Genomic DNA, 1,044,658 nt, shown 5'->3' with positions numbered 1-1,044,658 from the left:
CCTTGTCTTTTTATTTATTTATTAATTTTTTGAGACAGGATCTTGCTCTATCATCCAGACTGGAGTGCAGTGGCACGATATTGGCTCACTGCTATCTTGGCATCCTCGGTTCAAGTGATTTTCCTGCCTCAGTCTTTTGAGTAGCTGGGATTACAGGCACATGCCACCATGCCCAACTAATTTTTGTATTTTTAGTAGAGATGGGGTTCTGTCATGCTGGTCAGTTTGGTCTCAAACTCTTGACTTCAGGTGATCCACTCGCCTCAATTTCCCAAAGTGCTGGGATTACAGGCATGAGCCACTGCACTTGGCCTTTCCTTGTCTTAATAATGAGTTTCCCGGGTGGTTCTGTGGCTTATAAAAGCACCAGACAAGTAGGGATCTATGATCCTAGGTTAAGGTTACATAATAAGGTATTTTGCCTTTTGGTACAAGTTGTCTCTGCTATGAAGAACTTTGGGAAGGAGAGGAATACCTATTTGTAAAACAGTACAGGGGCTGTTATTGGTTGAACTGTGTTCCTTCAAAAGATATGAAGTCCTAACTCCCAGTTCTTCAGAATGTGACCTTATCTGGAATAGTCATTGCATGTGACCTTAAGATGAGGTCATACTAGAGTAGGGTTGGCCCTTAATCCAATATGACTAGTTTCCTTATACAAAGAAGAGAGACAGAGAGACCTGGAGACATGAGGGGAGAACACTATGAGACAGTAAAGGCAGATGTTGAAGTGCTGCAAGCCAAGCGATGCCAGTGATTGCCAGCAAACCACCAGAAGCTAGAAAGAGGAAGGAAGGATTCTCCCCTACACATTTCAGAGGGAGCATGGCCCTGGCAGCACCTTGACTTTGGACTTCCAAGCCATCAAAAATAAGAGAGAATTCATGTCTGTTTTTAGCCACCTGGTTTGTGATACTCTGTAATGACAGCTCTGGGATACTAATCCAGGGCCTTCTAGAAGTGAAGGGAACTCCACCCCTACTCCCTAAGACAGGGTCCCCAACTCCCTGGCCATGGACCAGTACCAGTCTGTGACCTGTTAGGAAGTGGACCACACAGCAGGAGGTGAGTGGCAGGCGAGCGAGCAAAGCTTCATCTATATTGACAGCTGCTCCCCAACCCTCGCATTACTGCCCGAGCTCCACCTCCTGTCAGATCAGCAGTGGCATTAGATTCTCATAGGTGAGCAAATCCTATTGTGAACTGCACATGCCGGGGATCTAGGCTGAGCACTCCTTATGAGAATCTAATGCTTGATGATCTGTCACTATCTCCCATTGCCCCCAGATGGGACTGTCTAGTTGCAGGAAAACAAACTTAGGGCTCCCACTGATTCTACATTATGGTGAGTTGTGTAATTATTTCATTATATATTACAATATAATAATAATAGAAATAAAGTATACAACAAACGTAATGTACTTGACTCATCCCAAAACCATGCCTCCCAGCCCCCTGACACTGGTCCATGGAAAAACTGTCTCCCACAAAACCTGTCCCTGGGGCCAAAAAGGTTGGGCACCACTGCCCTAAGATTCTAAATAATCCCTGTAGTTGATAAAAGAAAAAATATCCTTGAAATAAAATCTCTTGAAGAAAGAGGGTATCCAGAATGGCAACCCAGCTCTTGTACGGCTCATAAGGAGAATTGGTTCCATGAGCATGTGGCCCAAGCTGGAAGCTTCTGTCGATTCAGCCACTTCAACACAGTGGGGCTACTATGGGAGAAAAGGGCTGACGGACATAGGAACTAAAAACCACTGTTACCCAGGGCTCATAATCAGCTGGTACTCTCTGCAGCTCTACCAGTTGTTTATGGCGTGGGTTCATTCTGATTATTCAATGCCTCTGCATACCAACATTGGAATACTTTGCTATCGGGCCTGCTATAACTTGCAAGTTAGACATGGAACACAAATGCACCCCAAGGAGGAAACTGATCCAGCAAGAATACCACCATGGAGTGGACAAGCGAGATGGACTGCGTGTTTCTGTCCCCCCAAAATCATATGTTGAAATCCTAACCCTCAAGGTGATGGTATTGGGAGACAGTGCCTTTGGGAGGTGATTAAGTCATGGGGGCAGGGTCCTCAAAAATGAGATTAGTGCCCTTATAAAAAAGACCCAGAGAGCTCTCTTGCCCTTCTGCCATGTGCAGACAGAGTGAAAGGTCATCGTCCATCTATGAGCAAATGGGCCTTCGCCAGACACCAAATCAGCCAGTGTCTTAATCTTTGACTTTCTAGCCTTCAGAACTGTCAGAAATACATTTCTGTTATTTATAAGCCATGCTGTCTATGCAATTTTGTTATAGCAGCTGAATGGACTAACGCAAGAATCTGAAGATCTACAGAGGACCAGTTTTCAAAAGTGACACCATGAAGATGATAATGGCTCCTGTTATTTCTCTCCTTGATAGTCAGAAATAAGACTGTTACCTTATGGACCAAGTAAGTTCCTAGATTGAGAAAAGGAAGTTCTCAGGAAGATACTGGACTTCTTGCTAATGAGGAAAAGTGGGAATTCAAACAATTAATGAGAAAAATCAGAGAGATTCTGTTCTATTTGTAACCTAAGTTGAAAAAGCAGGTCAAAGTGGCAATCAGAACACAGTGAGCAACAAATCTATCTATATGCTCGGCTGCAAAGGATGAAGTGTTCCAGGAATTATAGATGAGAAAATTTATTATTGGAGGATTAAAGAGATATTTTCTGAAACCTGTACTCCAGTTTGTTGAACCAAATCCCTGAGTGGACTTCAAATGAAATCTCCTTTCTACAGAAGTAAAGCCATTACTCAAAATCAACCAAGAGCAAAAGAGCCATCTTACAGCAATGGAAACTAGTCAGCTGTTTCCACGTAGAACTGAATTCAGAAAAATATCCATTTTCTCAGCAGCAGCTTGTCATCAGCTGTAATTTCTGCTTGGAAAAAGTCAAGTGATGCTTCGCAGTCCAACATTACATAGATATAACATGGATGCAGTAGCCACTTCTCCATGAGCAAAACTGACAAGCCTGCAAAAGTACAATTAAAGGAATCATTTGCATCGCTTGAGTACTCCAGATTGGCATGGCAGTACTTACCTATTCATTCTACAGGCTTCAGCTAGGTTCTTGGTGAGATCTGTGGGTGCTGCGTGAGAACACAATGATATACACTCAGTAAGTGCTCGAAGAACACTTACTGTTGATGTTATTGAGTGCATAGAGGGGACCTTAAAGGAGCTATGATAATCCCAAGGGTGATGGGAAATCACTATGAATTTCCTATGCACAAGAAAAGATCATAACTTTAGGAAGAGTAACAAAGGGTGACAAGACACCAACTGGGAATCCAAATCTACAGTCAGGACCTGGCAGTTTATGCTCCATTTCTTTGTTATGTCCTTGTTTGAGTTATTAATGACCCAAGTTTTCCATCTATAAAGAGCATAGCAGCCCTTCTTATCTCCAAAAATATTGGAAGCCTTAATGAGTTAATGTCTTCGATGTGAATTCATCAAAATAAAGGTGCAAAAAAGTGAACTACAGACAAAGTGAAGAAGGATTATTACTTACCATTTCTACCCCCTTGGGTATTACTGATAAACAAGATAATTTGCTTTTTTCTATGTATTATTCTTATATTCCCCCTCCTTTTCATGATTTCTCTTGTTCTTTTCTCTTGATCTCTTTTACATGAACACACACACACACAAAACTGACTATACATTTTTTTTTCTCCTTTTGACAGAAACTCATACTGACCCCCTCTAGAGCGAGACCATAGGAAAGCAGATTTGGTTAGCCATTCAACAGTTGTCTAGCCATTGCTTTCTATAGATAAGGTACTATGTTCATTACTATGTGATATAGTTTGGATATTTGTCTCCTCCAAATCTCATACGGAAATTGATCCCCAGTGTTGGAAGTGAGGCCTGGTGGGAGGTATTTGAGTCATTGGGGGTGGATCCCTCCTGAATAACTTGGTGCTTTCTTGCTCTATTATTTTTAAAGTTTTTAAAATTTTTTGAGACCGTCTCACTCTGTTGCCCCGGCTGGAGTGCAGTGGCACAATCTCAGCTCACTGCAACCTCTGTCTTCCGGGTTCAAGTGATTATCCTACCTCAGCCTCCTGAGTATCTGGGACTACAGGTACACGCCACCAGGCCCAGCTAATTTTTGTATTTTTAGTAGAGACGGAGTTTCACCACATTGGCCAGGCTGGTCTCAGGCTTCTGACTTCAGGTGATCCACCCACCTTGGTCTCCCAAAGGGCTGGGATTACAGGCATGAGCCACCGTGCCCAGCCTCTTGTCCCATTAGTTCCCACAAGAACTGATTGTTGAAAGAGAATGGCACCCTCCTTTCTTCCTTCCTTTTTTTCCTCCTCTCTTGATATGTGATGCCTGCTCCCCTTTGCCTTCTACCATGGGTGGAAACTTCCTGAAGCCCTCACCTGAAGCAGATGCTGACACTATGCTTCTTATATAGCCTGCAGAACTGTGAGCCAAATAAACCTCTTTTTTAAATAAATTCCCCAGCCTCAGGTATTCCTTTATAGCAACACAAACAGACTAAGACACTATGAAAGATAGAAAGGTGTTTAGAGCATCATTTTTGCCGTTAAGGAGTCTAAAACACCTTGGGGGCATATGAGGCATGAACACAAATAACACAAAGCAAGCATGTGTGCAATAAATGCCAAAAAGATTCATGAAAATGAGTTCTTAAACTTTAAGGAAGAGGAAAGCTCTTTTTGAAATGGAATGGAAGTGTTGAACTTTGAGCTAGGTTTTTAAAGTTGGGTATAGAGTTCAACACAGGAAGATGAGTACAGGACATTCCAGAAAAGGTAATGGTGTGAGCAAAGGCATGGAAGAATGGCAAACTTGATTTCCACTGATGACAACTATTAGTCTAATTTGGTTAAAAAGTGTGTTGTCTGTAGTTGGCTAGTAGCATAACTGGCTAAAAAGTCAATTAAGGTTTGATTTAAGAGGCCATTAAATGTCAGGCTGATGCTAACGTAGTAGTTTTCAACTTTTTTTTATAGCTTTGTTTTTTAAAAATTAATATGCAATGGGAGCACAACTGCTCTGGCTAAATGCTTCCTCCCATTGCACTCACATACTCTGATGCTTTTAAGGAGTTCCATGGAACCCTTAGGACTCTACAGAGAAGAACTCTCCTAAGAAATGCCTTCTTTTTTTTTTTTTTCTCCAGAGATAGGACCTTGCTCTGTCACCCAAGATGGAGTGCAGTTGTGCCATCATAGCTCACGGAAGCCTTGAACTCCTGGGCTTGAGGAATCCTGCCTCAGCCTCCTGAGTACCTGGGACTACAGGCATGAACACTAAGCCTGACTAATTTTGTGGATTTTTTTTTGTAGAGATTGTGTCTTCCTATATATCCCAGCTCGTCTCGAACTCCTGGCCTTAGCTTCCCAAAGTGTTGGGATTACAGGTTTGAGCCACCACATCTGGCCAAGAAATGCATTTTTCACAGGCAAGGTGCAGCCATTAAATGTTTTTCGTTGTTGTTGTTATTGTTGTTTTGAGATAGAGTCTTGCTGTGTCACCCAGGCTGGAGTGCAGTGGAGAGATCTTGGCTCACTGCAAACTCCACCTCCCAGATTAAAGTGATTCTCCTGCCTCAGCCTCCTGAGTAGCTGGGACCACAGGCAAATGCTCCAGCACCTGGTTAACTTTTATACTTTTTTGTAGAGACAGGGTTTCGCCATGTTGGCCAGGCTGGTCTGGAACTCCTGACCTCAAGTGATACACCCCCCCTTGGCCTCCCAAAATGCTGGGATTACAAGTGTGAGCCACTGCGCCTGGCCCATTAAATATTTTTAAGCTTGGAGATGACAAAATTAGAATAGAATATTCTGAAGGTACACCTGGCATTGGCAGCACTATTGAATTAATTGGCAAGGGGCAAACTAAAGACAGGAAAACAGAAAAAGAAAAACACATTGGCCAACTGGTATTTAGTAAGCACTGAGTAAATATAGTTGTCCCTCTGTATCCATGGGGGAATTGGTCCCAGTATGCCCCACAAATACCAAACTTCACAGATGCTCAAGTCCCTTATATATAATGGTGTACTTGAAATCATTTCTAGATTATAAGATCTATACGCTACAGTGTAAATGCTGTAGTTGTTATACTGTATTGTTTAGGGAATAATGACAAGAAATAAAATTTTTTCATACTCAGTATAGACGCTTTTTTCTTCAAATATTTTCCATCTACAGTTGGTTGAATCCAGGGATGCAGAAACCACAGATACAAAGGGCCAACTCTTCTTGCTAGATGAATGATCATAGCAGGGAGGGAAATAGAAAAAGATATTGTCAAGTAATCATTGATAACACTTGCTACTAATTGATTATGGGAGACAAAAGAGAGGTTATGGTGAGAAATTCAAGGTTTTAAGTCTGGGCTCCTGGGAGAAGTGCAGGAGTACTAATAGGAAATAAGAAAAGCTTAAGAGGAAACGATTTGATGGGAAAGATTATGTGTTAGATATTTAGCAGGTTAAATACATTGGAGAGATACTCAATTGGAAATGTCTGGGGACATTTGAAAATGGGAGACTGGAACTTAAGAGAAAGACCAGAGTTATTGACACAGATGCAATAATGTAATAAAGACCCATGAGTGAATGACAGGGCATAGAGAAGTCAAAGAGGTGAGGCAGATTCTGGGAAACAAGGACATTTAGGGGATGGGAGGGGGAAGGGAAGCTAAAAAGATAGCGGAATGTTTAGAGAGGAAAAAGAAAATCATGATCATTAGTCATAAAAACCAAGTGAGAGACACTTTAAAGGAGGGGGCAACCAACACAGTCAATTGCTCCAAAGGCATAAGAAGGAACGGAATTGAGAAAAGGTGACAGTATTTTGGACTTATCAGCTACCCTCAAAAGAGCAGTTTCAGGTAGAAAAAAAAAAAAAGAGGTCTGGTTGTACCGGTTTGAGGAATAAAAGGATGGGGAAGAAATGGAAATAATGCTATAGGCCAGGTGATATGGTTTGGCCATGTCCCCACCCAAATGTCATCTTGAATTGTAGCTCCCATAATTCCCACGTGTTGTGGGAGGGCCCCGGTGGGAGATAATTGAATCATGGGGGCGGTTTACCCCATATTGTTCTTGTGGTAGTGAATAAGTCTCACAAGATCTGATGGTTTTATAAGGGGAAATCCCTTGGTTCTCATTCTCTCTTGTCTGCTGCCATGTAAGACATGCCTTTTGCCTTCCACCATGATTGTGAGGCTTCCTCAGCCACGTGGAACTGTGAGTCCATTAAACCTCTTTTTCTTTATAAATTATCCAGTCTCAGGTATATCTTTATCAGCAGCATGAAAAAAGACTAATACACCAAGCTTTCAAGAATTCCAGCGATAAACAGAACAAGAGAATCAAGGAGTAACTAGATTGCAGGAAACATTTTTTCATTTTTTAAAGCCTGAGAGAATCCTGAGCATGTTTCTGGGCAAACAGAAAAAGGAGAAAGAGTCAACAGAAAAAAAACTGATGGTGAAAAAAAATTAGTCAAGTTAAATTTTCTGAGTGATTAAAGCAGTACTTATCAAAGTTGAAGATATGGTTAGTGAAAACAGAGTGCCTGAAATTCGAACATAAGTCTTGTAAATGGACAATTATTGCATATAAGGCTGCAGCTTAAGAAGTCGCACGAAATATGCTTTACCTGGAAAAATGCTCGTGTGTACCCAGTTCATCATCTGGCAGGAGGCTAAGCAGCAGTTCTTTCAATCGGCACAGAAAACAAAGAAGTTTATTACCTTGAAACACTGTTATGGGCCAACGTAACATTAGGCTGTTTGTATAAGTGCTTGAAAATATTGAGCTGTAATTTCAAGGAAATTATGCTAAAGTTCTCAGGCTCTGCAGAAAGTAGATTAAAACTCAGTCTAGCCAAGAGGAGCCTAAGCAGATATGAGAACTAAATGTGGTATGGCATCCTGAATGCATTCCTGGAACTGAAAAATGACAGCAGGTAAAAACTAAGAAAATCTGCATAAAGCATGGACTTTAGTAATAATAATGTCTCAATATTGGCTCATTAATTTTCCTTCCTTCCTTCCTTCTTTTTTTTTTTTTTTTTTTTTTGATGGAGTCTCGCTCTGTTGCCCAGGCTGGAGTGCAGTGGCACGATCTCGGCTTACTGCAACCTCCGCCTCCCTGGTTCAAGCAATTCTTGTGCCTCAGCCTCCTGAGTAGCTGGGAATACAGGCAACCAGCACCATGCCTGGCTAATTTTTTGTATTTTTAGTACAGAAAGGGTTTACCATGTTGGTCAGGCTAGTCTCGAACTCCTGACCTCAAGTGATTCGCTTGCCTCTGCCTCCCAAAGTGCTGGGATTAGGGGCCTGAACCACTGTGCCCGGCCGGCCCTGGCTCATTAATTGTAACAAATGTACCGCATGAATGTAAGAGGTTAATAATTGCAGAAACTGGGTGTGAGGTATACGGGAACTCTCTGTACTATCCTCTCAATCTTTCTGTAAATCTAAAAATTTTCTAAAAAGTACAGTCTATTAAAAACAACAACAAAAAATAAACTTGAAAAGCCCAATCCTGACAACAGGGCATTGAAAGCGCACCTGAACTCCAGCTATTTTCATTCTGTAAGCAAGTAGAGTAAAACTGTATGGACCACTCAGAGAAGAAGTGGGATTTCGACTAGCAGCCTGTTTGCTGCCTGATACCACCTCTCTCTGGCTTGAGACTTGCTTATTAAAGTGAGGTCTGATCACACTCTCTGCTTTGGCTACTGGAAAACGCAGATCCGAGCTGTGGCCCACTTTTGGCAACGTTGATAGCGCATGCATTCACTTAGTGCAGCCATTGGGTGCATGGGCTCTGGAGCCAATGATTAGATTTAAATCTCATCTCCACCATAGTAGCTGTGGAATAGGCCCAGTTGCTCAGCCTCTCTGGGTCTATTCCTTATCTGTAAAATGGAGATGATAACAGTGCCTGCCTCAGATGGTTCCTTGAGGATGAAATGAGTTAATATATGTAAAGTGCTTAGAACAGGCTCACAGTAAGAGCTCAGCAAATGCTGGCTATTTATTTGGGGTGTTTTGTGTATTAGTCTTATCCCTTGCGTTATTCATGTCCCAGTTCTCATTTTTTTTTTTTGCCTGTGTCCCAGTTTCCTCATTTCTAGACTCTGTTCCCCTTATTTTGTCCTTTTGATATATGTTGTTAAGCCATTTTAAGTCTTTAACTATGCTAATCTTCCCTCGGCTAACTGACCATTGATTGTGGAACTATTAATACATTCCTTATTTGTAGTTTTTAAAGCACAAAAATTTAAACATATTATGCATGACCAGTGTTAGGATGCGGTTCTGGACTCTGAGGTTTAGGACGGGATTTTAATATAATTTTAAAGTGTGTGTGTTTGTATTTTTCCTAAGCAACTAAAATCAGCCCAATGAAGAAAATAGTTAACATCAGCAAATGCTAAGCTAAGCCAAGGTCATTTTGATATGCCCCAAATTTTCATTGTAAACTATATCTCTTGACTCAATAAACAAGTTCAATCATAAAAGTCTCCATACATGCATAGTTTACTAATTTTGGTGTTAATAGATGTCAGAGGTAGCTCAACTTTAATTGTAACCCCTATGCAAACAACCGCCAGTCTCCTGGTGTTTCAGGTGTAAGGGTTAACTTTTACAGGGACAAGAGGACTAGGATGCTTATTTTTTAAATCTGAGAGACTCCTACCTTGAGTGGGGAGATTGAGTTCATCATTTTATAAGTCAGGTCCCATATTAATGCTTCTTCAGGGAATCAATGCAAAATTTCTGGAGAAAAAATATTTTTAGAATAATTTTTAAATGCTTTGAAAAACTGGGTATGTTTTATAGTCTTGCATCTTTGGTTGGTGGCATGATTGGTTCCAGCAGATATCCTTAAAAAAAAAAACTTTTTAAAAACATAGTTGGCCTACATAGAAATCTTTTAGCCATCTCCAATTTATTTAGTCTAAGAAATGAGCTGCCAGGCGCGGTGGCTCATGCCTGTAATGCTAGCACTTTGGGAGGCCAAGGCGGGTGGATTGCCTGAGCCCAGGAGTTCAAGACCAGCCCAGGCAACATGGTGAAACCCCATTTCTACTAAAAATGGAAAAAAAAATTGCCGGGAGTGGTGGCACACGCCTGTAGTTCAGCTGCTCGGGAGGCTGAGGTGGGAGAATCGCCTGAGCCCGGGAGAGCAAGGTTGCAGTGGGCAGAGATCGCATCGCTGCACTCCAGCCTGGGCTACCAGAGTGAGACTCTGTCTCAAAAAGAAAAAAAGAAATGAGATAAGGAATAAGCTTATTTCTTCCCCCAATTACTAGACAATTATTGCAATATCAATTATTATAAGATTAATTTTTTTCCCATTGGTTCACTGTGCCACCTTTATTGCATATCATATTACTTAATGCATTTGCAAGTCCACATTCCGGGACTTGATGTCTGTCTCATTGATCTGCTGGTCTATTCCTGCTCCAGTTCTGATTTAATTACTGTCGCTTCCTAATACATTTTAATATTTTGTATTTTTCTTTCCAGCAATTTGATTGAATATTTCTTGGGATTGGCATACTTTTCTGGGAAGGATTTAGAATGTTGGAGATGGGTCAGAAGTATATTTTAAACCTCCTATAGCACAAGCTCCTTTTTTAACAGAGAAGCTTTTTTTCTTTTCCATCTAGAACAATTGTAATTTTAGAGAATGAGTAGTAAGGAATCTTGAGTGTTCTTCCAGTGAGCTCCCTTCTCTCTTTCTCTCATTCTGTCTTTGTATCTTAATTATATTAAAGTTGAGCCTCAAACACTTCATAGTTTGGAGGAGATCGGCAACCATTCCAGTGAGGCACAGCATCTGCTATGCTTTTGGATTCCTTTCAATCTCCCCTTAATTGTACCCACAGCTCTCTTTACTCAGAAAGGATCAGTCCAGATTTCTCTACAAATGTTATTCCATAGACATACACATGACTATACACAGTATCTATTTTCTCTGATGTTGTTCTTCCAACTAATAGGTCATTTAGATTATTGTTTTGTGTTTCTCTTTTCTTGTTTCCCTCCCTGTCAGCTTTTAATTAAGAGAAGTGTATCTTTTCATTGGTTAGTATACTGCATAATTTATGCGTACATTTTTAACCATTAATTTTTAGCTCTTTTACTAATTTTTAATTCAGTAAAAGGCAAGTGGCTTCCATGTCTTTCATTTTTTGACAGAGAAGAGGAAGGGGCAGACATTACAGCATAATCAGAATGGACTCCAAAGACACAGAGCCCTAAAGGTAGGAAAGTAGGAAGAAAGGAAGGAAGGAAGGAAGGAAGGGAGGAAATGAGGAAGGAAAGAAGGGAAGGAAAGAAGGGAGGAAGGGAGGGAGGAAGGGAAAGGAAGGGGAGGGGAAAGGAAGGGAAGAGGAAGGAAGGGAAGAGGAAGGGAAGGAGAGGGAGAAGGGAAGGGGAGGGGAGGGGAAGGGAAGGGAGGGGAAGGGAAGGGAGGGGAAGGGAAGAGAATGGAAGGGAGGAAGGAGGGAGGGAGGGAGAAACGGAGGGAGGGAGGGAAGCAGGCAGGCATGCATTGTGCTTTTCCTGTTGGGTGGCTGCCAGACAGAGTCCATCCTCTACTGGAGGAAGAAGGACCTTCCATTTGCTCTCTTCTTTCTGCTGGGAAAGGCCCTTGTGTCTCACCTTGCAGGAAAGGTTGACTTCTCAGCACATTTGCGTCCTCCAAACTCTAAGAGAAGGAGAAAAGGCGACCTGGCAAAGATGGAAACATCCTTGAGTCAGAAGCCCTTCTTGTGAAAGCTGCCAGGATGTATTCAGTGGCCCCTGAGTCCTTCCAGTGAACCAGTTTCTGAGTAGGAGATGATGACAGCCCTTTCCTAGCCCTTTGCAGGTTGGTGTGATTGCTCTGCAGAGAAGAGGACCTGGCAGGCTTTCGGGCCCCTGAAGGTATTCAAACTTCAGTGCCAATAAATGGACGTGGAAAAGCAGCCCTGGGGAACCAGAAGAGTTGAGGTAGAGCTCCTCTATCAGCTGGCAGTTCAGAGGCTGTTTCCTCCAGAAAGCCCTCCCTGGTCCCTGGTCTGGGTAAGGCAGCTCTGAGTTCTTGCAGCTGCAGCCTCCTCCACCTCCACGTGGATGAAGTTTCATTAGGCACAGCTCTTCCATCCCACCTGTGTGCTTCCTGGGTATGGACGATGTGTGTTTCACCTCACGACCCTTTGGAGTCTAAGTCCAGGGACCATATCACCCATTGCTAAGGAAGGTCCTCCTTCCTTCTAGTTTTTGCTATGCACCCATGTCCCTGTTGCGTACATACTATCTAACAATGCTGTGCTTGGGCATTGCTTTCAGGAAGAGAGGAGTCAGCATGTTCTGTGGAATGTTATGAAGAATCAAAACAGTTAACAGTTTGTCACTGGCATGCAGTCAAAAGATAAGACATATTGGAGAAAGAATCTGTTACAAGCTCTTTATTCTAATAGCCAATTAGACTTAGAGTGAAATAAGAGACCAGAAACTGGATGACAAGAAGTGAAGACTATTCAATAACAATTAGGCATGAGATAAATTCTGAGATAGAGAAATGAATAATTTGAAAGAAACATAACATCAGCTATACTGAACATATTTTTGTAGGAATAAGAAAGGAACCAGGGAATTTTCCAAAGATATTTGATTGTTAAAAACCTTACTTAGGTGTACTACTTCCAAAATGAATAAGAAGATAGAAATGAAGGCTTCAGAAACAAAATACAGGATCTGAGAAAACAGGCTGGGCACGGTGGCTCATGCCTGTAATCCCAGTGCTTTGGGAGGCTGAGGTGGGTGGATCACCTGAAGTCAGGAGTTCAAGGCAAGCCTGGTCAACATGGCGAAACTCTGTCTCTACTAAAAATACAAAAATTAGGCATGGTGGTGCATGCGCCTGTAATCCCAGCTATTCGGGAAGCTGACAGGAGAATCGCTTGAACCTGGGAGGCAGAGGTTGCAGTGAGCCGAGACCACAGCCACTGTACTCCAGCCTGGGTGACAAAGTGAGACTCTGTTTCAAAAAAAATAAAAATAAAAAGATCTGAGAAAACATAATCAAATACTTCTCTGAAGAATTTCAACACTGAAATGGCCTCTCTTTTGTCACACATGGCTAAAAAATCTCCTTATATTGGGTTCTGAAGCATTTTCATGGAGCATGATCTGTGAGTTACTATACACAGCATCATAAATGCAATTGTTGACATTTTTTAAAGGGAAACAAGCATATCTATTCTACCAGGTTTGTGAAGGAATAGAAACATAAAGGCCAACCCTTTAGCTATATCCATACACGGGGTTCATATTCTGCATGAAGAGCCTATTAACTTTTGCATATTTAGGGTCCCCAGTCAGAGCTTCCAGCCTTTTTTGCAAAGTTTGGTTGGGCAATGCTGTGACCCATTCCAGCATCTACCATCCCACCTGAGAAAAGGTGGTCATTGAGATATGGCAATTGTTCTTTTATCCAGTTGGGTGAGGCCATTGAAAATGTGGATCTTGTTCTGAAGCTCTCTAATTTCATGTTTGAAGCACAAAGCTTGGGCCTTGGCTGAGCAAACAACCTCAAGAGGCACTATGGCAACCTTGGCTTCCATAAAATTGTTTTTCCAAGAGAGTGGAAGTGGATGCCCAATGTCTTGTAGCTCCTTTGAGTACCAGGTGATTCTAAAGAATCATTTGCTGTTTGACCCAAAGAAACGTGACTGCCAGAGGGAAGAAAGCCAATTGAGCTGAGAAAAGCAGTATTTAAAGACCAAGGCAGGAAATGAAGCAGTGAGCAGTTGCTAGAGCAGCAGCACCTGCGTATGATGAGCAAAGTATCTGACCACTGGCACATCCGTAGCCAGCTCTGTTGAATCCCCTATTATAATTCTGATTTCTCTCACTCAGTTCAGGGATTTGGAATTGGGCAGCCAATTCTGTGTTTACCTTGGTAGTAACACTCCTGCATATGCAGTAGTGTCAGGAAGTGAGTATTGTTACAAGCAGAACATCTGGTGGAGGAACATATTATCAATCCTGTAATAGATAAAAGAACCACAATCCTAAACCCTCAAATTCATTTTTTGGCTTTCCTGAGAGAACTGAGAATTGTGGGTAACCTTGAGGAGGGAAGGAAACAAGCTTCACTGAAGCTGGGCTCATTTTCAGCTGTCAGTGGAAAAACACAAGGCTGCACCAGTCTCCGCTGAAACTCTCAGACTCGGCCAGTAGTTGTTTTCCAGCTTCTTGTTACCTTTGAAATCCAAACATTTTCGATTTCTTCCTTTCTGCTGTGCCAGCAAGACGGAGCTAAGTGAGACAGTTTGCACCAGGAAGGCGCCACAATTATGCACTGTGTCACCACCGGACACGCAGCTGGGGAATGTGCAGGGCGCCTGCAGCCGAGGGGCCAGAGTGTGCTTTTGAAGACGTGATCATAGCCACTTTCAGTTCATCTTGCCTTAAATCAGTGGACAAAAAGAGGCAGCTGACACTCCGCTTGTAAGGGATAGTAACACCATAATAAATCACATTTTTTCTGTGCCAGTTTTCTACCTTGCCCTAATTTCATAGATGAAATCACATGTGTAAAACTGACTTTGCAATTTAGCTCTGAAGTCCAGAAAGGCTACCCAGGGAGCACCGTGCCTTTTTTTATACTTATTCCCTGATATATTAAATCACCTAGAAAGCTGGAGGAAAAAGCTCTCCTGCCTGAGCAAGTGCAAGGAGGGTGCCATCTGAAGGATAGTCCAACATTGTAAAGCTGAGTGCAAGTGGAAGACCTAGGAGTAATAAGAATAACAATTATCATCTTTCTATTTTTAACCTCAGATGCAGTGAGTTGATTAATTTACACTCCTCAGTTCATGGCACATTTTTATTGTTACTCCTTCTGATTCCTACTCGTTTCATGTATTTGTTTAGGTTCCATTACAGCTTACGGACTTACCCCCACTCCAGCCACCACCCCATAGGGTAACCGTTCGAGTATGTTTAATATACATGTATCTATTTGTATGTGTTCTTACAAATTGTGTAAGCATATATTATCAATTTACATAATGGTACCGTGTTATGTATCTTTCCCTTTCCTTTTTCACTCAGGTCGGTTTTTAAGATCCAACTTTGTTGCCATGTGTATATTGAGTCTATTGATTCTAATTGCTTCAGAATACTCCATGACTCTTATCTCTTCATTAGGTGATTACTATATGCCAGATTCAGTACTAAGTGATTTAGGTATATTGATAACTTGGATTACCAATAACATTGAGAGTGTGAAGCATTTGTGTTCATCAAAAGGGATGTGAGTTTCTCAGAAGGCCTAAGAGACCTGGCTCTCTGGAGGTATTTTCTTTCTTTCTTTTTCTTTCTTTTCTTTCCTTTCTTTCTTCTTTCTTTTTCTTTCTTTCCTTTTCTTTCTTTCCTTCCTTCCTTCTCTTCCTTCCTTCCTTTCTTTCCTTCTCTCTTTCTTTCTTTGTCTCTTTCTTCTTTCCTTTTCTTTTTTCTTTTTTGTTTGTTTGTTTTAAGAAAAGTCTTGCTCTGTCGCCCAGGCTGGCATGCAGTGGCGCAATCTTGGCTTACTACAACCTCCACTTCCCGGATCCAGGCTATTCTCCTGACTCAGCCAACTGAACAGCTGGGATTACAGGTGCCTGTCACCATGCTCGGCTAATTTTTGTATTTTTAGTAGAGACGGGATTTCGCCATTGGCCAGGCTGGTCTCAAACTCCTGACCTCAGGTGATCTGCCCACCTCGGCCTCCCAAAGTGCTGGGATTACAGGCGTGAGCCTGCCTCTCTGGAGGTATTTTCAGGGGCTAGATCGCCAGCCACTTTACCAGCTCACTGTCTCTGCTGTCATGGGTCTCTCTCTTCTGTACAGTGACTTTCCCTCTGCCTTGCTTTCCTTTTCACATCTGTCTGAACAACTCCTAATTTGCTAGCCCAGGGGGCTCCTTATTTTTTTTATTAATTTTTTTCGGTCCCAGTCTTCTGTGAGCACCAGTCTAGCGATTTAAAGCATGAGCTCTGGGATCAGCCCATCCGGGTTCAAATCCTAGCTCTACGTTAACCAGTTGGTGTAACCTGAGGCAAACTGCTTAATCTAGCTGCACCTCATATCCTCATCTGTAAGATGGGGATGATGACACCTACTCTATAGGGTTGCCGTGAGAATTAAACAGGGTGTTACAGTGCCAGGCATGCAGTAACTGTTCAGTAAGTATTTTTTACTTTTCTGGTCCCTTTGCCTGGAATAACACATATACCAAACAAATCTTGCAAATAATTTCAAAAGGTATCTAAAATTGCTCTTTTTTAAGGTTACCAACCTTAAAATTCAAATTCAAGTTCTCCAGGTCCAACGATTACCCTTCTGTTCCGGTCCTGCTACTTCCTTCAGCAGCACTGGCCAGCCCCCACTTTTTGAAAGTCTTTATCCCGTGAGTCCCAGGAATCTACTCTTTCTGGGCTTTCCTCCTGCCTCAGAGGTCCGATTTTGAATGACTAAGGACCCAGAAGCCATTTAGCTTCTTTATCTACGCTCTCCCTGGAATAACCTTCTTATCCTGTCCCCTGGGTTTAAACATCAGCCACACACTGATGAATCTCAGATCATCAGCCCCTATCTCTCCCTTAAGCCTTGAGCTCACCTTAAGGGCCATCCATCGGATATCCAGCACCCGTCAAACCCAGCATGTGCACAAGCAGAGTCTTCATTTCCTCTGGACTTGCAAACTTGCCTCTTCCGCAGTCTCACTTACCTCTGCCAGTTGTGCGGAGAATAGACTCATGCAGGGAGAGAAAGGAACTCCCCGCAGGAGTCCAGGAGAGAGAGGTTTGTGGCTTGGACTGGAGTTGTGGCAGCAGAAAAGATGAGCAGTGGTCACATAACCAGATTCTTTGGGCAAGGGATGGGGTGAAGATGCAGACTAGGAGCCAGGAGCCAAAACTCCATGTACGCGAGACAGGCAAGGTTAAGACAGAAACAGTAAATTTCACATCAAAGACTGTTAAGGGCAAACTACAGGGAATGTTATGGGGACCCAAAAGAATGTGTGTTTTGCTACTTACCATTGCATAGGTACAGGGAAAAGAAGACTCTTTATGAGACAGTTTTTAGGGAAGATGGGTTACAAAGTGAATGGTATAATGCAGAATGTTTATGTATGTATATATGTGTGTATATGTACACACATTATTATATACACACATATATACATATTTATGTCTATATACACATATATACATATTTATGTCTATATACACATATATACATATTTATGTCTATATACACATATATACATATTTATGTCTATATACACATATATACATATTTATGTCTATATACACATATATACATATTTATGTCTATATACACATATATACATATTTATGTCTATATACACATATATACATATTTATGTCTATATACACATATATACATATTTATGTCTATATACACATATATACATATTTATGTCTATATACACATATATACATATTTATGTCTATATACACATATATACATATTTATGTCTATATACACATATATACATATTTATGTCTATATACACATATATACATATTTATGTCTATATACACATATATACATATTTATGTCTATATACACATATATACATATTTATGTCTATATACACATATATACATATTTATGTCTATATACACATATATACATATTTATGTATATATTTATGTATATATGTGTGTATATGTACATACATATATACATACATAAATACATATATATGTATCTCCCATTTTAATTTTTAAAAATTATAAGATATTTCAAACATGCAGAAAATTCTCATGTTACAAATCTTCTTACACCTACCACCTGGCTTTAATGTATGCACCCTTTTAATGGCACCTACCTATGTGTATTAGTGTTTCTTCTCTTTCTCCTCCTATATTATAGAGAGGTGCCTGAAGGCAGGGGCTTGACCTCCTCTTTGTGTCTCAGGAGCATCTTGCACAGCGTCTGTATACCTTAGACCCCCTAATTGTTGCTGAATTGAATTGAGTTCTTGAAAGACCTCAAAGAGGCCTTCAGGAAAAAGGAAAGTGTAGCAAGCAGCACATACGATTCTCACAGATTTGAGAAGCTGCAGCTATTTTTAAGGTGTATTAATTCAGAAGGAATTACTGGAAGTGAAAATAGGACAGCTGCATCTTGTGGCATATAACATTGAAAACTTACTTCATAGACTGATATCCTTGACTAATATTTCTGATTCCAGAATTAAAGCCACAGGCAACCTGAATCCCAGCTTTCCACGATTTCTGTGCCCTCCTACAAATGATAAGTTTATTTATTATGAAAGATCTTTAGCTGATAACAATTTACCATCAGCTACATCAGGTGCATTAGACGTTTATGCCCTTTGTCGAGTCCCAGTGGTTTTGTCTTCTGCCCTGACCTCCCTTTACCTGCTACAAATGCAGGAAAGTGTTGTACTGCCTGAAATATTAGAATTCTACCATATTGCTCCTTGGCACAGAGCTACCTCAATGACTTACCAGAATTTCCAGAATTCAAAGAAGAATTTGCTATATACCAAGGTAAATGAGACCTTGGCAAGCTTTCTAGCTAGTGGTAATGGCATCTGGCTTGCCCTGGATGGTCCCAGTTGTAGATCAGTGAATTATTCTCAGCTTCCTCTTCACTCTCAAAAGTGTCTCTGGGCCAGGCATGGTGGCTTACGCCTGTAATCCCAGCAGTTTAGGAGGTCGAGGTGGGCGGATCACCTGAGGTCAGGAGTTTGAGACAAGCCTGGCCAACATGGTGAAACCCCATCTCTACAAAAAACACAAAAATTAGCTGGGCATGGTGGTGGGCGCCTATAGTCCCAGCTACTCAGGAGGCTGAGGCATGAGAATCGCTTGAACCCGGGAGGCGGAGGTTGCAGTGAGCTGTGATCACGTCACTGCACTCCAGCCTAGGCAACAGTGAGACTCGATCTCAAAAAAAAAAGTGCCTCCGGTTTAGCTCATAAATTATATGATCACTCTATTAATCCCCCACCTAAACTTTTTACATCATAGTACCTGCCTTCTGTGGATGGGACTTCCATTTTTTAAATTTCTGCAGTGTCCCATTAAGTGGATTAAATAAAAGCCTTTGATTTGTTAAAGGAAGACACACTAGACATCACAAACCACTCTTTATTTTTGGCATTCCGCTTTCTGAACATAACACAAACCAAAATAACCCGAGATGTTACCATGATGAATCATGCCGACATGACATAGCTGCTTTCCATGGGGAAAATGTAAACCATCAAAAAAAAAAAAAACCAAAAAAAAAACAATAAGACTAAAATTTAAATTACACGGTAAAAAATGTTCAACATTTATAGTCCTGGACCATTTACTGAATTTAATTGAAAACCAGCTTAAATTTCAAAAACAGCAACAACAATTCAGGCTGCCTTTTTTTATTACACATTGGATTGCTCCTTGTCTCTTCGCTTCATCTATATCGGGTCAAAAAAAGAAAAAGAAAAAATAATAATACAACACTGGAATCATGTGAAGTTATAACAATATTTTCAGCCCAGCAATTTCAGCCCAATTTTCAGCAGTAATGTTTCATTAGAATCAAACATTTCCTAGATGGTTTAAAAACACAATGAAAATCTGGCACTTTGAGAGCTTGTGTGAATACAGCTTTAACTTCTTATTTTCAAAGAAAAATGAGATTTAACATTAAAAAACTAAAGCAATGCCCCTGAAGGTTCTTCCCTTAAAAAAGAAAGGAAGCTCAGCCTGCTGTACACATTAAATAATTAAAATCAATGATCCTTTTAAGCCTTTAGCAATGCATGAACCAATAGGGAGAAGCAATCTAATACTTCATGCATTTGGGGGATTGCATTAGAAAGACTGCTAGTCTGCTTCTGCTTTTATAAATGCAAATGTATGCAGAGCAGACAGATTGGGATCTGTACAATTTAGCAATGATCGAAACTTGTAATTTTTGAAAATGGGACAGATGTCCAGTCTAGTTATATTAAGATGCTTCTTATTGAAGAAGAAACCAAACCAAACAAACAATTCAATGCCACCTCCTCTTTTAACCGGAAACAAATAAACAAAGGCATCACAAATTAGAAAAAGTTATATACCATCTTGTTTCTTTCATGGATTGTTAAGTTGAGAGGCAGCTTCGGGTAGTGGAATAAACATTTCCAGCATGTATCACTGCATTACTCATCTTTCTGTCCCTAAAACACAGGAATGAAGGGAAATATTTCCCCATTCAAGGACCGGGGTGGGCTTAAGTCTAACTTCCAGAGTAGCCAGGTCTCTGGTTCTGTAGACTATGCTCTCCTTGAACCACAGACAGGAAGGCAGCCCAGAGTCAGGGCAGTCAATAAATACATGCTGAATGAAAGCCTTTGTTTACTCACTGAAAGTTGCTGAGTGCTCGTCATCTTTTCACGTTTGTAATATCACAGCTCCAGAGGTTTATTTCATGATGGCGAGTGCCTAGAATGTGCCACAAACTGGGGAAATAAAGGTGAAAACATGGCATTTACTCTTGAAGAGCCCGCAGTCTGGTGGGAAAGCCAGATAAGTAAATATACGATTAAGATGAGTGCTAGCGGCTGGGCATGGTGGCTCACGCCTATAATCCCAGCACTTTGGGAGACTGAGACGGGCGAATCGCCTGAGTCCAGGAGTTCAAGACTAGCCTGGGCAACACGATGAAACCCCATCTCTACAAAAATTACAATAAATTAACCGGGCATAGTGGCACGTGCCTATGGTCCCAGCTCCTCGGGAGGCTGAGGTGGGAGGATTGCTTGAGTCTGGGAGGTAGAGGTTGCAGTGAGCTGAGATGGTGCCACTAAACTCCAGCCTGGGTGATACAGTAAGACTCTGTCTCATAAATAAATAAATAAATAAATAAATAAATAAATGTACAAAGGCAGGCAGAGAGGCAACTAGAAGAGTGGGAGGCACTGAGTTTACAATAATTCAATCAAATCTTCATTAGGAATGTCTACGTGTGAGGTATGTGGGGCACAAGGGATGGAGTCCCTGTAGGTGCTAGGAGTTCAGGAAGGGGAATGACATCCAGTTGTGCTTCAGAACAATCACTCTGGAGGCGAGGCAGAGGAGGATGGTGGGGGTTACAGCCTAGAGGCCAGGAGGCTTACCGTGGGCCCAAACCAACACAGTGACGGGCTGGAGAAAAAGAATGCCTGCTTATGAGAGAGACTCCAGCCAGCTTTCCCACAACGCGGCTGCCGCTTCACTTTCAGTCAGAGCCGATGGTTCTGGAGTTCATCCTTACACTGAGCTAAATCCACCTCACTCTTACTGCCATTTGCTGGCCTAGATGTGCACTCTGCAGAAATTCAGAAATTACAGCTTCTCAAACAGTGGGTTGTGTTCATGCTTGACTGCCATCAGCAAAACCTAGATAAAATATTTATATTTCTCTAACAAACAAAAAAGCAGACATAAGGCATGCATTCCAAAACCTCCCTGGATTTCCCACTCTCAACATTCAAGGCAAGGACGTGAGGTCTTCCTAAAGAGGCTCAAAAGAAGATAGTTTAAAAAATTCTTCCTTAAAAAAATTAAGCTGCTGCTTTATCGATGTTTTCTGGATTTTGGAAATTTTCACTTAATGAATTACCCCTCTTCTTGCTTCCCAAACTCAATAAATAAGGGGAAAGTGTTTCTCCATTCAAGAAAAATAGGGTTTTGCAGCTGGGTGTGGTGGCTCACACCTGTAATCCCAGGACTTTGGGAGGCCAAGGCAGGCGGATCACTTGAGGCCAGGAGTTTGAGACCAGCCTGGCCAACACGGTGAAACCTCATCTCTACTAAAAATAGGAAAATTAGCTGGGCGTGGTGGTGGGCACCTGTAATCCCAGCTACTCGGGAGGCTGAGGCAGGAGAGTCGCTTGAACCCGGGAGGCAGAGTTCAGTGAGCGGAGATCGTGCCATTGCACTCCAGCCTGGGCGACAGACCAAGACTCTGTCTCCAAAAAAAAAAAAAAAGAAAAGAAAAAGAAAACTAGTGTTTTGCTATTCTGAAGACACTTAGAGCTCCACTCAATGTCTACAAGTGGAGCTACTTAGAGCTCCACTCAAAATTGAGCTCCACTCAATTTTCCACGAATGAGGGACAGAAAAGCAGGGGGCGGTCAGCTGCTAATCACGACCTCTGCCCTCTGCTTTTTCACCTTAGTAGACTCACCTCCTGCAGGTACCCTGATAGGTCTGCAGTTCTAACAAGTTTCCTGGATTTCTATCTACAACCTTAGAAAGGGCCCTTCAGCCCAGACCACATTACCAGAGCAAGATGGTGAACCACTACGTGGTCCCTGGTCGGCCAGAACTCTGCCCATGTGGTAATGAGGCTGTTCTAGTCAGGAAGCCCAGGGATTAATACTGCTACTAAGTTTTGATCAGGAAAATATAATTTAAATTGTTTATTATGAAAGTTGGCAAACATACATAAAGAAGACTGAAGAGGAAAGTGAACTCACATATTAACTTCCTTCAGGTTCAACATTACCAACATCTTGCCATACTTCATCTATCCTTTTCTTTCTTTTTAACTTATTTTTTTTTTTTAGAGACAGGGCTTCACTCTGCCACCCAGGCTGGAGTGCAGTGGCGCAATCACAGCTCACTGCAGCCTTGAACTCCTGGGCTTAATTAAGTGATCCTCCCAACTTGGCCTCCTAAATGCTGGGATTATAGGCATGAGCCACAGTGCCCAGCCTTCTTCCTTCATTCTTTTTCTTTCTCTTACCTTCTCTTCCTTCTTTGCCTCTTTTTCCCTTTCTTCCCCTTCCTTTCTTTTCTTCCTCCTTCCTTTCTTTCCTTACTGTGGTATTTTAAAGCAAATCTCCTACATCATATTCTATGCTTATATTTCAGGGTATGTAACTCTAAAAAATACAATTTTTCTTATAGAACTACAATACCATTATCATACCTGACCAAATTAATAATAATTCTCTAACATCATCTAATACCTAGTTCCCAAGAAACTTTTAAAATCGTAAGACTTGAAATTTCTATTGCCTCTCCAGGGAAAGGCCACACTACAGACAGCCTTAACAGATTCACTATCGGGGAATTCTTCTAGATACTCAGCTGAAATTTTCATCCTGTGACTGCATATTGTGCCCCCGTGTATCATGTTAAATAATTAATCTCTCTTTTTAAAGTTTGCACGTTTCAGATATTTGTATACATTTAGCTGGTCTCTTTCATCTTTGCTTAGCTGAGCTATACACATTTAATTCTTTTAATATTTCTTATAAATCAATCCCGTCAGCCCGCTAATCATTTTGGAGCTTTTCTTTGAACCTCCTCCAGCTAGTTTCTATAAGCCTAGTAATGAGTAGTCCAGAACCAGATGCAGCATTCCAGGAGCAGTCTCACCCAAATCAAATCGCTCCCCACTTCTCCAAGTGCTCAATCCCAAACAACAAACGCCTTATTTTCTGTCTCATTTTAACAGAAACAAACGTCTTGTTTTCTGCTTTTATTCCCGATTATCTTTAGGCATTGCAGCCTGTGTCTCATCCCTCCCACTAAACATCTGTGCCTCAGAGCACTTTTCTCCAGATGTGATGTAAACAGCGTTGGTGGAATCAGAAGAGTATACAGCTCTGCCACTCCAGCTGCGTGACTCTTGGCAAAACACCTATTCCTCAACACCACTTCAAGTTCTTCACCTAAATAACAAATAAAGACAGAACCTACCTACTTTGCAGGATTTTGGAGGGACAAGTAAGATGATGTAAATGAATGGGGTTTACTGGCCAGGCGTGGTGGCTCACGCCTGTAATCCCAGCATTTTTGGAGGCTGAAGTGAGCAGATTGCTTGAGCTCAGGAGTTTGAGACCTGGGCAACATGGTGAAACCTCACCTTTACAATAAAAAAATTTAAAAATTAGCCGGGTGTGGTGGTGCACACCTCAGCTACTCAGGAGGCTGAGCGAGAGGATCGCTTGAGCCCAGGATGTTGAGACTGCAGTGAGCCACGATTGCACCACTGCACTCCAGCCTAGGCAACAGAGTAAGACCCTGTCTCAAAAAAAAAAAAGCGAGGGGGATGTTTACTAACTTTAATGCTCTCACGCTCTCTCTCTCTGTGTAGACAGACATATCTACTTAGTGAATTTTTGTGCACTTATATGCAAAAGGTGAACATCTATATCCTCTAAAGACATCAATAGCCTATTTCACCATTTAATAATCACTGCTGTCAGAAAATTCTGTTTCAGCTCAATTCTTCTTACCAAAACAATAGCTTATAAAGCATCTTTGAAATGTATAATTTGAATCCATAAATCATGAAAATTTCACTTTTACCTTTCTCCCCTTGGATATAAATCAGGCATGTGGCATTTGCTTCTGTTTACTGACTGTTTACTAGGTTCGAAGAATCAGACTAAACACTATCTGAATGACCTAACTCAGGCTTCATAATTTTATGAAGTAGACATTATTAATAATCCCACTTTATAAATGAGTAGACTGGGGCTTAGAAAAGTTCATTAACTTGCCTAAGGTTAATAGCTGATGATGAGCAGTAGGGCCATGCTGTCAACCACGGGCATGACTTAATATTTCAAATACTCACTGGGAACCCCTAACTATAAAGTAACTTCAAAAGGCCTCCTATTTGCCAAGCACTTGGAGAGAAGTGAAAAGGCATCGTCCTTTTCAAGAGGCTCATTGTTTGGCTGGTGGGGGACTCACAGCTGCTAAAAGAGGAACAAGCATGGTAGCAGTCATTATCATAGTCAGCTGTACCAACTAGGCAAGGCCTAAGAAAATGTTGCTCTTACACCAAAATTCAGATTCATTAAGAAAAACCATTTGATGACTATGGTTAGTCATTTTCCCCTCTCATTCCATGGCCCTGGATTATCTAATAAATTACCAAATACCATCAATTTTCCTTTAAACCGTCCGTTCAAACATCCATTATCTGGTGATACTGTAGTTTGGTGTTTATTGCCTCAATCCTGCATTACTGCACCAGACTTAGTTCTAACTGGGCTCTCTGCATCTCATTTCTACCTATTCAGTTTTTGGCACATGTCACTACCAGATTAATCTTCTTAAAATAAAGCTTCCATACGAGCCAGTCGCTTCACTGTGGCTTTACTCAATCCTGGCTTTCAAGGGTCTAAATGACGTAATCCCAAATGATGCAAATCCTCCTCTCCATCCAGACCAGTCTGCTCTTTACTGACTGTGTTCATCTTGTACACCATCATTTGTGCTGGAACTATTCTCCCCTCCTCAATTGCTCTCCTCTCTTAACCTTTTGAATATTAAATACTGTTCAAGGCTCAACTCAAGGTCTTTCTCTTCTATCCTGACCACGAGGCGTCCTGTTCTCCCTCCTCTGTTTTCAGTAGGAGATCAGCAGCTGTTTGCAGAAATGAATTATTGCTCTATCAATAGCACTTTTTGGCAATATCATTCACTGATATGTATGTATTATCTTGTACCATACTGCTACTTCCCTCCTTATATGTACACTTCTTGAGTTCCCATTAAATGAAAGTTTCTTAAAGGCCTGGACTACATCTTTTGTATGGCATGTTCTTTCCCTGCACAGTAGGTACTTATGAATATTTGAAAACTGACATATTTAATTGATATAAAAGAAAATCACCTAGTTATTACCTTTAGGTTATACTGCCAATTCTGTGAGCCAAAGAATATTAATGACTTAAGATATCTGGCCTCTAAGTCCTGTCCTTAATAATGTAATAATTCGGGGTTAGGAGAGTTAACTTTTCCATGCCCCAATTTTCTCATTTATAAAGTAAGAATTTAAAAGTCAGATAATTCAGAGCACCTGAATACATGAATGCTGATTTATTAAATGCTTTGCCATTAGTTAACACCTTGACAGATGATTTTCTAAGAATATAAAATTCAACACAACATTATGGTATCACAAGTCAGTTTATGTGTCTTAACTAGATACAGAGTGTTCCATTTCCAGCAAAAGTAAGTAGAGAAAATAACCTCAAAACAAGTTTCCACTTAGGTATAGAAAGTTTCAACAGAATATCAATTCCATCCTAACAGTGAGAAAAAAAAAACTGCATAACTTCTTGAGCCCATCAGAGAACTAATGGCTGACAAGCCTCTCTGAGAAGAGATGGAAAAATGAACTGTTTTCAGTTTTGGCAGAATACAGAATCGATAGGTAATCGTCATAAAAGCAGGTGTATTAGATATGGTTCTGCAGAGAAACAGAAGGATACATAGGGTGTGTGTGTGTGTGTGTGTGTGTGTGTGTGTGTGTGTGTGTGTGTGTATGAAGAGATTTATTAATTAGATAGGAGGCTGAGAAGTCCCACAGTCTGCCATGGGCAAGGTGGAGACCCAGGAATCCAGGTCTGAACCCCTGAGAACCAGGAGTGCCAAGGGCAGGATAGATGTCTCAGCTCAAGCAGAGAGGGGGCAATTCCAACCTTCCCCTGCCTTTTGTTCTATTCAAGTCCTCAACAGACTGGATGATGCCTACCCCTACTAGACAGGGCCCTCTGCTTTACTTAGTTCACCAATTCAAATGCAAATCTCTTCTGAAGACACCCTCACAGAAACACCCAGAAATACTGTTTAATTACATATCTGGACATCCCATGGCCCAGTCAAGTTGACACAGAAAACTAGCCATCCCAGCAGGTAAAAAGAGAACAGCTGAGGCCTGGCGCGGTGGCTCATGCCTGTAATCCCAGCACTTTGGGAGGCTGAGGCGGGCAGATCATGAGGTCAGGAGTTTGAGACAAGCCTGACCAAAATGGTGAAACCCTGTGTCTACTAAAAATACAAAAATTAGCCAGGTGTGGTGGTGGGCACCTGTAATCCCAACTACTTGGGAGGCTGAGGCAGGAGAATCGCTTGAACCCGGGAGGCGGAGGTTGCAGCAAGCCAAGATCACACCACTGCACTCCAGCCTGGGCAACAGAGCAAGACTCCATCTAAAAAAAAAAAAAAAAAAAAAGAAAAACAAAAAGAAAAAAAGAAAACAGCTGAAATTTTAATGAATTCTTAAAGTCCAAGAGTAGCAGTTGAGAAACAAAGCAATCGACAGACACAAAAGAAGTCCATACTCGCTTCCTTGCTCTTCTCCAAGGGTCTCTACTAGGTGCTCACAAAAAAGACTGGGGCAGGGCAAGAGAACTGAGAGACTCTGTATGTGGCACAAAGTCACAGAATTCTCTGATACATGAGCCCTTCTCTTATGTGAAAGTCATAAGTTCAATGGGGAGAGGCCCAAGAAAAGATGCACTGCCTTTGGTAGAAGGGTGAAAGCAAGAGCTGTCTGCCACTCGAGGAAGGGCAGAAAATGAGCTCAGCCCAGGATCTTGCACTGATACAAAGCAGAGATCTGCCACTACTGGAGAAGGGGCTGAATTACTGAGAAATCACTGGATTCCATCCACTCCTGGAGTCTAGGAGCTCAGGGCCCAAGACCAAGGCTGGAGGATGAAAACTAAAAAAACACCCTCTTACTCCATGACAAGCTATAACAAGCAACAGTTGATCACTTGGGGAGGTCAAAAAGAGCATGGGTCAGATTCCTTCTGTGGCACAGATATGAAGACTTGCTGAAATCTGAGCATGGAGGGACACACTAAGGAAAAACCCTTCCACAATTCAGGCCTCACATGAATCACAAAGCGCAGCAGCCCACTCTTGCAGTGAATGGAAGTCTGGTGCATTCTAAGTATAGCATCAACAAATCCAAACCTAGTTCAGCCACTGACTAGACTGCCCCAACCTCCCTCCACACTAATGACTGGACACAAAAAATGTGCCTATTTCTGGATAGAAGTATGACTTATCTAAGTTTATTTTACAGGCAATATTTGGCATACAATCAAGAAATACAAAACACACAGACAAGAATGAAAAAAAGCTGTTAACAGACTCACAAAGCTATTAACAGACCTAGACTTGAATGTCAGAACTGTCAGACAAGGAATTGAAAGTAACTATGACTACTATGTTAAAGGATTTCATGGAAAAGGTAGACAAAATGCAGCAAAAGATAAAAAATGTCAGCAGAGCTGGGTGCAGTGCCTCATGCCAGTAATCTCAGCAATTGGGGAGGCTGAGGCAGGTGGATCACCTGAGGTCAGGAATTCAAGACCAGCCTGGCCAACATGGTGAAACCCTGTTTCCACTAAAAAAATACAAAAATTAGCCAGCCACGGTGGTGGGCACCTGTAATTCCAACTACTCGGGAGGATGAGGCAGGAGAATCACTTGAACCCAGGGGACGGAAGTTGCAGTGAGCCGAGATCGCGCCACTACACTCCAGCCTGGGTGACAGAGCGAGACTCTGTCTCAAAAAAAAAAAAAAAAAAAAAAAAAGTGAGTAGAGAGATGGAAACCAGAACAAAGAGTTACATGAAAATGCTAGAAATAAAAAACATGATATTAAAGACAAAGGATTTCTTCAACAGGCGTTGAGCACACTAGACATGACTGAGAAAAGAATCAGTGAACTTGAAGATAGGTCAGTAGAAATTATCCAAAATGAAAGACAAAAAATAAGAAAGCAGAGCATCCAAGTGCCGTGAACAAATAAAATGGTTAAATATACCTGTAATTTGAGTCACAGAAGGAAAGGGGAGGAGGGGAGCATAGAGTAGGATAAATATTTGAAGAAATGATAGCTGAAAATTTTCCAAAATTAGTTTTTTAAACTATGATTTTATTTTTCTTTTTTTTTCAGCCCACTTGAGGAGACAGACCAAAACTGATTAAAAAAAAAAAAAAAAGAAAAAAAGGATCAAAGAAATTAAGAGGCCCCCAAAAGGATAAATACAAAGAAAATCACTCCTAGACACATCAAACTGCTAAAAATTAAAGACAATGAAAAAATCTTGAAGGCAGCCAGAGAAACTATACAAGCCAGAAGATAACTGAGTGACTTCATTAAAGTGCTGAAGAAAAGAGAAGTTATGCAACATGGATTTATATACCCAGCAAAAGTATATTTCAAAAACAAAAAACTTTTTCAGACAAATAAAAACTGACATAATTCATTGCTATTTTATAGCACAGGTCTAATAGCAATGAATTGCATAATGCATTGCTATTAGACCTGTGCTATAAAAAATATTAAAGGAAATTATTTAGAAAGAAGAAATATGATACCAGAATGAAATTTGATTCTACATAAGGAAGAAATGACACTAGGATGTGAATAAACGTAATAGATATTGTTATGATTTTTAATCTCTTTAGAAGGTAACTGACAGTGTAAAGCAAGGGTTGGCAAGCTAGAGCATGAGGATATACTGGTACACAGCCACATACATTCATTTATGTGTATTTTCTTTTCCTTTTTTTTTTTTTGTGAGACAGTCTCACTCTGTTGCCCAGGCTGGAGTGCAGTGGCACAATCTTGGCTCACTGTAACCTCCCCTTCCCGGGTTCAAGAGATTCTCCTGCCTCAGCCTCCCAAGTAGCTGGGACTACAGGCATGCGTAGTCCTGGCTCATTTTTGTATTTTTAGTAGAGACGGGGTTTTGCCATGTTGGCCAAGCTGGTCTCGAATTCCTGACCTCAAGTGATCCATCCACCTTGGGCTCCCAAAGTGTTGGGATTACAGGCCTCATTTATGTATATTTTCTATAGCTGCTTTCATGCTATAATGGCAGAGGTGAGCAGTTGCAACAGAAACCCTATGGTCTGGAAAGCCTGAAATATTTACAGGCATACTTCATCTTATTGCACTTCACTTTATTGAACTTCCTAGATATTGTGTTTTTTATAAATTGAAGGCGTATGGCAAACTTACATGGAGCAAGTCTATCAACACCAATTTTTTCCAACAGCATGTGCTCACTTTGTTTCTCTGTGTCACACTTTGCTAATTCTCAAAATATTTCAAACTTTTCCATGATTCTTATATCTGTTATGGTGATCTGTGATCAGTGATATTTGCTGTAACTATTGTAATTGTTTGGGGGCATCACAAACCACATCCATATAAGACAGCAAACAATTTATTAGTGTTATGTGTGTTCTGACTGCTCCACTGACCAGCCATTCCCCCACCTCTCTCCCTCTCTTCAGACCTCCCTATTCTCTGAGACACAACAGTATTGAAATTAGGCCAATTAAAAATCATACTATGGCTTCTATGGGCTCAAACAAAAAGAAGAAGCACACCTCTCATTTTATTTTGAGAAAGGGTCTTGCTCTGTCATCCAGGACGGAATGCAGTGGTGTGATCTCTACAACCTCCACCTCCTGGGTTCAAGCAATCCTCCCACCTTGGCCTCTTAATGTGTTGGAATTACAGGCATATGCCACTGTGCCTGCCACTGTGCCTGGCCTACATCTCTCATTTTAAATCAAAAGCTAGAAATGATTAAGCTTAGTGAGGAAGGCATGTCAAAAGCCAAGATAGTCTGAAAGCTAGGCCTCTTGCACCAGTCAGCCAAGTTGTGAATGCAAAGAAATATATCTTGAAGCAAATTAAAAGTGCTACTCCAGTGAACACACAAATAATAAGAAAGCAAAACAGCCTTATTGCTGATATGGATAAAGTTTTAGTGGTCTGGATAGAAGATCAAACCAGCCACAACATTTCCTGAAGCCAAAATCTAATCCAAAGCAAGTCTCTAACTATCCTCAAGTCTATGAAGGCTGAGAGAGGCGAGGAAACTACAGAAGAAAAGTTGGAAGCTAGCAGAGGTTGGTTCATGAGGTACGAGGAAAGATGCCACTCCATTACATAAGAGTACAAGGTGAAGTAGCAAATGCTGATGTAGAAGCTGCACAAGTTATCCAAGAGATCTAGATAGTATCATTGATGAAGGTGGCTACACTAAACAACAGATTTTCAATGTAGATAAAACAGCCTTATATTGGAAGAAGATGCCATCTAGGACTTTTGTAACCAGGGAGGAGAAGTCGACGCTTGGCTTCAAAGCTTCAAAAAATAGGCTGACTCTCTTGTTGGGGGCTAATACAGCTAGTGATTTAAATTGATGCCAATGTTCATTTACCATTCTGAAAATCCTAAGTCCCTTAAGAATTATGCTACATCTACTCTGCCTGTGCTCTATAAATGAAACTACAAAGTTTAGATGACAGCACATCAGTTTACAGAATGGTGGACCAAATATTTTAAGCCCATTGTTGAGACCTACTGCTAAGAAAAATAATTCCTTTCAAAGTATTACTGCTCACTGGCAATATACCTGGTCACCCAAGAGCTCTGATGGACATGTACAAAAAGATTAATGTTGCTTTCATGCCTGCTAACACAACATCTATTTTGCAGAAAATGGATCAAGGAGTAATTTCAACTTTCAAGCCTTATTATTGAAGAAATACATTCCATAAGGCTATAACTGGCATTGAAAGTGGATCCTCTGGATGGATGGATCTGGACTAAGTAAATTGAAAACCTTTTGGAAAGGATTCACCATTCCAGGTGCCATTAAGAACATTCATGATTCATGGGAGGTCAAAATATAAATATTAACAGGAATTTGGAAGAAGTCGATTCCAACCCTCATGGATGACTTGGAGAGGTTCAAGACTTCAATGGAGGAAGGAACCACAGATGTGGTAGAAACAGCAAGAGAACTGGAATTAAAAGTGAAGTGAGGCCTGAAGACATGACTGTATTGCTGCAATCTCATGATAAAACTTGAACAGATGAGGAATTTCTTCTTATGGATGAGCAAAGATTCCATCTCAGGAAATGAGATGGAATCTACTCCTGGTGAAGACACTGTGAAAATTGTTGAAATGACAACAATGGATTCAGAATATTATATTAACTTAGGTTGTTAAAGCAGAGCAGGGTTTGAGAGGATTGACTCCAATTTTCAAAGAAGTTCTACTGTGCATAAAATGCTATCAAAAAGCATCACACACTAGAGAGAAATCTTTCATGAAAGGAAGAGTCAACTGATATTGCAATCTTCACTGTTGTTTTAAGAAACTGCCACAGCCACCCTAAGCTTCAGCACCTGACCCCCGATCAGTCATCAATAAGAAAAGACCTTCCACCAGCAAAAAGATTACAACTCACTGAATGCTCAAATGATTGTTAGCATTTTTTAGTAATAAAGCATTTTAAAATTAAGGTATGTGTTTTTTTAGACATAACACTATTGCACACTTAACAGACTACAGTGTAGTATAAGCAAAACTTTTATATGCACTGGGAAGCCAAAAGACTTGTGTGACTCACTTTATTGTGATATCCACTTCTTGCATATTTGTATTATTGTGGTGGTATGGAACCAAACCCACAGTATCTCCAAGGTATGCCTGTACTATCTAGCCCTTTACAGAAAATGTTTGCTGACCCCAGCCAACAGCAATAAGGTAAAAACAAACAACAACAAACCTAATGTATTATAGACAATAGCATAAAAATTAGGAGACAGAAATGAAAATATACTCTTGTAAGGTTTCTACATTACACTTGAGCTGGTAAAATACTATTTGAAGGTAATCTGTGATAAGTTAAAGATGTATATTATAAATCCTACATAAAACAGAAAAAAAAATTTTAAGAGGTATAACTAAAAAGCCAATAGATATAATGAAATACAAAAAAAGTATTCAGTACTAAAGAAAATGGTCAAAGATGAAAAAAGAACAATGAAAAGATGGCTCACATATAAAACAAATGAAAAGATGGTATAGCAAATCAAACCATGTCTATAATTACACTAAATGTAAATGGCCTAAACACTCCAACAAAAAGGTTGAGATTATCAGATTAAATAATACATCAAGACCCAGATATATGCTGCCTATAAGACACCCACTTTAAGTATAAGGAAACATAACATCTAAAACTTAAAAAAAAAAAAAAGGAAAAATATATACCATAAAAATACTAATTTTAAAAAGCCAGAGTGGCTATGTTAATAGCAGACACATTCAGAAAAATATTTAGAAAAAGAAATACTATCAGGAATGAATACAGACATTCATAATGACAGATCAATCTATCAATAAGACATAACAATTTTAAATGTATGTGCCCCTAATAATAAAGCTCTCATACAAATATAGCAAAAAGAGGTGATAGAACTGAAAGAAGGGCTGGGTGCGGTGACTCACACCTGTAATCCTAGCATTTTGGGAGGCTGAGGCAGGCAGATCACTTGAGGTCAGGAGTTTGATACCAGCCTGGCAAACACGGTGAAACCCCGTCTCTACTAAAATACAAAAATTAGCTGGACGTGGTGGCTGGCACCTGTAACCTCAGCTACTTGGGAGGCTGAGGCAGGAGAATTCCTTGAACCCAGGAGGTGGAGGTTGCAGTCAGCCGAGATCACACCACTACATTCCAGTCTGGGGAACACAGTGAGCCTCCCTCTTGTGAAAAAAAAAAAAAAAAAAAAAAAAAAAAAGAACTGAAAGAAGAAACAGACAAGTCCAACATTATAATTGGAGATTGCAGGTCTCCTCTCACTGTAACTGATAGGCAAAGTAGACCAAAAACAGAAAACAAAACAAAGCAAAACAAACCCCATTAAGGCTATGGAAGACCTGAATAACACAAGCAACAAGCTTGACCTAATTGATATTTACAGAATGATCCACCCAACAACCATGAAAGCACATTCTTAACCAATGTACATGGAACAAATTCCAAGGTAGACCATTTCTGAGTCACTAAACAAGTCTTAATAAATTTGTAAGAATGGAAATCACACATTTTATGTTCATGTATTTTATATTCTCTCACCACAATGAAATTAAACAAGACATCAACTAGAGAATTTTATATAGAAAATCCTCTAATATCCAGAAAGTAAATGATATACTTCTAAGTAATAGGTAAAGTGAAATATCACAATGGAAATTATTTTAAATTGAATCACAGCTTATAATAACTCATGAGATGCCGCTAAAGCAGTGCTCAAAGAAAAACTGATAAGATTTAATGCTTAAGTTTAAAAAGAAGTGACCTAAGCCTCTACTTTAAAACTAGAAAAAGAGCAAGTTAAACCTCAAGCTGGCTCAATGAACTATACACTTAAAATGGTGAATTTTGTTGCATATAAATGTGACTTTTTAAAAATTCCTTTAAAAAATAATTGAACTTATACTAAGGAAATTCACCAGGGTCCAAAACAAAGAACGATCTGAAACCCAGAGTGGTAAACATACTTCTTGATGCTACAGCAATCCAGGTAGTGGGGGAGGGAGGCAAGATTTACTCCTCTCTGTAACCAAAGTGTTTGCCTTTTAAGTGGGGATGGAAACCAAGTGTGGATCTTGAGAGGCAGGTTTTGGAACTGTGACACCCACAAACATAGGCATAAAACTGGTACCCTTAAAGGACTATACATTTAATAAAATGGTAGACTACAATGCAATTTACCATAAACACAGGGCGAAAACAAGGAAGCTTTTCTTTGACTTAGGCTTTAAATTAAACAAAACACAACACAACAATAATAAAACATCTCTGCAATGATCATTTACGATGAGGATTTTGGAACAGCGATATCTCTGGTGTGCCTAGCAGAAACAATCCCAAAATCTCTCTGGAAGGACACTCTCAACCCAAGCACACACACTCCCATAAAGTCTCACTGAATTACCTCATAATCCAAGTTTACAACACAAAGAACACAAGGTAGGACACAATCTACCTTGGCTGAGAATTGGGAGATTCAACAAGCAATATTAGAGCATACTCCATAAGAATTTCAGATAACTGAGTTAACAGAGACTGTTAGACTAGACAATAAGACTAAATAGACTAGTAGACTACATAGAAAATTAGACTAAAAAATACACATAACTAAAAACCCTAAGAAATCAGAGAAAAGTTCATTAAAACCATATTGTGATAAAGTAAACATGTGCCTAAATGGTTAAGAAGAAAACGTAAAATACTTTGTGGTGATAAGGATGTGGAACCATCAGAATTCCCATATGCTGCTGGTACAGCAACTTAGAAAAACTCCTTGCACTATCTACTAAAGCTTAACGTGTATACTTTACAACCTAGATTCCAGTCTTAGAAATATCCATCAGAGGCCAGTCGCAGTAGCTCACGCCTGTTATCCCAGCATTTCGGGAGGCTGAGGCAGGCAAATCACTTGAGGTCAGGAGTTTGAGACCAGCCTGGCCAATATGGTGAAACCCTGTCTCTACTAAAAATACAAAAAAATTAGCTGGGTATAGTGGTGTGTGCCTCTATTTCCAGCTACTCAGGAGACTGAGGCATGATAATTGCTTGAACCTGGGAGGCAGAGGTTGCAGTGAGCCGAGATGGCACCACTGCACTCCAGCCTGGGTGACAAAGCGAGACTCCGTCTCAAAAAAAAAAAAAAAAAAAAAAAAAAAAAAATTCCAACAGAAATGTGTGCATGTTTACCAGGAGACAAGTATTACATTGCTCATAGAGGCATTATTCAAAATAGTCAAAATTGAAAGCTAACCAAGTGTCCATCATTCAGTAAAATAGATCAACAGTGGTAATAACTGAATAATAGTAAACAATGACAATGAACAGTAAGTGGGGCCTTTGGGAGGTAATTAAATTTAGACAAGGTCATGAGATTGGAGCCACTATGATGGGGTTAACGTCCCTATAAGAGGAGGAAGAAAGACAAAAGCCTCCTCTCTCAGCCACGTGAGGACACAATGAGAAGGTAGCCCTCTCCAAGCCAGTGAGACAGCCCTCACAACAACCCAACCACACTGACACCCTGATCTCAGACTTCCAGCCTCCAGTACTGTGAGAAACAAGTATGTTAAAGTCACCCAGTCTATGACATTTTGTCATAGCAGCCCAAGCTAAGACAGCCACAATATGGAAGAACCTCATGATTGTAGCTTTGTGCAAAAGAAGCCAGACATAAAAGAAAACATATCACATACTTCTATTTATATGAAGCACAAAAACAGACAAAATTACTAATCTATATTGTTACATGAAATACTAATCTATAATCTTGATGGAGCAGTAGGGGCTTCTGGAGGGCTTAGTGATGTTCTGTTTCTTGACTTGGTTGCTGATTATAGACATGTTTGGTTTGTGAAAATTCACTAAGCTATACAGTTATGTGTGACTTTCTGTATATTAAATACCAAAGTAAAAAAAATATTTTTTTTACTAAAACCTTAATGAAAGACTAAGACAACACATGAAAAAAGAAGAGGCAGATTTTGGAGGAAAAAAACCTGGTGTAGAAATAAAAACAAAAGGCCGGGGCACAGTGACTCATGTCTGTAATCCTAACACTTTGGGAGGCCGAGGAGAGAGGATCACCTGAGGTCAGGAGTTTAAGACCAGCCTGGCCAACATGGTGAAACCTCGTCTCTACTAAAAATAAAAAATAAAAAAATTAGCTGGCCATGGTGATGCACGTCTGTAATCCCAGCTACTCAGGAGGCTGAGGCAGGAGAATCACTTGAACCTGGGAGGCGGAGGTTGCAGTGAGCCAAGATTGCGCCACTGCACTCCAGCCTGGACAACAGAGTGAGACTCTGTGTCAAAATAAATAAATAAATAAAAATAAAACACAAGAGTGATTGGAATAAATATATGATTGTTAAACAGTAAATAAAAATAGAAAAAGGCATTCATTATCTGGAAAAAAGATTGGAGGAAATTCCCCAGTATGCAGCACAGTGGGATAAAGAGATGGAAAATATGAAAGAGTAATTAGACACAGAATAAAACAAAAAGACTTAAATAGGATTACTAGCTGGAAGAGATGAAATATCCAAAGAAATGAAGGATGGGAATTCCCCAGAACTGATAAATATAAAAGTTCAAGTTCATGAGGAATGAGTTCCTAAGCAAAATAATCACAAATTATCTACACTTGGAAGCCTAATATTTTAGCATTGGAGAGATTCTTCAAGATGGACTAGTCTGTCTCCTTTGTTGTAAGGATAAGGAAACTTGAGACCTAAAGAGATTAAGTGATTCACCTAGGATCAAAAAGTTGACTAACGGTAAAGACAGAAATAAAGTTAATATGCTGCATTTTAAGGGTTAAGGATAAGAAGAGCAAAATAATTCCCGAACTTCAACTTTCCGGCCGGTATCAGTATTTATAGCAGCAATCTGAAGATATTCCTATTCATAAAGAGAATTTAGCTCACACATTAACAAATGAAGGTACTACTGATTCAACACCTTAATAAATGTGCTTAATAAATAGTATTTAATGAAGAATTAGGACAATCTAGAGCTCTGCCCATACATACCTTAGAGAAAGAAATGGTTTCAAGACAATCCCTCTCTTTAAATTTAACTACAAGGCCATTATACTCATTTCAGTGCATAAACCTCATATCTATTATCGTTTCCTCTATTTAAATGTTTTGGCATTTTACAGTGCTTTTGAATCACATCTCTTTCTATTGTATACATCATGATATAAGGTAAATTACTTACTTTCTTTGAAACAGAACAATTCACCATCTAATTGAACCTCAAAATGTTCATTGTAAATCTGATACAAATTTCAAACTGGTCAGGGGACATAAAATGTACTGAAGATCTGATACAAAGCACTCTTATTTAATACAGTAACTCATTTCTGATGATGAGTCAATGGCTTGTTTTAATTCAAGTATTTAAGAAAAAAATATCTAGTCAGTACAGGTAGAGGAAACTGTGTTTAGCCTTTATTCACATTTCAAAACTTTGAATTTGCAAAGAGCAAATTTCTATTACATAAAGGTCCTGGATTTTAAGACTATAAATAAAATAATTCTATGACTTTTAACAACTTTTAAGACATTATTTTTCAAATATAAAAAACTTAAAGTGTCAAAATGAAGTGATTTGGTATGTTCCAGGTTGAAACATTTTCAGGATTTTTTAAATCTTTTATCGTTTTCTTACAAGTAAAACAACTTTATCATGTCATGAAGGTTTAGACCTAGAAAAATATAAGACACAGAAATTTCTTGAATATTTTGATAAAAATGAAAAAAAAACTGAGTTGGTATTTAAATACCAGACTATCAGGGAAAACTAATTTGTTTTATGAATGAGTCTTGAACTTTTCAGAGTATCTCAGTTTCAACTGCTTATGAGAGTTAGTAAGATTTTAAAGTCTCAATAAATTTAAAATTTTTCATACTTATTAATCTGACAATGATAAAAGGGGAAGAGTTATTAGAATTAGCAAATTTAGTTAGCAAAAATGAAAATTAAAACTAAAAGGACAACAGACCGTGAAAAATCCTTCTATCAGGTATTTACAACACAAATAACTCATGCAAATATGTATAGAAACCATTAAGACATTTATTTATATAAATGAACAAAGTATACAGATAAATCACATAAAAGCAAATCAGAAAAACTTTGATTTCTCTCCTATGTTTACTAAATTAGCAACAACATATAAAACCCCTACTCAAATGGTAACACTGTAAAATGTTACAACTCTTTGGGAATGCAATAAGGCAAACATAAGTCATAAAGTTCTTCATATTATTTCACTAAATAATCCCCCTCCCAGGAATTTATCATAATAAAATTTAAAACTACTTAAGTATTCAGCAATAGAGAAATACTCTAAATAAATTAAGAGTATAAAGTAATATAATTAAAATAATCATTATCACAACTACATACATATAGATAATATCAAATGAAAAAGTCAATTTAAAAGTATAGGTGCCTTAAGACTATGTGAACAACAAAAAGGAAAATAGTAATATAAAAATTTAAATTCTAAAGTTACTACATTAAGATGGTAGAGGTAACAGTAATTTTCCCATTTGGCAAAACTTCAGTTTTAAACATAAAAGAAAAAGAGTGGCTATCGTTTTTTAAAAATGGTCAACAATCTCTACTCCTCTATTAGTAAACTCTGTGTCAATTTTTAAGGTGAAAAATACAGCAGAAATACCTCTGATGTGTTCTAAAACCTAAGTATTTCTCTATTTGGACTTTAATTTGCAATGGAAGAGGACATATTGTAACCTGTACCAGTCCAACAGGCAGATGTAGCCACTGCCACCTTTGGTTGACACACACTGTGGGGCACTAGATATGAACAGGTAAAACTGTAAATTTTCATTTTATGACTTTGTGTGTTTGATATTTTATGTTAATGCATCATGGTATTAACACTCTTTTTCCTTACAGTTTTGTCTCATACTAAGAATTGTTTTAGTGTTTTCATTTAAAATATGTTGCCAATATGTTGAAAATGCTGTACTGATGCATATATAACATTTTACATTGAGTTTAAATTGGGTTAAGCACAAATAAAACCACTTTAGTTTACATATTTTAAATTTCAGAGTTAGAGACTACAAAGCAGGAAAACACCTTTAAAAAGAAAGGCAAAGCATAAACATCTAAAAACTTGTATTTTATGAAATTTCTCATGAGTCTTCCTTTTGAAACTGTATTTGAGTAAAGGAAGAGGGATCTGAATGTTTCTACAGACTGGCTGCATAATATATTGCTTTCCCATAACAAAAATATGAAGCACTCATTATATATGAAGTTTACTATTACAATGTGGCTACATTTAAAAAATTATGGTAAAGAGGGATAGGGAACTTTCAGAAAGCTATCTGAATGAAAATGTTTGAGAAGAACTGTTTTTAAATATTTAGAGCAGAAGAGATTAGCTGGAAATGCAGGGCAGCCATCTCAACATCTGTAAGTATCTCTTGAAAGAGCAAACTAAAGAGACAATGTCACAGGGAACACCCTACAGAGAAATATAAATAAATGCTAAAGAATAAAGTTTTTAGTTGAAGACACATTCTTTAAATTTTAAAAATTATGTTACTTAATAACTTGGTACAAAGTGCTTGACCATGTTGACATTACCATGAAAATATCTCATAGCTGCCAAAATACAAAACTATAGGAGCTGTCTTCTGCTCTAATGGTAGGAAGGTGACTTTAATTAAGTATTAGTCTTCTATTTACAACCTGTTAGTGGTAGCAGTAATAATTTGGTTCATTTACAAATATTATCAAAGCTTATTCATTTCCAAGATCTAAACAAACACAGGTATTACTAGATGATGGCCATTTTATCAAAGAAATGTTTTTAATAATAAACTCTCCAAAACAGAAGAAAGAGATCAATAATGGCCACTTTAAACAATTTAAAGAATTTCAATAAAATGAAGCCACCAGGAAGCCTAAATAAAGTAAAAATAACACTAAATTATGGTCATTTTTGTGAAACTAAAGAAACATGGAGCTCATACTTTTTTCTTTGATTAGGAAATTTGTTCAACTTTTTCACAAGACTGAAGACAGATCAAATTCAGAAAGTTAATTTTTCTGAATCCAATCATATTCATATTTTCACAATACAAAAAATCCTAAAACATTTCACAACACAACAAACAACTGAGCCAACTGCAAGGCCATTTATAATGCATAGAAAATAAATTATGTGCTATTGAAACTGTAAATGATAGACATTTTTCTTCATGCAAAAAAAAAAAAGACATATTGTTTGTCTTTTGAATGCAGCTTGTCATTCTGCATCTGCACACAGGATTCAAATGTCAACTAGAAAATGATGATATTCCCAGGCCAATCTCAACACGTCTTAATTACATCATCTTCTCTCTTTGGCTCATTTAGAGTTATATATTCACAGCTCAAAACCTGTTCATTAGACTCAGGTTTTGATTTTTTAAGTGCCAACTCTGCTGGGAAAAGAGATGAGCAATGCTCAAGAGACTGTGCAATGTCATCAATTGTCCATTTGTCTTCAGGAAGGGCATGTTCTTCTAGCGTAAATGGTCCCTGTTTGGTTCGGGTCAGCTCTAGCACATTGGCACAGGAAGATAGTTCTATGGCAACAAAAGGTAGAAAAAAAATCCAGAAGATAAACGATTCAGTATTTCATAGTCTGTAATTGTTCAAATGACCGTACTCAATTGAAATCTCTCAAAACCACCCAAAAGTATAATAATCCAATATAAGAACCAAGAGGCCTCAGATAAAGAAATGATTAAGTAGCAAAATAATACTTAATAATCCACCTTATAAGCTGCTTTAAAATCAACAAAGAACTTGCACACATTTTTGTTATTTAACTCATGCAGCCAACCCCATGGAGTAAAGATTAGCCGCACTTTACAGATGAGATCATATGACCTGTCCAGTGCGACAACTGCCAGTAAATGGCACAGCCAGAACCGAAACCTTCTGGCTGTTTATAAGACTACGGCTTCCAGTTTAAAAAAATTTGAAAATAACTTTTAGAAGGTTAAATCTTTTTTTTTTTTTGATCCCTAGTTTGAGTTAAAATCTTTTGTACTTGAAAAGATGTTGGCCCTACGTTCATTATTCCTGTCTTCGTTTTCTGTTCTCTCTTTCTCTTCTTTCCCATTACAAACATTTCACTGCAGCTGCTGAGGCTGATAATTGCAAGCCAGAAACCTACAATGCTTTTAAAGCTGAAGGCAGCAAGAGTTCAGTTCCTAAGGCCAGTACTCAGAAATAAGAAAAACGGAAAATTCCCTCTTCCAATTGAAAAGGAGTATTATTCTCTAAATGATAATTCATAATTCATTTTTATGCTTACCTTTTCCAATGTCACTGACCAAGCTTCTGATATAAAAACCTCCTCCACATTCAACATCTGGAATGTTAACAGTGACATAGTAAATTGCTAACCTCCTATGAAATCCACTTTACATAGAAATGATGTCCCTAAACAAATGTAAAAATGCACTATGCAAACAATTGAGTGATAAAATATTTATGCACTAAAACATAAATTATTCATCCAGTAGCATATGTGTTTGTGAGACTGAAAAGTCAGAGTGTGGAGAAAGCAAACAGCACAAACTCATGAACACATTTTAAATTAACTGGCAAGGCATACCACTTTAATACTTCAGCCTTGTTCATTTAATAGGTTTTAAATAGTTAGAAATCTCAGCTTTGCTATCATGAGCTTGAGATTTTAAAAAATATTTTCAGATTTATATGCCTTGTTCATTTAATAGGTTGTAAATGGTTAGAAATGGCAGCTTTGCCATCATGAGCGGTAGATTTTTAAAATATTTTCTGACTTGTACATTCAAAAAAAATACAACCAACCAACCAACCAACCAAAAACCCCTTTTCACAGTGACAAGAATTATGTTTAGGGTACCGTACTACACATGAAGAACTCAGTTTATTTAAATGTTCTCTTGGAAATACTCCTGAAGAAATCATAAAACAACTTAAAATTGCACAATGTCCCAGAACTGAATGTAAATCTAAATATCTTCTTAACACAATCTAACACAAGTTTATTGGTTAAGAACAGAGCTCTCCATTATTTTTATCCATCAGCAAGACTTCCTGAAAAGAGCTGCCACATTTCCACACAAAAGGACTATATTCTAGCTGCTTCGAGTCTTACTGGTACAAATAAAGCCATTTGGGGGAATTAATCAAAACTCACCACCTGGGGATTTTAATCACCCCCTGCTTTCTTTAGTCAGCTCATGGTTGGGGGCCACTGCTGAAATTGAAAGTGGGCACTGGGATGAAATGCAGGCGCGCTAGCACTCTTGCGTGATATTTGACTTGAGTGAAAAGACAGCTCTTTTGGCCCGTTACACTCTCCCTAGTCAATAAAATATTTCTGACTTAAATGCAATCTGAAAAATCTGAGTTTTTTCTTGCTTTCATAGAGAATATCTACTGTGTCAAACCAGCTGCTTCATTTCCATGGAATGGAGCACAACCTTCCTAAGTGTGTTTTTTTCATTATCTGTCAAATATTTTAGAAGCAGGAACATGAAGAAACAAAGTGACTTTTTTTTTCTAATGGTACAAAACCATATCCTGCAGAAACACAACACAGATAAAACAATAATGCCAATAAAAAAGCAATAGAGTTTAGATTAAAAGATTTGGGGACATTATTTCTAAACGGAATCCTATTCAGTGCACTGTGAAACTAAGGGTAGGCTCAATTTAAAGGAGTCTGAGGATTAAGAACCACGGCTTTGGATTCTTCACAGATCTTACATGTTTACAACTTTCTGCAGCCAGATCATAAAATTTCCAAACAACAGAAATGAACTTTTTAGTCTTTACATTTCAAATATATATTAGAAATTAAAATTCATAACTTGAATTAAAAATGTGACCATGTATTCAGGAATACATTTCTGCCTTACCCATGTTTTTCCATATTTGCAGGATCTTTAATAGTAAGTGATAGGTGGTGAAGAAGGGAGTGAGGGGTTTCTTGTCCAAAAACTAAAAATGCTTTGTTTTCATTGGAAAATTAATGTCAGTTCTAAAACGGAATGTATTAGGTACTAGCCAAAATGGGAGGAAAAGCATCCAAAAGATAATAAAAACCTAAAATTTAAAAAGTATATACACTCCTTACCTACTCTTCTCTATAGAGATCTAAAGTATGTTACTTTCAACTTTCTAGTAAGATAACATAGTACAATATATGAAAAAGTCAGCCCAGTTAGAAACGCATTTCTGAACCTCCATATAGCTACAGGTATCTCATTAAATGTGTTACCAAAAAAGGTATAAAGAAATCCTAACTTTCCTTAAATTCAAATTTTAAAAAATCTCCAACATCCTACGGATCTATTAAAATGACACAAAAGTAGCCAAATACAAATTAAAAATACACGTAAATACAAATGATTTCAAATTTCTCCATCTTACCTAATGTGAAAAATGGTGGCTGGAATTTTTGAAGGGAGATACTGTATACAGTCACTGGCCTGGCAGGTTTTGCTTCTACGACTTCACCTCTCTTCATCAAAGTCGAAAGTCTTTGTCCATCTTTCTTTAATGCAGAATAGCTTGTGAGATGAGAGAAGGAGAAATGGAAGGAAAGGAGAGCAAGAATTGAGAGGGATTTGGAAGGATTGGGAGATGATAATTTCAGATTTAGCATGGAAAGGAAGGATGACTGGCAGTGCTTCACAATGAAAATCCTTCTAAAAAATGAATGAATTTTTAATTCTAATCTACTCCATAATGCTGTCATGGATAGAGTTTCTAAATATTTCTAAGGCTGATATAACCTCATTCTGGCACACAATATGCAGTGTTACCAATTTTATTCTTTAATCATCTTTCTAGAGACAATGTATTCATGTCTTGTCCTTACTAGTCCTCATTCTGTGTTAAAAGGCACAAGGAATTTAGTAGACTCTGGTCATAATACTCTCAGCTATATTTCCTTGAAACAATCTCTACTATAATATTCATTTTTATATAAGTTACCAAAACATTTCTAAGAAGCTAATAAGCAAATAACCTACTTAGCGTATCTTAGCTTTTCGTGATAAAATTTTACTAGAAAACAAAATCCTTGCAATAATCACAGAAAATATTAAAACAATTCTTATACATAAATATAAATAAATTTAACAATGATCCAAAATAACGTTTATGCAGATCTTGCTAAAATTTTTAAATTTTTACATTTGAGGCAAAATCATTAAAAAGCGTCTCCTCAGAGATATTTCAATGTTCCTGAAAAAAACTCAAGATTTTAAATACAAAATAAATACTAAATTCTAAAAAAAAAGTCAGAAACTTACCCTGACATATCCTATAACCAATTCAGCCATTTTTTTCAAAAGAGGCAATTTGCTTGAAATGGTAATGTGCACGAAAATATGGCTACATGGTATTATGATCTGAATGCCAAACCTCCAAATTTATATGCTGAAATCCTAACCCCCAAGGTGTTGATATTAGGAGGTAGGGTCTTCTGGGAGGTAATTAGGTCGTAGGGCGCAGCCCTCATGAAAGAAATTAGTACGCTTATAAAGGAGGCTCCAGAGAGCTGCCTTGCCCCTTCTACTAGGAGGATACGGTAAGAAGGTGCCATCTGTGAAAAAGCAGGCCTTCACCCGACGCTGAGCCCACTGCACTGTGATCCTGACTTCCCAGCCTCCAGAATGGTGAGAAATAAATTTCTGTTGTTTATAAGCTACCCAGTTTATGTTATTTTGTTACTGCAGCCCAAACTAAGACAAGCAGTAAAGCAATATACTTGTATTTTTAATAAGTTGTAACTCTCATCGGTTTCGCTGGCTGCAGAGAATAGTGAAGCAAAAGATTGTGCCCAATAGGAATGGTCCCAGCACCTGACATGCAGTGCACATTAGGACTCTGACTCACAGCTCTGACTTCCCTCCCAGACGGGACTGGTCCCTTCACAACAGTTCTAGGAAAAGAGACATCTCTGGGCTCCTTAACTGCCCTTATGTCTGTTGATAGAATCAGAAAAGCCAATAAACACTGTAATAGCACAGATGCCAGGCTGGGGCCACACTCAGAAACAAAGAAGACCACATTCCACTGCCTCTTAGAGTGTCAAAAGCTCCACATCCTGTCTCACCTTCACTTTAACATTTGGCACATCAGATTTAAAACCTGCCTTGCCATATGCTAAGAGGAAACTCGTGTATTTTAACTAGAGTGATGTTAACCATTGGAAAAGAAAAGTAAACATTTTTCCAAATTTACTAATTGAACTTACAGGGGGGGCACTTGCATTATATTTCCAGTAAATTTCTGTAGAATGCCTTCAATATCTTCTTGTGTTATTTTATCTGCCAAAAATCAACAAAAAAGACACTAAAACAACCACAGAAGTACATGTACTATTTTCACAGCACCAACAGCCCTGAAAATTCATTTAAAACTTTTTCCAAAAGCATATATTACAGTATATGTTTTATAGCCAAAATTCTACCTTGTTAAAAAGAATAAAATATACATTAACAAGATAAAAGAGGGAGAAAGTCTTATATTCTTTATTAAAACAATTTCATTTGCTTCAATTTTTCTCCAATAAAAATAATGCAATCATCTTATATATATATTCAGTTGGTTCTGACTATGGCCTTAAGAAGATCTGAGGAAAATCCCACATTAGCTATAGAAATGATCCTGCAGTAATTAATAATGAAGTGATCAGAATACAAGCAGCAAAATAATCCCCGTAAGTTCTTTTCTAAGTTTCTCTAGGGATCAAATATTGTAAATAACTTAATGTGGCACTTAACAAGTATTATCCACATTTTAAATTTTACCTGGTAAGATTTCAAATCTGTTTTATGTTATGGCAGAAATTTTACACACTCACATTCAACTCTGTTGTCAAGTAAAATTGCATTTATCTGTCCCCCCGCCCCAGCCTCCCCCTTCTCTGTTGTTGGAATTTCTCTCTTGTTTTACATGAACACTCCCAGCCGGCCTCAAAAATAAGCCAGTGCAAAAAAAAAAAAAACACACATAAGCAAGGATTTTAGCATGCTTACTAAACAAGCATTTTTTAAACAATGATTTTAGAAAATATGAATGAAGACATATACATAAAGCTTTTACTATCTGTTAATCATGTTTTCAGCTTTTGTTTGGTATTGCTTCAAACAAAATGATGCAATATTAAAGTAGAGTTCTAGCATGGCCCCTGAGCGAGGGTGACATGCAAATTAGTGAAGTGTTCCATATTTTATTTTTATTTATCTATTTTTTTTTTTTTTGAGACAGGTCTCAATCTGTTGCCCAGGCTGGAGTGCAGTGGTGTGATCTTGGCTCACTGCAACCTCTGCCTCCTGGGTTCAAGCGATTCTAGTGTCTCAGCCTCCCAAGCAGCTGGGATTACAGGCGTGCACAACCACACATGCCTACTTTTTGTATTTTTTAGTAGAGGCTGGGTTTCACCATGTTGGTCAGGCTGGTCTCAAACTCCTGACCTCAGGTGATCCTCCTGCCTCAGCCTCCCAAAGTGCTGGGATTACAGGTGTGAGCCACTGTACCTGACCGTGTTCCATATTTAAAAAAAAAAAAAAAGACAAAAAATACAGTTCTATAATTTTAAAAACTAAAATCTATGATATACTGAAATTTAGAATTTTCATACTCAAAGATGTCTTCATACATATTTCCTATTTAGTAATAAACTAAATCACAGAAATATTCTATAATCTGTTTAGTTCACAGCCAATGGTAAGAAATTTCAGTGGTTTTACCATTTTGTAGAAAATTTATCTAAACTTTTTATTCTGGTATATGTGTATTAAATTTGAATTTATTTGAACAATATTAAATAAAAACAAGTATGCTTTGAATTATTCTTCCAATACCAGAATTAAAAGTCAGCATGGAATACTATGTCCAGATTTTAATATCAACCCAACAAGACAGTTTTAACCTCAGTATGACCTTGACCCTTAAAAGCTAAACACAAACAAAAGACTAGAATCTACTAGACTCAAACAGACAGAAGAGCTATAACACTCAAAAGAATTTCTCTAGCACCTAGCAGCTCCAACAAGGCAGACCTCAGATGGCTGATCTGTTCATACTGTTTCTCAAACAGATGTATCTCATGATACAGATGAGGATTTTTCTATGAAAAAATTTTAGTCTACAGCAACATTAAGACATTATTACTAGCGGCACCTTAGTCATACAAATGTAAGATTTCCAGATCTAGACAGCCAATGCTGTCACCATGCTGGCACTTGCTGAAGGAAATGTCACTGTTGATAAAATTGCAATAGTTAACAACTTAGCCACATATTTTTAAAAACAAGGCCAAACAACTTTCTACTTCTGCTACGCTGGTCTCTCTACTGACGCTCCTGCAACTGTGTTCTCCTTTATGCTGCTTTGGTGGCCCTCTTTTGCTGATATCATCACACACAAGATGACAAGATGTGTTCTTTCTCATTCTACTTCTGCCATATTGTCTCTTTCTCTGACTGAACATGTCAAGCATTCGTGGTTTGTGCTGTTCACTCTGTAATTAATCATACACATTTTTTAACTATTCTTTCTATATTCTCTCTTCTTTCTACATATTTGATTTCTACACACACACACATACACACACGTACGTATTATCCCACCAATGAAATTCTAAGCTTCTCAAAGACAATTTTTCGTATATAACATACACTATTAAAATGGCACTCAAGACATCTGCTGAATTTAATTTGCTGAAGAATAATAGAATCTCAAGGCTGAAGGGCATTTAAAAGTCACCTAGGCCAATCATCCATCTGATGTTTGAATTACTAGGCAGCCTACACAGCAAGTTATCTTATAATAAAATCTAAGCTTGTGGTACATGAGTATGTAGTACAAACTGGCTATATCTAAAACATGATATAAGTTCAATCAAATTAATAATAATCGTTCTTATGACATAAGTATAAAGACTGTACTTCCAAAGTATTTAAAAAGAAACAGAATAAAATGTCCACAGTAAATATATCCAATAACTAGGCAGAATAAACATATTTGGTAAAAGAGGTACAAGTGTCATAGGACTTGGGTAATTATTTTTTGTTTAGTAAATTAATAAGCCATCAATGTGACAGCATTCATTTGAAATTAATTTTTTAAAATCATTTTCATAAAATGAATATATACAAGATCATGTTATACATCATTATTTGCTTAAAATTTTACTCTTCCAGTGAACTCACAACATCATAGTTGAGATTTAACTGGACTACAGAGCTAAAAACAATATGATTGAGTTAAAAATCATATTTGACTACGAAAGAGTAACTGTGACTAGACAAATCTTGCCACCATAAACAGCTGTTAAACTGGACAAAATTATTAAGCAACAGTTTTTAGACAGACAACAGGCAGCAAGCACTGTAAACCCTGAGGAAAAAGAAACAAACAAAGCAAGTCTCATGATCACTTGTTTTTGTCTGGAGGTGCTTTCTTAACTGTGGGACAGAGAGGGGAACGTCAAAGCACAGTGATCTCACTGAACAGAGATCAGAATCTGAGGAAGTAGTGGCAGCTGGAATTTGAGGAAAATACACAGACAAAGAAATGTCTATGAAGGCACCCTTGATACTCTGACTAAATTCTAAGCTGTACATACATACATACAGGGTCTCTACAAAATTAACTAAAGAAATACTACCAAAGCTCTTACAAGGCTGGGGGATGTTTTAATTTCAACCATCCAGAATGAAGAAACTTTGTTGAATGCACAAGTCATTTGATAGACACCCCAGAAAAGTCATGCTTTAGAAGCAGAGCTAATCTAGACCTGGAAAAAAAGTCTATTTTAGAGCCATCCTAATATAAAATCTATGCAAAACACAACTAGAACAAATAAGTGAGTTTAGCAAGGTTGAAAAACACAAGATCAATATACAAAAATCAACTCCATTTCTATATACCACCAATGAACTATTAGAAATTGAAACTTCAGAATTTGAGGTACTCAGAGATTTCATAAACAAAGGATGTAAAGATCTGATACTGAAAACTACAAAAATATGGCTATAAAAGACCTAAATAAATGAAGAGAGATATCTTATTTCATGGGTCAGAAGGCTTGATATTGTTTAGATGTCAATTCTTCCAAAATTGATCTATAGCTTCAAAACAATCTCAAACTGCCAGTAGATTTTGAGTGTGTGTGTGCATAAAAATTGACAAGCTGATTCAAAAATTCATATGGAAATGCAAAGGACCAAGAATGGCAAAAGCAACTTTGAAAAAGAACAAGTTGGAGGGCTAACACTTCTTAATTTAAAGACTTACAAAGCTACAATAATCAAGACAGTGTGGTACTGGTTTAAAAATAAATACATCAATGGAATAGAATTAAAAGTCTCAAAATAAAAGTATGCAGATATGGACAACTGTTTTTTGACACAGGTTCAAGGCAACCACAGAAAGGATAGTCTTTTAAAAAATGGTTACAAAACGATGTACATATGCAAAAAATGACCTTGAATCCATATCTGAAATCATATTCAAAAATTAACTCACAATGGAGAGAGGGGCATAAAGACACTTTTATGATGATAAATATGTTCACTGTTTTCATTATAGCTATGATTTTATAGGTGAATGTATATTAATTTTTAAAATTATATATTTTAAATACAGTATTTCTGTATGCCAATTATACTTCAGAAAGCTGTTTTTAAAAAATAAATAGGGTCTTCAAACTGAATTGCAGTAATGAATTTGGGGTGGTGGGACATCATGGCTGAGCTTGCTCTTGGGTAATTTAGCAAAAGTTATTTGCTGTAAGTTTGATATTATTTCAAAATAAAACGAAGGTCATAAGGGACTATTATAAACAGCTTTATACCAATATTTTTGAAATTTTAGATGAGATGACAAATTCCTAGGAGAAAAAATTATCTACATTGATATAAGCAATAAAAAATAGTATATCCAATAGCTAGTAGAAAAAAATCCAACCCATAGTTTAAAACCTTCCTAACAAAGAAAACTCAAGAACAGATGTCTACCTGTAAATTCTTCCAAACATTAGAAAAAAATACCAATCTGATAGAAATTCTTCCTGAGAATAGAAAAAATGAGAACAGCACCCAAACTATTGTATGAGGTCATCATAACTTTGATATCAAAGCCAGTCCAGGACATTAAGAGGAAAGAAAAATACAGGGCAATCTCACTCAAACACAGATGCAAAAATCCTAAACTAAATATTAGCAAAACAAATGCAACAATTTATATAAAGGATAACACATTACAACTAAGTTGGGTTTATTCCAGAAATGTAAAGTTACTTTAATATGTGAATAAGGAGAAAAATCAATAGATACAGAAAAAAAATTTGATACAATTTAATATCTGCTCATGATTTTAAAAAACCAGAACTCAGCAAATTAGGAATAAAAGGCAACTTCTTTACTTTGATAAGAAAGCTATTAAAAAAAAACCTGTAAGGCTGGGCACGGTGGCTCAAGCCTGTAATCTCAGCACTTTGGGAGGCTGAGGCAGGCAGATCACAAGGTCAGGAGATTGAGACCATCCTGGCTAACACGGTGAAACCTCATCTCTACTAAAAATACAAAAAATTAGCCAGGCGTGGTGGCTGGCACCTGTAGTCCCAGCTACTTGGGAGGCTGAGGCAGGAGAATGGCATGAACCCGGGAGGCGGAGCTTGCAGTAAGCCAAGATTGTGCTACTGCACTCCAGCCTGGCGACAGAGCAAGACTCCGTCTCAAAAAAAAAAAAAAAAAACCTATAGAAAAAAATCTATAAGAAATAAAGCAGGAAGGACTTGTTCTTCCAGATATCCAGATAGTCTAAAACTACAGCAATTAATATAGTCTGGTGTATATACAAGTATAAACAAACTGATCAATGTAAAAAAATAGATTTTTTTTTAAACAATAGCCTAAGTGGGTGCTTGATGTGTAATAAAGAAGAGAACACAAGAGTACTGGGAAAGTGCTGAAGCAACTGGACATCCATGCAGGAAGAAAAGGTGGATTGCAGAGGGAACATGAAAGGCAAAGCAATAACAGCTTCTAGAACATAGGAAAATATCTTCACACTTTTAGAGTCAAAAAAGTTTTCTTAAACAGGACACCAAAAGGACCAACCATAAAGGAGAAGGCCTGATAAGCTGGACTAAATTAAAACTAAGAACTTGTGTTTTTCAAAAGACAAGAGAGGAAAAAGGCAAGCCACAAAGTAAGAGAAAATATCTGCAACACACATAGGCAAAAGAAGAGAACATATCCAGACTATATAAAGAACCTATGCATCCTCGAATGGAAGGTGCTTAATAAAAAACAAAAACTCATACAAATGTATAAGAAAAAGGCAACTCAAAAGGGAAAGAAAAAACAAAAAATGGGTAAGAGACCTGAACAGACAATACAAAAAAGAAGATGGCTAATAAGCCAAAAACACTTAATAAGGTGCCAAATCTCATCAATAATCAAATTAAAACCACAATGGAATTATCACTACACACTCACCAGAACAGCCAAAATTAAAAACACTATTAATAGCTAAGTATGTGGGGCAAGTGGAATGCTTATGCACTCCTAGTGGAAATGCAAAGTTTTCCAAGTACAATCACTTTGGACAACTGTTTGACAATTTCCAGTACAGTTAAATATACACCCACTCTATAACCCAGGAACACATGCAGGCACACACGTGCACACGCACACACACACACACACACACACACGACCTATATTCCACTTGGGTATATACCCAAAAGAAATGACGGTAGAAATGTGTCTACCAAAAGGCAGGTATAAAATATACACAGCACTTTATTCACAAAGCCCCAAACTGGGAGAGTATGTGTGTAGTATATTCACACAGTGGCATACTACATAGCAACAAAAAAGTCCAAAATACTCATACATGTACCAACATGGATCTCAAAAATATAATAAGTGGAAGAATTTAGACACCAAAGGACACATAGTGTTTAATTCCATTTATACTAAATTCAAAAACAGGCAAAACTATGCCTTAGTTTTAAAACCATCTCCATAGCATTGGATGTTAGAACAGTAGTTATCTTTGCAAAAGGAGGACAGGGTAATGACAGATAGGGCACAAGTGTGGTTTCTAGCAATCTTCTATTTCTTGACTAAGGGTGATAGCTAGCTACAGATATTTGTCTTGTGCAAATTGATAGAGCTGTACCTTTATTTTTTGTTCAGTTTTCTTTACTTGTACATTTTATAATGAAAAGTTTAAATGCAAACAGCTTTGTAAGAATTTTTATACCCAGCTACACACTAGTCCAATTATAGCATATACCCTATTGGTTCATATCACAATTTGAAACTAAATTCAACTCTTGAGCTTACTCCAGGATAAGTCTCAGCAGCCAAACCATATACAGTCCAAGAGGAGACAGTACCATTAGATACAACATCAGCTACGTCCATTTGAGAAGACCTTGGTAACATCTGATCTCAGGACTAAGGGGTGGTGGTGTTTAGAATAAAAGATTAGCATGAGATTCCACTTTTCTTTCTACCTTTGTTGACTCATGGGAGGGACAGAAAAAACTACTCCCAGTACAGGGACAGTTAGGCCTTCCCGGATGCTTGGTCCACATCTAGCCTGGGAAGCTATGGTCTTAGTGTCCTTAGCTCAGCGGAGAACAGATGAGCACACTGAAGCTGTGTGTCCTCAGAGACACTGGCAATAGTAGCAGACACTTAATACCTAGATGTGGATGAGAAGACAGCAGCAGAAGGCAGGAAGATGCTTTGCCTTTCCCGGCTTATCTGCAGTCATCTTTTCTGAGAATGCCTCTGCTGCCTATCTTTTTTGATTCAAACTCTATATGTCATATATGTCATTCTGTATGCCGTATACCACACCAAAAATACACTACTGAGGACCAAAAGAGACATGGTTTCAGCCTCATGGCTGAAATACACCTGCATGACTATCTGGCAGACATCCTGAAGTCTGACAGTACACAGGACAATTCTTCATTGTGTTCTACGATCCTCTGTGTTACAGGACATCTGTCATCCCTGGTCTCCACCCACTGAAGGCAGCTGGTGTCACCACCCCACCCAGTCATTGTAACAACTAGAAACACAGTTTTTAATTGACCTGTCAAGAACAACTGATGTTGGCTAAAGTAACTCAGTATGCAGTCAATGGCAAATTAATGTTCTTAAGTCATTTTGTCCTATCTAGACAAATACTATTTTTAACTGTTATTTCAGACAGCTGAAAGCTAGCTCAGAGGAATAAGAAAATGAGTCTCTGGCTTAGACTCAAACATCAAAGCATGTAACAGGGCCTTTCCCTTTGTTCTCTATCATAACACTCTATTATTCCTAAATAGCATTTTTCACTATTTACAATTATGCTGTATGTTTGAGTGCTGATCAGGAGTTCAAGACCAGCCTGGCCAACAAAGTGAAACCCTGCCTCTACTAAAAATGCAAAAAATAGTCAGGCATGGTGGTGCATGCCTGTAGTCCCAGCTACTCAGGAGGCTGAGGCAGAAGAATCACTTGAACCCAGGAAGCAGAGGTTACAGTGAGCCAAGAGTGCACCACTGCACCCCAGCCAAAAGACTTTTAGTCTGCTAATATCTGTGTGCTTACATATGAATGCACCTACTTTATTATAAATTACTTTTATTTCTTACTTATATTCCATTTACTACATCATATTGATTTTTCTCAATGTATAAGTAAATTCAAGTATCTCTGAATTTTATTTCAGGATAGTAAAGAAGGCATTATAAGATATTGGTCATAGGTCTCTGTATTAGGTCTCAGAAGGCTGAGAATATTGGTCAGAGTTCTCCATTAGACAGTAAGTTCCTTAAGGACACAAGCTAGGTCTTACATTTATCTATCTTTCCCTTGGTACCTGCTATAGCAGCTTCAACAAATAAAAAATATTTGTTGATTTACTGAAAGCACACAGAAAAATCATGCCAATCAGCAAAATTCTCTGAGCTCTCATTTTCCGGGACTATAAATACTATTCAATAAACTGTAGGAAGCTCTTCTCTTCACAGCCTGAAAAACGTTCTTAGTTTCTCTATGATTTACTGCATCATTACAATGAGATGATTTAACAAACTGAGCTTTCTTTAAGGTAAGTAAATAAGGTTACAAATTACCTAATACAGCATAGAGCTTTTTAAAATACTAAAATGCTTAAGAATAGGAAGAAAGGATATGTTTAAGTATTTTTGTCACCCTGGGCCCCTTCCAGCATCCTCAATGAATTACACTATCATGTAACCAATTTTAAAACCCCAAAACCTAGGTCATGGTTGACAACTTCCTCGCTATCCTGTCCAATCAACTAAAAATCAAGTCTTGCTAATTTTACTTCCTAATCATGGGAAATTTTTCTAATAGGAAAACTCTGTCTCTACCACTGGCACCCTGGTCCAACTTACCATCATCTCTGCTTGGACTACTATAAGAGCCTCATGACTTGTCTATGAGACCTCCAAATTCATTCTCCTCCAATCAATCCTCATAATCACACTATGAGGTTGCTATCATTATTGTCATTTTGGAGATGGAAAAACTACAACATAAAGAGACTAAGAAAATTTCAAATTTGCGCAGCTAGATAAGGGCAGAGCTAGAAATTAAACCCAGATTTGTCTACTCTAGTGCGCCTTATATTTTTCACCACGTGGTACCCACACCCCCCAGCCTTAATTATATTACCCCAGGACTACTGTTCTGAATAATAATCATTCTCCTTATTATGGTTTGGTAAATGGAGTCAGAGATACAGGAGACTTAATTACATAAGTACTTATAAATACTTTAGTATCCTCTGGAAGTCTCTGACGTCCTCCTATTGCCCTATGCCTCCTTAATCTTAAAGTCTTCTGGTTGAAGGTTATAGCTGGCTTTCAGTTAAGTGAGGGTCTGCTATTATTTATTAATAATAATAATTCCAAGAATATTTCAACATCTGTTTTTGAAAAGCCTTGAAATCAATCAGTAATTTTTCTTTTCATTATGTTGCTTGATTAATTGAGCAAGATACTAAGCTACATATAAATGTTAACAGAAAAAATGAAGCTATTATGAACAATAAAAAGGTTGGCCTCACTACTGGGGCAATATGCAGTACGTAATAAGGATAATCAACACAAAAATATAAGGGGGCCAAATGCTGGCTTGCCTATGACTAAGAGATAACACTAAACAAAAAAACAGTCCACAAATTGGTGACATAATGATGCAGGTGAACTGACTTAGAAAACTGCAATTGCTGCATTATAAACAGCATAAGCACTGTGAGAGTTGCTAGGAGACCATTTAATTTATCTATTCTTCCTTACGGTAGTGAAAGAAGGGATAGTAGGAAACTTAAGGTGGGCCCCAGTGAGTTCTGGTTTACTTCCAGAGAAATAGCTTGCCCTCTGTCCTCTTTTTACATAGTCCGAAAGCACAAAAACATGACAAGTTTTAAAGTACTAAACCTGGTACATTTATTTCAACAGCTGACAGGTAATATATTTTTTTTTAATGGCAAGACAGATGAAATCTAACAGAGTATCTCTGCTTTGTTTCTCGTTTACTAGGGAAAATAACCTAAATCCTAGCCATACATGCTTTTGCAAGGAGGTTATTTGGAAGAATAATTCTGAACACTTAAAACATCACTATAGAAAAAGAGGCAATCACAATAAATCTTTATTCAAAAACTCCTATCAAGTAAGCAACAATGCGATAAACAATTTCCAATCTTCTTAGCCCAAAGAAACACACTGAGAATTAAAATGGCTGATAATATCAGAGATTTGTTTTAAAATGCTACCTGCACAGAAACTTTTCCTAAATGTTAGAAAAGAGGCCTACATTAGATGAGCTTCATACCGTAAGGTTTTTCTTCTGTTACCCTCCCCGTAGAATCTAGTGTATCAGTAGCTTTCCCCAGTTCTCCAATGGCAGTATATCTCTAGAGGAAGGGAAACAAGAGAGAAAATGGGCCGTGAGGCAAACAAAAACTGTTATGCATGTCTTGAAGTTTACACAGAATTTCACTACTACTACCAACCTGATACAAAATACAGGCTAAAACAACAGACTGCAATTGTTTTGTTTTTAATATGTGGAAAGCAATTGTGTAAACTGAAGAACATTAACAAACGTCTCACACTAGCCAATATGAGAAAGATAAACCTGATTTTATTGATAATTATGGCTTAATAATTATGACCATTATTATTGTAAGCAAATTTCTCAAACCACCTTTATACTGAGAAGTTTGTTTAAGGAAAATGTTCAAGTCTATCCATGAGTAGAGAGAATGGTACAATAGCCTTGACTCCATGGTCATCATAAGATTCAATAATCTTCCCACATATACAATTAAAATTAATTTTAAATAAGCCAACTTAGTACTTCTTACATGAAATACTAAGACAATTCTTAGTAACTAGGTCATGTATTAAACAAAAGCTAAATCTGTAGAAAAAGAGCAAAACCAGTATAGTCACAGAATTAGTGACTTAACTATTAAATGTGTTTTTTGTTTGTTTGTTTGTTTGAGATGGAGTTTTGCTCGCTGCCCAGGCTGCAGTGCAGTGGTGCGATCTCGGCTCACTGCAACCTCCGTCCCCCGGGTTCAAGCGATTCTCCTGCCTCACCCTGTGGAGTAGCTGGGATTACAGGCACCCGCCACCACGCCCGGCTAATTTTTTGTATTTTTAGTAGAGATGGGGTTTCACCATGTTGTCAGGCTGGTCTCGAACTTCTGACCTCAGGTGATCCACCCACCTCGGCCTCCCAAAGCCAAAGTGCTAGGATTACAGGCGTGAGCCACCACGCCCGGCCATGTGTTTTCTTAATAAAGATAAATTACTACTTAAGATCTCAGGAACAAGAATCGTTTCTAAGAACTGATCTTTATTCACAAGTGAAGAATTAGATCATTCTTAGTTACGTGAGGATTGTCTTATTTCTCATCTTAGGACACACTTGTAGTACGTACTCTTTTCACTTTGGTCAAACGCAAATTTTATTTGGGGCATCACATGAAGTAGTGAAAAAAGTGCAAGAACTTTATTTCCCACTGAAAATAATCTGTATTTATGTGAGCAATTTTATAAAAGAAAACTCAAAGTACTTTGCAGAAATATAAGCTTATTCATGACAAATTTATGAGGCTAGTGAAGGGACCCAAGACAAAAATGAGAAAAATATTAAAACTTCAAAACCTTGTAAGTATGCAGACATTTTATAACAGCTTAAGGCCCTTCGATGAAATCACCTTAATATTATCTAGCTCAGATTTTTTAAAAATAAATATAATACAGAAGGGAATATTCCAACGCATTTCAATTAATTTTTTTAAAGTTTCATAGGTATTGACAAAAATTAGTTTTTTGTAACTAAACACAGTCTCATCACCTGAGACACCCATTCCTGCTTCTATATTTTGGGACAATCAACCTCGACTAAGCATACCACAGGGGGAAGTATGAGAGAAGTACAACAATGGTAACAGCACAGGCTCAGGGTCAACTGGCTGGATTTGAATTCTGACTGTACCACAATTTGTAGACCAAGTTAGTCTTTCCGGCTGGAGCTTAATTTCCTTATCTTAAAATGTGGAAAACAATAATGCCTCATGAGAAGAAGCAAAGAGTTTAGAGTAACAATATCTAGCCCTGGTAAATAACAGATAATAATACCATCATCATCTTTATTTTCTAAGAAAGAAAATACAGAATGATTCGCAGTTAACAGTGGCTAGAGTTGACTCATCTGGTTACAGTCAGCTCCCATAAGGAAAGCAAAGCATCAAAATGCTTTATGATTTTTTTGTCTTTAGAGTCTGTTTAGTTGCATAAGAAAACCATGGTGCAATCTTGCAGACTATGCCTTGAATGTATCTGCAGTATTCTGCTCTGCAACGAGTTTGAACTAGGAACCTTAACATGTTTCCCAAGTATGCAATGCCCATTCTAGTCTCTGGACTCTTGGTGTTTTGTGCACCTGGGGCACATATGCCACTTCCCTGGCCTTGAACTCCCACTCTTCTCTAAGGATCAAACCTTATTCAGCTTTCAAAGCCACCCCTTAATCCATCCCAACTTCCATTTACCCACCTCCACAGCATGACTAAGAGTAGGTGCTCGATACAAATTCCATACATAGAAAGAAGGAAGGCATATATCAAATCCACAAATTCGATCATGTTTCTTAAGGACTATGAATGTCCAAAGTATTCTCCTAAGTGCTAGGGAAGGATACACAGATACATAAGATAGATTGCTCTCCCTCTAAGAGGTTACAGTGTAACAGGAAAACTTCAATAAACACAACTACTGCAGAGAGGACTGGATATAATGGCAACAACAGACATGTCTGGTTTATCTCACTGAGCTCTCATATCACACATATCACACATCTTAGCACATGATGACCTACAGAGATATTCACTGTTTTCCAAGTATACTTTATTGATCCTTACTTTCTGCAAGTATGAACTCTCAGCTAGAGTTTCCCATTGCTCATCTATTGTGTTCTTTCCTAAATAGAAACACAGTAGCAGCTTAATAAAAAGTTGCTGACAGAATGATACACATGCTAGAGAAGTGCCTATGTGTGCAATTCTTCACATTTCACCATAGTTTTGAATATCTAGATTTCATCTGCTAAGTCTCAACCCACTCCAGGGTCTGCAATTATATTGTATGTAGCTACGTGCTGGATTCTTTTTAGGGGAGACAATATCTAAATCAACATTCTCAAATCAAATCAAATCAAAATGTTCTCAAACATTTTGCTTTCAGAACTCCTATACACACTTAAAACTTATTGAGAAACCCTGGCACACATTTTTTAAAAACATGTTATATCTGCCTAGATTTATTGTATTAGAAATTAAAGCTGAAAAATGTTTAAAACTTCCATTAGCCATCAGAGCAATGATGTCATTGCACATCTAGTAATCTCTGAAAAACTCTACCATGTATTTGTGGGATTGCAAGTTAAAAAGGCAAAACTATGAAAATAGTTTCAATTTCAACAGACACCCTGAAAGAGTCTCAGGAGTCCTTAGACCACACCCTGCGAACCGATGATTGAAATCAGCTGTCTCCTAGCTTTCCCTTGTCCTGGCATCTAGTTATAATTATCCTTCAATTTTATTCAATTATCCACAAACCATTTAGAAAAATTCACCCACACAGTTAAGCCTTCAGCTGAAACAAAGCCTCACGACCAAAAAGATATTGGGATAGAAGAAAAAAGACATGGAGATACACACATTCAACCCTAACATTTTATCTTATGGAGTCTAAAATATTTCTTTTCACTGGCTTAAATTCTACGTAGAGTCTGTGCTTTGGAGTTGTTAATTCTCCAAGACGTATACCTGGGAACCGTGAATTCTACTACTGTATTCATTACAATGTAATTCTACTGCAACAAAAGAGAGGTCCTGAAGAACATTCCATTGACCTGTGTACTCTCTGGGACTCACAGTTTCTCACTGGTATTATTCTACTCTCTACTTTACTCATCGTCAAGCTCCCTAAACCCCACAGCAGGTATTAGCTAGACATCTCTAGCAGCAAATCAGCTTCTGTTCTGTTTAGGAGAAAGAAAAATGTTTCTACTACAGAAAGTATACACACAATCATTTCCTTGGATCTCAACTGAGGTGTGATTTTGAAAGCTTGTGATTTAAACCTTCACAAACAAAATAGGGATATTACTGAGGATGAGAAAGAACACTTTTTAAAAAACCTATCAAACCAAAAACATGTGGCTTTGAATGTCTTCATTAAGAAGGAACAGTCCTTTTTTATAGTTCATAAGTATAAGCCCTTTAAAATTTTCAATACAGTATTTATGAAATATATGAAAATTAATAGCGTATATAGAAAAGGTACAAACTGGACTAGCCTCTGGAGAAAACTGATTAGAAATGCTGAAATCTTCAAGAGTTGGCTAAGTTTCATAGGAGCATTACTCAAGCCACACTTTAGAGTTCTCATAACTGGTTAACCTAAAAATGTTACTGTGTTCTTGGGGAAAGTTACTATCCTTTGACCACACCAAGAAGGGGAAACTTCATTCACTCCAATGATGACACTTGTTTAACTACTGGAGGGGGATACAAAGTTGCCTTCTGAGGAGATGCTGGCTTTGCCTGCAGGTGCCACTATGGTTTACCTGCACAGAGATATGGAGGTACCTTTATATCTGGACATGCTAGTTAGATTATTCAGGTTTTCATAACCTTTCCATCTGGTTTCTAAAGCATTTATAAAGTAACCAACTTTGATCAACAATATAGAAAACTAATAAAGACAGCACTCCAAAACCTCATCTGTTTTCTTCTGTTCCTTCTGTCTGTTCCTTCAAAGTACGACATCTGCTATCCAGCTTTTGCTGAATGACTGGCTCAAAGAAAGTGTAATTTAGGGAAGATATAAGAGGGGCTATTTGCCCTCCTCTAGGTAAGCAACGTTTTATACTTAGATCAACTTAGGCCAAAGGAACACATCAGCCTAACCTCTCAGAATTTTACCTAAACTGTATTTTATGTAGCTCCATTTCTACATCTGTTGTAAAACTATTTTTGAAAATCACCATCTATCTGTCATTTAATATCTCTTATTGTCAGAAACTTCTTTCTGGCTTTAATGTCCAAGGAAAGTCTGTCTCTCCCTTAAAGAACTGGCATGCTTTCTCTTTCTGATGAGTGCAATATTTTGCCTACATCACCAGCAATCACAGATAGCCATGAAAAAAAAAAAAGAAATTAACTGTATTCAAGAGTTCCAACAGAACTTGCCTGAGTAAAATTAATTTCAGGTGTCTACAGAACATGTGGCTAGAAAGCTCCAACAGGCCTGGACCTCAAGAGAGAGACTTGGGGATAAGTAAAATACTTGGGAATAGTAATAACAGTATTTAATGAGCAATTTCCATACACAAGGCACTGTACAAAAAGTTCACATGCTTTTCACACACATTATACACATAATCCTAAATGATCAGGCACAGGGAAAAAAAAAAAGACTTGAGAAATATGATCACTGGCAGAACAAAGCTCACTCCAAGGCAGGAGAGGAAGACAATGAGGAACACAGAGCAGTGGCTCTTTTCTTAACTTTTACCCTGATCTGAATGGGAGGAAATGCAAGAAATGATTTGGGTGGTCTGATTAGTGTCTAGTCTTCACAGATGGAAGCAAAATAATGTGATGGCCTAAAGATTTTACTTAAAAGCCAGAATTTCATCTAGTAAGTGACAGTAGTTGTATGAAGTGGCACCATGTTGAAGAAGATTCTAAGGGTGTTTCTTGATTCAGCAAGAAGAAATGTTAGGCCATGTTCAATTAGCAATATCTCCAATTACGACTGGCTAGGGAGAGAAGGCTGTTCTGTAATATGGCTGTAACAAGAACACTGAATATTTGCCATCCTAGAACTAAATATTTCTACTCTTGACGTAACTCCATCCTACACATACCAGAAGTCTAATTTTTCTAGTTGCACTGTGATGCAAATAAAAATTCATCTGTCAAAATAGGAAGTGAAGAAAAAGTGGACATTAGATCTGGGCCAAGTTAGGGGGCTGCAGCCACATTTTTTTTTTTAATGAAATAGAAGGAAAAGTATCAAGAATACATCATACATAGGGTTAGAGTTGGATAAAGTTTGGATGTCTGCCCCCTCCAAATCTCATGTTGAAATATAATCCCCAGTGTTGGAGGTGGGGCATGGTGGGAATTGTCTGGGTTATGAGGGCGGATCCTGCATTAATTGCTTGGTGCCCTCCCTGCAATGAGTTCACGCGAGATCTGGCTGTTTAAAAGAGCCTGGCACCTCCGCCTCTCTCTCTGTCACTCCCTCTCTCACCATGCGACATGGCCACAAGTGTAAGCTTCCAGAGGCCCTCACCAGAAGCAGATACCAGTACCTTGTTTCTTGTACAGACTTCAGAACCATGAGCCAAATGAACCTCTTTTCTTTATAAATTACCCAGCCTCGACTACTCCTTTACAGCAACACAAACAGACTAACACAAAGTTGTTTGATAAAATTTTTCCTTTTCATAAATGTATGTATCTATATGGTCATTACATAAAATATGTTTCTTACTATGGGTCTTAGTCAAAAAAATTTTGAAAGTCACTAGATAAGATGATCTCTAAGATTCCTTCTAGTGCTTTTAAAAAAAGAAAAAATATTTATTAACAGTTTTTAACTACTTTTTATTAAAAAATAATCTTCAACATTAAACTCTTAATGATTTAGTTCTTTTAACAGGTACATAAAATTAAAAGGATAAGAAATATAAATAGCTAACAAGACAACGATGCCTATTTTTGAAATACCTAAGAACTAGGTTTCTGTAACAAGACGTGCCTGTGGTATTCTATTTATGTTACAGTCATTTTGAGGATCAGTGATTTCACTGTATGACATTCAGCTTTCGTAGCTGAACAGCAAATTGGCTGTTACAAAATTTATACCAGAGTCAATGATGTATTTACATTTTCAGTCATAATATTTCTGAAAATATGCCTGAAATTTACAAGTAAAATCTTTCAGTAATATATAGTGTGCTGTGTTTGTGGTTTGGGGGAGGAGGGGTGAACAACGAATATCTCAATGAACTCAACATATTTTATCTTGGTAAAAAAACCCAAACAAATTCCTTAACGTAAATATATCTTTTTTATTATTAACATAAAAGTGACTTGTTTATTGTATAGATTTTAGAAAATACCAAATAATGTGAAAAAAAAATCATCCATAATCCCATATTAAAGTAAACATTGTTCATCTTTGGGAGTTCAGAAACAAATATTAAACAACTGGCAAAAACCAGTATCAGAAACAGATTCTAAACTCTATGTGTCAGTAAGCACAGTATAAAAATTTACTGAGAAACTGTCAAACACCTTCATTCTAATGCAATTTTTATACTCTGTAATTTTTCAACACCAATATTTTGAAGATTACAGAGCAAGCCACACTGAAGCTTTTCATTTATCAGAGGCACTAAGATTCCTTCCAATTGAATGGCACAGATTTTTATGCCAGTTGATAACCAAAATGAGACATCACATGCAATATGTTCTCCGAGGCTTTTTAAAATCAATCGATCAATCAATCAATCAATCTATGTATCTATGTATCTATCTACCTACCTACCTACCTACCTATCTACCTATCTACCTACCTACCTACCTACCTTACTTATTATTTATTGAGATGGAGTCATCTCACTCTGTCACCCACGCTGGCGTGCAATGGCGTGATCTTGGCTCACTGCAACCTCCGCCTCCTGGGTTCAAGTGATTCTCCTGCCTCAGTCTACCGAGTAGCTGGTATTAAAGGTGTATAGCACCACGCCTGGATACTTTTTTTGGTATTTTTAACAGAGATGGGTTTCACCATGTTGGCCAGGCTGGTCTCGAAATCCTGACCTCAAGTGATCTGCCCGCCTCGGCCTTCCAAAGTATTAGGATTACAGGCATGAGACACCACGCTCGGTCAGGGCTTTTATTTTAATACTTAAACCACTACTACGTCAAGTGTTTTCCACAGGCCAGTTATCTATAATAAGTTCAGAAAATGAGATTGCGTAGAAACTTATTTAGCAATTTTACATTGCCGTATTTTAATTATATTTTACAAAAGTCATCAATCAGTCTGCAATGAACTGGAAATTGTTTTTTAAATGGTCTTTGACAACAGATTTTTTTAAAGAAACAAAAATCATTTTATCAACAATTTATATCACATTTAGAGCAAGAGTTTTAAAACAAAGTTTATTCCAGGAACATAATGAAATTTTTCGCTACCTCTTGGCATACTAAGCTTCCTTCCACGTGCATTTTCATTGACCCTTAGTCCCAGCACTTATAACCAGCACCTAATTACTCATTAGGATACAGATATTACTCTCTCTTTGAGAGATGGAAGAGACCCCTTCTACCAGCAGTTCACAGCTTTCCAGCCTCTCCTGCCTCCAAATAACCCCTTCTCTCTTCTATCAAGTGCCTGGAAAAGTGCTTTTGGATCTATTCAAGGTTACTCTCATATATGAACATACTTTATCATCTTAAAGAGGCCCTACTCTTTTCTTTAATAAACATTTATAACCATTGAACAAAGCATATTTTTGCTCAAAGGGCACAGTTTACAAAATGGTATTGTTTCTATAAAAATTCCAAGGTTTAAAAAAGTCTGTCACTAGAGTTTATGACCTCTAAGTCCCAATCATCTAAGAAATATGATGTTTTAAAAGTCTAAATATAATTTTGTTAAATGATGAGCACTGTAGCATTGTTTCTTTAAGTCTAATTGGTTTTTCAATTAAGAATTTCCAATTTTCAGTCTCGATATTTTCAATCTCAGATATGTTTATAGACATAATTAATACTCAGGAATGATACCCATTCATGCAGTTTACTCAGTTTATTTTTTATTTGATAAAAACCCAATACATGTAGATCATTAAGAACATTAAAGAAAAATAGAACTATTTCAGTATTCTTACCTTGGACCCTGACAACATACTGGTCAACATTTTTGTTCCGCTTCCAATTCCAACAACTACAAATCAAAGAAAGAAATATTATGACACTCTGTTCTGAAAACTAGGTTTTTAAAATAGCTATATTTTTTGGTCATAATTTCCCAGCTTAGGTAATGTGAAGTGGGAAAGAACAGATATTTAGCAAAATGTTAGGGCTCCTATTACTCCAAACAGTTGAACTTGTCATGCAACTAAGAAATTCTAAAGAAGGGACAAGAGAAGACCTTTCTCCCCATTCTCAAAGTATTAAACTCAGTAGAAACCTTAACCCAGCCAATTAGACAATGAAGCCTTAGAACAATCTCAAAGGACGCACTGGAATTTTATATGGGCACCAGTGAAAAACACACGGCACAATTAACCATGTTCAAGTGGGTATGATAAAGTCTTTTGACAGAATTCATTATTAAACAAAGCAAAAGCCATTATCACAGCTAATGAACCATTTAAAGATGATTAGCACCCAGCAGTATATACAATCAAGAAAAGAGAAACATAACAAATCAGTCTAACACAAAGAATACAAGGTAAAATGAAGGCTGAAGAATGTATTTACAGAGCCCAAAGTACAACAATGGCCTACCTTTCTCTTAAATTTCAAACATTATTCATACGTCAACACATTTCACTTGGTGAGGGTGAGAGGATTTAGTCACTTCTCTTTTTGTTAAGAAGCCACATTTTTGTAAGTATAGAAATATTTGTCATCAACAGATATAACTGTGCATAAGAACACAATACAATCACCACAATTCAGAATTATAAGAGTAAACAAGGACTACTGATTGGCAAACTAGAAAAAATATCTCCAATATTTACAGCAAATACCATTCAGTGAGTTTACCATGTATCAGATTCTACTCTAAATGCTCTCCTTTCATTATCCCATTTAATCCTTATAACAACTTTAAAAGGCCAGGTGTGTTGGCTCACGCCTGTAATCCCAGCATTTTGGGAGGTTGAGGCGGGCGGATCACCTGAGGTCACGAGTTCAAGACCCACCTGACCAACATGGAGAAACCCCGTCTCTACTAAAAATACAAAATTAGCCAGGTATGGTGGCGCATGCCTGTAATCCCAGCTACTTGGGAGGCTAAGGCAGGAGAATCGCTTGAACCCAAGAGGCAGAGGTTGCGGTGAGCCAAGATCACACCATTGCACTCCAGCCTGGGTGACAAGAGCAAAACTCTGTCTCAAAAAAAAAAAAAAAAAAACTTTAAAAGATAGTATAATTACCCCTGTTGATAGATGAGGAAACAGGAATAAGAGACTAAGAACTTTGTCCAGCATCTCACAACCAGTACCTGGTAGAGTTAAGATTCAAACCAAATGGTCTAAGAACAGACCCCCCTTCCTTTCCATTCCCTCTGCCACCTTAACTCACCTAGGCTTTCTCCTCACTGCAACCAGCCTACATCCCTGCAAACCTGACGGTTCTACATCCTATCCCTTCCTCTTCCAATTCATACCACTTCATAACCATTTCTGAAACCCTATTTTTCACATTACAAAGCCCCCCAAACAATCCTTAGTAGGGTCCCAGTGCCTACAGCACCAACTCCTTATTAAAGTATTCAAAGTCAATCCTTTGAAGCCCAGCTCAAGCCCCAACTCATTCATAAAGTCTATTCCAACCTCCTCAAAACCTCTATGACACTCATCTGTATTGTCCTTCTAAGTCATATAGTTCAAGGTCTAAGATCAAAAACAGTCTGTCCTCAGTAATCCTCTGAAGAGCATAATACTCTTCAAATGACAGAACTTGTAGATACTGCTGCTGATGAGGCAAACAGGAAAGATTCAATGCGACTTGATTCCATTCAAATAAATCTCCAATCAATTTTTCTTGAACAACTACTATGCACATAATCCCAAGAGGAATACTTCCAATGGAAAAACAAAGAAACCTGTGACACATTTCCTAACTCTGAAACAGCTTATAATCTCATCAGGAAAATAAAATACAGAAAAATCACAGTGCTCAAGAAATGTTGCCTAATGAGTGAATAATGCTAAATAACAATATGATAGTATATGATTAAGTGTCAAATGAACAGAGAGAGAACCGCTGCCAAAGCAGGGCAAAGGTGGGAGCATCCTAAACGGCTAAAGAGGCCGGAGAATGCTTCATTCAAGCATTTCGGAGTTTGTATTAGGCCTTTGAAGGATGTATAGGGAACACAACAGAGAGAAGAGAAGCATGTTCTAAAAAAGAAAATAATTGCACAAACTCTCAGATACAAGGATGAGAACAGTAGGTTTATCAACTGAACACAGGGTGTCTTAGAAGCAGACTGACATGTTTGACTTTAACATGGCTGAAATACTGAACTCATGATGGTTTCTGAGCTAGTTTAGTGACCCAGAAGGATAAAATTTAAAAGAAGCCATCTTAGAGTTACCCAGCTTAATCCTCTCATTTTAACCTAAGAATAACCAAATGCCATTGAAGTGAGGTGATTAGTGAAAGCAGAATTTTAGGAAGACTAATATGGTGGTGGCATATAGAAAAATTATCTGGAGTTGGGACCTAGCCAACCAGCAGCTTTTCATTCACAGGTTAGTTTCCCGGACAGAATTTTTACTCGGCATTTTTTCCCTTCAATCATTCAAAATTGTATCCAGTACTTATTGTGTAGGTACAGAAATAAATAAGACCTGGCTTCAGCTGTGATTTAACAATATAATAGGGAGACAGATATTAACAAAAACTAAAAGAACAAAATGAAATTTTACATTAGCAGTATAGAAGAGCAGCAGGCAGGCTTCAAAGGTAGGAAATGGCATTTCAGCTGAACCTGGAAAGGTCAGTAGGACTTCTACAACCAAAGGTGCTGAGAGAGATGAGCAGCTTATAAAAGAAAAACATGAGCAAAGGCACCACATTTGAAAAGGTGTGGAGAATTTAGAGAGCAGATGAATAACGGGGTTTTCCATGCACTGTTGCACAATTACTACTCTCCTACTCTATCTCCCAAGTGTTCTGTGCTCACTCAAATGTCTTTTCCGTTAAAAAAACAAAAACAAAAATAACTATCTCCAAACTTATCCAATGTCCTAGTATCCCATTCTCAAATCAAAAAGATAGAATTTGTTTATGATGAGAGTCTCTTTAGGACAGGCATGGACTCTATACATGTATTTCCAGCTTTCTGTAGGATCATCTTACAAGACCTGTATCTTTCCAATCGTAGGAATCTATTTTAAGAATCTGAAACATCTGGCTGATACAGATGTGTGGGTAAAAACTAAAAACAAAACAAACAAAAAGTTCTATCTATAAAGACATCTCTCACAAAATCAGTTCTGACAAAACTCTGGTGATAACCTCAGTGACCTCAAATAGGGAAATGGTTAATAAATGGTATTTTAGCCATATGATGGAACATTTTATAGCCATTAAAAATAAAGTTTACAAAGAGCTTATCAACATGAACAATGTTTATGTTACAATGTTAAGTTTAAAAAAATGGATATATAAGTATACACAGTGAAGTAGATCTCAACTTTAAAAATCTGCATAGACAAAAAGCTACAAGGAAATATGGCAAAAATGTTAACTGACTATTGATGAAAGGTGGAAAATGGATAATTTTTTATTTGCAACTTTCTTGTATTTTCTAAATTTTCTCACTGTTTCTATAACCTCTAAAGTTAAAAAAATTTTTTTGAAATGGTATATAGAAATTTTATTTACATTTTAAGTGATTTATGATAAATAGGTGTATTCCTTTCCTATTGCTACTGTTAACAAATTACCAATCTGTCTTAAAACAATACAAACTTTTTATCACATAGTTGGGGAGGTGAGAAGCCTGAAACAGGTTTAACTAGGCTTAAAATCAAAGGGTTGGCTTGACCGTGTTCTTCTCTGGAGGTGCTAGGGGAGAATCCTTCACTAGAGCCTCCGTAGAGGACCTTTTTTTTTTTGCCTCCTCCAGCTTTTAGAGGCTGCCCCCATTCTTTGGCTTGTGATCCCCTTCACTCTTCAAAGCCAGCAACCACATTACTCCAACCTCTGCTTCCACTGCCACATCTCCTCTGACTCTCTCTTCTGCCTCCTCTTCCACTTTTAAAGAATATTGTGATTACATTGGGTCCACTTGGAAATTCCAGGATAATCTATCTTAAAGTCAGCTGATTAGCAACATCAATTCCATCTACAACCCTAATGTTCCTTGTGATGTAACCTAATATATTCACAGGTTATGGAAATTAGGACACAGACACCTTTAGAGGGCCATTATTTTGCCTACCACGTATTTTTGAGAAACTTGTGAACCCTCTAGCAATTATGCTATAGAATTATAAACCTGAATTTCAGGTTATAATCTTAAATTGTCAGCTAAATTCTTAATCTGCACCATTAATATTGCAAAAAAAAATGTTGAAAGTAAAAGTATATTTTTTTTGCATAGGTCCAGTTTTAGTTTTGTTTGTTTGTTTGTTTGTTTCAAAAAAGACCTTTTGGCCGGGCATGGTGGCTCACACCTGTAATCCCAGCACTTTGGGAGGCAGAGGTGGGCAGATCACTTGAGATCAGGAGTCCAACACCACCCTGGTCAACATGATGAAACCCTGACTCTACTAAAAATACAAAAATTAGCAGGGCATGGTGGCAGTCGCCTATAATCCCAGCTAGTCAGGAGGCTGAAGCAGGAGAATCAGTTGAATTTGGGAGGTGGAGGTTGCAGTGAGCTGAGATCACGCCACCGCACTCAAGCCTGGACAACAAGAGCAAGACTCATCTCAAAAAAATAAATAAATAAAAATAAAAAAGACCTGTATACAGCACTTCACAGGATAAAGTATATATCTATATACTATAGGTATTTTGTAAAATATTTTTGAAAACCTTTTGACTTAGTTTTGGTAGACGTTATCTTCTTTTAAGAGATGAAGACACGTTCAGTGAAGTTACGAGATTTTCTTAGGATGTATACAGTTAGTAACTAAAGCAGCCAGTAGCCAGTGTACAAACCGAAGTATGATTAGAGTTCAGTGTTTATTTTATCACACAATCAAAAATCGACTTCTCATAAGTTTCCAGAACTGCTAACTTGGACAACAAACATCCCTTACTCTGTGACTAAACACCTACAATTTTTTAAACTTTCTCTCTCCTCGGAAATCACATGCATTAAAAGAAAAATTAATACATCTGACATATGAACATATTATATCATCATAAAATTCCCTGTGTGATCAAATATAAATTGAGCCTCCAACCAGAAAACTGTTTCCAATACAATTTCTTCCACGCATACAAATCTCAGCCCCTTCACAATACTAAAATGGAAGCTTCAACAAGATCCCTTAGGCCAAGAGTGTCCAATCTTTTGGCTTCCCTGGGTCACAATGAAAGAAGAATTGTCTTGGGCCACACACATAATACACTAACGATAGCTGATGAGCTTAAAAAAAATAAAAATCACAAAAAAACTCATGATGTTTTAAGAAAGTTTACAGATTTGTGTAGGGCTGCATTCAAAGCTGCCCTAGGCCACGTGCAGCCCACAGGCCAAAGGTTGGACAAGCTAGCCTTAGGTTCAGGGTAAAAACTAAACTTTCATTCACTGCCTTGAATATCACTATTTTCTGCATGCCAATGAAGAACCGCCACCCGAAATTAATAGAATTGATCTATTCGTAAACAAGCAACTGATCTGATCCTCTCTTTCCTTGTATTTGTGGTGCCATGCCTGGAAAACAGTAAAGCAGAAGGGTTAGAAACACAGGCTTCAACTCAAAGGCCAACTCTAATCAACTGGTATAGGCTACTGAAGTGCTAAGCTGGTAAGAATCATGAAGCCCTAATTTCTGCCAAGAGCACAGGGCATGAGGAACAAAAGCAGGAGCACCAGGTATCTGCCATCCACAATAGGGCAGATGATTTGGAACTGAGCAGATCTGGGCTCAAATCCTGACTTTGTCACTCACTAATTCTATGACAGTGAACATGTTACTTTATCTCTCAGGGTCTTCCTTTCTTCTTCTGTAAAATGGGGATAGTAATAACCTCTCTTATAGGTTACAATGAGAATTAAACTATAGAACTTATGAATACCCAAAACTGAAGACCTTATATACAGTAAATGCTCAATAAATGCTTGTTATTATTAACTGGGGTTTTTGTTTTGTTGTGCTTGTTTTTTTGGGGTGCAGTGGTGCAATCACAGATCACTGCAGCCTCAACTTCCCAGGCTCCAGTGATCCTCCCACCTCAGCCTCCCAAGTAGCTGGGACTATAGGTATGTGTCACCACACCCAGCTAATTTTTTAATTTTTTATAGAGATGGGGTTTCGCCACATTGTCTAAGCTGGTCTTGGACTCTTGGGCTCAAGCAATCCACCTACCTCGGCCTCCCAAAGTACTGGGATTATAGGCATGAGTCACTGTGCCCAGCCTGATTTTTTTCTATTTTATGTTTGTTTATTTATTTATTTACTGAGACAAGAGTTTCACTCTTGTCACCCAGGCTGGAGTGCAGTGGCGCGATCTCAGATCACTGCAACCTCTGTCTCCTGGGTTCAAGTGATTCTCCTGCCTCAGCCTCCCGAGTAGCTGGCATTACAGGCACATGCCACCATGCCCGGCTAATTTTTGTATTTTTAGTAGAGACAGGGTCTCACCATGTTGGCCAGATTGGTCTCGAACTGATTTTTTCTATTTTAACCTCAAGTAAAAATATTATTGCCAACATAAATCTATAATTTTAGAAAATACAAAATCATACAGTATATAATGTTCTTGAAGCATACTATTTTCTTCACCGATTTTATCCTTTTAAATAAGCGCTCATTTACTTTGGATAGCTTAGATCAAGGTTTGCTGTTGTTTCTTTGTACCTAATTTTTGCTCTAAATGAAACTGAATAAAATATAAAATACCAGAGCATGTAAAAAGATAAGTATTGTTCCATAAAAGTTTGTTTCTCATATGTCGGGAAGGGGGCACTGAGAGGGATCCCAATGTATGTAGGTAGTTCTGTGACTAAGGATGCAGTTACAGAGTAAAATATACCCTAGCCTGTGTATACACACTTTAGCAGTCCATTAAGTTGGACTTCAGAATCTCTACCAGGTGCAAAAAAAAAAAAAAAAAAAAAAGATGGAATAAAAAAGGATAAAATATTTTTATTCCCTTCGATCAATTCTACCAATTTTCCTTCACAAGCAATAAAACGGTCAACTAATACATCTCCAGCCGAAAATGACTTACTCTCAAGCTTCCCCTTCTCAAGAGAGTTGATCTCAGAGATTAGATTAGAGATAGGCAGACAAACAGAGCCTTCTACCTTGTCAGGAATCCCCAAGACCAGCCCACATTCGAAGATTGATATATAGCTCAGAATTTTACAGTGATGTAGTAAGAATACACAGCTGGACCATAAGAGAAAAAGACACAGAGAAATCTGGGCACAAGCTTCCTTATCCTCTCTCCCTCCTGTGAGGGGATGCTCAAGCGTGCTGCTTTCTCCAACAACAAAAAAAGCGGTAACACATGTGCAATGTTTCTCTCAGGGAAGCTCATTAGAAACTCAGTGCCCAAAGCTGTGTTTTGTTTTGTTTTGTTTTGTTTTGAGACAGTCTCCCTCTGTCGCCCAGGCTGGAGTGCAGTGGTGCGATCTCGGCTCACTGAACACTCTGCCTCCCAGGTTCAAGTGATTCTTCTGCCTCAGCCTCCCAAGTAGCTGGGATTACAGGCACATGCCACCACACCCAGCCAATTTTTGTATTTTTAGAAGAGACAGGGTTTCACCATGTTGGTCAGGCTCGTCTCGAATTCCTGACCTTGTGATCCACGCGCCTCAGCCTCCCAAAGTGCTGATTACAGGCATGAGCCACTGCACCCGGCCCCAGTGCCCAAAGCTTTTATTGGGGATTTGACAGGATGATCACTCAGGCACCCTCTGCCTTAGCAGTGGAACAAAATTCCAGATTCCTAGAAGGAAAGCTGGTGTTCTCAGAACATCTGAGGCACAGCCAACCAGCCTTATCAGACAGAGAAGGGTGGGAACACTCCCAAAATCCAAGTTCCCAGATACCAACCAAGGGCAAGCTGTCCAAGCAAGCCTTTCTAAAGATAGTAATTTCAGGCCTGCTATGTTAACTCTTTTCTGCACAGAGAGAAACCTTTTTTCAAAGTCCCATCCACACATAAAAGTAGCTATTTCTAACAGCCTTGTAGGCCTTGTACCATTTAAGGGCTTCTTTAAAAGATGGCACTATATATATCCAGTAGATCTGAAACATTCCAAAATGACTGAAAAATAGAAGGCTTTAGTCAATCTATCTGTTCTCAACCAGTGTTTCTTTCTGATATTAAGTGACAGTGGACACTTAACTGCCTTTCATATCTCTTACCCAGAACTCCTCGGGCTGCGCTGTCTAGAGTCCCTCCATGCCCAATTTTCAAAGTCTGCTTTTTCCTCTTGGTCCATTCTGGAGAAGGCATTCCAGCTTCTATGAGAGAAATGGGGATGAAAAAAGGTGATCACCAAGACAAATGAAGTAGGATCTTCATAAACTTGGGAGGAAAAGGGGATGGCATTTTCAAAACAAACAAAAAGTATTATACAAACTTTACATGTTAAGAGACTATGACCTCATTACTAGCAAAGAAAAGATTTTAAAATGGACATTCCCTAAATTATAAAGAAAGAGTATTCCAAAATCAGCTATCAAGACAGTAGAATTCATTCTCTAAGAGAAAAACGGCATTTTTAAAAGGTGGGTAAATATCCAAGCTAACCCGCAAAAATCTAGTAAATTCTTGGTAGTGGTGGGCTGTTAGATAGAGAATCATGAAAAGAAGTTAATTTTTATATAGAAAGATACTTTTAAAAGTCCTCAATTTCCATTTCTGAATCTCTTCCATGGTCTTTGCTGCTATCTCCAGCTACCTAACATTGCGAGTACATCTCATGCAGGGCTACTTCTAAATACACTAAATTCCCAAACTCCCTGCATTCGCTGTCTCCTTCTCCTAACCAAAATTTTCAATTCATTAAAGAAGCGAATCTAGGCCGGGTGCTGTGGCTCACACCTGTAATCCCAGCACTTTGAGAGGCCGAAGCGGGCGGATCACGAGGTCAGGAGATTGAGACCATCCTGGCTAACACGGTGAAACACCGTCTCTACTAAAAATACAAAAAATTAGCCGGACGTGGTGGCGGGTGCCTGTAGTCCCAGCTACTCAGGAGGCTGAGGCAGGAGAATGGTGTGAACCTGGGAGGCGGAGTTTGCAGTGAGCCAAGATCACGCCACTGCACTCTAGCCTGGGCGACAGAGCAAGACTCCGTCTCAAAAAAAAATAAATAAATAAACAAAGGAAGCGAATCTCAACAAAACGTTATGTGGAAAGCAGCTAAGATTAAGTTGCACCTTAACTTCCTAAGCATTTAGATTTTTAAAAAGAGGATGCCAGCCCGGCTTATCTCATATTCCTGTTGTAAACATAAAGTGAGCCGGGCACAGTGGCTCATGCCTGTAATCCCAGCACTTTGGGAGGCCGAGATGGGTGGATCACTTGAACCTGGAAGTTTGAGACCACCCTAGGCAACACAGGGAAACCCTGTCTCTACCCAAAATAAAATACAAAAATTAGGTGGGCATGGTGGTGTGCACCTATAGTCCTTGCTACTGGGGAGGCTTAGGTGAGAGGACTGCTTGAGCTCAGGAGGCAGAGGTTGCAGTAAGCCAAGACTGTGCCACTGTATTCCAGCCTGGGCAACAGAGTGAGATCCTGTCCTGTTTAAAAAAAAAAAAAAGATAATGCAAAATAATGTTACTTGAAAGTACTTTGGGGAGACAGAGCCAGTGCTTCCTTCTGGATAAATATAAATTGTTTTTGATGATGGCATATAACATACTGAGAGAGTATTGGCTATTAGACTTCAAGTGAGAAAGAAGAGAAAAGCAGGAACTGCTACATTGATCTATACCTGCCCCCAAGCCCATCAAACCTTCCTTATCAACACTGACACTGAGCAGAAAGAAAATAAAGCAAAGAAAACGAAACGAGTGGACAGAGAAGGGAGGAGGGAAAACAAAGCAACAGTGGAAATGCAGAAGCCAGATTAAATGGCCAAAAGGATATGCTGGGTGGCTCGGCCTCCCAACAAAATTACCACTCTACTGAGTCAGAACCATGGTCTCTGGAACACCCTGGCGTCATTCCCTAATTATGACATCACCATACTTAGAAGGGTATGGTTGTCTGCTTTGACATAAACTTCTAAGGCCAGACCTCAGTTTCAAACCCTTGATCTGTCACTTGCAATCCATCATGGATCTCTCACTCATAAATTAACAGAAACCTTTTGGGGAACTCTTTACATTTTCAACTTGACACCCCTTGGAGTAAGAAGGCCCCATAAATATACTATCTTCCCTTTGTGCCCAAATATACCTCCTTCTAACTTGCAGACGTACTGCCTCTACTATATAAAGTGGGGAATTTGGTTCACCCCACTGAACTAAGTATTCGTGGATTTTTATTATTTTCTAGCTATAAAATTCTGGTACACTTAGGGCTTTGAAGGATCCCAACAGACAAACAGTAGAGATTGTAGCATAATAGGAATCAATGCAAAGAAAGACAAGGAATGGTATTAGAGGACACAACCACTGATCATGGTTGTCAAACATGGCATTAGAATGTAGGTATCTTTAAGAACCTTCCCAAGGCCGGGAGTGGTGGCTCATGCCTGTAATCCCAGCATTTTGGGAGGCTGAGGCGGGCAGATCACCTGAGGTCGGGAGTTCGAGCCCAGCCTGACCAACATGGAGAAACCCCGTCTCTACCAAAAATACAAAATTAGCTGGGCATGGTGGTGCATGCCTGTAATCCCAGCTACTTGGGAGGCTGAGGCAGGAGAATCACTTGAACCCAGGAGGGGAAGGTTGCAGTGAGCCGAGATCTTGCCATTGCACTCCAGCCTGGGCAACAACAGCGAAACTCCATCTCAAAAACAAAAACAAAAACAAAAACTTCCCAAGCAATTCTGACAGCCAATTACAATGACATTTGGAAAGCCCTAGCCTAACTAACATAAATACAAAATAGGCCAATCACAAGCAATATAGAAATCGAGGATAATGAGAATGTCTCTAGCTAAAGGTTCTAGCCTAGCAAGAGCCTTGAAACATTTTAACCAAGATTCAACAAGAAACTTCAGTTCTTAGAGGCAGATTAGCCAGAAGGCCAGAATATGGCTTTGTCAGAAACTTGTCTGAAAGAATGGTAATCATTACCTTAAGGATAAAAAAAAAAAAAAAAGAAAAGAAACCCAGAGTTTAGCTAACAAATCAGGAAAGCAGCAGTTCTATGAAGGAAAACTAAAAAACTATGATGATACCACAATACATATCCTTGATGCAATTCCTCACTTTGACGTCCTCTGTATGACCCATACTTTCAGGCAACAAAGCAAAACTTTAATAAAAGAATAAGTAGTCGTGATACTGGAATTAAACATCTGCAGGAGTGTACCTATTTGCCCATAAACACTTAAATCTGTACTGTCAGTTATAATTCCCATCAGAATAATTTGTTTTTGCATTTTTTTAAAGTGTAAAGTTTTCCATGGGACACTAAACAATGTAAGAAAGTCCCTGTTACTGGTTTAATGGCGAGACAGAATACGGCCAAACTCTGGAGGGCCTTGAATAACCTAACTAACTAGTTTTACCACCACAAGGTGCAGAAATTACTAGGCTATCAGCTCAGTTAAGGTAAGAGAGTTATCTTTCATCTTCAAGTCTCTATAGGCTAGCACAGACCTGGCTTATTGTATATGTCCAATGAACTTAAGGATCCTGGATGCTTTATGTGTGAAATCATCCGAGCTGATTAACGGGGTGATTCTCTAGGCTTTTCTACTATTTTCCCAGTGTACGTGAATAAACGAATCAATAAAATGAACACTCTCAGCTTAGTGGCCAAGTTATATTTAGTGTTCCTCAAATGTGGTCCATAAACTACTTACACTGGAATCACCTGGAGCAACTATTTAGAATTGCAGTTTCCTAAAAATACCCCGAACTCTCCGAATCACAATCTCGGACAGGGCAGGGATTAGGAATCTGTATTTGTACAAGAGACTCTAAGTAATTGTTAGGCCCATTAAAATGTGAAAACGACTATATTAAGTCTTGGTTAACGAAGTATATCTGCATTTCCAATACATTTTGAGGAATGCAACTTTAGGGGTGCAGAACCAGTACTTCCTTTTGGGGTTCATCCACATGAACCCAACAAAAGCCTCCTGAGGGATCGATCAGATTACAGAAAACAGGTCTGCACGCCCAAGGGCAGGGTTTTATTGTGTAAGTACGGGATTTTTTTCCTCCCGTTGAGAACTACAACTGCCAAGTAGGCTACAAGAGTTCGTGCCAGGGCAAGTCCAAGCCCGAGATGCCCGAGATTCCTGTCCAGAGCTAATTCAATGGTCAGTCTCCCTTTCCCCTCCTTTTGTCTCTTGAATCACGAGCGTCGCAAAAAGCCTAATGTGCTTCCCCTCTCGCAGCGACCGCCTCAGCCTGGTCCCCACCCGGGCTGCAGTACCTGCCAGCAGCTTCTCCTTCAACCGATTCAGCAGCTCGGCTGAAGTGGGCCCTTTGGGCTTGTGCACGGCGAACACGCCGCTCAAGGACAGCAGCTTGGTAGCCAAAGCGGCCTTGGAGACCCTGGCTTCGGATCCGGTCCTGGCCGCGGCCGCAACCACCGCGGCTGCAGCCCTTGCTGACGGGGTCGCAGCCATTGCTGCGACCGTTCCTGCAGTTTCAAGGACAGGGGATGTGTCTGTTTTCAAAGACGGCGAAGACACCACCGCCGCCTCAGAAGCGGCCATACTTTTGTAGCCCAGACCTGTTTCATCGTGGAGGTGCACGCTGATGATGCAACAAGAGTGCGCCTGACAGGACCCTCTTCCTCATACCGCGAAGCTGCGCAGAACGGAGAGGTCGCACGGACTTGTGGGAATTGTAGTCCATGGCCTTCCCATATAGACCAAGAGCTTGCTGTGCCCTTGGACTTTAAATAGAAAATTTTAAATGTTGACTTTTCCTGAGGCTTGTGAAGATCCATGGCTTCCTGGGCTCACTGCTTCATTGATTGTATTGTGCTCTTACATTCAGGTTCAGAATTAGAAGACATCCAAATGTGAGCTCTATTAGAGCAAGGAACTTATGTACCACGTTAACTGAGACATTCCCAAATGCCTCACATGTTGTAGGCACTTAAATAAATATTTGAAAACGTATAAATAAGTATGAATTCTTCAAATTCCCCGAAGAAACCAAGCCAATGGTAAATCACTTGTGCTTATTTTGATGCTCTTCATGCACTCCTGTTCACCCTCCCCAAACCCCCACTGACCCCACTACAATTTTTAATAATTCTGATTTTGAATATCAGCTCTTCTGTGGGTTGAATTCCTTAGTACACTTTGTTTAGATATCAAAAGGTATTCTTGCAATTCATAAACTTTAAACCACTTCCCATTTGAGACCTTCTCCCTAAAAGTTATTCACTCCCTAACAAGATTGAGGAATATTGTTTTGATTCCAGCACAAGGCAGAGTGGAGAAAAATTACTTCTGCACCAGAAACATTAAATGCTATCATAACTATTGTGAGACAGATAAAGTTTGCCCTCATTGTTTTTTAGGTTTCTTTACAACCACTCTTTGTCCTCATCATACTCTTGGACTTTAATATCTAGTATTTTAGTGATGCCCCTTAGCTGCTCACAATCACCAGTTATGGGGTCCCATTTGAACTTGCACCCATTCGTGCAACAGACACATGGCAGAACAATTTATTAAAAGGAAAAAAAAATCTTTGAGGGAGTTTTTTCAGGGTGGAAAGCTGAAACTCCTAGAAGGAAGTCACTTACTCTTGTGGTCTATTATAAAAGCCTAAGCTAACTGAAAAGATTGGCATATCACAGGATTAGTGGACACCTGGCCCTGCTTCAAGATGTTAATTTTTCCACAAAGATGTTGTGACTTCAGAAGGGATGACTGCACCCAAAGGAGCATGGTGTCCATTAGCCTCAGGAAAGAGTTCTCTATTCTTGTGCCATGGAAGCAGAGAGCCAGGGACTTGCAGGGAAGGTTGCAAGGCTTGATCAATGATGACTTGGATGACTCCAAGGCACTTGGAGATTAGAGGCCTTTTCCCAATTGTCCGGACATCAGCAAGCCTCCCTATTTCTCTTGTGGCTCTGGGGGTGAGGGATGCAGAGGGAGAACAGAACTAGGGGTAACATATGATGCTTATATTTGAATTTTCCATCAGCCCAGTGTAGGACCAGAGTTAATCTGATTTAAAGAAAATGAAGAAATGTATATTTCTTGCATGTTTGATTTCTGGGATGCTAGGACACAACAAAATTAATGCTACTCTGCTATTATATCGGCATTCTTGGGATCAGAAGCACCAAGCTTTGTTTTTCTAAGGTAATCAACATCTCCCACATTGGGCAGGCCTTGAATTCACAGGTTTTTTTTGCTCCAATACATGTATGAGTTTGGGCTCTTTGGTCAACAGAAAACTGATTCATACCAGCTTGGGGGCACAGGGGGAGAAGATTTATCAGAAATACACTGACACACTATTCAGAACCTAGAAAGTTCTCTGTCTCTAGCTGCACATCCTTCTTTTATGCTACTCACTTGTGTCTTTTTTTTTTTTTTTTTTTTTTTTGAGACAGAGTTTCACTCTTGTTGCCCAGGCTGGAGTGCAGTGGCACAATCTCAGCTCACTGCAACCTCCGCCTCCCGGGTTCAAATGATTCTCCTGCCTCAGACTCCTGAGTAGGTGGGATTACAGGCATGTGGCACCATGCCCAGCTAATTTTGTATTTTTAGTAGGGACGGGGTTTCTCCATGTTGGTCAGGCTGGTCATGAACTCCCAACCTCAGGTGATCCGCCTGCCTCGGCCTCCCAAAGTGCTGGGATTACAGGCACGAGCCATCACGCCTGGCCCACTTGTGTCTTTATTCCTCTTTCCTGTTTCTAACAGGCCTTTTATTCTAACTCTTCATTCCACATCCTTGTTTTAAACCATCCTATTTTGATCCAATTCCAAAAATCTTCTGGATGAAGTCACTCCTGACCACCTACAGAACATAATACCTCCCTCTTTCTATCCCTCTACCATGGCACTTTCCTAGCTAACTTTCTGGCTTTATTTTTTTCCATGGCACATCTCACCTGACATACCATGAAAATGATTCGGATGTTGGTTCCCTCCAAATCTCATGTTGAAACGTGATTCCCAGTGTTGGAGGTTGGGCCTGGTGGTAGGTGATTGGATCACAGGAGTGGACCCCTCATGAATGGTTTAGCTCCCAGTGTTGGAGGTTGGGCCTGGTGGTAGGTGATTGGATCACAGGAGTGGACCCCTCATGAATGGTTTAGCTCCCAGTGTTGGAGGTTGGGCCTGGTGGTAGGTGATTGGATCACAGGAGTGGACCCCTCGTGAATGGTTTAGCTCCCAGTGTTGGAGGTTGGGCCTGGTGGTAGGTGATTGGATCACAGGAGTGGACCCCTCGTGAATGGTTTAGCTCCCAGTGTTGGAGGTTGGGCCTGGTGGTAGGTGATTGGGTCACAGGAGTGGACCCCTCGTGAATGGTTTAGCTCCCAGTGTTGGAGGTTGGGCCTGGTGGTAGGTGATTGGGTCACAGGAGTGGACCCCTCGTGAATGGTTTAGCTCCCAGTGTTGGAGGTTGGGCCTGGTGGTAGGTGATTGGGTCACAGGAGTGGACCCCTCGTGAATGGTTTAGCTCCCAGTGTTGGAGGTTGGGCCTGGTGGTAGGTGATTGGGTCACAGGAGTGGACCCCTCGTGAATGGTTTAGCTCCCAGTGTTGGAGGTTGGGCCTGGTGGTAGGTGATTGGGTCACAGGAGTGGACCCCTCGTGAATGGTTTAGCACCAACCCCTTGGTGACAAATGAGTTCTCACTCAGTTAGTTCATGTGAGAGCTGGTTGTTTAAGAGTCTGGGACCTCCCTGCCCTTGCTCTCTTGCTCCTACTCTCAGCCACATGACGTGCCTGCTTCCCATTCACCTGCTATGATTGGAAGCTTCCTGAGGGCCTCACCAGAATTAGATGCCCACACCATGCTTCCTCTACAACCTGCAGAACTGTGAGCCAATTAAGCTTCTTTTCTTTATAAATTACCCAGTCTCAGATATTCTTTTATAGTAACATAGATGGACTAATACGTACCACATATTTTACTAATTTTGTTTAATGTCTGATGCCTTCTATCAGAATATCAGCTTCATGCAGACAGGAATGTTTTATTCATTGCTATATCTCCAGGGCCTAGAATAGTGTCAGACATAGCACTCAATAAGTACTGGGTTGTTTTGTTTTGTTTTGTTTTGTTTTTTTGAGACGGAGTTTTGTTCTTGTTGCCCAGGCTGGAGTGCAATGGCACAGTCTCTGCTCACTGCAACCTCCACCTCCCGAGTTCAAGCAATTATCCTGCCTCAGCCTCCCAAGTAGCTGGAATTACAGGTGCCTGCCACCACACTTGGCTAATTTTTTGGTATTTTTAGTAGAGACAGATGGGGTTTCACCATGTTGGCCAGGCTGGTCTTGAACTCCTGACCTCAGGTGATCTGCCTGCCTCAGCCTCCCAAAGTACTGGGATTACAGACATGAGCCACAGCGCCCAGCCAATAAATATTGTTGAATAAATGAATGAATGAAATTTCTATAAAGGCGGCTATGATGGTTAATACTGAGTGTCAACTTGCTTGGATTGAAGGATTCAAACTATGGCTCCTGGGTGTGTCTGTGAGGCTGTTGCCAAAGGAGATTAATATTTGAGTCAGTGGGCTGGGAGAAGCTGACCCACCTCCATCCGGGTGGGCCCCATCTAATCAGCTGCCAGCACAGCTAGAATAAAGCAGGCAGGAGAAGATGGAAGAGCAGACTTGCTGAGTCTTCCAGACTTCATCTTTCTCCTGTGCTGGATGCCTCCTGCCCTCAAATATCAGACTCTATGTTCTTTGGCTTTTGGGCTCTTGGGCTTACACCGGTGGTTTTCCAGGTGTTCTCAGATCTCTGGCCACAGACTGAAGGCTCCACTGTCGGCTTTTGAAGTTTTGGGACTCGGACTGGCTTCCTTGCGTCTCAGCCAAGCAGACAGCCTATTGTGGGACTTCAGCTTGTGATCCTGTGAGTTAATACTCCTTAATACACTCCCCTTCATATACATCTACCCTATTAGTTCTGTCCCTTGAAAGAACCCTGACTAAAACAGCGAGTTAGTGCCTGTTCCCAGAAAAGTGGAGTGCTGAACACATCAAATAATAGATGTGAGTCACCAGTGTAGCTTACCACACCGGGCTTCAATTTCCATTATCTCATTTTACATATATGGAACTGAGGCAAAGAGAATAGTATCACCTAAAGCCATATAATAAGATTCTACCTTTCTAGACCAGCTTCCATGCTGCCTTCAACCACCCATGTACCTCAAAGGGTCGTTAATTAATAAGATTCAAAAATTAGCTACTCCAAATTTGTCACTAGCTCCCCCATGGCTGCATTCCTGCGGCACTTCTCTGATCCCTGTCACAGGCATGTATGCCTGGGAAAGCTGTTCTTCACAAAGGCTTGTTCAAATGTTGTTCACCTGTGCAGCTTTCTGTGGATGGTAGAATCAGAGAAAATAGCAAATGATGAGTGCTTTTAGACCGCATAGTCCAAGTCCTTCATTTAAAAAAAGAAGCACGAAAAGGTATTCCTGAAAACCAGGGAGAGAAAGCTGAGTATGCTCAAACCTGTGTGTAGACTTGAGAAAGACATAGTTTTAAAGTCCAGAGAAAAGGATGAACATGATCCATCTTTTCATGATTTCCATAATGAAATTTGAGAGAGCTGGAACGCTTTTAAAAATAACTTCTGTTATGCAATTGAAAATTCTCCTAACAGGGAAGAAAATGGTAAGGTAATTAAAGAAACCAGTGGCTGGTTGCACAAGAACTCGCTATGAACTGAAGAGTCTAAAGGAAATATGATATCTTTAGAGGTAGGCTTCTAGAAAATTTTACTTTCTAAAGTACAAATATCTGTAATGTTTTGATTTTGACCATACATTCCTTTTGTAATTAGGAAAAGTAATAGCAACAAAATAAATCTTAAAATTAAGTAAAGAATATGTTTTTATTTTTTTGAAAAAGGAAGGGTAGATTAAAAAAAAAAAACTAATACCAGGAACCATCACAAACGTGTAGGAGTAAGGCCAGAAAAGCTGTCATCCAATTGATCTGGGAATAGGAAAACATCCCAGAGAGAGTAGAATAAAACAAAACTGAACTTTTAAAAAAGATGGAAAAAGAGATAGATTTACTGCTTAAGGCCAATAAGATAAAGGTGATGGAAGACAAATGCCAAACAAAGCTCTGACTTTTCCTGTCTTCTTCATCAGAGAGAACAATTTTTGGATGGAAATGGAAAAAGCAAACAATTGATAAAAAGAGAATGGTGTCCATAAGGGTGAAAAGATTGGAAGAGGACATCTCCTTGGACTAGCTGAGATGACATCTCCTGGTCTCAACAATTATATCTTAGGGTTGGGGGAGAGGGGAAATATGAGAACTTACAAAAGGGATTGCTTAGGGAAACAGACTTTTGCTAAGCATCCACTATGTGCTGACATAGCACTTTCTTATAATTTCTATAGCAATTCTCAAGTTATACTTGTGGAGAAAATAAAGTGTAGGCTGGGTGCTGGAACTTCACTACAAGGGAGATGTTATTATTATTATCCCCATATTATAGGTGAAGAAACTGAAACTAAATAAGATTAGATAATATGACCAAGGACACATTGCTAGCATAGAGTAAGTGGATATGTCAGGAGTTCCCAAGACCAATCTCAGGCTGGCTGCACTAGAAAAACTCAAGGATTCAGAAAAGCTGTGATACTCATGGTTATAGCTTCTTATAGTGAACGGATACAAATTAAAATCAGCAAAAGGCAAAGCACATGGGATGAAGGCCAGTTATCCTCTCTCAACTGACACATGCACAGTGCTTAATTCTCCCAGCACTGAAGTGTGACAAAGGTGTATGAAGTGCTGCCAATTAGGGAAGCTCACCTGAGCCTTGACATCCAGAGTTTTTATTGGGGATCAGTCATGTAGACACAGTGCCTCCATGACTGACCTTAGGTACTCAGTCTCTAGTCCCCTAGAGATCAAACTGATACAGCAGTAGCTCAGGGCCTTAGGTACACGAAAACGTTTTTATCAGACAGGATACTCCACGGGCTCAGAGGTTGTCTCCCAGGAGCCAGTAAAGGGTCAGTCATTTCTTTGAAATGTGCAGAACTTGAGTACCCCAAGCTTACTGTCTGTATTAGTCAGGGTTCTCTAGAGGGACAGAACTAATAGGATAGATGTATATATAAAGGGGAGTTTATTAAGGAGAAGTGACTCACACAGTCACAAAGTAAACTCCCTCTATAGGCCCAAGCTGAGGAGCAAGGAAGCCAGTAGTGGCTCAGTTTGAGTCCCCAAATGTCAAAAGTAGGGAAGCTGACAGTGCAGCCTTCAGTCTGTGGCCAGTGGCCCAAGAGCCCCTGGCAACAACTGGTGTAAGTCCAAGAGTCCAAAAGCCAAAGAACATAGAGTCTGATGTTTGAGGGCAGGAAATAGCCAGCACAGGAGAAAGATGAAGGCTGGGAGACTCAGAAAGTTGGCTCCTTCCACCTTCTTCTGCCTGCTTTTTCTAGCCATGCTGGCAGCCGGTTGCATGGTGCCCACCCACAGTGTGGGTGGGTCTTTCTGAGGGTGAGTCTTCTCCCGGTCCACTGACTCAAATGTTAATCTTTTCTGGCCACACCCAGAAACACCCAGATACTCCCAGAAATGATACTTTGCATCCATCCATCCAATCAAGTTGACACTTAATATTAACCAACACATGGCCTTAACCCTTTACTGCACAGTAAAGAAGCTGGCACTGGAACCCCTGCCTCCTCCAAATCCTTCAAAGCCTGCTATACCCACTGCCAAAGATCTTAGAGCAAAGTGAAGAATTACCTCTGGAGTAATTTCAGAAGACACAAATTGGGTACATATTTCAATTTTCAAAAGGAATTGAAGCCAGATTCAGTGAACCACAAGCAATAAATGTGGGCAAAATTCTAACATAAGTTCCTTATAAGATAGTTGTATAGGCTGGGCCTAGTGGCTCATGCCTGTAATCCCAGCACTTTGGGAGGCGGAGGCTGGCAGATCACGATGTCAGGAGTTCAAGACAAGCCTGGCCAGCATGGTGAAGCCCTGTCTCTACTAAAAATACAAAAATTAGCCAGGTGTGGTGGTGGGTGCCTGTAATCCCAACTACTTGGGAGGCTGAGGCAGGAGAATTGCTGGAACCAGGGAGGCAGAGGTTTCAGTGAGCCAAGATCGCACCATTGCACTCCAGCCTGGCGGATGAGAGTGAAACTCTGTCTCAAAATAAAAAAAGTTGTATAGAAAGGAAGTTGTGGTCATAAAAAACCAGAATGGGTTATTAATTCCACAAACATTTATCAAGAATCTACTATGTATAAAGCGTTGGGGATTTAGCAGTACAGAGTTTGGAATTCTGCAAATGTGTTTTGAGCGTCTGTGCCAGATGTGAAAGGAAAAGTTCCTACCCTCAGAACTCCTTTTAAACAAGTCATGTTATACTAACACAGTTCCTTCTTTGATAAGTTTCCTAGACTGGTAAGTGAAGGAAATCAGCAGGTATGGTTTACCTGCACTTAAGCAAACTATTTGGTAAGGTTTATAATGATATTCTTAAGAACAAGATGATGAAATGTGGGCATTGTAGGAAAAATTACATGGAATATTCACTGGGAAAGGATGCTGTTTAATGGATTAATGTCACTCAAAAGAGATTTTTGGTGTCGTGTAACAGGGCAGCATCTGGGGCCCTGTTCTGACCAAAAATTTAAGTATCATCGACTTGGATGAAGTTATAGAAAGTATGTTTACATCATTTACCATTGACAAGAAGCTAGGAAAAAAGAGTAAGCACATTTGAGAACAGAAAGACCTTCCAGAATGGTAAATTCTGAGCACTTAGCATATGTCAGCCATGGTGATTAGCACAACTCATTTAACCCACATGCAACTGAATTTTTACAGAAATGGACCATTAGGCCCTCACATGTGAATGCTAAAAAATAATTTTCAAGATCAGGTCATAGAAAATATAGGTTAGAGTCAACCTATATGAAAAGTCTTGAGGATTTCAGTCTAGAATGAGCCTTACATGAGTGCAATATAAGCTTTGTGTGAATATAAAATGGCCACCAGAACAGCGAATGTGATCTTGACAGCAATAACAGACTCATCGTGTCTAGAATGAGGGCATTGTTATCAGGTCCTGATAACATAACATGGCTGACTCTCTGCAACAGTTCATATTCCAGGTCTTTTTCTGTCTCAAAGACGCCATGTCCTCTGCTTTTGTTAAAAAAGCAATCTTGGCTGGGCATGGTGGCTCAAGCCTGTAATCCCAGCACTTTGGAAGGCTGAGGTGGGAGGATCACGAGGTCAGGAGTTCGAGACCAGCCTGGCCAACACAGTGAAACCCTGTCTCTACTAAAAATACACAAAAATTAGCTGGGCGTGGTGGCAGGCACCTGTAATCCCAGATACTCGGGAGGCTGAGGCAGGGGAATTGCTTGAACCCAGTGTGGAGGCTGTAGTGAGCCGAGATCGTGCCATTGCACTCCAACCTGAGCAACAGGTTGAGACTCCGTCTCAAAAAAAAAATTAATATTAGTGATTTCAACATAATATTAACACCTGATAATCATTTGATGTGTCACTCCTCTAGGGGTATTTGCATTTTTGCCGAGGAATCCAGAAGACAGTGGCCTGGATTAGGAAGGGCAGACACTTGTGGACATGGAGACACTCTGATGCTTGCCGAATCACACCATGCTCAACCTACATTTTCTTGACAGTTTCTTCCATTAAGCTATACCAGTACCTCTTTATGGCATTGTCAACCCATGTCCATTCGAATAAATTACTGTTCCTATCTCAGCTGACTCATTTGGCAGCAAAAACTAGTCCACCTGCCAGTGCATTTGCTGGCTCACACAACCCTCTCTATCAAAAAGTATATAGCACATTTTCACATTAATAAGCAAAAAGAGACAGCATGTCCTCTCTCCCTCAACTTAGGAGTTTGGAGTAAGACAAATGTGAACATTTTAAAGGGCAAAGAGGTGGAAATGAGGGAACAGGATGCAGAGGCCTGGGAGGATGAAGATATTTTACAATATATAAAAATACGAGTACTAGAATTTTTTCCTTTTTAGTCCATAAAGAAATCCCTATAATTACTCCTGAGCCCTCAGAACATTCATTCTTGGGGCATAATTGATTCTCTACAATGTACAGAATGTTATACAGGGACATTCAGGGCATTTAATAAAGCCTCAAATTAAATGGATATATACAATTACAAATATTGAATTTTTATTAAATTACATTAATATAAATATTTATAATATAACATTAAATATGTGTGATTATATATGTTGGATACATTACAAATACAATAGAACAGACTACTCTGGAGTTGGTCGAATGTTGTCTTTAATGCTGCCAAAATAACACAGTAGTTATGACTGTTTTTATGTTATTTAACATTCATTTGTATAACAAACGTTTATTATGCAATTGCTCAGTAATGGACACGTGAGATAACTTTCATATTGAGTACTGCTGCAAACAGAGGCATTCTTATAAACAGTTTGGAGAAGTGCTATCAGTATCTGTTCTTAAGTAGGCTCTGAGGATTTGGAATATTTAAAACCATTTTATATTCACATTTCGAAGATAAGGAGCAAATTGTCTTCCTTGATTAATCTACACTATCATAGGTTGGGGAAATGTCCTTCTGTGACTTCAGTTTTCTTTAAACATTTAATAATATTCTCCACTTGAGGAAGGGTTTAAGGCCGGCTTCAGAGACAGAGGTGATGGATGTCTCCCATTACCAGGTTGAATGAAAAGCCTCTTATTTAGCATTGTCTATGCTTAGAGGCGAACCGAGGAAGAAGGCTTTACCCTCTGTCATTTTTTATCTCAAAACTGAAAGCTTCAACCTTTCCTATTACTACTTAATTGAATTTAGAAAATCGTGATCTTCTTTTTAAATATTTTACAGGCTTTTAAATGTAAAATTGATGGGGGCGGGGGTGCTGGCTGGAGAAGGTTTGGATATGTTCCTTCTAATCTGTGATTTGGTATCTATTCCACAATTTAAGAAACATCTGAATGTTTTGGCCAAGTTAGAAAATAAAAATGTGTTCTCAGCCTTGGAGCCAAGGCATATCTGCCTAAGTGTCTTGATCTTTATGGTTAGCTTTAAGTAGAGAAAAATATTTTAAAAAGCAAATCTTGATTACCAACCCCAAAATTACTTTTTACTCTTCACATTGGATTGCAGATTATTACTCTATGAACTTCATAATAGGAAACTCAAGAATAAGTTCTGACCTACACTCACATCCTATGTCCACAATACACGTTATTTTCTGACTTCTTTTCTATTCTACTGTCGTACTTTTCAACAGCACTAATTAACCATGAACACCTGATCCTTTATTGCCCCAGAAATAAAATTTACTTCTACTTTATGGAGTTTCTAAAGGGAAAGAAAACAATACTTTCCTAGTTCATTTAAGACCACACTCAAAACTCAGTGTTGCTGGGGTTTGATCTGTTTCTTAATCTGTACCACGGGAACTTAAAGTTCATATCTGGTTTGTGATTGGTCATGACATCTCAGTCAGTAGCTGAACTGATTTATTTTATCCTGTTCTGCTAAAGGGTATATCTCACCTAACAAATTTATCTTTGATAACCAAGAACTATTCCAGGGGGGACAACTCGCTCTTTCTCTCTCTCTCTCTCTCTCTCTCTCTCTCTCTCTCTCTCTCCCCCTCCCCCCCTCCCTCCCCCCTCTCTCTCCCTCCCCCCTCTCTCTCCCTCCCCCCTCTCTCTCCCTCTCTCTCTTTCCTCCTCCCATCATATATATATATATATATTTATATATATGAGGAGAAAGAAAGAGGTGGCATGGTGCAAAAGCGATACCCATGCAGTAAAAACTGTACTTCAAATATCCACACAATCATTCTGTTTTTCAATTTTAGTACAGTGTTCAATAAATTACATGAGATAGTCAACATTTTATGATGAAATAGGCTTTGTGTTAGATGGCTTTTGCCCAACTGTAAGCTAATGTAAGTGTTCTGAGCACATTTAAGGTAGGCTAGGCTAATCTATGGTGCTCAGTAAATTAGGCATATTAAATGCATTTTTGACTTATGATCTTTTCAATTTATGATGGATTTACTGGGAAACAACCCCATCATAAGTCAAGGAGCATTTGTATGTAGTTTTTAGAATAATATTAATATCCTGCTGTCGATATTACATAATAAATATTCCACATTTTATGAGAAAGCTGGGATACCTATAGAATCCACAAAGCTACCAGTCTATACAATTCATCAAACAGAAGGGCAAGCTCATATATAAAATTTTAGTCTTGATCCATTTCAAAGTTTATAGCCAGTCTGTTGTATTAAGCACATATTCATATCTAACATTTACATATTTCATGGGCATACATTTTATTTTCTGATTACAATGAAGGCACATGTAATTCACACTCCAGCATATAACAGATAGGGATGCCAGGCAAGCATTTTTAGACATGGTGTCATTTTGTTGAGAGATATCTTCTTTTCTGATAAACAGCTTTGAAAGCAGCCATATAGCCTTTGCTTTTCTTCATCTCCTCCACCTTGCAGAGTTTGTCAGTACACCTTTATAACCTGCTGGAAGAGAATTATAACCTGCAGTGTGACTTTGCCAGCCATTAATCTTCCTCCCATTTTAGGGGTCTGAGAGAAGAAATCCCTAGAGCATGTTTTCCCCTGGCCTCTGAGTCATCCTGTTAGTTTCTTTAGTCATAGATAAAAGAGCAGTCTTGTGGCCCAGAGTTGCTGGTCTCTGGGGACAGGGCCAGCCCGCAACTGCAGATTTTTCCATGGTTTCACATTTGTCACCAACCAGCAGAAAATCAACCCTATCAACTCCAGTTAAGGTGTCACTGTAGGCAGAAGATGTTTTCACAGCCAGGACACGGCTGTGAAAATAAGGAAATGACACATGCAATTGAAATCTTAAATATATTATCATTCAGGTTCTGGAGGAAGAATTCTGTTAAAAGCTTTCATAAAATAACATTTTCTGCCAGCAGCAGCATTTTATCATCAGTTGCAATAACTAACTCCTTAAATGCATGACTTCCCTTAGAAGTCATGAATAAGCCAATTCTGATTCCTGGGTACATAAATTGTCCAGGATGTCTCTTCCAAGTACCAAATTATACCTCTATATTCTGCCCAGAGAAGAGCCCTGAGAGAATCTTTTCGCTGTGTATTATTCCCTGACATACTCCACTGTGGTAGGGTAAAGGACACAACTCTGGGTTAATGTCGTGTGTAAATTACACCACTCAAAACTGTCTTCAACGTCTGTCGTTCAGTCTCATGATCAAAATTACTGGAAGGTGCACCAATGTGTCCACATTTCTTTTTTCACTGAGAAATATAAATTAACACTCAGGAAACATTTTTATCTCAGGGGTCACTGGTCACTGATTGGTCCATTCAATGTTCATCAAACACCTCTTGAAAACAGAGCCTTTGTTTCACGTTCCATGCTAAAGAAGTTCTGGGGCAAATATACTTCCTAGAGCTCACAAGAACAATAGTAGCTGGCCCAGGAAAGGGAAATTATCTATTCTGGGAATCCTAGTGGTATCACTGGAAAATCATATTGACAATTTATTAACATTATTTAAATGTTACATATTTATATAAACTAGTGCTTCACAAACTACTTGTGGAAAAGGACAAGTTTTAAAAAATGCCCAATCTATTGTACACTCATACTTTTATAAAACACAATGAAAATGAACTACTAAAAATATTAAACTAAAAAAAAAAAAAAGAAGCTGGGCACAGTGGTGGCTCACATTTGTAATCCCAGCACTTTGGAAGGCAGAGGCAGGTGGATTGCTCGAGCCCAGGAGTTTGAGAACTGCCTGGGCAATATGAAAAAACCCCATCTATACAACAAATACAAAAACTAGCTGGGTTTGGTGGTGTGTGCCTGTGGTCCCAGTTACTTGGGAGGCTGAGGCAGGAGAATCACCTGAGCCTGGGAAGTTGAGGCTACGGTGAGCTATGATCATGTATGGACTGCAGTCCAGCCTGAGCGACAAAGGGACAAAGGAGACCCTGCCTTAAAAAATAAATACATAAAAATTAATTAATTAAAAAATTTAAAGCCCATAATACAATGCCATATTTATTATTATACTGTGTTAAATTCCTATAAAAGTTCTCAAATATTTATTCTCAATTTCTGTATTTATCTCATGACAGACTGAGACATAGTTCACTCACTGGTGCAGGTTTATAGGTCAGGCTTTAAGTAACATGACCTGAACCATTGCCTTTTGTGCTTTATATATCCTTATATGCTTGGATAAATTGAAATCAAACTGAGATGCAAACTTTTTCAAGGAAATTTTGTCTCATAAGAGGAAAGATACCTTGTTAGTTCAGTGGTATATATCCGCCAATGTGGAACTCATCTTTTCCTTTCTGGGGATGAAATATTGTGGAATAAACACAGGTTTCGGAATCAGACCTAGGTTTGAATCCGATCTGTTATTTACTGGCTCTTTAGCAAGTTACTTAACCACTCTGAGCTTTTTTTCCCTAATCTGTAACATACGGTGCCCATAACAATTTCCTCTCAAGACTGTTATGAAGATTAAATGCAACAATGTATAAAGTGTATCTTGTATGAAGTGAATAGGCAATAAATGGAACTATCATTATAAATGGCAACTCACTAAACTGGGAGCTCCTTTTAAGGCAGATTGTGGAAAAAAGAGACCCACATCTTTTTCTTTGTATATGCCCCAATTTCTAGCTCAGCGCCCAACAATAAATGCTTATGAGTGTAGAGAGAAAGGAAAAGGAAGGGAAGTAGTAAAAAAGAAGGAAGAGAACAAAAAAGGAAGCAAAGGAAAATGGCAATGCCAGCAGAGAAAAATTGAAGGGTTTTCTCACTTTAACGAGTTCCAGAAAGTGCTTCATTATATTAATAACTTGCAGAAATTGGAATGGGTGAGACACAAATTCCTAGGTTAGCTGCCAGTGAGGGTTCAAAGTGAGGTCACTATCCTTCACTGGGCATTAGCCACCACACCACAGTCATTGAACTGTCCTTCAGTGGGTACTTACTGAGCAATGTAGCCAGCACAGTGCTAGGCAGGCAAAGTGTGGAGTAGCATGGCTCTGGGACACACCTATTTAATTGGAGATGAAAAAAGATTACATAGCTTGATAGCTCTTGAAAACTACAAATTGTTCATAGCTTTAAGAGGAGACATACTTAGCGTTTTTTTATGGACAAATATAAAGAAAGACTATCAGTGATCACTAATGTGTAACTTTAGCTGGGTATCATTACACAGGATGCCCTACCATAGCAGAGCTTGCTTTGCAGATGGAAGTGGTGGCTCACGCCTGTAATCCCAGCACTTTGGGAGGCTGAGGCCGGTAGATCACTTGAGGTCAGTAGTTTGAGACCAGCCCGGCCAACATGGCGAAACTCCATCTCTACTAAAAATATGAAAATTAGTTGGGCATGGGGGCGCGTGGCTATAATCCAGCTACTTGGAATGCTGAGGCAGGAGAATCGCTTGAAGCCGAGAGGCAGATGTTGCAGTGAGCTGAGATCGTACCACTGTACTTCAGCCTCTGCGACAGAGTGAGACTGCATCTCAAAAAAGAAAAAAAAAAAAGAAATGGTGGCATAGGCTGAGTGAGGCTATTCATCCCTCTCCAGGATTGTTGATGGGCACTGCAGAGTACTATTTCTTTTTGCAGAATACATCAGTTATTTTGGTGTGTGTTCCCGGACCATGATCTTTTCTAAAAGGTTGTTACCTGGCTACAGATGTGATAGGAAATGATATTGGTCTTTGGCCTTTTGAGATTACAGCAATAAAACCTGTAACTGGGTATTAGCGTTCAATGATTCATTTTAAGACTACAACCTTTTCTTCACTTTCCTTTTGCGGGAAGAATTGCCATTGGAGAAAGTACATTTTGTTTTCCTCCAAAAAATCACATTTGGCCATTTTCAATATTCTGTAGAAGTCTGTAACACAAAGCTCTTTTTCTTGCACTTACAAAAAACTGCTTTTCTGTGATTTTAAAAAGTACTTAGTTTGGTGCTTCTATAAGGAAAAGATTTTAGTTTTTACTGAGAATAAAGTAAAATATCCACCTACCAGCAATAATACAATGCTCTGTGCTGTACAAATACTTAATATGGTAATTCCTTCTCTGGATAGAATTGAAAATGACCATTTTTCTGTGAAGTAATTCTCTTTTGTTTCTAGGGATGAGTAAAGGAAAATATGTAGGCTTACCAGGACACTAAGGAATCAGTCTCCATTCCCACAAGGAATTCTAATTTTCATCACGTTGGATTTAGGAAATTCCTTAGCATTCTTTAACTCTGATTTTTTAAAAAAATTACTTCTTCAATTAGCTAAAGCTTTCTAAACTAAATCCAAGAGGATGTTAAGTCCTAGAAGCTGACAAAATCAAAAGTATGTAATAAAGGCCTTTTGCCCTTTGATGCATTAAACGTTTGTAAGCATCAGAATTCTATGTGTATAATTAGTAACGTACAAATGTAATGTCTCATCTTGAATATCTGCATAGTTCAGCCCATTATGAAAAGATAGCAGGCAGAGTCTGACATTAGAAGAATCAGACCGCCCAGGGGAAAACGAATGAAATACATTTTACAGCCCTTTGATTTCCTCCTAACTCAGAGGGGCTTTGATTCCTAGTTTAAAATTATAAGATTTATTATCATTCCTCTTGCAATAAAAATATGCTCATTTTTCAAGTAGTAATACTCTAATTAAGAATTCAGGAAGAAATTACTGGGACACAATGGGATGTAGAGCTTTAAGAGCTTTCAAAAAATTATCAGTAGAAACCACTGGTTATTTAGGGCCCATGACAGATCTTCTTTTGTTTTAGCAAGATATAAAAGAGAAAATGATTTGTATAGTTATCTTCCTTTGTCAGTGATAAACGAAGATGGATATACTATGACCTATCCTCACATATACACACATTTGTAGTGGGAATTGTTTATAAAAACCATGGCACAGAATGTGGCTCTGTATTGAAACTGCGATGGCCCCCAGATATGTCCCTTAAATAGCACAAGGAAGCAGTGACCTGTGTTTAACACCATCTCTCATTTTTTTTAGCACAGCTTTTCTTTGTTTGCTTTTTCCTTTTCTTTTTTTTCTTCTTTGCTTTTATTATTTTTTAAATTTACACACAATAATTTTACATATTTAGGGGCTACCATGTGATAATTCAATAAGTTTTTGAATAAAATATACAATAAATTATTGTTAATTATAGTCTCAATTTTTAATGATATCTGGAGACACCCAGATCCTACCCTCTGGATATACCTACAGTGACCCTCTTGTGACTTTTGGTCCTAAATTAATTAGCCTTCAAAAAGGAGATAAATTCAAGATGATTTTACATTGTTCATCAGGAGATTCAAACCCTTTCTCTCTTTTTCTTCATTGTGTTTTACCTCTCTGAGATCTAGACGTGGTGGTTTCATTGCCACAATAAGCTGAAATACCCTAAAAGGTATATATATATATTTTTTTGAGACGGAATTTCACTCTTGTTGCCTAGGCTGTGGAGCACAGTGGCGCGGTCTTGGCTCACTGCAACCTGTGCCTCCCAGGGTCAAGCAATTCTCCTGCCTCAGCCTCCCAAGTAGCTGGGATTACAGGCACATGCCACCACGCCCAGCTAATTTTTTGTATTTTTAGTAGAGATGGGGTTTCACCATCTTGGCCAGGCTGGTCTCGAACTCCTGACCTCAGGTGATCCACCTGCCTCAGCTTCTCAAAGTGCTGGGATTACAGGCATGAGCCACCGCGCCTGGCCAAAAGGTATATGTATATTTTCATACATCTTATTCCTTTATAACCTCTGCAGGCAAGGCCCTGGGAGAATGGTGAAGTTGCAAGCTTTTGTGCTTCTCTCTAAGGCTGACTGTCTCACATCTTTTCAATTTCAGGTGCTACTGTGCTTTTACATCCCCTTACCTCCATCACACTTTTCTTTGGATCCTCGTTTATACTAACATTCAATTAACTGATAACAACCTAAACTTAACCTGGGTTGGGGTTCTCAACCAGGAGATCTCAACCAGGAATCACATGAGGAGTAAAGATTCACATGGTCTGGCCCTGTGCCAGACAAGGAACCTGAGTCACTGGGAGTGAGAACCAGGAATTTTGATTTTTAAAAAGCTCATGAGCATTTCTGATTAAGAGTTATTATACTTATCTTCCATTAGATTCTGCATTTTAATAGGTCCAAAACCTGCAACTAAACCCACTATGATCAAATGAAGAATTTTAAGTAGCTATGGGAGAGAACTGCAGAAAGCTGAGAATTCCCCAGACATAATGCATGGAGGAGCTTTGGCTCCAAATTCCTTACTTGTAACAACTACATTTTTTGAGCAATAAAAATATTTTATAAAGTTTTTTCCTTTCTTTTCTTTTCTTTTTTTGAGATGGATTCTTGCTCTGTCGCCCAGGCTGGAGTGCAGTGGCGCAATCTCGGCTCACTGCAATCTCTGCCTCCCGGGTTCAAGCAATTCTCCTACCTCAGCCTCCCGAGTAGCTAGGATTACAGGCACGTGCCACCAGACCTGGCTAATTTTTGAATTTTTAGTAGAGAAGGAGTTTTGCCATGATGAGCAGGCTGGTCTCGAGCTCCTGATGTTGTGATCTGCCTGCCTCAGCCTCCCAAAGTGCTGGGATTACAGATATGAGCCACCATGCCCGGCCAAAATTTTTTTCTTTCTTACTAAAAACTGTATGTTCTTTATAGGAAGTCTGAAAAAATACAAAAAAAGGAAATAAAAACCATATAAGATACAGAAGTCAACATTCTTGCTTATTTCCTTCAATTCATTAGGCAGTTCTTTGTATTTTTTATTTTGGTGTTTCTAAAAAATTGTCTGTATCTTTTTGTATTATTTTCTGCCAGCTAAACTAATTTTGTTCTTTGATAGTAGGACCTATATCTTTCTATCTCTCGAACACACACACACACACACACACACACACACACACACACACACACAGTGCCTAACATAGTGTCTCTAACGTTTTATGTGCTCAACAACTATATGGAGATGGGATGAATTTGGTGACCCAGTTTTGGACTCCTTTTTTGGGCATGCCTGTAAACATAGTAACAAGTAATATAATGACTTCTATTCCTTGCTTTCTCAATCAGCTTCAAAAGATAATATCTTAGGATAATTATGGAAAAAATAGAGATATCAAATACAATTTGAGTAGCTCTTTGCTGTTTCAAAATAACTAAATGGCAATTTTTAAATTAAAAAAATCAATCTAAGAAATAAGACTTCTGCTTCTATATTAATTTCCTTCATAAAGGATCACTTTAAATGCCATTCAGCAGCTGCAACAGTCAAGTCAGGATTAGATTTGGTTGCATATATCAGTAAACCTAAACAATAGTGACTTAAACAAGAAAACGTCCAGAAATAGGTAGTCCAGTGGTGGCATGGTGATTCCATGGTCAATCGGAGACTCACACTCCTTATTTCTTTCTACTCTACCTTATTTCACGTGTGCCTTCTATTCTTAAAGTTATGTACAAATATGGCAGCAGGAGTGCTCCCCTATACCTCCATATTGTTCATACAGAAAACAGGAAGAAAGACAGAAATAGAGAAGGACAAGAGAGAGAGCATCCTGGCTGAGTTAGTGCCCTGTAGGGAGCAATATCCCCGAACCCACATCCATCAATTTCTGTTTATATCTCAATTGAGCTGTAGTTTCAAGGGAAGCTAGAAAAATGTGGTCAGTGCTACCAAGAATATAATCAAGATAAAAGAGGACAGCAGATATTGTGCAGGCAAGTAGCAGCAAATTATTTTATTTAACAGTTAAAATGCTTTGGCTGCAAATAACAGAATACCTAAGAATAAATGGCTTACACAGTACCTTTTATCCTACAAATGAAGGGTGGTTCAGGGTTAGTGCAGCAACTCAACAAATGTTATCAAGGTTCAGGTACCTGCCATCTTTCTGTTATGCCAGTCATAATATACCAACAATGTATTTCTTTATGGTCAAAAGAAAGACCATAATGGTTGTAGGATGCCCTCACATTACAACATCCGAACATGGGAAGGCACAAGTTCTCATTTGTGTTCCTTCCAGGAAGAAACCTTCCCTGAATTTCTCCCACCAGACTCAGTGAGCATCACATGCACACACTTAAACCAATCATTAGCAAAAGTAATAGATTACAACAAGTGGTTTAGACTGACTCATCAACAATTCCCTCCCGGGGTTCAGTATGTGGGAAGGTAAATACTTGAACAAAACCAGGGCTCAGTTATCAAGGAAGAAAAGAGGTAGGCACGAAAGTGGGGAGGAGTGGCTATTGGATCCATAAAAGTTCCTGTTTGCCACACATACTCTGTTTTACAAAACGCAGTGATGTACAACTGTTCTTCTGAGTTGTACATATTTAGGAAATTCCATGATACCTCACTCATTACTTAAATAGTATTTTCTTTCAAAAGGGCAAGACACAAGCCTGACAGCAGACAATGAATGAATCATTAAACATTAATTCACAGGTGCAGATTTCTATAAGTTGTAGAAAAATAAAAGGAGCTACCTTTTGATGAAGAGCAGTAGTACTCATTAAGTGTTACACTTTTAGCATTACAATGGCATTAGGGGAAAAGGACAAAAAAGGACCCATTATTTTAAAATTAAAATAACAATCAAATAATTTGCATTCTCCCACAGAGATGATCATACATTTTTATTGGATGTTCTCTTTAAATCCCTAAGGACTTTCACTGGTCAATGTAAAATTAAGTCTTTTCTTTTTTCCATAATAACCTTGTTTGTGAGCCTTATTGTATGTACTCCCCACTCTTACCCCAAATAAAGCAGCCCAGTCTCTGTATGTTGAAGGTTTGAATTTCCTTAGCTACAGGAAGAATTATTTGGTGTAAGTTCTCAAACCCTAGGCCCATAGAGGTTTAAAACCTAAGGTCTCAAAACCTAAGCCCCAGGGTGTTTCTGGGAGTTGAGGCAGAGACAAGCAAACATGGTAGAGTTAAATTCCCTGGGACTGAGTAGGGGAGTAAAACATGGTGGCAAGTTCTACAGTGTGTGAGGTGCATTCCCACCCAGCTCTTTGGAGCTCACTAGTTGTCTGATATGCCTGTATGGAGATCGTATCCCCAGTACTGTGGCCTGGAGAGCAGCCTCTGGCCCATGGGAGTTTCTGTGGCAGGATTTTTGAAGCCCACCCAAAGCACTGGTGCCCAGCAACAGAGCATATAGTTGAAGAAGCCATCAGGAAAGATGGCAATTATTGTGGAATCCGGGCTGTCCTTATTTTCTTAAAGTCAAGTAAATTCTTGGATGCTTAGGATCCAATGGAGACTGGGAAGGAGTTTCAAAGTGACAAAAACTACCAGCATCTATCCAATATTCATTCTTTCTAAATAACAAAACTGCTAAGTTACCAGAGGCAGCTGTACCTGCCTTAAACACTGCATTACCTACCTTTCTCACACCTGGGGTCAATGAAAAGAAGAAGTCATCAACAGGGGCTTTAGAAAAAGGCCATATGCTCTTTGGGCTTTCCCTTCCTCCTGCTGGAAATGAGGAAATCATGTCTGGAAGTCCAACAGCTATCTATTAATCCTGAGGATGAGAACCACTCATTAAAAATTACAGAGCAGGAATATAGGAAGGGATCCAGTTCCTAGCTCAGGGGTCCCTCCATCAAGAATTTTACATGAGATATTAACCCTTCCCTTTTTTAGCATTGTCGATCCATCTCTGTTATTGACAGAAGCACTAACCTCCTGTAAAGGACATGGCATGCTTTGGTCAAGGAATAGGCCAAGGCAGACATTCAGGCCTGCATGACTCAGCGGGATTGGTGCGCAGGTGCACACCTCCACTTGTTATATAACCTGTTTATGTAAGCGCATATTTGACTTGGAGCCACTATTGTTTCAAAAGGTATAACTGCCCTGCTTCTGCTGTACAGGCGCTCGTGGACATGGCTTGGCACAGCTCGGCATGACATTTGGCGTAGTCATGGACCTGACACCTCCTAACCAGTTCATATATTTCTGACGACCTCGGAAGTACTATTACAACTGATTCTTTTTGTTGTTGTTGTTGTTAACATAATGAAGGACTGATTAATCCTGGAGTCAGAATTCAAGCACAGTTTTATCTGGCTCTAAAGCTTACACTTTTAATTATCAAGCTATCTGCTAAGTCAAGCTGGAATGACGTTTATGCAAAGGGGAGAAGCGGTGTAGATACCAGAGCAAAAACCAGATAACCAGAAACCAATGGAAAGAATTCTTAGAGGAATGTGTGTATGTGTGTATTTGTGTGTGCTCATAGTAACAAAGCCCCCCAAATACAATCATGCTGATGAGGCAGCTCCATCTGTTTCTGAACCCTGATCATTGCACTTGAGATATTTCTGAGCTTGAAACCTCAAGTCAAAATTAAAAATATGCCTAGCAGTAAGTCCACTAATTGAATTAATTTAGATGCCAATCCTGATAAGTCAAATCCCAAAGAAAAAATTTTGATCTGAATTAACTAGTTTAATTGTCTGCAAAGTCCAAATTGACCAAACAATTGCAAGTTAATCCCTTCATTTAATGGTTTGTACAGCCTCCCATTGGAAATGGGATATTGGTACTCTTGGAATTCTCTGCCTCTGTAACAGGTGTGACTCCTTTCACCAGGCTCAGGTATAAATGTCAGGGGACATTTGGCAATGTATGGAGACATTTTGGTAGTCACAGCTGGGCGATGTTACTGGCATCTAGTGAGTAGAAGCCACGGATGCTGCTAAACACCTTGCAATGCATAGGACAGCCCCCTGAACAGAATTACCCAGGCCAAAACACCGGTACTGTTACTGCTGAGAAACTGTGCACTAGTCAAACAGTACTCAGTGAAGGGAGAATTAGGAACTTTAACCTGCTAATAACAGCCCAATCCGTTATTTCGGGCTTCAAAGTAATATTTAAACCTGGCCTGTTGATTCATCAAATTAAGCAGGTAATTGATCATACTGCATTTCGCTTTTCCATTGTAGATGCAGCCAAAATGTGTAGCTGATAGGTTTCTAAAATCCTTCATCCTTTCCCTTTCAAGTCTTTCTGTTTACTGGAAGGTCGTTAAGTTGCTTTGCTTTTGAAGTCCATTTATTACTTCCAGATCTAGTGCAGTCTATTTAGTCTTTCTTAATGCTGTCTAGTAAAACATTAATGAGAAGCTCACGCATGGTCATAGAATTTGTCTGATTACCTCATTCATTTTTAATGAGCTTGCTGCTTACACTTCAGGATGACATGACAGAAATTGGATAATGTAATTCCTTCTGGGTGGAGTGCCCCTAAATTTGGCTCTGAATTATTAATCATGTAGGCTGGGGACACTAAAAAGTCTTTTGCCCATAAATTTATCTAAATCTTTGACTACATAATTTCTATCAATATATTCTCTTCCCAGAAATTTCTTTTAAGCAATGTTTGTGGCTGAAAACATCTGATTTTCTTCTGAGTGCAGTCCTCAGGATTTAAAACCTGAGAAATTTAGCTTCATCATAAGATTCAAACTTGAACAAAGGTGAGTCATTATTTTAAATGTTAATTTGCAGCTTCTAGAATCAAGGCAATGTCTTTAATTCTAGGTACATATATTTATGTATCTAGATCATCTAAGGTTATTATACATTTTAAAATTCTCATCTTATGGATTTTTGGCACAAATTTTCATTAATATTCTACTAGTTTTGCAGCTATTTAGTAATATATTAATAAGTCCCATGGTAGCAATGATTACAGAATTACTCGGTTAGTTTCTTTTATAGGTGGAAACACGTCAGTAAAATAAAAGGTTAAATTAGTTTTCCTAGTCAAAAAAACTAGACCTTTTGCATCTCATCTCTTTTCTAAGAATAAAGCAACCATTTCTTTCCAGTAGAGCAAGAATCATAGTGAAAGTCAGACTATAAAGTTTCATGAAGACTTCTAGGTAATCCTGACTCTACCAATTCTAACTACCACATCCCAAAACAACAACAAACTAATTTCTGTCAGTTCATGGGAGCTATAAACCAATTCAAGCTGTGTTCATGTGTTTAGTCCAGAATCGTTATAAAACATCACAAAAGCAGCATTCTACTGAATTAATTAGCCTCAGCTCAACACAGGAGTACAATCAGGATGACCAGGCCTCTGCTAATCCAGCCCTTATTTCTCTCAGCCAAAACCTATTAGATTGACTGAAAGCTAGGGTGATAAAGTTGCAGTGAATGTTTTGCAGCACAACAAATAAGACAGTCAAGCTGGTCATTTTGGTCATGTAGATTGACTTAACTGTTAGGATTTAAGGGGGCTCATTCTGAATCAGGTGAGAAATAGGCCCAAAGTCAAATGGAGGTCAAAATATTAGATTTATTGCTAGTAAAGCTGGACTGGAATAAGGGGCTTGAATCTATGACAAAGTCAGGCTTAATCTTTCTCTTTTCTGAGTTCTCCTAGATAGATACGCCTGAGGACCAGCTGTCTGCAGGGGTAGGGTTTGCCCTTGTGCCTGTCACCTGAAGAAATAAAGGATATTTGTGTCCTGTGAACAGCCTAGCTAAGAAAAGATGTATGCCAGTAGCTCAATGCACCTCTATAAATCCCACCGCAGGAAAAAGCCTGCAAAAGAAGGAAGGTGGAAGCCTTTATCCAACACTTCCAAGAGCCTGGAAGTCCCTAATTTGAGGGCCAAGGCTGAAAAGCCAGGAGGAGAAAATGACTCCCACCTACCTAAATATCTCACTGCTTTGCAAAACGAGAACTGAATTTTTCAGTTTTTAGTAATCATACTTTAAGGATGGAAATAGAAATAGTCTCTCTCCTTAAAACAGATTTTTTTTTTTTTTAAGATCGTTTGAGATGCAGTATTGAATTTCTGGCTCAGAATTGGAGAAAGTATTTAACTTCATCAACTAGTGCTTTTTTGTGGAGATGACCGGATTATATTAGCCTGAATTATTGAGTCAATCTACAGTCTCTTGCTTTTGATAACAATGTTAGGATTGGACACTTAAGCAACAGTATAGTAAAGGAAGCTTGGGAATAATTTCAAACAGTTATTCTCAACTCTGGCTGAACATTAGAATCACCTGATAAGCTTTAAAAAATAACTATTAATGAGCCAGGTCCAGTGGTGCATGCCTGTAGTCCCAGCTACTGAGGAGGCTGAGGCAGGAGGATAGCTTGAGGACAGGAGTTCAAGGCTGTAGTGTGCTATGATCACATCTGTGAACAGCCACTGCACTCCAGCCTAGACAACATAGCAAAACCTGTCTCAAAAAATATTGTATTGGCTGGGTGCTGTGCCTCATGCTTGTAATCAGCACTTTAGGAGGCCAAGGCGGGCAGATCACTTGAGGTCAGGAGTTTATGCCCAGCCTGGCCAACACGGTGAAACCCTGTCTCTATTCAAAATACAAAAATTATGGCCAGGTGCTATGGCTCACACCTGTAATCCCAGCACTTTGGGAGGCCGAGGCGGGTAGATCACCTGAGGTCAGGAGTTCGAAACATGACGAAATCCTGTCTCTACTAAAAATACAAAAAAAAAAAATTCGCTGGGCATGGTGGCAGGTACCTGTAATCCCAGCGACTCGGGAGGCTGAGGAGGGAGAATCGCTTGAACCCAGGAGGCGGAAGTTGCAATGAGCCGGGATTGTGCCATTGCACTCCAGCCTGGGTGACAGAGCAAGACTCTGTCTCAAAAAAAAAAAAAAAAAAAAAAAAAAAAAAAAAAAAAAAAATTAGCCAGGCATGGTGGCACGCCTGTAATTCCAGCTACTTGGGAGGCTGAGGCAGGAGTATTTCTTGAATCAGGGAGGTGGAGGATGCAGTGAGCCAAGATTGCGCCACTGCATTCCAGCCTGGGTCTGTCTCAAAACAAAAAACAAAACAAAACAAAACAAAAATATATATGTGTATATATACATATGTACACACACACACACACACATGCACATATGTGTATTAATGGCAATCCCCTTTCTTAGAGCTTTTGATTTCATTAGCCTAAAGTGTGACCCAGGCATCTGCATTTGTAAAAGGGCCTCTCTTCTGACAGATGCAGCCCCAGGGCAGAGGTTGGGGTTTGGCTCAGGCTGTGCCTTACCCTTACTCCCCTCTCTGCATCCTGACCTCCTTGATCAATATTGTAGTGGGGGCAAAATTCCACCTCCTTTTTCGTGGTTTCCCAGCTGGGCCTGAGGATTAAATTGACCTAACATAGATTAACAGGAGAAAACCATACAAAGTTATTCAATAGAAGTTTTACATGGCACAGGAGCCCTCATACAAAAATGAAGACCCAAAGAAGCAGTTGAGAGAGTCAATCACATACTGAATTGCACAAATAATAGTAAGTTGTGAAATGTAAGAAGGCAAAGGGGCTTGAGCTGGGGTAGTTAATTGGCTAGAGAAGTGATGAGGCAGATAAGGGTTCGTTTGACAAGGTTGGTTTGTACAAATTTCCCTCAGCTTCAACTTCCTGTCCTTGATGATAAGAATGTTATTCTTTTTGGTACAAGGCCGGTATCTTTCACATGGGATTTTTATGCTCTGCTTCTAAGAAACAGAATGAAGGTCAGAGTGATCTTCTTGCACCTGCTGCTTTTGTAAAAGCGTCTTTAATTCAAAATAGTCATTATGCCAGAGCAGTGTATTTTGGGGCGGCATATTTTTGACTTCTTCAGTACAAAACTGCATAAGTATTCATAGCAGCCCAAATCCCCAGGCCCTACCTCATAGATGTGGAGTAAAGCCCTGGGCTGTTGAGTAGGAAGTAGAAAGGACACTGAATAAAGTACAGCCACAAAAGTACTGAATTAGAAGCCGCAGACCTGGGGGCTAATCTGAGGTCTGTCCCTTACAAACTGTGTAACCTCAGAGACATCCACTGTCTGGGCCTCTGTCCCCTCCTTTGTTAAAATGTATAATGGGAATGTCTGGAGTCTCGGTTTTAGCTTTGGGGAACTCTAGATCTGGTTTCATTCCATCTAATTCAAGGACAGGTGTAGGGAGTTTATTACTCTAGGTTAAAAGTAAGTCTTCTATAGTAGTTGCAGAGACGGCACTAAAAGCAGCTTTCTCCCATTAGATAAGCAGCCTTTTGCCCAGAGACACAGAGTGACAGAGTCAGGATAAAACAAGCTTTGTTGTTGAATCCCATCCTCCTAAGAGCCAGTGGGGAAAAAAGGGAGGAGCCCTGGCCAAAGGTAGGAGCTTAAGGGGTGTAAGTCTCACCACTCCTGGCAGGATCAGAGGCTTGCTCAAGGTAGAGAAGGATGGGTGGGCCCTTCTGCTTACAGAGGATCCTCAGGGAAACTGGCTTCAACCCTGCTCACGAAGAGTGGAAACTGAACTTCCTTCCTTTGGCAGATCTCAGCAAACCTAGATCTGGTCATCAGAATGTTGCTTTAACCAGTGGTTCTCAAACCTTAGCGTGCATCAGAATGACTCAGAAGGAGTATTTAGACCCAGATTGCTGCCCTCCACCCCAAGAGTTTCTAATTCAGTAGGTCTGAGAATTCGCTGTTTCTGTTGATCTGGGGACCACACTTTAAACTCTACTGCTTAGGCTATCTTAGGAAGAACCACTAGGTTCTCCCTCTACAAGGCAGTTGCCATGACTTTGGGCCACTAATATCCTTCTGAAAACTTCTGAATCCACTTGTATTTTGTGTGTGTGTGTTTGTGTATGAAAGATGTGTCTACTCTTTAGGTTTCATCAGGATTAATGTACAATACTATTGGTTGGGCGCGGTGGCTCACACTTGTAATTTCAGTACTTTGGGAGGCCGAGGCAGGCTGATCACTTGAGGTCAGTAGTTGGAGAGAGCCTGGACAACATGGTGAAACTCCGTCTCTATTAAAAAATACATATAAAAATTAGACAGGTGTAGTGGCACATGCCTGTAATCTCAGATACTTCGGAGGCTGAGGCACGAGAATTGCTTGAACCCAGGAGCCAGAAATTGCGGTAAGCTGAGATGGCGCCACTGCACTCCAGCCTGGATGACAGAGCGAGACTCTGTCTAAAAAAAAAAAGTATGATACAATTGTTAACCAAAAATACATTTGTCATTCTTTTAAACCACAAATACAAAAAATAAATAATTAAGAAACCCTGGCCACGTGCTGTGGCTCACGCCTGTAATCCCAGCACTTTGGAAGGCCAAGGGGGGCAGATCACGAGATCAGGAGATTGAGACCATCCTGGCTAACATGGTGGAACCCTGTTGCTACGAAAAGTACAAAAAATTAGGCGGATATGGTGGCACACACCTGTAATCCCAGCTACTTGGGAGGCTGAGGCAGGAGAATCACTCAAACACAGGAGGTGGAGGTTGCAGTGAGCCGAGATTGCATCACTGCACTCCAGCCTGGGTGACAGAGCAAGACTCTGTCTCAAAAAAAAAAAAAAAAAAGAAAAGAAAAAAAAAGAAAAGAAACCCTATGCACATATGCAAAAACACTTGACCTTTTATGTGACAAAATAACAACAGATAAAGACCACACTGAGATTTGCTTCTACATATCTTCATTGAAAGTTTTTAAAGTTCAATATCGTGACTAGTATTGTCTTCACAAATATACATTTTCTCCACTTATAGCCTAGAGATCATTTAACTTTTTTGCTATTGTAAATAATACCTCAATAAACATGTACCGATAATACTTTTTTTCTGCATTTTGGACTGCAAATAGTTATACTGAGTGAAATTATTCTTCATGCTCATTTTAGAAAATCCTTTTCCCAGCAAATCATTCTAACCATCCTCCCACCCCATCCTGCTCCCTGTCCCCCAACTTTCAGTCCTGGGGCCATGTTCAGCTGTGGTTACACTAAATATTCATTCATTCGAACAATATTTATTGGATACTTACTATGGGTCTGTGCTATATGCCAGGGATACAGTGGTAGAAAAGACAATTACGGTTCCTACATCTATGGACTTACATATTGACAGAGATGAGAGACAGAGATCAAGTAAATGCAAGTTAAATATTTACTATGGAGAAACAAATGAGGTGCTGAGATAAAGATTAATAGACATGCATTCATGTCTATTAATGGTGGTCACCAAGGAAGGCCTCTCTGAGGTGACATTTAAGCTGAAACTTAGAACAGGGAGTAGCTAGTCATGCTACTGTGGGTAGAATAGTCCAGTCAAAAGTAACCGTATGTGCAAAGGCCCTGTGGTGGGAAGAGTTTCTGGTAGAGAAACTGAAGGAACGGTGCAGCTACAACTGAGGAAACAGTGAGAGAGAGGCAGGATTCAATCGTAAAATGCTTTGTAAGCCATTATAAAAAGTTAGGGTTTTACTTTCATTGAAATGGATGGTTTTAAGCCAGGGAGTTATCAGATTATTGTTTTAAGAAGATCACTTTTGCTGTTGAGTGAAGAAACAATTAAAGGAGCAAGAGCGGAAGTGAGAAGACCAATTAGAAGGTTGTTGTGGGCTCCAGGCAAGTGATGGCGCAAAATCGGACTACAGTGGGATTGTGGAGATGGTGAGTAAAGGACATTTATTTGGAGGTAAGCTCTGTGGAATTCCCTGATATGAGGGATGAGACAGTGAAGAAAAGGGAGGAATCCAGGGTGACTCCTAGGTTTCTGGCTTGAGTAATGGAGGGAGTAGTTATATAATTTACAGACATGAGTAAGACTTGGCAAGTGAAGAAAAGATTGCTCAGGAGGCCACTGAAGTGGGGATCCTGAAGCAGTTTCCCAGGAACCGCCTCTAAGGAAGCTCGGCAAGGGGAGACTATGGGACCAACACCCAGTTTTCTCTTCCTATGTCCATGATCTCTCTTCTTTGGGAATCTTCTCCCCAAAACTAGGCTATGGGGTGCCATCATCTTCCCAGTTACCTAACTCAAGACCACAGCCCCTCTTGACTCCTCTTTCTTGCTACCTACATTACTTTTCAGGATTTCGCTGAATCACAAAAGGAAAACAGAAAGATAATAAAAACTTTCATGTTTTTATTTATTTATGAGACGGAGTTTTGCTCTTGTTGCCCAGGCTGGAGTGTAGTGGTGCGATCTCGGCTCACTGCAACCTCCACTTCCCGGGTTCAAGTGATTCTCCTGCCTCAGCCTCCCAAGCAGCTGGGATTACAGGCACACGCCCCCACTCCTGGCTAATTTTCATATTTTTAGTAGAGATGGGGTTTTGCCATGTTGGCCAGGCTGGTCTTGAACTCCTGACCTCAGGTGATCCACTTGCCTTGGCCTCCCAAAGTGCTGGGGTTACAGGCATGAGCCACCATGCCCAGTCAGAAAGATAATAAAAACTTTTAAAATTCTAATTCCTGGTTCCTTTATTTTATTCATTCATGCTAAACAGAGGCCCAAAGGGGTTGTGTGCCTTGAGACTTTATTTCTGAGAGGGGACTTACTATGGTCTGAATGTTTGTGTCACCCCAAAATTCATATGCTGAAACTGAACCCCCAAGGTGATGGTATTAAGAGGTTGAGGCTTTGGGGGATAATTAGGTCATGAGGGCAGAGTCCTTATGAATGGGATTACCAGATACTGAATCTGCTGGCACCTTGATCTTGGACTTCCCAGCCTTCAGAACTGTGAGCGGTAGATGTCTGTGGTTTATAATTTACCCAGCCTAAGGTATTTTGTGATAGCAGCCCAAACAGACTAAGGCAGGACTTCACCAACTTCTCCATCTCGAATCCTCTTATCCTTCCCCTTCCCCTTTGGACTAAGCCCTAGGTCTGACAGACTGTTTTCTCCTGCCACACTTCACTTCATACAGTGCAGGGTTGTGAGGCCACCAAGTGCCTTCTCTTCTTACGTTTGTGTATTCATTTCCTAGGGTCACCATAACAAATTGCCATAAGTTGGGTGGCTTTACACAACAGAAATTTGTTCTGGTGGTTAGATGCCCAAAATCAAGGTGTTGGAAAGACCACGCTCCCTCCAAAGTCTCTAAGGGAGAAGTTGTCATTGCCTCTTCTAGCTTCTGGTAGCCCAGGTATTCCTTGCCTGGAGGCAACATCACTCAGCCTGGCCTCTGACTTCACATGGCAGTCTTCCCTCTGAGTCTATGTCCAAATTTCTCTCTCCTTGTAAAAATACCAGTTATATTGGATTAAGAGCCCACCCTTTTTCAGTATGACTTCAGTTTCACTTAACTAATTACTTCTACAATGATTCTGTTTCCAAATAAGGTCACATTTTGTGGTACTGGGAGGCTAAGGCTTTAACATATCTTTTGGGGGATGCAATTCAACCCATAATGGTAAGAAATTTGCATTGCTTTTAATTACAGATCCCGTGACATCCTACAGTTTCTCTACACACAACCCACAGTGGACCACAGTGGACTGGTCCCATTTGGGCATTCCTTCTATACTAGCCTGGTAGTCTCAGAAACTTCGTTGAGTCCTGGAGGTGAAGGATCTGTATAGCTCATCCCACACTGTCATATAATCAGGGTACTTGCTTGCAAATTTTCAATATGAAAAACAATTATTAGACATGCATAATGTTTGTGTTGGCTTGATTACTGCATTTTTTCCCATGTAGGCAAGCTCCATGGGACGTCAAACTATCAGACAGTTGCTTGGAGAGAATGGAAGAAGCTGGAGGTAGGGGAATCAGAGGCAGGAGTTTTACAACTTGAACATTTGGTAGCATCCACCCAGGACTACAATAAGAAGACAGAAGGGCCTCTACCTATGCTCAGTGCTTAGATGAACGCTGCTAGTCTTGTCTTTGACAAGTGATTTTTATCTCCTTGGCTGACCAAATCCTCCCCTGCCCTTTTTTTGTTAGATACATTATTATATCTTCAATCTGGTTAATGTCCATTCTTATTGCCTGGGGAGCCACTTGACCGCTTTAAGGTACTTGCTAATCTCTGCTCTGATCCATTAGGAATTCATTTAGAGTTTAACTCTCTGAGGGCAACTTCATTTCTAAGGCTTGAGGACCACAGTGCAGTAACAAACAGAGGAGAGGAAGGTAGAGGTCCCAGCAAAGGGGGCTGCCTCATTGGGACAGTATATTGCAAACCCTCAGGAAGGCAGGAGGATAACAGGAAGACCCTAAGGAAATGAGAGACTCAGGGTGAGGGGTGACAAACAGGAAAAAGGAAAAGTGAATGCCAACCTCGACTTTGCAATTTTCCCTAGAGCCAATTCTGACAGTATCCTCCTGCCTCTTTACAAAGAGCAGGCAGCGAAAACTGAGATGACAACAATTTTTTTTTCCTCTGTAAAGCTGGGCTCAATTTGAGACAGAATATTAATGGCAAAAGGCTTAATATCTCATTATCAATCCCCATGAGCATAGAGTCCCCAGAAAAGATAAATATTTGACTAGATGATGATAATATGTGTGATAATTTATAGTCAGCATTCCACATGCATTTTCATTGAATCTTCTACTACTTCAGAGTGGGCTATGCAACAATTATATACATATGTATTTTAAATTCTGAACTCAGGATCTGAGGATCATTAAGCCCATATAACTCTTCAAAAAAAGAGCAGTTTCCTTATTGATTACCCAGGACAGGCAACAGAATGTCTACATTCTTTCCCTTTATCTTTCAGTTCATTGAGTAAAAATAGATTGAGGCTTACCCCAGTTTTCTCAAAATCTTGCTTGAAGGTGAACATGAGGTCACCTTAATGGCTATCAAAACCATTTCTTATTGCCAGGCTTGAAAAAGTTTTCCCAATTCTCTGAAATTCTGTCTTTGGGGGAACTTCAACCTCTTTCTAACTTCTAATTAGCCTTTCTTCAAGGACAAGAGTTAGTGGAAAGTGAAAAAAAGTCGGAGAGGCTGCTTGGGGCACCTAGGTTGCAAAAGTAATTGGACTCCTTTCATCTCTTCCTCTGTGCTAATTCTAGGGATTAATACTGTTGTCTGTAAAATATCCTTTGAAACCAAGCCTCCCAGAGAAGGTATTGATGTATACAAGCAGACACAATTCCCAGATGGACTACTGGCTGATTTATGCTGATCCATGCACCTACACCCTCACAGATTTGTCTTCAATGACAACTCTTATGAGTCATTCTTGCATGGACTCTTCATAGACAGCCTATTATAGATCCTTCCAAATCCCTGTAGTCAGTGCATTCTGGATTCAAGTACTTTTCCACTAGGTGGGGGAATGTTTTTCTAGTGGAAAAGGAATCTTCCATTCATTTGGACATGGGGTAAAAATGACTGGCAGAAAATGTGTTGTCTCAAAAGACTCCATTGCAAAAGCTCTTTATTTTCACATTGCTAAAAGATGCAGTTAAGTGGATTTTTTAAAAAATTAAGGAGCAGTCTGTTCTCAAAGATAAATGTATCCTTTGATTCATTCAACAAATATTTATTTAGTAGCTACTCAGAAGATACTTTTAAGATACTTTCTCCATTACTTTTCAACTAACAAATCAATGTTTGTAGGAAGAGGCACTAGGTTTAAAGTATAACTTTAAACTCTCATGGAGCATATATTTTGGTGAGGAAGATAGATAATAAGGAAGTGAAGGGCACAAAGAAACCTAACAGCTTCCAGTAGTGATAGGCTTTGGATTTTTTTAAAAGAAATGAATAGGGTAATTGGAGGGTAACTGGGTGATAGCGTTTGGATGTTTGTCTCCTCCAAATCTCATGTTGAAGTGTGATCCCCGGTGTTGGAGGTAGGGCCTGGTGGGAGGTGTTTTTGTCATGGGGGTGGAGCCTTCATGAAGGGCTTGCTACCATTCTTGTGTAATGAGTGAGGTTTTCACTCTATTAGTTCACAAGACAGCTGGTTGTTTAAAATGAGTTTGGGACCTCCCGTCTTCCTCTCTCTTGCTCCCTCTCTCACCATTTGACGTACCTGCTCCCCCTTCATATCCTACCATGATTGCAAGTTTCCTGAGACCTCACCAGAAGCCAAGCAGATGTTGGTGCCATGCTTGACAGCCTGCAGAACTCGGAGCCAAATAAAACTCTTTTCTTTATAAATTACCTAGTCTCAGGTATTCCTTTATAGCAAGGCAAAACAGACTCACATACTGGGGAAGGAAGTTTTATATAGGGTGATCATGCGGGGCCATCCTGATGAAGTCATGTTTAAACCAAAACCCGAAAGATGAGAAGACAGTCGTGAGAAGTGAAGGAAGAGTCTTCCAGGCAGAGGGACTATCAAAAGCAAATATCTCAAAGCCAAAACGGGCACAAGTGGCCTTTTTGGAACATAAAGGAGCCAGCACGTCTGACTGAAGGTGAGATGAGAACAGGTAAGTAGGTGGGAGCTTTCCAAGGGGAGATCTGATTGGCTATGGCAAGAGATTGGATTTTTAAGAGCACAGTGGTGCCATTATGGGATTTCAATGATATGAGTCTTGTGGTCTGCCAAAAGATGACCTGTTCAATAAACTTAAACATTGACCAAAACTTTGTTCTTTTAATTTATTTATTTAAATTTATGTTTAAAGTTTAGAGCTCTCTCCCTGTCTTGCAGCATCTCAAATTGAATGCAGTACTTTTAACAGCTTTTGAAGGTTCCTGTGAAGTTTTTGTTGACTGGTTCTGATTTTATCTCCCTAGCAGCATATTAGGGAATGGTCAGATAGTCAAATGGCCACAAATTATAGAGAGGTTTAGTATTCTGATGAATATATTTAATATCATAAATCAACTCTAACCAACACCTTAATGTTTCATTGAGGGATTTTTATGTTTATATTAATTTCTTTCTAACTCTTTTTAGGTCACTCTTAAAGTTTAATTTTCTAATATTTTAGTACTTTTAAGATACTTTCTCCATTACTTTTCAAGTAACAAATCAATGTTTGTTTGTAATTTTTATTATCCATAGCCCTTATTTATTATATAATGTGATTGCTCTCATCACTGTCTGGTTCATTTCTTCATTTAGCCTTTTAAGGGTTTTTTTTTTTTTAACCCTTTTTAAATTCCTCCTTTACAGTTTGTTGTTGGTGGTGGTGGTGGTGGTTTTTTTGTTGTTGTTGTTTATTTGTTTGTTTTTGAGACAAGGTCTCCCTCTGTCATCCAGGCTGGAGTGCAGTGGCATGATCCCGGCTCACTGCAGCCTTGACCTCCTGGGCTCAAGCGATCCTCCCACCTCAGCCTCTCAAGTAACTGGGACCACAGGCACATGCCACTACACCCAGCTAATTTTTTGTATTTTTTGTAGAGATGGGGTTTTGCCATGTCACCCAGGTTGGTTTTGAACTCCTGAGCTCAGGTGATCCACCCACCTCAGCTTCCCAAACTGTTGGGATTACAGGTGTGAGCCACCATGCCGGGCCTACAATTTCATGTTTATGGTTAAGGTAACTCAAGTTTGAACTATTAATCATACAGTCTGTTATGCTAACCCCTTTTAGGTATTCTTTCTAGTAAGTTGAATAATTTTCCTTTTCCACATTGAGTTCTTCTGCAAACTGTTACTGAGTCTATGTATACAATTTTTCCTGGTTAGAACTAAAAATGTTAGCATTTATTACATGGTAGGGTTTTATAAGCTACTTCTTGTTTTTTTAGGATACTCTTTAATGTTAATTTAGTGTTTGAAAAGTAAGAAATGACATTGAAATAATTATTAAAAGCAAGTTTTTTTAAATAAATCCATATGTTTGATAAATTTGGAGAATTGCATATTTGGCAAATTATCATTGGCTAAATTAAATTTCTGTAAATTGGCATTTGGCAAGTTGATTTTCAGATAATTCACTCAGAAATTATTCAGTTTCCATTAATGAAGAAAGAACATTACAAAGAAAAAACAAAAAATAAATAAAATAAAAATAAATTTAAAAAGAAAACAAAAAAAGAAAGAACATTGACATAAATGTAGAACATGTATATTGAATTCAAGCCTTTTCTTTTTGAGAAAAACCTGCTTATAGATTTAATTTGGTTTTAAAGCTTCCAATCATCAAAGTTGTCAGGCATCTCTTTATATGGTTTTATAAAATTAAAAAATGTCATAGTTTCTGCTATTCTTTCAGGGCAGCCTTTTAAAAAAAATGTTCACCTCTCATAAATAATATTTTCCTAGGATGAGAACTCAATTACTAAGGAGAAGAGTTAACATCAATTCAACAGAGACATGCTTTGTTAGTGCTTCTCAATGCCTTCCTGGATTTTTTTCTCCAGTAAAGTTCCTGGTATACTGCCGGATGACTACCCAAAATGCAGTTACAATTGTGGGATTTTATGATTTAAAAGTAATTTAAAAATCAATTCCCTTTGCCGTTTACTCTAAGAGACAATTATTGCCTGGTATTGTTTTGAAATGTGGTCAGATAAAAGAAAAAAGAAGCTTTCTCTGGCCCTCTCCATCCACCAAGTCAGAGGTTATACTTTCCACTCAAGTTCCATTTTATGAGAATGGCAAATATTTGTGGTATGTCTTTGCTGTTTCTCTTTTTCTCCCCCTCCCTTTCTGAAGCAGTGCAAAGAAGTTGCTTGTGAATTTTTGCCCTTTCTATTCTACATTTTTCTCAAGTATTTCTATCTTTTCTTGTCCCTGTCTGCATTTTACTTTTCTGCACAAATACCAACTAAAATGAGTATATTTTAAGAAAAGTAGGAGCAGTATCATCTTTACAAAGGAATTAAATGTGCTTGAAATTCCAGTGTCTTTCCTCACCCAGGATAAAGCAGAATGACAGATTATTTGAGTTATACACTTTGACTTAGAAGACAAACATTTCCTCTAAACAGGTGACTCCAAATTTCTCATTATTCTTATTACAACATTTTGGGGGTAACACAGATTTTTTTTAATAAATAAATAAATAAATAAGTCCACCAGTGTGGTAGGTTAAATAATGCCCTCCTCCAAGATGTCCACATCCTAATCCCTGAAACCCGTGAATTTGTTATCTTACATGGTGAAGGCTCTTTGCAGATGTGGCTAAATTAAGGGGTTTGCAATGGGGAGATTATCCTGGGTGGGCCCAATGTAGTCAAATGGGTCCTTATATGAGGTAAGAAGGAAGCTCAATATCAAAAAAGAAGATGTGGTGATGAAAGCAGGGGTTGGGATGATGCCACTTCCGGAAGGGGGCCCTGAACCAAGGCATGGGGACAGCTTTTGGTAGCTGGAAAAAGCAAGGAAGCCAATTCTCCAGCAGGAACACAGTTCTGCCAACCCACTGGTAACTTCTGACCTCTGTATGAGAACAAAGTTGTGCTGTTTCAAGTCACTAACTTTGTTGCATTTTGATTATAGCAGCAATAGGAGACTAATACAACTGGAATATAAGAGGAACTTTCCATTGGAGTTCTTTTTAAAGAGTAGGGCCTCTTTAAAGAAATATTTTTTTTGGACTGTCCTAAATTGTGTATTAGGAAGGAATTTTACAAACTTTACTTATATCAGCAGTAACGGTGGAGCTGGAGAGTATTGTGTCTTCTCCACGCTGCACGGCGAGAACCACCAACAGTGTGGTGGAACTTATGGCCCTTTCCAAGGCCACGGCTCTTTTGGCCTGCAGATGTCAGCCCACACATCTCCCTGTGCTTGTGGATTGGTTTGGTGATCCACTGGGTGTCAGGATTTCTTCCGATGGCTTTATGGAATGGATCAATGAGGATAACCTCAGAAAATTTGTATGTGGAATCTTCACCAACCCAGTAAGAATTCAGGACTCTTAGAGCCCCACAGTGGCATCCGGCTCGCTCCTCTGCAACAGACTGAAGGTTTCGGGCAAACTTTAGCTGGTTAACACCGTGATGGACAGGCTTGCTGTAAGTTGCACCCTTGGAACTGGGCGTTTTTGGCCACCACGGCGCACACGAATCCTACATATAACATAACCTTGCTTGGCCTTGTAGCGCAGTCAGCCAGCTTTATGAGGCCTGCTGCGGTGGAGCCTGGTGGGGCGGTGAGCCCTGTGGACAGCAGAGAGCTGGCAGTACTGCCAGCAGTGGACCCTCAAAAGAAAGTGCATGACATCACACTGCTTCTTCCTGCATAGCTCCTGGATGTGCTTGTATGCATCCACCTTGGTTTAATGGATGGCTGCCGCCAGGTGGAAAGGAAAGAGCCTTTCTCCACTAAAGAAATATTTTTACACCTTTTTTTGAGGACATTTTTTAAAAAATTAACTCCTCCACAGTTACTGCTCATAAATTCTCTTTCCTTTGGGAATTTTTGTTCCCAAGAGAAATAGTACAACCTTAGAGCAACTGAGCAAAGTTAGGCCGACTCTGAGAAGTTAGGCCAAGTTGAAGCACCACCCCAGGGCTCAAGCAATTAAAAGACCTAAGGCTTCACGTCATGGTTGGATCTGAGATCTCAAATTCTATCATTAGGTTGTTTTTCTTCTCTCTGCTCGCAAACAAGCTCTCTTCCATATGCCAAGCATGATGGCCATGAAATTCAATACACATCGAATTAACTTAGGAACCCCTGAGGAAAAAGGACTCAGGATCACTATGGCAGAAAGGTCCCAGGAGGACTCCAATTGACCTAGCTTGGATCACATGATCAAGCTAGATTCATCACTGTGGCCAGGGAGATGATATACCCTGATTGGCTGGTCTGAGAGATGAGCCTGCCCCTGTGGCAGGAAGTTGGGTCAGCTTTAACCAAACCTCGCAGAATGGGTTCCCCACAGAAATTAGAGAGTTAAAAATTAATATCAATGAAAAGCAGAGACAAAAGACCATGTAATTGTGGAGGGGGAGAGAGAGAAAAAAAAGAAAAGACTCTCTTATGACTTTCTAGTTCTTGGATATAATTCTTCATGACACCTAGCCACATTGCCTGTGGATTCAGGAGTATCCTGCATGCTTCTGATAAACTTTCTCATTTCTTAAGTCAAGAGTATTTATATTCTTGGTATCCAAATGATTCCCAACCAAGAAAAACCAAAGTAATACATCTTTAATGAACCAAAGTATCAGGTGATGTTTTATTGATAACAGTATTTTTTATACTTGTGGTGGAATTCTTTTTCCCAGTAATAGCCCCCTGATTTTCTTTGGGGAAACACTCTGGATTCCCTTGTTTTGGATGAGCCTGGTCAAGCCAAAGTTCTGGGCATGGGATAGGTGATTCAGGTCTGCCAATCAGCCTGGGGCCACCAGGATTGGTTCAAGGGTGGGCAGTTGATCCAAGGCCCAAGATTTTTTGTGGAAACCATCGAGATTCTTTTGGCTGAGCTTGAAGCTTTGAGGACATAAGAGACTCTGGAATCCCTCTTACCACCATGAAGGCAACGTCTGCCTGAGGATAAAAGAAAGAAGATCAGGAAATGAAGGTAAGACGGCTGATCCCTGAGGATGTAGCCTGAGCATACGGATCTAACTATGTGCTTAACCAACTCCTGGACTTTCAACTATGTAAACCAATACATATTATTTTGTGCTTACACTAGCTTAAGTTAGATTTCAGTCACTTACCACAGAAAAAGTTTTTACTAATATTTTAACTTATATATCTTTTCAGTTAGTGTTTCAGTTATACTTGCATCCATAATGTATTGCTATGCAACAAATCACCCCTAAATGTAGGGTCTTAAAATAACAATGTTTTCTTTCTGTGATTCTGTGGGCTAAATGAGTGAGTCTTCTGTTGGCCTTGCTTAGGCTTACCCGTGAAGCTGCACCCCACTGGTCTACCAGCTTAGGGCTGGGCTTCACTCAGCATGTGGTTGTCCATCCTCTAGGAGGCTAGACTATTCCTCTTCACATGGCAATGTCAGGGCAGTGTTCAGGGGCACATGTCAGTATACAAATGCTTACCAAACTTCTACTTATATCATGTGTGTAGATGTCCATTGGCCAAAACAAATGTTATGACCAATCTTAGCATCAGTGATTCATGCTATAAAGTAGCATGAATAAAAGAAGGATGATACATTGAGACCATTTATACAATGATTTACCAAATTCTTAAAAAATTTCTAAGTGCTTCTCTGTGCATTAGCTTATTTAAGCATCATAATAACCCTGTGAAATACTCAAAATCAATATCATTTTTGTATCAGTCAGGCTGCAATCAGGAGAGAGAAATACCATCAGAAATTTAACGAGAAAAAATGTAATATAAAGAGTTATCAACTGGTAATAAGGAACTAGCAACTGGGACTGGGAGGAGATAAAAGAGAACTCTGAAGAATAACCTAAGAGTCGGGGAGAGTGACCAAGAAAAGAACAAACTTGGAAGGTAGGTCAAGTCTCACACCTTGTGGCAGGTAGGAGTGTGCCTGTTGCCCAGTAGATAGAGGAGAAGTTTGTTGAGTTGTCCCAGGCCAGAGCTGGTTATCAGCTGGTGGGCTGAGGCTGGTGAGCAGGGAACCATGAGTCTCTCACCAGTGTGCCAGCCAAACTTGCAAGAGTATGAATGTCCCTGGCCATTCTATATACGTGCCATGCATCCTATGTGCCATAGGAGCAAGTGGGAAAGAATAACACTGGAACTGGAAAAAGAAGCCTCTTGCACCTGCAGAGTCCCTATGGCACTCTCTATTGACAAAGCTGTACACAGTGCTGGCTGACAGAGGTCAACATGTATAGGGTCCAGCTCCACAGTATCACAAAGCAGAACAACAAAGAGAACTGAAAAGCGATCAGTTGAAAAGGGGCACTGTCCATCTCTTTGGCTTCTTCGCTTCCATATGCACCCTTTTACAAACATTTGAACTCCTTCATGAAAACAAAACACCTCTATGTTTTCACCTAACATAATACAGCTTCCCTTTGTAAAAATGAACACGTGTTCACCATTTCCTCAAAATAAGGAAACACACAATCCCAATAGTAATAATTCTCAAGTTCAGTCACAGTCCCAATGAATTTTTGTTTGTTTTTGAGATAGAGTCTTGTCATCCAGGCTGGAGTGCAGTGGCGCAATCATGGCTCACTGCAGATTTGACCTCCCAGGCTCAATCAATCCTCCCACCTCAGCCTCCTGAGTAGCTGGGACTATGGTGTGCACCACCAAGCCTGGCTAATTTTTGTACTTTTTGTTGAAACAGCGTTTTGCCATGTTGCCCAGGCTAGTCTCAAACTCAGGGGCTCAAGCAATCTGCCCATCTTGGCCTTGCAAAGTGATGGGATTACAGGGTGTGCCAATGCGCTGGGCCCCAGTGAATATTTTGTTACCTGAACACTAAATTATAAAGTTAACCTCCAACAATTTAGATATAAAATAACAGTGGGAAGGAGAGAAAAGAATATTTTTATAATATACAAATGAATATATACTGTTTGAAATGCTTATTTAGTAATAAAATGCTTGTGCCCCAGTGCCGTAAAGAAATAGCATTTGAACATACATTTAATTTCCTCAGCAAGGCCATTTTGACTTTCTGCAGAAAGGGTACACTTGCCAGCAGTTTTGCCACGAAAGTACACCGAATAAAGGGTCATTTATAACCTGACACATCCACCCTACTGCTATGTCCGGTTTCCATTGGCTGGAACGAGACCTCACATTCTCTATTTGTCCCAATTGGCTAGCAACTTAGAACTTTCTAAAAGAGGCAAAGGCAGAGAAGAACAAAGGAAGGAGGAAGTAACTTGGGGAATGCTGAGAAAGGTAAAAGCACCGCCAAATATGGAAGAGGAACAGGCTATGACCTAATGCTTGCTTGGACCAGTATAAGCATGCCAGGGCAAATATTAAGGCTAAATTGTGGGAGCTAAGAACATAAAGTACATTGATTTTTTTTTATTACGGCTAGCAGATATTTAAGAATGTTAGCACAGGTCTTTAAATAAATTTTGCTTCTAAGAGAAGTTACTATATTCCTAATTAGTCAGGGAGGAGAGTCTCTTTGAAGAGGAACCTTTACTTTACTTTTTACATACACATATAACAAGTAAGGAGAAAATCTGCAAAGCTACTGTGAACCCAGAAAATCTGGGACAGGTCTCAGTTAATTTAGAGAGTTTATTTTGCCAAGGTTGAGCACACAGCCTCAGGAAGTCCTGATGACCTGTGCCCTAGGTGGTCAGGGCACAGCTTGGTTTTATACATTTTAGGGAGACAGGAGACATCAATCAATATGTGTAAGAAGTACATTGGTTCGGTCTGGAAAGGTGGGACAACTTGAAGCAAAGGCAGGAAGCGGGGAGGGGCTTCCAGGTCACAGATAGGTGAAACACAAACGGTTGCATTCTTTTGAGTTTCTGATGAGCCTTTCCAAAGGAGGCAATCAGATATGCATCTATCTCAGTGAGCAGAGGGATGACTTTGAATAGAATGGGAGGCCTGTGGGCCCTAAGCAGTTTCCAGCTTGAGTTTTCCTTAGTGATTTTGGGGGCCTAAGATATTTTCCTTTCACATGACCACAGTCCTGATTTCTGTAAGATGCCATGGAATAATCTATGATTTCCTCCTCCCAGAATCCATCCTATATTCATTTTACCCTGAGGCAGAACCTCAGATGGTCAAGGTTCTTTATCGGGTGAAATGACCCAAACCTTCATTCCCAAAGGGCCTAAGTCCTCAGTCATGTTGCTTTTTTTTTTGTTTGCTTGTTTCTATAGTTTTCTATTACCTTTTACTATTGTGCATAGAAGTACTAAGAGGGTCTCTAGATAATCCTCTGTGTTCCAGACATGGTTCCTCTTCCCCATTGTGTAGTAGCAGCTCAATTTCCCCCTTGGTAACTAGGATCAATCATTCTAGCCCATGGAGTAACACCTTTTTCTGCTGGTTGGCTCAGTGGCACAAGTCACCCCAAATGGCCAGGTGGCAGTTGCATCTCTCAGGAAGCCGCAGTTTCACAAAGCAGGCAATAAAGGGTGGATTTGGGGCTGAGTAATGAGAATAAATTGATAGCAGCACAGTTGTCTCTGTTTTTCAAATAAGAAAACTATGATTCAGAGAGGCTAACTGATATGCCTTACATCATGTGCTACCAAGAGGCAAGGGCCAGGACTTCATCCCTGGTCCTCAGACCTCAAATCAGAATCTTTTTTGCTCGTTTAGGGATAGTTGTTCAGCTAGATTGGATCAAGCACCAGACATGGATATAACACCTAGGTCTGAATGCTACCATGTATTTACTCACTGCAAAACCTTAGGCAACTCATTTAAGGATTCCGGAGCCTCAATTTTTTTCAACTGTAAAGTCAGGATACTGGTCCCCTCTTGACAGGATTAGAATGAGATCTGAATGGTTAAAGGTCCATGAAGGCACTACGTAAACTCCAGCAGATTATACAAAGCTAAGGTATCGTTATTAAGGATTGTACAGACTCTCAAGTTACTGCTTACCCATGGAAAATTTTGATTAATTCCTTAGCAACTCATAGTTTATGATAAATGGCCCTATTAAGGGAAGTTACTGCCACCCAGGCAGCGATGGGGTGATTTCTAAAATCAGCAGAAAATGTAGAGCAAGCGGGCATAGTCCAGGGTGGTAGGAATTGGTAGGGTTCTATGGACCAGTACTCTCTGAATCTCAATTATTTCTGCCAAATATTTCTTTCAAGTCATTTTGGGAAATGGCTCACTGCCTTTTTCTATTTTATTAAATCTAAGAACCTCATTAAGTCAAACTATCAGTGATGCATTGTCAGCAGGAAGAAAATGGGGAAAATCCTCTTTCAGTGTTTGATCATGAAAATCTTTCTAACAAACCCAAGACAAACACATTCCACTCCTACTGTCTATTCACATGAGATTAACTATTGTGCCTGTTCACAATATTCAATCATCATTTCTTACTCATTTAGAGCTGCTTGCATGCATTAGGAAATGGAGAACAGCAGGCTACAGTGTATCCTTCTGCATTCTCAGTGCTAGAAATATGGCTTAATTAAATGCAATTAGGACCTTGACACTATTTTTATTAAGAAAAGAAGAAGCCAAAGCTCTCTCCTCCAAAATAAAGAAAAAGATAGTAGAAGAAATTAACATTTGTTTTTCACTTTCTACTACACACTCTAGGTCGTTCCCAGTTTTTTTGTTGTATTTTATAGACCATTACTCATAGTCCTGCCTAACAAACACCTAGACTGCATTTCTTGCCTTTACTTGCTGCATTGATAGTCCCCACTAATAATAAGCTTTGAACATACTTGATAGGAAAACACAGTCTCCTATGCTCAGTCCAATTAATGAAAATGTCCTTTTCCATATAGTTTTCAGGAAGGTGTTACATCATTAAACATCATCATCTGAGGGATGATTTGAGACAGGGTCTCACTCTGTCACCCAGGCTGCAGTGCAGTGGCACAATCACCGCTCACTGCAGCCTTGACGTCCCCGGACTCAGGTGATTCTCCCACCTCAGCCTCCCAAGTAGCTGGAACTACAAGGCATGTGCTACCACGCCTGGCTAATTTTTTTTTTTTTTTTTTTTTTGTAGAGATGGGGTTTTGCTGTGTTGCCCAGGCTGGTCTTGAACTCCTGGGCTCAAGCAATCCACCTGCCTCAGCCTCCCAAAGTGCTGGGATTACAGGCGTGAGCCACCATGCCCAGCTTCATCCTACATCATCTTAGCAGCTGTCTGTGTGCCTTATTTGGTGTCTGGTACACAAGCACACAATAAATATTTGGAATGGAGGCCTTTGGCTTAATGTCATAGCCTGTTATCAATGAAAGAATCATAAAAGAAGAACTCATAAGGAGGTTCTAAACTTTTCAGATGACATTTAAAATTAACTGGTTTAGGGCTATAATGCTAAACCAAGACTTTTTAAGAAAGTCTTCCCCCTCATTATAAAAGTGATAAATGGTCACTATGGAGGTTTTTGAAAATATAAGGAAAAAATAAGATGAAAATCACCCATAGTCTCACAACCCAGATATATTTTTTAAAATTTTGGTGTATTTTCTCCTGTCTCTCTCTCTCATTAGGACTGTACAATACACAGTTTTGTATTCAATGCTTTTGCACATAATATATTTTGAATATATTTTTCTTGTCATTATGTGGTCTTTGAAAACAAAATTTTCAATGAATGTATGAAATTCTATGTTCGTATATATGTGTATGTGTGCTCCCTCAGTGTGTATATACATACACACACACACACTCCACACACATACAGGGACGGACACACACACACACAGAATACCACATAACACAAAGCTGAATTTATTGCTTATTATGGTAAGGAAGAGCCATGCTGGTCAGGTAGAATCTGGCTTAGCAGAATAATGATTTTATACTGGATTTTGGGGAAGCATAGAGTTCAGGGATTGGAAGATTTTCAGGGATATAAGTAGATTGACGTCAACTCTAGAAATGTGGTTACTCCAGTGAGACTGTTGCTGATTGGTTGGCATTCAGAAGCTCATCTATTAGACTAACTCTGTTCCCGATTGGCTGACTTGCATATGTAAGAGACTATCACTGATTGGTTGATTTGTCAAAGCACGTTCACTGAAGCAAGTTGCATTGATTGATAGAGTTTAAAACCTGGTTATAATGGTACTTGTTACCGTGGTTATAGAACAATCAACCTTTTCTCAGAAATATGCGATTTTAAAAAATTCTTAATACAATAGTTTATCTAATCATTCTCTTATTATGGGATAATTGGATTACTCACAATATTTCCCCTATTATAAATAATGCTCCAGAGACTATGCTAATAATCTTTGATCATATTCCTGGTTATTTTGTTAGGAAAGATTCCTCGAAGTGGATTGGTGAATCAACAGATGGTTTTGTTTAATGTCATTAAAGTAATACAAGTCTGTTACAGAACATTTAGGAAATATAGATATATAAAAAGAAGAAAAATAAAACATCCATAAGCTACCCCTCTCCACACCATATTATCCCTGTTTAATGTTTAGAGCTTATTCTTCTATTCCATTTTTGTTGTTGTTCCTCTATAGAGCTACAAAAGAAACACAAATGAAAAATTCTGGTAGTCCTCCTTTCCAGTTTTCTTTCTTTATCTAATTTTCCTGGATATCTTTCCTTGTCATTACATAGTCTCATGTAATGTCTGGATAAAATGTGTGTTTCTATCTGTATATAATACCACAATTCCTTTAACGATTTTCTGTTGTTGGATATGCAGGTCACCCTTCATCCTTATTTTGTTCAATCCTAATTAGTATTCTTATATTATTTAAAATTTTTGTCATTATTATTATTATTATTTTGAGACAGAATCTCGCTCTGTCACCCAGGCTGGAGTGCAGTGGCACCGTCTCCACTCACTGCAACCTCCTCCTCCCGGGTTCAGGCGATTCTCCTGCCTCAGCCTCCCAAGTAGCTGGTACTGCAGGTGCCCGCCACCTCGCCCAGCTAATTTTTGTGGTTTTAGTAGAGATGGGGTATCACCATGTTGGCCAGGCTGCTCTCCAACTCCTGACCTCAGGTGATCCACCCACCTCGAACACTGGGATTACAGGCGTGAGCCACCGCACCCGGTCTTCATTATTATTAAACAATGACTTATGGCACATATGTATACCTAAATGTTCACACATATCTATGTTTATTGTCTAAGAATAATTTCACAGAAGCTGGACTTTGGGTCAAGTAGTAGGGCAGAGTTTTAAGATTTTTTGATAAGTATGTTGGAAAAATGGTTTGCAGAAAGATAAAAATTTAAACTGTTGAATTTTCTTCACCCTATGAAATACTTTGCCTCAATATTTTTTCTGTTCTTTGCCTATTTTATAGAAAGAGTTAATATAATATTTCTATATTAATTTGTATTTTACTGAGTGGAGGGTTGAAAACTGCTTTCCAGTTTTGTGGTTAATATTGTTTCTCCTTCTACCAATGTCTTATTTATGAACTATGTTATTTTTCTGTAGTCAAGTTCATATTTTCATATATGGTTGTTAGAATACTCCATATAAATATATTCACCCTTGGCTGGGTATGGTAGCTCATGCCTGTAATTCTACCACTTTGGAAGGCTGAGGTGGGCGGATCACCTGAGGTCAGGAGTTTGAGACCAGCCTGAACAACATGGAGAAACCGCATCTCTACTAAATATATAAAATTGGCCCGGCATGGTGGTGCATGCCTGTGATCCCAGCTACTCGGGAGGCTGAGGCAGGAGAATCGCTTGAACCCGGGAGGCGGAGGTTACAGTGAGCTGAGATCACGCCACTGCACTCCAACCTGGGCGACAGATCAAGCCTCCACCTCAAAAAAAAAAATATGTATATACACACACACACACATATATACACACACATACATACGCGTGCACACACACACACACACACACACACACACACACACATATATATATATATTCACCCTTGTGGCATTTCAGGTATCTTATTATTTGCTTTAAATTTGATTTAGTGTTTTAAAAATCTCTGTATTATGGAAAATTTCAAACTTTTAAAGGTTTTATATACTGTATATAATACTATGGAAGATACTATAATAAACCTCCATGGACACATTACCCAGTTTCAATAATTATCATGGCCCATCTATGTCTCTATGCCCCCCATTCTTTCTCTCACACTGAATTATTTTGAAGCAAGTCTCAGACATCAAATACTCTAATCAGTAAACACTTCTATATGCATATATATATATATATATATATTTGTTGTTGTTGTTGTTATGGTTGTTTAGACAGGGTCTCACGTTGTTGCCCATGCTAGAGTGCAGTAATGTGATCATAGCTCACTACAGCCTTGAACTCCTGGACTCAAGCAATCTTCCCACCTCAGCCTCCCCAGTAGCTGGGGCCTTCAAGTGGCACCACCATGCCCAGCTAGTTAAAAAAATTTTTTTGTAGAGACGGGGTCTCAGTATGTTGGCCAGGCTGGTCTCCAGCTGGCCTCAAGCAATCCTCCCATCTTGGCTCCCCAAAGTGCTGGGATTACAGGCATGAACCACCATGTCCAGCCTGTATATGCATATATTTTAAAAACCTAACAGCAAGATTATTATCACACCAAAAACCTCTACAATAATTATTTAATATTATTAAATATCTAGTCAGTGTTCATATTTTCCTGAAACATATATAATATATGTCATATACAGTATATATTTTATATACTATATGTATGTCATATACAGTATATATTTTATATACTATATATGTCATATACGGTATATATTTTATATACTATATGTCATATACGGTATATATTTTATATACCGTATATGTCATATACGGTATATATGTCATATATAGCGTATATTTTATAAACTATATATGTCATAGCGTATATTTTATATACTATATATGTCATATATAGCGTATATTTAATATACTATATATGTCATATATAGCGTATATTTTATATACTATATATGTCATATATAGTATATATTGTATATATAATATATGCAAATATATGTGTGTGTATACACACACACACACATATATATAATCATAAATCACTGGGTTCTCAAGTTAGACTCACACAATCAAAGGTATTCCCAGTATCAAACTCCACAAGTAATTTCAAAAATACAGGTGGTTAGGCTGGGCATGGTGCCTCATGCCTGTAGTCCCAGCACTTTGGGAGGCCAAGGTGGGTGGATCACTTGAGGTCAGGAGTTCAAGACCAGCCTGGCCAACATAGCGAAACCTCGTCTCTACTAAAAATACAAAAATTAGCCAGGCGTTGTGGTGGGCGCCTGTAATCCCAGCTATTTGGGAGGCTGAGGCCCAAGAATTTCTTGAACCTGGGAGGCAGAGGTTGCAGTGAGTTGAGATCATGCCACTGCACGCCAGCCTGGGCAACAGAGTGAAACTCTGTCTCAAAAAAAAAGAAAAGAAAATATATAGACAATCAAGAGACTGAGATAAAGTACAGACAGCCTCCAGGGATGGGGCAAGGTCACTGTGGGGTTGGCTCCGGGAAACCTGGCAAAGCAATGGCCAACACTGAGGCAAAGGGACATGCCCGAGTTGCCCTGAAGATGCTTGAGGGAGGAACGCTAAGGGACAGAGGCTAAGGCGAGTAGGATGCTTGGATGGCTATTTCATGTCAAGCTAGAAGATCCACCAGAGGAGCAACCCTTGGAGGGCCCAAAGGACACGCCCTTCAGCCAGGGCACTGGAATGTGCTGGTGAGGGGGCATCAGCACTGCTAATCCATTCAGTGGTGGTGCTCCACTGCAGGTCAGGGTCAGCCATTGAGAAGATGGTCTGAGTTGGGCTTGTTAATGTGGATAGGGATGATGGAGCCCTGAAGTAATAGAGGTAAGGTGGCTTAACCACCAGAAGCCAGGAGGCCATAATGAGTGTAATGACTAGCAGTGTGGAAGAGGGTGTTGACCAACAAGGGGCTATGGAGATAACTGATAGAGCAAGGCATCTGCAGGGGCAACACAGGTGCCAACAAGGGTGGTGCTTAATATCTAGAACCACAAAAAAAGGCAAGAATGAAGGAGCAGGGAGAGAGAGTGCCTGTCTCATGTCTCCTAGTCAGAACTCAGTGTTATTTTTTAAATAGCATTTGCTGTAACCCAGGCGTATTTTACTAAGGATTATGCAGAGGCGGAGAACAAGCCTTCTTTTATAATGTTTGAGTTCTAGCTGCCTTCTCCTCTCAACCTTTTCTTTGCTGATTCTCCATCTCCAAACTATTTGTCCTAAATTTTTTTGGCCTCATCCATTCTCCACCCACACAGCACACATTAGCAATGATGCGGGTGGCCTCATAAACTTCAAAATCTGACAGCGCAATCTCAAACCTATTGCTAAATTACCTCCGAGAGCTCCTTCAGACCAGCCTCAGCACTTCATCTTGGCTACTCCGAAACCCAACTTCAGAACTTTTGGTAAGCAATATAGATTTCACTGAATGCTTCATAAGGAAATCAAAGGGAAGATTACATGACAAGTCATAGAGCAAAACTTCATCAGCAAACTTCAGACAAACCTCAAAAGTTCCACCTTTGGCAGGGCGCGGTGGCTCACACCTTTAATCCCAGCACTTTGAGAAGCCGAGGTGGGCAGATCACTTGAGCTCAGGGGTTCAAGATCAGCCTGGCCAACATAGTGAAACCCCATCTCTACTAAAAATACAAAAATTAGCCGGGCATGGTGGCGGGTGATTGTAATCCCAGCTACTTGGGCGACTGAGGCTTGAGAATCGCTTAAATCTGGGAGGCGGAGTTTGCAGTGAGCTAAGATCGCACCATTGCACTCCAGCCTGGGCGACAGAGCAAGAACCTGTCTCAAAAAAGAAAAAGAAAAAAGAAAAAAAGAAAAGTTCCACCTTCATGATCTGGAGGTGCTTACTTAAGCTTCTTCACCGCTCTCTACCTTGAACGGTATCTTACGGACACTTTGCAGTTCTTGGGAGTATTTTATGCTCTTGCTTTCGTATCTTTCCACTTGTCATTCTCTCTTTTTAGCATATTCTTCCTACCTCCACTTCCCCAAACTGGATAATTCCTGATCATCCTTTAGGAGTTACAGATTTCACTTCTTTTGAGCAGCCTCCCGTCTCCCTCCAAGTCTAGATTAGGGATCTTTCCTGAATGCTCCTCTTATTATCTCCTCTGCTTACCCTTCATAACAGTCAGGGGCCCCACAGGAAGCAAACGGTACACTCAGAGTTATAGAAACCAACAAGGAATGCTGAGGCATCTGGGAACCAGAAAACTTGAGAAGCCATTCATACCCCTAAGCCTGAAGGAGCAAATGGAGAGAGTGGTGTTACTGACACCCTCGTGGGAGCTGGGGCCATAGAAGCAGAGTCGTCCAGCAGAAGTCATAGCCAGAGAAGATCATCGGCACTGCTAGACTGAAGAAGGCTGAGATGGGGCTGGGGAATGAATACTCTGATGTCCCTCTCCTTTCCTCTCCTTCCAATATCTGTCCATAGGCTGCACCTAACCAGAAGTCAGAGGGCAAGAAAGCCCAGGCCATTCTCTGGGAGCCTTGAGTTTGACAGAAAGATACAGAGAATAGACGGTGAAAGGAGAATAGCCACCATTTCCCATATTAATTCTTTATCACATGGTGTTGTATTTGCTGGTTTGCTGATTTCAGCTCCTTGAAGGCAGGTGTGGCATTCTCACAGCCTGGTACAATGCCTTGTATATGTAAACACCCTACAAAGAAATCTTTAAATCATTCAGTACACATATCAGGTGATGCAGTACACATCGTTAATTCTCACATTAATCCCCATTGCCTAATCTATGGAGAGAGGAACGGAACTAACATTTCCCAAATAATTAACTAATGAACGGCAACATAGCCCGTGGCTGAGTGCACAGACTTCACAGCCACACTGCCTAGGGTCAGGTCTGCTTCTACCACTTCCTAGCTGGGTGACCTTTGGCAAATTGTTTGTCTGTGCGTTAGTTTCCCAATCTAAAAACGGAAGAAAACTAGGCCTCCCTCATAGGGTTTTTGTAAGAATTCAGTGATTGAATATACATGAAATGGTTGGAAGAGTGTCAGGCACATAGTATCATAAAAATGTAAGGAGCTTATTGTTAATGAAATTATAATGTAAAAATATAAGGTGTTGTAATGATTGGTATTGTTACTTATGGCTAAAATTGTGCTCCATATTGGAATAGAGCTGCTTGTCTACTGTTAGAAAAGAGGTTTCTGGGTCTTTTGGACAGTACTCTCCCTGTACAGTAATTTTAGCCATGTGCACCTGGATAATAGTATCTGCTTAGCCTGGTGAATATACCCCAAAGGAAAGTGTTGTGAAAACTTTGCAGAAAATGACTCAAAGTTTTCCATCCCTGGTGCAAAGCTGGCAGTGGTAGGAAATGCATGGAATCATGGCCTTTGAGTTGGACAGACATGATGCTTCAAGTCTCACCTTTCCCCATTACTAGGTGTGTAATCTCATGAAACTTCTTTACTTCTCTGATCCTGAGCCTTCTTCTGTAAAAACAGAGAAAATAGAGCCAGGCAGAGTGGCTTGCAAGTGTAATCCCAGCTACTTGGGAGGCTGAGGCAGGAGGATAAAATAAACCAACAAAACAAAACAAAAAAAGGCCAGGTGCAGTGGCTCACAGTACTTTGGGAGGCTGAGGTGGGCAGATCACCTGAGGTCAGGAGTTCAAGACCAGCCTGGTCAACATGGCAAAACCCCGTCTCTACTAAAAATACAAAAATTAGCCAGGTGTGGTGGCGGGCACCTGTAATCCCAACTACTTGGGAGGCTGAGGCAGGAGAATTGCTTGAACACGGGAGGTGAAGATTGCAGTGGGCCGATATCACACCACTGCACTCCAGCCTGGGTGACAAAGCGAGACTCTGTCTCAAAAAAACCCAAAAACCAAAACACAAAAATAGCAAAATAGCATCTACTTTGCAGAATTATCTGACAATTAAATAAAATAAAGCACGCGTTAACATCTAAGGCCATATTTGGCCCACTATAGACTGTTTCTGTTTTTTTTTCTTTCAGAGAAAACTTTAAAAGGCACTCTACAGATAAAAAAAAAATTAAAAAAAATAGCCAAATAAATAGTTACCCAACATCCACAATCATGGACTCCAAAGTGTGCTCCTGTTGTTCAAGAGCCACGTCCCCCACATAATAATTGGGTGGCCTTTGGCGAGTTACTTAATTCTTGGTGTTTTAGTTTCCTCATCTGTAAAATGGGGATAATAATAGTAACCATCTCATAGAGTTGTTCTGAACATAAATAATCTATAATATGTGATGTGCTTAGAATAATGCCTAGCTCTTCATAAGTGTTAATTCCTCCTCCTCCTCCTGTTACTGTAGTTGTTATTTGATCAAGGGACTAAATTAGGCACTAGAGGAGACACTAAGACGCTTTATTCCATGCCACTGCCATCAAGAGGTTGTGATCTTCCACCTGAGAAGCCGCTTTAAGGGAACCATGTCCATGTCACCCTTTTACGTTAAAGGAAAGTTTTCTTTGACAGCCTTCAACCTAGGTAAACTCTCAGGGTAAACAAAGCCCTGACACTCCTAACTCACCATGGTTGCAAAGCCTATTGCTTTCTCTACACTCTCTTCACCACAGGTTCTACTCAGGTCCTAGCTGAGGGAGAGACAGGGTCTTCCAATACCCACAGCCACAGAAGAGAAAAATGAGAGATGATTATTCCTGCAGGAGCTTCAGCAGATGCATCAATACAATCTACGTAAATGCAATAAAACTGGACTGATTAGGTGGGGTGAATAGCATGGGAAAGATGAGCAAAGCAAATGGTGATTACAGCTGAGACAGGATTGCAGCACAGCTATTTAATTCTACCTTAATTCAACGAAGTTGGCATAAAAATGTTTAGTGTCAAAAACCTGGCACACCACCAAAAACATCATTAATTAATATTGACTAAGTGTCCAGAGCCTCTTGGGTACTGCAGAGCAAAAACAATTCCCAGCCTTAAAATGAAAACAGGATAGAGAAAAAGGGTCATCTGCTTTTTTTTTTCTTTTTTTTTTTTTTCTCAGATGGAGTTTCACTCTTGTTGTGCAGGCTGGAGTGCAATGGCATGATCCCTGCTCACTGTAACCTACGCCTCCCTGCTTCAAACGATTCTCCTGCCTCAGCCTCCTGGGTAGCTAGGATTACAGATGCTTGCTACCACGCCCAGCTAATTTTTGTATTTTTAGTAGAGACGGGATTTCACCATGTTGGTCAGGCTGGTCTCAAACTCCTGACCTCAGGTGATCCACCTGCTGCGACCTCCCAAAGTGCTGGGATTATAGGCATGAGCCACCTCGCCAGGCCGGGTCACCTTTTAAAAATATTTTTCTCCCCCAGGAAGGTGGGCAGTATGAGAAGCCATTGGATTCATTTAGGGATATTCTTATAGGGAAATGCAAATATTATCAAAATGATGATAATGGCAGCTAATGTTTATTGCATTCTTACCCTGAATATCAGATACTGTCCTAGTACTCTACATATATTGGCTTTTTTTTTTTTTTTGATGGAGTCTCACTCTGTCGCCCAGGCTGGAATGCAGTGGCACTATCTCAGCTCACTGCAACCTCCGCCTCCTAGGTTCAAGCGATTCTCCTGCCTCAGCCTCCCAAGTACCTGGGACAATAGGCACATGCCACCACACCTAGCTAATTTTTTGTATTTTTAGTAGAGACTGGGTTTTACCATGTTGGTCAGGCTGGTCTCGAACTCCTGACCTCAGGTGATCCACCTGCCTCAGCCTCCCAAAGTGCTGGGATTACAGGCGTGAGCCACCGCGCCCGGCCATATTGGCTCATTTAATACAGGTAGTTAATCTTCATTCCCTGACAAATGAAGGGAAGGATGGGGGCAACGTTTATTAAGCTCTTAGTGAGTGTCTGGCACAGAGCTATTTTCTTTTATACATGCTCTCATTAAATCCTTAAATGGTAATTTTCCTAGCTGAGAAGAAAGAGGTTCAGAGAATTTAAGTGATTTGCTAAGTTCTTAGCACTAGTACGTGGCAGATCAGCAGTTTAAACTCAGTTTTGTCTGACCCCAAAAAGTGACTTTCATTTTTACCACACTGTGTTCTTCTAATAACGTTATAGAAACAAGTCTCAAAGTCTAAATAGCAGATGCCTAATAGTTAACATTGATTTTTTGTTCAGAGATCTTTCTCCTGGGAAGGGCTCATTCTAACCATGTTGGGGCTGCCTTTATACACATCCCATCTCCCTCATTCTCCTCATTATACCAGAATCCTTCCCAGAAATTCACTTTTTTATTAAACTAATTCAAGTTGAGTTTCTAACTCTTACAACCTAGTGTATCCCAATTGAACCCCCACCGCAATTTCAGTGATAGGGCAGGTCGTAAATTCATTCTTGGCATATTACATAGTGAAATAGATGTATTACTCTATACATGATGTCACTGTAATCAGATGGATATTTGTTTTTGGAGGATGGAAACCAATCTCTTTACTATCTGGTCACACCTTTTATAAGGGAAGCATGTTTTGACCCTGCAGTTTAAGAAAATCTCTTGTATATCGGCCGGGCATGGTGGCTCATACCCGTAATCTCCGCACTTTGGGAGGCCAAGGCGGGTGGATCACCTGAGGTCGGGAGTTCGAGACCAGCCTGACCAACATGAAGAAACCCTGTCTCTACTAAAAACACAAAAAATTAGCCAGGGGTGGTGCATGCCTGTAGTCCCAGCTACTTGGGAGGCTGAGACAAGAGAATCGTTTGAACCTGGGAGGCGGAGGTTGCAGTGAGCTGAGATCGTGCCATTGCACTCTAGCCTGGGTGACAGAGTGAGACTTTGTCTCAGAAAAACAAACAAACAAACAAAAAAATAAATCTCTTGTATATCATGTTAAGCTTGGATAGAATATTGCATTTATTTTCATCCAGTATAGAACCATTAGATGCCTTATCTTTTTAATGTCATCCTTATCAAAAATTGTTTACTTTAATAGTACATAATTAAGGCTGTTGGGGAGTGGGTTGTGAGGGGAGGATGTTCTACAAAGCACGGTGTCTTTGAGCTCAAAGAATTTACAATGTGGATAGGAAGAGAAGACACGTGGATATGAGAAGAGGAGAACTGATGTCCAAAGCCACTCTTCATCCCCTGAATCAGCTGCTGTGATCCAAAAGTCCCTTGGAAAGCAGGCGTGTGAAACTTGGAATATTTCCTCATAGGAAGAGTGTGATATAAGGTCCTGCTATTCCATGTTTCATCTGAAAAACTAACCCTGTAATGTCACAAAATGATCCAAAATCTTTAACCTCTAAGGCCTCCCCTAGTCTGGCTTCTGTCCTCCTTTCCTGGTAATTTCTCCTTCTACCCATATCATGCTGGTGCTCTTTAAGTGCCCAGCATCCTACCCTGTCACAAGCCTTTCGCCAGTCTCCGCCCATCTCCTGGCTGCTCTTTCCCGCCTGGCATTGCCTTGCACCTTCATGAACCCTTAGTCATCCTTCTGGATCAAGCTGAAAAAGGAACTGCTGCTCATGAGGTGTTTTCTTTTCTTTCTTTTTTTTTTTTTTTGAGACAGAGTCTTGCTCTGTCACCCAGAATGGAGTGCAGTGGCACGATCTTGGCTCACTGCAACTTCTGCCTTCTGGGTTCAAGCAATTCTCCTGCCTCAGCCTCCCAAGTAGCTTGGACTACAGGTGCATACCACCATGCCTGGCTAATTTTTTTGTATTTTTAGTAGAGACGGGGTTTCACCATGGTGGCCAGGCTGGTCTCAAACTCCTGACCTCAAGTGATTTGCCTGCCTTGGCCTCCCAAAGTGTTGGTGTTGGGAATAATGCTTAAAGAGAAACCTCATCATATCCCACATTGCGATGACAGGTGCGAGCCACCTTGCCCAGCCTCACAAGGCATTTTCTGACCCCCCCAAACAAAATCTGCCTTTCAAACACTGCCTAGCACTTCTTGGAATGTCCTTTGTAGTCCTCACTGCACTAGCAGGGATTTCTCTAGTGCCTCTCTCCTCTCTCTGAGCCTGTTTTCTCATCCATAGGTGAGCATTGGGATATATACCATGTAGACTGTGATGAGGGTAGGAGAAAATCACAGAGGCACAGAGCGTAGCACACATGGGCTCTCCAGCCACAAGAGACTCCTGTGGCTAGAGACACAGTGGAAACGTCTGGGGACAGACTGCCTCATTCTTCGCTGAGAGGTGCCTGCCTTAGGTGGCTGCTGAAGCTCCCCCAGCTTCTGGAGGTGAGCAACAGTTACCACCCAGCTGAGGCTGCTCCCGAAAAAGCCCATGAACTTCTCTTCTGTCCGTGAGTAAGCAGACTTATGCTCACAGCGGCACAGTGCTGATTCAGGTCAGCAAGCGCTAGCTTGTGTCCCACACTCAGGCCAGACAGGAAGATCCAAAAGCAGCCTTCTTAAACCGAAGTCATTACAAACAAACAAAGCCCACATACACATACAGACACGCACACAGACACACATACACACGCGCACGTGCACGCACAAACACAAGTATGATTTAATGGCCAGGTCTTGACTGTCTTGGAAATGGATGAACCACCTGGGCTTACAAATAAACCTGGTCATGTTTGCTTTTTCCAGGAGAAATTGAGGGTAGGGAGAGCGAGTCTAGCAGAGCTCTGAGATGGCCTAGAATGGGCATTGGGGAGAACTCCTGAGCTAGCTATCCTTGAAATGTGTAGATCTCCCTGCTGAGGCTCTGCGGGTGATCAGGCACTGTCAGAATGAATTAGTGGCTCCATAAACCCAGGCTCTGTGGCTAAATGGTGGGGGCTAAAATCTCTGAAGTTCCTTACATCCCAGCAGGCTTCTCTAAAATATTTATGGCTGTTAGGCAACACAGCAAGCCCAGGTCCTTGAAATCTGGAATGAAGGTCCCAGACAAGTTTCCTACTGGCCAGCTGGGGAATCCTGGGCAACCCTCTTAACCTCTCTGAGTCTCCGCTCTCTATATGCAGAAAGCAGCTAATGAAGCCCTGTCTGCCTCATAGGGTGCCGGTGAGGGGCCAAGATCCAATCAGCGTCTCAGCCCCCAGGAAAGTGATAAAACAACTGGGATTATTTTCCAAATATTGTTCCAGTTTATCTCCCTTACTCTTGAAGGCTTTTGGAAAGCTCTCCAAAAGGCTGTGACCTAACAGTCAACTTGTATTTATTTGTTGAGAAGCTTCTGTAAATCAAAGGCATAAAACAGGGGACCCAGCTAAGGAAAATATTTCCGCTCACTGCGAAGAGATAAATTTTCAGGCCCCAAAAGGGGAGCTGGGAGAACTTGCAGGCATGTTTACAGCCCCCTCGTTAGTTCAGGCACAGTGATTGTTTGAAGTCCCAGATTCATCCAGCGAATAAGAAAGGCCCAGCAGGTCAGCAGTTTGACACTGTCTCCAAGGCTTTCTGTTATGTTTATACTGGAAAGTTACCATTGGCCTCTGTAAAATGGAATTTCCATATAATAATTGAGATGGCCTTGTAAGGAGGGAAGGTCCCTGTTGCTGCTTCTACAAGGAAGTTGGACTGATAGGGAAATGTGGAAACAAAGGAAGCTTTTGTCTTATCTCTGAAGCGAAGCCTTGTATGGTGGTTTCCAAATGCCTGTCTCATGCCCTACAGCATCAGAATCACTCGGAGTGCTTCCTTAAAATACAGATATCTACACCCATGCAACACATTGAATTCCTAGGAAGGGGCCCAGGAATCTGTGTGTGTGTGTGTGTGTGTGTGTGTGTGTTGACATGGAGTCTCACTCTGTTGCCCAGGCTGGAGTGCAGTGGCGTGATCTCGGCTCACTGCAACCTCCATCTGCCAGGTTCAAGTGATTCTCCTGCCTCAGCCACCAGAGTAGCTGGGATTACAGGCGTGCACCATCACACCTGGCTATTTTTTTGTATCTTACTAGAGACAGGGTTTCACCATATTGGCCAGGCTGGTCTCCAACTCCTGGCCTCATGCGATCTGCCTGCCTTGGCCTCCCAAAGTGCTGGGATTACAGGCATGAGCCCCTGCACCCAGCCTGAAGGGTTTTTAACAGTTTTATTAAGATGTAATTCACATACTATACAATTCACCCATTTAAAGTGTATGGTTCAATGGCTTTTAATATATTCACGGAGCTGTGCTTCCATCTCTATAATTTCAGAACATTTTCATTATCGCCAAAAGAAGCACTGCTCTCCTTAGCCATCACCCCAATCCTCCCGCCTCCAACCCCCAGCCTTAGGCAAGCCCAAGTTTACTTCCTGTCTGTATAGATTTGTCTGTTCTGGGCATTTCATGTAAATTGAATCATGCACTGTGTGATCGTATAGTGAAGTGTGTGAGTTTGGAGCAAGAGCTAATTGGTTACAGGCAACAGAGGAAAGGCTTAGAGCACCACTATTGTCTTCCCCACTGAATGCCGGATGTCACCCCTCTAAATAAGTGTGGAATACATATGTAAAGATATTGGCTTATAGCTGGGCATGATGGTGTGCACCTGCAGTCCCAGCTATTTGGGAGGCTGAAGTGGGAAAATCCCTTGAGCCTCGGAGCTCAAGTCAGCCTGGGCACACCGCGAGAGCCTCCTGTGTCTAAAAAGTAAAAAAGAATATTGGCTCGAAGGAAGCTAGTCAGTCTTCCTGTAGGTCCAGCCTTGTATTACGCCAGGCAATCAGCAGGGGTCACTGCACTCCAGCCTGGGTGACAGAGCGAGACCCTGTCTGAAAAACAAAACAAACAAACAAAAGTAAACCCGTCCCTCTGCAAAACCAAAGCCCCCCAGTTGACGATGCCCACCGCTTCTTATGAGGCATTTGAGCAATCGTCTGTTATTGCAAGAAAGGGGAATGCCACTTCCGGGAGATTCAACAGACAGAAATTTGGGAACTCTATAAAATGCTCTATTTCATAGACATTTTTTTCCTGCATCATTACCTTTCTTGAAAAGTATTAGTGCTCAGAGTATGTGTGTATTTCAGTATTCATATGGATTTATTCATCTGGCTGTGGTATAATTGCATTTTTTAGATGAGATCTGTTTCCTTCTCTAACTTAATTTTGGAGCTTACCTAAGCCATGTCCCAAGGGAGGGAGGTAAAATAGGGATTAAAGGATTTGCAGGATTTTTGTTTGTTTGTTTGTTTTGAGACACTGTAAGATGATGCCCAATTTTCTGAGAGTCTGTTCCTCCATTAAGATCAGATCACAATGCAGTCTTGGGAGATTGCCCAGTGCTGTGGAAATAGTGAGGGCTTTGGCTGCTTGAGTTCAAATTCTGGTTACCTTTAACAAATGTGACTTTACTTCTCTCAGCCTCAGTTTTCTTATCTATAAATATGGAATATTGGTAGCTTGCTTATAGAATGATTCTGAAGAGTAAATTAAATAATAAGCCTGGCACATAATAATAGCTGTTCTGTAAAAATGTAGCAAATATTACTATTATTTAACTTCTCATTTCATATATGTTATGTTTCCTCATTTGGATTCTTAGCTCCTTTGAGTATTGTCCCTGATCCCCACATAGCTCGTAACATAGTGTGTCCTATGCAAAAGCCAAGAAAGAGTTAGGAAAGAACAGATTGTAGAGGACACCTATGAGCCACCTGCCCAGGCTTCTTTTCTTTCTTTCTTTCTTTCTTTTTTTTTTTTTTTTTTTGAGGCGAAGTCTCTGTCACCCAGGCTGGAGTGCAGTGGCACAATCTCAGCTCACTGCAACCTCTGCCTCCCAGGTTCAAGCACTTCTGTCTGCCTCAGCCTCCCAAGTAGCTGGGATTACAGGCACCTGCCATTATGGCCGGCTAATTTTTGTATTTTTAGTAGAGACGGGGTTTCGCCATGTTGGCCAGGCTGGTCTTGAACTCCTGACCTCAGGTGATCCACCCACCTCGGCCTCCCAAAGTGCTGGGATTACAGGAGTGAGCCACTGCGCCCAGCCAAGGCTTCTCTTTTCTGGACTTATCTATCCTGATTCCCATTGTCCATCCACAAAGATATGAAAATGGGCTCCAGCAGCTTCTATGAGTGACTTTGCCCCCACTCCTCTTATCCTCAGCCTCAGTTGGTTGGACTAGGTGAGGACACCCAACTTAAGCTTGGCCAGGGAGTTCAGTGAGTTCTTAGCCAGTGGGCGTGAAACTGATCCTCCGTGTTCCACTGTAGTTGTGATTTGAAGTATGTTCACAAAATGTGATTCTAGGCAGCCATTCATAATGCTTCTAAAATTTTTTCTAAGCCCTAAGAAAATGGTCATCTTATAATGTTAAGGTAAAAAGGATAAGACAAAATTATGTAGACCTCACAGATTAGAAAATATATATGCATGAAGTACTGGAAAGAAAATACATAAAAATGTGAATAGAAATAGAGGGATTCTAGATAATTTTCTTTTAGTTTTTAATACTGACTGTTAAAGAGAAGTCTATATATTGGGGGGAAGGTGGGAGTAGGGGGAAGGAGCCAATGTAGATTTTCTTCTCTCTTCCCTTTAAAAAATTTTTGCTTCTCTGGTCTCAGTTTTCTCAGAATCCTAGCTATCCTTGATATCTGATAAAAATAATTCACACACGGGTGTTAACAACTTGCTAGCTCTCCAAGGGTGTTATTATTTGAAAATGGGCTTCCAGACGCAAGATGACTTCATGCAGAAATTCTCAACCATTGATCCTTTGCAGAACTAGGCTAAGCAGTTCTACCAGTTTGCAGGAGAAAACATGATAGAATTGTCTAAAATTAAAATTTTCTCCCATAAATTTTCCCTTGGTGCCTGCCACCAATGTCTCAATTAGAATTTTGTAGTCTGAACAATAGAATCACTGGGGAGCTTTAAAAATATACAAATTCCCCTGCTCCATCTTCCAGATTCCAGATTTAACTGGCCTTTTGTGGGGCCCGAACCGCTATGGTTTTTAATCCTTTGTAGGTGATTCGATCCTTCAGCCAGGATTGAGACTTATATATAATTATAATTATATAATTATACTGACAGTATAATTGATTGAATGCAAAATTCTATATTGAGTAATTTTGTTGTCTCCAGCTTAATAGCGTATCCATATTTTGCGGGATTTCTGAAGGAGCTGCATGGGTTCCAGTTGCCCTACTAATTGAATGAATTTGGAAACTCGTGCTTGACCTGAACCCTCGGGCGGCGCCGTTCCCAGTGGGGAAAGAGACTGTTTGGAGACATCGCCCTCCAGTGACAGCACTCGGGAACTGTTGAGAGGCCTGGGTACACCTTTGCTTCCCATTGATTGTTCCTCTAAGAACAGGGGTGCTCTGAGCCCGTTCCAGCCTGTGAAAGCTCCCTTGAGTTCGTTGTACGTTTGTCCTTGCCCGGATGTGTCGGCAACACGCTTGGAGGCATAAACAGAACAAAACTTCAGACGTGTTCTTAACTGTCAGGAGTAACAGTTGCAGATAAAAGCTGCAGAATTGCTCAATACTGGGAAGGCTGAGCACAACTAGAATTATTCCGGTAACTTAACAGAAAAAATAAATAAACATGTCAATAGTTACAGGGTTTAGGAGGGAGGGAGAGTGTAAATTCATAGCAAAACATTTGGAACATTCCGTTTAGCCCCTTCCCTTGTGCGGGGGCGGAAGTCTGAGGCGAGTGGGGTGCACTGTGGGGAGGGGCAGCAGAGAAGAAGTCTCACCAGAGTAGACAGGACCAGGGGGCCGTGCTGAGCCCTGGCCCCAGGAGCTGGCAGGTGAGAAGAGACTCATCTCTGGAAATAATGCTTGAGAGTCCATCTGAGCCCCCTGGGAAGCTTGTCCAGAAAGCTCCCGGCAGGTCCCATTCCTATCAATTGTGGTTCAAGAGGCCTAGGAACCCGAGAGGGTTCTGAGAAGCAGTGGCAGGGCCTGCCGTGCATCCAGTACCTACTTGGTAGCAGGTGTGGAAGGAGGCCTGTGCCCTCGTTCAGTCCTTACAACAACCCTCTGTGGTAGTTGGTACCATCCCCATTTTACAGATAAGGAAACTGAGGCTCGGGGAGGTGATGTGGGGTGCCTAAAGCACCAGAGCTGAGCAGTGATGGAGTCTGGACTGCAGTACCCTGTTGCGGGCGATGAGGGGGAGCTGTCACAGGAACAAGCCAAATCCTGCATTAGGAGGCTCAGTGCCAAAGGTCGGAGCAGGACCAGAGATGACGTGGACCTGCATGCCTGGTCCACAGCGCTCCTTGGGGACCTTCTGTTCTCCCTGAGGAAAGGGTTGGAGTCAGGTGGGAACGTAGGAAGGAAGAGAAGGTAGAGAGGGGAGAGGAGGCATGACCAGCCACCAGACAGGGGGGAGTCAGAGCCACCAAGGCAAAGCGCTGGTGAGCGGGAGGGTGGGGGCCCCGGGTCTCTTCTGCTTCCTCCTCAGTCTTTCCCCTCAGGCTCCTTTCTTCCTTCTAGAGCTTTTCTTTCTTTTTCTTTCTTTCTCTTTCTTTTTCTTTCTTTCTTTCTCTCTTACCTTCCTACCTTCTTTCCTTTCTTTCTGTTCTTTTTCTTTCTCTTTCTTTCTTTCTTTCTTTCTCTTTCTTTATTTCTTTCTCTCTCTTTCTTTTCTTTCTTTCTCTTTCTTTCTTTCTTTTTCTTTCTTTCTTTCTCTCTTACCTTCCTACCTTCTTTCCTTTCTTTCTGTTCTTTTTCTTTCTATTTCTTTCTCTCTCTCTTTTCTCTTTCTTTCTTTCTCTTTCTTTCTTTCTTTCTCTCTCTTTCTTTCTTTCTCTCTCTTTCTTTCTTTTTTTCTTTCGACAGAGTCTCGCTCAATTGCCAGGCTTGAGTGCAATGGCGCAATCTTGGCTCACTGAAACCTCCGCTCCTGGGTTCACACCATCCTCCTGTCTCAGCCTCCTGAGTAGCTGGGAATACAGGCACCCGCCATCATGCCCAGCTATCTTTTGTATTTTTTTTTAGAGACAGGGTTTCACCATGTTGGCTAGGCTGATCTTGAACTCCTGACCTCAGGTGATCCACCCTTCCCCAGCCTGCCAAAGTGCTGGGATTACAGGCATGAGCCACTGCGCCCGGTCCCATGTTCCTTTCTTACTTCTCCACCATCCTTGCTTCTTCTTTCTTCACTTCCCCTTTCTTAGAAAAGGGGTTTTCTCCTCCCTCACAGATCCAAGGCATGCCCTCACTCCTCACAGGATGGCAAGGAGAAACGATCAATCGCTTAAGTAATAAAAAACATCCAAATCAGACCCGTCTGCAGTCAGAATCCACAGCAGTCCTTCCGCAGCACAGCAGTCCTTCTGCAGCACAGCACTGCCTCCGCCGGCCGCCTTCCTTCCCTCGGAACTGAGCCCATCCAGGGCTGCAGAGCGGCCTGCAGTCCCTGGTGGCAACAGCACTTAGCGGCGCCTCATGTTTAATGCAAGCAAGCTTCGGAAACAGGAAAGCTTTCAAGATACAGCTGAAGATGCACGAGCGCTGCCCTTTACAGAGCAAACACGAATGTACAAAACCAACGTGGGTTTTCCTGTGTTACAATAATTGTGTTCTCATCTGTACAGATTTAAGCTAACCGCTTCTGTCAGAAGAAAGGAGAAATCTATATCCAAGGGCCTCTGTGGCCTAGAGAGGCCTGAGTCACCTCTGCTTTTTGAGTCTCCTAGTAATTTTAAAATGAAAAAATTCCGGCCGGGCGCGATGGCTCATGCCTGTAATCCCAGAACTTTGGGAGGCAGAGGCGGGCGGATCTCCTGAGGTCAGGAGTTCGAGACCAGCCTGGCTAACATGGTGAAACCCCATTTCTACTAAAAACACAAAAAATTAGCGGGGCATGGTGGCACGCGCCTGTAATCCCAGCTGCTCAGGAGGCAGAGACAGAAGAATCGCTTGAACCCGGGAGGCGGAGGTTGCACTGAGCCAAGATTGTGCCACTGCACTCCAGCTTGGGCAACAACAGCGAAACTCCATCTCCAAAAAGAAAAACGAAAAAATACTAAAATAGGTTATACAATTTGTAGTTCATTTGTAAATGCTCATCATTAGCAAGTTAATATTTTTAGCACAAAAGAGATAATGCAATATAATTGTGCTAGTTACTAGCTAATTACAGGATTTGTAAAAAGTAATCATTCCTAGTGTGCTATAAGTAATGGGGCACAGGTGTATAGCTGTATTTTGAATAACTTCTTTAACCTGTTAGGATGTGATTCCTTTGGGAAAAAAAATTAAAGATCTAAAGTAGAAATCTTTTGTGTGGCTGTGTTAAAGTGTATGATATTGATGACTATGAAAGTTTCCCTTCTGCTAACATAGACACTCTTGTCTCCAAACAAGTTCAGCTGTGCTTCCCACTCAGTCACTCATTCTGGATGGTTTTGTTAGCATATCCATGTCCTCTACCCTGTCTTCAGAGTGCTTAGGTTGAAAGGCTTTATAAATACCACGTGTCTAGTCCAATACCCTTTCCTCGGCTATCTGGACCCAAAGCACCATGCCAAGTCAATGCAGTGCTACAGAACTTAGGGTTGTTTTTTTTTTTCCCCCTCCTGAATATTCCTAAATAACTCAGTGTTTTAAAAGACTCTGATGTATCTTGGAGAAATGGCTGATCCTAGGACTGGGGCAGGAAACATATGAGATGAGCTGGGAGTATTTTGTAATCTCCAAAAGTAAGGAAGTACTAAAAAACAAAAAGAAACAAACAAAACACCCATATATTGATGGGGGTATGTTAAAGAGACACAGGAACCAACTGAAACTGTTCCCAAAGGCCAAAGCTGGAACAATTTGAGCAACAAAACCAATGAAATAGTATTAGATTATAACCCAAAGTATAAGATAAATATCCATGAGTTTGTATTGATATAAATGATTGGATAAATAAAGGGTTTGGGACACAAATCTTCCTTGCAGAATAATTCCAAACAGTTTTTTGCAGATACTCTACCCTCAAGAAGATACAGTATTAACTCTACACTTCTGAAGTGTGAGCTATCTACGGTGACTTTGCTTCCCGAGAATACAGTATGGAAATGGGAGGGAAAGAATAACTTTACAGTGGAGAAACTTGACAAATACTATTTCAGCCAGGGGATCAAGCCCAACATCATGCTGACAGTGTGTACTCTTGATAAGATATGACTAAAATCACACTTTATCTCTGTATTCCTCCTCTGTAACATCCACAATCCCAGTCTAATCATGAGGAAAACATCAGACTAATTCCAATAGAGGGCATCCTACAAAATACCCAACCAATACTCCTCAAAACTGCCAAAATCAACAAAAATATATGGAAACTCTTAAGAACAGCTGCAGACACTGCAGAAAGCCTAATAGCAACCACTCCTCAGAGGTCTGAACACCAGCCCTGCAGGGCCCATCCCCTAACCTTCTAGGTTCTGATCATCTCAACTCCTTTCCTTTGAATCCTCCAGCTTTAGAGGTGGTGCTGCTTCCTGCTATTTTTAGCCCTGTATTACAGTAATGTTCCTCCTTTGCTATTCCACCCCCCAACACCCAATTCCCTGTATAAATTTCCTCTGTTGAAGTACCTTGTGTGGTTTCTGTTTTCCAAACTGAGCTGTGCCTGTTACAGTGCTTGGTACCAGGAAATAGACCCTCAGGGATGGGGATTTGGAGGTTGATTTGATCATTGCTTGGTTTTAAATGCTGGGCTGAGATCTTTTCAATGGGAATTGCTATGCTAGTACTCCATTGCATTTGGAGGCATAGTGATTAAGTTGTCACCAGTGATTGATTGAGATGAAATGCCTATGGAATCAAGTGCCTTGTGGGACCATATAGCTTTTACACCAAGAATGAAAAGGACAATAGGCATAAACTGTCACTGTCCCTTGATTATCCTAATGGCAGTAGTAATTATGACTACAAAGCATTGGAGTAGGATGACATCTTCCAACTGGAGAGATTACAGAAAGGAAATCACTAGCTCAGGTTTAAACTTCTAAATTCAAGTCTAAAACAGAGCAGTGAGAGGCTCTATGGCAGCCCTAAAATAATGTAATTTTTTTAGTCACAGGGCCAATCTCATACAAAAAAGAACCATAATTAAATTGTGTGGGTTATAAAATTACAATGTAAATTGAACTCATAGACTTCCCTGACTCTTATGAGAAAACGCATTGACTGGGTGAGTGGGCCTCTAGGATTTTGAATGATCACATCTGGGTAGATGGGAATAAAGCTGAAAATCTTGAACCCAAGGCCTCTCTGCCTTGTGAAGCTTTGAACCCAAGGCCTCTCTGACAGTGGAAGTTTTTGTCTTTTAGGTCTATAATTAGAGTCAGATCTCAGCATGGTCCAGGGGGAAAAAGTGAAGTCTGACCTGGGAAGAATTAGCTTTTATTCCAAATGAATGACAACATCTTGCTAATTGATTTAGGCAGAAATCTGAGGATTATTTGAGAAGTTTCAAAGGAAGATAAAATATAACATTAAATCAGGCCAACGTATGGACTTGGGCGGACTTATCAGAGTCTGGACTTACTGTGTTAGCTCATCCAACTGGAAGTGGCTCTAACAGTTTTCTTAGTTGAGTCAATAAAATATATTTATTGGTGGCCTACATTCAGTGAGCTGAGATGACAGAACTTCCCGGGGTAATGTAGAAAAAACAATCCATAGATTTAGGGAGATAGGAATGCAAAATTACATGGGGGCATGAACACCCAGCCATATCTCCTGATGGGGTGCAGGTGACAATCTCTTCTCTGAGGTACTAAGAAATATATTAATGAGGGGCGTACCAGCCTCCCTGGAAAGCTCTGTGGTGGATCCCCTCGCTAGATTGGGGTTAACAGTGGAAGATGCTGCCACTGAGATGGGTCTAGTCAGGAAAATAGCAATTATGTAATAGAGGTTTCTGCAGAGGGAATTTCATATGGGAGTTGGTTACATCAATGTTGGAAGGCTGAGTGAGGAAAATGGATTATTCACTGAGATCATCCAGAAATAATAACCCAGGAGGCAGCTACTACCACTGGGGCTGACAGAACAAAGGGAAGAGGCTGGGGTTGCAGAGCTAGAAGCTTAGGGCCAGGGCCCTAGAAATGTAGAACTCTGGTCTCTGAGAGGGGGCCTGCCATGCTACTGTTGCTGCATTGAGACCAGAGGAGGCTGGTTCTAGGAGGATTTAAAGAATACAGAGCCTAGCCAGGCTCAGTGGCATGATCCTGTAGTCCCAGCTACTGGAGAGACTGAGGCAGGAAGATTGCTTGAGCCCAGGAGTTCAAGGTTGCAGTGTGCTATGATCGTTCCACTGCACTCCAGCCTGGGCAACATAGCAACAGAGACGCAGTTTAAAATGTGTGTGTTTGTGTATATGTGTGTATATATATATAATATATATATATAACAGTATATATATTACATATTTAAAAACATATATTTGTACATACAATTAAAAATAAATTATATGTATGTATATGTATGTGTATATATATATATATGTGGAGGCTAAAATCAATTGCTATGGACCCATTGCTGAGGTGATACAGATAGGAACAATAACGTCAAAGGAAGGAAGTTGCTTCTTTCTCCTCCTGTTCCCCTTCTCTGGAGCCTCTTATTAACCAAATGTAATAGAAAGCCAGTTAGCAAAGGAGAAATGTAGTTTGTAGCGTCCTAGCCTAGCAACACAAAGCAGTACATAGAGGAGTGGATTTGGAACAGAAGGACAAGAGCTTAGTAAGCCCCACTGAACTTGCCTTATCCCTTGTACTTTAAAAAGCAAACCTTTCCAAGACAGGGACTTTATTGAAATCCCCTCTCCTCGTCAGAGCCCTACAAGATTTAGTGAATATCTGTTGAACATCACGGATGATGTTACTACTGTAGCCTTGCAACAATACAATACATTTTGGACCTCAGACCTCAACATTTATGAAACCAGCACTCAATTACAGTGTTTTATGTGTCTAGCTGGAAAGTTTTTTACACTCCAAGCAGGATCATTTAGGAAAGTCCTGTCAAGAGAGTAGAGCCTGCCTTTGTGTAAGTGGAGTAGCCTCTTACTGTCAGTGGTTTGATGAATAGAGGTACTGAGGGGAGCTTAACTGCTCCTGTAAAAGATATATATATATATATTTTATTTAAAATCATTGTTAAGAGGCAGGGATCAGCTTCCATGGTGATGTAAGGATTTCTGAAGAGTTTGTAGATAAAAGCAAGGTCTTTAAATATAACACAGGAATCAGCAGAAAAACTCAGCATTTGCGCCTATCCAACATCTTTCTTAACCTAATAAGGTTGACAGTCAGCATCTCTGTTAGAAGAAGTTAATGGTATTAGTTGAATGATTGATTACACAGATCACTGGAGGAAGGGCCAAAACACAATGGTCTTATATCAGAGTATAGCAATGGCAAGCTGTACAATGAGGACAAAGAAATTTTAATAATGGCCTTAAAATGGTGTTGATATTAAAATGCTCAGCCCAGAATTATCTATGTCAAATTAATTACACTTCCCTAGTCTTTTCCTTTCCATTGAAATGAAAATGATAATGAGCAACACTACTTCGCAAGATGTATATCAGCAATTTCTGACTAATTTCTTTGAAATACTCAGCTCAATGAATATAAATTATATTATATGCTATGCATGAAAAGACTCCAACCATTAAGAACTGTGCAAAATTATTTTTATTTCAATGTCAAATTCCAAAGAAAAACACCCAGAAATTGCTATGCACGTTTGCATTTATAGCTTTTATTATTTTTAGGATGTGGTTTTGAACCCAAATTCCAATGAGTCATATGTACTGTTGCCAACAGTATTTTCAGAGAAAGGCTTACTTGAAGCTGCATGACATTGGATCATTTTATGGAAAATGTAAGTCTTTATGAAATGGAACCTGTTTGTTGTCAAGGAGTCCAAGCTACATTACTAATGAGGTAATATTTTATTTTAAAAGTAGGTGTTTTCTTCTCAATTCCATTTCTGTGGGAGCCCAACACCAACGCAGCTTAAGAAAATGATGGTCTATTTTCTAATCATTTCTAAAACAAAATGGAAATAAAGATCACAGGACAAAGAATTGAAGCAGCCCACAAAGAATATAGAACCATAAATGCTCTGTGACTTGCTACATTGTTGATAAGAGCAACAGGATAAAGAGATTTAAGTAGAAGAGCATACTTTAAACATGGAAAAATAATGTTTAAGGAATGGCTAATTTGTTTCTCCCCTAGAAATCTCCAGTACATGGCTCTCTTGGGAAATCTAATCAATTAAAACCCTACATGCTATTCTACTTGTGAGTGGAATAAGGAATACATTTCTCATGTTATTATATAAATGAGTCTCATCTTCAGGGATTTGAAATATAGCTTTATCCAGAGTATAGTGAATTTGTATGTCATCTCATCTTTCTGCATTATAGTAAAATTGATTTTATGATTCCTTACTCATAAATCACAGGCCTGAGGCAATAACAGCCTTGGAGATGCTTTTGCTTGTCTTGCCTAATCTCACAGGCTGGGTGTGTCTCTTGTTCTTTTTTCTGAACCACATCTAGCTCTTCAGCTTGCAATTATGATTATAGTTCTCAGCCTTGAAAAAGAGTGGCTGTCAGACCCAGGTCATGTTCCTGGCTTGTTTGGATCCTCTAAACTGAATACCATCCCGGACAACTTTAGCACATCATTGGAAGAAATTAATAGTGTGATCACGATGCAAATGAATGCACATCACAACATGGGTACCATTATGAACTTACAGCTACAAAATTCAAAGGATATCTTCCCTTTCCCCTTACTCTCCCCTCTGATATAAGAGCAAAGTGACCCATGGTGGTATTTAGATTTCTGGCAGTCTGCTAGGGGTTTTACCTTCATGTAAGGTTGTGGTTCTTCAATCAAGAGAAGTCTAAAGTATTACCTAATATTTAAAATATATATATATTCCCCCCACTTTTTTTTAAAGACTCCCTGTCAGTTCCTCAATATATTGACTAGTCCAACTAGAGCAGTGGTCCCCAACCTCTTTGGCACCAGGGACTGGTTTCATGAAAAACAATTTTTGCACAGACTTGGGGATGATTTCGGGATGCAACTGTTCCACCTGAGATCCACCAGGCATTAGTTAGATTTTTATAAGGAGCGTACAACCTAGATCCCCGCATGCAAGTTCACAGTAGGGTTGGTGCTCCTACGAGAATTGAATGTTGCTGCTGATCTGACAGGAGGCAGAGCTCAGGTGGTCGCCTGCCACTCACCTCCTGCTATGCAGCCCAGTTCCCAACCGGCCACGGACTGGTACTGGTCTGTGGCCCGGGGGTTGGGGGACCCCTGAACTAGAGAGAAGAGGAAGGTCATCATATAAAATCATAAGCCTGGGCAATATAGTGAGACTGTATCTCTACAAAAATAAAAATAGCTGGCCATGGTGGCACCTGCCTGTAATCCCAACTACTCAGGAGGCTGAGGCAGGATTGCTTGAGTTGAGGCTGCAGTGAGCTGATAGTGCCACCGCACTCCAGCCTGGGTGACAGAGCAAGACCCTGTCTCAAAAAAAAAAAAAAAAAATTATAAAGCACACTGAATTTTAACTCCTTAGACTCATACTTGGGAAATCAGGTAATTCCTTGAAGCCACCTCAAGAAGACTAGGTATGAAGGCAGCAGAAGTCTCTTGATCTTGCTCCCTGGCAGGAGTGAGCTCTGGCCTGTCCACCTGCCTTCTAGCCTGACTCCAGGCTTAGATTTCAGGAATGGGGGGGAGTTGTGGGATGATAACCCAGTGGAGGTCTACACATCCTATCTCTCCATGCACATCTGGCACGTGGCTTCTGAATTCATCTCCACCATCTCCATCAGCCTAGGTTGGTTCTCTCTTAATTGGATATGCAAGCTGCTTTGTGCCCCAAACCAGGAGACAATAAAGAACGCTGTCAAAAGAGTACTGAGTTAAAAGTAAGGAGAAAGGCATGGTTCTACAAATGCTTTAGCTGAACCAAATCTTACCCCTAATCTTTGGGTCATTTTAAAAGTCCAATTTAATCTTTTGGTTTTAGTATTTCAGTTGACTATGTGCCTTCTCACTATACAATAGTCTTAGAAAGAGATCATAAATCACAAGCTAATTGCTATTCATCAGCTGAGAAAATATGGGCCCAAAGCACTGTTCTTTGGGCTAGTGCTTTATACCAACATCAGAATGAAGTGAAAGGCCACAGTTAAGCATGGCAAATACAATAGGATGCAGAAGTTTCTTGCTAGGTTGACTCTGTTGTGATTATAACTTCTTTTTTTTTTTTTTTGAGATGGAGTCTCACTCTGTTGCCCAGACTGGAGTGCAGTGGCGTGATCTCTGCTCACTGAAACCTCCGCCTCCCCAGTTCAAGCGATTCTCCTGCCTCAGCCTCCAGAGCATCTGGGATTACAGGCACGTGCCACCATGCCTGGCTAAGTTTTGTAGTTTTAGTAGAGATGGAGTTTCACCATATTGGCCAGACTGGTCTCAAACTCCTGACCTCAAGTAATCTGCCTGCCTCAGCCTCCCAAAGTGCTAGGATTACAGGCGTGAGCTACCGCGCCCGGCGTCTGTTCTGGTTATAACTTCTGAGACTATCTGGCATATCTCAAAAGTAAGACTATAACCCAAAAGTAAGAATAATACATATATAACATACTTAAAAGTAAGAATATTCAGGCAAGGCTTGAGTTTCAGATCTTCCTGTTTAGATGATTTGCCATCTTACTTCCTTTCCCTGGGGCTCACACCATTTGGGTCTCGTTTCTCTAACAGTGTTCACCAGTGTGCACTATAATTTATTTTTGTAAACACCACACCAAGACTGACTTCTTTAGGGCCGAAATCATTTTTTTGTGTTCCTAGCACCTTAATACCTGGTTCATAGAAAGTTCTTGAGAAATATGTGTTAAATAAACAAAATTCTTGTTTGGTTTGTGGATGTCCTATTTCTGATACATTTTTAGAAATGATATAACAGAGAAATTTCTAATGCCCACAATAGTCCAATCAATGAGTAGTGAGTGTGAATGAAACAGGCTTAGATGGATCTCTCTGAGGTGGGTAGTGGGGTATATTACCAAATAAAGTTAAAAACTGATTTTCTGTAATCAACCCAAATGCCCATCAATGATAGACTGGATAAAGAAAATGTAGTGTATATACACCGTGGAATACTATGCAGTCATAAAAAGGAAGGAGATCATGTCCTTTGCAGGGACATGGATAGAGCTGGAGGCCATTATTCTTAGCAAACTAACGCAGGAACAGAAAACCAAACACTGTATGTTCTCACTTATAAGTAGGAGCTGAACAATGACATAGGGCGGGAAACAACACACACTGGGGCCTGTGCTGGGGGCGGGGTGGGGAGGGAGAGCATCAGGAAAAATAGCTAATGCATGTGGGGCTTAATACCTGGGTGATGGGTTGATAGGTGCAGCAAACCACCATGGCACACGTTTACCTATATAACAAATCTGCACATCCTGCATGTGTATCCCGGAACATAAAATAAATTAAAAAAAACAAACAAACAGAAAAACTGACTTTCTGCAAGGTAGTCCCTAGGTGACAACTTTATTGCCATAAGAACAACTATAAAACACTCCATTTCTTCTGCATCATTCAGCATTAAACAAACTCACATGCAGTGTTTCTGCTTGCTTATATCTATTTTTTTTTTTTTGAAAAGAGGTATAGATTTTACTTGAGAGTTACTCTAGCAAAACTTCAACTTTTACAGTTTTATGTTAATTCTTTAAATTCCCTTGGGATTACTAGTTTTCCAGCTAAAACACTGCTAAATTCTTAACAGTTTGAAGCAGGTTTTGGACTGGGGATCCAATTATGCATTCCCAAAACACAGTTTTCTTTTGAAGTAGCTTCTTTTGAAGGGCAAGGAGGGTGATTTCAACTCTTCAATGTCTAAACCTTGCCTCTTCCATCCTTTCAACCTATCATCTTTATTTCCGTCTAAAGTGATTTTGAAAAGAATCTTCGGGTAGTTGGGATTAATCACTGGATTTTTCTCTTTCTGGCTGTGCTGTGTATTACATGTTTGTTTCCAATTCAGAACCTCTGGCAAATACTCAAGTGAACAGGGTAAGTCTAGAGTCTAATTGTTTTAAGTGTCAGCTAAAAAGAAAAGTTTTTATATATGTTAGAAAAATACTAAGAAATAATGCTTAGAATAAATTGTTTTTCTGGGCCAGGCGCGGTGGCTCACACCTGTAATCCCAGCACTTTGGGAGGCCGAGGCAGGTGGATCACCTGAGGTCAGAGGTTCAAGACCAGCCTGATCAACATGGTAAAACCCCGTCTCTACTAAAAATATAAAAATTAGCTAGACATGGTGGCAGGCACCTGTAATCCCAGCTACTCAGGAGGCTGGGGCAGGAGAATCACTTGAACCCAGGGGGCGGAGGTTGCAGTGAGCTGAGATCATGCCATTGCATTCCAGCCTGGGGAACAGAGCGAGACTCTGCCTCAAAAAAAAAAAAATTGTTTTTGAGACGTGCATAAACATTCCTTCCTTTTGGGCAGTGATTATTAAGAAGGGAAGTGGAGGTTTTCCTGGGGGAATTTTTCAAGCTACACATCTCTCCTCCACAAATAGATACATTGCTTTTTGTTCTCTCCCTAGAATACTATAGAGACCCACTGATTGTAGGGTGCCATATCCCTTTGTGTGCTGGGGGTGCAAAAAGTTAAAAATTGTTTGAGATTTATCATTGGATAAAATGTTCCCAATTAGAATTTTACAAAAACATAAGACGTTTTGTTTAAATTACATTATTTATTTTTTAGATCATCCCTCTTAGTCCTGCATGCATTGTTAGCACAAAAAGTTGAACTTGATCACAACTTCCTTTGAAGAGAGAGTAGGTACACAATGACCATCTGAAGAGTTTCTCCACGGAGGGACCAAGAATTCCAGACGCTGGTAACACTGTCAGTAACCTACACAACTTTCAATACAAAAAAATTTACCAAATATCCTGTTTAATGTAAACAAGGCAGGAGGCAAAACAGAGTATTACAGTAACACTATTTTACAGGGCCCAGAAAATGTGATTATCTACCATGTTTTAACACATAAAGTGTCACAATGACATGCATATTTGATTTACTACATAACCCAAAATATAATTACCATATAGTGTGGTTTTAGCACTTCACTGTAACGTCTTCTGTCAATACTGATGGACTTCATAATTAAATGGCAATTGTATGTTAATGCAATAATTTATGAAAACATTACCATGAATTTATGAAGTAATTCCATAATTTGTGCCCTGTAAAATTAAGTGTAACAATGTTTACACTAGCAACAGTGTAAGCGAGCTAAGAATTTTGGTCCTTATATATATACATATATACATATATACACACACAATAATGTACAATTAAACCAAAAAGCTATGAATCCACTCACAGCTTCCATATTGCACAAACAGATACATTACGAGAAAGTTACATAGTTATAAGGTGAGTACTATATGGCAATAGGCTAAGACAAATCTGAGTTCTATCAAGTAAAGAATGCGGCTCATAACTAAAAACAAATCCAAAGACTATATTGTTAGAAAGTTTTAAAAAATGTGCATATTTATTGATACAAATGTGAAGCAAGGCTGAAATTCACTTTGGAACTTGCTATGGCAATCAATTGTTATGACGGTGCTTTCCACTCAGCATAGTGCATTTTAGTTACTGTTTTTGCAAGTACTGAGTAACAGAAATATTCAGCTGTCAACAGAAGGTAAGAAAAACTGGTGATGCAGTACAATGTTTCACTAACAAATTGAACTCACTGTGAGAGCTTCTACTGGCTCTAGGTCTGAACTAAATATAAAAGAAAAAAGAAGGGATGAAAAACAGAAACTTAGAAACAAATGAAATCTTAAGCCTTAGCTGATTACAAATTAAAGTCATTACAACAACTTAGAAAAATTATATTTTCAGAAGCAGCATACATATACACAAATATAAGAGTTAAAGCTTTTCTGAGCTTGGTTTCATGGACTAGTTATAAGGTCCCATAGTGGAATCAAGGATAAAAGAGTATTTGGTTTCAGAGGTAATATCATTGCTACTACACCTATTGAGCACTATGAAAACATTAAGAAATATCTAATATCTCTTAATGCCTTAGTTTAAATACTCATATATCAAAGTAGACTGTTACTACATCTAGAAATGTAAATGTCGAAGTTTTCCTTGTATGAAGTGATTAAAAAAATACAGCAAACTGAATGCCTTCACATCATTCAAAATGATTTAAAGAAAATTACGCACAAAATAACTATCTCCCACTTCTGTTTTTTCTTTGTTTTACTTAATAAATTTCTTAGAATAAGCTAACAAAGATTTGCATGAAATTAGAGGTTTAGTCTTTTTGTTGTTTTAACAGTGGTAAGCATTCTAGAGCTGAGGCTATTCATAATCTTTTGATATTCTGTTCTTAATAAATAGCAAGAACAAACTATGAAATAAACCAGAAAAGCTAACACAACAAAATGAGCAGATAGGTGTAAAACAAGCCTCTATGCACATGCCACACAATGCGTATATGCAAACATGCTACATAAAATAACTTCCTAGAGGGGGTAGTGACAGTTCCCTTCAAGCCGGAACCTTTGATAGCCTGTTCCCCCAAATATCAGTAAATGGAAAGATGAAGAAGAAAGTGCTGCGGCTTAACATGTCAAATAAAAACAAACAATAGCTTAAAAGCATTATTTGAGTGATCAGCATCACTTAAAGGAAAAATAGAAAGTGGACTGGCAAACACGATTTTGTCAATCAAGTACAAGCATGCTGTGCCCAGCGCAGCTTTGCTGAACTACAGGTTCCTACATGTACACCCATTCACATACATACCCAATTTCCCCAAATCCTTTAACATGTAAATAGGACATTTAAAACTCTGTTTTCTTTAATCTCTTTAGAATCATTTAAAACAAAAGACTGAACAAAATAGAAAAAAATGTAAACATCGAGGAGCCACTGGCACTTTGATTGCTGCCAAGGGTTATCAGTCAGTTCCCCACCTAGACACCACCATGCGTTTCAGTAAGAAAATCAAATTATAAAGCAATTTTATAAAGCAATTTTCTGAGAGGGAGAGGGGGGAAAAAGGTTCTCAACCCAGTACATGTTACTTAGCTTAAAAAAATACAATTTTAGCAAACACTACCAATGGTGAGCAAATTGAACACTGCTGCGAAAACGACACAGTTTAAATAAACTGGGACCCACACATGAAGAAAATCACTAACATGGCTATGTGCACAAAAGAGTAAAAGAACATTTCTTTAAAAATATAGATATATTATATTAATCAAGAATTTATCATATTAAATTGTTATTCTTAAAAAAGCTGAAGAAAGTTAATGGTGCTCTACACATTTTTATCGCCTATAATTAATTCATTCAATGGTTTCTGAATTGTATTTTTTTCTCATTTACAGTTTTCATATTTTGTTTGATAAGAATTCTGACCTTAAAAAGTTATAAAATTAGTGATTTTTTTTTGCTACTTATTAATCCAAAAGAATACAAGCATTTGAGTCCCAGAGAATGTCAAAATGCCTTGCTACCTAAAAGGACATTAATATAACAGAAATATCATCAAAGTCATGACATTGGAAATATTGCAGCTTTTCACAGTCATTAGAAATGCTTATTTCCTGAAGTTCCTTTGATTGTATCCTGGATTCAACAATGTGCAATTGTATATATAGAACCATTATGATAAAGCCAATGAAAACAACATTATACAACATTTCACCAAGAATGTCCACTCAATAGGTTCTTAATGGTTCTGTCCAGTTTACAGCAATACTGCGTTTAAAAAGGCTTTTTATCCTCTTGTGGCTGGGTGGAACTGAGTCTTTTTTGGTGAAATGTACACAGTAGTTCTGTTCCCCCAGTTACATGAAAGATGTTATTTATGGTGTGGAGGAAGCATGATATTTTACAAATGCGATTGCCGCCAGCTCCTTACAGAACTCTTCTAACACAATCACACCCTCTAGCAGTGTGATGTGGTCAATACTGGTAAGGAAAAAACAGACAATAAATCAATTCAAGATAGCAGCCGATCATTAAGTTCACTGAAATTTTTGGATTAAAAAAATGTAAAACACTAACTTACATAGGGCCTTCAGGTTCCAAACCAAGTAACCGCTTTCTGACTAACAGAAGCTTGGGAGTAAAGTCTTGAATACGCTGGATTCGAAGCATAAGGTCTCCAACAACCTGCATCACAGAGGCAAGGCACTTCAGTTCCTGAAATCAGCTACACAGACAACCTCAGGATCTAAAAAGAAAAATCTTCCTTCCCTACTATTTAATAAAGAACGTAAACTTTCACTACTCATATAATCATCTTTAACCAAGGACTCATACCTAATTCTTTAAAATAAAAGTTACATATTATTTAAAATAATTGAAAAAATAGTAGTTCAGAATGTATAATAATTACTTTTAAGCAGTAGATATATTTTTCATTATGTGACACTAACTGCATACAATGATATTAACATATTAATTGCACAGATTTATCAATCCTAGGGAATATAACAGAACTAGTAACTCACCCTGACAATTACAGAGAAGAGAGATCTACAGCCAGGAGCGAGGTTCACGTAAGGATCCAAAAGGTACTCGTGGATGTGTGGATGAGGGAAGAGAGAAAGTCTAGATAACACTGAGGTTACTTGTAAGTTTACATCATATGGCTATGGAGAGATAAAAAACAGAAAGACATTTAAAAATAATGTATACCGGTGTGCTTAATTTACTATTTCAATTTGTTCTTTTAAGAAAGGAGAATCTGGCCAGGCCCAGTGGCTCACACCTGTAATCCCAGTACTTTGGGAGGCTGAGGCGGGCGGATCACCTGAGGTTGGGAGTTCGAGACCAGCCTGACCAACATGGAGAAACCCCGTCTCTACTCAAAATACAAAATTAGCCCGGTGTGGTGGCACATGCCTGTAATCCCAGCTACTTGGGAGGCTGAGGCAAGAGAACTGCTTGAACCCAGGAGGTGGAGGTTGCAGTGGGCCGAGATCACGCCACTGCACTCCAGCCTGGGCAACAAGAGCGAAACTCTGTCTCAAACAAAAAAAAAGAAAGCAGAATCCACCATCTTCCTCCCTGCTGCGCATGCTCTTCTGCAATGAAAATATCTACAACTAAACTAGCTCTCATCATCTCAAATTACATATATTGCAGGCCTAAAACTTTAAAGATTTAAAAAATATATAAACATATAAAGACAAATATGTGACAGAGTCAGAATGTTTATTTTATGCAGGTTGATTCAATTAATGAAATTGTTCAAGGGGTCATAAAAAAGCACCAGTGTGTCATATATAATATTAATTACAGAGGACCCATTGAGCATAAGACCAAAAAACAAGATGGGAAGATATTACACCTTTTTAAATATAGTAATTTTAGAAGTGATATTCCTCACCTCAGATTATTCAACTACTGCCAATTCCCAAAAACACATACAGTAAAATAAAGTCGAATCACAGAACCTTGTCACCAGAATGAAATGAAAGTACTTGGGGATAGAACTGATGACGACCCTATGCCTCAAAGTGGATGAGAAGGTTCAAAATGGTGATTACAGAGAGGGATCATCTCATTTCTTGCATGAGTATTAACTTTCTCCAAACAACTGTATATCTGTGTACAGTTCCTCACACTTGTTTTACATGTAATATCGTGATTTTACTTGAATTCTAATTGTCTGTTTATTCTTCACAGAAAGGGGCTTTACAGAGTCATGTCAACAAAGCAAAAGGCACACTACACAAGGAGTTGCTACTACTTGCTCAGAACTTTCAATAGAAACTTCTCACCCCTTCCAGTTTGCTTCTTCTAAGCAGCCAAAGGAAACGGATTGGTTGCAACAAAACTAACTACAGTGAGGAGGCTGCAGAGAACCCAGGTGGCAAGAGTGAGACAGACACTGCAGCACAGTGGAGGGAAGAGGGAGTCAGGACCAAGTGCAACATCAGCCAGCACAGCGGAATGTTTCACTCTCAGCCACTGAACAACCTGCAAAGCCTTGATCACAGTGAATAGCAATGAGGAAGTCAATCTCTGGCATTCAGTGGAGAATGCTCGGGCACACGCCAGTTCTGCTACAGACTTCGGCATTTTACTATCTTTTGAAAATCACCACAGCTACAGACGCTACGATGAACATGTTTTGTTACATAAACAGAAACTCTCAAGTCCTATGCTGTAAGGCCCATTTTAGTCTTTCTAACTTACTACTAGATTCATGAACATGGATTTTTTTAAAGAATTAAAAACTGCTCCAAGTCATTTATTATTTTTTTTCAAAACCTAGCTGTAAGCAAGGTAATTGAAAGGAAATATGTATTCCCAGTAAAGGATAGTTTAAGAGTAAATTCTCCTACTTGGTAATACTTGGGGGCTTTGGGTATTTTTTATTGATATAGCATAATTGTACCTATTTTGGGGGGGGTCCATGTGATATTTTGATACATTTCACAATGTGTAATGTGTAATGACCAAATTAGGGTAACTGGGACATCCATCACCTCCAGCATTTATCTTTTCTTCGTGTTGGGAACATCACAGTTCTCTTCTAGCTCCTTTGAAATATACAATACGTTTTTGTTAACTAATTTCCCTACTGTACTACTGAATACTAGAACTTATTTCTTCTAACTGTACTTTTGGACTCATTAACCAACTTCTCTCCATTCCTCCTCCCTTGATAATATTTGCAACAGAATAGCCTTCTCTGAGACTCAACTCATAATAAACAATGAATTCACATTAAATTGTATTTTAGGTATGAAGGAATCATTTACAAAAAATAATTTAAAAGAATGCATTTAGTAAAAAAAAAAAAAAAGTAGAAAAAATTTAAAATACAACTTAAGTCCAGAATTGTACATGACTCTTCACTGCAGGTAGTTAAGATTTTTAGGTCACTAAATTTCGCCATCTGCAGGTGCTTAAATAAATAAATCAGTACAATTTGGCTTTAAACAAATACATTACTATTTAGACTTTGTATTTTCTCTGTGTGGTGTTACCTTGGTTTGTAGTTTATTTTAACATAAATGTAGGTCATAGGTTGCTTAAGAAATTTAAGGCTGACACAGATTATTTCTCAACGTAGTAAAAATGAAAATAAATTTCAACAAGATAAACTTGTTTCACTGTACTCTGAAATGGTCTCTACTTCCTATTGGTAATAACTTTAAAACAAGCTAGCCTTTTTGGAAGTTGTTGGTAGTTAAGTGTTTATATCTATTACTTGAGGTCCCTTTATTTTATACTTTATACAGTATTTACCTGAAAGGAAAGCAAGCCAGATTTCTCTGACATGACAAATGGACTTGGCCCATGTTTTTGGACTGAACTCAAATTTTGAGATAATAAACTTTGACTTAAAAAAGTAATATCAACTTCACTTTAACAATTAGAAAATGTGACAAGTAGCTAAGTTACTTGATCAAATTCAAACTCATCATGCTCAGGGCAGGGACAAGATTTGGCCTCCTTACAATGTTCCCAGTGTTCTTTACATTCTGCTATGGGCTTTAGTATTTTACTATCTTTTTAAAATCACCACCGTTACAAACAATAGTAAATGTTTGTATTATGAATTTTTTCAAATTAGCATTGTGATAACACAATAGTGTTATGAATACTTGATACTGTAAGTTCTCAATTATGCATGAAGACATTAGCCACTTGCCAAACTATTCATATTAAATTTTTAATCTCAGTCAAGTTACCTAGACCCTATTAGGAATCTATACTAAGAAAATGCCCTGCAAAGAGAAAAACAAAAGAAAAAGAAAAAAGAAGAAAGAAGAAGGCCAGGCGTGGTGGTTCATGCCTGTAATCCCAGGACTTTGGGAGGCCGAGGCAGGTGGATCACCTGAGGTCAGGAGTTCAAGACCAGCCTGAGCAATATGGTGAAACCCCATCTCTATTAAAAATACAAAAATTTGCCAGGCGTGGTGGTGTGCACCTGTGATCCCAGCTACTCAGGACGCTGAGACGGGAGAATCGCTTGAGCCGGGAGGGAGAGGTTGCAATGAGCCAAGATCACACCACTGCATTCCAGCCTGGGTGACAGAGCGAGACTCGGTCTCAGAAAAAAAAAAAAGAAGAAGAAATAGGGAGAGAAAGAAAAAAAAGAAACTACAAGCAAGTATCACTTCCGGCAAAAATGTTTAGGAAAGAAAGTAAAACTAGGCCAAAAATGCTTAGCTTTCTAGGACTTGTGTTTTATCTCTGAGATCAGACTATACCACGTTCTTACCCAAAAGGCTTTGAAAATCAAGGGTTTTTTTTTTGTTTGTGTTTTAATTTTGTTTTAGAGACGGGGTCTCACTATGTTGCCTAGGCTAGTGTGCAGTGGCTATCCTTAGGCACAATCATAGCGCCCTACAGCCTTGAACTCCTGGGGTCAAGCAATCCTCCTGCCTCAGACTCCTGAGTAGCTGGGACTACAGTTGCACCCGGCTCAAGAGTTTTAAAGATAAAAGGTTTCAGACGGGGCTCCATAGCTTACCAGCTGTAAGTCACATAACTGAAACCAAAGATTCCTCATTTGTAAAATAATACTAGAAATCTCTCTTGCCTATGATACACGGTTACAGGAAGAATGACTGAAACAGTCTATGAATCAGCGCTGTGCTATGAAGTGCTATCTGGTGAAATTGAAAAGTATTTTAAGTATTTCAGATATTCTGTTTTCAATGTATCCTTTTGTGCCAGCACTCCACAAACTAGAGAAAAAGTGCTCAAGGTTGAAGATTCAGGGTAGATCTTTCAATTCAGAAACTACTTTTTAAAATTTAGATTCCTTTTTAGTACTTTCGGTCAAAATTCCTAAACATTACTGTCTTGATACTCATTGTTATTACCTCTTGCTTGTTAGCTTAATCAAGCAACAAGCTTGATTTAAACTACGCCTAGCAAACTGGCTCAAAAACAAAAACAAAAAACAAACCACAATAAACTGATGCATCCTGGCTACCCAGGAGGTTTACACAGCCATGAGGTGAGGCCACAATACCTATTAATAGCCAGATTTTTATACTTTGGTTGTCAGGTTTAAAACGACCAACCAAGCAACACTAGAAATACAGCGAATGCTATTAAGAGGTTAAAAAAGAAAAAAAAAAGGACCTGGTCTCTTATAGAGATTACCGTCAGAAACAACGCTGACTAAACTCTAACATAGTGAAATACTTCTTAGATTACAATTTCTTTATTTGACTTTCTAGTTACTGAAGACAGCCTACTTAGTAAATTTCTTTTACAACTCCCTATGCTCACATAAATATTTAACTAAAATGCTAAAAAAAGAACACGTACTTTAACATACAGTTGAAAATTAATTCCAAATTGGTCCACTCAGTTTCCACACTGAGGAAAGTACTATGCTAGTTGTGTTCTTTCAGGTTTAGATTCTAATGAGTCAAGCATTTCAAAGCTCTCTCATCACTAAGCTTATGAGCCAATGAGAGATGGAAGGAGGGATTCCATAATCCCAAATTTATTTCTCCTAACAGTCAGATGAGATGTACATAGCAACTTATCAGCTGATGGTGATTTTTATCCACCTTTAAAGGAGTACATTAACCTTTTCTATTTCACCTCTCCCTTATGAAAATGAGTATCGTTTACAAGCTTTGTCTAAAGAGCCAGGTTCATCTAACACTATTCTGTGATTTTACTGAGACCAGTGTTCAAGATTCAATCTGAAATGACATTTAAGGTCTTCCAAATTGAGCATCTGTATTTGTACTAAATGTACTAACTAAAAGGCTAAGCAAGTCATAAAAGAAAAGCAGTCCTAATCATCTCCAAAATGTGTTAAGGATATTAAGACAATGGCCTATCATGAGAAGTAAAATAAACAAGCAGCTGTCAGGCCAAATAAATGTTTTTAACATACAGAATGCATCAGAAATCTGCCAGTTGTTGGCAATCAAGCTTCATGAAAAAGTCATCCAGTGGAAAAAGTAAGAAAACAATAAAAGTACTTTATTGAAGATCTACTAAGACTTGAGATGATTCTGTGGTGAATGGCAAAAAAAAATATGAAAATTAGTATTTTAAAATGTATTACCTGATCAAGAATTCTTCCCATTCTGTCGAACAGCACTTTCAAAAAATGACCTTCAAAGAAAGCAGCTTCTAAATTGCACTTTTCCAATGCTTTTGGAGACCCAGGCCACTCCCATCTTAAGCAGATAGCACAGTAGTCTCGGAACTAGGGGGAAAAAAGCATGTGAATCATTAAAGAACAAAAACAAATTAAGATGAAATAGAAATGATTTCATTAAATAGGCATATAAAAAACCATTTGAATGCAGAATGTCTGCTATGCTTCAGGTGCCAAGGGAGAGGGGGAAGAGATGACTCAGATCTTTCTGTGACTAGGGGCACAGGTAAGATTATATTAACTGCTGCTACCAATATAAGCTGATGAAAAAGAGACATATTTTAACTTTACTAAAATACCCCTAACAGCTCTTTCCTTTAAAGGAATTTAACTCTTTAGTTACTTTCATCACCGATTTAGAGGACATTTAAAAAGCAAAGTCAGACCTAGCCAAGTTTTCAAATTTATTCTAAAATGGTATATACCACAGATGAACTGATACATGTTATTTGAGAAGACAAGCCTGCCATTCCTAGAATGGATGCAAACTAGCACACTAGGCATGATGTTATGATAGGATCAAACAGTGCTACTCAAAGGTGGTCCATCGACCAGTGCTGGTCCTCAAAGTGTTCACTACCGTCCACAATGAGATGAGGACAAAAAGCAAGAGCAAGCACTTAAAAACGTTCCTAACAATTTGACTATGAAGAGTTTTATGTCTGTTGAATCTAACTATGAAATAATCAGGGTTTGTATTTTGTGTCTTTTTTTCTCTTCATTTTTCTACAATAGGAATTCTTTTTTTTTTTGAGATGGAGTTTTGCTCTTGTTGCCCAGGATGGAGTGCAATGGCACAATCTCGGCTCACCACAACCTCCGCCTCCCAGGTTCAAGCGATTCTCCTGCCTCAGCCTCCCAAGTAGCTGGAATTACAGGCATGTGCCACCACGCCTGGTTAATTTTGTATTTTTAGTAGAGATGGGGTTTCTCCGTGTTGGTCAGGCTGGTCTCGAATTCCTGACCTCACGTGATCTGCCTGCTTTGGCCTCCCAAAGTGCTGGGATTACAGGCATGAGCCACCACACCTGGCCAGGAATTCATTTTTATTGCATTTTACAAAAGTGTTGGTCTGTGACAGATTGGAAATAAAAAAAAAAAAAAAAACCCTGGTCTTTCACTACAGATAGTTATCAGTGAAACAGTGTGAATATTTATAAGCACAAGATTATTTCATATAATAAAAATGAATTTTAAAAGTCTCCCCCAATATGTAATTTACTTGAATTGAAACAAAAGAAATTTAAAGCACTGTTTTCTTCTATATTCCTTCCCTCTTCAGATTCTCCTTATTTAATAAAGCAAAATTACTTTGACTTCTCTAGTTTAGAAATTACCTGAAATTAAAACAGAAAATGGTCGGGTGCAGTGGCATGAGCCACCAGGTCCAGCTAATTTTTGTATTTTTAGTAGAGATGGGGTTTCACCATGTTGGCCAGGCTGGTCTCCAGCTCCTGACCTCAAGTGATCTGCCCGCCTCGGCCTCCCAAAGTGCTAGGATTACAGGCATGAGCCACCGCGCCTGGCCCAAATCTCAATTTTTAAGAAATCATTTTTACATTAACACTTCTTATATTCTGACTTATAATTTCTTATAGCTTTTGGTTTTTCTAATATTTCTGAAACAATTGTAACTGCATTTGTAATCACAAAATGGAAATGAAACTTTACAGAAAGAATAAAAGCAGTTTAAAAATCCAATCGGTACTGCCAAAAGATATATTTTACTTTTATTGTCTTTACTTTATTGTTATTTGAATGTTACTTGCTACTCCATTAATTTATTCATGTATTAATGCAGACAAATTCATGTACTAATGTGGACTTAAAGTATTATGAATTAACTATGTGCATATGCAGATTAGTTATATATAATAGGATACTTCAATACAAAGAATTTAAATACAAATTAAATGTACATTTTTCAGATTTGAGAATTTTTAAAATTTAGACTATGTAAATTTTAAAATTCTCTTTCAAATTTTGAAATATTTTATTCTGGTTATTTATTCAACAAATACTAAATAGTTACTGATATTGTAAAATGTATAAAGCTCTAAGCTACATATTTTGAGGGATTTAATGGTAAATCAAGCATGAATCCTATCCTCAAGAGACTGACTATTACCTTATAACCCCAAGGCAAGAAAGAAAACACAAAGGACCACAAAAGATTAGAGACAATGCCATGAGCATGAAGACGAGTAGTTACCTTTACTGTTGGGAAGGGAGAGGAGGAAGAGGGTAAAAAGAATAAATCACGAGCTGGCATTTAATCTGGATGTTGAAGACAGTGTAGAAATATAGATATCAGATGGTGGGTGAGAAATAAGAGGAGAACCTTGTAGGCAAACAGAATAGCATCAATAAATGCACGTAAATGTTATATTTGGATAGCAAGTGAAAGTCATAGTAAGAAATATAGAAAAGCAGGCTGGAAAATTGATCCGAAAGGATCTTGAATTCTAAGATTTGATGTCTAAGTATTTATACTTTATGAGTTAATAAAGAAGGGGTTCTCAGATCCACACTTCAATGAGATTAATCTGTTAATGGCTTCTAAGCAGAAGGAACAAGCTGAGGAAACAAGTTATGAGGCTACTGTAATCTGGCAGAGGTAATAAAGATGTAAACTAGGATTCTGAAAGCAAAAAGCAAAAATGGAGAAGGGGCAGACAGGAGAGATATAGTAGGGGCAAAACTGATACAACTTGGCAATACACTAGAGGCTAAGGAGAATAGAAGATGAATGAATCCCAGGCAACTCTGAAATACAAACCTTGAATGACCAGGAGGATGGATATGCCACTGACCACAGCAGGAAACAAAGGAGCAGATGCAGTTTTAAAGGCATCAATCATAAGTTCTGCTTTGGAAAGATAAAGTCTGAGGTCTTAGAAGAACACCTAAGTGGCTGAGGCTAGAGCTTTGGGGACACCTCAGATAGAGAATTCATGACAGAATGAATGTTAAACCAAAAGAATATCAAAGGAATGAAGATAGAAAAGAGGGCCATTGATAGATATTTTTGGTTTTTTGGCCACATCATAATATGGTGGACAGAGTAAAAATGACACCTGACACCTAAAAGCAGCAGCAGCAAAGAATGATGCTGCAGAAGCCTTAAGAAAGGAGAAAGTTTGAAATGGCAGGGCTGGGGTGGGGGGTGGGAGGTGGTTTAAACGAGTTCAGCGAAGTTACAGGATAGACGCTCAATACACAAAACCAGCAGTATTTCTACATTTGGAAAGAACAATCAGAAAATGAAGTTCACAAAATAATTTCACTTACAATAAAGAATAAAATACTTAGGAATAGATTTAATGAAGGAAGTGCAAGACTTGTACACTGAAAACTATGAAATTCTGTTGAATAACACTAAAAAGAACCTGAGTAAATGGAAAAACATCCGGTGTTCATGAATTGGAAAACTTAATATTGTTAGGATGGCTGTACTTCTCCAATCAATCTACAAATTCAATGTAAGCCTTACAAAAATTTCAATTGCTTTTTTTTTTTTTTTTTTTTTTGCAGAAATGGACAAAGTAATCCTAAAATTCATATGGAATTACAAGGGACTCCAAATAGCCAAAACAATTTTGAGAAAGAAGCAAGTTGAAGGATTCATATTTCTCAATTTCAAAACTTACTGCAAAGCTGCAGTAACCGAGACAGGGTGGTGCTGGGATAAGGACAGGTACATAGGTCAGTGGAATAGAATTGAGAGTCCTCAAATAAACTTTACACTTAAAGTCAATACACGGAAAATACCCTTTTCACTAAGTGCTGCAGAGACAACTGGATGTCTACATGTAAAAAAAATGAATCTGGACCCCACCTCACACTATATACAATAATTAACTCAAAACAGATTAAAGACCTAAATGGATAAACTAAAACTATGAAACTCTTAGAAAGAGACTTAGGTGAAAATCTATGTAATCTTGGTTAGGCAATGATTTCTTAGGTACGGCACAAAAAGCATGAAGAAAAAATAGTTAAGTTGCACTTTATCAAAATTAAAAACTTTTGGCCAGGTGCAGTGGCTCATAACTGTAATCCCAGCACTTTGAGAGGCCAAGGTGGGCAGATCACTTGAGGCCAGGAGTTCAAGATCAGCCTAGGCAACAGGGTGAAACTCCATCTCTACTAAAAATACAAAAATTAGTTTGGCATGGTGGCACAAGCCTGTAATCCCAGCTACTCGGGAGGCTGAGGCAGGAGGATTGCTTGAACCCAGGAGGCGGAGGTTGCAGTGAGCCGAGATCATGCCACTGCATTCCCGCCTGGATGACAGAGCGCGACTCTGTCTCCAAACAACAACAACAAACAAACAAACAAAAAAACAAAATTAAGAACTTTTGTGTGTTGAAGGACACTATCAAGAAAGTGAAAAGGCAACTCCCAGATGGGAGAAAATGTTTGTAAATAATGTATCTGATAAGGATCTACTATGCAGAATATGTAAGGGACTCTTACAACTCAACAATAAAAAGACAAATAGCCCAATTAAAACACAGGCAAAGGAATTTTTTTTATTTTTTGGAGACAGGGTCTTGCTCTGTTGCCCAGGCTGGAGTGCAGTGTCACCATCATAGCTCACTGTAGCCTTAAACTTCTGAGCTCAAGCAGTCCTCCTGCCTCAGCTTCCCCAATAGCTGGAACTACAGGTGCATGCCACCACACACGGATAATTTTTTTAAAAAATTTTTGTAAAAATGGGATTGTGAAGCCTGGTCTCAAATTTCTGGCTTCAAGTGATCCTTCCACCTTGGCCTCCCAAAGTGCTGGGGTTACAGGTGTGAGACACCACACTTGGCCGGGATTTAAATATTCTTCAGAGAAGAGTACAAGTATCTGCTAAGCATATGAAAAGGTACTCAACATCATTAGTCATAAGGAAATGTAAATCAAAACCACTAGGAGACACCACTTCACACCTCCTGGGGTAGCTAAAATTTAAAAAGAATAATGGTAAGTATTGGCAAGGAAATGGTGAACTTGGAACCCTTATACACTGCTGGTGTGATGTAAAATGGTGCCACCACTGTGAAAAACAGTTTGGCAGTTCCTCAAAAAAGTTAAATATAGAATTACCACGTGACCCATCAATTTTACTACTAAGCATATACCCAAGAAAACGGAAAACCCGTATTCAACAAAAAAGGAATATTCACAGCATAAGTATTCATAATAATCAACAATTAGAAACAACCCAAATGTCCATTAACTGACAGATACACAAAATATCCGTACAATAAAATATTATTCAGCCATAAAGAAAAGGAAGTACTGATGCATGCTTCAACTTGAATGAAACTTGAAAACATGACCTTACACTGAGTAAAAAATGCCAGACAGAAAAGGTCACATATAGTATGATTCCATTTTTGTGAAATGTCAAGAAAAGGCAAAGTCATAGAGACAAAAAGTAGATGAGCGGCTGCCAGGGCTGGGGGTTGGCGGGGAGGAGAAGTCAATATGAAGTGACTGCTTTATTTGTACCGGGTTTCTTTCTGGGGTGATAGCAATCTTCTGGCATTAGATAGTGATGATGGTTGCATAACATTGTGAATATACTAAAAAACATTAAATTGTACACTTTAAAATAGTTAAAACGTTGAATTTTATCTCAATACAAGTTTTCTTTGCAGGAGGAATTTTTAATACAATTTTTAAAATCTTACGATGTAAAATGCTATAAAGAGGAAAGAAGAATGAGAAAAGTCTCCTTAATTTAGAAGCAAACCTTTGAGCAAGTCGTTTGAGTGAGGTAGAAAGGTGAAATTCCGGGGCTGAAGGAGTGAGAGCTGGGCAGCAGAGGGACTATACTTGTGAATCACTGTCTGCATCAGAATGAAGGAGAAAAGGATAATGGCTTGTGTATGAGGATCAAGGGTGCATGGTGGGTAGAATTATTAAGGTATCATGTTTTGGATCAGTAGGAGAAATGGATCCGGGTGAGATATAATTTAAAGTGGGAAAAAATTAAAGAGCACAAAGAAATCTTGAGATGGAGACACACAATCGGTGAAGTGCAAACTAAAGTCACTTGCACAAAGCAAAAGTAGTTATAGCAGAGACCAGGTCTTTTTTTTTTTTTTTTTTTTTTTTTTTGAGATGGAGTCTTGCTCTCTTGCCCAGGCACGATCTTGGCTCACTGCAACCTCCACCTCCCAGGTTCAAGCGATTCTCCTGCCTCAGCCTCCTGAGTAGCTGGGACTACAGGCGCCTGTCACCATGCCTGGCTAATTTTTGTATTTTAGTAGAGACGGGGTTTCACCATGTTGGCCAGGCTGGTCTCGAACTCCTGACCTCAAGTGATCCATCCGCTTCGGCCTCCCAAAGTGCTGGGATTACAGGTGTGAGACACTGCACCCGGCCCAGGTCTCATTTTTAATAAGAATGAAGTCATTTCCTTGGAGCAGTGGTGGTGGGCAGTGTGACAAGGGGTGTGCATGTGTCTATTCTTAGATTTCATTTCCAACATTTAGTGACTTCACCTACCTGCCTATGAGCGTCTCGGAGGTAAGTGTCATATCCTGTGCCCTCAACATGGTAGGAGGATTTTGCGTCATCCGGTACCAGACAGAGAAAACTTAAATGAAAACGGCCACAATTATGCAAGATGTCCATTTGCATGAAAAAAAAAAGGAAAAAGTAGAAGTGAAAAAGACCATAATCAATACTCTCATAATTCAATAATAACTTTATAAGTACTAAAGCATCTAGTGATATCGTAAGTTCAGCTAAGTATTAATACAAATGGAAACCCGAGAAATGAAATTATATGTTGTTAATTCCTGATAAGTTTTACAATTCATTGATTAAATATTCTCATTATTTTAAAGGTTTTAAAAATGACTAATTCCACTTAAAATAGAAGTAAGCCTAAGAAAGACATTTTTTTCCTCTTCAGATTGCTGTATAATGACAGACTGCCATGATATTTGTTAATCTCAGGAAACTGGTTTTAAGTAATTGAACTTGAGATTTTTATGTACCCTAATTTTGCATCTTGAGCCACATGCAATTTTTCTCTAAAATCACCTGCCAGAACCAGGTATATCAGTGACAACACTGCAAGGGAAGCAAAAGAGAGAAAAAAAATTGCCACAGAAAAGGGCACTTTTAAAAAAACATAAAACCACGAACTAACAAAAAGGAATAGCCCAACACTTAGCACACATGTTTAATAAGTACATCTTATCAAACCAGCAATTCTCAATGTTGTTACAATTGGGAATTACTTAAAATTAAACCATTTATATTTTTTAAAAATGGGATGACTCAGCATGGTGGCTCATGCCTGTAATCCCAGCACTCTGGGAGGTCAAGTCGTAGTAGCCATGCGACTGTAATCCCAGCTACTCAGGAGCCTGAGGCAGGAGAATCGCTTGAACCCGGGAGACGGAAGTTGCAGTGAGCAGGGATCATGCCACTGCACTCCAGCCTGGGCGACACAGTGAGACTCTGTCTCAAAAAAAAAAAAAAGGTGGGGGAGGGAACTTTGAGGGTTCATTTAACCACAGTTAATATTAAGTAGAGCTTTTCTCTTAGTATCAAGTGTTGCCCGCAGCCTGGCACTTGTTACATAAGCAAGACCAAAAAACTGACATAATCTTTAAAGAAGATCAAGTTCATAAGAGATTTCTGTAACCACCTAAGAGCAGAGCTCTTACATGTTATACACTTTGGGAGGCCGAGGCGGGCCGATCACTTGAGGTCAGGAGTTTGAGACCAGCCTAACCAACATGGTGAGACCCTGTCTCTACTGAAAATACAAAAATTAGCTGGGTGACGTGGCAGGAGCCTGTAATCCCAGCTACTTGGGAGGCTGGGGCAGGAGAATCGCTTAAACCCAGGAGGCGGAGGTTGCAGTGAGCAGAGATCGTGCCACTGCACTCCAGCGTGGGCAACAGAGCAAGACTCCATCTCAAAAAATAATAATACTAATAAACAAAAACAAAAAACAAGAGAGATGGAAGTCAAATTTTATATAGCAACTCACCTATTTACAATTTTATGAACTTCAGTTTTTCCATCATTTTTGGGGTGGTCTGGAGTAGCAGGAGGTGAAGAACTAAGCCACTCTTGGTTTGGCAAAGTGTTTTCTGGTGAAATGTCAGTAAATAATGGATCTTCTTCCAGATCTCTAAGTTAAATTTAATGACACATAAAAAGCACTATTTTATTATGACATTTTCTAAACCAAAAGATTCTCTGCTATGTTCTTAGAAAATGTTACATAATTTTGCTAATATAAAGGATTAAGGAATTATGTATATTTTCTAGGCAAATTAACATTCTATACTATTTTGTTATTGGGTCTAATGAATACACAATATTATTTGTAATGTAAAAGGATGGTAGTATCAATGCATCTAATTTTACTTTTAAGAACTTTTAAACTGTAAGAGGTATTTCTTTTGAGGATAAGGGAGGTAGATAAGAGGAGAGAGAAAGTTCTATCTCTACATGAAATGCTGAACTCACGGAGTTGGATGGAAACTTACACTGCTCCTGCTATCAATCCATTTTCTACCACATCTTTATCTTCTGGGCACAAAGGTTTATATTCTGTATAATTTCTTTCTTCAAGATTTCTCAAGACCAAGTTGTAAAGAATGTGCTCATTGGGTTTTTGTAAAAGATGTTCAAACATTCGTAATGTCATTATGCTTATCTGAAACCAAAATTGATAAAAGCTAACTGAAAAATGTCTTTACATAAGTTACTCTTCTTACCATCTTGTGAGTCATGCTTTCAATTTCTAAAGCCAATAAAAGAGGTTGTATTGAAAATATCTGAAGTATAATACATTAAAACCGTATTTCAAAGAATCTAAGTCCAATTCTAAATCATTACGTAGCTTACCTCATCAGATATGTGATCACAATGTTCAATTAACCTATGCCTTAAAGGATGTCTGCTGATTTCTGCCAGAGTTTCTGGTTCCCTCTGTTCTCCAAGGATAAAAAACACCATTTCTTGAAGCAAAACATCAGAGGTCACTTGCCGAACGATGCGATGAAGCAGAGCAGTGGATGTGAGAATACCCATCTCAGAACTGAGCACAATGAACAGGTAGTCAGTGGGCAAAAATAACATGACACAGTGATGCGGTTTTTTTCAAAAGAAAACAGGCTACTCACGTTTGCATTAATTGAGGTTCCATAACACCAATGAAAAATCTTTCATGAACAGCTTTGGCAAGAGCAACAGCAGCAGTCTAGAATATAGTAGGAACATCATTTTTTTTTTTAATATAAAAGAAAGACTAATTTGTAACATCAATAAATCAGTTTGGACTCCCAACTGAATTAATGTGGAAAGACAAAACTTGCCTAATGACCCTCTTATTGGTGGCATATAAATCTAGATTAGATGTTGGCTACTGGGTCATTTACACTTTTTTCTAAATTTCCAAGAATAAGAGGAATAGGATGAAAAATTATTCCAATGTCCATATAGTATTAACATCTCACCAAAGAGCAGGACTGAAGGGAAATCAGTGTTACTTTGTAAAGTACTGTACCATAATATTTAAGGAAATATAAAAGGGCAGAACTTGAACTTTGATTTATTCTGGAATTGTAATACACACATACAAACACATATACACTTTTTTGTTTACTTATTTTACTAACCATGGTATTCTAAGACAATTAAAATGTATTTGGGATATAAATTAGGGATTCCAATTTCACTTAATAGATATTTATATCTTAAAATGATCAAAAAACAATAAAAAATTACAAACCTTTTGGGCTTCCTTAATGAGCTGATCACAATAATCAAACCAGGAAAGAAATGAAATTAAGGCTCGTTTTCCTGGAAATGCTGAAGCATCTTCTTTATGACTATATGAGTCCAAGCTGTAAGACAAGGAAGAATTGCTAAGTCCAAAGTTATCCAAAAGCATGGACCCTATTCAGAATGTATGGAAAAATGAAGGCACATGAACACACTCAGATAGTATGGTACATTCACACAGGAAATGCTGGAGGACAGTGAGAAGAGGATTCTGTAAAAGAAACCAAAGATAAGAGAAAATCTTTTAAATAAGAGCTGTAAATAATTTTCACGTATTAAGTAGGAGAAGAGAGGTTAAAGCAGAATGGAACTGCAGGAGGCCAGGTGTGGTGGCTCATGCCTGTAATACCAGCACTTTGGGAGGCCAACGTGCGTGGGTGGGTGGATCACTTGAGGTCAGGAGTTCGAGACCAGCCTGGCCAATATGATGAAACTCTCTCTCTCTCTCTACTAAAAATACAAAAAAAAAAAAAAAAATTAGCTGGGCATGGTGGCTCATGCCTGTAATCCCAGCTACTTGGGAAGCTGAGGCACGGGAATCACTTGAACCTGGGAGACGGAGGTTGCGGTAAGCCAAGATTGCTTCACTGCACTCCAGCCTGGGCGACGGAGCAAGACTCCGTCTCAAAGAAAAAACAAACAAACAAAAAAACAGTGGAGCTGCAGGAGAAAAAACACTGGGATAGCTCCTCATACTCCTGCCCTAAATGTTACCAAGTAACATCAACGAAAAGATGGAGGTTCTCAGCTGCTGGGATGGAAGAAAAGAACGGTAAATGGGGATCTACAAACAGAAATAGCGAGTGGACTACTTCTCTTCCTGCCCTAAAATGCAATACAGTCATAATGTTAACAAGTGGGTCTGCCCTATAGATGTTGACAGAAAATAGAGTGGAAAAAAGAAAGACACGTTAAAAATACAGAGAAATACAATAAAAGGTGATTATGTCAAAACCTTAGGCTGCTTACAGGTGGTGGGACTATGGGCAACTTGTTTATGCTGCTTTATACTTTTTAATAATTTATAAACGTTCTGCAATAATCATATTTCCCTATGATAATCAAGTTGGGGAGTCTAAAAGGTAGGAAGAAGAGGTGAAAGAATGAGGTAGAAGAGATTCTGTACAAACAGGCCAGGAGACAGATTAGACTGCTCTAGAGGCTGTGGAAATTATTTTAAAAGGAGATTCCTTCTTTGAGGGTTTTTTGTTTTTAATAATCAGTTAAAATTATTGATTTTAATGTAAGCCCTTAAAAATTGATCAGTAAAATGGACAAAATAAAAATATCTTAACTATGTAACAGCTGGATTGTTCCCACACCAATTCATTACCACTGATTAATACAAGCTTCAAGAAAATATTCCCATTTAATGATCACTAGTGGTGTTCAATTTTTCAAAGACTTCTACCATTGCAAAATAGAAATGGATTTTAAAATGTAGGTGTTAAGAAGTCACCTTTATGGGAAAATACAAGTAACGGTGCTTACCCCCAGTTAATTGCTTCCACGGTTTCAATATCTAACGGATCCACTGACTGAGGTAGGGCCTTGTACAGGGAGGCAAGTCTGTCTGTCAGTAGTTCACACAAGCAAGTGCTCTGTGTAAGGCACTTTGCAGCCGCAGGCTCTGGCAAACTTACTAACAGCATCAAGCCTTCACATGCCTTCACAGCTATTCTGCCATCCTAAAGGAAAAAAAAATCCCCCTTCAATTCTTGAATTGTATATACATCAGGTTGTTTGAAAACATTCAACATAAAAGGATTTAATGTTTCACACTAAAAGAAAAATAGATTTTTGTCTATTTTAAATGCATATTATTGGCCAACTGTGGAGCTTCACACCTGTAATCCCAGCATTTTGGGAGGCCAAGGCGGGTGGATCAGCTGAGGTCAGGAGTTTGAGACCAGCCTGGTCAACATGGTGAAACCCCATCTCTACTAAAAATACAAAAATTAGCTGGCGTGGTGGCGTGCACCTGTAATCCCAGCTACTAGGGAGGCTGAGGCAGGAGAATCGCTTGAACCCAGAGGCGGAGGTTGCAGTGAGCCAAGATCGCACCACTGTACTCCAGCCTGGACAACACAGCAAGACTCCATCTCAAAAAAAAAAATAAATTAAAAATTAAAATTAAAAAAATAAATAAATACACATTATTGAAATAATGTTAGGGGGGAAAAAGTAAGGACCATAACTCACAGGACTTCTAGTAAGATTTAACAAAGAATTCACTAAATTGTAATCCTGATTTGGACAAACAACCGAGGCCTCTGGCAGTGAGGTGACACTGAGGTTATCCAAGCTTGTGGACAGGTGATCCATCTGATGAGGAGGCTCATCTTCCAATTCTGTTTGCTCCATTCCAGTAGCACCAGATAGTTCCTCTGGTTGACGGGACTGTCCTGTATCTGTTGACAAGGAATCCTGACCTTTTAATGTATCTTCTGAAATTACATTTGGTACTCCTTTGGAAGCCAATGATTTCATCTTATTCTGAAAAGGAATATATGTTTTATAAAATTCACATCAATAACTTTTTAAGCCAAAAATAATATTTTAATGGATTTTTCTATAACATTCCACATGCCTAGCCAAAGTAGCAATAGATGTTATGTCACATGAAAATATTCTGACTTTTAACAAACTGTGTTTTAGAATGATTTTACCATTGCATAGGAGTTTATCACACTCCTCATACTAACTACAAAATGTTTTACACTGACCATAAGCAATGAACAGTATTACTGATAATTTGACTACTGCTTAAAACAACTAATGTTAGTGAGGAAAAAAGTTTCAGGAGGTTTCAATTGCAGTTAACTTTTTTCTCATCACTGGACTACTGTAACTACATAGTCTCAATGTTAATTCTTATAAGATCATAGGGTGGGGGGGGTGGTTTGCAGGGAAGGAAGTACAAACTTACAAATAAAAATATTTTAAAGTTCAAAAGTTACCAGCATTAGACTGAAGGTTTCCACAAAAGCCCCCAAATTCTCTCAAATATATAAGCATCTTTTCTAAGTTTTTCCTTAAACCTCTACTCTATAAGAACGCAAGAAGCTGGGCACAGTGACCCATGCCTGTAATACCAGCACTTTGGGAGGCCGGGGCAGGAGGATCACTTGAGCCCAGGAATTCGAGACTAGATGGGGCAACATAGTGAGATCATGTCTCTACTAAAAAAATAAAATAAAATAAGCTGGGTGTGGTGGCTTGCACCTATGGTCCTAGGCCTTGGGAGGCTGAGTGAGGCAGGAATATTGCTTGAGCCTGGGAGGTTGAAGCTGTGGTGAGCTGTGATCATGCCACTGCACTCCAGCCTGGGCACAGAGCAAGACCCTGTCTCAAAAAAATTTAAAAAAAGAGAACCCAAGAAACTACTCAGGGGACATTTTTACCAGTGTCTTTAGGATAGAAATAAGATTTGCTTGAAATGCTGGTGCTCCCTCCCCCAATCCACATACCAAAACACAAAAAGACTCTTAACTGAAGCAAATTAGCAAATTGTTAGCTTCAAGGCAAAAGTATCTTGCTTTCCATTTGAACATAAGAGCAGAAATCAGATTACACAAGTAGGTTAAAATTCACCATAAACTAACTTCTCCCAGGGCCTATCATCATAGAAACATATTAAAGGCTGAATGAATTCAGGGTTCTACTTCCAAAGTTATATTATACTAATTATAAATCACTTTTATTGCTGTTAAAAGTATAGGTTAGACCAATCTTCTTGAGAAATTGAGTTCACAGAACATATTTATTAAAAGCAAACAACTCTATGGGACTCAATGAATACTCCAAACAATTTGCCAATTTCCAACAAAATCAATGGCATATTGGCCGGGTGCAGTGGCTCACATCCCAGCACTTTGAGAGGCTGAGGCAGGCGGATCACTTGAGGTCAGGAGTTCGAGACCAGCCTGGCCAACATGGTAAACCCTGTCTCTACTAAAAATACAAAAATTAGCTGGGCGTGGTGGCATGTGCCTGCAATCCCAGCTACCAGGGAGGCTGAGGCAGAATAATCACTTGAATCTGGGAGGCAGAGGTTGCAGTGAGCCGAGATCATGCCACTGCACTCCAGCCTGGGCAACAGAGCAAGACTCCACCTCAAAAAAAAAAAAAAAAAACCAATGGCATATCATACTCTTTATGAAAGTAAAACATTTCATTCAATTTAAAATACTAGTAATATTGTTGGGAGAGGCGTCTCAAATAAGAACAGCAAGAGGAAGGATGTTAGTATAGCACTCTGTCCTTCAATCAATGTTTCTCAAAGTAAGACTCAAGATTGTTGGTATCCTGGTCTTCTGTGGGGCTTGATAAAAATGCAGATTCCTGGGTCCCATCCGGACCTGTTGAATATCTGGAGGTGGAGCCAAGGAATGTGCATTTTAGAAAAATTTCCTAGGTGATGAGGAACTGTGGCTTTAACACTTTGGTTCCTACTAAAACTGTTCCCCTTCTGTTTTAGGGATCTCATCAGTACCCACAACATAGTCACACACATAGCTTCTAAATCTCTTAAACTTAAACTTCCCTCCCAAATCAAAGATTTGCAATACCGAATACCTGCTAATTATCTCCATCAGGAAATCATGATGACTCAAAGCATCCGGAACCAAAATTATCATCTTCCCCTCAAAATCAGCTCCCTTGGGGCCCCTGTTTTTCTACTAGCAGCAGCCTTATTGGTTCAGGAATTCCAGCATTCAAATCATCCTTTCCCAGCTTCTGCATCTGAGCAGTTACAAGGCCATATAGAGCCTACCTCTAGTCTGAAGTTACGCATTTCATTCCAACCCACTGCTTCCAACTTGGTCGTAGTCCTTGTTACTTCTTGCCTGGGTTACTCCATCAGTTTCCAAATTAGTTTCCCTGATTTTATCTCTCCTCTCAAAGAATCTGCCATATAAAAGGCTGCTGCCAATTTAACTTAAGGCACAGATACCATCACATAATAACATCCCTGCTCAAAAATAGTTAATGGCTCCCCAGTATCTACAAGTAAGAATAAACTCTTCACCTTGTCATTCAAAGCCTTTGACAATACTTAGTCTATCTGTTCAGGTGCTTCTTGCCACACATCTTAATTATACTGTTTCCTGAACACACCACAAACTTTTACATCTTCATTCCTTATGTTCACCCACTCTAAACATGTCAAGGCTCATTTGTCTGTATTTATTTATTTTTTATAGAGATGAGGTCTTGCTATGTTGCTCAGGCTGATCTCGAACTCCTGGGCTCAAGCAATCTGCTTGCCTCAGCCTCCCAAAGTGCTAGGATTACAGGTGTGAATCACCGCGCCCAGCCTCATTTCAAAGATGACCTCTTCCAGGAAGACTTTCTTGATGACCTAGAGCTGATGAATCTCTCCATCCTGTAAGTACTTAAGGAATTTACTTTGTATCTTTCCTTTGATTCTCACCTTACTCTACTTTAGATTACAGTATCTGAACATTCATTTACTGTCTTCACCAGACTGTAAACTCCTTTAGGACAAAGACTGTTTCTTTTCTTTTTTTTTTTTTTTTTTTTGAGACAGAGTCTCGCTCTGTCGCCCAGGCTGAAGTGCAGTGGCGTGATCTTGGCTTACTGCTACCTCTGCCTCCTGGGTTCAAGCAATTCTCCTGCCTCAGCCTCCTGAGTAGCTGGGACTATAGGCATGGGCCACCAAGCCCGACTGATTTTTTGTATTTTTAGTAGAGAAGGGGTTTCACTGTGTTAGCCAGGATGATCTTGATTGATCTCCTGACCTTATGATCTGCCCGCCTCAGCCTACCAAAGTGCTGGGATTACAGGCATGAGCCACCGCGCCCGGCCGGCAAAGACTGTTTCTAACTCATCTACCATATATATTTAACCAATAGTAGATGCAAATATTGGCTGACAGTAATGAATAGAGAAAGATGACATTTCAGGGAATACATGCTTGAGAACTGCAAAGCACTTTTGTTCTTATCTATACTTATAAGTAATAAAACTGCATTTCTGGCTGGCCATGGTGGCTAATGCCTATAATCCTGGCACTTTGGGAGGCTGAGGTGGGTGGATCACCTGAGGTTGGGAGTTTGAGACCAGCCTGGCCAACATGGTGAAACCCCATCTCTACTAAAAATACAAAAATTAGCCGGGCGTGGTGGTGCGCACCTGTAATCCCAGCTACTTGGGAGGCTGAAGCATGAGAATCGTTTGAACTGGGAGGCAGAGGCTGCAGTGAGCCGAGATTGCACCACTGCACTACGGCCTGGGTGACACAGTCAGACTATCTCAAAAAAAAAGGAAAAACAAAAACAAAACGCTGCGTCTCCCTAAAGATTCATTCATTTAGTGTTAACTGAGCAGTTCCTATGCATTATGCTAGATTCTAGAGAAGCTGTGGGGACCCAAGATTAATGAGACAGAATCCTTGTCCTCAAGGAACATACTGACTAGCAGGAGAAAATAAAATGCACTTAAATAACCAGTGCTGGGGGACTGTAGTAACTGACATTAAACACATATGAATAGTCCTATTCGTTAAAAAAATGCAGACACCTACCACCTCAGGCTTTGGAGAAATATGTCATAAAAACACTGCACAAAGCAGATGTGTCACTAATTCTGAGGGGTGTTCTCTGTAGTGAGGTTTAAATGTAAATGTTTTTCCGAAGACAGGTACATACAGTGTACCTCACCATGAACATACATAAGCCTACATATTTCGTCTGCTTCTGATCTATGCTATGCACTTAGAAAACAAGTTTCAGAAATTTTTGAGAAAGAAATTCTCCAGGCTTAAGTTTGGGGAAAAAAATACATGCATTCCAAGTACACTAAGGTTATCTAAGAAAGCTTTAGCAAAAATGAACCTTGAGAAGAAAAATCTCAGCAAAACTGAGATATTTCTCATAAGTACACAAACAACTAAAAAAAAAATTCTAATATCATTATAAATCTTTAGAAATCCAAAATCATAAGACTGTTCCAGCCCTTTTGAAGCAAATTTGCAAAAGATGATACAAAATATAACGCACATCACGAACAACACACGATGCGCATGATGAGTGTTAAGGGCATGCGTAGTCCTTACCACCACCTAGAAATTTAAATTCATGAAATTTTACAGCTTAACTGCTTACCTAATTCGAGTTAAGAGTCCAGAATAGAATCCTAATTTACTTAGTAATGTAAAATAGAAAACAAACCCATCTATTGGAGTGGTTAACATTTAAAAATAACAAAACAAACAAAGACCTAACAACATCCAGTGCTGACGACAACACGGAGCAACAGGAGCTCACGTACACTGTTGATGGGATGCAAAATGACAAAGCCACTTGGGAAACAGTTTGGCGGTTTCTTATGAAAATAAATACACACTTACCATATGATCTGGTGATCCTACCCTAGGTATTTATCCAAGTGACATGAAAACCTAAATCCACGCAAAAATCTGTGTGTGATGTTCTTAGTGGTTTCATTAACAATTGTAAAAAACTAGAAACAACCCAGAAGTCCCTCACTGGTGTATGGATAAACAACTGTGGTACATCCATACAATGGTATAGTACTCAACAACATAAAGGAACAAAATCATGGATGAATCTCAAATGCAATAAGCTAATTTTAAAAGCCAGAATCAAAAGGCTAATTACATTGCTATGACTTTTTGGGAAAGAGAAAACTATTGGGATGGAAAATAGATCAGTGACTGCTAGGGCGTAGGGGTGGAGAAGGGATGACTACAGAGGATCATGGGGTAGTGTGACAGAGCTGTTGCACATCTTGATTGTGGTGGTAACACAACTGTGTTCATCAAGCTCACAGAATGCAGACTGAAACGAGTGAATTCTATTGTATGTAACTTATATCTTAATCCAAAAAAAGAAAAAGAAAAATTTATTTATGTATTTTGTATTATTTGAGACGGAGTCTCACACTGTTGCCCAGGCTGGAGTGCAGTGTTGCAATCTTGGCTCACTGCAACCTCCACCTCCCGGGTTCAAGGGATTCTCCTGCCTCAGCCTCTCAAATAAGTGGGATTCCAGGCGTGCACTACCACACCCAGCTAAGGTTTGTATTTTTAGCAGAGACGGGGTTTCACGATGTTGGTCAGGCTGATCTCGAACTCCTGACCTCAACTGATCCACCTGCACCAGCCTCCCAAAATGCTGGGATTACAGGTGTGAGCCATCGCGCCTGGCCAGAAAAATATTTTTTAAAAAACAAAAGAAGGCCAGGTGTGGTGGCTCACACCTATAATACCAGAACTTTGGGAGGCCGAGGCAGGAGGATCACTTGAGCTCAGGAGTTCCAGACCAGCCCGGACAACACAGGGAGACACTGTCTCTACAAAAAAACTTAAAAAATTAGCCAGGTGTGGTGGTGCACACCTGTAGTCCCAGCTACTTGGTAGGCTAAGGTAAGAGGATCACTTGAACCAGAGAGGTTAAGGCTGCAGTGACCAATGGTCACGCCCCCATACTCCAGCCTGGGCTACAAAGCAAGACCCTGCCTCAAAAAAGTAAAAATAAAAATAAAAATAAATTACAAACAAGGACAAAAACAACATAATCATTTTTTCTAAAATATTCCAAAATGACTTCACTGCTGAAAAAAAGAAGTGAATGAAGGCAAAAAGTACAAAAATATATTTTTTACTTTAAATCTAGGAGTAAAATCCAAAATATCACTTGATTTAAATAAACTATGATTTGGTGACTATGGCTATCAAAACAGTACAAAATACTACAGCAATCCCAACTGCTATGAGGATGGAGAGATAACTCGTGCTTTTTTCCATCTTGTCCAAATCTGCACATGCCATCCTTATCCCAGGCCAGATTTCCCATGTTACATACTAGGGCAAGCTTGGCTGAAAATATGATAGCATATCAACTTCTGTGACTTGTCTATCTCTGATTCAACCTTCAAGCTGTCCTCTTTTAAGCCATGACTTTGTATCTGTCCAGTCCCTGTACCACCTCATATATCTGGCTCAACTGCATTCTTTGAAATTCTTTTCTCCCAGGAGAATAAAATAGTGATATTAAAGGAAAAATAATTCTGGGAAGTAAAACAAGCTAATAACCTGCAAAACAGAGCTCCTTCTAATATTATTCACATAATTCAATTTTCATAATGATCTTAATATAACTACAGTTTGAAAGTTGATAAAAAGTGTATCATACCTCTAGGAAAAAGTTAACCAGGTAGGGGTCCTGTTTCAGCTTCGCACACACAATGCAAAGAAACTGAATCTCTTCATTTTCTGTTGGTGTTGCTAGGACTTCACCACAGAGTCTAATTAATTTCTGTGAAAACAATTGTTTTTAACTTTTTAAACTTAGGCTACTTTTTACAAATTTGTAAAATAACCATTCATTTACCTTAAGGATATTTAAATTTTTCATATAATGCAAATATCCTGCATTAATCAGAACACTAATGATATTTATAATTATCTATATCAAAATAAACTTACTAGTGGTAAAATTTTCAAGTTCATTACCATAAATAATTAACGAGTTATATAATAAATTCTCCTTCAGATGTCATGGAAGTAAAATCCAAGGAAAATTCATGTATAAAATTTTAAAGAGAATCAGAAAGACTGTAAGTACACTGTAAATACACTTAATGCTATGTGATGCATAAAGAAAGCTCAAGTATTTGCTAACTTGCATGTTAATTTTGGAATAATTTCATTATTTTTACTCTCAGAAAAATAATATAAAATTATTTCAACATTAAAAGAAATCAAACAAAATGATTTTATGTAGGGGGAACAAAATACCTGCACTGGCCTGTGCACGTTAATGTGTGGAAGTAGTGGCTGCCGGATTCTTCCCAGAAGTTTCGTATAGAAAACCAAAACCTGCTGTTTCATTCCCGGAGGACACTGGGTATAGGAAAAAAGGAAGCCAACAGGAAAACAACAGACAATGCAAACACATTTACTGAAAAGCTTAAAAAATTGGAGAGACAATGTATATGAATGTATTCCACCTTGAAAAGACAATGCAACTGGCCAGTTAATAACTGTCAGAATAAAATTTTCAATCAAATATTAATGACAGGTATTCTAGAAATAATATTGTATATCTGAGACCATAACACAGCATGTGAGACCACAGGCTCATGTAGTTACAAACAGCACGGTAATAATATGTTGTTGAGATTAGAGCTTGGTGCAGTCAATGTCAACCTGTTTATATTCTAAATGCTGGGGTAACATGAAACTGTAATAGTTAACACCCCGCTGGAACAAAGGCAAAATCTTGTTACTTACACTAATGACAGACATGTCATCAACTTTCCATCATATATATGTAGGAGTAAATAAAGCCTCCTAACACACATGTAAATAAAAGGAAACCTATGGTGTAAACTGTTGTGATTTTATCCTAACATCATTTTAAATTAGAGCTGTGCCTCGGTATACACGATTATACCCAAATCTGCACTCACTCAGTTCTGGTAGTCAGCCCTGTGGAACCCACATATGTGAAAATTCAGCCCTTTGCATAGACAGGTTTTGCATCCTGGAAATACTATATTTTTCATCCATGTTTGGTTGCAAAAATTCTGCCTATATGTGGACCTACACAGTTCAAACCCATGTTGTTCAAGGGTCAACTGTAAATATTCTTTGCCTATTATAATCATAATATAAATCAAATTATTTACATTATGATTATAATAGGCAAAGAATGTTTAATAAATTAGTTTTTGTAACATGCCAGTTGTTTTAAGTATTTGCTGAAAAGTAGGTAAACCCAATGATCACTCACACTGCAGATTAAGAGAGTATGAATTAACAAGGTTAACTTCCTTAATTAAGCTGCTTATACTGCTTCACATTTCAAATACAGTTACAAAATAAGTATTTCCAAAGCATCATCATAGACATGTTATCTGGAAATAGTATAAACTATAATCTTATGCACAATATTTTTAAGCTAGCAAATACTTTACATTATTTAGATAAACCACTAAATTATATTTACAATCACCTGTATTAAAATAAATTTACTAGACGTACAATTACTAACTTCTGCTCAAAAATCAATTAATCAATTTATTATTAACAATCCTTCTCTCCAAAGGACAGGAAAAAGGAGGAGGAGAATGAGTTGCAGAATATTAGAGAGCAGGTGTGTTGCCTAAAAAACATAAATTGAGTGAATTTAACTTAAAAGTAAATTAGAGTATTACAGACAGACAAAAGGAAATCATCTTGCATGCTACTATTCATATCTCTCTGTCATAAAAATGTGTCTACAGGTTTCTTTTGTTTTAGCCTAATTTTTTTCACATATATCATAGAAATTCACAGAACTATATAGACTTTTAGGGCTGGGGAGGCCCCTTAGCAAACACTTCCTGGATTTTAAAGAGGAGGAAGATTAACCAAAGAGACTTACAATGGTCACAGTGTGTGAATAATGATGTCAGGACTGGAAGCCTGGCCCCCTAATCTGAACCCAAGGCTCTCCCGTTCCCTTACTCGGCCACACGGCTGGAAAACTTGTCTCTATAAGTAATTTGAAGGTTTTGGAATATAAAATATTATTGATATCACAATTTCAGCTTTGTAAAGATTTTTCAAAATTCATCAGGCCTAAAAAATATAAATTGGCTCCACTTAACAGTTTAGTTAGTGTCAAAATCATCAGTGACATTCTCTTCCAGGACTATGACAAATAATTCCTATTTTTCAATCCTATTTTAACTGACTTCCTTCTATCTCTTTTTTTTATTCTGAGCTCACGTACTTGAGTTTATTTTCATAAATGTTTACATTGGAATTCTAAGCAGCCAAGTACAAGTTGTTGTCTAGAGTGTTTGGAATCTTTCTATCTCTATGGACATATTTGTATAGGCTACACAATTTTCTTTTTTCTACAATCTTAACTTGAATCCTGCCATGTTCAATATGTACCTTTATAATCAAGTATTTGGCAGCTTCTTTATTCGTAAGACATTAATGCATGTACTAATGCCCAAGAACATGGTGTGGATCAGGAACTTACATCAGCTTTCCCCAAGGTATATAATGTTTCCAAGATCTTGTGATGAAGCAAATATTCCATACATGGCCCTGTCTCTCCAGATTCCCGTTCATTTTCTTCTTGAACCAGTATATCTAACATCTGTTCCAGATGCGATGGAATATTTGTATCGGTCACTGGGGCTTTATCATCTAAACAATAAAAAACATTCATCAAATATTTAAACATTTTTAAACTGCATATTTGCACCTAAAATACTCTGTATTTCCCTTTTCCTATTCAAACTGAGAAAAATCTGAACTACACACTTAAGTGAGGTTTATAAACACAGTATGATTATCTCTGCTAGAATTTAGATGATGCATTTTGTCATATTCTTACCCTAAAACTGAATCAATATTCTGAAATATGGCTAGGCACGGTGGCTCACACCTGTAATTCCAGCACTTTGGGAGGCCGAGGCAGGTGGATCACCTGAGGTCAGGAATCCAAGACCAGCCTGTTCAACACAGTGAAACCTCCTCTCTACTAAAAATACAAAAAAATTAGCCGTGTGTGGTGGCAGGCGCCTGTGATTCCAGCCACTCAGGAGGCTGAGGCAGGAGAATCTCTTGAACCTGGGAGGTGGAGGCTGCAGTGAGCAGAGATCGCACCACTGAACGTCAGCCTGGGCGACAGAGAGGGACACCATCTCAAAAAAAAAAAAAAAAAAATCTCAAATATATTCCATAAGCTAACATTCATCTATCCACAGTAATTCAGAAATAAGAGCTATTTATGTGGGAAATGGGAACATGACCAGGAAAAATACATGTCACATCAAAAATGTTCTATGTGTATTTATAATTAAAATATTTTTTTTTCACTTAGCCAGTTCAGAAGATCTGAACTTTAAGTCTCTTTAAATAGAAATAGGTTGGCCTTGAACATGAAGGCAAATAACCTGGGATATATGAAGAGGACAGATTCTGTTTTGGATTGCTACTACGTTACTTTGTAGGATTGGGAAATCTGTCACTTAATGTCCTTAATTCATTTTCTTCTATTACAATGAGAAGCCAAAAGGAAAACCCTCTATTAAAATTACTGACATCTCTCATTAACGTATAGCTGTTTTCCAAAATCTGTTTTTCAAAGTTGCTTCTCAGGAGAATTTTTATTAAATATTATTGATTTCTTATAATAAAATAAAAATTTAGTGATATTTTTTAACATATCACAGTTAGACTCAAACATCCCATGGTTTTATCAACCCATCCTTATTATACTAAGGTTAAATTACTCTTAAAAATGTGAAGTTTTATAGAACATTTAAATACAAAATACATTAGGAAGTGCCAAATTCTTTACTTATGTCTCTATTTTCATTTACTTTGTACTTCTATAGTTTGAACAACACAATTCTGGTATGCTATGTACTGATATGCTGCTTTGTCTGTATGTATACTAACACAGAAAACCATAACACTAAGCCTTATGGAGAAAACAATGGATAGAGAAGGGTCACCTTTGTTTTCAGGAGGACATATGTATCAAGTTTGATATGGTATGGGACAGTTGTTAAAAGCATGGGCCCTGGAGTTAGACAACTTGGATTCAAATCTTGGCTCTGTCACTTTCAGCTGGATGAACTGGTGCAAACTATGTAAGCATCAGTCACCAACAACTATAAAATGGAACTAATAAACACTAGTGAGTACTGTTATATGAATTCAATGAAATAATAAAGCTCAGTCCTTAGCACAAAGAATTCAAGAAATGTTATGTCTCATTTCATATTCTAAAATGAGTAGCCTAGCACTAGTAAAAGACGATTTGTAAGCTTACTTGTAATTTACTTTTTAAAAATGTGTTTTCCCCATAATTGTAGCCTTTATATACACAAACGCTCCAAGAAAGAATGAATGTTCAAGCTCTATCCACACTGGCTTCCTTAAAGTTCCTGGGATGTGCCAAGCGTGCCACATGCTCTGGCCTGAGGGTTTGTGAATTAGGTCTCATTCCCGAGACATCCTTCCCCCAGATATCTAGCAGGCTTGGTTCCTTTATCCTTTAGATTTCAGCTCACAAGTCATATTGGGCAATGAGGTTTTCTCTAACCTAAAATAGCCAACTGTCCACTCCCACCACCCCAACGTACTCTTTAGCCTGCTTCATTTTCCCTTGACGCTTATCATCTGACACACTATACATATTTGTCTATATACTGTCTGCCTCCTCCCAATCAATACATAAACTCTGTGAGGACAGCAGTGTTGTCTGTTTGACTGACTGTTCTATCCCCCAGTGCCTCAACAATGCCTGACACACAGTAGTAGGTGCTCAACAGGTATATTTTTAAATGAGTGACTGAATCTTAAAGACAAAGATAAGATTGTCTATAAACTTAAATATAAAATAACTTTGGAGACTTACTTAAAAATATTTTAGTATTTCACAAATTTTCTGTTTAACTTTCACAAATTTTCAGTTAATATCAGCATTGTTCCTTACCTGAAGTCTCTATGTAGTAATGGGTAATTGCCTTCCAGTGATAAACAAAATCTTCTTGTAAAGGAAGAGAAGGTGCAAGCTACACAAACAAAAGACCACAACAATTAAGAAAATGGCATTGAAAATTTCCCATAACTTATAACTCTGTATTTATCTATTACAATGCAAAGGTAGCATAAAAATAAGGGGTGAACTTTGTTTTTATATGTCAGATATTAAAGAGAAACAAAATAAGTCAAATCCAAGAAAGTAAAAATGAGTTATCAAGAAGAGGAAAAACATATTTATCAACATTATTATTAAACTACAGTATCAAGCTTTTTTTTCCTCCCCTGACACTTTTTTAAAAGTAGGTTTCAGGCTGGGGGCAGTGGCTCACACCCCTAATCCCAGCACTCTGGGAGGCTGAGGTAGGTGAATCACTTGAGGTCAGGAGTTCAAGACCAGCCGGGCAACGTGGTGAAACCCCATCTCTACTAAAAATACAAAAATTAGCCAGGCGTGGTGCCGTGCGCCTGTAGTCCCAGCTTCTGGGGAGGCTGAGACAGGAGAATCGCTTGAACCTGGGAGGTGGAGGTTTCAGTGAGCCAAGATTGCGCCACTGCACTCCAGCCTGGATGACAGAACGAGATTCTATCTCAAAAAAAAAAAAAAAAAAAAGTAGGTTTCAGAGGTATATTAAATGAAAACGAAACAATATTCTATTACTGACATATCAGTAAATGAAATTACTAATAGCCAGGAATCTTTGTACCTAGGACTTTGAAATGCAAAACAGTAAAAAGCTGCTATGTAATTAGTTCCACATCATCACTACTAAAACATATACCAAAGTCAACTTCGTAATCAGATTAAAACTGTACCCTACATTCAGTGACATACAAATGTAAATCTTTTCTTTTTTAAGCTTGGATTAGGCAGTGCATATTTTTAGCAAAATAACTACTTGAACAAGATACTAACAATTTAAATTCCACAAAGTCAAAAATGCTCAACATTTTAGCTCTAAAACTTACTTCAGAAGTTTTATGCCCAAAATTATATCCCCTCAGCCATCTTATAGCAAACCTACAAGTATTTCAAGTGTGTGTTAAATGGATAGAAAAAGATTTGCATACACTTTCTACATTTCTTTTCCTTAAAGAGTGAAAGAGAGTGAGAGCTCCCCTAGTCCTAGTGTTGTCAGAGGCCTTTGAACCACAGCAACTCCATCTTGAACAGGAGCTGGGTAAAATGAGGCTAAGACCTGCTGGGCTGCATTCCCAGGAGGTTAGGCATTCTTAGTCACACGATGAGACTGGAGGTCACAGGTCCGATATCACAAGATACAGGTCATAAAGACCCTGCTGATAAACAGCATTCGGTAAAGAAGCTGGCCAAAACTCACCAAAACCAAGATGGTCACAAAAGTGACCTCCAGTTATCTTTACTGCTCATTATACACTAATTGTAATGCATTAGCATGCTAAGAGCCACTCCCACTAGTGCCATGACAGCCTTCAAATGCCATGGCAATGTCTGAAAGATGCCATCCTTATATAGTCTAAAAAGGGGAGGAACCCTCAAGGCTGAGAATGGCCCACCCCTTTCCCCAGAAAGTTCATGAATAAGCCATCCCTATATAGTCTAAAAAGGGGAGGAACCCTCAAGGCCGAGAATGGCCCACCCCTTTCCCCAGAAAGTTCATGAATAAGCCATCCCTTGTTTAGCATATGATCAATTAATAACTAGAAAAATAGCCAACTAGTAGCTCTTGGGGCTGCCCTGCCTATGGAGTACCCATTCTTTTGTTTCTTTACTTCTCCAGAGTCCATTTTCATAGACTTCCTCTAAACAGATGACCTAAAAGAGGTCATGTTATTCTTGCACTTCTACTGGTACCATTTTGATTTCTTGGTGTCCTGAGCATCCACCTCAGAGCTGGCAACCCTGTCGAAACAATTTCCGAACTATTGTCCAAATTAGAAATATTGGTCATAAACACCTTAAGTGTTTCAATCAAGAAGATGAAATGTATTTATGGAATAAAATAGACCTGAAAATATTTCAACAATTATCAGTATCTTCCACTGTAAATCGTACTGTGTTAAGAGAATAAAATATTCACCTTATTTTCAAGAAAATAAAAATAAAAAAGACTGCAAGAAAGGAGTTAAAATCTTTGGGAGTACTTTAACTTCAAGGAGAACATGGGGAGAAAAAAACTTACGGGAGATTGAGGGAAAAAATAAGGAAGAAAATTAAGAATCAAAGTATTAACTTGGGAAAACAGTATCATCTTCCTAAAATGTTTAGATAAAAAAAAGTTTTAATCAGCCACTTGTTTTTAGAATGTTCTCAAAATAATAAAACCTCTTCCTAATTTTTTTGGACCTGACTTCTATAGACTACCTTTATACAGTTAAGTGCATTCACGAGTGGGACAAACCCAAATGAAATTTGTTGTTTCAGGAACTGTACCTAATTTCTTAAGTGTAAATGCTATGATTTGTTAAATTTTTCCAAGGCAACCTCCTGGGTATATGAGGAGTTACAGTATCCTTTTTCCAGATTATTTCAGGAGTGGGATTTAACTGTATTTCAAGGGAATTGAAACTGTATTCTCTGGTCACCAGACAGAGAAGTCTTAGTGCATTTGTGTCAGGACCCTTGTTGTAGGTTACAGTCAAATTCAAAGCAGAATGGTGTTACTTTGTGAATACCTCCCTCCAGGAGTTAGATTTAAATAAGAAACCTATTTAACTAGAGAGTTAAACAGTTCTCAATTGCTAATAACTTAGATTAGTAATAATCTTGTTCAAACATGAATAAATGTCCTTATTTATGTAAAACTTTCTGGTAAACTTTCATTACTAATTCTAACATGCAAATTACCTGTTTTATCACTGCATAAAAATATTGATGCTCTGAGTTAAAAAAAAAAAAGTGTGAATCAGTATCAAGAGATTCCAATTTAATTTTTTACAACACAGAGAATTAAATTTTAAAAAATTCATGCAATGACTATCTCAACCCCAAGTTGACATGAAACCCTTAACTAGACTTCGCTTTCTCTGCAAAGCTTGACCAGGCTCTTCCTGCCTAGGATGGAGTCCCTATATATGCCTTGATACTCTTTTTTTTTTTTTTTTTTTGAGATGGAGTCTCGCTCTGTCACCCAGGCTGGAGTGCAGTGGCGTGATCTCGGCTCACTGCAAGCTCCGCCTCCCGGGTTCACACCATTCTCCTGCCTCAGCCTCCCGAGTAGCTGGGACTACAGGCGCCTGCTACCACGCCCAGCTAATTTTTTGTATTTTTAGTAGAGACAGGGTTTCACCGTGTTAGCCAGGATGGTCTCGATCTCCTGACCTCATGATCCGCCCGCCTTGGCCTCCCAAAGTGCTGGGATTACAGGCGTGAGCCACCGGGCCCGGCCTATGCCTTGATACTCTTTACCAGCTGGCTTGCTCTCTTTTATCCCATATCCCACTTTTGTCATTGTTTAATTATTCATCTCTTCCACTAGATTGTCAGCTCTATGAGGGCTGGAACTGTATCATCTTTTTCATCACTCAATCTCTGGTTTCCAACTCAGGCATGACACAGAGTTAAGTATTTGATAATATATATAAATGCATAAATAACACAGAAGTCACTGCCTTTTAATGAGTAGTTATGTGCCAGGTGTAATACTGCAAATTTTGCACATACTGTATGATCTTAAACTCTTGTGATAAACCTATTTTGCTCAAACTCTGAAGACTCAAAATTGGTTAACTGACTTACCCAAGGAAACACTGCCTTCAACTGGGAGTCTTGACTGTGTCCAATATACCCATCACACAAAAGTATCTAGATGGATAATTCAGATGAAAACTAGTGTTCTAAAAGCCACCTCTGCTTTTACTGTGTCTCATGTATCATCAACATTCCACTCCCAGATTTTATTTGATTTTTGAGACAGAGTTTTGCTCTTGTTGCCCTGGCTGGAGTGCAATGGCGTGATCTCGGCTCATTGCAACCTCTGCCTCCCGGATTCAAGCGATTCTCCTGTCTCAGCCTCCCAAGTAGCTGGGATTACAGGCGCATGCTACCGCATCTGGCTAATTTTTGTATTTTTAGTAAAGATGGGGTTTCATCATATTGGTCAGGCTGGTCTCGAACTCCTGACCTCAGGTGATCCGTCCGCCTCGGCCTCCCAAAGTGCTGGCATTACAGGTGTGAGCCACTGTGCCTGATGCCACTCCCAGATTTTTTAAATGCTTCTTTCTGCCCCTGGCTTTCCTAGTGACCTTCCCCATCTTCTCTGCCTCTCTAAAGTCTTGCTCACTTCCTTCCAGAGAGCCTTCTATAACAACTCCAATCCTAAATGCTTGCTCCCTTCTCCTATAGAGTTCACTGGCTAAACCAATCATCCAAATGACAATAATGGTTGACTTTTACTGAGCACTTTTTATGTGCCAGGCACTGCACTAAGCACTTCATGTACATTATCTCATTTTAATCTTCACAACAATTCTATGATAGGTTTAATTATTTCCCTTTATAATGAAGAAATGGAAATGTATACATATCAAGTAACTTGTCCAAGTGTAGAAGGAAGGGACAGAGGCAGGAATGGAACATGATTCTGTCTGGCTCTATGGGCTAGAACACATTCTTAGGCATTCCTTATTCTGTAATCTAACTTGTATATTTGTTTTGTTTCCCATATGAGACTGTAAGCATTGTGACCAAGGACACAAGCACACCAAGTCCACCTTGTTTCCCTCACTTGGAGCCAGGCTTTCGTGGTGACTCAGAAGACATGTGCTGAATGAGTGAAGGACTGAACCTAGAGATCACTTGTTGGAAAAGAATATGCCTGAGAAAACATGAGATACATTTGATTTGTGGTTTGAATTTCCAGGGCACAGGAGATTTTTAAGGAATTGCTAGTCTCAACAATCATCATGAACTCTTAACTATAATTTGAAAAGAAAACATTGCACTTACATTCTGAAAGATGACTTCCATTAAAGGAATTAGCTAAAATGATAAAACTCTTCCCTGACACTGTCCTTTATCCTCTCTGGAATAAATCTGCCCGCAAGGGTGGAACTGGTTGGAATTTAAGAGGAACATGCCCTTGGCACATTCCCTAGTGAGGACTAGGCTCTCAACAAATACCAAATTGTACTACATGGAAAGTGTTTTATCTATCTTTTGAAGAAGTTGTGTTAAAACAATCCAATCTAACCCCGGAACTAACTACAAGAAAGGCCTGAATTCAGACTTGTGACATGCGGCAACTGGCTAACAGATTCATTTCATAAGACTCTTACTGGCCAATCATTTCTGTACTGAGAGAAGACTGTCATTTCTAAAAAGGGAGGCAGGAGTTACATTACAGTTCTTGTTTTTAATCAAGAAGGTGTGAACTTATCTTCCATACTCAAAATGCAGTCTATCAGCTTAACAACACATTTTCAAATATTAATTTTGGAAAATATCTTAGTCATATTTTTCACGTTATAAGTAGTTGCCAGGGAGTGAGGAGAAACCATTAATTAAACAGTAAGATAAACTCTATGTTTAAGCCTCACTTAAATGAATACATCCAGTCAACACTAAAAAAACTATTTGGGCCAGGTATGATGGCTCCATCCCTATAATCCTGGCACTTTAGGAGATGGAGGTGGGAGGCTCACTCAAGCCCAAAAATGTGAGACCAACCTGGGCACAGTGTCTACATTGTGAGGCCCAGTGTCTACAAAAAATTTTTTTAAAAATTGAGTGTGGTGGTGCTGGCCTATAGTCTCAGCTACTCAGGAGGCTGAGGCAGGAGAATCGTTTGAGCCCTGGAGGTTGAGGCTGCAGTGAGCCATGATCATGTCACTGCACTCTAGCCTGGGTGACAGAGACCCTGTCTCGAAAAATAAGTAAATAGTTAATTAAAAATTAAAAACCCATTTGAAGGCTTATCAATTAAATAAGGAAACCTGGAAAGTAATCATACCAAAATGGTTGGAAAAGCATTACTCCACAGACTGATCCAACAAAATAATGAAAAAAGCTCATGTCAGCATCCAGGTATTTTCTGTCTCTGTATAATCCTGATAACTATGTTAATTGGAATACTGCATCAGGAAATGCTAATTGGACGTACACATGAACAGGAACACACAGAAGAGCTAATGAAATGAACTGAGGAATGGTAAGATTGGTTCATAGAGGAAAATATCAAGCAAATTAATAAACAGAACTGAATAACTGGAAACTAACCTTGGGCTACGAAAAAACTATCCAAATACACAAGGATGGCTTATTCATCATTGCACATGAGTTCATTCCCAAGAGAGAATGTTAAAAGGGGGGAAAAAAAGGTTAGTATAGAACATCAAACATTTTTCATGAGATTTAACCTCCTATCAAGATAAGATGGGTGGTGCCACAAATGAAAACATTAGGTCTAAGCAAATGAAAACATTACACTTCTAAATGCAATGCATTAATTTCAGGACTAGGTGAACACAAGCCACTCTAACTTTTTCTCACTAACCTCAGCAAAGTAGGCTAAGGATATTACAGAGCAGGAGCCAGATAATTTGGCAGATGCTAATATATACAATTATAAAAAGATAACGAGGACAAGAAAACACAGGCCTCCGGATAAAAATGAGCCTTTACTAGGAGAGCAGGAAAGCCGTCTTTCTTTTTCTAAGTACTTATTTCTGTAAATACTAGCCTGATGGGTAAAGGATATAAATATAGTTGGTATCTGTAGGGGACTAGTTCCAGGACATCTCTTCCTACCCCTAAGATCTGAGGATGTTCAAGTCCCTGTTATAAAATGGCATATTTTCATATAACCTATGCATACCTGTATTCTTTAAATCATCTCTAGATTGCTTCTAATACCTAATACAATGCCTACACATCACTTCATTCACATGGATTCAAGGCAGTACTTGAATATGGCAAATTCAAGTTTTGCTTTTTGGAACTCTGCAGAATTTTTTTCCCCCTCAAATATTTTTTTACTTGAGTTTGGTTAAATCACAGGTGCAGAGCCTACGGATAAGACAGCTGACTGCAATATAGTAAATTTTGATTACCAAGTATCTCATTAAGTGTTCCCAAGTATTTCATATATTCAAGGTTAAAATGATTCGGGCCGGGTGTGGTGGCTCACACCTGTAATCCCAGCACTTTGGGAGGCCAAGGCGGGCGATCACTTGAGGTCAGGAGTTCGAGAGCAGCCTGGCTAACATGGTGAAACCCCATCTCTACTAAAAAAAAAAAAAAAAATTAGCCGTGTGTGGTGGCGGGTGCCTGTAATCCCAGCTACTAGGGAGGCTGAGGCAGGAGAATCGCTTGAATCCGGGAGGCGGAGGTTGCAGTGACCTGAGATCACACCCCTGCACTCCAACCTGGGTGACAGAATGAGATTCGGTCTCAAAAAATAAATAAATAAATAAATAAATAAAATTAAATGATTCTTGGTATTTTTAAAGAAAACAAAATTTAAATGTTTTAATAAACTGCAGTTAAATTCTTTCAACAAAAGTAGAGTGTGTATAAGCAAGTAAAAACTAAAAGTTGTCTTGAAGTCTACCACTGTCATTTCCCTCCGTGTAATACTGCTCTACATTTATGAAACCCTGTTTTTCCTGTTTGATACATTTTCCCAAGAGCTTGCCCTAGAGCTAAATTTTTTAACGCTTCTCATGTATCACTTAAATAACAATTGTACTAAAGTTTGTTTTTATTACTGAAGGCAAAAACTCCATTTTTGCCTGCCCATAAAAAATCATTGTTGTATCTGACATTTTTAAAGTGTACATTTTAAAGTGTCCTATCACATAATATGAACATAGGAAGAGAATGTCATGTTAAAAATTAGCAAAGTAATTGTTTCTGCACAGAATGCATTTTTCAATTTGGGCAGTTCTCCCAGAATAAAGTAAACAAGTGAAGCAACTAGCATTCTTACTAGAACAGTGACAAGGCATTTTCTTTTTAGTTTCTTTTCACTTATTAGTCTACTAGGATACTTGAATACTGTCTCTATGCTGGTGTCTAAAACCCTCAAAGGAGAGTACAATTGCAGGATAAACGAAGAGTGTCCAGGAAGAGAACTAGACAAGAAAGGAAACAGATGGTCTCTGGGCTCGGTGAGCTTGGAAGCTGTCGAAAGCAAACTCGACTGGACCCTCCAAACTCCTATTTCAGATCAATACATAAGGTTCAGCTGAGTTCGGCCTCCAGGCCCAAGAAAGCAAAAGCCAGCAACCCGGGGGCTGGTCGGCGGCTCCCTCGCCAGGGACGCCCCACAGCGAGACCATGCCTCTCCCACCTCTACCCCCGAAAACCAAAACAAAACAGAACCAAGCCCAAGCGGTGCTTGCTCGTTTCTTTTGTCTTGCTCAACGCTGACCACTTTTTTTCCGGAGAAGGTTAACGTTAAGGGAGCCCGGGGGAGCTCTCTGCGACCCCGCCAGGTGCTCCCCGAACCCCCGGCCCCATCAGAGGAATGAGGCGACCACCGAGCGGCGTTGGGCGGCCAGGTCCTCCCCGGCACCCCCGCCCCGGCTCCTGGAGGAGGGCAGGGACTGCCGGCCTGGGGCAGCCAGGGACCGACGGGACCCCCGCAGAGCCAGGCCCGAGGCCCCGGGCGCCCCCACGACCCGGCGGCCGCCCAGGGCGCCCGCCTGGGGCCTCACCCCAACCGGGGACAGGGCCGCCGAGGGCCGGGCCAAGGCCGCCCGGCTTGTCCCCGAGGCCGCCGGGGAGCGTAGGCCGCCGCCATCCCCGGCCTGCCGTGCGCCCGCAGCCCGCGGCCTTACCGCCTCCACGGCGTGCTGCAGGATGGAGGTGAACTTGGAGAACATCCTGTCCCGGGACTGCAGCAGCCTCTCCCGGGACGACCTGGAGAGCTCCTCGATCCGCCGCCGCCGCCCCTGCTGCGGCTGCCGGGGCCGCTCCAGAGTGAAGGCCGGTGCGGGGCGGGGAGGACGAGCTGAGGATCGAGGCAGGGCCTGGCCCGGCCGCTTCAGGTGTGCGCGGGCGGCTCGGCGGCTCCGGAGGGCGCCGGGACGCGGCGGGCGGCGAGGAGGGCGTTCGGCGAGGACTCGGGGCCCGGAGAAGCTCCGGCGGCGGCACCGGTTGGGACACGGTGGCAGCCCGGCTCGGGTTCCTTCCCCCCGCTCTGCCCGCCGCGGCCTGCAGGGGGCGCCGCCGCAGCCCGGGGAGGCCCGGCCAGGCCTGCCCTGCGGCGGGGCCGCTAGGCGCCGCGGGGGCGGGGGGCGCGCTGAGGCCTCGGCCTCGCGCGGGGCTGGAGGCGGCCTGTGGGCAGCCACCGCCCTCTCCCGGCTTTCTCAGGGCGCCTGGGACACCGGCTTTCTAACATTTTTACAGCTCAGCGATTCTCAAGAGTTTTGTTTCTCCAGTGGAAGTAACAGGCTGACTTTGTAGGGACACGCAGCCGTCCATATATGCGTATAGCATTCAGAGGTTCTTCCTGTAAGGACCGATTTGGAAGACTCGTTAAGAAAACAGTGTTCTTTAAGCAAACATTGGCAATGGATTTAAATGCTCAGATTTTGAAGAAATCAACGACTGCAGGTGAAATGGCTTTGCTAACTTTAAAATATATTATTATTCAACATTGAAACAGGAAATCCCACATGAGCACATGGTAAGACGGCTGGCTTAGTTTAAATAGCCCATTATAATATTTATATATAATATATAACATAATTTATTTGTGATATGGTTGATAGTGAGGTGTAGTGATTCAGAACAGCATTTTCTATTCAGTTATCAGATGATACCGGAAAACATTAGCGAGGGAAAGAATCTGAAAGGAGTCCAGTAAATGCCTAAGGCAGATAAATAGAGCTACAAGGTAAGCACTTGGGTGGAGGCTGCTTAAAATACTCCCTAACAGTGTATTAGTCAAGCCTTGAAGAAGCAGTTCAGGCTGGTAAAGTTTAGGTTGAGTTAATACAAATTATGAAAATATTTGTATCCTGAAGAAATTTGTTTTATGCTGGTATTGGCGTTTTACCAAAAGGTTCATTAAGTTCTTAAGATGAGGTGGGGAGTGAGTTTTGCACAACCAGTGCTGAAAATACGTATCTGGCCCAGGCGCGGTGGCTCACGCCTGTAATCTCAGCACTCTGGGAGGCAAAGGCGGGAGGATCACTTGAGGCCAGGAGTTCGAGACCAGCCTGGCCAACATGGTGAAACTCCGTCTCTATTAAAAATACAAAAAAAAAAAAAAAAAAAAAATTAGCCGAACGTGGTGGTGTAATGGGATTACATGCTTGTAATCCCAGCTACTTGGGAGGCTGAGGCAGGAGAATCCTTGAACTCGGGAGGCGGAAGTTGCAGTGAGCCAAGGTTGCGCCATTGCGCTCCAGCCTGGACAACAAGAGCAAAACTCCATCTCAAAAAAAAAAAAAAAAATACACACACACACACACACACACACACACACACACACACATACATGTATACACACACATACGTTTATACATACACAAACGTATATATACACATACGTATATATACATGTATACACACACACACGTATATATATCTGTAATTGATTCATGGAACAGAGAAAAGGTGGCTGTCATATGGAGTGGTGGTAACTGGCCAGGCTCTGGGGCTGGGTAGCCTAAGTCCCAGCTCTGCCACCCACAGTGGAAAGTTATTTAACTTCTTTGTGTTTTAATTTGCTTATATGTCAAAAGGGGAGAACAGTACCTACCTCTTGAGGTTGTTGTGGGAATTAATTAATATATGTAAAACACTTTAACAGTGCCCAGTCCCTAGTAAGAGATGCACAGACACTTATACTTGTTCTGAGTTGTGGTAGTGGTATTTAGCAAAATAATAGGGCCAGAAATCAGGAATTAAGGAGGAGATCTTAACTGGGCTTCTTTTCCCTCCTGTTTTTGTGGTTTATATCCCTGCGGTGCTCCTTGGCAGATAAATACGACCTTAATTTTCTACGTACTACCCCCAGAATGCTGGAGGCATCCTCTGTTGTTTTGTGCCCCTTACCAAATTCTGGCCGTGTCTGCTTCAACTGAGAGCATGTATGTATGCTTATTGTTATTATATTCATACACAGTTTAAGATGGTTAGTCATATTATTAACCATAATTAGTTTCATGATCTAATTATCATGCATTTATATGGCATTTTGTAGTTCCAAAATGCCTTACAACCACTAATTGTATGAGGAGGTCTTAGTTAGAGTTGTGTGTATTTGATGATGTCTATCTTTGTGTACTTATTATAAACACAATAAAATATATGTTTTGCTCTAGATTAATATCAATATTTAGGATGGTGATTCATCTACCTGCTGTCTAGGTTTCAAGACACACAAGTTGGACTAGAATTGTAACTGAGCAGATATTCCTATTTCTGATTGTCATCCTAGAATGCCTGCTGTGACTCTGACATCATCAATTAGCTCAATACATGGGCACAGTCGGACCTGCCCCAAAGCCTGTGATTTGAGAAAACACAAGAAAACCTTCCCCTAGCCTCCAAACCACTTAGGTGTGGGTACCTGAAATTTCTCAGTTAGAACTTAATGCCTTTATCCCTTTGGCTTAAGCCAAATAAGAAACTTAGTCCTTGTTAAAATGAAAATACTCTTGGGAGATGTAACACATCAAACTCTGTCATTCATTAGACTTCAGGGGGAATGAATTTGTTAAATCCTTTTCTAAAATGAAGTTTAATTAGTGAAGACACAGAAAAATCTAGAAAATTGGAACCCAGTTGGGATGGTGTTGAGAAAAGAGATAAAAATAAATCTTTTTTTAACTTTTTAATAATAGTCATTCTGACTGGTGTGAGATGATATCTCATTGTGGTTTTTATTTGCATTTCTCTAATCAGTGATATTGAGCTTTTTTTCATATGCTTGTTGGCCACATATATGTTTTCTTTTAAAAAATGTCTGTTCATGTCCTTTGTGCACTTTTTAATGGGGTTGTTTGTGTTTTTTTCTTATAAATGTGTTTAAATTCCTTATAGATCCTGGGATATTAGACCTTTGTTAGATGCATAGTTTGCAAATATTTTCTCCCATTCTGTAGGTTGTCTGTTTACTCTGTACAATAAACACCGATGACATGAGTTTTACCTATATAACAAACCTGCGCATGTCTCCCTGAACCTAAAATAAAAGTTTAAAAAAGAAAGAGAAATAGAGTTAGATGATACCTGCTTCCAAATTTTGGCAGACTTCTGGAATTTGTGAGTTGAACACATCAATTGTTAGCAACATTCCCTCCTCAAATCCCGCTAAAATGACAGTAAAGAGATTTTCCAAAGCATATGCCCAAAAGGATAAGTTAGGAGAGAACAGCAATAGCATTTTCAGAATTAGAAAGTAGCCATAAGATGGGTTAACTCTGATGTGGCCGACCTAAGAAAGCTGAATCCTAAGCCAACAATGAAGAAAGCCAGGAATCAAAAGTCATCCCTTGGTATCCTCCATGGAGGCTTTGTTCCAGGACCTCCCAAGGGTACCAAAGCCTGAGGATGCTCAAGTCCCTAATGTAAAATGGTGTGGTATTTGCATATAACCTAGGCATCAATCTCCAATATACTTTAAATTGTCTCTAGGTTTCTATAATACCTAATACAACAAATGCTATGTAAATAATTGATATACTTTATTGTTTAGGGAATAATGACAAGAAAAAACCTGTACATGTTCAGTACAGATACAATTTTTTCCCAAAATATTTTCAAAAGTCTTGAAAGAGGTTGCCTCTGTGGAACAGGAGATTGAGAGTTTGGGAGGAAGGACAGAAGCTTTCATAACACACCTTGTAAAACCTCTTAACTAAACCCTATGCTGGTGTAACACAAAGTTTGTTTGTCAAGGGGAGAAACTAGGAGCAGGAAACCATTTCTGATGCTTTTGTGTAAGTTTAGACAAGGATTATAAGGGTTCATCCCTGTAGAAATAGGAAGGAGATGGTAGTCTTGATAGATGAGATGTGATCAACCAAATTTTCCAAGTGATAAAAGGAGTGATTTGGTGAAGTGAAAGATGTTGCTGGAGTTTCTAGCTTGGAAGAAGTTAGTTGAAGATGCCATTAATTGGAATAGGGACCATGGAGATGTAGAAAGGTGATGAGATGGATTTTTTAATATGTTAGAATTTGATTATCTATACAATTACATCTATGTGGAGACATAGAGTATTGGGTGATGAGTTTGAATTAGGAAGTAAAGAGAGAGATCTGGGCTGATAATAAAGATTGGAGGATCATTTCTTTCTTTCTTTTTTTTTTTTTGAGATGGAGTCTCACTGTGTCGCCCAGGCTGGAGTGCAGTGGCGCGATCCCGGCTCACTGCAACCTCTGCCTCCCAGGTTCAAGCGATTCTCCTGCCCCAGCCTCCCGAGTAGCTGGGACTACAGGCGCCCGCCACCCTGCCCGGCTAATTTTTTGTATTTTTAGTAGAGACAGGGTTTTACCGTATTAGCCAGGATGGTTTCGACCTCCTGACCTCATGATCCGCCTGCTTCAGCCTCCCAAAGTGCTGGGATTACAGGCGTGAGCCACCGCGCCCGGCTGGAGGATCATTTCTTAAACATGGTAATGGAGATATAAGAAAAAAATGAGGTAAGTTTAGTGAGATGGTGTGGTTGAAGGAAAAAGACAGAATGGATGCAAACTTGAGGACTCCCTGCATTTAAAGAGTAGGAAATGAAAGAAGAGCTCATTTAGAAACAGCAGTCAGAGATAGGAAAACATATAGTAAAGAAGTTCAGGGAGAAGTGAGTTTCAAAAATTGAGAGGCTGGTTCAAGGTATGATGATAAATTAGCTCAGTTCTGCAGTTGCCACAGAAACAAAAGGGAAGCTGGTGGATCTCAGAACCTTTCATAAAAACCGTGACAACCCTGGTGTTCAGTGTCATATTTTCTTGGTGTGTTCTGTGCATGTTCAGACCCACCTCATGGTGACAGTGTCTCACCTTAATCCCATGATCCCTTTGTAGAATTTTTGCCACTGGAAATTCTCTGTATAGACAAGCCTGCTCTTTCCAAAAGCACAATGGAGTTAGCACTGCAGGGGCAATTCTTTTTTCTTTTTTCTTTTTTTTTTTTTTTTTGAGATAGAGTGTCACTCTGTCACCCAGGCTGGAGTGCAGTAGTGTAATCTCTACTCACTGCAACCTCCGCCTCCCGGGTTCAAGCGATTCTCCTGCCTCAGCCTCCCAAGTATCTGGGATTACAAGTGTGTGCCACCATGCCCGGCTAATTTTTGTATTTTCGATAGAGACAGGGTTTCACCATATTGGCCAGACTAATCTCGAACTCCTGACTTTGTGATCCACCTGCCTCAGCCTCCGAAAATGCTGGGATTACAGGTGTGAGCTACCATGCACATCCTGTAGGGGCAATTCTTAGCCAATAGGGGATGGAATCTGATGGATAAACACTGCAGTGCCCTGTCTTCCTGGTGGGCAATTGTGGGAAGCAAATCTAGAAAGTGTCCGGAATACTCTTCAGGAGGTCCTGTGGGATCAGTACCCACTGACCACAATGGTGACCTCGTACGCTTTTTCTCCTTTGCTCTCATTCTCCTTACTTCCTCACTCTGTGATCTGCAGTGAACTTCCTACAGTTGAGTCTTTGTCTTAGGCTCCAATTTTGAGAAAACCCACTATGTATGGGAGTTGGAGTGGGAGAAACTTAGAGGGAAAGGCTGAGTGCCACAAATTGGATATAGGCTAAGGAAGATACACCAGCACTGCCCCCTGCCCCCACCACAGGCTAGGAAATTACAATAAAGGAAGCATCTCCTGGAAATGAGCAGTGCTGCATATCAGAAAAATCCCAAATAACAGTGGCTTAAGGAAGTTTCTTTTTCAAATAAAAGAAGTTTGCCTTGTAAGTAGTCATGACTATAGTGTGACAAATCCATGAGATCATCACAGAGCCACACTCTTAGCTTTCTGCACCACCGTCCAGTGCTGTCACACTCAGGATCACTTCATGGTCCCATGTAGGTGCTAGAGCTCTAGTTACCACTTTTAGGGCAGTAGTAGGAGGAAGGAGACAAAGGAGGAATTACCTTCTTCCTTTGAACAAATCCATTCTGAAAGTTCTACACTTCTGCTTACATTTCATTGGTCAGAACTTATGTAATCATACATCATGGTTAAAAAAGAAAGCTGGGAGATGAAATGTTTAATTCTATGTAACCACCAGAAAAATAAAAAATACATAGTATAACTTTCAAATTTAGTACAAAAATTTTTACTCAATCCAATGTACTATAATAAAGAAGATAAAAAAGATACTAGAAAAAGAAGCCTGATGCTAGGCATGGTGGCTCACACCTGTAATCCCAGCACTTTGGAGGCCGAGGCAGGAGGATCGCTTGAGCCCAGGAGTTCAAGACCAGTCTGGGCAACATAGTGAGGCCCCATCTCTATTTCTAAAAAAAGAAGCCTGGAAAATAAACACAAAATAGGTCTTTCTAATATAATAAATGTAAATGAGCTTAACTCATCAATTAAAAGGCAGAGATACATACATTAGATTTTTAAAATGACATTTTCTAGAAGAGACACATTTAAAAGGGAAGAGAAAGGCTGAAATCAATAAATCAAAAAAGATATACAGAGAACTATAATCAAAGAAAAACTAGAATAACAATTACATCAGACAAAATAGAGTTGAAGATGTAAAACATCACAAGGGATAAAGACAGATATAGCATACTAGTAAAATAATAATAGATCAAGAAGACGTAATGTTTATGGTCATAAACATGTTTACTAATATAAATGCAAAATTTATAAAGCAATAACTGACAGAACTGCAGAGGGAAATAGATGAATAAACTATTATTTTTAGAGTTTTTAATTCACCCCTCATATAATCAGACAGATCAAACTCAGGAAAAAAGCAAAAATGTGGGTTACTTGAATAACATGAGTAATAAACTCAAAGTAGACATTATGGAGAAATTTATACACATCAAAGAAATCACATTTTCAAGCATACAGGGAATATTTACAAAGTTTGATTATGTATCAAGCCACAAAGGAAACCTAAGGAAATTCTAAAAACACATTCATTTTTTTAACAAAATTAATTGAGCGAAACATACACCTGCCCACACAAATGGAAGTTATATCCTAGTGGGAAAAATCAATAACAAACACAAAATTGCATGTAGTGATAAATGCTATGAAGAGAATAGAATAAGGGGATAGAAGATGATTTGGGGAAGTGTTATTTTAAATTAGGTGGACAGGTAAGTCTTCTCTGAAGAGGTGCTATCTGAATGAAGCTAGGACATTAGCTGTGTGAATAGGAAAGAGATGAGCATTTCTGACAGAAGAAGAGTGAGTGCAAGTGTCTTGAGATAGGAAAGAGTTTGACATGTCTTAGGAAGGCCAGTGTGGCTGGAGTAGATAAGTGATTGAGGAGAAAAATTAGTTGAATATACGGGTAGAGAGTAAGCCATGTCAGATCATGTAGAGCAGTTTATTCTCAATGCTATCCAAAAGTCCCCTTTTCTTAATGTAAAAATATCAATGGAAGTGTAACAAAATACACAGATTCATATATGTACAGCTTTATGAATTTTTACAAAGTGAACCACCTGGGCACTCAGCACCCAGATCAAGAAAGAGAGGATACCACAACCTTAGAAGCCTCTTTGTGCCCCTTCCTGGTCAATTACGCTTGCCATGGGTTACCACTATTCTGACTTCTTTATTTTTTATTTTTATTTTTGTATTTTTAGTAGAGATGGGGTTTCATCATGTTGGCCAGGCTGGTCTCCAACTCCTGACCTCAGGTGACCCGCCCACCTCAGCCTCCGAAAGTGTTGGGATTACAGGTGTGAGCCATTGTGCCCAGCCCTATTTTTTATTTTTTGATTTTATTATTTTTTCTCTTTTTGTGCCACATCTCACCTGGATATTCTGACTTCTAACACCATAGATTAATTTGCCTCATCTGTTATATCTCATTATTATTATTATTATTATTATTATTATTTTTCAAGACAGAGTCTCAGTCTGTTGCCTAGGCTGAAGTATAGTAGCACGATCTCAGCTCACTGTGACCTCTGCCTCCCAGGTTCAAGCAATTCTCATGCCTCGGCCTCCCCAGTAGCTGGGTTTAAAGGCATGCACCACCACGCCCGGCTAATTTTCGTATTTTTAGTAGAGACGGGGTTTCGCCATGTTGGCCAGGCTGGTCTCGAACTCCTGGCCTCAAGTAGTCCGCCTGCCTCAGCCTCCCAAAGTGCAGGGATTGAAGGTGTGAGCCACCACGCCCAGCCTTGTTTTGAACTTTATATAAATGGGATCATATGGTATGTATTTTGTCATTGTCGGAGGCAAAGTTCTCAGAGTCAAGTTTATTAATATTGTGGTTCTGATCTTCTGTATCCTTAATGATTATTCGTCTGCCTGTTCTATCAGCTTTTGAGACGTGTGATTGGCTCCCACTCTGGTGGAGCCACTATTGTGACTTTTTCTACTTTTAGTTATGCTGATTTTTGCTTTATATGTTAATATTTTGAAGCTATGTTATGTGTATGTTCAGATTTTGACTTTTGGTCTCTTCCTGGTGGATTGACCTGTTTATTCTTATGTATGTGTGTCCCTTTTATGATAACAATGCAATTCAAGCTTTTCTCCTAATGGTTTGGGTCCAAGGAATCACAGCCTGCTGAGTGCTCGCTGAGGGCAAAGGGATGTGGAATGAGTGATAGAAGATGGTGTATATGGACCAGGCACGGTGGTTCACGCCTGTAATCCCAGCACTTTGGGAGGCTGAGGCGGGCAGATCACCTGAGGTTGGGAGTTCGAGACCAGCCTCACCAACATGAAGAAACCCCGTCTCTACCAAAAATACAAAATTAGCCGGGCATGGTGGTGCATGCCTGTAATCCCAGCTACTCGGGAGGCTGAGGCAGGAGAATCGCTTGAACCTGGGAGGCAGAGGTTGCGGTGAGCCAAGATTGTGCCATTGCACTCCAACCTGGACAACAAGAGTGAAACTCCATCTCAAAAAAAAAAAAAAAAGAATTAAAAAAAAAAGGAAGGTGGTATATACTAGCTATGACCATATGACCACATGACCAGTTGTAGAAATGAGAGCTAGTGCAGTTGTATTTCTTCCTTATTTTGATATGGATATGTTTGTATATATACTTTTTTTAATTTTTAATTTTTTGTAGAGATGGTATCTCACTATGTTGCCCTGGCTGGTTCTGAACTCTTGGGCTCAAGTGATCCTCCCACCTCAGCTGCCTAAAGTGCTGATATTACAGACATGAGCCACCATGCTTGGCCTGTTTGTATGTAGAAACTTGCAATGATCTAGAATGCTCCATTTCATTACCCTGAAATGCATCAAAGCTAGACCATAGTTTTTACATGTGGTAGAGTAGTTGTCATTGTATTTTTTTCAAAAACTTGTTTTCTTCCCACTCTTATTTCCCTATCTTCTCAGTATTTAAACTACAAAATATCAAAGGGAGAGTATGAATTAGCTCAAAGAACACCCAAAGACCAAGAGAGAGATTTTATAGCCTCTTTTGGAAAAACAGTTGATGTGTTGTTAATTGTACACAAGATAGTTGTACTCTGTTAAGTAGAAGCCCAAATTTTGAATTGTCTTCATATGGAAATTGTGATTTAAAGTGATACATGCCAAGATGACAAATGCTGGACTGTGGAGGTTTTGTAATGTGTTGATCTGATTAGGCTGAACTACATTTCCCATAATTCCCTTCCCTATGTTTCCAGTTAAGGGTGTGCCACAAGAGATGTACTTGTGTGAGATTTGGAGGACAGAGTGGAGGAGCAACTATATCAAGAGTATTGTTTTTTGTGCTCAGAGGCTGGGGAAAGGTCTCCAGGTGCTTTTGTGGCCCATGCATATTGTTATTTTATCTGCTGGCTTATCTCCTTGGTGTGGGGCAGGAAGCAGGCTGCAGCTGTTCCATCTTTCGCTGGGTCTTCCCTCAGCTTCACTGACTCCTCATCTGACTGTGTATCCTCAACCAGATGTGTGTTTATCTCTGTGACAAAGAGCACCGGGTTCTCCTGCAGGATACCCACATCATGAAGGTTGGAGACAGAGAGAGCCTGAGATGGGTTCCATCTTGTCCTTGCTGCTTTGCACCCCCTGACAGCCTTCTTCCCAACTGCCTGCCCTGCAGACTTCAAGCTGCAGCATTAGATATGAAGGCAACAGCCTTCTAGACTTTATCAGCCCCCATTACTGCGTGTGGTCAAATCCCGGTAATAAATCCACCTGCACATGTGTGGTCCTAATAGTTCTGAATCTCTAATTGAATATTGACTAACATAGACCTATACAAAATGGTAAAATTGTATTTAGGGAAGTGTGATTTTTTCCTTCCATTATTCCTTCTGTTTTTTTTTTTCCACTCATACCCTATAAAACCAGTGTCATAGGTTTTGGCAGTTACGTTTAAGTTTTCTAAGATACAGCTTGAGGAGATCTAGCGTCCTTCATTTTATTACCCTGAAATGCATCAAGGTGAGACCATAGTTTTTACATGTGGTAGAGTACTTATCATTGTATTTTATTGAATTTTCTTTTCAAATGGATTTGAGTCATCCATTGCATTTTATCCTGAAACTATGTTGATGGTGATAAGAATTTTTGGGTCCCAATATTAGGTGGCTTAATGAGAACAGTTTTGAACTGCCATTGGCTTAATGAGAACAGTTTTGAACTGCCATTGTTGCAGGAAGTGACTTCACAGGTGTGGACTGTGAAAGTGAAATCTATACTGTGAACTTTCGAATTGATGCTGTCACTGTTTAAGGAGCTATGGTACAGATAACAGGAGTAGTAGGTGTGCTACTAGCAGCACTGACCCTTAGCTGTGAAACTGATCTTCAGAATGATCCCTTTTAAAGTGAGGACTTCAGTCTGTAGTTTGGAGCTATTAAGCAGTATCTGTCAGGTAACAATCTAGGTTCTGCATATGGCTTAATCAATAAATAAAGGGGTTTGATTTTTCCATCTTGTAATGGTTAAGAAGTCAGGCGGTTCCTAAGCAGCAGGGTGTTGGGAGGCTGATAGGTTTGCTTGTCATACTTCCATAGATGTGGCTGGGAAGGAAACAAGTCCAAGGGGGAATTAGAAACTTTATTACTTGGGTCACAGCAGGAAGTATGAGCTTTCCTCTGGTTTGCATGTGTGCCCCCAAAGTTCATGTGTTGCAAACTTAATCCCCAGTGCAACAGTGTTGGGAGGTGGGGCCTAATAAGAGATGATTAGGTCATGAGGGCTCTGTCCTCATGAATGGATTCATGTCATTATTGCAGAAGTAGGTTATTGTCAAAGTGAGATTATTATAAAAGGGAGTTCAGGCCAGGTGCGGTGGCTCACGCCTGTAATCTCAGCACTTCGGGAGGCTGAGGCGGGCGGATCACTGAGGCCAGGAGTTCGAGACCAGCCTGGCCAACACGGTGAAACCCTGTCTCTACTAAAAATGCAAAAATTATCTTGGCGTGGTGACACGCACCTGTGGTTTCCCAGCTACTCAGGAGGCTGAGACAGGAGAATTGGTTGAACCCAGGAGGCAGAGGTTGCAGTGAGCTGAGATCGTGCCACTGCACTCCAGCCTGGGTGACAGACCTAGACTCTGCCTCAAAAAAAAAAAAAAAAAAAAAGGATTTGGAGTTCAGCCCTTTCTCTCACACTCTCATGCTCTCTTGCCCTCCCACCTTCTGCCATGGGACGATGCAGCAAGAAGGCCCTCGCCACATGCTATTGTCTTCATATTGAACTTCCCAGCCTCCAGAACTATGAGAAATAAATTTCTTTTTAATTAATTACCCAGTCTGTGGTATTCTGTTGTAACAACACAAAACAGACTAAAACAGGCTTCATGCTTCCATCAGTTTCCTGTGCACTCAAGTCCCACAGGAGTCAGTGTGGATCAACCTCAGGTAGATGCCACATACACAAGTTTGTGTCACAACTGAGAAACACTAAGCATAGGAATCCTCCAGTCTTATAAGGGGGCTGCTAGCAAACCTGCCCATCCTCCTCTCTGGAGAGAGACATTATCTTTAAGTATTCTGGAATGTAAGCACATCTTGCCTGAGGAGAAGGAAACTTTTCTATCCTGGAATGTCTCTGGGTGTCTCTATCTCTACTATCCTGGTCAGGAAACACATCGGCCCTCTGACCTGGAAAGAGACACTATGCTACACACACATCCTCGTAAAGCTAGTCCAGGGTAAGTTGAAATGCCATGGAGAATTGGCTGCCAAAAGTAATATCTGGTAAAGAATGTCTTGGGGGGAGAAATAGGTCTTCGCAACACTGGGTCACTAGTCTCACATTATCTCCCTCGAGAGGAGGTTTCTTAGGATGGCTTGAATAAATTTTTGCATAGTCTAGAATTGCAGACACATATTGGAAGGCAAACTCCAACACTTGATTTATTACTCTTTATTTATACTCTGTGATTCCCATATCCTTTGGAGTCTGGGCCATCACCAAGGCATGGCTTGGAGTGGTCTTGGGAAATTGCAATCTTGCTAACCTCCATGATCTGGCAACTGCTCTAGTAATGTTTTAAAATAGTTTTAAAATTTCAAAACAATTTAAAAATTATAATAGAGGTGTAAATACAGTTCAAAACACCTGAACTGTTTGAGGGTAAGCTGCTGACATTATGTCTATCACTCCTATGTACTTTAGTGTGTATTTCCTGCAAACAAGAACATTCTTTGACGTAACCGCAATGCAATTATATTAGTTTCCTGGGGCCATCATAACAAATTACCACAAACCTGATGGCTTAAAAAAACAGAAATTTATTTTCTCATAGTCTGGAGGCCAGAAATCTGAAATGAAGGTGTCAGCAGGGCTGTGCCTCCCCTAAGCCCCAAGGCTCCAGGGGAGGATCCTTCCTTGCCCATTCCAGCTTTTGGTAGCTCCAAGCACTCCTTGGCTTGTGGCTGCATCGCTCTAATTTCTGCCCCCCTCTTCACGTGGCATTCTCATCTTGCGTCTTCTCTTCTCTGTGTGTCTCTTATAAGGACACTTGTCACTGGATTTACAGCTCACCTAGATAATCCAGAATGATCTCATCTCAAGATTCTTAAGTTAATTACATCTGCAAAGATACTTTTTTCAAATGAGGTCACAGGTTTCAGAGATTAAGATGAACACATATCTTTTCGGGGGCCACCATTCAACGCACTACAATAACCAGCATCTGTGTATTGAAATCAGTATCAATGTTGAAATTGCTGTTATCTGATCTGCAGACCCCACTTCATATTTCACCAGTTGTTTCAATATCCTTTATAGTAAAAGGATCCAGTTCAGAATCCCATGGTATATTTAGTTGTCATGCCTCTTTAGTGTCCTTCAGTCTGGAACAGTTTCTTGGTCTTTCCTTGACTTTCATGACTTGACATTCTTGAAGATTATAGGCTGGTTATTTTGTCAAATGGCCTTTAATTTAGGTTCCCAGTGTTTTCTCATAATTAGATTCAGATGTGCATTCCTGGAAGGCCTATCAGAGAGAAACATTTTCTTCCTGTACATCCCATCAGGTGGCACCTATTTTCTTTCCTTCTTTCTTTCTTTTTTTGAGATGGAGTTTTGCTCTTGTCACCCAGGCTGGAGTGCAATGGCATGATCTCAGCTCACTGCAACCTCTGTCTCCTGCATTTGAGCGATTCTTCTCAATCAGCCTCCCAAATAGGTGGGATTACAGGTATGTGTCACCACACCTGGCTAATTTTTAAATTTTTTTTTTTTAATTTTTAGTAGAGATGGGGTTTCACCATGTTGGTCAGGCTGGTCTCAAACTCCTGACCTCAAGTGATCTGCCCTCATTGGCCTCCCAAAGTGCTGGGATTACAGTCGTGAGCCACCACACCTGGCCACCTATTTTCAATTTGATATCTTGGTTAAAGTGGAGACCGCCAGACTTCTCCACTGTTAAATTACACTTTTCCTATGTATGTAAGTATCCTGTCCTTTGTCAAACTTTCAATTTAATTCTATCACTACGGACTTACAGTTTCTTGTTTTAATCAAGGGGTTATAAACCGTTACTATTATTTTTTCTTCTTTGTCATTTTTTTTTTTTTTTTTTGGAGATGGAGTCTCTCTATGTCACCCAGGCTAGAGGGCAATGGCTCAATCTCAGCTCACTGCAAACTCTGCCTCCTAGGTTCAAGCAATTCTCCTGCCTCAGCCTCCCTAGTAGCTGGAATTACAGGTGCATGTCACCACACCTGGCTAATTTTTTTTTTGTATTTTTAGTAGAGATGGGGTTTCACCATATTGTCCAGGCTGGTCTCAAACTCCTGACCTCAAGTGATCTGCCTGCCTCAGCCTCTCAAGGTGCTGGGATTCCAGGCGTGAGCCACTGCACTCTTCCTCTTCTTTGTCTTCATGTTATTATTTGATATTCAAATTTTAGCCAGTGGGAGTCCCTCCAGGATGGCTGGCTTTTTTTTTTCACATGTCACCATCCTTCTTTGAGCATTTTCTTGCTTTCTGGCAGAAGACATTCCAGTCTTATTTCATACTCTTCATGAATCACTATAGATCCATATCTGTGACCATCTCTTGGCCCAGAAAAAGCAAAACAACCAAATGTACTGTTTGATGTTTTGCCCACTGGGAGGATTTTATTTCTCTCTTCTTTTTTAAGGACACTCCTTGGTGTTGAAACGTTGCAGGAGTCCTCTTCTGGTTGGTGCCAGCATGTCATGAAGCAGTATCTGTAAACCAGGCCTTAGTTTTTTTCCTCTTAGCTGATGAAGAAGAATCCTCTCATGAGACCATAGGCATGGACTGAAGGAGAGGCAGCAAGACCTCAGGAGTAAGTGTTGTAAGATATTGAGTCACTTGCTCATGCAACTTGTACATTCTGAACCTACTTGAGCCTAATTTCTTATATGCTGTTTCCACTGAATGAAGGATTGCTGTTATCCATATTCAACATTATGCTTTGGTGGGTCAGATACCAGTGTTCATGATGGCAGCTTGGGTTGCACGATTACTTAATGTCCCATATTTAGGCCTAGTGGTAATACAGGAGCTTTTTCTCAAAATAGGAATCATTATAGTAGAAGAGGGTGTGGCTTTGCTCCAGAGACCTGTGGACCTTCCTACTGGGGTTTGTCATAGACTCCATATAACATCCCTGTATGCCACAGACACTGAGCATCACTGGCTCTGTTGAGTCATCAAGCCCAATGGGCAAGGCAGCCTGCATTACATCCTGGATCTACTCCATAACCTTCTTTTGCTCTATTCTCTACTCAGAACCAACAGCCTTATAGGCAACTGGGAAAATGGGTTGGAGTGGCGTACAATAATAGCACATAATATCTCCAAAAATTCAAGAAAGCCCTCAAATCATTGTGTCTTCTTTTTAGTAATACACAATACGAGGTATAGTAACTTATATTTCATTTTGAAGGAGATATCCTGACGTGTTCCAAACCACTGAATCCCTAGAAATTCAGCGTAGGCCTTGGAATACCCATGGAGGTTTCCTTCAACCCTCTGTCTCTAGTGTGCCTTAATAAGACATCTAAGGTGTTTGCTACTTTCTGCTTATTAAGTCCAATCAGAATAATGCCATCACTTTGCTTATTAGGTAAAATTAGCATAATGCAGTAGATCATTGTGACGTTCTATAGAGTGTCAAGATGATCGAAATTTCTGCAGACGAGATTAAAGCTGACAGCAGGAGGCTGGGCAAAGTGGCTCACACCCGTAAATCCCAGCACTTTGGGAGGCTGAGGCGGGTGGATCACTTGAGGTCAGGAGTTCAAGACCAGCCTGGCCAACACGGTGAAACCCTGTCTCTACTAAAAATACAAAAATTAGCCAGGCATGGTGGCTCATGCCTGTAGACCCAGCTACCTGGGAGGCTGAGGCAGGAGAATCGTTTGAACCCGGGAGGCAGAGGTTATAGTGAGTTGAGATCATGCAACTGCACTCTAGCCTGTCTCAAAAAAAAAAAAAAAAAATGCTGACAGCAGGAAAGTTGGCATAGCCCTAAGATAAAATCATAAGATGCCCCTAAAAACCGTATTTCTTCTAGTGGTCCTCGCAAATTGGTAATAGAGAATAAAAAGCACTTGCCAGAGCAATAGCTACATGCCAGGTGCTGGGACTCTGTTGATTTGCTTCAATAAAGAAAACAGAGTAGAACAACAATTGAGGTTGGAGTTACCACTTGATTAAGTATATGATTATTCACAGTCATTTTCCAAGACCTATTTACCTTCTGTATAGGCCAGACAGTGAAATAAATGGGAATATAATAGTAATCACCAGACCTGTATCACATCTTTAATTTTTGCATAAATCTCTGCAGTTACCTTCAGGGATGCAGTTTTGCTTTTGGTTTATGATTTTGATGGGAAGAAAAAGTTTCAAGGGCTTCCACGTCAACCTTCCTACCATAACAGTCTTTACTTCACCAGTCAAGGAACCATTGCAGGGATTCTGCCTGTTGCCAAGGATGTCTATTCTAATTATACAGCCAGAGACTGGGGAAATCACCATAGGATGGGCATGTAGATGAACTTAGGCCAAAATACTATTTATTACATGAACATTGTAAGTTCACCACTTTGGTGGAATACAGTATTATTATGGATCTTCAAGAAATGGTATCAGTTTAGGGCTAGTGTCTAGAATTTCTCAAAAGACTGGGGTGTTCTTTCTCTAGTGTATGGTAACCTTAGAAAAATGTCCACAGGCCCCTTTGGGAATGACTTGGAGGAAGGTGTATAGTATATTCCTTTGACATTTTTGTACAGTCTTTCCTCAAGAGGACCTAGCCTCCCCATCACTCAAGAGACCCTGGATTCAAGAGCTGCCTAACATCTAGAAACTTGGTAAGAGGCCAAGACTTTAATGTAATTTGACTCAGATTTCTAGCCACCAGATCTAGAGTTCTTACTGTTGTATTGATCAAGTGATACTTCAGTAGGCTGACCATTTATTTCATTCCTAGATGTATCATGATCCATAGTCTGCTAGATTAAGACATTTTGATTATATTCCAGTACTTTCTGCTGTCATTACAGTTATTTCCTCTACCATGTTTCTGTTAGTTAAGTGCTTCCACTTGGCCTGTATCTCTTCTGAATCCCATCGTTTCCACTCTCTCATTGGCAGCCTGTCCTACTATCATCTCACCATCATGGAGCTTTTCAAGGATGCTTGCTCTCACTTCATTAATGCATTTCTTATGGCAAATGAACAGAGTGCCTTCTTAGCCTTCCAGAAGGATATAATGGGGGATGGATATGCATGTTGCAAATGATAAACGAGTTTCGCATTCTGTTCCTCTGATCTGTGGGTACACTCCTCCATGTCTATGCCAAGGACATTCTAACAGGTCAACTTTTAGAACGTTGAGCCCAAAGTTCAATCAGTCAACCAAGCAAAGTGTTAGAGCCGCTTCCAGCTGTGCTAGTTCACGCACCTTAAACCCAGAATCTCTTGTAAATGCATTCATGTGAGTACATTTGATATGATCTAATTTTATGTCTTTCCTTTTCGAGTACACTTGTCAACTTCATTTCTAACATATTTCCTAGGTTTTCTCTACATAATTCCCAGTCTCTCTACATATTAGAAAAATCTGGAAATTCTTTCAGCATATAAGCTATGTCTTCCTGGGTTAAACTTAACACTCATCTCCTTAGAGGATCCTGATATTTGACTCCAGTTATGAGTCTAGAGTCATTCAGGGGTGGTCAGGGGGGGTCTTGAGAAGGATAGGCATCTCTTTGCAAGGCGTCTTCCCTAAGCTATACAGGATCTTTAAGGAAACCTCTTCTCCTCAGACACACAGGAGGGTAGACTGTTTCTTTTTCTTTTTCTTTTATTTTATTATACTTTAAGTTTTAGGGTACATGTGCACAATGTGCAGGTTTGTTACATATGTATACATGTGCCATGTTGGTGTGCTGCACCCATTAACTCGTCATTTAGCATTAGGTATATCTCCTAATGCTATCCCTCCCCCCTCCCCCCACCCCACAAGTCTTGCTCTGTTGCCCAGGCTGGAGTGCAGTGGGGCGATCTCGGCTCACTGCAAGCTCCGCCTCCCAGGTTCCCGCCATTCTCCTGCCTCAGCCTCCCGAGTAGCTGGGACTGCAGGTGCCCACCATCACGCCCAAATGATTTTTTGTATTTTTTAGTAGAGACGGGGTTTCACCGTGTTAGCCAGGATGGTCTCGATCTCTTTACCTCATAATCTACCCACCTCGGCCTCCCAAAGTGCCGGGATTACAAGTGTGAGCCACCGCGTCCGGCAGGAGGTTAGACTGTTTCTTCCTGCAAGAGAGGCTTGGAGAGACTTGGGAGTTAAAGATTTTCAACTTTGTTCAGTTACACCAAGAGGACCCCATTCCAAATCTCTGGTCTACTCCCTCTGAATGTCATAAGTATAACATAAGACAGCATGTCTTATGACAAGTCTGTGAATTCAACTGAAGTTATCATTTTGCAACCCAGACGACTAAATTTTGAGTCTGATTTTCAGTAAGTTTGACTCTATAGCTATAAAAAAAGATAGTAGATTATCTTAGGGCCACCATGGATCCTCTGTAGTTCTTTGTGATTTGAGATGAATCTTTTTTTTTTTGAGACAGAGTGTCATCCTGTTGCCCAGGCTGGAGTGCAGTGGCCTGATCTTGGTTCACTGCAACCTCCACCTCCTGGTTCAAGTGATTTCTTGCATCAGCCTCCCAAACAGCTGGGATTACAGGCACCTGCCACCACACCTGGCTAATTCTTGTATTTTTAGAAGAGATGGGGTTTCGCCATGTTGTCCAGGCTGCTCTCAAACTCCTGACCTCAAGTGATCCACCTGCCTCGGCCTCCAAAAGTGCTGGGATTACAGGTGTGAGCCACCATGCCTAGCCTGAGATGAATCTTTAAAATCCTGGTTTTAAGCTGGGTGCAGTGCTGTACACCTGTAATCTCAGCTACTCAGGGGGCTGAGGTGGAAGGATCCCCTGAGCACAGGAGTTTGAGGCCAGCCTGGACAACGTTGCAAGACTCCATTAAAAAAAAACAACAACAAAAAGCAAAACAAAACAAAACAAAAAACACTAACCCTGATTGTGTTATTTTTTTTTCTGTATTCTCTTTAGTGTAGTCAGAAGCAGCGAATCCACCCCATGATTCTTACAGTCTTTATTACTACCATAGCCATCAAGTGCCATAGCCACTTGGTCTTTCAAGCCACTTGTTTCAGTAGAAACTTCACACAAACCACTACAGGTGATAATTTAGTTCCTCATATGCCCTGCATATCTGCAGACCATTAGATTCCAATTTCCAATTTCCAATTAACAAAGAGTTCAGTACTGCTTTCAAAGTTGAAGACATAACCAAACAATCCTAAATCCCATTTTTTGAGAGTTTATTTCCTGGGAGTACTCTATCACCAGGTACCACATTGGTTAGGGTGTACTCAGGAAACAGAAACCACACTAGTCATTTCAGCAGAGAGAATTTAATATAAGAAATGTGTTATGGGCTGAGCGCGGTGGCTCATGCCTGTAATTCCAGCACTTTAGGAGGCCGAGGCAGGTGGATCACTTGAGGTCAGGAGTTTGAGACCAGCCTGGCCAACATGGCAAAATGTATTTTTATTTTACACACTCACACACACACAAAGAAATTAGCTGGATATGGTGGCTTGCACCTGTGGTCCCAGCAACTCAGGAGGTTGAGGCAGAGGATCACCTGAGCCCAGGAGGCAGAAGTTGCAGTGCCACTGCACTGCAGCCTGGGTGACAGAGTGAGACCCCATCTCAAAAAAAAAAAAAAAAAAAAAAAAAGAGTTCCATGGGATTTTTGCTTAAAAAAAGTGACAGGCAGACATCAAGGTCCAGAAATCATAAACTTCCAGGGGAACAAAGGGAAGAAGAGAAGTTTGTGTTTTTTAGAAACTAGAGGCTCGGCGGAGGGTCCCACAGAGCCGGGACTTAGATCCCTGAGGAAGAGGTCCTGCCCTGCTGGTACTGGTACCTCAGAGGGGGCACCTTAAAGCTAATTTTGGAAGTGCCAAAAAAAGTGAGAGACTAGAGCCAACACTGCACAGAGGAAAGTGCTGTTGCTGAGGTAACACTGATGGGAACAGCATAGAGCAGGAGAGGCAGTCCCGGCTTCTGCCTTCTACTCTAGCACCCGCTATGGGCAGAACCAAACAGAGAACTACCTGGCAAAAAAGGAACAGTTTGCAGGCTCCCAGACCCGGACCACAAAGCAGAATTTACAAGGGTGGATTTAGAGCTGGTGGAATACAATTATGAGTGTTTTAACACATAACTACAGAGACTCAGTTACAGTAAAGGATGTGGTGAAACAGATGTTTATATGTGGAGTCAGCATGTCTATAGGTGGGGCAGCTATAAATACGGTTGGCCGTTAAACAACATGGGTTTGAACTGTGTGGGCCCACTTTTATGTGGATTTTTTTCTGCCTCTGCCTCTCCTGAGATAGCAAGACCAACCCCTTCTCTTCCTCCGCGTACTCAATGTAAAGATGACAAGGACCTTTGTGATGATCCACTTCCATTTAATACATGGTAAATATATTTTCTTTTCCTTATGATGATCTTGGTTTTAAATTTTTTTTTTAATAGAGACAGGGTTTTGCTATGTTGTCCAGGCTGGTCTAGGACTCTTGTTGTCAAGTGATCCTCCCGCCTCAGCTTCCCAAACTGCTGGGATTACAAACATGAACCACTACCCCTGGCATCATTTTCTAAATGATATTTCCTTTTCTCTGGCTTACTTTATTATAAGAATGCAGTATGTAATGTATATATACCATACAAAATGTGTGTTAATCAACTGTTTGTATTATTGGTAAGGCTTCTAGTCAACAGTAGGCTATTAGTAGTTAAGTTTCAGGGCAGTCAAAAGTTTTATGTGGATTCTCTTTTTCTTTTCTTTTCTTTTTTTTTGTTTTTTATTTATTGAGTTGGAGTCTTGCTCTTGTCACCCAGGCTGGAGTGCAATGGCATGATCTCGGCTGATTACAACCTCCACTTTCTGGTTCAAGCAATTCTCCTGTCTTAGCCTTCCAAGTAGCTGGGATTACAGGCATGCGCCATGCCTGGCTAATTTTTGTATTTTTAGTAGAGATGGGGCTTCACCATGTTGCCAGGCTAGTCTCAAACTACTAATCTCAAATGATCAGCCCACCTTGGCCTCCCAGAGTGCTGGGATTACAGGTATTAGCCACCATGCCCAGCCTTATATGTGGATTTTCAACTGTCCCTTAACCCCCATGTTGTTCACGGGTCAACTGTATTCAGGTATGTTATACTGGTGATGCAAATAATAAGAGTGGTGTTGCCAAAAATAATATTATTTTCCAAAGTAGTGAGCAACTTTTGGTAATATTCCAAAAAATAATGTACCATTTCCCCTTAATTTACAGAATGGTGCATTCCTGGAAATTGTATTGCATATTAAATACTCACCTAATAGTAAATGGTTTCTTCACCTACATGGATATCCTGCCAGAGATGTAAAAGTTATATAGGACAAGAGAGAATTCTTACTTTTATAGGACTTTCCTGTATATTACAGGATGTCGAATACTGTCTCCTGAATCCTATAGTCCTCCACAAATTTCCAAAACATCTCCTAGGATATGGCAGTATCCTCTCCATTAAGACTGTCACAGGATCTTACCATCAGGTAAGGGCATAGGAATTTTGGATATTATTTTGAGTGAAACTAGAAGCCATTTGAGGGTTTTGAACAAACACACTCAATTTTTTTTACATTAAAAACATTATTCTGGGCTGGCTGCGGTGACTCACACCTGTAATCTCAGCACTTTGGTAGGCTGAGGCAGGTGGATTGCTTTGAGCTCAGGGGTTCGAGACCAGCCTGGGCAAAATGGCAAAACCCCATCTCTACAAAAATACGAAGATTAGTCTGGTGTGGTGGCTGATGCCTGTATTCCCAGCTACTCAGGAGGCTGAGCCTGGAGAATCACTTGAGCCTGGGAAGCAGAGGTTGCAGTGAGCCAAGATGATGCAACTGCATGCACTCCAGCTTGGACAACAGAGTGAGACCCTGTCTCAAAAAAAAAATCATTCCAGATGATGCCATGTGGCAAATAGACTGTGGGAAAGGCAAGAATGGAAGCAGGGAGTCCAGATAGGGGGCTCACATTATTTCAGTAAGAAGTGATGGTGGCTTGACTAGTGGAGGAAGTGGTGATAGGCAGTTGGACTCTGGATATATTTCAAAGGTAGAACAGGTGGGAGTTGCTGAAAAATTGGATATGAATGAGGAAAGAGCAAGGCAAAGGATGATGCTAAGATTTTTGGCCTGAACAACTGTGAATGGTGGAAAATACTGGTAAGGAGTGGATTTTTGGAGGGGGGGATCAAGAGTTCTGTTTTCAATCTGTCAGATGCCTATTAGATATCCAGATGGAGATGCTGAAGAGGCAGTTGGATATACCAGCCTAGGGCTCATGGGAGAGGTCAGTGTGGAAATATAAATGAGAAAGTAGTCAGGACCTAAATGGAATTTTAACTACATGAACTGGATGCCATCACCAAGGGAGTGAAGAGGTGATCACATTCCTTCATAGGAAGAGAAGAGGTTCAAGGAATGACCCAGAGGTACTCCAAGATTTGGAGGCTGGGAATTGGCAGAGATGCCAGCATAGGAGAGTAACATTGACCTGCACTATGTTTTCTGACTGTAATACAATAATAATTGCTAGTGCCGAGCCTATTTTAAGCACTTAATGTATACTGTACTGGCTGGACACAGTGGCTCATGCGTGTAATCCCAACACTTTGGGAGGCTGAGGTGGGCAGATCATGAGGTCAAAAGATTGAGACCATCCTGGCCAATATGGTGAGACCCACCCCATCTCTACTAAAAATAAAAAAACTAGCTGGGCTTGGTGGCACGCACCTGTAGTCCCAGCTACTTGGGAGGCTGAGGCAGGAGAATCGCTTGAATCCAGAAGGTGGAGGTTACAGTGAGCTGAGATCGCGCCACTGCACTCCAGCCTGGCGACAGAGCGAGACTCCGTCTCAAAAAAAAAAATTAATTAAAAAAAATACATATATACTGTACTACTACTATCTTTTGGTTTGTTTGTTTTTTATAGAGACAGGGTCTTGCTTTGTCACCCAGGCTGGAGTGCAGTGGCATGAGCATAGCTCACAGCATCCTCGAACTCCAGGCTCAAGTGATCCTCCCACCTCGGCTTCCCAAGTAGCTGGGACTATAGATGTGCACCACCATGCCTGGCTAATTTTTTTTTTAAATTTTTGTAGACATGGGGGGGGGGTCTCATCATCTTGCCCAGGCTGGTCTTGAACTCCTGGGCTCAAGCAATCCTCCTGCCTCAGCTTCCCAAAGTGCTGGGATTACAGGTGTGAGCCACTGTGCCCAGCCTGTACTACCATGTTGTTTTTTTTTTTAAAACAGAGTCTTGCTTTGTCGCCCAGTCTGGAGTGAAGTGGTGCAATCTTGGCTCACTGCAACCTCTGCCTCCTGGGTTCAAATGATTCTTCTGCCTCAGCCTCTGAGTAAGTAGCTGGGACTACAGGCGCGCACCACCACACCCAGCTAATTTTTGTATTTTTAGTAGAGATGGGGTTTCGCCATGTTGGCCAGGCTGGTCTCGAACTCCTGACCTCAGGTGATCTGCCTGCCTCAGCCTCCCAAAGTGCTGGGATTACAGGCATGAGCCACCGCGCCCGGCCAATAGCACATTATTATATAAAAAATATATAAGGCAAATTAGTTGCACTTAACTTCGTTGGATAAAAACATAGTAACATAGTCATTATACAGTTACCTGCTTTGTGGACATAGTTAATAGTAAAATAGCAAATAAGTAATTTATTTTACTTCACAAATAATGACAGTTTTTTTATAGTCAGTTCAACTTTGTGAGAAATTTAACCTTGTGTATATATGGACAAAAATGTGTTATGTTACTCAGATAAAGTAGATAAGATAACTTCATAATACCAGGTCACAGAGTGGAATATTTAGGAATTATAGGCCAATCTAACTGTCCTGTCCCACTTTAGCCCCAGAAGGCCATAAATCAACATGTAATGAGCTAATCTACCTTTTTATATTAAGTCTTTGAAACTTGCTGAGTATTTATCAGTTGAGACTTCCTGTATTTCAAGTGCTCAATAGCCACATGTGGCTAGTGGCTACCATATTGAATAGCATAGTTTTTTTCAAAGGAGGAAATCAATAGAGGAATAAAATAAGGAAGGGATTACTGCAGGAAAGACAGGAAGGTGGAAGTGAGATTGCACTGGGTTAAAAAAATCAGAGTTTCTGAGAAGATACAAGGGAATGGAATTTTGAGCCCATTGAATGAGAGAGACACTAAGTGTGTGTAAGAGTGCTACCTAGGGAAACATTGACTGTGGAACTAGTGGGCAGCTTTGGAATTTGATGACTATGTATCCAATCTATACTGTTATGTGATTTTCTCCAGCAACCTTTGGTAACCTGGTTGTAGGTAATAGAAAGATAGTCATTTGAAATCAATCAGAAATAAGGTTTTTCCATTCAGGTATGAAGAAGGGACTATGAGTTAAAGGAGTTGAAGAATCTATTCAGAAAGTGGCTCAAGTGATGGAACTTAAAATCTAATATGAAGTGGAAATGAAAACAGGAGGGAGTTGATATGGAGAAAGTAGATGTGACAATTTTTTGGAGGTTCCAACAACGTCTGGGGACCCATCTCTTGGGAATAGTTGATGAGATAATTGGAAGAATAGGAAGTTACGGTGAGAGAGTGAGATGATTGGATTTATTGTTTATGAAGTTGGACAGTTTTGTTGATGGCAAATTTAGGATGTTGATGTGGAGGATGGGTATTGAAATGGAGTGTATGGGAAAGGCATTAGAGATGATGAGGTCAAGAAGCTGAAAGTTCACGGTTTGGGATGGGTCACCCATGAGGATATGCAGGTCGTAAGATGATGGCAGGACTTGGAGTGAGGAGAACAACTGTCCCATGGCCCAGAAGTCTACAAGTAACAGCAACAAGGTGGGGTGGAGGTTGGTATAGCCAAATGGCTTAAAGCTAAAAGGAGTAGGAATTTTGACATGACAGTGGAAAAGCAAGGTCTGGGAGTAGCAGTGGGGAGGGAGGAGATTACCAACCTTAAAGATCATGTAGTTCAAAGACTTCTATAGATAAGGAAACTGGGGTCAGAGAGTGGTAGCCAGCCTCCAAGATATTCCCCAGTGAGCCCCACTTTATGGTATTCACACCCTTGTGTAGTACCCTCCTGCAGTGTACCAGGGTCAGTTTATGTGAAGGGTAGAATACAGCAGAAGTATGTTATGTCTGAGATTAGGTTTAAAGGCTAGTGTTCACTCTTGTCTAGTTGCCCTCTTGCTCTTGGGTCTTCACTCTGGGGAAAGCCAACTGACATATCACAAACAACCCTGGAGAGACCCACATGGCAAGGAACTGAAGCCTCTTGCCAGCAACCATGTGAGTGAGCTTAGAAGTAGATCCCCCAGCTCCAGTCAAGCCTTCAGATGACAGCAGTTCCAGCTGACATCTTTATCGCAACCTCTTGAGAATCCCTGAGCCCTGTGGGACCTGTTACGCCACTCCTGAATTCCCAACCCACAGAAACTGTGAGATAATATGTTTGTTGTTTTAAGCCTCTATGCTTGGGGTAATTTGTTAAGCAGCAATAGATAAATAATACTGAAAAATTTTGAAGCTTACCCAAAGTCACAAAGCTAGTTAGTGGCCAACATGAAGTGAGAACACAGGGCTCCTGCCTCTCAAGTCAAGGTTCTGTAAGATCACACATATCTGAGGATATCTTGGCCTCCTTTTGTAGTGGATGCCCATAAATTCAGGAGGTGGTAATAACTACCTGAAAATACTGAATAGGTCATAGTTTGGCTTTTTTATAGGCAAAATAAAATAAAAACAAGGACATGCTTTCTCATGGAATATGGAATAATATTTAGTATGATAAGTAATTTTACATCCCTACCATATAGTAATATGCAAGTATTTCTAAGGCAGGCTTATATCTTTTTGCCACAATTTCTGGAAGAATTGAGAGGATTAATTCAGGTTTGTGCGACCACTGAGTGGTAAAACCAGAAATGTAATTTCTTTTTTTTTTTTTTTGAGATGGAGTCTCGCTCTTGTTGCCCAGACTGGAGTACAATGGTGTGATCTCAGCTCACTGCAACCTTTGCCTCCCGTGTTCAAGCAATTCTCCTGCCTCAGCCTCCCAAGTGGCTGATACTACAGGCTCGTGCCACCACGCCTGGCTAGTTTTTTAATATTTTTAGTAGAGACAGGGTTTCACCATTTTGGCCAGGCTGGTCTCAAACTCCTGACCTCAGGTGATCCGCCCACTTCGGCCTCCCAAAGTGCGGAGATTACAGGTGTGGGCTACTGCACCCAGCCCAGAAGTGTAATTTCTACTAGGCTTCTTTTGACCACTTGACAAGGATGGCATAGTGGACCTGGTATTAGTTATCCCACTTAAGCACTTCAATGTAAGTCTGACCTTTTTGTGCGGTGAATGAGTGACAGGGTCTAGTGTCTGCATTCTGCCTATTCCCTCTAAATGTAATATTCAGAGAAGGGCAGACTGCCAGAAAGGCACTTTGTGTCTTCTATTTGCATGCCATAGACGCTACCATTTGTATGCGCATGACTATTAGGTCAAAGAATGTTTGTGTGACCCTTTGATTTATAATCTGGGTCTCAGTTTTTAAAAAATGTGATTATATGATATTTTTATTTTTTTCTTCCTTAAAAATAGAACTAGAAAAGTGAGAGGGTTGGTTTAAGTTTCATTAGAACATGGAGTTTTTTAAAAAATTAATCTCAAGTGTGTTCAAGCTTTCAATTTCCTTAAATCTCATAAAAATTCAGATGTATGTCCAATTATTCCTCATTACAGCCAGGAAGTTAATTTGCTGTCATATATTCTCAGCATTAGGGAGATTCTTGAATGTTTTCCTGTATTTTTTCTCACTATACTTGAAAAAAATAGATTTGCCAGCTATTCCCTGGTTTTACTTGTACTCCTGAGAGTCAAAGAAAGACAATTTTCACTTCCTTGACATTTTAGCACTTTCCTGGCTATGATCCAGCTAATTAACTGTGGGTCAAGCTTGCTTTAGATAAAGTACTATTTTATATTAAAAAGGTTAGTGATTAGTATGTAGTTTGAATTTTATTTTACAAAATTTCAGCATTAAAAAACATCAGCATCAAGAAACCCCAAAAAACACAAATATGTATCCTCAATTACTGATGTTACTCATTTTTCTAGTTGTATCTCATTTTTCAGAAACCTCAGATGTTCATAATCAAACTTACATTTGTAAATTCCTTTGATTTTTTAAATGAACCTATAAATGGTTCTTAGTAAAAATTCATTCATTCATTCAGCAAAACTTACTGAGTACTTATTATGTGCCAGGTACATTTTTTGGTTGTTGGGCATATGGGAATAAATAAGACATACGAAGTCTATGTTTTCATGGCACTTGCATTGTAATTGGGGATGAGAATCAATAAACAAAAGAGATATAATATATCAAATGGTGACTAAATGTAGTGAAGAGAAAATGAAGCAGGGTAAGAGGATAGCGAACACGAATAAGTAGAGGGGTCAAGCTATGTATGTATCTGGGACAGAAATATTCCGGAGAGGAAGACTAGTGCAAAGGCAAGTTAACCAAACCTAGTAGGTCCAGACACATCCAGGAGACTTGTGTAGCCACAGCAGAGTCCAAGAGGAGATGGGATCCATGGAGAAGCAGCGGCCAGACTGCATGGTGCCTACAGGAGATGGAAAGGAATTTGGTTTTAGCTTGATCACTTCTGGCTGCTGCGTGAAGAGACTACAGGACTGTAACTGCAGAAGCAGTCCAACTAACTAGAAGATGTGCAAGAGATTTATTAAGAGGAACACCTGTGAGGGGAGATGGAGAGGGTGCCAGAATAGGGTTTGAGAGCTTTCAGACTGCAATGCAGGTCTGACCCTGGTAATAGACAGAGGGAGGGCAAAAGGATGGACGGGAGACTTGGAGACTACAGTACAGCTCTGTGAAAGTTTGGCAAGGCCAGTAGGGAGTCCTTGAGCCCAAACTACCCATCAGAGGAGTCTCCCATCTCCCAGTAATGGGCCTGCTCCTGTGTTCCTGCCACACTCAAGTCATTAGCTGGGAGTAGCCTTTGGGACACCCAGCCTCAGCAAGAACACAGGGATCAAGATTTCAGGTGCAGGAGCTGGGGCCACTGTCAATTATGCTGCACTATCAGCATAAAGTGCAGCATAAAGCTGCACTGCTTTTATAAATACCTGAGGCTGGGTAATTTATAAAGAAAAGAGGTTTAATTGGCTCATGGTTCTGCAGGCTGTACAGGAAGCATGGTGCTGGCATCTGCTTGGTTGTGGGGAGGCCTCAGGAAACTTACAGTCATGGTGGAAGGCAAAGGGGGAGCAGGCACGTCACATGGCCAAGGCAAGAGAGTGAGGGAAGGTGCCACGCACTTTCAGACAACCAGATCTCATGAGGATTCACTCACTATCACAAGGACAGCACCAAGAGGATGGTGCTAAACCATTCATGAGAAATCTGCCCTCCTGATCCAGTTACCTCCCACCAGGCCCCACCTCCAACATTGGGGATTGCATTTCTTTTTTTCTTTTTATTTTTTTTGAGATGGTGTCTCACTCTGTCGCCCAGGCTGGAGGGCAGAGGCGCGATCTCGGCTTACTGCAACCTCTGCCTCCCAGGTTCAAGTGATTCTCATACCTCAGCCTCCTGAGTAGCTGGGATTACAGGCATGTGCCACCATTCCTGGCTAATTTTTGTATTTTCAGTAGAGATGGGATTTCACCATGTTGGCTAGGCTTGTCTCGAACTCCAGACCTCAGGTGATCTTCCCACTTCTGCCTCCCAAAGTGCTGGGATTACAGGCATGAGCCACTGCACCCAGCTGGGGATTACATTTCAACATGAGATTTGGGTGGTGACACAGATCCAAATTATATCAGATCTCCACATAGAGACATTGATAAAGCAGCTGAATATAGAATCTGGGTTCAAGGGAAAGGTCCAAGCTGGAAATATAAATTTGAAAATCATCAACATATGAACAGTATTAACAGTCATGGGATTGGATTGGTTTACCCAAGGAGCCTCATGGATGGAGGGAAGAAGAGGATCAAGACCTGAGAAGGAGAAGAGGAGAATCCCACAGAAAGAAGAAGGAGCAGCCAGCAGGAGGTAGGGGAACCACAAAGCAGTGGTGTCCAGGAAGCCAAAGGAAAAAGTTGTCTGAAAGGATAAATTCTCTGTTCCTTATTCTACTTCTTTATTCTTGATATCTATTAAATGAAAGTTATCTGATGTATCAGTATCTTGCTAAGTGGGCCTACTAAATAATCAAGAAGGAAATAAAGCTTATAAGAATACTGACTTTGTGACCAATTCAAAACCTGTGTCCACCATTCACTCTGTGTCCTTGGGCAAGATTCTTTTTTGTGTGTGACAGGGTCTGGCTCTGTCACCCAGGCTAGAATGCAGTGGTGTGATCTTGGCTCACTGCAACCTCTCCCTCCCAGGCTCAAGCCATCCTCCCACCTCAGCCTCCTAAATAGTTGGGACTACAGGCATGTGCCACCACACCCAGCTGATTTTTGTCTTTTTTGTAGAGATGAGGTCCCACCTTGTTGCCCAGTCTGGTCTTGAACTCCTGAACTCAAGCAATCCGTCCGCCTTGGCCTCCCAAAATGTTGGGATTACAGGTGTGAGCCACTGTACCCAGCCAAGATTCTTAACCTCTATTTGCTTCCGTTTCCTCATTTCCACATTGGGGATTATAGAATTGCTAAGAGGATTAAGTAAGTTAAGAGTTGTAAATGATTATTGAGACAGTGCCAGGCACATGGTAAGTGCTTAATACATGTTACATATTATTACATAAGGCATACTGCAATGAAAGGTCAATTTTACTATCTCTCAAGTTTTCTGATGGTAGCAGCTAGAGTGTAAGGGTTCCTTTTAGATTTCATTTCTCTGATTGGGGTCTTCATGTATTCTGTATTTCTCTTTTCATGGTTTTTCCTTTTTATATATTGAAATAAGAGTAATTTAAAAAATCTGCACAACTCCTTGTATTTGAAGTTTTGTTGTTGTTGTTTTGTTTTCTTGTTTTTGTTTTTTTTTTTGAGACGGAATCTTGCTCTGTCGTCCAGGCTGGAGTGCAGTGGCGCAATCTTGGCTCACTGCAAGCTCCCCCTCCCAGGTTCACGCCATTCTCCTGCCTCAGCCTCCCGAGTAGCTGGGACTACAGGCGTCCACCACCACGCCCGTCTAATTTTTTGTATTTTTAGTAGAGACGGGGTTTCACCATGTTAGCCAGGATGGTCTCGATCTCCTGACCTCGTGATCCGCCGGCTTTGGCCTCCCAAAGTGCTGGGATTACAGGCATGAGCCACCGCGCCCTGCCATATTTAAAGTTTTTAAACCAGCCACCAGCAGAGGCCTTTAAAAGCAGACGATGAGCCTGGGCAACAAAGCAAGACCCTGTCTCTACAAACAATTTTTTGTTTTTTAAGTAGCCCTGTGTAGTGACACAGGCCTGTAGTCTTAGCTACTCAGGAGGCTTATGTGGCGGGATCAGTTTAGCCCAGGAGTTCGAGGCTGCCATGAGCTATGATCGCTATGATCGCTCCAGTACACTCCAGCCTGGGAGACAGAGTGAGACCCCATCTGTAAAATAAATAAATGAATAAATAAAATTAAAGCAGATCATGATTTGGCAGATTTTTTTTTAAAAAGGATAAATAATTTCATAGAACAGTGTTTTTAAAGCTTTTTGGGGTTACTGATCCCTTTGAGAATCAGATAAAAGTTCTTCCCTGAAAAATGCATTTACAAATACATGTAATTTTAATTACAATTTTAGGGCATTTGTGTGTCCTTGAAGCCAACCCTTGAGTCTTCCAAGGCAACCATGAAGTCAGATTTTGAATTGACTGCAAAGTCCACGTTCTTATAAGCTTTATTTTCTTATTATTTAGTAGGTCCATTTAGCAAAATCTCAACACATCATGAATTTTAAGTCATTCACATGCTTCTAGTGTAAACAAAAAGGAATTTCCCTTAGAGAAACCTCAATTCTGAACCAATTAAGTTGGAGAGAAAAATAAAATGATTCATGGGAAATGTGACCTGTGCACTCAGGGCCCTGCACTCAGAAGGGTCCACACCTAGGTTAATGCTGTTCTGTTACCATGTTGAAATTTTTAGTAATTTTTGAGCAAGACGCTTCTTATTTTTGTATTCCATAGGGCCTTGAAAATTATATAGCCAAAGAAACACATAGACACACAATTTAAATTCACTAGGGTTTTTCTCTCTTTGACATTTAAACAAGAACACAAAGTAAACAGGAAATACAATTTCCAATGTCTTTTAAAGATAATGTTTTTATATAAGTTGTGTGTTCTCACTAGTTTTTTCTTCTTGAGGTAATGTATTAATTAATCACAATCTGCTCTTATAATTTTGACATTCACTTTAAAACTCCAAAGGGAAGATGTGATTAGGTATTAAAATTATCTTAAACAATATTAAAAGATAGACATATAGGAACCTCTATATTCCAGGCCAAACTACCTAAGCAAAAGAAAGATTTTGATGTTAGTAGAAAATATTTGCAAACTATACATCTAACAAAGGTCAAATATCCAGAATATGCAAGAAACTTGAGGCCGGGCCAGTGGCTCACGCCTGTAATCCCCACACTTTGGGAGGCCAAGGCAGGTGGATTGCCTGAAGTCAGGAGTTCTAGACCAGCCTGGCCAACATGGCGAAACGCCATCTCTACTAAAAATACAAAAATTAGCTGGGCGTGGTGGCATGCACCTGTAAATCCAGCTACTCCAGAGGCTGAGGCAGGAGAATCGCTTGAACCCAGGAAGTGAAGGTTGCAATGAGCTGAGATCATCATGCCACTGCACTTCAGCCTGGGGGATAGAGTGAGACTCTGTATCCAAAAAAAAAAAAAAACAAATATACATGCAAAAAACAACCCGATTAAAAAGTGGGCATAGGACATGGACAGACACTTTTCAAAAGAAGATATACATGTGGCCAACAAGCATATGAAAAAATGCTCAATATCACTAATCATTGGAGCAATGTAAATCAAAACTACAATGAGATACCGTCTCACACCAGTCAGAATGGCTGTTAAAAAGTCAAAAAATAACAGATGCTGATGAGGTTGCAGAGAAAAGGGAACATTTATACACTTCTGGTGGGAGTGTAAATTAGTTCACGAGTTTACCTATGTAACAATCCTGTACATGTACCCCAAGTCTAAAGTAAAAGTTATAAAAAAAGATTTTGATGTCAATGGGAAGCTCACACTAAGGCAATAAGGAGCAAGATGGTAGCAGAGACATGAATGGTCGTACATGCCTATTAAGATGCTTGGACCCTCTCCTGAGGCCATAGAGACCATCGAAAGGTTTTAATTAGCAGAGTATGGTCAACATCATTATCTGCATTTTTTTCTTTTTTCTCTTCTTTTTTATTTTTTTTGAGACGGAGTCTTGTTCCGTCGCCCAGGCTGGAGTGCAGTGGTATGATCTCGGCTCACTGCAACCTCCATCTCCCAGGTTCAAGCGATTCTTCTGCCTCAGCCTCCCAAGTAGCTGGGACTACAGGCACGTGCCATCACTCCCGGCTAATTTTTGTATTTTTAGTAGAGGTGGGGTTTCACCATATTGACCAGGCTGGTTTTGAGCTCCTGACCTCGTGATCCGCCCACCTCGGCCTCCCAAAGGGCTGGGATTACAGGCATGAGTCACTGTGCCTGGCCATTATCTTCATTTTTAAGGGTTGCCAGATTTAGCAAATAAAACTACAGAATGCCCAGTTAAATTTGAATTTCAGATAAACAATGAATAATTTTTTGGTACTGGTGTATTCTATGCAATATTTGGTACATACTTACCTAAGAAGTATTAGTTGTTAACTGAAATTCAACTTTACGTGAGCCTCCTGTATTTTATCTGGCAAGCCTATGAGGTTTTGTTTTGTTTTGTTTGTTTGTTTGTTTGTTTTTTGAGACGGAGTCCCACTCTGTCACCCAGGCTGGAGTGCGGTGGGGCAATCTCGGCTCACTGCAACCTCCACCTCCCAGGTTCTAGCGATTCTCCTGCCTCAGCCTTTGTAGTAGCTGGGATTACAGGCACACGCCACCACGCCCAGCTAATTTTTGTATTTTTAGTAGAGACGGGGTTTCACCATATTGGTCAGGCTGGTCTCAAACTCCTGACCTCAGGTGATCCGTCCCCCTCAGCTTCCAAAAGTGCTGGGATTACAGGCGTGAGCCTCCTTGCCCAGTCCCTACTAGATTTCTTTCTTTTTTTTTTTTTTTGGAGTTGACTCACAGCTCTGCTACTAGCTGTGTAACTTGGGTTGAGTTATTTATTTATTTATTTATTTTTTTTTTTTTTATTTTTTTATTGATCATTCTTGGGTGTTTCTCGCAGAGGGGGATTTGGCAGGGTCACAGGACAATAGTGGAGGGAAGGTCAGCAGATAAACAAGTGAACAAAGGTCTCTGGTTTTCCTAGGCAGAGGACCCTGCAGCCTTCCGCAGTGTTTGTGTCCCTGGGTACTTGAGATTAGGGAGTGGTGATGACTCTTAACGAGCATGCTGCCTTCAAGTGTCTGTTTAACAAAGCACATCTTGCACCGCCCTTAATCCATTTAACCCTGAGTGGACACAGCACATGTTTCAGAGAGCACAGGGTTGGGGGTAAGGTCACAGATCAACAGGATCCCAAGGCAGAAGAATTTTTCTTAGTACAGAACAAAATGAAAAGTCTCCCATGTCTACCTCTTTCTACACAGACACGGCAACCATCCGATTTCTCAATCTTTTCCCCACCTTTCCCCCCTTTCTATTCCACAAAACTGCCATTGTCATCATGGCCCGTTCTCAATGAGCTGTTGGGTAAACCTCCCAGACGGGGTCGTGGCCGGGCAGAGGGGCTCCTCACTTCCCAGTAGGGGCGGCAGGGCAGAGGCTCCCCTCACCTCCCGGACGGGGCGGCTGGCCGGGCGGGGGGCTGACCCCCCCACCTCCCTCCCGGACGGGGTGGCTGGCCGGGCAGAGGGGCTCCTCACTTCCCAGTAGGGGCGGCCGGGCAGAGGCACCCCTCACCTCCCGGACGGGGCGGCTGGCCGGGCGGGGGGCTGACCCCCCACCTCCCTCCCGGACGGGGTGGCTGGCCGGGCGGGGGGCTGACCCCCACACCTCCCTCCCGGACAGGGCGGCTGGCCGGGCAGAGGGGCTCCTCACTTCCCAGTAGGGGCGGCTGGGCAGAGGCGCCCCTCACCTCCCGGATGGGGCGGCTGGCCGGGCGGGGGGCTGACCCCCCCATCTCCCTCCCGGACGGGGTGGCTGCCGGGTGGAGACGCTCCTCACTTCCCAGACGGGGTGGCTGCCGGGCGGAGGGGCTCCTCACTTCTCAGACGGGGCGGCTGCTGGGCAGAGAGGCTCCTCACTTCTCAGACAGGGCGGTTGCCAGGCGGAGAGGCTCCTCGCTTCTCAGACAGGGCGGTTGCCAGGCAGAGGGTCTCCTCACTTCTCAGACGGGGCGGCCGGGCAGAGACGCTCCTCACATCCCGGACGGGGCGACAGGGCAGAGGCGCTCCCCACATCTCAGACGATGGGCAGCCGGGCAGAGACGCTCCTCACTTCCTAGATGGGATGGCGGCAGGGAAGAGGCGCTCCTCACTTCCTAGATGGGATGGCGGCTGGGCAGAGACGCTCCTCACTTTCCAGACTGGGCAGCCAGGCAGAGGGGCTCCTCACATCCCAGACGATGGGCGGCCAGGCAGAGACGCTCCTCACTTCCCAGACGGGGTGGCCGCCGGGCAGAGGCTGCAATCTCCACACTTTGGGAGGCCAAGGCAGGCTGCTGGGAGGTGGATGTTGTAGCGAGCCGAGATCACGCCACTGCACTCCAGCCTGGGCACCATTGAGCACTGAGTGAAGGAGACTCCATCTGCAATCCCGGCACCTCGGGAGGCGGAGGCTGGCGGATCACTCGCGGTTAGGAGCTGGAGACCAGCCTGGCCAACCAGATTTCTTAATGTAATGCCTGATGATGATACATGGTCAGTGGTAAATACATTTCAGTGCCCCTCTGCTTTTCTTGCCACCTGTAGGTGGCAGTCTTATCAAATAATTTCAAGAGACCTATGACAAATGTGTTTAATATTGTGCTGTACAAGTTTAATACTGTTTAATCCATCTATTAATAAGGCTCTTAAAATTATATAAATGTTTACATAAAATAAAAATAAATTTGAAGGTGCTCAAAACTAAATATAATTCAGTCCTCATCTTTTATACAACTTACTATCGAATATTCAAATCTAGATAGCTCATTCTAGTGAAGTACAGTGCTTTTATACTTTATGGATATTTTGAGGTATTTTGTAGCTTTTCATGATATTGTAAATGGGGTCTTTTCCCCTCATATTTTCTAACAGACTACTTTTGCTGTGTAAGTAGCTATTGATTTTTGTATGTTTTTGTTTCAGACCATACTCTGTTAGTTCAAATAGTATTACCATAAATACTCTTGGATTTTCCAGTAGACAATTAAATGATCTGCAAATAATTTACTTTTCTCTCTTTTTCAAATAGCAATAAATCTCTTTTAAAAAACTGAATGTAATTCTGCTAGATGCAGGTATTAAGAATAAAAAGAAATAATTATATTGATACTCTTATAAAACTATTTCTGGCCAGGTGCGGTGGCTCATGCCTGTAATCCCAGCACTTTGGGAGGCTAAGGCGGGTGGATCACCTGAGATTAGGAGTTCAAGTCCAGCCTGGCCAACACGGTGAAACCTCATCTCTACTAAAAATACAAAAATCAGCCGGGTGTGGTGGCATGCACCTGTAATCCCAGCTACTCGCAAAGCTGAGGCAGGAGAATGGCTTGAACCCAAGAGGTGGAGGTTGCAGTGAGCTGAGATCGTGCCACTGCACTCTAGCCTGGGCAACAGAGCGAGAATCGGTCTCAAAACAAAAACAAAACAAACAAACAAACAAAAACTGTTTCCATTAGTATGAGATTTTATATTCACTCAAAACTATTATAATAATATAAAATTATAATCCAAAAAGATAATTGTAACCTTATAGTTGTATTTATACATGAATAATATAGAATTATGTAAAAATAGGACCTCAATTATCTATTTCATCTACACCCATGCCCCCCTACCCATTATACTAAGAATGCTATTCTTATCACAGATTTGTTTTCTTACAAAGCCAAAGGAAAAAAACATCCCCATGAGATCCAATAAAGTCTTTAAGTAACTTATTCCATTATTACATACTGGATTCTAAAAAGAATAACTATAATTCCTTTTGAATTTCAATACAAGAGACTTCAATCTTTTAAAAGAAAGTTACATCACTTCATACCATTATTCATTGTCTTTTGAGCTGTGACAGTGTACTCAGTACTACACAAAACACAGGACACAGTGCCTTCCCACATCTGATGTTGAGAAGCCACCTAGGAGTTAGAATCTATGAACATGAGTTTCGAAGGTAGCACCTTTAGGTGTTTTAGTTCACAGATATTTTAATGTGTGTTGATTTATAAACTGTAAAATAGGATGGAAGTTTAAATATTAATCTGAAAAATAAACTTTGTACGAGGTGGCACTGTTTGGCAATATGCTATTTCTTTTGAAATTGACTAAGTAATGTTTCCTTATACTTTGCTCTATTCTGGTACTTACTCTGCAAGTATAAGATCTATTAATCATTTTATGAATATGAAAGTAAATTAGTCTCAATGAAAAAATTAGAAAACACAGAAAAGGGTAAATAGAAAAATCATCTGCAATTCAATGTTTAGGTAGCTTATGACATTTTTTTTCCTTTATGGTCCAGGAAAGTCATAATAAGGCATATGTTTTGGAATCAAACAAATCTGGGTTCAGATTCTACCCTCTCCACTTATTCAGTGCACGTTGCAGTAAACCTCTTAATCTCACTGAGTTTATTTCAAATTTTGACTTGTCTTCCTTCTCCAGCTACCATCCATTTTTTTTTTTTTTTCTTTTTCTTTTTTTTTTTTTTTTTTGAGGTGAGTCTCCCTCTGTTGCCCAGGCTGGAGTGCAGTGGCTGGATCTCAGCTCACTGCAACCTCTGCCTCCCGGGTTCAAGCAATTCTCCTGCCTCAGCCTCCCGAATAGCTGGGATTACAGGCGCCCGCCACCACGCCCAGCTCATTTTTTTGTATTTGTAGTAGAGATGGGATTTCACCATGTTGACCAGCCTGATTTTGAACTCCTGACCTCAAGTGATCCACCCACCTTGGCCTCCCAAAGTGCTAGGATTACAGGCGTGAGCTACCATGCCCGGCCCATTTCTTTCTTTCTTTCTTTCTTTCTTTCTTTTTTTGAGACAGAGTCTTGCTCTGTTGCCCAGGCTGGAGTGCAGTGGCACGATCTCGGCTCACTGCAACTTCCGCCTCCCAGGTTCAAGCAATTCTTCTGCCTCAGCCTCTGGAGTAGCTGGGACTACAGGTGCGCACCACCGAGCCTGGCTAATTTTTGTATTTTTAGTAGAGATGGGGTTTTGCCATGTTGGCCAGGCTTGTCTAGAACTCCTGACCTTGTGATCCGCCCCCCTCAGCCTCCCAAAGTGCTGGGATTACAGATGTGAGCCACTGCGCCCGGCCCATCCGTTTCTTTAGAAAAGTGTGCATTGTCCTTTCTTACCCTCATTCCATTCCTCTACCTACTGCAATCTGGCTTCTGTCCCCATTGTCCAGAAACGACTCTCATGAAGGTCACTAACAGCTTCCGTGTTGCCAAGTTCAGTGCACATTTTCCTTCTTTATTTTATGCTCCCTCTCAGCAGCTGTGTTGCCCTGGCACGCTGCAGGAGTGATACTGGACAGCTTATTGCAAACATTTCTTTCCAAGTTCAGTGAAGGAGTGTTGGTAGCTTGAAATTATTAGCCACAGTGACAGTATTTACACCACAAAAATCAGCAAATGCTACAAATCAGGGCCTTTTTTCCTGACAGCCACATACTAAACATTTACCTGCACACCGAGAGAGATAAGTGACCACTTTTCCCTTCACAAGATGCTATTTTTGTTGTTTATTCAATACCACCCACTCCTGGTTTTCTTTCTATCTTAACTCCCCTATCCCACCGTTACATGTTAGCATTCTTCTTTTTCTTCTTCCTTTCATGCGCTAGCTCCATAAATGATCTCACTAATTTCCATGGATTTAAATACTACCACTATGTGGATCAATTTTGGATTTGTATCTGTAGCCCAGACCTCTCTAAGATTCAAACTCAAACACGGAACAACTCATTTAAACTTGTACTGGGTATCTTACAGCAGACATCTCAAACTCACTGACAAAACTTAGTTCCATAAAACCTTTCCCTTTCTTTTTCTCTCTCTTTTATTTTTTTTAGTTTTTATGTTTATTTATTTATTTATTTATTTTTGAGACGGAGTCTCACTCTGTTGCCCAGGCTGGGGTGCAATCTTGGCTCACTGCAACCTCTGCCTCCCAGGTTCAAGCAATTCTCCTGCCTCAGCCTTCCAAGTAGCTGGGATTACAGGCACCCACCACCACACCCAGCTAATTTTTGTATTTGTAGTAGAGACAGGGTTTCACTATGTTGGCCAGGCTGGTCTTGAACACCTGACATCAAGTGATCCATCTGCCTCGGCCTCCCAAAGTTCTGGGATTACAGGCGTGAGCCACCGTGCCTGGCCAAACCTTTCCCTTTCTTATCTTCCCCATCCCAGCATCCTCCATTTCAGGAAACGGAACTGCAATATACTTGATCACTGAAGCCGGAAACCTAAGCATCATCCATGGTTCTTCCCTATTCCTCAGCCTCATGTCTAATCCATCGGCAAATCCTGTCAATTCTACCTCCAAAATATCTTATTCTTCTTATTTTTTTTCTTCAGCTTTATTCCCATCACATTTTGGGCTACCATCATCTTTCAGCCCAATTACTGTAACAGCTCCAAACTAATCTCTGAACTTCAATTCTTCTTCCCCTCGAATCCATTCTCCATGTAGCAGTAAAAATTGATCATAAAATGTGGAGATCACACCATTTGTCTGCTTAAAGTCTTTAAATGATCTTTCATTACATTTAGTTTAAAAAACAAATTTCAGGTTTTCGAACTGGTCTCTGCTTATCTCTCCAACTTTTGAAGTGTGATTATTTAAGCTCATGTATGTTCTGTTCAAGCCTTTGGCTTTCCAGTCTCTGAACGTGTCAGGCTTGCCCTCCATCTCACGTATAGCTTTTGAATGTACACCCCTAGTCTGAAATGATCTTTTCCTTGCTCTTTCTGTGGGTAGTTCCTTGTGTTCCCTTAATTACCCAATCAATTTAAATCTGCCTTTTCTGTTGTTCTTTATTCCAGCCCCTTGTTTATTTCCTGATTGAATGAATAAATGAATCTATAAGATTCCTAAGGATTTATCTAATAGGAATAAATAATGAAAAAGTATTAAAAAGTTCTTAGCATGAGGCCTGGTGCAGGGTATATGTTAAATCAGAATTTTTTTTGCTACTATTTTTCACTTTAATTTAATTTATAGCATTCTGTAGTTCCTAAATGAAGACTTGTGTCTGGAAGGTGGCTGTGTTAAAGCTCAGGATATTCTCACTTCCTAGTATCACAGATGGGTAACCTGATTTAAGCAGAACATCCCTAGTTTTTATGCTTTGGTTTATTAAGAATATACTAGTAAAGAAAGGAGTGAATCTTGCTGGTAGGAATTGAAACATTTATGGAGATCCAAATAGGATAAAAGACAAGAGCACTAATAAAACTATCAGACCACAGTGCCTTTTGTTTTTCCTGATCAAACAGATACAGAAAGAGCATGTTTAGATTTTGGCAATTTAATTGGTCAGACTGTGATACTAATAAGGCTCTTGTTATATGCTTCTAAATTTAGTCAGTTTGATATCAGAGAGTTCTGCAACTTTAATCTTTATTAAAAATAAACCTTTTCAATCATTAGAGCACCTAGGGCAAGTAGAAGGATGGTGCATTAATTATATATATATATATATATATATACACGCATATATATATACACACACACACGTGCATATATATGTATATACACACACATATATACATATATACACACATATTCACACACACATATACATACACACACACACACACATATATAGATATATATACACACACATATTTTTCTTTTTTTTTCTTTTTTTGAGACAGGGTCTCACTCCATCACCCAGGCTGGGGTGCAGTGGCATGATCTCGGCTCACTGCAACCTCCACCTCCCAGGCTCAAGTGATCCTCCTGCCTTAGCTTCCCAGGTAGCTAGGATCACAGACGTGCACCACCACGCCCAGCTAATTTTTGTATTTTTGGTAGAGATGGGGTTTCACCATGTTGCCCAGGCTGGTCTTTAAGTCCTGAGCTTAAGCGATATGCCCAGCTAGGCCTCCCAAAATGCTGGGATTACAGACTTAAGCCACTGCACCCGGCCCATTATATTTTTTTAAGTGGGGGTGATTTAGGGAGTAGCATCACTTTACAATACTAAGAAGAGTACACACAAACAATACACAACTTATATAACATTAGTACTGGCATCAAATTTTAAAACCATTAAAGGCAAGACATTTATTCAAATACTTGTTGGTTGTTTCTCAGGAGAAGTGATTCTGTTGCCCCTAACAACCACGGGGCTACCAGAGTGACCTTTTTGTAGCCTTGAGGATTTCTGCTCAAGGAGCCCCCTCCAGGCAATTGCTTTCTACTTCTTCCCAAACCTGTAGTCTCACCCTCTCCAGTCTCTTGGTCTCCCTTAAGGACTTAGAACAAAATTTTCCTGAACTCCATGATCTTTTAACCTTGAACCTGCCCTGTCCACTGTGGTCTTTCAGGGGTAAGGGCTCAAACTCCTAGGCCTTGTTTTACCATGCAGTCAAAAAACATAGAAAAGAACAACCTAAGAGAAGTAAGAAAGCTTTGACCTGTGAAGGAAAATTGATAGGAGGCCGTTGGTTTGTACTGAGCTCCTGCACTGGGCCCAACAGACCAAAGCAAAATGGAATAATTCCTGCTGAAGTTTCACACCACCAAACCAAAACCAAGGTGTTTATCTGAACTTCCAAGGAATCAGGGGGTTGGGGGTGGCAGGGAGAGAGAGAGAGCCAAATCCCCAAACAGGCCAGTTTTACCCGGCATGATAAGGAAGTCCCCTCTGCTTTAACCTTTAGGAAGAAAGCAACTTCAAAATGACTAATCCACTTTTTGTTCTCTATGTCTGCTTCCCCAGCCCTTTTTGTCTATAAAGCCAAACTTCTCTGTTCAGCTCATTTACAGATTGAGTTGTTGCCTGATTCAAGAGTCACCGATAAAAGCCTATTAAGATCTTTAACTAAATGGGTTGTAATTTTGTCTTTTGACAGAGCCACTTGATTTCTTCCCACAGAAAGTTTCACCTTCCTCTTGCCTGCCACCTTCTTTTTCAGGAATCCCACTGTATGCTCTCAAGGACACTGTTTATTCTGCAACTCAGGCCAAAATTCCTTTTTCCTAAAGATGAGGTGGAGAAGAGAGAAGGCCTTTGCTTTCCTTGGCATGTTAGGGTGTGAGCAGTGCTTTTATAGAGAGTTGATTTCCTGGAAAACCTCCAGCCACAGCCCTTTTATTTATTTTATTATGATTTTTTACTCTGCCATAAATTCAACCAAGTGTACACAACCCTTTTAATATGTGAATGATGAAACAATAAAAGCCACAGCCTCCCTGGAAGGCAGGATGTGAGTCACCATTAAAAAAAAAAAAGTCAACACAAACTTCATCCCAACAATTTTATTTCTGAGGATCTTTCCTAGACGTATAGTTGCATGAATGTGAAGAGACATGTTCAAGGATACTCAGTGCAGCCTGGTTTGTAACAGTGAAATCAGAAACAACATAAATGACTCGCAAAAGAAAAATGGTTACCTAAACTATATTACACCCATTCTATGGAATATATCCATACTATGCAACATTCAAAGAATAAAATAGATCAATATGCATCGATATGAAAAGACCTTTAAGACAAATTGTTAAATGAAAACAAATCTATAGAAAAATAAGGCATAATCCAGTTACATAAAAATACATATTTCTTTGTGTATATGTACACACACATAATGTATATATGTATGTAAACAAAGAAAAAGATCTTGAAAGATACCCATCAAATAGTAGTGAGTTTTTGCTTTGTTTCTGAATTTTTGACAATTTAAATGTATTGATATGCTACTTATGTAATTAAACATTTAAGAAAAAAGGGCAAGGAAAGCAAGAAATCATGCCGCATAGCATAATGGCTAACTGCCTGGTCCCTGGAACCAGACAACCTGTATCCAGATTCTAGCTTGCCACTTACTTAACCTCCCTGCACTTCAGTTTCCTCCTTTGTAAATTGGAGGGTAACAACAGTGCCTACCTGAAGGTGGTTATAGACATGAAATAAGATGATATGTTCAAAGTGCTTGGGACCTAGTGAGGGCTATATAAATGTTAGCTAGTATTACTGATTAAGGAGAGAATAAATCACTGGTGATTCCACTTTAGTCAGAGAAGAATGATTATTTTTTTCATATTCTGGCACTAGTGAGACCTCAGGAAATGTATTTTTTAAAAAATCAATGTCAAACAGCCCTGAAGATGAGGCTTCTAATGCTCCTGCTATTACCTAGTCTTCCTGGAACAAAATGCACACTGGAGAGAGTACAGTTCGACCGACATTCATACCAAATACTCCACTGGGTGCTGGAGACCAGTGAGGCAACATTTCTGCTTTTAAGGGACTCATTTTGTGTTATGGGGGGGTGTAGTGGAGGGAAGAATCAAATCAGCAAACAAATCTTTTTAACACGGGTTAGTCCACAAGATGGGATTACACAGAACTGTGAGTGGAGCTAGAGTAGAAAGGAATGGGAGGGACAAGAACACTCCTGGTAGACGTGAACACTCTGGAAAGATGAGAGGAGTTAGCAATGAAAATAAAAAAGGGATTGGGCATTTCAGGTAAGGGAAACAACATGATTCATTTAGGGGAACTACAAGGAGTTTGGTATTGTTAAAATGTATGTGTGTGTGTGTGTGTGTGTGTGTGTGTGTGTGTGTGTGTGTGTCTGGATGATGAATGGGAGGGGGACAAGGAAGAATGGCCGGAGGAAGTAAGGAACAACAGGTTTGGAAAGACAGTGACAACGATTGGTGACCTTAATTATGTAGCATCAGAGTAGTAGTAGAAACAAAGCAAGATCGCGATGGAAAGATTACTGAAGACAATCTAACTATTTGGACAGATTGAGAGATTTTTTGTTGTTGTTTTTTGAGACAGCATTTCACTCTGTCACCCATGCTGTAGTGCAGTGGCCCAATCCTGGCTCACTGCAGCCTTAACCTCCCGGGCTCAGGTGATCCTCCCATCTCAGTCTCCTGAGTAGCTGGGACCACAGGTGTGTGACACTATGCCCGGCTAATTTTTGTATTTTTTGTAGAGATGGGATTTTGCCATGTTGCCCAGGCTGGTCTCAAACTCCTGGGCTCAAGCCATCCACCTACTTCAGCCTCCCAAAGTGCTAGGATTACAGGCGTGAGCCACCATGCCCAACCAGACTGATTTTATGAAAGAAGTCTCATTTTGACAAGTCACCTTTTGAAAAAATATGACAGGCTGACTTCTGACTTGTATTTCCAGGTAGAATGTAGCAGATCATGGCAGGCCAGCGCTCTTGCTGCAACACCTAAGAAAAAGAAGGATAAGTTACCAAAATCATAGTGCAAAAGATTTAGTGAGAGACCTTAGTGAGAGAGCTGTGGAAACAATGAACACCATATGAACTAACATTGCAGAGAGAGGGGAGTACTTCCTAAGGGAGCTGACAATCTCTGGCCATTTTCCTCCCTGGGGATTTTTGTCAGTTCTGAGTGAAGACTAAGAATCATGCTTGACTAGAGGGACTCTTGGTGCTTGCGTGGGGCTGGCTTGACAGATTATAAACTAGTGTAGAACTGAACACACAGGAGCATATGCTGATGCTTGGGTGATGCAGGAGGCTGGGAGACTTGGCCAGAGAGGCAGAGTGAAATATCCCAATTTCATGGTACTTAAGAGACAAAGTCCCACTAGGAGGAGGCATCCTGCCATAAATACATGGCCAGTTACCCTCAATTATTTTATATACAATGTTTGGCATGCAATTAAAATTACAAAATTTGTGAAGGGGCAGGAAAATATGGCCAATAACCAAGAGAAAAAGCAGACAATATGAGCAAAGCCACAGATGGTTGATATACTTGAGTTAACTGACAAGGACTCTAAGAATAATTATGATTAATAAGTTAAACAAAATAGAAAAAATATGGAAAAACATGAAAAGAGAGAGAAATTCAACAGAGGTAGAATCTACTAGAAAGAATCAAAAACACATTTTAGAAATGAAAAGGACACTATCTGAAATTAAGAACACTTTGGGTGAGTTTTACAGGCAGAACACAGCAAAGAAAGAGTTAATCTATTTGAGGACAGGTCAATAAAAATGATCCAAATTGAAACAGAAAAAATCATGGAAGAAAAAAATGGGGCAAAAGAGACATGTGGGGCATAGACAAGCAGTCTAACATATTTATAATTGGAGAGGGTGGGGATAGAGAACGGGGCAGAAAAAATATTTAAAAGATTTAAAAGACAAGTGCAACCTAAGTAGAATAAAAGAAACTTATACATAGGTATATCATAGTCAAACTGATGAAAACCAAAAATTAAAAAACATTTTAGGCTGGGTGTGATGGCTCACACCTGTAATCCCAGCACTTTGGGAGGCCAAGGTGGCAGGATCATTTGAGGTCAGAAGTTCAAAATCAGTCTAGGCAACATAGTTGGACCCTGCCTCTACAGGGAAAAGGAAAATTAGTTGAGCATCCCATAGCTGGCATTCTTGTAGTCCAAGCTACTTGGGAGGCTGAGGCGGGAGCTCAGGAGAGTGAAGTTCCAGTGAGCTATGATCACACCACTGCATTCCAGCCTGGATGAAAGAGGGAGAACGTGACTGTATTATAAAAATCCATTTTATTTTTTTTTTGAGACTAAGTCTTGCTCTATTGCCCAGGCTGGAGTGCAGTGGCACAGTCTAGGCTCACTGCAACCTCTGCCTCCTGGGTTCAGGCGATTCTCCTGCCTCAGCCTCCCGAGTAGCTGCGGCTACAGGCACGTGCCACCACACCCGGCTAATTTTTGTATTTTTAGTAGAGATGAGGTTTCACCAAGTTGGGCAGGCTGGTCTCAAACCCCTGACCTTGTGATCTGCCTGCCTCAGCCTCCCAAAGTGCTGGGATTACAGGCATGAGCCACCACGCCCGGCCCAAAACTACGTTTTTTAACAAAGGAAAAAATATGCTTTACCTTCAAAGGTACAACAGTAAGGGCAGCTGCAGTCTTTTTAACAGAAATTATGAAAAAATAAATGGAATGACACATCTTCAAACTGCTGAAAAAAAAAAAAAGAAAAAGATGTCGCTAATGATTTTACCCACACCAAAAATGGGTTTGTTGTCCACCATCTCATGCTCAGGACTATTTGTGGGTCCTCTGCAACACTCTTCAGTATCCTGAGATGTCTTCCTCATACCCCTCTATATTGTAGGATTGCAGGCTTCACAGTTCTGTGGTGTCAAGATCACCTATGCCACGTTATGTCCACTGTAGCTTTATACTCCTTTAAAGTGACCTTTAGTTTTATTCACTGGCTTTAATCTGCAATCAAATCAAAATGTTAATGTAATCCCATCAGGAGTTTGGCATTCCATTGACTATTAGCAACAGCCCTCTGCCTATATATTAGGAACATAATTTGTATTAGATGCTTCTTTTCTGATTTTTTTGGGTAAAATAGTGTTGATGTCCTAGTGGTTAGAAAAATGTTTCATGCCTTACAAATGTTAGATTTGGAGTTCAGTCACAAATGATATATCCTGCTTGTCACTTAAGAATTTAAATGAAGCAGTTCAATAATATAAGAATCAGTGCCATCACTAGGTTGTAGGTTCCATTCACTATGATTTGATGTATCTAAATGACTGAGAAGGCTTGTAAAACGTGTGTCTTCAATAATCCCATAGATTCATCTGCAGAACACTGAGAACTTACTGTGGCTAATGTGCTCTTCCTGGTCTATCTATGGTATTCAGAATGATAATCCAGTCATTTTCTAAAATATGCCTCACCTCTCTCTTGGAACTAAAGAGACACCATCCAGCAACAGAGGAATAATCCTTGATGATTAGGATAAACCAGTTGCATCTCCTGATCCCTCAAATATTCCATTGAACTCCCACATATCTAATTCTCAAACTGCTCAAATACCCTATTGATATGGTTTGGTTCTGTGTCCCCACCCAAATCTCATCTCGAATTGTAATCCCCACGTGTGGAGGGAGGGACCTGTAATCCCCACATTTTGAGGGAGGGAGGTGATTGGATCATGGGGGCGGTTTCCCCATGCTGTTCATGTGATAGTGAGTTCTCATGAGATCTGATGGTTTTATAAGTGTCTGGCATTTCCCCTGCTTGCATTTTTCCCTCTCCTGCCACCATGTGAAGAGGGTCTTTGCTTCCTCTTCACCTTCCTCCATGATTGTAAGTCTCCTGAGGCCTCCCCAGTCATCCAAAATGTGAGTCAATTAAACCTGTTTCCTTTATAAACTACCCAGACTCAGGTAGTATCGTTATAGCAGTGTGAGAACGGACAATACACCTGTGTTTTTTGTTTTGTTTCAGGAAACTAGTTCCTGGCATGGGCATCTTTGGACATCTAGTACTTTTTTTCCCCTGGCTTCTGCTAGGGACTAGAATTCATTCTTATCTCCGCCTTGGTTCCCTTGTACTGATTTCCTTTATGACAGAGCCTACATCTAAAATATTTAACATCTCTGCTCTGCTCTACCAAATGCTGCCCCTAGCCCTCATGTCTAGGTTAGAGGTCCTTCCAAGTTTCACATTCTGCCCTGGCTTTGGACTAGATTACTTATTACTCTGTTTAACTCTGTCTCTTGTTTTTCAGTCCAACTTTTTTCTCAGTTGTAGGAGCCCTACCAATGGGCAGCTTTCAAATATTTGTTCATTTTACCTATCCTCGTGGAACTTCACCCGGTATATGTGCAGCTTAGGAATCAGTAAGGTCTCAAGAACACTCTTCTGTAGATTCCTGTAGCTCTTTCTCCACATAGTTTCCTCTGGGCACTTATCCCACAACTTCCATCCACCATGGCCTCTCGGGACCATGCTTGTTTTCTCCTAAACTCAGTGAGACCACTGAGCTCTGTCTGGGTTTCTCCTCCCTCCACCTGTAGCCTGGGAGTTTCCTCTAGTCAGAAGCCATGGCATTCATAGGACTCACTTTATTTGCTTCTGTTTTCTCAAGAACCACTGTCCTGGGCTGCCTGTTGTCCAATAACTAAAAATAGTTGTTTCATGTATTTTTTTCAGTTTTGTTGTTTGATTTGGGAAGACAAGTCTAATTATTACTTCATCATGGCCAAAAGCAGAATTCCAGTTTATAATCTCATTTAAATCTCTCTTCTAACTGTAGTTAAGGGTGTCTTTCTAATACTCTTTATTTATTCTTTCTTTTTTTTCTTAGTTTCACTAAAGGTCATTCATTTTGTTAATTCTTTTCAAAGAACCACATTTTATCCTAGTTCTTCATTTCAAATGTATTGATATTTAGTTGGATTTATTTCTATGTAAACAAATTTCTTTTTTCCTCATTCTTGCTTCTATCTCATACTTTTTAATGGTGGTCATTTTACTCTACATAAATATATTTATATATTTACATATATATTTATATATAAATGATACAGAAATTTTATTAGTGGTACACTCAATATCTGTCTTAAAATATCTATCTTGCCCTCATTTTTGAAAGATATTTTTGCTGTTCATGCAATTTTTTTGTTTTGTTTGTTTGTTTTTGAGACGGAGTCTCTCTCTGTAGCCCAGGCTGGAGTGCAGTGGCGCAATCTCAGCTCACTGCATCCTCCGCCTTCTGAGTTCAAGCTATTCTCCTGCCTCAGCCTCCTGAGTAGCTGGGATTACAGGCATGCACCACCATGTCCAGCTAATTTTTAAATTTTTAGTAGAGACAGGGTTTCACCGTGTTGGCTGGGCTGGTTTTGAACTCCTGACCTCAAGTGATCCACCCACCTTGGCCTCCCAAAGTGCTGAGATTACAGACATGAGCCACCGCGCCTGGCCTATTCGTGAAATTTTAAATGAACAATTATAGGCTAATCAGAATTCTGTTGTCTCATGGCTTTTATCCTTTCCCTTGAGTCTGTTATCAATCTGTTTTGTTCCTAGGCTATGTCCTTTCTCTTTGACTGCTTTTTAGATCTTATCTTTGTTTTTAGTGTTGTTCAGTTTCAATATCAGTGTGTCTAGGTCTAGATTTCTTTTTATTCATCCAACCTGGTATATATTGTATTTCCTTTATTGATATATGTATTTTATAATATTCTTAGTTGTTTTTCCTTCAAATGTAGTCTTTTCTCCATTTTAAAATTGTTTCTTAGGACTCCTATTATTTATAAATTAGATCTTCTTATCCTATTGTCAATATATCTTAACCTCTATTTTGCATTATTCATCTCCCAATATTTTGGAGCTGTATTTCTAGTGGCTTTTTAATATCTACTTTCCAATTCACTAAATCTTTGGTTCTGTTTGTCTGTTTTATCTATCCAATGAGTTTTAAAATTTCTATAGTTGATAGTTGTTATTTCTATTTGGTTCTTTTTGAAATTTACTTGGTCATTTTTGATAGTCTGGTGTTGGCTTAGTTTTGTGATGTGTATCTTTTGTTATTTTTTTGTTACTTTATATATATTTTATCTCTTGTTTTATATGTATTATCTGGGAATTATAATACCCAAACTACTTAGTATCTATTTGTTGTTTCTGCTGACTCTCACTCAGCATGGCTTCTTTTCCTGTGTATTTTGGCATCTTTTATTATGACCTCATGTTTGCTTGATCTTTATTTGTGGAATCCTTGGGGTCTACACTGATGAAGGTTTTTGTGTTTTTTTGAGACAGGGTCTCACTCTGTCACCCAGGCTGGAGTGCAGTGATGCAATCATAGCTCACCGCAGCCTCAATCTCCTGGGCTCCAGTGATCCTCCCACCTCAGACTCCCAAATAGCTGGGACTACAGGCACAAGCCACCACACCTGGCTAATTTAAATTTTTTTTTTTTGGTAGAGTTAGGGTTTTGCCATGTTGTCCAGGCTGGTCTCAAACTCCTGGGCTCACATGATTCTTCCACCTTGGCCTCCCATAGTGCTGGGATTACAGGCATGAGCCACTGTTGGATGCTTTTACTAAAAAAGAAGTATTTAAAAAGAATTTTAGTTTGCTTCTCTCGGGAGCCAGGGATATGACTAATCTGAGGTCATTTTATCCCCCTTTAGTGGCCTGGCTTAATGAAGACTCTCAGGCTTAGCTTCTCCACCTTGTATACTGCTTTTCTAACTTGTTTGCCAGGACTTCCTCATTGCCTATTACATAGTAGGTATTATAAAGGTATTTGATTAAAAACCATTGAGTAGTTCAGTGTGCCTTTAAGCTTGAAGTTATGCAGAAAGAAGAATTATTCTCATGCTACTCATGAGAAGCTTAGGTTCAGAATGAGAAGTGATGATGAGTTGGCAGCTGAAAAGCTGTGGGAGTAAGACTCAATATTCAATTATTTAAAAAATCAATAAAGAAAAAATGTTAATAATGTACATTACCTTTCCTTCCATTAGAAATTAAAAGAGCATTTTTGGCAAGAGTCAAATAGGAACCTCTTTTTTTCAAACACAGACTGGAATGTGTTTCATCCCTTTGGTCTATATAAATTTTTCCTCTGGTTTCAACCAATAGATTGTACTTTATTTCCTGACTTTAAAAAGTGGCATTTACTATGTCTCCTAAAATTCCTTGCACTTTACAATTTGCTTTTACAATGATTTCTAAAGTATTCTCAGTTATTTCAGATGAGACATTTGTTAGGAGATTCAAGCCATTAACAAACTTGGTTGCTGTATGATTGGAAGAATTGGTTTCAGATTTCTGAGATTATAGAAAGAGATTCTGAGATGATGTGAGTGGCCCTAAAATGTCATTTCCATATATCACAACTCCAAAATGTAAGAAAATCACATATATTTTAAAATATATACTTAACCTGAAGAAGACTAAAGCTAAATACATAGGGAAACCTCTTTTTAGCTAAAGATGACCTTTGATAGCAAACTTACCATTTTGCAACCTGCCAGTCAGGCAGGCACGGAGTACTTGCTATGTGCCTAACAGTATTGGGAAAGGTGCCTTATTTGAGACTTACATCTAGGAGTGAATTTTATAATCATCTGTGTAGTCTATTACAAGCATCTTAAGGACAAGAGTAAGATCTGTTCATTATTAGGAATTTGCCACTGTATCTGTAATTCTGCTATGAGGTTATAAGAACCAGAACTATTGTGGCAGTTAGAGAAAAAGACTAGATATTACTTAAAAGAATAGGCCGGGTGCGGTGGCTCATGCCTGTAATCCCAGCACTGTGGGAAGCCGAGGCGGGCAGTTTGCCTGAGGCCTGGAGTTCGAGACCAGCCTGGCCAACATGGTAAAACCCCGTCTCTACTAAAAATACAAAAATTAGCCAGGTGTGGTGGCACGTGCCTGTGATCCCAGCTACTCAGGAGGCTGAGGCATGAGAATCACTTGAGCACGGGAGGTGGAGGTTGCAGTAAGCCAAGAGGTGTCACTGCACTCCAACCTGGGTGATAGAGCGAGACTCTGTCTCAAATAAATAAATAAATATTAAAAAGAAGGCACACAGTTCTGGGACCTCTCTATCTTACTAGTATGATATCTGATATAACATATGTTCTGTATACTTCCAGAACAAATTCAATTCGACAAGACTGGCCAAGTCCCTGATTTCAAGGAGATTTGGGGAGATAGAAAAGACTTACAACAAAACCATTAAACAGCAGCAGAAAGCAGTGTGTTAAGTAAAAACAGGTGATTCTGAAAGTAAATGCCACAGAAGTTGATTGAACGAGATCACTGTGGGTTAAGGTAGAAGGAGAACCTTTCATAAGATGTTATATGAGTTAACTTGGGTGGGGAGGAGGACACTGGGGAAGAAAAATGAGAATGAGTAAAGGCAGGGAGACAGGAAACATATTATCTTGTTGAGAAACAGAGGGAAAAATAGTCTGTCTACAGTAAAATGTTTGAGTAGGGAGTAGCTAGAGATGGCACTGGCAAGGTAGGAAAGCACAGATTATGAAGGACCTTAAAATTTCAGTGGACTCTAAGCTTTGTGTGGGCATAGATCATGTCTATCTTGTTCACCATTGTAACCCTAGTATCTACCCTAGAGACTGGTACATAATATGTGTTCAATAAAATTTTGCTGGATGAATTAATTGCTTGGATGAAGACAGTTTGAAATGTTCAGTCTGTATCTGGAGATCAGTGAGGACCCACTAATAACCTCATAGTAGAACATGAACTAGTCATGTTATAAATAGAAAAATTATTCTCAAGGTAATGGGCAAAATAAACCTGGGGGGTGGGTGGTAGGGAGGCAGTGGAGGCTGGAGGCTGAATGTAGGCAGGGCAACCAGGCTATTCCTGTGATCATGCTTTAGGTGAGAAAGGTTAAGAGTGGAATGAGGATAGTGGGAGAGGAGAGTTGTTTTGAGATTGAAGCAACTGAATTGTGATTCACTGGCAAGTTTTCTGCCTAAAAGACAGTGAAAGGGATGTTGTCAAGATGGATAAATAATGAGTTGATTTTTGTAGTTGGCATTTGAATCTGAGAATTTCTATTCCCATTACAAATCTTTTTTCTAGTATTTCCTTTCCCACATGATCATTTGGTTGGGTTTTTTTCAACAATGCTCAATTATCCATCAATTATTTTTTCTGAAAGAATTACGTTCACCTATTTTTTAATATTTCTGAATTGTCAGAACTATTATACAATTCCATACAATTCCCATCACATCAGGATGGATTTGGGCAGTGCCAACATAGAAAACAACTAGAACATCTCTTTCTTTTCTTTCTTTCTTTCTTCCCTTCTCTTTCTTTCTTCCTTCCTTCCTTTCTTTTCTCCTTCCCTTCCTTCCTTCTCTCTCTTCCTTCCCTTTCTTTCTTTCTCTTTCTTTCTTTCTTTCTTTCTTTCTTTCTTTCTTTCTTTCTTTCTTTCTTTCTTTCCTTCTTTTCTTTCTTTCTTTCTTTTCTTTCTTTCTTGTCTGTCTCTTTCTCTCTTTCTTTCTTTTTCTTTCTTTCTTATCTCGATGGAGTCTTGCTCTGTCACCCAGGCTGGAGTGCAGTGCCGTGATCTCGGCTCACTGCATCCTCCACCTCAAGCGATTCTCATACCTCAACCTCCCGAGTAGCTGGGATTACAAGCACCGGTCACCAAGGCCTGCTAATTTGCTTTTTTTTTTTTTTTTTTTTTTTTCATTGAAGACAGTGTTTCACCATGTTGGCCAAGCTGGTTTTGAACTCCTGACCTCAAGTGATCCGTCCACCTCAGCCTCCCAAAGTGCTGGGATTACATGAGTGAGCCACCACACCCGGCCATAGAACATCTGTTTTGAGAGTGCACAGAGGAAGAGAGGACAGGGCGTGAGAGTGGAATCCCACCTTTTTAGTTAGAATTTCTAGATCTGGTGGCTTTTTATTATGTTGCTTATTAGCATCAAGCGCTAGTTGATAAACCTCCAGGGCACTAAGAGGTTTTTGTTGTATTTTCTCCTTTTTATCCTGACATATAGAAAAAGGGGATTTGTTCAGAGTGGTCACCAGCCCGGCCCAGCCCCGACTCTTCAGAGTTGATGCAGTAAATCAAGTGTATGCACAGACCTCCCTTGAGTGTCTGTTGGCTCAAGACCGGGTGCTGGGTGGGGGGACCCTGACGCCCCCCGCTGACTCGAGGGTCGCTGGAGGAAAAGTCCCGCCCCATCCCACCCCGCCCATAGGCTTTCCGAGAGCCTGGCCGACTCGGAGGGGCTGGTGGGTCGGTCCCCGCGTGTGGACTGCGGGCTGAGCCCCCTCAGGCGACCGTGGTCTTCGCTCTCCTGTCAAGGGCATCACTTAGGGGAAGGAACGAACGGCCCTTTCTTGCTTTCTCTCTCTGGGACCAGAGAGCTGGAGAGCCATTCGGAGCACCCACGTTATTTTTCTTCTTATTAAGAAGACGGGCGGGGAGAGGGGAGGACGCAGACCCTCGTTCCTCGGGGACAGAGCCCCGCCCGGCGCCGCGGCAGAGCGGCTGCTGGACCCGGGTGGGCCCCGGCGGCTCGGGGCGGGGGAGGCGCGCCCCGCCCAGCGCGGCCGCGGGTGTCAGCGCTGCCGCGCCCGGCGGGTCCCTGCGGCCGCTGCGTCCCCGCCCGTCGGCCTTGCTGCGCGGAGCGGGCGGCCAGGTGTCCTGCGGGCGGCGTCCCCGCACCGGGAGCCGGAGGGGGCCGGGGCCGGGCGGGCGCTCCGGGGCTGCCTTCTTCCCCGCGCCCTGCGGGGCTGTCCAACGCCTTCCAGCTCCGGCTCCCGCTGCCTGCACCATGTCCGCCAGAGGTGAGTGGGGACCAGGTGGGCACCGTCCACTGACCCCGGCGGGCCGAACAGGTGCGGGAGGGCGGGGGGGCTGCGACAGCCGCGCCGGCCCCAGCCCGGCCTGAAACTTTGGCAGCGGATCCCCGGGCTCGGGGCTGCCGGGGGCCGGGGGCAGGGGAAGGAAGCCCTCGCCCTTGACCTTGATCCCCGGATGTGGGCGAGCCTAAGGGCCAAAGTCGGCGCCCCGCTCACCTGTGCCCGCCGCGCGTCTGGGCTGGGAGGCGTGGGGGATGGGCTCGCGCTGGCTGCCCTGCCGGGAGCTGTGGAAGGGCTGGCCAGGAGGGAGGAAGAGGTATTTTTTCCTCCTTTCTAGTTACCATTTTGCAGCTCGGCTATGGAAGAAATCCAGGGCTTGAGGCAGCACGATTTAAAGCTGCAGTGCTTACACCCCATTAAAAAAAAAAAAAGTAAATTCCCCACCTGTACTCCCCTCTGCATGAATCTCCCCTTCCACTCCCCACCCATTTTCTTTCTGGAGTAAAACAATTACTGCAGGTGAAATGGGTGGAAGAAAAAAAAATCAGAATTGCTTTTCAGGCAAGAATAAAGGGAATGTATTTCTTGCCATCTGGAGCCAGCGACGATGCTGGGGAGAGTGGGTTAGTCATAGCTCAGTGGCTGCTAGTATGAGTGAAATATTAAAGAGATCAAGTCATTCTGCAGCTTGCGAGCAATTAAAATGAAGTGAATTGGTTGCTTTGCCGTAAGCATTTAAAGAAAATATTGATTATTTTTAGAAAGTGTATTTGCAAAGCAGTAAGTGCCACCCCTTTTGATACCCTGAAGGCAACCTGTAAGAGGAGTTGCGGAGTTGTTTTTTTATTTTTTATTTTAAACTCCGAAGCTTTAATCCTGCTTTTTGGAAGGAGTTTAGGAATTTGATAACGTGTTGGATAATTAAGCGCTGCTTTTCAGAGTTCATCCTGGGGCATATAATGAATAGAGTAATCTCTATCCAGAGTGTTTTAATTCCTTTTCAAGCACTCTGATCTTTGTTGATGATTGCTTTGGCGATATGGTTGGTTGGATCTGTACCTAGAAATGGGGTGGAAAGGACTTGGTGGAATGACAGAATTTATATTGTAGATACCAGGATGCAGAGGTGACATAGGGCTCTGAGATACTACCTGCCTATTCATGCCTAATTATTCACGTATATTAGAGAACGAAAAAAGAGCATGGAACAGATAACACCATAAGGGACTTGGTGTGTATATGGATGGAGTCATAACAATCTCTGAACTATGTTCTTAGACTGAGGCTTTGAGTGCTGACCGCTGTCCTAAGTACCACAAGGAACATATGGAGAATATCTCTTATAAGTTGTAAATCTCTCTGAGGTCAGAGTCCACTTCTGATTCAGCTTTACAGCACCCAAACCTGTTAGTGCAGAACCTTGCACACTGTAGGGGCCAAGTAACTATGTGGAATCTCGGTATGCCCTAGGAAGCATCAAGTTTGTTAGGCCGTCACACAATTTCATTTAGTCTCTGGCCCCTCCTATTCCAGGGTCTCGGGTTTATCTGAGGATGTGAAATGAAGATGGCCCCAGAGATTCTAAGGGGCTCTAAGCCCTGGAATGGGACTGAGTTCTCAAACATTTCTTCTTCAACCCAGTTTCAAGCAGGATGGTTTGGAGTCAGCTATAGACATTTCATTCAGTTGTCTTATTTCCCCTTCAAACTTCATGTTGGTCATCTTGCATTTAACAGTTTGAAGTCTGACTAATCTTGTAGAGGGAAAAATATCTATAATAATAAATATCAGTTATTGTATGTTTATTAGGTGTCAGGTACTTTACATGTGTTACATTATTTAATCCTCACAATGACTCAATCAAGTAGCTATTGTTATTACCTCCCCATTTTACAGATGAAGGAATTGAGGTTTTGAGAGATTATAAAATTTGCCTGAGCTAAGCTTGGTAAATGGCAGATCCTGATTTCTACCCAAATCTGTCTGATTCTGATCACATCCACTTTGTTTTACTACTTCTGTTATTAGTCCTTCAAATATTGTAATAGACATCACAATCATTGATTTGCTAAGAAGAGAGAGAGAATGGCTTAGACATGGCATTGAAAGGAAATAGCCTTGATAAGTAACTTGGAATTTCCAATACATTTAGAAACATCTTGGTAGGCATTTGGTAATGACAAAGTGTGGAAAACAAGGCCGCTGATACTAGATGTTGTTAATTTGATATTCCTAGTTTTTTCTTCCTATTTCAGTGTTGAGAACCAGAATTTCCTAGACATTACCAAAGACTGAGGATTTTACGTATCTTTTTATGCAGCACTTTTATTTATGTGAATTTGAAAAAAAATTCTAAAAGATTAGTAGAGTGCTTAGTAGTTACGGAGTTGAGTTTGTCTAGAAATGTGTATATTTTTGTCATTAATTTTTTAAAAGATTTCAAAACTGTGGGCTTCACTATGGTGTTTCAATTCAGTCATCTGCTCTTGTCTGTACTCCTGAAAGGGGAAATAAGCTTATAGGACCAGAAGCTTAATGTGTCTACTTAAGTACCTAACTTATCAATAGGAAGTCCTTTAGATCCTTGAAAAGATAAATGCTCTTGATTTTTAAAATGATCTCTACTTATTTCTAATATCTAGGCTTGTAGATTATGGTAGGAATAATAGAATATTTTTTTTTTTTATAGTTGAAAATGGCCGGGCGCAGTGGCTCACACCTGTATGTAATCCTGTCACTTTGGGAGGCTGAGGTGGGTGGAACATGAGGTTAGGAGTTTGAGACCAGCCTGGCCAATATGGTGAAACCCCATCTCTACTAAAAATACAAAAATTAGCTGGGCATGGTGGCGCATGCCTGTAGTCCCAGCTACTCGAGAGACTGAGGCAGGAGAATAGCTTGAACCCAGGGGGCAGAGGTTGCAGTGAGCCGAGATTGTGCCAGACAGAGCGAGACTCCATCTCCAAAAAAAAGAAAAGAAAAGAAAAGAAAAAAGTAGAAAACAGCCCCCCTTAAGGGGGCACACAATGGAGACAGGGGCTGGGGCTGCTTACCTCAGTCCCATTTGCTTGACTTACTTGTCCTTGTGTCTCAGGTGTGCTCTCTGCCTGCTTGTGAGGTTCCCCTGTTCAAGCCTTTGGTGGGATCATGTGTTTGGGGGCCTTGTGGGAGGTCAGCTGCACTGGAGTGCTGCCCATGGCCTGCGCAGGACATTTCCCAGCAAGGGCCAGAGGAGTTACTGTGTTTTCAGTCTGAATTGAATGTCAGAGCCAGCCAGCAGGGCTTCATCCTCTTGGGGAGAACACTGCTTAGCAGATTAGGTCCTGGATAACTTGCTTGTATTTTTTTAAATTAAATGTCCCTGGTTGGTTTAAAAAAAGGAAAAGAAAACAATGAAATCAATTGGCCGGGTGCGGTGGCTCACGCCTGTAATCCCAGCACGTTGGGAGGCTGAGGCGGATGGATCACTTGAGGCCAGGAGTTTAAGACCAGCCTGGCCAACATGGTGAAACCCCATCACTCTTAAAAATACAAAAATTAGCCGGGCATGGTGGCACACGCCTGTAATCCCAGCTACTCGGGAGGCTGAGGCATGAGAATCGCTGATATTGCGACTTTGCACTCCAGCTTGGGTGACAGACTGAGACTCTATCTCAAAAAAACAAACAAACAAATAAATCAATTTAATCTCATAAGAAAAGCAACTTTATTTTTAAAATTTTAAGAGAAAAGTATTAAAATCCAGTTCTCTATTCAAGCTAACAATTAAAAGCATTCTTTAATTTTATGATAGAGCAAGCTAAGACATTCCCATCTTGTGGTATTTTAGGATACTCTCATCAAAGACTTGTAACTTGGTGTTGTATTTTTCCACTAGAGACCAAAACGGATCCATTATATTTTGATTTTTGAATTACCAGCTAGAGGAAATTATAACACTTGGAATAGAGTTTCCATACCTGGGGAGAATTGTCTAGGCAACCTTTTAAAAATATAGATTCCCAGGCCTCATTCCAGATCTAATGGTTTCTAAACACTAAAGATAGAGTCCCAAAACATGTGAAAAGTGATTCTAAGGACCACTAGATTACAGTGGTGTCCCATTATGGCAGGATCATAAGAGTCAACTGGAGTGTTTATCAAAGGTACTGATACAAAGCCTCTTCTTCAGAGCTACTAAATCAGAATATTCAGGTTAGGCCTGGGCATCTGCATTTTTAATAAGCCCCAGTTATTTCTTATGTACAGGCAGACTTGGGAGCCATTGAATTAGAGCTTATTTTCTCTAATGCCGGGTCTGGATCATCCTGCAAGCTTTCAAAAAAGTTATTTTTAAGTTATAAAAGTAATATATTAAAATCAGGTTGGGTGCAGTGGCTCATGCCTCTGATCCCAGCACTTTGGGAGGCCAAGGCAGCATGAGGTCAGGGGTTCAAGACCCACCTGGCCAACATGGTGAAACCCCGTCTCTACTAAAAAAAAAGTACAAAACTTAGGTGGGCATGGCGTTGTGCACCTGTAGTCCCAGCTACTCGGGGGCTGAGGCAGGAGAATTGCTTGAACCTGGGATGTGGAGGTTGCAGTGAGCCAAGATCATGTCACTGCACTCCAGCCTGGTCAACAGTCTCAAAAAAAAATCACTATCAATGTATTAATACAACAAAACTATGTTAACATACCTATATAATACATTAAAATATTAAATTATAAATTAATACAGTATGTTTAAATTCAAACAGGCTGGAATTATACAAAGTTAAAAATGAAAATCTCCTATTTTCTCCCTTCCTATCAAAACCTCAGAATTAATGGCAAACAGTGCATCCCATAAACCCTTCCAGACAATTTTCTATCTGGTTAGCTTTCGGTCCAATTCAATAAATAGTAAATACATACACCATGCAAGACACATGCAGAAAACAAACACTTTACAAAGAAGCAATCACTCAGTGAAACTGCTGGCTTTTCAGAAGCTTGAGTCATGAGGAAAAAGGCCCAGGTGTGTGTGGATAGATTCCATTGCACTGGCAGGGAAATAACTCATGTGTGCTGTCGAAATCTTAGACCAGTTTTGCTAACGTTGTTTTCGGAACTTCCACAAAACTGGAAGCAACCTAACTGCTCATCCATTGGGGGAATGAGTGACCAGATTGTGGCGCATACATGTGGACTATTACACAGTTATTGGAAAGAGTGAGTGAGACCCATATGCACTGGTCTGGAGGGATGGCCATGATACATTGTTAAGTGAAAAGAGTGTGTTTTAGAATAAAATCTATGTCATAAATGACCCTAGTTTTGTAAATTGAGAAAAATCCCTATGTGTGCATATGTGTGTGTTCCACAAGCAGAGAAAAAATCATAGAACAGTACATAACAAGCATTTAGCAGTGGCTACCTCAAAGGTAAGGGTGAGGAGGGAAGGTGGTTGGCTTTTCTTTGGCTATATCTTTATGTTGTTTGGTAGTAAGTAAGAACAGCTTTAATAGATTGAGAGAAAAATCCAATAAAGGAAAAATGTCCACTTAATCCCTACTCATTCATTTCACTTATTGGAGTCAGGGACATAGATTTTTATTGATTTATCTGATGAACATTTATTGAATAATTGTTACATGCCAGCAATTAGTTAATAGGGCTCAGTATGTACCCTCAAGGAGCTCACAGTTTTATGGGGAAGACAAATACACACATATTTATAAAAGGATATCCTGGCCGGGCACAGTGGCTCACGCCTGTAATCCCAGCACTTTGGGAGTCTGAGGCAGGTGGATCACAAGGTCAGGAGATTGAGACCATCCTGGCCAACACAGTGAAACCCCATCTCTACTAAAAAATAAAAAAAATTAGCTGGGCGTGGTGGCGGGCGCCTGTAGTCTCAGCTATGTGGGAGGCTGAGGCAGAAGAATGGTGTGAACCTGGGAGGTGCAGCTTGCAGTGAGCAGAGATGCGCCACTGCCCTCCAGCCTGGGCGACAAAGTGAGACTCCATCTCAAAAAAAAAGGATATCCTGAGTGGAGAAAGAGAGAGCGAGTGAGAGAGAGAGAGAGAGAGAGAGAGAGCATATGGGATAGAGTGAGAATTATGGTAATACCAAAGAGTGGCATTGAGTTAGCTGTGGGCATGACAACCATATCAGGTGAGGCTTCTTAAAGAAAGTAGAGTTGTTTTCTTGAAGAATGAGTTGGACTTAGCCAGGTAAAAAAGAATAGGATGGAGGGAAGGCCTTTCCAAGGAAAAGGGCATGAAAAGAAGTGGCATGGTGAGTACTGAACCTAGGAAGCCTGTTGCTGCCAGATGACATATTTTTCAGGGAGAGGAGAACCAGATCTCAGTGGAGTTGGGAGATGGAGAGGGCACTTTGGGGAAAGGCTGAGGATGTAGGGTTTTTCACTGACAAGGGCTTGCAGTTCCAGAGCACAGTGGAAGGTTGTCAGTGGTGAGAGATGTGCAGTGGGAAGGAAGAAACAGGGCAGAAAGGGATGAGAAGGGAGAGGAGGGCTCTGTTCTTCCCATGGCTGAGACTGCAGAAATGAGAGAGATGGTTGCGCATGACAAGTTTGAAATGTCCTAACTTTGGCATGAGGAATTTGGTTGCAGACTGAGCCGAGAGCCTGGGCAGTAGCAAGCTGGGGCAGAGAGGTGATAGGGGCTGCCATCTGCTTCCTCGAGTAGCAGCAAAGCTGTCTGCTAAGCATGGCTTGTTCATGGGGTTGGGGCCAAGGTTAGAATGTGGGCGGAGGGACAATAGGAATCAGAACCACACTTTTTTTTTTTTTGCCGATTTCTTGAGCTTTGATGCCTATAGCAGAGCCTAAAATGTATCTGCTAGTTGATAAATGGGAGACTTCTTCATTTCATCTTTCTTCTCTCTTACTTCTGCCCACCACTCTGGGCCTCTTGTCCCAAGCATCACTCTAGCTTTATCGGTTTCTTTCATGGTGATGTTGTAAAGATTAGTGCACTAAGAGTTCTTATTTGGTGTGATATGGGGGCCATGTTTCTGGCCTGTATCAACTACAGTTTCTCCTCTCTTTGAGTTACAGGGCTCCCAAGCAGTTTATTAAATCAAGGAAAGGAGAAACTATCTTTGAAAGCCAAGTTTAGCCATTATTAGATTTAGTATTTAATATCAAAACAGCAAAACACTACATTTCCTGGAAGTTCTTTTTTGCATTTAAAATAAATGGTTCTGATTCAATAAACAGATTTCTTTTTTACATGAGAGAGATCATTTTGGACATCAATATCTCACATGTGGGAGTGTCATATGTTTCAGCAAAGATTTTCAGAAGGTTGAATTGTTCCCACATTGTATCTGTGAACTGCATTATGTTTTGTTTTGTTTTTTAATTTTTGGGAACTTGTGTAGACAAGCTTGAGTTAATCACACTTCTCAGGTAATGGTTTACTATCATTGTCAGTCCATCAGGACCTGCTGTGGTCTAATATATTGATTATTTTATCTCCATTATTTAATTTCATTACCTTTTTGCCATAGGCAACTATTCTTATACATTTGATATATGTGTCCTTGAATTTGTAGTAAAATCAATCCTTAGATCAGTTCTTGAGCTATAAGCACTAAGTCAGTGTGTGTGTGTGTGTGTGTGTGTGTGTGTGTGTGTGTGTGTGTGTGTGAAGGAGAAATTTTCTTCTTGCTGAGAATGGAATAGAAGTCAGTGGGGTTGTAATTTATGTTAGATATAAAAGGGATTCAACAATTAAGAAAAGATATGCTTTTTCTCTTCCCTCCTCCCCAAAACAGAACTGGCAACCATATATCTGAAAATATCTTAACAGCAAGCAAGACAATATAATAGACAGTGTTGAACTCTTAATCTGTCACCCTTTCTCACCGAGATTCAATCAGCTAGTATTTATTGAACCTCTCTCCTGCAGCATCCAGACTAATTTCAAATCCTGTCTATTCCTGGGCTGAGGATGCTAATATACTAATTAATGTAGTCATTTAACAAATAGTTATTGAGCCCTCTGCAGTAAAGATTGTCATGGTTTTTGGGTGGAAAAAGATTAAAGGACATTAGAATTTGTGGTTAAGGTTGGGACAAATGGGCTGATCGACATTTATGGCTCACATTTAAGTATATATTTACATATACTATATAAGTTATAATTCCACCTGGGATGCTTCTATCTAGGACAAATGTTAAACCTGCTGAGATACTGGGACAATAGGTGTATACTGGGGCTATCCTAGGAAAATTGAGACTGTGGCCTTTCTAACTGGTAGTGTTTCTAGCCAGCATGCCTTATGGTGTCGGTGTATTCCTTGGCCTTAAAAGATCGACTTTTGATCAATAGCTGAATATCTGCCTGTAGTATTAGCTACTTTGTAGATTATCTACCTCAAAATTTAAACTTAAATCTTAGGCTGCCTATTTCCTCCCCTTCAATCCAGCACATTTTTGGGCTATTTTCCCAAATGGCAAGTTGGTGTGCTGAGGTATAATTACTATCAGAGACTAACAGCGTTTAGCATAAAGTCAAATCAAAATAAAATTTTAGAATATTTGTTTTTTATTTCTTAGGTAATTCACATGATGATTTTATTCTATTGGGTTAAATTATCCAGATACAATTATCATGGGAAGGAAATGCTTAGTGCCTTTGGGACCTTCATTATCATGGGAAAGGCTCTATTTTTTCCGGTTAATATAGTTTCACATAAGCTTTAAAATGTATAGTTTGGTTTACCTGTGGTTATCTTTGGACTCACAACCTACTTGATTTTATGCCAATGTGCTAGAGATTTATCTTTTCCAGCATATTGTATGATTTTAATGGGAAAATTATCTAATTTGCATTTACCACTATAAGGAAATTGCCCGTTAAAAAATTAGTTTTGGATGGTATATCCTTATTTAGTTGATGAACCTATAAAAGCCTTTGTATTATTGAACCCTGCATTAAAATAAACATGAAAGCAGGAGTTGTGGGTCGAGCATGCAAAAATGATTTGCTGATTGATTGGCGATCATGTTGTTTTAGTCCTTTGTTAGATAATTTTTATAGGCTTGCTTGTAGGAGGAAGAGCTGAACATGCATAATTATTATTATTCATATTTTAAATAAACACAATTAGTCCTTTCTTCTGTATGGTGTGTTCTTTCTCCAGCTCTTTAACATTATTACTTTTGAGAATAATATTAGATGATATATGTATAAATGAAGAAACTTTACCTGTGTTAGGGTCAATTTTTAAATAGTTTTTCCTAAAGAAAATATCACATAATATATTTTTACTTTAGGCTGTGTCCAGGGTCTTTACTGATACTTTTCTTTCTCAACTTATTGGGAATTCATTTAAAAAACATCCACCACAGGGAAGCCACCAGAGAACTGAATGGTAACAATGAAGGGAAACGAGGACAATGAGGTAAACAGCTATTTCTGGCTTTCAGCTCCAAATAGGAATGAACAGAAGGAGAGGAGTCCCAGAGTCTGGGGGAAGGAGGGAGGGGACAGAGCCATAATTTTTAAAAGTCAAAAAAATGTAGAAAAGAGGTTTGGGGTTGGCAATCTCTAATGGATTCCAGGGAGAATTTTTTTGTTCTTGTTGTTCTGGTGTAAAACAAAGGAATCTTTATTTTGAATCACTTAAGCATTGAGTGAGTAATGAGCATGGGCATCAGGGATGGGTGAGTTTTTTTCACCAGTTCCTTGTGACTACTTATTTTAGGAGAATCTATTCTGTGGTTAGATGCTTTATATAAACTGTAGAATTGTAGTTGGCAAGAATGTATTCATTTCTTCAGTTATTCCATAAGTATGAGTTGAACACCTACTAAGTGGTCTAGGTTTTGGAGTGTGACAACCACTTACCATATAAACATATGATAGGTGGTGTAAAGTACTGTGAAAAAAATTTAAAAAAGAAGAATGGAGAATATTAGAGAGGTGAGAGTGTGGGGAAGGTGCTATTGCATATGGGGCGATAATGGAAGGCCTCTTTGATAAAGCGACATTTCAGCAGAGACCTGAAGGAAGTGAGGGGTCATGAAGATATCTGGTAAAGAGTTTTTTAGGCAGTGAGATGAGCAATTCCAAGGCCCTGAGAGCTGTCAGGACCAGGAGGCAGGCTTGTGTGGCTGGATCAGAGAGTACGGGAGAGGGATGGAGATGAAGTCAGAGAGGTAGTTGGGGGAAGGAGGGTGTCTAGTTGGTCCTTGAGACTGCTGTTATGATTTGAGTTCTTCCCTGAGTTAGATTAAGTGAGTTAGGTGAAAGTTCTGAGCAGAGTTGTGACATGATTTGATGTAGTTTAAAAGGATCATTCAGTCAACATGTAGATGGTAAGGCAAGGGTGGAAGCAAGAAGAACAGTTAGGAGGCTACCGTAATGGTCAAGATAAGAGAAGATGGTGGCTTGGACCAAATGGGAGGAGAGCAGGTGCTGAGAAATTATTGGATTCTGGAAATGTTTCTAAAGAATTGCTTAGAGAACTTGCTGATGAGTTGGCAACATGAAGTAGAAGAAAGAGGGGAATCTTAGATCTCTCCAATTCTTTCAGCAACTGGGAGGATAGCATGTCATTTCTTGCAATGAGGAAGAGTATAGAAGGGGCAGATTTGGGGAGGAGATCAAGTATTTTGGACATTTGAAATGTTTCTTAGTCAGCCTTCTATGAAAATATTTATTATTCCTATTTTACAGTTAGAGAAAATGAGACATAGAGAAATGAAGAAACTTGCCTGAGATCATCATCTAGCTAATAAGTGGTTGACTCAGGATTTAAATTCAGGTCTTGTTCGTGCCAGAGGATGCTCTATTTACTGTTACAATGCTGCCTCTTTACATTCAGCTGCAATATACCAGGAAAAGAATCTATCTATTTTTCATTTCTTAATTATTTATGGTTTCTCATTATGGGATAATTTTCTGCATTTTTAAACATGGCTTATGTTTAAGGAAGAAAAAATAAACCATAATCACATTATTCCAAATTATGCCATTTATCAACATTATCATTGTTAGCACTGCAAAAACACTATTGAAATATGAAGATGCATGCTCTATGATTTGGCACTGAGTGCTTGGTATGAGCCAGGCTCAGGGGATCCTAGCTCCTTTCCTTATAGAGTTCCAGAGTGATGAAGGTGAGAGACCTGTCTGCAGAAGTTGCACTACAACGTGTCCAGTGGCACGATGGCGTTACATACAAGATGTTCAGGAGAACAGAGGAAGGATACCAGTGCATCCTGATTGGATATGGGGCCAAGGAAGACTTTACAAAGCAAGTGATATTTAAATAGGGCCTTGAAGAACAAGTGGAATTTGCCAAATGGAGAAGTGGTTGAAAAGCATTCTAAGCACAGGAAATGGTGCTTGGAAATTTTAGAATTTACAAATGGTAATTAAATATATTAAACATTAAGAATAAAACATCTGAAGTTAAATGTAACATGCAGACACAATATGAGGAAAAATTTTAAACTCTACTGAGAAACATAAAATATTTAAGTCATTGGAGAGACATACTAGGCTCTTGGATGATAAGACACAATATTATAAAAATGTTCATCTCCCCTAAATCTCGGCATAAAAGAAATAAAATTGCAGTTAAAATGGCAACAAGGTCTGTTTTAGGGACATGGCAAAATGATACTATTGTTCATTTTGCAAAATGAAATATATGAAATCCAAAAACAAATAAAGTGTAATTAAGGGAGATTAGCCCTATCAGATCTTAAAAAGCAATATGAAACTATATTAATTAAAAGAGTTTAGTGTTGGAAAAAATTAGACAGAGTAATGTCTAGTTATAGTATAGTGAACAAATGTGCATAGGATTTATTTATAGTAAAGGTAGCATTTAAAGATCAGTGTGAGAAGAAAGATCCCCAGTAATCGATGTTGGAGCAACTAGCTAACTATTTAGAAAAGATAAATCTACATCCTTTTCTTACTTCTTTTAGAACACACACACACACACACACACTCACAAACACACTCACAATTCCTATGGATTAAATAATTAAGTATTTAATAAATGGATTTAATCCTATGGATTAAATAATTAAGTATAATAAGTGAAAAAATAGAAATCCTAGAAAAAAACATGGGTGAATTTATAACTGAGAGTGTCTCGACCTTCTAAACAGGATACAAAGCCTGAAAGTCATGAAATAAAAAGTAGATACATCTAACTATGCAAAAATAAGACTTCTATGTGGTTAAAAAATACCATATTCAGCATTCTGGCTTGTGATTCTCACAAGGCCCCAGCAGAGCTGGCTTGAACCTGGCCACCTGCCCCAGGACAGTTAAGTCAGCAAATAACAGAGCGGAGCCAGAGGCAGGTGTGGGATACGACTAAAGTGCCTTCAGAAAGCTTGGCAGATAATTGGACCGATAATGTCATGGCTTACCTGAGGACCTCACTGAAGTTTTACTCTCTGTACAAAGCCGGCTAGACAAGTACTGAGGGTGGTGTTCACTCATTCATGCCACAAACGCGTAGAGCTTTTCTTATTATTTTTCATTCCACAAACGGGAGAGCTTTTAGCACCACATGCATGAAGCACAGGAATGAGTAAGGTATAGTCCCCGCCTCAGAGAGTCCATATTGGACCTCCACTTGGTATCTGAAATATTCAGAATTGGAAGGCCATAGTCACTCCTGTTTTTCTCCTGCCTTCTAGAACATCAGTCCCCAACCTTTTTGGCACCAGGGACTGGTTTCGTGGAAGACAGTTTTTCCATGCACTGTGGTTGGGGAGGAATGGTTTCAGGATGAAACTGTCCCGCCTCAGAAGATCATCAGGCATTAGATGTTCATAGGGAGCCCAACTTATATCCTTCGCATGCACAGTTCACGGTAGGGTTTGCGTTCCCATGAGAATCTGTTGCCGCTGATCTGACAGGAGGTGGCGTTCAGGTGGTAATGCTCGCTTGCCTGCTGCTCACGTCCTGCTGTGCGGCTCCGTTCCTCAGGCTATGGACTGGCACCAGTCGGTGGCCCAGAGGCTGGGGACCCCTGTTCTAGAACATTCATACTCCTTAGGGTAGTCTGGCCTGAGGTTTTTGGATAGTTGTAGGAATAATGAGCAGTTCTTAGTCATTTGCTGTCACCACTCAGGAATGACACTGTCACACCTTTACCACAGGAAAAAAAGGGGATGCAGTGAGTGTGCTCTGCTCCTGGAAACTTGAGATGGACTGCCTGCCAGAAAGGAGGATAAAGAATCTCTCGGGGCTGGACTAGGCCTGGCAGCTTAATTAACTCGTTTATCTCAACCTTTTCTCTTTTCATAGCAAAGCTGCCTACAGTGATAAACACTAAGAGAAGGGTATTTATGTGCCGTGTTCAGAACATTTGATTTAAGTGAGCATTTTTATTAGTGTTTCTTGGAGATTAGCCTGCCCTGGTTCTCTGAATTCCTTTGATTACATCAGAGCCTTGCTTTGGAGGCAACCTTTCCCCCTGATTCATTGCTAATAAACACACTTTGAACTTGGTCATTGGACTCTGTTCTTCCTCTGATAACTAAATTTCTTCCCACCCAAACTTTTTCATGTTAGCATCCAACACACTGAACTGTAGGGAGACATCTGTCTAGGTGGCCCCAGCCACGTCTAGACTGCATTCTGTGAAGCCAGGGACCAAATATTACATGTGTATTTCCAGATCCTTGTCCTGAAGTGGAGTAGATATTTAATAAGCAATTATTGAAAGAATTGGGAGGAGAAACGTTGCCATCTAAGAAATTCACGGTTTGCTGGAGTAGAAAGATTTATGCAAAGGGTGAAGGGGGTAAAATAGAAGGTACAGTCTACAAATTTCTCTGTCCTTTCAGTTGAATTCTACTAAGTTAGACATGACCTAGAAGTTCATTTCCTTATAGGTTTGTTCTCTTAAACCTGACCAGAGGGCTGGGCGCAGTGGCTCACACCTGTAATCCCAGCACTTTGGGAGGCCAAGGCAGGCAGATCACTTGAGGTCAGGAGTTTGAGACCAGCCTGGCCAACGGTGAAACGCCGTCTCTACTAAAAATACAAAAAAATTAGCCAGGTCTAGTGGCATGTGCCTGTAGTCCCAGCTACTTGGGAGGCTGAGGCAGGAGAATCACTTGAACCTGGGAGGTGGAGGTTGCAGTGAGCCAAGATTGTGCCATTGCAATCCAGCCTGGGCGACAGAGCATGACTCCATCTCATCTCAAAAAACAAAACAAACAAACAAAAAAACAAACTGACCAGAGAAACAGTTGTGTTTTTTCAGCTTGGACAATGCAGTTTCTAACCTTGTTCATTGTGTTCGTTGGTGGGCTGGGTTCTTTATCCAAGTAGAAATTTATAATAAGCACTGTTAAAAAGTTTCTGGAGATTCCATGTACAGAAAAGTTATGAATATACAATGTAAGTAGAAAATGAATCCATTTAACTATCTATAAAACTACTATCTCCTAACCCCCCTACTGAAAAGAAAAAAAAGCTGCTTTGCCTTTTCACATATATGTTGAGATCTTTCTGTATTAGTATGTACAGACATTGCTCATGTTTTATGACTGCATAACGTTCAATCATATGGCTGTAGCATACCTGATTTAATAGTCCCTTATTGATAGAATCTTTGCTCATTTGTTTTTATAGACAATGCTGCACTGAATGTCTTTGTGTATATATCTTGAGGTTTTTAGAGCATAGCCGAAAGTATTAGTCTGTAACTTTTAATGAGCTTTACTGGTGATTCAGAAATAACGGAAAGAGAGCATGGTGCACAGAATTCCTCAAACGCCCCTCTGTGGCTGTCTTGCCCTATGCTCTCTTCGTGTACCATCTCCTGTTTTGCTCCCAAGTAGTCTCTGCCTTGCTGGGAACAGCTTATTTCTCCAGCACTATAAAATATTATAGATGATTCCTTTGTTTCTACCAAGGGGGAGACCATTTCTATACCAGAGAAAAAAGAATATTGACTCCCCCTCACTTCATTTAAAGCCAACCTCATTGCCTGTTACAGGATTAATTTTTTCCAGAATGATGGACAGCGAGAGATCTACGGCTTTTAGGTCAAAACAATCACAATATAGGCTGATGCTGATATATTTCCCAAAGGCTGGATTATTTATTCTTATTCACAGCCACTTGTTACCCTCAGTTAAAAAATGAAATCTGTTGCACGCATATATTCATTGCAGCACTATTCACAATAGCAAAGACATGGAATCAACCCAAATGCCCATCAATGATAGACTGGATAAAGACAATGTGGTACATATACACCATGGAATACTATGCAGCCATAAAAAGGAATGAGATCATGTCCTTTTCAGGGACATGGATGGAGCTGGAAGCCATTATCCTCAGCAAACTAACTCAGGAACAGAAAACCAAATACTGCATGTTCTCACTTACAAGTGGGAGCTGAACAATGAGAACACATAGACACAGGGAAGGGAACAACACACACTGGGGCCTGTTGGCAGGTGGGGTTGGGGGAGGAAGAGCTTTAGGAAAAATAGCTAATGCATGCTGGGCTTAACACCTAGGTGATGGGTCGATAGGTGCAGCAAACCACTGTGGAGCACGTTTACCTATGTAACAAACCTGCACATCCTGAACGTTTACCCCGGAACTTAAAATAAAAATAAAAATAAATGAAACCTGAGAATTCATTCTTTTTAAGGTTGCGTCCAAAGGTCCCTACTTAAAAATAATCAAAATGGCACATACTCAACAGGGGACAGTACGTTCTAGTGGAAAGAGTTGGACAAGGAGTTAGGAGACTTGAATTCTAGCTTGAGCTCTTCTCTTCCAGCTGTGTGGTCATGGACACACCATACAACAGAGTGCCCTCCGGGACCTCCATTCCCCATCCCTAGTCCCCTCTATTCCTTAGATGACCTCAGAAGACTCTTCCACTTACAAGACCTGAAACTAAAAATGAATTTCCAGATCAGATGACTCAATTTTACTTTGACTCAATTCCTGTAATGCATCATCTTGGCTGGAGTTCCAGTAGACAGGAGAGAGACTGGCAGCCTCTTATGTAATGTTACTTGAGCAAAGGGTTGGGGAAGGTGCTGGCTCCATCCTAATTCATGGCTCGAAGGTTTTGGGCTACATTTCTGCTGTGTGATTAAATGCACTCCTGATTTACTAGGAGAGTTGATGCAATTTCCAAGTAGCTTGCGATGGATTTGGTATTCTCAAGCCCATGAAATGAAAAGTTTGTTAGTGAAAGGGAGCACTTGTAATCATGGTCTTTCCATTTCCCCCCTGTGCATGAGTTCGTTTGTTGTACGCCTTTTTTTTTCTTTCCTTTTTTTTTTTTTTTGAGACAGAGTCTGACTCTTTCACCAGGCTGGAGTGCAGTGGTGTAATCTTGGCTCACTGCAACCTCCACTTCCTGGGTTCAGGTGACTCAACTGCCTCAGCCTCCCGAGTAGCTGGGACTACATGTGTGCGCCACCATGCCCAGCTAATTTTTGTATTTTTAGTAGAGACGGGGTTTCACCATGTTGGCCAGGATGGTCTCAATCTCTTGGCATCGTGATCTGCCGCCTCAGCCTCCCAAAGTGTTGTATGCCATTTTTAATGGTGCTTGTGACATATTCTAGTTAGGGAGTCCAAACTTAAAACTAACAGAGGGCCAATTTTCTCTTGGAGAGTGTTGTTTGATATTCATTAAGTTTATTGAATGAATTTATTTAGAAGCATTGGCCGATGAGACTTAATATAAGACTATCGTGTGTAATTTATAAAATAATTTAAATTATATCTTTTATTTATTTATTTTTCTTTCTTTTTCTCAGACTTACATCTTTTGTATGGAGTAGAAAGGACTAGAAAAATGTCAGTATCTTCTCTTTTTCTTCCCATGCCTCCTAACGTTTCTGGTACAAACAACTCCCCAATGTTTTTTGGCAAAGAGCAATGAGAAAATGGCAAAAATGAGAATTTTGGAAGTGAGGATTACCTCTTTGGGTATTCATTCACATTCCAAGCAGCACTTGTTTATAGTTTTTTGACTTTGCAGTAAAGCATCAGCGACTGAATATTTTTTCTTTCTCTTCCTTTTGATAAATTTGTTAGTTAAGGCAGATTCTTCATTAAGCACTTCAGTCTTCAGAATCCTGATAGGCAAATTATACAACATCCTACTCAATTAAGAAAAGGAATTATTAATAGAGAACTCAGGGGAAAATGCTCTTACACACTTATTGGCTGTTCTATAATAAACACAGTGATTTCTACTTTTGTATTATTCATTGCAGGAAAAATGTTCTTTATGAATATTTTGATGTGAGATGTTAAATGAAATCTATAAAATAAGACTTTAATGCCTGTTAGGACAATTTCTTTGGAAAAAATATTTTTACTATCTTACTGTTTGACTAGGTCATAAAAAAGGGATGGCATTGAGTGGACACATATTTCATTTGTTAAAATGCTGGGAGAAAGATGTTTTATAGGGAATTGTTGTCATATGTAATATACTTTTAAAATTCAGTAGTTTGCTTTTGGAGGTTATGAACATTGACAAATAGAGCTATGGCAGAAAGGATATATTCTATCCACCTTCAGCCCAGTTGAGAATATTATCAACAACCTTTTTACTTTCCTAAGCTGTCCTTATCAAATCTATTTCCTAGTGTTTCTTGGGTTTTGTATTCTGCTTAAACTAGATTATTCTTATATGAATACTTGTTATGGAGATTATGGAAAGTGTTTAAATTTATTTCTCTAAAGAAGGGTTGGTAACGATTCAGTCAAGTTAACTGTATCACCAGACTGTCAAAGACCATAGTGGAGATAATTTGACAGGCTTGATTTTATTTAGGGAACAATATTTGTGGATACTGTTACCATCTGAATAGTAGGAACAGTATTATTTTAGTCATCTCTGTATGCCTACCACCTACTACATTCATTCCACAAATATTTATTAAGCACCTGCTGTTTTAGGAGCAGTAGCTGTAGCAGTGCACACAACAGATTTTTAAAAAAAAATCCTTGCCAGTGGAAGTTTCTAGGCAGCTTATGTTTGGAGTTACTTTATTTTATTTATGTAACAGTTATATTTATGAAATATAAGTAGGTAAAATACATAGCATATCAGATAGTGATGGGTGCTATGGAGAAAACAAAGCAGGGATCGGGGATGGAGGGTCTGGGATGGGCATGATCAGGGAAGGCTTCATGGAGAAGGTGACATTTAAACAAAGAGAAGGAGCGGAGAAAGCGAGCTATGGGAGTATCTGGAGTGAGAGTATTCTAGGCAGAGGGAAGAGCAATTGCAAAGGCCCTGAGTTGGGAATGTGCTTGGAGTGTTTAGGGCACAGCGAGGCCAGTAGGAGGGGAGGGCAGAGAGATGGTGGGGCGTGGGGGAGCAGTCATGTGCTATCTTGTGAACCACCTTGAGGACTTTGGCTTTTACTGAGTGAAACGACAACCACTCAAGGGTGTTGAGCAGAGGAATCCACTTGGTTAAATGTTGACCTGAAGAGAGTATCTCCTTAAAGAAATCACGAGTACCCCTGATCTGTGACTTTGGGCTTGTTTATTTATATAGTATTTGGTGATCTCTGGGTTTTGTGGTGTGTGTGTGTGTGTGTGTGTGTGTGTGTGTGTGGTGTGTGTGTTGTTTTAATTTGTGAATAACTACATGAATAAAACTTAGCTTTGTTAGAATTTGTAGCTAGCAAACAAAGAATGTGTCCTGTACCACAGATCACTAATATTGTTGGAACAAGAAAGAGGCAAATGTAGCCAATGGCTAATGGGCAGTTATTGCCTAACATCAGGCTTAGAGTACTTGATGTAGTCCAGAAGAATAAATACTAGAGGAAGGCAAACCCCTTCCTTTTCTGGCCTCAGAAAGGAAAAGCTGCGAAGTGAGATAACCACCCTGTGAAGTATGTGACTAAGTTTAGAAAGCAAGGTGTCTGACCATAAATCATTATGTTTTCAGTATACGCATGAATTTTGGAATGGTATATAGATTAAATTGTTAGGCATTCTTAATTCTAGCACGTTATTTGAGCTAGACATAAATCCCCTGGGACAGAGATTACGTGCAGGTATGTCTGCTGTCAAAAATCTCAGCCGCTTGCTGGGTGAGATGGCTCATGGCTATAATCCCAGCACTTTGGGAGGCCAAGGCAGAAGGATCGCTTGAAGCCAGGAGTTTGAGGCCAGCCTGGGCAACATAGCAACATAGGGAGACCCCCGTCTCTACAAAAAACATTAAAAAATAAAATTAGCTGGGTGTGGTGGTGAATGTCTGTAGTCCCAGCTACTAAGGAGGCTGAGACAGGAGGGTTGCTAGAGCCTAGGAGTTTGAGGCTGCACTGAGCTATGATCATGTCACTGCACTCCAGTCTGGGTGATAAAGAAAGACCTCATCACTAAAAAAAAAAAAAAGAAAAAAAAAAACTTCTGTTGCTGTCCTTGCATGGTATTTTGTGTTATGCTCTGGGATGTTTTACTTTTTTTTTTTTTTGAAACAGGCAAAATGGAGGGGAGAAATGAACTTATTGGACATGCATACACATCAAACAGAGCAGACAGACAGGCACACACAGCAGATAAGCCTTCTGAAGACTCAGGGCTATATTAAAACAGGCACAGATAACATTTTCATTGTTGTCTTTGTGTCAGGCTCTGTGTGTCTGACAGTAGAAGCATACTTGCAAAATTGAACTGCTCTCTTCCTTCTGGGTCACTTTTGTATAGATTGCAGATTATAAGCTGGCCAACCGCAGATGGTATCTAATTTCATGTCTGTTTACCATTATGTATGCTTTTTAAGAACTCAAAAATATTAGAGATAAATCTAGTCAGCCTACTTCTCCAAACTTACTTCATGAGTCCTATTAAAATGAGAATTATTCTTTTTCCTGAAGACAGCAAGGAAAAAAAAAAGAGAATTATTCAAACACAGGGGTTCTTATGGTTTGTGATTTTTTTCCCATCCATTTGGTGGTTCAGTAATTCAGATGTTATATGCTATTGTTTTCAGTGACTTTATTTTATTTTATTTTGAGATGAAGTATCGCTCTATCACCCAGGCTGGAGTGCGATGGCCCCATCTTGGCTCATTGCAACCTCTGCCTCCCGAGTTCAAGCGATTCTCGTGCCTCAGCCTCCCAAGTAGCTGGGATTACAGGCACATACCAACACGCCCAGCTAATTTTTGTATTTTTAATAGAGACAGGGTTTCACCATATTGGCTAGGCTGGTCTGGAACTCCTGACCTCAAGTGATCCACCCACCTTGGCCTCCCAAAGTGCTGGGATTACAGGCGTGAGCCATCGTGCCCAGGCTTCAATGGCTTTTAAATAATTAACTTCATGTAATGCTCTTTGTAGACTTTGAGGACATATAAAGAAAGCAATTAGAATTGTAAACTGGATCATTTGTATACTTGCACAACTGTTATCAATATCACCTGTCTCTTCCCTTTCTAGTCTATTCTGTGTATAACTATCAAATCCATTTTCGACAGCTTGGCCTTGACCATGTGACTCCCCTACATAAAAAAGCTTCTACAACTCCCCATTGCCTCTGGAATTAGCTGCAGATTCTTCTACTCTGGCATTCAGGGCTTTTTTGTGATGTGTACCAGGAGGGAAGAGATGAACTCTTTGGGCACGTATACACATAGAGCAGAGCGGAGAGACAGGCACACACAGCAGATACGACCTTCCTACAGCTTGGCCATGGCTGCCTGGCTCTCCCATGCAGAAAGCTTCCATGTCCCCGTGGTCTGTGGAGCTGCCTCCAGATTCCTCAATCTCAGCATTTGGGGATCTTCATGGCCTGGATGGCCCACTTCACTTTTCTGTCTTTGGAATATTTGCTTAAGTCAAGCTAGACTGTTCATCTTTCCCAAACTGTGCTTTTGATTCTGTTTCCACCTGGAATGCCCTTTTCTTCACCAATTTGTGAAAAAATGGTGTCTGTTTTTTAAGGATCATTTGATATGCTATGAAGACTTTTCCTTCTACACATCAAAGAAAACAATTAGCAGAGTGAAGAAACAATCTATGGTTTGGGAGAAAATATTTGCAAGTCATACAAAGGGCTTAATATCCAAAATAAGGGTTTATTAATACCCTTAATAAGAGTTTAATATCCAAAATATATAAGGACCTCAAATAACTCTATAAGCAGAAAAGAAATAATCCAATTAAGAAATCGGTAAAGGATATGAATAGACATTGCTCAAAAGAAGACATACAAATGACTAACAGATGCAAAATGCCCAACATCACTACTCATTAGGGAGATGCAGATTATAACTACAATGAAATATCACCTCACACCTGTTAGAATAGCTGTTATCAAAAAGACAGAAGATGAGCGTTGGTGAGGATGTGGTGAAAACCCTTTCTTGTAAGCTGTTGGTGGGAATGTAAATTAGTACAACCATTATAGAAAACAGTATGGAGGTTCCTCCAGAAACTAAAAATAAAATTACCATATGAACCAAAAAGATTTGAAATCGCTATGTCAAAGAAATAGCCTCACTCCCATGATCATTGCTGCACTATTCACAATAGCCAAGTTATGGAATCAACCTAAGTGTTCATCAAGGGATGGATGAATAAAGACGTGGTATACGTACATAATAGAATACTATTCACCCTTATAAAAGGAAGAAATTCTGTCATATGCAACAATATGGATGGAATTGGAGAACACAATGCTAAGTGAAATAAGCCAGACACTGAAAGGCAAGTACCACACGTTCCTGCTTATATGTGGAATCTAAAATAATTGAACTCATAGAAGCAGAGAGTAGAATGGTGGTTACTGAGGCTGGGGTAGGGTAAGAGGAATGGGGAGATGATAGTAGTCAAAGGGTACAAAGCCTCAGTTGGATTTTTTTTTAGATCAGTGGCGGAGCATGTGAATATAGCTAATAATTGAGTTCTGTACATTTCAATATTGCCAGGACAGTACATTTCTAATGTTCTTATCAAGTTAAATATTGAGGTGATATATATGTTAATAGCTTAATTTAATCTTTCCACACTGTATTCAAATTTGTAACACCACATAGTACCCAATAAACATATACAAACATGATTTGTCTATATCTAGAAGACCTTTCTCTTATTTTGAGAGAACTCCTCTGCTGTTTTGGAGCCTCTAATATTCAGTAATAATCTTCCTTGCATTATAGAGATTGACGTCATGTTTTCATTGTATTTCTGGTGCTTAGGAATTTTTTTTTTAGACACAGTCTTGCTCTTGTTCCCCAGGCTGGAGAGCAATGGCGCAATCTCAGCTCACTGCAACCTCCACCTCCTGGGTTCAAGCGATTCTCCTACCTCAGCCTCCCAAGTAGCTGGGATTGCAGGCGTAAGCCACCACCACAGGGTTTCACCATGTTGGCCAGGCTGGTCTTGAACTCCTGACCTCAGGTGATCTGCCCACCTTGGCCTCTCAAAGTCCTGGGATTAATGGCATGAGCCACTGTGCCCGGCCAATTAGGAAATATTTTATATATGTTAGAGACAGAGTCTTGCTCTGTCACCCAGGCTGAAATGCCAGTGGCGTGATCTTGGCTCACTGGGGCCTCTGCCTCCCAGGTTCCAGCGATTATCCTGCCTCAGCCTCCTGGGTAGCTGGGATTACAGGCACATGCCACCATGCCTGGCTAATTTTTGTATTTTTAGTACAGACAGGGTTTCACCATTTTGGCCAGGCTGGTCTTGAACTCCTGACCTCAGGTGATCTGCCCGCCTTGGCCTCCCAAAGTGCTAGGATTACAGGCGTGAGCCACTGCACCTGGCCAGGAAATATTTTTAAGTTAACCATTTGTGGAGTCCTTACTACGTGTCAGGCAGGATAGCATTGTAGTTAAGAGAATAGACTCTTTTTCAGTGATGTAGAGGAAGTAGGATTGTGGCTTGGAGGAGAGGGTGGGGCAGTGGAGGAGGACAAGCAGACCAATTAGTGGCATATTTTGGAGGGGGGATTGACAAGAATTGCTGGTGGAGTGGATAGAGACTGAAGGAGAGAGAGAGCACCTGGGAGAGGGAAGCGGGGGTTGTGGTGCTGTTTCTCCCTATCTGGGGAGAGGGGCAATTGAGAGAACAGGTTTTGGAGTGCAAATAACATCAAGAGTTCTGTTTGCACATGCCAGTTTGAGATGCCTCTGAGACATCCAAGGGGGTGGTCAGGCCAGCAACTGGACACCCGAGTCCTTATGTCAGGGCAGGGTCAAGGTGGGAGCTTTCAATTGGGAATTTGTCAGCTAGGAAGAGCATGTAGATGGGACACATTCTCTAAAAGAATGATGCTACCCAAAAATGGCCCAGAGCCTGGTGTTGCTTCATGCCCTGCCTGCTCCCATCCAATATGATAAAAACAGAAATCGAGAATAAGTATTAGAAACTTTATTACTTTTATTTATTTATTTTCTTTGAGACAGGGTCTTACTCTCTCATCCAGGCTGGAGTGCAGTGGCATGAACATGGTTCACTGCAGCCTCAACTTTGTGGACTCAAGCAATCCTCCTGCCTCAGCCTCCTGTGTCCCTGGGACACCAGGCGCATGCCACCATGCTCAGCTAACATTTAGAAACTTTTATAGCAATTACAGCAAATGATCACTTTAATTTTGTATGCCTTTGATTTCATTGTCTTGATAACTTGTTTCTTTGTTGCATTTTTCCGGTCGTATCAGTCTGCGGTGGATTGGAAATTAAAGCAGTGCCTGGGTTCTTCTCCCCAGATGGTTGAGAAACACTGCTGTAAAGTTTAGAGGTTGATCAGGGGAAGAAGAGATAGAATAGAGCCTGAGAATAAATGGCCAGTGAGATAGCAGGAAAACCTTGATTTTCCTTGTACTTGAATCCAATCTAACTAAGTTTGAGTCTACCTCCAAAGCACAGGTGCTTCACTGCAATTTTATATTGCCTTCTCCCTAGAGAGTGTTCCCAGAATGAGGCCTGTGATATAACACCAACAGAACTGTGGTCCCATCACGAAACTTCTGCTTCTACGCCCACGCCACATCTCATGGTCTCCCAAGAGGCCAACTTAGGCTGCCATTACAGGCTGCATTCCTGGTGGTTCATACAGAAATGAGACTCTTCTCCCCAACTTCTTGTCTCACTTTGTCTTGGGTTCCCAGGGAAGCCCTACGTGTGCTTTATGTTTTGTATGTTTTGGAAAGTCCCTCCAGAAGGCAGCTTTTTTTTTCTTTTACATTAGCCCATCTTTTTATGAAGGTTAGACCTTGTTCATGTGGCAAGGCTGAAAACCAGAGCCATCCTCTCCCCTGCATATCAACCCTTACAACAGAAGAGCTGTGATGGAGAACAGGAGGCAGCCACAGCTGACAGTCTCGCTCAGCCAGGCTGGATCTTTAACACAACTTTGAGGTTTTCGTTTTTGAAATATACTATTGACTAACACAGTAACTTCCCCAGAAAAGTTTTGAAAGAGGAATGATTTGATTTTTAGAGGTTCAAGAACTCCTCATGCTTGAGAGAAGGAAAAAAATAGAGAAGACAAATAACTAAAATATTTATTATCTACCACTTGGACTGATTTAAAATTGAGTTTAAAAAACAAATTACTCCACAGAAAGATCCAAGATGGTTATATCTAATTTATGCAAGAAATCTGGCAGTGTGTCTGAATCTGGCAGTTTGAACTCCAAAAAGTACAAGTGGTTCTACTAGTGACCTTTAATGTTTCTGAGTTCCAAAATATATGACACCTTTAATAGCTAATTGAGTTACTTACTCTGAGAGTTCTTCCATTTACTGAGGGCACACTGTCCAGAACCCTAATAATATCTAACCTCATTGCCCCAGAATCAACACCAGTAGAATATAAACCATTAATTCTAGAAGCTATTCTAAATCTTCACTTTTAGGCAAATTACCTTGAAGTTGCTTTTCCTAGTTGCAATTTGCTTTAACCGTATTAATGCTACTACTTATACCCTCAAATATAACCATATTAATTTTAAACGTATACTACTTATTAGTAGTAGTAGTAATGGTAATAATTACAAAAACAAACTAACATTTTTTGAGATACAATGTGCCAAGCAATGTTCTAAGACTTTTACACAGATTAACTAATTTAATCCTCACATCTGTCCTTGAGGTAGATTTTTATTTTTTTATTTTTTTGAGACAGAGTCTTGCTCTGTCACCCAGGCTGGAGTGCAATGGCACAATCTTGGCGCACTACAACCTCCCAGGTTCAAGCGATTCTCGTGCCTCAGCCTCCTGAGTAGCTGGGACTATAGGCGTGTGCCACCACAGCCAGCTAATTTTTGTATTTTTGGTAGAGACAGGGTTTCTCGAGGTTTGCCAGGCTGGTCTCAAACTTCTGGATTCAAGTGATCTGCCTGCCTCAGCCTCCCAAAGTGCTGGGATTACAAGCATGAGCCACTGTGCCTGGCTGAGGTAGATAATATTATTACTCCATTTGACTGATGAGAAAACTGCGGCACACTAAAGTTAAGTCAAGTCACTGCATCAGGAAGAGATTTGTTTTCTTATTCAAGTTGCTGGTCTGGGTATTCTGCCTGTGAAAGTAGGTGATATGAGGAGTGCAGATGAGAATGTTTTCATCTTTGTTTTGCTTATAAATTGTTGGAAATGAACTCAAATAATGCAGTGATGGGGCACAAAGATCAATTGCATCTTCCCTCTTTTTTTGTAGATGGAGTATCCAAAGTGTACTTTTGGCCATTTTTAGTCCTTAGAGAGACTTTGGCATTTTGCAGTTAGCTAACTGCTTTTATAATGTTTACAGTGAAATTAACACGTAGCAATTAAAAATATCCAGGGTCTTTCAAGGGATACTTAATGGAGCCTTTATTTTATAATGCAAAATCGCAAAAGAGTAGTTTTTTATTTATCTTAGAGCATTCATATTTCATTAAAAGGAAGTCAGCTTTGAGAGTCAAAGCTAGCTTTCTGCCAAGGTTAGCAAAATCTATGAGAATTAAGGTTTGCTTTACCCTAAAAATTCTTAAGTATCGAAGTCCATAAGTTATGGATTTTGTTTCATGTAATTGACAAAAAGGTAATTATTCTGTACTTATGTTTTGTTATGGTTTTCCTTAAACAGCTCTCCACGTCTCTAGAAACTTCTACAGGATGCTTTTTATGACTGCATAACATTCCAATGAGTGAATATACCATAATTCAAAGGCATTGCCAACTTGTTTTCCACTAGCAATGTGTAATGGTGCCTTCACTACTTCTGGATTTTAACTTAACAACAAACAATCTCTGTCAGTTACTTGTGGTGAACAAAAAGAATCTTATTATTTGAACTAGCAGGATTTTGATTAGTCATAAATCTAACCTTTATCCATATACTTATTTTGTGAACTCCTTGATTATTTTGAGGAGGGGTAGAGGGATCAGGGAATGTTCCTCCTTTCTCTTCCTAAAGATATTAACCATTTTTTCTAACATATGGTGTACATATTTCTTCTCAGTTATTGGAAGTTCTTTTGATTTTAGATCTAGTGCTCTTTCATTACCTTCAAGGATTCATATTAAGAATAGGCTGGCCAGGCGAGGTGGCTCACGCCTGTAATCCCAGCACTTTGGGAGGCTGAGGCGGGCGGATCACGAGGTCAGAAGATCGAGACCATCCTGGCTAACACGGTGAAACCCCATCTCTACTAAAAATACAAAAAATTAGCCAGGCCTGGTGGCAGGCGTCCATAGTCCCAGCTCCTCGGGAGGCTGAGGCAGGAGAATGGCATGAACCTGAGAGGCGGAGCTTGCAGTGAGCTGAGATGGCGCCACTGCACTCCAGCCTGGGCGACAAAGCGAAACTCCATCTCAAAAAAAAAAAAAAAAAAAAAAAAAAAGAAGAATAGTCCTATCAAGGTGTTATCAAGCAGAATCTTTAGGGTGACTTGTAAATACTATACCACTATGGTAAATGGTTTCCGAAGTACTTAAGACAGTATCTTCCCTGATTTTCAGTCTATGTATCACCCCAGAGAAGCAGAAACACAACTTTTTATTATTTCTTTATTCTTTTTTTTTTTTGAGACAGGATCTCGCTGTGTCACCCAGGTTGGAGTGCAGTGGTGTGATCTCAGCTCACTGCAACCCCCGCTTCCTAGGTTCAAGCTATTCTCCTGCCTCATCCTCCTGAGAGTGGTGCACACCACTATACCCAGCTAAGTTTTGTATTTTTAGTAGATATGGGGCTTCACCATGTTGGCTAGGCTAGTCTCGAACTCCTGACCTCAAGTGATCCTCCTGCCTCAGCCTCCCAAAGTGCTGGGATTACAGGCATGAGCCACCACGCCCAGCCAACTTTTTATTATTTCTAAAGACTGCTTTCATATAGGCTCTGTCCAAGTTGCTATCCCAAGTTACTATATCTAATATAGTATATATATACTATTGAAATTACTGTATCTAATAGTATCCAAGTTACTGTCTCAAGTTACTGTATCTAATCAGTATAGTACTAATTTTCCTGTAAATTTAAATTTTAGGCTGCAGCCACTTCCTTCCATACTCAAACATTTTCCATTTTGAGTCCCCTAGGAGGATGTGAAGGAGTCAGGATTTAATAATGCCCAGATTTCCTCCTCGGTAGAGTAAGAAAGATTTCCGAGGGAAGTGGTGGAAGTCCCCTACACAGTCCCAAGCAAAATTAAAAAAAAAAAATTCCCGAAGAGAAGGTAGGGAAGGGGGAAGAAAGTTCAGCTTCAAATCTGTAACTGTCCATTTGTGTTAGTGCGCCTGCTTTGCTTGTATGTAGCATATGCTACGAGTAGGAAAAGCTTAAAATGCCTATTCTTTAAAGTCCTTCTTATAATTAACAAATATGGGTCCTCTTAAAATCTTGAGGCACATACTAGCATTTCCCAGTCTTAGTTAAGAATCAGGTCAATGCATGTTAAACTATCATCTGCTGTATTGTAAGAGACTCTCCATGTATAGCCTAGACACACTCTTAGATACTTCTGGCGAACATTCTTTCTCTGCGTCTTATAATTGCACATTGTATGTTCAAATTAAGACTTAAAAATTGATGCCAACAGGTTTGCTGTTATTTAAGAAATGGCTATCTCTGTTCTTGCTGAAAATAGGGAATCCATCTAGTATACTCAAGGCCAGGATATTTATTGCTTCTTTTTACTTTAGTTTTATTAATAGAAATATGCCCTAACAAGAAAAGAGCTTGGTTGAGCTTCCTTTAATCCGTTTGGGCTGTTTTCAGTTTATTTTCTAGCATTGAAGCAAAGATGTAACACTGCCTGAATGCTAGTCAAGTTGGCATTTAACCATCTGAATGGAAGTGGGAAATTGCTATATCCAATGGATTCATGTTTTTGATGGCAGAAAGATGTGTTTAATGTGTTCATTTGTTATGCAATTATTTTGTTTTCTGGATTCTGTGATTTAAAAAAAATCAAGAAATCATGATAAAAGCAATGCATATATGATGGGAAATTTTTTTAAAAAAATACTGGATGATATTAAGTTAAAAAAAAATCCAGCCTCAATGGTTCTACATACCAGAATTAATACTTTCAAACAATGCTTTTGTTCTAAATGGTAACACCTAAAAATCTACATTGTTCTTTTTTCATTGATTAACTTCAGACTCCTTATGGTGAAAGATAAAGATTAGCATACTTCCTCTACTTCTACCTCTCCCAACCCTGTCCTGCCTTCTTGTTCTATCAACCCTGGACTCTATGGACTCGCCAGGATGTAAGATGAAGAATGTCCCTAATTATTCCCAGCTTCTCTCACTCCACCTCTTGAGCTCCATCAGTTCTGTCACTACTTTTACACAATCAAAATTTGACATTTACATTTTCATGTTATAATTAAGCTTGTCTTGCTTTGTCTGTAGACTAATTTGTAAACATCGGAAACTAGAGAAAGAAATGCAATTCTGTGTGTTCAAACCTGTAGTTTTTAAAAGAGACTGTTCAAAGCATTAAAATCCAATGGATTTTCTTTTGTTACATTCCAGTTACTTAAAATCACCACCTTTTCATTTGTTTCTATTCAGTTAATGACTTTCTTCTACTTCTCTGCCTATTCTGGAGATTTTAAGTGCCTTTCTTTTTGTGTACCTGAGAAGAAACAATACTTTCACCCCCATTACTAAGACATTTTAGCATCTTAATTGTGCTATCATTTGAAGGGAATCATTTCCCTTATTTGTCTTAAATAGAGCATGTCCTTGTGCATCCTGACCACTCTAGAAAAACAAGAAGTCTATCTTTCCTTCCTCTAACCAACTAGCACTCCCTACTTTTTTTTTTTTATCGTGCCTCAGTTTCCATCTGTTATAGATCCAACAAGGAGTTTATGAATGAAGCTGCCATTTTATTTGTTTCGGTTTTGAGGCACAGTAAAACTATCTATTAAAGCATAAGTGAGCTAGCAAAGACCCATTTCTACTTGAACTAAATCACCAAAAGCTGTGGCCTATCTCTTGAGCTCTGTTTTGGTAGTCTCTGCAGTTTTTCTTTTTAAAGCATGAGAGTAAGTGGATTTTGTCATTATTTTTTCTCCTTAATTGAATGACTAGAGAGTATAAAGTGCTGCTTTAGATCTTGTGCACATTTGTACATTTTCCCATGAATGTCCTACTTGGCTTAGGACAAGTTACTTTGTTTCTCTAGATGCCTGAATTTCTCTCATCCCTTCTTTGGAAAGCATCATTTTTTGATTATTGAGATATAATTCACATATCTGCTGGGCACAGTGGCTCACACCTGTAATTCCAGCACTTTGGGAGGCCAAGGTGGGTGGATCACTTGAAGCCAGGAGTTCGAGACCAGCCTGGCCAACATGGCAAAGCCCCATCTCTACTAAAAATACAAAAAATTAGTCAGACACGGTGGCACGTGCCTGTAGTCCCAGCTACTTGGGAGGCTGAAGCATGAGAATCACTTGAACCTGGGAGGCGGACATTGCTGTGAGCCAAGATCGCGCCACTGCACTCCAGTCTGGGCGACAGAGTGAGGCCCTGTTAAAATAATACATAATAATAATAATAATTTATATATCACAAATTTCACCCTTTAAATTTCAACCTTTAAAGCATACAATTTGATGGGTTTTAGTAAATTTTTTTAGTAAAAGTTTTTTAATATTCACAAAAGTAGTAGTAGAGTGAACATCCATATATCCATCATCCAGAATGAACAGTTATAGTAGTGCCTTTTTTACTAGAGTGGTTCTGAGGCTGAACTGATGCTGGTGAAACATTAATTTCCTGTGTGAATCTGCAAGAGAGAAATCATTCCTATTTTGGCCACTATCTCCTGAGACCATAATCATTTGAAACTCTTTGAATGTTTTCTGTGTTAGGTAGCAACAGATTAAGAGATTTCTTTACTAGGTAGCTTTGAACATGCTCTGTTCTTAGTTCCTTTAGTACATCATCTTGAGGTGTGAGATAAAAATTCTTGAAAAAAATTTAGTGATATTTGTACCTGTTGATCACACAACATTAGAATCTTGCTTCAGTTGGGGTAAGAACTTGGCAGGACATGAGCAGGCCCATTTACAGGATCAGGACTTGGGGTCTGGAGGAGAGCAAGGTGCAGGTTGGGAGGGATTTGGAATTAGAGCTGCCATTGTGTTGAAACCGAGGAGTCAGGAAGCACTGAGGGTGATGTCGTCTCAAAGGTCAAGGTCGGAAAAGGCCTTGAGTTCAGCAGGCCAGATGATTTGAAAAAGTGGTTCTCCAAAATTCTTTGTTTGTTTTTCCTTTTGTTTTGTTTTGCTTTTGAGACAGGGTCTTGCTGTGTTGCCCAGGCTGGAGTGCTCACTGCAATCTCTGCCTCCTGGTTTCAAGAGATTCTCGTGTCTCAGCCTTTGGAGTAGCTGGGGTTACAGGCGCATGCTATTACACCCAGCTAATTTTTGTGTTTTTAGTAGAGATGGAGTTTTCCCATGTTGGCCAGGCTGGTCTTGAACTCCTGGCCTCAAGTGATCTGCCTGCCTCAGCCTTTTGAGTAGCTGGGGTTACAGGCACATGCTATTACACCCAGCTAATTTTTATATTTTTAGTAGAGATGGGGTTTTCCCATGTTGGCCAGGCTGGTCTTGAACTCCTGGCCTCAAGTGATCCGCCTGCCTCAGCCTTCCAAAGAGCTGAGATTATAGGCTTGAGCCACCGCGCTGGGCCAATTCTCCCAAATTCTGATCATAGCCTGTCTGTTTTCTGTCCCTGTTTTTTATTTCCTGCTGATGTTAACTGCCACCGCCCCACAGATGAATCTAGGCTGTGCAGGTGTGCCCTCTTCTTCCAGAGTTAGTAGGATGTTCAGCAACATATACTTGCAAACTATTTCAGATAGATATAATTTAAAGCATCATTGCATTACATCGGGTTTTAAAAGCAGAAATATATGAAGTAATATTTCTCTCTATATGTTGGTCACTAGATTTCAGGGCATTTTATATTTTCAGACTACCCTGTCATGTGTACTGCTGATCTCAATGTTGTCCCTGGATTCATGTTTAGATAGCTGTCACTGGATGTACCATTTATATTTTTCCCAGCATAAATATCTCCTTTGTTATTTTTAAACAATGGTAAATGAATATGTATAATCATTGCTTTTATTGCTTTTTAAGTAGGGACTGAAATGGTAGCTTAGCGTTGTTGTTTTTTAATATCCAACCCAGTCAGCCAATATACTCATCTAATTCTTTGTCCCTGTTTGGATTGGCTTGATAATCAAACCAAGAATGGCAGTGAAAATTAAGTCACTATGGCCCATTTTATTACATTCTTATTTATGAGGTCTTTGCTTAATGCAAGCAGTATCTGTGTTAAATTTCACATTCTAGGGCCAGGCTATTCTTTACAGGTGACAGATGGTATAATAGTGGACTTCAAAACCAATGCCTTCTGGTTCCTGGGGGGCACTTTAAGGTTATGGAAATGATTCTAGAAAAACATCACCACCTGTCTAAATCTCTTCTGCAGGAAGTTTAGCTCTCTTTTGGGGGTACATTACATAAAATCATTGCCTTGCCAGCATATTTAGATGTCATATTGCTCCACAAATGGTGATGTGGGGAGATCTACTGGCCCTTCAAAGGATATTTGGTCAGATATTTTGAGAATAATACAGAAATTTGTGATCACATATTCATATTCTTTCACCTAGTCTCTTTAGTGACAGAGGCACACATGCTATGTTGTAATATTTCTTTGACTATTGTATTCCTGTTCCAGCTTTGTATAATAAATATAACTTTGACTTGACCACAACAACAGTTTGACTGAAACATTTTTCATGATAAGACCAACACATTGGCCGGGCATGGTGGCTCACGCCTGTAATCCCAGCACTGTGGGAGGCCGAGGGGGGCAGATCACGAGGTCAAAAGATCGAGACCATCCTGACCAACATGGTGAAACCCTGTCTGTACTAACAATACAAAAATTAGCTGGGCGTGGTAGCGTGTGCCTGTAGTCCCAGCTACTCAGGAGACTGAGGCAGGAGAATCGCTTGAACCTGGGAGGCAGAGGTTGCAGTGAGCCGAGATCGCGCCACTGCACTCCAGCCTGGTGACAGAGCGAGACTCCGTCTCAAAACAACAACAACAGCAAAACCCAGCACATTTATTAACCTAAAACAAAAAAACCATGGGATTGGCTCCCAGTTGGCTCCCAAATCCCTCTAACATACAGAAATTAGAATTTTTTTATTGTTGTTTTTCTGTGTTCAAAGAAATAAAGGACATTTCACTAGAGGCCTATCTGTACTCGATTGTGCTACAAAATAATAATCTTAGATACCTGAGGAAACCATTGCTGTTTAGACTGAGACTCTTCATCATTAGCCCAGGCATCTGCCTGCCTTCCTCTCTTCATGTTATTCCAGTGTCTGAAACATATTACAGTAAGTAATCAGGGGCTTGTGCTAGCCTACTCAACTGGGGACTTCTTGAGGTCAGGGACTCAAGAATCTATCTTGTCTTTGTAAACCTTTGAAGTGCCTAGAATTGCATTTTGTACATGGTAGAGAAAAAGAAAAGAATTCCAAGGCTGTACTTGCTAACTTGCTGCATTTTATGTAGTCACATAAGCCCCTTTAAGTCCATGCTGGAACCAGTGTAGGTAGCATGTTCTCACTTTAAAGCTCTTCCAGCCAAGAACTTTCCTACGTTTACTTAATTATTAGCTATTTAGTAAGCCTATTTTGCGTATGTTTACTTATTAGTTATTTACTAAGTTATCGCTAGATGAAGGGCATTCTGTTGGGCAGTGTGAGATACATACCAAAGAAACCCAACCCTCAGGAAACCTCCCGTTTGGTTGTGAAGAGGATTTATCCCTTTTGAAAATTCAATAATCCATGTAAAATTATCAGATGAGGATTTGGTGCCAGGATAAGTCATGTCACGGGCAGGAAAGCACACAACCTTATTATGTGCCCAGTGGTCTGGGAAGTCTTCCTCTCCCAAGGAGTTGAGCTGAGAAAATATTTGCAGATCATTGCAAAGGATTTGGAAAACAGAGGGTGAGGTGGGCCTTCCAGAGAAGGAGGATTGGGGGAACAAGGTGCGAGAGTTGCGGGGGTGTTGTGTTGAAGAATTGTCTGGGAGAAACTGAAGGAAACCAATTTGGCTAGAATGGAGACTTTGGGAGAGTGTCATTGGAGTAAGGTTGGAAACCTGGGTTAGGACCACATTATGGAGGGCACGAATGTGAGGTTATGGATTTAGCTGTGTAAACAGAAAGGCATTTTGAAGGTTTTGAGCAAGGGAGTGCCATCATCTAAGTGGTATTTTAGGGAGATTTGGTGGAGAACCAGTTATAGGGTGAATTAGATTAGGTGACAAGGAGCTGGGGCAGGGAACAAAGGCAGGAAGACCAGTTAGAGTTACTGAATCCAGCTATTAAAGTTGCAAGGTCATGGCCAAGCGTGATGGTTCATGCCTATAATCCCAGCACTTTGGGAGGCTGAGGTGGGCGGATCACCTGAGGTCAGAAGTTTGAGACCAGCCTGACCAACATGGCGAAACCCCATCTCTACTAAAAAACAAAAATCAGCCGGGCATGGTGGCACACGCCTGTAATCCTAGCTATTTGGCAGGCTGAGGCAGGAGAATTGCTTGAATCTGGGAGGCAGAGATTGCAGTGAGCCAAGATTGTGCCACTGTATTCTATCCAGCCTGGGTGACAGAGTGAGACTTCATCTCAAAAAATAATAATAATTAAAAAAAAATAAAGTTGCAAGGTTCTCAAATCTGGAGTTGTTGGTTAAAATATAAAAGAAGAATGAAATGCCAGAAACATTTTTATAGAACAAATCAGCAATGGAGGCGTATGTTTCTGATACAGGTGGTATCTGGCAGATGTACCTGGTCTGCGACTTATTGGGAGCAAACACATCCTTTATCTAATTATAAGAATACTGAATCTGGATGTTATTAATTGATTTCCCCAGGCACTACCTGTGTTCCTGGGTACTGAAGAAAATGGGGTGTGACATCTTGAAGGATTTATCTCAGTAGGGTCCAGTTCAGAACATAAATAAATAACTTTAGCTCAGCATGCTACAAGAAGGCTGACTTTTACATTGTTTAGCATGTCTGATTAAATTAATTTCAGAGACTAAACTTTAAATCTTCAAAGGGCATGTTTTTGCTCGGGGTACAGCATTACAGTAGCTGAATTACATATGCTCAAGCCCCATGAGCATTAGGTTATTTTGTTCTAAAGGGCAATTTTTTTGGTCCTACTTTGTATTGCATAAAAATTCAAAGGATTCAGAATAGTTGCTGTTTTCCCTGTGGTCTTTGATTAGGACTCTGTTCCCTCTGTTCTTCCACCCTGGACCTATCAATCACCTATCACCTACTAGTACCTGATTCACACTGTACCTGGCATCCCACCCAATCTTTCTAACTTACCAATGAGATTGTGTCACTTCCTTGCTGAAAACCCTTCTAAGCAGTTTTGCTTACAGAGCAAAGTCCAAATTCTGTAACTACACTCATGGCTCTCCACAACATAATTGAGCCACTTTTAGGATTCATAATATGGAATCAGTGATTCCAGCACATTCTTAATTATTATATTTACGCTAGATGGACATAATAATATAGATGAGAGAATCTGAACATTAAATGAGGTTTATATCACCTGAAGTTCAGTTGGAGCATGAGTCAATGCAAAAAATTCACTTCTACATTTTGAGTTTTATCTTCTTTAGTTTTGTGTTTAAGGATTATTTGTCATAGATATTTCCATGTATTAAAGTAATTTATATAGTTGGCCTTTTCAGTGACTATGGCTTCAAAATTAATTTATTAATCTTTTCCTTTTTTCTAGAAATAATTTAAGGCAGTTTATAATGATGTATAAAAGATACCATGGTAGCATAACTAAAAGTAAGTGAGATAGAAAAAAACATAGGTATAAATCTTTATGACTTTGGACTAGGCAACGATTTCTTAGCACAAGCAACCAAGGAAAAAATAAATGGAATAGATTTCATCAAAATCATAATCTTTTGTGCTTTAAATGACATTATTGAGAAAGCAAAATTGCAACCTACAGAATGGGAAAAAATATTTGCAAATCATATATCTGATAAGGGTCTATTTTTCAGAATATATAAAGAACTGTTATAACTCAACCAAAAAACCCACAGATAACCTAATTTTAAAATTTGCAAGGGACTTGAATAGACCTTTCTACAAAGAGACATAGAAATGACCAACTAGCACATGAAAAGATGTTCGACATCATTAGCCATTAGAAAAATGCAAATCGAGGAGAATCGCTTGAATCTGGGAGGTGGAGGTTGCAGTGAGCCGAGGTGGCGCCACTGCACTCTAGCCTGGGTGACTGAGCGAGACTCTGTCTCAAAAAAAAAAAAAAAAAAAAAGAAAAGAAAAGAAAAGAAAAATGCAAATCAAACCCAAAAGATATCACTTCACACTCAATAGGATGGTTGTAATAAAAAAAAGACAGAGAATACAAGTGTTGATGAGAATATAGAGAAATTGGAACACTAATACATTGCTGGTGAGAATGTAAAATAGTGTGCCACTTTAGAGAACAATTTGGCAGTTCCTCAAAAAGTTAAATATAGAGTTACTATGTGACCTAGCAATTCCACTCCAAGCTGTATAACCAAGAGGACTGAAAACATTATGCACTAGGCGTGGTGGCTCACGCCTGTAATCCCAGCACTTTGGGAGGCCGAGGCAGGTGGATCATTTGAGGCCAGGGGTTCAAGACCAGCCTGGCCAACATGGTGAAACCCTGTCTCTACTGAAAATACAAAAATTAGCTGGGTGTGGTGGCACCCGCCTGTAATCCTAGCTACTTGGGAGGCTGAGGCAGGAGAATCGCTTGAACCTAGGAGGTGGAGGTTGCAGTGAGCCAAGGTTTGAACCTAGGAGGTGGAGTTTGCAGTGAGCCAAGGTTTGAACCTAGGAGGTGGAGGTTGCAGTGAGCCAAGGTTTGAACCTAGGAGGTGGAGTTTGCAGTGAGCCAAGGTTTGAACCTAGGAGGTGGAGGTTGCAGTGAGCCAAGGTCATGCCACTGCACTCCAGTGTGGGCGACAGAGTGAGACTCCATCTCCAAAAAATGAACAAACAAACAAACAAACAAACAAACATGTCTAGGCATGGTGGCTCATGCCCATAGTCCTGGCACTTTGGGAGGCCGAGGCACGCAGATCACCTGAGGTCAGGAGTTCAAGACTAGCCTGGGCAACATGGTGAAACCCTGTTTCTACTAAAAATAAAAAAAATTATCTGGGTGTGGTGGCAGGCACCTGTAATCTCAGCTACTCGCAAGGCTGAGCCAGGAGAATTGCTTGAACCCGGGAGGCGGAGGTTGCAGTGAGCCAAGATCATGCCACTGCACTCCAGCCTGGGCGACAGAGTGAGACTCCAGCTCAAACAAACAAACAATCTATGCAAAAACTTGTACACAAATGTGTACAGCCCATTATTCATAATAGCCAAAATTGCAAACAACTCAAATATACATCAACTGGTGAATAGATAAACAAAATGTGGTGTATCCGTACAATGGTATATTATTCAACAGTGAAAAGGAATTAAGTAGAGCTCATGCATGCTATAATATGGATGGACCTTGAAAACACACTAAGTGAAAGAGACCAGCACCAAAGATCAGATATTGTGTGATTCTATTTACATGAAATATCCAGAATAGGTAAATGTCTAGGGACAAAAAGTAGACTAGTGGTTGCCATGGCCTGGAGGAGGGGGAATGAGGAGTGACTGCAAATGGACACAAGGTTTTATTTTGGTGTGATGAAATATTACAGAATTAGGTAGTAGTGATGGTTGCACAACTGCTTGAATATACCAAAAACCACTAAATTGTACACTTTAAAAGGGTGAGTTGATATGTACGTTGTATCTCAAAAACAAAGTCGATGAGAAAGTTGAAAAAATCATATAGATATTTAATTGATTTATGAATAAAACCAGTATTATTCTTTAAAGATCCATATACTTGCCATTGGTTGGCTATGAACTTAGCTCTAATTTGTGTAATTTAGGGATCAGTTACATAATCCATCAATAGTTTCATTAAGTCCAGTGGCTCCAGATTTCTCTTGGTGACTGATCATAGTGCTTACTCAGCCCTTCTCTACGTGGAATTCTTTTTTTTTTTTTTTTTTTTTTGAGATGGAGTTTCACACTGTTGACCAGACTGGAGTGCAGTGGCACGATCTCGGCTCACTGCAACCTCTGCTTCTTAGGTTCAAGCGATTCTTCTGCCTCAGCCTCCTGAGTAGCTGGGATTATAGGCGTGCATCGCCACACCTGGCTAATTTTTGTATTTTTAGTAGAGATGGGGTTTCACCATGTTTCCCAGGCTGGTCTGGAACTCCTGACCTCAAGGGATCCACCTGCTTTGGCCTCCCAAAGTGCAGGGATCACAGGCGTGAGCCACCACACCCAGCTCCTAAGTAGAATTCTGTACTTCATTATAGGAAACAGCATTCCAGCTACTTATATTCTACATTTTCCTTTTACGGAATAAATTCTTTGTGTTCACATTATTTCAGAAAAGAAATACAACCGTTTGTATGAAAAGTAAAGGAGTTTTTGGATGAAGAATAGAAAGCCACTGAATTAGGTTGACTTATTTGAATGAAATGAAAGTTAACTGACATAATAATGCCCCTGTTCTCAAAACGTTTGTATTCTAGTGAAGTGGCTTAAAGAGTGAGAAAACTGTTGTTTTTTCATTGGCTTATTTTTTACCCAGTAATTGTACTGGCCAAGCTGAATAACATGGCTTTTTATTAGCAGAGCAGTAGACCACAGGCAAAACCATTAGAAAGGAGTTTTGCCTAGCAAACTTCAGTACCATCAGAATATTGCCTTTTCCCTATTTCTCAAAATATGGTTGTATGGTCTCATTTTCTCAGTCGTGGGTTTCAGAAACACCTTGGATTTGTGTCCAGATTCCATTCCTTACCCAAGCCACACAGTTTCCTATGTCCTGTGTCCTTAGGGCAGTCATGGTCATTCACAATCAAAGAACTTAAACACTCATTCAGTAGCTTCTGTTTCAATTTGGGAATTGGACTGTGCAAATTACTTCCAGATTTGGCCCTTGGGGTATTTTTATACTAGAGATAATTAGCTCTGGTCATGAGAGACCAGAAGCCCTTAATCTTTTTAAAATAGAGTCCTCATTTCCCTGGAGCCTTAGAGTTTGATGGTGTGGTCAGCGTGAGAACAGGGTGGTGCTGCCAGGCTGAGTGGAAGGGCCAGCATGTTTTGGAGCTCAGGGTGTATCCATGCATTTAAGCCTCTGGATGTGGAGCGTCATGGTGGAGAACATTGGCTTTGGAGTCCTTCTGGGTCATATCTTAGTTCTGCTACTTGCTCACTGTGAGACCTTGGTCAAGTACTTTCCCTAGGCCTCACTTTCCTCATGAGAGCATGAGGATGAAATTAGGATTAAAAGAGCTAAAGCATGTAAGATGCTTAGCACAGGCCTGTAACTTGGCTACGCAGAGTAAATGTTACTGTTGCAGTACCTAGAAAGGTGCCTGCTTATGCTCAGTATATTTGAATGAATGAATGAATGCATGGATGGACTCCTTAACTGCATATTGGAAAACATTACTTCATGAGCACTTTAAAATAAAAAGTGTTTGGAACATACAGAAAAGAACAGAAAAAGCATGATATGCACCCTGCTATATAGAATGTTACAGTTTTGCCATACTTCAGATTGTTTTAAGAAATAAAATGTTACAAATACAGCTGAATTCTCCTACAGGCCCCTCCCAGATCACTTAAATCTCCTCTGCCCAGAGGTAATTGAATTTGGTGTTCTCACTATCATGCTTTTAGAGTATTCTCACATATATATGTAGACGAACAATACACATCACAGCTTTGCACATTTTTACCCTTAATATAAAAGCATCCACAGCTTGCTTTTTGTTTTTTCTATTTTTTTTTTTTTTGGCTCTCCATTTTGTCTTTCAGATTAATTCATGTTGGTACATGTTGCTATAGCTCACTCTTTTTTTTTTTTTTTTTACTGCCTTATCGTATTTTATGACTATGTCATTATTTACCCATTCTTAATGTTGATGGATATTTAGATACTCCCTCCCTTCAATGTCTTGCCATTACAATAATGATGCAATGAACATGCTTACATGTGTCTTCCTGATGCAGCGTGCATAAACAGAGAGGAACTATTGGGGTTTCGGATTTGTGCACCTTTGCTTTATTAGATATTAAAATTTTCCTCTTCAGAGTGCCTGTGTGGGTTTATATTACCAGCAGTATAAAAGCGTTCCCGTTTCTCCACAAATTTGTCAACACTTGCCATTGTCAAGTTTGAGTATGCAAAATCTTACTTTAGTTTTAATTTTCCTTTTCCTGATTACTAATGAGTCTGAATAACACATTTTCATATGATTACAGTCATTTGCTTTTCCTCAGTTGTGAACCGACTATTAGTATCTTTATCCATTTTCCAATAGATTACTCTGTCTTTTTAAAATTGACTTGTAGGTGTTGTTTGTAAATTCTGGATGTTCATTCTTTGTTGTATATTTTACACATCTCCCAGTTTGTTTTTATGGTGGCTGTTTTTGAACAGAAATTTTATTTATTTATTTTTGAGAAAAGGTCTTGCTCTGTTGCCCAGGCTGGAGTGCAATGTGGCATGATCATGGCTCACTGTAGCCTTGACTTCCCGGGTAGCTAGGAATACAGGCATGAGCCACCATGCCTGGCTAACTTTTGTATTTTTTGTAGAGATGGGGCTTCTCCATGTTGCCCAGGCTGGTCTCAAACCCCTGGGCTCAAGTGATCTGCCCACCTTGGCCTCCCAAAGTGCTGGATTACAGGCGTGGGCCATCACATCCAGCCAGAAATTTTAAATTTTAATATAGCCAATTTTATTAAATATTTTCTTTATGATTTGAGTTTTTTGACCCGTTTAAGAAATTCTTTCTTGCTATGAATTCATTAAAGCTATTCTGTATTCTCTTCTAAAAGTTTCAGTTTGACTTTTCCTATTATGATTTTTAATGCATTTGGAATTTATTTGTTTGTATATTGTAAAGTGGTTATCCAGCCTTTTTTCTATGACATGGGCAATCCATTGATAAGAGACCACTTTAACATTGGGAAAATTCTCAATTCTTGGATGACTGAGAAATACTTTTTTGCATTTGTTTCACATCTTCCTAGATATCGCATTATACTCTTTTGATATTGTATCAAGACACAAACAGAAAGTTTTGAATTGTCACTTGAAATTTTATCTTGTTAACTATTAAGAATAGTTCCTAAGGTGAAACTATTCTTTCTGGGTGAAGGCTTTTTAAGCATTTGTTTGTTTTGGCAGGTGACACCATACATTTATCTTGGTATGCCAGCAGACTCACTTCAGAAAAGGTGGCAGGGAGATTAAATGAGCCTGTTGATTTGTTTATACTTTGGTGCATGTCAATTTCCAAAGGAAGGTAAAGGTTTTGATGACGACATTTTGAGATTCTGTAGAATTCTTTGGCTTGCTTTATTGCTATTCTTTGCATGGGTTCACACTGAACATTGTTTCTGCAAGGTAGACCAAGTTGAATTGCTCTAACTCACTGATATGGTTTAAATGTATGTCCCTACCCAAATGTCAGGTTGAAATGTAGCCCCCATTGTTGGAGGTGGGGCCTGGTGGGAGGTGACTGGATCATGGGGGCGGATTTCTCATGAATGCTTTAGCGCCATCCCCTGGGTGCTGTTCTTTTTTTGTGTGTTTTTTTGAGACGGAGTCTCACTCTACTGACCAGGCTGGAGTGCAGTGGTGCTATCTCCACTCCCTGCAACCTCTGTCTCCCAGTTCAAGGGATTCTCCTGCCTCAGCCTCCCGAATAGCTGGAATTACAGTTGCCCGCCACCACGCTCAGCTAATTTTTTGTATTTTTAGTGGAGACGGGGTTTCACCATGTTGGTCAGGCTGGTCTGGGACTCCTGACCTCAGGTGATCCACTGGGTGCTGTTCTTGTGATAGTGGTGAGTGAACTATTGTGATCTCTGGTTGTTTAAAATCTCCCCCCAGTCTCCCTTTCTCCTGCTTTTGCCATGTGATGTGCCTGTTCCTTCCCCCTTTGCCTTATACCATGATTGGAAGCTTCCTGAAGTGTCCCCAGAAGCAGATGCCGCTATGCTTCCTGTATAGCCTGTAGAACCGTGGGCCAACTAATATTTTTTCTTTATCAATTACCCAGTCTCGAATGTTTCTTTGTAGCAATGCAAGAATAGCCTAACAAACTCACAAAACCTTTTTGCCTACTGGCAAAATTGAACATTTTGGTGAAAATTACTTTCTACTTACTCAGGTTCATTTTGTAACAACAACAACAAATTTCTAAACCTATTCCCTAAAACTTTTTACAAGTCACACACTCATATCTTTTGGAGGTATTAAAAATAATTATTAGTTTCTTAAAAATATGGAAACGCTTTTAAAAATTATTTTGAACTCAAGTCACACAAGGCCAGGCATGGTGGCTCATGCCTGTAATCCCACCACTTTCAAAGGCAAAAGCGGGAAGATCACTTGAGCCCAGGGGTTCAAGACCAGCCCAGGCCAAATAGCGAGACCCCATCTCTACAAAAAACAGAAAACAATTAGCTGTGCATGGTGGTGTGCACCTGTAGTTCCAGCTGCTCTGAGAGGCTGAGGTAGGAGAATCGCTTGAGTCTGAGAGGTTGAGGCTACGGTGAGCTGTGATTGCACCACTGAGCCCTGCCTGGATGACAGAGCAAGTACACACACACACACACACACACACACACACACACACATTTTATATATATCATATGTAAATATATATATTATATATAGTGAACGGTAGAAACCGCAATTAGTTTTGCACCAACCTGATACCTACATAGCTCCCATCTGAATGGTTCTTGCAGAGACTTCCTCCTTTCCTAACTCCCAGTGCATCTCCTCAAAAACAGTTTCTTCATGTTCTTGTGTTCTTCCAGAAGAAATACACTTCATTTCCCAAAAGCGACCATACTCTACGCACCATTTTGTGCTTTGTTTTTTAAATTTGATAATCTCCCTTGGGGTTTTGTCACATTGGCACATACAGGTATGCTGGCTCCTTGTTCATAAATATGAATTTATTGTATAGATGGTCTACATTTTATAAAACCCAGCTCCACATTTCCTGCTAATGGATATTTCAGTGTTTCTAGGATTTTGTCTTTGTCTCTGTTGCTTGTTTGGTTTTGGTGTTTACAAATTGTGCTGTAGGAAACATCCTTGTACATACATCTTTGGCCTGTTTTTGCTGGTATATCCACCAGGTAAATTGCTAGTTGTGGAATTTGTTAGTTCACAAATTATGGGCTCTTTAAATTCGGAGGGATATTGATCAATTTTAAAATTGGAGGTTTTAAAAATACACTCTTAAATGCTAGTTTTGGAGTGAGGGCCCGATGCTTGTTGAGGAAGATTTCCTTTCCCTTTGTAAACATGGTATTAAATTATTTTGTGTGGCTGGGGATGGAGGGAGAAAAGAGAAAAGAGAAACATCATTTTACTTGTTTAAATTAATTCTTTTAATTGAATGTACTGCACGTGGCTGTAAGAGAATAAGCAGGCCTATTTACTGCCTGAAGCAAGGCAGACATTGGGCATCTGGTGGCTCTGCCTGGTGTGGTCAAGGAGCACCCTGCAGCCAACTCACCTGTTTCCCCTGGGTGGGGAAACTACATAAGCTGTCCCCTGGCCTCATAGCCTTCTTTGAGTCTCTCCTTAGGGCCGGACAGTCCAGGTGAGGGCCTGGCCCTTGGAAAGTCTTTGTGAAAGGTGCCTGCTGTTCTCGTGAGAGGAAGGCAGGACTTCTCAGAGCTCTCCTGGCCTTTATTAGGGTGGGACCATCTTCACCTTGGAAGGCCTTGAAAGAATTAATTACAAAATAAATACCTTTCAGTAGAGCCTCTAGGGAATGATGGGAAGGAGATGGGATGAGGGAGAGAGCAGGTTGGGCAAGACAGGGTGACTCTCAGGGCAGGCCTTGTGCAAGGGAATGTCCATTGCCAAAGACAACTTTGCCTGTTTCATGGCCTGAGGCAGAAACAGGAGAGGCCGAGTTTACCTAATTTCAGGAATTCCTTACTTCCATAAAGGTGGTAATGACAGTGAGGATAGCTCTCATTTGAGAGCCTTTGTAGTCTTGCTCATACTTTCATCTATATTCTCTCTTGATCCTCGCAGTGGCCACATTTCACAGATGGAGAAACTGAGGCCCCCCAAAATTAAGCAACTTACTCAAGGACCAACACCTAGTAAGTGGCAGAACTGAGGACCCCTGTGAGTCTCTTGTTACAGGCTTTTTCTGTTGCACAATAATAATGAATGTGCAATGTAAATATCATCAATCACTTTCCAGATACAAAATGAGGAAGCTTCTTTTTAATAAAGCAACCAAAATTTTGGAGTAGAGGCAATCACAATTGTTAAAAGGGTTTTCATAAATAAATAAAATCATGACTCTCCTGCAGATATCAAAATGAATATAGGTCAAAGATTTTATTTTACTCCACCAATGAAGGAACCACGCAGATGTTATAACCAGTTCAGAAGAGAATTGAAAAACATACATTTCTAGATCACAATATTGAAATGAATATGTAAATGGAGGCAAACTGATTTTTCCACAGGGTAGGAGGAAAGATAATTGAATCTCTACCAGGCAAGACAAAGATTGCATATTTATCAGTTAGTTACCTACAATATAAAGAGGTACAAAAGAGCTCACAGACAATGAACAGGGCTAGAATCAGATAACCCTCAAGTGTGTGCTGTGTAGACAAAGCATACTTTTCCACTGAAACACAAATTATTTCTACTCAATTTATGTAGGCATGTCAGGCGGGCTGCAAAAGCAGTGAAAGCTGCCTGCATGTTAGGTGGTGGAGAGGAGGAGGATGGGCAAGAGTCAGCCAATAATAGGTTGGTGACATTTTGCAAGGTTTTGTCAAGTTCAAGGTGCATTCTGCCCTTTCCCCTCAGCCCTTTTATGCTGGCCTGGCTCAGTGCCTCCAGTATAATCCCACCTAAATTTGTCCTCCAAGGTAGTAGCCCATGCTTTTATTTATTCCCTTTTCAGCCATTAAAATCTCCCTGCCCCTTTATTCCATTTCCAAAGAACCCAGACTTTGGCCAGGTTACAGATTCCTCTCTCAGATAACCTGAGGAAATTTACAGGGGCATGTCCCTCTAACACGGTATGCCCCTCCAGCACCCATAGCTGTCCTCTGACCACTGCACATTGAGATTCTGGTCCTCACCTAAGTCGGCCTCTCCTGGGTACTCCTGTGCTTTGGTTCTGTCAGTTTCTCTCCCTCACCAAAATCTGGTCAGGCACTTAGAAAGGATTGAATAAGCAAATCCACATTCTGGTATGCATTCATTTATTCAGTGGATATGTGTTGTGCTGCTCTGTGGCTGCGCACTGAGCTAGGTGCTGGAGGTACAATAGCTCAGGAAGGAATTCCTGGTTTACTGGTGAAACAGACATGTAAATAATCATTATGGTACAATGTGCTCAGTCTGCAAGCGAGCTATATACACATCCAGCCATGATTACAGAAGGAAGGAGTAGCTCAGCTTGAGCTGGGTTAAAAAAAAAATTATCTAGCCTAAAATGTCATTGAGCTGGTCTGGAAGCATAAATGGGATTTTGCCAGAAAAGAAGGGAAAAAGGGAAAAGAACTATCCAGGTACTGGGTCCTCCTTCCTCTCCAGCTAGCAGCACTCATGGCTCTGCATCTGCCCAGGCAAGGACAAAGCATTACCTGCTTAGAGTGACTATTTTGGGCACCAGTGGGATTCCTATAAGCAAATGCTTGGGGAAAAAGAAATACCAGGAAAACAAATTTTCTTCCTCACCTTGTCCCTTACAATGTGTTCATTTATGTGTGTTTGTGTGTGTACATGTAAATATGAAATGGAAACAGGGCAAATGAAGACAATGGCTTGATTTAGAAGTTTGGATCTCTAGCATTTTATTTTAAAATATGACTAGACATGTGATATAGTTGGATTTGTGTTTCCACCCAAATCTCATTTCAAATTGTAATCCTGAATGCTGAAGGAGGGGCCTGGTGGGAGGTGATTGGATCATGGGGGCAGATTTCTTCCTGGCTGTTCTCGTGATAGTGAGTGAGTTCTCACGAGATCTGGTTGTTTAAAAGTGTGCAGCACCTCCCCCTTCTCTTCCTCCTGCTCTGACCATGTGAAAACGTACCTGCTTCCCCTTTGCCTTCCACCATAATTGTAAGTTTCCTGAGGCCTCCCCAGCCATGCTTCCTGTACAACCTATGGAAACCTATGGAACCATGAGCCAACTAAACCTCTTTTCATTATAAATTATCATTATAAACTTTCCTTATAAACTATATCACATGTCTAGTCAGATTTTAAAATAAAATTCCAGAGATCTGAACTTCTAAATCAAGCCATTAACCTTAATTAAGAAGTAAAATTGTCTTCATTTACCCAGTTTCCATGTCATATTCACATATACACATGCAAACACACATACATGCACACATTTTAAGGGACAAGGTGAGGAAGAAAATTTGTTTTCCTGGTGTTTCTTTTTCCCCAAGCCTTTGCTTATAGGAATCCCACTGGTGCCCAAAAAAAGCCTTTCAGGTATTTCTTTACAGCAGGGCAACAACAGACTAATCCAACATGGAACTTTGATTATAAGGCTTAAAAATTATCTGCTTGGCCGGGCGTGGTAGCTCATTCCTGTAATCCCAGCACTTTGGGAGGCTGAGGCAGGTGGATTACCTGAGGTCGGGAGTTCAAGACCAGGAGTTCAAGGGCCAACATGGTGAAACCCCGTCTCTACTAAAAATACAAAAATTAGCCAGACGTAGTGGTGCATGCCTGTAATCTCAGCTACTCGGGAGGCTGAGGCAGGAGAATCATTTGAACCTGGGAGGCAGAGGTTGCAGTGAGCCGAGATCCTGCCACTGCACCCCAGCCTGTGTGACAGAGGGAGACTGTCTCAAAAAAAAAAATTATCTGCTCAGGGCATTTAGCTATTCTCAGGGCCTGCTTGGCCATTCACCAAGGATGCCCCTCCAGACTGATATGTCTGGGAACAGCAGGGAGCGATCACCTGGGCACCTCCTTAGACATACATGCTCAATGGGGTCCTGCTGGCCAGGCTGAGTCCATAAGCCATCACCCACGAGCTGTGAAATCCTGAGGCCAAGATTTCCTTGTGCTGCCTCCACTCCCAGAGGTGAAGCTCACCTGTCAGGGAGTTACTGCTAACTAGGGAAGCTGCCCCCAAAGGGATCACGCCAGTAACGTGTTTGGAAAAAAAACACAGTTAATCCTCCAGTGCCACCAAACCAGACTTTGTAAAGCTACTCAATCTATTAATAGTGTGGCAGCCCTCCTTATCTCAACTGAGCACAAGTGCCAACTAGTTTCCAGGTCAGGCGTTTATGTAGTAATCAGTGACATTTGATGTTAGCCAGATTTACCAGGTGTGCTGACCCTGGCTTAGGATCTTTGAGAGCAAAGTAGGGACTGGGGTCTCAGACCTTCTGGGTTTGGTTCTAAGCCACTGCTGGGAATAACTTCTTTATTTAGACACCAGTAGTTATTCTTGCTTGTTTATTTGCACAGTTGGAGTGGTGAAGACTGAAAGTAAGTGGCAGGCAAATGTCTGACATTGAACATAAGGACCGTGTTTGGTGGTTCATGTTGTGCAGAAACCAGGTTTGGTTGTCTTCTTTAAGATTGTTTTTATGCTTGCTTTTTTTTTTTATTTCAATGCATTTTTCCCTGTCTTGTTACTCCCATAGTTGATCCAGGCTAAAAATCGTCAACAAGGAGGTTTCAGGATTATGATTCAAAGGATACTGGAAGTCATTCCTTCCCAAAGATCTCTCTCTGTGTTTTCTCATTGGCTGAAGCAGCCTGTGGATCTCCTAGGGGTCCTGTGAAAATATGTTTCTCCAACAGATGCTGGCGAGGCTGCTGAGAAATAGGAACTCTTTTACACTGTTGTTGGGAAAGTAAATTAGTTCAACCATTGTGGAAGACAGTGTGGTGATTCCTCAAAGACCTAGAACCAGAAATACCATTTGACTCAACAATCCCATTACTGGATAAATACCCAAAGGAATATAAATCATTCTGTTATAAAGATACATGTACATGTATGTTCATAGCAACACTATCCACAATAGCAAAGACATGGAATCAACCCAAGTGCCCATCAATGATAGACTGGATAAAGAAAATGTGGTACATATACACTATGGAATACTATGCAGCCATAAAAAGGAATGAGATCATGTCATTTGCAGGGACATGGATAGAGCTGGAAGCCATTATCCTTAGCAAACTGATGCAGGAACAGAAAACCAAATACCGCATGTTTTCACTTATAAATGGGAGCTGAAAAATGAGAGCACAGGGACACAGGGAGGGAAACAACACACACTGGGGCCTGTCATGGGGTGAGGGAAGGGAGAGCATCAGGAAAAATAGCTAATACATGCTGGGCTTAATACCTAGGTGATGGGTTGATAAGTGCAGCAAACCACTGTGGCACACATTTTCTTAAGAAAGGTTAATTGGATTGTTTATGCTCATAGACACTTCTTCATGGCTTAGTTTTATAAGATAAATTATTGAGAATTATTCTGAAGGAATGGAGGAAAAGGCAGGCATATTTGATTAAAGAGAGGGGATTCTGAAAATGTTTAATTAGCCCTGGGAAGACGGGATTTTTCACAGAGGCCACCAGAATGCTAAAGCAGGGAGCCTGACTTCAGCCAGAACACCCAGCACAAAGCTGCTGGGATCATCCAGCAAAGCACAGACATCAGCCTTTCTGTTTCCTAAGGTCAGCTGTGTGACATCTAAACCTGGGCACAGAGAGAGATGCCCTTATAACTGCAATATCTAGAACTGTATAGTGTATGCCTGACACCAGCCATCCAAAGGTCACGAATCTTTCCCAAATATTCTGAAGAGGGTGAGGTCAGTGACCTTGATAGCGTACTTTCACCTAGCACTCTGGAAATGTGGTGAAGTGTAAGGATAGGATTTGGCATCCAGCCCAAGCCTTTGTGTGGCTGTTTAAACAACTAAGTAACCCTGGACAAGGTCCTTCAGTTCGTAGGTGAATAGAGATCCTCCTTCTCAGGGCTGTTCAAAATTCAGCTGAGATCATCTGTGTAAACTGCCTAGGACTAGGACAGTATCTTGGCCACAGCAGGCAGTCAAAAAATGCTTATTTCACATTTTACAGAGAAATCTTAGATATTTAATTTTCAGACTCTTATGAAACTATAGCCAATATTAATTTTATCATTTAAGGCAGAGAGATCAATGGTGTTTTTTTTGTTTGGTTTTGTTTTTAATCCATTGGCTTCACATTATCCTCCCTACTTTTCACTGTAACCCAGGCCATTCTTGCCAGGTTTACCCTATGACGGTTGGTCATTATTATATAATAACGTACATACATGAACAAAAATCAAACTGCATAAAAGACTCTTCAATGAGGGCATCCTCTGACTATAGGCCCCACTTATACTCCTGGAGGTAGCCACTGTTAATAGTTTCTTTGGTTTCGGAAACCTTCTAGTAACTTTTCCCACATGTATACGCATATTTATCTTATTCATTTCATACATGAAAGCAACCATACATACTCTTCTGCACCTTGCTTTTTGTTGTTGTTGTGGAATTTATATTAAATTAATATTGAGTGATACGAAGCCAGATTATTTGGAAGGTCTTGGGCAAAAATGGGAGCATTGTTGGTTCAATGCAAAAAATGAATTTGTTTAAGAATCTAGGACTTGAGCACCTTTAAAACTGCAAGGGATTTAATTATATTCCTTTGGCTTCTAGTCTGATTCCCCCCGGAAGACCTTCTGGGTTAATTATGGGTCCCAGGGACACTTGGCAGACACAGCTGCTGCATTGCTGTTCTACAGAGGTAATTAATCACCCCGCCTGAATCAGGAGAGAATGCTCTATTCTTTGTCCTCATTACCAATAGTTTTTGGAGAAGGAAAATTTTTGAACAAAATGGAACCACATATGATTCTTTTCAGAATATACAGCAGGTGATTAGGAAGGTGTTTATGTATTGGGCTTACTACTATACAGTAGAGAAAACGTGTGTGTGGGGGTGGGTGGGCTATGGAGAGAGCAGTAAATCACTTAACTCTTTGGGGCTGGCTGCTGATAGTTTGGAAGTTTTATTTGAAGGGACACTCTACATACTTATTTTTCCACCATCTAGTTAGTTACCTGCCATTTTTAATATTACAGAATCCTAGCTTAAAGAGGCATTAGTGCCTGCCTTTCTTTCTTTTTCTTTTTTTCTCTTTCTTTCTTTCTTTTCTTTCTTTTTCTTTCTTTCTTTTTCTTTTTCTTTTCCTTCCTTCCTTCCTTCCTTCCTTTCTTCCTTTCTTTCTTTCTTTCTTTCTCTTTCTCTTTCTCCTTCCTTCCTTCCTTCCTTCCTTCCTTCCTTCCTTCCTTTCTTTCTTTCTTTCTCTTTCCCTTCTTTCTCTCTTTCCCCCTCCCCTCCCCTCCCCTTCCCCCCCTTCTCTCCTCTCCTTTTGACAGGGTCTTTCTCTGTCACCCAGGCTGGAGTGCCATGATGCAACATGGCTGATGGCAGCCTCAACCTCCCAGGCTTAAGCGATCCTCCTGCCTCAGCCTCTTGAGTAGCTGGGACTATAGGTGTGCACCACCATGCCTGACTATTTTTTATTTTTTGTAGAGACAGGGTTTTGCCATGTTACCCAGGCTGATCTTGAACTCCTGGGCTCACGTGATCCACCCGCTTCAGCCTCCCAAAGTGCTGGGATTACAGGCATGAGCCACTGTGCCCTGCTGATCATCTATTTCAATGAGTACTTTCACCTATTTACTTATTTGGAGGCAGTTTTGTCCCCTCAGGGGACATTTGACAATGACTGAAGATGTTTTTATCACAACTGGGAGAGGGGTGCTACTGGCATCTACTAGGTAGAGGCCCAGGGATGTTGCTAAAGACCCTACAATGTGCATGATAGCACCCCAAAACAAGATATTATCCAGCCCCAAATGTCAAAAGTGCTGCAATTGAAGAATCCTAGCTGACAGGTTAGTCCAGTGTTCTCCCTACATGATTTCAGTCTTATTGTTTTTGTATTTGGGTGATAGACAGGAATGACCACAAGTAATTTATTATAATGCTGAAATATTTCCTAAGACCATAGACTTTCCGTCCAGCTGTAAGATTCTCAGAATTTCTTCCCACGAGTAGAAGCAAAGACATCAGCACAGAGCAGTTCACTTGCTCCTAAAAAATGATAATGGTAAAATTACTTCACTGGTGAATCATTCACAGAGGAGGCCTGTCTTATTTGCTGTAGGTTCCCCAGCCCCAGGCAGTACTAGGGGCTCAGTAGACATTGGTTGAATGAATGAATGAATGAATGAATGAGATACCATGATGCTTTGGCATCAGTGGGATGGACTTAGGGCAGTGATCTGAGCAGAAATTTGGCACACATGTACACTTGACTTTATGGTAAATATAAGTTCCATGTCAGCTCTGTGTTCATGTGGCAGCTCTCATTAATGGAGCTAACTGTTTCTCCTGTGTTTTCCTGCTCTTCTGCTTTTTTTTTTTTTTTTTTTAACAGTTCCAGGCAGTGCAAGCAATTATAGTAAAATTTATACATAATTGGCATCTGCAGAAGCAGCTAGCATGAACTCAATATTGAAGACCTGCACGAAACCTCTCAAGTAGAGTGTTGTTTGTTCTTGGAGTTTTAAAGGACTCACTTTTGCCTCAGATTCCCAAATCTTTGGTGGTATTATTTAGACCAGATGATTCTAACTTGAAAAGTGTACTGATCTTAACAGTTAGCATGTGTGTTCAGATGAAGTATATCAAGTGGAAGAAAACTTACTACCCTTAAGAAAACATCCGTTGTAAGTTCAGGAGATAGTGGTCCCCACATAAGACAAATCAGAGGAAAAGTTCTACCTTAACACTCGTTTTCTTTTTTTTCTCTTTGAGGCTGTGGGGAGGGGTGTGTGTGTGTGTGTGTGTGTGTGTGTGTGTGTTTCTCTCTACCAATTTGAGAACACTAACTGTGAAAAACTCTTATACCTCTCATGCATCTACCTACCTTACTTAGCTAATATAGCAGAAGAGTGGCAACCAGAGCTGCAGAAACACTGGCCGCAAAAGATAGAATTTTCCTTATATGGAGGAACATGCCAGATGATGACAAAAGCTTCTGTATTTTCTCCACTTCTTATTGGATAGTTACTTCCCTGGCCTGGAGGACTCCAGATCATTGTCTGAGACATATAATGTCAGCTCTTGGGATGGGTGGAAAGTGTGTTTCTCAGAGTGCCAGAGAGATTTCCTTCCCTATTCTCACAATACCATTTTGTGGAAACACTTGATTGTTTGGGTTAGCAAATAGCGGGAGAAGGTAGAGACAGACAGAATTTCTGCGACCTGGATCCCTACGATGGCCTAGTGGAATCTGATTGTGCTGACCTGTGTCCCTAACTCTTAGGACAAATGTCTAGGGCAGTGTATAACATGTTGATGTTTTTTAGGTTTATTTCTGTGTATACTTCTAGTAACATTTTCCTTATGCAAATGAAATAATTCTTGCAAATGGAAGTATAATCTTTGATTGCAAATGAAAAATCAGTGTTCAGAAGAAATTTTTTTTTAGATATATGTACTTCAATTTTTAACTTTCAATAGCCAAACGCTCTATGTATTAAGTATATTGCTGTATGTTTCTTATGAAAAGGAAAAGTCACGGTGAGGGCTGAGGTCAGGAAGAACGTTGTTGACCTCTTTGAACTGCTTGCTGGTTCCCTCTGCACCTTCTTTTCCTTGGCGACCTGACTTTGTGTGTGAGCAGCCAGGCAGTTTTACCCACTGTGCCAAGGGAGGGTAATCTGAGCTGCAACGTTAGCCTGGATCGCTTATCAGGGAGGAGGCATTTTTAGGAAATACGTGTCTTTTAAGAAGTGTAATTTGTTTTTGTTTGGTTTCACTAAATGGGTTCTTACTAAGGAAAGAGCAGGAGATTCCCAAACTTCCAGGCTTGTTCTTTTCTAGCAACTGATTTTACTTGGAAAGAATTGAAGGAAGGGGCTCGGATACTGATCTTTGGTGTGTTTGTAAAAATTAATGGTGTTTGGCTAGCTAATTAGGAGGAAAGGGTAACATTCTCTAAGCAGAGCAACTAAGATGACTGGAATTTTCATTCTTGGCTCGCTCTTTTAATTCCTTTGGCCCTTAGCCTGTCTGGGAAATCTTTTTGCCTTTTTTCCCTGCATCAAAGAAGAAACTCTGTACTTACATGAAAGTTAGTGAGTTTATTAAGGATAATATTATATTAAAAATGAGTAACTTTTCAGCCTATTGAAATTTTAGATGTACTTTCTGCTTTGATTTGGGGGTTTTACTTTTCTTCCTTTTATTTTTCTTTCCTTCTCTCCTTCTTCCTTTGAGAGTGCTTAGAAGTTGACATTGGAGTCACTCTTGCCTTCATGGCATAATAGGGAGATGGAATGGGACAAGGGAGAGAAGAAGGGAGACAGAGAGGGATAATCAGAAGTTGATTTTTTAAAAAAATAACAATCCCTCGTCTAGATATATTATAAGAATATATGTAGGGTCAATTTCTTTACTTCTTGTTACAGCAACTGCATAATTGTCTTCTAAAGGCTTTCTCTTAGTTTTCTGAATCTGTAGTTTATATACCATAATCTGCTATTGACTTCCGTGCAGCCTGCTTGAAACCAAGCCAAACCAACCCTTCTGAGTGTATGTATCATCCCAAGGTAAACAAACGGCATTTTGCATTCCTCTGTGGAGTTTGCCTGCTCCGGTTACAGGCTGAAGAATAGCACAGCATTGGTAGCACATGGATATTGGACACATCCAGCTCTGATGTGGGAATCTGTTGGTAACCTCAGTCACAATGGCATCACATGCCCAGAGTTCCCAAATCTTTCTCAAGTGCGGCTTTCAACTTAAGATGTCAGGATCACTGGCTTCTTTCAGCGCTGCTTGTTGACAGCCTCTTTTTAAATGGCTGTGTTTGGCTGGTGACCCAGGAGTGCCATGGCTGAAAAAGCTCTACACTCCATGTCCATAGACCTGTGCTCTGCTCTCAATTTGATTAGCTGCCTGATCTGCAGCAGGTCACTTAACCTCTGTGAACTTTAGTTTTCTCATCTGTAAAATGAGATGTTCAGTCTGAGGTCCCCAATGGATGATTTCATGACCTAAATGAAGTTAATTAAAAAACCAGCTCCAGCCTTGCGATTAATAAACAGGAAGAGAAGGCATTCAATTCCAGGCTAAACAACATAGAAGGGCCACTTCAGACAGTGTTCTTTTGGGAAGGATGTTCTACAAAGTAAAATATTTGGGAGGACTGATTATTTTCATGGCTGTTTCTCTCTAGGTATTTCTGGGAGATGATTTTTCAAGTCCAGGTTGGTGTGTAGACCCTGTGAATTCAACACCTTCCCAGTACAGAATGCAGTTAACACAGACAGGGTTGGAGTCAGCTTCCCGTTTTTGTCTCACTTGGTTCCCTCTTCGTTGCCATTCAATCTGTTGTGTAAATTTTTTGAGTGAGGAGGCACGATGTTCTCTACAACTGTGATATTTAGCTCTTACTATTGTTTGCATTTAGAGAAAGATGTATGTGAATTCCTCACTGTTTTTATTATTCTGTAACCGAAAGGAGTGAAGTGTTCTTTAAGGCTGCCTCCTGATGGGAAACAATCCTACTGAATGAAATTGGCTGATTGAAATGGGGAGCAGCCCGTAACTCCCTGAAAGTTCTTTAGTGCTACTAAAAAAAGACCAACACAAATGAAAATGTTATGCTTTCTCTAAGTAAATACCAGTGGTAGGAAATGGTAGGTTAGAAGCCTTTTTATTCCCTTCACTGGGTAAGAAAAACACTGAGGGATAGCTTCCGGACTATCCCTGTTTTTGATTTTCCCTTTCTCTTCATCTTGCACTTGGTTTTGATTTCTCTGGGTTGTATAGTTTATTGTTGGATCTTACTACTGTGAACTTAAAAACTATGCTATTTGCCACCCCAGCTCCACTGTCTCTTAGGGACATAGCTCCCCTTAAATGCAAGGATTTTATGAGAAGTGGGATCTTTGCCATTCCATTTATCCTGGTTCCAGAGCAAAGACCTCCCTCCTGCTCTTCTGCTTCCTTGGTAAATAACCCATGTGCTCTAGGAAGAGGACAATACAGTAGCAATTGAATTCCTTCTTCCCAGGCATTTTCTCATACCAGGATAATGTCTCTTTAGCTGCTCCTCTCTTCCTTGTTAAATCATGAACCACGTATCAACATATTCTGCCCAGCTATGTTATAGAAATAACCGGGCAAGAATATGTATATTCTTTCCTTTTTTTAAGAGACAGGGTCTTGCTCTGTCTGTCAGGCTGGAGTATAGTAGTATGATCATAGCTACTGCAACTTTGAACTCCTGGGCTCAAGGGATCCTCCCATCTTGTCCTCCTGAGTAGCTAGGACTACATGTGTGAGCCACTGTGCCTGGCCATGAAGATGCGTGTTTCATTAATGGATGGAGCTCTAAGTCGGGGCAATCCATTGCCCTACGGTTTTATTTGTAATCAATAAGAAGTAATTATAGAAAATCATTGACAGTTTTGCTGAGCAGGTTCAACATTACTTGAAGAAACTCCAAATATTCCCGTGTCATAGATCATTTTGTACCAGAGTTGTTCTATATACCACTGAAAGTTTTCACTAGTAGCCTCAGACTGTCATCTAATTCTTCCATCCACTTAGCAGGCATGTCTCACAATATGGTGACAACGAAGAGGAAAACCAAACCAAGAAAGCCAGCATGGCTTCGGGGAGCTGGGTAAATAGGAGGTGACCTTGGATAAATACAGCTAATGTAACTGAGGGTAGCCCATAATAGGCTGTTGTCTTTTTTGTTCCTAAATTTCTTCTTATGCATTTATTATGTTGGCTTGAAAACCATCTTTTATCTCTATATTGTAATTTTCAGGTCTTATGAAGGAACTACTATGGCTTTTAATTATAGCATTCATGTACTTTTTTTTTTTTTTTTTTTTTTTTCGAGACGGAGTCTCGCTCTGTCACCCAGGCTGGAGTGCAGTGGCGTGATCTCGGCTCATTGCAGCCCCTGCCTCCCGGGTTCAAGTGATTCTCCTGCCTCAGCCTCACGAGTAGCTAGGATTACAGGTGCCCACCACCATGCCTGGCTAATTTTTGTATTTTCAGTAGAGATCAGGTTTCACCATGTTGGCCAGACTGGTCTTGAACTCCAGACCTCAAATGATCCAACCACCTTGGCCTCCCAACGTGCTGGGATTACAGGTGTGAGTCACCGAGCCCAGCCATTAATGTACTTTGTAATGAAAATCTTTTCCCTGTCACCCTGGAGACCCCCAGGCAGGATATGCTGAATATTTTCCACATGCTCCTCCGATTCCATTCTCCACCCTTTGCCCTGCTGTGCTCCTAGAGACTAACCCCGATGGCTACAGCAACGGCTCCCTTGACTTCTGCTTCAAGTTGGGCCCAGTTGGTGCGGGGGGCACTTAGCAGGATATCTGAGGGTGGGAGGAGAGTGTGGTTGGGGTATTTATTCCCTGGACTCCTTCTCTACCAGGTCACTGTTGGTTGTCTGTCTATGAAAGGCCACAGGTCCTGACAAGCCCCCCTCCCTCTCCACTCAGCTACTCACTTCAGGTTCTAGCATCGACTCCACCCCTTGCCTCTTTAGGCCTAGGGGTAAGCAACAGCTCCCCACTGTTGCTGGCTCAGGGTAGTGCATGCCCCTTGTGGGTTTACCTGAACCCTGACCACACCTTTGTAAATATCCCCTTTGTTAAACCTTTTTCAAGTTCTCCAGTTTGATTGTAACATCTGTCACCTGCCAAGACTCTGGCTGATATGCAGGTTTAGCGTGGGGGCTGGCACGCCTGGTGTTAGAGTGGTGTCTGTGACTGTGAGATTTGGGTCTATCATAAGCTTTACAGTTGGCTTCTCAATGGTCTTAACACTGTCACCATGGAAACTGAACATCAAAAGACAAGGGAAGGTTATGGATGAAGAGGCTCTGAGACATACCCAGTACCCTATAAAAGCCATTGTATAGCAACAGGAGGGCTCTTGGTAAGTTGAAGTGGGATGACTGCAGACAAATGGCAAAAGAAAATGATGCAAACCCCTAGTGAAACACAATTTCTAATGGGAGCCTGGAAAGCAGAAGCCATTCCGTTCCTTACGTGTAACAACCAGAAATAAGATGACTTTTGCTACTTTTGTTCTTGTGATTGATAGGGGAAAACATAGATCTTCAGACAGAAACAGAAGACATACAGGGACAACAGATTCTTCAAAAGAGTAGGAATATCCTGAACATTGTCCTAGTCATGGAGTGGCCTTCTTAGGCCCACATATAAACCGGCATGAGCTTATAGGTCATCTTTGAGTGGAACCCATCAGATGTCTTTGGGATTTTGGAATGCGTGAGGGATAAGCAAATGCTCCAAAGCCTTGCCTTTTCTACTGATCGAATGGAACACAAATACTTAGTGTGCAAATATGGTCCCTTGTGTTTCTTTCTGGAAAGCCAAAATATGTGTTCTGTGAAGATTGCTTTATTTTATTTTTATTTATTTTTTGAGACACAGTGGGCTCTGTCGCCCAGGCTGGAGTGCAGTGGCACCATCATGGCTCATTGCAGCCTTGACCTCCTGTGCTCAAGCAATCCTCCCACCCCAGCTCCCAAGTAGCTGGGACTACAAGTGCAAGCCACTAAGCCTGTTTAATTTTTATGTTTTTAGTAGAGATGGGTGATATGGTTTGGCTGCGTTCCCACCCAAATCTCATCTTGAATTGTAGCTCCCATAATTTGCACATGTTGTGGGAGGAACCTGGTGGGAGATAATTTAATATGGGGATGGTTTCTCCCATACTGTTCTCGTGGTAGTGAATAAGTCTCATGAGATCTGATGGTTTTATAAGGGGTTTCCCCTTTTGCTTGTCTCTCATTCTGTCTTGCCTGCCACCATGTAAGATATCCCTTGCTTTTCTGCCATGATTGTGAGGCTTCCCTAGCCCTATCGAACTGTGAGTCAATTAAACCTCTTTCCTTTAAAATTACCCAATTTTGGGTATGTCTTTATTAGCAGTGTGAGAACAGATTAATACAATGGGATTTCACCATGTTGCCGAGGCTGGTAAAGATTGCACTGTAATACAATTCTGATAGTTGCCAAAGCCCTACTGAGTCACTCTAACTCTGGATCTGTTGGGCAGTTGAGCTGTAAAAGAAGTGGATAGCAAGTCCAGTGGAAATCTTGGACCTGAGTAACCATTTACTTCAAAGAATAGGAGATTTTAGTTGCATGACAACTCTTGCCCAAGTAAATATGTGTGTGTACACATGTGTGCACATGGTGGGAGTGGTGGTATATGTAGTTATTATCACAGATTAGGGGAAAGTCAAGGTTTTATGGACCCTGAGGCTTATGTAAGTTTGAGAACCCTGTTTAGAAAAAGCATAAAAAATTATGAACACAAAGTTAAACATCAAAGTGAATATTTAGGAAGGGAAAAAAGTCACAACAAATGACAACATTTCAAAAGTGGTAATTCCTAAATATCATAAAATACAGAAAACTAACAAGCAGCTGATTAATAAACATGTTCTGACGTACCTGTATAATATTTTCCCTGCTACATTTTTGACAGCATATTCCTTGATTGCCTTTTCATATGACAATAACTTTGTAGTTTTTTCTATGTAGAGAAAAGAACCTTTCGCCTTTCCTCTAGCGTAGTTTATTGAAATTTATCTTTTATTTTTGGTAGCTGGTTTACATAAAACAATCTCATACACAAATGTACTCACTGCTACAGTTTTAGATCAATAAATATAGGAATTTTGATCATCTCCATTTCACATAGTGGCCATTAAAAATGTATATGGTGCATTTATAATTATAACTGTTTTAAGCATATTTATGACAGGAGAGAACTTCTGTTTTGACTCTATGTTGATGAAAACAAGATTCTCTGCTCCTAATATTACAGGTCTGATGGCTGGAAGATTTTTCTATAAACCAGCTTTCTGCTTTATACGATTCAAACCTTGTTTCTCTTCCACTACGTAACAAACTCCAGTGTTGGGTGCTAAGGAACGCATTCCCATCTAACTCCAGTGTTGGGTGCTAAGGAACACATTCCTATCACGGCATGGCTTCTGGTCTTGCATTTCCATATCATGACTCTAGATGAGTCACCATAGTAAACAGTAAAAGTTTCTAGAAATCATTTCCACAATTTGCAGTAATAGCTAGCAGTAACTTAACTATGCAGGGAAGTGACCATACAGCCATACATGTGGTCCATGAAACCTAAAACTAAATATAGCCCTAATCAACTTCCCCTTAGCCAAGTTCTTAAAAAATGCTTCTCGAAAAGTACCAATACCAGTGCCATTCCAATGCTGACCTGGAAGAGGGGAGGTCAAAATGGAAAGACATGGTAATCTTAAAAGATGGTGATTAAAATATCACTTTTTGGTACAGATTTTACAAACCTGTGGCCATGTGGATAAAGATGAGGACTTTGAAGGTGGTCCCTGAACATTAAGTATGATCAGCTTGGTGCAAAGTTTATCAAGCATTAAAAAACTGACCCCAGATTTTATCACCTAGAATTGACTTTTAGGATATGTAGATTTTATTAGTCAGTTGGTTATTTTCTCTGCTCTTCTTTCCTCTTTCTTAACTTTGCTTTTATCCCCCAAATATAGATGGAGAATAGCAGCTCCTTTAAAAAGTACTCAGTTCATTTGCTTTCCTTTTGTTGTCTTCTTATTCTCCCCATGTTTTCCCCTGTACCCCCTCTTGCTCCTTTCTTTTGCCAGAAATACACAACTTACTTTAATGGGTGTCATGTCTACCTCCAGTTACCATCCCCATGTAGTTTTGGGGTCCCAGGGAAGGAGGGTCCCTGTCCCTTCCTCCATGCTCCTTGCCAAGCAGGGAGGAGGGAACTGGGACACTCCTTTTTCTGTGGCAGAAGGAGCCTGGAGAGGACTGGAGGAAGCTCTTTCAGGGAAACAGCGGCTGTTTTTCTTAGACCAAGAGATTCATAATGGCCTTCAGAGGGTGTAGCTATGTTGCCATCATAATTACAGCCTTGGAATGGTGCCTGTTGAGGTCGTTTTGTTTCAGAATGTACCAGAAGCTGGATCACTTTGTCTGGAGGTAGCTCGGCATGCATTTCACGCTTGCCATCATTCTCATGGGGGCTCCTTTTTTAAACGCTCTTCTCCTTAGTGACTAAGGTTGGTTTTAACAAGGTTTTCCATCATCAAGACCGTTGAGTTGCACCTGTTTTGTCTGCAGCACCACATGTAAACAAATAAAAGACCTGCCACCAGGACAGGCTTTGAAAAACAGCGGTTAGCATAAAGGCTTAGTACAAAATTGAAAACTGTTGGTAATTAGGTTTTTTGTTGTTGTTGTTGTTTGTTTGTTTGTTTGTTTTGAGACGGAGTTTTGCTCTTGTCGCCCAGGCTAGAGTGCAATGGTGCAATCTCCGCTCACTGCAACCTCTGTCTCCCATGTTCAAGTGATTCTCCTGCCTCAGCCTGCCGAGTAGCTGGGATGACAGGCACCCGCCACCACGCCTGGCTAATTTTTGTATTTTTAGTAGAGACCGTGTTTTCACCATGTTGTCCAGGTTGGTCTCGAACTCCTGGCCTTAAGTGATCCGCCCACCACGGCCTCCCAAAGTGTTGGGATTATAAGTGTGAGCCACCGTGCCCGGCCGGTAATTAGTTTTTTATGACTAGTACTCAGGAAGCCAGGGGCAGCAGGATTGATGGTTTAGCAAATTTGTCATTAAAACAAAACTGGGCCAGGTGTGGTGGCTTACGCCTGTAATCCCAGCACTTTGGGAGGCCAAGGCAGGCATATCACTTGAGGTCAGGAATTCAAGACCAGCCTGGCCAACATGGTGAACTTCGTCTCTACTAAAAATTTTAAAATTAGCTGAGTGTGGTGGTGTGCGCCTGTAGTTCCAGCTACTCGGAAGGCTGAGGCTGGAGAATCGCTTGAACCTGGGAGGCAGAGATTGCAGTGAGCTGAGACTGCACCACTGCACTCCATCTTGGGTGACAGTGCGAGACTCCATCAACAGCAACAACAGCAAAAAACTGAACCCTTACTGGAGAACTTTGGGATATGATGGTCTCTAATTGCACTGTATGTATGGTAGTCACTCATCACATGTGGTCATTGACCACGTTTGAAATGACAGTATTTTTGATATATTAGGTTAAATAAAAATCTTAAAAATCTTAAAATTAATTTTACCTGTTTCTTTTTACCTTTCTAATGTAGTTACTAGACAAATTTAAATTACATTATTTGTATATCACATTCTATTTCCATTGACAGTGCTGGTCTACAATACACCATTCTGTATGCCTGAAAGTGTATTAATGATGCCTTCCAGGCTCCCTGTAAGTTTCGGGAGAGGTTGTTTTCATGTTCTTTAGGACTGGGCAGGGCTGAATTTTTTTTTTTTTAAAGTAGAAGAAAACTGAAACATAATGAATCACAGTAGCAGGCCGTTCTCATTATAAGAAATGAGTATTAGGATTATGAAACCCCTTGGGGGATGTAACAAAAACAACAAAACAAGTTCTCAGCTTTTAGGAAAATATTGCCCTGAAAGGTTATCTCTTGTAACCCTGCTTCCACAGATTATAATTCAGCAGTTGCTGTGGACGTCTTTAGCCTCAGGCTTCATTACATTGGTGTGGAGAGAGAGAAATATGTGGTTCTCTCTCCTCCTTCAGACTCTTAAATCATACCTGGCATCCGCCTCCAGGGAAAAATTTGGTGCTGGGATTTATAGTTGTTTATTGTTTGTGCTTCCAGCATGTGGACTGTGCATTAATTTGTTTCTCAGGGTCAATTTTGGTATCATCATTGCCAGCAGACATTTGTGAGAATAACTCATAGTTTAGGATTTATTTATTGATAAGCGTATTCCACAAAACTTTGACAATCAGCTGATGATGAGCTGGTACTACTCCTGTTAATTCAATATCGTTTATATAACTTGGGTGATAAAATGAACGTCGTGAAACAATGCTACAAAGTCTGTCCTAGGAAGAGGACTTGTGCCTAAATCAGTTGAACTCCCAAAGTTTTCCCAACACTTGGCCTTTGCTATACTGATTTGTATGTAGTTTTCCCTTCTCCTTCTCTAATTATATCTTACTGTTTTTTACACAGCAGATACTCAACAGATTCTTCTTGCATGGTTGTCAGATTCTGAGATTGTCATCAAGAAGGATTGTAGTCTTTCTTGCACTTGAGATTGAGGTTTAAAGATCTGAGTTTGACTTGGTGATTTTTCAAAGGATCCAGTTCTTTAGGGTAAGAATGATGACTGCCTTGTATTAGAGGTTTCAGGATAAACCTGATCTGTTGCCTATTTGTCTTGGGAATTCACCTGGTGAAATGTATTAACAAGTAATTTGATCCATACTCCCACTTCGCTACTCTGTCCTTGCACTGTAGTCTTCTCCACATAAAACAAGATATATCATCAAATTTCAAATTTTTTGTTATGATTTTCTCTATTGAAGTTGTCTTTGTTGATGAAAATATCTTACATAACTTCCTTTGGAAGGTAGGGATACAGTTTCTTAACCTTTTCTGCTTTGGCATTGCACTGAATTTTAGAGAGACTGCTTTAGTTTTTGTGCCTATCATGGTGCCCAGCCTTTCTCACCAAGGGTCTGAGTAGATTTTTGTTGAATGAATGACTTCTTGTATTTTCTGTCAGTCTCCTGTGTTTGCCCATCCCCAAACCATCTCCATTTCCCGTTTCCTTCATCCTTACTCGTTATGTCAAGCCTCTGCAAACTGTGGCTTTCAGAACATCCCCTCCAGATTCCACTGTTTGAGGTCTTCGCCTTGCCCTCTTCATTTGCATCCTGCCCACTGGTGACCTATCCCCTCATGAGCCATGGCAAGATCCCTGTGGGTGCCCATGTTTCACTTTAGGATATGGAATGATGCCCAGCAACTATTATGGGTTTTGTATCCTAACCTCAAGTCTTTATCAATAAACTTTATTTTAGTAACTGCTTTAAAATATGCCTCACACTGGTTGGTTCTAGTCAAGTCAGAATTCTTCGTACTTCTTGTGTTTTAGCATTTAAAAATGACCTATGCTCTTCCCTAGAAGTCTTAAATATCCTAATATCTAAGATAGTTTAAGTACACTTTTACCTGGGGTTGGAGCTTGAACAGATACTTCTCAGGCCCCTCTTGGAGCTGACTCCACACTTGCTTAGTCTAAGAACCAGACCTGATGCTAATGAAAAAAAAAAGAACTTGAACTTCCCTTTCTTAAACCTCACCATGTCAAGGCACAGCCATGGGTTTGGAAATTTGGGGCATGACTACCGAATCCTTTGAAAACGTCTTAAGACTGGTATACATGAAGGGAATTCTAAAGTAGTCTTTCTCCTTAAGCTGATGAACTATTCATGAGTTTGTCTTTGAGAATCAGAATGCGCTGAAGTTGGGCTTGACGCCTTATTAGAGTCAATGATCCACTAAATCTTTATCCTTGGAAACAATCTGTGGATTCTCTTTGTAGCAATACCCTATAACAGAGAGGACTTACACACTCCCATGCATGCCAGAGAAAAGGCCTTGGACCCCACAGCCTCCCAGGAAGGGAGAGACATTTTCTCTGCCCGTTTTCTCTTTCTCCCCACCCCCACCCCCCTTAGAATGACCAAAGGCAGGCTTTGGCTGCGAATCACTTTATAGAAAGTGATATGAAGCATAAATGAGCTATAACCAATTTAAGGAAAGCTTGAAACTGGGCATTGGGAAATCTCTGCCAATATGTAATACTCTTACTAAATTCTGGCTTAGTAGCCGGCCAAAGCAGATTTATAGATAATCCCCATTTATGAAAATGTTCTACTGAGACCACTGTGCAGTTACATTTTAATAGTTTATGTGGTAACAATTTAGGCTCTTGTTATTCCAAGATACCTCACAGATGTAACGCGCGCAATATATATATATATATATATATATATATATATAGAGAGAGAGAGAGAGAGAGAGAGAGAGAGAGCGAGAGAGAGATAGAGTGTCAGAGAGAGAGAGAGAGATTGTTCGAGTCACTAACTAGAAAAGCCTAATCACACAAATGCCAAATAAATTATGTTGGCAGGTGGCCAGCTGAATTTAGACATAGGTTCTCTGTATTATTCAAAAGTCACTCCATGTTGATCTAACCACACCAATGAAAAGAAAATAAAGAAAATAAAAAGTGATTCCTGTTTCATGAGAGTGTAAGTCCAGTATCTTTATTTCTGGCACTCCTGGGCATGTCAGTTTACACTTTGCATATTATTTCCACAAAGAGAATCCACACATTTTTCCAGGGATAAAGATTTAGTGAGTACATTCACTCCTTTACATTGATGCTGAAAAGGAGTGAAGCTCACGTGTAGTGAGAAACGTGAATGTTTCCTGTAAGAAACTGATTCTCCAGTAGAGGGTGGTAGTGTTCTGTGCCCCCAGCCTCTATCTGCGACCCTTCTGGGCTCTGTTCAGATGAATGAACTGATAAACTATTTTAATTGAATATCTTATTCTCACAGTACATAATGTAAACAAAGGCCAAAAAGCATTTATAGAGCATGTAATGTGTGGAGCACAGACCAGGTGCATTGGAGGCGTTGAAGATGACTGAATGCTGACCTCCTGAGGTGTTCCTGAAGGCAGTGCCACTTGTAGTCTTTAAGAGAATGGGCTGGAGAGGTGGGCACCTTGTACTGGGATCCTGGTGCTGCCACTGTAGGTGAAGTGATCTTAGAGGAAGTTATTTCACCTTTTTCAGTCTCTGGTTTCTCATCTGTAAAATGGGTACAATTATGCCTACCATTTGCTTCACCTCTACTAAACTAAAAACAGGGACCTGCTGGAAGGCACACACACAGACAAATACTCCCGTAAGACGAACATGCCATAGTCAAGGTTAGATAAGCTGCTGTGGCAGCAGAGTAGGGTGATGCATTCAGACTAGTAATTAGAAGGGATTCAAGGAAAAAGTAACCTTTGAGATGAGTGTTGAAGGTAACTAAAATTCTTTTGATCAATGGATGGAGAGGATGTCTGTAAGAGTATGAAGGGCATTCCAAACTGAAGGAACATAGACAGTTTCATTTTGTTTATTTATGTCTAAGGCTGTAAAACTCAGAGTATTTTACAAAGGCGATTCCATGTATCAAAACTATTAAGTTTCATTCAGCAAAAATTATATGTAGTGTAGAATTTTCCTATTAAGAGGTTTCCAAATGTCTGAGTTAATTCATCTAGGTACTCCCAAAGTTTATGTATTTAAAAGGGACAGTGGTTTCTAATATACTTTCTATTTGAAAACATCAACAAATAAAATAATTATTTAAATATTTTTCTTTTTAAGAACATTTGAGAGCTTCTAAATGTCTAGCGAGGGAAAGTATATTATGATTGGTGGAGTTGATTTATTATTTATATGAATAATTCTAGCTATGATGTGTTATGTCATTAAAAAATATTGGCTCACGCTTGTAATCCCAGCACTTTGGGAGGCTGAGGAGGGCAGATCACGAGGTCAGGAGATCGAGACTACGGTGAAACCCCGTCTCTACTAAAATACAAAAAATTAGCCGGGCGTGGTGGCGGGCGCCTGTAGTCCCAGCTACTCGGGAGGCTGAGGCAAGAGAATGGCGTGAACCCGGGAGGCGGAGCTTGCAGTGAGCCGAGATCGCGCCACTGCACTCCAGCCTGGGAGACAGAGCGAGACTCCATCTCAAAAAAAAAAAAAAAAAAAGTGTTCTTACTTATATATTGTTCAGTGTATAATCATGATAGACCAGTGATTAATGACAAGAAACAAAAAAACACTGATGTTAAAATACAAATGAATCACTTTTATCGTTGAAATTATTTTAATTCTGCAAATTCTTATTCTCAAGTTGATCTTCTCCAGATTTGTATGTTTCATTCATCTCATTAAAATTCTGTAACTCATTAGAATATCTGTAGTATTTCAAAAGCCAACATTTTTTAAAGATCATGTATTAATGATTGTCTTTTTCGTTATTAGCAATATAGGCTTTCACTTGCAATGTGGTATTTACAGAGAAAATATTTGCAAATAGACAACTGAAATCTTATGTTTTAGCTTACTATTCATAAAGACTTAAAGTAATGAAAATCAACCAGCTGAATTTTTTAAGCCCAAACTATTAGAATTCTAAACATCTTGTCATGTTGCTGTAATGCATAGTTAAAATTCAGTGTACATTTTTTACTTTGCATATGTTTGAATATTTCTATGATAAACAATAAAAAAATAGTATAATGAACCTCAAGTACCCATCGCCCAGCTTCAACACTCTGCCATTCTTATTTTTTCTAAATTTCTACATCCTCTCTTATTTTTAACAGTTGTTTTTAAGGCATAATTGACATACATTGAAATGTAAGAATCTTGGCTATAGAAGTTTTACAGATAGATACACCTATGTCACCCATAGACCTCTATCACAATATTGAATATTTTCATATCTCCAGAAATTCTCTTGTGTTCTTTGTCAGTGAATCCTCTCACTCCCAGACAATCAAGGTCCTAATTAGATTAGCCTTTTCTAGAACTTCACATAAATTGACTCATATACTACGCACTGTTTTGTGTAAGGCTTTTTCCACTCAGTGTAAGGTCTGTGTGATGCCTCCATTTTGTTGTGTATGGGAGTAGTTCATTCCTTTTTATTGCTGAGTAATATTCCATTATATAGGTATATCACAATTTGATTATCCATTCTATTGATGGACATTCTTGTTGTTTATAGCTATTTACTAATATGAATAAAGCTGCTGTGAACATTCTTGGAAAAGTCTTTTTTGTGGATTTATGTTTTCATTTCTCTTGGTAAAAGATCTAGATGTGGAATTGCTAGGTCGGAGGGTAGGTGTATATTTATAATAAGAAAAATTGTCAAACATTTTTCAAAAACTGTTGTAACCATTTTATATTCTCACTAGAAATGTATTAGAGTTACAATTGTCTCACATCCTCACCAATATTTGGTATTTTAATTTGGCATAGTGGTATCTTGTTGTGATTTTTACTTTGCATTTACCTCATGGCTAATTATTTGAGAACTTTTTAATGTGGATAATGGTCATTTGCATATCTAACCTTGTGAAGTATCTATTCAAGTCTCTCTACCCCTCTGTTTTTAACCTGCATTATTTTTCTTATTGAGTTGTAGGAGTTTTTTTTAAAATGTATTCTAAATACAGGTTATATGTCTGCTTTATGTTTTGCACATACTTTTCTCCCAGCCTGAGGTTTGCCTGTTTATTTTCTTAATAGTGTCTTTTGATGAATGGAGTGTTTAATTTTGGTGAAGTTTAATGTATCAATTTTTATACATTTTTGTGATTTTATTATCCTATCCAAGGAGTTTTTGCCTAATCCCAGGATATCAAAGGTATTCTATATTTTTATGACACTATTAGAGATTTAGATTTTAAGTTTACATCTATGATTCCTCTCAAAATAATTTTTGTATATGGTGTGAGGTAGGGGTTGAGGTTAATTTTTTTTTTTCACAGGGATATATAATTGTTCCAGCCTCATTTGTTGAAAAGATTCCCTTCCTCATTGAATTGCACTGGGGCCTTTGCAAAGAACCAGTCAATCATTTATAAGTGTAGATCTGTTTCTGGAATTCCTATTCTGTTTCAATGATTAATTTGTCTTTCATTATGGCAATACTACATCATCTTAATTATGCCATGTAGAGTAAGTTCTCCATCTTTGAGTGTATGTGTGTGTGTGTGTGTGTGTGTGTGTTTTAATTGTTTTTGGCAATCCTAGGCCCTTTACATTTTCATGTCTATTTTAAAACCAGTTTGTCAACTTTTATCTAAAACACCTGCTGAGAATATTATTAGGGTTACATTGAATTCATGAATTAATTTCAGAGAAATAAGGATCTTATATATTGAACCTTATAATCCATAGACATGATATATATCTTTACTAATTTAGGTTTTCTTTAATTTACCTCAGTGATTATTTGTAGTGTTCTATGTAGATCATTCTCTCTCAGTGAGGTTTTACAAGAGAAGTAATCCATAATGCTCGAATGCATCCTTCATATGTAATGAATTAACTTATTGCTTATGCATCTGGAAATGTATTAGCTTGTTAGACTTCTTTGGTAGAATCAAGAGTAGAGTCACAGGTTGGATGTGGTGACTTGTGCCTATAATCCCAGCAACTTGGGAGGCTGAGGTGGGAGGATTGCTTGAGTCCAGGAGTTCAAAGACCAGCTTGGACAACATAGTGAGACCCCATCTGAAAAAAAACAAAGAATAGAATCATTAAAATAACTTTTTGCTTAATTCTCTCATGGATTGGGGCAACATCTTGCAATACTGTGGTATAATATCACAACCAGTATATTGACACCAATTCAGTCAAGATATACAACAGTTTCATCACCACAAGGATCCTTTGGGCTGCCCTTTTATAGCAGACATAACTGTTTATAAAAGTTTACTTTTTACTTCTGGATGGTAATACTATAATTCTAAATAATATGTTTGGATTTATATTTATTTCAACAATGTCTCTCAATTGGTTTTAATGTTCACTTCCAGAGTTTTATTAGTTTTAAATCTACCATTGATATAGAGCCATTTTATAACTCTAAATAATATACTGCTATTTTTTATCTGACTCTACATAATACCTTCTTACCCCTATTAGGTAGAATGAGGACATTATCACCCTTCCACCTCACTTCTCTTCTCCTACCCACACTTTCTGTCTTCTGACTGCTGTCAGAAGACACCTTACTTTTACATTGTCAAGGTTTATATATTTTAAATCTAACTTTTATGCTTTCTTTTTTATTATAAGTTGATTTTTAGAGCTGAAAACCAATATAAATTATCTGTAACATTAAAATTATGCAAATATTCTTCACTGCAGAAGCAGACACTGTGACTGGACCCTTAGAGAAGGAATTATTCTGAGCATTAAATCTGTCTTGCTCAAAGTACATGTTTAAGCATTATTAAAGCATCATCCAAGGGCCCTTTTCCAACAACCTCCTTTTTTTTTCTCAAAATTTTATGACTCTTTAGTTTGCTTCATATTTAGATTATGGTTTTTTATACAGATTTTTAATTTACATAAAGCTTTTAATTCCAATTCTTTTTTTTTTTTTTTTGCTAAGCAAAATGAATTTATTAATAGCATTACTAAGATCGTCCAGGCTCTGAATCATAACTTGTTGAATGAAATCTACTTTCTTGAAGATGTTTTCTTGGAGACTCTATCTTCTAATTTGGACTCACTGGCTTCTAGATCTGTTATATAGCTGTCACTGTGGGATTCCCCCTAATCCCATTTTATTTCTAAATGAATTCCACATTTTCTTGGAATCTGCAGTTTTCTTTTTGGGAATTAGTTTTTTCTCCTGTGTGAGTCAGTCTTCAAGTAATTTTTTTCAGTAAGGGTGCATAAGAGGTAAGTGGAATCCTTCCCTGTCTGAAAATTTCTTATTTTCTCCACATGCTGAATTGTTTTCTTCTGACTTCACAGTGACTGCCAAGCCTCATGGTAGTCTGAGTCCTTTTCCCTTCTTGGTAACCTGAACTGGTATCTGATAGCTTTTAGGGTGTTCTCTGTATGTTCAGAGTTCTAAAATTACACCAGTGTATGTCTAGCTATTTTGTCATTTTTCTTCATCCTGTCCAGCACTTAGTTTGTTCTTTCATTCTGAAACTTGTGTCTTCCTTCAGGACTGGAGAATTCTGTTTTTTTCAGTTTCTCTCCTTTACTTTCTTTGTCCTCTCTTTTTGGAACTCCTATTCAATAGATATTGGACCTCTTCCATATCTCTTAATTCTTTTTTTTTTTTTTTACATTTTTAATCTCCTTTATTTTGCTCTACTTTATGGGAGGGTTTCTTGACATTTTGTTTTCTAGCCTGTCTGTTGCATTTCTTTTTATTTTCATAATTGTTATTTTTTTATTTCTGTAAACTCTCTTTTTCTGTGATTGCTCTTTTAATTTTTTCCCAGATTAGCTTCATGGATACAGTTTGTTCTCAAATGCCTTAGAGGATATCAATTTGAATTTTTATTTAGTTCTTTTCTTCTGTTGCTTAAATTATCTATTTTCTCTAGAATCATGTGTTTGTGTATTCATCTTGGTCCAATTTTGTGCTTTTGTTTTCCTTAAATGTCTTAGTGATTCTTTTTTTTGGTATATGTTAATTAACTAATAGGGGGATTAATACAGAGATTTCTATGTGGGGGATTAATGTTTCCTCCTGTCTTTTTGCTGGTGTAATTTTCCTCTATAGTTGTATTAGTTTGCAACCACAAGAGATCTCTAAAATGTAATCTTCAGTATATTCAATAATATATTGATTTAAAATCATTACTTTAAAGCACTTATTTATCACATACCAAATGAAATGGCAAAATGATCTTTTAAAACCCTAAGGAAGATGATATAATTTTATATTAATATGAGAAGGTTTTGAGAACCAAGCTTAAAACTTGATGATATGAGGAATAGCTGGATTACTAAAATTGAAAATTAGGGCTATCTAAGTTAATGGATTTATTGATGGGCATAGGTTTTCTTTTTAACAGCAAATATCACTCTTGTTCTGTTTCTATTGTGTCATGATTTGGATACCTATAAACCCCAAATACCTAATTTGTTTTTAGAAGCCATTGGCACACACCCTGTGTGAAGTGAGCACCTCCTGACAGGTTCACGCTGTGCAGGTTTTCCTCCCTCCTACTCGCTGGCATTTACGGTGCCACTGCCCCGGGCTGAGTGGGCTGGCCCGGAGGCTGGCTCTGGTCCCCAGCCCCTACTGCTGGGCAGATCAGCTGCTTCGAAAACCGCGTGCCAGCTCCTGAGGGCTGATCACCACTTGCCCCAGGGCAGGAGAAGCCTTGCAGGCTGCCAGATCTGAGTTCTTTAGTTTGTACTTTTGAGTAACTGGTTGTGTCTCTGACTCAGACTGTTTTATGAGTGCCACTTAAATTCTCAAAAAACCAGAGTGGCCTTACTTAAGCTGTGATGAGCGGAGTGTGGGAAGGAAGGTGGGTTGGGTTGGTGGACAGTGAGGCTGAGAATTGTTTTTCTCTGATCCCATGGAGCAGAAATGAGAAGGGAAGGGGCGTGTTTTGTGTCTGACCTGGAATTTTGTTCTCTTCCTTCCTCCCCCAGAGTGCCCTGAGTCATGAGGCCGAGAGATTCAGATTACTGTGAATTCTAGTTCTTATTGAACCCAGAATGGACCAGAAGGCCTCAGCATAGCCCTAGGACTTAGTGATCCATTCAGCATCTGTTATGAGTTGAATTATGTCTCCTCCAAATTTCTATGTTGCAGCCCTAACTCCCAGTATCTCAGGATGTGCCTATATTTGGAGACAGGCTCTATAAAGAGGTAATGTAGTTAAAATAGCCTAATCCAGTATGAATGGTATATTAGTTCATTTTCACACTGCTGATAAAGACATACCCGAGACTGGGTAATTTATAAAGGAAAAGAGGTTTAATGGACTCACAGTTCCATGTGACTGGGGAGGCCTCACAATCATGGCAGAAGGTGAAAGGCATGTCTTACATGGTGGCAGGCAAGAGAGAATGAGAGCCAAGCAAAAGGAGAAACCCCTTATAAAACCATCAGATCCCATGAGACTTATTCACTACCATGAGAACAGTATGGGGGAAACTGCCCCATGATTCAATTATTTCCCACTGTGTCCCTCCCACAACACATGAGAATTATGGGAGCTACAATTCAAGATGAGATTTGGGTGGGAACACAGCCAAACCATATCAAATGGTGTCCTTATAAGAAGAGGAAATCTGGGCACAGAGACAGAGAGACCAGACACATCTGTGCAATGAAGCTCATCCATGTGAGGTCACAGCAAGAGGGCTGTCATCTGCAAGCAAGAAGAGAGGGCTTAGAAGAAACAAAACCTGCCATCATTTTGGTCTTGGACTTCTATAGCCTGTGGTATTTTGTTGTTGTCATCTTAGCAACTAATATAGCATTTTTAGCCAAGAAATCCTGCTTTGTTCCCTGCTGCCCTCTCCAGGGATGGAGGAGGGAGGCATTCCCTGGGTGGAGCCTGGGCAAGGAGCCCTCATCACTGGATCCTAAAACCTGTGTCTCTGATTTTCCATAGACACTGGGGCTATCAAGGAAAGATTTTTGACTCATCTTGCCAAGTTCTAAACTATTTGGATATCAAACTTGGGTAAAGACCTAGTGAGGAAATCAGGGAGGCTGTAGTTAGGAGAATTTCACAGGCATGCAGAAGTAATGTCATGTAGGATGCTAGCTGAGATGTGTGGATAAGCATCAGTTGCCACATTGATGGGGCGATGGCAATAAGAGTCTGGAAACTCTGTTTTCCCAAAGAAACTGACATCCTCATAATCTCTTACGATCAGAGATCAAAATTTGAGGTGCCTTGGTTTGGTTGTACAAAGCTTCATACATGGAAATCCTTCTTTCTGTTGGATGTGTTTTATTTCCAACAGAAATAAAATGCCATGGCATTGTCTCCAATGCCATTGCATTATCATTGCCATTTCTAGCAGCAGAATTCTTTAATTTGAAAAAGTTGTTGAATTGTAATGGACCCAGTTCTAACCTAAGTTTCAGGTCAGTGACTTTGTATAATTCATTGGCTCTCTGTGTCTCAGTTTTCCTTATCTGAAAAGGGGGATAATTATTGCTGCTCCCCAGTGCACAGATACATTATTTTGATGTTGTGGGAGTGGGGTTTGAATTTGTAGAAAGAGAATGGATTTCAAAAAGGCCTTCTTTCCCCCATTTAATTTGGTCTTGAGAAAATGATGTAGCCTCTCTGAGCCTCAGTTCTCTCCTCTATAAAATGGGGATAGTAATGGTTACTCCAGTGGGGGGTGTGAGTATTAAATGAGAACATATGGAGAGCACCTTATGTTGATTCCTGCATGTTTTAAGGGCTCTATAAATGTTAGCACTTGATGATGATATTTTAAAATTATTGAAATTACTAACAAAAGGTGAGTTAGTTGCTTTAGATACTTAAGTATTATGCTGTCCCTTAAAGGGGCATCTGCTTAACAGATGGTTAGTTGACCATTTAGCTAATGGAAAGCAGTGTAAGATTTAGGATAATGTATGGAGATGTAACTAGAGAATGAGGTCTTGTTCCTTTGACCTACATGCTAAACTCTCAGTACATACCATCAAGCAGGCTTCCTCTAACTGTAACATGCACATAAATTCCCCGGAAATCTTGTTGAAATGCGAATTCTGATTCAGTACCTGGAGAGTCCGGGTTGGGTGCTGACATTCTGCATTTCTAAGAAGTTCCCAGGTGAGGGCGCTGCTGCGGCTCAATGTCCGGGTTTTGAGCGGCGAGGTCCCAGAGAAGATGGTAGAGCTAGCTATGATCCCAATCTGTAAGTTCCACTTTTTATCAACCAATTATTATTGTCTATCAACTTACATTAAGCTTCAGAAACATTTCATTTTGACTTTTCATGTCAAATTCCCCAGCTCTTGCTACTTTCCTGCCCCTGGCCTCTCTATTTAGTACTTAATGTCTTTTTTTTTCTTGTTTAAAGAATAATAACAATAATGACTAATATTTGTCAGGAATCAGGAACTGTTTCCTTAAATTTTCACAACATCCCATGAGGTAGGTATCATAATTATCCCCATCTTACAGGTGAGAATATGGAGATACGTATAGATAAAATAACTTGCTAAATCACCCAACTAGTGAGTGGTAAACCAGGACTATTTTAAGAGTTTATTTAAAGGAGCCCTTTTGTAAATGAGAATCCCCAGGGATAGCTGGCATAGTGCACCCCCCTTACCAGTTTTTGTTATGCCCCTTTAGGTTTTTGTCACATTTTAGAAAATGTAGAGCCTCCCTTCCAGGAGCCAGCAACTGTGGCATTCATCCAGAATGCAACCCCAAGTGACTGCAGAGTCTAGGAAGTCCGTGATGTTTTCTCAGAGTGGCACCCGGGCCAGAACCCACACAGCTCAGCTGTGGTTTGCTACCTTATGAGTGAAGGCTGTAAGAATGAAGGTCACAGCCAGCAGACAGATCCTGTAGGGTGTGTTCACATCCTTTCCACCTGCTTCTTTCACAATTTGAGTATAAATTCAATTTTTATCAACCGAATATTATTTTCTATTGATTTACTTCTGGAGTACTGACTTCTGAAAACTTCAGAATATTTTTATTTTTCATCTTACATAGGCAGGGCTTTTGCTACTATTCTGCCTGTGGCCTCTGTGTCTAGTACTTTAAAAATGATTAAAATAGACTGGGCATGGTGGCTGATGCCTGTAATCCCAGCACTTTGGGAGGGCAAGGCGGGAGGATGGCTTGAGGCCAGGAGCTCGAGACCAGCCTGAGCAACACAGCAATAACCCAATCTCTACAAAAAAAAAAAAAAAAGTTTTTTTAAAATCAGCCAGGCATGGTAGCATGTGCCTGTGTCCTAGCTGTTTGGGAGGCTGAGGTGGGAGGATCACTTGAGCCTGGGAGTTCAAGGTTACAGTGAGCTATGATCATGCAACTGCACTCCAGCCTGAGTGACAGAGCAAGACCCTGTTTCTGAAAGAAAAAAAAAAAGAAATAAAAAGAAAGAAAGAAAAAACGCTTAAAATTATATCAGCAACAACACCCTACCTGCAAGCCTGCGCTTATATGGCTGTGCGCTGTGCGAGGAAGAGCTGCAGGGGATAGACCTGAACCCTATGATGGATGACAGGGACACGTCCTGTAGGGGCAATGTACTTGGCGATCTGGAGAGAGTGCACGCATGAGAGCATGTTGCTCAGAGCCTGTGGCTGGTCCACTCCTGCCTTGGCTACTCATTCTCTCACTTGCTGTAGTCACTTACACTCACAGGCCTTCATTTTCCTCCTTTTTAAAATGAAAGGATTGGGTAGGTTGGGGATTTTTCAACATGTGTGTTTATTTTTAGCTATGGAACCCTTTCTTCAGATGAAGGCTCACCTGGAAGCCCAGAAAATAAAGCATAAGAGCTGAATTTTCTTTGGTGGAAGTCGGACCCAGAACCAACTCTCTGCCTTCCCCGCGCTGCATCCCTCACCGATCCCAACACAGCCTCCTTCTTCTGTTAGCTAGAAAACAGCTGGCCTAGATAATAGGAAGCCTCCCTTTAGCCTCCACACTGTGCCTGTGCACTCAAAGGAATAAAACATGGGGTTTCAGAAAGCCAGTGTTAGGGAGGAGTATTTGCTAAAGGCAGTTTTGTTTCTAACTCCAGTGGCTGGTTATTATAAACCCTAAAATGATTCAGCAAGGTGTCCTTGGTGTTGACTTATTTATTTTGCAAGGTTTAAATGCATTTTTTTTGTGTGTGTGTGAGATGGAGTCTTGCTCTGTTGCCCAGGCAGGAATGCAGTGGCACCACCTCAGCTCACTGCAATCTCTGTCTCCCGGGTTCAAGCAATTCTCCTGCCTCAGCCTCCTGAATAGCTGGGACTACAGGTACCCGCCACCACGCCCGGCTAATTTTTTTATTTTTAGTAGAGACGAGGTTTCACCATATTGGCCAGGCTGGTCTCAAACTCTTGACCTTGTGATCTGCCCGCCTTGGCCTCCCAAAGTGCTGGGATTACAGCCATGAGCCACCACTCCTGACCCGTTTTTTTACTCTATTATTAAAAATACTTTATCCTTTTGAATTTAGACTTTTGTGACTGGAAGTTTCTTGTTTTGGAGATGATGGGGGGAAAGGTTTTTTGGGGAAATATGGAAGATCATTGCAAGGAACAGAGTAGAAAGGTTTTGTTTGTTTGTTTGTTTTTGACAAGCTCTATAATGTTGTGATGTGTATTGAGCAGACTAGCCTATCTTCCTTTGCTGACGCAATAATCTTGGAAGAGACAAAAGTTGAAAGGAGGCAGACACAAGACATGAAGAGTTTCAGAAATCTTTGAAATCTTTGAAAGTCTTTTTGAAAGTCTTTGGAATAATTAGTTCACTTGAGACCATCAATAAAATGCTTGCTTTCATTGGTGACTGGGTATGAATGTCTTACTGTCAGCAGAATTGTTAACTAGAGAGGGTAATACAGAATGTTAAATAAATTTGAAGTCTCCCAAATTAAACTGGAGAGCTGAATTGAAGTCAATGATCTGGAGTAGCATTCTTATTCTTAGTAGAATATGGCATATTTTCTCTTCCCACTGACTTTGAATGAAGCTTCCATGGAGAAGGTGGTGGAACAGCTTAGAAGTAATACACACTGAGTGAACAGTGCAGGAGAGAGACAATGATGTAGTAACATTTCTTGGGCAGGTATGTGTCTTCTAGGTGTTTATTCTGTTTTCCTACCCTTTCACAACAGCAAAAATCTGTATTAAATGTAGCCTTCTGGGTATAGCACAGTTGATAAATATCCTCTTTCATTCTCTGGGGGTGAAGCTATGTGTGGAATATTTTGCAATTGCTGTGGTCATGTATCACTCATGTGCCAAATGAAAATGGTAATGAATGTGGAAGTTATAAAAAATCCACACTAAAGTAAGTCATTATGATTTAACCCAATGCTTCATCTGTTTACAATGAAAGAACATAGAATCTCCTTGTTCTGCAGTAATTTGTTTCCTTTTAGACTTTATCATTACAACTTTTTCAAAGGCACCAAGAGTGGAATCCCCTGATTCCTGCAACTTATTTGCATCAAATGAGTCACCAAAGAGAAATGCCTGTTGTTTTTGCAGGGAATACAGCATGCATTTTAATCCTCTCTAACATAGCAGACTGGGAGGGAGTGAGAGGCAGAACGAAATGGATAAAAGGGAGAGGAGAGAGACATAGAAAGTCCATCACTGCAACTTCTTAGCTGTGTATGCAAATGTAAAAACTGTTTTATGGATACCACTAAGTGCATTCCGCTTCTAGTTATTCGTTTATATGAAAAAAATTCATGCAAATAACAGCATTGATATTAATTAATTGGCATCCACGTGTATTCTTTCAGCAGAGCTACAAGAAGAAGCTGTGAGAATGTTGAGGTGGAGCCATTGATCACGTCTCATAATAGCACAGAGATCAAGACATAGAGATCCGAGTTCAAATCTGTGCTCTTCTGCATACAAGATGTGACTCTGAAAAAAATTACTGTCTTTAGGCTTAGTTTTCTCATCTTTTAAAGAGGGATTCATAATTGTCCTTATCTCCTAAGGTTGTTAGAAGGAACAATTGAAAGATGCATGTCAGAAATGTTTACTATAGTCAGAATAACTATTTGAAAAATATTAGCCAGGGCCTGGCGAGGTGGCTCGCACCTGTAATTGCAGTACTTTGAGAGACCAAGGCAGGAGGATCAGTTGAGGTCAGGAGTTCGAGACCAGCCTGGCCAACATGGCGAAACCCAGTCTCTATTAAAAATACAAAAATTAGCTGAGTGTAGTGTTGCATGTCTGTAGTCTCAGCTCCTTGGGAGGCTGAGGTGGGAGAATCACTTGAACCTGGGAGGCAGAGGTTGCAGGGAGCTGAGATCGCACCACTGCACTCCAGCTTGGGCAACAAAGCAAGACTCCATCTCAAAAAAAAAAATAGGCTTTTGCAGACGCTGCCGCCACCAGGAGCCCTGTAGTATCAGCCATAGTCAATCCCACGGTGTTCTTCAACATTGCCATCAATGGTGAGCCCTTGGGCTGCATCTCCTTTGAGCTGTTTGCAGACAAGTTTCCAAAGACAGCAGAAAACCTTCGTGTTCTGGGCATGGGAGAGAAAGGATTTGGTTGTAAGGGCTCCCGCTTTCACAGAATTATTCCAGGGTTTATGTGTCAGGGTGGTGACTTCACACGCCATAATGGCACTGGTGGCAAGTCCATCTATGGGGAGAAATTTGATGATGAGAACTTCATCCTAAAGCATACAGGTCCTGGCATCTTGTCCATGGCAAATGCTGGACCCAACACAAACGGTTCCCAGTTTTTCATCTGCACTGCCAAGAGTGAGTGGTTGGATGGCAAGCATGTGGTCTTTGGCAAGATGAAAGAAGGCATAAATATTGTGGAGGCCACGGGGCGCTTTGGGTCCAGGAATGGAAAGACCAGCAAGAAAATCACCATTGCTGACTGTGGACAACTTGAATAAGTTTGACTTGTGTTTTATCTTAACCACCAGACCCTTCCTTTTGTAGCTCAGGAGAGCACCCTCCACCCCATTTGCTTGCAGTATCCTAGAATCTTTGTGCTCTTGCTGCAGTTCCCTTTGGGTTCCATGTTTTCCTTGTTCCCTATGCCTAGCTGAATTGAAGAGTTGAGTTAAGTTTATGATTATGAAATTAAAACTAAATAACTATAAAAAGTTAGCCCCATTTTGGGGTGGTGGTGGCAGATGCTAAGGGGCAGCATCAAGCAGTGATTAGGATAAGCATCAAGTCAGGAAATGGATTCCCATGTACTCACTACTCTTCCCTGTCCAGCTTATTGTTGAATGTAGAGAGTCCAGTTTTCTGTGTGCTAGAAATTTCATCTCGAATCTTTTTTTGAAAGATACTGATCATAAAGAGAAAAAAAAAAGGAAAGGAAGGAGGCAAGGAAAGGAAAAGAAAAAGAATTAACAGAAAAAGTGCGGCCAGGTGCGGTGGCTCATACCTATAATCCCAGCACTTTGGGAGGCCACGATAGGTGGATCACTTGAGACCAGGAGTTCAAGACCAGCCTGGCTAACATGGCGAAACCCCGTCGCTAATAAAAATACAAAAATTAGCTGGGAGTGGTGGTGCACACCTGTAATCCCAGCTACTCGGGAGGCTGAGGCATGAGAATGGCTTGAACCCGGGAGGTGGAGGTTGCAGTGAGCCGAGATCGAGCCACTGCACTCCAGCCTGGGCAACAGAGTAAGACTCTGTCAAAAAAAAAAAAAAAAACCAATATACAAAAAACAAAAATGGTGGGTGAACTCTGTCATCTTCATTTATTCTAAGGTAGATAGGATGGGTATTATTGGCCCATTTTACAGATTTGGAAGACAGGTGATTTGCCTAGGATCATTGGTGAGCTGATGATAGGACCAGGACACGAAGCTGGGTCTTCTGCCTCTTCCTGGTCTGGCACATGCTGGATGGCAATTTCTGCCTGAACTTGATAAACTGCCCTGTACAGTAGCCATGAGGTGAGAGAAGCAGCCTGCTACGATGGCCTCCCTCTCTGCAGCCTCCGTAGAGACAGGGACTACCCATCAGCCGTCTTTGTGAAAGAGATTAATTCAGGAAAATCTCTTGAAAGCAGAATGTGACTCAGAAAAATGATTCTTCTGACGTCAATAATAAGAACCCCTCCCTGCACACATACAGTCTTTGAGTATTCAGACTTTTTGGAAAAAGCATAAACAGCCTTTGGGTATACGCTAAATTTTTGGACTGCTGAACTTGTCTTTTATATCACCCTACCATTACTTCAGGCATGAAAATGGCTTTGGCATCTTCTCTGATTACTGATTCATCCAGAGCTGTTTTAATATTCTTGAGAATAGTTTTAGCATCCTGGGCACAGTCTCTGATTCTAGCTGCTTATGTCCAAATCCCAACTGTACTCCTTGTTAGCGGAGTGACTTTGGGCAATTTCTTTAACTTCTCAACTTTTCTTTAATTGCCTCATCTTTAAAATGGAGACGATGATGGTCCCTGTCCTAGAGGGTTATAAGAAATCAATGAGGGAATCTTTGTTCAATGCCTACAGAGAGTGAGCCCTCGGTCAATGTGAGCTATGAACAATAATGAGGCCATTGTCTTTGCAGTTTATGAAGCTTTGCAGTTTATGAAGTTTATAGGACCAATGATTTGGGCTTATAATTGAATATGATTGGCGTACAAGTTCAGGAAAATGACAAACATTACTTTTTTCCTGTGCCTTTCTAGATAAAGTCTAGACGTTTCTTGATTACATGAGTTTTTTCATATAAAAAGAATAATTAGAAGCGGAATGCACTTAGGGACCGTATGTAATAGGGGTTGATAACAGAAAAGCTCATGAAGTTTCATTTCCAGTCACAAAAATAATTTCATGGGACCCACCTGGAAATTATAAGCAGAAATTGGAATGAATATTAGCACGGAGGACGTAGTTGTGTGCTATAAGGACCATTTCTAGGTTAAGCTTTCTGTTTAAGTGTGTGGTGAACTGCACACTCCTTTTATTAGGTTGGGACAAAAGTCACTGCATTTTTTGCCATTACTTTCAACGGCAAAAACCACAATGACTTTTGCCCCAACCTAATAGTTCTGGAAACTGCTCTCCAACAAAGTTGTATAGCTGAGCTTGGGATGGGACCAATGATTTGGGCTTATAATTGAATATAATTGGAAGACAAGTTCAGGGAAAATGCCAAATCATTACTTTTTTCCTGTGCCTTTCTAGATAAAGTCTAGAAGTTTCTTCTTCCTTATTGAATCTGACCTTTTAAGAAATTTAGTTTTTATCTTTCCCAAAGGAATCATTTTTCATGTGGAATTCAATTTGCTTCAAGTTTCTGTCTCTTCTGCTTAGTTTAAAAGATGAGGCCAAGGCCCTCTGAATGTTTTGTTACTGATATCTGCTATTTTTCACTCTCAGCCCTGTCATAAATTACATGGTGGTAAGCTTTGTCTCCTATTCTGTAATTGCAAAGCAGGCCTAGGCGAGGTCTTTTAACATAATCTGTTGTAAGGTATCCTGTTTGCCTAAGAACACAGCAGCATCTGTGTTACCAGGGTACGACAGCATCACTATCGGTCATACCTTAATTGCAAACAGAGCCAAACATGTTGGCCTATTGTAGCCATTCAAAATGTTGCAAGGCAGAAGAGAATTGTTCTCCTTATATATCCTCTGCTGGCCTTGGGCAAGTCCCTAAATTTTTGGCTTTGAAACTTCTTATCTTTGAAACTGTGATGGAAATTATCTCTAAAACCCTTTCTAGCCCTCTCCTTCCTCAGAGAAATGTTTTCCAAGCTCTGTTTTGTGAAAAGTTCATAGTTGTACTGGGTTGGGGGTTCTCTGGTTGAATAAATTCAGGAAATGCTTCTTATCTTATTTATCTCTTAGTTACAGGCACACTTGCATATTAATACATAGTAAGTCCATGGTTAAGAAAACTGTTTAACAATATTTAATTAAGCATTTCTCAAATACAGGTGAAGATGCAATTTTAAGCATTTGTATTTGTTTTGCTAAGTGACGGTCACTTTCCTGTGAAGGGTTCTAGAAGCGTGGTTGGGAAAGATTTCTGCTCTGTGTTTTTAAGATAAGGAACACACAACCGTGTCTCTGATTTCAAAATGACATGGTATAAGCTCCATTGCTATTTAATTAGAAAGTGGTTGTTTGAGGCCGGGCACTGTGGCTCATGCCTGTAATCGCAGCACTTTGGGAGGCTGAGGCGAGAGGATTATTTGAGTCTGGGAGTTTGAGACCAGCCTGGGCAATATAGGGAGACTCTGTCTCTATTAAAAAAAAAAAATAGCCGGGCATGGTGGCACATGCCTGTAGTCCCAGCTACTCGGGAGGCTGAAGCAGGAGAATCACTTGAACCTAGGAGGTCAAAGCTGCAGTGAGCTGTGATTGTGCCAATGCAATCCAGCCTAGGTGACAGAGTGAGACTCTATCTCAGAAAGAAAGAGAGATAAAGAGAGAAGAAGGAAGGGAGAAAGGAAAAGAGGAAGGAAGAGAGAAAGAAAATTGTGCATTTTAAACAAGTTTCTAGGCAGTTGGTTTCACCTCTTTTGTTTTTGTTTTTTTTTTTGAGACGGGGTCTCACCCTGTCACCCAGGATGGCATGCAGTGGTGTGATCATGGCTCACTGCAGCCCCAATCTTCTGGGCTCAAGCAATCCTCCTGCCTCAGCCTCCTGAGTAGCTAGGACTATAGGTGCAGGCCGCCATGCCTGCCTAATTTTTTTTTTAATTTTTAGTAGAGACAAGGTCCTGCAATACTTTCCAGGCTGGTCTGAAATTCCAGAGCTCAAACTATCCTCCCATCTCGGCCTCCCAAACTGCTGGGATTACAGGCATGAGTCACCACACCTGGCCAGTTTCTTGACTATAATAAATCATCAACCAAATTGTGGTTCAACTAACACAAGTCAAATTTGGAGGACTATGATTAGGAAAGAATCACTTTATTGCTTAACATTCAAAAAAATCAAAGTTTCAATATTGGATTGCCTGCTCCCCCACTTTGCCCCTGTCCTGCCTTGTAAAAGGCAAGGAACCAATGCAATGCAGGTTATTTTTAAACTAGCACCCTATTTTAGCCCCTGAAAATAGCTGTAGCTCTGTACTTGGTTTCTTCTCTCATTTAATATCAAGTAGGAATAATACTTCGAGATTTAAAGGAGTAGGAAAAACTAGCCTCCATTACATTTTAAATGCAGGCTAACAAGAATAAAGAATGCAACGATGAAAGACTTCCATCCTTATGGTAAAAATCCCAAGACACTAACAAAAAACACATTAGGCTAAAATATGGAATCACTATCATGAGAATGCAAGGCATTAGGTGTAATCAGAAGATTTCAGTTGATGCGACTGGCCTTTGGCAGCAGCTGACACATGACAGCTCTGCAAATGGCAAGCATTTTATCAACGAGCAATCCAGTTGTGATTCTTTGTCTGGCGCCTGGTGCTACAGCCAAGTCAGGAGGACGTTATCAGAGGCACCAAGTTCCAGGCAGTAGCCTGGACCAGGGGAAGGGCACATAGGGTGACCCATGAGGATGGCTGTCTACCCGAGTCATTTCAAAACAAAATAAAAAAGCCACTTAGCTGGGGAAGAGAGTAAGCCAGGACTCTTCAATTAATCAAACTTTGCATTTGGCCAATGTGTTTCAAATAGTCTTGTTTTCCAGTGGATTGATTATAGGCCTTACATTAAATTAATATCTCACAACGGGTGCTGCTGGTTACATCTTTATTGGAGGAATTAAATGTTTTACCCTCACATTTAAAGCAATTATGCCAGTTTCCTCCTATTTCTTAGCCAATGTGTGTATCTGATGCCAAGGATATTTGTCCTAAGGGTCTTTTTCCATTTAAACTGTCTTCATAACTTTTCCAATATGCAAAATTCCCGGTGTTCAAAAATAACTGTGAGAAAAGTTGGATTGTGGGTGGTGGATAATCCAGCCCAACATCAGGGCATTACTGACGAAAGGAAAAAAATGCCTCTTTCCTGAGTCTTTCCGGATGAGGTCATTGTTTTCAGACAGCTTGTATACCTAATATAAAAAGGCTCAAAGTCCACGGCTCGTCTCATACCAGGAGTTTGTCAGGGAACTGTTTCCAAAGCCATAATGAATAATCAGGCTGTTAGTAAAAGAAGCCTCTCCAAGTTATAGCATTTTTTAAAAATTCTAGTAGTGAAGAAAATAATTAAAAGCCCATCTGGTTGAGATAGTAATTCATTAAGGAAAAAGAGGAGGCAGAAGGCTGGGGAATAATCGATCCTTTTCTTTCTTTATTTCATGTGTTTCAGTTATTGTGAAATGATAGTGATCAAAATCTGGATTCTGGATTGTGCAGAATGCAGGAAAATCCTAGGAACATTCTTGGCGTGTTCTAATAGTGGCTTCCCAGAAACGAGTGTTTTCAGTGGGTGTGGCGTCATTGAGCTGATGTGCTTTTGCAAGGGGTCTCTTTAGAAGTGGTAGGGGCAGGGTCGAGAGAAGAAGGGGATGCAGAATCTGTACATGAGGAAGGAGCCAGAGTCACTCAGGAAACTCCTCATTCTTCCTGCGCTGGCTGTGGCACACCCACCGGTGGCACACCCCTCCCTCGGGTCCAGTTCAGCCCACAGACTCCTGGGAGGAGAGCCAGGGCCCCAGCCTCTCCTTTGAGGAGTGTTGCAGCCTTTCTGTGTGCCAGATGCCTAGTGAAGAAAAGCTGAAACCCTGGAGCTTTGTGCATGTTAATGACCTTGGAAATGACTGAGCTCACGGACCCTCATCACACCATGGGAGACTACAAAGGTTAGACCGTCCATTTTGTAAAGTCAGCATATATTCTGTCTGGGGTCGACCGTGTCTTTAAAGATGAGGAAAGATGCAGGGCTTTTCCATTTGATAAAATTGTTTTACACTTATGATAATAAGTAAAAGATTGTTTTACAATCTATTTCTGTGATAGTACATATCTGTATAAAATGCACATCTTATTTGTCAACATATTTACATATATTCTTAATATAACAGGATGTTAAAATCGACATGACTCTTTTGTAGCAGTAGCCCAGCTCAACTCAACCAACAGTAGGTTGGTCCTTTGGGCACATTAAAAGGCATCTTCAGTGACTGTGGGCAAACACCTGTGATCCTATTTCTGGGCATTTTGTTTGAGTTTGGATGTCATCTCTAGGATGCTTTCCCTACAGTTGTGTTTGATGGGAGAGTTTGTTCCGTGGTGAGGCTGGCTGGCTTCAGGAGTGCCCCGGCTGGTCCTGCTCAGCATCCCCAGGGGCCGACAGCCAACACCACGTCCAACAGAACTGCAGAGGGTGGCCCCACGCAGTCTCACAGGCTGCTCCATTGAAACCTAGGGACTGTGGCGATCGGTTGCTGATTCCTTTGATACTGGACCCCTTAAGATAAGAGAGTGTAACTTATTTTGGTTCCTGGAGAGTAGACTCGTGGGTAATTCCAGATACGGCAGGTAGGCTGGGCCCCCTCCCTCCTTCACTTCCAATCTCGCCACTCTTCTCTGTTTCGCAGGACCTCCGGTGAGCTTGGGTTTGCCTTTGTACCCAGGACTGGTAGGACTGGGGAGCCGGGTCTGCTACACTTCACATGTATACACTTGTTACGAGGTACAAAGGAATCTGAGGTTGGCACACGCTGTAACTGATGAATAATTCATGGTGGCTTTTTATGCCACACAGTTTTCTCCTGTAAATGAGCATGATTTTGAAAGACTATGCTGATTTAAAAGTCCAGTAATGTGGTTTCCTATTCCTCACTGACCTGCCTTGGACGTTTACTGGAAAGACGAAAGTTGACAAACATTAGAATAGGAAAACTTAAAGTGGACGATGGCCCCACGTGGGTGGTCAGCCAAGAACAGCCCTCCCCTGTTCTTTCTAAAGGATAACGTCACCTCAGGTTTACACAAGATTCTTTGACATTCTGGACTTTCCTCAAATATAGAATTTGAATTTTAATAAGGACACTATGCATATTAATTAGAATGCATTCGTGTATTCCTGATACATTTAGAGTGGAAAACTATGATGCTATGTCTTTTCCAACTGAATGGGGTCCTAGTGATAAAATTAGAATATCTCAAGATGTCTAGATGTCTTTATTTAAATGAATTTAAAGTCCTCTGTTTTTCTTGTACTGTACAAAGAGTGGATTTTAGTTTGGCTTTCCAGAAAGATAGGGCAGGTTTTGGAAGAAATCTTACACGCAGAGAGACTGTAAGTAAACAGAGTAAGTGATACATCTAATTATATTTTTAGTGGTCAAGCCAGAAAGAACAACGTTCTTTCTCTTCCTTGTTTTTTAACTACTCTCCTCCCTTCTACTCCGTGGCATATTTTTAAGGTATTTGGAGTCTTTCCACTTGCTACCAGCTGGAATCTACAGAAACCGTATCTCTAGAACACTCAGCAGTTGACTTGAAGCTCAGTCATAATTAAATTGGAAGTTGGCAAATTATTCCAAGACTTAAAAACAGGCACACCTTATGTTTGGAACATAAGGGGTTTTGCTACTCTGCATTGTTTTAAATGTACTCTCTATAGGGAATATGGGCAATACTTTTAATTAGCTTTTTTTAAACAAAAGGATATTTTGAAAGGATATGTAATAAATAAGTCTGACCCTGCTTACATTTTATTTATTATTCTCAGTAGCTGGTTCCCGGATGTTTTAAAACAACAGCAAAGCTTGCAGCTGTTCATCCATCTCTCTTTAGTAAGAGAAGATCATCCTGTCCTTTCTCTCCTGGCACAGCTTGAAAGCATTAGCTAGTTAGGTGGCTGCTGATTTAAGACTTTGATACAGTGACTTACAACCTTCTGCTCTAAAGGATATACTTAGAGCTAGTGTTTGTTTACAATTAATAGTAATTTAGGACTTTGAGATAGTCAGCCGTTAATTTTATATTAAAATCTGACTGCTGACATGTATGTCTCCATCGTTAACATAGTTTAAATATTGGGGTGGTAGCCAGGATAGCAATTCAGAATATTGGGATTTTACAAGACTTATCACTAAATGTCATTCATTTCCAAAAAGAGGGAAAATGCATCGTGCCGATTAGCACTACTTTTAGGTTTCATATGAGAGAATGGAAATGCCAGACAGGTTTTCCTGCTTCCAAAGGCAGTCACAGCTGCCACTGCAAATGAGCGCTGCCACAGTCGGTGACCAGTGGGTCAATCAGAGCATGACATTGCCAGGAACGTGCCCCAGGAGTGGGAGCAGGCAGCATGCTCGGAGAATTGGGCACTGGATTTCCATAAAACAGTCAGCAATAGACTGAGTCTTAGGAGCTTCTGTCTGAGTCATAGGCTCCCCAGGCTTGTGACCACACCAGGGTACCTTGAATATCTTCCTGGAACAGGAACTCCCCAAGCCTGCTATCACTCTTCTTTGTAATATTTTGCCTGGGAAACATATGTCCTGCTGTCATGTGAATTGAAGTGGCGTAGAGAGTTAGAAGGGGATGTAGTATACACAGTGCTCTTGGGAAAATGCCAGCATGTTCATGGGGTGGCATTATTTTGTGGGAAGCACATCCCTGGTGACTATTTTTAAATGGTTTAGGCCAGGCGTGATGGCTCATGCCTATAATCCCAGCACTTTGGGAGGCTGAGGCGGGCAGATCACTTGAGGTCAGAAGTTCGAGACCAGACTGGCCAACGTGGTGAAACCTCATTTCTACTAAAAATACAAAATTAGCCAGGCATGGTGACACACGCCTGTAATCCCAGCTACTCAGGAGGCTGAGGCAGGAGAATCACTTGAACCCAAGAGGCGGAGGTTGCGTTGAGCTGAGATCGTGCCACTGCACTCAAGCCTGGGCAAAAAGAGCAAAACTCTCTCTCTCAATATAAAAATTAAAATAAAAAATATATAAAATGGCTAAAATGGTCTGGTAGCCCCATTTTCCATATATAAGGTAATGCTGGTTGTATGACTAGCTAAATGTACCTGCAGATTCATGGATTAATCAGCCACTTCACTGATTGTGGCTCTTGGCCCCACCCACATCTTTATTTTTTTACATTTAGAGTGACTGTCACTGTAATAGTCTGTCTCTAATTGGTAGCTTCATCAGGGAGGGTCTCCTGGTGAGTCATAGAGCCATCCCTATACTTGGCATTGGAGCTGTTAAGTAACATTCTGCTGTAATTAATTTACAAGCACTTTTCAACAGGTGGCAGGCACCATGCTAGGGACTGTTCAGAATAAATCTCTGTCATTTAGAATGATAATCCTGGAAGGTCCACTGGCATATATGGGCAACTAACCAACATGAGACATTATGTAATGACCTGAGCAAGAGTGGAGAATGCAAGTGTTGGGATAAATGATGTGAGAGGATGTCATCATCTAAAGATGTTAGAAAGCTGGCTAGGGAAGGCCCGGGGGATCCTTCGGGATATAGATGACCTCGCTGGTTAGAAGGGGCAGATCTGAGCATGGGTCACCATGGCTCCAGTATGAAGGAAGGGTGCCTCTTGTCCTCAGAAACCATTTCTGCCCCTTCCACACTGCCAGAGCCACAGAGGATTGGGGATTTATTTTCCCCTTGCTAACATGATTGTTCTTTGGTAAATTTCAAAGTGATTTTAACAAATATAAATGCATAACTATGGACTTGTAGAAGGAAAGCATGCTCCTTTTGAGCATGATGCACTGGTGAAGTGCTTGAGCTCTAGAAGCAGAGAGATTTGGTCAGATGGCAGCTTGGACACCTACTAGCTGTGTAATCTTGGCCAAATTTCTCAACTTCTCTAAGCCTCAGTTTCCACATCTGTAAAATAGAGATAACAATACTGTCTGCTTTATAAGATTGTGAGGATGAAGTGAGAATATCTATAAGACTCATGGCACAGTGCCTCCCGCGTAATAATGAATGGGTTATATAATTGGCAATTAGAGTTCCATCTGGGAGATTCAGATTCTTGCAAATTATTTATAACGTTGAACAGTGCTATGAATCCAAGGCCTTGATTCTAGTTTGGTAATTTTATTTTAGTTTTATGTCTGTGTGTTTTGCTTATTTTTAATTATAAAAATCATGTAAGAATAGGCTTTCATTGTAAAAATTTCAAACACTACATGAGAGGCAAAAGCTCCCTTTGACCGCTGCCCAAAATTAGGGGATAACAACTATTAGCTGTTTTATTTATCTATTTTATTTTCATCAAAGTAATCCATATTCCTAGTTTTAAAAGGCAGATAGTGTCTTCTCGCATGAATGGGAGACAAAGGAATGAGAGAGCCAAAGAGTATAGAGTTTTTCTGGCCTGACTTCTTAGGATGACGAAAACTGGGGCATTTCTGTTCCAGAATGTGGCATTTCCCAATGAGACATTTTGCATTTTTATGTTTCATGGTTGAATAAACATGCAATTTATTAAAAGGTTTAAGATATTTCTTTTTTTTTTTTTTTTTTGAGACGGAGTTTTGTTCTTGTTACCCAGGCTGGAGTGCAATGGCAGGATCTCGGCTCACTGCAACCTCCACCTCCAGGGTTCCAGCAATTCTCCTGCCTCAGCCTCCTGAGTAGCTGGGACCACAGGCACACGCCACCACGCCCGGCTAATTTTGTAATTTTTAGTAGAGACAAGGTTTCTCCATGTTGGTCAGGCTGGTCTCAAACTCCCGACCTCAGGTGATCCACCCGCCTAGGCCTCCCAGAGTGCTGGGATTACAGACATGAGCCACCACTCCCGGCAAGGTTTAAGATATTTCTAACTTGGCCTGTTTGGTGGGGAGAAAATTAATAGCAAACAACAGGGGTCTGGCAAGCCCTCAGAAGAGCAGGCAGCACACTTTTTCTGTAAAGAGCCAGATAGTAAGATTTTAGGTTTGATGAGACATATGGTTGGTGTCATGCTGCTTTCTTTCTCTTTCTTTCTTTCCTTCTTTCTTTCTTTTTCATCATGCTGACACAGAAGGGCAAGACAGCATGTAGAAATATGCGTGACCTCTTGACGGCTAAGTTCATAACTGGCACACTGTCACTTCTTTATTCTATAAGCCAGATGAGTCACATCATCAATTCCAGTCTCAAAGTGAGAGGGCATTCAAAGTTACATGGCAAAGGGCATGGATATAAGGAGGGGTGATAAATTCAGCCAATGATATAATCCACCATAGCTTCTATGCAGTACCAGTGGTATTGGCATGAATAGACATGCACTGAGACTCAGTGAAATAAAATTATTATGCTCAGTTAACCTGAAATACTTTATTCTTGGTTTAAAAAAGAAAATAAAAAGACAATCTAACCCTAGGGAACTTTCTAACAAACTCAAGGAAATGGTACACAGATGAAACCAATGAATAAGATGTTTATAGAGCAAACAGCTAAGAAATACAAGATTTGAATGCTTTGTGTGATTAGCCTAAAGCATACTTTTTCTGTGAAGGGCACAATAGTAAATATTTGAGTCTTTGTGAGCCAAATGGTCTCTGCTGCAACTACTCAAGTCTGAGATTGTAGCACAAAAGCAGCCGTAGACAATACATAAATAAATGGACATGGCTGCTTTCAACAGAACTTCATTTACAAACACAGGCAGCAGGCATTAGTTTACAGACCACTGCCCTAGACTACTGAAAGAAATAAGAAAGAGTCAGCTGTGGAAGACTTCTTGAAAAAGAATCCGTGGTTTCAAAGGCGATAAAGATTAGTTTAGCTTAACGAGACATGCTTTAGAAATGAAGTCAGAAAACAATTATATGATTGTTCAATAAATTTGCCAACAGGTTAATGTAGTTAGTTCAGTCAGAATGAAAACAATAATGAAAACTCATCATTCTTTCAAAATATTACTTGGTACTAATTATTTCTGCTCTAAAACCCTGTTTGAAAACCTGTTTGCTAAGAACGTTCATGTTTTTGCTTAGCTGGAGAATGAGGAAAAAAAAAAGGATTAGAAATAAAATGAAAGAAATACCTAATTAAAGTGATTTGATTTTATGCCACTTTAAAACATTTATTTGATTGATATGACCTAGATGTGTGTAAAGGAACTAAAGGAATTAAAAAAGAATGGTTGATTTTTAACCATCAGGAAACCATGCAAATTCAAGTGAGTATTTTTCTATTGTCAGTTGTATTTCACCTAGATTTTACTCACCAACTTTCATGTGTTTCCTCTCCATGTTTGGAGATAGAATGAAGCCTGGAATACTGTTACAAAATGAACAGTTTTTTGCTAGAAATCTTTAATACCAGTTTACTCAATTACAGTCAGCTTGTAGTTGGGAACCTGTAGTTAGATGATTTCTTTTTTATTTTTATTTTTTTGAGGCAGAGTCTGGCTGTTGCCCAGGCTGGAGTGCAGTGGCGCAATCTTGGCTCACTGCAACCTCCACCTCCCAAGTTCAAGTGGTTCTCCTGCTTCAGCCTCCCAAGTAGGTGGAATTACAGGCGCATGCCACCACACATGGCTCATTTTTTGTATCTTTTGGTAGAGACGGGGTTTTACCATGTTGGCCAGGATGGTCTTAAACACCTGGCCTCAAGTGATCCTCCCACCTCGGCCTCCCAAAGGGCTGGGATTACAGGCGTGAGCCACTATACCTAGCCAGTTAGCCAGATTTCTGCTGATTAAACCCAGATACAGAAGAGTTTGGAGTGTAGCTTTAGGAAAGGTGGGAAGGCAGAATGCTCCTTGGATAAGAGGCTTAATGCTATCAATATTTTTCTCAGGCTTTATACTTTTCTCAGGTATTTCTGGGTTTTTTGTCCTGACAGCAATGTCATAATACACACAGAAGAAGGGGCGTGAGGGGGATTGTTTTATTTCATTCATTTCACTATTATATACTGAGCTCCTACTATGTGACAGTCACCATGCTAGGACCTGGGGATACAGTCATGAGAAAGGTGGCTATGAGTCTTCCCTTTGTGGAGCTCATAGGCCAGCAGCAGTGGCAAACAAGTGGACCATAGCATGCCAGGGGTTCCAGGAGGGTCCCCCAGAGGGAGGGAACCAGGCTTTTCAGAAGTAAGAGGGATTTTTCTTGAGGTAGATAAACTTGGCCAGGCACGGTGGCTCATGCCTGTAATCCCAGCACTTTGGGAGGCCAAGGCAGGGCAGATCACCTGAGGTTAGGAGTTTGGGACCAGCCTGGCCAACATGGAGAAACCCCGTCTGTACTAAAAATACAAAAGTTAGCCAGGCATGCTGGTGCACGCCTGTACTCCCAGCTACTCAGGAGGCTGAGGCAGGAGAATCGCTTGAACCCAGGAGGTAGACGTTGCAGTGAGTCGAGATCATGCCACTGCACTCCAGCCTGGGTGACAGAGACTCCATCTCAAAGAAAAAAGCTTCATACTGATTTTATATACATATGATTAAAATAAAACCGCACAGTGAAAGGACTTAGGAGTCTCCATTCCTAGTCATTAAGCCTGAGATTGGCAATAAAATTTAAAGGAATTCTTGAGGGGTTTTGAGAACACAATAATCTGAAATCCCCCGAGTTTCTTGGGAATACCATTTCCCCAAGAAACATAATCGTATAAATCCAGTCTCATGGTTACTGATTGTTCTCTTACATTTTCTTTTTTTTTGTTTTTTTGAGACAGAGTCTTTTTTGAGATGGAGTCTAGCTCTGTCGCCAGGCTGGAGTGCAGTGTCGCGATCTCGGTTCACTGCAATCTCCGCTTCCCGGGTTCAAGCCATTCTCCTGCCTCAGCCTCCCGAGTAGCTGGGATTACAGTCACGCACCACCACACCCAGCTAATTTTTGTATTTTTAGTAGAGACGGTATTTTGCCATGTTGGCCAGGCTGCTCTCAATCTACTGACCTCGTGATTCACCCACCTCGGCCTCCCAAAGTGCTGTGATTAGAGGCGTGAGCCATCGCGCCCAGTCACATTTTCTTTTCATTTGTTGTTATACCAGTTGTGTTTCCTTCTTTTCTTGAGAAGTCGTCTTGCCCCACTGTCAGGTAATTTCCTTTCTTCTGGTTATGCATTGAATTGTGTCCTCACAAAGGACGCTGAAGTCCTAATCGCCAGTACCTGTGACTGTGACCTTATTTGGATCACCTTAACAGACCATCAAGTTAAGATGAGGTCATGAGGGTAGGCTTTAACCTAACATGAGATGTCGTTAAAAAAAGGGAAATTTGGATGCAGAGATGGACATGCATAGGTAAAAATGGCATAAAGACACAAGAGAACCATCTCCAAACCAAGAAAGGCCTGAACCTACCAGAGAGTAGCAGAGAGGAATGGAACAGATTCTCCCTCACAGCCCTCAGAAGGAACCGACTCTGCACTCTTTGACTTTGAATTTCTAGTCTCCAGAACTGTGAGACAGTTTCTGTTGTGTAAGCCACCCAGTCTACGATACTTTGTAATAGAAGCCCCAGAAAACTAGTACATCTTAGCTAATGCATAAGGTCCTGGTAAGCATGACAGGAGTTGTATATGTAAATACACGCAAAGGCTAGTGGCTGGTGTATTAGTCTGTTCTCACACTGCTATAAGGACATACCTGAGACTGGGTAATTTATAAAGGAAAGAGGTTTAATGGACTCACATTTCCACATGGCTGAGGAGGCCTCACAATCACGGCAGAAGGCGAAGGAGGAGCAAAGTCACCTCTTACATGGAGGCAGGCAAGAGACCATGTTCAGGAGAACTGCCCTTTATAAAACCATCAGATCTTGTGAGACTTATTCACTATCACAAGAATAGCATGGAAAAGACCCACCCCCATGATTCAGTTACCTCCCACTGGGTCCCTCCAGTAACATGTGGGGATTTGTGGGAGCTACAGTTCAAGATGAGATTTGGATGGGGACACAGCCAAACCATATCAGCTGGTACATACTTGTCATCTTATTGTAATGTAGGCTTCAGCTTGGGAGTCATCAACATGGGGCTCTCTACCCAATGATGACAGCTCTTCAATGATTGTGGATACTTGGCGACATAGGGTGAATGGAACATAGGGAACATAGGGAACATCTGGGACATAGGGATGGGCAAGATATTCCATCTCAGGACATAGGGAGCATTTGGTTATAACCACGCTGATACAGAGGACTTTCTACCATTATATGATGGCCATGGAAAGAGCCGTGTGCTCATATAGCAAGAGAGCCAAGAGAGGTTCTAAGGAGAAAGATTAGGTCAGGGAATTCTGGGCAGAAACTGCCTGAGATCCAGCCTCCCACAAACTTTCATCTTTAAAGATTTTCCATCTTTATGAAGAAGAAAATATTTTTCTAGTCTCTTCATGACTCTCAGAGCATTCTTATAAATTTCTGATTTTGAAGGTTTAACAGTGTCCCTTCACTTCACTTCCACTTTTGAGATGGAGCAAGACTCCATCTCAAAAAAAAAAAAAAAAGAATAACAATTATTAAGATAGCTCAGATCTTTTGAGTCCTCACTCTGTGGCAGGCACTGTGCTATGTCTTTACATATTGTATTATCTAATTTAAATCTCATTTAATTGCCTTAACAGTTCTAGGAAGGAGGTGAGGAAACTGTTACTTACAAAACATTTTCCCAACTTCGTGGTAAATCTTGCCCAACTTCGTGGTAAATAGCGGAGCCAGAGCTTGAACCCAACTCTGACTGCAGAACTTATGTCTCACTACCTTCTGAATTCCTGAACACCAAGTGGCTGAGAATATGAAACATTTTTACAGTTACGATGTACATTTAAAATAATAACTGCTAAACTGATTCTTAGGAATTGAGACCAAAGGTGTGTACAAAAGGTCTCTCTTCTTTTTAATTAATTAATTTTTTTTTTTTTTTTTTGTGACAGAGTCTCGCTCTGTGGCCCAGGCTGGAATGCAGTGGCATGATCTTGGCTCACTGTAACCTTCACCTCCCAGGTTCAAGCAATTCTGGTGCCTCAGCCTCCTGAGTAGCTGGGACTACAGGCGCATGCCACCACACCTGGCTGATTTTTGTGTTTCTAGTATAGATGGGGTTTCGCCATGTTGGCCAGGCTGGTCTCGAACTCTTGACCTCAAGTGACCTGCCTGCCTCGGCCTCCCAAAGTTCTGAGATTACAGGCATGAGCCACCACACTGGGACCAGATGGTCCCTCTTAAACTCTATTTTGCTAACTAGATAACCTGGTTCTCCCCACTTTTTTTTCCTCTGATTACATTTGCCTGAATTTTGCCCTTAATGTCTCTCTTCTCAATAGTCTTTTATTTTTTTAAGTCACTCTAGGGATTTCATCTTTATTGAAAACAAAAAAGATTCAGATCAGTAATTGAACAACTACTGAAGCCCGTCATCGTGTCCAAATAATTGGTCATATAATAAATATGGTCCCTCCTCATGTGATGCTCCTTGCAGGCTTTTGAGAAGTCAGACAACTGCATAATTATAAATTGTGGTACCATGAGAAAATATATAGGATAATAAGAGAATCTAATTTAGTTGGGGCATCCAGGAAGACCTCTCCAAGGAGCTGACACTGAAGCGGAGGCCTGGCTGATAAATAAGAGTGTGTGTGGTGGGGTTGGGAGCCACAGAGACTGCCTGCAGAGGGAAGAGTGTGTCTGAGGTCTGTGCCATGTGGAATGAATGATGGCCACTGTGACTGCAGCTTAGTGAATGAGGAGGAAGGCTTCAGAGATGAGGATGAAGACATGAACAAGGGCCTGCCTGTGATTGCATACCATAGTAAGGGTTTTGGATTAGCATTGCTCATTGCTATACAAATTAATGGGGTAAAGATATCTTAACTATTATAAAAAATGATTACAAGTAAACTTGAATGGCAGTGTGGTGTTGGTGGAAAGAGTTTTGTTTTTTTTTTGTTTTTTTTTTTTTTAGCTGGAGTCTTGCTCTGTCACCCAGGCTGGAGTGTAGTGGCATGATCTCGGCTCACTGCAACCTCCACCTCCCAGGTTCAAGTGATTCTCCTGCCTCAGCCTCCTAAGTAGCTGGGATTGCAGGCATGCACCACCACGACTGGCTAATTTTTGTATTTTTAGTAGAGATGGGGCTTCTCCATGTTTGTCAGGCTGGTCTGGAACTCCTGACCTCAGGTGATCCACCTGCCTCAGCCTCCCAAAGTGCTGGAATTACAGGCATGAGCCACTGAGCCCGGCTGATTTTTTAAAATATTAAAATGGAAGAGAGTAGAATCCATAAACAATACCACTCACATATGGTCATCTTATTTACAACACAGGTGCCACTACAATTCAGTGCAGAAAGAATGGATTTTTCAGTAAATGATGCTGGAGCACGAGATATCTATGTGGGGGAAAAATGAACCTTGATCACTATCTTATACTATTTATTAAATTTAATTTGAGATGGAACATAAAAGCTAAAACAAGCTTCTGGAATAAAGCATAGAATACCTTCAAAACCATGGATTAAACAAAGATGTTTTAAACAGGACCAAACCCAAACACTAGCCATAAAAGACAAAAAATACTAATTGAATTACATTAACATTAGGAGTTGTTCATCAAAGGACATCATTAAGAACATGAATAGGCCAGCTATCATCTAGGAGAAGATAGTTACATTATGTTTTTCTGAAAACATACTCATATCCAATATATAAAAAGAACTGGCCAGGCGTGGGTGGCTCATGCCTGTAATCCCAGCACTTTGGGAGGCTGAGGCAGGTGGATCACCTGAGGTCAGGAGCTCGAGACCACTCTGGCCAACATGGTAAAACCCCATCTCTACTAAAAATACAAAAATTAGCTGGGCATGGTGGCACATGCCTGTAGTCCCATCTACTTGGCAGGCTGAAGTGGGAGGATTGCTTGAACCTGGGCGGCGGAGGTTGCAGTGAACAGAAATTACACCACTGCACTCCAGCCTGGGCAACAGAGTGAGACTCCATCTAAAAAAATAAAAAATAAAAATAAATAAATAAATAAATAACTCCTGGCTAGGTGTTGTGGCTCATACTTGTAATCCAGATCCTTGGGAAGCCAAGATGGGAGGATTACTTGAGGCCAGGAGTTCAAGACCAGCCCGGGCAACATAGCCAGATCCTATCCTAAAAAATTAAAAATAAATAAATAAAACAAAATTAGCTGGGTGTGGTGGCACTCATCTGTAGTCTCAGCTACTCTGAAGGCTGAGGTGGGAGGATTGTTTGAGCCCAGGAGTTGGAGGCTGCATTGAGCTATGATCGTGCCACTGCACTCCAGCCTGAGTGGCAGAGAGAGAACCTGTCTCTAAAAAAAAATATGAAAAAGGAACTCCTACAAATCAATAAGAAAAAGGCAGATAAGCCATACTTCACATAGGTGTATACTTCACAAAACAGCATATCCAGAATGGTCAATAAGCATATGAAAAAAGTCTCACTTTCATTAGTCATCAGTGAAATGCAAATTAAAACCTCAATGAGACACCATTTCAATAAAACTTTATTTACAAACTTTTATATGTCTATCAGCATGGGTAAAATTAGAAGGTCTGACAATACTAAGTATCGTCAAGGATGTGAAACAACTGCAATTCTCCTACATTGCTGGTGGGAGTATAAACTGAACAACTCACTTTGGAAAAGTGTTTGGCATCACCTTCAGAAGAAAAACATGCATCTTCTATACATCTATATACACCTGTATGATACATCCGTGTGTGTGCATAAACATAAACCTATACACTATACATCTATAGCATGAATGTCCACCAATGGACATGTACAGTGATATTCATAGCAGCTTTATCCAGAATAGCCCCAAACTAGAAAAACCCAAATGTCCCCAAACAGGAGAATGGACAAATGAATTGTGGTATATTCTTTCAATGGAATATTATCCAGAAATAAAAAAGAATAAACTGCAGATACACACAACTGCATGGATGAGTCACATAGGCATTATGTTGAGCCAAAGGAGCTAAACATGGAAGAGAACATACTGTCACATGAATCATGCATGAAGTTCAAAACTAGCAAAACTAATCTTTCATGAGATTAAGTCAGAATAGTAGCTATCTGGAGGGATGGGGATGCAGTATTGACTGGAAAAGGGTGTAAGGAAACCTTCTGGGGTGTTAGGTATGTTCTAGATCTTGATCTGACTTGGGAAGTGGTTATACAGTTGTACACACATGTAAAAATTCACTGAGTCATATACTGGAGATTTGTGAACTTTGTAGGTAAGATATATATTTCAATAAAAAATTTAACGTTAAAAATATTACAATAGATTTGAATAAATGGGGGAAAGTTTCAAAAAAGCAAAGTTACAAATTGCATATGTAATGTGATCTGAACTCCATTAAAAATTCATGGAAAAAAATCTGTGGAAAGGCTGGGCACAGAGGCTTACGCCTATAATCCCAACACTTCGAGATTGACTTGAACTTCTCATCGCTTGGGCCCAGGAGTTCAAGACCAGCCTGGGTAATATGGTGAAACTCCATGTCTACAAAAAAATACAAAAATTAGCTGGGCGTGGTGGCACATGCCTGTAGTATCAGCTACTCGGGAGGCTGAGGTGGGAGGATTTCTTGAGCCGGGAGTCGGAGGTTGCAGTGAGCCAAGATCGAGTTGCTGCACTCCTGGATGAGGGAGCAAGACCCTGTCTGAAACAGACAAAAAACAAAAAAAGAAAATTGGCTGAATAATTAATAGTGGTTTCTGGATGGAGGGATTGTATTTCCATTTCTCAATAGATTTCAGTGTTTTTTAAGTTTTCTCTAATATATGTATCTTATTTCCATATCAGAAAAATTGAAATGGGAGAAACAATCACTGAGTTGATTTTGACATAATTTCAGGGAATTGTAAATCAAGTTTGAAATTTTAGGGGTGAAATAGCAATTCAGGGATGGGCAAATTTAGAAGGCATCACAGAGGGGTAGACCTGAAGGGGAACTGGAACAGCATTTTGGGAAGGATATGAATGAAAGCAGGAATGGGGGATGGTCAAGGAACCTTGTGTGATGTTTCCTTTGGCCCGCGTTCTTCAGCCTATGCTGGTCTGACTTTGTTTCCATCTAGTTCATGAGTTCTGCAGTCCCTTCTGTGGGCCTTCAAGGAGGTACTAGCTTTTTCTTACACTTTAACATGGTGATTTGAAACCATTTATGATTTGTATCCTTAACAAGCTCTTTTCCTAGCCTTCTACATTTTTAGGCATTACCATTTGCTCTGTTCTCTATTTTGAGGCTGCCTTTTCTTCCCGGCTGCACCATATGCCAAAGTGAGTTTAAAAATTAATTGTGCCAAGCCATTCTCTCCTCCCCAAAAATAAATAAATAACCCCAGATCCCCAGATCCCCCTTCCCTCCCGCCACAACACACACACGGAGCTCCAGATGATCCATCTGTCCTATTGAAGATATCTACCACCCACTTCATCCTGAGGCAGGCTATTTTTGTTAGCTTTGTCTTGAAAATTCCTATATTGTAAGCTTTAAAGAATACATTGGTTTCCATCAGAAAATGAAAAGCAAAGCACTTTGTTCTCCTGTTTCATACCTATTGCAGGGCTGTGCACAAAGAAATGCTCAATAAATGCTGATTGAATTGCCTTGATGCAGATCATGGTCTGTGCCACATTTTAGATTTTTCTGTGCACATTTTTACTGATGATTGCACATTTATAATCATAAAATGGATTATGAAAGGGGTAATATTCCCTGGAATCCAATATTTTCTGGAGCTGTTTTTTGCAAATCTGCATCCTCTTAGGTGAGGTTAATTACCAAATTTTCAAATTCTCTGTGGTATCCAAGGATGGCTGGAAGCCTTCTGTGAGTGCTGTTTGTTTTGTTTTGTTTGTTTTGTTTTCAAACTGCTTCTCTCCCTTTCCTTGACAGGGTAAGTAATAGCATTATGCTGTGTTACTGGAAATTTTAATCAATAAAATGTACCTGTCTTTAATGAGGATGCTAGGAAGTACTGCTGAGTTAGATCATTTAGTTAATGCAATGAGATAAGAGGCTCAAGCATTTATGTGCACAGGATCAATTTGAGTAAATTTGAGCCTAGATGGGCAGTTTTCATATTTTTTCCAAGATAACCTAAATGAAAGATTCATTTTAATGTCCAAAGTTCATAAATGTTTGGGAAAGCAGTTCTCCTGAAACAGACATAGAAATGAGGAAGACTAGCTTTGCTTTTAAGAAGTTCACAGTTCAGTGATTCCTTTTCTCTTTCATCTATGCCTGTGGCTCAGCTCTCACCTCCGGGTGGATGGATACTACGAAAGCTATCCCTCCTGCTCTGACTTTCCGTGAGACCTAGAGCAGCATTCTCAGCTGCCAGCTGGACACCACTTCATGGATGTTCTGATGACCTCTTAAGCTTCTTATTACATCTGAAATTAGCTCATTGTTACCTCTTTCCACCAAATCTCATTGTCTTTCCTGTGTTTCTTATCTAAATGGCTCTACTTTTTTGCAGTCTCTAATCTTTGGGATTCTTTTTGATGCCTCCCCTTACATTGAAGGTTGATTTCAAGCTGGGCATGGCAGTGTGTACCTGTAGTCCTAGCTACCTATACGGCTTAGGTGGGAGGATTCCGTGAGCTCTAGAGTTTGAGTCCAGCCTGGGCAACATAGCAAGACCCCATCTCTTAAAAACTAAATAAATAAACGAAAGAAAGAAAGATTGATTTCCCCCTTATCAAGTATCCATGTCCTTTTTCTTCTGGCCATTTTTCTATTAGGGCTGTCTCCTATAAATAGTGCCCATCCTCAGTTTGGCTGGGAATATGAACCCATGTAAGAAAGGAATGGCCCAGTGGGTACTATTTGTGAGACAATCTTAGATCTTGTTTTCCTTATCTACTAATATCCCTGTCTCACTCCACTTGTCCCTTGGTCATCAAACTTATCCATCTCTCCTCCCACCTCCTCCCAGGCTGGGTGTTCTTTCCTTTCTTCCTCCTCTCAAATGCTGATGGATAGTTGACTACTTCCCCATGTACAATTTTTTTATTCAGTATTTGTAGAAACAGCTCTTCCAATGGATTCCCTCCCCCAAGCACTGCCCCCTTTCAATTTCATGCAACCTGAAGTCTGCCCATCCCCTAGTACTGCCTACCTCGAAGGACCCCCCAACCACACCCCCTCCCAGTCAATGACATGGTGTCAACACTGGCATGCTTTGGGGCTCCAAAGGTAGACATTGCATTTGTTCTCATTTCCAAAATCTCATGGAATGGATGTTTACTGCAAAGTAATAGCACCCAGATGATGATTTCTAACACACTGGAGAGAAGTGATTATTTTTGCATTGGGGTACATGCTAGAGGTAAAACTCAATGGGGGAATATGGATGAGTCTCAAAAACATGCTGAGTGAAAGAAGCTGGGGTGAAAGGGCACATACTGGATGGTTCTATTTATATGAAGTTCTGGAATGTGCAAAAAATGATAGAAATGGGAACAGTGGCTATGGTGTGAGGGCAGGGATTGACTGGGAAGGAGCACAGAGGAACTTTCTGCAGTTCTGGAAGTGTTCTATATCTTGACAGACATGTGGTTTACATAGGTGAAAGCATTTGTTAAAACTCATCAAATTGTATACTTAAGATCTATGCTTTTTGCAGTATGTAAATTATACCTTAATTTAATCAAAGAAACAAAAAATTAATTCAAGGGGAAAAATTGTAGAGTAAAATGTGTAATAGTATCCTACTAGTGGTTAAAGAGAAAAGACTGTATGTGTAGGAATAAACAAAATAATATAATAGGGAGAGGAGCAGACATGCTCTTGTATTTGTTATTAGGAAACATTTGCTTTGGAAGTGCTACTAGTTAATATCATACACTGTTTTTGGGACTACATGGTCACTTTTGCAGTGGTTCACAGCAGATTAAAATCTGATTTTAGAAATGGGAAGGTATAGGTTTTCTCTGTGGAAACTTCCAATGCTTCTAAAAATCTTGCACCCCGCTACCTTCCCCCGGTACCCAAAATAAATCACAACTGTTTGGTTTAAACTTGGTGAGTAGGAGGGTTTAAATCACAGCTTTTATAATAACTAATATGTGGATCCCAGACTGATAGCCTAAAGGCCATGGTAGGCCTGTGAACATGTTTTGTTCTGTTTTGCTGGAGGGTGGAGACGTGGACAGTGGTGCTTTTTTCTTTTTATGAGTTGCAAATGTTTGAAACTTGGGAAATTTCCTATAAAAATGTGAACATCTGGCAATACCTGGCTGGCTTGGATTCTAAAACAGCAATAATTGCTTGGATCTGAGTACTGGCTCCTCCTTTTATAAAGTTAAGATATAATTTACTTTATATATATGCCACCATTCACAGTTATCTCAGGACCAATCTACTGCCTCCATTTAAAAAATTCTACTTTCAGTCCTATTTTAATTTGCAACCTCTGGATTAACATTTATGAAGCCCTTTCTATGTACCAGGAACTATCAAGGATATCAGGAACTATTTGATATATACATGAGGGAGATATTCTTGTATCTGTTTTACAGATGAAGTAACCAAGCTTCAATAAGAACCCACCTGAGGTTGCTGAGCAGCAAGTAGCAAAACCAAGATTTGAACTAGGTTATTCTTACTTCCAGAGCCTACAGATTTACTGACCATGTTGTTGTTTGTTTTTTTACTTTTAACTTTAGTTTCATCTATCGTCGAGTAAAAATTTAGTACTTACCTCTGGTTGAGTTCTGATTAGTTTCTTTGTGATTTATTTTGGTAGAGTAATCCCTGGTCTCCAAACTCTATTGATTTTGCATCCCTAGCAGTAAAAAAGAAAAACAATGCATAATATATATGTATATTATTTATTGGTAAATAATAAACTTGTGCTATATTACCATTATCTACACTTTTAAACATATAGGTAAAGTCTTAAAGAATAAGAATAAATATATGAAATCCAGAATTTTCTCTCCACACTGCAGAAAATTATGTTGTAGGTATTGCATACCCTGTCTTGGCAGCCAATAGATTCAGTGATGCCTGGACAATGATTCTGCCCAAAAGCATTTTCATATCAGAGACTGCCAATTTTGTGTCCAATACATTGTCCTTTCTAGATAAAGGATTCAGGAAAAAGGTCACCTGATTTGCCCACGCTATGGGAAGACAGCAGAAAGTTCTCCATTGTTAGAAAAGGTATTGTCTCTCTGTAGCCACATTTAAAAGACTGTATTCTAAAACCTTCTATAACTGTGAACTCCAAAATAGCCAAAGGCATCTTTTATTCCTATTAAGGCCTGGGATTCCCTTTTGGGAAGCTTAGGTTCTTTACAAACATCTAATTTTGACTGTGGATTTAATGCAGAGAAAAGCAGTACTCTCCCGGGTCTCAGTTTCTCAGTCTGAGATGTGGGGGCTCCATCTCACAGGACTTCTGCTATGATTAACAAATTTGTGGTTTTAAGTACTTGGAAAAAACAAGCGCTGAGAGAGGCTGTTAATATTGAATCAGTGTGAAATGTATTTGTGGATCCATGCCAACAGTTTTCCCAGAATTCTGGTACTCTAAAGAAAGAATGACAATTGAGTATGCTTTTAAAGGCTTGCTTTGTGCCTGCTCAAAGGTCATGCCATGTTATCTCTCTAAATAGAGTTGTTTATATGTGGAAGGATAGGTTTTTCTTTCTAAGAGCTTCTCCATGTCCTTTGACGTCCTTCCCATCAACTTGTGTGATCTGAGTGAAGCTTTTTTTCTGGAGCATCCTCTGTTTGGAATGTTCTTTTCTGCCCTCCTCTAACCTCTTTATTCCCTTAGTTTGTCTTCAAGGCCCAGATGGAACACCAGTATCTTCACAATCCTGGCAGTGCCAGGGTGACTTAATCTTTCCCTGTCATGCTCTTTCAAAAAATCAGAGTGCAGCATGGAGGGAATGCAAGGGAGCACATTTGACACACCCCTTGTGGACTGAAAGCCTTGTGTGTGTGCATGTCATCATTGGGAATGCAATAGAAATACATAAAGTTGTTCATGTAAAATGTGAAACATACACCACATCTCTGTTCTGGAACTTTTTTTTTTTTTTGAGACGGAGTCTCGCTCTTTCGCCGAGGCCGGAGTGCAGTGGCGCTATCTCGGCTCACTGCAAGCTCCACCTCCCGGGTTCACGCCATTCTCCTGCCTCAGCTCCCGAATAGCTGGGACTACAAGCACCTGCCACCGCACCCGGCTAATTTTTTGTATTTTTAGTAGAGATGGGGTTTCACCTTGTTAGCCAGGCTGGTCTGGATTTCCTGACCTCGTGATCCGCCCGCCTCGGCCTCCCAAAGTGTGGAACATTTTCTTTTATTATGAAAGAAACATTAGGCCGTGGCTCACACCTGTAATCCCAACACTTTGGGAGGCTGAGGCGAGCGGATCACCTGAGGCCAGGAGTTCGAGACCAGCCTGGCCAACATGGTGAAACCCCATCTCTACTAAAAATACAAAAATTAGCCAAGCATGGTGGCATACACCTGTAATCTCAGCCACTTGGGAGGCTGAGGCAGGAGAGTTGCTTGAACCCAGGAGGCAGAGGTTGCAGTGAGCCAAGATCGCACCACTGCTCTCCAGCCTGGGTGACAGCGAGATTCCTTCTCAAAAAAAAATAAAATAAAATAACATTTTTTAAAAAAGAGAAACGTTAAAAAAATTTAAAAAGACAGAAAATTAAAAGAGATCATTAACCATATCCCCAAACTCTAAGCCAAACCCCCAAACTTTTACTGCTGTAACGATACAGTGGCATGGTATTTACCAAGTTGCACTGTAGTTAGGCACACCCACGCCTGGTTTCCTGCTAATTCGTGTGCTGTTTGTGGGCCCCTACATTATTCATCATTAAGGCTGCTGACACCTGGCCCATCCTTTTGTAGGCACTTAATGAATGTTTTAGTTAGCTCACAGTCTCAAAGAGTAGAGAAGGGCCTGGCACTGATTTTAAACCAGTCTCCTGTTCTATTCCTTATCTAGCTTACATTTCTTGTGACCATAAACTACAGGAGTTCTGTGAAGCTAAAGCTGAACTCCACAGGTGAAACATCTCAAAAAAGGAAGCCAGTGAGCGAGAAGCCCTGATAATAGCATAGTCAGAAAATAGATTATCTGGGGTATTGGAGATTTCCTAGTAAATTGACAGTGAACATGAGGTTTGCCAGAGTGAGTCAGAGCTTTTCAGTGTTGAGAGAGACGAATTATAAATACTTCAAACGGTGCCATTAGAAACGCTTCTCTCTGCATTTTTCCTCCTGGGAGAGCCACGGTGGGGAACCTGGAGCAGGCAGGCACCGTGTACCTGCTCCAAGGTCAGCAACTCCGTCAGGGGAGGTGCAGAGAAATGCTGATGCTGGTGTTTCTGGTTCTACGCTCAGCTATTTATCCCACCAGCAAGGACAGCCTGTCTCCTAATTACCAACCACTGGGACAGCTTCCTATGTCCACAGCTGGCCAGGGCCTCTCGGGCATGTGCCTGCCACTTAGTGCCTTCCAGTTCAGTGGCACTTAGCTATGCTCTAACCAGGAGGAATGATAATTATATCTTGCAGCTGTATATGTGGTATAGAAGTTCTTAGACACCATGGTATAGAATGTGAACATTTTCCTCTCCTAGCAGAGCATTAATAATGGCCAGAGTGTGTTTTGTCTTTGATATCTGCCTTTTCAAGTATTGGCTACTCTTTTCACAGTGACTTATAGAGAATTACCAAATGTTATTTACAAGGCATTGAGCACCAAGTATGTACAGAGCCTCATGTAAAGGAAACAGGGTGACAAAGGCAAGGCTCCTGCACTCCAGCAGCTTAGCAGCTGGCAGGGGAAATAAGACAGTCTATAGATAACCTTATTGCAAGGCAGGATTACAAATACCATGGGAGAGCTGCTATCTGGGGACAAGATAGGAAGAAATTGATTCTAGCCAGAGTGATTCTGGAAGCCTGTATGGAGGAGGTAATGTTTGAGCTGCATTTTTAAGCACAGGTGGATTTTCAGAAAGTTCCAATGGGAAGGAGGTTGAGGAATTTCAGGAAAAGCAAAAGAAGCAGGGGAAGGATGAAGAGATGTGTTGAGGGCATAGAGAAGGTTTGGCCGCTGACAAAGACTGCAGCCTGGTGGATTGTGATGTGTGGGCAGCAACTTAGTGCTCTGATTCTACGGAGGAGATTCATGGGAGAGTCTTGTCTAACATATGGAGTTTGAGCTCAGGGGGTGCCTGTGACCCCACTCTGAGCTGATCTTCATCTGTGGCTGCTTCCTTGAAGTCATTCCAAGCCTGCCTCTCATTCCTCTTTGGGAACGTTGCCTATGCAGTGTATTGTCAGAGAGTAATTTGAGACACTTGGTGCCTGTTAAACTAATTACGCTTCAGTCCTCAGAGTGCCATGGTGCTCTCAATCCTGAATGCTCAGCAGATTTTATGTAGTATCTGAATTATTAATGGAGAAGATATGGAAGAGGGTGTTTGGCTGCTTGTTCCATTTTGAGCAGGTCTTGGGCAAGTGGCATTACGGGAAGAGAAGCAGCTGCATGCAGAGGGATGGAGGAAGCAGGCCTTTCAGAGGAGACCTGCCCAGACCGGAGCATATGCCAGTATGCTCAGAAAATCACAGCCTGCTTTGGAGGGATGGGTAAGACCCTTTAAACATTGGGCTTTGCAGAGAAGATGCCCAGGGCTGACCATGCAGAAGGACTGAACTTTAGGACTTACGGGGAGCAGGGAGCAGGGATAGCCGCTGCTGAGCAGGAGAACCTCAAATGGGCCGAGTCGTCACTGTCTGGAAGTCCAATTGCACCCCTTTTTCACAGCCTTCCCACTGAATCTGTTCTGTTTAGCAGCAAAGATCATCCTGACTTGTGAGCAACTGCAGGTGTTTTTGGAAGGCATGCTGAGCTCTTTTTGTTCTTTCATTTTGATTAAAAAACAACAACAAAAATGAAAAGTAACCCCATTATCACTGATGAGGCCACAGGCTAACTGCAGAACATTTCCTTAGCAAACTAAATTCCAGAAATATTGGCATCGTAAGGTGGCAATTTGCTCTCTGAGAAAATTTTATTCTTTAGTGAGAAGCAAGTAGATCCTAGCAGATGATTTAAGCAGGGAGGGGATACTTGTCTGAGAAAAAAGACTTAAATCACTATATAGAATAAAGTCCATGTTCATTTGTGGAGAATCACTGTGACTGATGAAGAAAGAGCAGTAATTGAGGCATCTGTTCGCCGAGCACTGTGTAGCCCCAAAACACCTGGCTTTGGGCTGGGGCTCATCACATCAGGTGTTTATTGAGCTCCTACAGCATGCAAAGGCTGGGTGTCCTCAGTGCCCCTTGGTGAATTTTCCCACTGATGGTTCATTTTCATAGTCTATCATAGAAGAGCTTGAGTAGGTACAGTGGAACTGCTTCTAGAAAGATTAGGAATTTCCTATCTGATAAGATACACAGGCCAGCAAAATCTTGGGCAGAAGTTCAACATTTGTAATTATCATTAGCTTTGTAATGTGGTGCATTGTGATATCATATCATAGAACCATAGAAACGGTCACAAAACCCACTGCACTCCTTTGTGATTGCTGTGACTGTAGTTTTATGTGGGCTGTGGCAGAAGGCAGCAGTGAAAGACCTGAATCCACTGGTGCTTCTTTAGGGTCTTCCCCAACTGTGCTTTCCTGGGTGAAGAGGTTGCTGTCAGGCAGATACCACTGCAAGTCTATTTTTAAGACTGGAGGCTTGGCCTCTGCTAGGTATTTAACTGGAGCCATGTGGAGGAGGGTAAGTGAAAAGCTCTGAGCACTTGGGGAGTGGAACTTAGTTCACAGGTGTCTGCAGTCACTGCTGCCAGCATCTGAACTCTCATCCCTCTCCACTGCCTGAGAATGGAGTCAGCCCCCTCACATTTATATGTAGTTCGGTTGTCTTTAAAAGCAAGCAACCATTTGTTTTTCTCATTAGCCGTCTTCATGATCCATATGTAGTTTGCTTTGCATCTTGACCTAAAAAAGTATCAAAATTCTTACGTATAATTCCGTTATTGAATAAGAATTTATTTTCTTTTCCTTTTCGCAGTCTCTTAGAAGACAGTTGCATCTTGAACTAAATATATGGATCTGTAAACTTGTAAAAAAAAAAATTTAGGAGTGTTCTGTGCATGCTCTGCAGCTACAATGGCTAAGCACTGAGGTAGAGTTAATGCAGTGGAAATAGTTTTTGTGGGCAATGCTTGATGAGTTTAGGGACCAAGAAAGCCGAACAGCTTTGTTATGGAAGAGTTACCTTTTTTCCAGGTCAGGAAGATGCTGGGTTTGAAGGAAATAGTCTCTTTTCTGTCCAAAGTCTGTGTTTGTGCATTGTTACTGTGTTCCAGAGCCTGCCTTCAAAGTGGCTGTATCATGTTCCTCTATATAAACACATCTATATTTCACAAAAAGACCATGTAAGCACATATAAGCAAGTAGCTGCTCAGGTTCTCAGTTTGCAAAGAGCAGAGCTCCAGGAAACCCAGCAAGAAAGAATTAACAATGAAAGGCAGGGGTTCCCACACTACGATGTTTATTACAAAACACTCTAGAAGAACCTGGTAGGGCTGAGGTGGCCCTCGGGGATCTCCATCTTAAACAAATTGGCCCAGAAATCACATTTTGGGAAATACGGTTTTTTTTTTGATGGATGAATGCCACTTTTTTTTTTTCCAGTTGTATTTCTTTTCTTTTCTTTTTTTAAATTTCAATAGTTTTGGAGGGATCAGGTGATGTTTGATGACATGGGTAAGTTCTGTAGTGGTGCTTTCTGAGATTTTGGTGCACCCATCACCCTAGCAGTGTACACTGCACCTAATGTTTAGTCTTTTATCCCTTACCCTCATTTTGAGAAACATTGATAGAACATCTTACATTGTATATCTGAAGGTTCCTCAAAATAGGCAAACAGGGAAAAGAACACATACAGATTGTTTGACCTGCTTTGTAAACTGTTTTTAGAGGAAGACTTTGGAGGTTGGTGTTGGGCTTAATTCCCAGAATTTTGGAGCAGAAATTTTGAGGTGTGACTTCAGTAGTGGTAGAAGTCCCATGTTCCCACTTTCCCCAAGTCCACCTCAGTCTGAGTGCCTCTAGACAGCGTCTGTTTCTTCCATTCCCACCGTGCTTCACATTGGCATAGAATAATTCTAGCAAATTGGAATTCTCAGGTTCTTGAATTGTGTTGCCAATAGATTAGGAACTTGTAACAAAAGAAGCAAGAATTTCCTTTCTCTGCTTCATCTGCCTGGGGCCTTTGTGGAAGGACCCGACTATTGGATAGGAAGAGTCAGCATGGGAGGCAGAAGACCCGGCTCCACCCTAGGCTCTCTGCATTGTCCTGAGAAAGTCACATCTTCTCTGAGACTCACCTTCCTCATCTTAAAGGCTGGCGTAGATCAGTGCTTCCTGAGTGCTGGCACTAGTCTGGGAGAATGTTTAGAAATGTAAATGATGAGTTAATGGGTGCAGCACACCAACATGGCACATGTATGCATATGTACCTGCACATTGTGCACATGTATCCTAGAACTTAAAGTATAAAAAAAGAAAAGAAATGTAAGTTCCTGACCTTTACGTGCAAGAATCCCGTATATATATATTTTGTATTTTTCAAAAGTTCTACAGATTTTTTGTTTTGAGACAGAGTCTTGCCCGGTCACCTAGGAGTACAGTGGCACAATCATAGCTCACTGTAACCTCAAACTCCTGGACTCAACCAATCCTCCTGCCTCAGCCTCCCGAGTAGCTGGGACTACAGATGCATGACACCACACTTGGCCAATGTTTTAATTTTTTTTTTTTTTTCTGTAGAGACAGAGTCTTGCTATGTTGCCAGGGCTGGTCTCGAAGTGGCCTCAAGCAATCCTCCCACCTCAGCCTCCCAAAGTGCTAGGATTACAGACGTGAGCAACCGCACCTGCAGATGGTTCTTATGCACAGCAATATTTGGGAACTACTGGACTAGATTACCTTTGATGGCCTTGTCAGCTCTATAATTCTATTCTAGGGTTTTAATGAAAAGGAATTTATATTAGAACATAATAGCCCAATGACAGGAGAAGGAGTGTGAGTTTATTCATTTTGACTTGGGACTTTTGTATGGTTGTAGACGGTCACATTTTGTACTGCATCTTACTGTGTGGATGTTAAAGAGTAAATGATAATTACTGGGGTTGTCCTTTTTATATCAATACACTAATTCCATGAAGGTCCTTCTAGCTTGTAACTTTGTGTAAAGCTGAAGCTACCTACATGTTAATTCTGTCTCCATCATATGATTCTGCCATCACAGAAAACCCATGAAACATTACGACAGTAAACATTGGCTTAATGGAATGAGGCAGAAGGATTTTCCTGGTACTGAGGGGAGGGGTCCCCTTCTAGAAAATGGAAAGGAAATGATCGTTTACTATGGCTGAGAGCTGGATTTGTCACGAATTGAAGCTGAGGATCTTTATCGAGCCTTCCCCACCTCCACCTGTGAGATCTGAAATACTGGAAAACTTGGAATTATTACCCTGGGATTTTTCTGATAGACATTTTTAGATTATATAAAATATGTGTATATATCCCTAGCCCTATTCTCAGTACTCTTACCAGATGATACTGAATATTCTAGGAGTATTTGCAGGAGAATTCTTTTAGATATTGCAGTTATATTCTTTCTCTTATTCTGGATATTAATCTGATTTTCAAATATGCATTCATGTCTGAGACTGAAAGTCTCGAGTTCCTGGTAGTGGCTGTTTTTATACCTAGTCATCTGACTGAGAATATGGTGCCCTAAGCTCTTGAGGGTAATCACTTAAATACATCTCCCTTAATCTTCTTTGCTGGGCAGTGAGAAAAGGAGACAGTAAGGAGCCAGGGGAACAGAGAGAATTGTGGGGCAGCACCGCTCCTTGGGTCCCCACTCCCCATTTCTCATTGCTTGGAAATCCATGCCAAGATGCCTGCCTTCCTTGGTCTAAAGTGTCTGGGGAAATTGTGCAGCTCTGAGAAAAGCAAAGTCACCTCATCTGAGAGAACCAGTGCCAGGGGCTCGAACAGAAAGAGACTGATTGTTGAGGACCGGAGGGTCTCTGGGACCTCCTTCACCGCTCATAGGCGTGCCACTATCACTCATTTGCTGTATCTCTGTCCCAAGGACTACTGCCCACGTGGGCGTGTATGTAACAGCGTTGATCCTTTTGGTAAGTAAAATAACCCTCTCTGGACATGGTTTTGTGTTTTGTGATTGGCGTAATTAAGAGAGTACTATCCAGATCATTCTTCTGTAATGTGTTCTTCAAAGGAAACACTATCCTTAATATATAATTAATGGGGGTGAGGGTGGGAGAGATGGAGAATGTAACATAAGTGTAGCTACGGAGCTAAATCCCAAGGATATTTTTGTCCAGGATTTTATGATCTTCAGTAACAAATGTATCTCTTTCCAAACTTGGTATGAATAATTGTCAGTAATAGGAAGTATGATGGAAAAGAAAGATCTCTATCTGTAGATGTTATTATTTCATATGACAAAGGATGAATGGAAAGGAAATATTCAAGGGGGGAGATGGAGGCTAGCAAAAGATAAGTAAAGTTGAGGTCCAAATTGTGTCACTGTGTAGGGAGGGCTCGTCTTGTGAAATGTTCTAAAAAAGAAATAAAATAAAAAGAAAGTGTTTTAATATTGAGAGAACTTGTTGAGGCTTCTTTTCAGTGAAGCTCATTAAAACGTGTCACTCATCCCTCTGCCTGGGAAAGAGGTGGAGAAGGCCCACTCTGAGGATAGAGTTATTGCACTTGGGAGTTTTCAGACTTTGAAGTTATCATGGTGCCTTTGTTAATGAAGATGATACCTACCCAACTGCTCACACCTTGTCAAAGTCAGACCTAGAATTGGTACAGGAAGCAGAAGGCAATTAACCATGGTCCCTACGAATGTATGAAGTTAAGTCAAATAAGCCAGGAAGCATAACGCATTCCTCGTCATTCTTGGACAGCCAGAGTTGAATTGGATTCAGTTTAGCTGAAGTACTGGAGTTAAGATGTTCTGTTTTGTTGCAATCAGCTTTCAACAGCTTTATTGAGTTATAATTCATATGCTGTAAAATTCATCCATTTAAAGTCTATAGTTCAGCGAGTTTTAGTATGCAACTGATATGTTACATATATATTTTCATTGCCTCAAAAAGAAACCCTGTACCCTTTAGCTATCGCCTCCCCACCCCAACCTCTTCATCCCCATCTCTCAGCCTTAAGAAATCAAAATCTACTTTCTGCCTCTTAGATTTCCCTATTCTGGATATTTCATGTGAATGGAATTTATAATCTGTGGTCTTTCGTTTATGGCTTCTTTCACTTAGCATGTTTTCAGGGTTTACCCATGTTGTAGCACGTGTCAGTACTTTATTCCTTGTTATGGCCAAATACTATTTCACCGTATAGATATTCCACAATTTGTTTCTGCTTACACCAGCTGATGGACATTTGGGATGTTTCCAACTTTTGGATTTTATGAATAATGCCTCTATGCATATCCATATACAAGGTTTTTTTTTCTTTTTTCGTGTCAGATGGGTAATGTGCCAATGTCATAACAAGGTTCGAGGGTGGCTCACCTCACACACGCGTGTGTGAACACATCAAAAGGATCATCATATACAGGTTTTTATGTGGACATATGATATGTTCAGGGCTCTTGGGTGTATACCTAGGTGTGGAATTTCTGGGTCATATAATAACTATGTCTAACCTTCTGAAGGACTTCTAGATTATTTCACAAAGCAGTTACTCCATTTTACATTCCCACCAGCAGCATATTAAGGTCCCAGTTTCTCCACATCCTTGCTAACACTTGCTATTATCTGCCTTTTTTTTTTTTTTTTTTTTTTTGAGACGGAGTTTTGCTTTGTTGCCCAGGCTAGAGTGTAATGGCGTGATCTCGGCTCACTGCAACCTCTGCCTCCTGAGTTCAAATGATTCTCCTGCCTCAGCCTCCCAAGTAGTTTGGATTACCGGCATGTGCCACCACACCTGGCTAATTTTGTATTTTTAGTAGAGATGGGGTTTCACCATGTTGGCCAGGCTGGTCTGGAACTCCTGACCTCAGGTGACCTGCCTGCCTCCACCTCCCAAAGTGGTGGGATTATAGGCATGAGCCACCGCGCCCGGCCTTATCTGACTTTTTTATTCTAGCCATCCTAGTGGGTGTGAAGCGGTATCTCACTGTGCCTATACAGAGCTTTGGCTGGGACAGAGAGGGCTGACAAGCAGATCAGTGCTCAGGCAAGACAGGATACCGACTTCGACAGCTGCTGATGGTAACAGCTCCTTGTCTCTTACTCTTAACAGTCTTCTCTTCATGATTCCAGGCACATTCCTTTTTAGGGGAGCAGGGAGCGGGGATGAAGAAGCCATGCCTTCTGCCCAGTCCCCTTACAAGCTCTGCTAAGAAGACTTTGTTCAGAACCAGCTGAGTATGCCTATTGTAGCAAATGACACCTCCCTCAAAAATCAGATCCACATACTAGGGGATACCTAGAATCCCTTTATTGAGGAAAAAATGTTTTATTCCACAAATAGGAATAAAAATGAAACATGTAGATTTCTGCTGGAGCTAACACTTTATTCTGAATGACTTCGATGCTTCTATGGAATGTTTCTACTCAAACAGACTCAAATCAGATATTTTTGGAATGAGCCACTGTTGCTCTTGAAAGAGATAAGATCTGTTGGGAGGAGAAGGCAGGAAGGCAAGGGGAAGCCAGGTAAGCTGTAGTTTAATGAAAGCATGCTGGATAATGACTTATCAGCAGATTCCCTCACTTGGGAACAAGAGAATTAACAGTATCCGAGAGAGTTCTGGATACAGGAAAGGTAATCATCATTGGGATATCCATATCTTAGTGGAGGCAGATAAGGAAATCTGGGAGATTAGTTAAGTGTGGCTTTGAGGTTGGACATTCCAGAATTTGACTCCCAGCTCTTCTACTCACTAAATGTGTTACTTTGGGAAGTTAGTGATTCCAAGTGCGTTTCTCTGTCCCTAAGGTAGGCAGGGAATGCATACCTTATAGGATTGCTTTGAGCAGGCCTATCCCTAGAGTAGATGGGGCCCTGGGCAGATTTTTTTTGTAGGGCTCCTGTCTATATAAACAATTTGAGTCACCCAAAGCAGTGTGTCAACAGCTCAATCTGTTTCAGTCTTGGGAAAGAAATGCCACACCAGCCTGAGGAAGTGATTGCTTGCTAGGCTTGTCCCCTAGAATGGAGCCAGCTCCAGGGCCCCAAGAAACCCATTGGCATGACTCCTGGGGCTCCTTGGGGCATCTGGCCAACCCCTTGCACAGTATGGGAGAGATGCAGAGGATCACTAGAGAGATCTGTGAAGAGGAGGCTCAGATTCCCCATCCAGACAGCACTGCTGGCCCCAGCGATCCCAGGTACCAGAGCGCACTTAGACATTTTTGAGGAAGGAATGGGGTTAGGGCAGGGGCCCTGCTTGCGTGTGTCTAAGGGCAGTATTGATTATGAGAACTAAATGAGAACCTGGCTGGGCATGGTGGTGTGGGCCTATAGTACCAGCTACTTGAGAGGCTGAGGCAGGAGGATCACTTGGGCCTAGGAGTTCAAGACCAGCCTGGGCAAACTTGCAAGACCCTATCTCAATTTTAAAAATTGTAAAAAAAGATAAAAATAAATTTAAAGAATGAGAACGTGCATATCAAAGTGTTTGGTATAGTGGCACACAAAAGCATCCACTAAATGTTAATTTCAGTAATAATAATAGAATTGCAATATAGTCAGCATTAGTCATTTTTGACAGTCTCTATGGAGGCTGAATTAAAATAATAAAATAAGAAAAAATTGTTTATTATTGTTAAAAATAATTTCTATTGTTTGCCTTCCATGCTGTGAAACAATAGAGGCCCAGAACTATAGATGCTGCACAGGACGTGGGATTCCCAGAAAGCCACTGTGTGTTCAGAGCATCCTGTTTAGGACAGGTGCTTGGAGGAAGTGCGCCCTCCTGCAGCCATGCATGTTCCTGTGCTACGAAGCCCCAGAGTGTTCAGGAGCAGCTCCTGGCAGGGTGCTTGGGAATATTTGGCAAAGGCCTCCTCCAGCTGCCAGAAAGATCTCACGATGCTGCAGCTTCCTGTTATTGTCTGGTGCTCAATCCCTGCTTTGAGTTGTGCTGGACTCCATGATTTTCCAAGTGTCCCCATGCATATGTGTCCTTTGTAAAGCTCAAAACAACCCTTGGATGTTGCAAGGGAAGAAATTGTTTTCCCCCACTTAACAACAGCAATGAGTTAGCAAGAAGATGGGAAAAGTGGGCAAAACAAATATATCAGTGAACATACAAAATAGCTTCCGCAAAAATATATCAGTGGGCATATATCAGTGAAATAGATCTGTGAATATACAAAATAGCTTCTGCAAAAATATATCAGTGAGCATATATCAATGAAATAGATCAGTAAACGTACGAAACAGCCTCTGCAGCTTCTGACTGTAGATGTAGTACTGTTCTTGAAGAACGGCTGTCATTCATTGAGGGCCTACTATATCTCAAACATTGTGATAAGTGTCTTTTTTTGTTTGGTTTTGTTTCTGAGACAGGGCCTCCCTCTGTCTCTGAGGCTGGAGTGCAGTGGTGAGAACAGGGCTCACTTCAGCCTTCACCTCTTGAGCTCAAGTGATCTTCTTGCCTCAGCCTCCCATGTAGCTGGAACCACAGGCGCATGCTACCAGGCCTGGCTAATTCTTTGATTTTTTTTTTAGAGACAGGGTCTCACTTTGTTGCCCAGGCTGGTTTAAAACTCCTGACCTCCAACAGTCCTCCTGCTTTGGCTTCCCAAAGTGTTGAGATTACAGGCGCAAGCCACCATACCTCGCCTGTGCCAAGTGTTTCATGATTTTTCCATGTTTGATATTCTCAATGACTCAACAAAGCAGGAATTACTTTTATCTCATTTTACAGAGAAGGAAACTGGGGCATATGCAGTTAAGAGACCTGCCAAAGGTCACATAAGTACTAGATTTGGGCTTAGGTCTGCCTGACACCCAGGTTCGTGGTCTCAACCATGATGTCACTCTGCCTCAGCCTGAGGAGCATAAGAGTGGGTCATTCATGAGGTACGCTGAACACTGGCACACCTAAAGTTTGTAAATAATATTGCTAATTACGTACTTCAGCAACTCAAATTTGAAGACTCCCATAAAGTATATTGCTGTTGCCAGGAAAATTAGCAAAGATTTCCTTCCTCTAGCTCGTAAATACAAGCTGTCTGTATGGAATGTTCCCTTACTCTCCTGTAGGAAATTAGAGTGAAGTTTTTGAACCTGTGTTTCTTTCTGTCCTTTGGAGCTTTTGGGTCTCATACAAACGAAAGAACATATTTAGGGCGATTACCTTCTTGACAAACAAACAAGAGACTGGCACTATTATCAAAAGCCCCAAGGATATCTGGAGAGGATTCAGTGATTATGTTGTCAGCTGAGTCCAAATCCCAAAGCAGAATGTTCTGGACTGGAGAGCAGGGACCAAAGTAGACTTGGCAGTCCCCTCCCTGGAAAAGCAGTTCATATCCCAGAAGAGAGAAAGGTGGTTCATGTCTGATTCAGGCACCTGCTGAGACCTTTCTGTTACATGCAGCACACCAGGTGTTGTCTTCACTCGGAATGGTTTCCCAAGACCCAGATACTCAGGGTATCACGTAAGTGAGAGAACCTCTTGGGTACATTATTGTTTCTTAAAGCAATACCAACCTGTTTTCAAACTAAGTAGAACATATAACACTATAATATTTTTCTTTTAGTGTGCCCTTCTTACCCCATTCACTAATCCGCAACCCCAGACCTGTATGTCAGAGGGCTAGGGGAAGCGTCTTGGGTATAGTAGGCCATAGGCCACAAATGGCTTTGTTGTCAAAAAGACAGCATATTCTTCAAGATGCTGTGGAGCTTTTCTATAGCATCTTCCTGGTAACATTGAGAGTCTGTGTCAGGGAAAAGGTTTTAATTCTCTCCAAACCCTGAAACTCAGCTGTGAAGGCCCTCTATTACATTTGAGAGAAGTGTTTGAGCTAGCCATAAAAAATACATCCTGGGAAAGTTGGTAAGAAGGACCAGCATGTGGTTCCTGCCCTCAGACCCGCTCTCCTGACTGATGGCTTTGACTAGGCTACTTTGAGAGGCAAAGTAGTGACCGGCATCTGCTGCTGGCAAGGAGACACACTGTGTTGTGGCCTCCTGTTCCTCCAGCATGCTGGGTCCCCAGGGCCTCATCCGGTTTGTTGATGGGATATGGTTCCCCCCAAACAGCAGTCTTACTTTAACTTTTGTTCTCCTGAGGATGGAGATGATAGGTGGTGGCCAGTTACTTCTACATCTTGCAAGGGCATGAATGGAGAGGGATTTGAGGTTTCAGCTATTTGGGAAAGCATTAGATAGTTTGCATTTTTTTTTTATTTATAGTTACCAATAACCCCTTTTCAATTCCCTAGGCTTCTCATTCCATTAGTTTAATCATATTTCCCAGAATCATACGTTTCAAGCTCTTGACGGTTAAGCCTTTCTATCACGTCCCACTCTTAACCCCCAAACACCCGCATCAGTCTTCTTTGTCACAGATGTTTGAAGGATGCTTTCACGTTGGGCCTCTCTTTGTATGTGCAATTCTGCTGCCTGGCACAGTCTCCCCAGTTTCTCTGAGGCCCAGCAGGCTGCAGGTTAAGCTTTTCCTCCTCTGGGCCGGCCTGATCTTACCTCTTGCCTCGTCCTCCTCTGTGTTTTCATAGCATCCTCTGCACATCTTTGTTCAAGTTGCCTGTTTATAAGCTTCTCCCTTTTCATACACTGAGGTCCTCTCTGAGGGCAAGGAGAGAGCTGTGCTCTTATTTTTATTCCATTATAGTACCTGGCATGGAAAAAAAGCTGTGAGTGATGAGTAAATGAATGAGTGAATGTTCGCAGAAATCAAATCACTATGTTCGAAGAATACAATTCGGCATTAAATTGTCCCCCTGCCTTCAAGTAGCTGAGGCCAGGAGAAGCTGCAAAGCAAACTGGTTGCAAATTCAGGGTTATGGGGTCAGACCTCGCTGCCAAGTTCAAAGTCCAGCTCTGCTCTTTGCAGTTCTGTGACCTGGGCAAGTGACTTAATATGTCCGAGCCTTAGTTTTCTCGTATATAAAATGTGGATAATACTACCCACATTGCAGCGGTATTATGAGCCCTAAGAGAAAATACGTATTTTAGAAATGCTGGCATTTAGTTGGAGCTCGATAAATACTTCCCCCTCTTCTTCTCACCCAAATGTGTGAGAAGTTGAATAATTGTCTAGATAACAAATACAATTAGTTTTCAAAGGAAAGAAATATCACTGAAGGGAAAGAGAAAGTAGGATTTGCGATTTGAGCTGTAAAATAGATATGATTTACCCAAAATACGAGTAAAAGGAAAATAGCCCAATGATCTGAGAGTGGAAAGAAAAAGGTAGAAGTAAGACACTTTTCACCTAGTTCCACTGGCTGAATCTACTTGGTCCAGCTTTTTTTTTGTTTTATTGATGGTTGCTTTTTGTTTTGTTTATTTTATTTTTAGTCCTAGGAATGTGGGCAAGTAACTATTTTCACATGAAATGTTCCCATGTAAATTACTTCCTTGAGTGAGTAAATATGCTGCAATGCCCCATTCGTTTTAATTAAATGTACTTAAAAACTAATCTTATTTAAAGTCAGAGGGTAAAGCAGTCTGTTTAAGTTTATTGTTTGGCATTGTTTTAATCCAGGCTTTAAACAAATTTGAATCTTACTAAGAGTGGCTTACTTTCAAAGAAATCCCTGATTTCCCATCCTTTGATCCTAATGATTCTGGGGCATGACCCAGTGCTGATTATTATGGATGGACTCCTGTTAACTTGGCAAATCAGCCATGGACCTGTGACGGCCATGGGTACAAGACAAAGCTGCTAACAGAAAGGGAATATGGATTGTGTGGAGGCTGGGCACAGTGGCTCACGCCTGTAATCCCAGCACTTTGGGAGGCCGAGATGGGTGAATCACGAGGTCAGGAGGTCGAGACCAGCCTGGCCAACATAGTGAAACCCCGTCTCTACTAAAAAATACAAAAATTAGCCTGGCATGGTGGTGGGCGCCTGTAGTCCCAGCTACTCAGGAGGCTGAGGCTGGGAAATTGCTTGAACCTGGGAGGCAGAGGTTGCAGTGAGCCGAGATAGCACTACTGCACTCCAGCCTGGACAACAAAGTGAGACTTTGTCTCAAAAAAAAAAAGAAAAAAAAGAGGGGGGATATGGATTGTGTGTTACTCATTGGGGTGGACAGGTGGCCAGCACAGGCTTGATTTGTCTATGGACTACAAGACGAAGGCTACCAGTAGGAAGGTAATATAAGGTGAATACGTGGTCAGCAGATGGGTGATTCTGTCCCTGGGGTGGAAGATGAAGGCTGCCAACAGGAAGGAAGCATAGTCTGTGTGCTGTTTGTTAGGGCGTGTAGAGGTAGCCAGCAGGAAGATTCCTTTCTCAATCTCAGAAAGCAGCACACCCAGAATACACTAGAGAAACCCTTTGCAGAATCAGGATTTAAGTATGTCAGGATTTTAGATAGACTATGATATGATATGCACGAGGATTCTAGATATTTCTCAAAGGTAGAAATAAACCTTTGATATCAACACCTTTATTTATTTATTTATTTATTTATTTATTTATTTATTTATTTATTTATTTATTTTGACAGAGTCTTGCTCTGTCACCCAGGCTGGAGCACACTGGTGTGATCTTGGCTCACTGCAGCCTCTGCCTCCCGGGTTCCAGCGATTCTCTGTGCCTCCGCCTTCTGGGTGGCTAGGATTACAGGCATGCACCACCATGCCTGGCTAATATTTTTGTATTTTTAGTAGAGATGGGGTTTCACCATGTTGGCCAAAGCTGGTCTTGAACTCCTGACCTCAAATGACCTGCCCGCCTCGGCCTCCCAAAGCACTGGGGTTATAGGTGTGAGCCACCGTGCCCAGCCAACACCTTACTTTTGTAGGAAGTAAGAGACTGAGGTCCAGAGAAGTAAATGACTTTCCTAAGGTCTATGGTATAATCAGAGGGTAGTGTTAGATTAAGACCCTAGCTCTCCTCTCTCCCTGTTTGATATTACATGAGAAGACCAAAGGATTATTAATTTTTTTTTTTAAGTTCAGTTGGAGATTCAGCTCGGGTGAAACTTTCCTGTGGAGTCTCTCCAGACCTCTCCTCTTTTGGGCTCTGCTGTGTACCACACAAATGCCCATCCAAGCACCTCTATGCTTGGCTATTTGTATCTGTTTGTTTGCGTGTCTCCCTACCAGGTAGTAAGTGCCTTAGTGGCAGGACAGTTGTTTCCGTGGTTTCTTCAGACTATAACGCAGTGCTTGGTAAGTAAAGGTACTTCATACATTTTAAAATGGAGATGTAATGTAGTACACCATAACATTCACCACTTTAACATTTACGAGCCTGTGCATTTTAGTAGAACCACGAAGTTGTGCAACCATCCCACTATCTAATTCCAGAGCATTTTTATCAGCCCAGAAAGAAACCTTGTGCCCGTTAGAAAACATCCCTGATGACTCACATTCCTCAGCTGCTGGCAACGACTTATCTCCTTTAGGTGTTTGTGGGTTTTCCTATTCCAGACATTTCATCTGATTGGAATCATGTAACCTGTGATTTTTGTGTCTAGCTTCTTTTACTTAGTATAATGTTTTTAAGGCTCATCGAGGCGGTAGCATTTATCAATACCGTATTCCTTCTTATGGCTGAATAGTATCCCATTGTAGGGATATATCACATTTTCTTTATCTTTTCGTCAGCCGATGGTCATTTGTGTTGTTCCTGCTTTCTGGCTATTATGAATAATGCTGCTATGAACACTTGTTACATGTTTTTGTGTGAACGTGTTTTCAGTCCCCTTGGGTATATACCGAGGAGTGGAAATCCTGGGTCATACGATAATTCTCTGTTTAACTTTTTGAGAAACTGTCAAACCGTTTTCTACAGTGGCTATACCATTTTACATTCCCACCACTTAATACAATTTCAAATTAAATTAAAGCTATTCCCTCAAAGTGAAATAACCAGTTTTCCCATATGTACACAAATCCTATATGTACATTCTATTTACATCCTATATCTTAATCTTCAAAACTGCTTTTATCTTTACAACATAAAGGTCTGCAAACATTATATAAAGAAAGGTAGGGCCTTTACTTTGAGAAATCATTTAGCTGGCTTGTAAATTCACTTTCTGTAAGTGACTTACTGTGGCCCCCCAAGTTTTGTTTGTTTGCTGTTTAGAAGTCTTTCCTCATCCAAGTTCTGTGGCCATAGATAACAACCAAAATTAATCAGAGGACATCAGAGACATTATGACTCACAGAGCCCAGAAAAATCTAGCTCACAAAGGTTTGTCTGCAGCCCAAGTGGAGAGGGAGAATTCTCATGCCATAGAGTAGGATCTCCTGGGATAAAGATGAGCTGGGGAAGAAAAGTCAAATAGCTAGGGCCACAGCTAGCGCTCAGCCAGCTCCCTTTCTGTCCATCATGACCTGGATCATTTTGTAAGGTCATTTTTGACATCACTAGAATATTCTGGGGTGTTTAATATTTGCTGTCCTTGTGGGACAATTCCCAGTTCTGTTTCATATTGGTCTTTTCCCTGAAGTGCTATCATGTGATTCTAGTGTGTAGCTGGATATGTTCTGTTATCCTTTCCTTGGGCTCTTTTCCCTAAAGGGCACAGACTCTATCTTCACTTGGTAGCCAGTGGCATTATAGGGGCAGTGGCTACTTAATAACTGCCTAGGCTGGGCACGGTGGCTCACGCCTGTAATCTCAGTACTTTGGGAGGCCGAGGCAGGCGGATCACCTGAGGTCAGCAGTTCAAGACCAGTCTGGCCCAACATGGTGAAACCCTGTCCCTGCTAAAAATACAAAAAAATGAGCTGGGCATGGTGGTACACACCTGTAATCCCAACTACTTGGGAGGCTGAGGCACAATAATTGCTTGAACCCAGGAGGCAGGGGTTGCAGTGAGCCAAGATCGTGCCACTGCACTCCAGCCTGGGTGACAGAGTGAGACCCTGTCTCAAAAATAAATAAATAAATATTAATTAATTTATTAATTAATTTAAAAAACTGTCTAATCTTTGAGGTCACCAATTGGTCCAGTGCTATCCATGATGGGAATACTAAGTGAAGTTAATTGTTTAGTAATACTTCAACTGAACTTGATTTCACATAGATCGTGGTTCAATTGGTCTATTTTAAGAGTTTAAAGAAGATGCAAACAGGATCCAACACATTTCCTGGTTAACTTCTATATCTACATACCAAGAGTGATCCAGTTCATTTTTCTATATGTGGCAGCAGCTGCTGAAAAGATGTTGAGCCCAGCCAACCTCCTGTAACTCCTCCTGTAGTCGTGAGGACCACATTAGACTTGAAGCTCACCTTATCTCTCTTGCTGAGCGGCAAGCATTCCTTCCTTTGAATCTTCATACCGTTTGGTCGGTATCTCTGATTCCAATCCCTTTCTGCCTTGTTTTAGAGTTATTTAGGTCCTTGTGCTGTTTGGTCTACTTAGATGTAAGGTTGTTGAGGGCTTAGTTTAGGTATCTTTGATCTCTATACCACTTGTGGCTCCTTGAAGGTGATACTTCGCATATTGCAGATGCTCAGTAAATATTGTTAGCCTCATTAATGGGTCAACATTCATTTGTTTCTCTTCATTTTTTCCTTTGATTTTTGCCCACCTAGTTCTCAATTGTGGATGCTATGGCTGAATGCTCATCTTGTGGCTTAGTTGCTTTTTTTCCTGTGTGCAAATTTAATGGCCAATGAAGCATATTGGTAAATGCTCAGTGCTCTTAGTATACGTTATTCAGGAAGAGGAAATATTGTGTAATCCAGATCCAAAACCAAGAAGAATTTAAGTTCTAAATATTTTCCTTCCTGTCCACCCTCTAATCTCCTCCAAATCCCAACAAATACAATACATATGCGGAGTGTTTTCATCTTGCTAGAGATAGTGAGAGAAAGGAAAGGAAGAGACCTACCTTCTGTATCTCTTTCGAATGTACAGCCAACTTGGCATATGGCATGTAGTACTAGCACAATCTTTGGTTGAATTGTAGCAATATGCAGCTGTTTAAAATGGTAAAAAGAGAGCCCATGTAATATATGTGTAAATGTTATAAAATGACTCATTTTTATAGAGCTTGGTAAATGTCATAAGTCACATCCTTCTGCCTAAAACATAAACACAGGCCAAAAGGACATTTTGGGGGCATATTTATTTATGAGGCAGTTGGTAGTTCTGACCTCTGCTACCAGAGTTAATCTAAGTTGTCTCCTTTACATATTTTAAAGGAAGAAGTACTTTGGCGTAGTCTGTGTGCATACAAGTTCCTTTGTGTTTGTATAATAAGGTGATCCAATTAATGATTGATTTTCTTGAGAAAAAAATATATTCTGTCTGATGAACATGCTTGGTCTTTTCAGGACATTGTTCTATTTAGAATCTGTCTCTGTTATCTTTAGATGAAAGTGATCAGTGACTCAAGACAAAATTTTTTTTAGCATAAAAATATGGATCTTAGATTCTCTTTTGTTTAGAACTCCCTGCCAAAAAAAAAAGAGACTCTGCGAGGAAAACTTAAAAGCAAGTAATTTATTTGGAAGGTGATCCTAGGAATCACTGGTAGAGGAGTGAGGCTAATAAAAGGTGCAATATCAAGCCAGTTACCAGTGTGGGCAGCAATTCTCAATCCATTGGGAAGTCTAAGAGGTAGTGTGGGATGTGCTGCAGAGATATCCCAGCCAAGGGGTGAGGAAGCTGGGGTATTTATCTACCACCTCCCCATCACCATTGTTTGATAGCTGCTTTCAGGTACATTAACTCACGCATTTTGATGCTTCTAGTAATCACATCTGACTTGTAGAGGCGAGTGCCACGGAGGTATGGGTAGGGCGCTGACAGATTCCATTGCAAATGATCCCAACTGAGATATTATTTTGGTAAACATTCCCTCTCCATTCTAATGGAGGATCTTTTGTTTCTGAAGAACAGAAATCCACTTATACTTTTCAATAACCCAATCAAAATAGGTAGAGAGATGGGGGATAGGAACCCAGGAAATGCTGGACAGCCAGGCCTCAGGAAGTACAGAATTCCAGGCTGCTCCAGGACCAGCAGTTTAGTTTGAGGGGAGGCCCTATTCTCTTCCCGCCCGTCTGGCTTCCTCTGACACTCTGTCCCTTGGGACTTTGGTCTACACATGGTTCTGTGATGCCTGCACCTGGCCTGGCCTAACTTTATCTTTTAAGGTGAATATCCATCACTGACTGGGACTTTTATATGTTTCTCTAACTTCAGATTCTTAGGAGTAAAAATCTAATTGGCCCAGTTCATCTTTTTCAAAACTGGATAAAAAGCTGTTGGCCAGCTGATGTATGGGCCTCTCTCTGATCCAGTGTCTGCTAACAACCTAGTCATCCATAGGCAAGGGGAGGAGTCATACGGCTCAGTGCCTACTCACAAGATGGGTAGAGCAGGGACAGACGAGCAATGAATGCGACAAGGTCCGTCAAGAAAGATCATTACACCTAGGCAATGATTCCATATTGAATGAAAATCTTGTCCTGAGAATTCCATGGCATTTTCATGAATATACAGGTTAAATAACAGGAAATATGAAATAAAACCCCATGTGATTATCCTTAGAACCAATGTGTGTGTGTATATATATATGTATATATACAATATATACACATATATATATATATATATATATATTTTTTTTTTTTTTTTTTTTTTTTTTTGAGATGGAGTCTCACTCTGTCACCCAGGCTGGAGTGCTGTGGTGTGATCTCGGCTCACTGCAAGCTCCGCCTCCCGGGTTCATGCCATTCTCCTGCCTCAGCCTCCCGAGTAGCTGGGACTACAGGTGCCCGCCACCATGCCCAGCTAATTTTTTGTATTTTTAGTAGAGACGGGGTTTCACCATGTTAGCCAGGGTGGTCTCTATCTCCTGACCTTGTGATCTGCCCGCCTCGGCCTCCCAAAGTGCTGGGATTACAGATATGAGCCACTGTGCCTGGCCAGAACCATGGTATTTTTTAAAAATTATTTATTCATCAGTCTGTCCGAAAGAAACATGCTGTAGAAATCTTAAATGTTAATGAATTAGAAACAATTTTGGTTCTTGCACTAAGAATCTGGATATAGGCTAGGGTCAGTGACTCGCACCTGTAATCCCAGCACTTTGGGAGGCTGAAGCAGGAGGATTGCTTGAGCCCAGAAGTTTAAACCTAGCCTGGGCAATGTAGTGAGACTCCCTCTCTAAAAAAATTTAAAAATTAGCTGGATATAATGATGCATGTCTGTGGTCCCAGCTACTCAGGAGGCTGGGGTGGGAGGATCACTTGAGCCCAGGATTTGAGGTTGCAGTGAGCCATGATCTTGCCACTGGACTCCAGCCTGTGTGACAGAGTGAGACACTATCTCAAAAAAAAAAAAAAAAGAATCTGGATATAATCAGTAAAAAGTTAAAGCTATGTCATCTCCCTTTTCTTAAAAAATCCTGAAGATATATTTGCCTTATGATACCCTTTGCCTTACCAAGTCCAAGAAACAGGAACTGGGGTATAAACACAGTGATGAGATTTTATATAATCTCTAAGCAAAGATGAAGTGATTGTGTGATGTGATCTGAGGTTGCTTCTGTGAGATGCTTAGATGAAGAATCTTGTACAGTCTGGTGCCAGTCATTACCTCCCTACTGTGTACACGAGAACAACAGCACTCTCATAGTTGTCTCCTACTCACCTCCGATTTTTGTTAGTTGTAATGTTGTTTTCACATTTCCCTTTGCTCAAAACATTTCCATATTCCTCTCTAACCATAATCAGGTAATTGTGGTGTCAGTTTCCTATTTAATTGAATTCACTGCTCACTGCTAGCACTTTTAGTAGTGTTTGCATTCCTGAGTTTATTTTAATTCATCTCTTAATTGGCTGGATGTTGTTTTCCAGCAGTTTTCCCAAGAAGGGTTCACGGTGTTGTGCTTCCTGAACACCTTTCTGTTTGTGGTGGTTTGCCCATTGCCCTTATCTCTGAACGACGTTTTGGCAGGTGTAAGTTTCTTGGTTCTTTTGGCAGGTTCTCGGACATTTTGGCAGGTGTAAGTTTCTTTCTTTCCCTCAAGACATCCAGGTATTGCTTCATCATCTTCTAAGTATCAGTGTTGCTGTTGAGAAGTCTGAGGCTAGCCTGAGTTTTTCTCTTTTTGTGAGCAGTAGGGGTTTTCTGCCTGGACATATGGAGAATGATATCTTTTGGAGTTCGAAGCCTTAGTCTAGGACTTGGAGTCAGCATTCTGTATCAAATTTTGCCAAAATATATTATATCTATACTCTTTAAATCTGTGAATTCAGCTGTCTCTTCATTTCAGAGGTATTCTTGTGTATTTAATCTTTGAATACATCTGCTTCTTAGGTTCTCTACTTCTAGGATATACATTTAAAAAAATCTTTCTTCATCTTGCACATCTATTGTTTTCTCTCATTGTTTGAGGCTCTTTCTTCTGCATTCATTGAAATCATTTCAAAGTTTTCTCTATGCTAGGAATTAGATATTTTATCAGTGTTTGTTTTGTTCTTTGATATTTCCATTCTTACTATTGAAATTATCTTTGTCCTTGGTTTTTATTTCTTAATTTCTCTAACCTTTTTCATCTAGTCCTGTTGTGTCACCATTTCATCCTTGAGCTCTTTTTTATTTCATGCAGTAATTCAGCACTCTGCATCTGTGCTCACTCTCCTTAACTCTAGTTTCCATAGAGCAGCAGAGGATCCCATGGAGCTGACGATCAGATCATGCCACTTTCTCTGCTCAACTCCTGCAGTGGCACTGGGTGCAGTGGGCTCACATCTGTAATCCCACCATTTTTGGAAGCCAAGGCTGGAGGATCACTTGAGGCCAGGAGCTCGAGACCAGCCTGTGCAATAGCAAGACCCTGTCACTACAAAAAAAAAAAATTAAAAATTAAAAATCAGCCAGGTATGGTGGTGCACACCTGTAGTCCCAGCTACTTGGGAGGCTGACGTGGGAGGGCCACTTGAGCCTTGGAGGTTGAGGCTGCAGTGAGCTATGATCATGCCACTGCACTCTGGCCTGGGTAACAGAGTGATACCTTGTCTCAAAACAAAACAAAACAAAACAACTTAGGGGAAAAGCCAAGGCCCTTTACAATGACCTGCAGGCCCTAACTCCTCCACCTCACTAACTTCATGCCTCCTGCTGTCTGCCTCCTGATCTCACCAGCCTCTCCACTGCCTTGAACATACCAGGTGGGCTCCCGTCTCAGGACGTTTGCACTTACTGCTTACTCTGTCTGGGGTGGTTTTTCCTCAGAATCTACACGGCTTATTCTCTTCCCTTCTTCAGGTACTTACTCACATAGCACGTCCTCAAAGAGGCCTTCCTCTACTACTCTACTTAAAACCACAGCTTCTCCCCCTAGCAGTCTCTGTCCCTGGCCTTGCTTTTCTTCATAGTACTTACCGCTTTCTAATATATAATCATACAGATTTGTATATATGTATACATTACTCATGTAGTTTATTATGTCAACTTCAACCTTCCCAACTAGGACATAGCTCCTTCATGGCAAGGATTTTTGTCTGTTTTCTTTGCTGTGATATCCCAACACCTAGAACAGTTCCTGACACTTAGGAAACACTTGATAAATATGTGTTGCATGAATGAATAGGTTGAAGATAACAACCATGTCTTCCTGGGAAGATTTGCTAACATCGAAGTCCACTTTTTTTTTTTTTTTTTTTTTTTTTTTTATGATTGGCTTCACAGTGACTTTCTCATTTGGCAGCAGAGGTCATATAACAAAATATCAGGAGGGGGTCTAAATTCTTTAAGATGTTACAGGTTAAATCCCCCAGCTTCGATATTATTAAAAGTCTCCTTATACCTTCAAGTGCTTTTGAAAACTTGAATTTCAGTTTTCAAGCTTATCCTGTTTTATTGTGAATTGATGAGGCAGTGAGAAATGAAATAACAATAGTTATTACCCTTAACTGCGTTCCTTCTTAGTGCTAGGTACTTTCTTTTGGGATAGAACACCTGTTATTCTCACCCAACACAGGATACATAATTTTCAGGCCCAGTGCAAAAGGAAAAGGTGGGACCCCTTGTTTAAAATGCAGGAGAAAGTGCCATTAGTGGTACTCAAATATAAAGCTTTTTTCTTTATTCCCCAGATTCTCTCAACTCAGTAGTTCTTATTTTCTATTTAATGTCATCCTAAATAAAGTAAAATTAAAATTTTAAATTATTAATGTGAATTTTACCTTTTATTGTGCAAAGCCAATTTTAAGTGCAAATACAACAACTTTTAACTCAATGGAATCACTGAAATTACACAATTTGTATTACACGGGTCATAGATGTTATGTACTTTATTCTTTTTAGAACAGTAGAAATACACAATACGTACACAAATCTGACTCAACTGTTTTTTGTTGTTGTTGTTGTTGTTGTTGTTGGTTTGTTTGTTTTGAGATGGTGTCTTGCTCTGTCATCCAGGCTGGAGTGCAGTGGCGCGATCTCGGCTCACTGCAGCCTCCGCCTACTGGGTTCAAGCGATTCTCCTGCCCCAGCCTTCCAAGTAGCTGGGACTACAGGTACCCGTCACCATGCCCAGCTAATTTTTGTATTTTTAGTAGAGACGAGGTTTCGCCATGTTGGCCAGGCTGGTCTCGAACTCCTGGCCTCAGATGATCCTCCCACCTCGGCCTCCCAAAGTGCTGGGATTATAGGCGTGAGCCACCGTGCCCAGCCCTCAACTGTTTTCATTTCACTTCTTGATACGTGCACATTTTACCAATGTTCTCTACCTTTGACTTATTGATGAATAAGGAAGGGCTAAAAGGAAGACAGCGCTAGTTGCCCTGTCTTTCCCTTTCCTTCTATGTCATCATTTTTGGTGTGAGTGGTTGGCTAATATAGGGAACTAACATGGATAGGAAGGAATATAATAAGATTTCTTGGTTGTTTGTATTTCCTAGAACATCATTGCCTTCTCCGTGCATTCAAAGCAAGCATCCTGGTTTGAGTGGAATGTGACTCAGTTATGGATATAACACACCTTGTCCTCACTTTGAGTCTCCCTGAATTCCTACACATTGTGACTGCAGTGGAATCCTGTGCTCACGGGGTGTTGCAAACACTCTGTGTGCACGGGCAGCAGGAATAGCAAACACACAAACTGCACGCATCTCATCTGTTCACATGTGTGCTCCGCTCTCCCATCAGACTTCACTTACAAAACACAAGTTCAAAGACTAAATTATTACAAATGTCAGGATGGCAATAGCAAAGCATTAAACCAAATAGAGACATCTTCTGAGCATGAACATCTTCTGAACCTATGCAACGCTGCAGGTTACATGCCATGAAGCTGCCGCTGTCCTCACCACAACCTCACAAGTGGAACGTCTCATACCATTCACAGCTGAGACTGCTGAAACCCAGACAGAGAAAACAATGTGCCCAGGGTCACTCAGCATGTGGTGGAGCTAGAATTCAAACCCAGCCTGTGTTTAATCAGGCGGCCTGTGTGGCCGGTGTGGCATGATAGAATAACCACTGGGTAGGCGGCAGGATGTGAGGGGTTTTGACCCATTTCTAAGTAATTGTGTAACCATGGACACGTCTGCTTTAGGACTTCTGCTTTTATCTTAATTAGTGCCTATTTATGAATACAAGTTATAGATTTCCACAAACCAGGGTGTGGGTTGCATGGTCTCTTCTCTGTACTAAGAACTAGAGAAACTTGCTGAGATGTGTTAGATGACAAAGCTGCCATTCCTGTGGTAGCAAATGCAGTAATGGTTGTGTGTGTTGCATGTTTTACTTGGCTAGTTCCTCCGATGATGACTGACAAATCCAAGAGTATGAGAGAGAGGTTATTTTCTGGGACTGTTCCAGGGCATAATTAGGAGAATTTATTATAAGGCCAGATGAGGTAGGGGAACAAATGTAGGCTTTGTAAACCTTGCAAAAAAATTGTTTTTAATTTTAACTTGCTGTCTACATAAACCACAGAAATGCCATTCCTTAAGAATGATTAGACAGGGTGGATGATTACACTGCACTTTTGAAGTCTTGCTATGTGGGTCTGGGTACATTATCTTCCCCTGTGCAGCCAACGGTGAGTGCCACAGACCAAGGTTATGATGCTATTCACCTGACAGGTCCTTCCATATGAAGTCCAAGAACCGATGAAGGATAAGGTATCTGGAAAAAGGATTGCTTTACACAGGCAAGGCAAAGGGCAGCATCATTGCTATCAGGCCAGGCCTTTTAGAAATGCCTGTTGATGTACATTGAGTGCACCTTGCCTACAGAAATGCTTGTGTGTGTGTGTGTGTGTGTGTGTGTGTGTGTGTGTGTGTGTGTGTAGGCAGGGCATGGGACGAGAGGCTCTTTAACAACCTCTGCAGAAGGGAAGGCCCAGTAACCCAAAGAGAGGGCCCATGGCTTTGGCCTCTCACCAACCTCTTTTCTCACATATAAAGTATAATAATATGTACTTCATCCAGTTGTTATGAGGACAAGATGAGGTGATACATGTAGAGACTAGAATGGTGGCTGACACATACTGGCCTCTAATGGTGACCGAAGTAGCTGTGAGGGTAGGTTATAAAGGGGACTTTGTAAAATGACTGCCTGATGAAGTTCCTCTTTGGCCTACTTTCTCTCCAAAGTAATTATTGGTTTGTATCTTGGCAAATACTTTGAAGCAATTATTAAATTTATTTTTATCTAAGAGACTGAATTTACTCTTAATTTATTTGAGTTAGATTTTGAAATCAGTCTATTTGTATGAAAAGGAATATTTATTTATTCATCAAATATTGCATTCCTACTTTGTGCCTTTGTGTATTACTATGTGAATACAGCACAGATACAATAACATGTGACCCTTTCCCTCAGAGAGCCCACAACCTTTTGCAAAAATAGATATGTCCATCCTTCATTACAACATAGTCAACTTCAGAGCACTTGGTGGTGGTAAGTACCAGAAAGAGGGGAGTGTTGTCAGGGAAGGCATTGCAATTCTACCTGATAGAAAGCAACCATTTTTATATCCCAATAACTGGATTTCTATCTAGAAAATATTACAATAAAAGAGAAAGCTGGTAGTAAACTGTTTTTAAAAATGGCCTTTTCCCAAATAATTCAGAGAACTATTTTTGTACTTGTGTACTCGTGAGTCTGAAGTTAGGCTAAAATCTCTGAAACTCTTTACTATCCCAAGATCCTTAGAATTCTAGTAATAGCTTTTGCTGCTCTTGTAGGAAAATGATTTATTTTTTGTTCACTCTGTCATTTATATCCTTAGTGATTTGTTTAGAGGGAACTTTAAATATACCGTAGTAATTTTCACGATTTTTCTTGAGGTGCAACCTATTGCTTGGGTCCAAACTCAGAACTGGCTTTTGAAAAAGACCATGGAGAAGTTTGGATACAACCATAAAATAGTTCTACTTTAAGAACTCAAGGAAAAGAACTTTGCCGGGCATTGATTCTATGAGATTCATATGGAAAAAATCCTGAGAATTGTCATTTAAGGACATGAGAGTGAGTAGGATCAAGAGGGATCAGATATTTAGGAATTTGTCCTAGACTGTAGGAAACTTTGGAATCACCACTTCTAATAAATTCTCATTAAGATTGCAGTGAATGTCCAGCTGATTGTTATTTTGGCCAACAGAGAGTATAAGGATTGTTTTTCAGATCTGATGGCATGGTATATAGCTGTTTGTAAATCTCAGTCTATCCTCGTGCTTTGCAAGCCAGCTTATTAGCAAGGGTCCTTAGTCACCGGAGAAGCTGACTGCCACTCAGGCCTCCTTCCCAGAGAATCTGAGTTATCAGTCAGACCTGAGGTGGGGACCAGGTGTCTGCATTTGAAGTACCCCTTGCATTTCTATCCCTGGTGATCTGCAAACCTCCACACTCTTTTTTTTTTTTTTTTTTTTTTTAAAGAGACAGCGTCTCACTCTGTTGCCCCGGCTGGAGTGCAGTGGTGAAATTTCGGCTCACTGCAACCTCTGCCTCCTGGGTTCAAGCGATTCTCCTGCCTCAGCCTCCCAAGTATTTGAGATTACAGGTGCACGCCACCACCTCTGGCTAGTTTTTGTATTTTTGGAAGAGATGGGGTTTCACCGTGTTGGCCAGGCTGGTCTCAAACTCGTGACCTCAAGTGATCCATCCACCTCAACCTCCCAAAGTGCTGGGATTACAGGTATGCACCACTGCGCCGAGCCTTGCAAACCACACTCTTATCAGCCTAGTGTGAATGAAACCCTCCTTGCCTTCAGAGAGCTTACAACCTAGTTGTGAACTTGAAGCCATTACAATAGAAGGGATAAGCCAATCCCAGATGCCTTGTACTTCTTAAAATACTGTGTGTGTGAGACATGTATGGCTTTTTATTCTGTTGACCTGGGAAATGTTTAAATAAATGGATAGACACTTCCTATGCATCCATTCCATGTCAAGCTGTCTGCTAAACACCAGAAATGCACACACCAACACAATCCAAATGGAGGCAGGAGGCAATATGGTTGGAAACAGATCATGCTGTACCTTGAAATGCAGCCAGAGCCTTTGAACTCCATTTAGAAAGAAATAGATAGCTTAGGTTTGAGACTTTAACCACAACATTTCTAAGGTCCATTCTTTAGAGTGGCATTGAGGGCCCTCTGTCACCTGTCACCCAGCCTCATCTTGAGCCTCTCCCTGCTCCTCACCAATAGTGAACTACTGGATGCCTTCTTGCCCTATTACCTCCACTTGGAATGACTTTCCCTCTTTCTGCACTTGACCCGTCATTACGTACCTCCTTACTCTTCCTGGAAGCCCCTCCTGACTTCCCAGGTTGGACTCAGCACTGCCCTGCACCCCGTGCCTACTCCTGTCTTAATACCTTCCTCATTTCATTGAGAATATGTGTGTGCATATATCTCCTCCGCTAGATGGTGAGCACCTCCTGGGCAGTGGTTTCTCTCTTCTTGCTTTTGTATACCCAGCCCAGTACCTGGCACGCAGCAGGTGTCCCATAAATCTCTGAAATGAGATTGATTGATGCCAACACTAAGTAGAAAGCAAATAGGAACTCATTCTCCAGGTTTCTTTTGGCTGAATTCTGCTAGAAAGGATTCTGAGCATGCTTTTAGCTAAAGAGTCCAGTGGGGGCTGGGTGCAGTGGCTCACGCCTGTAATCCCAGCACCTTGAGAGGCCAAGGCAGGCAGATCACCTGAGTTCAGGAGTTCGAAACCAGCCTGGCCAACGTGGTGAAACCCTGTCTCTACTAAAAATACTAAAATTAGCCAGGCGTGGTGGCGCACTGCAATCCCAGCTACTCGGGAGGCTGAAGCAGGAGAACCGCTTGAAACCTAGGAGGCGGAGGTTGCAGTGACCTGAGATGTGCCACTGCACTCCAGCCTGGGTGACAGAGTGAGACTCCGTCTCAAAACAACAACAACAAAAATGAGTCCAGTGGTGTTGAGGGTTAGCAACTGGACACCTGATGTTCCAGTCCCACGGAGGGATCCTGAAATTCCTGCACTACAGGTGCACGTACAGTAAGTGACCCATGGCTCTGTAGAGGAGAATAAGCTATGAGGAAGTGGACTCTGCCGGGTTGCTTGTTTCTAGCTGTAACATTTCCCTCCTAATTGGCATCGCTACTGAAATGATGTACGCTTGAATTTTTGCCAAGAGTGACTGTGTGCTAATAAGCTTTTCTCTCCAACAAAATGGTTTCTGTCCTTTGGTCACTTGTGGACAACCCTTGCTTTATGTGTAAGTGAATGAGAAGGAGGCAATGGGTCAGTCTGATGGGGCAGAAAACAACAAATAAAACCGTGGGTTGGTGTCCGTATTATGAAGACTTATGTCATCTGAGTGGAATGAGATTGAGATAAGTTCTTTGGAAATCATCTCAAGATATAAGAATAAAAAGTTCTTTCTTATGAACTATAAATTTCATTTTTATTCTTGATGTAGTTTGCTGCACTTCTTGCAGCTTTAGCTGTAAAGTAGAAAATGTCTATGCTTTGCTTCTGTTCTTAAAGCTCTTTAGCAATTCTGCCCTGAGGCAAAGAGGCAAAAACAATTTGTTTTACTCTCCCACATTCCAAAAATAACTTTAGTAATACACTCTTTGGTTATCTTAAAAGTGCAGAGTGGATACTTTTATCCCAAAGTAGCAGCGTCTGATTGGCGGGGGGACTTTTGCCGTGTGACTATTACTTAGCAACTAGATGCTGGTGACTCATTCACTTTGACTGTGGCACAGAAAAATTCTTTCCATGGAAAACACAGGCGGGGGGAAAATCTCTCTGAACCACTATGTAGTATTTTCCTTTAGAAAAGGCTTCTCTGAAAATGAATAGGCACCAGCTGTTACTCTGCCAACTTAGTCTCCAAAGCTGCCAGAGAGCCTTTCCAAATTCTGTTTCTGTGTGATTTATCCACCAAGGTATACAGGTAGGTTCAGAACTGTAATAAGAGACCAATTTGGTTAGTAAACTTAAATCTCAGAGTTTTAAACTGCCATCCCAAGTAAAAGAAAAATTGAGGCCGGGCGCGGTGGCTCACGCCTGTAATCCCAGCACTTTGGGAGGCCGAGGCGGGCGGATCACGAGGTCAGGAGATCGAGACCATCCTGGCTAACAAGGTGAAACCCCGTCTCTACTAAAAATACAAAAAATTAGCCGGGCGTGGTAGCGGGCGCCTGTAGTCCCAGCTACTCGGGAGGCTGAGGCAGGAGAATGGCGTGAACCCGGGAGGCGGAGCTTGCAGTGAGCCGAGATCGCGCCACTGCACTCCAGCCTGGGCGACAGAGCAAGACTCCGTCTCAAAAAAAAAAAAAAAAAAAAAGAAAAATTGAGCTAATGGCATTTACGATATCTGGAACACTTACATATGATCGGGTTTGCTCTAGAAACCAATGGTGTTTTACTGTCACATTATAGTAGCAAGGAAGGGGTGAGGAGGAATGGGGGCTGGTGTGGGGGAAGGAAAGAGAAAGAAAGCTGCTTCCTTAGCTTTGGGCTGAATAACATGAGAGCTTTGGAGACAGGTGCTTAAGTGAGATGCCCATGTACCTAAGCAGCAAAAATATAATAAAATAGATTCACCTGCTAGGCTCACAACACAGCCTAATTTCAGCTCTCTGCAGTTAATTTTGCTTGTCAGCATCTCCTTAAAGGCTCTGAGGGTGATTAGGAGTGGGAAAGTAGACAAGTGCAGTTTTAGCCATGAAAATTGGGGAACGTGAAGGGCTTGTTTCCTGGATGCTCTTGAACTCTGCCATCCCTCTGGACTGGAAGTCGAGCTGCTCTCGTGCTTGGCTCATATTTATGAATGGAGGTTAGAGAAGTCGCTTAAACGCTCTTCAGTGCTTACACTCCAGCTGGCTGCTGACTTAGGAAAAACATGACCTTATGGGGCTGCCATGGGTGCGGGGAGTGGTGTGGGCGAAGTATGTTGTCATAGAAAAGACAACCCAGGGGCTGGAGGGGACTTAGCTCTTACTTACAGCCTGAGACACCCAAGCTATTAATAGTAAAGCCCTGAGTCACAGATGTAGGAATGTCACAGCTGCCTGAGCTGTGCTACTGTTACACATCAGAAAACCAGCAATGAAGACCTGCCCAAGATGAATGTGAAGAAATGGGCATTTTTCCCGCTTCTCCCCAGACCCACCAAATGTAGTTTATTTCAGCCATACACACCCTCTGAGTCAAAGAGGAGGCAGGTTGATTGACTTCATTCCTTTCGGTTCCCCTGGCTCTCTTAGACTCAACATGTTACAATATTTGCAGTAAATACCGTCTAATACTGGCTGTGCATTCTGGTTCTGAAAGATGTGTTAGCCATCTGCTGCTCTCCCTGCCTTGTGATGTCTGTCTTTTTGTCTCTTGCTCATCCCATTTCTCACACATGGTGGATGTATATGGCATGCGGTCGGGACCCGGTAAGCTGGATTTGGGAGACAGAGGCTGGAGTCAGGTGGGTGTTGGCTTTGTGAACCAGAAGTCCTCAGCTCACAGGACAGCAGGACAGGTCACAGGACAGCCCGTGACCCTGTGGGTCAGAAATCAAAAGCCTCCTGAGGAGTTGCTGCTGTGGGGTCAGGCTTAGGCTGATCCTGGTGGTGGACCGAACTAGATGAGGCTGTTTGTCCCTTAATTGTGACTGGAGTTCCTCCCTGGTATATGCACATCCAAGGGGCTTGTCTAAAAACTCCGATGAAACAGAGGGAGAAGGGGGAAGTCAAAATCCCCCCTACATGGATAAATCAGATTTTAACTTTGATCCTGAATTGGATCCTGGATAAGGAATAGAATCCTGAAAGATCCTCTTCCCCGGCTGTCTCTCAGTCTCTACCTTCCCCCAGCCCCATTCAGGTAAATTATAGCGGGGAGCAGCCGTGCAAACCAAATGTCATTATTCATTTTTCATAAGAAAGTGAACTTGAAATTGCCATTAGCATCATTATTCTGTTTTTGTTTTACATTAAGGCCAATTTTATTTATCCAGTTTGCCTGAAAGAAGCCGTAGTAAAAATTGAAAGCGACTGTAACAGGGAGCCAATAAGCTAACCATTGACTAGTTTTACTTATTGGAACCGTCTCTAGCTGGTGCTCGGTCCTCCTCTTCCTGGCAATCATTTATCAGACTGTGGGAGGGGGCCAGCGTTCGGGAGCTTTTCATAGCCCGTCCTCGGTGCGAGGAATACAAGGTGGTGTCAGTGACCAGAGATTAGGACAGTAGAATTTTGCATTTGTTACAGCAGCAGCTGTAGCGAGTGGTTTCAGCCGCAGGGCAGAGTCCCCGAGCTGGGCGCGGCTGCAGCTCGGCGGGCGGGCGGAGAAGAGCGCGGGGGCGATAGCGGGGCGGGCATGGGAGCGGGGCCCGCCGAGGCGGGGCGGGACTCGAGACCACAGCCCCGGACCTCACAAGCGGATGCCGGGGCTTCTCCTGGCTGCCCCAGCGCCCGCGGATCTGTCTGCCGAGGCGCGCTTCCACTCCCAGAGTTTATTCCTCGTTCCTTCTTCAGTCCTGCTCGTCGGAGGACCCGGTTGCCATGGTGAAGGAAAAAGGTAATTATAAATATCGATCACTGTGCATGGTTGCAGAAGTTGGAATGGCACCGCAGGGCTCGGCCACCTAACGGGGAATGATCAATCGAAAGCCGGGCGGACATGTTCTCGGTGTGAGAAGCTCCGTATTGTGAAGTCTGGGTTTCCATCGAACCCAGACTTCGTTCAGAATCTTTAATTTCACCACCGCATCGGGAGCACATCCTGTTTTCTGGAGCACAGCTGAGCTCTGGGGTGTATGTCTCTTTTGATTGCTATTGCATTTTGAATTTTTTGTTGTGTTTGAGACTCGCCGTCTTGCCCCCCATCCCAGCCATCATTCTCTTCCTCTCTTACCACCACGCCCCACCAATCAATAAGTTAATTAAGATGTGTCATGAAAGGGCCCTTCCTGCCACGGCTGGGCTGTGTGGTGCTGGGACATGCCCAGGCCTCGCTAGATCCGGCTGAAAGGAGAAGCTGGGTTGTTTTAAAGGCTTCAGGTGCTCTGCGTGTATAACCTGTCATTTCACTATTATCCCTAATCACTCCTCCAAACACCTTCTTAAAGGATGCTGCACATGGCTAAGGAAACCACATCATATCACAAGGAGAGTGTTAAAAGGGAGAGGACAGGTGTGGCCTGAACAGGTGTACATCATTTATGCACTAGGCGTGGTCCTGAAATGGAAGGTACATTTTTCAGAATTGAATGATAGTTGAAATGATTTGTTTCTCCGGGAAATGTGAAAGAACACCACAGTGCTTGTTTTGAGTGATTCAAGTAATATATAAACACACCTTGTCTTAAGAAAGTAAAATGTTGCAGGAGGATAGGGAGGGAAAGTGAAAGCCCCTCACTCCTGCCTTGTCAGCTTCAATTCCCCTCTCCTCTCTAGAGATAAAATTGTTAACAGTTACTGTGTATCTTGCTAGACCCTTCTAGACCAGAATTAGAGACAGACACATATGAATATAAAAATTGAATCATTCTATGATCATTTTTCTGTAACTTATTTTTTTCTCTTTTATTATGTCTTAGGGACCTTCACCAAATGATTTTATAATGTAAATAACCACTCTTTAATTTTGCTGTCTAGTACACTTAGATTTATTGTCACATTTTCTTACCGTGGGGACATTCTTTCCTCCCCAAACACGGACATCTACTCTTTCAGGGCGTTCTTGAACCATTTCAATGACTTACCTGTGTTTACTTTATCTTAAAGCTACTATAGGGAATAGATTTAAGATGAAAATGCTGAACTCAAGATGATCCTTGTTGCTTGAAACTCAGTTTGATTCTATTATATTAATGAATGGATTGACATACAGGATCCTGAGAGCTTAACAGTGTAAAGGCTGCACCTCAGGACAAAAGAGAAACATGATTCTGCTCTATTCACTCTGCTCCTATAGATCTTTAGTAATCACATGCTGTAGCTTTGGTTTTTCAGTGGGTAAATGGTAATTGAGTGAAATGATTCGGTGTGAATAAAGGTGCTTCTAATAATATTTCCACTCTTTTGGGGGTGCTTCCAGGAACCCTCAGTACCAAACACAGATGTTGACATTTACTGCAGTTCAGATCTCTTCATTTGTAGCTCCCACCCAACTATGACATGGCACTCCTCTCTGTTGCTAATGGATTTGAGTTTGTTTCCCTGATATGAGTAATTTATGAGTGATGGGAAAGGGAATTACAAAGCCATTTCTTCATTCCATTCTTGCGGGACTCTTGGAAGACCTAGCCTTGCTATATATGGTATATATTATAGATCAGTAGTCCTCACATAGCAGCTCTTTTTCTAAGTCTTGGAGACTTCCCAAAGCTTAGATTGCCTGGGTTCACATTGCTCTACAAGTCACTGGCCACCTTCTAACTGGAACACTTTGGACAGGCCACCAAGAGGTCACATACTAGTATTATCTTAACCCTTAGACACTGATTAAAGGCTGTTCTGTTTTATTTTGAGGTCTGTGCCAGTCCACACCACTGCTTTCTGATTGCACTGACCTCAGCCATCAACAGAGAAAGGCAGGTTTGTTTCGTTTCGTTTCATTTTTGTTTGTTTGTTTGTTTGTTTTTGGTAGGTACACAAGGGTTTCCATAGGAAAAAGGGAACTTCTTCATAGCCCTTAAAGTGAGAAGGGCACTGGGGATCGTTTAGTCCAGGCATTCATCCTAGAGATGAGAAAACTGGGGATCAGAAAGGGTAAGTAGGTTGCTGAAGGTCACACAGCAGATTGTGGACAAAGTACTCATTCTCTGTGTCTCGTCACACCATGTAGTGGATGAGAGACCACAATTGCCAGTGTGTTGACAGCTGCTATCTCTGTCACAAGATGGTGAGCCTTTCAGAAGTGGCACTGTGTCTCCATCTTTAACTTTCCAGTGCATAGGTTAGTGTTTCCCCCACTGTAGATCTTCAAACAACCAAAACAGGTTGGCCCGTTGTCAGAGCAGGAACAGGAACCTGTGCCTTCTTGATTCAGAAACTTCTCCAATCCTCTCCATTTATTCTTGTTCTCAGAAAAGCCTAGCTCCTTCCTTCCCTGTGGAGCTGTCAGGAATCAACTCGAGGAGGCTCGGGTCCTGGCAATGTCCATCCCGAGGAACATGGCCGGCCCAAGGAGGAGTGGCATAGACTCCCTGTTGTGCTTGCCACTTAGAGCTCACACTGGCTTGCCTCATAGTTTTCTCTCTAGGATAAAATACCTGGTTCGGGGCTGACATGGGCAGGAGAGAAAGCACGCTGGCTGGTTGCCTCCACTAGTGTGGAGTGGCATTTGCTGACATCCTTTGACCTTATTATCTTTTGTTCTCCTGACCAGGCACCCATTCACTTCCAGCTGCAGACACTTATTGATTCCGGAATCTTGATGAAATGGTTATTTCTCTTATGTCTTCAAGGGTACCTTACCCTTGCTGTATCCTGTAACAAAGAAGCACAGGAGATTTCTGCAGGTTAATCTGTCAATAACTGCCTTCCTAAATACACGCTCGTCAACCTATACTCCAGAGGCCCACTATACTCATTTAAAAAGCTGTAATGTCTAGCTAATGGGTGTTATAGTGCAAGTTTTAAGAATACAAAAGGGATTTATTATTTATTTTTGTTACAGAAAATAAAAATAAGCAAATATTAGAGATTAAGCTCTATAAACACTCATTTTAAGTAATAAAGAATGCTTATGGTTTGGGAACCATGTGAAAAGACTAAGAATTTAGTCACAAGACAAACTTCAAGGTAAATAGAATTTTACGTTTAGGCACATCATTTTTTGTTTGTGTTGTTTGGTTTCCTGGAAGTTTTCTGACATTGTTGGATGGCCCAACTTGCTTTTGGGATAGAGCGGGACCCAGTGAAACTCATTCCAGTGTCTAAGTGGAAGGATGTTCACCTTCCACCTGACATTCATGTGTGTAGGGACGCACACATACACATACCCACAAGGCAAGTACTTTTTCTAGAGCAAGGTTTTTCAACCTCAGCATTACTGATATTTTGAGAGATAATTCTTCGTGATTCTGTCTTGTGCATTGTATGATGTTGAGCAGCAATCCTGACCTCTACATACCAGCAGCACTGACTTCTTACTCATGACAATCAAATATGTCTCCAGACATTAGCAAATGCCCTTTGGCGAGCAGGATTGCTCCAGTTTGAGAACTACAGCTGTAGAGAGCAGTGGGGTGCTAAGACACCTTGGTCACAGTTCTCTTTAAGGTTTAGATCAATGGATTCCCTTGAGCACAGAGGGTGACAGATGTGAACAATTTGTCTTTTTTTTTTTTTGAAACAGAGTTTCACTCTTGTTGCCCAGGCTGGCATGCAATGGCCCTGTCTCAGCTCACTGCAACCTCTGCCTCCCAGGTTCAAGTGATTCTCCTGCCTCAGCCTCCTGAGTGGCTGGGATTACAGGCATGCACCACCACGCCCGGCTAATTTTGTATTTTTATTAGAGATGGGGTTTCACCATGTTGGCCAGGCTGGTCTCGAACTGCTGACATCAGGTGATCCACCCGCCTCGGCCTCCCAAAGTGCTGGGATTACAGGCAAGAGCCACCGTTCCCAGGCTAAGATGTGAACAATTTGTATGGAAAGTCAATCAGACCACCACAGCTCCTCCTTGATGCCATTTAGCTTTTGGCAGAAACAGATGCTTCAAATAATAAAGCTACAGAAGGACTAATAAAGGCCTTCCTCCTTATTTATGGGCCTTATTTCCCAGCTCATTTCAGTTGTTGAAAATGGAAGAATCCTCTTCATCAAAGTAGATATGTCTACAGAGATGTTCTAGCTTAGTTCTTTCTTTTCCTTTAGGATTCTGTAAGCCCCATTTTGGTCAGGAAACTTCCCTATTCCGTTATCATCTCCTGCTTGCCCTTTCTGTGTTAGGCAAAGTGCTGGGTACTCAGAAAGCTCTCAAGGGTTTAGAAGATACAACAGCTGCCCTTTGCTTCTTTACCACCTGTCGAGGAAGTAAATAAGCTCACAAATAACTAATATTATGTAGATGTTTAAAGAGGCATTGGTACAGTGCTCTGGCAGGTCAAAGGTGGGAGACTTAGCTTCCAAGTATGCCGATCAGGAAAGACTCCCTGAAGCAGGCAGCTCTTAAACTGAGGCTTTAAAGATTGGGGATATGTGGACATATAATAAATTGAAATGAAAAGAGAATGGTAGATTTGAGAGAAGCCACCATATTAAAATTGATGGGACCTGACAACAGGTTGGGTGATTGTAATGAGAAGGATTCAGAACAAATGATCTTAAAGTTTTGAGTCCAAGTAGCTCAGGTATCAGTTTGCTAGTGGCACTGCAACAAAGTACCACAGACTGAGCGGCTTAAACCACAGAAATGTATTGTCTCACTGTTCTGGAAGCTACAAGCCTGAGGTCAAGGTGTTGGCTGAGATGGTTCCTTCTGAGGGCTGTCAGGAGAATCTGTCCTATGCTTCTCCCTGGCTTCTGGAGGTTTGCTGGTAATCTTTGGTGTTCCTTGGCTTATAGAAGCAACTGCCTTCATGTTCACAGGGCATTCTCCCTGTGTGCCTATCTGACTCCATGTTTCCCCTTTTTAAAAGGACACCAGTCCCAGTGGATTAAGGCCCACCCTAATGATCTCATTTTAACTTGGTCACCACTGTAAAGACCCTATCTCCAAATAGGGCCACATTCTGAGATACTGGGGGTTCGGACTTCAATAGATGAGTTTGGAGGGTGATGCAGTCCAACCCATTACACGCAGGCATCAGTGTTAGATGTGGCTAGGCTTGGGAAGGAGAACTGAAGAGGAGCAGAGTGGAATCGGATGTGGATGGGAGAGAGTTTCTAGTGGTGAAGAGGAAGGGAGGAGGTCGGTGGGAGGAAGGAGATGAGCTCAGTTTTATAGACCTTAAGCCAGTGTTGGGGATAAAGGACTGGGGAGTGATCAGAAGTGAGTAGTCCAGTTCATACCTCTTAGGCAGACTCTGAGATTTCTTGGCCGATTTGTACAAACTTGCTACAATCTACCTTAAGGAAGATAACATTAGAAACAGGCCTTGCTTTCCCTTTGGAATAACAGGAGGCATTCAGATGTTAGGCATCAACAGGGAAGCCAACACCACACCTTTCTGCCTCAAGCTGCTGGGTCCAGCACCCTTTATGGTTTGATAGTAGCCCCTTCCTGCCACATCCAAAAGCCACTGCAGCCTTGTTCTTGGCAGCTCCTGAGGACAGTGATGTACTATGTCTCAAATGTGACCTACACCCTGGCACCAAAGTAATCCTTTTAGAACACTGAATCATTTCCCAGCTCAAAAACCCAAATAAATGACAAGGTAAGGTTCAAAGCTTCCTGCTTGTCATGCGGGGTTCTCCTCAAGTCCTTAAAATACCTCCTCCCTGCTTACTTCTAAAAAAATGTTCTTCTAAGCCAATCTTATTTTATTTTCATTTTAATGTTATTATTAAATCTGTCAGTGATTGAACACATACTAAATGGCAGAGCTTCATATACAATGTCTTTAATCTTCGAACCCATCAAGGTAAGTAGTATCTTCCCCCTAATAGGTGAGGGAAAGGAGACTCACAGGAGGTCAGAGATCACTTAGCTAGCATGTAGAAAAGCTAAATTTTCTATCCATTTTTCTGCCTATCTGGCTCCAAAACCAGTGCTAATGTCCACCCTGAGCCCTTTTACCTTTTGAATGACCACAGGGGTGGTATTTTCTGCTCTAACCTCAGTCATACTGTCTACCTGCCTTGTGAGACATACTGTACCCCCCCCTTTTATGTATTTATCAAAGATCTAACTCAAGTTTGGCTTCCTTATAGAGCTCCTTGAAGGCGCATCCCTTCTGCGAATTCTTCTAGAATTACTCTGTGCACCTAAGTAAACACCAGATAAACAACAGTTGTTACCTGTGCAACTTAGGACAGTGCTCTTTTTCTCAAGTATTGGACTTCATATGCAGTCTTGTAAAACAACCTTAGGAGCTGTGAAGTGTTGCTGCCTCTAATGCTGTCTGTCTTCCCAAAACACACACCCACACAGACACCACCCACTCAGATGCATGCACGCTGCCTGGTGTAGTCAATACCCACTTCTATTCCATCCTCAGGAAAGGCTAAGAACAGTAGGTTTTTCACTGTGGTGTAATAATTCCTCATGTGTGCGATGACTATTGAGTCACTATCCAGGCATCTTCTTTCACATATGCTAGCCACTCCTAGCCACGGGTTGAAGTTTAATGCCTCACCCCTACCTGCCCTTGGATTTGTCTTAACTTCAAAAGCCCCAGTCTTTTAAAGGGGACACCACCAACAAGGTCATTTCCTAAGTAAGGTCTAAAGGGAAGTGATAGATTAAAGGAGACACTACAAGGCTACAAGTTTCAAAATAAATTGTTCTTGATCAGTGACATTCACACTACTCAACTGTGAATTTCCCATCTTTGTGGGGAGGGGTGCTCCAGTTTTTGTCATCATATTCTGCTTGAGAGAAAGCAACCCAAGTGTGAATTGCTTGTACTATTTTATAAATGAAAGTGTTACTCTTACCAGGAAGTGTGGCTCTGCTTCACTCCAGAAGTACTGTCTGAATAATGGGATTTCCAAAGCTAAAGGAAAGGATTTCACATGTTTAAAAAAAAAAAAAATCTTAACAAATCTCCTGCCCTCTAACACCAACTAATTGATGTCTAAAAAATGTTTATCCAGAGAGAAAAAGATGTCATTTCTACGATATAAATAAATATGAGAGAAGGAATACATTGACTTGAATGTGTTCAAGGCTCTTGAGGGCAATTTTTGATGACAGGAATGAAGTCAAGAATATGTAGACAGTGGGCATCTGAAATGGAGGTTGGGCCTCATCTACTGTTAGCTACTGTCAGACTTTGGAGGTGGTATTGCTTCTTGCCTTTCCCATGCCAGGCCAAATGACCAGGAAGGATGAACAACTTGTGTTGCATCACAGAGAGTTTCTTTTAAAGAACGACAAATTGACTTTTCCAAATTCCTGCAGAAGATGTACTGCAAGAGACTCACCCCACCAAGAAGCATATCTTGGCATTTGATTCATTTTGAGGAGGTGGCCCTCTTTGCCATCGCATTCACAGCCCTAGGGGTCAAGAAAGAGGATCCTGGTATTGTTGGCTTCTCCTATGCCAAAGTCAAAGTGCTGAGTGTTTTCCTGAGCCAGCATTAAAGAGCCAGAGAACTTTTCAGAAGGTTCAGTGATCAGTGAGTGGTGCAGGATTTCTTCCCATTGTGGTTGAGTTTGATCTGGGTGCACCACAGTAAAAACCAGCCCAGCTTCCTATTTCATTGTGTGTTTGTCTGATGGTGACTCATACCGAGAGGTATGTTTATCCCAAACTGGCAGGAGCTGTGTATTCAAGGGCAAATTTTGTTAACAGTGGGGAGAGCGAAAATTTGTTATGCATGACCTCTTTTCTCTGAAACATTGTATTTGTGCTCAGACTGACATAATTAATGTTATTATGGTCCAGTGTCCCCTGGGGGTGGAACAGGGGTGAGTTTGTGTGTCCCTGTTGCAATCAAACAGGCTGGCTTGTTTGAATACTTGCATTTAACTATGAAGATCCTGGCTTTTTTAATACTTCTAAGGAAATTACTGTCTAGGACAGTGCTTCTCAAATTTCAACTGGGATCAGAATCATCTGGAAGGCTTGTGAAAACACAGATTTCTGGGCCCTGCCCTCAGAGTTTCTGATTCAGTAGGTCTGGGAGAAGGCCTGAGATTTTGCATTTCTAACACTTCCCAGATAATGTTGATGTTCTTGATTCAGGGACCACATTTTGACACTGTGCAGGTAATCTGTCGTTTCTGTGGGTAAAATGACCAGCCCTACAGGTGGGTAAGTCAAAATTTTTATAGAAGTAGCTTCTTCATTCCCTTTTGCAAATATCATCTGGCTCACCATGCACAGATGGCAAAAAGAAGGTAAAGAACATCACTGTCACTCTGGCTCTCCAGCAGGATGAAACAAAGCCATGTTTCATAATGAAGCAGACCTGTGAGATCCCAGTGGCCAAGAAACTGCTGTCAGTATATGATACTGGGAGCAAAGGTTGGCAGGAAGTTTAAGTTACTTTTTCATGGGGGCGAGTTGGGGCTCAGCGTGACTTGGAGAAGGCAACATTAATTCAGAATGAAGGCACAGGTGTGCATATTCTGCAGGCATCACTCCTATGTTTCCAAGACTTAGATGAGCATGTTTACCTGGAATCATAGAGCTATTTGGAATTTTTGGGTAAAAGTTCATTAACAATACAAAAATTAGCCAGGCATGGTGATGCATGCCTGTAGTCTCAGCTACTCAGGAAGCTGAGGTGGGAGGATGGCTTGAGCCTAGGAGGCAGAGGTTGCAGTGAGCTGAGATCGCCATGCACTCCAGCCTGAGCAATAGAGCCAGACCTTGTCTCAGAAAACAAACGAAAAAAAGGGAAAAGAGTTAATCAGCTATCTTGGCTCACAAAGGCTACCACTCCCTCTTTAATCTTTGAGGAATTGAAATATGTTGTTTAGGCTTGGAGTGTTTCATTTACTACCACTGTACAATATTTACTGTTCATTTGGTGGAAGTAGATCATCATAAAGGCCTTTATCCTCCTTGTCTTTATGCTGAGCAGGTGAGGAGAAGGAAGAAGAGGAGGGTTTGGTCTTGCTGTCTCAGGGGTGGCAGAGGTAGAAGAAAATCTGTGTGCAAGGGGATCTGTGCAGTTCAAACCCGTGTTGTTCAAGAGTCAACTGCATTCTGTCTATGTTCTAGTAGTCTGTATTTTTTCTTCTGTTTATTTCTGTTGTTCTCTATTTGAAACATGAGAAGGGAAAAGTTTAAGAAGAATTAAGAAAAGTGGGTCAGGCACAGTGGCTTATACCTATAATACCAGCAATTTGGGAGGCTAAAGCAGGCAGATCACTTGAGCTCGGAAGTGTGAGACCCTGTCTCTCCAAAAAACAAAATTCCCCCCATCCCCCGACAAAAATTTAGCCATGCATGGTGGTGTGTGCCTGTAGTCCCAGCTACTTAAGAGGCTGCAGTGGTGGGAGGATCATCTGAGCCTGGAGGTCGAGGATGCGATGAGCCATGAACGTGCCATTGCACTCCAGCCCGGGCAATAGAGTGAGACCCTGTCTCAAAAAAAAAAAAAAAAAGAAAAAGAAAAGTGGATGATAGGAAAAGGTGGCAAGGTTGTTCCTCATTGGAGTATCTGATGGGGAATGGGAGAGAAGGCTGAGTACTCCCTTCCTGGAAAAATGATAGGGGCTATGGGTGCCTGGGTCCATGGACCATCTCATAGTGACACATGAGCTAGGTGGGTGTCTACTGGACTGCTGCCATGTGCCACTTGAGGGACACCTTCTGAATGGCCATCAAGGAGCAGTTTTAGGACTGATGGGGATTGGAGTCCGCAGGACGAGAGCCCAGTTATGCTGAGCACTAAAGAAGGATTGGATGCCCCTCTGTCCCTGCTTACCTGGAAAATGCTACCACTTCTGGCATGTGTAGAGGTCCTAGCCTAAAACTCAGAAATAGCAATGAGCCATAGCGAAGGGCTTCTAGTAGCGGCCTGATCACATTACAATTTTCTTGAGGTCTCTTATCTGTGAGGCACTTCGAGAATAACTCGACACACTGGAAAGATCCTACATTTAGTGGATGAATGGGTTAGCAGGTGTTGAGAGGGATGCTGATGGAGAATGCAAAATGGAGGGGACACCAGGTGATAGAATGGGGGTGAACAATCTTCTATGGGGGTTCTAAGGAAGGAAGAGCTATAGTCCCAAGGGAATCAGAAAAGGCTTTATGGAAAAGGGGGCATTTAAGATTGGTATTTGAGGAGTTCTGTAGGTTTCTTAATGTTGGGGATGGTGTTTGATTCAACCTATATTCATTACACAGTGTCTGCTCCATAGTAAGCACTCAGTGAATGTTGAATGAACTAATAAGTGAATGAATGAGGTGTATGGGTCGGGGAGATGGTTATTCTTATTTGGGAAATTTTTTTTAGACTCTAATATGAGATAAGCCATCTAGATATAGCAACACATAAAATGCAGTTCTTGACCTGAAAGCACTCACTTTCTAGCAAGAAACAGACACACATAGATAAGTCATTATGATACAATGTGAAATGTACTCAAAGGGGAACTATGAAAGTAATATGGGACTGCAGGACAGAAAGTGATGAATGCTATTGGATGGTCATGGAAGATTGGGCTTTGAAGGATGAACAGGAATGCAATAGTGGATAAAAAGAGGATGGCGAGAAAGGGACTCAAGTGGGTAAAACAGAAGCAATAAAGTATGCCTCCTGTCTGAGGAGATGCAAGCAGCTCAGTTTAGCATTTTGGCCACATCATACAGCAATGGACATAAGGAGAGGTAAGTAGGGGGGTTTTGTGGGTCACATTGAGCTAAGGATGATTAGAACTGGGGTCAGACGTATGGATGCCCCGAGAATCAGGCAGGTGACCTGAGTGGAGCCTGGGGCAAACTACAGAGCATGGCCCTCCCTAAAGGGAAGAGTTACTTTGTCCTTCATCCTAGGTTCCACGGAGGGATGCAGGTCAAGTTGCCAGGCCTTGCAGTTTTCAAGAGCAGCTGGAAATAGGGATTTTTATGTAAAATCTCCAGATGTTTAAATATTGGCAAATGATTTCACTTTCTCTTTAAAAAATATTGTGTGTGGCCAGGCACAGTGGCTCATGCCTGTAATTCCAACACTTTGGGAGGCTGAGGTGGGCGGATCACTTGAGGTCAGGAGTTCAAGACCAGCCTGGGCAACATGGTGAAACCCCGTCTCTACTAAAAATACAAAAAAATTAGCTGGGCCTGATGGTGCATAACTGTAATTCCAGCTACTCGGGAGGCTGAGGCAGAAGAATCGCTTGAACCCAGGAGGTGGAGGTTGCAGTGAGCCAAGATCACGCCACTGCACTCCAGCCTGGGCGATAGAGTGAGACTTCTTCTGAAGAAAAAAAAATATTGTGTGGGCCAAACAAAACATGTCTGTGGGTAGGACTCAGTCAAAGGGCCTCTCGATTATGGTTTGGAGTTTAATGACCTGTCCACCATGCCTACCCCAGGAAGAAACACACTTTTACACAGCAAGACCCAGGATTCATATACACATGCATATAAATGGCTGAAATAAAACTCACATGAAGCAATACTTACCTTTACTCTCTGCTAGTTTCTTTTCTACTTTTTAAGTATGCCGGTGATGATCCATTAAACTTATTTTATGTTCCAGTGGTTCAAGACCCAAAGTTTGAAAAGCATTGGCTTAGACCCTCTACACTAACTAATTAAACTTTTATTGATGAAACAGAATAAGGTACTTCTGTGGGCAACCATGTTTCCATTCTGAGTACTCCTGTTATTGTGATAATAGGTATGTTTGGGTTACGTTGGGTTTCTTCACTTGCAACGGGACAGGTTTTGACAAAAGAATGTCTGAATCTTTCATTTGCCACTTTATCCTTAACAGAAGTTGGCCGGAATTTGGTGTCATCTGTCTTGGGTGCTTGATACAATTAAGAACTAACCCAACTGTTAAATTCAGAGTAAAATACTGTTTGAATTCCAGCTGGAAGTCCAAAGAAAACACTCGTAGAGCCCATGTCAGCTTTCAAGCCTGGTATTTCTGGAATTGCTTTTTCAGTTGGGATCACTTTTCCCTATGAGTCTGCCTCTCCTCTTTGTGTTCACCACGCTTACCTTGTTTCCTTGCTTTTGTATCACAGCCAGGGAGGGAGGAGCAAGATCAGGACCAGGACTATCTGCCATGCATCGTCCCATCCCTCAGTGACCAGCTGTTCATCTACATTGTCGAGCATTACATGCTGGATAGCATTCATTTTTGATGTGTAAGAGCTTTTCCAGAAAAAAAATATCATTTCAGCCAGGCACAGTGGCTCACGCCTGTAATCCTAGCACTTTGGGAGGCCAAGGCAGGTGAATTGTTTGAGGTCAGGAGTTCGAGACCAGCCTGGGCAACATAGTGAAACCTCGTCTCTACTAAAAATAAAAAAATTAGCCAGGCATGGTGGTGCATGCCTGTAATCCCAGCTGCTCGGGAGGCTGAGGCAGGAGAATTGCTTGAACCTGGGAGGTGGACGTTGCAGTGAGCTAAGATCGTGCCACTGCGCTCCAGCCTGGGTGACAGAGCAAGACACTGTCTCAAAAAAAAAAAGAAAAGAAAGAAAGAGAAAGAAAAAAAAAAGAAAAAATATAATTTAAGGGCTTTGGAGAGAGTTCACCCCTCCCTCAGGAATGTCCAAAAGGTGAGTTGTCAGCAGGCCTTCCATGCAGCAGGAAAGGTTTAACCATTCCTTGGGTGCAGGGCATGTCTGTCATCACCCCTATCTTGACTTGAAAGCACCCTTGCAATATACAACAGGATTCAAAAAGCACTTGGACTTTTGCAACAAGAGCCCAGGAGTGGCTTCTTGCCATTGGAGAGAGTTGATATGATGGAGACACCCCCAGGGAAAGGCCATCCCTGCCATGAAAACCACACGACCACAGTGAGGCAACACTAATATGGTAGTTTTGCATAATAAGTAGGCAAAGATGCCAACTACTAAACATGAATCAGGCAAGCAAGGCCAGCCAGAGAGTCGGCAGTCAACACAGTACTTTCAGGTTGGGGGCTAGCGTGGTGCAAGATGACCAGGAGCAGCATTGGAGACGAGATTGGAAGGCACCTTGTTGACAGGGCCTGTGCCTTGCCTCTCCAGGGCACTGTTCTCATCTGAGTTGGGGGCAGCACCCTCTGGAGTTGTGCAGCCACAGCCTGCACATCTTTACCCAGGGGCAGTGTGCTTCCAGGGAGCTGGTGCTGCAGTTGGTAGTGGGCAAATCACGTCTCTACCACTTCCTGGAGGACATAGAGCCAAGCTCCTAACCTGTCTCAGAGTCAGGGTTTTTTTCAGTTAAAACAATACTGAGAACACCCAATTTTCTCTCCACATCAGGAGGTTTGATAAGTTATCTGGTGAGTTTGAGCATTGGAAAAAATTATTAGTAGATCACAACAAAATAGGTAGAAAACATGATGGATTATTCATCAGGAGCTAGGCAAGTGGGAGAAAGGGAAACGATTAAATCTAAGAGAACAAAAACCATTGTACAAGAAAGGGAATCTATTCCTAGGAGGCACTACAGAGTCTAGTAGAACAATAATTACATTCGCAAAGTGTAAAACAGTGACCATGGGTTTAACCAAAATTTGTGGTGTAGGCCTATTGGTAAGAGCCGAATCTTCACCTGCAGAAACAGGATGTCAGTAGCTAATGACTGAGTTGATATAAGCATAGTGTTAAGAAAAAACACCAAAAGTTGAGCACATTTGCCTATAGGGGTTGGGAGGAGTGGGGCAGGCAATTACCATCATGCATTATAAGCATATTTGTTTCTTTGGGTTTTTTAAACTTTTTCTTTCTTATAGAGACAGGGTCTTGCTATGTCGCCCAAGCTGGTCTCAAACTCCTGAGCTCAAGCGATCCTACTGCCTTGTACTCCCAAAAGCTGGGATTACACATGTGAGCCACCGCCCACACTTAGCCTAAACTTTGATAAAAAATAAATAAATATGGGGTAAAAAACCCATACTTCCCACTCCATATCTTTATTGTTAGGGTTAATTTAAGTGAAATAGTGTGCGAAAATTTCAAATGTGGCCTGTGCCATGTGCTCAATAAATGTTAATGAAAGTCAGTTGGTCTGTGGAGTTTCTTTAAGCATCAGAGTAGAAGCACAGCCCAGAGCCAAAGGAATGGCCCGAGGTCCCTTGCAGATAAAACAGGACTAAGAAGTAGGTGGTGAGAAGCTGGGCACAGTGGCTCATGCCTGTAATCCCAGCACTTTGGGAGGGCGAGGCGGGTGGATTACCTGAGATCAAGAGTTTGAGACCAGCCTGGCCAATGTGGCGAAACCCCATCTCTACTAAAAATACAAAAAAAAAAATTAGCCAAACGTGTTGGCACGCACCTGTAATCCCAGCTACTCGGGAGGCTGAGGCAGGAGAATCGCTTGAACACAGGAGGCAGAGGTTGCAGTGAGCCAAGATCGCGCCATTGCACTCCAGCCTGGGCAACAAGAGCAAAACTCCATCTCAAAAAAAAAAAAAAAAAAAAAAGTAGGTAGTGAGAAGAATTAAATTTGTAACCAGAAAGAGAGACAGTGTTCAACTGCCTTCGGCCAGGATTTTTCAGAGGCTGAACGCCCTTCACTATAGTATATATCCTTCTCTTTCTCACTTGCCCCTTGTGGTACAGCTGTCCTTCAGTTGCCTTGGTGGCTTTGTAAAATTATTCCCTAAAGCTTCAGGATTTCATAGGTTTGCCTAAAAAGTAAGTCGTGTTTATAAATGAGAGCTCTGCAACCAGTCTTCATGGGTTTGAATCCAGCTTGCCTGTTTACTAATTGTGCCACCTTGGGCAAGTCCCTTAACCTCCTGTTGCCTCAGTTTCCTCATCAGAAAATAAGGACAATAATAGTACCAATTAATAGGGTAATTTTGAAAATTGAATCAATTAATCCACATAAAGCATTTAAAACAACGCCTGGTCACCCATTGCCTCCTGGCACGTAGCTCAGTAATTGCTATTCCTTCTGTTACTACTGTCATTCCTTTCGACTGAGTAAAATCAGGACAATGTGTCCAATGAGATGGAGTTTAGTAACAGATTAGTTTGAGGATCCTGGAAAGTAAGTAGAGCTGAGATAGCTGAGTCAAGGAACCCAGGAGGGTCCACTCCTTTCCACTGGACAGTGTCTTCCAGCTTGCCTAAGTAGAACAACGCTTTGTCACCTTTGTCATGCCACAGTACTCCAGGACCACATCAGTGGCTTCCTGTGGCCAGTAAGCTCTACTGTTCAGTGATAGAAATTCACCAAGGAACTGGACCTGTTGGATTTTCAGTGCCCAGATCCTTTGGGCAAGCAAGCTAATGAGACTGCTCTTTTTGTTGTGGAATGAAATGAGGTGGCTAATGATGCTTTGATGCGGGAACATGATGGCATCATATGAACAGTTGTAAAGTGTTTGAGGCTGGAAGCCATGTGTGCTCAGGACACCCACTGGAGGAAGCTGCCCACCTGCTCTGCAGCAGTCCCTGCTGGCTGTTGGCTATAGGTATGGTTGGGAGGAGTGGGGCAGGCAATTACCATCATGCATTATAAGCATATTTGTTTCTTTGAGTTTTTTAAACTTTTTTTTTCTTATAGAGACAGGGTCTTGCTATGTCTCCCAAGCTGGTCTCAAACTCCTGAGCTCAAGTGATCCTACTGCCTTGTACTCCCAAAATGCTGGGATTACACGTGTGAGCCACCGCCCACACTTAGCCTAAACTTTGATAAAAAATAAATAAATATGAGTAGAACACTACTCATCATGTCCTGTTCTGGGGACATGCCACTTAGCTTTTCCAAGGCTCTGGGGCCACCCAAACTCCTCCCTGCAAGTCAGGTCAGCTGGAAATTGTGCTTTGTTGTGTGGTTCTCATTCAGAGAGCTTAGCCAGGGTTGGTTTGAGACTGGTCCATCAGCTCCTTCCTTCAGCTGTTTTTTTTTTTTTTCTGAGTCAGAGACTTAAATGAGTCTTTTATTTTTTGTCATCGGTTGAGTGGTATTGACATCATTCAAATTACCTAACTGATAGTAGACACTGTTGGTGAACCCAAGGTATTTTTCTGACTTTCAGTTTCACCCAAAGACTGTTGCTCTGGAAAAGAGACAGAAAGCCAGGCTGGTATTCAAAACATGAACATATTGAACATGCATTTATAGAGTGCTGGCTTTGTGCATACAATGGTGCCAGACCCTGGTAATACAATGGCAGTTACCTTGTAATGGAGAAGATGGAAAAGAAAAAAGAAATAGAATGTTTAGACTGTGGTAAATATAAAGAGAGGAAACTGAGATGGGGGTCGGAGGGAGACTGCCTTTAACAAGGTAGTTCAGGGAGAAGTCTCAGAGGAGGTGACCTAGAAGCTTGAGGGTGTGACCAGAAGGAGGAGAGGGAGCTGGGCTCGCAAACAGCTGGGGAAGAGCCTTCTGGGCAGGGAAAAGCATGCCTGGAGATCTTGAAGCAGCAAGAGCCAGAGCTTGGGAGGATGTGGAAAGAGTGTGAGAAGAGGCTGGAAGAGGTGGTGGGGCCAGAGCGCATCTTCCATAGGGCAGTGAAAGAAGGATTAGTGGAGTAATCTGTTTATATTATGCACTTAAAAGATCATTCTGGTTGTTGCATGGCAAAGGGATTTAACAAATGAGTTGACAGTCCACACTATTTGAAGATACACACTTGTGTTTTTCTTTCTTTCTTTCTTTCTTTTTTTTTTTTTGAGACAGAGTTTTGCTCTTATTGCCCAGACTGGAGTGCAATGGCATGATCACGGCTCACTGCAATCTCTGCCCCCCAGGTTCAAGCGATTCTCCTGCTTCAGCCTCTCAAGTAGCTGGGATTACAGGTGCGCACCACCACACCTGGCTAATTTTGTATTTTTAGTAGAGATGGGGTTTCTCCATGTTGGTCAGACTGGTCTCGTCCCAACCTCGGGTGATCCACCCGCCTTGGCCTCCCAAAGTGCTGGGATTACAGACGTGAGCCACCACGCCCAGCCCACACTTGTGTTTTTCATAGCTGTGCCCTGAACCCCTCCTAGCACCTTACTTTAGTGAGGGATCAATTACTCATAGGGATATCCTAATGTTTCTAATTTTCCGGCAAATCTCTGGTGCTGACACTGGTGTTGACATTCCTCTAGGCAAGTTGTGTTTGTGAAAACTCCCTTGTGAGTGGGGCATTGATCTGATGGCATCTCGTTCAGATTTTTTTATATCTGTCTTGTTATGGGCTCTTTCCTAAAAAGGTAGCAGAGATGTAATGATATTGAGGACATTTGCTGGGGTGGGGATGTGTTGGTGAAAAACATGTCTAATACTTTAGTGGGGAGGATGGCATGCATTAATAAGGTGTAGGAGGTGCAATCTCAGCCCACTGCAACCTCTGCCTCCCGGGTTCAAGCGATTCTCCTGTCTCAGCCTCCCCAGTAGCTGGGATTACTGGTGTGTGCCATCACACCTGGCTAATTTTTGTATTTTTAGTAGAGACTGGGTTTCGCCATGTTGGCCAGGTTGTCCTGGAACTCCTGACCTCAGGTGATCCACCTGCCTCAGCCTCCCAACGTGCTGGGAGTACAGGTGTAAGCCACCGCACCCGGCCTACTTTCCAAGTGTTGGAAGGTTACATTTAGGAGTTCCATGGAGGGATTTAAAAATTTTTTCTTCCTCTCCCTTCTCCTCCCAGTCCCATGTTGGATTTTAACATGTTTTTTCTTTTCAAGCCATAGTCTTCACTAAGTGCTTTGTTAAACTTTGGGAGATAATCTTTTCTTCTCCACTCAAGCAGAGGCCATTCTGAAGGTAAATAAGAGAATGATCAACCACCAGGGTTATGCTCCCTTGTCACCGGGATGAATAGAAGAATACCTAGCAAGGTGACAGATTATATGTGTTTGCATTTTCTTGCAGAGGTTACACCCAGCAAAATTAGGTCATAAGAGAGCTTGAAGGAGCCTGAAGTTCAGGTCTGGGAGGAGTCAGGAGCCTAGGTGTTTAGAGAGTAGTTCTAGAATGTGTAGCATTCTAGAATGTTTGACATTGCAAGTTGGATGCTGTGAACACAGGTCTCATGCTTTCATCTCCCAGTGGGTGTGCAGACACTGGAGAGACCCAGGTGAGGGCAGGTTTGTGTCTTTATTCACAGTGCAAGAGCAAGAGTGCCTTTTCAGAAAGGGTTCACATTCTTGTTTCTGAAATTTATAAGCACTTGAATGAAAAGCTTCACTCTGCAGTTTGGAATCAGTATAACCTTTGGCACAATGGTGTGCCGGTAAATGTTTAACAACCAGCTCTCCAGAGGGCAGGAAGAGGAAGGCCCTGATCTGTAAAGTTTGCCAGTTTCCATGGTATAAATGCTTCCACTGCAGCCAATTTCAAGCTACCAAGGTGGAGTCAACCATACAGTTGGGAAGGGCTGGGCATAGCCGGCTCTCCCAAGCAGGTTAGAGCTCCCCACTGCAGGGGTGAATCCCTTAAAATTTTATTTTCTTCTCCCCAGAAACCCCCTCAAGATTTTCGAAGTACAATTTCTGTATCTGCAGAATCAGTATAATTGGGGTTGATGGGATCACAGGAGTTATTATCTTTGAATACCTTTTATAAATTGTGAAGTGCCACACATGTATTAGCTTTTTTCATTAGTTTGTTTGAAATGCTGTTTTTAAGTACTTAATGATTCTGAGTATGTCCTGGAAGTAGAAGCAGCCAGAAAGAAAAGGCAAGGACAGCTGGGAGACTTCCTGTGCTGGAGACAGACAGATTTGTGCCACAAAGAGACACCTCAATCAATATCTTAGTTCTTTGGTTTTTGGTTTTTGTTTTTCAAATTCCTCTGAGGTGTCTGGAATTGGAATTAGAGAGTAGAAGGTAATGGTGGTACCGTGCTTAAGCTAAACCCTGTCTCAAGACCCTAGGCCATGTGACAATAGACTCTGACCCTCTCTCTTAACTTGTATTTCTGTAAATGGCTCAGATGGGACCACAATCCCTCCTACTCTCAGAGTCAGGATGGATGTGGCTCTCTTGTTGTCCATAAAGATGTGATGTTCTGCCGGCAGAGTTTAGACTGAAGCCAATGCCCATTTGTTAGACTGGATTCATTTCTAAGTAGAATTGCTGGTGCAGGGATAGTTTGAGATCCCTGGGTGACCTTAAAAGGTTCAATCAAATTTCAGAAGGGATTTTTGTAATGCTTCAGAAATTCCTGCTCATACAGGTTAGTGACAGTCTTTCCTGACATTCAGCTGACATGGGCATCTGTGTGCCAGGCTGAGGCTGTGGGGGCTCTGTCTTAGTCCATTTTGTGTTGCTAGAACAGAATATCACAGATTGGATAATTTATAAAGAAACAGAATTTATTTCTTATGGTTCCTGAGGCTGGGAAATCCAAGGTCAAGACATTTGTATCTGGTAAGGGCTTTCTTGTTGCATTATCCCATGGTGGAGGCAGAAGAGCAAACTAGGGTGTGAGAGCGAGGATAGGGGCTGAACTTCATTCTTTTATCAGCAACCTGCTCCTGTGATAATTCACTCACTCCTGCTGTGATGGCATTAATCCATTCATGAGGGCAGAGCCTTTGTGACTGAATCACCTCTTAAAGGTCCCCCTCTTAACGTTTACAATGGCAATGAAATTTCAGCATGATTTTGGAGGGGACATTGAAACCATAGAAGGCTCCTAGGAGGATATGGCCTCACATTGTCTCCGCTACCACCCTAGAAGGTCGGGCATGTATTCTTGGCCCCTTTTACAGTCTCAGGGAGGTTGAGGCATGTGTCAGGAAAGGCAGGACTGGGAATCCAGTCCCCTAATCTGAGGTCCCTTCTAATTACAATTAGAGAGAAGAGGTGGGAGTTGTATACAAATGGTTGAACATGGTCAGAGAAAGGCTAGGAGAGGTCAAAGAAGGGTGTCATTTCAGTGAGTCATCTCAGTCAAAGAGTGTGTCAAAGGAGTCATGCTTTTAGGAGGAGGAGGAAAAGGCACCAAGCCAATTTTAAAATCCCTTTCTGAGCTTAACCTTCACATAGAGAAGGCAGGTGCAGCACATCAGGGCAAGTGCGCCAAGTGATTTATAAGGAGGAAATTTCCTGGCTGAATTATGATAATCCTAGTACCTCTTTGCCTTGGGGGAATCAGATTAACTGGATTTGAGCAGAAGCTGTTTCTATAATCAGGAGTCCAGCTGACGGTTGCTGACAGCGTCTTTTATGTTTGGAGGAATAGCAAGGACCTATCACGTAGCCACGGAAAAGGCAAATCAAGTATCAGAAGTATCAGAGTATCTTTTTTTTTTTTTTCTAGGCAGAGTCTCACCTGTCACCCAGGCTAGTGTGTAGTCGTGTGATCTCAGCTCAGCAACCTCTGCCTCCTGGGTTCAAGCAATTCTCCTGCCTCAGCCTCTCGAGTAGCTGCCATCTAGAGTACAGGCACCTGCCATCATGCCTGGCTAACTTTTGTATTTTTAGTAGAGAAGGGGTTTTGCCATGTTGGCCAGGCTGTTCTCGGACTCCCGACATCAGGTGATCCACCCGCCTTGGCCTCCCAAAATGTTGGGATTACAGGCATGAGCTACCATGCCCAGCCAAGTATCAGGGTATCTATTTTTTTTTTTTTTTTGAGATGGAGTCTTGCTCTGTCCCCAGGCTGGAGTGTGGTGGCACGATCTCAGCTCACTGCAACCTCCACCTCCCAGGTTCAAGTGGTTCTTCTGCCCCAGCCTCCTGAGTAGCTGGAATAACAGGTGTGTGCCACCACACCTGGCTAATCTTTTGTATTTTTGGTAGAGACAGGGTTTCACTATGTTGGCCAGGCTGGTCTCTAACTCCTGACCTCGTGATCTGCCTGCCTGGGCCTCCCAAAGTGCTGGGATTACAGACATGAGCCACCGCACCCGGCCAGTATCAGGGTATCTTAACTGGTGAAAGCCACAAGTGGCAGGGAAGCCCACCATTGTACTGCCCATCCCCCGGGAGTGTTTGTGCCAACTAATAATTCTGTTTACCGAACTCACATGGTATAAGAAAATGAGGTCGTGGAAGCCAGTTTAAGAGAAGGATCATTTTGGACAACTAATGACTGGGTAACTGTGTATGTAGCTTCAAGTAGCTGCCACTTGCCACAGCAGGAAATGGGCCTTTAGGTAAACTGCAAATTAAGCACTCTATGCATTTATTTAAACTGTTGAGTTTCTTGTTTTCTGGGCTCCATACTAGTGCCGGTCTAGCACAAAGAAAGGGAGTAGGAGGTGGGAGAGCGCACATCTCTGTGATATGTGTTTACAATTCAGTAGGAACCAATGGGGTAGAAGCAGAGAAAATATTCTAGGTAATGAAGCAGTCTCTCTCAAACGTAGACTGCCATGAGAATAGGACTCCTGTCTTTAAGCAGAAGTCAACCTTACCATACAGAGGAGCATCTTAGGATTGCAAATCCAGACCAGTCTCAACCAGAGAGAGATTTCCAATCCTGGCCTCTGCTCAGGCTGGAGGTGGCCGAGAGGGTCCTCCCAATGGTGTGTCGTGTTTCCTTGCTATCTCACCCTGACTCTGTACATGTTCTTCTCCCATAAATGGCTGCAGCCTGGAAGAATTTCTGTTTGTACTTCAAGCATTGTTCCTCATCTGCGTATTGACTAGCAGGTGTTGCTTTTGGAATGATGACGCAGGTGGGCATTCACCAGTTCTGAGCCATACACCCAGGGCCTAGTGAGGACATTAGACTAGCTTGATTTCCTTCTATGCTAGATAATCTTTTCCTGTGGAAATCCCTTACACAGTGCTTCCAAATGTGGCCAAAGTAAGACTGTTTCTTCTTAGCTGTACCTTTTTGGACAAGGTTTTTAACTCTTCTTAGCCTTGGTTTCCTCCTCTGCAAAACAGGAATTGTGCAACAGTCCCTCCTACGGCAATTGTGACGCAGTTATTTTGATTGTGAGTAGCAATTAATTGTTATAGTGCCTGGAACATCATTAAGTATTCAGTGCATTTTACTTGTTATAATAATATAGTAGTGTTCTGGAGTGATTTCTTGCAAATGTCAGAAGTTCAGGACCCTGGACCTTCGCATGGGAGATGTCCCTATAGTGTTATTAGGGATAACCCTATTTTCCCTAATCCAAACATTGAACTGAGAAGTATAGAGATGACAACTCAGGCTATTTGATATTTGAAATCAATATCAGAACTATTTCAGACATTTGGAGGAACTGACCATTGAGCTTGCAGTTTTGTAGGGCCAGGATTATGAAATAAAAGCAAAAGAAACACAAACCAAGAGAAACATTGGTGATGGTACAGATATTCAGTGCTGGAGGACATGGAGGAGAAGGAAATATTTTCTCAATCTAAGCCAGCATGAAAGCTTCAGAGAAGCGCCAGGACCTGGGCTATGCCGTATGGGTCAAGTTTGATTTAGACAGATGGGGAGAAGAGAAACCACAGCAAGTGAGGTTACAGTGGGAGTGAAGGCACTGGCGAGAATGAAGATGCTAGACCAGAAAGTGGTCAGAAGGCCTTGCTCAAGGGAGATTTCTAAATTAATACAAATAAATAGTAGAGTATTTTAGTGCTTGGTCTGCAAAGTCAGACTGTCTGTGATCACATCACTTAGCACAGGGATAAGTACTCAGCAGAGGTAGTTGTTTCTTAAACACCTAAAAAGCTGACATGAGCCATGTTATTGAAGATCTCTGAAGTTAGGTAGAGAACTTTAGGCTTGATGATTTGGGACTGAGAGAGCTATTTGGAACTTTTTTTTTTTTTTGAGGCAGAGTCTCACCCAGGCTAGAGTACAGTGGCACGATCTCGGCTCACTGCACCCTCCATCTCCTGTGTTCAAGCGATTCTCCTGTCTCAGCCTCCTGAGTAGCTGGGATAACAGGCACCTGCCACCACACCCAGCTAATTTTTGCATTTTTAGTAGAGACAGGGTTTTGCCATGTTGACCAGGCTTGTCTGGAACTCCTGACCTCAGTTGATCCACCCGCCTTGGCCGCCCAAGGTGCTGAGATTACAGGTGTGAGCCACCGTGCCCAGCCTTTGTTTTTCTTTTTAAAATAAGCTTTATTTTGTTTGTTTGTTTGTTTATTTATTTATTTTTTGAGACAGAGTTTTACTCTTGTTGCCCAGGATGGAGTGCAATGGCACGATCTCGGCTCACCACAACCTCCGCCTCCCAGGTTCAAGTGATTCTCCTGCCTCAGCCTCCCGAGTAGCTGGGATTACAGGCATACGCCACCACGCCCAGCTAATTTTGTATTTTCAGTAGAGACAGGGTTTCTCTATGTTGGTCAGGCTGATCACGAACTCCCAACCTCAGGTGATCCGCCCGCCTCGGCCTCCCAAAGTGCTGGGATTACAGGCATGAGCCACTGCCCCCGGCCATCTTATTTATTTATTTATTTTGGTGACAGACTTTTGTTCTTGTCTCCCAGGCTGGAGTGCAATGGTGCAATCGCGCCTCACTGCAACCTCCACCTCCTGGGTTCAAACAATTCTCCTGCCTCAGCCTGCCAAGTAGCTGGGACTACAGGCACATGCCACCATGCCCAGCTAATTTTTGTATTTTTAGTAGAGGTGGGTCTTACCATGTTGGCCAGGCTGGTCTTGAACTCCTGACCTCAAATGATCCACGCACCTTGGCCTCCCAGAATTCTGGGATTACAGGCATGAGCCAAGGTGCCCGGCCTATAAGCTTTATTTTCTTAAAACCATTTTAGGTGAATAAAAAAAATTGAGAAGATAATACAGGTATTTCCTGTATACTCAACACTTGGTTTCCCCTGTTAGTAACATTTTGCGTTGGTGTAACACACTTGTTATAATTACTGGACCGTATTGGCACACTGTTATGAACTAAAGTCCACACTATTCAGATTTCCGTAGTTTTTACCTAATGTTCTTTCTCTGTTCTGGGATCCCATCCAGGATCCCACATTACGTTTAGTCATCACATCTCCGTAGGCTCCTCTTGGCTGTGATCATTTCTCAGATGTTCTTTGTTTTTTATGATCTTTACAATTTTGAAGAGTACTTGTCAGGTGTTTTTGTTTTGTAGAATGTCCCTCCATTTGGGATTTTTCTCATGATTTCATAGGGATTATGGGTTTTGTTTTGTTTTGTTTTTGGAAGGAAGACCACAGAGGCAAAGTGCCCATTTTCATCACATCATATCAAAGGTACATTCTGTCAACGTGACTTATCACTGTTGATGTTTACCTTGCTCATGTGGCTGGGGCATTGTCTGTCAGATTTCTCTATTGTAAAGTTAGTCATTTTTTTCTTCCTATCCACATTGTGCTCTTTGGGAGGAGATCACTATGTACAGCCCATACTTAAGGAGTGGGGAGTTAGGCTGCACCTCCTTGGGTAGAATACGCTTTGCTGGTTGCATCTGGAGAAAAACGCCAGAGGCCGGGCGCGGTGGCTCACGCCTGTAATCCCAACACTTCGGGAGGCAGAGCCGGGTGGATCACGAGGTCAGGTGATGGAGACCATCCTGGCCAACATGGTGAAACCCCGTCTCCACTAAAATACAAAAATTAGCTGAGCGTGGTGGTGCACACCTGTAGTCCCAGCTACTTGGGAGGCTGAGGCAGAGGAATCTCTTGAACCCAGGAGGCAGAGATTGCAGTGAGCCAAGATCGCACCACTGCATTCCAGCCTGGTGACAGAGTGAAACTCAGTCTCGAAAAATAAAAAAGGGTGCAAGGGCGTAGGGAATTTTCAGTAATCTGAGAAAAAGGAGTTGAGGGCCTGGGCTGCTGGGGTGAGAAAAGGGATTGAGGCACAGGGGATGTGAAGGTGGACAAATTTGTTGGGAAATGAAGGAGAGGGCAGAATCAAGGTTCAAGCACTGGTAATTAGGGGATTATTCTGGTATAAAGAGGTCTGGATTAGAAGTCACTGCACTAGGTGACTGCCAACTCTTTATTTCTTGGCTGCGCCACCTTGGGTGAGTCACTTCATTCCTCTGAGCCTCAGTTTGTCTATTTCTAAGAAGGGGTTGACAGTACCTGCTCTTCCTACCTGAGAACTCCTGTGAGAGTGAAATGAGATAGAGAAGAGGAAAGGGCTTTGGAAGCCATCAAGCACCGTGTTGTTCCAAAGGCTTATGGGTTAGGGAGTGATGGTGCAGTGGGGAAGGAAGGGGGCTTGAGAGGGAGAATGTGTATGTTACCTGCAAGATACTGAGTATTTCAGATGACCCAGAGCAAGCTGTAACTAAGAGTACTCTGGGCTGGGTGCGGTGCCTTACGCCTGTAATCTCAGCACTTTGGGAGGCCACGGCGGGCGGATCACAAGGTCAAGAGATCAAGACCATCCTGGCCAACATGGGGAAACTCCATCTCTACTAAAAATACAAAAATTAGCTGGGCATGGAGGTGTGCGCCTATAGTCCCAGTCACTAGGGAGGCTGAGGCAGAAGAATTGCTTGAACCCAGGAGGCAGAGGTTGCAGTGAGCTGACATCGCACCACTGCACTCCAGCCTGGCGACAGAGCAAGACTCTGTCTCAAAAAATAAAAAATAAAATAAAAAATTGGACTCTGTCACAGGCTTGTGATATTTACCTGCTACTGCTAAGGAGATTTTTATTTCAAATACGCTTTCCCAGATGTTCTGTTTCTGGCAGTCTAGTTCCACAGTCTGTCCCCCAGAGAGAGGTAGCTTGGGCAAGATGAGGCTAGTTCTGGATTTGGAAAGAAGGACTCTGCTTAGCTTTGTGGACTTCCTCTTATGACCTGCCATGGCCTCTGCTTGACTGCACTGAAGATTACTGGGATTTCTTTAATGGTCTCCTTCCCCCAGTCTCATTGCCTGAGATCGTTAATAGACATTCCAAAAGTAACACATCAAAAATGGCATTTTTGCTTTCTGTCCTGCACTGGAGTTCAGAGACATGGCTGATCTGCTTTGCTTGACTCTGAAAGACAGTGTGAAACTCCTCAGTAAGCAATGCAATTGGCTGCTTTAGCTGAGTAGTGAGAATTCCTCTAAACTGGGTATTCTGCAGTGGAGGAATCCCGTTACCTTTTCAGGCAGGTAGACTCTTGGCTCTTTGTAGGTATTTCCTCATTGTTCAGAGAGTGTGCAGCCATGCTTTTGGTTTTTCATTGTACAATCCTTATTTAGGCAACAAAATTGATGAGCCATGGAAGGTTTGAACTGTGTCTGCTCAAGTTCCAGGGTAAATCATTGACTAGTCAGTACAGTGGAAAGTGCTGGGAGCCTGAGTGCTAAGTATGCCTCTGCCAGTAACTCCTGATGACTTTGGGCAAGGAATGTAAACTCTTTGCTCCTCAGTTTCCCTATCAGTAAAATAAGTAGGGACCGCTTGGGCCTTGAAAGATGGAACAGTCAAGTAAATTTTGCAGCACAACCAGTTGGCAGATAAGGGGAGTGCAGAATCAATGTCATGTCTGTATTGGAAATGACTCAGCATATTTCAAAATTGTAGCATCGAGTCAACAAACATACATGTGGTAACAACCAGACTGTCAAAGACAGTTATATAAAGTTAACCTCTTTATTCGTTTTGGAAAAGGAGAGATATTCCTTTCTTGACACTGACTTGAGTTGGGATGAAATAAGAACTGAATCTTCTGCTCTTTGGATGCTGCCCTTCTCTAGTAAGAACAGCCCATTTCTTTACAAATAGGTTGTTCTGAGATGCCTAGGCTGTTGTGTGAAGGAAAGGCAAGTAAACACAGTCTAGTCTGTGGGTGAAGGCAAAGCAAGTCATCTCTGGGCATGGGGGACTTTGTGGTGTAATGTATATTTCCAAAGGGAAACTTATGCAAAATGCAGATGCTGATCCCAGTTCTGAGCTTGGTAGCTGGTGCCAGCATTGGCAGTGGCTCCTTTGTTCGGACATAGAGAAAAGCCAAGAAGTGAAGTGATATTTTCCTTCCCTCATCATTACTCAGCATGACTGCCTTGCTTAGCAATAAGAAATTCAAGTGTCAAGAGAAACTGCAGTGCATTTTCTTATCCAAAAATGCATTCTCCTGTGTAGTCAAGAGATTCACTGTGTTCTCATATTGTTGCTGAAGAGGATGGTCTTTTGAATTACTTTTGAAATTCTAGCTCTTCTCCATAGCTGGCGTATTCATATTGTCTGAATTCTAAAGGGAAATAGCTCTTAAATTGGAGTATGCGTAAGAATCACTTGAGTAGTTTACTAAAAAGGTAGATGCCTGACTCCCACTCCTAGTCATTGGGGCTGAAGAACCTGCATTTTTAATACATGGTACAGAAGGTTCTGATATGGGGGATCCATAGAGTTGCCTTGAGTGTTACCACCTGGGTGCCATGCTCAGTTATCAAAAACCTTATTGCTACGTGTGTCCCCTTTACAAGCCAAGCCCTAGCTGCTGCTTTTAGAACGGCACTTGAACTTGCCATATAAATTAGAGGCATAATGATAATACTTATAAAAATAATTATTTTTGACTTACAACAATTTTCTGATTTATACAAACAGCATGGAAGGGGCATGAACTTAGCAGTCAGAAAGGCCTGGGCGTGGATCTTTCAGCTTCCTCTGCTTCTTGGGCAGGTTGTTCAGCTCTGCGGCTCTGTTTCCTTATCTGTCAACTGTCAAATGGGAACAGTATTACTCACTTCACTGAGAGAGAGGGGTGGTGAGGATAGAATAAAGTGGCTTATGTAAACACCCTGCACTATGTGTGGCATTTAGTAGATGCCAATAAATACCACTTGTCTTCTTTCTTATAAGAAGCAGGAATTAACTTAAAAAACACAAGGACTTAAGGCAGATATTTTTAAGGAAAACTTTTTTTTTTTTTTTTTTTTGAGACAAAGTCTCACTCTTGTCCCCCAGGCTGGAGTGCAATGGTGCGATCTCGGCTCACTGCAACCTCTGCCTCCTGGGTTCAAGCGATTCTCCTGCCTCAGCCCCCTGAGTAGCTGGGATTACAGGCACGTGCCACCACGCCAGGCTAATTTTGTATTTTTAGTAGAGACGGGGTTTCACCGTGTTGGCCAGGCTGGTCTCGAAGTCCTGACCTCAGGTGATCCGCCCACCTCGGCTTCCCAAAGTGCTGGGATTACAGGTGTGAGCCACCGTGCCAAGCCAAGGAAAACTTTTCTTCTTCTTTTTTTTTTTTTTAATGTGCAAGGGATAGGTTTTTTGGCCTTCATACACATCACTTTAAAAGTCAGTCATTGTTTACAGATCTTGAGAGCATGTCCCTCCTTAATTCCTTTAGATAATAACTGAGTTATGTTGTAAATACAGGTTTTCAAGAGAGATCCCAGGAGGTAGATAAGGAATTGCAGGTGAATTGCAACCTTGGTATCTTTGTGGCCATTCCCAGGGTCCCTTGCAGAGAACACAGATCAGGTGTTCAACCTGAAACTACACCTGCTCCTAGTCAGAATCTCACAAGAAGAACCTTGTTTCTCAGAAGTTAGCTAGTAATGGATTATTTGGACTATCTTGTTCAAACTCTTGCCAGGCAAAATGAGAACACTGCTGAGGTCTGAGAGAAACAGTGAACTATTATATTGTGGTATACAGCGAGCTCCTTGTTGTAAGGTGTTTTCTAAACTGAGTTTCAGCAATATCTGCCCACATCTACCCCCTGCTCAACCTGGTTTTACCTTTGGAGAGAAAATCATCTTTGTGTTGGTTGATTAATTTTAGGTTCAATGTTCTTGTCCCATATAATGCTCATGTCATTCCTTAAGGAGTATGTTTTTATATATCACCATGTTCCTCCTTCTGAGGCCCCACATCAAAAAAGGAATTTGGTAGCAAACACTGCCTATCTGCATTCTCTAGCTGGAGAAACTGCAAGTTAAATGAAGACTCTTGGTGAGCTCAAAGCCACAAGTGTCCCCTCACTGCCTTCTCTCTGGGCCTTTGTAAAGGGCAGGCTGAACATCCCAGTCCCAGGGCTGGGCAGTCACAATAACTTCTAGTCTCTGAAGGCCACACTCTGGAAACTAAGAGTATTCTTTTAGTATTCTCTTAGTATCCTTGTAAGCCCCATCATGTGATGTTAAGGTCTGAAAAGACCCTATAAATTCCCTGGGCCAATCCCCTTTGTTTTATGGGAAAGGAAACTGAGGTTCAGAGAGATCCATGTTGTTCCTAGTTTATTTTTAAAAATTTACTGCCTGCAGTGTGTGTATCAGACACTATGCACATAATGGGAGGCTCATCATAGGCCTGCAACAGGTTAGATGAGTTGCCATTTATGATCGGGAATGACCCTCTGGTAAAGCAGGCTAGAAACTGTTCAGCACTGCTAATTAATACGTAAAGAAACATTTACTGAGCACCTTTGCTACATGAACATTCTGCTATGTCCCAAGAAGCTGGGAAGGAGGGAGAAATACAACTGGTGAGACAAAAAGGATAAACTTTAAGAAATGGTCCCCATCTTCAAGGACCTACAGTCCACAGTGAACTCCTTCTGAAGGTGCCTTCTAAATCAATATAAAGGCATATTACAAGTCCACATAACAAAATATTGAACTAAGCAAGATTGTGTATTCAATAGTTCAATGAAGTCATCCTAGAGAAGTTTGGGAAGAAGGGAGAAGACAGCAGGCTCCATTGAGGAACACGCCTGGTGTTTTCCCCCCGGGACTGTCAAAGCCACAACTGTCTTATGGGTCTTTGTGTCTCTAGGATTATGACTTGGAGGGACTGCTCTGTTCACACTGTCGAATCAATCTCTGTGGCTCATTTGACACCAAAATTACAGAGATACCATGATGACCCCTTTTGCAGGAATGCTCTCTACTCACCTGGATCTTTTGTTGATTTTCTTTCAGTGGCCCACCCTCAGGACCCTCACCACCCATCAGAGAAGCCTGTCATTCACTGCCATAAATGTGGGGAGCCTTGCAAGGGTGAAGTGCTTCGGGTCCAGACCAAACATTTCCACATCAAGTGTTTCACCTGCAAAGGTATGGTGCCTCCAGCTTCGTGGCTCAGTGGCATGCCATGGTCGGGGCTTGCCTTGGGTCCAGCCCATCCCCTTAACTCCACATCCGGTCACTGGATGATAAGCGAATGCTCTCAGAAGCCCTGACATCATTTACTGCCAGTTTGGGATTCAGTTAGACTCTAGGGCGAGAACGAGTCCTGCTAAAACCAGTGATTCGTGGGCCTTTGGGTGCTCACTGAGGCCCCTTCTCCTGGAAGAAGGGACTAACACTGAGAACGAGCAGTAAAAAGGCCGGCTCACGCCTATAATCCCAGCACTTTGGGAGGCTGAGGCGGGTGGATCGCCTGAGGTCAAGAGTTCGAGACCAGCCTGGCCAACACAGTGAAACCCCGTCTCTACTAAGAATAAAAAAATTAGCTGGGTGCAGTGGTGGGCGTCTGTAATCCCAGCTACTCTGGAGGGCTGAGGCAGGAGAATCGCTTGAACCCGGGAGGCAGAGGTTGCAGTGAGCTGAGATTGTGTCATTGCACTCCAGCCTGAGCAACAAGAGTGAGACTCCGTCTTAAAAAAAAAAAAAAAAGAAAGAAAGAGCAGTAAAAATACAGTTCTGTGGTTTTTGCCTTATTTTTTCTTTTTCTCTGAAGTGAAGAACTCCTACTACAAAGTAGCTTGTCCTAATACCCATTAGTTATAGGAGGCCTGGAAAGCTTGGAAGATTGGGTGCCAAGTCACTGGCTTCTGTGTGTGTGTGTGTGTGTGTGTGTGTGTGTGTGTGTGTGTGTGTGTGTGTGTGTGTATTGAGATGTGAGAATTAAGCAACAACACTTGGGAGACCTCTAAGCAGAAAAAGACCTGCCATCCAAGAAGCTACCAGTTTGGTGTTGATTTCCATTAACAAGCCTACCTTTTGGGGTTTACAAAGATTGGCATCTTTGTATGAAATATGCCAACCTGTTATTTCAGAGCCAGGGCATGGCCAACTGGGGAAAAACAGGAAGAAGAATGGTTTTGTGTGTTTGTTTGATAAATAGGTTACTTGGGCTGAGGGCATGTCTGGGTAGCTCAAGATGGGGTTCAAGGATGTCAGAGAAGGAAGGGAGGCGAGACTCAGAGTGCACTCTGTAGATTTACTCTGTGCCCTGCACGGGGTAAGGACCCTCATTCCTATGCCCTGCCTGTGGTACGCACCTTCATTTCTGGAAACTGGGTTTCATTTTGAGTGTCATACGTCACAAAGACTTAGCATTGTCATCCTAAGCCATCTATCCATGGCCACGGGGGCTCTTGGGTAGGTTCCAGTCTTCCTAGTGACCACGAAATACATGAATAAAGGAGGAGGGAGTGCTTTCCTGGAGTCCACAGCTGTTCCTTACACTGAGAGTAAAGTTTTCAGGAGAAAGAACACTAGCATGTGTAGCTAGGGTAAGAAGGTGGAAGGAGTGGAGGGCATGAGCTTAACTCCCTCAAATGAGCTCAATGCTCAGCGCATGACAAGCGTTACAAATGCTGTGTCCACATCTCAGAGGGATTATTTAATCCTCCTGAAAACCCCTGTGAGTAAGTATGATAAACCCCAGTTTTCACCCAACCCAAGATGGCCATGAGGAAATATCAAGGTCACACCCAGGGTGCTGGGCTGTCACGTTGTGTGGCTTGAGTCCTGCCTTGCCATTAAGCAGCTGTCTGATTGTGGACAAGTTACTTGTCTCTCTGTGGCTCAGTGTCCTTATCTGTAAAATAAGGAGACTAGACCATATGAAACTTGTATCATCCCAGGTCTGAAGTTTGCAGGTTCCATATACCAGATAATTGTATATTAATATAGAACCCAATTAGAGCTTCTTAGGGGGTATGTCAGAGAAAAAATGTTTTCTAGTTATATCCAGTTTAGCTAACTTGGAGTCAGCATTGTATTTTTATTTTTTCTCATAAATTTATTGAGACATGGCTCAAAGGATAGATTTGGTATGAAATAAATACAATCCATAAATGACTGCAGCCACATATATTTTTTATTTTATTTATTCTATTTTATTATTTATTTATTTATTTATTTATTTGAGATGGAGTCTCACTCTGTTGCCAGGCTGGAGTGCAGTGGTGTGATCTCAGCTCACTGCAACCTCCGCCTCCTAGGTTCAAGCAATTCTCCTGGCTTGGCCTCCCAAGTAGCTGGGATTACAGGTACCTGCCACCGTGCCCAGCTAATTTTTGTGTGTGTGTGTGGTTTTTTTTCAGCAGAGATGGGGTTTCATCATGTTGGCCAGGCTGGTCTCAGACTCCTAATCTCAAGGGATTCTCCTGCCTCAGCCTCCCAAAGTGCTGGGATTACAGGCGTGAGCCACTGCACCAAGCTCTCTATATATTTTATATTTCTACTTTGAAAGTATGAAGTAGTAGACTCAGATCTGGGCACTCACTGTTCAACACATCACGGTATTTGAAGAGACATTCATTTATCCCCTGTGGGGTGAAAGCTCCTTGCTTTTTTTCTCTTTTAGTTTAATTCTATGGACCAAATGTAAATTCCTCATCTTGGAAAGTTGTATCATATATCTTGTTTCATGCTATAAATGTGTTCTTGAAAAGTTGAGTTTTTGTTTAAATTAAATTCTATTTTAAGAATACTTGCTATCTGTAGGAATTATTTTTCAATTTAACAAAATGTTACTAAAATAAATGAGTCATCTATCCTTATAAATTTATATTTTCTCACACTTAATCTGGCAATGGCTACTATCTTGTGTCCCAACATTCTGGAATCACACTTTTCTTTAATATCTGAAGAAAGTGGTTTAGGTTCCCCATGCCTTATCCCGTAGGGAGTCTGTGACTTTTCCCAAGATTCTAGAGCAGCACTGTCATCACTGCTATAACTGTGGGGAGACTTGCAAGGGTGAAGTGCTTCAGGTAGAAATATCATGCAAGCTGGCACACGTTTACCTGTGTGACAAACCTGCACATCCTGCACATGCACCCCAAAACTTAAAAAATAAATTAAAAAAAAAATGCAAGCCACTTGTATAATTCTAAATATTCTGATAGCCATATTGAAAAGGTTAAAAGGGAAAGGTGTAGTTAATTTTCATTAAAATATTTTATTTAACCCTATCTAAAATATTATCATTTCAACAAGTAATATAAAAAGTATTGAGATACTTGACATTCTTTTTTTTCATGCCACCTTAACACATCTCAATTTAGACTAGACACATTTCTTTTTTTGTTTGTTTTTGTTTTTATTTTGTTTTGTTTGTTTGATACAGAGTCTCACTCTGTTGCCAGGCTGGAGTGCAATGGCGTGATCTCAGCTCACTGCAAACTCTGCCTTCCAGGTTCAAGGGATTCTCCTGCCTCAGCCTCCTGAGTAGCTGGGACTACAGGTGTGCACCTCCACACCCAGCTAATTTTTGTATTTTTTTAAGTAGAGACGAGTTTTCATCATGTTGGCCAGGATGGTCTCTATCTCTTGAACTTGTGATCCGCCTGCCTTGGCCTCCCAAAGCATGGGGATACAGGCATGAACCACTGCACCCGGCCGCACATTTCCTTTTTTTTTTTTTTTTTTTTTGAGATGGAGTTTCACTCTTGTTGCCCAGGCTGGAGTGCGGTGGAGTGATCTTGGCTCGCTGCAACCTCCGCCTTCCGGGTTCAAGCGATTCTCCTATCTCAGCCTCCCAAGTAGCTGGGGTTACAGGGTTGTGCCACCACACCCAGCTAATTTTTTTGTATTATTTGTAGACACGGGGTTTTACCATATTGACCAGGCTGGTCTTGAACTCTTGACCTCAGGTGATCTGCCCACCTTGGCCTTCCAAAGTGCTGGGATTACAGGCGTGAGCCACTGTGCCTGGCCTGGACTAGACACATTTCAAATGGTCAGTAGCCACATGTGGTTAGTGGCTACTGTATTGGACAGCACAGTTCTAAAGATTCCTCGAGGTGTGCATTCCTGTGGTTCCCTCACTCCAAATTCTTGCCAGTGTCAAAGTCTTCGTCTCCTCCTGTGAGTGCTGTGCCTTTTTCATCGCTTCATCCCACACGTTTTTCCTCTCTCTCCTCTTACATAGTACCGCTACCCAAAGGCAGCTGTTTTCAGCAGACTTACTGAAGGTCTAGGCTAATGGTGGGAGGTCACAGCACAGAATAGGCACCAACTGCCCTCGTATTCTCAGGCCATCTCTGACACGAGACATTTCTCATTAGCTAGAGCCTTTTCTTTTCTTTTCATTTATTTTCTTTTCTTTTTGTTTTTCTTTTCTTTCCTCCTTTCCTTTCCTTTTCTTCCCTTCTCATTCCATTCTATTTCTTTCCTTTTCCTTCCTTCCTTTCCCTTCCCTTCCCTTCTTTTCTTTTCTTTCATTCTTTCATTTCCTTCTTTCATTTCTTTCCTTCATTCTAGAGCAGTTTTAGGTTTATGGGAAAATTGATCAGAAAGTACAAGCCAGGGCCATTTTTCAGACTTATTCCAAACCTCATCTGCACCATCTTGACAGGGCTTGCTCTCTCTCCAAAGATGCTTCTCTCTCCAAAGACCCTTCTCTCTCCATCCTAATCAGATCAGCACTCTGAATTTCCTTAGCGTCTTTACTTTTTATAAGTCCCAGCAGCAATAGCAGTCTTTTACCTGAGGAATGCTGTCTTCCTCCTAGCCCAAGTGACCCAATTGCAGCCAAGTCCTAAAACAACATTTTCGTTTTCTTCCTGTTTCACCTAGAGTGGCGATGTTCGGGTACTGAGCTGATGTCCTGGGACAGAGGATTTTGGGTGGGGAGCATGTGCCAAAACAAGCCCGGGCTTTTGGTCAAGACCTGGCTGAGTGCACAGGAGGCACATTCCAGTTCTGACTGTGACCTCGAGTCCAGCAAAGCTTTCTCCCTGGAATTCCCTTCCCTCCCTCCCACCTGCCTCTCCTTCACATGTATACCTTGTCAACAAAGCCTTCTATTTCTTGAGTGGGGGCAGAGGTTGATTTCCCCTAGAAAGAAAGGCCAAAGATGTAAATGAGTTTGGGAATGAAAAGCAAGGATGAACTCTTTTTGCTAAAAATAGGTTTTGAAAAAAAGGAGAAAGGGGACACTGAACATTTTACACAAGAGCTAAACAAATATGAAGGTGGGAAAGGGTTGCGATGGAGGAGTTAGAGTTGATAGCACAAACTTAGATCAGTTTCAGACCCCATAACTTCACAGGTTTAGCTGTGACAAGGTAGGGATTGGTGAGCAGAAATTGTGTTGGTGAACTCATCTCACTTTCTAAAATGCCTGACATTGTGGGATCTGATGGTTCATGAGTTACTCATCCATTTACTACATGTTGTATTTTGTGATGGGGGGTCTCGCTGTGTTGCCCAGGCTGGTCTCAAACTCCTGAGCTCAAGTGATCCTGAGTAGATGGGAATACAGGCATGTGCCACCACGCCAGGCCCATTTACTAAATGTTAATTGAACACATACTCCATGCAGGACACTGTGCTAAGTGCTAATAATAGAGACAGCATACCAGGTTGTCAAGGAACTCCTGGGGTATTAGAAGAGACGTACAAGTAAGCAACATTTATGAGACCAAGTAATAAGTCCTGTGATGGAGAGATGCATAGCATGCAGGCCAGGAGGGCCACAGGGGAGTTAGAATGGAGATGGGGAGAGCCACAGGTGGGAATAGTGTAAGGCAGTAGCAGGTGCAATAGAAAATAGAAGATTTAAGAGACAAAGTTAGGGTTGATAGAATTTGATGACTGACTGAATGGGAGGAGTGAAGAGGGATCCACATGTCCAGCTGAGCTGCCTGGGTAGATAGATGGAGTTGCCACCAACTAAGAAAATATAGAAGCACCTTGCAGGGCAGTGCTGGAGAAAGATGAGTTCAGTTTGGGGTATATTGAGGTTGAGTAACATGGTACATCCAGAGTCCAGTAGGGCTCTGAAATAGTGGTCTATGTTGGGAAGAAGAATTTGGAAGCCTTTGGCATGTGGATAATGGCTGAAGCTATATAACTGTGTGTGAAATTTCCCTGGGAAAGAGCAAAAGGCAGGAACTGAATACTGGAAGATGGCAGCATCTGAAGGAAGGAGAACCTAATTCCCATTTGTCACCTCAGAAAATGTACCCGGGTGGTAATTAGATGAAGGAAGTGGTTTAATTGATGGATGGATTCTGTAATTAAATGAAAAGCAGATCCCAAAAGCTTATGGTATTTCTTATAATAACCCAGTGGGAGTAGAACATGGCTGCAGGGTTCTGAGTGGAGCTATTCTATCTTCAGTATTCACTTTGTTTTTCATCCTTGTCCATTACAGCCTTCATCCCACTAACTTAAAGGAGTTGTTTTAATGTGATCTGTTCATTCTGTCATATCGTTCCAGTGATAGGTTTTTAATGTTTTACTTTGTCTGTATCATGGTTGTATTTTACGCTGTATTAGAGAATAAGAAACCTGAAAACAAAAGGGAAGCATTCATCTCTATTTGGATTTGAATGTGTTGGTATTTGTGCAGATTCTTCTCTGGGGGAATTGCTTCTAACAAAGGACAAATTAGCACTGTCTGGCATTTCTAAATGTCTCTTTAAATGTGAATTATAGTTCATTTTAAGTATACATGTTATATATTTTGTTCATTATTTTGATCTATAATTCATTATAACTATTGTCATTTATCATGAGCATTTTTCAGGGTAAGGACCAAGATCTATTTTTTTTTTTTTTTGCCAGAAACTTCTAGACCATTTAGAAAAGACCAAGGACCAAGGAGACTGCCCAGAGAATCAAGATTGTTCAGCCAAATTGTCTGTTTTCAGTGATCCTTTCCTGGGCTGTCCCATATATAAAATCAACTACTCCCTATATCACATGTCCCTGCCTTATCTTTTTTCTTTTGCATCATTTAATACATTGTATTAATTTATCTTCACCTCCTACTAGAGAGTAAGCTCTTTGAGGGCAGAGATTTTTGTCTGTTTTGTTTACTATAAACCCAGTGCCTAGAACAATGCCTGATATGGCAGGTACTCATAAGGTGAACGAATGAATGAACAATAACCATATGTTTATTTAGAACTTGGTTATTCATAAATTTGTTTTGTTTTGTTTTGTTTTGAGACAGAGTCTCACTCTGTTGTCCAGGCTGGAGGGCAGTGGCACAGTCTTGGCTCACTGCAACCTCCACCTCCCAGGTTCAAACGATTCCCCTGCCTCAGCCTCCCTAATAGCTGGGATTACAGGCACTCGCCACCATGCCCAGATAATTTTTGTATTTTTAGTAGAGATGGGGTTTCACCATGTTGGCCAGGCTGGTCTGAAACTCCTGACCTCAGGTGATCCACCTGACTCTGCCTCCCAAAGGGCTGGGATTACAGGTATGGGCCACCGCACCCAGCCTGGTAAATGTTTTTAATGGCATAGCTAGTCACAAAGATTTATCAATTGCTTTACTATAATGTATGTCTTCCAATGGCTACTAGACAGTAACATTATCTTCTGAAAAGAAAGAGTGCAAGTAAAGATATCTATCACAGATGACTGAGCTACAAGCCTGCCTGGCAGATACCACAGGTAAGGAAACATATGCTCAGGCAGTTCTTGGTTAAACTGTTGCTGCTGCTTAGTTTCACTCTGGTTTAGACCCTTAGCTTTCTCATCTGGGCTCACAGGGACAGACTGGATATGGGTTATTTTGGGGCAAAACTAGAAAACTGATGAAACACCAGAAAAATAGAAGTAGTTTATTGCATTCTCCAAAAGCAGAGCTCATCCTTTTATTACCTATCTAGAGAATCTTAGTCATTCACAAACTGATTAAAAGGCAGGTTAACCAAAATGAGAGAAACATAAGTGTGATATAAATGTGCTCGCTTCTTACTGCAAGTGGGAACCCACTTTCATACTGTCTTTGTTTAGTAAAGGATGATCCTGAGTACTTTATTTTTTGAATTTGTTGCCATGTTGAAGTGTTACCTTGTCAAATAAATATAATTTAGTTTTTAAAACATTTAGGTTTTGAATTCCAAACTGGAACAGGGTAAGGTCTTGTAATCTTTCCAAAATAACACTGCTTACTGATTTTGACTCTTGTTGGCAGATAATTATCCATGAGTCTCTTGTGAGCTGAGGTGCTGATAACTTTTTGTTTTGAATTATCTTTTCAAGGTCATTTGCACAACAAACAGCCCTGGAAGATAGAAATAGTTTTTCCCTCCAGAGTCAAGGGCAGATTTGTTTGCTGTCTAGTACAATAAAGATAATGTCTGCCTCTGGAGGAAGTATTGGGCAGGTTTTCTTGCAACTCATTATACAAGAGTGGGGCTTCCTAGGCTCAGGTTTCCTCAGCTCTTATACAAACCCACTGAGACTGCAGCATCCAGCTAGCCTACTAATGTTGCCCCAAGGGATTTGGGGAGCATGGAGAAACCAGTAACAAATACAAAACTCATGCTGCCTGCTGTGCTGTGATTCTTTTGTTTCTGATCCAGGAGTTTCATGTCTTCTGCCAGTATCCATTATATTGGAGCAGGTGAACTTGTTAGCTTGCAAGTAGGGTAAAATCTCAGATTCTTTTACAGTTCTTGACAACTCTAAGGTCATGTCTATGAATGCTTATTTCTTGAGGAAAGGCATGCCGAAGTTCACCCAGCTTTATCAAGGAAGAACAAATTATCTAAGAAAACGATTAGTACAACCAAGGTTATGAGACAGTTTGTACTATAGAAGGAAGAAAATTGAAATTTTCATCAATCATTTTTAAAATAAGCGTTTCACAACTTATATTGCTGGTTCTTCTTATCTCCTGGCCCTGAACCATTGAGTACCCCATACTCAGAGTGACCTCATCCAGTCTCATGGTTTAAACACCATCTGTTCCCTGACAATTCCCAAGTCTGTACTTCTCTGCATTCCAGACTAGTATCTTCAACAGCCTTCTCAGCATTTCCAGTAGACATCTCAAACCAAACTCTCCAGATTACTAGCCCCATACCCACCCCAACCTTCTTCTTCAGCCTTCTAATTTCAGCAGATATCAAGACTTTCCTTCCACTTGCTCAGGTTAAGAGCCTTAGAGTCATTCTTAACTTCTCTTTTTCTCTCATGTGCCACAAATAATCCATCAACAAATCCTGATGGCCCCATCTTCATAGTATGTACAAAATCTGACCATTTATCATTATCCCAAAGATAAGCACCCTGGTCCAAGCCACCATTACCTCTTGCCTGGATTAAGAATTTTAGCGGGTCTCTCTGCATCTGCCTTTACCCACAGTCCCACCCCACTTTTCCCTCAGTTTATTTTCAATGCAACAGCTAAGATGATCCTTAGAAAAAGGTCAGATCCTGTCACCTTTCCCAAGAACTTCTCATCTTTTGGAATGAAATCCACAGACCTCAATTTGACCTTCAAATCCCCTCCCCACTGTTACTCTCTGAGCTCATCTCCCACCATTTTCTTCCTGTTTCACTCTGCTGAATTCTGCTGTCCTTCCTGAACGTTCTTAAACAAACCAAGTACCAAATAGCCTCAGGACCTTTGCACTTACTATTTCTTTGCCTTGACAAGCTCTTCACTTGGATATGTGTGCTTGGTGCTCTCCCATACCTCCTTTGGGTTTCTTCTCAAATGTCACTTATCAATAAGGCCATCCTTGACACCATCTGATATGTATATGTGTACATAACTGTGTATGTGTGTGCACATATATATGTATTTATATATTATATAAGTTATGTATGGTTTATTTGTGTATTGCCTGTGTCCCCTGACAAGAATGTAGGCACCAGTGGGGCAGGGAGTTTGTATTAGCAATTCTTAGGAAAAAAGCCAAACTTATAGGGGACACTCAATAATATTTATTGACTTGAATGATTGAAATGTTTATCATTGAGTGATATATGGGTTGAATATCCCCAATCCAAAAGTTTCAAATCTGAAATGCTCCAAAACTCTAAAACATTTTGAGGGCTAACAGGACACCCAAAGGAAGTGCTCATGAGAGTGTTTTGGATGTCGGATATTTGAATTAAGGATGTTCAACCAGGAAGTATATAATGCAGATATTCCAAAATCTGAAAAAAAATCCAAAGTTTGAAATACTTCTGGTCTCAGGTGTTTCAGATAAGAGAGGATAGCCTGTACTATTTATAGATAGTTATTTACAAATTATTAAATCCAGGTCGCTAAGACTTGGTTTCAGTTGATATTTTTGTTAAGTATGAGAAAGAAGAATTTTTTTTTGCGGTTCCCAGACGCAGCATTTTTTCACACAGTGAGAAAGTATTCTCTCTTTAATCCTTTTTTTATCCTTCTAATTTCATGAAGCAGAATATCTTTATAACAAAGATAGAACAGCTTTCAGGCCCAGGGATTTTATCAGACAATGGTATCAAAGCTCAAATTTAATTATACCATTTAATATTTGTTTCTACAGATTATATATAGAGGAAATGATAACTGGCTATTGACTTATGACAGTGGTATATACTTGTCTTTTTAAATAGTCATATTTAATAAACATAAACTGATTTTTTTAAATTAAGGAAATAAAATAGGTAGATAAAAACTATGGCAAATAACAGTGAAGGTAGTATCTGAGTGAAACTGGGAAATTCCAAGAAACACCCATCCTGATGGCATGCTTGAATTTGCATCTGAAGTGATGATGTCATTTTCAATGTAGTCTTCAGAGTCAACTTTACCATATTATAGCCATGACATCTATTGAGAAGTAGAAAAACTGCACTTGCATAAATATAGTGAGACAGTTGAACTATTATGGTGAGATTGGTCTCCCACTAATTAGATTGAATTAGTGAAATTTGTATTGTAGTTGAAAAGTGTGATGTAAGAGTTGACTCTATGTTGGCCATGATTTTCTTTCATTTAATCTGAGAAGGGATTTTGATGGTGTCTAGAGAGGTATTCTAGACCAAGTGGGAGGCAGAGGACAAAAGGAGGGTTCCTTGATAAGATCAACCAAGACCAAATGAAATAAGCACCTTAAAATTTTTTTGTCCATATTAAACCCATGCAGAAGGGTTTGGAGTAGGCTTTCTCTGTGATGGAAGTGGCCTTTGGGGGTACCTTCAAATTGACTTCTTCATCCTTTCCCTGTAGGTCCCCAATGTCCCACTATCTGCCATGAAAAGCCTGGGCAAGGCAAAGGGTGGATCTCACTTTCCTTCCAGGAGAGAGTATTTACAACTTACCTCAGCATCAGTGACAGGCTTTCTGCTATGCCTGCAGAACTAAAACTAACTAAAACCCTGGGTTTCTCCTTATTCACATTACAAGTAGCAGAACCTTTAGTGAGAAGTACGGAGAACCTCAGTAGATATCAAGTATCAGGAAATACTATGTATACAGTTTAAAAGCTAATTGGAAAGGGGTTAAACTTCTAAAACTCTTTAGTGCAGAGTTCATAAAGTGTGGACCAAGAAGAACCTAACTCAGAGTGACCCAGACGCTGATTAATGGTTCACATTCCTGACCTCTCACCTCCAGTCTCACGGTCAGCATCTCCGTGGTTGGGGTCTAGCATTTTCAACCAGCTTCTTAAGTAAGTACATCTTATGTCACTCAACAATGGGGGTATGTTCTAAGAGACACATCATTAGGTCATTCCATTGTGTGTGAACATCATAGAGTCTACCTCCACAAACCTAGCTGGTATAGCCTACTGTACAGCTAGGCCATATGGTGTAGCCTATTACTCCTAGGCTATGAAGCTGTATAGCATGTTACTGGACAGAATTTTGTAGGCAATTGTAACCCAATGGTAAGTATTTGTGTATCTAAACATATCTAAATATAGATCAGGTATAGTAAAAATACGGTATAAAAACTAAAAATGGTACACCAGTATAGGTCACTTACCACGAATGGAGCTTACAGGGCTGAAGTTGCTCTATGTGAGTCAGTGAGTGAGTGGGGAGTGACTGTGAAGGCCTAGGACATTACTGTACACTACTGTAGACTTTATCTACACTGTACACATAGACTATGCTACATTTATAAATAATGTTTTTCTTTACTAATAAATTAACCTTAGCTCCCTGTAATTTTTACTTTATAAACCTTATTTTTAAAAAGTTTTTGACTCTTTTGTAAAACATTTAGCTTAAAACAAACTCTAAAAAAAGAAAAAAGAAAGAGCCAGGCATGGTGGCACACATTTGTTGTCCCAGCTACTCAGGAGGCTGAGGCAGGAGGATCAAGTGAGCCCAGTAGCTCAAGGCTGTAATGGACTATGATCGCACCTGTGATTAGCCACTGCACTCCAGCTTGGGCAACATACCAAGCCCCTCTCTCTCTCTCTCTTTTTTTTTTTTTGAGACAGAGTCTCACTCTATTGCCCAGGCTGGAGTGCAGTGGTGTGATCTTGGCTCACTGCAATCTCTGCCTCCCAGGTTCAAGTAATTCTCATACTTCAGCCTCCCAAGTAGCTGGGATTACAGGTGTGCACCACCATACCTAGCTAATTTTTGTATTTTTAGGAGAGACGGGTTTCACCATGCTGGCCAGGCTGGTCTCAAACTTCTGACCTCAGGTGATCTACCTGCCTCAGCCTCCCACAGTTCTGGGATTATAGGCATAAGCCACTGTGCCCAGCAAAGACCCTGTCTCTTAAAAAAAAAAAAAAACACACACACACACACACAGACACACACACGCATCGTACAGCTATACAAAAAATTTTCTTTTTTAATATCCTTGTTCTATAAGCTTTTCTCTATCTTTAAAATTTGTGTTTTTAAAACTTTTAGAACTTTTTTTGTTAAACTAAAACATAAATGTACACATTATACTAGGCCAAGTCGTCACTAGGTGATAGGAATTTTTCAGCTCCATTATGATCTTATGAGACCATCATTGTACAGGCAATCTGTTGTTGACTGAAATATCATTATGCGGTACATAAATTAAATATTCCAAGGTTGAGAACCACTGCTTTGTTGGACATAGGGCAGGAAGTTTCTAGCTTGAATTGGTAGTGGGGTGATGGAGGGGGGAAAAAATATAGGTCCATGAAAAGGACAAAAGAAAGAGTATTTCAGGCCAGACGCGGTGACTCATGCCTGTAATCCCGATACTTTGGAAGGCCGAGGCTGGTGGATCACTTGAGTTCAGGAGTTTGAGACCAGCCTGGCCAACATGATGAAACCCCATCTCTACATCTCTACTAAAAATACAAAAAAATTAGCCAGGCATGGTGGTTCCTGCCTGTAGTCCCAGCTACTCAGGAGGCTGAGGAAGGAGAATTGCTTGAACTGTGGAGGTAGAGGTTGCAGTGAGCTGAGATGGCACCATTGCACTCCAGCCTGGGAGACAGAGCAAGACTCTGTCTCAAAAAAAAAAAAAAAAAAAAAAAAAGAAAGAAAGAAAAAGAAAAAAAGGAGAGTATTTCAGCTACCTGTTCCGTTCCATCTAGATAAAGGTTCTCTGATCATGGCCTTTGTGGCCTAGGAAATTCCCTGGAATTGGGCTTTTTTTTCAAAACAGCCTCATTAAATGTAGAATGTAGGTAAGAAACACTCAACTAAAGAATAGACAGAACTCATGCTCTACCCTTACCTGACTGGCTATGGGGAGATGGGAAACGTCCTGGTACCCAGGTGTGCCCTGTGATTCTGAGGAGGAGCAAAGGAGCAAGAGTGAGAAACTCCCTATCGTACAATTTTTCTGCACCCAGAAGTTCAAAGTTGAAAATTGAAATCAAATGATCATCAATGATGAAAACCCTGGTTAAGCTAGGGGCATAGCATAAATTCTGAGTGCTCAGGCACTCAAAAATAAGTTATACATAATCAAGTTATATACAGACGTGATCTCTGCCTTCATAGGGATATTAATCAGACATTCAAATGGTCATATAAATATGATGGGTTGAAAGGTATACATAACATGGTACCTACCCCTAAAGAACCTGTGAGCTGGAGAGCAAGGTGCTTACTTGTGGAAGCATAGCTGGTAGCAGGACAGGTGCAGGTGAGTGGTTCAGATGCCAGGTGCCAGTGAATCAGAGACCACTTAGAGCTCAGTCTCATTGGTCTGGGGATGTTGCCAAGCAGGAAACAAGATTTGAACATAAACCTCCAGAAAACTGAATAGCCTTCCCAGGACTAAAGAGGGGAGCATGGTAGGCATAGTCAGGTGTGGGGGCTGCCTTGTTCAGGACAGTGGGCGGTGAGGACACAGGTGTGGCTAGAGTTGACAGTTACCTTAATTTGAACAAGCAAACTTTCTACTAGAAATAAATGGAACCGTGATGCTCCTATTGTTCTTGAAAAGATGGCACTTTAAACATTAATTAGAATAACATTATTCCCTTTCAAAAATGGAAGTAGTTTTATATGTTATTTATAGCCATATTATTTTAAAGAGAATTCTGAACACTGGGCATCTGTGGAAAATTAAAAAAAAATCAGATCATGTAAGCTCTTCTTTCAGGGTAGCACCAGCAGAAATCCTTATATAGAATAGAATGATATTTTGATAGAGTCTGTTACCACTTAGCAGTGTGAGTCTTAACTATGTGTAGAGGGTGTGGGAAATGATATCTTTTGATAGCTTCTTTAATCCCTTGCTCCTCTATCTGTAATTTTCAATCCATCAAGACAGCCCATGAATATCAAAAGTGTTCATCTAAAGCTATTAGAAAATTCAGATTACAACAATGAGTTGGAATACATTTTTCAAGAATTAGCCTGTTTAAAAGATTGTGTTCTATGAAAAGCTTGGGAAAAGTATCCCATCTCCAATCGTACTTTCCATTTTTGCCATTTTAGGCTAAGATGTTTACCAGGTCAGGATCATTCTATGTAGGACATGTGAACTTATAAAGTGCATGGATATTTGTAGAGTAAAGTGGATGAAGATGGGGGTAGGCAGTTGAAGATACAGATTAAGGGTTTTCTATGTTTCATTTTTTTAGGAAAAATTGTATTATCTAATTCCTAACGTATAAGAACTAACTATATATCATTTCTGAAATGGAGTTTTGGAAAGTAGTTAAAATGATGAGTTTGGACTTCCTTTCATTGCTTGTAATCCCTGGGATTTCACCTAGATATTTAGGTCAGGAAAATAGCATGATCATCTTGTCCATATCCGCAAGGATGAGTGTGCTGGCTGTCCTGGATAGATGTGCCATTTATTCTATCAAATATTTCTGAACCAAAGAGATAGAATAGCTCTCTTCCGGAGCCTGCTCTCATTTGCAATTGCCTTCAAGGTTAGAGTTTATGTAACCCACATCTCTTAGTACATGTAAAACAAATGCTTTCCCATTTTGTCCTCAGATGGAAAAGAGTTGATCATTGATTTCCTTAAAAGAACCCATGATATACTTAAAGACCATCATTACCCTGACTTCTTTTTCTTTGGTCTAATCCTATCTACTTTTTTAAAGTGCTCCTTCCCAACCCTTTAATTATTCCTGTTGTTACCCTGTGATCCCATTCTAGTTTCTTCTCATTCACCTTAAACCATGGTGCACTTAACTAGCCACAGTCTTGTTCTCTGTAATCAGGGCCTTCTTAGTATAGCTAAACACAAAGTAGAGCATAGCCCAGCGCTATACACAGCACATGTGAATGGAAATTGTCTGTTAGGTTATTGAGTGGTGGTCAATTTCAGTTGCTGAAAGAGTTGAGAAGAGCCTTAGGAGACTAGAGAAGTTGGAAGATGAGTGAAGTTTCTACCTTGGCACCACTATTTTGATGCCAGTTAGGTAGTTTCAGGGGCAAAGATGGAATTACTGGCTTAAAGTCATGCAGAAATGCCCTTTACCTGATGCTATGCCAGAGGAACTTGGCTCTGGACACAGGGTCCAGACACCAGCCTGATTTAAAGTAGCATGAAATAGGGGGTTAAGAAAAATAATTGTCCATCTCTGTAAGTATTGTGGAAGACATAAAGCATAAGAAGTGGTCTTTGCCTTCAGTAAGCTTGCAGTCGAGACGAGGAGACAATCATAGTGACAGTGGATGGAGTATCACAAGAGATCATATTAAAGGCCAGATGTCAATCATTGTTTTGTGTCTCAAGGATGCAGAGGCCTGGGGGACTGGAGGAGGCTGTGAGCTTTGCCATGAGGGTGAACCTGAGAGGGGCCGGGAGCCTGGGTGAAGTTGGCATCACCATAGTGGTAAAAAGAATGTCAGTGGGGTGCTGAGGAGATTGACTGGAGTAAAGTGCTGGTGTTTGGGAAGAGTCAGATGAATGTTTGGAAGATGTGGGGGGCTTACATGCAAGATCAAAGCATTTGGCAAAGTAGAGCAGGAAAACCTGTTGATGAAAGCATCGTCTTTACCATATTGATTTGGAAGAGGTAAGCAGGGGAGATCGGGCAGGGGAGCAACTAGAGAAAAAGAGCCCATTAGGAGGGATAATAGACCCCATGCTAATGATTTCCTGTAGTTGTTGACAAAAAATGGTGTTTGTGCCTTTGTTTTTTTATAAGGTCAGTTTATAGACACACATACAGCTATGGCTGGGGCTGTCTCTTGTGCCTGGAGTTTATAAAAGGCAAAGATACATGACCTTTTATGTATCTTGTCATCCATGTATGTATGGTCGTGTATCTGGAGACTAAAAAAGGGAAAGGAATAGTAGAGAATGTAGACGTTAATAAAACTTACCTTTGAGTCCAAAATTTAAATGTGTGGCCTAGTTTGAAATGTAATTCCCTGGGGTTAGCAAGGTCGTTCCTATTAAGAATAGCCAGCCATTCATTTCTTTCTTGTGCATATTTTCAGCCCTAATGCCTGATATTAAAGTAATCTGTGCAATGGTAGAAGACTTTAATACTTATTTTTCTGTTATGGGCCAAATCTTAGAAAGCAAAAAAAAAACTGAGTGAGAATATTTATTTCTGTATGATATCATTGTTTCTTGAGCTGTTTATAATTAATATTGTTTGGACACGAAGTTCTACAACAGGTTAAACAACAAGTTTACTGTGCAGTCAAAGATTTTATTAATAAATAGAGGTTTCAAAATGATTTCTTTCCAATCAGGGCTCTTTACTTAATATTGTAAATTCAAACTCTGAATTAAATACAAACTCTCAAATGCCTGGCTGTGGGGCCCGTTTTATCATCTGGTTGAGCTTGTAACTATCATCTTTCCCAGAAATGATAATTGATTTTGATGTGAATTTAGAAGTTAATGTGAAACACTCTTAAAATATGTTTTTTGAGGCTTAGTATTTGCTTTCAGAACAATGCATTAGCAAAAGATATTTCTGGTGGGAAGCTGCCCCCTCACATTATTGTTGATGAGTCTCTGCTCAGCTATTTTGAGCTCTGGGCTACAGTGGATGGTACTTTTGAGCTGCCGTGTGTGGTACTTTCAGCTACACTGCTCTGGGTTTCAGAGCAAAAATGGATTAACTCAGATCCCATACTGTAATGGAATTTTTGGTGGTTTGAGAAGACATTGTGTCATAGTCTACTTTTGTATTCTCTAGGAAGATAGGGTTTGATGAATAGACTAACATCTTGGATGAAATAAAACTTTAAAAAAATTTAGTTGGGGGACAGAGGCAGAAGATGGGAAGCATTTGGTATTCGCAGTGCTAATTGGGGTGAAGTGATTGAGAGTTCTGTACCCTGCGTTTGCTCCAGCCCAGCTCTAGCACATGACAGCCTAGGAAGGTGCAGGGATGGTGTAGTCAGGCAGAAAGGAACAGGACTTTCTTTTCTTTTCTTTTCTTTTCTTTTTTCTTAATTTTGACTTTTACTTTAGATTCAGTGGGTACATGTGCAGGTTTGCTACATGGGTGTATTGTGTGGTGCTGAGGCTTAGGGTATGATTGAAACCATCACCCAGGTAATAAGCATAGTACCCAATAGGTAGCTTTTCTACCTTTCCCTGCCTGCTTCCCCACCCTTGCATTCCCCAGTGTCCATTGTTCCCATCTTTATGTCCATATGTACCCACAGTTTAGCTCCCAATTATAAGTGAGAACATGCAGTATTTGGTTTTCTGTTTCTGCATTAGTTCACTTAGGATAAGGGACTCCAGCTACATCCATGTTGCTACGGAGGACATGATTTCATTCTCTTTTATGGCTGCATAGTATTCACCGTGTATATGTACCACATTTTCCTTATTCAATCTGCCATTGACAGGCACTTAGATGGATTCCGTGTCTTTACTGTTGTAAACAGGGCTGTGATGAACAGAAGAGTACACGTGTCTTTTGGTGGAACAATTTATTTTTCTTAGGCTATATCCCCAGTGATGGTATTGCTGGGTTGAATGGCAGTTCCATTTTTAGTTCTTTGAAAAGTCTCCAAACTGCTTTCCACAGTGACTTAACAAATTTACATTCCCACCAACAGTATATATATATATATATATATATATATATATATATATATATATGTGTGTGTGTGTGTGTGTGTGTGTGTGTGTGTGTGTGTGTGTGTGTGTGTGTGTGTGTGTGTGTTCCCTTTTCTCCACAGCCTTGGAGCATCTGTTTTTTTGTTTGTTTGTTGTTGTCTCTTTTTGACTTTTTAGTAATAGCCGTTTGGACTGATGTGATATGGTATCTTGTTGTGGTTTTGATTTGCATTTCTCTGATGATTAGTGATGTTGAGCATTTTTTCATATGTCTGTTGGCTTCTTGCATATCTTCTTTTAAGAAGACATGTTTTTTGGCCACTTTTTAATGGAGTTATTTGTTTTTTGCTTGTAGAATTAAATTCCTTATAGATTCTGTATAATAGACTTTTGTTGGATGCACAGTTTGCAAATATTTTCTCCCATTCTGTAGGTTGTCTGTTTACTCTGTTGATAGTTTGTTTTGCTGTGCAGAAGCTCTTTAGTTTAATTAGATCCCACTTGTCAATTTTTGTTTTTGTTGTAATTGCTTTTAAGGAGTTAGTCATAAATTCTTTGCCAAGGCCGATGTCCAGAAGGGTATTTCTTAGGTTTTCTTCCAGAATTTTTGTAGTTTTAGGTCTTACCCTTAAGCCTTTAATCTATCTTGAGTTAATTTTTGTATATGGTGATAGGTAGGGGTCTAGTTTCATTCTTCTGCATATGGATAGCCAGTTATCCCAGCACCGTTTATTGAATAGAGAGTCCTTTCCTCCATTGCTTATTTTTGTCTACTTTGTTGAAGATTAGCTGGTAGTAGGTATGTAACTTTATTTCTGGGTTCTCTATTCTGTTTCATTGGTCTATGTGTTTCTTTTTGTACCAGTACCATGCTCTTTTGGTTACTGTAGCCTTGTAGTATAGTTTGAAGTCAGATAATGTGATGCCGCTAGCTTTGTTCCTTTTGCTTAAGATTGCTTTGGTTATTCAGGCTCTTTTTTGGTTCCATATGAATTTTAGAATAGATTTTTATAATTCTATGAAAAATGATGTTGGTAGTTTCATAAGAATAGCATTGAATCTGTAGATTTCTTTGGGCAGTATAGCCATTTTAACAAGTTTGGTTCTTCCAATCCATGAGCATGGAATGTGTTTTTTGTTTGTTGCATCATCTATGATTTCTTTCAGCAGTGTTTCATTCTCCTTGTAGACATCTTGCACCTCTTTGGTTAGATGGATTCCTCGGTGTTTTTGTGTGTGTGGCTATTGTAAATGGGATTGAATTCTTGACTTGGCTCTCAGCTTGAACTTTCTTGGTGTGTAGAAATTATACTGGTTTTTGTATATTTATTTTGTACCTGAAACTTTATTGAAATCATGTGTCAGTTCTAGGAGCCTTTTGGTGGAGTCTTTAGGGTTTTCCAGGTATAGAATCATATCATCGGCAAAGAGAGACCGTTTGACGACTTTTTTTCCTATTTGGATGACTTTTCTTTCTTTCTCTTGCCTAATTGCTCTGGCTAGGACTTCCAGTTCTATGGAGTGGTGAGAGTTGGCATCCTTGTTTTGTTCCAGTTCTTAATGGAAATGCTTCCAGCTTTTGCCTGTTCAGTATGATATTGGCTGTGAGTTTGTCTTAGACAACTCTTATTATTTTGAAGTATGTGGAACAGGATTTTGGCCTAAGGGTAAATTAGTACATCTAGAGCACATGGCCCTCATCACTGGAAATGAGGAGGGTGTAAGACAGGTCCCAGAACTTTCATGGGGCAAATTCAGAAGGGCTCCTTCTTCCCTGAGAAGAGCTGACCACCTGGCAGCATGCTAGATGGGTTTTCCTAGAAAAGAGAAGAAAGGACCCACCCAAGGCTACTGGCACCCCAATTAAAATGCTCATGTTGCTCAAAACTGAATTGAAAACATTGATCATGTTTGCTTAGCATCCCCCTCTCTCTTACTGGTACAAATTGATTAAAACCTGTATGAGAGCAGTAGCACAAGAAAGAGATGTTCAGTCTACTGATATGGATGAAGAAAATGTCTTTGACATTTTGCCCCCAAAACCCACCATTGGGTAGAGTTTTAGGTATGACCCATTCTCTTAAATGTTTGGCAGTATGAACTAGTGAACAGGCAGATGGAGTGTTGCAGTGAATTTGTTGGAACATAAAATGTTACTACCGTTTTTAGAAGGTTGAAGAAATAGTTGCTACTGCAGCCCTGTTCATGCCATTAAAATACTGTTCTGTTTTCACCCTTGTTGGACACCCCCATACTTTGTTCCCCTCCTGTTCCATGGTATTTTTACTACATGGGCAGCTCCTGTTACTTTTTTTAAAAGATTTCAGCTTTTAAAATATGCCTGTTACTAATTTTGCAACTTTTATATAAAATTTCTTGGATGTACATGTTCTTCTTTAGTAGTTGATTGTATTCAGTGGTTTCTAGAGAATGAATTCCAGAGCATAGCATCCACAAGGCACAGGACTTTTTATAGCCAGGCTTTGGTGGTGGCAAAAAAGGGCAGGATTTAGTTGGCACCTTGAGTGGGGAATGTTTTAAATAATTGATCAGAAGAAAGCAATTAATCTCTTTCACTAGAAGCCCTATTTTTTAATGAAAGGAATCTATGCTTTTCCCTGGGCGTATGTTAACTGTCAGCTAACGACTAATGGAGCACCCAAAGTAAAAATCTAAATATACCCTACTGAAGTTTGACTTTACTAATTGAGATGTTTGTGATCATTTAGATGTGAAAGTTTTGCTTTGTACCACCAGTGAAGAGTATTTGCTAAGTTGTTAATATCAAACAGACCAAAATTTTGTTAAAAAAAAATAATGTTCACCTTTAGATATTTTTGGTTAAAAAGAGTAATGCCTTTGTCAGAGTATAATTTTCAAAAAGTATAGGACTCTTATACAAATCTGGAATGAGCATGTATCAAAGATTTATTCAACTTATTAATGACAGAACCAGCAGGATGTTAAAGTTGGTTCCAAGGAGAAATAAAGTTGGGTTGGCTGGGTGCCGTGGTTCATGCCTATATTCCCAACAGTTTGGGAGGCCAAGGCAGGAAGATCACTTGAGGCCGAGAGTTCAAGACCAGCCTGTGTAATATAGCAAGAAACCAGCCTGTGTATACAAAAAAATTAAAAATTAGCTGGGCCTGGTGGCACATGCCTATAGTCCTAAGCTACTTGGGAGGCTAGGGCAGGAGGTTTTCTTGCACCCAGGAGTTGAAGGCTGCAGTGAGTTATGATCATGCCACTGTACTCCATGCTGGGCAACAGAGCAAGACCTTGTCTAAAAAATATATATATATATAATATATAATATATAATATTAAAATAAAGGAGTGGGTTATAAAGGCATTCAAAAAGGAATGTCAGAATAAGATGGCTGGGCTAGATGTAAAACTGATTCATGGTTCAACACGATGATAAAACCAGACAGAAGTCATCTGCATCTCTACTGGACAAGAATAAAAAAGTTAACATTAACTTCTAAAGTCTGGGCCTTTCATCAATAGGAAAGGGCTTGTCCAACACCGATCTAGTCTCCCCGGATAATGAAATAATCCTTATGTGATCTGTGAAACAATGCCCCAGTATGACATTTAAAGAACATGCCTTCTTCCCTTTACCTTGTTTACAAGTTTTGGATAATTTTTCTTAACATTACTGTGATTAAAGGTGAACTTCTATTTATATGAGGAACCTAGAGGAGTTAAATTCATAGAGATAGAAAGTAGAATGGGGTTGCCCAGGGCTGGAGGAAGAGGGAATAGGGATTTTAATGGGTGCAGAGTTTCAGTTTTGCAAGATGAAAAGAGTTCTGTGGATGGATAGCAGTGATGGTTGCACAACAATGTGAATGTATCTAATGCCACTGACCTGTACACTTAAAAATGATTAAGATGGTAAATTTTTTGTTATATGCATTTTGTCACAATTAAAAATAAAATTACAAAATGGACTGACAAGTGGGTATATGAAGAAAAAATTAATAATTCTTTACCCTCCTGAGAGAACCAATTTAATGGTTCTGTTTATGTTAACTCACTTTACCTAGTTCATAAAAACATGACTTATCTAAAAATGGGATTTTTAAAATCGTTTACTCTGTGACATTTGTTCTTTTCACTGAACAATATATCACAGACAGATCAATGTCTGCAACGTAGAGGGCTGTCAATATCCACAATCCAGAGGGCTAAATTCATTCTTTTTAATACCAGCTCCATAGACTGGACATAGCATAATTTATTCAACTATTTTTCTACTAATGAAAGTTTAGATTGTTTCCTGTTGTTTTTCTTTTCCTGCCAATACAAATGTTGTTAAAAAAAATTGTTTTACTACAGCAGAGCCATGCTGAAGGCCAGGTTTTGAGTAGTGATAGCAAGAAGGCAGAGGAGGGAATGGATCAAAGAAACACCTCATTGGGCCAGGAGCAGTGTCTCACGTCTGTAATAACAGTACTTTGGGAGGCTGAGGTGGGCAGATCACCTGTGGTCAGGAGTTCAAGACCAGCCTGGCCAATGTGGTGAAACCCCATCTCTACTAAAAATACAAAAATTAGCCAGGCGTGGTGGCAGGGACCTGTAATCCCAGCTACTCGGGAGGCTGAGACAGGAGAATCGCTTGAACCCAGGAGGCAGAGGTTGCAGTGAGCTGAGATCATGCCACTGCACTCCAGCCTGGGCAACAAAGAGTGAAACTCCATCTCAAAAAAAAAAAAAAAAAGAAAAGAAAGAAAGAAAGAAAAAGAAACACCTCATTGGGGAAATGGGTTGGATTTGGGTCCAGTTGAAGATGTTGATGTTGGCTGGGCGTGGTGGCTGATACCTGTAATCCCAGCATTTTGGGAGGCCGAGTTGGGCAGATCACCTGAGGTTACGAGTTCAACACCAGCCTCACCAACATGGTGAAACCCCATCTCTACTAAAAATACAAAATTAGCCGGGTGTGGTGGCACATGCCTGTAATCCCAGCTACTTGGGAGGCTGAGGCAGGAGAATCGCTTGAACTGGAGAGGTGGAGGTTGTAGTGAGCCGAATTCATGCCATTGCACTCCACCCTGGACAGCAAGAGCGAAACTCCATCTCAAAAAAAAAAAAAACAACAGAAAATGTTGATGTTGATGTAAGAGTTGGAGAATGGATACAGCTACCATTTTGATGAGAAAGGGAATAGAAAAAGAACAGCAGAAGGTTTTATGGGGGATGGCAGAGCAACTGTGAGGAAAGGGTGTGTTTGGAAAATGCTGGGTTTGAGAGAGGCATGGCGGTCTGCCTGTGCCCAGCACACAGCTACAAATCAGGGTCTAAAGCTTGGGGAAGACATCACAGAGAGAGATCATTAATTTGATCATCCCTCGCATAAAGTTATAGTTGAGGTTGTGAGAGTGAATGAGATCTGTTCCCAGGGAGGCCTTACATCATAGAGGGAGGAGATGGCACCCATAGGAGTGACCTGCATTTAGGGGCCTGGCCACTGAGACTGAGAAGGAGTAGACAGAGGAGGAGAAACAGGAAAGTAAAGCCTGGGGAGGCAAGAGAGGGAAGAGTCTGAAATGATGTGACAGCTGGTCCATTTTCAGGAAATGTAATAATGTTAAGTATATTTTAGGTACTGGCATCATAGGCCCCCCTTCTCACTGCTTGTTGCATATGCCTTTAGGAACACCTGCCTCTGGGAGTCACATCAAACACTGGTTTCCTTGTATAAACCACCAGAAATAATGGTATGGTTTGTAAGCCACCTTGAGCACTACTTTAAGGAAAAAGCCAAATCAAATCATAATAAGGCACAGTTTGAATGTAGCTTGGCATCTCTCAGTAGTGTTAAGAATTCATTTTTTAAGGCTATGTTATGTTCACAGAAACTAGGACTTTATTAATAAAGGATACTATATGTCAATTTCACAAAACCATGTGATCTGGAAAAGGCTGCAGACAGGTGCCCTAAGAAAGCAGTAAATACAAATAATTTCTAAAACATTTAGAATTAGCTTTGAAACTATCTCAATCTATTTTTTGTGTATTGCCACCAGATTACCCTTTTGACACCACATCTTTGTATAACGACTCTGCATTTTTAAGCCATAGCTGACTGGAGGAGAGAATTTAGGGAATTACCAGTAGTCTGGATGCATTGTTGTGTCACTTCTCAGGGCTTTGAGAAATCCTAAGTTTGGAAAAATAACTGAGTCATCAGAACTTGATGTCACTGAGGAGTGAAATCAGTGGGAACCTGCCAAGTTTCAGGCAGGATTCAGTTTATTTCAAACATTGTGTTTCCTGTTTTATATTAGATACAATTAGGTTCCTGAAGAAGAATCAAAAGAAGACTCTCACCCCTCAAATACCTTGCCATCTTGTAGAAAAATAAGATCTGCACATAGACAGATATTGAAGAAAACACTCTAAGGTTCTGTGACCCGCTACCCCCAGACTGCCTATTGTTGCTGAAGGAATTTGCAATCAGAATGAGGCCAATCCACACGTGGGTTCCCCTGACCCACAGGACTCATCTGGGGAAGAAGAAGCAGGTGGGAGAACAGTGGGGGCAGAGGAGAGGTTGGCAGGTGAGAGGAGGCAGCAGGTGGTGAATGAGCTGTTTTCCAGATAATATGATCACAGGAGTATTTATAGGGTGGTCAGTTTCAGGCATGATGGACTCAGGCCATAATCTTGGGTTACTTAATTGTAAATTGCAAAGAAGAAGGTCATGGCTGTGGAGTGTTGATCTAAACAAAGACTGATGAATCCACAATGGAAAGTTTGTTTGTGGGTTTTGGATCACCTTGAACGTCTTCCGTAGCTTGTAGTTAGTGAAGAGTCCTGACTGAAGGTGGGGGAGTCGTGACTTTCATCAGAACCTTACTGAAGCCCTAGTTCATCTAGATGAATTAAGGAGTCATGGGAACTCAGCAGATGAACCCTGGGAGCATTCGAGCAGGTCCTTAGGAAAGCAATTTACTGATTGAACTCACCTTGTCCCCACCCCAACTGAATACCAAATAATCAAGAAGAATCCTGGATTCTTTGCCTAAGGAATTATAAATTGGAATCAGTTGACCTTGGGGATAGCAAGGTTAGGGTCAGAGATTTCCAGCTTTGGCTGTTGCTTCTCAGCCATTTGGCAGAGAGAGATCTTTACTGTCAGGGACTGCTTTAGGCTTTATTTGCAGACAAATTGTTGTGACCTACTCTGGTCTTGTCTGAACACGTAGACCAGGCCCAAGCTCCCACTGCCTGTTTGCACCATCTCCCTAATCCACAGCTGCACAGTCGGAAGGAGATGCCAAAATCCAGACACAATAAAGCATCCAAATAACAGGTCTTTCCTCTTTTGCCTGTTTGTTTTTTATCTCTCTATAATATATAAATAATTGGCTTATTCTATTTACTGCACAAAGAAAAAATGAAACATCTGAATTTTTCGTAGCAGTGGAAAGTAGTTCCAGAGTGTGAAAAAATACAGCTATCGGAAATTTCAGCTACTGCCTTTGGTATAATGGAAATTTATTACTCAACTCCTAACAATCTTGGCCCAAACCATGTGGTTGTGTGGGCAGGCAGTGGGCACCTTTCCTAAATAGCACACTGCCAGGGACACCTTTGCTCATATTTGAGACAGCCTGAATGAAGGGTATCTTTCTATCAAAGACTGTTTGATTATCTCAGAATTTTAGACATATCACAAAAGCTGTTGAGACCTAGCCAGTGGATTTTACTTGTATGAGATATTGCATAGCTCCCAAAGGGAGGGTCAGAGCCCAATAATAAATAGCTCTTTGTAGCCATCCCCTCCCTAGCCCCAAACCATTGAGATCACAGGGTGAGCAACCAGTCAGTATTCACTCAAAGGCAGTGCTGCCCGGCAGTGTGGCAGATAATGACCAGATGTGAACTTGTCTCTCTACAGTGTGTGGCTGTGACCTGGCACAAGGGGGCTTCTTCATAAAGAACGGAGAGTATCTCTGCACCCTGGACTACCAGCGGATGTACGGGACACGCTGCCATGGCTGTGGGGAGTTCGTGGAGGGCGAAGTGGTGACTGCTCTGGGCAAGACCTACCATCCCAATTGCTTTGCTTGTACTATCTGCAAGTAAGTGAGCCTATCTTTCCAAAGCCTACACCTTCCTCCAACAGAGAAATGCTGGTTTGGGCTGTTAAAGGTTGGATTATACACCTTTTGTCTTGAGTAGCACATACTCTTATCCTTAGATTTCTTTCTTACTGTACTATCAGTCCTAGTAAAAAAAGTAGATTAGTTGGAAACTGTATGTGTGATGTCCTCTACAAAGTAATATGACTGATTTTTAGTAGATTGAAACTAATTCTGAAAGCAGCTCTGGGTCTCAAAACATTTTGGAGCAATAAAAACATCAGGGGGAAATGGCATAACTGCTTAGAAGGATAAAGCTTATTTGGAAGTATAAATTCCTAGGCATGTGTGTGTGTTTAAAATGGTCTCTTTCATCTATAATAGGCGGTGGCAAACTGTGTCCCATGGGCTGAATTAGGCCTGATACCTGTTTTTGTGGATAAAGTTCTATTGGAACACAGCCACTCCCACTTGTGTGTGGCCTATAGCTGCTTCCACGCTGCAACAACAGAGTTGAGTCATTGCGACAGAGACCATATGGTCCGCAAAGTCTTAAAAAATTTACAATCTCATCTTTGGGGGGAAATATTTGCCAACCCTGTTCTCTATGTATCTGTCATCTACCAAGGTTGTATCTTAACTGTGCAAACCAGCTTGATTAAAATGATCAGTCAGGCTGGGCGTGGTGGCTCACCCTTATAATCCCAGCACTTTGGGAGGCCGAGGCAGGTACATCACCTGAGCTCAAGAGTTTGAGACCAGCCTGGCCAACATGGTGAAACCCTGTCTCTACTAAAAATACAAAAAAATTAGCCAGGCGAGGTGGCAGGTGCCTGTAATCTCAGCTGCTTGGGAGGCTGAGGCAGGAGAATGGCTTGAACCCGGGAGGCGGAGGTTGCAGTGAGCCGAGATCGTGCCACTGCACTCCAATCTGGGTGACACAGCAAGACTCCATCTCAAAAAAAATAAAATAAAATAAATAATAAAATGATCAGTCAGAGAACAAGAAAACTATGTGAAGTGTGAGTGGGAAAATGTGGGGCTTTTTGTGGTTTTTGTGTTTTGAGGTCTGCATGTTATAAAACTTAAGATAGGTTTGATTCCTGTAACTAGGAGACTCACCACCAAGGGTCAGCTGCTTTATTGATCAATTCTAATTTGGCAATTTTGCAATCCAGTGCCTTTTCAAGTGGAGATCTATTTGCTATGCCTTTCTAAAAACCCCAATTCAGAGGAGACGTGTTGTCTGTTTTTCAGCATTGTATGTTTCTAAGCCAGAGAGATGTAAGCTCTAGAAGGGAAGATTCAATATTGTGTAATTAATTAACAAGATAATACTGATAAATCATAATAAGACACAAAATATTCATAATAAAATTATTTAAATAACTTTATAGCTATGTATTAGCTCATTTCTCTATTTCATTTTTTTAAATCATAATTTAATAATTCTGGATGAATGAACTGAATATTTTTCTGTATTTAATCAAAAGCAAAGTTCTGCCCTGATTTTTCCCTTTTCAGGCTGTGGCACACAGCCTGGTTAAGAGTCCTGGGCTGGCATGGAGCCCCAAGTCCCAGTCTTACTTCCCAGGTTGAATTGAGACCTATGTGATTTAGCTTTTTCCAGACAATTGCCTCCACCTTAGAATGAGAAGCTGTGAACTAGATGCGAGTCATTTTTCAAGCCTCGCTCATCACTGGAATCTCCTGGATGGGTGGGAGTGGACTAGAGATGGGAGTCTCTCCACAAAGATCAATTTCTAGCCTATTTTCCCCCAAAACCTGCATGCTAATTTAGTAGTTTCTGGAGGGTTCTCATGTATGTTGTCAGTCAGCCAGGTTGGAAGGCCGTGTTCCCAGTAAACTCTAAGAGCCCTTCTGATCCTGACCCTGAGAGGTCATTGCTTTGAAGTTGGTATAATGATAAAAAACGATTTATTAACTATGGCCCTGTCCCTGGACATTTGAGCCAGCAAAGGAGCACTTACTGCTACTGCCTCTACTGCTGCCGAATGACGATAATTCTGTCTGAATTGGGGCCTCCTTTTTAGTTGAGAAGTTATATTCATACAGAAGTTAATTTCACCCTCTTAGCAATTCTTTGAAGGGAACCAGGAGTTAATATCTCTATTTATGAGTGACTTTGAGGCTCACGGTTTAAGGGACATTCCCAAGTTAACGTTAGAACTCAGGTTTTCTAACTCTAAATCCAGGTCTCTTTCTATTATAAACATTCATGCAAATAAAAGAAGGAAGTTATCCAGTATGGGCAGAGGATATAGGGAGGGAGGAAATTACTGAAAAGGGCCATTTACAAAACAACAAAACCCACCCTTCAGAAGGCCCAGCCCAAGTTGAGAACTGGATTCTGGCTTGTCCCATAGAGGATTCGTGTGGGACTTGGGTCTAAAATAATAAGCTTGGATGGGAAGGAAGGCTTGGGCTTGGGTGGGGTAAGCGAGGTGCCTCTGGGCATGCAACAGGTAAAGGGCACTTATTCTCAGGGTCCTGCAAGTGCAGGGTCAGCCACGGAGCACGAGTGCCTCTTTAAACGCTGTGTCTGGGTCCACTCCTGGCCTGGTCGGAGGCAAAAGAACCTGTGCGTGTTGTGTTGAATGGATCCTTAACTTCCTGACTCCCTCCTTACAGAACAGATTTAAGACTTGTTCAGGTTTAGCTAATGAGTGTGAAGCAGTAGGGCTACTGGCATCCAGCAGAGGGTGATTTTTGATTCTTAAAAATAAAACAAGTTCTAAGTTGGTGGATGCCATCTGCACCTGCCTATGGCTTGATCTCCCTAGCTGGTCAGTCCAGGCATGTCACTTCACCTCTCTGAGCCTTCACTGTACTGCCGAAAGTGACACAGCATCACAAGTGGAGAGGACACCACCTCTCCTCGGGACTTCTAAAATGTAAGGGTGTAAGAATTTAAAACTCTCTGTGATGACTGGAGCCAGCCACATTTGTGGGGTTAACTCCAAATTTACCTATATGTTGTTTATTACAGTTAATTGCCAATTGTTAGGCTACTGAGGGGCAACTTAAAGGGAATGTAGCAGCTGTGGAAGTAAAAATGAATGTCAAAAAGCTGGTACTTGCTCTTAAGTAATTGCTTCTAACTAAGATTTGTGGTGATGTTCAGCTTGTGAGTTTCACGTTTCCTAATTGGCAGCATCACACATTTGAAAAATCACTTTAATGAAGATTATTGGTACATAGGCCAAGGGCAAGTGAGTGGGCATGGAAACTGTCATATGTCTGTTCATTAATGACTTGTTTAAAGGGCTCTCTGCCTGGTGACCTGGGAGAAGAAACTGATTATCTACATGCAGAAGGCAATATTTTTGCAAAATGTGCTGCTATTGATGAATATCTACTATGAAGAGAAATTGTCTTTCTGAAAAGAAGCTAATATGAATTCTTAAACAGATATTTACAGCCTGTCCCATTTCTCCCAGTTTATAAGGGACTGGGTCTCCAGCACCATGAAACGTTCCGTTCACCCATGTAGGTGTCCAGCACAAAGTCTAATCCTGCATAATCATCACAGAGGTCTAGGCACGGTCCCAGGGAACTGAAAGACCCACTGCTTACTGCTTGACCTGTAGCCAGGTCTCCTGGGGCAGGGCCTTAAGCTTCACTGGGAATTCATGGTATTTAAAATATTTTTTCATGAAGGACTTTCCATTTGGAAACTTACTGTTCTGTGTGCCCTGCTAGATCACTTGCTGGAATATCCCTTCACTAATGAATGGAGGTAAATCATTCCATTTTACTACCTGGTTGCCCTTAGAACCAGTACATTCCCCTTTCTTCTCAAAATGAGGCACATTTATTTGTTTGGACTGTCTCCAGCTGGCTGGCTTGGTTATGACTGCATTTCAGACATGTTGGCTGCTGCTTCTCCAAGAAATAAATGGGCACCGGAGGGCAGCAAGCAGAAGGAATAAGGAAAAGGAATGAAATTGCTGCAATAACCTTGAGGGCGATGTCTTTCTGCCTCCAGGCGCCCGTTTCCACCCGGAGACCGAGTCACATTCAATGGGAGAGACTGCCTTTGTCAACTCTGTGCACAGCCGATGTCGTCCAGTCCGAAAGAAACCACCTTCTCCAGCAGTAAGTGCCCCGGTGACCCACTGACGTGAATACCTATGTAGTCCAGAGGTAGCTCAGGCAGGTGCCTTCCTTTTTGAGAAACGCTGTTAGCTGGAAATGAGAGTCATCTATCTACTTGAATAGATATTTCTCCAAAGATGACATTAAAATGGCCAACAGGTACATGAAAAGGTGCTCAATGTTATAAGTCATCAGGGAAATGCAAATCAAAACAACCATAAGATACCAACTTATACCTGTTAAGATAGCTATTATGAAAAAGACAGGAGATGACGAGCATCAGCCTAGGTGTGGAGAAAAGGGAGCCCTTGAACACTGTTGGTAGGAATGTAGATTCTTGACGTAGGCATCATGGAAAACAGCATGGAGGCTCCTAAAGAAATTAAAAATAGGCCAGGTGTGGTGGCTTATGCCTGTAATCCCAGCACTTTGGGAGGCTGAGGCGGGAGGATTGCTTGAGCCTCATTTAAAAACAGCTTGGGCAACATGACAAAATCCCGTCTCTACAAAAAATGCAAAAAGTAGCTGTGTATGATAGTGCACGTCTGTAGTCCCAACCACTTGGGAGGCTGAGATGGGAGGATAGCTTGAGCCTGGGAGGCGAAGGTTGAGGTTGCAGTGAGCTGAGATTGTACCACTGCACTCCAGCCTGTGTGACAAAGCTAGACCATCTCAAAAAAAAAAAAAAAAAAAAAAAAAACCCAGAAAAATAGAACTACCATGTGACCCAGAAATTCCTTTGCATACACAAAAATATCTAATATGTGAAAAAAATTAAAGTAGGAATAAAATTAAAGCAGAATAAAAGAGCTGCACTTATATGGGGCAGAGAAGACTTCTCTCAAATATGACACCTAAGGAGAGGTTTGAAGAAAGTGTGGGAAAAAGCTGCACATATATCTGGGGACTTGTCATTATTTACAAGGTCTTGTCTGACCTGTCAGAATCCATAGAGAACCTACTTACCCCCAAATAAAAAGAGTGGCCAATTGCACCATTTCTTCTGGAAAATAACATCGAGTAGGTCAGTTAACACACATTTGAAGTTGATGCATTATGAACTGTGGGCACCAAGCAAGGAAGCTCTACTCCCATCTCTTTCCTGGGACATTAGGAAGTGAACTAGAGGTTTGCCTTGGGTTCTGTGGCTTTTGCCAGTCCTTGGGAGATTTGGAATAAACCTCTTTAAGCCCTTAAGTGAGTCTTAATACGTAAGGATGAGATAAACCACTTCTGCACCAGAGAAATTCAGTGCAATTTATAATAGTGATTCCAAATCTTCCTATTAGAGAGAAGTGTTATACTTGTTAAAAAGAAGAATGTTCTGACTAAAGCATTTGCATAGAAATTGGATTTTTGACCATTGGGAGGAAAGAAGAAAATACACATATTAGCACATGTTATTCAGCACACATGACTGGATCCTTGGCGTGTGAATTTATGTGACCTTCCGACAAATAACAGCAGCTTGGGTAGGATGACAGCTACAAAGCAAGGCACCATCCTAGACCCCTAGTAGGGTTTCAACTCCTTCACCATTCTTGCTACCCTGCCCCAAACACAAGAGATACAGTTAGCCTCTGGTCACTGGGAAGGTAACCTCCAGTGGGAATTGTCACCCCATTATTTGGGAGGGCTTGCTTTGAAAGTACATTACCAAAAACTTTGAAGGAATTCTTGTCCAGTTAAGAAAAAGAGGCCCTGTAATCCCAGCACTTTGAGAGGCTGAGACGGGCAGATCACGAGGTCAGGAGTTCAAGACTAGCCTGTCCAACATGTTGAAACCCCATCGCTACTAAAAATACAAAAATTAGCCGAGCGTGGTGGCGGGTACCTGTAATCCCAGCTACTCGGGAGGCTAAGGCAGGAGAATCCCTTGAAACCGGAAGGCAGAGGTTGCAGTGAGCCGAGATCGCGCCACTGCACTCCAGCCTGGGCAACAAGAGCAAAACTCCATCTCAAAGAAAAAAAAAAAAGAAAAAGAAAAAGAGGCTTTTATGATTTTTATGAGTTCCAGAATATGGTGATAGCTGTAGCAGAGAACACGTCCACAAGGCCCATCATGGGAATGGCTGTGTCCTCATTGTGAAGTCCTTTAGTCCAACTATGTTTTTTGATAGGTGGGGAAATTGAGGCCCACGGGCATACTTAAGGTCACATAAGCTATCTAATAAGATAGGGTCAGATGCACGTCTTTTGGCTCCTGGTTTTTTGCTTGCTCTCTCTCTCTTTTTTAAATCTAATACTCTTCATTGTTTGGTTTAAGATATAGAAGCATGATATCTTTTAAGGCTTCCAACCCTCTCTGGCCATGTAATTTGGGAACATGTTTCCTAGTCACAGCTCTACCGAAATGTTGATTCTAATTTTTATTAAATTTCTTTATCTATATTTTGTTTTTATATGGCATACATGTTATGCACATGTAAATGAAAATTAAAAACATAAAAATATAATCTAACTCAAAGCCATTGCATGTTTAATATTATATTTAACCATCATTGCTTATGTGCAAATTGTTGGGCCAAGTTGTATTTTCTCCTTTGCTTCCAATGGATGAAATCCCATTTCTATGCAACTGCTTTGGTCAGGACATCTTTATTTTTAACAAGTACTTGTCTATTTAAATAAGTACTCAAATGGCATTTATGGGGTGTGTGTGGGTGTCTATAAAAAAGAAAGCTCTTTTATATAGATACACACTTGCAAATTACCCAGACTAGACAGGCACACAAATATTAGAGCAATGGGAATTTCTGGCAAGTTTCAGAAATTCATTGGAGCATAATTAGAAAACACTTGTTTGCTATTCGTGACTCTTCAAGAATTGCCCTATACTTTAAAACTAGCCTGTGTGACTTTAGTTCCTCTTTTATGACTTTTTAAAAATTTTTAATGTTTTTTTAAAAATTCCAGGGTACATGTGCAGGACGTGCAGGTTTGTTACATGGGTAAACGTGTGCCATGGTGGTTTGCTGCACCTGTCAACCCATCACCTAGGTATTAAGTCCCGCATGCCCTAGCTCTTTTCCCTTTTTAAACTTAGTAAAACTTCCTAAGTGGAAGTAGAAAGTAGCCTTTTTTTTTTTTTTTTTTTTTTGAGACGGAGTCTTGCTCTGTCGCCCAGGCTGGACTGCGGACTGCAGTGGCGCAATCTCGGCTCACTGCAAGCTCCGCTTCCCGGGTTCACGCCATTCTCCTGCCTCAGCCTCCCGAGTAGCTGGGACTACAGGCGCCTGCCACCGCGCCCGGCTAATTTTTTGTATTTTTAGTAGAGACGGGGTTTCACCTTGTTAGCCAGGATGGTCTCGATCTCCTGACCTCGTGATCCACCCGCCTCGGCCTCCCAAAGTGCTGGGATTACAGGCGTGAGCCACCGCGCCCGGCCGAAAGTAGCCTTTTTTAAATGTGAATCTCTCCCTTGATAATGTTCACAGAGTTGGTGAAATCTACCAGAAAGCCAAGGCCAAGGTCCTCTTTCTCCTTTGAAATATCCTGTTCAGAAATGAGTTTGCTCTTCTGAACCACAGTTTTATTTCACATTCTGTGACTGGTTTCCCATCATCTCTAAATAGGAGGGGAAGACAGCAGATAGGTAGAGAAATACGAGCAAAGTGGATGGAGTGGACATTTATATGAAAGAGTCTCTGACCTTATTGAGGAAAGATGCAGCCTTTTTCTTTCAGCTGCTCAGCAGCTGCCATGTCTGTATTGTTCTGCTTTAGGAAGAGCTCCCACTGGAGTGCTCTGTTCAGTGCTTCCTCCACCTTGCAGTAACTCTTCTAACCTTGATATCTGTTTTATTTCCCTCATCAAGCACTCCCATAGTACTTATGATATATCAGGTACTGTGTAACTGGTTTACATTATTAACTCATTTAATCCTCATAACAATCCTATAGCTTGGCACTAATACTATCCCCTTTTCAGAGAAGAAGAAACAAATGTCCATAGAGGTTAAATAATTTGCCCAATGTTCCATAGACAGTATCAGAGCTGGGATCTAAACCCAGGTGATCTGGCTCCCGATGCCATGTTCCGGTCCCTGATATTTCTTTGATGATGTAGGTATCACTCTCTGATTTTCAAAGACGTGAGTGCTGAGCCTTGGAGCAGTGGCACATTTGTCTGCAGATTATCCAGGTGCCCTGACTCCAAGAGCTGTGCACTTTCTACATGGGAGGCACAGCAGCCTCCCTGTTATACCAAGTGTTGGTGAATGGAAACCACCAGACAGTTTTTGTTTTTGAGACAGAGTCTCGCTCTGTCGCCCAGGCTGGAGTGCAGTGGTGTGATCCTGGCTCATTGCAACCTCTGCCTCCCAGGTTCAAGCAATTCTCCTGCCTCAGCCTGCTGAGTAGCTGGGATTACAGGCATGCACTACCACACCTGGCTAATTTTTGTATTTTTAGTAGAGATGTTGTTTCACCACGTTGGCCAGGCTGGTCTCTAACTCCCGACCTCAAGTGATCTGCCCGCGTCAGCCTCCCAAAGTGCTGGGATTACAGGCGTGAGCCACCATGCCCGGCCAAAATCATTAGGAAGTTATTCATAGACGCAAACAACTTCAGTGAAAGATTATTGCCTTGAATTATTTAAAACTGTTGCTGCATCCAGTCTAATGCAATTTGAATCCAATAAGCAATAAACATTACGTGAAAGCAAGATAGTAGTGAAAGTTAGCACACAGGGTTTTGACGAACATTAACTAGATTGTTTTATTAGCTGATTCATATTTTTAAAAAAATATTATGCCCAGAAGACATGCTTTACAAGAAGGTTAAGTACAATCTTCGAAAGCTTCATTCCACTCCCTTCTTCATGTATTTACCAATAATGGAGAGAGGGGCTGGATTCCCATGGGTTAAGGAGGGATGTGAGAGAAAGTCTGTGTGTGGCAACTGAGAGTGTAGGGAATCGGGTTTGGGTTGTCATTTCCTACAGGGCTCCTATGTATTTCAGACATCTGAGCAGGAGTGGGCTGCTGTCTACAGTCACCCTTTCCATGTCAAAGGGTGTCTGACTAGTGTCTGATGGCGTGTGGGTTTGTGGGGATTGACAAGATGAACACCCACACAAACACATGCAGGCTCATCTTTCTCTTTTCCCTCCTCTGTGTGCAACATCATTATTCTAACTGCAATTGGAACTCCTACAGGTATCAAGACAAATGCTCTAGTCTGACTGAATTGAAATCATTTCGACCGGGCGCGGTGGCTCACGCCTCTAATCCCGGCACTTTGGGAGGCCGAGGCAGGCGGATCACAAGGTCAGGAGATAGAGACCATCCTGGCTAACACGGTGAAACCCCATCTCTACTAAAAATACAAAAAAATTAGCGAGGCATGGTGGCGGGCGCCTATAGTCCCAGCTACTCAGGAGGCTGAGGCAGGAGGATGGTGTGAACCCAGGAGGCGGAGCTTGCAGTGAGCCGAGATCACACCACTGCACTCCAGCCTGGGCGACAGATCGAGACTCTGTCTCAAAAAAAAAAAAAAAAAAAAAAAAGAAATCATTTCAGATAAAGCATCGCGTGCATGTTTCCAAAGGGGAGGCAGACATTTCCAATTATTTTACTTTTCTATTTAGTCCAGTAGCCTTTAATACATGCAAGATAACTTTCTTTTATCTTTATGTTCTCTCTAAAAAAAAATCATTGTCAGGTTGAGTGAGAACTGTCTGCCAAGGGAGCGTAGGAAAGATCTGCCCTGGCTTCCGAGTGCCTAGGGTCAGGTCCTGGCTCTTCCACTTACTAGCAACCTCTTTACTTCCCCATCCTCCACTTCCTCATCTGTGAAATGGGATGGTCATAGATCCCTACATTGTAGGATTACATGAGTAAATAAAATGCTATGTACTTATAAAACAATAACTTACTGTTCAGGCACTGACTTCTGAATTTTCTTGGAGGACAGTTCCCACATTTTGTGACTCTGCTTTTGTCACTCTGCTGGTCATGACAGCTGCCTTTCTCTGCTCATTTGATATTTTCTACCAGTATAAAAACTGACAAAGGCAGGAATGCATCCACACATGTAGCACATGGATTGTTGGAGTTTGACTCATAGTGATGAGTTTTTATGACAGCATCTCCAAAAACAGATCTGCCTCTCCTTCTTTAGACACATTCTCCCTATAGGATGCAATGGCAGAGGAGGCCTGGCAGGGAACTGCTGAAGAGTAGGGGTTCTGGACAAGTTGTTGGCTGGTTCTAATTCCAGCTCTAGCACTTAAAGGATATGTGACCTTGAGAAATCAATCTTTCTATATCTCTGTTTCTTTGCCTATACAATGGGAAACAATAGTAGTTCCCTTCTCATAAGGTAGTTGTGAAGATTAATAAAAATTGGGTGCTTAGAAAATTGGTGACACATAGGAAGCACATATGTGTTGGCCATTATTCTTTAAGGAAGTTGTGAAATTATGAGCCAGGAACTTGAGCCTAGAGATACTCAGGACCAGAAAAGAAATCAAAAAAGAAAAGAGCACAGTATAACGGTTGACAGTGTGGGCTCTGCATTTCAGATGTGCCTGGGTTTGAATCCTGGTCCTACCTGTTCCTAGTCATGTAGGGTTGGGCAAGTCATTTGATATCTCAGAAACTCAGCGCCCTCGTCTGTAAATTGGAAAATCTCTGCTTCAAAGAGTTGTTATGATGACAAAGTAAGACGCTTCATGGAAAGGCGGTCTAAATGGGGAGAGGGGACCTGTAAAACCTATGTAGGATGCTGGGCGCAGTGGCTCACACCTGTAATCCCAGCACTTTGGGAGGCTGAGGTGGGCAGATCATGAGGTCAGGAGTTTGAGACCAGCCTGGCCAATATGGTGAAACCCCATCTCTATTAAAAAAAAAAAAATACAAACATTAGCTAGGTGTTCTTGCACGCGCCGGTAGTCCCAGCTACTCGGGAGGCTAAGGGAGAAGAATCGCTTGAACCCGGGAGGCGGAGGTTGCAGTGAGCCGAGATAATGCCACTGCACTCCAGCCTGGGTGACAGAGCAAGACTTTGTCTCAAAAAACAAACAAAAAACCCACGCAGGAGGAAACCCACCCAGAACAAAGGCTTTGTTATTGTGTGTCTTGAGAAGTGAAGTTGGAAGATAGAGCAACGAGGCCGGGTCCAGGGATGCCTGGAGGAGTTTGGCCACACAGAGTTCCTGAGGATCATTTTAACCTAGAGGATGACCAGATGAAAACAATGTTCTAGAAAGACTAAGGTAGAGAGAGTCATATGCAAAATCACTGATTTTGGATCAGGGATCAAGGTTGGGGGGACCATTGATTGTATTACTGATAATGGCTGTGGGAAAAGATGAGGAAGGTAAATGAAAATCTCATGTTTATAAAGATCTAGGATGCCATTCACTCGTTCAACAAACATCTCATTGAGCACCTACTGTGTTCCAGGCATTGTTCTAGGCACCAGCTAATTTTTTTTTTTTTTTTTTTTGAGACGGAGCCTCTCTTTGTCACCCAGGCTGGAGTACAGTGGTGCAATCTTGGCTCACTGCGACTTCCGCCTGCCAGGTTCAAGTGATTCTCCCACATCAGCCTCCCAAGTAGCCAGGACTACAGGCATGTGTCACCACGACTGGCTAATTTTTTTTTTGCGTGTGTATTTTTTGTAGAGACAGGGTTTCACTGTGTTGACCAGGCTAGTCTGAAATTCCTGACCTCAAATGATCGACCCACCTCAGCTTCCCAAAGTGCTGGGATTACAGGCATTAGCCACCAGTCCTGGTCTAAATTCTTTATTATATACTTAACGTATTATATTACTATTATACATTTGTCACAACTAAGAAACCGCATTGGCGCATAACCAATTGCATTTTAATTGTTTACATGCGTGCCCACGTCCACTACCAAGAAAATGAAAACTCACGGACAGACAACTCTGTTGTCTGTCTTTCTTATACAAGGCCTAGCACTTAAAGTCCTAGATAAAAGTTCCGGAAATTGAATCAAAGCTTTCTCTGTCTCTAGACAGGGCTAATTACAGTCTTCTCATTTTAAGTATTCATTGAAAAACAACACACATATTACAGAAACATACAAAAGGGATAAAGATCACCCGAAATCCCATCACTAAGAGGTGACCTCTGTTAACATTTTGGTGAACATTCTTCTGAATATCGCTCTAAGTGCTACAGACATGTACACGGTTTTACATAACTTCTTCCCATAGTATTTTGTTTGCATGTCTTCTTTTCCAAAATCATTTATTTGTCTGAGTGTCACACAAAAGGCTGAAACCCTTAAATTTACTTGGGTTGCTTGGCAATGGGGTGAGCTCACGTGTGTCCTGGTAAAGCTGTGCTTTGATTTCCATTAGAACATATTACCATATAGCCCTGTTACCTCCTGGTATATTTCTCTCTCTGACCAGACCGTCAGCTACTGAACGGCAAGGACTGGTTTTTTTGTTTGTTTGGGGTTTTTTTCTTTTTGGCTTTTATGAATAGCACTGTGCACCTAGCAAGCACACACATGTTCATTTAGTGAGTGAATTGATACCATCCCAGGAGAGCCTCTGAGGGAGTAAATCTCAGCTCCCAGGTCTGAATGGTGAGGTCTGATTGCTGTTTGAATGAAGATGCAGTTTGCATGCATGTGAAGTAAGGTGTACTGGCATGTTTAAACTCTCTGTTATTTTCTCATCTCACAAGTGTTTTCCCTTACTTAACAGGGGAAGCAGTTATTGCTTCTGATAAATTTGTTGATAACAGAATCAAAACATGTTTGTTTGTTTGTTTGTTTGGTTTTTGAGATGGAGTCTCACTGTGTTGCCCAAGGTGGACTGCAGTGGCGCGATCTTGGCTCACTGCAAGCTCCGCCTCCTGGATTCACACCATTCTCCTGCCTCAGCCTCCCGAGTAGCTGGGACTACAGGTGCCCGCCACCACGCCCGGCTAATTTTTTGTATTTTTAGTAGAGACGGGGTTTCACCGTGTTAGCCAGGATGGTCTCGATCTCCTGACCTTGTGATCCACCTGCCTCGGCCTCCCAAAGTGCTGGGATTACAGGCGTGAGCCACCGCGCCTGGCCAAAACATGTTTTTAAGAAGAGGTAGAGGTGTCAGGGAATGGATCTCCTCAACTTTGAGTACAACACTGGAGAGCAGCTACACTTTTCTGAACATATAGGGAGCCAGCCCCTGACCTGGAGGAGGGGTGACCTGGTGTGGCAATTTCAATGTTGCTCTACTGGATATTGAGAGAGGTGTTGAGAGGCTTTGGAATCTTACATAGTAGCCAAAGGTTCATTGCAGAGACAAGGTATAGTGCAAAGAGGAACAGTAATATTCAGATTTTTCCTACTGAAATCTGTAACAATTATGACCCAGACATCAAGATCCCAGAGTGATCCATCTTTTCCCTCCTGAGCCTGGATTATCTAAGTTTCAAGAAAGGAAGAAAAATTCCTGCTTTATAGGGAATGGGTGCAACTCAGGGATTAATTTAAAAGTGCTTTCAGTAGGTGGAAAGCTAGTGGCATTTTGTTATTTGCTGTTTTTGTTTCAGCAGTTATATGTCTTATGTGATAAAGCCCACATCTAAAAACTTATCAGTAGAACTGGAATTTCAGTAGTTGGAACAGCAGTCATTTCCCAGTTTAATTTTAATGTTTAAGTAACAGTAAAAATTTAGCTGTTTAAAAGCACTGCTTTGTGTATCTATAATTGTATATTTATACAGATTGTTCCTGGAAGGATATTTGAGCAATTGCTATTAGTAGTTGCCTCTAGGAAGGGAGAGAGAGAACTGGGTGGCTGGGAGACAGGGAGAGAAGGGAAATGATTTTTAGTGTATTTCCCACCCTATGTTTTTACCTATTTAAAAGCAAACTGTATTAAAAATAAAATAATGTTCGTTTTTCAAAATAAAATAAGATTCATTCCAAAGTCTTGCTGACGCCTGCCCTTGCTGTGACCTTCAGCCATGTGTGTATTAAGTGACAGGTCACGTGATGAAAGTACTAAAAGTGACATTCTGCCCCTTCTTTTCTTCTTCCTATCTTGGAATAGGGTAAATGAGCTGAGGTTTGCTAATGAGTATGAATCTGAGAAGCTGACGTAGAACTCAAGTATGATTTCCTCTTTGGCCAGAGCCCGGGTATGCTAGGTGAACATAGCCAGTTAAAGATTTATCATAAACCTCTTCGCCAGGTTAAAGTTTACACCTACATTAGGGAAATCAGCTCAAGAGCAAATTTTCTGGAAACAATTTGTTTTAATTGAGGTGAAATTCACATAGCATAAAATTGACCATTTTAAATTGAACGTTTCAGTGGCCTTTAATGCATTCACTGCAAATGTGCTTTTGTACAACCATCACCTCTATCTAGTTCCAAAACATTTTCATCACCCCAAAAGAAAATTCCTGTACCCATTAGGCAGTTACTCCCCTTCCCCCACTTTTTCCCAGTCTCTAGAAACTACCAATCTGCTTTCTGTCTCTATGGACTTACCTATTCTGGATATTTTATATTAATGGAGTTATACACTATTAGCCTTTTGTGTCTGGCTTCTTTATTTAGTATCATGATTTTTAAGGTTGATCCAGTTCGTATCATTTGTCTGTGCGGTTGTGTTGCTCAACAACAGGGATACGTGCTGACAAATGCATCATGAGGTGATGTTGTCATTGTGTGACCTCTACTTACACAAACCTAGATGGTATAGCTTACTACACACCGAGGCTATATGGCATAGCCTATTACTCCTAGGCTACAAACCTGTATAGCATGTGACTATACTGAATACTGTAGGCAGTTATAACACGATAAGTGTTTGTGTGTCTAAACATATCTATACATAGAAAGGGTAAGGTATTGTGCTTCATGTTACGGAGGCTACAGTGTCACAAGGCGATAGGAATTTTTCAGCTTCGTTGCAATCTTATGGGACTACCGTCATGTATGCAGTCTGTCATTGACCCAAACATCATTATGTGGTGCATGACTGTACTTCATTTCTTTATGGCTGAATAATGTTTACATTGTATGGCTATATCACATTTTGTTTATCCATTCATCTGTTAATGGGCATTTAGGTCATTTCCATCTTTGGCTATTATGAATAGCTCTGCAATGAACATTCACATATGAATATTTGTCTGAGTACTTGTTTTTAATCCTTTTGGGTCTTGGTACATTTTAAGGGGAGTTTGCTAAGAATGATCCCAAATCTTGAAAGCATTGGTGGCCAGTTTTCTTAAGCTCTCCCAGAAATTACTGGGCTGGTGCCCACTAATGTTTATGGCATGGCAGGCTATGGCATGGGCACCATTGAATGGCCTTAGGTGACGGCAGGTAGCAGAGTTCATCTGGGTGCCTTTCTTCCTCTCTTGTTTGCTTTCTCTCCCACTCTTAGATCCTTCCCTTTCTCTACTGCTTTTCTTCTGCTCTATTGCTGGCCATAATTTGAGCAGAGGACCATATGGCCATTGCTTAGCCTGCTGGTAGAAATTTACTTCAGGTTTTCTAAACTCTCCAGAAAAAAGAGTATCAACAGTGCTGAGAACACAGCCTTCAAGCTTCAGCCATGTTACTTCTGTCTCCCTGCAAAAAGATACAAAGTCCTTTGTGGCTCAGGGATCACATAATGTTTGCAAGGCATGTCTGGATTATATTTTGTAAGCAGAAGGGAGAACTGCTCTAAGCCCACAGGGAAGCACTGGTAGAGCCATGTGCTAGGTGGGTGGTCACTTGCCCTGCCCCGAGGGAGACCCCAGGGTGAGCACATCCTGTCCACTACAGCCATGGCCAGAACTTTTCACTCATGAAGGTTGGAAGTCAGTATCTTTTTCTTTTTTCTTTTTTTCTTTCTTTCTTTTTTTTTTTTTTTTTTTTTTTTGAGAGACGAGTTTTTGCTATGTTGTCCAAGCTGGTCTCAAACTCCTGGGCTCAAGTAATCCTCCCACCTCAGCGTCCTGAGTAGCTGGGATTACAGGCATGTGCCACCACACCCGACTAGAAATCAGAATCTTCAAGGTTGCCATGTGACCATTGCCTTTTCTGAGAGCATACCATGATTGAGTGGTGCTTGGCTTTGTTTTGATAACTTCCCATTTTCCTCTTGCTATGCAAATGGCATTTTCAGGCGAAAGAGAACCCTTCTTTTGATTTCAGGTCAGTCCCTATGATATTGACATCCTCAGAAATGATGTGAGCAACCACATGAGACCAATGGAGGAGGGGCTGGAAAGCAATGATGCTCCAGGCCTGTCCTCCATCAGCTGGGCTTTTGAAATTGTTACCTGGTCATTTTGAAGTTAAGAATATATTTATTAGGGTGATGGTTCATTCTATACATATAGCCCCTCCTTTTAGTTATAGTTCTGAAAACATACATGTATACACACACACACACACACACACAGACACACACACTAGTTCTCCCTGACAGGACCTGAAACCTTAAATATTGGAGGTGACAAAACAGTCTTAATGTTTTATGCTAGTATTTTTATTTCCCATAAAAGAATCTCTTTTACATTCCCAGGAAATACAGGCTTATTACTATTTCTATTTATTGTTCAGAGAAATGAACAGAGGCAGTTTAAGAGATTCTTATCCAAGGCAGTAGACACTGTCTTTAAGCAGATACTAAATTTCTCAGCTCCTAGCTAGTTTTCAACAGCCTTTCAAAGTACATGTTCTGCTTGATAAATGAATACTCTCAAGTAGCTGGAGTACTTGCTCTCTAGAAGGCACCCGCATCCTTCACCCTATTCCAAGCAGGCCCTGAGAAATTCAGCCCTCATGGGCTCATCAGATCAGCCATTGAGTCCAGCCCTGATTGCAGTAGCAGGTGTGGGGGCCATTCAGAGCCATCCTGCGAACGTCATTAGCAGAAGTTCTCGGACTCTCAATTCTGATACTTCTGGGAATGGGGTCTGAGTTGGTATTAAGTCCACAACAGACTATCTTCTATTTCTTTTGTGCTCACCATCATACATAGAAGCATTTGTCATGGGATTCCTGCGTAATGAATAGTTAATCAGTTAATCCAGAGGAAAGGAAAACAACCTGACTCCTTTTAGTTTCCTGTTCACATCCTGGTCGTGGATATGGGGGGGCGGGGGAACACTCAGTACTAGCTAAAGGAGAAGGGTTCTTGACCTTGAGAATTGGTTACCGAAATACCAGGGGTTTGGTCTGGGTCCCGCTGCTCGCTGCACAGAAAGTCAATGACTGAGACAACAATTATTGCCAAGGAAGAAGGCTTTAATAGGGTGCTTCAGCCAAGGAGATGGGAGATCAGTTTCAAATCTATCTCCCTGACTGTCCAAAATTAGAGATTTATATAGTACAGAAGAAATGTAACAATGTATAATGAAACAGGAACTAAGGAGGGGGTAAGGAAGCAATCATGATGAATGAGGGGTCTGGCATCTCATTGTCTGGATGGGTGATCTAGTGAGTTTCAATTCTTTGATTTTTTTTTTTTTTTTTGAGAGTCATAAGGGTCCTTTTCTGAGAAAGGAACTCAGATAAAACAATTATTTTTGGGCCTTGTTACATTTTAAGGGGAGTTTGCTAAGAACTATCCTAACTCTCAAGCTTTAAGACCAGAAGGGCCAATTTCTATATTTATCCAAAAAAAAAAAAAAAAAAAAAACACCTCACTATGGAGCTATTGGGTCAGTTTCAAGTCCAGAACACTCCTAACAGAATTCTGTGGGACTGGTTTAGAAATAAGAATTAGAAATTCAAAATGTGCAATGGCCTCTATTTATGAAAACTATGACCAAAGTAACTAAAACTCTAAGTATATATGATATATACTTAAAACAGAGGAAAGATAAGATTTATTGCCAAATACCAGGTTGTGGAGGACTTAGAAAATGGCTGCTGCCCTGCCTGCCTTCTGCTTTCCTGATGAAGGCTGACCCTCTGTTGCTATTATGGGCCACTCTGTTGCTAAAACTTGTTTGTTGTGTGGTAATTGTTTTCCAAAGACAACAAGAACCTTCACTTAAAATAGCACTTCAGAGGCTTGCCCTGGCTTTCAGTGTGTCCAGCATGGCCATTAAGACAGCAAGGTGAGCCACTGACCTACAGGGACATGGGTGATTATGCACGGTCTAGTTCAAGGTTACATACTCAGGCTCCACATAAGCCTTTCAAAATCATCGAGCCATTATTCGTAAATCTGAGATGTAAAATATGTATAGTATTGAGACCCCCTTTTCCCCAGAGTGGGAAGACTTTGCACCCACATGAATGTTTTGACTTCCCCACCCAGTATGTGTCTTCTGACCTTGTATTGCTTTTCTGGCTAATGGCAGCATAGAATTTCAGAAGCTAAAAAGTAGTTTTTAAAAATAATCCTTGAAAAGTGCTTAGCGTAACAAATTTGCGGTTTCACATTCTGTTTTGTACTCTATTCTTTCTTATGTTGACCTCATACGCATGGTGTTTGCCATGACATGCTAAAAAAGAAAATTGTGGACTCATTTGAGTGACTTGCTTTAAATAAAAAACATGGACTGTGGCCAGTCAATATTTGTCAACTCCTAGGTGTCTGATTTGGGACCTGGCAACATTGAACAGCCTGGATGAAGATGAAGGTCAACATTCAACAATATACACTTGCTAGACCAACATTCTTATCACTACTAATGATGGGGACTTTTTGGTCAAGGAGAGGTTTTCAAGTGCCTGAATCATTTCTGCCTCAAAGATGTCAAAACTGCTGCCCAACTCTTATACAAAAATAACATAAGGAAAGTCTGGGTTTTTTAATCCATGTGTTGCAAACTCATGGTCCTAGGAAGGCCAGGCTAGTAACACAGTTGCAAGTGGTCAGTTCAAGCATGAGAACAGGTGGCAACTGACACACTTATGGAGGGATGGAAACCCTTGCCGACTGGAACTATCTGTCCCGTATAAAGTGAGCAGTCACCACGTGTCTCTAAACAGTGATTCCCGTGGTGGAATCCACATGTCAGGGGCTGAGCTAACATGCTGAAGGCTTGTGTTAAAGGCAGCTTGTTAGCAGAATCTGATCCACGTTCAGGTCACCCTTCTCTTGTGCCCCTTCTTTCTCTTTCGGATAGAATGAGTATTCTCCCACATTCCACCTCCACCATTTTATTACACAAGATTGGGAAATCCATGTTCTCTAGGAACAAATGAATGACAGGATAGATGACATTAAATTCAGGACCTCAACTTACCCAAACCCTAGAACTTAAATTTGTTTTTTTTTTTCTTGGAGCTCCTTAGCTTGAGTCCTGGCCAGGGACAAAGTACTGTAGTTAACAGTCTATTAAAAGGATATTTTATAAGGTCTCCAAAGTCTTATTCCACTTTCTATTAATAACAACCTAAATCTGAAATGATTTTGTTTCTATTTATTTTTTATCCATGTGTATAGCCAGGAACTTATTTTGTACTTTTGTTTATGACAAATATGGTTTTTTGTTTTTTTTTAAGATCTATTGTAAAAAAGCATTCCAAGGAAAGCTTGAATTTTCTTGAACATACCTGGGCAACAGTTTCAATACTGAAAATTGATTTTTTAAATGTTTTATTTAAAAATTTTTATAGTAAAGGGCATGCTCTGAACTGTCTTAAAATCCCTCTGGACGTTTTATAAGTCTCAGTTATCTCAGTGTCTCAGCAAGCATTGGTTAGATGCATAAAGTTTCTCCCTAGTTTTTTAATGTAATGATTTACATTCAGTTCACAATAGTTCTCTACGTAGTCTTTACCTTTGAAGGAACACCTCATGCTCTTGTTCTGTAGTGTCTGTTTTTGCCCCTTTACAATGAAGGAGGCAGGAACCAGAGAAACAAACCCATGATCGGAGATTTAAAGTGAGAGCAGTCCTGTAAGCATCAAAGCCTGGGTTCAAGGGCATTTGAGAAAAGAAGATTTGTCCTCTGTGGTTAATTGGGCAGGCAAAGCCCGGGCCCACTCCAGGCCTTAGTTTCCGGTGTGTAAAATGAAGCATTTGCATCAGATGGTCTATAAAGTCCCTCTGGCTCTCAGATATTCTGTGGTCTGTAAAATGCAGATAATCTCTATTCTCCCAGGTTAGTGGGAGCCCTAAGGTAAACTGAGATAACAGACATGCAAACTTCAGAACACAAGATGTTAATTTTCTTATGATGATTATGAAACTAATGAGAATCTAAAATGCCTTCCCCAGAAGCTGACAGTGGGCCATTTACAATGTTTTAAAGGGAAGAGGAAATGTAAGTTATGTTAGATTATCGCAGGTATCAGGACAGTAGAGACACCAAGTGTTTACATGTATGTGCCTGAAATTCGGCTCGGTAATTACACATATTACGCAGCCTGGGAAAGCAGGTATTGCTAACCTACTCATTTTACAGATGAAAAAACTGAAGCCCAGTGGTTGCCTAGTTTGCCCAGGGTCCCTCTGTTCAGTGTCAGAGCTGGAATTTGACTCCAGTGCTCTTCAGCTCCAAAATCCTTAACTGCTGTGAGTTGCCCAATTAGTGTCTAGGATAGGCCAAGACACACAGGGGACAAAACAGTGAAGACTTATTTTTCCCTATTGCTACTTTTATTATCCTCTATCAGAGCTGCCTTTTCCACCTTAATTATATCTTTTAGAGACAGGGTCTCAGTCTGTCACTCTGTCACCCAGGCTGAAGTGCAATAGCGTGATTATAGCTCACTACAGCCTTGAGCTCCTGGGCTCAAGCAATCCTCCCACCTCAGCCTCCAAAGTAGCTAGGACTTGCAGTCCTAGCGCTGCCACGCCTCGCTATTCTATTTTCTGTAGAGACGGGGGTCTCACTATATTGCCTAGGCTGGTCTTGAATTCATAGCCTCAAGCTATGATCCTCTTGCCTTGGCTTCTCAAAGTGTTAAGATTTAAGGTGTGAGCCACTGTGCCCAGTCTGATGATATCTTAGATTACATAGCTTTCTTGTCACTTTCAGCTCTTCAAAGTCCAGTCCTATTAAAAATTCTCTTCCCCCATCCATTTCAGAGCTTCACCATTTCCTAGGTCAGGCCCAACCCAAATTGGAGACCGGCAATGAGGCTGGTCTTTCTTATCTCCTTTCTGTCCTTCAGGGTTCCTTTGGGGTTTTGGACAGGGGGTGGGGAGTAAGTAGTTGAGGGGACAAGGTGTTATGTAACTGGCGTTATTGTGCTTCTTTCTGCTAACACTGGCTGGAGACTTTTAGTTGGGATGGGGAATACATTTTGAGTTATTTGACCAAAATTTCTGATTAACCTCTTGCAGCCCACCCTTCTCCATTTCCCAGAATCAGCCCCTACTTCCTCATGGTCTCCTCATAGCTTGTTACTAATGAAGTCCCCCTACTTAGCAGGCACCTTTCTCAGGTGGACTCATCAAGATGCTGGGGTGTGGGTACCATCCATGTGATATTCATGCACCCCCAGTAATGTGGGTACCATCCATGGGACATTCATGTACCTCCAGTGAGCTGAACAGTGGAAATTCACACCACATCACTTCTGTCTTCTCATTCACCTACCATCAAGGGTGACTCCAGCCAGCTTCCTGCCTTCCCAATTCAGTAGGCTCCAGACTCTTTGTCCATGAATGCTTCTAAGCTCCAGGATACATCAAAAGCTTCTCTTGGCTGGCACAGCAGCTGTAGGGCCTGAGTTTCCCCACTTAGTAAACATCTAGGCAGAGAGTGGGAGGCTGTTCCTCCTTCTAACAGGATCCTGTAACCCTTGCAGCAGAGCAGAGGGGAACACCACTCTCCTGCTGTGTGAAGAGCTCGCTGCTGACTCTCAGCTCTCTGTTTTCCAATGTCTGATTCCAGAGTTGGGTAGGCCATAGGGTTGATAGTCATCAGGCAGAGTCTACCATCTTTTGATAAGTCCTGCAAGGATATTCCTAGCACCTTTCCTTGGAAGATGGGATACTTCTCCCCATCGTTCTCACCTCGGAGGTTTTAGCCAAAAATTCCAAGACACTAAGAAAAGTCCCATTCTGTATTCTGGAAGTTTTGATCCTGGCTAGGTAGTTGCTCTGAATGGAAATTACTACCTTTGTAAATGACTCTACACATTCGAAGCATGCAGGCCTGGGAAGGTAGCGGTGGCTGGGAGTTTAGCTAGCACATGGTTCTCTTTTTTTATAGCTAGCCCCATGTCCTCAGCCTTCTTTTCCAGAGAGGCGTCTTCACAGAGTAAGACATCTTTGGGGCCCTTATTCATCTCAAATGAGAATTCCAGGAAGGCGGAAATAGTTCTCAAGGAGAACATAGGTGCCCAGGCTGAGAGAAGCTTAATTGCTGCCCAGGAGATGACTTCTCTCTTAACTTTCTATCCCCTAACAGTGGTCTTTATTTTCAAGTTGTGTCTTTGCTTCTTTCATAGCTCTGGGATGTCTGAGCACTGAAGTGCTTGTAAAGAACCCAAGACCTAACTCTGCTCCTAACCAAGGAAAAAGGGAGTCTATTGAGTGGCTCACATGTACCAAGCATTGTATTATGCAAAACACTTTACCATGCATGATCTCTTCTCTTTTTTCCTGAAAGCAACGTGTCCCCTTCTTCAACTTACTTTTGCAGCCCAAGTGTCCATAGCCCTATGCTAAAATATATAAATAAACAAATAAAATATATTAAGAGTGACAGGCAATATCCCTATTGTCAAGGATATTAATTGCCTTTGAACAAAATGATATCAATTTGGAAGCGGCTATGTAGATGGATGTTAATTTAACCTGGACGTGAGTAGCCAAATCCCTGCTTTTTTCTGGCTTTTGATGCCAAGAGTGAAGGGCTCAGGGTCAAGTGTTTAAGGTCAGGCTTTTCTCTTTTTTTTTTTTTTTTTCCATGTTAGGTCATTATTTTTCCTGGGTAGGACACTGGCAAGTTCCTCATGGGTTTTATTTCCTCGATGCCACTGCATATTCACCTACTTCTGACGTTGGCAATAATTCCAATGCCAATCACCAGCTTTCTATATTTATCAGCAGCTGCTTCAGTGATTTGGAAACAATTTTCTCAACAGCTGAAAAACATGAAGATACAGAGTAGGACATTTTGTTCTTTATGAAAGAGCTTAGTTGGAGTGAGCGTGGAAGGAGTGAGCAATCCAGCATGAATCTTTTGTCTCTGCATCTTTTCCACTCTCTCCAGCACAGTGTCAGGCTTGAGTGAAGACCATGGCTTTGTCCAGACAGGAGTGGGTAGGCTCTGTGAAATATACCAGAATACTTCGGGTCAGGATTCTCACGTGGGCTGGTATTCCCTTATCTAGGAGGTGCTCTTTGTTGATTTGCTTGATGTGTATCATAGGGATTGGCAGGAAGGAGGCCTAACCTTAGCCTTTATTTGCAGCCCAACCTTACCAGCTGGCTGGTAAGCATTCAGTGAATATTTTTCTATAAAACATGTAGAGTGGCTGTCCCCCATGAGGCACCGTGCAGGGCATGGAGGAGCTCAATGGTATAGATACCACCTGTGAAGTCAGAGAGCTTCCAGTCTGCAAGGCACTTTGACTAGAATGATTGTGAAAACTAAATGGTACCATGTTTACAAAGCCCTCACGTGGTACCTGATTCTAGAAAGCCCTCAGTGCAGAATGATCATAGTGGTGAGGCAGGAAAATAGGGTCTAGAGACTGGGAGCCTAAGGCGAATCTGAAGTTGACTTCTTAGAATTAAATCAAAAGGAAAACTTCAGCCTCTGGTTGGTCATGGGCCAATCTTTCACTTCAGTCTCTGATTGTTTGCAGGTCAAGTTTCCACTTCAGCCTCTGATTGGCCCTGGGCCAGTCCTTCATTTATATAGAGTGTAACTCCACTTCAGCCTCTGATTGGCCATGGGCCAGTCCTTCATTTGTATAGAGTGTAACTCCGCTTCAGCCTCTGATTGGCCGTGGGCCAGTCCTTCATTTGTATAGAGTGTAACTCCGCTTCAGCCTCTGATTGGCTGCAGGCCAAGCCCTCAAGACTTTCTATCCCCTAACAGTGGTCTTTATTTTCAAATTGTGTCTTTGCTTATTTCATAGCTCTGGGATGTCTGGGCACTGAGGTGGTTGTAAAGAGCCCAAGACCTAACTGCTCCTAACCGAGGAAAAAGGGAGTCTATTGAGTGGCTCACATGTACCAAGCATTGTATTATGCAAAACACTTTACAGTGCATGATCTCTTTTCTTCCTGATAGCAGCCTAGGCAATGGCTGTTGTCCGCATTTTACAGATGAAGAAATGAGGGTTCGGAGAGAGTAACTTGCCCGAGTCTTCCTGACACCAATGCCCATGCTGCTCCTACCTTCCCCACACCATCCACCTCCCTGGACCTCACTTTTGGTGCAGCAGAGAGACTGCAAACAGCTCTGTCAACCTCCCTGAGCCCATCCATTGTCATTTGTAGAAATGAAAAGCCATCTCTGAAAGTTGATTTTCTCTTTTAAAAATTCTATTGAACAGCATCTTCCTTATTATTAAAATCTTTGCTGCCACCTAGTGGGAATTATGTAATTAGAAGAATAAAGAAAAATTTCAGTTAGACTTGGATTAAAAAATTGTCCATTTCATCCTGGAAAAGGCAAAACTATGTAGACAGTGAAAAGATCAGTGGTTTCCAGGAGTTAGGAGGAGGGAGGGATGAATAGATGGGGTACAGAGAGTTTTTAGGGTAGTGACACTACTCTGTATGATACTATAAGAGCGGGTACATGTCATTACTACCTTTGTCCAAACTCAGAATGTCCAACATCAAGACTGAACCCTAATGTAAGCTGTGGACTCTGGGCTATCATGATGTGTCAGTGTCAGTTCATCAATTATAACAATGGTTCCACTCTGGTGGGGGATGTTGCTAATGGGGGAGGCTGTGCACGGGGAGGGACTGGGGTTGTATCAGAAATCTCCGTACCTTCTGCTCAATTTTGCTGTGAACCTACACCTGCTCTAAAAGTAGTCTTTTTTTTAAAAAAAACTATCAGTTTTCTTACATCCATACTGTGCTCCTAAACTTTAAAAATTATATTTTTAAACTAATATCGTGGCCTTCCATTTTTATCTTTATAGTAAACTACCAGATGTGAGATTCCTTTTATAAAAATTTTGGTCAGATGTTGGAATTCATATAAACCCCAGCTTTTAAAAAAATGCTTAATCTTTTATGACCATCTAATATACACTCATATGCATATGACCATCTAATACACACTCATATGTGTACTAGATAATGGGCCATACATTAAGAAATTCTAATTTGCAATATTCAGAACTTATATTTTTAAATTTTATAAATAGTCAAATTTTTTACATTATCATGGTTTAAAAATTCAAACAACACAGAGGATGTGAAGTTAAACAGTAAAGTCCTCCTCCAGAGAGGGAAGTTTCTTAAGAATTTTTAATGTTTTCCCCCAGAAATGTTCTATTCTGGGACTAGGACACACACACCATTTTCTTTACTACTTTTTTATGAATGAGCTTATGCTATGCTTACTGTTCTATGGCCTGCTTTTTTTACTTGATCTATTTTGAACATCTTTCCATGCCAGAGCACAAATCTGCCTCGTTCTTTTGAACAGCCCATAGTATTCCATTATCAACTATACTATAATTTATTTAACTGGCCCTTCACTGATGGTCCATATAGCCTATTTCCAGTTTTTGTTATTAGAGAAATGCTGTAGGGAACATATGCATGCACATATGTGCTTTTGCAAATATATTTGTAGAATAAAATCTTAGACATAAAATAATTACTGGATCTCAAGGTTATGTGAACACCCACTGTCCAAGATCGCCAGAAATACACCTGTCATTAAAAAAAAAGAAAAAGAACGGGTTAAACTAGCTGCAGCAAGAGGGAAGCCAGAGGAACTGTGAGCCCACTCTGGGTGCAGTTTGGAGGAGTTTTCACAGCATTTGGGCTTATGCTGGGTAATTTTATTTATTTATTTAATTACTTTATTTATTGAGACGGAGCTTCGTTCTTGTTGCCCAGGCTGGAGTGCAATGGCATGATCTCAGCTCACTGCACCTCTGCCTCCCAGGTTCAAGCAATTCTCCTGCCTCAGCCTCCTGAGTAGCTGGGATTACAGGCGTGCACCACCATGCCCGGCTAATTTTTTGTATTTTGTAGAGACAGGGTTTCACCACATTAGTCAGGCTGGTCTTGAACTCATGACCTCAGGTGATCCATCCGCCTCGGCCTCCCAAAGTTCTGGGATTACAGGTGTGTGCCACCGCACCCAGCCCACGTGCTAGGTAATTTTAAAGAGGATTCAAAGGATTAGAAGCAGTTCTAGGTTAAGTGTTGTCAAGAAGCAGGACCAGGTCAGCGATTGGGTCTCAAGGTTTTCTGGATGGTCAGAGAATTAAAGTTGGGCTAGAAGCGTCATTAGGAAAAAGCAGTGGCAGTCACGGATGTGGTCAGAAGAGGGGGTTGTTTCATCACTTTGTGTACCAAGTGGACTCTGTCTTGGTCCAAACCTGGCCACTAAGTGGACTTGCCAGGACATGGCTTTATTCTGTGTGTGTTCTGTCTGATCAGCTTGGAACACGTGGCCAACTTGACACGTGCTTGCTTTCATTCTCTCAGGTACATTGATGTGGAATGTCTGTAGTTGTTGAAGTTGCTTTCCAGAAAGGTTGCACCAATTTACAGTCTTCTGGTTTCTTTTTAATACCCAACTTCCCTAACAGAATGAAGCAGTCGATAATCAGATTAATTATGGCAATTGTAATAACAGCAAATGTTTCTAGTCACTTCCAATGTGCCATCTACTGCTAAATCTATTAAATGCACTGAATCCTCATCAGAGGGCTGAGACCAGGTGCTGATAACATTCCCACTTCCCTAAGAAGAAACCCAGGCTTCAAAAGGGTGTAACTTGCTTTGATCACATAGCTAGCCAACGAGGAGTTAGCTGGGGTTCCTCACTGGGATGTCTTATTCCAGGCCCACACTCTTTACCATGAAGAAATAATTTCTCCTTTATTGTCCTTCCAGGAGCCTGCCAAGGAGAATTGAGAGCTAAGGAATTAAGAGCCACTTAATTGATGATCACAAATCTTTGAAAGGCTGGTTTGGATTGATAAGGAAGTAGGGTCCCATTTACAAAAATGAGATTTACGGGCAGCCTCCAGGAGTAATCACGTATATAGTGTTAGGCGAGGCATCAGCATAAAGTGCTGAGTTGTTCACAGTGCCCTCAATTAATAAATGCCTATGCGCACTTTCTTAAAATCACAGCCAAGACACTATAATTAAATATTCTCTGGGCGATCTGTAGCTCAGAGGATACATTAAAAAACCCCCAAGTAAGCAGATGGGTGAAGGACATCCGTCCCCGTAGATCCACGGAGGTTCATGAAGCTTCCGTTCTGTGTCCTTCCGAGGACGCAGCCTGTGAGCCTTCACCAAGAAAGATTTTGTGCAGGGAAAGAAACTGACCCGAGATGGTGCTTGAGTAAATATTGATTGAGTGTGTGATGGGCACACAGTGGGGTTGAAATTGGGCTGCCTGCTTGGATTTAGCAAAGGAAATGTGTAGTAACCACTGGCGGCTGCTCTTTTTCAGATTGTGCCGGCTGCGGAAGAGATATCAAGAATGGGCAGGCGCTGCTGGCGCTGGATAAGCAGTGGCACTTGGGGTGCTTTAAATGCAAGTCCTGCGGGAAGGTCCTCACCGGGGAGTACATCAGCAAGTAAGGCTGGGCGCGGGCACGCGTTCCTTTCAGTGGGCACCGGGCGTTGTGGTTCTTCTGCAGGTCCTGGTCTCAGGGGCCCCACCCCATCAATGGTGCTGAAATTGTTCACATCCTGCCATCATAATGAACTTGTTGCTATAAAACTTTTGAAAAGAATTGTATTCTTTTGCCTTGGCTACTATAAACCTAATGATATGTTAATCATTGCCTAATTTAACAATTAATGAAGCTGACACTGTTACACTGTATGTCATTACCAATTAAGCATTTAATAATTTCCCTGTTGCTGTTCATTCTCCTATGAGGAACTAGTAAGCCTTTGTTCTCCTTCCAGGGCTGGAGTACATTCATAGACGCTCCCCAAAAACACACAAAGCCTAGGTTGTGGGCCTTTTAGGACTGCACAAAACAGCCTGCCAGGAAATGGGCTCATGTTCAATAATAGTGGATAATAGCTACAGTTAAGGAAGTGAGGCTTTTTTTTTTTTAAATGTAGCCTGGCAATGAGGGGAAATTTTCCACCGTATACCTTTTCATGCCTTAAAAAAAATTTTCCTGCTGGGCGTGGTGGCTCACACCTGTAATCTCAACACTTGGGAGGCCAAGGTGGGAGGATCACTTGAGTTCAGGAGTTCGAGACCAGCCTGAGCAACATAGCAAGACCTCATCTCTACTAATATAAATAAATAAATAAGCAAGCAAGCCAGGCATGGTGGCACATGCCTGTAGTCCCAGCTACTTGTGAGTCTGAGGTGGGAGGATCACTTGAGCCCAGGAGATCAAGGCTGCAGTGAACTATTATCGCACCACTGCACTCCAGCCAGGGCAACTGAGTAAGACCTTGTCTCAAAAAATAAACAAATAAATTCATTCATTAATTCATGCATTTCCCCAACCACATGAAATCACCTATTCGAAAATATTAATGAATGTAGTTTAAAAATATAGTGAAACAAACAAGCAAACAAAAGGTTGCTTGGGCCCCACCCACTAGAAATCTAATTCTACAGGCCCAGGGTAAGGCTGAAACACCTGCACTGAAAGGGCAAGAAGGCTGGGTGCGGTGGCTCATGCCTGTAATCCCAGTACTTTGGGAGGCCGAGGCAGTCGGATCACCTGAGGTTGAGAGTTCGAGACCAGCCTGGCCAATATGGTGAAACCTCATCTGTACTAAAAATACAAAAACTGAGCCGGGCATGGTGGTGGGCACCTGCAACCCCAGCTACTTGGGAGGCTGAGACAGGAGAATTGCTTGAACCTGGGAGGCGGAGGTTGCAGTGAGCCCAGATCGCACCACTGTACTCCAGCCTGGAGACAGAGCAAGACTCTGTCTCAAAAAAAAAAAAAAAGAAAGAAAAGAAAAGGCAAGAAGCTCTTCAGGTGACCATTATGGACAAAATAAGACAGGTGCCTGGCTTCTAACGGAACATTGCAAGCTATGCGGGGGTGGGTAACTTGGCAGTCTAGGGTGGCACTCTATAGCTTTTCCATGCAATCACACACAGGATATAATATTTTTCCTGTGCTCCAAGGAGGTTGACTGAGCTGAAGGAGGCGGCCCTGGGCTCCGGAGGCCTCCTGAGAGCTGAGGAGGTGGTGTCTGCAGGCTGTTCAGAGGCTGTACTCTGGCATGTGGGCCCCTTGTAGGGGAATGAATGCTGAGCCCACATCTGACGGGCTCAGTGTTCTTGTTTTTTTTTTTTGTTTTTTTTTTTTGAGATGGGGTCTTGTGCTGTCACCCAGGCTGGAATGCAATGGTGCGATCTTGGCTCACTGAAACCTCCACCTCCTGGGTTCAAGCAATTCTCCTGCCTCAGCCTTCTGGGTAGCTGGGACTTACAGCTACACCTCACCACACCTGGCTAATTTTTGTATTTTTTTTAAAGTAGAAACAGGGCTTCCCCATGTTGGCCAGACTGGTCTCAAACTCCTGACCTCAGTTGATCCACCCACCTCAGCCTCCCAAAGTGCTGGGACTACAGGCATGAGCCACCGTGCCGGGCCTCAGTGTCATATTAATAACTATATGTATTATATACATTAACAATATTTTATAGCTTTGCCTTTATTGTGGTTTTAATGAAATTGTCGCTAGTGTTTTGCCTTCAGGTGTGATATTGCCTATTGATTTGCCAGTATCTTCTTCAGGTTCATTAACACCATTCTTTCTCTGGTTTATTAATTATTGTTATGTGGGCTCAGTGGGCTCAGTACTCCTACGTGCCCAGGGGGCCTGTGGAGAGAGAATGCTGCCAGGCTTTCTGCTAGTTAGCTCTGAGACAGTAAAAAATCGGCAAGGGTGACCATATGGCGACATGGCTGTTTCGCCTGTGTGGCACCGAGAGCCGCAGAGTGCTCTCTGGATCGTTTTGTTTGTGGTTTTGATCCTGTCTGGCCAGGTCTGACTGGATTGCCAGGCATGTGAACACTGGGCAGGGGAGAAATATGTCCTGCCCTTCTGTGGAAAGGCCTTGGAGAAATGTGGTTTTGGTGTCTTCTCCAGCCCCTGGCCACCTCCTCAGGAGCCGAACACGTTTTTGTCTTGCAGGGATGGTGCTCCGTACTGTGAAAAGGACTACCAGGGACTCTTTGGGGTGAAATGTGAGGCGTGTCACCAGTTTATCACAGGGAAAGTCCTGGAGGTAAGTGGCAGACCGGCTCCCTCATAGCTACCGCCATCTTTCTCAGCGGCCCTCAGAAACAAACAAGAGGGGACCCTTTCCCACCTCCTCCATCTTTTTTTCACCTGTGGAGAAAGAAAGTAGTCGCAGGTGACTATTTTCAAGAATTAAGGTGCTGCACTCTCCTCAAAGGCTCACGTGGAAATTAGAATGATGGAGAATTTGCACAGGAAAAAAAAAAGAATGATAAAGGTTCTGGTAGGAGTTATGTAGGACAGGCTATATTAGACCATTTTCATTTTTAGAAGTTAGACAAGAGTAAATGAAAAGGGTGTGAAATCATGTGTGTATACATCCATGTGTGCATGTGTGCATATGTCTATGCATGCATCTGTGGGCGTGTGCAGATTCAGGGAGCAGAGGCTCAGAATGGAAGCTAAGAAAGGAAGGGTGGGGGAAAGGTAGAGGCATTGGCTTCCCCAAACTTCAAAAACCACATCCTGTGTGACCCAGAGCACCCTGTGGCCGGGGCTGAGCTGAAGCCTGTCAAGTTCAGGTGCAACCGCCTCCAGCTAGGGAGCTTTCTTCCTGCTTTCTCAGCAGCCGCCACACAGGCTTCTGCCTCTGGGCTGAGCCAGTTCCTCTGGGGTGAGACACAGAATTCTGGGGCCAGAGTTCAGAAGGAGTCGCTACCCTACTTCTCCCAGGCCTGTGGGGTGTCAGCCAGGTCCAAGGAAGAAGTAAGACTGCCTCATCTGTGGCCCACCTGCCAGCGTGGAGAGTATGGCCCAAGCAGAGGTGGGTCAGGAAGCCCCACAACTAGGGGGATGACTACAGGTGCTGCAGCTTGTCATCTTGCTTTGTCAAGGACCAGGCTGCTAAATCCACGGAGCCATGTTCCACCTTCCCAGCAGGGCACGTTTCAGAGACACAGACACAGATCTGAGGCCCCCCTCCCCGCCACCATGGTGTTTCTGGGCTGTGCTGTCTCTTCCGTGGGGTTTCACAGCAAAGGCCCAGTGTAGCCCCCTAAATCCCACTGTAAACCCTTTCCATGAAGCACAGAGGGGCCAGCATTGGATGTGTGCTGGGACGTGGGCAGCTGATTGCATTTGGGAGAGAAGGGTGTGGTTGTGGTCAAATGCAGTTGCCTCTTAGCCCGAGGAAGAGGGTTCTGGGAAGAGGGAGCAATACCTGCAGAGGCTCAGAGGTGAGGAAAAGCACAGGATACATAAGAAACGTCAGTTGGGCACCGATGTGACAGATGATGCTGGAGAAGTGGGCAGGGTCCCAAGAGTCATATTCTGGAGTTTGGGTGTTACCCTAAAAGCGGTAGGAAGCCATTGAACTGCTTGTAGCTGGAGTGTCATGTGATTAGACCAGGTTGTTGTGTAAAGAACGTATGAGAGTTCTCAAATCTATGTACGCACGCGTTCACAGCAGCCCTATTCACATCAGCCGAAAGGTAGAAACAACCCAATGTCCATCAGCAGGTGAATGGATAACAACATGTGGTGTATCCAACTAGTGGAATATTATCCAGCCTTGAAGCAGTGCTGCCAACCACAGGATGAGCCTTTAAGTAAAAGAAACCAGCCACAAAAAGCCACATATTGTATGATGCCATTTATATAAAATATCTAGAATAGGTAAATCCATACAGATAGAAAGCAGATTGGTAGTTGCCAAAGGCTGGGGGAAGGGGAAATAGGAAATTACTGCTTTATGGATACAGGATTTCCTTTTGGGGTGATGAAAATATTTTGGAATTAGAGGAGGTGGTTGCATAGCATTGTGAATGAATGTACTAAGTGCCACTGAATTGTTCACTTTAAAATGTTTAATTTTATAGTACGTGCATTTCAGCTCAGATGTTTTTTAAATGGCTGGGAAGGGAGTTGGGGTGGAGACAGGCCAGCTAGGAGGCTACTACAGAACTTTGGGCACAAAATGATGGTGGTGCTAGCTGGAGTGGAGCCTGAGAAATGGGCCCCCACCCTCCGCACACACAGGAAGGGTGGAAAGAGTTCTCTCATAGCCTTTCCAATAAAGCTTTAATTATTGACCCAAGGACACTTCAAAACTAGTGTCTTGACCAGGGAGAAAGAAGCATATCCCCAGGAAGGCTGTTGGAGAAGGTGGATGGGACCCACCTGATGGGGAGCTTGGAGTCCGAGCGGTCCCATCACAGCGCTCAGAGTGTGATGCACAGGAGGTTGGTGCCTCCCCTCCTGGCCCTGAGTCCATCCCTCATCCCTCCCCAGAGAGCTCTTCTCAGAAGTGCCCTGATTGGGGCCTGACGCCATTTCCCTTGGGATTCCTGAGTTTGATCTCTTGTGGAGGACTGAAATAAACCTGTTGAGTTGGGGCAACTTGGAAATTTCCTTCTCCTCCTCCTTCTTCTTTCTCTTTCTTTTTTCTTCTTCTTCCTCCTTCCTCCTCCTCCTCGTCCTCCTCCCTTCTCTTCCCTCCTCCTCCCTTCTCCCTCCTCCTTCTTCCTTTCTTCCTTCTAATTTCTTCTTTCTTCCTTCTTCTTTCATCTTTCTTCCTTCTTCATCATCATCTTCTTCTTTTCTTTTTTTTTTTTCTTTTTTCTTTCTTTCTTTTTTTTTTTTAGAGACAAGGTTTTGCTCTGTTGCCCAGGCTGGAGTGCAGTGGTACAATCATACCTCACTGCAACTTTGAACTCCTGGGCTCAAGCTATCTTTCTGCACAGCCCCCTGAGTAGCTGGGACTACAGGTGCATGCCATCACACCCAACTGATTTTGTTATTTTTTGTAAAGAACGGGAGTCTCACTCTATTGTCCAGGCTGGTCTCTAACTCCTGGCCTCAGGCAATCCTCCTGCCTCAGCCTCCCAAAGTGCTGAGATTACAGGCATGAGCAACCAAGCCTGGCCCTCATAAAAAGAAACAATAGAACATCAGAATGATTTCCCAGATGTCCAGCTGTACAAAGAGAGACGAGAAAATACTGAACGTGGTCCCCACATTTGTGACAGCCGTGTTTGCAGTCTTCTTAGTCCACATGTGGAGCTGTGTTCCCCCAAAACATGCTGGGGAGGGAAAAGGGCTCTGTGTGTGTGTGTGTCTGAGTGTGTGAGTGTGTGTGTGTGTGTGTGTGTGTTGATTCCCTTCAGATTTAGCTCAACAGCTGTGGGGAAGAAAATCTAAAATAAAGCTAGATCCAAGAACATGCCATTTGGAAGAAACATGTGCTTACTCTGTTTTCTGCTTCAAGACCTGAGTCATTTGGCATTCACTGTGGCTGCAGAGACCTCTTCTCAAATTGGCTTCAGGTTTCTGTGAAGGCCGTTTTGTGAGGCCTAAGACTTGGAGACTTTCCATGCGGGGCTTTCAGAGTTGAGGCGTCTGGGAGTAGTTTGCACCATGTTCAGCCTCCACCCAGCAGACGTAGTCCTTAGATGGGCGTGTGAGCTAGAAAAACGTCCTGCAGGGTTATCACACTGACGTGTGACAGCTTGTGAGTCGGTTTGGCTTGGTTACCAACACAAAGCAGGACGGTCTCCACACACTCCTCCCTCGGCCTCTCATGCTTGGGTCTTGGTGGTGGTGAAATATTGTGATGGTGGATTTGTTGTAAATACTGTGAACCTTGGGGTTTTGTGGGTTTTTTATATTTATTTTATCCACAGATGAATTTATTTTATCCCTTTACAAATGTATTAGTTTTCTGTGTCAGCTGTAGCAGTGGTGGCTTAAAGCAACAAGCTTAAACAGTTCTTGAGGTTCTTGAGGTTAGTTCTTAAACTGAGTTCTGTCAGTTCTTGAGGTTAGACGTCTGAAAGCAAGGTGCAGGCAAGGCAATGCTGTCTCTGAAGGCTCTAGTGAAGGGCCTTTCCTCGCCTCTCCCAGTTTCCGATGGCTCTGTGTGTTGCTTGACTTGTGGCAGCCTCCCAATCTCTGGCTTTGTCTTCACATCGCCTTTTGCGTGTTGTCTCCTTTTCTCTGTTACAGTTCCCTCTGCCTCTTTCCTGTAAAGCCACTTGTCATTGGATTCAGGGCCCACCCAGATAATCCAAGATGACCTCACCATCTCAAGATCCTTTGCTTAATTACATCTGCAAAGACTCTTCTCCCAAATAAGCTAGCATTCACAGGTTCCAGGGAATTGATAGGGAGTCTCTTTTGGTGATGATCGGGTCACCATTCAAGCTGCTTGAGTAAGCCTGGGAAATCATGCACGTATCATCCCAGCGAGGCCTGCAGACCCTGTGTGGTTTTAATTTAACACTCACTGAGCCCTAAGAGGACCCTAAGGCCTCTCTAGGTGTGGTGTCACCAGAGATGCCACCAGACACCTGAGGGACCTTTGAGAAAGAGAAAGGTCACTGGACAATGATAGAGAAGAGACGCTCCAGGTCTGGCTGTGTCACTCATTCCTGAGTGACTTGGGGCAGGTTGTTCAGCCTCTTGGGGCTGTCTTCATTTCCCAGGTAAAGGGACTAGCATGTAACCTCCAGCAGCCCTCGAGTTCTCTCTGTCTCTGTCATTCCTTAATCCTTGTAAGCCCTGAAAATCACATCAGCTTGAACGGGTGGGGAGACGGGCCCGAGCACCAGCGGCTCAGTTGAAAAGGCTCTGGGTGGCAGCCAATCTGAATCTGTACTCACCAGCTGGGGCCCCTTGGGCAAGGCTTGCCACTTCTTTGAGCCTCAGTTTTCTTTTCTTTAAGTGCAAGAATTGAAAATATACGTGTAATTCCAAGACTTGGGCTGCTAGACCTCCCGGAGTCCCTTCGGCTCTAAGGATCTGAGTTCTAGAATTCTCATGTCTTGGCTGTAAGGGATCAGACAGAACCAATGGTTCTTTTTTTCTGGAAACCAGCACGTAACACTCAGCATAGAGCATACACTCAAATTGTAGCTTGATTTCTCATCACTTGTTTTCAGTTTTGTTTTCGACAGCAAGATTCTCTTTTTAGGGGGATCTTGCTATAAATGGTACATCTTCAAATGCTTCTGCTGATTAACTTATAAATTTAGGAGAGTTCTGAAGATATTTACAACCTGCCTCCTAATTAAGAAGTGCAGGGGCAAATTAGTGTGAGATACTCCAGTTTGCTCTCTCCGTCTTTTCTCCAAACTTCTCCCGCTTCCTTCTCCCCTCCTCCTCCCCCTTCCCCTGCCCCCACCTTCTTTCTGCCTAACAGCCTAATGGTAACAGGAAGCTGGAAGAGACTTCAGACCTAGGTCACTAATGTCATGGGGGAGTGGGGCATCTCTTTGGAATGCATTTCTTCCCATCTTTGGTAGATAGCCCTAGGACAGCTCTCACTCCAGCAGACATCCTTTCCAGGGTACAGGTGGTTACCTGCTAGCCTCATAAAGAAAAGAAACAGCAACAAAATGGTTGTTATTATCAACAGCAACAGCTAGTTTCAAAATGAAGGCAGCTCATGGTGGGTGTAATCAAGTAAGGACTCCCAAATTTATAAGGGGGTTAGTCTCATATCTCCAACCCTAAATTTAAGTAAGACAGCAACTGAGTTTCTTGGTCTCTGTTTACAAAGGTATAACCATCTCTAGGCACATAGCTAAAAGTAGATTGTTTTTGATGGTGCTTTCTTAAGATATGGAATCTTCTCTGGAACACCACACTCTTAATGTAATACTTCCTATACCTCTTTTTTGTTGTTGTTGTTGTTTGAGACAGAGTCTTGCTTTGTTGCCCAGGCTGGAGTGCAGTGGTATGATCTCAGCTCACTGCACCCCCCACCTCCTGGGTTCAAGTGATTCGCCTGTCTCACCCTCCTAAGTAGCTGGTATTACAGGTGCACGCCACCATGCCCAGTTAATTTTTGTATTTTTAGTAGAGATGGGGTTTCACCACGTTGGCCAGGCTGGTCCTGAACTCCTGACCTCAGGTGATCTGCCCGCCTTGGCCTCCCAAAGTGCTGGGATTATAGGCGTGAGCCACTGCGCCCAGCCCCATACCTCTTTGGATTAGATAGAGGTTGAATCTATTCTTGACAAGTGTTTGGAAAAAAAAGCAAAAGTCAAACTGAAAACAGAAGCCTGGAGGGTAAAGGAAAAGGTTTTGTCCCATGTGTTCTTCCCCTAGTCTTGGGCTGTTTTACCAACAGACTAAGGAAGGGTGGGCTTGACTTTCTCTTGGCCTCTCAAGCTGTCTTATGCAATTCCTATGCCCCCAGGGGCTACCTGTGTGCATGGAGCACTGCACTGGTTCACTCAGGACAAAGGCGCTCGGCCCTCGTCCCACACTGCAGAGTGGTACTTCCCTGAGCAGGCACCTGCCAGGCTGCACGGGAGCATTCTTTTGTTCTCCTCCCTGAAAGGAAAGTTGTCTTATGTGCATTCTGACCACAGAGGGAGAGGGCGGGGCTCTGAGTCCCACGATTTCCCTTTCCTCACATCACCGCACCCAGAAATCAGTTGGCCTGGGTTCATCTAGTCTTTCTGGGCGGGCTGGTGGCACCTGTCCTTGTGTCTCGTGGTATTTACTGTGCTACCTGTGCTCTCTGGGAACGTGCAGTGATGTCTGTGACAGCCTGTACACCCACCACATAAGAAAGAGCCTCAGATGGAGCCGAGGGAAGTCCTCTAGACCCTGGAATGCCTGTCCATTCTGCCCTACGAGGCCACCCTCCCCTGTCTTTATCTGTTAACTTGGAAAGGGTGGACAGCAGGACAGGATTTAGACTCGCTTTTAGACCCCTCCTGCTGAACTCCTGGGGTGAAGGAAATGGAATCACAATGGGATTCAGCCAAATCCTTTTCCTTGGCTCTCAGAGGAATTAAAAACTGGTGGCTCTGTTTTGTTTTGCTTTTGGACTGATTAAAAAACTGCTTTTTCACAAAGCTGAGGGGCAAATGTTTATGATGTTTCTGAGGTGAATTCACATTATAAATTGGAGGCCTTTGTCCCCTTCCTTCTTTTTGGCATAGGTATTTTAAGTATGTTATGTGGCAGTAATCATAAGCAGTGAGTAGGTCTTGTTCTGGGCTAAGCTATTCTCTAGTGAGCAAAACATAGGTTATCCTAGGATGCTTGCATGACATCTAATCTTTTTGTCACCATCAGAGATGTAATTTGCAAAAGAGAAGCTGACATGTCAATTCCCCTTTTCTTGTTCTGTGTATATCATACACTTGCAAGGAACAAATAATAACCCGTGTCCATGCTGAAGGCTAATTGCATTCTTCTCATTCTCACTGTGCTCAGAGGAATTCATGCTTTCATCCAATTAATTAATTGTAGACCCAAATATTTTTGAGGATCATGTTATCTGATCCTGTTATCTGAGTATATTGGTTGAGATGGTCTGTCCCAGTGGACAGTAAGCCACCACTGTATCCTGACTTTGTATAATATTTTTAACATCTGCAAGTGATCTCATAAACATTTAATTCTCACCACAGGCCTGCAAGCTGGTCAGGGCAGTTAGTTACTAGTCACCTTCATTTACAGATGAGGCTACTGAGTGCCCGAGACTCTGGATCTAATTGGTGTGACAGAACCATGATTAGAAAATAGATCTCTTAGGTTGGTGAATGGATACAAACATGCAGTTAGAACAAAGAAGTTCAATGTTCAGTAGCAGACTAGGGTGACTACAGTTAACCAGCAATATACTGTATATTTCAAAGTAGCTGGGAGACAGAGATGATAAATACTGAAGGTGATAAATACTCCAGATACCCTGACTTGAGCATTATACATTATATGCATGTAAAAAAATACTCATATGAACCCCATAAATATGTAAAATATTATGTATCAATAAAAGAAAAAATAAGGAAAATAGGTCTCTTTCAATTCTCAGAAGATAGGGACATACACACATAGAGACAGAGAGAGAGAGTGAGCCTGAACTTTATTATCTACCTGACAATAATCATTACAGAAAACAAATAATTTGCCCCTTGATATAACTTGCTGAAGGACCAAAAGTTACCATTCCTGGTGGATGGTAAAGGCCTGTCTCAGTGTCCCTTTTATACCTATTCTCAGGACAATAAACATGTACTGCTTGGTTGGTTTACTTTTTACCAGTGTAAAATGTCACTGAAAATCAGTGACTTTGCTCATAGAGTCTGCTGTGTTTCTGTGCCTCATAGTCTGGCCTCCTTGAAGCATCTGTAGCCTCCACCAGGCCACCTGGCTCTGCCCTTAGAGAATGTTGTAGATGGATGATGCTGTCTCAAGTTTGAGAGCATATTTTCTTCATGAAGCTCTGGTCTCGGACTCTGCAGCTCAATGGACAGTCAGGAAGGCCCTGTGAAACAGGGTCAGTATTGAGACACTGGTCACCTTGTGTATTGTCAGACCATCACTTGACAATAAACTGGAGAAATTGCTTCATTTTAAATATGAATTAAGCAAAAGGTGGTATATCTAGAAAACGGAATATTATTCAGCCATAAAAAGGAACAAAGTTCTGATATATACTACAACTTCGAGGAACCTTGAAAACGTTATGTGAACAAAAAGTCAGGGCCAGGTGCGGTGGCTCACGCCTGTAATCCCAGCACTTTGGGAGGCCAAGGTGGGCAGATCACCTGAGGTCGGGAGTTCGAGACCAGCCTGGCCAGGATGGTGAAACCCCGTCTCTACTAAAAATACAAAAATTAGCTGGGCGTGGTGGCAGTTACCTGTAATCCCAGCTACTCAGGAAGCTGAGGCATGAGAATCACTTGAACCCAGGAGGCAGAGGTTGCAGTGAGCTGAGATCATGCCATTGCACTCCAGCCTGGGCGACAAGAGTGAGACTCCATCTCAAAAAAAAAAAAAAAAAAAAAAAAAAAAAAAAAAAAACAAAGAAAGAAGGAAAAAGACAGTCACAAAAGACCATAATTGTCCAATACCATTTGTATGAAATGTGTGGAATAGGCAAATCCACAGAGACAGGCAGTAAGTTAGAGAATGCCAGGGGCTGGGGGAAGGGGGAAATAACGAATGACTGCTAATGGGTATGGGGTTTCTTTTTGGAGTAATGAAATGTTCTAGAATTAGACAGTGGTGACGGCTGCACAACTCAATGAGTATAGTCATCCCTCAGTATATGCAGGGGATTGGTTCCAGGACCACCATCCCCCTGGTAAATCTGTCAGACTTAAGTCCCAAAGTCAGTCCTGAGGAACTGACTTATAGGAAAAGTCAACCCTCTGTGTACAGAGGTTTTGCATCCCTTGAATGCTGTATTTTCAATCCACGTTTGGCTAAAAGAAAGGGAACCATGTGATTCAAACCCACGCTGTTCAAGGGTCAACTGTATACTAAAAATTACTGAATTATATACTTTAAAAGGGTGAATTGTATGGTATGTGATTTATCTCTCAATTTCACATACACACATCTACCTATCTAGCTATCTATGCAAGAATGGCCATTCAAGTCAATAAACATCTTAATGCAAGATTCTATGCTAGGCTTGGCCAGGCACGGTGGCTCATGCCTGTAATCTCAGCACTTTGGGAGGCCGAGGTGGGAGATCACCTGAGGTCAGGAGTTCAAGACAAGCCTGGCCAACATGGCGAAACCCCATCTCTACTAAAAGTACAAAAATTAGCCGGGCATGGTGGCTTAAGTCTGTAATCCCAGCTACTCAGGAGGCTGAGGCAGGAGGATCGCTTGAACCTGGGAGGCAGAGGCTGCGGTGAGCCAAGATCATGCAACTGCACTCCAGCCTGGGCAACAGAGCAAGACAACATCTCAGGGAGAAAAAAAAAAGATTCTATTCTAGGCTCTTTCCCTCTGTGGGAGCCTAAATTTTGTTTTTTTGTGTGGCGAGAGGTTACCACTGCACAGGACATGGCCTTGATTGTAGAGTGTAGCTTAGTGAATGTAAAACCTCTCCAGTGCTGGGAAAGTCGACTCAAGTTGAAATCCAATGTATGGTTTGTGATGAGTTGGTTTTGCAACACTTTACTGGAGAAGAACAACCTGGTACTAATATTTTGTCCCCTTCATGGCTATCAGGTTGGGAATTGACCCAGTAGGGCAGAGCACATTGATTGAATGAATGATTTGAGGAAAATCTATCTGATTCACCTGAAGCTGGCCACTTTCTCTTACTTTCACAACAGGAGGAAATGTGTTGTGCCAGGGCACCAGCAGACTGCATTCCCATGCAGTAAAGATTTAATATTTATGGAAAAATCACCCCATTTCCTGTCAGCACAAATGGAAGGGCTTTCTTATCTGGAAATAACAGTTTGAAAAGAATTTCTATTTATCTTGAGTTAAAAGGATGTTTTGTTTTTTTCAGCATTATTTAACTTCAGAGAGTTTGGCTGAAATGTGTAAGCAGGGGAGTAACTGACCCGGCAGGTCAAGTGAGACTCTTCCAGGAAGTCAACCAGGATTATTGAGCATGTGCTAGGAGCCCCACATGCGGCGGGGTGGCGGCGGCGGGTGGGTCACAAAATAAAATGTAAGATTTAGGACTTGTTCTCAGAGAGATAAGGCATGCGTCTTTAAAAGTCATGGAGTATCCAAGCTGAAAACCTCCTGGAGTGTCCCAGGAACCCCCCACCCCCACCCCGCCTCAGGGATCATGAGTGCCCAGGGCCGTTGCAGCTTCTTCAGAGACCCAGGGCATATGGCAGTTGAGAAATGGCTGGGATTCAATAGCAGAGAGACACAGCCTGCCTAGACAAGTTACCACCAAGTGCAGTAAGGGATATAGTTCCTGGACTGGCCACTATTCTGGGCACCAAAATGATGTCCCCAGAGTAGTCCTTTCTCCTCTCCAGAACCCAGCACATCAGGGCATCAGAAGGACTCCTGCATCTGCTTTCTCAGGGACCCAGAGCAGCACCCTTCCCCTTCCTGCTGTTCCCTCCCAGCTCCCATCCCTGGCTCTGCTTACCTCTTCTTTTACCACTATAGACATAAAAGGGGTGATCATGCCCCTTCTTCTAAATGATTGATTCCAGGGTGCCCCACCTACCCGACAGAGGTGATCTTCAATGAATTCCACGGGAATTTTCATGACCTTCTCTTGGGGGAGCAGAAAAAGAGTTTAATCTTTGGTGGTGTCTCTCAGTGCACAAGGTAATCCAGGGCCAGATGTGGTAGCTCATGCTTGTAATCCCAGCACTTTGGGAGGCCAAAGCAGGAGGATCACTTGAGAACAAGAGTTCAGGACTAGCCTAGGCAACACAGTAAGACCTCACTTCTACTAAAAATTTAAAAACTTAGCTGGATGTGTTGGTGAGGGTCTATAGTCCCAGCTATTTGGGAGGCTGAAGCAGGGGGACTGCTAGAGCCCAGGTGTTCGAAGCTGCAATGCTGCAGTGAGCTATGATCACACGCCACTGCACTCCAGCCTGGGGGACAGAGCAAGACTCTGTCTCAAAACAACAACAACAACAACAAAAACACGATAATTTTGGACCCACAGTATTAAATGGCCAAGTAATGGGCATACACAGTAAATGTCCTGAGTTCAAGAGAGATTTTTGGTGATTACTAAAAAGAAGTCAACTTTGGTTCTTAAGGAATGGGTAGTCAAGGTGAGAAATTTATCTTTGTTTGCTATTGTTACTGATGGCTTTGTTCACTTTTTGCCAACCTTGTTTCTTTGATTTTAAGCATGTGATTTGATTGTACTGTTTGATTTAATTGCAAGATTATAATAATATGTCCTTTTCTATTCCAAACCAGTAGTCAGCTTATAAATTTTATTTTATTTTTTTTTGAGACAGAGTCTCCCTCCATTGCCCAGGCTGGAGTGCAGTGGCACTATCTTGGCTCAGTGCAACCTCCACCTCCCAGGTTCAAGCAATTCTCCTGCTTCAGCCTCCCAAATAGCTGGGATTACAGGCGCGTACCACCACCCCTGGCTAATTTTTGTGTTTTTTACTAGAGATGGGATTTCACCATGTTGGTCAGGCTGGTCTTGAACTCCTGACCTCAAATGATCCACCCACCTCAGCCACCCAAAGTGCTGGGATAACAGGCGTGAGCCACTGCACCTGGCCAGTTTAAAAATTTTTTAAAAATATTTTCTACTACAGGCTAATTTTAGCTTAATCATGAGGGAAACAGAATTTTTTGGGTTCACTCAGACCTAATCTCCATTTGAAAGACTGACCCTACTAATCCACTTGTATCTGCTGACCTAGCTGACGGTGGTGGAGAAACAGACAAGTGGGTCTCTACACCCAAGCCAGCCTGACTCCTGGAATCTGGGTTGTGCCTCTGCTGGGCATTGCAACTACCTCCAGCAATCTTCTTTAGCTTTTGGGTTCATAATAAGTCACACCAAAGATGGCATCTCAAGCTACCTTGGCTCGATTTTGTCCTTGTGATTCCACACGCTTGGCCTCTCCATGAATGTTTAACTTGGAGGGGTCTATGTTGAAAAATGGTACCATCCAAAGGTCAGCAGAATAATTTCTCTTCCGGGCACAGTATTACCAGGCTAAGGATATGAAATTTTCCCCAGGGCCCAGGAGATGGCATGTGCTTCAGGGAAAATGGGAGCATTTTGTTCCTTTGGATCCAGTGATGCTGCGCTGAGGGGTCTGCCACCATGGACAGGCTGCCTCCTCGTCTGTTTCACACCTGAATGTGCTTGCTTCCTGGACCTCGTGGCTTCCCGCCTTGGGGAGGATATGATGCCAATTCCAGCAGATGGACTTGCTTGTAGTTTGCCAGCTAGTCAAGTGGAGGGAGTTAGGGCTGGTGCCCATCCAGCCCAGCGGAAATGAACTGGTACAGAAATTCCTCCCAAAAAGGGAAAGTTTGGAGTGGCCTTGCAAATGAAAACTCTTCATGAACTATGTTAATGGCTCCATAGCAAAACACAAAGCTGCAGGCACCTTGGAAACAGGGATAGAGTTTGGAATTTTGGAGCTTGATGTGGCCTGGATAGGTAAGGTGGAAGGGAGAGAAGAGTGGTTAGCAGAAAGAACTGATACAGGCCAGGTGCCGTGGCTCATGCTTGTGATCCCAGCACTTTGTGAGGCCAAAGTGAGCAGATCACTTGAGGCCAGGAGTTCGAGACGAGCCTGGCCAACATCATGAAACCCCGTATCTACTAAAAATACAAAAATTAGCTGGGCATGATGGTATGCACCTGTAATCCTAGCTACTCAGGAGGCTGAGACACGAGAATTGCTGGAACCCAGGAGGTGGAGGTTGCAGTGAGCTGAGATGGCACCACTGCATAGACACACCAGGACTTGATCCCAGAAGCCACACTTAAAGCTAAATAATCTGGTGGAGGGCGGTGGCTCACGCCTGTAATCCCAGCACTTTGGGAGGCCGAGGCAGGCAGATCACGAGGTCAGGAGATCGAGACCATCCTGGCCAACATGGTGAAACCCCGTCTCTACTAAAAATACAAAAATTAGCTGGGTGTGGTGGCATGTGCCTGTAATCCCAGCTACTCGGGAGGCTGAGGCAAGAGAATCACTTGAACCAGGGAGTTGGAGGTTGCAGTGAGCTGAGATCGCATCACTGCACTCCAGCCTGGGCAACAGAGCAAGACTCTGTCTCAAACAACACAAAACAAAACAAAACAAAAAAGAAGCTGAGTAATTCTCAGCAAGTTGCTTACATGTTGAGTCCCGGCACCTGAAGCTGGGATAGGTCTTGACCCTTCTCATCTGAAAACTCACAAATTTGGATATTTGCTCAGTAAATCTGAAGATGTCCCATCCTCTTATTATTACGATGTGGGCAATGATACTTACCTTGTACAGGCTTCAAACAGATAGTAAGAGTCATCTGAGACAGTGCCTCACATACCGGGCCTCAAGAAATATTTTTTCCATTTTCTTCATTTATAAAACACAGATTTTGTAAAAGCCCAATATTTGGAATGAACTTACAGCTTCCTGTTTGAATGAAGGAGTCAGGCTCACCCATCTCTGTTTACTCTCTGATGTAGTTATATGGGATTATTTCAGATACACAAGTTAACAGTCATGTTGATGCTTGGGTTTGAAAATTTCTTAAATCGCTTAACTTTAGACATTCACACACATTTATGCCCATAAATTCAATCTACCATTGTTTCATGGTGTATTTTTAATTACTTTTTTACCAGGCATCTGAAAACTGCTCAATAAAGGTGTGTGGATAAATGATTATTTTTCCCGTGGTGAATTTTTGCCATGTCCTTTAACCAAAAATGTTAAAGACTTCACATACTCTTTAGGCCTAAACTTCTCATCCCTTTACTAAATACCTATTTCTGGCTGGGTGTGGTGGCTCACGCCTATAATCCCAGCACTTTGGGAGGCTGAGGTGGGCATATCACCTAAGTTCAGAAGTTTGAGAGCAGCCTGGCCAATAAGGCAAAACCCCGTCTCTACTAAAAATACAAAAGTTAGCCGGCTATGGTGGCGGATGCCTGTAATCCCAGCTACTTGGGAGGCTGAGGCACGAGAATTGCTTGAACCCAGGAGGTGAAGGTTGCAGTAAGCCGAGATCACCCTACTGCACTCCAGCCTAGATGACAGAGTGAGACTGTGTCTCAAAATAAATAAATAAATAAATAAATATTTATTTCACTCACATATGAAATAAAGGCCCAAGTGATTTTTTTCTGTTAATGTTTCTTTTATTGCATCTAGCTGGATATAATCTGTTTAAGTATAAACTCCTGGAGGATTTGTGCTGTCTGTTTAACTGCTCTGTATACTACCCAGCACATTTACCCAGACTGGGCCTTCATCAGTATTTAGTATGACGGTGAAGAGGTCTCTTAACTTCTCTGGACTGCCAAAGTGTGGCTTTTATATCAGCTCCTTGAACCTGAGCCTTAGCACTGAGTCCCTTTGGAACAGATTTTAGCCAACAACACCTGTGATTAGTAGCAGCTTTGTTGAGGCTTTATTACATACCAGAAAATTCACCCATGTTAAGTATATGATTCAATGACCTTTAGTAAATTTACAGAGTTGTGCAACCATCATCACAATCCTACTTTAGAACATTTCCATCACTTCAAACACATCCCTCTGCCCACCCTTTGATTATTTTTAAAAATATTATTTTTTGAGATGGGGTTTCACTCTTGGCATCCACAATGGAGTGCAATGGCACGATCTCAGATCACTGCAACCTCTGCCTCCCGGGTTCAAGGGATTCTCCTGCCTCAGCCTCCCAAGTAGCTGGGATTACAGGTGCATGCAACCATGCCTGGCTAATTTTTGTATTTTTAGTAGAGACAGGGTTTCACCATATTGGCAAGGCTGGTCTTGAACTCCTGACCTCAGGTGATCCACCCGCCTCAGCCTCCCAAAGTGCTGGAAATACAGGTGTGAGCCACCACGCCCAGCCCACCTTCGGGTTATTTCCTCTTCACGTTCTTTCCCCAAATCGTGTGCATGCATGTGCACAGGAGGCATGCCAATGGGAAAGGTGGCTCAGGTTGCTCACCAAGGGCTGCCCAACTAGGGAGGTGACTTGAACCTCTTGACTCCACACGGCGTTCTTCACTCTTTTCATCTGGAAACTCACGAATTTGGAAATTTGCTCAGTAAATCTGAAGATGACCCATCCTCTTTGACCCCATCCCAGAAGACATAGAGATGCTTAAATAAATAAAATCCAAAAAGAGAAACTGATCATCCAAATATAGGAGAGTAGAAAGAGGATGAAGAGGCCGGGCGCAGTGGCTCACACCTGTAATCCCGGCACTTTGGGAGGTTGAGGCAGGCGATCATGAGTTCAAGAGATCGAGACCATCCTGGCCACCACGGTGAAACCCCATCTCTACTAAAAATACAGAAATTAGCTGGGCATGGTGGCATGTGCCTGTAGTCCCAGCTACTTGGGAGGCTGAGGCAGGAGAATCGCTTGAACCCGGGAGGCAGAGGTTGCAGTGAGCCAGTATCGCACCACTGCACTCCAGCCTTGCGACAGAATGAGACTCTGTCTCAAAAAAAAAAAAAAAAAGAGGATGAAGACTCGTGGGTAGTGAGCCTAATTCTGACGCTCAAGTTACTTCTTGCCATGTGACTAGAAGCCTGGGTAAGTGTCCCATTTTACCTTTGTAAAGGGGGACACCTTCACTCCTCTGACAGACATTGCATGCTAATATCTTAAACATGAGGTGAGGTGCAGGGGTTACAGAGGTAAAAGGTACCATCCTTAACCCCAAATGGTCTTACCATCTAAGGCTGAGGTTCTAAAACCACTATGCCTAACAATCACCTGCATATCTTGTTTGAAGTGTGGATTCCCAGCACAACATGGTGCCTATCATTAACAATACTGTATTGTGCACTTAAAAATTGAAGACAGTACATCTCATGTTGTGTTCTTACCACAATAAAAATGAAGTTATTCATGCTTTTAAAAAATAATGAAGTATGGATTCTCAGGCCTCACCCCAGACATTCTGATTCAGGAGGCCTGGGAATCTGCATGTGAACATGCAGCCCTGCCCTGGGTGATTCTGGTACAGGGAAGTCCACAGATGCCACTTTGAGGATCTGGCCCTATAAGGGTGTGGTGAGGACACATTGATGGAGGTTTCTGACTCCTCAGAAGAAAAATGCACTAGAAATTTAGTGAGACCCCTGTCATTATTATGATGTATAAGCCAATAGTCTCCTCTTCATTTTAGAAGCACGGCTTTGTTGCTAAAACCTTACATTTTCTCAGCACTGCTTGGGACTTCTTCCAAACCAGCTTAGAGAGATTCCACATGTCTATATAAAAGGGTCTTTTCATTTCCTGATCTTTGTGGGCAAATAATCTCCCTAAAAAATTTCGTAAATCATCCTAGTCTTCTTAAAAATGACAAACGTGGCAGGGCAGGGTGGCTCACACCTATAATTGCAGCACTTTGGGAGGCTGAGGCAGGAGGATCACTTGAGGTGAGGAATTCAAGACCAGCCTGGGCAACATAGTGAGATCCTGTCTCCACAAAAAATTTAAAAATTGCCGGGCGCAGTGGCTCACGCCTGTAATCCCAGCACTTTGGGAGGCTGAGGCGGGCGGATCACAAGGTCAAGAGATCGAGACCATCCTGGCCAATGTGGTGAAACCCCATCTCTACTAAAAATACAAAAATTAGCTGGGTGTGGTGGTGCATACCTGTAGTCCCAGCTACTCAGGAGGCTGAGGCAGGAGAATTGCTTGAAACTGGGAGGCGGAGGTTACAGTGAGCCAAGATCACGCCACTGCACTCTAGCGTGGGCAACAGAGCGAGACTCCGTCTCAAAAAAAAAAAAAAACTTTAAAAATTAGCCAGGCATGGTGGCTCACACCTGTAATCCCAGCTACTCAGGAGGCTGAGGTGGGACAATCGCTTGGACCCAGGAGTTGGAGGTTGCAGTGAGCTGATTGCGCTATGATCGTGCCACTGCACTCTAGCATGGGTGACAGAGATCCCATCTCAAAAAAAAAAAAAAAAAAGACAAGAGTTGTTACAGAAATCTTTCCATCATCCTAAGAAAGAGTACATTAAAAGGGCTGTGCCATCACTGGAGAAACTTCCAGTTCCTCCTCTCTGTTCACATGCATAGAGAGCCTGCAGCTTCCCCTCAGTCACTGGCTCACCTGAGATTTCTGCAGGGATGGTTTCGTTGAAAATGAGGCTGTGTGTATAAAATGCCTGCAACATAGCCAGTAGCTAGCCAGTAATTTTCTGCTACAATTAAAAACACACAATACAAAATGTACCAAAAATATGAATCAAGAAAGCTTGATAAGAGGTTTTCCAATCATATTTGTCTCAGACAGTACTGCAGAATAATATGGAAATTCTGAAGTAACAAAAGGGAATAAAAAGTTGAACTCAGTTTTGTTATACTTTTGCATAAGGGGTTCCTTACATGTACCTCAAAAGCAGGGACTTGCGAGGAGGCTGCAGGCTGTGTGATGGCTGTGCTCAGCTAGGCACCTTTCCATCATCTCAAATCCGAGAAAGAAACTCAAAAAGCCTAAGAATCTCGTTTCAGTACAAGCTTATGCCTCAGGGACAATCACTGTCGGTTTCACATGCAGACAATAGTGAGTGAATGCAAAGAAATGGTACTTTCCTACCTGCATTTAAAAAAAGAAAGAAAGTAAATCTACTCCCCCTCCTTTTTTGGGAACATGGACTGGCCCATTGTGGTTGCTGGTGTGTTGAACTAGTAAGTAAAGCGAGGAGAGGAGGCGTGAGAGAGCGTGCCTGCCCGCCGCACACGGGGCTGGTTTCCGGAGTGCGTCTCTAGAGGGATGCACGTTGCCTTAGCCGAGCTTCGGAGAGAAGCCTGATATGTAACCCAGGCAGGTGGGAGCCTCAGTCTGTCGGGCTGAGGTCTGGCATCTACAAAGCCTCTTGGCCGTGTTCTGAACTTGAAGCCTGGAGGAGTTCTCTGCTCAGCACAGCCAAGGAACAGAATTAGAAGAAAAGGAACCCTGGCCTGAGGTAAAGCGGACATTGCACAAGGTGACCTATGTCCTTTGCTTTGCGTGGCAGATGTGAGATTTCTGGCTTCCTTCGTGAGGTCGGAGGCCGCTCGGATCCTCCAAATGTGGTGGCTGGATGCTGGCGACAGAAGTCACTTTTATTGCCCTGACATACATTTATGTAAACTTTTTGTTTTCCTGATGATACAAAAGAAACGACAGGAGCTTTTGTTCATCGATACAGAACTAGACTGAAGGGCAGGAAAGGCTGGTTATTTATTTCACTGAGAAGTGTAGTGCGTTGACCTTTTAAACAAGGCTTATGTTTTTTTAGGCTGCTACCCGCAAGATTGAAAGGAGACTGTGGTTTTCAGACTTTGGGGTTGTTTTGTTTTGTCTGTGGTTTGTAGAGCTCTGTGAAATTTACATTTGAGTCCTGTTTGGGGGATTTGGTGGTGGAAGTGGCACGTGGGAATGAGTAGATTTAGCTATTACTGTAAATTATGAGATTTTTTTTTCTTTAAGAAATACCCAATAAATGAAAATAAGGAAACAAAATGTTTAGATGTTATTCATGTTTTATTGCGGCTCTAGGTTGAAAGAGCTTGACAATTGCCTCTCTTTCCACCTTTGATATGCAGTAAAAGAAATCTAGAGATTCTGGCCTTTATATTGAAAATAGTTTTCCTAAAAACCCAGTTATTAATCGAATCATACTGTAAAGACTTTTTTTGGGGGGAAAGTGTTTTAAAATGTGCTATACTAGCATGAAAGAAGAAATGGGACCAGAAAGTTATTTCATCTGTGAAAAAAATAGATTTATGATGTTGGAAAAGAAAAAAAGAAAACGTGAGTTTGGCCATAAGCCAGCAGGAGTGTGGTCGCTATAGCAGCTTCATTTGTCACTTAGCTGAGATTGGAGACTTAAAAGAAAACTGAGCCTGTTTTTCTCTCAGACAGCCTCATAAGGAATGTTAAGAGGATGTGAAGTTATTTAGATTACCAAAACAGGTTCTGACAAGTAAGTGAAAATAACTCATTAAAATATAATTGTTGCCATTCTATAAATGGATCAAAAGGCTTGTTGAGTCACTGCGTACTTATAGAATAGGTGAATTTGCCACGGCTCATTGGTATAAATTACTTTTGAGAAGGCTTTTTAAGACTAAGCGTGAGGCCTTGCCAAGCATCCCTTATAACACTTAGAATGTTTTGACCAATGTTTTCGAGGCGGTTGCCTAAGCATTTTCATGTGTCAGTGAGTCTAATCCTCGCATCAGTGGCTTATCCAGTAAGCTCAGGGAATATTATATCCTGACAACAGAAGCCTGCAGATTTTTCTCTTCAACTAAACAATAGCTCACCTAAAAGGACAGAAAGTGAACTACTCAGTTCTTGTAACCTGACTTTCTGGAGGGATGGTCATGATTTTGGCTCCTGTAGAACAGGGTTTCTCAACCTCAGCATTATTGACATTTTGGATGGGATTATAGTTTGTTGCAGGGGACTGTCTATGGGATGTCTAGTAGCATCCTTGATCTCTACACACCAGGCGACAGTAGCACTCCCTCCCCAGCTGTGAGAACCAGAGATATCTTCAGACACTGTTAAATATTCCCTGTGGGCAAAATGCCCCTGGTTGGGAATCACTGCTAGAGGGAAACCTGTCTTGGGGCCTACTGCTGCCAACGAGGGGGAAGGGTCTATGAGAGGAGGCTGGAGTCCCAGGGAGGCCTGGCGGGGTCCAAGGAACAGTGGCAGGACAGGTGTTTTTGCCTGACCATTTGGTTTTTATTTTGTTTGGGTTTTGTCTGAAATCACATCTTGGGAATGGGGTATCAGATTCAAGGACTTGCTGCGGATATACATTCTTCTGCCCCCTTTTCCTTCTGTGCCCTTGTGGGACTTATTTTATACAGTGCTATGATTGGTATAGTAGTCAAACTTCTTTCAATTGAATTCTAAAGTGCATTCTGGGGATATACTATTTTGTCTTTTTTTAAAAAGAAGCTTATACAGTGATCCATTTTATAAAGCAAATAGTTACCCATACTTTTCCCTTCTGTAAATATAGAGTTTTTTGTTGTTGTTGTTGTTTGTTTGTTTGTAATGTGGGTTTTTAGTAAATCTGGCCATGCCTGTTAGTTTTTTTTTCTTCTAGAATCTGCAAGTGAATGCTTTCATTTCTTTTTTCTTTTCGCCATCTGTACCAGTGGGTCTCAAACTGTTTTGATTTTTTTAGGAATTGGGCCTTGTTTTGTGAGTGCAATTGAAGAATCACAGCTTTTTTCCAATTTACAGATAACGATGAAGTCAATGGCTGGGATTTTTTCCGTTTAAAATTTTTCTTACACCTTTAGCATTAATGCTACTGCTTGTTTGCTCTCAAAGGTTTACAGATTACAAAATGCATGAAGCTGCGAGTGCTGCTTTTTCTTGGTGTTTCTCCAAGAATATAGTACATTGCACTGAGCACCGTGACTTCCAGGAGCTACCACCACCACCCAAACCAGATGAGATGTACCACTGCATAGTGCTTAGTGGTGCTTAGCATTGGCTGAACAGATAGGGAAACACCTTGACTTATTGAAGTCTATTCTTGGTGACAGACCTGGACTGGCCCATAATGTTATCAGAGAGCTGTGGTTTCTGCTTTTGATTGCAAAGCAAATCTTGCATTTCTCTCCACCTGGAGGTACCAATGTGACACACACCATGTGCTCTCTAAGTAACAGTTCTTCGTAATTAAAATTCACCCTCTCCCCCCATTCAGTAGACCAAAGATCCCTGAGTGCAGCAAATGTGAGCATTTTAGGTCTATTTGCCCCCAGGATATAGCACAGTGCCTGCTCATACTATTTGCTCAGTCATTGATGAACAGACAAATGAATGTCAATGATTTCTATGGAAAGACCACCCAGGAGCTTGGTCAGCAAGCCACATGTCTGCAGCCTGTGTCCATATTTCTGTAATTTTTTAAAGAGGACAAATCCAGTCACCATCTAAGCAGGTTTTAATGTCTGAGGGGCTACCAGAAAACTCTTTGAAGGATGCAGGAAGAGTGGGTCTGTGGGTTGTAGAATTTGGGCCTTCATAAGGCCCAGAAATTAAATTTCTGCTCTTATTATAAACCCCACAGGTTAATGCTTCTTCATGGTTTCAATAAGATAAAGAGCACACTAACCATAGGGTCTGACCCAAAGGCAAGGTATTTACCACCTCTTTAAGAAAACTCGCCAGTTGAAAGAGCTTATGATCAGAGGTGAAAAAACGGCCCTTGTTGATCTATGTGTCCTGTGGGGAGTCAGGTGGTGCTGCCCAGAGAACCTACCTGGTTCTCTGAACCAGGTTATCAGGGCAAGGGGGGTGCAGATGGGGCAGATGTCTTGAAATTGGAAGTTTCCAGACTGTGCAGAATGTAAAGATGCCGTAGTGAGAGACAGAGAAGCCAAAGATCCTCTCAATCTCTTGCTTTGGTTCACAAACCAACCCCAGCTCCATGGATTTTTTTGTTTTGTTTTGTTTTTTGAGATGGAGTCTTGCTCTGTCACCCAGGCTGGAGTGCAGTGGTGCAATCTTGGCTCACTGCAACCTCCACCTCCTGGGTTCAAGCGATTCTCCTGCCTCACCCTCCGAGTAACTGGGATTACAGGTGTGTGCCACCATGCCCGGCTAATTTTTTGTGTTTTTAGTAGAGATGGGGTTTCACCATGTTGGCTAGGCTGGTCTTCAACTCCTGACCTCAAGTGATCCACCCGCTTCAGCCTCCCAAAGTGCTGGGATTACAGGCGTGAGCCACCGCACCTGGCCTAGCTACATGCTTCTAAGCAGAGCCCTGGGAATGAGCAAGCGTGAGCCTTTCTTGTACCTTAAGCTGCAGAGGCTTAAGGTGCAGCCTTTGACGGGAGGGGACCTTCATCAAAGAGGAAACAAACCCTGCTGCTTTATTATTCGCCAAGCCTGGAATGTTTTTAGCAAATACGTGTTTGTGTCCTTCTCAGCATTGCTGGTTCACACTGAGGCCATTTGTTGCTCATAAACACTAGATGAAGCAAAAATACTTGTTTACACTTAAGACTGCTTTTATCTTTCCTTACTGCTGAATAGTAATTTTTTACTAGATTGTCTTGGTTCTGTGCAGCTGGTTCCTTATGTCTGTGCTCATATCCGTATACCTTGTCCAAATAAACATACTTGAAAACATAGAGAATTGTGTTTTGTGAAGTTTAGAACATCCTCTAACAGAGTTTAAGCTGAGCTTTCTGCTTTGTTTTGGCAACTTGTTTAGGATGCCAAATGTATCTGGTCTGGCAACAGATGAAAGAAGATGTTGGCCCTTATATAACGAAGTTTAGGGAATAAGTGGGGGGTGGGGTGGATTGCCAGGTTTCCTTTGTGGTTTGAAAAGAGTTCTAAAGCATGAGGAAAACATGTGTTCGACTGGGTTTTTGTTTTGCCTTTAAACCTTGGAATTTTGAAAATCTGTTGAAATATCTTCTCCTGGCTTATGCAGCCCTCTGAGATTAAGTTTCTGATTACCTACATCTTCCCTCCTCTTTCATTCCAGCCCTGCTAGCCTTCTTTCTGCCCCTCAAGCACAGACACTGTCCATCTCTGGGCTTTCACTGCTCCCTGAGCCTGGCACATTCTTCCTCCAGATCTTGGCTTCCTTCTCATTATTCAACCTGCCTCTTTTGACTTGGAGAGGTATCCTCTAATCACCTAGCTAAAGTTGCTTCCACCTGCCCAACCCCTAGGCCATCTTCTCTCCCCTGGTTCTGTTTTAGGTTCTTCATGGCACTGTTCCCCGACTATCTGGAATTCTTATCTGCTTGTATCCATGTCTAGTATCTGTCACTCATTGCAAGAATGTATGCTTATGACAGGTACTATCATATCCCCGAAACTAAAACATCATCTGATAGAAGGTTGGTGCCCAATAAGAGGATGAGTGGATGGATAGAAGGATGGATGAATGGGAGGGAAAAGGAGAGGGAAGGAAGGAAAGAAGGAGCGGGGAAAGGAGGGGGGTTGACTACCGAGTAAATTTCTACTCTCTTTTAAGTCTAAGAGCTTCTCTCCTGTGATTCCTCTTTGACTCCCCAAGACAGTAGCCTTGGAGAATTTTCTCCCCACACCCACCTCACTTTGTACATTACACTAACCATCTTATCCAGTTACAGTCACCTGTTTGCTAAGCTCTGCATACTAAGCTCTTGAGGACAGGAATGTGTAATAAAGGTGGTTATGGTTGTAATTATTGTTTGTTCTTATTGCCTTAGCACTTTATAAGCATACTTCATCAAAGTCCTTTCATCAACTCTATGGCTTGAGTATGACTCTCATCTTTGTTTTGCAAGTAAGTAAACTGAGGCCCAGAGCAGTTGCCGAAAGGCGTACAGATGATTACTGCAGGGCCAGGAATTGAATACAGATTTCTTCTTGGTAGCGCAGATTATACAGCCTTTCTTTCCTCCTCATCAGGTGTCCAGTGCCTGACCCACAGGTTCATCACAGGCTTTTGCCAAATGAATGAAACCTAAGACCTCACCTCCTCCCTTCTCATCCCTATTATTTGAGCTTATACATATTATTTATACTATTTATAAACATAAACATGAGCCTATCAGTTCATAATCCAGTGACATCTCTAAGGATAACTAGCTGCTGTATCTTAAGTCACTTATTTTTATTGTTTTTTTAGAAACAGGGTCTCACTCTGTTGTCCAGACTGGAGCACAGTGGCACAGTCATAACTTACTGCAGCCTCAAACTCCTGGGCTCCAGAGATTCCCTGCCTCAGTCTCCTGAGTCCCGGGACTACAGGTGCATGCCATCATGCCCAGCTAATTTTTTTTTATTATTATTTTTTAGAGACAGGGTCTCACTATGTTGCCCAGGCTGCTCTCTTAACTCCTGGCCTCAAGTGGTCCTCCTGCCTTGGCCTCCTGAAGTGCTGGGATTACAGGCATGAAGCACCACACCCAGCCTACGTCATTTTTCTTTCTTTCTTTTTTTTCTTTTTTTAACCGATAGGACGTCATTGATTGCTTAAACCCTCTCATTCTTCTTATGTAAACAAATCTATTAGTCAAAAGTTAAGCAGCTGCTGAGTCACATGGCACTTTAATCCAGGGTTACAATTGGCAGCCCTGGGAATGAGTTCTCCTTTTTTTAGCTCCCACGATGGCACTGATTTCCCCTAGAATATGAAACTTACACCAAGGAAACCACCATGACAACTGTAGGTAGCAATTTCAAGCAGAAAAGACTAGGAAAATGCCTAAGAATTTTAAACCTGACAGAGTTCTTCTACATTTTTAATATAACCAAGTGCTGTTCATCACCTGCCTTGACACCGGTGTTTGTGAGGTTGATTGGCCCCAGGATGTTCCACTGCAGAACAGAAGGCCAAGATCAGAAGCCCTTGTCGACATATAAATGTAATGCTGTAAGCTGGCTTGGAGCTGTGACTCCATGGAGCCAATTCTAAAATGATTAAGACTTCTGTCTATAGAGAGTTGAGGTGGAGACTGTTTACTATGGCCCTGCCCAGAGGCTTCAGCAGCTGAGGGTGTACCCTCTGCAGTGGGAGTCTTCAGGCATGAGCCTGAAGCCTGTGCTGGCCTCTAGGGATGGAGTCCCTTGTTGTCTTACAGCTTGAATTTTCCAGCACAGGACAACTCCAGATGACAGCTCCAACAGGGCAGAGGCTGCAGCCTTGCCAGACTGGTCCGTCAAAGCTTTCCTTGGCACATAATCCAGTTTCACCCAGGTTTGGGGGTAACCCAGCTGGTTCCTTTTTTCCTGGGTTGGTGGTGAGCTAAGCAGGGAGGTAGTACCCACAGGTTATTTATGGATGTCAAAAACTCAAAAGGCCCTCAGCACTGGGGGTAGGACCAGTGAGAAGTGCTCAACCATGGCATGTATGAGGGATCTGTGGGCGAACCCTGATGTGTCATTTGGCTCCTCTATCCATCACAAAGAGCAGGGACCCCTGAACCCTTTAACCATCCCTGAGCAAGATTGGAGGGATTTTTGCCCTTTTAATACAACTTCTTAAATGGCCTGATGGCCTTGGATGTACTCATTAATAAATATGTCTTGTGGTTTGCAATTTAACTGTCTGTGTGATGAGGATATTGGAAAGGAGTTTCTGACTGATTCATTGTTCACACTTGCCTCTCCCAGCCGAGGGATAATTGGGGCCTTGCCTAATCTGCACTCGCTCACACCCAACATGTGCTGGGCGGGGAAAAAAGGCTGCAACCTGGCCGGCTGGTTCCCGGACCTGGCCTTGCACCAACCAGGAAGATCTCTTCTCTACCTCCTTTTCTGTGTTCAAGGTGATACCTGCTTAGGACTCCCAGAAATATCATTAGCAGGAAAGTTCCACAGATTTAATCTAGTCTAAACCTCTGAGAGTTGAGGACACTGAGACCCAGAAAACCTGAGTGATTTTCCTAGGAACACACAGCCCATTGGTTAGTAAGGCAAAAGTAGACCTCAGAGCAGCTCAGTGCTTCTCTATCCCCTCTGCACCTCCCCCAGGCTGCCTCTTGAACTACTTCTCTGCTTGCTGTACAAACCAAAGCTATCTTTCAAAGTCTTTTGGAATATTAAAGCCATTACAGGGAGGCAGGGTGTGTGGGGATTGAGTAGATATTCAAAAGATTTTTGCTCAAACCTTTATTTCACTTTGTTTTTAAACAACTTCCCTTTCCCATGCCTATGGAGCTTTTCTTGTCTCATCCTAAAAACTCCCAAGTTCCCACCTGCTTCTAGGAAGATTGTTGATGATTGTCCAGGCATCCCCTGCCACTGTCTGAGCAGACAACTTCTAAAAGTTTTTTTTTTTAAGTAGTGTGAGCTCATCGTAAATAAATAAATGAATAACTGAGTAAGTACACTTGTTTGTACTTCTCTGAATCACATGTAATGGGCCAGATAGTACATATTTTCAGCCTTGTGGACTATGCTGTCTCTGTCTCAGCTACGTATGGGCTAAAGCAGACCTAGAGACTATGTAAATGAACAGACATGGTTCTGTTCCAATAAAGCTTTATTTACAAAAAACAGGTAGTGGGCCAGGTTTCACCTATGGGCTGCCAATCTTGGTATCAGGTAAAAAGTAAACATTCTCCACTTACTCCCTAAGCTTTATTGGCACAGGACCACGTCTGTTCATTTACATAGTCTCTAGGTCTGCTTTAGCCCATACCAGCCTTGAGTAGCTGAGACAGAGACAGCGTAGTCCACAAAGCTGAAAATATGTACTATCTGGCCCATTGCATGTGGTTCAGAGAAGTACAAAGAAGTGTACTTATTCAGTTATTTATTTACAATAAGCTCACATTACTTTAAAAAAACCCACTCCCAGAGGTAGCTATTGTTGAGAGTTGGGTCTATAGTGTCACTGGCATGCAGATACTTACAAATACGGGGTTGGATCATGTAAATTTTTTCATATAGGATGTAGAGTTCTGTATCTTGCTTTGCTCCTGTTTCTTGCACATAGATACCTGTGGGAGGGCATGTATTCTTTTATACAAATAGGACCGTTTTATGCATGTTGTTCTACAATTTCCTTCACTTGGCAGTAACTCAGTGTTGATGCTTATAGGATGATGACATTCTTTTTAATGACCACATAGTGGTAAAATCCTTTACCATACACTAAGAAAACATGACAAATACCAAAAAAAAAAAGTATGTGTGTAAATAACTACCAGCAGACACAGATGATGTCTTGTTCGTCTCACATGGTCCCATGTGTCTGGTGGGCACATCCACGGGGATCCATGTCAGCCCGTGCAGCGTTACTATGTTTCCAAAGGGGGTTTTGTTTCAGCCTAACTTTCTGCCAGCACAGCACCACATACAGGTGACGAGCTAATAAAAGATTTGCATGATGAGGAAGGTTTCAGACAAACTTTAGCTTCAACATTGTGGTTGATTATGAGGCAATTTCTGTGAAATCCTAAAAATCCCAAGTTTTTTGTCCTGCTGTGAACACAGTTTATCGCAAAAAAGTACAGACCCACATTGTACTGTGGCCCCCCTCCCCGCCCTTTAAAGTATGCGCTGTCGTTGATGCCTTGAATTCGTTCCTAAGGATATCATAGATCACCACAAACTTGGCAGCTCAAACATGACAGAAATGTATTCTGTCACATTTCTGGAGGCCTGAAGTTTGAAATCAAAGTGTTGTCGGTGTGGAGTGGGGGTTCTTCTGGGGGCTCTGCTGGAGGGTCTGCTTCATCCTGTCCCCTGGCTTCCAGTGCTGCAGCATCCTTGGTGCTGCGTGGCTTGGAGCTGCATCGCTCCAGTCTCTGCCTTCATCTTCATGTGGGTCCAGCTTGCCCTCTTGGTCAGTTTCCTTGTCTTGTCTGGTCCCGTCCTGTCCTGTATTTTGTAAAGACTTGTCATTGGATTCAGGGCCCACCTGAATCCAGGATGGCCTTCTCTCAACACCCTTACCTTAATTACATCTGCAAAGCAGGTTGGACATATCTTTGGGGGACCACAGTTCAACTCAGCCCATGCCCTCCCATCTAAAAATCGGAGTGCTTGCTCTTCCCTCTCAGGTTTTTCCTCCTGGAGGTGAGGAAAGGGGCAAAAGCCTTGTTCTTGTCGTAATCAACAGCCCTGCTCTTTGAGGATAAAAAGCAACAACAAAAAAAAACGGAGTCCCAAGGAATGGCATCTACTATTAGTTAATCGCAGGTCCCAGAAAAGCACCAGCCAGAACTGCAAGTCTTCTAGGAAATTTCTTACTGAATTCAGCAAAATAAGAGGCTAATGAGAAGAGTGTTTGCATATCTGATAGTCTAACTGAAAGGAAACAGAGGAAGAAAAATGTGCTTTTGTAAGCCCTGAGAGTTTTAGCTGAATGGCAGCCTTTCCCTGTGATTAACTGGCATTAATTATTGTTTCAAAGAGTTTCCAAGGTTGACTGAATCCAGTGTGAAGCTCACAAAACCAACACCATCTATTTGTTTTATTTCTCAGGAGAAAGTTATATTAATGCAAAAATAAAGAATTGTGGCTGGGTTTGTGATCTGTTTTCAATAGTTTCTTTAAGGAAGCAGCTGTTTTTTGTGTTGCACAGGGTACTTGGATGCGAAACAGTTTTTGTTGTTTTGGCTTTTTTTGGAGACAGAGTCTTGCTCTGTCACCCAGGCTGGAGTGCAGTGATGCGATCTCGGCTCACTGCAACCTCTGTCTCCCCAGTTCAAGCTGTTCTCCTGCCTCAGCCTCCCTAGTAGCTGTGATTACAGCCACACACTACCATGGTTGGCTAATTTTTGTATTTTTAGTAGAGACAGGGTTTTGCCACGTTGACCAGGCTTGTCTTAAACTCCTGGCCTCAAGTGATCTGCCTGCCTTGGCCTCCCAAAGTGCTGGGATTACAGGTGTGAGCCACCACACCTGGCCGCAAAACATTTTTTATGTTTAAAATTGATACCTGCTCACCTCACTCCCTTAGACAATGTTTAAAATTGATACCTGCTCACCTCACTCCCTTAGACAATGTTTAAAATTGATACCTTGCTCACCTCACTCCCTTAGACAATGTTTAAAATTGATACCTGCTCACCTCACTCCCTTAGACAATGGCTTTGGTCGCAAGGGACAGAAACTCACCTCAAACCAGCTGTATTTTGGAGCCAGCATAACAAAGCACCACTACTTGGATGTTTTAAAAAAGACAAATTTAATTTCCAACAGCTCTGGAGGCTGGTGAAATCAAGGTGTGGGTAGAGCCATGTCCTCTCTGAGCCGGTAGAGGAAGATTTACCCTGGCCTCTTCCAGCTTCTGGCCTCTTCCAGCTTCCTTGCTTATGGCAACAAAACACCAACCTCTGCCTCTGTTTTTGCTTAGAGTTCTCCTTGTCTGTCTCCCTCCCTCTTCTGTTCTTATAAGGACATCAGTCATAGTGGATTAACAGCCCAACCTATTCCAGTATGAGCTCATTCCAACTAATTAACATCTGCAACAACCCTATTTCCAAATAAGGTCACACCCTGAGGTATTGGGAGTTAGGGCTTGAACATATCTTTTTGGGGGACACAAGTCAACCAGTAACATCAGCTGAAGCAGAAAAGAGGCTCACATAGCCAAGCCGCTGGAGGGGACAGGGCCTTAGATGTCATTAGCATCCCGTCAGCTCTGTCTGCTTATCTGTGTGTGTCATTCACACTCACGAACTCACTCTGCATGAAAAGCATAAGGCTGCAGCTCAGGGATTCTCAACCATGGTGGAAAGGGCTCTTGTACCCCCAGCTCACATCCTGAAGTCCCAGGAAGAGATTCCATCGGAATGTCACCTCTCCAGCTCTAGACCATTCACTGTGGCCAGGGAGAGGGTCACGGGAGGGAATGGCAGCTTCCACATCTGGATTTGGGGAAAGATCCCACTGCCGCACACCAAAAGCAGGGTAGCCTTGACATGGCCGCTGCGGGAATTGTGAGCTCAGGGTAGCTGGCCCAATTTGTGTGAATCTCAGAACTAACCTAATTCGAATGCAGCATTGCAGTCACGTGTCACTTAAATGACCCTTGTCATGACTTACCTTTAATGTGATTTTATGCACGCGCTCCTTCTCACCCATCCCCTGCTGCATTGACCTGGACTAAACTGCTTTCAGGTTCTGGGAGATCTCCTCAGAAGTTGTGTTAGATTTTTCATTTCTCTGGAAGGTCAGTGCATTTGCATTTGGGCAGAAACTCATGGTGACTATACTAATAATTTAATCTTTAGTCTCAAAGGACACCATGGTGGGTAGGTCTCAATGACAGGCGCTTTTCCTCTCTTTTTTAGTTTTCAATCTGAAGCTTTTAAACTTCCAAAAAGAATCACAGTAGTGTAGAAATAGTCTTAACTTCTGCTAAATGGCCTGTGGGAGGCCTGCTTCCTGTACTTTGAATACCTTTTCATAGGTTTTCATGCAGTCTGCAAGAAAAGACAGTTTTATTTCAACTATAAAAATTAATTCAGGTTGAGAGTGGTGGCCACGCCTGTAATCCCAACACTTTGGGAGATCAAGGCAGGAGGATCACTTGAGCCGAGGAGCTTGAGACCAGCCTGGGAAACATAGGGAGACCCTGTCTCTACAAAAAAAATTTTTTTAAATTAGTTGGGTATGGTGGCACATGCATCTGTAGACCCAACTACTTGGGAGGCTGAGGTGGGAGGATCACTGAGCCCGGGTGGTCGAGTCTGCAGTGAGCTGTGATCACGCCACTGCATTCCAGCCTGGGCAACATAGTGAGACCCTGTCTCACAAAAGCAATAATTCAAAGGAATGACTGCAGAAATTACAAAAACAGCTGATAATTCAGAATGCTCATTTCACTTTATTTTTTTTTTTTTTTTGAGACAGAGTCTCGCTCTGTCACCCAGCTGGAGTGCAGTGGTGCGATCTTGGCTCACCGCAATCTCCGGCTCCCCTTTCCCCCTCCCATTCAAGTGATCCGCCCACCTTGGCCTTCCAAAGTGTTAGGATTACAGGCGTGAGCCACTGCACCCGGCCTCATTTCACTTAATTATGTTTGCTTCCAGCTAGTATCGGAAAGCAACTTTTTTATTCTGTGAGTCTTAGGTGAGCAGCAGTAGAGAAACTTACCTGAGATAACTAATCTGTAGATCCTAAAAGTGATGCTTGTGGAGCCTGTAGGACAGATGCAGTTATTCCTTGAGTATAGTCATTGAGTGATGGTGTCATGTGAAAACTTTGCAGGCTTGGATGATATTTTCAGGAGTATATGTATCTTGGAAATTTGCAGTATGACCCAAACTTGGCACATCTTAATAGTCAATAAGAATTTGCAGGGGCACTAAATCCTTGCTATCTCTCTGGCAAAAGATAGATTTCTTGGTAGTGTTGGCATCGACACCTTTCATGGAAAAATCGATTGCTTGTATCTACTAGCTCTGTGCTAGACAGGAAGCACTAAGAATTCATTTGGTGGTTCTTTCATTCCTGGCTTATGAGGGATACCCTTTGCTCCTACCCGCCACCAAGGTGAATTCACCTTGACCCTGAGCATACCAGCACACAGACCAAGTTGGGCTTTGATTGCTGGTCATTTACAATAGGTTAGAAAGGGGTGAGCTGAAGCATGTCGACTAGATGAAATTGCCACAGTGTGGTATTAACCTGCTCAGGATAAATTGAGTGTGAAATTGTTACTGCCGGATGTTGCTTGCCAGTGGGGTTTCTTTTTTTTTATTTTCTTTTATGTGATAAATGTTTTTGCTTGATTTAAGAGGTGGTAGAATACTGGCTGTTACTGAAATGAAGCTAATTTCTTCCTGTTCTGAGCCATTATAGCATATCTTGCGGACATTTGAAACACATTTTTCTCCTAAGATAGCTGCATTTCTGAATGAAGAACTGATATGCTTTCTTTCTAAATTCATCACATTTCTTTCTAAATTCATCACGTTTATCAGTTAAATGTACAAGGGGTAAGAAATGAATTTTCAGCAGATTGTTGTACCTGAAAAATTACACAGAAAAGTAACTTTAGGTGAGAAAGTATCTGGTAAGTTTCTCAAAGGTTTAGGTTTTCTGGGTCTGGTTTGGTTTGGTTTGCTGGGGAAAGGGAGGATGGATGGAGGAGGATGGATGGAGAGTACAGGTGACTGTCTTCTTGACTATAGTGTAAGTGATAGGAAAAAACTCTCGAGTTTTGGTATATAAGTAATAAAAGCAAAATTCGGCTTGCTTGCTTGCTTTCTCTCTTTCTTTCTCTCTTTCTTTCCTTCCTTCCTTCCTTCCTTCCTTCCTTCCTTCCTTCCTTCCTTCCTTCCTTCTTTCCTTCCTTCCTTCCTTCCTTCCTTCTATCTGATGGAGTCTCACTCTGTCACCCAGGCTGGAATGCAGTGGCACGATCTCGGCTCACCGCAACCTCCACTTCCTGGGTTCAAGCGATTCTCCTGCCTCAGCCTCCTGAGTAGCTGGGATTCTGGGTGCACACCACCACACCCAGCTAATTTTTGTATTTGTAATAGAGACAGGGTTTCATCATGTTGCCCAGGCTGGTCTTGAACTCCTGACCTCAAGTGATCCGTCCTCCTCGGCCTCCTAAAGTGCTGGGATTACAGGCGTGAGCCACCACACCTGGCCTGGATTCTGCTATCCTTCTAATCCCAATTTACAAGTTATATCTTCCGTGAAGTCCTGCCTGACCCCTTGAATTATAGTTAGACATTGTCCCTTCCTCTGGATTCAGAAGCAGGATCTTTCACTCAATGAATGTCTATTGTCCACTTACTATTTGCACACTTCGAGAATGCAAAGATGAATAAGGTTCCTACGTAAAGCCTTTTGGCTTCTCTGCAGACTGGTCCCCAGAGGAATCAGCATGTCACGAGTGAATAAGAGGTACTCCGTGAGTGCACATTGCATTGGATTGTAACACATTTTCTTTCCCCAGTTCGCTAATTTCAGCCCTTTTTACGCACAGGAAAAAAACATCCTTTTGTTTGGGCTCCTGTCTTTAATAGACCCATTACTTTTGGAATAAGCAGCTTCCCCCCAGGAAAGTTCACCTGAGTCATCTTGTGCTCAGCACGACTGGCCTGCAGCAAGGAAGTGGTACCAAGCAGCTTTACTGTCCTAATTGGACAGAAGGAAATTGACTTGTCTTGGATGGGGATTATCCAGGTCTTTCTGCTCCAGGAAGACACTGAGAGAGCATCTGTCCACCTGAGATTGTTTGTTGATGAGAAAGTGATGCCACCGTGTTCAAGTTTGAGGGAACTGCAGAGCAAGACCTTCTGGGTCCACAGGAAAGAGAGGTCTTTAAACTTAATGATGCTCCGAACAGCTGGAAGGGGAAACTGGAGAATATGGACAGTTGGCTTTTCTGCTGAGAGTTGAGACTAGTCTCTACAGATGACCTGTTTGATGCAAACTGAAAGAATTAGAACAAGTCTTTGCCAAAATATACACTGGGAACAAAATGATAGGAAATGGGACTTTTCTAGAAAGACATGAGAAGGGGCCAGGTGTGGTGGCTCACGCCTGTAATCCCAGCACTTAGGGAGGCTGAGGCGGGTGGATCACTTGAGGTCAGGAGTTTGAGACAGCCTGGCCAACATGATGAAACTCTGTCTCTACTGAAAATACAAAAATTAGCTGGGTGTGGTGGTGCATGCCTGTAGTCCCAGCTACTCAGGAGGCTGAGGCATGAGAATCACTTGAACCTAGGAGGTGGAGGTTGCAGTGAGCCGACACTGCACCACTGCACTCCAGCCTGGGTGACAGAGCAAGACTCTGTCTCAAAAAAAAATTTTTTTAAAGAGGTGAGAAGGGTATAAAAAAAATTAAAATGAAAAACATTGCTTAGAATAGAATAAAATCTCGTGGATTCAGCAATACATCTTGCTCTTAAATATTTGTTCTGCCATTGTTCTGTGACGTTAGAATTTTCCTCAGTGATAAACTTACATTTTTTGTATACTAGTTTGAGGTATAATTGATTCTATAAACAAGAATTTAACATTTCATTCTTGTACTATGTTAACTGATTATATAATTATACTTATAATGTGCGATTATAAAAAGACAACCCCTACCTTAATGGAACTTAAACTTTAGTGGAAGACTTCAAAGATATTGATAAGTTCAAGGCACTACCTTAACAGAATAAATAAATGCTGTAGGAGCACAGAGGAGGGAGGGAACACACTCAGCTAAGACTGAAAAGACCCTGTGGCAGGGCACAATGGCTCAGGCCTGTAATCCCAGCACTTTGGGAGACTGAGGCGGGTGATCCCTTGAGCCCAGGAGTTTGAGACCAGCCTGGGCAACATGGTGAAACCCCATCTCTAATAAAAATACAAAAAGTTAGCTGGGAATGGTGGTGCATGCCTATAGTCCCAGCTACTCAAGAGACTAAGATGGGAGGATCACCTGAGCCCAGGAAGTCAAGGCTACAGTGAACCAAGATCGCATCACTGCATTCCACCCTGGGTAATGGGAGTGAGACCTTGTCTCAAAAAAAAAAATAATAAAATAAAATAAAAATAAAATCCCTAGAGAAGGTAGCAGTAGAAGCTTGGAGCATTGGTATTTTGTTATATGAAATAGACTATTTTATACAAAAAAATACCTAATATGTGTTCAACGCCCATTAGACTCTGGAAATACAAAAAATGAATGAGACAATGTCCTTGTTCCCAAGAAATTAAAGTCTAGTGGGGAAAAATCTGCTAGGTAGCCAGCAGTTATAATTCATTGCATTATATAAATGGCATGTGCTTTATATGAATATATAAATGTATATTCAAGTCAAGAAATACATGCAAATCAAAGAAAATGCCTAAGTCCAGGGGAGCTGGAGAAGGCTCATTTCAGTCTAGAAGTTTTCAACCTGGGCTACACCTTGCAATCACTTTCTCTAGAGGGGCCCCAGGCAACTATACTTTTTTAAAACTACCCTGTTGATTCTAATGCACAGAGAAGTTTGAGAGTAGCTTCTCTCAGGAAATTTAAGATGTGGGAAGGTATAGGCAGTGATATGGTTTGGCTGTGTCCCCACCCAAATCTCATCTTGAATTGTAGCTCCCATAATTCCCACATGTCATGGGAGGGACCTGGTGGAAGGTAGTTGAATCATGGGGGTGGGTCTTTTCCATGCTGTTCTCGTGGTAGTGAATAAGTCTCACAAAATCTGATGGTTTTATAAATGGGAGTTCCCCTGCACAAGTTCTCTTGCTGGCCGCCATGTAAGACGTCCCTTTGCTCTTTCTTCATCTTCCGCCATGATTGTGAGGCCTCCCCGTGTCAGCCATGTGGAACTGTGAGTCCATTCAACCTCTTTCCTTTATAAATGACCTAGTCTCAGCTATGTCTTTATTGGCAGTGTGAGAACGGACTAATACAGGCAGGTTAACATATTTGAGGCTGACGCAGAGCCCACATGGCCAAGGCATGGATGAGGGTGTGGATACCAGGTAGGCAATGAAACTGGACAGGTAGATTGAGACCAGACTGCAGAGGGTATTGAATGCCAAGGTTAGAAAACTTAACTTTTTTCAGTAGGCAATGGGAAGACATTCAGGTCTTTTTATCCAGAGTATTGTGATCTACATCATATTTAATAAAAATTAGCCTGGTGTTCAGAATGCACATCTTTGGGAGGGAGGGAGAGGAAGAGGTTGTGGCTTGTGGTCCAAGTGAGGCCCCGAGGCAGAGGAACCTCAAAGGATTGGGAAGAACAGCACGGGAGGAAGGATAATAAGAGCCTGGAGACCGACTGGTGGGACAAGGGGAGCAAAGAGCTCCTTGGTTGCCTCAACAAATACTGCCTGAGCCCTGACTGCTTGAAGACACGAATGGCCACAAAGACCAGGGTCCAGTACCTTGGAGGCTGCTGGCGCCTCACCCTGACTCGTCCTGGGAGTCCTTTCTCACACCGCACTCTCCATGCTGCTTCCTCACCAGCACTTGACTGTATCAAGCAGTTTGCCCTCCTTATGTGACCCTGGTTGTCATAGCCTGGGTAGCTCCAGGGTGTGCGGTTTAGAGTTGTCTTTTCCTCCTGCTCTCCTGAGCTGCTCTCCGCATTCTCCATACGAATTTATTCTCATTCTAAATTTCCCAGTCATTAAAGACAACTATGTGCCTCTCTTTGCTCATCTGTAACATGGGGATAGTAATGGTAACTTGATGTTCCTATCTCATGATCTGTTGTGAGTATCCAGTGAGGAGAGATATGTGAAAGTACTTTATAAACTGAAAAGCATAGCACAGATACTGACTGTTGCTATCTTCATCTGTTTGTAGAACTTTCAATTAAATACAACAGTTTAGGGCTCAGGGACAAAGTTTAATCACTGTGTGGTGACCACTCTGTCAATGCAGTATTTTCCTATATAAGGCTTGTTTAATTCACAGTAACTGCCAATGAAGATGTCCTAAACCATTCCCATTTTACTCTTTCTTATTTTTAAAAATATTTTTGTGGGAACGTAAAGTCAAGGTCTCACTTTGTTGCCCAGGCTGGAATGCAGTGGAGAGATCATGGCTCATTGCAGCCTTGAACTCCTGGGCTCAAGCAATCCTCCTGAGTAGCCAGGACTGCAAGTGCGCAACCACACATGGCTAATATTTTGAAATTACTTTTTATAGTGACAGGGCTTTGCTGTGTTGCCCAGGCTGGTGTCCAGCTCCTGGCCTCAAGCAATCATCCTGCCTCGACCTCCCAAGTTGTTGGGATTACAGGCATGAGCCATTGCATCTGGCCAATATTTTTTATCTTTTTTCAGGAAAATAGAATTTTGGAGCTAGAATGTATCTTAAAGGTCCTTTAATGTAACCATCTCCTCCTGCAAATAAGGCGCCTGAGAAATGGAGATATTAACCCAGCCCAAGGTTTCACAAGTTAGGACCCAGGTTTCCTGACTTCATCCTAGGGCTCTTTGACCTGGAAAGTTCTTCCTTTATCACTGGGGCCATCTCCTAAACAGGGTAAATTTGTGATACGTTTGTCCCACTCAGGTAGAAAAAAAATTTTGTAATGTCATGAAATGCAACAAAGCCTGGTATTTCAATTGAATGCCCTTAAGGCTCAGTAAAGGGTTTCTGAGTCCAGACTGCTGAGCAACGGGGATGGAAGCCTGGCCCAAGAGGTACCCCAGCATTTCTTTGCAGAGCAGCTGCTTTGGCTGGGAAGCTGGGCTTTTCTTTCTTTCTGTTGTCAGAGGAACCAGCTAACTTAGACTAAGGTCAGCAGACTTTGCCTTGGAGTACCTGGATGCCTTTACTCCAGAACTCAGGGGGGTCTGCTGCCTTGAGGGACAACACAGACTTTTCATCAGCCTAGGTTGCACAGCCTAACACTTGGAGGGTCACCCCAACAGCCATGTGACTGTACACAGTGGAACCCACAGTTCACAAATCACCTGTTGATATAAGTGGGTTGGGCTGTCTCCCTTGAGTCTCAGTGTCCAGCCATGGCACGGTCCCTAGATCTCCTCTAACAGGCCCTCCTGTCACCTGACTGTGACTGGCGCCTGGTACAGCAGGTGTGGCTGGCAGGGTGCCCGTTTGCACAGCACTCCCTGCTTATCCTGGCTCAGGTCTCTGAGGCCTGCCCTTTCAGAAGAATCCAGACGACTTGGGGCAGGGCAGGCACCCACCCAGCATGTAGAGGTCTGGAATGTGAATTGTGTGTCTCTTTCTTTGTGGGATACAGAAATTCTTTGGTTGTCATCCAAAGGTGTAAGCCTTGCCTTAAAAATATTCTCATTTGGGGCATTGCCAAGCCTGGGGGTCCTGAATTCTTTCATATGTCTTCGTTCCTTCTTCAGATTTATTTTTCAGTCGGTTTTTTGCTTCCTTTTCATGATTGGAACCACTACTCAATGATTGTTAGATACACCACTCCTCACTGTTCCCAGTGAAATCACAGAATTTGTGCTAGGTAAATTCCAGGCTGGAAGGCATAGTTGTTTATTAAAGGAGATGAAGTCCAGCCACAATAGGAGAGGAAATCAGACAAGGATGTTTTTAAAAGCAAGCTGTGTTTTTCTGACTGCTCCAATATTCATTCCCACCCTGAAGGCTCCTCTAACCCTGGGGAAGAAAAAATATTTTTAGTCTGATAGTGTACTATAGAGCTGAACCATCTGTAAAACAGTCTTGATAACTCAGAGGAATGGTTTTAGTGGAAATAACTTGTAAAGGATCACCCAAGACTCCAAAGCTAAGGCATCAACTACCCACAGAGCACCGGTTCCTACCCAGCTCCCATGAAGTCCTTTAAGATTTATTTTAGAACCATTGCAGCCAAACCAGAAATTGACAAGTGGGACTTAATTAAATTAAAGAGCTTCTGCACAGCAAAAGAAACTATCGACAGAGTAAACAGACAAGCTACACAATGGGAGAAAATATTCACAAATTGTATATCTGGCAAAGGTCTAATATCCAGAATCTGTAAGAAACTTAAACAATTAAAAAATAAATAACCCTATTTAAAACTGGGCAGATACTTCTCAAAAGAAGCCAATTTGCAGCCAACAAATATATGAAAAAATGCTCATCATCACTAATCATTAGAGAAATGCAAATGGAAACCACACTGAGATACCGTCTCACACTAGTCAGAATGGCTATTATTAAAAAGCCAGAAAACAGATGTTGGTGAAGTTGAGGAGAAAAGGGAACGCTTATACACTGCTGGTGGGAGTATAAATTAGCTCAGCCACTGTAGAAAGCAGCATGTAGATTCCTTAAAGAACTTAAAACAGAGCTACCATTTGACCCAGCAATCCCACTACTGGGTATATACCCAAAGAAAAATAAATCATTCTATCAAAAAGACACATGCACTTGTATGTTCTTTGCAGCACTGTTCACAATAGCAAAGACATGCAGTCAACCTAGGTGCCCATTCATGGTGGACTGGATAAAGAAAATGTGGTATCTATACACCATGGAATACTACACAGCCAAAAACGGAACAAAATCATGTCCTTCGCAACAACATGGATGCTGCTGGAGGCTGTTATCCTAGGTGAACTAATACAGGAACAGAAAAATACCTCGTGTTCTCACTTATGAGCAGGAGCTAAACATTGAATACACATGGACACAAAGGTGGGAACAGTAGACATTAGGGACTACTGGAGGGGAGATGGTGACAGGGGAAGTGGGTTGAAAAACTACCCATCAGTTACTATGCTTACTACCTGGGTGATGGGATCATTCATACACCAGACCTCAGCAACATGCAATTTACCTATGTGACAAACCTGCACATGTACCCCTTGGACCTAAAATAAAAGTCAAGAGAAAACAAGACCTTTTTAAGAATAGAAATACTGAGGAAGGAAATAAGAGCAGGGTGGGATGGGAAAATATTTATAATTCATGGGGGAAGGAGAGCTATCACAGAGCTGGAATGTACTTTAGAGATAGCAATATGGTGACGAAAAGCAGTTGACAAACTAGAATCCCACTGAATTGGGATCAGCCATTTGCTGCATACTGTAAAACAAGTTTAAACATTTTTAACTTAAAAAGCCTGGCTTCTGAATGCTTATTGCAACTTACAAAGTCATGACTAAGATATTAAATAAAGGGCACTTGTTATGTTATCTGATACTGCCCTATTCCTTCCCACCAAATGCACTTAATTGTACTATTTGGCAACTAGGAGATGTGTATTGAGAACTGATTCCCTCAGAGCAGCTGGCATGGGAGCGATTCTTTGGATTGCTGTTATTGTGCATTCCTGACTCCAACATGCTATTGTGTTGGAAAGGAGGCCAGGAATGAGGTCATGAGTAAGAAGAAACCTTAAGTTTTTGCCCTTGCACAAGAGACAAAAATTATCCAATTGGAGTTAGATTTCAAGAGTGTTGAACTTGAAGGCAAATATTTATCTTCTGGTGTTAAGAAAGGAAAGGATGTGAAACCTTTGACCTTGAGTGTTAGGGCAGTGTCTGAGTTTGGAAAGCAGTTGTCTGAAGCCAGAAGCATGATGAATTTCTCATTGTTCCTTCCCTGGAACTATGCTAATATTTTTTACCACACGCTGAGCAGCACCAGCCGACTTAATAGCCTGCTCAATGTCACATTCCATTGGATTTGGGGTCTCTCCCTCTGGGGTCCAACTTCCTGAAGATACCCCTTTAGAATTCTAGGTAAGTGTTTGGAAAGAAAATGGCTTAGAGTCATCTGGTGTTTTGCAACCTACTTCATCCTCTCTCCATGTCATATGACTCAAAGTGAATTTATAAAGAATTAACATTTCTCTTATCTACACAGCAACCTTGCAAGCTAGGCAGAACCACTACTTTATACCCTTTTAACATTATGGAACATGTAGCTTTTCATGGTCTGAGGATTTTTCAGAAAGTACATAGCATTGGGGCATATAAACAGCTAAGTCCAGGTATATCCAGTCATCCTGAAAGTTCAGTCCAGCCTAACAGATTGATCAGACCTCCCCCTTTTTATCATTCTTGATGTACATGCAGAAACTGGGGTAGCCCTTATAACACGTCAAAAATCAAACAAACCATTGTTTCTGGTCCCAGGGACCAGAATCGTTTTCCTGGCCACATTTTCAAATTATCATCACTTAAAGTGACTTGCTATTTTTCAAGGGATGGCCTTAGGAAGATCCACTGGATCTTACCAGGCGGTTAGCTTCTGTATTCCCTCATGATAATTTATGGAAGGAAAAAAAGAATACTTACTTTAAACTGTCCAAACGACTAAAGTAATTTCTAGTTCTTCTGAGCCTTAACATGTAGCAGGATGTTGGGGGAGTGGGGAATGGACTTAGGAGAAAACCTTAGATTTGAACTCTAGCTCTGTAACTTTGGAGACTTTTCTTAGCCCACAGACAGGCATAAGAATAACAGGCGCCCACCAAGTGTTGGATGGATTAAATGTGAACATACTTTCTAAACATTCAACTACAGAACAAGTACAAAGGGTATTGTTAACAAAAGTAATTGATAAGGGAAGAAATATTTAAGCTCAATCAGGAGAGGAAAAAGTTGATCGTTTGGTAACCACCGCCAAAGTCCTCAAACTTCTAAACCCAATTTTTTTGTGTTTTCAGTGAGCCTTGGTCCTGACTAGAAGAAGCCAATTTTGAGGCTTCATGACAAACACTTACAGAAAGTTATCCAACTATTGCAATGTCAACCCTTGCTTGCTAATATCAGGTCAATTTAGGAATTAAATATGGAGGTTATTCGCATGCCATCCATGTCTCTCCATCAGTTCAAAGGATACCAGCAACAGAAGGATGAAGATGAAAGGAGGATTGAAAATTGTTCAGTGGCACTCTGGAGGTCCTAGAATAATGGATACCTGATGAGATTAAACTGCACAGCTTTTACTTAGAGACCATTTTATAAAGATCATTCACTTCACAGAGGTTAGAAAAACACTTTGAGAATCCATTTGGCAAAGTGCTGTTAATATGATTCTTCTTACTTAATTCCTTTAAATTCCTCTTGGATTAAAATTGTAATACAAAGCAAAAACCACTTTGGACCATGGTTTGGCAGTAGCTACTGAAGCGAAACATAAACATATCCTATGACCTTGCCACATACTCTCTATTCCCATGCATATATATGTATATATATACAACTGAAATATGTATATAATTTACCAAAAGACATGGGCAGGAATTTTCATAGCAACACTATTCAGTACAGCCAAAACCAATTTTTTTTCTTTTTTTTCGGAGACATCTCTTTCTGTTCCAGGCTGGAGGGCGGTGGCATGATCACGGCTCACTGCAGCCTTGACCTCCCAGGCTCAAGCAATCCTCTCACTTCAGCCTACCAATTAGCTGGGACTACAGGCATGTACCATTATGCCTGGCTAATTTTTGTATTTTTTATAGAGATGGGGTTTTACCGTGTTACCCAGGCCAGTCTTGAACTTCTGGGCTCAAGCGATCCACCTGCCTCGGCCTCCCAAATTGCTGCCAAGGCATGAGGCACCATGCCCAGAAAAGCAGCCAAAATTTTTAAGTTACCCAAATGCCCATCAATAGTAGAATGGATAAATAAAATCTAGTATATTTCCACAAAGGAATTGAGATTTAGTGAAGTATGACTACACACACTAACATGGATAATTCTCACAAAGTGTTGAGTGAAAGAAGTCAGACATATTTGCTTCTATTGATGGAAACTGAAAACAGGCAAAGCTAGCATGTGGGGTTAGAAGTCAACATAGTGATTGGAAGGCATAGTCATCATTGGAAGAGGACACAAGGGGGTTTCTTAGTGCAGATAATGTTCTTTTCTTTTTTAATTTGGGTGCTGGTTATAGAGTATGTTGCATTTATGAAAACTTATGAAGCTGTGCACTTAGAATTTGTGCATTTTTCTCAATGCTATACTGCAATAAATAATTTTACTTAAAAATTTGGCCAGGTGGGTGGATCACTTGAGGCCAGGAGCTCGAGACCAGTCTGGCCTACATGGCAAAGCCCCGTCTCTACTAAAAATACAAAAATTAGACAGGCATGGTGGCGCATACCTGTAATCCCAGCTGCTCAGGTGGCTGAGGCACTAGAATCACTTGAACCTGGGAGGAGGAGGTTGCAGTGAGCCAAGATCGCACCACTGCACTCCAACCTGGGCAACAGAGTGAATCTCTGTCTCAAAAAATAAATAAAATAAAATAAAATAATTAAAAAGGCATACCTCTTTCCCCCTACAAAGAAGGTGGGGGGAGGTGTATTGCAGACTTTCTACCTACCTTGTAAGAGAGAGTTGATATAACATGTAAAATTTATGGCTTTTTTTTGCTGGTGAAGAAAAGAAAAAACTCTATAGAACAGGATGTAGCAAGTGCAAAGGAAATGCCTGGTCAGGGAACATCAGATTCAGCTAACTCCCAAGGAAATTCAACACCACATCCTCAGGTCCCTGGTTACCCTCCAGACTGTGTTGTATTCCTGAATAACTTACCAGAAGAGACTAATGAGAGGATGATGTTTCATGCTATCATATCAGTTCCCGCTTTCAACAAAGTATGTTTGGTACCTGGGAGACATGACATTGCTGTTGTTGAATTTGAAAATGATGGACAGGCCAAAGCTGTCAGGGATGCTTTGCAAGAATTCAGGATCACAGCATCCCATACCATGGGGGTCACCTATGTCAATAAATAATACTGAGGGATGAATAGGTGGAGCACAGAGGATTTTTAGGGCAGTGAAACTATTCCATATGATACTATAATGATGGATACATGTCACTATAAATTTGTCTAAACCCATAGAATGTGCAATACCAAGAGTGAACACCAGTGTCAACTATGGACTTGGATGATAATGATGTATCAATGTAGATTCATAATTTGTGGCAAATGCACCACTCTGTTGGGGGACGTTCTTAGTGGGGGAGACTGTGTGTATGGGAGAAGGGATATATGAGAACTCTCTGCAGGTTCCACCCAATTTTTCAGTGAACCTAAAACTGCTCTAACAAAGTCTGCTAAATTTTAAAAAATACATTTGGAATAGTTGTCTTTAAAGCACTTGGTGTTGTTTATAGTGGTACTTTGCTTCGTTTTTTGTAACTTTTGATTAGGCCATTTTAATAGTTGGGAATGGGAAGGGTAAAATTTTCGTTAAGGACTTACAACATGATCTAGTCGTTAGCCTTGCCAAACTGTGAAATATGAAGGCTCGATTTTATATAATAAACTTTTATTTGTATCCTTTAAAAAAGTTGAAAGAGGATATATAAAGTCATGGGAGATCTGCTTTGCCAGTGCAGATCTTGACTAGAGCCTTCCCAATATTAACTGAGCTCCTGAGGCCTGGGAAAACAACATTGGCTCTGTTGGACAGTCTCTAGAGTTGGACAGACCTGGATTCAGATCATAGCTCCATCCCTTGCTAACTGAGTAGCCTTGGGTGATTTCCTGATCTCTCTAAGTTTTGATTTCCTCATCTGTGAAATGGGCATATTACCTACCTCACATTGTGGCTGGGAGAGTCAGGTGGGGTAAAGTTTGTGAGGTGCCTATCATGGTGTCTGGAAACAAGCAAATACTGAAACTATAGCTGAGGCACAGAAGAAGTTGATCTTTTACTCATCTTTTGGCCAAAGTAATTGTATAGGGAATGGTTGCAAATCTATTTAGAGGTTTCTGTTGGCATATTAATTCACTGGACACTTCTAGAACACCTTCTTGTGGGAAGCATGGAGGTGTAGAGTTATGAAGATACAGGTGTGGCCCAATTCTTTAAGGGAATTTATAACCTAGTGGGAAAGAGAGGAAGAAAGCTCACCTGCTTTGATTGGCACCAGTTACTTTGCTACCAACTTGCCTTTGTTTATTTAACTTTCATAACAATCCTACGTAGTAGGCTCCCTTCCCTTCCCTTCCCTTCCCTTCCCTTCCCTTCCCTTCCCTTCCCTTCCCTTCCCTTCCTTTCCCTTCCTTTCCCTTCCCTTCTCTTTCTTTTTTTTTTTTTTTTTTCTTTCGACACAAGGTCTTCCTCTGTCACCTGGGCTGGAGTGCAGTGGTGCAATCATGTCTCACTGCAGCCTCAACCTCTGGGCTCAAGTGATCCTCCCACCGCAGCCTCCCCAGCTGCTGAGACTATAGGCAAGTACCACCATGCCCAGCTAATGTTTGTGTTGTTTGTAGAGATGGGGTTTCTCCATGTTGCCCAGGCTGGTCTCAAACTCCTGGGCTCAAGTGATCTGCTGGGGTTACAGGCACAAACCATCGCACTTTGGCCATAGTAGGTTTTCTTATACTAGTTTTTACAGGTGAAGAAATGAGTCCAGAAAAGTGCCCAAAGTCCAATTTTCAGTCTAGAATTTAGGCCCTGGGTTCTCTTGCTCCCAAAGCCCATGTCTTTCTACTCTATGATGAAAGTTAGAGTATAATGGTTTATTTCTCCCTAAACTAGTTTATGCACCCTTACTCAGAAGGATAAGCTGCTGACCCTTCCTCTGACATAGCACACGTGTTTAAAGCAGTGTTTGTGAGCTCAGAAGCCTCGCAGTTAGTAAGGCTGTAGGGCTACAGGATGTTCTCATTTGTGCAGATTGGCTTTGCACAGACTTGTATAGAGCCCTCTAGGCTTTGTGAAAGCTGCCTGGGCAGACTGATTTATTCACCTTTGCCCAGGATACATATTTACGGCCAAGGCACGCCCTCATTATCCTGCCTGTTCATGATGCTGCATCAGGAGAAAAGCCTCCTGGAACAGGTGAGTGTTTAGCTTAGAGATCAAGCCAGTCCAGTTGCATTGGAAGCCTCTCCCAGTTGAGGGTGAAAAAACCAGTAGACGCAAAAAAGCTGAGTCAGCCTCTGCACTGCCTTTCTGCAGGAGCATAACAGGGAACTTGCGTGATTCTGCCTCTCCCTTCCGCCCATGCACCTGCCACGTAAGCAGCACATCTCTGTTACTCCCTTTGGCTTCCTCATCTCTTCATCCACCCTCAGGTTTGTGGTTTTGGTACCACCCAGACCAGTGTTTTCCCATCTCATGGTGATCTGCATAGACTCATTTCAGTGCTTATAAAATAAAGACACTCATATCTGGGTCCCACCTTAAGGCCATCGAACCCATTTTTAAAAGGCTTCTTGGGTGTTGCTTATGCGCAATAATGTTAGAAAACTCCTGATCTAAAGCAACCCACCAGCCTCTAGGTGTTTGTATATCCTTAGTCTGAAATCACCATCCACCAGAGCTGTGTTTGGGAGAGTCTTAGGGACTGGAAAACAATTTGCTTATTCCTTTGGGGATTCTAAGCACCATCTCTGAATCAAGTTAGATCTTTTAAGATAAAACAAGAAACAAAACTACACACATAGTCCTCGATAGTTTAACTTCCTCTATGGAAGTGACTTCATTTAGTGATCTTTCAGTGCTACGTCTTTGGTATTTCTCAAGGGTCTATATGAGAAACAACTACTTAAATACTTCCTATCATCAGTGAAATTCCTGTGGAAGATGTTTTTCTGTCCCATAACTGAGGGTCCCTGTATGAGAATTCCTTTGGTGCTTTTAGGAGGTAGTTTAACAGGGTTAACGTGTGGACCTTGAGTCAGCTACCTGGGTTCTACCCCTAGCTCTGTCTTCTGGAAGCACTGGTGGGTTTGGGTAAAACAATTTAGTTTCCTTGCTTGTAGAACAAGACTGGAAAATAGCACCGACCTACCTCATAGGGTTGTTGTGAATCATTTAAAGTCTTGATACAAAGCCTTACACAAAGCAAGACCTTATAGAACTTCAGCCCACAATGACTGTTATTAACTTAGAATCAGGAAACCTACCTTCTGTAGTGACAAGTGTGTGTGGCCATTTTTTCAAACAGTGAGACTTTGGCAGCCTATCAGTTCCTCTTTTGCCCTCATCTGCTAAGAAGCTCACATCACAACAAACATGTTTGCCTGAGCTTGGGTCTTTTGAATTTTAAGGTTCTTGATCAATTGTTTTAAAATCATGTCCTTCTCTGATAAGAATCAGCCAGTCCTTTTTGAAAGTAGGCAGAACATAAGTTATAAGTGGATTAAGGTTGAACTTCAGGGCCATCTTCCCATCTCCTGGGCTCATGCCACAAGTAGAGCACTCCTAGAGAAATGGAGGCGGTAAAGGAAAGAAACTAAAAGGGACTGTCAGCAGTCCAGGAGCTAAGCAGGTTATCAGATGAGCAGATTTTCTGTCCAAGGATGGGTTCTAGAATTACAATTCTCTTTTTCTGTTCCCAGGAGCATATTACATGGGCTCAGGGCTTAGGGCATTAGAATTTCTCCTGGGTAACAGACACGGAGGAATCATTGGTTAAACTCCATTTTTCTGCCATCAAGAATGTTCTTTCTCTACCAAAATTGCTCTTCTGTTAGCACTACTATGTGAGCTTGTAGAGGGTATGGGATTTCACACCGAAACATAGAATTTTACAGCTGAAGAGGACTTGAAATTGTCTAGCCCGGCCCTTTGCATTTTTGAGATGTGTGTCCTGAGGCTTGGAGATGTTAAATAGTGACATATTTGAGGCCCTATGGATGGTAAATTGAGGTATGATTCTCAGACTTCCTGATTCCAAAGCTTGTAGCCCTTTCCCTGTACCTCATGTCCACAAAGAATTCGGAACTCTTTTCTGCTCTTCCAGACAAAGGGTTTCATAAAAAATGTTGTGACTTACACTAAATTTTGCATTAGAGTAGATGTTATTTCCCCAGAATCCTGGTTTGTATGCTAAAGTTCATACTTCAATTTAGAGATTAACTAAATAGCAATAATAACTACAGATGTCTGATTTAACCAGCACTATTAAAGGCAAACAATTTTTTGCACTTCAAATGTGTAGGCAGGTACTTTGTAAAACTCACCTAAATAAGCAAATTGTCAGTTGTTCATAGAGTTTCATGCTAGCCACAGTGTAGTCTTTTTATAAAAGCATTTTGAATATGTGAAAATGCAGAAATGGGGACGTGATTTTTTTTTTTTTTTTTTTTTTTTTGAGACAGAATCCGGCTCTGTTGCCCAGGCTGGAGTGCAGTGGTGCGATCTCGGCTTACTGCAAGCTCCGCCTCCCGGGTTCGCGCCATTCTCCTGCCTCAGCCTCCCAAGTAGCTGGGACTATAGGCGCCCGCCACCAAGCCTGGCTAATATTTAATATTTTTTTTAGTAGAAACGGGGTTTCACCGTGTTGACCAGGATGGTCTCGATCTCCTGACCTCGTGATCTGCCCGCCTCGGCCTCCCAAAGTGTTGGGATTACAGGCATGAGCCACCGCGCCCGGCCAGAAATGGGGACGTGATTTTTTTTAAGGAGCAGGGTACAAAGATAGATGGGGAAGAGCAGTGATGGCGCTCTGGTGAGCTCTCTAGCAGCACCGCTGGCCACTCAGGCTCAGGCAGGACGGCTGCCAGTTATGTGCCTGGGGCCAGGTATCTGGTAAACCAACCTTCATGCCGTTGTCTGCCACAACAAAGCTCCTGCTGGGCTTTAAAAGTTTATAGTCAACAGCATCCTCTCTGCAGTGAATTGCAAGCTTATTATCTGTTTCTTATATGAGCGCTATTTAGTCTTTCATTTTGCTCATGATCTGAAATACTTCTCCTTCTCCTAAAAATAACTCCAATTTAAATGATTTTGATTCAGCAACATCTGATTTTTGGTAAATTTGCATATGCACTGCCGTCTGTGTTCAGCTCTGTTACTTTTCCTGGCCTTGTGCACATGGCTTCTCTGTGAACCATCATGGGTGCCTATGTAAGGAGAAATGAAACAGAAGGGTGTCTCACACATGCGAAGGAGGGCCTCCTTTGTCTTGAGCATCTGACCCTGGAGCCTCTCAAGCCTGCACTGCTGCAAAAACAGAACGACTCCTCAATGCCTTTTGACTCTGGCTCACCGAATGTCTTGACATGTTCAGCATCTTGGGATGAAGGAAATACATAGGTCAAGACATCCCTGGCATTACAATGGGCTAGGGTTAGGTTTTTTAGCAGTGTTTTCTTTTTATATAATTATTTTATTTTATTTTTAAGTTCCATAGTACATGTGCAGGATGTGCAGGTTTGTTACATAGGTAAGCATGTGCCATGGTGGTTTGCTGCACCTGGCAACCCATCACCTAGGTATTAAGCCCAGCATGCCTTAGCTCTTTTTCTTAATGCTCTTCCCCCGCCACCCTCCCCCAACAGGCTCCAGTGTGTGTTGTTCCCCTCCCTGTGTCCGTGTGTTCTCATTGTTCAGCTCCCACTTGTAAGTGAGAACATGCAGTGTTTGGTTTTCTGTTCCTGTGTTAGTTTGCTGAGGATAATGGCTTCCAGCTTCATCCATGTCCCTGCAAAGGACATGATCTCATTCCTTTTTATGGCTACATAGTATTCCATGGTGTATATGTAGCAGTGTTTTTACTAATGATTTATAGAGCGAAGTCCTGCCACATGGGGCCTTGATGTAACTTCCATTCATCTTGTGAGTTGATAGAACTCTTATAAGTTGATGTAATTTCCCTTCATCTTGTGAGTTAATAGAACACAGTGACTCTCCTATGCCTGCCCAGGGCATCCAGAGAGCCTTTTACTGGCATCCAAACCACACTAATGTGCCTTCTTTTTGTGAATGACCTTGGGACTGTCTCTGAGCAGAGAGTTATTACATTGTTATTCGTATCATTATTGTTATTACTTTGTGCAATGTGTCACACCATTTTCAAAATGTCTTTTGGTCATCACACCAGTATCATTGTGAGGTAGTTACAGCAGTGACATACTGTATGGTTATTAGTGGTGGTACTGGGTAAGAACACTCACTCCAGAGCCAGACTGCCTGGGTTTGCATCCTGGTCCCACCAGTTCTAACTGTGACTGTAAAGGAGTTATAAAATCTCTTCAGGCCTCAGCTTCCTCATCTTTAAAATAAGGATAATAATACTTCCTGCCTTCTTAGGTTATTGTGACACAAATTGACTAAATGTTTATGGAGTACGTAAAAGAGTAATTGACACAGAATAATCACAGTATCATCACCAGCACTACCATCAATGTCAGCAGCAGCAGCAGCAGCAGCACCGTCATCACCACCACATCATCGTCACCACAATATCATCATTACCATCATCATCACCATCATTGTCTTCATTGTTGTCATCACTGTCACCATCATTACCATCACCTTCACCATTATCACCACTACTATCATTATCACCATCACCATCACTACCATCATCATCATCATCATCATCATTACCACCCCAGCACCACTCACCATCATCATTATCATCATCACCATCACCACCACCATCATCACCATCATCATCTCTACTTTACAATAGAGGTTCCAAGAGCTTGTGATCTGCCCAAGATCCCATTTCCAGTACGGGCTGGGGTAAACACTCTAGTTCAGGTGTCACAGCTCCAAAAGAAATGGACTTTTTTTTCCTCTTGGTCTTTATTTTATTACACAGCAACACAAAAATATATTTTTGTTATAAAGGGTTGAGATGATATAGCTGCAAAGGAGAATGTGAGGGTCCCTTCCTTTACTTCTTCCTGACTCTCACCTCTTGCTCCAAAGGTAACCACAGCAAACTAGTTGTATATTCTCGCTGTCTTCTCTCTAAGAAGGGCACACATATAAGATCAATATACATATACATGTGTGTCCTCGTTGATGTAAATAATCATAAGAGTGTCTGCCTTACAGGATTGATGAGGGGGTTGAAGAAAATTAGGCTTTTAAAGCACTTAACATGGTGCCAGGCAATATACTAGGTTCCTAATAGTGCTCTCATCAACTGCGTGGGGTAAGTTCTATTATTTCTACCCATTTTATTGATGTGGAAGCTGAGGATTAGAGAGATTGTCACCTGCACAAGATCACACAATACTGAAACTGGATTTGAATCCAATCAGACTTACCCTAGTGTCTCAACAGCTTTGGCCACTAGCTTATGTGGTTATTTTATAGGCATGATTTTTCCACTTGATTATTTTCTCTTGGTAATATTAGCTTGAACTGTTTCCATGTGTGTACATATGAGTTTACATCAGTCTTGTAATGGCTACATGTGATTCAGTATTGTAAGTACTTCTTTATTGGGGTTGTTTTCTGGTTTTGTTGTTGTTGTTGTTGTTGTTTGGTTTGGTTTGCTTTTGAGATGGACTCTTGCTCTGTCACCCAGGCTGGAGTGCAGTGGCATGATCTCAGCTCACTGCAGCCTCAGCCTCCCAGGCTCAAGCAGTCCTCCCACCTCAGCCTCCAAGTAGCTGTGACTACAGGCGTAAGCCACCATGCCTGGCTAATTTTGTTTATTTTATTTGTAAAGACAAGGTCTTACTGTTTTGCTCAGGATGGTTTTGAACTCCTGGGCTCAAGTGAGCCTCCTGCCTACGTCTCCCAAAGTGCTGGGATTAGAGGCATGAGCCACCACGCCCAGACTGGAATTGATTTTTGTATAGGTTGTGACTTAGGAATCTAGATTTATCTTTCTCTAAGTGGAGAACCAGTTGTCCTCTCTATTTATTAATCCATTCTTTCGGCTCATTTGAACCATTACCTTTATCATAAACTGAATTCTCTTGTATGTATGGCTATGCAACTGGTTCCTCTCTTCTCTACTGTTGATTTATTTTCTACTCCCATGCCCATACTAAAGTACTTTAATTATTTTAGACTTAGAAAAAAATTTTATGACAGGAAGGGAAAATCCTTCCTTATTGCTGTTCTCTTTCACAAAAAAGTGTATTTTTTGTGTGTGCATTTATTCTGTCACGTAAACTTACAGAAGCAGCCTGTCAAGGTCTATAGAGAAAATTCCTGTGGGTATTTAGACTGGGTGTTGCATTAATAGGTTCATTTTTGATAAATCAGCATCTTTACAATATTTAGTTTCTCCATCTAGAAATATCATACATTTTTATTTAGGTCTTTTATGTTCATCAGTTAAGTTCCATAATTTGCTTTGTGTAGATCTTGCATTGGAGGGTTTATTAGTTGTTATTACAAATGGGATCCCATTTTCCCATTACATTTACTTAATTTTTATTGCTAGTGAATAGGAAATAATGGTTTTTATATGTTAATTTTTTATCTAGCCATATGACTTAATTTTTGTATTCGTGATCTTTATACTTATTTTTCTTGACATCACATTGGCCAGGAGGAAAATGATGTAGAATGATATTGGTAAAAGTGTACACCTTTGTCTTGTTCCTGTCTTTAATGAGAATGCCTCGAACGTTTCACCACTAAATATGATAAATACACTTGATCAGCTTGAAGACATTTCTTTCTATTTGTAGCTTACCAGGAGGTATGCTTTTCACTGCAGACGACACCATGGTCTTGCCAAGGGGCCTTTATTTTTTCACTTAACATTTTCCTTAAGAGTCCAGAGATTGCCCGGACTAACTTGGGCCTCCCAGCACTGGCATCCTAGCTGAGCGAACCTGGTTTAGAACTGAGCACTTAGGACTGAGTAATGTCTTCTTTCTTCCTCCTTTCTGCTCACATTTGACTTCAGATGTCCTACAGGCAGGAGCTACTTTGTGTTGATATTTCCCGCCTTCTCTCGCCACTCTCCTCCAGCCCTACCCTTCCTTCTGCAGAAAAGTAAAAAATTTTACAAATAAATAAAAAGTAGCATGTGGACGAGGACAAGAGCACCACTTCTGGAATTTTCTGGCAGGCACCACTGAAAAGATTTTTATTCCTAACTTCTAATTTAAATAACTTCAATTTTTTTTTCCACCTGATTATCTTAAAGGGCTAACCACCACCTCACGTGCTGGTTGCTAAGTGGATCTTGTAGTTTTTACAGGAAAGTATGAGAAAGGAATTACCACGTGACATCTGATTTCCTGTTGCAGTTTCATGCAGGTTCTGATGCAGGATACAGTCATTTTTAACTCTTTCTCGGCCACTGCCTTGTACATGGTTAATGCAGAATAAATGTTTTGATGGTGGATTGATGGAAATGATTTAATCAGAGTCCATCTGAGAGTTCTTAGGTGGTGATGATTTTTTGCTAGGCTGTGAACGAAAGGATTTGTTCTTGTCAAGCATGTATGTGGAGCATGACTCTAATGTGATTTGGCACCTGTCTAGAAAATTGTCCCTGTATCCAGTGACACTTTGCTTTGGGGAAGTCAACACCTGCTGTGATGGCATCTGTCATATTTAGGAATGTGAAATGCACATGAATAATGCACAGCCACCTTAGTAAAATGCCTTCTCCAGAAAACTCTTCATGTAAGCCACTGGCAAAAGATTGTTGCAAGCTGCATAGAGGAGACTTAGGGCCCCCCTTGAGATAAAAACAGTGGATGATGTATTTTACTATAGCTTTTCTCACCTTGATGCCATTGGGGTAGATTTTATTATTTTCAGATTGTTTAGCCAAGAAAGCAAGAACCTGCTAAATATAAGGGTCATTTATTTTTGGTTGGTTTGTTAGAAACAGCATTAGCTCCCAACAAGGTGGGGTTTTGGGGAGATGGAGTGACTCATCTCAGGCATATGGTGTGTTAGTGGCAGCCATCCAGGTCAAGAGGGAGACATAGAAGCCAGAAACACCGAGAGGCAAGGCAGCCCCACCAGGCAGCCACGAGTAGCTGGCCTTGGAGCCCCTCCCGATTTCAGTGAAGTTGGCTTTAGCTTCCGGGGCTGTTGGTGTAGGAAGTTTGGTCAATTAGACAATTATTTTTCCTTTTTCAGCATCCTCTCTTTTCTTCTAAATCATCAAGTCCAGAAAAGATTCTGGAATCCATGACAAGGAGCAGACTCAACGTTCCCTACCTTTTCTCTTGCAGGCAGGTGACAAACATTACCACCCCAGCTGTGCACGATGCAGCAGATGCAACCAGATGTTCACAGAAGGAGAGGAAATGTATCTTCAAGGTGAGGTGGACTCAAGAACACTAGAAGTTTTCCTTGCTGGGGGAAAGGAAATCTTGCTATGTTTGTTTGATTGTTTTTAGAGAAGGAGGCATGTTATTAGCTGTGAGGCTACCCAAATCCAAGAAGATTATGGCCAAAAGTTACCTCATCAGTTAGTATTAATCAGCCAAGCAGTTGACATGCTGGCAGTGAGCCCCTCAGGCTGTTCACGAATGAACTTGTGATGCTGCCTTAATCAAATGAATGGAACTCGACATTTGATGGCTCGGATGTGAGGGAAGAGTGAAAATCAGCAATATCTCCTCTCCAACTCTCCCCAGGAATATGCTTAGGAAACAAAAGATTAAAATAATTTCTAGAAATTTCTAGAAATGTTACTTATTTGATGGCTACTTTTTTTCTCCTTTTACTCTCCTGTGAGAAGGGCTTTTTGAGGCCTCCCAGGCTGCTGTTCTCTGGGTTTTCAAAAAGAAAATCTCATATTTGATGAATTACGTCACAGACTTGTTTCACCCCATTAAGTTGATTAGCTCTTATATTGAGAGAGAGAGAGACAGAGAGAGAATAGGAGATAACAAGAGAGAACCCACTCTCTGAAAGAGAAATTTCTGGTGTCAAAGAGGTACTTTTTACCAGGGAGCCATTGGAATCCCAGCACTTTGGGAAGCTGAGTTGGGAAGACTGCTTGAACCGAGGAGTTCAAGACCATCCTGGGCAACATAGGGAATCCTCAACTCTATTTTATATATATATATAAAATAGACCATATATATATATACACACACACACACACACACACACACACACACACACACATATATATGCCGGGCGTGGTGGCTCACACCTGTAATCCCAGCTCTCAGGGAGGCAGAGGCGGGAGGATAGCTTGAGCTGAGGAATTCAAGACGTGCCTGGGCAATATAGCGAGACCCCGTTCTCCACAAAAAGGAAGAAAAAAAACAAAAAAGACAAAAAAAATAAGCATACATATATATATAAAGGACCATATATATATGATCATAGTTTTTATGAAACTGATTATATATATATATATATGATCAGTTTTTATGTTCTCTGAAATTCTGGAACTTCTCAGAGAGGCTTTGAGAGAGGATTCTCTTCTAGTCAAACAGCACCATCTGTGTAAGCATTTTACTGTTTTTAGCTGGAAAAGAGTTATTAATCAAACAAGGGTTTATTAATAAAATTAGCAAAACCCATAAGAGCTATTGCTCGTTCCGTTGTGGTAATTACTGGGTCTCAACTACCTGTGCATGTCATTTCTTGATTTCTCTTTGCACATGGCACTATGTGTACCTGTAATGAGTTGTTCACTTTGCTCTCTCAATTTTGTTTTTAGGCAACTTAGGAAAGTCTACAGAAAGGATTCTTGAGTATTAAAGCAAAGCCTGGCTACTCTCCCCTTAAAAAAGGCTAGCTACATGAGAAATTGACAACCCAAACTTCTTTTTGGCTTTAGAATGATCACTCTGAAAAACTGTGATTAAAAACATCACGGAATTTTGAAAGGCCTTATGAAGGCAAGTGACAAGCACCCGCATCTGTGGCCTCATGCGGGATTTATATGACACGTTTTCCCAAGGACAACAGGCCTTACATCTGCAGTGGCAATAGGCAGGTGTCACTTTGCATTTCTCAGCACAAAGCAGATTTATTCTTTATTTGGTCTGTGGGCTTAGATTTTAGCATGTCAATTCTAGCACTCAAAAGCAAAGACACAGGAGTGCCAATCAACCCTGTCTCTGCTAGAAACAGACTCAGAGGCTCCGGGTGCAGCTCTGCAATTCAGAGTGGTTCTGGAGGCTGGAGAGAGAAGGTTTCAAGCAGTGCACAAATGCAGCACATTCGGGCTACAAATAAATGGCTATCTGTTGAGGCTGCATTTGGAATTCCAGGGATTGCTCTAAACCTTCTGGAGTTGTGCTTCCGTAGCCTTTGTGTGCCCTCTCGGCACATCTTTGAAGAAAGAGCAGTTTCATCTTCTTCAGCATCTGATGTTCTGTCCGAGTCACATTCCTTGTGTGCCTGACCTCTGGAGAACAATAGTGCCATTGTGCGCAGACCCGGTGTCCTGGCCAGTGACTCCTGCTCAGCAGAACCTTCACGGCGAATGCTTCTCCTGAGCCTGCACCTGACCCCTGGGCCCTCTGCATTCAGAGGATTTCCTGTGCTTTGTAGTTAGCCTTTGAGCCAGAGTTAGTGCTGAAGGGACCTATACGTCTGTCTGCTTTTTGTTTGAATTTTTTGTTTGTTTATTTTGGCCCTGGGTTAAGAAGATGGAAAAAATGATTGTTAAATAAGGATTAAAGTATTATGCTGATATAAAATGTATTTTTTCTTGCCATTAATTTGATATTAGTTAAGCTCAGTGGTGTGAAATAACTCATGAGTTATTTTAATTTGGTTACTTTTCAAGTATGCACAGGTTGTTGCTTAAAAGAGATAAAGATTTTGGCCAGGTGTGGTGGCTCACGCCTGTAATCTCAACACTTTGGTAGGCCGAGGTGGGTGGATCGCTTGAGGTCAGGAGTTCCAAAGAGCCTGGCCAATATGGCGAAAACCTGTCTTTACTAAAAGTACAAAAATCACCCAGGCATGGTGGTGCATGCCTGTAACCCCAGCTACTTGGGAGGCTGAGGCAGGAGAATCGCTTGAACCTGAGAGGCAGAGGTTGCAGCAAGCTGAGATTGTGCCACTTGCACTCCAGCCTGGGAGACAGAGCAAGACTCTGTCTCAAAAGAAAAAAAAATGAGGTAAAGATTTAAGTCATGAAATGTGGAAACTCTGATATTCATACTGTGAATTTTATTTATGTAATTTATGCTTTCAACATAGTAACTTTATTTTCTTAAGTCTTCTTAAGTGCTCATTTAAGTTCTGTCCATCCCCACACTTGAATGTGTCCTTACATGGACATATCAGCCTTACTCATAATCATATAAATGACATATTTGATATGTATCTAGTCATACAAAATCATATGAGCAGGCATTGGATTCTTATAAGAGCTTCTATTGGAGATAAGTGTTTTGTTTAATTCTGTGATGCTGGTACCACGCATTAAAGTGCTTCATAATATGAGAAAGTGAGACTGTTGACTCAGGAACAGAAAATAACACCTAAATAGTTACTTCACTAGTTTAAAAGCAAAGACTTTTTAGAAAATTACTTAAAAGATTGAAGGCCAAAGGCAATTTTTGGATTTATAATTTAACTTTCACCCTTTCTACTAGTTGGTTTCTCATTTCTCTGTAGGTGACTATGTATAATTGAATCAATGAAAAATTCAGTAAGTCTTGCTTCTGGACATAGACTATCTGGTTGACTTTATTCCCGTCAACTAAACTGCTTGGTTGTTTTGATGTTATATAAACAATAGCTATTATTTTTTAAATTAAATGCAGCTTGTAGTAAGCACTCAGGCATTCCTTTTAAAGGATGATAATAAGGTTTAAAAATAACAAGACACGATTAAGAACTAAATATCTCTTGCATCAAAAGACTCATGCCCAGTTGGTGGTCTCTGTGGTCTAGAATTATGACCTTTATCAAACAAGCTTGGGCTAGATCAGGAAAACTCACTTAGGCTTTGGACATGTCTGATTTTTGTGTTATGATTCACTTGGACATAAAGCAATAACACCTTCCTATGATGGGGAAAGAGGGATAGGAGCCATTCTCAGAAGTGCTGTCTCAGAGGACTTTGTATCTTTCCATTTTCCTGGCTCTTAGTAGTGCATTCTGTCTTCTCAGGCTCCACCGTTTGGCATCCCGACTGTAAGCAATCTACGAAGACCGAGGAAAAGCTGCGGGTAAGGACACAATTAAAACATGATGCCAGCTGCATTTGTAGGCCATACGCTCGTGGTCACTAATTCTTGGGGCTAGGGTTTAGGTGAAATTACTTTTTACTGACTTTTTCCCTTATAGCAAACTAAGTTCAAAGGCCATTTGGCTAGGGAAAGGGTTCCCCTCTTACCTTAAACGTACTGTGGTTTTTATTCCAAATGCTTGTGTTAGACAAAGTAAGCCTTGGCCTTACTAGTCAGCTTCTTAGAAAAGCATTCAAGAGAAAAGTCAAATCATGCAGATGGGAAAACAACGACTCATCAGGTTCCAGGTGCAGCATCTGCTGACCTCACCAGACTGTTTTGGTGCTTAGTCTATAATGCACTACTCTGACCCCAGCTCTACATTGGCACATTTTACTGGTCTCTCATTTACTGGATCCAAATTCACCAGAATAGACTCTAAAAGCTGATGGCTTGTCAGATAAAACCTTTGGGGAAAATAATAACCAACCAAGACAGGTAAATTAGTCAATTCTCGGAACACCTCCAGATGGCAGTATTTTATGTTTCAGAAGCAAAGCGCTGTACACAGTTGTAAAACTGTGATCATAATCTCTGTCCTGTTCAGATGCCCTATTTTTCACACGGGCTAGGAAGTATTTTTCAGTGCAATAATCAGACTGAATGAATCCCAGTGCCTTGGGTTAACCTAACTTAGTGGTACCCATGGAAAAACTGGAGTTTAACTTCACCCTATTTACTGTCTCAGGGAAAAGAATGGCCTGGATTTATTTTGGAGGCCAGATTCTAGTGCATAGTGTAATCTCTTCTCGATCTGCCATTACCAGGCATCAGAAGCTATGTATGCAATCCCCAGCAGCAGCACGACCAGTTTACTGATGGGGTCTAGTCACTGATGTGTGACTTGTGAAGGGGTGACTTGGCTTTGGAGCAATGATTATCAACGAGACCCATTCGCTCTGCCTTTTTTCAGATCCCTTTGCCTGCCGCCCTGGGAATTACAGCTCTTATTTTCCTAGTGTGTTTGCTTTATTCTCTGAATGAACCACACGTATGCACAGGAGATATTTTTCCTTTGTTTTTTGTTTTTTCTTTTCCTCCTCAATTCGCATCCATCAATCAGAGGGAGACATTTTACCATTTGGATATTTTAGGAACTTGTCCCTTGCCTGTGACCCTGAACAAATGCAGTGCTTTTAGAATGCACAATTATTGTGAACATACTTAAGTTGAGGGGGAAAAAAAAACACTTTTTCTCTGAATAATTAAATAAAGGTAAGAACAGCCAAAGAGGAATTCGCCCATCAAGCTTAGGGTGGTTTTGCGCTCTGTTTTTGACACACAGAGTCCTGAAGTCCATCAGCCGGATAGTCACACACAGGCGTAGTCACCTGGTTGTGGGCTCTAGACTCTGGGATTTTTGAGAAACTATGGATGCTTTGGAAATGAGTTACCTTTATAAAATATGAGAACATAAATGATCATCCTTATTGTGACTTTTATCGTAAGAATGTAAAGTTCACAGCATAGCTTGAGGATGCTGCCCAGAAACCACCCCAGTAGCTATAGTAGTTTGTACTCTCTCTCCAGTGTTGCTTTTAGGTTTTCTAATAATCATTTTAACTTCATCTCTGATGAAGTCGTTTGGGAGATGAAGAGAGGAATGCTAATGAGGCCAGACTGAGTGGAATGTGGGTCTTTTCTGTATCAGGATTGCTTGAGTTTGCAAATCATGTGACTAAAATGATTTTTAAAAACCAACAACACTCTGATAACATCTTGATGGAAAACTCTCTGGATAAGCTTATGAAAACAACTAGTGAAATACTTCCACCCATTCTGGCCAAGAGGAGCTATTGTTTTCTTCCTTTAGTAAGACTTCCAGAGAATTCTAAAGCTCTTCTCCTAAACCCAGCATTCACTACGTGGGAGGTCAGGACAGTGCTCTGGGTCACTGTCTTTGGAAAGCTCAGAAGTGAGGAAGAGGCTCCCACGTACCCAGAGCCGGGGTTCACACTGATGTTGGTAGGGTTTAAAGGGAATACGTTTTGAACAGAGAAATACATCTTGTGCTCTCTTGAGGGTGTGTCTACACATCACAAATCTTGAGCCAAGATTTCCAGGCCTTTCACTGCATGTCACATTAGTGCAGTTTCCATAGCAAAATGAAAATGTTTTAAGAATCTTTCAGCAACCCACTGGGTAGTCCACATTTTTTATATTTAAGAACTCATGGGGCATTTGTAACAACAGATTCTCAAGGATGGCTCTCAGTTGGCTTCACTGGCTTTCTTACCCTTTATATATTGTAAGAATGTCTAAGCCAAAATAAATGGAGAGGAATTGAAGGAGGTTGGAGCTTAGATAAATTTACTGTAACTTGAAGACCAGTTAATATGCTTTTAAACATGGGCCCAAAAATCCACATGTACATCAATGAAAGAATCCCACTTGATGTTTACTCTCAAGTTAGTTTTACCTAAGGTGGTTGTTGTTTTGTTTTATTTTTTAAAATAATTCTTCTGATTTGAGGCTATTTCTGTGTTCGTTCTTCCCTTTTCTCATGTTTCATGGCAGCTGCCAAACATTCGGCGTTCTTCATCCGATTTCTTTTATTCCAAAAGTCTGATTCGACGCACAGGACGGTCTCCGTCTCTGCAGGTTGGCATTGTGTCTAGGCTGGGGCTCGAAGCCACTGTCCTGGGCCCAGGCTTCTGTTGCTTTTCCCCTGGGCTGCTTTTCTCACATAACTTCTTCGGCTCCTGCAGAAAGCAGATGCTTTTCTCACACCACAAGCGCCTCTCACACTGACTCTGGCTGTTGTCTTCTTGGATGGATGTTTTCATTCAGAGCAGCAGCTAAAGCTTTGTGTCTGTTCAAGCAAGCACATCAGAAGCTATCTTTTGGTCCCGTGTTGCCACGTTTGTTCACTGCACAAGTATCTGCTCAGCACCCAGGTATAGAGCTGGGCTGGATGTGGCAGATCCAGCCTCATAGGCAAGAAAAGATGATAAATAATTATAAGAGTGGTACAGAAACCCATCCCAGGCTATGGCTCATGTAGGCCATGCTCCTTGGAATGTCAGATGAGGAAAAGGTTTCCAGGGTCGCTTCCTGGGAGAAGTGGTCTTGGAGTTGATTTTTGGAGGCTGGCTGAGATTTGCCCATGAGGGGATGAGGAGAAAGTGGTGGACCTGATGAGGAGATGTGAAGTGTGCAGCCGGGAAAGGCAGTGCTTGGGTAGGGAGTGGTTTCACTCAAGAAAGGAAGAGTGAGACCAGGCACAGTGGCTCACGCCTGTAATCCCAGCACTTTGGGAGACCGAGGCAGGCAGATCACTTGAGATCAGGAGTTCAAGACCACCCTGGCCAACATGGTGAAACCCCGTCTCCACTAAAAATATAAAAATTAGCCAGGCATGGTTGTGGGCGCCTGTAATCCCAGCTACTTAGGAGGCTGAGGCAGGAGAATTGTTTGAACCCTGGAGACAGAGGTTGCAGTGAGCCAAGATTGCGCCACTGCACTCCAGCCGGGATGACAGAGCAAGACTCTGTCTCAAGAAAAAAAACAAAAGAACAGTGAAGTGGGAAAGGAAGAAACTGAGAACAGGCACCTACTCTATGGAGACTGGGGGATTTACGTATAATCTCATTTCCTCTCCCTAAGAATTCCTGCGAGGTAGCTAATCTTATTCCCATTTTACAGATGGGGAGACTGAGACCCATCATAGTTAGGTAACTTCTCCAGAGTTACTCTACTGGTAAGTGGAAGAGCTAGGATTGAAAACCATGTTTCCGTGAGCCCTTCACTCATATTCATCCTGCTATACTGCAAGGGGACAGTGAGAGAAAAACCCGAAAGAAGCAGAAGAAGGAGAACATTAAATACTGGCTAAGGCTGTTGTCAGGGGGCCACTGATGGAGTGTAAGGAAGAGAGACGCACCACCTGCCCGGGGCATCCTGCAGGGGAAGGGAGAGGACTCAACCAGCCCGGCAGAGGAACAGCCAGGCTGGAGATTATGCTGCATGCACAGTGTACCTGACCGTCTTTAGGGGTCTCTGAGAATCAGTGGAAACCTTGGCCTGTTAAACTAGAAGCGACTTTCTACAATCTCATCTCAGCCCAGATGAAACCTGTTCTGTAGCTCTGCTAACAATTCAGGGTTGCACTGCAGCACTTTGGCTGGGCTGTGTGCCTGTACATTCTGTGCCTGTCAGAACTGCGCTAAGGATAAGAAGAGTTTGAGTTTCTATTTTTGTTAAACCTTCACCTTCTTTCTTTGCACGATGGAAAAGACAGAAGTATAGAAGCTTAGAGTAGAAGAGAACCTTTTAGAGGTCAACCCCCTGAGTTTCCTCATTGATAGAATGAAGTCGGATGGGCTGGACATGGTGGCTCATGCCTGTAATCCCAGCACGTCGGGAGGCCAATGTGGGCAGATCACTAGAGCCCAGGAGTTTGAGACCAGCCTGGGCAATATGGCAAAACCCCATATGTACCCTTCCAAAAATACAAAAATTAGTGAGGGATGGTGGTGCGTGCCTGTATTCTTAGCCACTCAGGAGGCTTAGATGGGAAGATCACCTGAGCCTGGGGAGGTTGAGGCTGCAGTGAGCCAAGATCATGCCACTGCACTCCAGCCTGGGCAACAGAGTGAGACCCTGTCTCAAAAAAAAACCAAAAATGGACAGATACAGCAGCATGTCTGAGACTGCACAGGCTGTCATAAACAGCAAGCCAACTGCACACTTCAGTTCTTGACCCCAGGCCTCAGTGCCTTGCGTTGTCCCGTGATACTGGGTTCCTATGATATGATGTATTTTTCATACAATCTTCATTCTGTGTTAAAGTTTCAGCTCCAGTGGCAGAGTTTCCACACACGGTGAAGTCAAAGTCACATGAATCCAGAGGAACAGCCAAAGATTGTCCCCACTTTAAATGAGTGTTGCTCAGAATTAAGTGCTTCCACTTGGCAAGAAGCCACTTTTTCAATAGTTTTTTTTTCTTATTTTTTCCAGTAGTATACTGTTAAATAGTATTACATTTTGTTAGCCTGTGTCTACAATCAAGTAATACATTTTCATGACTTGAAGAAAAATGCCATCATCAAGTGTGAAATTTTTTAGTTTGCCCCAGACCTTTAAGCTTAAGAGATTTGGAGCATCTTGAGAGACAGAGAGGGAGCGAGAGAGGTCTGTTTTCAATAACTTCTCTCCTCCTATCTTGTTGTTCAAAAGGGACATCTGATTCCTATTATCCAGCTGTAACTATCAATGAAGTCAACTTTAGCTCCATCACAGAAAGTTGTAAACAGCTGGGGACCTGGCAGAGAAAATGGGCTGTGTGGCAAGGTCTCCCTTCACCCGTTGGCGATTGAAGAATGGCTCACCAGTACCTTTAAGATTCCAGAAAACTCCAAAGCAATGCAGTTCTCAAGTCACAGATATGTTATCTTTTAAGTACTTTTGGCTACACAGCAGCTCATTTTCCACCACTTAAAATTCAGTACCCTTAGTTATTAGATAAACTGTCTTCCTTGCAGGGACATTCAGTACTCTGTGCTGCAGAAATAAATCCTGGTTTTGTTGTAGAGGAAAGTAAAATCTATAGCAGGAAAGTCATTTTTGTTATCTATATTGAGAATGAGCTCCATCTTTTCCTTTTGCCTGAATTACAGGTAAAAGAAAATGATGAAAATAGAATTACCTAAGAAAAACGTATTCTGGTTCCACTCACTTGGAAGTTTTCTATGAATAGCAAATTTTGTCTACAGGTAAAACTCAGTACTGAGCATGTGTAATTCATTATACACAAAGCACATGGTATTCCCAGGACCAAGTCTGTAATAATCTGGGGGGTGTCACTTGCTTTCATTCTAAAAGGGAGTTTTTCTCAGCCATGCCTTTGGAGGTTAAAGCATGAATTGACTGACCTACAAAATGGGTGTGACTTTTTTCTTTGAAACTAATATTCACCAATTATAACATATGCACTTGTCAATCTATAATATACCGAACAAATACCATGTGTATATTTTTAAAGGAGCTAATTTGAGGCTTTATGTCTGTCAAGAACAAGCAAGTAATGTTAGTGGTGTTTGATTTTTGTTTTGTTCATGTCACTACAATACATACTGTTTTACTCCCAGCTTTCACTTCGTCCAAGTATTTCATCCTTTTGAGTGTGTCTTTACAGTTCATCAGACAGCTGAATGTAGAGGTGTAAAGATTTATACTGGAAAGATTTCATGTAATAACGGCTGATGGCATTTGTGAAACTGTCCCCAGAGAAGTGGTGTGTGCGCACAGCACCCTCCTGCCTCCTCTCCAAACACAAAATTCTTTTTTCCAAAGGAGTTGATTTCACTCTTTCTTTGCTTAGCAGTGGGCATTCAGTATGTGCAGGTTTTAAAATATTCCTTTTTCTGCAGCTGTTATCCCCACCTTGTCTAGTGAACTTCAACAAAAACCCAAGGCAGGTACTGTCCACATCAACAGGACTTAGTATAAGGTGTCAGTCACCTTATATCAGTAGTTGTCCCATCAGTGTTCATAAGATCATTCTGATCTAGTTGCCAGATGCCTGTAGTTTCTCTCCTTAGAGCATGGCTTTGGATAAATGCAAATTAGATGAATATAGTTGTTGCATCCCTGCTCCTGCTGAATGGGGGGAGGGCAGGGGCTACAAAGTGCTTCCCAGCACTGTCCTTCTAGGCGACCCATGTGCATGGTGGATCATAATGGAAAGTAAATGGAAAATGTCATTTATCTACTTACTCAACCGGCAGAGCTCTGGTAAGTGTTTTTAATGGTTAGTATTTGAAGAATAATAAGACCTGTAATGGAAACGGAAGAGGATGTCTTCAATTAATTTTTGTTCTGTGACTGTGCCTTCTGAATGGTAGGACAGATGGACAAAATCAAGGCATAGGGGAAAAATAGCTGAAAGGTATTTAGAGGGCTTTTCAAAGAGATTTCATGAAGAAAACAAAAAGATGTGCTTTTTAAAGCATTTGGCTACTTATTTGTAATTAAATGCCATGTTTTATCTCTCCTGTTGAACTGCTAGTCTTCTAATGAGGCATCTCTTTGTTATTTGTGTGTGTGTGTGTGGAAAGTAAAAATCGTTGTTGAAATCAAACGTAAAGACATGAAAGTGTGCTGGGGAGATAACTATAGAGTAAATGGACCCCTTCATCATGACAGACTGAATGAGAACAGCCATATCAACAAGAAGGTTCTTACCGAAGGCTCCTTTCTTCCTTTTGCCAAAATAAGGTTTCACCTACTTGCCTCATCTTACTGGCAAAATACTCTGAGCGATCACTACCATATATAATTCTGTATCTATCTACCTTGCCTGCTTTCTTCATCTCACCTCACCCCACCTCCATGCCAAAGATGGCATCAGAAGATGCCAAAGATAGCATCAAAAGGAAGAACTGAATTTCTCCAACTGCACTTTCGAGTTGGTTTTTCTGCAAGGAAAAGGTGCTTAAATGAAAGTAAATAAATTGTACCTGCTTTTAGTATGTTAGCCATAAGTCCTTGCTGTTTCCTTTATTCTGTAGAAGTGAGCTTACCTTTGGTGATAAATATTTGAAATTGTATGCATTTATAACATAGACCAGAGAGTAATTTTTTTTTACTGTAACTCTCATAAAGAATTCCAGAAACAAGGCTTCTGACCCATTGGGTTATTGAGTTCAGTTCATAATTATTGGGTCACTGTTGTTACCCTGGACATCTGAATGGGTGGAAATGGTAATTTAGATTAAATAACTACAGGTAAGGATCATCAGTTACATGTCACGATCACCTGTAAAATTCTGTGATGACCAAAGAGGTGATGATAGGGTTGGGTTAATGGTAAAGAAGAAACTGTCAGTGGGATTTGAAAGTGGGACAGCATGTCAGTAAGTTAAGTGCTTTCAAGATTGAGATGGTTTCTGTCTGAGTGGATATATGTTAATGTGTTGGAGAACAGCTCTGAGCCTTTTGAAGATATCTTAGCCATAACAGCAAATTATGGATTCATTAGGAAAAGAAAAATAACAGCTGGAAGAATAAAAATGGTTCTTTTAATAAACAAGATGTTAATTTGAAATTCAACATGTTTGGAATTCTAGATGTTTCAAATTGAAATGTAAAATTCTAAGTATCTAGGATTAAAAGTCCAAAAATAATCATTCAATTTTTAAAAAGTAATTTTATGACCTTCATAAGGGAGAGACCTCTAACCTCCCGCAGTTGAGCAAATACACTCTGAGAGACATTAGGGACTGTGGCAAAAAGCAGGCAATCCATGTGTGTCACTTAAGCCTTGAGCACAGTTCAGTAGGCAACAAACCAGGAACTGTCCTGGCAGATAAGACAGACTGTGCAAGGTCATCGTCATCGGCATGGGAAGGGCATTAATTACCAAAGTGGAGACACAGTCACTGTCTCCAAGAGCATTTGGAATCACTTCACAGAGTTCTCAAGGAGGGGAAGGCTATCTGTCAGCTCCTGGCGGGACTGCTGCCCCATATACTGTGATGAATTGCTTCACATATCTGAGTTCTGATGGGAAGGAGTCCAAGTGCGGTAGCTGTAGAGAACGCTGGGGAAGCCCAGTTCTGTGTAGCTCACGTATGAAAGGAATATTCATGAAGAGCAAAACAGAGGCATTATTTGAGATTAACTGCCTGAGAAACCTAGTCTAATCCCAAGTGTCTAGAAAATGTTGACTACTTGCCATGTGCCCAGTAAGGTGCTTGGAGCTTTATATGCATCCTCTCATTTAACCCTGTGACATAGTTATGCTGGTACACCTTGCTGCGTTCTGTACATGAAGAAGTTGAAGCTCAAGGAAGTTAAAAGAAAAAGAGAATGGAAAAGAAAAAAGAAAAACTCATGTAACATCAAACAACTAGTAGAGCCCAGGTTTGAACTGTTATTTGGCACCAAAGCCAGCCTTTTAAGTCCACTGTATTACACTGTCTTACATAAAATACATAGATGTGTTTTATCCCATTATTTCAATATAGACAGGTAAACAGAATTGGGCCATTGTAAGAAAATAAGCAAGCAAGAATGCAACTCAACCTGCAAACAAGATGCCCATGGAAGTAAATTTTACCATAAACTTAGGAGGTCAGAATGAAGCAAAAACAAACAGTGGTAAATTCAGTGAAAGAAAAAGCAGTTTCCGAATCTCCAAGTGTATTAGTCCATTTTCACGCTGCTATAAAGAACTGCCCAAGACGGGGTAATTTATAAAGAAAAGAGGTTTAATTGACCCACAGTTCTGCATGGCTGGGAAGGCCTCAGGAATCTTAACAATCATGGCAGAAGGCAAAGGGGAAGCAAAGACCTTCTTCACATGGTGTCAGGAAAGAGAGAGCATGTGAATGCAGTAAAAACTACCATTTATAAAACCACCAGGTCTCGTGAGACTTCTCTCACTATCATGAGAACAGCATGGGGAAAACCACCCCCACAATCCAATCACCTCTCTCCCTGGACACATGGATATTACAAATCAAGATGAGATTTGGGTGGGGGCACAGAGCCAAACCATATCTCCAAGATACATCAGGGCATTTCTCAACACTAAAGTTTGAAGATGCGAGTAGCAGAGGGATGGCTCTAAGACAAGCCAGAACATCAGCAAATTTGATGACCAGTTCACCTGACTTTGAAAACTGCCTATTAAAACCTAAAATATTTATTTCTGAATCAGAGAACTTGGGGGTAAGTGTATTCAAATTGGAGGTAATTTGGATCTGAAAACTTTTAAAAACCAAATGGGTCTTGAAAAAATTCAAATTGTTGAATAACTTTTAAAATCTTTAGCTCAACAGTATTAATAGTGTAAATAAAAAAAGATAAATGTTTCCAAGAAAGCCTGCATAACTCACAGGATCCCCTAATCCAGTCAAGAAGGAAGGGAGAGGCCAGGCGTTATGGCTCACGTCTGTAATCCCAGCACTTTGGGAGGCCGAGGCAGGCAAATCATGAGGTCAGGAGTTCAAGACCATCCTGGCCAATGGGGTGAAACCCCATCTCTACTAAAAATACAAAAATTAGCTGGGTGGGTGGCAAGTCCCCGTAGTCCCAGCTACTTGGGAGGCTGAGGCAGTAGAATCGCTTGAACCTGGGAGGCAGAGGTTGCAGTGAAGCCAAGATCATGCCACTGCACTCCAGGCTGGGCGACAGAGTGAGACTCTGTCTCAGAGAAGGAAGGGAGAGAGAAACTGAAGTGAAATAGGCTAGTTCTGCCAAGAGAACTGCCTTTACTGCCCACGAAGCTCTTCATCCCTGGAAGGTGCTGTTAAAGACCCTTCCCTACATGTGCGTGCGTTGTTCTTCAGCTCTGTTTCTACCAGTACATGCAGTACAAGAGCAAATAAAACCATTCAGAGCCATCCCCAGGTGCATCATTACAGCAAAGGCTGAAAGTATCCTTGCCCCACACTTGGCAAAAATAAGGATGAGTAACATACGAGTGACCCCAAAGCCCCAGTGTACACTTTGGCTGTTCACACAATGTCCTGGATGCTTGTTAATGAAAACAGGCCTTTGTCATAGCAACCCCAGTAACCGAAGACATCTGATGCTCCTGCCGCACACCCTCTCCCCACCCCAACCCAGTGAGCTATTGCAGTGTTCTTACAGAGCTAGCGCAACAAAAATATTTTCAGTTAGCAAGCATTCTTTTCTGCTACTTGATCTCAATATTTCTCTTTTAGTTTCACCCCATTTGTCCCATAGTTATGTTGATAGGAAATAAATGATCACATTTGCCCTGCAATACAGCAAAATTTTAGTGCAGGGCTTAAATGCTTGGGCTGTGGACCTAGAGTGTCTGAGTTCAAATCCTGACTCTTCATCCCTTTCCTACCTGTGTGGCTTGGAGCACTGATACTTTTTCCTTATCTGTAAAATAGGAATAATAATGGAAGCTACCTCCTAGGGTTACCGAGAAGATTACATGAGATTAAGCCTGGGAAGTGCTTGGCACAGGGCTTCCACGTAGTAAGTGGGCAGTAGACATTCGTTGCCATCGATATTCTTGGGTTGCTACTTAAGAGGTTTCATTTTGACATTAAGTTTGGAAAATGTGAGATCCTGGCCACTTGAAACTGAAGGACTACCTGTGGTTAATAATTATCTCACAGAGATGGATACAGGTTCAGCTTTTTCAGGGGGTAGCATCTCCTTGTAAAGGAGGAATACATTTTGATTGTGCCACTTCTATATTTTGATTAGGAAATGGATCTAGAAATTGCACTTTATTATTATTATTATTATTATTATTATTATTATTTTGAGGCAGAGTTTCACTCTTGTTGCCCAGGCTGGAGTGCAGTGGCACAATCTCGGTTCACTGCACCCTCCGCCTCCCAAGTTCAAGCGATTCTCCTACCTCAGCCTCCCAAGTAGCTGGGATTACAGGTGCCTGCCACCACACCCAGTTAATTTTATTGTATTTTTAGTAGAGATGGGGTTTCACCATGTTGGCCAGGCTGGTCTCAAACTCCTGACCTCAGGTGATCCACCCGCCTCGGCCTCCCAAAGTGCTGGGATTACAGGTGTGAGCCACTGCGCCCAGCCTGCACATTTCTTGAATAGTGTTATGTGAGTCTTTCCTTTTTCAACATACTCAGAGGTAGAATTTTCTCATATTGAGATATGCCTGTGATTGGTATAACTCTAGCAGGAAAGCGCTTGTGCACGGCAGGTCCTGGGGAGGAGGCCCAGAAGTGATGCACCTGGTGCACCTCCACCTGGGTGTGGTGTGATTTCTCCCAGCCACTTCCACCCTAGCATCTCAAAGATACCAGGGGCATTGGCTGAAAAAGACTGATCACAGTCTTCCAGCAATGAGTCAAATCACTGCCTGACCTGAATTGGCCAGATATGTTTGCCTTCATTGCTTCAACTGTGAACAGCATAGTGAGACAACACCCTTGTCTGAAGGAGTTTCTTTGGCTCAGTGGTGCCCACATTCAAGGTATTAAACACCAATAGAAACTACTGAGAAGGCAAGGTCTTATTCCTATTGTAGAACTATAAGTTACTCTCTTTAGGAAATGGCTGCAACAGAGGGGAGGAAGTGTTCCAAAATGAGGCCTTGAGTTTTCTCTGCAGAGCTTTCCAGAATATGTTAAACAGAAGCAGGAGGCAGCTGATCCTAGTTCATAAGTTTCCTTCCTGCTCACATAACCACCTCTCACTCTCCACGTTCTTCAGGTATATACTATGAAGTCCAGTTTCTTTCATCCTTCCCAAAGGCCGACCCACCAGCCTTACCTCAGTGACTCTCTATATAGTTAGGCTCAAATCGTGTAATTAACATAAGTCAAGTGTCTGCAAACTAAGTATTTGTTTACAAGTAATAAATTCTAGCTCATTCCCTCAACTAGGATTTGTGCCTTCTGTGTACCTGTGGAAAGCATTGGGTATAGACAGTGGTTAAAAAATAAACTCTATGAGGGCAGAGAGCATGACTAAAGTTAATGAGGGAGACAGACACGATGCAAGGAAAACAATAAATATATAATTACACATTTTACTCATGAAGGAAAAAAGAATGACACTATGAGAGAAAACAACATGGGGAACCAACTCTGGATTGAATCAGGGAGGTCCTCTCTGAGGAGGTGATATTTAAGCCAAGACTGAAGGAAGAGAATCATCCAAGTAAAATTGGGAGCTAGGGCATTTCAGGCAGAGGGAGCAGTAAGCGAGGATGAGAACTCCGAGGCAGCTTTGTGCGCTGTGTTCTGTGAGTGATGACAGGTGAGAGACGAGGTAGGAGGGGAAGGCAGGGATAGAATCCTGAGGCCCTGGTTGTTGTGATTTTATTCTGAATGGATGCTTCTGTTAGGTCTGTTCTCATGCCGCTAGTAGACATATACCCAAGACTGGGTAATTTATAAAGGAAAGTGGCTTAATGGACTCCAGTTCCACATGGCTGGGGAGGCCTCACAATCATGGCAGAAGGCAAATAAGAAACAAAGTCATGTCTTACGTGGTGGCAGGCAAGAGAGCTTGTGCAGGGAAACTCCCATTTATAAAATCATCAGTCTCGTGAGACTTATTCACTATCACAAGAATAGTATGGGGGAAACTGCCCCATGATTCAATTATCTCCACCTGGACCTATCCTTGACACGTGGGGATTATTACAATTCAAGGTGAAACGTGGGTGGAGACACAGCCAAACTATATCAATGCTGGAGACAAAAGCAGAGTAGTGACCATCCAAATTATGTTCTTGAAAGGTCTCTCGGCTGAGTGCGGTGGCTCACGCCTGTAATCCCAGCACTTGGGGAGGTGGAGGCGGGCAGATCACGAGGTCAGGAGATCAAGACCATCCTGGCTAACACGGTGAAACCCTGTCTCTACTAAAAATACAAAAAATTAGCCGGGCATGGTGGCAGGTGCCTGTAGTTCTAGCTACTCGGGAGGCTGAGGCAGGAGAAAAGTGTGAACCTGGGAGGCGGAGCTTGCAGTGAGCCAAGATCGCACCACTGCACTCCAGCCTGGGCGACAGAGTGAGACTCCGTCTCAAAAAAAAAAAAAAGGTCTCTCTATCCATTGCCTGCCAGGTGGATTTGATTTGAAGAAGGGAGGGGAGAAGGCAGAAAACTCACAGGGAGGCCATTGCAATAATCTGGATGAATGGAGGTGGTGACTGGGGCTGGGACTACGGCAGTAGAGAGGGAGAGAAATGGGAAGCTTTGAGGTGTGCTCAAAGGTAAACCAGAAATTCTCGTAGGGGACAAGGAGCAGGAAGGGCCAGAGAAAGGCCTCCCCATGCCTTTTCAAAACTGGATCGTACAACTAGTTTGCATTTACCTTTCCTTCTAGGTTGTATTTTACCTTATTCAAAAAGGTGATAAGTGTTTCTTTTTTTCACTAGCTGAGTTTTTAGTAAAGCTTAAGGGCCCAGGACAGTCTAGATTCTGAAGCCAGGGTCCGAAGTCTTACAAGTCACTGTTTATTTTACAGCCTACCAGGACATCCTCGGAAAGTATTTATTCTAGGCCAGGCTCCAGTATTCCTGGCTCACCAGGTCATACTATCTATGTAAGTATCTACTTCTGGAAGTGACATTTCTGGGACAGGTAAATTAGTGGATTGTAATAGCAGAATGGGTAATCCAAAACAAAAACTGATTCAAAGTGATTTCTATTTTTGTTATGAGACCTGATTTTCATTTTTGTAGAACAGTCTCCTCAATCACTTTTACCTTTAGGTAATTACATTTATGTGACCATCAACAGAGTGATCAGACGACCTGTAAAATGTAGTAATATGTTGCGGGACTTAAAAAATTCTTGCACCTAAGACTCCGTCTCAAAAAAAAAAATTCTTGCACCTAAATTGCATATAGATATTTGGGGATTAAATATATATTTTATGAAGCTGATACTGAGTGTTCCTAAATTCTACCACAAAGATATTTAAATATTTAGTTTATTAATTATGCAGTTCTTGTTTTTAGCCATCTGAGAGGATTATTGGACCATCTGTTTGAGCTTTTTCCTTTACTATCATAAATTCAGGAAATTATCCTTAAGGTTTGCACATTTATCTATTTCATGAATTCTACACAGATTTTTTCCTAAGCGTTCAGTGACTTTTTTAAAAAAACATGATTAATATATGGTATAAAGGGCAACTTCTGAAGAGTATAACTGTGTTAGGCAAGATGTTTTGGTTTTTGTTTATTTTAAGGCCTTCACTTTTTAAACAACAGGAAATGCGCCAACTACAGTTTCCTAAAGCAGTCAGACTACAAGGTAATTGTTCTTTCTGGTTAACTTTGCCAGGCAAAAGTAGACAATGAGATCCTGGATTACAAGGATTTAGCAGCCATTCCGAAGGTCAAGGCAATTTATGACATTGAACGTCCAGATCTTATTACCTATGAGCCTTTCTACACTTCGGGCTATGATGACAAACAGGAGAGACAGAGCCTTGGAGAGGTAATACATTCCTACTGGTTGTGAGTTGTACAACAATTTACCTTCCCTTTTGTCACATTTGTAATAACTACCATTTGGAGTTCAGGTAAATCAGGTGGTCTTTTGTCTGCCTAGTATTTGCAGATTTCTAGACCAGGTGCTTTGAGGTATTCAGAAGCCCATCATGAGAAGTGGGAGAACAGAACAATGGCACATCAAACAACAGTGAAGACCAGCTAAACATTAGCATGCTGGGATGGAAGCTGTCGGGAGGTGGGGAGGGGGTGGGGATTGTGTGAGCTGGGCAGAGCAAATAAGGGAGTGAGGGTCTCCTGGGGGTCTTAGTCTAGTGATAAGCTTTAAGTATATTCATGGCATCATGAGGAGAGAGAACACACCCCCTAAATTTTGGTAATTACAGTTTTCAGCAACTTAAGAAAGTTAGCATGTGAAAGAAAAAATAAAGTAGAGCGCATGGGGCAACAGTCTAGCACAGGAGTGTGAGCCAGCATTCTGGAATCAAATTACCTGGTCTCAACCCAGGGATCACCACATGCCGATTGTTTGACTTTGACCATGTGACAGCCATTCTGCTGCTAGTTTCCTGGACCAGGTACAGTGCTCATACCTGTAATCCCAACATTTTGGGAGGCTGAGGGCCGGAGGATTGCTTCAGGCCAGGAGTTGAAGACCACCCTGGACAACATAGTTGAGACCTCATCTATATATATTAAAAAAATAAGAAAAATGGTCCTAGTTTCTTCATCTGTAAAACAGATAGGGTGATGATAGAATCTACCTCATAGGGTGTTAGTGAGGATTAAGCAAGCTAATCTATGTAAAGCAATTATCAGAGGCCAGACTTGGGGGAAATACTGAGCATGTGGCAATTTCTACCATTGTTGCTACCTGTCCTCTTGGGGCTCGTTAATACTCGGCCTGCAGACCCATCTGCTGCGGGACCAGAGCCTCTCAGCCCCTTGGGGTCCTCCCCTCCCCGGTCCCATCTCAGGGTTGAAGGTTCTCTGTGGTCGCTTCCTACCCAAGTCCGTTTCCCCTGGCCAATCGGCTCACTCTCATTTTTTTCTCTTTTATTTTTTGAATTAGAATCATCTGTAGACTGATTTTAGTCCACAAAGATGTTAACAAATAGCTGACAAATCAGCTATTCAACAAAGGTTAAAACAGAATATAAACAATCTAGCATCTCACAGTGCTTTGAGGTCTTGGAGAAGAAAAGGCATGAAAATGTGATTCTGTTTAATTGTTCTCAATTCCAGATGTATAATATTATTTGATAATTATATTTATGTTTATTTTTTATTTTATATATATTGTTCCTTTTATTTATTTACTTTCTAATCTGGGTTTTATTCCAGAGCATAGCTCTGCGTGGAAAAGGTCCCTGTGGCAGGAAGTGATATCCATTTTCATGTAGTGCCACCTAGTGGTCACTTAGCTGTAGCTGCACTTGCGGCCGCTCTCAAGCGCAGGTGCATTGGCCCGGGTTGTCAGTTGCCATTGAACCCCACAGAGTTTCGTAGGGCATAAGAGGCGAGGGGAAGTTCCTGAACAAAGTGCATAGAGATTGGCCTTGGACCCTGTGGATGAGAATTTACTAATGTTTAACCCATACAAGCAAGGGGATGTGAGTTTTTTTAATGGTGTTAAGGATTTGGGGTTCATGGTGTGCAGTGTACGTGTCTGTGTGCGTTTCCCAGCAGCTCCATCAAGGCAGTAAAACATTAAGCACTCAAGAGTTTGGGCTTTGAGGTGAAAATCTCTGCATTTAAAACCAGACTCTGCCAGACATGGTGACTCATGTCCGTAATACCAGCACTTTAGGAGGCCAAGGCCAAGGTGGGTGGATTGCTTGAGACCAAGAGTTTGAGACCAGCCTGGACAACATACCAAAATTCCATCTCTACAGAAAAAAAATACAAAAATTAGCCAGGAATGATGGCACACGCCTGTAGTCCCAGCAACTTGGGAGGCTGAGATGGGAGGATCACTTGAGCCCAGGAGGTTGAGGCTGCATTGAGCCATGATCATGCCATTGTACTCCGGCCTGGGTGATAGAGTGACACCCTGTCTCAAAAACAAAACAAAGCAAACAAAACAAAAACCACCACCACAAAAAAAGAAAAAAAGAAAAACCAGACCGATGCTGACTAACCACATAACTTTGGGGAAATTATATACCTCAATCTCCTTATCTGCAAACTCAAGATAGAGAACAAGAATACCTATGCTAGAAGTTTTCTGTAAAGAGTAAGTGAGCTATTTACATTAGAACAGTACTGGGCACATAATAAGTGCTTAAGAAAAATGCTGGCTACTCTCGTAATCAGCATACTTACTGTCATAACCTGGAATTATGTCCCATGGTTTTCTCTATGCATAGAGGGTGCCCCTGGGATCAGAAATCAGATATATTAGTGAACTCTTTCCCAATACTTGCATCTTGCAACTGAGAGAAATTTACAAGCTGTTCTATTATTTATTCCATTAAAGTTTAACACACTTCTTTTATAGACCTCATATACATATTGCCTTTTTTTTTTTTTTTTTTTTTTGAGGTGGAGTCTCACTCTGTCACCCAGCTGGAGTGTAGTGGTGCAATCTTGGCTCACTGCAACCTCTGCCTCCCAGGTTCAAGCAGTTCTGCTGCCTCAGCTTCCCAAGTAGCTGAGACTACGGGCATGTGCCACCATGCTGGGCTAATTTTTGTATTTTCAGTAGAGTTGGGGTTTCTCCATGTTGGCCAGGCTGGTCGTGAACTCCTGACCTCAAGTGATCCACCCGCCTTGGCCTCACAAGGTGCTGGGATTACAGGTGTGAGCCACCGCACCTGGCCTTTATACATATTGCCATTTAAGAAACACTGCAAGAGTCAGATTAGTTCTGTGCAGCCATTGGTGCCTCCAGGGCCTTGCTGTCAGTGCAGGTGCAGACCTGGGCCCTGACCTTGAGACCAGCCTTCACCCAGCTGAGACCCCCTAGAGACAGGCTGTAGCTGCAGAGGAGACCCTGGAGCTTGTGAAGGCTTAGAATACAGACAGTCCGCCCACTTACTATAGAATGTGGGGAAAAGGGCAAATTCTAAAACTGAGAAGTCCACCCCTGGCTGTGTTCTCCATAGCTCTGTTTGAATTTCATTTCTATTTGAAAGCTTTTTGCATTTTAATTGTAAACATTTTATTCATCTGGAAAATACTTGAGCAACTACTGTGTCCCAGGAGCTGCTGTCATCACTGGGAATATGTAGTTGTAAACAAACAGTCCTTGCCCTCATGGAGCTTGTGGCATCACGTGGGAGACAGACAGTAAAGAAACAGATATGTAATATAATTTTACAGAGTGGTAGGGCTCTGAGGAGAAATGAAGCAGAGTAAAGAGAAAGCGTACCAGGGGCTGGGTTGCTCCTCTGGACAGAATGGTCACGGAGATGCTGTGTGACAGTGGGTTTGAGCAGAGACATCAGCGCTGACAGGGAATGAGCCCTGCAGGTGTCTGGGTGAAAAGCACTGGCAGCAGAAGAGACAGCAAGTGCAAAGGCCCTGAGGTGACAGAAAGCTTGGCCTGTTGATGGCCCCAAGGAAGCCTGTGTGCCTAGGAGGATGGAAGCCAGAGGTGAATGATAGTGAGATTGGCGAGGTGAATGATAGTGAGATTGGCGATGCAGCCAAGGCAGGATGCCCCATGCCTGGTCACCAAAGTCCTATTTTAGTTATCAAACTATTTTATGGTGATTGCTGTGGTTGTAATTTAGTCAACAACCATGTGAACAAGATCCTATGTTTCAGTAGATGCTGTAACTCATCATAGTAAAATGAGCGTAGTTTGAATATATAAGGGAAATGGTTCCAACTTGTCTAGCTTAATCACCTAAGTATGTATCACAATCATATCTAGTCATGGTTCTTTTTTTTTTTTTTTTTTTTTTGAGACAGAGTCTCGCTCTGTCTCCCAGGCTGGAGTGCAGTGGCGTGATCTCGGCTCACTGCAAGCTTCGCCTTCCGGGTTCACGCCATTCTCCTGCCTCAGCCTCCCAAGTAGCTGGGACTACAGGCGCCCGCCACCGCGCCTGGCTAATTTTTTGTAGTTTTTAGTAGAGACGGGGTTTCACCATGTTAGCCAGGATGGTCTCGATCTCCTGACCTTGTGGTCCGCCAGCCTCAGCCTCCCAAAGTGCTGGGATTACAGACGTGAGCCACCGCACCCGGCCTATTCATGGTTCTTAGGCAGAGATGTGCACCAGAATCTCCCCGGAACTTTGTCAGAGTCTACCTGTCTGAGCCCCATGGCAGATGCATTTGTACCTGATCAGAAGACAGGGAGATGTGGAGGGATGCTGGCAGGTACATGTTGGCTAATATTTACAGCTGACTCTGATAAACAACTCTAATTAAAACTGGCAAAGAGGCCAGGCGCGGTGGCTCACGCCTGTAATCCCAAAACTTTGGGAGGCTAAGGGGGGCGGATCATGAGGTCAGAAGATAGAGACCATCCTGACTAACGCAGTGAAACCCCATCTCTACTAAAAATACAAAAAAAGTAGCTGGGGGTGGTGGCGGCGCCTGTAGTCCCAGCTACTTGGGAGGCTGAGGCAGGAGAATCGCTTGAACCTGGGAGGCGGAGATTGCAGTAAACCGAGATTGCGCCACTGCACTCCAGCCTGGGCGACAGAGCGAGACTCCATCTCAAACAAACAAACAAACAAACAAAACGGCAAAGAGTTAACAAACATTGTGACTTTAAATTCTCTTTTATTTTTCTAGTCTCCGAGGACTTTGTCTCCTACTCCATCAGCAGAAGTAAGTACCATTTCTTTTTATCATTTTAATGGGTGGAATTTGAGAATTGCTTGGCCCTTCCCTAGACTGGGATTTTTGAAAAAGAACATAACATACAAAAGAACAGAAAAACTGCATGTGGGGTTATGGTGGCTTTGGGGATTACCTCCGTGAAAGAGGAGACTCTAAGACACAGCAATATATTTCTCTTAAATTGGAGACCAGGGAGTAAAAATGGCCTCACTTTAATCTGTGTCTGTGCCTGTAAGTGGAAGCAAAGTGTCTGCAGGAACATAAGTCACTTGTCCCAATGTGGGGCTCTTTGTCCGCATCTATAATTAATTTTTCTGAACCCTAATATACTGAAATGGCCAACAGCCATCATGGCGTATTCTATAAGCAGAGCCATCTTGATGGGAGGTTACTCTGTTTAGTCTGAAATCAATCATCTGATCCTAAAACCAAGCAACTTTCTGGATATTATGAAACTGGACTACTTTTAGGGAATCTCTGTAATTCAAAGTAGTAAAAATACCATAATATTTTCATGGTTTATGACTGCTATGAATTATTAATTTCTACCTATATTCTAATAATTTGCATTGAATTTATGAAGAATTAATTTCTATTGACCAACTGTGCAAGCTTGAAGCACATAATCTGGGGACTTTTTGTTTTGTTGTTGTTTTATTTAATTTATTGTTATAGACAACTAGTATCAAGCCAAAGTTTCCCCTTGCCATTTGCTCTCAAATTCCACAAAGCTATGGTTACTGAGGTGTTCATTTAGTCGTTATTAATGCATTCTTTCAAACTTTTTACTTTTATTGTGCTAGTAGAAATTTCATAGGACAACAGATTCCTAAAATGTAAAATATTCTTTGTACTCTTTCAACTCTTTAGACAGTTTTATATTGTGTGTGTGCATGTGGTTTTTTGTACTTATTACCTAATATATCCTTTTCTAGATTTGGAGATAGGTGACATTTTAGTGGTGCTATGATATTCCATTGAATTCGCATGTCATAATTTCCTTTTTTTTTGAGACAGAGTCTCACTCTGTTGCCCAGGCTGGGGTGTAGTGGCACAATCTTGGCTCACTGCAACCTCTGCCTCCTGGGTTCTAGTGATTCTCCTGTCTCAGCCTCCCAAGTAGCTGGGATTACAGGTGCACACCACCATGCTCAGCTAATTTATGTATGTTTAGTAGAGACAGGGTTTCACCATGTTGGGCAGGCTGGTCGCAAACTCCTGACCTCAGGTGATCCACCCACCTTGGCCTCCCAGAGTGCTGAAATTACAGGCATGAGCCACTGTGCCTGGCCCGTATGTCATAATTTCTTAATTGTGCCCCAATTTGTTGAACATGTAACGCAAATTTTTGCCTTTATGAATAGTAGTACTATGAAAGTATTTGAATAAATTATTCCTCCTTTTAAAGGGCATTTTAAATTATTTTCTTGGGATATGTTTCCCAAAGTGAGAAGTAAAATACCGGCTTTATGGCAACCATCAACTTGTTATTCAGGAGAATTTATTTAAAATGCCACCAGATCAATGTCGTAGACAGTACAGTTTGGTTGGTGGTCAGAACGAAGGAAGAGATTAGAGTCAGGAGTCTGGTTCCGAAGCAGGCTCTGCCCATACCAACTACATGCCTACACACAGGGCTCTTACCAGCTTGGAACCATGTTTCTACATTAGTGGGGGAGGGAGGTGATAGTATGTGACCTACCTTTTCTTGTTATGCAGATCTGGTAGGTATGTGAACATACTTATGAAACGGAAAAGTACAATGTCAGCATGGTCATTGGAATTATTATCTCTTGTCCCATAGCCCTATCTCTATTAAGGTTTATATGTTTTCATCCTTAAAATTTTTTTTTTTTAAAGAAACAGTGTCTCACTCTGTCGTCCAGGCTGGAGTGCACTGGCACAATCATAGTTTACTGCAGCCTCGAACTCCTGAGTAGCTGGGACTGCAGGCATGTGCCATCATCCCTGGCTAATTTTTTACAGTTTTTTGTAAAGACAAGGTCTCGTTGTGTTGCCCAGGCTGTTCTCGAACTCCTGGCTTCAAGCCATCCTCCCACCTTGGCCCCCCAAAGTGCTGAGATCACAGGTGTGAGCCACCACACCTGGCTCTTAAAATTTTGTAATAAGCCCAAGTACTGCAGACTTTGAACAAAATATATTAGCCACAGAATGCTTATTTGCATATAAAATACCTGCAAAATTTGCACATAAAAATAAGTGCATATATTAATCAAATATATATAAACAAGTAGACATGATGGTTCCTTGGCAGTGTTTGTGAAGCGTGGTTCCTACTGAGGCATGGTGATAGCCTGAATGTGTTGAACTTTGTTTCCAGGGGTACCAGGATGTTCGGGATCGGATGATCCATCGGTCCACGAGCCAGGGCTCCATCAACTCCCCTGTGTACAGCCGCCACAGCTACACTCCAACCACGTCCCGCTCTCCCCAGCATTTCCACAGACCTGGTAAGGGTGACTGTTCCTGGATTCACTCTATATAACAAACTATGTTTCTGTGATTTTTTCCCCTACTATTGATAGCACATTGAAAAATCAACGACTAAACATTTCCATCCCTCTCCCAGAGCAAAATGAAAACTGGTATCCAACTATATTTTATGCTCTATCTTTTCTTGAAACATCAGTCATCCTAAGCCTGTGTTCATTTTGATTTATTAAATAATTATATTTTGACAGCGAGCTACTGGAAGCAAGGGGTTTTTTTAAAAATTTTTTTACGATTAACAAAAATCTCTTCACTTTGAGACTTAAAATGGAGATCTCCCAAAGAAAATATTTTGATGTGCTTTTTAGGCATACCAACATCATCTAAAATTCAGTATTAGCCATTTTTAACAGCTGGATTATGTTTCCCTTATCTAGGTGTTAGTAAGCATGCTTGGTTAAGCACTTTCTAGAAAGAGGACTCAGGGCTGTTCTTGATCACTTTTAAGATCGTTCCAACCCTAAGATTTTCAGTCATTCTTAGGAAACATAAAATCATTTCCAACCCTAAGATTTTCCCTCAGACTTGGAAAACAAAATCATTTCCAACCCTAAGATTTTCAATCAGACTTGGAAAACATACAATTATTAGGCATCACTACAGTAGAGAATGCCACAAAGTAGCAGATTTTAGTGGACCTTCATCTGCAGAGAATTTAGTCTCTGTAGCTACTAGTGGGTGTCTCCTGTGTGTAGTGGGAGAAGAATGGAGATCCCAGTACAGATCCAAGATTCCCTGAGAAATGGATTCACAAGGAAGATTCTGGCCTCTAATAAAACTTAATGGTGACAGTGCGCGTCTGTGAAGACTTCATGTTAAGCTTCTTGCTTCTGGACGCATAGATGAGAGCAAACCCATATGCTACCTTTTTAAAAATAAATTGTACAAGAAATGAAACCAAAAGAATTAACAGGATGATAAAAAGCTGCAATCTTCTAAGACCCTAGATTTAATGATCGTAGAGAATTCAAACTATTTGATCCTTTGATAATGTATAATTTTCTCTACACTGATAAATGTTTGTGCTATTTATTGAATTACATTAAATGAAAGTTCTCAGGAATTTTTTTTCCTTTATTTCATGGGCTATTATATTCATTTTATTCATGCCCAGGACGTGAGTCCCGATTTAAGCCTTTGTCCATTTGGGTAATAAGAAATCCTTTATGCTGGGCCAGGCGTGGTGGCTCATGCCTGTAATCCCAGCACTTTAGGAGGCTGAGGCAGGTGGATCACCTGAGGTCAAGAGTTCAAGACCAGCCTGACCAATATGGTGAAACCCTGTCTCTACTAAAAATACAAAAATTAGCTGGGCATGGTGGCATGCGCCTGTAGTCCCAGCTACTTGGGAGGCTGAGACAGGAGAATTGCTGGAACCTGGGAGGCAAAGGTTGCAGTGAGCCAAGATGGCGCCATTGCACTCCAACCTGGATGACAGAGCAAGACTCCATCTCAAAAAAAAAAAAAAAAAAATCCTTTATGCTGCCACCCTGCTCATGTACATATGCTGAGGTCACTGAGACCCCAGCCATGGAGTTGCCGGAGCGGCGTGGGGTTATAGGGGCATTGTTGTTCCAAAGACCCCTGAACAGTGAGGGGAGTGGTCAGTCAACACTCCTTCCCCCAAAAGCTCATGTCCTTACTGAGAAAGTTTCCATCTGTTCCAATTATGGTTCTGATGCCAATAGACTTTAGAATCTTCTCCTTCTCTCCTTTCACAATATATTACATGTATGCCTGATGCCACTTGTTAGGCTTTAAAGTTATTATTTTGAAGGCTGCCCTTCCAAAGTGAAGCTGGAGGGATTCTGATAGCATACTTGTGATCCATATAGAACACCCCAAAGTGTCCACTCCACAAGTTCTAGATGCCAGATGATGATTTAAAACCCCCTCGGTCTGGGTTGAATTTGAATGGTCCATTCTTCCTGAGATAACTGAGTTTCCAGCCTCCAGTCCTCCTGCTGAAGTTCTCGGGATCATATAGACCTCTTTGCCACACAGGGAACACAAACATGTTTTCCTTCTATGTAGGCAAAATCAAATTAAATTTACAGTGGGATGTTTGCTTAAGAAAAAAAAAACCTGACCCTTACATATAAATACAATGATTGTCATTTTTTTTAATAAGCATTTCAGAGGGTTCTGTTGTGTCAGGTGCTTTTTAAAAACAGCTGTTGTTGAGTCTAAATGACGTGCCTGCTACTGGCTGAACAGAGACCATCCGGGTGACCATTTCTCCTCACCAAAGCCATTTATTCTCAGAGAGTGACTCTGTACCCACCTGAACCTCTTTGCAAACTCTCCCCTACTTTGCCTCAGCCTTAGCAGGTGCACTCTTAACCCTTTCTCCTTCCTCCCTTTTCAGCCTCCTGATTAACGTTCTTTATTTTGTTTTCCCTTGGAACGATGGCACTTTCCCTGCTCCTGTGTTAATTTCTGTTCTTCTTTTCTGTTTCCACCGTGCCCTGCCCCTGACTCCTTGCTGCACAGAGCTTTTGTCTCCTGGTGTGCAGAGGTTGTCGTACCTGCGCACCAGCAGCCTCAGCCCCACCCACAGCGACTCCCGCCCCAACCCCCCTTTCCGACACCACTTCATTCCCCATATCAAAGGTAAGGAGGCAGGTTTCTCCAGGCAGCACCCTGCATAGTGGAGATTTATTAGCACCCTGGGAAGGCTAATAAGGTGTATCTCCAAGAGTTAGTGCCGAGCTTTTGAGCTCTCAGCATGCCTGCGTGTGTCATGACTATACCCAACAGTTGTCTTAGAACGGGCATAGCATCTCTCATTGGGAGAAATATGTCACTTCTAAGGGCTCTAGATGAAGAAGCAGGAAGTATGTTTAAGACCATAAGATTTATTATCCACTACTTTGAAAAAAGAAAATATATATATATATATTATTATTTTGTTTTTGGATGCATCGAAACAAAATATAATATATATAATTGGAATATTTTCCTGGGTTCAATACGCAACGTGTCTCAGCAAAACACGACAGTGTTTAGTAACAGATATCCAAAAGTTGTCTTACCGGTGATAAACCATGACCATATTAACATGTTTGGGCAGCATTAAAAGATCTATGGCAACATCAATGTTTCTCTTTGAGCCGACTCTCAGAGCAGTCATCTTTTGATTTGTCCTAACTCCCACATGATGCAGAAGAGAGGCTTTGCCTTCTGTTTTCTGTTCCTGCCTCACATTTCTGCCCCATCCCTTCTTTTTCATCATTGTCGGCAATGCTTCTGCAGCCGTCCTCAGTTGGGACTCTCCACACTGGGGGAGCCGAGAACCCTGAAGAGGCTACAAAGGGGTCATAATTTAAAATTAAGTAGGAGTTCCCAGAATGGTGCGAACTTGATTTGAACCAAATAAACCAATAATAATAGCTGAAGGAGGAAGGAGGAGGCAAGCACAGATGTTATCACAGGTCTTAAAACAGTCCTAAAGGACTCTTAACCATGTGCTGCTCCATGTGTCATGGCCCTGATGCTTCCATTGAGGAGCTTGTTCTGGTTTACTGAATTTTCGTTGTCAGTCTACCGAAGCTTTTTCTTTGTGCTCACTTGGTTGTTGAGCGGCTGAATCCTAAAAGGTACATGTACTGTACTTATCAGTATGCAGTGATTTTATAAATTTGCTAATTTCAGCATTCTCTATGTTTTGAAAATAATATTGCTTATTGAAGCAATCATGCTTATCAAAGACACACATACCTGGAGTTAAGGTACACGTGCCATTTGCCATTAGCAAATTTTTTGATAGGTGCAACACTCTCTAAAACTCTTGACAGATTATTTTACTTTATTTTATTTTTTTATTTTTTATTTGTTTTGACACAGAGTCTCACTCTGTCACCCAGGCTGGAGTACAATGGTGCAAACTTGGCTCACTGCAACCTCCACTTCCCAGGCTCAAGCGATTCTTATGCCTCAGCCTCCTGAGTAGCTGGGATTACAGGTGTGCACCACCACACCCAGCTAATTTTTGTGTTTCTGGTAGAGACTGGGTTTCACTATGTTGGCCAGGCTGGTCTCAAACTCCTGGCTTCAAGTGATCCACCCGCCTTGACCTCCTAACGTGCTGGGATTACAGGCGTGAGCTATCATGCTCAGCCGACAGATTATTTTAAATTATAAGTGCTAATTAGTATTTTGGGGGAAAATTTTTATTTATAAAATGTCAAGATTATACTTTAGAGAATGTTTATAAAATCATAAAGAAATTATGCTGTTTTTTTTTCTTAAAAAAAAAAAAAAACCCTTCAGTTGTGTATTTTAAAGAGACTTTAATATAACAGCCATTAGCCAAATTAAGATTTTGGTTATTTCTGCTGAGGTGGGCAGATTGCTTGAGCCCAGGAGTTCAAGACCAGCTTGGGCAACATGGCGAAACCCCATCTCTACCAAAAATACAAAAAAAAATTAGCCGGGCATGGTGGTGCGTGCCTGAAGTCCCAGCTACTCAGAGGCTGAAGCAGGAGGATTGCTTGAGCCCAGGAGGTGGAGGTTGCAGTGAGCTGAGATCGAGCCACTGCACTCCAGCCTAGGTGACAGAGCAAAACCCTGTCTCAAAAAAAAAACAAAAGAAAGAAAACAAAGATTTTGGTTATTTCTGATATTTAAGAAAAAATGCATTATTGATTCATTAAAATGTAAACTTCCTCACTTGGCTATTATATGTTTTAACTTGTAGAGAGATACTTTTTGTAGAAAGAAAAGTGTCACAGGCCCTATAAAGTTACACAGTTTGTCCAAATAACACAGCACAAAGTGTCCATAAATGGTCAATGACTAATACTGCTTCATGTCCATGAGTGGCCATGTGGAGAGTTGAAAAGCCCATGGGCATTGGAATCTGGGTTCAGATATGATCTCCGTCACTTGCTAGCTGTATCACCTTGGGTTGCTTATTTATCCTGTTGAGTGTCACTTGACTCCTCTATAAATCAAGAACAATGAGACTCCTACATCACGAGGTGAAGTGTCTTGGTGTGGGGCACACCCACCTTGGTCAGCATGGTGCTCTTAAATTGCTTTTTTTTGTTTTTTTGGAGACAGAGTCTCACTGTGTTGCCCAGGCTGGCATGCAGTGGCACAATCTCAGCTCACTGCAGCCTCCGCCTCCCAGCTTCAAGCGATTCTTCTGCCTCGGCCTCCTGAGTAGCTGGGATTACAGGCGTGCGCCACCACGCCTAGCTAATTTTCGTATTTTTAGTAGAGACGGGGTTTCACCATGTTGACCAGGCTGGTCTCGAACTCTTGACCTCAAATGATCTGGCCGCCTGGGGCTCCCAAAGTGCTGGGATTACAGGCGTGAGCCACCGCGCCCGACCTTAAATCATTTTTGATGCCATCATTCTGTTCACTTTTCACAGCATTCTTGGGAAATGGGCTCAGTGAGGAGACCAAGTACAGAGGCCCTGGCTAAGTAACTGTCCAGGGGCTCACCACTAGGACATGGCAGTGCTGGACTAGACCCAGGCCCCCTCCTCCCCAGGAACGCTCCTTCATATGAGGGCCATGCGTTTCAGTATAAATATGTGTGAAGATAATTTTTAAAGCACACTTTTATTTTTCATCCCTTTTAGCCAGAAAATTGCATTCTTATTGACTCTTAGACCAAGAATGATCCTCAGTCATTTAGATCACAAAATTAAGAAATATTTACTTTTCCATAGAAATATTAAATGGTTATAAAAATTATAACACCCCTATGTTCCTAAATGGTGCTTTATTAAAAATGTAGATATACATTCTTTTCTGTTTTCAGTCTGCATTTGAAGTGTTTGACACCGTCAGGTGTTCTGGATTTAAATGATAAAAAGCATTATCCAAAAGGAATTAGTGACCCTGAACTTAAAAACATCTAATAGTCTCTCTCCCTTTTTCTTTTTACTAGACGTGTGCCTATAGTTTGTTCATATGAAATAGTCTTTATGCTTCAGATGCAAAGTGTAATGTACATAACAGTATATACTTAGTTTTTCAATCATATGAGCTTTTTGCCAACCTTAAAGATAAATCATTGGCTGCTTTGGGCACACTGCCTATTGGGCAGTCCTGCTCCACAGGGAGCAGTGTAAAAAAAAAAAAAGATATGTGGTGGAGATTTTGTACATTAAAGATATTGCTTTAAAAGCCTAGTGTATTTGGCTAAATGTGGATTCTCCAAGGAATTACGTCTTAGTTATTTTGAAAAACATGCATCCATTTACATGGAAGACCTCTCCAGCACTTAGAAATTTCTGAATGGGGGGAGCCTATGGCCATTGATAACACATCCAAGATATCTTTGAGATAAGTCAATGTCTTCCAGGGTTTTTTGTGGCCCTTCATTGACTTTTATCTTGGAGCTTGTCTTGGAACTTGAGGGAGTTTTTGTTTGTTTGTTTGTTTGTTTTGTTTTGTTTTTAATGGATGTGAGCTGGGAGCTTGACCTAAGGTAGGATGTCCATCTCAGAGGCAGGGGGCGCCCTTTGCCACTCTGGCAGCCAGAAGCCCAGCCTTCCATTGCCCAAGTCCACTTCCTGTTCCTTGTTTTTGCAGCATGTGACCCAGGCCTGGGGCCTCACTGAGCTGAGGACGCCTGCATGGTTGTAAAGCTGAGATGCACGGCACAGACTGTTTCTCTCCTTCACTGGCTTCCCCATTCATTTTCCATAACATCCATTGTTGGTTGGGTGTATTTTTATTTCTGTCCTCCAAACTTCCTTGTAGCCTCATTCTATCTTAGTATATCTTTGGGCCATTTGGACAACCTTATGCCTAGAGATTTGGAAAAACCATTTTCGCTTTGTTTCGGGCTTCGTTTGTAAAGTGTCTGCTAAGTTTCTCTTGCTTCCCCTTTGAAATACTGCTAGACATGACATTCTGTGTCCATGAAGTATAAATTGGATTTCTGAGCAGGAGGGTTACATATATTAAGTTTCTTTGAAAGGAATCTTTCCTCTTTTGCTATAAATATGAGTTGCCATGATGTAAATATATATTTGACACTTGCTGAAGGAAACCGTAACTCTTATTGACGCTTTAGACAAGAACCGGCAATCTTAAAACTGTCACAAAATTCTGGATGCTGCCAACTTATCTTAAGGTTCCCTCAAGATGTTCATTTATATTTGGGGATGTAAGCACTCTGAGTCCAGAAAGCTAGGCAGTGCTCCAACAGGTCCCCACAGCAGAATCGCACACCCCCATCTCTATTCGCTTGTCTTAGAATTAGTCACTCGGGCTCTCATGGTGCCAAAAAGAAGAATGAAAGTGGAGATGGGCATTTAAATGTGTTAAGTACAGTGAGAGTCCTGTGAGTGAATGCTCCCCTGAGGTCTAAAAAATTAGCTTACTAGGCTAACAGGAAAGGAGGTAAAAATGAAGGCCAAGAAATAGAAATAGAAACATAAATAGAAATATAGTAGCTTGTCACTACAATAGATGAGAACACTAACAACTTAGGGTAGCCCAATCTGAGGACTTAAAGGAACAAAATAGCTATGAGTGTGATATATATATATATATGTACTATTGTATTATGTGCGCACACACACACACACACACACAGAGTAGTTTTGTTTTTTGTTTTGAGGCAGAATCTCACTTTGTTGCCCCAGCTGGAGTGCAGTGGTGCAATTTCGGCTCACTGCAATCTCCACCTCCCGGGTTCAAGCAATTCTCCTGCCATAGCCTCCTGAGTAGCTGGGATTACAGATGCCTGCCACCAACACCTGGCTAATTTCTGTATTTTTAGAAGAGACAGGGTTTCACCATGTTGGCCAGGCTGGTCTCAAACTCCTGACCTCAAATAATTCACCCGCCTCAGCCTCCCAAAGTGCTGGGATTTCAGGCATAAGCCATCATGCCCATGCCCGGCCTATTATTTTTAAACAGTATCTTATTCAGGGTTGATAGATGATGACAACGATGATGATGAAAATAATGATATCTTCCAAATATGATATTTCATCTGGTGTGTCACACATTACTTTGTTTAAGTAAGGAACTATGCACAGATGGCCTCTTAGGGCCCCCATAAGTTATTTCCTGCCAGGGTTGGGTTCAAAGTTATATCATTTAAATAGGGTATTGGCCAGGTGCAGTATCTCACGCCTGTAATCCCAGCATTTTGGGAGGCCAAGGCGCCACAGATCACTTGAGGTCAGGAGTTTGAGATCAGCCTGGCCAACATGATGAAACCCCGTCTCTACTAAAAACACAAAAACTAGCTGGATGTGGTGGCGCATGTCTGTAATCCCAGCTACTTGGGAGGCTGAGGCAGGAGAATCGCTTGAACCTGGGAGGCGGAGGTTACAATGAGCCGAGACTGCACCACTGCACTACAGCCTGGGCAACAGAGCAAGACTCTGTCTCAAAAAAAAATAAAAATAAAAATAAATACAGATAAGGTGTTTAATTTAGAAAAGGGAAAGAGGCCTCTTCCTGAGAATTTTCCTTTTTCTTTTAAAAATGCCCAAAATTTGTCATGCCTTTGGTATTTCAAGGGCTAAGAATTTGGTACCTAGCAACATTATGTATTCCAAGAACTTATTCCCCGATGAGCGGTTGTGATATGTGAAAAGCACATTCTGCAGAATTGCTGAGATGGGTGTGTTATTGGGTCTCTCTTTACCTGATTTTTAAAAATGCTTTGTGGGAAGTTTTAAATGATTATAGTTACATCTGCTTACAAAATTTGAACAAAGTAGTGTTTTTTTTTTTTTTTTAAAAAAAAAACAACTAGAGAGGTGAATGTTTGCTGAAGACATCCAGCCTAATATAGAACCACACCCAACTGGTGACAGCATTCAGCCAGAATCCAGTCCTTGGGAATTCAGACAGCTACTCCATAACCTTTGAGAGGCTTTGACCATATTCAAGAAGTGAGGGGCTTCTACAGGCACTGGCCAACACAGGGTCTTGTTGATAGAAATATTTTAATCCCTGGACAAATGTCTAATTCTAATAACCTTAAAGTTTGTGTCCTGCATATGCAGATATTTTTGTGTGTGCGTGACACTGGCTAATAATGATAAAAACTGATTTAATGGGGGTTCATTTGATTGTGTATTATAACCAAAACCTACGAGAACTTTCCTGGAAACATCTGATTTTCTGCAAGGACAGTGGAGGTCTATGTGAAAGAACAAAAGCATGGGGCAGGGGGGTTCAGAAGCAGTAGTAAAAGTTGAGACCCATTATACCTTCTTTCGAGAAAAGACCGTAAGAATGATTCTGTTTTTCAGTTATGGATTACTCTTGTTAATTTCTAATGTTCATAGGATTAAATCATTTTTCTTCAGTGAAACATTTATATTGGAGTTGTCAAAGATTAGCTGTAATGGGAAACTTATAAAAGGGGTGTTGTTGTGAGCCCAGTGCTGTACACAGGTCTTTACTTATCATCATCATTTACTTGGAAACTGTGACTTAAGTGAATTGAAATATTAAAAAAACTAGTTTTTCCCCTCATCAGTGTTCTAGGTTGAAATAAACGACGTTCTTCAAGGACCTGCTATATGTTGTTTTGCTTAAAGTTGCAGTTTCCAGCCGGGTGCGGTGGCTCACGCCTGTAATCCTAGCACTTTGGGAGGCCGAGGCGGGTGGATCACGAGGTCAGGAGATTGAGACCATCCTGGCTAACATGGTGAAACCCCGTCTCTACTAAAAAAATTCAAAAAATTAGCCGGGCGCGGTGGCGGGCGCCTGTAGTCCCAGCTACTCAGGAGGGTGAGGCGGGAGAATGGCGTGAACCCAGGAGGCGGAGCTTGCAGTGAGCCAAGATCGCGCCACTGCACTCCAGCCTGGGCGACAGAGCGAGACTCCGTCTCAAAAAAAAAAAAAAAAAAGTTGCAGTTTCCTGTAACCTGTTGATATTAAGTGAGGACTTATTGCACTAGCATCTGGCTTCCTTTAATTTAGAGAAAATTGATGGTGAATCTTGCCATGGTGCTTGCTAAATTAGGCCAATAAATAGCTGTGGAGGTAATTAATTGGCCTCCTTCAATCATTCATTCACAGACATTTATTAAGCACTTACTCCTGGCCAGGCGATACCCTGAGCACTGATGATGACAAATGAGACCAAGTTTTAATTCAGCAACAGGTTTAAAACACTATTTCCTTCTAAATGCAAATTATAATCTTCCTTCCCCTGTTTTCCTCTGTGTTTTTTATACTCATTTTTTCCCGATAGGAACTAGTTACTTCTCTTTAGGAGAGGGATAAATGAGATAACATTTTTATAAATTAGCTTTTTAATAGATCAATAGTTTGGGATGATATTTCATAATTTTTAGGAACTAATATATGACTTAAATAATAAAGTCAACATTATAACATATTTGGGTCTGGATGCTAAACCAGCTCTTGAGAAGAAAAGACAAAAGTTTCAGAACACCAATAACCAAAAGCCAGAAATCTAAATTTGACTCAGTAATAGACACAGATCCCATATTTGGAATATCTTACTGCCCATTTAGTGTAGATCTGTACTCTGGTTACTTAAAAATGTACATGCTGAGACATTAAAATTCTCTTAAATGTATATTCAAACGGTAACAATTGACATCTTTCACACTTGACTGGATAGATTTAGAAAAATTTGACCTGAAGCAACTGGCCAGACCTCTATTTTCTGATGATCTATGATTTATTTAAAATTATTAGTGTTAATAGATAAATAAATTGGACTTTATCAAAAATTTTAAACTTTTGTGCTTCAAAGAATTCCACCAAAAAAGTGAAAAGACAACCTACAGACTGGGAGAAAATATTTGCAAGTTCATATTATTTCTGACAAGAGACTTGTATCCAGAATATATAAAGAGCTCTTACAACTCAGCAGTAAAAGTCATTACCCCTACTAATTTATTGAGCTTTAATAGTCCTGCATCTTCTGGTGTCTTCTTGAGACAAGATGTTTGCCCAGACATAGGGTAGGAGGACAATTTAGGCCAGTTACAAATCTCTTTCTAATTTTGCACAAGCTGAATTAGTTTATCTTGGCCATTCTCCTGGTCAGAAGGGAGTGATGGTGGCTATGGTGGCACTTAAAGCTTTTGCAGCCACCCCTTTGCTCTCTTTTCTGCCCTGGTCCCTCTTCTCTCCTCCAAGAGCACCATGCCTTCCAGACAAGGTGGCCAGTCCTGTTGCTCCTCCAGTCTGCACCCTTCCACACCCTCCTTTCTCATGACATTCCAGCTGTCTGGAATATGGGCTTCCCACCCTCCCATTCACCTACCCTCTCACCTGGTGAGCTTACTCTTTGATGCCCAGCTCAAACCTAGCTTGAAGAATTGGTGTCACCTTCATCTGAGTCTCATAGCATTTTTCTTATACCTCAGAGTAAACAATTGCATGTCATTATATGGCATTTAAGTTTGTCTCCTTAGATAGCCTCTAAGTCCCTTGAGGGCAGGGACTATATCTCATTCATCTATTTGTCCTCAGTAGTACTCAGTGCCCAGCCATAGTAGGTGTTCAATAAATATTTCAATGATTGAATCATTGGCCTGGGTTGAGCCTCATCTTTGAAGTGAAAGATGGGGAGAGGTATAAATGGTCGTGAAATACCTGGCTGACACGCGTCTGACTCTATTTTATATATTTCAAAGTGAGGAAAACAGAAACATATGCAAACACGCTGCAATTGAAGGCACTTTGTATTCCTAAGGGGAAGGACTTGGTGACCACACGGGTTCCCAGACTTAACCTTCAGATCGGAGAAACCTCTGCTAATTGCCAGCTGCTGCCATCATGCTTGAGAGTGATTTGTATTTGGGTTTGCCTAGCCCGCTCCTTTACACGCTTGGGATTTAACCACCTGACAACTGATCCTGAATCATGAGCAAGCAGCTTTCCATCGCTCCCAATCTCCCCTCCATCTAATCAGTTTGCTGCGAGCTCACAGCTTTCAATGCATGCCATTGGAATGACGCACCTGACCGCTAGCTGCTTCTAACCCAGCTCCACCTGAGTTCAAATCTCTGCAACGGAAAACTAAACCTGATATCACCTTTGCAAGTCAAGTTGATAAATTGAGTTTGTTTCTTTTGTTTCTCCTTTTTGATGAACCTCCTTCCAGTCTGTTGTTTTGAATTTTTATTACACTTGCTTTGTTTTCTTTGTTTCTCTCTCCCTTCTCTCATTTTGTTTTTTCCATTCTTCTCATTGGAGGCAATGAGCCGTCCAGCGGCCGGAACTCCCCTCTCCCTTACCGGCCAGACAGCCGCCCTCTAACTCCAACTTACGCTCAGGCCCCTAAACATTTCCATGTTCCAGGTAGGAGCTGACACAGTCTGTGTCTTGGTGTCCTGTCACAGTGTAGAATGTAGCCTTGTAACCTCGTCTTGTCTCATCTCTCATGCTCTTTTAATTGGGATGCACAGTTAACAAACCCTAAATTGCAGGATCTGACCTAGGGGGCCTTTCAAAAGTTTTATGTGTTAAATGCCAGGATTATGTTGAAGGTTTATGTTTTCTAAAATAATTTTTGAAGAGTGTGGGTGATGGGTAAAAGCAGTTGGGTTGTTTTGTTTTGTTTTTTACTAAAATTTTAATTGTACCTTTTTATCATTGCCTTCTGAGATATCTTTCTGTGGTTTGCTGTCATTGACTAATTATGGCAATGGCAATCTAGTTATCTTCTCATCCTAAAGACTGAACCACAGTATCACCTGAGAGAATACTTTTATATTTCCTGTTTTTCTCTAATGTGGAGACTTTCTCCAAGGACTTTTCAGAGAGATGTAGAATTGGGTGAATTGGTTGGTCTTTCTGCAGCGCATAACAGACTAGCCATCTCCATAGCCCGTGAAGATATCTTGCAATTTAGGCTTGGTGCTGCAAGCTTTGCTCTAGTAGTCACAAGCATTTGCTGTCATAATGCAAATAGTAATTTGACATCAGAAACTGAAATAATCAGAGCCCATTAATATAATATCTTAATGTTTAGAATCAGCTCACTTTGTAAGGACAGGATTAGCCATCAGAGGTAATAATACTATATTTCTACCAGCAGTATATTGTTTTTTGCTTTGTTTAGCTACTGAAAGTAGTTTAATAAATTACCCACTATATTAATGTAAGTGTACATATTTAGAATCTATAATCATTTTTTTCTTTTGCTTCTAAACTTACCTAATAAAACAGAGGAAAGTTCACTGAGATTTATATCACTTAGTTGGGACTGTCCTTTCTAAAAAAGTTTAATTGAATCTTGAAAATTAATGTTCTATATCTGGGATTTTTCACATAAAAATGCCCCACCAAGATACAGTGCCCACGGTTCTGGGGAAACAGAAACCTTTTGAAATTTCCTGAGTATTTATAGTTAAAGCAAAATGGTTCCATAATCCAAGGGGGTCTTGTATAAATATATACATAGTGTTTAGCATCTCTTTTCTTTTTCATTCATTCTTTTTTTAAAAAATTTGGCCTGTATAAATTAGGATTTGTTGAACATCCCATCAGCACACCAGGCTAGCCTTGCACATAAAAAGTTTCTGTTTTTTTTAAAAAAACTTTTGATTTTTCTACATTGCTTTCCACTGTTCCACTCATTAGTTGAAAAGTAAATTGAGCCACTGGTATCTACTGGGGGCTCAATTTCTAGACAATAGCAATTTGGGCATTTTCCCCAAGCTGGTTATGTCTTTCTCACCATAAGAGTACCTCCACTGCTTGCGTTTCTTCCTGTTTTAATCCCACTTTCAATGAAGTGTGTATTTGAAATAAATGGCTCATGAGTTAATCACATCTTTATATATCCTAAGATGTATTACAAAGGCTTCCATAACACTTGTCTATAGTAAGCCACTCATTTCTATAATTTTTCTTTCAATAAACTCAATCTTTGTAATACAGAAATTAACCTTCTGGGTTGTTTTTGTTCAAGATCTTCAGTTTGATTTGCCCCTTGGTTGATCTGTTTTTCCCATCGCTGAACTGGTTCCCATAATCACACACCTTTGCTTTTCATTTCCACAGATCAAGGAATCAACATTTACCGAAAGCCACCCATCTACAAACAGCATGGTAAAACCCGCTTTCCTCCGCGTAGCTTTTAAATAGCAAAGTCAGCTGAACTTCTCCTTGCTGTCCTCTGAAAGGCTTTTCCTGCTGCTGCTTTTGAGAGTAAAACTGGGGCATCCAGCATATTATGCCTTTCTGGTCTACTAAGATGTAAATATTGTAAAATTGATTCTCCTGGATGGAGAGACTTAGCTTGATTAGAAAGCTTCTAACCTGTTGCTGAGCCCATCAAACCATGTATCATTCTGTTCCTAGAGAAGGGGAAGTACTGGTCACACAGCAACTCACAAACATCCTAGCAAGTCTTTTTTCTTTTTGCCATCAAATATAGTCACCCTTTAAAATAATTTTGATGAGACTAATTTAAACTGGTGAAAAACCAGCCACCTAGAAAAACTAATTTGACTGAGCCTACATCAACTTGGCTGTCCAGGTCTCCAGTTTCTTATTGGGCATGAAGATGTGTGCACAGTGGAGTGGACAGGATACAGGCTAACACAGAGGTCAAGGCTCTGCTCCCACTTTCTCCCTAAATGGCTCTGTGACGTCATTTCTCTGTGCTTCAGTTTTCTCTTCTGTAAAAACCAGTTAGTTAGATCAGTTTGTCTCTGAACTTCCTGCAAACTAAGAATCACTAACGTGGATGTATAATTCTGTTTTCCTTTTTTTAACTCAGGAACTCACATGACTTTATGTAAATCACATTTTCCTCCACCATTATTAAGTCTCTGTAGATATATCGACCATAAATCTTTGTGAAAAGATATCTAAAGCTGGTCTTCAGGCGTTTTCAGAAAATTCTACACAGATTGTGCCTGGAAATTTGAAGGCTGCCTTTAGAATTCAGCTGACATTCATGAGTCCTTAAGAATTAGGATAACATGAGGCCAGGTGCAGTGGCTCACACCTGTAATCCCAGCACTGTGGGAGGCCGAGGCAGGTGGATCATTTGAGGTCAGGAGTTCAAGACCAGCCCAACCAATGTAGCGAAACCCTGTCTCCTCTATTAAAAATACCAAAAAAGTTAGCTGGGCGTGGTGGCGCACACCTGTAATCTCAGCCACATGGGAGGCTGAGGCAGGAGAATCACTTGAATTCAGGAGGCAGAGATTGCAGTGAGCTGAGATCACACCACTGCACTCCAGCTTGGGCGACAGAATGAGACTCTGTCGCCAAAAAAAAAAAAAAAAAGAAAGAAAGAAAGAAGAATTAGGACGATGTGAAAATCAAAATCAAATAACATTGAAAATGCGTAAGGAAAAAAATTTTAGACCAAAATCAGGAAGACAAAGAGAAATGTATGTATCGTAATGGTTCTAGAGCTATGATTTTTTTTCTCATCTTTTTTTTTTGAGGTTTTAAACCATACGCTTGCTTTTTAAGTTTGTTAACATTGTTTTTGTTTTTTTTTTTTTATGGTTTATTGTCTTTCCACACACTCATTAACATGTGAATGTTTAACTACTGACTTCACCAATTCTAATGCGTAAGTACTGTTTGAAGTCATCCTTTTGTTGTTAATTTAAGAATAAAATTCTCAGCATTTGATTTGTCAACTTACAGGCTTTAAAAAATACTATCTTTAGGTCCTCCTCTCTGAACAAAAATAATCAAATAATTAAAATTTAAGGAGATTGGATAATGTTAGATTATTTGTTTGGAAGGAATTAGTTGACTTCTTTTCATAATATTTACTTTGACTGAAGTCTTTCAGGCTGTTATAATTAATTAAAAATAGCCCAGCCAGAGCAGCGCTTTCCAAAGGATGTTTTTGCAAAACAGCCATTCCATGCCAAAGAAATAGTTGTTATGCCCAAAACTGGTGTCTGTGCCCTGATGCGTTTGAGAAAGGCTAGATTTAAATCAAGTCACATTTGTTCTTCATAATGCAGAACTTCTGAGAACTTCTTATATGCTAACATGTTTTGTCCATCTTTAAGAAGGGGATTTCCTATGTAGTGTTTTCCAAGCTGAAATGGTTTTCTCATGAGGTTAGAGATTCAGAGGAACACTGTTTCATGCCTGGCCAAGACTTTACCTCCTAAACTGGGCACAGTGGCCCACACCCATAGTCTCAGCTACTTGGGAGGCTGAAATGAGAGACCTGCTTGAGTGCAGGAGTTAGAATCCAGCCTGCACAACATAGCAAGACCCTATCTCCAAGGAAGGGAAAAAAGACTACCCCTTTGTATTGGGTGACCTTGGTTGAGTTATTTAAGCAAATTGAGACCCAGAAGGTTACCCGAAAAATGGAGGACTTAGAGCTGAAGATTCAAAAGGTTATTTCCAGATTTTAAAATATGTAAGCCCAGAAGAAAAAAGTTATTTAAGGCATTATAAATACATTTTGAAATATTTAGTGACATCCCTGGCCGATTTGCAAAATTAGCCAGAATCAGGGACTGTCCATTTAACCTGGTTTGTTTTGCTCCATCTCTGTAGGTTAGATCTGGGGCTCTAAGCTGTGACTCCTCCTCTAAGCATAGCCAATAAGAACTTTGTGAACTAATATTGCTGCTAGTTTGGCTTTTGTTGTTTTAAAGTTGGATAACTCACTTGTGTGCACAGACCTTTGAACAAAACAATGAGTGGAAACGGCAAACATAAGTTTCAATGCCAAATTCCTGCAAGCTGAAAGTGGATTTTCCAATTTCCATTTCTCCTAGGACTCAAGGACACATGTATTTAGTATATAAGGATTAGAATGAAGTGGACCAGACAGGGTGTGGTGGCCCATGCCTGTAATCCCAGCACTTTGGGAGGCCATGGTGGGCGAATCACCTGAGGTCAGGAGTTCGAGACCAACCTGGCCAGGAGAAACCCTGTCTCTACTAAAAATGCAAAAATCAGCTGGGCATGGTGGTGCATGCCTTTAATCCCACCTACTTGGGAGGCTGAGGCAGGAGAATCCCTTGAACCTGGGAGACAGAGGTTGCAGTGAGCCAAGATTGTACCACTGCACTCCAGCCTGGGCGACAGAGTGAGACTCTGTCTCAAATAATAATAATAATAATAATAATAAAAGAATGATCTGGACCAACATATTTGTGGCTTCTTGCCCAAAGATGCAAAGCCCGCCAACCCTCTAATGATTAACAACTACAGTCAAGTGATAGCGTCATGCTTTCAACTTAGCTCTTTAATTTTAGATTACTAATTACTCTAGGAGAGTGTTGTCCACTGGAACTTTCTATAAGGATGGAAATGTTCTATATCTGCACTGGCCAGGACAGTAGGCACTAATCACATGTGACTACTGAGCAGTTGAAATATGGCTAGTGAAACTGAGGAGCAGAATTTTAATTGTATTAATTTTTTTTGTTTAAATAGCCTCATCTAGCTAGTGCTGGGCAGCACTCTAGAATAGGGTTTTTCAGATGTAGAACACATGTAGAATGAAGCTTTGCTTCTGACGTAAAGTAAGGAAAATGAGTTGACTTGTCAATAGGTACCTCTGAGTGACTGGGCCATGGATAATGGTAATAAACAGAACTTTCTGGAACTGAAACTTTTGCCAGAGAACAAGAAAACTATGTAAGTGGGGTTGTACCGCCATTGTCTTACAGACCAATAGCTAAGCAACCCCTGATTCCCATCTAGATGCAGCTGCCTTGGCAGCCCAGAGCAAGTCCTCAGAAGATATCATCAAGTTTTCCAAGTTCCCAGCAGCCCAGGCACCAGACCCCAGCGAGACACCAAAGATTGAGACGGACCACTGGCCTGGTCCCCCCTCATTTGCTGTCGTAGGTATGCAACTGTCACGGCTAAGTCAAAGGGACAAACTGCTAGGAGAGCTCAAGATGACATGCTTAAAAACATGAAAGAAAATGTATCCTATTATGAAGATTTTAAAGAAAAGTATGACCAAGAGGTAGCATAGTGAAAAGAACTAACGTGGTATTAACTTGTTGTACAAAACGCTTAAAAGTTACAAAAACACATCCACCAGAGTCTTGTTCTAACCAAACCCACTGGGATCCAGAACTGGTCTAAAACCAATGGTTTGCATGGACTCTCAGAGTTAATACTGCAGAATCAGTAACTCTGTTGAACATAGTTGAGTGAAAGCCTTATGGCAAGAACATTGTTCTATATAATTAGAGTCTAGTGGGTGAATTTACCGAATGTTTGTAGAAGCATGACTTCTTTCAGTTAAATTTGTTTTAGACTATTTCTGGGTTGTAGTTATAATTCTTAACAACCAATCTTAACACTGAAGCACTTTCATTTTTCTTGTAAGATCATGTTGTCCATCATGCAAAAGGGCTATTGCAGAGTAGTAGGTGTTCTGAAATATTACTTCTGTGAAGTTATGTGATTTTACATCTACCATTTTCATGAATTCTGTGCTAAAATGTCATATTTCAGCTGTTTCATTCTTTGCTCCATGCTTTCCAATTATGTCTGTGTCTTTACTATATTATCAGTAGTGAACCTACTCGGCCTAAAAAGAAGTATTAGCAAACCCAGAAGCTAATACTGAAAATTTAGCGAGTCAGCTTTACAAAGACACGATCTTATCACATTTCTGTTAACAACCTAAAAGGCCTTCAATTTTCCAAAATGTCCTAATCTTCATTGTGCTATTTTTAATAAGTTATTTTTGGAATATCTTTCACAAGCAATACAAGTGGATTTTAAATCAATTGATACTTATAGAAAGAGTTTAAGGAAAAATCTACCTCCTAAGTTCATTATTCACAAGTGTTGTGTACATTATATTAATGAAATTTATCTAGTCCTTGCAAACTTGTGCCTATTGATTTTCATTAGTGTAAACTAAAGAGAGAAACTTCACACTGACATTTATAATTGTAAGAACTAAGAACCAACCATCAGCTTTTCTATGCCAATCCATGCCCTTCAGGAAGTTCTTGAGGCCTTGAGGTTGCTAGTTTAGTAAATTGCTTACTGGGACATTAAAGCAGCTACATTTTGGAAAGAGGGAGAATTAAGTTTTTGTTGTTGAATTTATTATCACTAAGTAGTTTAAAGCTCTTTTAGATTCCAAAAGGAGGAAAAATTTCAGGTCCATTAATCAAAATGCTGAAAACTAAGACTATTAGTTAAAGTTTATTTTGATTAGATTAGCAAACTTTCCTGTTTCCTCCCACAGCCAGATTAATCCAAGCAATTTAGGAAAACAATAATTATCTTAACCTCTCAACCATTCAGACAGATTCCTCCTTTCCTTTCCCTGTCTCCCCTTTCCAGAAAGCTAAAAAATTGAACACAATTTACTATATTGTTCCAAAGTAAAATTGTACCTGTATTAATGCTTTTGATTTACCTATTAGTATAAAACTCTTTTGTGACCATTTTTCAAAGGATGAGAAAAAGAAAACCTTAGAGACCCATTTCTCGAAAGAAATAGTAAAAGTATGCTTTTTATTGAATTTACTAAGAGTAGAAGACAGAGTGATAGTATTATGAAATTCTAAATATTCAGAAAAAGAGAAAACTACAAGGTTTAAACGCATGTCACAAAACAATGACTATCTTACCTATCTGTTGGTATGTAGATAAATTTGCATTTCTTTCTATTTGAAAATTGAGGCTGGGCGTGGTGGCTCACGCCTGTAATCCCAGCATTTTTGGAGGCCAAGGCAGGAGGATTAGTTGAGCCCTGGAGTTTGAGATCAGCCTGGGCAATATAGTGAGACCATGTCTCTATAAAAAATATTTAAAAATCAGTAGGGTATGGTGGCATACACCTGTGGTCGCAGCTACCCAGGTGGGTGAGGTGGGAGGATTGCTTGAGCCTGGAGGTCGAGGCTGCACTGAGCCATGATTGCATCACTGTACTCCAGCCTGGGCAACAGAGTGAAACCTTGTCTCAAAAAAGAAAGGAAAAAGGAAATTCACTTCAAAGACATCAAAATAACAACTGGAGATGCCCTTCCATTTACTAAAGTGATCTCTGACCAGTGAACTTAGACTAAGTTGCAAACCCAGTTCTAATGGAGCAGGGAGGCCTAAATTCAGGCCTTCCTTGCATTGCACGTTGACCTGGCTTGTCACACAGGGCCATTTTCTTGAGAAACCAGCCAGTAGTGCTGAGTTGGTGGCAGGCATTTTTGTTTTCTCTTGTATTGTTTACTTAAAAGTGTTAAAGACCGTTGCTGACCTTGCCAGCCTAACAAACTGAACACAGATGGACTAGCCCGTTAAGATTCCCTTGTCTTGGGGCTGATGTGAGAAGTTGTCTTTGCTGTGGAATTAGGACCTGACATGAAACGCAGATCTAGTGGCAGAGAGGAAGATGATGAGGAACTTCTGAGACGTCGGCAGCTTCAAGAAGAGCAATTAATGAAGGTTTGTCCTTAAACTACCTTGCTGCTGTCTTCAATGCTAGTTACATAAGATCTATATTTTTTGAATGACTACTATGTATAAACCATCTAGATAGGCAAGAGGTGGTCCCAGTCTTCAAGGGGCTTGAAATCTGGCAGGCAAGGCAAGACAGGTGTCTGTTAATAGTAACTAGAATATGGCAGAATACCTGCTGGGCTCTAGAGGAGATGGCATTGGTGCTGGAGGTCAGAGGGGTGTGGAAGGTTTGGGTTGTTGTGGGAAGGAAAGAGAGACCACATGGGGGCATGTGTGCAGTGCATGTGTTGAAAGGCTGCTGGAGGGCCAGGCAGAGCAAGGTGGTATCCACCCAGGTAGTGCCACACCTTCCTTCCCTCATGCAGTTCTGCTGAAGGAATGACTGTGGGATTGAACATTTCTCCAAGTCTTTTCCCAGGATGTGGGCCAGGAGAAAAGGAATGAAAGGAATGGCCACCATGAAGGGGTCCTCTTCATACCCTCCTTCCTGTAGCAAGGGCCTGCAGCAGCCCAGAAGGACAGTCTGTTATCAGTCAAGAGGCTGCTGAATCCTTTCAAATGATGTTTTCTAAGCATATAGGAAATGCACGTGATATTAGTCAAAGGATACAAAGTTGCATTTATAGTATGATCTCAGTTTTATATGTGTGTATACAAAAATACTAGATAGATATAAATCAAAAGATAGTGTTATTTCTGAGTGACATATTATGGGTTACTCTTCTTTTCTTCTAGATTTTCCAAAATCTGTAAAATTAGCATGTATTACCTTTATTTCTTGTTTTTAAACAAATCAAGGCAATTTCTTTTTAAAGGATACCAGCCCCAGTCTTCCCTTCCCACATCAAAAATCCACACACACTCACACATGCCTTCTGAGGTCTCCTGGCTCTTTAGGGAAAGCAGAGGAAGGAAAACGTTCTTCTAACACAGAGCCTGACTTAGGGAAATGGAGCTTTGAAACTGAAAGGGCTAAGAGGGTTTAGGGTCCCAAACTTGACCTACCTCTTCAGGAACTACCAGGCTCTGGGGCCACATGCATTCAGGCCCTCCAGCAAGAGAAACTTCTTGTGGGATCTGCTACAAAGAAACTGCAGCTCCATGAAAGTAATTGCAAGCTTTGCTTTCTTTTTTTTTTTTTTTTCCTTTTTTCTGTGAATAGCTTAACTCAGGCCTGGGACAGTTGATCTTGAAAGAAGAGATGGAGAAAGAGAGCCGGGAAAGGTCATCTCTGTTAGCCAGTCGCTACGATTCTCCCATCAACTCAGGTAAGCAGCAAACCCCCAACCTTCCCTGATTCGAGAGCCAGCCACCTGCTTGTAAGGCACCTGCCTTGACTGTTCACTTGTGGTGGAACCTACAGAGTATTCCACGGGAAAGGAAGTGTGGGAAACCCACTCCATGTCAAATGAGCTCATAAGCATGTCATGGGTCTTCCATAAATGTGTGTTTCCTTTCTTCTGGAAATGGGTGAACCCTTGGAGGTTCTCAAAATCCATGAAGGCCAATCCCCATATACTAGGTTTGTCTTCTAGAACACTCATCTCCAAGGGAAGCAGCAAAAGGAAATCCTCTAAAAAACATGATGCTTTTCTTCTTCTTCTTTTTTTTTTTTTTTTTTTTTAGATAACATGAATAAGACATTTTCTAAGCATTATGATTTTACATTAATATCTTCAATAGAGGCCGGGTGCGGTGGCTCATGCCTGTAATCCCAGCACTTTGGGAGGCCAAGGCAGGCGGATCACCTGAGGTCAGGAGTTTGAGACCAGCCTGGTCAACGTGGCGAAACCCCATCTATACTAAAAATACAGACATTAGCCAGGCGTGGTGGTGGGCTCCTGTAATCCCAGCTACTCGGGAGGCTGAGGCAGGAGAATCACTTGAACCTGGGAGGTGGAGGTTGCAGTGAGCTGAGATCACACCATTGCACTCCAGCCTGGGCGACAAGAGTGAAACTCCATCTCAAAAAAAAAAAGAAAAAAAATCTTCAATACAAGAACTGAGGATGAACAGTGTTTTTGATACTTTTGAAGAAGATGACTTATACACTGGGCTGAAATAGCCTATCAGTGTATTTTCCCCTGTATCTATTTGTCATAAGCCAATTCTCTCTTAAACCACAAGATTTCTTCTCTCATATTCTGAGCTAGAGCATAATTTTCTCCTCTAAGAGTTCCTTTAAAAATGCATTTAGTGGGGAGACCAAGGCGGGCAGATCACAAGGTCAGGAGATCGAGACCATCCTGGCTAACACAGTGAAACCCCGTCTCTACTAAAAAATACAAAAATCAGCCAGGTGTGGTGGCGGGCTCCTGCAGTCCCGGCTACTCGGGAGGCTGAGGCAGGAGAATGGCGTGAACCCAGAAAGCTGAGCTTACATTGAGCCAAGATTGCGCCACTGCACTCCAGCCTGGGTGAGAGTGAGACTCTGTCTCAAAAAAAAAAAATGCATTTAATGTTCACTCCATGCAAGCATTTTTGCTAAACATTTTATTTAATGTTCACAACATGCCAGTGAAGTAGATGTGGTTGTTATTAGCAACTGCAGCATTTTCATCTCTATTTTAGAAATCAGGAGGCTGGTATAGAAATTGAGTTAACATACCCAGCGTGATACGCCAATAACTAGCAAGACTAGGATTTAGAAGTCCACATATTATAACCCCGGAGCCCACACCCTTACCTGGAATTCCCGCTACCCTTCATAGATGCCTCACTGGCATTGATCTTGGATTCGGTGGTTTACAAATCTTTAGAGTTCCTTGGAATTCTGAGATTCTGCTCTATAAGAATGTATAACATTGTACCTGCATAGATGAAGAAATGAGGACTTCAGAAAGATTAAACACCATGTCCGGAGATACAGAGGTATTAAGTTGCAGAACCAGAATTCAAGCCCAGGGCTGCTCCCTCTCAAGCCCAGCAGCTTATCAGGCTTCCATATCATTGACAGATACCCTGTATCAGGCCTCCCAGGAGGCCAGCTGTAGATGGCTGGTAGATCTTGATAACATACAGGGTTGGCTTCCAGTTCAGTTACTGCTGCCTTATCAACTGGGGCATGGGCTAATGTATTCAGATATCCCTGATTTACATCCTTGCTCAGCTGTTTAGAAGCTTAGTAACTGTTGGCAGGATATTTTTCTTAGCCCCTATTTCTCCTTCTGTAATATGGAACTAATAATCATAGTGTTATTAGGGTTATATTGAAGATTCAAAGAAATAAAGCATGCTGAACACTTAGCTCCATGCCAGAGCTATAGGAAGCACAGCCAGCTTCAGCCCCCACTCAACCGCGTGGACTTGACTTTCCCTTCCCTCCTCAGTCATATCACTGTCCACCCACTCCTTGCAAATATGATGGCATATTTTTGAACATTTGAGCCCAATATGATTTGAATTTTTTTGGTATTTCTATCCTGTGAGGTAGAAGATACTGCCAATTTCATTAAAGGATTGGACCTTCTGATTTCCTAACAATTGGTTTTTTACTTTTTTCTTACTCAGCTTCACATATTCCATCATCTAAAACTGCATCTCTCCCTGGCTATGGAAGAAATGGGCTTCACCGGGTAAGATTTCTCCCCGATTCATTGTTTCTGCCTTTACTCCCACCTCGGCCCTGGTTGAAGTATTGACACATTGCCTGAATACGTCTGACTCTTGATCTCAGTGTTGGAACATAATGAAAATTTTAACCTCCCTGGTTGCCTAGTAAATTAATTTGAGTTACAGGCAAAATAAAATGTTTCTATTGAGAGAAGAAGAAATTAACTTTAGATAAAAGAATGGCTTGTGTATGATTATGGGAAAACTAAATTGCAAAACTGTATGGCAAATATTTTTTACAATGAAACAAAAAGTAATTACTTGAACCATTATCTTTGCTGTAAAAAGATATAAGAATGTGTGTTATAACCATCCTCCTCACAAAAGATGGAACAAATACAATTATGTAACTATGTAGGACAATGCATTTTTATTTATCAGCAAGAGATCCCTGCTTACCAAGAGCCTGCTGAGTGGTGGCATTAGTACACTAAAAAAGACAAAGAGATGGCATAGCAGTAGAAGAATCATAGGGAAAAAAAAAATGAAGGTCTGACATTTAGCTTGGGAAGAATTCCTAGGATTTTGTAAACTCTTTCTTCCTTTTCACCTGACTCCAAAACGATCACTATGGAGATTTCCTAATAATTGTTTTTCCTCATTTCAGCCTGTTTCTACCGACTTCGCTCAGTATAACAGCTATGGGGATGTCAGCGGGGGAGTGCGAGGTGAGGCTCCCATGGCCAGGCTGAGCATGGCCACGTCTTCCCTCGAGGCTGAGGTTCATGAGAGTCAAGTATACTGGCTGTGTTCATGCTGTATTGTATCCTTAGAGTAGGATCACATCTGTCTTCTGTGAGCTAATAGGGCAATTATTTACAAAATTTCAAAGAATATCTAATGAAATCAAACTGTAAGAAGTGAGTTTGTGAGAATTTATTCATTGCTCATACTATGTGCTGAGCACTCTATCAGATACCTAGAGGCCAGGCATGGTGGCTCATGCCTGCAATCCCAACACTTTGGGAGGCTGAGGCGGAAGGATTACTTGAAGCCAGGAGTTCTAGACTAGGTTGGGCAACAAAGTGGGCCTGTCTCTACCAACAACAACAAAAACAACAACAACAAATTATAATAATTAGCTGGTGGCACATGCCTGTAGTCCCAGCTACTTGGGAGGCTGAGGCAGGAGAATTGCTTAAGCCCAGGAGTTCAAGGCTGCAGTGAGCTATGTTCATGCCACTGCACTCCAGCCTGGGTGACGGAGCAAGACTGTCTCTTAAAAAAAAAAAAAGTAACTGGAGGTACAACAATAAGTGAGACATGGCCCCTGCCCTCAAAATGCATATGGCAGAAAGAAGGTCTGTGTGATGAACATTGGGATCAGAGATGCAGAGAAGGAAGCAGTAAGTACCTTTAGGTTGTCAGCGAAAGCTTCCAGGGGAAAATGTTTTAACTGTTAACTAACACTGGACCAGGCATTTCTTGGCTTCAGGGAGGCTGATGGGATAACATGTGCAGAGTCTGGGAGCAGAAAAAGAACATGGTTTATAGGGCGAATATGTTGGGAATTTCAATATAATATAGTCTGTGAATGGTTCCTTGCTTTTCCATGGTCTTTCCCTTATGATATTTTCTTTTCCTTTCCTTTTCAGATTACCAGGTATGGAACACTTTGTCTTTCTTGAATTGGCCACACCGATAGAACAGCCATGTTCCAACCCAGACTGCTGGCTCCAAGGCAACAGTTTCTGTTGAGAAGATGCTTGTTGTGGTTGATCTCTCTAGTCATTACTCTATAGCCGTGAAGAGCAGACATGCCTGGTGCCTGGGTCAAGCTGTCCCTGCAGGCCTTGGGGACACTGCATGAACCAGGCCAGGTGTAGGGGGTCTCTCTTGCTTTGGCCTTGGAGAGTCCTCTCTGGGGTGGAAGTGGACCAGCATCAAGGGTCTGCTCATATACAGTTTTTCTTCTTTTAATTATAATCTCTCAGTACTTTAGGCCACCCTTTTCCTGCGCGTTCTCAAATGAAAAGACACTGATGTCTTAGCCAATAGGAGAGAGCAGTTTGCCCTCATGACATTCCTTTCTCACTAGAACCTCAATCTTGTTAAAAAAAGAAAGAAAGAAATGTGATGGAGAATAAGAAAAGAAGAAAAATGCATAGAAAATCATGATTAAAGATAAGAAACTAACAATAATAGACTTGGGCATCTTTTAAATGTACTATATGCTTTCATTCATGGAGCCTAATTCAGGAATTTGTCCATAACCATCAAGCCAAGATCTCTCCCCAACTTGATTGCAAAAGAGCTGTATTCCTGTTCCTATACAGCAAGGATCTCATTTTGAAAAATACATGGTCATTTAGATGACACAAATAAAATAGTGGTTAGGATTGGAGACCCAACAGGGAATTGGGAGCCCAAGAGTACTCCCTTCAGTTTCCTAGACTATTTCATGCCTCACCTGGAACTGGCATTTCTGTTGCAGACACTCCCAGATGGCCACATGCCTGCAATGAGAATGGACCGAGGAGTGTCTATGCCCAACATGTTGGAACCAAAGGCAAGTGCAGCTGTTCTTTTTCCTCTCATATGGGAATGGCGTAACCCTAAACAGATTTGATGTTCTATCTTTTCATCATTCTCAAAGTGTTGTAGGCTGGTGTGTTCAGGTGAGCCATGTCATGAATATGCACCTTGCCATTCTGCTGTTTTGCCCACATCAGGTCAGCAGGTTAAACCCTTACTGGGCATGATGCTGTGTGTTTACAGTGAGGTGCCAGTCCCTCTCTGCCTATGACCAAGGTATTCCCTTGGCCTCTGCCATGTGCATTACAGAGCATATCCGGTGCTGAGTGGAGTGGCTGCAGACTCACCATGTAGGTGAGGCAACCCTGTTTCACCATTGAAAGCCCTGCATTTCAAGAACCTCAGTCCTGGGTACACTGGGGTGACTGGCCACCCTAGCTCCAGAGCACCCTGTACCTTCAGAGTTGTCCAAGGGCTCATGCTCCCTGGTGACCATAACCAGGGCTTATTTCAATATGGCAGTTGCCAGAGCACTGCTTCTGGGCCTGCCTGGCCCCATAGATTCATGAGCTAGTCATGGGACAAGATTGTTAACCCCAGCACAAATGCACCCTGCCCTATAACAGCATCCTATAAAAGGTAACACATTGGCTGGGCACAGTGGCTTACGCCTGTAATCCAAGCACTTTGGAAGGCCAAGGCGGGTAGATGGCTTGAGTTCAGGAATTTAAGACCAGCCTGAGCAACATGGCAAAATCCCATCTCTACTAAAACTTAAAAAAAATTGCTTGGCATGACGACATGTGCCTATAGTCCCAGCTACTCGGGAGGGTAAGATAGGAGGGTCACCTGGGCCTGATAGGTTGAGGCTACAGTGAGCTGTGATCACACCACTGCATCCAGCCTGGGCAACAGAGCAAGCCCTGTCTACAAACAAAAAAAGAAAAACAAAAACAAAAAACACGTGCCTGTAATTTCCATTATCTTCTAATGTTTACCTTCATCCCAATACATAGTAAGTTAGTGTTCTGCCACTCAACAAAGCCCCCCTAAGGCTCAGTGCTACCTGAGACACTGGTGGAAAGTTGAGAATGTCTAAGATTCTGTCCCTGTCCCCTGGAAACTGGAGCTTCCACTGGCCTTGCAGAAGGAAGACCCATCACTCGAATTCTGTCATGACAGTCTCTTGGAAGCTCTATCTTGGGAGTACTAGCGTTTAGGTGGATTCTGCTTGTTAATAAAATGGACTGTGGTGTTCTAGAAGAGGTGTTTTCTTTCTTCTCAGATATTTCCATATGAAATGCTCATGGTGACCAACAGAGGGCGAAACAAAATCCTCAGAGAGGTGGACAGAACCAGGCTGGAGGTAAAACAAAACCGAAAAATCCAGTCCCAACTGCAGATCCCTATGCACTCCCCCAACTCTCCCCTAAGCAATGTTTTATTTCTTCAGTGAAAACAAAAAAAAATTATAAAGATCACCCTCATGTCATAGGTAGAACTAAGAAATAACTTTGGAGAAAAAAAATATCCAGGTTTTCACTTAGATCAGCATAAAAATGCCTGGTAATATCCAGAAGAATGACCCAGGAGGTGGGCATGGTGGCTCACGCCCATAATCCCAACACTTTAGGAGGCCGAGGTAGGCAGATCACTTGAGGTCAGGAGTTCAAGACCAGCCTGGCCAACACGGTGAAACCCTGTCTCTACTAAAAATACAAAAATTCACGGGGCATGGTGGCAGGTGCCTGTAGTCCCAGCTACTTGGGAGGCTGAGGCAGGAGAATCGCTTGAATCCAGGAGGTGGAGGTTGCAATGAGCCAAGATCACACCACTGTACTCCAGCTTGGGCAACAGAGCCTGACTCCGTCTAAAAAAAAAAAAAAAAGAAAGAAAGAAAAAGAAAAAAAGAATGACCCAGGAGACACAGAATGATTTCAGTCATTTTCTTTGAAACTTGATGTTGCCATAATTATGGCTGGTAATTCAGAATGGGAGTCGCTATTTCTCTTGAGATAGTCTCAGATCCTTATCTTCCCCTGAGCTGGGGTTGAGTTCATGGGAGGCTGTGGGAGCGGCAAAGGCTCTCAGGAGAGACATTTATACTGATTTATACTGGACAAGTTTCTTTCTTGGCTGTTTCCACATTCCTTGTTGAAGGGTTATCTGGGTACATGTACCCAAGATCTCCTTAGACATGGAAGACTAATTTTTGTATTATAGTTTTCCATCCCAATGATTTTAATTAAGAAAAACCCTGGCTGCCAGTCTCCGAAAGAATGCTTACTTTTTCCTGACAAAAGGCAGTACCTTGGCGTAGAGGTACAGAGAATAAAGGCTGCAGGATCTTGGGGGAACTTTTCTAGGGGGGAATGACTGATGGGAAGTCTTCTCAGTAGAACAGACATCCACCTTACCCCCTATTCCTCAGCCAGGAGGAAGCCCTGGGGCTCCCCAGGGACCACGCTGGAGGTCATTTTCTTTGGCTTTCTATTGCGATAGTCCATTTTCCCTGCATCTTCTCAACGTTCCAAGGACCTGGGATGGAGTTGTCTCCAATGTAATAAATCACCTCTCTGTGTCCCATCACCAGTCAGTGTTATTATTATAATCCCCATTAATACTCTGCCAGCTCTTTTATCTGATGGGAAGGGCTCCTCACCTGGCCCAACCAGGTAAGGGATACTGATGTCACAAGCATTAAAGATGGGCTCCTCTCCCGTCCTCCTGCCTTGTTCTTCAGAATGACTCTGTATAAACTATAGAGCAACGCTCAAGGCCATTTGTGTGGCCATCAGGACTGACAGCAGCTCTTTTTTTTTTTTCTTCTTCCCAGCGCCACTTAGCCCCTGAAGTGTTTCGGGAAATCTTTGGAATGTCCATACAGGAGTTTGACAGGTTACCTCTTTGGAGACGCAACGACATGAAGAAAAAAGCAAAACTCTTCTAAGTCCCACTCGTGAATGGCAATTAGAGAAAGGACTGACAGTGGCGGTGCCCCATAGGATGTCATATTGAGGCCCAAACTTGATTGGAGAATTTGCAAACTACCGTCGCTCAGCAACACCAAAAAGAGAAAGTCTGGTTAAAACACCATGAGTCAAATGTCGGGCCAGCCAACAGTAACACTTGCCAAGAAGCATGGCGTAGAAATTTCTATGTTCCGAAACACAGAGTAGTGTCCACATGTGAGCTTTTCACATTACCTTATGTATACAACAGGAGCTGCGTTGTTTTCTTCTTTTTCTTTTCCTTTATCTGTTGTCCAACAACAGTGCTGACTGTCCGGATAAGAGCTGGCAAGTGCCCTTAGGATGCCGCATGGGAAAAATCGGTTATCATAATTTCAAAGTATAAATATATTTATTAAGTAGCGCTGCGGCTAAGAAGGAAGAGTGAGGGGTCTGTCCATGGGGTGGCAGTGATTTCACACCCGCCTTTCTTGAATGGCTTCGTGTTACTCAGCCGTGCCCTGGCAGGAATGGAACTCCATCAGGGAACAGGGCAGCTCTGTTTGAATGGGGTGAAAAACAGCAAAATTAATTCTTAGCAAGCTCCTTGTTCTCTACTGTTCACCGGGACCTGGCTGGCAAATGACTTAGCTATTAGTATATTTAAAAACTGTTCAAAAGCAAAAGAGAAGGAACAGGAATGAAAGGAAACCTTCCCTTAACTCTTTCTGCTTCCCATAGCAGGTCTGGTTCCTGCTCCCCGCCTAGGACAGGAGCTGTCTGGAGCTCCACCTTTGCAAAGAAAGGAAAAACACAAATTGCCCCCAGATTGGCCCAGTGGCATGCCATTAGGTGATTTTGCATAGGGGCCATATCATTCATGGCCAAAAAAAACCAAAAAGCAAAAAACAAAAACAAGTCCCATGTCCTACTGACTCTAGTTCTTCCAGTCGTTATCCTCTGCTGTCTCTCTGGCATCCTATGAATCAGATCAAGCCCATGCTGTTGTTGGTTTTTAAGGTTTCTTTCAATAATAGGCTAAGGAAAGACATGTTTTTCTCTTTTAAATCTCTGCAACTCCAAAGTAGACTCCTTCGAACGTATTTAATTTGGCCTTTTCAGCTTTCTTCTTGCCCAGCTCTGTCGAATTCATGGGTGTGTGTGCACATGTTGGTTTCACTCACCCAGAGTAATTTTGTGAGCATGCATGTGCTTTTTAATTTCTGCTTGAATGTTTGTCCTGCTGTGTTGCAGCTTCTAAAGACATTGTCACCGAGTGTGTGTGACTCAAAGATCAAGAGTGAGGCTAAACTGCGACCCCAACATCACTTCCTTCATGGAAAGGTGTTGGCGCTGATGTAGCTCATGGAAGGATCAGACTGGGAACCACAGAGGAAGGATGAGGTGGGATGTGGAGGTCAGAGCATCTCACGAGAGTCCCTCAGGCTCTGCAACACTAGATTCGAATATGAGCCTAGGGTTTCCCCAACACGTGCGTGCATATGAAACCACATCATGATTCCCGACGTGAGTTAGATGAGGGAGAGTTTGTGTAACTCCACACCCAGGAGGGTAAGCCACTTTATTATCATGCTTTGGGGCTGTGCTTAAGAATTTAAGCTCTGTTTTAAAGCCGAAGAAGAAAACATTTGAATTTACCTTCATATGCCACTAAGAACAAAAGCTCTGAAGTTCTTCCTGCTGGCACCAAATATTAGGATTACAAGCTGTCTCTCTGACACCAGTGGTAAAAAAGCAAGTAGAATAGTTTCTGAGTCTGTGTTGCAGCCTCTGACACGTGGCTCACCGCTGTCATTTGGGGGATGGAATGAACAGTCACTGTTCTATAGCATCCTCCTGTGCTCTTACCTAAGGAATCTAAATTGTCCTAGCCTTCCATTGCTATGCACTGAATGAGGACTACTCTCGTGTGTGTGTGTGTGTGTGTGTGTGTGTGTGTGTGTGTGTGTGTGTGTGTTGGATCTACTAACATGTTTAGCAAATGGCTCTGACAGGGTGGCCATGAGCAGATGAGACCAGCTCTTGCTTGGTTGGAAGCCACACTGCAGTTTGCAGTTTAGCCTTTGGTGTCTCAGTGGCTTCTTGCTTATTCCATGCTTTTTCTATCCCATCCTCTCTCTGTGCCCTCCTGCAATGGCAGCCTTGGCACAATGCCTGGGTGTCCTCATCCTTGCTTTACTCTGGAAAGTGTGGGGATGGAGAGGATGGTGCATTTCCAGTGCTTCCTTACCTGTCAATAACAATGGTGGCCACCTGGGTCCCAGCACTTGGCTGGTGGAGAGATTTTTTTCATTATGGAGCTAATAAAGGGTCCCTACGTTTTACATTGATTAATGAATTATCACCCAGACATGTGCAGATGAAATGTCAATATAAGAAAAATCAAGGTATTTGGGAAACATGGGCATAATCAGGTAGTTTTGCTAAAATTCCTCTTCCTTGGTCTACATAAAGAAGACATGGGTCTGTCATAGAATGGGGACATTAGACTGAAAACTGGGACAACCCCCTTCCTTATTTTATAGAGACTAGGAGTTAAGGGGCCTGCCTAAGATTGCAGTGATAAAGAACTGAACCCTAAATCAGCTCCCACTAATGAAACCCTGCTTTCCTTGTATCTTTTAAACTCAGTTCTGCATCCAACTTGAGAAGAAAAAAAGCTTCTTTCCATATCAAGTACCATATGAGTTCATTTAAACTGCACCTTGCAGAAATGCATTGCCAGAAAGCACCAGTAGCCTCCTATCTGCAAGCAGAGTAGTGCTCTGCTCTGGGGAGGGGTCATTGGAAACCATAATGCAGAGTGGGCCCCCTACTCCATTTCCCAGCAAAAGGCTCCAGCTGGAGGGATGGGTTGTGGGGCAACCTGGTTCCTGCTAACTGCCAGATTGAATGTGTGGGCTAGAATGCCTGCACATTTAGTTAAACTGGGCTCAGCATGCTTGTCCTCAAAATGTCCATCCTGGTCACAGCACACAAGATGGCTATTGGTCTGCTTTTACCCTACCCTGTACTATACATGAAAATTCCAGTTATTAACACACTCAAACTGGTGGAGCTTGTTCACCCTAGGAAGGGGATTGTATATATGGCAGGCTTCCCTGGTGCCGATGTAAAGGGCTACATTTGGGAACATTTGACTTCCTTGGGACTCTTAAGTGCATAATGATGGCATGAAGTAAAAGGGGCCTCAATGATGATAGGAAAATCAGTTCTTTTAAAATTTCTTCAAGAAAATCCAGGCTATCACATAGTCTTTCTGTGTGACTTATTAGGAGATAGGAAGAGCATTGGGAAACTTGCACAGCTAGCTATGCATCTACATTTTGGTTTGGGGTTAGTTATGAAATGTTCTTAATATGACGTGTTCAATAACTTCACATAAACTTCCTGTTCTCCAAAACCTCAAAGAGATAGAGTTAATGAGTTGTTGTTTTTTTTTAAATGGGGGTAGTTTTCTATCTGTCATGGGCTCTAGCATCTACTCCGCTACCCAATTCTGTCATCTCCAAGCTGAGTTTCCTCTTCTGAGGCAGAGGCTGGAGCAGTTCTTTTTCAGTTCTCATCCTCTCCATCCCAATCCAGTATATCAATCAACTCTAACTCGGAGACGTCTAGCTGGCAATGTTTCTAAAACTTTCACTGGATTTCTTTAGACATTGAAGCAAACATTTTTTTCTAAGAATTGCTTCTCAGATGATGATATCAAATGTATATGCTTTTGCAAGTTTGAAAAGTTCAAATTAACCACTTTTGACTAGGTAAGTCTTTCTAAAAACCATTTAAAGCTAACTGGGTCTTAGCATCCTCCTGTGTATGGAAGAGACAGGTGACCGCTCCAGGTTGGGTGCTCACAGAACCCTTTTCCTGACTCTCATGGAAGATGGTGGAAGGAAAATAGACTGTCTCATCAACCCTCCTGTGTCCTCTGAAGCAATCTCAGTTTTTATTAACCACCTCTTCTGTGTTTCTGGTAGCTATTTAACCTGTATTTAATCTGTACTTCCTATGCCAGCCTCAATTTTATTTGATTTTTACAATTATTCTCTTCTAACCAATGAAGTGTTTGTCAGTATGCCCCAAAGCTTGCTCTTTTGTGCTCCCTTTTGAATAACTTTCTATCCAGAAAAAGAGATTATTTGGGACTTGAGATTTGCAGTGATACCAACTTATAGCAATGATGTACTTTAAGGGAACTACCCAACTATGTTGTGATAGAAGAAAGAGAAACCTTCACTTTGGCATTTTTTTTTAATCACTGTTTATTTTTCTGTTTGCGGCCCAGGAAGCAGTGGGAGGTGGTGGCAGATATGCTTTGCATATGGATTGTTATGTTTTTATTTGGGCAAGTTTAATCATGGAAAACTCAAAAAGAAGGGGGGAAATGGTCAGTTTAAGCCAAAAGAAACTTTCTAAACAATGTATAGGTACACAGCAAAATTAAACAAATCCAACAATTTCTGAAGCTTAGTGTAATTGAGTGGTGGTTGTTATTCAATAAAATTATTCCCAAAAGTGTTTCTCCTAAGAGTGCAGTTCCCATGAGTCACTTCCTGAACCCATTGACCAAAGGTGGACAGAGACAATCCTGTAGACCTTGACATTCAGAAAGATGTGAGCTGCTTACTGATCATATATGCATACGTTTCTTTACAGCAGAGGAAACCATTGTCCACAAAACTGATGTTCTTTTGGGGTTTTATGTACAGACTTGTCCAATCATGTGTGTGGTTCCTGCGAGTTGCTGATGACTCCGCATTGAAGCTCTCTGAGTTCTTTGATTTTAAGTTGGGTTTATGGAATTTTTTCAAATGTTGGAAGGTGTGTGGTTCTTCCTGCCCTCCCTCCCCTTTTGGAAATATGAAAGCAAATGTTTAGAAGAATTCCTTTTGAAAAGCTGTGTCGTGTTCCCTGTGAAACTGAGCAGGTGTGTGTTGGCGCGCTAAGTGCCACATGCTTGTGTGTAGAGGAGGAGGTGGCCCTGCCGGCTCCGCGCTGCTGTGCCTGTGATCCCTACCTGCTCCCCGCTCCTGTTGCCAGCAGCACTCACTGCACTCCTTTGTCATATACTCTGCATCACTGTCATACTCACAACTTCGTGAATAAAGTTGTGTGCTTTATTCGTAGATGCCTCCATACCTGTGTTTCATTTCTCGTTCCCTGGCTCCCTTTGAAGGTCTATCTCATTTTAAAAAGCACCAACGCAACTTCCAATAATCAAAACAAAATCAGAATGAACCCAAGGCTGTGGGAATACATTTTTATCATGCAGGTGGAAAAATGCAGCAAATAACAGCAGGATATTCCAGGACTGTGTGTCCAATAACCCAGACCATATTGACCAAGCTGTCCAAAGGAAAGAAATGTTTAGTAGAGCCATTACACTGTGCTGTGTCATAGGTGTTTGATTTGGTTTGTGACACAGCAGGGATAGTCCCATCATTTCGACAAAGCTGGGGATTTGAGGAGGTTTGAAGCTTCTGAGCCACTATGAGTGTGGGCCACTTTTTAGTAAGAAGCTAGAATGCAGTAGGAGAAAAGCATCCTTCCAATTTTGGGCATCCCCTGCATGATCAAACTTTACATGAAGAAATTGTAGATGTTAACTTCCTTGTTATCATCACTGCCAAGATTTTAGGCTTGCCAGAAAGTACAAGGATCTATGTCCAAGATGGCCCACTCCAACGATAGCCTTCCTTCTGCTCTGTGTCTGCTGAGACTACCCAAGACCCAGTCACACTGGCATTCACATGACCCTCCCCTGGAAGCGGGATGCAGGTTGTTTTCAAGACAGTTGGCATCTTTAGTTCACCACCATGGAAAACAGGCCGGGAGACCTCAGCTCAAGGTCTGTGTTCTGCTCATCTCTGCCTCCACCCGTGGGAAAGCATCCCTGCTGTGGTCCATAATTACCATAGCTAGGGGTCATCTCCAGTCCTTATGAACTCTCTGTGGGATTTGGCTCTGGTGGCCACCTCTCCAATGGAAGTTGACCCGTGCCTCACTTCAGTTGCTAGACTTTAGTCAGCGAATCTCACACTGCCTTTGCTGGGAGTGGAAGGATCTCGCCTCACCCACTGCTCAGCTGCCTCTCCCCCAGTACCCTGCCTTCAGATCTTGCCAAACCACTGCAAGTTCCCAGGACATACCATGCTTGCTCCCTCCCAGGCAGCTTTATCAAAGGTATTTCTTCTTTACGATGCTCAACTCTTCAAGGAGGTGGTGGAGCAGAGAGGACCTGGCCCCAGGGAAAGGAAGTAATGATCAATGTTGACTCTTTAAAAACAGCTACCCATCAGCTCTTTGGAGTTACCCATGTGAATTTCCCATGGGCTCCATTTGTTCCAAATTAAAGACAAGTCCAAGTTCACACCCTCTCTATGAGCCTGTCTTAATGGGCCCAGCCCAATCTGCATGTAATTCTTTGCATGCCTCTAGTTGAACCTCAAGGTCGGTACTTAGCAAGTGTTGCCTCGAACTGCTAGCTGCGTGGGTTTCTGCTCTTCAGTTGAACTGTAGTGAGATCTCTGTGCTGAGCGCCAGGCACCCTAGCTTGGCATAACTATATTGCTCGTGAGAGCCTTTCAAAGTAGACAATTGTAGCTCCACTATACAGGTAGGAAACCAAAGCTCAGAGTCTAATCAAACATGCCCAATCACTCAGCCAGTGAGCAGCAGAGCTAGAATTCTCCAGGTCTGCCCTTTTCAGATCCCATGCTGTTATCCTCCACATCCCATTCCCTGTGACTTTCTTAGGGCAAGGACTGTGTCCCACATTCTGAATCTCCCAGGGCACACTGCACAGAATGGGTTCTTAGTGTGAGACCGGCCAGCGCCCTTCAGTGTGGCCATGAGCCCCAACACTACCACCAAGGCGCATTTATGAACAGTTTGGGGGTTACTCACTGTCTGTGTGTCTTGGAGCCCGTTTAGCCTCTCTTCAGCCTCAATTTGTTCATCTGCAGAATGGACAAGATAATAATATCCATCAAAAGACTGTTGCCAAATTATAGCACGTGAGCACTTAGGTGGTTGAATAAGGACTAGTATTATTTTAAATAATCATTTGAGAATGAATTAGTTTTCACTCTGGGCTTTTTACCCCTCCCTCTAGTCATTTTGTTTGTGTTCACAGGGCCTTCCTCATGGATTCTCCTTCTAGTCTTTATATAAATACTCCAGGATTAAAATAATCCCACGACCTCTTTTACATACTTCAACAACAGCACTCTCTCCACCCAAGCATAGTCTAAGATAGAGATCCCCTGAAGATGTGCTAATTAGTAGTAATAATAACCAGAAGTATTACTCAGCAGCCGAGTGCAGGGTATAGCATCAGGCTGCCTGGGTTCGAGTTTCAGCTCCACCAATAGCTATCTGTATAACTAACAAATTGTTTAACTTCTCTAAGCCTCAATTTCCATGTCCATAAAAGAGGAATAATAATGATACCTACCACAAAAGGTTATTATGAGAATTCCTGCAGGACAAGAGCCTGCATGATACTAAACGAGCACTTAAAATGGCTTTTATTCAGGCCCGGCGCGGTGGCTCATGCCTGTAATCCTAGCACTTTGGGAGGCTGAGGCGGGCGGATCACAAGGTCAGGAGATCGAGACCATCCTGGCTAACATGGTGAAAACCTGTCTCTACTCAAAATACAAAAAATTAGCCAGGTGTGGTGGCGGGCGCCTGTAGTCCCAGCTACTCAGGCAGGAGAATTGCGTGAACCCGGGAGGCGGAGCTTGCAGTGAGCTGAGATCACACCACTGCACCCCAGCCTGGTGACAGAGCAAGACTCCGTCTCAAAAAAAAAAAAAAAAAAAAAGGATTTTATTCATGAAGTAGCTGCCATGTAATAAGTACTGTTTGCCCAGCCCCGAACTAAACAATTTCTGTGGTTTCTTTCATATACTTCCTTAGGTTCCTTCCATTTTAGTTAAGGAAACAGACCCAGAGAGACTGTCTCTGAGTAGTGGGGCTGAGTAGGCTGAGGTGGGTGGATCATCACGAGGTCAGGAAATCGCTACCATCCTGGCTAACATGGTGAAACCCCGACTCTACTCAAAATACAAAAAATTAGCCAGGTGTGGTGATGGGCGACTGTAGTCCCAGCTACTCGGGAGGCTGAGGCAGTCCTAAACACTGCCTATGGGCAAGTGTCATGCCGAGAGGGGCACAGGTGCCCCCAAAGCACTGTGGCCACCCAGCATGGCAGACTCCTCAAACTGGAAGCGTTCAGAGGTGCCAGGTTGGGACTCAGCTGCTCCAGAGGGTTTTCCTGGGTTGGGAGGATTGTCCTAGCCTACTCCGGCGGTGCTTAGAAACACTCCCTGTGGAAGAGCTGAGACTCATTCTCATGAAAGATGGTGTTTGTTCCAGAAAGATCTTTTCAATGGTATGACTCACTTCAAAGCAACCAAAGGCTGTAAAAGTTGAGCTGCTGGTCCTGAGAGTATTGAGGGAGAAAGCCACCAATCCTCCCCAGCCCCTCTTGCCCGTTGCTGGAAGAAGGCTACTCTTCCCCACAGGTCATTGCCAGGGTGTGTCTGTCAGGCCCACCCTGCTGGAGGTGGCCCACTGTGGGCCGGAAAGCACTGGGAAGGGCGGGGACTTGGAGCTGTCAGCGTTTGAGAAAGCCAGGGTGGTTGGGAGAATAGCACCCAAAACTTCAGGGAATCTCGACCCCAGCCCTAAGAACTCACTTCCGCACCTTCTTCCCCACAGGAGACCAGGACTCTGAACAAACACTTCCCTTCTACTCTGGCAGAGCTCAGGGATAGGCTGTAGCGAGTCGGGTCTGCAGAAGAGGGGGTAATAGGACCACATTTATTTTACTTTCCAATCTCCACTGGATAAAACTTGCTCTCCAGGGCCTGCTATTGTGCTGAGCACAATCACAGCTCCTGGAGAGGTTTTTCTGTATTTATTTGTGCTGTCCCCTGCTGCTCACTCTTAACTCAGCCCTTCCCATCAGATAAAAAGAAAAAAGTTGGCTTAGGAAACCTCCCCTTCAGAGCAGAGGCTGTTCCTGCTTTGCCCCTAGCATATGTTAGCCATAGGCCCTCCCAGAGTATCCCGAAGGGGCTGGAGGCAGGGCAGAGCCTCAGGGGTTTCTAGCCCCAGATCTAGCCGGGTTGAGACCCCCAGGTGTCTGAGTCCAGGCACTAAGAAGAGAGGGGTCTGATGGCAGCAGCAGCGAACATTCTTTGCAGGCCTCCAAGTGCCAGGTGCTGGGCTAAATACTCTACGTAGATTATTTTGTTTAATCTGAGAAGGGCAAACCCAAGGCTGGGCGAGCTCCACTGACAAGTGGGTAGGATTCTAGCCCCCTCCCATCAAGTCCAAATGCCACCTTCCTCCTAAGGCAATTACAGCTCTCTGGGGTCTCCACAAGGCCTTCTAAGGATGTCAAAAGGATTGCCTACAAAGACAAATACCAGGCTTTCTCAGCAAGGTGGAGCCTGGCCATGAATAACATTTTGTTCTAAGCTGGACGGATGCTGGCACAGAAAGAATAGGTTCTTTCGTTCCTGCTATTGTCTTAAAACATATGCTTCTTAATGAAAAGTTAGAAAATGTTGATGCCAGTTACATTCCCATCAGATAAGAGCAAGGGTCAGCTGGCTTCTCCTGTTGAAAAAAACAATTATTACGCCCCTCCTTTACATAAAAACAAGGTGCTTCATACAACTCAAGAGTAAATTGCTCGGATTTATTAACCATTTTTTCAATCAAATGGCTTCCACTTGCACAGACGTGATCTATGATCCTCACGAGCCACCTGGGTGAATGTTGCTCCCTTCGATACACAGATGAGAGCCTGCCTGGCTTGTCCAAGCTCAAAGGGAGACTTGGGGAAGGAGCTAAGATCTGGACCCAAGTCTAACCCCAAAGCTCAGGCTTCAGTCCACAAAGAGGCTTTGATTGGGTAGATCTGGGTTAGGAGCTGGGAAGTTGAATCTTACAACAAAATATAAAAGCCTCCAGATAATTCTGATGATCAACCAAGTTTGGGAACCCTTCCCCACATCCCAGGATCTCAGGTCAGTGGCAGAGCTGGTCTGTGATGAACCAAGCATCCCTTGCCAGGATTTGTTATCACTGTCGCCCTAATTCACAAGACCACAGTCAGACAAGGCCTGGGAAACCTGCCCTCGCTGAGACCTCCATGGGAAATCACCCACATCTTCCTTCAGCTCGGCAAGGCTCGGAATGCCCCCGGGACATCCCACTGCAGTCTGCTCAAGTGTCACCTTATTTGCAAGGAGATTATCTCTTGTAAAATACAAAAGTATGAGATGAGAGAATCAGTTAGGTGCACAGTTGCTTAAAGGAAAAGCAATCCACCAGTATCCTATTCTCCCTTTCTCCCCTCACAATCTTGAGAAACCTCTGAACATTGAAAAAAATGGCCTAGAAATGTTATTATTGTACCAACTTATTTCCTTTTCAATGTACTCTCGTTCTCTTCGTTCTATTGTTAGGAGGGTGAGTATAATAAATGCTGGTCTTAAGTTTTCTGTGGAGACAGTCACTTCAGGGAAACTTAGTGACTGTCCTCAGGGCCTGGCTGGAGGGAGATTAAGAGCAAGCAAGCCAGAAGTTGTGATTACAAACTCTTCTTTTACAGAAAGGTGGCTGTTTTTAGTTTTGAGCCTTTATATCAGTGCATATGTAGTGGGTCGAAATAGTGTCTCCCAAAAGATGTCTACCTGGAACCTCGGAATGTGACTTTATTTGGAATAAGGGTCTTTGCAGATGTAACTCTACCAAAAGACACATGCACTCAAGTGTGCTATTCACTGTGCTATTCACAATAGCAAAGACAGGGAATCAACCCATGTGCCCAGCAATGGTAGATTGGATCAGGAAAATGTGGTCCATATACAACATAGAATACTATGCAGCCATAAAAAAAGAATGAAGTCATGTGGTTTGCAGCAACATGGATGGAGCTGGAGGCCAGAATCCTAAGCAAATTAACACAGGAACAGAAAACCAAATACGGCATGTTCTCACTTCCAAGTGGAAAGTAAACATCGAGCACACAGGGACATAAGTATGTGGACTATTAGAAGGTTGGGGAGGTGGGTTAAAAAACTACCTATGGGGTACTACACTCACCACCTGGGTGACGGGATCCATACTGCAAACCTTAACACCACACAATATTCCCATGTAACAAATCTGCACATGTGCCCCTGTATCTAACATAAAAGTTGAAAAAAAAAAAAGAATCAAGATGAAATCTTAACTAGGAGATTAGGTAGGAGGAATAAGTTCAAGAGATCTCTTGTACAACATGGGGATTGTATTGATAACAATATATTATATACTTGAAAATCAGTAAGACAGTAAATTTTAAGTTCTCTCACCACAAAAAGTGGTATGTGAGGTAAAGCACATATCAATTAGCTTGATTTAGCCATTCCACAATGGACACGTTTCAAAACATCACGTTGTATCCCATAAATATATGCAAGTATTATTTGTCAATTCAAAAATTAATTTTTTAAAACACTGCCTAAATTAGGCTGTTCCTTTGAAGTATGAAGTAAGTTTGATTATTAATCACTAGAAAGAGACTATATTTGCTTTAAAATTAAAATAGAAATCCTGACATCTCATTTCTATTTTCTGTAATTGGTTATTTTTAAGCAATACAAAATGCCAAGTTCATAAAGTTTATTGTAATGAGTCTGTTCTGGCTCCCAGAAGATGCCTCAGTTCAAATCGCTAAGCTTTACGCTCACCATTTCTCAATCTTTGTAATTAAAACAACAACACAGTATTTAAATGGATCCTTTCCATTCTGGGACAAAATGTTCTGTCAAAGACAGGACACGATGGCTCATGTCCGTAATCCCAGCACTTTGGGAGGCTGAGGTGGGCAGATCGTTTGAGGTCAGGAGTTCAAGACTAGCCCAGCCAACATGGTGAAACCCCATCTCTACTAAAAATACAAAAAATAGCCAGGTGTGGTGGTGCAGGCCTGTAATCCCAGCTACTCAGGAGGCTAAGGCAGGAGAATCGCTTGAACCCAGGAGGCGGAGGTTGCAGTGAGCCGAGATCACACCACTGCACTCCAGTTTGGGAAACACAGTGAGACTCCGTCTCAAAAAAAAAAAAGTTCTGTCAAAGCTTTGAAGTTCTTTAAGCTCTTTCCAGCTGGGTATGGTGGCACCCATCTGCAGTCCTGGGTACTCAAGAGGCTGAGGCGGGAAGGTGGCTTGAACCCAGGAGTTCTGGGCTGCAGTCCACTATGCTGATTGGATGTCTATACTAAGCTCAGCATCAATATGGTGAACTCCAGAAAGGAGGGACCACCAAGCTGCCTAAGGAGGGGCAAACTAGCCCAGATCGGAAATTGACCAAGTCAAAACTCCCATGCTGATCAGTAGTGGGATCGTGCATGTGACTAGCCACTGCCCTCCAGCCTGGGCAACATAGCAAAACCCTATCTCTTAATAGAAAAAATTTTTTAAAGGCCTTTCCAGTGGTAAGAAATAAATTTGTTCTTCTTTGGCCATTGTTTTTTCTTTGCCCAAACACATCAGCAGAGGCACGAGGGAGCACCTCCTAGCACACCTAGCACAAGTGAGAGAGCTGTCTGTCCTTCTCTAAAGACAGCCAAATGCTGCTAGATCTGTAGCTTTGTTGTCCAAGGATGCCTCTCTTTCTCTGTTGCTGACGCAGGTGTACCTGCTGTAAAATGTTCTGAAAACAGGTCAGGAAGTCAGCTTCCAGATGGAATGGCCTTTTCCTTGAATCTCTGAATCTGCAACCCTTGAATGGAGAAAGCCTCCTTCCCTTGTCTCCAAGCAGCCCAAGAAGTGGATGTCCCATGAAAACTCATACATATTGGGAAGAAAAAAGTGCAACTAGGGAAAAATTGCCCCTGAATATAATGAACCTTGTCGTTTCATATCTGGGCCTACTCCGACTGAGGATAGAAAGTTGTCTTTCCATTTTTAGGCCTCACACATTACTCCTGTCTCCATTGCTGCTTTCTACCTGAATTTGGTTCCAGATTTTAAAAAATACACTATCAGAGCACTTTGGTTAATCATCTAACTCAGCAACACTGTTATAAGAAGGCAACATAGAGGCCGGGCGTGGTGGCTCACACCTGTACTCCTGGCACTTTGGGAGGCTGAGGCGGACGGATCACCTGAGGTCAGGAGTTTAAGACCAGCCTGGCCAACATGGTGAAACCCCGTCTCTACTAAAAATACAAAAGATGCATGGTGGCACGCACCTGTAATCCCAGCTACTTTGGAGGCTGAGGCAGGAGAATGGCTTGAGCCCAGGAGGTGGAGGTTGCAGTGAACCGAGATCGCACCACTGCACTCCAGCCTGGGTGACTGAGTGAGACTCTATCTCAAAAAAAAAAAAAAAAAAAAGAAAGAAAGAAAAAAAGAAGAAGAAGGCAACGTAGAATAAAATAACTTTCTGGAGGTCTGGGCTAGCAGGGGGCATTCAAGTGACTGCGCATGGGAAGTGTGCCTCATACAATCAGTGCCTTTGAATGACCACAAATGATGTTTCCTAGTTACCCTAATTTGTCTTAATTTTCAATGGCATACAGAGCCCTAAAGCCTTTCTAAGATCTCATTGTTTAATTTCAGGAACATCTGTACTGTATCTAAAGTGAGAAGCATGAGGCTGGGGTGTTGTGGAAAACATGAACATGAACACAGGCTGGGACTATGGGAGCAACTGAGGTGTGTAGGCTCCAAATGTCAGGCGATGCTCACTCTAGGGCTTACGCAAATGCTGACCCTGATAAAACAATCTCTGCCCTCAAAGAGCTTGAAGCCTGGAAGGGCAACACAGGCACGTAACTAATAGACTAGATTTGAGGCTTAAAGCAGACGAAAAAGTTCACAAAATAAAAGCAAAAAAAGGTGGCCCAAAGACCCAACTATAAAACCAAAAACTATAGAATTTCTTGAAGAAAATACAGGAGAAAATTTCCATGACCTTGGTTTAGGCAAAGGGTTCTTAGAATTGATACCAAAAGCATGATCCAGAGAAGGAAAGAAATTGATAACTTGGTCATCAAAATCAGGAACTTCTGCTCTTTAAAAGATGTTATAAGGAGAATGAAACAAGTCTGAGATTGGAAAAAGCAATTTTCAAATCACATATCTGATCAAGGACTTGAATCCAGAGAAAGTAGATAAAGAACTCTCAGTACAAAGTATTGCAAGGACGCAGAACAAGTGGAACTCGCACACTGATGGTGGGAGTACAAAAGGATACAATATTTTGGAAAACGGTTTGACAGTTTCTTTTAAAGATATACACCCCTAACATAAGACCCAATGACTCCACTCCTATGTATTTATTCAAGTAAAACCAAAACCTTAGTTCACACAAAAACCTGTACATGAATGTTTATACTGACTTTATTCGTAATCACCAAAAACTGGAAACTGCAAATATTCTTTAACTGGGGAATAAATAAACAAACTATAGTTCATCTATACAATGGAATATTACTCAACAACAAAAAGGGATAAACTTTTGCAACAACATGGGTGAATTGCAAATGCATTATGCTAAGTGAAAGAAAAGCCAGGGGTTTTCAGGGGATAGGATCGAGGGGAGGGGTTGACCACAAAGGGTCACAGGGAAATTTTGGAGGTGATGAACTGTTCTGTATCTTAATTGTGGTCGTGATTACATGACTGTATGCATTTGTCAAAAGACACAGAATGACGCACTAAAAAAGGTGCATTTTACTGCACATAAATTATAACAATTTAAAAATTGTGAAAAAAGAAGCAGTTTAAGACAACAAACTCTTATTGACAATGCTAGTGTATTGGGAGCTGTGAGATGTTGTAAAGGGAGTGTGATACATATCCAATCTTGAAAAGGTTACATGCCTTGCAACAAACTAGGCACTATGCTAAGCACTTGAACTAAAACTGTGAGCAAACAGATATTAATCAAATAACCCCACAAACATAAACACAGGGGTTAAAGCATATAAAGAATGAATGACCTGATTGATTCTATCAGCAAAGCTTCTCTGGGAAATACTTCTATTTGAGTTGCAACTGGACTCAATATGGGCTGCAGCAGGGTGGAGGATGAGGAGCTGAGGAAGGTGCAAAGGATGACTTGTAAGTTTCTGGCTTGGGCAACAGGCTAGGTGGTGGAGCCTGCAATGCGCGCTGGAGGAGGAGCAGATTTGGGGTGGAGTGAGAGATCGTGAGTCCAGCAAAAAAAGAACAAGTGTGAAACCACAGAGAGCAATGCCTGATTAAGCACAGAACTATGCAGTGGACCCAACAGAAATGAAAACAGGTATCTACACAAAAACTTGTACATGAATGCTCATAGCAGCATTATTCATAATAGTCCCAAAGTGGAAGCAACTGAATGCCCACCAACTGACGAAAGGATAAATGAAACGTGGTATGTCCACGCCATGGAATATTATTTGGTGATATTAAAAAATGAGGTACTGATACTTGCTACAGTGTGGATGAACCTTGAAGATATTCTACTGAGTGAAAGAAGCCACTCACAAAAGACCATGAAATGAAATGGCCTTTTGGAATATTGTGTGATTCCACTTATTATGACATTTCAAAAATAGGGATATCTATAGAGTCAGAACACAAATTAGTGGTTGCTTAAGGCTGAGGGGGATGGGGAGAATAAAGTGGCTATTAATGGGCATGAGGTTTCTTTTTAGGGTAATGAAGATGTACCAAAACTAATTGTGGTGACAGTTGGAAAACTTTATTCTATTAAACACCACTAAATTGTAGATTTTAAATGGATGAACTGTGTGGTATGTCAATTATATCTCAATAATGCTGCTTTAAAAAATAAGATAAATAATCTGCATAAAGATGTTCTTTTTTTTTTTTTTTTTTTTTTGAGACGGAGTCTCACTCTGTCGCCCAGGCTGGAGTGCAGTGGCATGATCTCGGCTCACTGCAAGCTCTGCCTCCTGGGTTCAACGCCATTGTCCTGCCTCAGCCTCCCGAGTAGCTGGGATTACAGGTGCCCGCCACCACGCCCAGCTAATTTTTTGTATTTTTAGTAGAGACGGTGTTTCACTGTGTTAGCCAGGATGGTCTCAATCTCCTGACCTCATGATCCGCCTGCCTCGGCCTCCCAAAGTGCTGGGATTACAGGCGTGAGCCACAGCGCCCGGCCATAAAGATGTTCTTATATGTTCTATTTAGAATATTGCAACCCCTCAGTGGGAGAATGGTTATAAAAATTATGACCCATCAGTAAGGTAAAACTCAGCACAATTAAAAACACATCCAATGACAAAAAAGAGTAATTAATTTGGAAAGATGTAAAGTTTTGTTTTTATTATAAAAAACAAAAAGCAAAAAAACTACACAGTAAAGAAAGATGCAATCACTTCGGAGAAGACAGAGATCCTGGGAGTCTGGCAAAGGTGAAACTCAAAAGCAAGGGCCATGCATTTCTAGAGCTTTTGCAGGAGAGCCTCAGAAGTGGCTATGTTGGCTTCTTCTGTGATGGGAAGTGGGCAGGAAGCCTGGGCAGGTGAGAAGTGGGCAAGAAGCTTGTGCAGTGGCTCGCGCCTCTATTTATGGCCAAGAGTGAGGGCTTGAATTTGGTTCTCTGCGCAGGAAGGAAGGCACTGCTAGAAAAACAACTTGCGGCCCGGCATGGTGGTTCATGCCTGTAATCCTAGCACTTTGGGAGGCTGAGGCGGGCAGATTGCTTGAGCCCAGGAGTTCAAGACCAGCCTGGGCAACACGGTGAAACCCCGTCTCTACAAAAAATACAAAAATTGACCGGACATGGTGGCACATGCCTATGGTCCCAGCTACTTGGGAGGCTGAGGTGGGAGGATCACCTGGTCCCAGGGAAGTTGAGACTGCAGTGAGCCATGATTGTACCACTGCACTCCAGCCTGGGTGACAGAGCAAGACACTGTCTAAAAATAAATAAATAATTTCAAAAAAAAATTAAAAGAAAAACAACTTTTTAAGCTCTTAGCTCTTTCCTCCAGCTTAGTCCCCCACTCCCCACCTACCCACGACCTGGGCACTTCCTAAATGTGCTCACTATCATTTTCAAGCACTCACTCTGTCCCAGATACTATGCTAACTTCTTTGTGTGCTTCATCCTACAGAATCCTTACTTGTTTATGAAATAGATATTATCGTAATCCCATATGTTTGTTTCATTTGATAAAGAAATCTGGACAATGTCACAGGGATCATAAATGATGCACCTGTGCTGCTTCTAACCCAAGGCACTCTGACTCTACAACCTGAAGGTCACATTTAAATCAATTCATGATCCACACTCAAGAAAACCTTCCTCACAGATTCCCACAACTGTCCCACTTTTACACCCCACGCCAAGGAGGCCCACCTATTGGCTAGACCATAGATTCTAATGCACTCAGCACTTGGGTACTTCCAGTTGTCATTTGAATTAAGCAATAATAGTTGTGTGAGGTAGGATAGGAATCTTCCAAGAGCCCTGTCTTTGTCTTATGCTTCTATAACAGAATCACAGGGACTGGGTAATTTATAATGAACAAATATTTAATTGGCTCATAGTTCTGGTGGCTGGGAAGTCCAAGAGCCTGGCACTGGCATCTGGTGAGGGCCTTAATGCTGCTCATCCCATGGTCGGAGGTGAAAGGGTGAGAGAGAGCAAGACAGAAAGGGGAATGAACTCTTGCTCTGTATCAGGAAACCACTCCCTCAATAATATCATTAGCCCACACATGAGGACAGAACCCTCATGACCTAATCAGCTCTTAATGGTCCCATCTTAATTCTCTGTTGCATTGGGGATTAAGTTTTCAGCACATGGACTTTGAGGGACACATTCAAACCATAGCAAGCTCTCAGGTCAGTCGGGACAGATCAAGGAACAAATCCACAAGCCAAGCACACTCACAACTTCATTCTCTGAACAGTCCAAGTTGCCACATCTTCATGTACTAACAGGTTAGGCTTCTTCTGAGGAAACTGCTTCTTAAATGCATTTTTTAAAAAAATTCTGTTTCTTGACATCTTGGGGCTTCTGGTTCTTTTCTCTGAATCTTATGCTCTGAATGATTCTAAGATATTCCATAAACATTACTTGAATTCTAATAAAAATTCTAATCTAGTGATAGAATGGGATCCCTAGACACTGTACGATTATGCTGGCCTGGTTTCAAATATTCTGCCCTGCTTGGGCTTCCTCTATAAAAGATTCCCATTTATATTCTCTCAGTCATTTCTGCCAGAAGAAATTATGGCTACCTTAGGCTGTTTCCAAAAAGAAGTTAGGAAGTTGTATTATAATGATCCTCCTCTCTCCCTCTCCTCCCCTTCTCTTTCTTTCTCTCTGTCTCTTTTCCCCTCCCTCCTCCTACGTATTTTGATCATAAAAGAAAAACAAGTATAGCCGTGTGACCCAGCAGGAACACTGAAGCGATCTCACAGTAGTACAGTGTTCAAAATACTCAGGACCCACTGTGACTCCTGGTTGCAGGATGAACTCTCCTTGAAGATTTTCTTCCATAATTTACCAACGTGAAATTTTTTAGACACTTTATTGTGGACCCCATCAGATGTCAAAATAATATGCAGCCATCGGCAGAGAAAGAAAAACACCATTTCCCCAGTTTGGCAAACTGTGGAAAACAGCAGCTCCTTCAACACTTCGCTCCTTAAACTGTAGCTTAAACCACTGGCATTGGTATCACCTGGAGCTTGTCAGAAGTGTCAAATCTCCGCTCCAACCCTAGATCTACTGAATCAGGTCTAAATTTTGAAACGATCCCCAGGTGATTGCTATACAAGTTAAAGTTTGAGAATCACTGGCTTAAATTAGGCTGTTTTTCCAGTGAGGATAGACTTTCTGGCCAAGTGTGGTGGCTTACACCTGTAATCCCAGCACTTTGGGAGGCTGAGGTCGGGGGATACTTTGAGCCCAGGAGTTCAAGACCAGCATGGGCAACATAGTGAGATCTCATCTTTACAAGAAGTGAACAAAATTACAGAGCATGGTGGCATGTACCTGTAGTCCCAGCTACTCAAGAGGCTGAGGCAAGAGGATCACTTGAGTTCAGGAGGTTGAGGCTGCAATGAGCTGTACGGCACCACTGCACTCCAGCCTAGGTAGCAAAGCGAGACCCCACTTCAAAAAAAAAGGAAAAGGGAAAAAGGATAGAGTTTCCTGTCTCCCTCTGGGGCTGTAAGTCCCTTAAGGGCTTCATGCAATTTATCCAACAAAGTGCCTGGTACCTTGCTCAGCGAGGTGGAGGGTGGTAGCTGAGTGGGTGGTGGATGGGAGCCGGGTGGTTGAAATGAGAGATCCAATTCCAATACTTAGCACTGAGCAGGACTCTTTTGCCTGTAGGGTGATGGCCATTGGAACAATTGGTAGCTCTGTTTTATCTGCCACGGGAGTCCTGTTTCCTATGACATTATCACAATGGTGGGAAGAGTTCCTCATTTTCAGCCACCTTAATCATTATTGCAACTAATATCAGTTGTGAACTTACACACAGACACTGAGCTAAACTTTTTCCATGGATTGTCTCACGGAATCCTCACAACAGCCTCTGAGGTGAGTAGAATTTTCATTCCCATTTGACTGAGGGAGAAACTGAGGTAAAAAGTGGACGTAACTTGTCCAAGGTCCGCCAGCTAGAAAGAGATGGAGGGGAGATTCTAACCTGGACTCCAGAGCCCATATTCCTGTGTTTCTCAACCACTTTTTCATTATTTCATTATTGCCTCCCCCAGGAGTCTTCTTAGACATTTTGTCCTAATTGCTCCCCCATGAAATTTTAATGCTGCAGATAAACTATATCTGTTTATATTTTTTCTCTCTGTCTCTCTTTCTCTCTCTCTCTCTCTCTCTCTCTCTGACTCTGTGTACGTTTATATACTGTAGGTGAAATTTTTTTTTCACCCCCAAGATCCAATTTTCATCCCCTTGGGGGCACAATCACTCCTGCTGAGAATGCCTTGCTCCTTCATTCCCTCATTCCATGAATAACTTGTGGCCATTTACTATGTGCTAGACTGTACTCACAGTGAGGAGGTTGGTGTTTGGGGCCCTAGAAAGGCTGCCTTTGAGCAGGAGAACAGGACCAGGGCCCTTGGCCAGGTGCAGCAACATTTCCTATCATGGAGGCCACAGTTACCCTGGGTTCACAATCAGTACAGCGGCTGGGAATCAGGACCACAGAGTCCAGCCGTAGCTCCGCCATGACCTGCTCATTTGGCTCTTGTAAGCCATGCCATCTCTCAGCACCCCTGTTTCCAACCTTGAAGATGAGGGGTAGGAATTCAATTGGCACTTTTAAGGGAAACACAAGCTGTGTGTCTAAGGGTAGGCAGATTGGTGAGCTGCAGGTAGCACACAGGACCTATTGGAGAGGTATCTCGTGGCAGGAATACAAAGATGCGTGCCTATACCCTCCGGACTGCCTTCTGTTTCACTCCCATCTCCCACGGGGTTGCTTGGCCAGAGCCTCATCACTACCCACCTCTTTTTCTTGGATACTAATAAAATCTTGTTTCTGCAAGATTGGGACAATCTCTAAAGTAGTTTCTTCTCCTGTTCCCACCAATTACCCAGATCCATGGCTTTAGAAAAAAAGATAACTGATTTGCATTTCTCTGATGGCCAGTGATGATGAGCATTTTTTCATGTGTCTTTTGGCTGCATAAATGTCTTCTTTTGAGAAGTGTCTGTTCGTATCCTTTGCCCACTTTTTGATGGGGTTGTTTGTTTTTTTCTTGTAAATTTGTTTAAGTTCATTGTAGATTCTGGATATTAGCCCTTTGTCAGATGAGTAGGTTGTGAAAATTTTCTCCCATTTTGTAGGTTGCCTGTTCACTCTGATGGTAGTTTCTTTTGCTGTGCAGAAGCTCTTTAGTTTAATTAGATCCCATTTGTCAATTTTGGCTTTTGTTGCCATTGCTTTTGGTGTTTTAGACATGAAGTCCTTGCCCATGCCTATGTCCTGAATGGTAATGCCTAGGTTTTCTTCTAGGGTTTTTATGGTTTTAGGTCTAACGTTTAAGTCTTTAATCCATCTTGAATTAATTTTTGTATAAGGTGTAAGGAAGGGATCCAGTTTCAGCTTTCTACATATGGCTAGCCAGTTTTCCCAGCACCATTTATTAAATAGGGAATCCTTTCCCCATTGCTTGTTTTTCTCAGGTTTGTCAAAGAGCAGATAGTTGTAGATATGCGGCGTTATTTCTGAGGGCTCTGTTCTGTTCCATTGATCTATATCTCTGTTTTGGTACCAGTACCATGCTGCTTTGGTTACTGTAGCCTTGTAGTATAGTTTGAAGTCAGGTAGCGTGATGCCTCCAGCTTTGTTCTTTTGGCTTAGGACTGACTTTGCGATGCGGGCTCTTTTTTGGTTCCATATGAACTTTAAAGTAGTTTTTTCCAATTCTGTGAAGAAAGTCATTGGTAGCTTGATGGGGATGGCATTGAATCTATAAATTACCTTGGGCAGTATGGCCATTTTCACGATATTGATTCTTCCTACCCATGAGCATGGAATGTAATGAGATACCATCTCACACCAGTTAGAATGGCAATCATTAAAAAGTCAGGAAACAACAGGTGCTGGAGAGGATGTGGAGAAATAGGAACACTTTTACACTGTTGGTGGGACTGTAAACTAGTTCAACCATTGTGGAAGTCAGTGTGGTGATTCCTCAGGGATCTAGAACTAGAAATACCATTTGACCCAGCCATCCCATTACTGGGTATATACCCAAAGGACTGTAAATCATGCTGCTATAAAGACACATGCACACGTATGTTTATTGCGGCACTATTCACAATAGCAAAGACTTGGAACCAACCCAAATGTCCAACAATGATAGACTGGATTAAGAAAATGTGGCACATATACACCATGGAATACTATGCAGCCATAAAAAAGGATGAGTTCATGTCCTTTGTAGGGACATGGATGAAATTGGAAATCATCATTCTCAGTAAACTATCACAAGGACAAAAAACCAAACACTGCATATTCTCACTTATAGATGGGAATCGAACAATGAGAACACATGGACACAGGAAGGGGAACATCACATTCTGGGGACTGTTGTGGGGTGGGGGGAGGAGGGAGGGATAGCATTAGGAGGTATACCTAATGCTAAATGACGAGTTACTGGGTGCAGCACACCAGCATGGCACATGTATACATATGTAACTAACTGGCACATTGTGCACATGTACCCTAAAACTTAAAGTATAATAATAATAATAATAATAATAATAATAATAATAAATAAATAAAAGAAAAAAGATAACTGAAAATGTTACTTTATCCATCCATCCAACCATGGGAAAAGGGGTCCATAAAGAGTTCACCCAGGATCTGAGGAGCTGGAAGAGGTTGCAGCCAGGCATGTAAACCAGGAGAGAGTGGTGTTCTGAAACCCAGGAGTGAGAGAGGTGGAAGAAGCTCAGCCATGCTAAATGAAGAAGGATGCAGAAGCTGAGCTTTTCTGGTCTGATGAGGTGCCCAGGCAGCCTCAAGAGGCCTTGGGGAGCTGAGCTTGCTGGCAGCGAGGTGCTGGAGGAAGCACCCACTGCAGAGAAGTGGATGACTCAGTGTGAGCGGCCGTAGGCATGCAGCAGGTCTGCCAACCAACAAATCTATAAACCCAACCACCCGAGGTCTGCCAGCCCTGACTGGCTTCCAAGGCACCTCTGTTGAGTTCCTGTTCACATGCAGTTGTAGTCTATTTGGAGAGAGAAGACCTAGAAAAATGGTCTTTATTTTCTGTTATCAAGCAAGAAATGAATCTTGACTAAAAGTATCACAGGATTGCAAGAATCCTTTCAACTTTTCAATCCTTTCAAGAAGTTCTTGGCGCCTTGATGGAAGAGGAAGTCTTGGCTGGGTCTGGGAGGGCATTCCAGAAGGGGAAGGCATTGCTCTGCTGATAAGGAAGTGCTTCCAGGCGTGAAGCAATGATTCCTCTCCGAGCTACCCTGGTCTGGGGACTCTGAGGAATCCGTGGAGCTGCCAATTCTGGTCCAGCTGCATTTCTGCTTGAGCCTCATCTGAGAAATGAAGATCTTAGCAATCACAGGAAGAGTCAGCAAAAAAAAGAGGAAAAAAAAATCATCAAGGAAGTGAATCCAAGATCAAGACCTTGGCAAATGTCCAGGAACCAGAACAACTCAGGCAAATTTCAGCGAAGCTGTGAGACTTACTCAGGATGATGTGGGGTTAGGACTGCCCAGTGAGATAGGTCAGCAGAGCCCTGAAGAGAAGCAGAGGGACAAGGAGCCCTTGCTGGGATACTGTGTCTGGGCTCTGGGGCTGGCATCTCCCTGGGTTCCCGCATCTTGAATGTGAGGCCACAGGGTTGGGTTCAGTATTGACTCTAAGTTTCCAAACAGCTCTGAAATAGTCTACACCCATGGGCTAGAAATCATGGTAGGAAATGGGAGGCAAAGGGCCTGCAGGTGAGCCAGGGAGTATGAGATAAAGACAAGAGGGAAATGGTAGGAGACAAAGACCAATTGAGGATGTGTCTGTTCACTGAGTGACAGAACCTCTGATTTTGATGGGACGATAACTGCAGAATTGGTCCTTTTGCTTCCTCCAGACCTGACAACTGGAGAAGAAACCCTGTTGAGAATTTGAGAATCCTACCTGTTAGCTAAGAGTAGGTTAGCTAAGAGTTGGGTGTGTGATTTCAGGAGGAAAGTAAGAAAGGTGATGAGGGAGGGTCAATTCTTGATCTCTTCTGGAGGGTGAAGGATGACATATCAGAATCTGGAGGGTGGGGGAGTAGTTTGCAAAAGCATCCAGTGTGCTTTCTGGAGTGGGAGAGGAAAGAGTGAGGCTGAGCTAGCGCCCACAGAGCCTCCAGAGGAGGATACACCTTGTGCACATTGAGTAGAAACCCATCAGGCCTGCTCATCAAACATCCTAGGGACCAAGGAGGGCCCAGGACACTCAGGCCACAGAAAGGAGGCCCGGGCTCTGGATCATGAGCCCCTGAACCACAGCGTGACATGGGCAAGCACACTGGTTCTCAGAGTCACCAACCTCTGTATGAAAGCAGGGTCAGAATAGAGATGCCCTACATCTGCCACTTCCAAAACTGACTTTCTTGGGCTCTTTGATCTTCAATTATGTGGGTCCTTAGAAAGTCACCTTTTGTTTACTCTACTTCACAGGAATATAATAAGGAAATTTATAAAAACCAATGACCCCTTTAGATAAACTCAATCTTTATAGGAATATTGACCAGAATAGACTAGAGGTGTTTTTGTAAGCTGAATACTTCCTAGAGGTGTAGCTAAAAGTAATCTTACTCACCCCGGTTTGTAGGCCTGTAACACCTGGCTTATGTAGGTCACGTCTGCGGAGATGTGGAGGTGAAGCCACCGTGAGTCTGGAGAGGGGAACTGATGTGTCTTTCTTTTCTCTATTAAGTCACTGGCTATGGACTGGCACAGAGCCGAACTCAGAGGGACACCCAGGAGATCCCCCTCCTAGAGCCTCCGCACCCTCCTCCTCTCCTCACCCTCTCAGCCTTTGCTTGCTTTAAGCCAAACATTTATTGTTTCTAAAAATGCTGGAGTATTGCAAACATATTGGCTGAGAGGCTCAATCATCCTCAGTGAACACTTCCAGTTTTGAGATTCTGAGCCTCAGTTTCCTCAAATGTAAAACAATGAGAAGAGTGGACCCCAGACAGTGGTCCTCATTGCATAATATAAAAAGTTCTCATGTACCAACCACTCAGATCTAAGAAATGTTAACTTTAGGCCTCATTGACTTCAGAGTCTTGAAAAACAAATGAAGCCCACTCGACGAGTATAATTTTTTTTTAACGGAAAATAACAACTGTTGGTGAGGATGTGGAGAAATTGAAACTCTTGTACATTACAGGTAGGAATGTAAAATGGTGCAACCACTGTGGAAAACAGTTTGGTGGTTCCTCAAAAAGTTAAGCATAGAATTACCACATGACTCAGCAACTCCACTCCTAGGTATATTCCCAAAAGAACTGAAAGCAAGGACTCAAATAGATATCTGTACACTAATGTTCATAACAGTATTATTCAAAATAGCCAAAAGGTAGGAGCAACCCAAGTGTCCATTGACAAGTAAGGGATAAATAAAATGTGGTATATACATACAATGGAATATTATTCATCCCTGAAAGAATGAAATTCTGATATATGCCACAACATGGATGAACCTTGAAGACATGCTAAGTGAAACAAGACAGACACAAAAGGACAAATACTGTATAATTCCACTTATATAAGGTGCCGAGAATATCAAATTCATAGAGATAGAAAGTAGAATAGTAGTTTCCAGGGGCTAGGGAGAAGGAGAATGGGGAGTTACTGTTTAATGGGGTACAGTTTCGGTTTGGGGTGATGAAAAAGTTCTGGAGATGAATAGTGGTGATAGCTGCACAACAATTTAAATGTATTTAATGTCACTGAACTGTACGCTAAACATTATTAAGATAGTAAATTTTATGTATATTTTACCACAATAAGGAAAAAAAATTATTTCATCCCTTCAAGGCTTTGTTCAAAGGCCACCTCCTCCATGAAGCCTTCCTCCTGCTTTATCCCACCCCATGCCCAACCAGACCTGATGTGCCCTTTAGCAATAATCTGTTTCACCAATCTGAACTAGAAAAGACATTTTGTAGTTTTTATTTTCCTTTTCACAGAAACCCCAAGAGGGATAAAAAATGGGACAATCATTCATTTCTTCATTCAACAGGCATGACTGAGTACCTACTATGTGCCAGGTGCTATATTAAACACAACAGCAGGGGATTAATGCAATACACGAGAGCACTGTGAGTAGGGGCAGATTGCCTGGAAGAGCCAGAGTGTGGGGCTGTGCTGAGAAGGGGGTGCAGGCTTCTTGGGTCGGGGGACATCCTCAGAGGAGTGGCTTTTGAGCTGGCTGTGATACAGAATGTGTAGGCATGACGCTGAGAATAGTTTCAGGAATGGCTTTTGACAATACATGATCACAAAAGAGTGCCTGGGTGAGAAGTCTGGTCAGAGACACTGCTTCAGTGGGACTGCCTTGTGCCCTGCCCACCTGTGGCCTTGGGCAAGTTACTCAAGGTCTCCATCTGTGAAATGGGGGGAAATAATATCTGCTGTCCAGATCACTGTGAGAATTAAACAGGATAAAGTCTGTAAAGCAACTGCCTTCTGGTGGGTACCCCCTCCTTCTTGTCTCAGCTGGAGAAGCCCCTGGTGTTTGAAGGAACATCTCTGCTGCTGAGAATTGGTTTAGGACAGTAGGTGATCCTGAAGCTCAGTTCTCTTCCTCTGGACACTTTCAGCCAACACACCCAGGGGGCCTAGAGCCCTCCTACCCCATCTGAGCTCAGCGGAAACACTCGCTACCTGGATTGCAGGGCAGCGTTACTCAGTCTGCTCTGAGGACTGTCTGCATTGGAATGGATCGTTTCTGATCCTGTGGTCCAGGGTGGGGTCAGTGGTAGCACCCCCAGAGGATTGAGCATGAGCTAGGAACCAGATCGTCTGATTCCTGAGGCCAAAAACCCAATGAATTTGAATCGGAATGTGAATGAACCCTGTGTGGACGTTGCAAAGCCACAAGGGGTTAAATTGCACCCAGGTTTTGGAGAGGAGGAGACAGTGCTGAGCTTCCAGAGGCCCAAGATTCCTATTGATGGTTTTAAGTGGTGGGGTTTTTTATTTTTTTCCCTTCAGTTTTGTTCTTGGAAAAGGCGGTGAATTCCCATTTTAAATTCACTCTGCATACATTTCTGATTGATTTTTGTTTTGTCTAGAGCCTCTGGGATTTGCCAAGTCTCCATCAATAAACTAGAGAGGATTTAGGGAAGAGGTAATTAAAGGGGCTGGGGCAAGAGAGGAAAGGGGGAGAGAGGACAGGCAAAATGGAGATATCGAGCTGTCCCCAGCCTGCAGGGAGGGTGCTGCGGTTACAGGAAGTGTTCAGGGAGATGGCTATCAAAGGGTTTGCCGGGGTGAAACTGTCCAGTTGGAGCCCTTCGAAAGCCTGAACTAAGGGCCATGGTAAAGTCCAGGAAATTGGAGTCAGGAAACTTCATTTTTGAGTCCTAGTTTTGAAAGAGATTCCTTTGAGACTTTGGGTGAGTCACCTAACTTCTTTGCTTCCTCATTTGTGAAACAGAGATAGCTCAATTTGCTCCTAGCCACCCTGGTGGGAGAGTCAACTCAAGCAAAACGGCTGCTGAGTGGGACCTTGTAACCTGGCCCTGCTGACCCCAATTGACAGCCAGGGCTGGGAACAGAGACTTGAGGCTTCCTTCAAAAGGAAGAGTTACACCATCAGATTCGCCCTGAGAATTTGAAAGGAAACCAGGACCCATTGCTAATAGTCTCTTGACACCGGTAGAATAGAGGGTGGATGCCAGGCCGGGCCATTTGCAATATGAGGAAAGGAAGGGAAGGAGAAAGAGAAGGCAAAAAGGCAAGACACCATCCGTCCTGCCCCACTTTCCAGTTCCAGCTTGCATGGAGGCCCGCGGAACGCTGTTCCCTCTCCTCTTATCCATGAGACGTCAGCATTCTTGCCACAGCCTCTGACTTTTCTATTTCTTGAGCCCTCCTGAGCAGGCCCACGTGGAACAGGGTGCTGATGTAAGGGGCTGAGCTCCAGGGCTCAGACCCAGTGTTCTAACTCCCCTGGGAGCACCATGGGCCTTTCACTTTCTCCCTTCAACTCCCCAACCTGCAGCCACTTCTGAGTGTGACTCTTTTCCTGCTCATTGTCTCCATCCCCACCCCCAAAGCAGCCCAGGAGAGCAGGACTTGTTTGCCCTGCTCATGCTCTGCAGTTCCTGGAGACACCTGGCACACAGCAGGCCCCACATCTGAGGGCTGCATGACGCTGTTCACCTAACCACTCAAATTGCTGGAAACTGCAGAGTCGGCCTCAGCTCTTCTCCTCCCTCACACTCTGCTCAGGCACAACTTCCAGAAGGTTGCTGCCATCAGTCCTCTCTTCCCCATTGGCTTTTCCACCACCCCATAGCTTCTCACCTGGGGGGTACAACTGCCTCCTGTGCTCCCCCTGCTCTCAGCCCCTGGGGGATCCCCGGGGCACCAACACTCTTCAGTGCTGTCTAATCACCTCAGCTCAGCACTCTAGGCCCTGGAACAGTGCTGCACCCACCTTTCCAGCCTCACTTGCTTCATTCCTGGCTTCTCCCTTTCTGCTACAGCAACAGAGCTGTTTGACCCTGAAAAGGCTCATCTCCCTGCCTCTGTTCCCACTGTCCTTTCTGCCTGGAAAGCTGCACTCACTGTACCTTTCCTGTCACCTCACTAACTCGAACTCATCCCACTCAGCCAGCTCGTCGCACTCTTCAAATTCATGGAACTCAGTGCAGCCGTTGCTGCTTCAGTGTCCTCTTGTGTGTTCCCAGAATCCCTCGTGTTTCTGTCTTATCAGAGCATCTACCTCACTGTGCTGTGTTGTTCACTGGTCTGTGTGCCCCATGAGATGGTAACAAACAGCCTGGCACTTCCTATGAGTGCCAAGAAGTTTTGTGAATATTTGGGGCTGGCAGAGTGACTCACACATATAATCCAAGCGCTATGGGAGGCCGAGGTGGAAGGATCACTTGAGCCTAGGAGTTGGAGGCCCCATCTTTATAAATAATAAATTAACAACAACAACAACAAAACTAGGCGAGTGTCATGGTATGTGCCTGTAGTCCTAGCTACCTGGGAGGCTGAGGCGGGAGGATTACTGAAGCCCAGGAGGTTTTTTTTTATTGTTGTTGGTTTGTTTGTAAACATTTTATTTCATTTTAATTTTTGATTTTATTTATTTATTTATTTTTGAGACAGGCTTGCTCTGTTGCTCAGGCTAGAGTGCAGTGGTGTGATCTCAGCTCACTGTAACCTCCAGTTCCTGGGTTCAAGCAATTCTCATGCCTCAGCCTCCCAGGTAGCTGGGATTACAGGTGTGCACCACCATGCCCGGCTAATTTTTGTATTTTTAGTAGAGACTGGGTTTCACCACGTTGGCCAGGCTGTCCCGAACTCCTGACCTCAGGTGATCTGCCCGCCTCGGCCTCCCAAAGTGCTGGGAAATACAGGCATGAGCCACCACGCCTGGCCTAAATATTTTATTTCATTTAACACAATACATTCCAGTTTTACCTTAAATATATTTTTAAAAATATTTAATTTTCTGATTATTCTTCTTTTTCTTTTTAAACTTTTATTTTAGATTCAGGGCAAATGTGCAAATTGTTATATAGGTAAATTGTGTGTCATAGGGGTTTGGTGTGGAGATTATTTAATCACACAGGTAGTAAGCATAGTGCTCAATAGGTAATTTTTCAATCCCTACTCTCCTCTCACCCTCCACCCTCAAGTAGGCTGTGGTGTCTGTTGTTCCCTTTTGTGTGTCCATGTGTACTCAGTATTTAGATCCCACTTAAAAGTGAGAACATGTGGTATTTGGTTATCCGTTCTTGCATTAGTTTGCTTATGAAAATGACCCCCAGCTCCATTCTTCCTTGCTGCAAAGGACATGGTCTTGTTCTTTTTTATGGCTGCATAGTATTCCATGGTATATATGCACCATATTTTGTTTATCCAGTCTACTGTTGATGACCATTTAGGTTGATTCCATATCTCTGCTATTATGAGTAGTGCTGCAATAAACATACATGTGCATATGTCTTTATGGTAGAACCATTTATATTCCTTTGGGTATATATCCAATAATGGGATTTCTGGGTTGAATGGTAGTTCTGTTTTAAGTTCTTTAAGAAATCACCAAACTACTTTTCACAATAGTTGAACTAATTTACATTTCCACCAGCAGTGTATAAGCATTCCATTTTCTCTGCAACCTCACCAGCATCTGTTATTTTTTGACTTTTTAATAATAGCCATTCTGACGGTATGGTATCTCATTGCAGTTTTGATTTGCATTTCTGTAATGATCAGTGTGAAGCCCACGAGTTTGAGGCTGCAGTGAACCAAGATTGTGCCACTGCACTCCAACCTAGGCAACAAACCAAGACCTTGTCTCTAAAAAAATAAAAATTAAAATACACATTTGGAAGCAGACAGATCCGAGTTTAACGCCTGCTCCGCTCTTTTCTAGCTGTGTGACTTTGAGCAAATTGCTTAACCTCTTTTCTTTTTTTTGAGACGTAGTCTCACACTGTCACCCAGGCTGGAGTGCAGTGCGCAATCTCAGCTCACTGCAACCTCCATCTCCCAAGTTCAAACGATTCTCCTGCCTCAGCCTCCCAAGTAGCTGAGTTTACAGGCCCCTGCCACCAAGCCCAGCTATTTTTTTTTTTTTTTAGTAGAGATGGAGTTTCACCATGTTGGCCAGGCTCGTCTCGAACTCCTGACTTCGTGATCCGCCCGCCTCAGCCTCCCAAAGTGCTGAGATTACAGGCGTGAGCCACCGCGCCCAGCCGTAGCTTCTTCACCTCTATGAAAGAGATCATAATAATACCCATGTCACAGGGATATCGGGGAAACTAAAGGCAGTGATGTACAGCCCTTAGCGCCGTGCCTGGCTTGTGGGGAGGGCTCCATCCACATTAGGTGCTAGTATAACTAAGAAAAATATTTCTACATGCTGTTGGGAGGGGTTGGGGGAGGTCTCCAAACATCACAACTAAATCTGCGATTCCAAGGAAGAATTAAGAAGTCTTTTAGAAAACCACCACTGCCAAATCTTCCTTAATTGTTCCTTCAAGGAAGCTGGGGAACTTAGGTAACCAACCAGGCACCCAGCACAAACCGTGACTGAGATTTTAAAGTGAAAACTGAAAAAGTTTAAAAGAACACATAGATCTCTGGGGGGAGCACGGAGAAGACTAGGTCGCATTAAGGGCCTGGAAGGACCGGTGGCAAAAGGCAAAGGATGGAAGTGTGGCACTTCTGGATGGAGGCAGTGCAGGGTGGAGATTCAGAGCCATGGCCGAGCTTCCTTATGGAACCGGCGCCACCCCTCCAAGGCGGTCAGGTTTACTGGGCGCCCCGGAAACGGCACTCCCTGACTTGTGGCGTTGGCCCTGGAAATTCAGGTAGAAAGCAGCAAGCAGATGTTTTCACACACCCTGAAGTGTGCGCGATTGGCAGCGGCTGCCCAGAGAGGTTCCAAGAGAGTGGGAGCAATCCCCAAAGAACCCGGAGCAGGTTTGGTTGCCCGCCCCGCTGCCCTCCTCGCCCCTCCAGGAAGGCCTAGGGCAAAAGCGCGCTGGCTCGGGAGCCAAGCGCGAGGAGCTCTAAGCCAGTCTCAACCTCCTAGCTTGGACCTCGGTCTCCTCCTCCAGGCATTGGGTTTGCAGCGGGCAGGGGTGTGGGAACAATCTTGGAGGCCCACCCAAGCCCGGCCTCCCGGAGCCTCCCCCAGAGTTTGGGAACGTCCCAGTCTCGTTCCCTCTCGACGCCCCCGGAGTCAAGACGTGAAGGGAGTGCCAAGGCGGCCGGGGGCGGCGAGCGGGGCCGCGGGCGCGCACCGACTCAAGAGCCGACTGTCAGCCTCGGCGGGCCGGAGTTCTCCGGCGCTGGGACAGGGGCGCTGGGACAGGGGCGCTGGGGGCGAGCCCTGGCGGGGGCCAGGTCCGAGGACCCTGGGCGCGGCGGCCCCGCCAGGAGGTCCGGCCGCGAGCGTGACCTCACGGGGAGGGGCCAGCGCGGCGGCCTGGGCGCTGAGCCGAGCGCCGGGAGAGCAGCGCAGAAGCCGAGCCGCGAGGAGCGCACTCCGTGGCCCCGATGGAGCGGTACAAAGGTGAGGGCGCGGGTTCCTCGCGCGGCGCACACCCACTCCCTTTCGCCCAGCGACGCGGAGGGCAGGGCTAGGACTCGTCTTGCCAGGACTCGGGATAAGCAGAGCCCACTGCCCCCACCCAGCCCGGACCTGGGCCTAAGAGGGGGCGACAGCGGCGCCGCGGACTGGGCGGGTGGGCTCCTAGGTGGCTGCTGCGGCCCGAGCCCTTTGATCCTCCCGGGCGCGGAAGGAGGGGGTCGTCAGTGGGGGGCGTGGCGGGGCTTCTCACCTGTTGCAGGAGAGAGGGTGAGCCCGGCACCCCACTCCACCCTCAGTCCCGCCGCACAGGAAAGATGCCTGGGGCCGAGGAAGCCCCGAAGAAGGTGGGAACCGTGCTGAGCTGCTGGGGGCAAAGGGTCGGGCTGTTGAGTCCTTTCTCCCGGGCGCCCGCCGGGCTAGGGGCTTCCTGCTCCCGGCAAAGCGCTTGGGCAGTGGAGTGGGCGCGCAGACCCTCCCCGGGCTAGGTGGGGCCTCCCCAAACGTCCTGCCGTTCGGGTCATCGTTTCTCTCCAAGCCCTTCTTTGCTCCCCCACACCAAGAAAGGAGGGATGCGAGGGTCGGGGGCCGAATGGAGTGCCCGGCAGGTGGAGCTCCTGGAGGCGTCCGGACCCGAGGGCTTAGCTCAGTGCGCAGCTGGGCGAGCTTTGGGTTTGGCGGGGGCCAGGATCTCCGCCAAACCCCGGTGGGCGGGCCGTCCCGGGTGCGCCGGACGCCCAGCTTAGCACCCACACTCGGAGCCTCGGAGCTGGTCTACAAGTCTCGATTGCGGTTCTTTTGAAAAGGGAGTACAGGGAGTTGCCCCTTAAGAGGAACCCTGCGGGCGCTCCCCCCTCCCCCATCCTCCTGCAGACCCCTTCCCTTTGGAAAAGCCTCTTGCCTTCTCTTTTGCTGGACCGGTCTCCGCCAAACCTGCGGGAGGAAATGCTGCTTCTATATTTGTTTTCCCCTGGGAGAGAGTAATAAAAAGAGAACGCTCAGATTCCCAGGAATCTCACTCCCGGAGGGCTCTGATCCCTGAAACTGACATAAAGGGACCTGTTGGGACCGGCTTCCCTAAAGTAGTCTTGTCTTTCACTTTCCCATTGCTTTTTCTCATCTGGGTAGCCTGGTTACTGGTGAAGGCAAAAGATCCAAGTCCCAGACAGAGCTTCATATATTCAGGAAGGGTCTTTGCCGACAGCAGGGAGCCGGCGTGGGGGACAGGGTTAAAGGAGTTGGCCACCTTTGATTTCTTTCTGTGAACCCTCCCTGGAGCTTCTCTCGCATTTCTAACCCGGTGGTTTTCTTCTTCTCAAATTCTACTGGGATCACGTCAGTTTTGTGCTTGAATGACTGAATGCGCGCTTATGCTGTCTCAGACACTTGAGGAAGCCACAGTCCTGCTCCTTGTAACATGGCCGTTTGCACTCCCTCCCCTACTGGGGCCCCTCCGCCCTTCGGGAGGGACCCTCTCTGGGAATTCAGGCCTTGAGTTGAGCCTGACAGGAAGTGTTGGCCTCTGGGGTGCCTTCCAGCTCCCTGACTTGCAAAGCTGGGGTGTGTGTATGGGGGTGGGGGTGGTGTTAGTTGTAGGTTGCAAGCTACTTTCTCAAATCAGCATATTAATCTCTCTAAATCAGGGCAAATCACATTTGGGGTCTTTCAAAATGTCCCGTTATTCTCAGAAGGCTTTTGTATTAATAACTTTTGACTTGGCCCTTGACCTGATAAAAGTCTTCTTAGTTATCTTTCTCTCTCAGGAGCTTAAAATCCTCCCACCCTCGAAGAGGATCAGTTTTTGCCAACTGAAGGGAACTTCGTTTCCAGGTCAGGGTGCTTATGTTTTTGGTAACACATGTATCTGCCTGATCATTTTGCAGTAAACCAGACACAGAGTGATAAGTGGGTAAACCTGAGAATTATCTAGGTTTCAGAGGCTAATCCAACTCAAATTCCAGTGTTTGACTCATGAGAAAAATCTTTATTTTGTCTCGCTGGTGTCATGCTGCTAATAGGTTTACTACACCTTTCACTGAGGAATTTGGGGATCCCCTAGCCCCAGGATATAGAATTCCCCATTCTCCTGAGAGGCAGATAAGTTGTGCTTTGAACACCCTTTAAATGGAAAAGTTCCTCTATGCAAAATGCAAAATGAAGCCCATCTCTGATTAACCAGTGTGACTGACTAGAATCGGTAGTCTCTTCTTGCTTTTCAGAGACTGGGGCCATCTTCTTAAAGTTGAGATTGAATAGTTATTGGAATAACTAGGAATAGTGGTTTAAACAACAAAGTTAAACGGAAAAAGCAGGTTTATTTAGTTGGGCTCCTGGAGCCTAAGTAAAAACTGTAAAGAAAAATTCTTATTGTGTGTGACACTTTTTAAATGTGTTATTTAAATGCCTCTTCATTCTGTTTCTGTACTTCCAATTTTGAGCTCTCCCTCTCTCAGGTAGGTGGAAATGCCTCATGGCTGTCTTCAGAGTCTCAAAATGTTTTCTCTAATTTGCAAATCTTATAAAGCAGTTCATGTAGGAGAAATTGTCTTTCCATGTTCCTTAGCCTGCTTGTTATATATATTGTACATCCTCCAAAAATAGCCTATCATTTTTGGGCTCTGAGTGGATTTTCCATTGTCTTGTAGGATGTAAAGTGAGGTCTGGAGATGATGGGTGGTTGGAATATCACCCATGTGACATGCCTGTTGCAGAGACACTTCCAGACTTTCTTCCCAGTCCCTTCCAAGATTTCTGCTAGATAGCCATGACTCACCCAAGCAAAAATAAGGGATCGGGGAGTATGTGGGAGTCCCTTCCTAGAGAGATGGCACTTTTATGAGAGTTGCCATAAATAGCGATGGTAAAATGGCTATGTCTTGTATGTGAATCTCTTTGGCGTTGTATAAGCAGTAAGGCTCTCGCAAATGTCAGGATGTGGGGCCAAATCCTACAGGGTGCTTTGAGAAGGTTCCCATCCTTATGTGTTTACATATTTATGACTCTCATAAGAGCATCCTTTTATCGCTGTGCATGAGCCCATTGGCTGAACTCACCCAGTGTGGTCACGCATTCTGGTTCTGACTGCTCTCCCAGCTGGTGAGTGGGTCTGGGCCAAATGTGACTGACCTACTATCTGTGGATTGTGCTTGGAACATCCATGCCGAAGCTTCCTGAAATTGCATCATACTTGGATACAGATGGGCCTGGTTGAGATATTCAGCTTCAATTTAGATCACAGTAATTGGTTGAAAGTGTTATTATTCTTTTTCTGCGGTTCTTTTGTTTCTGAATTTGATCATCCAGTCCCCCCGCTTAGCTCTAGGGCATTGGAGGCAGATATGAACTGCAAAGAGTCAATCCAGTAAAATACTACTTCAAAGTTTATATGGGAATCCTGAGATCTGTGGTCAGGGAAGGTCTGGAAAAGAAAAGCAAATTAAAAGAGATGGGCATGCTACCTTCAGGAATCATCTGTATTTGTTATTTTTCAATGCCTACGAACTCAGGTTTTTTTGTGTTGAAGTTCTATCTAAGGCAGTAGTTCTAAACCTTTGCTGTGCATGGAATCATCTGTGGAGCTTTCAAAAATATGGATGTAAAGGCCCCACCCAAGACATTCTGATTTAATTGGTCTAGGGTACAGCTTGGGCATTGTATTTTTTAAAGGTCTTCAGGTGATTCCAATATGCAGCCAAAGTTGGGAACCAAATTTCCTCCAAAAAACATGAAATGTCAAAAGAGCAAAAAAGATCAGTAATTTTATATACACTTTCCTCACCTGGAAAAGTAAAAGCAAGTGTGGGGTGAAAGGGATGCCCCCCCGATACTCACACGATGTGCCTTAACCAAATCTTGTAATACCTGCAGAAATCTACTGTAATCACCTTCAGCTATTAGAGGCTTTAAAAGGCTATGGGAACGTTGCTTAAAAACGATCTCAAATGTGGTGCTTAAAATCCTAAGCTCAGGGTTTGCTCCTTGTACTTGACCCTGAGCTCCCTGACTTTGAAGTTGCGTGGGAGCCCTGGATGATGTGGCAATGAAATGGTCTGAAACAGAAATACTGAGAGGTCACTTTTGGTGCTGAAAGGCCAAGCAGAGTGGGGGAATTCTGCTTTGGGCCCTTCCTCTCTTCTGAAGGGGTAGGAGCCCTGCGAGCTGGGCTGCTTCCAGCACAATTAAAGGGCCAGGAAAGGCCAAGGAGCTTCAAAGCTGAGGAAGCTGTGCCAGTTTTCTTCCAATTCCCTTTCATAACGGGAAATGTTTCTTTAAAGGCTTCTGTCATTCAGAGAAGGGAGACTTTCCTCAAGCCAAGGGAGGATGGCTTTTTCTGTCCAGAGCCCTGGCTGAGACATGAAGGCAGTCATGGTGCAATGAAGAAAGTAGTGGCTCAGGAACCTGGAGACCCACAGGCTTCATTTCCTTGGGCAAACTGCTGAGCTCTCCAGGCCTCAGTTTCCCCATCTGGAAAACAACCTCCAGTGTTCGCAGTGTTCCTCTATCTGACTTTCCAATGGTTCTTCGATGCTAGTTGTTCTGTGGTCACTGAGGAATCTTTGGAGAGAGGATGTGTCTTGGGGAGGAGAGGGAAATGAGGGAGGGAATGTGGGTGGGTAGCCCAGCAAAGGTCAGTTTAGGATTGTGATTCTTATAAATAAAACCAATTTCCTGTTGAGAGCTGGAGAGTAGCAGACTTAGTGGGAAAGAGAATGCCGTAGGCCATGTGAGGAATTCATTTCTCAAGGACTTTTGTGTGACCGTGTCTCCAAAGATTGTTCATCGAGCCCAGAGCCACCCTCTGCAACACGGACCATTATTCACTCCCATTTGAGAGACAGGCCAACTGAGGCCTACAGAGATTAAGCAACAGTCCAGACAGTCAGAAATAGGATATAATATCCCTGAGAACTGAGTCTCTAAAAGGGTAGAATTCCTTTTCAAGGATTTATTTAGGAAAGAAGTGCTCAAAGCAATTTCAAATTCATTCCTTATCGGTGTCCCTTCAGCCAGGGAGGGACTACCTGCTCAGTTAAACTCTCCTCAATCTTCAGGACCTAGCCCACATGTCTCTTCATCCAGGAAGCCTCCCCTGACTCCCACTGTGTACCCTCATTACTCTTGGGATAGCCTCATTAATGCCTAGCACATCGCAGGTGGGCAACAAATATTTGTGGAATTAGTGTCACATTTGTCTAATAATTGTACATGTCTATGTTTGTTTCCCTGCCAGGCTGAACTCCTTCAAGACAGGGACTTTGTCTTTCCTTATGTCCCTCTCCAGCCCCTGGCACACTGCCAGCTGCATAGTGGGTATCTGGGACATGATTGGGGAGTGGGGAAATGAACAAATTCCAGGCAAAGAGATCACATATTCTCCCGTGCTCTAGCTCTGGAGAACAGACCTGGTTCACAAAAAGAAATGAAGCAAAATCTCAAAGGCAGATTCCAGAAATGGAGATGAAAGCCCACAGTGGCCACCCTTGGCTTTCCCGACTTGAGCCTTATTTCTGTCTATTCCAGCACAGGGGTGTTGCTGTCTGGTGGTACAGAGAAGGATCCGGCAGGTTTCTGCGTGTGAGTATGAGCCTGTCTGTGCCCTCTGCAGCAGCTCACCTGGCCTCCAGGGCTCCCGAGGGTGCAGACCTGGCTCTGCCCATGCTCTGGGTGGATGGTTGAGGGAGATCAAGGAGCTGGGCACCGGCCTGGGCACTCAGGGGCTCGGGATTCTAATCTGGCTTTTGCCACTAACTCGCTATGCGACCTTGGGCAAGTCAATTAATCTTTCTCAGCCTTGTTTCCTCATCTGTATGAGTGAGAATAATGATTACTAATCTACCTTGCAGGCCACTTGGTGGAATAACTTGTAAGAGCTATTGGTAAAGACTTTGAGAAAGAGAATGTTAAATTAACGCAGGGGAGCAGATACCCTGAAACCTCTGGCATGTGGTTCTGATCCCACCAGTTCCTGCCTTTTCACAGTTCACTGGGCTCTGCCCACTGTGTGCTTTTCAATGCTGTTGGGAGATATAAGTTGGGGCTTCTCAGCCTCTAGGCATCCTAGCTTCTCAGAGATAGCATCTGTGTATTCTTCATGTCAGTGGAGAAAGAGATAGGTGACGAACTGCTCATTTGTTATGTGTAGAGCTACATCCTAGCCCTGCCTGACTTTTCTCTGATGTCTCATTAAGTCCACATAGGAGAGACCCTTAAATTCAAATAGTAGCTTTGAGCCCTTTCCTAATTTTCTATCACTCGACTCTCATATTCTCCCCAGTTAGTTTCAAAAAACAAACTAACCACAAACTGCATTGAGCGGGGAGAAGGGAGAATGTGTAGAAAAACAGGAGGAGCCTGCCTCCCCCTGGACGCGTTGCATTGGACTGATGCAAAAACACAGTGAGGCCAGGGAACACGGATCTCACATCTCTCAGGGGAGTCTGGTATTAGGGAGGAGTGGGGAGAGGCACCCATGCCAGTAGAAATCCTGTTCTGCTGTTTTCTAAGCAGGCCCCTGAGTTCTCTTCTCACTTCCTGGAGCTCCTCCCAGGACTTCAAAGGCAGATACAGTCCTGGTGGACTGTGGTGAGCTTGTACGGAAGCTCAGCCCCAGCACACTGCAAATCAGCCTTCTGCTGGAGATTAAAGCAAGAGAGGCTAGCCAGCTGTTAGCTCAGAGACAGCAACCACTGTGTACCAGGAAGAATCCAAGCTGGGTGAATGTACAGTCCTACCCTTGGAGGTAGCTTTCCCAAATTGAATGACCAGCCTTCCGGGCTTGCTTGGGACTTTCCTGGTTTTACCACTGAAAGTCTGGTGTCCCAGGAATCCCCTTAGTCCTGGGCAAACTGAGATGGTGAGTTGCCCTATTACCGGACCTAAGCTTTAGTAAAAGTTTCTGAATCAAGAGTTTGATTTCTCCATAGCAAACATGAGCTGGAACCAATTATTTTGTCTCTTTGACAAGAAAGTGAAAGTCCAAGGCTTAAAAACTGGCAGATCGTAACTTACCACTAGTGATACACACCAGTATGCTAAGTGAAAGAAGCATACTGCTATTCAAGATTCAAAAGCTTGCACACTGAATGATTCTATTTATATGACTTTCTGGAAAAGGCAAAACTATAGGGAAACAGATCAGTAGTTGCCAGGACTGGGACTGGGGGAAGGCGTGAGCCACAAAGGGCGTGAGGGAAATTTTTGGAATGATAGAGATGTTCAGTATCTTCATTTTGGTAGTGGTTACACAGCCATACATACTTGTCACAATTCAGAACTGTGTAGTTAAAAGGGCTTTTTTTTTTTCTGTGTGTAAATTAACCTCAATAAAGCTGACTTTTAAAAACACTCTAGCAGTTGTGATGCTGTGGTATAAGATGAAGGTTCAAGGTCAAGGTTGGGTATCATGGGTTGTAATTAGCAACTGAGTCTTGGTGTGGGTGTGTCTGCAATGGTTCTGGAGGTGTATGCAGCAGAAAAGGGTGAGAAATTTGGTACAAAACAAAAAGGCCAAGGGCTCATGCCTGATGACATCCTAAATGCCAGAGACTTTTTCATTAGGCACAATCAGTGTGATAGTGGAAGCTCTCCCTCTGTTTAGAGAAAAGGCAAAAGCAGCTCCCCTAAAGGCCAGGCAGCCAACAAGCCCAGGAGGACCATGGAATATAAGAGCATTAGACTCAGGTTCCCACCCTGGGAACTCTGCTGCTACCCACACATGGATCTAATGTACTGGCTTTGGCAGCCTGTCTGCAAGTCTTTTTTTTCTACCAATAAAGTTATTGTATTAGAATTGAGTAATCAAGTCTGCAGGATAATTATTTCCTGGTTGACTTTTTGTTTTTGGCAGTCCTGCTTGTCTATGCTAGCTAGGATTGATTTTGAGGGGAAGAACCCATGATTTATCGAAATAACACACCCAGTCGCATTTGATGTAAAGAATCAGTCCTCTTATTTCTAGACAAGGAGAAGCCTTCTGATGCAAGGGCAGAATTACCAGTCGTCACTGCACCAGGCCAGCGGACAGGATGTGGAAGTCCCCAAGAAGGAAGAAGTATCACTCTGGGTGATCTGAATGGACTCTTAAGATCTTGGTGTTTTCCTTTTTATTTATTTATTTGTTTTTTAATCAAAGCCCATGTTGAATTTGCCTGTTCTTCAGGTGAATTTTGTCTGGCTCTGTACCCTGGGAAGCTGGGTCTGTGTCTGCATCTCTATTAAGCACAGCCTGTTGGAAGGCTGTGGAACTTCCATCCGTGAGGACTACATGGGCTGAGGTCATGTTCAACCATGAATTATACAGGAGAATTTCCCACATGCAACTTTTTAAAATCACAAACACATCCAAGCCACTAGTCACCCACAAAGGCAGGTCTCTTCCACCTGTTCCAGGGTTTTCTGGAAGAATTACAGACTCATAGCCAGTGCAATCCTTAGTTCTAATTGTCTTAGTTTTGTTGGGGGAAAGCATTGATGTTAGAGAGGCAGGCAGTGTTTTTGTGCATATTTGAAGTGAAATTTCCCTGATGCAGGGTCAGGCCTGGCTTGTGGCTGGTCTACCTAAGAAGGGTCGGGTTTGGGGCAGCCCCAAGGCCCGCGTCTGGTTTGAGTGCAAGGGAGAAGCTGGGAGCTTATGAGTGGGGGATTCCAGATGTTTCCTTCCCTGGGCTGCACACCTCTGCCACAATCTCCCCTGGGCTGCCTGGGCACACTGGCATCTGTTTGGGTTTAGGGGACTGTCTTAGCCTTCTTGTTAGCCCAACAAGTGGGAATCCTGCCATTTCCTTCCATCCTCCACCCCCCGTTTTTTTCTCCCCCAGTTTTTATACAACAGGATTTATTCATGTTCACTGTATTCAAGTCCCCAGATGGGGGGAGAAAAAAAAGATTGTTGAATGAGCTTATTGTTTGGAGGTTTCACTGACTTCTTTTATTTAATACCCACAGTCCTAGAACATATTGAACTGATTTACTAAAATTCAAATGTGGTCCTTTTGGAAGGAACTCTTCTAGGGTGCTTCGTGTCCCCGGTATCAGAGCTGGGACCTACTGGGTGGCAAGTTTGCTTGGGCCATCTTCATGGTCTTGGGTCTCCTTGGAGGCAAATATTCTGTTACTATCCTAGACTCCTTATCAGCTCACAATGGTCAACACCCTACCGCCCTTTGCATTGTCAGGACTTTTGCGGCACCCAATTCTAGCACATTCTTTGAATAAAGATGAACACCAACATTAGGTACTACAGTTAACAGAAGCCCTCTGTGGCTTCTGCTTGGCAGTTTCCTGCACACTTAGGGAGAATAAAGGATGGTGAAGTGGCACCTACTGCTTGACTGCCTAGTGCAGGGCAGCTGGTCCTTGACTGACATGGCAGAGTTGGATCACATGTCTTTGGCATGTTTTAGAGATGGGGTCCCTACCGTTGATGTTACCGGAATTGTGGCTGAGGATCGTGGCGTGCATGGTGGTCAAGCACGGTTTCTGTATGGCTGTGACACAGTTGTGCTGTGACGGTTCCAGATGTCTGGAGCCCCTGGAAATCTCCTGAGAGAGCAGGGGCAGGTACTTGAGCTGGGTGAGACTCATGTCTCCCAGGAGTCGGTGGAAGCTTGTCTCTGGTTCAAGTCGGTAATATCCCAGATGTTCTGAAAGTAGCCTGGGGCAAAGCAGGAAGGGTGGATCTCAAAACCACACACACAAGTGTGAGTTGTGGGTGCTTCAGGACGCCTCTTGGACGCACAGGCTCACGCTGGCTCCTGCACCTGCATCTCTTGCTTCCTCCCTCCCTCTCTCCCTCCCTCTCTTCTTCCCCTCTCTTCTTTTGTTCCCCTCTTGACTTTCTCCCACTTTTTCACTCTGTTTCTTTCTACCACTTCCATTCAGGTCTCCAGGTCTCCTGGATCTTGAGTCCAAAGAAGGGATTCCCACTGAGAACCTGAGGCCAGAAAGACACAGAGGATAGAGTCAGACCCTCCCAACTCTCTCCTGGTCCCCAGGCCTCTGGTGGTCTCAGGCTCTCATTTCAAATAGCCGTGGCTTGAATTTCAGGCTTCTCCCAGGAGGGGCTGGTGACCTCAGAGTCAGGGTGGGGAAACTGGGGCTTATTCTCAGTATCTTACTCCCTCCTAGAAGTGCAGGCCTCAATGGAATTTGTTCACTGTGGCCCCTGCTGCTTCCTCAAGCCCTAAAGGGTGTCACTTCTCATGGCCTGCTGCAAGAAATGACATCTTCCACAATCCTCAGGTCCAGAGCTATTTGCTAACCCTGGGGCTTTGCCGGTCGTCCCCCCGGCACAGTGCAGGTTAGTGTCACGGTGATTAGGGTCCCAGGAAAGGGCACACGTACTCTCTTTCTGTGGGTCCTTAAACAGTGCTGTGACTCGCTGACCACCAAGGGGTAGAATCAAAATTCCTGCACTGTGAGGGGCTCCTCCCACCGCCATCCCAAGTCTCCTGGAACTGAGTATCAGAGGAGGGACTGGTGTCCTCCCAGGGGGAGCATGAGAATGTGTCCATTGTTTGGATAAAAGTTCCAAGCATGAAGGCTCAACGTTGACTAAAATAATTTTTTCCCATTGACCTCCTTGCTTCTCAGCGGGCAAGCGCCCATCTCCCGCCCTTCTGAGGCTGCTTTGGTGTATGTAATTGTAAACAGCTCTGGCTGGCAGCAAATCTCCAAGAGTTACGGGATCCAGGTGTCGCTCCCAACTCACCACGCACTGGTTCCCTTGAGAGTGGAAAGGCTGTTTTGTTCTCGGAGGGAGAATTCAGGCTGTTGCTTTTGAGATCAGATCCTTACAAAGCCTGACTCACTCTCCCATTCCACCCCCAACTTCCCTCCCTGTCCCCAGCCTCCAGGTCTCTACTCACGATGAAAGAGGCTTCGGGGATTCTACTTCATGAATGAAGCCCTTAGCATGTGGATTTTTGCTTTTCTGACCCGGAGGTAAGAGTGTGGATCACTGAGTGCTCTCAGGTATGCAGGGAGCCACGAGCATGTTTATTGTTGAGCGTAAGAGCAAACCAGCAGCCCACATTCCCTGTGTGAGAACAGGGGCTCACCAATCAGGGCGAGAGTGTGGGCTCAGGTCAGTGTCAGCCTCGTTTCTTGGCTACATTCTCACCCCTGGTGCAGGTCATGGCAGTATGGGAGTGAAAGCCTCTTGTGCTAAGCAGGAAGCCCCAGGAGAGTGTTGGTGGCTTTGGGGCACTTAGTTACCTCCCTTTGCCTAGCAATAGAGTTGGGAATCATCTCAGAGCAAAAGTGATCCAAGGATTGTGTTGGAAAATGCCTTTGGTAGGTTCAGAGGATACGGGGTGCTCCTATCTTGGGGGCCTTCCTGCTTCCTCCTCTCCTTGCAGCCCTAAGCGTTTACTTTCCGGGTATCAGGTATGATAGGGGCACATGCGTGTTGGGGGAAAGGAGATGTGGGATGACAATCAGCCCCTTTTTTCTTAAAATTTCTTAAAGCTATTTACCTAATGTCCTCAAGTGTAAGACTTGTCCTACAAGATTTATTTTCCTGCCAAGGGAAGGTTGAGGCAGCTTGGAAGAGAGAAAGTGAGAGTGCAAAGGACCTTGTTCTATTGGAGTGGAGAGACTTCAGTTCCTCGCAGGCCTCCTCTATGCTTTCAGGCTTGGCTGCCATGTGTCTGTGCGTATAGATTTCTTCTCTGTTTGGAAAAAATAACAAAGGTGGTCACATAGCTTGCAGCAAATATTCTCCCCAAATGGCTTTTAAAAAAATTACCATTATGAGTGTGAAAATGGTTTAGATTTAGGAGGAAACAGCTGGCTGGCAGCGTTCCTGGTGAGTTCCTGGATAAGATTCTGTGGTGTCACTAATGACTTTATTCGGTATATTTCTGACACAAGCACCCTTGAGAGTTGGGGAATTTTGTGGCTGAGAACTGAGGTGAAGGAGGGAAAGTCCTAATTTAATTCAGGACAATCCAGACCTGTCCAATGGATATCTCTTATCCACCTTGATAGTTTAACTTGGATGCACACAAACCCTTTTTCTTTCTTTTTCCCTTTCTTTCAACAGGGTCTTGCTCTGTCACCCAGGCTGGAGTTCAGTGGCACTGTCATGGCTGACTGCAGTCTCAAATTCCTGAGCTCAAGCCATCCTCTGACTCAGTCTCCTGAGCAGCTGGGACTACAGGTGCACACTACCACACCTGAATAATTTATTTTTCATTTTTTTGTAGAGGCGGGGTCTTGCTATGTTGACCAGGCTGGTCTTGAACTCCTGGCTTCAAGCAATCCTCCTGCCTCAGCCTCCCAAAGTGCTGGGATTACAAATGTAAGCCCCTGTGCTCTTCTTTCTAGGATTCTGTCTATGGGTTTCTCTGAGACTTCAATACATTGCTATCCTAGCTAAGATAAGCCTAGATTTCTTGAGACCCCTGAACCAGGACCTGTCCTTGAGTGCAGGCGGCATCTAGGGCAGCTCACCAGTGGCTGTGGGGAGAGTAAGGAGGTGTGCTGTTCCTTGTACTGCTCTGGAGAAAGCCTGAGCCCCTCTGTACCTGGCTCATTCCTATTTTTCCAGCCTCTGCAGCCATTCCTCACTTGGCTCTATGCCACAGTCATACCGGGCTCCTTGTAGCTCCCTAACTTGGGCTTTTCCACGTGCTGGTCAATTGGTTTGAAATGCTTCAGGGCTGCCTGGTAAGCACGTTTGTCAAGGCTCACTGGGCCTTGACACCTTGACCCTGGCTGCCACTGGATCCCTTAACCCTCACCTCATCTTGTACAACCCTCATGGCCGTGGTCATTGTGTCTGTTGATGGAAGTCTATATTTCTAGTAGGCTGTAAGCTCCTTAAGGGCCAAGGACAGTATTTTTGGTGTTCACAGCACTAATCTCACGTGTGGTATATTGTGAGTAGTCCAGAAACACAAATTGGTTGGGCCCAGTGGCTCATGCCTGTAATCCCAGCACTTTGGGAGGCTGAGGCAGGTGGATCACCTGAGGTCAGGAATTCGAGACCAGTCTCGCCAACATGGTGAAACCCTGTCTCTACTAAAAATACAAAAATTAGCCAGATATAGTGGCAGACACCTGTAATCCCAGCTACTTGGGAGGCGGAGGCAGGAGAATCGCTTGAATCCAGGAGGTAGAGGTTGCAGTGAACTGAGATCTCACTACTGCACTCCAGCCTGGGTGACAGAAAGAGACTCTGTCTAAAAAAAAAGAAAAAAAGAAAAGAAAGAAACAGGAACTGAATGAGAAATGTTTGCTGTCCTCAGGTTTTCTTAGAGTTGGATTACATCAAAGTTAAGGGCTCTGTTCACTGAGTGACACCCTGGACAAAATTAATAGGCAGCTGGCAGAAAGGAGAGAGAGATTTACAATGTCTAAAAGCTGTTCTATTAACATTTAGGATATACAAGGCACATTAACCAGAAAAAGGCATGAATGTACATAGTAAAGACAGTGAATCAAGGGTATGAACAGGAGTTTACAGGTCAAGGAAGCTGCCAAAAGGCTGACAAGTATCTGAAGAAATGCCTGGGCTTCTTTAGTCATCAGAGGCAGGTCAACCAAAACCACCACCCAGTAGACTGGCAGAAATGAGAAGGTGGCACAATGCCCCATTTTCCCAGGGACGCTGGGTTCAACCATCTTCATGCAGAGCTGAGGGAGTATAGGCTAGTACAGCCAGTCTGGAAGGTAGGATTTTTTTTTTTTTTTTTTTTTTTTGAGACAGAGTCTCGCCCTGTTGTCCAGGCTGGAGTACAGTGGCGTGATCTCGGGTCACTGCAACCTCCGCCTCCCAGGTTCAAGCGATTCTCCTACCTCAGCCTCCTGAGTAGCTGGGATTACAGGTGCGTGCCACCATGCCTGGCTAACTTTTGTATTTTTAGTAGAGATGGGGTTTCACCATGTTGGTCAGGCTGGTCTTGAACTCCTGACCTCGTGATCTGCCCGCCTCAGCCTCCCAAAGTGCTGGGATTACAGGCGTGAGCCACCGCAGCCGGCCGATTTTTCTTAATTGCATTGAAGATGCACTTACCATACGATCTAGCAATTCCCAAAGAGATGTCTGCATGGGTCCATAAGGGGGCAGGGTTGAGGATGATCTCTGCAGCATTATTTGTCATGGTGGAGAATGGGAAGCAGTCTAGGTGTCACTTGGGAGAGGGAACAGGTGAACTGATAGATACATGTCTTAGAGAATTATGCAGCAGTAGAAGCAATGGCTGAGATATACATCCAATGGCATAGATGAATCTTTAATACACAGTGCTGATGGAAAGGCAGGAACCAGAATAGGACAGTGGACAATAGCATTTACAGTCATTCAAAATTCACGAAGCAGTCCACATTGAGCAAAACACATACAAACGGAAAGGTGCATATTAGGAAGGTCATCGTTGTTGCGGGAGGAGAATGGGGTATGGGGAAGAAAAGGAAATTGCATGAGTTTGCTTGTAGCCTATTGTCAATGCCAGAAGCCTACAAATAATTCTGACTTGGAGCAGAATTTGACATAGTGAGAACAATACCAGAAGCTCAAGCCATGTGCTGTGAAAGGATGGGGAGGAGACTCCCCACCACCCCTCACCCTATGGAGGAATCATGGGAAGGTCATTTTCCTTCATATTAATTTCTGGACTGTCCAAGAAGTTCTCATGAAGCTGTGATAACAGACTATCCCTACGTTTGACTCTAAAGCTTGCATTTGACTGCGAGGGCTGTAGTGGTGGTTAGCAGTCCACCATTGTCACAGAACGGGGGAGATGCATGAATAAGCCTGGGGTGGTAGGGCTGGCTTTTCATAGCTGTGTATTTTTTCAGTCACCTCCAGCCATTCTGAGTGCCTGAGCTCTTAGTCATCCTTGGGTTCACATCACTAAGTACAGGTCATGGCTGACAGCCAGCGTCCAAATGTTTATCACACTGAGTAAAATGCAGTGGAATTAGATTTTTCTAGTACCTGATGGATTGGACACAAGATCGCTAGACTCTGAGCTAGGGGGTTCATTTTGCTCCTCTTCACTTAGGAGATTCACTCAAAATCAGTGTATCCAAGCATGATACACTCCCTCTCCCCACTTCCCACCCTGGGTTGATCTGATCTGGACAGAGTTGGCCCCTGATCTTTTTTGTTCCATCATCTCTATTTCTACTTGAAATAATAGTTGCTTTCTTTTTTAAAAAAATCCTTTTTTGAGATTCAGAGGTCCATGTGGACCAGATGACCAGAGTCCCTGTTTGCCTCGCATTGTGTCCTGCCTGGGCCCCAGAGGCAGGACCTGGTGCTGCCTGGGGTCTCGCAAGTGTGGGCAAGAGAAGAGCTAACCCTTTTGGATGTGGGCTCAGGGTGTGGGCAGCAACTCCAATTGCATTTAAAGTCAGTAACTAAAGCTTAAGTCTTCCGGAACATAGAAATAACCCCTGAGGTTGGCACTGGTGGTGTCACTGTTTTCCCAGCATTCTTTCTCATGCCCTGGATGTTGCTTATTGATGCCTCTTCCTTCTAGCTGTTCTTCATCCAACCTGTCCATCCTTTACTGACAGTGTTCAGTTTCTGCCCATGTCTCTGAACCTGCATTTCCAATTTCTGGGTCCCTTGGGATATTGATATCTTAAGTGAGGGGACAATAGAAATCCTCATTTCTGTTTTCTCAAGCTCAAGTATCAGCCCCAGGGTCCCTTCCAGTTCAAAGGATGTGTGATTTTGTAATGAACGTGCTGATGTCCTTAATTAGCCCCTTTAAATGGGAGAATATCCAGGTATTCACACAATGGACATTTTCTAAGCTTTACTTTGTGCCAAGCATTGTCTCAGTGCAGAGGTAGGCTGGACACAGTACTGACGAGGCCCCTGTCCTGATGGGGCTTGTGTTCTAGTGGAGGAAAGCAGACCACAAACATGCAAGCACCGTTCTAAAACAGGTTCATTTCAGAGAGTAATGAGTCAACGTGAAGAAAGAAAGCAGGATGTTGTGGGAGTAACTTGGTGATGGTGGGGGGTGGTGTCCAACATTAGCCTGGGGGTGATGGAGAGTCTCTCTGGGGAGGTGACATTTGGGTTGAGACCTCAGGGAAGAGGAAGAGCCTGCTGTGGGGAGAACCAGGCCCAGGCAGTGGCAGTTGCAAAGGTTCTGAATGGGTGTGTGTGTGTGTGTGTTCATGAGGGCTGAGAGGAGCTTGTCATTGAGAGGGAATGTAGAGAGAGATGAAATGGGAGAGCAGGATGGTGCGAGGGAGCTTTCATGCAGTGAAACTGAGCTTCCCCGCCACCCATCTGAGTGGCCACTGTCCCTTCCAAATGGGTAAGTCACCGCCAGGTAGACCACCTTGGATCCATCTATTTTCCACAGGAAAAATTTGAGCATATCCTAAAATAATATCCTCCTTCATCTTTCTCCCAAGAGGTCAAGGTGCCACAAACCTATTGTAGTTGTCCACTTTTCACTGAAGGGGGCGCTGGGATGAGAGAGGACATGAAGGATGCCTGTACTTACTGGGGGTAGGGGTAGGAAAATTGCCTGAGATCCCTGCATTGTGGTCCCGTGTCCTTCCCACCAGGTAAAGCCAAGGAAGGAAAGGAGCTTTTTGATCCCTGACCTACCCAGAGTCTTCCAAGTGCTTCCTTCCATGAGGCATGAATGCTTCATCCCCCACTGTTCAGACTGTCTGAGGTCTGTGTTTAGCTGTAGGAAATAAATACTGTTCGAAAGTTGCAGGGTGTGGCTTCGTGCAGATTGGGTTCATATCAGGCTTGGACATTGCAACCATGAGCAATTACTTACTCTTTCTGAACCTCAGTTTCTTAATCTGAAAAGGGTTGATAGCTTTTTCCTTGGGGATTTGTAGGGTTGGAGTGAAATTTTGCCCTTAGAGAGCTTGGCAGTAGGTTCAGCACATGGTCAGAGCCCCGTAGTGCTAGCCAGTGGTGGTGAAACAAGGCATTGGGCTGTATGTGCCATGGGTCTGCCATGTTTATTTCTGATGCCTACAGCCTTTGCTTTTAGTAATGCTGCCATTAGGTTCTATGTGGGGCAGGGGAAGCTGAATCATGAAGGAGAGCTGTTTCCTCTTTCTGACCCCATCAGTGTGGAAAACGTACTAGTCTTTTATCACCTGAGCTTCAGTTTCCCCCATCTGTAATAATCACCACTTTCCTCACAATGCAGAATGCTGGGAAGATCAATGAAAAACTATGCATAAAAGTGTTTTGAAAACTGGAAATCACTGAACAGATGTGTAAGATGACTCTCCACCATTGCATCAGGAATTGCAATTCCAGGCTGAGGGAAGCCTGCAGTGCTACCATAGCTATTGCTAATTTGCTCCTGACTAATGATCAGTTCTAGAGTATTTATGGCCAGAAGGCAGACTCCCCTGGCCATGGAGACCCAGGGTTGGGTGGAATTGTGTTTGGGATTGGCTGACGAGATGAACAATTAGATACAGGATCACTTGGACAGGGAAGTGAAGGCTCAGTAAGGGATTCAGTCAGGCCAGTGAAGTTCATTCCAGTCCTGCAGGGAATGGACCCTTCCATGCCAGGGTGCCTGTCTGCAATGGGAGTGCCCTCATTTTGCGAAGCATGGAGGCCAGTAAGCCCTCTGCAGTCCCAGGACCGAGGCCCACATGGCCTGAGCATGAGTTGCAACTCTAGAAGAACATCTGCCTGGGGATGTGCCGTTGCTGGGTGTGCTTTGCTCGGTCACTCCCTGGCTGCTGATTCCTTAGCCTGGCCAGGAGGGCCTGCTGGGCCTAAGGAACCCCTGGGCCTCCTGGCAGCTGCTGTGGAGCAGGTGCAGTTCCGGCTGCTGCCTGGGTAGGGCAGGGCTGCTTGGGACACATTCATCTCACCTCTCCTAACTTCTAGCACCATCTCTGCCGGGGGAAGAGCCCCCACCTGTCGGCCCTGATTCTCTTCATCTTCCTTGCTTTGCAGCTGCTGCTGCCTTGTTGATATTAAGCAGGGCATCACAATCAAGAGTGGTTATTAAAAATAATAATTAATGCTAGTACCTTTTCCTTTTTTCCTTTTTTCTTTTTTTGGAGATGGGGTTTTGCTCTGTTGCCCAGTCTGGAGTGCAGTGGTGCCATCATAGCTCACTGCAGCCTTGACATCCTGGGCTCAAGCGATCCTCCCACCTCGACTTCTTGAGTAGTTGGGACTACAGATGCATGCCACCATGCCCAGTTCCTTTTCCTTTTTATTTCAAAATATATTCCATCATTTCCCTCATTTCCCCTCACAGATATTCCGTTGAAGGTGTCAGAAGTCCTACCATAGGCATTTTCTCCATGAGGTTACCGAGGGCCTGGGACCTTAACTTACCTGTCTCACAGCAACAGACTGGGAAGCTGTTACTACTGGATGGTGGGTTTTCAGACTCTCAGCCGAGTCTCGGCCTGGCTGCCCACATCTGGTAGTGACCGTGCTCCCTGGCTTCTCGTTCCTTCCTTGGACATTTTCTACTCATTGTCTCAGTGAATCCTCAGGGACTCCTGAGGGGGGGCGGGGGGTGGTGAGAACCTGAACTATTCAACTCGCACCCTCCACCAGGTACCTGCAGCCTCCCTGGAGTGGCTAAACACCAGAAGGGTTCCAATAAGAAAAGCATTTTAGAATCTTTCACTGACGTTCTTGGCATTGCTTTGCTCAGGGAGATGTCCCCTGGAATGCTGGAACTTGTTTGCCTGAGCTAGGCTGAGTTAAGAATGTTAATCAAAGGCTTCCCAAGGCTTTTCTGTCAGACACTTTCATTTTATTACAGGCTGGCAGAATCACAATGGGGTGTGGGGGCAGGGAGGCAGGCATCCAGGGGTAATTGTCATTATCCTGATTCTGAGGATGGAAGACATTGAGGCTGGACACTGAGGCCAGGGGTAACCCCAGCAAAAGCCCACGGCCAACCTGGCAGCATCCAAACCCAGCTCTATCTGACTCTCTGGCACATTCTGCTGCCTGGTCTAGCTTGATCAAGCTGGACATGACCTCCATCCTCAGATGGCTTCGACCCTGACCTGCAGCCATGTTTGGATCTGATGTTAACCAGGATGTCAAGTCCTCCAGCTGCAGTCAAGTCATCTTGGTGCATTCCTTTAGGATGGGGAAGAAGGTGCCCCAGCATCACTCACAGCTGAGCTTGGGACTCTGTGGCTGTCTCTGAAGAGATCCCTGGCCTGATGAAATAGCCTCTCCTAAAACGGGGCTTCTCTGTGTGCCTGGCTTCCTGCCCTCCTGTCTCCATGTCCTGTCCCTGCTGGTCCAGCCAGGACTTTGTTCATGCTGTTCCTCATGACAGGGGCCTGCTTCCATCCCTTCACCTTCCCGATCACACCCACCTTCACTGCCCCCCTGCCTCCTCCTGGAAGCCAGCCCTGGTTGATCACCTCTGGCCCCTGCTGCTTATACTTCATATGGGGCTCAGTCAGTGCTTCGAGTCCCTGGCCTATGTGGGTCTCTGTTCCTGATGTCTCTGTTTTACAGCTCCTAAAATGTGCTGCAGAGTGTCTGGCACACAGGTGGGCATCTGCTTTGTTCCTGATCATTCCCAAGAGGTTCTGTTGAGTTTCCCATCTGCCCCTCTCAACCAGGCCTGGAGCCTTTGGAAGTCCCCACTGAGTGTGTGGGCCCCGCACTGCTGTGGGCACATGGAGGATCACAGGAGGTGAGGCGTGGTCCCTGGCCACAGGGCACAGCCCCCAGTAGGCCGTGGGCTAGGCTGTGGCTGTACCTCTCTCTGGAAGTAGGTGTTTAACCGGTGCTGCTGGGCTCCCCATGGGCCTTACCTACTATGTGATTAGTGGGATGGCCCTGGACTCTTGCTTGGCAGAAGAAGGCGAGTACTTTCTTGTTTCTTAAAATTTGGAAGGAAAAATAAGTGAGGTTGTTCTCACTTGAAAAATAAATTTCACCCCAGGCAACGTTCAGCCACATGCCATTCAAGCCCAACAGCTGTCTCTCATTTGCTGGCAAGTGTTCCCAGTGATGAATGTCCTCCATCTACGCTCACAGCGGCCCTAAATGGAGGCTTTGGACAAGTGTGGGGGGAACAATGGCCCTTCTCAGAGAGCCTGCAGCAGACGCTCCAGTGAAGTTGGTTCATCACTTGCAGCGGGGGGGGGACGACAGACAAGATGCCATTGATGAAGCAAGGAAGGCCAAGCAGCCGTGGGGAGGGTGCAGCTGAAGACAGAGGCGGAGGCAAGGATGGGATTCGTGGCTGCCAAGAAAGGTCCTGAATAATCAGAGTGAATGATGGTGCCTCTCACGCACTGCCTTCTGGAAGCTTCCTTATGGGATGTCTCCTCCTCTTGACATATATGTAAAACCCTCTGCAGTTGTCACTGGATCATGGGGTTTGAGAGGGTCCGGTCCTTTTAGGGCAGACCATGTTGTTGCATCCTTTGTCATTGGATGGACAAGGGCACTGGGGCCAAGGGAGAAGCGCTAGGGGCAGGACCGGAAGGCGGGGCCTGCTTCATTCTTCCTGTGACGAGGTTGGAGGTGGGAGGGGAAGACTGAGAAGAAGAGAAGATGGACTGAGGGTTTAGGAAGAGACGGGGAGAGCCTCTGTCAGCCTGCGGGCTACGTGTTGGCAATCCCCACTTCCACCAAGCTCTGCTTCCATTTCCCTCCCTGGTTATGTCTCCCCCAACTTTCCAGGGCAAAGAGAAAGGGTCAGATTTCCAAGTTGGTTGGACCCAATGTGGTAAACCTAGTTTTCCTTTCTCCTCTTCTTTTTGTTGTTTTTGGTTTTTCAGATGGAGTTATTTTAAATAATTTAAAATAGCATACACAACAGCTACACATTTCAAATTGCTATTTCACTCTGTAAGGAGTTCAGTGTAGTAATTTTACATCTATATTTTTATGGCAAAGTCATACATGCTTATTATAAAATATGCATATGTGGCAGAAATTTGTAACATAGAATATGAAAATCCCTAGAATTCCACCCTCCATGATAATATCTATCAGGGATGTGTTACACTCTCCAGATCTTTTTCTCCTCTCTGCGATAATAAAAAAGCTCCTTTCCTCTCTCTTTTCTCCTCCTTCCCTCCCTTCACCCTTCTTGTGTTCCCTCCCTTCCATCTTTCCTTCCCTTCCTCCTTTTCCTCCCCTCCTGTCCCTGTTTTTTGCCTGCTCCTTTCCAACCCCTATGGTAATAAGTTCTAAAAAGCAACAGAGCACAGCAAAAAGGAAGTCCCTCAGAGCCAGGTTCATTCACCTGCCCTTGCCAGAGGCAAACACTGCCCCAGATTTTATGTATCTTTCAAAACATTGTCCACATATAAGCAGCCATGTATATACAACTTTTTTTCTTTCTCCCAAACAGAGCATACCACTGTTGATCTTTTTTTTCCTCTTTCATGGCTATATAATAATTGACGTATTTATGGAGTACATGTGAGTGTTTGTTATATACATAGAAAGTGTAATGATCCAGTCAGGGTATTTGGGGTATCCATCACCTGAAGTGTTTATCATTTTTATGTGTTGGTATCCTTTGAAGTCCTTTCTTCTAGTTACTTTGAAATATACATAATATTGCTGGGCATGGTGGCTCATGCCTATAATCCTAGCATTTTGGGAGGCTGAGGCGAGCGGATCACCTGAGGTCAGGAGTTTGAGACCAGCCTAACCAACATGGAGAAACCCCATCTCTACTAAAAATACAAAATTAACCAGGTGTGGTGGCACATGCCTGTAATCCCAGCTACTAGGGAGGCTGAGGCAGGAGAATCACTTAAACCCAGGAGGCAGAGGTTGGGCAGTGAGCTGAGATCGTGCCATTGCACTCCAGCCTGGGCAACAAGAGCGAAACTCGGTCTCAAAAAAAAAAAAAAAAAAAAAAGAGAAGAAATATACATAATATCATTGCTAAATTGATAGAGTGCTATCAAACATTAGAACTTATTTCTTCTCTTAATGTATGTTTGAACTCATTAGCCAGCCTGTCTTTGTCCTTCCCGTTCTTCTACCCACCCTTCCCGGTCCCTGATATCTGTCACTCTATTCTCTATGTCCATGTGATCAACTTTTTTAGCTCTCACATGTAAGTGAGGGTGGACCTTCTTCCTTAAGTCAAGGCTGTATCTCGAGCTCATTCCTGATAGATATGCTGCTGTGTTCTTTGTACTTCTGCTGTCTTTCCTTTATATGTAAATCACTGGGCATTTACATTTTCCCCCAATCCTTTGCTATGACAAACAACACGTCCATGAATTGCCTTGCATGTAGGTTATTTCAGACACATAAAAAATATCTGTAGCATAAAATCTCAGAATAGAATTGCTGGATTGAAGGATATGTGTGCTTACAATTTGCAAAGATGTTACCAAATTGCTTTCTGGGGAGGCTGTGTCCCTTTTCACTCTCATCAGCAAAATGTCTTGTTTGTTTCCCCAAACCTTCATCAACAAATTGGTATCAAACTTAGTCATCTTTGCCCCCAGAGAAGGGGCAAAGCTATCTCTTTATGGGATCTCTTCCTGATAATTTATACTTCTTTTTTTATGAGTGAAATGGAACATCTTTCCATATGTTTAAGAGCTCTGTGTGTGTGTGTGTGTACACTCTCTTCATATGCATTATCCTTTTTTGTTGTTGTTGGATTGTTAGTCTTTTTATTTTTTAGGAGCTTTTTATGTGTGAAGGAGATTAACCCTTTAAGTATGAGTTGCAAAGATTTCTCCAGTTTCTTATCTTTTGACTTGTTTTATATTTATTTTTCTGAAATAGGATTTTTAAAAATTATTTTGTGGTCAAATTTATTTCCTTTTATGTCTCTGGGTTTTGCTTATACTTAGAAAGTCTTTCCCTAGAATTATACTTTAAAAAATCTCCTGTGTTTTCTTTGTGTTTTTAAAAAACAGCTTTATTGAGGTATTATTCACATACCATACAATTCGCCCATTTAAAGTGTACAATTTGATGGCTTTTGGTATATTCACGGACATGGGCCACCATCATCACAGTTCATTTCAGAACATTTTCATCATCTCAATAAAAAACCTTGTACCTTTTATTGATCACCCCTTCATCTTTACATCCTCCTCTCCTCATCCTCATCCCTAAAACAACTACTAATCTACTTTCTGTTCCTACAGATTTCCCTATTCTGAACTTTCTTTTGAATGGAATCATATGCTATGTAGACTCTTGTGACAGACTTCTTTGACTTGGCATAATGTTTTCAAGGTTCAATCCAAGTTGAAGCCTGTATCAGTATTTCATTGCTTTTCATGGCTTAATAATATTCTGTTGTATGGCTATAACAACTCTTGTTTATCCATTCCACCACTGATGGAAATTCGGGTTGTTTCCACTTTTTAGCTATTATGAATAATGCTGCTACGCTGCTGTAACCATTCATGTACAAGTTTTTGAATGGACATATGCTTTCATTTTTCTTGGGTGTGAGATACACACACATGCATATACATACACACACACCTAAGAGCGAAATTGTTGGGTCATGTGGTAATCTATGTTTCATCATTTGGGAAACCGACAGACTGTTTTCTAAAACAGCTGCACCATTTTACATACCCACTAGCTGTGTTCGCTTCTGTACTTTTGTAATCTTATATGTCATGTTTAAAACTTTTGAACCACCTAAAATTCTTCCTATTGTATGATACAAGGGTCCAAATTTGCATTTTTCCAGATGGATACCCCATTGTAGTAATGTCTTCTCAATGTCTTTGTTGTAAATGAGATCACTGTCCACATCAGGGTCTATTCTGTATAATCTAATCTTTTCCATTGATCTCTCTGTCCATTCATGTGCTGTGGATGTACTGCTTTAATTATTGTGGCTTTATGATATGTTCCCTCACTCTTACTTTTTAAAAACACACTCATCATAAGCATTTATTAGACCTTTATATATAGTGCAGGGGTAGAGACTGTGTAAATCAAACCCAACATTGTTCCTGCTGCCTAGAAGCTTGTAATGAATAAAAGCTAGTTCTGCTCCCATGACCTCTGACAAATGCATTACATAAATTGCCCTATTTAATCCTTATAAGTCTATGAGGAAAGGTAGAGTTTTTCATTCCTAGTTTAAATACAAGGAAACTGAGGCTTTGAGACAAATCTGGAGACAGAAACCTGCAGTATTGCCTTTCAAAAAGCAACTGCCTCAGGTGTTCTTGGGCACCTTGCCAAGAGAGGAACAGTCCAGGGAAGTGTGGTGGAAAATTCCATTTAATGTGTTCACTGGAGCCATTGGCTTTCTCATGGTAGAAGGACTGTGGTGAGTCTTGTGAGGACAGCCCCACATCTTGGAATGAAAGCCTCTCGGACATAAATATGGTCATCACCCAGTGCTAAATTGCCATTGAGAACCTAGATAGTAAGGAAGTGAGGGTTTGACTTTGGCTATATTCTCTTCTCAGACTGTGTAACTCAAGATCCCTGGAAGGGATGGAGTTTGGGATTCCCCCGCCCCTGCCGCCTCACAAAGGGATAGCAAAAGCATTTGCCACAGAAAACATACAAAGCCCCATAAAGTCGCAACCAATGAAATCATCATCTCTTCCCAGGCAGACCCAGTCTTTGACCTTGGCCAATTTCCACTTTCTGGGGAGTTGTAAGGCAAGGAAACTGATTCACTCAAGGAAAAGACCTGCTTAACTTTCATATCATCAGACTTATCAAACACTTGGGGTTTGGGGGTTATGGGATTAGTACAGCATCATATGACTGCCCTGGAAGTGTTCACATGTAAGAATGTGGGGTAAACCCATGCGGAACATAAAACCTCAAAAGGATTTTGCCTGGAACTAGCAATAAACATGCAATCCAAGTTGTCTTAATATTTCAAAACTTCCTCTAAAGGAAAAAAATGTTCATCTGTCTGTCTTCTTCCTCCCTGTCTCTACCATTCCTCCAGACCGTTTGTTTTATGGGATGCATTTTTCCAAAGTTTTAACTATTCCATCTGGTGGTGGGTGACTCATTCTTTATTATTATTATTTTTTATCATGGGAAAATAGTATATTTAGTCCAGGTCAGTGTGACCTGGTTTTGAAGATCCCAATTTTGCTGACTTTGTTTTAGACATCACTGTGGGGGAGGAGCTGGGTAGGTAGTCACTTCTTTATCTGCTGCATAGCCTGGAACAGGGCAGGTGCTTTCTTATGGTTGACAGGTCTGGGGCTCTCTGATCCAGACTCCCTCAGTGATGGCCAGTGATAACCAGTTTATTCCTTTTTTTTTTTTTTGAGACAGAGTCTCACTCTGTCGTCCAGGCTGGAGTGCAGTGGTGCGATCACGGCTCACTACAACCTCCATCTCCCGGGCTCAACCAATTCTTATGCCTCAGCCTCCTGAGTAGCTGGGATTATGGGCACCCAGCACCATACCTGGCTAATTTTTTTGTATTTTTAGTAGGGACGGGGTTTCACCATATTGGCCAAGTTGGTTTGAACTCCTGACCTCAGGCGATCTGCCCGCCTCGGCCTCCCAGAGTACTGGGATTACAGGCATGAGCTGCTGTGCCTGTTATCATGGGAAAATAGTATATTTAGTCCCGATCAGAGTGACCTAGTTTTGAAGATCCCAATTTTGCTGACTTTGTCTTAGACATCACTGTGGTGGAGGAGCTAGACAGGTAGTCACTTCTCTATCTGGTGCATGGCCTGGAACAAGCTTCTTTCTCCATGGGTTCTCTCTGGAAACTTCTTGGACTGTCTTGAGGAGCTGGAAGATGGGGGGCCATTGCTTCTCCTCCTCTAGGCCATTTTCTTGGCTTTAGTATTTTGGGGGACAGCTAATTTAATTTCAGTCACTATCTTAGATTTAGAGGTGCACTGAAAATCTGGAAGAAGCGAGATACCACTGCAGAAGGAGCAAGACTCCATTGCTTGAGGGAGACGGACCATTTCTCACGCAGAAATTATAGTCCACTGTACTAGAAGACATTCGTTTATGTTCTAAATCTCTTGGCCTCTGAGGATATAATGAGGACAATGGCAATATTTTAAACATTTGCCCATGGGAAGTGTATCAGCTTATCCTGGAAGGGGCTCTGATTTTGGTGTGTCTTCCACCTTTTCTGGATTCCACCCAAGCAATTACAAGTGTGTCAGCTGGAAAGAGCTAATAGAATAATAAGGTATGGGTATAAGCTTCAGTAGGACGACACAGTTTTGCCCCTGACTGACTGAAAATTCCCAGTCAATTTCTTGTGTCAATACAGAGCTAATGCTTATTTTAGAAACATGCTTAGCATTGAAGCGGAAAAGAATTGTAAGCCGCTGTCTTGAGAATTCCGTGGATAAGGTAAAGAAGAATCCTTCTTCAGGTTCTTGCAAGCAGAGCAATCCACTTGCAGGTGGCAGAACACCTGGTGATTGGTACCCTCATTCTGAAGGACCTTTCCCTTAACACGGGTTCTGTTTTTGCTGTGGCAGCCCTCCTTGCCTGGGAGGCTTTACGGCAAATAGCGACACAGCCTATCGTAGGGGTGGCACCAGTGAAGACCCACAAAAAAACCATAATACAGTTTCTTGGGAAGTACTCCTGAGAAGTGTAGGAAACACATTTGAGCTCTCTGTAGAATCCCTCAGACATATGGAGGACTTCAGTCTCCCTTGGAAATGGAACCAACTATGTGATGCTCTCTCCTTAAGCCTCTCAGGCCAACAGGTCCTCCTTCCTCTGTGTTTCTCAGCACTTGGTTCACAGATACCTTGCTGAGTTGAAATTAAGGCATTTGAGGGCAGAAATGCATCTTGCTCATTTTTGTATCTTGAAGTATGACAGCTCAATAAATAATTATTAAATAAACCCCATCATCACACTGGGGAAATCGAATAACCACTCTATACCATTGACTGCTATTTTGCCAAGACCTTGGTTCCATAAGCAACATTGACCACTGATGCCTAAGTTATACTCCCTTGATTAAGTACATATGGCATATGGTACAGTGTCTATGATACAGCAATCAGTCAACAAACGTTTGTGTCCTCCCATCCACCACCCCACCACAACTTGATGGGTACAGTGGTGACTTCTTTCCAAGAAGCACCTCACTGTCTTTGATCAGACTTGACCCAAAGTCATCTAGTTTCTAAATCATGCTTCAAGCCACATTTGATTCTTGCCTTGGAACTGGCCTCTCTGAAGGGTTTTAAGGCAGAATATTTCTACTAGGCTTTCCAGATACTCTGGTAAAACATTCCTTCTGCTACACTTGTGTGATAACTGTTTGTGTGCTAGGTTAGATGGAGTTCATAGTATCTCATATTTGGTTGTTCAGAAGTGTTCTTTGACTTGGGAAGTCTGGGACTAGGAAGGAGATGGGTGAGTGTGAATTAGTAAACCATGGACCAAAGGAGATGTTTCACATGTATTATGACCTTGTCTTGTATAATGCCCCCAGTGATATTTGAAAACACCAAGTTGAGTGCCCTTCACCTTCCCTGTGTTGGGTCAGCAGGTGAGGGATATGCCAAGCCCAGTCTCCTGGGGTCTCTACTCCATCTTGCTCCTATCCCTCCTAGCTCATGGCTCTGTGGGTGGTGACTTCTAGGGAGGCCCAAAAGCTGCAGTGGTTTCTCAGTCTCTAGCTGATTCTGTTTGGGTGGTCTATTATTCTTCCCATGTTTCTCTATTCTTAAGTCTTCAGTATTTCTATCCCTTGGATAGTGTTGAAATTGTGAGTGTTTTTAACTGAGTGTCGACAGTTCTGGATGTAACGAGTTCAGCAACTGCATTATCAGGGTCTGAATTGGCAGTGTTGTATCAGCCCTTGTGATCATTTCAAAATGCTCTTCCTTGTGGCTTTTGAGTTAGGTAATTGCTGGAATTCTCCTCCAAGTGGAGCAGTGATTGTAGATTCTTTTGAGTTAGGTAATTGCTGGAATTCTCCTCCAATGGGAGCAGTGATTCTTCTGAGTAAGAGAAGCTGAATAGGCTCTACCCCATGTTAAAACAAATGTTCATTTATAGGATCCAATCTAGACTGTCTATATGCTAGTCAGATGCTACTTTAGTAGAATCATCAGCATCAAAGTTTAGTTCTCTTAATTGGCATTGATTCCCTCTCTTCCCCACTAAATTGGAAGTCCTTAAGTGTAGATGACATTTCATACTGATTTGTATTGCATTTGTCACCCCTATTCCACTTCCTCTGGATCCGAGCACAAGGTCTGGTCATAGTTAATGCTCCATATATATTGATTTATTTCACAAGTCAATGTGTTTATGCAGCAATGAATAAACATATTTCTTCCCCTGGAAGATCTCACAGTCTCTCCAACAAGGTTTAGTGTGTGCAGTTCCTTTAAGGGGGTGGCTTTTTGGCAGAGGTAGGAGGAAACTGTACAACTGGCCATGTAAATTTTGTTTTCCCAGATTCCATTTAAAATTTTTATATTTGTTCCTGATTAGACTCTTAGAGGACTGGAGTATGAAATTAGAAAATTGAAGTCACTTTTCTGGTTTTTGTTTTTTTGTATTTTTTGTTTTGAGACAGGGTCTCACTCTGTCTCCCAGGCCGGAATGCAGTGGTGTGATTATAGCTCACTGCAGCCTCTATCTCCTGGGCTCAAGTGATCCTTCTGCCTCAGCCTCCTGTGTAGCTGGGACTATGCCTGGCTAATTTTTCAAAATTTTTAGTAGAGGCAAGGTCTTGCTATATTGCCCAGGCTGGTCTGGAACTCCTGGACTCAAGCAATCCTCCCTCCTTATCCTTCAAAAATGTTGGAATTACAGGTGTGAGCTATGATGCCTAGCCACTTTTTTCTTTTTGTCTTAGGGCATGAGTTGGAAAACTACCTCAGCCAAGGGCCTTCAAGCTAAGAATGATTTTTATGAATAAACATTTGCAATTGATTTAATGATAGGAAATGCTAATGTTGAACCCCAATTAAGCAAAATGTTACCCCCACTAAAAAAAATTTCCACTCCCATTGGTAGATCTGTATCACAAAGCATTGGAATAAAGTATTATTATTATATTTTGAATTTTGTCAATAAAAAGTTTGTGGACATTTGTATTCTCTCTGGCTATAGTAGTAGTTCCTGAAAGATAACCTTGATTTTGCCTGTTGGCCTGCTCTAGAATTGGGGCTGGCAAGCTTTCTTGTAATGAGCAGATAGGAAATATTCTAGGATTTGTGGTCATATATTCTGTGTTGCAATGACTCAATTCTGGCATGGTAGCCTGGAAGTAGCCACTGATACTATGTAAACAAAAGTGCATGGCTGTGTTCCAATAAATATCTATGGACGCCAAAGTTGAAATTTCATATAATTTTCATGCGTCATGAAATATTATCCTTCTTTTGATTTTCCTCAGTCATTTAAAAATGTAAAAGCCATTTGTATGGCTTGAGGGCCATATAAAAACAGGTGTCGAGTCTGATTTAGGTATATAGTTCACTGACCCCTGTTCTAGAGGATCAGGCAGTAGCCCCGAGTAATGCCTGACCTGACTAGGTTAGCTCAGACACTTTAGTGAACCTGGAAGAATATGCAGGTTATGTCTGGTCTAATGACAAACTCCCTTCTCACCAAAGCCATGCCCCTGTTCCGTGGCCCTAAGGGACCTAAACCACCTCTCTGCCCACCCCCACCCCCTCCCTCCCTCTGCCCCCATCCTCCATTCCTTCCTATCCCACACGCCTAGCTCTCTAAAATCTGTCTAGGAAAGAGTTTCTTCAGGATGCAGCATCAGCGCTGGGCCCCTTCCAGCTCTTAGTTGGAAGCTCTTTCCAAGGATGGAGAAGCTGAAACAGCTGCATTTTTTTTTTCTTCTTCTAGAATCATCCAGCGAGGGGGTGAGTTCAGGACTCTGGCAGCTCCTGTGTAAATGCTGAGCAGCTAAAGACAGCACAAATCCGGAGCAAACGCTGCTGCTCCCAAACCAGGGAGAATGGCTCATCAAAGCCAGTGCTCCAAGCATCTGCGTTTATTTTGAGGCCAGGGCTGGGGAAGGGGAGTCTCTCTCGCTCAGCTGGGTGTCCATGAAGAGGCTCCAGGGCAGGATCGCATCTGCGGCTCCTTCAATGAGACCACTGTCCTGATTGTCAGTCCTGTTGCCCCTGGCATTATGGTTCTGTGCCAGAGGTTTAGCCAGCTGTGCTGTTTGTCTCACGAAGAAAGTTTCCAGAAACACTTTTTCCCTTTCTGCTTGAATGACCAAGTTTCAGAAAAATCCAATGATAATGTGCAGGCGTTTCAAATCTGTAATTTTAGCTGGGATGTTTGGGGTCGCGTTGCCTGGGAGATTTAAGGGGTGAACATGTAAAAGTCTATGAAATAACCGACAAAACATCCTCCCAAGCCCGGAATGCTGAAGCAACAGAGGAGGAGTGAGAATGGGTTGGACTCGCAGAGTTTATAGGAGATGGTTTTAGCTTATGGGGCTGTGTGTTGTCACTCTGATATGACACAGAAGGTCCGTGAAGGCAGGGGCTCTATTTTTTGTATCCTGTACATATCCTAGGAAAGGGTGGTCTTGGGACTTCACTGCATCCCAACCAGCATCTTCTGTCCGCTGTGGACCTAGGCTGTGCTGATTGTATGGGCAGAGAAGGGGCAAGATTATCTCGCTACCTGGGGGATAAGGGGTTGGCAGGTAACCATGGTGACAAAGGCCTAGAGACTTCAAGAGGGGGACAAGGGAGCAGAGACGGAGCTCTGGGGCCGTGGCCTTGATCTTCTCTCTGCTGGCCACCAAGTGAATGTCTCAGTGTCCTCCTTTTGGGGAAGCCTGTGGTCAGGGGACTTTGAAGTGCTGGAACTGAAATTTTTTGTTTTGTTTTGTTGTTGTTTTTTTTTGTCGTTGGTGGTGGTGTTTGAGACAGAATCTGTCTCTGTCACCCAGGCTGGAGTGCAATAGCACAATCCCCGCTCACTGCAACCTCCACCTCCTGGGTTCAAGCGATTCTCCTGCCTCAGGTTCCCAAGTAGCTGGGATTACAGGCATGCACCACCACGCCCAGCTAATTTTTGTATTTTTAGTAGAGACAGGGTTTCGCCTTTTTGCCAGGCTGGTCTTGAACACCTGACCTCAGGTGATCTGCCCACCTCAGCCTCCCAAAGTGCTGAGATCACAGGCATGAGCCACTGTGCCCAGCCAAAAGTTTAAAAAAGTGGGGAGGAAGGGATTTTCCTCGTTGACATGCATTTCCTGTAATGCAAATTTTGCAAAATAAGAATTATGTAGGAATTTTAAAAATTTGAGACAGGGTCTCACTGCCACACAGGCTGGAGTGCAGCGGCATGATCGTGGCTCACTGTAGCCTTGACTTCCTGGGCTCAAGCGATCTTCCCACCTCAGCCTCCTGAGTAGCTGGGACCACAGGTGCATGCCACCAAGTCTGGCTAATTTTAAAATTTTTTTATAGAGTCAGGTTCTCACCCTGTTGCCCGGGATGGAATTATGTAGTATTTTATGAAGAAAAGGATATATTTTAAAACATACATTGCATCCATTCCATGGAATACCACGTAGCTGGTAAAAGGAATGGGGCACAGCTGTCTGTTGCCTCCAAGGCACATTAGCAAGTGAAAATAGCAAGGTACAGGATGCTAGAATAGTGTGAGCTTACTTGTATAAAATAACTTTATCTGTATTTTTCTGTGAATATCTTATGTAGAGAATATTATGCATAGGAAATTCCTGGAAGGATGCACAGTTTATTGATAGTCATTGCCAGGAAGGGGCTGACACTGGGAGGGTTTTAAGATGGGGGAAATTTTCATTGCATATGTTTTAATTGTTGCTTTATATATGTACACATATGTGCATATAAATATGTATACATATATGTGTATATATATTATATATGTATATATAAATATGTTTTCATCATATGCATACACTCCATTTTTCCAATAAAAGCTTAATAAAAATAGAAGGAAATATACAAAAGAAGTCATTGAGAAGGTATTTGGCATCATGGAAGCTTCCGGAGCTGGCTACCCTTGGCCTGTTGTGGATATTGAGATATGGAGAATGAAGCAAAAGACAATACTGGGTCATTTCACGGGTGGCAAACCCTGCCCCTCCTACCCGGCCCAGCCCTGTGCAGCTTCCCTTATCTGAGCCATAAATTCTCAGACACACAATGGCAAGTCAGCCCAAGGCTGGGCTTGGTGTTTACAGAGGGAAAATCTGGGAACTGTTGGAATGAAGAATGGCATCCCAAGCTCCTGGCTAGAAGTGGGGGCTCCCAGGGCATCCCCAGAGACCAAGGGACTGGACCAGCAGTGGTCAATCTGGGGTTAACCTCTCCAGCTATCCTGAGATTCTCCACAAAACGATTTAGAGCATCAATCCCCAAGCCCAAGAAGAAACTTCAATTTGGAACAGATTAGTCAAGAATTTTGCTGTTTCGTCCAAGTTAAGGGAAAGAACCTTTGTTGTTGCTGTCTCTGCAAGATGTGACTTGCTGGGGAGAAGTTAATGTAGTGGTTCCCATGGGGAGAGGCCTTCCATTTTATCTTTTTTTTTCCTTGATAAAATATAGAAGACTCACCCATATTATCCATACACTGGAGTCCTATTTAGTTCACTAGGTATATGAGCTATAAAGGGACTTTCCCCCGCCACCCCCCCAAAAAAATCTTCCTTTTGCTCTTGTGCTGTTTATTTTTTATTTTTTTTATAATTGTACTTTAAGTCCTGGGATACATGTGCAGAACATGCAGGTTTGTTACATAGGTATACACGTGCCATGGTGGTTTGCTGCACCCATCAACTCATCATCTGCATTAGGTATTTCTCCTAATGCTCTCCCTCCCCTAGCCCCCCACCCCACAACAGGCCCCAGTGTGTAATGTTCCCTCCCTGTGTCCATGTGTTCTCATTGTTCAACTCCCACTTATGAGTGAGAACATGCGGTGTTTGGTTTTCTTTGTGCTGTTTTTATTTGTATTTGTTTTTTTTAAAAAAAGAAAAAGTAAACATAGGAGTTTTTCCACGGCCCAAATTCTGAGCTTGGTAAATCATCTTTTTTTCGCGGGGGACTGATGAGGGGGCTTTGCCCTGCCAGTCTACTTTCTTCAGAATCAGTGTTTACAACTACGCACCTCAAAGGCTTTCCTTCCCTGATTTGCCTCTTCCCAGCTGAGCTGAATTTCTTCTTTCCAGGATGGTGACCAAATCCCCACCTTTCTCCTTTCCATCACCTTCTCAGCACAAACCCACCTGGCTCTCTCCTTTGAGAACTGAGTATCAACAACCAGGCTGAGCAAAGCGTTTGGCATGATTTCAGCCACTTCTGTCCAGCAGCTGATGAGGAGAGATGAGACAGAAGGAGCAGCTCCAGCTTGGCCCTGCCAGCCAGCGGCCAGGCACTTACGGAGTGTCCTCTCCATGGGTCCCGTAGGTGGCCCAGTGGACACCAGCCTGTCACAGTGAGGACTCACAGTATTGCTGCAGTCCCCAAGTAGATGTCATGGTCATGAGAGACTTAAGGTTCCGTTTAATATTGTCTTGCTGTCATCTAAGTCCCAATGGTTGGAGAAGGCTTTTTGGAGAAAGCAGGACTTGAACTGGGCTTTAACGGTTACATGGGATTTATGGAAAAGTGGGGAAAAATAAGGAATTCCAGATGGAGAGAAATAGTGGAAGTGGATAACCATACCAAAGGTGCTTTCGATGAACCCAGTGACCTCCAATGGCAAGATACAGAAGCGGGGCACAGGTCCCCTCCGCAGAATTTCATCCCCAATTGATGTTCAAATGAGAACAAGTCTCAGACCAAATTTAGCTGTACTCCAAAAATCTGTTAGCAAGCAGGCCCCAAAACAGTCTTACAGTTTATCCTCTGGGCCCCAGCTCTCTGGCATTTAGGTATTCTGCCCAAAAAACATCTGGCTTAAGGTAAGTGCAAGAAAATACACGGGGCAGGATTTAGCTACCCTAGTGGATCAGGCAACAGAATCTTCCAGCCTTCTGTGGACCCTGCACTGCATTTTGTCCTGAGCCTAGGATACAACTGTGAATGGTATGGCCTGCTGGGCTTACCCAGACTCTTACATCCTGTTCATGTGAGGGTGGAAGTGCTGGAACAGTATTTCCAGCCACTCCATTTATCCTGAGCACCACTCATTTCAGCAAAGAAACATTTTTAGCAACCACGAAAATAGCTGAAGGCTTGTAGTAGCTGCTTCTGGGTGTGGACTTCAGATTGGAGTCCTTCAACCAACCAGCAGCCTCTGGTGTGTGTGATCTGATTAGGATACTTTAATTATGAGCTCCTCAGTCTTGCAGAGTGGATTTAATTAACCTATAGGCACATATATATTAGACTATTCAAAGAGGAGAATTAAAGTGAATTATAAACAGTATTTGGAGTATTTTGGAATTGGAGAAAACTTGAGACACTAGTATCTCTAATTTTCTATTAGTGATGGGGAAACAGAGTCAGGGAGGGGGATCAGCTGGCCTGGGGTCACCCTGCTTGGTGGTGGCAAAAGAGAACTGGGTATCTCAACTCCAGGAAAGACTCTCTTCCCGTTACTACCCTCTACATCCTGTATGTGGGCAGGTAGAACCCAAAATAACAGAAGAATACAATGAGTGCATGTTAATTTTGTTGGGTGTGGTCACTGGTTTTGGACTGAAGTGCAAAGGTTTTATCTGGTAGAGGCACAATGAAGTATTTATACATATTGCAGTACGTATACATATTATATTTTAAATGTACTTGTTTTAAGTAGTTTGCCAAAAAATGTGGAGGCATAGGTAAAACCAGAATGGCAAAATGTTTATAACTGATAAAGCTCAGAAATGGGTTCATGAGGGCTCATTTTATTATTCTCTACTTCGTATGTATGAAAATTTTCATAATAAAAAGTTTTTTTTTTTTTTTTTTTTTGAGTCGGAGTCTCGCTCTGTGGCCCAGGCTGGACTGCAGTGGCACGATGTCGGCTCACTGCAAGCTCCGCCTCCCGGGTTCACGCCATTCTCCTGCCTCAGCCTCCCGAGTAGCTGGGACTACAGGCGCCCGCCACCACGCCCGGCTAATTTTTTGTATTTTTAGTAGAGACGGGGTTTCACCATGTTAGCCAGGATGGTCTCGATCTCCTGACCTCGTGATCCGCCCGCCTCGGCCTCCGAAAGTGCTCGGATTACAGGCGTGAGCCACTGTGCCCGGCCTGTTTGTTTGTTTTTTTAAATAGAGACAGACATCTCACTATGTTGCCAGGGCTGATCTTGAACTCCTGGCTTCAATGTTTCCCACCACCTTGGCCTCTCAAAGTGCTGGGATTACAAGCGTGAGTTACTACACCCAGCCAATAAAAAGTTTTTAAAAATCGGAAGTGATTTTTCACACCCAGCCAAGGAAACCACTGTCATGAGGAACACCCATAGTTGGCCCCAAAAAAATCTCATAATTGGATTTTATGAAAGATAGGATTTTGTTCCTCTTCTAATTTTGTTATAGTTATTAAATAGTGGCATCAGTTTTGCCGTGGCCAACTCCTTGAGGGCAGGTGCAATCTTTTCCCCCCTAGCTTTATTGAGACATAATTGACAAATAAAAATTGTATACATTTAAGGTATACAGTGTGAAAATTTGATATACATGTACATTGTGACTTGATTACCAATGTCAAGCTAATTAGCACAGCCATCATCTCATTTAGTTACTCTGTGTGTGTGTGTGTGTGTGTGTGTGTGTGTGTGTGTGTGTGTGTGTGTTGTAAGGACACTTAAGATCCATGTTTAGGAAAATTTCAAGTAAACAATACATTGGCTGGGTGTGGTGGTTCATGCCTGCAATCCCAGCACTTTGGGAGGCGGAGGAGGGTGGATTGCTTGAGTTCAGAAGTTTAAGACCAAGCTGGGCAACATGGCAAAACCCCATCTCTACAGAAAATACAAAAATTAGCCAGGTTTGGTGGCACCTGTAGTCCCATCTACTCAGGAGGCTGAGGCAGGAGATTGATTAAGCCTGGGAGGTGGAGGCTGCAGTGAGCCATGATCCTGCCATTGCATTCCAGCCTGGGTGATGGTACGAGACCCTGTCTCAAACAAACAAACAAACAAACAGAACCCCCAAACCAATACGCTGTTATTATTAACTATAGTCAGTTGCTGTGCTATACATTAGACCTCCAGACCTTATCCATCTTATAACTGAAACTTTCACCCTTTGACCAGCATCTCTCCATTTCCCCCACCCCCAGCAACCATCATTCTACTCTCTGCTTCTGTGAGTTTACCTTTTTCAGATTCTGTATATGAGTCAGATCATGCGGTATTTGGCTTATTTTACTTAGCGTAATGTCCTCCAGGTCCATCCATGTTGTTGCCAATGGCAGGATTTCCTTCTTTTTAAGGCCGAATAATATTCCATTGTGTATATATGCCACACTTTCTTTATCCATCCATCTGCCTTACACGTCCTCTTATCTACTGTATCAAGTAGGACAGTGCTGCACCAACTCACTTTTAGCAGCCATTTGTGGAATCCCGCTCCTGGTGACTCAGGCTTCTTATCTCTGCTCCCTGTCTGTGCATGGTGTACATTAATGTGTTCATGTAGTTAATTATTCCAAATGCCATGCTTCAGCCCAGACTGTAAAAGTGGGAAGAATAAGCAAACTTTCTGTTTGTATTAAATTAAATTTGTGTGCGCCTTCCCATAGCCATCAGCGGCTGCTGTTGATGTTGCAAAACATTATCCCACAGTTAGAAAAGGGTGGGGAGCAGTCTCTCTTCCACCCCCTCTGCCCGTTCTGCCTCCTTGCCCGGGAAAGCTTGGAATAACCTGAAATAAACTTGCAAGTTCAAGCAGAGCCTTCATTCCTGTCTTACTGGCAATTAACAGTGATTTACTGGGGGTTGCATTCTAGCTGGGCCTCAGTCCCCTGTTATCAGCTGCTTTGAGGACTGGACTCATTATTGGTCAGTTTCTTGCTGCTCTGCAAACAACCCTTTTCACATTTAGCTCTTGCCCACGACCACATCCTGTATTGTACAGTGTTGGACTGCCCTATGTTGAAGTAGGGGAGGGGTGGGCAGTGGAGACAGCCCCAGACAGATGGGCCAAATCCCTGGGTAATATTTCCCCTGGCATTTTAGGGATGGAATACACCACCAAATTTGCTCTCTGTAACAAGTTCTCAGAGAACATGAAGCTGGCCTGATATAAATCTAAATTCCCACATGCCTGTCTGCAAACAGCTGGTGAGGTTTTGCCCTGGTATAGACAGGGTGTTTCCAGAAGGGCTATTTGTCTTCTTGCCTTTTGTCAAGAAGGCTCCTGTTACACAGAAGAGATGGGAAGTCACCCAAAGCTCTATTTTCCTTTCAGCTCAGCCAGTAAGCGATGTGTTAGCCTTCACCTCCCACACATTTGGGGCCTTGTTCATTGGTGTGGTGCAGCCCAGCCATCTTAGCTGACCAGCCCGGCCCTGACACTGCGTTAATATGAAAACACATGGAGGAGGCTCGATTTGTCAAATGTGAAGAATTCTTTTTTGTTGTTGTTTTTTTGAGACAGGAGTCTCACTCTGTCACCCAGGCTGGAGTGCAGTGTCGTGATCTCAACTCACTGCACCGCCACCTCCTGGGTTCAAGCGATTCTCCTGCCTCAGCCCCCTGAGTAGCTGAGACTAAAGGCGCGCGACACCACGCCTGACTAATTTTGTTGTATTTTTAGTAGAGACAGGGTTTCACCATATTGTCCAGGCTGGTCTTGAACTCCTGACCTCATGATCTGACCGCCTTGGCCTCCCAAAGTGCTGGGATTACAGGCGTGAGCCACCGCGCCCGGCCAAGGAATACTTCTTACAACTGAGTATCAGAAAGAAAATGGCCACCCCTGAAGAACTGGTAGGTTTCTTCTTATCAGATAAGAATAACTGCTTCCCTTCCTTTACCTCCCTTCTTTGACTGCCTCGAAAGGTGGAGCTCCATTTCATATTCTTTACAACTCTAGTTGAAGTGTGGAGTATATTTTCTTCCTCCTTCTTCAGGCTCGGGTTTTGGTCTTCTCTTTCCATTTTCAGAAATCCTTTAGGAAGTGTGTAGGGCACAAATAAATAACATGGTCACAGCCAGTGGGTCCTGCACTGCCCTTCCATTGATCATCTCTGCCCTTGGGTCTTGAGTACGCTGCACAGCACTATCCACTGGTGTCTGCTGTGGAATTCCTCTTCCCAGAATCCCTACCAAGCATGCCTTTTACAGCCATGCCTGCCTCCATTACGTATTTCATGTATTTCGCGTGTATATGACAGTCTTGGCTTTTTGGTTAGAAGTAGCATCTTGTTACTGGGAAGAAGGGCACACAGCTCTTCTCTGTAATTAATGAATCTACTCACTAAATATTTATCTTAGGAACACACTTACTTCTGTTATCCATTGTAGCCCCAAAGATAGAGATGGTTACAAGTACGTGATGAGCATCTAGAAAATTAAGGATGGGCTGGGTGCAGTGGCTCATACCTATAATCTCAGCACTTTGGGAGGCCAAGGCAGAAGGATCACTTGAGGCCTGGAGTTTGAGACTAGCCTGGGCAATATAGCAAGACCCCCCATCTCTATACAAAAAAAAATTAAAAATTATCTGGGCATGGTGGCCCATGCTGTATGTAGTCCTAGCTTACTTGAAAGACTGAGGCAGGAAGATCACTTGAGCCCAGGAGTTCAAGGCTGCAGTAAGCCATGATCATGCCACTGCATTCCAGTCTGGGCAGAAGAGTAGGACCCTGTCTCAGAAGAAAAAAAAAAAAAAAGAGAGAGAGAGAAAGAAAAAAGAAAAGTAAGGGCGGTCAAAGAAAGGCTTCCCCTTAGATCCATCATGGTAACTGGATTTGGAAGAAATTGGGCTAGAAAGGCATTTGTAGGGGCCATGAGCCTCATGGGGAGTATCACTGAGGAAGGGGACCAGTTCATTGGGGCTACTGTAGGTAGTTTTCTATACAGGATAAAGATTATCTTTCTCAACCTGATCCTAGATATTATTTGTTTCTAGGAATTCTCTATGAGGATTTAAAATTTTATATTTTCATTCTAGTAAAATTTAAAAAAATTATTTGAAACATATTCTGGATCATCTGAATGGCCGCCTAATGACTGGGAGTTTGGTGCCTCATTTATATTTCCTCTCAGGTTGGTGCCCAGGGATCACCAAGAATAACAGTACCAACTAGACTCCCTGGAGGAGCCACGAGCGTATGCCTGGGGGTTCCTTCATTATGTGTTGGGTTGGGAATGGAAGAGAACAATGTCCATACCAGAAGAGAACAATGTCCATACCTAGACACTTCTGGGCCAGGGGAAGTAGGAGAGGAGAGGCAGGCCTTAAACAGACCTTGACTGCTAAGGAACGTTAGGGTACACAGAGCTGGGGAAAGTCTGGAAGCACGGTGCACAGGGGTGCCAGCCCTTGGCTGCATATGACTTACCACCTGTCTTGAACCAATGACTTAGCACATTTATGCCCCCGGACTCTGGCTCTTCATCCTGTCATGTTATTTGACTCAACTGGGAGGCCTCCAGGTACTTGAAGGCCCCCAAGAAAGGTTTGGTCTGGAACATGGATGTTAAAACAAAACAAAATTCATGACCCGAGAAGGAGCATGAGGACTCAGAAGGCTCCCCCTCCCATTCCTGGCCCTCTGTAGCCAGCCTGGTAAATCAGCTCAGCCCCCGGTAGTGGAGGAGGAAGGATCTTGCTCAGTGCAGGGGCCACAGGTGAGAGGGCTCAAAGAAGGGGGTTTATTAATTTGGGCTTCCCTGTGTCCTGTTGTGGGTTGAACTGTATTCCCCTCAAAGACATATTCAGGTCCTAAGCCCTGGAATGTGATTGGAAAAGGGTCTTAGCAAATGTAATCAAGTGAAGATAAGGTCATACTGGATTAGGGCGGGCACTTATCCCGTGACTGGTGTCCTTATAAGAAGAAGAGAGTTTGGACACAGAGACATACAGGGAGACACATGTCATGCCATGTGACAACAGAGGCAGAGATGGGAGGGATGCAGCCACAAGCCAGGGAATGTTGAGGATGACCAGCAAACTCCAGGGACCAGGCAGAGCCAAGTAAGGTTCTTCCCCAGAGACTCCAGAGGGAGTGGGACCCTGTCAACCTGTGATTTTTGGACTTCCAGCCTCCAGAACCGCGAGAGAATAAACATCTGTTGTTTTAAGCCATTTAATCTGTGGCACATTGTTGCGTCAGTCCTGGGCCATGGATACAGGCCCCCAGGATCTTGGCCCACATGAGGGGTGACTGCCAGGCCCCTTCCCTGACCTGGACAGCAGCAGGAGCCCAGGGGCAGACCCTCTGCAGTTGTCACAGCTGTGACTGAGTTTTAACAAAGCTGCAGCCTGCACAGGAGAATGTCAGCAAGCAAAGAGGGACTCAAAGAATGAAATATTAGTGACATTAACCTTTAACTAGCCCCACAGCAACAATTGCTGCTCAAAGATGCCTTGCTATTGAGTCAGCAGCACAGACAGGGTTCTGTTTGGGGAAAAGGAATGGGCTTTTAGGATCCTGGCTCAAATCCTGTTCTGCACATTAGCTATGTGTCTTTGGGCAAGGCACTTTCTCTGTCAGAGACCTCAGTTTTCCCATCTGTAAAATGGGGATAATGCTATATTTCACATAGGGTTGTGGTGAGGATTAAATAAAACAATGTGAGTAGAATGGGCATAGCAGGCCATCACACAACAGCACTGTTCTTTCATGATATGAACAGAACCGGCTGAATGTTGGAGGACAGAAGCCAAATGGACTGATCAAGGAAGGCCTCCCAGAGGTGGTGGGTGAGCAGTGAATGCCAGGCCAAAGATCTAGGCTTTGACTTTAACTCTGCCACCTGTTTCATCTATAACGTTAGGAAAGTTACTTAACTCAGCATTCTCAGCTTTACAATTGGCTAATAAAATCTCATCTCATCTCACAAGCTTGTGGAAGATTAAATGAAATTTAATTAAATTACACAAGTGCCCAGCCCAGTGCCTCTGCATTTGGTAAATGTTGGTTGGAGCCGCGACAGGGCATGAAGGACCAGGAGCCAGGATCAGAGAGCAAGGGCTCAGCCTCATTCTTCCTGCTTGGGGCTGGTGAGGGCCCAGCGGACTAGCTCTCAAGAATGGCACAGTGGACCGCTGGCCTGATTCTGGGCCAGTGAAACGCTGCCTCAGAGCGTGTGTCGTGAATTCTGCAGGCTACATGTTACGGTAAAGAAGCCGGTGGGCTCAAGGACCATCCAAGAGATGCAACTTGGAATTTCTAAGTCCAGCATACATTTCAAGAGTTGCCTCTCCTTGATTCCCAGGAACCCGTTTCCCCAGTTTGCTGCTTATGTGTTCAGAACCTGCTCCTGCAAGATGACGACGCCCAGTGCTGAGAGGCTCGGATCCCACTGTCACCAAGTGAGGGGCCGACCCCAGCGGAGAGCAGCCTGGGCACAGTCCTCTCTGGTGGGCTCCATGCAGCTGTCCCTCCCCACCTGTCGGGCTGCCACCAGGGAATTCCCCGGCCCACTGTGCGTCAGCTTTTCGTGAGTGTTATTCATAATTATCTATGGCACAGATGGAGGGCCTTGTTTCAGCAGAGTGAATGTTTTCAAATCAGAAGTTTTTGTCTGACTGATTTGAAATATAATCAAATTCTTATAATCCAGTGGAAAATCAGATTTTTTTCTAATGAGGTTAATCTTTTGTAAGTCTGTTCCTTACAGGGGCTCTTTGTTTTCTTCCTAAAGCTACGGACCCCTATTCTACTCTAGCTCCGTGAGTTGATGGGGGTGTATTAATTTTCCGGGGCTACCATAACAAATGACCACGACAGCTTATGTTGGTTTAAAACAGGTGGAATTTATTCTCTTATGGTTCCGGAGGGCAGAGTCCAAAATCAAGGTGTCAGCAGGTCCGCGCTCCCTCTGCTGATTCTAGGGAACTATCCTTCCTTGCCTCTTCTAGCTTTTGGGAGTGCCCTGTGTTCCTTGGCCAGGGTGGCATCACTCCCGTCTCTGCCTTTGTCTTCACAAGACCTTATTCTCTGTGTCTTGGATCTCCCTCTTCTTCCTCTTACAAGGACCCCAGTCGCTGGGTGCAGAGCCCTCCCTAAACCCAGGATAACCTTATCTCAAGATCCTTAATCTAATTACATCTGCAAAGATCCAACTTTAAATAAGATCACATTCACAGGCGTTAGGGGTTAGGACTTAGACATATCTTTTTTGGGGAGGGCACAAATCAACCCACTGCAGTGGGTAGTAATAACATGTATTGAATAGTGCTTTGTGTCTGGCAATTTTCATGTGTCATTGCATTTAATTCCCATACCAACCTTGAGACATAGATCTGATTTCTCCCTCACTTCTATGGGCATGGAAACCAAGGCTCAAAGAAGCGATAAAACTTGCTGAAGTTCACAGCACTTGTTAGTGGAACTCCTAAATTCCAATCCAGCTCTCTCCACTATACAGGGTCCACCCTTTATCATAAGAAAGAAAAAATTGAATAGCTGTCGTGGTAAGATAGTAAAATATCCTACCATCCATTTTTGCATAGAGAATCGCAGAAGAATACCAGAAATTTTGCATGGAGCCTCATCCAAGAGGTGCAGAAAAGCTAATATAACCTAATTCTAGGTTATAGCAGGATAACCTATACTGAGACATGTGGATGTACACTCCAAGAGGGCCATACCCATTTTATTTAGTGACAAAATCTAAGGGTCTAACACATGTTAGGTGCTCCATACATATTTGGTGCAGAAGTGAGTTCCCAAGGAAATGAAGCCGTGGGAAGCACAACGATGTAGCTGGCTTGGGACAGGGCTCCACTATAGGATGTGACCTCGTAGCTGCCAAAGGGAAGCCAAGATGTTTCCATCACTTTGCAAACCCAGCACCAGAGGTGTCCTAGCCTCTCTGTTCAGGTTTCCTGTGTCTGATGGGAGTACTGATCTTGAGTGAGTACTGTCCCCCGGCTTTCGGTTTAACGTTTTACAGGGTACCTTCAGGGTATGAGTCTGTGTTAAAAGTCAGGTGCCCGGAGTTTGGGAACAATCTCCAGACAGTCTCATTGATATTTCTGGACTGGGATAGGTTAAGGCATTACAGGAATGCTACTGAATTCCACACCTTCCCAGACAGAAACTTGCCCACCTTTTTCTGCTCATGTTGATTTTCTGACCCTTGGTCCTGTGATTCCACCAGAAGAGAATATATGTAAGTGGGGGTGATATGGTTTGGCTGTGTCCCCACTCAAATCTCTTCTTGAATTCCCACGTGTTGTGGGAGGGACCTGGTGGGAGGTAATTGAATCATGAGGGCAGGTCTTTCCCCATGCTGTTCCTGTGATAGTAAGTCTCACGAGATTTGATGGTTTAATTATAAGGGGGGAGTTTTCCTGCTAAGTTCTCTTCTCCTGTCTGCCGATATGTGAGACACACTTTTCACCTTCCACCATGATTGTGAGGCTTCCCCAGCCATGTGGAACTGCGAGTTCTCCATTAAACCTCTTTCCTTTGTAAATTGCCTAGTCTCAGGTATATCTTTATCAGCAGCATGAAAACAGACTAATGCAGGAGGAAATCATTGTAATGATGCAGGAATTTTGCTTGAAAAAGAAAATGCATGTGGAAAGTTCTGAGAACTTCTGACCCTCAACCCCAAGATATTGTCCTGATCTGTGGGGTTTTGAACTATGTTCATTGGAATAAATTTGGGAGATAAAAGTACCTAGGAAGTTTTAGGTTTCAGAATAATAGTGGTAAATGGTTTAATTTCCAACTGTGTAACATTTTTCTTGCCATTTAAAAAATGTATTTCAAATTGAACAGATTATCTCCTTGGTTTGCAGAAGCTCTCTGTACTAGTCAGGTTCTCCAGAGAAACAGAACCAGTAGGTCGGTCTGTCTATCTGTCTGTCCGTCTATCTATCTATCTATCTATCTATCTATCTATCTATCTATCTATCTATCTATCTAACTATCTATCTATCTATCTATCTAGATATTGAGATATCGAGGTATCTATCTATTTGGGAAGAGATTTCTTATAAGGAAATGACTCACACAATTATAGAGGCTGAGAAGTCCTAGGATCTGTGGCTGGCAAGCTAGAAACCTAAGAGAGTCAATGGTGTAGTTCTAGTTTGAGTCTGAAGGTCTGAGTACCAGAAGATCCAATCAGAGTTCCAGTCTGAAAGCCTGCAGGTTTGAGACCCAAGAAGAGCCAACTTTTTAGTCCAAAGGCAGAACAAGACTGATGTCTCAGCTCAGACCGACAGGCAGGAGGAATTCCCTCTTAGTCTTTTGGTCCTATTCAAGTCTTCAGTTGATTGGATGAGGGCCAGTCACATAGAGGGGCCATCTGCTTTCCTCAGTCTACTGATTCAAATATTCCTGTCACCTAGAAACATCCTCACCAGCACATCCAGAAGAATGTTCGACCAAATGCCTGGGCACCCTGTGACCCAGTGAAGTTGATGCATAAAATTAACCATCACACTCTCTTTGTGGGAAAATGTTTGTCCTTAGCTCTGGTAAGGTGGCAATGTCATATATGTCCTTGGTGACATATATGTCCTTGGTGAAGGACACCAGTTAAAACAGGATTGGAGGGGCCAAGGCAGAAATCCAAAAGAGGAGCCCTTAAGATGGGATGTTTACTTAGCCTTCTGAGTTTCCACTGGCTTCCTTTGCCTCTTGCCCTGACCACGTCAGCACCTTTAGTTAAATGAATGAAAGAGATGATGGATAGGATATACTATTACAGTGTACCAAGAACTATCTGGGTTTCTTTGTCCAGGTCCATACTAAGCCAACAGATCACTTGTTTGAAGCCTAAAATCCAGAGGAAAAGGCTTTGATTAAAACATTATTTGCCAGCCAACCTTTACCTTCCTTTAGCAGTTCTAACTCCCCATGAACTCATTCTGATGAGCAGAACTGCTCTGCAGGGTGCGGGGAAAGTTGATCCATTTGCAGATGACTCAGATGAATGACACCAGCAGTACTGGTCTGTGGATGTTCCTTCAGCCTCCTTCGCACCATCTTTCATTTCCCAGTTGCTCCATTAAGAAGTACAAGGAAAGTTTACACATGGGGCTCACAAAATGCATTTGAGTGGTGGATTTGTTTTCTTATTAGCTAACTTTATCAGAAGTCATATAGCCTTTTGAATACCAAAAGTCATTTTAAACCCAATTATAACATTGTTATGGTTTGCAGTTTGGCCACCCATGCTTAACAAATATTATACTAACAAAATCATCACCATGCTGGATTTGCTCATAAACCTGTCAAGTGTTTGAACAACTCAGTGTTACACACCAGGAATCCTAATCACAGTGGTCTCAGTTCTTACATTACCTCTTGTAATGTATTTCTTGAGTCTTTTTACCATTTTCTTTTACTGTTTGTTCTCAGAGGATATGATTTGATCACTGACAACTTGTACTAATAACCAGGGTCAAAATGGACCATAATTCTCCTGTATGTATATACGAATCTAGGCGAACAGTCGTCTCTTAGATATACCTTCTCTGCTAAGGCTCTATTTTCTTTTTTTTTTTATTTTGAGATGGAGTCTTGCTCCTATTGCCCAGGCTGGAGGGCAGTGGTGCAGTCTCAGCTCACTGCAACCTCCACCTCCCGGGTTCAAGCGATTCTCCTGCCTCAGCTTCCCCAGTAGCTGGGATTACAGGTATCTGCCACCACGCCCGGCTAATTTTTGTATTTTTAGTAGAGACGGGGTTTCGCCATGTTGACCAGGCTGGTCTCGAACTCCTGACCTCAGGTGATCCACCCACCTCAGGCTCCCAAAGTGCTGGAATTACAGGTGTGAGCCACCGTGCCCAGCCTAAGGCTCTATTTTCAAATGACTCTGGTTTTTATGATCATTATTATTATTATTGTTATTGTTATTTGTCATTGAAAGAAGAAAATGTAAGGGAGGCCAGCTGAGGTGATGGTGGAAGGAGTTAGAGTGATTTGAATTCAGATCTGGATTTTCTGGCTGTGTGACTTTGGCCAAGTTATTTAACCTCCCTGAGTCTGTTTCTTCATCTAAGGGATGATGAGATATACCATGTAGTTTTATTATGAGTCTGAGTTCAGTGAGATATCCTTTGTCATCATTTGGCTGACTTTATTATTAATAAAAGCAATTTCCCTTGTTTGGGTTGTAGACTTATTTTTCTTTGACTGCTTTATTATTGATAGCATTTTGTGTTATTTCCTTAACTGTAATTCTATCTTCCTAGTTTATTTCAATAGAAAATTACCCATCATAAAACCTATTAATCCTTGTTGCCGAATTTAGAGGTCATTGAATTTTTGCTTTACTTTATGCCAAATTATATTCAGAACAACAGAAAACAAAAGAGAGGCTTGTTTATTCCTAGGTTTTTCTAATTCAACTTCACTTTGAAGTGAGCAACTCCCGAACCACACTGGGATTCAGAGCTAGGATTGTTCTGGGGAGGCTGAACTCTCAGACATGATGCTTATACTGTAGGAATCTGGTTTGAGATTTGAGACAGACACAATTTTAGCATTGAAGGCCCTTAAAAACACTTAGAAAGTGTGTATTGTCAAAAGAAACTTAACACACTGCAAATAAGCCCCTGTGAGGGAATGGAAAATAACCGTGGTTGGAAGGACAGGAGCTGATTGACTAATGGTTGATTCTAAAATGTCACTGATTCTAAGAAACATTTCCTTTTAGTAGCACCCTATTTGAGGGACACAGCTACATTAATGCAAACAGAATTGCAACATGCATTCTTCTTTTATTATTTCAAGGAATACATGTAAATTAGAAATGGGGAAATTGGAATTTGCATGTTTATCTTCCCCACTGCATTGCTTAGCAAGACCCAGGCAGAGAGAGAGAGCCGATACTCACTACTGCTTTCAATGGAATATTGGATATTCCATATTGCATATCCAACATGGAATATTGGCTATGCAGTCACTACCTGGGAAATGTTGTTGTGGGTAGACAAGGGTACTGTGAGATTGGGACAGGGAGGGGCTGAAATGCTGACCACACCTTGGGGCCTTGTTAAAGCCTGGCTTCAAGGTCAAGGGGATAACAGTTCAGAGTGAGTATGAGTGTGTGTGGGTGTTGCATTAGAGAATGTGGTTACACCAGAGAAAGAGTAGCTAAAGAAATTTAAGGGTGTTTGAAGTTGGAGGCCACAGTGTTGGAGAAATTATAGCAAGGAGCATAGGCAGGGCAGGGAGGTGAGGATCCGAGGCGTCCTTTTGAGACTGGCCAGAAAGGGAAGAGAGGATTTGATTAAAGAGCCAAATGCAAACTATTCCCCAAATGAAATGCTCTGGAAGAGTCTGAAATTGTACATCAGCAGTTTCTTTTGACAAATTTTGGCTGAAACATTAAAGAAAAACAATGGTCCAACTCAAAACTCTGTGATACCTTTAGCTTGTTTATATAATGGGGCTTCAAGGGTTTAATTTAGAATATTTCTGTGATGAATAACTGGCTCTTGTTCATGTAAACAAAGTACAGCCTGCACGGAGTAACCACATTTTTTTCATCCAGGGCACAGCTGTTTTCCTGAGGAGAGAACTTTCCTTTTTTAGAGCCTTCTCACCTTGGTAAATCATGACCAACACATGTAAAAGCCCTTTTCCAAGCTTTACTCACTGCTCCCATGGAATTCTCATTCAAGAATAACCTTTCTTCTTTCCTTTGCTCTCTAGGATACAAAACTACTCGAAATTGGGTTTAGAAAGCCTTGGGCAGGAATAGGAAATTTGGGTTTTCTGTGCAACTTGGATGAAGTCCCTTTCTCTCTCTGAACATTGTTTTGTTTTGTTTTAATCAGAGGGATGACTTTTAAAAATGCTCTGATGTTTTAGATCAGTACTATCCAATAGAAATAAAATTTAAAACACATATGTAATTTTAATGACACTTAAATTTAAATTACATTTAACATTTTTAAACATGAAAAATAGATGAAGTTAATTTTAAGAATAGACTATTTAACTCAACACATCCAAAATATCATCATTTCAACATGTCATCAATATTTTAAAAATGTTTATTTTACATTCTTTTTGTTTGTTTGGCGGGGGAAACCGAAGTTTCTTGGAAACCAGAAGTTTTTTGGAAAGCAGGCACAAACTAATTTGGAGATAAAAACGGCCCTGAAATGATGTGAGGCGACTCATTATCTGTTTATCCCACTTACTATAAATAATTGTGTATTTTATTATAGAAATATTAATGTACTTTATTCCTGAGTATTTCCCCAGACTCTGCTGGGGGAATATGCACCATGTTACTGTTCCAAAATACACTGAATTTCAAAATATCTCTGGCTTTGGGAGTTTCAGATAAATGTTTTTCAAACTTTTTGATTGTGACCATAGTAAGAAATGTATTTTATATACATGGTAAGAAATGTATTTTATATTGTTCCCCAGGGTGTGCACACACACCTATGCACACACTGATGCACACACACATACACCTGAAACAATCTTTTTTGAGACAGGGTCTCACTCTATTACCCAGGCTAGAGTGCAGTGGCGCAATTACTGCTCACTGCAGCCTCGACCTCCTGGGCTCAGATTCTCCTCCTACCTCAGCCTCCCTGGTAGCTGAAACCACAGGCATGTGCCACCATGCCTGGCTAGTTTTTTGTATTTTTTGTAGAGATAGGGTTTTTGCATGTTGCGCAGGCTGGTCTCAAGCTCCTGGGCTCAAGTGATCCAACCACCTTGGTCCCCCAAAGTGCTGGGGTTACAGGTATGAGCCACTGTGCCCGGACCCGACAGAAATTTTTTGATAGAGTATGTGCCTTTATTAGATGGTATGCATTCAAATATTTTCTACTACATGTATTGCAAAGACTTTATTTTTAGAGCAGTTTTAAGTTCACAGCAAAACTCAGCAAAACTTTTTTTTTTTTTAAGCTACCAGTGCTAATGCACTGAATTGACAGCACAGCCCACCTAAAAGACTATGCCCATAGTTTCCAAAGCACTGCTGTGGGCCCTGTACTGGGGACCATGGAGAGTCGCACAGGGATGTGAGCATCAGTCAGAAAAAAGAGAGAGGAGAGCCGGGCGTGGTGGCTCACGCCTATAATCACAGCAGTTTGTGTGAATCCGGGAGGCGGAGCTTGCAGTGAGCCAAGATCGTGCCACTGCACTCCAGCCTGGGCAACAGAGTGAGACTCCGTCTCAAAAAAAAAAAAAAAAGAGAGAGCGAGAAGAGAAAGGCTTCTGTGGGGGAGGCAACCTCCCCCCACCCGCATCCATCCCTAGGCCTGCTATACTCCACTGTGGTTTAAATAGCACCGATTACAGCCATACCCCTCGGTGTTTGTTGGCCATCATCAGCACTTTTCTAGTTGTTTGGCCATGGTTTATCCAGGATAATTACCTGGTCCTGTCGATTTTGTGCTTGGACTTTTCAAAGGGAGCAAGAAAGTTAGATTCTATGGGGCCATTGTATGACCTTGAAAAATTGGGGTATGCCTTATATAGGGAATGGTTTATATGGAGCCACCATTTGTTCAACCTTCACTTCTATATTTAGAAAGGCTTTTTGGTCATCAGTGACTAAAGCCTAGCTTATGTGAAAAGGGAATTTGTTGGTTCTTGTAGTTGGCAGGTGCAAAGTTAGCTTCAGGCATGGCTGGACCTAGGGACCCTAGCTATGTGGTCAGGGCTTTGTCTCTTTCTCTAGTTATTAGCTTTGTTCCTTCTGAGCACTGGCTTAATCGTTAGACTGGAAAAAGAGGGGTCTCCTCTAACTCCAATTATGCATCCTCATGGCTTGCAATCCCAAGAGAAGAAAGATCTCTTTCTCCCAAAGCCCATATAGCAAATCCCAGATAACAGTCTTGCTTGAATTAGTTGAACTCATCACCAGGGCCTGAGGGATGACCAGACCTCAACTACATCCCCTTCTCCTATGGCTTAGGTGGGGCCGGTCAAATCTGAACCATATGGGATAGGTCCTCTCATTATACAAAGAAGGAGAAAAATAGACCAAATGATTAATTTCCACTCATTATTGTTCTCTAACTTCTTCAAGGCTTAAGAGGACTGATTTCAAGTTGATATGGTTCAGATAAAGGAATTACACACAGGCTGTCCCCTGATTATTGGTTCTTGTCCATTAGAGGTGCTACGATCAGCAGAAGCAAGTTAGTCGAAGCTTGACAGCCATTCAGAACCACCTGCTATACTAAAATTGCTCCTTTGTGTGGCGGCTTTTGCTCTTCCACTCTTCCTAATATTAAGGATCATTTTAGGCAGACCCTTTTCTTGTGGTGCCTCATAATTTAACAATCACGTTCCATCCATTTCATCAGCTATTTTGGCCTCTAGGTTCTGGCCCCTGGCACTGAGGACTCAGGCGCGAAGGTTCCGGGATGGCATTCTTTCCACAGCGGTCGTGCTCCATGAGCCAAGAGTTGCAGCTTCCACTCTTGTATCTCCCATCAGGCTACCCCAGAGGGCTCCACAATCTTGAAATCCGTCAGCACTCCCTGGAATAAGTGAAGGTCTTTCTTTACATCCTTCCGTCTCCCAAGATGCCATGCCTCTGCTCTACTTGGCCTCCTGGGTCTTTGGAATTCCCCCTTCCATTTCCACCCTTTTTTTTCTAAGGCTGGTGGAAGTTTGTCTTCACTGTCCTCTATCCACTTATCCTCTGTCCCCCACCCCAGGACTTGGTGACATTATATCCCAGGCTTCTCAAGTTGCTTTTATCTGGATCTTTTCCCACACTTTGCTGTCCTTAGAATGTTTTTGAAGTCCACTCTCTGTACAGTCTGTTTTAATAAGCAAATCTTTACCAATGTAAGGTCGACTCAGAGCAATGGAATAAACTCTAGGCTTGGGGCCAGGAGGACCTGTTGATTCTGAGCGCTGAACTTGCTGTGTGACCCTGGTGGAACCACATGGCCTCCCTTGGCTTCAAATCTGGGGATGGTAATGCCTACTTCACAGAATGAACTAGAATTGGATCTGCAGACTGCCTGGTCCAGATTTTGGGGTCCAACAATGTGCTAGTAGTTCACTCTCAGTTTGCAAGCAAAAGAAACCTAATTCAGGCTGGCTTAAACAAACAAATAGGGTGCTTTGGCCACATATTACTGAGTGGTATAGAAGAACAGCTAGTTTGAGTCATGGCTGAATCTAAGTGCTGAAATGATGCTGTCAGGAATCTCCAGGCCCCGTTTCCCTCCTCAGGCGGACTGTTTCTGGAGATGGCCACAAAAGTTTCAGGCCAACATTCTAGCAGCTCAACCCCCAGGAAGGAAAAGCCCACTTCCTAGTAGTTCCAGGAAGAGTCCCATGGCTGATGCTCATTGGCTTGGCTCTGGTCATGGGTCTGTCTCTAAGCCAGTCATTGTGGCTGGGGAATGAAATGCTCTGACTGGTTAGGTCCAAGGTCACGTGACTGCCCATGGAGTTGGGTGTGGCGTTTTAGTTCCACAAATATAGACAGTAAGGAAAGGGGGTTTCCCCAGGGAAATTTGGCTCCAAATATGAGTGAATGGATGAGGGGGAAGGGGGAAAAGCAACAGGTATCCACTGTACACAGTCATGGATTATTCCTTCTAGGGCAATGTTGATAGTGCCGTGCTGTTTGCCGAAAGGAACATTGCCCCTTGTGGCTGTCGGAGCAGTGGAAAGGGGGCAGACAGGCAGAAGGATGGAGAAAAACACCAAAGGACCTGGTAGACACTTCTCAAATCATAGCATGGAGCTGACGCTCATTCTTTCGACCTGTTTCTAGTGTTGGCTTTAACCTGTTGACACCTGGGCTAAGCTACAGAAAGCTTTGAAAACCTTCACTCGTTCATTCTCAGTACTGTATGTTTCTATGAAGGTGGTTTCCTGCAAGGGTTTAACCCAAATTCCTCCTCACCTGCCCCTGTTGCTGTCTACCAGGACATAATTTAGTAGTTCTGTAAAATCAAACAGGACATCTCCGGTTGCTTTTTTTTTTTTTTTTTTTTAATTTGGAGACAGAGTCTTGCTCTGTTACCCAGGCTGGAGTGCAGTGGCTCCATCTTGGATCACTGCAACCTCTGCCTCCCTGGCTCAAGCGATTCTCCTGCCTCAGCCTCCCGACTAGCTGGGACTACAGGCTTGCACCACCATGCCCAGCTAATTTTTTGTATTTTTAGTAGAGACGGGGTTTCACCATATTGGCCAGGCTGGTCTCAAAAGTCCTGACCTCAGGTGATCTGCCTTCCTTGGCCGCCCAAAGTGCTGGGATTACAGGTGTGAGCCACTGCACCCAGCCTACAGCTGCTTTTTTGAAGCTGTCTGCTAGAATTGTAATGTGTGTGTGTATTTACAGTCTATGGAGAGTTTTTTCTACCACTCTTATAAGAGGAATGAGGGTTTTATTTAGCAACTAACATTTAATGTAGTATAAGCACTTTAGGAGGTTATTTTGTGATCTTCACATTAATCCCACGAATTAGTCCCTAGGTACAATTATTAGCCCTATTTTACACACCAGGAAACTGAAGCATAGAGAGGCTCATTAAGCTCCCCAAGGCCACACAGCCAGTATATGGTGCAGCCAAGAGTGAGCCAAGATGTGGAACTAATATTTAGGCAATTTGAATCTGGAGTGTGGTACCTGTGGGAAGGGCGGAGGTGGCTGCTTCTTGCAAGATCAAGAACCCAGGGCAAGGGGAACTTGACTCTTAGGGCACTTCCGGTTCAGAGGGCGCATAAGTTCAAGTGAGAGGCACTGCAGTTTCCAGCAGCCACCAGGGGCCAAAGAGGCTTGGGGCAGGGGGGTGGCCCAGGAGGCCTTCGTTTCTCCTGCCCAGGTTCCTTGAAGCCCCAAGGAAGGGCTTTTGCCTGGTGGTCCAGTGGGCACCTAATCAGCCTCGCGTGCCTCCCCCCGGTTGACTCCAACCTCAGAGTGGTGGTCACTTTGGATTGCTGGGGCTGATTTTGACCTGCTTGGAGGCAGGGGCCTGGACAGGATGAAAAGGTCCCGACCAGCACACCTGTCCAATGCTGTCTCATTACTTTTGCCAAATGCTGGAAGGAAACAGTAAATCTGGACATACGGTGATTTTCCCCCTTCCATCCATCTTTAATATGTCTTTTTTCTCTGATACAAATATCAAGTAAACAGGGACAACCTTAGATTTACGGCTCCAAATGAAAACATAGCGGCCACTGCACAACTTCTTTTCTCTGCGTAAAAACTCCATGCTCTTCTGTGTTGAGGAACAGGGGAGGCTATAAAGAAGGAGTGAAAATTTCCCATAGCCCCTCCACCAAAAGATAATTGCTGTTATCATTTTCCAGCCTTCTTTTTTCCTATCCAACACAGCCTTTCCAATGTGAACTCGAGTGACCCCCATCAGCCTCTTGTTCTGAGGCTAAAGTGGTTTGTGCTGGTTGTGGGACTTGCCGCGCAGGGAGATACCCAGGCAAACCTTTGTGCCTCCCACCCGCATAACTGGCCCCCGCTGGCTCTGAATGAAGCCACTCTTCTGGTAGATTGCATTTAAGGAATGTCTTAAATGGGCTGAGGAACAAAGGCCTCCCGGGACCCAAAGCCTCTTTGTCTGGCCTGGACCCTGGTCGCCGCTGGAACCTGGAGTGTCTTGAGTCTGCCCTCACGTGCCCTCTGAACTGCTGGAGTGCCTCAGGGGTCGGGTTTCTTTCACCGTGGGTTCTCTCTGATTCTGATCCCTAGGGGAGCAAGCCACCTCCATGCCCTTCCCACCTGTACCCTTGAGAAAATTCTCCCATCAGAGCACCATCCAAGAGTGAGATGCCTCCTGTCCTTCCAGCCCATCAGCTGCCAGGGGCTGCCTCTGGTGGCTCGTTTTAGAGACGTTAACTGGCCCAGATGGGACTTGTGAGCCCTTTGCCCAGGTCTACTGGACTGACCAGCCCAGAACCTTTAAATAGGAGGAGGTTTCGTTAGTGAAGGCAGGTAGTATGTGTCTGTCTATCTGTTTAGAAGCCTTATGTTCGGCAGATGTTCTCCAAGCACCGACCTTAGCAAAGCACTATCTAGGCACAGAGGGGGAGGAAATCAAACCAGAAGATATAGTCCCTACCCACACAGAAGTTTCAATTTCATTTGGGGACAAAGGACTTGCATCCATGGGACAACAGAGAACAATAAAGACGGCTGAATCGTCAAGTAATAGCCCTGTGTGCTATTGGGCCGGATGGACAGGTAGTGCTTCTGGGCAGTTCCAGACAGAGTGGATGTGGCCCTTGGTAGGACTGAGGTCTTTTCTCCTTCTCTGTGCTTGGTTTCATGTCTTCAGCTGTGACTGTGTGAATTTTCAAAGGCCCTGTCTGAGAAGCTCTGATTCCAGCTGGCTCCTAAGCTGGGGTTGGAATTCTGCTCTTGGGGAGTTTTGTTCCACTGGAGAGGTCGGCAGTGAGCAACTCAAGTTGTTTTTCCAGTAGTGCAAGCCACAGCCCAGCATCTGTCCTGTCTCAGTTTCAACGGCTAATCTGGGAATGTGGAGGGTGGGCTGTTCCTGGGGAAAGTGTTTTAAGTGATGAGACTCAAAGATAGGTGAGAAAAAGCAGATCTTGCAAAAATGATGGCAAGATGACCCTTGCAGGCCAGGCTTGGCGGGAGCAGAGCATTCACAGTGCTAGCAAGTGAAGCAAACCCCCCCGCCCCCCTCGCCATTTCTTGGAGATGGAGATAAAGAAAAACTTCTTGAGTATTTACACTGGAGAAAGTTATTTACATTTGGCTCAGTTTACTGGGTTTCAAGCAGGCAGAAATGACTACAGTCTGCTTTGGGTGCTGATTTTCAGGGATAAGAGCTTAAGCAGGACAAAAAACTGAGTACAGTGATATGTAAACATATAGATATCTTGAGACATCTTGACCCTTGCCTTCTACACTGTGTTCTTTTTTTTTTTTTTTTTTCCAAGCGACAAGCTCTCATTATGTTGCCCAGGCTGGATTTGAACTCCTGGGCTCAAGCAATCCTCCCACCTCCAGGGTAGCTGGGACTACAGGTGCATGCCACCACACCTGGCTCAGTCTTCTTTTTTCTTTTTTGTTTCTCTTTTCTTTTCTTTTTTTTTTTTTTTTTTTTGAGACCGAGTTTCACTCTTGTTGCCCATGCTGGAGTGGAGAGCAATGGTGCGATCTCGGCTCACTGCAAACTCCGCCTCCTGGGTTCAAGTGATTCTTATGGTTCAGCCTCCTGAGTGGCTGGGATTACAGGTGTGTGTCATCATGCCCAGCTTATTTTTGTATTTTTAGTAGAGGCGGGGTTTTGCCATGTTGGCCGGGCTGGTCTCAAACCCTTGACCTCAAGTGATCCATCCACCTCGGCCTCCCAAAGTGCTGGGGTTACAGGTGTGAGCCACTGCACCTAGCCCCAGCCTGGCCTTCTGCACTCTTACTGTCCAGAAGGAAAAGGACTTTAGGAGAAAATGTATTTTGAAATATATCTGACTTTCTATAACAGGCATGAGCCTAGAAAGTTCTACATGTAGATCAGAAGGATCATATAGGAGCACTTTGAAAGTTTGCATTTTTTTACACATAATTTTATTAGGTAAAAAGACTTCATAAAGCAAATCATCACAACTTTAGCTAGGCAGTTCTTGACCTTGGCTGTGCATTAGACTCACCTGGGAAGATTGAAAAGTGCTGCCCCAGGTCACACCCAGAGGAATGACAGCAGAATTCTGGGGGTGCACCCAGGCATCAGGATTCTTATAAGTTTCCCCAGTGATTCCAGTGTGCAGCCCGGGCTGAGAATCACTGCTTTACCTCTTGTATGCATGCCTCTGAGTGGCTACACATTGCGTGAACTTAAAGTAGAGCACGTCCTGTAAAGTCAGCAGTGAGGTGCCTTTGAGAGCATGGCAATCTGGTGTGGGAAAGCAGGAACTGCTGTTCTGTGCAGAAGTGCCCAGCAGAGGGGCTATAAAGATTCTTCCTACATCTACACGATGGAATGCTATGTAGCAAGAAAAAGGAGCAAACTTCTCATGCATTACAACCGGGATGAATCTCATATGCCTTATGTTAAGTAAAAGAAGTCAGACTCCGAAAGCTATTCCTGCTGCCATGCTGTGGGAGTAGGGAGAGGGCTGCCTATAAAAGGCACAAAGAAACTTTCTCGGGTAGTGGGAAGGTTCTGTGCCTAACACAGCTGAGGGTGTTTCTCAAAACAAATAGAATTTCACAGTAAAAACAGGAGCGTTTACTGTATTTAAATTATATCCCAATAAAAAAGTTTTTTGTTTAAAAAAGCCATTGCCTTATCAACAATGAATGGGTAAGTAGAATGTAGTATATCCATATAATGGAATTGTACTCAGTCTTAAGAAGGAAGGAAGTAGCCATACCTACTGCAACATGGATGAACCTTGAAAACATAATGCTAAGGGAAAGAAGCCAGATGCAAAATGTATATGCAATACCCAGAATAGGCAAATCCACTGGACCGAAAGCAGATTTGCGGTTGCCAGCATCTGAGCCTAGGGGGAAATAGGGAAGTCACTGCCTAAGGAGTTCTCCTTTGAGGTAATAAAAAAAGTTCTGGAACTAGATAGTGGTAATGGTTGCACACATTGGGAATCTTAACACCACTGAATTGTAAACTTTAAGATGGTTAAAGTAGTAAATTTTATATTATCTGTATTTTACCATCACAAAAAAAAAGAAGGCTGGGTGTGGTGGCTCACACTCTTTGGGAGGCCAAGGCAGGAGGATCCCCTGAGGCCAGGAGCTCAAGACCAGCCTGGGCTACATAGCACGACTCTGTCTCTACAAAAAATTTAAAAATTAGCAGGGCGTGGTGGTACATGCCTATAGTCCCAGCTACTTGAGACCATATAGTCTCAAGTGGTACATGCCTATAGTCCCAGCTACTCAAGGAGACTCACTTGAGTCTGGGAGGTCAAGGGTGCAGTGAGTCATGATTGTACCACTGCACTCCAGCCTGGATGACAGAGTGACATCTTGTCTCAAAAAAAAGAAAGTAAAGTAAAATAAAAATAAGAAAAAAATCCCACTTTCTATGAACAGGCCAGACGTATAGTAGATACGTGCTAAAGGCTGACTCAGTGTTTTGCATTTTTGAAGACAAGGGGCATTTGCTCTGAGGTCACCCTTCTTAGGTGGTGTGAGGAGTGTATTTTTCCAGAAGCTCATCTTGAGAACTTGAGAGCTCTCTCTGATCAGGAGGAAGATCTTCGACATTTTCCACCCTCCCTGGCATCTGTAGGATGCTGTTGCTTCTCACAGAAAGTGTCACAGGCTCCTAACACTGACTGCTCCCCAGCAGTTGGGCTCATGAGGATAATACATTCAGTGGCTTGATCTTGGGAACTGTTGGGGCAGAGGGATACAGTCTTTCTATATAAAGCGCAGGTCTGCTCAGTTTGACATTGGGAAGGAAAATCATGCTCCATCTCAGGTCTTCAGCAAATGCAGCTGAATAAATAAAAATGTGTGCATAGAACAGCAGGGAAACCGTGAAGAGTGGCTTTTTCGGCATGTTGGGAAGACGTTTATGGTTGGGAACTTAGTGACCAAAAAGCAAGACAGCCTCAAGATGAGAAAAGCTGGGGGAGGAGGTCATCTGGAGGAAGAGCTTCACCACAGAGGAGGGCAATGAATCGAGCAGTTGAACCGCCCAGCCCTGCGTGGGCCTTGGAAGTCTCAAACAAGAAACTTATTGACCCTAAGCAGACAACCCTGAACTTTAACAGAGCCGGGATGGAAAGCCTGCACAAGGGCCTACAGTTTCCAGAATGAACAACACATTTATTTCTCCCTCGCTCCACAGGAGGACGAGGAAGAGACCGAAATGAAAGTGTGGGGGATGGTGGGGGAGAAAGGAAATGTGGTGAGCGAGTTCCAGGGCCTCAGGGCAATAGCCACATTCCTCTAAGGGATGCCCACCCCTCCCAGCCCTGGGGGTTGATAAATGTCACTGAGGTTGGCACTCTGGGGCCTTGCCTTTGTTGATTGTTATTTCCCCAAGCCTGTGGCTGGATCCCGAAAGGGTGTGTCTGGAGGAGAATCGCCTATGGCCTCCTGTGTGCTTAGCACCTTGTCGGACACCCAAATCTATAAATCTTGACCCTTGACCGGAAAGAGCTTCTGCCCTGGAGATAGACACACACCCAGACGACTATGCGCAACTGGTTTTGACAGTCCACAACCTAGGGAGGCAGACGCCAGCAAGAGAGCTGAGTGCCGCTGGTCACAGTGGCTTTCTGGAGAAGGGGCCTGGCTGGACCTGGAACAATGATATGGATCCAGAGAGGAAGGGAAGGAACATCCTTCCCTTTTGACTCTCTCTCATCCCCAGGCCTGCGCTCCTTCAACCCTGGGGCTTCCCCTTCACCTGCCACAGCCTAGAAGAGAAGGAGGGTCTCGACATTGTCCTCAGCAGACAGCACCCAAGAGCTGCTCTTCCCCACACATCTGGCTGGCCCACCCGCTCCCCGATGGGCAGGTGCCATGGCTGCCTGGTTCACCACGGTGTCTGATGGCTTTCCACGTCTCCACCACCCAGTGCCTACATCGGGCAGGCACCACGGCTGCCTGGTTCACCACGGTGTCTGATGGCTTTCCGCATCTCCACCACCCAGTGCCCACATCGGCAGGTCCTGTGGGCTCTCCCTGTCTCATGTCTCCAGTCCACTCTTTCTCTTCATCCCCACACCCTTTGCCTTGTGGAGTATGAAGGACTGATGGGCAGGGGCCATGACTCAGATGCACTTTCCTGGCTCCCTGGGAATGACTACAGCCAACGGATGGATGGCAGACACAAGTGCTTTGAACTTGGATATGCTTGGATTTGATCCCCCGTGCCGCTACTCATCAGGGATGTGGCCAAATTGGGTTGTAATTCAGCCTCCTTAGCCCATTCCCACAGCTGTGCACTTGCAGGGTGGTTGTGAGAATTGAGGTGGTAGGGGCACAGCTGATGGCATGGTGCCCAGCTGCCATGATTAGCTCACACCCTCATCATTCCATATGCACTAATGAGTTTATCTAACTGGCCTCCCTGCCTCCACTGCCAGTCCCCTTCCATCCATCCTCTTGAGGACCCACAGCTTCAGGATTATTCTCTCTAGTCTGCTTAAAGAACAGCCTTGCATGACCCTGCAGAATAAGGCACCAACTTCTGAGCAGAATAATAAAGCCCTCTTCATCTGCATCACCCCCAATCCACAGTTCTGGCCTTAGAGCCCACCTTCTCCCCTTTGAGGCCCACCCCCACCCACCTCGATGCTCCATGTTCCCCCGATACACAGAGCCACTGGGTGGTTTCCCAAACACATGTACTTTCAGGGCTCAAGTTTTCTGAGCATCTCATCCCTTTTTCTTTCTTTCCTTTTTTTTTTTTTTTGAGATGGAGTCTTGCTGTGTTGCCCAGGCTGGAGGGCAGTGGTGTGATCTCGGCTCACTGCAACCTCCGTCTCTCAGGTTCAAGCGATTCTCCTGCCTCAGCCCCCCGGGTAGCTGGGATTACAGGTGCACGCCACCACCCCTGGCTAGTTTTTGTATTTTTAGTAGAGACAGGGTTTTGCCAGGTTGGCCAGGCTGGTCTCGAACTCCTGATCTCAGGTGATCCGCCCACCTTGGCCTCCCAAAGTGCTGGGATTACAAACGTGAGCCACTGTGCCCAGCCATCCCTTCTTCTTAAAATGCCTCTGCCCCTTTCCAGTGAGCTCCTATGCATTCCTCAAGGACGAGCTACAATTCCTTTTCCTGATAAACTCAGAGTTTGCCTTACTTTCCTTATTGCATTGCTGGTCCTTGGAGACATCCCTTGATTAGTTCTCTTCTCACCCTGGGTTCACTAGGCCTCTGGAAGGGCTGAGGACCCCTTGGGGTCACCTTTGTTTCCCCAGGGCCAGGCCCAGCACTTTCCACCCTTTGGCTTGGTACATATTGGCTCACGTGAAATAGAAACAAAGGCTATTTTCCAGGAATTGGGCAGCTTTTGGGAATAGCCAAGGATGCGGAAGTGAAAAGATACTTACAGTTTTTATGGGTTTTTTTTTGAAGTGGCAGCAGAGGGACAGCCTTGAGAAGTTCAGAAGTCAGGAAAAATGCAGCTTGAGACCCCGATTGCCTTGCAAGGCCCTTTCACTTTCCCTTGTCCCCTGAAGTTGAGTTCAAGGCTCACTGTCGTTGTCCTCCATTTATTTTCCCTGGTTTGGCTTCTTTAAGCTCACTGCTTTTGAGTTCCTGGGGCCGACAGGAAACTCATGAATAGCTGTTAGTAACAAAACACAACACAAGCTAAGGCCTTTTAGTTGGGAGAACATGCTTTATTCTTTCTTTTAAATGCTTCTGTGGGCCAGCCTAGCAGATGCTGAGTCAATGCTCGTGGACTTCACAGTAGGAAATGTTTGTTTGCAGACCATCAGGGCTCTCATTTATAAGGCTAGATTATGGTCCCTCCTCACTTTATCTCAGGCAAGAGTTGGAATTTTGCCATCATCACGCTCCTTTCATTTCCTTGTTTAATTCAGTTTCTCTGCCTTGGTGTTGTCTCCCGTTCTTCTCTGGTTCGGCTCAGTCATCCAGGCCCAGCAGCACCATTGCCTTGGATGAGGGTGTGGTGATGCTGGCAGTGCGGCTCTTGGCCCTTGGTGAGCAAGTCTGGTCACAGCAGGGCATGGGGCTGGGGCCTCCAGCTCCAGCAGAGAAGCTCCCCTGGGTCAGATGGTGGGAGGCCCTACTGGTTAAGGTCAAGGGCAACAGGGCAACTTTTGCCAGGTGCAACCTCTAGTGATGCCCATAGTAACTGATCCCGCCGATGCTTCTCTGTCTGCTGAGAAGCTCCTGTGACCCATGCTCTTTGTGCAAACACTTAACTACCTGGAAGAGCTTAGTCTCTGCCCTGCACTCTGGTGAGCCCAGTGCCAGCCTCCCTCCCTCCCTCCTTGCTGGTTATTTGTAAATCTGCTCAGTGTCATGGTGGGGCTGACCAGCAATGCCAGGGAGACAAAGGAGCAGGGGTGAGGTGAGCAAATGAGTGCAGGCTTCCCACAAAGTGCCTGTTTCTCCTGAGCCACTGACTTGCCTCTAGAGTGACACAAATGAAAGGCTGCCCATGCAGACGGGGAGCTCATGCTGGTCTGGAGCAGAGTGATCACGAGGAAAGCAGGAGGTGCCAAGGGTTCTGGATGGTGGGCAAGTTGCTGGGGTCCAGGTTTCAGAACAGCTCATTCATGCAGTAAACCCTAGGAGTTGGTTTCATGGAGGCCATTTGGGGGAAGAATTGTTTGGGTTCTCAGTGTTGTGAGTGTATTATGTAAGCTAGATAAGTAGAGGAGATGCTTTTTAAAATCCCATCTGTTCCAGTATTTTGGCTAGATAGGACCTGCCAGATACCTGGATTTTTAGTGGACTTCTCTTTACTCTTAATCCAGGCCACTAATTTATTTTTCTTATAATTCAGCCATGGGATTCTTTCATGTACAAAGTAAGTGGATAGATTTGCTTTGCTTTCATTTACTCATTTAGTCAACAAATATTTATTGGATATTGTGCTGGGCCCTGGAAATGTGAGCTCCACACAAAGCCTGTCCTTGGAGCTTGCAGCTAAATGGCGACACAGACAGCTACGCTGTGATGCAGTCAGAGCTGTGAGAGGATGTCTCAGTTTCTTATTGCTGTGGTAACAAATTACCAAACTTAGTGACATAAAGCAACACGAACTCGTTAATCTACAGTTCTGGAGATCAGAATCTGAGAGGGGGCCACAGGGCTCCTGGAGGCTCTAGGAAAGAATCTACTTCTTCACCTTTTCCAGATTCCAGAAGCCACCTGTGTTCCTCGGCTCATGGTCCCTTCCTCCATCCCCAAAGCCAACATGGTAGCATCTTATCTCCCTGACTCTTACCCTCCTACCTCCCCGCTTATAAGAGCCACTGTGATTACACTGTGCTCACCTGCACAAACCAGGATAATCTCCTCATTAAATCACATCTGTGAAGTCCCTTTGCCACGTCAAGTAGCATATTCACAGATTTGAGGGGTTAGGTCATGGATATCATTAGGGGCCCAATATTTAGCCCACCACAGAGGCCAGTGCTGGTAACATGGATCTGTTAAAGAGGCCCAGAGAAGGTGTCTCAGGAGGAATGTTATCTAGACCAAGACCTGAGGTGTTACAGCGGATAGCTAGTTAGGTATGAGCAGGGAGGAGAGGGCTCCCCACCTCACCCCACACACTAGGAGTGTTGGATGACCACCAGGTGATGGTCAGGCAGTTGTTAACTGTTTCTCTAAAGGAATGATTGGTCACAGCTAGTGCCAGAGAAAGGCAGTCTCCTCATAGAAAACACCTGAAAGCAATCAGCAGCTTCCCAATAAGATCTCAGGAGTGGGAGAAGTAAGGCAAATCTCAGAAGTATGCCAGCGTAGAAAACCCCAAGTCTAGCGGTCAAGCCTCACACTTGTTTTCTCAGGTCACCCACGTAGCCGTCTTCCAAGTTGGACTTTGCTTCTTTTCCTTTCCTTACTGTTCTAAAGCTTTCTAATAAACTTTCACTTCTGCTCTGAGACTTGTCTCAGTTTCCCCTTCTGCCTTATGCCTCTCAAATTCTTTCTTCTGAGGAGGCAAGAATTGAGGTAGCTGCAGATCTATACGGATAACTACCACTGGTAACACAGGGACAATTGTGATTTAGCAGAGGGGGAGAAGACCATGATGTGTGAAGACCAGAGAAGGAAAGAGGGGTGCTGTGTCCGGGCTGTGGAGTATGACAGTGACCACGGGGGAGGCTGCTTCAGTCTGCAGGGCTTTGGAGGCCAGGTAGGGCTTCTGAGGAACCAGGTGTGGCCTTTTTCTTTTCTTTTCTTTTCTTTTTTTTTTTTGAGATGGAGTCTTGCTCTGTCACCAGGCTGGAGTGAAGTGGTGTGATCTCAGCTCACTGCAACCTCCGCCTCCCGGGTTCAAGCGATTCTCCTGCCTCAGCCTCCCAAGTAGCTGGGAACACAGGTGCACGCCACCATGCCCAGCTAATTTTTGTATTTTTAGTAGAGACGGGGGTTTCACCCTGTTGGTCAGGATGGTCTCAATCTCCTGACCTTGTGATCCACCCGCCTCAGCCTCCCAAAGTGCTGGGATTACAGGTGTGAGCCACTGTGCTCGGCCCAGGTGTGGCTTTTAATCATGGACAACCTGTGAACAGATTCGTACTTTAAAGCCGTGCAGTCAAGCCAAGGCGAGGCTTACAACCATAGAGCTTCAGAACTGGAAGGAACTTTACAAAGCATTTGACCTAATAGACTTAAGAAGTAAATGGGCCCAAAGCCACCCGGAGAGGATCAAGATGAGAGTAACCCTCATTCTAGCCACAGCTCTAAGAGCAGAGCTCAACAGCTCTCAAAGCATTTTGGAAGTAGTGCTCTCTTAGTTTTCACAAGAGCCCTGTGAGGGCAGGCGTTTGCAGTGGAGGAGATAGAAAGTTGGCCGACGAGGCCGTTGTCACTCTTCCAGCACCTGGTAGGGCTGGGACTTCAGCGGAGGCTGTTCATCTCCAAGCCAAGGGCCTGTTTCTCTCTCCCTGTGGCCCTGGAGCTGAGAATCCCATCTTCTGCCCAGTCCCCCCATACGCTGCCAGACCTCACACCAAACCCTTCCTCTTGGGACCAGAGGGTTCGAGGTGGGAGGCTGCAGGGTCCCGAGGTGTATCTGAGCTGGGCTTTGGAGAGCGGGCAGCCACTATAAGTTTCTTCTGTTTCCTGTCCCTAGCCCTGGAACAGCTGCTGACAGAGTTGGATGACTTCCTCAAGATTCTTGACCAGGAGAACCTGAGCAGCACAGCACTGGTGAAGAAGAGCTGCCTGGCGGAGCTCCTCCGGCTTTACACCAAAAGCAGCAGTGAGTGTGGGCCCTGGGTGGTGCAGAGGCCTCCACGCCAAAAGAGATGGTTGTGAGTCAGTGCGGGCTGCCATAGCTAAGGATCACAGGCTGGGTGCTATAAATGACACTTATTTTCTCACACTTCTGGAGGCCAGAAGTCTAACATCAAGGTATCAATAGGTTTGGTCCCTTCTGAGGCCTCTCTCCCTGGCGGGCTGATGGCTGTCTTCTCCCTGTGTCCTCACATGGGTTTTTCTCTGTGTCTGTGTCCCAGTCACCTCTTCTTTTAATTAACTTTTTTGAAGCAGGGGCTCACTCTGTCACCCAGTCTGGAGTGCAGTGGCGCGATCATGGTTCACTGTAGCCTCAACCTCCTGGGCTCCCAAGTAGCTGGGTCTACAGGTACATGCCACCATGCCCAGCTATTTTTTTTTTTTTTGTATTTTTTTTTTGTAGAGATGGGATTTCACCATGTTGCCCAGGCTGGTCTTGAGCTCCTGGGCTCAAGCTATCCGCCCTGCCTGGGCCCCTCAAAGTGCTGGGATTACAGGCGTGAGCCACCATGCCTGACCCTAATCTCCAATCTCTCTCTCTCTTTTTTTTTTTTTTTGAGACGGGGTCTTGCTCTGTTGCCCAGGCTGGAGTGCAGTGGCATGATCTCAGTCCACTGCAACCTCCACCTCCCAGGTTCAAGCGATTCTCCTGCCTCAGCTTCCGGAGTAGCTGGGATTACAGGCGCCCACCACCATGCCCAGCTAATTGTGTATTTTTAGTAGACAGGGTTTCACTATGTTGGCCAGGCTGGTCTCAAACTCCTGACCTCAGGTGATCCATCCACCTCAGCCTCTCAAAGTGCTGGGATTACAGGCGTAAGCCACCATGCCTGGCCTTAATCTCCTCTCTTTATAAGGATATCAGTCATAGTCGATTAGGGTCACCCTAATTATCTTATTTTAACTTAGTTACCTCTTTGAAGACCCTATCTCCAAATGCAATCATATTCCAAGGTATACTGGGTGCTAGGATTTAATATATGAATTTTCAGGGGACACACTTCACCCCATAACAATGGTGCGGGACTGACCCGAGTTGGGCCCGAGCCCCAGAAATCTCTGGTCACTTGACACAGCAGCCCACGAGTAAGGTTTTAAATGAAGTATTTTCTTTTTTTTTTGAGACGGAGTCTCGTTCTGTCGCCTAGGCGGGAGTGTTGTGGCGCGATCTCCGCTCACTGTAAGCTCCGCCTTCCGGGTTCACGCCATTCTCCTGCCTCAGCCTCCCGAGTAGCTGGGACTACAGGCGCCCGCCACTGCGCCCGGCTAATTTTTTATATTTTTTAGTAGAGACGGGGTTTCACCGTGGTCTTGATCTCCTGACCTCGTGATCCGCCCGCCTCGGCCTCCCAAAGTGCTGGGATTACAGGCGTGAGCCACCGCGCCCGGCCTAAGTGAAGTATTTTCAAAGCACTCTTCCATGCTGGTTGAAAGTAGAGATGGAATAATAAATTATAATAATAGCTAGGGCTTAATGAGCATTCCCATGAGCATATGTAATAACCCATTTCATCTTTAAGACATCCCTGTGAGGCTGGTGCTGTTGTTATAGAGGGGGAAACTGAGACCTGGAGAGTTTAACCTGCCCAATATTATACAACCCAAGGGAAAACATAGTTGGAAGACTTTGTAAATTACAGAACCCCGAGTCCATGATTTTTCTGTCTTTTTAAAATTGAGATCATTTACGTATAAAGTGCACATATGTGAAATAATTCAGTGAGTTTTGATAATTGTATACCCTTGCGTCCTGATCACCCAAAACAAGATATAGAACATTTCCATCCTCCAGAAAGTTCTGTCTTGGCCATTCCCAGCCGCCCAACACAAGCAACCATTGTGCTGGTTGATATTGCCTGTGCTGGAGCTCTGTATAAATGGATTCATACGATGTGTACTGTATGTCTGGCTTCTCTGGAGATTCATCCATGCTGTTGAGTGTGTCTGTAGTTTGTTCCTTTTATTGCTGAGTAGTATTCCATTCTGTGAATACATCACAATCTGTTTATCCTTTCACTTACTGATGGCCATTTGAGTTGTTCACAGATTTGAACTATTACGAAGGAGGCGGCTAGGAACATTCTTGAAAAAGTCGTCTTGTGGACATATGGTTTTATTTCTGGCAAATTCAGATTCTTTTAAAAAAGGAAAACCCTTTTTGTGAAGTCATAACAGTTGAGTTGATTTTTATGTCAGATGTTTGAGAACTGGAAATGCTGTTTGGGGACGGTCAGGGACCGTGCAAGGGCATCTAATCCATCTGCCTCCCAGCGGGAACAGGCCAAGTCCTGCCAGGGAAGGGAAGTCTCCACCTGCCCTGGCCATCACAGTCCAGAAATGCTTCTTTGTGTCCAACCTGAATCTGCCAGGCTACATTTCAAGGACTTTCCCCTTCCCTGTTCCCTGTGGAACTAGTTTCTATTCTCTGAATAAGCAGTCGTAAAGCCGAGGCATGTCGCTATATGCCCATCTGTCTTCTCTTCTGGAGGAATCATCTGCCTTAGCCTCTCATCAGAGGTGTTTTCTTTCAGACTTTGCAGCTTCCCATGCTCCTGAAGGCTTTGTAGGGAGCGTCCGCCCGCCTGCCGCCGGGAGTGCTGGTCAACAGCACATCAAAGCAGCCCATCGTGGGAACACAGATGGGAAATCTACATTACAAAGCGGGAAGGTTGGAGGGGGATGATTCACTCCATGAAGGATTCATCAGTGGAATCCTCTAAAAAGTACACTCCCCACACCACTTCCGATATGTTCCACCTTGAATGTTCAATGATAAGAAACACCTCTGTTGGGAACTGGAAACCACCTGTTTGTGATAAGTCTGACCCGTGGATCTTGGTGCTAACCACTCTGGCAGCGCCTCCTACATGTGGTCTCTTTTTTGAATTAACCTATGATGTGGCTTCCTGTAGGATGACCTTTTTGTTCTGCCCTTGATCGGCTCTTATAAAGTCAGGCCTTCCCCTCTCCGTGGACTCTGCAGCTCGTAGGGGGTGGGAAGCTGCTGAGAACTGGTCATGGGTTCCCCAAGGTGAATCACCTCCAGAGTGCCACCCATGCACAGCCACACTGAGGCCTGGGGCCTGCATTCTCAGAAGCGAAGCCCACTTGTTAATAGCCACTGTTTAACGGAACTTCCCTCCTGGTCCTCTTTGTACCCCTTAGACTGCAGAGTAGGTACAATAGCAGCCAACATTTATTGTGTACTTTCTGTGTCCCTGTACTTAATGCAGTAAATGACATGGATGACATCATTCATCCTTTATCCCAAAGTGTATTCCCTTTTTACCAACAAGGAAACCAAGCCTCTGAAAGTCACTTGCCTGAGGGCACACGGCTCTGAGGGCAGAGCCAGGGCTTGGGCCTGGACAGGTGGACCTAACCTTATCTCCCCCTGCTCCATTGCACTGCAGTTAACTGTCGTGTCGCACAGGACAGAATCGTAAACACACATACCGCACCTGAAATTACAGCATTCTTTCCCTCGGCCTCCCAGGCCCACCTCTACCCAAAACTTAGCTCAGCCTGTTGAGACTTGTAGGTGGAGGCGAGGTGATCATCTCAAGATAGCCGTGGTCCAACAGGCTGAGCTTCTGGGACTTCCACACATTTTGGGCAGGATGTGTATGTGTGCATTTACACTTCACAAAGGGAATTGCCTCTTTGAGTTTTCTGATCTTTGTTTCTTTTTTTCTCAGTGTAACACAAATTTTTCTACCCTCTTTGCTTTTTGTCTGGATGGAGAGGTCCAGGCATAGACTAAGATCTGTTTATTGAGGGCTTGGCTCCCTGTTGTCTATTCTAGCCTTCACCAGTGACAGCTGTGTCCCCACCACACCAGCCCCCACTCCTGCCTCACACTCCCACCCCCACCCTCAGAGGCTCCAGGGACATTTCAGTGGCTGCCCCTCTGATCAAAAGCACTTCAAATGTTCTGTATCCAGTGGTAGCAAAGAGGTTCATGTTCCTCCTCCCCACCCTATGCCAGTTCTCTGGGAAGGACCACCCTCTGCAGACCTCTAAGCACTTTGAGCTCATCTTCCCAACACCTTCAGGCCGTAGTCATTTCCCACCCACTGTGTAACGATCAGATTCAGGTATGTCTCTCCTGCCGGACTGTGGGGTTCACAAAGGCAGAGGTAACATCTGTTTTCTGCTGTATCCCCAACACTTAGCACAGTGCTGATGCTGAATGCACTTCGTCAGATAGTTGAGTGAATGATAGAAAGTTCTCTAGCCCAAGGCTGCCGCCTCCCAGACAGGACTGAGCAGTCTGGCCTGCCTGTCCGTGGCCTCCCAGTCTAGGGCCAGGTTTACTGTATTTTTCCCACAATTGCAGAAGGTCTTGGGAACTTCTTACTTACCAACCTGGAGAGTCCTAGATTAACAACCCTCTGAGAATCAAAACCAAGTCAGCCTCAGCCTGCAGCCCACCCGAGGTGGGCCGATGCACCCTCATGAAGTGGCCAGTGTGAGTTTTCTCTGCAACTTACAAATCATCATCTTAGAGAGAAAACACCTGCTCAGAATCCAACATTTAAAACAATAACATCTTGGCTTTTATTTTTTGTATAGGTATGTGAACTTAGTTAATGATATAAAAAAAAATGAACACTGAACACTATTTATGTTCTTCCAGTTCCTTTTCTGATCCTTATCAGCATTATCTGAATATTTTGGAGTAGCTGTGGTTTGCCTCTGTTTCTGCTTTACGTTATTTTTATATTTAGAATTGCTGCATGCACACATTTCCATGTGTTGACGATTCATATACTGTTTCTTTTTTTGCTATTCTGAAACATGATCTTATAATTAAACTCTAGGTCTTGGGTATCTTTGTAAACAGACACAGAGCTACCTTGCTAGTTTTCACGATTGGGTAGAGTTCAATGCTGGATGAATCCTAATGTTTAACCTATTGGTAGACATTTAAGTTGAATTTTTTTTTTTTTTTTGAGACGGAGTCTTGCTCTGTTGACCAGGCTGGAGTGCAGTGGCACTATCTCAGCTCACTGCAAGCTCTGCCTCCTGGGTTCATGCCATTCTCCTGCCTCAGCCTCCTGAGTAGCTGGGACTACAGGCGCCCACCACTACACCTGGCTAATTTTTTGTATTTTTTAGTAGAGATGGGGTTTCACCATGTTAGCCAGGATGGTCTCGATCTCCTGACCTCGTGATCCGCCCACCTTGGCCTCCCAAAGTGCTGGGATTACAGATGTGAGCCACCGTGCCCGGCCATATGTTGTATTCTTTTTTTAAAAAAAAAAATCATGCAGTATTGTAGTGAATGTCCTCAAATACAATTTTCTTTAAATGCTAGAGTTTATCTGTAGGATAAGTTTCTGGCAGTAGAAATGCTGGGTCAAAGAATATGAACACAAAAATGTATCCTCCAAAATCATCTCTAAAATGGCCATGCCAATTTATACCCTCTTCAGTAACCCATTTAGTTTTTAAAGGTGACTTGCTGTTATATATGTTGATGTGCCATGGTTTGTTACCATTTTCCTATTGTTGAGCCTTTGAGTCATGTCCCATGTTTTAAGCTGTCATTTTTCATCTTAGTTGTAAGGTTACCTTACCTTTCCAAACCCCCTAGTATCTGAGTTTTGTACTCTTGAGAACTGAAGAGTTTGGTTGAAACAGGCAGTATTTTGTCATGCAGACAAGAAAACGGAGGCACAAGGGTTAGGTGCTTTGCCCAGAATGATGCCGTTACGGCAAAGCTTTGGTTGAGACCCCGTCTCCTGCCTCTCCCTGCAGGGCACTTTTCCCCTCTGCCATGTGCTGGAGAAGGGACTGACCCAGCCCCCTCTGAGTCTCAGTGGGTGGGAATCTGTGAGTTCCGGTTCACTCCATTTGTACCTCATAGCTCCCACTATGCATCAACTGCATAAACTGCTGCAGTCCCTGGCACAGGGGTAACATTGCTGACTGGTCCTGGCAGGGCAAGGCACTAAGATGACAACCAGAGGTGCTCATCACTGAGGCTGTATCCAGCCCCCTCCTGTTCCTCTTGGCTCTCGGGTCCCTGCTTTTGCAGGCCTGTTGGCTGGAGTTTGGGCGGTCTGTGGTCGTGCAACAGAGTGACACTGAACTGCTTCCTTCGCCAGAGGTTAGAACTGGGTCCTTTGGCTCAGTAACGCGGTCTCTAACCACTGGAATTTATCAGCCACAAGTTTCTAGGAAATGCAAATTAAGGCTGCAGAAGAAATTCAAGAGGATTTTGATGAAGAGAAACACTAGAATGAGCTTCCTCTGAAGACTTCTGAAGAAAGGGTCCTTGGGGGATTGGAAATGGAGCAAGAGTTAGGAGGCCAGCTTTTCTCTGCCCAGGCAGGCATGGGAAAGGTGACTTAACCTGCACAGAAGTGGTTTTAAAGGAGGCATGGATTGTGCCACTGCAGGGTATAATCTATAGGGTAGAGCAGGTGGCTGGTGGTTCCTCAGTTCTTATTCTCAGGATACCCCTTTAAATTCAGAAATCACATGATTTGGCTATTCAGGTCCCCGTTCACCCATCCAATGGCCCCCTACCTAGAGGCCTGCGAACTAAACTTCCAGGTCTTCAGTGTGACCTGGGTTATCTATACACACTGGATCAGCCCATTCAAGTAATTCAGACTAGGGTGAGAATGACAGGAAATATTTTACAATTTAAATGAAATGCTAGGAAGCCCAGAGACATCTCTACTTGGTGGAATACAAGGCAGATCTTGAACTTAGGATTTCTTTTTTCTTTTCTTTTTTTCTTTTTAAGATGGAGTCGCACTCTGTTGCCCAGGCTGGAGTGCAGTGGTGCGATCTCAGCTCACTGCAAACTCTGTCTCCCAGGTTCAAGTGATTCTCCTGCTTCAGTCTCCTGAGTAGCTAGGATTATAGCTACCATGCCTGGCTAACTTTTGTATTTTTAGTAGAGACAGGGTTTCACCATGTTGGCCAGGCTGGTCTCCAACTCCTGACCTCAAGTGATCCGCCTGCCTCGGCCTCCCAAAGTGCAGGATTTTTATACCATAAGCTATCCTTCTGTATCTTACCTGCCCCCACACCCTCGGTCAGGCTAGAAAACTAGCAGTCAGCAACTTGCCATTTCTCTTTTGGAAATCTGTCAGCTCTTTGCATGTTGGACTATTCTTTCAATCCACTGAAAATGCTGTGTGCTTTTACTGGAACCTAGGCAGATGAAAACAGCTCTGGAGTAACAGGGTTTCTAGCTGGAGGCCCTTTCTCTTCAGGAAGTCACACAAAGCCTGTGTCTCCTTCCTTCTGCAGGCTCTGATGAGGAGTACATTTATATGAACAAAGTGACCATCAACAAGCAACAGAATGCAGAGTCTCAAGGCAAAGGTATGAGGCTGGGATCACTGACGCTGGTATGATGGCCACTCCTGGGATGGGGGAAGGTCCAAGCTGGTTCTGTCCCACCTCTCTTTCCTCCCAGCCGGCACACAGACCCGCCTGGCGGAGTTATTTTTGGAAGCCACATTTTTGTTGGTCGTATTTTGGGTTGATGTATTTCAGGATGTTTCAACAGGCCACCCCTTCCTTGCCCATTGGATAAGGAATCTGGCTCTAAAACTTTTTGGCTGTTCCCAGCATCATCCCAGGAACAGGAAGTCATAATTCAGATGTTCGAAGAAAGCAGCTGTGTGTGGTGCTGATCCCACGGTTCTGCCTTTATGTCTTTTGATAGAAGTCTGTTTTGAGGAAGAGGAGAGAGAAGTAAATGGTGGTGTCAGCAACTGCCTTAATAGTCAAAGATGATGTTCAAAGGTGCTGACTTTGGCGGAACGTTTAGTCTCCCATGGGAAGGACATATGTTTTCTTCCATGGTGCCTCACTCTTCTGCTCTGTTCTGCTCTCTGCTTTTCCCTTAAAACCTCCAGGGAGGGGCCTGGCAAGACCCCGGGGAGGCCCAGAGGTATGCAGAGCTGCCTAGTTGCAGAAGACGCAGGCTAAGAAGCTCCAATTCCTAACTTCCAAGCCTGTGACTTAACCACAAAGGCTTAGAGAGGGGTGGGAACACAGCATGGCAAAGCACTCAGTCCTGTTGAAGGCTTGTCTTTGAGACATCAGCCACCAAATCCCCGATATCGGGCCTGCCTGAGCCTGTCTGTCCCAGGGCTGGCTGAAATGGACAGGCTCAGAAGTGTCTTCGGCACCTTTCCTTCCAAGTGCACCGAGGGTTGGTGGCCTCACTTCCCCAGTGTGGCTCCTTCACTTCCTGCCCCTCACCAAGCCTGGGACATGGCAGAGCTCATCCAGATGAGGTTGGCCACTCTGGCGGGGGTCACTTGCCTTCTGGGTAAACTGTGGGAGGAAAGAGCCATAATCACAGGGTCCATGCTGAGAGTGGCTCAATATAGTGGCCACCAGGCAGCTTCTCTGCTGGCCAAAGCTCTGTGGCTAGACCATTTTTTTTGACATGGGATGGGTAGGGGAGCAGGTACAGAGGCTGCCAGAAACCCCAGGCACATGTCTGGGGCACTCCTGCACCCTATTACTGCAGGGAGGAAAAACAACTTCGGTTCCAGGGACCGCCTGCCTGGGTAATTAACACCTGCTCAAAAAGAACTCACAGGGTGCATGTGACCGGGCATTCCTGAGGAAGGAGACCCTGTGTAAGGCTGGTCACCCCTCACCGAAGCCTTTTCCTTTTGCTGCCCGCAGCGCCTGAGGAGCAGGGCCTGCTACCCAATGGGGAGCCCAGCCAGCACTCCTCGGCCCCTCAGAAGAGCCTTCCAGACCTCCCGCCACCCAAGATGGTAAGCATCAGTTCAGGACCCCTGATTTCCCTGACGTGAGCCCCTTGAACTTCCAGTTGTCTCCACAGGTGTCAGCTCACTAAGTGTCTGGCATTTTCTGAGCAGCTACTGTGTTCAGGGACTGGGACAAGGCACGTGTAGGGACAGAGCAAAAGTAAACCTGCCTACAGGTGATTTGCTTGGGGCCACAGTACTCCGGATGCTGAGGGTGATGGGTCTGGGGACATTTGATTGAGTGCCACCTGACGCTACTCAGGCTCTTTATCCAGCACCATGTGAACAGGGCCATGAACAGCTGTGGTCACCAGCCTAGACCACAGTGACCTTTAAAAAATTTGCACTAGCCAGGTGCAGTGGTGCATACCTGTATTCCCAGCTACTCAGGAGGCTGAGGCAGGAGGCTTGCTTGAGGCTAGGAATTTGATGCTGTAGTGTACTGTGATCACACTTGTGAATAGCCACTACAGGCCAACCTGAGCAACATAGCAAGACCCCATCTCTAACATATAAAATAAGTGAATAAATAAATAATTTAATTCCCCTACATTGTTCTGGAGTTTAAAGGAAAAGTAAAAATTCATAAAACATATCACACTGTACTACCTGCTTGAACCTTACCAGTAGTTCTTATTAAACATAGAAAAAAAAAAATCCCGTTCCTTAGCATGGCCTCAGGGCCTATGATCTGGCTCAGCTGCATGTCCTGCCTCCTCATCCAGGGTCTTCACTGGCCTCCTTTCTGCCCCTGGATTCTGTCACTGTGGTCAGGCCTGCTTTAGAGACTTTGTACCTCCTGGGCCTCTACCAATTTCTCATCTCTCCAGAGTTCTTGAGAGAGACTCCTGCTGACCTGGCTAAGTAAGGCATCCCTCCCCCATCTGCACCTGGGTTGCTATCTACCCACCACCCAGTTACCCACTCCATGGCACCTGCTACTGGAAGTCTTGTTTACTGTCTCCTCTCCTGATGTCAGCTCCTGAGGACAAGGACCTTGTCTCTCGTTTACTATTTTGTGTCCAGTATCTGCAGACATGGACAGATGTAGGCCATACCTAAATATCCATTAATGTGGATGGAGTTGTAAAATCATATGGATGTGGGTTCAAATCCCAGTTCTGCATGCCACTAGCTCTTTGAACTTGAGCAAGTTAAAGTCTCTAATCCTCTATTTCCTGGTTTATATGGAAGAAATGCTCACATCTGTCTCGTCAGATGGGCTTATTTAATGGGCTAAGGATGGCAGCCCCCCCACCACTGTGTGTGGCATACTGTGCTAGTATTCAGTGAGGTAAGTGGTAGTGTTTATATTTTAAGGGTGAGGAAACCTAATGTCACACAGCCTGTAAGTGACAGAGTCAGCATTTGAACCCAGGTTCTTTCCTCTGTAGGGCATGGCTGGGGAGGGATCCTGGGGCAGGACTGGGGTCTCAGCTTAGGAGGGTTTATGTGGGTAGCCAGGGGGTCTTGGGTCAGCGCCAGCAGGAAGCTAAGCTCCTGCCAACTGACCGTCACCTGATCTGTGGGCTCATGTTTCCGTGGAGGGGGTCCCAGCCCCAGAATGGCTCTGGACTGGCCCCTTCATTCGTGCCTTCCTGGGGGGAAGGGGCCACAGCTGAGGATCTGACTCTACCATGTGGGGTGGGTGGGCAGTTCTGGAGAACCTGGGACAGTGTCCCATTGCATGCCGTCCCTTGAGCTGGGTGACAGCTGGTGGAGACTCCTCATCTCAGGCTGAGTGAGGCTTGATGTCGGGACTGAACCTGAGTCCCTGGTGTCCCTGTGATGCTGACAATGCCAGCGACTGCTACACCCTGAGCCTCAACCCCATACCATGCACACACACCATCCGCCCACCACCCATCGAGGGATGGGTATTTTTGTCACTGTTTTTCATATGAGGAAACAGACTCAGAGTTAAAAACCACTGGCCACGGTCCCACAGTTGGGAAGTACTAGGCCAGGATTTAAATGCAGGTTTTTGTTGTTGTTGTTCCCAATTCCTCCCCCAGCCTGGGCCTCCCTGACATTTGCTTCTCTCTGTAACAGAGCAAAGGCTTAAGCTATGCTCCCTCCAGTGCCAGGCTCCCCTCACTTTCAGCCCTGATACCTGGGGGAAGAGCACAGCCCCTCTGCTGTCCCATCCATTGGCTGATGGCTTTAACCAGAGGTTTTCTGGTATGGCCCAGGCATTGCTTGCTGGGTGGTGGGAGTGGAAAGGTGGCTGTTCTGAGCCACGGCTGGAACTTTTCTATCCTAAATCCAGCGTCTGATTCTGACCAAGGTATCTTGGGCTTTGCTAGTGGAAGTGCCATCTTCTGCCCCACCAGGGGCAGCTGCTGGTGGGTCCCCACCTGGTGGGTAGGGGCAGAGTTTCATGAGCACCGCGTACTGTGTGAGTGTTCTAGAAATTGTGTTTTACAAGCACAGCATGGACTGAGGGGCCCAGGGTCTGGGACCTGGCTACAGCTGTAAGTTAATTGGGCCACGGAGAGTCCCTGCGGGCCCTGGGATTCCAATGCTGGCTTCTGTTCCTCAGCCAGTGCCCTGTGCCTCAGACACTGAGTGTGGGGAGGGGAGCGTGGCCCCCTCTGAAGTAGACTTCCTGGATTGTCGTCTGTGACTAGGGCTTGTGTCCCTGTTTGAAAGGAACTGGTGCGGCAGTTGGGGAAAATATCAGCACCCAGGAATGGCACGATCCCAAGGAGGCCTTTCAGCCAAGTGGTAACTGCCTGTGGACAGCTTCCAGGCCCCAGGGAGACTTCTAGCAAAGCCAGCTGACTTGACAGGAAAAGGCAGCTCCCTCCCACTTTGTGGACTTTCTCTGCTGTGAAGGACCAGAGACGGGTGTGGACTGCGAGTCCCCTGGCTAGGTCCCACCTGGTCTTGTGCAAGGCACCCACCTCTACCCCAGGGTGTTCCAGATGTGGTGTGGGGATGTAGGTGGTGTTCACCGGGCACTCTCCCTGTCCTTGCCCACACACATGAGCACATGTCCTCACTCCCTCAGGCCTCCTCTCTTGTTGAATCAGGCTGAAGCAGCCATCACTCTTAGTCCAAGGCCCCCAGAGGAGCAGCGTCAGGGTGGAGTCATGTCTGTGGCTCTGAAGGAGGAGGAGAACCAGAGCAGGGAGAGGCCATGGCCGCTGGAACCCCATGGCCATGCTAGCCAGACCATCAACCGTGGCCAACAAACATCTGTTTCTCTCGCAAGGACCACAGCACCTGGCTGTGTAGACAGCAGCCTGGAGAGGCCACAGCTGCCTGAGTCACTGTCCAGCTCAGGCTGGAACCCTGAGCCTGGAGTGCCCTGTGGCGTCTCTTCCTCAGACAGAAAACCCGCCCTTCCTCCCTTGATCCCAGAACTTCAGGGAGGTTTGTCCACCTGAGGGCTGGGCCCTGCACAGCTGCCTGGCCCTGGGCTCACCGGCACCTGCAGCAGCACCTGCAGCAGCACGTGGACATCCACCTGGGGTCCTCAGGGCCTATGGCTGGGCCAGGATCATGCCTCGGTCACAGGCTCGGGATGCTTATCGGCCACGAGCCCAGATGTCCTCACTCCAACCCCTACAGACTCAGTAGAGAGCAGGTCTGTCCAGCAATAGAAGGGGCAGCCAGGGGTTTGGAGCAACCTCGTGGGTGTGGACAGTGACTCAGGCAGCTGTGGCCTCTCCAGGCTGCTGTCTGCACAGCCAGGTGCCGTGGTCCTTGCAGGAGAAACAGATGTTTGTTGGCCATGGTTGATGGTCTGGCTAGCATGGCCATCTCCACCCCATCGTCCCTCTGAGGCCTGGCCATGCGCTGGCCTGCTCTTACATGAGCTTCTCTGTGGGGGAAACCACTTAATCCCTAAAAGGACATTGCCGTGGCTAGCCTCGGAGGCTGGGCCTGGCCTGTCCACTCACCCCCACCTGGGAGCCTTCTGCAGCATACTCTGGGGCAGGATGGTTAGAGCTGTGAGGATGCCTCGGGTCCTCTGAGCCACCCCTCATCAGCTCTTGTGTCTAGTCTAAGCCAGGTGTTGGCAAACTGTAGCTCACTGGCCAAATCTGATCTGTAACATCCTTTAGTAAATAGTGTTTTATTAGAACACAGCCAGCCTTATTTAGTTGTATTAGTCTGTGGACTTCTGAGCTACAGCAAGCAATAGAGTTGAATAGCTGAGATAAGACAGAGGTCCCGAGTGGCCACAAGTCCCTAAAATATTTACTTTTTGGCCCTTTCCTGAAAAGATTTGCGGCCCTCTGGACCTCTGGTCTGGTCAATCCTGCCAAGCCTGACTCGCTCACGCAGTCCCTTCCTCCAAACAGTCAAAGTTTTTCAGGTTTTGATGTTAAATCTCTTCTGGATCTTCATTTAATATTCACAGTCTTCCTGTAATCCCAGCACTTTGAGAGGCTGAGGCAGGCAGATCACCTGAGGTCAGGAGTTTGAGACCAGCCTGGCCAACATGGCGAAAACCACGTCTCTATTAAAAATACAAAAATTAGCCAAGCGTGGTGGTACGCAGCTACTCGGGAGGCTGAGGCAGGAGAATCACTTGAACCTGGGAGCTGAAAGTTGCAGTGAACTGAGATCACACCACTATACTCCAGCCTGGGCAACACAGTGAGACTCTGCCTAAAAAAAAAATATATATATATATATATATATATATAAATATATATAAAATTCACGGTCTTCACCATCATAATGATAATAATCAAAATAATAGTCCTTTCTCCTTAACCCTGTGAGATGAGGATCTGTCTCCTTGAAGCTCTGATAATAGGTCACTGTGTCTGTTTAATCATGTGACTCATCATTTAACCCAGCATTCTTGAGAGCTGGGACTCCACCCTATGGTCTCCTCTGTACCCACCCCCAGAGTACACTAGTTTATCCTCCACCAAACACATATACGCAAAACTTTTCTCCCTTTCTTATTTTTACATTTTATTTTTTAGATTAGTAAAAACTAATATGTATTGAATATTGAATAGTGATAGGCACACTTCAATCCTTACAGCAACCCCATGTGACAGATATTTCTATTCTCCCCTTCTTATGCCAAGTCCAGAGAGGTCAAGTGAATTGGTCGGAGTCACATAGCAAGGATGTCCCAGTGTCAGAATTCAAGCCTGGTTCTGGAGATCGGACTCCACTCCTGCCCTGCACTGTCTCTGCATAGTGAGCCATTTTCAGATTTTGCAGTGTCAACCTACAGGCAAAAAACGGAGACAAAATAAATATAAGTAGAGAGTTTATTCTGACCAAAATTTCAGGGCTGCAGCCCAAGAGCACAGATTCAAGTTACCCTGAATCCATGTTCCTATTGGCAGCAGTTACAAGTGGGTTTTCAAAGGAAAAAGAAGAGGCAGTTTTTAAGTTGTTTACCAATATTTTATATTAAAATACTGTAAGCTATCGATCAGCTAAACATTGTTCTTTGTATCATAAATTACAGGAACCTGAAGACAATGGATGAGGCAGCTAGTGAGGAGTAAAATGCCTTTAAACAGTTGCCCCCAGGAATGGGGAGGGGAGAAAACGGTGCCTGAAGCCCCATACTCCTGGGCTTGATACATTTTGCACACCTCGCGTAGCTCAAACTTCTCTGAGCTATTTTTCTTCTCAACAGAAGCTTAGGAGACACTCACAAAACACTGCCTGGCTCCACCCTAGACAGGACAGGAGGCCCCCAGGGACAGACCCTGTGGTGATGATGACCCATGGGGAGCTCCTGCAGAAGGGTTCACTCCTCCCTTTGTCCTGTTCGACTCTAGAGAATCCTGACCTTGGGCCAGATCTCGGGTGCCCAGAGCTTTTCTCCAGATGGGACCCACCTGACGGGAACGGAGTTTCTTGGAGGCTGGAGCTGGAGGCCCAGCCAGATCAGGCTGATGAGCCCTGGGACCCACTGGGGAGACCTTACTGCCACAGAGGCGAGAGGACCCTTTCCCTGTGGACCCTAGGGAGCCTGTTGTTAGTGGACCACAGGCAAGTCTGTCACTGTCTCAGCCTTTTCTCAGGCTGCTGGCTGACCAGGGGGACCAGGAAAGGCTGAGAGAGCAAAGATCTTGTACCAGGCTGGGGCTGGCAAAGAGGGAGGACCATACACTAGAAGTTACCAATGGCACGCTCATTGTCTGCTAGGGCCTGGCTGCCAGGCAGGAGCCTGGGCAGAGGTGTGCAACCTGGCTCCCTTCAGCAGTGCGTCTGTCAGCCCAGTACAGTGTCGGGTTTGCTTATGAAGTGACCAAATTCTTTGATTCCTTTCTTTGTAGGGGGTGCCACATGCCAGAGGAGGGCTGAAGGCTGTTCTGAGCCTGCCCTGTGCCTCATATCAGCTCTGTTGGTACAGGACCAGATCTGGTGCTGGACCCAGGCTGTGGCCTGGCCTCAGCCAACCCTCTGCGATGCCCCGACAGGGTCGATCCTCTTCGTCTCAGCTTTCAGGACAACACATTAACTGCCTGTCACATTAACTGCCCTCACTGCGCAACCTGCAGACCCTGGGACTGTGGAGGGGCCCCAGACAGTGATAACAATGGCCTCCTTGTATTTAATATGGGCCAGGCCCTGTGGAAACACTATCACGTTTTGTCTCATTGAATTTTCAAAACAACCCTAGTATTATTATTTTATAAAGAAGGAAAGCAAGGCTCAGAGAGGCTGTCACATACCCAAGGTTAAATCTATGAGGTCCTGAAGCCCGGATTGAAATCAAGTTACATGAACTCCAGGGTCTATATAAACAGACTGTAGAGTCCAAACCACACAGGACTGGGCTCTGGGGACCCTGGTATCCTCACCCTGGGGAAGCTGGAAGGGATACTCTTGCAGCCCAGGCTGAGGACTGTCCCACAGGGGCTAAGCACAGGCTGCCTGTCCTCCCACTGTCTCCTGGGCCAGGAGTAGGGGAGCTACCTCCATCCTGGGTCCCCCAAATCCATTTTTCATGGCAGGAGTTTCTGGATTCCTAGCATTACCCTCTCCCCCAAAGCACAGGGGTCCACCTGAGCTCAGGGCACTGCAGCGTCCTTCCATTGGCTGCTGCTTCCATCATCTCCCCCTACAACCTCCCCCACCTCACAGCCTGCCTGTGCTTTCACGTGGAGCCTCCTTGAAGGCCCAGGCCTTCCCTCTCACGCGGAGGGCGCAGCACAAGGACTTCTCAAAATCAAGAGTGGGAGGGAATACATTTCGAGCTCTGCCACTTCTGTTGTGAACTCATTATGCATATTCCCATGGAGTTTCATGATTCAGAAAGACACCACGGGCATGGTGGCTTGCGCCTGTAATCCCAACAATTTGGGAGGCCAAGGCGGGCAGTCAGTTGAGGTCAGGAGTTTGAGACCAGCCTGGCCAACATGATGAAACCCCATCTCTGCTAAAAATACAAAAATTAGCCGGGGGGGGGGGGGGGGTGGTGCACCCCTGTAATCCCAACTACTCGGGAAACTGTAGCAAGAGAATTGCTTGAACCTGGGAGGAAGAGGTTGCAGTGAGCCGAGATTGCACCATTGCACTCCAGCCTGGGTGACAGAATGAGACTCTGTCAGAAAAACAAAACAAAAGACACTGGAGACCCATGTTCAAGGGTGCTTACACATTCACGACCTGTCTGTCATAATAGTAATGCAACAAATTACCTCTTTTTCTCCCCCATGGTTGTTTATAAAGGTAGCTTATTGAAGCATAGCTTCATAGTCTAGTGCCTACTATGCAGGTGGAATAAGGGAGGAACACAATGATTTCACGTTCTGTGCTTCTGACACAGTTGCAGGTGTTTTTTATTCTCAAATTGCACACGTTCAACCTCATCCCACATAAGCTCAGGGTCATCTTTGAGGCTCGGCGCAAAGATCACATACCCTGGGCATCCTTCCTTTGTCCTAAATATTCCTCACACCCTCCTGTGGTTCTCACAGAACTTTGACCTTGTCCATTATAGCACTACTATATCACAATGCACTTGACCAGGAGCTGTTAAAAATCTACCAGCTACTCAAGCTTTTCTTAGGACTGACTCCTGAAATTTCGATGTGTCCCTCTCAGCTAGTACATGGAAGTCATCCAATATTTGCTGAATGAGTGATTGAACTATATTATGGTAAAAGTGTAGGATTTAGAAACCTGGTCCTCTTTCTCCCTGTGCTATTGATTAGCACTTGTCTTTTTAGAAAATATATTCTATTTAAAAGCCACAATAGCTATCCCAACAGCCGGGCACTCTCTGGACTGCTAAGTGCATGATATATCATGTACATAATGATATTTTGTGTGTGTGGTAGGGGGCTTGAGCCTCATTTTGCAGGGGAGAAAGCTGAGTCTTGGCAAGGTTAAACAACGTGCCCACAGCCCTTCCGTGGCTACAGACCAAACACTATGGACTGTGACTGATGGGATTCATGATACTGCATGTTCTCCCTCCCAACTTGCTTAAAGTTTAAAGTCCAGCTGGGCATTTTTGTCTTCTAGACTTCCACCCGAAGAGTTATTTCCAAGTTGCTCCCAGTGTACCATATCTGCAAACGTTTGTCTTATTTGTTCATACCACAGATTCCAGAACGGAAACAGCTTGCCATCCCAAAGACGGAGTCTCCAGAGGGCTACTATGAAGAGGCTGAGCCATATGACACATCCCTCAATGGTACATCCCAGCGGCTGGGGCTTGGGAGGGTGACTTACTGCTTCCTGCACAGATGTTGGTGCAGACTTACCTGGGGGTAACAGATACACTCATCCTGGGCTGGGTGACAGAGGGTAGTCTGGGCTGCTGTGACAGGAAAGCATGGTCCAAATTGAGAACTGGCCACAGAGCATTCAGCCTTTAGTGTGAATGGGGAGCCAAGACCCACAGCAGACCTAGCTGTCCTGCAAGGAGGAATGAGGGATGGTACACAACAAATAGATTGACTGCATCTGATGTTTTCTGTGGTTCCTGCCTGCAAGTTGTGAGATTTCAGCACAAAGGTGACAGAAGAGAGGAGTGTTGGCCAACAGGCCCAAGGCCCTGGTCAGCAATGGAAGTGGCGGTCAGGCTGAGTCTGAGCTCAGTTTCCATGTTCTTTCACTGGACTCATAGTTATGGTGCTCCCGCTGTGTCAGGGACAGGAGCCCAGTCATCCCAGCACTGACATTCCGTGAGAGAAAACAGACAACAAATAAACAGCATGTGTCGGTGGTGATAAGTGAGAGGATGGAAAACAGAACAGGAGCTGGGCTTCTGCAGGACAGGGGAGTTACTTTAGATAGGGAAGGCTTCTCTGATAGCATGACTTAAACAGATTCCTGAATGAAGTGGAGAGTGAGTCAGGCAGATACATTCAGGAAGAACTTTCCAGACAGAGAACATGGTATCTGCAAAAGCGTCAAGGCAGGAGAGCTCTGGGTGTGTCTGAGGAACAACAAGGAGGCCAGCATGGCAGGAGCAGGGGAGAATGAAAGGAGGTGGGGACGCAGATGGGGCTGCCAGCCACAGGAATGACTTTGGCCTAGTTCTGAATGAGGAAAGACTGCAAACCTCCAGAGGGTTACTTAGGGACTGACCTAACTTAGTGTATTACTCTGTGCTCATGCTGCTAATAAAGACACGCCCGAGACTAGGTAACTGATAAAGGAAAGAGGTTTAATGGACTCACAGTTCCACATGGTTGGAGAGGCCTCACAATCATGGTGGAAGACGAAGAGCAAAGACGTCTTACATGGCAGTAGCAAGAGAGAGCGTGTACAGGGAAACTCCCCTTTATAAAACCGTCAGATCTCGTGAGACTTATTCACTATCACGAGAACAGCATGGGAAAGACTCACCCCCATGATTCAATTACCTCCCACCAGGTCCCTCCCATGACACGTGAGAATTATGGGAGCTACAATTCAAGACGAGATTTGGGTGGAGACACAGCCAAACTATATCACTTAGGTATTGAAAAGATCGCCCTGGACACTGTGTGAGCGGCTCTGTAGGCAGGGCTCATGCTAACACCCTCTGTCCTTGGCTGATGGCTCTCAGCCTGAGGAAGTTGGATCAAAAGTGCTCTTGGTGTGGGGATTTGATCACACAGGAAGGCTTTGAGATTCAGAAAGAAGTGGTTGTGACCCTCGTCTCTGTGGCAGCTGGACTGTGGTCCTCCCCTTCTGTCCTCCTTCTCTTTCCTTCCTTTGTAGGTGAAAGGGCTTTCAAAGCATAAATCAATCAGCAGATATAAAAGGCTAGGGCCCCTGGGGCTGGGAATGAACTAGGCTGAGGAAGGTGTTGTTGGTTCCATAAAGAGCAGGACCAGGAATGAGATGGAACCAACCTAAGTGCCATCAACCAATGAGGGGGATAAAGAAAATGTGGTACATACACACCACAGAATACTACTCAGCCAGAAAAAGGTATAAAATAATGTTTTTTGCAGAAACTTGGATGGAGCTAGAGGCCATTATTCTAAGTGAAGTAACTCAGGATGAAAAACCAAATATCTTATGTTCTCACTTATAAGTGGGAGCTAAGCAATGAAGACCCAAAGGCATGAGTGATATAATGGACTTTGGGGACTAGCGGGGGAAGATTGGGAGTGGGGGTGAGGGATAAAAGACTACATATTCGGTACAGTGTACACCACTCGAATGACAGTGCACTATCTCAGAAATCATCATTAAAGAATGCATCCACCTGAACCCCAAAAACTATTGAAATAAAAATAAAAAGAACAGGACCAGGGATGAGATGGGACCGGTGACTGGGAGCGGGATGGGATTCCCCTGCCCTTCCTTCACACTTACCTGCCACCTCCTGCTGGGAACTCTGTGGGAAGTGAGCGCCTGTTTAGGCTGAGTCTATTCTAAGACGCTGGCTTTGTGGGCAGCCAGCACTTAGCATTGACCCACTGAGCATGCGAGGTGGTGCCAGCTCACCAGTCGGGCTGTGATTTCAGACCAAAGGCGAGGGTGCGGTGCTGCTGTCTGGATGCGCGTTGAAGGTGGAAACAGTGACTCACCGCAGTGAGCACTTCCCTGCTCCCAGGTGTGGCCGGGCCAGCAGGGGCCTGCCTGCCAGACGCACCAGGGGGCCGGTTTGTGGGTCAGACACTCCATCTCGACACAAACAAGTGGTCAGAAAGGCCAGCGCTTCTTGGTTTTGTCTCTCAACTGTGAGTTCATATTGGTCGTAGCCGGGACTAGGGGTCATCCCAAGGACAGCTTGAACTCACTGTGTGGAGTGGGTCAGGAAAGCTCCAAGATGGAGGAAAACCAGCTGCGAGGTGGGAGGGAACATAGCCCTGCCTGTCCTGCCAAGGAGAGGCCTGGGGATGACTTGGGGAGAAGCAGTCATGGTCAGCACAGAGGGAGGCCTTCACCTGCCTTACAAGCTGGCCTGACCTCAGGTCCTGCCTGGTCAAACAGTGTGACATGCAGGTTGTGACTGGAGGAATAGGCGTGGGGCCCCAGCCCCTTGCTATAGTTGGCGGCCATAGCGATTTGCTGACTTCTTGCAAAAGGCCAGTTGCTTGGATTCTTGACCTGCTCTATCAGCCCTATCCCCACACCGCTCCCCTGGGTCATGTCCCTCTCTCTGAGCACATGTGTAATAAGTGCCCTGCTGGCCTGTGCTAGGGATATCGGGGTCTGCCCTGCTTGCCAGAGATACCAGGTTCTTCACTGATGGTGTCTCACCCTGGGGTACTGCTAGCAGCTGTAACAAATAACCCAGCAGCTCCTGTTTATAGTAACACAATGCAAACCTGTTTCTCACTCGGGTATTTCAGTGTGGGGCATTACTCATCCTCATGTAGATTAGGTGCCCGGGCTCCTTCCATGTTTGTCTCGGCCACCCTCGAGGGACGCAAAATCCTCTGCAAAGAGAGAGCAGAGAACCCCTATCTGCTTCTTAACAGCACCAGCCGGAAGTCACGCACATCACTTCTGCCCACAGTCCCTTGGTGACAAGTAGTCACATGGTCATCTCTGGATGTGAAGGGGTCTGGATCTAGGAAATGATGTCCTTGGCTTAGCAGTGGCCTCACCCAACAGCCTACACCTCTGATGGGCAAGCACTAACCTCTGGTGGACTGGCAGCCGAGTTGCCACATCTGGGTCTCTCTCTTTGTGTCTCTGCACTTGGGCGTGCTCCTCTCTTCATTCTGTCTCTCTTCTCTTCCCTCTGTCTGTGCTCCTGGATGTTATGCAGGTCACTCTGGCGGATTTCTCCCCACTGGAGTCCCCAGATGGGTGCAGGTGCCCGAAGGAGTCATTTATGCCACGATCACCTTGGGTACTGCTTACTCCCCGAGCTGGAATGCCAGTGATTCTTGCCTGCTGCCTGTCTCTCAAAGATGTGTGCATGTCCCGAGGGTGGCCACTGTCTTCTTCCTGTCCTCGTGCATGAGTCTTGCACTTGCATGCCACGTGCGATCTTCCAGAGGAGCAACCTACTTGGCTTTCCACAGCCCCCACCCCCCACCCATGTGGTATCAAAACACATGGCTAAAAGACCCACAGTGTGCATGGCTGTTCTGCCCTCAGTTCCACAGGACACAGTGAGGTAGAGTCTACCTAGGGATGGCAGATGGGGATGGCATTATCTCAGCATCCTGCCTCTCATTCCTGTTCACCCTGCCCCTCCTAGAAGCCAAGTATCTGTTTTAAGAATATCATACTGTTTTTGTTTTGTTTTGTTTTTGGGACAGAGTCTGGCTCTGTCACCCAGGCTGAAGTGCAGTGGCATGATCTTGGCTCACTGCAACCTTCACCTCCCAGGTTCAAGGGATTCTCCTGTCTCCGCCTCCCAAGTAGCTGGGATTACAGGCACGCATCACCATGACCGGCTAATTTTTGTATCTTTAGTAGAAACGGGGTTTTGTCATATTGGCCAGACTGGTTTGAAACTCCTGGCCTCAAGTGATCTGCCCTCCTCAGCCTTCCAAAGTACTGGAATTACAGGCATGAGCCACCATGCCTGGCCAAGAATATGCAATGTTTGTGGTGTGCTGTGATCCCTTTTAGGGGTAAAAACAATTATTAATATATTTGCTCTAAATTTCCTCCAAGATACTCCAGGAGTATGATTTGTTGTTCTTTTTTTTTTCTTTTTTTTAGACAGAGTCTCACCCTGCCGCCAGGCTGGAGTGCAGTGGCGCGATCTCAGCTCACCGCAATCTCCACTTCCTGGTTCAAATGATTCTCCTGCCTCAGCCTCCTGAGTAGCTGGGATTATAGGCGTCCATCACCATGCCCGGCTAATTTTTTTTTGTATTTTTAGAAAAGACAGGGTTTCACCATGTTGGCCAGGCTGGTCTCAAACTCCTGACCTCAAGTGATCCACCCGCCTTGGCCTCCCAAATTGCTGGGATTACAGGTGTGAGCCACCATGCCCAGCCTCTTTTTTTTCTCAATGTTTTTTCTTTCATACCTAGTCCTGTTGATGATTTGCCGTTCTTAGTTTCCTAATACCCCCATGGAGGAGGATGGGCAGATGTTAGAATTCTTCATGAAACATGTGGGGCAACCCCAGAAGCACAGAACAGTGGAGACTTACCCAAATTCTTCACAGTAAACTCTGTAGCCTCCTCCATTAATTTTTGTTACTGAAGGAAGTATCCCAATGACAGTATATCATTTTTTAAATGTCGCTTATTATACAGATAATGCAATACTGGCAATAAGGAAAAACATTTTTAAATCACCCTGATCCTACTACCCATCAAATCAACTATTTTGAGCTTTTTCTATGTTGCTTGCAGTGCTGATCTGTTTGCATGTATAGTTCTAACTGTGCTTTCTCCCTTATCATACCTTAGGGAGTTTATCCAGCTGCACACTAGTTTTCAGAGTTTTAAATGATTACAGTTGCATGGACATGACTAAGTGGGTAAAATCATGCTTTACTTACCCAGTCCCCTTCTGCTGACTGCTAAACAGCATTTGAATGAATATCCTAATGCATGTAACATTCTTTCCCACTCCCGCCCTTTTTTTTGAGACTGTCTCACTCTGTTGCGCAGGCTGGAGTGCCAGTGGCACGATCTCAGTTCATTGTAACCTTCGCCTCCTGGGCTCAAGCCATCCTCCCACCTCAGCCTCCCAAGTAGCTGGGACTACAGGTGCATACCACCATGCCCAGCTAATTTTTGTATTTTTTTTAGAGATGGGGTTCTGCCATGCTGCCCAGGCTGGTCTTGAACTCCTGAGCTCAAGTGATCCACCTGCCTTGGCCTCCCAGAATGCCAGAATTACAGGTGTGAGCCACCACGCCTGGCCCCTTCTCTTTTTAAAAAACTAGTTTCCTAGGATAAAATACCAGGACTGGGATTATTGGATCAAAGAGTATGGGTGTTTTTTATGGCTCTTGAAACAGGCTGCCAGACTGCTTTCTGAGAAGCCTGTGTTAATTTACGTTGTCACCTATAACGTAAGAGTTCAGGGTTCCATCCTGGGTAATACTGCTATTTTCAGTCTTATTTAATAGGTATAAATTATACACTTTTATATTAAGCCATTAAGAGAAGTAGTGTCACATGGCTTTTAAAGAAAATTGATACTAAAATGTTTAAAATGTTGTTTTTAGAAATATTAAAACACATTTTCACTGGCACTGTTGCTAGAATAACTATTGCAGAGGCCTCATCCCATTTTTCTATATTCTGTTTCAAATGTGCTTCTTAGTAAAATCAAACGTGCTTCTTAGTAAAATCGACAACATTTTATCTAGCTATACAGATAGGAGAAAGGGCTTCTGGATTCTTCTGCCAAGACTTACGGGTCTATGGGCTGGTCCTCTTCTGAAGGGTGTCATGGGAATGAAGGCAGAGTGTCATTCAGCCTGACTCAAGGGGACAGAACAAGGACTGCCATGCGGAAGTCAGGGAAATAGATGCTGAGTCCATTTCCTAACTGACAGGGCTGCCGGGAATGGGAGTATCCAGGGATCAGGAGATAGTGAGCCCTCCGTGGGAAATTTGGGCAGAGCATCAAGGTTATGATAGACAGGATTCCTGTGCCAGGGGTTGGACTGAAATCCTGAGGTTCCCTTTCCTCCATGTCCTGCTTTTCAGGGATAGATGGATGGATGAATAGAGAGAGAGATAGATCAATCAATCGATGGACAGATGAACTGATTGATTTTTCTTCACATGGTTTTTGTTTTGTCCTTGAATAGAGCAGTAGGACTTGGGAACAGAATAGCTCTTGCAGGGTGGTGGGGGCAGAAACTAGAAACTGAGGCAGTTGGGGTATGCGTAGAATCGTGCATGATTTGTGCTCTGATGAGTTTTAGGATTCTTTCAAAACAAAAGAGGAAGGGTTTAAGTTAGACACTAGTAAAAGGAGCTACATTTGTGCCAGGAGGTATTAGGCAGGGAGGGAGAGCAAGCAGTGTCTGTGGAGGGTATGAGTGGAGGTTTGAAGAAGGGCTATGACTGGGAGAGGGTATTTGGGAGTAAGAAGGTGGCCCCTTTCCCCAGAAAGTGTTTCCTGCTGTGGTTTATTTGGACTTTTATTTCTGAGGAGCCACAGCCCCTTCCCCAGATCTAGGACTGAGCCAGGCCCAGCCAGGCCAGCGGCCATCAGAGGCCTGCCTCACATACAGCTCAGGTGGAGCACGGATGGCGTTCTCTTCCTCCTGAGCCCTTGGAATGCCAGAGGCCAGGCCTGGGAGAACCTGGCAACATCCCACCCCACGCCTTTCATCTTTCATTTGAGGAATTAGAGGCCCCGAGTAGGAGAACTGGCCTTGTCAAGAGCAAACAGTTGGTCTGTGGGGCAGTGTCTTCTCAGGGTTTCTGTGGAGTTGGGAGTGACAGGATTTGAGGAAGAAAAGGGAGAGACTTTGGTTTTCAGTTATTTGTGTTTTGTGGCCACAGGCAGCATCCAAGAAGCCTTGCTGAGGGGTTTGGGGGCAGGAAAGCCAGCCCTGGGATCTGGCTGCTGGCTGTGGGGCTGCTTTGAGGGCAGGGAGAGTCGGGGGCTGTGGTCTGGCTGCTGCTGCTCCTGCCTGCTGCCCTCCCCAGCGATGCTGCTTCAGGACTGTCCCCTGCCCCATGGGGCCCTGACCGAGCTGGTCTTCCTTGCAGAGGACGGAGAGGCTGTGAGCAGCTCCTACGAGTCCTACGATGAAGAGGACGGCAGCAAGGGCAAGTCGGCCCCTTACCAGTGGCCCTCGCCGGAGGCCGGCATCGAGCTGATGCGTGACGCCCGCATCTGCGCCTTCCTGTGGCGCAAGAAGTGGCTGGGACAGTGGGCCAAGCAGCTCTGTGTCATCAAGGACAACAGGCTTCTGGTCAGTCTGCCTTACGTCGTCTTGTCCCCCGACTCCTCTCCTTGGGGAAGGGGCAGGGACAGGGAAGGAGGGACAGGATGGTCCCTGACCTCAGAGGTTTCGAGCTTGTTTATGTCAGGAGATTTTAACTTCTCCCTAATCTGAAATTGTATACAGGATTTTGTGTGTATGGATGAATGTACTTTTTCTGAACCAGAAAGGTCTAGTAGTTTCATCAAGTTCTCAAAGGGGGTTGTGACTACCACCGCCTCCCCCATCCCCATCCCATCCTCCTCTTTGTGAGACAGATACATCTTTCTGTCCCCTGGTCCTTTTTCACATCCTGTCCGCTGGAGTCCAGTCAGGCTCCTCCAGCCCAGCCCCAATTCTGGCTACTGTTTTTTGTTGTTGTTTTGTTTTGTTTGTTTGTTGTTGTTTTTGAGACAGAGTCTTGCTCTGTCGCCCAGGCTGCAGTGCAGTGGCGCAATCTTGGCTCACTGCAAGCTCCACCTCCTGGGTTCAAGTGATTCTCCTGCCTCAGCCTCCTGAGTAGCTGGGATTACAGGCGCCCGCCACCACGCCTGGCTAATTTATGTATTTTTAGTAGAGACGGGGTTTCACCATGTTGGTCAGGCTGGTCTCGAACTCCGGACTTTGTGATCTGCCTGCCTCAGCCTCCCAAAGTGCTGGGTTTACAGGCGTGAGCCACTGCGCCCAGCCCTGGCTACTGTTTTTATCTGTGCAGCATGAGAATGCTAGGTATCTTCTCAGAAGCAACAATATTTTGAATTAGTGATTACAAGACCAGACCCAGCAAGGAACCAGACATTACTCTGACAACAGTCCTGTTTCCTGCTATTTTAAATTAAAATTCCCAGTTGCGTGTCCTGATTTGAAATTCCACGGAATTATTATAAACACCTTTTCTTGCCTGGTTACAACAGGCCCTGCTCCGTGCCAATGTTATTTCAAGTAATCCTTTTAAGCAACCCTGTAACCCCATTTTACAAATGGGAAGCCAAGGGATAAAGTATTTTCTCTAGTAGGGGAAGAGTCCTTCCTTTCTTTGTTAATACATCATCTTCCTAACTAGGCAGATAAGAGGCTTAGTTTTTGTGCCTTATGGATCCTTTACTCCAGAAGCCAAGCAAGCAATACAGAGAGGTGGAGAAACAGTGAAAGTCTGTCCACTTTGGAGAACTGAACGGTGAACACAGAGGACGTATTTTAGGCCCTCCAGGCCTGGGGCAAGTTTGAGCCATTTGGATGGCAGCATCCTGGAGCATCCTTGGCTGAGGCCAGTGAGAAGGAGGCTTGAGGGAGAGAGGGACAATCTGATGTGAAGAACAGGAGTTGCTGATATTTGAGGTTAAGGCTCCAGGCCTGCTTCGGGGTGTCCAGCCTCTTAGTCTTGCTGGGTTAAGTCAGGCTCTTGGTGAGTCCTGCAACGTCCAGCGGCCCCTCCTTTGCAGACATCACCTCCGCCCGGCACCCCTGGCAAAGTGGTGTATCTTCTCTCTTTCCTTCCAGTGCTACAAATCCTCCAAGGACCACAGCCCTCAGCTGGACGTGAACCTACTGGGCAGCAGCGTCATTCACAAGGAGAAGCAAGTGCGGAAGAAGGAGCACAAGCTGAAGATCACGCCGATGAATGCCGATGTGATTGTGCTGGGCCTGCAGAGCAAGGACCAGGCTGAGCAGTGGCTCAGGGTGAGGGCGACACCGAGCCACTTGGAGGGGTTCCTAGAGTTGTGGCCCCCAGCTTTTCTAAAGGGATGGATGATAGGGTCAGGGGTAGAGGATTTGTGATCCTTCAAGTTTGCAGGGCTTCCTGTGTTCTAAGTGGTAACGATCTGTCTTCTGCAAATGGGTTACAGCGTGCTGCTGCCAGTTCTGAATCCCCAGTAGCCCGGACTTGGGTGCAGTTGAAATCCATTTCCCTTTTTGCCTTTAGTGAGGCATCCCCCTCCTCCTTATTAAAGAAGAATACATGTCGCTGCCATTTGCCACGTATTTGCCATAGACCCAGGACTATTAGCATCTTTAACCCACGTAACCACACTGGGGATGGCTGGGGAATGTTCATGTCCCCATTTTACAGGAGTGGTGATTAAGGCTCAAAGGATGGAGGTGATGGATCAAAGTCGTCTGCCAAGTGGTGGCAGCATTGGTTCTCAGACCGAGGCCCGTCTACACAGTGCTGTGCCTCCTCCCACCACGAATGCACGTGGCCCACTCTGCCCACGCGTCCCTGGGTGTGATTATGAGGCACTTGGGGAGGGGCTTGCTTGCCTCAGGTGAAAGCTGGGCTTGATGCTTCCAGCGGATGTAAAGTTTGCACCAGGAATGGATCCCCAGTTCCAGAGGGACCTCCAAACCCAGCAGGGACCCTGGTGAGGCCAGTGAGAGCCAGAGCAGCCCTTCCCCTCCTTCCTGCTGCCCCTCCCCTCCTTCCTGCTGCCCCCTCTCCCATCACAACCACTTCAGCCCAGAAGCGTTCTATCCACCCCGCACCCCACCCCACTCCACCTGCCACCCAGCTAAACATAACCACCTTGGCGAGCCTGTCAGAAACAGATCTGGACCGCTGTGGTAAAACAGGACCTCAGTACCCGCCTGAGGCACTGGTCCACCCCTAGGCTGAGTATCCTAGATTTGGAGCAGGCAGGCTGTTTTTGTAAATCCACTAATTGTTTTGGAAATGCCAGGCCTGTCCTAACCAAGCTTCTAGAAGGTGCTGACAGGTATCCCCATCTTTATTGCAAAATCTTCAAGTGGTGAAAGACAGTGGTATGTAGAAAAAGGCCACTGCATAGACAGGTTTGTGGTTTGGCTTCACAGATCTCCATGTAGGGTGGGGTTCCTGAGAGAGCTAACAAGCTCTGAAAGGCCAGCCCTGGGCATTTAAGAGCCAGGGCTCTGAGTTCAAATCCTGGCTTCACCCCTGTTTAGCTGAGTGATTTGGGGCTGGATCCTTTAATGTGCACAAAGTGCTTAGCACTGTGCTTGGTATATACTGAGTGCTCCGTGAAACTTGGATAGTACAGATAAGACCACTGAGGCCCAGAGGGAATGGGGGGCTTGTCCTGGGCTGCAGAGCTGATTAGGACCCAGAGCTCTGGGCTGTTGGTTTCTTACCCCAGTCTCCTGCCTCACCCACTACACACACATACTCATTTGCACACATATATGCACACATGCACATTCATGTATACATTTGTACACACACGGACAAATGCACATGTATGCACATTTGCATACACATTTTTGCTCATGCATGCATTGCGCATGTATATGTACACACACACACACACACACACACACACACACACACACACACACACACTCTGCTCTTGCCCCCAGTTCCCCGCTCTGTTCCTCTGACTGCTCAAATCCACCGATCTTCTCCCTGGCCCCTAGCCTCCCTCCCCAAACTCTCACGCCCTCTTCCTGAGGCCCCTGGCCCCATAGCCTCTGCTGGTGGTTTCAAAGACAAGAACGCTTTCAGCAGGCACAGACTTTCTGTGTCCAGCCTCCACAGAGAGACCCTTCCCCCCAGCTCAGACAAGTGCAGAGGTGGACTTGGCTGGAAATGCCTGCTCTCAGAAGCCGCCCACTCTTGCGCTTTGGCAGTGGGGGCTGGTCCACCTGTCTGATGGGCTCTCCACCTACCTGCATTGGCTTTGTGAAGCCCATCTACCTTCCTTGGACCTCTGTGTCCCAATTCTGCATATCCGCACCCATGCCCAGGGTGAGACAGGTATATGACAGTAAACGGGAGATGCTGACTATGGGACGACGGTCCCAGTAAAGGAAGGCACAAGGCAGGGCTTTTCCCAGGAAGCATGACCCTGCCCCCGCCCCACTCCTGAACTCCTGGCTTAGTGGCACTTTCCCTGGGCAGGGCCATCCGTGTATTTGGCCCAAGCTAATAGGGATGGTAATCCATGTGCCTGCCCTGTGCTGGGTGCTTGACATACAAGCGCTCACAGCTGGCTCGTGGCAAAGGTATTGACCCAGCTTACAGATGCAGTGGCTGAGGCTCAGGCTCAATGTCACACAGGTGCCAACCCTAGTGCCTGTGCTCTTCCTATGACACTGGGTTGCATATTCAGTGTGGACCACAGTCCCGAACTGGAGTTCTTGGGCTCTTCTGATTTGAAACCCATTTCCACAAACTGCTCTAGGCATAGACTGAAAGAGGGGGATCTATGAAATCACTCTAACTAATTCTGCGTTTCCAAAGGGCTTCCAGGTGGGTAGTGTGTTTCTGGTCGCCCTGGGAGTTCCCCCGGCAAGAAGGGAGTGCCCCTGGCTCAGACTGAGGCAATGCTTTCATAGTCAGAGCCACTGCTGACTTTCTGCATCTGCCCCCAGCCCAGGCTCTGTTCCTCTGACTGCCCAAACCCACCTATCCTTTTCCGGACCCAGCCTCCCTTCCCAGAGTCTCACGCCCTCTTCCTGAGACCCCCTGCCCCATAGCCTCTGCTTGGGGTTTCAAAGACAAGAACGCTTTCAGAAGGCACAGCCTTTCTGTGTCCAGCCTTTACAGAGAGACCCTCTTCCTCCACTGGTCAATGAAGCCAGTGAAGAGGCCCCTTCCCAGAGGCGGGCGGGCGGGTGGGTGGCGGCAGGCGAGTCGGGAGAGCCAGAGGGTGGTTGGAACAAGGGAGTTTGCAGGCCTGCTCCTCAGGCAGCGTGGAGACTCCACAGAGAGTTGCATGACCTCTGAAAAGCCAGAGGACTGTCTAGCAAGGCAGTTGTTGATCACGCCTGCAACAGAACAGTAGCCCTGCCTGGAATGGTGGCAGGAAAGGGGCTCGCGGAGCCCTGGGCTGGTGGCTCTGGTCATCTTTGGCCTTTGCTGCCAAGGCCCCCCCTCGCATGCCCATGAACGTGTGGGACCTGCGGAAAGGAGCTAAACAACGAGCCCTCCCCACTGCAGCCTGCCCAGCTGGGTCTGAGGCCACATGCAGGCCTTGGGGCTGGGGTCGGGTGGGTCCTCTTCCTTGGAAATTCATCTTCTCTCTCACCTCCACCCACTCTCCCCTGACCTGCAGGGGCCCTGGCTTCAGCCTGGCTGTGAGTGCTGGCCAGAGGACCTCAGCCTCTGCTGACGGCTTCCCTCTTGCCTCAGGTCATCCAGGAAGTGAGCGGCCTGCCTTCCGAAGGAGCATCTGAAGGAAACCAGTACACCCCGGATGCCCAGCGCTTTAACTGCCAGAAAGTAAGCCTCTGCCCTGCCTGGAGGGAGAGTCCCCTTCCATGTTTTCTCTGTAAAAATTAAAAGTGCAAAATTGGGAGCTTCGTTTTTATATTTCAGTCCAATTAATAAGAAACATACAATGCTTGAGGCCGGGCAGGGTGGGCTCACGCCTGTAAGCCAAGCACTTTGGGAGGCTGAGGCAGGTGGATCACCTGAAGTCAGGGATTTGAGACCAGCCTGGCCAACATGGTGAAACCGTGCCTTTACTAAAAATACAAAAATAGCCAGGCGTGGTGGTGGGCGCCTGTAATCCCAGCTACTCGGGAGCCTGAGGCAGGAGAATCACTTGAACCCAGGAGGCGGAGGTTGCAGTGAGCTGAGATAGCGCCAGTGCACTCCAGCCTGGGTGACAGAGGGAGACTCCATCTCAAAAAAAGAAAAAAGAGAAGAAGAAACATACACTGCTTGGAAAAGAGGAGTAACTCTAGCTTGGCAGGAAAATGGAGGAAACGGATACAGACCTAAAATATTTTCTTGCTTGTAGGTGCCGGGGGTGGGCGAATGGGGAGACAGGGGGAAGCTTTATTGGAACAACAGTCACTTTGGCCTGCATTCTTAAGTAGGGAGATTGATTTTATGAGGCACTTCCTTTCCCCTTATTCCTCAGTAGCGCCTCTGGGCTTGGGGCACTATCTCAAGGCTGATTGCAACCAAAGGGCTGTAGTCCTCATTTGCATGGTGCTTTCGGGGAGCTTTAGGCTTAAAGGTCAAGGCTGAAAAAGTTGAATTAGGTTCTGGCCAAAAGGAGGATCATCACCTGTGGGGTCACATTTCCTGTCCCTGAGTACCTGCAGGTAGGTGTCCTGAAGCGTGGGCACACATAGAACAGCCAGAACATCACTGTGGCTCCTCTTGGGGTCCCCACCCCAGCAGGGAGGAAAACAAGAGGCACACAGAGGGCTCGAGCAGAAAGGAGGCCACTTACTCTCCAGAAGGCACAGGTCATCCCACATGGAGAAATAGCCCACAGTCCTTCCAGATTCCAGAGTGACTCAGGAGGGGCCATTTTTCATTATCTCATTTATTCCTTGGCCACTGACAAGAAAACAAAAGTTGGAAAGAAGTTGGGTTTTCTTCAAAGACTCGGCATGCAGTGCTTCCTTGGCCAGGGACTGCTGGCCCTGGACCCTGCCTAAGGCCGGTCCTGTTGCTTGGGAGACTGTCAGCTTGTTTTCCAGAGGTATGGAGTCGGTGACTCTCTAAACGCAGCTTGATTGGAATATTCTGAGGGTTTCATGTTCTAACAGTAGCAGCAGCTACACTTTTCTAGGGATCATCTTGAGTCCCCAACACCCCTGTGAGCAGACTGGGATGTCATCCCTATGTGACACATGCAGAGTGAGGCTCAGAGAGGCTCATTTAACTTGGGCACCAGCCTGGCAGCAGAATGCTCCGGCCAGGACTCAAATCACATGGTCTGCTCCTGTGCAGACGAACCAGCTCACATTGCTAGAACAGTCAGCTCTCAAAAGACTTCTTCACACTCTCAGTATGAGTGGTTTCTAGCTTGACAGTTAACATCATAGGGGATGCAGACTCTAATGCCACCCCTGAGCAGCCTGCTTGCCCTGCCCACTGGCTACAGGGTCACTGTCACATCAGGTTGAGCAGCCATTTGGAAGCTGGGCCAATGTCCTACCAGTGACCTGGATTCTGCCGTTTAGGTGGCCGGCAGGGATTTGCTCAGCTGACCTCTGGCATACAACCAAGAGCCATCTATTATTTTCCCTTCAATTGTGGTCTCCAAGGTAACTGTTCCCAGCCAGTGATCCCCATTCATGTCGCTTTTGTCCATAGCCAGATATAGCTGAGAAGTACCTGTCGGCTTCAGAGTATGGGAGCTCCGTGGATGGCCACCCTGAGGTCCCAGAAACCAAAGACGGTAACATCATGTGGTTGGGAGGGGAATGGTGTCCCAGGCTGTGAGGCTGGGCTGTCAGGCTCAACCCTGATGGGTTTTAGCAGCGGATTCTAACATGGCCCCCTATTAATAAACCACTCGGAAATACTGCTGTTAGATCCAGGAAAAAGGGAGACTCGGCCAAATTGAAGTTAAGCTTCATGAAATGCTGGGGATAGAATGTTCTTCCATCTCTTCTTGTTTGCTAACCCTATTTCAAATCTCTTTGAGCCAGTACAGTGTGTAAAGATTCTCAAGTGGTTGCATATTCTATAAGAAGTCTGTGTACCCCTCTTGAGTGTGTGACTTTAAAGACACCTGACTGTGGCCTGCAGGTCCTGGTTTGAGGAGATGTGTGTGTGTGTATGCGTGCATATGTGCGCGCATATGTAGCGGGGAGGGATGGGTGGATGGAGTGGAAATGGGTTTGCTATTTTTTCCATCTCTCATGGGCACGTGGGTGGACCACGTGCAATACGAATTGCTTTCTGTCTCATCTTGACAGTCAAGAAGAAATGTTCTGCTGGCCTCAAACTGAGCAACCTAATGAATCTGGGCAGGAAGAAATCCACCTCACTGGAGCCTGTGGAGAGGTCCCTCGAGACATCCAGTAAGAATTGTAGCTACCTCCGGGACCACAGGCTCATTTCCTGGGCTGGAACCTGCAGGAAGGCGAGCTCAGACAGCGAAGGCAGGGGGTTTTAGGTCTTCCGTAAACATCTCTAGGAATGGAGAGCCTGCAGCCCTCAGGTTCCCGTCTGTTGTTACTGCAGGCAGTTCTTTATGCCTGATCCAACTCTCTCTTGCTGCAATGTTGGGGCCTTTGTGGAAGTGAAGGGTAACTGATTGGTGTCCTCCTAGTATTCTTTTAAAAATGATGTTCATTTGATCTATATTTACAGGGTATATAGCAGGGACCTTGCTAAAAGGGGACCAAGCAGAAGGATGGCAGGCACAGTACTGAGAGCTCACAGCCTGCCTGAGGGAGGTGATGATTTTATACCCATAAGCACGCACTGTGCCATCTTCGTAGCTATCAGGACTCAGGGACAGAGAGAACTTTTCTTGCCCTGTGGTCAGAGATAGCTTTGTGGACCTGAGCCTTGAGGGGCATGTAGGAGTGGAATGGGCTGGAATGGTGCTTGTGGACAGGAGCAATGACTCTGAAATGGGAACAACCGAGACTATGAAGGGGACAATGAGAACCCTGTACTGGTGCAGAGGGTATGGGTGCAGGTAGGCTCTTAGAGGTCATCTCTACAGCCTTAGCTCATACTCAGGGAAACTGAGGTTAGGAGGAGCGACAAGCCTTTCTTGGGAAATATCTTGGGGTGGGCCTGGTATCTTGATCCCCAAGCGGGTCCCACATTGGGGGTCATCCTTCCAGGGGCCTGAAGGCCATTATTGTCCCATCTCTGGGTTCCCTTCCTGAGTCCCAGTTGAGTTTTCTTGTGTTTTGAGGCTGGCAGGGTGGTGGGGGTGGGCTAGGAGGTGTGTCTTTGCATTCTCCGGCTTCTCCAGCCAGGGTGCCAGGCAGTGGCCTCAGGGGGCATGATGTTTGGCCTGGGAGCTCAGTCCCTGTGAGTCACTGTTTAAGAGATGTGGCTGGGTGATTGCTGGATGTCTACTCAGCAGTGAAGTATGCTTCCTGCGGCTAGGGGAGGGCTGAGAGAGAATACAGCTGCTCTCCTTCCCAGGACTGGGGGTGCTTAATGATCTGAGATCCCACCTCTCATGATCCAAAGTTCTCTGTGGTCCAGAGGATTGTGACGGGTGTGTGTGTCATCTCAGTCCTGGTCTCTAATTCTTCCACTTTGTGTTAATGTGGCTTGGCGATATGCATGATCCCCACTGGGCCAGGCAGGAAGGTAGCTGTGCATTTTCACGCTATTGCCTGGTTCAGCCAGCCAAAGCTCAGGGCAGCTTCCAATCCCTTAGGACAGGGAAGGTGTCTGATGGGTTCTGAAGCTGAGAATCTGGGGGACTCTAAGGAAGCCTAGAGGCAGTGCCAGCATAGGACACACCTAGACACCCATGCCCTCCTGCCCCCGCATCCCCTCCTGCCCCCGCGTCCCCTCCTGCCCCCGCGTCCCCTCCTGGATCTGCGTCCCCTCCTGCAGCCCCGACGCCTCCTGCATCTGCGTCCCCTCCTGCAGCCCCGACCAGTCCTGTACGTGCACCCCCTCCTGCATCTGCATCTCCTCCTGTAGCCCCATCCCCTCCTGCAGCCCCGCTCCCTCCTGCAGCCCCATCCCGTCCTGCAGCCCCGTCCCCTCCTGCACCTGCATCCCTCCAGGCATCTGCATCCCTTCCTGCATCTGCATCTCCTTCTGCAGCCCCGTCGCTTCNTGCATCTGCGCCCCCTTCTGCATCTGTGTCCCCTCCTGCATCTGCGTCCCCTCCTGCATCTGCGTCCCCTCCTGCAGCCCCGACCCCTCCTGTACCTGCACCCCCCCTGCATCTGCATCTCCTCCTGCAGCCCCGTCCCCTCCTGCACCTGTGTCCCCTCCTGCACCCGCGTCCCCTCCTGCCCCTGCGCCCCCTCCTGCACCCGCGTCCCCTCCTGCACCCGCGTCCCCTCCTGGATCTGCCTCCCCTCCTGCAGCCCCGACGCCTCCTGCATCTGCGTCCCCTCCTGCAGCCCCGACCAGTCCTGTACGTGCACCCCCTCCTGCATCTGCATCTCCTCCTGTAGCCCCGTCCCCTCCAGCCCCGCTCCCTCCTGCAGCCCCGTCCCCTCCTGCACCTGCATCCCCTCCTGCATCTGCATCTCCTCCTGCATCTGCATCCCCTCCTGCATCTGCATCTCCTTCTGCAGCCCCGTCGCCTCCTGCATCTGCGCCCCCTCCTGCATCTGTGTCCCCTCCTGCAGCCCCAACCCCTCCTGTACCTGCACCCCCTCCTGCATCTCCTCCTGCAGCCCCGTCCCCTCCTGCATCTGCGTCCCCTCCTGCACCTGCGTCCCCTCCTGCATCTGCGTCCCCTCCTGCATCTGCATCTCCTTCTGCAGCGCCGTCCCCTCCTGCAGCCCCGCTCTCTCCTGCAGCCCCGCTCCCTCCTGCAGCCCAGTCCCCTCCTGCATCCGCGACCCCTCCTGCAGCTCCGTCCCCTCCTGCGTCCGCATCCCCTCCTGCATCCGCGTGCCCTCCCACATCCACGTCTCCTCCCGCAGCCCCGCCCCCTCCTTTATCTGCATGCCCTCCCGCAGCCCCGCCCCCTCCTTCATCTGCGTCCCCTCCTGCAGCCCAGTCCCCTCCTGCAGCCCAGTCCCCTCCTGCATCTGCGTCCCCTCCTGCAGCCCGGTCCCCTCCTGCATCTGCGTCCCCTCCTGGAGCCCAGTCCCCTCTTGCATCCGCATCCGCTTCCCCTCCCGCAGCCCCGCCCCCTCCTGCATCTGTGTGCCCTCCCGAAGCCCCGCCCCCTCCTGCATCTGCGTCCCCTCCTGCAGCCCTGTCCCCTCCTGCATCTGCACTTCCTCCTGCAGGTTACCTGAACGTGCTGGTGAACAGCCAGTGGAAGTCTCGCTGGTGCTCTGTCAGGGACAATCACCTGCACTTCTACCAGGACCGGAACCGGAGCAAGGTGGCCCAGCAACCCCTCAGCCTGGTGGGCTGCGAGGTGGTCCCAGACCCCAGCCCCGACCACCTCTACTCCTTCCGCATCCTCCACAAGGGCGAGGAGCTGGCCAAGCTTGAGGTACCGCCGGCCTGCAGGGGGAGCAGGGCCAGCCAGGGTGTGGCGGTGGTGGCTGTTTGCTGCCAGTCTCCAGGACTGTAATGCTACTAAGGGAGAATCAATGTCCCCGCGTGTTATTTTTACTTCGTTTGCCTGAGATTGTTTGCATTTTTAAAAATTTCCATTCCTTTTCTGACCTCAGAGTAGTTGCGTTATAAGAGTGGAACCATGCGCTACTTCCTGCACTTAGGGCAGAAGGAGTATTTTTAGTTCTCTGAGCTACTGGAAAAGCTGCTGGGGATTCAAAGTGGGTGTTGTTTTGTTTGGGTATCACCAGCTGGGAGAGCCTCTAGGCCCAGTACGTAAAAACCACACTGTTAGAGCTTATCTGGGGGAAAAAATTCGCTTTGTGATACAATTACATTCCTCTCGCTCCCCATCCTCCCTTTGATGTGATGTTACGTTTACAAAAATAAGAAGTGACATAACGCTTTGCAAGCTGCGGCAGGCGGAGACCGAGTCCCTTCCACGCATGGAAGCACACACTTGCCCGTGAATGTCCGTTCACTTAGTCTTTGATGTGGAGGTCCTCATCCAAACTTTGCTCCAATCCTGCCCTCTGGTGGCTGAAAGACCCACATCGCAATTGCTTCCCAGGGTCCAGCTTGTAGCTTATATTCATCCATTCAGAGGTTCCCCATCAACAGACATCTTCTCAGCACAGGAATATGGTGGACAAGAGCAATATGGACTCCGTCCTTGTGGCACTTACATCCTAGTTTGGGAGTGTGATGTTATTCAGCAAATTACCCAGCCAATCGCTGGGCTACAATGGCTGGAAAGAAGTGGGGAGGGTGCTATAGACTTGTACTGGGGTCTGGGTGACAGGCTGGAGCGGGAGGGACAGGGCTTGATCCTAGGAGCAACGGAGCCCTGATGGCTTTCAGGGGAGGGCGGCAAGCTCAGATCGGGGTTTTGAGATGCTTCCTCCAGCTACTGGGGTGGGAGTGGATCGGAGGGGGCAAGAAGGGACCTGCTAGGAAGCTGTCGCAGCTGTCCAGGGCAGAGACGCAGCCTGGACTAGGGGAGGCCCATGAAAAGCTGTATTTAGAATCCAGTTGAAACTAAGTGGGGGCCGGGCATGATGGCCCACGCCTGTAACCCCAGCACTTTGGGAGGCTGAGGCAGGTGGATCACCCGAGGTCAGGAGTTTGAAACCAGCCTGGCCAACATGGTGAAACCCTGTCTCTACTAAAATACAAAAATTAGCTGGGTGTGGTGGTGGGCGCCTGTAGTCCCAGCTACTTGGGAGGCTGACACAGGAGAATTGCTTGAAGCCGGGAGGCAGAGGCTACAGTGAGCCAAGATCCCACCGCTGCACTCCAGCCTGGGCGACAGAACAAGATTCTGTCTTTAAAATAAAAAAAAACTGGGAAAAGGAAACCAACTAAATGTCAAATTCTGCTCATCACGGCCTCTTTGATGAAGAGAATGTAGCAGCAAACGTGATGGAGCTATGGGTTATACCAAAGGGGGCTGATTTTCCTCATCAAAATAAACCTATAGCTTTGATTAAATGGGCAGTTTTTTCTCATTATAAAGGTAAGAAACAGTGTGGACATTTTAATTGAGGTACCCAATGGATGCATTTGATTAGAATGCATTGTCCCCTGGAAAAAAAAATACCAAATTCACTGGGATTTTGATGATGATTTAGCAGCTGAGCTAGTGTAAGGTATTTAAAAGATGTCCCGACTTTACTGAAGCCATGAACAAAATAAATTTGAATGTTGTTATTTCTTGGGGATCCAGGAAGTCTTGTTGTATATGGGATTGGGGGAATGACATGCATTGTTCATAAAATACAAGTGTCAACTTAAAAGACATACAATTTTTTAATCATTTTAAAAACTATTAATTAACAGGTGGTCACTAACAGTTTTTAATAGTGACCACCTGGTGATAAGTTTTCACCTCCTAGAAACACAATGTATATACATCTCATATGGCCCTTGGGACAAAAGTCCACAGCATTATTGAGGTGGCATCAAGATGTCACTGACGACAGGAAATATTATCTGGGGCCACTGGGGGGTGGGATAGGCTGGTGAACAGGAGAAGCACAGCCCCGGGCTGTTACAGAGGCTTTCGTGGGCAGGCTCAGGGGTAGGGGTACGGTCATGGCCTGGTGGGGAGGGGCTGGCACCAGGCAGCACTGCCTGGCCCTGCTTATGTCTCTCTTGGCCTCGTTCCAGGCCAAGTCTTCCGAGGAAATGGGCCACTGGCTGGGTCTCCTGCTCTCTGAGTCAGGCTCCAAGACAGACCCAGAAGAGTTCACCTACGACTATGTGGATGCCGATAGGGTCTCCTGTATTGTGAGTGCGGCCAAAAACTCTCTCTTGTGAGTAATTTGGACCCTTCCTCCGTACACTCTCTTATTCCTGGCCATGCTGTAGGCCCTGGGTCAGCCAGAGTCAGGGGCAGCAGGGAGCACAGGGTCCCACCCCACTCTGCCCAGCAGCAGGAAAATGTGAAGCCAAGGAGTAGCCCTCAGGGAGGCCCGGCCAAGAGCCAGGAGCTGAGCTAAGAGCAAGGAGCCGAGCCAGGCTTCGGGCCCCGGGGGCAGCTTTGGCATCCTCAGAGGCAGTTAGACTCTCCAGCTCCTCCAGGCAGAGCTGTCACCTTTCCTGACCTCCTACTTGTCCTTCTGGTGAATCCCTCACTGGGTCTCCAGCACACCCTGGAGAAAAGCAGGTCAGGGGGTGGTGCTTCTGTTTCCAGATGAGCAAACTAGGGCTGAGGGAGAGGGCGTTCTCTGGTCAGGGTGGTAGAGCCAGTCTCGTGGAAGCCGGCTGAGCCACTGAAACAGAATCAGTTTTCTCATGGACCAAACGGGGATAGTGTCTGGCCTGCGCCACCCCAAGTGTATTGTGAAGATGAAATGAGAAGGGGTTTTTTGTTGTGGTTGCTGGAAGGAGATCCTAGAAGGGAGGAATGGGGGAGAAGATGGCAAAGGGATCCTAGGACGAGGCGTATGGGCAAGGGAAGCTTGTCTTTCTGGGAGGAAAATCTCGAACCAAGAATTTCAGGAAGAAGGCACTGGGAAAAGAGGGAGGAGGTGCCCTCAGATCCATGGAGGTGAGTGTCAGCCCCCAGATCTCTTGTGTGGCCACCACTTTCACGGCAACCACTCCTCACTGGGAATCCTTGGAGTCTGGTGCTTTCACCACCCTGCCCCGGCTGCTTCATGTGTGCCACCTCGCCCTGTTTCCAGACTGATGCAGAGAAAGTTCTCAGAGCCCAACACTTACATCGATGGCCTGCCTAGCCAGGACCGCCAGGAGGAGCTGTATGACGACGTGGACCTGTCAGAGCTCACAGCTGCGGTAAGGACCCGGCCAGGCAGTGGCCTGGGCCTCTCCAGGCCCTCCTCCTACCAACCTCAACACCTGGATGCCAGAGATCATTAGAGTATCCCTGAGATGAGATGAGTGGGTTCTGAGTCACCTACCAGGCCAGTAGTGCAGACACCTAAGTGCAACAAGGCTGTCTCCTATATGTGAGGCTGTGCAGTTTGCTTGGCTTGGGGACTTATCTAGATGAAACACCGGTGAACCCCTCTCGTCAGGGCTAGGGGTGTGGTGGTGGGATTGGGAGTGGAGGTACCAGTAGGCTTCCAGGTCCAAATCGGTTGTTGAGTGGGATGATCACACCGATGGCAACTTCCACGTTTTGGGCACTGAACCCTGTGCTGAGCTGAGGACCTCCTGCAGATGATCTCCTTGAATCCTAACCACCTTATGGGAAGATGCTGCTCTTTTCCTCTTTACAGATGAGGAAATAAGGTTCAGGGAAGTTAAGTGCTCTGTCTGGGTCTTCCACCTCGAGTGACATATCTAGGACTCAGCCAGTGGCCCCCCCAGCAGGGAGGGAGATCTCTTGGAACACTGTGAGATGGGCACCAGAACTGTGAGGCAGGGCTGGTACCCCCTCCACAGCTGAGGGAGTAGAGGTAATGTTGAATGCCCCAGACTCACTCTCTCCTGCAGGTGGAGCCTACCGAGGAAGCCACCCCTGTTGCAGATGACCCAAATGAGAGAGAATCTGACCGAGTGTACCTGGACCTCACACCTGTCAAGTCCTTTCTGCATGGCCCCAGCAGTGCACAGGCCCAGGCCTCCTCCCCGACGTTGTCCTGCCTGGACAATGCAACTGAGGCCCTCCCGGCAGACTCAGGCCCAGGTCCCACCCCAGATGAGCCCTGCATAAAGTGTCCAGAGAACCTGGGAGAACAGGTACAGGCCTCCCCTGCAGGACAGCAAGACCACCTTCCTGCGCCCCTTCAGCCAGCTGAGTCAGGTCTGCTTTCCCCCAAAGCAGCTGGAGAGTTTGGAGCCAGAGGATCCTTCCCTGAGAATCACCACCGTCAAAATCCAGACGGAACAGCAGAGAATCTCCTTCCCACCGAGCTGCCCGGATGCCGTGGTGGCCACCCCACCTGGTGCCAGCCCACCTGTGAAGGACAGGTTGCGCGTGACCAGTGCAGGTACTTGTGCTTGGGGAAGTTAGCCCGATTCCATCTGTATTAGTCAGGGTTCTCTAGAGGGACAGAACTAATAGGATAGATGTATATATGAAAGGGCGTTTATTAAGGAGAATTGACTCACACGATCACAAGGTCAAGTCCCACGATAGGCCTTCTGCAAGTTGAGGAGCAAGGAAGCCAGTGGTGGATCAGTCCAAGTCCCAAAGCCTCAAAAGTAGGGAAGCCGACAGTGCAGCCTTCAGTCTGTGGCCAAAGGCCCGAGAGCCCCTGGCAAATCACTGGTGTAAGTCTAAGAGTCCAAAAGCTGAAGAACTTGGAGTCTGATGTTCAAGAGCAGGAAGCATCCAGCACAGGAGAAAGATGAAGGCTGGGGAAGACTCAGCAAGTCAAGTCCTTCCATGTTCTTCTGCCTGCTTTATTCTAGCCATGCTGGCAGCTGATTAGGTGGTGCCCACCCAGACTGAGAGCGGGTCTGCCTCTCCCAGTCCACTGATTCAAATGTTAATCTCCTTTGGCAACACGCTCACAGACACACCCAGCAACAATACTTTGCATCCTTCAATCCAATCAAGTTGACATTCAATATTAACCATCACACCATCGTTTTCAGATTAGGAAACAAGTTCAGAGAGGTAGAGGGACCTGTCCAGGTCTGGCATCCAGCCTAGCAGGGCTTTGTGCCAAAGCCCCAGGTTCTATCCGAGCCTGGGGAGTAGACTGGGGACAGCCCTCATGATCCAGCTCTGCTTACCTGGGGCTTCCCTCTCTGGGTCTGTAGAGATCAAGCTTGGCAAGAATCGGACAGAAGCTGAGGTGAAGCGGTACACAGAGGAGAAGGAGAGGCTTGAAAAGAAGAAGGAAGAAATCCGGGGGCACCTGGCTCAGCTCCGGAAAGAGAAACGGGAGCTAAAGGAAACCCTACTGAAATGCACAGGTAAGGGGGCCCCCAGTGGGGAGGGACCCTCAGCTCAGAGGGCCGTGTAGGCTTAACTTTTTGGCGGAAGATCTGGCTGTCACCACACCTTCTCAATCAGTGGGCCCTGGCCCCTTCAACCCTTGGCCTGGGTGGGTGCTCCCTTGTGTGTCCTTTCTTCCAATCCTGTCTGAAAGGTCATTCTCCTGGACAGAGAGAGAAAGCCTCTGACGGAACATCAATAGGACCAGCAGGTCATCGTAAAAGCTAGTTAAAGGAAGTTTTACAGGGTTATGCATAGGCCGTGTTTTATTGTCACTTAAATGCATATTCCTTGGCCCATCTTTTGAGGACCTGGCACTGCAGATTTTTTGAGCTCTGGTTGGCTGACTGGAGTCTCATGTCATCCTTCATGCATTAACTACACCTGTTAATGCATCAGCCTTCATTTCCAGCCTTCATTTCTTGAAAGTCAACAAAAACTTAAGATACTTGCCAAGAAGTCTTTCTAGATTATCTTCCAAATCACACTCGTATCATTTGACAGCTATTTCCTGGCAATCTGCTGCATTTAAAATTTCAAAATTAAAAAAATATTGAGATGGGGTCTTGCAATGTTGCCCAGGCTGGTCTAGAGCTCCTGAGCCCAAGGGACACCTGCCTTGGCCTCCCAAAGTGCTGGGATTACAGGTGTGAGCGTGAGCCACCATGCCCAGCTGCAACCTGCCTCTTCTAGAACCTTTCCAAAGTATTTGACTTAGTTTTCATGGAGTAACTTTGTGCTTATTTAAATTGTAGAGGTGTATGAATAAGCAAGAGCAGCGGTGCAGGTTTGAGGACAAACTCAGCTGACTGGTGAGGGAAGGTCTTGAGGGTGCAAAGTCACCCACTGGCTTTCTTTTTTTGAGACAGTCTTGCTCTGTTGCCCAGGCTGGAGTGCAGTGGCGTGATCTTGGGTCACTGCAACCTCTGCCTCCTGGGTTCAAGCGATTCTCCTGTCTCAGCCTCCTGAGTAGCTGGGATTACAGGCATCCGCCACCATGTCCAGCTAATTTTTGTATTTTTAGTAGAGATGGGATTTCACCATGTTGGCCAGGATGGTCTCGAACTCCTGGCCTTAAGTGATCTGCCTGCCTCAGCCTCCCAAAGTACTGGGATTACAGGCGTGAACCACCGCACCCAGCTTGAACTGTATTTTTTTAAACTCCAATCTTCAAAACATTATTAGTATACGTTTTCTTTTCCTTCCCTCTTTAGAGATGGTCCTTCAATAGCATCTGTGAATTTTTCTTAAACAGTGGCCCTGTGCTCAGGACTCTATGTGGTACATATGTGATACCATCCTTTCCTCCAGCAGTGAGCTTCTAGGATACAGGCCCTAGGCATCATTTCACGGTGTGGCAGCATCAACCCAAGAGGTCCAGGGTTAACAGGAGGAGCCAGGGCTGAGGACTCCTGCTCTGTTAGGCGTAGGGAAGCCAGAGGATTGAGGGAACTTGGTAGGGCAGGTCAAGCTGCCCAGCCCTCCTCCATGGGCCATGAATAAAGCCCCTCACCCTTTTGGGTCACTGTCAAAGCAACCAAGAGTCTCTGAGAACCTACAAGAAGGGACTTAAGGCCTCAGACTCATGCCCCTTAGTGAAGCCAGAGCTCTCCTCCCCAAGAGCCTCCCAGCCTTTGCAGAATGCTAGCTAAAGGAGGCCTCCAGGCTGCCCCGGCATACAGGCCCCTCCTGGCTCTGAGTGTTGGGGCCAGACCTGTGGTCCTTCTCGGGTGGCGGGGTATGTAGACCCTGCCTCCACCCAGCAGGGCTCCCTGGCCTGGGCTGAGATGCTGTTCTCTGACACCTGCATAATTCTCTCTCCAGACAAGGAAGTCCTGGCGAGCCTGGAGCAGAAGCTGAAGGAAATTGACGAGGAGTGCCGGGGCGAGGAGAGCAGGCGCGTGGACCTGGAGCTCAGCATCATGGAGGTGAAGGACAACCTGAAGAAGGCTGAGGCAGGGCCTGTGACGTTAGGCACCACCGTGGACACCACCCACCTGGAGAATGTGAGCCCCCGCGTGAGTGCTGGAACTGCGGCCTCTGGGCTGCTTGCAGGGCTCCCTGGACATGGGTTGGGGTGGGTGGGTCACATCTCCCTCCCCTTGACTCAGCCCTTGCTCTCCTCCTATAACCACAGCCCAAAGCTGTCACACCTGCCTCTGCCCCAGACTGTACCCCAGTCAACTCTGCAACCACACTCAAGAACAGGCCTCTCTCGGTCGTGGTCACAGGCAAAGGCACTGTACTCCAGAAAGCCAAGGTAAGCAGTCACTCCCAGCCTCCCTTGGGGCCAGCAGAAATGTCACTAAGGTAGGGGCCCATCTTCTGACCCAGGTGGTGCTTTGTGGCTTTTGGCACCAGCTCTGAGCAAGGGCTCGGCACTCACCAAGGAGTGGCCATGGCTTTGCCATGCCTTCAGCTCAGTCTCTGGCACTGACCAACCAGAAAGGTGTCTGCACTTGGTTCGAGCATCCTTCCCTGTGAGCTTGGGGATGCTTCAGTTCTTGCCCTCCACACAGCTATGGGTAGATTCCAGGAGGCCAGCTGCAGCTCAGGGACAGATTATGACTGAGTTTTCAAACCAAAAAGTCAGTCAGTGACTCCACAGGACTTCTACCATTAAAACTAAAGAAACAGACTCACATAGGTGGTTTGAATTGCCCAAAGTTGCCCACCCAACTACTGGCAAAATTCTCAGCAAGTTGTGAATGAGGAATCCATGCTATGATGCGGTTTCTCCCTGATGGCTAGTCAAAAAAGTATCATTAATCATTTACTCATTTACTCATTTGTACACTAAAGAACATGCCTAGGGCTGCCTTTGCTTTTGGCAAATTCTGCTCCTTATTCCTATCCTCCTTACCTGCTGGAGATATTTGGAGGTCCCACAACAATGGCTAACCAATAAATCCATGCAAGCATCTGAACCTCCACTCCCTTGTTGCTGTGAGAGACATCACTTATAGGCACTCGCTGTTGTGCCACAGTCTCAAAATCTCTGAATAGGCACTCTAAGCAGTGATGAACACACAGGGTTTGAAACATTTATCACCTCTGTGCCTAAAATAGTTTTTCTCACATTTTTTCTATGTATATCAAGGTTGCTACAGTGGATAACTAACTATCTTTTTGGTGGGGGGTGGGTGCTGGTATTTGAATGGTACCCTAGGAATGGGAGAAGAAAGGAGCAAGTTAGAAAACAAGCTTCATCTAAAGACTCTCATGTCAATGTGGACCTTGGTGACAATCCTGCTTTGTTAAAGCAAAAACTATGCGAAAGGGTGAGTCTGTTTAGAAGAAAAAGCAAAGACTGAGGTACTGTGAATGGAGAGCTTCAGCTAAGAGGAGGCTCTGTCCCTTTTCAGAGCCAAAGGAAATAATACAACAAAAAGGAGGCTTCTTTGGAGACCTAAGTCTATTGGATGTAAACAAGACGTTGTATTTAGGGATGTTCTGTGTTTCTTTCTTTTTTGAAGTTGTCATCAATTGCTTTACTAAGATTTTTAAATAGTGAAAACCTCCTGTTTAGACTTTGGTGGAAGATGAATCAAGGAAGCAGGGCCCTGTCTTATGGGTCACGTGTCTTTGGTGAGTGAGAAGACCTAAACTCCTGGCCATCATCTCTTATCCAATACTTAGCAGTTGGGGATTAAACCATCCTTGCCTTCAGTTCTCTCCAATATTACCAGGCCCAACTCAGTCTTCAGTGATTTTAAACAGCATTGACATCATCTGTAAAACCATCATCTGTAAAACCATCTATGACATGAGTTTTGAGAAACAATAATGGGGAAAATATTTGGGACCAAGCTGAAGCACTAATCCCACTAAGTTAAAGACTTCTTTCCAGTCCAAGGCAGGCCTGAATCAACTGTCTTTAAATAAAATTTTAAGTGATGCTGTATTATATATAGGAAAAAATGCTTAAAATCCTGTCATTTAGAACAGTGAAAAGTATCTTTTGAGATTAAAGTGACTCTTTACTGTAGGAAAAATATTACTCTGTGTTTACAGATTCATTGCTGTGGTCAGGCCATTTTTAAGGGAAGAGTTATTTAATATAAATAGTCTCTGATTTTAAGTTCTGTTTAATGTTCATTCTCCTTCCAAGAACAAAGTGGTGATTTTTGGTTAGGGTGATCGCCCTCTTAAAATTGGCAGTGCTGTTCCTTGTGCTGCCCCTGTCTTTTCCTCTGATGGCATTTTTTTTTTTTTTTTTTTAACACAGGTTGAAACATTTCATCTATTATCTCTGCCTCATTTCTGGAGGGTTGTGTATCAGTTCTCTAACACTTGTTCCTGAGAACTAAATGTCTTTTTTATTCTTATTTCCTCTCTCATAAACATTTGGTGACCTTTTACCAAGTGGTGAGTTAGTTAGGTTTTTTAAAATAAAATGTTCATTGTATTTGAAGTTTTCCTCAGTTCATGAAATGACTTGGGGCAGGGCCTGGGGGGTTCTCAAGGGAGGAAATGTTTTGGTTATTTACACACTGAACTACAAGATGGGATCCTAGCAGGAAACTCAGCCTCCTTGAATCAAAGAGCATAGATAAGGCTGAAAGCAAATTTTAGTTGTACAGTTAACAACATACCAAAGACACAGGAAACATCTGCAGAAATTGATCATATATAAGTGAATGAAAAATCAGTACTCCTCCCAGAAGTTAAATATACTCCTAAAGAATTCTTGGGAAAAAAGAAACATACCAATACTGGGAAGGTTGCCTAAGTAGTAATTAAGGAAGTTTATAGCATAAATGTGTTTATTTTAAAAATGACAAAATCAAAATCGGGTTCATTAAAGAGACAAATAGACAACCTAAGGCAATATGAAATAGCAGAACTGAAATGGAGGCCTTAATACAGATACTGACAAGATTTTTCAAATTATAAAAAAATACTATGAATATATCAGTGTAAAAGTTTGAGAAATATGTATTTTCCATTATAAGGTTAGTATAGCTCTGATACCAAAAATTCAAAACAAATTGCAAAAGAAAACAAATCTCATTGTTGGACACAGATTAAAAGAATCTGAAATAAGATGTTGGCAAATGAAAAATTCAGCAGGGTTTATAGAATGATGCATAATGACCAAATAGAGTTTATCCAAAAAAATCAAGGGTTGTTCAATGATTGAAAATACACAAATGGATAACCTATCACATTAACAGATAATACAAAAAATGCATTATCTTGAGGAAGAAAAAGCATACCATAAATCTCAACATGTAATAAACACTCTTAGTTCATCTAGGAATTAAGCATTCTTAAACTGATAAGTAACCCATAGAAAACAATTATTATGATGAAAAAGTCAAGAACCAGATATGGATACATGCTACTTCATGAAACATTATTCTGGAGGTCCCAGGCAATGCAAAATGACAAGAAAAAGAAGTGGTATACAACTTTGAAAGGAAGAGACAAAACTAGCATCATTTGGAAATATTTCTCTAGAAAAGCAAGAGTCAATTATTAGAACTAGGGTATTCAACAAGATGACTGGAATCAGGATCGTTCAGAGAAAATAAGGAAATTTATGGCCTATATGCAATGTTTTAATTATTGCAAGGAAAATATATTTCTGTCTTATTTGAATAAGTAATTAAAGGTAAAAATTAAAGCTAATTTCTTTTAAATGAAAGAAAAAAGGCTTGGCTAGTTAGGCCATAGGATAGCACTTTCCTGGGGGACTGACAAAAGCTGAACTATTTAGTGGCACTGTCACTACAAAAGGGGAAAAAATGTTTCAAAGGCGAGAAACCCATTTCCTACAAAGAAACAGTAAAGGCCCTTACTATGTAAGTCGAGAGCCCACAGTTTGCTGTTTAAATCCAAGTAATTCAATCAGGGCACCCAAATACCAGCCCGGAACAAGACAAAAAGCCTACATTATAACATGGTTAAACTGCTATTTAAAGACAATGCATTCATGTAATTTCTATGACATCACTGATCAGCATCTGCTAGGGAGCATGTGATCCTGCCCCGGACGTTGTCTTCTGTGAAGGGCAGCATAATAACAAAGTTATCAATGAAAGTATCCCTTGAATATAGATGATTATGACTCAATGTCTGGTACACCAGACTTTTTAATATCTAAAATCTTGGTGATACTGCTTCAAGCGCTTTTCTAGCACCAGAAATCCTGAAGTTCTTAAAGCCAAAGTACCCTTGAATGTTTGTCTATAAAACATTATGTTACAATATTTATAAAGAAAAATGGGCCAGGCACAGTGGTTCACCCCTGTAATCCCAGAACTTTGGGAGGCCAAGGCAGGGGGATCACCTGAGGTCAGAAGTTCGAGACTAGCCTGGCCAACATGGTGAAACCCTGTCTCTAACTAAAAATACAAAAATTAGCTAGGCATGGTGGCACCTGCCTCTAATCCCAGCTACTCAAGAGGCTGAGGCATGAGAATCACTTCAACCTGGGAGGCAAAGGTTGCAGTGAGCCAAGATTGTACCACTGCACTCTAGCCTGGGCAACAAGAGCAAAACTCCGTCTCAAAAAAAAGAAAAACGATAAAGTGTCTGGAGTCACATCAGAGCTCTAGAAAGATTTCTACAGAAAATCCAACTCTAAACAACACAACCAAGGAGAAGAAGTAATTCCTAAATACTGCAGCGATAGGGAAGTAAGTATCTAGTTTGCCAGAGAATATTCCAAATATGCCTCTTTGCCACATAGGTACAAATATCCCTGTTTAATAAATAACCAACATTTCTTGAAATATTTCTTTAAAAACTGTGTAGAAAAGCAAAGCAAAACAAAATTAAAACCTAGACAGCGTAAGATCAATGCTTTAAAAAGCAAAATCTCTGTAAGTTTCTTTATCCTATATTTTTGAGTTTAAGAATCTTACTTCTCTTTGCCCCACTAAAAGGAGAATAAGGAAAGAATTCCATAAACACGCCACAATTAACCCCTCCTAAGTACATTTTTTTCTTTTTGAGACAGATTTTTACTCTTGTTGCCCAGGCTGGAGTGCAGTGGTGAGATCTCGGCTCACTGTAACTTCCGCCTCCCAGGTTCAAGCCATTCTCCTGTCTCAGCCTCCCGAGTAGCTGGGATTATAGGCATCCACCACCACCCCCGGCTACCTTTTGTATTTTTAGTAAAGACAAACTTTCACCACGTTGGCCAGGCTGGTCTCAAACTCCTGACCTCGGGTGATCCACCTGCCTCAGCCTCCAAAGTGCTGGGATTACAGGCATGAGCCACAGTCTCTGGCCGCAGCCTCTTTTGAAAGGAAGACCCTTCAGGTGGACACTGCTCACGACTCAGAACGATTTTACGTGGCCCCTCCAGACCTGGGCCCATTGCACACTCAGCCCCTCCCCCATCATCAAACAAGCTGGTTAATTGGTCACATTTCAGTCTGAGACCTTTCCAAGTCTCTTCCACACACAAAAGGCAGTCGCCAGAAGTCACAAACGTCCCTCAAGCCCCCTTTCAGACTCAATGCAAATGCATCCAGAATGTCTCTGGGGAAGTGGAAAAGCTGCTGCTTTCCATCTTGAAAGGCCGTGGCCTTCGCCGTCCAAAGGATGCTCTAGTAAAGGCCTCTGCTGGGCATTACTGTGTCAACAACATTCTGGCGAGCATTGATTGTGTGCAAAGGAACGTCAGGCCGCTAAATTTAAGTCTTCAGGACCCCTTGTTTATCCTCAAGGGAAAGGTGGCAGATGACATAGCCTCAACAAGGCACAGCAGGTACAGAAAGTGGGTATTTACTTACACATCAAAACTTTTCAACAACATCGTTTGTGGGTGACATCAGCTGCTTTCTTGTCTCTAAGCAGCATGGCTGCAGTTGGGACATCCTCCTCCCTCAGTGAGAATAGTGGTCCTGGCCACGGCGGGAAGCAGACATTCTAAGGACCTGGGGCACAGACATTCCAGAAGGTAGGCACCATTTCAGTGCCCAGGCCTTCTCTGTAGTTGCTGGGAGGGGTACGGCTGCTGCCCTCCTGCACGGGAGCCATGTGCCTCAGGGGCGTCTCAAGAATCCTGGGGAAGGAAGTGAAGTCTGAGGACAGGAGTGTCTGCATCCCCTTCTCAGCCCTCCAGCAGCCTCTGAGGACCCCTTCAGGTCCTGCTCTTACTCTACAACCCACCTCGCCCCCAGCAGAAGATGCCAGATTAGAGACCCCATGTGATTATCCTCCAGAGCTTCTCTCTGGCCTTAGGAAGCCAACCTCTGCCCGTGGCCAAAAAACCAAGGCTCCGACTGGACTTGTCTTCTGATTTCTGGCTGTTCTAACTTCAAACTCATGAACAGGAGCCATAGTTGGACCTCTAATGCCTCCCAACGATCACTCTCTAGGTCCTAATCTGTTACCCTTGACAATGACTTCTTTTCTCTCAAACCTCTAGCACCTCCTCCTCGTCCTCACTTAGCTGTTCCTCCCATTTTACTGAGCAAATAGCACCCCAAAAAGAGCTTCCAGCAGCTCCCACCACCGCATTTACCCATCCCTGCCTCCGTCTACATCCCTGTACCCTGGATCTACTGTGCTCCTAACTGTGGCCTCCCTCCTAGTTGTCATGACTTTCTCCGGGGTGCTTAGCACCGTCTACCACACCACATGTTGTATTATTTGCTTATTGTCTGTCTTCCCATTAGAATGGAAGCTCCATGAGGGCAGAGGTTTTATTCATTTGTTTACTGCTATGTTCCTGCACTGAGAACAATGCCTGGGATGCAGGAGGTACTCACTAAATGTTTCGTGGGTAAACGACTGAATAATTTCTTCCACTGAACGAATGTTTTAGAACCTGCCTTCAGCTGAGTTTGTGGGACTTGGCAGGACTCGCAATACCATCCCTGGCTCACACATACAGAGCAAGAGCTCCACTCACGGTTCTCGCAGTGGGGGCCCTCCCAGCCATCCCGACACTTGCAGCGGTAGCTCCCATTCTGCAGGACGCAGCTGCCCTCATTCATGCACGGGCTGGGTTTGCAGAGGTTGACTGGCTGCTTGGCTTCTACAATGGAGAACACCATACCCACCAGGCCGGCCAGGCATGGGTTAGACCCGAAGACCCCTACCCTAAGTAAGCCCAGTAGAGGTGCAAGGCTACTAGAGTCATGTCTCCCTTTGCCCCGGTAGCTCATGGTTGGTGCTGCATACCACTTGGCTAGGTTAGTAAGACCCAGCTCTCCTACAGACTCATGGAGAGTCCATTGCTCAGACGTGCCATACACATGGCAGACTTTTTTTTTTTTTTTTTTGAGGCAGAATCTTGCTCTTGTTGCCCAGGCTGGAGTACAATGGCGCGATCTTGGCTCACCACAACCTCCACCTCCCGGGTTCAAGTGATTCTCCTGTCTCTTTTAAGAAGGTGAAGAGGAGGTCACTGGATTTGGGCTGGCCTGGCCCTGTTTGCTCTGGGCTCTGTCACTGCCCAAGTCAGTGTGAATGTGGGATCTTTAGACCCTTAGGAAGCTTGTGGATATTCTAAAAGTGTGTTCTGTTTAAAGGGAATGCATAAATTCTCAAGTTTGGGGGGAGTTATCTATGTTAGTTAAACTTTCTGTACCTTAAATGTCAAATAGGATGGTTATGCCTACTGTAGGATTTTATGTGAGCATGGGGTTTAGCACAGAACCTGGCACTTGGGAAGCAAGTGCTCAGTAGCTGGGAAGAGCTGCCATCCTCGTCATGATGTATGTGAAGGCTCAGGCTGAGGGCCTGCCATGGGGGCAGCCCTGAGGGTGTGGATTCCCCCACTCACCTCCACACAGCCACTCAATGAGCACGTCCTGGTGGTACCGCAGGTCGGCGTAAGCTGCCACGTGGATCAGGGAATCCCGGGGACCTGCAAGCCTCCGCAGACCCTCACTTAGGACAGGCCCCACGCCCACGACCAAGACAGAGATGCCATTGTTCCTCAGCTTCTGGGCAGGAACGGCTGCATCCTCTGCGCCTCTCCCGCCTGTGAGCACCACCACAGCTTTGGGGACACCAGGCCGGGCACCCCTCTGGACGGTCATCACTTTGTCATAGATGTGCAGCAGGGCGGTGCCGGCTGAGCCCACCCCACCTAGGTAGGGGGCCTGGCTAATGGCCCGCAGCATCGCAGCCCGGGTGGGTTTGGTGTCCAGCCCGAAGGCAGTCTGCACCTGGCTGCCATACACCACCAGGCCGACCTGTGTCACGTCAGGGTTCACCTCAAACTGGAGGGCACAGCTTCTCACAAAGCTCTGCATCTGAGCAAAATTCTCGGGCCCTACTGAGGCAGAGGTGTCCAACATGAAGACGAGGTCCAGGGCTTGTGTCCGGCACCCTGCAGGAGCAAGCAGAGGGGCTTCAGCAGTGGATGTGCCAGTCAGAGCCCCTCGACGGGACCCAGGGACTGCCAGGTTGGGTAGGACCAAGGTCAGCCAGGGTGCTCTGTTCACTGCAGAATACACCCTCTATGTCTTCCTTTTAGCCACAGAACAGCACTTTCCTAGAATATTAGCAGGAAGATGAGTGCCTGCCAGACCACATTTCCCAGACTTCCTGGCAGCTAGGGTGGCCACGTGTCTAAGTTCTATCTGACGGACGTGATCAATTTCAAACTCATGCAGCTGGAAGCTGCTTACCTTCCACTTCCCCTCTCCCCCTTCCTGCTGGCTGAGAAATGGTGACCTTGGACCTCAAGGTGGAAGCCATAAGATGACCAAGCCCTGCTGGCCCGGGCCACTCACCTCTGAACTGTATGTGAGAGAAATAAGTTCCTGTCTTATGTAACCCATGGGGTTTGGGTTTGTGGGCAACCCTTTGTGACAACATCTTCACCTGTGCCTTCATCCATCCCCAGTATGCAGGGCACTAATTAGATGCTGTATGGACAAAATGGGCCCATGCCTGCTGTCAACAGGCTGACAGTCTAGGGGAACAGACATGAAATGAACATAGAATTACAAATGATGTCGGCAGCGTGGAGGGAAAAGCAGGGGACTTCGAGAGAGACCAGTAGGGGAACATAACAAGACTGGGAGAAGGGGTCAGAGCTTCTCTGGGGAGGTGACATTTCACCTAAGAACTGAAAGACAAGTAAGTATGAGCCAGAAGGCCTCTCCTGTGCAGGGGATGCAGAGAGGCCTGTGGGGACCAGGCCACAGGGAGCTCTCAGAAGCCAGGGGAAGGAGTTTGGGTTTTATTCCAAGTGCAAAGGGGAACCACTGGAAATTCTAAGTATGGAGTTAGAGGAGCTGATGCTCTGATTACTGGTTTTTAAAACCACTCCCACACCAGGAACGTCTGAGAAACTATCACAGCTACGGGGAAGGCGGCTGACTACATGTACTGTGGGGTCCTGGATGGGATTCTGGAACACAAAAAAGACATTAGGTAAAAACTAAACAAATATAAATAAGCATGGATTCACTAAATAATGATGTATCAATACTGGTTCATTAATGATAACACTGTGCCATACTAATGCAAGGTGTTAATAGGAGGGGAAACTGGGTGTGGGGTATAGGGAACTCTCCACTATTGTCAATTATTTTTTCCTATAAATCTACAACTATTATTTTTTTTAAAAAATCCAACCAAACAAAGCAGCAGAACAAAAGCACTTAGACCAGCCTGGAGGGGCAGGGTGGGAGTGGGCAGCCAATCCCTGTCCTTCCGCCTTACAGGAGGGAAAGCCTCTCGCCTTGGGGAGAGTGGTGGCATCAGGGCTGAGAAGCAGAATCACATCTGTAGCTTCCCATGCCCACCTACCAAGGGGAGAACTCCAGGAGCCCTATAAAGGCTTACATTTCACTCAAGCCTGTAATCCCTCCACTTTGGGAGGCTGAGGTGGGTGGATTGCTTGAGCCCAGGAGTTCGAGACCAGCCTGGGCAACATAGCAAGACCACATCTCTCTAAAAAATAAAACAATTAGCTGGGCATGGTGGTGTGCACCTGTAGTCCTGGCTATTCTGGAGGCTGAGGTGGAAGGATCACGTGAGCCCAGGAGTTCAAGGCTGCAGTGAGCTATGATCGTGCCACTGCATTCCAGCCTGGGTAACAGAGCAAGACCCTGTCTCAAAAGAAAAAAAAGACGTGTTTCAGCTACTACATCTCTGGCCATGGGCCAGGCCTCTGCGTGGGGACAGTGTTCTCTAGAGTGCCTTCCAATAGGGGTCATAAAAAATCAGCTTCATGGCTTGCAAAACAGAACAGAAGAGAAAAATGTCAGAATGCATCCCAAGTAGACAGGGTAAGTATCCTCTCAGGAAGCGTTTGTTTCAGTTGTGTGTGGCTGCACCAGCGCGTGTGCATGCACATGCATCCGTGTGTGTATGTGTGCATACATGTGCATGTGTGCACCAGGAACACACTTTTCTGTGGATTGCCATCAAAGGAGCTGGGAAGCTGCTGCTCTGGAGCCTGCTTAGTAGATTCAGAGCTCTTAGTAACAACAACAATAAAATCGTGATTAAGAATGATAACAGCAACACCTAGAGTTTGCTGAGTGCTTACTCTGTACTAAGCATGTACACTGCCCATCTTACCTAATTCTCACTAAAGATCTCTCAGGAGGTACTACTATTAGTCCCATTTTGTTGACAGGTAAACTGAAAATTATTTATGTGACTGGTGCCTGAAAGAGTGGGGCTGTGGTTTCAGCCCCTAGAAGAGGCACTGGCAGAAAATGATGGTTAGGTGGTGGCCAAAAGGAGGAAGGACCCGCCCACTGACCAGCGGTCCTGGGTCAGGCACTGGGACCTTACCTGGCCGCTGCCGGCTGCACAGCTTCCCCTGCAGCTCAGGGATTTGGTTGAACAGATCCTGAGGATCCGAGTAGACCATCACATGCTTTGGGCTGCCTGTGATCTCCTCCAGCTCTGCCCGCACGGCCTCACTGCCTACACCCAGCAGGAGCAGCTCTCGCGCCCTTGCGTGACGCGCTGGGCCCGCAACCTCATCCTCGGAGTGTGACTCAGTGAGCAAAACCACCACTCTACGTGGCCGGTCCTGGCCTGTCCTGGTGGCGCTCCCGAAGCCACGCTCTGCCGCCTGCCGCAAGGCACTGCCCGTCAGGGTGGGGCCACCACGGAAGGGAATGCCATCGAGGCTCCAGACCAGGTCAGGCACATCCTGGTACTCCCCCACAGGCACCGCCACCAGCAGCTCCCTGCTGTATGTGGCCACACCCACTCGGGCCCGAGAGTCCTCGCTCAGCACGGCCCGCACAAACCGCTTCACGAAGACTTTGGCCCGCAGGAAGCCGTCCAGAGTGGTGCCCGCAGAGCTGTCCAGCAGGAAGAGGAGGTCGACCCTGCATTCCAGGCTCAGCTTCAGGGCTGCGGGGATCACAGCAACACCCACTGTCAAGCCATGGTCATGCGGCATGCGAGCTGTCCCACCCGAGATGCCGAACATCTCCCAGGAGGGAGATGGTGCAGAGAAACTGTGGGCCCCCCAAGCTTAAGTGACCCGTGCTCGTCACAGAGTTAGAGACAAGGCCAGACATGGCACTCCTGGCACTCGCTAAGGGTCTCCATCTAGCCACTTTTTAAAGAAAAATGCCATCTACATTATCACTTTTTTCCATTATGGTTAGTCCTGTGTGTGTCCTGAGAAATCTTTGTCTGCCTCAAGATCATGAAAATATATGCTCCTGTGTTTGCTTCTACAGGCTTCACTGCTTTGCCTTTTGCACAGAGGTCTATAGCCACGCTAGAATTGACTTCTGGTAGGGTTGTGAGGTACAGGGTCAAGATTGTTTTCATACAGATCTTCAACTAACCCAGTATCACTTGTTTTTAAAAGTTATTATTCATCAAGCCCTTATATGCGTCAAGCATGGTACTAAGCACTTTGCATAATCTTATTTAAAACTCTCAACCACCCAGTGAGGTAAAGCCTACTATCATCTTCATTTCACACCTCTAAAATCAAAAGGAATCGGGGCTCCTTGCTCTGCTTTCATAGAATAGAGAAGAAAAGACTCTGCCCAGGACTGGGAGCCAGAGTTGGGTGGACTCCTGCCTTCAGCTGGGCTGGGCAGCACTCAAACTTCAAGCAGTGACCATTCTGCAGCTAATAAGCTGGGAGCCACTGTCTCATCCAGAGCTCAGCCACCCCAATTATCTACTCACGGAGCACTGACAGGCTGCACCACGTGAACTGCAGACCAGTGGTGCATTGGAAAGCAGATGGTTCAAGGGCCAGTTTCTACCCAGCAGCTGGAAGGGCGTGCAATGAAAAGGGGAGCCCGTCCTCTTCTTGCTCCCCAGTGGTCAGTCTTGCAGGGCCGGTGCATACCTACCACAGTTAGCCTCCCCTCCAAAGGCCAGCGGGCAGAGGCACTGGTAGCCGTCCAGTCCTTCTGGAACACATGTGCCTCCATTCTGGCAGGGCTGCGAGTCACAGGGGCCTATCAGAGAGATGCCCATTAACCGCTAAGCACCGCAGCACAGAGGAGTGGAGAGGACTGGCCAGAGGTGTGGGTGCAGCTGGCTTCCTGCTCTAGCAGTGGCCCAGCCCCTCCCTTCCCCCACAGTCCACCAGGAAATCTGCAGCAGAGAGGGGAAAGCACTGTGGAGTTCATAAAGGAGGGGCTGGGCACGGGTGGTAAAGGATGCTCTGTAGCAGGCTTGGTAAGGCCCTGTGTGATGAACTGGTGTTAGACTGAAGCTTGACAAGGAGGAAGCTCCCCGTAGCATCAAGTGTGGGTGCCTCAAGACTGAGAGAGAGCTGCGGTGCCAATGGGGCCCTGTCTTCTAAGTTCTACACAGGGTTGTCTTAATGGCCTCTGCACCTGGCACAGCAAAACACACCAGCCTTCGGATCCTGCAGTCAGGCTGCTCAGGACTGAATGTGGCCTCTTCCACTTCCTCCGGCACCTTAATTAACCTCTCCCATCTTCATATCCTCATCTAAAAAGGAGTGATGGGAACTGAACTTGTTCTGTGGGGTTATTGTGAGGATTAAATGAATTAATCCGCAGAAAGTCTCAGCACTAAAAAAACACTCCCCAACAGGTAATGACAGTATTGACTTTTGGATGTGAGATGCAAATTATGAGCAAGGCCTCTTCAAAGCTGAAAGTTTACATGGGAAACCACAGCCTGTGTCAAAATGTGGCCCATTCTGAAGCGTCTGATCTATGATTCCCTGTGGTCCATGCCTGAGCATCTCATTGCTTTCCTTATCAATTATTACAAAGTGCAGCTAAAACCACATGACCTCCTTCCCAGGGTTACAGAAAACAAACAAGGTCTTCATGTGATCATGTATTCCAAGAGCTGGATAAGCAGCTGAGTGTGGTCACAACTGGGACTGGCATTTTCTTGTCCTTTTTGCTTACAAATATTAATCTCTTTCTTGATGGCCACATCATTGTAATTAAAATATAGACTTTTCAAAGGCAGAAAAGATTGAGGCTAAGTCTAGGCACTTCGCTGGGGCTGCTGTTGTATCAGCCAGAAGACTGTGGAAATAGCTGGGGGCTCACTGAGATCGACGACAGTGGCCTTTAACTGAGCATCTATTATGTGCCAGGGACTGTGCTAAGCACAATACACGCATGGTCCCATTTCATTGTCACAACCTTAGGTAGGAACTATAAAAACCCTATATGACAGATGAGGAAGCTGAAGCTCAATGAATAGAAGTCACATGCCCCAGGTCAGATCATTGGTAAGAGGCAAAGCTGGGACTGAAAGCCATTTCACTCTAGTTTCCAAACCGGAAGTCCTCAAACCCTAATTTCTGAGCAGAAACAGCTCCACTCTCAGATTCTCCTGTGCTTCAGAGGCCGTGGTGCTGGAACTGTAAACCTTGTGAACATACTGAAGGGATCACCTAACCCCAAATAGGGACACTCGCTACCCTGCCTGTGTGTCTAACTGCTCGCTACCCTGCCTGTGTGTCTAACTGCTCGCTACCCTGCCTGTGTGTCTAACTGCTCGCTACCCTGCCTGTGTGTCTAACTGCTCGCTGCCCTGCCTGCCTGTGTGTCTAACTGCTCGCTGCCCTGCCTGTGTGTCTAACTGCCGGCATTGCTTCCGGGAGACAGGCTACTCATCGGGAGTAACAAATCCACCCCAGGACTGACACCTACACATTGAAGGGCAATTTCAAGCTCCCAGGTCAGTGGGGTCACTAGCACCCCAAGTGAGGGATAGTGAGGGCACACTGGTGAACCATGCTGAATGATGCATAATGGCATCGATGATTCCTCACGTTAATTTGGGATTTTACAGCTGAGGGATTACTTCCATGGGCATTATCTACTGAATCTTCACTAGGACCTCATATACGATGACCCCCTTTCACATGGAGGAGGGAAATGGGCTTCCAGACATCGGACAAACCACTATGTTTTATAGAGGAGGAAATCACTCAGATATCTTGCCCTGAGTTTGGTGCTGGCTTTGAGGATGTCTGCAAAGCTGGTGCTCGGTGCCTGCCTCTCTGCCTCTCACCAATGCACACAACACTGGTTCAGGGGAGTAATCCCAAAGCCGCCACTCCATTCTTAATGAGCAAACACCATTGAGGGAGTCAAGAGCACACTCTCCTCTGCCCCCCAAGTGCCCCATCCCTCTGCCCTGGAGCCAGTCACAACCCCACCCTCTGTCCCAGGATTGTAAAAGCCACTTTACAAAGCAGCCTGGGCCCAGGGCCCTGAAAGAACCTGTAAATCCAAGAGACAGACCATACCTGGGCAGGTGGTCCTGTAGCAGGTGGCAGGGTGGGTTAGGAACACTCTCTTCCAGCTACAATCCAAGGAAACAGAATTATAGACAGATCAGAGGTGTAAGGGGAGGGCAGAAAACAGAAGATGATTTACAACACCAAAAGCTGATAGAAGATTCCAATGCAGAAGTAAGAAAGACTTCCTGGTTTTGTTTCTTGATTCTACCCTAACTTTTCTCTGCACATAGAGTAGGGAATGTTTCAAACTATCCAGTGACAATTAAAAAAAATAGGCTGGGAGTGGTGGCTCACGCCTGCAATCCCAACACTTTGGGAGGCCAAGGTAGGCAAATCACTTGAGGTCAGGAGTTTGAGACTAGCCTGGCCTACATGGTGAAGCCCCGTCTCTACTAAAAATACAAAAATTAGCTGGGCGTGGTGGCATGTGCCTGTAATCCCAGCTTAGCAGGCTGAGGCAGAAATGCTTGAACCCAGGAGGCAGAGGTTGCGGTGAGCCGAGATTGCACAACTGCACTCCAGCCTGGGTAACAGAGTAAGACTCCATCTCAAAAAAAAAAGGTAACATAAGCTGGCTATCACATTTGAAATTAGGGACATCCACATGCAAAACCCCAAACTGTAGCAACAGCTTTTTATTATAAGTTACTTTCTGAGGCTTACGATGCAGTAGGGAGAGAAATATTGGGAACTGGGCAACTGGATTTTGGCTGTGTGACCACAGACATGTTACTTTCCTCCTCTGGTCTTCACTTTCCTCTTTGTATAGTAATTCTATCTTCACTTTTCAACTGTATTCCTTAAAGCTTCGATGGGGAGAGAAGAGCACTGAAGGAGCAAGGCTCCAGGCCTCCCGCAGTGCCCCAGCCCCGCCCCTCCACCCCAGGTGTGCTGCTACTATCTGGTCCACACAACAAGTGTCCACACGAGGCTCTGCAGGTCAAGACATGTAAGCCACTGGACTCAATGACTTCTCAGGTCTGCTGGAGAACTAACGTTCTGTGATAACACAGCAGCCACCATTCCTTGGGTGGCTTCCACCTGCTGGTGTTCCATGAACCACAGCTACCTGAAGAGATGGTTCCCTCCATGTTCCAGATAGGGAAATGGGTTCTGAGGGCTCACTTAGGGCCCCTGAGGTCACATAATTACCGGAACACAGCAGAGCTGGGATCCAAACCCTGACCATGACTCCAAATCCCCCCACTCTACCCTGTGGGCCTCACCCTCGCCTCTCCTGCGTCTCCGGGGCCATGTGCCCTGCTGTCACAGGAGCGGTTCCTCATCTGGGGGCAGAAAGCCCCACTCTGGGTTGGCAGCAGCTCCTGGGATGGCCTCACCTGAGGAGACTCTTGGGCCTTGGCAGAAACATTCCCTAAAGTTCTCCAAATAAGGCTTCTTCCAACAAGATCCCACCCTGGGCTGCCCACACAGGGGCAGGCCAATCAGGTGCTCCTCTAGGGCAGGGTCTTCCCTGGGGTAAAATGGAGTACACGCCAAGTCAATTCAGAGCTCATGGAGTTGCTGAAATAAAGGTTGCCAAGGCTGGGCGTGGTAGCTCACGCCTGTAATCCCAGCACTATGAAAGGCGGAGGCAGGAATTGAGCTCAGGAGTTTAAGACCAGCCCGGGCAACATAGTGAGACCCCATCTATAAAAAAAAATCTTAAAAATTAGCCGGCCACGGTGGTGCGTGTCTGTAGTCCCAACTACTTAGGAGGCTGAAATGGGAGGATCACTTGAGCCTGGAAGTTTGAGGCTGCACCAAGCCATGATTCTGCCACTGTACTCCATCCTGGTGACAGAGCAAGACCTTGTCTCAAAAAAATAATAATAAAAACAAAGTTTGCCAAACTGCCAGCTCATTCAAGAGAAATCGTCTTCTCTTCCATGTCTATCCTAGTGACCTCATAAAGCCACAAGTCCTAGCCCAGAAAGATCCCTGGGCCCTTCCCCCTCCCTGATTTAGGCTTCCCTGGGAATCAGCATTTATGGAGCAGACACTACCAACAGGGCTTTGCAGGGACCTGCACACAGTTTGCCCCCCACCTCCCTCAGGTCTGGACACAAATGCCACATGCTCTGCAAGGCCCTCCCTGGCCACTCCATTTCAAACTGTGACCTTGCCCCAACCCCCCGCCTACCCCACCGCATCCCCATCTTGCTGCTGTGTTCCTCCACAGCACCTGCTACCACTGAACAGTTTATTTTCTGTATTCATTTTGGAATGACTGCCTCCCATTACTGGAGCGTCAGCTTGTGAGGGTAGATGTGTTTCTGAGATGCTGGTGCTGATTTCCCAGGACCTGGGTGAGTGCCAGGAGCACAGGAGGCCCTCAGTGGGTATTTCTTGAGTGAAGAAATGGGTGAAGAGCTCCCAAATGCTTCATTCTAGGAGCCTGCAATATTAACACATCTACCTATTAAATCACCGCCTGTTCTCAACAAACCTGTAGGGCAGGTATGATTATTATCACACCCCTTTTCAAACATAGAAACATGCAGTGGTAAGTTCACCGCTCCCTAGTGGTTCTGCTAAGATTAAAAATTCAGCAGCCTGAGAGCAGAGTCTGAATGCAAGGCCCAGGAAGTATACACTGCAGCCACCAGCCTCTTCCAGCCGCTCCCGGCTCTGAGCGCCTTGCCCACTGCCACAGTTCCAAATCTTGCAAAACTGCTCGAGCAGCCCCTTCTCTGTGACATCCCAGAGAGGACAGACTCCATCCCAACACCTAGGATGCCTCAGGGTGGCCGCTGGTCTCCTTTTCCAATGCCCTCCTCTAAACCATGATTCCTTGGGGGCAGCAACTGTACTGTCTTCTTATTGCACATTGCCTGGCTCTGAGCAGGCACTTAGAAAGTGGCCACCAAGGAACGAATCAACTCCTCCTTTCACTTGAGAGGTTGGGTTCTGAGGAGAGCCTCTGGTGGCCCCAGAGTGGCATGAGACCTCATCTCCTCTGACCCTTATGTAGGGGGCTGGCCTTTCCCAGAGAAACAGTCTTTGGATTCTCCATCAGCCCAGCACAGCCCTAAGGCTTCTCAGCCAATCCATTTCACTGCTGTGTGCTGTGCTGTGAGCTCATCGCTGGGGGAGGACCAATGGGTAAAGATGCAGCTGATTCAAACACTGCCCCGGCCCCCCAGAAAGGGAGAGGGGCAGGGTCACCAGTCTCCGGACAGAGGTGCTGAATGGCAGGTAGTCTAAAGAAAGTGCCCAGGAACAGTGTGGGGAGTGTTTGGGAGGGATGGGTGGGCAGACGGGCAGCAGGTGCTCTTGGGTGCCTGGGCTCCAATCCCAAAGAACCCAGCATCCCATAGCCTCCCTGACTGGAATTCATCTGAGGATCTCTATCCTCTTGCCTCACTCAGCCCCCATAATGTGGAAACTGGTGCTCAGAGGAACCAAATTACCAAATCAATATCCCAAGTGCAGACCACCGCCCTGCAGGGCCAGCACTTGGCTCACTCACCAGCCTTCCAGAATGCCTGTGACCCTGCCACCAGTGCTCACCCTGGGTACCTGGGCTGTGTGTTAAGGGATGCTGACACTGAGTAGCTGTGCCTCTCCCTGTTCTCCCATGGCTACGTCCCTGGCTCCCTCCCAGGTCTCCTTCGATCCCTGTCACAATCTCCATGGCAGGGCCCCAAAGTACTATCCTCCCCGCAGCTCAGGGGTGGGGGCCTTCATCTCCACCCAGGCCGAGCCCAGACCGCGCAGACAAACCTGTAGAAGGGACAGTGTGCAGCCAGCACCGCAAGGGTCCGCCGCGATCCTCTCCAGCATGGGGCATTGCCAGCGAACTCCCGGACCATCTCCAGCGTCCTGTGCTCACAGGGGTGAGCCTCGACCCTGCAGTCTGTGTCCACAACACACACCCACACCCACGGAGGAGACAGGGTTCCACCTCCTCCTGCCACACACGCTTCCCCAGCAGCTGCTCCCGCTCCTGGGAGGTTCCACCACACTTCCAGGCTGGCCACTTTCTGCTCTCTCAGGTCAGGGCATATCTCTGGGTGAAGGGCCCTGCTCTGCCTGTTCAGCGGGGCATCCAGTCTCTGAGCATCTCCTCTGCTGGGCCCCACCCCACACAGCTTTTGCGTAATGGGCACACATGTACATTCCACATAACGTCATCAATGTGGCTCCTGGGTGGACCCTGACAAGGACGACTAGAATGCAGGGATCTCGCACCAAGCACAAAGCCTCCTTGTGCTCCTCTGTGTGGTCCAAGGCAGGGGGAGGAGACTTGGCTCTGTCTCTTGAGCAGGGGACAGGGAACCTACTACATTTGGGTCTCAAACCCTGGGCCCCTCTACCTCCATGAAGACAAGCTCGGGGCTCCCAGCTGGGAAACCCACAGGGCAGGGCACAGGGAGACGCAGAGCATCCAGGGTGGAGGCTGCCGGTCTCTGTTTCTCTTGCCTGCCCTCCATCCTTGGGAGGCTCCTGGGTCCTGACCTCTTGCCTCAGGGAGCCCTCCCCGACCCCACATGGCACTTCCACTCCCTCCAGGCTGGAAGATCTTACCTGGCGTGGCGCTGGAGCAGATGGCCGAGCTGCTGAGGGTGCTGAAGAGGCCGTTGGTGGCATCCTCCACCTGCTCAGCCAACAGCACGTGCTGCCCTCTAGGCTCGCTGGCCAGTGCATGCAGCTCCTCCCACCTGTGCCAAGGGGTTGTAACAGCTTGTGGTCCTATACCCACCCTCCTCCTGCCCCCTCATCTTCTAGGCCGTGGGTTCCTTGTGGATGGCAGCACAGATTTAGTGTCTGGTTTTGTCAGACCCATAGCTGGTGAGGAAAACAGTTAACCGGAATGGAAATGAAAGAAAGTGGTTCGAGGTGACAGCAAGCAAAGAACAAGCAAGCATAGCTGGTAACAGAAAAAAAGACTGAGGAATGATAAACAATGGACGTAAGAACTCCAAGGCCAGCAATAGGAGGCCATCTAGAGGAAGCGGCCAGCACACCTCGATAGCCATAGGGCAGCGCTGTTTGTGCCAGGAGGAAAATGATGTACAGATGGTGACACTAGGACATGAAGAAAGGGTTAGGCGATGTTGAGAAACCTCATTTTAAGAAGACACACAGTCGGAGGGGGGGTGTGGTGGCTCACGCCTAATCCCAGCACTTTGGGAGGCCGAGGTGGGTGGATCACTTGAGGTCAGGAGTTTGGGACCAGCCTAGCTAACATGATGAAACCCCATCTCTACTAAAAATACAAAAATTAGCTGGGTGTGGTGGTGGGTGCCTGTAGTTCCAGCTACTTGGGAGGCTGAGACAGGAGAGCCACTTGAACCTGGGAGGTGGAGGATGCAGTGAGCCGAGATTGTGCCACTGCAATCCAGCCTGGGCAACAGAGTGAGAGTCTGTCTCCAGAAAAAAAAAAAAAAAAAAAAAAAAAAAAAAGACGTGCAGTCAGTAATGTATCTAGAAGAATCCTGTCCTTGAAAAGTCATCAGGGTGGACCAAGGTTTGACGATAGGGCAAAAATCCCATTCATTTCTAAAATTCAGGTCTGTAAAACTTCCCATTCTCCTCTGAATGCACATAAAACAGATTCTCCTCCCAGGACCCAGGACTGAGCCCTGAGGGCACATGTGCACAGGGGAGGCGTTGCACAGCCACGGTCTGCAGGCAGTGCTGCCAGCCCTGGAGCCCCCCAGCCCTGCAATGGACTTTCTTACAAGCTGCCAGGTAATTCAGATGCTGAGCCAGAGCTGAGAACTGTCAGAGAAGGGGCTCAAAAGGCGGAAAGAGACCAGGTGCAGTGGCTCACGCCTGTTATCCCAGTACTTTGGGAGGCCGAGGCGGGAGAATCCCTCAAGCTTAGGAGTTTGAGACCAGCCTGGGCAACACAGTGAAACCCTGTCTCTACAAAAAAAAAAAAAAAAAAAAAAAAAATTGCTGGGTGTCGTGGCAGACATCTGTATTCCCAGCTACTTCAGCTACTTGGGTGGCTGAGGTGGGAGGATCACTTGAGCCCAGGAGGTCAGGGCTGCAGTTAGCCATGATCGTGCCACTGCATTCCAGCCTGGGTGACAGAGCGGGACCCTGTCTCAAAAAAATAAAAGTAGAGACTGAACCAGTATCAGTTTTTTTGCTTTATTGCTTGTAGAGTTTCACGCTGCCCTTGGCAGTGACCCTCAAACTCTGGTGGGCATCAGAGTCACTGAAGGCAGGATGAAGAGCAGACCAAGGCTCTCTGACTCTGAGTTTCTGATTCAGTGGTGTGGGGCCACAGGCTGTGCGTTTCCAGCAGGCTCCCAGGTGACGAAGATACTGCATCCAGGGAGCACACGTTGAGAACCAGTGAGCAACAGCGACTCAGCCCTTTGGTGGGAGTGGGGAGGGGTGGGTCAGGTGGTCCTGGGAGCCCTACATGGCCCTCAGCTCAGGCCATCCCCCTCCCAAGGAATGGCTTCTCATCTCTCTAGGCCATGGCTGCTCAAAGAGCAATGGGTGGGCAGAGCAGCTCCCTAAGCATTAAACGCTGGTGCAGAGGGGACAAGCGCAGACACTGAAACACTGACAAACTAACTGGACAGCGATGAGACAGTCATTTTATGTCTGCTGAATCAAATAATAAACATTTGAATTTATATTGTGTTTATTTCATTTTTCCCCTAATTAATTTATTTTTGTTTTATGAGACGGAGTCACCCTCTGTCACCCAGGCTGGACTGCAGTGGCGTAATCTCGGCTCACTGTAACCTCTGCTTCCTGGGTTCAAGTGACTCTCTTGCCCTAGCCTCCTGGGTAGCTGGGATTACAGGCACCCACCACCATGCCTGGCTAATTTTTATATTGTTAGTAGAGATAGGGTTTCATCCTGTTTGCCAGGCTGGTTTCAAACTCCTGACCTCAAGTAATCCACCATCCTTGGCCTCCCAAAGTGCTGGGATTACAGGCGTGAGCCACCATGCCCGGCCTCATTTTTATTGTATTTTTAAAAAGTTATCAGTCCATGGTGTATCTGGGGGAAAAAAAACCAAAAAAACAAAATACTGGTCCAGTTTGAGAGGCACTGTTCCAGCTACCTGCTGAAGAAGAAAGCACTGGAAGGAGACAGGGATTCCCACCGTGTGGTGGGTTCTACCCTCATGGACAAATCTTTGGCAATGGCTATGCTCAAGGCACTGTGTCTGGCACAATGTGGGAAACGGCGGGCAGAGGGCCATGAGGCAAAGTCCCTCTCTCCTCTCTCCAGGAGTTTGTATTGCCTATATTTGAGAAGACAAAATGAGCCAATGAAGGCTAAGGCAGGCTGTGTTAAATGCCAACTTGCTGATCACAATGATTGATGACAATGATGTCATCACCATTTCCAGGACATGGCACAATCCTGGATGTCCCCACCTTACTGGCCGCTCTTTAGTCTCCATCACTCTATCTTCTTCCTCTCTCTGACCTGCACTTGCTGGCCCGTTGGTCATCTTCTCTCCCTGTCCCCACTACCTAGGTGACCTTATATCAGATTTAAAAACCACCTCAAATTTCAATCTCCATGCCTGTCCCCTCCTCCATGCTCCAGATTCTCACACCCAACTGTCTGCTCGGCTCCCACACTGAGCTGTACAATGTGCACCGCAAACTTCCTCTGTCTGAAACAGAACACAATGTCCCGTGCTCTTCCCCCGTTGTCATCTTTCCCATGTCGGGAGATGGCACCACTATTCACTCTGGGGCTCAAGTCAAAATCCTCAATTCTTCTCTCACACACCCACCTCCAATTCAGTGGCGGCCGCTCACTGCTCTGCCTTCAAAACATATCCTAAGCCAACGCCAGGCGCAGTGGCTCACGCCTGTAATCCCAGCACTATGGAAGGCTGAGACGGGTGGGTCACTTGAAGCCAGGAGTTCAAGACTAGCCTGGCCAACATGGTGAAACCCTATCTCTATTTAAAAAAAAAAAAAAGTAGCCAGGTGTGGTGGCGTGCACAGGTGTGGTGGTATGCACATATAATCCCAGCTACTCAGAAGGCTGAAGCATGAGAATCGCTTGAACCCAGGAGGCGGAGGTTGCAGTGAGCTGAGATGGCGCCACTGCACTCCAGCCTGGGTGACAAAGCGAGGCTGTCTCAAAAACAACAACAAACAACAAACATATCCTAAGTCGAGGCTGCAGCTGCTTCCCTCTAGGAGCCACCATGATCTCTTTTGTGAGCCATGCCAAAGGCCTCCTAATCAGTTTCCCCTCTCCCCTTACTATTTCCTCTCCCACCCCTATCCTGTCAGTCTATTTCGTACACAGCAGCCAATGTGATTCTCTGAAGATATCATTCCCCTGCTTAAAACCCTCCAAAGGCTGTCTGTCATCCTACTCACAATAAACTAACATCTTCTCCATGCCCACCAAGTCTCTGTGGCTGACTCCTGGCTCTTCCACCCTTACTTCTTGTGTTTCTGCCACTTGCTTGCTGGGCTTCCGCCCCTCCCTGGCCGTCTGGCTGTTCCTTCCTATAACTCGCCAGCCTACCTGCTGCCCCAGGGCCTTTGTACTTACCACCCACCTGCCTGCTTTGCCCTGCCTTCCCCTGATATTTGGAAGGCTTACTCCTCACTTCACTCAAGTTTCTGCTCAAAAATCAATTTCTCAAAGAAGCCTTGACTGACCACCCAAACTAAAATAGCTTTCCTCTCTATTCCCCATCATTCTTTAGCCTCTTACCCTACTTTATTTTTCCCTTTTGCATTTTACTTCCACCTGAAATTATATTATGTATTTATTTATTATCTAGTTCCTTTCTGAGAATGGAAACTCCATGAGGGCAGGGACTTTGTATTATTGTCTCTGTATTCTAAGCACCTAGAATAATGCCCAGCATGAGAAAGACAACCCTGGATTTATTAACTGAGAAATTAAATAATGTACTAAAATTAATGAAGAGATTTCTGTGTGCAAACACAGTGCCCAGACCAGAGTCATTTCACTTAACGCTCACAATAACTATTGGTCCATGGCATAAGTGACGTCCATTTTTTGGTTTGAGAGCATTAAGGATCTGTACCCTCCTCTCTTCTAGGAAAGCCTATTTGCCCAGCAGCTAGACAAATGGGGTAAAGGGGGAGTGGCCAGTCAGACTCCTACTCCCTTGGCCCCAAGAGTGGGCTCTGCCTCAGGCTGATTAGAATATTTTATTGGATTGTTAAACTGTGGAAAGGGGTCTTTTCTCTCCAGGGTGGAGCTCTGAAGACGTGAGCTGGGCACCGTCCACAGCTCCAGTTCCAGCTTCCTAATAAAGTCAGGGTACGAGAGGAGGCAACAGGCAGAGAACAGCAGAGATATGTGGAAGAATCTCGATGACACTGAAGTCCCTGGCTCCTGCACACCCTGAGGGACCCCCATCCCACCCAGTGAATGAGATCACTCCATGAATTTCCATTTTTGCCCAAATAAATTTCAGCAGAGTTTCTGGCACTTGCAACTGAGTTTTCAAACAAAACCAAAATCAATGCAAATACAGGCTCCAAAAGATTGGAGCTTCCTGTGCACTGGAGTCAAAATGGCAAAGTGAGGAAAAGACAGATCCAGGGAAGGACCTGGACGGCTCTTCCAGTCCCCTCCCTTCCCTCCCATGGCCATGTCACGATCCCCAGGCTGACCACCTGAGGGCTGATCCAGGGTGACTGAGGCTCTTACCTGGGAAACCTGACCCCCACAGCAAACACAGTGACACCCCTTTCCTTCAGCTGCTTGGATGGCAGTGCCACATCCCCCTGGGACTTCCCATCAGTGACGATGATGAGGATCTGGGGCACAGAAGCATTTCTGCCTCCAGGCAACCCTCTGTGCAGAAGGTATTTCAGAGCAAGTTCCGTCTCCGTGCGCCCTCCTCTGTGCACACCCAGAAGGAAAAAAGAAAGAAAAGTGAATGATGTGGGGAGGTGAAGTTGGGATGAGAGTCTGAAATCGATGAGCTCTTCCGTTATTAGCGAAAGGTAGCTTTCTCCTAGCAGAGGCTGAAAGTGATAGTTCTACCATCTAAACCACAACAACAATGAACAGAAATTATTTTTTCCATGCACTTGAGATTCACCCCGTACATCTCTGTTGTATTCTATCATAATGTCATTGTGTGTTGGGTGTGTTTTTCTCCTCCCCGAGTGATGACTCTGGGCCGACAGCTCTTGTCATTTGTCTAACACCTGCCTCCCATCTCCTCATCCCTGCATCATCTTCTTGTTACAGCTCAACATCCTGGGTTGGGAAAGCAGATAATGAGCTTAGGAAAACTGTGTGAGGAAGGACCCATAAGAGTGAAGGACAGGGCTTCAAGGCAAGGGTGTGATGACAGTCTTTTCTGTGATCCAGGCCTTTGTGGGCCATGTCCAAATTCAGGGTTGGGAGCTGGAAGGCTGAGCTGTCTGACCACCTCCAGATCAGGGCAGGTTACAGGGGTCCCATCTCATCGGGATGCCAATGGTCCTCTATTTGCTGTGGCTTGAGATCCTCTCATCCTCACAGCTCAGTTATAGGAACTGTTGACCAATCCTGGAATCCCAGAGCAGGATCTCTGCTAAATCTCAAATTAGGAGGCTCCTGTAAGCGTCCTGTCAGAGAGAGGACTGCCAGCTTTGAGTGTCAGCTGGACAGAAAATAATGACTCACTACAGTGGATTTTAGGTTACGGAATTGTGAGTCAGTCCCTGTTGCAGCCAAACCATTCAGCGGATGGTAGCCCATCCAAACATGATCAACAATGTGAGGCTGATGGAATTACTGTGGTTATCAACAGTACACACAGAGAAAACCCTGTGGGAGCATTATTCTGAAATAGTGACTAACCACAGATTCTAGATGGGGGACACATTTACACTCAGATTGTACCAACCATAAATTAAGGCAATGCCTACCTTTAATTCAGCCCTAACTATAGTCATTTTTCTAATGAGAAAACATCCAACTGACAAGACGCATGGGCATTACCTGCTGTGTGTGTGTGTGTGTGTGTGTGTGTGTGTGTGTTTTTACTTCTCATGCAAGTCTGACATGAGTCCTCCTGCCCAGGCATCTCTCCTGGTTGGCTCCCCTCCAAGCAGCTACTCAGGAATCCAGGCTCCTTTCATGTTATGGTTCCACCTTCCCCTCAGTCCTCAAAATGCTCTCCATTCAGCAGGAAGACAAGGAAAGAGCATGAAGATTGTGCTTGGGAAGGATTTATGGACCAGGCCTAGAATATTCTTCACTTTTATTGCTTTCTAACTTAAGCAAGCTCTTAAATGGCAGTTTTCTTTGCGGTGCTCCATAAAGTTAAAAAGTGTCAACAAGAGCTGACAACTCCTAGAATTAGCAGTCTTGCCTACAATACATATATTGACATTTGCATGGGTTAAAAATTTACTTACTTTTTTTTCAACCTGTGAGTATTTACTGTGGATCCACTAGAGGGAAGATAGTGAAATGGAGACCAGGAAGTATAACCACGATCCCATCCCTTAAAGAACTCCCAGTCTAGTTGAAGAAATGGGATCTACAAGACAGCAAGGAAAAAGGAATGCAAGGATACAAATAATAGGAATTCGGAGGAGCAGATTCATTGTGGGGTGGAGCTGTCAGGGAGCAGGCTTCAGAGGGGAAAAAGCTTTTAAATGGGGTCTTGGTGAATCAGCTGATGAGGAAAGGAAGAGGCCATTCTGATTACAGGAAGGGGTTAAAGCAAAGACACAGGTAAGCAATGTAACCTGTGTTCTGGAGCTAGCGAGCAGAGCTTGGCTTGGGCAATGGGCTTATCAAAGAAAAACAGAGCATACCAACATGGATGAATCTCCGAAGAGGAAGACTACACTCACGCCACTGACTCCCAAGCGCCCCCAACTCCTCTCACACCCTGCTGGATCACACATTAGATACCGAAGACCACCAACCCGATTCTGATCTCTACTAATACTGTTTCCTTCACCAAAGAGCTCTTGTGTTTAAAAAGAGTGTTCCTCCAGGGCTCCTGGGAGGGCAGAATGGCTTCCATTTCTAAAGGATAATATTAGCGCTGACATTTTACTTTGTGCCAGACACTACACACACACACCTGTTACTGAATGTAATCCTTACATCCATGGTAAAAGGTACTAATCTTACCCACATTTGACAAATGAGGAAACCCCACTCAGAGAATAGTGATAACTGGTAATATTTCCTGGGCATTTAGCATGTGCCAGACGCTGTGCTCAACCCATGTTTAGCTATATATGCTTAGCATATTATCATATAATTCTCGCCACAGCTCTCTGGAATAGAGGAGTCCAGAAAAGGGGCCAAACTAAGGTTATGCCGCTCATGAGTGGTGAAGGCAGGACTTGAACCCAGGGCCCTCCACTTCCAAAGCCCAAGTTCTTAAACAGATAGTTACATAGTTGTGAAGGCACCTGACTCTCATCTGGCTAGTGGAGGTCGGAACTGGAGTTTAAGCCCAGTCTGGCTGAATTTGAAGCCAATACTCTTTCCTCTCCAGGGCTCAGCTTAATCTGGCCTGCTGCCCATTTTTGTAAAGTTTTATTGGAAAACAGCCACACTCACTGATTTAGGTACTGTCTACACAGAGACCACTGGCCTGAAAATTAAAATTATGTACTATACAACTTTTACTGAAAAAGTTTGCCAACTCCTGTTCTAAACTGTCCTGCTTAAATGCTCACAAGACTTTCTTCTCATCCAAAGCCAAGGTGCTTCGGTGGCTTTGAAGCAACCTGCTCCTCTACCCACTGGCCAGTGAGCCCTATGGCCTCCTGGCTATGTTCTTGGATCCTGAGGTTCTAAACCAGTCCTTGCCTTCTTTCCCCAAAGCCTCCCCTCCCTTGTGGTCCATCTGATCATTATCACTCCTACAGGCTCACAGCTTCAGGAGTGAAAAGAAAAAGTGCTTGTTCCCCATACTCTTTTCTGTTTCTCACAGGGGTCTGCCCTTGGCCCCTTCAGAATTAAACTGTTTTTCCTTTCCATCTACCACCTTCAGGGGAAGGCTTGGGTTCCAGCCAGATTTTGTTTTCTTATTTTTTTGAGACAGAGTCTCACTCTGTCACCCAGGCTGGAGTGTTGTGGCATACTCTCAGCTCACTGCAACCTCCACCACCTGGGCTTAAGCGATTCTCCTGCCTCAGCCTCCCGAGTAGCTGGGACTACAGGCACTCACCACCATGCCCTGCTAATTTTTGTATTTTTAGTAGAGACAGGGTTTCACCATGTTGACCAGGCTGGTCTCAAACTCCTGACCTCAGGTGATCTGCCCGCCCTGGCCTCCCAAAGCGCTGGGATTACAGGCGTGGGCCACCACGCCTGGCCCATCCAGATTTTCTAATGGGTCTGGGCCTCTCTCTTCACAACCATCAGCCTGTGGTTACAGAGAAATTAAGTTTCAGGGACATGAGAGCCCAGGCTGCCCACTGCACAGGCCTGACGGTACTTACCCTTCACGTTGCTCAGCACAGTGATACCAATGCTGTCACCCTCTCTACCTCAGCACCCTGTTAAGGGTTACCACAAGAAAACTGTCTGCTGGCTTGCGACCAAGGTAAGGTGAGATTCCCCATGGCTTGACCTCTGAGAAGTGAGAAGAAATCCCTCCGCTTGGCCGGGCGCGGTGGCTCACGCCTGTAATCCCAGCACTTTGGAAGGCCCAGCACTTTGGAAGGCCGAGGCGGGCGTTTCACAAGGTCAAGAGATCGAGACCATCCTGGCTAACATGGTAAAACCCTGTTGCTACTAAAAATACAAAAAAATTAGCCAGGCATGGTGGCGGGTGCCTGTCGTCCCAGCTACTCGGGAGGCTGAGGCAGGAGAATGGCGTGAACCTGGGAGGCGGAGCTTGCAGTGAGCCAAGATCGCGCCACTGCACTCCAGCCTCAGCGACAGAGCGAGACTCCGTCTCAAAAAAAAAAAAAAGAAAAAAGAAAAAGAAATCCCTCCGCTTACTCCAGGAAGCACTTCTGCCTAAGAGTCTGTTCTGAGCTCAGGGTCTATTTCTACGTTTAACAAACGAGGAAACCCCACTCAGAGAATAGTGACAGTAACTGCTAATATTTCCTGGGCACTTAGCGTGTGCCAGGCGCTGTGCTCAACCTATGTTTACCTATATATGCTTAGCATATGCCCATATAATTCTCACCACAGCTCTCTGGAATAGGAGAGTCCAGAGAAGGGTCTAAACTAAGGTTATGCCACTCATGAGTGGCGAAGGCAGGACTTGAACCCAGACAGGGGGCTCTGAGGCCAGAGTCTCACCAGAATTTTTCTAATTTCTCTCAAATTGAACTAAACTAGGTTGCAAGTTGAAGGTTCACAGATCAGCTACTGTCTTGGGGGTTATGACTGCCATGTATGAACTTTTGGGGGTGGGGGGTGGGAGGGCTAGAATCAAAACATTTTGCTATCAGTGCAGACAGGTAATTAAGAACATGAGTTCCAGAGGTGGAGGGGCTCAAATATTAGTTCTGAAATATCTTAGCAGGTAAACTTGGAAAAGTTACTTGACCTGAGTCCCAGTTTCCTTCCATGTTAAAAGGGGAAAGAAATAGTATTGTTAGAGGATGAAATACTGGGTCTAGCACCTCTGAGGACCTAGTGGGTGGCTGTTACCAAAATGAACCCACAGCAGCCTACTGTAAGAAGTTTATCTTTTGAGTCTAGTCTCAAATTCTAGTGTTCATAAAAATCTCTCAGGAGACTTAATGATGTAGATTTTCAGGTCCTATTCCCTGACAGTCCAAATTGGTGGGTCTGTAACCTGGCCTGAAAATCTAGATTTCAAACCAGCACTCCCTCCCCTCCTCCCTCACCTTCCTGCAGGTCATTCTGATGTCAGCAGGCCATGAAACGGACTAAGAAAAATAATTCATAAGAAGCCAGGCACTGTGGCTCATGCCTGTAATCTCAGCACTTTGGAAGGCCGAGGTGGGTGGATCACCTGAGGTCAGGAATTTGAGACCAGCCTGGCTAACATGGCGAAACCTCATCTCTACTAAAAATACAAAAAAAAAAAAAAATTAGCCAGGTGTGGTGGCGGGGGCCTGTAATCCCAGCTATCGGGAGGCTGAGGCAGGAGAATCGCTTGAACCAGGTAGGCAGAGGTTGCAGTGAGCTGAGATTGCCCCACTGCATTCCAGCCTGGGTGACAGAGAAAGACCCTGTCTTAAAAATAACAATAATAATAATTCATAAGAAAACCCAGCCGGCGCGGTGGCTCACAACTGTAATCCCAGCACTTTGGGAGGCCGAAGCGGGTGGATCACCTGAGGTCAGGAGTTCAAGACCAGCCTGGCCAAGATGGTGAAACCCCATCTCTACTAAAAATACAAAAATTAGCCGGGCATGGTGGCGGGTGCCTGTAATCCCAGCTACTCGGGAGAGTCTGAGGCAGGAGAATCACTTGAACCTGGGAGGCGGAGGTTGCAGTGAGCTGAGATTGCACCACTGCACTCCAGCCTGGGTGACAAGAGTGAAACTCCGTCTCAAAATGAAAAAGAAAGAAAAGAAAACCCACTGTAGGTACAGGGATGTTGATTACAGCTTTTTTTTCCAGCAATAGACAAAAATTCTGGAATCAAATGTTACCTTTTAGGAGAATAATTAAATATATTGTGATACCTGAACTTGGATTATTAAATAATCATTAAAAACAATCAACATGAAAAATAATACAGCTTTATGTAAAAGCACATACCAAATAATATTAAGGGGGAAAAAAAAGGACAAAATGCTTTGTAATTCTAACCCAAAAGCCATATTTAAACGTTAATGTGGTTTGAAAGGGGCCGGGGAAGGCTATCAACCGTTTTCTGCCAAGGTAAAGTGGAGACAAAGCTATGGAGGGAGTCCAAAAAATTCAGTCACAGTAAACACAGGGTTGTGTTACTATGAGATTAATGAAATGAGCAAGCCCGGGCAGCCAGCAGGCCAGGAGCTCTGTGCATTCAGGAACCAATCACCAGCCAGGTCTTATCTTGATTTTATGTCATCGTGGGGTGCAATGTTGGAAGGTTTGACTGCAATGTTTTTTAAACTTCTTGCAAGGTAGCAATAAGGTGGTTGTCAGAGTGGTTTCTTCACTACCTCAAAACATACTTTTGGGGGACTGCCTCGGTCTGGAAAGGCAAGTGTCCTGGGTTTGAGTTGAGCTGTCCTAATCAGTCAAGCATCTAACATTTCACTGTCACTCGAGGGGATGGATACCCCATTCTCCCTGACATGATGATTACTCATTGCATGCTTGTATCAAAACATCTCACATACCCCATACATATATATACCTACTACGTACCTACAAAGTTTAATTTTTTTTTTTCTTTGAGACGGAGTCTTGCTCTGTCACCCAGGCTGGAGTGCAGTGGCGCGATCTCGGCTCACTGCAAGCTCTGCCTCCTGGGTTCATGCCATTCTCCTGCCTCAGCCTCCCGAGTAGCTGGGACTACAGGCGCCCGCCACCACGCCCGGCTAATTTTTTGTATTTTTAGTAGAGATGGGGTTTCACCGTTTTAGCCAGGATGGTCTCGATATCCCGACCTCGTGATCTGCCCACCTCGGCCTCCCAAAGTGCTGGGATTACAGACGTGAGCCACCGCGCCCGGCCAAAAGTTGAAAATTTAAAAAGAAAACTTCACTGTAGAAAAAGAACAAAGTGCTCCGGGGAGGTCATCACTCCCATTTGGCCCATGTTCCTCCATTCTGATTCATAACAGCCTGTCTTCATTTTTAGTGTCCTCAGTGACCCCACAACTGGGGCCAAAAATCAGTGCCTCCTTTCCTTGTTTGTTGTCACTTACAGTTGTCCTAGGAAACATAAGTGCTAATCATACACAGCCCCAGAAGAGCAGACCTTGTTCAGACACATAAGAAGTCTTCATTCTCCACCCTCAATGTCCTCAATCTTAGTGTGTCTCTCCATTTCATATGTCATAAATAATGCTCTCAAGCCCTTAGTTATGACCTCAACACAGCTGAAAAGCAGCTCAACTAATCATCTAGGGGGTGTGGGAGAGGGAGCGTGGTGAGAGGTGGGAAAGGACAGCTGGGTGGGGCCTATTGGATTGGCAGTGTAACCCACTGATCCTGGCCAGGGCCCCTGTTTCTTCTTAGCCTCAATATCCTCCTCTGTAAAATAAGGGAGGGAAAACATACCAGATGATCTCTAATGCTCCTTGCTCCTTTTTGTACCAATTCTTTGAGATTTGATTAGTTTTTCAGACAAGAGCAGAGGTGAATTCTTTGAGTCAAAGTCACTCAAATGGTCTTTGACTTTTAGCCCTAAACTTAAACCAACAGCCTTTTCCTCCGAAAATGCATACTGCATATAATGGGTAAATTTTTTTTTTAAACTACCTTATTGATAACTTACATAACATAAAATTCACACTTTTAAAGTGTACAATTCAGTGATATTTAGTATATTCACAAAGCTGTGCAACCATCACCACTATCTAAGTCCAAAATCTATTCTTTACCCCAAAAAGAAGCCCTGTACCATTAGCAGCCATTCCTCATTCCCGTCAGCCCCTGGCAATGACTAATCCACTTTTTATCTTCATGTATTTGCCTATTCTAGACACTTCACAAAAAGTAGAATCATGGCCAGGCATGGTGACTCATGCCTCTAATCCCAGCACTTTGGGAGGCCAAGGCAGGTGGATCACCTGAGGTCAGGAGTTCGAGACCAGCCTAGCCAACATGGCAAAACCCCGTCTCTACTAAAAATACAAAAATTAGCCAGGCATGGTGACGAGCGCCTATAGTCCTAGCTACTCGGGAGGCTGAGGCAGGAGAATCGCTTGAACCCGGGAGGTGGAGGTGACAGTGAGCCAAGATCGTGCCATTGCACTCCAGCCAGGGCGACAGAATGAGACTCCATCTCAAAAAAAGAAAAAAAAGTTGGCCGAGCACAGTGGCTCACGCCTGTAATTCCAGCACTTTGGGAGGCCAAGGCAGGCAGATCACGAGGTCAGGAGATAGTGACCATCCTGGCTAAAACGGTGAAACCCCATCTCTACTAAAAATACAAAAAAAATTAGCCGGGCGTGGTGGCGGGCACCCACAGTCCCAGCTACTTGGGAGGCTGAGGCAGGAGAATGGTGTGAACCTAGGAGGTGGAGCTTGCATTGAGCCGAGATAGCACCACCGCACTCCAGCCTGGGCAACAGAGCAAGACTCCATCTCAAAAAAAAAAAAGAAAACGTGGAATCATATAGTATATGACCTGCTATGCCTGGCTTCTTTCACTTAGCCTAATGTTTTCAAGATTCCTCCATGCTGTACCATGAATCAGTATTTTGTTCATTCTTACAGTTGAATAGTATTCCATTGTTTGGATATACAACATTTTGTTTATACATGCATTAGTTGGATATTTTGTGTTGTTTCTGTTTTGGAGCTGCTATAAACAGCACTGGTATGAACATTAGCATACAACTATTTTCGTGTGCACGTGTTTTTAACTCTCCTGAAGTGGAATTGCTGGGTCATATGCTAAATCTATGTTTAACATTTTGAGGAACTGCCAAACCTTTTTCCAATGTGGCAGGCACCACTTACAAATCCCACAAGCAATGGATGAGGGCTGTACTTTATCCACAGCTTTACCAACACTTGTTTTTGTCAGTCTCTGAGCCATCGTAGTGGCTATGACATGGTAGCTCACTAAGGTTCTGATCTGCATTTCCTTAATAGTTAATGATGTTGACAATCTTTTTGTGTACTTATTGGCCATTTGTCTATCTTCTTTGGAACAATGTCTACTTACAAGGTTTCTTTGTGAGGTGATAAAAATGTTCAAAAATTAGAATAGGGTAAAAGTTGCTTAACTCTGTAAATATATTCAAAACTATTGAATTGTACACATTAAATGTGTTAACTTTATGGCATATAAAATATATCTCCATAAAGCTGTTTTTAAAAAGTTAGCGTGTGTAACAGTCACAGGGGAGGGTGGGGAGACGCCTTTTAAAAGTGCAGATTCGGCCAGGCACGGTGGCTCACACCTGTAATCCCAGCACTCTGGGAAGCCAAGGCGGGCAGATCACAAGGTCAGGAGATCAAGACCATCCTGGCTAACACAGTGAAACCCCATCTCGACTAAAAAATACAAAAAATTAGCCAGGCGTGGTGGCGGGCTCCTGTAGTCCCAGCTACTCGGGAGGCTGAGGCAGGAGGATGGTGTGAACCCAGGAGGCAGAGCTTGCAGTGAGCAGAGATCGTGCCACTGCACTCCAGCCTGGGCAACAGAGTGAGACTTCGTCTCACAAAAAAAAAAAAAAAAAAAAAAAATGGGGGAGATTCCTGGCTGGGCACAGTGGCTCACACCTGTAATCCCAGCACCTTGGGAGGGCAAGACAGGTGGATTGCTTGAGCTCAGCAGTTCAAGACCAGCCTGGGCAACATGGGGAAACCCCATCTCTACAAAAATAGAAAAATTAGCCCAGTGTGGTGGCACATGCCTGCAGTCCCAGCTACTTGGGAGGCTGAGGTGGGAGGATGGCTTGAGCCTGGGAGGTGGAGGTTGCAGTGAGCCAATATAGCACCACTGCACTCCAGCCTAGGCAACACAGTGAGACTGTGCTTCAAAAACAAAGCGCATATTCCTAAATATACCAAGAGCAGACAGTGATTCCACAAATCTGGGAGGAAGCCCCTGCACTGTGTGTCTTAGTCAAAGATACGGAGCAAGGCTGAGACTGTTCTCTGTAAGAAGCCAATTCTCGGAGGCCCCAAGGGCACAAGGCTCCAGGGGAAGAAGAAAAGGCCGATGTGCACTACTGTATTTTATAAACACATATTAATGAGCTCTTTCCTTTTGTACTTTCTTGCATGATGACTTGCCGCTTGATCTGTTCGACGGCAGAGGAAAGGGCTGGGATAGAGAGTCTAAGATAAAAGTCAGTGAGGGTTACTAGGACATTCTTGAGGCCTGCAGGGCTCCCAGAGTCCCTGCTGTGCCCATTGTGGGGCCTCAGGCTTCTTGAGAGCACTGGTAGACCTACAGAGGCTTGCAACTGGAAAAAGGCCCTCAGAGCTCAGAGCCTTTGCAATGGGAGGAGACAGCCATAAATGGCTGTGACCATGGACTTCAGAGGACTTCAGTGGACACTAGTACAAGGGGCAGCAGGAGCCCAGAGTGGATCCACAGACCAGAGTGGCAAGGGGCAAATCAAGTCATTATTCTATGAGGGCTTGTGAAGAACATTATATATATGTGTGTATGTATATACATGTATGTGTCAATATGTGCATATGTATATATGCATATATTTACATATCACATTCATATATATTATATGTATATATAATATATAAAATATACACAAAATATAAGTGTATAAAAACATATGAGCATAAACACACATATCATATTCAGATGTACACATCAGCTAACTTATAATGTAAGTAAACATATGACTATATATATATTTAGAGGGCGATATTGTTTGGAGGTTTGTCCCCTCCAAATCTCATGTTGAACTGTAATCCAGTGTTGGAGGTGGGGCCTAGTACAAGTTGTCTAGATCATGGGGGCGGATCCCTCCTGAATGGCGTAGCACCATCCATTGGCGATGAGTGAGTTCACATAAGATCTGGTTGTTTTAAAATGTGTGTCACCTCCTCCTCTCTCTTGCTCCTGCTCTCGCCATGTGATGCACCTGCCCCCCCACCTTTGCCTTCCGCCATGATTGGAAGCTTCCTGAGGCCCTTACCAGGAGCAGATGTTGGCATTATGCTTCCTGTACAGCCTGCGCAACCATGAGCCAATAAAAGTTTTCTTCATAATTTACCCAGCCTCAGGTATTTCTTTATAGCAATGCAAGAACAGACTAACACATAAGGTGTGTATATGTATAAGCACATAACCAGATATTCATAATTTTTAAAGCACTCTTAATAACAGGGGGGCACTTACTCTTTTTAGACCACAAAAATGAGGCTCAGAGAAGTGTGGTGAACTGTCCAAGCTGCAGTGGTCACAAGGGACAGAAATGGGATTAAGACTCAGTGTTCCTCCTATTCCTCCAGGCTCTTAACCCCATTCGTGACCTTCAATAGCACTTTCTCCCAGGTAACTGACAACTGTACATCACAGCAGCAATTTTTTTACTTGCATTTAAATTCCTACCTGGGACATTATCATGCAATAAGGAGGGGCAGCCTTGAGAATGGAATTCATGTGACCAACTGTGCCCAGCTGGACTCCTGAAAGCAGCCCACAGTCCTCTCTGTGAGCCCAGAGCAGGACCAAACCCTTCAAGGGAGCAATTTTAAGAGCAGTTGGCGTCACCCTAACCACAGCAGTATCTGATCATACATACTTGAAAACCATCCTCTTGATTCTTGCCTTCACTTCCTGTTGGGTTGAAAATGAATCCAAGGGGAATTCCAGATGAGGAGTGGAACTGAACTGGAATGCTCCCACTCTGACCTGCAGTAGGAGACAGGGGGCTCAGGGCCCCGAGACTGGAGTCAAAAACATTCCTAAGAGGAAAGAAGGGGCAAGAAAAGTTAACAACCCTGCCTCCCATCCACTCAACAAACACCAGTGCCAGAGCTTTCTCCAGTCTCCCTAGAAGGAGGTTCCAAAGACCAATTTGGAGAACCTGGAAAAAAACAGCCAAATCTGTTTGTGTTCTGCACTGATGACCCCCAATTCAATCTTCTTGACTTACCTACTGCTAGGCAGCTGAACATTCTGGCAGTGTTCTCAGCTGAGCTTGTGCATCTTTAGGGCTGGGTCTCTGCTCACTTTTACCAACTGCCTCCTAGCTGCCAGTGCTGTCTTGAGCAGTTTCAGGCACTATCTCATTTAATCCACAGAGGCACTATTAACACCCACATTATGGTTGGAGAAACCCCAATATGGAGAATATATACCTCTGGCCCAAGGCAAATGCTTACTTGCCCAGGACTAGTAAGAAAGGCAGCCAGGCCATTGGACTTTGTGCCTGTGGTCTTCCCTAAGGCCCAGTTATACCTCCTGCCTTCTCAGCAGCCCACACAAGCCAGCAGCGAAACACTTACTGACCCAACTGGGGCTGCCGCAGAAGCTAACCATAGCCACCATCACTGATAACTCATCACTAACCACAGCCACCCCACAACCCGGTCCTTCATTGGGTGGTCAGCCCCGCCAGACCTGCCCCTGCCAAGCTAGAGGAAAGGCCAGGTCTCTAGACCACAGTCAGATTTGGGGGACAATCAGCATCTACAACTGAAACGACTAGTATGGGGGCTGAAGTTCTTCTGTAATTAAGGAGAACACTGGTGAATCCACATAGATTTTGTGTCCTAACTGAGGAGGCCATAGGAGATCCAATACCTTGCAAAACTGGAGAAAGGAAACTGAGTAAAGTTGCTCTCTGGATCCTTAAGGCACTAGCGTGTCTTGAGCAGAGAAGACTACAAACATTCAGCTTTCCTCCCGAGGGCCCAAGGCCTGCACCTAATCATTGGTTCTCCAAAACCCCTGGAGAAACAGCATTCTCTGTAACTATTCTCAAAACTAACCCTAGTTCTGGCCAAGAGTGCAAATGGGCCAAGTGAGTCATATTTAAGCAATGATGCTGCCCTCTGCTCCCCACTTGAATTCCCTCGCTGCCGTTCCCTCGACAGGCGTGGGACGTGGGAGATGATGGAAACGCCCTGCCACACCAGGCGGGCTGCATCTGCTCCGGATCAGCTGGGTGGGGTTCCTTTTTGCAGGCAGGATGCTCTGGGGAGGAGCTGTTGGGCACCTTAAGCAGAAAGAAATCTCAGTCTTCAGTGGACACATTGGGGAGACGGACACAGGAAGACGGACCAGTAGGTGATCTCAGGAAGAAGCTTCTGGGAAGGAGCGCTTCCTGGGTTTTCCTTGAATTTAGTGTGTGATTAAAAAGGGGCATCTCAAACCAGGGAGAAAAGATGATCTAGTCAGTCAATGATATTGGGACAACTGGAGAGCAATCTACCAAAAATAAAGGATAAACTGCAAATGAATTCAAGATTTTAGTGTGAAAAATCTAAATATGAAAGTTCTAGAAAAACTCAGGAGAATTTCTAAAATTTCAACGTGTAAAAAGACCTTACTTTCTATTACTTAGAATCCAGAAGCCATAAAGGAAAGATTGATAAATGTGACCACATGAAAAAAAAAAAACAACTTCTGTGGGACGAAACATACCTTAATGGCATAAAAAAATAAAGACAAAATGGAAAAATTATGTGCAATTCATGTTAAAGGGTTAGCCTCCTCAATATATAAAAAGGTGTCTGGGAATCAACATATAAAAGACCAACAATCCAACAGAAAATGGGCAAAGGATTTGAACAGAGATCACAGAACAGGAAATACAAGTAACTCTTTGATGGAAAGACACCTGGCCTCACCATAATGAAATAGCATTTTTCCCCATCCATTTAGCAAAAAAACATATACAATGTTTTCGGGGTGAAACAAGCATTCTCAAACATTGCTTGTAGAAATGTAAATTGGTACAACATCCATGGAAGGCAATTTTTTAATATTTATTGAAAATTAAAAATAATAAAATTTAAACAAATGCATAGGGCTACTGGAAATGTATCCTACTCGTATGTGTGAAATGATGTTATTTACGAGATCACAGTTTATTTGTAACAGCAAATATCCATCAATAGGGGTTAATTAGACCTGGAGAAATCCTTATGATGAAACATTTTAATGACCTGTAAAAAAATTATACCTGTATACAGATACGCAAAGATTTCCATGAAAATGTGAGGAGGAAAAAGGCATGAGAGAATAATGTGTACGGTAGGCTACGCTTTGTGTAATAAGAGAGAAAGAAGAATATTTATTCATATTGCCTGTATTTGCACAAAGTGATTCCGGAAGGGACTCAAGAACACAAGTTGAGGGACAGGGCAAATGGAAAATGTGTGGGTGAAAGGGAGACTTTTCACTGTACATCTTTTTATTGAACCCATGTGAATGAATTACTTAGTTGAAAAAATAACCTCCCCTGAGACCAACAGCTGGGTGTATTTACTTGAGTTAAACAGGAAGAAACAGAACTTCAAAACAAGAAGGAAGCAGCTTAAGTCAGTAGTTAAAGCATTTTGTTTAATTGGTGGTTTGGGAACAAAATAGTTGCCTTTTATCTTCAGTTTACTGTACGCTCAGAAACAGGCCCGCCCAGCTATCTTACCAGCCATAATCACTCTGCCCCAGTCACTACATTAGAGCCAGGAAGTGAACCTCTCAGCTTTTAAGTGTTAAGAGGAAGACTTCAAACACCTTAAATCCACCTTAACAACAGAGCATCCATAAAAGTCTTAATTTACAGCTACTTGACATTTCTTCTTGAAAACTAAAGTTAAAAAAAGTAAAACATGGCACGAATGAAATGCCTTGTACATGGAGACAACAAAAAGAGAATACAAAAAAATGCAGCAGCAAAAACATAAAGCCTGAAGCCACAAGTCAGAATAAACCATCTTAAATTGCCCTCATGCAAACCCTTCTGCAGCATGCCAAGGGGTCCACCTGACCTTGGAGGTCAAGACACTAATTCACTTACCCAAGTAAACAATTCCTCTGCTTCCCAAGTCTTGCTGCAAGAAAGCTTTCCTCAGGTTAAGCCCAAATCTAACTCCCTGAACACCCAGATTCTACCCTTAAAAAACAGAGCCATTGTCTGCTCTCTTTCACATGAAAATGATAATCGTGTTCCCTCATTCATAGAGGTTTCCAGGCCTCTGGCTGTCCTGGCTCCTTCTCATGGGCACTGACTGTTTGGCCCAAGTCTAACCAAGAAGTCAGCCCCTAGAACTCAATGACACTTTCTAGATGTGGTCCAGCAATGCTCAGGTTAAATTCCCTGAACTCTGGGATCTGCTCCCAATAGCATCAGCCAGGAAATTTCTTGTCACGGTTTTCTTACACCACTCCCTCCTCACACGCACATACACTGCCACACTGCTGGCCATTTGCTGTGTGATAGCAGGGTGTGAATTCTGAGGGTCAAGACAAATGGCCTAATGGAGCAAGTCCTGGGCTGAGTCAAAAGCCCCAGTTCTTCCACACTTAACTCTCTCCTGAGGTTGCTGTGTGACCCTCGGCAGTCACTTAGCCTCTCTGAGCCTGTTCCCTCATCTGTGAAACATGCATTAATAATCCATAGGACCCTTCATTCCCAACTAGCCAACCCCAGGGTCTCCAGGCTACTCATTTCAGGACACACTACATCAATGCCAAGGTCAACAGTGTTTAATCTTCATGCTTCTTCTCTTTATGTTATTCCTCCATGAGTAACTAATGACACCTGATAAGGAACCCTTTTAAAAGCAGGGTCCTGTGCAGAGGATGGTGGGGAACTGGCGCTTCTTGCCTGGCCCTTTTAGGGTCTATGCTGGGTTAACATCATGGTTAGAAATCTTCTGGGCTGCTTGTGCCTAGATTAAATGATGCCTGCTATGGTGTCCTCAGGTGCAAGGTGGTCTAAGGTCCAGGAAGTGTGCTCCAGCTCCCCAAATGACACACCATTCTGCAGAAAATCTGGCCCTCATTAAAAGCCATGTATGTTTCTAAATCCTAGAGGTTTTAACTAGGATTAATCTAGGAATGTTATCTTGGAAAACCACTTCCTTCCTCAACCTGTATGCAACCAGTCTCTCATCCAAGTAATGACAGCTTTTCCAGGCTACATCATCTCTTAATTTTTTTTTTTTTTTTTTTTTTTGAGACGGTGTTTCACTCTGTCGCCCAGGCTGGAGTGCAGTGGCACCATCTCAGCTCACTGCAACCTCTGCCTCCTGGGTTCAAGCGATTTTCCTGCCTCAGCCTTCCGAGTAGCTGGGACTACAGGCACGTGCCACCATGCCCGGCTAATTTTTTGTATTTTTAGTAGAGACAAGGTTTCATCATGTTAGCCAGGACGGTCTCAATCTCCTGACCTCGTGATCCACCCGCCTTGGCCTCCCTAAGTACTGGGATTACAGGCGTGACCCACCGCGCACAGCCTCTCTTAATTTTTAAGTTGACTTTTGAGTAGGTTCACGTGATTCAAAATCCAGAAAATATTTAAGTCTGTATTGATGAGTCTGCCTCTGGCCTTGTGCCCTGTCAACTCACTTCCCAACCTCCCCCTTAATGAAAACCACTGTCCTCAGCCTCTTACAAATCCATCCAGAGTGTATACAGATATAAGAAAACTGTATACCGATACAAGAAAACAAAGACAGATTTTCATTCATCCCCCTTTATCTTTTACATAGAAAGTAACATATTATACACACCATTTGCACCTTACTTTGACACTTCACTTGTTCTGGTGTTTTTCCATATCAGAGAGCTTCCTCACTCACTTTCTGGAGCTGCCTAGCGTTTCAATATACGAATGCATCATAAGGGATTTATCTGTCCTCCCTCAGCGTACATCTGGATTGCCTGAAATATTTTACAGTTTATACACATAATGCTGCAATGAATAACTCTGTATGGGTACGATTTTGCATGGGCATGTGTACTGTAGAATAAATTCCTTGATGTAGAATTGCTGGGTTAAAGGGTCCAAGCCTTTGTAACTGGGATGAATACTATTGGATTCTCCCCTAGAGGCTGCACCATTTCACACTCCACCAGCAGTGTATGACAACACCAGTTTTTTTCAAGATTTGCCAATGAAGCATGTCACCAAATTTAGGATTTTTTTTGCTAACCCAGTAAGTGAAAAACTGTATATTAGGCATAGGGTTTGCTGACTCTGAGTGAGTGAGGTTGGGCTTCTTTTCATATGCCTGAAGGCCTTGCGTGTTTCATTTTCTGGGAACTATCTGTGTTCCTTGCCCATTTTTCTATTGGATTGTTAAAAAAAAAAATGCCCCTTTTAGAAATAAGAGCCACAGCTACCACACTCTGCTATATTTAAGACCTACTATTTGAAGAACAAGAAATGAAGATACTGGCTGGATTCACTCAAGCAGGAATAGTTCCTCTCAAGTGCAAGAGAGGGTAGGAGCTGTGCTATTCAGTCCACTGAGGTAGTAACAGCTTTAGTCTGCTTAGCATGCTTTCCCTTTCCCATTGTTCTGCAAACACAACCCAACCTCTCTTTCCAGAGGAAAGTCAAATCTACTCCCTACCCCAAAAACATGGCAGAGCTCTTAACTGAGGTCCGGCCAGAAACTCTCTTCCCTCTGACTACTGTGATTGGTCAGTGGATTATCATGTGACCTAGGCCTGCCCAATCAGAACCCTCCTGGGACTTTGGCCAGATCTAGAGAAAGAAGTCCCCTTAATTTCTAATAGGGTCACTAGCTTGAGGAACAATGCAGGACAACTTGGCTGTGTCAGGAAAACCTGCCTGAGAAGGAAGTCAACCAAAAGAAAACAAAATTGAGAGAAGGGAAAAAAAAAAAAAGAAAAAGATGCCTTATAGCCTCAACTCAGCCCTTGGATCCCACCATGCCAGGAACCAGGATTCAGCCCCTTGGTCTTCCCAGCTCCACAAGCGAGTAGATGCCTCCTCTGCTTGAGACCGGGTTTCTGTCCCTTATCACAGAAGACGCCCTAACACAAACACCCACAAGACTTGCACTCACCCTCTCGGGGCTGATGTCCAGACCGTCACAGACTGTGATGGCAAAGTGCTTGGACCTTTCAAAGCTCCCTTTCCCGACGCTGTTAGACCCATCTAACAGAAACATGATGTCCACTGCAGCCGAGCACCACATCACTAGGGAGAGCGGGACAGACAGATGACAACCAGGAGCAAGTCGGTCTCACTTCTGAAGCAGAGTGAAGGCACAAACAGCCTTGTGGTGGGCCAGGCTGCTGTCCCTCTTAGCATGAAAGGGGAGAACTGCAGAAGCAGCCCTCCTCTGAAGCAGGAAGCACACGCACCACAGGTGTGCTGCTCACAAATGTGCCCTTACGTGAAAGCCTTTGTATTACAATAATGGAAGAACCTAGTTCAACAATATCAATTACGTTCTATGAGGGGGTCTACTGGGCTAGTGAGCAGCACTGAAAAGGCTTGGTCCCAGGCCTCGGGGGACCACAGTCTAGTGTGGACACAGGCACCCTGATATGTGAGGCCATGTTACCCAAGAGTTCAGTAGCAGTAACAGCAGCAATGTGGAGGGATACTGATGAGGGTGGAAGAGGAAGGAATATGGTGGGAGATGGACATGGCAAGTAGCCACCCCGTTACCTGGTGAGCAGGTAACAGAAAACCTTGAGGCACAGGCCAAGTAATTCAATAATAAAGATTTACTGAGGCTGGGCATGGTGGCTCACACCTGGAATCTCAGCACTTTGGGAGACCAACGCGGGCGGATTGCTTGAGTTCAGGAGTTCGAGATCAGCCTGGGTAACATGGCGAAACCCCATCTCTACTAAAAACACAAAAACTAGCTAGGCGTGGTGATGCATGCCTATGGTCCCAGCTATTTGGGAGGCTGAGGCAGGAGGATTGCTTGAGCCCAGGAGGTTGAGGCTGCAGTGAACTGAGATTATGCCATCGCACTCCAGCCTGGGCGACAGGAGCAAGACCCTGTCTTTAAAACAAAACAAAAAAAGGTTTACTGAGCTGTTTTGCTTGTTTTTGAGATGGAGTGTACCTCTTGTTGCCCAGGCTGGAGTGCAATGGCGCAATCTCAGCTCACTGCAACCTCCACCTCCTGGGTTCAAGCAATTCTCCTGCCTCAGCCTCCCGAGTAGCTGGAATTACAGGCACCCACTTTTGTTTGTTTTTAAACCAAGTGATTTGGTCAGGTCCCTGTTTGGGGAAAATGACTCTGGCCAGAGCATGAAAGGAAGATGGGAAAGGGGCAGAAACTCTCTGGAAGAACATGGTTCTCATCCAGTCCATCACACAGAGGTCTGAGTGGGCATCTGGAGGGTTAAGAAGAACCTGGGCTTACTTTTGCTGGCAGCTGAAATCTTCCCGATGGTTTCTTTGCTTACATGGACTTCCTGGAGAGGGAGAGATGGGGGCACTAGGAGAGAAAACACCAGAAGCAGCCATTAAAATGCTGAGAGGGGAGGAGGCTCAATCTCCACATTAAGTGACTTGACTAAACAGGTAACATCAGAGAAACCTAGAATGTGGGGGAGTGATGATTCTTGCATCTCAAAAATTACCAGACGGATAACATAAAGAAACCCCCCAATTACCTCACTTCTATGAGGTATCTTTGTATTTAAATGTGGGTAGTTTGAAGACAAAGAATAAAACTAACACACAGTGGGGTTCTAGAGAGTCTGTGATTCTGAAAACTTTTGTCCCTGGTCAGGTGTAATAAGCGGGGAGGGGGGTGAGGTGTCAGGTCAGGTGTAATAACTGGGGGGAGTGGGGAGAGGAGGGGGGAGTGGGGGAGAGGAGGGGGGAGACGGGGACGGGGGAGGGAGAGACGGGGAGGGGGGACGGGGAGGGGGGAGAGGGGAGAGGAGAGAGGGGAGGGGAAATGAAATTGGAGGGTGGGGATAAGACACTGAGGAGGCCACAGGATTGCTGAACAGTGAACCAACCATGATGGAAGACAATAAGGGATCCCCAGAAGGGACATTTGGAAAAGCCAACATCCTCTCTGCAACTGCACCTGGTAGGTGTCTAGCAGCAGAAGAGAGGTACACTCAGATGCTTTGTAAATGTCAATGTGCAGTGACAGCACAGAGGAAACAAAGCTAGAGGGGCAGAGCCCAGGAGCGGCCAGGTCACGGAAGTGGGGCAGATGAAGGAACACAAGCAGGCCGGGTGCAGTGGCTCATGCCTGTAATCCCAGCACTTTGGGAGACCGAGGTGGGCCGATCACCTGAGGTCAGGAGTTCAAGACCAGCCTGGCCAACATGGTGAAACCCCATCTCTACTAAAAATACAAAAATTAGCCGGGTGTGCTGGCGGGCGCCTATAGTTCCAGCTACTTGGGAGGCTGAGGCAGGAGAACTGTTTGAACCTGAATGGCAGATGAGCATGGGGGCTGCTGTGGAGAGAGGTGAAGGAGATTCAGCAGGGAGGCCAGGAGGAATCACACAGTACAGGGCACCTGGTCTCAAGGTTTGCAACTGCCAGGAAAGTGATGACAAGAGAGACGCCAAAAGAGGGTTTCAGTCTGGGGGAGTGACACCAATGACCCACGTTATTGGTCAACCTACTAACTCAGCACTGCCTCGGCTGGTTCCAGCTCTGTCTTTCCCGGCTCCTTCCCGTTCACTAGTCCCCCATGCAAACTAAACTAGTCTCTCCCCATACCATATCTTTGAGCAGACAGCTCCTGCTCACCTAATACTCCCTCCTCCCCTCAATCTCTACTCATGGAGATTCTAAGTCAATGTGCCAGCAGTCAGCTCCACAGCCAAAAGCTGCCAGACAAATCTCTCTCATTAGGTCTGGCACAGTCTGCCGCTGCTGTTTTGCCACCAGAGACAGAAACAAGACTTAGACTAGAAAGAAAGACAGTAGACAAAATTAAAGAAAAATCTACTTGCATTTAAAAAATGGCATTTATTGGGACAGAGGCAGGGGCAGCATTAAAAAGAAAAACAGGCCAGCGGGGTGGCTCACGCCTGTAATCCCAGCACTTTGGGAGACTGAGGCGGTGGATCACCTGAGGTCAGGGGTTCAAGAACAGCCTGGCCAACAGGGTGAAACCCCATCTCTACTAAAAACACAAAAATTAGCTGGGTGTGTTTCGAGGCTACTTTCGAGGCTGAGGCAGTTGAATCACTTGAACCCGGGAGGCGGAGGTTGCAGTGAGCCAAGAGTGCACCACTGCACTCCAGCCTGGGCGAGAGGGAGACTGAATCTCAAAAAAAAAAAAAAAAAAAAATTACAGGTTTTCTGCTCACTGCATTCAGAGATCACGACCATGCCAACTCCTGGGCCCACTGCGGCCCACCCCATAATGCGGTTCTGTTCCCACGAGCCCCTCACCTTCCTGCCTGGAAGCTCCCTGAGGACAGAAGCATTTCCACCCAGTCCTCCACAGAGCCTCGCCCAGCCCTCTGCGTAAACACATAGGCACTAAGGTTTCCTGAGCTGAGTCCATGAATTATTCTCCTGACAAAGGGCCCAGTAGCCGAGGAATCCTAAAGACCCCAAAAAGAACAGAAAAATACAGTTTCTTTTAAAATATCTTACCAGCAAACTCTCCAGCTGAAGGCAGGCCAGCCATCTCCCCAGGATGAGAAGGCAAGGGAGCTCTGTGAGCACAGACCACTCACTAAAGATGTCACTCAGCTAACTAACTGTGCCTCTGTGCCCTGTGCTCAGCTGTCATGGCAGGTGCCAGGCTTCAGATGAGCCCACCTTGAGCCTGGGTGACATCCCCAATGCTCCCTGTGAAATGTCTTCAGGACTGCAGAGGCTCCCCCTGAACAGGCAGCTGCTTCATGTGTGATTGCTGTTGCTTTTTCCAACCAAGTCGGCAGCCCCCTCTAAAGACCAGCTGCCTGGGCTCCGGAACTTCAGTCTGCAGGATGGGTGACGCTATTGCGCAGGCAGAGTTGAGAATCACTAATCTAGTCAAATTCTTTCACTTTACAGATGTGACAGCCAAGTCTTAGAGAGAACTTTTGTACATTCTTATCTTTCCAGAGAAGCTGAGCGGTACAGCCAGCCCAGGAGTAGGGAGAACTGGGTGTTAGTCCCATGTCTGCTACATAGCTGTGTGACCTTGGGCATGTCACAGGGCCTCTCTGGGCCTCCCCTGCCTCATCTGTATAACCCAAGGATGATCAGAACAAGTGCATGTGATTGCAATCTGGAGGCTGGACAGGGCCACAGAAGGCAAAGGTCCATGACAAGCTGGAACAGAACCTGGACTGTGCCCAGGACTCCAGAGACTTCTTTCAGGCCCTGGCCCCAAACACATCTCACCACTCCCCAACCCCTTGGCCATGAAGCTGCTGTGTTATACTTTCCATCCACCCCACCTGGCTCAGAGACAGAGGGAAACAGTTGGGCTGGGCAGCCAGGCTGGAGCCACCAGCCCTCAACTTCCACCAGCATTTCTGATCCTCGCTAGGTTCCAGGAAACAGGCAGGTATTAACAGTAGCCAATTCAGCAGAGAACAAATACCTACTCATGGAAACACAGACCAGGGAGGAACTGCAAGAAATAATCCCAGAGGCCACTGTGCAACCCCTTGGCTTTACAGAAGGGGACCCCGAGCCTCACGAGGCTGTGACAGCTTGGCCGCCCAGTCCACCTGTTCTTACTTGTAAGACAACAATCTGCAGACACATCAATTCCTTCCTACCTTCTCATATTTCAAAGAGACTAGAACTTGAAAGGGAAAAAGTGGGAAGTAAAAAGAAAGTGGATTTGCTCCATTATTTATTCATTAATCTATTTCTGAAGCATAAACCGTGAGCCATGCCCGCCCTGAAATAATATAGTGGTGAATAAAGAATGTTAAAGAATGTACAGTCTCTTTCCTTGAGGACCTTACATCTTATGGAAAAGATGTCATTTTTTAAAATGCACACAAAACTCATATCTGTGTTAAGTGCTACAGAGCAAGGTCTACAAGGGGTTTGAAGAGGGGGATGTGACTTGATCTGGAGGTCCCAGGGGAATTGTGCTGGGGCCTAAGGATGGGGAGGAGTTTGCCAGGGTGGCAGTGTTGGGATGAGGGGGTGATCCAAGCACAGGGGCAACATAATTCAGAATGTTTTTGGTGGCGGGGAGCAAGGATGCAGGGCAGGACTGGAAGGAGAGTGGGCTGTGGTGCAGAGGGCGTAGAGGGGACTCAGGATGGCCACGGGGTAAGATGAGAAAAGCCTCTTAAGAGCCACAGAAAGTCACTGAAAAGTTTTAGCTGGGGGTGAAGAGGGGTCCAGACATGATCCAATTTGCATTTTGAAATGGCCGCTGTAAAGACATGGAGTCAACCCAAATGCTGATCAATGATAGACTGGATAGAGAACATGTGGTACATATACACCATGGAATACCATGCAGCCATAAAAAGGAACAAGATCACGTCCTTTGCAGGGACATGGGTGGAGCTAGAAGCCATTCTCCTCAGCAAACTAATGCCGGAACAGAAAACCAAACACCGCATATTCTCACTTACAAGTGGGAGCTGAGGGCCAGGCGCAGTGGCTCATGCCTGTAATCCTAGCACTTTGGGAGGCCAAGACGGTCAGATCACCTGAGGTCAGGAGTTCAAGACCAGCCTGACCAATATGGTGAAACCCCTTCTCTACTAAAAATACAAAAATTAGCCGGGTGTGGTGGTGCGTGCCTCTCATCTCAGCTACTCAAGAGGCTGAGGCTGGAGAATCACTTGAACCGGGAGGTGGAAGTTACAGTGAGCAGAGATTGCGCCATTGCACTCCAGTCTGGGTGACAGAGAGAGATTCCATCTCAAATAAATAAATAAATAAAATAAGTGGGAGCTGAACAATGAGAACATATGGACATGGGGATGGAAACAACACACACTGGGGCCTGTCGAGTGGTGGGGTGGGGAGGGAGAGCATCAGGATAAATAGCTAATGCCTGCTGGGCTCAATACCTAAGTGATGGGTTGATAGGTGCAGCAAACCATCATGGCACACACCATGGCACACATTTACCTATGTAACGAACCTGCACATCGTGCACATGTACCCTGGAACTTAAAAATAAAAAAAGAAATAGCCACTGCATGGAGAATGGGTTGGAGGAGGACCGGGGGACCCAGGGAGGCCAGGCAGGAGGCTACTGCAGTGGTCCAAGCACAAGATGACATGGCTTGGACTAGGGAGGTGGCCATGGAGGGGAGATGCAGGTGGATTCAAGAGACCTTTAGAATTGAAAATCAACAGGATTTGAAGCAAGCAACCCCCCTACTCAACACGCCAGTACTTCCCCACCACCAATAAACACATCTTACCTCTGGAAAACAGGAAAACACAGACGGCTTCCAGCAACAGGAAAGGGGGCATGTTGATATAACTACAGGGACACAGGAAAAGAAAGAAAGTATCAGCAATTAGTTCTGTGAACGCCCCAAGTCACACCGCCAAACAAGATGCCAACTCAGCCTTTTCCAGGTCACAGATATGACCCTGGAGGCCCTCACCACAATAACTAGAAAAGTCCCCAATTCCCAAGTCATGGAAGACTTTACTCCAATTACTTTGGTTTTAGACACCAAGCTAACATCTTCCCCAGGATACCTCTCTCATCCACCCCCAAATGCACCCCAGCCCTCCACGGGCCCTGGGAAGGTGTGCTCTCCTGCTCTCCCCAGAGTTAAGAGGCCCGGGTGTTGGCTCTGCCTGGGCCCTGACTAGCCACGTGACCCTGGGCAAAGTCACTTCTTTCTCAGGGTCTCCATTTCTTCATGAGGAGTTAGAATTCAACAGGCTGAAGATCTGATTTTCAATGTCCTCATCTTCTGAAACCTTCTAATGTGGTTAACAAACCTTCCCCTAGCTAAGAAGACAACATCTGAAGAAAGCCTGCACTATCTAAATTATCCACTAATCATCTAAATTATTTATAAATCGTAATCCGGCTGAAGGAAGAGGACTTTTTTTTTTTTTTTTGAGATGGAGTCTTATTCTGTAGCCCAGGCTGGAATGCAGTGGCACGATCTTGGCTCACTGCAACCTCCGCCTCCCGGGGTTCAAGTGATTTTTGTGCCTCAGCCTCCCGAGTAGCTGGGACTACAGGTACATGCCACCACACTTGGCTGAGAAAAATTATTTTTTGAGAAGTTTTTTTAAAAAAAAACTTCACCACCCATGCAGGAGCCACACCTGCCCCATGGTGGCAGAGAGCCTACATGAACCCAGGGGCCCTCATCCTCATCCTGGTGCCCTGTGACCTTGGGAGAGGCTGTGGTTCCTCCCTTACAAAGTGAAGAGAAGGGCCCTGATGTGGCTAAGCTGTTTTATGGTTTTAAAAGTCCCATTGGACTCCTGCCTCCATCATGGACCTATGATGTTTGGACCTCAAGATACATCCAGCTCCGTTTTGTTTTTTTTTTTGACATAGTTATTTGCATATTTAAAGTTTACACACATGCCATGACTCCAGTGTTTTTTAAAAAATAAGCCCTTCGCGGTGGCTCTTGTCTGTAATCCCAGCACTTTGGGAGGCCGAGGCAGGTGGATCACCTGAGTTCAGGAGTTCACGACCAGCCTGGCCAACACGGTGAAACAGTGTCTCTACTGAAAATACAAAAAATTAGCCAGACATGGTGGTGGGCACCTATAATTCCAGCTACTCAGGAGGCTGAGGCAGGAGAATCACTTGAACCTGGGATGCAGAGGTTGCAAGTCCCTAAATGGAGGTAGAGCATGTGTTCCTATTTTATACACTCTCATATGGGAGATAAGTGGTTAAAGATGACTAGAAACCCAACCAGGCCTACCGGGGTGCTGGACAGACACAGAGCATTTCTAAGGGAATGCCACCAGAGAACAAATACAAATCTGTACAGAAATCTTTTTTTTTTTTTTCACACTTAAAAAGAATCACATCCTCATTCCAACAGCTTTACTAGGCTTGGCCAACCCAATAAGTGACACACTCACTCAGGTACTGGGAAGGTTATTGCACAGCTCCTTAACCGATCGAGTCAGGGCAAAGTGGTCACTTTCCCCACAGCCACACTCTGGATTTGTCTCCTGGGAAGAAACCATGCCTGGCCCAGGCTGAGGGGGCAGCTGCAGCGGAACCTTGCCTCCAGATTACGAACCAGTATAAGTAGCACAATTCTTGTGGCTACTTTCACTTCAGAGTGTCATGTTTATTGATGTGGAGCTTTCTGAATAGGGAGGTTCAGGCATTGCCAGGTGCTCAGTAAAACAAATATTTCTTGTAGCGCTCTAGATTGAGGGCAGCAGTCAATGGTAAAATAAATTTTAGTAGCATGTTCCTGAAAGGTTATACAGCAGCCCTGGTTCAAGGATTTCTCCCCCTGCACGATTCCTAAGACTGTTTGCTAGTTGATTCTTTGTTTTGGGAATTTAATGGTTTTGATGAATTTGCTGTGATCCAGGGGTGTTCAAGTACTTCTCTGAGCATTGGCCTCTGGCTGGGATTATGCTTCAACAGTCTTAAAATGAGGTCCTGGGTCCCTCTGTTACAGTCAGGGAATGTGAATTCAACCCATGATACTCGTTTTTTTTTTTTTTTTTTTTGAGATGGAGTTTCTTTCACTCTTGTTGCCCAGGCTGGAATGCAATGGCATGGTCTTGGCTCACTGCTACCTCTGCCTCCCGGGTTCAAGCGATTCTCCTGTCTCAGCCTTCTGAGTAGCTGGGATTACAGGCATGCGCCACCACGCCCAGCTAATTTTTGTATTTTTAGTAGAGACGGGGTTTCACCATGTTGATCAGGCTGGTCTTGAACTCCTGACCTCAGGTGATACGACCGCCTCGGCCTCCCGAAGTGCTGGGATTACAGGCGTGAGCCACCATGCCCAGCCCAACCCGTGATATTCTTTTGTAGGTCTCTTGGTGTACGTTTGCCTCAAAAGGAGGCTTCCCAACTAAAAATTCATAGCAAAGAACACCAAGGCTCCAGAGATCTACCTTCTCACCATGCATCTGACCTCCAATCATCTTGGGCGGGGGGCGGGGGCAGGTAGTCCAGGGTGCCACAGAGAGTGGTCCTCCTGGAGGATGGAGCATGTACTGACCACCCAATATTCTCAGACTGTGTGGTTATTTCCATGATGCCACCAGATTCTACCTAATTCTAAAATATGCACCACTTGGAACTGTCTATAGAGCTCCTTGGATTTCAAAGCAGTCCTAAAACAAACTATTATAAAACAAATGTCCCTGCCAGCTGAGAGTCTTCGTGCAGGGTCTTCCTGCTTCAAATGACTAAGAGGCTCAAGTCTTCTCCTGATCTAAGTGAAAATCAGACACCTAACATGGCAAGAGCCAGTATGTCAGGAGCTCTACAGACACGATCAAAGGGAGAAAGGTGGTGAGAAGGATACTGGCCTGCAGCACATACTTCCTGCTAGCTTCCAGCCCTGTGCATGCCAGCAAGAAAGACTCATTTTCCCCTAAGGACATTTTTTTTTTCCCTCTTACTCCACACCACAGAGGCAGAACAAGCCCCCACCTGCCGCCTGTGAGTCAGGCAATGGCGAGGCATTGAGGATGCGGTGAAGAGCTTCTCAATGCTGTCTCTATTCCTTAGGTTCAGGACGATTTTACGGAGTTACAGCTTCTGACCCTGGGCACTGGCAGGAGACTGAGGCTCAGGCCTGTTAATTATTTATAAAACAAGGATTCTGGCAGCCACCTCCCCAGGCTGCTGTGAGGATAAAGTGGAAGGAAGTACAGAAGGTTCCTGCCACATAGGAAGGCACCCAGTAAACACAGTCCCCTTCCCTCCGTGCTATGAGACCAACTTAAGCAGCTTGATCTCGATCCACTATGTGCCTCTGCTTGCCCAGCTGCATGTTTTTCCAGAGGCGCCCAAGTTTCTGCTCATTAAAATAGAATGTATGTTGGCAATCTGCAAATGCACACAGGATGTCAAATGCCTTCTCCTAGCTGTTTGGATCAATCAGACGGTGTTGGCTCTGCAACTTCTGCAGCACCTCCCTCCCCTGTCCCCCTCAATACAATCCCTACTGTCACACAGCCCACGCTGAAACTGCCCAGTGATACGTTTGTCTTGACTGCCAGGCGGCAAATGCCTGAGACTACAGACTATCTAGTCTCTGCTGGAGCTCCAGAGACCTGCATGTGCCTGATGTATAGTAGGGGAGGTCCTTGCTTGCTAGATAAACAAAGCACCAGAATACCTCCTGTGGGAGGGCTAGAGGGACCCTTTCAGGGCATCATTGCACTCACTGTGTTCACTGCATTCTTTTTTATACCAAGATTAATGAAATGAACGCTATTGCGATGATGTTGAAGTATTGTTTGCACTCTATTCCCATCCAGTCATCTCGAATAGGCAGCTCATTCCCCTCTCATATCAAAATTTTCCTACAATACTAATTTGACCTCCAAAATACAGCCCTACACCTGGAAAGCTTTTTTTTTAAAGGGTGAATTCCACAATAAAAATCAACAGCTACTACCATGTAATGAGCATTTCTTATGTGCCTGCCACAAGACACACAGGCTCCGCCCTTCATGTCTTCTCTCCTAATCCTCGCAGCCAGCCAGGGAGGGTGTACTATTCCCATTTCACAGGTGAGGAAGCTGAGACATGGAGAAGTGAAGTGTTCTGCCCCAGCTTACACAGCTAATCAGTGGATCAGATTCCATTCTGGCCTCCTAGCGTCACCTTCCCGGTTCTGGGGGAAGCTGCCACAGGATGTTCAACAAGGGAGAGGTGTTGGGGCTGCCGGTAAGAGGTGACACTCTGGCAGAAGTCCAGGCTCCAGAAAACAGGCTATGAACTAGAGGCAGTTCAGAAGCACAGAAGCATAATTTAAAAAATCTGCCACCCTGAATCCTGCACGTTGGCAATTTCTCCCCCAGCTAATACCTGCCAGCAGCTCTCACACTCCATCCGGCACAAGATGAGATTTACCAGGGCCCTCTGGCTTCCTACAAAGTAGTTGGGAGTGATCTGCAAGCCAGGGGCTGGAACAGACCACCCATTCTCAGGTATGCCTCACCAAGCCTTTTCCGTTACACCTCGCTCATCACCTTGTTCCCTTCTGTTCCATTACTCATGCTAATCCCACTTGTTATTCCTGGCTTCTGGAGTTCTCATCCATGGATGTAGATGCTCTCCACGCCCCTGATCTCCTCAACAGAGTGTGGCCTTCGGATCCTGGTTCCCACGCAGCACCAGCTGCACTTGGGACAGCAGGCATGTGAAGTCTGCTGCAGGATGCCACAAAAATTTCCACTGTGCACTACCCAGGAATTACATTTTCCGTGACACAGGAAGAAATAAAAGCCAAAACAAAGCTACTTTTTAAAAAAAGAAGAGCCGGATTGGGGATCGCTGAAGGCAGTTTTGCAGGATAATGTCTGCCTTCTCTACCATCGGAAATGAAATGAGTGTAGGGAAAAAGAGGAAACCATTTCTACCTCCTTACAAAATGCAATTCCAACCCCAAATAGATTAGCCGTTGGCAGCCTCCTCCAAATCAGCAGGATGGAAATCTGAGCCCTTTACCAGAACAGTACACACCTGAATGGGAAGACTAAAATCAGAGGTAAAAATATCCGGTGGGGAAGTCCTTGCTGGAACAATCATCTTCCTTGTAACCTTTGGTAAAATATTTGGCTCAGGCTCAGAGTGTCAACGGAGGTAGATGACACATTTCTAGTTTGATATGGCAGAGAGAGCATTTAAAAAGCTGCCTGGGGAAAGTCACGCTCCCCCTAAAATAATTAGTAAATTTTCAGAACCCAGTGGCCTAACAACCAAAAGTCCGCACCAAGAAATAAGCAACATGCCATTTGTGAACTCCCTGGAGGGTTAGGGAGAAAAGCTGGGAAGATGGGCATAGATCACAAGCCCTCCCATACTTTCTGCATCTGCAGACACATTTTTAGCCAGAAGAGAGTTCATGTTTGTTTTGATGGATGATATCTGAAAATGCTTTAAATTGTACACAACCCGATTTCACTGTATGGGACACTGGGATTAGCCCTGAGGTGTGGGAGAACACACACAGGACCCAAAGTCCAGAGACAGGATTCCAACCTAGCTCTGCTCCTAGCAGCTGGGTGACTGCAAGCAACAACCTCCCCTGCCTTAGTTCCTCATCTGCCAAATGGGGAGAATCTGTTTCATAAACTCCCCCAGTGTTGTAAAGATCCAGTGAGACAGGGTAGAAAAGTCTCTGCTAAATAGTAAAATGTTTTCTAAATGAATGATGTTAAAAGTTTATCATTACATTTAATATATTCATTTCATTTAACAACACCCATAATCTGTAGGGTAGATATTATCATTTACATCTTTATAGATGAAGAAATGATCTTGGAGAAGACGAGACCCAAGGCCACAGAGCGAGAAAAACCCAGCTTAGAGTCCAGCCCAGGACTTCTCAGCTATGACCAGAAGTACGCGGTACACAGATGCACTGGTACACAGAGGCACGTGGTACACAGAGACATGCGGTACACAGAGGCACCAGTACGCAGAGGCACACAGTACACAGATGCACTGGTATGCAGAGGCACTGATACACAGATTTACTGGTACACAGGGGCACTGCGGTATGCAGAGGCACTGGTACACAGAGGCACGTGGTACACAGAGGCATCGGCATGCAGATGCACCTGGTACTATGAGGCATGCGGTACACAGATGCTCTGGAAAGAGCAACCATCTGATGGCAGGATACCTGAGCATGAGCCTCCTGGGTAAATTCCTCCACTTCAGTCTCTCAATTTCCTTCTCTCTAAAACGGAGGTAACACCATCCATCCTATTTCCCTGGAAAGGTTGTCGCCAGGACCCCATGAAACCACGATGCAAAGGCTCCCGGGGCAAGGGCAAAGTTTCCTAATTTGAGACCAGGGAAATCTAGTTCAAGAGAAGAGACTCATGATCAGGAAAAGGAAGGGGAGGACCGAGGGTAGTAATCACATTCAAGGAAAGTCAGCAGCTAATGTGGTAGGTGGAAGAGGAAAATTAAGCAGTCCAGAGCTGTTTAGAAGACGAAAGGTCACACAAAGGAAGGGACTTCAAATACATTCAGCTGTCCCACTGTGCTGCCTTGGGGTTATACAGAAACATTTTGCAGGGAATGCACACACACAATCACCAACAGACTTCCAATAGCCTCCTTGATGATAGGGAGGGGGGTGGGATTTGTTTTAAAATAGCCTTATTGGATAAAATTAAAAATGAGCAATTCTATTGCAGGCCTCCCAATTAAACTAGGTTTTCATTTACTGATATATGCACTGCAAAAGTTTGAGGACCACTGTTCTAAAACAACCTCGTAGTGTTGCTGACCCTCTCATTGCTATAATTACATGAAATTTCATTTACCCAGTAAAAATTATTAAGCATCTGCCCTGTGCCCGGTACCCTTCCAGGTACTGAGGATGTGAGGACAATGCTTTGTAAGATGCACACACATCAGGGGAGTTATTAACAAAAAAGGCATTTTCACCACAAGCTTATGATGCCGTCACTGCCAAATAACTATTCTGTTTTTATGATGCTCATTAAAAAGCCAGGAGGGGAAATGTCAGTGTATATTACCGAGCGAAAGACACCAATCTGAGAAAGCTACGTACTACATGATTCCAATCATAAGACATTCTGGAAAAGGTAAAACTATTGAGACAGTAGAAAGATCAGTGATTACCATGTGTTGTAGGGAGGGTGGGATGCACAGAAGATTTTTACGGTAGTGAAACTATGCTGTTTGATACTATAATGGCAGATTTATGTCATTTTACATTTGTCCAAAGCCATAGAATGTACAACAGGAGCAAACCCCAGGGCAAACTGTGAACTTTGGGTCATAATGATGTGCCAGTGTCGGTTCATCAGTTGGAACAAATGTACCACTGCAGTGGGGGATGCTGACAATGGGGGAGTCTGTGCATAGGCGGGGACAGGAGGTATATGGGAAACCTGTACCTTCTGCTCAATTTTGCTTTGAACCTAACACTCTAAAACTGGGTCTCAGTTTCCTCATCTGTAAAAACATGGGCTTCTGACTATGATTCGGATATCCCAGGGGCTTGTGCCTATTGAAGAGAGGGGAAATACTGGCTGTAATCTCTGTACGGTAGACCAAAAACCAGATTTAATGAAAATACACTGATGGTTTTCAGCCAGAGATGATGAGGAAAGCAATCCTCTTCTCCAACCTGGGATTTGCCTGGGGACCTAGTCTGAGAAATTCTTACACTACTAGGAGATGGCTCTGGGCTGGATTTTACAAAAGAAGAGTAAGGCCTGAGGAGCTCTGAACCCCCATCAGTCACAAGAGAGGATGGCTTCAGCCTGCTGAAAGCCAGCAGCATTTACAAATTCATGCCTGTGGCTTTTGCCAACTCTAGTGGTACCTTTCTGACCTCTTCACTTCTCTGACTCTTCAATAAATCGACATTTCTTAATATAGTGTCACCTTAACAGCAAAAGAGACCTTGAATTTTTGGGACTGAATTTATAAAACACTTAGAGGTTCTGGGGTTTTACTTAAAGCAGCTTGTAATTTGAAAAATGTACACGTTCTAATTATTCCAATCTCCAAGACATCAAACACATGGCATGAGGTCCCCATTGCTAAGTCCCCTTTCAGCTTCAGCTGGAGCCCTTGATTCCACAATCACAAGCAGCAAGGTGCCCTCCTCCCTTCTCTTCTGTCTGGTGCCCCCAGCAAGTTTTCAAGGTTCAATTCTGAGACTCTCCCATTCACCGTCCCAGCAGGTGGCCAAGGGCCCAAGGCGGGAGGGAAAGGTCGGCTTAGCTAGGGAAAGTTTTGTTAGCCTTATTGGAAGGGAAGGAGACATGCAGGAAGCAGGGCTGAGCCAGGTGGGGGAAGTCACCAGAACGACAAACCCCTGGACTTCCCACTGCCCAAGCGCGAGGACTCTCGGGGCAGCCGGCCCCTCTCAGGTTCTGCTTGCAGACACTTCGCTGGGGGCACTCGTTCTGCCTGGGAAAACTGCCCCAAGTCCCCTTAACACCTGTGTATGTCCTGTAGTGGGGTGTGGGGTGGAAGCGAGCATGTCACCAAAGCCTTTATTCAAAGGGCGAGTCCCTTTCCGCGGCCGCCAGGGAAGGGGGCCCCGCTACTGTGCCAGGAGGGCAGCTTGGGTTTAATACATGCCCTCCTCCACCCCTGTACCCGGAGCCCCTACCCACTTACCTGCTGACCGCACCCCTCCCAAAACCCCGCCAGCTCGCCCGGGACGGACCGCGAGTGGCCACGAGGGAGGCGCGCGCCAGGTGCGCTCTTCCCCCGACGCCGCCGTGCCAGGAAGGCCGCGCTCAGGTGCGCGCAGACAATGCGAACAAAGCCCGCACCCTCGGCGGGGCCGCGCAGCCCGGGTGCTCTGGGTAGGGGTGGCTGGGCAGAGGGGGCCCCAGTACCGGGAGCGTGAATCGGTCATCGGCAGCCGGCACTGGCGGGTACCCGGGCGCCAGAGCCAACTCGGGGCTGGGACTCACCGGAAGGAGAGCGGCGACCAGCGCTCGGTGCCCGGGCGGCTCTACTCACAGACCCGGGCGCGGCTCGGGCCAGGGGGCGCTACGGGATCACAGGAGGGGCGCCCGGGGCGCGGCTGCCACGTGGGACACCTGTTTGTCTCTCCTGGGAGAGGGCGGCACGACCCGACCCGGCTGAGGTCGGAGGAACTACCGCCAGGGAGGTGCATAGAGCCCCTCGCGTTTTTTAAAGCGGCATCGGCCCAGGTCTGCAAATAAAAAAGTACTTCACTTCTACGCGGGTCACCCAGCCTCCGAGCGGTGCAGCCGCGAACACTGTGCCGTCAGCTGACTCCTCCACGGGCTTTATAGCTCCTTGAAAAAATGTTGACTTTGGCATCTTTTCTATTTGTCATGGCAATTGCCTTTTAATTACCTGTCCCTCCTATTGTTGCAGTTGGGTAATAAGCCGACCTTTTGGCCATCATCCTTGCTTAAGATTGGAGGGCGTTTGATTTTTAAAAAATCAAATGCCACAAAGCACAATGCTGAGCATGATGCTTTATATAAAGTAAGCTCTCAATGAACGTTGACTATGACTGCACAATCCATAATTTCCATACTTCATTTAAAAACTGCCAGAGCATGCCTGTTCATTGCAAAAAAAAAAAAAAGAAAAGAAATAACAGTAAAAAAGTTGATAAATCAATCATTTTCCAACACCCAGAGATAATCAGTTAACATTGTGGTGTATGTTCTTCCAATGTCATTCTACCTATGCAAAAATTTATATATTTTTAGTTCATTCCATACAAGCTGTACATTACTCAGGTTTTCCATTTCCTTTTTTTGAATGTCCGTTTTAAGCCACTTCATAATGTCCTAATGTACTTAACCTATCTGCTATTGTTGAATATTAAACTTTCCATTTTAATAATACAATTAGATGTCTTTGTGCTTTTGTCCAATTAATTCCTTAGAATAAACTACGAAAAGGTAAATTTCTAGGATACAGGTTTTATACAACTTAAGACTTTTGATGCCTATTATCTAATTGTCCTCAAGGAAGGTTGACCTGCTTCCTCTTTTCCATGCTCCTTCCCATTATTCTTGTAAATGTCAATCTGATAGGAAAATAATTTGCTTTACACCTTTCCTGTCTGTAGTTCTCAGTTAATTTCCAAACCTCCGACACTGACAGCTTCCAGTGAAAGTGGCCCGTGGTGACTTTAATGTTGCAAACCTCATTGAAGGAGGCTAGGAAAGGACTCATTTTTCCTGTAATTCATTTCTCCCAGTAACATTTACTGAGCACCCAAAAATAAAAACAGGGCCACACCAGAGCAGCAGACATAATGTACCACCACATCATCCCCACAGGGGACAGCAGTTAGTCTTGAGGTCTAACTGCTGGGGAGGGATGGTCTCTGCCTCTAGATCAGCATTGCCCCAGAGAAATACTGACCAAGCCACGTGTGTAATTTTAAATGTTCTAGTGGTCACATTTAATAAAAAGTGAAAAGAAACAGCAAGCTGGATTTCAGTATTAACCTAAACATCCGGAACATTATCTCAACATGTAATCAATAAAGATGTTTTATGCTGTCTTCAAAGTCCTGTTTTTTTGTTTTTTTTTTTTTTTTTTTTGTTTGAGACAGAGTCTCACTCTGTTGCCCAGGCTGGAGTGCAATGGCATGATCTTGGCTCACTGCAACCTCTGCCTCCCAGGTTCAAATGGTTCTCCTGCCTCAGCCTCCCGAGTAGCTGGGATCACAGGTGCACACCACCATGCCCGGCTAATTTTTGTATTTTTAGTAAAGACAGGGTTTTGCCATGTTGGCCAGGCTGGTCTCAAACTCCTGACCTCAGGTAATCCACCCGCCTCAGCCTCCCAAAATGCTGGGATCATAGGCGTGAGCCACCACGCCTGGCCAATCCTGTTGTATTCTATACTCACAAGCACATCTCAATTTGGACTCGCCACATTTTTAAGTGCTGTATAGTCAAATGGGGTGAGTGGCCTGTGCTGCTCCAGAGATGTCCAACAAGGGCAGACCCCAGGTCCTCAAGAAAGTGGAAATTCTACCTTTGACAACCCTCTCCCTGTACCCCTTATGCTGTTTAACAGGTACCAGCATACTTTGACCTTATCAGGCTTACCTTGGAGAAGCCAAATTTCAATCCTGGTTGTTCCTGAAGTATTTGGCATGTCTTTAATTGGGGGCGGGGGGGGGGGAGGTATTTCACATTTTCATTCTGTGATTATGAAGAACTGAAAGCATAAATACAGTGAAGATACCTGTTGCTTCAGACTTCTTCACATCAATGTATAATCAGTCTGTCCGGGGTGTGCACTTGGGCAGGAGGGAAGGCAGGTGGTGCAGGCCCTGGTGAGTGCTGAGTGCTGAGTGGGTGACCAGCAGGGGTGGAGGCTTTTTATGCAGAAAGCTGGGTAGCTACTTTTGTCATCCATGACATCCCTTCCTTTGTGAAGATTTACAAGGATTTAAAAAATAAAGTTATTATGAATTACAATCATTCTAAGGGGCATGTAAGCTTCTTGCTTCCCAGGAGCTTGCCTTATTCATCTTTGCAGCCCAATGCCTGGTAACTTGCACACAGTAAATGCCCTCAGAAATAAAACCCCATGTCCTCCACTGACTGAAAGGACCCCCTCTTGTCCAAGGGGACCCCAGAGAAATATTTTTGAGACTGAGTCTCGCTTTACTGCCCAGGCTGGAGTGCAGTGGCTGGATCTCAGCTTACTGCAACCTCCGCCTCCCAGGTTCAAACGATTTTCATGCCTCAGCCTCCCAAGTGACTGGGATTACAGGCGCCCACCACCAGGCCCGGCTAATTTTCGTATTTTTAGTAAAGATGGGGTTTCACCATGTTGGCCAGGGTGGTCTCGAACTCCTGACCTTAAATTATCCAGAGAAATCTTAAAAGCGGAGTTCCCATATATGACTGGAAGGGAGACGGGAAACAGCTTGTTATACCTGCTCCTTCACTATCAGCCATTAGTTTTTTTTTTTTTTTTGGAGAAAGGGGCTTGCTCTGTTGCCCAGCCTGGAGTACAGTGGTGTGACCTTGGCTCAAGACCTGCCTCGACCTCCTGGGCTCCATTAATCCTCCCATCTCAGCCTCCCGAGTAGTTAGAACTACAGGTACGTGCCACCACACCAGGTTTTTTTTTTTTTTTTTTTTTTTTTTGGTAGAGATGAGGTTTCCTTGTGTTGCCCAGGCTGGTCTTGAGCTCCTGGGCTCAAGCAATCTGTCCATCTCACCCTCCCAAAGTGCTGGGGTCACAGGCATGAGCCACAGTACCCAGCCTTCTTTCTTAAGGGTTAAACAGAAACCAGCCCTTTGGGAAAGACTTGCTCCACCCCTGCTATCTTTGAGGGTCTCACTGTATCCCCCAGGCTGAAGTATAGTGGCACAATCATAGCTCACCACAGCCTTGACCTCCTGGGCTCAAGCAGTCCTCTTACCTCAGCCTCCAGAGTAGCTGGGATTACAGCCACGTACCATTGCACTGGTGGTTTTTTTGTTCTGGGTAGAGATGAGGTGTTGCTCTGTTGCCCAAGCTGGTCTTGAACTCCTCAAACTCAAGGAATCCTCACAGTGCTGGGACTGCAGGTGTGAGCCACTGCACCTGGCCTCTACTATTGATATGAACCAACCACTTGATGCTGCCCCTTCCTTTTAAGGTTTCAACAAACCAAGCAACCAGCATTCCTTCCTAAGAGACAATGGACCATGGAGTGGCTCTGGCTAGTCTATAGAAGATGTACCATGAGAGTTGTGTCCTCTGCTTCACCTTTTGACCCAAGAGGGCCAAAAACTCCACCCCAGAATCATGCTAATACCATTTTTTTGTACATGTAACCCATCAAGAGTCATGAAGCTTAATTGCACATGTACATCTTTCATAAATATTCATGACTCCTCCTATAGTTTACTGTGTATTTGGCCACTCCACTCAGCATAAATTCCTGTCTTATTTTTCCCAACCTGGAAGTGTGTTTCTGGTTTCTGGCTGGAGGCTACACTTTCCAGACTGTAGCAATGGCTACCCTGCCAGTGGCCACGCTTTATGAAAAATAAAGCTCTCCTTTCCAAATTCATGAACTTTCTCATTCTTCAGTTGACACCTTCTATGATGTTAATTCTCAAGTTGCGCTGTCCCGTGTGTCTCAGTTGTAAACACAAGAGGTATAAACACAGAGTCTTAGTGTAAACTGAGAGTGTAAACACAGAGGTGACTGAATTTCACTCAGGGATAAATGGAGACATCCGTACTCGGTGACATGCATCACCCAGAGGCACCCATTGTAGTAAAGTGACTGTGGCTTCAGATTAGGGGGCTCCTGCCTACTGGCTTTGTAACACAGAAAAGAAACTTAACTTTTGATTGCTCAGTTTCCTGACCTATAAAGGGTGATGGGTACAACAGTTCCTAACTCTAGAATCCCAACTAATATTTTGATCCAGTCCCTCAAATGATGAAAGGTAAAGCACACACGAAAGGAACAGACAAAAAGGAGGATGCTTAATAGAGCTCCAAGAGTTGTATATTTTCCAGAAGCCACATAGCAGCCACTAACCAGAGCCCTCTTATTGAGAAATAAAAGAACACGAAACAGTACCTACTAAACAGCAAAGAAACCATCCTAGAGGAAACAAAGAGCCTGACTCAGAAGCGCTCAACAAGCAGCAAATTAAGCCAGAGCCTAATTTGGTCTGTGGTCTCTTAACTGTGGAGCCAAGAACAAGGAGAACAAAGTTGGGGGCAGAGAGAGACACAGGACATGAGGAGCAGAAATATTGCCATCTCCAAGCCAAAGCCACTTAGGTATGGAATAGGCAGCAATTGTTTGAAGGGTTAATGCATCCATCCCAGCTCCTACTTAAGACAGTGAGAATTATGCGCAAAGTTGTATTGGATTTGCTTTTGGGAAATGTGCTTTCTGGCCGAATCAAGTAAACATGGAACAAAGGCACACGCTTGTGTAATAACCACTCAGCCAACATATGAAACTTTCTAAGTGCTCTACCTCAAACTGTCAATACTTCCATGTTATTTCCATCTCCTCTCCAAATTCCCAGTATCATGAATTTTAGTCATCACATGTCTGCCTTAACTAAGTATTCATGGAACACATTTAGAGAGGCATCTGGGTATACTCTGGAGGCAGAGTAGGCTCCTGCCTTATAATAAGCATCAGAGTCTGTCTCACTTCCTGGAAGGTTCTCATCACAGGAGATAGGGGCCTCTTCATCAAAAGGTTAACACCACAAGGTGTTAAAAATGGCATCCCCTCAGGGTGATAAGGGAAGCAAGCAAGCATGGAAAAAATGGCTAAGGCTTGGCAGCTAGCTAACACCTTAAATGAAGCCAGTTTTAGGTTACTTGAAACTATAGCCAAAATGCAAGAACTTTCCTAGGAAAATCAGACTGCAGCGCGTAGACCAGGGCAATACCAGAACGTTAATGGTTGGTTCTCTGGGTGAGCCATCTGCAGTTCTCACCCTGTGCGACTGGGCAGTAACCTTACTTCTAACAGAACTTCACCACCTTAATTCCGGCAAGTAAAACCATTCTACCATTCTTTCTTAACTGCATGTTTAGAACCACAGGTTACCCTCCAATTCCCTTTATCTGGAAAAAGCAAAAAACACTCCGACAATTTTGTGTGTATTAAGGGCTGTTTGGATGCAAGTAGGGCCACAAAACCACCTACATGGGGAGGAGCCCAGGTGTCCTCTTTGGCTGATCCCAGAAGAGCTCGACTTGCCAATTCCAGGCAGCTGTGTTGGTGAGGAGCCTATTAGTAACACTAGTGATCTATTGCTCGTGGCTGACACTCTCTCAGCAGTGAGCCTCACAATGACTTAATTTCTCTCTGGGAATTTGGCAGCTTAGGGTCCCGCTGGTGAGGATCTTCACGTGTTGGTTTCCGGAGCTGTTATTACATAGCAAGAGAGATCAATTTCAGAATAGTAGTTAATCCTCGTTCACAATTTTGAGACTTTTACATTTCTAGCTGCTGCAGCAAAAGAATTTTAGCAAAACAAGAAGTGTATCAAATATGCTCCTTATCCCCTTGTCAACCCCCAGGAGTTCACTGTTCTTATGATAGAAATCTCCTCCCTGGCAAACTGGGTAAGATTTATCTTAATATTTACAAGGCCTCCACCCAAGACTAAATCATTTGTTCAGATATACGGTCTCAGCTCTATGGTACTTATAACCAAACCAGATATTCTGAGGGGATCTGAAGACTGAAGCTCTACTGTATTTATGACCAAACCAGATATTTTGAGGGGATGTGAAGAACATATTAGCTGGTATGATAGAGCTGTGCTGGCCCAAATAAAAAATCTGGCACATACCTCAATGTCAGACTCATAGCTGGAGCTCAAATATTCATTGAACGAATGAAACATGCAGCTGGCACATTAATCAAAATCGGAAACATGTTAAATCTACTCAGAAGGAAGACCTGATGATCCAGTATGTCTCATTAATCCAAGAGACATTTAACCTATATCTCTATTTGTGAGGCTAGTGCTATAGATACTAGTCTCTTTTGGAGAACAAGGCAAATTAGCTGAATCAGCAAATAATATTAAATTCCATTTAATTAAAACAGTTCCTATTCAAATGTCTAGTACCATAGGATAAAATGTTACAATTTGAAGCCAAACAATGACTCCTGATTTTTCTGTGTTCCTTGATTTGTTTCCCTAATTTTCCTTAATAAAACGGCAATTGTGTGATTGCATATTCTTGTATTTCCTCTGTGGTTACAAACAATAAAGCAGACAGTATGAACACATTAAGCCTCTAATTCTCCCAGTATGTACAAGAAAAAAAAGGAAATTGGCAAAAATGCCTGCAGTAAGAAAACAAGAGAAAGCTGGTTGGGAAGTGAAATAATTTTATTGGGCAAAGCAGCGTGAGCTTTTATCTAACAGAAGCACATCAGTGTTTTAACAACTTTTTACATGAGGAAATATCCCATTTAACAGATTAGACAACGTACATTGCCAGTAAAAGCAAAAAAAAAAAAAAAAAAAAAAAAAGTCTTTCAAGTATCTGCTGAGTTGGTGAGAAACATCTTAGGTTTCATAGTCTGACAGTTAAATCATGAAAAAAATTCAAACTTTGGGGTTGGCAGGAAAGTCAGCCAGCCCATAATTCTGCATATGCGTGGTTTAGGAGAATTTGAGATTATTTTCATGCTTCAGGAAAAATATACACTCTTCGTTTTTTTTTTTTTTTTAACCTTAAACTGATAACTGTATTTGGGTTTCAGAAACAGTAAATTCTATCTATAACAACAAAAATCTAGCTACAGATTTCTAAGGTTGTGGACACAGCAGGAGAGGGAACATAAAGTTCCTTCTCCAGTTAGAGTGGTCCAGAGGTCAGACTCTGTGCCCAAAGGCCAAAAGAAAAATAATCCAATTAAGGACGGAGAGAAAGAAATTGATGACCTCTGAGTGAACAGAAAAAGAAGATAACAAACATGAAAGCAAAGGACATTATGTGGAAGAGGCAGACGACAGAGAATGCAGGGAATATTACAAAATATTTCAAACGGACAGAAAATAAAACTCATATCAACTTTTTTTTTTTTTTTTTTAAGACAAAATCTGTCACCCAGGCTGGAGTGCAGTGGCACTATCATAGCTCACTGTAACCTTGAACTCCTGGCCTCAAGGGATCCTCCCACCTCAGCCTCCCAAAGTGCTGGGCGTGAGCCACTGCACCTGGCCTTCCTTCGGTACCTTTAAGTAATAAAAAGTTACATATATAGCAGAAAGTCCCTATGTATTCCTTGCCAGTATTCTCATTGATTTGGTATGAATTTTTTACGTAATATTTATTTGGTGGAAGGAACTTAGAGGAAAATAAAAACCACCAACCTAATAGGAGAATGGCAGGCAGGCAAAAACGGAGGGATAGAAGGTCATTACAGAGAAAGTGGACAAAGAAAAGGTTCTCATAAATAAAAACACCAGGTGCTGTACTTTCTCTCCTAAAGCTAGCCTTTGCTGTTTCCTGTCTCATAAGGGTTTACCTCCAAGAGATGCTGTTTCTGAAAAAGAAAAAAAATCAACTATCATTATGCCTTACACAAAAACTCAATTGCTATGGCTTTTAATTTCAAATACAAGCAAACAAAATATTCACTTTTAACTGAAATTACGCATTTAAGCCAGACCTGTCAGTTAAGAAAATTAATGACCACCATAACATAGCATAATATATGCTAAGTACAGCTGTTTATACTCCCCTTCACAAATATAACATATAGTTGTTTGCACTCTCCTTATATATAAAAGATATCTGACATTAACTTGTGTGTTGAAACATCACCTGAGCAACAGATTACAGAGGGTTTTATGTTCATATCACCACAGCACTTCTGTTTTAGCAATTTTACAATTAAATTGCTAACAATTAAATTTCTCCAGATGATGAAATACATGTGTTTGTCTTTTATTTTATTTTTTTGAGACAGGGTCTCACTCTGTTGCCCAAGCTGGAGTGCAGTGGTGCCATCTCGGCTCACTGCAACCTTCGGCTCCTGGGTTCAAGCAATTCTCCTGCCTCAGCCTCCCCAGTAGCTGGGACTACAGGTGCACGCCACCTCACCTGGCTAATTCTATATTTTTTTTGGTAGAGACAAAGTTTCACCATGTTGGCCAGGATGGTCTCAAACTCCTGGGCCTCATGTGACCTGCCCTCCTCAGCCTCCCAAAAGTGCTGGGATTACAGGCCTGAGCCACCATGCCCAGCCAAAATACATTTTTACACCCATTCTATCTCAAAGAATAATTTAAAGGAGTAAATATTCAGCTCTATTTTCACCACAATGAAGTAATGCTTAAGCAATCATGTACATTATTTTTTCCTAATAATGTAACCCTCTAGTTTCATGCCCTATGTAACTGATCTGATCTAAAAGGATACTGTACACGTAGCAGCTCAGGGAAGTTGACACAACTGTTTTAAGTCGTAAGACCTAGTGTTTCAGCCTGTATGTGATTTTGGACAGTCATGTAACCCTCTCTGAGCCTCAGCTTCCTTAACTGTAAAATGGGTCCTACTTTCTTTTCAAGGGCATTGTGAAGATTAAGTATGTGAGTAGATGTAAAAATGCTTTGTAAATACGTACTACCCAAACACAAGGTATTGCACTGTATTCAAATGTAAATAAAATATCTATTTATTCCCACAGTCAGGAAAAATCCAGTTCAACTACTATGCTTTAAATCAAGTTTTCTTTTGAAAGCTACTAAGCCCTGTCTTAAATCTATCAAGAAACAATGAAATTTCACTTTAAGTTTTATGTGTAAGCACACTCAATATCCTTAGGAAAAATGCCTGTTACACAGATAAGAAGAACATACAGGCCAACCAACTTGGTTAAAAATGTAATGACTTGGTGGCCGGGCGCAGTGGCTCACGCCTGTAATCCCAGCACTTTGGGAGGCCGAGGAGGGCAGATCACGAGGTCAGGAGATCGAGACCATCCTGGCTAACACGGTGAAACCCTGTCTCTACTAAAAATACAAAAAGATTAGCTGGGTGTGGTGGCGGGCACCTATAGTCCCAGCTACTTGGGAAGCTGAGGCAGGAGAATGGCATGAACCCGGGAGGCGGAGGTTGTAGTGAGCTGAGATAGCGCCACTGCACTCCAGCCTGGACAACAGAGCGAGACTGTCTCAAAAAAAAATAAAAATAAAAAATAAAAAAAAAATATATATATATATAGTGACTTGATACTAGGACTAAATTCCAGAAATCCATGTCATTGCATGTTCCTTGATCTATGAAATTAAAATCACCATTAAGTTTAAGATTAGCCGGGTGTGGCAGTGTGCGCCTGTAGTCCCAGCTACTTGGGAGGCTGATGTGGGAGAATTGCGTGAACCTGGGAGGTGGAGCTTGCAGTGAGCCGAGATCACGCCATTGCACTCCAGCCTGGGTGACAGAGCAAGACTCCGTCTCCAAAAAAAAAAAAAAAAAAGATTAAAAGATTTTAAGCTTAAACATACAAAACAGTCAGTATTAAGACAATGTATTAGAAAGGACTGAAAGTTGTAATAACCCAAAATTTGTAAAAGGAAACATGAGAGTCAAGATAGTTGATCTTGCATTAATTACATTTAGCTTATAATTCAATTGACCTTTCTTAAAACGCAAAGAAACGGTCTATTACCACATGAAAGATATGTTTTAACACAGTTGGCAGTTGGTTCCTACTTGAGAGTTACTACACCCATAAAAGATTCATGAAGAGTATTATAGCCACCTCTTGAACTATTTCCAAACAGTTTAATATAAATTTGTTAACCAACAAAAGTGCACATATTAAGTAAATCAAAGTTCCTTTGCTTTTGGCTGGAACTGTAACAACTCAAAGTGGTGAGGAGAGACAACTTTATTCTGAGATTAGAGGTTGTTTTTTTTTTTGTTTTGTTTTGTTTTGTTTTTGAGACAAACTCTCACTCTGTCACCCAGGCTGGAGTATAATAGCAGTCTTGGCTCACTGCAACCGCCGCCTCCTGGATTCAAGCGATTCTCCTGTCTCAGCCTCCCAAGTAGCTGGGTTAACAGGTGTGCACCACCATGCCCAGCTAATTTTGTATTTTAAGTAGAGGCAGTGTTTCGCCATCTTGGCCAGGCTGACTTCGAACGCCTGGGCTCAGGTGATCTGCCCGCCTCAGCCTCCCAAAGTGCTGGGATTACAGGCGTGAGCCACCACCCCCAGCCCTGATCAGAAGTTCTAATTGGCTCTTAATCAAAAATTTATTTCTGAGAACCATCTTACAACAAAGGATCCCAGACATTTAAAATATGGGGGTGGGGTGGGGAGGAACACTGGTTTAAAACTCACCAGTATGTTCTTTAGACACTAGAATCACCACAGCCAAAAGCAGGGAGTATGTTTTGTTTTTAAATGAAAAATACCCTCAGTGCAGCCCACTTTCCGTTCTTGGCCCTTTAGATCCACTTTCCGTTCTTGGCCCTTTAGATACCCCTCGCAAAAAGTGCTAAACATATTTACAGCAATGTGCATAAGTGAGCTCTGAGTTAATTTCAGATCTAGACAAAAAATCTGAGGCTAAGCTTTATGTCACAACAAGTTTTACAAGTCCCTCCACATATCAATAACATAGGCATTCACAGAACCAAACAACAGTAAGGAAAGGCTATTACAACTGGAATACCCCTGGGGGTTCAGTTCCATTAGCAGTAGCAAAGGAAAACGATCAGATAAACCTACAAAAACAGCAGAAGCATTATGACCAAACCTCAGGTCATTAAATCACGAAAGTACAGCCTTACAATAGGTTTCACTCCATTAGCTCTATCCTGCCAATATGCCTGAAGATGTCCTATTGGTGATCACAGAAGAGGCGAAAACATACGATTTAACTTACTTAACTTTTTAACAGTTTTTTCATTTCAATAAATTTATTTTGATTGGTTGAATTGTTTAAGAGGAAGAGAAGAATATGTTCATGTTTTTCAACCTGTGGGTGAAAAAGAAACCATATGATTTAATTTCTAAAAACGTTAGGAGTATAATTTCACTTAAAGGAAATTTTACCTACTTGTTTCTGTAACTCTGTGCAGCAGCAATTCATCCTATACATCTTTTCTAAAAGCACAAGAAAAATAAGCCATTAGATAACACATAATGTAAAGAAGAAAAACTTGGGAGTGTAAACATATACAGATAGCTCTCCCCCTTGCGCATGGGTTCCGACTACAAAGACCTGGATGGATCCATTTGGGCTTTGAGATTATCTACTACCATGGTCTGGATTTGACCACATTAACAACCCATGTCTCCAAGGTTTTGGTTGTCAATCATCTCTCTTTTTGATTGAGGCCAGGTCTGTCAAATATACATCTTATGAAGTACCAGGAAGATGGAATCTCAAAAATATGACTTCTCAGTTTGATCAGGATAGAAAGTAAATTGGAAATAAGAAGCACGCAGAATGCCTGGCATTTTCAAAGCTCTTGGTGTCAATTCCCACAGCAGTGCTGACAAGTCTGATCTAAGGACTATCTGGACTCGGAGGACTGCCTCCATCAAGGCGGCCCTCCCAGGCAGCCACAGGAATCAGAACCCTGCCACTGGATTTGTGGAGGAGGAGGAGAGAGTATGGCATGGGAAGTGAGAAAAGGTCAAGTCAACTAAATTGATTATCTGTTATTCCTCACACTTAACATCTGTTATTAATAACACTTGAAAAGAATACCTGTATTTAAAGCACTCTGCCTTTGAGGTGTGATGTTTTTTGCCAGACCAAATGTCACTAGCTTATCAGCTACATCGACAGTCCCATTCTCAGAACATTTCTCAACTGACACTGTATGGACATTCTTTGTAATTCCTTTCACAGAAAGCATTACATTCTGATTCAACATGAAATTTTTTAATAGCATTATTATTAATTGAGAAGAGCTTCCATTCAATTCCATTAATCCTGGAAAAAATAGATATTATAGTCTTTTAGTCCCTTTTAAAAAGACAGAATTTAGATAAATTATCTAAGAATAATAAGCAAAAGGCTTACTGGACTTCAGCTGGATTTAGGTGTGTTCTGATGTACTACTGCTGTTGCATTACAAAAGACAAATTTATTCAATACATATTGATTGATCACCTAACAAGGCATCAAGCACTAATCTTGGACTAGAGGGCACGAAACAGACACATCTGTCCTTCATATATTCCAACAGGAGAAACAAAGATAATTTTCCAACTCTGAGTCAAAACCTAAGAGGACCATGAAGCAATCGGTATGGTATTATCTGCAAGTCCTCTGCATAAGGACATCAGGAGCGACAGTAAAAAGCTACTTTAAGTATTTTTGTTCACTTTGTTCAAATTCCAACTAAGGAGTTGAATATATGCAGATTTATCTTTCATAAGGTAGCCAAAAATGGTGTCATGTGAATGCCTTTAGTCCCTAAAGAGAGATGTGACGAAGCAGAAAGACCCCAAATGAGAGGTCAGACACCCTGGTTCACAGACACCAGACACCCTGTTTCACATCCTGGCCTTGCCACTTACTAGCTTAGCAACCAGGGGCAAAACCGAATCTCTGAACCCTGGCCCTCTGAAACTAATCTACAAAACAAAGACTGACTGAACACAGTTTTTGTGAGAATTCGATAAAGAATAAAGAATATGAAACTTATTTGAAAACTCTTAATATTTAAAAACATTAAGGCAGTTACTGGAAATACCCATTTGATTCCGACTTAGAGCTATGAAACATAAAGAGGAAAAAAAAAATACCCAGAAACCTAAATTGGAAAGTGACTTAGCTGTCTACCTTCAAGTGAACATCTAATAATTTGGAAAGGAAGCGCCAGGTGGCTAGAGGTGATTGGTTGCACTCTGCAAAGAGGCAGGGTTTCAATGTTTCCATAGTCTGCATAGAGCACTTCCACATCAGTGTCTGATGTCCCCAGAACAACTGCACGATACCAAAAATCATCACCTGAAAACAGAATGAAATCTCAGGTAAGAACTTACAGTCAGTGATTCCTCCTACTTTAAGATGGCTATTCATAGTTATATTTACATCACTTAAAAATCCATGCCAAAATTTCTGGTTACAGTTCAAATTAAATACAAGCATTTACCTCTACATTCCTATGAAAAATGTAATAGAATTTTTTTTTTTTTTTTTGAGACAGGGTCTGGCTCTGCAGCCCAGGCTGGAGTGCAGTGGCACAATCTTGGCTCGCTGCAACCTCCACCTCCCAGACTCAAGTGATCCTCTCACCTCAGCTTCTTGAGTAGCTGGGAATACAGGTATACACCACCATGCCCAGCTAACTTTTTATTCTTGGTAGAGATAGTCTTGCCATGCTGCCAAGGCTGGTCTTGAACTCCTGAATTCAAGCTATCCTACTGCCTCAGCCTCCGAAAGTGATGGGATTACAGGCGTGAGCCACTGTACCCGGCCAGATTTTTTTTTTTTTTTTAAATGCGTAGAATAGAGTAGAGAACAAGAGAAAAGACAACAGAATATTGGAAGCTGGAAAGCAGATGCCTGAATGAAAATGATTTAGTAGAGCCATGGTAGCTCAACCAAAGTTGGCAGTGGGGAAGCCAAGAAGCATCCCAGCTTGCATCACAAATCCCCAACCCCTGAAGTCTCAACGATTGGTGCTGCTCATTCAAAAGCAGGAGTTAAGATGGAGTTGGAAATGAAGATTGGCCAAGGAAGCAGAGTTACTTGCAAAGACATCTGAATAGGCTTTGGTTCATACACTCATTTGCATATAACACCTATTTTTAAAGTTGCTAAAGAGAATGGTGAGCTTTGTGTTCCCATGTTTTAATAATGCTGCTACTTGAGGGCAGAAGACTGGAGGTTTCCTCTCCTGAGAGAATGAACCACAGAGGGCATGGACTGGAGAACGTGAGGCAGAGTAGACAAGGGAGAGTTTAACACTGGCAGGCAAGCTGTGCACTCCAGGCAGGAGGCCACCAGTCCATGTGACAGCCCATCAAGATGGCGACACTGGGAGTCTGCAGTGAGATGGCAGAGCCAGATCACCCACAGTGAAGGCCATCAGTGGAAAAGCCCCTGCCCACTCTCAAAGCAACTTCCCAGTAACTTCTCAGTGCCCCATCTTAAATACAGGAACAGCATAGGATCACCAGAGATTTGCAGAAAGCCTCTAACATCACAGAGGAGACCAAAACAAAACAGGACCTTAGGGAAACCAAGGCAGAAAACCAAGGAGGAATATGACAATGAACATTAGAAGACTGACAGTAATATCCTTGGAGAAATGACATTCCACTCTTGAAAGAACAGGGTAGTATTAAAACACATAAACATGAAAAACAAAACAAAAAAAGCTATTGAAATTAAAAATGTGATAGAAATGAAAACCTAAATTTAAAAAGTTGGAAGGTGAAATTGAGGAAATCTCTTTAAGAACAAAAAAGATGAAAGAGAGAAGAGGACATTTAGCAGAGTTCAAATTCAGCATTAGAAGACTTGAAGCTCCTAACAGAACAGAAAACAAAAGCAACTAAAAGCATTAATTCAGGAAAGTTTCTCAAACTGAAGCTCATGAATTTCTAGATGTAAGGGGCCCACCCACTGAGTGCCCAGCAAAACGGTAGAAAAAGAAACACCATACTAAGGTCACATCATAAATTTCAAAACAGGTGAGAATACTAACAGTTCCAGAAAGGCGGAAAAAACATACAAAGTTTGTGGAATCCGGAATAACATTAATCTTTTGACCAGAAACACCAATAGCTAAAACACAATAAAAGCAGTGCCTCAAAATTTTAAGTGAAAAACCATTTCCAATCTAGAATTCTGCATCCAGGCAACCTATCAATTAACTATTAGGCTGAAGGCTTTTTCAAACATGGGAGATAACAGAAAATTTGTCTTACATGCACCTTTTCTCAGCTTCTGGAGGACAGGATCCACCCAAATACTGGAGTAAATCAAAAGGGAAGTTGGGGATCCAAAAAACAAGGTGGGACGAAGGAAGAAGAAATCTAGCTAACACAGTGTGGGGGGCAGAAGTGCCGTCCAGGAAACAACAGGGTCAGGGCTGAAACGATCTCAGCATGGTGAGGAAAAACCCAGGATAACAGCTCAGGTCTGGGGGACAAGCAGCCTGTACAGGAGCAGACTGAAGGCTGAAGATGCCTCCAATATGGTAATGTTGAGAAAGTACATGTTGTGTTCTTTGAGGGAATTTGCACTAATGCAGAGCACTGGAAATAATTAGTGACAGTCTATAGAACACTAACAACGACAAAAGTGGCAAAAGAGAAGGTAATTGTAATACACTACACAGCTCAGCTGTGAACAGTGCTTATGCAGTCCTAATGAAGTAAGGCAGAATACTTATAGAACCAAAAATTGTGATTTATCCTGGAAAGAAAGGGCAAGTATAGATCCAGTTCTCATACAAAAGAAAAACAAAACTAGTGTGCAATATCTGCAAGACCATGAAGTTTGAAGGTCCCCAACTTGTGCTCCCCAACAAAAACAATTTGGTGCCCATCTAATCACAAAAATGCCTTTGTGAGAGGTTTGGGATCCAGATGGGGGGTTTTGAAACGCCACTGGAGCCCAAGATTGAGGAAGGCTCTTTGAGAAGGCAGGCCTGTGCCCCAGTGGCAGACTTTCAAGACCTTGTTCCCAGCTATTGACTGAAAGCAGCCCTGTCCCCAGGTGAACTCAGCTCTAGCCCCACGTGGCTGCCATCCTGCCACTAGCCACCTCTGCCCAGGGACTGGCAGGAGCCATGCTTGCCTGCCAATTGGACCTGACTGTGGACCATGAAGCAGCACTGTAACCTGGCTCCACTCCCACTTAACCTTGATCCCAGAAGCAAATCCAAGTGTTATTTATATTAGCATACGAAATTTGTTAAAATGAGACATTAAAACGGAGAAGGATCAAAGTATACCCTCATCAATGAGCCTGACTCCCTGAGGCATTCCATCCTTCTTTTAGTACATTCACATATGGAACCCTATGAATTCTTTGCAACCCCTCCATAAAGAAATGTAATGTGACTGATCCACTAGAATAGTGTGGTTATCTCGAGCTGGTTATCTGTAAGTACTGACAGATTTGTAGAAATCTACCTATATCCTTGCCTAAAAATAATCTATATAGAATCGAAAAGCTGAATGACCAACATATGAATTAAATCCACAACACTGCCTTCCTTAATTTCTCTCCCTAAACCAAATGAAATATGCAGCTAAAATACCAAAATCTACATAGTATCATGTAGAACAAAACAGACTAAATACCTTCCCTCAAATATTTTCCCTAAAAGAACCTTACTTGTGTATTTGGCACAGCATGCGTCTCCAATTCTTGGTCTATAGGGTGGTCGACTTTTCGGAGCATTGCAGTATTCTAATAATTCAGCTGTCAACATGCACAGCTTTTCCTGATTTTCTAAAATATATAAAAGCAATCTTTTGTGAAGAAAATTTCCAGTGCTACTATTAACACTATACAAAAGAATGGCAAGTCTAATCAATCCAAAAACCCTTTGTGTATTAAAATATATTTAAAATATATACATGTATATAAAATATACATGATACTTGAAAATATACCCACTATTGGTTGCCATTTGCAAAAGGGATGCAATCAATACCGGGAGTGGGCAGGGAGGAAGCCTCCGGTGGATCAACTACTTGATCAAGGTGGTTATACTGGTTTGTTCACTCTGTGAAAACTTATTAAGCTGTATTTTTACAATTGTTTAGTGTACTTTTCAGTAAGTGTTATACTTAATAAAATTATCCTCAATAGCATTTCCAATTCATCATACAACATGTTGTCAGGATCAAATAACCCTAAGCTCCTGCTTTTTAGTACACAGAATAAAGATCCTTTTGTAGTATTAGAGATAAATTTAAGAGCAGTTATTGGCATTACCACAGTTCTAACTTTGAAAATTTGAAACAAAAGTTTCATTTTTTCAGCTTTAAAAGTGCCTGCAAATTATTCTAAAAAGACAGCACTCAGCTTGCACTAACTCATCTTCAGATACTACAAGGATAAAGTCATATACATTTAAGAGATTCCTTAATTGCAACTTCCATGAAACAACAAAAGGAAAATTAAAAATAAATTTTTATATGCTACTTTTCTTCAAGATTCGTTCTAGTGTGAAACATTTCTCTACGTCTCTAAGGTATAGTAAAGCTATGATTATGAATGGATTACAAAGTCTTTCGATATATCTAAAGCAGTAAATATGATTCAATATAGATAATGTGTTTTTTAAACAAGAAATTATACAGTAATTAAGGACACTTCTGTTATAAAAAGCTGTAGACCAGGCTACTGGGCAGGTAGGTGCTGACTGTAGTAGGGCTTCCCTTCATGTTCCCGCTAGTGTTTCGTAACTAAATTTGCCTTAAGTGTTATGATCAGTTCTTCCTTAAAACAGTGAGCCTCTTTCTCCCCTTCATTCCCAAAGGAATTCAAGACCAGCACTTTCGTTTTACAGTTTAAAAGATGAGCATAAATATGTCTCAAATTTTGGTTTCTTACCTGGCATCCCTTTTGGTAGAGCATAAAACAAGTTTGGGCTTATGATTTCTAATACATTTGCTTGTATAGTTTTATCCACTGGCAATTCTATCGTCTTCCATTGCTCAGCTGAAGAGGTAGCTGGAAACATACAAAACACAGGTCTCACACGGAATAAAAAAAATGTACTGTTGTTTTCCTCAGTAACATATTTAATTCAATCATTTGTTCATGAAATGATTATCAACATTTCCAAATCCCCAAAATAAAAATCTGTATTTTTTCACAAAACAATCTATTCTATTTGAGGGATTTTGTGGGCAGTACGAAAAAGTTCAGTCTACAATGAAATCCTTGAACTATTACACTCCTGTAGTTTATTTCTGTATATTTCCATCTCTGTCAAATATTTAATATAATTCTTACAACTTACTCAAGCTTCTAAGTGAGATATCTCTGTATATGTTTATCTGACAATTACATTGAAATGAATGTTTGTTCAATAATTTAATAATAATACAATATTAACCTACTAATCTATGTCCGTAAAGCATATCTCTACAGGAAAACTGTCATTTATGATGGAAAATTTTTCATAGTCTCTGAGAGCAAAGAATAACAAATTTAAACAAATAAATGGTTTTAAAATGTTACCTTGAAGTCCCTGTACATGAACTTGAAGCTCATGTTTATTAACAAGTCTGTCATTTGGTAAGTCTTTATGTGGTGAAGCAGATTTTAAAACCAGATGTTCATCAATCAGAACATCACTAATTATTCTGGGATAACAAGTGGAGAGATCGGTGAGTTCAACTCCTATCCCATTTTCAGTGACTTCAACCACTCTGGCTTGCAATTTTATCCCAGCAACACACATCTGGAATCTTGTTATGGCTTCTTCAGACCAATGTTTGTTTCTAGACTGTATATCTAGAAAATAAGGACAGCAGTAAAAAGAATCCTATGAACAAGTTTCATTTTTGCTTTAGTAGTACCCAGCACCAGGTCTTTGCCAAGTTTACTTTCAGGTCAGCAATTCTCAGTATCTTCAATATTCAATTATACACCTACATCCTGCATGCCTGACTTAAGAGATAATGCACTTGCTAATACACTCTAGGGTTTTAGGAGGCTCAGGATCTTTCCTTACGTTCTCTGCTAACATATCTTTACCGGGCATTTTCCAATAGAAAAAGGAGTACTGTTTTAGAATTCACCATCATGTTCTGTTATGTATGAGTTAACCATTATGCTGGTAGAAGATGTCAGCTGATATACTGCCACCTTTGTGGAGAGTTTTCTAATAACTTCAAAATGTTTTTCATTATGTAAGCAAAAATTATTTTTCTTGGATAATTTTGGCTTACACCCTTGTTTTCTTAGCAGCGATTTTCAAACTTGAACATGTATCTCAATCACCTAGAGGCCTTGTTAAAACACAGACTGTGGGGCCCTACCCAGAGTTTCTAATTTTGGTAGGTCTGGGTCTTGGGTGGGGGCTGAAAATCTGCAGTTATTAACAAGTTCCCATGTTGATGTTGCTGGTTTGGGGGCCATAATTTAAGCAGCACTGGAATAAAATATGGTAATTAAGAACAATAATCTGGGCCGGGCACAGTGGCTCATGCCTGTAATCCCAGCACTTTGGGAGGTGGAGGCAGGTGGATCACCTGAGGTCAGGATTTCAAGACCAGCCTGACCAACATGGAGAAACCCCGTCTCTACTAAAAATACAAAAAATTAGTTGGGCGTGGTGGCACATGCCTGTAATCCCAGCTACTCAGGAGGCTGATGAGGTAGGAGAATCGCTTGAATCTGGGAGGCAGAGGTTGCAGTGAGCCGAGATTGTGCCATTGCACTCCAGCCTGGGCAACAACAGTGAAACCCCATCTCAAAAAAAAAAAAAAAAATTAAAAAAAGAACAATAATCTGAAATATATTATAAAATAAACAGAAACAGATTAGCAGAAGAAATAAATCCATCTATGCTGCCTGACTTTACCACTGTTGAATTTTGGAATCCAACCAGCCACAACTTTTATGTGCAGATGTCCAAAATACACACATATACACACATTCTCTTATATATTCTATTATAAAGTTTTTATAATAACCGCTACTATAGGTATAATGCCAAGCACTGTTAAGTGCTTTATATTTTTCTCTTAACAACTCTTTGAGGAAGGTAGGAATAATTTCCAGATGAGGAAACAGAAGCACAGAAAGTTTAAATAATTTGCCTAAACGTCTCATAGACAGCAAGCAGCAGTTGGCTCTGACGTCTATTGTCTTTATCACAACACTCTTTTATAACCTGTTTTCTTCACTTAAATCATGAACAATTCTTCATATCAATAACACATATTTAACATCATCTTAATGACTGTGCAATAGACAGCTAAACATGTAGAACTTTGAGTGCCAGACCCTGTCCTAAACCTTCATTTAATCCTCCCAACAACCCTACAAAATAAGTACTATCATTATCCATTTTATGGATCATTTACCCAATCTGCTATTATTGACTATTTATGTTATTTTGCCATTATTATCAGTGGTGTAATAATTATTTTTGTAACCTATTCTGTGCAATTCCTGGATTTCTCTGGGATAAATTACTAGGAGCAAAATTACTAAGTCAGAAGGTATGAACGCTGGAGGTTCTTAAGGAATCCTGCCAATGCCTTCCAGAGGATCGTGCAGTTTTTATTCCTGTGGTCAGTAAAGGAGCCGCTTCCCTACTCTGACAACACTGGACGTTTTTGGTCAATATTGTAAGTAAAATTTCTAAGTTTTATAATATGAAGCAGGATCCTCTAACTCACACGAAATGTTAACATTGTAGATATTAACACTTGGATTATATGCCCCAAGTATTAGAAAGTTGAGAAAGTTTCTTATTGTATACCATACCTGCTAACTGGCACCGTATTCCCTGAAAGGGAAGGTTTAAAAATGTTGATGATATCATTCGGAGTTCATCTGCAGTAACTTCTTCGATGTTTCCATAATCCACAAAATGTACTTTAACATGTCCATTTGGTAAGATTTCCTTGACTAAAGCACGATACCAACTACCATCACCTAGGTTTAACACACAGTTTGTGACATGGAACATTTCCTTTCTATCGACACTTGAAATACTTATCTTGAAAAAAGCCACCCTTTGTCTAAAAGTAGGTAATAAATTTGCTTACTTTCCCAAATCACGCCTTTCATTTTTCAAAATTCAAAAATCTCTAGAATGAAAGAATTCTCAAAATCTATTTTTAGACTATCTCCAAAATGTATAGTGCCATACTTTTACATTTGATATGAATTAAAGATTTCATTCATAACCTATCCAATAAACAGAATGTGAAGGTGAAGATAAGACTTGAATATACTTGTCAGTTTTGGAGATGTATAATACTCTTGGTACTAATGGCTCAGATTATTTTACTTGTTATGTGGTAAAATAATTTAAGTAGTAAATAGTAAAAAAATTATTGTAATGAAGATGTCTCAATTACATTTTCAAAATACTGTAAATACTTATAGTAACCAGAAGAAACAATGAACCTGCTGTGAACAGCGCTTCCATGAGCTAAGTTATTTTAATATTAACAGAAATTCTGGAAAGAAAAGCATTAAAATAATGTTTAATAAAGTTAAGGCAAGAAAGTATCACTTGTAAGTTCCTTGTTACAAAGAGAAGGAAAAACACATGACATTGTAAGCATTCATTCATTCTTGGCCATGAAAAATGTTTGCTTAAGCATTAAGAAAATGTGCACTAAAAATAAGGTTAAGTTAAGAAATATAAGGTTCTAAAAGTCAAGATTGCATCAATTGCAACTTACCTGCAAAAAAAGCACAACAAGGTTGTCCTATCTCTGCCTTGAAACCATTAGGTAACTTCTGCTGGCAGTGTTCTGCTAATGACTTGTTCAAATCATTGAGTTTCTTTAAAGCTGAAAATACACATAGGATTAAAAAATTAAGAACATATTAAAAAATAAACAACACAGATTTTCCTTTAAAGTCAGAAAACGTGATTTTTATGATCAAGACAGGTACCTCCCTAAACTACTATTAAGTCTACCCAATGCTTTTCCTTATTAAAAAACTACTGGGCAAATAAGTTGTTATTTAGTTAATACTTTCAATAAACCCAACACCAACGATTTACTGGGCAAAAAGAAACAATTACAGCATGATTATCAGTACACTAAAGCATGAACTTTGCAGGGAGATAAGAAAACAGCATACAAGCCCATACAGAAGCTACATAAAAGCTGTCCTGAAAGTGACTATAATCACTAAATGGATGGCACAGGTAATGTATAAGAAGTCAGAGCTCATGAGCTCTGCGTGCTGGAGGTTTCATACAGAAATACAAAGTACATCACATTTGAAGGAGAGGGTATTTCCAGAAGGAAGACATGGCTCTCAGACAAAGGACAGAATTATGAAATTAGGCAACCAAAAGTGGGCAGCAGGCTAGCGAAGCGCAGAAGTGGAGAAGTGGCCACTGGAGAGAGACATTGGAGCTGTCCCTGCAAAATGCAGACCATGGAGAGCTTCTGAATGCAGAAGGGATCTAAACCACTTAGTAGTAGTAAAAGAAAAGCAAATGCCTTTTAAGAATGTGACAAAGGCTCATTTACTAAAATGGAAAATAAATTCTAATGTTTCAGATGTTTCACCTTTCAGATTAGGCTAAATAAAGTTTAAGGACACACAATAGACAATGATACACTCTGCTGCTGGGGGATTGTTTGGCTGGCCTCTGAAGAACACTAGCTCTCAAAAGCACAAATACACATATTCCTTTGACCTAATACTCTCATTACAATTTTAGCAACTTGTCCCAGAGATCTACTCCTAAAGTAAAAATCACAGTACAAGGATTTGTTTTAGTAATAAAAGCTTGGAAACCACTAATCCTGTATTTATCCACACTTAGTAGTGTGTATCCACACTTAGGTTAAATCTCACAACCATGGGGTCAGATAGGACCTTAGTTATCTAGTTTAATGTCCTTATTTAACAAAGAAAAACCAAGATTTGGAAAAGTTAAGATCAATGATGCTCATCAGAATGGCTCAAACAAAAAAGAAAAAACACAATGTTTGTGAGGATGTGGAGCAACTAGATGTTAACTTAGGTTAATTAAATTAGGATAAACCCACACAGTGGAATACCATGTAGCCATGAAAAAGAATAGAGACTAAACAGCAATGTGGTGTCACAGAGTGGCTCCTGAACAGAAAAAGGACACTAGTGAAAAATCTAGCAAAAACCAAATAAAGTTTGGGGTTCATTTAATGGTAATATACCACTGTTGGTCTCTTTGTTGCGACAAATGTGCCACGATCACATGCTAACTACAGGAGAAGCTGGGTGAGGTGTATACAGGAACTCTATGTACCATCTTTGTGACTTTCTGTATACCTAAAATTATTCCAAAATAAAAACTGTTATTTAAAAAGAGACTGGAGAAAACAGTATGTGAACTGATATCCAAAATGTAGTGGAAGAAAAAATGCAAAAATTACTTACCATTTTATACTGTTGATAGATATAGAAAAGGATTATATATACTCATACAAGCATATGTATAGAGTATCTCTGAAAAAATATTTGGAAAATTGAGAAGAGGAACCAGGAAACTTACTTTGCACTATATACACTTTTGAAACATGTTTTCATGTTTCCTTCTTCATCTTTAGAATTTTTATATTATGTTTGTATAATCACCTTTAAAAATAAAAAGGAACTTCAAAACTGTAAATTTTATCCTATATGGAATGGTGGCCTACCAACCAGATGATTCTGAATGAAGAAATGACAAATCTCACAACTATGGGGTCAGACAGGGCCTTAGTTATCTACTTTAATGTCCTTATTTGACAAAGAAAAACCAATATTTGGAAAACTTAAGATCAATGATGCTCATCAGAACGGCTCAAATGAAAAAGAAAACACACAATGTTTGTGAGGATGTGGAGCAACTAGATGTTTCTGAATCACTTCAGAAACTGGCCTTTGTAGATGGGGAAGCTGCAAATTTACATACCCTTTATGACCTAATAATTTCATTCCTAGGTTTGGACTCCATGAAAATGCCTGCACATGTGCACCAGATATGCTGTAATGTTCACAGCAACACTAATTTACAGCCCAAGCAAAACAGGCCAAGTGTCCAATGGTAGAAAGAAACTGCAATACAATTCACAGAACACTATGCAGCAAGGAAAAATAAGATACAGATACATGTAACATACAATGGAACACTATGCAGCAAGGAAAAACAAGGTACAGACATGTAACAATCTCACAGTGCAGGGGGCAGCAGCAAGGCTCAGAAGCTCGCATAGTGTGTAATTCCATTTCTAGAAAGTTCAAAACCAGGAAGAACTTATCTATGCTATTAGAAAGCAAGATGTTTACTTTTGAAAGAGAGAGGTGGCAGCTTGGGCACAGTGGCTCACACCTGTAATCCCAGCACTTTGGGAGGCCGAGGCAGGTGGATTCACAAGGTCAGGAGATCGAGACCATCCTGGCTAACACGGTGAAACCCCACCTTTATTAAAAATACAAAAAAAAAATTAACTGGGCGTGGTGGCACATGCCTATAGTCCCAGCTACTCAGGAGGCTGAGACAGGAGAATCGCTTGAACCTGGGAGGCAGAGGTTGCAGTGAGCCTACACTGTGCCACTGCACTCAGGCCTGGGCAACAGAGCGAGACTCCATCTCAATGAAAAAAAAAAAAAAGAAAGAAAGAAGAGGTAATGATGGGAGGGGATAGGAGGGAAACTTCTGGGATACTGGTAATGTTTTATTGCTTGACTTAGAGGCTAGTTATACAAGTGTGTGGAGTTTGTGATAATTCATTATGTTGTACTCCTATATACACATGTATCTATACGTTACACTAATACTTCAACACAAGTTAAATTTGTTTTTTGTTTGTTTGTTTGTTTTCCAGAGACACGGTCTAGCTCTGCTGCCCAGGCTGGAGTACACTGGTATGATCAAGCCTCACCGCACCCTTGAGTTCTTGGCCTCGTCATCCTCTTGCCTCAGCCTCCCAAAGTGTTAGGATTATAGGAGTGAGCCACTATACCAGGCCGAATTAATTTCTGTAAATGAATTTAGGAGATACTCTATGAAATGTAAACTAGTTTAAATATAAAGAGGTATTGTTGAAAATAGAAATAATGGCTTAAAAGAGAATAAAAGCTAACTAAGTATAACCAAATCTTTCTTGGAAATACAAATACCACTTGGCTCTTCTTGGAAAGAGGTACTTTTATCACTTAGTAACAAACTCATGTGAAGTTATTATCTATGCCAATGTATTTGTAAAAAGAAACAAATGACAAGAATCAACTTACCATCCTCTTTAAGCACATGGCAATAAAATTCTCCAGGACTATATATCACACAGACCACAACATCTACTGTTTGGTCAACACCAAGTTCAACCCATGTCCACTCCAATGGATTTACTTTTCCTTCCACACCCAAGGGAACTGTGAAAATAATTAAACATTAAATGGACATAGTGGAGGAGGGATGTAGCGAGGTTGGGGTGGCTGAGGAACCCGCTTTTGAAGAACTGAATTTCCACTGACTTTTTAAGTGCCTTTATAGGAATATTAACCGTAAAGTCAGTCTTACAATAAATTATTATCTAAGTAAATTTCAAATTTACATTTCTGATCATCAGCTGCTGGCAACCTATAAAACTCCCCATAAAATTTTATTTTTCAAACATTCTTACAAGTATTTAGATGAATGCTTGATTTAAAAAGATGAAAGGCATTCAACATAAATTCTTTTTATAAGTACAAGAAACTATTTATTTATAGAACCATCTGAACTCCAGAACAGGCATTATCCAGTAAACATTTGACTTACCACTGGTTTCTTTCACGTCACTGGGTTTATCTGTCACCATACTCTGTTCTCCCACAGCAAAGCCTGCATCTAGGAGAACTTTGCTAACACTGACATGAGGCGTCTCGGATTTATCAATAAGCTCCACCAGGGAACTGTTTTCCAACTTGTCCACCACTTTCACTGTGATTATTTTGTTCTGTACAAGTTTTTTCATGAGACAAATAGCTTCTGGAGTCCAAATTCCTAATGATGGCTTTACTCCTAACAAAGAATTTTGAATGAATGTTACAATTATTCTGAAAGCATTTAGAAATTTAGCTCCTAATTTCCCCCAAGGTAAACTTAAGAAACCTATGGCAAACACTGGAACGGAAACGTGTCACTTAAGAAGAACATAAAAATGAATGCATAATTAACAAAGAAAAAGCCTGCTGGTGGGCAATGGTTCATTCCAGCACGCCGGGAGGCCGAGGCCGATTTGAGACCAGACTGGGCAACATGGCCAGACTCACATCTCTACCAAGAAAAAAAAGAAAAAGCAAAAGCTTGTAAAAAGCTTCTATAATATGTAAAACAAAAACCACGTAATTCCATTGATACACAATGTCCAGAAACACAAATCTACAGAGCCAGAAAGTAGATTAGTTATTACCTGGGGAGCAAGGACTAACCATTAATAGGCACGAGAGACCATACCAGGGTGATGGAAATGTTCTAAATCAGATTACGGTGATGTTTGTACAACTCAGTAAGTTTACTGAGAATTACTGAATTGTATAGTTAACACCTAAAGTGAACATTATGGTAGGTAGGAAAATTATAGCCCAATAAAATTAAGAAAGCCATAAACAAAAGTATAAAACAATCTCTGAAGAAGTACTGGTCCCTTATATTAACATATGAAACATTGGTGGCACTTACAACTCAACACTGAAAGGGCACTTACAAATCAGCAATCCAACAGTTATGCTTCAGTCAGTTTACGAAATGCAAGGGCCAAGTAACTTACAAAACAATGTTTAGCCTCACTAGTAATGAGGCGAATTGAAATTTCACCTTTAGCTTATCAAAATTGGCCAGGATGAAATAATATAGAAGCAACCCTTTGATGCACCAATGTGTATGAGAATGGACTCTCTCATACTTTTTCGTTGGGCATGTAAACTAGGTCAACCCTTTCTGGAAGAAAATGTACAATATGTATCACAAACATGAAAAGAAGGAGACTTACTGACCTGTTCCACCTGTGGGAATGTAGCCTAAGGAAGTATTTTGGGATATAACTATATCTTGCAACACAGCCTGAGGAAAAGATCTTGGATATGCTGCAAATGTAATGCCCTCTGAGATAGGATATTCTTTCTAAATTATGGTACGTTTGAATGAAGCCAACTAATTGACATGGAAAGAAATCTCTGATTTCTTTGGGATAAATGACATTTATAGTAACTTTTAAGCATCTGATCATGATGTTGTTTTGAGAAGCAGCTTTTCCCTATTTCGTGTATCTTTTCATGTTTCTTCATCTGTAGAATTTTTAAAGAATATGGAGGCTATAAAAATTTCATACCTGCTAGTACACACTTTATAGCTTGCATTGGCAATTCCAACAACTTTGGGATTATGGGACAAAGTCTCATCAAACTAAGGATTTCAAAGTTTCCATAATCTACATATCCGACCAGTACAGATTCTTCAGAAGCGTAAGCCAAAACAGAGGCACGGTACCACTGATCATCCTCTGAAAAAGGGAGAGACTCAATCTCAAATGATTTTTCCACTGTAGATGTAAATAAAAACCTTTCTTCCTCAACTTAGAGATGGTCATTTATAGATTTTTCTTTAATAGATATCAAGCTTATAGAACAATGTTTACTAATTTTGCTTATCAGAAGCCTTCAACTCCTAAAATGTAATATTAATAGCTTACTATAGTAATTATGTCTTACGCTGTAATCATTAGTTTACATGCCTTGTCTCTCCAGTAGAGTTAGCTCATTAGTACAGAGAACATATCCTGATCATGTGAATCACAAGGTCTCAATCAATACATGAAGCATTCAATAGCAAGACTAGTTTTAAAACACCTGGCAAGCATGAGTCAACCAGACTCCACTAACCAAGTGATGAATTTACTGAAGGATTACTGCGTCTCCCCTTCCATGAGGCCACCGGGCCTCTCTTCGGCAGAGAGTAACAGAACCTGGTTATCGCAAGGCAGGACTTGTGCCGTCCAAAAGCTGCACCATGACAGCTCCACACTTCCAGGCCCTCTTGCTATTTCAATAAAACCGGTGAAGATATGAACCTGGGGAGGTTCCACATCCCCCTATTAGCTTAAACCAAATTATCTTTACCAGTCCCCAAAACCAAAAGGCTGACAAAATAACCAAAAATACCTCCTTTATATCTCCACCTCCTTGACACACAGACGCTCTGCCCTTACCCAGGTCAGACCACACTCCTTTCAACCAGTTTAATTTGATCTATTTAAAAACATGATTGGTTCACTCTAATATTCAAGCTTTAAATCCAGCCATCAGTGCAAACCAAAGACTCTGTTTCAATGGTTTTTACTCAATTCTAAGTAAAAAATAAATAAAAATAAATTTTAAAAATCAGTAATACTCTGTCCTTACCTGAGAACTGAGCACAACATATATCACCAATGGCTGGATAAAAATCAGAGCGTGGAGGCAACTGATCACAGTACTTGCTAAGGGATGCCTGAAGTTCAGCAAGCTTTCCTGCAGATAAAGATCACATCTTAAAGAAATACGTATCTATACATTATTTCTACATGTCAAGTCTCTTGAAGTATTTTAGCTTCATAGAGCAAATCAAGAAAGCTGACTTACGGCCACTTTGCAGTTGTTGACAAAAGAAGTCTTCTGGTGTTTGAATGTGGGCAACCACACCACAAAACTCATCACCTACATTCAAAGTTAACACTTTTGGGATTAGGTCACTTTTGTCTACGACAATGTTGTTTTCAGTTGTCATTTTTCCAACATCTTCAGGATCACCTTATCAGAAGAAAACAGAAAAATAAGCCATTTTGTTTTCATCCAAAGTAAAAAAAAAATTATGCACGCTTTAATCATTTTAAAACGAATATGACTATGACTGCAAGGTTCCTGGAAGATGGCAGTCTGAGAGGTCATGGTGTTTCTTCTTCCCAGTAATAAATGTTTATAATAAGCTCAGTTTTCGATGTCACCAAAAGCTAGACTGGTCCAAGAAAGAAAATCAGCGACTTAGACAAGTTCAGATCTAATTAAAACACTCTATAATACACTCTTTATAGTCCCTAAAAGAGTTCAAGAAAATGTAATTTGGAATAGATATCGTCTCATTATACTCAAGTAGAAACACATCAGATTAGATTAGGACCTACTCACTCTAAAGTGAAAATGATAAACCCCATAGGGAACAATTTATTAGGATAAAATAATTAGAAATTTAAAATGCATTCAACAGTTCAAAAAAGATACAAGCAACATAAAGTCACAAGTCAAGAGAAAAATAATTAGGGCTAACCTAAGAGTTTAAGAAGGAAAGGCTTCAAAAGCACAGTGAAAAGTATCTCAGAAGAGAAAACTCACAGAAATGAAAAAAGTACATGGTTTATAAAATTCCAACTATGCAAGGAATATATTTTTAGCATCAAGACTTAGAGACATTATGGCAACTTATCAGAATCCTGGAAAACAAAAACTACTACTGTTTTAAGGAATTAAAGGATAAGATATCATTCACATAAAACTAAGGCTGACTTCATTGTTTTAAACACAGAAATATAAGAAAATAATTATCTAGATTATAGACTTATTAAAGGAAATGGTTCTCACCATGAACCTATAGGTTGACTCTGAAGACAAAGGGGAGGCTGGGATAGACCACAAAAAGTGGAGGGAATTTCATATCTAGGAATGACCTCTCAGAATGTGTTACAATCGATTGTTGAAGTTATGTTAGAAATCCCATTGAAATGGATAATTGGCTCAAAACAGTAGCCAAAGTAAATTTAATGATCTCAAGTGTAAAAGTTAAGAGATAGGCTCAAATTAAAAACCATTTCTTAAAATGTTTCCAAAAGAAATCACAACATAAGGGAGAAGGCAAGAGAAAAACTTAATAGCAAGGAAAATGAACTGTTGTCCTGTTGTTTCACAGCACAGGATGCATAATGGTGGAAAGAGCACTAAACTGGAGTAAGGGGGCTGAGATTCTGGTTCTCTATCTCCAGGCTTAAGGTAACCCACTGGACCAGTCAGCTTCTGCTTCTTCACGTGTACATAGGTGGAGTGGGAGATCTGGATAGTTCCATTCAGCTGCATGAGTCCATCATAAGATCCTCCATGAGTTATTGTTTTTTTAAGAGGTCTTGCTATGTTGCCCATGCTGGAGTGTGGTGGCTATTAACAGGTACAATCATGGCATACTGGGGCCTCAAACTCCTGGTCTCCAAGCCCTCCTCCCACCTCAGCCTCCTGAGTAGCTGTGCCAGCTTTTAAAAATTATATCTGGCCAGGTGTGGCTCACGCTTGTAATCAGAGCACTTTGGGAGGCCGAGGCGGGCAGTTCACGAGGTCAGGAGATGGAGACCATCCTGGCCAACATGGTGAAACACTGTCTCTACTAAAAATACAAAAAAATCAGCTGGGCATGGTGGCGTGCAGCTCCCACCTACTAGTCCCAGCCACTTGGGAGGCTGAAGCAGGAGAATCACTTGAACCTAGGAGGCGGAGGTTGCAGGGAGCTGAGATCACAGCACTGCACTCTAGCCTGGTGACAGAGCGAGACTCTGTCTCAAAAAAAAAAAAAAATTGTATCTTAAACATCTAATGTATGTCAGATGCCATACTAAGCAAGTAGTTAAGTAACTACTAAGAAGTAGTTAAGTAAAAGGCCACAGTCTTTGCCTCTAGATAGTCTAAATCTTGTAGGAGACAGAAGATGTTCAATCAGGAGCTACAGTGTCATAAATAGCACAAGAGGGTGCACAATCATAATGCCAGGCTGAGTGCAGCTGGGCTTAGGAACACAGTAGGAGGAGAGGGGACAAAAGCATGGTGATGTCGCTAGCTCGGTATGCTGACATTAGAGACCAAGTTGTAAAGGCTTTCAGCCAGGCTAGGTCAAGAAGGGGCAGGACAGGAGGACTGATTTAATTGTGTGACAGAGGCACAGCTAAATTTTTAAGAAGGTGGTTTAAAGGGAACTCTTAATATACCATATCTCATCTTTTCTGACTTCCAAATCTGATTCTTCCATACCCACCAACATTACTTGAATCCAACAAACTGAATCCAGAGGTATCTCAAGGCTCCATTCTCTATGTTGGCTTCAGAATCATGTCCAAACCCCTTAACACAGCTCCTGCGACCTTTAATGATCCGCTCTAGCTTACCTCCTGACCAATACTTCCCCATCCTATACCTCTTCACCAGCAGTCAAATCTAGCCCTACTTATTTTTCAGTTTCTCAGGCCTGCTCATGCTTTTTCCCTATCTCTAGGCCTTAACACATGTTCGTTTTCTTGCAACATACTCCCCACTGGCAGCACCTGGTTATTTCCTGCTCCGTGTGGCATCACTTCCAGATGGCTTTATTGCAAGTCTTAGGTACCCTCCCACCTGCTTCCGTTGCACCCTGCACTTCTCTATCACACCTAATTTCTCTATCCCACATAATTTCTTCTGCTTGTCTGTACTGGCCTTAGCCTTCATGAAGGCACCTTCACAGTGCCTTAGCGAAGAAGATATTGCTCAGTGGTTTTCTTGTTCCTTCCACTGGATACCTTCATAGCATCTGATATTACTGATGACTCCCCCTCCTGGAAGCATGTACCCTCTGTTGCTCTGGCAAGGTTTTTCCCATTCTGTTCCCACCTTTCCCATTATAGCTCCTCACTCCATGTTGCAGGCCCCAGCTTCATCTTCCTCATTCTTCCTCACTCTATTGCACCAGAACCTACGGTTTCAACCATGACTACCACTAGACCTCTGTTTGGTTTCCTTCTCTAAATGACAAAGAACTGAAAGCTTTTCATCAGAGCTGTCCCACCAAGATGTGTGTTCTTAGGCATATCACATAGGCAAGTACTCTAAGAATGCAGATAGGGAGATAAACTATGACATTGGAAAATTGTTTCAATTGTCCATGAATGATGAGGATTCCTGAGCTAAGAAAATGGTAGTAGGGAAAGAAAGAAAAAAGACATATACAAGGGATACTTGGGAAGAAGAATCAATAAAGACTTGGCAACCAATTAGGGCAAAGGATGGGAGGTAAGAAGGTAGATTTAAGGATGATTCCAGTGTGCTTATGTGATAGGATGTGTCCAACCACGGCACTGTTACTCTAGCAATCACCTCTGGATGAATGAGTAAGAGACAATGAATTATATCTACTCCTAAAGCAATCAGTACAGGAGCAAAGTAAAGGATCAAAAAGATAATACAAACACAGGTGATTAGGCAATGAGGAAGTAAAATGCTGAAAGCAAAATTTCTTGGTTCTCTTGTTAATCTAAATAAACCACACACACAAGCTTTTACAGGAGTAAACAGTCATCAGAAACACTGTCCTACTGGAACAGAATTTTGCAGCCCTATTAATTACTGGTGGAATACCCAAGAAGGAAGAAAAACAAACTAAGAAAATGTGAGCTAAAAAGCCCTAACTTGGCAGGGCGTAGTGGCTCACGCCTGTAATCCCAGCACTTTGGGAGGCTGAGGCGGGCGAATCACTCTCAGGTCAGGAGTTTGAGACCAGCCTGGCCAACATGGTGAAACCCTGTCTCTACTAAAAATACAAAAAATTAGCTGGGCGTGCTAGCGGGAGCCTGTAATCCCAGCTCCTCCGGAGGCTGAGGTAGGAGAATCACTTGAACCAGGGAGGCAGAGGTTACAGGGAGCCGAGACCATGCCATTGCACTCCAGCTTGGACAACAAGAGTGAAACTCCATCTCAAAAAAAAAAAAAAAAAAACAAACCCTAACTCTAAAGTGTTATGATATTTAATACTTCATAATCTCTGATGATTACCATGTTAAGGATTCATGTGGAAAATGGACAGAGGAGGAGAACAGGCAGGAAAGATTGAGATTAGAAATGATATACTACTAAATATAAAACAGCGTATTTAAATTGCTCATAGGATGTTTATCGTTAACAAGTCTTAACAGTGCTAAAGTTGTGCCTTTGTTTAGTAGGTAGATGGTCTTCAATAACTGAAGTCGCTATACCGTTCAATATCAATCTATACTCACTTTGATCTGCATTTTCCTTCTTAGAATCTTGTCCACTGGGTTTCAAGCCATATCCCATTTCTATAAGCACATGGTCTAAAAGTTTTCCTAAAAAGTGATTAAGAAAATATGCCTCCATTGAGAAACTATACAAAGAATTATGGGAAAAGCGTAAAGAAGAAACAAGTCAATCATACAACACACGTTCATAGCTATTAATAGGTTGGTATATGTTTTGCCAATTCAGTTCCTATGGGTAAGCTATGGTAGTGCCCAGCTTAAAACACTGAGGCAAAATTACTGTAGTCACTTGACAGAATTTTTTCTCTGAAATACAATTTTTAAAATTTTTGTGAGTACATAGTAGGTGTACATATTTATAGGTTACATGAGATGTTTTGAAACAGGCATGCCATGTGAAATAAACACACCACAGAGGAGGTAACCATCCCCTCAAGCATCCTTTGAGTTACAAATCATCCAATTACAGTCTAAGTTACTTTAAAATGTACAATTATTATTGACTACAGTCACCCTATTGTGCTATCGAATAGTAGGTCTTATTCAGTCTTTTTAACTATTTTTTGTTTTGTACCCATTAACCATCCCCACCTACTCCCAGCCCCTGACTACCCTTCCCGGCCTCTGGTAACCATTCTACCCTCTATTTGACAGAAATTTTAACAAAAAGATCTCACTTTGAAATCCTGAAGAACACGAAAGATTTGTTTACCACCTCACAAATATGCTTAGAATGACTACTGTTTGTGGGAAATTAATTTAAGACATAAGTATGGCTGAAAGAATGGTCAGCATGGACCCAAACTTCAAGTTCCCTGAAATAATATGCAAAAGCTGAGATTGTAACATGAAACATAGCAAACAACAGATTTTTACTTAACTTCACAAGAGATTAGCCGATTTTCTACCAAATCAGCCATGATGCCAGATCTCTGAAAGCAGAGGGGTGATACCCTGGAAACTGGGAGGCACCCATCACACTGTGAGAAGTCATTTATCAAACAGGTGAAAGGCCAGAAGGGAAGAAGAGAATTCTAAAGCATTTCCATTTCCACAGCTTAGCTACTATGTACTAGCCAAATGCAGTTCCGTGAAGGTTACTCCAAGAAAAAGCACTGATATAAGGACAAACTAATTCAGAGAACTTCAAGAATTTTCTCAATAAAGGGGCCAATATTCAGGAGTAGATATTATAATGGCTCTATTAAAGGGATCGTAGTTACACCCACATGAAGTCTAAATCTAGCCAGCCACCTAATTCTATGAATTTGTGTCATGTCTTTGACAAACTGCCAATTTCAAGAATGGGTTCAGTCACAATCTGAATGACTCCAGAGGGCAGTTTACCTGGCCTCACTTGATGTTTCCGTTTCTTCTGAGTAACAGGTGGAAACTACATATCCTATTAAGTACTCAATTTAAAAAGACAGATCTTACCTGAATTTGGCAGCTCAACTTCTACAGCAAAGGTAACCACTTCCTCTTCCAAGATGTCGACAATCTTTATGGAGCAGTACTGCTCCATTAACAGTGGTTTAGTAGCTTTGATACAATCACTGCTCCAATTCCCTTCTGCTGGGATAACATTGGCTACAAAGCACTTTATGGCCTGAAAAATTTTACGCAGGTTACTTACAAAAATTACCATTTAAAAATGATTTTTTCTAATTATTTGTATATAAAAGAATGTATTTCATGCTGAAAACTTATCACAAATCTTCAAGTACTAATCAGATAGACAATTTTCTGTATAATTATTATTAGCCTCTGTTAGTACTGTATTCATAACGCTTACTTTTGGTACTTGAAGCTGGAGAAATTTATGAAAGAATAATTATCCTTCAATTATACATAAATTAAGACCAATTTTAGATACTATAATATAGAAATGATTATTTTGAAGAGCAAATTGAAAACATGTGCCTAAAAATGTTAGTTTCTCACCCTGGGCAGTAGTTAACTAAATAAGGTCAAGATAGCCCATGAGTGTTTATTTACATAGTACAGGTACAGTAACACAGCAGAATAGAACAAGCAAACACTGTGCCCATCAAAACATTGACAACAGCTCCTTTGGGACACTATTAAAAATCTAGAAAGTAAAAGAGACTCACACAAGGAGGAAACAAGTCAATGTTCCTGTTGAGGTGGTAAATTCTGTTTAATGGAATTATTTCTTCATTTCCATAATCAATATATAAGACATGTGCCTTCTTTTGCTGCACATCAACGTTTTGTATGATTGCTCTGTTCCAGGTCTGAAAGTGAAATATAATGGTACTCTGCTTCATAACAGCATTTCACAATCTTAGATTAAAAAACCCTCAATCAATCTATAGAACGTGCAAAGGAAAGGCTCCTGTTCTGAGGCACTCAATTAATAAGCCAACTTAATTTTTTAAGAATCTTGCTAAGAAATCCCTAAAATTGTCTAGTTAGGACATGTTATTAATAATATGCACAACTATTCCAAAGCTACTTCTATCCCATGAGACTATCACACACTAATACCTAAATAAAACACAAGCTCTAAGACTAGCCATCAGGCTACAACTAGCAATTCAGGAACCCGTAAACAGAGTTGGAGAGGAGTAAGACAGGGAGGAAGCAAGGTGAACAGAGCACGGGATACTGAAGAGGAATAGAAGCGTGATCAGAGGCTGGCTTTAAGCCTTGTCATGCATCATTAAAAGCTCTGGTGTTCAGTTCATACGACCAAAGTTAGCTCAAACGTTTTAAATAATTCATTTCATTACAGGTTACCTGATCAACAGTGTACTTGGCAATACAAACTTCCCCCTTAACAGGAATATAGTCTTTTTCATGCACATTTGCATATGTTTCTTTTAAGCTGGCAGAGAGTTGGTTCATGTATTCTAAAACTTCTGAAGAATATAACTGCACGTAGAAGTCCCCTGGGTGTTTGAATTCGGTAACCGTACCCTTTCAAAGATAAAAAAAAAGAGGAATAATTCATAAGGCACACAAGGAAATGTAAATTTCTTAAAGCTTTGTAACTAAGACACAAACAGCATTGTAGGCAGTTTTTGCAATGTTTATGTTTTGTAGCTACCGCATGAACTCAAAAATAGGAAACGAGAATAAATACAGTTCTCTGGATCTGTGTCTATGGAGATTGAAGAAAAACAAATACCTTTATTTCCATGGTTTTCTTGAGTTGTAGACTTCTCAAATCAGAAAACATTATTCTCTCAGCCCAAATGGCTATTTCCTTAGTAACTCCAAGTGGACAGTCACTCTGGTTTGAAAAATACCACAGAAGTGAGTTACTTAAAAGCACATGTTTCAATGATTCTATGGCCACTACACGTCGGAACTGCAGTCACAATATCCTAACTCTTAGGCTTGAACAAAAGAACACAGAAATAGGGAAGGCCTCCAAGAGTCACTAAAACCCACTGTCCACAGGCAGTGGGCACAGCACTGGGAATAACCCAAGAATAAGGCCACGTGGGTGAAGAGAAGGTTGACTTTATTTCAAAAAAAATGAAAATGGTGGTGGTGGAGGTATTATTTTAAATCTGCACTTGTTAATGTTTTCTGTAAGAATGAATACCTGAAGTCACATTTTTTTAAGTAGAGGCTAGAAGCAGTTAAAGAAAGCTAAAAATTATTCATAAATACGAGTTGGACACGACGGATGTTTTTCGGATTACAAATAATTCAGCCCATGTTGTTGCCTAAATGGGGAACTACTATCAGAAAAAAAATCCTCCTTAGATAGATAACTAGGCCCTATTAGAGTACAGCACATAAAGCTAAAACCTGTGCCTTCAGAGGCATGATTAATCCACATGATTTTACACTGAGATACTGCCACATCCTTTTTGAAAAAAAGATGAAGTAATTCTCAAAAACCCCTGATTGTATCACTATGGTGTACATATTTATATAATAGGAAACTTGCCTTTAAATATTGATAAAATACAGAAATAAGCCTAAAATATTTATCTTACATCTTAATTCAATAAAGAGGAGTTATTCAAAATTTAAAGACAAAGTATACCATACCTTATTGTTTACCTCCACATCCTTTGTTTCAATAGATGATTTATTTTCAAGTTTGTGGAAACTGCAATAAAGCAACAGATTACAATATTTATACTACAGAGGCAATTAACATAGGGGCTATCAACCACAATTATGGTATTCTCAATGAACAAAATCCTGAAAGAGCAAAACAGCTTCTTCCAGAATCACAGTGGTAATGTAAAACTCCCCAGTGCTGGCTACACAGTGGTCCACACCCTGTGTGTGCACAGGTGTGCTTCTTCCAAAAGCCACCTAATGAGACAGACAGAGACAGGGTTGGGGGGAGACAGACAGAGAGAATATCTCCAAGCCTGTTTTCTTATCTGTAAAATGGAGATAATTCCCTACATTACTTACACAGAATTTTGAGGTCATATGTGAAACTGTTTTGTAAACTGGTAAATGCCATGCAAGTACAATTTATGTATTTACAAATAAAAACACAACTCAAGAGGCATGTAAGAGTTCCAAACTTATTAAAATCCAGGAAAGTACACATCATTAAAAGTAAGGCATTCTAAAGCTCTAAACATGAAAGAAAAACTCTTTGAAGGTTATAAATCTTCACATGTACTACCTGGTAAAATGATACACATGAAAATTAAGTTCATAGAGCTGTTCACTTCAGATTTGTACACTTTGTTATAGAGCTTAAGAAAAAGTAACTTCTACTTGGTTGTGGTCTGCTTAACTAATTGGACGCTTATTGTATCAGAACCTTTTACATAATCCTTAATGAATAAAAAGATCATAAATCCTTACTTTGGCTGAACAGGCCTGCACACGATGCTGTGTGCAGACCAGTCTCTTCTTTGACATGCTGTGGAGCAATAGTAGGTCTGCTTGCACTGAGAGCACCTCAGCGATCCTAGAAAACACCACCCACAAAATAGTTCAGATGAAGATCAAGACATTCTCAAAGTCCACACTTTAGCAAATATCATTCTATTAGCCATGGCAAGAGAATTGTGCTATTTAGGATCAGGTGTTCAGATTATACTTTTAAACTCTGAGAATACAGAGAAGAAATGACTACAAAGATTAAAAAAAGGGAGATCAGACTGGGACACATAACTGAGTTTCCTAATAGACCTCAGAATATATGTTATAAAAGCAGCAAGCGGCCAGGTGCAGTGGCTCACGTCTGTAATCCCAGCACTTTGGGCGGCTGAGGCAGGTGAATCACCTGAGGTCAGGAGTTCGAGACCAGCCTGGCCAACATGGTTTGAAACCTTGTCTCTAGTAAAAATACAAAAATTAGCCAGGCATGGTGACGGGCACCTGTAATCCCAGCTACTCAGGAGGCTGAAGCAGGAGAATCTCGAACCCGGGAGGCAGAGGTTGCAGTGAGCTGAGATTGTACCACTGCACTCCACAGCCTGGGTGACAGAGTGAGACTCTGTCTCAAAAAAAAAAAAAAAAAAAAAAAAGGCAGCAGCAAGCAATGGTGCAAAACATGCAGTGGCTCACGCCTGTAATCCCAGCACTTTGGGAGACCAAGGCGGGTGGATCACTTGAGGTGAGGTCAGGAGTTTGAGACCAGCCTGGCCAACATGGTGAAACCCCGTCTCTACAAAAATACAAAAATAAGCCCAGTGTGGTGGTGCGCACCTGTAGTCCCAGTTACTTGGAAGGCTGAGGCAGGAGAATCGCCTGAACCCAGGAGGCAGAGTGCCAGTGAGCCAAGATCAAGCAAAGTAAACAAAACTTTCTTGTAGTGAAAACAGACTTGTACAAGCGACTGAAATGGCTGTGTATCGTGAAAAACAACAACAAAAAATAAACAATGAGAATCACACCCAGAAAAACCCAGGGAGATCTTGAAATAAAGGATTTTTTAAAAAATCCCATCAGTGTTCATGCTAAAGAAACAGGTTATCTAAAAAACAACAACAACAACAACAAACCCACAAAGAAGTAACCACCAACCAGTCTGGCCTCAAATGCTTCCATCCTAAAATAAACTTTTAAAAAGTTACATATCCAAATAGCCAGTAATAAACAGAAAAAACTGCTCAAGATCATTGATCACGAGAGCACTGCAAATTTAACTGTAAACTGGTAAATGCCATGCAAGTAAGACTTACGTACTGAAAAATTAGAACTCAAGAGGCATATGACAATTCCAACTTATCCACGAGAAGGGCTATAATTAAAAACACAAACACCAAATGTGGACGAGGATGTGGAACAACCAAAACTCCTTCCCAGTGGGAAAAGAAAATGGGACAATACCTTGAAAATGGTTTAGTAGCTTCTTATACAGTTAAACACACACCTACCCTTTGACTCAGCCATTGTGTGTCTACCTGTGCACCCACAATAAATGAAAACATATGTCCACACGAACACTTGTACAGAAATGTTTAGAGAGCTCTATTCATAACAGACAAAAGCTGGACCCAGCCAAAATATTCATCAATAGAACAGTTTGACTATGGTATAACCATACAATGAGATACTATTCAGCAATAAACAAAAAATAATTGTACGTGCAACGGCATGGATTAACCTCAACAGTATTATTGTATATGAAATAAGCTTGATACAAAAGAGTCCACGCTGTATGATTCCACTTATGTGAATTCTATGACAGGCAAAATTATTTCATGAGTAGAAAACCAATGGTTGTTTCTCAGAAGTAGGGACTGGGATGGGACATGAGAAAACTTCCTGAGGAGACAGAAACATCCTATGTTATGACAAGGATGTAAGTCTGTGCATTTCATTGCATGTGAGCTTCCCCTAAAAAACTATAATAATCCGCTGAGGAAGCAGGAAGAATGGGAAGGGATGGGTGAAGAGGAACAGCAGGATGCTGACAGCTGCTGAGGCTGAGACGGGTGTGTGGCATGGGGACACTGTTCTAATTACACTTAATGTTTCATCATCTGCCACAATAAAAATGTTTTTCAAATATGTGGAAGAAGAATTCAGACACCCAAGAACAATATGCTTACCAAATAGGCCACAGCGATGGCAAGTTGTGGACCGAAGAGGAGGTCCTAAGGAGGTGAAGAGCCCTGGATTACTTATGGACAAGGAATTCTCGACCAACTTGTTTAGTTTTTTTGATTTTGCAGGACGTACATTATTTCCAGGCTTCTATTAAGAACAAAGAAGAGCAATGTTAGAATTTGGCAATAACTTTTCCATTTAAATACTAGATTTGGGACTACTTCAGATAAGATCAAGTAGATGTACTTTTCCTTATTCCTCCTATTAAGGTAAACTAAAACCCTGAACTTATATATAAAACAAACATACGGTGACTCAAAGTGGGAAAGGAGGAGGTGGGCTGACTGGGAACCTGGAGACCCAAAGAGTGACATGGCAATAAGATGTCTGGGTTTTCTTTTTGCCTCATATATACCAGACTGGGTGCTGGAGAAGCCAGCAACCCAGAAACACCAAAAGGCAGAGATGATAAAAGCTCCAACAAGAAAAGCCCTGCTCTCTAGCCGGGTGTCGTGGTGGGCACCTGCAGTCCCAGCTACTTCTGAGGCTGAGGAGGGAGGAACACTGGAGCTCAGGAGCTCAAGGCTGTAGCGAGCTATGATAGTGCCTGTGAACAGCCACTGCACTCCAGCCTGGCCAACACAGTGAGACCCTCATCATTTAAAAGAAAAAATTTAAAACCTGCTCTGCTAGCCAAAGGATGAGAAAAGAGGCAGACCAGCAAGACAGAAAACTTAACATTAACTGCTCTACTCCAAACACCACAGACAAAACTGTGGCCCCACTCCCACCCACAAAGGGAGAGTGTGGGGCCAAGATTTCCACCCTCACAAGGCTACAAATGAGGTGCCCCAACCTGCTCACAGGTGTGGTATCAGAGAAGGCCAAGCGAATAGGGTGCCAGCACTTTATCCCTGAAGTGGGAGGAGGATGAGATCCCTCCCTACGGAGGCCACATGGGGAACCCGGATTTCCACCTGGCAACAATGAGGTGCCACCACCCCGACCAAGGTGGTGTCAGAAAAGGCATAGTGGAGAGTCCAGACTTTCCACCACCATTCATTACTAACTACTCCCTCCTAATACCCTCTCCTTCAGTCGGGCCTCTCTCCACCCGTGTCACTAGAGACCAGATGGGGAGCTGTAATGAGGCACTCACCACTGTCAGCCAGAAAGCAATTAGTTGAGGCCTCTTGTGAAGCTGGAACTCCCATCCTCACCCAACAGAAAGAGCCCCCGAGTTGAATATCAGAGGCTGAGTAGGGAACCTGGACATATACCCCCCGACCTGGCGGTAACAAACAAGCAGCCAGAGCAGTGTCGGAGGAAGCCAGCTGAAACAGGAAGTTTAAATACGATACAGAGACTGGGTGTGGTGGCTCACGCCTGTAATCCCGGCACTTTGGGAGGCTGAGGTGGGCAGACGTCTTGAGGTCATGAGTTCAAGATCAGCCTGGCCAATATGGCGAACCCCATCTCTACGAAAATACAAAAATTAGCCAGGCATGGTGGCACGTGCCCATAATCCCAGTTACTCAGGAAGCTGAGGCACAAGGATCGCTTGAACCCAGGAGGCGGAGGTTGCAGTGAGCTGAGATCATGCCACTGCACTCTAGCCTGGGCAACAGAACGAGACTCAATCAAAAAAAAAAAAAAAAGTCTCATAATACCCAAGATATCCCAGTTTCAACAGAACTCAGTAGACAATAACTCATTGCACCAAGAATCAGGAAGATCACAAACAAATGCCGGAAAAAAAAAAATCAAGCGCCCAACATCAAGATGACAAAAATGTTCATTTATCTATAAAGATTGTAAAGCAGTCATCAATATGTTAACAAGCAATTATGAATAGGCTTGAAACAAATGAATAGGGAGTCTCCCTAAAGAAATAAAAGATATAAAGAACCAAATGAGTATTTTAAAACTGAAAAGTATAACAAAAATACAAAACACAATAGCAGACTCACTAGCATAATGGAGGGAAAACAGGAAACAATCAGTAAACTTGAAGATAGAACCACAGAAACGCCTGATCTGAACAAGAGTGAAAATGAATTAATAAATGAATAGTCTCAGGGACCTGTGGGACTACAACAAAAGATCTAGTATTCTATGACTTCAGAAAGGCAAAAGAAGGTAGGGCTGAGAAATACTCAAAAAATGACTGCTGAGGCCAGGCACAGTGGCTCACGCCTGTAATCTCAACACTGGGAGGCTGAGGCAGGTGGGATCACCTGAGGTCAGGAGTTCAAGACCAGCCTGGCCAACATGGCGAAACCCCATCTCTACTAAAAATACAAAAATTAGCTGGGTGTGGTGGAGGGCATCTGTAATCCCAGCTACTTGGGAGGCTGAGACAGGAGAATCGCTTAAACCCAGGAGGCAGAGGTTGCAGTGAGCCCAGATCATGCCACTGCACTCCAGCCCAGGCGTCAAGAGCCAAATTCTGTCTCAAAAAAAAAAAAAAAAAAAAAAAAAAAAAAGACTGCTAGAAACTTCCAAATTTGGTAGGAGATATAAATCTACTAATTCAAGAAGCTGAGTGAGCCCCAGAGTAAACTGAGACTAAACACCAAGACACATCTTAAAATTCTGAAAATTAAAAGCTTGAAAGCAGAAAGAGGAAAATAATCCCTTACCTGTATGGGGGGGGAAATTTTTAAAATTCCTTCTATTAAGGTAAACTAAAACCCTGAACTTATATATAAAACAAACATAAGGTGACTCTGAAAGTGGGAAAGGAGGAGGTGGGCTGACTAGGAACCTGGAGACCCAAAGAGCTACATGGCAGTAAGGTATCTTTAAAAAGACAGATTTCTCATTAGAGACCATGGAGGCCAGAAGAAAGTGACAAAACATTTTTCAAGCTCTGAAAGAAAACTTACCTGAGAAACTTATCCAAGGAAAATATCTTTCAGGAATGAATGGGAAATCAAGACTTTTCAGATGAAAGAAAATGAAGAGAATTTGTTACCAGTAGCTTTATCCTAAAAGAATGGCTTAAGGAAGTTCTCTAAGGAGAAAAGAAATGATAAAAGCAGGAACACTGAAACAGAAAGAAGAAAAACACAATAGTCCGGGCTCAGTGGCTCACTTTGTAATCCCAGCACTTTGTGAGTCTGAGGTGGGAGGACTGAGCTCAGGAGTTCGAGACCCAATAAATGAAACCTATCAGTAAGTACAATAGACTTTCTCTTGTTGAGCATTCTAAATTATGTTTGAGAGTTTGAGCAAAAATGATAAACTGTCTGAAGGCGTTCTAAATCTGAGATAGAATATGTAAGACGTAAATGGGTGAAGGTAAAGAAATGTATGGGAAGGTAAGGTGTCTGCACTATACTCAGATTGGTAAAATGATAACTAAGTTGTGTATACATGATACCGTATGTAGAACAACCACTGGAAAAGGTATACAAAGATACACACTTGAAAACACTGGATAAAAATCAAAATTACTGAAAGTATTCAAGTAACCCACAAGAAGGCAGGAAAAAAGAACAGAAAACAAATGGCATAAACTCAAGTATTAATTACATCAAATGTAAACGGTCTAAGCATACCAACTGAAAGACACTGCCCTAGTGAATTAAAAAACATTACCTAAATATATGGTGTCTATAAGAAACTCATTTTACATATAACAATATAGAGAGACCGAAAGTAAAAAGATGGAAAAATATGTAAATGTTAAGAAAAATATGAGTGGCTGCATTAATATCAGATAAAACAGATTACAGGGAAAGAAAATTACCAGAGAGAGGGACATTATGATGACAAAAGAGTCAACCCAACAAGACACAGCAATCCTAAATATGCATGAACCACAGCTGCAAAACATGAAGCCTAACTGAATTGAAAATAGACAACTAAGGACTATAGTTAGAGACTTTAATACCTTCTCAACAATTGACATGACTAGATATAAAATCAGCAAGAGGATAGAACTCAACATAACCAACCAACAGGAGCTATTAGGTATTTATAGGTCGTCTGACCCAACAACAGACGAGGCACATTCTTTTTAAGTGCCAAGAGAATGTATACTAAGACCACATCCTGAGCCATAAAACAAACCTCAACAAACTTAAAAGAACTGATATGATTCAGAAGGTGTTCTCTGACCACAATAGACTCAAACTAGAAATCAGTGGCAGAAAAAATACTAATAATCTTCAAACACCTGGAAACTAAAACATATACTTCTAAATAATACATGAGTTAAAGATGAAGTTTCAAGATAAATAAAAGATACACTGAGGCTGGGCAGGGCAACTCATGCCTGTAATCCCAGCAATTTGGGAAGCCAAGGTGGGAGGACCACTTGAGGCCAGGAGTTTAAGATTAGCCTGGCAACATAGTAAGACCCCCATATCTACAGAAAAAAAAAAAAAAAGCCAGGTGTGGTGGCATACACCTGTAGTCCCAATTACTCCAGGAGGCTCAGCAAATGGGATTGCTTGAGTCCAGGAGTACAAGGCTGTGGTGAGCTATGATTGTGCCACTACACTCCAGCCTGGATGACAGAGGGAGACCTTGTCTAATAAAAAAAAAAAAAAAACCAACAACCAACCACTAAAAAGACAAACAAAAAAACCCCCAAACAATGACAAAAAAACATGCCCAAAAGCAGCAGAAGAGATAATAAAGATAAAAGAAGAAATCAATTAATTTAAAAAACAGGAAAAAAAATGAAACAAAGACCTATTTCTTTGGGAAGATCAGTAGAACACAAATCTGTAGCAAGACAGACAATAAAGAAAAGAAAGACAGAAATTACCAAGATCAGGAATAAAATAGGGAACATTACTACAGACACCACTAATACTGAAAATAATACTGGGAACACTTCCACACATAAATTTGACAATGTAGACAAAATGAACAAATTCCTTAAAAAATGCAAACACAATATGAAACAATTTGAATAGACCTTAATTATAAATATTAAGGAAACTGAATCATAGCTTTAAAACTCCCCCAAAAGAAATCTCCAGGTCCAGATGGTTTTCATTGGAGAATTCTACCAAATGTTTAGAGAAGAATTAACACCAATTCTATACAATTTCTCTTCCAGCAAACACAAGAGGGGACACTTCTCAATTTATTTTATGAAACTAATACTACCTTGATACTCAAACCACACAAAGACAGTATAAAAGAAAATTACAGACCAAAATCTCTCTTGAAAACTTATGTAAAAATCCTTATCAAAATATTACCAGATAGAACTCAGCAATACATAAAAATAATTGTATATCACGACCAAGTGGAGTTCATTTCAGGAATGCAAGGCTAGTTAACCATTCAAAATATCAATGTAATCCACCAAATTAACACACTAAAGGAAAAGAAGTCACTACCATATCAATCAATGCAGAAAAAGCATTTGACAAAATTCAACACCTACTTATGATAAAAAGGATCAGAAAAGTAGGACTAGAGAAAACTTCATCAGCTTGATAAAGAACATCTACAAAAACCTACATCTAAACTTAATGGTAAAAGACTGAATGCTTTCTCCCTAAGATTAGAAACAAGGCAAGGTGTCCACTGTCACTCTGATTCAAACCTCGTGTTGAAAGTTCCTACAGTAAATGCAATAAAGCAAGAAAGGAAATCAAAGGCATATACATTGAAAAAGAAAACATAAAACTGTCCCTATTTGCAGTATGATATAATTGGCTATGTAGAAAACTGCAAGGGATCTTAAAAGGACTTCAGTGGCTGGTCCCGGTGGCTCACGCCTGTAATCCCAAGCACCTTGGGAGGCCAAGGCGGGTGGATGACCTAAGGTCAGGAGTTCGGGACCGGCCTGATCAACATGGTGAAACCACGTCTCTACTAAAAAATACAAAAATTAGCCAAGTATGGGGGTGCATGACTGTAGTCACAGCTACTTGGGAGGCTGAGGCAGGAGAATCGCTTGAACCAGGGAGGCAGAGGTTGCAGTGAGCCAAGATAGCAGCCCTGCAGTCCAGCCTGGACAACAAGAACAAAACTGTCTCAAAAAAAAAAAAAAAAAAAAAAGACTTCAGCAAGGTCACAGATAGAAGATAAACATACAAAAACCAATCATATTTCCACATATTAATAATGAACATGGGGAAAGAAATACAACAGTATTTACAATTACTCAAAAAAATCAAATACTTAAGTGTAAATTGAGCAAAACATGCATAGGATATGTAAGCTAAAAACTACAAAATAAAGAAATCAGAGAGCTACATAAAAGGAGAAACACCATGTTCATAGATTGGAAGATTCAACACAGCAAATATGTCAATAATTCCCAAATTGATATACAGGTTTAATGCAATTCACATGAAAATCCCAGCAATATTTTTTGTAGAGATGAGATTATTCTAAACTGTATGTTGGAAGGCAAAGGAATTAGAATAGTTAAAAATTTTTTTAAAAAGAAAAATCAAGCAAAAGGAATCACTTTTCCCAATTTCAAAATTTATTACACAGCTCCAGGAATCAAGACTGTGTGGTACTGGAAAGACAGACACATATATCTACAGAAAATAAGTAACTTAGACTAGACTGACACAAATATGTCCAATTGAATTTTGGCAAATGTGTGAAAGCAATTCAGTAAAGAGAATTTTCAACAGATGGCACTGGAGCAATTGAATATACATAGGCAAAAACTTAAGTTTCTTAACTTAAAATTAACTGAAAATGGATCAAAACTTAAATGTAAGAAGTAAAACTATCTGGTGGCTCACGCCTGTAATCCTAGCACTTTGCGAGGCCGAGGCAGGCGGATCATGAGGTCAGGAGATGGAGACCATCCTGGCTAACACGGTGAAACCCCATCTCTACTAAAAATACAAAAAAAATTAGCCAGGCGTAGTGGCGGCCACCTGTAGTCCCAGCTACTCGGGAGGCTGAGGCAGGAGAAATGGCGTAAACCCAGGAGGCGGAGGTTGCAGTGAGCCGAGATCGCGCCACTGCACTCCAGCCTGGGTGAAAGAGCAAGACTCCGTCTCAAAAAAAAAAAAAAAAAAAAAAAAAAAAAGGAAAACTATCAAACTTTTTTGGGGAAAAAAATGAACATTTTCAGGATCCAGAGTATCAAACAGTTTTAAAGTTGACACCAAAAGCACCAAAAACAATCCATTAAAGAAAAACTGACTTTATTAAGATGAAAAGACAAGCTACAGATTAGGAAAAAATATTGGCAAATCACGTACTTGACAAAGGACCAATATCTGAAATATATAAAGAACTTTCAAAACAACGGTAAAAAAAAAAAATTAGAAAATAGACAAAAGACATGAAAATATTTCACCAAAGATGCACAGATGGCAAATAAGCACATGAAAAGATGTTTATCATCATCAATCGTGAGGGAAATGCAAGTTAAACCACAATGAGATAGTACTACACATCTGTGATGAAAATGGGTAGAATAAAAATACCTACACCACCAAATGCTGATGAGGATGCAGAGAAACTGAAGCTCTCATACACCCTTGGTAAGAATGTAAAATGATACCGTCACTCTGGAAAATATTTGGCAGTTTCTTATAAAACAAAGTATGGGACTAGTCTTCAACCCAGAAATTGTACCCTGGACATCTATCCTGGAGCATTAAAAACGTGTTCATATAAAATTCTGTACATAAATGGATATAGAGTTTTAGTTTTAACGCCAAAAAGTGGAAACAACCCAGGTGTCCTTCAATAGGTAAATGGTTAAACAAGTTGTCCATACCATGGAATACTACTCAGCAATAAAAAGGATAGAACGATTGATGCATACAACCTAGATCAATTTCCAGATAATTATGTGAAATGACAAAAGCCAATCCCAAAAGGTTACGTACTGTTTGTATGTAGCCTTTTATATAATATTCTCAAAAATGTCAAAATTGTCGAAATATGCATATCAGTGGCTGCTATGGATTAAGAGGGCAGGGGCAGAAGGAAAAGTGGATTGGCTACACCAGAACATAAGCAACAAGGTATATAAGGGACCCTTGTAGTGATGGAAATGTTCCGTATCTTGATGGTGTATCAATAACCCAGTTGTGATATTGTACTATAGTTTTGCAGCATGTTAACATGGGCGAAATAGGTGAAAGACTACACAGGATCTCCATTATTTCTTACAACTGCATGTGAATCTACAATAACCTAAGAAAGTTTTCTTTTTTTAAAAATGTACATAAAAGAAAAAACATTTGATCTTGAATGATACCTACAAATTGAACACTTCTTTATTAAATAAATAAAACATGTTTAGAATCTTTTACCCAAACAAGCACACACACAATAAAATAACTTACAATATTCACTTCTTTGGGTGGTGAATTACTTTCAGCACTTGGTGGTGACACTGAGTTTCCTGGGGAGGAAAAACACAATTTCAAATAAAAGCCAAATAATACTTTTTATTGCTAATAATGAAAAATAGTGTAATTAGGTGATATTCAAGTAACAGGGCTATACCACAATGACCTTATAGCTACACCAGAACATAAGCAACATCCTACTTTTCCCAACAGAAAATAAGGACTTAGCTGGGCACAGTGGCTCACCCCTATAATCCCAGCACTTTGGGAGGCCAAGGCAGGTGGATCACTTGAGGTCAGCAGTTCAAGACCAGCCTGACCAACATGGTGAAACCCCGTCTCTACTAAAAATACAAAAATTAGCTGGGCATGGTGGTGCACTCTTGTAATCCCAATTACTCAGGAGGCTGAGGTAGGAGAACCACTTGAACCTGGGAGGCGGAGGTTTCAGTGAGCTGAGATAGCGCCACTGCATTCCAGCCCGGACAACAGAGTGAGACTCCGTCTTGAAAAAAAGTAAAAATATAAATAAAAGGACTTGTTCAAAATTTTCTTGACTAGTGCTCCTCTCATTGTGAACTTTTCTCCATTCACTAAGGCAGCAGTTCTCAAATTTTCTGGTTTCAGAAACCCTCTGCACTTTTAAAAGCTGAGGACCCTACACAGCTTTTGTTTACATGGCTTATTTCAATCAATATTTACTGTATTAGAAATTAAAACTAAATTTAAACATCCATTTAAAAATAAATGCATTACATGCTGATAATTTTTAAAAACTATATTTTTCAAAACAAAATATAGAAGAATTACACATTTTTGCATATCATTAATGATTGGCTTAACAGAAGACAGCTGGATTCATATACAGCTTTTGCCTTCAACTCAGTGAAATGTTGCTTCTGGTTTTGGTATCTGAAAAAAAAAGTTTGGCCTCCCGGAGACAGGTATTTGCAACGAGGAGGAATACTTAATGTTCTCCTCTGTTAAAGGCAAATAATAGAAGGATATTTGCCTTTAATAGTACACCAAAACAAGTGGCATAGGGTTAGAAGCAATGTGAACTCTAAAACCACATCAAGGAACTTTTCATATTGTTACGTTAGAATTCACTGATTATCCCGCACTTTGGATTCCTGCGCATGCATGACTGCAATACCACGCATTGGTCATTTGGAAAAGACAGGTTCATTGAGTTATATGCAGCATTTCCAATTGTTGACACATTTCATTATGCAATAGCAAAAATTCATGTGTTAGGGCCTGGTGCGGTGGTTCATGCCCGTAATCCCAGGGTTTTGGGAGGCTGAGGCAGGAGGATCGTTTGTGCCCAGGGGTTTGAGGCCGTAGTAAGCCATGATTGTGCCATTGCACTTCAGCTTGGGTGACAGAGTGAGACTGTCTCCAAATAAAAATATTAATATTCATGTGTTAATATCATCATGCATCTCACCAGAAAAGTCTGTCTTGGGAAGTCCTTAAGCTCAAAGTGGCAGACACAAGTTTCCTAAAACCCGAAATTGCTTGAAAGCTTGAACTCTGTCACTGACAAAATATGTCAGCTGTTTTCCTTGAAGTAAAGGGCTCACTTTGTTAATTTTTGAGAAAATGCTTGCCAGGTAAGTCTGAATAACCAGTGTCCATCTTTTCAAGTAAAAAGTATGTTCCAAGAAGAGAGTTTCTCTTCAGCTTACAACTCAATTGCACACATGGTTTTCCTACTTCAGAAGGTAAAAGTCAGGAGTAATTCCCATTTCATTACACAAATACTAAAAATACTGCACACAATGATCAAGATTTAACAGAATACTTTTTACTGCTCAATCAAGTGCATTTTTAACTGAAGTTGGCATTTCTGGTTTTCCTTTTAAGTGCATGACGATGAAAAACTCAGGTTGGCGCTCCTGCCTTAAGCTGAGCTAATAATTTGCTTTTGCACCATTAGTATAAAGTTGGCATAGCAGAAAAGACAAATACTGTGAGGAAAACAGTTTTGACCTCCTGGGGAAGCCCAGAGGCCCAAGCGCACATTCTGAGAATTATATCACCATGTTAGAAGACCACAACTCATATACCTTCAAAGAGGCTAAATTCTACCAGGTCCTAACCTCTTTAGAAAGGTTTTTTTTTTTTTTTTTTTCATTTTGTTTTATTTTGTTTTGAGACAGAGTATCGCTCTGTCACCAGGCTGGAGTACAGTGGCACGATGTCAGCTCACCGCAACCTCTGCCTCCCAGGTTCAAGCGATTCTCCTGCCTCAGCCTCTCAAGTAGCTGGGACTACAGGCTTGTGCCACCACGCCCGGCTAGTTTCTGTATTTTTAGTAGAGATGGGGTTTCACCATGTTGGCCAAGCTGGTCTCGAACTCCTGACCTCGTGATCTGCCCACCTCGGCCTCCCAAAGTGCTAGGATTACAGGCGTGAGCCACCTCACCCAGCCAAGAGAGGTTTTTAGAACGGGAACTAAAGGAATGATAAAATAAATCACGTGAAACCAGTTAAAATCTTAGCTATATCTTTGCGATATATGCATGAAGTTTGCACAGTATTTTTAAGATACGGGTCAATCTTTAGAACACCCATAAAAAAGCCAGAGTGTTTCCTTTCTACATTCCTAGTATAGTCCTCTGTGGGGAAAAAGCTCATTCTCTCCCCAGGAATTTTTTCTGAGATTAATGAAGCCAAAGGTAGCCACTTGGTATCTGGTTTTTCCTTCTAAATTAATAATGAAATGCAAATACGGTAAGGTAGTCATGTGCCTGTTCTGCTAATAGCCCACTGGTGTGTGGTTATATATACTTCTGGTAAGTCACAGAAACCATGAGAATGAAGAAGTAGGAAGCCTGTGGTTTTCACTCACCTGCTGGCAATTTTTTCCTGTCTCCTTTGGAGCCAACTACTTCTCCGTTGATGCCATTCGGGTTTGAAGAAACTGAATTGTCTTCCTGACTAGCCAAATATTGTTTGGTTTGCTCACAAAGCAAAAAATTGTTCTTTTTATTTCCATTCTCTGAGCTTTTCAGCCTGAAATTAGGGTGGTTAGGAAGTGTTCCAGGACTTCTTAAAGACTCATGTGGTGGAAGCTTGTTTTCATTTTTCTCAAAATTAAATGGCTCTGTCATCTTACAAGGAGGTGCTTCCAAATTATTTCTTGACATCACATTAAATGGCGATTTAACACTCATCGAGGCCTAAGGAGAGAAATGTATTTAAGAGACAACTTTTAATTTCAAAATTTCAGAAGAACTGCAGGCTCAGAGGAATTCTCCCAAATATATTTACGTAACAGATAATGCCTATAAAACAATTCCAAAGCAGATATAACCATGACATCAAAACTTGGCCGACAAGGCACAAGAAAAACACCAGTTCTCTGTAAGTATGAACTCTAACAGAAATCAACAGACCAACTCATGAAAAATCAAAAATCTCAGCGTTCAACACCATTCCTTACTTTTAAAAGCTTTTGAGGCAACACTAATTGAAAAGGTCTTTCATGTTTTAAAATATTCCCAACCTAAAGCTTACACTTTAATGGCAAAATGCAACGGAAGAGGTGTGTTTAAATCAGGTCGTCACCTACCTTTCTACCTTCTCACAATCCCTCTACCCTCTCCTACTTTATGCTATATCTAATCCTTGAATATGCTGAACCCTCTACCCAGAATGCCCTCGCACTCACTGCCTGACCATCCTGGGCAGGCTTCACAATCCATCTCAGCTGACCCCTCTTCCCTCCTGTTTTGCCAAGGCCTCTGCTTTGATCATCTCCAGCTGAACTTCCACAAATTGTAATTTATACCTACTGCTTTTAAGGACCTATCTATGCATCTTTCTCTGAAAATAAGTTGGAAATGTTGCAAGCTTTCCAAGTTTAATTTGTCACAAAGTGTCTCTGAGAAACCTCTATCCACAAAAGATGGTGGCTTGTTTTTCCGTTACTCTTAAAGAATTCTAAGTGCCCTGCCCAGGGGAATTAAAAGGGACGAACACCTCTTCTTTCTGAAGTAGTGACTGATAGCTTTGCTCCCAAAATGGCTGAGCGGGAGGAAAAATGTCACAGCTGAAACTGGCATGAGTAATATCTAAATGTTGTTTAACATGGTCTTGAATAGAAAAAAAATAAATAGCAGTTGGTGTCCTACAACTTATTATCTCATTTCTTATTTTAAATTAGGCCTAACCTAATCCAATGAGAATACAGACAAGATAATGAAATAAAAACAAAAATATACAGGCACCCTCGAAAGTAGGGAACTCTTATTGGACCAGACCCTGAGAAGACCCCTAACAGAATGACTGCAGGTGGGCAGCGATGGGGGAGATCCTGCAGCTGCCAGGGGAAGTAAAACTGTTATGGATAAGCACGCCTAAATTGAAGGGACAGGCTGAGAACTGCCATGTTTTGTGTAATAAGAGAGCAATGTCGTTCAATTACAAAAGAAAAATAAAGGCTGGGCGCGGTGGCTCACACCTGTAATCCCAGCACTTTGAGAGGCTGAGGCAGGCGGGATCACGAGGTCAGGAGATCGAGATCATCTTGGCTAACACGGTGAAACCCCGTCTCTACTAAAAATACAAAAAAATTAGCCAGGCGTGGTGGCGGGTGCCTGTAGTCCCAGCTACTCAGGAGGCTGAGGCAGGAGAATGGCATGAACTCAGGAGGCGGAGCTTGCAGTGAGCCGAGATTGTGCCACTGCACTTCAACCTGGGCAACACAGCGAGACTCCATCTCAAAAAACAAACAAAAAAACTCCAGGGGAATCAGGTGGTGGTTGGGGGAGGAATAAAGTCTAGACTCTGTATAAGAAATACAAAGAATGTGCATTAAAATATTAGAGTAACTCCCAGACAAACAGAAACAGAATATATAACTTTAAAATCACAGGAAATCTTAATTCAACAGAAAAAAAAATTCAAGTACAGAAAACATCAAGTAAGATCACAGAATCAAGCCCAAGTAATCCAAGTATCAATGAGTTAGTCTTAGTTAGATAAAACTCAGGGAGAAAATTATTCAGTAAAATGTTAGGCACAAAAGGCACACATATAACCAAATTATATGGTAAGGTTCCAAGTAAAAGGACTAAAATATGTGCTATGCAAACAACTAAAAGATGTAACGTTAGGCCAGGCACGGTGGCTCATGCCTGTAATTCAAGCACTTTGGGAGGCCAAGGCAGGTGGATCACTTGAGGTCAGGAGTTCGAGACCAGCCTGGACAACATGGTGAAACTCTGTCTCTACTAAAAATACAAAAAATTAGCCAGGCGTGGTGGTGTACGCCTGTAATCCCAGCTACTTGGGAGGCTGAGGCAGGAGAATGGCTTGATCCTGGGAGGTGGAGGTTACAGTGAGCCAAGATCACACCATTGCACTCCAGCCTGGGCAACAAGAGCAAAACTCCGCCTTGAAATAAAAGAAAACAAAAAAGATATAATGTTAATATCAGTAGCACATAAAATCAAACTCAAGGTAGAAACTATTGAGACACGTGAAGATATTTTACATTAATTAAGAAAACATAGGCTGGGCACAGTGGCTCACGCCTGTAATCCAAGCATTTTGGGAGGCCAAGGCAGGTGGATTACTTGAGGTCAGGAGTTCGAGACCAGCCTGACCAACATGGTGAAACCCTGTCTCTATTAAAAATACAAAAATTAGCTGGGTGTGGTGGCACGCACCTGTAGTCCCAGCTACTCGGGAGGCTGAGGCAGGAGAATAGCTTGAACCCAGGAGTCAGAGGTCGCAGTGAGCAGAGATGATGCCACTGCACGCCAATCTGGGCAACAGAATGAGACTCTGTCTCAAAAACAAAAAACAAACACTCCAAGGAGATAAAGCAGCCAGGAATCTTTGAATCATTATAATGTTGTTTTGAGGTGTGTAAAACAAAACCCGACTGAAGGAGAAGAAATTCAGTCCACTATGATTAGGACACATCTATCTTAGACAACTACTACTCAGAAAACAGGCGATAGTAAAGACTGTATGAGTAACAATAAACTTGACCTAATTGGGACTAATACAACCAAGAATATTCCTTTTTTTCAACACTGAGTATATGCTGGACTGCAAAAACCACCTCGACTACAAAAAAACTAGTATCATACATGCTACATTCACTCATCACAATACACACAAATCTCCATCTCAGATTATGCTTCACAGAGAATCAGACTGCAATAGCCACAGGTGAAGAGTTTCTTTAGTTTAAAAGTAGTTAAAAAAATCACAAAGGAAATGATAGCAAACATAACCATGTGACAATTAAAACTTACCAAAATAGCAAAGAGTCCAGGAAATACTATCACAAAGATGACAAATTTGATACCTTTTCAAAAGTGGGATAAATATTAAGAACCTCCAGAAACTGTAGCAGACTCAAACGCTATTCAACCTCTGATTTGCCAGCTACAGTTAGCGACACTACTGGCCACAGAGTTCTCCTGAGGGGGGCTTCTGAGAAAGCTCTTCCCTATCCTGAAGAACAGGAACAGATGTGGCTAGCACAGGCCTTCACCCCTTTCTTCCTGCAACACATTCCTGAGGCCTGGAGACTTATCACCCATTTTGTAATTAGGGAGTAATAAGCACAGCCTGAGGATGGTGAAGGAGAAAATGCAGAGCCAAGTGTGTCTGGCGGTTCCTTTGCGTCATCACTCCAGCTCTGGTTTGCCTATGCAGAGACACGCTGAGGCATCAAATAAGCTGTTATTTGCAGGCCAATCAATACAGTAAAATAAATGACAAAAAGGCATGAACAGAATGCAGAGAGGAAGAAGGTAAGTTCATAAACATAAGGGGAAAAGCATTCAACCCTATTTATAGTAAAAAAAAAAAAAATTCAAATTGAAATAAGTATGCATTTTCTGCCTAGTGGGTGCAATTAAAAAATTAAGCCACTCATTACTGAAGGGAGTATCAATTAATATACTCTTTCTGGGAAGCAATTTAGAAATATATAAGTATATATCTATGGGGTTTTTAAAAAGCATTCCTAGCCACTGACTTGGTACCTCTACATCTAGAAATCATGCCATTAAAATAATCCTAAATACCAAAAAATGCCATATATAAAAATGTCCCGTTCAAAATAGCAAAAAAGGCACGGACACAGTGGCTCACACGTGTAATCTCAGCACTTTGGGAGGCCAAGGAGTGGTGGGCTCCTGTAATCCCAGCTACTCAGGAGGCTGAGGTGGGAGAATCGCCTAGAATCTGGGAGGCAGAGGTTGCAGCGAGCCAAAATTGCGCCACTGCACTCCAGCTTGGGCAACGAAGCGAGACTGTCTCAAAAAAAAAAAAAAAAAAAAGTTAACTGTGATGGCTTTAATAGACAGCCTATTATACTATCATTCAGAATCTTAGTTTCCAGAAACACCGTAAAATGTCTGTTAGAATGGCAAATGAAAAAGCAGTAAAAAACCTGTATATTCAATATAATTATAACCGCAAAAGAAAATCAAAACTCCAGGTTAAAAAAAGATGAATGAAACATATTACATTATAAATAACAATGAGTATTCTGGGGTAGGTGGGTTGATGAGGATATCTTTTTCACTGTCTTTTTCATTTTCCAAATTATATTGAATGAATCATTTTTATAGATGAAAACATTTTTAAGACTGAAGTATCATCTAATAGTAAACCTTTTTTCCAAAAATGTGGTAACTTAATTCTAAATCAAGTAAAGGATCAAAGCAATATTTAAACCATAAAACTAGCGTATAGTCATCTTCTTAAGACACTGAGTTGGATCCTCAGTATGCTGCTGTGTGTTACACCCGAGAGTCTTTCATAACACTGTCCTTACTTAGTAACTCATGCTGGCTGTCAATCTACAGTCAGCGCCTCAATACCCTGTATTACAGTTACCTATAGACAGTTATATCTGTCATTTAAATTATTTTAAGTTGCCTGAGTGCAGGAACTCTTATTTTTAAAAATCTGAACAAAAATACCTTTGACTTCCTGCAATATCCACCATGGTGCTTTATAGAACTAGGCATTCAAAAGATATTCGTATGATTGGCCGGGAGCGGTGGCTCACACCTGTAATCCCAGCACTTTGGGAGGCTGAGGCGGGCGGATCACGAGGTCAGGAGATTGAGACCATCCTGGCTAACACAGTGAAACCCCGTCTCTACTAAAAATACAAAAAATTAGCTGGGCATGGTGGCGGGTGCCTGTAGTCCCAGCTACTCGGGAGGCTGAGGCAGAAGAATGGCATGAACCCAGGAGGCGAGCTTGCAGTGAGCTGAGATCACGCCACTGCATTCCAGCCTGGGCTACAGAGCAAGACTGTCTCAAAAAAAAAAAAAAAGATATTCGTATGATAAAAACTATTTTAAATGCACTATTGCACTGCTTTCATGCCAACCTGGACAGGGAAAATGACACCTGCTGTCCGAAATGACATCTGGCAGTCTTAAGTGGAGAAGCACATCAGGCTATGAGGTTTACTGAAATTTAATAACAAAACTTCATGTCTCAAAACAATTCCTCCAAAATCCAAAAATTAGTAAATATATTTGACTTTAGAAACAACATCCGCGTTAGACTCACGATAAAGTTTAAGTAGCAAATAAAGAGGATTTTTACTTAAAAGAAGGTCCACCCTATTTGGAGAATGTTTGAAGGACTCACCCTATTCAGGAATTTTCGTTACAACACCCAGGGCAAATAGACATCTACACCTGTTCTGGGACCACAAACTTCTTGTTTCCTTTCATTCGGGACAGCCAATTGTGCTGCAGTGTTTTTTGTAAAATGGTTCCCCTTCCCAGCTGTTGCTGCCCTGTGACCACAACCTTTCAAAAATATCTGAGACTCTTATACTGACATGACTCTCATAATGGAATACAAGATTCCAGACACGGGTTGGCAGCCCGTCAACAGGAAAGTCAGGATGTCCCTGAGTTTGAACACTACCATTTATGCATTAACTTTTGGAGCAGGTGGCCAGTACTACTGTGAATCCAGATAAAACGTTCAGTCACCTAAAACCTTTTGGAATTTATTTTTAAATATGTAATTATCATACCATTACATGGACTTTGATTTCTTTGATTTACAGTTCTATGAATGTAACGCAGGCATAGATTTAGGCAGCCACCACAACTGGGATACAGAATAGGCTTTTAAGGGTGAATTTTTTTTTTTTTTTTTGAGATGTTGTCTCGCTCCATCGCCCAGAATGGAGTGCAGCGGCATGATCTCCGGCTCACTGCAACCTCTGCATCCTGGGTTCAAACAATTCTCCTGCCCCAGCCTCCCAAGTAGCTGGGACTACAGGCATGCCCCATCACGCCCGGCTAATTTTTGTATTTTTAGTAGAGACGGGGTTTCACCAGACTGGTCTCAAACTCCTAACCTCAGGTGATCCGCCCGCCTCAGCCTCCCGAAGCGCTGGAATTACAGGTGTGAGCCACCGCACTGGGCCGTGAATTTTTAACATTACAAAACACCAGTAAGACTTAGCATCTATTCCTACTTGGTTCATCCTGTATCAACCACTGGGAATATCTGAATCACAAGTAGGCAGGCCCTATGGCATAATACTGTGATTCCCAACCTCAGGCTTTAGACTTGATACCCAGGTAAACAAATGTGACAGATTATTGCTGCACAGGCCCTGAAGCCACATCGGCTAACCTCACCCAGTTTTAAAATAATTCCCCCTATATACAATCTACTATTTTTTCATGCTACTAGTGATAAATAGAAATATATTTAATCATTCTGGAATCCACAGTAATTAAATGTTGATTCAGCTAACATAAAAGGTTAACTAGAAGGGTCTCAACATTTCTCTACGTTAAAGAGTACCTCATTTTCTCAGAATTAGGAATCACTGATGTACTAGAAGAGTAGTGGACTGAAAGTGACTCATTTCTATAGTTCTACAGGCAAAAATGAGGGCTCAGCTTTCTGGATTTCTTTGTTCTGTACTTCACGCTTTGAACCCATTAAGTCCTGAAGCTCCCTAAGGGTAGACCCTCTCTTTTCTTTGGAATCCTATCGGTTCTCCCTGATGTTGCTGGGGGCTTCCTAAGATACACTATGAATAGTGGGGTAAGTCATTTCTTCTCCCTCTAGGATACCACAGGCTGGAGTTCTTTTAACAACAAAAGTGTATGCACAGATACTCAGCTGTCATTTTTTTCCTTCTCTGATGTTTGCTTTTGTCTTCCTGGCAACCCCATGTATTCTGCAAGAACCATTCTACTCAAAGAAAACACTCCGGTTTTGGCTGGGCGCTGTGGCTCACGCCTGTAATCCCAGCACTTTGGAGGCCGAGGTGGGCGGATCACCTGAGGTGAGGAGTTGGAGACCAGCCTGGCCAACATGGTGAAACCCTGTCTCTACTAAAAATACAAAAATTAGCAGGGCGCCGGTGGCTGGCCTGTAATCCCAGCTACTAGGAAGGCTGAGGCTGGAGAATCGCTTGAACCCGGGAGGCGGAGGTTGCAGTGAGCTGGGATCGCGCCATTGCACTCCAGCCTGGGCAACAAGAGTGAAACTCTTACTCAAAGAACAAACAAAAACACTCCGGTTTTAAACAGACAAAACGCAACGCTTCGGTAAAGCATGAGCTCTTAAGTCAGCCAGGTAAGTCTCGTCTTCCTCATTTAGCCACGCTATCTTGGGCAAATCACTTCATCTTTCTAGGATTCAGCGACTGTAAAATGCAGAGGGCAGTAGTTAACTTCCTCACAAATCCTAATCACGAGAATTAAATGAGAGACGAAGTAAATCACTTAGCACAGTGGCTAGTACTTCCTAAGGGCTTAAAGGGCAGCTATTATTTCTGCTTTACTTTTATACCACTCCTACAAGCACAAAATTTCTTCCATTCCTGTGGAACCAGCTTGCAGGCTTAAGATGAAAATAATTTGAGGACTAAAGTATTTTTATTTCGTTATTCCTACAGATAAACAAGGGAGACGTGGGAAGTTGGAATAACTTACCAAACCACCCAGGGCCAGCACCTTACACAGTTTAGATAAAAACGCAGGTCAGACTCCACGGCCTTGGATTTAAGCATACAGCACCGTGCTGCCTCACTAAGGAAGCTGGAAGCATTTAGCTCCCTTAGTTCAGAAGCCCAGCAGGGCTAACGTATTTATAGCAAGGACCCTAGGGCCCGGAAAAGCTACTGGCACACAGCAGGAACTCCTTAAACAAACTAGCGCCAGCTGACCCACATCTAAGTAAATGCCCTAGCACATCTTCCTTTCCTATAGGAGGAAAGTAGGGAAAAAAAAGTCTAGTAAATGTTAATATTGTTTGTATCGTAATTTTTAGTCAAACGAAGGCACTGAATCCACATGCAAGTTTCTCTTAGAGAGAAGGTGAACGTTTGCATTTGAAGGAGTGATGCCTGGAAGCGCTATTTCCAAACTCAGAGAATCCTCCCACACCAAACCCTCGCAGCAAGGTTCCAAGTCTCCTCTCTCCACTTCCAGGCCCCTTGTACCCGCTCAACGCCCAACCTCAACGTCCAGCGCCCAACGTCTGGCCCCCAACGACCGAAGCCCCCTCCCTTCCCCTTCATGCAGGCCCTCTCCCTCCCCTATACGCCTGGGAACCCTGACCTGGAAAGAGGCAAGAGGACCGCGGATCCGAACCTGTCTCTGCGGTCTGGCGGTGATGGCGACTGCCGATGCTGGGAGCCCTGCCGCCTGGGATGCGCCCTGCACTTCCCTCGCCTCCAATCCCCAGTGCGCCCTCCTGGCCTCAGCGCACGCCTGCGCACTCCGCGTCCACGTGCAACTCAATGTGCCCACGTGTTCCCTCCGCCTTCCCCGGAAGCAGCTTGTGCTCTAGTTACAGGCTCAAAAAGTTCCTTTGCAGAAACTTTTATTTTGTTCTAGCTTCTTCTAGAAAGATGTCTCTGGCAACGCCTTTGGCAAATTTGGGCGCAAAGATGCAGACTTTGTCTCCTCGAAGGTCACTTGGGTCACCGTGGCCACTTAAAGGTCTTCCAAGGTTTTCCAAATAATCAACAGCCTCTGCCTGGTCTTGGAAAGTAAACACACACGTGCTCATACTTTTTTTCTTTGCTTCCTGACTGAGGGCATGTGATTATACCTGTTGGTGTTACTTAAAGACAAGCTTTTTAAGTTTTGTTTTTTTTTTTTTTTGCTATGGAACTTTTCTAACAATTTCATAAGGGAACCCTTGTGTGCCTATCATCTAGTTTCTACCTTATCAATTCATGGTTAATCTTGTCTACATCTGCAGCCCAGGCACTCTTCGGGCAATGTTTTGAAGCAAATCCGAGAATTGTAAATGTGAGACAAAGTAGCGAACGTCTGCTTCTGGCCCCCAGCATAGTCCTCCCTCACTGTGAAAAAGCCACGTTTGTTCACTGTGTTTGTCAGCATTTCAGACCCCTTGACTTAGTAACATCTCAGCCCTCCAGAAGAATGCCTTGAAGACTGCGGAGAGAACTCAGGTTCCCACCTCTCAGAGTCACTGCATTTTTAGAAAAGATACTTTCAGAGATCTAGGCCTTGCCTTTTTCTGTACCTAACGGACAAGATTAATGATGATGCCTAGACTTACTCTCGCACCCAAACTTTGAAAATATTTTGATCTTATATAGCTTCTGGGCACTTTTAATGTAACCCCTGGGCAGAACCTCTACCACCTAATATTTAAAGTGTGCTGACCCACTGCTTTGGAGTAGTTTAACAGAAATTCTCTGGGCTCTCCCTGGTTGCAGTCCTCAGTAAGACTCTGAATAAAACTAACTTCACTAACTTCAATTCTTTAAAAGCCTGATTTTTTTTCTTTAGTTGATGTGTCTTTTAAATTTATTTTTTAGAGCAGTTTCAGATTTACAGAATAGTGAAATGAAAGTGCTGACTGGGCGTGGGGGCTCATGCCTGTAATCCCAGCACTTTGGGAGGCCGAGGCAGGCAGATCACTTGAGGTCTGGAGTTCGAGACCAGCCTGGCCAACATGGTGAAACCCCGTCTCTACTTAAAATAAAAAAATAAAAAAAAATTAGCTGGGTGTGGTGGCAGGCGCCTGTAATCCCAGCTACTTGGGAAACTAAGGCAGGAGAATCGCCTGCACCCAGGAGGCGGAGGTTTCACCGAGCCAAGATCACTGCCACTGCACTCCAGCCTGGGCAACAGAGCAAGACTGTCTCAAAAAAAAAAAAAAAAAGAAAAAGAAAGAAAGAAAAGAAGGTGCTGTACAGAGTTCTGACAGAAGCCACATCGTTTCCCCTATTATTAGCATGGTCTGTTAGCATGATACATTTGTTATAATTAAGGAACCAAGGAACCAACATTGATACAGTATTAACTAAAGCCCATCTTTTTGATTTCCTTCGTTTTTACCTACTGTCCCTTTTCTGATGCAAGATCTCATCAGGATATCATATTACATTTAGTTTTCATGGATCCTTAGGCTCTTCTTGGCCATGGGACTTCCTTAGACTTTGTTTTGATGACCTTGATGTCAAGTTTCCAGGAGTACTCTCAGGCCTTTTGTAGGATGCCCTACTTTTGGAATTTGTCTGATGTTTTTCTGCTGGTAGGAAAGGAGTTACGGGTTATTGGAAGGAAGACCACAGAGGTAAAAATGCCATTTTTATTGCATCATATCAAGCATACATCCTATGAATATGATTATGACAATTGATGTAGGATTTGGTCATCTGGCTGTGGTAGTGTTTGTTGGGTCTTTCTACTATATTCTTTTTTTTCCCTTCCCTTTTCATACTATACACTTTGGAAGGAAGCTATTATTTGAAGCCCACATTTAAGGAGTAGGGAGTTATGTTGTCCCTCTTTGAGGATGCAGTATCTGCAGAAATTATTTGAAATTCTTCTGCATGGGAGATTTGTCTCTTCTCCATTTACTAATTTAATAACGGACTCGGATATTTATTTTATACTTTTTTTTTCTTATTTTATACTTTTCTAATCCAAAACTACTGTATTTCCTTGCTCAGATTTTTCCAGCTTTGGCCACAGGAAGCTCTTTCAGTTGGTTTCTGTTCCTTCACATACTATCATCAGGTGGTATTTTGTTTGTTAAGCACTTTATTACTTTCTGGGATATTGTATCTTTTCATCCAAAAATATTGTAAGTAGGTGTCTTTAAGAGATTACCACTTTTTAAGTAATATCACCAAAACATATCCCAACTTTAAAAACAATAATTTCTCTTGCTTTCCTTTCTTTTCTCCTTTTTCTCCTTTCCTCTCCTTTCCTTTCTTTCTGAAAGGGTCTTGCTCTGCCGCCCAGACTAGAGTGCAGTGGCACAGTCATAGTTCACTGCAGTCCTGAACTGCTGGACTCAAGCCATCACCCTGCCTCAGTAGCTGGGATTACAAGTGTGAGCCATAGTGCCTGGCCATAATTTCTTAATATCATAAAATTAATACTAAACATTTCCAGATACCTCAAATGTTATTTTTTAATTTTCTTTTTAGAGATGGGATCCCACTGTGTTGTCCAGGCTGGTCTCAAACTCCTGAGCTCAAGCAGCCCACCTTGGCCTCCCAAAGGGCTGGGATTACAGGTGTGAGCCACCACACCCAGCCATTCAGATGTTATCTTAAATCGTTGATATGTTCAAATCAGTATCAAAACATCCTGTATTTGCACTCAGTGATATATTTTAAAAAGGGGTTTCTCTTTAAATCCTGTACTTCTCTTGCAATTTATTTATTACAGTAACTGCAGGGTTTTTTTTTTTTTCCATTCAATTTTGTTGATTGCATCCCCCGGCAGGAATACTTCACAGGTGGTGTTGTGCTTCTCTATTGTAGCATTTCAGAAAATACATAGTATGTAGTTGTTTCACTTTGGAGGATATTAAGATTGATCTAGTAGGTTCAAGTGGTGCCAGCCCCATCCATCCATTACAATACGAAGCTTCCTATCAGTTTTTCATCTAATGGTTCTAGATTCACAGATGACCATTACCTAGATCCATTATTTCATCAGGGTTTGCAAAATGGTGATCATCTATCTTTCTTTCTGCAATTATTACATGGAGTTCTACAGAGAAGAGCTTCCCCACATTGACTATTTGATTGACATTCAGTTTGCAACAGGAAAGGTAGGATGAATGCTTGATTCTTTATCAGTTCTCAGATTGTAATGACTTGTTGGCATCTTTCCAAGAGGGTCAATGACATTAAAAAAAATAAATGCACTCACTGATTTTTTTACATAGTGCGTCTCAACCAGTTGCTGTTATTATTTTTGAATGCTAAATTTGTCCTGTTTGAGAAGTTGGGGCATCTTTGAACTGCCTTCTGAGTCTTTTGGGTACAGTTCATGTTATCTTTGCTTTTCTTCCTTGCTTTCTGCTACAAGCAATATGTCCTAGGCTATCTTGCATATTTCTTGCCCCTACTGGGAATCAGCACTTAACCTCCAAGAGAAGCCAAGGTAACTTTTTTTGGGCAATGCTCTTTAGAGATCACAATCTGGGGAATAGGAGTGTGCAATGGGTTGGTCACTGTTCTAAGAGTTTTCAGTGGACACACCTTTTTTTTCACGAAAAAAATGTACCATGAGTTAATTCTGATATTTGTAAATTCAAATATAGGATTGCAGAATTTTAATATAATGTCTTTGGTTTATATTTGTATTTCTTTTCTCTTATGGTGAAAAACTTGGTTCACAAAGATATATTTATATACTTTATACTAATTATAAATTCAGAAATATTCAGAAATAGTAATACCTATGTTATTACTGACGAGTACCGAAAACAGCTTAAGGTTTCTTCAGTTTTTTCCCCTTGGATTAATGTCTCCCTAGGAAGGCTTGGTCGATTTATTGTTTTAAAGTCAAATCATTTATTTTCTATGACAAGACACTTTAACTGCAAAATGTGCTTCAGTGTAGTACCTTCATTTAAGGAGGAGTGAGGTGCCATTACACCTCCGTGTGTGTGTTTTGCCAACAGTATCGAAGACGCTTAACAGAACAGTAGTAAGTTTTGCTTTACAAATTCTTACATTGCAGAATCGTCTGCATCAGCTATTTTCATTCATGAGATATGTGTAAGACCTAAACCAAAGAACATCGTTTCCCCGGACTGAGGAGGTTTGCGAAACCTCCAGAGACTGAACTGCTGACCTTCCTTCTCTGGGCCGGGCGAGGCAACTGTACCCAATACACTTTTTGTTGCCATGCTGCGTGCCAGGTTACTCAGCCGGGAGAGGACACTTCCTACCATCAATGCGCTCAGCTTGAAGCCAGAGACGAAGGCACCGACAGTTTATTATTAAACAATGGCAGCAGCGCCACGCTGAAGACACGAACGCGCTGTTATGGAACCCCCAGAGGTCTCCCCCATCGTAGCCTGCTCCAGCCGACTCCGCCCACGTAAGGTGCAAGGTTTCCGCATGAGAGCCGGGAAGCCACAATTTCAAATTCTCTTTTATTGCTTTATGTCCCTGACTCATGCAGGCCAAAGGGTGAGGAGGAGTAATAGCCAACAAGAGCGTCCTGCAGAAAGAAACAGGCTGCGTGGGTCCGGAGGAGCTTGAAAGGAAGAACCCGACCAAAGGGCAGGAGACCCGGCTCTCCAGGTCGCGGAGGCGTGGGTGCCCAGCCAGGCGGAGTGCGGGGCGGGGCCTCTCGGGCCGCAAGGTGGGGCCTCCTGGGCCGGGAGGTGGGAGGTGAGCTCCGCCAGCCCAGCCCACTGCAGACAGGTTACCCAGGACCTCAAGGTGTGCTGCGTCACCCCGCCCGCGCTGCGCTGATTGGTTCCTCCAGGGAGCCCCCGCCCCCTCAGCTGTAACCGGGCCGGCTTCAGTGTCGCCGCCATCTTTGTTGATGTGTCAGCTCCGCAGGGGTTTGGGGAAACGGCCGCTGAGTGAGGCGTCGGCTGTGTTTCTCACCGCGGTCTTTTCCTCCCACTCTTGGCTGGTTGGACCCCGCTATGGAAAAGTTGGCCCCTGAGCCAGAGCTCCAGCAGCCTTGTTAGGGCGTGGCCTGAGGCTTGGATAAGTGGGGTAAGTGTCTGAGGGGTACTCGGGGCACACCGGTGAGTCGCGGTGGCGGTGCGGTGGGGCTGCCAGCCTTCCGCTCCTTCCTGCACGTTCCGTGGCGGGGGCGAGGGCGAGTGCGAGGTGGAGGTCGAGGTCGAGCGGGCTCCCCGCCTGGCTCCTTTGAGGGCGCGGAGGAAGGGGAGGGCTGGGGAACGGGTTTCAAGCCCTTTCCTCTCCCTGCCTTCCTCCTTCGGTTCCGGGACCTTGGAGGTGGCAAAGAGGGGTCAGCGGGGGTCGTGGGGGCTGTGCCTCGAGAGCGTCTGAATTCGAGCCCATTGCCTGGGCTGCGTGTGAACTGCAGCCAAGCCCTACCTGCTCGAGAATCTTTCCTAGACTCAATCGCCTATTTCGTTTTTCGTCTCAAGTTGACTGTATGTGGGTGTTTTATATTTACTGTTGTGAAGACTTGTTACCCTCTTCCAAACACTTCCATTACTGTGATTCTAAGTTCCTTAGAAGTGATTCTTTGGAGTGGTGGATACTGTTCTTTATGTTGTCTTTCAAGGACGTCAAGGCATTTCATAAACCTTGGTTGGTAAGGAAGGGGTTTCAGATTTATGTCTCCATCAGTAATGAAAAATGGCAAAAACAAAACAAAAACCCTTCTACGTGTCCCTAAGTAGCAATCTTGGGAAACAGTGCAGGTGTGAGTATTGCTTAGCTGTTAACAGTTTAACAACTTCACCTAATATTCCCATCTTGATTTTGTTTAGAGGAAAAAGTCCTGGATTTCGAGTCAGAACATCTGGATTAGAATCCTACTTCTTTCACTTGATAATCTTGTTACCTGTGGAAATCAGAAGAGAGAATATAGTAAAAATACGCAGTACAGTCCCAGGTACTTGGCCGTTTTCTCTGCATGTGTGTCATGTTCCTTTGATGCCCAGCTTTTTTTTCTTCCAAAACGATAGGCCGGGTGTTGTCTTCTAAGGTGTTCAGTAAATCAGGGTTTCAAGAGGTGTGCTGGTAGTCATTCAGAAGAAATTAATCTGCTATTATCTATTTAGGTATGCTAGTTGTGGGTGTGGCTTTCCCAACTATCAAGTACACCTTAATATTTACCGAGTGTTCATCTCGTGGGAAGGATTCAGGTTCAAGAGAGATTGATAGTGAAACTGAACTATCTCTGTGTGTAATGTACACTGTTCCCTGTGTAACTTCAATTCTTTATCCAACATTACACAAATAAAAAACAGTAATGATTGGCTAGGTTCATTTTTCTCTTTTATTTCTGGTCTTTTCATGTTATTTTTAATGCAGTGAAGATATTAGATCACGAATCTTGCAGTATTAAGAATTAAAACTTTTTACAGCATAATAGGCAAACGTATGATTACTGAAGATTCTCCCTGGAAATGCATGGATTGTGTTTGTTTTTTAAAGGCCCTGTTAAATTCAGAATAACTGCATATAAACTTAAGGTTTCTTTAAACAGTGGAGATTCCATAGTGTGTCATTGGCTTTTGAGTCCTATTTATTGCTAACGGAAAGGGTTGGCTGGTGTGTATCACAGTGACCACTCTAACCTTTTAGTTCTTTCACCCATAAAGTAGAGTTGTCCTTTAATGCTATGCAGTGACAGCATAGCTAATGATTGCTTAGTATGTTCAGTTTAGAAACATCTATTTGCAGCTTTATGCTGACATCACAGAGTGAAGATAAAAGCATTGCAGTATACTGACTCCAGGAAGAGACAGTAGGTTGAAGCACAAAGCAGCTTTATTTGGAGATTTAGAAAATAATCTTTCCCTTTGAAGAAGGACTGGTAATCTGCACTAGTTTCTCAAATTCATGCAACAGTTTCGTGTTAAAGTAAGAATCCTTACCCTGAAATTTTTTTTCTTTTAGTAAAACTTAGGTTTTTCTTTTATCTCTACCTTAAAATAACTAAAGCTGGTTTTTCAATTTCTCATAAACATATCACTGAGTTTACAGTATTGCAAATGTTATACTTAGTATTCATTTTAGGGGCAGCAGTGAGATCATAGATAATTTAATCTATTGTTTCAAACTGCTTTGAACTTTCTTAGCTACTGAGATTTAAAAAATGTATTTGGGCTAAAAAGTAAGAAAAAGGAAAAATACTGAGATGAAGGGACAGTAGACACAAAGTGGAAATCAGCACCAGCATAGTTTTGATTGGATTGTGAGTGTATTTCTTATTAACATTTGTCTATCATTAAGACACTTGAACTGATAATTGTGGGATTATGTAGACTATGTAATGTCTACCGCACTTACTACATAATCCCACGGTAGACTATCAGTTCATGTTTTTAATAAAGTAGAGCATACCAAATTAACCAACTCTGGCCAAAGGTGTCTTCAAAATTTAAACATTAACCCAAACTTTTTAATGTAATGCAGGCTTATAACTTGAAAAAAAATTTTTTTTAAAGATACTAGGCTTCATTTTGTTTAGTTTTTTGAGACAAGATCTCAATCTGTCACCCAGGCTGGAGTATAGTGGTATGATCATAATTCACTGTAGCCTTGAACTCCTGGTCTCAAGCAATCCTCCTGCCTTAGCCTCCTGAGTAGCTAGGACAACAGGCACAGGCCACCATACTAATCTTTTTAATTAAAAATTATATATTATTATTTTTTATAGACCAGGTCTTGCTATGTTTCCCAGGCTGTTCTCTTAATTCCTGGCCTCATTTGATCCTCCCATCTAGGCCTCCCAAAGTGCTGGGATTACAGGTGTGAGCCACCTGTAAAGGAAGGCCTGAGAGCCTTCCTTTTTGAAAAAGGAACTATAGGTCAGATTTTTTTTTACCTACTTTATTCCTTTTCAGATTTGGAGGAAAATTAGCTGATAATACTTTTCATGTTTTCTTAGACTCATTAAAGTGCAAGTGCAATCTTCAAATTAGATTTCTGTATTAGTAGGAAGTCATTTCTGATAACTTTCTGCTTTAGTATTTTAAAGTATTTATAGGAGACATGTAAAATTACCGAGCTGATATGACATATATGGTGTAACTTGATAAGGTGAACTATGATGTGGCCACTGACCCTCTTTTTCATGGAATTTTGATGGACCATAATTTCTCTTTGTCCTGTTATCCTATCACAGGATTTGGTACTATTTGGGAGTTGGTGGAGGGTGGGGGGGTCTTGCCGCATCTATTGCTCAAGTCTTTTTTTTTAAACATCTTTGTGTGTGTGTGTGTGATATAATGCACATATCATAAAGTTCTTGCCCTGAGTCTGGATTGTAAAGCTAAACATACCCCCACAGGGATAAATAACCTTGGTCTCATAAAACAAACTTTTCAAACTGGTGAACTAAAGGAAACTTTTTTATTCTAATGCTGTTTCACTTAAACTCAGTATATTACAGTTAAATTTGTGCCAACCATGGTGGCTCACATCTGTAATCACAGCACTTTTGGGGGGTTGAGGTGAGAAGATTGCTTGATGCCAGTAGTTTGAGATCACCCTGGGCAACATAGCAAGACTCCATCTCTACAAAACATTTTTAAAAATTAGCTGGGTTTGGCGGCATGTACCTGTAGTCCCAGCTTCTTAGGAGGCTGAGGTGGGAGGATCAGTTGAGCCCAGGAATTTGAGGCTGCAAGTGACCTCTGACTGCACTCCAACCTGGGTGACAGAAAAAGACCCTGTTTCTAATAGTTTCTAATAATAAAAAGTTAGCTTTTACCCAAAAGCTTAATAGGATGTGACTACTTTAAAAATTATTTCTTTTTGTAGAACTTATTTACAGTTTTTTTTTTGAAATAGCCCTCTCAGTTTTTATCTTTTAAAAGCAGAATTTGATCTGCATAAATTCACCTTGTATGAAACTTAAGTGTCAGGTATTTTCATCATGTGAAACAACATTTTCATGTTTCATACACAAGTTCTTTTCCATCCTATTATTCTGTTTTTAAAAAGCTAAGTTAAAAATATTATCTGGGTATGGTGGCATGCACCTGTAGTCTTATCTACTTGGGAGGCTTAAGTGGGATGATTGCTTGAGCCCAGAAGTTTGAAGCTGCAGTGACCTATGATTGAGCCACTGCATTCCAGCCTGAATGACAGAATGAGACCCTGTTTCTACACATAAATAAATAAGTAGGTAGCTAGCTTTATCCAGAAAGTATCTTTTAAAGTTAATTATTTATCAAAAGTCAGTTATTTGGGGGTTGTGAGCAGGTTACATTGAACTGTGTGGATGCGTTTTTGATTTGATTTTACTTCTGACATTAATTACAATATCAATCTTGATAGAACTAGTCAGAAAGATGTTATTCTTTTGTTTATGCTGCTTTCAAGGTGTTTTTGGAGAATACAAACTCTTTTGATGTAGGTACTTTTCCTACAAAGGACAATAAACCATTATATTGAAGAACAGGAGTGGTCTCAAGTTCAGTTTGCTTAATGGATATTACTTGAGAAGTGTACAACTGGTATTATTTAAGAATGGTATGGGCTGGGCGCAGGGGCTCATGCCTGTAATCCCAGCACTTTGGGAGGCTGAGGCTGGTGGATTGCTTGAGGTCAGGAGTTCCAGAGAGCCTGGCCAACATGGTGAAACCCCATCTTTACTAAAAATACAAAAATTAGCTGGGTGTGATGGCACAACCCTGTAATCCCAGCTACTTGGGAGGCTGAGCGGGAGAATCGCTGGAACCCAGGAGGCAGAGGTTGCAGTGAGCTAAGATGGCACCACTGCATTCCAGCCTGGGTGACAGAGTGAGACTCCATTTTTAAGAAAAAAAAAAAAAAAAAAAAAAAAGAATGGTACTACAGTTTATAATTTAAAAATTTATAGTCTGTGAATGAAGCCAAATTTCTCTTAATATACTTAAAACACTTCTGCATTTCTTACTTAGCTTCTGATGGAGCCCTGGCAAACCTTAAAGTTAAAATACTGTAACATTAAATACTGTAGAATTCATAATACTGTAGTGTTTATTGGCAGTAAAACACGAAGAATAAAATGAGGATTTCTGTTTTATTCACTGCCATGTTCCCAACACCTAGAATACATATTAATAGATGCTCAATATGTATTTGGTAAAAATGAACATCTAGTTTGGAAATGTATCTCTTAGTACCTTTGCATGAGACTAGTTTGTTTGATAACCTGTTACTGAATATCTGTGAGTTTGTAATCGCCTGACAGGTTCTTGCCTGCTGCACAGATAGAGGCAGTTTACTGAGACAGCAGTATTGCAATAGAGAAAGTTTTAAGAAATGCAGAGGCAGCCAAGTAGTAGTAAGAAGTTAATTACTCAAACCAATCTCCCTGAAAATTAGGAGACTAGGGTTTTTTAAGGATAATTTGGTGGGCAGGGGGCTAGGGAATGGGGAATGCTGATTGGTTGGGTCGGGGATGACTCATAAGGGGTTGAGGCTGTCTTCTTGTGCCAAGTCACAAGACCAGTCGAGCCAGTTTAGTGGTCCAGGTGGCAGGCATCAGCTGGTCCATCAAAATGCAGGGTCTGAAAAATACCTTGAACCAATCTTAGATTTTACAATAGTGATGTTATATATAGGGGCAATATTTGCAGTTTATCAAACCTAAATTTTTTGTTGTTTATACTGCTAATTAGAAAAACAGGAAATGGAACCAGAAGACAGTGTTTTCATTTACGTGGCTCTTGTATGGAAATAATTTTGTAGAAATGTGAGTTCTTTCATTAAAAAATAAGTTCCAGAGTGGGTAATGGTTGACTTTAAGGCAAGTAAAAAATTGTTTCTTGACCAGTTGCCTACAGCTGATGAGCTCCAGTAAGAGCGAAACCAGTTCTCACCCACTGAAATGATTTCGAAGTGTGAATTGGTCCTGTAGTACTGTGTCAGAAACAGAAACAACTCTAAGGGAGAAAAAGTATTTGAGTTAAAAGGAATTTTGTGACTGTACTGTATTATAGTATTTCTCCTAATGAGTAAGAGTTGCTAAAAGGTATTATAATCTATAATTGTAATTACTATATATATATATGAGTGTAAATTTGCTTTGTACAAGCATTTCTTTTTCTTAGAGAACGAGTCTCACTCTTGCTCAGGCTGGAGTACAGTGGTGCCATCATAGCTCATTGCAGCTTTGAACTCCTGGACTCAAGTGATCCTCCCATCTCAGCTTTCTGAGTAGCTGGGACTACAGGTGCATGCCACCATGCCCAGCTAACTTTAACAATTTTTTTTTTTTTTTTTTTTTTTTTTTTACGGAGATTAGGTCTTGTTATGTTGCCCAGGCTGGTCTCAAACTCCTGGGCGCAATAAATCCTTCCACATCAGCCTTCCAAAGTGTTGGGATTACATGCTGCACCCCCAGTGTATCAGCACTTCTTAAATTAAAATAATCTTGCCAACTAATGTCTTGTTTTACATCCTTCCCCTTTAGTCTACTACTTGCCATTCTATCCTTAGTAGCCTCGATGACGGCTCCCCTTTTACCCCATACCTCTCTCCCCCAAAAAAGCTTGGACAGCAACCAAATTGGCTTGTATCAGTATTGTCAACTGGAGGCCTACATGAGGACTCAGCTTACTGTTTTTCTTCTGGTTAATTGTGGACATAATCAAGTTCATTGCTTTTTCTCCCCATCTGCTACCACTCTTGTGCAGCTATTTATGGTGATGGCTTTGTTACGTATATACACATAGACCATTGTTAATCCCCTCCTTTTCCTTTGGCTGCCAAACAGTATTCATTTGAACATCATCAGAAGGTGTGCAAGCACTTTGGGAGGCCGAGGCGGGTGGATCACGAGGTCCAGAGATTGAGACCATCCTGGCCAACATGGTGAAACCCCGTCTACACTGAAAATACAAAAATTAGCTGGGCATGGTGGCTCGTGCCTGTAATCCCAGCTACTTGGGAGGCTGAGGCAGGAGAATAGCTTGAACCAGGGAGTCAGAGGTTGCAGTGAGCCGAGATCGCGCCATTGCACTCCAGCTTGGCAACAGAGCGAGACTCCATCTTTAAAAAAAAAAAAAAAAAAAAAAACCAGCTTGCAAGCTAAGTAGTTATCACATGCCAATTTACATGATTTTTCTTAAAGTCATGAGCATATTGCTGACAGAAGTTACAGAAAGTACTTGCCTTTTGAGGTTAATCTGAGTCTTCCTTAATTTACAGGAGGAGGATATGTAAAACATTCTAAGCTTAGGTAACCAAATAAACAGCTTTTTAAATCTAGATGAATATCCAGCAGGATGACACGTTTTTGTTGTTCTATACTGTCTTCCACATTGTCATCTTACAACCTGTTTTCCATCCACTGAATGCTGTTTGCTCCCTAGATCACTGTGTAAACCCAGTTGACCCCACCTTCATTTGTATAGCCACTGAAGAGCATTTGCAAAAATGCGTGTAAATGTAGTAGAGAATATGTTTGTTAGATTTATTATTACTGTCATATTGCATGAGACTTAAGAGTTTGATTCAGTTCAGAGGGAGGTTCCATCTTCGTGCAAGTACAAAGATCATTTAAAAGGCTAAATGCTGCCTCTTCAAAAAGGTCACAAGAAAGGCTCTATGTGCTTGATGAGTGTAAATGCAGTGTTTTTAAATTTACCCTGAGAGACTATTTTTGTACTTGTGATGAGAGAAAATTTGGAGGAAGATGTGACATTAGAATTGGTCCTTTAAACATAGACTTCAGATAGACCTAAGGGAAGAACATTCTAGTTGAGAACAAAGCCATTGAAATGTTAATACGCAAGTTGGGGGAATCTTTGAGTTAGACTGGTTGGGCTAGTAAAGTATGATGGAGTGCCAGGATTTCAGGAATGTGTTGAGAGATAAGAATGGAAAAGTAGTACAACTGGTTTACTGAGGAATCTTAAATCTGGGTATAAACGTGAAATGGTTTTATTTTTTCCTTACTGGGTCTCCAGTCATACAGTGTAAAACACTCCTAACCTCTGTACTTTCCTCTGCAGTGCAGTCCTTTAAGAATCCCTTGGTCCGATGTAACTTTGCCGCCACTTTTGGTTACTACAAAAAACTTATTCCAGAAATTAAGACAGGTTCTAGCCATTAAAAAAAAAATGAAGTCACAAACTCATTGTTTTCTCTGAAGAAAAGTTGAAGCTGTTCCCAGCTGCTTGGCATGAAGAGGTATAATTTGACTCAAAGATGTGCTCCCTCTCCTTACTTTTTTTTTTTTTGAGACAAAGTGTCTCGCTCTGTTGCCCAGGCTGGAGTGCAATGGCACGATCTTGGCCCACTACAACCTCCGCCTCCTGGGTTCAAGCGATTCTCCTGTCTCAGCCTCCCGAGTAGCTGGGATTACAGGCACCCACCATAATGCCCGGCTAATTTTTTTTTGAGACAGAGTCTCGCTCCGTCGCCCAGGCTGGAGTGCAGTGGCGCAATCTTGGCTCACTGCAACCTCTGCCTTCCGGGTTCAAGCAGTTCTCTGCCTCAGCTCCCCGAGTAGCTGGGATTTCAGGCGGCTGCCACCACGCCCAGCTAATTTTGTATTTTTAGTAGAGACAGGGTTTCGTCGTCTTGGCCAGGTTGGTCTTGAACTCCTGACCTTGTGATCTGCCCTCCTTGGCCTCCCAAAGTACTGGGATTACAGGCGTGAGCCACCACGCCCAGCCCACAAGTTATATCTTAAAGTGAGTTACTTTGGGTGAGGTAATGTAGGTGGCAGTGCCTCTGTTTGAGAATTATTTTATTTTGTCCTAGATTTTGGAATACAGAGTACTTACGAGGTCTTTTATTTACTCCGTTTATTTGTATTGTCTAAACCAAGCCTTTAATACTAGTGTGTGCTTTGGCTTGGTTATAAAATATCTGCAGCAAAATAATGATAATTTGGTTGTTTGGAAACATATTTATACAGAGAGGTAGAGTATTTAGGCCAATGGCTGTCTTAGTTGATGCCCCAGAGGGCAGTCTAGAAATTAGCATATTTAGCAAACAAGCTGGTCTACTTTTCCTTTCTTACACTTATTCCTCCCATTTTCGACATTCCTAGAATAATGTTTCTCAAATACTAGTGTTACCATTTCTGTGCTTACAGGCTTTAATTAAACAAATATTTGAGAACCCACTATGTGCTAGAAACTCTGCACTGTAATTAAGTCTACAAGTCACTGTGATTTACTATGATTTGTTCTTAACAAAATTCACTCCTGCTTAGCCTTCTATGGAATCTACCTGACCAGTCTTCTCTCTCTCTTTTCATCATCCTCTGATAACCACCTTTATCCCAGCCTGATGTAACCATGCATGTTTTGTTATTTAAAAATTTAGTATATCTCTCCATTAGTTTTCCATTAGTTTATATCTCATGTATAAACTAGAGCTATTTTCCATTAGTATATCTCTTATCTGGAATTATTGCTCTGTTATTTCTGTCAAAACTATGATCTGTCCTCTTTTTAATCTAACCTCACATGGTTTCAGTAACTCATTACCTTGTACATGCTTTGTTGATACCTGACAAAAGAAGTCAACAATTTTTTTTATCAAGATTGTGGAAATATTTTATAATTATGTGTTGTGGGATAATATTTGAAGATGACTAATTGTCATAAAATGGCTAGAATAGTAACCTCCATAAACAATATAAAAATCTATCCTATGCCGGGTGCGGTGGCTCACCCCTGTAATTCCAGCACTTTGGGAGGCCAAGGCAGGTGGATCACCTGAGGTCAGGAGTTTGAGACCAGCCTGGCCAACCTGGTGAAACCCTATCTCTTCCTAAAAATACAAAAAATTAGCCAGGTGTAGTGATGGGCACCTGTAGTCTCAGCTACTCGGGAGGCTGAGGCAGGAGAATTGCTGGAACCTGGGAGGCAGAGGTAGCAGTGAGCCGAGATCTCACCATTGCACTCCAGCCCGGGCAACGACAGTGAGACTCTATCCCAAAAAAAAAAAAAAAAAAAAAAATATATATATATACACACACACACACACACACACACACACACACACACACTCTAACTTGGTCAAATTAATAAAGTTGCTTTTATTGACCTAGGCAGTGCATATGGGCTCCATTTTATTTGTACTGGACATTGTTTTTTTCCTGATGAGAATGTTTGAAAATCACCATGGTACTTCCTGGATTCCTGCCTGGATGAAAAACTAATTTCTACCAGGGATTCTTTACACCCTGACTTCATTATGGCTCAAATCTAGATCTCTGGGCTATAGATAGTTGTGTCTTGTTATTTAGGTTTCCTTCTTAGTAAATTTTTATTTTCTTTAATGTGCGTTGTTTTGTTATCTTGGTTTGTGATTTCTAGTGCTTTTATTGGTGTATTATTTCTCCAGTATTTTCTTACAGATTTATGAGGTAGTCTTTTTTTCTTTACAGAGCTGAAGGAATTCTAAGCATTCTTTGGCACTCGTCTAGTTGCTAGCGTTACTCCTTACCTAACATCTTATGGGGATGATTGGAGAATGCCAGACTACAACTGAAATTAATTAATGAAGTTGTTTGACTGAAATGAAGGAGGAAAGACAGACTTTGCAGTGGCCCTACTGCTTGTAGCTAGCCAGCTTGGGTTAGCTGTCCTAGTCCTTTTTCTTTTTTCTCAAGGACAGGCTTTTAAAGGAATTGTTAGTGATAAAATTTGTGGTGTTAGTTATTCCACATCACAGAGTGTGTGCAAGTTTGTATGGGGTTTTGGTTTAAAGTGGTTTTTAATTTTGATGTTTCAATTTCTTAGATGTAAAACGAAGATCAGGAGCAGATTTGAAGAATTACAAAGTGAATTGGTGCCAGTCAGCATGTCAGAGACAGACCACATAGCCTCTACTTCCTCTGATAAAAATGTTGGGAAAACACCTGAATTAAAGGAAGACTCATGCAACTTGTTTTCTGGCAATGAAAGCAGCAAATTAGAAAATGAGTCCAAACTATTGTCATTAAACACTGATAAAACTTTATGTCAACCTAATGAGCATAATAATCGAATTGAAGCCCAGGAAAATTATATTCCAGATCATGGTGGAGGTGAGGATTCTTGTGCCAAAACAGACACAGGCTCAGAAAATTCTGAACAAATAGCTAATTTTCCTAGTGGAAATTTTGCTAAACATATTTCAAAAACAAATGAAACAGAACAGAAAGTAACACAAATATTGGTGGAATTAAGGTCATCTACATTTCCAGAATCAGCTAATGAAAAGACTTATTCAGAAAGCCCCTATGATACAGACTGCACCAAGAAATTTATTTCAAAAATAAAGAGCGTTTCAGCATCAGAGGATTTGTTGGAAGAAATAGAATCTGAGCTCTTATCTACGGAGTTTGCAGAACATCGAGTACCAAATGGAATGAATAAGGGAGAACATGCATTAGTTCTGTTTGAAAAGTGTGTGCAAGATAAATATTTGCAGCAGGAACATATCATAAAAAAGTAAGTTTTTTATACCTTTAGGTTATTTTTTTTCCCTCACAGGCACAGGGATTCGAGATAAAATTCTTTAAAGGAAAATACCATTTTGTTCATTTTTACTTGCACATTAGAATCATGCACATAGTAGTTGAACAATAAATGTATAGTTGCTGAATGTGTGAGCAAATGTCGAGTTTTTCAGATATCTGAGTTCAATATGTTAAATAGTGTAAATGTATTAACGTGCTAGAAATTTTTATAGACAACTCAAAATTTTTCACTTTTGAAAGAATGTAGAAGTATATTGTCAAAACTAAGAGAAACTCAAAAGGAAATAACAAGTCATAAAATTCCACAACTTTTTCTTAAAATCTGCATTCTAAATTCATTGGTTTAAAACATTAAAATTTAGAGAACAGAATAATTGATTATCGTTCAGTAAATAATAATACAGTTTTGGATATGTGAAGTTCTGTTTTCATGATAGTTTAAAATTTACCATCTTAACCATTTTTATGTGTACGTTTCAGTAGTGTTATTATATATTCACACTGTTGGACAACCAATCTGCAGAACTTTTTCACTTTGCAAATCTGAAACACTGTATTCGTTAAACAACACTATTTCCACTTGCCCTCAGTCCCTGGCAACCACCATTCTACTTTCTGTTGCTGAGTTTGACTACTCATGATACCTCATGTAGGTGAAATCATATACTTTTCATTTCATGACTGGCTTATTTCATTTAGCCTAATGTCCTCATTTATCCATGTTGTAACATGTCAGAATTTCATTTCTTTTTAAGGCTCAATAATATTGCATTGTATGTATATACCACATTTTGTTTATTCATCCATTAATGGACATCTGGGTTCCTTCTGCTTTTTGGCTGTTGTTAATAATGCTACTGTGAACTTGGGTTTGCAAGTATCTCTTCAAGACTCCAAGGCCCTTCTTGATATTACCCCCAAACAAATGCCTGCTGTTGCTATTCATATCCTTACTGTAATACTATATTATGTGAATAAACTGTATGCTTTTGTACTTGAACCATCAGTGCTGCTGCTATTCTTGCATTTTATAGGGTAACTTTCTCATTTTCCTGTAGCCTGTACCTATTCTTTTAGACCTTCCTCTTGAGATTATCTCTGATGCCTCTTCCCACTTTACTGAGATCTAGACTCTTACCATTTTCATACCTCCCTTATAAATTATAAGATGTTATACATTTAATAATAATAGCAGTAAACATGTATATGCTGATAATTAGGTGCCTGGTATATTACATTTATTAGTTCATGGATTCTTCACAAGAACTCTCTGTGACATGTGCTGTTATCCCCATTGTACAGATGAGTTACCTGAAGCGCAGAGAGAGAAAAAGTAACTTGCTCAAGGCCACATGCTAACAAATGCAAAGTTAAAATCTGAGCTTTGTGAGTGGAGCTTTAGAGCTTTTTCAAATACGGTTATTAGAAATGAACCAGTTACAAGGTGTTAAATTTACCTAAAAATATGAGGAATAGGGTAGAAAATTGGTTTCTCTTTTTTGCTTCATCCTGTCAGAACAGTGACAGCACGGGTGAGTGGAATAATCATAATTCTGATGTCTGGTATTTGGAAGATACCCATTGGCATTTGCCAGCTCTGTTGTCTTGGCCAAGTCAACCTCTTTGAGTGAAAGATTTTTCACCTTAGAGTGACAATACTTACCTGATGGAACTGTTTGTGGACATTAGGACATTACACAAATGTCAGATGTTATTTTAAATCAAGGTTAATTTTTGGTTATACACATGATGTTTTTAATTCCAAATAAAATACTTTGTGAGTCAGGTTAACTCTAAAACAACTAAATTTTTTTCTTAACTTTTTTCTTCATCTAATTTTCTATGAAGAAAACTTCCTTTTACTTTCTTTGAAATTTTAATGAATGCATCTATTTCCAAATCTTTGTTTATACATTCCCTCATTTTTCCCCCAGCTTTATTGAAATATAACTGATAAAATTGTATATATTTAAAGAGGTACAATGTGATGATTTGATATACATCGTGAAATGATTACCACAATCAAGTTAGTTACCACATCGGTCACATCACAGTTACCTTTGTGTGTGTGTGGTGAGAACATTTAAGATCTACTGTCTAAACAAATTTCAAGTGTACAATATGATATTATTAACTGTTATCACCATGGAGTATATTAGATCCCCAGAACTTACTCATTTTATAACTGAAAAGTCTGTAGGCTTTGGCCAATATCTCCCCTTTTCCCTCACCCCCTGTGCCCTGGCAAGCACCATTCTTCTCTTTATTTCTGTTCTTTGATTTTTGAACACATCAATATTACTGTCTAAGGTTCCAACCAAATTTTTTTTTTTTTTTTGAGGTGGAGTTGTGCTGTGTCACACAGGCTGGAGTGCAGTGGCGCGACCTCAGCTCACTGCAACCTCTGCCTCCTGGATTCAAGCAATTCTCCTACTTCAGGCTCCCAAGTAGCTGGGACTACAGGTGCCTACCACTACACCCGGCTAATTTTTGTATTTTTAGTAGAGACAGGGTTTTGCCATGTTGGCCAGGCTGGTCTTGAACTCCTGACCTCAAGTGATCTACCTGCCTCAGCCTCCCAAAGTTCTGGGATTACAGGCGTGAGCCACTGCGCCTGGCCCAAAAATTCTTTATTTTATTTTTTTGAGATAGGGTCTTGCTCTCTTGCCCAAGCTGGAGTGTAGTGGGTGTGATCTCAGCTCACTGCAGCGTCAACCTCCTGTGCTCAAGTTGTCCTCCCACCTCAGCATCCCAAGTAGCTTGGACAACAGGTGCGCACCACTAGGCTCAGCTAATACTTTTGTGGTTTTTTTGTTTTAGAGATGGGGTTTCACGATGTTGCCCAGGCTAGTCTGGAACTCCAGAACTCAGGCTATCCACCCACACTGGCCTCCCAAAGTGCCAGGATTACAGGCATGCACCACTGTGCCTAGCCTAAAATTCTTTTTTTTTTTTTTTTTTTTTTTTGAGACGGAGTCTCGCTCTGTCACTGAGCTAGAGTGCAGTGGCGGATCTTGGCTCACTGCCACCTCCGCTTCCCAGGTTCAAGCGATTTTCCTGCCTCAGCCTCCTGAGTAGCTGGGACTACAGGCACGCCCTACCACACCCAGCTAATTTTTGTATTTTTAGTAGAGACGGGGTTTCACCATGTTTGCCAGGGTGGTCTCGGTCTCTTGACCTCATGATCCACCCGCCTCCACCTCCCAAAGTGCTGGGACCAAAATTCTTAATTAAGAACAGTTGTCTGTATATAGAATATGCATTTGGCACATAAGTAACAAATTGAGTGTTTACTGCTTTTCACTTCCCCCTCCCTTTGTTGTTCACTTGTGAACTATAGGCAGGACTCTTGTGTCTCAAGTAGTTTTCTGTAGCAATTGAGTATGCCTCACATAAATGATCTAAGTTAAACCACTGTGTCATAAAAGGCTTGAATAAACATGCATATATTTGCCTTTTTTCCAAACATTTGTATGATTGTTTCCTCACTGATTCCTAGGCTCAGCTGTCACCTTCTCAGAGAGGCCTATCTAGACTACTTATCTAAAATAGCAGCTCAAGTCACTCTCTGGCTTTTCGCTCTCCTTTATTTTTCTTAATAGGATTTAATCACCAGCTGACATTTTATTATATATCTAGGGTCCATTTTTATTTTATCCCCTAGAATGTAAGTTCCACGAGGGCAGGGACTATTTGCTGACATATTTCCCACATAAAATAGATGCTGAGTAAGTACTGGTTGAGTTAATGAGTGATCTTCAAAGTAGAAGGTGGAAAGGCCTGGGGCTTTGGAAGTATACCTGGATCCAAAACAAAATTGAAAGTTCAACTGCTTACTAGCTGTGTGACCTGGAACAAGTCTTAGGCTTCAGTTTTGTTTTGCTGTTAATATTTTTATTTTATTTTTAGAGACAAAGGTCTTATTCTGTTGCCCAGGCAGGAGTGCAGTGGAGCTCACTGCAGCCTGGAACTCCTGGGATCAAGTGCTTTTCCTGGGACTCCTGGCATGAGCCATCATGCCTAACTAGTTTTTTTTTTTTTTAATTCGTAAAACAGAAGTGATGGTAATGATAATAATTTCATAGACTTATTTTGAATACTAAATGAAATAATACACTTTTTTAAATTAAAAAAGCTAAATTTAGCCAATAGCAAGTGTGCAATAAATGTTAGGTTACAGCTATTGCTAATTAGTCCTAGAGTACTTGCTGTTAGCTTTCTTAGGCATCTTACATTTCTAAGCACTTTGCAGGCAGTTTTTGAGACTTTATTTCTGTTTTTCTAGGGGAATTCAAGATGATATTTCTGCTTAGATTTTATTTTGCTGTTTTACATTGACTGTACATTATAACTATTAGACTATCATTAAAATATTTTTAAAATCTGAAGCAAGACTTTTCAACTTTAGCAGTATCGCCACTTGGGGCCAGATTCTTTGTTGTTGTTGGAGTTGTCTTGTGCATTGTAGGATGTTTAGCAGCATCCCTGGCCTCCATCCACTAGATGCCAGTAGCAGCCCCTACCCTTGTTAGGACAACCAAAAATGTCTTCAGACAAATGCCTGGAAGGGCAAAATTGCCCGTGGCTGAGAACCACTTATTTGAAGAGTGCCAGTGCTGACAGGATTGGTGCATAATTGAGATACCTGAAGGTATAAATCTGGAAGGGTGTGCTTTTCATTCATATGATTCTATTTTGATTTGAAATATTCATATTTCTAGGGAAAAGTTAATAGCCTAATGGGCCAGAGAATCTTTTGCAAAGTATTATGTTTCACTATAAAATGATTATTTAGGAATGTTAATTTATTAACATAATGAATAATTATAGATATCTGTACCCTGATCTGTAAAGAAATTATATTCCACATATTATTTTATCTCCATTTTAAATTATGTTTTACATACACTGCCCTTTTTATATTTAGGTTAATTAAAGAAAATAAGAAGCATCAGGAGCTCTTCGTAGACATTTGTTCAGAAAAAGACAATTTAAGAGAAGAACTAAAGAAAAGAACAGAAACTGAGAAGCAGCATATGAACACAATTAAACAGGTAAAAAAGACAAAAATCTTCGAAGACTATACTTCAATTAATAAAATAAATACATTCCTGGCAGCCGATTGTGGCAGCTCATGCCTGTAATCGTAGCACTTTGGGAGGCCAAGGTGGGCGGATTACTTGAGCCCAGGAGTTTGAGACCAGCCTGGGCAACATGGTGAAACCCTGTCTCTACAAAAAAAAAAAAAAATAGAAAATTAGCTGCATATGGTAGCATGCGCCTGTAATCTCAGCTACTAAGGAGGCTGAGGTGGGTGGATCACTGGAGCCGGGGAGATTGAGGCAGCAGTGAGCTGAGATCGTGCCACTGTACTCCAGCCTGGGTGAGAGAGTGAGACCTTGTCTCAAAAAAAAAAAAAAAAAAAAAAATTCTGAAAACTTGCATGTAGGTTGGAGTTCTATAAGGTAAATCATATTTTAAATGCAGAGAATTGCATGGCATTTAAACCATTCTCCTTTACAAAGTAGGACTCATAGCCTGATGTATTTCCTTTTATGTAAGTTTATTCTTATGCATGTGACTCCTGTACTGCATGTAGTAGAACATACTCTGTTATGTTCAAAATAAGCAAAAAGACGATTTGAGTTGACAGTCAACTAGACTGTTGTTGCCAACAGGGAGGAAGCAATGGAAATATAAAAGTTTATGTCTGGCATTAGGATGTTTTTAAGTTTATATTTTGGTATGGTTCCATTCTCAGTATTTTTAAAAACTATATTGTGAAGGCTGGCTGTCATACTTTAGATTGTATCTGGCTTACTGGCTTTCCTAGCCTGTCCTTTTCCTTCTTTTTTTTAATTTATTTTTTGTTTTTTCTTTGAGACAGAGTTTTGCTCTTGTCACCCAGGGTGGAATTCAGTGGCACAATCTCAGCTCACTGCAATCTTTGCCTCCTGGGTTCAAGTGATTCTTCTGCCTCAGCCTCGGGAGTACCTGGGATTATAGGCGGCCACCAACCACACCCAGCCAATTTTTGTATTTTTATTAGAGACAGGGTTTCACCGTGTTGGCTAGGCTGGTCTTGAACTCCTGACCTCAGGTGATCCACTTGCCTTGGCCTGGCCTCCCAGTTCTGGGATTACAGGCATGAACCACTGCCCCTGGCCTCTTTCTAGTTTTTAAATGAACTCCTCTGATGCATGAATCAACAAAGTGAGTATTCAGACTAATAGGAAAGCTGAGTTGCTCTTTATTTTTGAGGTGCTTTTTCTTCTGTGAACAGGATTAGAAGCATTCTAGCCTTAAAAGTATTTTGTCTCATCTTTCAAAGAAAGTTATATAATGAAAATAACAGTAAACAATTGGTAAAACAATTTTTCACTTGATGCATGATTGGAAGGTGACTGTATTTGTAAAATTGTATGTATTTAATCCTGATTTTTATGTGCTCTAGGGTCCCCACATATAAACCAGAGTTAGAATGGTAAAGTGTGAGGGAGTCTTAACAGGCTAAATCCATATTTCGGTAGTCAGGTCACTCAATGACCAGAAACTTCAGACCGAACAGGTACAATGGAACCAGAGCCCTTCCTTTCATGAGCTTATTAGTGGGCTTTTTTTGTTGTTGTTGTTGTTTTTAAAGAGAAAAGCTTTTCCTTCTTTATTTTATTTCTAGATCTGCACTATCTAATGTGGCATCCACCAGCTGCATATAGCTATTGAGCACTTCAAAGGTAGCTAGTCTAAATTGAGAGGTGCTGTAAGTGTAAAATACACATGTAACTTAGAAGAGTTAGTATAAAAATAAAACAGCTCATTTTTTTCATGTGGATTGATAATATTGGAATGATAATATTTGGATATATTGGGTTTAATAAACTCACTTGTTTGTAATTTTTATTTTTTATTTTATTTTATTTTATTTTATCTTTGAGATGGGGTTTCGCTCTTGTTGCCCAGGCTGGGGTGCAATGGCGCGATCTCGGCTCATAGCAACCACTACCTCCCAGGTTCAAGCGATTCTTCTGCCTCAGCCTCCTGAGAAGCTGGGATTACAGGGGCCCGCCACCAAGCCTGGCTAGTTTTTATATTTTTGGTAGAGACAGGGTTTCACCATGTTAGCCAGGCCAGTCTTGAACTCCTGACCTCAGGTGATCTGCCCATCTTGGCCTCTCAAAGTGCTGGGATTACAGGCGTGAGCCACTGCGCCCAGCTTCTTTTTACTTTTTAAAGTGTGACTACTAGAAAGTTTAAATTCCACATGTGGCTTGTACTTCTATTGCTCAGTGTTGCTCTAGATAATTTTGTAATAAGGAAAATTAGTATATGTGTACTATAAGATTTAGGTCTTTTTCAACAGGTTTATTGAGATATAATTAACTTTCCACACAGTTCACTTATTTTAAGTGTACAATTCAGTGACTTTTACCTGTGCAACCTTTACCACAATTTTAGAACATGTCATCACCCCAAAAAGAAATGCAACACACATTAGTAGTCACTTCTCATTTGCCTCCAACAGTACTCCCTCAACCCTGCCCTAGGGAACAAGTAATCTTTCGGTCTCTATATATTTGCCTGTTCTGGACGTTTCATATAAATGGAATTATATAATAGGTACCCCTTTTTATCTAGCTTCTTTTATTTAACATAGTGTTTTTAAGATTTCATTCAAGTTGTAGCATGTATCAGTACTTCATTGTTTTTAATGATTGAATAGTAGTTCATTATATAGATATTTGATGTTTTAATATTTTGTTTACCCCTTCATCAGTTGATGGACATGGGAAAATGGGTTGTTTCTGCCATTTGACTATTATGAATAATACCACTGTGAACATTCACGTGCTAGTTTTTATGTGTACATATGCTTTCATTTCTCTTGGGTGTATACCTAGGAATTAATAGAGTGAGTTGGGAAGTGTTACTTTTTGGGGGAAGAGCAAAAATTTGTGAAGAATTGGTATTCTTCTTTAATTGTTTTAAAGAATTTTACCTGTGTAGCCACCTGGGACTGAATTTTTCTTTGTGGGTAGGTTTTTGTTGTTGTTGTTCTTTTTTATTATGCTAATTCAGTCTCTACTTGTTATAGGTCTATTCAGATCTTCTATTTCTTCTTGAGACAGTTTTGGTAGTTTGTGTCTTTCTAGGAATTGTTCATTTTGTCTCTAAGTTAAATTGTTCATACTATTTATTTATTCAATTATTTTTATTTCTATAAGGTCAGTAGTAATGTCCCTCTTTCATTTTGATTCTAGTAATTTCAGTCATCTTTCTTTTTTCTTCAGTCATTCCAGCTAAAGGTTTGTCAGTTTTCTTCATCTTTTCAGAGAACCAGTTTTTGGTTTTGTTTGTTGTCTCTGTTTTTCTTTTTCTTTTCTTTTTTTTTTTTTTTTTGAGACAAGGTCTGGCTGTTTCACCCAGGCTGGAGTGCGATGTTGCGATCTCGGTTCACTGCAACCTCTACCTATGAGGCTCAAGTGATCCTCCCACCTCAACCTCCCGAGTAGCTGCTACTACAGGCGTGCATCACCACATCCAGCTAATTTTTGTATTTTTTTGTGGAGATGGGTTTTCACTATGTTTCCCAGGCTCGTCTCGAACTTGTGAGCTCAAGCGATCCACCTGCCTCAGCCTCCCAAAGTGCTGAGATTACAGGCATGAGCCACTTCACCTGGCCTTGTCTCTGTTTTTCCATTCTAGTTTTTATTTTTTTCTTCCTCCTCTTTGTGTTTGGTTTAGTTTGCTGTTTTTCTGGTGTCTTAAGATGCAAGTATAGGTTATTAATTTGATACCCTGTCTTCTTTTTTTTTTTTTTTTTGAGACGTCATTTCGCTCTTGTCACCCAGACCGGAGTGCAGTGGCGTGATCTTGGCTTACTGCAACTTCCACCTCCTGAGTTCAAGCGATTCTCCTGCCTCAGCCTCCCAAGTAGCTGGGATTACAGGCACCCGCCACCATGCCCAGCTAATTTTTGTATTTTTGGTAGAGACGGGGTTTCACAGTGTTGGCCAGGCTGGTCTCGAACTCCTGACCTCAAGTGAGCCTCCTGCCTCTGCCTCCCAAAGTGCTGAGATTACAGGCTTGAGCCACCCCGCCTGGCCCCCTTTCTTCTTTTTTAATATAGGTATTTGTAGTTATAAATTTTCCTCTAAGCATTCCTTTAGATGTGTCTCCTGAGTTGTGGTATATTATGTTTGCATTTTTATTAGTCATCTAGTACTTTCTAATTTCCCTTGCAATTTCTTCTGTGTTTCTTTAGCAGTATGTGGTTTAATTTTCACAAATTTGTGAATTTCCCATATTTCTTTCTGTTACTGAGGTCTCATTCCATTATGGTTGGAGAATATGCTTCATATGATTTTAATCTTTTAAATTTATGGAAGTTTGTTTGTAACCTAGCATATCCTCTGTCATGGAATATTCCATGTGCACTAGATGAAAACGTATACACTGCTGTTCCTGGGTGGAGTGTTGTATAGATGTATTAGATTCCATTGTTTTGTAGTGTTTAAGTCTCCTATTTCTGTGTTAATTTTCTGCCTAATTCTATTTATTATTGAAAGTAGGATAGTGAAGTCTCCAACTATTGTTGACTTATTTTCCCTTTTATTTCTGTTAGTTTTTGCCTCATATATTTTGATGCTACATTCTTAGATGCATATACATTTATCTGTTAGATCTTTCTGATGGCTTGATCTGTTTTATTTTTGTGAGCTATTCTTTATCTCTGGTAACATTCTTAATTTTAGTCTGTTTTTTATGTAAATATAGCCACTCTTCCTTATGATTGCTGTTTGCATTATATATTTTTTTCCACTCTTTTCAGTTTACTTGCATTTTGAACCTAAAATGCCTTCTATAGACAACATATAGTTGAATCTTGTTTCTTTAATTAAGTCTGTTAGTTTCTGCCTTTTGATAGGATTATTAAATCCACTTTCATTTAATATTATTGATGGTGGGATTTATGTCTGCCATATCTTTCGTTTTCCATGTTTCATGTCTTTTTTCTTCCCCTATTCCTCCTTCACTGCCTTCTTTTGCATTAAGTGAATGTTGTCCAATATAACATTTAAATTTCTTTCATGATATTTTCACTATACAGTACAGAGTTCCCCCTTATCTGAGGGGAATTTATTCCAAGATCCTAAGTAGATGCATGAAATTGTCAATAGCACTGAACTCGATTGCCATCAATCAGAATATGTTTCTGTTTATGTCTGCCCCTGACAAGTGAATGCCCTTTTCATCCTTTTTTTTTTTTTTCAGAGACAGGGTCTCATCACTCTGGCTGGCGTACCATGGTGGGATCACAGCTCACTGTAGCCTCAAACTCCTTGGCTCTAGCAATCTTCCTGCCTCAGCCTCCTGAGTAGATGGGACTATAGGCATGCACCACCATGCCCAGCTAATTTTTAAAATTTTTTGTAGAGATTGGGTCTTGCTGTGTTGACCATGCTGGTCTTGAACTCCTGACCTCAGGCAATTCCCTCTCCTCAGCTTTCCAAAGTGCTGGGATTACAGGCATAAGCCACTACCTGGCTCCTTTCCCGTCTTAACAAAGTACTTATGCAGTGTGGCCATAACTTTTGAAGTTTGAGGTGTGACAGCAAAACTAGCATGAATTTCTTTTTTCTTCTTCACAGTTTCATGGATAGAAGATTCATTCTTACTGTAGATCTTAGCAACCTCAGTATATGATTTTTTTCTTTCAAGTCACCATTTCACTTAAAATAAGCACTTTAAAGCCTCTCTTTGGCACATGTGAATTGCCAGCATCACTATTCTTATACTCTGGGGCCACTAATAAGTAAACTCACTTATTAATTAAGGGCTAAGTGTTGCTGCACACAAGCACTGTCGTCCTGCCATAGTCAGTCTGGTAACTGAGATGGCTACTAAGCGACTAACTGGCAGGTAGTGTGTACAATGCAGACATGCTGGACAAAGGGATGACTCACAGTCTCAGTGAGACATAGTGAGACAACACAAGTTTTCATCACACTACTCAGAATGGCATGCAATTGAAAACTTGTGAATTATTTCTGGAAGTTTTTATTTAATATTTTTGAACTGTGGGTGACTGAAGGTTGCTGAAACCATAGAAAGTGAAGCCACAGATAAGGCGGGACTCTACTGTATTTCTTTGTGTTATTCCTTTGTGGATGTTCTAGGGGTTGCCAGATACCTTAACTTAATGGAATCTCCAGATTTTTACTAAATGACAGTGAGATATAGAAACATTGCTAAAAGTTTTTATTTCAATAGCTGAAGTATATTCATTGTATTCTTTATGTTTATTTACTTTGTTTATATTTATTTGCAGTATTGGTGGTGTATTTGGTATAGCTATAAAAATAATTTGGAAATAATTTTCTTTACAGTTAGAATCAAGAATAGAAGAACTTAATAAAGAAGTTAAAGCTTCCAGAGATCAACTAATAGCTCAAGACGTTACAGCTAAAAATGCAGTTCAGCAGTTACACAAAGAGATGGCCCAACGGATGGAACAGGTATTTCTCACATCGTTGTCATTATTAACTTGATATTCTGGTGACTCTTGTTTGTTAAAATAAGCTAACACTGTTAGACTATTTTGGACCTCACTATTGTATTAATACTAGGTGATTCTTTTATATAAAAGTAAGCCATTAGGCCAGACGTGGTGACTCACATCTGTAATCCCAGCACTTTCAGAGGCTGAGGCAGGCAGATTGCCTGAGGTCAGGAGTTTGAGACCAGCCTGGCTAACATGGTGAAACCCCATCTCTACTAAAAATACGAAAAGTTTAGCCAGACGTGGTGGCGCATCCCTGTAGTCCCAGCTACTTGGGAGGCTGAGGCAGGAGAATCACTTGAACCCGGGAGGCGGAGGTTGCAGTGAGCCGAGATTGCACTGCTGCACTCCAGCCTGGGTGACAAAGCAAGACTCTGTCTAAAAAAAAATAGTAAGTCATTAAAAATTCTAAAGCAATATATAAATACATACAGATGAATAAAAAAGTGTATGGAATAAAAATTTTTTTTTTAATCTGTACATATTCTTCCCCTGCCTACAATCCTTTTATATCCCATTCCTTGTTCCATAGCTAATTATTGGTATTTTGATTATGTATCTTACTACATATACATGTACAAGTCACACATGTTTATTTGTACATGGTCATATACTTTTTTCCCCCATTTGATTGGAATGATACTATACATCTTTTTTGTAACCTTTTTTCCCATACTTAATATACCTTGGTAATCTTTTTAAGTTGGTATATATGATCTCAGAAGAGGTAATTTTAAGCAGTGCTTTTTTATTACTTGCCTGAACTCTTTATGGATGACGTCTTTGTCATCTTCATTTCTGTATCCACAAAACCTAGCACAGTATCTGACTAACAATTAGTCTTCACAATGAATTGAATCTGAAAGGGTTAACTCACACCTTCATTATTTGAATGTGATGGATCCCACCCTTTCTACCCCGAAGCTGCTACTGTAGATGGCATTCTGGAAGGACTTTAGGAAACAGATTATCCTCAGCCTTTATTTGGATGATTCTTTAAAACATGCTGACTCCTTGCATTAGAAATGTTATGTTTAACTCTCCTGCTATCAGTTCTGAACCCTTTTGTACCAATTGAAGGGAAATACAGAGCCTAAGAGCTTAAGAAGTAACTGGTTTTAGCGGGCCCAAACATAGCCAGCCAGTCATTAGAATCACCTGGTGAGCCAACCTGCCTGCCTGCCTGCCTTCCTGCCTGCCTGCCTGCCTTCCTGCCTTCCTGCCTTCCTGCCTTCCTTCCTTCCTTCCTTCCTTCCTTCCTGCCTTCCTGCCTTCCTTCCTTCCTTCCTTCCTGCCTTCCTGCCTTCCTTCCTTCGTCCCTTCCTCCCTTCCTCCCTTTCCTTCCATTCCATTCTTTTCTTTCCTCCCTCCTTCCCTCCTTTCCTTCCTTCCTTCCTTCGCATTCCCTCCCCTCCCCTCCCTTTCCTTCCCTTCCCTTCCCTTCCCTTCCCTTCCCTTCCCTTCCCTTCCCTTCCCTTCCCTTTCCTTTCCTTCCCTTCCCTTCCCTTCCCTTTCCTTCCTTCCTTCCTAAAACTCTTCGAAGCTTAATATTTAAAATAAAATAGTAGTTGGTGTACATGGTAGCAGTTCAAACATTTGAAAAAGTCTTCTTCCAAACATTTTACCCCCTTCCTAAAGGTAACCACTGATGCCAGTTTCCTGTGTATCCTTCCAAAAATATTTGTTGCATAGATTCTTGTGTTTTTTTCTTTTTTCCTCCCCTGGCTTTTAAAAAACAAATGGCAATGTACTGCACTCACTGCTATGTATGTTTTCTCCTTAATGATGAAGAGTGTAGATGATGCTAATAATAGTAGCTGATGTACTGACTTTTAGCTGTGTGCAAAGCCATGTTCAAAATACTTTACAAGTGTTAACTTGTTTGATCTTCACAACAACCCTAAGAAGTGGATATTATTAAAGTAGATTTTGGAAGACTGATCTATTTAATTATTAATAGATCTGTCTCATTCCTTTTTTCCCCCTAACTTTTCCTCCCAACTTTTTGAGAATTTTCAAGCATATAGAAAAGATGAAAGATTAGTAAAATGAACACTTGTTTATCTTTCATCTATTGTCACTAAGCCTAGTAAGTTTTGTTTAAAAATAGGTTCCCATATGTGTTTACCCATGTTCATGTGCACACGCACATTCACCTGCTTTTTAATTTCCAGATTGAGGTTTCCTCATTTCATAGACCAGATAGATAGAATGAATTTGAACCCTACTTACAAGAGAGTGTAGCTGTATTATAAATTTTCAGGGACTTGATAACATTTCCCCCACCCACATCTCCCATGGCCTGATATTAATAAGTATCACAGAGCAGTAAAGGTTTTAGCCCTAGTATACCATTCTGGATTTCTACTTTGTCTTAGATCTTTTAGCCCTGGAAATTTCCCATACTTTCTTGTGAGCTCAACTATATATTAAAAGATGTTTGTTATTTTTCATCTAAAATTTTTGGTGTATTGAATGAGGAGGGTTTATCTGCCATACTTGTAGAAGCTACACTTCATATACTTTGTGTTAATTTTATCTGTTGAGTCCTATTGATTATCTTATTCATGTTTTACTTATCTTTATCCAAGTCAATGATAATCATCTTACTTACAGTGGATAAATCCAAAGACCTTAATTGGCCTGTCTTCCTTTATCTGTGCCATAAATGGACCTTCTATAATAGCTTAAATAACAGTTATTGTATTGTCTTGTTTAATACTCCCAATGATGCTGTGAGGTAGGTGCTGCCATTAGCAGGATGGGGCAGGATCCAGGAGTGTGAACTTTTAACAAGCACCCCAGGTTATTCCTTTGCAGTTGATCTATGGATGACCCCATGAGTAACAGAGCCGTTATCTGGTGCGCCATTCCCTGCTATAGTGAAGACTCTCATAATATTTTCCGTTTATTTTTTTTGAGACAGGGTCTGTTGCCCAGGCTGGAGTGCAATGGTGCAATCATGGCTAACTGCAGCCTCAACCTCCTGGGCTCAAGAGACCTCCCACCTTAGCCCTCCCAAATAGCTGGGACTACAGGTGCACACCACCATGCCCAGCTAATTTTGTTTTTTGTTTTTTTTGTAGATAGGGGATTTTGCCATGTTGTCCAGGCTGGTCTCAAACTCCTGGGCTCAGGCGATCTGCTCACCTCAGTCTCCCAAAGTGCTGGGATTACAGGCATGACTCCTTGCATCCAGCCAAGACCCTCATAATATTTCACCTTGTCTATTACAACTGTCTTTTTTTGATTATTTTCTACCCCCTATCTCTCAACTTCAGTGAAGCTCCCATGCTGCTACCAGTTATCTTACTAAAACACACATTTTAATAAGAGCTTCTGATTTATAAATTCTTCTTTGGCTTTATGTTGACTATGGAATAAAACCTCAACTTATTACCATGACAGAAATTCTTCTTCCTTTGAGGATCTAATCTATACCTCTTTTTGTTTTTATAACTACTTTCTTCCCACTCCAGCCAACACACCAAATTTAAGCCCAATAAAATAACTTGATATCTCCTAAATGTGTCATGCTGTTTTATACTTTTAGGTGTTTGCACATGATATTCACTCTATTTTTAATTCCTTTCCTTGATTCACCCCTTACATTCTATAGAATTCTGCTTAGCCTTTAATACCTAGCTCAAGTATAGCATCTTTTACCCTTCCTGCCAACTCCTCCCAGGGGATGTAAGTATTTTCATGTTTTGAAGGACTTTGTACATTCATTTACTATAATTTTTCATATTATAATGTTTGTTTATATGCCTTTCTCACTAGATGGTGAGCTCTTTCAGAGGCCACAACTGCTACTTTGTTTCCAATAGATGATACATTATCTGAATATTAAATTATTATGAAACCAGACTTCTCTTAAAGTTGACATTGAGCTATTGACTTTTTCTAAGTACAGATATTCAGTTGTCTAAAAATCTAATTCTGTTGGCCAAGTCCAGCATAACTTTCTCAGTCTTTGTCTACAAGCACATTGTTACAACCTCGGGGCCTATCATATCCCTAATGCAATGTCTTTCTTAATTTGAAAATTAGTATGACTATTTCAATGGAAACAAATCCCAATTGGGAGATTTTTAAAATTACTTATATGTGTATGTATAGCATTCTCAGTGTTGACTAGATGTGCTTATCAGCAGTGCCAGAATTTTATGAAACATTTTTGCAGCCATTTTTCATCAAAGCATAGAAGCTTTCCCTACATTCTGCTCACTTTATTTTAATAGTTACCTTCTTCAATTCAGTTGCATCATCAGTGTTTATTTACCACTAAAAGATATTGAAAATTCCTAAAGTTTGAAGTTCTATCTTTTGTAAATTAAATGTGTGCTTCACCATATTTGCAAACCATGAGTTACTTCAAAGAAGGACTATTTGTAGAAGTTTTCATTCTGTGAAATTTCAGAATATGGAGTACCAGTTCATACTAATAGAAAATTTTTAAATGAGTATATAGTTTTCATACTTAATCCAGTTAGGTATTTCTTATTAAGTGTAAAATGCTTCAGAAAGCTTTACATAAATAGGAAATTAAATGGTCATTTGTTAGCATATGGCTACTTAATTTTCGAAAGGGAGTTAAGATTTTAGAAATTGTCGGCTATACAGTCAGGGTCCTGGCAGAAAACAGATGGCACACTTAAACCGGTGATGAAGATAATTTAATAAAAAGATTCTTTGTCAAGGTGTGGACAAGATGTAGGGATCCCAAAAAGGGAAGATGCAGAATTTCAGGGCTGCTGGACAAGGAGCAGGTATTACACCCCAGAGGGTAGTTGTATAGAGAGGGCACCTGACAAGGGGAGTGGCCATCAGCCAACCTGTGGGAACTCTGGAGGAGCCAGATCTCACTCTGCCTACGTTCCCAAGCTTCTGCCTACTGCCTTCTGTTGGGTGAACCCAACTGGAAGTTTGAGGGCAAGAGAGCTTATTGATAGGGTTCATGATGTCATCATGTTCCTGGGACACCAGTTGGGATTTAAAAAAAGTGGGAAAGGGGATCTGGAGGAGTACGTGGAAAATAGCAACCATATTAGCCGAAGTAAAAGGAACAGGAAAGGGTAAAGGCAAATGCTAGGGATATTGTACCATTTTTCTATAATTTTAAATTTTTTCTTTCATTTTAAAATTTCATGGCACAAGTCCTGGGAATGTTGTGCAAAAACCAAACAATGCATTGGTAATATAAGAGACAAATACCATGTATTTCAATACATTTCCATTTGAAACATTATTTTTCATTAATGCTAAGTAATATTTTTTTTGAAGGCCAACAAGAAATGTGAAGAGGCACGCCAAGAAAAAGAAGCAATGGTAATGAAATATGTAAGAGGTGAGAAGGAATCTTTAGATCTTCGAAAGGAAAAAGAGACACTTGAGAAAAAACTTAGAGATGCAAATAAGGAACTTGAGAAAAACACTAACAAAATTAAGCAGCTTTCTCAGGAGAAAGGACGGTTGCACCAGCTGTATGAAACTAAGGTATAACTTGTGCCATTTGAAATATGTTGACCTTATTTGAAATTTGTTCTCTTTGCTTTTCCATATTTAATCAAATAATCATAATTTAACATGGTTAACACTCAAACGTAAAGTTGTTTTTATTAGTTTACCTTCTAAAACCATGAATTTTTTAGTAATTCAAGTGTTCTATTACTTGTCTGCAGAGAAAAGGTTTGCTAGGGAAAAAATAAGTGTTGGCACATGTTGTTTATTAGATAACTTTTTCTTGAGCTTTCTAAAAACTTTCTTTTAAAATCTGTATGTTGGAGAAATTTGCATCTCAAGGGAAGATTATATTTTGGTAAAATATGTATATAGTAGTGTAAAATGAATAGTTTTAGAACCAGAAGTATAATTTGATATAATCTTAATATAACACATCACCATAGAAGAAAATTTATGTTTTTCTTACAGAAAAACATGTCTTTCTTAGATACTATCTAAAGAGATTTAGTTACTGAGCCAGCTATTCAGAACCCTTCCTGTTAACTAGCAGCCTCTCAATGGTCATATTTCCAGGGCATTATCATTTTTCAATGATAAATTTTTTTTTAATTCATTAGCTTTTAGTTCAGGAATATTGTCATTGTTCTCAGGAATTCTGACAAAACCAATTTAGTTCATATTTCACCTTAATGCCAGCCAGTTAAGAATCATAAAGATATGTTGTGTTGACAATACATCCAATTGGTTAAAATGTAAATGTAAATCATCTTTGTGTCTATTAATTGGATTTAGGATTTTACTACCCTCTTCTCATTTGGACTTTAAATAAGTTTTATAGTCTGTGGGCTATAGTGTGCCAGCCCTTGATTATAGTGTTACTGGACTGATTACTTTGTGGGGAATATAAAAGATATAATTAATTGATTCTATAAATGAAAATATATGACCTAGTGATATTATTTTAGGAAGGCGAAACGACTAGACTCATCAGAGAAATAGACAAATTAAAGGAAGACATTAACTCTCACGTCATCAAAGTAAAGTGGGCACAAAACAAATTAAAAGCTGAAATGGATTCACACAAGGTACGTACTGTAATACAATGGAATAATGATTAGAATGAGTTTTTTTGTTTTTGTTTTTGTTTTTGTTTTTTTTTTGAGACGGAGTCTCGCTCTTTCAGATTAGAATGAGTTTTAAGAGCAAATGCAATAACAGTTAATGAGGCATGAAGCTTAGTTTAGTGACCTGCAAGTTAGTTTGGACCTGAATATTTGGTGATTATGAAAAAGAAATGTCCTCACATTATTTACATATTAAATGGGGTGGGATGTTAAATTTTACTATTCATAGTTTGCAACACCCAAATTTGCCCTGTTCTTTAAGCATTTTTTGATATGCAAAATTTAAATAACACTGAGAAATTGGACGGGGGAGAATGTGTAAGTTTCCAAATTTGAATGTAAACTCTAGAAATTTTAAAAAATCAATGATGCTAAGATTTTATACTCAAAAAATATACATTCTTATTTAAATATAATATAAAGATTTTAAGAATAAGTTGCCTTAACTTTTTTATAAATATGACTCCATTGGTATTGTGCCTAGTGAATATAATTTTATTAAAAAGCTAATATAAGTAATTATAAAGGCTGATACCTGATGCCGTAATTTTAAGCACTAACTGAGCTGATATTAGAGGTAATAAAAATCTGAAGATGATAGAATGTGAAGTAAAAGAACAACTCTGAATTGTGACTTAAGAAGTGTAAGTTTATGAAAATATCAGTTTCCAGGTTTTCACAAACAGTCTTAATGATATTGGTTAAAATCATAATCGTGGATTACCGCATTAAATAGTTCTAAATCAGTAGAACTGCTAATAACCCTTGGTTATATTGTATTCTCTGATATAGCATTATCAGAGAAAACTGTAGGAGGAATAGTCTCTGTTGACAGTGGTCAAAGGTAGATTAGAGAATAGTGGGTTTCCCTCAAGTCTGAAGCTGACCTACTAATCAGCACATGTGTGAGGGAACTGCCAAGGCAGAGAAAGAATTTTCAGAAAGGAGGAGGATGACAGTCTCTGGAGCTCAACACGGCTAAGCCATCTAAATTTTCTCTTTACTTTGAGTTACAGAATGAGGAATTGAAATTCCAAATTCATAAAAACAGTAATGATTCTCAACTACCTGAGTTGCTTCAAGATCAGAACATCATACTTGGTCATGTCTGATATCTGTGGTACTTTCCTCATCTTCATCCAGAGTGCTAAGAGACAGGCTCCTGAAACCTGTTAGAATACTAGCACTTAGGAACAAAAGAACTGTTACAGATCTGTGTAAGAGATCTTAATGGCAGCTTTGAGCTCAGATGAAACCAGGTAGTCTGTAAATAGGTTAGAGAGGTGATTTAAGGCTGACTTCTGTAAGGTTACATGGTGCAGATTGCTAGAAAATGAACAAGCATATTGACTTGGTATGTAGAAATTCACTAGTTCTTTTTAACTAAAGGCATTTATTAACCAGCAAGCTTTGTGCATAACACTGTATTAGATAACTTGGAGGCTATAAAAGCCTTAGGAGACACAGTCGTTACTTTCAAAGAGTGTCCAAGATGGGCTCCCGGTTACTTGTTTTATGTATTTACCTATTGGATGTTGGAAGGAGTCCCTGGATCAAAGGATACAAGATTTAATAATCATGTGGTTATTATAGTCTACCTCTTGAGATGTGGGCAAGAGACACGAGACACTTAGTAAATTTTTCTTGAGGCACCCTTTCTGGTTTCTGGTTCCTGCCCACCAAGTCTTAGGTACTAATAATACTGCAGTCCTGTAGCTTACTGGATCCATTGTGATCAGTAGCTTCTGGTCAGACCCCCAGTGCATATTACCAGAACTTAAGAGTAGGTGGGCTGGCTACCCAGATCATCAGACTACCCAAGAGAAACAATTTGTTTCCTTCCCTAAACTCCTTTGGGATTTAACTGAAAATGTGTTTTAAACACCTAGCCTGTAAAAACAGAAGCCTTTTATTTGGAGTACAGTAAATAAAGATGAATTTCCCCCAGTGTACCTCATCTACTTGTTTGCCTACCTGGTTGCTACTTATTCACCTACCTGATATCAGGATGAGATAATCTCACTGAACGTATATACGGCTAGCAATAGATGTGGCTGTGGTTCTTTGGCTGCCATGGTTTGACTATGCTGGGTGCTTGCCAGACATAACTGCTTCAGAGAAAGCTAGAAGAATATTCTTGGACCCAGAAGCTAGACCAGCAGGAGGTTGTAGATGGTAATATAGTACAGGCCTAATGTGTGACAAGGGCTTGGTGTATTTTATGATATGTTCTGTACACTAGGTCACCCGAGGTAAGACTGTTGCTTAATAAGCTCTTCTCCCGAGGCTGTCGTGTTGTCAGTGATAGTGTCATTCTTAAATGGTTTGTTTACTCAGAAGGCCCAGTCATTAGAAGCCAGAATGGGCTTCTTATTTGCTTTGCCATTTTATCTCACTTAATAAAACTATATTCTATGTTCTATAACTGTAGTGTTCTATAACTGTATTCTATTGACTATATTGTATTATGGAATAACAAGGTCCAAATTTACCCTTCTACCTTAAAAAACAAAAGACAAAATATATGAAATGAAGGCTTTCAGACTTGAGACAACAGGCAGCATAGGACAGTGATCTCTGAGTGAAGGGAAACAAATGAGGTATTCCTGGAGAGTTCCAGTCTGCAGAACAAGAAGAACCTGGACAGCCCAGCAGTCTACCTGAATTGAGGAGATAGAGTTCAAAATATGGGGAACCAAGGCAGAGTCCCAGAAAAGAGAAAAATACAACAATGTGCAGTGAGTTCCCTTCAAGTCTTCAGCTGACTACTGATCAGTACATGTGTGCGTGCGTGCGTGTATGTGTGTGCGTGCGTGTGTGTGTGTGTGTTAAGAGAGGAAACTACAGAGGAGGGGGAAGAAATAGGGGCAACAATCCCTAGAGCTCCCACAAGGCTAGGAAATTGTTCATGTTTCCATCAGTCAAAGAGAAATGACCTCTCAACACACATCAGGCAGGGCTGCATCAAGCAGCCCCCAGAAGGTTATTGCTTTAGTTGTGAGGATGAATTTGCCTTAGATTAAGTCTGTTATAAATCTGCCTTAACAAAACTTTAAAAGCAAGCTTCAAATAATTTGTTTCAAGTAAATTTACTATGTCCCAAAACAAAGGCCCAAAATATTTAAATGACTACGAAGAACTCTGGCACCTAAAAGCATAAATTTACTGTGTTTGGCATCCAGTCAAAAATTACCAGGCATGCAAAGAGGCAGGAAAATGGAGCCCATCATGAGAAGGAAGGAACACTAGATCAGTAGGAACAGATCCAGGCACGGTGTCTCACACCTGTAATTCTAGCACTTGGGGAGGCTGAGGTGGGAGGATTGCTTGAGGTCAGGAGTTTGAGACCAGCCTGGGCAACATAGCGAGGTCCCCATCTCTACACAAAGAACTTTAAAAATTAGCCAGGTGTGGTGGTGTATGCCTGTAGTCCTAGCCACTTGGGAGGCTGAGATGGGAGGATCACTTGAGCCCAGGAGTTGAAGCTATGATCATGCCACTGCACTCCAGCCTGGGCAACACAGCAAGATCCTGTCCTGTGTCTTAAAAAAAAAAAAGATTCAGAAATGACATAAATAATAGAATTAGTAGACAATGAGGCAATGATGTTAAAGCAGCTCTTATAAATACATTCCATATGTCCAAGGAGATAGACAAAAGCATGAGTATGATAAGGAGAGACATGAAAGAGAAAAAAAACAGATTGACATAATGTCTGAACTGAAAAATACATTGGATGGAATTAATAGCAGATTAAAAACTGCAGAGGACAAGATTAGTGTACTTGAAAACATAGGAGTAGAAAACTATATGCTAGTGACTCCCAGATTTACAACTTCTACCCAGAACTCCAGATTCATATATTTAGCTGCTTATTTGACATCCAACATCTTGAACGACTTAAGGCAACTCCAGATTCATATATTTAGCTGCTTATTTGACATACGACATCTTGGATGACTTAAGGCATCTTAAACTTAACATGTCTAAAATTGAACTAAAAATGTACCCTTTCCTCCATTGCTTTCCTATGTCAATAAATGACAATCCATCCATCTCATTCCATCTCATTGCTCAGGCCAAAAGCCTTGGATTTATCCTTAATTTCTCAGTTAGCATATCCAGTCCTTCAGCAGATCTTCTTGCTCATGTCTTTTTAGTCTGTACTCACCTAGCACCTTCTCAATGAGACTTTCCCCAGGTATTCTATCTAAACTTTCATCTCTCCAAACTTTCATTCTATCCGGACTTTCTCATGTCCTTGCTTTATTTTTATTCCTTAGCACTTGCTACTAGTATGTTTTACTTATGTATTGTATTTAGTGTCTCCATTACTAGAATATGAGCTTCATGAAGGTGAGATTATGTTTGTTTTCTTATACAGTATGTCCCTGGAGCATAGAACAATGCCTGGTGCATAGATGCCCAGTGAATACTGAATGAATGAATAAGTGAAACACAGTCAATACCTTAACCAAAACATTTAATGTGATTCTCACTTTTCCCTTACTCATTTATTTAATAAATATTTATTTGGCATATGGGAATCTCTCAATTGCTATTTTTTGAGCGAATGAAGTGCTTACTATGTGCCAGGCTCTTTTTAGTTATTAATGATATAGTAGTAGAAAAACATATATAAAGTTCCTTCTCTCTGTCTCTTTTTCTCCCTCCCTGTCCATTGAGTCTAGTATTTTAAAAAGTCAATATTTGAAAAAATAAATAATTGCTTATATTTTAAAAGTGGTACTAAGTTTTAATACAAGTCAAATTATTATTAAAAACTAGCAACTGAAAATATATAACTTTCAGTACTTACATGGTAGATTTATTTTTTTTAATGACATGTAAGAAACAGTTTATTTTTGTTTTTTTTTCTTTTCTTTTTTTTTTTTGAGATGGAGTCTTGCTCTGTTGCCTAGGCTGGAGTGCAGTGGTGCGATCTTGGCTCACTGCAACCTCTGCCTCCCAGGGTCAAGCGATTCTTCTGCCTCAGCCTCCTGAGTAGCTGGGATTAGAGGCATGCACCACCACACCCGGCTAATTTTTGTATTTTTAGTAGAGACTGGGTTTTGCCATGTTGGCAGGGTTGGTCTTCAACTCCTGACCTCAGGTGATCCATCTGCCTCGGCCTCCCAAAATGCTGGGATTACAAGCATGAGCCACTGCACCTGGCCTATTAATGCAATTTAGATGGTTCAAGAGATGCAGGGAAAGGCATTCCCATGTGGAGGAACAGCAAAAAAAAAAAAAAGGAACAAAGGGAGATGAGTATTGGGTATTTGGGGAACCCAACCTAACTAGAGGCTTATATTAGATATTCCTGTATTAATTCAACAGATAGTAGTCGAACAATTAATATGTGGCAAGTATTGAGTTAGTCGCTATCGAGAAGCTATATGCTGTATTAGGGGAACATATAAGCTATAGTATAATGTATTGATCATTAGAATCCAGGGCATGCCTAAATTATATCTATGGAAAAGCAGAGTAGGCGGCATCTGATCTGCCTTTTTTCTGAAGGGAAGCTACTGAGAGGAGATGATACCAAAAGTCCCATTTGAAATCCACATGATAAGCAAAACCATGGATCAGTTTGCTTAGGGAGAATTATGAAGAAAGAGCTCCATGGCCAGGCTGTATCTTGGAAAATCACCACAGGAAGTAAAAGCCAGTCAGGGAACAATGAAGAGGGCAGAAAGAGAAGGAGAATATTGTCCTGTAATGGAAACAGGAAGGATATTGAAAGAGTCAGGGGTGATCAGAACCGGAGCAAGTAAGTAAAGAATAAGAAGAAGAAGAAGTAATTGGATTTAATACGGGTAGCCCCTGAAAACTTTCAGAGTTGCCATCTTAGGAGAATGGTTAGGAACAGAAACCAAATTGCAGCATCAGTCTATAAAAAGACAGTTTGGGAGGCTGAGACAGGTGGATCACCTGAGGTCAGGAGTTTGAGACCAGCCTGGCCAAAACCTATCTCTACTAAAAATACAAAAATTAGCTGAATGTGGTGGCACATACTTGTAATCCCAGCTACTCAGGAGGCTGAGGCAGGAGAATCACTTGAACCCAGGAGGCGGAGGTTGCAATGAGCCGACATCACACCACTGTACTCAAGCCTGAGTGACAGAATGAGACGCTGTCTCCAAAAAAAAAAAAAAAAAAAAGTTTTTATGTTTTGTTTTGTTTTGTTTTGTTTTGTTTTGTTTTGTTTTTTTGTGACAAAGTCTCACTCTGTTTCCCAGGCTGGAGTGCAGTGGTGCAGTCTCGGCTCACTGCAACTGCTGCCTCCTGGGTTCAAACAATTCTCCTGCCTCAGCCTCCCGAGTAGCTGGGATTACAGGTGCCCACCACCATGCCTGGCTAATTTGTGTATTTTTTTTATTTTTTTTTTTTTTTTTTTTTTTTTTTTTTTTTTTTGAGACCGAGTTTCACTCTTGTTGCCCAGGCTGGAGTACAGTGGCGCAATTTCGGCTCACCGCAACCTCCGCCTCCTGGGTTCAAGTGATTCTCCTGCTTCAGCCTTCCTGAGTATCTGAGGTTACAGGCATGCGCCACCACACCCGGCTAATTTTGTATTTTTAATAGAGACGGGGTTTCTCCATGTTGGTCAGGCTGGTCTCAAACTCCCGACCTCTGATGATCTGCCCACCTCAGCCCCCCAAAGTGCTGGGATTACAGGCATGAGCCACCATGCCTGGCCAATTTTTTTATTTTAGTAGAGACGGGGTTTCACCATGCTGGTCAGGCTGGTCTCAAGTTCCTGATCTTAGGTTATCCACCCGCCTCCACCTCCCAAAGTGCTGGAATTACAGGCGTGAGCCACCACGTCCGGCCAAAAGACGGTTTTAAATAGATACCACAGCCGTAAACCAAAGAATTGTCTTTGATGTGTGTGTACAAAGAACTTAACACTTTGCTCATCTTATCAGGTTAGTAACTTCTAGTAATTTGCTGAAAACTGTCAAATTTAACTGTATTTAATGGCTATTAGTTAACTCTACAGATCATTTTAATTTTTTGTCAGAAACATAAAATATTATTGCTAGAATAATAATCGGCCCCTCAGTGACAGTGCTAGGACAAGAACCTTCCTACTTGCCGGTCACTTCTTACCATTCATCACGTTGCTGTACCCAACTGTGTCTCTGTCTTTTGTCAATGCAGGAAACCAAAGATAAACTCAAAGAAACAACAACAAAATTAACACAAGCAAAGGAAGAAGCAGATCAGATACGAAAAAACTGTCAGGATATGATAAAAACATATCAGGTATGCATAACTTTTAAAATAGATTAGTATCAAATTTTAGCAAATATCAGTTCTCTCTTTTTCTTTTTTTAGATGGAGTCTCGCTCTGTCGCCCGGGCTGGAGTTCAATGGCACAGTCTCGGCTCACTGCAACCTCTGCCTCCCGGGTACAAGCGATTCTCCTGCCCCAGCCTCCCAAGTAGCTGGGATTACAAGTGCCTGCCACCACACCTGGCTAAATTTTGTATTTTTAGTAGAGAGGGGGTTTCACTATGTTGGCTGGGCTGGTCTCGAACTCCTGACTTCGGGAGCCACCCGCCTCAGTCTCCCAAAGTGCTAGGATTACAGGCATGAACCACTGTGCCTAGCCAGTTCTCTTGTTTCATTAAATTTCTATATGTGCAATATTCTACATCTGCATATGGAATGTACTTTGTTGGGCAGGCAGTTAAATGAAATGCAGGTTATTTCCAATGTTAAAGTACCTGCAACTTAAATGGATTTTATAAGAGAACTTTTCCAACAAATAAAAACCCTAGAAAATGTCAGAAGAATGAAGAGTGCAAGGAAATGTATAACTTTAGGTTAATAACCTAATAACTTAGGTTAATAATTTTAGGTATACTATGTATTTCACAATTAATAAACTTAATTGCAATGCTTTCTTTTCAAAGTATAAAACTTTAACCCATTTCCTATTTAGAAAAAAAGTGCAGCTTGCTGCCAGCGCTCATTTAATTTTACATAAACACACTCGAGGATGAAACAAATCTGACTGATTTTCAGTGGAAGATAAAATAAAAAAACTGTTCTTGGAGTTATTTCTAAACAGAACTTGTCTCTTATCCTAACGTAACAGAAATGTATATGATGCTACATTAGGATTAGAGACGAGTATTCTCAGGGCAAACGGGAAATGGGTTAAAAATTGTCACACTTTTTTTGTTTTCTTTCCACTAGGAGTCAGAAGAAATTAAATCAAATGAGCTTGATGCAAAGCTTAGAGTCACAAAAGGAGAACTTGAAAAACAAATGCAAGAAAAATCTGACCAGCTAGAGGTGAGTAGTTTTGCTCTTTATATATCCTAAGTTGCATAATAAATACAGAAAGAGAAATAGTGAGAACTTATTGCTATCTACTTTTAAGGCCTTTTGGAAGGAACAGGCAATAAATCTTAGATATAGTTTAGCACATTATGATTTGTTGTTTCTTTTAAACTTTTTTAAAGATGCATCATGCCAAAATAAAGGAACTAGAAGATCTGAAGAGAACATTTAAGGAGGGTATGGATGAGTTAAGAACACTGAGAACAAAGGTAATTCAGTCTTTAGTCATGAATCCAGAGGAAGGGTAAATATCTTAAATTTTGAATTCATTCTGATTTTTAAAGTGGTGGGGAAAGGACATTAATATAGAAATGTTCCATAATAAAGGAACTCAGTAGAGTAGAGGAGCAATTTCCTAGCAACTTCTTTTGTTGAAAGGAAAATGTCTTCCATGTTAGTCCCTTTGAAGTGTTTGCCAAACATTACTATTTCACAGCACATTTGCTGTGTCTATAGCTTATCCTTGGGCTTCTCATCTAAAGGCAGTCTCATCAACGAATCAATTGGAAAGATAGTTGGACCTTAGAACTGTGTCAGAAAATAACAGGAAGGCTATATTTTTCCTGGATATATTTAATAGATGGATAGTTTTAATGGCCAATAATCTGTTAAGTCCTCTTCGTGTTTATAGTCTTTATTGTAAGATTAGTATGTCTTCTAATATGAATATGAATGTGTATCATTCATTTATTTAGAAGTAGTCCTTTAACCACCCTGAATTTGAGGTCACTTAATAATTTTAAATTGTTTTTCATACACCTTCTTATTTGTTCTTCTTGCCAGTTTTTTGAGGTAGAGGAGATATATTCTTTTTCAGGTGAGGAGATGGTGATTCAGTAAAAAGTGAAATGACATGCTAAAACTCCCATGACTGAATCATAAGAAATCTGAGACTAAAAGCTAGGATTGTAAACTTCGCATTATATTTTCTTCACGTTAATGGTGCTTTAGAATTTTTAGATTATTCATATGTAACCACTATACAAAATAGTTTATAAAGAACAAGAATACATGGTTTGTAACTTGGTTGTGATCATTTGATAGGTGAAATGTCTAGAAGATGAACGATTAAGAACAGAAGATGAATTATCAAAATATAAGGAAATTATTAATCGCCAAAAAGCTGAAATTCAGAATTTATTGGACAAGGTGAAAACTGCAGATCAGCTACAGGAGCAGCTTCAAAGGTACAAAATGAGCAACTTCTGTTTGTATTAATAAGCAAGCTTTTAAATTTTATTTCAAGATTTTCTAAATGCAGTTATTGCATTAAACAAAAAATTTTACAATTTTACTAGCTGAAATTTTTAAATATTTTCTCTTTATCTGAACTTCTTTGGATTATCTTTTGAGTTCTGTCATGGCTTCTAAAAATCAAAGTTTATATTCCTTAAACATTGGTAGTGGCAATTTATAAGACAGAATAGGTTGAGTCTCTTATCCATTCCTTAGCTTTCAAATTCTGTTACTTATGCACAGTGTTTACTTTTTCTTCTAAAAGGTAAATCTTGCTCTAGATCTTCGCACGTGTGTAGCTTAAGATCCGGAGCTGACATTATTCCTTGGCTCCTTATAAAACCATTTAAGTAAACTCTACTTGTGACATTACCAGACAGAACCTGGATTCAGTTTGAAGCCAGATAGCTTCTTTTCCACACCTTGCTGATAACTAAGCTGCTGAGTGTTGCTAAAAAAATCCTTACCATCATTTAGATTGATTCTGCTAATAAATTCATGGTCACTAACCTGAACTGGAAATATTAATGCACCTAATCTTACCATGTGTCTTTGGTCAGAGGTTCTCCACCATCTTCTAGCATCTTTTCTAAACCCTACCATTTTCTTCACACTTCAGTTTTTCCTCTTACCTTTCTATTTACTCTTGGCAAGTGTTTACTTCTTCACAGAAAAAATGGGAGCTGTCAGGTGACAGTTGTCTCAACGTTTTGCCATCAGTCCCATGAACTGCCTGCATCTGCAGCCATATTTTCTGCTGTTATCATGGAAGAAACAATCTTGTTATCATGGAAGAAACTCCTCTGAATCAAATTAGTCTTTCTACTTCCGCTATGGATTTCATCTCTTCTGACTTTTTGGGTTCTGTCTTGATTATTCTTCTTTATCCTTTATGTCTTACCTTTCTCCACTTTCTTTTTCTTTCTACATTTAAACATAATTGTCTTTTAAAAATATCAAAACTCCTGTGGCTTTGCCCTGCCAGCTTTTCTCCTTTCCTTTGCAGCCAAACTTTATATAATCTTCTGTATTCATTCTCCGTTTCCTCACTTCCTATGTTCTGTACCTCTCCACTTCATTCTAGCTTTTACCCCAACATTTTATTAAAAATTACTGATGTATCCCTGCATATGGTAGACACATTTCAGACCCACCCTTGCTTGAATTCTTATCATCTTTTAACACTGTCGAATTCAGTTGTCTTTCTTGATAGGCTTGTTCCTTTGGCTTCATTTCCATCACATGCTGATGTTCCTCTCACCTTTTTGGCAACTCTCTCTCAATCTCCTTGGCAGGCTTCTCTTTCTCTCATAATGCCCTCTTGTTCTAATTTTATTGTAACTTTGGGTGATCCCAACTATTTTTATAGTATGCTGCAGGACTTTTGAGTCATTATCTTTAGCCCTTTTCACTAAGCTCCAGGCACAAGTATTAAAGATACCTCAAACTTTAGCATTTCCAAAATCGGTTTCTCTGTCCCATGCTTCTCCTCACATGTTCCTAGGATGAATGATGAGTGCAGCATCCATGTGACTGTCCAGCTTAGCAGGCTGGGGGCCATCCTCAGCTCTTCTTTCCTTCCCCTCACACATCTAACCAGTCACAAAGTATTAGTGATGCTAAGTCTGTAACATCTGTCAAGTCCATTCACTTTTTACTTCCCTGCTGCTACTACCATAGTCCAAGCTATTAGCAGCTCTCACCTGGAAAACTGCCACAGTTTGTATTTTTTCTGCTTATATCCTCTCTAATCTGTTTTCCACACTATGGTTAGTATAATCCTTTTTAAAAGGAAATTTCAAAACTCTTCATTGATTTCCCACTGCCTCAGAGATTGTCTAGTGAGTTCCATTGCCTTAGCATGGCTTGTAAGATTAGTGACCTGTCCCTTGCTGCTTCCATGCCTTCCCTTTTTTCACCCTTGTATTTCAGCTGTAGTTGATTAACAGATGTTTATGGATTGTTTCCTATTTCCCAAACCCTGTGTTAAGTGCTAGGGATATAGTACAGTCTTTCTCTTCATCAATATTGAACATCTGTTAGGACCAACAAGAAGCCTCTTATTCCCTTCCCAGTTTTTAGCACATACTGTTTGTTCCCTTTACCTGGAGCATATTTTGTTCTCCAGTAACTCCTGCTTTGCCTTTAGGTCAGGGATCAACCATGGCTTACAAAACAAATCCAGCCCACTACCTCTTTTAGTAAGTGAAGTTTTTTTGGAACACATCCACACTCATTCATGTAATATCTGTGGCAGTTTTCATAGTACAATGGCAGAGTGGAACAATTGCAGCAAAACCATATGACCCAGAAGCCTAACTTATTTACTATCTGATCTTTTACAGGAAAAGGTTGCTGACTCCTGCTTCAAGTATTAGTTTGAGCATCACTTACACTAGTTTAGGCAAACCCACTCTGTGCTTTTATCATAAAAAATGTTTTTTTACACATATAATTTCCACACTTGACTAAAAGCTCTTTGAAAGCAGAGGCCATGTTGGTCTTGCTCACTTTTCTTTCCAGCTCTTATTTCCTGGCATATATTAGGCATTTATAAATATTTGGATGAATGAATAGAAGTACCTTTATTAAGCATTTGACTAGATGAAAATTCCCAAACCATTAATTTAATGTCTTTTAATGGTTTATTTTTTCTTAAATATAAATTTTGTGTTTTAGAGGTAAGCAAGAAATTGAAAATTTGAAAGAAGAAGTGGAAAGTCTTAATTCTTTGATTAATGACCTACAAAAAGACATCGAAGGCAGTAGGAAAAGAGAATCTGAGCTGCTGCTGTTTACAGAAAGGCTCACTAGTAAGAATGCACAGCTTCAGTCTGAATCCAATTCTTTGCAGTCACAATTTGATAAAGTTTCCTGTAGTGAAAGTCAGTTACAAAGCCAGTGTGAACAAATGAAACAGACAAATATTAATTTGGTAAGTATAAATTTACATTTTTTTTAAAACAACGTAACAAGCACAAATTAAATTTCCCTAACAGTATAAAAGTAATAGTAGTTGAATTAAGTTCTTTCCTGGACACTGACTTTCTGACAATTTCAACTGCTGTAAGAAATGTCAGTTTTTCCTCAACTGTTATAATTTATAATAAAATTTCTTCCTAAAATGATTATGAATAATATTTTACTTTTGAAAATGAGAAAACTGGTTTGTGTCCTTCCTGACTAGAATCACTGTATATTTTTAAAAGGTACTTTAAATTTCTATTTTTATAATTTATGAGAGTGTCTTCAAGTTACTCATAAAAATGATTTGAGACTTTAGTCCAAAAATTCAACAACCTGTATCACATGTTGCTTGGTATGTATAGAATGACATTCTCCTTAATGTATCCCCCTGCTTTTCTATATGAGAACTGTGAGAAGCTCAAGTAAACAAAAGCTGATAAGGAATAATAATAGAAGAATCTCCACTGTCAAGAACCTTAGATTGTTAAGGTTATATAAACTGAGCATTAATGGAAACAAACATACTAAAATTGGTGGTTTTTGTTTTACTTACTATTCAGGAAAGTAGGTTGTTGAAAGAGGAAGAACTGCGAAAAGAGGAAGTCCAAACTCTGCAAGCTGAACTCGCTTGTAGACAAACAGAAGTTAAAGCATTGAGTACCCAGGTAGAAGAATTAAAAGATGAGTTAGTAACTCAGAGACGTAAACATGCCTCTAGTATCAAGGATCTCACCAAACAACTTCAGCAAGGTATAAAATTCTTCCACACTTAGACCATGAATGTGTTTGTTTCTTTTAATCATTAGGATTTTATTTTTTGTGATTCTGCCACATTGATTGAAGCTGTATGTTTTCTTTGTTAATATTAGTAAACCAAATTGTTAAACTTCTTGGAATTTCATGACCGATCTTTTATCCTAAAGGATATCTTGTATGCTAAAGGACATTTACTCACAGAATCACAAAACATGAGAATTGGGAAAGCAATGTTAGGGCATTAGTATCTAAACTTTTGATCACATACTCCTGTCAATAAAAAGTGCTTAGGCATTTGTTATCCAATTTAGATATGTTTATTTATACATTTTAAACATGTGTTAGTCTTTTATATATATTAGAACATATGAAAAATAGAAATTTAAAATAATCTATTTTTAAATATCAGTATAAATAGCAGTTCTGATATCTTCTTTTACATTCCTGTGATTTCTTTTGTGCTGCATCTAGGCTACCGGCATCTAGGGTGCAGATACCCGAGATGCGTCCTCTGACTTGGAAATCGTTGCGACTTAACTCTTCACCTGGGTTTCAAGAAACAGACCCCAGAAAGTTATAAATTACCCAGACATAACAATTGACTGCTGAACTGGATTCCAGATTTCTTTCTTTTAAAAAGTCATACAGTCATTGGGTGTCTGTGCTATATGCTTGGGATACAAAAATAAATAAGACACGTATTTCAACCTCCTATTCTCTACTATTTCTCACGGCTTTATTTGTGTTAAAATAGGGTGAAATATAGTAATAAGCTAAAAGGGACTTAGCATTTACTTAATACAAATATATTCAGATATTTGCCATAGAGTTTAGTTTGTTTTTATAGATGTAATTGAAGGGAAATTTGGAAGAAATTTCTGGTACTGTAAGGAACTTCTAAATCTTTCAATACTTTAAAAAGTTAACTCCACTGTAATTAAGTGATGCCAGTGTCAGTTATAATGTTGTTTCTGTATATTTTGTACTTGACTTTTACATTTCCAAATGACATTTTATATGAATGACATAGCCCTCTGCCTAAAGTATGTATTCAAGAACTTTCTCTTGTCTATGCCATTTTTGCCTCAGTGATTTTAGCAATTAAAGTCAGAGATGGTAGGAGCAAATGGTCCTGATAATTGTGACGAATAATCTTCTTTTTCCTATAGCACGAAGAAAATTAGATCAGGTTGAGAGTGGAAGCTATGACAAAGAAGTCAGCAGCATGGGAAGTCGTTCTAGTTCATCAGGTAAAAAACTAGTGGCTCTAGTTGTTATTTCATGATTGATATAAAAATAAATAGCATTTTTGGCCAGGTGTGATGGCTCACACCTGTAATCCCAGCACTTTGGGAGGACGAGATGAGTGGATCACCTGAGGTCAGAAGTTCAAGACCAGTCTGGCCAACATGGAGAAACCCCGTCTCTACTAAAAATACAAAAATCAGCTGAGTGTGGTAGCTCACGCCTGCAATCCCAGCTACTCGGGAGGCTGAGGCACGAGAATCACTTGGAGGTGGAAGTTGCAGTGAGCTGAGATCGCATCACTGCACTCCAGCCTGGGCAACAGAGCAAGACTCTGTCTCAAAAAATAAATAAATAAATAGCATTTTTTATTTTAAAAAGTATTGATATGCTTTGTTTCATTTTGAAGTATGAAAAATTGTGGTTATATATAATTATATTGTAAAAAATGTTTCTGGTTAAATATTTAAGTTCTACTCATGACCTGGGGTTTCAGATTTGTCATGGGGTTCTATGTGATGATCTGTCTCCCTACCTTCTTTTTTATTCGTTGTGTTTTCTTTTTCTTTCTTTTTTTTTTTGAGACAGGTCTTAACTCAGTCACCCAGGCTGGAGTGCAGTGGTGTGACTTTGGCTCCCTGCAGCCTCAATCACAATCTTCCCACCTCAGCCTCTCAAGTAACCGGAACTATAGGCACTTGCCACCACGCCTAGCTAATGTTTATTTTTTGTTTTTATGTTTTTGTTTTGTTTTTTGTATAGACAAGATCTCACTATGTTGCCCAGGCTGATCTTGAACTCCTGGCTTCAAGTGATCCTCCCACCTTGGCCTCCCAGAGTTCTGGGATGACAGGCTTGAGCCTCCGCGCCCAGCCCCTTCTTTTTTCTAGCCTGCTGCTGCTTTATTCTGTGCAACAGCTTCCTCTTCCGTTTTTTAAAATTGAAATTTACGTTAATTCATACAAAGAGATTTGGTGTACAGTGGTCTCTCTCTTTTTCTTTTAACACCCAAGAACAAATGAAGATGTCATCATTGTGTATCAGATTTTTACATATATGTGCACATGTATATATTTTTACATCTTTTAGTTTTTCTCATGATATACCTATGTCCTAAAGTAAAAATGGGTAGAGTCTATAAAATTATGATTGAACCCATTGTGAAAATGATAATTAGCAAAATATCAGTGTTTGTGTCTTTTTTTGGAATGCCAAGAACCATGCTAAGCACTTGAAACATACCATTTACCCTGCAAAAAATTCATGTGAGGTAGGTATTATAATTCCCATTTTACAGATAAGGAAACCAAGATTCAGAGAGGCTGCATGATTCACCCAAAATCCACAGTGAGAACTCTTTGACTCCACAGTCCTTGCTTGGCAGTACACTATATTGCCTCCCAGAGGTTGCACATTAGGAGAAAACCATCATCAGTTGTTACAATAGTGGGAAAAAATGTGTAGTAGAAAGAACATGGATTTGAAATTATAGACATGTATTTAGATCCCAGCTCTGCCATTTATTCATTATATAACTTTGGATAAGATATATTACTTAAAGCTATAAAATCGGATTGGAAAAAACTAATCTTTGTAGGGTAAAGAGGATCAGATTCTTCTCATTGATGTTGGTAAAAGTAATACCTAACACTACATAATGCTTACTATATGCCTTTTTCTAAGCATTTCACATGTATTCATTTAAATGAGGATAACAATCCTGTGAGGTAAATAATATCATTTATGCCATTTTAAGATGACATAACCAAGGCACAGAAAATTAAATACCTTGTCCAAAGTCACACAGTTAGTAAGTAGAGGAGTAGTATTTGAACCTAGACAGGCTGTCCTCAGAGCTTAACCCACTATATTCTAACCTCTCTTTTTCTGTCTCCTCTCATACCTCTGTTCCTCTCCTCCCTTCCTCCTCCTCTCTGCTTTGTTCTGTTATAGTTTAATTTTGGTCTCACTTTAGACTTGTTATTCTTTTTGAGATCCTTGTTGCTCTATTACCACTTCCTGAGAGATACAGTATAGACCCTGTTGGTACTTCTGTCACCAGTATATTCAGAAACCAGAACCTCAGCCACGTTGACCTGTGTTGTCTTCTGTGTCCAACTCTGTTAGAGTGAATATTTGAAATGATGCTGGAATAAGTAATATATGAGATGAGAGGTGATGTTAGATTAAGCACAGTATCTAAACCAATTTTTTTTGTCTTCAGGGTCCCTGAATGCTCGAAGCAGTGCAGAAGATCGATCTCCAGAAAATACTGGGTCCTCAGTAGCTGTGGATAACTTTCCACAAGTAGATAAGGCCATGTTGATTGAGAGAATAGTTAGGCTGCAAAAAGCACATGCCCGGAAAAATGAAAAGATAGAATTTATGGAGGACCACATCAAACAACTGGTGGAAGAAATTAGGAAAAAAACAAAGTATGTATTATTACGGTAGCATGATCGGTCTTCAAAATACCGTTACTCATATAGCAAAGTTACTGTTTTTAAAATTAGTCATATCAAGAACCTATCTTTCAAAAAATAATTATAGTTATTCAGTTCCCAGTCTTTTATGGTCACCTATTATGTTCTAGGTTTTGTGAATACTAAGATGAAATAAAACACGTCTTTCCTTTAAGGTGATAGAGAGTTCAGTCAGTGTTAATATTTTTAAGATACTTAAACAACTTTAGATTTTAAAAAGATAATGCTTTACTTAGCTTTTTATTTTCATGACTGTGGCTCTAAGAGGTATATATGGGGTTGTGGATTTTTTTTCCTGTTGGGTAGGATGTAGTGGGATAATTTATTGAGTACCTAGTAGTACAAGGCGCTGTGCCTGTGGCTTGGCGGTATCTCATTGATTGCTTACAACCACTCAGTGCGTGAGTTCTCTAATTTTGCAGATAAGTGGGGCTCAGGTCACATCACTAAATGTTCCAGGGTCACCGTTCATCCCCTGTGTGACAGACCTAGAGCTGGAGATCCAAACCCAGCTCTGAGTAACTCAGGAGTGCTGCGCCAAATTCCTCTCACAAATTCTGTTTTATGTAAATAAAAGTTTTTTTATATTGTGGGCCTTTTCCAATGACTTTTTAATTTTTATTTTGAAATAATTTTAGACTTATAGGAAAGTTTGCCTGTGACTTTTAAAAGAAAGAGCATAAAGTACAGCAAGTTGTAAGTCTAATAAGAGGAAAACAGAAAATATTAACAGAAATTGAGCAATAAAGAAATTGCTCAGCTAGGTATGGTGTCTCACACCTGTAATCCCAGCACTTTGGGAGGCCGGAGGCCGAGGCAGGAGGATTGCTTGAGGCTAGGAGGTCAACCAGCCTGAGCAACATAGCAAGACCCCATCTCAAAAAAAAAATTATTCAGGCATGGTGGTACATGTCTGTGGTCCTAGCTGCTCAGAAGGCTGAGGCAGGAGGATCGCTTGAGCCGATGCAGTGGAGGCTGCAGCGAGCTATGTTTGTGTCACTGCACTCCAGCCTGGGTGACAAAATGAGACCTTATCTCTTTAAAAACAAACAAAAAAGCTCAACTTTTGATTAATAAGGAAAGAAATAGAAAAGCAATGTTTATATGTCTTTACTCCGAATGCTACAATAGAACAAAAATGAGATAGTTTAAGAAACCATCTGAATAAGGAGAATTCTTTTCTAATATAGTTAGGTTATTAACCTAATATTTATTTTATGCTTATCTTTATGATTAGTTGACTTTTGCAGATTCCATTTTTTTTAATTCTACAAGTACACAACTGATACTATCATTTTGTTTTGCAGAATAATTCAAAGTTATATTTTACGAGAAGAATCAGGCACACTTTCTTCAGAGGCATCTGATTTTAACAAAGTTCATTTAAGTAGACGGGGTGGCATCATGGCATCTTTATATACATCCCATCCAGCTGACAATGGATTAACATTGGAGCTCTCTTTGGAAATCAACCGAAAATTACAGGCTGTTTTGGAGGATACGTTACTAAAAAATATTACTTTGAAGGTATTTGTGTTTCTCATTCACACACCAACCAGTAAACATGGCAAAATGATGCCTGTTTCACAGTCTGATCTAGCAATCAGCTGGGCTGTTTCTGTAATGCAAGGCAGTCATTTTACCCAAAGATGAAGTTTCGTGATTTTCTCTTTTTAAAAAGTATAGTTTTTTATATTAGGAAAGATGAAAAATAGCAAAAATTAATTTTGTATTTGACAGACACTAAGATGTCATTAAATTTGCATTGGATGGGCTTTGACATATAATTAGTTTTGATTGCTAAAATAATTTTTTAAGATTATGACATTTCTGATTTATTTTTCAGCTTTATTTTATTTTTTGCAGTTAATATTTTATTTTTGCTGTGGGTGGGCCTTGAAAATTAGTAGTTAGTTTAAAAATAATTTTAAAATCAGTAATAGTAAGTAATCATTTTATGCATTAAAAATTGCTGTAGCTTCAGTAGAAAGTTTGAGTGTTACTTTGAAATGGACAGGAGTACTTTACTGAAAACAGCTGTGTGTCACTAGTTTATCTGACATAGCATTTAGGACTAACCACTCTTTCATTTCCAAAATTTAGGCAAAAAATAGTTCAAACTGAATTGTTTTATTTATTATACTTTTGTTTTTCTCTTCCCTTTCCCCTCACCCCAATTATTAAAGGAAAATCTACAAACACTTGGAACAGAAATAGAACGTCTTATTAAACACCAGCATGAACTAGAACAGAGGACAAAGAAAACCTAAAACAAGCCTCTTGCTCAGTAAAGAGACAAAAGCCACACAGGAGTAGGTGCCACTGACCTCTATTGTTGGAGACTTTGTTCCACTTTTTGTTTCAGCCAGTAAAAATATTGTTTTGCTTCATCTGTACACAAAAAAATACCCTTTTACAATATGAATGCATTGCTGTATATACTGTAAGACTGAAAGCTTTGATGAAATTTGTTTTTGTATGGTGCAATATGACAGCCTGTCATTGAATCTAAACAACTTAATTTGCTTGTATTCATAAGAAGTGTTGAACATTACAAGGGCTTTTATAAAAAACCCTTTGTTCATATTTCTTCCCTTTAAAATATGTAATGTCAAAAATGACTCACCTTTTAAAAATTATGCATGAAAACAGGTGGTAAACATTCAGTAATACGCTATTTCTCCAACATCAAGACAACTAAAACAAATGATAAAAATGTTTATTTTTACACTCCAGCATATCGGGTGAGTTTTAGGGATGTGTATGAATATTTAAATCTTTTAATTTCAGTTTTAATGAAAGCTGAACTTAATAGGAAAGCTAGCTCTTGGTAACTAGCAATGATCAGGCATTGTTTGCCTCTGTCAGGTTTTCTTATCTGTTTTAGGTACATTTTTTCAGATTCTGATTGTTTGAGTTAATGGTTGAATTTTTAAAGTTTTTAGTTACTTAAAATATGATTTTAAATTACATATTAATTTAGAAAATTCCTGTGTTTACTTATATTTTAAATTGTGAAATGGATCCAATCATTAGAACAGAGAGAATAGTTCTTTGAAACTGAAATACTTTAGTTTTACTGACCTTGTGTAAAGATAATATGAAGAACCAGCTTCCAAAAGAAACCAGCATATGGCACTATAAACTATTTCATTTGAGCACCATTCTTTACCATGGATATATTAATTATGTATTATAGTGGAGTGATCATACAGTTCCCCCAAATGTGATGTTTCAGTGTATTTATTTAAAACATAAAGTAGACCAGGTGCAGTAGCTCACGCCTGTAATCCCAGCACTTTGGGAAGCCAAGGCAGGAGGATTACCTGAGGCCAGGAGTTTAAGACCAGCCTTGGCAACATAGCGAGACCCCCATCTCTACAAAGAAATTTTAAAAGATTATCCAGGCATGGTGGTGCATGCCTATGGTTCCAGCTACTCGGGAGGCTGAAGCGGTAGAATCACTTGAGCACAGGAGGTCAAGGCTGCAGGTGAGCCATGATCGTGTCACTGCACTCCAGCCTAGGCAACAGAGCAAGACCCTGTCTCTTAAAACAAAAAACCTCACACATACCTAAAATAAGTATATATCTGTAACCAAAGGAACTTAATTTTAGAGCCAAATTTTTCTATCTTGTTGGATTTTTTACAGTGTTTAAGATAGACACTTAAGTGTTGCCGTAGTATCAATATTTCTGTCATTGAATTTTTTCTCACCCCTTATTATTTCTCACTTACAATTTCTGAGCATGATTTTTCATAATTCATTATCTTCAGATCATTACTATAATAAGATACCGTGGCTCTTATGCAGATATTGCAGCAAGCCTTGTTTGGTTTGGATTTTTGCATCCCTTTTTCTCCCATTAAGGGAATTAAGTTTTGGGATGATGGATTAAAAGCCTGTAAAGAATTGTTTGGGCTCTAAAAGTTGGGCTCATGGTGGCAATATCCTTTTAATGTGTTTTAACATTTTTTAATCAACATCGTTTAAAAATAATTTACTAAGGATTAGATTATTTAATGAATGTCTTTTTTTCTATATATTGAATTAGATGTTATCCCAAAAAAAATATCTTTTCACTTCAAAATGAAAATATATGTTCAAAGATGTTTTATTTTTAGAATAGTTATAAAAAGTATTAGTCTTAACATAATGTGTCTTGTTCTTTTTACCAATAATAATTTATCAAAATAAGAGGGAAAGTGCAATCAAATCTGAATTATTTTACTATTTGTTTCTAGACACACTACTTAACACTCCTAAAGACTACTTTGAGTAGGCAACATAACTAAATTTTTCTAGTTTCTTATGATACAGGTTCATAAACTACAATATTTGGATTTTTTTCCCCAAGGCACAAAATGTATAATGGAGACCAAATAGTGATCTGATCCATAGTATCCTATGCCTATACACTTTAAAATGTATATACATTTTAGACAAAAATGCACACTCCAGTATTAATATTTGTGCTACCATCTACTTGGAGAAGTTTAATGAGAAAATTTTAGAAGAAAAGTATTACAAACAATATTTTGACTCTATTACCTGTTTTGCCTTATACATTTTAGAAACTGGAAATTTTTTAAAGAAAATGCTTTAGTTTTCTTCTGTTCTTCACTGTCTACAGTGTGCTTTTGTATATGGATCAGGACTGAGCAAAGTAATTACATGTATCAGAGATACTTATCTCTATACTAATTCACAGACAGCTCCTGATGTAAGGATTTAGAGGGCCTTCTGCCCTCTGAATATATGGTGAGGAGAATGGGGTATCTGGAAAAGGAAAATGATCTGGATAAATCTGAGACCTGGGGGGAAGTTTGTTTTATATGTTCATTATTGGTTGTTACATATCAAGGCTGTTTTGGTTATGTATCAATATTGTGGTTTATTTGAGCTGGAAGTGATTTTTTCTGTGTATGTATATGTATACACTTCAATAGGTTTTAATTTTGAAGTGAATATTTGCCATGACTCCATTTTCCCCATACCACTTCAGACTTTAGCCTGTTTAGTTTTAAGGACTGAAAATGGTAGGTTTGGGCAGAAGAATGAATTTGAACTTTGATGGGGTTTTTTTGTTTTTACTTTCTATCTTCATAACCATTTAAAGCGATTTAGCTTGAAATTAAATTTTATCAGGCTACCAACATGTTATTTATTTATTTAATAAACACATTTATTGAAAACCTATACTATTGTATTGGCACCATACAGGGTATTGTATTTATACTAGTGAGCAGACCAGGGCATTTCCATCCTCATGGAGTTCATGGTCTAATGAAAATAGCTGGGGCCGGGTGTGGTGGCTCACCCCTGTAATCCCAGCACTTTGGGAGGCTGAGGTGGGAGGATTGTTTGAGCCCAGGAGTTTGAGACCAGCCAGGGCAACATGGCAAAACCCCATGTGTACAAAAGATTAAAAAATTAGCCAGATGCAGTGGCACATGGCTGGGGTCCCAGCTACCCAGGAGGCTGAGTTGGGAGGATCATCTGAGCCTGGGAGGTTGAAGCTTGCAGTGAGCTATGATTGCCACTGTACTCTATACTCCAGCCTGGGTGACAGAGTGAAACCCTGTCTCAAAAAAAAAAGAGGAAAGAAAATAGCTAGGAGACAATCAGAGCAGATCTTGGGCTTCTGTGGCTCATCTCAGCCCTTTATAACTGGCCTGAGAAGAGGGTTTATCTACTTGTGCAAGTGGCCCAGAAATCTCACTCGTACATGAGGCTTTGGAACATCCTTGCAAAGGTACGCTGAAAGCAAATTGCTGTTTTCCTGGTGGTTCTGCACGTTTCCTAACTTTTATCATAGTTTGATTTTCATTATTTAAGAAAAAATAAAAAATCCAAAGACCATAAGATGGCATTAGATTTTTTACCATTAAATTATTAATGCCTATTTGGTGCTCATAAAGATTAATCATGTCACGCATGTTTCCAATCTTTCTTTTGCAGTATATTATTTTCTAAAAATTGTTACATGCAAATTTAAACCAAGATTTATCAGTAAAAGAAAAAAATAGAATCCTTAATAATGTAAATGTTGTTATATATGCTACCCTGGTGAAAATATTTTTATAAATCATGTTGTCATTTATGCTTTATGTAGCCTATTTTTCAATAACCTTTTTTTAAAAGCAATTTTTTTTGACACCAAGATTGTTGATTTTTAATTAACACCAGTTGGTGGCACTAGAAACCTGAAATTTTTCAAAGATGAACAAAGAAAAATTGAAAAGGTAATCTAAACATGGAGAATTTTTAGGAAAATAAATGAAAAATATAATTGTATATTAGAGATGTATTTTTCTTCTGGAATGGAATTCTTTTTCTAAAATGCAAATCGCTATCCATTTTGACTGCAATGATGAAACTTGTTTATCTTCCAGAGGACATATATATATGTGTGTGTGTGTGTATTGTACAGATACCTTTAATTTGATTACACTGTTTCTTGTAAATATGTTTCTGTATAAAATGAAACTTTTCAAGAGGATTCTATGTATATATTGTACTTATTAAATAGGTAATGCCTATTTACCAACTTGTAGTTTGATGGCATCTTTATTTGTTTATATGCACCATTTGCTAAACAGACTGATTCTTCAGACTGTTGGCAAGACTGATTCAAATAGCTTCAATTTCCTTTTTTTAACTAGACTGGGAATTTTTGCTTTCTATAGTTGTCTTTATTCTATCAATATGATTGGAAGTCAGTGAACAATAGTAAGCAGATTAAGTTGAATGCTGGGTTGTATTTTAAATTTTTGTTTAAATTATTGACAGCAAAACTTAGCCTGTGTATTAATTGGTTTTCACACTGCTGTAAAGAACTGCCCCAGACTGGGTAATTATAAAGGAAAGAGGTTTAATTGATTCACAGTTCTGCGTTGCTGGGGAGGCCTCAGGAAACTTACAATCATGGTGGAAGAGGAAACAGGCATATCTTACATGGTGGCAGGTGAGAGAGAGAAGAGGGAGGAAGAACTTGCAGACACTTATAAAACCATCAGATCTTGTGAGAACTTACTACCACGAGAACAGCATGGGGGAAACTGTCCCCATGATTCAGTCACCTCCCACCATGTCCCTCCCTCGACACATGGGGATTATGGGGATTGCAATTCAAGATGAGATTTGAGTGGGGACACAGAGCCAGACCATATCAGCCTTTTACAAAAGGTTCTGTGGCCTATAGGTATGTGAAAATTTCTTATTTGATAAGCCAGTGATGTATTCAGATTTTCCATAAAATTATAGAACTCACTTGCCATGTAGTCTAGCTTCAGTAATAAAGAACTAAGTATTTTCAATAAGAAGACACTGAAAGCATTAATTCAATTAAGTGAATATGTGTGGGATGAAATATTTCACATCACAAGGCATTGGTTTCCATTGCTCTAACAGTTCTGGTACACTTAAATTATGCCATATAACTTAATGAGTTCTCTATTGGAAAGAATCTCCTGAAATCAAGATCTGCAGAGTAAGTGTAAAATTAGTAAAGAAAGTTTTCCAACATACTTAACAGTCTGCTTTCAGTAGCCTGTGGATTTGTTCGCAAGAGAAAGGAAGATATAGGGAAAGAGGGTAAATCAAGGAAAGATACTAGCCGTGGTTCTTGATTTAGGTCCACGTAGCAGGAGAGTAGTGACTTGAGGTGATAATTATGAGCAGAGGCTTTTAGTGGCTCCTTTATATTCAATTAACTATGTCAAAGTACCATTCACGTGGTCAGTATGACCTGCAGTCATGAGATGGGAAGGCCATTCTGATGAACTTATATCCAAGTCTGTTTTTTCTTAATAAAATCAGCTTAAGTTAATGAATGCAGAATGAGTACCTGCTCCTTCAGGAGCAGCAACTCAGGAGCGTTCCTCTGTGATTAACTGATACTAATGCTGAGTTTTAATGACTGTCTGAGAATAGTGTGACCAGACTTGATGTTTCTGCCCCGTAGAGATGCTCTGTTATTAATTTCTAACTTACACTTTTTTAAAAAAGTACACTTTTTAAAATTAAAATTTGGCAGTAGTCTGACAATAAAAAAGACTGCTTATGGGATACTGTTATGTTAAACTTCAGTTACAGGATGTTAAATCCTTAGAACTAACTTTTCCCCAGAAAAACGTTAATGGAAACATCAATTGCTTTTTAGACTTGATAGTTATTGCTTCAAAAGGTGAATTTACACAAATACCAAATTAAAAAAAACAAAACTTTAGTACCTAATGAACTGCATTTATTTCTGTATGCATCCACATTTCAGCATGTAGCGGTCCTGAACAGAAAGTGGAAAAACGAAGCAATTTGCCAGAAGGTCAAGCCCACCAATTTCAGGGGTCTGCTGTGCACACCAAGGTCTCAATCCCTGCTGAGGATCTTCAGAAGCAACCGCAATGCCAAAACCAGAATATGCACTGGATTCAAGATTTTGTTCCAATTGTCATATTTTAAACTAGACCCCAATGAATTGGAAGGATGACCAAATGACAGCCCTGTTTAAAACTTCAATTTCTAAAAGCAAAATCAATTACAGAAAAAAATATTACAGAGGGATTATGTGTGCTTATGAGTGTCTTCATGTGGTCTTTCTCCAAGTTTAACCACCAAGGACTTTGAGAGCTGGCAGGTCTGAGTAACCCTGGAGACAATTCACTTTATCAAAACCTGAGCTAAAAACAACGCATCAGCTGATGATGACCGCAGAGAGTGGCAGGACTGAGGACCCAATATTTGTTTTCCAGCCTGGTGGAGAGTGAATAGTGAGGTTCCAAAACTAAACAAGGGAGGTCAGGAAAACTTTCCAACCTTACCTAATGGCTTCTGGCCAAAGCAAGGAAGTGTCATGGAAAGTGTTGGGTGGTGATGGTGCAAAAGGAACTTGAGGAGGAGGGAAGAAAAAGCACCCCTCAAAGCTGGGGAAGAGAAAATATGGAGAAAGCCCTAAATTCCTCATTGAAGGCCAGTCTCGGAAGTGGAGGGGTTATGATCTGTGCTTCAGTCAAAGGTAGGAGTGGAAGAGCATGGGGACAGGATGATGGCTTGGAAGGGGCATCATTTAAGACTTAAACCAGGGGTGCAGGCAAAGCACCCCATGTACCCAGCAGGCTGCCGCCTGAAGCCTTCACATCTACGTATGTTCAATAAGAAGATACTAAAATGGCATTTAATCAAGTTAGCATGCGTGATGGAATATTTCACATCACAAGGCATTGGTTTCCATTGCTCTAACAGTTCTGGTACACTTAAATTATGCCGTGTAACTTAATGAGTTAACTATTGGAAAGAATCCCCTGAAATCAAGATCTGTAGAGTAAGTGTAAAATTAGTAAAGAAACCTTTCCAATGTAATAATCTGCTTTCAGTAGACTGTGGATTTGTTTGCAAGAGAAAGGAAGATTTAGGGCAAGAGGGTAACAAGCACCCCAGAGTAGAGGGCTGTTGCAGGGAGGGTACGAGCTGGGGGGAGGGGCAAGGAGAGAAGGCAGAGAGCCCAGGCCATGTAATCAACAGAAAGGTGATTGTGTGATGTGTCTTTTCACAGTTAGATGTGCCCCACCAGTTATGATGGGAGTCAATTTAAATATACTTTCTTGATCCCAGAATTTCAACTACGTGGACAGTGGTTACACTTGACAGGATAACTTATTATAGCACAATTTACATATTTCAAATGGACAAAAAATTAGTATCATTTAGTATCTTAAGATAAATTTCCTTTGAATGGGAGCTTCTTTTCCAGTACTTTGAGGTCTTCAAGACATATCTAGAAAATTTACTGTGGAAAATGAAGACTCCTTAAATTGAATTGTGGGGAAGGGAAGGGCCTGTGGTTTTTCTTTTTGATTAATTGCTGTAACATTGTCCTTCAGGAGGCTAAGGGAGTTTTCATATTTTCTTTAGATATCGTTGGGCGCCAAAGCTCTTGCAGGACAACTTTGATGCTTTAAGAATTCTGCCATTTTGCTAGCACTGATATGGATCTTGGGCCCACCACTCCATTGGAACTATTAACTCCATATTAATTTTCATTACAAATCTTACAGAGCGGGTGCTTCTGGGTATTTAGGTCCACATTCTACTTTAAGGCTGGATATTTGGTTTTCATAAATTATTCTCGGAGGCCCAGTCATCATTCCTGTCCATCCTGTAAGTGACATGTCTTTGTCATCTTCCAGACCCCAGTTAACTGTGCCATCTCCTCTTTTCTGGCCCCCTTCATGTTCTTCCAGCAATGGGAAACTGCGAGGGACCTTTTTACTCCCAAGCCTGTGGTGGCTGCCAACTTGTGTTGCCATTGCTCCCTAACTTACATTTAAGAGACTTGATTCTTAAAAAAAAAAAAAAACTCAAGGTGAAGGGAAGCATATATTTAAGAAATATTTTATTTCTGAGGAATTTCCAGCCTTTTTCCAACAGCCAGGCTTGTTAACATACTACCTGCCCCTAATTGCACTCCATAAAAACGGATAGGCTATTATATTCAAGAGAAGAATCTCTACCATCTAACCCAGTACAAAAGTTCTGTTGAAAGTTTAAGATCCATTGAAATAACCAAGCTTGTCCATAGTTAACTTCTAGTTACAGTTAACTCAGGAAATACATTAAATACTAGAGTAGCTTTCCACATCATCCATTTCTGTAGTTTTTTTGTTTTTAGCCACTAAAGCCCCAAGGGTGTGAAGGGAGTGTTTTCAGCATCTTCCCACTTTGCTTATCCCAAGAAACATCAGTTAAACTTGCCACACTACCTAAAGGTTCTTAGTCTGGCCCCTTGGTGAGTTCTGACTAGGGAAGACACCCCCTAGATCCCCCAGCTTGCTGCCCTTGCTCTAGGTCTGGAGCTGTGGGGCTGGCCACCTCTGGGAGAAACACTTTGTGTCTTGGTTCTGCTCCCGCTAGAGCTCCTATCGATGCCATCTCTTCCCCAGAAACCAGGTCCCCAGGTGTCCATACCAAAGGAGTGTACTTCTTTGGACTCTGAACTAGCTTGTTTCTAGATTTTGTGTTTTGCTTTGTGTTAATTTGAGGCCAGGGTGGAGGGAATTGTGCAGAGAGCCTGCTGGGACAAGCAGGCTGCAAAGCGTCTGTTTCTGGTGTCTCTAATTGGAATTCCGAACTCTTTCTCATAGAAATCATATTTTAAATAGTGAATACTATCTTAAGAACTTGTCACAGCTTATGAGTAAAAAAGGAGGAATGTGCTTGCCTAAAAATGCTTGTCACTGTTTTTCTTTGATATGATTAAATGCTTTCTAAGCTCTGAGGCACCAACTTCCAAAAAAAAGTTGAAGCAGAAGTATCAGGTGCCTTCCAAGATATTGGATGATCCGATCTCACAAAGGTGCTCTGAAGTTTATGTTGTTAATACTAGTAACTTGTATGTCAAAGCCCAAGATGTTGCTGATGATTTTTAAAGATCATACTGGACCCACAGGTGTAATACAGTTCCCATTTCAGCAACAACTTGGTATAGAGCAGGAAAGAATGTTTTCCATTTGTCTGTGCCCACTCGACCCACAGAACAAACACCCCACCCTAAACGACAACCAGAACACTTCTCACCATCCGGAGCTGGTTTGGCTGTATCTGCGTTTCCTCCATTATCCTGTTGGAGTGGGCTTTTGTTTACCAGGTTAGTCAGGTGAGTGAGAGATGAAAGGGGAAAGGAATCAAGTTCAGCAAGAGTCCTTGTCAAATTTGTCAAATTGCAATTGAGGTGATGCGAGTGCTCCATGTTACAGATAGGCTTACGTACGCATCGGATGGCTGGCGTGCCGCATGAAGTAGGACCAGCAGCCTTTGGGCTAATGTATCGTGTTTATGGAAGATGTTCCATGGTGATTCCTCATGTCACTTTGTACCTTTATAATTATAAATCAACCTAGAGATATACCAGCTTAACATATATGTATGTATTTTTTTAAGGAGGGGGTTCTGGAAAGATACACACTAAAGTCCTAGCTATGGTAACCTTGTGTGTATGTGTGTTGGAGGGATGGGGAAGAGGGTGCAGGGTTTTTGTGGAATTATGTATTACGTAATTTAAAGTTGACTTTTAGGAACTTTTAAAAGAGCCAGTTCATCTTAAGAAACACTTATTCAGAGTATACCAAAGCGTTTTTCCAGGTTAATCTGTTTTCTGATGCTCATTAACAGATAAATATGTGGCATGGAGTATTGCAATCTGTGGAAATGAAAAGCAGGGAGCTTACTAGTTTTTTGCAAGGATGGAGTGGGGTAAGGATCAAGTTCGAATACAGGTGAGATCTGGGGGGCATAGTTCTCACTTCCTGGTGGCAGCTGTCTGCATGATCCATCCCACCATGAAGTTGTAAAGCCCCCGAGTGATTCTGGATACCTGTTCTCAGCGTAAGAAAAGTAGCTCCATCATCATACATGGACAAGTTTTTCCCCTGAGGTGCTGTTATGCATTTTCCAAGTTTACTTAATGCAATAGTTACTTAGAAAGCAGACTAGTATTTAGCAGCTATTCTGGTCAGAAATCAAATGCAGCCTACTCTAGTGCTTTTGTATTTTAAGAATGTTTTCCCTTTGAAATGATAAAGAACACACATTTAAAGGAAACATATTAGTGGAGGTACAGAGAACAAATACTAATTAACTGCTTTGAGTGAGGCTCAGACAACCCTATGAGGTAGGAAACTGAGGCTCAAAGTAATTTACCCCAGAGCTTACTGCTAGGTATTTGTGGAGCTGGAATTTGAACTCACTTTATGGATGCCTTTTGCTATTCTTTGCTGCTTCCCAAAAGTCAAAAGTTCTAATACCTTGGGAAGTGGGGTAAGGTCATATTTAGATTCCTTTTCTATGCTTAATATGCTTTTAACAAAAGTACCAATAATTAGTTTAAAGAAGATGCCCATGCATAAGAGCGTGTGATCTAGTAAACTCTTTGTTGGAGACTTGGTGCCTCTATTTTCACCTTTTGATTGTCTTTTGACTTAGCTTTTCCTCTAACCACAGTCAAAGAAGGGAAATAAAAACAATCATTTTGTTTCCTCTTAAACTGTAAAGGTGTTTGGAGGGGGAATCATAGGTAATAAATCACATCATAATTTTCTTGACAGTCTGGACAGTGAATAGGTGTTCCTTAAGCTTTTTTTTTTTTTTTTTTTTTTTTTTGATACAGGGTCTCACTCTGTTACCCAGGCTGGAGAACAGTGGCATAGTCAGGGCTCACTGCAGGTTCAACTTACCAGGCTCAGGTGATTCTCCTCTCTCAGCCTCCCAGTAGCTGGGATTATAGGCATGTGTCACTACGCCCAGCTAATTTTTTTGTATTTTTCGTAGAGACAGAGTTTCTCTATGTTGCCCAGGCTGGTCTCGAACTCCTGGGCTCAAGCTATCCACCTGCCTCGGCCTCCCAAAGTGCTGGGATTACAGACGTGAGCAATCGTGCCAGCCAGGTGTTCCTTAAGCTTTTAAATTACCTGTACACATAACTTCCCGTGCACTGCCTTGTGGATGACTGTAACAGAGACTCCCTTTCCTGCCCATCTCCTTCAGAGCCAACTAGAGGAGGCAACAGAGGACTGTAAGGGTCCCTGGACTTGGACTTGGAAGACCCTACCTTGCCACTTTTTGTGAAACCTTTTACAAATCACCCACCTCATTGAGCTTCAGTTTTCTCATCTGTAAAAGGGGATGAGAAAGCTCACCTTGCAGAGCCATTCTGTGGAGTGAACAGGATAATGCATGGGAAAGAACTTTGAAAACTGCAAAGCTCTGCGACATGGACATATTATTAAGCTAAATCTTCAAAAATAGAGGTCTAATTTCTGTTTCTAAAAAAATAATTATTAAAAAAAGTTGAAGGATGCATATATATGTGTACTGTAAAAATTGTTGCTTTAATAGCATAAACTTTGCAACAAAGGGAAAAAATACCTTTAAATATGCATTCATGTGTATATGCAAAGAAAAAGTTCTGAATGGATACATACCAGACTCCACAGTGGTTTCTCCTGAAAATCACATTATAGAGTGGTGGACTTTCTATTTGAATTTATATTTTTCTGTTACTGGAAGTTTTTCAGCGAGTATGTACTACTTTTGCTATAGTTAACTTTAAAAATTATTATTCTAAGAATCATATCCTGATTTTTAGAGGGCTATATGCCTGACCCTCTAGCAAGGTAAAAGGGGGAGAGTGTGGAGATAGTATGTGTATGTATATATTTATTGTCTAGAAAGATCCTATTGTTCAATTTTCTGATTTCTTTGGAACAGACTGAGTTTGGGAAGAGGTGGGAGAAGGTGATGTGTGTTGCTGAAAGAGAGCCACGCTCTTTTGAGCAGCATCAACTGAGATCTATAATCCAATTCCAGTTTCAGACCTTGGTTTGACTTTTCAACAGCTACCGAGAAACACTTGGAGCCTAATCCCATTTCTACAAGTGGATTGGTAGGTGTAGCCACTGCATTTGGAGAATAAGTACAATGGAAGAATGGAAGAATGCTGTGTGCGTGTTCTACTCATTCTCAACCCAGCCCCTTCCTCTTGTGCACAACCACACAAAGTCAGCAGGGGAAGTGTTCAGATGGCTGGAGCTTTTAAATTCATAATTGTCTGACATTCTCACACAGCTTCTGTCCTGAGGGCCTGGTTCTATCATATACATTGTGTGTGTGTGTGTGTGTGTGTGTGTGTGTGTGTGTGTGTGTGTGTGTCGGGGGGGGGCAGTTACCTTTTTGTAGGAATGGGGAAGAAAAGAGAAAAAGCCCCGTAAGGATTGGGATGTTTACTAATTCCAACAAAAGGGAGGTGTTCGCATGAATCGCATCTCGAACCTCCCTTGGAGGGAGGTCTAGATGTTTCATTTCCAGCCACCCTTTGTGTGGGACACAGAGATGGTGCTGATGAAGATGAGCAGCCAGACAAGCAGCGGCGTCTCCATACCTGTCACCCCGCCACATGCTTCGCTCTCATTCTCTTAAATGTAATAAAGCTTTCCCCTCAATACTTTGCTGAGGTTCTGTGGTGCTTCCAAAGCAACACATATAACTTAAGCACTGCTCCTAACTCAAATGATGTGTGTTTTGATGGACTCATTGCTGCCACTTGGACTCAGCCATTATGCTAAGCAAGAAACATGTGCTAGGCCAGGAGCGGTGGGTCACGCCTGTAATCTCAGCATTTTGGGAGGCCAAGGCAGGTGGATCACCTGAGGTCAGGAGTTCAAGATTAGCTTGGCCAACATAGTGAAACCCTGTCTCTACTGAAAATATAAAAATTTGCTGGGTATCGTGGCGGGAGCCTGTAATCCCAGCTACTTGGAAGGCTGAAGCACGAGAATCGCTTAAACCTGGGAGACGGAGGTTGCAGTGAGTAGAGATTACACCACTGCACTCCACCCTGGGCAACAGATCGAGACTCCTCAAAAAAATAAAATTGGCCGGGTGTTGTAGCTCACGCCTGTAATCCCAGCACTTTTGGGAGGCCAAGGTGGGCAGATCACTTGAGGTCAGGTATTCGAGCCCAGCCTGGCCAACATGGTGAAACCCCATCTCTATTAAAAATATTAAAAATTAGCTGGGTGTGGTGGTGAGCCACCTGTAATCCCAGCTACTGGGGAGGCTGAAGCAGGCGAATCACTTGTACCTGGGAGGCGGAGGTTGCAGTGAGTCCAGATTGTGCCACTGCACTCCACCCTGGGCGATAGAGTGAGACTCCATCTCAAAAAAAAAAAAAAAAACAAAACAAGACATATCCGAAATAAATGTTCCATCTTTGTCCAGTTTTCTGCTTGCTTTTGTGTTGAGTATTTTATAAAATTTGATTATATTTTCATTATGGCTTTATGAGTTATGCCTCTTTTTAAAACATTTTTGTGGTTGCCCTAGAGTTTAATAAGGTATCTTAAAAATATGAAACTCTTCATATTTTTGACAGTCATCATTGTGCAGAGCCTTGCTGATATTCTGTGACAGACCCGAATTTACTACACGTGCTCTGAAGCGATCACCTTTTCTAGAGTTTCTTCTGCCTGCTTTCAAATTGGATGACAAGAAGCAAAGACCAACAGATCCTCTAGACCAGTGTCAGAAATGAGAGCGACCTTCGAGAGAAAACATCCAGTTCCAGAGTGACCAGACTTTCAGGATAGGAAAACTGAAAACAAAATTCTGAGCTTGCTTTTATTTTGCTAAGTAAGGATGAAAATTTTTTTCCACTTACTATCACTATTTCATAAACGACAGGATGTTTTAACACTGAAAACAAAGGTAGAAAGAATCAACTTTTAAACTGAATGGCTTCAACTCTACAAAATACTGTATTTGTTTTCTTCACCTCACAATAGCCTGGTATTTGACAACCACTGATGTGGTCCAACCCCTTATTATAAGATGAAGAAAAAAGTTCATAGGAGGAAGTGTTTTGCCTGAGGTTACACCAGGCCAGCCTTTTCCTGGCTTTACAGGGACTAATCACCCTTGGGTTCCATAGGTCTTGGAACCAAATGAACTAAGGAAGCTCTAAAGATGAAGGATGTGTTGGTCATCTATTTATTGCCTCACAGCTCCAAATGCACTCTTCAATACCTGTAATATACAAGAGAATTCCTTTAAACATTTCTCCACTAAAGGGAGTGTGATGTTAAGATTTCTCAGTAGAGGGCAATGGAGGCACATTCCAGGAGAAAGAGGCTTCCCCAGGTTTCTGGGCGAGGCTGGTGTCAGCCCTGTGAGTGTGAAGATCTCCATCCAGTGGAGCCTGCCCCAGCCGTGGGACCAGAAAAACCATCCATCTACAACCTTACAGCCTCTTCTCATGGTAACCTTTCCATAGCTCTCTTGACATGGAAACCAAAGCTCCTGCCTGGCTCACACACAGGTACTTTTGCCTAGAGGGTCATACACAGGATAACCATTCCTTCTGCAAGTTTCCATGTGGCCCACAAGCTCTGAAGTCCTCTGCCCTGCTGGTGTCCAGGCTCCTACTGCATGTCCACACCAGTGGCTGCTGACTGACTGCCTGCTCTCCAGCCACACTCTAGAGGTTAGCTGTTGCTTACCTAGCAACTGGTAGACCCGCCCTGGCCTGGCCAAACCATCTAACATTGCTGCTTATCCAGTGGGCTGAGACATACCTTCTCCAACGAGGTCTGAACTCCTCCTTTGAGTACTCTCTCTGAACCCTCGCATACTGTATAGGATTTCCTTTTACCTTTTTTTTTTTTTGAAATGGAGTTTTGCTCTTGTTGCCTAGGCTGGAGTGCAATGGCGTGATCTCGGCTCACTGCAACCTCCACCTCCCAGGTTCAAGCGATTCTCCTGCCTCAGCCTCCTGAGTAGCTGGGATTACAGGCACCTGCCACCACGCCTGGCTAATTTTTTGTATTTTTAGTAGAGATAGGGTTTCACCATGTTGGTCAGGCTGGTCCTGACCTCAGGTGATCCACCCGCCTCGACCTCCCAAAGTGCTGGGATTACAGGCATGAGCCACCCTGCCAGGCCCCTTTTATCTTATAGATACTCCTTTATCATAGTTAATAGTTCTTTGTATTAAACTTCGATTTTATCCACTATGTGATTTCTATTTCCTGATTGGACCCAGCTCACTACTGAAGCTGAGCATGAAGAGCTCTGTACAGCCTTCTGAAAAGGCACAAAGACAAGAGGTTGCTGTTTGATGCTCAAAAGATTCATGCTTAAAAAATGAAAAAAGACCATTTCTTCTCATTCTATTATTTAACAAATTCATACAACATCATTATTTATGTGCAAGGCACTTTGGGAGATAAGTGCATAACTTGGAACAAGATGGGAAGAGATCAGTGCCCTAAGATGGCACTGATAGGGGTGGGATTTTAGCTGGAAGAGACAGCATTTGAGAAGGACTTTCACAGATAGGAAGAAATAGAACATACAGGAGGAAAATCAGAGGGGGAAGTCCAGATGGAAGAAACCTCCATGCCTTTTGCTCAGGGCAAAAGTTGCTGCAGAGGTGGTAACGTGGAATGTGTAGAACGTGTTCACCTGTTTGTTCCATTTGGCTAGAACTTTGGATCATGTTCTTGGCACCAAAAGATGGCATTTGTTTTGCCATTGCCAACCTTTATCATATTTAGCAAGAAATGGTAAGACCTATAGGAAAGGAAGGGACCTTAGGAAGTTATCTAATTAACAGTCAGGCTGTGAACAATCTTGAATGTCACACATAAGAAAATGGCCAGGCGCAGTGACTCATGCCTGTAATCCCAGCACTTGGGGAGGGCGAGGCAGGCGGATCACCTGAGGACAGGAGTTCAAGACCAGCCTGGCCAACATGGTGAAACCCTGTCTCTACTAAAAACTAGCCAGGTATGATGGTGGGCACCTGTAGTCCCAGCTACTCGGGAGGCTGAGGCAAAAGAATCGCTTGAACCCAGAAGGAGGAGGTTGAAATGAGCCGAGATCACACCACTGCACTTCAGCCTGGGCGACAGAGCAAGACTCTGTCTCAAAAAAAAAAATAAGGAACTGAGTACTAGGTTTGCCAGAAAAACTGCATTTAAATAGAACGTCACAGATGAGGATCCCATCCACTCTAGTATATTGACAATCTGTTCATTATATCCATACTTAACTTCAGGTTAAGGGTAACTCCTGAATAGTTTGAGAAATTATTTTGACATATTTCTCCCCAAAGAGGGTAATTTTCTCTTCAAAATTGAGTGGACAAACTAATTGTCATCTGCCAAGTGCAGTACTGCCTCGCATTGCTTTCAGTGACTCACGGGTGTATGAAGAAATCGTGAGCTCCAAATGCCCAGTGCTTTTCCTCAGTGGAGGTGGCACATAGCTGTGGGTGGGGAAGAAGAAAAATGAGGACAGGATGTCAATAAGGTAACAAACAAGATGACAACAAAGTGATCTGGACCTGGGTTGCAGTAAGAGACTCAAGAGGGCCTGGTTAGCACATCCAGACTCTTCTGACAGTCTGCCACAAAGCATCCTCCAGCCTCAGAGTTTTCTCAAAGACCACGGGGGAAAATGAGGAGAGTTCAGACCATTCCACATAGCAAGTTAGTTAAATAGAGACGTGTTGAAAGAAATTATGATGGTTAGCAATTGTTGTGTCTTGAAGAAATGGAACAGAATAGTGTAAATAGAACAAGGGATACCCTGGGCCATTTTGAGAAGACATCTATCAGCCGAGCAAAATACGGCCACGTCAAAGGATGCTCTAGAGGGCTCATGGGCCGCTCTAAGAGATGTGTGTGAGGCCAGAGTTGCCATGGTTATAATCATGGCCTTGAACAGCTAATTTTTTTTTTTTTTGAGACAGAGTCTCACTCTGTTGCCAGGCTGGAGTGCAGTGGCACGATCTCGGCTCACTCCAACCTCCGCCTCCTGGGTTCAGGCAGCCTCAGCCTCCCGAGTAGCTGGTACTACAGGTGCGCACCACCATACCCAGCTAATTCTTGTATTTTTAGTAGAGATGGGGTTTCACCATGTTGAACAGGATGGTCTCGATCTTTTGACCTTGAGATCCGCCTGCCTCAGCCTCCCAAAGTGCTGGGATTACAGGCATGAGCCACTGTGTCTGGCCAACAACTAATTAAAAAAAAAATCAGTGAATATGACAACACTAGCAAACAAATGCCCCCCTGACAAGGGACTAGGAGCAATTTCACGCTTATCTGTCTCTTCTGATGACATACATAAGGGCAGAGACAATGCCTCCTCTCCAGCCATATTAATCCACAGCTGTATTAATGAAAATGGCAGGTTTGGGAAGTTTTTTTCAAAAGAATGATTTTTATTTTTCATTTTATTATTATTTTTTGAGACCGAGTCTTACTTTGTCACCTAGGCTGCAGTGCAGTGACGTGATCTCAGCTCACTCCAACCTCCACCTCTCGGGTTCAAGCGATCTTTGTGCCTCAGCCTCTTGAGTAGCTGGGAGTACAGATGTGAGTCACCAGGCCCAGCTAGTTTTTGTATTTTTAGTAGAGATGGGGTTTCACCATGTTGGCCAGGCTGGTCTCGAACTCCTGACCTCAGGTGATCTGCCGGCCTTGGCCTCCCAAAGTGCTGGGATTACAGGCATGAGCCACCGCACCCGACCAAAAAGAATGATTTTTAGTTATTTAATAAAGTTAGGTCCCTAATTCCTTAGATTGCATACAAGGGGCTCAGCATTTGATTCGAGATCTGGGCTCATAAGCTATAAATCAGGTACTGTTTTAGATAACTTACGTTGATTTATTTTATTCTTGCAAAAAAGAAAAAACCCATTTCAGAGATGAACAAGCTAAATAAGATTAAGCAATGTGTTTGAAGTCATTTGGCTAGAAAGCAGCTAGCTTACTAACCAGAGAGCCAGAATTTGAACTCAGGCTTTCCAACTGTAAGGTTTATGCTCTCAGGCACGACATGAAATTTCTAGTCACCAGGGTCCTCAGCCCTAACACAGTGCCAGGCACAAACAGAATGCACAGTCACCTCTTACTGAATGAGTGAATGAGTTATAAATTATTCAGTTTGCTCCTAACCACTATTTGTCTAAGCAGTTGCAAGATCAATTTACACAGTGCCAAAGGAAAATTAATCCAGGCGTATAACACTATTAAATAGATCTCTGTACTGGTCACATTTTCCCTAGGTAGTTCAGATTAATTTGTGCAGCCCAAGATATAATTTACCCTGCAGATCATTGAAAAAGAATATACTGCGCCCAAATTATTATAATATTAAAAAATGCCATGTATTTTCTTTTAAATTTTTTGGGCACATATTTCTTGCTGGTATGTGAGAGTCTCAAGGAACGCTTTTTGCTCTTTGCCGGTTTTTTAGCAAGCAGGATATGGGAATAGACGTCAACTTTAAGCAAAGACAAAAACTGTCCTGGTAGTGAACTGCCCCTTCATTTTTGGTCATATTTCAGCTGAAAGGAAGCAGAGCTCTGATGTTACATATTAATATGTAGTAGAAAACAACACTATCTTAGGAACCGCTTCAAGTTATATTGTAAATTATATCTTATAAATATAATTTTTATATTTTTAGAAATTTTGTTTTCTGTACTGAAGAGTTCCCTGGTGAGACATTTTGCTAAAAACAATAAGATGTGAAAGATTTTTTGCATTAACTGCTTTGGTTGAGTCATTTGCCAAGAGCCCACTAAAAGCTCTCTGAGCTTCAGTGTTCATTGGCTGGAAAAGGGTTATAGTTTATCATTTTAAAATTCCATTACATATTGTAAAGTAAAGATATTGACTATATAGATCCAAGATTTCAAGGCCAAGTACTAGCCAATTAATTGTCATGGATCAAATATCTGTGAAAGATGCTGTATTAGGGTTCTCTAGAGGGACAGGTCTAATCGAATAGACGTATATAAGAATGGGAGTTTATTAAGGAGAATTGATGCAAGGAAGCCAGTCTGAGTCCCAAAACTTCAAAAGTAGGGAAACTGACAGTGTAGCCTTCAGTCTGTGGCCAAAGGCCTGAAAGCCCCTGGCAAACCACAAGTGTAAGTCCAAGAATCCAAAAGCTAAATAACTTGGAGTCTGATGTGCAAGGGCAGGAAGCATCCAGCATGGAAGAAAGATGAAGGCTGGAAGTCTCAGGAAGTCTGCTCTTTCCATCTACTGCCTGTTTTATTCTAGCTGCACTGGCAGCTGATTAGATGGTGCCCACCCAGATTGAAGGTGGGTCTGCGTCTCCCAGTCCACTGACTCAAAATGTGAATCTCCTTTGTCAACACCCTCACAGACACTCCCAGGAACAATACTATGCATCCTTCAATTCAATCAAGTTGACACTCAATATTAACCATCACAGATGCATAGAAGGAAAAAAGAAATATTCAAGTAGAAATCTATAGACTTAGTTGTTAGAGATGCAAGTAATTACTGCCTTGTATTAGCACATAATCATTAAAATGGAAAATTAAAAAAATCTTATAAACAGCCTCAAATGACATGAGTACAAGTTTTTCTGCAGTATGTTCCCCTTAGTTTTATTAATTTTGACCATTGTCATCACTCTATCCTCAGCTGAGTGTACTTCCTCTAAGTACATAAATTTATATTAGTTTAGCTAATATAAAACTTCCACTACCCAGATGTTTTAACAACTCTTAAAAGAAGAAAAAAGAAAATAAATGTAAAACAAAGAGCACCCTGGGATGATAAGAACATGTAACAGAGTTAGCGACATTAAGCATTAAAACCTTAAGTGGCTTTAAAAAATGGGAGCCATAAAACAATGATTTCCCCCAGGCGCGGTGGCTCACACCTGTAATCCCAGCACTTTGGGAGGCCAAGGCGGGTGGATCACGAGGTCAGGAGTTCGAGACCAGCCTGGCCAACATGGTGAAACCCCGTATCTACTAAAAATACAAAAATTAGCCGGGTGTGGTGACACACACCTGTAATCCCAGCTACTGGGGAGGCTGAGGCAGGAGAATCACTTGGAGGAGAAGGCTGCAATGGCTAAAAGTGTACATTCTGGAATCAGACTGTCTGGTTTGAGTCCTGGCTCCACCATCACTTGATCTAGTTGCTTGACTTTTCTGAGCCTCATTTTCCTCATATGCAAAATGGGGGTGCTAGGAGGCCCCTTCCTCATAATATTGTTGTGAGAGTCAGATGAGATAATGAGGATAAAACCCATTTTGTACCTGATCACATAGTGCCAGAACTGAACACGTTAGCTATTAATATGGTTTGGCTCTGTGTCTCCACCCAAATCTTACCTTGAATTGTAACAGTCCCCACGTATCGTGGGAGGGACCTGGTAGGAGGTAACTGAATAATGGGGGTGGGGCTTTCCTGTGCTGTTCTCATGATACTGAGTAAGTCTCGCAAGATCTGATGGTTTCATAAAGGGCAGTTCCCCTGTACATGCGCTCTCTTGCCTACCACCATGTGAGACATGATGTTGCTCCTCCTTTGCCATGATTGTGAGGTCGCCCCAGCCATGTGGAATTGTGAGTCAATTAAACCTCTTTCCTTTATTTTTATTTATTTATTTTTTTCAAGATGGAGTCTTGCTCCATCACCCAGGCTAGAGCGCCGTGGTGCAATCTCGGCTCACTGCAACCTCCGCCTCCGGGGTTCAAGTAATTCTCCTGCCTCAGCCTCCTGAGTAGCTGGGATTACAGGTACCCACCACCACACCCAACTAATTTTTGTAGTTTTAGTAGAGACAGGGTTTCACCATGTTGGCCAGGCTGGTCTCGAACTCCTGACCTTGTGATCCACCCTCAGCCTCCCAAAGTGCTGGGATTCCAAGTGTGAGCCACCACACCTGGCCAAACTCTTTCCTTTATAAGTTACCCAGCCTTAGGTATGTCTTTATTAGCAGCATGAGAACCGACTAATACAGCTATTGTAATGGGAGAGAGTTCAGAACCCCAGCCCTGAACATGGTTCTTCAAGGGCTGAGGACATTGCAAGATCCTGAGCACTAGGCAAGGACCAACCGTGCAAATGGTGTGATGTGATGAAAGACGTGGTCTTATCCTTATAAAAGCATTCCAAAAGAAGTACAAATAGTAAAGGCACAGTGATGCGCTGATCATGGAACTCCTCATCTCCAGCACTGAAGATGGCAAGGAATTTTCTTACATGTGTACGTGTAGTTTTGGCACTGTAGATGACATTAGTATGAAGAAACAAGCTGTCACCTGCCACAAAAGATCAGGCAAAGCAGTTTCTGGTCATCACCCAATGTACCAAAACAGATTCAAAGTTAGTTCTTATTAATATTCTTCTCCCTGACGAACCTAATGATGGATTTTTAAAAATGTATTTGAGTAAAAAAATAAAAATAATTTATAAAGTCTAAGTCTAGCAGATTAGGCCTCCCTGACGTAGTTGCTCCTAGAAAATGTGTGAGTTAAGTTTATGCTCTAAATGCCACTAGATGGCGGATGAATATTATTAAACCACCCAATCTTCACAGACAAGTTCTGGGAACGACACGCTTTCCTTCTCATCATCCTGCCCTGTCTGCAGGATCCTGGGAGGTCTCTCCTGTAACTCCAGCTTTTTTCAGTCCTTGTCTTTCCAGTGTCAGGTGAAAGGCAGATACTCAACCCCTAGAAGAGTCTACGACCCTGGATGGCAGGCACTAGCTTAATCCAACATATGATGAGTATGATTTTACTGTGGTCCAAACTCCTAATGCAGAAAATATCAAAAGCTTTCCAACCTTTGAAAATTTTATTTCTAAGTCTTTCAGAGCCAGACATTTGGAAGAAAGGGCAACGTCCTTGCAGGCATTTTGCAGAGCACTTGTTAGAGAGGATGTGCCCGGTGTTCTGTGATGCCACCTTCCTGCCGCACATCAGCCAGATGCACGTCTCAACCTCCCCACTCCCAAACGGGCAAACAACTCCACTGCTACCTAAATCTTTAACTTCTTAATTTCAGAAATCGGCCGGGCGTGGTGGCTCACGCCTGTAATCCCAGCACTTTGGGAGGCCGAGGTGGGTGGATCACGAGGTCAGGAGATCGAGACCATCCTGGCTAACATGGTGAAACCCTCTCTCTACTAAAAATACAAAAAATTAGCCGGGCGTGGTGGCGGGTGCCTGTAGTCCCAGCTACTCGGGAGGCTGAGGCAGGAGAATCGCTTGAACCTGGGAGGTGGAGCTTGCCAGTGAGCCCGAGATCGTGCCACTGCCACTCCAGCCCTGGGGGACAGAGCAAGACTCTGTCTAAAAAAAAAAAAAAAAAAAAAAAAAAGAAAGAAAGAAAGAAAAGAAAAAGATATTAATTGGTTCTTTTGGGGGGAGGCAGATGGGGAGATATTGAACATAATTGCTGGCACTCCAAAATTTGGGAGGCTAGTTTGGACTATACTTGAGTGATCTTATCAAAGGATCTAATTTTTTTTTAGTTCTTTAAAAATAAGGTTCTGAATTTGAGCTGCCTCAGCTGTATCCTCTCTGGAGAGAGTTGATAATGGGATTGCTCAAGCAGTCTTGTAAACAGAGAAGTGTCCTCCTGGAAAAAGAGCTGGGCTTTCATGTCATGTCACCACAGGAAGCAGAAACCCAGCACGTTTTGCTTTATGGTTTAAGATTTTGTTACATTCAATGTAATTTGCTAACTACGACAAAACTACCCCCCCCCCCCATTGTTTATAATTATCTAACTAATCATTCTTTTTTTTTTTTTTTTTTTTGAGACGGAGTCTCGCTCTGTCGCCCAGGCTGGAGTGCAGTGGCGGGATCTCGGCTCACTGCAAGCTCCGCCTCCCGGGTTCACGCCATTCTCCTGCCTCAGCCTCCCAAGTAGCTGGGACTACAGGCGCCCGCCACTACGCCCGGCTAATTTTTTGTATTTTTAGTAGAGACGGGGTTTCACCGTTTTAGCCGGGATGGTCTCGATCTCCTGACCTCGTGATCCGCCCGCCTCGGCCTCCCAAAGTGCTGGGATTACAGGCGTGAGCCACCGCGCCCGGCCAATCATTCTTATTTCTGGAGAAAAACCAAAGGTAGCTAATGCCAAGGCCCCTGGTTTAAGAACCAAGTCCCCTCTCCCATTTCCACACGGTAGATGCTGATTCCAGATTGCAGCTGGACCTGCTGACCTGAGAGAGTGCCCGTGGTCTGGAAAGGATCCATGTGAGGGAGACAGGACAAGGACCTTACAGTCTGAGAGAACACAGTATGGCGATGACAGGGAGCAGGGATCCCGGGTGGTACGCGAGGAAGGGACTGTCCTGTGGTGGATGCTGTTCCTCTTACGTGTACCCTAAGCCACCGTCAATTCCTAGCCCTGTGTGGGTGTCGGGAGCTGCTCAGGGTCTCCCCTCTGACAGAGGTATGATGTTCTCACTGATGAGCCACTGGCCTTTGCTGTCAGCTGAGACGTTGGCAAAGCACCTCCTCCTCACCCAGCCCCTCTGCAAGTGGTGGCCATGTGGCCACATGGCTTTCTGGTAAAGGATCTATTTCTTGGCTTGGCGAAGAAGGAGGGAGAGAAGCATTTTCCTGCTTCCAGATGAAGTCAACACAATCATTTCCTTCTTCCCTCCCCACTCTGCAGGCCGGGAGCTGGGCGCTTTCTCTCTCTGGCTTCCTGGAAAGGGTTATTGGAAACGGGGCCGTACGTGAATCAAAGGATGCAGAGCGAGGAGGGAACCGAGCCTGCCACGGTCAGGGGCGGCGCGAGGCGGGGAGCCCAGGCTCTGCGGAGGGAAAAGCCGGGCGCGGAGGAGCTTCACCCTCTTTTCGGAGCCCTGTCATTTATTTGTCCCAGTGTCTGAGCAGAGCTTTGAACGGTGCCGTCGAAGTGGAAAGCGAGCTGGGAAGAGCTCCCGTTTGGAGCTTCCAGCCGCTTCGTTCCGACTGCAGCTGCCAGCCCCTGTGGCTTCCCAGCTTATCACTGGCTGCGGTTTCCCACGGCGTGAACCACGGCCCTGACCTTCTGTTTCCGTCCAGAGCCCACGCTTCACTGGCTTTTAGGATTTTCCGAGGGATCGCCTGTCTCCGTCGGCGCCCCTGTCCTCCCCGCCTCCTCCTTCTGCTCCGGGTCCCTGGCAGCTCTGGGATGCGGAGCCAGGCTTCCCTCCTCCCTGAGAACTCCGGTCCCCTCTCATGTCGTTCTCTCCCTCTGTAGGTGCGTTTCTGGCTTGATAGGGAATTTTTCTCACGGAGCCACTTCCACGTGGAGTAGGAGAATTTTTACTTTTGTGGCTGAGTACGTTTCTGGAGCTTGGATAATAATACTGGGACATATCTAGCAATGTGCAGACTTGCTTTTCACGGTGAGTGAAAAGTACGACTTTTACTATTAAGAACTCTGTTGTGCTGCGTTAAGAGCTGGAACTGAGTCCTCATTTGAGGACTGTTAGGAAGATGGACAATCACCCACCATTCCCCGGGAACCACATCCGATGCGTGCACGTTACCGTGCCTGTCTGGAGACCAGCGGACTTCAATTCGCCTTACTTCAAAGGTCACTGGGAGGGAAGGTTGGGTGCCTCACTCATGGTCTGACATATCTGAGTCACACATCTCCCAAGCCACCATGTCACAGCCCGGGTGGGGCACCAGCCTCTCCACTCAGCATGAGGATTACAGGTTTGAAGTTGGCTTTTGTTGACACAATTGGAACCATTGCCAATTGTTTATATTTTGATAAGGATCTAACAATCATCTTGAAAACCACAAAGATGGTGATCATGAAGACACAAAGGCATATTTCTAATGAATTCAAGTTCATGTATGTTATCTAAATCAATGAGTAGGAAATTGAATTCTCAAAACACTGAGGTTTTGGTCTTGGAGCTGGGCAGGGTGCGAAATCATCATCTAGGGCGGTCGTTCGGCGGAACCTGGCTCAGAACACAGAATGTGGCCATCTGGCGGTTGCACATATGGATTACGTCTCTGTCACTTTCAGCAGTTACTATTACTTTTTTCTTTAGACAGTCTTGCTCTGTCGCCCAGGCAAGATCAGGGGCGTGATCTTAACTCAACAATCTCTGCCTCCTGGGTTCAAGCAATTCTCCTGCCTCAGCCTCCCAAGTAGCTGGGATTACACACCTATGCCACCATGTCTGGCTAATTTTTGTATTTTTAGTAGAGGCAGGGTTTCGTCATGTTGGCTGGGCTGGTCTTGAACTCCTGACCTCAGGTGATCCGCCCACCTCGGCCTCCCAAAGTGCTGGGATTACAGGCGTGAACCACTGCACCCAGCCCAGCAGTTAGTATTTTAACCAAGTAGTGCCTAATCTCTGCTCCCCTGATAAACTCAGCAGCGACCCCCTGCCCTGTATCCCACGCTACTCCACTTCCAGCAGGGACAAAAGCGTTTTCCAGCCCTTTCAGCAAGGGGGAGTGCTCTGCCCAGAATAGAGCTTCACTCCTCGGCCACCCATTCCCCAGCCATCCAGCACTGAGGGACTCTTGTTCCCACTGCTTTGAGAAATGTCCCCTGAGAGGTCAGACCCAGTTTGGACACTGCAAGCCTTCCTTCCCGAGGCAGGGAGGAAAAGGTGAAATGGCCCCATAATGCAAAACATTGCTCACACCCAGGTTTCACTTCCTGGTCAGAACGCAAAGCAAAACCACCTGCTCCAACTCAGTCTCTGGAAGGGTCCCTGGGAAGCAGGGAAAGGAGAAACAGTAGAATTAAAAAGTAGGCCTCCTGGCCCAGTGCAGGGGCTCACACCTGTATTCCCTGCACTTTGGGAGGCCGACGTGGGCAGATCACTTGAGGTCAGGAGTTCAAGACCAGCCTGGCCAACGTGGTGAAACCCCATCTCTACTAAAAATACAAAAAATTAGCCAGGTGTGGTGGTGGGTGCCTGTAATCCCAACTACTCGGGAGGCTGAGGCAGGAGAATTGCTTGAACCCAGGAGGTGGAGGTTGCAGTGAGCCGAGATTGTGCCACTGTACTCCAGCCTGGGTGACAGAGCCAGACTCCCCCTCAAAAAAAAAAACAAAAACAAAAACAAAGTGGGCCTCCTGTGGGTGAGCAGAGTCCCTTCTGGCTTGGGTGGGGAGGGGAGAAGATGCGCTTTTGTTAAACCCACAGGAAATAAGTCAAGGTCAAAAAGCTGTTTGAATTGGAGTCAGATCTATCTGAAGAAGTCTAATTTGTGTCAGAATCTTTGTCATTCTCTGCCTGTTGCTCAAATAGGGCATGTGATTATTGAACAAATCACGAGAGATAAGGAGGGCTGTTTCAGCTTTCCCTGGAGGTGGGGTGAGGGTCATAAGGAGTGGGGACTGGGGACCATGTATTATTTCCCAGTGCTGCCTAGGATCGAAGAAACAGTTTGTTGTAAATATTAATTGAATCAATGTTGCCTGAAATTAAAGGAACATTATAATTCGTGCCTGTGTGTATAACCCTCAGGCAATTAAACGGTGTAGAAGTCAGTCAGTCAGAGGCCCACTATGCAATAGCAGCTGTGAGGCAGTGTTTCCCCACCTAAATAAATTGTTTTATTTGATAAAGAATTTTCAAGCTGGATGCGGTGGCTCATGCCTATAATCCCAGCACTTTGGGAGGCCAAGGTGGGAGTATTGCTTGAACCCAGGAGCTCAAGACCAGCTTGGGCAACATGGCAAGACCCTGTCTCTACAAAAAATAAATAAAATAAAATAGCCAGGCATGGTGGCACGTGCCTGTGGTCCCAGCTACACAAGAGGCTATGGTGGGAGGATCGCTTGAACCCAGGAAGTTTTGGCTGCAGTGAGCTGTGATCATGCCACTGCACTCCAGCCTGGGTGACAGAGAGAGACCCTGTCTCCAAAAACAAAAAAAAAAAAAAAAAAGGAATTTTCAAACTGGGGCATATGGACAAAAGTTCACTCTTCTTACTGGGTGTGAGACCTCAGGTGAGTTACTTAACCTCTTTGAGCCTGTATTAGTTTGCTAGGACTGCCATAACAAAAGATCACAGACCGAGTGGTTTAAACAACAGAAAGTATTTTCTTACAGTGCTGGAGGCCAGACATCGGACATCAAGGTGTCAGCAGGTTTGCTTTCTCCCGAGGCCTTTCTCCTTGGCTTGCAGATGGCCACTTTCTTGCTGTGTTCATATGGTCTTCCCTCTGTGTTTGTCTGTGTCCTAATCTTCTCTTCTTATAAGGACACCAGTCAGATTGGATGAGAGCCCACCCTCATGACCCCATTTCAACTTAATTACTTATTTAAAGGCCCCTTCTCCAAATATAGTCACATTGTGGGGTTCGGGGGGGTGGTTAGGGTTTCAGCATATGAATTTTAGGAAGACAGAATTCAGCCCATAACAGAGCGCCAGTTTCCTCACTGGTAAAACGGATAAAATTTGCCCTCCTTTCTTGTTTTGAGACTCAAATGAGGTAAAGTAAGAAAAAGGACTTTGGAGGGTGTCAGGTGCTAGACAAAGGAAAGTGGTCATCCCATAGAGGTGGGACAGACCGCTTCGGACGATGTGCCTATAGGTCTGGTGAAAAGTTGTATTCTCTGTACACACCCAAGATTTGGAGGCCAAGTTCCTTGTGAAAAGATACATTTGCAAAGAGGCTACTAAATGTCATGCCTTGTTGGGAATTTGAGCCTAGAGTGATATTGCAAATAAAACATTCATTTATTTATCCATCACCATCATCGACTGCACGCCTACTCCGTGCTGGGCCCTGTGAGGGCCCTCACCTATTGCTGAGGCCAGATGGCAAGGAGGCTGGGTGAACTCAACAGGAAATTGAGCAGAGAGTGGACTCCTGGTTTGCCTTCTCTACAGCTTTCAGGGAGCTTCACTGAAAATCTCTCTTGCAGTCAACAACTTCCCTCTGGCTTTCTCTTCCTCAGTTATAAATGGCTTCTCAGGATCCGGAAGTTCGGAAGAACTTGGATGTCATCCTGGGTCTGGAAGTGGAGCCACATGGGTCAAACTCAGGCTGGGACGAAATTCACTTCCTGTCATTCTTAGGGACTGGGTATCTGACACAGTGAGATAAGCCTGGGTTCTATGAAAGACAAGGGCCAGTTACACACACCTCTACACAACTCTCCCCCCAACACATGCACACACACATACACACACACACATGCACAGAGTCCAGAAGAGCTTGCACCTTGGCTAGAGAAAGCAGCATTGGTAGTTTTTAGTGTTAGGAATTTCCAACCCATACTGAAAGCGTGTGCTTAGTTCACAGAGGGCAAAATAATACCATCGTGCACCACTGACCTCTGTCTCTTGGCTTTTGAAATTTCAAAGCTGAATAAGAAGCATAATGCCCACCCCGCCTACCTCAGCTATGGGAACCCCTTTTCTGTTGGGCTCTACTTCATGTGATAGGGGTGAAAGAAGATGAGAAACACAGCTCTGTACCCCCATGGGCATCCAACAGCAACATGGTGACACCTTCATTTCTTTTTGGTGCCAAGTCCTGAGTTTGAAGTCTTATTCTTCAAGAGGAATCCCAAGAAGAAATAAGTCAGCAGCTACAAAATGAATACTGCAATACATTGAGGTAGACACCAGCCTACAGTCCTAAGGCAGGAAGGGGCAAAAAGAGCAACAGGAAAGTACAGCTTGCTACATGAAAAAAGCAATCTCAAAAGAATGGGAAGATGGACCTCAGGCATTTAAGGTTTTACCTCGGAACGCCAGACTATTCTGTATCTTGGAAACACTCTTTCTTTTTCTTTGGACTTCAATCTTTATTTCCAAATCAGGACTGGAAATGGGAATTATGAAGCCAAAAATATCAAACAGCCTCAGATCCTTTGGTTAAAAACATCAGCGGCAACACACGACTGAGCTTACCTCCCCCATTCTTGACATTTCATTATAAGAGGAAAACCACAAGCCGAACTTAGCAAAGGCTGTTATAATTAACTCACAAGCCCTCGTGTGCTTACTAGTGGTTTTTAAGTTTCTGAGGCTTAGATGTAATGTAAGATGTGTTATTTAATATGCATTATGGAGGGAGGAAACAAAGACACATTTTTATTCTCTTTTGCTATACAGCAGCCTGGTTGGTTCCATTCCATCCATTTAATTTACTGTTTCCAGGCACAAGGGAATTGTTTCCATGTGACACTTATCTATATAAATTTGGGATAAACGGAATTAACGTGTCAATTGAGGTTCTTGATGGCAAATAACAGAGACCAAGTCTGGCCCTGTGAGGCAAAAAAGGAATTTATTAAAGTGTATTAGGTGACTCAGAATCCCAGGAGGCTGCAGAGTGAAGCTGGGAGGCTGTGTATCCCGCGACCATTCCGCAAATCAGTTCTAGCGGTGGTCCGGTGGATGGATACCCTCCTGTCTTTGCTCTGGGCAGAGATGCTGCAGCTTGCCCTGAGAGCACCCTGACATTGCACAAGCTGCTGGGTCTCCTGTAAACTGGCTGTAGTGGCCACCATCCTGCCAGTGCGCCCACAAGTCCTAACTGGGCTCCCCTGGTTCTCATTTGGTGCCCCCTTCTCATGTTCCTCCTCTAAAGATCTCTACTCGAATCCCGCTCCCTGCCCATTTTGGTTACCCTTACCCAAAGGAAGGGGGCTCACACTCTAGAAACACACACACACACACACACACACACACACACACACCCCCTGTACCCCAGTGGCTTTTGCCCAGGTTGGAGTCATTTTATCCGCAGTGGCCCCTGGGGCTTCATGGTCAGTGATGTTGAGAGAGGTGGTCCAGACCCTGTGGTGATCAAGTTCCCCAGGCAGGGTCTCCTTGTTCCCAATCCTGCCGTGGACTTGGAAGGCACTCCTGATTCTTTACTTAACCATTTAGAGCAAGCTCACACATGTCTCCAAAGGACAGATGTCAAGCCTTGGGAGACAGTATATTCTGAACTCATATCAGGAAAGAAGAGTCTTATATTCATTGCAAGGTTCTTTTCTGACATGGTCTGTGAGCCTCATTTTTATGCAGAGTGGTTACCTTGGAATCCCCCAAGACAGTTTCAGGCCCACACTATTTTCTATTGGCTACTCCCATTGGTGGACCTGGCCAGGGCTCCTGGCTGACTGTGTATGGCAAGATCCTTCCCCATCTCCCTCTTCGGGGTGGGGGATAGTACAGGGCCCGGTGCTGATGCTTCCCATCACCATGTGATGTCACTCCTCATGTGCGGGTGGGGCAAGGCCATATACAGAACATTTGAGGTGGTGGAATTACCAGCTTGAGAATTAACCGTTCCTACTTTTCTCAAGTTGTAAGCTCTACGACAAAGAAAAAGAGGTAGCTTTTTTCCCTTCTTATCCCAAATGAGGAGCCAGGTTCCGTGTCCTGGATGTCTGAACTTCTTTTATCTCCAAGGAGCATTAGATATCTTTGTTTTCAACAGTCGGAGTTCCTGTGTGAGACAGTACACAACCCACTGGAACGACAGGGCTCTGTGGGGTGAAGAGGAGGACAAAGGGAGCAGAGCCCCAAGGCTGGTGGGAGGGCAGGAGAGGAGACTCTGGAACAGTGCAGGGCACTCCCACGGGCAGGCACTACCTCAAGGAAGGTGACAACTTGGATAATGGCTGCCTGCCTGGAGGCCAGTGAAGGACAGGGTACTGATCTGTCATGCAGGGCCCTGATAGCCAAGGCAAGTGTCTCCCAGTACCGAACCTAGAATGCAGGGGCTGGCAAACTTGGTATATTAGTCCGTTCTCACATTGCTGATAAAGACATACCCGAGACTGGGTAATTTATAAAGGAAAAAGGTTTAATGGAGTCACAGTTCCACATGGCTGGGGAGGCCTCACAATCATGGCAGAAGGCAAAGAGAAGCAAAGGCACATCTTACATGGCAGCAGGCAAGAGAGCTTGTGCAGGGAAACTCCCATTTATAAAACCATCACATCTCATGAGACTTATTCACTATCACGAGAACAGTATGGGGGAAACTGCCCCCGTGATTCAATTATCTCCACCTGGCCCCATCCTTGACACGTGGGGATTATTATAATTCAAGGAGAGATTTGGGTGGGGACACAGCCAAACAATATTGCTTGGCATAAACTGCCTGTTGGCACCAGGATGGACCTGACCTGGGCTTGCTGAGCTAGTGAGGCTTGACTCAGACAGAACCACAGCACTGGAAAGACAGCGGTGGGCAGTGGGCTATGCCCACAAGCACATAAGGTGATGCAAGGCAAACCAGCTGAGTACGACCCTAGACTTAGAGAATTGTTTAGGGCCCCTCTATGTTCCCAGAGGTCCCGTACAGCCCAAGAGTAGGGGTGGCAGCACCAGAGAGTAAAAAGGATATTGGATTTCTTCCTAACTCTTCAAAAGACACTTGTTTTGGAATGATTTCAGATTTGTGGAAATGTTGCAAAGATCATACAGAAAGTTTACGTCCTTCACCCAGCTTTTACCATTGTTACATTTCCATGGTACATTTGTCAAAACTCAGAGATGTCATTAGTACCTTTTATTACTAACTAACTTCCAAACTCTGTTCGAATGTCACCAGTGTTTTCATTAGTGCCCTCCTTCTGTTCCAGGAGCCACTTCTGTGTACCTTAAAGCATCTAGTCGGCATATGTCCCCAGTCTTCTCTGGCCTATGACAGTTTCTCAGGCTTGCCTAGTTTTTTGTGACCTTGACACCTTGAATAGTACTGTCCAGCTAGCCTGTGGAATGTCTCCCAAACTGGGTTTGTGGAGATTTTTCTTACGATTAGATTTTTCTTATGATTAGTGGTGGGATTTGGGGAAGTGCCCTTCTTATCCCATCACATGGAAAGTATACCGTACCCACATGGCATCACCAGTGTGCCAGCCCTCATCACTTCATTAGGGTGATGTCTGCTGGGGTCACCACTGAAAGAATTCTTTCCCCTTTCTCTATTCTATTCTTTATAAGCCACCCTAACACCTTTTAATTTGCAATAGAAAAATAAAGAAGTGCGATGCTATTTGCAACTGAGTGTCATGGAAGAATTCTTGCCTGTTATATTTGTCTTTGAGCAAGGGTTTTCTTGAAGCCATCAACCAAAAGTAGTAACTCTAATGGTAGGAATTTCAGGCTTTGTGACAGTTGGGTGTGGGCGTGTGGGCTTCGGCGACAAACGTAAGCAGCGTTCTCCAACCTACCACTCAGGCAGTGCCCTGCTCCGCCTGGATATGGGGACAGACCACGGAGAGTTTGTTTATAAAACCTTGGTATAGGGTTTGAAAACTTAACACTCCTATACACACGAGGGACCATCTTACCAATTATTTTCTAATGCAGGATGTGAGTGCACATTTAGAAGGGGTGTTGATTGTTTACTCAGGACAAATTAAGCATCTTTGGTGTGGAGCATAATTAAAGAAATATGGTCCCTTTCTATTTCAAATCCAATGAGACAGTCACTCGATTTCAAGAGCAAGACCTTTCCCACACCTTTGAAATTGGAAGCTATTCAAGGATAGCTATGGAGACAAGCATGCAACAACCCCTACGTCAGTGTTCATGATCCTTAAGTAAAGGGATGCTGCCTCCAGAGTCTTGTTGTTGCCAGTTTCAGCTATTTTTCCAACTGCTTTTGATGACCCTGAGAGTTATGGATCTTCAGACTTAATGCTTTAGACAGAAAGTACTTTTGCCGTTGGAATCAGCAGAAAGTTTCTATGAATCATTCAGAATATCAGAAATGACAGTCAAAGTAGTTACTGGAACATTACAGAAGTTGTTTATGGGGCTTCTGACTTGTAAAGAAGCAATGAATTTTGCAGCAGACTTAGAGCAATAAAGCACCATGATGTTTATTCACATGCTGTGCTGTCAAAATTAAAATTCAGTTCCATACATCTTTGACTTGGATCTTCAATAGAAATCATCTCCTAATATCCCATTAACGGGGGTTGTCACCATTGTTCTGCAGAAGGTTAGAGTGAGGTGGAGATTTGATGGAAGTCTTTGAAGAGACTGTGGAAGTCAGGACGAGGCCTATGTGACTCTGAGTTCTGGAAGGCCTGGCTAACCTTCCTGAAGTCAAGCTTCTGACTTAAAGATCAACGCTGAAGCTTACCTCCCACACCCACCTCCATCTGGCTCCATTTTGACCTCTGCTTTTATTCAACACCTTTTGTGGATGTCGGGCTGCTGGGCAGAGGATAAGAATGAGATGCTGCTTGTGGTCCTGAGAGGCTCAAAATTTCGAGGAGGTAAAGGAGGGGAAGGGAGGCCTGAGGATGAACAACTGGTCAATTAAAATCAGTGGCTGGGGTTACCCAGGTGACAAGGTGGGGTGGGGAGGGCAGGACGTTCTGGACAAAGACAAAGCAGGTTAAAAGGGCTAGAGACAGGCTTGGAGAACTGCACGTAATTAACCCAACTCAGTATTAAAGGAGATTTGAAAGCTACTTTAAAACTCTATGCTGTGGGCATAAGCACTGATAAATGGATAGAATAGAATAGTTAACTTCGGAGACACCCAAGAATATTTAAGTGCTTAATAGATAAAAAAAGGGACCAATGAGGGAAGATTTGACTTATTCAAAAAGTAATGGGAAAATTGGTTATTTGCAAAAGATTAAACTTACGACCTCACCTGATATATTAAAAATCATTACATGTGGACTAGCATAACATAAAACAGTCTTTTAAAAGCAGAAGAAAATATGAAATTGAGCCCTTTCTAGGTGCCACATCAATAGAATAAATTATTATGAAAAAGAATAAGATTTATGTAGCCAAAGAAACACTAAACAATAAAAAGGCAAACGACAAACTGGCAAAAATATTTTAACACTATGATAAAGGGTCAATACCTTTATTTTACAAGAAAACCTTTCAAAATAATAAGAAAACAGTGCAATACGGCCGGGCACGGTAACTGACGCCTGCAATCCCAGCACTTTGGGAGGCCGATCGCCTGAGCTCAGGAGTTCAAGAGCAGCCTGGGCAACATGGCAAAACCCCCACCTCTACAAAAAATACAGAAATTAGCTGGGTGTGGTGGCATGGCCCTGTAGTCCCAGCTACTTGGGAAGCTGAGATGGGAGGATCCCTTGAATCTGGGAGGTGGAGGTTGCAGTGAGCCGAGATCTCACCACTGCTCTCCGTGCAACACAAAAACACACAAAGGTCATGAAGAGAAGCACAAACACCCAGTGATCATGGAAGAATGTTCAACCTTAGAGATAAAGAAAGAATGGGCCGGGCACAGTGGCTCACGCCTTTAATCCCAGCACTTTGAGAGGCCGAGGCAGGCGGATCATGAGGTCAGGAGATTGAGACCATCCTGGCTAACACGGTGAAACCCCGTCTCTACTAAAAATATAAAAAATTAGCCGGGCACGGTGGTGGGCACCTGTAGTCCCAGCTACTCGGGAGGCTGAGGCAGGAGAATGGTGTGAATCTGGGAGGCGGAGGTTGCAGTGAGCCGAGATCACACCATTGCACGCCAGCCTGGGCGACAGAGTGAGACTCTGTCTCAAAATTAAAAAAAAAATAAAACAAAGAAAGAATGCACACCGACCGAAACAACAAGATAGCATGTTTTCACCTGTCAAAGTGGCAAAGATTGCAAAAGAAGGGACTTTGGCAATGGTACCGTGAAACTTCAAAAAACATTCATCACCTTTGACTCCAAATTCCACATTTAGGAAACTATCTGAAGGCTAGAATTTTGAAAACAACAATCTTTTTTTTGAAAGTATACTTCTTCCATAAATATGTGCTAATCGTGACAAAAAACACAAAACTGTAGCTTGTGCCTTCTTTTATGCCATTTTATAATAGTGTAGAGAGAAAAAAAGCATTTGCTGTCAGCTTGCTGAGTCATTAACACAGTGTTTACAGGCAAGTTACTTAGCCTTTCTGAATCTTGGTTTCTTTTCTTATTTTATTTTATTTTATTTTTGAGATGGAGTCTCGCCGCTGTGTTGCCCAGGCTGGAGTACAGTAGCACGATCTCGGCTCACTGCATCCTCCGCCTCCCAGGTTCAAGCGATTCTCCTGCCTCAGCCTCCTGAGTAGCTGTGATTACAGGTGTGCACCACCATATCTGACTAATGTTTGCGTTTTTAGTGGAGACAGGATTTCACCATGTTGATCAGGCTGGTCTCAAACTCCTGACTTCAAATGATCTGCCTGCCTTGGCCTCCCAAAGTGCTGGGATTACAGGTGTGAGCCACTGCACCCAGCCTCACTTTCTTAATTTTCAAAATGTTTATTTGGCTTTTTATGTAGTTTCTTTAGCTACATAAATCTTATTCTTTTTCATAATAATTTATTCTATTGATGTGACACCTAGAAAATGCTCAATTTCAACCTTTTCTTCCACTTTTAAAAGGCTTTGTGTTTTACTTTTATGCTAATCTTCCTGTAAATTTTTTTTTTTTTTTTTTTGAGACAGAGTCTTGCTCTGTGGCTCAGGCTAGAGTGCAGTGGCATGATCATGGCTGACTGCAGCCTCCAACCCCCTGGGTTCAAACGAGCCTCTTACCTTAGCCTCCCAAGTAGCTGGGACCACAGGGATATGCCACCACGGCTGGCTAATTTTTTGTGTTTTTTGGAGAGACAAGGTCTCCCTGTGTCACCCAGACTGGTCTCAAACTCCTAGGCTCAAACACTTCTCCCTCCTTGGCCTCCCAAAGGGCTGGGATTTCAGGTGTGAGCTACTGCACCCAAACTATAATGTGTTTTAATATATCAAGTGAAGCTGTAATTTTATACTTTTATAAATAACCAGTTTTTCCCATTACTTTTTAAATAATCCAAATCTTCCCTCATTGGTTCTTTCATTATCTATTAAGCACTTACATGCTGTTAGATTAATTCTTTTTTTTTTTTTTTTTTTTTTTTTAAGATAGAGTCTCACTCTGTCACCCAGGCTGGAGTGCAGTGCCGTGATCTCGGCTCACTGCAACCTCTGCCTCCCGGGTTCACGCCATTCTCCTGCCTCAGCCTCCCGAGTAGCTGGTACTACAGGCTTGCACCACCGTGCCTGGCTAATTTTTTTGTATTTTTAGTAGAGACGGGTTTTCACTGTGTTAGCCAGGATGGTCTCGATCTCCTGACCTCGTGATCCACCCACCTCGGCCTCCCAAAGTACTGGGATTACAAGTGTAATCCCAGCAAGGGGAGGCAAGGGAGGGAGAGAAACCCTGAGATTCCACCAGCACTGTGCCAGGCAGAGTCGGGGAACTGGGGGACTGCTGCTTATTTAAAGTATTGGCAGGCACACAAAAGCTGCTCGAGAGATGATAGAGTCACCTACGCCCTCATCATTCCATTCTAGCCCCTCCACATGTATGTGCTGATTCGATTTCAATTAATATGGACACATGCTCCCAACACTTCAAACCATAATGGCTTTAGGAATCTGGTGGAGAGTAGAAATCTAGCAGAAGAGGAGTTAAGGAAGTGATTTTGGAAAATTCTAAGAATCCTGATGCTGCTGAAAAAAAAAAAAATAGGTGGGCGCCATGCAGAGCAAACTAGTCCCAATGTTCACGTGAGAGAATGGAGCAGAAGCTGATAGGAAATGGACAGAAGGTCTGGACCCCTAGGAGTTCAGCATTGACCGGCCTAGACCAAAACACAAACACAAAAATGGCCAGGTGCAGTGGCTCACACCTGTAATCCCAGCACTTTGGGAGGCTGAGGCGGGTGGATCACTTGAGGTCAGGAGTTCGAGACCAGCCTGGCCAACACGGTGAAAGCTCTTCCTACTAAAAATACAAAAATTAGCTGGGTGTGGTGGCGCATGCTTGTGGTCCTAGCTACTTGGGAGGCTGAGGCAGGAGAATCACTTGAACCCGGGAGGCAGAGGTTGCGGTGAGCCGAGATCATGCCATTGCACTCCAGCCTGCGTGATAGAGGGAGACTCTGTCTCAAGAAAAAAAAAAAAAACAAAAAACCCACAAAACAAAAACAAAGGAGGCAGTTGGCCCTGGAAGTTTTCAAGACACATCTGTCTTGAAGGAGGCCACCCAAAGTATTGCTCCACTTGAACCTGAAAAGACAGTCCTGAGGTCCTGCCATGTGCCCATCTTTCCACAATAGACACTCCTCATTTGTGTCACCATAAATGCCCACTGTTATCTCTGCCATTGTTATTAGTAGGAGGCTCAAACTAGCGTGGAGATGTTGGTTCACAGGAGAGCCACTGGGTGGGGCAACTTCTAGCTCCTTCCCAGAGTCCCACTGAAAAAGTGGGCACAGCCTATCTTACAGCTGAAAACTGGGGCAGACAGACCACCTCGTGCGAGGAACACGGAGGAGTGTCTATTGTCTATAGCACAGACCCCAGATTAAAGAAAGGGACTGACTCTGTAATGCACACATCAGACAAGCTCCCTGCCCCCAGAGACCACAGCCTGAAAAACAGCAAAGCCCTCCCCACCATATCTATGAATTCCTGGGGCGTATATTCTCATGATCCCTTCTGTCTCTGGCCCCTCTGTCCCTCCAGCTGCCTCTGCATGGCCCCATATCAGTCTGGCCAGAAACGCAAGCCCTTCAATGCTTTTCACAAAGAATTCCCCCATATCAGGCGCTTCATGAGTTTAGTTGCTGTAACTCCATGCTTCTCCACTGGGGCAATTTTGCCTCCTAGGGGTCATTTGGCAAAGTCTGGAGATATTTTTGGACGTCAAAATGGAAGGGGAAGGCTACTGATATCTAGTGGGTAGAGACCAGAAATGCCACAATGCATAGGACAGCCCTCTGACAAGAAAGAATCACCTGACCCCAAGCATCAGTAGTGTCGACATTGACAAATTCTGCCTGAACCGAAGAGGTGAAGGTCATGGGGCTGGTGACCTTGCACGGGGCATGGGTTTCTCCAACTCTATGACTTCACTTTCTCTTTTACCTACTCCGTTACTTCTCAGGAGCAAAACAAATTCCTCACCCTGTGTCATGGCCTACGGTGAAGCGGCCATCTTTAGTAACAAGATTGTGGCTTTGCCGTTTCTTCCATTCGACCAAACAGCTTATCAAATTATTTCTTCCACATACAGTGCACTCCCTAGGCTAAATTCTGGTGAATATAATATTCCCCCAATCTTACTACACACACATGTAAAGGAGTCACTTATCTGGGAAGTGGAAGAGGCTTAGATCCTTACCAATATCCACCCCATTCGACGATCAGGGCTGGGGAGGCGCGTGCATGTGGCTGGGGGAGGCAAGGGAGGGAGAGAAATCCTGAGATCCCACCAGCACTGTGCCAGGCATAGTCAGGGAACTGGGGAGCTGCTTGCTTGGAGAACAACTGTATCAGACAAAGAGTGTTTGCTGCTGTAAACATGAACAGGGCCCCCCGGTATGTAGGGAATCCTCTACCAAGGGCTTATGGTGTTGCTTTTCTCCCTTCTCTTCCCTCCCACCACCATGCTCTCTGCAGAAGCTGCCAGACCTCTGACCCAGGGGAGGGAAGCTGGTGTCAATCTCTTGACTTGTGTAAAAGAAATTCAAACAGGTGGCCCCATCATTCTGAAAGACTGTGCTTCAACTTCCAATAGTGGATGGAGGCTACTCATCCATCTCTCTCTTGAAGACTCAGCTCGGACAGAACGCAGTGGACACGGAAGTCTCCGCAGTTCACCTATCTGAGGAATGGAGCAAATAGCTCCCTGTGAAACAGACTCCGAGCAACAAGGTCCTAATCTGTGTTCTCAGTAAAATCCAAGAGGTCATTGCTGCTGGGAAAACGGTCCAAGCAGTCTCGAGGAGTCCACCTCTGTGAGCAGGAAAGACAGCATGGAGATGAAAACTGTGATTGCCAAACTGCAAGCCCCCACGGAGGCCCTGGATACCACAGAAATGTAAATCAACGGAGAAGATGAGTTTGAGAAACTCTCCCGGAATCCAGAGGAAAGAAACATGAAAAGGGGATTATGGGGTGAGGTTAGTAACAATAAATATTATTTCAAAAAGAGATTGGGGGATAGAAGGTGGAATGGGAGTAAAATGCCATGGGGAAAAGATACTCGCAACTGCTAGAGGTTGAATAAAAGGTGGCAAAGCAGGGGAAAGAATGGGCCTTTTCCTGTAATAGAAAGGGTAAGTTCAGACTTTACTTGGAAGTATGATGTGTCCCAAGAACAGGCAAACATATATCATCTTTTTTTTTTTTTAAGTTGGAGTCTCACTCTGTTGCCCAGGATGGAATGCAGTGGCATGATCTTGGCTCATTGCAACCTCCCACTCTGGGGTTCAAGCGGCTGTCATGCTTCAGCCTCCCGAGTGTCTGGGATTACAGGCGTGCACCACCACACCTGGCTAATTTTGTATTTTTTATAGAGATAGGGTTTCATCATGTTGGCCAGGCTGGTCTTGAACTCCTGACCTCAAGTGATCCGCCCACCTCGGCCTCCCAAAGTGCTGGGATTACAGGCATGAGCCACCGTGCCAGGCCAAGCCTTCTTAATGTGAGATTCAGCCGAGTGAGGATGGCTGGGCCTTGCCACTCTGGCCATCTGCATCTTGACAGCAGTATTTGGAAAGTCTCTGCCTAGCCCACACGTTTCCTTCTAACAATACTACAAAAGTCTGCAATCTGGGACTTTAGAAAGACAGTAAAAAAGATCTGATAAGAATGACTGAAAGCACCGCTATTAAACAAGAATTGCAGTTTACTGCAATTAATTGAAGAATAATTTATATCACGCATGTGCATTTCATGCACCTATGTGACCTGTACTTCTGATGTAGGTGATTATGATATTGATTTCCTGAGCATTGGGAGTTGGTGAAAACCCTCTGATGGGTGTGGCTGAGGATGAGCTTGTTTGCTCTGCTGTGCTCTGGATTTGTCTTCTGCCTGCGTCCGGGTGTGGCCACTCCCGTTCTGCAGGTGCCACGCTGTTCTGAGAGGCCAGGATGATCATTATTCTTCTCCACTTGGTGACCTTGTTCACAGACCATGCAGTCTTCACACCAAAGCTGCTGCAGCGTCCGCCTGCATGTTCCCACTGCCTGCCACCTGTGTGTGCCCTTGGTGCCCTGCCCCTGTCTGCTTGCTCTAGGATGCGATATGCTCTTTAGAGGGTGTGTGTACTGTGCCAATATAATGTGTTAATTCTGCTTTATTTGATGTGGAAAAACATTTCTAATTGGAATATGAGATAAAAATGTATCCCAAGGTAGCAGAAACCTGGACTCAATAATACTCCCCATATACACCTTAAAACAGGGATCCCCAACCCCTGGACTGGTACTGGTCTGTGGCCTGTTAGGAACCAGGCCGCACAGCAGGAGGTGAGTGGCTGGCGAGCAAGCATTACTGCCTGAGCTCCACCTCCTGTCAGATCAGCAGCAGCATCGGATTCTCATAGGAGCCGATCCTATTGTGAACTATGCATGTAAGGGATCTAGGTTGTGTGCTCCTTATGAGAATCTAATGCCTGATGATCTGATGTGGAACAGTTTCATCCCCAAACCACCCCCCTACCCTGGTCTTTGGAAAAATTGTCTTCTATGCAACCGGTCCCTGGTGGCAAATAGTTTGGGGACGGCTGCCTTAAAACACCCTCCTGGCTGCCACAGCTCAAGGGTTGCCTGCTGAGGAACTTCAAACTGTGCTCATGTGGGCACAGAAGCATCGTGCAGGGCTGCACTGTCACCAGCCCCAGCAGCCACAGGGCAGTTTGTCACCAGCTCCCTGAGAATCAACTCCAGTGTGATGGAGGTGACCCCTTGCTCCAGAAGTCTGAAGTTAACAAAGATAAACTTAGTCAGTTAGAAGGGATTAAGCAGGAGACAGTGGAATAGCTACAACAGCCGAACAACCCACTCAAATCTTGCCCACTTTTGCAGATCCAAAGAATTCCTGCAGCTTTGAAGTCCAGAGTGAGAAATGAGAAGGACCCAGGAGACCAGATAATGCTGTAAAGTCTTCAGAAGAAAAATCTAGAAGAGTAGATTATAAAGATGGAGTTAATAAACTTTTAATCGTTTACTCTATTACCATTTAGCTTTTTTTGAAACCAGGTAAACATTTTATTATAAATATATATATAGTTATATATAATATTATATTATATAGTTATATATAATATTATATTATATATTTATATATAATATTATATTATATATTTATATATAATATTATATTATATATTTATATATAATATTATATTATATTATATTAATATTATATATATTTGTAATTATATATTTATAATTTATATATATTTATATATATATAGTTTTGAGATGGAGTCTTGCTTTGTTGCCCAGGATGGAGTGCAGTGGCGTGATCTCAACTCACTGTAACCTCCACCTCCAGGTTCAAGCAATTCTCCTTTCTCAGCCTCCTGAGTAGCTGGGACTACAGGCGCACACCACCACGCCTGGCTAATTTTTGTATTTTTAGTAGAGAGGAGGTTTCACCATATTGGTCAGACTGGTCTCAAACTCCTGACCTAAGGAGATCCACCTGCCTTGGCCTCTGAAAGTGCTGGGATTACAGGCATGAGCCACCAGGCCCGGCTTTACTTTATTATGTTTTTAAACTAGTTTAAACAGAAAAAAACTAAACAAACAACCTAGGATTGCTGGCCAGGAACAAAAGGAGTGCTAGGCTCAGAGACACGGGATGAAGTCTCTGTGTCTCACAGATGCCTGTGTGGACCAAGGTCTGATGTGAATGGCACACTAACCAGGAAATCAGAACGGGACTGGTGAGGACAGAGAGGAGGTGGGGTGGGAGAAAGCGCCCTGGCTTGGAGCCTTGAGAAGCCACGTAAGCCTTGCACTGTGGTTTTGATTTTAATGCAGATAGCCTGTCTCCTTATAAGACTCTGTGTTGTAGGTTATCACAGTTATTGTTCCCAGTGAATTCCACCTCCACAGCCTTGGTAGTCTCCTCCCATGAGGACTTGAAATTTGGCCATGTGACTTGCTTTGGCCAATGGGATGTCAGCAAGCTTGATATAAGACGCAGCTTGAAGAACGCTTGTGTTTTGGGGCTTGCCCTTTCAGAATGCTACCTCCAGGTGATGAAACATGACCAGCTGACAGCCAACACCAACCTCTAGACATGTGTGTGAGGCCATATTAGACCCCACCCCTCCACCCAGGCTCAGCTGAACTGCCAGATAGATGGCTTCGGCAGCATGAACCATCAGGCACAACCAGCAGAAGAACCACTAGGTAAGCCCAGCCCACACTGCTAACCCATTGCAATCCTGAGCAGATCTGTTGTCGTTCTAAGCCACTACATTTTGGTATGGTTCAAGAATGAAAAATAGTACAGAGTAGCTAAATCTAGATCTCACGCTGTGATTCAGGTTAGGCATTTAATCTCCCTTTGAATCCAGTTTCATCTGTAGATTGGAGATCTTGTCCAGGTAAAAATGGAAGCTGTTGATGAGTTCCTTTTCCCTCTAATTGCATCATGAAGCCAGATACGTGTTTTGCAACATTCACAGGAGAGAAGTTTACTAATTATCCACCAGTATTCTCTCCAGTGAGAAAGTTTGAGGACTTTAGGGAGGAACCTGTGTACCAGCTGAACTACTAAAAGGTTCATGTCACTGTAGCCCCCCAGCTACTGGAGTGAGCTTGGTCCTCAGGAATCATTCCAGCCGAGCAGCCCAACTCCCGAGGCAGTGCCGGTATAAGGCCCATGACAAAGCACATTTCGAGATGCCACCAATGACCTTGCACACGTTTTCTTTTCTTTCCATAGAGAGTAAAGGGGGACCATCAGCCTTAATGTATGGAACTGCATCCGCATTTCTTTGTAATTTCAGGGTATTGTGTTTGGTAACTGAAAAACTAGTTTGCCTTTTGGCCCTGGGTTTGCATTTTACAACCAATTATGTAAATAATCTGTTAATGATTATATTTGTAATGACTGATAAATGTAATTTAAAAATAAAACAAATAGACTCTGTATTCACTAGGGTCCTTTTACTCAGAGTTATTTGTTTAATGAGTCATATCTTTTTTATTTCTTCTCCACTGAGAGGCCAACCTGGCTGCAGTTTAGTTGCCAGGTTTCTCAAAAATAGGTGTCCTATTTGCACCTAAGAAATGCAGTGTATAAACAGATACGTCTTAACTTCTAAGGAAGGTTAACGTTTTCTTCTTGTCTGTCACCTTGCCCACAGCAGAAGGAGCAGCAGTCATTTCAGACATTTATTATGCGGGTGCTGCTTCTACAAATCTTTCAACAGCTACTAGTCCATCAAGGACAAAGCCCCAGGACAGATTTCTCCAGGGTACCATTGAATGGCATCCCAGATGGAGGACCTTTCCTTTGGGAGATACTAGGGCTGCCATCTGGGTACACATCCTTGAATAGCTTGAGGCTTTCTGGACACATCAGACTTTGTCATGATTGGGCATCAAAGGCATGAGCTTATAGGACCTTGATGTAAGATCCTCTCAATAACAGGCATCTCTGTTACATACAATTTTCAACTGTCTATTCAATAATCAGTCAATCAAAAAACAACTGCCATGACATACTACGAATGCTCCAGATGGTAGTAAGCTACCAAAGATACACAAAATAAAGTCTCTGGTCAAGCACATGAATGTTCTGCATATTCAAAAAAAATAAAGTTAAATCACGAAAGATGAAGGGGGAAAACTCAAACAAAATGCAAATAGAAACAAATGAACCCAGCTGTATTTCAAATGAATAATAGGCTGAATAAAGGTGCAGGAGGGAGAGAACTAATCCATGTAATTAATTTTTTTTTTTTTTTTAAGAAATTGGATCTGGCTCTGTTACCAGGGCTGGAGTGTGGTGGTGTGATCATAGCTCACTGCAGCCTTGAACTTCTGGGCTCGGGTGATCCTCCCACCTCAGCCTCCCAAGTAGCTGGGACTACAGGCATAAGCCATTGTACTCAGCTCCCCAGGTAATTTTTGAACAAAGTACTTTAACCATTAGACTCCAGTCTAGGAAAATAAAAGAAGTGCAAACCAATCTTGCACTCTTTTTAGTAGGTTTGTTCTGTGCAGTGATGTGAAGGTGGCAATGGGTGTTGCAGAATTGAGCACACGAGTAAATATGTTAATGTTTTGGAAATAAGTCCTCACCATGGAAGAAGGGATGTGCAAATTTGGAAGGGAGGAAATTAAGGAAGAACCCGGTGAGACTGGCCTGGAATCAGAGACAGCAGTGAAACTCATGCTTTCCCTCCTCACCTCTCTGAACTTTAGCTGCTATTCTTTGATTTCTTGCCTCTGTAGCTCTGCTCATCCTGTTCTAGTCACAGAGAATTTCTTTCCCATAACTTTTGTATATTAAAATCTTACCTCTTCTCCATGAGGCCTTCTATCCTCCCTCTCTCCTGATCACAGCAATCTCATTTCCTCTGAATTTCCATGGTACTGTAACTAAAACTCATTAAAAGCACATTCATGTTTATGTTAGAATAAAATTCTTTATGGAAGTCTTACCTTACCTATAATGAGCACGTTTTAATAAAAACCAGCATCTGATTCTTCCTTGTTTTTTACCAGGTTCCAATGCATTCGATAATGCCTCATTGAATGAAAGAAAGCAGAGATTAGTTGAACAAGAATAAATAAGCATTCTGAAAAAAAAATCTGAAAATATAACCACACACACCTTAAAAAGGGAAGATGTACCCTGATGATAAATTTTGGTTGAATAAGCCTACTGTAAATCCTCAGTGTGAAATGCCCTCCAGAAATGTAGTGAGTGTGCAGGATACATTAGTAGAGACACAGTACTTAGAACAAGGGAGGTGAATGAGCCACTCTCTTCAGCCTTCAGGGGACTATTGTCCTATGTTCAAATTTTTGGTATTTGGCCAACATCTTTTGGCCATAATTTTGGAGTACCGTGTGCAGCATGCAAAACCATGTCATGGGCAGAATGGGAGGACCAGGATTATTTGGACTGGAAGAGAGACTCCTGGGAAAGAGAAGGGGCTAAGAGAATGGAGGACGCACACAAATTGTCTTTAAATGTATGCAGAGGGATTTAAACATGGAAGAGGGATTTGATTTATTCTATATCCATCTGGAGTGCAGAAACAGGGTCAGTTTGGGTGAAGATGGGTGGGAAGGACATTTTTGTCTCAACACAAGGAAGTGCTGTCTGAAAAGGAAAGTTGTCTAACTTGGAATGGGCAGTTTGCGGTCAGATCTTCATTTTCACCTTCTTGGTATCAGCAAGGTGGTACAGGACAACTGTGTAAGAGGCATGGGGTCAAACTGGATGACTTCTAGATACCTTCCACTCTAATGTCCCATAAATCTATGGTGTTAAGAAGAAAAGACCCAAAAACACTTAGTGAACTAACCAGCATGTGAGTGAATGCCGGCAGCGAAGTACAGACAATGGAGTACAAAAAGTGCCAGGAAGAGGTCACTGGAGTTCTTGGGCTGGGCCTCATGGAGGAGTGGGTGGAATAGAAACAAATGAACCCAGCTGTATTTCAGGTCACAGGGCAGTAGGGCGGGGAAACTTTGGGTTGAAGCTCCAGCAGAAACCCAGGGCTAGAGGAAGGGCTGGGGAAGTTCAGTGCATAGCAGAGATGGGGAGCTGGGAGCTCAGGTAGAGAAACGATGTTCTGTAGAAATGCGGGGGTCAAACTGTGCTTTGAAAGCTTATTAGAGGAATTAAGGCAGAAAAAATAATCATGCCCTGAATTTGAAATTCTAGGCCAGGCACAGTGACTCACACCTGTAATCCCCGCACTTTGGGAGGCCGAGGCGGGCGGATCACTTGAGATCAGGAGTTCGAGACCAGCCTAGCCAACATAGTGAAACCCCTTCTCTACAAAAAATACAAAAATTAGCAGGGCGTGTGGTGAGCCCCTGTAGTCCCAGCTACTCAGGAGGCTGAGGCAGGAGAATCACTCAAACCCGGGAAGCAGAGGTTGCAGTGAGCTGAGATCGCGCCACTGCACTCCAGCCTGGGCGACAAAGCGACAAAGCAAGACTCCGTCTCAAAAAAAAAAAAAAAAAAAGAAAAGGAAAGAAAAAGAAAAAAGAAAAAAAAGAGATAAAAAAATTGAAGTTCTAGTTCTTATTTCTGTCAATTACTAGCTCAATGACAGTGAGGAAACCACTTTTTCTGGGTCTTCACTTCCCCACTTTGCAAGTAAGGAGGCTGGAGAGCATGGCTAAGTTTCCTTCTGCTCTACAAGGTGCTGACTCCATTGGCTGCCATTGTAGATTCAGGAGCAAGAGAGGGACAGAGAGGAGTATTTTAGGAAGATTAATTTAATATGCAGGGTAGATGGAAGTCAGAGGAGAGCAGAAGTAGGAAGAACAGCTGAGAGGCAATTCCAGTAACTGTTTCTCAAAATAATGTCATTCAACTTTAATATCGTTTACTCAGAGTTTATGTCAAAGTGTTAAGAAGTACGATGTTTGGTACCTCTATATGACAACTTTCTTTCTAGGTCAAATTAATTCTCTGTTTCCTTGAGTAATGAAGAAAACGCAATGCTGATACTATCACTAAAAGCACTACACCCATGACCTAAGTCTGGTGAATATTTGTTTGTCATATTCTTTCATGAGAACAGTTTACATAATGGCTCACTTAGCAGAGGATTTCTCTGTTACCATGTCCTGCAAAAAAATCAGCACCATCTGCAAAAAGATTTTGAGACATACAGAGGAATTTTCACGTGTCGATTTTTCTCAGCGCATGTGGCTTGATCATGGAGTTAACAATGCTGACCTCTTATTCCTGTCCTCTTTCAGCAGGCACTTTGTTTTGTGACGAACTTTCATCCCAAGTTGTAGAAGAGGTCTTACAATGACAGTTTGCTCTGTTTCTTAAAATAAAATGCTTTCCACAGAAAGCTGAGTGCCAGAGCTGTTCGTGGGAGGCGGTGACACCTCTCTAGGTCACTGGTTTGCGGCTGGCTACAGACTGAGAGGGAAAGAAAGTCATGGCCACCTTGTGGTGACTGGGGCTGGCAGGGGCAGGAGGTAAGATGGAAGGGGAGCAGGGGAATCTTTGATTGCCGTGAACTGGCTGCTTCAGTGAGCTAGAAACGCAAATTAGAGAACCATGAGGCTGTAGGTCAGTGTCTGGAATCCCTTCCGAGAGTGGCCTGGCGGTGATGTGATGTGACAGGTACTGCCCCATGACTAAGCAGGGAGGTGTGAGAACTGCAGCCTAAAACTCTCAGCTCCTAGAGGTGTGATCTGCGCCCATGGATAGATAAGTGCAAGGTGCTCTGAAGGAACTGGAGTGAGGGAGAGCCACCGTGGGTCGCTGGCAACACCCCTTTGACATCCCTCTGCATGGGAATTGGCCACCCCAGGGTCCCACACCTGCCTTTCTTCTTCCTTCCTTTCCTGCCTTTATTTCTACCTCATCCAATGCCTGAACAGAAAACAGATTTTGAGAGGAAGAGCATTTGGGAGAAGCAAGATTACATCTGGATGGTATTTGAGGCCTGGGAGTCGTTCTGATTGTTTCAGTTCCTTACTTGCATAAGACCTCAGACTTAGTGGGTGCAGGACATGTGAATTGTGAGTTCACACATCCTTGATTACTTCAGGCAGAATGTGCCCTCTTTTCTTTTACTGCTGAAGCCTCATCTGTGACCAGTACTGGGCTGTGAGATTTTTTTTTAAGTCTACAATGAAATAAACACAGAGACTGAGAAAGCATTGAAAACCTTGCATAACAATTTGGCATTGCTGGGACATCCAAGCACATTTTTACTGTGTTTTACCTAGGCATTAGTCTCCATGGATTAGAAATACTGAAAATGATCCTCTGCCACAGATAGTTTGAGAAGCACTGCTTGGCATCTGATATGGTTTGGCTGTGTCCCCAACCAAATCTCATCTTGAATTCCCACATGCTGTGGGAGGGACCCAGTGGGAGGTAATTGAATCATGGGGGCAGCTCTTTCCCGTGCTGTTCTCGTGATAGTGAATAAGTCTCATGAGATCTGATGGTTTTAAACAGGGGAGTTTCCCTGCACAAGCTCTCTTCTGTCCACCGCCATGTGAGACATGCCTTTTACCTTCCACCATGATGGTGAGGCCTCCCCAGCCATGTGGAACTGTACGTCCATTAAACCTCTTTCTTTTGTAAACTGCCCAGTCTCAGGTATGTCTTTATGGGAAGTGTGAAAACGAATTAATGCAGTGTCCATCATTTCATCAATGAAACATTTACCCAGGGCCTCCTGTGTGTAGACGTCTGCTCTAGGGACACGAACCTCTCAGGAGTAGCCTTTGTAAATCATTAGCTAATGGTCTAAGGATTCAGGGTGATGGTGTTTCCCTATGTCAAGACAGACTCTGGAAGGCCATAGTTGGTCTTCTTTGGTGTCTACCAAAGTCTCTGCCACAACACTGAAAACAGAGTAGATACATGGTAAGTATTTGTTGAATGAAGTTATTACTTTGCATTAGTGGCAAGTAGAATAAGACATACATTGTAAAGCAGTATTTAGCTAGAGCAAGTAGGTGGTTACTTGTCTTTCTGCCTTGCTGCTCTTTCTATACCCATTCGGGGCTCCCCAGCATGGCCTGGAAATGGCTCTATTTCTGAACTTAAGCAAAAACTGAAATCTAAAAATTACTGGAATCTATAAGGAGTGTTAGAAGGAAACCAAATTTGTCCTAGGCAAATCATGCCTTCTTGCTTACCTCATAACATTTATTTTTTGGATGTTTGGAGGCTAGGGTTTTCAAATCAATGTAGACCTTTGGTGCCAACAAATGGCACATGAACCATTTCATTATGTTGTTGGATGGCGGAGTGGCACTCAATGATCTCGGTAGAATCAAAGCACGTGAGAGTGAGAGTTCCCCGTGGCCTCAAAGATCAGCTGCCCCCTGAGACTCACTTCACAAGCAGAGGAACTGAGATGCAGAGAGGAAAAGTGAGTTGCCTTTTTGGTAGTAAATTGTAACCATTTTCAAGGATTTATGATGCAAACATAACTTACTTTGGGCCAAAATTTGATAATATAAAATCTCACCATTAAAATGAACTCTGTTGCAAAGGAAAACCCCAACCCGCAATGATGTGACATGTCTTCACATCAGAGGAGGACCAAATACCTAAGTTAGCAAGCGCATGTGTCTAAACTCGGGAGAGAGATCATGGTGGCAAGGAACAAGCTGAGGGCTATGAATCTATCAACCTGTGAGAGTCCCTGGCAGTTAAAAAGAAGGCTTAAGATCGGCCAGGCATGGTGGCTCATGCTTGCAATCCCTGCACTTTCGGAGGCCGAGGCGGGCTGATCACTTGAGACCAGGGGTTCGAGACCAGCCTGGCCAACGTGGTGAAATGCTGTCTCTACTAAAAATACAAAAATTAGCCAGTTGTGGTGGTGGGTGCCTGTAATCCCAGTTATTCAGGAAGCTGAGGCAGGAAAATCACTTGAACCCAGGAGACAGAGGTTGCAGTGAGTCGAGATTATGCTGCTGCACTCCAGCCTTGGCAACAGAGCGAGACTCTGTCTCAGGAAAAAAAATGGCCTGAGATCAATTGGAAAATTGTTTTCTAAGTCAGTTTTTATTTAGTATAAATGACTATAACATGAGGGGAGCTCCCACAGTTTTCAGGGTGGCCCACGTCTGAATCTTTCTGACAACCCTCTAGTGCAGGGCTTCTCGGTCTGGGCACTACTGACATTTTGGGATGGGTGACACGTTGTTGTTGGGGCTGTCCTGGGCATTGTAGGATGGCTAGCAGCACCCCTGGCCTCTACCCACTCAATGCCAATAGCATGCCCCCAATGGTGGCAGCTAAAAATGCCTCCAGACATTGCGAAATGTCCGGGAAGAGGAGCGGAACTGGTGCCAGTGAGAACCACTGCTGTAATGGAATGGTTAATTACAATTGTGGTGGAATTATTATTATGTGGTAGAATTACTAATAAAAACTTACCAGTTTGATGGAAAGATGCTCACCATCATGCAAACTAAAATGTAAACTAAAGCCCCACTTATTAGAATAGCTAAAAGGTATTTAAATGACCAAGTGCCAGCAAGGACGCAGAGAAACTGGAGGTCTTCTACACTGCTGGGAGAATGAATAACAGCACAGTCACTTTAGAAAACAGTTGGGCAGTTTCTTTTCTTTTTCTTTCTTTCTTTCTTTCTTTTTTTTTTTTTGAGACAAACTCTCCCTCTGTTGCCCAGGCTGGAGTGCAGTGGTGTCAATATGGCTCGCTGCAGCCTCAGCCTCCTGAGTAGCTGGGACTCCAGGCATGTGCCACCATGGCTGGCTAATTTTTAAATTTTTTGTAGAGACAACATCTTGCCATGTTTCTTGGCTGGTTTTGAACTCTTAGGCGCAAGAAATCCTGCTTCAGCTTCCCAAAGTGCAGGGATTATAGGCATGGGCAGTTTCTTATAAAACTAAACATATACTTAGATGACCCGGAAGCCACACACTTAATTCACTCCCTAAGTATGTACACGAGTGAAATGAAAACTTAGGTTCACATAAAAACCTGCATGTGGCCGGGCGTGGTGGCTCATGCCTGTAATCCCAGCACTTTGGGAGGCTGAGGCAGGCAGATCACCTGAGGTCAGGAGTTCAAGACTAGCCTGGCCAACATGGAGAAACCCTGCCTCTACTAAAAATACAAAAATTAGCCGGCCGTGGTGGCTCATGCCTGTAATCCCAGCTACTTGGGAGGCTCAGGCAGGAGAATCCCTTGAACCTGAAAGGCGGAGGTTGCAGTGAGCCAAGGTCACGCCATTGCACTCCAGGCTGAGCAACAGAGGGAGACTCTCTCTCAAAAACAAACAAACAAACAAACAGACAAACAAAAAACCTGCATGTGAATGCTTTCAGCAGCTTTATTTGTAAATGCAAAAAATGTAGAGACAAACTTAATGTCCTTCAATTTGTGTATAGATAAACACACTTCGGTACATCTGTGCAATGGAACACTACTCAGCAACAAAAAGTAATGAGCTACTGAGACATGCAACGATGTGGACGAATCTCAAATGCATTATGCTAAGTGAAGAAAGCCAGACTCAAGGGCTGTGAGCAGCAGCAGTTGCTGGTGCTTTGTGGGAAGGTGGGGCGGGGAGGAGGACGCCTGCCACCGCTGCCCCCAATCACTTCCTGCTCAACCTGACTCTTCATGTGTGGCTGCTTAATTCCTGCCTTTCTCTCCCCAGCTGCTTCTTCTTTACTAACGCATCTGCTACATTTTACACGTGTTGGTAAGTGAGAAACAAAAATGAAAAATAAATTAAAATGAAGAAATACAAAAAAAGAAAACAAGAAAGAAAGAAAAAAAAAAGAAAGCCAGACTCAAAAGTCACAGGGTGTGTGATTTCATTTATATGACATTTTGGGAAAGGCAAAATTGTAGGGACAGAAAATAGATCCATCGCTGCCCGAGCCTGGAGGTGAGGAAAAGGGTTGCCTGCAAAGGACACAGGGGAATTTTTTGCATGATGGAACTGCTCGATATTTTGATTGTGGTCATGGTTACGTGACTGTATGCATTTGTCAAAATTCGCAAGAAGGCATATGCTAAAAAGAGTGAATTTTCCTGTGTATAATACACGCATATCACTGAATGTATTAATTTTAAAACATGAAAAAAATGCATCAGTGTTACCAGGATAAGTGAGAATAAGTAAGCTAAAAGAAACAAGTTCTCAATATTTTCCAAGCTAAAAACATACTGCTCTTTGCAACTCAGGCAGAAGACAAAGGTAACTTTTGTTTCCTTGTCAAAGCCCCAGACACTGTTATTTAACATTCCCAGGTACACCAAATAGCCTGGACATTATACAGCACCTAGAGAAAGGAGGCAGTCCTTGCCCTTCGGGTAAAACACACCTGCAGTGTCAAACTCTGGCCTGTTAACTGGCCTCAGATGCACCAGTGCCCCTCTGCCTCTATGCCTTTTTTCACACAATACTCCTTGGAAGAATAGATACTCTGTCGCCCAGGCTGGAGTGCAGTGGTGCGATCTCAGCTCACTGCAGCCTCTGCCTCCTGGGTTCAAGCGATTCTCCTGACTCAGCCTCCCAAGTAGCTGGGACTACAGGTGTGCGCCACCACGCTCAGCTAATTTTTGTATTTTTAGTAGATACAGGGTTTTGTCATGTTGGCCAGGCCAACGAACTCCTGACCTCAAGTGATCCATCGGCCTTGGCCTCCCAAAGTGCTACAATGACAGGCCTTAGTCTCAAGCCTGCCATTTCCCAAAACCCATCTCACTGATGAGATCACTTTTGTCTACCCCCAGCTGCAGTCTTTTCTCCCTTCCCTGAACTCCTGCAATATTTATTGCCCACATAATTCTCCTTAAAGCTATTTTTTCATTTTATGCTGATAGATGTGTGTCTTGTGGTCACATGTCGTTAGAGACACCTTTGGGGCAGGGATTGCCCCTCGTACTTCTTCGTATTGTAGGAGTCCAGGTGCTTAATAAAGGTTTCACGATGAGGATGACGATGGTATCAAGGGGCTGGATGTTTAAGGATATACTTTTGCCTACCTTGAGCTTTCCAAAGGCCAGATTTGAATGGAAGGAGAAGAGGGGGAAGTGGATCTGGAGGGATAGAGGGACACTACCCAGAATTCCCCGCAGTCACCTCAGTGTGAGAAACTTATGCATATGAGAAATCAAGAATTTTAATTCGCAAGCTTAATCATCTGAAGATAAGAGTGTTATAGGCCCCACTAAGCCATCTTTGGGGCTGGGGTTACAGCTCCCCAAGGGGAATATTTCAGCCTCTTTCCCCACCGAACTGCCAAGAATAATAATTTTAGGTGTAAGACTAAGAGCTTTTCCCAGAGGGCTGTCTTCAAGGTCAAGGGGACCATCTGAAACTGAAATGAGAGATCCCCGACAGGGAAGAACTCAGTGGGGCAGAGCTCACTGCGGGGAAAATGGCCTCGGGCCTCCCTTGTTTGAAATTCTTCCCCTTATTCTTACTCTTCTCTATTTAATTCTTTTAAAGATGAAAATGCAGAGAAAACACTAGTCAGATACATTGCAATAAGAGAAGCTATTATAAAAGGTAATATACCAAAGAAATTCAATATAGTAAAAAATGAAAATGCTCTGAGGGTAAAGAGAAGACCCTTCTGTCGAATTGGAAAGCCTAGGAGATACCAGCAAATGACCTAGATTGTTGAAGCAAAAAATAAAAAAGGATTTTTATTAGGAGAAACTGACAGAGGGCCAAGTAAAATGTCCTGTGAAGGCGTCGCAGAGGACTTGACCAAAGGGTCTCTGGTACCCTTGTTCTTTGGTTTCAGCCACAGATGGGAATCTGGAAATACCCAAAGAGGTCTCCTTTGGGTGCTCTGCCTTCCAACCAGCCAAAGTTAAGCAAAATTCAAACTGTTGGCAGCCCTGTCCCCACCTCTAAACTCCTCCCATCCTCTCTAAGCTCCTCGGCCTCAAGCAAGGGTGGAAGAAGCCCACTGAAAACCACTCAAATATAGAAAATACCCTCCATTTTTCCAATGACCTATGTGCCACCTTTATTGACTTCCACTGACATACCCATGGCCTTCGTCAGAAGTTAGGGGACAAAATAAAAAGTGCATCATAGAAAGAATTGCAAATGTTACCTTAGAAGGACAAGCTTAAAGTTCAGTGCCTACAGACACCCATTCCCTCTGCTCAGTTTGAGCAGTTCCCTCTCTGGTATAATCCCACAGAGGTCAAGTTTATCGAAACTGGGGTGTCTTGTTCCCTCCAAAGTGGATGACACCCTTCAGATGTTTTCTTGAAGTGAGATGGGGAAGTCTGCCCACTAAGTTCCAGCGCTCACGAAATTTGAAAATGATAAAGTGATGTGTTGGAATTCAAGCTTGCAAATCCACATCTACATGTGACTCCTTATTAATAGATAATGCTGGAAGGACTGTGGCTGCAAAGTACATGTTTTGGAAATTATGTAAATATGTGTATTTATACAATGGATTATGAAAACCTTTGAAAAACAAATTGGGGTATTTACATCACAGACCTTGAGACTCCAAAAAAGTTGTTATGCTCTTTTATGTCAACTTCTGTTCACCAGCATGAGGTCTTTTAAAAAATATTGCCTAGGCAATGAAATAATGAGAGGAAACCACAGGAAAAAAATGAAAAACGTTAATGAGCCCTCCCTTCCGACCATTACTTTGCATGCTTTAAGGGGTGGAAAAAGAGTATCTTTCAGTGCAGGGAAGTTACAAACTGTGGTCAGAAATGAAAAGAGAAAGCAAGTAAGCCTTAATATAAGTCAGCTGAAACTCCATAAGAAAAGAACTACCAAGGCTGGCGGATCACTTGAGGTCAGGAGTTCGAGACTAGCCTGGCCAACATGGTGAAACCCTGTCTCTACTAAAAATACAAAAATTGCATCGTGGCAGGCACCTGTAATCCCAACTACTTGGGAGGCTGAGGCAGGAGAATCGCTTGAACTGGGAAGGTGGAGGTTGCAGTGAGCCAAGATCGTGCCACTGCACTCCAGCCTGGGTGACAGAGTGAGACTCCATCTCAAAAGAAAAAAAAAGAAAAAGAAAAGAACTGGAGCATTTACTTTTTTCTACTTGAATGAACTTTGTAGCCTGAGGGAGGGATGAAATGATTTAATTCTGGGAAAGAAAAAAAATGTGCTTTTCATCTTCAAAGCACTTTTATTTCAATAAAATAGCTCCATAACAAACATATCAAGGCTGATTAGTACTCACTGCAATTTTAAAAAATGTTGTGCTTCTTAATTTGATTTTTTAATTTGATCAATCAGAGATCCTCATGATACTCTGTGAGGTGCAGTTAATGTCTTCCTTTTGTCCATAATACTCATCACCTGAATCTTTTATTACCTAATAGGAACATTTGCCCTGTGGGAATCATCTTTTTTAAAGTTCTCAAAACTAGTGGTCTCCATATGATGTAGAAAAATGGATTTCAAAATGGATTGGCTGAAAAATAGCAAGTTGTAGATTCATGCCTATACTATGATGTGGCTATGGATTAATATCTACAATATGCTAAAAGTAATAATTAATTTTAAAAATAATAAGACAAAGCCAGGTGCAGTGGCTCACACCGGTAATCCTAAAGCTTTGAGAGGCTAAGGTGGGTGGATGGTTTGAGCTCAGAAGTTTGAGATCAACCTGGGCAACATAGTGAGACCCTGTCTCTACAAAAGATACAAAAAATTAGCCAGTCGGGGGTGTGTGCCTGTAGTCCCAGCGACTTGGGAAGCTGGGGTGGGAGGGTCGCTTGAGCTGGGGAGGTGGAGGTTGGAGTGAGTGATGATCCAGCCACTGCACTCCAGCCCGGGGGACACAGCAAGACCCTGTCTCAAAAAAAAAAAACAAACAAATTAGTAACAAGACAATATTCTATGATGTATCCATGTGTATGTGTGTATAGTGCATATATACACACACATATATATATATATTAACAGGTATGACAACTTGGTAAAGGAAACCTACTGAATTCATGATAGAGACTGGCTCTGGGGAGGAAAAAAGGAGACTAGTACAGGGTAAGAAACCAAGGAGCTTCAACTTGTCTTTATTTTTTAAAATACATTTAGGGCCGGGCGTGGTGGCTCATGCCTGTAATCCCAGCACTTTGGGAGGCTAAGGCGGGTACATCATGAGGTCAGGAGTTCGAGACCAGCCTGGCCAATACGGTGAAACCCCGTCTCTACTAAAAATACAAAAATTAGCCGGGCGTGGTGGCACATGCCTGTAGTCCCAGCTACTCGGGAGGCTGAGGTAAGAGAATTGCTTGAACCCGGGAGGCAGAGGTTGCAGTGAGCCGAGATCATGCCACTGGTTCCAGCCTGGGCGACAGAGACAGACTCCATCTCAACAAACTAAAATAACAACAACAACAACAAAAACATAAACAACAACAACAACAACAAAAAACATTTAAAAGCTCTGAAGTGAATATGGCCAAATGTCAATATTAATCAACTCCAGTAGGTGGCAGGTATATAGATATCTGTTTCTAATTATGGTTACTTTTCTGTTCTCTTCACTTTTCTGTTTAACAAAATGTAAAATGTTAAGGAAAAGGAAAACCTAGTTGAGTTCAACAGAACCAAATGATGGATGGGTGGAACCATGAATGAAGTAGCTGTTATTGGAAGGAAACAATCATAAACTCCAATGTTCAAAAATAAAATCTGATGTTCCTTTGTTTAATTCTTGGATGAAAATGAACCATCCATCGAACAGAAACCTCCTGATGCTGCTGTTGGTAACGTCTGGTTGTCACCAGCCACGGACCTTGTTTTCTTTTCATCACTGTCATGTTTCTTCTCCCTCTTTGGGGATCTGTCTTCCATGTGTTTTCTATAAAATCAGCATAACAGTTCCTAGTGAAAAAATATTTTACTGCACATGTGTAAGATTTGGGAGTATAGACTAAAGGCAGGCAAATTACAAGTAAGTTTCTGCCATGCTGTCGTTTCACCTTGATTCAGCTTAATTTGCCAATGAGGCCTTTATTCTGACATCAGATTTCTCTCTCTTGTTCCTGTCGGCAGCCTGAGCCAGGACTGTCTTAATTTGCTTGGTCACCGGGCATGTGGGAGCTTGCGTTCTGTCAAGAGCTGACACCAAACAGTTATTGGGCACTCCAAGATTTAATTCCTCCCTAGTCTCCCACTCACAGCAATCTACCTGATTCAACTTCCTCTGTTTTCCAAGCTCTTGTGGCTAGGACAGATTCTCTTAGCCTCTCAGCTACTGCTCCTCATTTTTGAGATCTGTCTTTTGCGGCTGCCAGCTGATGTCTTTATTCTGTGCTGGTCATTTTTCCAGCCCTGCAATTTGAAATTACTCATCTGATTTCATGGGTGGCTGGCAAAGGGATCTGTCAAATCTGCATACATTTAGGGGAAACTGAAAATGAAACTACATGCTGGAATTTTTTAAAGTATAGACTTTTCTATAGAGAAAAGAAAAATGTAGAAATACAGGGCAGGGGAGGTAGATATCTGTAGCTACTGGGTGACCCCCCGCCCCCCAAAATCAGTTTCTAGTTCTCCATGCTACCAATACATTTTAATCTATTTTTTAAAAAGTCATTTTGCCTTAGCTCACACCTGTAATCCCAGCACTTTGCGGGGCAGTGGTGGGTTGATTGCTTGAGTCCGGGAGTTTGAGACCCGCCTGGGCAACATGGCGAAACTCCATCTCTACAAAAAATACAAACATTAGCTGGGCATGGTGGCACACACCTGTAGTCCCAGCTACTCGGTGGGGCTGAGGTGGGAGGATCGCTTGATCCCAGGAGGTTGAGGCTGCAGTAAGCTGAGATCCTTCCACTGCACTGCAGCCTAGGTGACAGAGTGAGACCCTGCCTCAAAAAAAAGGCTGGGCATGGTGGCTCATGCCTGTAATCCCAGCACTTTGGGGAGGCCAAGGTGGGCAGATCACCTGAGGTCAGGAGTTCGAGACCAGCCTGGCTAACATGGTGAAACCCTGTTTCTACAAAAATTACAAAAAAATTAGCCAGGTGTGGTGGCAGGCGCCTGTAATCCCAGCTACTTAGGGGGCTGAGGCAGGAGAATCGCTTGAACCCGGGAGGCAGAGGTTACGGAGAGCCAAGATTGTGCCATTGCACTCCAGCCTGGGCAACAAGAGCGAAACTCTGTCTCAAAAAAAAAAAAAAAAAAAGTTATTTTCCCTCATTCTTTCTCGGGTTTGTTAAAATATCCCAGTAGTGTGGTTTGGCAGAAAGAGCATCAGAGCGTAGGCTTTGGAGCCTCCCTGGCCTGCATTCAAGCTCTGCCCATTTGGTCTTTCTAGGCCTCGGACTCCTCACACAGAGATGAAAATAATAACACTGGCATCTCTCTTTATAAATAGCGTTTTTCAAAATCTCTAATCCTCACAAACTACCAACCTATCACTCAGAATCTGTCCATACCACCCAGCAAAAATAATCACCAACAAGTGATGTTCATCCTGAACGGCCCCGACGGGACAGAGGACATGCAAAATACCAGCCTCCGGGGCCTGAGCGCAGCTGCTCTGGAACACAGACTGCTTTTGAAGTGAACAATGCAAGCGCGAGATTGATGTTTGGACAGGCTGACTGTGAAGGCCCTTCCCTCTCTGGGATTCCATGATTCTATGAATATAAATTGTTTTCTAGAAAGAAATTAATGTGTCAAGTTAAATCTGCACCCATTTATACAGAGCCACAAGACTTGACAGAAGTTCCAGTTAGTTTACTGACTTGTTTAAAAAAAACACACACACAGAAAAAACAGGTCTTGCAGCAACTGAGGTTGGACTGCTCCATGGAAAAACTTATCTGTAGCACTACAAACTGCAGAAGAATTTAGAAGGCCTCTGTGCACCGTCCTCAGCCGGTTGCACTTGTCTTCCCTTCTTCAAAATCTCATGTTGGCCATCAAGTTGATGAAGTATTTTCTCCAGGAGACCTTGAGAATTCTTTCTGTGTCATCAGGGCTCCGAACAGATGCATTTCACGGGGAGAAAGGGAACGTTATTGTTATTTGGATTCCAAAAGTGAAATCCTAAGAACAGTATCATCACACAGAATGCATTTTTGAAATAACATTTAAGGAGCGAGTAGGTGCTGGGAAAATAACTTTTATTTACAATGAGAAGTACTATCTGTGGCTAATAACTGCATATTTAATAGTAACTGCATTTCTTATTAAATATTTCAAAGATATTAAAAGAGCTTCAAATAAAAAAAAAATCTAAATGCCAGAAAGAAAAAAATCCTGATCAGTGTCTTTATTGTGATGTCACAGCTTCTCACAGAAAATTATGGACTTTGAATTTTAACTGAGAAAATAGTAGCTCACTTGATATTGTAGGTGTGTGACCAAAACATGATTATACAACATACTTCCATCAATTGAACCATATTGTGCACATTTTCACACTTGATTACATATAATATAATATCATATTTACCTCTATTCTTTGGAGTACAATCAGACTGTAAGTTCTTTGGAAATGTTTTGGTACTTTAGTATTCAGCAAAGGCATATGATGGGCCTCAATAAACACTTAACAATTAGCATTTCAGAGATGTTTTATATTCATTTCTGAGTGATTGTCAATTAGAGGGACTCTCTTCCTCTGTCCTCCAGGTGATTATTAATGATGCAGAATCCAATTTACCAGGGGCTACTATTTAAAGATCTTCTGCTCTAGTGAACTTAATAGTCTCCCATGTCCTAGGGCTCTGTAGATTTGAAAATTTGAATTTCCCTAAATCAAAGGAAATAGTGGAAAAATACTATGAAGGTAAGACCAAGGAAATGGGTAGGGTATAGCTCAGGAAGAAAAGCACATATTCTATCATGCATGAGAAAAGAAAAGGAGTCACGGGCCTGGGTAAAAACAAGCTATTAAAGTTAAAAATATGACCTTTGGTGGACGTATACACAGATGTATCCTTGGATCTTGCATCTTTGTGCATCTTGAGCATTGACAATTTACTCAGGGCATCGTGGCAGAGTGTTGAATCAGACAGAATGAGGCCACGGAACAAATTGCAACCTTCACTCCCCAACTGGAGGATGATTTAGAGAGCTCTGTCTTGACCAGAACCCAGGCTGCCACCACCCTCCTGGCCAAGTGTGGCTTGAATCAGAGAGTCTAGCAGTGGGGTGGAGAGGTGGTGCTTCTGCTTCAGTTTTCGTAAAAGGGCATTTCGTGTCACAGGTAGGAGAAAGAATGGAGTGGTTAAGAGGGTGGGCTCTATGGAAAGTGCCTGGGTTCCTGAAGTCCTATACAGCCATTTCCCAGCTCTGTCTTCTTGGGCAAGTTATTTGACCTTCTTTAAGCCTCAGTTTCCTCATCAGTAAAATGTGACAACACAGTACTTGCCTCACAGTGTTCTCTTAGGTCAAGTGATGTAATGCCTAAAAGCAGTTTGGGTGGTGCTAAATAAAAGAGGAAAAATTAGCTATGGTTTCAAAGCACTCTCCTGAGTTATGCATCATTCTTGAGACGTTATCTTATTTTTCCAATTCCTACTCTAGGACAGGTCCTCCCCCTCCACCAAAAGAGCATTGCTCTCATTTATTAATGTGAGCAGGATGTCCACAGGACATAATTTCCTGAAGGTCAGTAGAACTGCTTCTGTTAACAGCAATCACCCTCCAACTCTGCCTGATTTGCCACTGACTATGGCCCTTCCAAAGTGGAGGTTTAGTAATGAGTTCAGATGTGATTAACGTCTCCTGCTGTTGCTTGCTCTTCCCATTGTTTATGGCTTTCTGTTGCCTAATGGCTACATGTCTGGGACTCCTATTTTTAACAAACATTTAAAACCTGACAGATGACAGCTCTTAGGTTATAATTGTTTGTTAAAAATAGGATTCTCAACAGGCAGCTGTTAAATACAGAAGAGAGACTGAGTTATTAGGGAAGGTCACTGACAATAGTGATTGTTTTGACATGGACTGGAAAGTGATATAACAGAGAGCAACAGAAAATGCCAGGTCAACACCAGTGCTCTCAATCAAGAGAACTAAGGGCCGTCCATTATGCAACAGGCAGATATGGCAGAGGCGGTGCCAAGAATTTGCTTCGATCTGCCTGTACCCTGTTCTGAGACTGAGTGACCTTCTTGGAAGTGGGTGAATTTGCCCTGCTATTTCTGGCAGCAGTTCCGGTTCTCAGGCTCTTTATTCTACCAGTTGCACTTCTAAAGTAAGAAATATGTTGTCTGCTTGATACCAAGGCCCTGGTGCCAAACACATTCTTTCGATGATGTAGGGGAAAGTCCTGCATAAATTGGGCATATGAGGACAACAGGCTGAAACTCTGAAGAAGGAGAGCATGACCTTTTCCTAGCTATTTCTGGGCAACTCACCTGAGCTAATGCATCATCTTTTCCTAGGAGGAGAAAGAATGTGAACACACACACATACACCACTCACACACACACACCACTTATATGGATACACATGCATACATATTTAATAATACTGGAATCTGTATTTTTCTTATCTGTTATTAAGCTATTAAGGTTTAAAATGTGATCTTCAGTGGACGTATGCAGATGTATCCTTGGATCTTGCATCTTTGTGCATCTTGAGCATTTACAATTACTCAGGGCATCATGGCAGTGTTGAGTTAGAGACAATGAGGCCATTATTATATTCATATGATGTCTAAATTGGCTATCCAAAAGAGATATTTATCCTTCAACATGTAAAAAAGACTTGTCATTTTGAAAACCAGCCCAAGGAAAACTGTAGAAATGACTGTTCTCTTCCCCATCATTTGTCTTCTCCTCATCGTTATTTTCCTACTTATTTTGGGGTGTTTTTGGTGTATTAGATCGTTTTCGCATTTAACTTCTAACCTGAAGTTAAAAGTGAAAAGTCCCTCCAACAAGTCCCTTGTTCTCTAACCCTTCCCTGAGGCACAAATCTATTTTCCTAGGTGCTTGGTGGCCATCTCTCCCCGCATCCCCACAGATGCAAGAGTCTTAAACCACACATCCGTTTACTGTGAACTTCCCCAAACTGCTCCTCCACCTGTCTCCCATTTTGAAGTTGATGGCCTTCTCTTGCCGTCTTCTTTAGTTCTTTTTCCACCCATCCATCTCCCCTGTGACCGGGGATTGCTTGTGAAAAAAACTCCAATCTGACCCAGTTATTCTTGTACTTAAAATCTTCAGTGACTCTCTTCCCTATAGAATGAAGTCCAAAATTCTTATTAAGATATATAAACTCCTTCCCAATCCAGCTTTTGCCTGTTATCAGGAATCCTTTCCCACTGGGCCAGCCTGGCAGCCTCTGCTCCGGCCATGCAAATGTTCCTGCTGTCTTTGGAACACAGAACACGTCCTTTGCTCTTTTTTGCCTGCATGCCTTTGAGAGTTTCTTCCTTCTGCTTGGAATGTCCTTTTCATCTGGGCAAAAACAATTCACCACTCAAGATTCAGCCCGTTGGTACCTTGTGGGTGATGCTGTCCCTGACTGTCCCAGCCAGTGTTAGAATCTGCTCCCTCCTTGGGGGTCTCACAGTAAACCCTGCCGAGTTAGAGATTTATGTTGGTCATGCCCTCCTCCAGGTCTCCAGCGCCCTGGGTTTCCATGACCCCATGACCTAACATAGTACCTGGCTTCTAGTTGGAGCTCAATAAATGTTTCTTGATATAAAGATATAAATTAATTAATTAACTTGGATTTCTTTTAAAACCCCTGAGAAAGTGATGAGATTTGCCTTTAAGGAAAGCCTGAACTTTCAAGAATACATCAATGGTTAAAAGTAGGGTAATTACAATTAATCAGAGCTAAGAAAATACCTTAGTGGTTGCCTGGTTCAACCAGCAGCCTTTGCACATTCAACACTGGAGTTACCAGGTATAAAATTGCTCCCACAAACTTACTGGGGGCAGAGAGAATTAGAACCCATGCAGGTCCCAATCCCCAGTTCAGGGGCCTTTTCTGAAAGCTTCCATTCCAAGTGTTCAAAATTAGAATTATCCACAATTCTCTGATAGCATGGATTTGACCTGCCATATGGATGCGGATGTTTCCGTAGTCAGAAAACTGCTAGTTTATACAAATAAATACTGCAAAAACAAAAACAAAAACAAACAAGCAAAAAAACTCTGTTATATTTGACCCCTAGGCAGCAAAGCAGGTTGAATGGGAATGGCTACAAATTTCAACCACATGAGGGGTGTTGAAAGTCATAGGAAAAGAGGAGAGTAGCTAAGAATGAATATTTTTAGATTTGATCATGTTTATCTAAACTTTGGTTTGAAAAATCTGTCTGTGGGTCCCTCGCACCCACCTTGTCCCATGAGATTCCGCATTCTCCCTCTGAATAGGTCGGGCCCAGGATCCCACATGAAAGGATGGGATCATGTCCAGGGAGCTGTAACCCAGGTCCTCCCAGAAGATAAGGGATGACCAGAAACAAATGGAAACAAAACAAAAAAGCTTCATCTTTTTCAACCTTAGAAAAAAAATTTAAAAAAAATTTGAGAGAACAATTTATTTACTTAATTTAAAAAGTTAGCCGAATATGTATTACGTGCTAAACGCGATCGTCCTCATCTTCTAGATGAGGAAGTGAGGCTGGAAGAGGGAAATAACTGGCCTAGGGTCACAAATCAAGCAACAGGGAAGCTAGGGCCTCGGTCTGTCAGCATCATAACCCTGCGCTCTGCTGCTGCCTCATTCAGGATGGTGAAAAGACTTGGGAGTCTTTATTGTAGCTGAATTAATTTGCCTTTGACCAAAGAAGTGGAGCCCAGTCCGACTGTGGATGGCAGGAAGGGTTCCGGTCTGTACAGCACAAACCTTTCTTCTAGTTCTGACAGAGATTCACTATCAAGGAGCAAGTTTTGAGCGGAAATGGTGGTGATGCTTTGGTAAAAAATGAAGGATGTATTGAGTGCCCAGGCTATGCGCTTGACACGTGACCATAGCATCTCTGGGAACTCCGACCTGTATCAGACATGACAGACTCAGGACTGAAACTGAGACCACCGGTGTTATCACAATTTAGTTGTTTGTTCCAGGAACCCTTCCCTCAACAGGAGTAAGACTGTAAGTCAATAAATAACTGCACAGTTTGCTTCAGAAAATTCCGGTAGGAATTTATCTGAGACAACAGGCAAGCAGCTTGCTATTCAAACAACAGTTTACCTGTCAAGACTTGCTTCAAGACCTTTGCGCTGCTAAGCCGGCCAATCTTACACTATTATGTTGCAAATCCTGCCCAATCTCAACCGGTTGCACCTTGAAAGGCCTGCCGTGAATCATATGTGCCCCAGGAGCTAAAACCCTATAAATATCCATTTTGACTTCCTTCTTATGAGGCACTGCTAAGACTTTGTCATGGTGGTATTCTCTCGTCTTGAAGTAACTTCTAATTGATTTGGCTTTGGTGAATCATGAGGTCTGATGATATTTTCAAAAGATCAGCCCTAGATATTTTCAGTTTACTGATGTGGAAACTGAGTTTCGGAGAGCTCCAAGTAACTGCACTTAAATTGCATAGCCCATAAATCTGGCAGAGAAAGACTCAAATCTAGATGTCTGTTCCTGAACACTGGGTTACCACAAAAGCCTTAACTTTTTTATCTGTAAAAAGAAGAAATCACATTGGCTTATGAAGACTAAGATTCCTCCTTGCATGCGTTAAACTCTGATAAAAATATATTTCACCATTGTTCAAGTGACGGTAATTTTCTTCCTTTCTCTTTTATTAAAATAGCTTCCCCAGTTTTGGTTTTACATGATTTTGTTTAGCTAAACAAATTGCAAGCCTAATAGAAAATAATTCTATAGGATTTTTCTTTTTATTGTGGTAAAAGACACATATCATAAAATTCAGCATTTTAGTCATTTTAAAGCTCACAATTCAGTGGCATTTCGTATAATCAAAAGGTTGTGCAACCATTGCCACTATCTAGTTCCACAAAGTTTTCATCTCCCCAAAAGGAAGCCACAGACCCGTTAAGCAATTACTCTTCCCTCCCCCTCCTCCCAGCCCCTGGCAACCACTAGTCTACATTCTGTCTCTATGAATTTGCCTTTTATGGATATTTCATATAAATGGACTCATGCAAGATGTGCCTTTTGTGTCTGGTTCTTTGACTCAGTATACTGTTCTCAAGGTTGTTTCAGATTCTGTGTTCTGTAATCTTCATGGTATTTTTTTGACACCAAATAGCTCCAAAGTACATTAATTATTATGACTGAGTGTTTTTCTCCTACTGGGAGGGGAGAAGAAATGGTCCTCAATGGTAACAATGTGAGAGGAAAACCTCCACACCCATTGGCCACTTGATCTAAGGAGGAGCTCTCCATTCTCCCCAGACTCTGGGCTGAGGCCCAGCCAAAGCCCAGTTGCAGAGCCTGATAAGAAATATTGCATGATGGGCCAGAAACCAATCACCTAAGCTTATTTTTCCAGCCTACCTGGGGTTTCCCTGGCTTGGCCTTGTGTGCATGTGAAGACAATGAGGCAAGCTGTTGGATGGGAACCAAGTTAACAGGTGAGACTTCAGGTGGGATCCGGCTTGTACTTGGGACCATTTATGTTCCATTTTGTTAGACTGAATGGAAAGAAGCTGAAGGAAAGTTTTCCTGTCCATGCATGGAGGAAGCCATTGCTCACTTAGAAATCAGTGTGGCTGGGGGTTCATGCACTCCTTCTGCAGATCTGCCATGGCACTGCCTCATGGCAGGTTGGTGAGCCTCTTTCAGACACTTAGGCTGAAAAGGATGCTCTTCATGAACAATTCAGATGAGAGTGCAGAAGGAAGTGTACACTGCAACATGCCCAGAACCCTCTCCCCTCAGTCTCCTACAGATGTCAAAGAAAATAAATTGTGGCCTAATACTGACAAATCTAAATCATGATTTCATGCCAGAGACTAATACAAATCATTTTTCCTGTGACAGCTCAACACTTAGAAAATTTACTTCATCATTTCCTTTCTCAGTTAATGTCAAACTGAAAATTGATGCTTGATACATTTACTAGTAGGACATTTTAGGCCTTTTCCTTACAGGATTTCTTTTTTTTTTTTTTACCCTTCTGAGTTATGGATGATATGGAATGTAAAAATACAAAGAGAAAAGCTAAAATGTCATTACTTTTCCTCTTTCCAACTTTTAAGATAAAAACAAAAGGTCACAATGAGTTCAAAAATATTTATCTTATAAATACTGCATAGAAAATCATAAGTTGAGATAAATGTCAGAGAAGACACCAAGACATATGACCACAGGCAATTTATGAAGCAGCTTAAAATAAAGACGCTCTCTGCGGTACTAAGATTGCTGTGAAATTTTACCTTAGCTTTCTTTTCAAATACGGCAAGAATCTAAGGCAGGATTTCTTAATGGAACCCTTGAAAATAATTGTGATGATTTTCATATGTAGATTATGTGTATCTTTCTGGGATGAAGATCATAGCCTTTTTTCTTTTTCTTTCCTTTTCTTTTTTCTTTTGTAATCTTAAAGGGGTTGATGTCTCAAGAATAAGAAGAATCTTTGCTCTGAGAGATGGTTGGGCTACAGTGATTTTTTTTAAGTTCACTTCCAATTCTGAGATTCTTTGAAATCAGCATTGTATTCACTAAAGATATTTTCTTAGCTGATAGGTTGGTCTCTGCTAAACCGAAGGTTGGCTATATAATATATTGACTACTGCGGATTGTTTCCAAAGAAAGTTGTCCCCGCATCACAATCATGCCTTTGGCTATTAATATCTGCTAACAGGATGTAACCTTAGCTGGTTCAAAATCTCCCTGGCATGGCCACTATTAAGTAAGTGTTTATTCCTCAAATTAATTAATTGCTGAATAATATTACTACTAAATCAATTGATGTAATATAACTGGTAGGCTTAAATATATTTTGTTGCCTTTCCTAAACAGTAGATGGTTTTCTATAAAGGAACATTCCATAATACAGGTCCACAACTTCTTACTCCAAATTCCCAAATCCAGAAAGCTCTGAAGATAAGAGTCTTTTTCCATAACTCATTTGGCAGCAAACGTGACCTTACTTGAACTCATTTGGCAGCAAGATCTGACCTGAAGTGGTGTGAGGCTATTTATAGTCATTATTTACCCACTTACTGTGAATAATCATACATTTCACAGTAGAGACACCAATGTTGGATTATAAGGTGCTGATCTGGACCCTGCTTAGGTGTTATGTAATATCTGATATCTGCTTAGGTGTTATGTAATATCTAGTATATGAACCATATTACCTTCCTAAAACCTCCAGATTCTGAATCCCAAAACACATCTTGCCCCACAGGGCCTCAGAGAAGAGCTTGTGGGACTATCCCATATATTTTACCTAAAAAGATATATACATATATACACATATATATACATATATATACATATATATGCATGTGTATATGTAATATTAACTTTGACATTTCCAATATATGGGTTTTGTGGTCACCCTTAAAAAGGAATAAAATGCTTTTCTCACCTTTCGCAACTGGACTGACATCCTGCAAGTTAGTTCCGATTTCTGAGAAATGAACTCTAAAAAGCACTTGTTTACTTTGTCTCTACTAATTCTTCAAAAGTGCAAGTGGAGGAAACATTAGCTACAGTAGCTTCCTGATTTTGAGGACAGTGTCTGCCTTGCCCTATACTCTATTGGGCCCAGCACATAGTAGGTAAAACAAATGAATAAATGATTATAAATTGTATTTGTATTATTGTATTATAATTGCATTTGTAATGCAGGAAGGTGACAATATATTATTCTATTGGTTGGAAACAAAAAGCCTAAGAATGCAATCATCTTTTTTGCCACAAATTTCAAACTTTGCCCTACAACTGCAATCTAACATGTGTTAGATTGAACCCAGTTCCTCAGTGCCATCACAAAACCATCATTTTTATCCCCTGCATAAACATGATTCACCTCTTAGACATCTGTCCAGAGTCTAAGACATCTGTCCAGAGTCCAGACCTAAGAGTGTGGCATTTTCAGAGGCACAGTTAGCTAAGATGTTTCTACAATATGGATCAGGAAAATGTAATTAGAGTTCAAATTCATCTGACATACAGATCACAGAAAGAAAGATTTGAATGCTGGTTAGACATATATTTAATGTGTTTAAGGAAAAGAGCTATATCGTTAAATAAAATGGAAACAATGCTATTTCCATTAGCAAGATTAACAGAACCAAGTATCTGGGTTCCTATAATGTAGAAAAGGGACAAGTAGCTTTTCTATGGGAGATGTGCTTTAATCTCAAGAGTTGTAGGGAAAGCAGCAAAACCTCCTCCTAACTACCAGCCCTTCTAAGTCAAATAATGGATGAGAGCAAAGACATGTTGTCCCTGTAAAGAGACAGTCAGGTCAACACGACTTGACCGACCTGCTTAGGTGTCTCGACTTCTATAAAGGAAGAATCTGTCTACTGGGGAATGGAGCAGAGAGGGGAGGGGCACTTGGCTATTGGTGACAGAAAAAGGAGAGACAGGGAGTCCACTACTGGCAGTGCCCATCCAATCCCTATCTAGGGAAGAGTCGGTCTCAAACCCAGCAGACTTCCAGTGTTCTGGGCCATAGTAAAAATGGATGCACTGGTAAGTCCTTGCAACCAGGCTTCTCAGTTCTGACCCCAGGATTACTGTGAACCTTTTGGCTGTACTGTCTTCCCTGGGTATAGAGAGAGAATATCTGGTCATGCCCACGGCGTGTGTAATAGGCCTTGTGACCACTACCTTGTGAATTATTAAAGTGGCTTTCCGATTTCATATATCAATCTGAAGAGCTGACACAGAGAAATGCATTCTTACCAAATAGGTTTCTTGAGTGTTTGAAGCAGGGGGCCTGCAAATGTCCCAAGGTCATGGCCCATGGAGGTTTCCTCATGTCAGCCTCTGCCTGGCTCCCACCTTTCCAGTGTGAAGCCTCAACACTGAGTTTCTTGCAAACAATAATCCCATTGAGGGAATAGAAATATAATGTTATTTAAAATGAATTCTGCATTATTGAGAACACACCTACAATTTAAAAATCTCAAGTAAAGTGTTAATGCTTTGTCAAAAGGCAAAAATCCATGTAACTTGGACCAGTTAAAGATCCCATATAAACTCTAGCTTTTGTGCTAAGATGGGAAGATAATGATTATGAATCTGTTTTGAAACTTTGAGAGGGCTGTGATGTTTGTTTGCCCTAAATATATTTTTATGGATATATTATTTCTTACAGTATTAACAGGCAGAAGTAACATTTAAAATAGAAATCTGTACATTAATGAAATGAAATCTGCTCTCTTAGCTACGATGACTGTTTGGGTCCACGGAACGCACTGGGGCTTGGGATGGGGCTTTTTTTTTTTCCCTGTAGAGTCCAGTGAGAACAATGTCTCTGGATCTCTCAGTTAGAAAGGAAAGAATCCCATTTAAGATATAATACAATAAGTGACAAATAAATCAAGTATTTTTCCCATTGACAATTGACCTAGAACTTAGAGCACGTAGTTCTCATTTAGCAATTTTGGTGAAATGCCTATTTTTAAATAATGATGTACATTTTCATACAGTATATACCACCTTCATAGTCATAGAATTTATGTTGGTTAGGTACAGAATTTCAACAATCGATGTGCCATTTCTAGAAATAAGTGCATTTCTTAGAAATATTTGGAAAACCTCATTGTTTCCTGTGATACCAGCAGAGGTTGTCCCATATATTATACATTGCAATTTGAGGCTTAGCACTTTTCCTAGAGAAACTATTCTTTGTGTCTAATAGTGAAAATCTGGATGTACAAAAGAAATAGAGGGTTATGTCACATCTTCTTGCAGTGCTCAGCTCCAGTTAGGCCTGTTACCACTATGTGCCTGGACTATTGCGGGAGCTAGAGAGCTTGTTTCTCTGACTCTAGTAGAATGTAGTCAATGAATATTCAGAGTGCATACCATGTATGTGGTAATGCATCAGGCACTGCAGAGTTAAAGATAGAAAGACAAGTTCTAAAGGAACCTCTAGTCTGGTAGGGAATGGACAAGTAGTTTGGAGATATGAAAAAGAGACTAACTTAGGAGTCAGGCACCTAGACTTGATCTCTGCTCGCCTGTTGCCTTGAACGAACTGCCTGAGCTCATGTGCATTACCTCCATAGGGGCATGACCTTGGGCAATTAACAGGTCCTCATACTTATGCACTCAGAAACCTGCTTGGTAGGAGTGTGTTTCTCTGAGTCAGCTCCTGAAGTTGATACATAAAAATCAAAAAGGTCAGCCGGGCGCAGTGGCTCACGTCTGTAATCCCAGCACTTTGGGAGGCTGAGGCAGGCTGAAGGCTTGAGTCCGGGAGTTTGAGACCAACCTGAGCAATATGGCAAAACCCTGTCTCTACAAAAAATACAAAAACTAGCCAGATGTGGTGGTACGTGCCTGTAGTCCCAGCTACTTGGGAGGCTGAGGTGGGAGGATCACTTGAGCCTGGGAGGCAGAGGTTGCAGTGAGCCAAGATCACACCACTGCACTCCAGCCTGGGTGACAGAGTGAGACGCTGTCTCAAAAAAAAAAAAAAAAATATAATAAGCTCACATATATGAAATTACATAAATCTTAGTTTTCTGATTTGTACAATGAGATTTTTAAATTTACGAACTCAGAATTACTTTGAAGATTAACTGAGATGTTAATATCTACCCATCATGCCTTCTGATGCCAGGTGAATCTTTCTAAAACACTGTTTTAATCCTGACACTCTTGCTTATAAATCTCCATGCTTTTAGGAAGATTAGAGTTCAACACTTTTGCATAAACTTTTTGATCTGTTCCCAAACCACTTTCCAGGTTTATCTCCAATTACTCTATCAAAATGAAGTACCTGCAACTGCCTATTCATTGTCTGATCATTCTTCTTGACTCCCCATACCTCTAGGTTTTTGTTCATGCAGTTTTCTTCTCCTTATAACTTCCCCTGGAATGGCCATTCATGCCGTTTTCTCTCCTCATCTGAGGTCCATGTCGTTATCCAGCCTCTAGGTTATGCCACCCTACCATTCACTCTCTCCTGCTACTGAGAGCCCTTGAAATGTGCCTAGTTCCAATTAAAATGGGCTAGAAACGGAAGATACACATCAGATTTCAAAGATTTACTATTTTTAAAAGTGAAGTATCTCATAAAAATGTTTTAGATCAATTACATATTGAAAGACTAATTTTATCTATTTATTTTTATTTTAATTTTTAATTGTACTAAAAAATATAAAATTAAATACATAGCTTGCATTGTGTTTCTATGAGATAGCACTGGTCTAGAGCCCTACTTTTGGCCCAGGCATCTGGCATTCAACCACACCTGCCTCATATTTTGTCATTTTTCAACACACGGATGTCTAATCTCCCCAACCAGAGTGTGACAGGCTCCGTCTTGGCTGGGTGCAACCCATACAGCACACTCACTCCGTACATGATACCCTTAATTAAGAACAGATGAACATATGAATCACAAAAGACTAATCACAGAAATCCTCTATAAAATTACGCTCCCCAAGTGTTTTCCCAGCACATATAATGTGAAAAACTTTATTTGTCTCTGCCAGGCACAATGGCTCATGCCTGCAATCCCAGCACTTTAGGAGGCCAAGGCTGGAGGATCAAGTGAGCCCAGGAGTTTGAGACCAGCTCTGACAACATAGGGAGACCCGGTCTCCACAAATACAAACAAAAAATCTGGGTGTGGTGGCATGTGCCTGTAGTCCCAGCTACTCAGGAGGCTGAGGATCACTTGAGCCTTGGTGGATTGCTTGAGCTCAGGAGTTCAAGACCAGCCTGGGCAACATGGCAAAACTACGTGTCTACAAAAAATACAAAAATTAGCCAGGCGTGGTGGCGCATGCTTGTAGTCCCAGCTACTCAGGGGAAGGTGAGATGGGAGGATCGCTTGAGCCTGGGAGATTGAGGCTACATTGACCTGTGGTTATGCCATTGCACTCCAGCCGGGGTGACAGAGCGAGACCCCATCTCAAAGAAACAAATATAACATTTGTTTGTCCCTTTAGGTATATTAACAATCAAAAGGTTTGAAGAGAGTTGTAAACATGTGCCCTTTCGGGAGGGGGTTTTAATTCGTTGCCTGGTCCTAGAAAAATGTTATGTTTTTAAAAAATATTATATATTTTATAATTTATAAAACATAAATTACCTATAATGGAATTTACATTTTTAAAATGTATATTGTCTGTTTTGTCCCATGCTTACAGGATGCTTTTTACAGTACTGTAAAGATTTACTAATCTTCATGTTATACTTCTTCACTTTGCACAATATTTTCTTCTGATCTTCAGAGCTTTGTGACTCTGGTGACTGAAAAAAGTTACTAGCATGATTCCAGGAATGATGACATGTTGATGACATCAGACCAGGTCTGAACTTAATATTTTGTATCATGTTGTGCTCTTTCTTGTCTCTAGCTAGAAGGAATCCCTGTTACTGGAAATGATTCCCGAGTGAACAACAGAAAGAATGAATGGATTTGAAGTTGTTTATAAAGCAAATGGAATTATTGAGTGCATAGAAAGCTGAGGAGAGGGTGTCACAGTTTTACATGTATATCATCAAGAGGGTTTTTTGTTTGTTTGTTTGTTTTTGAGACAAGGTCTCACTCTGTCACCGAGGCTGGACTACGGTGGCATGATCAGGGCTTATTGCAGCCTTGACTTCCTGGGCTCAAGTGATCCTCCCACCTCAGCCTCCTGAGTAGCTGGGATTATAGACACATGCCACCATGCCTGGCTAACTTGTATTTTTGGTAGAGATGAGGTTTCGCTATGTTGCCGAGGCTGGTCTCAAACTCCTGGGCTCAAGCGATCCACCCGCTTCAGCCTCCCAAAGTGCTGTGATTACAGGTGTGAGCCACTGTGCCTGGCCATCAAAAGGATTTTTATAAACAATAGTGGCTCAGTCCTCAGTTTTTCAGATTTCCCTGAGATCAATCATGAGTTAAAACAGGATGAGGGATCTGGGTTTGCTATAAAAGAAACATTTGCTGATAGGATGGGCTATTCAGTAGACCAGGTCTTTAAATCTCAAAATGATCTCACCAGATCATCTCTCTAGATCTGCACTGATCTAGGTATAACCTTGCACGGGGCTGGGGTAGTGTTTACTAGACACATCAAGATCTTTCCCATGCTGAAGAGTCTGGAATTCTTCTGAGTGACTCAGTTTTACTTAAGTATGTCTATTTTAAGAAAAGAAAAAAAAAAACTACTATCTCTGAATTGATCACAAAATCAGTTAAGTGCAATGAGTTCTTTAAAAAGAGCATCTTACTAAAATGTTACTTATAATGGTTTAAAAAAAATCCCTTGAATGAAGAAAATGTTATTGGAATGTCTATTAATGTTTACTCTTTAAGAGCAGTTTTTACAAGGACTTCAAGATTGCAGGTGCGTTCCTGTAGTTAACATAACAGAAATTGTAAGCCAGTAAAGTTCCTGTAGATTTGTCCCTGTTTATTAGGTTGGGAACAGAGAAACTCAATACCCTGCAACCCATAAAGGAAGGGCGTGCAAAAATATAAACTCCTGTTGCTCTCAGTGCTTTTCATCTCTGAATTGCTATTCCAAGAAAAAGGAGAATAATCTAGATAGTTGCTTTTAGTATTTATAACTCAATGCAAAATTGTAGAGTTGAGTAGTTTTCCAAATTGGCTTTCTTTTCTCAAAGTGGCTGTGGGTTAAGAATCATTAAACAATCACTTTTGCTCAGCACACAGCAAACAGGTTTTTTAATCCGATGTTTCGGAAGATTATTTTATTCAGTTGTGGTTTCTGTGGAATTTTAATTGCAACAAAAAATGAAGGACCATTTGTTTGAATGCATGGGCTATTATATATATTTTTGCTATTCTTAGTTGTTCTTTTCACTTAAAAAAAAAAAAAAGAAGAAGACGGAGGGATTTCTGTGGGTGGAGTTGCTAGGAAAGGGAAAAGGAGGCCAGGAGAAAGTATTCAAAAAGATAGACTTTGCAAAGCAAAGAACTTCTGTCATAGCATCTCAAAGAGATTAAACAAAGGCTACTGATCAGGCTTTGTAGGAAGTGAACCTGAATGGCAAGGAAACTAAGTGACTTGTCCCCAAGGTCATTGGGCACAGTGGGAACTACAGTTAGACAGCCATTGTGGCCATAGTGGGCCATCTGCTTGAAAGAGTTTTCTACACCCCTAAAATTTTACCCACAATTCTCACAAATCAGCTAGCCTAATAATAATTAGCAAAACTAATTTGCAAATAGTTGAAGGTGGAACAACTAATGTTACCTTTTGAAACCAAGATAATGAGACTGACAAGGTCACATGGTTACGAAGTGACAATATCAGAAAAAAGAAAGCCTAAGATAGTCCCACACCCCAAATATTAAACTCATCCTGAACACCTTTGATAGGAAAATACAAACAAGTATTTAAATTTTTATCTGCTTGGAGTTGCCACCTAATTGTGAGCAATACTGAAATTCTCAGGAAGAAACCCAAACTTCACATGTAAAATGCATCATAGGTAAGTTTTGTGTCATAAGTGGGAAGAAAACAGCGTGGTCTTGCTACTCCTAATTAACAGCTATGAGCAAGGGAATACGGAGAGAGAGGAAAAATGGAACTGTAAATATTGACAGATGTTGAAAATCAGAGCTTTAGGAAATGATTTGTGAGAAATTAATTCTCCTAGGAAAAGAAATGTATCAAGAACTAGATGTTCTAGATGTTTCTAGCTTATTCAAGGATTGAAGGCCGGGCATGGTGGCTCGAGCTCATATTTTCAACACTTTGGGAGGCCACGGCAGGCGGACTGCTTGAGCCCTGGAGTTCAAGAGCAGCCTGGGCAACATAGGGAGACTCTGTCTCTACAAAAAATAAACAAAAAAAAATTAAAAAACAACAACAACAAACAAAACAAAACAAAAAAGAAACCTGTCAGGCTTGGTGGCACGTGGCTGTAGTCCCAACTACTCAGGAGGCTGAGGTGGGAGGACCACTTGAACCTGGGAGGTCGAGGCTGCAGTAAGCCATGACTGTGCCACTGCACTACCAGCCTGGGCAACAGAGTGAGACCCTGTCTCAGAAAAAATTGAAGAAGTGCTCCAACGCTGGGCACGGTGGCTCATGCCTGTAATCCCAGCACTCTGGGAGGCTGAGGCGGGAGGATCACGAGGTCAGAAGATGAAGACCATCCTGGCTAACACGGTGAAACTCCGTCTCTACTAAAAATACAAAAAATTAGCCGGGCGTGGTGGCGGGCGCCTGTAGTCCCAGCTACTTGTGGGGCTGAGGCAGGAGAATGGCGGGAACCCGGAAGGCGGAGCCTGCAGTGAGCCGAGATTGCGCCACTGCACTCCAGTCTGGGCGACAGAGAGAGACTCCGTCTCAAAAAAAAAAAAAAAACAAAAAAAGAATCGAAGAAGTGCTCCAAAAAGGGCTAGTGAGTGTGGTGTTTCTAAGACAAGAATGATCTTCAAGTATAGAAGCTGGGGACGTGATCATTGCCAAACATCCAAGAGAAGGCAAAGGTTTAAAGGCAGTTGCTTACAAAGCCTTCTTGGGTGCTGCTAACGTTACTGCAAAGATCATGCTCTGATAGTGCCAGCAGTGTGGGAGCTTCTTGGAGCTACCATTTTTGCAGTCTGTCGTTAGAGCAATCGGATTTGAAGCCGCTTATCTGTTCTATGATCAAGTGATCAAATCTGATTGATTCAGGCACTATCGCCCTCCACCTACAAAAGGGTAAAAAGACTATTGATGAGGTAAATTGGCCTACAAAGTATCTATTTCTAGTATTCCTACCTCTTTGATTACATTATAACAGCTATCTAGTAGAGGCTCCTTAAATGAGAGCCGACTAAACATGGCATTTTCAGGAGAGTGTTATCCCGCCGGAAGAGTAGTTCAATAGAGTTTGCTTAAAAATCATTGCAATGTAGCAATGTTATTTGGGATGCATTGAATAAAAAATTATGAGATTCAGGAGCAATATTCTAGATGGAAATTTAAATGGTGCAGAGGGTGTATGTGAAGAGGAAGAAAGAGAAATTAATTTAATTCCATTTGCTGATGTGACTGTAGCACAACTATTTTTAGGTATAATCCAAACAGTGCATATCTTCTCCATTTTGATTAGTAGAAAATTGGCAGGGAGTCAAAAGAATTAGTATTTCTCAGCACATTATGCCAGAAATGTACAAATAAAATGATATTATCTGTGCCAGTGTGTTTAATTTACTTCTAAGGTTTTAATTTTTTTCCTTCAACTAAACAAATGAGTCCAGCTTGGTTAAAAACATTTTTTAAAAAGTCTTTCACAACTGGCAGCAAAAGTTACAGAATAATTTTTCTTTAGATCCTTGCTGAGAACCTCTTACAAAAAACTTAAATGTTAATATTACCCTGATACTCTGGGTGCAGAATTTCTGTCTGGCAATTTTATATACTGCCAGAGGAACGGGCACATTCAACAAAATGTGAAATTAACATAAGCTAGGAAAATGTGCTTAACAAGGAAAGATTTCACAATAGCCACTTAGGAGTTATTAATAATTCCAATTCCAAAGAAAGCATAGACTAAGAAACAAATAAACTCTATTTGCAAAGTTTTATATAGGCAAGTTCACCAAAGTATGAAGCCATATGCTATACCAATTACACATTTCTACATCGGAGAGAGAATTTATAAATCCTGGAAAATCTCCATTGAGTTATTGTTAGTGTTTAACCTGAATGTAACGTCCAATGTAGCAAATCTATGGATCTTGATCACATTTTCCTGCTTTGATTTTAAGGTTTATGCTTTTGGTACTTTGATACACACAAGCCCATGGGTAAGGCTGCCTTTTTGCACACTCAATGTCTTCTTCTTCCTATTTCTGCAGTGCACAATCTCACCAGATTAAGCAGGACTGGCTGCTCTCTCCTCCCACTGCCATCGCTACTGGGACTGACAGCCCAGCTCCCCACATTTCCTATTATAAATCAATGGCTGCCTTCTTCAAAAGCGACAAAAAGTAGTCTTCATGGGGATTTGGAATCACTGACATGGTCTGTTTCTGAATCCATGTAATTTTCAGTTGGAGATCTTGGGAGATCACACAAAAATCTTTTCTATTTCCTGCCAATACATAGAAACCGGCCCCAAGATTACAGTGGTTTCCTCTAACTCACTAAAGTGACTAAACCTGTGTACTAAGTAGTTAAATTATACACATTTGTTCTTAAAGCTTAAAGGACTTTCATGATTTTAAGACCTGAGTGATTTTAAGACCTGAGATTTGAAGGGCCTGCGTATATGTTTTGGGCTGGGAAGATTTCTTTTTATTTAAATGTGAAGACTTATCTAGACAAAATAAGTAAATAAACAGGAAACCAAGAAAGTGAAGCATTTACCTGGTACTTCAGTGTCTAGTAATTTCAAACAAAGAAGGACAAAACCCCTAAGAAAATGCATCTTACATACTCATGGTCGGGGGTGGATGGATATTAACCATATTTGGTTCCTAGGGAAATTATAGTGACATTTCATCCTGAGACTGATTTTATGTTCTTCAAAATATGTTTAAGTATTTATCTTTGTATTCTTAAAGAAGCTCTCCTTTTTCCTTTTCCTTTTTTTTTTTTTTTTTTTGCTGGAAAGGGGTTAAACTTCATAGCAGCTTTTGTTGAGGCTGTTACTGTTCATGCAACCTTCTGCTGGTCTCTAAAACATCTACGTCATTAACCTTTCTCAGAAGATGGTTGCCTTGTCTTTAGAATATGCCATTGCAAAAAAGAATATTCAGTCTCAACTTTTCCCTGTTAAAGAATACTCCGCTCATTTAAAGTGCAGCATAAGCCAGAAGTTAATATTCTTTACTTTGGTTTCTTTACTGTATGGTCATGAAATAAAAAGCTTATTTAAAAATATAGTAAGAACTTTAAATGTATTTTGGAGAATGTAAAATTAATCTCAGGACAGAATTGCACTATCCCTTCCTTTAGGAAATAACTTTATGAAAAATACCCCATCCTTTGGGTGCTGTAATTTTGTTGGAAACTTAAATCCTTTCACACTTGCTTTTACCTATGATCTGTCCACCCAGAACTTCTGGCAAAATGATCTATTTAACTACATAAGAGAAAAAAATTTACTTCAGAAGCCCTTTTATACATTTTTGCTTAACCATGAAAGCATTTTTCATTCTAAACAGCCTCTGGAGAAATCTGCACACACTGATCATCCGCAGGCTGTGATTTTCTATTGGAAAACAAAAATAAGCTGTGGAAGCCACTTATTGCATTCCAAGTAGGCAACTGATCATTCAATGAGTTAGTCTTTCCTGCATTTCCGTGAAAAGTTGCAGCTGAGTTAAATGACCGCGTCACTTTTTTTTTTTTTTTTTTTTTTTTAGGAGCTACGCAATCACAAAGGTCACTTCTTCAGTCAAGTGCAGCAGATGGGATCTTGAAAGTGCCTACAAGTAGTCTAGAACACCTTGAATCCGGCTGTGAAAATGTAGGGTAAATCTGTAGCTCTCAGTAGGTAAACACCTTATTTAGGTCTGGAGGCATTTTGCTATGTTATTGAGTCATGGAAACCTATTAAAAGAGCTCTATGGGAAATCCAGTCTATATTTTGAACAAAACAAGCTGTCTTTTTCATTGTCACTGACCCTTTACAGACACACAGTACATAATCTTGATTGTGCTTCATTGGTATTTATTGCACATGGACCAATTCCTCACACAGTAGTTAGTTGCACCAGAGTATAAATACTTGGTAAAACACACAAGAGGAAGTAGAATTTACACACAAGTGCTAACTTTCACCAGCAAATTCACGTGGGCACTTGGACATAAAAAAAAATAAAAAATCCTTAAGATAATTATATTTATAATATGGATACAGTTACAGTACCATGATAAAGGAGTATAAAAAGGTATTTTCCCAATGAATCATTAGCTCAATAACATACTAGACAACAGAAGTAGAGTTTGAATTTTATTTAAGATCTGCCCAGCCCCTCTCCCTTTAAAAAATATTTAATTTCTTTTTGTGCAAGTAACATCTTCTGTGGATTTTGTAATTCCTAACACTGTGCAAAAATGGCATTTTGAACCACTCCTTTTTTTTGTTTTTGTTTTTATCCACATGTGCAGTAATCTGAACTGTTTCTCTCTCTCGCTCTCTTTTAATGTCCTGTCTTCAATTGACAGAGTCACATGTCACAGAGAGAGGCTCTGCGCCTGGTCCTTCCAACTAATATTGATACATAAATAAGCTGTTTAATATAAACAAGTCTTTCTATCTGCTGTGCAAATGCACAGTGTGAGGTAGAAATCCCTCAGCCTGACCACCCAGGCGCGCGGGGGACAGCGGGTTTGCCCTACACAAGGAAAGCAAGGTGGGGCTTGTTCCAAGAAGAGCTTAACATTTCTTGAAACGTGATTTTTTTTTATTTTGCCTCCATCCTTTCTCTTTGCTTTCATAACAGCAGAAATCATTACTTAGAAATTAAAATGAAATTTCTCTGGAAAGCAAAAGGAAATATGTCTTGACAAACTGTCATTCTCCTCTCTCTGGCTGGTAGTGTGTTCCTGTTCCCGGGAAAGGGATGGGAGCCACGATGATCGATTTTAATCCCCTCCTAATGCTTCTCCCTTCCCCTAACCCACCCATCTTCCACTCCGGTCCTCTCAGAGAGTGTCAAAAACCACCTGGTGGGGGAAAAAAATCTAAAGATGCATCACACGCACACACAAAAGAAGGCCGGACCACAAACAGAAAAAAAAAAAAAAAAAAAAAAGAAGAAGAAAGAAAAGAAAAGAAAAAAAAAACAACAAGGAACATCAGCAAGCCACTCTCCCATCCCTTCCCAAACTTTCCTTTTTGTGCAACGGTCCGTGGCTTTTCTCTTTGCCTCGGATGATTCAGACGAGGATTGTGGGCTTCGAGTTCACCTGCTATCGGTCTTAAGTAAACACAGATCTCCTCGTTCCCCTGGGAAGCCGTGCCCGGAGTCCGCGCCCCGCGCCGGGCCCTACACCTTGGATTCCGAGGCGAAGCCGGGGCGGCACGGCTCGTCCAGGCTCGAGTCGCTGTCCGCCGCCGCCCCGCCGTTGCAGCCGGCCCAGGGCTCCAGCAGGCGCGCGGGCGGCGTGGCCCCGACGACATCGTCGTCGTCGTCGTCCGAGGCGGCCCCGGGCGATGGCGGGGGTCCGGGCCGGGCCAGACAGCCCGAGGCGCGCGGCCGGTCTCCGTGGGTCGCGTGGCGCCGGCGGGCAGCCCTGCGCGCGCAGCAGAGCAGTCCCTGGAAGGCCTTGCGGAAGTCGGGGCTGCGGCAGTAGATGATGGGGTTGAAGGCCGAGTTGGCGTAGCCCAGCCAGTTGAAGAAGACGAAGAGGCGGTCGGGCACCAGCTCGCGGTGGAAGGCCTTCACCACGTTGGCCAGGAAGAAGGGCAGCCAGCAGAGCGTGAAGACGCCCATGATGATGCCCAGCGTCTTGAGCGCCTTCTGCTCGCGCAGGGCCACGAGGCGCGAGGGCCGCCGCTTACCCGCACGCCCGTTGGCCAGCGGGGCGGTGGCGGCGGCGGCGGCGGGGCGCGGGGGTCCGGGCGGCGGCGCGGGCGCGGGGACGGGCGAGGGCGAGGGCGAGGGCGGCCGCGCTGGGCCGCCGAGGAAACGGCGCTCGCAGCTGTCGATCTTCTTCACCTGCTTCTGGGCCTCGCGGAACACCCGCAGGTACACGAAGGCCATGATGCACAGGGGCACGTAGAAGGAGACTACGGACGAGGCGATGGCGTAGGCCCGGTTGGTGACGAAGTCGCAGCACTTGGGGTCGTTGTAGCAGCGGCGCGCCTCGTCGCTCTCCGCCCGCCACCAGTGCATGAGGATGGGCAGGAAGGACACCAGGGCCGAGATGGCCCACACGGTGCACACGAGGCCCCGCGCCCGCGCGCGCGTCAGCAGGCTCTGGTAGCGGAAGGGCGAGGTGATGGCGAGGTAGCGGTCCAGGGCAATGACACACAGGGTCTCGATGCTGGCCGTCACGCACAGCACGTCCACTGAGGTCCACAGCTCGCAGAAGAAGGAGCCGTACTCCCAGCGGCCCCACACCACGATGGTGGCCCCGAACGGCACCACCAGCAGCCCCATGACCAGGTCGGCGCTGGCCAGGGACATGATGAAGAGGTTGGTGAGCGTCTGCAGCCGCGGCGTCTTGGCGATGGCCACGATCACCAGCACATTGCCCGCCACGATGAGCAGCACGATGAGCGCCATCAGCAGACCCATGCCCGCTGTCCACTGCTGAGACAGCGGCTCGGGGCTTTCGCTGGCGGGAGGCAGCAACGAGGCGGGCGGCGACGCGGGCACCAGCAGCCGCGCCGCGGTGGCCGCGCCGTCGGGGAGCGGTGCGGCCGACGACAGGTTACCGGGCTCGGAGGCGCCCAGGACGAGCACCCCCGCGCCCATGCCGAGCTGCGGAGGCCGGGGGCGGGGGGTGTGGCAGGGCTGGGCCGTGGTTGGGGAACACCCCAGAAGCCCGGGCGGCGTGGTGCGCAGAGGGAGGTCGCGGCCGGGTCAGGGCAGCCGCGGCGCGGGGCCGGAGGCATGGGCGCCGGGCGCCTTTCCCGCAGGAGCCGAGCGCTGTCGCTGCCGCTGCCGCCGCCGCCGCCGCCGCCGCTGCTGCTGGAGCCGCTGCCGCTGCTGGAAGAGCCGCCGGGACTTCAGCATGTTTCTGAGCGCGCCGGGCCCGCAGCTCCGGCACCCAGCACCCACCCCACCCCGCTCCCACTCCCCAAGCCAACCCCCGGGGCCTCGCGTCAGGCTCCTGCAGCCAATCCGGGCAAAGGCACGCCCCCGTCTGGTCTGCACCCCCACCTCCAACTCCCCGCACCCCCCTCCCGTTGGCAATTGAGCGGCTCCTGAGAGTCCCGAGCTGATCGCGTAGCTAGTGCCTCCCGTGCGCCCGCGGGTTCCTGCGGACGCACCCCTTCCTGCGCCCGCTGGTTCCTGGTCCCTGTTCCCCCGCGCCCCCTTCCGCGCCTGGCTCCCCCCGGGGCCCCGTCCCCTCCCTCAGCCCCCACTCGCTCCCGCACCCACTCCTGCGCCCCGTTTGCCTCCCGCACCCGCTCCTGCGCCCCGTTTGCCTCCCGCACCCGCTCCTGCGCCCCGTTTGCCTCCAGCACTCGGCTCCCTCCTGCGCCCCCGCTCCCCCCGCATCCCCTCGACCTGCAGTTCCGGGGTTCTCTGCGGAACAGAGCGCTAGCTCCCTTGAGCGGGGAGGGGACCTTGGTGTTCAGGAAGCGCCAGAGCGCCTGGGACAGCTTGTCCGCCAGGCTTGGAGGAGTTTGCCCTGCGAGCTTGGTTGTGATGTGGGGCAGCCTAGCAGGGTGTGTGTAAAACCCTTCCCCCGTCAAGACGGGACCCAGCCAGCATGCGTCGTGACAGCTTGGGGGATTGGAGGTGGGTGTTAGTGGTTAGAAGAAACTTCCCAGCAGAGCGGGTTGCTGGAGCCAAGCGCGCATCTGTCAAGAATGCTCTCTGGGCGCTGTTCTTGCAAGGATCCTCTGTTGAACCTCGAGTGCAGTAGATGTGGAAAGGAAGCGAAGGTTTGTGCATCTAACAGCTAACGCTGAGGGCCCTTTGGAATCGTACACACTCCTCAGTCCTAGCTAATGAACGTGTGAGCATGATGCAAAAATGTATGCTCATGATATGAAAGGAGAGGCTTAGGGAGACAGAAACGTTGAGATACAGAGTAAACGATACCACCGCGAGGGGGAAAAAACGCGTTTAATTACATTTTAGACTTTTCAATGATAACACCTGTATTTTGTGTTTTATTACTCATGTGATTTTATAATTTGAGCTGGGTCAATACAAACAAAAAGGTACTGTCAGTTTATGCTGACGTAATGAACTGCGATTTCAGATTCCTTGGTCTGCGTGCTTGTTTTCTCCTTTGCCCAAGTTCCCAGATTCTCAAAACTCTGAGATTAGTTTTGAAGGGATGAGACAAGAAAACATATAAATACTCCAGAGGATTAAAATCCAAAAGCATTTAAAGTTGTATCTGTGGTTTTTTTTTTTTTTTTTTTTGAGTTGGCAAATGAATTGCTTTGAAATTAGTGAGTTGTTAACCTGGCAAAAAGGATTATACTGGGGGTGAGGGGACAAGAAAGCCATGAATATGCAATATGGCAGGACTGCAAGCCCCTTCTCTAATTTGGCTCCTGTAGTGTCCTCAGCTCAGGCCTGAAATAAAAAAAAAAATAAAAAAATTAAAAAAATCTCTAATTGAGTCCTTGAGGAGTAAACAGCTTCTAATTGTTTATGTAAGGGTGCATGAAAATGTTATATAATGCTCACAGGTCCTTCTAGCATTGGAATAAGAACAGCGCCCGTAACGAACATCATGTTCGTTGATGGTCATCAATATGACCAAGCTCATATCCTTACCTTGCAAGGAGAGACCGACTTCCACAGCTGTCCAGGTCAAAAGCAAAAAGTAATGTTTTTCAAGTTTATATAAAATCAAGCAGTTTTAACCACTTTCTCTTACATAAATGCAAACATATGAATTTGCTTTAGGCCCAAACCTCAGCATCAGTATGTTAAAACTGGGGAGTGATTTGTTTATTCACCCCCTGCCCATGATTTATCAGCTGATTTTCCAACTTGGGGAGGTTGAGGAGGAGTGGCCAGGAAACAAGAGGCGTTAGAAAGGGGAGGAAGGAGACTACACCCCAAGTTATCCAAGTCACTGAAAGCCTGAGACTCCTGGCTTCTTTCTTTTTATTTTTTTGAGACAGAGTTTCACTTTTGTTGCCCAGGCTGGAGTTCAGTGGCGTGATCTTGGCCCACTGCAACCTCTGCCTCCCGGGTTCAAGTGATTCTCCTGCCTCAGCCTGTCAAGTAGCTGGGATTACAGGCGTGTGCCGCCACACACGGCTAATTTTGTATTTTTAGTGGAGATGGCGTTTTACCATGTTGGTCAGGCTGGTCTCGAACTCCTGACCTCAGGTGATCCACCCACCTTGGCCTCCCAAAGTGCTGGGATTAGAGGCATGAGCCACTGTCCCCGGCCTCCTGGCTTCCTTCTGGACCCACAAGGGGCAGTCTCAAAATAGCCAAGGGATTGGAAGAAGTTGAAATTGACGCTGCCCAGGAAAGGAGTTCTGAGTGCTGAGCTGCAGGGTGAGGCATAGGGAATGTGGGGAAGAGGCTTTTCCTTGCCATCTTTCTGTCAAGTGGTGTTACCGGAATAGAGTGTGTCAACCTTAAATGCCCCCGAAGGGTGGAAGGCATTGCTTTTCTGTGTGCGATAAGGCCAGAACTTGGTCGTAGAGGTTCAGGGCAGAAGCCAGATTGCCAGTAACTTTGCCGTATCATCATTATATATATAAACACATCGTGACATTGGAATTGTTGGAAAACTTTCCTGAAACTTTTTTTCTCTGCTCATTCAGAGATACATCAAGTTTCTCCGAATTTCTGTATAATACATTAAATTATAAACCCTCGAAACCAGAAGGTTATTCTAGCAGGAGTACCAGTACAGGGATCTCAGGAATTCTGGGGGATTTCCTTCAATTTTACTGACAGAAGAGTTTGGAATAGTACATGTTCAACTAGAGTTGGTTGTCTAATAAAAATAAAATGTTCTCAGAACTCCTTTAATTCCTACATTTTATGATTGGTGTTTTTTTTTTTTAACTTTTTTTTTAGCCTAACACTTTTTATTCTTAGGTAAGGATACAAGATCAAGAAGAAAAGGTTCAACGTATCAACTTTTACAGGTATCGGATATTGTAAGTTAAATAAAACTCCTTCATTTCTTCATTCTTCACTTGGCAACTGTTAAAGAGAGTCAGTTCTAAAAACCCATATATTTCACAATGCTTTGGAAAATGACAGAAAGCTCCAACAATGAGGGCTGATCAGCACACTTGAGAGGTCGTGCACTTCTTCCACAGAGTTCCTATCTCAACTTCTTCCTTTCCCATCCCCCCACCTTCACCCCACACCGGGACTTGCCATGGGTTCTATTTGATCTCCCTGTCTCTGGTCCTCCCTGCTCCATTTAATCTGGCATATCATAACCAAAGGAGTATTTCCAAAATGCTGCTTTGACCAAGATGCTTTTCTGTTCAGCAACCTTACCTCTTCAATTTAACATTCACAGTTCTCCCCGGTCCAATTCTAAATGGCCTTTCCAGCCCTATTTCATATTAGAACTCTCCTTATCACCATAACTTGCATTTCTGTATTCTTTTTCCTTTTGGGGATCCATACTCCTTCCTTTTGTACATCTATACTTTCTCACTGGGTTCCCTCCACCAAAACCTCCTCCTGCTTCCCAGCGAATTCAGCCTTGGAGATGTGGCTGGACTCTTTATCTTCTCTGCCCACTGCTTCTGAAAATGATCTCTCCTTCCTCTGACCTATAGTAGTGACTCTGCCAATTTCATTTCAGGTGGCAATTTACAATAGGTTGCCTTTTGATACTTCTTATGTTGTTATTTAATTTTTATATTTTCCCCTTTTCTTCTCTTATAGATTGTAAGCTCACTGAGAGCCAGAATTGTCTCATACATTTTTATATCTCCCATGTTTACTGATATTTACTTGATATTAATGAACATTTAGCTTTGATTCATAAATATATGATATTTAATTTATTAAAATATTCTCATTTTTATACACTTGAGACATAATTGAGTGTTTTAGTAGTTACAATCTTCACTCTTGCTTATAATTTACAGCAATAATCCATATTCTTACCACCTATTCAACATTTTCACATAAACATTTCAAAATACTTTACAAAAGCAAGGTAGGCTCATGAGATAAATGTATATCATACCTATTCGTAGTAAATAAAACGAGACATAGGTAAGAGATTTTCCAAAGGAGACATGCAAGTCCACGTCCATAAAAAATACTACCTGGCCAGGCTCAGTGGCTCCTGCCTGTAATCCCAACACTTTGGGAGGCTGAGTCAGGAGGATCACTTGAGCCCAGGAGTTGAGGCTGCAGTGAAATGTGGTTGTGCCACTGCACTCCAGCCTGGGTGACAGAGTGAGACCCTAACTCAAAAAAAAAAAAAAAAGAAAAGAAAAGAAAAGAAAAGAAAAGAAAAAAGTACTACCTATTCTTCATAAATGACCCAGGTGAAGAGTCTTTTTCTTTAGCCATTATTTATGATACCGAATCTATATATCCAGCCATTTCTGCCCCAGGAGAGTTGCTGATGACTTGAATGTGGTTTCAAGTTGTATATCAAATTAGTCTGCAGAGCAGTGATGAATAGGCATCTAACCCATCCAAGGTTGCAAGCCATGAGCCTGGCAAAGACATTTACATTCTTGAGTTGACTTTACTAGAAAATGAGTTAAAAATAAAAGTGAGTAGCCTAACTGGACAACTGCTGGAAGATACGCCAAGGGATATGTGGGGGAATTTCTTAATAAAACCCCAAGAAGTGTACGAAATCTGTTAGCAAAATGTGCCTTGAGGCTGATAATAGCCTGAAGCTATTTGAAATCAAGCTATAATAAACCAAAGGATTTGTTAGTCAGAGCTTAGGTGGCTGTTTCTCAGAAAAGATGTATGACCTTTCACATAAAGCAACACAACTGCTGAAACAATCACTCAGTGCTAACTAACCAAAGAACACGCCTGACACTTAGGGTCAGATACTGGTTTTGTAGCCACAATTTACACAGGGATGACCAACTCCAGCCATCTTGAAAACAAGCACAGAGAATAGTAGCATAATCATAGCAAAGTGTGGACTATTAGGAAAATTCAAAAGCTTTCCTCTCTCCCCATCCTCGTCCTCCTCCCACACTTACCTCCTCCTCCTCCCTTTTCTCCTCCTCTTCTTCCTTGTGTTTCTAACAAGCACATTGAACAATGCTAGAGCCAATAATAATATTTTTCAAAATGTGGCTGTTTTGCAAAGTGTTCAGACCTGGGAGGTAAAAGGTCCAGGTTTATGTCCCGGCTTTGTTGCTTTTCTGTTTGACCTTTGATATTCACCTTTAAAGTGGACTCACCATTTGCTCCCTTACAGGGTTGTGTGGGAATTAAATGAGATAATGTATGTGAAAGCTTCTTGAAATCACGTACAGCTCCATATATTTATAAAGCAACAAACGCTGTCTTTTCCGATCATCATGACATTGAAAACCATGAAAGGGGTCAGGATTTGCTTGTATGAGAAGAATCAGTTCACTTAGATAAGCTTCTGTTTATCCGCTTGACTCCTTTCTTTTTCACTCTAGATATTAATAGGGTTTAGAGCCTGGATAACCGTGAACTATTTTTAAATACTTTTAGCAAATTACCTTTACAAAAGTTTTTCCCCTTTTTTTCTGTTCTTCCTTAGTATGTACCCTCTTCTTTTTTTAAAAAAAAAGTATTTATGTGATTCTCTTAAATCAGCTCCTTTTCAGTATTTTAGTAGCAGAATATTCAGAGCAGAGAATGGTTTTTTTCCCTCAAGTTAACTATTTAGTGCCATGACTAGTAACTTAAAGAAGAAAGAAAGGACTTAAATACAAGTCTTAATATACAAGACTTAAACCAACATAAACCAAAAATTCTGTTCTAATTCAGTTATATAATGAATAAAAATTGATTGCTTATCAAGTGAAATCTTACCTTAAAGTACTGATGGTAATAGGAATATGAGCATTATACATGATAAGCTATTGGCTGAGTTGTCCTTTAAGTTTGTCCCAGTCCAGAGCTTGTGATGACAACAAGCTGGGATGATTATTGAAAACTCTAGGTTTTATTTTAACAGTAACACAGAACTTTATTGTGTTTCAGACAAAATAATTGTGTTGTAAGAAACTGAGAAGTTAATAGCAACAAGAACCCCAAAACCCTTGTTGTAAGTTTCTGAAGAGTAGGAATGATACCTTTAAATATTTTAGCCCCCTTTTATTCTGGCCTTATAGTAGATACAATACTTACTAAATTCCTGTGTAATAGAAGAACCACTTAAAAGGTTATTTCCAGTGGATTTTCCACAATAAAATAAGACATTGTATTTTCCATTTGGCCATGGAAGATGGCATCTGGGCCATCCAACTGAATGGAATTGCCAAAAGGGATCAGTGGAAGACACTGGTCTGCTTTGCCAGATCAAATCATTTACATTTCTTTCTTTTCACTCTTTTCATTCACTACTTTGAGTAAACCAAACAGGTATCTTCTTTCATATGTTTTTCCACTTCTTTGTATTGTATAGATATTTTTGTAGTTAACTTACTCATTATTTATGTACCGTAAAAATGCCCACCGGCTGGGTGCGGTGACTCACGCCTGTAATCCCAGCACTTGGGGAGGCCCAGGCGGGTGGATCACGAGATCAGGAGATCGAGACCATCCTGGCTAACACGGCGAAACCCCGTCTCTACTAAATATACAAAAAAAAAAAAAAAAAAAAAAATTGGCCGGGCGTGGTGGCGGGCGCCTGTAGTCCCAGCTTCTCTGGAGGCTGAGGCAGGAGAATTGTGTGAACCCGGGAGGCGGAGCTTGCAGTGAGCCGAGATTGCGCCACTGCACTCCAGTCTGGGCGACAGAGGGAGACTCCGTCTCAAAAAAAAAAAAAAAAAAAAAAAAAAAGCCCACCTAGACCCACTCAATAAGTGGAGGCATGCCAAGTCCTTTGCCTCAGAAAGGAAGACGCTAGTAAGACAGTATTGCTGCTGCTTTGGTTTTGGTAACCACTGTGGTCAGGCTTCTTGCTTTAAAAATAAATATCAAGGCCGTGTGCGGTGGCTCATGCCTGTAACCCCAGCACTTTGGGAGGCCGAGGCGGGTGGATCACGAGGTCAGGAGATCGAGACCATCCTGGCTAACACGGTGAAACCCCGTCTCTACTAAAAATACAAAAAATTAGCCGGGCGTGGTGTCGGGCGTCTGCAGTCCCAGCTACTCGGGAGGCTGAGGCAGGAGAATGGCGTGAACCCGGGAGGCAGAGCTTGCAGTGGGTGGAGACCACGCCACTGCACTCCAGCCAGGGCAACAGAGCGAGACTCCATCTCAAAAAAAAATAAAAATAAAAATAAAAATAAATAAATAAATATCAAACCATTGACATGATGTTTATTTTCCACAGTGTCTCAGTTTTGTCGCTCCTTGAGTAAGACCTGTTGGAGACCTTTATCCTATGATAGCTCTTTATTTCCAGGACATTATCTCCTAATTAGATATTAAGGGGGCAATAACCTTCTTTGTAAACTTCTCCTAAATATAAATTGCTTTCATACTAGTGGAGAAATATTGTCCTTTTCTCCCTATTTTAAGATGGAAAAACTGAAGCATAAGGACAGAGACGTGTGTGAGAGTTCACGGAAAGTGAAAGAGAGTTCTTGACTTTCTTGCCTCCTTAGCTAGTCTTTAATTGCTAGAACATTTGCATCCTTAACAGATATGGGCCCACCTATTACTACTTTCAGCATAATTTAATTGCGTGATATATTTGGGACTTGGAGCTAGTCATGGAGTACTTTTTAAAATAAACAACTGAACAAATGAAGCAATTCTATCACGCAATGTTTATTTGTATTTTTCAGTTGGCTTAAATATAAAAGATCTGACATGACAATCACATTTATCTACACAAATGAAATTCTCATTGTTGATACATTTTAGCGTGAATGTCTAAAAGCGCCGCATGGATACTAGCTCTGAAGACAAAGGAATCCCAAAGAAAAGCCAAGCAATTAAGTCATTTAGTTCTTTGTTTTGTTTTGTTTTCATCTGTAACTGGAAAAAGACTTCACAGAAGACTCTTACTGAGAATCACAGGCTCAAAAGTTGTGACAACCTTGGGGGACTTTATTTAGGAGCTGAAATAGAGCTATTGGGAAGTTCAGAACAGAAAAGTAAAAAGCAAAATCTACCTACTTTGTCATTTCCACGTCCTAATAAGTATCATTCCAAACCAGGTAGTTAAGTAATATGCACGTTGAGCTTTGAGATTCTCTGAGAAGCCTAATAAGCCTTGAAAATGAGCTAAAATGGTATTGGCATAGTCCTGAACATTTTTTTTTACTGATTCTGAAAACCTCTAAAGTGATTATTGTATTATGACTTGTCACCGTTCCCACCCACTGCCTACCTTTCCTTCTCTCCTACTGCCAACCACTCCGCAGCACGCATTTTTTGATGTTTTCCCCCTTACTAATTAATGGAGATTATATACCCTTTCATGGCTCGAGCTTAAGGAGAATGATCTTGGTGTAAAAAATGCCCACACATATATTCTCTACATATTGTAGAGTTTTAGTAAGTACTCATCTGAGAAACAACTTAGCATAAAAGTTTATTAAGCAAGTTCAAAACTCATAATTAACCTTGCAAAAAAAGTCGTCAGTAAAGTACTCAGTCTTGGTGGAAGAGTTAAAAAAACATCCCTGGCCTACACATTTTCGTTTTCGGTTTTCCTTTTTTCTTTTTCTTTTTTTTTTTTTGAGACAGTCTCACTGTGTCGCCCAGGCTGGAGTGGAGTGGTGCAATCTGGGGTCACTGCAACCTCCACCTCCTGGGTTCAAGCGATTCTCATGCCTCAGCCTCCTGAGTAGCTGGGATACAGGCAGGCACCACCACGGCTGGCTAATTTTTGTATTTTTGGTAGAGACAGGGCTTCACCGTGTTGGCCAAGCTGGTCTCCAACTCCTGACCTCAAGTGATCTGCCTGCCCCAGCCTTCCAAAGTGCTGGGATTACAGGAGTGAGTCATTGTGCCTGGCCTGGAGGTTTTTTATTACATAATTTCAAATTATGATATTTTAGCAAGATCACACTAATTTTAGTAGTGTTAAAGTTTACCTCTCTTCGTATACCACAATGATTCCAGAACACAGGCTCTGGAGTCAGACTGCCTGGGTTCAAATCCGGGTGCTGCCAATTAGTAACTGAATGACTCAGACAAGTTACTCAAACACATTAGGCCTCCATTTTGTTACCTGTTAAATGGGAACAGTAAAAATCATATGTACCTCTGAGGCATTTGGGAAACTTAATAAGGCATATAAGGCATTTGGCATAGTGCTTGGCTCATCGTAAGCACAGTACTTACTAAACATTAGCTTTTATCTTACCATTGTTTTTTAAACAACAGCAACAACAACAAGATTATAGCATAAAGCCAAAAAATGTTCTGTACCAAACTAAGCATGGCAAAAGAGGCAGCTTCCAATCAGTACAAATAGAGTAATTGAATAAATTCGTTATCTTTAAAAGTGAGAGGATGTAGTAAAGAATCTAATTTGGTAAGCACACTTTTGATTTCAACAGCAAGTTTATTCCTTTGTAGTCATTTAATCTGATTATCATTCCGTTTGGGGAATTAGAATTTCCCAAACTAATTTGGTATCATGGAAAGACCATTCCAGAGAGTTCCATCCTATGGTATAGCCATATTCCAAATATGTGAAATAACAACCACCACAGAACAAAGCACCACTGGGCTCCTAATAGAGGTGCATATTTCCCGAGCTATAATTGATCCCAGCTGTTTGTTTTTATGGCATAAATTTATAAGCCGAAGGAGTCCAGAAGAGTTTCTTGTGACCTGCTTTGTGTCTGTGTAGCACAACACTTGAGGTATCCTTAATATAAGGGATCTGACATCCTCACCCCCTGAGAACAGGGAGTAAAGGAATAGACAACAAAAGAAGTTTTTCAAGTTCACGTGGTTTAACCTTTAGGAGTGTCTTTCAGCCTCTCACTTGGGACTACTAATTTTATTTGAGAACCAGTTTTAATGTCTTGTTTGTCCGGTTTCTGTTCTTTCACAACAGATTAGGACAAGCAAGGAAATGAGGATGATGCAGAAGGCAGAGGGGGCTGTCTGGGAACTTCGTATTAGAGGAGAAAACAGGGAAACCAGTGATGCCACTTACTGCAGAAACAAAGGGTCTTCTGTCCCTCTGCAGTCACTGATAAACCTGCATCAATAGGAAAGGTTTAGATTGGGTTCAGCTGCCTTTGGTTTGAGAATGTGGAGGGTGTGTTTTAGAAATATTTTTGTTAAAAAAGAGTAGAACGAAAATTTTGGAACTGCTTATTTGTCAGAACACTTGAGTTATCTAGAAAGTGAATTTATATGGACTTTTCATTCTGCAATGGTGCTGGATCAGTGAGGTGTGAGTTCGTTTGCTAGAAGTCCATCCTCAAGTTGTAGGCAGAATTGTTTCCTTCTGAGGGCTGTGAGGGAAGGATCTGTTCCATTCCTCTCTCCTTGGCTTGTACATGGCTGTCTTTTCCCCAAGCTTGTCTGTGTGCCTGTCCAAATTTCTTCTTTGGATAAGGACATCAGTCATATTGGGTCATGGCCTATGCTAATGACCTCATTTTAACTTGATTACCTCTGTAAAGACCCAATCTCCAACTGAGGTCACATTTTGAAATACTAGGGGTTAGGACTCCAACATATCTTTTTTTTGGTGGGGGGTAGGGATGCATTTTAACCTATAACAAAGTGTTACTATCTGTAAGAAAGCTGCCTCCTTCTGCACAATCTTGAGTCATCTGTAATCTCACGCATGCCACGATTGTTACAAGACTTCCAGCACAGAGAGCAAACAGAACAACTTCTTGTCTCTCACACTAAAGGTGGCTCCCCAAATAAATGGTATCCAGGCCCTGGTGGAAACAGTCCACTTTGTTACTGGGTTTCAGTCTGTTACAAAGTCACGAATACCTCAAGCTGATTGTTGGCAGATCAAGTTCCCATATGTTCTGTGTAGATCTTAGCAACGAGGAGGGCAGGGGAAGTGTAAGGCATATTCCTACTAGGTACGTATTTAAGACAGTGGTGAATGTACTGTTCTGTTATAGCTTTCATTACAAATCAGGAAACTCAATTGTGTTTTCTTACAAATGGAGTAGAAAAATCCAGGTTTGCCTTAATAATTTGGATTTGAGGAGAAAAATAAGCCAATCCAGTTGGTTGAGTGTGTAGACCACTTTTCAGCAGGATATTTTGATATCGTGTAGTCACACTCAGAATCTGTTTCTACAGCTGCAACATGCCTGTTGTTTTGCCCAAGCTGGAATCAGTGTAAAAGACAGCAGATAACTGGGTAGGAGAGATACAGCAAACCTTTATAACCACAGAACAAAGCTGGCCTTTGAGGCAAGATAAAACCAGGTCCTCATATAGAATCCATTGAAAAACAGGATTTTTGTGACCTTGAAGTAGTGATTTTGATTGGAATAGTGCTTCAGATCCTAAAATACTGGCTATCAGAGGTTTGACTAAGAAATAGCTCTGCTCGGAATATTGATTTTGATTGATTATGGAATGTGAAGGTTGTGGACATCCAAATTTTATACTAAATTGTATACTAATTATACATTTGTCTATTGTCCTAATTGTCCTAAATTGTATACTAATTATCCTTTATGATACTGATGACGGAGCTAACAATATTTTATGGACATCCGAATTTTATGTGTCCTAGATTGTATACTAATTATCGTTTATGATACTGAGAACAGAGCTAATAATATTTTAACTTGTGCATGGGCTGTAGACCAAATGTACCTGTTTTGTGCCAGTAAACAAAACCCAAAGATCTTTACCTGGTTAAGTTTCAAGAACTCACACTGATGCCTTATCTTGCCACTTAATATTAATATGGCTCAAGACTTCCCTGGGTACCTCTGCTGTAGGAGCTGAATTTGGAATCAGAAGTCCAGGCTTAACACATAGGAAAAATCCAAGAATCACTGTAACATAGTATGTCATTCTCTGTGATGCCAACACCTCCTTACAGATATATCTGCTATCTTCGTGTTATATAAACAGCATAGATTTAGATGTGCTGTATGTGAGTCTCTATTTTAAAAATGCCATATCTAAGTTTTTTTAATGGCTAGGCTAGTTCAGTTGAACAATCTTATGTAAGATGGCACTTAAAAGCTGAAATCTGTGGGTCTGAGTATTATTTAGTCATCTGTTTGTGCAACTGTATTTTTAACTTAATGTATGATGAGCAAATAGTTTTTCTGAACTCCCAAGCTGTGTTTCCATACTTCAGTTTGCTTTATTTTTCTCTCAATTTTCTTTAGAATACATTACAGAGAATTTGCTCTGGAAACTTCATAATGATTTGATGAAGGTAGGTAGCATTCACCAGAAAGCAACAAACCAAATGACCAAAATTAAAAACTTGAATGGACTCATAGGACAATATGTATTCTTTCCTACACCATTTAATGGAGACATAGATCAATGTCACATTCTCTTTTACAACCAATGACTAAGCACCAGACCCTGTGTGAAGGGCGTTGTTCACAACATCTCATGTAATTCTTGTAATAGTCTTGTCAGATATTATTTTTACTTTCTAAAGGAGGAAATTGAGGCTTACAGAAGTTGAGCGATTTATCCAATGTGTCACAACCTAGCAAACGGCGGAGCACGACTCCCAGCCCAGGTCTGTGTGATTCCAAAGTCAGAGCTTGTCATCAAAAAGAAGACCTCATTTTATTTTCTCCTTATTTGAAACAGCTTACTTATTTGAAACTAAGATCCAAATTCAACTGATATTAAAAATCTTCAGTGAATCCTGTCCCACGGCACCACATGAATTTTTGTCTATGCCTATCTTTTGCAAAAACTTCATTTATAAGGATGTTGTCCATGAACACTTACAGGCTGGCTCTTCAAGAGTTACCAGATTCTGTCTCTTTGGCATCTCCTCATTTCTACTGTTGCCATGTCAAGGAGTCTGCTTCTCAGCTTCCTGCAAAATCACCAATTATGTCCTTTTAGTACCTTCAAGATTTTTTGTTCCAAATTTTTGTGACCAAGAGGTTTTGTTTGTTTGTTTGTTTTTTTTTTTTTTTTTTTTTTTTTTTTTTTTTTTTGAGACGGGGTCTCCCTCTGGTGCTCAGGCTGGAGTGCAGTGGTGCGACCTTGGCTCATTGCAGCCTCAACCACAATTATCCCATCTTAGCCTCCTGAGTAGCTGGAACTACAGTCACACAGCACCATGCTTAACTAATTTTTGTATTATTATTATTATTATTTTGTAGAGACAGGGTGTTGCTATGTCACGCAGGCTGGTCTCAAACTCCTGGCCTCAAGTGATCCTCCAGCCTCAGCCTCCTGAGTTGCTAGGGTTACAGGAGTGACCCACTGTGCCCAGCTCAGAAAATGATCGTTCACTGGACGACACACCTCCAGGAACAGCATAGCTGGGAGCTGTGCTCATTCCCCTTGGGCTCTTTCTCACCCCTCTGCTGCCCAGGAAGCAAACCCAGCTTCTCACCTTCACAGGTTTTAAAGCGTGAGTCAGGTACGAAACTCTCTGTCCCCTCAACATCATAAGACACAGGCCAGGCTCGCCAAAGATTCTTTTCAAGCCCCCTGCTTGGTGTGGGGGTGGCTGGGAGGAGCCATGGCACCCCTGCAACTCTACCCTGCAGGAACTCCAGGATTAATACCCAAGCCTCTTTTAAGACTCTAAGGATGAGGCTATAGGGTCCTTGGGCAGGGTTGTTTTTTTTTTTTTGGGTCACCCTCTGCGGTGTCTGCATGGAAGGTCTAGCACCTCTCTTTAGAATGTGTGGGCACCTAACACTCCTTTTCTTAGCTTTGGGGTCTCAGCTCAGACTGCAACGTCAGAAAGTCTTATTTTAACATCCTGTTCCATATAGGTTTGGTAGTTGAGCACACAGTTGTAATTAGAATTGCGGTGGAGGAAGAGGTGGGAGGGGAAGGATGCTGAAGAGTGTGTAGAGAAGAAAGACAGTCAAAGACAGGGGACACCAGCCTTAAAAGGTACAAAGGAGAAGAGCAACCCACACGCCCAAAAGAAAAAAAATTCCAAAATGTGGAGGTGAGATACTGGGAGGTGAGAGAAGACCTAGGAGAGAGTGCTCTTGTGGAAACAAAGAGAAGAGTTTCAAGAAGCAGATGCCAGGGGACAGAGAACCAACTCTCTGATATTTGAAGTGTTCCTAGAAATTAAAAATAAATAGATGAATAGCTCAACAGAAAATGGGCAAAGTCCATGAACAGATAGTTCACAGCCAAAGGAAGATAAATGGCCCTTCAACATTTGAAAAGATGCTCAGCGTCACTCTCAATAAAGGAACTGCAAGAGAAAACAACACTGAGATCCATTTCTCACTTTTGAGATTGGCAAGCATTTTGAGGATACTGTATTGGCAAGATTGTTGGGAGCTGAGCCTGTTCATGCATTGCTGGTCAAGAGTGTGAAATGGTCCCCTCCTGTGTAGGTGAACATGACTGTATCTACCTGAACCACACAAAATTCACTCTGACAAAGATAGTCACTCTACTCTCCTTGAAACTGTTTCTCACTTGAGTTCTGGGGCAGCAACTTTCCTGGTTTTCCTCCTATTTGATGAGTTCCTTCTTTTGAACCTTCTTTATTGGCTGGCCTCTAAACCTTGGAGTGCACAAATCCTCAATCTGGGATCCTTTTCTTCATCCACCTCATCCAATCCCATTGCTTATTTTTTTAATGCAGTAAATTACAAATAACATAAAACTCACCATTTTAAAGTGAATAAGCACATCCATAGAGATAGTAGATTAGTCATTGCAAGGGGCTGGGGGAAGGAAGGAATGAGGAATGAATGCTCAGTGGGTGAGGGGTTTCCTTTGGGGGTGATGAGAATGTTCTGGAAAGTGGTGATGGTTGCATGACCCTGTGGATGTCCTAAACACCACTGATTGTATACTTAATGATGGTTTTAATGGTAAATTTGATGTTATCCATTGATATTTTACCAATAGCAAGTCTGTCTGTGGATTTTCTTATTCTGGATGTTTCGTGTAAATGAAATAATTCATTTAGCGTAATGTTTACAAGGTTCATCCAGATTGTAGCATGTATCAGTAATCAGTACACCATTCCTTTTCATGGTTGAATAGTAGTGCATTACACACACACACACACACACGCACATTTTGTGTATCCATTCATCAGTTGATGGACATTTGCGTTCCTTCCACCATTTGACTATTGTGGGAAGGTTCTTTCTTGGTGTGAGGCCTGGGTCTACCCAGGTGAGGTAGGCCTGGGACTCCATCCTGGAGCCTCCCAGGTAGCACTGAAGCACTCAGACATAGGCTGGGGCTTCCCCTGGTGAGCAGGCTGGCTTTCAAACCAGACAGTCCAGAACAGTTGGGATGGGCCAGTTGCATAAAATCTCCTCGAAAAGTACAAAAAGAGCAGCTCAAATCACCTAAAGGGATCCTGACCTGACTCAGGTGGTGTCTTATCAGTGGCAGGCCATGCTGGGTACCTGAAGGCCAATGAAAGTGCCTTCCACCAATGAGCACTGCTGAGCCACCTACTCCACGTGGATGTCTCTGGGTTGTAAAGTAGTCTTTTATCCACAAAGCAAGTCAGATCCTTTTTCTGGATCTGGATTTTTTAAATCCATGACATCACCATTCTATTGCGTCAAAGGCACACTTTCTGCAGCTATACCTTTGCAATCCTTGGTTTGCCCCCCTCAATTCCCACTTTGTTTGAGGGGCACGGGGTTTTGGAGTGCCCACTCCTCCCATCTGCTAGCTGCATGACCTTGGGCAAGTTACTGCACACCTTAAATCCTCCACCTCTGCATCTGAAGGTTGATCAGACCCCTTGCAACCTCACAGGGTTGTTATGAGCATGAAATGAGCCATGCCCAGAACACTCAGCCATCCATGGCTGCCCACTGCCCTCCTGATTAGATCTGGCATTCAGACCCCCACCTCATGTTTCTCCGTAGCTCCACGGGGTCCGCCACAGGTTCTGTCACCCCTAGCAGGCCAGGTCCTGCATTTTTGCTCAACTTTTCCACTGCTTACGAGAAATCTTCTTTTCCTCAGGCTTTTCTTTTTTCCTGCATATATTTTTTAAAAACAAGAAACATGTATTAATTTTAAAATCGGGGGAAATAAAACCTCATCATTCATGTTGTTTTGAACACCCACCCTCACTTCAAAAGCCATGTCTCCGTAAACTCTTTCTCCGTCACTTCATCACCTGGAGTTGCTCACGCCTTTGAATGATCACTGGATTTTTAAAACCTCTTCCAGAGCTTGCAGCAAGCATTAGGCTTTCAGGTACTCAAAAGCAAATATATTTGGGGATTGACTACAAATGCACAACCAAATTGTTATAGAAATCAGAACTCTAAGTTCTCCAAGGGCAGAGCCTGATTTTTTACTCATTTGAGCATTTCCACTTTGATGTCTGATAACTGTCAGGCTAGACTGCCATACCCTTAGTTTAAATAAATATTTGCTTAATGGAATTGTTATCCAATGGATGTAAGAACAAGCAAGACTTACACGCCTTGTCTCTTATGAATAGAATAAAAATAACCCATGTAATTCATTAGATTAACTGATAAAAGGTTTTGTTCTTTTGCCTAGAGAGAGGCCTATAAAGGGATCATCTAGCAGGTTTTGTTTGCCAGATCCAGAGGTTTAATACTATTTGAGTGGTTGAATAACAGCAGCAATTCTAACGATATATCAGTTCATATCTATCTTTTGACTTTTCACTCATGAAAAATATTTGAAGTGCTTTTACAAGGGGCAGATCCTGCAAGAGGATGTGGTGCCGCCCCGAATTCCCGGCCTGGAAGAACAGTACAGTAATTGTGAAAGAATGTGCATCCCAGCGTGGGCTCTTCTCCATGAAGATTATAACCATTCACACTGCTGTGGGGGATTTCCCTTTACCTGCCTCTTACCTTATTTTATGGGAACAGTTTAATTACAAGGAAATGAACTCCATCTTTCAAATTTTCAGTTCCTCTGGGAGGTTCACACAGGAGAGCTAAGCACTGTTGTTTTACTCTTATTGACAAGAACGGAAGGCTGAATGAGACACAGTACCCACTATTTACTTGATCATGTGCTTACGTTTTCTGTTTTTCTAGATGTGAGTCAACAATTCTTGTTGCATGCTTACTGACTGTGATCACCATAGAACTGCCTTCTCTAAGCACCTTTCTGTTGTGCTGAAGTCTGTACAAATTAGGTTAGTCCCTGTCCAAAAGGAACTTGTCATTTAAAGCAGTATGAGGGCCAGTGTTTCTCAACTGGGGGCATTTTTGTCTCCCTGGCAGACATTTGGCCATGTCTGGGGACATTTTTAGGTGTTGAAACTGGAGAGGGGGCTGCTACTGGCATCTAGTTAGTAGAGGCCAGGGATACTGCCCCACATCCTATGATGCATAGGATGCCCCACAAAGAATTATCTGGCCCCAAATGTCAATAGTGCTGAGGTTGAGAAACCCTGATATAGACATATGGACTTAAATACACAAATATTTTTTAAAAATAAGTGATGGATTAAAAAATGTTTATGTGCGGCTGGGCATGGTGGCTCAGGCCTGTAATACCAGCACTTTGGGAGGCAGAGGCGGGTGGATCACGAGGTCGGGAGTTTGAGACCAGCCTGGCCAACGTGGTGAAACCCCGTCTGTACTAAAAAATACAGAAAGAAATTTAGCTCGGCGTGGTTGCATGTACCTGTAATCCCAGCTAGTCAGGAGGCTGCGGCAGGAGAATTGCTTGAACCTGGGAGGCAGAGGTTGTAGCGAGCTGAGATCACGCCACTGCACTGCAGCCTGGGTGACAGAGCAAGACTCCGTCTCGGAAAAAAAAAAAAAAAAGGAATGTACGTGTGCTTCACAGAATGTCTTAGTCAAGAAATCAGAGGAACAGAGGACAGTTGGATGGCCCCAGGTGGCAGAGTTGATCATCTTTTTTCCAGTATTTGAGCAGATTTTGTGAGAGGGATAAAGACAGTAAAGGAGATCACTTGGGATCCAAAAGATCTTCAGGAGAACCTCTGGTAAATCAACATCATTCTGATTTTTAACATCAGAGTCTACATTGGATAAAAATGCCAATCATTCAGGAAAAGATCACTACGAGCAAGGATTTTAAATTGGAAGACGTGGACTTTATTCTGTGATTACGAAATTGCTCAAAAAGGCCAGAAACAACTTAAAGTTCAGAATCATATTAATTCGAAGACCAAAAAAGAGGAAGCATTCAGCCAGCTCAAAGAAATTATTGCATCATTTCCTTGTGTGCGGTTTAGGTTAAAAATAACCTCTAATCCTTGTCAAGAGTAAACTGTCTTGTCAAAGAGAATTAGGAAATTACCTCAGGGCGGGGGTTACAGGGTGGGGTAGAGAAGGAGCAGTTCATCAGGAAGAAATTACTTGCTGCATTTTGAGATGAACATTTCTGAATGACTGAAGAAAATGTGGGGCTAAGGGAATAGGGACTCCGATGGGAGACAGGAGGAACGTGCATGGGGCATGTGTGTGTGTTGTGGGGGTAGGTGAAGAGGGAGGCACTGGAGTGTCCCTGCCATGGAGGTGGCTGCCCTGGGTGGCTTGAACTGCTGGGCCATGGGGTGTTCTTCTCTTCTCCGTCTTGGGCAGCCTGCTTTGGCCTTGGGTGCTCACAGAGATAGAGTGTAAACCACAAGCTCTGTGCCTATTGGGCCATGAAGCGAAATTCGATAAAGGCTGACCTTCGGCTGAGCCCCAAAGCCATCTCAGCACCTCGACATCACCACAACATCACCACAACACCCCGGAGACAAGAACAGACATGTTCTTTAGAGGGTCATGGCTGCACTAGCTGTAAAGAAGTGGAGAGGGAGAATATATGCCAAAAAAAGGCAGCTTCTTGACCTTCAGATTCCTGCTGCCAGCTTCCTGTTTGCCACTGGGTTGCAAACTCCATAAAGCAAAAACCAAGCACAGGGGCTGTACGAGTGCCCTGTGTTCTCATTGTAGATGCTCCAATATTGGCAAATGTGACTTTCAAGTGTGGTGATGTCCTATCCCTCCAGCCTTGTGCAGTATTGTTTCGTGGTTTCCTTGTAATTTGGGACAAAGCATGTTGCTCTGGAAGCAATCAACAAGACTCATGCCAGAGTTCGTGTGAATATGCATGTTGTGGAAATCGGCACTGAAAAATTAAGGATTTTTTTTTTTTGAGGAGCTACATTGTACTGAAGTTGAAGAAAATATACACATTTGGTCTTTCTTTCTTTCTTTCTTTCTTTCTTTCTTTCTTTCTTTCTTTCTCTTTCTTTCTTCCTTCCTTCCTTTTTCTCTCTTTCTTTTTTTTTTTTTTTTTTGTGAAATGGAGTCTCGCACTGTCACCCAGGCTGGAGTGCAGTGGCGTGCGATCTCTGCTCACTGCAAGCTCTGCCTCCCAGGTTCACACCATTCTCCTGCCTCAGCCTCCCAAGTAGCTGGGACTACAGCTACTCTTTCTTTCTTTCTTTCTTTCTTTCTTTCTTTCTTTCTTTCTTTCTTTCTTTCTTTCTCTTTCTTTCTTTCTCTTTCTTTCTTTCTTTCTTTCCTTTCTTTCCTTCCTTCCTTCTTTCTTTCTTTCTTTTCTTTCTCTTTCTTTCTTTCTTCTTTCTTTCTCTCCTTCTTTCCTTCCTTCCTTCTCTTTCTATCTCTCTCTCTCTTTCTTTCTCAAAACCACAATCACTCCGAGCATGGCTTTTAGTTCATGAACAGTACCACAATGTCCTGTGTAATAAGCAAAATAAATAAGCAAGAGAAACATGTTTTTCTGAAAACAATATAACCCATGTGGTGAAATAGAAGGAACAGAGGCTGGATCTGGGTATAAGTCCTAACTTGCCACTTGCTAGTTATATGTCTTCTGATATTTGGTTATTTCATCAGCAGAATGGAAAAGACATTTCTTCCTTCCTAGGACTATAATGTGGAATGAATGAGCCAATGTATGTAGGATTCTTGCAAGGTGCCTGGCATTTGATACTTAATAAATAGTATTTATTATCATAAAAATTTGTGTTATAAGTGCTATATCTCTAAGAGACATCTTTCCATCAGTGATTGCATATCACATTATATAATATGCCACAAAACCATACAGCTACCAGTAGTCAGCTCGATAAAAGCCAACATTTATCATCCACATTGTCACCAAAAAATTTATGTGAGGCGCTCACCATGTAGAATTACAACTTGCTCACTTGTTTGCGAGTTCTGTAAGCAGTGGGAAATTAAAAGTATGTGTGTGTACGTCAGTGTAAATCTGTTAGAAAAATGCACCATAAAGAATGACATCATTTGGTTTGAAGGCTAAGAAGATTTGGTCAGCAGACGCATGCGGTAGCTCAAGGGAGATACTGGGACTCTAGCCAATAACTTCTGACCTACAGACAAGAGAAGAAACTCTGGGAACTGAAAGGTCTCTTATCACATTTTAATTCAAAAAATAAAATCTTGCACTCCAGAGCCAGAATCTATAAATGGAATAAGATATCAGGAAGAGTGGTGTTCAGTGACAAATAGTGCATTTGGCAAAGAGCATTCCACATGTGGCATCAGAGAAGCAAGGAACTCTTTCCACAAGTATTTCTCCAAGCTTACCATCGAAACAGATGGACGGCAGGAATTTAATGCTGTGCATTGATAGGACAATCTCAATGCCAGGGAACTTTGACACACAGGAGCTTAAAAATGGGGAGATCTATTGACTGATTGGTCCATCCATCCATCCATCCATCCACCCACCCATCCATTCATTTCTATTCATCCATTCAACCAACATTAATTGAATGCACACTCTTTGCCAGGCCTTGGCTGAGAGGCCAAAGCTACAAAGAAGAAAAGGCTCAATTCTATTTCTCAAGGATCTTACAAAGAACTGGATAGGCAGGCACAGTCAAAAAAAGATGCTCAAAATTTGGTGAGTTACACATGGGCTGGATATACAGCAGACTTTAAGTAAATACTATGTGAAAACAATAACAATAAAACACAGATCTGTGGCAAGAGATGCCATTTCCAGCTCTCTCTTGATGATTTTATTTGAGGGTAAAGGACTTTTAGCAGTTTGGGGGGAAAAAGCTGCACGAAGTAGGTGACTCTTGTCTCTTTTTCCAGCCCACGTTCATCATCTCCGGAGAAAACAACTCCTGTGGCTTGAAGCCTTTAATGGAGCCAGTTCTCCCCCACAGGCTGTCTTCACTTCCAGGGAGGGAGGGTTATTTACTGCATGCTTCATCATTGACGATCTGCATGGAGAGAACACAGGAATCACATTCACTTTGAGCCGCTGAGTGGCCTGGACGGGAGCCATCTGTGTGCACTCTTCCTTTATCTCGTGTGTGTGTCGGGGGTAGCCAGGAGTGCATTTTAGAAAGAAATACTTGGAAAAGTTAATGAAACAGCACAAAATGTAATTCCCAGTTCAATATCGAGTTGCCATTTGTTGTTCATTTTAGTTTGTATTTTGTGCGTTTTGCCAAGGACTCACATAAGCTTTGCTTTTTTTGAATTAGGATTATAAATCACGTGGAAACTCTGGTGACATTTAAAAAAAATTGAACGCAGCACCTGTCTGTTTTAAACATTAGCAATGCTGAAATTGGTTTTCATATAACTGTGAGCTATAATAACTTTCACCTACTTGGAATTGGTTTGTAATTTTGACATGAACTGATGAGAGCCAAAATATTGTTAAGCTTCCCCCTGCCTTCCAGACCCAGTTTGGATTTGAGGGATTCTGGAGATTTGTGATTTGAAAGTAATCATTGTAAAACACATCATCATTAATCAAATTACTGAGACCACAGTGTACAGGGTGTTCCATTCCCAGCTTTCGGGAATCATCCCATCAATTCTAATCTGGCCATTGTCACTAGGGTAGACAAAGAATCAATCAAATCAACAAGTATTTATCCAGAGCTTAGTACGCACTTAGCACAGTTCCAGGGTACTATTTGGAAGGAGGGTAGGAGAGGGTAGAAGATGTGTAAGACACATTCCTTCATTATCTGAACAAGCAAGGAGGAAAATGGCAATTGTTTCTTCAAAATGCTGCCTGCCTTGATCATTAGCTTTGAATAGCTGTATGATTTCAAGTTGCAAGGTTAGAAATGTAACTGCTTTGTACTTTCAAAGTGAAATGAGTTATTTGGTGAGAAAAATCCCTCACATTTATTGTACTGGTCTGGTGTTTTCTTTTGACAATTGCTGCTGATTTTGGCAGCATAGGAAAGACCCTACATCCTGTCTGCTGAGGAGCACAACAGTATAGAAAGGGCTTCAAAGGAATTATTTCCCCCCTGGCATCCCCATTGCTGAGTGAGTGGGCAAATGACCAGCAAGGCCCTGCTTGCCAGTTGGTATTGTGCCTCCTCATAAGGAAGCTGACCAGCAGGCAGATAGACAGACATTGATGTTCTGCCCGCGTTCCTGGAAAAGGGGGAAGCGGCCAGGTTACATAATGGTCTGACTTTTTAGAGAAGTCCAGTTTTCCAAAAAATAAATCCACAACTGTGAAGTAGAAGGGAAACTTTCTCCTGTACTGCCAGAAGGCATTTCAAAGCATCTGTAATTATTTTTAACAGTTTCATTGAGGTATAATCTACATAGCAGAAAATTCATGCACTGTAAGTGCACAGTTAAATAAGTTTCAGAAAATGTGTCCATTTGTACAACCATACAACCATCACTACAATTCAGTTTTAGAAAACTTCCAATACCTCAAAACATTCCCTCCTTTGGAGTATTCATCCGTTCTCATGCTGCTGATAAAGACACACCCGAGACTGGGTAATTTATAAAGAAAAAGAGATTTAATGGACTCACAGTTCCACATGGCTGGGGAGGCCTCACAATCGTGGCGGGAGGCAAAAGACACCTTACATGGCAGCAGGCAAGAAACAGAATGAGAATCAAGCAAAAGGGAAAACCCTTTACAAAACCATTAGATCTCCTGAGACTTATTCACTACCACAAGAACAGTATGGGGGAAACTTCCACCATGATTCAATTATCTCCCACTGGATCCCTCCTACAACACATGGGAATTATGGAAGTTACAATTCAAGATGAGATTTGAGTGGGGACACAGCCAAACCACATCACTTGGCTTGTTTGCAGTCAATCCCCACTCTCACTCGCCGGCCCAAGCAACCATTGATCCGCCTTTTGTTTATAAAGCTCTTATGAATGGGATCATACAATATGCTGTCTTTTGTGTTTGGCTTCTTTCACTTAGGATAATGTTTTCAAAGTTCATCCATGTTGTTTCATGTATCAATACTTCATCGCTTTTTATCACTGAGTAGTTCCATTGCATGGATGGACCACTTTGTTAATCCATTTCTCAGTGGATGGATGTTTAGCTTGTTTCCTTTTTTTACCAACACGTCCACTGTCACTGATAATTTTAAGTAAGACATGACACTAACATTAAAATGGAAAATTATCTACTTCCAATCTTGTTATGCATGTCACTACACTAGTTCTGAAAGACTGTTATATTAGTTTCATGCAATATAAACTACATTGGGAAGTAGGAAATTATCAAGTGGATATTTTGTCCAATCAAAACTTCAGTTATGCAAGATGAACAGGACCTTAGAGCCTTGAAATGAGCAAGCTTTCCCCAAAAGTAAAAGAAATTTTCCCAAAGACAGTCTTACTTTTTTCTACCTTACCATATCTGCTTTCTCACTCTTGAAATACTTCATGTACTTTATCCATTTGTGCATTCATTAATTCATTCATTCCTGTTTATTCCATAAATATTTAGTGGACATTTTCTCTGTGTTAAGGCAGGGTGCTAGGTGCTATAGTACATATAAAAAGAAATCAGACATGATCATAACTGGTTCTGTACAGATACCCAAGTCAGTTTTTTAAGTATTTTTGACTGAGACTCACAGTAAAAAGTACATATTACCTGTACATATGTAACTGAGATAAAAGTTTCATAAAATGATACTTCACATTACTGTGTGTGATTCAATATTATTTTCTATCTCATTTTAAAAAATAGTTGATTGCAACCCACTGAACTGATTTTACCACCCACAAATAGGTTGCATCCTGCAATTTCAAAAAGTTTCACTAAAATAGTAATATTTCGGGATAAGGAACAGAGGACAATGCTTACTATCTAGGAGGAACAGAGAACAAGAGGATTGTATGGGAGTTGATGGCGGGGGATATAAAGGTTCAGGGGAGGGCCTACTTAGTGATATAGGTGACCCAACCGCTCTGGAGCCCTGGTTAGTCTGTTTGCATCAGGACTTGGAGCACTATCATCTCAATGAAAAATTCTGTGTGTTGGCAGGTGCGGTGGCTGATGCTGTAATCCCAGCACCTTGGGAGGCCTAGGCAGGCAGATGGCTTGAGCCCAGGAGTCTGAGACGAGCCTGGGCAACATAGCAAAACTCTTTCTCTACTAAATATGGGTGACAGAGTGAGACCCTGTCTCAAAAAAGAGAAAAATCCTGTGTGTTGAAGAATCTAGGCCTCTGTGGCTCAGCAGAGGTGGGTGGCTGGAGAGGGGGCAGTCACCTAAATGGTTCTTGAGAAGAATTTTCTCTCCTTGTTTTAGCTAACAGAAAAAGCCCAACTTCATAAAGCAAATGTGCACTCATTTATTCTAAGTTTACTGTCCTTGGTTTTGATTATTAATCTCTTCAAGTAGCTGAAACTCATAAGAACTGAACAATCTTATGATGCTCCCCAGAAGACAGAAAACTTCTACTGTACGTCTCTCTCTTTCTGAATCGATCACTATCTTAGTCTTAGTCTTGTTTTTCTTTCCTCCTCACCAGTCCTTTCAACATTTCTTCTCTCACCTGTTTTCTCTCAGCTGTCCTTCTTTTTTTTTTTTTTGGAGATGGAGTCTTGCTCTGTCTCCCAGGCTGGAGTGCAGTGGCATGATCTTGGTTCACCGCAAGCTCCATCTCCCGGGTTCACGCCATTCTCCCGCTTCAGCCTCCCGAGTAGCTGGAACTACAGGTGCCCGCCACCATGCCCGGCTAATTTTTTGTATTTTTAGTAGAGATGGGATTTCACCGTGTTAGCCAGGATGGTCTTGATTCTCCTGACCTCGTGATCTGCCCGCCTCAGCCTCCCAAAGTACTGGGATTACAGGCATGAGCCACCACGCCCAGCTCTCTCAGTTGTCTTTCTTATGAAATAACTAAAACTGGGCACTGTCACAGACAGCTCCTTCCAATAAAGGCCACTGAAATCTTTTAGCTGGATTCTCTCCTTCCCTGAGCCTTAAGGAACAAGCTCGGTGGCAGGGTCTTAGAACACAGGTAACTTTTAGATGGGCAGGGGAGGGATTTTTTTTTTTTAAACATTTATGGAGAGTTTGTGATTGACTGAGCAGTTTACATGTTTTGCCCATTTATTTCTCAAAATGATTCAATAAGGTAGACACACTTACCCCATTTTCTGACATAGGCCATAGGACTCAGAGAGGCTAGGTAACTTACCTAAGATCACAAAGCTATTAAGTGCTGGAGTTGAGATTCCAGCTTGTATCTTCTGCCTCTAAAGCATGTGAAGCTGGCGCTACTGATTCAGCAAACATTCACTGAGAATCTATGAGGTGGAGGAGTTGAAGACACAAAAATGATGGTGACATCATCCCTGTCCTGAGGAGCTCATGGGGTCACGGAGTGTGATCCGGAAACAGAGAGGAAGTCCTGGCACCTGTGGAAAGTTGGTTTGGTTGAGCAGCGAGGGATAAATTGAGGGGGTAGAAGTCTATTCTGTAGGAAGTGGAGGGCCCCTAGGGGTTTATGAGCAGGACAGTCACTTGTTGGTAGCTGCATCCTGCAGCTGGCAGCAGGGGAGAGGTGAGGAGCATCTGGCTCGGGAAGGCAGAGGTGGGAAGGGAGAGAGGCATAAGGAGAATGTGAAAGGGAGTGAGACAAGATTTGGCAGCTGAATCTGTCTGGGCTTCAAAGCATCACATTTATTCTTCCAGTCAGCACTTCCACTGGGTGACCCCTCCCAGGCCCATCCAAGATGACCCTTTCTGAAAAGCCCCCAAGCTGTGGTTGCTCCTGAAATCTGCTTTTGGGAGAATCCCTGTTGCTTCTTGCCCATGGCTGCTGCTGGATTTGGCTGAAGGTCTATTTCCTTGGGTATCCTGGACTCATTAGTGTGTGCGACAAGTTGAAGTGCTCTCTACCACAACACATTATTTCACATTTTCCCCAGTTGCATTTGAGCTATTTTGGAGCCTGTGATTTTCCTCGCTTTGGTCCAACTTACACGGTGCCGGCAGTTGTGCGGTCCAATCCCTGCAATATGTTCAGCCCATCTGCTACTGTTTCCCACAGTGTTTAGCTTTGAAAATCTTGGGTAAAGCCTTCCACGTTGGTGGATTCCCATTTTCAACATTTTCCTCTAGCTTTATATTTTTTTTTCTCAAGATGGAGTCTTGTCTTTCAAAAATGCAGGACTCAGACTAGAACTGCCCATGACTTTGACCTTGGTGGTTTCTGTCGCTCTATGGGTTTGGCTGCTCAGCCCTTCCAGCCAAGGTTGTTTAGTGGCCTCTTAGCTTGCAGGAAAGAGGTGAAATGGTTGACACACTCCAGGATTAGGAATGGTTAGGATTTTAAAGTTAAAAAAATTAGAAAAGAGCTCCAGAAATCTGGACCAGTTCTGCCTCTGAAAAATGGCATTATGTGAAGAAACTTCTATTTTCCAGCCATGACAGACATCTGGAAAAGCCTGGGATTGGTGAATCAGAATGGGGTTCACTGGCAGTGGAAGCTGGAGAAGCTGATTCAATTGTCTCCAGACCTCAGGTTCCTTGTCTGTAAAATGGGACAGAAATAGCAGCTGCCTTTTAGAAGGGTGCCATAACGGAACAAGCTAACATCAGTGTCTGGTGCAGGCTGGGTATGTCCTCGCCTTTTTATCCTTTATTTGCATTTGTGTCTTTGGCTTGTTGGTCCCTTCCCTCCTCTGAGACAGAAGAGCACAGGGAATAAGAATGTGGCCTCTGGGGTCAGACTATGAAGAGTCTGATTCCTGGTCCTGCTTACTAGCTGTGTGTGACTTAGGGTAAGTTAATCTCAAATATCCACACCTCAGTCTGCCCAGAGGTAAAATGGGGTTGTCATGAGCCTTAAGTGGGCTGATCTTTCCAACTCTCTGAATCCCAGGAATCTTAGAAGCCACCAGTTGGTCAAGGAAGCAGGCCTTTGCTTATCATCTGTTATTTTCCAGTTGCTTCTTCCTTCTCTCAGATGGAACATCTCTCAAAACTTGGAATTCAGTGACAGTGAGATCTGCGGTCAGTCTTAGATTCTACATGGAACTTCTGAGAAAGCCAGAGCAATAGCCTGTCTCCAGTTTAGCTTCTCTTGCCTGAACGCATTCCCTACCACAGTTAAGCTTTCAGGACAGGCTGGTTCTCTTAGGGGAAAAGAAGTTAGGTAGCTTAATTTTTTTGTTGTGGTAAAATATACACAACATAAAATTTACCATCTTAGGAATATTCAAGTGTCCATTAAGGACACTCATTAAGTATAAAGTGGCATTAAATACATTCACATTTTTGTGCAACAATTGCCAGCACCATATCCAGAACTTTTTCATCTTCCCAAACTGGAGCTCTGTACCCATTAAATACTAACTTCCCATTTCTCCCCCTTTCCAGCCTCTGGTGGTGTAACACCATTCTACCTTCTGTCTCTACAAATTTGACTACTCTAAATAACTCCTATAAGTGATATTGTACAGTATGTGTCCTTATATGTCTGACTTATTTCACTCAGCATAATGTCCTCAAAGTTCACCTAGTTGTAGCATGTGTTGAGAGTTCCTTCCTTTTTAAGGCAGAGTAATATTCCATTGTATGGATATACCACATTTTGTTTATTCATTCATCCATTGATGAACATATGGATTGCTTCCACATCTTGGCTATTGTGAAAGTGCTGCTATGAACGTTGATGTGCAAATATTTCTTTAAAGGCTCTGCTTTCATTTCTTTTGGATATATACCCAGAATTGGGACTGCTGGATCATATAATAGTTCTATTTTTAATTTTTTGAGGTACCTCCATACCATTTTCCATAGCGGCTGCACCATTTTAGAATCCCACTAACAGTGCACAAGGGTTCCAATCTCTGCATATCCATGCCAACACTTATTTTCCATTTTTCTGATGATAGTCATCCTAATGGATGTGAGCTAATAACTCACCTTGATTTTAATTTGCATTTCTCTGATGATTAGTGATGTTGAACATCTTTTCACATGCTTATTGGATATTTCTATATCATCTTTGGAGAAATGTCTGTTCAAGTTATTTGCTCATTTTCAAATTGGGTTATTCGATTTTTTGTTGTTGAGTTATAGGAGTTCTTTACATATTCTGGATATTAAATACTTATCAGGGATATGATCTGCAAATATTTTCTCCCATTCTAAGGGTTGCCTTTTTGTTTCATTGATTGTGTCCTTTGATGCACAAAAGTTTTTAAGTTTGATATAATCCCATGTGTCTATTTTTGCTAGATAATTTCATCTTAAAACAAAAAGAAGTATGGTTACTTTTTTCTAATGTACATGTTATACAGGTTGAGTATCTCTTATTTAAAATGCTTGGGACCAGAAGTGTTTTGAATTTTCAACTTTGGGATATTTTCATTATACTGAAGCATCCCAAATTCCAAAATCTGAAATCTGAAATGCTTCAATGAACATTTCCTTTGCACATCATGTGGGTTCTCAAAAGTTTTGGATTTTAAAGCATTTCAAATGGGAGATTTTTGGATTTGGGATGTTCAACTTGGTTCTAAATAAACTTTTAGATTTTAAGACCAATGGAACAAATCTATGCTAATCACAGTAAGTCCTAACATCTGCATATCTTTTCATTTGGTTCAAGAGGAAAAATAGTCATGATGTTAATTTTAGAATAGCCAGAAATTGAGGAGGAGGTGCAGTACAGAGGTTAAGCATGGCCTCTGTAGTCTCTCTAGGTTCTGGTCCCAGGTCCACCCCTTCCTAGCTATGTAACCTGAACAGTTTACCCAATGATGAGAATTAGGTGGGCTAAGTTTTGTAAAGTACTTGAGAGAGTACCTGGCACAAAGTAAGTTTGTGCTCGGTAAACTGAGTCCATCACTCTTCTAAACCCATCCTGACCGGTGTTCACTGCTGTTCCAGTTTCCATTGAAAACAGCATGGGGGCAAAACTATAGAGACAGTAAGAAAAAAAAAAGTGTTTGCCACTAGTTGCATGGGTGGGTGGGTGGGGCATGAACAGGTGAAGCACAGGGTATTTTAAAGGCAGTGAAACCCTTCTGCATGATAATGGTGGATACATGGCATTAGGAATTTGTCAAAACCCGTAAGACATGCAACACAAAGAATGAACCCTAAGCTATGGACTTTGGTTCATAATATTGGCTCACCAGTTGTAACAAATGAATCTCACTAATGGAGGATGTTTGTAATAGAGGAAATTGTGTGATGGGAAAGGGGTTATATAAGAATTCTCTCTATGACCTGCCTAATTTTTTGTACACCTAAAACTGCTATAAAAAATAAAGCATATTATTCTTTTTTAAAAAAGGTGTGGTAATGAACTAAATACAAAATGCCATCCCACCCACCTCAGTTCCCCCATCCTACAAATTCTCTGAGTGTACCTGTCAGTAGGTGTTGTCTTCAATTTTTCTCACTATCTGACTGTCTCCCTTTTTGATTTTATCCTTCACAAGATTTTCCTCCTAAGATGACGTAGAATGGAAATGGGATTTTGGTCAGCTCTATCACCATAGGACAAAGACAGAAAAGACTGTTCTCTCCTTTGGGAGTGGACCACTGACAACCAGGCACTTTTCCACCTCTCCTTTCATAGGAACTAATGTGAACAGCATTTAAATAGATGTCCCATCCAGACATAAGGGGCTGGGATGAACAGTGAAAAAATTTGTGATTTATCCTTGGTTTACATTTCAAAGAAATGAATTCATTTCTAATAGCCTCTTGTTCTAAGTACAAGGCGTCATCACTTATTGTGTGCACTACAGGTCATCAATAACCTGTAAATAATGATAAAAATTTAGTGTTTCACAAGTGTATTTGGGTTTCACATAGGCTGACTCTAGAGGCTGTGGGCGTACATCACCCTGCTGTTTGGCTTCCACAGGTTCTGACTACCCTAAAAGTAAGATGATTGCCTTTTTCCCTTCGAACCAAATGAAAAGATGAGAAGAGACTATAGCTTGCATGTAGCGCTAAGGAGACCAGCTGGCAGCAGGTTCACGTGGAAATACTCTGAATCAAGCAAGTTTGCCTAGCTTAGCTCGGTATCCAGTCTTTGGAATGGAAGTGGAAATTGTTCTCCGCATTGGGCACGCCATTGTCACATCCACATCCAAAGATGCCTTCTGAGCATGACAGCCGCGTTATCCTGAAAGACAATACATCAAGCCAAGGGCAAATAATATCCAATGTCAAATGCTCTCGGGGGTTTGAGAGGTGGATATAGTAAGTAATGGGATATTAGACGGTTGGAAAGCTTTACATTTCTCCTCTGTGTGCTAAGCACAGCCATCATTGCCCACCCATGATGTACCCTTATTTGAAGTGCTCCCCTCCCACAGCCCTTGCTGAAATCAGGACCCGGCTTGACAGTATTTGCCTTCAGCGACTGGCCCTATGACCACAGCTGATTGGGTCAGGAAAGGCTTCTGACCTCAGAGGACAAATTCCGAATGAAGGGACAGAGAAGCCTGAGTCTACTGGGGGACCCTGGAGCCCTGGGGTCATGTGAAGATGAGGCCTGGGCTTGTGTCATGGGAAGCCAGCAGCTAAGGGTGGGGAGCAGGGATGAAGCTCTTGCCTGCCATTGGTGGGTGGGTTGGGGGAGCAGACGTGCAGGGAGAGGCGGAGACAAGACCACACAGCCCCAGAGAGAGGGGCAGGGACAGGGTAGCGGCCTGACGCCTTTCCGGGTCCCTGGAGGCCCACAGAACTTCCCGTGTCAGGATCCCAGGAGGAGCCCCCTTTGCCTCATAATAACTCCCTTCTGAATTGTGCATTTTTGGGGAATCAGTGTTCCTTGCCAACAAGCGCTCTGTGTGGAAAGCACCCAGCTGCTGGGTGTCTGTATGTCCCAAGCACAGCAGCTTCCTCAAGCAACCCAATTAAAAAACAGTGGACAGTTCTTCAAAAAAGATAGATAAGGCCGGGCGCGGGGGCTCACGCCTGTAATCCCAGCACTTGGGGAGGCCGAGGCGGGTGCATCATGAGCTCAGGAGATCGAGACCATCCTGGCTTCCACAGTGAAACCACGTTTCTACTAAAATACAAAAAAAATTAGCTGGGCATGGTGGCGGGCGGCAGTAGTACCAGCTGCAAGAGAGGCTGAGGCAGGAGAATGGCGTGAGCCCGGGAGGTGGAGCTTGCAGTGAGCCAAGGTCGCACCACTGCACTCCAGCCTGGGCGACAGAGCTAGACTCCGTCTCAAAAAAAAAAAAAAAAAAAAAAAAAAAAAAAAAAAAAAGACAAATGGTCAATAAGCACATGGAAAGATGTTCAGCCTCATTAGTCATGAGGGAAAAACAAATCAAAACCACAGTGAGACACCACTTCACACCCATGAGGATGGCTACTATTTAAAAAATAAAATAAAATAAAATAGAAAGGGCCAGGCGCGGTGGCTCATGCCTGTAATCCCAGCACTTTGGGAGGCTGAGGCAGGCAGATCACAAGGTCAGGAGATCGAGACCATCCTGGCTAACACGGTGAAACCCCGTCTCTACTAAAAATACAAAAACAAAATTAGCCGGGCACGGTGGCGGGCGCCTGCAGTCCCAGCTATTCGGGAGGCTGAGGCAAGAGAATGGCGTGAACCCGGGAGGAGGAGCTTACAGTGAGCGGAGATTGCGCCACTGCACTCCAGCATGGGCGACAGAGCGAGACTCTGTCTCAAAAAAAAAAAAAAAAAAAAAAAAAAAAAGAAAAGAAAAGAAAAAAGAGAAAGAAAATAGGCAAGAGTTGTCAAAGGATATGGACCCCTCCTGCACTGCTGATAGGAGAGGAGACTGATGCAGCCACTGTGAAAAACGGCTTCACAGTTCCTCAAAAAATTAAACTTAGAATTGTCATATGATCCAGTAATTCCACTCCTAGGAATATACCCCAAAGAATCAAAAGCAGGGTATCAAACAGGTATTTGCACACGAATATTCATTGCAGCATTTTTTACAATAGTTCCAAAGTGGAAGCGACCCAAATATCCATCAATAGGTAAATGGATGAACAAAATGTGATATACACGTAAAATGGGATAATATTCAGTCTTAAAAAGAAATGAAATTCTGATCGGTGTTGCAAATAGTCATCCTTGTGAAATAAGTAAAATAAGCCTGACATGAAGGAACAAATATGGTATGATTTCACTCATATGAGGTAGCTAGAATAAGACAACTTTTTTTTTGAGATGGCGTTTCCCTCTTGTTTCCCAGGCTAGAGTGCAATGGCTTGATCTCAGCTCACTGCAACCTCCACCTCCTGGTTTCAAGTGATTCTCCTGCCTCAGCCTCCTGAGTAGCTGGGATTACAGGTGCCTGCCACTATGCCCAGCTAATTTTGTATTTTTAGTAGAGACGAGGTTTTACCATGTTGACCAGGCTGGTCTCGAACTCCTGACCTCAGGTGATCCTCCCACCTAGGCCTCCCAAAGTGCTGGGATTACAGGCGTGAGCCACTGCACCCGGCCAAATGTAAAGAGACAGAAAGTAAAATGATGGTTAGCAGGGGCTGGGGAGAGGGGGAAATGGGGGAATTATTGTTTAATAGGTACAGAGTTTCTGTTTGGGATGATGAAAAGTTCTGGAACAGGATAGTGGTGATGGTTGCACAACAATGTGACTGTGCCTGATGGCACTGATTGTACACTTAAAAATGGTTAAAATGGTAAATGTCATGTTATGTATGTTTTACCACTAATTAAATACATGAATAAATCAGGCTGGAGCCAACAGGCCCCTTTTCCCTTCTTCACCATTTTGCCGCAGTCACTCATCCTGGGCATCTGACATGTGCTGTCATGCTTCATCAGGGATGTTTGTGCTACTACATGTACATGAGGCTTGGTTACCCCTTAGAGGAAGCAAGTTGTTGACTGGCCTTATTTCAAGACAAGTTGGAATCTAGACATAAAATGTTGAGCAAAGGTTGGCTGGTTGTGTGCTTATTCACTGGAAATGCCATCTCCAGAGCACCCAGATCTAAATCTTTGGTGGATGAAGTATTTTGAAACTCCTGCCTAAGTATGTGCCATCGTTTTTCTGACCATGTTAGCAATTTTATCCACACTGAACACAAAGATTCCTCTGCCCTGGGTTGTTAAAAATAAGTGAGGAAGAATGTTCATGACAGAACCATTCATAATGATGAAAAGTCAAAAACAATCTGAATGCCTAAGGTAGGGATATAGTTAAGTATGATACATTCATGGAATAGAATGTTCTGCAGCCATTAAAAATCATGTTTCTAAGGCTATTTATGATGTGGAGAAATGCTCACAATATAATATTAAGTGGTTTTTCAGTAAGTGAAAAAGCAGGATACAAAACTGGATATTTATCATGGTTCCAATTGTGTCATAACTATATCTGTACAGAAACTATAAAGACAAATGCTACACTGTTAAAGGTAATTATTTCAGAGCAGAAAAAGTATATGTAATTTTTTTTACACTTGTCTTTTTTTCTACAATGCATGTTATTCTTATATTCAGGAAAATTCAATGTTATCAATTATTTTAAAAGAAAGTGAGGTGGGTTAGTTTTGGTGCATAGAGGAAATCTAGCATAGCATTCCTAGGACTTTTGTTTAAGGGTTTTAGCTGTCCAGAGATCCTTGACCTTTGGCCCTTGACCCTTGACTGGGTCTTCACTTGTCACAGGTGTTAAGAGCATGGCTGACTGGCAGTCTCCAACTCACTGCTCCTCCCAGAGACCACAGGTTGATGAATCATTTGTTTTGTTTCTCACTGATTCAAGATGGAAATGCAGCCACCTGCTTCTTTTGCTGGAATATGTGTCTAAGTTCAATAATTCATTGTCGTATTTACATTTTTTTCACTCTGAAGCTTTCCCTACTTGTCATATGTACCTGCTGCACTTCCAGAGCCCACCCTTGCTCACTGCTGTGTATCCAAAGTTGGGGCGACCCATCTTCCAATCCATCACCCACAGCAGCCCCCATTCTCCAATGCTTTAGAGCTCCTGACAACTTACTCAAACAGATAAGTGATTCATGCCTTGGAATTCCACTGCTTGTTTATCATCTACACAAAAATTATTTTGGGGAACTTGGAATTCATCGTGGTTTGAGTTTTACGGAAAAGAATAAATTACTCTTCCTCCCCAATAAAATGCGTTCCTAGTTTGCTATTGTATGGAACACTTAAACTACAAACAAAACAAAAGCTAGTGACACACTTCCTTGTGTTAACATAACAGACCAAAGGAAAGTTATTACCAAAGTTATTACCAAAGGAAAATCAAGTCAATCATTCAGTGCAAGTGGTATTTTATACCACTTAAAATGGCCATTTTCTTGGTGAGCACAGCACTGACGATTCTATGGGAATTGTTACATTCATATTTCCTAAATATAAACCCTGTCATTGGCCTATGCATCTTCTCTTTTGAAATATTTAGAATATTTCTTATGATTTATGTGTCTTTTTTACTGCATGGATCAATGTGGGATTGTGCAACAATAATTTAACTCAAGGTTGTTAAAATCTATAACCATGAAAGATACGCTTGCAATGACTCTGGGGAATATAATTTTGTTTGTTCGTTTGTTTTATCAATAATGACAATATGTTCTCTGGAATTCTTCCAAAAAGCCACCGTGTGTGGGTAAAAAGCACCATAGTCTTTGGAGACTTTGGAAACAAGTCGCTTTCCTTTACCAAAATGGATGCAACCTAGACCATTAAAATGATTGTCAACCTTGAACACAGAGACTGAACAAGGTTAAAATGTAAAATACTCCTATAGAAACACTTAGAGGAGTAAAACTTCAAAATAAAAATGAATCCAGAACGTTTGCTAGACAGAGCAGCCAATGTCATCAAACTCAGTTTTACCAGCACAATGTACCCTTGAGAGTCTTGTTTGACATTGTTGACTGTTTGGACACAATTATGGCTATTGTTGGTCACAGCTCTGACATGACATTAAACCAACAACATGCTTGGGCTGTCATTGTCTGAAGGTCAAGTTCAGATCATACCGGAGAGTTTAGTTACAGCTGAGTGGGTGACAAGAAGACATGGTCAAGACTGCTCTGCCATGGTGATTGAACAGCTCCATTGTAAGAACACAATTTTTAATCAAAGTGACATTGTATTCATAAGTGAGGAATAAATATAAATATTTTAAAATACAAAAGAAAAGGCTATCCAGTGGAGAAAGACCATAAATACCTGACAGGTAGATTGCTCTGTCTTCTGGAGGACCCGGCTAGGTAAATCCTCAAAGGTGCAGAAAATGCCTAGCTTTTGTTTTAGACTAAACACATCCTCTTCAAATCCCCGTGTTAAAACACAAACCCCTAATGTGATGATATTAGGAGAAGGGGCCTTTGTGAGGTAATTGGGTCATGAGGGTACAGCCCTCATGAATGGGATTGGTGCCCTTATGAAAGGAATTCCAGAGAACTTTCCTGCCCTCTTTCCTCCACATGAGGATACAATAAGTCAGCAGTGCAACCTAGAAGAGGGTGCTTGCCAGAACTCAACCATGCTGGCACCCTGATCTCAGACTGCCAGCCATCAGAACTATGAGAAATTTCTGTTTATAAGCCACCCAGTCTATGGTACTAGTACAGTCCAAACTGACAAAGACAGCCTGAAAATGGCAACTTCTTGACTAATGTTAAAAGTTCACCCTAGAGGCAGGTCAAGGAAGGTAATTACAAATAAGCACACGAATAAAAGCCTCAGCAATGCGACCCACCAGTTTATAAACATCAACTGTTTAATCAACTCTGTTAACTGATTTCATATCACTAAAAAAATCTAGGATGGGCATGGCGGCTCATGTCTGTAATCCTAGCACTTTGCGAGGCTGAGGTGGGAGGATTGCTTGAGGCCGGGAGTTCAAGACAAGCTTGGGCAACATAGTTAGACTCTATCTCTACAAAATAATGGTAATAATAAACTAAAAACAAATAAATATTTATGATGGCATTTAACAACTCAGTCTTGATTAAATTAACATCCTGAACCCTCCTCTAAAAATGGAAAGAAGGCTGGGCGTGGTGGCTCACAGCTGTAATGCCAGCACTTTGGGAGGCCAAGGTGGGAGGATCCCTTGAGCCCAGGAGTTTGAGGTTGCAGTGAGCTGTGACTGTGCCACTGCACTCCAGCCTGGGTGACAGAGCAAGATCCTGCCTCTAAAATAAATAAATAAATAATAATTTAGGGACAGTGGGCTGTAATTATTGCTTTTAACAACTTTATTGAGATATAATTCACATATAATACTACTTACTCATTTAAAAAGTACAATTCAGTGGCTTTTAGTATATCACAAGGTTGCACAATCATTGCCACAATTATAGAACATTGTCATCATAGCTACAAGAAAGCCTGTATCCCTTAACCATTACTCCCTAATCCTCCGTGCCCTTCATCACCTCCAGCCTTAAGGAACCACCAATCTACTTTCTCTCTACAGGTTTGCCTATTCTGGAGATGTCATATAATAGAAATAATATAATTGTGGTCCTTTGTCACTGGCTTCTTTCACGTAGTAGACTAAGTGCTTTCAAGGTTCATCCATGTGGCAGCATGTATCAGAACTTCATTTCTTTATATTGCCGAATAATACTCCATTATATAAATATACCACATATGCTTCATCCACTCACCAGTTGATAAACATGTGGGTTGTCTCTACTTTTTGGCTATTATGAATAATAATGCTGTGGACATTTGCATACAAATCTTGGTGTGGATGTGTGTTTTCAATTCTGGTATATATCTGGGAGTGGAATTACTAAGTCCTATGATAACTATGTTTAATCTTTCGAGTCAAAGTAGCTTCTAATTAAGATATTAAAACTTTCTTAAATATTTGCTCCAACATATATTTATATATAATTCAAGAAGGCCACCCTTCGAACCCTCATTATAACTATAGTTCACTCTATTAAGAGAATCAATTCAGACACTCCTAAGACATACAAATCTCTCATTATTCAGTGTCAGACTTTTTCTATATTGGTGTGGATTTATGTATGTGACACTTTCTCCAAAATAAGGTAACATCTTGGAAATGATTTTTCTTGTTGTAATAGCAACGCTGAGAGTAGGAGAGACAAAGGCAAGTAGAGACACTGAGATCTTGAGCTGCTTATACAAAGTCATAGCAAGTGTGTGGTGGCTTTCTTGGCCAGGCGTGGTGGCTCACGCCTGTAATCCCAGCAGTTTGGGAGGCCGAGGCCAAGGTGGATCACCTGAGGTCAGGAGTTCAAGACCAGCCTGGCCAACATGGAGAAACCCCATCTCTACTAAAAAAATACAAAAATTAGCAGGGTGTGGTGGCTGGCACCTGTAATCCCAGCTACTTGGGAGGCTGAAGCAGGAGAATCGCTTGAACCCGGGAAGCAGAGGTTGCAGTGAGCCGAGATTGCACCATTGCACTCCAGCCCAGGCAACAAGAGCAAAACTCTGTCAAAAAAAAAAAAAAAAGAAAAGAAATGGCTTTCTTTTTGTGGGCATAGGTCCCTCTCATTTTTCCTTCTTAGGAATATTGACAGTGTTTGTGTGTCTGAAGCAAATAGGTACCCACTCTCTCAGGTAGATCAGTGTAAACATTGTTTCAAACCAAGATGTTCTGAAATTTTCAGGAATGGGTACATGTGCTATTCAAGTACCTTTGGGAAAATTTGAAATGAATACTTTTTATTCATTTTAGGATGACACTCTTATTCTTATATGTATTTTTCCTGTAAAAGCTTTTAATTATTCTTAAATTTTTATCTGAAAACCTTGCTTCAAGGTTTGCTTCCCTATAAATCTTGGCACTTTATTCATTCATTCATTTCATTCACTCATTCCCTCAAAGTCATTTGTTTATTGAAAGCCAATGGGGGTTGCAAGGTAGTAAGAGAGAGGTTGAAAAAGAAATTTGATGGGGTTGGAAAGGTTGGCAGAAGTGGAACTTGTAGGGCTTTGCAGTTTGGTAGTAAGAGTTTTGGGTTTCATTCTATATCCACTGGGAAGCCACAGATGGCCTTCAAGGAAGGAAGTGACATGATATGTCTAAAAGATACCTCTGGAGTATTGGGGATATTGAGTTTATTGCACCAGTCCAGAAAAGAGATGATGGTGGCTTGAATTACGGAGGAAACAGTGCAGGTGGAGAGAAGAAGATGGGTTGGGGACGTATCTTAGAGGTAACCACAGAAGATGAGAGTGGAAGAGAAAAAGAGAGAATCAAGCTTGACTCCCAGGTTTCTGGTTCAGACATTGGGTGGATGGTGGTGCCTTTTGCTAAAATGAGAAAGACTAGGGAATAACTGGTGTGGAGGAAAAACTCACAAGTTTATTTTTGGATATGTGATATCTAAGATGCTTGCAAGGCATTCAAATAGAGATCTGTGCAAGCCAGGAAGAGTTCAAAGGTTCAGCTCAGGCAGGAGAAGCAAATTTGGGCATTTATGGCCTATGGCTGATACTTACACCTGTGGGAATTCTAAGGTCCCCTAGAGAGAGAATAGAGAGAGGGCTCAAGGCTAAGCTTTGGTGGACTCCAACATTTGAAAGTTGAATGGAGGAAAAGGGTCTTGCAAAAGAAACTCGGGAGAGGTAGACATAGAGCAGAAGGAAAGCCAAGAATGTGGATGCCACAGAAGCCAAGAAAAAAGAGTGTCTTCAGGGGAGGGTAAGAAGCTAGAGGTCTTGACCAGCACAGTTTCAGTGGAATGACAAAGTGAGAAGAGTAAGAGCTGGATTGTGGTGGGTTAAGGAGTGGAAAGGAGACAGATACAGTGAGCACGGGAACAATTCCTCTGAGAAGTTTGGATGAGAGGAGCAGATAAATAAAGACGTAGCAGAAAAAGGACACAAAGGGAGGTTTTCTTTAAGATTAGAGGTATGCCAACATGGCGAAACCCCATCTCTACTAAAAATACAAAAAATTAGCCGGGCGTGGTGGTGCGCACCTATAGTCCCAGCTACTTAGGAGGCTCAGGCAGGAGAATCACTTGAATCTGGGAGGCGGAGGTCACAGCGAGCCGAGATCGTGCCACTGCACTCCAGCCTAGTGATGGAGTGAGACTCCATCTCAAAAAAAAAAAAAAAAGAAAGATTACAGGTATGAATATACTTACGCACTAATTTGGAAGAAGGAAGGGAGGGAGATGGTCATAGTAGCAAAGCCCTAGAGGAGGCAGGGAGAATGGGTGATCCAGGATACCCGTTGGCTGTTGGTAGAGTTTGGCTGTTGATAGGCAGATGGACGCTTGCTCAGTGGTAAGAGAAGACAGGATGGAGAAGGTTCAAATCAATGCAAACAGGCACACAGATTTAAGTTACTTCTGGCTAATTTTTGTTGTGTTTTTTTTTTTTTTGAGACGGAGTCTCACTTTCTCGCCCAGGCTGGAGGGCAGTGGTGCAATCTCGGCTCACTGCAACCTCTGCCTCCCAGGTTCAAGTGATTCTCCTGCCTCAGCCTCCCAAGTAGCTGAGATTACAGGCACGCATCACCAAGTCCAGCTAATTTTTTGTATCTTTATTAGAGATGGGGCTTAACCATGTTGGCCAGGCTGGTCTCAAACTCCTGACCCCAGATGATCCACCCGCCTCAGCATCCCAAAGTGCTGAGATTACAGGCATGAGTCATCGTGCCTGGCTATGTTTTTATTTTTTAAAATATATGTGAGGCAAGATTAGCAGTTGACAACTGGGGTGTAGAAAGAGAGAAAATGTTTGGGAATAGTATCTTGTTCAGTGGGAAAATATGCTTACTAGAAAGAGAAAGAATTAAACTATCAGGCTATGTTGAGGACCACTGGAGATAATACATTTAAAGTGAAATCAGATTACCCACTGACTGTGAGATGACTTTCGGTGGCACAAAACACAGGTTAAATAACAGTGAATTTCAGAGTGAGAACACTATTCTTTTTCAATTCTTTTTCAGTTAATAAGGAGAAAGTCTCCATGTGGTATGAGTATGTCGATAGCATCTCTTAACTTCTGCTACTGTCTCTTTTTATTCAAGACAGAGCAGGCTTCAGACTTGGAGCCTTCCATCTGAAATTACGTCAAGCAGGAATCTAATAATACTCCTTTGCTTTCATGGTACTTAATTTTTTATGACTGTTATGTTTCTGCCAAGTGATACTGGTTTTTCATTTATGTTGATGATATGCAATTTCTTTTAAAAAATAGAACTGAGTTTACAAAGTGAGGAAATATAAAGAGAAATCCGGAGCTGGGCGTGGCGGTGTGCGCCTGTAATCCCAGCTACTGGGGAAGTGGAGTGGGGAGGATCTCTTGAGTCTGGGAGTCAGAGACCAGCCTGGGCTACAGAGTGAGACCCTGTCTGAAAAAAAAAAAAAATTGGGTTAATAATAGAGTAGGGAACCAAGCACGGTGGCTCATACCTGTAATCCCAGCACTTTGGGAGGCTGAAGTGGGCAGATCACTTGAGGTCAGGAGTTCGAGACCAGCCTGGCCAACATGGTGAAACTCCGTCTCTACTAAAGATACAAAAATTAGCCGGGAGTGGTGGTGCATACCTGTAATCTCAGCTACTGAGAGGCTGAGGCATGAGAATCACCTGAACCTGGGAGGTGGAGGTTGCAGTGAGCCGAGATCGCACCACTGCACTCCAGCCTGGGGAACAGAGTGAAACCCCATCTCAAAAAAAAAAAAAAAAAATAGCATAGGGAGTGTTGGGACATGACCAAAATGGCGACAGCAGCATTGAGAAGATGGGATGCTGGGACACACAGCAGTACCTTGCGTGGCCTCTTCTGATTTTCATCAGGGCAAAATACTTTTAGCTTTTTTCTCTCTTGTACATCACTCACATAGAGAAGATGGGGCGTTGGGACACACTGCAGTACCTCATGTGGCCTGTTGTGATTTTTATCAGGGCAACACGGTTAGCTTTTTTTCTCTCCCGTAAGTTACTCTTAAAGACATGAGACTCAGAGGCCTTGAGGAGGGATGCACAGCCCTGTGGGGTAGGTACCACACAGATGAGTTAGGAGTCCGATTTTTCAGGAGCTGCCACATGGGCCAATCCAGTGACAAGTGCTCGAGTTAGGTGACATGGAGACCCCAGGCGGAAGAGCAGGCAGGCATGCTCAGTGCCCACCCCTCCCCTCCCAGACAGCTGCTGCTCCTGTAATAGAGCCCTCCTGGCTGCCATCTGTACCCATCAGCCCTCTGCAGCACTATCATCCTGCCTGGAGCCTGTTGTCATAGTATTCAGAGCGACCTGCCTGCTTTGCTGTGCGAAAGGGAAAGCTGGGAACACATCTTCAGCCAGTCCAACTTCATTCTCCTTTGGCCTTTGTGAGGGCCTGGATACAACCATTGGATGAATCCAACACTCAAATATTCCCAGTCAGTGGTGCCTTAAGGGAACTTACTTCCTAAATTGAGATTGTGCCTTTCTTGGTAGAAGAAGGAAAAAGTCTCTCTTCTTTGTAATGTATGTGCTAGATGTTATGTGCTGGAGGCACTGCTACTTGACTCTAGCAGTGTAGTATGTTGCACTAACTCTCACCCATTGGCCTGGGACTGTCCCCCTTTTAAAACAGAAAGTCTCACATTCCAGGAACCCCTTCAATCTCGGGCAAACTGAGATGATTGGTCACCCCAATCTTAGGTGGGGAGACAAGTGTATTGGTGTTTCTCTTGGACACCAAAGAATGTTTGGATGATTGTGTCCAGAGAAACTGTGTTTTGACAAAGTCAAAGAGAATTAAATGATTTCCTCATTCAGATTTAGACCACAGTGAAAATATGAAAACGGTGCTGTTTTTGTTAATATAAGTTATGTAATGCACCGAGAACAGGGTTTGTTGCATCAGCAGTGGCTTTAATTGGGCTGAGCCAGGAAAATCCGCAAAGATCCATTCTTCTAGGCATGTTTATAAAACCTGCTGTGTTCGTAGTGAAATCTAAAACTCCAATCAACTTCCTACATGGTGTGCCTGTCTGCAAAACAGGTTATGCTTACCCAAAATATTTGGAAATTGCATGGTGTGCCACCTCAAAATAATGCCAGCTACTGTGATAAACGACTCCAAAATGTACAATTGCTCAATGCAATAGAAGTTTTTTGGTGGCATAAAGTCCAAAACAGGTGTTCTTGATTGGCTGGCAATTCTCCCCCAAGCAAGGATTCAGGGACCCAGGCTCCTCCCATTTTTTGGTGTCCCCAGCATACGGCTTCCAAGGTTGTCAAAATTATCTGCATCAAACCAATGGAAGGGTAAAGAACATATGCAGTCACATACACAAGAGATTTGGGGGAAGGCAAGTTGGATGTGGCCACATCACCTACTCACATTCCACTGGTGACCTCAGTCGCAGGCCACAGCCAGTGGCAAGGTGGTCTGAGATATGCTGTCTGGATGCTGCCTAGGAAGAAGAGGAAATGGGTTTGGTGAAAGCTAACAGTCTCTATCACAGATGGGTGTCTTGTGTCTTTCTCACTATAAAACACAGACAGATTTAATCCTGAAGGCAAGAATCCTGAGACTGCAGACAGAGTGGGATTAGATTCTGGCTGATTCTCTTCTTCTTTCTAAACATAAGTCATCACACTTTCTAATCCTTGGAACATGTGAACATGTTACTTTACGTGGCCAAAAAACACTTTGCAGATGTGGTCAAGTTAAGGACCTCGAGATGGAGAGATTATCCTGAATTATCTGAGTGGACCCCATGTAATCACAAGGGTCTTTCTAAGACAGAGAGAGGAGAATCGGAGAGAGCTGGAGATGCGCTGGTTCCTGAAGGCTTCTTAGTGCAAATGTCTGGTGCTTGGGCTGGGAACACTCCAACATTGAGGAAGCGGAAGAGCTAGTAACCTCAGGGTATAGCCAAACTGCTGACATTGTGGTTCTGGTCTCCAAAGTGGAGTTGCCAGATAAAATACACCCAATTAAAGACTAAATTTCAGAGAAATGATAGAAAATTTTTCAGTATGACCCACGCAATGTTTGTGATATACTGCAAAATTATTTGTTGTTTTTCTAAAATTTAAATTTAAATGAGGGTCCTGTATTCTTAATTGCTAAACCTTGCAACCCTATTCCAGAGGTACATGTCCTGAGAGAGAACCAGGCAGCAGCTCTGTTGCCTTTTCTGGTTCAGTATTAGAAGTTGCATAGCATCCTTCTTGCCTAGATAGAGGAGGGTCAATATCACATTGTAGGAGAAGCCTATAGGATGAAACACACACATATATATATTTACTCATGTGGCCACCTTTGGAAAATACAGTCTTTGGAGTAGTTAGTTCCCTTTTGTAAATTTGAGAAAACTCAGGTACAAATGTCTTGGTGAGGTGATATTGCCAATAAGTATGGAGTTAGGATTCAAATCCATGGCTGCTTGGACCCAAAATTAGTTTTTGAGCTCATGATAACTGAGAATGGGGAAAGTTTTATAGTTAAACATGCATTCTAGGCTTAGAGAAGCAGATTTCCCGAAGATCAGAGGAGAGATAGGCCAGATGTTACGTTCAGGGACTTTCAGATGAATGATATCTCAAGAGAGTTGGGATGCTCTCTGAAATGTCACTCTATATCTGCCATTGCAAGTGATTCTGCTGTGGAAGAAAAGGGGAAGGGAACTAATAAAACCAGGGACTGCATAGGAAATTCTCTGATGCTCTCAGATTTTAAAAGGGCAGGGACAAAAATGGGAAGGAAGAGCACTTAACCAAGGACAAATAGAAATTAGCGGCTGAGAATTGCAGGAATAGTAGCAGGAAGTGTTTACGCCCCAGAAGATCTCTGTGCCAACGCCCAGGAAACCAAGCAAGGGCTCGACTTACTGCTTGGGGTCAATGGTGCAACATTTATGGGCCCGAAAAGCAAGGAGCTCTTCCAAGGAAAGAACCTTGAAACTCAACCAGCCTCTGGAACACAGGAGAGGATCAATTCATATTGGTTGAATGCATGAATGAACAAACAAATATGTCTAGGAGGGAACTGAAGAGAGAGGCCACAGTAAGAAAACACTGGGTTCTCCTAGTGCAGATCTATAGTGGAGTGAGATGCTCCCAGCACAGACTCTAAAGGAAAGAAGAGCAAAGTGGCCAAACATCAGCCTAATGTACAGAAGGAATGATTAATGACAATTGAAATGGGTTACTGGGCAAAAATTACCCCCATTCTATTGCAGAATTGGCAAAAGAAGTTTTGATTTGGAAGCTTCTTTGGTTTGAAATCGTTAAAATGTTAAACGTAGACATGTGTTTTAAAGCACTGTTCTGCTTTAGTATAACTTAAAGAATCTTCTAATCTTGTGTCTTTAAAATATGTATTTATTTATTATTTGAGACAGGGTCCCACTGTGGCACCCAGAGTGGCTCCCTGGCTCAAGACGTCTTCCCACCTCAGTCTCCTGAGTAGCTGAGACTATGGGCATGCACCACCATGCCCAGTTAACTCTTTATTTTTTGTAGAGATGGAGTCTTCCTATGTTGCCCAGGCTGGTCTCAAACTCCTAGGCTAAAGTGATCCTCCCACTTTGGCCTCCCAAAGTGTTGGGATTCCAGACATGGGCCACCATGCCTGGCCCTATATTTTCTTGGTAGGAAAAAACTTTAGTTCAATTTCCTGCTAGCCAGATAGTATCAAACATTGGCTTTTACTCAGATGTTCCTGGAGTTGAGTGTAATTTACTAACAGAAGCGGTATCTTGTGATTATTTCAGTACTTATTACTAAGAAAAACAGGAAACTTTTTTGCATGCAAAATGAATGGTATGATACAATAAAAGGTTTGCTTTTGGTTTGGTTGCGCTTTTAAAATTTGTCTGTTGATAAAAAGTAATTTTGACTATTGTAATCCATAAAAATGGTTTGATTTCCATTTATAGATTTTATGAATAAAATGCTAGAGTTTTCCATTATGCTGTTGTGAGATTTGCATTCAAAACGTCTGCAATTGAAACCATTTTAGTTTATTTAGGTATTCAGAAACCTGTTGACAGCCACTCAAATAAAAGACTTTTTTTTTTTTTTTTTTTTTTGAGACAGAGTCTTGCTCTGTGGCCCAGGCTGGGGCACAGTGGCATGATCTCAGCTCACTGTAACCTCCACCTCCTGGGTTCAAGCGATTCTCCTGCCTCAGCCTCCTCAGTAGCTGGGATTACAGGCATGCGCCACCATGCCCAGCTAATTTTTGCATTTTTAGTAGAGATGGGGTTTCACCATGTTGGCCAGGCTGGTCTTGAACTCCTGACCTCGTGTTCCGCCCACCTCAGCCTCCCAAAGTGCCAGGATTAGAGGCGTGAGCCACCACACCCGGCCAAAAAAAGACATTGAACACATTTATTTGATCATTACTTTTCGAATTCTTACCATGTGCAGGCTGTGTTCTAAGCACTGGTAAGAGAGCAATGAATAGGATGGGGCCAATTAACAAGTAATCAAATAAACTAAAAGAAAATATATATCTCATGGGTAATGTATGCCATAAAGAAAATAAAACAGGTAAGAAGGCATGTGGTGATTGCAGAGGCTTTTATTTTAGATACTTAGATAAGATTTTTATAAGGGGTGACATATGACCATAGATTAAATGATAAGAAGCCATCCATTCTGTATATAGTAAGTATAATAAAACAAATATTATCCCTATATCAAATCACTATGAAAGTCCATTTATTTAGTGAGTGAATGAGTGAGTTAGTTCACAGGTTAGCCAGATGGTGAGCTGTGGGAGCTGATCAGCTAGTCCATGTGAGGCTGTTGTTTTTGCCTCTGAAGTCAGCAGGGCAGGCACGTGGGGAGAGAAGTGAGGGAAGTGAGGACAGGGATGAGCTCCAACCTCACTGGTTCCTCAATGCCTTCAAGCCTCCACCCTCGGTGCACTTGGTCTAGGGGCTGAGTGTGCACCTGGCCAGGAGCCACAGGAGCTGAAGGAAGTGATCCTGTGGGAACCAGAGGAGCCGTGGCCCAGCTGCTGGCCAACAGCATGAGCCAGTGGGGGAGTCTCAGCGTGCGCGAGCTGCAACAGCACCTGGAGCCCTGCAACGACCTTCCTCGCAAAAAGAAGAAGGCTGCTGCTGCGTTTCTGTCTTCCAAATCTTGAGCACAATATCCCCTGTGGGCCACACCAACCTGGAACCGTGCAGGGAGGGGAATAGAAATGGAGCTCCAGCTTTGCTGAGTGGACACAGCAGGAGCCCACCCCAGCTTGCTCTAGGAACAGCAAGATGCCCCGGGTGGCCCAGCGCCCTCGTCTTTGCTTGTGTCTTGCATCCTCGGTGCCGATCTGTTTAATACTATAGCCTGCCCTCCCATAGCCCCAGCTCAACACTTGCAGTCCTCATTAATTTCACTTTATTTTCCACAGCACTCATCACCTTCTTACATGCTACATAATTAATTGATATCATGTCTATTGCTTGTTATTTATTTCTCACCAGTAGAATGGAAGCTCCGCAAGGGTATAAACATGTTCCTGTTTTGTTCCATGATATATCCCAAACACCTAGAACAGCCCTGCCACATTGTGGGCCTTTAATACACACTGTGGAGTGAGAGAACCAACATGGCAAAAGCAAAGAAAATAGGGAAACTGTTAGGGTGTCAGGGAAGAGCCTGGAGAAGTCAGCGGCTGCCAAGTCAGGTAGCATAGATTTTATACTAAGTGTACTGAGAAGCCTTTGGGAGGTTTTTGGCAGAGGAGTCAAGTGTTGTGTTTGATATTTTTAAAAGATAACTCTGGTAATGTGTGGGGGGTATATGGGAGACAGGTGAGCCTAGAAGCAGGAAATCCAGGTAGGAAGTGGTTGCAGTTGTCCAGCTGGGATGAGGGTGGCTTGGTCTATGGTGATTGCAGAGAAGGGGAGGCCGGTGATGAGATCCAGCATCTACTCTGATGGCTGAGCTATCAGCACTGCCAACATTTTAGATGTAGAGGATGAAGATAGCTCAGGGTTTTATCCTGAGCTCCTATGTGAAACGGTGAATCCATTAGCAGAGATGAAGACTGGAAGAGAAGCAAGCTTAAGCACAGAAACTGAGATTTTCATTCACTCACTCAACACATATTTACTGAGCCCCTCCTCTGTGCTGGGAACAGCACTTGGTCTTGGGGATACATAGGTGAACAAGCCAGACTAAAATTCTTGCCCTCAGGAGATTACATTGCAGGGGAGGAGAGAATGACAAACAGGAGCATCAGTAGGAGGACAAGAGGAGGGGATAAGGAAAGGGGAGAGGGTGAAGAAGGTTGTAATTTTAAGTTCAGTGGGCAAGGAAGGCCCGTTTAACCTTGGAGGAGGTGAGGGAGGACATTTGGTGAGAGAACTTCCCAGGGAGATGGCATGCCAAGTTCATCTATGGCAGAGCCTGTCCTTGGTAGACAGCAAGGAGACCAGCCTCAAGGGGAAGGGCCGCAGGAGAGGAGGCCTGAGGAGTGATGGGGTGGGGTTGGGTGTAGAACAGACCATCTCATGGATCTGTATTTGGGGTGAGATGGGAAGCCACTGGAGGCAGAGGAGTGACATGAGCTGATGTAATGTTTCCAACACGCTCATTGGACATCCCAGTGGAGACATCAAGGAAGAAGTTGGATGAGTCTGAAGCCCAGGGGAGAAATCATAGCTGCATTTGGGCACCATCAGTGTACCATGGAATTTAATGCCAAGGGACTAGATAAGGTCAACCAGAGAAATACTGTAGATAGATAGCAAATAAAGGCAGCAAAAATCCAAGAAGAAAGTGTCATGCAAATACCCCAGACATCTATCTGATTCTTGGTTCTGCTTCTTTCCCATCAGGGAGCCACTATTGGGAACAATGGTTGATCTAATTCACATGCAATGCTCTGAGAGTTCATAGTGAAAGAGATTTACAAATTCAAGTTGCATATTACATTCGCATGCATGTTGTAGCTCTTTATAAGAAAAGCTGCGACTATAAGCAATGTCTGTGGGCAGATTAGCTGAGGGGGGCAAGAAGTGATCAAAGATTCTCAGCACACTTAGCTCCAGGTAAAGTTCAACTTTTGCTCCTTGAACCATAGGCAGTTGTTGGCAGAGACCATTGCTTTGTGTAATAAGACCATTTAAGGTCACAGTCAGCTGGAAGCTTTTGGTCAAAAGTTACCCTTGCCTGAGCACAGATGGTTGGAGGCTAGCAGTGGTCTGGCAAACCAGCTATGTGGGTGGGATGAGGTTGGGGAGGAGCTCTGATTTGTAGTAATAGCCGATTTCCATGGTGCAAATACTTTATCAACAGCCAATTTCAAGTTAAGTCAATTTCAATGGTTTAACAACTGGCTCTCAAAATTCTAGCAATTTTCTTGAGCATTTAACAGCTGGCTCCAGCACACCAGCCTATTTCTCTCCATAACCCATGGCAAGTCTACACCTTTAAAACCTTGATTACTGTGGCTTCTCAGATTTTCTCCACTCCCTGCGTCCATGACTATAGCTCACATTGACAATGGTCAAATGCCCAGCACAATGACATTTATCTTTGGAATTGGGAGCTCCTCTCTGTTACAGTCTCTTTTAGCTAAGACCCCAAGAAGACATCAACAATGTTTGCTGAATTGAACTACTGTCCTTGTCATTTCCTACTGCAGGATACTTATCCTCACTTGGAGTGAGCCATATATCTGCTTATACATGAGACTCTGCATCATTAAAGTATTTTGAAACCTTCTATAGGGAGGGCCTTAAACTTGATGCTGGGGATACAAAGGGCACAGATTTGTCTTTCAGGGACTTATAAAAGAGTTGAAAAAATACAAAGAACACCTAGAAAGGTTGGTATTATTATTTTTAAGAGCCATCAAATGTTCCATGCAAAATGAGACACCCAGATGGTGAATGCTACAGGGGTTCATAGTAGGTAGAGTTAGGCAGGTTTGCACGGGGAATGTGGGGCTGGCATCTGTGCTAATGCATAAACACTGTTTGAAGCTTGGGGCTGGGATTCCATTGACTTTTCTCATGGACTTTGGAGAATGGTGCATCTAAGAAAGCACCATTCTCCAAAGCACTTTAATGATCAGCAAAATGCTGTGGACCTCAGGATTGTACATTGGAACGAAGACAGACCATATATATGGTATTTATTGATTTAAATCTATTCATTATTGTCCCCACCCCCACCCCAAATTCTACCCTATTTCTAAAAGTCATATATGGAAAATTCACCATCCTTGGGGACTCATTTCTATGAAGGGGTGGGAAAGAGACTGTTTACTAAGCTGATCCACTGCATTCAGAGCCCGGTGGCCTTTCTCCCATATGTACGTTGTGTTTGGAGAAATGGGTCAAGCATAGTTCATCAGTCAGTGGGTTTTCTACCAGTCCCTGTAGCCTCTTTCTTCATGTTCATCAGCACAGCTGGCGTGAAGCATCTCGGGTGGGTCATGTGGCTGGGGAAAGAAGTGACATATAGCTGTACCAAAGTGTGGCCACCTCCAGATCTCTGGGACAGGAGGCACTTTGTGGTCAGTAGAAGACACGAATGTCAGCCACCGGCCTTTCTGTATATGTGATGGTGACTTGGAGGAACTGCAGAAGGCAGAAAACATCCAGACAGGAAGGCTGTTCTCAGTAACATTTGTGCCGCATTCTTCCTCGCCCCTGGTGAGCCTTGCAACACGGAGACTGGTGACTCTGGGAGCCAAGTGGCTGATTGGGAGCCCCAGGAGGCAGCAAATACAAACTAATCTTCAGGCCCACCAGTTTCCCTGAAACACACCACTTGCTAAACTGTGACTTTCAAGCCAAGAGAAGCAATTTTCCATAGCTCAAGTCTGGATTTTACCTCCTGGAAAAGGCTATGAAACCACATGGGTCAGAAAGCCAGTGGTGTGGGGTTTTTTGCTGTTTTTCATGGAGAGCCAGAGGGACAACTCCAAGATTCCAGATGTATGGCAGCTGGATAAAATGTGTGCACAAATCTGCACAGCAGCTTCAGAAAGGGAACTGCTAGAGGCTTCTAAAAACAGATCATTGACTTCCTTCTCTTTTCTTTTTTCTTTTTCTTTTTTTTTTTTTAGGCTTATCAGAACCTCTGGACATAGATTTTTGGAAAGAAATAAAGAGAAAAAAACAAGCCCTGTTGGCACTGGTTGTTTTGTTTTTTCAATTTTCTTGTCAACTGACTCATGCTAAAAAAAAAAACAAAAAAACCCCAAAAATGTCAGTTTCAATCAATTTCAATCCCACAGACCAGAAAAATAGAGAATTTATAGGCAACTATCGGAAACAAAGGAACCATCTGGTTTTTTTAAGTATAATTTTTCTCTAAAATAGTTTTCTCCAAGTAATAAGATCATTTATTTGTCCTCACTACACCACTATGATTTTTTTTTTTTTTTTTTTTTTTTTTTTTTTTTTTTTTTTTTTTGCCATAGAGCCTCAGAGGTCAACTTAGGTGGGTTTCTTAGAAAAGGGCCCTTCTCCAGAGTGAGTGGGCTTTCACATCAGAAGGACTGTCGGGTGATTGGCACCTCTGTCCCTTTAAGTAGGGAGGGCTTTGCTGTCATGGGAAGCAGCCCAGGCCACTGGTGGAGGTCATCCAACCCTGGTTATCCCGGTTCATTTGTCATTGAATAGTGACAATTCTCACTTTTGTCCAGGAATCTCCAGAGAGGTTTTACAACATCGTGACTAAGACTCAGTCATGTGCTGGCAGCTTCCACAGGCTAAAGATTGACTCCCCCCAGAGCCAGAGGTGGCTCCATAAATTGGGCAGAGCCTTATGTAACCCATGTAACAGCAACCAGGTGTCTCGAAATCTTCCAGCCTTCAGGCTCCCTCCTCCCCATCAGTGCGACGCTCACTGGCTCCCAGCCCCATCCCGCATCCAGGAGCCAGCTTGCATCCACTCCCAGATTTCTGCAGATTCCTGCTGGAGCCTTGCGTTCTTCTCCCAGTCCTTGCCTCAGCAACTTCCCTGATTGGGTTTCCTCACTCGACAGCTTGCCTTCCTGGACCCCTCTCTCTGCCTGCCTCTCTCTCTCACCCACCCAAATGTCGAATGCAGCTTGCTTTCCACAAGACACCCCGCTACAAGACTGTGGCACTTGGCCGACTTTACTGATGGCCTGGGGGAGATGGGGCGGAGTTGCAACAGAACATGACGCTGCGGTGACCTCTGTGTGCTTTTCCCTCCCAGGACCTCGGTCTCCTGAAGTGGTACTAGTCCCCTTTTGTTCCTGGGAACGGGTCTTGCTGTTCCCAGGTTTTCTCCCATTTTCTCTAGCCTCCCTGGCTATCCCATTCGTCTCTGCTAGACTGCCCCCAAATCTTTACATTCCTCACACTTTATTTTGCTTCTGAGCTTTTTCCTTTTTTAAATTTTCTTTTTATTTTTTGAGACAGGGTCTCGCTTTATCACCTAAGCTGGAGTGCAGTGGTACGATCCACAGCTAACTACAACTAAACTCAAACTCCTGGGCTCAAGCCATTCTCCAGTCTTGGCCTCCCAAAGTGTTGGGATTACAGGCATCAGCCACCGCACCAAGCCTGCTTCCAAGCTTTCTGATCTCACCCTTCCCCAGGCAGACTATGTTCACAGGCCTCTCCTCCCTCCTCCACCTGGCTCACAAAACCAATAAGGATACTTTTATCCTCAAGAATGAAAGAAAGAAGCAACAGTCTGCAGCAGAGAGGAATTATGCCATTCTTCTAGAAGGCAGCAGAGGCCCCCATCAACAGATTGGGTATTAGCTTTATTTCTCACTAAGCCATATCGCGCTCTTTTGGTCTAAGATCATGCAGGTTCTTTGTTGCACTGTGATCTAGGTTCAGGTACATAGTAAGTGTCTCTTATATGCCAGACATTCTAGTGGGTACTACAGATACAAGAGTGGACAGGACTGACAAGTTCCCTGAACTCACGCAGCTGAGGCAGACAGCCACATGCGGACTGTGGAAAGCCCCAGAAAATGCCTAGGCCCCACTCCAACAACATCCTATTTTACCTCTCTGGAAATTCAAGTTGCATGGACAGTAGCCGTAAAGTCTTGGAGTCATCATCCAGCGTCTACTCTGGTTCTGCCTCTGCCCCTGGCCAGGGGCTGGTGGCCAGTGCTGGGGACACACATTCACCATCCAGGTGGTAGCTGGAGAAGAGGCGAGAGATAACCTGGGGCCCAGAGAGATCAAGGCTGAGACCGCAGAACACCCACAGAAGCCGCGGCATTGCATTCCAATTTCTGTTTTGTGACCACATCTATGGACTCAGAATGAGGCATGGGGGAGCCACAGGAGCCACGCATGCCACAATTATGGTTTTCAGCAGTTGTGCTCTCATCATTGTGGTTGGGCAGAGAGGCTTAGAACATGTACAGAAGAGAATGATTCTGAGCCTGCCAAGTGCTAAAATGCAAGGAAGCAGTTTAAAGCAGCCTCAGGGAGAAGAACCAGACCCTTCCCTGGCTCCCATGAAACTGGCTGAGACAGAAACCACTGGACTTTATTCTGTGTTTTAAAATTCTATATGCTTTACTTTCATTTCTTCTAGAATTTTCTGCTGTGCTTTCACTGCTATTTTCCAAAGGCATGAAAATAAAATCACTGGTTGACAACAAAGAAGCCACCTAAAACTTTGGTTCTGACCAACATGTGATCTAGACGAGAGCTTCTCAAGCTCACAGGCACATGAATCCCCTGAGGATCTGGTTCAAATGCAGATTTTAATCCAGTAGCTCCAGGGTGGGACCTGAGATTCTGCATTTCTGACAAGCTCCTGGGTGGTGCAAAGCTGCTGGACTGCGGGCCACCTGGGTCTACCAACACCATGTCTATGGTTCGGAGTCATGATGGGATAAGGACAATGGAACACCCGAGACAGGACAAGAGGCATATGTCAGTGACCAGGAGAGAAACAGCCTTTCTTTTCCCTCTGCTCTTCCCAAGGCTGCAGTTTGTGCTCCTGTAACTGGGTCTGATCTGCTGATGTTCATTCTCACCCTTGGCAGGCACCCTGGTCCCCTAGAATATTCCCATCCTTCAAGGAGGGAGCCATGTTTCCGAGACCCTTTACCTTTAGTAAGAAGAGCAGCTCTGAGTTCCAATATAGAATTTGATTTTTTTCTCGAACCAAAGTTGTATGGCCTTGGCCTGGGAAGGAATTACTCTCCTTATATTGCACAAGAGGAGATATGATTTATAATAGGCCTGATTGTTTCCTTGTTTATTCTTCACAACAAATCTGCAAGGAGTTCTTTCTATCTCCATTTATAGATGGGGGATACTGAGGCTCCAAGAGCAATCAGGTGACAAGTCCTAGGTCACGCAGCTGATCATCTGCAGAGCTGACTCAACAGACTGAGTTCTTTCTATCACATCTCACTGCCTTTCACTTATGCAGTTATTTAAAAAGCTTGGGGCTTGCCTGGATTTCAGACACTCTGAAATCCATTATTTCTGACCCCACTACCAAACAGAGTGACCCTAAATTGCTAAAGAAAAGAGATGAGTCTTTAAGTACCAGGCAAGATTTATTAAATAGACCAGTGGATTTACCCTAATGAACTTTTTGAATTTCGAGGGTAAAGAAAAAAAAGCATTGTAAGCATCCAGGAAAATTATTACAAATGAATAAATATCAGTGTGAATTTATAATTTTCCTGCATTACATGAAACAAAAGAAGCAACTGAACAACATCCACATAATTTGGGAAAAAATGCTTATGAACTACTATTTCTACATTCAGCCGAGTAATGGTCACACACACTCAGATATTCTAGACCTCAGAAAGTCAACCACTTACCTGCCCTGCTGAAAAAGTTACTCAAAGAACTGACCAGAAGCAGTCAAATGACAGATGAAGTAAAAAAATCACTTAAGAATGGGAAGGACACACAGAATAAGTGTATAGGTCTTAAACTATGAAACCAGTTAAATATAAGTAAATCCAAATAATTATTGCTAATATGGTTATAAAAATTAAGTAAATATTAAAATAATTATTGAAAGAGAACATATACATTATTAGTAACAGTAATTTAATCCAAAAATTCCACATTGATCAAACCAGAGCTGAGAATGGTTGGAAGAAGAAGAAAGTAAGTAATATACTAAATATAATATTTTACATAAGAGAAAGGTAATAGGTATTATTTCATTCTTGTCATTACTAATTAGAGAAAAATGAATTTAAATGAATCTTAACCAGTAACATAGTTAGAGAGGATACATTGCACTTTTTCAAAATGTTAGAAGGAAAAAAAATAAAACATTATCAGAAAGAAAAATATACCTCAACATGTCCAGACGTTGCTCCTAAATAATGGAATGATGTGTGATTTTATTTTCTTTTTACTTTTTTGTTTATAATGTAATAAACATGCATCATTTTGTAATGTAAAAATAAAACTATAAAACTATTATAAGAAAAATGTGCTCCTTTTAAAAAACTACATATAGATCTAATACTGTACACAGTTCATCACACTGAATAGCCGTGCTAACTAGATTTTTTTCCTTTTTGGTCATCTGTAGTCCCAGCATGAAATTTACCTGTTTCAAAGTCTCAGATGTGGGAATGAATAATTGATATATCTGGAACCTTCTATGAATATATCAGATGGCCTTTACTTTTGCAAATAGCATCAGATGGAGGGAAAAATTAATTACCTTACCTTGAGAGCTGTGATCACCCAACCACCCAGACAGAACCTTCTCCTTTAAGCACTTCATTTTTAGCTCTTTGAAAGTCATAATTACCATCATCACTACCATCATCATCATTATCGTCATCAACACCATCATCATCATCATCGTATATGTTTGCTGAACAACTATTATGTGCCAGGCTAGGTACCTAATATCTTTCATACATGCTCTCCTGTTAATTCTCACTACAACTCTATGAGGTGAGAATGCTTGTCCTCTTCTTAGAGCTGAGGAGACAGGCTCAGAAAAGTTTAAGTTGCCTGACTGATGATTGATGATTGATGGCTGATGACGACTTACAGTGATTTTTAAAAAGTATGAACATTTTATTTCAGTAATACAACAGACACTACTCACTTTTGGACATTAGAGGAAAGAAAGAAAATGTCCAATTCCACTGCCCCCACAGAGCTGTACAACACAGCATTTCATTATATTACTGTGATTCATTCATTCTTTCACTGGAATATTTAACAAATACATGGTACCCCATTCTGGGGAGGCATAACCCTAGGAACTATGAGGTCTGCACAGACCAAAAGGGTGAGTTTTCTAGACAAATTTAGGAGAGGATAAGACAAAGATAACTATCATGCAAGTCAAAAATGGCAAATGTGCTAAAAACAAATGCAAAATGCTATGAGAGCTCAAAGAAGTGACTACCCCTAGGGGGTGAACCTGGTTGAGGGACATCTTCACAGAAGATACCGTGTTTATTCCCTGAACTGAGTAGTGACCCAGTATACTTCAGGTGCAGGAAACAAGAGAGGTTACAAGGCTCGCAGAGGGAACTGCAAAAACTCCAATCTGACTGGAGGGAGGTGCAGCCATGGGCAAAGAGGGAAGGGTGATTGTGCAAGGGGGCCCTAAATGACTCATCAGAGGCTTTAAACCTTATACAAAAGGTGCTGGGGATAAGTTGTGACAAAGTAGGATATGATCACTGTTGTGTTTTAGAGAGAGTAACTTACCAATGTTAGGGGGTGCAGGGGAGATTGGATAAAATGAAGAGTAGGAAATGGGATCTAGGGAGGTTGAGGGTCAGCTCTGCACACTGAATGAATGGAAAAGCACAGGCAAGACCAGCCCTGCATTCTAAGCCTGGGTAACCAAAACCCTCACAATGGCCTAGATGGCCTGCCACTCTAGGGTCCTGTATTAGTCTGTTCTCATGCTGCTTATAAAGACATACCTGAGGCTAGGTAATCTATAAAGAAAAAGAGGTTTAATGGACTCATTTCCATGTGGCTGAGGAGGCCTCACAATCATGGTGGAAGGTGAAAGTCACATCTTACATGGCGGCAGGCAAGGAGAGAATGAGAACCAAGCGAAAGGGGTTTCCCCTTATAAAACCATCAGATGTCATGCAACTTATTCACTACCAAAAGAACAGTATGGGGGAAGCCGCCCACATGATTCAATTATCTCCCACAGGTCCCTCCCACAACATGTGGTAATTATGGGAGCTACAATTCAAGATGAGATTTGGATGGGGACACAGCCAAACCACACAGGGTCCTCACTACCCTCAGATCTCCTTTCCTTCTTTCCTCCCCCTTGCTCCCTTGACTCCAGTAGCATGGTTTCTTCCAACTCCAAACACTGGACATCCCCAGCCATGAGGTCTCTTGGCTTACAAGCCCTTCCCAATGTATTTGCATGGTTTGAGCTCTTGCCCCCTTCAAATCTTTGCTCTCGTGTCCCCTTCTTGCTGAGGTCACGTAACACCACTATATATTTGACTTCCTTTCTCATTAGAATGTTGGCTCCATGGAGATGGGTTTTGTCTGGTTTGTCCATTTTGGCATCTCACGGCTGGCACAGGGTAAGTGCTCACTGAATATTTGTTCAGTGGTGATGGTGACATGGATGAAACCTGGGGCATCAAGGAAGAGAGCTGGCACGGGCAGCAGGAGAAATGAGGGTTTTGGTCCAGAGCATTTGTTCTTAGGTGTTGGTGGGGGGCAGGCAACTGGGAGTGAGGAGCCGGGTTCCGCCTGGGAGCCTGGGATTGGGAGCTGTTCACATGGAGACAGACATAGAGATAACTTGTATCTGGAGGGCAATGAGAAAGCACTGTGGGTACAGCTCCAGAGGGACAGGATAGGAACCAGGAATATCGGGTTTTGTAAATCAAGAAGAGAACATTTCAAGACATAGATAATCAAATGTGACTCGCACTGCAGAGCCATCAAAGAGAATGCCAAGGAGGCTTGGGAGTAAGGAGAGGCCATTTGGAGGTCACTCGTGTCCTTTCAGTCGGGTGGCATAGGCAGAGACCAGGCCACATTAGGATGTTAGCTCCATAAAGATGGGTTTTGCCTGGTTTGTCCACTGCAGCATCCCGCAGTTGGCACAGGGTTTTGAGTGTTGAGATGTGGCTGAGGTGGGATGTACTGTAAGTGCAGAAAGCACATGGGACTGTGAAGACTTAGAAAAATTAGGAAAAGCGGATGCAATATATCTTATTAATATTCTTTCTATTGAGTGCACGTTGAAATGATAATTTCATTTCAAACATTAATGGTTACATTAATTATTAAATAATTATTAAAGGTGACATTAGGATATATTAGGTTAAATGAAATATGTTATTAAACGTAGTTTTACTTTCTTCTGGTTTTTAATTTTTTTAATGTGATTACTAGAAACTTTATAATTACACACGTCTCCCATCATATTTCTATTGGACAGAGCCGGCCTTGTCTGCCAGGGATTAATATTTACCAGCATATATTCATGTATACTCTCTCTTCTTCTCTCCCTCTTTTCCTTCCTTCCTTCCTTCCTTCCTTCCTTCCTTCCCTCCCTCCCTCCCTCCTTCCTTCCTTCCTTCCTTCCTTCCCTCCTTCCTTCCCTTCCTTCCTTTCCTTCCTTCCTCTCTCTCTGTCCCTGTCTCTCTCTCCTGCCTCTGTCTCTTTCTAGAAACAAATGTCTTTGGCCAGCTACATTGTTTTCTGAATGGACACCTGAGTAGTTAATCTTCCATTCTCAGTAAAAATAGATGCTTTTCATATCAAATCATCAAGTTGCTTTAGCATTAAGCTGCCTGGAACTATATTAAAGTCAGTGATAAGCAGTCCATTAGCTGTACCAAGCTCTTAGGCTCCCTGGGAGCAAAAGAAACTGCATAAATGAAGTTTCTTCTACACTAAGCAGCAAATAAATGAAGGCCTTTGAAGAAACCACCTACGTGAAGTCCTGGAATTGTAATTACCCAACCCTCCAATTTGGCAAACAGAGGTTTTCTTACAATATAACCATCTCCCCAGTAATGGGCCCTCCCAGTAGGAGGTAGCGAGACTGTGGGTTGCATGGCGCCAAGACAAAGACGTTTACTGATTTGGACACTTGAACCGCTGCTTAAGAAGGAAATTCCCAGTGTTCATCTTGGCTGGGGTCAGGAATTGTTCTTGGGCCCTGTGAGGTCAGGCTTTAGCCTTTATGTATCTGCTAGTGGTGCAATGAACTTGCTTACTTTTCAGAAAAAGAAAAAGACACTTAAGTTTCTTCTACTCCCTTCTGATTTCTACAAAAAAAAAAAAAAAAAAGTTCAGTATTAAAATACAAAGACCAGAGCGACCTTTTTCTCAAGCTAATGAAAGGAAAGACGTTCCTTATTCAAATATTTATTAAGGAACTTGGGGTTACCTCTGATCGTTAACATTTTCTAATCAAGGAGCAGTGAAAATAAAAACAAGATTAATTGATGCTGTCTTAGGTTTGCAAGGCTCCAATCTTGGCTGAAGGACAAAGAAAGAATTATAGAAGATCCCCAAGGAATGGTCTCTTCTAAAAAGAAGGAACCTATTTTACAGCCTGAATCTTAGCTGGGAAGCAAGACTCACTTCAACATTGACAATGTCATGTTCCAAGTGAGGCAGAGTAGAGGTCAGAGTTTTCGCTGGCTGAAAACTGATCATTTTCATGCCAAGCTGTTGAATGATTCTGGCCATTTCAATATGGCTGGGTTCCTTGGAGAAGACGCTGAGAAGAGGATTCCTGTGCTAATGATTGATGCAGAAAATCCTCTAGGAGCTTGGGGAGCAGGATAAGGAAGGGGAAGAAGCTAAGCACAGGTTCCATCTCCAGCCAAGTCTCAACCTAGGCTCAACCCCACAGGGGAGCTCTGGAATGTAAATTAAACCTTAGAGTCAGTTCGTACTTGAGGCAGGGGAGCTGGCCTTTCAGCCCCAGGCTGTGGTCAGTCATTGGTTAAGGGTCAACCTGGGCAAGGTGAGCTTCCAGGCGCCCACCCCCACCAGCTGTCTATGAGCATGGGCAAAGTGGCTCGGGTCACCCAGGAGAGTTTTCCTCAAGAAACCAGGTGTTGGGCACACGAGGGAGATTGGTGGTATCTGGGTGTGGCACCATCAATGTCTGCTGCATCGTAAGTTTGACCTGGACAAAATCTTCATGTCTGCGGCTATTCCATTTATCTGCCTTCTAGAGCTCCCCACCGTGAGATCTGGGTTGGGATAGGTAGTGGGAATTTGCTGATTTTGGTTGCCCAATTTCAATTCCCCATTTTAATCATTGTAATTTAATTATTAAAGCAATTTAGCAATATTAAAGTAATAGTAATTTCAGGAAACTCTTCTCTTTCTTGGTCTGTATCTGTTGGCAGAGATGATCAACACAGACCCCGGAGACGGGTGTATATGTCAAATTCTAGGCAATCAGCACATTCCTCTCTCTCTGGCCCAGTGACTGGTTCAGGGATGGTGCCTTGGCCAGCAGTCAGATACAAGGAATTACTCTGGCAGTTTTTAATCAGAAAGGTATTCAACACAAAGCAACAGGTGCTCATGAAATCACTGGAAGGACTGAAGGAGCAGGCTCTGGCTGGGTTTCCTGAAAGATGCCCATTGCCCACCAGTGATCAAACAAGAAGGCAGAGAGTGAGGAGGCCCCCACTAGAACCCCTGTATTCAAGAATACATCCAGTTGCTACAGGCTAGGGTTCTGAAGCTTTTCAACATCTGAGAAGCTAGAGACTGGACACTGAAACAACCGTCCTGGGCCAGGAGCCACAGCAAGAAAAGAGTGCCTCTCTCACGGCTGTCTTTCAAATCTCACCCTACCACATCCTGTGGCTGGGACCTGATGTGCTTGCAGAACCCCAGCTTAGAGGGAGGCTGTGGATGTATATTTCAGTTTTCCAGCCTTTGCAGTATACGGAAGCCCCAGAAGGAGGTCAGAGTGGGCTCTGTGGGCCAGCTCACCATGTCCCCTACCCTAGATGGGCACATAGCCCAACTCAAGCTACAGGGGTCAGGGCAGGACTTTGGTCTGGCTAACGAGGGGAAGGGAAGCCCTCTTTGTTTCCTGCTGGATGTGAACATGAGAGGAAGTAGGTTTGGAGCTGCTGGAAGCCATCTTGACATCATATAAGGTCTAAGAATGAGACTAGTACGTAGCAGAGGACAGAACCAGTTTGAGAGACCTACAGAGGCAAAGAGAGGGGAGGTGACTTATTTCAGATCATCTAACGGTGTGGGCGGAGGTGGATCTAGAACACCAATTGCCTGACTCCCAGGCTATGCCTTTCCCCACCATGCAGCCCCTGCCTCTGCTTAGAACCTGTGGTCGCTTTGCTCTGGTCAGCAGCACTCCTAGCAGCCACGGAAGGGTTTCAGAATCCCTCTTTATTAAATAAAGTAGCTGACTGATCTGACCCCTCCCAGCAAGTGGAGCTGCCTGTAGATGGGGCCTTAGCAGAAAAGCGCTCAGAACACATTTTTGCAGCAGACCTGGTGGAGCTAGGGTGTGTATGAATAACTTATAGCTGGAGCCTGCCCCGAGGAGCTCAGCACTAGCTTTGAAAACACCCTAGGGGTTCTCTCCGAGTGGCACAGTGAAATGTGGCCACACCGGTTCAGGCTATTTTAAGCTTCAGAAACCAAGAGAGGTGAGGGGGGGTGAACCAGTGGGCTCTGAGGGCAGTTGAGTTCCAGGCAGCTTTCTCTGTGCCTCCAAGGTCATCTTGGGCCCTTCCCCTGTCACTGGGACCTTGCCTTCCTCTTCTCTCTTCCTTCTGAAAGGATGGGAAGGAAGGGCCCTTCTGACTTCAGGGGGCTGAGCCAAGAAGGAGCCAGAGTGGGAGGGGCTGGAGCACCTGGTCCTGTGGACTCAGTTCAGGCAGTGAAAAGGCAAAAGCATTGCCAGCCAGATCCTGAGCAATATCTTCACACTTATTTATTATATTTATCTTATTGAATCCCCTTAATAATTCTTTGAGGTAGGTAAAACCATTCTCTCCATCTGTCACAGGAAAAAATAGAGGTGCAGAGAAAGTAAGTAGCCTGCCCAAGGTCATACAGCACAGCTGGGGTTTCAAACCAGGTGGGTCCAAACTCCTAACTACTATGCTGTGTGGCCTCAAAACCCAACAATAATCAGAGCTAACTTCACTACATATACACTACTTCCTATTCCTCCCAACTGCTCTAGAAGTTCCATGGCATAAGCCCCAATCTTCAGATTAGGAAACTGAAGCTCAAAGAGCTTAGAAAGTCTGCCCAAGGACATACAAGTGAAACACAGCCGCAGTTCCAGGACTTGAACCCACTTCTCTCGCCATGGCCTGGGTTCTTACTGTTGTATTGTGAACAGATTTTTAGTGTTCTGAAACAATTTCACATCTTTTCATAGGACACCAACTTCAATCCCCTCTTCATTTTACACTGCAGAAACTAAGGTTCTAAAAGTTTAGATGGCTTGTCCAAGGTCACACAACTAATGGCTAGATGGGCTAGAACCCAGACTATGGACTTTTCAGCAGTGTGTTAACAAACTTTTCTTTCCCATGGATTTACATTAGAATTTCAGGGATATTTTATCTTCCTTTCTAGCTAATCTTCATTTCACAGTGGCTTCCACGACTTTGGCTTTGGGTTTCTCTGTATGTTTGCCTTATCCTCTGTCAAATAGTTAATGATCTGTAATGCACAAAGAGGAGACTGAGGTAGGGTACCTGTAATTGCAGCAGATATTTCTATTAGGAATATCCTCCTTTTCAAAACCTGGACCTTCCTGTAATACAGTGTTGACACCAGAATCCTTTGCCACTGAACCACACTGTAATACATAGGCCCCACCATTGTGTCACTCATAATCCTTTGCCACTGAACTACACTGTAATACGTAGGCCCCACCATTGTGTCACCCATAATCCTTTGCTACTAAACTACACTGTAATATTATACAGGCCACACCATTGTGTCACCCATAATCCTTTGCCACTGAACTACATTGTAATACACTGGCCCCACCATTATGCCACTCATAATCCTTTGCCACTGAACCACACTGTAATATGTAGGCCCCACCATTATGTCACCCATAATCCTTTGCCAATGAAGTCCTAAGCACAGCTGCACTAAGACACAACAAATTCTGGTAGGTACTGCTTTATACTTTCCTTGTAGACACTTGTTTGGGGCCTGGAAAGGGTAAAGCAGTGAGAGAGACAAAAAGCCAAAAGGGGGAACCAATAGACACTCGATGTGACTTGCTTTTTCTTGAGTACTTTAGATGATACCATTTTAAATATGGTCACAAGGATGGCCAGAAGTCACATTTTCATTCCTTGATTTACCCTCATCCTTTCAGTAAATCAACAAATATTCATTAAAGCTTCTCTCTGTGCCAAGCACTATCAAAGCCAGGCACTGAGGGTACAGCAATGATCAAATTGGGTCTGTCCTCTTGGAGTGCACAGTCTACTGAGAGAGACAAAAATGTGGATTCCCAGCTCCACAGCTGTGTGCTATCACAAGGACAGGGTCAGTGAAGAACAAAGTATGTGGCCATTGGCTCCTGCTTGGGTGGGAAGCGTGCTATGCTTGAACTTTATGGAGGCCCAGGAGGTGGCCCAGCAGCTCCTCAATGGTGGGTGGGTGGTGGTGGGTGGAGGGGCATTTCAGGCAAAGGGAATGTTACATGAAGGCCTGTGGCTGGAATAAGCTATGAGGGTGGAGGATGGATAGGTGGGTGAGGAAACTGCAAGAAGCTGAGTATTTCTGGAGAGAAAGGATCTGGAGGGAAACTGGGGAGAGTGGTTGCAGAGGGAAGGATGGGGTTGAAGAACATGGCAGGTTGGGGTTTGGAAAGTCCTGGGTATGGAAACGAATTGATATTGTCTTTTGGGGCAGTGATGAGCATTGAAGAGGGTAAACAGGAATGTGGCACTACCACCTTTGTATTTTGGAAAGCTCCCTCTGGCTGTGGGTGGAGGATGAGCAGGACAATGAGTGAGACCAGCAACTGGGAAGCCATTTGGAAAGGATGTCAATGACCAGAAAGAGGAGTGAAATGGCACCAAGTGCCTCCACTAGAACAGAGAGGTGGAGACAGGGACAACGTGAGGCATGAATTGAGATATTTAAGGGGAAACCAAGAAAGGCATTCAGAATAAGTGCCAAACTTTTGAACTAGGTATTTGGGTGGCATGCACGCTATAAAAGGGAGAGAAGCTTTCTGAAAATACTAAAAAAAATAATATAAATGATTATACTATACAGGAAGTTAGGAAAAGAGAGAAAAAAATACCCACCACCAACCCTATCACTGCAGCACAACCAGTATGCCTGTTTTGATTTATTTCCTACCAATAGTTCTCGCTAGTTTGTAACCCAAAATTAATTTCTTAGGTGGCTCTTTTTCTTCAATATTGGATGGTTAATGGGAAACACTGTCTGCTCCTTGAAGCCCAGGAAAGACTCACTTTTTGACTTATTGCTGGAGGCTCCATTCCCGTTTGTTATTCTGAGAAAGGCCAGATTTCTTGCATATCTAAGAGCCAGTCACTTTGACCCAGGACTTGATGGCAAAGATTTTACAGTTTCGTTTGTTCTATAGCTTGGTGCATCCAATTACTTGTTCCCTTCTACCTCCCCATGGGCCATAAAAATGATCAAGTAGATGGAACACCTTATACCTTTGTGTCCTGGAAAATTCAGCCTGGGGTGTCAAGAAATGACAATATTCAAATCAATCCTTACGGTGGCCTGTGAGGCCCACTTCTTGGAGAAGTTGGAAAATCGGTTTTTCATTTAGTACTCTGGCGTTTTCACTGCCAGGATCGTCTCTGAGCACAGTTCAGCTTCCTGCCTTGCTCCACAAGGAGTGTCCAGCCTGGAAAATAAATGGTAATTGATGAGAGGCCTACAGAAAATTTGCCCTGGCTCTGGCTGGCTCTAGTGGGTCAGAACAATTCGCTATTGGCAAGCTCTGAGCTTTTCATAGGCATGGAGAGAAAGCCGAAGCCTTCTTTGGGGGAGGTATTATGCAGAATGTCAGCAGCCTTGGCTTTTAATAAAAGGCCTCAGGGGACACCAGACCGTGCCCTAATTCTGGGTTATCAGGCCTGAGGGTGATCTTAGGCAAAGTAGACATTTGATGGAGAGAAGCAAGTCGGGAAGAAGAGCCAAAAATCAGTTTGCTAAATGGGAGTGCAGTTTTAATGGAGCTTTGGCAAACATAAGGCCAGTGGATTCATTCCTTGGATTCTCCCTTTCCTCTGCGGCTACGAGGAGACTTCCGTCTCCTGGATCTCATCTGCTGGGAAGCAAAGTGGTGATCAATGAATTCAGGGCAGGAGGGAGATGAAAAGTAGCAGATGGACAGTGAGGAATTGGGAAAACGCTGATGACCAAAAGCAGGCGCTGGAACAGTCTTTATCTCTCACATGCCCTTGTTCAGGGTGAGCCGGATGGCATCCAATGCTATGTTCTCTGGGGTTTTGCCCAGGCTAATTTTACATGACAATGGCTGCTCTATGCTCTTTCATGGAGCATTGGAATGGCTTTGCATGTCCCATGTGGCCTGGCGGCCAGAGCTGGAAAAGGCTCCCTCTTGGACTTCCGGCTCAGCCCAGCAACCCGGCGAGGGACACAGGCTGAGTTACCCAGGAGGCCAGACGAGCATTTCCCCTGGCCGTCCCCACTGCTCTTACAGAAGGGAGCTTTCACCAGTCACATGCAGGGCTGTCCAGAGCACAGTGGGTCACTGTCCCTGACCACTGGGCTTTTTCAAGCTGGATAAAATGAACTTGGACTTTTCACTCCACTAGGTCACGAGAGATTTTGCAAGACAGTGTGTCACAGTGTTTGCGTGGCTTCCCGTGGGCCTCGCTTTTCACATTTTGTCCACGTGAAAATGCCTGGTGCAGCCCGAGAAAGAAAGTCGCCTGGAAGCCCCTGCCAGGTGGGGCCCAACCAGCAAGAGTAGAAACTTAGTAGTCAGCAAAGCTGCAAAGTGGGTTTGAAATTTACTGATCTCTTTAAGGCTATATGAAGAAAATCAAAAGGCTTTTTTTTAAAAAAAATAGAATTGAAAGGAAACCACTGATAAAGGAATTGAGACAAACAAGGAAAAATGTAAGCACTCTGTTCTTTTGAGAGCCTTAAAGGCAGCGAACGGGGAAATGCCACAAGCTGTGACCCATGGTGAGCACACTTCTCAGGTGTCTCATTTCCATGTGCATACAAAGGGGAGATTCTTGTTTCCAAGTGGCCTTCATAAAAAGATATAACTTAGTGAGGGAAATAAGTTATAATTACCATCATTATTATTTGGTTTGTTCTTTCAATCAAAGTAGCTCTTAAATAGAGTAGTCTAGTGCAACTTGTTCTCTTAGGTCCACATGCAGCCAAGAAGGCCTGCACAGCCCCACATTCACACCTAGGGTATGAGTCTGGGCTCGACACTCCCCATAAGGAAGTCAATCTCTTATTAACCCCATCGGGACCCTCCACTTACAAGGCTCGTAGGCTTCCTTTGTTTAAGTGTGTGGTTCCCGATCTCAGAGACAGAGCCAAGTAGAACCTTCCTAATTCTTTGGGGAGCAAGTGATAGAAGCCAAATTTAAACTACCCTATAAGCCCAGAGAAAGGATGGGAAAGGGGCTTGAAATTGATTAGGTCATGTGGCTGGGAAGAGGGAACCCCCAAAGGAAAAAAATATTCCCAGAAGAATGGGAAAGAGGAGTGAGGTGGGCAGAAATAACATGTGTCCCCCTGAACCTCTGCCGTGGCACCCAGAAGAGACAGTAGCATTGGCTTCCTTCCCCTCCTTCACCCTCACAGATGCCTACTGCTTTTCTCTTGTCACTGGGTCATCGCCTACCAGGGGACTCTTCCTTCATCTCAACCCATCTTTTCCCACTTTGAGCACATGGCACATATCCCAGGGAAGGTCCTATTTGCATATTTCAGGCAGATCAAGGATCAGAAAATAGCTTTGGACTCCTACTGACCCAAGAGTGCTGAACTGAAAGGATTCTACAGTGTTAAAATCTTGCATCAAGGTTGAAGTTGGTGTAGCGAGGAGAGATGAAAGTTCTTCGTTTTCTATCTCGGTAAATTGCCAATTGACAAGATTCCAAGGAGTGGGCTTTTGACTATGTTCAATTTGCACTGCTTCGAATCATCCAAAAGCCAATATTGATGGCTCATTGTGCTGACTAAGGTAAAGGATGGAAGAGGAGACTAAGTGTTTTGGTTTGTCTCTTGATTGTGTTGGAAAAGGGATCTACTTGAGTGATCTCAGTTAATGATTCGATTCTTATGCTACAACTTCATGGAGATTCAACAATAGGGCTGCATGGGCACTGGGCATCGTGAAGAATGCAGATGGGAAATGGTTTTCGATTTATGTTGGGCATGTCAATAGTATGTTTCTTTCTCTTCATACCACTCACTACAAATGTTTGTGTTTGCAGGTTTGTTCATTTGGCTCTACGTTCCTGTTAGGCTACAAGGAAAGTGTTTACCTTGTTCACTGCTGTGTTCCCAGCACCCAGCACAACGGAGGTACTCTTTGTATTTTTGTTCACTGAGTTCATGGATCGTTGCCTTATCCTCTGTGATGTAAATGGCCAGTTAACTGTGTGTCTATCAGGTCTACCCTCACTTGGTTCCTCTGATTCCTCTGCTTACCCAGTTTTTTCTCCCTTTACTCTGGATGGTACCTGACCATCATGGTCTTTTCAACATCCTACACATCATGAGATTTTTGGTTTAGATTCCACCACTAGCTGACCAATTCTATTGGTTCAAATTTTTGAGTTTCTTTAGAGGGAGTGAGTGAGAGGACAGAGAGAGAGAGAGAGACAGAAGAGGTGGGGGGGGGGGAAAGGAGAGAGAGAAAGAGAGACAAAGAGAGAGAGAGGGAGAGAGAGAGAGAGAGAAAATTAGCCAGGCCAGCCATTTGCAGTACGTCATAGGTCATGAGCCAACCAGAAGACTGACCATCCTCAGGTCTGATGCCCACTTTAGTCATCAGCTGAGGTAGAGGACAGAGGTCAGTATCAACTGGTTCAAAGCATAGGTGCCTAGGCAGAGTATCCTGGGGGCAATTTCTCAAAGAACGAAGTATGTGTGTGGCAGGCAGTACTTGACCTGTCTTGCAAAATAAGCCATACTCTTTAAAGAGCATACTACTGTTAGGGAGATAAGACGTAAAAGCAGATCAATATGAATCAGTGTGGAATTAGGTGATGCACTGAATATGTTCTTGTTGCCTATCTAGCAACCCTTCTTCCCATCTTTCCTGGCCACAGTGGAGTATACACGTGACCCAGCCTGGGCTAGTCGGTGGATGTCAACTCCCTAGCTATGGTTATTAGGTCAAGGGTGAGCATGTGACAAAACCAAGGCAATAAGACTTCTTCCTGAGATTTTTAACAGTAGCTCTGGAAGACAGTGATCCTTTTCTTCTGCCTGATCACAGAACTGCTGTGCCACCAGCAGCCATGTCTTCCGTCAGGTGAAGGAAAGATTAAAACATCAATCCATCAGAAGTGGGGATGAGAGGCTGAGAGAAAGTTGACAGCTTTCATTCCCAACAGGCTTAAGGTCAATTCTACCCTCGCTTTTGCTCTTCCTATTATTTGGTTCAGAGAGGTCTAATAAACACACATACACACCACACACACACATACACACACATTTCTCTCTTTCTCTCTCTCTTTCTCTCTCCTCCCTTCCCTCCCTTCCCCCTTCCCCTACTTCCTCTCTTTGCCTAAACTAGTTAAAGTGGACTTTCTATTTCAACCAAGGGAGTTATGAATTAAAACAAATGCTAAATTTGGTCATTTTAATTAAATAAAAATTTGTTGGCTGGGCGTGGTGGCTCATGCCTGTAATCCCAACATTTGGGAGGCAAAGGCAGGTGGATCACTTGAGGTCAGGAGTTCGAGACCAGCCTGGCCAACATGCTGAAACCCCATCTTTACTAAAAATACAGAAATTAGCTGGGTGTGGTGGTGCATACCTGTAATCCCAACTGCTCAAGAGGCTGAGGCACGAGAATGACTTGAACCCAGGAGGCAGAGGTGGCAGTGAGCCAAGACGGTGCCATTGCACTCCAGCCTGGGCAACAAAGAGAGACTCTGTCTCAAAAAAGAAAAAATTTTTGTTAAGTGAACAATTTATGAACTTTCTCCAAAAGCCATAGAAGTTCTAAGGAGAAAGAGAACAAGTGAGAAAAAGGGGAAGAGAGAGAAAGGAGAACGGGCTAAAGAATCCAGGAAAGACATTGTGGTGATCAAACTTGAGCTTGACTTTGAAGACAGATGGAATATAAAATGACGAAGGGCAGGGCTTGGGGAGAGCCTTCCACATGAAATAAATAGCGTGAAGGAAGGAATGAAGGAGTAAATGAACATGACATAAAAGTTGGGAACACTATTATTTTCACATTGTTTTCTTAAAGTTGACTTCATCTATTGATTTTCAAATAGAAATTCATCCAGTGTGGGCTTTTTCATCCCTTGCATAACTGAATGATCATGATAAGAGTAGTCGGCCGGGCGCGGCGGCTCACACCTGTAATCCCGGCACTTTGGGAGGCCAAGGTGGGCGGATCATGAGGTCAGGAGATCGAGACCATCCTGACTGACACGGTGAAACTGTGTCTATACCAAAAATACACAAAATTAGCCAGGCATGGTGGTGGGCACCTGCAGTCCCAGCTACTCAGGAGGCTGAGGCAGGAGAATGGCGTGAACCCAGGAGGCAGAGCTTGCAGTGAGCTGAGATCACGCCACTGCACTCCAGCCTGGGTGACAGAGCGAGACCTCCGTCTCAAAAAAAAGTAGTCATAATTTTGATTTTTATAACATCTTATTTTTATTTTCTATGATTTGAAAGCCCTTTTTATAATGCAATAGCCCGATAATTTTTAATAGCTTCCCAAATTACTTTAGCTTGGTGCACGGTAGGTCTGGAGTAGTTATAAAACTCTTTTGGCTTAAGTACTGTTTAAAAAATCTGATGAAATCTAAGAATTGTCTTTCAAGACAAATATGCATATTCACATATAAAATTTTTTTCACAAGATTCCAGGGGATTTTCACCTTCACCTAAGATCCCTAGGGAGCCAGTGACCCCTGGCTAAAAATTCCAGTTGTTAGGGGGCATATTTTGGCCTTAGTATTTTAGTTACATTGTAACACCCTTATCCTTAGAATTGTTCACAGAGATCTGTTTCTGCTGGTTTTTACTCATAGTGCCTTGTTTTCTTGTGTGCTTCGTTATTTTTTTTTCACCATGATCTGCTCATTTCCTTGGGAAATTATTTGTAGGACTTTTTTTAGGTCTAAGGTGGAGATACATTTTTTTCAAAGAGGATTTGTGTTGGCTTCTGCCAAGTACTTAGAGACTCTATTAGTCCAGAATCACTTTGAATTAAATTAATGGCTTAAGATTATTTTGACCATCCAGGTGTTATGAATTTGGGCTTTTTGTGGTGGCCTAAATGGTAGTTCCACCAAAAGATATGCCCACTTCCTAATTTATGGAACCTATGGATGTTACCTTACTTTGGAAAAAGGGATTTTGCCAGTGTAAATAAATGAAAGGATCTTGAGATGAGATCATCCTGGCTAACCTAGGCAGATCCTACATCCAGTGACAGGCATCCTTATAAGGGACATACAGAGGAGAGACACATGAAGAAGAAGAAACAGAGATTACAGTGATGCTGCCATGAGCCGAGAAATGCTAACAGCCACCAGAACAGAACAAAACCTCCCCCAGAGCTTTTGGAGGAAGCACAGCCCTGTTATTACCTGCATTTTAGACCTCCAGCCTACAGAACTGTCAGAGAATAAATTTCTGTTGTTTCGAGCCACCCAGTTTGTGGTCATTTGTTGTAGCAGCTACGGGAAACCGATATAGGCTCCAAATCCACCACACCAGCTGGCCTGTCATTTCGGCTTCTCTGGGAATTTCCCCCCTATTCCCGTCCTGCTCAGCATCAGGACATCATTCCTTCCTGTCCTCTGGGGAATGAATGTCAAAAACTGTGAAGGGCATTTTACCTACAAGTTTGCCACAGTTTCATGGATGCTGGCAGAAGACACGAGACTCCTGGGTCAGAGACAAAGGATGGTTTGTTACTCACAGTAATAGCAGTAGCCAGAGTATCAGCATTTGTGTCAGCTCTCGAACCCCAATTCCCACAGAGTGACATGAGAACAAAATAATACCTGCACATGCAGTGGGTTTCATTATAGGAAAGAAACCTTGAGTTTAGTGAACTGGATCTTTTATATTGGTCAAAAAACATGCCTGCCTTTTGTACCACAAAGAGGCATTATCTTTCTTATGCTAGATAGGAAGGCTGCATGGCCTTTGCTTTGGAGAGAGACACCATCTCTATCTTCTAATGCCATTTATTATACAAACATCCTTGTGAAGATAGTCTGGAATGAAGGTAATCAGTGCTTCAATTCACAAGATGTATAGAAACGTCAGAGATTCATGGAGAGTTGTTTTCCAACTGGGAGGTGGGAAGGAGAGGGTTGGGTTTACTTTGAATTCACTCTTGCTCTGAAGGTATATTACTTACCGATTGCTGCATAACCCAATCTTCCCTATTACCAGAAATGGACTAGGACTGCTCATGTGTACCTGCCTGGTGGCAACAGAAACTAACATAAGTATTAGACGGTTCCTCACATGAAACAGCAACGAGAGAAATGTGCTGGCTTCAAAGTGGGTGATAATCTGTGTTTCACAAACTACTCAGAGGTTTAGTACAACTTATTGCAGCCCATCGTCCTGCAAGGCTCTTTGAGCAGCCTTTCAAGGAGGTTCCAAAAGAGGAATTCTCAAACTATTTTAACCAGCCATAGTATTGTTTAAAAAAAAACAAATATCACAAAACACAACTTCCCAGGGTGATTACTTTGAAGAAGGCCTTACTTATTTGGCTCTAGGGTTCAGTGTGACTGTTAAACAGCAAGTTCTCTGGATTAGAATTTTTTCTTTTATTTACTGAAAGTCAACTAGCACTAAATTATGAGGGAGGATTCAGCCAGAAACTCAGACAAGAGATAAAATAAGAGAATGAAAGCTACAACTGAGACATTTCCCTACCCTATGGCACGTTCCCTCCTAAAGGGTCTCCTTTGTCAATGCTTAACTCAAGGCTTATGTGGAAGAAGGGGGTAGAATCTGGAAAAAACCTACCTACCCCAGCCCCTGTCTTTTTTTTTTTTTTTTTTTTTTGAGACAGGGTCTCACTCCCCAAGCTGGAGGGCAGTGGTGTGAACGCAGCTCACCTGGGCTCAAGGGATCCTCCCATGTCAGTCTCCCAAGTAGCTGGGACTACAGGTATGTGTCACCACACCGGGCTAATTAAAATATTTTTTCCTTATTTTTGTAGAGATGGGGTCTCACCATTTTGCTCAGGATGGTCTCGAACTCTTGGGCTCAAGAGATCCTCCTGCCTTAGCCTCCCAAATTGCTGGGATTATAGACGTGAGCTGCCATGCCGAGCTCCTTCATTTGTTTTTATGTGTTGCTTCCATATTTGAGGTGCTGTCTGGGCAGGCAGCTCTTCCATTCCTGTTTCTGTTGAGTATTTCACCACCTGCCAGCCTAACTTGATGGCCCATTTGGGACTTGAAAGATTGAAGCCAACTGGGCTGAATTGAGTTAAACCCCAGTTCAACAAAAATGCTCAGTTTCTATCCATTACATTAATTCCACTGGTATGAGACCAAAATCCACAGAGGCAGAAGCAAATAAACTGCAGGTGTAATCGATTGATTGAGCTGGGAGGGGGAGTAAGAGAGAAAGAAGAGAGAGAGGGAGAAAGAGAAAGACAGAGAGACAGACAGACAAACATACTGCAAAGTCAAGAAAATCCAAATTGCCTTTATTAATTGAGGTAAGACATTTCTGAATTCAGTACCTAACTCAGAACAAAGCCAACCACTGAGATGTGAACCTTCTTTTTCTCCTTTTTTTTCCTTTTTATTTTTGAGAGCAAAGCACATGTTTATCCTGCGTCAGCAAGCAGGACAAATGTGAGTTTAAGGCAACCAAAGGACATGAACTTGAACTGAAGTTTGAAAATATAGACTGTCCTAGATAGAATCTCAAGATTAGGAGACATTTTGATGTAGAGCTGAACGTAAGTCTTTTCTCCACCAAAGAGCCAGTTACCC

General features: G+C 42.4%; 9 protein-coding genes, 6 long non-coding RNA genes, 2 other non-coding genes and 8 pseudogenes across 168 annotated transcripts, besides 63 other annotated features; 9 read left to right on the top strand and 16 right to left on the bottom strand.

Annotated features, from left to right (window-relative positions):
- Positions 1-19,438: 19,438 nt before the first annotated feature.
- Positions 19,439-21,375, bottom strand: LINC02626 (long intergenic non-protein coding RNA 2626). The gene is made up of 3 exons (NR_120677.1): positions 21,247-21,375; positions 20,494-20,589; positions 19,439-19,557 (listed from the first exon to the last, which is right to left on the bottom strand). It is a non-coding gene; the product is annotated as a long intergenic non-protein coding RNA 2626 (long non-coding RNA).
- Positions 21,376-38,355: 16,980 nt separating this feature from the next.
- On the bottom strand, positions 38,356-77,837 carry TRUB1 (TruB pseudouridine synthase family member 1). The gene is made up of 8 exons (NM_139169.5): positions 77,493-77,837; positions 73,289-73,387; positions 64,883-64,938; positions 56,225-56,306; positions 45,592-45,664; positions 43,758-43,897; positions 41,647-41,703; positions 38,356-40,909 (listed from the first exon to the last, which is right to left on the bottom strand). Exons 1-8 carry the CDS (start codon positions 77,776-77,778, stop codon positions 40,653-40,655), a joined length of 1,050 nt encoding a protein of 349 aa, NP_631908.1. The 5' UTR covers positions 77,779-77,837; the 3' UTR covers positions 38,356-40,652.
- Positions 46,464-46,572, top strand: RNU6-1121P (RNA, U6 small nuclear 1121, pseudogene; annotated as a pseudogene).
- Positions 48,725-48,925: a silencer, noted in NCBI's record as "peak1102 fragment used in MPRA reporter construct". NCBI's record gives its function as "represses an SCP1 promoter by STARR-seq MPRAs in K562 erythroleukemia cells {active_cell/tissue: K562}" and the evidence as "EXISTENCE:reporter gene assay evidence [ECO:0000049][PMID:32103011]".
- Positions 62,716-62,765: a silencer, noted in NCBI's record as "silent region_2849". NCBI's record gives its function as "represses an Ori minimal core promoter by ATAC-STARR-seq in GM12878 lymphoblastoid cells {active_cell/tissue: GM12878}" and the evidence as "EXISTENCE:reporter gene assay evidence [ECO:0000049][PMID:35858748]".
- Positions 77,466-78,005: an enhancer, noted in NCBI's record as "active region_4093". NCBI's record gives its function as "activates an Ori minimal core promoter by ATAC-STARR-seq in GM12878 lymphoblastoid cells {active_cell/tissue: GM12878}" and the evidence as "EXISTENCE:reporter gene assay evidence [ECO:0000049][PMID:35858748]".
- Positions 110,308-110,602: a silencer, noted in NCBI's record as "tiled region #3306; K562 Repressive non-DNase unmatched - State 24:Quies". NCBI's record gives its function as "represses a minimal TATA promoter and a strong SV40 promoter by Sharpr-MPRA in K562 cells {active_cell/tissue: K562}" and the evidence as "EXISTENCE:reporter gene assay evidence [ECO:0000049][PMID:27701403]".
- Positions 110,308-110,602: an enhancer, noted in NCBI's record as "tiled region #3306; HepG2 Activating DNase matched - State 9:DNaseU". NCBI's record gives its function as "activates a minimal TATA promoter and a strong SV40 promoter by Sharpr-MPRA in HepG2 cells {active_cell/tissue: HepG2}" and the evidence as "EXISTENCE:reporter gene assay evidence [ECO:0000049][PMID:27701403]".
- On the bottom strand, positions 114,638-115,367 carry RPL15P13 (ribosomal protein L15 pseudogene 13; annotated as a pseudogene).
- On the bottom strand, positions 116,200-194,252 carry FHIP2A (FHF complex subunit HOOK interacting protein 2A). Of its 2 annotated transcripts, none has more exons than NM_001135051.2 (17): positions 193,909-194,252; positions 185,102-185,180; positions 182,630-182,799; positions 180,391-180,495; positions 179,786-179,908; positions 172,806-173,099; positions 172,095-172,291; positions 170,551-170,665; positions 169,943-170,019; positions 169,665-169,857; positions 169,304-169,473; positions 168,799-168,942; positions 167,295-167,385; positions 160,692-160,835; positions 155,143-155,283; positions 154,698-154,801; positions 116,200-116,542 (listed from the first exon to the last, which is right to left on the bottom strand). In NM_001135051.2, exons 1-17 carry the CDS (start codon positions 193,951-193,953, stop codon positions 116,518-116,520), a joined length of 2,217 nt encoding a protein of 738 aa, NP_001128523.1. In that variant the 5' UTR covers positions 193,954-194,252; the 3' UTR covers positions 116,200-116,517. The 2 variants fall into 2 exon arrangements, with proteins under 2 accessions (NP_001128523.1, NP_065991.3); NM_020940.4 differs by lacking the exon at positions 116,200-116,542 and adding an exon at positions 151,315-154,597.
- Positions 134,620-135,248: an enhancer, noted in NCBI's record as "OCT4-NANOG-H3K27ac hESC enhancer chr10:116640543-116641171 (GRCh37/hg19 assembly coordinates)". NCBI's record gives its function as "activates a minimal SCP1, AML or CMV promoter by ChIP-STARR-seq in naive H9 embryonic stem cells {active_cell/tissue: H9 hESC(naive)}" and the evidence as "EXISTENCE:reporter gene assay evidence [ECO:0000049][PMID:30033119]".
- Positions 185,674-185,783: an enhancer, noted in NCBI's record as "active region_4092". NCBI's record gives its function as "activates an Ori minimal core promoter by ATAC-STARR-seq in GM12878 lymphoblastoid cells {active_cell/tissue: GM12878}" and the evidence as "EXISTENCE:reporter gene assay evidence [ECO:0000049][PMID:35858748]".
- Positions 193,084-217,652, top strand: LOC124902508 (translation initiation factor IF-2-like). 4 transcript variants are annotated; one of them, XM_047426127.1, is made up of 2 exons: positions 193,084-194,759; positions 217,616-217,652. In XM_047426127.1, the coding sequence occupies exon 1, from the start codon at positions 193,931-193,933 to the stop codon at positions 194,534-194,536; it is 606 nt and encodes a 201-aa protein (XP_047282083.1). In that variant the 5' UTR covers positions 193,084-193,930; the 3' UTR covers positions 194,537-194,759; positions 217,616-217,652. The 4 variants fall into 4 exon arrangements, with proteins under 4 accessions (XP_047282083.1, XP_047282081.1, XP_047282082.1 ...); XM_047426125.1 differs by lacking the exon at positions 217,616-217,652 and adding an exon at positions 215,589-215,731; XM_047426126.1 differs by lacking the exon at positions 217,616-217,652 and adding an exon at positions 208,809-209,914.
- Positions 193,348-193,848: an enhancer, noted in NCBI's record as "H3K27ac hESC enhancer chr10:116581943-116582443 (GRCh37/hg19 assembly coordinates)". NCBI's record gives its function as "activates a minimal SCP1, AML or CMV promoter by ChIP-STARR-seq in primed H9 embryonic stem cells {active_cell/tissue: H9 hESC(primed)}" and the evidence as "EXISTENCE:reporter gene assay evidence [ECO:0000049][PMID:30033119]".
- Positions 193,554-193,773: a silencer, noted in NCBI's record as "silent region_2848". NCBI's record gives its function as "represses an Ori minimal core promoter by ATAC-STARR-seq in GM12878 lymphoblastoid cells {active_cell/tissue: GM12878}" and the evidence as "EXISTENCE:reporter gene assay evidence [ECO:0000049][PMID:35858748]".
- Positions 193,834-194,183: a silencer, noted in NCBI's record as "silent region_2847". NCBI's record gives its function as "represses an Ori minimal core promoter by ATAC-STARR-seq in GM12878 lymphoblastoid cells {active_cell/tissue: GM12878}" and the evidence as "EXISTENCE:reporter gene assay evidence [ECO:0000049][PMID:35858748]".
- Positions 194,194-194,503: a silencer, noted in NCBI's record as "silent region_2846". NCBI's record gives its function as "represses an Ori minimal core promoter by ATAC-STARR-seq in GM12878 lymphoblastoid cells {active_cell/tissue: GM12878}" and the evidence as "EXISTENCE:reporter gene assay evidence [ECO:0000049][PMID:35858748]".
- TAF9BP2 (TATA-box binding protein associated factor 9b pseudogene 2) lies at positions 204,735-206,659 on the bottom strand (annotated as a pseudogene).
- Positions 204,756-204,805: an enhancer, noted in NCBI's record as "active region_4091". NCBI's record gives its function as "activates an Ori minimal core promoter by ATAC-STARR-seq in GM12878 lymphoblastoid cells {active_cell/tissue: GM12878}" and the evidence as "EXISTENCE:reporter gene assay evidence [ECO:0000049][PMID:35858748]".
- Positions 214,129-214,218: an enhancer, noted in NCBI's record as "active region_4090". NCBI's record gives its function as "activates an Ori minimal core promoter by ATAC-STARR-seq in GM12878 lymphoblastoid cells {active_cell/tissue: GM12878}" and the evidence as "EXISTENCE:reporter gene assay evidence [ECO:0000049][PMID:35858748]".
- Positions 214,239-214,438: an enhancer, noted in NCBI's record as "active region_4089". NCBI's record gives its function as "activates an Ori minimal core promoter by ATAC-STARR-seq in GM12878 lymphoblastoid cells {active_cell/tissue: GM12878}" and the evidence as "EXISTENCE:reporter gene assay evidence [ECO:0000049][PMID:35858748]".
- ABLIM1 (actin binding LIM protein 1) lies at positions 214,659-584,922 on the top strand. Of its 56 annotated transcripts, XM_024448010.2 has the most exons (27): positions 214,659-214,728; positions 215,741-215,851; positions 223,360-223,450; positions 414,071-414,205; positions 440,433-440,616; positions 444,626-444,735; positions 468,256-468,382; positions 470,934-471,027; positions 524,154-524,241; positions 528,016-528,074; positions 530,652-530,735; positions 542,076-542,153; positions 542,900-543,055; positions 547,816-547,851; positions 550,205-550,334; positions 552,868-552,987; positions 562,549-562,653; positions 564,361-564,408; positions 568,012-568,152; positions 570,629-570,720; positions 571,898-572,003; positions 574,246-574,310; positions 574,955-575,015; positions 575,943-575,950; positions 576,782-576,856; positions 578,108-578,188; positions 579,659-584,922. In XM_024448010.2, exons 1-27 carry the CDS (start codon positions 214,726-214,728, stop codon positions 579,770-579,772), a joined length of 2,502 nt encoding a protein of 833 aa, XP_024303778.2. In that variant the 5' UTR covers positions 214,659-214,725; the 3' UTR covers positions 579,773-584,922.
- LOC101927692 (uncharacterized) lies at positions 236,129-251,244 on the bottom strand. The gene is made up of 3 exons (NR_120628.1): positions 251,040-251,244; positions 239,871-240,090; positions 236,129-238,081 (listed from the first exon to the last, which is right to left on the bottom strand). It is a non-coding gene; the product is annotated as an uncharacterized LOC101927692 (long non-coding RNA).
- Positions 260,936-261,465: an enhancer, noted in NCBI's record as "H3K4me1 hESC enhancer chr10:116514326-116514855 (GRCh37/hg19 assembly coordinates)". NCBI's record gives its function as "activates a minimal SCP1, AML or CMV promoter by ChIP-STARR-seq in naive H9 embryonic stem cells {active_cell/tissue: H9 hESC(naive)}" and the evidence as "EXISTENCE:reporter gene assay evidence [ECO:0000049][PMID:30033119]".
- Positions 303,769-304,268: an enhancer, noted in NCBI's record as "H3K27ac hESC enhancer chr10:116471523-116472022 (GRCh37/hg19 assembly coordinates)". NCBI's record gives its function as "activates a minimal SCP1, AML or CMV promoter by ChIP-STARR-seq in primed H9 embryonic stem cells {active_cell/tissue: H9 hESC(primed)}" and the evidence as "EXISTENCE:reporter gene assay evidence [ECO:0000049][PMID:30033119]".
- On the top strand, positions 325,349-326,089 carry PPIAP19 (peptidylprolyl isomerase A pseudogene 19; annotated as a pseudogene).
- LOC124902588 (small nucleolar RNA U13) lies at positions 359,438-359,537 on the bottom strand. Its single transcript, XR_007062421.1, has one exon. It is a non-coding gene; the product is annotated as a small nucleolar RNA U13 (small nucleolar RNA).
- Positions 381,128-381,422: an enhancer, noted in NCBI's record as "tiled region #11198; K562 Activating DNase unmatched - State 3:PromF". NCBI's record gives its function as "activates a minimal TATA promoter and a strong SV40 promoter by Sharpr-MPRA in K562 cells {active_cell/tissue: K562}" and the evidence as "EXISTENCE:reporter gene assay evidence [ECO:0000049][PMID:27701403]".
- Positions 471,719-471,828: an enhancer, noted in NCBI's record as "active region_4088". NCBI's record gives its function as "activates an Ori minimal core promoter by ATAC-STARR-seq in GM12878 lymphoblastoid cells {active_cell/tissue: GM12878}" and the evidence as "EXISTENCE:reporter gene assay evidence [ECO:0000049][PMID:35858748]".
- Positions 474,300-474,479: an enhancer, noted in NCBI's record as "active region_4087". NCBI's record gives its function as "activates an Ori minimal core promoter by ATAC-STARR-seq in GM12878 lymphoblastoid cells {active_cell/tissue: GM12878}" and the evidence as "EXISTENCE:reporter gene assay evidence [ECO:0000049][PMID:35858748]".
- Positions 474,830-474,879: an enhancer, noted in NCBI's record as "active region_4086". NCBI's record gives its function as "activates an Ori minimal core promoter by ATAC-STARR-seq in GM12878 lymphoblastoid cells {active_cell/tissue: GM12878}" and the evidence as "EXISTENCE:reporter gene assay evidence [ECO:0000049][PMID:35858748]".
- Positions 488,884-489,113: an enhancer, noted in NCBI's record as "active region_4085". NCBI's record gives its function as "activates an Ori minimal core promoter by ATAC-STARR-seq in GM12878 lymphoblastoid cells {active_cell/tissue: GM12878}" and the evidence as "EXISTENCE:reporter gene assay evidence [ECO:0000049][PMID:35858748]".
- Positions 489,284-489,403: an enhancer, noted in NCBI's record as "active region_4084". NCBI's record gives its function as "activates an Ori minimal core promoter by ATAC-STARR-seq in GM12878 lymphoblastoid cells {active_cell/tissue: GM12878}" and the evidence as "EXISTENCE:reporter gene assay evidence [ECO:0000049][PMID:35858748]".
- Positions 496,605-497,124: an enhancer, noted in NCBI's record as "H3K4me1 hESC enhancer chr10:116278667-116279186 (GRCh37/hg19 assembly coordinates)". NCBI's record gives its function as "activates a minimal SCP1, AML or CMV promoter by ChIP-STARR-seq in naive H9 embryonic stem cells {active_cell/tissue: H9 hESC(naive)}" and the evidence as "EXISTENCE:reporter gene assay evidence [ECO:0000049][PMID:30033119]".
- Positions 508,368-508,662: a silencer, noted in NCBI's record as "tiled region #9264; K562 Repressive non-DNase unmatched - State 24:Quies". NCBI's record gives its function as "represses a minimal TATA promoter and a strong SV40 promoter by Sharpr-MPRA in K562 cells {active_cell/tissue: K562}" and the evidence as "EXISTENCE:reporter gene assay evidence [ECO:0000049][PMID:27701403]".
- Positions 515,591-516,790: an enhancer, noted in NCBI's record as "CDK7 strongly-dependent group 2 enhancer chr10:116259001-116260200 (GRCh37/hg19 assembly coordinates)". NCBI's record gives its function as "activates an origin of replication core promoter dependent on BRD2, BRD4, P300/CBP, MED14 and CDK7 cofactors, with strong dependence on CDK7, by STARR-seq in HCT116 cells {active_cell/tissue: HCT116}" and the evidence as "EXISTENCE:reporter gene assay evidence [ECO:0000049][PMID:35650434]".
- Positions 519,015-519,114: an enhancer, noted in NCBI's record as "active region_4083". NCBI's record gives its function as "activates an Ori minimal core promoter by ATAC-STARR-seq in GM12878 lymphoblastoid cells {active_cell/tissue: GM12878}" and the evidence as "EXISTENCE:reporter gene assay evidence [ECO:0000049][PMID:35858748]".
- Positions 519,245-519,324: an enhancer, noted in NCBI's record as "active region_4082". NCBI's record gives its function as "activates an Ori minimal core promoter by ATAC-STARR-seq in GM12878 lymphoblastoid cells {active_cell/tissue: GM12878}" and the evidence as "EXISTENCE:reporter gene assay evidence [ECO:0000049][PMID:35858748]".
- Positions 525,713-526,212: an enhancer, noted in NCBI's record as "NANOG-H3K27ac hESC enhancer chr10:116249579-116250078 (GRCh37/hg19 assembly coordinates)". NCBI's record gives its function as "activates a minimal SCP1, AML or CMV promoter by ChIP-STARR-seq in primed H9 embryonic stem cells {active_cell/tissue: H9 hESC(primed)}" and the evidence as "EXISTENCE:reporter gene assay evidence [ECO:0000049][PMID:30033119]".
- Positions 527,122-528,321: an enhancer, noted in NCBI's record as "BRD4-independent group 4 enhancer chr10:116247470-116248669 (GRCh37/hg19 assembly coordinates)". NCBI's record gives its function as "activates an origin of replication core promoter dependent on BRD2, P300/CBP, MED14 and CDK7 cofactors, and independent of BRD4, by STARR-seq in HCT116 cells {active_cell/tissue: HCT116}" and the evidence as "EXISTENCE:reporter gene assay evidence [ECO:0000049][PMID:35650434]".
- Positions 555,591-556,092: an enhancer, noted in NCBI's record as "H3K4me1 hESC enhancer chr10:116219699-116220200 (GRCh37/hg19 assembly coordinates)". NCBI's record gives its function as "activates a minimal SCP1, AML or CMV promoter by ChIP-STARR-seq in primed H9 embryonic stem cells {active_cell/tissue: H9 hESC(primed)}" and the evidence as "EXISTENCE:reporter gene assay evidence [ECO:0000049][PMID:30033119]".
- RN7SL384P (RNA, 7SL, cytoplasmic 384, pseudogene) lies at positions 591,965-592,262 on the top strand (annotated as a pseudogene).
- Positions 610,857-735,307, top strand: AFAP1L2 (actin filament associated protein 1 like 2). Of its 55 annotated transcripts, none has more exons than XM_047425870.1 (21): positions 611,530-611,592; positions 652,860-653,069; positions 675,301-675,429; positions 682,737-682,811; positions 684,135-684,229; positions 692,771-692,861; positions 696,387-696,470; positions 700,267-700,472; positions 701,982-702,161; positions 705,589-705,678; positions 707,515-707,599; positions 708,123-708,227; positions 711,102-711,313; positions 713,548-713,693; positions 714,567-714,678; positions 715,342-715,587; positions 715,670-715,838; positions 716,617-716,772; positions 718,619-718,812; positions 718,932-719,054; positions 734,261-735,307. In XM_047425870.1, the coding sequence occupies exons 4-21, from the start codon at positions 682,760-682,762 to the stop codon at positions 734,405-734,407; spliced, it is 2,493 nt and encodes an 830-aa protein (XP_047281826.1). In that variant the 5' UTR covers positions 611,530-611,592; positions 652,860-653,069; positions 675,301-675,429; positions 682,737-682,759; the 3' UTR covers positions 734,408-735,307. The 55 variants fall into 55 exon arrangements, with proteins under 55 accessions (XP_047281812.1, XP_047281810.1, XP_047281811.1 ...); XM_017016814.2 differs by having other exon boundaries at positions 652,860-653,084; XM_017016795.2 differs by lacking the exon at positions 652,860-653,069 and adding an exon at positions 617,128-617,181.
- Positions 610,995-611,495: an enhancer, noted in NCBI's record as "H3K4me1 hESC enhancer chr10:116164296-116164796 (GRCh37/hg19 assembly coordinates)". NCBI's record gives its function as "activates a minimal SCP1, AML or CMV promoter by ChIP-STARR-seq in primed H9 embryonic stem cells {active_cell/tissue: H9 hESC(primed)}" and the evidence as "EXISTENCE:reporter gene assay evidence [ECO:0000049][PMID:30033119]".
- Positions 610,995-611,528: a biological region, named in NCBI's record as "H3K4me1 hESC enhancer GRCh37_chr10:116164296-116164796".
- Positions 611,449-611,528: a silencer, noted in NCBI's record as "silent region_2845". NCBI's record gives its function as "represses an Ori minimal core promoter by ATAC-STARR-seq in GM12878 lymphoblastoid cells {active_cell/tissue: GM12878}" and the evidence as "EXISTENCE:reporter gene assay evidence [ECO:0000049][PMID:35858748]".
- Positions 612,326-612,375: a silencer, noted in NCBI's record as "silent region_2844". NCBI's record gives its function as "represses an Ori minimal core promoter by ATAC-STARR-seq in GM12878 lymphoblastoid cells {active_cell/tissue: GM12878}" and the evidence as "EXISTENCE:reporter gene assay evidence [ECO:0000049][PMID:35858748]".
- Positions 664,747-665,639: an enhancer, noted in NCBI's record as "H3K4me1 hESC enhancer chr10:116110152-116111044 (GRCh37/hg19 assembly coordinates)". NCBI's record gives its function as "activates a minimal SCP1, AML or CMV promoter by ChIP-STARR-seq in naive H9 embryonic stem cells {active_cell/tissue: H9 hESC(naive)}" and the evidence as "EXISTENCE:reporter gene assay evidence [ECO:0000049][PMID:30033119]".
- Positions 677,305-678,208: an enhancer, noted in NCBI's record as "OCT4-NANOG-H3K27ac-H3K4me1 hESC enhancer chr10:116097583-116098486 (GRCh37/hg19 assembly coordinates)". NCBI's record gives its function as "activates a minimal SCP1, AML or CMV promoter by ChIP-STARR-seq in primed H9 embryonic stem cells {active_cell/tissue: H9 hESC(primed)}" and the evidence as "EXISTENCE:reporter gene assay evidence [ECO:0000049][PMID:30033119]".
- Positions 677,305-678,780: a biological region, named in NCBI's record as "P300/CBP strongly-dependent group 1 enhancer GRCh37_chr10:116097011-116098210".
- Positions 677,581-678,780: an enhancer, noted in NCBI's record as "P300/CBP strongly-dependent group 1 enhancer chr10:116097011-116098210 (GRCh37/hg19 assembly coordinates)". NCBI's record gives its function as "activates an origin of replication core promoter dependent on BRD2, BRD4, P300/CBP, MED14 and CDK7 cofactors, with strong dependence on P300/CBP, by STARR-seq in HCT116 cells {active_cell/tissue: HCT116}" and the evidence as "EXISTENCE:reporter gene assay evidence [ECO:0000049][PMID:35650434]".
- Positions 686,947-687,592: an enhancer, noted in NCBI's record as "H3K27ac-H3K4me1 hESC enhancer chr10:116088199-116088844 (GRCh37/hg19 assembly coordinates)". NCBI's record gives its function as "activates a minimal SCP1, AML or CMV promoter by ChIP-STARR-seq in naive H9 embryonic stem cells {active_cell/tissue: H9 hESC(naive)}" and the evidence as "EXISTENCE:reporter gene assay evidence [ECO:0000049][PMID:30033119]".
- LOC105378494 (uncharacterized) lies at positions 689,141-695,026 on the bottom strand. The gene is made up of 3 exons (XR_946334.3): positions 694,982-695,026; positions 692,932-693,085; positions 689,141-689,426 (listed from the first exon to the last, which is right to left on the bottom strand). It is a non-coding gene; the product is annotated as an uncharacterized LOC105378494 (long non-coding RNA).
- Positions 694,699-695,400: an enhancer, noted in NCBI's record as "H3K27ac-H3K4me1 hESC enhancer chr10:116080391-116081092 (GRCh37/hg19 assembly coordinates)". NCBI's record gives its function as "activates a minimal SCP1, AML or CMV promoter by ChIP-STARR-seq in primed H9 embryonic stem cells {active_cell/tissue: H9 hESC(primed)}" and the evidence as "EXISTENCE:reporter gene assay evidence [ECO:0000049][PMID:30033119]".
- Positions 694,699-696,010: a biological region, named in NCBI's record as "P300/CBP strongly-dependent group 1 enhancer GRCh37_chr10:116079781-116080980".
- Positions 694,811-696,010: an enhancer, noted in NCBI's record as "P300/CBP strongly-dependent group 1 enhancer chr10:116079781-116080980 (GRCh37/hg19 assembly coordinates)". NCBI's record gives its function as "activates an origin of replication core promoter dependent on BRD2, BRD4, P300/CBP, MED14 and CDK7 cofactors, with strong dependence on P300/CBP, by STARR-seq in HCT116 cells {active_cell/tissue: HCT116}" and the evidence as "EXISTENCE:reporter gene assay evidence [ECO:0000049][PMID:35650434]".
- Positions 711,014-711,063: a silencer, noted in NCBI's record as "silent region_2843". NCBI's record gives its function as "represses an Ori minimal core promoter by ATAC-STARR-seq in GM12878 lymphoblastoid cells {active_cell/tissue: GM12878}" and the evidence as "EXISTENCE:reporter gene assay evidence [ECO:0000049][PMID:35858748]".
- Positions 721,532-776,778, bottom strand: VWA2 (von Willebrand factor A domain containing 2). Of its 9 annotated transcripts, none has more exons than XM_047425155.1 (14): positions 776,463-776,778; positions 767,267-767,328; positions 762,307-762,381; positions 754,737-754,846; positions 744,804-744,928; positions 743,098-743,292; positions 737,985-738,118; positions 737,181-737,313; positions 733,461-733,516; positions 731,062-731,169; positions 729,521-730,093; positions 726,543-727,094; positions 725,667-725,792; positions 721,532-724,814 (listed from the first exon to the last, which is right to left on the bottom strand). In XM_047425155.1, exons 2-14 carry the CDS (start codon positions 767,316-767,318, stop codon positions 724,795-724,797), a joined length of 2,259 nt encoding a protein of 752 aa, XP_047281111.1. In that variant the 5' UTR covers positions 767,319-767,328; positions 776,463-776,778; the 3' UTR covers positions 721,532-724,794. The 9 variants fall into 9 exon arrangements, with proteins under 9 accessions (XP_047281111.1, NP_001307733.1, XP_016871668.1 ...); NM_001320804.1 differs by lacking the exons at positions 744,804-744,928; positions 776,463-776,778 and adding exons at positions 760,984-761,117; positions 776,161-776,418; XM_017016179.3 differs by lacking the exons at positions 744,804-744,928; positions 776,463-776,778 and adding exons at positions 760,984-761,117; positions 773,672-774,256.
- Positions 729,825-730,436: an enhancer, noted in NCBI's record as "H3K27ac-H3K4me1 hESC enhancer chr10:116045355-116045966 (GRCh37/hg19 assembly coordinates)". NCBI's record gives its function as "activates a minimal SCP1, AML or CMV promoter by ChIP-STARR-seq in primed H9 embryonic stem cells {active_cell/tissue: H9 hESC(primed)}" and the evidence as "EXISTENCE:reporter gene assay evidence [ECO:0000049][PMID:30033119]".
- Positions 737,993-738,494: an enhancer, noted in NCBI's record as "H3K4me1 hESC enhancer chr10:116037297-116037798 (GRCh37/hg19 assembly coordinates)". NCBI's record gives its function as "activates a minimal SCP1, AML or CMV promoter by ChIP-STARR-seq in primed H9 embryonic stem cells {active_cell/tissue: H9 hESC(primed)}" and the evidence as "EXISTENCE:reporter gene assay evidence [ECO:0000049][PMID:30033119]".
- Positions 738,602-739,102: an enhancer, noted in NCBI's record as "H3K4me1 hESC enhancer chr10:116036689-116037189 (GRCh37/hg19 assembly coordinates)". NCBI's record gives its function as "activates a minimal SCP1, AML or CMV promoter by ChIP-STARR-seq in primed H9 embryonic stem cells {active_cell/tissue: H9 hESC(primed)}" and the evidence as "EXISTENCE:reporter gene assay evidence [ECO:0000049][PMID:30033119]".
- Positions 744,075-744,275: a silencer, noted in NCBI's record as "peak1097 fragment used in MPRA reporter construct". NCBI's record gives its function as "represses an SCP1 promoter by STARR-seq MPRAs in K562 erythroleukemia cells {active_cell/tissue: K562}" and the evidence as "EXISTENCE:reporter gene assay evidence [ECO:0000049][PMID:32103011]".
- Positions 750,875-751,075: a silencer, noted in NCBI's record as "peak1096 fragment used in MPRA reporter construct". NCBI's record gives its function as "represses an SCP1 promoter by STARR-seq MPRAs in K562 erythroleukemia cells {active_cell/tissue: K562}" and the evidence as "EXISTENCE:reporter gene assay evidence [ECO:0000049][PMID:32103011]".
- On the bottom strand, positions 768,656-770,036 carry AURKAP2 (aurora kinase A pseudogene 2; annotated as a pseudogene).
- Positions 776,159-776,867: an enhancer, noted in NCBI's record as "H3K4me1 hESC enhancer chr10:115998924-115999632 (GRCh37/hg19 assembly coordinates)". NCBI's record gives its function as "activates a minimal SCP1, AML or CMV promoter by ChIP-STARR-seq in primed H9 embryonic stem cells {active_cell/tissue: H9 hESC(primed)}" and the evidence as "EXISTENCE:reporter gene assay evidence [ECO:0000049][PMID:30033119]".
- TDRD1 (tudor domain containing 1) lies at positions 783,366-841,158 on the bottom strand. 26 transcript variants are annotated; one of them, XM_011539962.2, is made up of 26 exons: positions 841,137-841,158; positions 827,876-828,206; positions 825,013-825,071; positions 816,715-816,859; positions 814,517-814,622; positions 813,734-813,794; positions 812,856-812,960; positions 812,465-812,644; positions 811,816-811,959; positions 811,139-811,310; positions 809,702-809,788; positions 805,284-805,451; positions 805,065-805,172; positions 803,996-804,166; positions 802,444-802,686; positions 801,918-802,055; positions 798,377-798,487; positions 797,448-797,618; positions 795,189-795,464; positions 794,556-794,675; positions 793,329-793,445; positions 789,816-789,983; positions 788,733-788,960; positions 788,076-788,122; positions 787,907-787,994; positions 783,366-784,546 (listed from the first exon to the last, which is right to left on the bottom strand). In XM_011539962.2, the coding sequence occupies exons 2-26, from the start codon at positions 828,198-828,200 to the stop codon at positions 784,515-784,517; spliced, it is 3,570 nt and encodes a 1,189-aa protein (XP_011538264.1). In that variant the 5' UTR covers positions 828,201-828,206; positions 841,137-841,158; the 3' UTR covers positions 783,366-784,514. The 26 variants fall into 26 exon arrangements, with proteins under 26 accessions (XP_011538264.1, NP_942090.1, NP_001372292.1 ...); NM_198795.2 differs by lacking the exon at positions 841,137-841,158 and adding an exon at positions 836,616-836,745; NM_001385363.1 differs by lacking the exon at positions 841,137-841,158 and adding an exon at positions 836,649-836,745.
- Positions 841,494-841,763: a silencer, noted in NCBI's record as "silent region_2842". NCBI's record gives its function as "represses an Ori minimal core promoter by ATAC-STARR-seq in GM12878 lymphoblastoid cells {active_cell/tissue: GM12878}" and the evidence as "EXISTENCE:reporter gene assay evidence [ECO:0000049][PMID:35858748]".
- Positions 841,494-842,147: a biological region, named in NCBI's record as "H3K27ac hESC enhancer GRCh37_chr10:115933644-115934172".
- Positions 841,619-842,147: an enhancer, noted in NCBI's record as "H3K27ac hESC enhancer chr10:115933644-115934172 (GRCh37/hg19 assembly coordinates)". NCBI's record gives its function as "activates a minimal SCP1, AML or CMV promoter by ChIP-STARR-seq in primed H9 embryonic stem cells {active_cell/tissue: H9 hESC(primed)}" and the evidence as "EXISTENCE:reporter gene assay evidence [ECO:0000049][PMID:30033119]".
- On the top strand, positions 841,812-895,170 carry CCDC186 (coiled-coil domain containing 186). Of its 6 annotated transcripts, NM_001321829.1 has the most exons (17): positions 841,812-842,017; positions 842,767-842,891; positions 852,703-853,395; positions 858,352-858,478; positions 864,812-864,940; positions 870,271-870,483; positions 871,416-871,535; positions 878,742-878,846; positions 879,786-879,884; positions 880,055-880,141; positions 880,977-881,119; positions 883,848-884,103; positions 884,696-884,885; positions 886,061-886,141; positions 888,361-888,571; positions 889,927-890,146; positions 890,806-895,170. In NM_001321829.1, exons 3-17 carry the CDS (start codon positions 852,764-852,766, stop codon positions 890,887-890,889), a joined length of 2,697 nt encoding a protein of 898 aa, NP_001308758.1. In that variant the 5' UTR covers positions 841,812-842,017; positions 842,767-842,891; positions 852,703-852,763; the 3' UTR covers positions 890,890-895,170. The 6 variants fall into 6 exon arrangements, 5 of the variants coding, with proteins under 5 accessions (NP_001308758.1, XP_011538217.1, NP_694981.1 ...); NR_135815.1 differs by lacking the exon at positions 888,361-888,571 and having other exon boundaries at positions 885,363-886,141; NM_018017.4 differs by lacking the exon at positions 842,767-842,891 and having other exon boundaries at positions 841,829-842,017.
- Positions 841,824-842,023: an enhancer, noted in NCBI's record as "active region_4081". NCBI's record gives its function as "activates an Ori minimal core promoter by ATAC-STARR-seq in GM12878 lymphoblastoid cells {active_cell/tissue: GM12878}" and the evidence as "EXISTENCE:reporter gene assay evidence [ECO:0000049][PMID:35858748]".
- On the top strand, positions 841,853-841,927 carry MIR2110 (microRNA 2110). The gene has a single exon (NR_031747.1). It is a non-coding gene; the product is annotated as a microRNA 2110 (primary transcript).
- Positions 898,475-898,924, bottom strand: UBE2V1P5 (UBE2V1 pseudogene 5; annotated as a pseudogene).
- RNU6-709P (RNA, U6 small nuclear 709, pseudogene) lies at positions 904,515-904,618 on the bottom strand (annotated as a pseudogene).
- On the top strand, positions 932,958-969,070 carry LOC124902554 (uncharacterized). The gene is made up of 2 exons (XR_007062383.1): positions 932,958-933,150; positions 968,837-969,070. It is a non-coding gene; the product is annotated as an uncharacterized LOC124902554 (long non-coding RNA).
- Positions 969,128-972,166, bottom strand: ADRB1 (adrenoceptor beta 1). Its single transcript, NM_000684.3, has one exon. The coding sequence runs from the start codon at positions 971,897-971,899 to the stop codon at positions 970,466-970,468; it is 1,434 nt and encodes a 477-aa protein (NP_000675.1). The 5' UTR covers positions 971,900-972,166; the 3' UTR covers positions 969,128-970,465.
- Positions 972,069-972,128: a silencer, noted in NCBI's record as "silent region_2841". NCBI's record gives its function as "represses an Ori minimal core promoter by ATAC-STARR-seq in GM12878 lymphoblastoid cells {active_cell/tissue: GM12878}" and the evidence as "EXISTENCE:reporter gene assay evidence [ECO:0000049][PMID:35858748]".
- Positions 972,199-972,478: a silencer, noted in NCBI's record as "silent region_2840". NCBI's record gives its function as "represses an Ori minimal core promoter by ATAC-STARR-seq in GM12878 lymphoblastoid cells {active_cell/tissue: GM12878}" and the evidence as "EXISTENCE:reporter gene assay evidence [ECO:0000049][PMID:35858748]".
- Positions 972,749-972,798: an enhancer, noted in NCBI's record as "active region_4080". NCBI's record gives its function as "activates an Ori minimal core promoter by ATAC-STARR-seq in GM12878 lymphoblastoid cells {active_cell/tissue: GM12878}" and the evidence as "EXISTENCE:reporter gene assay evidence [ECO:0000049][PMID:35858748]".
- Positions 984,655-988,679, bottom strand: LOC105378493 (uncharacterized). Its single transcript, XR_946333.3, has 3 exons — positions 988,421-988,679; positions 988,199-988,329; positions 984,655-985,205 (listed from the first exon to the last, which is right to left on the bottom strand). It is a non-coding gene; the product is annotated as an uncharacterized LOC105378493 (long non-coding RNA).
- Positions 988,707-989,906: an enhancer, noted in NCBI's record as "P300/CBP strongly-dependent group 1 enhancer chr10:115785885-115787084 (GRCh37/hg19 assembly coordinates)". NCBI's record gives its function as "activates an origin of replication core promoter dependent on BRD2, BRD4, P300/CBP, MED14 and CDK7 cofactors, with strong dependence on P300/CBP, by STARR-seq in HCT116 cells {active_cell/tissue: HCT116}" and the evidence as "EXISTENCE:reporter gene assay evidence [ECO:0000049][PMID:35650434]".
- Positions 989,226-989,275: a silencer, noted in NCBI's record as "silent region_2839". NCBI's record gives its function as "represses an Ori minimal core promoter by ATAC-STARR-seq in GM12878 lymphoblastoid cells {active_cell/tissue: GM12878}" and the evidence as "EXISTENCE:reporter gene assay evidence [ECO:0000049][PMID:35858748]".
- Positions 989,546-989,655: an enhancer, noted in NCBI's record as "active region_4079". NCBI's record gives its function as "activates an Ori minimal core promoter by ATAC-STARR-seq in GM12878 lymphoblastoid cells {active_cell/tissue: GM12878}" and the evidence as "EXISTENCE:reporter gene assay evidence [ECO:0000049][PMID:35858748]".
- Positions 990,927-991,266: an enhancer, noted in NCBI's record as "active region_4078". NCBI's record gives its function as "activates an Ori minimal core promoter by ATAC-STARR-seq in GM12878 lymphoblastoid cells {active_cell/tissue: GM12878}" and the evidence as "EXISTENCE:reporter gene assay evidence [ECO:0000049][PMID:35858748]".
- On the bottom strand, positions 993,337-1,007,841 carry LOC105378492 (uncharacterized). The gene is made up of 3 exons (XR_946332.1): positions 1,007,757-1,007,841; positions 997,761-997,980; positions 993,337-993,527 (listed from the first exon to the last, which is right to left on the bottom strand). It is a non-coding gene; the product is annotated as an uncharacterized LOC105378492 (long non-coding RNA).
- Positions 1,017,928-1,018,486: an enhancer, noted in NCBI's record as "H3K27ac-H3K4me1 hESC enhancer chr10:115757305-115757863 (GRCh37/hg19 assembly coordinates)". NCBI's record gives its function as "activates a minimal SCP1, AML or CMV promoter by ChIP-STARR-seq in primed H9 embryonic stem cells {active_cell/tissue: H9 hESC(primed)}" and the evidence as "EXISTENCE:reporter gene assay evidence [ECO:0000049][PMID:30033119]".
- Positions 1,032,536-1,032,605: an enhancer, noted in NCBI's record as "active region_4077". NCBI's record gives its function as "activates an Ori minimal core promoter by ATAC-STARR-seq in GM12878 lymphoblastoid cells {active_cell/tissue: GM12878}" and the evidence as "EXISTENCE:reporter gene assay evidence [ECO:0000049][PMID:35858748]".
- Positions 1,032,706-1,032,785: an enhancer, noted in NCBI's record as "active region_4076". NCBI's record gives its function as "activates an Ori minimal core promoter by ATAC-STARR-seq in GM12878 lymphoblastoid cells {active_cell/tissue: GM12878}" and the evidence as "EXISTENCE:reporter gene assay evidence [ECO:0000049][PMID:35858748]".

This window comes from Homo sapiens, chromosome 10 (genome assembly GCF_000001405.40).
Source record: "Homo sapiens chromosome 10, GRCh38.p14 Primary Assembly".
Classification (NCBI taxonomy): Eukaryota; Metazoa; Chordata; class Mammalia; order Primates; family Hominidae; genus Homo; species Homo sapiens.
This window is presented reverse-complemented; position numbering and strand designations above follow the sequence as displayed.

Bases quoted from the DNA above. Each gene is read 5' to 3' on its own strand.
- TRUB1 (NM_139169.5), bottom strand. From the start codon at position 77,778: ATGGCCGCTTCTGAGGCGGCGGTGGTGTCTTCGCCGTCTTTGAAAACA. The intron at 64,939-73,288 runs GTAAGAGATATG...TTTGATTTGTAG, and splicing joins CGCAGCCCGAGGAGTTCTGG to TTGTTGGAATTGGAAGCGGA. The intron at 43,898-45,591 runs GTAAGTTCAATT...TCATCTCACAAG, and splicing joins ATAATGCAAGTGCCCCCCCT to CTATTCTGCATTAAAGAAAG.
- LOC124902508 (XM_047426127.1), top strand. From the start codon at position 193,931: ATGGAGGTGAACTTGGAGAACATCCTGTCCCGGGACTGCAGCAGCCTC.
- FHIP2A (NM_020940.4), bottom strand. From the start codon at position 193,953: ATGTTCTCCAAGTTCACCTCCATCCTGCAGCACGCCGTGGAGGCG. The intron at 185,181-193,908 runs GTAAGGCCGCGG...TTGTTTGTGTAG, and splicing joins TGCAGCACGCCGTGGAGGCG to CTTGCACCTTCTCTTCCTTT. The intron at 155,284-160,691 runs GTAATACATTTT...ATCTCTCCATAG, and splicing joins TGGGAAGAATTCTTGATCAG to CCATATGATGTAAACTTACA.
- ABLIM1 (XM_024448010.2), top strand. The intron at 530,736-542,075 runs GTTGGCATTGTG...TTTATTTTACAG, and splicing joins GACGGTCTCCGTCTCTGCAG to CCTACCAGGACATCCTCGGA. The intron at 552,988-562,548 runs GTAAGGAGGCAG...TTCTCATTGGAG, and splicing joins CTTCATTCCCCATATCAAAG to GCAATGAGCCGTCCAGCGGC.
- AFAP1L2 (XM_047425853.1), top strand. From the start codon at position 610,904: ATGTTTTCACACACCCTGAAGTGTGCGCGATTGGCAGCGGCTGCCCAG. The intron at 707,600-708,122 runs GTAACATCATGT...TCATCTTGACAG, and splicing joins GGTCCCAGAAACCAAAGACG to TCAAGAAGAAATGTTCTGCT. The intron at 715,588-715,669 runs GTACAGGCCTCC...TTTCCCCCAAAG, and splicing joins CAGAGAACCTGGGAGAACAG to CAGCTGGAGAGTTTGGAGCC.
- VWA2 (XM_017016177.2), bottom strand. From the start codon at position 767,713: ATGGAGACCCTGAGAAAGAA. The intron at 737,314-737,984 runs GTAAGATCTTCC...TTGTGGACACAG, and splicing joins CTGCTCCAGCGCCACGCCAG to ACTGCAGGGTCGAGGCTCAC. The intron at 733,517-737,180 runs GTTTGTCTGCGC...CTTGGATTGTAG, and splicing joins GCACACTGTCCCTTCTACAG to CTGGAAGAGAGTGTTCCTAA.
- TDRD1 (XM_011539962.2), bottom strand. From the start codon at position 828,200: ATGAGTGTTAAATCGCCATTTAATGTGATGTCAAGAAATAATTTGGAA. The intron at 825,072-827,875 runs GTGAGTGAAAAC...TTTCCTCCCCAG, and splicing joins CAGGAAAAAATTGCCAGCAG to GAAACTCAGTGTCACCACCA. The intron at 816,860-825,012 runs GTAAGTTATTTT...TGTTCTTAATAG, and splicing joins CACCCAAAGAAGTGAATATT to AAGCCTGGAAATAATGTACG.
- CCDC186 (NM_001321829.1), top strand. From the start codon at position 852,764: ATGTCAGAGACAGACCACATAGCCTCTACTTCCTCTGATAAAAATGTT. The intron at 858,479-864,811 runs GTAAAAAAGACA...TTTTCTTTACAG, and splicing joins ATATGAACACAATTAAACAG to TTAGAATCAAGAATAGAAGA. The intron at 884,886-886,060 runs GTATAAAATTCT...TTTTTCCTATAG, and splicing joins CACCAAACAACTTCAGCAAG to CACGAAGAAAATTAGATCAG.
- ADRB1 (NM_000684.3), bottom strand. From the start codon at position 971,899: ATGGGCGCGGGGGTGCTCGTCCTGGGCGCCTCCGAGCCCGGTAACCTG.